General features: G+C 37.0%; 3 protein-coding genes across 7 annotated transcripts; 2 read left to right on the forward strand and 1 right to left on the reverse strand.

Annotated features, from left to right (window-relative positions):
* The first annotated feature begins 49,494 nt into the window (after positions 1-49,494).
* Positions 49,495-702,642, forward strand: LOC150110251 (uncharacterized). The gene is made up of 23 exons (XM_090398596.1): positions 49,495-49,733; positions 133,276-133,361; positions 151,288-151,598; positions 181,106-181,247; positions 208,650-208,771; positions 227,512-227,690; positions 256,894-257,225; positions 296,900-297,202; positions 334,368-334,666; positions 403,823-404,488; positions 429,148-429,273; positions 441,217-441,480; positions 474,319-490,065; positions 511,305-511,502; positions 523,979-524,149; positions 541,346-541,444; positions 560,883-560,972; positions 583,526-583,640; positions 613,731-613,849; positions 638,165-638,278; positions 653,961-654,109; positions 678,372-678,540; positions 702,384-702,642. The coding sequence occupies exons 2-23, from the start codon at positions 133,340-133,342 to the stop codon at positions 702,426-702,428; spliced, it is 19,782 nt and encodes a 6,593-aa protein (XP_090254722.1). The 5' UTR covers positions 49,495-49,733; positions 133,276-133,339; the 3' UTR covers positions 702,429-702,642.
* Positions 702,643-749,001: 46,359 nt separating this feature from the next.
* LOC150110252 (uncharacterized) lies at positions 749,002-1,011,474 on the reverse strand. 5 transcript variants are annotated; one of them, XM_090398607.1, is made up of 7 exons: positions 1,011,086-1,011,474; positions 956,635-956,806; positions 899,827-899,938; positions 850,768-850,882; positions 809,790-811,393; positions 779,086-779,282; positions 749,002-755,994 (listed from the first exon to the last, which is right to left on the reverse strand). In XM_090398607.1, the coding sequence occupies exons 5-7, from the start codon at positions 811,364-811,366 to the stop codon at positions 755,009-755,011; spliced, it is 2,760 nt and encodes a 919-aa protein (XP_090254733.1). In that variant the 5' UTR covers positions 811,367-811,393; positions 850,768-850,882; positions 899,827-899,938; positions 956,635-956,806; positions 1,011,086-1,011,474; the 3' UTR covers positions 749,002-755,008. The 5 variants fall into 5 exon arrangements, with proteins under 5 accessions (XP_090254733.1, XP_090254735.1, XP_090254736.1 ...); XM_090398609.1 differs by lacking the exon at positions 956,635-956,806; XM_090398610.1 differs by lacking the exons at positions 956,635-956,806; positions 1,011,086-1,011,474 and adding an exon at positions 940,339-940,525 and having other exon boundaries at positions 850,768-850,877.
* Positions 1,011,475-1,069,333: 57,859 nt separating this feature from the next.
* LOC150110253 (carboxypeptidase B-like) lies at positions 1,069,334-1,145,721 on the forward strand. The gene is made up of 9 exons (XM_090394543.1): positions 1,069,334-1,069,390; positions 1,071,989-1,072,125; positions 1,091,129-1,091,225; positions 1,100,705-1,100,806; positions 1,104,038-1,104,250; positions 1,122,493-1,122,595; positions 1,131,828-1,132,030; positions 1,137,045-1,137,129; positions 1,142,579-1,145,721. Exons 1-9 carry the CDS (start codon positions 1,069,334-1,069,336, stop codon positions 1,142,764-1,142,766), a joined length of 1,185 nt encoding a protein of 394 aa, XP_090250669.1. The 3' UTR covers positions 1,142,767-1,145,721.
* The last annotated feature ends 358 nt before the right edge of the window (positions 1,145,722-1,146,079 follow it).

Here is a 1,146,079-nt window from a genome sequence, read left to right on the forward strand (position 1 = left end):
CATGGATTACAAGATCCATGTCCATGTTCAGAACGACAGACTGAAGGTGGGGATGAGATACACCATCAACCGCAAACAAGTGTATGGTGTTCCCGGCCGATTGATAGAGTTTAATTTCATCCTAGTAAAAGAACTGTTATGTCTGGTCAATATCAAGAAGTATTAAATGGCATTGCTATCCATCGATTTGAACCGAGCGTTCGATAGCGTCCGTCATTTCTTTCTGTTCAACATCCTGCAGAAAGTCGGGGTCAGCAGTGGAATCCTCTCCATTATTAGAGGAGGCCACAACAACAGTTTCACCTGCCTCGTTATCAACGGACATTAACGGACCCTATTAACATCCAGAAAGGGATCGAACAAGGTTGTACCGTCAGCTGCTTTTCGTAATATCTCTTGAGCCATTCGTACAGGCAATCAACAACTGACATGCTCTTAGAGGAATTCCGTTACCTCTCACCACGGATGACTCCAAAGTAATAGCTTTCGCGGATGACATGGTGTGCACCATCTGACACAACGACTCCATTCGGAACTTCTTCAACACCCTAGAGGAGTTCAAAGTGTAGGGCTCATATCTAACCCCAACAAAACGAAGATCAAAACGTATGGAGTTTGGGACCCAAAGAACATGTCTGTGGGTCTCGTCCTTACAGAAGGCTAGCCTCATCATCTCGAGGGTTCCATTTGTAGCAGAGTCTCTACTCGACATTCAAGATCTCATAATCAAAACAGTCGAGAGTCTCAAGGATTGATCAAACGGAGAGCTGTCACTCACCTTTAAAGCCATTCATCAAGATCATTTTGTGCCCAGCCTACCAGCATGTCCTTCGGGTATTAACACCGCCGAAATCCGGAACAGCAATTCCTAGTAAACCACTTCTTCAACATCATTCGAACCGAATTTCCGGATTTAATGACCAACAACCCTATTCTCTTCAGTCAGCTCTCTAAACATCGAGGCCATCCGTTGAAAAAGGATTTGGCATGGAGGATGGCCTACAGCCACCTTCCAGTTAACACCAACATCTGGAGGTTCCACACCACCAGGAACACCATCTGTGACTTCTGCCAGAGAGTGTGGACACCACAGAGCATGCCTTCTACGAGTGTCATCCATCCAAGATCATATGGAGGAGGTTAAGCAATGTGCTCTTCATCCCTCTCCTACTGCAGGACCAAGCCATCTATTGTGTTCCAGGTGGTGTGTAACCTCCAGATGTTGATGATAGCTGGAAGGTGGCTGTAGGTCATCCTCCATGCCATATCCTTTCTCAACGGGTGGCCTGAATGTTTAGAGGGCTGACTGAAGAGGATAGCGTTGTTGGTCCCTAAATCCGGAAATTCGGTACGAAGGATGTTGAAGAAGTGGTTTACTAGGTATTGTTGTTCCGGGGGGAGGAGCAGCAATACCTAGTAAATCCCTTCACCAACAGGCAGAAGTTACTGGTATTTAACATCAACGAAAATGAATACCACATGTGGAAGGTAAGAAAATTTTTTCTAACTATGCTAATCCTCCCAGTCTGTCGGAACTGTCTCGAGTAGTCCTCTACAAGTATTACGGCTCTAGGGATTTTTTTGCATCCACAGGGAGGGAGAGAGAGAGAGAGAGAGAGAGAGAGAGAGAGAGAGAGAGAGAGAGAGAGAGAGAAAGAGGCTTTGGGTGAAACCAGATTTTATATCCAGTGGTGTATACCTCCCATACTAACAGATATAACACCATCAATTTCTGTTTGCTACTACTCTAATATCTCCATCAGCGGTAGCTTTTCCACTCCTAGCCTGATTACCGGTCTTTGCATCTTACTTGAGTGTACATCGTCAATTTCGTTCCATAGTCTCTCACGGAAGTTACTCGGAGGAAAAGCGCAGGCCAACTCGAGGCGGTTCACCCTGAAGAGTCGGATCACCTGGGCACCGGCTCCATGGTCCTTTCCATCTGAGACAGACATTTGCTGGCAGTGAACAGTTATCATCTGATAGCATTGAGCTAATAAAATGAGTATTATGAGCTGAGGCCTATTTTTCTCCTTCTTCCCTTATCATCCCATTCCTCTACTCTTCCCCCATCCCACCTCAACCTCAATTACATTACTGCGCCTATTTTTTTCTCTCTTCTAGGGACACACTGACCCCTTTTTCATTTTCAATTGGCCGATGTTCTTTACACTTTCACGAGCCGCGCGTAGCAGGGATTATTTTAATTTTCTGCCCGTGATTACTTTTGTGAATTTTTGCCATTTATAACCGCTAACATTGTTAATTTTTGTTGTTGTTGTTGTTGTTATACTAACCTGCTGGTAGCACGTCCCGCGCTACGGCATTATTAGAGTAGCACGACTCTTAAATTTCTTTCTTTCTTTACTTTTCGGACGCAGAGATACAGAAAAATGAGCAAAATGATTCACGTTCCACCGAGGACAGACTGGAGAAATCCAGATGCCTAACTAAGATACTTAAGGAGCTGACAATATCTACTGCTTCATCCCCTATGGTGGAGGAAGGTTCTTGGTTGTTGTCAAAAACATCTTTTCGAGAGACAAACTTCTTGAGGGTATCTCTGTCCAATGGAGGCAGATAACACTGACGATGGTAGGTTCTCAAATAGGACAACTAGAAACTGACCGCTTCCTCATGGAATATCTTGAGGCTGTAGATGACGTGCTCATACAAACATTTAGCAAATGGGAAAAAATGAGCAATATTAAAAAAGAGCGCATCGAAGGAAGACCCCGCGTGTTACTCCGGTGAAATCACCTTCACCATGGACATGCGTTTACCAGTACCCAACCACGTCAACAATGGAATATCAAGGTTAATGTTAAACTATCCCGGAGGGCACAGACAGTGCTTGCGATGTGTGGCTCAATGGAATATCTGGGGAGTGACTGTCCACGAGCCAAGTGTTTCAATTACTTCGGCGTCGGGCACATTTCCAGCCAGTACCCGCACCCATCTCGAGCACAAAATTACATCATGTCCTCTGCGCATATGTGCAGGGGACATGATGTAATTATATAAAACCACTCAACCCGCAACCTGTCCGGGAGGCCAGTGAATTTCTGGTACTTCCTAAGATCAACAGAGAGGGAACATTTTCTCAGGTAGTCTTGGACAAAATGAAGAAGCCCCCCCCCAATCCTTCAGCAACATCTGTTGCTCTGAAGCAACTGCTCCCCCCAACAACAACATCTGTTGAAGCAACTGTTACCTCCCACCTCAGCCACGTCCACTTCCACTACCTTCGCCTACGGAAGAACAGCCAACGGCTGAGGTCAAAGGTGAAGAAAAGATCAATATTTCAGAGCGACCAACCCCTCTACAACACCAGAGACTTCATCTGTTGCTAACGATCCCAAGACCTCCTCCGTAGTAGCTAATGTCTCCCCTGCATACGGAATGCAAGCTGAGAAGGGGAAAACAACTGCCATCCCTCTAAGGAACCACCAAAGAAAAGAAAAGAGGAAGCTTCTCCTAAAAAGGGGGAAAAAAGTACAGAAACCACTCGCGTAACACAACATCGGAGTCTGTAATTGAGGTGGAAACCTTTCCTCAACGACACGAAAGCATCAACTCAAAAATGAAGAAATATATTGCCAGTTTAATTGTTATGACTACATAACACTGAATAGCAAAATCAGAAGCGTTAAAATAAAAAAGAATAGTCTTCACGAGTTCGTGATCCTCTCGAGCTCATGTTCAAAGCTGGAAACCCAGTCTGCAGAGTGATGGATATTCCGCCTTCCCCCCACTACGCATAGACCGTAATTAATTACGTCAAGCAGAATTAAAGACATAGGTCTTTAATTCTGCTTGACAAAATAACTGATCCGTTATATCGTATTGGTGTTTCGGCACAAGAAACAGAAGGGAGAATTCTCGCCATCTCCTGGTAATACCAGGCTGCACCACCACCAGGTTCATCAACCATACGCAAGGATCTAGAAACCCGGCTATATAGGAAACTCTTGATATTTTTCTGTGCAATCTATACAAGGTGGTTGATATTAAGATTCTTGAATTTCCAGATAAGCTTGGGGTCCTTCGGCTTCCCTGTTTTGAAGATCACATACCCGAGGAATACCGTATTCCATCCTAACATGTTACTGCAAATTCAACCATCTCTGCAGTTATCCTGTTCGGTATTACTTGGGATCAAGCTTCCCCTTTTTAGAATCACAAGCCACCATGTCCCAAGGCGGAAATTGTCCTGGAATATTACAATAGGCTTTGCCAACTAATAGAACAATTCCACTCCTCGGGTATCAAAATCGCAGACATACGGGACAGGGTATGCAAGGTATGCATACCCTGTTAATTTTTTACATTCTAGCTTATTTTCTTTCTTGTATAATGTCAGTAATATTGATTTCATCCACTCCTCTGGCATTTTTCCTTCTTTCCCTGCCATATTACATAGTTGATGCATTTCTGTAACCATACTTTCATCACCATATTTAATCATTTCTCCAGTGATGTCATCGTTACCAGGACTCTTGTTGTGTTTTAGCCATCCTATTGCTTTTTTTACCTCTCCTATTAAAATGTCCATATCATACTCATTCCATGGTGGTGGTATATGCTCCAATTCTTCAGTCAGTTTCCCAATGCTATCCAAATCTAGTTTTTCTTCATATAACTCACTACAGTATCTAGCCCACCTCTGCACAATTTTATCTTTACTCATCAATACTTTGCCTTTTTCATCTTTAATTGTGGTCTGTTTTGGTTTCTACCTTCTATTAATGGTTCTAATCATTTTGTATACCTCTCTAGGCTTATGCTCTCCATAGTGCTGTTCTATATTATTGCATTGGGCTTCTAACCATTTCATCTTTCTTATCCATTCTGACTGCTTTTTTCACCTCATTACACTTTTTTCTATATTGCTCTTCTATTTGTTCTGATGTATCCCTTCTTATCTTCAACATTCTTTTATCCTGAACTAACTTCAGTGTTTCTTGTGTAATCCATTTCTTCTTGATCTTCTCTTCTTCTGGTACTGTTTCTTCAACTGCATATTCTAATGCTTTCATTACTCCTTTCACTTTTTGATTCGAATTTTTTTTCTTTGTCCACACTTTTAAGTTTCTCTTCTAACACTGTTCTGTACCTTCTTCCAATTTCTGCTTCACTTATTCTTGCTGCATCTCTTCGTTTCTGATGATGGGATTTATATTTTCTTTGGAATTTCAACTTTATGTTTGCAATCACTAAACTATGATCCAATTTTATATCTGCTCCTTGAAAAGTTCGACACTGCTGTACTGATGTTATCCATATTCTTTTAATCGTAATCATATCGATCATGTTCTTAGTTTTCCAATCATTTGATCGCCATGTCCATTTGCTACAGTCGTTTTGTTGGAATCTTGTGTTACAGATCATCATCTCATGGTCCACAGCAAATTCTAACATTTTTTCGCCTCGTTCATTTCTTTCTCTGAAACCATATTTTCCCATGACGCTTTCCCAACCATCATTATCTATTCCGACTTCTGCATTCCACTCTCCTTCAATAATTGGTACATCTTGCTTTGGTATTGTTTCTATTGTCTCTGTCAGATCTTTGTAAAATAAGTCAATATCCTCGTATGAGCTGTCAGATGCGGGTCATATATCTGGACTATTGATATATTAAGTGGTTTTGATTGCAATCTTGCTACTATGATTCCTTCATTGACTGGTTTTTATCCTAAAAGTGCCTCTCCAGCTCTTTTGTTAAGAAAGAAGCTAACTCCTGCTTCGTGCTTGGTATCATGCCCTGACCACATAACTTCGCATCCATTTATTTCTCCTGATGATGTCCATCGCATCTCCGCCAGTCCTAATATATCACACCTATGTCTCGTATATAAGTAGCTTGCCATTATTTTTATCATATGAGAATTTTGATTGATTATAATTTTTTTGGTTGGTTTGCGTTTATTATTGGATGGACGTGTTTATTTTCTGCTGCTAGTCACTGCGCTTTTTTAGGCTGTACTTCACCACTTACAGAGGCATTCCGTGAATATTTCATTGCTCTATCCCTGCCCGAATTCCTCCTGTCTCTCCCTCTGCACGAAACGTGCATGAGGTCAATGGCCGCGTAGGGCCCACCCTATATGAGGACCAGTGGTGGATGTATGGTTCTTAGGGAGGTAGCTGATTCGAACTAAGCCAAGCAACTTCACGGCATCTTCCCACAACACTACAGCATCCAATAACTTTTTCTCATAAATTTTGCTAGTAGACTCTCTGCTAGCAGGTCTCTAGGCTTGCAGGATTTAGTTGTGTTTATACGCAAATCAATCAAGATGAACGTGTCGGATATTAAAGCCATCATAGACTCGCTCGATGAAGAGCTGGCACTTATCTTCATAAGCTTCAAAAAAATTCCAAGCCTAAATGTCATGCAAGTATGATCGATCCTGACATCTTCATTGACTCGTTCGATAAAGGGTTAGCATTCAGCTTCATAAAAAAAAAATTAAAAATTCGAGCTTAAATGGCCCGGCTTCCTAAATTTCTATTCCTTACCCGGACGGACGATGATGAAAATGAAGACACTCCTCAAATGGAGGAAAAACTTAATCTAGTGGTCTCTGCCTCAACTCCCTCTGATCAAGGAGAGACACACGTACGCAAGAAGCGCAAAACTCTCACCTCGGAGCGAACATATGATATTGGCGTGGATGAAGATGCTCGCAATTTAGACTCCTCTGCCACCCCTCAATTAAAAAGTGCCCCCAATCATCCTAAGGGAAAAGCAAAGATGGACAGCCTTAAGAACCATCATGGCTAAACTGCAGATAAACTATTCCACTGCCAAAAACATAGACGAGGTCATCAAAATTCAGCGCGCGACGGTGACAGACTACAGAAACTTAATAAAGGAAATGGAAGTCAGAGGTATTCAGTATCATACCTTCTTACTTACCCTGGAGAAAAATTTCACTTGAAATTTTTCTCCAGGGTAAGTGAAAATGGTACTCCTTGAAAGTGGTTCTCCGAGGAGTATCCGAAGACATTGACCTAAATAAAATAGTTGCTGACCTCAACTTGCAGGATCTGGCTCCTATAAAGGTCAGCAAAATGCATAGATCAAATAAGACCACTATGCCTCTAGTTCTTCTGGAGATCCATAATATTTATAAAAACATATACAACTTGAAGTCAATCTGTGGGCTAAAAATCTCGCCAAAACCAGTGAGGGAAAGAGCTTCTTCTGGGCAGTGCCACAGGTGCCAAAAATTTGGCCATGCCTGAAGTTGTGCAAAGCTCAGTACAGATGTTTAAAATGTGGTGAGACCCACCCCAAAAATACCTGCACCAAGCCAATAACCACCCCGTCTAAGTGCGCTAACTGCGGCGGCCCTCACCCTGCTAACTATAGAATGAGTTTACCATCCCGAAAACAGGCAGACTGAGCCAAACAGTCAATCTACCTCAGCATCTAAAATGAGAGCTTCAGAAACAAGCTCATCAGTCTCCCACTAGTTCGAACAGGGCGACACGTGCTCACCCACAATTAACTGAGTCCCCTAAGCATCTTCTTGGGGGGAAGTTCTTGTTTGTTCTTAGGGGGGGGGCTCTGTCCTTGTTTGAGGTTGAAGGTTCAACATCAAATAAGGACATATGCCGACGTGGCCTGCTACAAAAAGACAGTCCATGAGCAGAATCTGCCTAATTCAAATATAACAGCTGTCATCACCTCCTCTCTGGAAAATATGCCACAAGATTTCAGTAACTCCAATCCATCACTAAGCACTACAAAAATTATTTAAAGCAAACCCAGTGCATCTTATCAGCACTCGATGATGTATGAGAAAAAAACTCACCCTAGATTCTCTAAAGATTATTACTTGAAACGCAAACGGTCTCAAAAACAAAATACTGGAAATACAAGAATTCAATCTTCTTTCACTACGCGTTATTCCCGCTTTCTAGGCAGGGTCCGCATGTTACTTAGATGCGACTTCTTGTTAGTACCACTCCCAACCGACCTGTTGCCTAGTCTGCGCTAGGGAGGGGGGGTTATATTTTTGACTGTAGCAGCGTTAGTTCACGTGGCCGGTTTGCCTGCTTTCGGGATGAAAAATGCCAGATAAACTGGCGGAAAAACCCTACTGCCCGCGCCCAAGACCGGCTAACTTGGCTATGCCTGATGAAGATCCTCAAGTTCCTCACGTCTTCGATGGGAATAGAACCTGGGACACTCCTTTTCCAGGCACATGGTTGCGAAGTGCAAAGTCACTAAGCTAACTGTGCGGACCAAATACAAGAATTCAATGATAGATATAATCGACATATTATTAATTAATGAAACTCACCTGACACCTGCTGACAACCCCAATATCAGAGGACGCCAGCTTTATAGGAATGAAAGACTCGAATATAGTGGTGGTGGTACAGCCATCCTCATCAAAAATTACATCAACCCTCATTCTGTAGCCGACCCTTCTTCTTCTTCTTCTGCAGCTTTTCCCACTTAAGTTGGGTCGCCGTTTGTAGTGAGTCTCCTCCACAACCGCCTGTTTTGGGCTGTAGCCACATCGAAGTTCTTCATCCTCAAGTCCTCCTCCATCATCTCCCTCCATGTCTTCTTGTGCCGCCCACGCTCCTCCTCCGCTGCATATCCATCTGCATTAGCTTTCTTCCCACATACTCTTCCTCATCACATGACCTAATCAACTCAAAGTTGCTTCCTGTATCTTTGCTCCTAAGTTCGTAACTTTCACCATTCCACTTACATAGTCATTTCTCAGATGATCCTTTCTGGTCACACCTCACATCCACCTAAGCATTCACATCTCCACTACCTCCATCCTGCTGATGTTATTATCCCTCAAGGCCACAGTTTCCATAGCATACGTCATAGCTGGTCTCACTACTGTCCTGTAGATTTTGCCTTTTAAATTAATCGGCATCCACTTATCGCATAGCACTCCAGTCATCTCTCTCCAGTTCCTCCATCCTGCATCCCACTTTCTTCTCAGCCTCACCATCCTCTTTCATTTTTGAACCGAAGTCACTGACCTTCCTGATGACATTTCCATCCAGCTGCAGATCTGTCTCCTGGCTGCCATCCATTTTGCATCACATATACTCTGTCTTACTTCTGCTCAGTCTCATACCTCTCTCTTCCAGTACTTTCCTCCAACTTTCCAGTTTAGCTGCCACTTCTCTTGATTCTGCACACAGCACGATGTCATCTGCATACAACATAGTCCAAGGCGCATCTTCTCGTCCCCACCTCCGTCACAATATTAAACAGGAACGGACTTAATGCTGATCCTTGATGCAAGTCAATTGTCACTGGAAAACTTTTTGTCTCTCGCAGGCAGGTCCAAACACTTGTCCTCACATTTCTCTACATCTCCTGCACCAACCTGACATATTACTCTGGTACCTTCTTCTCCCTCAGACACCTACAGACTTCTTGCCTTGGCATTCTATCATACGCTTTCCTCCAGATCAATAAATTCCAGATGTAGCTCCCGTTGCTACTCTCGAAACTTTTCCATCATCTGTAGTAACCCAAAGATAGCATCTGTCGTCAATCGACCAGGCATGAAGCCAAATTGCTCCTTTGCAATCTCCACCTCCTTCCTCAGTCTTCCATCAAGAATTTTCATTGTGTGGGACATCAACTTTATTCCTCTGTAATTCTTGCAGATTTGGGCATCCCCCTTTACAAATACTTTCTCTCCATTCCTCAGGTATATTTTCCTGCGGACAAACTTTTAATAACAGGTCCTACAACATGTTAATTCCATCTTCCCCAAGTGCCTTCCATTCCTCCACTGGGATCCAGTCAGGGCCAACCGATTTTGCATTCTTTATCCTCTTTATGGCCTCCTTCACTTCCACTCTACTAATGTTCTGAACCATCCCCTCATAAGGCTCCCCATCTTCTCTGTGAGTCCTTGCTTCTTCATTCAAAAGCCTTTCACGGTATATTCTCCATCTCTTTCTTATATCAACATCCTTCCTCCAGAGTCTTTGATCTGCCTCACATGTACGTGTCCTTGGATGCCTTATTTCAGCATTTCGCCAATCGATAAATCTTTCTTTGTCCTTCCTTTGTTTCTAATGGATCATAAAGGTCTTGATATGCCATAGCCTTCGCCTGTGCAACTTAGTTTCTCGCTTTTTCTCTCTGTACTCCTCTATGTCCACTTCCACTCTTGACGCATCCCACTTCTGCTTTGCCTTCCTGTTAGCCATCACTGCTTCTTGTACATTATTATTCCACCACCAACTCTCCATTTGCTCTCTAATCATTCCAGATGTTTCATCTAGCACCTCAAGTGCACAGATTAGAATTGCTTTTGAATTATGTCTCCACCAATCTTGTATACTTTCTGTCCATCCGACATCCTCTCTAACACCTTCTCCCTAAAACGGTTCCTCACACTCTCTTCTTTTAAGCGAAACCACTTAATTGTCTTCCAAAGGTTCTTATCTTGGACTTTATTTTAAAGTCTGCGCACAGCAGCCAGTGTTGCTGTGCCACTTGATATGTTGGTATTACCTTACAATTTGTTCCTGCCTTAAGATGTTTACTTCTAGTCAAAATGCAGTCAATCTGTGAACAGTTGTTGCCACTCCTAAATGTAAAATGCTGTTCCCTCTTTCAGAAAAAGGAGTTCACATTTGATCTGGCGGTTTTGCGCTACTGCAAAGTGCAAAATTTTCTCTCCTTCCTGGTTCATCATTCCTACTCCATGGCCACCATGTACCCTTTCACAGTCCCTATTCTGTCTCCCTATGTCCGTTCAAGTCTCCTCTGACAATCACCATCTTGTATTCTTTCAGATCCCTCATTTCTTCATCAAGCACGTTCCAGAATTCATCTTTCTCTTCTGCTATACAGCCAACTTGTGGTGTGTATACACATAAGACGAACAGTTGCTCTTCCCCAAGATTCAGTTTCATTCGCATGATCTTGTCGTTCCTGCTACCCACTTCCAGTACTTCGCCCTTCATTCTGCCACACACAGACACCACAATTCCGACACCATTTCTTCCCTCTTTATACCCGTCTTCTAGATCCTTCACCTTTCACCCCTCCCCTTCCGCCTTGTCTCTTGCATGCATAAAATGTCCAACTTCCTCTTCCTCATCATATCTGCCACGTCTCTTCCCCTTCCAGTCATGCTTCAACATTCAACGTTCCCACTCGCAACGTTCTCTCCACTTGCTGGGCTCGCTTCTTTAACCGCACCCGCCCTTGATGAGGTAGCCCTCGTCCACTTCTCACAGCTGTAGGGCGATGTGGCTGCATGTCGCTTAAGGGAGTACGCTCTAGCCCTTGTATACTTTCTTTTTGACTCGTTTGATCATAGCTAGAGATGGCAGTGAAGTTTTACGACCGGATGCCCTTCCTGATGTCAACCCTCGCCATTTATTGGGACTATCTTTCCCACTTCGGTGGCTACAATAGGAGAAATGACATAGCAAGATAGGACACATTCACCCCTACCCTAACCTAACCTAACCCTGTTCTGCTGCAACTGGGTAACCAGAAAGGACTGCCCCTTTCGCCTCACACCTTCATACCTTGGGAAAAATTATTCAAAATGCTCCCAAACTGCATTGGCCCTGTTCCTCATATTAATTCCAAGGAAGAAGTCGAATCTACAGCCATTAAACTTACTCACCAAATCAACGCAGCCTTATCATCTATCACCTCAAATTCAACTGTTTCTAAGCCTAAACGACTACCAGAAGATATCATTAACTTTATCAGGGAATAAAATAAGACAAGGAAAAGATGCCATAACACCAGGGCACCCCAAGACAAAACGTTTCTCAATAAATTGACTACTGCAGTGAGAGATGCACTTAAAGCCCATAAACAATTTCTGGGAAGACAAATTAGCCTCCATATCACCCGGCGATCAAACCATCTGGAAGCTACTGAGAAATATCAAAAACAAAAATAAATCTCTTCCCCCTCTCAAATCTGATCTAGACATTGTTTACACAGATACAGAAAAAGACGAAACTATAGTTAAAAATTTAGAAAAACAGTGCAGCACTTCATACGATATCCTAAACTTTAATCATATTTATAAAATTCACTGCCACATCAGATACGTGCTAAAACGGTCTGATACCTGTACCAGCCAACTCACACCTATATCTCCAAATGAAATTTATGACATTATACAGAATTTAAAGAATAAAAAAGCTCCTGGGCCTGACGGCATATCCAATAAAGTTATTAAACTGCTACCCCGAAAGGCCATTGTACATCTTACAACAATAATAAATGCCATGTTCAGATTTAAGTACTTTCCCTCTGCATGGAAGTTGGCAGACGTTGTCCCTATTTATAAGCCTGGCAAGGATCCAAAGTAGTCTCAAAGTTATCGTCCCATAAGTCTGATTTCTAATTTGAGCAAAATTTCAGAAAAAGATATCCTTTCCAGAATTCAAGTCCCTGTAAAAAAGTTAAATATCCTTCCTACAGAACAGTTTTGCTTTCGCCAGTTTCACAGCACTACTAAACAAATCCATAGACTAATTAAGTAAATTACCACAAGCTACAATTAGCACCAATACACTGGAGCAGTTTTTCTTGACTTAGAAAAGGCTTTTGACAAGCTATGACACTTTGGACTACTCTACAAGCTGATTTTAGCCAGCATTCCATTGGATCTAGTCCACCTTATAAAGTTATTTCTTGGTGGCAGACTAATGCAAGTCAAACTAAAAAAAAAAAAAAAAATCAGCTAACGCCTTTTTATTCCCGTATACGGAAGTAGGCGAGGCCATTTAGCCCTATCTAACTTTTGGAGACTGAGTGGGCAGTTCAATCTCCACTGGAACCCAATCAGAGATAGCTGGCCCAAGACTATCACTAATTAAGCGGCACGCAGTGAAGAGAGACGGCTGAAATGTGCCGCCATCTCGTGGTCCCTAACCCTAACACAATATATTTAATGTCTGAAAATAATGTGTGTTCTACGGTCGATTTTCTTGAGTTTACAGGACGAAAAACCCGAGTTTCCGGGAGGAAAAACCCGCTTGTTCGTGTCGGAGATCGACTAATTCGGGAACCGGTAGAAAAAAGGCCTAGAAAAATTTCCTCTACTCGCCGACTAGACTCGAAACTTGAAACCAAGTCTTCCTTCGTGCGGCCAAGCGCCGTGGTATGCAAACGCAAGTCAAACTAAATGACGTATTATCTACCCAGCAACGAATTTTTGCAGGAGTGCCTCAAGGGTCCCTCCTGTCATCGATAATTTTCCCGATTTACATGGAGGACGTACCGCATATCAAATGTCGTCTATTATATCCCTCTATGCAGACGACACAATCATACTAGTCAGATCTCTTAAACCGCATTTTGTCACCAAGAAACTGCAAGAAAACCTGTTGAAACTAGAGCACTCGTTCTCCAATTGGATATTGCAAGTAAACCCTCAAAATAGCACCACCATGCTTTTCACTAAAAATTCAATATCTCCTAAAGAAGACATCTTCCTATTTTAATATCAAAATTCTCTGGAAAGCAGAAGACAAATATCTCGGTGTACTTCTGGACAGAAAACTAACCGTCAGTCTACATACAAAAGCCTCAACTAAAAGTTGTGCTATACAATAGCACAACTTTACCCTCTTATCAATAGGAATAGTAAACTAGATACCAAAATCAAATTTCTCCTCTATCAGTTGATGATTTGTCACATTATTACTTATGCGTCCCCAGCCTGGAGCCACACTTCAAGCACAAATACCCTCAAACTACAGAGAGTGCAAAACAAATGCCTACACATGATTTTAAATGTGCCATGGTACATCAAAGATGTTCAACTTCATCGGGACATAAATATTCCTTATATCTACTCTTTCCTGCAATTATTAGCAGTAAAGTTTTTCTCAAGGTCGTCTTCACATCCAAATGAACTTGTACAACAAGCAGCAAACTAAGATGAATCAGATTTCTCCAAATATAGGAGACCTAAGGCCATCCTAATTCCGAACGAGGATTTATAACTCGCACACACTCAGGCAGAGCACTTAGCTCATAAACAACTTTCTCCTACACAGTAACCTTATCAGATAGCAGGGATTATAAAAGCATTTTGCTTCACCCTTATAGACAGTAACGTTTTGCGTTTATATGATTATATCGTTCTTCACGAGAGACTGATAATCAGTAACATGTGTTTTTTTGCACTCAGCACAAAATGCTGAGTCCACATTAACACATTTTTCACTGCTATATTGTACTTCTTTTTTTCTTTTTGTTCTGTGCGCGCCTTTCTCTGTGTGTGCGTGCGCGTGATGCAACCGATTTACTCGGCTATACGACACTAGAAGTAACTAAGATTTAGAGGAAGTCATCGAGCTAAATAACATTCCTGTTTCATATGTTTCATAAAATTGTAATTATTTAAAATTTATATATTTGAATTTATTATGGGAGCCTATGTGACTCATTGGAAGTGGTGTTTGCATTAAACTGCTGGTAGATAGACTTCAGTCCAAGTCTAATCGCCGACTAGAGGAACTTTTTCTAAGCTGTTTTTCGACCAATTAGTCGATCTCTGTCATAGGCAATCGGTTCTTTTCTCCCGGAAACTCGGCTTTTATTGTTCCGTAAACTCAAGAAAATCGACGGTAGAACCTACACTGCTGAGATGTCTCTTCACTGTGGGCTGCATAAATGAGTAATCGCTTTGGGCCAGCGATATCTGATTGACTACCAGTGGAGATTGAACTGCCCACTCACTCTCCAAAAGTTAGATAAGGCTAAAACAATCTATCCTACTCCATATACGGGAAGTATATTGCTCTTAAATATCTAATTTTTGCATGTACACCCTGTCCAAAAAGAAACCAAACTTTTTGAAAAATTAGTTTAGTGTCAACTGTTCATATCATTTGTTTCATTTCAGTGTGTTTTGACGAACGTCGGTAAATGAGTTTCAAAAAGTGTTACGAATGACTTTTGTGTTACTCGGCGAACGTTTTACCGAAACGCATCAAATGCTTCAAAAAGCATATGGTGATGAATGATTTTCCCATACTCAAGTTTACGGGTGTTTCAAGCGATTTCAAAGTGGTTGTGAGACGCTTGAGGACGACGAAAAGCCGGGCCGTCCAAAAACTGGACTGAGCGAAGTAACATCGAAAAAATTGCGTGATTTTATCAAAGAAAATTCGAAATCGTCCCTGAGATTGATTGAAAATGAATTGGGGATTCCAAAATCAACTGTGCACAACATTTTGACCGAGAGTTTGGGCCGTGGTAAATTGAATTCGCGATTTCTTCCTGACAAGTTGACCAATGACCAAAAAATGTATCGAATTGAACATTGCAAGATCTCATTAAGACCGTAAGGACTCAAATTTCCTTAAAACGATCGTTACTGGTGATGAAACGTGGTGTTTTGAGTATGAGCCCTAAACAAAGCGCCAGTGTTGAGTGGAAACCACCAAAAGAGGGGCATCCGAAAAAACGTCGCTTGGAGAAGTCAAAAGTAAAGACAATACTGATTTGGTTCTACGGTTCCAAGGGCATTATCCACAAAGAATTCGTTCCGCCTGGCCAAACTGTGAGTTTTATCTTGAAGCGATTGATAGAGTGAATTCGTCGCGTACGGCATGAATATCGTCACGACCGACCGATCGTTAAAACACTGTCATTCTTGGCACTATAACTCGGCTTCTAATGAAACAAATGTCATAAACAGTTGACACAACACTGAAGGTTGCTGCGTTTGACAACAAAAAAGATACAAGTCGCACCACTAGTTTCTTCTATTTTCGAAAATTTCGGTTTCGTTTTGGACAGGGTGGTCTGAAATGTTCAAGGCATAACAATGAAAAAACGAATTTATAATTCAAAATTATTGTTATTTTTCAACATAATCTCCTTTATGACTAATACATTTATTCCAGCAGTGCTCCAGCGCCATTATCCCGTCCCTGTAGTGGTACTCAGTAAGATCTGCAAAATACCCCTCTACAGCTGCAATCACCTCTTGATTCGAAGGAAAACGCTGACCAGCGAGAAAATTTTAGTTTTGGAAAGAGATAGAAGTCAGAGGGAACCAAATCTGGGGAATAGGTGATTATTCCAACAATTCATATTGCAGATCCCTTAATTTTCCCATTGCCAAAACACCTTTGTGGGCAGGTGCATTGTCCTGATGAAAGATGATTTTTTGCTTCTGCAAACAGGGTCTTTTCGCACAAAATGTTTCGTCTAGTCTGGTTAAAAGAACGGAATAATATTTCCGCGTTATAGTTTTACCCTTTTCAAGATAATTAATAAACAAAATGCCTGATGTCATGACCTTTCCTGCTAATGGAACCGACTTTGTCTTCTTTGGCAGTGAACAACCGGCTTCTGTCAACTGTTTTGATTTGAATTCTGGTGTGTAATGGTGAATCCAAGTCTCATCCCTAGTAAATATATCGACATACAAAATCTGTTTTATTCTTGTTAAAACGTTCCAAGCACTGTTCGGAGATTTTCCTGCGAGTGCGTTTTTGATCAACGCGCTACCCAACTTGCGTAAAGCTTTTTCATTTGCAATTCTTCATGCAAAATATAACGTACACGTTTTTTTGAAATGCCTATAGTCTCAGCAATTTCATGCACTTCGACTCACTGGTCATCCCATACCATATCGTGCACTTGATCAATGATTTCTGGTGTTGTTACACTTTTTGGATGTCCTTCACGTTGATGATCTTCAACGCTGGTACGGCCACGTTTAAACTCAGCAGACCATTTCTTAATTGTTGAAAACGAAGGAGAAGACTGCCCATAAACTTTTATGAACTTCGAATGAATTTCTTTTACCGTTAAACCTTCTTTTACAAGTATTTTATAACCGCACGATACTCAATTTTATCCATTTGAAGGGATACAGACAGCAGTTTGGCTTCCGACAGCTGTATAAAAAAACTACTTGATGAAATGATTTGATTTCACATCGATGCTTATGACAGATGTACCAACTTGGAAAAAAATCTTTCAATAGTACTGCCATCTACTTTGCGAGGCTGAGAACTTTTTACATCACCCTCGAATTTAACTGTTTCACAGATTTTCTGAAATTTCTTTATTTTTTCATTTAATCTTTATCTTTTAGATATAGTATTATGCACCCTATATAATTAAACTGTGTCACCTGTTTTATTTTCTATGACTATTTTTGATCTATCATGACCTTTATTTTGTGAAAATTTTAAATTGTATTTTTTTACTTATGTTGTTTAATTTATAAAATGATTTTTGAAGGTCATCATCATTTTCTTGTAATGTTATCTCATCACCTGCATACAGCATTGTGTAGACAACCAGAGCCGGCACCTCGTCATTTTCTTGTGTGTGCGATTAATGTTCGGCACCTTTCCAAAAAAATTTTTTTTGAATAGTGTGAATAAAACGAACAAGTTCGTTTTATTCACACTTTATTCAAATCTGTTCCAATGACATTACTCTCACTGCTGAACTTTCTCACCTACGTCAAACCTTCTTAATCAATAGTTATAATCCCCATAAAATAGATAACATACTAAATGCTACCCATAAATCCCCTCCATCTACCACAGAAGAATACATCAAAACCATTACCATCCCATACATTAAAGGCACATCTGAAAAGATATCTAGGTGCTTAACAAACACCAACTACGCATAGTATTTAAACCTTGTATAAAATTAGCAACTCTCATCCGTTCATCTAAGGACAAATGCACTCCTTTATCACATCCAGGTGTCTATGAAGTGCCCTGTTCTTGCCATCAAGCCTACTACGGACAGACAGGAAGAAATGTGGACATCCGCCTCAGTGAACACAAAAAATATATCCAGCACTTTCGCTATGGTAAGTCGTAAGTCTGGCAGACCATGCTTTGGATACCCCTGCACACAGGATCAATTGGAAAGAAACAAAAGTAATGCACAGGGGCTTCTACAAGTCAGAGAGGTTATTCCTGGAATCAACAGCCTTAAAACATACTCCAAACCTTAACAAGTATGGCTGTATAAATCTACCAAAGATTTGGGAGACAGTCATCCTAAGACCAAATTAATATTTATTACTTTTATTTTTTAATTTCTACTTTTCAAACTTTTTAAGACTATCATTTGGACTACTATTTCAAAACTTTGAATTTTTAAAAATTTTTTTTAAATTAAAAAAAAAATTTTTTAACCTAGATGGCGCCATATTAGGACTTTAGTCTTGTGTTGCACGCTGCAATCACTTTTACTAGCCCCACTGTTACACCGGATTGTGGTTGTCTTGCCTTTGTAACAAACTTTGTGTTGTGTGCTCTGAATCTGAAGATGCTGGATATACCAGCGAAATATTAGCTTTTAAGTTAATAAATAGTTTTCTTAACTTAATAATTTTCATAACCATCTGTGTTCTTATTATACCGTGAAACCTATTACAACATGTCTGACGAACACATAAGCCTATCCACGCAGAACATTTATAAACTTAGCCACTTCTCAAGTGAGTACCACATGATCACTGTCACCAACTGGAGAAAGAATAGTTACATTTTAACTGAAACACTAATACTATTATCAAATTTAACACTCTTTGACTTCAACTTCCTTCTGTCATATGCTGCTTGAGAAAGTTGTCTTGCAACAGCTCAATATGGTCAGTTTCACTCTTCTTGTTAGATTTTACTGCCTACTTAATCAATGTTTCGATAATTAGGGTTCCCCATTGTGATTACGTCATTTCGCTCCCATCGTCTTTATTTTTCAATGAATTTCTTCATCACTAGCGTCCGATCCACTAGATTTGTAATACCTCACTATGTATTTGATTCTATTAGATTCCGCCTCACACCAGATGGCAACTCAATGCCACATGAAAAACTGTTACTTGCATTACAATCATAGGTCTTAACACTAACTAGATTCAAATTATCCAATATCATTAGCAGCAATGTTTGATTCTGATACCCAGGTCTCACTAATGCCTACAATGTGAGGTCCCAACATATTGACCAAGGCAAAAAAACTCTACCCCTTTGTTCTGTTTCTCCTAGTATATGAATTATGACATCCTTATTTGTACACATCAGTAGTCTCAGCATCATTGACAATATGCTGTGCTGTCACTCAAAATTTTACCATATTATTTCCGAAATGTTTAGTCTTTATCCACCATCATCTTCAGATCCCTTATCTCCTACACCTCTTCTATGATATCCTCACCATTCATGTACTCTTCATCCCCTTTTTGCTTCTTAAATTTTAAACTTTACACATTGCTACCTTGAATTAGATGCCAATTATTTGCCCATTCAACCAATCTATCCAAGTTCTGTTGCATAGCTACATCTGTTCTACTCCTCATACTCTTTCCAACTTTGAATTATCTTCAAATAGCTGTATATCACTATTCAAGCCCTTGCCAATGTCATTTATACAAATTAAACAACAGCAGAACCCCAAAAAGACTCCTGGGGTACACCACTAGTGACTTTCCTCTTCAGAGATATTGCTCTTCCATACACAAGTTGCTTTATAATCAAACAATCTCCAATGCAGTGCACTAATCGATTATCTAATTCCATCTGGTTAGAGCCGGTGTAACGTTTGACCGCACGAAGGAATACTTAGTTTCGAGTCTAGTCAGCGATTAGAGGAACTTTTTCTAAGCTTTTTACGACCAGTTCCCGAGTTAGTCGATCTCTGGCACAGGGAAGCAAGTTTTTTCTCCCGGAAACTTGGATCCAAAACCCAAAATCATCGCCGACCGTTGATTTTGGATGCTCCAGTTGAGCAGTAATGGCACGTATGGACATACTACCAAAGTGATAGCCTATGATGACACCTTCTCCCCCTCTATTTATATGTCTTCCACAATCTCTTTTCTTCTGCAAGTCCCCTTTTATTTCTCTTCTTATCCATTTGACTCCAAATTGCTTTATCTTCTTCTTCACTTGGGTTATCCAATCTGCCATTGCTGTCAACAACTTTTTCTTAAGTATCTCCCATGCACTAATGACCACTCATCCTTCAAATTCATTCATCCACTGCATTGCTGCAAGCTAGTTTCTAAGTCTGTGATGGTTGCTTGCCTTATAATTCCACATAAATTCTTTGTTTTGATATCTCCACATGCCTATTCATCCTCCATGCCAGAACTACATGTTCACTCTCAAGAATGGGAGGCAAGTATGACATCTTGATCAAAATCAGATCCTTTGATGCTATGGCCAAATCCAACACTCTTTGATCCTTGTGTTCTCTCCACTACATGTTGCCTAAGATAGTTGTGCCTCTTAAAACCAAAAATTTAGTTCCCTTGTTGTTGTTACATGCTGTTTCCTATCCCCAGTTTATATATATTGCTGTAGTTGAAGTCCTCAATAATGATCACTTGCTTTTCCCATAACAAACTAATTTGTCTAAACATTTCCTGCTCATCACCAGTTATATTCCCTGGTCAGTAGCAACACCCCACTAAATATCTTGTCATATACGCATCCATCTCACACCATATACTCTCAAAGCCATTAGTGTATCTCCGCTGTGATTTTACACCCTGAGAGGGCACAATTAATCTCTTATCATGAGCAATACTCCACCACCACGTCTATCCTCCATATCCTGCAGAAATATGCTATACCTTTGATTTCTATCCCTGTTAGAACATCCCCTCAGTTAACCAGTTTCAATGATACCAACAACCTTTGGAGAAGCTGAGTCAATGAATGCCACAAACTGATTCCCTATATTTCAAATGCTCCTAGCATTTGTATACACTGTATATATAAACAGTGCATTGGCAGTATTCTTATAGCTACACAATCATGGTGATCAGACAAACCATCTCCATCTGCTACACTGTCCCAAGGTTCTAAAACACAATCTTCCTTTCCAGTGGTGGCCGACGAAAATTTTAAAGTGGGGGTGCTGCATATATATAAAAAAAAAAAAAAAAAATTTTTTTTCCCTAATCAGTAACGAATTTATTAATAAATAAATTTACATATTAAAAATTGCTTTAAAAAAAATATTTCATCCTCACCACGAACAAACACCAATAATAAAAGTTTCATATCAATAGCAATGACAAGTGCAAATGAATATCGCAATGCATTTGTTTCGTGTAACGATAATTGAAAAAATATAATTCTTTTCATATTTTCAACAGTGACACTCGTCATGATTCAGCCTTGTATCTATAATAAATAAATAATAATAATAAAAAAAATCAGCTAATGCCTATTTGTTCTCATATAGGGAGTAGGCGGGGCCGTTTACCCTATCTAACTTTTGGAGACTGAGTGGGCAGTTCAATTTCCACTGGTAGCCAATCAGAGAGATAACTAACCCCTATCACTGATTCATCGGTATGCAGTGAAGAAGGTGACAAGCAAGTGCTGCCATCTCGTGGTCCCTAACACAATATTTTTAATGTCTGAAAACAGTGCGAGTTTGACGGTCGATTTTCTTGAGTTTATGCGACGAAAAACCCGAGTTTCCAGGAGGAAAAAACCCGCTAGCCCGTGCCAGAGATCAACTAACTCGGGAACTGGTCGAAAAAAGGCTTAGAAAAATTTCCTCTAGTCGGCGACTAGATTTGAACCACCAAATCCTTTCTCTGTGCGGCCAAGCACCGTAGAGTGCAAACGCCATTTCTACTGAGTTTATTTGTATCAACAACAGCAGCTGTGTGCATGTAAAAATAAATATATATACAGCTATTTACAATTTGTACATAGGCTGCTAATTCTATTAGGCATTTTCATTTACTCTTTACAATATACTTATGACACTTGTTTTACAATCACTGTTTAAATAAGATACAACATGTCACATGTTCAATTTCTATTTTCCTTATTGTCCTATTGAATTGTTTGAGCTGTTATATTTGTTGGTATATGTTACATAGTGATTTCAGTCTATTTATAAGTTCCATTATCAGATCAGTCTATTCACGTTTATATATATATACACACACATATACATCCACATATTAGCATTGACATTTGCCATATGTACAATTCGTTATACATATATCTTCATTCTATATCATTGTTTACATATTTTGGATGATTATTTTATTAACTTAATTTAAATGCACATCTTATTCTTAAAATACATACATTGCTTATGCTTTTATTTACATTTATGTATGCATATATTTTGGTAGTATCTCTATATCTCATGTAGATATTTTTTGTAGGCACTCTTATTTTTACAAAAATGAATTCCACATTGCTTTAACATTATATTGTTTGCTTAGCTTAAGAGGTGAATCTGTAATTTCTTATATACAAAGGTTTTCTGAATTGCAGAATTAGTTACAGGTCTATAAATGGATAACATATTCTATTAACATTTTGGGTTATTATCATGTCATGAACTTATGTTATCTGCATTTCTTACAATTGACATTTCTACTGTCCTTGTGTCTGTATATACAAGAACATATACATATTTCTGGTAATATATCTTAATCTACATATTTATTACTAGAATAGTATTGACTTATCTTAAGGAGTAATTTGCTATTTACATTTACATTTTTTTTTTCTTACACAATTAGATATACATATATATAACATTCTTATCCCTTATATATAGGCATACCTATATATTATTATTAATATTTTTATTATTTTTTTTTTAACTTTTATTTATTTATTTATTTTTATTTTTTTTATTTATTAGATTTGATATCTTGTTGTCATTATTCCTCTCATTATGGCGAATGGGCCTATGTTAACAGCACCTTTGTCTGGGATTATGCTTTTTGTTCAGATAGTGGGTTATCATTATTGTTTACCACTAACTAAGGGGGTTCCATTATCGGTATGAGTTTTATTTTTCCTTCTTCTTCAATTAGGCCGAGTTTCCTCCATTGCTGTGTTGTTATGCTTTTGGTTTGTGTAGTGTTTATGATAATTTCCTTTAAATAATTGTTAATTTTTGCTAGTATGTCTGGTCTGGTGTCTCTTCCGTGTATTTTGTCGCATCTGTGGGACTATATTGCATGCATTGCTATTATTATGATTATTAGTTCTGTTTTTTCATTTTTTGGTGTTCCAGCCAAAATAATGTGTTTTCAGAGAATGGTTGTGTCTTATGTAGGAGTTTCTGTATGGTGTTCCATACTGTGGACGTTTTGCTACAGAACATCATAATATGATATATTGTTTCTGGGTTGGGACAGAAATGACACTTCGCTGGGCCTTGTAATGGGATTTTTTTTGCTACACACCACATTTTTCTGGGGAGACATGCATGATATACTTTATGGAAGAACATTTTGTATTTTGGTGATATTGGAAGTCGGAAAACTTTGCTAAGCACCGGACTTAGCCTAATTTCTCCTTTTCTTATTTCCCTGTGTTGGGGAGGCGGGAATGTCACTTGACTTAATGTTTTATATAGTTTTCTATATAAAAATTCTCACCTAAAAAACTACATAGTTATATAGTTTTTTAGGTGAGATAAGTTTATGGAGGTGCTTTTGTATTCTGTTTGTAAGTATTTTAGATATTATTTTGTAATCAGTATTCAGTAGGGTTATGCCTCTCCAGTTTTTTATGTCTTGTAACTTCTGTTGATCCCCAACCTTTGGTAGTAGTACAATGTGTTCTGTGTTGAATTTTGTTGGTGTTGTCTGTGTTGTAATCATCATGTTGATCATTTTGATAGAGATATGTTCAAATTTTGGGAAGTATTCTTTATAGAATTCGCCTGTTAGTCCGTCTTCACCTGGAGATTTGTTATCCGGGAGCTGTTTCACTATAAGACAGCATTCTGCTAAGGTGATTGGTGCATCGATCTCCTCAGCCTCCTCCTGGGTGATTTTAGGGAGGAGTGAAAGGAATCTTTCTCTTTCTTCCTGACTGCTGGGTTTTTCTTGAAATAGTGAAGAAAAGTATTTTTGAACACCACAAATTATTTCGGAGTCTTTGTTTAGAGTTTGGCCTTCGTATGTTATGGTTTTTATTCTCTGTTTTGTGTTCCGTTGTTTCTCAAACAGCCAAGCTGTCGAGGTCTTCCCTTCATCATTTTCAATTATTTTGAGACCAGCACGTAGCCACGCTCCTTCTATTTCCTGAAACTGTTTTGCTGTGATGCGGTTTTTAATTTCTTCTATTTCTGTTCTGATGTTTTCATTATTTCTGTCATGGTGGTGATACAATTTTGATAATTTCTTCGTGTCTGCGTTCTGTTTGTTCCTTTGTTGCTGCTTTTTTATTCTACTAATTTTGATTGTTGTTTGTTTTGTCATGTGTTTAAATTTCTCCCAGGCTGTTACAGCATTTTCTATGGATTCTATTTCCTCGATTATTTTCTCTATGTTATTGTTGAATTCATCGTCATCTTTAAGGTGTTTATTAAATTTCCTTAGGGGAAATTTCTATTTGTAAACTTATCAGCTGTTTCTGTTTGTTGGTATTGTAGTTCAGCCATCACTATATGGTGATCGCTGAACATGACAGGTGTGTGTTGTACAGTTTTGACCTTTATATTTCTGATTGTTTGGATGTATATGTGGTCTATTCTAGAGGCATTTCCAGGTGCAAAATATGCGAATTCCTTCTTTTGAGGATGCAAGATTCTGAAGGCATCTGATAGGCCACAGTGGGTGAAAACTCTTGTGAAATTTTTCTGTAGAAGTAAGTTTGGGTGTTCTTGGTGGTTGTTCTGTAAAGTTCATATCACCTGCTATTATTGGGTTATTTTTTTGTTGAATATAGTGTTGCACTTCCTCCCAGAAGGTGGTCTTATGATTATGTGTGGCTGGTCCATATATGTTAATTATGTTGTGTATTTTTTTCTGCCAAAGGAGCTCGACCTCCAGAACTCTATGCCTGATTACGACATTATGGGATAATATTTGGAGGTTACCCGATTTTTTTATTAGTGTAGTAACTCCACCTATTCCATTTGTCTGAGCTTCTTTGGCAACGATATGGTACATTGTTTGTAACTTGTATTTGAAGCTGTTTGATGGGTCAGTATTGTTGTGTAGTCTAGTGTCTTGTATCATAAGTATATCGGGTCTGTGTTGAAAGATTAAATTAACTGTTAGTTGAATCGATGTTTTATTATTTAGCCCGTTTACGTTTAATGTAATGATTTTTATATTGTGAGTCATAGAAATTGAAAGTTTGCTAGAGCCTTTTCTTTCCGGACTCTTAGTTAATTTTTTTCCTTTGGGTTTTAATTTCCAGCTTTTGGTGATGTTAGGCGTAAACTTCATTTCTGCTCTCTTTACTGGGGTATGTTTAGTATTCCATTCTGATTTCTCTACTTCGTTTTCTAAATCCGTTTTACTTTTTTCTGTAATTTGTGTTACCGAGATGGTTTGAATTATTTCAGTGTTTGGAGATTCTTCATCTTCAACGGGGCAATTATTATTCAATTCTTCATTTGTGTTATTCGGAGTGATTTTTTTTTTCTCTGAAGTTTCAGGTTTTGTTACTTTTTTTGAATCTGACCTTCGGCTGTTAGGCTCCTCGCCCGCCTGGATAATCCCTTCCTTTGCCTTTAGCGGAGAGTTATTTTCATTACATTCCTCGTGCCCGTAGGTGTTAAGCCCAGGGGTGCTGCTCTCATTGACCCGATTCTCTGCCTCATATTCAATGGTTGAAGATATTTCCTGGAAGTCTTCTGCTTTTTCAAGCTCATCGCATGTGTTCGGTTGACTACCCGAAGGGTGCGCGGCCAACATGGAGACATATGTCTGCCCTGGACATTGTTTATTATCATGTCTGATTCCCTTGCATCACTCACATTTCGATGCTGTGCATTCTCTTCTTAGATGACCTACCTGCCTGCATCTGAAGCACACAGGAAGTCTTCCTGGAATGATCACTAAGCCTGGCATTTTAGAAGCTTTAATAATGTACGGGATATTTTCTAGTCTGGCATCGTCATTCAATGTAATAGTCAATCTTTTTTTTTTTTTGTTAGATAATACATGCGCCCATTCTTTATCTTTTATATTGGATACATTTTCAATACATTCTATTTTACGAAATGATTCAAAGTGTATGCCAACTAATCTATTAGATATTTGGGGGGGGGGGCAACCAATGAATTAAAATGTCTAATTTTCTAGATCTCACAATGGGGATAATTTCACATGTATGGTTATTAACATTAAGTGATTTTAATTTAGCAAAATTTTCTTTCAAGGAAACATGTTTAAATGAAATTACGAAAATATAACTGAACTTTAAGGAGCCAAGGTGCCATACATCGGAACCTCTTACCATTCAAACTTTCGATGATATCCAGTTCTGTATATGTGTGTGGCGCCAAAAGGATCACACTTTAGGATGCAGGCCTTGCTCCAATCTAGTTCATCTGGGAGATTCAACGATGAGAGAACATCTGAATTGAAATCCTTCATTGTACTGGCAGCAGGTGACTGAGAGATGGTCGCTGATGCCTGTTCCATTGTGTTTAAGTAGACTTGTTACTGTAGAGACTGGGAATGTATCCTTCAGAGATCCAGTAGCCTCACCACTTCTACTGAGCTACACAGGCTGTGTAATAAATAAATAATTATATGTTATTTTAACAAAATAAAATAAGATTTACAAAAAAATAGTTCACCATGAAAACGCGCCAATAATAAACGTTTCATATCTCACAGAAATAACGAGCGCAGGCATTTGAAGGGGATAAATTAATTTATCCCCTTCAAATTCTGGGGACAGTTAACTGTGGAAAGGGTACAAAGACAAATGACAAAGATGGTTTCAGGACTGTACAATTTTGGTTATGAGGATTGGCTGAGGGAATGTGGACTGCAGAGTTTGGTGGATAGAAGAAGGAGACGTGATATGATTGAGACTTTTAAACTGTTGAGAGGTGGTTACAGGGTTGACACTGGGGAGTTCTTTCGCTTGGTTGAACAGCGGGAAGGAGTGATGACAAGAGGCCATCCCTGGAAGTTACGAAAGAAAACTGTGAGCAAGAGGGTGAGGAGTGGTTTCTTTGCATGGAGGGTGGTTGAACCGTAGAATGCATTGCCTGATGGAGTGGTGAGAGTGAGAACGGTCAATGAGGTTAAGGAGTGGTATGACAGACTTTGTGTTTCTTAGGGATGGACCTCCCCTCGATGAGTCTTTTGACCCCATGGAGGCCTGAATAATAATAATAAAAACCTTTTAAGCAACTTAAATGTATCTATCACATCCTTCTTTTTCCCATATCAACCAACTTTTGCAATCCACACACCATCAATGTATCCTCACAGGGAATATTCCACAGGCCACTCACCTCTGAATCCTCTCCACTGCTTCCTAATCTCCCAAGAAACCCAGGAGACTAGACTTCAGCACAGTAATCTTTCTTCTTGTTCATTGGCACAACAGTCCTGTGTGGACCCCTGGCTTTCTCAAGGAGCTTTTTCCATTCTGTCCTTCTTTCTGACAATCGTCCTCCAATTTTTGGTTTTCAAAAGTATGAAGTCTCTATCAATATTGTCAATCTATCGTTGTTTGGGCCTTCCTCGAGGTTGAATTCCTGTTGGTTTATGAGAAAATATTTTTTTGCAATTTCTTTCATCACACATTCTCACTATGTGGCCCACTCATTTCATTTGTTGAATTTTGATGAACTTCGCAATGTCTTTCTTTATAGGCATGAATAGTTCAAGGGTTGACTTTCTTTGCCATATTCCATCAATTTCAATACCACCAAAAATACTCTGTAGGATTTTTCTTTCGAAAATTCTGAGGGCCTCTTCTTTCCTTATAGACATTGTCCATGTTTCGGATGCATATGTAAGTATAGGCCTTAACAGAGTCTCATAAAGTAGTAAATTTAGTATTTATTCTAATCAAACTTGATTTTAGGTATTTTTTTAGCCCATGACTAGCAGCATGAAGCTAATACCAAGAATGAGTAAGTAATAAGTAAGTATCTGAAGCCTTTTAATAAAGTGGCTCCGTAGTGCAATTGGAAGAATGATGGTAAGTTGCACCCTTCAATTGGAAAAGGCCTAAGTTCAATCTCATCACGACGGGAGGAATCTTTATATGGACTTTTTCAATCAAATGTGGTGGGCAGTAGATGATTGGTAGTAGAGGGTTGGTGTAGTGGTGGAGACGGAGAATTGTACAATAGGTGTCCTCCCGTGATGAGTCTTCGGACTCCTTGGAGGTGTCAGAAATAATAATAATAAGTATAGACATTGTCCATGTTTCGGATGCAAATGTAAGTGTAGGCCTTATCAGAGTCTCATAAAGTAGAAATTTAGTACTTATTCTAATCAAACTTGATTTTAGGTATTTTTAAGCCATGGAAGCTATGACTATCAGCATTGGTTCTTTTTTTAAATTCTACACCTATATCATTCTTGGTATTAACTTCCAATCCTAAGTAGGTAAAGCTACTTACTTTTTCAAATTGGTAAGGTCCAATTTCTAAAGAATTAGTGTTTTTTTTTTTTGTTTTTTTTTTTGCTGCATTCCATATATTTGGTTTTACTTTGATTGATCATGAGGTGCATTTTCTTTGCTTCACTTTCTAAAGCCAAAAAAGCTTGTTTTAGGGCTATGGCTGCTCTTGCTATGATCAATGTCATCAGCAAAGGCAAGGATTTGTAGATTAGTTAAAAATGGTTCCTCTAGTATTAATGTTTGAATCTCTGATTATTTTCTCCAAAGCGATATTAAAGAGAAGAAAAGCTAGGGCATCTCCCCGTCTTACTCCATTTTTAAATCCCATACGTTCTGAGACACTTCCTTAGATTTGAATTTTTTGAATGTTGTTTCTTTGAGAGTAAGTGCAATAAGCCTTGCTAATTTGTCTGGGAATTAAAATCTCTCATGGCTCCTATAAGTAACATTCTGTTTATGCTAACATACAGGGTGTTCGGGATAAATTTGACAGTTTCGTAAGGAAAAAGAAAATCTTCTTTGTATCTATTAAATTTAATGAATTGACAAAAAAACATTACAGGCAGAGTTAATTACAATACTATCAACAAGATTTACTCAAAATAACCACCATTAGCATCGATCACAGCTTCAATTCTGCTTCGGAACCTCGAACAAGCTGATGCTACAGTCTCCCTGGGAAGGGCCGCAAAAACTGTTTTAATTTTATCCATTAACTGGGCTTTTGTATTACTGGAAGTGCGATTGGTGTCTTTTTCAACTGCGCCCCATACAAAATAATCCATGGGGTTAAGGTCTGGGGAGTTTGGAGGCCAAACATTTGGACTGGTGAAGTCGTAGAAATTTTCAGACAACCATTTTTGACTTTTCCCAGAGGTGTGGCAAGGGGCCGAATCCTGCTGCCATACATACGGCCTACCATTGCCTACCCTTGTTATCCAGGGCTTGACTACAGTTAGCAACTCCACGAACAAAGCCCGAATTCCAATGCCAGGGTTCTTCAACACCTGTTCCTGCAGATTTGCGAGGAATTCTGCTGTACGAACGCAATCAGATCGTCTGCTAGGGATCTTTCTTCTTGCTACATCCTCGTAGTCACCATTGCAAGTCTCTAGTTCATGCCTGATTGTTTTTACTGTATTCAGGGAGCATTGGGCAGCAGTCGTAATATCCTTATTTTGATGGCGGGCACGAATCATCATGATACAAGTTATTCTCTTCCATGATTCAGGTGGGTTCCAGCTATCCATCCTTTCTGACATCTTGTATATGAATGAAGAAGGGTCCAAACTTTTAAATGAAGAGAAGTGTGTGTTAATACATGTAACTTACGGAAAAATATAATTAATTATAAATATGTCAAATTTATCCCGAACACCCTGTAAGTAGTTCTAAAGGCTATAAAAAAGTGATGTGTATCAATGCCATATTCGTTACTTTTCTCAAGAATCTGACGAAGATTAAATATTTGTTCTAAAGTGGACCTTTCCTTTTTGAATCCACATTGATAGTCCCTGATAATTCTTTCAACAAAAAGAGATAGCCTGTTAAATAGATATTCAAAAATATTTTGTAGGCATAACAGAATAGACTTAGCCCTCTATAATTGGAGCATTCAACAATGTCTCCTTTTTTATGTATAAGACATATTATGATTTGTTTCCATTCTGAGGGAAGCATTTCATTAATCCATCCAGTACGGAATCTGATCCAACCACTTTATTATTTTTCAGGTTCTTAAGTCCCTCCTCAATTTCAATTAATGATGGCGGTTCAATCACTTTTTAGTTACTACTCAAAGTGACATCAAGTTCTTCACTGCTATATTTTCATGATTCAAACAATTCATCAAAATGTTCATTCCATCTTCGCAATATATCAGTTTTGTTACTTAGCAGGGTTCCATTTTTACCTTTACATGGAGTGGTTCTAGGTTTAAAGTCTTTATGACCTATATTTATTTTTCTAAAGAAAGCTCTGCTTTCATTGGATCCACTAAGATGTTCAACATCTCTAAATTGATCCTCCAAGCACCTCCTCTTTTTATGTATCTTTTTCTCTTTCTCTTGTTATTTTATATTCTTCGACAGCATTTATTGTGTGCCTTTTTTTATAGCATTTCTTTATAAGCTTCATTATGTTTTAATGTGGCTGCTATACACTCAGCATCAAATCAATTGTTATGTTATTTTCTAGGCTTTACCCAGAATGACATTGTCTGAATTGAGAAGGATTTTTTTTTTTTTAAATGTTGCATTTTTTATTAATATCTTCAATAGTTTCGATATTCTTTTGCTTTAGTTGGTTTTCACATTTCATTTAGAAACTTTTGTTTAATTTAAGATCTTTAACTTTATCACAATTAAATGCCTGTAGACATTCTCCACGAGTCTTACGTGCATTTGAGATTCTTGCTCTAAATTTACTTATCACTAAATAGTGGTCTGAATCAAAGTTTGCACCACAATAGGATCTAACATCTAATACATCCGACAGATATCTTGCATCAATAATAACATGATCGATTTGATTGAAAGTATTTCCATCAAACGATTTCCATGTTATTTTATGCATGTTCTTATGGTGGAATAATGTACTTGCAATAACCATGTTGTGCTCAGCTGCAAAACAGATGAGTTTTTGTCCATTATCAATAGATTATCATCATGTAGTCCTTGTTTTCCAATTATTGATCTATACCTGTTTTCTCTACCAATCTTGGCATTCATATCTCCCAATATTATTTTGATTTCATTCACTGGACAAGAGTTATATAAATCATCAAGTTCTTCATAAAAGGTCGCTTTCTCATTCTTTTCCTCAGTTGGTGCATCAGCACTAATTACACAGTAGTTAAAAAAGGCTCCTCTTAATCTAAAACTGCAAAATTGATTTTGCTTTAAAACTGATAACTAATCGTTTTATCCGATTATTCAGTATAACGCCTGTTCCAAACAATGTGCTTTGATTTGTGACAACTCTAAAAGACTGTAATTCTTTTTCTCAATAATTCCCTCTCCAAGCCATCTTATCTCCTGAATGGCTAACAGGTCAACTTTATAGTTATTCATCTGTTCTATTAGCAAATTTAGTCCTTTACTCCAATATAGTGAACAAATATTCCATGATCCAAGTTTCAAGTGCTTTAATCCTTTGTCAGTCCATTTCCTAAAAGGCAGTCCAGAATTATTTCCTTGAGATTTTGTAACAAAAGACTTTTTATGAAGTGGGGGGTTGTTAGCCCCACGCCCAACCCCTAGACTCGGTGGCCTGGCTATACCCCAAGAGACTGGGTGCCATTTTAGTTGCCTTCTAAGACATGCATGAGCTACAGTGGAGCAATTCTTTAACCCCCCAACTGGCCACGACGTCTATAGAAGTTCAGCTAAATCTGGATACGAAGCTCTAACACCCACTGAATAACATGGATAAGAAGTGCAATTTGGTGTCACTGTTTCATCCACATCGGCCAGTAGGGAGGTTAATCCTAGTCACAAGGCTTTATAAAGAGGAATAACAATATCATTCTTTACTTGTTAATGTGTTCTTCAATAGCCAAGTAATCTTAGGGTCAACTTTAGCAATATCTCCACTAAACTTTAACTCTCTGTCTACCACCACCACCACCACTAAATCTCTAACTTCATCACTTCCTGGAGTACAGTGCCATCAATGTGATACACGCTTATAACTTATTTATCCCAAAATGCATAACTTTAGATTTCTCCACATTAAACTGATACCCATTATCTTTTGCCCACACTAACAGTCTATTTAAATCTTTCTGCAAACTATTACTCTACCTAATTTCTCACAGCAAACAACTGAATATTTTCCTTCGGGTTATTTCCTGTCTCATTTATGTATAAATTAAACAGCAATGATCCCATCACTGAACCTTGTGTCACCTGTTTTCACCTCGATTCTACCCCGTCATATACCACTTTTTGATATCTGTCCAGCATCACTCTCTTATCTACATAACCAGTATCAAAATTCCATGTGGTATTCTGTCAAATGTCTTTGCAAAATCCAGCAGAGTCATTGTGTAGCCATTTCCTTTATGCAGCTCGGCTATCACTCTATTATCAAAAGTTAGTAAATTACTAAGGTATGACTGATCCTTCACAAAGTCATGTTGACCTATATACAGTATCATATTTTTATCCATCCATTCTTGAATTCTCTTTTTTATCAATTTTTCTACTGCAGTCTTAGAACTCTCCCCCCCACCCTTATCTAAGGGAATTATTCTGCTCTCTTTTCACTCCCTTGGAACTCTACCAGAGCTGAGACTTAAATTAAAGAGCCTAGTCAAAGGCATTGCCAGTTCCCTTGCACATTCTTACAAAACCCTGGCTGATATCCCATCTAATCCCAGAGCTGTATTTACAATGAGATTCTGCAATATCCCAAGAATATCTCAAATTCATCCACCCCTGTTCCCACATTAGTGTCTGTCACATATGTTAAAGAGGTAACCTCACTAGGATGATATACCCTTGCAAAATGGTCACTCAGTAACTCAACTTTTTTATCTGCTTCTGTCTCATCACGACTATCATCACTCATTAAAGTTAATTTTCCATAGTCATTCTTTCTCTTGCTTGCCACATAATGAAAGAACTCTTTGGAATTTCCTTTGGCCTGCTTGGCTAGACTCTTTTGATAATCTGATTTTGCTTTCCTTGCCATGCTAGTTACCTTTGTCTTTATATACCTCCTCAGCATTTTCTTCTTCTGCAGCTTGTGCTTGATGATATTACTCATCCATCTAACTCCTACCTGATTAACCCTCCTTACTCTAGGTACAATTTAATACTGCTTCCTCTAGATGACCTTTAACTATATCCCATGCACTACTTACATCCTTACCCTGTAGTGTTTTATGCCATGGCACAGATTTAAGCTTCCTCCTAAGCTTGTCATAATTACCTGCCTTGTAGAGTTCCACATATATACTCCTTCTTTACAGAATATTCCTCATGTTGTACAACTCCCAGTTCAAGACTGCATGGTCACTTTCACTAATTTGAGGCAATGTGGTCACTTTGGTTATGGATAGCTCTTTTGATCCTATGACCAGGTCCAATACCCTCCCATCCCTAGTCCTTTCCATCGCATGCTGCCTTAAGTAATTATCTCTTAATAGGTGTATATTCTATTTCCTTCATGCCACGTGACTTTCTTCCTTCCAGTCTATATCTCCATACTTGAAGTCCCCATAATAATCACTCAACCTGTACTCATTGTGCTAGCTAATTTGGTGATGCATGTTTTCCAGATCATCTGCAGAACTCCCTGGCCTTAATCTCGCACCAGATTGTTTTAAATGAATCCTCCTGATTGTCTCCTATTCGTTTTGGCTGCAATTCATCTGCTATCATCAACAGTACTCACTCAACCCCCCCCATCCTATCTTCTCTGAAAATACTAAATCCTTCACATTCATTCTATGTAACTACATCATCTGCTGTTAACCAAGTCTCACTAATGCCTATAACTTCTGGCAAGGTTGCACTAACCAATGCTAAAAACTCCCTTTTGTTCCTGATACTTCTGGCATTAGTATATAGAAACTGCAGCATTCCTTTAGTCCCCCACTTAGTATATAGAAACTGCAGAATTACTTTAGTCTCCCACCCACCTTTACATCCTGAATTGACTACCTTTTCAATATTTTTGTTTCAGAGACTAGATTCCACACTTGGTTATTCTCACACTCAATCACCTCATGGGTGCCTTCACACAAACTCACTTGCTTCCACCCTATTTGCTTAAGTTTTCCTGAATTTGGTCTTGGGCATGCTTGGTGAACAAAGTTTTCCCTCCAGACACCTACCACCAAACCATTCAGATGCAGTCTATCAGCATTGTACAAATCCTTCTTTCTGTCAAACACAGACCACAGATTGACAAATGCTACATCATTCCCTCTGAACAATCTACATATAGACTCATTATGACAAGCTGTTTTTAGTTCCTTCATGTGAGGAACATGGGAGAAGGATTAATGGTGTTTAGGAGTTAACTGAAGTTCAATTAACAATGACAGTGTCAGATTACATTCCTAGATTTAGGAAGATAAAGGAGTCAATGTGAATCAAGTGAAAGTATGCTGTGAATAGTGCTTAAACAATGGAACCAATAAATTTTTGAAAGAATTCTTTTGACATGTGAATAGATGAAAGAATGATTTTGAAATGATATTTGAGTATTGAGGATGGTAATGGTAATTGAAATGTTAGAAAAGTAATCACCGATGAGGAGATAGCTAGTGTATGAAAATTAGAAATTCATTACAATAATTCATGATGATGATGATGAATTTTTACCAAGCTTGAGTGAAGATGGAAAAGTGGAAGGAACTAGAAGAAAGTGAGCAGGTAAGATTGTTGGAAGTTTTTTCCCTTGGTTATACTATAAATTAAAGATACCAAGAAATTATATACTTGGTTTAATCCTTTATCCAAGTGTAAGCAAACAAAGTTTGCACCTGAAGTATTTTCAGGACTGGGGCAACTCGTGGTAAAGGTGGTATAACTTCACATCACTTGCCTTAGTATCCCATAATGCAAAGCACATCTCCTTCTGGATATGTGTAATGCTATGCGTTATGGGAAGGGTCTCTTCAGTGGGAGCCAGATCCAGAGGTGATACTAAGAGTCCTTATAAGGACTGGCTTAAAGGGGCAAAGCAAGAATGCTTTTCATCTTCCCCGTTATCTGTAGAGGACAGTGTAGGGATAAGGTGTTATTGAGCTATTAAAGCTCTGATCATGGCAAGAGGGTAACAGCAATAGCTGAGCATCAGTTAGAACTTCATTGGCTACAGCATTGCCATCCATTACCCTCCAAGGGTATTAATCACCGCATCTTACAGTTGATCTTAAGGTTCAGAGGTGATAGCTGAGCATCAGTTAGAACTTCATTGGCTACAGTATTGCCATCCATTACCCTCCAAGGGTATTAATCACCGCATCTCACAGTCGATCTTAAGGTTCAGAGGTGATACTAAGGTTGAAGTAATGCAGAAGTCATATTTTCATATACGAGTTGCCAAAAGGTGTCACACCTTATTATTAAAGTACTCTGGATTAGATAAAGGTTGTTGGAAGTTTTTTCACTTGGTTATACTATAAATAAATTAAAGATACCTAAAAATTATATACTTGGTTTAATCTTTATTTATGAGCAGGTAAGAGTAACTAAGTAAATTGTAATAAGGCAATATGACTTGATGATATATCACTGTGTTTTAAGGGAATGATCCAGGGAGGTACTAGCTCCTTGATATGCTTGATAACCAAAACTTACAACAGAAAAGTTACCAAAGTGTGTAAAGAGATATAAATTGTTTAACAAAGAGGATACAACTCATGCTTAAGCACTGCTCAGTACACATGTAATGGACAATGCATATACAGTAATACATTTGTATATGGCAATCATCTTTGACCACCACTTGACAAGATAATATTTACGAGGGTGGTCTGAAAAGTTCTCAGCCTAACAATGAAAAAACGAATTTATAATTTCAAAATTATTTTTATTTTTCAACATAATATCCCTTAAGACTAATACATTTATTCCAGTGATGCTCCAGCACCATTATCCCATTACTGCAGTGGTTCTCAGTAACACCTTTGTGGGCAGGTATTTTAGCAAAAGGTGCATTGTCCTGATGAAAGATGATTTTTTTCTTCTGCAAACCAGGTCTTTTCTCATGAATTTTTTCGTCTAGTCTGGTTAAAAGATCATGAAATAATCGGGGAATAATATTCGCCGATTATTGTTTTACCCTTTTCAAGATAATTAATAAACAAAATGCTAGCATCCCAAAACACCGATGCTGTGACTTTTCCTGCTGATGGAAACATTCTTTTGGAATGCCTATAGTCTCAGCAATTTCATGCACTTTGACTTGCCAGTCATCCAATACCATATTGTGCACTCGATCAATGATTTCTGGTGTTGTTATTTTTTGGTCGTCTTTCACGTGGATCATCTTCAAGGCTAGTACGGCCATGTTTAAACTTGGCAGCCCATTTCTTAATTGTCGAAAACGAAGGAGAGGAGTGCCCATAAACTTTTATGAACTTTAAATGAATTTCTTTTGCCATTAAACCTTCTTTTATAAAGAATTTTATAACCTCACGATACTCAATTTTATCCATTTCAAGGGATACAGACAAGACTTTTGCTTCAGACAATTGTATAAAAGAAAACTACCTGATAGAATGACTTGCAATTTCACATGCATGCTTATGACAGATGTACCAACTTGGAAAAAAAATCTTGCCGATAGTGTTGCCATCTATGGTCAAGGTCAAGAACTTTTCAGACTACACTCATATGTCATCTTATTGCAGTCTATCAAAAGGCCTTTTTCATTGTTCAAGGTGCCTTGATCAAGCATGCATTTCAACTACTGTATGCTGTTTGAATATGTAGGTTTTGCAAAAGGGTTCAGAGGCAAATTATTATTATTATTACATGCATCTACAAAGGATTAATTTCAGATGGACAACTCCTCTCAACAGAAGCCACCATCCCACTGCCAACTAAGACAACATGACAATGTTTTGGATCTCTGAAATATTGAGTATAAGGACAGATTGAGGATGTCATCTACAGAGCCTAGTGGATAAGAAGAGGGATAACATAACTGAGAAATTATTTGGCACAGGTTCTAGACTAGAGTTAAGCAGAACAGATTTTTCAGAGTGGAAGAAAACCAGAAAGAATAATAGGCCATTCCTAGAAGTTGTATAGGGAAAGTATGAGAAGGGCAGAAAGGATCAGGATTTTTTGCATGGAGACTGGTGGATGGATTGCTGTCTTCCTTCTTTTGACTTTTGTATAGATTTGATGATGATGATGATTATAATAATAAAAGAGGATTTCAGAATTAGTATAATTATGCCAGATGATACTCATTAGCTGCCTGAGAAGGATAGTAATCTTTCATTTATCTGATTGTGCTGGAAAACCAATTTCTGGTTAGTTAACCAAGGGCATTGTTAAGAGAAAGCATGGATACATAGTGCTGTTCCAGGAGTCAAGTGACTTGTTAACCTATTCAAGGATTGATTAGCTGAGGGTACACAGAACAGCACAAAGAATCATATTAATGTTCAACATCACACAGACAAATATGATCAAGAATTATGCTCAAGTCAAAAGACTGATTGTGGGAGGCTCTTCCTAGAAAACACAAAGTCTATCATACCACTCCTTGAACTCATTGATTGTGCTCTCATCACTCTATCATTCCACGGTCCATGCAAAGAAACTACTCCTCACCCTCTTGCGCACAGCTTCTTTTCATAGCTTCCAGGATTGGCCTTGTCCTTGATCCTCCACCCCCATTCCATCAAATGAAAGAACTCTCCAGTGTCAACCCTGTAACTACCTCTCAACAGTTTGTCTTAATCATATCACCCATCCTTCTTCTATCTGCCATACGCTGCAGTCACATTCCCTCAGCATGTCCTCATAACATTGTAGTTTCTGAAACCATCTTTGTTATCCACCTCTGTACCCTTTCCACAGTTAATTTATCCCCCTTCAAATCCTTGGGATCAAATCTGAGAACAATAGTCCAAGTGTGGTCTGATCAGGGATTCATACAATGGAATGACAACTCTTTTATCTCTGCAGGTCGGAGTCCTTCTCAGTATTGCAGCAATACCCTGGGCTTTCACCACCTTTGCAATATGTCCCCTGAATTTCAGCTTTCTATCAATCATCATGTTTTGCAAAAGGATGTCACTGTGGAGGTAGGGTAGGTACAAGACCAGATAAATGTAATATGGTGTCTATGAAATTCTAGTGTAATGAAATCCAGCGTTTTTTTTTTTTTTTTTGTAATAGTGGTTCAGCAACTATCTCTGTTTTAATAATGACATCTCTTTTATTTTTATTTGCAGTCATGAACACTTGCAAAGTGACATAACATTTGCCTAGGCCATGCAAAAGAGAATGGCAATCAAGAATAAAAGGTATTAACATTAACATATACTAACATATATTAACATTAACATATACTAACATATATTAACATATCCAGGCCTCCGGAGTTACAAAACTCATTGTTGGAGACTGAACTCCTGACATACCACAAAACACACATCTCTCTCCTTGAATACATTCAGTAGTGGAATGTTCATCAGCCACTCAGACAAATATTCCATCCATTCAACACACCCATGCAAAAAAATGTTTTGCCACTTATGAATTTGTAAGGAAGTGAAAAGATGTAATGATCAAATTGCACAGGATACAACAATAGTATTAGATGAAAAGTTTACACTATTACTAACTTCCTATCAACAATTTGTCTCCTGATTAGTCTGTTATTTGTCAGGACTCCAATAGTCAGATCTTATATTTTGATCTAAGTGCCAGAGTTTTTTCCATGTCCTGACCATTCCTCTCCCATTCTTTATGTGACACATATTCCTGAGTGATAACAATGTCAAGTTTTTCCCTAATATCTTCAATTTTAATATGATTCTGCCACTGATGCCATCTGTTCATTTCCCCATTCTTTCTCAAAACTCTCAGATCCATAAGTTAAAGCTGGCTTGAAACACTATCTTGTATATACAGTGTTTTGACTGATTTCTCTTATTTCATATAAATTTATTTAATGACTCCCTAGCATACCAGCTTTGCTTATTCCTTTGTCTTCACTTCACTAAAATAGCACCTAAATAGCTGAAATGTTTTACTTAGTGTATAGGCTCTCAATTCAAGATTATTATTATTATTATCACAAGACCTCCATGGAGTCAAAAGACTCACTGTAAAGGCAAACACCATTACACACAAAGCCAATCAAACAATGCTTTAAACTCATTCAATGTACCTGCATTCCTAACTCACCATGCAAAAAACCTGCTCATACCTTCCTTATATAACTTCCAGGTATGTTACCTTGTTCTACTCTGCCCCCTCCTTCTCACATTCTATGAAAATCTTTTTCCACATTAACAACCGTTTACCAACTTAAATGTCTCAATCATATTCCTCTCTCTTCCTTCTATTCACAAGGTTCTGCAAACTGCATTCCATCATATCATACATCCCAAACAGGAGTTATGACCATAGTCAGTCTTTATTGGACCCTCTCCAATATATCCTCATCACCATGAAAACCAGAACACCAAATCTGTGCACAATAATCCATATAAGACATTATACAATAGAACCAGAACTGCTTAATAAAGAAGTTAATGTCCTCTGCATCACTGTCATAATCTGATGTGATGTCTTAACAACTTGTGTAATGTAACATTTGAACTTCAGATCCTTGTCCACAACGACTCCAAGCTCTCTTATCTCCTCAAGAGTCTAAGGTCTCTTATTTTATCTTCTCCAAAATTTCCCTACAAAGTGTTTTTGCATCAGATTGTTGCCTACCCAATTTCAGAGCTTGACACTTTGCAACATCGAATCAACAGTTCCATCCCATTCATACAATAACTGGTAATTAATTTACGGAATTAACAACACATATAAAGTATATTAAGTAAAGATAACTTTAATGAATCACTTCTATATTTCGGCAATGTCACATTGCCATCTTCAGGAACATAAAGATATGGTATGTGCACTAAGGAACTAACAAAGCAAATGAGGAAGAAAGTAAGAAACTAATTTTGTTCCTAAAGTCCTAATGGTGCCCTCTTGCGAGCTAATTTGGTAGTCTTGGCAGTTGGGCTGAAGTTCTCATAATGAAAGTCTCCCAAATTTGGGGCAGTTTCATGCACCCAAATTTGTTGAGGTTAGGAACGTTTTTTAGAGCTGCTGAAGATTCTTTGAATAATCTTTTGTATTTAAACTTGCTGCGATGGATTATTTTTGTTTTCTTCCAACGAATTTTATGGTGGGTATCTAAGGCATGGTCAGCCAGCCCAGAGCGGCTGTACTGCCGAAATATAGAAGTGATTCATTAAAGTTATCTTTAATTAATATACTTTATATGCGTTGTTAATTCCGTAAATTAATTACCAGTTATGTCTAACCAACGTATAAGTCTTACTACTAGAACCATTCATACAATGTATTCAAGTCCTCCCATAAGGCCACAACATCTGCTTGATTCCTCATCATACTCCATTTTGATATTATCAGCAAACAGTTGAATATCACCAGTTAAAACTCATCCCAATATCATTAATATAGAAATTAAATAATGATCGCAAAACAGAACATTGTGGCACACCACTAGTGACTTTCCTCTTTTGAGATAGTGCCTCCAAATACACAAAACTTGCGATACCTGTCTGATAGCAGTCACCTATCCAACTCACTAGTCTATCATCCAATACCGTCTATTGCAGTTTAGTGACCAACTTGTGGTGTTGCAATTTATCAAAAGCCTTTACAAAATCTAAGTGTACTACCACTGTATATGAATCTCCCTTGTCCAATACTTCATCCCCTCGTTATAGTACATAAGCAGCTTGGTAAAACATGACCTACCTTTAAAAAAACCAGTGCTGATAAGAACAAAGAATACCACTGTTATCAACCCACTTTTGTATCCTCTCTCTCTCATCAACCTCTCCCATACCCTTACTGCAACTCCAGACATACAGATTGTCCTATAAATTGTAAAATTAGCCTTATCACCACTTTTGTGAAGTGGAACAATTTTGTCTTCCTTCCAGACCTTTGAGACTTGTGCTGTTGCAGGACTCTTGTTAAACACACATAGGCCAGAGCTTATGCTAATTCCTTGGAACATTCCCTTAATATGTGGTGATATGTCATGTCCTATTCCTTTACTGACATCTAGCTTACTTAACTTCTTATATACCTCTTGCTTGCTAAACCATTAAACCTCCTTGCACTTGAGCTTCTAATTACACACTGAGGATGAAACACCATGATGCATTGCTGATTGAAAACTTCAAGTATGCCCTCTGCAGATGTCATCAATCTCCCACTTTCATCCATTAAAATCATATTTCATGCTAATTCCCCTTAATCATCCAATTTACACCTAATCAGCCTTTTGACCTTCACACACCGATGCTATTATGTATTTCTTTGTCAATTCCCAAGCAGCGTTTATTTCCTTATTGCTCAACTCCTCATTTGCTGATATAGCTCCAAGCTATCTCCTAAACTTGTCATAATCACCAGCCTTATACTCTCACATATATCCTTTCCTCACAGAAGTCTTCATATGGTAAGCCACAACCCAGGTGATCACTTCATGATCATCACCAACTAGAGGGAAGTGTGAAATCCCACTCACAATTACATCCTCTGATGAAATGATCAGATCTAAAACTCTCGATCCTCACATGCCCTCCTTTACATACTGGCTGAGATAGTTGTCTTTTAGGAGCTCAAGAAATTCATTTTTATTTCCCAATGCTATCTCTTCATTCCAGTCTATACTACCATAATTAAAATTACCTATAACAATCACCCTTATCTTCTTCACTAATTCAAGTTGCTTATACATTTCTTCATTGCCACCCTCCACATTCCTTAACCTATAGCAACATCCAACTAAATGTCTCTTCCTATCAATCTCCACCTCACACCACAACACCTCAAAACCAGTGCTACTATTTTTCTCTTTCATGTCTACTTTATGTGGGCATAATTTCTGTGGTATCCTCAGCAGCACTCCCCCCCCCACTTCTTATCCTTTCTATCCTCATGAACATTGTATTCTTCCATTTCTATTCTATTAGGATATCATCTTCATTCAACAGTGTTTCACTTATTCCAATGATTTTGGTGCAAATAAACTAAATCTGTGAAACCATTTCATCTCCATTATTTCTGATACTCCTGGCATTTGTAATTAAACACAGCAGTTCACTTTTACGTCTATAACTAGTCTTACCCAAGCCACTTGTTGGTTGTGATTTCACCACCACACCTGCACTTGCCAAATCACCTTTATCACCGCTTACCACATAAATCCGTTCAGTCTCAAGTAGGATGTAGCTAATATTTTCAATGTTCCTGCCTATTTTCATAGGCTGTCTTTTTATTGCTGATTTTCATGACAATTGTTATTCAATTTACAGACCCATACTAGATTCATTTAACAGTATAACATTTATGTGCATCAAGTAAAGAGCTAAAATTAACATCTCCAATTTTGATATGAGGTTTAATGCCTCTTTTTTCTTTAATGAGATCCACATAGATGATGAATAACAGTGGAGATAGTGTGCTCCCTTGTCTTACCTTATTTGACTTCAAACCATCATCTTATATCTTCTTCAATTCTAACTGATGACTAACAGCTTAGATATAGATTATGTACTGCTCTATATAATGTCCACACCATATAACTGTAACATTTTGGACAGCTTTCTCTTGGTACTTTGTCATATGCCTTTTTCTGGATTGACAAAACTTATAAAGAATAGTGAAAATGTGATCCCGGTATCATCTATTTGGCTTGAACTGAGCTTGTCCCCCCCCCCCCCAAGTTTCTCTTCACAATTTTTCTTACTCACTTCTCAAGTATGGTGCATAAATCTTAACTGGAACATTCCTGTAGAGAATTCCATCTATAATTCTTACATTCAACTTTATTTCTTTTTTTTTTTTTTTGTAGATAGATACTTTCAGGCAACCTGCTATTCTATGTGATATTTCTCTGTATCTATCTGAAAGGCACCCTTCCACAAACTCATATAATCTCCTCTATTCCTGCCTATCATAGTCTCTCAATTTGTCCTTGTACTCAACATCTCAAAGTCCTGGACAGTGTTTATCAATCACTGCTGTATTCTCTTTGTCTCTCATCATCATCATCAATTTCTGATATTATGATTGTACAACATGAAAAGTTTGATCATTACTAACTTTTTATTGGCAATTTTTCTTCCGATTAATCTGTCAGGACTCCAGTATTGTCAGTTCTTATATTTCAGTCTTCTAAGGTAGTACTTCTTACTGTATCAATCTACCTAGATCTCAGTCTTCTTCTGGGTCTTTTTCCTGCCAACCTGGCAAAAAACACTTGTTTTGCTAATCTTATCTCTCCCATTCTATTCAAGTGACTGCTTGAGATTAGTTCTGCTCATTCAGAATGCTAACAATGTCAGATTCCTTCCTAATATCTTGTATTTAATATGATTCTGCCATTGATGCTATCTGTATATTTCCTTAATCTTTCTCAGAACTCTCATATCTGTATTCTCTGGTCTCTTCCTCTCTATTACTCAAATGTCCAGATGACCATATCTGTGCACAGTAATCTCAGATGAAGACTAACCAGAGTCTGGTACATGGTGCTATCATCTCCTTTTCCCTGCTTGTTCTCAGATCTGTCTCCTGGAGTGAAGTTCAACCATAGTTAATGTAATGTGCCTATTCCATCTGTTCTGGCTAAAGAGCATGTTCTCACACTTCATGATACCGAAATGGCATTTCATTTACATTCAACTACCCAAAGCATCAACCTATTCAAATCCTAGTTTAGCATCACATCAGAACTCTGACATTATTCTCCCCAGTTTAGCATTATCAGCAAACAAATAGATATTTCCTCTCAACTATATTACTGATATATGAATTAAATAAGACTCCTAAACCCCAGAAGAGAACTGTGTAGCACCCCCCCCCCTTATCTTTCAAATCATCATGCCCTTGAATGCAGCTTGCTGGCTTCTATTGCTCAACACAAGACTACCAATTAAAAATCTGTTCAAAGAGTTCTCTCTGTTAACAGCACTTGTGCATGCCACCTATGCATTATCTTTTCAAAATCTAGAAACTTCTCTTTATAAGCTTTCAATACAACAATACATCCATATTTATAAAAATTAGCAATTTATTACTGAAACAAAACCTTAAATCAATGCTGTCCACAAAAATGATTGCTATTCTCATCAATCCAATTATGCAGCCTCTCTAACATATTCAGCACTACACATGAAACACAAACTGTCCTACTTTTCCCCATCATTGACTCAGAAGCTTCCTCATGAAGTACACACTATTTTTCCTTCCTTCCACTCTTCAGGTAATAGCAGCTATCAGACTCTTGCTGAATAGCAAATCAAGGGCACTGTTAACTCCTTCGCACGATTTTAATATCAGTGATGATATAAGTGATGAAATTTTAAGCACATGAAGTGTACTGATTAAAATGTCAAACACCTTACGTTTTTGAACTGCCAGTCTCTCCTCTTTCTTCTTAAATGTATTTACCACTATATCCTAAAAAAATGAAATACAGTGCCAAAATACTCATTGAACCTTTCTGATAAATCTTCACAGTGACCCTTGTGACATTTTTATTATGGGCAGCTCCAAGGAGTCCTTAGACTCATCGAGGGAGAGCCAACATCATGTCAAGAACAACTATTCAACATTCACACAGTATCTATCATACTTCACCTTGAACTCATTTACAGTCATGGCACCCACAACAGACTCTGGCAGCTTATTCCACTCATTTACCACTCTCCAAGTAAAAACCTTGGCTCTAACACCCTTGTTAACCACACTCTTACAAAGCTTCCGTGGATAGCCCCTAGTCCTCCCACTACCAGACATATTCTCAAAAATATCTTCTGAATTAATCTTTTAGAAGCACTTCAGTAATTTAAATGTCTCAATCATAGCACACCTTTTCTGCATATCAACCGATATCTGCAGCTCACAATCTTCAACCTGTTCTCATTCCATAGTCCTGCTATTATCTTGGTCACTCGTCTCTGGATCCTCTCCACCTCCTCCCCATCGAGAAGAAACCCTGGCGCCCATATCTGGGCACAGTAGTCTAGATGGGGTGTTATCAAGGCTCGATACAGAGGAACAATAACATGTTTGTCTCTGCTTGTTAAAGTGTTTTTCAGCAACCAAGTGATTTGATGAGCTGATTTTACCACTTTTGGAATGTGTCCCCTAAACTTCAACTCCCTATCCACCAACACTCCCAAATCCCTGGCCTCGTCAATCTCCTGGAGTACAGTTCCACCAATGTGATATACAGTGCTAAACGTTTCACCCCAAAATGCAAAACCTTACATTTTTCGACATTAAATTGGCATCCATTCTCCTTAACCCAGTCCTCCAAACTATCCAAATCATCCTGCAAAATTTTGACATCCTGAGCATTCACTATTGCTCTACCTAACTTTGCATCATCTGCAAACAGATGCACAGTTCCTCTCAGATCCTTTGCTATATCGTTAATGAACAAATTAAACAGTGGTGGTCCAAGAACAGAACCCTGCAGCACACCGCTAGTCACAGGCCGTCTTTTGGACTCTACTCCTGAATAAACCACTCTCTAATATCTCTCCATCAACCACCCTCCTATCCATCTCACCAACCCTATATCCATTCTCATATGCTGCAGTTTACTGATTAGAATTCCATGTGGTATCCTATCAAAGGCTTTAGCAAGGTCCAGTAGAATCACTGTAAACCTGTTACCCTTATCCAGTTCAGCCGTCACTGTGTTATAGAACGTGAACAAGTTACTGAGGCATGATCTACCTTTCACAAAACCATGCTGTTCCCCATACAGTATCCCATTTTCATCTATCCAACTTGTATTTTCCTCTTGACTATTTTCTCCAAGACCTTGACAACAATTCCTGATATGCTGATCGGGAAGTAATTTTCAACAGCAGTCTTGGAACCTCCTTTATGCAGTGGAACTATTTTCCACTCTTTCCACCCCCTTGGGACTAACCCAGACCCGAGACTCAAATTAAACAAAATAGTCAAAGGCACTGACAATTCTTTAGCCGCTTCTCATATGACACAAGCAGGTATACCATCGAATCCCGCAGATGAATTGACAATGAAGTTTTGTAATAGACTATTCACCTCCACTTCATTCACCACAATTCCCGTATAAGCTGTTGGTTCTTCCATTTCTGCAATGTCACCACCTGGATGATATACTCTTACAAAGTGCTCACTCAGTAATTCTACTATATCAACTGATTCGGTTACTTCCCTACCATCAGCATTCTTTAAAATCAACCTGCCATATACATTTTTTCTTTTACTTGCAACATATCGAAAAAACTGTTTGGGATTCTCTTTAGCCTGCATGGCTAATGTTCTTTCATAATCCGCTTTTGCTTTTCTTACCACCCTTGTTACCTGAGCTTTATACCGTTCATGTGCCTGCAGGTCACCTTTCTCCTTAAATTCTCTCCACAGTTGTTTCTTTTTTTTTTTTCCCAGCTCAAGCTTAATGGTGTTATTCATCCATTTAATCCCTACTTGATTTATTATTCGGACTCTAGGTATACAGTCAGCCATTGCCTCCTGCAAACACTTTTTAACCACCTCCCATGCACTATCAACATCCAGCCCTTGCAGTTTTACATGCCATGGCACTGAACCAATCAAACTCCTAAGCTTGTCATACTTACCTGCCTGATAATTCCACATGTACCCTCTCTTAATTGTAAATTCCACACCTTTAGCCACCTCCCAAGTAAAGAGCCTATGATCACGCTCACCAATTGGTGGCAATGTGGTCATATTCGTTACAGCCAAATCCTCAGATGCAATTACTAGGTCATGCACTCTCTGACCCCTAGTATTTTCCATTACATGCTGTCACAGATAGTTATCCCTTAATAGCTGCATAAAATCCAATTCCTTCCTCCCATGTGTCCTCTCCTCCCTCCAATCAATGATACCATAGTTGAAATCTCCCATAATAATTACCCTCCTTCCACTTATTTCTTCTATTTGCTTATGCATACTATCTCCACCATCTTTTCCATCACCTCGTCTATAGCAGCATACAATTGTATATTTTGTTCTGCTAGCCTCAATCTCACACCAAATGGCCTCAAATGTGCTCTTTTGTCTATCCTGCAATTCAACTTCTATTCTCCTCTGATGAGCTGATGACAGCTCATCAGCTATCATCAATAATACTCCTCCCCCAATTTATTCTCTCTGTCATTCCTGAACACACTATACCCCTCACATTCAATCCCACTAGCTATAGCATCTTCAGTCTCACTAATGCCTATAATCCGTGGTCTGGAAGTGCCAACCAAGGCCAAAAATTCTTCCTTCTTGTTCCTAATACTCCTAGCATTAGTATACATGAATTGCAGACCCCCATCCCTACCTTGATGCCTTATATTAACTATCCCATTCTGATTTGTTGTCCTTCTTATTCGTTCGGGCATATTAAGCTCATTCCAGCAACTAACCTCAGTAACAGCCACATCACTGTAGGAGCCGCCAAATTTTTGCTTTGTGTCTTAGCCAATTTCCCTCTGAATGAATTTTTACTAAAATTAGGGATGATAATGAGTTCACAGATTAGAATGATTTAGATTCTGATTATAATGAAATTTTCTGATGCTGAAAAGGAGCAAGCGAAGAAGAGGAAAAAAAAAATTATAATTTCTTATAAATTCCAGGACTAACAGAATAATTGTTTAAAACAGGAATAGTTTTTGCAAATGTAAGTTTCTGTAGGAAGTTTGCAGTACTGAGATCACATTATGATATAAATAAAGAGTTTAATAAAAATAAGCAATTAAAATGCAACAAGTTTTGTAAGTCATTAGACTTACCTCATCAGAGGTCCAGTACAAAAATGTTTTACACAACAAAAGCATATTAACAATTAATTACACATAATAGATGTTATGATAAGTTCACAACTGTTACATATAATTGATAAACAGAATGCAAATGGTAAATTCCTTGTATTTGTAATATGTATAATTAATTGTTAATAGGCTTTGTGTAAAACGTTTTTTGTACCAGTACCCCTGATGATGTAAGTCTTACAACTTATGACACTTTGTTGGGTTTTAATTGCTTATTTTTTATTCAACTCTTTATATACATCATAATTTGGTCTCAATACTGAAAACTTGTCAACATTTGTTGCTACAGAAGTCCTCTAATAACAAGAATAAAATATTGCATAAATATTTTCAGGTATGTTCTCATGATTATGCTTTATCTTTTAAATATGAATTCATGCCATGAATGACTGTAATTTTCCTTTCAAAAATTTGATTTAAAAAACCTTACTGTGCTTCACAATGAGAATTATTCCAATGCTATTTTGATTTTTTCTTCTTAAACATTTTTTTAATGCACAAATGTCAGACATTTAATAATATCAACTAAAAGATTTGAAATGAAAAATAATTAAATAGTAATAGTACATTCAAAAAATTTAATCTGGGGTTTCTCACCCTATATAGTTATGCCAATTAATAGAGGAAATCTGTTGCATTCCAGCATTAATATAATACATACTGAGGTACCATTGGCTCAAATTCATTCAATAAAATTTATTGATTTACTATGCTTTCCTGAAGGGTAAGAGGAATACAAGGACCTTGACAAAGTATTCTCATTATATAAATCCATTATATTTTAACATCATCTCCTTCTATTATTCTGTCTGTGATTCCACATTTAAGGCTAAGTTTTTGTAGTAAATGAAAATTTACTGTCTTACTAAAACCAATTTTCAATAAGAGAAGCAGCTATTCCAACTAAATCATTCATACAGGTGTATTATGAACACTCTAAGACCAAAAGCAATTTATTATTATTGTTTTGCACAATTTTATAGAATTTTATGAAAAAAAAATCAAAATGTATATTGCATTTTTATTGTTATTTTCAGTACTGAGCTATCATTAATTATTTAATGGTTATATTTTTATACTTTTATACCTTGTACTACATTTATTCTACAACTTAACATGTCCCATGAAAAAGAATGTTTTATTATACATTTTGTTTAGTTCAAAAGTAGAACCATCAAATAATTAAAAATGCTAAGTGTTTATGTTTTTTTTTGTTTGTTTTCATGTGTGTGCGTGTATTTTTAAAGCAAATGTTTTTGCTACCCTTCTGCAAAATGGCACTTTTTTTAAAGCTTGTAGAATTCAAATTTTCCCCTTCCCTTCCAGTAAGTTCTGTAAAAAAGAAAACTACATCCAAGACACTATTAGCAAACTATAAATAGGGTGTAGTATAGGAAAATGTGGTGTAGTGGTGTTTGTGAGAAGCTGGATGCAGACTATATTTAACCTGGCTTGTTTCCAAAATCAAGGAAGCTGCATTAAAGTATCTCAGCTCTCTAGATGCAGTGATGTGAATAATTTCATTTAGACTGCATCCTTTGTACCCTACTCGACTTCAAGGTTTGAGCTTAAGAGTTTAGTCATGTGTGCCACTGCTTATGTCAAAGCATTTACATAGTGAAATTAAGTAAAGAAAATGGAGATGTAATCACAATTTTTTATGGTTCTTTTATCAGTTTATAAGTAGAAAATGTTTCACAGGTTTGGTTTTACTTATCACTAAATTTGCTTTCTGACTCTTCAGGCTTCCAATTCATAGGTATGAATTTATTTCCTGATTTTGCTAATTTTTATAATTGCATTTCTTATTAATTCATTAAACTTTGAAACATATTTCATTCAAAGAAAATTAATAGTTTATTTTCTTTAACTGATTGCTCATAAAAGTATCTTATAATTTATTTTTGAATTTCTATACATTTACTGATATTCTTGGTAATGTTCTTGGGCTTGTCATGTGTCAGTCTATCATTTGATAGGCTGACACAAGATAGGTTAGTGTATGAGCTAGGAAAGATGAAGATGGATGACATATTGGTCAGATGGGTAGTAGATTGGCTCTCTGAACAATGTGTTGCAAATTGTATGTTAGGGTAGCATACTAGAAAAGAATGGTGGCTGGTGGTGTGCTGAAGGGCTTTGTTCTTGGGGTCTCTATTGTTTTTTATTTGCTAACAATATCGCTTGTAGCTGACAGGGATATTCAGTTGTTTGCTGATGATGCAAAGTTGGGGGGAGTTATAAGGAGTGATACTGATGTTATCTTCCTTCAGGGAGACCTAAATCAAATTTTTAGCATTGACAGTGGGAGGGATTATAGTGTTATAATATGTGCACTTTGCAGTAAAAAGGTATAAAGCTGCATACTGTATTGATGAAACTGTGTTTCAGAAGAATGATATTCAGGATTTTGGGGGGGAAGATTATAGTTGAGGTCCAGATGGCATGATTGGAACTTCAACTTTATTGATCTTCTGTAATCAGTTTACAGGCCAAATCTATGAAACATTTTCTAAATGTTTCATATGTTTGGCTTTATTCATCATTATGTAAAGGAAAATCCCAGCTTAGTGGTACTGTACATCATCAGATTGTGTCTAGTTGAGAGTGCTGGATTTGGTACCAGCGTTAGAAAGGGTATCCATAAACATGGCTGCTTTTCCTCAGATTGAGGAAAAGGTGACCACATGGTCTTGCCCTTAGAGGTTGCTAAACATATGGAATTCTCATTCAGAAAAGGGTTAATGTGGAATTACAAAGTCAGTGATTATAATAAACTTAGAAGAAACATTGTCACAGCAAAGAAAATAATGTTAATAGTGCATGGGAAGTGGTCAGGGATTGTCTGATGAAATGTGATGAGCAGTATCACATCACATACTCAGGATCAGATGGCTAAACCAAGTGAAAATTAAATGAGTAGCAATATATATCTGTGCGGTTAGCCTAGCGGCTTTGTGTTTTGCAACCATATGCCTTGGGAAGGAGTGTCCTAGGTTCGATTCCCGTCAGTGACGAGAGGAGCTTAAGGATCTTCCTCAGCCATAGCCAAGTTAGCCGGTATTGGATGTGGACAGCAGAGTTTTTCTCCCCAGTTTAGCTACGGGTTTTTCATCCTGCAAACAGGCAAACTGGCCCCGTGAACACACATGGATACAGTCAGGAATACTTAAGACGATCCCTCCAGCCACAGGTCTGAATTGTCAGCTATGCCGGTCCCGAGCCAAGATTAAAATAGGGGGTATTGAGGTGATGTCGAACCACCCCGTAAAAGGGGCTCAAGGCTATTGAATTACCATACGAAATAAATAAAAGCAGCAATATATAGCAGGAGCTGAAAAAAAATTGTGGAGGAAATATAAAAAAAGATTATCAACATGCTCATTAGCAATACAAAGTGCAAGAAAGAAGGGTGATAGTATGGTGAAAGGAAGAATAGTAAGATGAAGAATAATTAGGAAAGGATAACTGTAATCAAGAGTGCTTAAGGGTCAAGGCTGGATAGAGACCTCCACAGGGCCTTTTTTTTGGGGAGGATGCAGAGAACTGACCAGGGCTTCTGACCTAATGCCCAATCCTCACCTTTTCATGGTGCACCCTGTTGGGTACCTACTGGATACTGAATGAACGAGGATGGGCTGGCAATTTGGGAATTAGCCGACCAAACTGTATTCTTATTGGCTTAAACCATAACTCAAAATGATAGTATAACATGATGGAATTTCATACCAGCTGGGGGATTGCCTGGTTAAACATGACCCATGCTGTTTTCATCAGGAAACCATGGTGAACAGCAAAAATTCAGCTACTGGAACAAACTCCAACTCAACATGAACAGAAATCAAGATTGGCACTATCAACATAAGAAGCATCAATGGAAAAGAAATGGAACTAGCAGAAGAAATGAATAAGTACCAGATCAACATAATAGGTGTTATCAAAACAAACAGGTGAGATCTTTCTAACAACAAATACAAGATGTTATATTCAGGAAATAACAATCAGGTTAAAGAAGGAATAGCTATAATATTAAACACTAAATATGAGGATAATCTTCTTGAATGGCAGGCAATATCAAATAGAGTGATGTGGGCTAGTATCAGAATGGGAAATTTGACGATAAAACTTATTTGTGCCAGAAGGTTCTAATAAGGAAGAAGTGGGGAGATTTTTTTGAGGCATTTAGAGAAGGCAGCTGACACAACAAAAAAGGAAAAGTTGGTTGTTGTTGGAGATCTCAACAGCAGAGTGGGAAATGATTACCAGACATATGAGAATGTTTTGGGAAAATTTGGAGAAAAGGGCAAAGCTAATAATAATAGTAAGTGCCTGCTAGATTTCTGTTCAGGACATCGACTAGAGTTATTAATTACTAACACCATGTTCCAATATAAAAATGTGCACAAATTCACATGGAGAGAAGACACAAGGAATAAGAAAAGTGTCATTGACTATGTTATTGTCAACAGTGATGTTTTCCCCACTGATTCATTTAAAATAGGAATTAATCACCATGTAGTGTTGAGCAAGTTAAGCATAATGTGTAAGAAAGTTTTGAAAGAAATCAAAGTTCAATAGCTATCAGATGTGAACAGTAGACTCAAATAAACAACCGTTATTCAAGAAAAACTCAAACAGTTTGAAAGCAAGAATCAAACCTTGGAAATTCAGTGGCAAACCCTAAAGAAAACTTTGAGTGATTTAGCCAGAGAAGCACGTGGTCAGTAATCTGCAAGGATAGAAAAATCAGAACTCCATGGTGGACTCAGAAAGTTAAAGGGGAAGTCAAGGAAAAGAAGAAAGCATATCAAAAGTTCCTGACAAGTAAGCCACCTTGTGCTCTTAGGAAATACAGAGAAAAAGTAAGAAAGCAAAGCACTGTCTAAAATTAGCTACACAAAAGTCATGGATAGACTTTGGTAAGAACATTGAAAAATATAAGGAAGGTGGTTAAATATTCTGCAGGTTATTGAAGAAGTCAATAAGGAACAAACGGAAGAAAGGGTACCGTAAAAGGAATTAGAGATGATAAAGGGGACATGAAAACTAAGAATAAAGATATTCTTGATGTACGGATTAATTACTTTGATTCATTTCACTAAATGAAACAAGCAGTGACAGCATGGTGGTAGAAAACACTCAACAGGAATGCAATTATTATTATTACCCCAAGACCTCATGGAATCAAACACTCATCTGGGAGGTCCTTTTATCACACACACACACACAGCTCATCATACCGTGCCTTGCCTGAGAGTATTGTGTCTGCAAGGAGTTTGAATGTGCAACTCCTTGCAGACACAATACTCTCAGGCAAGGCATTCCAATCATTCACAATTCTGCACAAAAAAACCTGTCCCTCACTCCCCTACTCACATCCTCTTTATACAGTTTCCAGGGATGACCTCTGGTCACCCCCCCCGATCTCCCACTATTTTATGTAGAACTTCTCCAGCAGTGATCCTATAACAATCCCTTACCAACTTCTATGTCTCTATCATATCTCCCCTCTTCCTCCTGTACACCAGACCCTGCCAATTACATCTTCTCAATCTTTCCTCATATTCGACATTCCAGGTCAGAAACTACTTTAGTCAATCGCCTTTGGGCCCCTTCCAACATCTCTTCATCCTACTGAAAACCAGGTGACCAAATCTGGGCACAATAGTCCATGTGTGGCCTAATCAAAGCCTTATACAACGGAACAAGAATCTCCCTACTTCTAGACATCAGTGTCCTCCGCATCATTCCTAGAAGCCTTTTTGTCTTCACAATTTTGGCTATGTTTCACCTAAATTTCAGATCCTTATCCACTATCACCCCCAGATCTCTTATTTCTTCTACCTCCAACAATATATCCTCACCAAGCATAAATTCTGAATCCCAATTTTGTTTTCCAAATTTTAAAACCTTACATTTTGCAACATTGAACTCGCATCTCCATTTCCGTGCCCAATCACTCAATATATTCAAGGCTTCTTGTAAGGCCACAACATCTACTCTTCATGATTCATTCCAACTTTGCATCATCTGCAAACAACTGAATATCTCCATCCAAACCTTCACCTATATCGTTAATATACAAGTTAAACAGTAATGTCCCCAAAAGAGACCCCTGAAGCACACCACTAGTGACTTTCTTTTTCCTGGATATCGCTCTCCCATACACAACTTGTTGATACCTATCAGATAGCCAGTCTCCAATCCAATGCACTAATCTAATATCCAACCCAATCTGCTCTAGTTTGACTATCAATTTATCATGAGGTACTCTATCAAAAGCCTTTGCAAAATCTAAGTATATTATTGTGTATCCTAACTTGGTAGATAGGTTATATCCTTCTCCTCTGTCCAAGGAAGCAGTCACTTTATTGTAATAAGTAAGGAGATTACTAAAACATGACCACCCATTAGCAAATCCATGCTGTTCATCAAAGATAATACCATTGTTGTCAACCCAACTCTGGATTCTAGTTCTCACAAGCTTCTCCAACAACTTAACCACAACACCTGACACACAGATAGGCGTACAGTTTGATGCTTGAGTGCGATCACCTCCTTTATGAAGTGGCACAATCTTGCCCTCCTTCAACTCCTTAGGGACTTGACCGAGTGCAAGACTCTTATTAAAAAATATGTCAAGGCAGGTGTCAACTCTCTGGCACATTCCTTCGGAATAGGTGGTGATATATTATCAAGTCTCACAGCCTTATTAACATCTAGTTTACTCAACTCCCCATACACCTCTTGCTTATTTACAGTCAGTCTCTCCTCCACATCATCAACTGCTCTCAATCTCTCCATGAAGTCACAAGATTGAAAGATCTTTATGAACTGCTCATTAAGTACCACCACCATACATTCTACAACAGCTGTCTTTATACCATTTTCTCCAATCATTGTCATCCTTCCATAATCATTCTTTCTTTTGCTGGCTACATATCGAAAGAACTCCATAGATTTCTTACAGGCTTCATTAGCTAACTGCTGTTCATACTTCTCTTTAGCTACCCTCACCAACCAAGTCAACTTTCTTGCCTGGTCTTTGTAGACCTTGTGGAATTGGTTATTTCCACTTCTCTTATGCTGCCTCCACAATGCCCTCTTGCTCTGTATCGCATGCTTTATCTCTTTATTCATCTATCTCACACCTACCTTATTTAACCTTCTCACCCTTGGAATACACTTAGACATTGCATCTACTAGATATTTTTTGAAAATCCCCCAAGCTGCACTGATCTCTTTTCCAGCTAACTCCTCATTCCATGCTATACCTGCAAACTGTCTCCTGAGCTCTTCATAATCACTCCCCTTGTAGTTCCACATATACCCTTTTCTCACAGAGCTCCTCACACTGCTGGCAACCACTCAGGTAATCATCTCATGGTCACTCTCACCAATTGGTGGATGATTTGCCACCTCATTTATAATTACATCCTTTGATGAGATGCTCAAATCCAAGACCCTCTATCCTGCATCCCTCTGTTACATGTTGTCTGAGGTAGTTATCCCTCAAAAAACTCATTTTCTTTACCTCCAGTTGCTATCTCATCATTCCAGTCTATATTGCCATAATTAAAATCACCCATAATGATTACTCTTTTCTTATTTGCTTGACTAATTTGATTATATATTTAATTATCACCACCATCCACATTATCTAGTCTATAACAACATCCAACCAAGTAATTGATTCCATTCACCTCTATCTCACACCATAGTGCCTCAAAACCATGACACTATTTCCCTCTTGCATCTCTACTTTGTATGAACATAACTCTTTCTCTATCATCAATAGCACTCCCCCCCCTCCCTTTTTGCCCCTTCTATCCTCACGAAACACACCATACTCTTCCATCTCTATTCCTGTCAGGATGTCATCCTCTTCCAACCATGTCTCACTTATTCCGACAATCTTTGGGTGAACAGATGCAATTAATGCAACCATTTCATCTGCCTTGTTTCTTATACTTCTAGCATTTGTATATAAGCACAACAGCTCATTTCTGGATCTACGGCTAGTTCCACTGATACACTCACTCGATGTGATCTCTCCATGCTCGACTGGGGCCATTTCCCTTTCTGCTTATTCATTTTAAAACCCCTTTCAATTCCAACTCTTTCCTCTTGCAATCTAGAATATATATCTGTACTTGAAGTAGAAAGTTTTCACAAACCTGAAATGTGGGAAGGCAGCTGGAGTAGATGATATTTGACCAGAAATGCTAAAATAGGGAGGTATAATAGTTTTACAGTACCTACACTACATAATTCAGAATCCCTGGTCATATGGTAAAATTCCAGATGGAGTAGAGCACTCATAGTACCCATCTATAAAAAGAGAATAAAGCTGAATGTAAGAATTACATAGAAATTTCTCTACTGAGTGTTGTTCCTGGTAAGATATATGCAAGTATTCTTGAGACATGGCTAGGAAACATTGGGGAGGTGAAACTTGGAGAAGAGCAAGCTAGGTTCAGGCGAAATAGACGTTGTCAGAATCAGATTTTCACTTTAAGACAAATAATTAAGAAATCATGGGAATATAACAAGGATCTGTATTTAGGTTTTGTAGATCTGGAAAAGGTATATGACAAGGTGGCAAGAGGAAAGTTGTTCAAAAAACACCAGTTACATGGTATAAATGGGACATTATATCAAACAATATATAGTCTTTATTTAAGTTATAAATCAGCAGTTAGAATTGAAGGAGGTACAGGAAGATAGTTTGATGTTAAGTCAGGTGTGCAACAAGAGTGTACATTATCTCAACTGTTATTCATCATCTACATGGATCGCATTATGCAGGAAAGTGATATTAAACCAGATATCAAAATTTGAGATGTTAATCTCAGCTCTTTACTTTATGCAGATGATGTTATACTCCTAAATAAATCCAGGACAAGTCTAGGATTCCCTGACCAGCTGCAAAGGATATAAAGGAATCGAACAAGCACTTTATCAGCATATATATCATATTGGTGTAAATGATGCGGTGGTATATATAGAAGAAAGGCAAGTATTATGAGAATTGGAAGTGAAAGAAACAGAGGTGTATCAGATGCGGGTTGGGTTAGATGTGAATAAGGCTGTGAGAATGGTGCACAACATTCCTTATGAATGCTTAACAAACTAAGTTGGGTATGCCCCCAACGTTGTTATTTAATGAAAGTCTTGCAGTGGGTAGGATTCCTAAGGAAGGGAGAGAAGGCAAAATAGTACCACTTCACAAGCATGGTTCTAAGGACCTTGAAAGGATAGTCTTCTTCAGACATCAATTCATCCAAAAGTTTTTGCAATCTTTGCTGCTATCTCTCGTAGTCACTCATATTACTAAAATAATAACATTCTCATTTCAAAACGCTAAATATTTTACATCTGACTTACCTAATGAAAAGAAATACCTGTTTTTGTTTCACTGTATCACTTAGCTAGCAATAAAACAAACAAAACAAAGTCACAACAACTCGGTAAACAAATACACTAAGAAATCCAAACTTGGCAGATAGGTTATATGTGAAACCCGCATGCATCACATGCGTGTCACATTGAATAAAAGTCTAAACAAAAACAAAAACTTGTTTTCACAGCATGGTTAAGTGAACTAATCGCTAGAATAACATAATATGACGAATAAGAAACTCAAAGAGTTTCATGCCGAATATAGTAAATATATAAAGTTCAGCGAGTCCAAGCGTAAGCAAATACCTGGATAGTGTTACAACTGACCCTTTAGGGAGTGCAACACTGAGGCAACTCATGGTAAGGGTGGAGCAAGCTCCGATCACTCTTCTTGATATTTCCCCATAATGTGAAACCCAGCTCCTAGGATATGATGCCTAGGAGCTGGGTTTCACATTATGGGGAAATATCAAGAATAGTGATCGGAGCTTGCTCCACCCTTACCATGAGTTGCCTCAGTGTTGCACTCCCTAAAGGGTCAGTTGTAACACTATCCAGGTATTTGCTTACGCTTGGACTCTCCGAACTTTATATATTTACTATATTCGGCATGAAACTCTTTGAGCTTCTTATTCGGCTATGAAACAATATGGGATGTAATATCCCTTAACCTAAATAAGTTTATATGTCGCCGAATTGAAGCCTTTGGCTCTTCATATAATTAATAATATGATGATTCAGCACAGTGGCCTGTGAAGATGGAAAAAAAATTAGTATCGCAGCAGTTAACGTGTTAACTGCTGCAATAACCTAAACATCTCCTGCTCTTCACCTTGTGTGTTCCCTGGACTACAGCAATGTCCCACTAAATATCCTATCCTGCCCACATCTGCTTCATACCATATATTCTCTCAAAACAATTAGTGCCATTTCTCTCCAAATGCCTTTCTCTGAGAGGTATTTCTCTCATCACTTATCATAAGTAATACTTCACTACTGCATTTAACTTTTCTATCCTGCCAAAACATGATATCCCCTTACATTTCTCTTCCTGTAAGGATATTATCTTCTATCAACAATGTCTCACTGATCCAAATAATCTATGAACAGGCTGGGGCTATCAATTTCCCCAATTCATATCCTTTTTTTCCTGATATTCTTGGCATTTGTATAAAGAAACATTAACGCACTGTTAGTTTATTGATGAGATAAAGATTTCCTTTTAATCAAAATATGCTGAACTACTTCCTAATTTTATAAACTCACCTTCGACAATGTTACTCACATCTCTTTGCTGGTACTACCACTACTGAAACCCATCAATATATTATATCAATATCATCCAGCTCTTCCCACTGTCTACACACTATGCGGATGTCTGCTGCCCAGTTTGCTAACGCACCACATTTTCAGTTGCCAGGATACAAACATGCTGCAAACACCACATGCTACAAAATCTTGTAGACTCCATGAAAAATGAAATCCCAGCTAACTGATGTACAACAGCTGCCATTATTAAAACTGTTGGAATAAGTGAGACATGGTTGGATGAGGATGACATCCTAACAGGAATAGAGATGGAAGGGGATCATGTATTTCATGAAGATAGAGAGGAGTGCTATTGATAATAGAAAAATAGTTATGTCCATAAAGGCAGAGAAGCAAGAGAGAAATAGTGGTAGTGGTTTTGAGGCAGAATGGTGCGAGATACAGGTGAACAGAATGAAATACTTTGTTGGATGTTGCTATAGATCTGATAATGTGGAGGGTATAAGCAAATTAGTCAAACAAAAGGGTGATCATTATGAGTGATTTTAATTACAACAATATAGATTGGGATGACGAGATAGCAACTAATAGTAAAGAAAATTAGTTTGAATTTTTCAGGGTCCACTACCTTAGGCAGTATATAACACAGGGCACACAAGGATTGAAGGCATTGGATTTGATCATCTCATTAAAGAATGTTATTATAAATGAGGTGTCAAATCTCCCTCCAATTAGTGAGAATGACCATGAAGTGATTACCTGGGTAGTTGTCAACCATGTGCAAACTTCTGTGAGGAGAGGGTATATGTGGAACTACAAGGCTGGTGATTATGAGAATCTAAAAAGACAGTTTGCAGCTCTGGCATGGAATGAGGAGTTGGGTGGAAAGGATATCAGTGCTGCTTGGGTGGTATTCAAGAACCATCCAATAGAAGCATTGTCTAAATGTATTCCAAAGGTCAGAAGGTAAAATAAGGTAGGTGTGAAATGGATGAATAAAGAGATTAAGCATGCAATACAGAGAAAAAAGGCATTATGGAGGCAACATAAAAGTGATAAAATCAATTCCATGAGAAATACAAACAACAGTCAAGGAGGGTGAAAATTTGGTTGGTAAGGGTAGAAAAAGTTCAGTATTAGCAGCAGTTAGCTAATGAAGCAAAAAAAAAAAAAAAAAAAAAAAAAAAAAAAAAAAAAAAAAAAAACCAGGAAGTCCTTTCGATATTTAGCTAGCAAAAATAAGACTGATTATGGTAGGATGGCAATGATTGGAGAAAATGGTATAAGAACAATTGCTGCAGAGGATATAATTGATATATTTAATGAATAATTCATAAAAGTCTTTCATCCTTGTGAATGTAACATCATGGAGAGTTTGAGAGCAGTGGATGAGGAAGAGATATATGGAGAATCAAACAAATTTCATATTAATAAGGCTGTGAAATTTGATAATATATCACTGCATATTTTGAAGGAATGTGTCAGGGAGTTGACATCTGTATTGACATATTTGTTTAATGTGTCTTACAAAAGGTCAAGTTCCAAAGGAGTGGAAGGAAGGCAAGATTATACAGCTTCATAAAGGAGGTGATAGAATTCGGGCATCAAATTATAGGCCAATGTCAGGTGTTGTTAAAGTGTTGGAAAGACTAGTGAGAATCAGGATCTAGAATTGGATTGAAAAGAATAGCATTATCTTTGATGGACAGCATGGGTTTGGTAGTGGTGGATCTGGGGGAGGTCATGTTTTAGTAATCTACTTATTTTAATAAGGTAACAGCAGCATTGTATGTGGGAGATGGATACACAGTAGTATACTAAGACTTTACAAAGTCTAAGCATATTATACATCAATACATTGAGTTTGTTTAGAGATTAGTCTCTATAAAGATTGTTTTTATATTCCGAGTGCTTATTATTTACACAAGGGTTCAATTCCGATTGGTGCAATGACTTTTAACTGTTTCTTTTAGAATCCGGAAAATCACTGACTCAAGACCAAATGTAAAAAATGTACACATTTAATAAAACGAAAACAATATATGCATTAAAATAAAATTACATAAATAACTACAAAAAAGGCTTTCTAAAATAAATCTACACTTTAGAGATTTCTTATCCAAAAATATTACATTCACATAACTCTATTACTGGATTGTTTAAGATATACTTAATCGCGTCTATCAGATTAAACACCTTGTTTTCACAATAACAAAAATGTTCATAGTCAATTTCTTTCTTAGGGCCTTTCCGAAAATATGAAAATTTTCTTCTTTTCTATGGGAATCCTTTTTTTAAAGCTCTCTTATCCAGCATACAATATTATTCCTCCTGTCTCTTAAGTATAAAAACGCTTACCTCTTGCAGTTCAATTTGACGCACAATTTACTAATTTTTTTTCCCTCCGGAAAAAAAAAATTCTTTTACTACTTTATAAATAACATATCTAAGTTGCGCTAATCCCGTCCCCTTTTCCAGCAAAAATAACAAATAGATCCGGCGTCCTTATGACAGATGAAACTTACCAATTAGTAGTGTTTCCTCGAACATTCCTTTAAAAGAACGTCAATTGCGATATCATCTTTTATATATTTATGATATTTGCTGTAAATGTGTCCTGAACACCACGCCATTATATATCAGTGCTCCTACCCCAAAAATTCTGAGTCCTGCATTAGTGCCAGTAAGGCTTCAACTGCACGGTAAGCATTTTTTTTTTTTTCAACTTTAGATACTTCACATTGATAGTCATGGAAAAACAGCTAAATGAGACAATATTCGATGAGGTATATAGAGAATTTATAAGACTAGGCGAACTACTTAACATCAATTGGCCGGGAAAAGAGAACCTTTACGACACGTTTCCCCCGGAAAGTGTCACAGAAGATCAGTTAGAATCGGTACCTTCTACTCCTTCAGACTTTGTAGAAGTGCGCGCACGCAAAAATCGAAGAACAGAAGAACCGCACAAAGACAACGAAATGAAACAGGATGCTCAGGGTTCGGACGCCGCTATTTCTCCCAAAGAAAAGGTGCCTCCGATCATCCTTAGAGAAAAGCAGAAATGGGCAGCTTTAAGATCCACAATGTCCAATCTACAGATTGGCTTCATTAAGGCCAAAAACATGGATGAAGGCATAAAGATAAAGCCAACAACAGTGACTGACTATAGAAGGTTGACCAAAGAACTGGACGATAGAGGCATCCAGTATCATATCTTTGTGCTCAGCTCGAAAAAAAAAACAACTTAAAAATGGTCCTTCGTGGTGTCTGTGAAGACATTGACACTGCAGAAATAGCTACTGACCTTAATTCTCAGGATCTGCCCCCAGTCAAAGTCAGCAGAATGTACAAAGCAGACAAGACTCCCATGCCATTAGTTAGTAGAGATTCATAAAATTTACAAAAATATCTACAACTTAAAAACAGTCTGTGGTCTCATCGTCACACCAGAACCACTCCGGAAAAGATCATCTGGGCAGTGCTACAGGTGCCAGAAGTTTGCCATGCCCAGAATCTATGTAGAGCGGAATATAGATGTTTGAAATGTGGGGACAGCCACCCAACCAATACCTGCAGAAAGCCGAGGACCACCTCGGCCAAATGTGTCAACTGCGGTGGCCCTCGGCTTTCTTTGGTTGGGTGGCTGTCCCCACATTTCAAACATCTATATTCCGCTCTACATAGATTCTGGGCATGGCTAATCTCCCCTAAGTAATTAGAAAGGATGCAACCATTCTTGTTGGTGGTTGTGCAATTCCACGCAGGATGCTTGGAGTTCAGATCCCCGGCTATAATGGTGGGCTCTCTGATCGCTTAAGATGGCATTTAGGTCAGAGTGTAGTAGAGATTTTTGGGGAGGGTTGTAAGTTGAGTAGATTTTCAATCTGCCAGCAGAACTGGTGACTACTTCCATGCCTGTGATCTCAAGGTTAGTGGTTGAAGGGTTGCTCACAGAGTAGTGCTTAATGTAATTTTTAATGATGGCAGTGCTGCCTCCGTAGAATAATCTATCATTTCTGTATAGGCAATAGCCCCTTATTTAGGATTGTCTGAGGGTCTTAAATGAGTTTCACTGATTAACATAACATCTGGTTGATACCTATATGTGAAATCTCGGAGTTCCAGAATTTTTTTTTTTGAGGCCATTTGCATTCCTAGCAACAATCTGAAGAGATGCTGGAATGAGTTTGTTACTATTCATTTATGAGAGCTGTGAGGATGACCTGCGTTTCATGAAGAAATCTTTTAGTGGAGTAGGGTTTGATGGGCTGAATTCTTGTAGCATGTTTGCTAGTGAGGCCATAATAACAGCTGTTAGATTTTTAGGTGCTATTGGTTGATTTTGTTCTGGTATTGGTCTATTTGTATGGGTCACATCGGCATAATTTCTTGTTTGCTTTTGGGTGTCTCTATTATTGGAGGTCTCTGACTGTGGCCACTGAGTCTCCAGTTTTGATGCCTGGGCCTCTGGTGTTCTTATACTGCAGGAGGAGGGCTGATTGACTGCCTCCATCCATCTGTTCTTTGGGTGCTGAGTACATCCTTTGTAGTTCGCAGGATGTCAGCAGTATGTTTGGCACTGCTGACATCCTGGATATAGCTATCCTGCAGGATATCAAACTTCAATACAGCATTATATTTATGGATGAACTATCATCCGATCACAATCCAATTCTACTACAGCTGGGAAAACAAGAATACCTGTCTCCTCCTTCTCACTCCTACATAGCATGGGAAAGACTGCCAACAGCACTCAAGGATTATATTGGACCTGTTCCTCACATATGCACAAAAGAAGTAGAAACTGCAGTTACAAATCTCACACAACAAATTAATTCTGCTATAATGGTAGCTACCTCCTACAAATCTGCCCACAAGCCAGATCGTTTGCCTGAAAACATCATGAACTCGATCAGAGACAAAAACAGAGCTAGGAAAAGATTCCGTAATGTGTGCACTACAAGATAAAACAGCTGTAAACAGATTAATTGGGGCAGTAAGAGATGCACTCAAAGCTCATAGAGACCAAGTATGGGAAGAAAAGTTAGCCTCCATTTCACCTACTGATCACTCCATCTGGGGACTACTGAAAAATATCAGAAAGAAAGACAGATCCCTTTGCCCAATATCTGACCAGGGCCTTGCTCACACAGATGTAGACAAAGCAGAAATTATAGTGAACAATTTGGAGGAGCAATGCAGGCCTTTGTATGAAAACCTTGACTTTGACCACATATATAAGATTCACAGCAAGGTAAACTTCCTGACACCAGCACTGACCATATTGCACCAACATCACCTGATGAGATATATGACATTATTAAAAAATTAAAGAACAAAAAAGCTCCTGGGCCAGACGGCATTACTAATCGGGTGATCAAACTTCTGCCCCAAAAAGCAGTGGTGCACCTGACCATAATTATAAATGCAATCCTAAGTCTTCACTGTTTTCCTTCCACCTGGAAACTGGCCGATGTAATTCCTATACATAAGCCAGGCAAGAATCCTCACCTGCCTCAAAATTATCATCCAATCAGTCTCATCTCCAACCTAGGCAAGATTGCAGAGGTCATCCTCGCATGTCTTCAAGCCTCAATAAATGAACTAGACATCCTTCCTAAAGAGCAGTTCAGCTTTTGGCAATACCACAGTACTACTCACCAAATCCACAGAATTGTGGAATACATTACTGCCAGCTACAACTGGCGTCAATACACGGGAGCTGTTTTCCTTGACCTATCCAAAGCATTTGACAAAATATGGCACTTTGGATTGCTACATAACTTTACCTCAGCTGGTATCTCAATGAAATTGACACATTTAGTTAGTTCATATCTGCAAAACAGGACCATGCAAGTCAAGATTAACGGCACCACCTCATCTCAGCGACCCATCTTGGCCAGAGTGCCACAGGGATCACTACTGGCTCCATTGCTGTTCTCTGTATACATGTCTGATATCCCGCACACCCCAATGACATCCATCATGGCCCTGTATGCAGATGACACAGCATTATTAGTCGGATCTCTCCGACCACATTTCGTTACTAGAAAACTTCAAGAAAATCTTCTAAAATTAGATGGAGACTGCAAGTAAATCTCCTAAAAAGTTCAGCCATTCTCTTCACAAAAGGTCGATATCTCCTGTAGGAGACATCTTATTATTCAACACCAAAATTCCTTGACAGACGGAAACAAATTACATAGGTGTTGTCCTCGACAAAAAATTAACTTTTAACCAACACATCAAGGCTACATGTACAAAGGCATCTAAAGCCATCGCTCAGATCTACCCCCTAATAAACAGAAGCAGCAAGCTAAACATCAGAATCAAACTGCTTTTATACCAGCCTGACGATTCGTCCTATAGTTACTTATGCTTCTCCAGCCTGGAGTCACACCTCCACTACAAATATTATCAAATTGCAACGGGTTCAGAACAAATGCTTGAGAATGATCCTAAACGCCCCATGGTTCGTCAGAAATCATCAACGCCGAGAAACAAATATTCCTTATATCTTCTCCTTCCTACAAACTTTAGCTGCAAAGTTCTTCCTAAATACGTCCACTCATCCCAATGATCTAGCTCAGCAAGCTGTAGCCTATGAGCCTACGGATACATTCAAACACAAAAGACATTTTAACTTCCTTCTGTGATGTATACTCTCCATGCCCATTCTGGGCGAGCAAACTGCTCATAATATTTTCCCTCACTGTGACCGTAACAGGCAACGGGGAATACGAAAAGCTTTTCGCTTCACCCCTAAGTCATAAATGTCAATCTTCTTTTATTTACTATATTTATAGTCTCAACTCTTCCAATTTAAAGACTCACAGTTCTACGATTCCTTTTCGGAATCTTCAATTAATATTCTTCAGACTGTCATGTAAAACTTAAGTTTCCTAAGAACAAAATTTCTCCGGTTTGCGTTCTTAAACTTTCATTAGCTCTCTCTCTCTCTTGCTTTTCTGGTTAGATACCAAACGCTCACTCTGTCAGCTGTCAATCACCCATCAAAATCCTCGGCGAGCATGCGCACTCCATGCAAAATGGCAAGCAAAAGACGTTAGGTATAATGGCTGACTAGTCTCCGTTAGCATAACGAGAATGTCTTTATAAAACACAACAATTAATCATTTTAAACTACAATAAAAGATTGAAAGTAACATAACTATCAAAATCTAGTAAGTACATCAATTTCTCAAATGCTTTACATTTCCTTTTGACAATAATAGTATCAATAACGGGCACATCGCAAGTGCCCATGTACGCGTTATGAAACCAAAACTAATAAAATATTCATAATTTTAAACTATGATTATTTTTACATAATAATGTTATACATCAGTACATTGAGTTGATGAATTGTGCACATTTAATTCTTACATAATCCAATAGAAAGTATTCTAAGACTAAAAAAAAAAAGTGCTTGATTTCACTGTTTATCCATCTCACTCTTACTCTATTTATTTGCTTAACTTAACTCTTGATATGCCTTGCTTGCGATAGATACTGCCTTATCATTTCCTATGCATTGTCAACATTATTTTCCACGCAATTCATCAATTCTATGTATTTGTGCTAGTTGACTACAGAACTCATAATCACCCACCTTAGTTCCACATACAGACCCTCTTTATAACTTTTTCCAGTTTGACAGCCTTCCAAACCACTCTTCTTTATAATTAACTTTTGCCTAAGATCTTCCACGTCACTACTATTATTACCGTCGCAAGCAGTTCGATTCTTTTTCTGATTATTCCTAGTTCACCGTTCTAATTCTCAGAATGTCCTTACTTCTCACATACTACAACACGTTTCTTTTTAGCATTTGATCTGACACCCCCATAAATCCGTAATGTTTTTTGGACACCTATGTAAAACAATTGTTGCATCTTATCTATTGTGAAAAGTTTAGACCTTCCGCGCAGCTAACGTCGTTTCTTTGCTGCCACTGTCGCCATTTTTGCAACAATAATTAGCACTACATTAATCTAAATAACAACTGAAGCGAATACTTTTAGAACCAAAATACAACAGTACAATGATTACCTCCAGTCTGACTATCATATAGAAGCATTATTATGTAAATATACACGATTATAATTAAGGGGGAGGGACACTTTTCAAACACCATTTAAACACGCAGCCACTTCTCGTCGCGACACGAAACACCGCATACAACCATTTCAACCCGAAGTACATAACCTTACATTTTGCAACATTTAATTGATTATTATCATTTGTCCACAATGCCAATTTATTCAAATCATCGTGTATATTTATTCAAAACGACAGTGTATATTTATTCAAATATACACTGTCGGTGCCAGGTTATTTTGCGCCCTAGGCAAAGTTTACAAGTTCGCCCCTTATTTCATAAACTAAAATGTTTCTAATTGACATTAAACAAAATAAAATTGTCTTTCAGGTTAAATTAATAGGGCTTTTTTATTTTCTTTTTTAATTAATTTGAAAATTTTCTGTTATAATTCATTTACAAAAAAAAGTTATAAAATACCGAAATTTAATATTTTAAAATGTTAACGTTTTAAAATTCTTAACTGAATTTTAAATAGCAGTAAGTTCAAATCATTTAGGTAAGGAACAAAAAAGAACCAAGGGTTAAATAGTAAAATAGTGTGATGTGTAAGGGATAAGGAAAAAGAATCGATACCTAAATCATATATCACTATTTAATTTTGATATTTTAGTAAAGTATGAATAAAGCATAGCTTGAAGTTTTGCACCCCCTTCATGGCTTGCACCCTAGGCAGTTGCCTAGTTTGCCTAAACAGTAATGCCGGCCCTGAAGATATATACATCACGCTCTCCCCAGTTTTACATCATCAGCAAACAAGTGAATATCCCCCCCCCCCATAGATCTTTCTCAATATCATTAATATCCTCATTTTCCTAGATTCCACTCCAGCATATACTACACTCTGATGTCTGTCTATCAGCCACCTCTCCCCCCCTGCACCCATGCCACCAACCTCACATCCATTAGCATTTGTAGTTTTCCATGTGGTATTCTGTCAAATGCCTTTTTAAATTCCAATAGTATCACAGTGAAGCCATTACCTTTATCCAATCTTCTGTCAGTTTATTATAAATTATAAAATGTGAATAAATTACTAAGTCAGGACCTGCCCACTATCCAGTCCCACTGCTGTATTCACGTTGGTATTTTTCAATATGCTGTACACCACATGTTCATCTACCTCAATTTTGATATGTGTCTTTGCCACATCAGCAACTGCAAAATATCCACCTGGATGAAACCTTTTAATAATGATCACTCAGAAATTCAACTATTTTTTTTGCCTCTGTTATCTTCTACCATGAGCATTGTTTAAAGTCATTCTTCCATAGTCGTTTCCCCCTCTTACTTGCTACGTAAAGAAAAAAAAACTTTTAGATTAATTAGTTAATTTTCTCTCATAATCTGATTTGGCCTGTCTTACCAAACTAGTCACACTTCTTGCTTGCACTTTGTTTTGCTCAGTATGCTGATCACTTTTCTTTATATTTTCTTTATAGTTTTCTTTTTCTGCAGCTCTTCATTATATCTCTACTCATTCATTTAATTCCTACTTGGTTTATCCTACTGATCTTAGGTATAAAGTCTGATACTTCTTCTCTCAAACATTCTCTGACCCCCTTCCCATGCACTATTGACATTCTTTCCTTGTAACTTCTCAAGTCATGGCACTGCTCTAAGATGCCTTGGAAGTCTGTCATAATTACCAACTTTATAATTCAACATAAACCCTTTCTTGACAGAGGGTTCCACATTTGGCAACTTTCCAGAAGATGACGCTACTTCCCTCTCTCTAGTTGGAGGTAAAGTCTACCTTAGTTATGGGTATATCTTCTGATGCTATTACCAGTTCCAATACACTCAAACTCGTGGTCTGCTCTATACATGTTGTTTCAGGTAATTATCCCTTAGCAACTATAAATTATACTTCCATCTTACTGTGCCACCTTTCCTCTCTCCAATCTATGTCCCCATAGTTAATGTAATCCATAATAATTGCTCAGTTTGCACTCATTGTTCTAATCAGCTGATGCATGGCATCTACATGTTACTGTTGACCCACTGGTCTATAGCAGCAATTAACAATATATTTTGTCCTATTGGCCTCTATCTCACACCAGCCAGGCAGCTTCAAATAAACCACCTAATCACCCCCCACCCCAAGACGGAAAATCATCTTTAAATTTTTTGGTCGTAGTTTTTCAGCTATCATCCTGTCCTATTCCCTATATCCTCCCAGAAAATAAAATGCCCTTTACATTCTCTCCCTGTAATTATATCATTTTGCCAGCCTGGTTGGCCGAGTGGTTAGTGTATTTGCTCTCCAGCCAAAAGGCTACGGGTTCGAATCCTGCTGTGGGCATGGATGTTTGTGAGTCTGTGGAAATGCTAGTGGTGGGCAGTAGATGGCGTTGGTGTAGTTGGTGAAGGCAGAGAGTTGTAGAGTAGGTCCCCCCCCCCCTTCAATGAGTCTAGACTCCTTGGAAGTGTCATGTAATAATAATAATAATAATTTTCTGCCAACCAGGTCTCACTAATACCTATCATTTTTGGCCAAGTTGAGCTGACAAATGCCAAAATTCTTCTCCCGATGGATATACACGAATACTTCTGGCATTCATATTCATGCATCTCAACATCCCCTTGTACCCCCCCCCCCCCCCAGTTACCCTTGTGTCATGTTATTACCAACATATTCAAATTGAAAACCTGTGAAATTGCATTCAATATTGCATAATCATTTCTGTACACACCTCATTCCCCATTTCAACATCTCTAGTTTCCCTAGTTTTTTTGCACTTTCAAACTCTCACTGAACAACACTTTCTCCAAACATCTAACTCCCAAACCATTTAAATGTACCCCATCAGGCATATATAAGTCCTTTTGTCCATCAAATTCACTCCATACATCAATAAACTACATGCCATTCTTCCTACATAATCTTCTCATTACTAATCATGGCCCTTCTTTTCAACTCCATCCAATCATATCAATGCAGCAGACTCACATTCTTTTCTTCCTTACTCTTCATTTTCACTTCTTTCAACAACTCTTTCATATATTTTCTCATTGCATATTTCTTTCCTTTGAAATCATTTGTTTCTGTTATAACAGTCATCTCTTTCACTTCTCCCTCCTGCAAAAAGTCAGCATCACTAACATCCTTGATCTTGACATCTGGAAACATGCTTTCATCACTTTTTCATAAAGTATACCTCTTAGCATCGAATCTCCATACAATACCTTATTCTGATTTCCAGTTTCTCACAATTTCATACTTTCCCCATTCACTTTTTCTTTCATTCTCTTGCCTGCTGTACTACAAGACAATCATATCTCCAGTTGCTCTAACTCTCATTTTCTCCTGTGAAGGACACCACTTAAGCGTGTTGTTTCATTCCTTACTGTCACTTCATCACCCACATTATTTTCAGCCACTTCTTTTCATGCTCTTGTTCTGCACATTTTCACTACTTCCGCATTTGCCAGAACACTTTCGCTATCTTTTCTTACATCGTTAATATTCATCACTTCATTTACTCAATTTCTGCATGACTCACATTTCTTGTGCTCGCACACAAAACATTTATGACAAACTTTTTTTTTCTCTCTCTCTCTCTTTCCATTCTCACTTTCATACCATAACCTGTTCACTCTTGGCAATGAATACATAGAACATACACTATATCGTACAAAAATCCCTCATGCTAGACTTGCTGATCAAGGAGAGGTAGGCAAAAAATTAGGGAGAGGAATAACCTTCATGTCATGGTCCAACAGAAACAGGCAGAACGCAGCAGTGTTATGCCATGAGGGAAATGCTTTCCTGGAATTTCTTGGAGCCTTGATATCCATAGACTACACTATGAATGCTACAAGGTACATATTTATTGTGGCTGATCTGTTATATCCCTTCATGGTGACATCTTCCCAAATAGCACAGGTGTTTTCCAACAGATAATATGCCATAGATATCTGGCAGTGGTTTGCTGAACACAAAAGTGACTTCCAGCTGTTTTCATGACTGCCAGATTCAGTGGATTTGAAACCCATAGAACATCTCTGGGATTATGTGGATCAAAAGATATGGCAATTGAATCATTGAATCCCCCACCTTGAACACTAACAGATTTATGGCAAACAATCTTAATATGGTACCTACTAAAATGTTAAAAAAAAAAGTCTTATGGAGTCCATGGCATATAGTGGCAGCTATGGAGCAAGAACTATTAGGACAGTGGTCATAGTATTTTGATTAGACAGTGTATTTTGAAACCACTCAATAGTCATTTTGCAAAAAAAAAAAAAAAAGTAAGCTCATCTTCTACTCACCATTATGACATACAAATCTTTTGCCTAGATTTATTTCTTAAGATGAATTCAACGTCCAATTTTTGTTGTTACATACACTATCATCCCCCCCCAACCACCACACATACTCAGCATGTATTATTATTATTATTACACCCTCCATGGAGTCAGCAGACTCGTCATGGCAGGTTCATTCAACTGACAATAAATACGATAAATACATATAGAATCTTAAAATCCTTAACACTCCATTAACAACACATTCTGGTAATGCATTCCATTCACTGACAATTCTCTATGTAAAAAATCTACTCCTCACGTCCTTCACCACACTTTTACATAACCTCCAGGAATGACCTCTGGTTCTTCGCTCTCACCTTCTACTCTTTTTTATAATCCCCTCTGGATTAATCTGATAAAATCCCACATGGTACTTGCTGCAGCTGTGTGAAAATAGAAGTGAGAAGAACATAAAAGAATACTGTAAAGTTTGGAAGCAAACAGAGACAGCTAAGTTAAAAAGGATTTTGGTATGCATGTAAAGAGAATGTGCAGGCAAACAAGTAATGCTTTGAAGTTGGATGTTCAGTTAGTATCTATCTACTCAAGATAGTTTCTGTATAAGTGGAAAGAGTTTAAAATAATCAGCATTTCACAGCATTAGTTAAAGTCTTGAAAGCTGCCTAGAGTCTAAGTTTAGAAATGGGAGTACCTCCCACAATGAGTCTCTGACTCCATGGAGGTCAAATATTGATAATAATAATAATAATATGTAAGCATATATTGTAGAAATGAAACCCTCTTCTAACAAATGCTGAAACTACGAGGTTAGATATCTTATAACTAAAGTTTCCTATTTATGAATGTCAAAAGTCACATTAGCAAAAATTGAAAATACAACTCAGAGGATAATTGTAATGCTGAAACGAACACTGGTGTGTAAGAATAGGGGGATTATTTTGTCTCTTTACAAGGCCTCAATCCTGGAGGTCTGTGTGCAGATATGGTGTCCTGTGTTCTGAGGGGATGAAGAAGCTTTGGAGAGGATGCAAAGAGGAATTAGAAATGTGAGAGTATGTGGACCACAGACACTGGTAAATAGGAAAAAGAGGGCTGATATGATCAGTAATCCGCTTCTCATCCATCCAAGATGGGTTGGATCCCCTAATTAAGGGTCTTTGTCAATTAATGCAGCTGGTTTACTGCTCCTCTGCGAATATTTTATGTCTGTCAATACCTGTGTTCCCATACTAATTTGCCTATTTTGAAAGATGAAAAACCTGAGTTTCTGGATAAAAAAAAAAGCCATTGACCTGCACATGAGACCAGCTAACTCACCTTTAACTGAAAATCCTCTCCGATAAAGGTTCTTCATAGATAGATTCTTCAAGCTCAGGACTTTTCAACCAAAGGGTTCCATGGAACAGGTGTTCCAGAATACCAGTTGATGGAGTTTTCATTATATATTGGAAGAGGAGAAGGGGGGGGGCATCTGTATAGGTTGAGTTTGTGTACTGTTAAGAAAAGGGAGAAAAAGAGTTTTCACTCATAGAGCAGTGAGTCAGTGCAACAGTTTGCTTGTTGAAGTGGTGAGTGGATCTAACGTGAATGAGTTTAAGAGAAGATATGACAGCCAGTGTGTGTAATGCATGGCCTACCTTCATGAGTCTTCAACCCTCTGGAATTTTGTATAATATAATAATTTTGTATGTCAGAGTTACTAACTAAGAATGTCCTCTTTTTGCTCTTCTTTGAAAAAAAAAAAAAATCTCTTTGCCTCTTTCTGTTAGAATTATTTATTGCCACTAGCCACTCTGAACTTTTGATTTCCTTTCTTTAAAGGTAGATTTCTCCAGCGTAATCATCTTAATAGCAACTAATTACAGTGGGTTTCTGCAAAATAACATTTTTTAATCTACACTAATCCAGATGATATAAATGCTAGGGCATTTGCTATGAGAAAACAATTTCACACACAAAGCAAGTCCATTGCCTATCAGAATATAAAACCATCCTAATCACTTTCCAAATACTCTTGATCTTTCCTTCGCTAGTGAGCCTTCTAAGTATACTTTGGGTGTTGTCTCAATGCAATTCAATTTTCAACTTAATGCAATTTTCTTTTACCAAGAAGCCACGTTAACATGAACATGCTCATCCATGTGTTGTCAGACATTATAAGAGTGCCAATTGTGTTGATTATTATTTATTAGTTGGATTATAGTCTCCATTCTTCTGATCTAAACATTTACACAATTGACATCCTGAAATGCATTGTAGGGATGGAAACATTCAATCCTCAATCTACTTTCACTTACATGTGCCAATTTTAAAACACCATGCATGACAGATAGTTCCATCTATGGGGAGGTTAGTGTACCAGTTTCAACTCTCTATTTGCGTCATTCAGTTGTAGGCGCTCGTTTGAATAACACATGGCACACTAAGTGGCTGTAATGTTAAAAATTGAGTACTATGCTGTGATAAAGTTTTCGACTAAAGAATCAACTATCCCAAGAAGGGCTTTCTCCGAGTACTATCAAACGACAATTTGATGGTGTTTATTGGTTGGGAAGCTTCTTCTTCATATTCTACCATGAAGGAATGGACTAAACCATTTCACCTAGGAAGAGAGAGAGCATCAAATATGATCCTTGTTATGATTGACCTGTGGAAGTGATGACGGAGGAAAATGTCTCTCTTGTTGAGGAGGAACTGCTCAATGACAGACAGTTGAAGATGGAAGAAATCTCAGCAAGGTTTTGAACTGGGGCATTCTATAACAACTGTCTTTGGGATTTCTAAGTGAGAAGAACCTACTTCTCACTCCCATGAGCACGCTCTCCTTATACAGCTTCCAGGGGTGGCCTCTTATTCCCTCTACTCTATGAAAAAAATCCCCTCCACATTAATCTGATATCAACCCTCCACCAAGTTCTATGTCTCAATCATATCCGCCCCTCTCCTTCTATTCATAAAGTTCTGAAACTTACATACCTTCAATCTCTCCTCATATCTGACATTCTATAGACCTGACACTGACTTTGTAAGCCTTCTCTGGACCCAATGAACCAAAATACATCATCATCATTCCCATGAAAACCAGGTGACCAAATCTGCACACAGTAGTCCATATGTGGCCTGATCAAAGACATATACAAGAGAATTCAAGATGGCCCATAATTAATTACAAATATCTGTAATTAATTATTTTTATTCTTTTTTGTTATATTGAAATACAGAACCTGGAGATTTTTTTTTTTTTATTAGTTATGAAAACCACATCACGTAAATACCTTCCATTTTCTGCTTCAGAAATCCCGGCATTTTCCACAGCATGCTTCATGACAGCTATTAATGTTTCTGGGGCTGCAGTGCCCTATTTTCTGCACAAATATTCTCCTTGATCTATTGGATTGTCTGGGGCTTGCTCACATACATGGTTTTCTTCAAGTAATCCAACATAGGATCAATGGTGGAGACGTTCTACAGAGAATAGTGGGAGATCAGGGAAGAACCAGAGGTCATCCCTGGAAACTGTATAAAGACGGTGTGAGTAGGGGAGTGAGAGGCAGGTTTTTTTCGTGCAGAGTTGTGAATGATTGGAATGCCTTGCCTGAGAGTGTGGTGTCTGCAAGGAGTTTGAATGTGTTTAAGACCCGGTATGATGAAATGTGTGTGAGATAAAAGGACCTCCTAGATGAGTCTTTGACTCCATGAGGTCTTGTTTAATCATAATAATAATAATAATAATAAATAGGAAGAGGTTGGGAGCCATCAAATCTAAAGAATGTGATGGCCAATTAATTACAGATATTTGCAAAATTATTTGCTCAACAAAATCGAATAATCATATGCTGATTTTCAAAATAAAATTGCATGATTTTGGTTGATTGGTTGTGCACTTTTCCATGATTAATTTCCCAAATGATCCTTAGAATACTAAGATTAATACTGAAATTAATTTCCCAAATAGCCTAAGGAACATTTGGGAAATTAATCATGGAAAAGTTAACAACCAAGCAATGAACCAAAATCATGCAATTTTATTTTGAAAATCAGCATTTGATTATTCAATTTTGGGGAGCAAATAATTTTGCAAATATCTGTACTTAATTGGCCATCACGTTCTCCAGATCAGATGGCTCCCGACTTCTTCCTATATTGGATTATTATTATTATTATTTTCATCACCCAATTGGATTATTATTATCATCACCCTATATTGGATTATTATTATTATTATTATTATCATCATCATCACCCAAGACCCCATGGAGTCACACACTCATCATACCGAGCTTTAAATACGCTCAAATTCCCTGCAGACACCACACTCTCAGGCAAGACATTCCAATCATTCACAACTCTGCATGCAAAAAACCTGCATCACACTCCCCTGCTCACACCCTCTTTATACAGTTTCCAGGGATGACCTCTGGTTCTCCCCCCGATCTCCCACTATTTTATGTAGAACTTCTCCAACATTGATCCTATAACAACCCTTACTAAATTGTAGGTATCTATCATATCTCCCCCTCTTCCTTTTATCCACCAGACTGTAAATTGTATCTTCTCAATCTTTCCTCATATTCGATATTCCAGAAATCAGAAACTACCTCAGTCATTCGTCTCTGGACCCCTTTCCAACATCTCTTCATCCTTCTGAAAACCAGGTGACTAAATCTGGGCACAGTAGTCCATCTGTGGCCTAATCAAAGCCTTAAACAATGGAACAAGAATCTCCCTACTTCTGCAAGGCAGTGTCCTCTGCATCATTCCCAGAAGTCTTTGTGCTGTCTTCACAATTTGGCAATGTGTGCCCTAAATTTCAGATTCTTATTCACTATCACCCTCAATATCTCTTATTGCCTCCACCTCTGACAGTATATTCTCACCATTCATAAATTCAGCATCACGTCTTTGTTTCCCAAATTTTAAAACCTTACATTTTGAAACATTGAACTCACATTCCCATTTCTTTTCCCAATTATTCAATTTATTCAAGTCATCTTGTAAGGTCACAACATCTGCTCTACTCTTCATTGTTCGTTCCAACTTTGCATCATCTACAAACATCTGAATATCACATCCAAATCTTGGCCAATATCATTAATATACAAGTTAAACAGTAATGGCCCTAAAACTACTCACAAGTCACTAGCGGTGTGCCTCAGGGCACACCGCTAGTGACTTTCCTTTTCCTGGATATTGCTCCCACATGCACAACTTGCTGATACCTATCAGATAGACAGTCTCCAATCCAATGCACTAATCTAATATCCAACCACATCTGCTCTAGTTTGACTATCAACTTATCATGAGGTAATCTATTGAAAGCCTTTACAAAATCTAGTATCTTACTGTGTATCCATCTCCTCTGTCCAAGGAAGCGGTCACCTTATTGTAATAAGTAAGTAGATTACTAAAACATGATCTCCATTTAGCAAATCCATGCTGTCCATCAAAGATAATACCATTGTTATCAACCCAATTCTGACTCCTAGTTCTCAAAAGCTCTTCCAACAATTTAACCACAACACCTGACACACACAGATAGGCCTATAATTCGATGATTGAGTTCTATCACCTCCCTTATGAAGTGGCACAATCTTGCCCTCCTTCCACTCCTTAGGAACTTGACCCAATGTAAGAATCATATTAAAAAAATATGTCAAGGCAGGTAACACCTCCCTGGCACATTCATTCAGAATATGTGGTGACATATTATCAAGTCCCACAGCCATATTAACATCTAGTTTACTCGACTCACCATACATCTCCTGCTCACCTACAGTCACTCTCTCCTCCCCATTATCAACTGCTCTCAATCTCTCCATGAAGTCACATTCACCAGATTGAAAGACCTTTATGAGCTGCTCATTAAGTATCTCCACTACATCTTCCACAACAGCTGTCTTTATACCATTTTCTCCAATCAATGTCATCTTTCCATAATCATTTTTTTTTTGCTGGCTACATATTGAAAGAATTCCTCCTTGGGATTCTTTTTGGCTTTATTAGCTAACTGCTTTTCATACCTCACTTTTGCTACCCTTACCAACCAAATCACCTGCCTTGCCTGATCTTTTTAATCCTCATGGATTTGCTTATCACCACTTCTCTTATGCTGCCTCCATAATGCCCTTTTTCTCTGTATTGCATGTTTAATCTCTCTCTATTCATCCATTTCACTTCTACCTTATTTAACCTTCTGATCCTTGGAATACATGTACATATTCTTTCTACTAGATATTTCTTGAATATCCCCCAAGCTACATTAATCTTTTTTCCGGATAACTCCTCATTCCTTGCTACACCTGCAAACTGTCTCCTGAGCTTTTCATAATCACCACCCTTGTAGTTCCAGATATATTATTTTCTCACAGAGGTCCTCACACTGCTGGAAACCACCCAGGTAATCACTTCATGGTCATTCTCCCCAATTGGAGGGTGCTTGGACACCTCCTTTATAATTACATCCTCTGATGAGATGATCAAATATGAGACCCTCAATTTTCGTGTGACCTCTGTTGCATACCGTCTGAGGTAGTTATCCCTCAAAAACTCAAGAAACTCATTTTCTTTACTTCCAGTTTCTATCTCATCATCCCAGTCTATATTGCCATAATTAAAATCGCCAATAATGATCACCCTTTTCTTATTTGCTTGGCTAATTTGATTATATATTTCATAGTCACTACCATTCACATTACCAGGTCTATAACAACATCCAACCAAGTATTTCATTCTATTCACCTCTATCTCACACCATACTGCCTCATAACCACTGGCACCATTTCCCTATTGTATCTCTACTTTGTATGGACATAACTGTTTCTCTATCATAAACAGCATTCCCCCTCCCTTTTTACTCTTTTATCCTCATGAAACACATCATACCCTTCCATCTCTATTCCTGTCAAGATGTCATCCTCATCTAACCATGTCTCACTTATTACAACAATTTTTGGGTGAACAGACAGACTCAATTAATGCAACCATTTCATCTGCTTTGTTTCTTACTCTTCTAGCATTTGTATACAAACGCAACAGCTCATTCCTGGGTCTACAGCTAGTTCCACTAATAATACTCATTCGATGCGACTACTCCATGCTCAGCTGGATCCATTTCCCTTTCTGCTTATTCATTTTAGAACCTTTTTCTAGTCCAACTGTTTCCTCTTGATCCCAGGTCATCTCATTCCTTTCCTGTCTACACATGCATTCACATCCTCTTAGAGTATCCATCTTTCTCACACTGTGTACCCCTGTCCACCCTGAGCCTCCCCACTCACATTTTAAACCCCTTCATGACTTATGGGCCACTGTGTATAACCTCATTACTTCTTCATATCAATGTCCTTCATATTATAATTTCTCTAAGCATTTAACATATAGTTACAGTAGTTCCTAGTACTCAGCACTATTTTTCATGATGGCAGCAGCTGCAGCTCAAATTACAAATGGCGTGTCACCAAGTCCCCCCCCCCCCCCCATTTAAGAACACATTTTGCATAGCATACTACAGAATTTGTGGTATGAGGTGTTTGTGGTATGTACGCATCCCGGCAGTTGGGTATGTGGCAGGGGAGAGATGGGGGGAGTACATATATGCCAAAAATGTAGGAAAGGGAAAGAACTTTGTGAGTTAGATATTATCATAACCAACCTTGGTAGCGCTGCATCAGAGGTGGGAGAATATCGACCTAGAGAGATTATTAGTGTGATAGAGGGAGAAAATAACGAGCAAAATATAAATGAAAAAGTAAGTGCGGAGAGTGTGAAAAGTTTGATTAATTGTGAAGTTTTTTGGAGATGTTCTTGATTGGGAGGATGAATGGCAAGCAAAAGTGGGTAGCTTGCAGAAAGAGAAATAGATGAAAACTGAAAAAGGAGGTGGAATGTCTAAGGAATGAGTTGAAGATTGTGAAAGATGACATTAAGCAAATGGAAAAGATGAATGCAAGGAGAACCAGAGTAGGAGTGAGACAGAGAGAGAGAGAGAGTTATGGGAAAGAGAGAAGAGGAGAGAATACAAACATCAGTAGAAGAGAGGGAATGAGAGAGGGTTATGGGAATGATATAAGAGAGAATAGAAACAGTAGGAGAGAGGATATGAGAAGATTGCAAAGGAGTGCTGGAACCAGGTATGGAGTAATGGTAAGATGGCAGATAAGTATAGGAACAAGGAGAAAAAGTGTTAGAGAGAATGAAGGATACAGATGAGCAATCAAGGAACAGAGTGGTAAGAGGTGTGATGTATGGAGACTCGATGATCTGTGGTGTGTGCAAGATAGGATGCCAGAGGAGTGTTTGCCTGGGGGAATGATAGAAAATGTGGCTATGGCAATTAAGCGAGGTGAAAGGGTGGATGAAATGATTGTGATGATGGGCATGAATGATTTGAGAGGTAGTGTAAATCAGGTGGCGAGAGATCTGAGTTTCATGCTTGAGGTTGTACAGAAACAAATTCAGAAAGGGAAGATAATGTGTGTTGCCCAAATTTGATAATAACGAACTGAGTAGAAGAGCATTAATAATGAATAGTATGATAGCCAGAATGTGTCAGAAGAGAGGCTTGAAATACATGGATGCTTGGAGTGCATTTGAGGACAGAAAGGAACTATATGCAAGAGACCATTTGCATTTTAACGAGGAAGGATGTAGGCATCTGGAGAGATTGCTGTTCTCTGAACGAGTCGGTGTGTCAATGCAGGGAAACTAGAAGTACCAGAGTAGATGTTAGCATGGGAGGCCTCTTGTAGGAATAGGTGCTTGGGAGAAGGGGGAATACATCAGGTAATGCTGAGTCCACTGAGGTCAGGAAGGGATAAGGATAGGTATAAAAACAGTGACATTTTTATGCCAGGAGTATCTGGAATAAAGGAGATGAATTGGTGGCGCTGATAACATCAGCCTGTCCAAAGATTATTGGGATCTCTGAGACGTGGTTGAAGGAAAATTATATAATATTAGGAATAGAAGTAGCAGGGTATAGCGTTTTTCAAAAGGATAGGAAGGGAAAACGAGGTGGTGGAGTACTGCTTATGATAAGTGATAACTTATCTCCTCTCAGAGTGGAGGCTTTGGAAGGTAGTGATACTAATGGTTTTGAAAACATATGGTGTGAGGTAGAGGTGGGCAAGACAATATTTGGTGGGATGTTGCTACTAGCCAAGGAGCACAGAGGGTGAGGACTTTGAGATGTTTAGGCACAGAACCGGCGTTAGGGTCTTTGGTGCTCGCATGCAATTTCTATCTAAGTGCCCCTGTAACGATCCGGGCGTGTGTAGTTCTTTTACGATAATAAAAATTTAAATTATTTGAAATTTCTTAAATAAATTTTGACAGAACAGCCACACGTTGGCTCGCTAAATGTAATGAACCGGAGGTGTTGACTAGGCAGGATAATCGTTAAAAACCCGAATATTCAAAAAATTCTTAAAAGTTAAAGCAAATTTGGACAAAGCCACTTCACTTTAGTCTTAGCATATAATGATCCAGGGATTCATTATATGCCTTCTCACCGAGCCGAATCGCTAACAAAATTAAAATGAATTTTAATTAAAGTTAAAATTTATATGAACTAAAGTTTAAAAAAATTCTTTCATTTTACAAGTTACTAAATTCTTAGTAACTTGTAAAAATTTTTTAATAATTTTTATAAGTGGAACTATCTTTTAGGAAAATAAAAGAAACTTGAGATAGATGAGAAAATACGAAAAGAATTCAGAAATAATTAGAACATTTAATATAAGTATTCAAAAAATAACATCTTTACAGAATAATAGAAAATAAATTAAATTACATAAATATACTTGAAATTTTTTTAAATTAAAATTTTAGGGTGTTTGGTTTCATATTCACAAAATTAGAAATAATGGTCTTAATGTCTAATTCCGCACATATATCATTTTCAATAGCTATTAACGCCAAACTAACTTTTTTGTGACATACTTGTTCTTAAGTAGGTTTTAATCAATTTCAACATGGAAAAGGAATGTTCACCGCTCGCTACACTAACAGGTAAGGTTAATAGTATTCTTAAAGCAATTGAAAAGTTAGGGAAAGATAAATTATTGGACACAATAAAATTAAGACTATCGAAAGGGTTTTGAATATTTAAATTATCCTTCCGAAAAATATCCCGGAAAGCATTTAACTTGTTAGTTCTATTGCATTTACGTCTTTAATATTGCCGTCCTTCAGGAGAATCTCTAAATCGTCACAATTTTTTCTTAAATCTTCGTTATTAATTTGTAGTAATCTATACAAGAAATTGAATTTATCATAATATGTTTTTAGTTGTTCAAAATGTTCTATTAACGAACACATTGCAACGTCTAGACGTGTATAAAACACATTCACTCTAAATTTATCTTTTGCCGATTATGGCGTTTCGTCATGATGCTCTTAGTCAAATTGTCGTGTCTTCTTTCATCGTCGAACTTCAGCACCAGTTTTAAATTCTTGTTCTCCATCCACCTCTTCACTCAGTTCTTTTGCCATTTTTAGAACTTCTTTAAAATTTGTATCTGATCGATACTCTTGTAAGAATATTTTTAAGTTTTCAATACATTGTAAAGCAAGTTTAATATTCATATTTTTGTCTTGAAGCATTTTACTCACAGGGTTTATTCTGTTAAGTAAATCATGCCAAGTTATAAGAGAGCAAATAAATTTGTTGCCCTTTATTTTAGCATATAATGTTTGTGCTTCATGCTGAGTTTCTTTATTAAAATTTTCATAATTTAAAATTTCAAAAAATGCATCGTAAAGTCTATGATATCAGTTTCTCCTAACTGATATCATAGAGGGCGGATTGCATTAATTTTACTTTTCCATCGCGTTTCTGATGGCTGTTTCAATGTTAAATTTTTTATGAACTTTAAAAGGATTGCCCAACATTTGTACGAGAATGAAAAGAAATTATATATTTCTTGAATAATTGCAAAGAAATTAATTGTATCTGCATTCACTTTGGCTGGTTCGTTAATGATTAAATTTAGAGTATGAGCAGCACATGGCACGTAAAAAGCTCGAGGATTTTTGTTCAAAGGAAATTTTGGAGCCCATATTTTTTTTCCCCTTTCATATTTGCCGCATTGTCAAATGTGAAAGGGAAATGGGGATGTTCCATTTTTCCAGTTGTTCAATTATTGTTGCACATAAACCACGTCCTGTGGAATCTGATATATCTACAAAATCTAAAACGTTTTTCCTGATCTTGACAATTCCATTGTCACAGGAAACAAAGCGAATAATAATGGTCATTTGTTCTGTTTTACTTGAATCAGGTGTACAGTCTAAAATTATGGAATATTATTTAGATTTTCAAATAGATCATAAAATTGTATCCCTGATTGCATTACTTAAAGTTTCCCATATTTCATTTTGTCTCTCTTTACTCAAATAGTGTACTCTATTGTTTCGATGTAGGGCCCTTTCAACATGATTTTTGATCCATAACAGGATCAAACTTCGCAAACAGTTCGGTTAATTGTAAAAAATTGCCATTATTCCTTTCATATAATTTATCAGATGATCTGCGAAAAGCTAAATTTTGGCTACCAAGGAATTTTATTATTTCAATCAATCATTCTAAAACACTCGTCCAATGTTTCTTTTCCATTTCATACATGCTTTGAGTCTGGCAATTAATAGTAGTTTGATTATTAAATTTTTATCAAGTTCTTTCCATTTTAAGAAATTTTTCATGTGAGTTAAACTAGTCTCATGTCTTTGCAAAGTTATATTTACATTTCTCCAATCGTTATAACCTTCTACAAGACTACTTGATTCATTAGGTGCAGAAAGTTTGCAACAAAAGCAAAAAACAATTTAAAGTTTCGGAATAAATGAGCCATGTTCTTGGCACGAGCTTCCCGTTTTCCATTTTTCTGTTATAATACATGTTGCCAAATTTACGACCACATGTATCTCTGGGATATATTATATTTTTCTTTTGAACAGGCCCCATTTCAATTAAAACAACTCGTAATTTTTCATCAATATTTCTTCATTCACCTGGATCTTCTAAATTTACAGAGACTAACAATATGTTAGTTTCGTGGTCAACTACAACTAAAGCTTCTCCTAACTGTTTTTCACTTAAATCCTGCGTACGATTTTATGCACTGGATAACTTTTTTTTAATTTTTGATTCCATTTCTATTTTATACCCACAAGAAATTATTACGCAACACGACACAGAGACGAAATAATAGTCTGCAATGCACTACTGTCAGTAGCCTACTGAGATGCTTACCATATGACTGGTTAACTAGCAACAAATGTTTTGTACGAAAAGCATGAAAACCGTTCACCGTTTCACTTTAGATAGACTGCAGTAGACACAACATTCTGCAGGCAAGTTTAGCCTGCTCTCGCTGCAAAATTGTAAACAGCCAGCTGATCAAAGAGGCGGCAATATACAATTTTTTTAAATTTTTTAATCGGTGTATCCTGCCTTATTTATTTTAATATTGATCATTCTAAGAATTTTTTGTTTTTATGATAAAAATTTTGTTTCTTAAAAATGAACCTGCGTACGATTTTATGCACTGGATAACTTTTTTTTAATTTTTGATTCCATTTCTATTTTATACCCACAAGAAATTATTACACAACACGACACTGAGACGAAATAATAGTCTGCACTGCACTACTGTCAGTAGCCTACTGAGATGCTTACCATATGACTGGTTAACTAGCAACAAATGTTTTGTACGAAAAGCATGAAAACCGTTCACCGTTTCACTTTAGATAGACTGCAGTAGACACAACATTCTGCAGGCAAGTTTAGCCTGCTCTCGCTGCAAAATTGTAAACAGCCAGCTGATCAAAGAGGCGGCAATATACAATTTATTTTAATTTTTTAATCGGTGTATCCTGCCTTATTTATTTTAATATTGATCATTCTAAGAATTTTTTGTTTTTATGATAAAAATTTTGTTTCTTAAAAATGAACTCATGAACTGTGCCAGGCGGCGGCACCCCCTTCGTAGCGGCACCCGCGTGCACCGCATGCCCTGTATACCTGCTTCCGCATGCCCTGTTTAGGCAGTTGAACTTGGGAACTGTAAGAAGAAGAAGAATGATTGTTATGGGAGTATTAATTGGGAAGAGGAAAATGCATGTAGTAATAAGGGAATGAAATTTTTAGAATTCATGAGGGATATATGTCTTAATTAACATATTATAACTGAGATAGCATCTCTTCATCCAATTGAAGAGAGTGACCATGTGGTTTTGATTTGGAAGATGAATAGACATGCAGGAATATCAGAGAGAAGGGAATATATGTGGAATTATAAGGTGGGTGATTATAATAGTCTTAGATGTCAACTGGGGCAATTACATGGAGGGAGTAATTGGAAAGGTGAGATATCATTAGTGCTTGGGAAATTTGAAGGAATATTTATTAGCAGCAATAGTAAGCTGTATTCCATGAGTGAAGAAGAGGACACAGTTTGGTGTAAAGTGGATGACTAACAATATCAAACAGAATCTGATATGAAAAAGAGGTTATGGAAGAGATATAAGGAGAGGGGGTGGAGAGCAGATGCATGAAGAATATAAGACTCAGGTCAGGAGAGTGACTAGTATGGTAAGGAAGGCAAAACTGGAATATGAGAAGAGATTGGCCCAAGATCCAAAGAAAATCCTAGAGAAATTTTTAGCAATGTGGCCTAAATTAAGGAAAATGATTATGGAAGAATGACGTTGTTGGATAAAAATGGGAATAGAGTGAATGATGCGAAGGACATAATAGAGTTGTTCAATGAACACTTTATTGGAGTATTTCATCCTGGAAAAGTCGATTTTAATACTAGAGGAATAGGGCTGTTTGGAGGTTTAGAGGTGCTAGAGGAGAGTATGTTTCAAATACTGAGTACGCTGGATGTCAATAAAGCTGCAGAACTGGATAAATTTCGCTATGGTTTTGAGAGAATGTGCTAAAGAACTGACAGCTCCATTGACCTGGCTTTTCAACGAAAGCCTTGCTAAGGGAAAGGTATCCAAGGAATGGAAAGAAGGTAAGATAGTGGCATTGCATAAGGACAGTAGCAGATTGGAAGTGTCAAATTATAGACCAGTTTGTATTTCATCAGTAGTTGTTAAGATCTTAGAGAAATTAGTGAGAGACAATATACATCGCTGGGCAGATGAGGGGTAATGCTATCTGTTAGAGTCAACATGGATTTGTTAAGGGGGTGTTCTTGCTTCTGTAATATGATTGCCTTTTATAATAATGTGACAAGAGCGGTCGATGAGGAAAAGGCATATTCTGCCATTTTTTTGGATTTTGCAAAGGCATTTGACAGGGTGCCTTTACAGTAAGCTGATATTTAAGTTGTAGCACGAGGGTTTAGTTGTCAGATTAGTCAACTGGATTCAGAATTGGCTATCTGATAGGTATCAGAGAATGGTGTATGGTGGAGCAATATCAAGGAGACAAAAGGTTACAAGTAGAGTCCAACAGGGCTCAGTACTGGGACCTGTATTGTTTAACCTTTATGTCAATGACATTGTCAGTGGATTTCAGGGGCATATTCAGTTGTTTGAAGATAATCTGAAGCTAGGAAGGGTTATTAGTAATAGTGCAGATGTGGCAGCCCTGCAAAGAGATTTCAATAAATTGAACAGCTGGGTAAATAAATGGGGATTTCAATTTAATGCAGCTAAATGTAAAGTCTTGAAGTTTGGGATATGTTGATGGGCGGCAGTATACTCTGTTGGAGGAGCTGTACTGGAGGAAGTAGGGGAGACAAGAGATCTGGGATTGATGATTGATAGAAACCTGAAATTTAGGGGACATATTGCAAAGGTGGTGAAGGTAACACAGAGGATTGCTGCAATAATGAGAAGGACACTGACCTGTAGAGATAAAAGAGTTGTCATTCCATTGTATAAAGTCCTGATCAGATCACACTTGAACTATCATCATCATCAAATTCTGCCATGTACCCTCAAGGGGTGTACAGGATATGACAGTACTACATGAAAAAATTATATCATTACTAACTTCCTATCTACAATTTTCCTCCAAATCAGTCTGTTACTTGTCAAGACTCCAACATTATCAGATCTTATATTTCTATCATCTAAGGCACTTTGTACCGTATCAATCCACCTATATCTTGGTCTTTCTCTGGGTCGTTTTCCTGCCAACCTGGCAGAGAACACTTGTTTTGCTAATCTTTCTTCACCCATTCTGTTTAAGTGACCATACCACCTGAGATTAGCTCTGCTAACACATTCCTGGATGCTGACAATGTCAAGTTCTTTCCTAATATCCTCATTTTTAATGTGATATTGCCATTGATGCCATCTGTTCACGCCTCTAATCTTTCTCAGGACTCTCATATCTGCGGTCTCTAGTCTTTGGTCAAGTGTTTTACTTCTGACCCAGCTCTCAGATCCATAAGTAAAGTCTTGAAGTTTGGGATATGTTGATGGGCGGCAGTATACTCTGTTGGAGGAGCTGTACTGGAGGAAGTATGGGAGACAAGAGATCTGGGATTGATGATTGATAGAAACCTGAAATTTAGGGGACATATTGCAAAGGTGGTGAAGGTAACACAGAGGATTGCTGCAATAATGAGAAGGACACTGACCTGTAGAGATAAAAGAGTTGTCATTCCATTGTATAAAGTCCTGATCAGATCACACTTGAACTAGTGTTCTCAAATTTGGTACCCAGGATTTAAAGGGAATAAATTAACTGTGGAAAGGGTGCAGAGGCAGATGATAAAGATGGTATGAGGACTGCACAGTGTTAGTTATGAAGTCAGGCTGAGGGAATGTTGACTGCTGAGTTTGATAGATAGAAGGAGAGGTGATTGAGACTTTTAAACTGTTGAGAGGTAGTTGTATGGTTGACACTGAGGAGTTCTTTCACTTGGTAGAACAAGTGGAAGGAGTGAGGAAAAGGGTTCATCCTAGGAAGTTACGAAAGGAAGCTGTGAGCAAGAGGGTGAGGAATGGTTTGTTTGCATGGACAGTGGTTGAATCTTGGAACGCATTGCCTGATAGAGTGGTGAGAGCATGAACAGTCAAGGAGTGATATTATAGACTGTGTTTTCTAGGAAGGATCTCACACAATGAGTCTTTTGACTCCTAAATCATCATCATCATAATCCATTGTGATGCTCTTACAACTTTTGCAATGTGACCCCCCCCCTAAACTTCAAGTTTCAGTCTGCCATCACTCCCAGATCTCTCATCTCTTCCACCTCCTTCAAAATTTCTCCATTAATTGGATACTCTGCATCCCAACTTTGCCTACCAAATTTCAGAACCTTGCACTTTGCAAAATTAAACTGATAACTTTCCCACTCACATAGTCTAATTACATCCTCTTGCAAGGCCACACTGTCTGCTCTACTTCTCATAGTTCTTCCCAAGTTTATATCATTGGCAAACAGTTGCACATCTCCAGATATGCCAGTCCCAATGTCATTAATTTACAAAGTACACAATAATGGTCCCAAAACAGATCCCTGTGGCACTCCACCAGTGACCTTCCCCTTTTGGGATACCAATCTATACAAACTTGCCAATACTTATCTGAGAACCAATCAACTATCCAACTTACTAGTCTGTTATCTTATCCCGTCTCTTTCAATTTAGCTAATTGAAACAGATGGGATAGCTTCTTATGTGACAAGCTATCAATGGTCTTTGATAAATCCAAGTATACCAATATATATATATGCATTTCCTTTATCCAGTGAATTTGTCAATTTGTCTAATATGTAAGAAGATCGCTAAAGAATGACCTCCCTATAACAAATTCATACTGGATTTGTTATAGGGAGGTCACATTCACCATTGCTCCCCCCCCATTTTAATCGAGTTTGGGACCGGCATATGGCTGGGACGTATTCATGACTGTAATCCATGTGTTCAGGGGGATGGTTTGCATGTTCTGGGTGAAAAAAAAAACCTACTTCTGTATGAGACTGGCTAACTCACCTTTAGTCGAAAGAGACCAGATAAAGGTTCCTCACTTCACTGACTGACGGGAATCGAACCCATTTCTTTCCAACCTGAGGGCTTCGTCTATACTGACTGAGCTATGGAGGCTCCTTATTAAGAAAAAAATAATTATTTTAAACGTATATATTTCTCAATAAATTATATATTACTGAGGGGGCTCTTCCCTCCCCCCTGGCATCTATGCCAAGGGGGAGGGAAGAGTCTTTCATAACAACGTTTCATAAAAAGGCTTATCATGTTATATCTATAGAATATATGTATGAATTCTCCTACTCAAATTGTAACTGCTTCATTTGAATAGTTTGCAAATTCGTTGGGCAATATCACTCATGAATCTTCATTCAGCTTCATATATGAACGTACATTGCGAGTGTGAACAATGCGAAGAGCGTGCGATAGCGACTGATAAAAAAAGTAATATGACTCATTAGTAGATGTAATTAAGACAGTTAATCAGATATTAATCAATGTGCTCCATTATTTGATCACATTACAAATTTGTTGTTAGTTAAAATAATGATTAATAGGTTTGTACCACTTATATGATGTAATTATATCATATGAGTGGTGTATTGTTAAAGTGGTGCATTATTAAAGCAATTATATGATATAATTGCTTTAATAATGTACCGAAGTTATAATACCTATAATAAATATAATTTTTTTAGTTTTCAAATTCTTAAGTATGGATGATTGGTTAAAGACTGGATTTATAAAACGCACAAAAGAGAGAAATATAGCCGATACAAGCAGCTGTATACAAACAAGAAAATGTTTTTATTGTATTTGGATCAAATGAAATTGATAAGGGTGTGTCGTCTGACATCTCTAAAGAACCAACTAGGAAGAAGATGAAAAATCTTCGATATGAATTACTTGAAATGTAGATTTTCATGGATGGGAAATGAAGAGGAACCTATTCCATTATGTCATTTGTGGTGAAACTTTAAAAAATGAAAGTATGAAACCATCTAATTTAAATCACCATTTTGAATCAAAACATAATGAATACAAAGACAAACCTGAAGAATTTTTTTCAAAATAAACTTAAATATTTAAAAGAATCTCAAAAAATGATGTCGAACATGTCAGGAGGTGAAAATTAAGAAGACTTTAGAAGCTTTATATCGTGTGTCACTATTAATAGCAAAAAGTGGTGCAGTGGAAACAATTGGTGAAACTTTGGTCAAGCCTGCAGCAGAAATTATGAACGGAGATAATGCAAAAAGATCTTTTGATCGGATTTGCCTTTCAAATAGTATCGTTCATGGAAGAATCACTGAAATAGCTGAAAATATAAAACAAACATTGCTATCCGATATACTTAAGAGTCGTTACTATGCATTGCAGATCAATGAATCCACTGACATTACAAATTTTGCAAATCTTCTAGTATTCGTTAGGCACAAAAAAATCAAAAACTTCACGACAACCTTTTATTTTGCTAACCCTTGACAGAACAGGAGAAGAACTGTTCAACAATATAAATACATTTATGCATCAAAACAAGCTTGATTGGAAAAGCTGTGTTGGAATAAGCAGATTGAGTGAAATCCATGGTCGGATCTAATAAAAAAGAGCTTGTTTCAAGAATTCAAGCTGTTGCACCAGATGCAAAGTTGACACACACTGCTGGATTCACAGGGAGGCTTTGGCTACACATATGACGTCTACAGACTAAAGAAAAGTTCTGGATGAAGCTGTAAAAATCATAAATTTTATTAAAGGCCGTCCTCTAAATGCCAGGCTTTTCTGTCAACTTTGCAAAGAAATGGAAAGCAATCATGCACAACTTCTTTTCCATATTTCTATTTCGGTCTGCCGATGTTCGTTGGCTTTCTCATGGAAAAGTCCTTACTCGGTTATTTGAACTTCGGAATGAACTACGAGTTTTTCTTGATGAAAATTTTGAATTGAAAAAAACATTTACATAATTGGAAATGGCTCAGTCAATTAGCATACCTGGCAGATATATTTACTGTATTAAATAATCTTAATTTGTCTTTACAAGGCAAGGAAATTTCTATATTTCATATCCAAAATAAAGTGAATGTCACCTTGGCAAAGATGATGTTATGGCAAAAGCAGGTTGGTAATGGAGAATTTGATGCATTTCCATCTCTTCATGAATTGCTCACAAGTTCAAATGAACAAATTGATGATGATGGATGTGAAAATTACTATCATGCAGCATTTAAAAAGCTTACAAATGAATCTACAAAAGTATTTCCCTGAATTGGACATTAATATTGAGTGGACAAGATACCCTTTCAATGTATGCCGAAGGTTCTGTCGCCAATAGAAGAACAACTACTTTTAGAACTGCTTCTGATGGTTTCCTAAAAAATAAATACAATGAGAATACCTTATCATCATTTTGGCTACAACTACAGAATGAATTTCTTGAATTAACAGATAAAGCTCTAAGGTTCATTTTTCCAAGTTCATATATGTGCGAAGTTGGATTTTCAGTCTTTGTAGATATTAAGATGAAGAAGAGGAACTGCATTATAGATGTCAAACCACATTTGAGATTGAAGTTAACAACTATAGATCCAGATTTTGCTGAACTTTTATCCTACCATAAGCAATTTCACTCCTCTCATTGATGATAAATTATTTAAATTAAGTAAAAATTTATAGTATCTTTATAAATTGTGTTCTATTAAAAATAAATCATATTTTTTGTTTACATGTACATTTAAATTCAAATAAAATAAACATTTACAATGAAATATAATTTTTTCTTTTATTTATTTATTTATTTAATATTATTATTTTGTTAAGTGGATACTTGGTAATAATGAAAATTTAGGAAGGGGTACACAAATATCTGAAGTTTGAAAAATATTACCCTAGAGCATTCCTTCAAGATTCAGAGCAATATATTGCTAATTCTTACTTCCTTATTAATGTGAGGTTTACTTTATTCCTAATACATCTACTAATTTACCATCATCGCTCCTCCATACCCAATACATTTCAGCTTCTCACTGTGTTGCCTTCCTGAGGATGAAATACACTGATAAACTGCTCATTGAATAATTCAACTATATTCTCTGTATCATAAATTAAAGATAACAAGAAATTATATACTTTGTTTAATCCTTTACCCAAGTGTAAGCAAACAAAGTTTGTGTCTAAAGTGTTTTCAGGACTGGGGCAACTCGTCGTAAAGGTGGTATGATTCACATCACTTGCCTTAGTATTCCATAATGCAAAGCACATCTCCTAGTGAACATGTATAATGCTATGCATTATGGGAAGGATCACTACCCAGACCAGTTTCGACCTTTATTGAGGTCTCATCAGTGGAACCAGACCCAGAGGTGTTACCAAGGTTGAAGTAATGCAGAAGTCATATTTTCATACTAAGGTAAGTGATGCAAAGTCATACCATCTTTACCCAGTCGTGTTTACCCAGAGTTGCCCTAGTCGTGAAAATACTTCAGGTGCAAACTTTGTTTGCACCTGAAGTATTTTGAAATATCTGAAGTATTTTGAAATATTTGAAGTATTTTTACCCAGAGTTGCCCTAGTCGTGAAAATACTTCAGGTGCAAACTTTGTTTGCTTACACTTGGATAAAGGATTAAACCAAGTATATCATTTCTTGGTATCTTTATAATAATAATAATATAATAAATTTAGTTTAATCCTTTATCCAAGTGTAGGCAAACAAAGTTTGCGCCTGAAAATATCTTCAGGACTGAGGTAAGGTGGTGCAACTCCGATCAAAGATGGACCAAGCTCTCATCACTCCTTGTCTCAGCATCTCCCATAATGCAAAGCACATCTCCTTGCGGACATGTATACTGCTATACATTAAGGGAAGGGCCACTACCCAGACCGGTTTCGACCTTTATTGAAGTCTCGTCAGTGGGAAGCAGATCCACACGTGGAGATACTAAGGCAGAAGCAATAGGATAGGTCATTATCTTTAATTTATAGTATAACCGAGAGGAAAAACTTTCAACAGTTCTCTGCATCAGTTGCAATCTGCTAATGTCAGAATTTTCTACCATCATTCTTTCATAGTAATTTTTTGTTCCACATATCGAAAGAAGTCACTAAATTTTTTTCTTAAAATGATTGGCACTTCTCATACTGCACTTTTGCTGTCTTTACTAACCAGGTCATCTTACTGCTTGCCCTTTGTACTCTTTATCATACTACTGATTATTACTACCAGGTATCTTCTGTTGCCTCCAGAGTGTCTTCTAGATTTTATGTTAATCTCTTCATTCATCCATTTTACTCTCACGTTATTTAGCCTTTTCACCTTTTGAATACACATTTATTATTATTATTATTATTACTACCCCAAGACCTCATGGAGTCAAAGACTCATCTGGGAGGTCCTTTTATCACACACACACAGCTCATCATACTGTGTCTTAAACACACTCAAACTCCTTGCAGACACCGCACTCTCAGGCAAGGCATTCCAATCATTCACAACTCTGCACGAAAAAAATATGCCTCTCACTCCCCTACTCACACTCTCTTTATACAGTTTCCAGGGATGACCTCTGGTTCTTCCCCGATCTCCCACTATTTTATGTAGAACCTCTCCAGCAACCCCTTAATAACAACTAATATAACAACTGCTTACCAACTTGTAGGTCTCTATCATATCTCCCCTCTTCCTCCTGTCCACCAGACTCTGCAAAATACATCTACTCAATCTTTCCTCATACTCTGATTCCAGAGGTCAGAAACTATCTCAGTCAGTCTCCTTTGGACCATTTCCAACATCTCTTCATCCTTCTGAAAACCAGGTCACCAAATCTGGGCACAATAGTCCATGTGTGGCCTAATCAAAGCCGTATACAATTGAACAAGAATCTCCCTACTTCTACACATCAGTGTCCTCCGCATCATTCCCAGAAGTGTTGTTTTCACAGTTTTGACTATCTGTCACCTAAATTTCAGATCCTTATCCACTATCACCCCCAGATCTCTTATTTCCTCTACTTTCAACAATATATTCTCACCAAGCATAAATTCTGCATCTCATCTTTGTTTTCCAAATTTTAAAACCTTACATTTTGCAACATTGAACTCACATCAGCATTTCCGTGGCCAATCACTCAATTTATTCAACTCTTCTTCACTACTCTTCATGGTTCATCCCAACTTTGCATCATCTGCAAACAACTGAATATATCCATCCAAATCTTCAACGATATCATTAATATACAAGTTAAACAGTAATGGCATTAAAACAGATCCCTGAGGCACTCCAGTAGTGACTTTCCTGGCTAACATGCTCTCCACCATACACAACTATTGGTACCTATAAGATAGCCAGTCTCACTCCAATGCACTAATTTAATATCCAACCCCATCTGCTCTCGTTTGACTGTCAACTTATCATGAGGTACTCTATCAAAAGCCTTTGCGAAATTCAAGTATATTACTGTGTATCCTTCTCCTCTGTCCAAGGAAGCAGTTACTTTATTGTGATAAGTAAGTAGATTAATAAAACATCACCTCCATTTAGCAAATCCATGCTGTCCATCAAAGATAATGCCATTGTTTTCAACCCAGCTCTGAATCATAGTTCTCATAAGCTTTTCCAACAACTTAGCCACAACAACTGACACACAGATAGGCCGATAGTTTGATGCTTGAGTTCGATCACCTTCTTTATGAAGTGGCACAAATTTGCCCTCCTTCCACTCCTTACTGACTTGACTAAGTGCAAGACTCATATTAAAAAAATATGTTAAGGTAGGTGTCAACTCCTTGGCACATTCCTTCAGAATACGAGGTGATATATTATCTAGTCCCACAGCCTTATTAACATCTAGTTTACTCAACTCCCCATACACCTCTTGCTTATTTACAGTCAGTCTCTCCTCCCCATCATCAATTGCTCTCAATCTCTCCGTGAAGTCACATTCACAAGATTGAAAGACCGTTATGAACTGCTCATTAAGTATCTCCAACATTCATTATGCTGTCTTTATACCATTTTCTCCAATCATTGTCATCCTTCCATAATCATTCTTCCTTTTGCTGGCTACATATTGAAGAACTCCATAGGATTCTTTCTGGCTTCATTAGCTAACTGATGTTTATACCTCTCTTTAGCTACCCTCACCAACCAAGTCAACTTTCTTGCCTGGTCTTTGTAGACCTCATGGAATTGGTTATTTCCACTTCTCTTATGCTGCCTCCACAATGCCCTCTTTCTCTGTATCGCATGCTTAATCTCTTTATTCATCCATCTCACACCTACCTTATTTAACCTTCTCACCCTTGGAATACATTTAGATATTTCATCTACCAGACAGTTTTAGAAAATCCATCCAGTTGCATTGATCTCTTTTCCAGCTAAGTCCTCATTCCATACTATACCCGTAAGCTGTCTCCTGAGCTCTTCATAAATACCCCCCCCCCCCCCCGTAGTTCCACATATACCCTTTTCTCACGGAGGTCCTCACACCGCTGGCAACCACCCAGGTAATCACCTCATGGTCACTCTCATCAATTGGTGGATGATTTGACACCTCATTTATTAATTACATCCTCTGATGAGATGACTAAATCCAAGAACCTCAATCCTCGTGTGACCTCTGTTGCATAATGTCTGAGGTAGTTATCCCTCAAAAAACTCATTTTCTTTACTTCCAGTTGCTATCTCATCATTCCAGGCTATATTGCCATAATGAAAATCGCCCATAATGATCACGTTTTCTTATTTGCTTGGCCAATTTGATTATACATTTCATTATCACCACCATCCACATTACCTGGTCTATAACAACATCCCACCAAGTATTTGATTCCATTCACCTCTATCTCACACCATACTGCCTCAAAACCACTGGCACTGTTTCCCTCCTGCATCTCTACCCTGTATGGACATAACGTTTTCTCTATCATCAATAGCACTACACCTCCCTTTTTACCCCTTCTATCCTCATGAAACACATCATACCCTTCCAACTCTATTCCTGTCAGGATGTCGTCCTCTTCCAACCATTTCTCACTTATTCTGACAATCTTTGGGTGAACAGATGCAATTAGAGCAACCATTTCATCTGCCTTGTTTCTTATACTTCTAGCATTTGTATACAAACACAACAACTCATTTCTGGATCTACAGCTAGTTCCACCGATACCACTCACTTGATGTGATCTCTCCATGCTCAGCTGGAGCCATTTCCCTTTCTGCTTCTTCATTTTAGAACCCCATTCAATTCCAACCATTTCCCTTGATCCCAGTCATCCCATTTCTTTCCTGTCTACACATTCTCTCACCTCCTCTTTGAGCATCCCCCTTTCTCAAGCTGTGTACCCCTGTCCACCTTGAGCCTCCCTGTTTCCTTGCTCCTCCTGCACATCCCCATTTATAACCACCTCCTCAGTCTCTCCTGTCTTACTCTCCTGCTCTTCCACATCACTTCCCACTTGATCTGATTCATTCTCTCTCTCTCTCTCTCTCTCTACTCACTTCTCTACCTTCCAGCAGCAGTCTCTTCAAGCGACTCACACCATAACCACTCAGATGCAGTCCATCACTTCCATACAGCTCACTTCGTCCCTCAAACTCATTACATACATTAACAAACTGTACTCCTCTCCTCACACATTTCAGCCAGTATATCATTCTTAATCCTTGCTCTCCGCTTCATTTCACCACAGTCATACCCAGGCAACAAGCTGACTATCCTTCCTGTCACACTATTCTCTTTTATCCTTCTACGCAGACTACTGATATACATTCTGACATGCTCTTTGTCCTCTGTCAAATCATTCGTACCTATTAAAACTATTAACTCTTTTTCTCGCTTCCCACCTTGTGTCCAATGCCTCAATCACTCTACTCATTTCACTGCCTGGAAAACATACCTTATGCATCCTATCATCCAGCACCCCTTTATTAATGGAGTGATCATACAATGTCACTCGCTCATCTTTCGTTAATTCTTTCGTGCCATCATGATTAGTTTTAATAGTTTTTACCTGAATTTTCTTAATTTCATTCTGCATCCATTTCATCTCTTGTCTCATCCAATCCAATTCAACTTCTGACTCTCTCACACATTCTCTCTATCATTCAATCTTTCTAATTTTCAACCCCCTCTTCTCACTTTCACTCTCATTCATCCTTCTTTTTTTTCGTACTTTCGGTCCAACATGAGTCCAACTTTCGCTATCATTCATTCTTTCAATTTTTTCCACTTTCGATTCCTGCATCACTCCATTTCTATTTTCATTCGTTCTCAATTTCATTTCCTTCCACCACTTTCACCTCACTTTCGTCCTTTTTAACATCCGTTATGGTTTTCAAATCACTCTTGTTCTTTTTTACTAATTTTTTAACATTTTTTCACCTCTCTTCTCACCATCCTTCTCTTTCGAACATGCACTCATTTCCTCCGCGACATTCTCGCTACTAACACTTTTTGTCATCAATTTCATATTTACATTCATCAATTCCTCGTTCAGGTCACACTTTGCCCACATCCTCCTTCCATCCGCTCTAAACGTCCATGAATCATTTATGTAATCGAAAGAATACATATGACACACCTCACACTTAACGAAACAACTGAAATCTAAATTAAAGTCATGGAATGACAAAGCCGTTGCCATGTTTCCTTTGCAATACGTGCAATAAAATCTGTATATAGTACTTCAGTGGCACAATTATGACTTTATCAATTTGAACAACTCATTCTTCTCTCTCTCTCTCTCTGTCTCTTTCCATACTTGTAAATGTCCTTACCATTGCAGCAATTCTATGGGTTATCATTATCATCTTTACAATGTGATCCCTGAACTCTTCAGTCTTCTGCCAACTGACATCCCCAGATGCTTGGCATCCTTCACTGCTTCAACAGAATACACAACCTTACATCTGTCACCACCAAACTTTAGAAGCTTACATTTGGCTACTGTTATCTGAATTCATTCATTTCTTCATGTTTCTCAAGTCATGCTGAAGAGTCATAACCTCAGCACCATTCCTAATAACCCTCCCAAGATTCGTTTTATCCAAAAACAACTGAATTCACCTATGCAAAATCAAGAAAATGTATGCAGGTATATATTTCCCTCATTAATACTTATTACTTTATTATAAATGGTGAGACTAAAAACAAAACTGTCCTTTAACAAACTGACAAAGATCAATGAACACTGCTCTATTCTGATATCTGTCAGTCAGTTGGTGACCAGCGGACAATCTAAACCCATTTGTTGCAACTTAAACTGATGTCTAGCAATGATAATAATAATATCAATTTTTCATATCAAATACTTTTGAAAAAATTCATAAAAATGATAGTATAGTATATGTATTCCTCTCATTGACAACCCTTATTATTTTATTATACACATTATATCAATTCTGTATACAGTTTTCTCTCTCACTAATTTCTCCCCAGTCTTAACAACTAGAGAAGAAATACTAATGTATATAGTTTCATGCCTTCGTTCTACAACTCTCATGCAATTGTGTTATTTAACTCTCCTTCCATTCCTTGACTCTTTCCCAGTAGCTTGGGTGACTTATTGATTTTCAGAGTCCTTGTTATTCAAAATAAATCCTTGTCATGTCATGCCGAAATGAAGCTTATTAGCTCTTTATACTTAAGTAAAATCCTTGTCATGTACTTCTAAATCCCCCCCCCCCCATCATTCCAGGAATAAAACCTGGTTTTCCAGGATGAAATACCCCAATAAAGTAATCATTAAACAGCTGCACTATCGTCTACATTGGTCACTCTAATCCCCATTTCCAATCAAACAGGACAATTCATTCATAATCATGTCTCTTTCTACTGGTCATGTAATGAAAGAATTTCTTAGGAAATTTTCCTTGGATTGCAGATTAATCTCTTCTCGTATTGCATTTTTATCTTCCTTATTGTACTACATTACTTTCCTGGGTCTTATAATCTTCATGCAACTGTTCTTCTGCAGTTCCTGTCTGATTTCGCTAGTCATCTCTTCTTTACACGAAATAATGTTAGCATTTTTACACTTGAGGAATGCAATTTGCCATTCCCTGATAAATATTCTTAACTAGTTCCTATGCACTGCCTGATCTCTCTCTCTCTCTCTCTCTCTCTCTCTCTTAATTCTTCCACTACTGGAATGCCCTGAGCTGATTTTTAAGATTATTAGTCATCTGCCTTATAATTCAAGATGAATTATAAGGCAGATATGGTCTTCATCTTTCAAATAAAGACTACACAGTCACTCTCACCAGCTGAGGATAGGAGTGACATCTCAGTTACAATCATATCCTCTGATGTGAGGACAAATCCAACACTCTTAATTCTTGTGTTTCCTCTACTGCATGTTGCTGAAGACATTTGTTCTTCAAGAATTCCAGAAATTCTGTTCCCTTATTACTGCATGCTGTTTCCTCTTTCCAGTTTGTAACGATATAGTTGAAATCTCTCATAATGATCACTTGCATTGCACTTGCCAAACTTATTACACAGAAAATCCATTCACATAGGCAGATTCATTCACAAACTTTCCCACCACCACCACAATCCCTCTCAACAATATGGCATTATTAAAACTAACTAATAGGGCTTACAATCTTTGTTCCAGTGGAACCTCTCTTTCAACAGAAGTCAGCCACGTACACCACACTACCTTCCTATCCAATGACTACAGTTCACACAGAATTAAAAAAAATAATCAATCCTCCTTCCATACTGCCTAAACATTCCTGCTCATCACCCTCTGTGCTTCCTAACCTATAGCAACCACCTATTAAATATCCTGTTCTGCCCACCTTCACCTTACTCCATACATTTTCAAAATAATTAGTGCCATTTACTTCCAAATTCTCTACTCTGAGCAATGCTTCACATATCATAAGTAACACTACCAGCCTATTTACCCTTCATGCCCTTCTATAATATGTTATATCTTTCCATGGCTGTCAGTTTGTTGACATCATCTTCTGTCAACAAATTTTTACTGATTCCAGTAATCTTTAGACAAGCTGAGACTATATTTTTCTTCTTTAACAACACCTGTTCCAACAGAAACTGTCAGGAACTGAGACTATCAATGCCACCAATTCATTCCATTTATTCCTGATACTTTCTGACATTTGTATCAAGAAGCATCAGTGGAGTTATCAGTATTTCTATACCTATTATTACTCCTTCCACACACTGTATGACTGCAATATACTATACATTCTCTCATCTTCCATGCATCTGCTTAGCGTATTTGCTCTCCAGCCAAAAGGCTGCAGGTTCAAATCCCACTGTGGGCATGGATGTTTGTAATTGTCTATGGAAAAAACTAGTGTTGGTGGTCAGCGGTAGATGGCATTGGTATGGTTGCAGTCAGTTGGTGGACTGGGTGGTGGAGACGGAGAGTTGTAGAGTAGGTGCCCTCCCTCGATGAGTCATTGCACTCCCTGGAGGTGTCAAATAATAATAATAATAATAATAATAATAATAATAATAATCTCCCAAGCAAACTATTTCAATAAGATGTTATCCCTGCTACCATCCATCAAGACAACTATTGTTTCTGTACACTAACACCCTTACTGCACCAGAGAGCGATTTCTCCAGATTTGAGGTAAACTGTTTATCCTGTGGGGGAGATGATGAGACCCAAAGGGTTTAAGTTGTTTTATGATGTATGTGGGTCAAGAAGGTACTTTTTAAAGTAGGCTGTTTAGTTATTTAGCCTACATTTTACTAGAGTTTTGGTTGACCTAAAATCCACAAATCCAGTGAATGTATCTGGGCCAAGAAGGTACTTTTTAAAGTAGGCTTTTTAGTTTTTTAGCCTGCATTTTAGTAGAGTTTTGGTTGACCTAAAATCCACAAATCCAATATCTCCCCCCCCCCCCAACTCCAATACCTAGAGTAGATGCCACTGATGCTCCATACTACAAATTGTCAAAATTTGGGAGGGGGAGGTAAGAGAGATTGCTAGCAAACTCTCTTACCCCCCCCCATCACTAGTCATACCACATTCTTTATAAAAAACTCTACCCATTTTAAAACTGCAATTAGATTTTCAATTGCAGTTTTAAAATGGGTAGAGTCAAGCTTGGTAAGCTTGACATTACCTCTTTTCAAGTGGGGTCTCTTTTTCAAGTGAGAGATCGAACCCCACTCGCCAATTTTTATATGAAACATTTTGAAAAACATGACATAGACTCAGCCCCTCCACCCACTTGCTATCTGGCTAAGATATGCAGATTATGTGTTCTCTGTTTGGCCTCATGACCCAGACACATTAGACTTCATCCTCTGTCACCTCAATAATATACATCCAGGAATCCAGTTTACAATGGAAAAGGAAAATAACAATAGTTTACCCTTCCTAGGCACCTTAGTGACATACCTTCCAAATGACAACCTCCCCTTCATAGAAAACCCACTCACACAGCCAGATAAATTTGCAAACTTTCCCACCACCACCATCCCTCTCAACAATATAGCATTATTAAAATTAACTAATAGAGCCTACAATCTTTATTCCAATGGAATCTCTCTTTCAACAGAAGTCAGCCACATACACCAAACTACCTTCCTATCCAATAACTACAGTTCACACAGAATTAAAAAAAATAATCAATCCTCCTCCCATTCTGCACCCATCCCTTCAGAAGGATTTCAGAAATGCCATCACCATCCCCTACATGTGGGGTATTATTAAAACACTTAAGGAATAGAACAACGTAGTTAGGAATATAAATTAAATTAAACTTTAATAAATATTTTCCGATATTTCGGCAATGTCACATTGCCATTTTCTAAAGGAACTTACAAAAAAGTTACGTGCAACGTAGGCACTACAACACAGAAACTGGGAATGAAAAGATTGAGCTATTGTTCTCCTAACAGTCCTGATGGTGCCCTCTAGCAGGCTAAGTAGGTGTTCTTGGCCGTTGGGCTGAAGGTCTGCAGATGTAGGTCTCCCAAATTTGGGGCAGTCGCATACACCCAAATTTGTTGAGGTTTGGAGAATTTCTCAGGGCTGAGGCTGATTCCATAAAGAGTCTTTCAAATTTGTATTTGCTACGGTGTATCACTGTAACTTTCTTCCACCGTATTCTGTGGTGTGTATCCATAGCATGGTCCGCAAGCCCAGAATGACTGTATTTGTGAAGACGGATGTAGTCCTTGTGTTCCGAAATTCTGATATTCGCTGTCCTGCCTGTTTGGCCAAAGTAAGACAGTTTACAACTGCAAGGGACCTGGTAAACTCCAGGTAGGTCTAGGGGAAGTGGTTGGTCTTTAGTGAAAAATTAGCATCCCTTATCCGCTCCACTAAAGACCAACCACTTCCCCTAGACCTACCTGGAGTTTACCAGGTCCCTTGCAGTTGTAAACTGTCTTACTTTGGCCAAACAGGCAGGACAGCGAATATCAGAATTTCGGAACACAAGGACTACATCCGTCTTCACAAATACAGTCATTCTGGGCTTGCGGACCATGCTCTGGATACACGCCACAGAATACGGTGGAAGAAAGCTACAGTGATACACCATAGCAAATACAAATTTGAAAGACTCTCTATGGAATCAGCCTCAGCCCTGAGAAATTCTCCAAACCTGAACAAATTTGGGTGTATGCGACTGCCCCAAATTTGGGAGACCTACATCTGCAGACCTTCAGCCCAACAGCCAAGAACACCTACTTAGCCCTCTAGAGGGCACCATCAGGACTGTTAGGAGAACAATAGCTCCATCTTTTCATTCCCAGTTTCTGTGTTGTAGTGCCTACGTTGCACGTAACGTTTTTGTAAGTTCCTTTAGAAAATGGCAATGTGACATTGCCGAAATATCGGAAAATATTTAATAAAGTTTAATTTAATTTATATTCCTAACTATGTTGTTCTATTCCTTAAGTGTTTTAATAATGCATAACCAACGTATAAGCCTGTCTACGAGAATCTACATGTGGGGTACATCAGAAAAAATAGCCAGGTCATTAAAAAAAATACAACCTCTTCACAGTTTTAAATCTCCACCAGAAACTTGATGCCCTTGTCTGTTCTACCAAAGATCAGTGTCTGTAGTATATAAAGTACCCTGTTCCTGCAAGTGGACATGCTATGGACAGAAAGGAAAAATAGATAGATCTTATTATGACTATGGTCAATCTGGTCCTGTGGACCATGTATTGGATACCACTCACAGGATCCCCTGGAAGAAAACCACCATGCTACATCACAGTAAATTTAAAAAAAGAAAGAGTGTTTTTGGAATCACCACTCAGAAATCAGCTAAATTTAAACAAATATGGTTGCAAGAAACTTCCCAAACTTTAGGAAACATTAATCCACAGAAATCCCAATTTACAAACTAAGCCTCCTACAAATGCCCATATAGGGCATACCACCTAGATAGCACTCTATAGTTATAGCCACACATTCCATTTAGTTTTGTGTTTATTTGTTGTGTTGTAATTCGTGAAGACGTCTCAGTGACTGACAAAATATGAAAACATTAAAAATAGTTTTTAATCTTTCCTAGTGCTGTGAATGCTCCATTAAACCTCCAACATGATGCCCTCCCAGTACATTAGCCTTAAGACATGGAGAGTAATGAACCTATTTCCAGTGGAGTTCTTCAGGGAGAATCTTTAGCATCATATCTTATTATTACCCTTGATTATGTATTCAAACTTGCAGGAAATGGGTATGGAATAACTCTTGAAGATATGACATGGACAAACCCACATAGGCAGTCTCTACTTTGCAGATTAGTTTATGTGCTGATTGACTAGCATTCGACTGCCCAAAACCACTTAGATAATTTATGTAAAAATGCAGCACTAATTGGGTTTGCAATCAACAGCAGCAAAACTAAAGTCCTAAAGACCAGAATGGAAAGAAATATTAGGTTAAATGACTACACTCTTGAAGAAGTAAAAGATTTTCATCAATTGGTTCCTAATATCAATATTTTACCTGACTTTCACTTGCCTCTAGACCTCTCATGTTTCCACATCACATTGAAAACCAGGTGACCAGATCTGAGCACAATAGTCCAAGTGTGTCCTGACCAGTGCCTTATACAGTGGCACAACCACTTATTTATCCCTGCATGTTACATACTTCTTATCACAGCAGCACTATAATATGCAGCCTTTGCAACAATAGCGATATCCCTTATAAACTTCTGTCTACTGTCACCATCACTCTCAAATTTCTAATGTCATCTACTTCCTGCAGTACAGCACCATCGATATAGTACACAGCCTTATATTTCTGCACTCCAATATGCAACACCTTGCACTTATTGATATTAAAACTACAAACCCACTCTTTTGTTCAAGTAAAAAGTCGATTCAAATCTTCTGGAAGGAAATTGACATCTGCAGTGCACTATCAGCAAACAACTGATATATTGCTTACACACAAGTTAAACAGCAGGGGCCCAAGAACAGAACCATGGGATACACTACTGGTTACCCCTCCTTTTTTTTTGAGACACTGCTCCATCATACACAAACTGCAGGTACCATCTAACCAATATACTATCTACTCCCATACTCTGCAGCTTGTACAACAACTTATCATGTGGTAATCTAGCAAACGCTTTTGCAAAGTCTAAGAATAATACTCTATATGATTCTCCCTTATTTAACACACTTGTCACCTTATCATAAAATGCAAGTAAATTACTAAAACAGGACCTATCCTTTACAAATCCATGCTGATCATCATAAAGAAGGTGATGTTCATCAATCCTATATTCTATTCCTTACCAATCTCTCCAACACCTTGACCACAACCACAGTTATACAGACTGGCCTATAGTTGGAGACTTCTGTTTTAGAACCATGCTTGTAGTGGTACTGTTTTGCCTACTTTCCGCTCCTTAGGAATCCTGCACACTGCAAGACTTTATTAAATAACCAGGTCAATGGTATAGCCAACTATGGTGCACATTCCCTAAAAATACATTTTGATATGTCATCCGTTCTCAGAGCCTAATTCACATCTAACCCAACCAGCATCTGATACACCTCTGTTTCTTTCACTTCCAATTCTCCTAATACTTGATCTCTTTTATATATTGCAGCATCATTTACACCACTCAGTGATGATATTAACTTTTCACTACTCAGTGAGTAGTTAATATCATCACTAGATCTGGGACAACATGCCTTTAATCAATAGTAGAATACACATGACAAGATGACACTCCTAACACTGTCATTCTTGAAAAAAGTCAGCAAAAACCCCTAATAGAGACAATTCAGAAAAGTCAGCTGAGGTGGTTGGAACACCAACTTAGACGTTCTTCTTCACCCTATATTCAGTGCTCTTGCTCCCTACAGACCAATAATGGACACAAAAAGAGGAAGAGACCAAGAAAACAATTCAGGCAATATATAAGCAAACTTCTTTTTGAAGATGAGACTCATGAATCAGCTGACATTTACTATTTGGCACACAACAGATCAACTTGGCTCACCTTCAAGACACTATTTCCATGATTTGCTGTCATGTGCATATTTCTGTAAAGCGAGCATAAAGCTGGAAAAAAGTATGTATGTATATATATATATATATATATATATATATATATAGAGAGAGAGAGAGAGAGAGAGAGAGAGAGAGAGAGTATAGTGATCTGTGGAGACATAATAAAGAATGTTCATACAGAGCCGGCATTAGAAGTATGTATGAGAATTAGTTTTTCATATATTTTCAATAGATGAAAATAGATGAGATCTGTTTTCATATATTATCAATTGATAATGATACAAAAATTGACTGAAGCTGTGGAGAAGAGAAAAAATGCAGAACTTTTTGGCAGTGAATAATTTACTAGGCAGGGTGAGAGAGGTGATATTATATCAAAAAGTGCTATTAGAACAGTAAAGTGGAAGAGTATGAGGGAAGGAATTGTATGCAGCTTGCTGAAGTATAAGGGCAGAGACTTGCAGAGGAGAAGGACAATTATTATAAATAGCATAATGGATTGGATGTGTAGGAAGAAATGCCTTAAGTATGTGGATGCCACGATCACTACTCAACGCCACTCTAACTACTGCTTCCTTGAACCAGTAGTTACAGTGGATTTGATAGTAGTGGATGTGAGTGACAGTGATAGTGGATTTGAGGCCATTTGGCATGAGGTTGAGATGAGCAAGAATTTTAGATATTTAGTAAGGTATCACAATAGCTAGGAAATGTGGAGGGTGATAATAAGGAGTGATTTTAACTATGTCCATACTAATAAACCAATTGACTAATAAACAACATGGGTAAAGAAAATGAATTCCTGGAGTCACTTAGTAATAATTACCTTACACACTAAAACATGTGATTGAAAGCAATGCTCAGGACATGAATGTTGGATGTAAAAATGCCTCAGACAGTTATAGCAGAATAAGTCACTATTATGCCATTAGCTGGTAAAAATTATGATGGCACTTTGACTATGAAGGTTGGTGCCACTCTTACTGAACAAAATGATGTGCTAAAGCACAGCATACACATCCATGACAAACTAACAAAACATAATGAACTCACTATGGTACAAGAGATTAAAGGAGAGAAAAAATCAGTAATGCCTTTATCTTTTACATGGTCTACAAACCCCACTCTAGAGACCAAACGTGAACTTTTACAAGACACTTCAGGCCTCGAATAAGTGGGACCATAGTTTAACGCTGCACCCTGAGGTTTATCTCCAACTTGAGGAATACCAACATTCATGCCCATGATGGGATTTGAACCCACCACCTGTTGTTAGAGAGTGGGCATGTTAGCTACTAACCAATGAAGCCAGCAGTTAAAAAGATAAAGAGTGAAAGTGAAATGGATGAATTGTGAAATTATATAGTAGCTGCAGAAGAAGAAGAAGAGCATGTTATGGAGGAGGTATTAAAAAAGGCACTTCTCAGTTACACGAAGAGTATAAGGTGCAGGCTAGAAGAGCAACAAGTGTAATGAGAAAGGATATGGCATATGAAAAGAAATCACTTACGGCACAAGGTTGAAATCCTAGAGATTTCTAGAGGTATGTGGTATCAGAAGAAAGGATTAATATGAAAGACTGACTTTAATTGTTGATGACATGTGGATTACATCTGTTGAAGTAGTAGAAAAGTTTAATGAGTATTTTGACTTGAGGGATTAAGTGTAGAATAAAAAATATGATTAGAAAAACAGAATATCAGACTAGCAGTTCATCAAGGTGAAGCACTTTAAATTTTGAGTGAGCTTGATGTTAACTGTAGGAAAGGATATCAGCACATATATCCAGAAATGTGCTACATTGCTAACAATGTCCCTGGCCTGATTGTTCAACATGAGTCTAGCAACATAAACAGTTCCAGAAGAGTAGACGTAAGTAAAAATAGTGTTTTGTATAAAGGAGAATCCAAGTCAGCAGCAATAAACTGTAGACCACTTTGTATATCAGGAGTGAAAGTGAGAGAGAGAGAGAGAGAGAGAGAGAGAGAGAGCTGCTTATTGATTTAAAAAACACTTCAATTTTATATTCTAAGGTGAATACCCACAAAAGGTTGCAAACATATCATACATTATTTGTAAAAGAGAATAGGAACCTTTTCAGAGAGCAGCATGAATTTGTTAAGGGAGGTCTTGCCTCAATAACCTAGTTACACTTTATAAAAGGATGACAGCAGTTTTAATGGAAAGTTGAAATATTATGCAGTGGTTTTTCTACATTTTGCAAAGATATTTGATAAAATACTGCATGACAAACTAACAGAGGATTAGTCAATTGCAGCCTAATTATTATTATTATTATTATTATTATTACCCCAAGACCTCATGGAGTGAAAGACTCATCTGGGAAGTCCTTTTATCACACACACATCTCATCATACCGAGTCTTAAACACACTCAAACTCCTTGCAGACACCACACTCTCAGGCAAGACATTCCAATCATTCACAACTCTGTACGAAAAAAAACCTACCTCTCACTCCCCTACTCACAGCCTCTTTATAGTTTCCAGGGATGACCTCTGTTTCTCCCCTATCTCCCACTATTCTCTGTAGAACTTCTCCACCATTGATCCTGTAACTACCCCTTACCACTTTATAGGTCTCTATCATATCTCCCCCTCTTCCTCCTGTATACCAGACTCTGCAAATTACATCTTCTCAATCTTTCCTCATACTCGATATTCCAGAGGTCAGAAACTACCTTAGTCAGTCGCCTTTGGACCCTTTCCAACATCTCTTCATCCTTCTGAAAACCCGGTGACCAAATCTGGGCACGATAGTCCATGTGTGGCCTAATCAAAGCCTTATACAACAGAACAAGAATCTCCCTACTTCTATACGTCAGTGTCCTCTGCATCATTCCCAGAAGTCTTTGTGTTGTCTTCACAGTTTTCGCGATCTGTCCCCTAAATTTTAGATGCTTATCCACTATCACCCCCAGATCTCTTATTTCCTCTACCTCCAACAATATATTCTCACCAAGCATAAATTATACATCCCATCTTTGTTTTTCCAAATTTTAAAACCTTACATTATGCAACATTGAACTCACATCCCCATTTCCATGCCCAATCACTCAATTTATTCAAGTCTTCTTGCAAAGCAACAACATCTTCACTACTCTTTATGGTTCATCCCAACTTTGCATCATCTGCAAACAACTGAATATCTCCATCCAAATCTTTGCCAATATCATCAATAAACAAGTTAAACAGTAATGGCCCTAAAACAGACCCCTGAGGCACTCCACTAGTGACTTTCCTTTTCCTGGATATTGCACCCCCATACACAACTTGTTGATACCTATCAGACAGCCAGTCTCCAATCCAATGCACTAATCTAATACCAACCCCATCTGCTCTAGTTTGACTGTCAACTTATCATGAGGTACTCTATCAAAAGCCTTTGCGAAATCCAAGTATATTACTGTGTATCCTTCTCCTCTGTCCAAGGAAGCAGTCACTTTATTGTAATACGTAAGTAGATTACTAAAACATGACCTCCCTTTAGCAAATCCATGTTGTCCATCAAAGATAATACCATTGTTGTCAACCAGTGGCGCACCCAGGGGGGGGGGGGGTCAAGGGGCTCTGGCACCTCTAAAAATCTTTTCCTAATTAAAATGATTTTTTTTAAAAATTTATATTGTGTCGTGTCTTGTATTTCTATACTAGTTATGAATTAGCCGTCACATAAGGTGGGAATACCCTATAGCTCTTGGCAATCACGGCCACTGCTGAACGCGAGGCGAACAAAGTATTGTCAGTCGGAATGAGCGCTACTTCGTTTGCCCGAACCGGGCCAAAGGAGATCATGGGTATCATGTTTTGGCGATCACTGCAGATGCTCAGTCATAGCTTATATGCAATGCATAGTGTCTATTCTCAAATCGTATACTTAACTCGCCCCCCCCCAAGATTAAATCTTGAGTGCTCGGCCCCCTCCAAGATTAAATCCTGAGTGCGCCACTGTTGTCAATCCAACTCTGGATTCTATTTCTCACAAGCTTCTCCAACAACTTAACCACAACACCTGACACACAGATAGGCCTATAGTTTGATGCTTGAGTGCGATCACTTCCTTTATGAAGTGGCACAATCTAGCCCTCCTTCCTTAGGAACTTGACGAAGTGCAAGACTCTTATTAAAAAAATATGTCAAGGCAGGTGTCAACTCCTTGGCACATTCCTTCAGAATATGCAGTGATATATTATCAAGTCCCACAGCCTTATTTACATCTAGTTTACTGAACTCCCCAAACACTTCTTGCTCACTTACAGTCAGTCTCTCCTCCCCATCATCAACTGCTCTCAATCTCTCCATGAAGTCACATTCACAAGATTGAAAGATTTTTATGAACTGTTCATTAAGTATCTCCACCATACATTCTGCAACAGCTGTCTTTATACCATTTTCTCCAATCAATGTCATCCTTCCATAATCATTCTTTTTTGCTGGCTACATATCGAAAGAACTTCCTAGGATTCTTTTTGGCTTCATTAGCTAACTGCTGTTCATACTTCTCTTCAGCTACTCTCACCAACCAAGTCACCCTCCTTGCCTGGTCTTTGTAGACCTCATGAAATTGGTTATTTCCACTTCTCTTATGCTGCCTCCACAATGCCCTTTTTCTCTGTATCGCATGCTTAATATTTTTATTCATCCATCTCACACTTACCTTCTCACTCTTGGAATACATTTAGACATTGCATCTACTAGCTAGTTTTCAAAAATCCCCCAAGCTGCATTGATCTCTTTTCCAGCTAACTCCTCATTTCATGCTACACCTGCAAGCTGTCTCCTGAGCTCTTCATAATCACCTCACTTGTAGATCCACATATACCCTTTTCTCACAGGGGTTCTTGCACTGCTGGCAACCACCCAGGTAATCACCTCATGGTCACTCTCACTAATTAGTGGATGAATTGACACTTCATTTATAATTACATCTCCTGATGAGTTGACGAAATCCAAGACCCTTAATTCTCATGTGCCCTCTGTTACATACTGTCTGAGGTAGTCTGAAGTAGTTATCCCTCACAAACTCAAGAAACTCATTTTCTTTACTTCCAGTTGCTATCTCAACATTCCAGTCTATATTGCCATAATTAAAATCTTCCATAATGATCACCCTTTTCTTATTTGTTTGGCTAATTTGACTATACATCTCACTATTACCACCATCCACATTACCTGGTCTATAATAACATCCCACCAAGTATTTGATTCCATTCACCTCTATCTCACACCATACTGCCTCAAAACTACTGGCACTATTTCTGTCTTGCATCTCTACTTTGTATGGACATAACCCTTTCTCTATCATTAATTGCACTCCCCCCCTCTCTTTTTTCCTCTTCTATCCTCACGAAACACATCATACCCTTCCATCTCTATTCCTGTCAGGATGTCTTCCTCTTCCAACCATGTCTCTTTTATCACGACAATCTTAGGGTGAACAGATACAATTAGTGCAACTATTTCATCTGCCTTGTTTCTTATACTTCTAGCATTTGTATACAAACACAACAACTCATTTCTGGATCTACAGCTAGTTCCACTGATACCACTCACTTGATGTGATCTCTCTCCTTGCTCGACTGGGGCCATTTCCCTTTCTGCTTCTTCATTTTAGAACCCTTTTCAATTCCAACAGTTTCCTCTTCATCCCTGGTCATCCTATTCCTTTCCTGTTTACACATGCTCTCACCTCTTCTTGGAGTATCCACCTTTCTCACGCTGTGTACCCCTGTCCACCCTGAGCCTCCCCATTTCCCTGCTCCTCTTGCAAACCCATTCTCTCATTTTCTATACTCATACCACTCACTTCCCTATTTATATATACACTTCTTCAATCTCTCATGTCTTATTCTCCTGCTCTTCCACATCACTACCCTCTGATTCATTCTCTCTACCTTCCAGCAACAGTCACTCCAAGCGACTCACACCATAACCACTCAAATGCAGTCCATTTCCCCCATATAGCTCACTTCGTCCCTCAAACATTAATTCCACACATTAATAAACTGTACTCCCATCTCATCACACATTTCAGCCAGCATATCATTCATAATCCTTGCTCTCCGCCTCATTTCGCAACAGTCATACCTATTCAACACACTGACTACCCTTCCTGTCACACTATTCTCTTTTATCCTTCCAAGTAGCCTCCTGATATCCATTCTGACATGCCCTTTGTCTTCTCTCAAATCATTTGTACCAAGTAATACTATTATCTCTTTTGCTCGCTCCTGCCTCATATCCAATGCCTCAATCACTCTACTCATTTTACCGCCTGGAAAACATACCTTGTGCATTCTATCCTCTAGCACACCTTTAATAATGGAGTCGCCATACAACGCCACTTGCTCATCTTTCATTAACTCTTTCATGCCATCATGATTTATTTATTATTATTATTATTATTATTATTAAACAAGACCTCATGGAGTCAAAGACTCATCTAGGAGGTCCTTTTATCTCACACACATCTCATCATACCGGGTCTTAAACACATTCAAACTCCTTGCAGACACCACACTCTCAGGCAAGGCATTCCAATCATTCACAACTCTGCACGAAAAAAACCTGCCTCTCACTCCCCTACTCACACCCTCTTTATACAGTTTCCAGGGATGACCTCTGGTTCTCCCCTGATCTCCCACTATTCGCTGTAGAACTTCTCCACCATTGATCCTATAGCAACCCCTTACCAACTTGTAGGTCTCTATCATATCTCCCCTCTTCCTTCTCTCCACTAGTCTCTGCAAATTACATCTTTTCAATCTTTCCTCATACTCGACATTCCAGAGGTCAGAAACTACCTTAGTCAGTCGCCTTTGGACCCTTTCCAACATCTCCTCATCCTTCTGAAAACCAGGTGACCAAATCTGCGCACAATAGTCCATGTGTGGCCTAATCAAAGCCTTATACAATGGAACAAGAATCTCCCTACTTCTACACGTCAGTGTCCTCCTCATCATTCCCAGAAGTCTTTGTGTTGTCTTCACAATTTTGGCGATGTGACCCCTAAATTTTAGATCCTTATCCACTATCACTCCCAGATCTCTTATTTCCTCTACTTCCAACAATATATTCTTACCAAGCATAAATTCTGCATCCCATCTTTGTTTTCCAAATTTTAAAACCTTACATTTTGCCACATTGAACTCACATCCCCATTTGCTTGCCCAATCACTCAATTTATTCAAGTCTTCTTGCAAGGCCACAACATCTTCACTACTCTTTATGGTTCTTCCCAACTTTGCATCATCTGCAAACAACTGAATATCTCCATCCAAATCTTCGCCAATATCATTAATATACAAGTTAAATAGTAATGGCCCTAAAACAGATCCCTGAGGCACTCCACTAGTGACTTTCCTTTTCCTGGATATTGCACCCCCATACACAACTTGTTGATACCTATCAGATAGCCAGTCTCCAATCCAATGCACTAATCTAATATCCAACCCCATCTGCTCTAGTTTGACTGTCAACTTATCATGAGGCACTCTATCAAAAGCTTTTGCGAAATCCAAGTATATTACTGTGTATCCTTCTCCTCTGTCCAAGGAAGCAGTCACTTTATTGTAATATGTAAGTAGATTACTAAAACACGACCTCCCTTTAGCAAATCCATGCTGTCCATCAAAGATTATACCATTGTTGTCAACCCAACTCTGGATTCTAGCTCTCACAAGCTTCTCCAACAACTTAACCACAACACCCGACACACAGATAGGCCTATAGTTTGATGCTTGAGTTCGATCACCTCCTTTATGAAGTGGCACAATCTTGCCCTCCTTCCACTCTTTAGGGACTTGACCAAGTGCAAGACTCGTATTAAAAAAATATGTCAAGGCAGGTGTCAACTCTCTGGCACATTCCTTCAGAATACGCGGTGATATATTATCAAGTCCCACAGCCTTATTTACATCTAGTTTACTCAACTCCCCAAACACCTCTTGCTCACTTACAGTCAGTCTCTCCTCCCCATCATCAACTGCTCTTAATCTCTCCATGAAGTCACATTCACAAGATTGAAAGATCTTTATGAACTGCTCATTAAGTATCTCCACCACACATTCTGCAACAGCTGTCTTTATACCATTTCCTCCAATCAATGTCATCCTTCCATAATCATTCTTTCTTTTGCTGGCTATATATCGAAAGAACTCCCTAGGATTCTTTTTAGCTTCATTAGCTAACTGCTGTTCATACCTCTCTTTAGCTACTCTCACCAACCAAGTCACTCTCCTTGCCTGGTCTTTGTAGAACTCATGAAATTGGTTACTTCCACTTCTCTTATGCTGCCTCCACAATGCCCTTTTTCTCTGTATTGCATGCTTAATCTCTTTATTCATCCATCTCACACCTAACTTATTTAACATTCTCACCCGTGGTATACATTTAGACATTGCATCCACTAAATATTTTTTGAAAATCCCCCAAGCTGCATTGATCTCTTTTCCAGCTAACTCCTCATTCCATGCTACACCTGCAAGCTGTCTCCTGAGCTCTTCATAATCACCCCCCTTGTAGTTCCACATATACCCTTTTTTCACAGGGGTCCTTGCACTGCTGGCAACCACCCAAGTAATCACCTCATGGTCACTTTCACCAATTGGTGGATGATTTGATACCTCATTGATAATTACATCCTCCGATGAGATGACCAAATCCAAGACCCTTAATCCTCTTGTGCCCTCTGTTACATACTGTCTGAGGTAGTTATCCCTCAAAAACTTAAGAAACTCATTTTCTTTACTTCCAGTTGCTATCTCTTCATTCCAGTCTATATTGCCATAATTAAAATCACCCATAATGATCACCCTTTTCTTATTTGCTTGGCTTATTTGACTATACATTTCACTATCACCACCATCCACATTACCAGGTCTATAACAACATCCCACCAAGTATTTGATTCTATTCACCTCTATCTCACACCATACTGCCTCAAAACCACTGGCCCCATTTCCCCCTTGCATCTCTACCTTGTATGGACATAACTCTTTCTCTATCATCAATAGCACTCCCCCTCCCTTTTTACCCCTTCTATCCTCACGAAACACATCATACCTTTCCATCTCTATTCCTGTCAGGATGTCATCCTCATCTAACCATGTCTCACTTATTCCGACAATCTCTGGGTGCACAGACGCAATTAGTGCAACCATTTCATCCGCCTTGTTTCTTATACTTCTAGCATTTGTATACAAACACAACAACTCATTTCTGGATCTACAGCTAGTTCCACTGATACCACTCACTCGATGTGATCTCTCCATGCTGGACTGGGGCCATTTCCCTTTCTGCTTCTTCATTTTAGAACCCTTTGCAATTCCATCTGTTTCCTTTTAGGTTTGACTTGAATTCTCTTAATTTCATTCTGCATCCATTTAATTTCTTGCCTCATCCAATCCAATTCAACTTCCAAATCTCACGACACATTTTCTCTATCATTCAATCTTTCTAACTTTCTAACTCTCGACCCCCTCTTCTCACTTTCATTCTCATTCAACCTTCTTTGTTTCCGTACGTTCGGTCCAACATACGTCCAACTTTCGCTGTCATTTTTCTCACTCTCACTCTCATTCATCTTTCTTTATTTCCGTACTTTCAGTCTAACATGCGTCCAACTTTCGCTATCATTCTTCTCACTTTCTTGCTGATAAAAGTCAGAGAACTATTTGGGGAAGGGAGAGAGGGTATTTGCAGTGTCTCAAAACAGAGGTGACAAGCAGCATGCCATAAAGCATAACAAATTCATGCATAAGGACTGCTATTGATTAATTTGTATATCAATGTATAGTTTAGGGTTTGAGAGGAGATATGCTGTTGTTTACTGATAATGCTAAACTGGGAAGAATAATGGCACAAACTCTGATATGTTGTTATTACAAGAGGATTTGAATAGGTTTGTGCTTTTGGATGCATGAATAATGATGAAATATCAATTTAATGTTGTTGTAAAGTGTAAGGTTGCACTTTGCAGAGGGGGGAGAGAGAGAGAGAGAGAGAGAGAGATACCAGATGTACTATTTTTGTGGAACTTTACTCCAGTAGGTGGATAAGATCGTAAGATTGTAAAAACTGTGATTTTTACTGTGCCATCAAAATAAAAAAGAATGACAAATCACTGATGAAGTGATAAAGTCACTGATCAGGTCACATTTGGATCTCTATGCAACGATCTCGTCAGGTAAATATCTGGGTGATAAGGAAACATTAAAGAAGAGAGAGAGAGTACAGATCCAAATGACTGTCTCAGGACTTTGCAATGTTCAGTGAGGTCAGATTGAGAGAATTTCCTCTGCAGAGCTTGGCAATAGGAACAGAAGAAGTGATACTGTTGAGAAATGAGTTAGTAAGAGAGGAAATAACAGATGGTTATAGGAGAAATATGGCATAAGGTGGTGCAAGAACAAGAGGTCGTCCAAGAGGCCTTGGATGGCCTCTTGTTCTTGCACCACCTTATGGGTCAGGTTAGCAAGGTGAAATGTAGATTTTTGTATGGTGGGTGATAAATGTGTGGAATGCATTAATCATCTGGTTAATGCATATCCCAATGCTGGACATGTGTCAGGCAAAATATGATATGTATTGTATGTAGTCTGTAAAAAATATGGCTTGCTGTGATGAGCCTTGTGATTCCATGAAGGGCTGGAAATAATATTAATAATCCTGTGTATTATCTTATTATTATTAACATATGACCTGCATGGAATCGGAGACTCATCATTGTGTGCACTATTGCACACAATGCTCATCCAACTGTGCTTTAAACTGATTCAGTGTGTCTACACCCACAACACACTCAAGCAATGCATTCCACTCACTAACCACTCTCCATGCAAAGAACCTACTCCTCACTCCTCACAGAGGAGTGAGGAGTAGGTTCTTTGCATGTTCTAGTAGGTTCTAGGAAACTGTATAAGGAGGGTTCCTTATACAGTTTCCAGCATTGGTCTCTTGTTCTACCCCCCCCCCCCCATTCTATGAAAAATCTCTTCCATGTTGACCCGATAACAATCCCTTCCATTAAATCAACATACTGTTAAATATTTCTTGAACAGTACACAAAATTTTGAAATATTGATTTTTTTTTTACCTTTTAATATAATACAGTCGGATCTCTTTTTATGTGGTAGATAAGTTCCACAGAAAAACCGCATATAAAAAATCGCAAAATCAGGGATGTGTTCCATAATTTTCTAAAACCGCATAAAGCCGGAGCAATGAATTAAAATAAACCTAAAATCGCATAAAAAAGTTTATAAAAATTCAGGAAAATAAGAATGCCTAAGTTTGTTTTAAAGCTTTATTCATTTAATTTTATTGAAAAGTAACATTTTTTTTTAACATTTTGTCATCGGAATTATCATCGCTATTAGACAATATTTGCGAACTGGTGCAAAATCACTTTCATCACCAGAAGAGATAGTCAGCACATCATATTTGTATGGTAAAGGCAATGGTTCTTCACAAACAGAATTAGCTTCACCCTTGTTCTGTGCTGATTTTTTTTTTCTGACAATGTAATCAGTGATTAAACTTTGCGATGATGATTTCACTAATTTTTTATACAGCTCGTGATATCCAGACATACAGTTCTTCAGCTCAGGTTGAATTTAATGGCTCTTTCAGAATTTGTGTCATTAACAAGAAAATGATTTTTCAATTTATTGCACAGTTCAAGACCTTCTCAAATTATGTTTACAGTGACGGGGACAGGTTTTTCTTCTACTTCACTATCGTTTTCTGGATCTTCGACAATATCTAAAGTTAATCGATATCCAATAATATCACTAATTTTTTATACAGCTCGTGATATCCAGACATACAGTTCTTCAGCTCAGGTTGAATTTAATGGCTCTTTCAGAATTTGTGTCATTAACAAGAAAATGATTTTTCAATTTATTGCACAGTTCAAGACCTTCTCAAATTATGTTTACAGTGACGGGGACAGGGTTTTTCTTCTACTTCACTATCGTTTTCTGGATCTTCGACAATATCTAAAGTTAATCGATATCCAATAATATCATCGTCACTTAAGGCATTATTTACAAGCAATTCGTCTACATCGTTCTGGCTAAATGTATCAAAACCTTCTCTCCACCAATTTCATCTGCCAATGTAATGATTTCATCTGATAATGTAGATGTTTGCATGGTTGCACTATTTGCAATACATCCAGGCCAAACTGCTTTCCAGCAAACATTTAAAATTTGTGGTCTTATTTCAGCGATAGCAGATGCAACATGATTTAAGCAGTTTAGAAAATTATTTATTTTCTAAACTGCTTAGATGCAACATGATTTAACCAAAATAGAAAATTTTTTCCAAACGTCAGTTACTGTTAATGATTCATTTTCTAGTTTATCCAATATAAATTTAAAAGTGCGCTTAACATAATATTTTTTAAAAGTAGCAATTATGCCTTGATCTAATGGCTGAATAATGCTTGTTGTATTGGGTGGAAAAAACACTACCTGCACATTTGGATGTTCTAAATGCAGATGACTTGGTGCATTGTCAACAATTAATAAAAAACTTTAAAATCGAGAGCTTTTTGCTTCATATATGTTTCCACTTCTGGTACAAAGCAATTATTGAACCATTTAGTAAATATAGCAGTTGTTACCCAGGCTTTTGTATTAGCCATCCAATGTACAGGCAGCTGTTTTAGATCTTTGCCTTTTAGAGCATGTGAGCTTAGAAATCGATTTACTAGGAGGGGTTTCAACATTCGATCTCCTGATGCATTGCTACAGAGTAACAATGTTACTCGATCTTTGCTTGCTTTAAACCCACTTGCTTTTTCCTCAGACTTTGCGATGTAAGTTCAACTAGGCATTTTCTTCCAAAACAATCCTGTTTTGTCAGCGTTAAACACTTGATCTGGACAATATCCACCATCTTCAATAATTTTGGCTAACTTCTCTTGAAAATTTTAGACTGTTTCGTCATCTGCTGCTTCAACCTCGCCTGTAATCTTCATGTTATGAAGTGCATTCCTTTTTAAAAACACGGTTTACCATCCCTTGCTAGCCCAAAATTCTTTATCAGCCTGGGAAGCGGAAGTAGATGGCTCCAATTGCTTCATCTGTTCATAAAAACCGAAGAGCTTTTTGTTTAATTAAATAACCACTTATAGGAATTCTTCTTTGAGTTAATTCTTCAATCCAAATTGCGAGCGCTCGTTCTGTGTTTTCTAATAAAGCATCTCTTGAGTATGATAATAATTTGGCGCTTAGTTTTGTGCCAGAAATGATGATTTTCTTATTGCGACTTCATTCTTTTTAATTGCTCTTATAGATTCACCTAAATTAAAATGTTTACCAATCACCGTAGATCCCTCTCCTTTTGCTAAGCGATCTAAAATTGCAATTTTCATTTCCAAAGAAATTTCTTTTCTTTGGTGCTTTTTTTTCTCCACTGGGCGAAATTTAATTAATTATTAATTAATAATTAATGATCAATTATTAATTAATAATAAAAAATCAGCTAAATTAACAATTAATTATTAATGAATATATTACAAAATAACTAAGGTGTTCCATGAAAATTTCAGGATTTGTGAAGTGTTTCCATTGTAGGAAAAGTTTGGGAAACGCTGGATTATCCTATTATTGGAATGGATTCTCCTTCTGTTGACGTGCACAGAAGTGTCAAAAGGTCTCGTATCTGTGGGCATGCATGCATGCATAACTTCAAATCCGCATAAAAAGAGACCCGAGTGTATAATACTTCTGAAATTTGTTCATGAAGTACCTCTGTTTACTAGTGAATGTAACATAATAGCAAGCTTATTCAGGAGCTTTCCTAGGGGAGCACCTATACACAATAAGCTTTATTATATTTATTTACCTTCTTCCTCCAATTATTCATTCCATGCTATTGCTTCAAACTGCCTCCTACATTTCACCATTTCACATCTACCTGCTCTTTAGTTTTACATTGACACTTTCCTCTGCAGCTCTCATATGGCTGGTCACCCATCATATCATTATTTTGTGATTCACTTTCACCAATCAGAAAAGTTAACATCTCTTTCATAGGAATATACCTTAATGCTGCATGAATTCCAAACTCTTGCTTTTCATGTCATCCACATATTTTTATTGCTAAATGCTTTTGTCATACAAGATTAATACTGTTAGTACTAATCTTATAGTGTGGTGAAATACTCAGTACAGTTACTCTGTAATGTATCTCTCCATCAGAAACTCAAGAAATTCATATACTAGTTCCCAAATGTTATCTACTCTTTGTAGTTTAAATTTTCATTTTTGAATTATTAAAAAAATTTAATTTTTTAATAATTCAAATCACCCATTAGATCGAATAGTTTTGTAACAACATTCTAGTTGTTACAAAGGAGAAAGACAGAACGGCATTCTCCACCTTGCTGTACAGCCTAGAAACTGCTTCTATTATTTTCCCCTTGCCTATCCACTATGAGCAGGACTAACTCCTTGGCTACTACCATAGATAGTATTCTCTTCTCATTTGTTCTAACTATCTTCATGGAAAATATCATTCCATTCTATCTCTACATCTCTCAGTATGTATTATGTCCTCAGTATCACCATTGCCATGAACTTTTAAACATACCAACTTAATCAAGGCAATAAATTCTTTCCCCTTATTCCTGACAGAAAAGGCACTTGAAAATAAAGATAATTTATTTTCATATGTCTAACCAGTCAACTCAGTGAGAATTTTTTGCCATAATTCTTTTTGTGAGCTATTCTTTATATGAATATTCAAATTTTTAAAATAAATTTTATAATTAGCTAATTAATTATACATTGTCAGCACAACAAACATTATTTTTATGAGAAGGAACAGAGCACAACATGTCATCCCTGGAAGCTGTATAAGCATAGGAGTTGTGCATTTAGAAAAAAAAAGAAAGTGACTATTTTTTTTGGGGGGGGGGGGAATGGTTATGCCATTATGTGATTGTATATATGTGTGAAGTTTGCCATTTAATTAAAAAAAAAAAAGACTTTAAACATTCAAGTAGTCAGGCAGAGCTGGAATGTTTTTTTGGCTAAGTAAACAGCTCACAGAAAGAAATGCTTAGTTTCTAATTTGGGTACTGTTGTGAAGCAATAACACAAGGAATAACAGCTTTGTTTTATAATTAAAGTAGCTTTTGCTTTGTGATGCAAAGCAAGACAATTACTGAAAAAAAGATGATAATTTATTAGCTGTGTGATTTTTTTTTTAATCTGTCCATCAATTTGCAGAAACTCTGAATTTCTTTTTATTTTGCTACTTTCTGCTTCTTAACAAGACTGAAAAGAATTTGAAAGTATTTATAAATTTGCCACTAGTTTAATGGTACTTTGTCAATGATAAGATCTTATGCATGATCAAATACTATTATGATTCATAAATTCCCATATAATAAATGTTATTTTTAGTTTTCAAAGAAATACATGAAATAAATTAACCTTATTGCAATATTATTATGGTAGTCAGCCTACAAGAGAAAGACCATAATCAATTGCTTATATATATGTATATATTATATATATATATATATATATATATATATATTTTTTTTTTTTTTTTTGTAGTTTATATATCTTTCAGATAACTAAAATTAGTTCTTCATTCTTTTTCCTTTTTTATACTCCACTGATGTTCAAACTGCATGCAGTGCACCAAGAATTTTTTTTTTTTAGATAAAAGGTTGAATTTTGATTTTTTTTAACTGTCCATTTTCATGGTACTTCCTGTTCATCTGCCTACAAGAGAATATATAAAAGTCGCAAACATTTCAGAATAGCAAAAGAAACAGTTCCTTTAACTATAATATAATAGATTTAGTTTAATCCTTTATCCCAGTGAAAGCAAACAAAGTTTGCGCCTGAAAATATCTTCAGGACTAAATATAGTGTTGTACTATCTTATCCAGTAAGTAGTGCAACACCAAGGCAACTCGTGGCAAAGGTGGAGCAAGCTACCAGGCACTTCTAACCCAGTATCTCCCATAATGCAAAACACATTTCCTATGTGGATATGTATACTGTTATGCATTAAAGGGATTGGCCATCTACCCAGACTAGTTTCGACCTTTATTGAGGTCTCTTCAGTGGGAGCCAGGCCCAGAGCTGGAGATACCAGGCAGAAGCAGTAGCAAGTCATCTGTGCCTATGGGAGTTGCCAAAAGGTTTATCACCTTTTTTAAAAATTATTACTCTGGATTTAGAGAAAGATGTTGAAAATTTATTTATCACTAGGTTAGACTATAATAGATTTAGTTTAATCCTTTATCCCAGTGAAAGCAAACAAAGTTTGAGCCTGAAAATATCTTCAGGACTAAATATAGTGTTGTACTATCTTATCCAGTAAGTAGTGCAACACCAAGGCAACTCGTGGCAAAGGTGGGAGCAAGCTACCAGGCACTTCTAACCCAGTATCTCCCATAATGCAAAACACATTTCCTATGTGGATATGTATACTGTTATGCATTAAAGGGATTGGCCATCTACCCAGACTAGTTTCGACCTTTATTGAGGTCTCTTCAGTGGGAGCCAGGCCCAGAGCTGGAGATACCAGGCAGAAGCAGTAGCAAGTCATCTCTGTGCCTATGGGAGTTGCCAAAAGGTTTATCACCTTTTTTAAAAATTACTCTGGATTTAGAGAAAGATGTTGAAAATTTATTTATCACTAGGTTAGACTATAATAGATTTAGTTTAATCCTTTATCCCAGTGAAAGCAAACAAAGTTTGCGCCTGAAAATATCTTCAGGACTAAATATAGTGTTGTACTATCTTATCCAGTAAGTAGTGCAACACCAAGGCAACTCGTGGCAAAGGTGGAGCAAGCTACCAGGCACTTCTAACCCAGTTCCTTTCAGTTCCTTTAACTAACTAACACTTTTCCATAAATTTATTGTTACAAGTTATTATTATTATTATTATTATTGTGATGCCTCCATGAAGTTCAAGGACTAAACATAAGAGGACATTGCACTCGACATAACCACTGTCTCCACTACTCAGTCCTCTATCAACCAGCTATACAAAATGGCATATACTGCCACCTGCCATTAATTTTTTTGTTTGTAAATTACGTGTTCTTATGGTCAATTTACTTATATGGGGGGAATGAAAAACCTGAATTTTTGGTAGATAAAACCCTGCCTAACCCTGGCTGACATGCATTCAATTGAAAAAAACCTACACAAAGCTTTCTCTTGTCATGACGAGAATCAAACTTGCATCTTTTCCAATCAAAAGGCAATATTATTATGGTAATACTGTATCCATTAAAAGATAAAAGATAAAAAAAAACGTACATGGCAAAATGATTTTAAGGAATGCCAATGGCAGGGAGGTAACTGAATCAGCTGAAATAGTAGAATTACTAAGCGAATACTTTACAAGAGTATATCATCCAGGCTGTGATATTGCAGGAATGAGAGAATGATTGGCTGACACAGGAATTGAAGTGAATGGAATGGAGGTGAATGGTATATTACAGAACCTTAATGTAATTACATCTGTGGGATTAGATGGTATACCAGCTCAAGTCTTACGTGAAGCGGCAAAAGAATTGTCAGTTCCCTTGACCATATTGTTTAATTTAAGTCTCAGCTCTGGGTTAGTCCCGAGGGAGTGGAAAGAGGGGAAAATTCCATTGCATGAAGGAGGTTCCAAGACTACTGTTGCAAATTACTGACCAATCAGTATATCAGGAATCATTGTCAAGGTTTTGGAGATATTAGTCAAGAGCAAAATACAGGAATGGATAGATGAAAATGGGATGTTGTATGGAGGACAGCATGGTTTTGTGAAGGGTAGATCATGCCTCAGTAACTTGCTCACCTTTTATAATACAGTGATGGCTGAACTGGATAAGGGTAATGGATTTACAGTGATACTGCTGGACTTTGCTAAGGCCTTTGACAGGATACCACATGGAATTCTAATCAGTAAACTGATTAGACATGGGGATGGATATAGGGTTATGGATATAGTGAATGCACATGATGGATATTGGGTCAGCACATGGGGATCGATATAGAGTTAGTGAGATGGATAGGAGGGTGGTTGATGGAGAGATATCAGAGAGTAGTTTATTCAGGAGTGGAGTCCAAAAGAAAGCCTGTTACTAGTGGTGTACTGCAGGGTTCTGTTCTTGAACCACTGCTATTTAATTTGTTCATTAACGATATAGGAAATGATCTGAGAGGCACTGTTCATTTGCTGATGATGCAAAGTTGGGTAGAGCAATTGTCAATGCACATGATGTTCAAAATTTTGCAGGATGATTTGGATAAATTGGCTGTCTGGGCTAATGAGAATGGATGTCAGTTTAATGTAGCAAAGTGTAAGATCATACATTTTGGCATGAAAAAATTAGCAGCAGTATATCACATTTGTGGAACTGTACTCCAGGAGGTTGACGAAGCCAGAGATTTGGGTGTGTTGGTGGATAGGGAGTTGAAGTTTAGGGGTACATAGCAAAAGTGGCTAAATCAGCTCATCAGATCACTTGGTTACTGAAGAATACTTTGACGAGTAGAGATAGGCAAGTTATTGTTCCTCTTTATCGAGCCTTGATAAGACACCCATCTTGACTACTGTGCCCAGATCTGGGCCCCTGGGTTTCTTCTTGATGGGGAGGAGGTAGAGAGGATCCAGAGGCAAGTGACCAAGATGATAGCTGGTTCTATGGAATGAACCTGACGAGAACAGATTGAAGATCTGTGGGTTACAGAAATTGGTTGATAGGTGGAAAAGGGGTGATATGAATGAGACATTCAAATTATTGAAGGGTTTTTACAATATTAATTCAGAGGAAATTTTTTAGAACAGGTCTGGTGATGGGAGAACTAAGGGCCATTCATGGAAACTGAGCAAGAGTGTTAGAACTAGGTTTTTTACTTGGAGAGTGGTGAATGAGTGGAATAAGCTGCCACAGTTTGTTGTGGGTGCCATGACTGTAAATGAGTTCAAAGCAAAGTATGATAGTACTGTGTGAATGCTGGATAGTTGTTCTTGATAGGATGTTTAGGGCCTCCCTCGATGAGTTTAAGGACTCCTTGGAGTTGCCCGTAATAATAATAATAATAATAATAAGTAGTAGTAGTAGTAGTAGTCCAAAGACACAGTGATGCAGCTCTCATGACTATCTTTGATTGCATCCTAGTTATTTAACACTCTCTAAGCAAAAAATCTAGCTCTCATGCTCTTCCCTACCACACACTTACAAAACATAACTTCATAAGTGACCCCCCCACACACACACATTCTTCTGTTATGCATTAGAAAATTTCTTCAGCATTTACTCTAAGAACCCTCCTTTAATATGTTTCTATCATATTCCCTTTTTTCTGCCTATCAACTATTCTATCATCTATCAGTAATCATTCTGGTCACTCATCTCTGGATCCTCTCCAACACTTCTATCCCAAGAAATAAGGACAATCAAATCTGTGCACAGTATACTTATATGCAGCCATACCAAAGCCAGAACCATTTTCCTTTTGGTATATGCAAACATTATTTTCATTGATTTAGCTCTTAGTATCTCCACAAGTTTAGCTCCAAGAAATGAGACCACAATGAAGGTCACAACTGGTCTGAGTAGTGAACTCTTTCATAATGCATGGCACCAAGGTTACCACAATCTTTATTGCCACAAAGATTGTGGCAACAAGTCTATAGCATATATCCCTCGATGAGTCTTTGGGCTCCCTGGAGGTGTCACATAATAATAATAATAATAATAATATCCTATGAGAATAGACTGAAGGTCTGCAGCCTTCAAAACTAGCTGATCGGTGAAAAAGAAGATATGTGATAGAATCCTATAAGATACAGGGTGTTCGGGATAAATTTGACATATTTATAATTAATTATATTTTTCCGTAAGTTACATGTATTAACACACACTTCTCTTCATTTAAAAGTTTGGACCCTTCTTCATTCATATACAAGATGTCAGAAAGGATGGATAGCTGGAACCCACCTGAATCATGGAAGAGAATAACTTGTATCATGATGATTCGTGCCCGCCATCAAAATAAGGATATTACTACTGCTGCCCAATGCTCCCTGAATACAGTAAAAACAATCAGGCATGAACTAGAGACTTGCAATGGTGACTACGAGGATGTAGCAAGAAGAAAGATCCCTAGCAGACAATCTGATTGCGTTCGTACAGCAGAATTCCTCGCAAATCTGCAGGAACAGGTGTTGAAGAACCCTGGCATTGGAATTCGGGCTTTGTTCGTGGAGTTGCTAACTGTAGTCAAGCCCTGGATAACAAGGGTAGCCAATGGTAGGCCGTATGTATGGCAGCAGGATTCGGCCCCTTGCCACACCTCTGGGAAAAGTCAAAAATGGTTGTCTGAAAATTTCTACGACTTCACCAGTCCAAATGTTTGGCCTCCAAACTCCCCAGACCTTAACCCCATGGATTATTTTGTATGGGGCGCAGTTGAAAAAGACACCAATCGCACTTCCAGTAATACAAAAGCCCAGTTAATGGATAAAATTAAAACAGTTTTTGCGGCCCTTCCCAGGGAGACTGTAGCATCAGCTTGTTCGAGGTTCCGAAGCAGAATTGAAGCTGTGATAGTATTGTAATTAACTCTGCCTGTAATGTTTTTTTGTCAATTCATTAAATTTAATAGATACAAAGAAGATTTTCTTTTTCCTTACGAAACTGTCAAATTTATCCCGAACACCCTGTATATGCTTCTTCTTTCCTAAGGCACACTGAGATAGTAAGGCACAGATCCTTTTGGATCTGTATAATAATATACATTTGGGAAGAGCCACTATTCAGACCAGTTTCAAACTTTATTGAGGACTCATTGGTGGGAGCCAGACCCAGAAGAGATACTAAGGTTGAAGTAATGCCAAAGTCATATATTTCCCATATACAAGAAGTGAAAAAGTGCAACACATTATTAAAATGGTTTGATGATTGATAGAAACCTGAAATTTAGGGGACATATTGCAAAGGTAGTGAAGGTAACACAGAGGATTGCTGCAATAATGAGAAGGACACTGACCTGCAGAGATAAAATGGTTTTCATTCCGTTGTATAAGACTCTGATCAGACCACACTTAGACTATTGTTCTCAGATCTGGTCCCGAGGATTTGAAGGGGATAAATTAACTGTGGAAAGGGTACAAAGGCGGATAACAAAGATGGTGTCAGGGGCTGTACAATGTTAGTTATGAGGATCAGCTGAGGGAGTGTGGATGCAGAGTTTGGTGAATAGAAGAAGGAGGAGTGATATGATTGAGACTTTTAAAACTGTTAAGAGGTGGTTACAGGGTTGACACTGGGGAGTTCTTTCGCTTGGTTGAACAGCGGGAAGGAGTCATGACAAGGGGCCATCCCTGGAAGTTACGAAAGGAAACTGTGAGAAAGAGGGTGAGGAGTTGTCTCTTTGCAGGGAGGGTGGTTGAACCATGGAATGCATTGCCTGATGGAGTGGTGAGAGTGAGAACAGTCAATGCATTTAAGGAGTGGTATGATAGACTTTGTGTTTCCAAGGAGGGACCTCCCTCGATGAGTCTTGATAAACTTGTGTTTCTTAGAAAGGACCTCCCACGATGAGTCTTTTGACTCCATGGAGGCCTGAATAATAATAATAATAATAATAATAATAATAATAATAAATGCTCTGGATTAGACCCAGTTGTATCAAGACAATCAATATTAAGTCATTAGCTTCTCTATACAATCTTTGATCTTAAATATTACCTGTGGCATAACTATAAACAACGAATTACACAATATGAATCAGAACAATTGTCTCTCTCTCTTCCAAAAGTTTGAGAGATTCTAATTTTATGTAAACATCAAAATAATCAACTAATGAAGAGGCTAAAAAAAACAAGTGCTTCCATCTCTTGGTAACTAAACCTAACATGATATGTTCTTGTCTGAGTGTGTGGTCAAGGTATTGGAGAGATTGATTAGGAATAGAATACAGGATTGGATTGATGGACATAACATTCTTTATGATGGTGAGTATGGATTTATAAAGGGTAAGTCCTGTTTTAGCAATTTATTTGCATTTTATTGTAGGGTAATGGGTGTAACAGATAAGAATAATAAAAAAAAAAGTCCAAGAATATCATATAGAGTGATATTCTTGGACTTTGTAAAAACATTTGATAGATTACCACATGATAAGTTGGTGTATAAGCGGCAGAGGATGGGAATAGATAGTATATTGGTCAGATGGATCAGAGATTGGCTCTCTCTCTCTCTCTCTCTCTCTCTCTCTCTCTCTGAACGATACCTGCAGTTTGTGTATGATGGAGCAGTGTTTCAAAAAGGCAAATAACCAGTGGCATGTCCCACGTTTCTGTTCTTGGGCCCGCTGCTGTTTAAATTGTTTGCAAACGATTATATCATGTAGACTGACTGGGGATCTTCAGTTGTTTGCTGCTGCTGCTGCTGATGATGATGATGATGCAAAGTTGAGAAGAATTATAAGTAGTACTGCTGATGTTAATTCCCTTCACAAAGTTTTGAATAGACCTCAAAACTGCAGTCCAATGTCAAGAAGTGCTAGATGTTGCATTTTGGAGTGCAGAAATATAAGGCTGCGTACTATATCGACAATGCCATACTGCAAGAAGTAGATGAGATTAGAGATTTGGGAGTGATGGTTGACAGTGGACTGCAGTTTTGAGGGCATATTGCTAGTGTTGCAAAGGCTGCACATCGTCATATTGTTATGATAAGAAGTACCCTAACACGTAGAGATAAGGAAGTGGTTGTGCCACTGTATAAAGCACTGGTCAGACTACACTAGGACTATTGTGCTCAGATCAGGTCACCTGGTTTTCAATGTGATGTGGAGACATTGGAGAGGGTCCAGAGGCGAGTGTCTAAGACAATATCAGGAATTTGGACTGCTGGCTATGTAGAAAGTTTGAAAAAATGTGGATTGCAGATTTTAATGTATAGGAGGAAAAGAGGTGATATGATAGAGACATTTTAGCTAGTGAGATGATTTTATTGGATTAATCCTGATGAGATAATAAAAAGAGTAGAAGGCAAGAGGGGAAAAATAAGAGGTCATCCCTGAAAGTTATGTAAGAGTGCGATGAAGAGGGATTTGAGGAGTAGATTTTTTTTTACACTGGGAACTGTGAGTGACTGGAATGCATTACCAGAATGTGTTGTTAATGCAAGGAGTGTTAAGCCTTTTAAGATTCGGTATGATAAATATGTTGTCAGTTGAATGAACCTGCCACGATGAGATGAGTCTGCTGACTCCATGGAGGGTGCACTAATAATAATATTATAATAGAATAATAATAATAATATTATTATTATTTATTAATATATTAATTTCTAGCACATGGCAACCATTTTTAATTGATAAACCATTGTTGTATGTACCTTGTATTCTTTGATTTGCTTGTTTCTGATACTGATGATGTATTGTTATTTTCAGTATGAAATATCTGTACTTTCATTTCATTAAAGTTAATTACTGTGGTTATCATGTAATTTGTTGTTTATAGCTTTGCAGTTATACCTTTAAAGATTAGAATTGTTATTCTTCACATAAGAATTCACTAAACTAACAGCCAAATTACAGAAATTATCAGTTTTACAAAGTAAGCTTCATGATCAGATTGCCTTTCTCAAAAAATGTCGTCATAACGAAAGTTATTTCTACATTTGCTAGATTTAGAGAACCAACTTCGAGCAATTAAAAAAAAAAAGATTTAGCATCTAATATTCAGTCTATTTTAGATCTTGAAAGAAGATTTCAGCTACTCTGGATGATGAGTTACTGGAAATCGTTCTAGATGTTTCTCAATAATGGAAGACATTCCTACAGGTTGATGCAAAAATATGAATCATTACACTGTAAGCAAAAAATTACTTCTGACAATACTCTTACCCTAATAAATGGGTTGTGAATATTCCTGAAGGCCCATTTTCTGATGCTGAGAGTAGTATTGGCTAAATGCCATGATTTTGCTTTGATATCTAAATCCATTCTGTACCTTGATTTTTTCATAACATCAAACACCATCTGTCGGGACTTTCAAGCGAAGATGCTAATAAACTACATTTTGAAGTTGCTATTTTACTCTTTAAAGGCAGATTACCTCCAAGTAATTTTTTAGTGCTGAAATCAGTGTGCTGTTTTCATTAATACAAAAGAACCATATATCTATTTCGAAAGCAGATAAAGGAAAATCTGTAGCGCTAATGGATAAGGCTGACTATGAGAGGAAGACAGACTGCTTTTTACAGGATACCTCTACCTATCAAGAAACCTAGAAAACTACAAATTAAACAATTGAATAAGCTGCTTGATGAAGTTGTTAGTTGGGATCAAAATATTTTGGATAAGTTAAGCATCCATTTTTGCAGAGCTCCTCATTTATATGGTCTCCCAAATATTCATATAAAAGATTGTCCAGTAAGACCCATCGGGAATTGTATCATCTCTCCTGCCTACAGAATTGCAAAATTTCTTTCATGTTTACTAACTGCCCATATCAGACAATCTAGATCAGCAGTCGTCAACCTTTTCAGACTCATGGGCCACATTCAACTTTTATTTTTAATAATCAGGCTGCAAGTGTTTAATTAAGTGAAAATAATGAGTGAAAAAAAAAAACATTTAAGTTATCAATTTTTATTATATCAATCTTAAAAAACACAGAAATATTTAAAGTACGAGATATGAAACAAGAATGAAAATGAAACTCAATGAAAAATTATTATCACGTAAAAAGAACGTAATATAGTTTATGCATTACAATAAGTGAGTCTCCCTTCTTTTTTTTGGTAAGAATCGATAAAATTTTTGGATATTTTCTAAATTTTATAAAGAACAAAAATCATCATTATCATCATCAAATTCCTGCCATGTACCCTCAAGGGGTGTACAGGATATGACAGTACTACATGAAAAAATTACATCATTACTAACTTCCTATCTACAATTTTCCTCCAAATCAGTCTGTTACTTGTCAAGACTCCAACATTATCAGATCTTATATTTCTATCGTCTAAGGCACTTTGTACCGTATCAATCCACCTATATCTTGGTCTTCCTCTGGGTCGTTTTGCTGCCAACCTGGCAGAGAACACTTGTTTTACTAATCTTTCCTCTCCCATATCTAAAGAACAAAAATGCATTCTTTAATTTGTGCCAAAATATTTGTTGTCGTTGAGTCAAGTCGCCTTTGTTATTCCCACTCGTGATGACTCATAAGGTTGACTCTTGTCAAGTTGCATGGCGATATCAAGAAATATAGGGTGAATAATAATTTTAAATTATTTTTCATTTATTATTCATATTATAAAATGTATTATTTAAATAATTCAACATACCGGCTCCATGCCATGTAAGTATGGGTAACCTTTTATGGGCTGCCAAAAATGGACGTTTGGGCCGCCGGTTGCCGACCCCTGATCTAGATCAGCTTTGACATTGTTTCCCTTTTTACCTTCTGTTATCTGACACTGTTAGTCTACTATATGATTACCCTCCAGATGTTGTGAAGATTTTTGAATTTGTTATAGAATCAAGATATTTCAGCTAGAAAAACATCTATAGACAGGTTCGAGGCACTGCCATGGATAACCCTCTGTCTCTACCTTTGGCAAAGTATTTTTTTAACTACCTGAAAGGTACCTTGTTCTCACCATTCATCCCCAATCCTCCATTTGATTTCGTTACGTTGATGTTTTTGCAGTAGTCTCATTCTGAAAATGAATTTACTACTTTCCTACAACAGATCAATAGCCTTCACCTATGCATTCAATTCACCATAGAAAAATTTTAAAAAATACTGGTAGTTTTCCATTCTTGGGCAACCTTCGTACTCTCAAAGCCTCCAGTATTTCATCAACCAGTGTTTATCAAAAACCTATCTTTACTAGCAGATACATTTATCAAAAGTCTGCTCATCACACCTCTAAAAAAAGTTGGTGTTATCAAGTCTTTAATTATTATTATTTATTATTATTATCATTATTATTACCCTAAGACCCCCCCCCCATGGAGTCAGAAACTTATCTAGGAGGTCCTTTTGTCATACACACAGTTCATTACACTACATCTTAAATACGCTTAAATTCTGTGTGGAAAACACATTCTTAGGCACATGGCATTGCAATCATTCACAACTCTGCATGCAAAAAACCTGCTTCTCACTCCTTTGTTAGCACTCTCCCACTGACAAGACCTCAATAAAGGTCGAAACCGGTCTGGGGTAGTGGCCCTTCCTTCAATGCATAGCATTATACATGTCCGCAGGAGATATGCTTTGCATGGTGGTAGATACTGAAACAAGGAGTGATAAGAGCTTGGTCCACCTTTGCTATGAGTTGCCAACAATTGCACCACGTTGCTTCGGTCCTGAAGATATTTTCAGGCGCAAACTTTGTTTGCTTGCACTTGGATAAAGGATTAAATTGAATTTATTTTAGCATCTTCTTTAATCTTTCCTCATATTCAACATTCCAGAGATCAGAAACTACCTTAGTCAGTCACCTCTGGACCCTTTCCAACATCTCTTCATCCTTTTGAAAACCAGTTGACCAAACCTGTATATACACACACACACACACATATGCGGCCTAATCTTGTCGATCATTCAGAGTTTTTGGAGAGGTCCCTCAACTTGAACAGTACTTTAATAGTAATTGATAATGGTCAAAACCAGTCTGGGTAGTGGTCCTTCCCTTAATGCACAGCATTATACACTCATCTGAAGGGATGTGTGTGTGTGTGTGTGTGTGTGTGTGTGTGTGTGTGTGTGTGTGTGTGTGTGTGTGTGTGTGTGTGTGTGTGTGTGTGTGCTTTGCATTATGGGATACTAATGCGATTAATACTAATCAATACTAATTGCATTAGTATGGAATACTACAAAAAATATATATATAAAATTGATTTAAAAAAAAAACAGAAGAAAATCCTTAACTCATCCATGGTACACAATGCACTACAAGTAAGCAAATAACCGTTCATGGAATGGAGCAACAATAATAAAACAAAAAAACTGAATTAAGTGGACTATACCCAATATTTATACCTTCACTACAATACACTTAATTTCAGTTTTGCATGTGATAACAAAAATTACTTCCTCAAAATATTAATATTAAGACATGCTCATTGTATTCTGTCAATACATTCTACTTTATAACCAAATGTGAAGTTAAAAAAGCTTGACTCCTTCCTCACCGATTCCCTGCATTATCCTTGAGTGCCCTATTATCTCACAGAAAACATAATCCTTGTGGTAAACATTTCCTCCTCCATCTTTTTATATATTACTTTTTTTCTTTTCTTTCCATAGCTTTGAATCAAACTGTTATATGTGTTTACAGACATGCTCGTATATTTTCATTATCATTTTAATAATGGAAACAGTATTTAAAAAAGAGTAAACTGCCAAGCTGAGTTCTGGATTCTGAATATATCACAAAAACTAAAATACGTTTTTAGAAGGAATATTTTATGAATATTCTTTCTAAATAAGAAACATTTTTTCCAAGGTAGTGTAAATTTATTTTTCCTTAATTAGTTACAGTCACATCCCTGACTTGCTGTGTTTCAAAATGAAGCTGGTAAAAACTGGTACAATTGAAAATGGATTTGCTCATTCATTTATTGAAAAAAAAAAAAAAATCAGCTAACGCCTTTTTTTTTTTTTTTTTTTTTTTTTTTTTTTTCCCATATACGGGGAGTAGGCGAGGCCATTTAGCCCTATCTAACTTTTGGAGACTGAGTGGGCAGTTCAATCTCCACTGGGACCAATCAGAGATAGATGGCCCAAGGCTATCACTAATTAAGCTGTACTCAGTGAAGAGAGACTGCTCAAATGTGCCGCCATCTCGTGGTGCCTAACCCTAACACAATATATTTAATGTCTGAAATAATGTGGGTTCTACGGTCGATTTTCTTGAGTTTACAGGACGAAAAACCCGAGTTTCCGGGAGGAAAAACCTGCTTGCCCGTGCCAGAGATCGACTAACTCGGGAACCGGTCGAAAAAAGGCTTAGAAAAATTTCCTCTAGTCGCCGACTAGACTCGAAACCAAGTCTTCCTTCGTGCGGCCGAGCGCTGTGGTTGGCAAACGCCACATCCACTGAGCTACACAGGCTCCACACATTTATTGTAATATTATATTCAAAATATTAATATTAAGTATAAAATTTTAATATTAAGTATTAATATTAAGTATTACATTTGGCTAAATATAAAATATTAAGCCAAATGTTTTTACATGATATTGAAATAAATATAGCTAATTCAAATAACTAAAAATTAATATTTTAAACTTGTAAAGAAATTATTGTTGTGTAAATCTGATTCTTGTGCAATCCTTTATCCAAGTATAAGCAAACAAAAACTATAAGTACCTTGGTATGATACTTCACGTGTAGACTTTGTTTTCTTTTACCTGGAAATCTTATATTTGTGCAATTATATTCACAAGAATATACTTTCTTGGCAAATTTAATTTGATTTGTAACCATGTGAAGAAAAAAAAATTCTAAAAATTCTTATTTCCCATGCTTCTCAAATAAGGGAACTCTAGATGATAATTTTGTATCAATGTAATTATCAACATCAGGTTGATGTTGATAATTACATTGATAACGACATTCTGGGATTATCAACCTGATGTTGATAATCCCTGGATGTTCCTAATCAAATGGTCACAAAATTAAATAATATGTGATAAATAACACACTAGTTTAAAATATTTTCAAAAAACACATTGACTGTATTTATGCATCTTTTCTTTTTTTTTAATTTAATCAGCTGCAGTGGCCTCAAAGACTTCACTCTTGGCTCAAAATAATTCATGTAAATTCCTGCAACGACTATGACTGAAGAAGGAGAAGAAGGTAAAAAAATGTTTTATTATTACTGTATTATAATGTCTACATCAATTGATTAATTGCTGGTGAATAACCCCACACACCAACTCTGAGTGTACTTATCAAGCTTTAAAACTGATTTCTTTAACTCCAGCCTGTCAATACATTTAATCCCATTCTGTCAATACATTCTACTTTATAACCAACTGTGAAGTTAAAAAAGCTTGACTCCTTCCTCACCGATTCTCTGCATTATCCTTGAGTGTCCTATTATTTCACGGAAAACATAATCCTTGTGGTAAACATTTCCTCCTCCATCTTTTTATATATTACTTTTTTTCTTTTCTTTCCATAGCTTTGAATCAAACTGTTATATGTGTTTACAGACATGCTCATTGTATATTTTCATTATCATTTTAATAATGGAAACAGTATTTAAAAAAGAGTAAACTGCCAAGCTGAGTCCCGGATTCTGAATATATCACAAAAACTAAAATACGTTTTTAGAAGGAATATTTGATGAATATTCTTTCTAAATAAGAAACATTTTTTCCAAGGTGGTGTAAATTTATTTTTCATTAATTAGTTACAGTTTTTTATTATCAAGACTTCAATCTCAGCTCAAAATTGATAATTATATTGTTTTTGATAAATGTTGATCAACAATTTCCAGGTTTCTTCCAATTTGGTCATATCTTAAAATCTGCTACTTTATTTTGAAAAGAACTTACCTCTGATAAAATGAAGGAAATGCATGAATTTACATACATCTGCCAATATTTATAGAAGAGTTTGAAGAACTAGCTTTAAACTTTATGCCTTGAAAACTGGAACTTTGTACAGGTACAAAGTAGGGTGCTTCTTAAAAATAGCAACTTTTAAATGTTTGAATTTCAAATGAGGCACCTGCTCATTGTTTTCTCAATAATAAGAAAGAAAAAAACTATGTGAAAATTTGAAATGATTTAAAATATATTTAGGAGTTACAACGGTCAGTTTTCAATATTGCTCCCAATAAAATTACCTTCTCAGTGAAGGCAATCATCTTACCAGCAATATTAGTAAGAGCAACTGTGGTTTTATATCTGGCACACCACTTTGGAAGCTGAAATGGTCCAAAGGTTTTTTGTATGATTTTTGAAACCTCTTGAACAGAAAAGGATATGTAGCAGGGTATGAAGATTATTAAAGGATTGATTAATGAGAGAGTCCATAAGGTCTGCTATCCAGGACGGAGAATAAGCAAGTTAATTCATGCTTTGGACATGTGGAGGAAATAAGCAAGGGAAATGGTGGTGGTGGTAGTGGAAACAAATTATTTAAGTAGACGTAAGGGCAAATATCAGGAGGTTATTGAGGAGAGTCAAAGACGACAGTATAATGGGAAAAGTTGCCAAGGTATGACAATGATGAACTGAGACAGAGAGCCAAAATCATGAATGGTATGACAGCAGAGCTGGATGAGGAGAAGGATGTGCAGTTTTTGGAAGTATGGCTTATATTTGAAGGAAAAATGGAATTATATAGACATGATGGATTGCATTTGAATGACTTTGGAGTGAGTGAACTGGAGAAACTGTTGCTAGATGAACCTGCAATGTGTGATGCAAGGAAGAGATGAGAAGTAAGAGATGAAGTGAAAGATCAAGAGAGTAGTAGTGAAGAGACAGAAGTGCTTGACAATGGAAACAGTACTTGTGTGAGAGATTAAGAGAGAATGACAATGCAAGAGGAATGAGCCCGGGTGAACAGGGAGACATGGCATAGGGAGAATAGATGTTGAAAGAAGTAGTAGTGAATGTATGTACAGAGATGATTAGCATAGAAATGGAATAGATTGGAATATAAGTGGGATTGTCAAGACTGAGCAGACATATATGGTAGTGATAAATGTGAATAGGCAAGGGCAATATTGTGGGGAAATCACAACCAACAAGTGGTTTGGGTAAGGCTGGTCATAGACCTAAAAGTGAACTGCTGTGTTTATTTACAAATACCAAGAAACATGGCTGAATGAAGATGATATCCTAATGGGAATAGAAAAGGAAGGGTGCAATGTTTTTTGTGAGGATAGAAAGGACAAGAAAGGAGGACTGCTACAGGGGAATTATGTCCACATAAGGTAGACATGAAAGAGGGAAATACGAGAATGGTTTTGAGGTGGTGTAGTGTGAGATGGAGGTTGATAGGAAGAGATATTAGTTGCTATAGGCCAGGGAATGTGGTGATGAAGAAATGTATAAACAACTTGGGTTAATGAACAAAGTAAGAATGATTATTATGGATGATTTTAATTATGACAATATAGATTGGAATGAAGAAATAGCATTTAGAAATAAGGAAAATGAATTTCTTGAGTTCCTGAGAGAACGTCTATCAGGCAGCATGTAAAAAGAGCACACAAGGAACAAGAGTTTTGTATCTGATCATTTCATCAGAGGATGTAATTGTGAATGGGGTTTCGTATCTTCCTCCAGTTGGTGAAAGTGATCATGAAGTAATCACCTGGCTTATGGCTAGCCATATGCAGACTTCTGTGAGGAAAGGATATATGTGGAAGTAGAAGGTTGGCGATTATTACAAGCTTAGGAGACAGCTTGGAGCTATAACATGGAATGAGGACTTGAGTGACAAGGAAATAAATGTTGCTTGGGAATTGACCAAGAAATACATAATAGCATCAATGTGTAAATATATTCTTAAGGTCAAAAGGCTGAATAAGGTTGGTGTAAAATGGATAAATAAGGGGATTAAGCATGAAATCTGGAGAAGAACGCACTTTAGAGGCAGTATGAGATGAATAATGGTAATAATCAATTACACGAAGAGTATGAAGAACCAGCCAGGAGAGTGACTCAGTTAGTACGAGCAACAAAAGTGTGAGCAGAAATTTGCAAATCAGGCAATGAAAAATTCTAGAGAATAGTTTTAGATATGTTGCAAGTAGAAGGAAATGATTAATAAGATTAATAAAAGTCTTATAATGGGATGGGTTCCAAGAGAGTGGAAAGAAGGTAAGGTTGTTCCAATGCTTACTGGTGGTGATAAGGCTTTGGCTTCAAATTAATGGCCAATCTATATATAATTGGAATTGTGGTGATGGTACTAGAAAGAGAGAGACTGGTATCCTAGAAATGGAATGATAACAGCAGCATTCTCTGTTGTTGATAGCATGGTTTGTTAAAGGAAGATTATGTTTTACTAAGTTACTTATATACTATAACAAGGTGACAAATGACTTGGACAAGGGAGATGCATATACAGTGGTATATTTAGATTTTGCAAAAGCTTTTGATAGACCGCCATACGACAAGCTGTTATATAAATTATATTATATAAGCTATTATATAAAAGTGACTGGCCTTCAGATAGGCATCAGAAAGTTGTATATGGGGGTTCAGTGTCCTGAAAGAGGAAGGTCACTAGGGTGTACCGAAGGGATCAGTTTTGGGACCATTGTTGTTCGATTTTATTGAGATGGGTTTAATTAGTGATATGCAGCTGTTTGCAGATGCAAAACTGTGGAGAGCAATGCAGAGTCAAGTGGATGTTATGGCCTTACAAGAGGACTTGAATAGATTGCATGAATTGGCAGGTAAGTGGAAAATCAGTTCCATGTTGCAAATTGTAAGGTTTTGAAATTTGGTAAGCAATGATGGGATACAAAGTATACACTTGCATCCCATCATTTCAGGTCCAGATAAGGACTCGAAATTCAGGGGCCACATTGCACAAACTGTGAAGACTTGACATCTGACAATGGCAATGATGTGGAGGACCATGATGTGCAGAAATAAAGTGGTTATGATACTATTGTATAAGGCTTTGATCAGGCCTTATATGTCATGCACAGATTTGGTCACTAGGTTTTCATGGTGATGAGGAAATGTTAGAAAGGGTCCAGAGAAATTTCACGAAGGTGGTCACTGGTCTCCGGAATATGAAGCATGAGGACAGATTGAGAGAATGAAAATTGCAAAGCCTTGTGAATAGAAGGAGGTGGAGGAGATATGATTGAGACATAAGTTAATCAGAGATTATCAGGTAGACATGGAGTAGACTTTTCATAGAATGGGAGTGTGTGTGTGTGTGTGTGTGTGTGTGTGTGTGTGTGTGTGGTAGAACAAAAGTCCATGACTGGAAACTGTATTGGAATGCATTGCCTAAATGTTCTGAATGTAGACACATTGTATCAGTTTAAGGCCCAGTTGGATGAGCATTGTGTGTATGTGATAGTGTGTACCTACCATGATAAGTCTCTCACTCCATGTAGATCAGATGTTTATAATAATAATGATAATAATAATAATAACTGCTACATCAAAAACTTCTTGTACTATATGTTTGCCTGTTCCGGTCAGGAGTTCCAGAACACCAAGCAGTTGATCAGTTCCTTCACCTAAAATGAGAATCATTTCTGAAATATTCTCCAGAATTTTACCACTGCAGTAAATAGTTAAAAAGGACATCTGCAATAAATTCTGTTTTGGGCCTTTGGCAATTTTCTTTCTACTTTTTATACACTGTTGGTGAATAGAAGAGGGATTAATGTATTCTGCAGGAACATGGCCTAGGTTGAGGATTGACCAGATTAGCACCATTGCTGCTTTTTAATCACTAAGTTTGGCAATGTCAGTGTCAGCTGCCAAACTATCATCAACAATAATGTGTCTACCACATTTGGCCACAATCGCAAAGTTGAAAACTTGGTTTGTTCATTACAAGAATTCTTATTATTATTATTATTGTTACCATCTGACTTCCATGGAGTCAATAGACTCGTCGTGGGAGCTCTATACTCTCTCTCATGCCAAAAGAATAAGCCCTGCATTGAACCAATTCACAGTATCTGAACTCACCACATTTTCAGGCAATGCATTCTGCTCACCATTCATTCTCCATGCAAAGAACCTGGTTCTCACTCTCCTGCTCACATCCTTTTTATACAGCTTCCATGGATCGCCTCTAGTTCTACCCTTGCCTCCCTCTACTTGAAATATCTTCTCTACATTAATCTGGTAACAATTCCTCACCAATTTATATGTCTCAATCATATCCCTCATCTTCTCTTCACAAGGCGCTGTAAATTGCATTCCCTCAATCTCTCTTCGTATCTGAGATTCCGTTGACCAAACACTAACTTGGCAAACCTTCTCTGGACTTCTCCAATTCATCCTCATTTCTGTAAAAAAACAGGCAACCAAATCTGTGCATAGTAGTCCATATATGGCCTGATCAAAGAAGCTTTATACAGGGGAACCATAACCTCTTTGCCTCTCCATTTCAATGTTCTCCTCATTATTGCCATAATCCATTAAAATGTTCTTACAATTTTAGCAATGTGGCCCCCTAAACTTCAAGTCTCTGTCTGCCATCACTCAAATATCTCTCATTTCCTCCACCTCCTTCAAAATTTTCCCGTTAATTGTATACTCTGCATCCCAACCTTGCTTGCCAAATATCAAGAACTTGCACTTTGTAACATTAAAACTGATATCACCAATCATTTGACCACTCACATAGTCTAATCAGATCCTTTTACAAGGCCACAACATCTGCTCTACTTCTCATAGTCGTCCCAACTTTGCATCACTGGCAAACACCTGCACATCTCCAGTTACACTAGTCCCAATATTGTTAACATACAAGTTAAACAACAGTGGTTCCAAAACAGTAATCTTCCTCTTTTGGGAATATCACTCTTCCATATACAAATTTTGATATCTGTCTGACAGCCAATTATCTATCCAACTTACTAGTCTGTTATCTAATCCCATCTGTTTCATTTTATTTACTTGCTTGTCATGTGACAGTCTATCAAAGGTCTTTAAACAATCCAAGTACACCACCATATATGCATCTCCTTTATCGAGTGAGTTTGTCACCTTGCTGTAATATGTAAGCAAATTGCTGAAACATGACCTCTCCCTCACAAACCCATTCTAACCATTATAAAGAATACTGTTATTATGAACCCACTTCTGAATTTGTGGGGAAATCTGAGGAGAGGAAACTGTCCACCATGACATGTAGTGAGCAACCAGTGAGAAAATTGGCAGTCCAGTTGCAGTGTGGAAGGCAGGCCATAGGATAGCAGTTTGCTTAGTAGCCTCCCCCCCCCTGTGAAATGCTTTTGAAAGTTTCCTTGTCTTCTGAAATTTTTATCCTGTCCAAGTCACTTCACGACTGGCTACTTGAGTATAGAGGCTAATGACTTCACATCAGTTGCTTTAATATCCCATAATGCAATGCACATATCCTTATGGACATGCATAGTGCTATGCATTTTGGGAAGGGGCATTACCCAGACTGGTTTTGGCCTTATTGAGGTCTCATCAGTGGGAGCCAGATCCAGAGGTGATACCAAGATTGAAGTAAAGCAGAAGTCATATTTTCATATACAAGTGGTCAAAAGGTGTCACACCGTTTGCTGGCTACATATTAATAGAACTCTCTAGGATATTTTTTGACTTTATTAGCTAACTGCTGCTCATATTCTACATTTGCTACCCTTATCAACCAAGTCACCCACCTTGCCTGTTCTTTGTATTCCTCATGTAATTGATTATTATCACTTCTCTTATATTACCTCCATAATGCCTTTTCTCTGTATTGCATGCTTGCTTTCTTCATTCATCCATTTAACACCTATCTGATTTAACCTTCTGACCTTTGAAATATGTTTATACATAGCTTCTGCTAGAGAGTTCTTGAATATCACCCAAGCATCTTTCATCTCCTTTCCATCCAACTCCTCATTCCATGCTACAGCTCTAAGCTGTCTCTTGAGCTTCTCATAATCATCATCCTTGTGCCTTTCCTCATGGAAGTCATCATATGGTTGGCAACCACCCAGGTAATTACTTTATGGTTATTCTCACGAGCTGGAGGGAAAGTTGCCACCTCATTTATAATAGCATCCTCTGATGAGATGATCATATCCAAGACCCTCAATCCTCATGTTCCCTCTGTTAAATACTGCCTCAGGTAGTTGTCCCTCAAAAACTCAAGAAACTCATTTTCTTTACTTCCAGTTACTATCTTCCCATCTACTGCTAAGCAGAACCACTCTACTTACAAGGAAGGAAGCAAGCTAGCCCATAGACAAATATTTTTAATATGTAAGATGTGTGGGAAGCAGACCCCAGAAGGGGTCTGCTTCCCACACAAATCAAAGTTGAATGAATGCAGAAATCATATGTTTTCCATATAGAAGAAGCAAAAAAAAAGGTGTATTATGAGGATACTTCACACACAACTTTGTTTATTTACACTTGGATGAAGAATAAAAAACAGAATATACCCAGTTTAATAATTATAATTTATTTTATAACCAAGTGAAAAATCTTCCTACAACTATCTATAACCCAGAGTATTTTAATAATAAGGTGATAACTTTTTTGCTACTTGTATGAGAAATATATGTTGTCTGCATTAATTCAACCTTGGTATCTTCCTTGGTGCAGTGCTCACTGATGATCAGACATAAAGCTCTCTTAAGCTATCTGCCTGTTTTCTGAAAAGATTGGTAGGCCCATGTACTCTGGCAGTTTGTCAGCTGCCTTGCCAAGTGAAGACTTGGCACTGTGGCAGACTTGCCTCTGGTTGTGCTGAGCTGAGATTTAGCTTGGTTGTCAGGTGAAGTTAAATAGATTTCAGATGGTGACCCCCTTTTGGGCAGTGATTTGTTGTCAGTTACTTGGGACAGTGACCACTTTCAGGACACCCATTTCAAGTTTTCAAACTTGGTGGTTTAAACATGCTGTTTTGTCTGTGAACTGACCTGAAGGGTCTCTCCAATTCTCTTTACAGAGCAGTAAGCCTTTGTGTGCTTTGGACCTTTTCCTATCATGCTGAGCTGATGTTTGGCACTTAGTAAGTGCCAAACATCAGCTGCATTTCTGCCTGCTACTGCTGCTGCTGCTGTGTAGAGCTGATGCTTGGCATGGCAGTGGTCTTTGGCTATGGCTGTATGTCCGGCTGCAGTTTGGCACAGTATTTTGGGTGGATTTATAAAATACAATAAAGAGTCTTAAGAGTGTTTTTGTTTGAGCTGTGTGAGAGAGTGACTTTTTTCGGTCACTTGCAAGTTTTTGGAATCCTGAGGACATTGAATCAATGAAATCCTCAATAAAAATTAAGTGGTCTGAGTAGTGACTATTCCCTTCATGTTTAGCACATACATCCAAAAGAGAAGTGGGAGATTGACTAAGGCAATTGATGGGAAGTCAACAGCTTCTATATACAATTAGCCTACACCTGAATAAAGAATTGAACAAGAATATACTTTTTGTCAATTATAATTTACTTTGTAACCAACTGAAAAATCTTTCTACACTTACCATGCTATATTATTATTATTATTAACACAAGACCTCCATGGAGTCAAAAGAATCACTGTGGAGGCAAACACCATTATACAGAAAGGCCATCAAACCATGCTTTCAACTCATTTAATGTACCTGCATTTCTAACAATGTCAAGCAGTGCATTCCACTCACACCACTCTCCATGCAAAAAACCATCTCGCACTTTCCTTATACAGGCTCCAGGCATGTCACCTTGTTCTACCCCCTTTTCCCATTCTATGAAAAATTTCTTCCTCATTAAGTGCATCTGTAGCACAACTGCACCCTTCAATTGGAAAAGGACTGGCAAGGGGATGCTAATTTTATGGTTAGCATCCATCTAATTAATGGATGCTAACCATAAAATTAGCATCCATTAATTTTATGGTTGAATAAATAGGTGATTACTGCTTTAGATTTTGTATGTTATTACATTTTAGATATTATCCTCATACAGTATGACATTTGATATAAATTAAAAATGCCAAGAAATTATATTCATGGTTTAATCTTTTATCCAAGTGTAAGCAAATGTTTGCACATGAAGTATCTTCACACCTGGACTATTTGTATGTTGAGGCTAAAGACTTTTCACCTTTCAGATGTGTATAATGTCATGCATTATGCAATGGACCACCACACAGACCTGTTCTGACATTTATTGAGATATGTCAAAATGCAGGCATACCTTCAAAAAAACTGTGTAATCTAGAAGATCCCCCCCCCCCTAAATCTCACTAAGTGACCCTAAAGGATCATTATGAAACTCATCACTTCTGACCTGAATGACAGGAAGCTCAGTGGTGGCACTCAATGACAGGCAGAAAACCACCATCAAGCAGAGTCTCTCTACTCCCCAGGAAGCAAGCAAACTCAAAGACAAATATCATCAGTGGGAGCCACATCCAGAAGAGATACCAAGGTTGAAGTAATGCAGAAATCATATATTTCCCAATACACAAGTAGTCTAAAATATTCTGGATTAGAGAAAGATTTGAAAGTTTTTCAATTGGTTATACTATAAATTAAAGATATCAAGATATTATATTCTTTGTTTAATCCTTTATCCAAGTGTAAGCAAACAATGTTTGTGTGTAATGTATCTTCATGACTGGGCTACTTGTATATACAAGCTACCGACTCACATCAATTGCCTTAGTATCCCATTATGTAAAACACACACACACACACACACACACACACACACACACACACACACACACACACACACACACACACACACACACCCTTTCGGATGACTATTAGGAACAAATGATTTGAGTGCTAATGTAAGTCGGGCAGCGAGAAATATGAGATTTTTGCTTGAGGTTGTACGGAAGAAGAAAGAGAGAGGAAAAATAGTGTGTGTGTGTGTGTGTGTTGCCTAGGTATGATAATGATGAACTGAGCAGAAGAGCGGTGATATTGAATGGCATAATAGCGAGAATGTGTGACAAGAGAGGACTGGTATATGTGGATGCTTGGAGTGCATTTGAGGAAAGAGAGGAATTGTATGCAAGAGACCGCTTACATTTGAATGAGGAAGGACATAGGCATCTGGAGAGATTGCTGTTCTGAATGAGTCAGTGTGTCCCAGGGAGGATGATAGCAGGGGTGGCCTCTTGTGGGAATGGATACTTGGGAGAAGGGAGGCAATGTCAGGTAAGACTGAGCCCAGTGGAGTCTAGAAGGGATAATGCTGGGTATAGAAACAATGGCATTTATATGCTGTATACTAATGCCAGGAGTATCCGGAATAAGGGAGAGGAATTGGTGGCGCAGATAGCATCAGCCTGGCCAAAAATTATTGCGATCACTGAGACGTGGTTGACAGAAGGGGATATAAAAACAGAAATAGAAGTCGCTGGGTATAGCATTTTTCGTCAGGATAGGAGGGGAAAGCGTGGTGGTGATGGGGTACTGCTTATGATAAGATGACCTATTCCAAAGTCTCCACTCCTCTAAGAGTGGAGACTTTGGAAGGAAGTGAGACAAATGATTTTGAGAGCATATGGTGTGAGGTAGAGGTAGGCAAGACAGGATATTTAGTGGGGTGTTGCTACAGAGCCAGGAGCACAGAGGATGGGGACCAGGAGATGTTTAGACAGCTAAGTTTGGCAAGTGCAAGAAGAATGATTGTTATGGGGGATTTTAACCACAGTAGTATAAATTGGAGAGAGGAAGATGCATGTAGCAATAGGAGAATGGACTTTCTAGAATTCTTGAGGGACAAATGTCTTAGGCAACATGTAACAGAGAGAACAAGAGGTTCAAGAGTTTTGGATTTGGTTATAGCATCAGAAGAGTTGATAATAGCTGAGATTACATCTCTCCAGGAGTATCCGGAATAAGGGAGAGGAATTGGTGGCGCAGATAGCATCAGCCTGGCCAAAAATTATTGCGATCACTGAGACGTGGTTGACAGAAGGGGATATAAAAACAGAAATAGAAGTCGCTGGGTATAGCATTTTTCGTCAGGATAGGAGGGGAAAGCGTGGTGGTGATGGGGTACTGCTTATGATAAGATGACCTATTCCAAAGTCTCCACTCCTCTAAGAGTGGAGACTTTGGAAGGAAGTGAGACAAATGATTTTGAGAGCATATGGTGTGAGGTAGAGGTAGGCAAGACAGGATATTTAGTGGGGTGTTGCTACAGAGCCAGGAGCACAGAGGATGGGGACCAGGAGATGTTTAGACAGCTAAGTTTGGCAAGTGCAAGAAGAATGATTGTTATGGGGGATTTTAACCACAGTAGTATAAATTGGAGAGAGGAAGATGCATGTAGCAATAGGAGAATGGACTTTCTAGAATTCTTGAGGGACAAATGTCTTAGGCAACATGTAACAGAGAGAACAAGAGGTTCAAGAGTTTTGGATTTGGTTATAGCATCAGAAGAGTTGATAATAGCTGAGATTACATCTCTCCCACCAGTTGGAGAGAGTGACCATATGGTTTTGACTTGGGAAATGAATAGACATGCAGGAGTATCAAAGAGACGGGAACTTATGTGGAATTATAAAGCAGGTGATTATAATAGTCTTAGATGTCAACTTCGGGAAGTTTCATGTAAGGCCGGGATATCATTAGTGCGTGGGAAATTGGGAAAGAATATTTGTTAGCAGCAATGTTAAGTTGCATACCACGAGTGAAGAAGAGGACACAATTTGGAGTAAAGTGGATGACAAACAATATTAAACAGGAATTGCATGCGAAAAAGAGGCTATAGAAGAGATATAAATAGACAGGTGAAGAGAGGATGCATGAAGAATATAAGACACAGGCCAGAAGAGTGACTAGTGTGGTACAGAAAGCGAAACTGGAATATGAGAGGAGGTTGGCCCTAAGATCCAAAGAAAATCCTAGGGAATGTTTTAGCTATGTGGCCAGTAGGAGGAGAAATGACTGTGGAAGAATGATATTGTGGGATAAAAATGGGAATAGAGTGACTGATGCAGAGGACATAGTGGAATTGTTCAATGAACACTTTATTGGAGTATTTCATCCTAGAGGAGTCAGTTTTAATGCTAGAGGGATAGGGCTGGTTTGAAATTTAGAGGTACAGGAGGAGTGTGTTTCAGATACTGAGTACTCTGGATGTCAGTAAAGCTTTGGGACTGGATGGTATTTCACCATGAGTTTTGAGAGAATGTGCCAGGGAACTGACAGTGCCTTTAACCTGGCTTTTCAATGAAAGTCTGGCTTTGGCAAAGGTGCCCAGGGAATGGAAGGAAGGTAAGATAGTGCCATTGCATAAGGGTGGTAACAGACTGGAAGTGTCTAATTATAGGCCAGTCTGTGTGTCATCAGTAGTTGTTAAGATCTTGGAGAAAGTAGTGAGGGACCGTATGCAACATTGGGCAGATGAGGGTAATGTTATCTGTGAGAGACAACATGGATTTGTGAAAGGGCGCTCTTGTTTTAGCCATATGCTAGCCTTTTATAATAAAGTTACAAGAACATTAGATGAGGGAAAGGCATATACTGCAATTTTCTTAGACTTAGCAAAGGCATTTGACAGGGTGCCACATGATAAGCTGATATTTAAGTTGCAGCACAGGTCTGGATGTCAGATTGGTCAACTGGATTCAGGATTGGCTGTCTGATAGGTATCAGAGAGTTGTGTATGGTGGAGCAGTTTCAAGGAGGCAGAGGGTTACAAGTGGGGTCCCACATGGCTCAGTACTAGGACCTATATTGTTTAACCCTTATATCAATGACATTGCCAGTGGATTGCAAGGGGTTATTCAGTTGTTTGCGGATGATTCGAAGCTAGGAAGGATTATTAGTAATAGTGCAGATGTTGTAGCCCTGCAAGAGGATTTGAATAAGCTAGATAGATGGGCAAATGAGTGGGGGTTTCAGTTTAATGCAGCAAAATGTAAGGTCTTGAGGTTTGGGAATCATCGATGGGATGCAGCATACTCTATGGGAGGAGTTATGCTGGAGGAAGTGGAGGAGACAAGAGATCTGGGGTTGATGGTTGATAGAAACCTGAAGTTTAGGGGACATATTGCAAAGGTAGTGAAGGTAACACAGAGGATTGCTGCAATTATGAGAAGGACACTTACCTGCAGAGATAAGAGGGTTATCATTCCGTTGTATAAGTCTCTGATCAGACCACACTTGGATTATTGTTCTCAGATTTGGTCTCCAGGATTTGAATGGGATAAATTAACTGTGGAAAGGATACAAAGACGGATGACAAAGATGGTTTCAGGACTGTACAAGGATAGTTATGAGGATTGGCTGAGGGAATGTGGACTGCAGAGTTTGGTGGATAGAAGAAGGAGAGGTGATATCATTGAGAATTTTAAACTGTTGAGAGGTGGTTACAGGGTTGACACTGGGGAGTTCTTTTGCTTGGTTGAACAGCAGGAAGGAGTGATGACAAGAGGCCATCCCTGGAAGTTATTACGAAAGGAAACTGTGAGCAAGAGGGTGAGGAGTGGTTTCTTTGCATGGAGGGCGGTTGGAATGCATTGCCTGATGGAGTGGTGAGAGAGAGAATGATCAATGAGTTTAAGGAGTGGTATGATAGACTTTGTGTTTCTTAGGGGGATCTCCCCCTCGATGAGTCTTGACAGACTTTATGTTCTTAGGAAGGACCTCCCACGATGAGTCTTTCGACTCCATGGAGGCCTGAATAATAATAATAAAAATAATAATAATAATAATATTGCTATGCATTATTGGAAGGCCCACTGCCTAGACTGGCTCCTACTGATGAGACTTCAATAAATGTCAAAACTGGTCTGGGTAGTATGGCAAGAAATTATATTCTTGGTTTAATCCTTTATCCACGTGTAAGCAAACAATGTTTGTCATAATGAAGCTACTTGTTATATAGAAGCTAATGACTTTCATCAATTGCTTTAGTATCCCATAGTGCAAAGGACACACTCTTTTGAATATGTATAATGCTATGCATTATGGGAAGGGTTACTACCCAGACCAGGGTCTGGCTCCCACTGATAAGAGACCTCAATAAAAGTTAAAACCAGTCTGGATAGTGGCCTTCCCATAATGCATAGCATTATACAGATCTGAAGGGTCTGTGCTTTGCATTGTAGGATACTGAGGCAATTGATGTGAAGTCATTAGCCTCTGTATACAAGTAGCCCAGTTATAAAGCTAAGTCACTCACAAACATTATTTGCTTACACTTGGATAAAGGATGAAACTAAGAATATAATTTATTGGCATCTTTAATTTATAGTATAACCAAGTGAAATAGATATTTGTAATCCAGAGTATTTTAATAATAGGGTGTGACACCATTTGATTTCTTGTATATGGGAAATATATGACTTCTTCATTACTCCATTACTTCTCTTCTATATATATGAGTCCTCCTGGAGACGGCCTGGAGAAATTCCTTTTTAAGACTTCCAGGGTAACAAATGGCAATGCTGTAGCCAATGAAGTTTTAACTGAGGCTTGGCTATTGCCATTACCCAGCCATGACTAGAGCTTTTTAGCTCAATAACACTCCATCCACACAGATTTACTTCATTCAGATGACGGGATAAAGAGTCAAGGACTCAGTCCATCGCCCAGTTCTTATAAGAACTATAAGAATTACTTCTCTTCTGATAAGTGAGGAATTGAAGATGATGATAAGATAAGGTAAGGTAAAGTAAAGTAAGGTAAAAACACTCACGTCATCTTCACAATGATAAGCAATGAGTAATATGCCTGGTTCGAGCAACTTCATACAGATCGCATTTTGGAATGCCAACGGCCTAAACAACAGACTCCTGGAACTACAAAAATTTACAGCAAGACATAGAATAGACATCCTCTTAATCAATGAGACGCACCTTTGGCCCTGCGACAACCCCAAACTAAGGAACCACGCACTACTTAGGAATGACAGACTCAATGCCAGAGGAGGTGGAATGGCTATCTTTGTCAAAAAAGACATAAGATAGCCAATGAGATCAAGAAGACAATGACTACAAACCTGGAAGAAACTGGAATTGAGATATACACCAACAATGCAGGTAACCTAAAGCTATATTCAGTCTACAACCCCTCCAGGCAAACCACTACTAGCCTTGGATCTCTCCCAGCTCCTTGACACAAACGAAGTAACAATTGTGGCAGGAGAACTAAATGCAAAACATCCCGCATGGAACAGTAGGAACTCCAACAACAATGGGAAGAGCCTACACAAGTTCGCTATGACAAGAAACATCATCATAGCAGGTCCCGCTGAACTAACACACTACGGACCTCTGGGAAGACCTGATGTGCTGGATATAGCCATTTTTAGGAACACCTTGCACCAGTTCCAGTTACAGGCAGTCAATGATCTTATCTCCGACCACAATCCGGTACTACTAAGCCTAGGTGGGGAAACAGAAATCATCCCCAGGCAGTCCTCCACAAATTTCAAAAAGCTAACGCTACTCTCTGCAACCTCACAGGACCCGTTCCAACCATCTCCTCACCTAAAGAAATAGATACAGTGATCAGAAAACTGGAAAGCACAATCCAAGCTGGCCTAGCAGCAGCTTCCACCATTACTGCTCCAGCTCAAGCCAACCTGCTCCCAGAAGAGATTCTAAAGCTCATCCGCAGCAAAAACAGGATCAGATGCCATTACCATACGACACTATCCCCCTCAGGATAGACAAGTGCTAAACAGGGCAACAAACCTAGTCCGATATGCGATCAAAGATCACAAGAAGCAGCTGTGGAAGAAGAAGCTAAGCTCCTTAAACACCGAAGACAACTCATTGTGGAAAATGACTAAAGCCCTTCACAGCAACTGCCCCAACATTCAGCCAATCCACGGAGAAAGGCAGCATAGCCTACCAAGATGACGAGAAAGCAAAAGCCTTTGCGGACACCCTGGAACTGCAATTCAGCCCAAACTATGCACATGCGGATGCACTTCATTGAAAAAATACACAGGCATGTTCGCTGTGCACTCCATCAAACCAGCAGCCAAGAAAACACAAGCTATGCTACACCAATGGAAGTACACCAAATCATCAAGAGCCTCAACAACAGAAAGGCCCCAGGTCCTGATGAGATTTCAAACCAGATCATAAAAGCACTCCCCCATAAAACAGTTATGCATCTAGTGGCTATCATTAATGCGATGCTAAGACTCAACTACTTCCCCACTCGCTGGAAGCAGGCAGATGTAATCCTCATCTACAAACCAGGAAAAGCACCTCAATTCCTTCAGAATTACAGACCTATTAGCCTCCTATGACATCTGGGAAAAATCACGGAAAAGATAATTCTGAACCACCTACAAAACGAAACAGACAAGATTGACCTAATCCCAAAAGAACAATTCAGATTTTGCAAAGGCCATTGCACAACCCAACAGGTCCACAGACTTATAGAATTCATAACTACTGGATACAACTGGAAACAACACACAGGTGCAATCTTCCTGGATGTGGCAAAAGCCTTTGACAAAGTATGGCATAAAGGCCTAATCCACAAACTAATAGCTGCAAAATACCCACGAAACCTCACCAAAATCATAGAATCCTATCTGAAAGAACGAAAATTTCAAGTTAAGCTACGTGGCCTCAGATCCTCCATGAGAAGCATCACAGCAGGTGTCCCGCAAGGCTCACTCCTATCGCACACCTTGATTTTACTCTTCAACATTTTCATCTCAGATGTACCAAGCACAGCATCAACCACCATGGCTTTCTATGCAGACGACATGGCAATACTGACCAGGTCACTTAGGCTACACTTAGCCACACAACAACTACAAGACGCAGCAACAAATCTTGAAGAATGGTTTCAGAAATGGAGGATAGATGTCAACACCGACAAGAGCACTGCCATACTCTTTACAAGAAGGAAAGCAACCCACCACGGAGCAGTCGCGATGTTCAACACTGATATCCCATGGCAAAAAGAAGTAAAATACCTGGGAATCAAACTGGATTACCGACTCAGCTTCAACCCCCACATCTCACATGCCTACAACAAAGTGAACTCAGCAATAGCTCAACTCTACCCGCTACTCAACCGAAGAAGCAAAGTCAGTACAGAAAACAAACTAACAATATACAAAACAATCATCAGACCCATACTAACGTACGGATCACCGGCATGGAGCCACACCTCCCCCCAGCAACATCAAAAGACTACAGGTACTACAAAATAAATGCCTCCGAATGATCTTCGACGCCCCGTGGTTTGTTAGGAATGCTCTCCTCAACCAAGACGGAAATATGCCAGACATACCTTCATATCTCAACCAGACTGCTGCCAAGTACTTCGCCCAGGCATCACTCCATCCCAACCAACTCATTCGTGATGCATCAAATTATGATGAAAACAACAGATGGAGACGCAAACGCCCGAAGGCAGCTCTGATCATCGGTTCAAACGATTCTACACAGCCCTAATTCGGGCAAGCCAGGCGCTCAAAAAGTTCTCATTATTAATAAGCACAATCTAGTGATGAAGGGATAAAAATCCAAGGGATTGACGTCCATCTCGCCATTAAAGTTAACAGTTAACAGTTACTTCTCTTCTGTGTCTGGCTCCCACTGATGCCATTTGATAATGTTCAAAGTTCTTTAGTTTTGCTTGTTTCCTGTGGTGTAGAGAGGCTCTACTTGCTTTCAGGTTTTTGTCTGTCATGGAGTGGAGCCACCACTGAGTTTTCTATCCTGGAGTCATTGAGGTTAGGAATGATGAGTTTAGTAGTGATTTTTTTGTGTCACTCAGTGATATTCAGCATGATCTTCTAGATTACTCAGAGTTTTTGGAGCGGTATCCTTGCACTTTAGCATACCTCAATAAAGGTCAAAACAGGTCTGGGCAGTGGTCATTCTCATAATGTATAGCGTTATACACATCTAAAAGGATGTGTGTTTTGCATTATGGGATACTAAGTCAGTTAATGTGAAGTCCTTAGTCTCTATGTACATGTAGCCCAGACATGAAGATACTTTATGCGCAAACATTGTTTGCTTACACTTGGATAAAGGATTCAACAAAGAATATAATTTCTTGGCATTTTAATTTATAGTATTATCAAGTAAAAAAAAAACATTCAACATTTGATTTGATAGGTTTCTTATTTTTGGTTTTGAGTTTTTTTTCTTTTTTTTCAGAAGTCCCCACAGATGGCTCCAGTGCTGGACTGCACTGTGATCTCTGTGGCTGCTCTTTTCCTGCTGTGCGATGTGATAAATGTCACAGTCAGATATTTTGTTTATCTTGTGATGACATGTACCACAGGCATCCTAAACGACGCTTTCATTTGCGTAAAGCTGTAGATAGTATTGCTGGTACAGTACGTTCTACTCATTTAAGGAAAACTGATCTTCCTGGTGATCCTTCCAAAATTCCAATCCCACCTCCAAGAAGGAAAAAGAAAAGTCGCTTTCTTACTAATTTAGGATGGGGGAGATCACTATCTGAGGTATGACTTGCATGAATAATTCATTTTGTTTTTATTTTTAACAAGAAAATATGAAGTAATTTTTTTTGTCACATTTTTGATTATATATAAACTAAACAAATACTTGAAAGAAAACAGCAGATGAGATTTAAAAGAAAATTGGCATTCCTAACTATCCTCTCTTCTTCCTAGGTAAGCTGCTAGCTTGTCATTTATTCATTTGTTCTCCATTAATGAGAAAAATCCTGAGTTATAGAAAGAAAAAATTCTTCTACTTCCACCTGAAACCAGCTAACTCACCTTCAGTTGAAAAGCCATTATAAAGGTTCTTCACATCATTATGGAATTCAAACTTGTGGTCTTCCAACCAAAGGACAAACATCTCATCATCCTTATGACTATGTTACAAAGGTACTCTCAAGATCTGGACTCCATACTGTACATATTATAGAGTCCAGATCTGGAGAGTGCCTCTTTAACATAGTCATAAGGATGATGAGATGTTATTTTGTCCTTTGTGCAAAAAGTGTTCCCAAAATGACTTATTAACTTTTAACATGTGCTTCACTATCCCACTGAATTTTTGATGCAATAGGGAACACACATAACTTGTGATTATGAACAGACTGTTATGTATTTGTACTATCAAGTCATGTTCGGAAAATAATATTCTAGTGAAAACTGAAAAAAAGAGAGCCAAAAGACTTCACTTCGGCGATGTGAAGTTCTAGTATTATTCTGTAATATTCTAGAATTCTCTACACATATACCCATTATGTGTAGAGAATATGATAGAATGATGAATGACTGCCACATGCTACTGCTGTGGTGGCCATTTATCCTTCCCTGTAAGTCTCATGCCCCAACTACCTATAAGTCTAATTTCTTGATTTTACTATTTTCTCCTCACTGTTTATCTTTTTGTTCACCTTGCCTGTAGAAATATTTCCTTCTGAATATGCTAATATTCACTAAAAATGCTCTTATTCTTTGTGTGTTGTGTGAATTGTTGTTTCTCTGCATGGTGTACTCTGCAATACATGGATTAACCTGTACATTTGTTCTCCAGGTAAATATAATTGTATACTACAGCTACTTCTGCAACTGTTAATCATTACCTGTGAGTGGCGTTGTGTGGTGATTCAATTATTAAAGGTGTACTGGATGAGAAGATGCACAAGGTATGTTTTACTGGAGATAGAATGAGTAGAGGGATTGAGGCATTGGATATGAGAAGTAAGCAAGCAAAAGACCTGGTAGTTATGTTAAAGATACCAAGCAATTTTAAACCTGGTTTTTACTCCATTTGGTTTTTGCTCCACTTCTACCACGAGTTGCCTTGGTCTTGCACTACCTGTAGGATCAGCTAGTCTTGCATAAATTGCAGGCACAAACTTGACATTTTGTCTGTTTGCTTACTTGGAAAAAATGGAGTAAAACCAGGTTTAAAATTGCTTGGTATCTTTAACATAACTATACCCAAGTTAAAAATACTTTCTACATCTATATCTCCTCCTGAGATTTTTATTTAATAAGGTTATAACACCTTATGGTAACTCGTTTTGGTAAAATACTTACAAGCTCTGCATTACTAAATCTTGGTATTTCTAGCCTGGCTCCCCACTGATGAGACCTCAATAAAGGTCGAAACCGGTCTGGGTAGTGGCCCCTTGCCTTTAATACAAAACATCATACATCCCCTTCTTGGAGATGTGTTTTGGCATTAAGGGTAGATATTAAGATTAGTGATCAGAGCTTGCTCCACTTCTACCACGAGTTGCCTTGGTCTTGCACTACCTGTGGGATCAGCTAGTCTTGCATAAATTGCAGGTGCAAACTTGACATTTTGTCTGTTTGCTTACTTGGAAAAAATGGAGTAAAACCAGGTTTAAAATTGCTTGGTATCTTTAACATAACTATACCCAAGTTAAAAATACTTTCTAGAGCTGGTAGTTGTAATAGGTACAAATGACTTGACTGCAAACAAAGGCACATCAGATTGGATATCAGGAGGTTGCTTAGATGGATAAAAGAGAATAGTGTGGATAGGAGAGGTAGTAATTGTGTTTCCTAGGTATGACAGTGGTGAGATGAGGTGGAGAGCAAGGATTATGAATGATATGCTAGCAGAAATGTACAAAGAGAAAGGAGTGGAGTTTGTTAATATGTGGAATGAGTTCAAAGGATGAAGTGAACTGTATAAGAGTGATGGAATGAATTTCAGTGGTTTTGGTGTGAGTTGCTTGGAGAGACTGCTGATGCTGGAAGGTAGAGAAGTGAGTGCAGAGAATGAATCTGATCAAGTGGGAAGTGATGTGGAAGACTGGGAGAGTAAGACAGAAGGGATTGAAGAGGTGGATATGAATGAAGAAGTGAGTGGCATGAGTATAGAAAATGAGAGAATGGGTGTGCAAGATGGACACGGAAACGGGAGGCTCATGGTGAACTGGAGAATACAGCATGAGAAAGGTGGATGTTCCAAGAGGATATGAAGGCACGTGTAGAGGAAGGGAATGACTTGGGATCAAGAGAAAATAGTTGGATTTGAAGAGGGTTCTAAGATGAATAAGGAGAATGGGAAATGGCTTGAGTTGAGCATGGAGAAATCACATCGAATGAGTGGTATCAGTGGAATAGCTTTAGATCCAGGAATAAGTTACTGTGTTTGTATACAAATGCTAGAAGTGTTAGAAACCAGGTAAATGAAATGGTTGTATTATTTGAGTCTGTTCACCCCAAAATTGTTGGAATAAGTGAGACATGGTTGGATGAGGATGACATACTGACAGGAATAGATATGGAAGGGTATCATGTGTTTCGTGAGGATAGAATGGGTAAAAAAGAGAGGTGAGGAGTGCTATTGATGATAGAGAAATAGTTATGTCCATACAAAGTAGAGATGCAAGAGGGAAATAGTGCCCGTTGTTTTGAGGAAGTATGGTGGGAGATAGAGGTGAATGGAATGAAATACTTGGTTGGATGTTGTTATAGACCTGGTAATGTGAATGGCAGTGACTATGAAATGTATAATCAAATTAGCCAAGCAAATAAGAAAAGGGTGATCATTGTGGGTGATTTTAATTATGGCAATATAGACTGGGATGATGAGATAGAAACTGGAAGTAAAGAAAATGAGTTTCTTGAGTTTTTGAGGGATAACTACCTCAGACAGTATGCAACAGAGGTCACACGAGAATTGAGGGTCTCATATTTGATCATCTCATCAGAGGATGTAATTATAAATGAGGTGTCCAAGCACCCTCCAATTGGGGAGAATGACCATGAAGTGATTACCTGGGTGGTTTCCAGCAGTGTGAGGACCTCTGTGAGAAAATAATATATCTGGAACTACAAGGGTGGTGATTATGAAAAGCTCAGGAGACAGTTTGCAGGTGTAGCATGGAATGAGGAGTTATATGGAAAAAAGATCAATGTAGCTTGGGGGATATTCAAGAACTATCTAGTAGAAGGAATATCTAAATATATTCCAAGGATCAGAAGGTTAAATAAGGTAGAAGTGAAATGGATGAATGAAGAGATTAAGCATGCAGTACAGAGAAAAAGGGCATTATGGAGGCAGCATAAGAGAAGTGGTAATAGCTAATTCCATGAGGATTACAGAGACCAGGCTAGGTGGGTGACTTGGTTGGTAAGGGTAGCAAAAGTGAGGCATGAGCAGTAGTTAGCTAATGAAGCCAAAAAAGAATCCTGTGGAGTTCTTTCGATATGCAGCCAGCAAAAAAACAGTGATTATGGAAGGATGACACTGATTGGAGAAAATGGTATAAAGATAACTACTGTGGAAGATATAGTGCAGATGTTTAATGAGCAGTTCATAAAGGTCTTTCATTCTTGTGAATGTGACATCATGGAGAGACCGAGAGCTCAATTCACAATCAGTTTCTCCCCCCCCTCCATGATAGGAGGGAAGAAACTGACTGTGTATGGGGAATTGAGCAAACCTGATGTTAATAAGGCTGTGGGACTTGATAATATTATATCACCATGTATTCTGAAGGAATGTGCCAGGGAGTTGACATCTTCTTGACATATATTTTTAATATAAGTCTTTGACTGGGTCAAGTTCCAAAGGAGTGGAAGGATTCCAAGATTGTGCACCATCATAAAGGAGGGGATAGAACTCAAGCATCAAATTATATGCCTATCTCTGTGTGTGTGTCAGGTATTGTGGTCAAATTGTTGGAGAAGCTGGTAAGAACTAGGATCCAGAATTGGGTTGACAACAATGGTATTATATTTGATGGACAGCATGGATTTTACTAAAGAGAAGCCATGTTTTAATAATCTACTTATTATAATAAGGTGATGGCTTTGTTAGACAGAGGAGAGGGATACACAATAACATAGATTTTGCAAAGGCTTTTGATAGATTACTGCATGATAAGTTGATAGTCAAACTAGAGGGGTTGGATATAAGATTAGTGCATTGAATTGGAGACCAACTATCTGATAAGTATCAGAAAGTTTTGTATTATAGAGCAATATCCCGGAAGAGAGAAGTCACTAGTGGTGTACCTCAGGGGTCTGTTTTAGGGCCATTCTGTTTAACTTAAATCATTTTCAGATCTCTGGAATGGGATATAATGACAGTTTGAGGTAATGCAAACTGCAGAGTTTTGTGAATAGAAAAAGGATAGGAGATATAATTGAAAAATATGATTCGATGGGGGGGGGGTTGTTACCAGATTAATATAATATGGAAGAGATTTTTAATAGAGTAGAGGGGAGACGGGGAGACAAGGGTAGAACAAGAGACTACCCCCCTGAAAATATAAGAAGGATGTAAGCAATAGAGTGAAGAACAGATTCAATTTGCTTTTCTTCAAAATGTAAGTTAATTTAACATATTCATACCAGTTGTATGCGCTGTTAAAGGTTGGCAAAACAGCATATTTTCCTTCACTTTACTTTCATTAATGTTATGTGCAAATTCAGTTAAAACAGCTAGATTAGGAAATCGATGGTCTCATATGTCCAAATCCATGGTCTCAGATAAGAGTACTTTTCAACATCATTGGGCATATCACATATTTGGTTATTGGGAAAAGATATGTCCAATTTCTTCACTAAACTGTTACTAAACATGCACCAGAAAATTTGATTTTCCATGTGCATAATCTATTGTCAGGTGCATGTTTAGCAACAGTATGGTCTTCTCCATCTTTTGCTGTTTCATAAATGCCTCAAGTGATTTTTCATTGTCTTGATTTCTCAGTGATATCTACGAATCAATATTGGACGTTTTGAGTTCTTGCCATTTTTTGCTTAAAAATCAACTGGCTTTTCTGGATAATTTTAATGTTTTTTTTTTTTTTCTAAGCGATGAGACAAGAGGGAGGGTTTTAAACTACTACCAGTGAGCACCTCTCCACAAATGATACATTTTGAGTGTAGATTGTCCTTATCTCCAAGAAATTCTTCTTAGTTGGAGGAAATGCCAACTAGACTCACTAGGTTGTAGATCACCATTGCTGCTTGGTAGAAAATGGTAAGTTATTATTGGTCTCCATGGCAAGGATTCTGGTTTCTGTCCCCCCCCCCTCCATGTGGTGTGAGTGATATCCTTCAAAGGCATGCCAAATATACTTAAATACTCAAAATTGCAAAAGTTAAAACAGCTAGATAATGACTGTCATTTTAAGGTGGCAAAGTGTAAAGTTAATATGTTTGAATTCTGATCGTGTTGCTCCTATCTTTTGAAATTATACAGAGAAAACAAAGCTATTTTTTGTAATTCACCCTTTTTGATAAGGATGACACAACACTTTCAACCAGGATTTGATTATACTGAGTTGGTATGTGATTATGTGTTTAAGTTGATGAACTGATAATCTGAGTATAGATATACTTATCAGATAGCCAAAACATGAATAATAAAGAGTAGAAAATAAAGAATAAAAAGAAACATAAAATCAATAAGACAAGTGCTGGCCATTTTGTTTTAAAACGTCATGACATATGGAACAGAGATAAGTGACAGTGAGTTTGCTGCATAGTTTAATAAAATGATGCATTTAGAGGAGTTAAGTTTGGGCCAAGAGTATTGTGGAGTTTAACTAATTTGAGAGTGTTCGAGCATTTGGTTGGTTTGAAAGTCATGGGAAGTACTCTATTATTATTATTATTATCATTCAGGCCTCCATGGATTCAAGAGACTCATCATGGGAGGACCTTCCTAGGCAACACAAAGCTATCATACCACTCCTTGAACTCATTGACCGTTCTTGCTCTCACCACTCTATCAAGCAATGCATTCCACGGTTCACCCACCCTCCACATAAAGAAACCACTCCTCACCCTCTTGCTCACAGCTTCCTTTCATAACTTCCAGGATGCCCCCTTGTCATCACTCTTTCCCGTTGTTCCACCAGGTGCAAGAACTCCCCAGTGTCAACCCTGTAACTGCCACTCAACAGTTTAAAAGCCTCGATCATATCACCTCTGCTTCTTCTATCTACCAAACTCTGCATTCCACATTCTCTCAGCCAATCCTCATAACTAACATTTTATAGTCCTGAAATTATCTTTGCTATCCACCTCTGTACCCTTTCCACAGTTATTATTTCGTGACACCTCCAAGGAGTTCAAAGACTCATCGAGGGAGGACACCCACTCTACTATAGTTCGCCCACCGATTTGAGATCCTTCGACACTTCTGCGCATCTCAGAAAAAGGAGAATCCATTCTGATAATAGGGTAATCAGTCCGTATTGTGGGATGAGTTGTTTATTATTAACAGACGGAAAATTAACTTCTTTTTTATGATTATTGTAGTTAACTATGTTGCTTGTATAACAGTTGGAAAATTTTACCTATAAAGCACGTGATTTCGCGTGTTGGCGACCAATTCAGACGTCCTTCATTTCTTTCTCCCCTTCAGCACGAATCGACTATTCTTGGAAAGACGCGAAGCAGGGACCTACAAACTGTGGGCGAACTATACTCTCCATGTTCACCACGTAATTCGCCAACTACACTGAACTGCCACTACCATCATCATCTACGCTGAACCGCCACTAACATCATCATCTACACCAACACTATCTACTGCCTATCATTACCACCGTCACTAGTAATTTCGTCTGTAAATTGCATGTGTTATTAAGACTGATTTGTCTGTATGCGGGATGAAAAATATCGTGTTTCCAGGGGAAAAAATCCTCTTACCACCATACGAGATTGGCTAACTCATCTTCAATTGAAAAAAACCCATATTAATATTCCTCCCTTCATGACGAGAATCGAACTTAGGCCTTTTCCAAACAAAGGTGCAATGTGCCATCATTCTTCTAATTGCACTACGGAGGCACTCAAAAAAAAAAAAATTCTCCTTAGTTCTCAGCTTGAACCTCAAATCAATTTTAGAAGTAATTTCAACTGAAATTTTTGTTTTTCCTTTATTTTATTTAATTGCTACAAGAGGGAGAGCATATAGGGTATTTTTGTGTTTATGGCATATTGAGTGGTTTTTATCATTAGTGATTCAAAGCAATATAATTTTGTTTCATTTTTAGAAATTGATAATAGTGACCTTTTAAAGTTTAAGTGATTAAAGTTAAGCAGTTTAGGATGATCACCTAAGTGTTAAAGAGATGGGAAGATAGTTGAAAACATCCAGTGGTGAGCAATCAAACAATAACTGGCCTTTGGAATTGTACATATGAGGACATAGTCATCAAAATTTAAAGGCTAGATGAAGAAGAAGAGATAAGATAGAAACATGCAGTTTAGTAACAGGAGATCTTACAGTATTGACATAAGTGAGATTTTGCATTTATGGTTAGTGGAGGCAAAACTTTGGTGTCCAGGAAACTGAGTAGGTGTGAAGTTAGGAAGTATAAGACTACGATCTTCTCATGGCTTGTGATAAGTGTGCGAAATGGGCTCCTATTTAACATGCAATGAACATGACAAATGTATTCAATTAAAAATGTTATTGTTATTATCACCCAACCAGCTATAGGTTACTCAAACTACTCTCATGTATGGGATTATCACAAAAAAAAACAAAAAAACTTCTGTTTTTCTGCCTATCCACTGAACTCTGCAAGTTACATTCCTTTAGGCTGTCTCCATAACCAACATTCCAGAATCATATTATCATAAAATGCAATAAAATAAGAGCTACCCTATACTTGCCTTCATCACTTATCTTTGGACCATCTTCATTGTTTCTACATTACAATAAAAACTACTTACTACCATTAAGGTATCTGAAAAGTAGTCCATGTATGGTCTGAATAATTCTTTATACAGTAGCACAACCACTTCCTTATCCCTATATGTTAGTGCACTCCTTATCATAGCAGTAAAAATGTAATGTACAGTTTTTGTAACACTTGCAGTGTGTCCTCTAAACTTTAGTCTGCTGTAAACCATCAACCCAGATCTTGAATCTCATCCACTTCCTGAAGCACAGTTCAGTACTCAGCATTATATCTCTGCACCACAAAATGCAATACTTTCCACTTATTAACACTACAAAACCTCACTCATTTGTCTATTCAAATCTTCCTGAAGGAAATTAACATCAGCGGTGCTCCTTATAATTCTCACCAGATTTGTCAGCAAACAACTGAGGATCTCTAGTCAATCCACATGAAATATCATTAACAGATAAGTTAAACAGTAGGAGCTCAAGAACAGAATCCCAGGACATAACCATTGGCCTTTTTTGAGACATCACTCCATCATAAACAACATGCTGGTATCATTCAGAGAGCCACTCTCTCCAATCTTCATCTAACCAATCTGTTATCCATTCTAATCCTCTGCAGCTTGCACCAACCTGTCATGAGACAATTTTTTATTTGAATCTCCCTTATCCAACAGATTCATCACTTTATCATAAAATGCAATAAACTAAGCTCTACCCTTTACAAATACATACTAACCATAATCAAGAATCCTATATCCATTAACCCAATTATGTATTCTCTTTCTAACCAACTTTTCCAATACCTTTACTTGATCTATAACTTTACTGATCTTAGAACCATGCTTGTTGAGTAGTACTGCTTTGTCTTCTTTCCATTCCTCAGAAATCCCCTTCCCCCTGCAAGACTTTCATTAAACAGGTAGGTCAAGGGCACAGCTGACTGTTTTTCACATTCCTTGAAAATATGTGGTGATATGTAATCTATTTCTGCAGCATTATTAACATCTTACCCAATCATCACCTGATATAACTCTGATTCTTTCACCTCCAGTTCTTCTGATACTTGCTTCTCTTCTACATGTTGCACAACATCATTTACAGTAGTAATGCACTGATAAAAGTGCTCCTTAAAGAACTCTACTTCATCTCTTGCAATGGTAACTCTGTTACCATAACTATTCACTAGTGTCACACTGCCATAATTATTCTTCCTTTTTCTTGCCATATAGCAGAATAATTCCTTCGAGTTATTTTTGGCTTTTTCTTAAGTGGCCAATCTCCTCTCATACTGCACTGTTTTCTATCTTAACCATGCTTATCACCTTCCTAGCCTGCACTTTATATTCTTCATACACCTTTTTACTTCTGACTGTCTTGTACCTATTCCATAATTTTACTTTCCAACACATCATCTTTCATAATTTCACTGTTCATTCCGTTTAACTTCTACTCTATTTATTCGCTTAACTCTTGGTATGTGATAGGCCTTTATATGATGGGTATTTAAGTATGAACGTCTAAAAGGATTCCTTCTGTGAGTTCTCGATTTCCCTGGAGGATCATTCATAGCAGTAGGAGTACTAATAAAAATGGGGAAAAAATAAATAATATTACCAGGTCTATTTAAATAGATGGAAGTGAACTACAAGAAATTTATGCACTAGAGATTTGGAAGTGATGATGAAAAGGGAAGTGAAGTTCAGAAGACATACTGCAGAAATGGGAAAAATAGCTCAAAAGGTTATATAATTTTGAAGAACCCAGTTACAAGTAGAGATAAGGAAGTTATTATTACTCACTCTATAAATCTTTTGATACAGCTGCATGTGGACTACTGTTCACAGATTCAGTTTCTTGGGTTTCTTGGAGATATGTAAGTATTACAGAAGATTTCAATACAGTGATCCAAGTGCTTCCCATGAGGATAGGCCAAAGGGAGATCACAACGTTTAGTTAATAGGGAGAACTGAAGGTATATGACAAAAAAATAAAAAAAACGTAAATTACTAAAGAGGGTTTAAAAATTAGATGCTGAAGAAATTTTAAGACACAAGGACAAGAGAGAACATAGGGGTTGACCCTAGAAGTTGTGAGTGTGAGTGTTGTTAACAAGATGCGAGACTAGATTTTTTGCTTGGAGAGTGGTAAATTAGTAGAATGGAGTTAAAGAGACAATTATGAATACTCAGTCTATGTATGTTTATGTTTAAGGAGATAGGAGAGGACATAGGAGAGGATGGTTAAATTGTGAGTGAGAAGGAGATATTTGAGGAAATAAATAACCTTGATGTCAATAAGGTGATAGGATTTGATGACATATCACTATGCATCTTAAGGGAATGTTCTAGGAAGTTGGCAGTAGCATTAGCATGCCTGTTTAATAAGAGTCTTGAAACAGCACAAGTCCCAAGGGAGTGGAAAGAAGGTAAAATTGTTCCACTGTATAAAGGTAGTGATAAGGTTGTGGCTGCAAATTATATGCCAATCTGTATATCTGGAGTTGTGGCGATGGCACTAGAGAAATTGATGAGAAGTATGATACAGAAATGGGTTGATAACAGCAGTATTCTCTGTGATTATAATCCATACACAGTAATCCATATAATGCTTTGATCAGGCCTCATATGGATTATTGTTCACAGATTTGGTCACCAGGTTTTCATGGTAATGAGGATATGTGACCACCTTTGTGAATCTTCTCTAGAAGATTCACAAAGGTAAAGGTGGTCTCTGAAATGTGGAGTACAAGGACAGATCGTCTTTTCTGTGTGACTCCAAGGGACACAGAAGAGATATTCATTAAGTATTTGCAAATGTTGCTACCATATGAAAATCAGAGAAAGCATTGCCATGCGATAATTAAAGTAGTAGTAGGTTAGCAGATTTTTTGCACATAGAGTATGCTAGAATATATTCAACTGCATTTTGTTTTATATAATTTTATAAAAATATAAATAACAAGGCAGTTAATAGGAAGAAGCAAGTCAAGTATCAAAAGATGACAGAGTTGTTTATATGGTGATTCAATCATTAAAAGGGTGGTAAAAAATAAGATGCATAAGACATGTTTTCCAGGTGATACAATAAAATGAATATCAGATTTTGCATAAAAGGAAGGAACAGGTGTCAAAATTTTATTATTATTATTATTATTATTCAGCGCTCCATGGAGTCAAAAGACTCATTGCGGGAGGTCCTTCCTAAGAAAAACAAAGCCTATCAAGACTTATCGTAGGAGGTCCCTCCTAACAAACACAAAGTCTATCGTACCACTCCTTAAACTCATTGACCATTCTCGCTCTCACCCCTCTATCAGGCAATGCATTCCATGGTTCAACCACCCTCCATGCAAAGAAACCACTCCTCATCCCTCTTTCTCACAGTTTCCTTCCGTAACTTTCAGGGATGGCCCTTGTCATCACTCCTTCCTGCTGGTCAACCAAGCGAAAGAACTCCCCAGTGTCAACAATGTAACCACCTCTCAACAGTTGAAAAGTCTCAATCATATCACCTCTCCTTTTTCTATTCACCAAACTCTGCAGTCCACATTCCCTCAGCCGATCCTCATAACTAACATTGTACAGAACTGAAACCATCTTTGTTATCTGCCTTTGTACCCTTTCCACAGTTAATTTATCCCCTTCAAATCCTGGGGACTAAATCTGAGAACAATAGTCTAAGTGTGGTTTGATCAGGATCTTATACAACAGAATAATAACTCTTTTATCTTTGCAGGTCAGTGTCCTTCTCATTACTGCAGCAATCCTCTGTGTTATCTTCACCACCTTTGCAATATGTCCTCTAAATTTCAGGTTTCTATCAATCATTAACCCCACCCCCCCAGATCTCTTGTCTCCCCTACTTCCTCCAGTATATCGATGTGTCCCAAACCTCAAGACCATACATTTTGCTCCATTAAACCGATAAACCCCCATTCATTTGCCCATCTATCTAGCTTATTCAAATCCTCTTGCAGGACTACCACATCTGCACTATTATTAATAACCCTTCCCAGCTTCACTTCATCCCCAAACAACAGAATATCCCCCTGCAATCCACAGACAATGTCATTGATATAAAGTTTAAACAATATAGGTCCAAGTACTGAGCACTGTGCGACCCTACTTGTAACCCTCTGCCTCTTTGAAACAGCCACTCCTGAATCCAGCTGACCAACCTGACATCCGGACCCATGTGCTGCAACTTAAACATCAGCTTATCGTGTAGCACCCTGTCAAAGCCTTCGCTAAGTCCAAGAATTAGTGGTAGTAGAAGGCACAAGCGATTTGTACAATGAGATAAAGAATGTGGAAAGGGATTTGAAGAAGTTGTTACAGGAGTTGTAAGAACGGTCAATGAGTTCAAGAAGTGGTGATAAACTTTGTTTCCTAAAAACGACCTCCCACGATGAGTCTTTGAGTCCATGGAGGCCTGGATAATAATAATAATAATAATAATAGTGTCATTTGGAAAGTGGTTAGTTTGTTGTCCAGATATGACAGTAGTGAAATGAGAAGGAGAGAAATGATACTGAATGACAAGATGATTGAATTCTGTCAGGTAGAGAGTTTTCAACTTGTGAATGTATGGAATGAATGTGAAGGGAACTTAGAATGGCTCAAATTTGATGTAATGCATTTGAATGAGTTTGGTGTTGGTCATGTGGAGCGAATGTTGTTCACTAAGAGTACACAGGATGCTATAAGCATATAAAATTAGTACTGCTGAGACTCAGAGAGTAGGTGAGAAGCAAGTTGTGAAAAGACAGAAAGAGGATGGATACAAAGGTTAGGAAATTATTATTATTATTATTATTATTGTTAAACAAGACCTCATGGAGTCAAAGACTCATCTAGGAGGTCCTTTTATCTCACATACATCTCATCATACCGTGTCTTAAACACATTCAAACTCCTTGCAGACACCACACTCTCAGGCAAGGCATTCCAATCACTCACAACTCTGCACGAAAAAAAACTGCCTCTCACTCCCCTACTCACACCCTCTTTATGCAGTTTCCAGGGATGACCTCTGGTTCTCCCCTGATCTCCAACTATTCTCTGTAGAACTTCTCCACCATTGATCCTATAACAACCCCTTACCAACTTGTAGGTCTCTATCATATCTCCCCTCTTCCTTCTCTCCACTAGACTCTGCAAATTATATCTTTTCAATCTTTCCTCATACTCGACATTCCAGAGGTCAGAAACTACCTTAGTCAGTCGCCTTTGGACCCTTTCCAACATCTCTTCATCCTTCTGAAAACCAGGTGACCAAATCTGGGCACAATAGTCCATGTGTGGCCTAATCAAAGCTTTATACAATGGAACAAGAATCTCCCTACTTCTACACGTCAATATCCTCAGCATCATTCCCAGAAGTCTTTGTGTTGTCTTCACAATTTTGGCGATGCGTCCCATAAATTTTAGATCCTTATCCACTATCACCCCCAGATCTCTTATTTCCTCTCCTTCCAACAATATATTCTCACCAAGCATAAATTCTGCATCCCATCTTTGTTTTCCAAATTTTAAAACCTTACATTTTGCAACATTGAACTCACATCCCCATTTGCTTGCCCAATTACTCAATTTATTCAAGTCTTCTTGCAAGGCCACAACATCTTCACTACTCTTTATGGTTCGTCCCAACTTTGCATCATCTGCAAACAACTGAATATCTCCATCCAAATCTTCGTCAATATCATCAATATACAAGTTAAACAGTAATGGCCCTAAAACAGACCCCTGAGGCACTCCACTAGTGACTTTCCTTTTCCTGGATATTGCACCCCCATACACAACTTGTTGATACCTATCAGATAGCCAGTCTCCAATCCAATGCACTAATCTAATATCCAACCCCATCTACTCTAGTCTGACTGTCAACTTATCATGAGGTACTCTATCAAAAGCTTTTGCGAAATCCAAGTATATTACTGTGTATCCTTCTCCTCTGTCCAAGGAAGTAGTCACTTTATTGTAATAAGTAAGTAGATTACTAAAACATGACATCCCTTTAGCAAATCCATGCTGTCCATCAAAGATAATGCCATTGTTGTCAACCCAACTCTGTATCCTAGTTCTCACAAGCTTCTCCAACAACTTAACCACAACATCTGACACACAGATAGGCCTATAGTTTGATGCTTGAGTTCTATCACCTCCTTTATGAAGTGGCACAATCTTGCCCTCCTTCCACTCTTTAGGAACTTGACCAAGTGCAAGACTCATATTAAAAAAATATGTCAAGGCAGGTGTCAACTCTCTGGCACATTCCTTCAGAATATGCAGTGATATATTATCAAGTCCCACAGCCTTATTTAGATCTAGTTTATTTAACTCCCCAAACACCTGTTGCTCACTTAGTCAGTCTCTCCTCCCCATCATCAACTGCGCTTAATCTCTCCATGAAGTCACATTCACAAGATTGAAAGATCTTTATGAACTGCTCATTAAGTATCTCCACCACACATTCTGCAATAGCTGTCTTTATACCATTTCCTCCAATCAATGTCATCCTTCCATAATCATTCTTTCTTTTTCTGGCTACATATTGAAAGAACTCCCTAGGATTCTTTTTGGCTTCATTAGCTAACTGCTGTTCATACCTCTCTTTAGCTACTCTCACCAACCAAGTCACCCTCCTTGCCTGGTCTTTGTAGACCTCATGAAATTGGTTACTTCCACTTCTCTTATGCTGCTTCCACAATGCCCTTTTTCTCTGTATTGCATGCTTAATCTCTTTATTTATCCATCTTACACCTATCTTATTTCACCTTCTCATCCATGGTATACATTTAGACATTGCATCTACTAAATAGTTTTTGAAAATCCCCCAAGCTGCATTGATCTCTTTTCCAGCTAACTCCTCATTCCATGCTACACCTGCAAGCTGTCTCCTGAGCTCTTCATAATCCCCCCCCCCCTTGTAGTTCCACATATACCCTTTTTTCACAGGGGTCCTTGCACTGCTGGCAACCATGCAGGTAATCACCTCATGGTCACTTTCACCAATTGGTGGATGATTTGACACCTCATTGATAATTACATCCTCCGATGAGATGACCAAATCCAAGACCCTTAATCCTCGTGTGCCCTCTGTTACATACTGTCTGAGGTAGTTATCCCTCAAAAACTCAAGAAACTCATTTTCTTTACTACCAGTTGCTATCTCTTCTTTCCAGTCTGTATTGCCATAATTAAAATCACCCATAATGATCACCCTTTTCTTATTTGCTTGGCTTATTTGACTACATTACACTATCACCACCATCCATATTATCTGGTCAATAACAACATCCCACCAATTATTTTATTCTATTCACCTCTATCTCACACTATACCTCAAATCACTGGCCCTATTTCTCTCTTGCACTTTGCACTGCATCACTCTGCCCTTATGACAGGGCAGAGTGATGCAGTGCAAAATGGTGTGGGATAATAAGAAAATGAATGAAAATCAGAGTCAGGATCAGGGAAACAAGGATATCAGAAAGTAGAGAGAATACTATAGCAGAGAGAGTACAGAGTAATTTTGTTGATGGGATTATTATTATTATTACAGGTATCTCCATGGAGTCAGTAGACTCATCGTGGGAGACCCAAACTATCAAAACAATATCTATCATACCTCTTCTTGAATTCATTTACAGACAAAGAACTCACAACTGAATTAGGCAATGCATTTCACTCATTCACCACCCTCCAAGAAAAAAATCTAGTTCTCACACCCTTGTTAATCACAGTTTTCCTTAATTTCCAGGGATGACCTCTTGTTCTTCTATCACTATCACACAGCTGAAATATTTCCCCTGCATCAATCTTATAAAAACCTTTTAGTAATTTAAATGTTTCTATCATATCCCCTCTTCTCTGCCTATCAACCAAACTCTGCAATCCACAAACTCTCAATCTATCAATGTAGATAGCATTTTTTACATCACTCGCCAACTTAGTCACTATCCTCTGAACCCTCTCCACAACTTCCTCATCTCCAAGGAATCCAGGTGACCAGACTTGAGCACAGTAATCCAAATGTGGAAGTATCAATGCCTTATAAAGGGTAATAATAACCTCTTTATCTCTGGATGTTAGTGTGTTTTCAATAACCAAGTAATCCTGTGTGAAATCTTGGACACCTTAGCAATGTGCCCTCTGAACTTCATCTCCCTGTCTTCCAACACCCCCAATTCTCTAGCCTCATCAATCTCTAGGAGTACTGTTCCATCAATGTGGTACACAGCTGGTAATCTTTTAATCCCGAAATGCATAACTTTACACTTTTTCACATTGAACTGACTTCCATTACTTTTTGCCTATTTTGCCAGCTTATTTAAGTCATCCTGCAAACTCTCAAATTCAGCTTGATTTTTTATTGCGCTACCCAACTTTGCATCATCAGCAAACAATTGAATATCTCCCTTCAAGCCATTTCCTATATCATTTATGTACAAATTAAACAATAACAGGCCAAGCACAGAGCCCTGAGGCACACCACTGATCAAATGCCTCATCCTGGACCTCTGCTCCTCTGTATACTACCTTCTGGTATCTCTCCATGAGCCATTCTCTTATCTATATCACCAGTTTGGTATCCATCCCCATCTGCTCTGATTTGTTCAACAGTATTCTATGGGGTATCCTGTCAAAAGCCTTAGCAAAATCCAGAAGTATCACTGTGTAGCCATTTCCCTTGTCCAATTCAGATGCCATGCTATTATAAAAAGTTACTAAATTGCTAAGGCAGGATCGACCTTTAACAAAACCATGTTGGCCCCTATAGAGTATCATATTCTGATCCACCCATTCTTGAATTCTGTCTTTAACCAACTCTCCAATACTTTTACCACCACTCCTGAGACGATGATTGGTCAGTAATTAACTACTACAGTCTTAGAGCCACATTTATGCAAAGGAACCACTTTGTCTAGCTTCCACTCCCTAGGGACCATACCAGAGTTCAAAATTAAGTTAAATAACCAAGTAAGAGGCGTTGACAATTCCTTTGCACATTCACACACCACCCGAGCTGATATTCCATCTAAATCTACAGCAGTGTTTGCATTTAAATTCTGCAATATACTAAGTACCTCTGATTTATTAACTTCAATTCTCACATTAGTTATTGCTACAGGTACAGAGATATCCTCATTGGGTGATAGACTTTTGAAAAGTGATCACGCGGTAACTCTACTATTACATCTGAATTGGTCACCTGAATACCATCAGCATCCACTAAGGTTATCCTTACAAAGTCATTCTTCCTTTTACTTGCCACATAGCGAAAGAACTTTTTTGGGATTACCCTTGATCTCCTTGGCTAGTCTTCTCATAATCTGATTTAGCTTGTCTTACTATGCTGGTAACCTTCCTTGCTTGATGCTTGTACTGCTCATGGGTGTACTGATTGCCTTTCTCCTTGTAAATTCTCCATAACATTTTCTTTTTTTTTGCAAATCAAGCCTGATACTACTACTACTACTACTCATCCATCTAATGCCTACCTTGTTTGTCTTACTTACCATGGGAATATGTTCTGATATTGCCTTCCTCAGATACCCACTGATTATATTCCATGCACTGCTAACATCTTTCCCCTGTTCTGTATATTCTCCTTCTTAAGAGAGAAATCCACGAATTTTGCAACCTCCCGAGTCAATACACATGATCGCTCTCACCAATTGGAGGTAATGAGGACACCTTACTTATGCATATGTCCTCTGAATCTATGACCAGACCCAATACTCTCACACCACGAGTCCCTTCAGTTATGTGCTGTTTCAAGTAATTATCTCTTAGAAGGTGTACGAATTCCGTGATATTTCCTCCTTCCAATTGATATCACTATAATTAAAATCCCCCATAATATTCACCAAGCCTGCGTTCATTGCACTAATTTGCTGATGCATGAATTCAATATCATCTCCTGGCCTATAGCAGCAACCAACTGTATATTTGGTTGCGTTGGTCACTATTTCACACCAGACTGCTTCAAACGAACTATCATTCACATGTCTATCCTCTTGATATACTACTTTCTTTGGCTGCAACTCATCAGCTATCATCAACAGTACTTCTCTCCCCATTCTATCTTCTCTATCCTCTCTGAAAATACTGTACCCATCACATTCAATTCCAGTAACCACATCTTCTGCTGACAGCCAAGTTTCACTAATGCCTACAACTTTTGGTGAGATTGCATTGACTAATGCCAAAAATTCTTCCCTCTTATTTCAAATGCTTCTTGTATTAGTATACAAAAATTGCAGATTCCCTAGTTCTTGTACCAGCTTTTTAACTGATATACATTCTACTAATTTCAGTGGTCCCATGCCAATTTTTATCCACTCTATTCTTCAAATTATTCTGCAAAAAAGGGATCAACAAATATACATTTACTGCAAACGTTTCTCCCTCTTACACTCAACCTTTTCAATTTTAGTTTCACTGCCCAATTACTTCAATTTGTTCAGAAAACAGTAACTTCTTCAAATGCTTATGACCTTCCATGTTCAGATGCTACCCATTTCTTGCATACAGCTGTCTTTTGCCTTCAAACACACTCCAGACATCAACAAATTCCAGACCCCTTTTTTTTGCACATTCTTGCAATCATATCATTCATTATCATCACTCATCTACTTAACTCATAATTTTCAAAATGAGTCAGCACACACACTATTCTCCCTTTGACACTTTTCTTCTTCATGATATCTAACAATGTTCTTAAATCTTTTGCTACCCGATTAATACTAACCACCATAACTATCATCTTTTCTGCATTGTGCCCTCTCTTTATTGCTAAAGTCACTCTCTATTTTTTCACCAGCCAAGCACTCCTCAGGCATACCACTCTCCATACCCTTAATGATAGAATCACCATATATTATACTACTCATAACTTCATTGATACCCAAACAAGCTTCACTCATGGCCTCATTTTCTACACTATTCAGCATGACTCTCCCAGTTTCATTACTTTCCATCAACACTCTTTTACTTATTCCCTCACTTTCACACCATTGCATTTCTTCTAGACCTCTTGTGTTTTCATGCTGTTGACTCCCAATCACTTCCATACTATTCATTACTTCAACATTCACCAAAGACTCTCTCTTACTTAAACCTGTTCTTGTTTACTTCAGCTTCAGTAATCTCCAGAGGCCTAATTTCTCTATTCAACACATTTAACTCAGTCTTAATATCCTGAACCTCCTTACTGAGCACTTCCAATTCCTCTTGCAGGAGATGAAGGTTGCTTTTCATTTTCACGAATTCCTGCCGAAGCTCTCCTGCTACGGTCCCGAAGTTTGCTTCCATTCCTAATCACTCTAGTCTATCTAGACACTTTTCACATACATTAACGTTTTCATTCTTCTCGTTTAACCAAATAGTCCATAGATCTTTCACATTTTTCAGTGCATACATATAGCAGTTTCCGCAACACATCCACTACAAAAAATCCAAGGCAGAGCTAGACTTTCGTACAGAAGTCCTCCATGCCGCTGACGTACGTTTCTTTATGGACGCCATCTTTAGACACTGAAGTAGTGCAACAAACAAGTAGCAAAAACACAACATAAACAACAAAGTTTCAACAATAATACCACTGAAGGACACTTATATCCAACTGAAGCACCAAAGTATTGCACTTTGGCTCGTCCAGGATCTTTGGACATGCTGATTTGATCAATGCTACAAACTCAGACCTTGGATGGCCTCCAAGAGTGGAGAATTGTTATGCTTGTATACTAATGTACGGCGTATCTGAGAAATAAAGGGCTGATTTTGTAGCATTGATCAAATCAGCATTCCCAAAGATAATTGACATACGTGAATTTTAGTTGACAGAGAATAATATACTGTCAGGACTAGAAATGGCAGGTTACAGAATTTTCCAAAAGGATAGGAAAGTGAAGAGAGGAAGAAAGTAATGTTAATGATAGTAAAGGAGTTGTGTCCTTCAAGAGTAAAAGTGGAAAATAGTAGTAGTAATAGTAGCACATGTGAAGATTTTGAAGCTGTTTGGTATGAAATTGAGATCAGTAGAATAGTATATCTAAAGGATGCTGTTATAGACAAGGGAATGTAGACAGTATTGATCGAGAAATGTTTAGACAAATTAATTGGGCAAGTAAAAAGAAAATGATCCTAATGGGAGATTTTAATTATATGAATGTGGACTGGAAAGAAGAGATAGTGTATGGTAACATGGAGAGTTAATTTGTTGAGTTTCTGCAAGATAACTATCTGCCACTTGTTGGTGAAAGTAATTATTTGGAAAGCAGTCAAACAGGAAAAGTTATCAATTTTTTTTTCTATGAATAGAGAAAAAGTTACTTTATTTATTGCTTAACTTTAACTCTTTGGTATGCAGTTATGCAATAAATAGAGTAGGGGCGAGATGGATGAATTGCGAAATCAAGCAAGCAGTGTTACAAAAGAAGTTGTTATGGAGGAAGTACAAGACATTTTGCAATGAACAGATGCATGAAGAATATAAACTTTAGGCCAGAAAAGTGACAAGCATGGTAAAAAAATAAAAAGTAGAAGATTGGCTAGTCAGGTCAAAGCTTGTCTAAGGGAATTTTTCTATTATGTAGCAAGCAAGGGGGAAAATAATTATGGCAGGTTGAACAGATGGATAGTTATGGTAGCAGAGTAACCATGGCAAATGATATTATTATTATTATCAACCCCCCCCCCCCCCAACCTCCATGGGAGGTACTCACTATTGCATACAATGCCCATCCAACTGCATCTTAAACTGATTCAATGTATTCACATCCACAACACACTCAGGCAATGCATTCCACTCACCAACCACCCTCTGCAAAGAACCTGCTTCTTACTCCTTTGCTCACACCCTCCTTATACAGTTTCCAGCAATGGCCTCTTGTTCTACTCCCATCTCCAATTCTATGCAAAATCTCTTCCATGTCTACCTGATAACAACCCCTGACCAGTTTATATGTCTCAATCATATTCCCCCCCCCCTCCTCTTCCTCCTATTCACGAGGCTCTGCAACTTACATTCTCTCAATCTGTCCTCATACTCCACATTCCAAAGACTACTGACTACCTTTGTGAATCTTCTGTGTACCCTTTCCAACATATCCTCGTCACCATGAAAACCCGACGAACAAATCTGTGCACAATAATCCATATAAGGCCTGATCAAGGAATCATATGGATTATTTCAGGAATCATATGATTCCTGAACAATGGAATCAAAATCTCTCTATTTCTGCATGTCAGGATTCTCTGCATCATTGCCACTATTCGATGTGATGTCTTCACAACTTTTGCAATGTGGCCCCTGAATTTCAGGTCCTTCTCCACCATCACTCCTAGATCTCTCATTTCCTCTACTTCTGTTGAAGTTTGCCTACTGAGTGTATACTTTGCATCCCATCATTGCTTACCAAATCTCAAAAACCTTACACTTGGCAACATTGAACTGATAGTTCCACTTACCTGCCCATCATGCAATCTATTCAAGTCCTCTTGTAAGGCATTAACATCAGCCTGACTGTGCATTGCTCTCCCCAGTTTTGCGACATCTGCAAACAGCTGGATATCACTAGTTAAACCCAACCCAATATCATTAGCATACAAATTGAACAACTTTCTGATACCTATCTCACAGCCAGTCACTGATTCAACACAGAAGTCTGTTATCCAATCCCATCTGTTTCAATTTATTTAAGAGCTTGTCATGTGGCAGTCTATCAAAAGCCTTTACAAAATCCAAGTACACCACTGTATATGCATCTCCTCTGTCCAAGGTATTTGTCACCTTGTTATAGTACATAAGTAAGTTATGATGTTAAGATATAGTGGAATTATTTAATGAAGACTTCATTAGCATATATCATATTTAATGAACTTCATTAGCATATAGAATGATGTTGTGCAACATATAGAGGGGAAGAAAGGATTAAGAGAATTAAAGGTGAAAGAATCAGAAGTATATCAAGTGTTGCTTGGGTTAGATGTTAATTAGGTTTTGGGAATGGATGACATATCACCATGTGTTTTGAAAGGATGTGGAAAAGAGTTAGCGTTGCCCTTGACCTGGTTATTTAATAAAATTCTTGCAGTGGAGAAGGTTCCTAAGAAGTGGAAAGAAGTCAAAATAATACCTCTCCACAAACATGGTTCTAGAGTTTCCAATTATAAACAATAAACAAGTTTCCAATTATAGACCTGGTTTTTATATCTACAGTTGTGATTAAAGTTTGAAAAAATTGGTTAGAAAAAAAATATATGCTTGAGTTGATGGACATGGGATTCTCTATCATGGTATGCATGGAGTTGTGAAGGACAGGTCTTGTATAGCAATCTGCTTACATTTTATGATAAGGTGACAAATGCATTGAATAAGAGAGATTCGGTATCCAGAAAACTCACCGAAAACAATTCATCGAATGACAATTTATTGAACAATAATTTAGTGAAAGACAATTGTCTTTCAGTAAATTGAATAAACAAATTGAATTAATCTAAAAAGCTATTAATCGAAAGGCATTTCCTCAAAAAAAGCAATTAATTGAACAGCAAATAATTGAAAACAGAATTTATCAAAAGGCAATTCATCAAAAACCAACAGTTCATTGAAACTACAAATCATCAAATGAACGGTTCATCGAAGAATGAATTATAAGACATGTGAAGTGAAGTGTATTTATCAAAAAGAATTGCAGTCTTTATTGGATTAAACTTGTGATGCAGTTGAAACTTAGCATGATATCCCCTTTATACATATTAGATGTGTGTGGTAATTTTTCTTTCTTTCTTACTTTTTTTTTGAGAGATATTCCTTTCAGTCAGTATATGTTTCATGTATTTTATGCACGTTTTACAGAATCTGAAAAAAATTATGTAAAAAATCTTTATATCAACATGGATACTGCTTTAAAGTATTTTCAACCTTTTTCATAATATGGCATACCTAGATTATTATTATTATTATTATTACGGGCAACTCCAGGGAGTCATTAGACTCATCGAGGGAGGCCCCAAATCATTTTCATCACAACTATTCGACATTCATACAGTATCTATCATACCTCGCCTTAAACTCATTCACTGTCACAGCATCCACCACAGACTCAGGGAGCGCATTCCACTCATTCACTACTCTAAAAGTAAAGAACCCAGCTCTAACACCTTTACTAACCACACTTTTGCCCAGTTTCCATGGATGTCCCCTAGTCCTCCCACAACCAGCCCTGTTCTCAAAAATATCTTCTGAATTAATTTTATAGAAACCCTTCAGTAATTTGAATGTCTCAATCATATCTCCCCTCCTCCGCCTATCAACCAATTTTTGCAACCCACAAATCCTCAACCTGTTCTCATACGGTTCATTCCACAGACCTGCTATCATCTTGGTCACTCGCCTCTGGATCCTCTCCACCTCCTCCCCATCAAGAAGAAACCTAGGTGACCAAATCTGAGCACAGTAGTCGAGATGAGGTCTAATTATTAATTATTAAAATTCTGCAGCACACTAAAAATATATTCTTTTAATTTTTTTTGACTATCTGGCAAAAAATAGGCATAATTTTGATTGATTTACATACATAGATATTAATAATAGTAATTACTTATCCTTTTTGCTCCAAAAATAAATAAATAAATAAATGCGCAATTTACGACATTATTTCTTTAAATTAATTTGTTTTCACAAATCTCGCGGCACACCAATGTGCTGCAGCACACCAGTTGAAAATTGCTGCTTTAAGGCATTGAATCCTTACATTCCTAATTAAAGGCACCTATTACTACCATTAATACTACTAATTATTATTATTAATAGTAGGTGTATAATTATTATTGCTAGTAGTAGCAATAATAATAGTTATTATTATCCCCTCATCATCCTCCCTCATTAACCTAATGGTTGGTGGGATAGCAATGCTACATTAGTAGGGAATAATTATAGAATAACATGATTATTGATTTTCTTTCTTTTCCGATAAGTGTTTCCTGTCTGTAAATATGCATTCACAGTTTACCTGTTTCTGCAGGAAAAACCTTGCCATCTCCGTATGAGGCCTGCTAACTCGCCTTCAATTGAAGAGGACTGATGATAATTATTCATGTCCTAGACAGGATTCGAAACCAAGTCTTTAAACTAAAGGGCTTTGCTTATACTGAGTGAACTAAGGAGGCTACTATTATTTTTATTAGTATTAGTATATGACTTCCACACACAGACACACACCACTTATATAGAATGCATTTTACTCAAATTTTCTATTTGAAATTTTTACAAAAATTTTTCAAAATGTTCCATTTTTTAGCTCAATAATATTAGGGGCTACAATGGGACAATGTGTCAAAATTATATATTACAATAACTCTCTGACTTAGTGGAATTCGAGGAAGTTGTCTGTACAAGTTGTTTGTGCAGTTCAGTTTTAGTTCCAACCGGATCACTTTTATTGTAACATTTTCGTAAAGAAGTTTCGAAATGATATTAGCAATTCCACTCTGGTTGGATGAAATTTAATGAAATTTTTTATTTAAGATCTATATTCAAATTTGTCAGTTTTGATTTCAATATGACCATTGTTGATATAAAAAACTTAGGTAGAATGAAATTTGTTGTTTAGAGATAAATCACTATAAACACAATGAAGCATTATTTATACTTACAGAAAATTTGTTATAAAATACAACAAAATAATTATTACGTCTCAATGACTACTTGCATATGTTGTCTGTATGTTGAGTAACATTAGGTATTGTTACCGAAACACTTTTAAACAATAGTTTGTAAGAAAATTACTTTTTTGATGAATTATGAAAGAATTCATTGAAAGCTCATCTCTGGAAGTTGTACCAAAGATGCAGTGAAGAAGTGTGTGAGGAGTAGATTTTTTATATGGAGGTTGTTGGTGAGTGGTATGCATTGCCAGAGTGTTTTGTGAATGCAGGAAGTGTAAATAATTTCAAATTTCATTATGATAGACTATTAACTGTTTTCTCCTGGTGATTTTTTTGAATATATAACTGCATAAGAGCCTGCATACCTCAGTCAGTATAGACGAAGCATTTTGGTCAGAAAGACCTGGGTTTGATTCCCATCCATTATGTGAGGAACCTTTATTTGGTCTCTTTCGACTAAAGGTGAGTTAGCCAGTCTCATATGGAGATAGAGGGTTTTTCACCTGGAAACTCGAGTTTTTTTCCTCAGGATAGGCAAACTGGGCCATGAAAACACACACACACACACACACACACTGATTAACAGTCATAAAATACATACTTAATTCCTCACCAGGAGGGCTCAACTGGTCCTAAGGGATGGTGGAGGAATGGGGAGAACCCCATACAAATAAATTAAACTGCATAGATCCAATTATCAGTTTATGATTTAAGCCAATATCGGCACCTCTTTTATTTTGGACATCTAATAACATTTTGCTGCACTTCTGGCTGATGACAATATGATGTATTTGATTCTGTGTTTTATTATCTGGTGACACCCAGGTTACTTTATGTATACTCTTATGCTGGAGGATTGTACCACCTATTACTAAATTATATTTGCCACACAATTCCACCAGTAATTTACCATTTAGATTTCTCTCTCCCAAAATATGAGAGAGAGACAAATGTAAATTTCTCTCTTCCATGAAATGGAAGAATGTAATGTTACTCATTACATTCTCCAGCTGTACATTATTTGTATTAACTTTAGCATTGAAACCACCCATGAGAAGTATGCTCTCTTTGCCATGCTTTATATTATCAAGGTATTATCAAGTAGACTAAAACTTTTATTTTTCTGCAAAGGATGCTTTCTTGTTTGTGGCATAGCACCAAACAACTCTCAGCATTCCGAATTTAGTTTTAAGGTTTACTGTTATATTTGACCTGAAATTGGTTCCCACACAATCATTGCTTGACTAAATCTTTTGCTCATGAGGATTCCACCTCCATATGTATAAGTTATATTAGGCATCCCTGAATAAAGAAATACATTCCCAATGGAACAGTTTATTTTACTAGTATACCATTCCATATTGCTTCACTAAGTGCCAATAATGCAGTCTTATATTTTGCTATCTCCTTTCTTCATTGTGCTAGTTTTCCTGTTGATTGAGTGTTTTGACATTTCATTGGTCAATTCATGTCCTAATTTTCAAAGCTTTAGTCATTATCATGGAGTTCATTCAATCATTCATCTAACTTGAAAATGATATTAAATTTTTGAAGTGTTAGCCCACAGAGTTCCTATTCTGGTGATAGGAACTCTATGGGTTGTTCTGTTCCTTAGCATCCAGGCATGCATTTTACACATAAGCATTTCCTCTCATGCAGATGGTTTTCTTATACCACCAATGTCTGATAACCAGAGCCTCTTTTTGTAATAACAGGTTCATTCTACCATGAGAAGACAAGGTTAGTATTTGAGTGGGCAAGGCTATTTGTTATATACCTTGAAGTCAAACACTTCATAATATTATGCAATCACTAGCCAGTAGAACCCATTCTGTTTAAGTAACCATACCATTTTAGATTAGCTTTACTCACACATTCCTGAATGCTAACATGTCAAGTTCCTTCCTAATATTTTTTTTTAATATGGTTCTACTATTGATGTCATCTGTTCACTCCCCTAATCTTTCTCAGAACTTTTGTATCTGTGTCCCCAGCCTTTGATCAAGTGCTTTATTTTTAACCCAGTCCTCAAATCCATAAGCTAAAGGTTTTAACATTGTCTTTTATACTGCTAGTTTAGTGTTTTGACTCACTTCTCTCTTATTCCATATAAACTGAATAAAAATTTATTCAGTTGGCTTCCTACCATACCATTTTTGCTAATTCTGTTGTCTATTTCCATATTTAATTTTCCATCTCAACTACAAATTGTGCCTAAATAGCTGAATTGCTTGTTCTATAGGTTTTTCATCGAGAATGCAGGATTCTCATGATTCTGCCAATTTCATGGTCTTTGTCTTTTTATTGCTAAATTTTATACAACATTTATTACAGATTTTATTCAAGTAAGTTAGGGAATCCTGCAAACGTCGACAGAATTTGTTTTGGATTATAACATCTTTATAAAATTCTGGTCAATTCATGTCCTAATTTTTCAAGCTTTAGTCATCATGAAGTACATTCAATTTCTGCATTTATCTGACTTCAAAATGATATTAAATTTTTGAAGTGTTAGCCTACAGAGTTCCTATTCTGGTGATAAGTTTGTTCCTGGCATGCATTTTTACACATAAGTATTTCCTCTCATGCATTTTACACATAAGCATTTCCTCTCATGCAGATGGTTTTCTTATACCATCTATCATCCATCTTCGTTATCAACCACCTTCATACCATTTTTCTCATCTTCAAAAACTTCTACAAAACTTTGTAGATGTAAGGAGATTCTTGTTCCATTGTATAAGGCTTTGATTAGATCACACATAGACTTCTGTGCACAGATTTGGTTACCTGGTTTCAAAAGGTTGAAGTGTTACAAAGGGTCCAGAGATGACTTTCTAAGGTAGTTGCTGATCTCCAGCATATCGAGTATGAGGAAAGGTTGAGAAGGATACAATTTACAGAATCTAGTGGATAGGAGAAAGAGGGGTGATATGATAGACCTACAAGTTAGTAAAGGGTTGTTATAGGATCAATGTTGGAGAAGTTTTACAGCAAACAGTGGGAGATCAGGGGAGAACCACAGGACATCCCTGGAAGTTGTATAAGGAGGGTGTGAGCAGGGAAGTGAGAAGCAGGTTTTTTTCATTCAGAGTTGTGAATTATTGGAATGTCTTGCCTGAGGGTGTGGTGTCTACAAAGAATTTGAGTGTGTTTAAGGTGTTAGTAAGGAAAACAAAAGTGCAGTATGAGCAGAAATTGGCAAATCAAGTAAAGAAAAACTCCTAGAGAGTCACTGCTGGTGTACCATAGGATTTAGTTTTGGGACCATTGTTGTTCAATTTGTATGTTAATGATATTGGGATATGTGATAGTGATAGTGATATACAGCTGTTTGCACATGATGCAAAGTTGGGTAGAGAGCAATGCAGAGTCAGGCAGATGCTATGGCCTTGCAGGAGGACTTGAATAGATTGCATGAATGGGCAGGTAAGTGGAATTATCAGTTCAATGTTGCAAGGTGTAAGGTTTTGAAATTTGGTAATCAATGATGGGATGTATACACTTTGTGGGGAAGCTTTAAAGTAGGTAGAGTAAGTGAGAGGGGGGTAGACAATTACCTGAAGTTCTGGGGCCACAATGTACAAGTTGTGAAGACATCAAATAAGATAATGGTAATGATGCAGAGGACTGACATTCAGGGAAAAAAAAAAGGTTATCATGCCATTGTATAAGGCCTTGATGAGGTCTCACACGGATCATTGTGCACAGATTTGGTCACCAGGTTTTCATGGTGATGAAGATATGTTGGAATGGGTCCAGAGAAGATTCATAAAGGTTGTCAGTGGTCTTTGGAATGTGAAGTATGAGGGCACATTGAGAAAATGTAAGTCGTAGATTCTCACGAATAGGAGGAGGGAGGGGGGAGATATGATTGAGACATATAAGCTAGTCAGGAGTTGTTGTTATCAGGTTGACATGGATGAGATTCTTCATAGAATGAGAGGGGGGGAGGTGTAGGACAAGAGGCCATCACTGGAAACTGTATAAAGAGGAGTGAGGAGTAGGTCTTTGCATTGAGAGTGTTTGGTGAGTGGGATGCATTGCCTGAGTGTGTCGTGAATGTAGACACACTGAATCATTTTAAGGCACAGTTGGATGAGCATTGTGTGCAATGGTGTGTTCATCCCACACTGAGTCTCTGACTCCATGGAGGTCAGATGTTAATAATAATAATCTTATTTCTTAAGGTCTTATATTAATTTCCCACTCTCCTGTTAAGATTTCTAATTTTTAACTTTCTTCATGTCAACTGCCTTCTCTAATGATTTAAAAAATTCCTCCACTTCTTCCTTAATAGAACCTTCTATGAGACCATAGGCACCAATAAGTTTCATTGTTTTCAATTCCCCATCTTGATGTTTGCTACATCACTCTGCGAGATACTTCTTACCTTTCAAGAAGATTATTCTTGCATGTAGTGTGGAGTATTATAGTTACTCCTTCCCTTACCCTGATCATTACTGCTTGAATATAACATCTTGTAATGGTTATTAGAAGAATTTTACCAATTTTTGTCTTGTTATTTCAGTAGCAGGAATTATGTTGATTTCATACATATAATCATTCTGAAATATTACACTGTAATATTTCAGAATGAATTATTATATTTCAAAGTACATTAAAAATATCTATTATAGAAACTTAGTGATTGAAATGTTTCATGGCAGGTTCCACCATTTACCAAAAAAGAATTCTGGCCTGATAATTTAGGAAATCTGAAGAACTTTATGGGTGGAAGACCATTGCCACCTTCACCTTCAGATCCATCAGTTCACATAATTAAAAAACAGCTGCCACAAGCAAATTATGGTGAGTTTTATTTTAAATGAAAAGGTATGTGAACAATTTCAAATGCTACCAGATTATTGTAATTACGAATCTTTTTTTTTTTTTTTTGCAAAATATTTTAAGGAATAAATAATTTCTCAACCTTGTAAATCATAGACATACACTTCTTGGAAAGAAGTCAAAGGACACCATAGTCTGAGGAACAAAGAGCCATGGTGTCCACCTTAATAAGATGTAGGACCTCCTTTCACTTAGATGACTGCAGTAATCCTATGGGGAATAATTTCCATGAGTGTACAATAATGAGCAATGGGAAATTTTACCATTCTTCCTGTAGACATGTAATGAAGTCCTGAACTTTTGTGGGATGTGAGTCCCTTGACCTCACTGGATTCTCCAGTTCATCCTACAGATGTTCAATAGGGTTGAGATCAGGATTCTGTGGAGGCCAGTCAAGTGTGGTGACATTCATATCCACAAACCACAAGCAGGCCTTGTAACATGGTGCATTTTTTTGTTGAAAGAGAAATGATCAGTTCTGTAGAAATGCCACAAAGTATGAAGCATTGCATTGTCCAGAATGTTCAGATACCTTTTGGAGTTCAGTGCTCATGCCACCACAAACAGAGGTCTGAGGTTAAACAAGAAAAAACAGGAACACACCATTATACTACCACTTCCAACTTTCATAGCTGAGGTTAAACACTCAGATATGAGACATTAACTGGGCATCTTCCACACCTACGCTGTCCATCTGCTCGGGAGAGGGTATAGTGTAATTTGTTACTTCATAACACAGCTTTCCAAGCTTTCAAATCCCACTGTACCATCTCGTTGCACCACTGAAGATAATGCTGCATGGTGGTTCGGGTAATGTGGGTCTTGCATATTGCTGTCCTACCATGAAAAACCCATGCTGTGAGCCTTGGATCTGGATGTTTTTGAATAGATTTTGAACAGATCTGGGCATTACAGTTGATGCCCAGAACTCCATTCAATATGTCTGCCAATGAGTAATGGTTTCTATATATTATCCTTTGGTCACGTTCAGTGAGTAATCCACTGCAGGCAGCATTTGCAGTTGACTACCTTTGTTTCCATCTCAGTATGGTATCACTGATTGTTGACCTGGGATAGCCCAATTTGTCAACAATTTGCCAAATTGATAGGCCTACAGCATGGCATTCTGTCACAATGCCTCTTTCAAACTCTGCCAGTTCCCTTCTTGCGGCCATTTCACCTGGACACAGTTCAACTGACTTGTGAGCATAATATTTCTCCAATTTATACTGGCTACAAACACGTGACTTGTTACATGGCACAATGCACCTTTCATGGGGATGTCTTTTGACTTCTTTCCAAATAGTGTGTCTGGATTATACATAATTAATGTTTTTTTGTTTTTTTTTCTGAAAACTTTCTGAAAAATCATGATACTCCTAAAATTGTTTAATGTTGTGAAAAAAAAGCTTAGCTGTTTTGGTAATGCAGCAGTCCCTTTTTTAACAACTAGGCAAAAGATGATAAAATTAAAAAGTTTTAATTAAAAGATATTAATTTGATTTTTTAACAATACTTGTGACATAATGATTAGAAATATATACACATTTGCACAAGAATAATATTTAATTTGCCAAATATTTCGGTCTAAATATTACAGACCATCTTCATTGGCTACATAGGAATAGTTTTAAAAAACAAAGTGGAATACGAACAATTGATCATTCATGCATAGAATGAGTCTCGTGATGTAATATCGCTAAGTATTAGAAGAGTAAACATTTTTAAAGTCATAATTAAAGATATTAATTCAGAAATTCATATAATAATCTTAAATAACATTAGACTAATATAGGAAATTTACAAAAAAAAAAAATGGTTTGTTTCTAATCCATACTGAGCTAATCCAGATTTCTCAGGTTTGTTGTGTTGCTCTTGAATTCTTTTTTCTATAGAATGTCCAGTTTGTCCAAAGTAGGAAAGATTACAATTACAAGGAACTTGATACACACCAGGTAGAGACAACATTGAGCATTTATCTTTAGATGAAGGAAAATGGGTGGATAATTCGTTAATAGGTGTATAAGTGGCTGTTAAATCATATTTCTTCAGAATTCTTGAAATTGGTTCTGAAATCCCGGAAATGTAAGGAATCGGAACTCGACATATTGAATCTTTGCTGTTCTGTGTTGGATTGTAAGAACCGAAAAGATGTTGTGTACTCTTTTCGGAGAAGCTATTTAGTTTCATGTGATGTTTGATAGTCGAAAGTTTTTTCTGTAATAAATGAGAAGTTGAACAGTTAGTTTTGGCTCATCGGATTAAACATTTTATGATTCCTTTTTTTTGACAAGGATGATGAGCAGATTCTTTGAGAATATAACAACCTGTGAAAGTTGGTTTTCTGTAAACTGTTGTTGTAAGAATACCAGAAGAACGGATGAGAAGGACGTCTAAAAAAGATAACTTGTTGTCTTTTTCAATCTCCATGGTAAACTTTATATGAGGATGAAAGGAATTGATACTGCTTAAAAAGGAAGGTAAGGAGTCTGTTGTGAGGCCATACAGCAAAGATGTTGTCTATATATCTAACCCAAAAGGATGGGTGAGGGAATATAGATGAGAACAGGACTTCTTCTAGATGTTCTAAATAAAAGTTGGCAAGAGCAGGAGAGAGAGTGGACTTCCCGTGGCTGTTCCCTCCACTTGATTGTAAAATTTGTTTTGACCGAAGAAATATCCAGAGTGCATTATGAAATCAAATAACTTTATAATGTCTTGTGGGAAGATGTCAGTAAGTAATTCTAAAGTCTCTTTGAGAGGTACATTCGTACCTCTCAAAGTGGATTGTATTGATTCTCCTACTTATCGCATAGCCAAATATCTATTTAAATTATTGAAATCACACATTGGCAACTCACGCTCTTTTTTTTGAAAACTCTTCTGATTTCTTAAATAAATTGAAAAACATCACTTTACAACCTACAGATCTTATTGTTATCTTTGATATAGAATCTTTATATACGAATGTACCTCTCAAAGAGACTTTAGAATTACTTGCTGACATCTTCCCACAAGATATTATAAAGTTATTTGATTTCATAATGCACTCTGGATATTTATTATGTCAAAACAAATTTTACAACCAAGTGGAGGGAACAGCCATGGGAAGTCCACTCTCTCCTGCTCTTGCCAACTTTTATTTAGAACATCTAGAAGAAGTCCTGTTCTCATCTATATTCCGTCACCCATCCTTTTGGGTTAGATATATAGACAGCATCTTTGCTGTATGGCCTCACAACAGACTCCTTACCTTCCTTTTTAAGCAGTATCAATTCCTTTCATCCTCATATAAAGTTTACCATAGAGATTGAAAAAGACAACAAGTTATCTTTTTTAGACATCCTTCTCATCCGTTCTTCTGGTATTCTTACAACAACAGTTTAGAAAACCAACTTTCACAGGTCGTTATATTCTCGAAGAATCTGCTCATCATCCTTGTCAAAAAAAAGGAATCATAAAATGTTTAATCCGACGAGCCAAAACTAACTGTTCAACTTCTCATTTATTACAGAAAGAACTTTCGACTATCAAACATCACATGAAACTAAATGGCTTCTCTGAAAAGAGTACACAACATCTTTTCGATTCTTACAATCCAACACAGAACAGCAAAGATTCAAAACGTCGAGTTCTAATTCCTTACATTTCCAGGATTTCAGAACCAATTTCAAAAATTCTGAAGAAATATGATTTAACAGCCACTTATACACCTATTAACAAATTATCCACCCGTTTTCCTTCATCTAAAGATAAACGCTCAACCTTGTCTCTACCTGGTGTGTATCAAGTTCCTTGTAATCGTAATCTTTCCTACTTTGGACAAACTGAACATTCTATAGAAAAAAGAATTCAAGAGCATCAGTCATCAATTCAACACAACAAACCTGAGAAATCTGGATTAGCTCAGCATGGATTAGAAACAAGCCACAACATCCTTTGGTCCAAGACTCTCCTCCTACACAGATGTCACTACAAATTTGGACATTTATTTAAAGAAAGTGTGGAGGCCTTACTTCAACATTTTAACTTGAATTGTAATGACTGTATATCTACATCAAGAATTTGGAAAAGTTTAATCAGAATAACACATTAATTTTTTTTTTTTTGTAAATTTCCTATATTAGTCTAATGTTATTTAAGATTATTATATGAATTTCTGAATTAATATCTTTAATTATGACTTTAAAAATGTTTACTCTTCTAATACTTAGCGATATTACATCATGCAGCTCGTTCTATGTGTGAATGATCAACTGTTCGTATTCCACTTTGTTTTTTAAAACTATTCCCATGTAGCCACTGAAATGGTCTGTAATATTCAGACCGAAATATTTGGCAAATTAAACATTATTCTTGTGCAAATGTGTATATATATTTCTAAGATATTAATTTGGCTTACTGGTGTGAAAAGTTTTTGAAGGTAAAGATGGTAAATAACTTGGTTCAAGACTTGATCAGAGTTGCCGGCTTGGTTGGCTGAGTGTATGTGCTCTCCAGCCAAAAGGCTGTGGGTTTGAATCCCTCCATGGGCATGGATGTTTGTGAATGTCTGTGAAAATACTAGTTGTGGTGGTCAGTGGTAGATCGCATTGGTGTAGATGATGAAGGTAGTTGCAGTTGGTGAAGATGGAGAGTTGTAGAGTAGGTGTCCTCCCTCAATGAGCCTTTGGACTCCCTGGAGGTCTTATGTAATAATAATAATAATAACTAAAAGTGGTGAGTATAACATACCAATAACGGAGTGTAAAAATGCATTCAGATAGTTGAAAAATGTAAATAAAAAAGCCAATAATGAAAAAATCAAGGCTGAAAAGATGAATATGCAAACAATAAATTGAAAAGAACTGAAAATAAATTAAAAAGGGATAAAAAAAATGTTATTAGTAAGCCAGCAACATACATTATGGGTGCTGGCTGTTTCATCTAAAATGTCATCAGATGTAGGTAGTAAGAAGTAACTGTGAGCTAGCTGTGTTTATGAAATATATATTAGGAAGAGCTTGGTTAGTTTGAGAGTATTCAGGTGTTGCACTGGTTTGAGAGTAGAGATAAGTAATTTCTTTTGTTTAACTGCCATAAGGGGGACAGTAAATAGATTGTGTTTATGGCATGCAATTAATTATTATTATTATCCTGATAAATCAGGACCACATCTGGTTCCACCACTACAGCCACTCGGGACTTGCTGACTGTGCTTTTTTGAACACCCACAATTTGTGAATGTTTAAGTGCAAAGGCAGGAAAACTAAAGAAATTAGGATGAATGCAGATGAGCTTATGCAAAAGCACCCATGAAGCAAATGAGTGTGTGAATGAACAAAAAGATGCAGAATCTAGTCTCTCAGCCAACAATATCAAATGAGGTAATCAAATCAGATGTAAAGGGGATTAGGGGTGGACTAAGGTGATGCTACAGTTTCTACATACTAATGCTAGAAGCACCAGGAATAAGTATGAGGAGTTTTTGGCATTGGTTAGTGCAACTTCACCAAAAGTTATAAATGGGTGAAATTTGGCTAATGCAGATGATGTAGTTACAGGGTTAGAATGTTAGAGATTTAGTATTTTCAAGGAGAAAAGAAAGCTTGGTGAAGAACAAGCTGGATTCAGGCCAAATAGAGGCTGTCAGGATCAGATCTTCACTTTACAACAAATTGTCGAGAAAGCATGGGAATATAACAAAGATCTGTATTTAAGTTTTGTCGATTTGGAAAAGGCATATGACAAGATGCCAAGAGAGAAGCCATTCAATATGCTTCAGTTATATGGTGTCAATGGGGCATTATATCAAGCAATACTTAGTCTTTATTTGAGTTGTAAGTCAGCAGTTAGAATTGAAGGAAGTACAGGAAGATGGTTTAATGTTAAATCTGGTGTGAGCCAAGGATGTACATTATCCCCTCTGTTATTCATTATCTATATGGATCACATTATGAAGGAAAGTGGTATTAAACATGATATCAAAATTGGAGATGTTAATGTCAGCTCTTTGCTTTATGTGGATGATGTTATACTTCTAAATAAATCTGCTACAAGTCTGCAAGATTCTCTGACTAAATTGAATAACTGCTGTAACAGATATGGTATGAAGGTCAGCAATAAAAAGACAAAGACAATGAAAATAGGCAGAATCATTGAAAATGTCAACTGTGTTTTGTGAATGGAGAACCTGTGGAACAAGTGAAACATTTCAGCTACTTAGTCATGATCTTTACTGAAGATGGTAAATTAAATATAGAAATAGAAAACAGAATCAGCAAAGCTGGTATGGTAGGAAGTCAATTGAATAAATTCATATGGAATAAGAGTGAAATTAGTCGGAACACTAAATTAGCTGTATACAAGACGGTGTTCAAACCAGTTTTAACTTATGGATCTGAGAGCTGGGTCAGAAGTAAAACACTTGACCAAAGACTAGAGACTGCAGATATGAGAGTCCTGAGAAAGATTATAGGCATGAACAGATGGCATCAATAGCAATATCATATTAAAAATGAGGATATTAGGAAAGAACTTGACATTGTCAGCATTCAGGAATGCATTAGCAGAGCTAATCTCAGGTGCTATGGCCACTTAAACAGAATGGGTGAAGAAAGATTAGCAAAACAAGTGTTCTCTGCCAGGTTGGCAGCAAAACGACCCAGAGGAAAACCAAAACATAGGTGGATTGATACGGTACAAAGTGCCTTAGACAATAGAAATATAAGATCTGATAATGTTGGAGTCTTGACAAGTAACAGACTGATTTGGAGGAAAATTGTAGATAGGAAGTTAGTAATGATGTAATTTTTTTCATGTAGTACTATCATATCCTGTACATCCCTTGAGAGTACATGGCAGGAATTTGATGATGATGAAGGAGGATAGCGCAAACAGGACAGGGAGTGGGGTACTGCCGATAATAGCAGAATTGTGGACAAGAAGAATAGGAGTCAGTCGGCAGATGACTTCTTTTAAGTCAGTCTGATGTGAGATCAAGCCATTTAGTACAAAATATAAAATTGGTTGCTGCAATAAGCCAGGGATGATGTGGAAGACATGCATCAACAGATTAGTACAATTAATGCAAGCAGTGGCGGCTTGTCCATAGTGCTGCAGGGCTGCATTGAAAGCAGTCCCAGCATTGCGTATGCTAGCCAATACTACTCGCTAGTATACTCAACCCTGGAGCTGCATTCATTGCAGCCCTGCAGCCTTTATGGATGAGCTGCTACTGTGTGCAAGTCAAGTAATTATTATGGGAGAGCTTCAACTTCAGAGACATAAATTGCAAGGAGGTAAGATAACATGACATGAAGGAAATGGAATAAATACACTTACTTACTATACACTTACTGAGAGATAATTACTTGAAGCAGAATGTGATGGAAGGGACTCGGGATAAGACAGTGTTGGATCTGGTTATAGGAACAGAAAGCTTGCCTATGACTGAGGTGGCTACATTGCCTCCATTTGAGGAAAGTGATATATGGTCTTGACTTGGGAGGTAGCAAAATTCCAGTTAAGAAGGGGGTGTATGTGGAATTTCAAGTACTTAGGAGGCAGCTTGAAGCATACCATCTCATAAAGATCCTCAAGGGAAGGATGTTCACAGTGCATGGTGGATAGTCAAGAGGTATCTTGAGGAAGCAATATCACACTGTATACCCAAGGTCAGGAGAATAAATTGGGTAAGAGTTAGATGGATGATTAGCATTATTAAGATTGAGTTGCAAATTAAGAAAATGCTGTGGAGGAAAGTGATCATGTGGTGATAGGTATATAAGGAGAAAGGTTACCAGTTAACTCCTGAACAGGTCAGGCAAGAAAGTTGACCTACATAGTAAGGAAGGCAAAATCAGATTATGAGAAGAGATCGGCCGAACAGGCTAAAGGAAATCCCAAAGAGTTTTTTTTGTTATGTAGCAAGTAGGAGGAAGAATAACTTTTATGAGTGCAGATGGTAGAGAGGTAATGGAGGTAGAATGAAATTGTTGAGCCAATGAGTGATCATTTTGCAAGGATATATCAAAGTGAAGATATTGTTACAACAGAGGTGACAGGGACTGATGTGTGAAGAGAGGTTGATGAATTGGATGTAATTAGTATACTATATTCAGGGCCGGCTCTACCGACCGTGCAAGACATACATTTGCAAGGGGTAGCCAAATTGGCATAAACTATATGAAAAATAAGGAGGAAGGGGCGACAAAATATGCTACTGCACAGGGTGGCAAAATTCCTAGGTGTGGCCCTGCTCGTATTACAGAATCTGAATGCAAAAACAGCTGTGGGATTGGATGGGATATTGACTCACATTTTAAGAGAATGTGCAGGGGAACTAGTGGTGCCTTTGACTAGTTGTTTAAATTTTAGCTCTGGCAAAGTCCCAAGAGAGAAGGATGGCAAAACAAATCATTTGAACAACTGAGAATCTAAGTTGGTGGCAAATTATTAGACCAGTCAGTATCTCAGCAGTGGTGGTAAAAGTACTGGAAAAGTTGGGGAAAATGAGAATTCAGCAATGGATGGATAAGATTATTATTATTATTATTATTATTCCAGGACCTCATGGAGTCAAAGACTCATCTACACTGTCATATACACACAGCTTATCATACATTAAACACATTCAAATTCTCTGCAGACACCACACTCTCAGGCAAGGCATTTCAGTCATTCACAACTCTGCATGAAAAAAACCTGCTTCTCGCTCCCCTACTCACACACCCTCCTTATACAGCTTCCAGGGATGACCTCTGGTTCTCTGCTGATCTCCCACTATTTTCTGTAGAACCTCTCCAGCATTGATCCTATAACAACACCTTAATAACTTGTACGTCTATATCATATCACCTCTCTTCCTCTTTTCTACTAGACTGTAAATTGCATCTTCTCAACCTTTCCTCATATTCGACATTCCAGAGATCAGAAACTACCTTAGTAGGTTGACCCTTTCCAGCATGTCTTCATCCTTTTGTAAACCAGGTGACCAAATCTGTGCCCAAAGTCCATGTGTTGTCTAATCAAAGCCTTATTTACAATGGAACAAGCATCTGCTTACTTATACAAGTCAGTATCCTCCGCATCATTCCCAGAATTCTTTGTATTGTCCTCACAATTTTGGCAATGTGTCCCCTAAATTTCAGATTCTTATCCACTATCACCCCAAGATCTCCTATTTCCTCCACCTGCAACAATACATCCCATCTTTATTTCTCAAAACTTAAAACCTTGCATTTTGCAACATTGAACTCACATCCCCATTTCCATGCCAATTCACTCAATTTATTCAATCTAATCTTTAAAGGTATCTGTGGTATGACTATAAACAATAAATTAAATGATAACCACAGTAATTAACTTTAATGAAATGAAAGTACAGATATTTCATACTGAAAATAACAGTACATCATCAGTGTGTAGAAACAATTTTAAAACCTTACATTTTGTAACATTGAACTTGCATCCCCATTTCCGTGCCAATTCACTCAATTTATTCAATCCAATCTTTAAAGGTACCTGTGGCATGACTATAAGCAATAAATTAAATGATAATCACAGTAATTAACTTTAATGAAATGAAAGTAAGATATTTCATACTGAAAATTTGCTTGTATAGAAACAAGCAAATCAAAGGAACGGGAGTACAAGACACATACAGCAGTTGGTGGTCTGCCAATTAAAAACTGCAATTAAAAAGCAATTAAAATAATTTTAATAATATTATTTATTAATATTAATTTCTAGCATGCGGCAACAGTTTTTAATTGATAAACCACCGACTGCTGTATGTACCTTGTATTCCCTTTCATTTGATTTGCTTGTTTCTACACACACACACACACACACACACACTGATGCTTGGGGCATGGGTCCCATGCTACCAAGCGCTTCCCCAGGTTGCAGATAGGGGAATGGCCTCTGGATACAGAGGTTAGCTGTGAATAAGCAGTCGTGGACAATGGGACGGTATCTACCAACAGGAAGTGGTGAGATAGACAGTGGCATGGTTATCTCTATAAAAAGCCACACATTTCCACTGATGGGGATGTGATGTGGCGAGATGTAACCACCATTCAATAAGTTACAGCCTGCTGGAAGTTGGGGGCAGCAGCAACTTTCATCCTGATCAGTGGAAGATCACCATAAGTGACATGAGAAACGGCACATGAGCCTCTCTAGAAGGCTATTGCTGGACAAGGAAAGCAAGGGAATACCACCTTGTTCTATTTTTCCCTAGTAAGATAGCAGTATGGATGGACATTCTAAAAGATAGTAAAGTGCACAATGGCTCAATACTTGTGTTTGGCAGGGGAAGAGGCAATGGGACTTCTCAGGTCATAAACCAGTGAAATCCTTGTACATTCATTGGGACGTGGAATGTGAGATCCCTCCTACAAATTGGAAAATTTGAAGAGAGAAATCGAAAGATTAAAAATTACCATATTGGGAATTAGTGAAATGAGATGGAATGGAATTGGAGACTTTTGGAGTGGTGATTACAGAATCATTTATTCAGGTGATGAGACAGCAAAAGATGGAGTCACAGTGGTTCTCAATAAGGAATGGGGGAGAAGAGTAATCAACTCAGTAAAATGTAGTAGCAGATTCTTCTTCTTCTTCTTCTTCTGCAGCTTCTCCCACTTAAGTGGGGTCACTGTTTATTATGAGTCTCCTCCACACCTTCCTGTCTTGGGCTGTCACCACATCCAAGTTCTTCATCTTCAAGTCCTCTTCTACCAGCTCCCTCCATCTCTTCTTTGGCCGCCCACGCTTCCGCCTTCCTTGCACATCCATCTGCATGACCCTTCTTCCCACATATTCGTCCTCCCTCCTCATCACATGACCAAACCATCTCAACCTTGCCTCCTGTATTTTCGCTCCTAAGTTCGTAACTTTCACTGTTCCCCTGACATAGTCATTTCTCAGATGATCCTTTCTGGTCACACCGCACATCCACCTAAGCATTCTCATCTCTGCTACTTCCATCCTGCTAATGTTATTTTTCCTCAGGGCCACAGTTTCTATAGCATATGTCATAGCTGGCCTCACTACTGTCCTATAAATTTTGCCTTTCAGATTGATTGGCACCCTCTTATCACATAACACTCCAGCCATCTCCCTCCAGTTCCTCCAACCTGCTTGTATCCTGCATCCCACTTCCTTCTCACCTCCTCCATCTTCTTCCACTGTCGAACCTAAGTATCTAAAGTCTCTCACCTTCCTGATGACATTTCCTTCCAGCTCCAGGTCTGTCTCCTGGCCACCGCCCACTGCGCAACACATATACTCTGTCTTACTTCTGCTCAGTCTCATACCTCTCTCTTCCGTACTTTTCTCCATCTTTCCAGTTTAGTTTCCGCTTCTTCTCTTGAATCTACACACAGCAAGATGTCATCTGCATACAAGATTGTCCAAGGTGCATCTTCTCTCACCTCCTCTGTTACCACCTCCATCACAATATTAAACAGAAACGGACTTAATGCTGACCCTTGATGCAAGCCAACTGTTACTTGAAAACTTTCTGTCTGTCCCAAACAGGTCCAAACACTCGTCTTCACATTTCTGTACATTTCCTGCACCAACCTGACATATTTCTCCGGCACCTTCTTCTCCCTCAGACACCTCCAGACTTCTTGCCTTGGCACTCTATCGTATGCTTTCTCCAGATCAATAAATACCAGATGTAGCTCCCTTTGTTTCTCTCGATATTTTTCCATCATCTGTCGTAACCCAAAGATAGCATCTGTTGTTGATCTGCCAGGCATGAAGCCAAATTGTTCCTTTGCAATCTCCACCTCCTCCCTCAATCTACCACCAAGAACCCTTTCTAGGATCTTCATTGTGTGGGACATCAACTTTATTCCTCTGTAATTTTTACAGTCTTGTGCATCCCCTTTACCCTTGTAGATGGGAACAAGAGTACTCTCCCTCCATTCCTCGGGTATATTTTCCTGTTGGCAAACTTTCATGAACAGGTCCCACAGCAGGTCAATTCCCTCTTCCCCCAGTGCCTTCCATGCCTCCACTGGAATTCTGTCAGGGCCCACCGCTTTTCCATTCCTCATCCTCTTCATGGCCTCCGTCACTTCAATTCTACTGATGTTCTGCACCATCCCCTCAGAAGGCTGCCCATCTCCTCTGTGAGTCCTTGCATTTTCCTCATTCAGAAGTCCCTCAAAGTATATTTTCCATCTGTTTCTTATGTCCACATCCCTCCATAATACTCTTCCTTCAGCATCTTTGATCTGCCTCACATGTAAGATGTCCTTAGCTGCTTTATTTCTACATTTCGCTAGTTGGTAAATTTTTCTCTGTCCTTCCTTTGTTTCTAATTGATCATACAGATCTTGATATGCCATGGCCTTCGCCTGTGCCACAACTCTCTTGGCTTCTTGCTTTCTCTCTTTGTACACCTCTCTGTCCTCTTCCACTCTTGACTCATCCCACTTCTGCTTTGCCTTCCTCTTAGCTGTCACTGCCACTTGTACATCATTATTCCACCACCAACCCGCCTTCTGCTCTCTAATCTTTCCAGATGTCTCACCAAGCACCTCGATTGCACAGCTCAGGATTACTTTTGAATTATGTTTCCACCAATCTTGTACACTTTCCAGTCCATCCGAAATCCTCTCTAACACTCTCTCCCTAAAATGATTCCTCATACTCTCTTCTTTTAAGCGAAACCACTTAATTGTCTTCATCCCATGGCAACCAGAAGTTCTTATCTTCGATCTTAATTTAAAGTCTGCGCACAGCAGTCGGTGTTGTTGTGCTACTTGATCTGTTGGAATTACCTTACAATTTGTCACAACCTTAAGATGTTTTCTTCTAGTCAAAATGTAGTCAATTTGTGAGCTGTTGTTACCACTTCTAAATGTTATCAAATGTTCTTCCCTCTTGAAGAAAAACGAGTTCACAATTGCCAGATCAAACGCTACTGCAAAGTCCACAACCCTCTCTCCTTCCTGGTTCATCATTCCCACTCCGTGGCCACCATTCACCCTTTCACATTCTCTATTCTGTCTTCCTATGTGCCCGTTCAAGTCTCCTCCGACAATCACTAGAGGCAATGGGACTTCTCAGGTCATAAACCAGCGAAATCCTTGTACATTCATTGGGACGTAGAATGTGAGATCCCTCCTACAAATTGGAAAATTTGAAGAGAGAAATGGAAAGATTAAAAATTACCATATTGGGAAGTGAAATGAGATGGAATGGAATTGGAGACTTTTGGAGTGGTGATTACAGAATCATTTATTCAGGTGATGAGACAGCAAAAGATGGAGTCACAGTGGTTCTCAATAAGGAATGGGGGAGAAGAGTAATCAACTCAGTAAAATGTAGTAGCAGATTGATAATGGTAAAACTAAAAGCAATAACCAACAAATATTATAATAATACAGGGTGTTCCAAAATTCGCGTAAGATTTAAATTTAGCGCCATTTGTGTGGTAAAGTGTTGCCAATGAGGAAAAAAAAAGACAGCATGACAGCTGACAGTTCAGGGTTATTAAAAATGGAGTGCTACACGAAAGAACAACGCATTTTCATTGTTGAGCAATATTTTAAAAATAATGAAGGTTTGGCAGCTATAGTTCGCAATTTTCGTACAAAGTATGGTCGGAATAGTGATTTAACTTCATCAACTGTGAAAAGATTAATTAAAAAATTCAAGGAAACTGGATCAATTAGTGATCTTATACACTCTGGCCATCCTTCAACAAGTCGTTCAACAGAAAACATCGAAGCAGTTCATGAGAGTGTTGCTGAGAGTCCAGGAACATCAGTTCGGCACTGTGGTCTTGAATTGGGCATTTCGAGAAGCTCTCTACAGTGTATTCTCATGAAAGATTTGCATCTTTATGCTTACAAAGTTCAATTGACTCAAGAACTGAAGCCTACTGACCACACACAGCGAAGAGAGTTCGTTGAATGGATTATGGAACAACAACAAGTGGATGCTTATTTTTCGAACAAAATCATCTTCTGCGATGAGGCTCATTTTCATTTTGATGTCTTCGTTAATCGACAAAATTGTCGCATTTGGGGTTCAGAAAATCCACGAGTGATTGTTGAGAAACAAATGCATCCACAACGTGTCACTGTTTGGTGCGGATTTTGGGCTGGAGGCATCATCGGTCCATTCTTCTTCGAAAATGCGGCTGGTAAGGCAATAACGGTTAATGGTGCTTGCTATCCCGACATGATAATCCAGTTTTTTGTGCCTAAATTGCAAGATATGGATGTGGACGACATGTGATTTCAACAAGATGGTGCCACATGCCATACAGAAACAATTCAATTATTGCATGAGTCATTTCCTGGTCATGTAATTTCCCGTTTTGGTGATCAGAATTGGCCGCCCAGATCATGTGACTTAACACCGTTGGACTTTTTTCTTTGGGGTTTTTTGAAGTCTAAGGTTTATGCCAACAAGCCCACGACCACCCATGCCTTGAAGGAGGAAATTGAGTGCTGTATCAAAAAAATTCAACCACATTTATGCAAAACAGTCATGGAAAATTTCGACAAAAGAGTGCATATGTGCCAGCAAAGCTGTGGAGGCCATTTATCCGATATAAAGTATACAGTATAAGGTTATGCTATTTCATGCATAACCCTATACTGTATACTTTATGAATCAATAAGAAATTACAATTTTTAATTAAAAACCTGTGTTTGCTATCAAAATTACTTCTTGCATGAATTTTGGGACACCCTGTACAAGCTTATATGCCTACTAGTGACCACAGTGATGATGAAGTTGAGAGAGTATATGTAGATATTGAGAATCTAATCAAAAACTCACCAAAAGGGAAGATAATCTTATTGTCATGGATGATTGGAATGCAGTCATTGGTGAAGGCAAAGATGGTAAGAGAGGTGGGAAAGTACGGACTTGGATGCTGAAATGAAAGAGGAGATAGATTTTTGGAGTTCTGCCACCAATTCAATCTGATCATTACTAATACCTGGTATGAGGTACCAAAAAGAAGAAGGTATATTTAGAAAATGCCAGGGGAAATAGGAAGGTACCAAACAGATTATATTATGACAAGAAATAGATTTAAAAATCAATTAAAATCATGCAAAGGTTACCCGGGAGCTGATGTTGACAGTGACCACAATTTAGTTTTATTGAAATGTAATCTGAAATTTAAAGAGTTATCACAACCAAGGCAAAGGCCCAAATGGAACATAAATAACCTGAAAACAGAGGAAAACCATAGAAACTATAAACAGCAAACTGATGAAAGCATTAAAACTGGAGAGAGAAGGAAAAGAAAAATATAGAGGAAAAATGGACTCATTTGAAGGTTGCAATCATCAAGGTGGCCAATGACTGCATAGAATTAAGGAACAAACAAATAAAAAAGCCATGGATCACCAAGGATATTCTAGATCTAATAGATGAAAGAAGGAAATACAAAACTTCCCTAAAGGAAGAAAGCAAAGACAAATATAAACATATAAAAATATGATAAATAGAAAATGTAAAGAAGCAAAAGAACAATACTATACAGAGAAATGTAAAGAAATAGATCTAACAAAGACTGGGAGAATCGATAAATCTTATAACATTACAAAAGAAATAAGCTAACAAAACAAGACAAGAAGTACAATTATCAAAAATAAGCAGGGGAACATACTTATAGATAAGGAAGAAATTTTGGAAAGATGGAAGGAGTACTTAGAAGATCTATATAGTAGAAAAGATCTAGACACCAAGGCTATAGAAGTGAAACAAGACTTGATATGAAAGAAATTGGTCCAACTATATTAAAAGATGAATTTGAATTGGCACTCAATAAATTATCAACCAACAAAGCCACCAGCCATTGATAAATCCCTTCAGAATTAATAAAGTACTCAGGAAACATAACTAAATCATACCTTTTCAAGATCATAAAGGATGTTTATGAAACGGTGATCATCCCTAAAGATTTTACACAATGCTCTATAAACCATTCCTAAAGTAAATAATGCAAACAAGTGTGAAAATCATCAAACAATGAGCTTAATATCACATGCTTTGAAAATACTACTCAAAATTATACAAAAAAGACTAACAAAGAAGGTTGAAGAATATGTTGGCAATGACCAGTTTGGATTCAGGAAATAGCAAGGGACAAGAGAAGCAATCCTAGCTCTAAGAACAGTTATCGAAAGAAGATTTAAGAAGAATCAAAATACTCTGATAGTCTTTCTTGACTTGGAGAAAGCCTTCAATAGTATTGACTGAACCAAATGTTTCACCTCCTAAAACAATAAAGGTAGATTGGAGAGATAGAAGACTCATATTTAATCTTTACAAGCACCAAGAAGCCCTAATAGAAACAGCCAGCAATAAAACAAAAATCGCAATAGTAAAAATACATAGAGGTGTAAGACAGGGGTGCTCTATAATAAATTTAGTTTAATCCTTTATCCCAGTGAGAGCAAACAAAGTTTGCGCCTGAAAATATCTTCAGGACTGAATATAGTGTTGTACTATCTTACCTGGGTAAGTAGTACAACACCAGGCAACTCATAGCAAAGGTGGAGCAAGCTACCAACACTCCTATCCCAGTATCTCCCATAATGCAAAACACATCTCCTTGTGGATATGTATACTGTTATGCATTAAGGGATTGGCCACTATCCAGACTAGTTTCAACCTTTATTGAGGTCTCTTCAGTGGGAGCCAGGCCCAGAGTTGGAGATACCAGGCAGAAGCAGTAGCAAGGTCATCTTTACCTATAGGAGTTGCCAAAAGGTTTGCCACCTTTTTTTTTTTTTTTATTAAATTACTCTGGATTTAGTAGAAAGATGTTGAAAGTTTATTTTTCAGTAGGTTAGACTATAATAAATTTAGTTTAATCCTTTATCCCAGTGAGAGCAAACAAAGTTTGCTATTGAAAATATCTTCAGGACTGAATATAGTGTTGTACTATCTTTCCTGGGTAAGTAGTACAACACCAGGCAACTCGTTGCAAAGGTGGAGCAAGATACCAACACTCCCATATTGTTTAATCTATACATTGAAGATGCAATAAATAAATTGAAAGAACTAATAGAAACAGGAATTAAGATAAATGGAATACATATTAACTGGCTATGGTTCGCTGATGATATAGCAGTTATAGCTGATAACAAAAACAAACTGAAAGCCACCCTGACAAAGATGAAATTTTCACACAGTACAGCCTAAAAATTAATTATAAGAAAACAAAACTATCAGTTATAAGCAAAACAAATCCAATGAAAATAAACCTGGAAATAAATAATAATCTAATACAACAGGTATCCTCTTTTAAATATCTTGGAAGTCTTATCACAGAAGATGGAAGAAACCAATCAGATATTAAAGAATGAATAATCTTAGCCAAAAAAACATTCTACAACAGAAGAAACATTTTTACCAGTAAAGTACTTGGCATCCAGCTCAAAAAAAAAAAAAAAAAGGCTTGTGAAAACATACATATGGAGCATTGCATTATATGGTTGTGAGGCCTGGACCCTAACAAAACAAGACATCAAAATGTTGGAGGCATTTGAACTTTGGTGCTGAAGAAAGATAATGAAAATTAGTTGGACAGAAAGGAAAAGTAATGAAGAAGTTCTAAATATAGTTATTATTATTATTATTATTCAGGCCTCCATGGAGTCAAAAGACTCATCATGGGAGGTCCTTCCTAAGAAACACAAAGTCCATCAAGACTCATCGAGGGGAGGCCCCCTTAAGAAACATAAAGTCTATCATACCACTCCTTAAACTCATTGACCGTTCTCGCTCTCACCACTTCATCACGCAACGCATTCCATGATTCAACTACCCTCCATGCAAAGAAACCACTCCTCACCCTCTTGCTCACAGTTTCTCTTTCGTAACTTCCAGGGATGGCCTCTTGTCATCACTCCTTCCCGTTCATGAAGTTCATGAATAGCGGTAATGAATGAAACACATCAATAAGATAAGAAAAAGCCTAATTGGACACCATTTGAGGCATGGGGGACTGATTACAGAAATAATGGAGTGGACTGTAGAAGGAAAGAGGCCACTAGGCAGACCAAGAATTTCATATATAAATAACATAACGATGCTAACTGGTGCTAAGAGTTATGAAGAGATAAAAAGGAGGTCACAAGACAGGATGTTCTGATGTGCTGCTATAATTACCAATCTTCGAATTGATGCACCAAAGAAGAAGAAGACACACTGATGATGCTGTTATTTTCAATACAAAATATCTGTACTTTCATTTCATTAAATTAATTATTGTGGTTGTTGTGTTAATTTATTGTTAAATTTATTCAAGTCCTTGTAAGGCCACAACATCTTTTCTACTCTTCATAGTTACCTTATCTTACCTATCCTCTTTGCTCCCATAGGGCCTCAACTATTCATAGTTCATTCCAACTTTGCATCATCTGCAAACAACTGAATATCCCCATTCAAATCTTTGTCAATATCATTAACATACAGGTTAAACAGCAATGACCCTAAAACAGACCCTGAGGCACACCACTCATCAACTACTTTCCTCTTCCTGGATATTGCTCCCCTATACAGAACTTGCTGATACCTATCAGATAGCCAGTCTCCAATCCAATGCACTAATCTGATATCCAACCCCATCCGCTCTAGTTTGACTATCAACTTATCATGTGGTAATCTATAACCTTTGCAAAATCTAAGTATTCTACTGTGTATCCCTCTCCTCTGTCCAAGGAAGCCATCACCTTATTGTAATAAGTAAGTGAGTAGATTACTAAAACATGTCCCCCCCCCCTAGCAAATTCATGCTGTCCATTGTTGTCAACCCACTTCTGGATCCTAGTTCTCACCAACTTCTCCAACAACTAAACCACAACACCTGACACACAGATAGGCCTATACTCATGGAAAGGCTTAGATGTTGGTTATACATTCTTACTAAATAGCTTAAGGAAATCACAACGTACAATAGAATATACATTAAAATAAATTTTACTACACTTCCATATTTTAGCAACGTCACATATCCATTATCACAGGAGCTTAAATACAAGACTTGTGCATGCAAGCACAACACACACACACACACACACAGCAAATGTGGAACAAAGCAGGAAGCTATTCTTTCTCCTAATAGTCCTGATAGTGCCCCCAAGTGGGCAATGTTGGTATTCTTGGCTGATTGGGCTGAAGGTCTTCTGATGTAGGTTTCCCAAATTTGGGGCAGTCTCATAAGGAACGAAGCAGGAAGCTATTCTTTCTCCTAAAAGTCCTGATGGTGCCCCCTAGTGGGCAATGTTAGTATTGACATAATGAGACTGCCCCAAATTTGGGAAACCTACATCAGAAGACTTTCAGCCCAATCGACCAAGAATACCAACATTGCCCGCTAGGGGGACACCATCTTTTAGGAGAAAGAATAGTTTCCTGCTTCGTTCCTCATTTACTGTGTGTTGTGCTTGCGTGTGCGTGTCTTGTATTTCAGTTCCTGTGATAATGGCAATGTGACATTGCCAAAATATTGGAAGTGCATTAAAATTTATTTTAATGTATATTTTATTATACATTGTAATTTCCTTAAGCTATTTAGTAAGAAAGATAGGCCTATAATTTGATGCCTGAATTCTGTCACCTCCCTTATGAATCAGAAAATCTTGCCTCCTTCCACTCCTTTGGAACTTGACTCAGCCCAGTGCAAGACTCATATTAAAAATATATGTCAAGGCAGATGTCAACTCCTTGGCACATTCCTTCAGAATGCATGGTGGTATATATTATCAAGTCCCACAGCCTTATTAACATCAGGTTTGCTCAATTCCTCATACACAGTCAATTTCTTCTCCCCATCATCAACTGCTCTCAGTCTCTCCATGGTGTCACATTCACAAGAATGAAAGACCTTTATGAAGGTAAGATGGGGGTCTTATCAAGGCTTAATAAAGAGGAATAATAACCTGCTTGTCTCTGTTTATCAAAGTATTCTTCAGTAACCAAGTAATCTGATGAGCTGCTTTAGCCATTTTTGCTACGTACCCTCTAAACTTTAACTCCCTATCCATTAACACCTTCAAGTGTCTGTCATCATCAATTTCCTGGGGTACAGTCCCATGAATGTGGTATACAGCCTGTAATATTTTCATCCCAAAATGCATAACTTTACACTTTGCCACACTAAACTGACATTCATTCTCCTTTGCCCAGACAACGTCTATCCAAATCATCCTACAAAATTTTAACATCATTTGTATTAAATATTGCTCTACTCAACTTTGCATCATCGGCAAACATCTGAACAGTTTATCTCAGATCCTTTCCTATATCATTAGTATATAAATTAAACAGTAGCAGCCCAAGAACCAATCCCTGTGGCAAGCCACTAGTCACATGCTTTCTTCTGGACTCTACTCCTGAATAAACTACTCTCTGATATCTCTCCATCAACCACACTCTTATCCATCTCACCAATCCTATATCCATCCTCATGTGTTGCAGTTTACTGATTAGAATTTTATGTGGTATCCTGTCAAAGGCTTTTATGAATGCCATCAGTATCACTGTAAACCCATTACCTTTATCTAACTCAGCTGTCACTGTATTATAAAAAAAAAAAAAGATACTGAGGCATGCTCTACATTTCACGAAACGATGTTGTACAGTATCCGATTTCCATCTATCCATTCCTGTATTTTGCTCTTGACCAACTTCTCCAGTACCTTAACAACAACTCCTGATATGCTGATTAGTTGGTAATTTGCTACATCAGTCTTGAAGCCTCCTTTATGCAATGGAATTATTTTCTCTGGAATTAAATGGAATTAAACCCTTCTCATGCTCTGTCAATATCCTCATCCAACAACTGATACAGTGGTGCAGAATCCAGCATACTCCTTAGGTGGTCATAATTTCCTGCTTTGTAGTTCAGCATATAATCTTTTCTGAATGGAACATTCATAAAGTTAGCCACTTCCCAAGTGGGTACCACATGATCACTGTCACCAACCAGAAGCAGAATAATTATCTTTAACTGAAACCTAATCTGACACTATGATAAATTTAGTTTAATCCTTTATCCAAGTGAGAGCAAACAAAGTTTGCGCCTGAAAATATCTTCAGGACTGAATATGGTGTTGTACTATCTTACCCGGGTAAGTAGTACAACACCAGGCAACTCGTAGCAAAGGTGGAGCAAGGTACCAACACTCCTATCCCAGTATCTCCCATAATGCAAAACACATCTCCTTGCAGATATGTATAATGTTATGCATTAAGGAATTGGCCACTACCCAGACTAGTTTCGACCTTTATTGAGGTCTCTTCAGTGGGAGCCAGGCCCAGAGTTGGAGATACCAGGCAGAAGCAATATCAAGGTCATCTTTACCTATAGGAGTTGCCAAAAGGTTTGCCACCTTTTTTTTTTTTTTTTATTAAATTACTCTGGATTTAGAGAAAGATGTTGAAAGTTTATTTTTCACTTGGTTAGACTATGATAAATTTAGTTTAATCCTTTATTCAAGTGAAAGCAAACAAAGTTTGTGCCTGAAAATATCTTCAGGACTGAATATGGTGTTGTACTATCTTACCTGGGTAAGTAGTACAACACCAGGCAACTCTAGTCTAACCAAGTGAAAAATAAACTTTCAACTCCTCTGACACTATAGAATCAGATAGCTAACACTCTTTGACCACAAGTTCCTTCTGTCTCATGCTGCTTGAGGAAGTTGTCTCGTAACAGCTCAATAAATTCATTTTCATTCTTTTCATTTGATTTCACATCTACCCAATCAATGTTTGGATAATTAAAGTCCCCCATTACGATTACTCTTTTTGCACCCATCATGCATTTCTTTTTCTCTAGGAACCAATCCACCACGTCTGTAACAACACCCCCCCACTGTCTATTTGATCTTGTTAGACTCTATCTCACTCCAGATGGCTTCAAACTTACTACCACATGAAAACTGTTAAAATGGCATTCAGCACACCTTTTTCCTCTTTTCTTTCAACTCTGATTTGGTGTATTTGTTAACCTGACTTGGTGAACCCAATATATTTTACAGGAGTGAAACATATTGGATTTATTTACATACTCTATGCAAACTTTCAATATATATATATACTAGGGAGCTCTGCTCCCCCCCCCCCCCCCCCGGCGCCTACAGTGTCTCCCCACCGAGTTCTGGGCTGGTAGTTTGAATAATTAAAGTCTCACTTTAATTATTCAAAATCGCGAAATGAAAATAAAACATTTACTATATAATCAGTCATGCCATGCGCGTTATGCTAATTTCAGTAATGAATACTAACACGTACTGTTCTAATGGTCGACAATGAGTTTGATTGTTGTAATCCTGAAATGATAAAATTATTGTCTCATGAAGGCAAACGCATTGTTGGACGTTTTCAAAACAATGAAGACGTGACATAAAAACATGACAAATTTCCTTTCAAATTTTGGCTTATTGGCTTTTGTCACGTGACAAAAAACATGACATAAAAACGGTTTCCAATTTCGACTTATCTTTTTATATATATAGAATGGATATGTATATACATATATACAAGGCGTCCCAAAATTCACGCAAGAAGTAATTTTGATAGAAAACACAGGTTTTTAATTAAAAATTGTAATTTCTTATCGATTCATAAAGTATACAGTATAGGGTTATGCATGGAATAGCATATCGGGTAAATGGCCTCCATGGCTTTGCTGGCACATGCGCACTCTTTTGTCGAAATTTTCCATGACCGTTTTGCATAAATGTGGCTGAATTTTGTTGATACAGCGCTCAATTTCCTCCTTCAAGGCATGGGTGGTCGTGGGCTTGTTGGCATAAACCTTAGACTTCAACAAACCCCAAAGAAAAAAGTCCAATGGTGTTAAGTCACATGATCTGGGAGGTCAATTCTGATCACCAAAATGGGAAATTACAAGACCAGGAAATGACTCATGCAGCAATTGAATTGTTTTCTCGGGTCGTCCATATGTCGTCCATATCCATATCTTGCAATTTAGGCACAAAAAAATGGATTATCATAACTGGTAATTAGTTTACGGAATTAACAACGCATATAAAGTATATTAATTAAAGTAACTTTAATGAATAACTTCTATATTTCGGCAACGTCACTTTGCCATCTTCAGGAACATAAAGATATGGTATGTGCACGCAGGCACTAACAAAAGCAAATGAGGAAGAAAGCAAGAAACTAATATTGTTCCTAAAGTCCTAATGGTGCCCTCTGGTGGGCTAATTTGGTTGTCTTGGCAGTTGGGCAGAAGTTCTCATAATGTAAGTCTCCCGAATATTTGTTGTTCTGCCAGTTTGGCCAAAGTAGGACAATTTGTCCTACTTTGGCCAAACAGGCAGAAAAACAAATATCAGGATTTCAGAACACAAAGACTACATCCGGTTTCACCAGTACAGCTGCTCTGGGCTGGCAGACCATGCCTTAGATACCCACCATAGAATTCGTTGGAAGAAAACAAAAATAATAAACCGCAGCAAGTTTAAATACGAAAGATTATTCAAGGAATCATCAGCTCTAAAAAACGTTCCTAATGTCAACAAATTTGGGTGCATGAAACTATCCCAAATTTGGGAGACTTACATCATGAGAATTCAGCCCAACTGCTAAGACAACCAAATTAGCCTGCCAGAGGGCACCATTAGGACTTTAGGAACAATATTAGTTTCTTGCTTTCTTCCTCATTTGCTTTTGTTAGTGCCTGCATGCACATACCATATCTTTATGTTCCTGAAGATGGCAACGTGACGTTGCCGAAATATAGAAGTTATTCATTAAAGTTACCTTTAATTAATATACTTTATATGTGTTGTTAATTCCGTAAACTAATTACCAGTTATGTATGACCAACGTATAAGCCTTGCTACTGGATTATCATGTCACGATAGCGAGCACCATTAACTGTTATTGCCTTACCAGCTGCATTTTCGAAGAAGAATGGACCGATGATGCCTCCAGCCCAAAATCCGCACCAAACAGTGACACGTTGTGGATGCATTTGTTTCTCAACAATCACTCGTGGATTTTCTGAACCCCAAATGCGACAATTTTGTCAATTAACGAAGACATCAAAATGAAAATGAGCCTCATCGCAGAAGATGATTTTGTTCGAAAAATAAGCATCCACTTGTTGTTGTTCCATAATCCATTCAACGAACTCTCTTCGCTGTGTGTGGTCAGTAGGCTTCAGTTCTTGAGTCAATTGAACTTTGTAAGCATAAAGATGCAAATCTTTCATGAGAATACACTGCAGAGAGCTTCTCGAAATGCCCAATTCAAGACCACGGTGCCGAATTGATGTTCCTTGGCTCTCAGCAACACTCTCACGAACTGCTTTGATGTTTTTCTGTTGAACGACACTTGTTGAAGGATGGCCAGAGTGTATAAGATCACTAATTGATCCAGTTTCCTTGAATTTTTTAAATAATCTTTTCACAGTTGATGAAATTAAATCACTATTCCCACCATATTTTGTACGAAAATTGCGAACTGTAGCTGCCAAACCTTCATTATTTTTAAAATATTGCTCAACAATGAAAATACGTTGTTCTTTCATGTAGCGCTCCATTTTTAATAACCCTGAAATGTCAGCTGTCACGCTGTCTTTTTTTTCTCGTTGGCAACACTTTACCGCACAAGTGGTGCTAAATTTAAATCTTGCATGAATTTTGGGACACCCTGTATATATATATATATATATTAGGGTTACCAAGTAATTTTATAAACTTGGTTATTTTTCTCCTAATCTGAAGTAAGCAAACAGTTAAGTTTGCACCTGAATGTAGTTCAAGTCTAAAGGTGGTGCAACATCATGCAACTCATTGTAAAGGTGGGTAAAGCTCTGATCACTATTCTTAGTATTTTCCATAATGTAAAGCACATCTCACTAAGAGATGTATATACTGCAATACATTATGGGTGTGGTCACTACCCAGACCGGTTTCAACCTTTTTTTGAGGTCTCCTCAGTGGTATTTAGGGTAGCTAGACACTAAATACCAAGATTTTAGTAATATAGAGCCTTATTAACTTTACCTATACAAGGTGTTTTTATTTTGAATAAGAATCTCTGGAGGAGATATAGATGTAAATAATTTTTTTTTACCTTGAGTAATGTATATTATGGTTACCAAGTAATTTTATAAACTTGGTTATTTTACTCCTAATCCTATGTAAGCAAACAGTTAAGTTTGCACCTGAACGTAGTTCAAGTCTAAAGGTGGTGCAACACCAGGGCAACTCATTGTAAAGGTGTTAAAGCTCTGATCACTATTCGCAAACTTTAACTGTTTGCTTACTTGGGATTAGGAGTAAAATAACCAACTTTATAAAATTACTTGGTAACCCTAATATATTACCCAAGGTAAAAAAAAAGTATTTATATAGGATGACTTTAACTTTGAAAGAAACCAAAGATTTCTCATAGTAGTATATATACAAAATCTTTTGTGGCCAGTTTGTGTGTCATCAGTAGTTGTTAAGATCTTAGAGAAAGTAGTGAGGGACCGTATACAGCATTGGGCAGATGAGGGTAATGTTATCTGTGAGAGTCAACATGGATTTGTGAATGGGCACTCTTGTTTTAGCAATATGCTAACCTTTTATAATAAAGTTACAAGAACATTAGATGAGGGAAAGGCATATACTGCAATTTTCTTAGACTTAGTGAAGGCATTTGACAGGGTACCACATGATAAGCTGATATTTAAGTTGCAGCACATGGGTTTGGATGTCAGATTGGTCAACTGGATTCAGGATTGGCTGTCTGATAGGCATTAGAGAGTTGTGTATGGTGGAGCAGTTTCAAGGAGGCAGAGGGTTACAAGTGAGATCCCACAGGGCCCAGTACTAGGACCTATATTGTTTAACCTTTATATCAATGACATTACCAGTGAATTGCAAAGGGATATTCAGTTGTTTGCAGATGATGGGAAGCTGGGAAGGATTATTAGTAATAGTGCAGATGTGGTAGCCCTGCAAGAGGATTTGAATAAGCTAGATAGATGAGCAAATGAATGGGGTCTCAGTTTAATGCAACAAAATGTAAGGTCTTGAGGTTTGGGAAACATCGATGGGATGCTGCATACTCTATGGGAGGAGTTATACTTGAGGAAGTAGGGGAGACAAGAGATCTGGGGGTTGATGATTGATAGAAACCTGAAATTTAGGGGACATATTGCAAAGGTGGTGAAAGTAACACAGAGGATTGCTGCAATTATGAGAAGGACACTGACCTGCAGAGATAAAAGGGTTATCATTCCATTGTGTAAGTCTCTGATCAGGCCACACAGACTATTGTTCTCAGATTTGGTCCCCAGGATTTGAAGGGGATAAATTAACTGTGGAAAGGGTACAGAGACGGATGACAAAGATGGTTTCAGGACTGTACAATTTTGGTTATGAGGATCAGCTGCGAGAATGTAGACTGCAGAGTTTGGTGGATAGGAGAAGTGATATGATTGAGACTATTAAACTGTTGAGAGGTGGTTACAGGGTTGACACTGGGGAGTTCTTTCACTTGGTTGAACAACGGGAGGGAGTGATGACAAGAGGCCATCCCTGGAAGTTACGAAAGGAAACTGTGAGCAAGAGGGTGAGGAGTGGTTTCTTTGCATGGAGGGTGGTTGAACCGTGGAATGCATTGCCTGATGGAGTGGTGAGAGCGAGAACAGTCCATGAGTTTAACGAGTGGTATGATAGACTTTGTGTTTCTTAGGTGGGGGCCCCCCCTCGATGAGTCTTAACAGACTTTATGTTCTTAGGAAGGACCTCCCACGGTGAGTCTTTTGACTCCATGCAGGCCTGAATAATAATAATAATAATAATAATAATAATAATATACATACTCAGTCAGTCTCATTATAACACATTTACTTCACTGCTGTTTTTAGATTACTTCCACAAAAAACATAGTGCATTGATGATATATGCAGCATTCCTCCAGCAGTTCCTAGCAACCTTGAGTAACCTAAAATAGATCACTTTTCTTAATAAAACATTCATGGCAACTATTCACCATCCATTTTTGACTTAACTTCAAATTCACCTAACTAATTTTTATCCTTTTCATTCAGAGTGTGCATGTCTGTCTTGTTTAAAATATATTTTCTCCTTCAGTATCAAAAGTTATGACCTCTTTTTAAATCTAATGTAAGTTGTTGATTTTTGTTTCTTTTTTCCTATCCTTTACCTCACCTGCAGTACTAATGGACTGCAGGTTCTATTATTTGATATATAGAACTTCTCTAGATGCTGAAAAAATGCAGAAAGGAGAAACCTTCCTTATGAAATTGGTCCACTTTATGTTTTACAATAATTTATCTCTAGCAAATTTAATTTTGATAATATTTTTTTGCTTTTTTTTTCTTTTCAGAAAATGTTCATGTGCCTACAACAGCATCTTCATATCCTCAGCTTAATCGTCTTAATGACCAAGACCTTCAGGCTACACACAGTCCTTTAGAAGTACAGTATGGTCAAGTACGAAATCATCAGGTATAGTTGAACAGAGATGTTATAAATATAGTATATTTTACAGTCACCTAAGTTTACAAAGTTATTTTAAGAAATATTTTATACTTTTGTTGCCTCCATAGTATAGTGGGAAGAATAACTGGATATTATACCAATTTCATAAAGGATTAAACTAAATCTATTATGGATATTATACCTTTCAATTGGAAAAGACCCAGTTTGATTATTTTTATGATGACATGTGGAATCTTTATATGGGTTTTACAATTGAAGGTGAATTAGCTGATCTTGTACAGGACTGTTGGTTTTTAGAGGTAGAGTTTTTTTTTTTTTTTTTCCCAGAAACTGTGGTTTTTCATTTTGCATACAGGCAAATTAGCCAAAAAACACATGTGAATAAGGCAAAAATACTTATTAGCAGGCAGTGGTGTAGTATACATATAGTGAACAGTGGTATAGTATGTAGATGGAGAATCAAGAGAACAGATGAAAAGTTTGTGTGGTCTGTGTGGAATGCCTTAATATTAATTAATTAATGATAATAATAATATCAATGCTTATTATTATTGTTATTATTATTATTATTGTGATTCTCATTATTAATACTACGAATAAGCATTTATCCTCCATGTAATCATGACTCATCTTGAAGGCTCATAACACACAAAAAAGTATTGGGATCTAAAGCATAGAGACAGTGGTCTGATCATGAAAGAGAGGAGTAAATGTCTCGAAGATTTTACCACTTAGTATTGTTGTAGTGCCATAGTACATGGGGTTGTGATTGGATGAGGAGAAGGGCATTTCACTAGAGATGAAACTTGGATGAGATTGTAGTCTGAATTACCAAGTAGAGCAGTCACCTCAATAGTGTACCTGGAAACAGAATTAGAGTGGAAAAAATTGTGGAATTCTGTTTAAATTCAATTCTGTAGAATTGAAACCTATTTTAATTCAATATAGCATTAAAAAAAACTTGCAACTTTCCTGTTTATTTCATTAAGATTATTATATTGTAAGTTACCATTGTGATTATCACTATATGTTGTAGTCACTACATTATGAAAATTTGATTTCATTTAACATCTAAGATTGTTATCAAATTTCCGATGTGCAATTGTTCTGCACATCGGGATTGTATATCATACTTCTATTTTTGCTAGGCCACTGCTTTGCATATGCATTCTCTTTCTCATTCTCTGATTAGATTCGAAATACTTGAACTGTTTTGTTTTGGCAACAGAACTGAGAACCTTTTGAAAAGAACTCTCCCATCACATTTAATCGAAAGAATTACAAGTGGCAATATTATCATCAGTTCTGTGTTTTGAAAATATATCTAAGGAAGAATAAGCCAGCCATCTCTTTAAATATTTTTATTGTCATTAATATGCTAAGTTATATTTTTAAGTTGTTTAATTTTTGATAAATATCTCTGTGTGCTTTTTTACTTTTACTTTGGAATGAAGTATACGTGTAGACTATCAATAAAGTGTAAGAACACCTTAGTTTTGTTAGAATAAAATATATGCTATAAGTCAATATCATTTTATGCAAAGTAAAAGAGAGCAAGATTTTCTTTTTTTGTACAAAAAAGGGGAGCATCAGTTTTAAAAAGCATGAAAACCAGGTTTATACAACAAATACCTCTGCTTATCTTCCAGCATGGTCAGTGGGATTATAAAAAAGGAGCCAGAGTAATGGACATTACATTTACCAAGGAAGATGACTTCACTGTTAGGATAACTGAAAGTTAACCTGTCAACTTTGTCTTGTAAACTCCTTTCACTAACGTATATTTCTCATTTATATTACTTCTTTTTTTTCCTGCTGTTGCTTTCCATAATATATTTTATAGTTAAATATTCTGTAGTCTTGAAATTATTTTGACTGCTGCATCTTTGCTTGTGTTATTTAAACCCTAAATCTTCGCAACTAAATCTGTACATGTGGATGAACTACTCTGATCAAAGCTTTATACAGTAACTACTCAGGCCAAAGAAGCAGTTTGTTATTGCAAGTTTAATGAATTATAGTGAATTTAGCAGAAAAGAAAAGCATTCCTCCATCTCTGACTGATTCTTGTGAAGAATTATCAAAGAGTAAGACTACCTACTATGAAGATCCCTATTATTATTATTTATTATTATTATTATTATTATTATTACTACCCAAGACCTCATGAAGTCAAAGACTCATCTAGGAGGTCCTTTTAGCAAATACATAGCTCATCATACCATGCTTTAAACACATTCAAATTCTCTGCAGACACCACACTCTCAAGCAAGTTATTCCAATCATTCACAACTCTGCATGAAAAAAAAAAACTGCTTCTCACTACCCTACTCACACCCTCCTTATACAGCTTCCAGGGATGACCTCTGGTTCTCCCCTGATCTCCCACTATTCTCTGTAAAACTTCTCCAGCATTGATCCTATAACAATCCCTTACCAACTTGCAGGTCTCTATCATATCACCCCTCTTCCTCCTGTCCACCAGACTCTGCAAGTTGCATCTTCTCAATCTTTCATCATACTCGGCATTCCAGAGGTCAGAAACTATCTTAGTCAGTTGCCTCTGGACCCTCTCCAACATCTCTTCATTCTTCTGAAAACCAGGTGACCAAATCTGGGAACAATAGTACATATGTGGCCTAATCAAAGCCTAATCTCCCTACTTCTACAAGTCAGTGTCCTATGCATCATTCTCAGTAGCCTTTGTGTTGTCTTCACAATTTTGGCTATGTGTCCCCCTATATTTCAGTTCCTTATCCACTATCACCCCCACATCTATTATTTCCTCCACCTCTGACAATATATCCTCACCAAGCATAAATTCTGCATCCCATTTTTGTTTTCCAAATTTTAAAACCTTACATTTTGCAACATTGAACTCACATCCCCTTCCAATGCCCAATAACTCAATTTATTCAAGTCTTCTTGTAAGGCCACAACATCTTCTCTACTCTTCATGGTTCATCCCAACTTTGCATCATCTCCAAACAACTGAATATCTCCATCCAAATCTTCACCAATGTCATTAATATACAAGTTAAACAGCAATGGCCCTAAAATAGACTCCTTAGGCACACTGATAGTAAATTTCCTTTACCTGGATATTGCTCCCCCATACACAGCTTGTTGATACCTATCAGATAGCCAGTCTCCAATCACCTGTAATAACTAAGTAGATTACTAAAATATGACCTCCCTTCAGCAAATCCATGCTATCCATCAAAGATAATACCATTGTTGTCAACCCATTTCTGGATCCTAGTTCTCACAAACTTCTCCAACAACCTAACTACGACACCTGACACACACAGATAGGCCTATAGTTTGATGCTTGAGTTCTATCATCTCCTTTATGAAGTGGCACAATCTTGCCCTCCTTCCACTCCTTAGGAACTTGACCCAGTGCAGGACTCATATTAAAAAAACATGTCAAGGCTGGAGTCAACTCCCTGGCACATTCCTTCACAATAAGTGGTGATTATCAAGTCCCACAGCCTTTACATCTAGTTTGCTCAACTACCTATACACTTCTTGTTCACTTACAGGCAGTCTCTCTTCCCCATCATCAAATTCTGTCCTCCATCTCTCCATGAAGTCACATTCACAAGATTGAAAGACCTTTATGAACTACTCATTAAGTATCTCCACCACACATTCTGCAACAGCTGTCTTTATAACATTTTCTCCAATCAATGTCATTCTTCCATAATCATTCTTTCTTTTTCTGGCTACATATCAAAAGAGCTCCTTAGGATTCTTTTTGGCTTCATTAGCTAACTGCTGTTTCTACCTCTCTTTAGCTACCCTCACCAACCATCACTTGCCTTGCCTGGTCTTTGTAGCTCTCATGGAATTGGTTATTTCCACTTCTCTTATGCTTCCTCCATAATGCCCTTTTTCTCTGTATTGCATTCTTAATCTCTTTATGCATCCATTTCACACCTACCTTATTTAACCTTCTCACCGTTGGAATACATTTAGACATTGCATCTACTAGATAGTTTTTGAAAATCCCCCAAGCTGCATCGATCTCTTTTTCCAGCTAACTCCTCATTCCATGCTACACCTGCAAGCTGTCTCCTGAGTTCTTCATAATCCCCCCCCCCCTTGTAGTTCCACATACAGAGGTCCTCATACTGCTTGCAACCACCCAGGTAGCCACACCTTGTGGTCACTCTCACCAATTGGTGGGCGATTTGACACTTCATTTATAATTACATCCTCTGATGAGATGAGATGACCAAATCGAAGACCCTCAATCCTTGGATGCCCTCTGTTACATACTGTCTCAGGTAGTTATCCCTCAAAAACTCAAGAAACTCATTTTCTTTACTTCCAGCTGCTATCTCATCATTCCAGTCCACTGTATATTACACACAGAGAAAATTCCTCTCATTAACCAAACATGCTGCAAAAAGTTTCAAATCTAGTGGATTTGGATCCTCTAGAGCAGGTGTGGCCAACTTCATTCTATACGAGGGCCAATATATGATGAGTGGTAGCATCACGGGCCACACACTTTTAGACAGAACTTAAATAAAAATAAACCCTGCTTTTTTTTCAAGGCAATAATTATATGTATTGAATAACTATATTTGTTAAATCATTTTACTACTGGGAGAACAATATAAAATACTTGATTGATTTAAATATAAGTTGTTAAATTAAATTTAATTACATATTTCTGTTTTTTTTTACATGTAACACAACTTAATGAGAACACTGTGGGCATTCATGTACGGCAACAAGTTCATCAGAGTCGATTTTCAATGATGGTGACGATATTTGTAACAAATCCTGAAGGTGGTCATTCTGTGTTGAGAATATAAATTGTTTCCGTCATCAGAAATAATGAATATAACTAGTATATCAATCAGAAAATCTGCAGTTGAAACTAATAGCTAAATTGATACGTATAATTTAATATAGTTTTTATCCTGCTATGAGCCGCACAAAATCACGTTACGGGCTGTATGCGGCCTATGGGCCTGCTGTTAGCCACCTATGCTCTAGAGAATAAGGTCCTCTAGCTTTCTAGAAGAGGACCTAATAAGGTCCTCTTCTGGAAAACCAACTGTGTTGTTTAATTAGAGAACATGATAAAACTGGAGAAAAGAAGGCAAGATAAGAAGACAGGATAAGAAGAAGAACTGAAGTGCAGGAGGTTAGGGAAAACTTCAGTCAGTTCACATCATTTACTTGGAATGATGATTTGTAAAATAGACAGAGAGAGAGAAGGGAGTTGCTCGTATAATAATAATAATAATAATAATTATTATTATTATTATTATTATTATTATTATTATTATCATCAACCAACTTCTGAATGCTATTCCTCAACATCAAACTCCATACCCACATATTTGCCTATAATTTGTAACTTCAGTCTTATCTCTCTCCTTTCCATTGCAAAATGGAAGAATTCTCTTCCACTCCTTTGGGACTTGGCCTTTGCAAGAGTGAAGAGTGACATACTTTCAAGACCTATTGTCTTATTAACACCAAATTTACTCATGATGTTGCATTCATATGGATGAAATACTCTGATCAACTGCTGATTGAATACTTCAACTATATCCTGTACATCAGTTACCAATCGACTATTCTCATTCACTACATCATCCTTCCCTAGTCATTTTTTCTTCTAGTCTCACACTAAAAGAACTCTTTAGGACTATTCTTGGCTTTATTGGCTAATTTCTTCTCATACTGTACTTTAGCGCCTCCGTAACTCTGTCAGTATAGACAAAGCCCTTTGGTTGAAAAGACCTGGGTTTGATTCCCATCAGTGATGTGAGGAACCTTTTTCTGGTCACTTTCAATGAAAGGTGAGTTAGCCAGTCTCATACAGAGGTAAGGGGTTCTTTCACCCCAGAAACTCGAGTTTTTCATTCCCTACAACAGGCAAATCGGCCCTATGAACACAAATGGATTAGTCATGAATACGACCCAGCCATATGCCAGTCCCAAGCCCAGATAAAATGGGGGGTAAGGGAGTAATGGTGAACTACCCTGTAAAAATCTCACCGGGAACACTTTGTGGGCAATGCCTGCAAAGTCACCTAGGGTGGGGAACAATTGAAGGGAACCCCCCACTGCACTTTGTGGGGGGGGGTTCAGTACACCTGTTGAAAGAACATGGATAAGAAGTGCAATTTGGCTGTTCTATCCTTTAGAAGGTACGATAATCCTTCATGCTTTAGAGAACACTTAACCAAATTATCCTGCGAAGCTGAGTCTCAGTTAACAAGGATGCAGTTCCTTGTTTTATGCTGGGCAACTGAACTCTTAGTTATATCAGAGAGACTAAAAATATAGAAATTATTTTTATTTTCTCGTTTTATTGTACAGTTTTAAATTCCAGGACAAAATATAAATCCTTACATACTTTCTTCACTTATATTGCATTACCTTGGAGAATCAATCTTTAATGTTTTTGTGCTAATTTTGTCTAATTGCTTACTCAACAGAACATTTTCTTTGTTTTCGAGGAAATTAATTCAAAATAATTATTTGAAATATTATTTTAAAAAAAAACCGGCTGTCAACATTCTAGATTATGTTATCTTTGTTCAAAATCATATTTCGAAGAATAATTCACGCAATCTGTGAATTATTCTTCAACGACTTTGCTTTATAGGGAATAATATGCAATTCTTTAATCATATCACTTTTTTTTTCAAAATATTGTAATCTATGTTTTTTGCACTTTTACCTTGTTGGTTTCCCTGTATAATCGGTCTTTACAAAATGAAATAAATGGTTATTATTTAAATTGATATTTATATATTTTCTGCTAGTTTATATATTTTGCTCCAGTTTTAAAGTAAGCGATACTTTTGCGTATATTCTCTCATACAGAATATATATGTGCATGCATCAAATGTGAAATTTTATATTTTCACAATAGAATTGAACTTTATTTCGACTTTGATAGTTTTACAACCCCTTCCCTTCTGCTGCAACACTGCCACACACCTGAAAACTGTTATGAAACATAGGTACAGTTTTTATTTAAGTCATTATTTTTCCATAGTAATTGTTCCACATAATGTTTAATTTTTCGACACAGAAACTGGGTTTTGATTATTATAAATTAGCAAATTATAAATCAGAAAATATACATATTATTTCCTGATTATTATAAATCAGGAAGTTATGTGATATTGGGTAATAGGGGAAATTAATATTTAAAAACACTTTCATCCAAAAATGCAATATCAGAATAATATGTTTCAAATGTCTGCTAATCAATCAGAAAGATAGAAAAACAAAACAAGGAATTTCTGCCTGTAAAATATTTAGTTATTGCATGAATCACTTTATTGTGCTGCCTGCTGGGCATGTTCTTTTGATCTGTTTCCCAGTGGGGGATGGGGGTCAGTAATCTCTGTTAGCTTACAGCCTTCATAGTGGAACAGACTAACTTTTATGCTTGCCAACAACATCAGCAAGTTGAATACAGTCCACATTCTCACAGTAAACTTTCGAGCCCAACAGATATCAATATGCTCCTTACATTTATAGCACTCTTGAATGTGCAGGGCATCATGAAAAAGCCCACTCTCGAAATGTATTGGTCTACAGACTGGATTCTGAACATGCCAATGTTTCATGATGTTATGACTGAAAAACAATTCAGTCTCATCATGAAGTATTTGCATTTTCAGAATAATGAGGAATATGATCAGGCCACATATCCTTGCCCAGTCCTCAACAAAATTTATGTTTTCTGATGAAAATCTGTCAGAAATGTGGATCACTATACATTCCTGTGAGAGAGAGAGAGAGAGAGACTTGAGTATCAATGAAAGTCTTATGCCATTCAAAGGTATACTGAAATGTAAGCAGTATGTTCCCCAAAAGAAAGCAAAGTATGTGTGGTAAAATTTTATATGCTTATAAAATATTTTATGCTTTGTGAATCTGAAAGTGGATATCTTTGGAATTTCAAACCTTATACGGGAAAGCAGACTGTAATTGAGCATGATAAATATTCGGATCTCCCCTTGTCGATGCATGCAGTAATTCAGTTACTACAGTCTTTACTGGGTAAAGGTTATTGCATTACAATGGATAATTACACGTGTCCTGAATTTGCTGATTTGCTTTTACAGCATCGTACAGATAGTTATGGTACTGTAAATGCAAAAAAGGCGAGATATACCTCCAGATCTGGCAACAGGAAAATTATTGAAGGGGAAAATCTGAGCTTATCAGCGAGGAAAAGTCTTTGTGCTATGTTGGAAAGACAAAAAAGATGTTTTCCTGCTGTCTTCCCTGCACAATCCATCAGTGGAATCCGTGGAGAAGCATGGTTTCACGAAAGAAAAACCCATTGCTCTCTCTCTCTCTCTGTGTGCGTGCATGTGTGTGTGTGTGTGTGTGTGTGTGTGTGTGTGTGTGTGTGTGTGTGTGTGTGTGTGTGTGTGTGTGTGTGTGTGTGTACAACAACACTATGGGTGGAGTTGACAGGTGCAATCAGAAGCTATCATTCCACTCTGTAATGAGGAAACAGCATAAAAAATATTACAAAAAAAGTGTTTGGACATATATTGGATTTTGTTATTTGGAACAGTTTCCTCCTGCACAAAAAAGAAATGTTTGGCTACCATAACATATCTAGATTACAGAATAGAAGTCGCAAAAGCATTGCTACATGCACATGCTCCTTCTTCAGCAAGCAGGAAAGCAAAATAATCCTTCGAGACTTCTGAGATTGAATGCTGCTAACTCCTACTATTATCACGAGAATCTACCAGCCACGGCTAATAAAAAAAAACCTGAACGCAAATGCTATGTATGCAAAAAAAAACAATATCAGAAGGGAGAGAAGAATCTGGTGCCCTGAATGTAAAACTGCTTTGTGTTTGCCTTGCTTTAGGGTATTCCATACTGTTCAAGATTTTTAAATTATGAATAGTATGAAAACAAAAATGTTTCTTTTCAGGGCCATCAAAACAGTCCTCTTAAGGACTACAAATATTGATAGAGAGATGCCTAACTGTACTGTTTCCATTTCATCTTTCAAGTAAATTATTTCATAAAAAAAAATGAAATATATAAATAATAAAATAAAATAAATAATTAAAATCTATAAATAATAACATGAACATTTTCCCCTTGCCAACACACTACTACACACAACATTGATGTGATATAGCAGAAATGTCTTGTGTATATATATATATATGTGTATATATATATATATATATATATATATATGTATATATATATATATGTATATATATATATATATATATATATATATATATATATATATATATATATATGTATATATATATATATATATATATATATATATATATATATATATATATATAATACCTTAATTATAAGCAATATACCAGAATTATAAACAATTCTGATTAGTAGGGTAAATCATTCTCTGAGATGTTATATTTCTTAATTTTTGAAACATTCTGTGTACCACAATCTCGCCTAATACAGCTGTTCTTCAAATATGCCTATTATAAGATTGTATTTTGTAAATATGAATATGGTTTACCAAAACGTTGTCTATTAAATTTTCATAGCAGTGTGTGCCACAGATTAGAAATTTTCAAAGTAGCATGAACAATATATTTTTTTTATTACAAAACAGCAAAGTTTGATAATAAAAATTTCTGCTACAATAAAATTCGACAGATTGAACAATATTATTGAGTTATTTCTAAAATGGTGAAATGTCATTTGTATAATTATAGCAGATTTTCTATTGGCAAAAATAGTTAGAAAATAATCATTTGCACTTTCATTTCAAAACACAAAGAAAGAACATTGTAAATTCACCCAATGAAAAAGAAAATACTACATATTTTTCTTCTGTTATTATCTGGTTTTTTCTTGTAGTAGAAAGAAGAAATTACTGCACATATTTCTTTTGTCAATACAAGAGTGCAAAAATCTGAAATTGATTACATTATAGCTGATAGAGAATTCATGACAGAAAAAATGTTTATGTAAGAGTTCTAAGAGTTATGTAAGAGTTCAGCAGATATTATTAACGACATGTTCTTCTAGTTTAGATATTATTGAAGTAGTTAAACTTTTGCTACTATTTTACGCTAAACTGCATGAGCATGTTCCCAAAGTGATTTACGTTTGGAACAATTGTCTGCAGATTGAATAGGTCTATAACCCTACCCCCCCAACCCCAAAAAATAAACGATTATGTAACACATATGCACTTTTCTCTTAAAAAATTCAAACCCTCTTTTCAACATAATTGTATCAAATAATTTAGAATTTTTCGATAATAAAAGTGAAACTGATCACTAAAAATAAAGAAGTCATTTTTGCTATAAATACTGCATCAGCCTGTAGCATGGACGGAAAATACGGAAACTGAATAGGATGAATGAGAGTGAAAGTGTGAAGCAGGTGTTGGAGATTTCGAAAATTAGAAAGCTTGAAGGATAGAGAGAATGTGACGCAACATTCCAAAGTTGAATTGGGTTGGATGAGGCAAGAGATGAAACGGATGCAGGGTGAAATTAAGAAAATTCGGGTGAAAACTATTAAAACAAATCAAGTAGGTACAAAAGAGTTAACGAAAGGCGAGTGAGCGAGTAGCATTAAATGGCGACTCCATTCAACGCCATTAAAAGTTATTAAAGGTGTGCTGGATGAGAGAATGCACAAGGTATGTTTTCCAGGTAGAGTGATTGATTAGAGTAGAGTAAAATGAGTTAGAGTGATTGAGGCATTGGATATGAGGAGGGAGAAAGCAAAGGAGTTGATGGTTTTAATAGGTACGAATGACTTGACAGAAGACAAAGAGCACATCAGAATAGATATCAGGAGGTTGCTTAGACAGATAAAAGAGAATAGTGTGACAGGAAGGGAAGTAAGCATGTTACCTAGGTATAATTGTGGAGAGATGGGGCAGAGAGCAAGGATTATGAATGATATGTTGGCTGAAATGCATGAGAAGAGGGGAGTACAATTTGTTAATGTGTGGAATGAGTTTGAAGGACAAAGTGAAATGTATGGGAGCAATGGACTGCATTTGAGTAGTTATGGTGTGAGTCACTTCGAGAGACTGTTGCTGGAAGGTAGAGAAGTGAGTACAGAGATTAAATCAGATCAAGTGGGAAGTGATGTGGAAGGGCAGGAGAGCATGACAGGAGAGATCGAAGAGGTGGTTATGAATGAGGAAGTAAGTGGCATGAGTATGGAAAATGAGAGAATGGGTTTGCAAGATGAACAGGGAAACAGGAAGGCTCAGGGTGGACAGGGGGTACACAGCGTGAGAAAGGTGGATGCTCCAAGAGGATGTGAGAGCATGTGTAGACAGGAAAGGAATGGGATGACCTGGGATCAAGAGGAAACAGTGAAGAGATCACATCGAATGAGTGGTATCAGTGGAACTAGCTGTTGTGTTTATATAAAATGCTAGAAGTGTAAGAAACAAGGTAGATGAAATGGTTACACTAATTGAGTCTGTTCACCTAAAAATTGTTGGAATAAGTGAGACTTGGTTAGATGAGAGCGACATCCTGACAGGAATAGAGATGGAAGGGTATGATGTGTTTCATTTCATGAGGAGAGAAGGGGTAAAAAGGGAAGGGGGGGAATGCTATTGATGATAGAGAAAGAGTTATGTCTATACAAAGTAGAGATGCAAGAGGGAAATAGTGCCAGTGGTTTTGAGGCAGTATGGTGTGAGATAGAAGTGAATGGAATGAAATACTTAGTTGGATGTTGTTATAGACCAGGAAATGTGGATGGTAGTGACTATGAAATGTACAATCAAATTAACCAAGCAAATAAGAAAAGGGTGATCATAATGGACAATTTTAATTATGGCAATATAGACTGGAATGATGAGATAGCAACTGGAAGTAAAGAAAATGAGTTTCTTGAGTTTTTGAGGGATAAATACCTCAGACAGTATGTAACTGAGGACACATGAGGATTATTGAGGGTCTTGGATGATTTGGTCATCTCATCAGAGGTTGTAACTATAAATGAAGTGTGAAATCAGTGGTTGCCAGCAGTGCGAGGACTTCTGTAAGAAAAGGGTATATGTGGAACTATGGGGGGGGGGGGATGATTATGAAGAGCTCAGGAGACAGCTTGCAGGTGTAGTATGGAATGAGGAGTTAGCTGGAAAAGAGATCAATGGAGCTTTGGGGATTTTCAAAAACTATCTAGTAGATACAATGTCTAAATGTATTCCAAGGATGAGAAGATTAAATAAGGTAGGTGTGAAATGGATGCATAAAGAGATTGAGAATGCGATACAGAGAAAAAGGGCATTATGGAGGCAGCATAAGAGAAGTGGAAATAACCAATTCCATGAGGACTACAAAGACCATGCAAGGCGGGTGACTTGGTTGGTTAGGGTAGCTAAAGAGAGGTATGAACAGCATTTAGCTAATGAAGCCAAAAAGAATCCTATGGAGCTCTTTCGATATGTAGACAGCAAAAGAAAGAATGATTATGGAAGGATGACATTGATTGGAGAAAATGGTATAAAGACAGCTGTTGCAGAATGTGTGATGGAGATACTTAATGAGTGGTTCATAAAGGTCTTTCAATCTTGTGAATGTGATTTCATAGAGATATTGAGAGAGCAGTTGATGATGGAGAAGAGAGACTGACTCTAAGTGAGCAAGAGGTGTATGGGGTGTTGAGCAAACTATATGTAAATAACGCTGTGGGACTTGATAATATATCACCATGTATTCAGAAGGAATGTGCCAGGGCATTGATGCCTGCCTTGACATATTTTTTTTAATACGAGTCTTGCACTGGGTCAAGTTCCTAAGGAGTGGAAGGAGGGCAAGATTGTGCCACTTCATAAAGGAGGCGATAGAACTCAAGCTTCAAACTATAGGCCTATCTGTGTGTGTGTGTGTGTCAGGTGTTGTAGTTAATTTGTTGGAGAAGCTTGTGAGAACTAGAATTCAGAATCGGATTGGCAACAATGGTATTATATTTGATGGACATCATGGATTTGCTTAAGAAGGTCATGTTTTAGTAATCTACTTGCTTATTAGAATAAGGAATGTTTCAATGGACAGAGAAGATGGACACACACAGTAATATAGAAAGTATTGTTAAAGGTTGCAAAAGCAAAGAGTGACAGAGTTAGAATGGTGAGTCTGTTACTGCGGTATGACAGAGAGGAGTTTAGAAGGAGGGCCATAATCGCAAATGACATTATGCGCAGGTTATGCAGACGGTGTGGTGTGGAATTCGTGGCCGTGTGGAATGAGTTTGATGGGCGAAAGGACATATACAAGATGGATGGCCTGCATTTGAATGGACTTGGTGTGCGGAGACTGGAAAAAGTGTTGCTGAATGAAGTGAAAATGGATGTGCAGAACCAGGGAAACACTAGAACTACCAAGGAGAGGTGGAAGTGGATATCCAGACATCAGTGAGACAGTTGAGTGTAAAAATGTATATAATGTACCTGAGCCAGCACTAAGGACAAAAAATGGGAATGGGACATTTAGAATAACGCATCAAGATAGGGGTGGGACAAAGGATCACTGCAATTCATGTATACTAATGCCAGGAGTATTAGGAACAAGAAGGAAGAATTTTTGGCCTTGATTGGCTCTTCCTGGCCACAGGTTATTGGCATTAGTGAAACATGACTGATGGAAGATGATATAGTTAGTGGGATAGAATGTGTAGGTTATAGTATGTTTAGGAGGGACAGAGAGAATAAAATTGTGGGAGGGGTGTTATTGATGATAGCAGATGAACTGCAGCCAAGGAGAATTGAAGTATTGCAGGATAGTGAAAGGAGCTCATTTGAGGCTATTTGGTGTGAGATTGACACTGGCAGAATAAAATACACAGTTGGGTGCTGCTATAGACCAGGTGATGGAATAGATGGTGGAGATGGTATGCATAAACAAATTGATGAAATGAGTGGAAGGAGGGTAATTATTATGGGGGATTTCAACTATGGTAACATTGATTGGAAGGAGGAGAGGACACATGTGAGGAAGGAAATGGATTTTATTCAATTATTAAGGGATAACTATCTGAAACAGCATGCAAATGAAAATACTAGGGGTGTGAGAGTGCTTGACCTGGTAATTGCATCTCAAAATTTTACTGTAATGAATATGACCATGTTGCCACCTATTGGTGAGAGTGATCATAAGGTCTTGACCTGGGAGGTGGCTAAAGGTGTGCAATTTGTGATTAAGACAGGGTATATGTGGAATTACCGTGCTGGCAAGTATGACAAGCTTAGGAGATTGCTTGGATCAGTTCCATGGCATGTACAACTGCAAGGGCTGAACGTCGATAGAGCATGGGAAGTGGTCAAAGAGCATTTATAGGAGGTTATGGCTGATTGTATACCTAAGGTCCGAATAGTGAAACAAGTAGGGGTTAAATGGATGAATAACACCATTAAGCTTGAGCTTCAAAAAAAGAAACAACTATGGAGGGAATTTAAAGAAAGGGGTGACCTGCAGCCACACGAACGGTAAAAAGTGCAGGCCAAAAGGGTAACGAGTGTGGTAAAAACAGCAAAAGCAGATTATGAAAGGAAACTAGCTATGCAAGCAAAAGAGAATTCCAAACAGTTCTTTCAATATGCTGCAAGCAAGAAAAAAACTGTACATGGCAAAATAATTTTAAGGAATGACGATGGTAAAGAGTTCACTGAACCAGTCGATATAGTGGAGTTAATGAGCGCGCACTTTGCAAAAGTATATCATCCAAGTGGTGACGTTGAAAAAATGAAGGAACCATTAGTTTATACGGGAATTTGACATCAGCATTACTCTTTACAACTCTCCCCAACTTTGTATTATCAGCAAACAACTGAATATTCCCTGCTAATCGATATGAAATAACTTTAATTAATAGGATGAATAATAGTGGTTCAAGACTAGAATCCTGCAATCAACCAATGGTTATTTTCTTCCTTTTTTAGAATACTGAACCCCAATACATTACTTGTTGGTATTTACAGACAAACAGTCTCCTACTTGACTAATATATTGCCCATTCCCACCTCCCTTAACTATACATCAATTTAATTTGCAGTCTGTCAAATCAAATTCCTTCCTGAAGTTGAAAAATATTACCATACACGAGTTCCTTTTATCTGCAAAATTGATTATTTTATCATAAAATATAAACTGATTAACAAAAAGTAAGACTTCTTTACAAACCTTACTGACTTTTATAGAGAATCCTACTGTATATCAATGAAATTTTGTATCTTAATAAATGCAGATGTACACAATAAGCAATAAATTTACGCCTCCGTAGCGCAATTGGAAGAACGACGGTACATTGCGCCCTTCGATTGGAATAGGCCTAAGTTCGATTCTCGTCGCGACGGGAGGAATCTTTATCTGGTCGATTTCAATCGAAGGTGAGTTAGCCGATCTCATACGGAGGTAGCAGGGTTTTTTCTTCCGGAAACTCGGGTTTTTCATCCCGCATACATACAAATCGGCCCTTCAGAACACACGCAATTTACAGACAAAAATTACTAGTTGTGGTGGTGTTGGAGGTGGGCGGTAGATGGCGTTGATGGAGATGATTCGTAGTAGAGGTTAGGTGTAGAGACAGTTGTTGGTGTCCTCCCGCGATGAGTCTTCGGACTCCTTGGAGGTATCAGGAATAATAATAATAATAATAATAAATGGAAACCTCTACCTTGTCACGACTCTTGTGCAATGACACTAATATTTACATTTCTTATTGCAAGATTCTCGTTAAACATAGAAGAAAATATTCCTTTGCATTCAACAATATATCTTCTAATCCCATAACCTTGCATACATGAAACCCATTCAGCACTTCATACATCTGGTTCATTCAGTACTAGCTGCCCTAGCATTTGCTCTTGAATGAACTTTGGAATTTCACCATCATCATTATGGAGTACCCTGAAAAGTGCTTATTAAATTGTTTAGTACAGTCAATGTCATGGACATTTTCCTTCATCACCATCTACCAGAATCCTGTTTTCAAATTCATTCTTCCACTTTCTTGGCAGTTGAGTCTGGGGAGATATATGGAACAATGAGGGGAAAGGTGAGCAGACAGAGTAGCTGTGGAGAAGTCACAGATGAGGGATGGCATGGATAGGAATATGCTTGGTTATAGACCAAGAAATGAATTCTTATGCTTATTTACAAATGCCAGGATTATCAGAAATAAAGGAGATAAAATTGTTGCGTTCATGAAGTTTATTTGTCGAAAACATTTGGAATAAGTGAAATGTGGTTGGATAAGAATAATATCCTCATGGGAATAGAAATGAAAGATACAATGTTTTTCATCACAACAGGAAGAGCAAGAAGGGAGGGGTGGTACTGCTTATAACAATGAAGGAATTATGTCTGCACATGGTTGAGATAGAAGAGAAAAAGTGACAGTGGTTTTGAAACAGTGGTAGAGGTTGATAGGATGAGATATTTAGTTGAGCATTCCTGTACAAGGAATGTGGAGGATGGAGACAAACAAATGTATAGGTAACTTGGCTTAGTGAGCAAGAGAAGGGTGATTATTATGAGTAACTTATGACAATAATGATTGCAATAAAGAGATAGCATCAGGGCATATGCAGAATGAGTTTCTTGAGTCTGGTTTCTTGAGTAAGTCTTATATGTTGGCCATTCATAGCTGTATTTTTTAATGAAATTACAACCTACACTACTATATTCATTTCTTGAGTTTTTAAGAATGACAACTATCTTAACCTTCCTATCGGCCAAGGTGGATGAAATAGCCAGACCACCCTAAGTTTTCATGGATCAAAACTTCATTGGCATTCTACTATTATCAAATATTTACCCTCCTATGCTGTTAATCCCTTAACGGTGATTTTAGAGCCATTAGCAGATTAACTGTGGTGGAGCGACTTTTGTGTCACTTGTCTCTACATGTACTCTAACATGTATTGTGTTACTTGGAAGATTTACATAGACTTTTATCTTGAACATACAAAATTAGAATGCTTATTTAATGATCTCATGTGCAAGATTTTGTACTTGTGTCTGCAGAGTTGCAAAGCTGTGTATGGTGGAACTGGCTCCAGGAGATTTATGAGCTTTGAGCTGGGGATAATGGTTGATTAAGATATGAAGCTCAGGGAAACATTGCAAGAGTTGGGAAATCTGCTGCTACTACTGCTGCTACAATAATGAGACCACTGTATAAGGCCTTAATCAGATCATGGTTTGACTTAGGACTTCCAGCCTGATGAATATTTAGATATAGCGTACATTATGTTTACTAGTCATAGTGCATAGAATCGTGACTTCTAGACCAACACATCATACATTGTGATATTAATGATCTAAAGTTTTTTCACTTGGTTATACTATAAATTAAAGATGCCAAGAAATTATATTCTTAGTTTCATCCTTTATCCATGTGTAAGCAAACAAAGTTTGTGCATGAAGTTACTTCACGACTGGGCTACTTGTATGTAGAGGCTGATGACTTCACATCAATTGCCTTAGTATCCCAAAATGCAACACACACATATCCTTATGGACATGTATAATGATATGCATTATGGAAAGAGCCACTACCCAGACTGGTTGAATGTTTATTGAGGTCTCATCGGTAGGAGTACTTTAACCTTGGTATCACTTCTGGGTCTGGTTCCCACTGATGAGACTTTAATAATGGTCAAAACCGGTCTGAGTAGTGGCCCTTCCCACAATGCATAGCATTATAAAAATAAAGATGCAAGTATATGTGCATTGCATTATGGAATCTGATCTGATCCTGTGGCTTCCTCTCCTTGAGAGGGTTGCAGCTAATTACTAGGGAGATAGTGACACAAGGTGGTTTCCCCGTTGCCTTCCTTGCCGTATTTTTTATGACTGTAGCCTGTGTGTTCACGGGTCTGGTTTGCCTGCTTGCGGGATGAAAAACCCCAGATAAACTGGCAGAAAAAACCCTGCTGTCCATGCCCAAGACCGGCTAACTTGGCTATGGCTGAGGAAGATCCTTAAGCTCCTCACGTCGTCGACAGAAATCGAACCTAGGACACTCCTTCCCCAGGCATATGGTTGCAAAGCGCAAAGCCACTCGGCTAACTGTGTGCGGATGCATCATGGTATACTAAGGCAATTGTTGTGAAGTCATCAGCTTCTATATACAAGTAGCCCAGTTGTGAAGTGACTTCACATGCAAACTTTATTTGCTTACACTTGGATAAAGAATGAAACTAAGAATATAATTTCTTACTACATTGTAGTAGTTTTATGGTACTGGTACTTACGCTTTCCAGTATGATTTTGATACAAAGCAAATTTGTAAACACACATAGTTTGAAGAGAATAATGGCAGAACATTGTAATGGCCACCACAGAATGTTGATCTGAATCAATTATTTGTGGAATGACTGCAATGCAGAATTAAAACACCAACACAGCCCTCTTCATTAAAAGAACTTATGCTTTAAAGAAGAAATGGAGCACAACACCATCACCACCAGTTTTCTACCAGAAAGTAACAGAAGGTGATTCATTGCACATCGAAGTAATTATTGCAGTCAAAGGTTGGTCAGTACAATATTTATTTCTATGAGCAAGCTTGTTTTGTTTATATTTGCCCATCTCATGACTTTTTGATAAGACAGTACATATACACATTATTTCATGCTTATTATTTATCATTGTTAGAAATAAAATTAATGTTTTTACCAATCAAAAATAACTGTTGTGCATAAATTTATTTATTTAAATTCTTTTATGTAATGCCATCATTTCTAGATCCGAACATCACCTGACCATCCTCCATGGGAAAGAAATGGCCAAGATATAACAGTTAAACAAGTTATGGTAGATTCCACAGTATACCCTGAAACTACCGATAAAATAAAAGACAACATTCTTGCATCAACAGAACATGATATACATTCTAGCACTTCTGCAAAAGATCATTCTCTGAGGTGAGATTCATACTGTACTTTTTTTTTTAAATTTAATAAGAATCTTTCATCTAGTAATAAATTGGCTTTGTTTAATGCAGCTAATTTTAATTCAGTTTAATTTAGCTTTTGTTATTTGCAAGGGCTGCTCATGCATAGGCACTGCAGAACTTCGGGAACACCCCAATTTTTCTCAATATATAAATATATTTATTAATTTATTTATATTTGCTTGTAATATTTAATTTTATCATCAACAATACTATACAATTCTCTTATCTTGTATAAAAAATAATAAAAATCCATCTTGTAGCACTTAGGAGGACGAAGGATACTAAAAGCACTTTGTTTACACAGTGTCATATTGCTAGTATTTGCTACATGTGCAAGCATATGCACGTCATAGTGAGATGCAAGTTGTTAGCGTAATGCAGCACTGTCCGTTGTGCAGTTCCACTGTTGTTTATATGCAATTTGCACCAGTAGTAGAGTGTTTGTAGTGCTTATCGTGTGTTTACTCCATCTCTTTAAATATTTGAACATTACAATTAAAGACATAATATTTGTTATAGTTTTCATTTTAGAACATTATTGGGGTTATGATAATGGATTTTATTTTTAAGTAATTTTGAATTATATTAAACTATAATTTTATCGATAATAAACAATATTTTTTCATGAAACAAAACAAGAAGAATTTTTTATTTTTAATTTAGTATATTTAATTTAATTTTATATTTTTAATATAAAATTATACCAAACTGTATAATTTTATAAATAATAAACAATATTTTTTCATGCTTAATTTTTTTAAAAATTTTTTACCATAATTTTGATATTTTATCCAAACACGTATACACTGTACTTATAGTGTGTATGTATATTTTAAAAGTTGCAGTACCCTCCCCCCATGATTTCAAGCCACAAGCTGCCACTGGTTATTTGATTCCATAATAAAAATATAGTTTAAAACTGCTTAAAGGTTAAAATTGGATTGGTGACAACAAGGAGAAAAAAACAAAAAAAAATTGTTGATATCTGGGGTTCTACATTTAATCATGATAGAATAAGTATAGGCATACAGAGAATTAATTAGAGTTAATTAAAGCCACAAGGTGGAGGGATAAGTGTTTCATATTGAATATAAGGATATGGAAGACTGGATCATGGCCTAGAGAATGGAATAAGTCAGTCTTCATAACATAATACTGCACAAGGAAAGGAAATATAGAGGGTTGCAAGAACTATAGAACTATTAGTTTAATGTCTCATGCAAGCAAGATTTTATTAAAGATCATCCTAAATAGGATTAAGTCCAAAGTTTAGGCAGAGATACCTGAGAAACAAGCAGGTTTTAGTTAAGGAAAGGATATCAAAGATCAGATCCTTTCCTTAGATAGATCATTGAAAAGCATAAAAATTTAGACTCCCTATTAATTGTGTTTCACAGACCACTCCAAAGCTTTTGACTGCATTTAGCATATGAATTTGTGGGAAGTAATGAAATTAATGGTTTTCCCCAACACATTATCAGGTTGATAGCTAATTTGTACAGTGAGCAGGAAACCCCTGTAAGAACAGGTGTTGGATTAAAGGATTGGCTTCTGGTTGGTAAGGGAGTTAGGCATTTTTCTCCTTACTTGTTTAGCATCTATGCTGAGGACATCATGTGTGAAGTATTGGATGAGTTTAACACAGGAATAAGGATAGGTGATAAATTGATCAGTAATATGATGTACGCTGATGATACAGTACTCCTTTGTAATGACAAGGAAGAACTAGGACGAATCCTTAACAAAGTTAATAAGATCAGGACTTCAAGTCAATCCTAGCAAGACAAAGATTATGGTTCTCAAAGGAAATATAGACAGGGAAGCTCCTGAGAAACAAGTGTACCTTAATGGAGAAAAAATTGAGGAAGTCAGCAAGTTAGAATACCTGGAATCCATTATTAATATGAAGAATTGCTGTTCAGAAGACATTAGAAGAGGACTAGGAACGGTTAAAGCAACAGTCACAGACGTCTAAAATCTGGAAGGATAGATCTAACAAAGGAACAAAGGTGAGGATTCTGGTTGCAGCTGTTTTTCCAACAATGACTTATGAATGTGAAACCTGGAACCTAAAGAAGGATAGAAAAGGGAAAGGATAGTTGCGTTTGAGGTGTGGTGTTACTGCTGCTGAGAATATATAATTAAAGGCAGTTCAATGGGTGGATGCTAGAAAAGATTGACAAAACTTTAAGGCTCCTTAAAAATATTGACAAAAGAAAGCTGAAATACTTTGAACACATTGAAAGCGTTTACATCCTTTCTCAAAAAGGCCTCTCAAAACAGTAATAGAAGGTAAAGTTCCTGGAAAAAGAGGAAGAGGTAGACCTTCAGTGGGATGGTTGGATGGTGTGTCTGGAGTGACTGATCTTTAGAGAGTTGAGATTTCAAGAGAGGCATACAACAGAACCACCTGGCAAGGACTAGTGTAGAAATTACCAAGGAAAGGAGTGACTATATGGCATCTGATGATATCCAATGAGCTGATTGATGAAAATATAGAGAATAGAAGCAGGATGGACAGGTGAGAAATTTGGAATATAAAGATGACAATTTTGAATGTGGAAGTAATAAGTTAGGATAATAATGGTATATAAAGTGGAGTAGCAGAAAAAATTTTTGTGGTGATATGATTGATTTGAGATATCAAGATAGGAATGTGTACAAGGAGTGGTTGCCTGGAGGGTACTCTGATTTTGAAATAGGATGCATATGTGGATGATCCAGAAGGTAGCTTAAATTGTGCATCAAGATATGTGAGAATATGTTCAGAGAAATGGGTTGGGCCTGAAAGAGGCTGAAGACTTTCTTCTCAAGATATCCCACATACATTTCATGATTGCAGTGTCTGGGATTAAACCTCAGACATCTAACATGCTGAAGGAATTGATGTTCTGACTACCACAATGTGGACTATGTTGTACTTTGGTGAAGTCCATCAGTTTGCAGCAACCAGAGTGAAGGTGTACAAAATACTTATACTTTCACTTTGGTTGGTTGTTAGTAGTCCTGAATATAACTACCAATCATCAGACATTAAACCATCATCCTGGAATATATTAAAGTAGGATCAAGGTTATGGTGTCCACATCCCTCAGAGGAAAGGACAAATCTGTATAGTACTAGGTATCTCCACTTTACTTCTTTGGAAGCTTGAAGTGACCAACAACAATGTTTGGATTCCAGTTTACTTTTATTCCTATTTCTTCCAGCATGGAATATGAATGTTATTTTCAGAATCAAGTCAGATGTCATGGTGAGATCCAACATTCAATCTTTTCAAGGGAACAACTTTAAAACAGTTATTCCACAGACTGGCTACTAGATGGCATAATGGACCCAACCTAATGGTAATGCTTGAGGAAGTTTCCAGGTCAGCTAAAAAAAATAATCTTGCTGCCACTGTTCTGTCAGTGGGCCTGAATGGAGGATCTGCAACAGTATGCAGGAGGGAGACACTGTCGAGGTGATGATTTGCAGAGGAGTTTGGTGAAATTCCCCATATGTATGGCTTACTGTATTGCACTGTCACTATTTTCCACCATCACTGTTAATACTCCTCCCAGTTTTGATTCAAACAACAACCATTCAAACAATAACTTTAAAACAGTTATTCCACAGACTGGCTACTAGATGGCATAATGGACCCAACCTAATGGTAATGCTTGAGGAAGTTTCCAGGTCAGCTAAAAAAAATAATGTTGCTGCCATTGTTCTGTCAGTGGGCCTGAATGGTGGATCTGCAACAGTATGCAGGAGGGAGACACTGTCGAGGTGATGATTTGCAGAGGAGTTTGGTGAAATTCCCCATATGTATGGCTTACTGTATTGCACTGTCACTATTTTCCACCATCACTGTTAATACTCCTCCCAGTTTTGATTCAAACAACAACCATGAAAAGTCAAGAGTACATACAGATAAAGAAAAACCTCCCAAACTCTTTCAGATTTATCTTCACAAATACATCTGGTCTTAGGTCAAACTGCCATTGTTAAAGCCACACCTGTTTCCTAACAGAATTCAGATCTCAGCTTCTTGAAGCATTACACACTCTTTGTTTTAATATCAATTTCTTTGTATGTTTGCTGAACATATGAAGAAATGCTACAGAAATAACATGTTTACATAGTAATTCTAAATTGATATACTATATCAATTTAGAATCTCCATTTTCTTTGATCTTCTGCTAAAAATTCCTTTGCCATATCCCATCAAATTTGCTGTCTCTATTGCTCTTCTAATGCCATCAGCCTTGTGAACTTGTTTTCTTTTTTTAAATGTTGATTTGCTTGAGCCTTCCTTCTATATATCAATGACTTTCTCCAGTTCACTACAATCCAATACAATCCATAGTATTTTTGTGATGACAGTACACTGTACTCCTCTCTCTCATTTGACAAATCTTGCACTCCCCAAATGAACAAAAATTTCAGAATATAACTGTTACAGCTCTGAATTCTGATCTCTAAACCATTTTTCAGTGAAGTCTGACAATCTTGTTAATTTAATTTCTAGTATAATTCTATGAAAAATCTCTTAAACGTCAACCTAATAACAACCCCCTGGGTGGCTTATATGTCTCAATCATATCCTTTCCCCTCTTCCTCCTATTTATGAGGCTTTGGAATTTACATTGTCTCAATCTTTCTTCATACTCCACATTCCAAAGACCACTAACAACCGTTATGAATCTTCTCTGAACCATTTCCAACATAGCTTCATCACCATGAAAACCTGGCAACCAGATCTGTGCACAATAGTCCATATGAAGACTGATCAAGGCCTTTTACAGTGGTATCACAACCTCTTTATTTCTGCATGTCAGGATCCTCTGCATCATTGGCATTATTCGATGTGATGTCTTCACAACTTGTGCAATGTGGCCCCTGAATTTCAGGTCCTTGTCCACCACCACTCTGGTATCTTTCATTTCCTCTACCTCCTCTAATGTTTCCCCACTGAGTGTACACTTTGCATCCCATTGTTGCTTGCCAAATCTCAAAACTTTCATTTTGCAACACTGAACTGATAGTTGCACTTACCTGGTTATTCATGCAATCTATTCAAGTCCTCCTGCAAGGCCATAACATCTGCTTAACTCTGCATTGCTCTCCCCAATTTTGCATCATCTGAAAACAGCTGCATATCACTAGTTAAACTCAACCCAATATCATTAATATGCAAATTGAACAATAATGATCCCAAAACCCCTGGTACACCACGAGTGACCTTCCTCTTACAGGATACCGCAACCCCATATACGACTTTCTGATACCTATCTGACAGCCAGTCACTGATCCAAATCAGAAGTCTGTTATCCAGTCCCTTCTGTTTCAATTTATTTAATAGTTTGTCATGTGGGAACCTATAAAAAAGCCTTTTGCAGAATCCAAGTACACCACTGTATATGCATCTCCCCTGTCCAAGGTATTTGTCACATTGTTATAGTACATAAGTAAGTTAGTAAAACATTATTTCTCCTTAAAAAACCCATGCTTATAACCATAAAGAATACTACTGCTGTGCTGTTTTAAACCCAGTTCTGTATCCTACTTCTCATAAATCTCTCTGGTACCCTCACCACAACTCTAGATATACAGATTGGCCTGTAATTTGAAGGCACAGCCTTTATGCAGTGGAAACCAAGGTCTGAAAACCAAGAATCTTCTCTTAAGGCTTGCAACTTAGAATGTAAGGACCTTATATGAAGCTGGGAAGTTAGATAACCTTATACAAGAACTTTAAGCAATGAAAATTAACATTACTGGTATCAGTGAAGTCAAAGACTAATAGTGGAAAAATAAACAGAAAGAGCCATTCAATTATATACTCATGTGGAGACAGTCATAGGAATGGAGTAGCATTTGTACTAAAAAATAAGATTGTGCAATCCTTACTTGGATTTTGGCCCATAAGTGACAGGATAATTGCATTAAAAATTGCAGCTCAACCTTTTAATATATTTATTGTCCAAATATATGCACCTACTTCTGATTACCAGATGAAGATGTAGAATATTTCTATGAAGCATTCAAAATGCACTTAACAACGCTAAATGAGATGACATAACTATCGTTATGGGAGATCTAAATGCTAAAGTAGGCTCAGAAAAGATCTATTCCTGCATGGGAAACCAGGGCCTGGGACATAGAAATTCAAGAGGAGAAAGATTAATACAGTTCTGTGAAGAAAACAATCTGGTAATAGCAAATACTTAATTTTGCCACCCTCCTAGAAGACTTTACACATGAAAAAGTCCCAGAGACAGCTGTAGGAACTGGATTGACTATATAATGATTAAAAAAAGATTCCGGAATAACATCTTATAAGCCAAAACATACCCAGGGGCTGATATTGGATCAGACCACAACCCTGTGGTCATTAAAGTAGCAATAAAATTAAATAAAACAATGAAACATCTAAACATAGAAAAATATGATCTTGGCTCCCTTAAAAATGAAGATATACAAGATAAATTTTTAAAAGAACTGGCACGATCCACTGCTGTTAATGTTCATGATTCTGCCAAGTATCCTTACCCAAAAGATGAGATTGAGGATAGATGGCAGAGAGAAATATTAAGGACTGGACCTTTTTGTCCCATGAAGAATGCAAAAGAGAAGCACAAAACGTACATGGTGGAAGCTCATGGTAGTCAACCTCCTGGAAGGAGATGACATCTGATGAGACGCAGTGGAACAGTTTTTACTTCTTTTCACTCCCATAGAACCTGTGTTGTTGTAAGATTCTTATTAAATAGGCCAATTACTGCCAATTCCCTGGAACATTCCCTTAAGAGGTGTGGTGATATGTCATCAAATCCTATTGCCTTATTGACATCAAGTTTATTTATTTCTTCAAATACCTCTTGCTCACTCACAATTAAGCCATTCTCTCCTATGTTCTCTACACTTAAGTTCCTCATGATTTCACCCCGATCAGGATGAATCACCATTATAAATTGATCACTGAATACCTCAACAATGTCTTCTGCAGCTGTTACCATTCTACCATTTTCATCCATTAACATCATCTTACCATTATCATTCTTCCTTCTTCTTGCCACATATCTAAAAAATTCTCTAACGTTTTTCTTTGCCTGATTTGTCAATTTCTGTAATTCTGCTCTTTTGTTTTCCTTACTAACTGAGTCACTCTTCTGGCTTGGAAGATTTGGCTCGTTCATGAAACTGATTATTATGATTATACTTCTTGTACTGCCTCCAAAGTACCTTTTTTCAGATTTCATGCTTAAGCCACTCATTCATCCAATTTAACCCTTTAACTAATACAGTCGAGTTAACTCAAGAGCGGAAAAAAATGGCGACCTTGCTACGATCGAGTTAACTCAATTTGAACTTTCAATGTGTAATACTCATTTAATTTAGTTTGCAAAAGCATTCGAATTGAGCAGGCTTATATGCCATCTCTTAGGATTAGAAGGAACTAATTTTCAAGCTAACCCTTTAACTGCTGAGAACTTATTATTACGGGCTCAGAAATACACGCCTACTTTGCTGAGCCCATAATAGAACATACTATTATAGGCTCAGTATTACATAGTATACTGATATACTATGTAATACCATAATACTATGTAATACTATACATAGTATTACATAGTATTACGGTATTACATAGTATATCAGTATTACATAGTATTACGGGCTCAGTATTATATATATTACATAGTAATTCCATTGCTGAGCCCGTAAGGAACATACCAGCAAAGTTTTTCAAACTTCGCCAGTATGTTCCTCCATCTATTTCCAACCAATTTGAAAAAACCCTGCTACTTCTCACACGGAGGTAGCAGGATTTTTTCCTGCTGGAAACTTGGGTTTTTCAGCCCACATACAGACAAATTGGCCCTTCAGAGCACAAGACAAATACTAGTTGTGGTGGAGGGTGGTAGATGGCGTTAATGTGGATGATTGGTAGTAGAGGTTTGGGTGGAGACTGAGAGATACAGTAGGTTTCCCCCCACGATGAGTGTTGTGAGTGTAAAAATTCTGAATGAGTTTCAAGTGTGGTCAGTGATCTTTTTTTGTGTGATGAGTCTTTTGATTCTACAGAGTTCTAATATTAATAACACTAATAATTATAATAATACTACTAATAATAATTGTAGAAGGAATGGGTGCGAATTTTTGGCTGTATGGAGTGAGTTTGAGGGAAGATTGAATTTGTATAAGAGGGATGGCACTTACCTGAATGCGTTTGTTATCAGGAGTCTTGAAAAACTAATAACTGGTATGAGACCTAACACAGAGAGTCAGGGAAACTAAATTAAAAGGGAAGAATGCTGAGACTGTGAGTATAAGAGCGACAATGTTATATAACTGTGTTAATGATGGGAATGGGCTTTATCAAGGAAATGTTGATGAGGAGAGAATGATTTCGACTATGTGTTTGTCCAGTTCAGATCCATCAAACAAGCATGTGCAAAGATGTCTATATGTATAAGGCACTAGAGAAGAACAGAGATCTGCAAGTTGTCCAACTGTGTCATGCAGACTGCAGACAAGAGTATATAAAAGAACATGCAGGTAGATTATTATGTCTGTACACGAATGCTAGGATTATCAAAAAAAAAAAGAGTACAGTTTAAGTTAAGGGGATAATAAATCCCTCATTATTTTAAAGCCGGATACGAAACGCAGAGATCGAAATCTAAGAGTTTCATGCCGAAGAACTATCGGCGAGTCCAAGCGTAAGTCATCACTTGGGTAGTACAACACTATCGCAACTCGTGTCAAAGGTGGAGCAAGCTCCGTCACCATCCTTAATATTTTCTCATAATGTAAAATGCAGCTCCTAGGAGATGTATTACTGTTTTTCATTATGAGGAGAGGTCACTACCCAGACCGGTTTCGACCTTTATTGAGGTCTCATCAGTGAGTAGGTAGACCTAGAATACCAAGGTTTAAGTGAACTGAACTTACATATACCCCTATTAACGAATTGCCAGACCTGGTAGTGACCTCTCCTCATAATGTAAAACAGTAATACATCTCCTAGGAGCTGCGTTTTACATTATGAGAAAATATTAAGGATAGTGATGGAGCTTGCTCCACCTTTGACACGAGTTGCGATAGTGTTGTACTACCCAAGTGATGACTTACGCTTGGACTCGCCAATAGTTCTTTGGCATGAAACTCTTAGATTTCGATCCATGAGTTTCATATCTGGCTTTAAAATAATGAGGGATTTATTATCCCCTTAACTTAATTTATGCCGGCAGAAAAATAGCTCTTTAAGGAGTAGAGTTTGTTGCCATGGTCAATATGTTGAGACCTCAGATTGTAGGCATTAGACCTGGCTATCAGAATCAGACATACTAACTAGTATTGAGTGTAAAGGGTACAATATTTTTAGGAAGGATAGAGAAGATAGGAGAAGAGGGAGTGTGCTGCTAATGATATTGGATGACTTGAATCCAGTTAGAGTTGAGACCTATGATTGTAGTACTACTACTAACAGTATTTCATGTTGCAGTGAGTTTGAAGCCATCTGGTGTGAAGTGGAATCTAACAAGATCAATTATATAGTGGGGTGTTTTACAGACCTGGTGGATCAGTTGCTAGTGATGAAGAAATGCATTGCCAAATAGAAAAGATGAGCATGAAAAACTTAATCATAATGGGAGACTTTAATTATTCAAATATTCACCAGGTAGCAGTAGAATCTCATGAAAAGAATGAAAATGTTATTGAGCTGTTGTAGGACAACTTCCTCGAGCAGCATGTGACAGAAGGAACTCAAGGTCAAAGAGTGTTAGATTTGATTATAGTGTCAGAGGACACTTCAGTTAAAGATGTAACTATTCTATCTCTGGTTGATGACAGTGATCATTAGATACTCACTTGGGAAGTGACTAAGTTTTATGAATGTTCCATTCAGAAAAGGTTATATGCTGAACTACAAAGCAGGAAATTATGGCCAACTGAGGAGTATACTGAGTTCAGTGGAATGGGATCAGTTGCTGGATGAGAAAAATATCAACAGTACATGGGAAACATGTATTATTATTATTATTACAGGCAACCCCAAGGAGTCCTTAAACTCATCGAGGGGAGGCCCTAAACTTCATTTCAAAACTATTCAGCATTTTCACAGTATCTATCATACTTTGCTTTGAACTCATTCACAGTCATGGCACCCACAACTCACCTAGGCAGATTCTTCCATTCATTCACCACTCTCCAAGTAAAAAACCTAGTTCTAACACCTTTGCTAACTACACTCTTTCTCAGTTTCCAGCCCACTACACATCTGTTCTGAAAAATTTCCTTGAATTAATGTTGTAAAAACCCTCTAATTTATGTCTCAATCATATCAACCCTTTTCCGCCTCAATCAGCTTCTGCAACCCATAAATCTTCAATCTGTTCTCATAAGGTTCATTCGGTAGACCTGCTACCATCACTTGCTTCTGAATCCTTTCCACCTTTTCCCCATTGCCAAAAAACCCTGGTGACCAAATATTAGTGGTGGTGATAGGCAGTAGATGGCGTTGGTGTAGTTGCAGTTCGTTGTAGTTGGTAGAGACAGAGAGCTGTAGTTTAGGTGCCCTCCAAAAACAATTTATTTTAAGCAAAAAATAAAGAACCAATACAGTTTAATGATCTAAAGAAAATATTGGAAAAACTAAAATATATAGAAAATCCACAGGAGAAGATGGAATAAATTCAGAACTATACAAATATAACTCTAAACCATTTCGATTACGATTAATTAAATTGCTAAACAGAATATGAGAAGGAAACATCCCACAAGAATGGAAGACAGCAATAGTCATAAATATATTCAAAAAAGGAAACAGAAAGGAGTGCAGAAGCTATAGAGGAATATCCCTATTAATAAGAAGCAGAAACCAAGAAAATTAGAAGACATCGCTGGAGAACATGGTGGGGAATTTGAGCTGTCCTAAAAAAAGTGCTCTTTTAATCAGTGAACAGTCTGTTTTTCTAAATACAAGTGTCCGTCAGTGGTTGTTTTAGAAGTTAGTTGTCAGTGTGATATTGTGTATTTTGGTTACCCAGAAGACGAGGTCGGAATCAGAAGCGTAACAGTGGAAGACAAGATGAAGAAACATAAGTTTTCATTATTAGTTTTATTTCATTATTTAGTTTTATTTTATTTATACTTAGTACACTTAAATGTTTTGTTTGTAATCGTTTATACTTTTACTTATATAGTTATACTCCCTTATACATATTTAGTTGTGACACTATTTTGAATAATGGCGGCAGTGGCAGTTACAATAACAAATGACATATCACCAAGTCCTCCCCCATTTAAGGACTCCATTTTGCGTGTATTCATACGGGATTTTGTAGCATGTGGGACTTGTGAAATGTATGTGTCCCGGCGGTTGTATATGTGGCAGGTGAGAGAAGGGGGAATACATATTTGCACAAAATGCAGGCAATGGAAGAAACTTGGTGAATTAGAGAATATTATAACTGACCTAGTTGAGACTATAACTGACCTTGTTGAGTCAGAGATGGGAGATTCTCCATGTAGAGAGAGATGAGTGGTATGATAAGAGGGTGAGAGAAATATGAATAAAATAATGAGAGTGGGGAGTAAAGAAAGGTTGAGTGATAGTGAAAAATATTAGGAGATGGTCTGAATTGGGAGGATGAATGGCAAATGAAAGTGGCTGACTTGCAGAGAGAGAGAGAGAGAGAGAGAGAGAGAGAGAGAGAGAGATGAGCTGAAAGAGCAGGTGGAATGTTTAGGGAATGAGATGAGAAGGGAGAAAAGAAGAAATTAGGCAAATGGAAGAGATGAATGCAAGGTAAATCAGAGTAGAAGTGAGAGAGAGTTATGGGAATGATAGAAGAGGAAAGAATAGGAACAGTAGAAGAGAGGGAATGAGAGAGAGAGTTATGGGAATGTTAGAAGAGGAGAGAATGGAAACAGTAGAAGAGAGGGAATGAGAGAGAGTTATGTGAATGATAGAAGAGGAGATAGAATAGGAACAGTGGAAGAGAAGGAATGAGAGAAGAGGAGAGAATGGAAACAGTAGGAGACTGTTTCCATTCTCTCTGTGTTCCCCTACTCAGAGAATAGGAGAACACAGAGAGAAAGTATTCGAGGAGAGAGAGAGAGTGAGGGATGCATGTGAGCAATCAAGGAACAGAGTGGTGAGCGGTGTAATGTATGGGGACTCAATGATCTGTGGTGTTCAAAATAGGATGCATGAGGAGTGTTGGCCTGGAGGAATGATAGAAAGTGTGGCTATGGCAATTAAGAGGGGTGAAAAGGTGGATGAGATGATTGTGATGGCAGGAACAAATGACTTGACAAGTAATGTAAATTGGGCAAAGAGATATGAGATTCTTGCTTGAGGAGAAGACACAGAGAGGAAAGATACTGTGTGTGTATGTTGCCTAGGTATGATAGTGAAGAGCTGAGCAGAAGAGCAGTAATATTGAATAACATAATAGCTAGAATGTGTCAGAAGAGAGGATTGGAATATGTGGATGCTTGGAGGATGTTTGTAGCAGGGGTGGCCTCTTGTGGGAATGGGTACTTGGGAGAAGGGGGGATGATATCAGGTAACACTGAGCCCAGTAGAATCTAGAGGGGGAAAATGCTGGGTTTAGAAACAATATCATTTTTATGCTTTACACCAATGGCAGGAGTATCCGGAATAATCGATAGGAATTGATGGCGCTGATAGCATCAGCCTAGCCAAAAATTATTGGGATCACTGAGATGTGGTTGACAGAAGACGATATAATAACAGGAATAGAAGTAGCAGGGTACAGCATCTTTTGGTAGGATAGGAAGGGAAAGCATGGTGGTGGAGTACTGCTTATGATATATGACGACTTATGTCCTCTAAGAGTGGAGGTTTGGAAGGCAGTGACACTAATAATTTTGAAAGCATATGGCGTGAGGTAAAAGTGGGTAGAACAGGATATTTAGTGGAATGTTGCTACAGACAAAGGAGCACAGAGGGTGGGGACCACCAGTAGATGTTTAAACAGTTGAGCTTGGCAAGTGCAAGAAGAATGATTGTTATAGGAGATTTTAACTACAGCAGTATAAATTGGGGAGAGGAAGATGCATGTAGCAGTAAGGGAATGGAATTTCTAGTATTCTTGAAGGACAAATGTCTTAGGCAACATGTAATAGAAGGAACAAGAGGTTCAAGAGTTTTGGATTTGGTCATAGCATCAGAAGAGTTGATAATAACTGAGATGACATCTCTCCCACCAGTTGGAGAGAGTGACCATGTGGTTTTGACTTGGAAGATGAATAGACATGCAGGAGTATCAAAGAGATGGGAACGTATATGGAATTATAAGGCAGGTGATTATAATAGTCTTAGACGTCAACTTGGGGAAGTTTCATGGAGTGAGGCATTTGAAGGATGGGATATCACTAGTGCTTGAGAAATTGTGAAGGAATATTTGTTATCAGCAATAGTAAGCTGTATTCCATGAGTGAAGAAAAGGGCACAATTTGAGAAAATTGGATGGCAAACAATATTAAACAGGAACTGCATGTGAAAAAGAGGTTATGGAAGAGATATATGGAGACAGGTGAAGAGCAGATGCATGAAGAATATAAGACACATGCCAGGAGAGTGACTAGTATGGTAAGGAAGGTGAAACTGGAATATGAGGGGAGATTGGCCCCTAAGATACAAAGAAAATCCTAGGGAAGGGAATTTTTTAGCTATGTGGCCAGTAGGAGGAGAAATGACTGTGGAAGATTGACATTGTGGGATAAAAACGGGAATAGAGTGACTGATGCAGAGGACATAGTGGAATTGTTCAGTGAACACTTTATTGGAGTATTTCATCCTGGATGAGTCAATTTGAATACTAGAGGCATAGAGCAGGTTTGAGGTTTAGAGGTACAGGAGGAGTGTGTGTGTTCCACATACTGAGTACTCTGAATGTTAGTAAAGCTGTGGGACTCAATGGTATTTCACCACGAGTTTTGAGAGAATGTGCTAAAGAACTGACAGCTCCTTTGACCTGGTTTTTCAATGAAAGTCTGGCTACATTAAAGGTACCTGGGAAATGGAAGGAAGGCAAGATAGTGCCATTGCATAAGTGTGGTAGCAGACTGGAAGTGTCTAATTATAGGCTAGTTTGTTTGTCATCAGTAGTTGTTAAGATTCTGGAGAAATTAGTGAGGGACCGTATACAGCATTGGGCGGTTGAGGGTAATGTTATCTGTGAGAGTCAACATGGATTTGTGAAGGGGCTCTCTTGTTTTAGTAATATGCTAGCCTTTTATAATAAAGTTACAAGAGCAGTAGATGAGGGAAAGGCATATACTGCTATGTTCTTAGATTTAGCAAAGGCATTTGACAGAGTGTCATATGATAAGCTGATATTTAAGTTGCAGCACATGGGTCTTGATGTCAGTAATAAGCCTGTAGTAACGATGTAGTGTTGGGTGGTAAAATACGACCTTTACATTAGGATGAAGGTCATCTAAAGATATTGGATGTCTAGGAGCATTGTCCAGCACAAGCAGCATTTAAAGGTAATTTTCTTTTTCAAGCAGTAACGTTCTACAGCATACTAGTTCTTGAATATAACAGTTCTTGAATTGTCATATTCCAAAAGCAGGAATATAACAATTCAAGAACTAATCTTCAAACATGGCTAGTGTGATACAGTGTAAAGGATCACACACCTGCTTACGCTATGCAGGGTTTTTTATATGCACAGAAGAAACTAGTTCCTGAATTATTAATTTAATTATTAATTATCCTTATGGGGAGCCCGTTTGTAAGTACAGAACACTGTAAGTCAGGTTATCTGTGACCCGGCGACATCCTGTGTATATATATATATATATATATATATATATATATATATATAAATATGGAAAAAATTTCAAGAGAGTAGAGGTAAAACAAAATCATAGGAATAAAAATAGGAAATAAAGAATTAATTAACCAGCCTTTTGTATGCTGCTAATCAAGTTATTTTTGCAGAAAAAAAAATCTACATGTATTGAACAAATAGAATAGTATGACATGAAAATCTCAATAAATAAAACGAGATCAATAGCATTTCAAGGTAAAGAAATTAAAAGATGCAAACTAGTTATCAACAACAAGGTAATAGAACAAGTGAATAATTCTAAACATCTAGGAAATTACATTAGCCCTAATGGAAAAATTGACATTGCATATAAAAAGCAAGACTTCCTAGCAGTTATTGGAACTTTGAACAGACACTTCATTAAGATGTCAGAAGTACCCAAATAAAACTATATAAAATAATAGCCAAAACTAATTCTGAAATATGGCAGTGAAACATGGACTTGGGAGAACGAGATAAAAGACAAGTGGAAGCAGCAGAAATGAAGTTCTTAAAGCTGCTATAAAAGAATATAGCTTATAAAGGGCTAATTATACACAAGACTAATACAAATTATAAAAAAATTATAAAATTAAAAAAAAATGGGCTAATTATCCCACAGGCTATAAAAGAATAGACAAGATAAGAAATGAAGAAATAAGAAAACAATTATCCATAATTAACATAACAGAAGACATTACAAGCTATAGAAAGAACTAGAAAAACCATGTAGAAAGAATGAACAAGGACAGATGGCCAAATATTGCCTGGAAATATAAACCAAAGGGACACTGATCAAGAGAAAGACCCAGGAGGATAAGGGCAGAAGACTTTTTAAAACCCTTGAAAATATTACAGGCAAACAATTGGCTAATATGGGAAACCAAGAAGAAGAAGAAGAATACTTTTTGATGTTAAGCATTAAAAACATCCTTGTTATTTATTTTATTAGGTCTTTTCCATATGACATTTACGTGATACTGTACATAATATAAATAAAAATATTAATACATATTATAAATATGTACACTTAATTTATTTAAAAACTTTTTGATGGTACTTGATTAATCATATCATCGTGATTTATTTGATTAATGTATTTTTGGATAACATTAACATTAATGATTCAATTTATGTATGCATACATTCAAAGAATGTATCCTGCGAGAGGTTTTTTCAAAACCACTCCAGGATACTTGGCTTAAAGGTAAGGTTAATACATATTTATAGGCTAAAAAATGTACTTCTTGCCAGTGTATGCAATGTAAATTTAGATAAAATATTATAACAGCATGACATTCAGTTTTTTTTCCATGATTTACAATTTTCAACAGCAGTAACAGTTTCATCACAGTCATTATCATTGTAAGTCTCAATATTCCCATACAGTATATCTTCAGTAAGAGTTATACACTGAATTTGATCCATTTAATTCTAAAATCCATCAGCTTTGCTTTTAAAGTATATTTCTTTTTGTGATATTGTTGCTAGGTTTTTTTTAATAACTCCCTTAGTTTTAGAAGGGAATTTTCTAGGAGAGGATTTTGAATATTTTCAAAATTCTTGGGATTCGAATTTGAAAATTCTTTGTTAAGATTATGGTCCTTTAAATACCATTCCTTAAAAGCTAGCCTGGTTGGCTGAGCAGTTAGTGTATCCCCTCTCCAGCCAACAGGCTGTGGGTTCAAATCTAACCATGAGCATGGATGTTTGTCACCCTGCTCTTTGGAAGCCTGAAGTGGATTGAAAAAATTCCACGTTTTGTCTCTAAAGCAGGTTTTCCAGACTATGTAAAAAAATAAATAAAATTGATAAAAATAGAAAAAAAACCCTTACCCCACCCACAGTTCAAAATGTACTTTAGGTTTGCATATAATCTTTTGTGGGTAAGAACCACATAAATTTTAAAAAAAAAATTGAAAGGTATTTAAATTTTGAATTTTTGTATGTTATTTGTCTGTAGTTCTTTTTTATTTTTTATTCTAGTTCTTTTATCTTTAAAATCAATTTCAACAAAGATATCAACGTTTCTAATTTATAAAACTTCATTTAACATTATTACAAATTTTGAAGCTGCAAGAAAGACTTCTTCAAATTTCTTGAAATTTTGAATAATCCCTCAGATGTATTTTAAATCATGTAGCATACTTTTATTATCTGGATTGAATTTTACTGTAAATATTACATAATGGAGATGTGTATTGCAAAGAAGTATCTACAAAAATAGTTGAGGTAATGATTGTTTTAAAAGTGGTAAGAGAATTCAAAGTACAATAGTTTTGGCTTTGTGAAGCGAATCTTTATTAAATTTATCAATTCTGAAATGTCATAAAATATTTGTAGCAATATCACAATAAAACTCTTCAATTAAAACCCTTGCGCCTTTGATCGGAAAAAGGCCTAAGTTCAATTCTCATCATCATGGGAGAATCTTTGTATGGGTTTTTTTCCAATTGAATATGAGTTAGCTGATTCATTATGGGGATAGCATGGCTTTTCTCCCAGAAACACAAGTTTTCCATCCTGTATACAGATAAATCGGCTTTTAGGACACATGCAATTTACAGACAAAAAATACTAGTGGTGGTGTGGTGGGTAGTAGCTGGCATTGGTGTAGATGATGGAGATGGATGGAAATAGTGGAGATAGAGAGTTGTAGAGGAGGTGCCCTTGCTTGATGAGTCTTTGGACTCCTCAGAGCTGTCATGAAATAATAATAATTAATTTCCTGCATTCCAGTACTATCAATGTGATACAGAGTATGTAACTTTTTCAACTGAAGTGCATAACCTTACATTTTGAAACATTAAATTGTTTGCCACTATCCTTTGCCCACAATGCTAATTTATGTAAATCATCCTGCAGGATACCTACATAACCTTATCAACTATACCCTCCAGTTTTAGATCTTCAGCAAACAACTGAGGCACTCCACTAGTCATCCTAATTCTCTTAGATTCCACTCCAAGGTAAACCTGACAATAAACAGATAGGTTGTCAACATATCCAGACACTCCCTCACTCCTGCAGAAGCTTCAATTCTCATGTAAGCACATGATTTTGCAATAGTGCCTAAAAGAATTCCATATCTGGATTCCTACATAACATTCAGAGAAACCTAATCACCCTCTCAAGTGATATAATAAACTCCAACTTGAAGTCTCCTCAGTACTGGTCAGAATTACACTTCCTCTCCCAAATTTATCTCAAGCTTTAATCAAAGCCCTAAAATTATTGAAATATAATAAACTATCCCTCCATAACAAAAGCAGACAAAGATAAAACTGTAGTTATCATGGATACCACTGAGTGCAACAAAAAATTTCTTTTCTCTTACAAGATTAGTCCACTTATCAGGGGATTCTTTAGATTAACAAATTTAATTCCTTACTCAACAAAGTGATTAGTTGGGATGAAGACACTATCAAAAAATTGAAGACCCATTTTAGAAGGAGTCCACTTTTTTATGGCCTTACAAAAATACATAAGGAAGGAGTTCCCCTCAGACCCATAGTGGATTGCATAGACTCCTCCGCCTATCACTTAGCCAAATTCTGAGCTTGTTTTTTAAGATCTAGCACTGGTCACACACAAACCTCCATGAAGAATTCATCAGATTTTTTGACTAAAATCAAAAACTTTACCTTTGACCCACAGATCTCATAATTAGATTTGATATCCAGTCTTTATTTACCAGTGTACCTCTGACTGACACTCTCCAACTATTATCAGATAAGTTTCCTCCAGACATAGATGAACTGTTCGACTTTGTCATGCACTCAAGCTATTTCATCTGCAGAAACTACTAAAAACAGATTGAAGAAACTGCCATGGGAATCCCCCTGCCACGCACTTGTTAATTTCTACTTAGAGCATCTTGAAGAATCCCTATCCTCTTCAATACAATTCCCCTTCCTCCCTTTTGCCATCTGGCTGGACTCAGAAGAATCTCTACTTATCTTTTTAATCAAAATCAACAGCCAACTCACACATCAACTTTACTATGACAAAGAAAAGGATGAACAATTAGCCTTCCTGGATGTCCTCCTTTCCTCTACCACTTCTGGAATACTTGCTACTTCTGTTCACCATAAACCTACCTTCACAGGCTGCTACATACAGCAAGATTCAGCACATCATCCATCTCAAGAAATAGGCATCTTCAAAAGTTTTGCTCAACAGAGCACATGTTATCTGCTCCAATTCCCAAGCTTTCCAACAAGAACTGAACACCATCCAATGCACCTTACTATAGAATGGTTTCACCTCAAGGAAGTTTAAATGCATCTTGGACTCTTACAAGCCTATTGCCAAAAACCCTAAGCCTGTACAGCGAGTTCCTATCCCATATACATGTATCCCTTGCTTAATGCGGCAAAATTAATTGCAGCAATCCCTTGATATATGCGGTAAGAGTTTTGATTAATGTGCCTTTAACTCTGCAGAGCTTGCAGCTGATCTGACAGATACATACAAAATGTTTAATATAAATATTCTTACACAATTCAGTGTATAGCTTGGAGATCATGAGTAGCTGATATGTTACGAGTGATATTGCTGTTTTTTGCTGTCAGTTTGGTTTAACACATGTTATGTAATGGTTGTAATATTTGACAATAAATTGTATCTGAGAGATACTGCGACCTCTGATGTCAGTATAGTATGGTTTAGTTTTTTTTTTTTTTTATTCTTTGTTCAATAATTTCTAGATTGTAACTGAAAATAAGTAAACCATCATGTATTACTGAAATAGAGAGCCAAAGGCTTATTTATCATACATGTCCACTAAGAGATGTGCTTACATTATGGAAAATACTAAGGAAAGTGATCTGGAGCTTACTCCACCTTTACTATGAGTTGCCCATAAGGTTGATTATGCTTGCATACGCCGAAACGTTTAGTTTCTATATATTTGGCACGAAACTCTTGTAGTATCTCTCAGATATATTATTATTATTATTATTATTATTATTATTAATATATCTGAGATTATTCCTTGGAGGTGTCAGGAATAATAATATATTATTCCTGACACCTCCAAGGAGTCCGAAGACTCATTGTGGGAGGACACCTACAACTGTCTCAACCACTATGCCGAACCTCTACTATGAATCATCTCCATCAACGCCATCTACCGCCCACTTCCACCACCAGCACAACTAGTATGCTTTGTCTGTATATTGCATGTGTTCTGAAGGGCCGATTTCTCTGTATGCCGGATGAAAAACCTGAGTTTCCGAGAGAAAAACCCTGCTACCTCCATATGAGATCAGCTTACAATCTTCGATTGAAATCGTCCAGATAAAGATTCCCGTCTTGACGAGAATCGATATTAGGGCTATGTACCATGACCTACTCTGCAATTTTTACCGCCACGACTCTGCAGGGTTACATTTACCACGCAAACACATGCAAGCCTCGTAGCGTGAGCATGATGATGTCATTCCTCCTATGCAGCCTCCTACGAATTATTAATACAGTAATCGATCATGAACGAATTGTAATTTTTACCATTGATTATTAGATTTGATTAATGCGATTTTGATATACGTGGTAACATCGAGAGATTAATTAACCGTGTTAATCGAGGGATACCTGTATTGCAAGGAGATCTTAGACAGTTGCCACGATCCTGAAAAGATGTAATTTAGTTCCTCTTTTTTTCCTATCAACTAGACACTTTCATTAGCCACCTAAACAAACAACACAACGCATACAATTCACAATTGAGATTGAAAAACAGAACACACTTCCATTTCAAGATACACTTGTCACACATCTTCCTTCTGGCAGTCTTTCCTTCACTGCTTACTGGAAACTGACACATACTGGCCAATATATACACATAAACTCCTACCACCACCCAACAAAAACTAGGTGTCATTAATACTCTAAAAATCAGGGCTTTGAAGATTTGCTCCAATGAAAGACAAATTTAAAGTTATCAACAATACTTTCCTAAAAATGGTTACAGCCAAAACACCATTAACAAAATTCTCTACAAGACCTCAATAAAAAACAAAGATAAACCAGACTACAATAAAACTATAACCATTCCTTACATTAAAGGGACATCAGATAAAATAAACAGAATACTACAGAAATGCAACCTCAATGCCACCTTTAAACCTCCTGCAAAATTAAAGAGCTTACTCAACTCATCCAAAAACCCACTCCCTCTGCTGGCCCACCCTGGAGCATACCGTATTTATCGCACCTGTAATCTACCATATATAGGTGAAACAGGATGCACAATTCCTATCAGACAAAAGGAACATAAACGACACATTAAATATAATAACTATGATGAAGCCAGCCTTTCTGATCATGCACACTTTACATAGAATTGACTGGAAAACCACCAGTTGTTTACATCACATGAAAATATGGTATGAACGTAAATTTAAGGAAGCCTGTGAGATTCTTATCAACCACCCTATTTGAACAATAATGATGGTCTAAAAATCCCAAGCATATGGAAGGCACATATTCTACCCACGGAACCTTTCTGCCTAAGAGTTAACTATAAACAGGACTGTAGATAATCCAGAATCTTAAATCTAATATAACAATTGTCATGTTAAATTAGGGCATCATTGTTACTGTGAGAAAACTATCTATATGAAAGAATGTTTCTCTTATGTTATCTTAAATAGAATTTGATGTAGTTTCTAAATAATTAATTAATTTTTTAATTTTAGCTTTATATATATATATATTATATTATATTTTCACTGGAGGTCATGCCAGTAGGATAACTGTTGATCAAATCATTTTTCTTTAGCATACTGTGTGAAATGTAACTCAGCTTGTCCTTGTATATTTGTATATACTCCAGATGATGACCTTAATATGAAGGTCAAAACTTCGGGAAATTAAAATTTTATAAAAGGTTGTAAAGTCCATAATTTCTAAAATGAATTTAAATTTGGGCCTTAATTGTAATCTTATTTTATTGTAATCACCCACTAGGTGGCAACATAATATGCAGCTGGATGAACTGGAGGAAGATGAATGGGGTCCTGTGCGACAAGAGAGTGAGTTGTAAGATGAAAGGAAAGCTGTATAAGATGGTGGTGAGGCCTGCAATGCTTCATGGTGCAGAGACGTGGTCTATAACAAAGGCACGGGAGAGGAAGACGGAGGTGGCGGAGATGCGGATGTTGAGATGGATGGGTGGTGTGACAAAGAAGGACAGGATAAGGAATGACTACATCAGAAGGATGGTCAAGGTGGTGGGGATAAGGTGGCAGAGGATCTTAGAGAGAAAGGATGGAGTCGGGAAGAGGACCTGGACCAGAGAACATGGTAAATTAAAGTAAAGATGGGAAAGCCGACCCCGTTTAACACGGGATAAAGGCATAGCAAAAGAAGAAGACCCACTAGGTGGCATGTGGCCCCAGCTCTGTAAATGGGATTAACATTTTTTGTTGTAGCTTCACTTCGTGATTACAATGATGACCAGTTAGTTTATGGTTGAAATATTTGCAGTAATAAATTCTTGAATAGTATATAATAAATGTTATAATGGCATAAGGTCCGTTAAAAGTTTGTAGATTCCACTCCACTATATATTACTCTCTTGGATCTGTCTGTCAGTCATCACTATCCATGCAATGAGCTTCATATTCATTTCCATTTGCTCCATCTTTTGTAATAATTTTCCATGCAGTATTCTGTCAAATGCCTTTCCAAAGTTCAGCAGTATCATGACTATAGCATGATACTGCTGTCACCCTGTTTTAAAATATGATAAATTACTAAGGCAGGACTTACCTTTTACAAAGCCATGCTTCCCACCATAGAGTATTGTATTGCAATCTATCCACTCTGGATTTTACCTTTAACCAACTTTTCCAGTACTTTAACCATCACTACTGAGGGTCTGTAGTTTTGCTACTTCTGTCTTGTAGCTACTTTTATATAATAAAACTATCTTACCCTATTTCCACTCCCTTGAAACCCTGCCAGAACTGAGACTTAGATTGAACAACTTCATCAGAGGCAATGTCATTTCTCTTGCACATTCACTTAGTACACAGGCTGACATGCCACCTATCACACTACTATATTCACATTCATATTTTTAAAAATGCTAAGCACCTACTGTTCATCTAGCTCAGTTTTGACATGAGTCTCTGTCACATCAGCAACTGCAAAATCTCCACCTAGATGATACACCTTTGCAAAATGATCACTCAGCAATTCAACTGTTTCTTTGCCTCCATTACCTTCCTACCATTGATTAAAGTAATACTTTCATAGTCATTTTATCTCTTACTTGCAATATAATGAAAAAAAAAAACTCTTTTTGATTTACTTTGCCCTGTTTAGCTAATTTTCTCTCATAATCTGATTTGGCCTTACATACTAGTCACCCTTCTTGCTTGCATTTTGTATTCCTCATGAATATGTTGATCACATTTCTCTTTATAATCCCTCCACAATGTTTTCTTTTTTTTTCTTGTTTTATATCTCTACTCATCCACTTAATCCTTGCTTGGTTTCTCCTCTGACCATGGACATAAAGTCTGATACTGCTTCTCTCAAACAATCCCTGACCACTTCCAATTCACTGCTGGTATTCTTACCTTGCAGCTTCTCAAGCCATGGCACTGCTCCAAGATGCCACCTAAGTCTGTCATAATTACTAACTTCATAATTTCATCATAAACCCTTTCTTGACAGAGAAGTTCACATATTCAGCAATCCTCCCAGAACAAGAATGCATGGTCACTCTCCCGAATTGGAGGCAGAGTGTCTACCTTGGTTGTGGATACATCTTCTGATGCTATTACCAGATCCAGCACTCTCAAAATCCTTATCCACTCCATGACATGCTGTTTCAGGTAATTATCCCTTACCAACTGTATAAATTCCACTTCCATCTTACCATGTCCCCTTTTCTTCCTCCAATGTACACTCAATTAACAAAACATTAGAGATACCTACCTAATAGCATGTCAGTCCTCTTCTTGCATGAATAATAGCCTGTACTCTCTGAGGTGTTGACTCCGCCAATTGCCGGAGGGTTTCCGGAAGTAATTCTATCCATCCTTTTTACAGCATTGTCCACAACTGCACCTTAGACATTGGTCCCGGATTCATGGATCTGATGTCTTACTCTACAGCATCCCAGAGAGAGATTTGATTGGATTTAAATCTAGGGACCTTGGGGGTCACTGAATAGTCCCACAGATGAGTGTTCCTTGAGCGATGCTTGGTTTGTGGAATGGCACATTGTCCTGCTAAAACAGATCATCGGTTGCAGGATGCACGAAAGCCATGAAAGTGTGTAGGTGATCAGCTAGCACATTCTGGCAGCTTGCAGCATTTAAGGACTTCTCCAGACACACTAGCGGACCTAATATGTCACACGAGAAGGCTCCCCAACCCATCACAGAGCCACCACCTCCTTGAACAGAGCTGACAGGATCACGATCTCATGCTGTCAATGCCACACCTGCACCCACCTGTCAGCTCAGTACAACTAATAACATGATTCATCAGACCAGACAACTCTGGTCTACTCTGCAGAGGTCCAGTTTTGATGGTCCCAACACCAGGTGAGGTGCAATAACCAATGATGAGTTGTCAATAGTGGTACACAATTAAGACTTCTGCTCCCATAACCCATGTTTTGCAGGGTATGTCATACCATTCGCTCACTGACACGACTTGGACTTCCAACATTGAAACTGGTGATTAGTTCTGCTGTTGCCTTATGGTTGGTCTATACGAGCCTGGACAGTTTACATCAACCCCCGATCATCAATGGCGTGTGGTCGGCTACCACTTACTTACTGCATGCTGGTACGTCCATTGATGGTATACTTACAGTAGACAGTGTTGAGAAGCTCCAGTGTCTGCCTATTTACCATCTGTGTTTCTTTGGAGTACATTTCACTCTGTGCAGGGGATGCCAGTGTCAAGTTCCCATTACCCCTATCGTTAATGTTATATCTATTGAATGTATGTCCCATAGTTTAAGTCTCCCATAATAATTGCCATGCCTGCACTCATGTGCTTATCTGCTGATGCCTGGCATTCACATCTTATCTGATACCTGGCATCCACATATCCATAAGGATATGTGCATGGCATTATGCAATACTAAGGTAATTGATGTGGTCTCTATATACAAGTAACTCAGTCCTGAATATATTTCACACACAAAACATTGTTTTGCTTTCTTGGGTGAAGGACTAAAACAAAGTATATAATTTCGTGGTATCTTTAATGGGGACAAGTAAGTGGTGTTATTACCAAGTCAATGTTGAAAAGTTTAAGGTTTTAAAACTCAGGAATTGATTAGAGCAGTTGATGAGGATATCTTGGAGTAGGTGAGGAGATGAGGTATGTGGAGGTGATGGTGGTGGACAAGGCACTAAAATTTCAGGATACATTGCAAAAATTGTGAGGACAGCACAGAGGATTATGGCAATTAAGATTAAGATTAAGATAAATGATTAAGAACATGCAGAGAATACTGGCACATAGAAGTGAAGATGTTATGGTTCCGTTGTAGAATGCTTTGATCACATTAATTATTGAGCATGGATTTATTTACCTGTTTTTAGATGGATGAGGAAATATCAGATAGGATCCACAGACAACTAAGGCAGTTTCTGATCTATGCAATGTTGAGCATGAAGAAAGATTGTGGAAATGCTTGCAGAGTGTAATGGATAGGAGGAAGAAGGAGGGGGGATTTGATTGTGACATATAAGTTGCTAAGGGGATCACTACCTGGTTAATGTGGATGAAGCAGGGGAGGATGAATGGCATCCCTGGATGTTGTGTGGAGGATGTGAGCAAGGTAGTTGAGGAACAGGTTTTTTGCAAGGAGAATGATGGGTGATTTGAGCTTTACCTGAAGCACGGTGAGTATTGAGACTATGAACTGTGAATGCATTTATTAGGCATGGTACAATGAGCAGTTTGTGTGACAATAGAAATTTTCAGAGCATGTGTCTTGTTGAGTGAGTACTCAGATAAAAGTTAGGCAGAAGGGTGTAAGAATATCCATAAAATACCTAAGTTAGTACCAGTGGTAACAAACTAGAATGGGATAATTAGTATAAGGACAGCAGTGGGCCTAAGGGGTTATTGCACTTTATTTACACTAATATTAGGAGCATTCATAACAAGGGATAGAAGTTTTTGGCATTGGTTAATTCCTCCTGGCCAAAAAATTACTGGCATTAGTGAGACATGACTGACAAAAATGATATAGTTAGTGGAATAGTATGTAAAGGGTATAGTGTGTTCAGGGAGGATAGAGAGAGAAAAGAATGGGGAGGGAGTATTATTGATGATAGCCAATGAACTGCAGCGAGAGTAGGAGTCCAACTGCAGGTCAGTGAAAATAGCACATTTGAGGCCCTCTAGCTAAAAGATAGTGGCCAGCAGAACAAAATATACAGTTGGTTGCTTCTATAGACCACAGGATGCAAAAGATGATGGGGGGGGATAGTATGCATTGACAAATAAGCTCAATGAGTGGAGGGCAGGTAATTATTTATGGGAGACTTTAACTATGGAAACATTGCTGGATTGAGGAAAGAACATGTGAGAAGAAGGAAGTGAACTTTATGTGATTAATAAGGAATAATTACTTGCAGCATGTGATGGAATGTACTAGGGATTTGAGAGTGCTCGATCTAGTAACTGCATCAGAGAGTTTATCCATAACTCTGATGTAGTCAGCATGTTGCCTAGGTATGACTCTGGTGAGATGAGATGGAGAGCGAGGATTATGAATGATATGATGGCTGAAATGTGTGAGGAGAGGGGAGTACAGTTTGTTAATGTGTGGAATGAGTTTGAAGGATGAAGTGAACTGTATGGGAGAGCGATGGACTGCATTTGAATGGTAATGGTGTGAGTCACTTGGAGAGACTGCTGCTGGAAGATAGAGAAGTGAGTAGAGAGAGAGAGAGAGAAAGAAGAGAGAGAGAGAGAGAGAGAGAGAGAGAGAGAGAGAGAGAGAGAATGAATCAGATCAAGTGGGAAGTGATGTGGAAGAGCAGGAGGGTAAGACAGGAGAGATTGAAGAGGTGGTTATGAATGGGGGAAGTGAGTGGTATGAGTATATAGAAAATGAGAGAATGGGTGTGCAAGAGGAGCAGGGATACGGGGAGGCTCAGAGTGGACAGGGGTACATAGCGTGAGAAGGTGGATGCTCCAAGAGGAGGTGAGATCATGTATAGACAAGAAAGGAATGGGATAACCTGGGATCAAGAGGAAACAGTTGGAATTGAAAAGGTTCTAAAAAGAATAAGCAGAAAGGGAAATGGCCCCAGTCGAGAATAGAGAGATCACATCGAGTGAGTGGTATCAGTGGAACTAGCTGTAGATCCAGAAATGAGTTGTTGTGTTTGTATACAAATGCTAGAAGTATAAGAAACAAGGCAGATGAAATGGTTGCACTAATTGCGTCTGTTCACTAAAGATTGTTGGATTAAGTGAGACATGGTTGGAAGAGGACGACATCCTGACATGAATAGAGATAGAAGGGTATGATGTGTTTTGTGAGTATAGAAGGAGTAAAAAGGGAGGGGGAGTGCTATTGATGATAGAAAGAGTTATGTCCATACAAAGTAGAGATGCAAGAGGGAAATGGTGCCAGTGGTTTTAAGGCAGTATGGTGTGAGATAGAGGTGAATGGAATCAAATACTTCGTTGGATGTTGTTATAGACCAGGTAATGTGGATAGTGGTGATAATGAAATGTAGTGATAATGAAATAAGAAAAGGGTGATCATTCTGGTTGATTTTAATTATGGCAATATAGACAGGAATGATGAGATAGCAACTGGAAGTCAAGAGTTTCTTGAGTTTTTGAGGGATAACTACCTCAGACAGAGGGCATGAGAAGATTGATTGTTTTAGATTTGGTCATCTCATCAGAGGATGTAATTATAAATGAGGTGTCAAATCATCCACCAGTTGGTGAGAGTGACTATGAGATGATTACCTGGGTGGTTGCCAGCACTGTGAGGACCTCTGTGAGAAAAGGGTATATGTGGAACTACGGGGGGGGGGGGTGATTATGAAGAGCTCAGGAGACAGCTTACGGGTATAGTATGAAATGAGGACTTAGCTGGAAAAGAGATCAGTGCAGCTGGATGGATTTTCTAAAACTGTCTGGTAGATGAAATGTCTAAATGTATTCCAAGGGTGAGAAGGTTAAATAAGGTAGGTGTGAGATGGATGAATAAAGAAGAAGCATAAGAGAAGTGGAAATAACCAATTCCATGAGAGCTACAAAGACCAGGCAAGGCAAGTGATGGTTGGTGAGGGTAGCTAAAGAGAGGTAGAAACAGCAGTTAGCTAATGAAGCCAAAAAGAATCCTAAGGAGCTCTTTTGATATGTAGCCAGCAAAAGAAAGAATGATTATGGAAGAATGACATTGATTGGAGAAAATGTTATAAAGACAGCAGTTGCAGAATATGTGGTGGAGATACTTACTGAGCAGTTTAAAGGTCTTTCAATCTTGTGAATGTGACTTCATGGAGAGATTGAGAGCAGTGGATGATGGGGAGGAGAGACTGGTGCTCCACTGGTGGGGGGGGGGGGGTTAGGACTAGAACTTTTTGCTTGGAGAGTGGCAAATAACTGGAATAATTTGCCAGAGTCTGTTGTGGATGAAATGACTGTTTTTGAGTTCAAAGCAAAGTATAATAGATACTGCACAAATCTTGGATAGTGCTTAGTATGATGTTTAGGGCCTCCCTTGATAAGTCTAAAGTCTCTATGGAGTAGCTCATAATAAAAAGAATAATAATTAACAAATTAATAAATATAATTATTATTCTTATTCAGTAATGGTGATATTTCATTTGGAAGGTGCTACTTTATTTCTGTGTTAAAGAATATTTCAGTTTTCTCCCTCTCCCAAATATAGTTCCATGCATTTATAATAAAATAAAATAAATGAAATTTATAATAAAATAGTGTGGTCAATACTGCTTACTAGTTTTAATTTGCAAATAAAATAATGCCGTTATAAAGTTTTCATCATAGTTACTCCTTATATATTGACTGATGTCAGTTTTTTCAATTAATTAATTAAATTAACTTTTATCCTGAGTATCTTAAAGAAACTTAATTTCCATGTTTTATTAGACATAGATGTGAAGTTCTTTGTTTAATAAGACATGGATGTAAAGATGTGAAGTTCTTTGTTATTACAAATTTCATGATATAATGTTTCATTCTGATTAGTTGGTTGAAAATTATAATAATTGCTGTTGTTTATTAAAATCTGTATTTATTTGATACTCTTGATGCATTCTAAGTCATTTTTGTTATGTCAATTTTTAGATTAAACTCACCATATCCATTGCACTCGCCCACAGTGCATCACAGTAGAAGTTATACAGATATACCTTCACTGTCTGCTTCTCCTCAGCTTGAAAGAATGCATTATCGCTATCCTCATCCACACACATATCTTCCTTCTCCTCCACAGCATTTTTCCCACTCAATGGTTCATCTTAATTGTCCACAGTGCCTCTCAGGTTCATGGAGTAATCTTGCTGCACCCACACCTCCATATGGACACTGGAACACTATACGACATCCACATCCTCATCTCAATATAGACCATGCAAAACATGGTCAAAGGCATGTGTCAAATCAAGTTGCACATCCAGGTAATTAAAGCTGTTCATATATCTATTGTGCAAATTATAAGATGATTGTTTTGCTTCATATTTCATGACTAGCATTAGTATAATCAATCTTTCTCTTGCTGTTATGTATGAAGAAAAGGATAACAGCAAGAGAAGGAACAGAAAATAATAAAAAATAATCTGATTGGATTGTTTATGATATAGGTTTTTTTTTTTCACTTTAAAAATTAGAGATCACAAAACTTATAACAGAACAGTGCTATGTGCAGGCAAGTGGTTAAGGAACAGAAGGAATCTATTAACAGTCCTCTTGAAAAGCTAGAGGTTGTATTCGTTTGGATAAACAGTATGGGGAAAGGTTGTTCAAAAGAACAGAGGTAGATAGAATAAAGGTAGGTGGTGAGAAGTTTATTTGATACTTTTGGAGTTGAACTGTATATGTTGATCAGTGACTTTACATGATCAGAGAAAAGTGCATGAATTCTAGTTGCCAGTTTGGTGGAGCAACCCATGAAAAGCATAAAAAAAAATATAATGCAGAAACAGAACATTTGCGAAAAACTTATGTGAGGGAGTCTGTAAGAGAGGGGTCATCTATTAGTCATTAGGCAGACTGTTCTCTTTTACATAGAATCAAGAATTCTTAAGGAGATTTTGGATGCACCTTCCCTGAATTTGAGAACTTCTAAGGTCAGTGGTATTTGGAATTTATAATGTGTTTATAATGTAAAGAGTTGAGCAGGAGAAACATAGTATTTTGAATGAAAAAGAATACCATTTTTTTTTGGAGACTGTGGGGGCTATGGATGTTATGATTATTATTATTATTTTGGTAACTTCGATGGACTCAACAGACTTGTCGTGGATGGCTTACTCAACCAGCAACATGTCTATCATAATGAGCTTTGTAGTTATATAATACACTACCTACATTCACAATGCACTCCGGCAATGCATTCCACTCACTAACAACTCTTCACATAAAAAATCTACTCCTCTTACCTTCTTCATCACATCTTTATACAACTTCCAGGGATAGCCCCTCATTGTTTCTATCATAACATTCACTCTTTTTATAATTCCTTCTGTATTAATCTGATAGAATTGCTTTACTAATTTGAAGGTCTCTCTCATATCTCCTCTTATCCACCAAGTTCTGTAATCCACATGCCCTCAAATGCTCTTCATAACCAACACTCCAGAGTCCAGATCATTTTAGTCATTCATCTTTGTACCTGCTCTAGTATTTCTAGATCACAATGAAAACTAGGTGATCAAATTTGAGCACAACAGTCCATATGTGGTCTGACCAAAACCTTATATAAAGGCACCACCACCACCACCTCCTTATCCTTACGTATCAATGTACTTTTTATCATAGCCACAATACGATGTACAGTCTTTGCAACACTTACGATGTGCCCTTGGAACTTCAGCACTCTGTGTACCACCACTCCAAGATCTCGAATCTCATCTACTTTCTGAAGTACAGCTTCACTAATACAGTACATAGTCTTTTATTTCTGTATACCAAAGTAACACCTTGCATTTATTAATATTAAAACTTTAACCTCACTCATTTATCCAAGCTAAAAGTCTGTTCAAATCTTCCTGTAGAGAATTAACATCAACACTACTCCTGATAATTCTACCGAACTTTGCATCATCAGCAAACGTTTGAAGATCCGCAGTCAATCCACATGAAATATCATTAACAAATAAGTTAAACAGTACAGGCCCAAGAACAGAACCCTGAGGAATGCCACTGGTCACCTTCTATTTCTGAAACTCTGCTCCATCACACAAAACTTGATGGATTGAAGATTGGCCGAAAGCCAATCTTCAATCCATCTAACCATCTGCAGTCTATTATCTAATCCCATCTTCTGTAACTTATGCACATCTGTCATGTGGTAATCTATCAAATGTTTCTGCAAAGTCCAAAAAAATCACTATATATGAATCTCACTTATCCAACATGTTCGTCACCTTATCATAAAACATAAGCAGACTGCTAAAACAAGACTCCTGTTCTTCACAAACCCATGCTGAGCATCATAGAGAATGTTATGTCTATCAACCCTGTCCTGTATCTATTCCTAACCAATTTTTTCAACATTTGGATTAGAATTGCAGATTTACAGACCTGTCTATAATTGGAAACTTCTGTTCTCAAACTATGCTTTTGGAGAGGTATTATTTTGCCACCTTTCCATTCCTTAGGCACCTTTCCCACTGCAAGACTTTCATTAAATAAACTGGTAAAGGGCATGTCTAACTCTTTTATGGGATATATTTATGCCAAGATAAGCTAGATGTCAAAGTCAGCTTAAGCAGGGAAAACTGATCTTGACTGGAAATTGCCTTATCAAATTAAGAGTTTCCTCTTATTTTGATAGATCCTCCATAGCTCAGTTAGTATAGATGAAGCCCTTTAGTCCGAAAGACCTGGGTTCAATTCCCTCCCAAGACAAGAGGAACCTTTATCTGGTCTCTTTCAACTAAAGGTGAATTAGCTGGTCTCATGCGGAGGTAGAGTTTTTCTTTCACCCGGAAACTTGGATTTTTTCGTCCCCTAGAACAGGCGAACAGGCAAATCGGCCCATGAATGCATCCCAGCCATATGCCAGTTCTGAGGCTGGATAATTGGGGGGGGGGGGGGGGAACAATGGTGAACTACCCTGTAAAACTCTCACCAGGAATACCTTGTGGGCAATGCCTATAAAGTCACCTATGGTAGGAAATGACTGAAAAGAGAAAACCAAACAACCAGGCTTATTTTGATAATGTTCCAGCTTCCAGATGGATCAAGTAGAATTATCCATCCTGGATAATTCTACTTGATCTATCAAAACCTAGTCCTATTAAAACCTATCAAAACCTAGTCAAAACTTAGTCAAAACTACTATCAAAACCTAGTCCTATTAAAACAGGACTAGGTTTTGATAGCACTGAAATTGACCAGATTATCTTCACCACACTTGAGAATGGTGAGGAGATTAGTGTTTAAGACATTGGTTATGTGAAATCTTGATGTCTGAGTCATTTGAGTATTACAGGGTTTCTTGAATGAAGAAGAGAAATTGAGTGTATTATCATCACCAAAACTATGAATGATATTTGAAGTTAGAGAGAGAGAGAGAGATCATTGATAGAAGAGGAGAAAGAGCATTTCTATGGGTGACCACTTTTTCTCTCCATTCCTGCCATGTATAAAGCTCTTCTGCATCATTATGAAACCTTTTATAAAAGTTCTTTGGATCCTCTTCACTTTTCCTTCATTCCAATAGAATCCTGACAACTAGATCTGTATATACAATAAGGAAGAATGATAGGTATTAAGTCAAACGAAGTCTTGCTATAGCAGTTGACTTGCATTTTGTGATAAAGTGACAAACATGCTGGATAAGAGAGACCATATATGGTGCATAAGCACAATCATAGGAAACAGAGGAATAGTTTATTATAATGTACAGTTAAGTGTACCAAATCTTTATTGAGATTTTTCAGTACTTTCTTATAATGAGTAAGGTTGTTGTAATGGTGAGATTCTTGATATAGTGAGATTCGACTGTAGAGTGATATACTGGGACCACATGGCCAGTTTGAAAAGATGTGATGGATAATAGATGAATCAGATGAATAGATTTTTTTTTATATTAATCTCATATACAATAGTACAGAAAGTTAAGGAGAAAGAAAGAACTAATTGACATTGAATTTGAATACCTGTAGATTGTATTCTGTAGGAATTAAGTAAGAGAATAGACTATTTCTAATCACAACAGTTGAAGGAATGAATGAATGAAGAAGAAAATTGTTCTGTAAGCATATTGAATAGGTGCTGCACATGTTTTACAAGATATAGAAGAGAGTTGGGGAATTATTTATGTGAATTCATATTAATAGTGACCAAGGAAATATGTGCAGAAAATGCAAGCAGCGGAAATTTAACTTCTGTGTGAAAGTGAATTGGTAAGAGATGGTTCATTAACCTAATTGTTCTCTTTACTGAGACAAGCATTTTTAGGGTGCTCTTAGAACTCCTCCCCAAATTCAAGAAGTGCTCAAAGGTAGGATTTAGTTGTCGTTTGTATTGAATTCATATTATTATTATTATTACTATCATCAACAGATCTTCATGGAATCAAGAGACTCATCGTGGGAGATCCCACTCTCACATGTACTGCTCATCATACATTGACTCAACTATTCACTGTCTCTGCACTCCCCACACTTTCAGGCAATGCATTCCAATCACCCACCACACTCCATTCAAAAAAATCTACTCCTACCCACTTACACACACACCCTCCTTATACAGCTTCCAAGGATGGCCTCTTGTTCTCCTCCGGTCTCCAAACATTCTATGTAAAATCTCATCCATATTAATCTGGTAATTATCCCTTATCAACTATATGCCTCAATCATGTCATCCCTCTTCTTTCTATCCACAAGGCTCTGCAGTTTGCATTCTCTCAATCTGCCCTCATACTTCACATTCCAGAGACCAGAAACTAACTTAGTCAGTTGTCTCTGAACCCTTTTGAAAACCAGGTGACCAAACCTGTGCACAGTAATCCATATGCGACCTGATCAAAGCCTTGTACAATGGAATCATAACATCCTTATTTATAAATGTCAATGTTCTCTGCATCATTCTCATAATCCAATGTATTGTTCTCACAATTTTAAGAAAATGTCCATGAAATTTTAAGTCCCTATTCACCATCACCCCAGATCTTTCATCTTCTTCACTTCCTCTATGATATCCCCACCAATCCTATCCATCTTTGTTTCCTAAATTTTAAAATATTACACTTTGCTACATTAAAACTGACATCCCCATTACACTTCATCATTCAGACAGTCTATTCAGGTCCTCTTACAAAACTACAACAATGCACTACTTTTCGTAACTCTCCCCCGAACTTTGCAAACAATATCACCATTTAAGCCCCTTCCAATGTCATTTGCATATAAATGACATTGGTGGTACAAACACTGGATCTTTCTCAAAGCTCCACAAGAAAAAATATAATGGTGTAAGGTCACAGGAATGCAGTGGGTCATGATATAGGCACACCTCTACCAATCCATCTGTCTGGAAAAATGGGTATCAAGGTACAACCTTATGTCTGTCACATAATGAGCAGGTGCTCTAGCTTGCTGGAAATATAAACGTCTGTCATGGTCATTGTTGTCTAATTGTGGTATTAGGTACCCTTGTAGCATGTCAAAAGTGTGATAAGAAAAATAAGAGTATGATCGTGAGTGTAAACAAAATGAAAGAGCGAATGTTGTACGGAGATTCTTTAGTAAGAAGTGTGATAAATGAGGGTTTAACTAAACCGTACCAACCTGGTGCAAACATTAAGGATGTAAATGAGTCTATTAGGGTGCAAAAGCAGAGGGTGAAAGAACTGATAGTAGTAGCAGGAACGAATGATTTGAAAGGAGACAAAAATGGCTATGAGAGAGAATTTTAAGGAATTACTTGAGGTAGCAAAAGAGAAGAGTGAGAGAGTTAGGATGGTGAATCTGTTGCCATGGTATCACAGTGAAGAATATAGAAAGAGGGCCATAATTGCTAATGACTTTATGCACAGATTATGCAGGAGGAGTGGTGTGGAATTTGTGGATGTGTGGAGTGAGTTTGGGTGAAAGGATTTATATAAGATGGATGGTTTGCATTTGAATGGATTTGGTGTACAGAGACTTGAAAAGGTGTTGTTGAATGAATGAAGTGGATGTGCAGAATCAGGGAAACTAGAGTTATTAAGGGGTGGGGGGGTAGATATGCAGACTTTAGGGAGACAGTTGAGTGTATGAATGTGTAATATGCGTGAGCGAGTAGGAAGGACAACAATCAGAATGGGACAGTTAGTATAAGGCATCAAAATAGGGATGGGACAAATGGGCTTCTGCAATTCATGTATACTAATGCCAGAAGTATTAGGAACAAGAAGGAAGAATTTTTGGCCTTGGTTTGGCACTTCCAGGCCACAGGTTATTGGCATTAGTGAACCATGGCTGACAGAAGATGATATAGCTAGTGGGATTGAATGTGAGGGGTATAATGTGTTCAGGAGTGACAGGGAGAATAAAATGGGGGGAGGAGTGTTATCGATGATAGCTGATGAGCTGCAGCCAAGGAGAATAGAAGTTAAACTGCAGGATAGAGAAAAGAGCACATTTGAGGCTATTTGGTGTGAGATTGAGGCTAACAGAACAAAATATACAATTGGGTGCTGCTATAGACCAGGTGATGGAATAGATGGTGGAGATAGTATGCATAAGCAAATAGAAGAAATAAGTGGAAAGAGGATACTTATTATGGGAGATTTCAACTATGGTAACATTGATTGGAAGGAGGAGAGGACACATGTGAGGAAAGAATTGGATTTTATGCAGAAAATGTAATGTAATGGAAAATACTAGGGTTCAGAGAGTGCTTGACATAGTAATTGCATCTGAGAATTTGGCTGTAACGAATATGACCACGTTGCCACTAACTGGTGAGAGTGATCATAGGATCTTGACTTGAGAGGTGGCTAAAGGTGAGATTTTACAATTAAGACAGGGTACATGTGGAATTATCAGGCTGGTAAGTATGACCAGCTTAGGAGTTTGATTGGTTCAGTGCTATGGCATGTAAAACTGCAAGAGCTGGATGTTGATAGTGCATGGGAGGCGGTTAAGAATTGTTTGCAAGAGGCAATGGCTAACTGTATACCTAGAGTCCGAATAATAAATCAAGTAAGGGTTAAATGGATGAATAACACCATTAAGCTTGAGCTGAAAAAAAAAAAAAAGAAACAACTGTGGAAGGAATTTAAGGAGAACGGTGACCCACAGGCACATGAACAGTATAAAGCTCAGGCCAGAAGGGCAACGAGTGTGGTAAGAAAAGCAAAAGCGGATTATGAAAAAACATTAGCCATGCAAGCTAAAGAGAATCCCAAACAGTTTTTTCGATATGTTGCAAGTAAAAGAAAAATGTATGTGGCAGAATGATTTTAAAGAATGCCGATGGTAGGGAGGTAACCGAATCAGCTGATATAGTGGAATTACTGAGCGAGCACTTTGCAAGAGTATATCATCCAGGTGGTGACATTGCAGGAATGAAGGAACCAACAGCTTATATGGGAATTGTGGTGAATGAAGTGGAGGTGAGTAGTCTATTGCAAAACCTCAATGTCAATACATCTGTGGGATTGGATGGTATACCAGCTCGTGTCATACATGAAGTGGCTAAAGAATTGTCAGTGCCCTTGACCATTTTGTTTAATTTGAGTCTCGGGTCTGGGTTAGTTCCAAAGGGGTGGAAAGAGGGGAAAATAGTTCCACTGCATAATGGAAGTTCCAGGACTGCTGTTGTAAATTACCGACCTATCAGCATACCCGGTGAACCGCCTCGGCTGGCGGACTAAACTAAGTGAGGGTATCATCAACAAAAAATGCTGTAAATAGGGAATTCACCCTTTATGTGCATGAAGTCCGGAATGGTCAAGATGGCAGAAGAATAAACACTGACTGATCAAGGGCATGACAGCAAGATGTGCAGCACATCAAGGGCACACTCCTGACATCTAAGGGACTTGTGGCCAGCTGTCATGGAAGTGATCAGAGCCTCACCACGTATTTATCCATTGACAACCATGAAACACACCATGTCACAATATGAAGTTAGAGATGTGGTTGAGACCCCTGCAACTCAGCTCTTATAGCTAAAGTGAAGAAGAGCTTGAAACCGGGAATTGTAAGACAAGAACTACTAAGATAGTGTATGAAGATAATATCCCAAACCATCCAGGGAGGATATTCTCAGATGTCCCTTGTCTGAAAACCAGGAGCAATCTCTTGAAAATAATAATATGGAACGTTAGAACACTCTACGAGGCAGGCAAATTAGATAACCTACTCCAGGAATTAGAAGTGATGAAGGCCAATATTGCAGGTATCAGTGAAGTGAGGTGGACAGATACAGGCATAATAAGAAGAAAAAATCACACTATAATCTACTCTGACAGTGACTTACACCTTAATGGAATAGCACTTGTCCTAAGTAATAGAATTGCAAAATCTCTACAGGGATATTGGCCCATAAATGACAGAATCATAACAGTCAAAATAACTGCACAACCATTCAACCTGTATATTATCCAAGCATATGCGCCAACTCAAGATCACCCAGATTAAGAGTCAGAACAATTTTATGAAGACATCCAAACTGCAATCTCAGTGCTAAGTCAGATGATGTTATTATAATGATGGGCAACCTAAATGCAAAAGTAGAATCAGAAAAAATCTCATTTTTCATGGGAAACCAAGGGCTTGGAATCAGAAATGAAAGAGGTGAAAGATTAATTCAATTCTGTGAAACCAATGACCTAATAATTGCCAACACACTGTTTAAACATCAGCCCAGAAGACTATATACCTGGAAAAGCCCTGGGACATTTTTAGAAACCAAATTGACTATATAATAATAAGCAAACGATTCCGAAATGCAATAACACAAACAAAAACATATCCTGGAGCAGACATAGGATCGGACCACAACCCAGTGATTGCAAAAATCAAAATAAAACTTAAGATACCAAGCCAACCATTCATAAGAGAAACTTATAATTCAGACTCACTTAACAATCAAGAAATTAAAGACTGCTTTATAAAAGAATTCACAAAATCCCTTAACAAGTCTGACACCACAACTCACACAGAAAATAGAACACCAATTGATGAAATTAACATGAACTGGCAAACATTCAAGAATAACATCAATGAAGCAGCCAAAAATACACTCCCACAATTAAAAAGGAAAAGGAATAAACTTTGGATGAATGAAAAAATACTGACGTTGATGGAACAAAGAAAAAAGTTAAAGAACAAACCTGAATATAAAAGCAGAATAAAGAAATAAACAAAAGAATGCAGGAAAGCCAAAGAGGAATGGATTAAATATAAATGTATAGATATAGAAAACCTTGATAGAAAACACAGAAGCAGAGAAATGCATGAAAAGATCAGAGAAATGACAAGCAGAACAAATACAGCAAACCATGCAAGTGTCATTAGAGACTCAAGAGACCATATTCTAATGGATAAAAAAAGATATCATGGAAAGATGGATTGAATGCACAAGGAAATTATATGAACAACAAAGAAATGATATTCCTGAACAGACTGATTTAGAAGGACCATCCATTTTACTCTATGAAGTTGAAAATGCCATCAGAAAACTAAAACCACAAAAAACTGCAGGAATAGATAACATCTTGGCAGAATGCTTGAGGGCTGTCGATGAAGGAGGACTGAAATTTCTAACAAAATTATGCAATAAAATATATGAGACTGGATTTCTACCCAAAGATATTAATCACTCAATTTTCGTTCCAATTCCCAAAAAAACAAAAGCTACAAGATGTGAAGAATTCAGGACAATCACCCTCATCAGTCAAGTATCAAAAGTCCTCCTATACGTTATTCTTGAAAGAAATAAAAGAAAAATAAACATAGAAATAAATGATACACAAAGTGGCTTCAAGGAAAATGTAGGTACAAGAGAAGGTATTTTCAACGTCAGAACTATCATAGAAAGATATTTAGAAAAACAAAAAGATGTGTACCTCTGCTTTATAGATTACAAAAAGGCATTCGACAATGTCCAACATGAACAATTAATTGAAATCCTTTCAAAAATAGGCATGGATGGAAAAGACATTAGGCTATTAACTAATCTTTACTGGGAACAGACTGCATCTTTGATAATAAATAGAGACCTCTGAAGAATTCCCAGTTCAGAAAGGTGTGAGACAAGGCTGTGTCTTTTCTCCGATTCTCTTTAACCTGTACACAGAAGAAATATTTAATAAAATTAGTAACCTCAAAGTAGAATCACTGTAGAGGGGGCAGAAACATTAATAACCTAAGAGATGCAGATGACACGGCTCTTCTAGCTGAAAACAAATATGACCTCAAAACTCTTATAGATGAAACCCTCAAGTATAGCAAACAGTATGGCCTCAGTTTCAACTTTAAAGACAAAAATCATGATAATTTCAAGAGAAAAGAAAATTCCAAAAATATGCATTAATATAAAAGGAAATAAATTAGAACAGGTGCAAAAATACATATACATCAGACACTTGATCACAGAAAAAGGATTGAAATTGCAAGGTCAACTTTCAACAGGATGAAATATTATGAGAATATCATGGAAAGACAAAATGACAAATGAAGAGGTACTAGATGTCAGGCATAAACAGGAGCCTGATGAAAGAAATTAAAAAGAGAAAAGTCAGATATTTTGGACATATTAAATACTGCCTACAAAGGACACTTCTCGAAGGAACTGTTGAGGGAAACAGGAAGGCAAAGACTGAAGTGGATGAAAAATACAGAAGACTGGACCTATCTCTCATATGAGGAATGCAGCAGAGAGGCACAGAATATGACGTGGTGGAGACACATGGTAGTCAATCTTCTGGAGGGAGAAGACACATGAGAGGACAAGATCAACATATCAGGAATCGTTGTCAAGGTCTTAGAGAAAATAGTAAAGAGAAAAATGCAGGATTGGATAGATGAAAATGGGATACTGTATGGGGGGACAGCATGGTTTTGTGAAGGGTAGATCATGCCTCAGTAACTTGCTCACTTTTATAACACATTGACGGCTGAACTGGACAAGGGTAATGGGTTTACAGTGATTCTACTGAACCTTGCTAAGGCCTTTGACAGGATACTACATGGAATTCTAATCAGTAAACTGCAGCATATGGGGATGGATATAGGGTTGGTGAGATGGATAGGAGGGTGGTTGATGGAGAGATATCAGAGAGTAGTTTATTCAGGAGTAGAGTCCAAAAGACGGCCTGTGACTAGTGGTGTGCTGCAGGATTCTGTTCTTGGACCACTTCTGTTCAATTTGTTCATTAACGATATAGGAAAGGATCTGAAAGGAACTGTTCATTTGTTTGCTGATGATGCAATGCTGGGTAGAGCAATAGTCAATGCACATGATGTCAATTTGCAGGATGATTTGGATAGTTTGAAGGATTGGGCTAAAGAGAATAAGCTGCCAATTTAATGTGGCAAAATGTAAGGTTATGCATTTTGGGGTGAAAAGATTAGCAGCAGTATATCACATTAGTGGAACTGTACTCCAGGAGATTGACGAGGCCAGGGATTTGGGAGTGTTGGTGGATAGGGAGTTGAAGTTTATGGGGCACATTGCAAAAGTGGCTAAATCAGCTCAGCAAATCACTTGGTTGCTGAAAAATACTTTAACAAACAGAGACAAACAGGTTAATGGTCCTTTGTATCAAGCCTCGATAAGGCTCCATATCTGGACTACTTGGTGCCCATATCTGGACTACTGTGCCCAGATATGGGCACCAAGGTTTCTTATGGATGGGGAGGAGGTGGAGAGGATCCAGAGATGAGTGACCAAGATGATAGCAGGTCTCTGGAATGAACCTTATGAGAACAGGTTGAAGATTTGTAGGTTGCAAAAATTGGTTGATAGGCAGAAAAGGGGTGATATGATTGAGACATTCAAATTACTGAAGGATTTCTATAAGATTAATTCAAAAGATATTTTTGAGAATAGGATTGGTGGTAGGAGGACTAGGGGCCATAAATGGAAGCTGGGCAAGAGTGTGGTTAGAAGGGGTGTTAGAGCTCGGTTTTTTACTTGGAGAGTGGTGAATGAGTGGAATAACCTGCCAGAGTCTGTTGTGGGTGCCATGACTTTAAACGAGTTCAAGGCGAGGTATGATAGATACTGTGTGAATGTCGAATAGTCTTTCTTGACATGATGTTAGGTGCTCCCTCGATGAGTCTATGGACTCCTTGGAGTTGCCCATAATAATAATAATAATAATGTCCAGACAATACATCACCAATAATGGTAGACTCCGAAAAAAAGAATGGTCCATATACTTTCTTCTGCCAGCCTGGTTTGCCGAGTGGTTAGCATATCCGCTCTCCAGCTAAAAGGCTGCAGGTTTGAATCCTGGCCATGGGCATAGATGTTCGTGATTGTCTGTGGAAATACTAGTGGAAATGCTGAGCAGTCGATGCTGTTGATGTAGTTGCGGTTAGTTGATTGCGGTGGAAACAGAAAGTTGTAGAGTAGGTTCCCTCCCTCGATGAGTCTTTCAACTCCCTAGAGGTGTCATACAATAATAATAATAATAATAATAATAATAATAATAATAATAATAATAAATGAAATAACAATGGCCACAAAACAGATCCCTGAGGCACACCGCTAGTGACTTTCCTCTTCTGGGATATAACTAATCTACTATCCAACCTCATCTGTTCCAGTTTAAATACTAGATTGTCATGTGGCAATCTATCGAAAGCCTCTGCAAAATCTAAATGTACTACTGTATATGCATCTCCCTTGTCCAATATATTCATCACCGTGTTACAACAAGTAAGCAAATTACTAAAACACAATCTTCCTTTAGCAAACTCATGCTGTCCATTGTTGCTGCTATCAACACGGTTCTGAATCTTTGTCCTCACTAGCTTCTCCAACATCTTAACCACAAATTCAGACAAGCAGGTTGGCCTATAATTTAAAGCCTTGTTCTTATCATCTCCTTAATAAAGCTGAACAATTTTTCCCTCTCCACTCCTTTGGAACTTGGACCAGTCTAAGACTCATGTTTAAAAGGTAAGCCAAAGCTGCTGTTAACTCCCTGGAGCATAACCCTCAAGACATGCATTGATATATAGTGATATGTCATTCATGAACTTTAACGAACTGCTCATTTGACACCTCTACTCTATCCTCCTCGGTGTTTATAATTCTCCCATTATCACTGACCAACGTCATCTTCCCATAGTCATTCTTCCTTCTACTGAGCACATTGACAGCCTAGTTGACTAAGTGGCTAGCATATCTGCTCTCCAACTAACAGGTCAATGGTTTGAATCCCACCATAGTCATGGATGTTTGGGATTGTCTTTAGGTGGGAGATGAATTTCATTGTCTGGTGTGAGACCATCTCCCCACTTATTGGAGGCCTAATGTAGCTTGAAGAATTCTATGTTTGGTGTCTAGAGTAGGGTTTCTAGATTATGTAAAAATAAATTTTAAAAAAAATTACAAAAAAAAAAATCCTTAGCCCACCCATGGTACAAAAGTAGTATAGGTTTATTAATAACCTTTGGGTGGGAATAACATTAAAAAAAACATATAGAAAAACTCCCTAGGATTTCTCTTAGCATTATTTGCTACAACAAGTGAGTCACTTTCCTTGCTTGCTCTTAGTACTCCTCATGTAACTGATTATCTCCAACTCATCCCTCATTGTGGAGGTGATAATCATAATTTTACATCTATCTTATTCAATCTCCTGACCTATGGAATACAATCAGTCATTGCCCCCACAGATAATCCCAAGAAGAGTCCAAACAACATTGATTTCCTTCCTATTCAATTCCTTATTCCATGATATCATTGCAAGCTATCTACTGAGGTTGTCATAATCAGCCACTATAAAGTTCCATATATAACCCTTTCTCTTAAAAAAGTCCTGATATGGCTGGCCACCACTGAAGGGGTCATGGTCACTTCATGGTTACTTTCACCAACTGTAGGAAGATGTAACACTTCATTTACAACAATATCTTCTGATGAGATAATCAAATCCATGAGCCTTGATCAACATGTAGCCTCTGTTGTATACTGCTTAAGGTAGCTGTCCCTCAAAAATTCAAGAAATTTATTCTCTGTGGCTTTAGACATTCCAGTTTATATTACTGTAACTGAAATCGCCATAATGCCTTTCTTATTAGCCAGACCAATTTGTCTAAACATTTCCTTCTCACTGCCTTCCACATTACCAGGTCTATTGCAACACTCTACTAAACATTTCTTCCTGTCCACCTCCACTTCACACCATGCTGCTTCAAAACCATTATCACATTCTCCTTGTATCTCTGCCCTAGATGGGCATAACTCCTCTGCCATCATCAATAGCACTCCTCTTCTGTTTTTTCCTTATCTGTCTTCATAAAAGACAACATTTTCCTCCATCCCTACTCCTATCAGAATGTCATCCTCATTTTGCCATGCCTTGCTTATTTCAACAATTTTGGGGCAAATGAATTCTATCAATGCTACAATTTAATTCCCTTGTTTCAAATACTTCCAGCATTTGTAAACATACATGCTAGCTCATTTCTGTTTCTATAACAAGTCCCACTGATCCCACTTATTGAATATGATTCCTCTGAACTCTTCCCCACCTCTCCATTCTTCTCTATCATCACTGATATTACATCCCCTCCCCAGACCAAAATATCATCCCACACATCCTTGACCATCTTAATCCTTTCTTGTGTACTCACACAGCTTTTCCAGAAACCATCATCTACACTTCTCATGCATTGCCTTCCTGTCCACCATGACTATCCCCCCCTCCCATTTCTATTTTGTGTTCCTTTCTTATTTTCTTCACTCATGTCACTCACCTCTCTGTTCACAGAGAGGTGAGTGACATGAGCCTTATTCTATTGCTATTGGGTAAAGTAATCACCTTGAGTGAAAGAGAAAACCTAATATTTTGGATTCTGAAGAGAAGAAAGAAAAAAAAAGAAATTTCATTTTGTTTACAGATTTTGGTTTTGTCAAATATAAGACTGAAAGAAAAGGGCTCCCTTTTGCAAGAATAAAGATAGGATTGAGTTTCTAGCACTGAAATTAACAAGGTTATCAGCACCCAATTGAAGAATAGTTTGGAGAAATTTGGATTGTGGTACAGGTAAACCTAGTTTAATGTGCACTAAGTGAAATCGCATTAAGCAAATACAATAAACAATAGGAATAATTATAATTCATCCATCAGTTAGTGTACATTTGGAAAAAAAAAATACACATTTGATCTATATTAGAGGATAAAATCATCTATGTTAATAAAAATTTATTGCTTAAATTTTTCTTTAATGTCTAAACATTTGAATGAGCTACTTTTTTATAAAAAAAATAAGTAAGGATGTTTGAATCATGCTTGACTTTTTCATCTTGTGATACAATTTGCGATAGCTGGCGATCACTTTATCAAAATTTCGGCGGACTTCGAAACGTCATTCCATATCTGGATTAGCATCATCAAACAAAATTTCCCTTAGCATACTCAATGTGATTGAAAACTAGCTCAAGTTCTTTTTCAGTCCGCTTCTTAGTAGTAACATTCTCTTCTTATTCGCACTCCTTATCTTCTTCTTCATATTCACGCTGTTCTTCTAATTGAAGGAATTCATTCTCGCTTAACTGTTCTGAATGGGAATTGAGCACGTTTCTCACATCATTATCCAGTTCATTAAATCCAAGTTCTTTTCCAATTGTGCTGATTTCTTCCCTAATGTTAGATCTTGGATTTTGCACATGATAAAGTAACATAGGTTTGAGTTTAAAGTCGCCTTCTGCATTGCCTCCTAATAAAAGCGTAAGACGATCTTTAGATACTTTGTAACCTGGTTGAGATACTTCTGTTTTAGCTGGGAAAGTTTTTATTGGCATACACTTCTACTTTTCACGCCTAGATACTTTCCTCCTATCTGATGGTTTAATGCTGCTTCACTGGTAGATGTATGCATGGCTACTAAGGGACCTTTCTTACAACCATGCAGGTGTAAGCTGAGGATTTGATTGCTACAGACCAAATGGACTCACCAGAATTCTATATACTTTCATACTCCACATTATGATGAAGTATGCATTCTAAGCAATGATGGAACTGATGTTTCATACAACTTTTGAAGTTTAGCACAAATTCTTCAGTTAATGTGGATAATCAACATTGAAATGGAATAGATTGGGATGTGCATGGGGAAGTTGGGACTAAGTGGATATATGTGGAAAGCAGTGATAAAGGTAATTAGACGATGGCAGGCGTGGTAGGGAATCACAACCAACACATAACTTGGGTAGGATTGGTTATAGTCCTAAAAGTGAACTGTTATGTTTATCCACAAATGCCAGAAGTATCAGAAATAAGAGGATGAAATAGTTTCCCATACTGAAATTATTTGCCCCAAAATCCTTGGAATAAGTAAAACATGGTTGAATGATGATGATGATGATGATCTAACAGGAAAAGAAATGGAAGGATACAGTGTTTTTCATGAGGATAGGAAGGACAAGAAGGAAGTGTGTGTGTGTGGGTGGGGGGGGGCTGATAATAGCTGGGGAATTATGTAAGGGAGAATCACATAATGAATGTAGACATGAAAGAGGGATATAGTGGCAATGGTTATGAGGCAGTGTGGTGTAACGTGGAGGTTGACAGGAAGATATATTCAGTTGGATGTTGTTGTAGGCCGGGAAATGTTGAGCATGGTGATGAAGAAATGTATAAATAACTTCGGTCAGTGAACAAAGGAAGAGTAATTGTTATGGGTGATTTTAATTATGGCAGTGTAGATTGGAATAAAGAGATAGCATTTGGGAATAAGGAAAATGAATTTCTTGAGTTCTTTAGCGATAAATATCTCAGGTAGCATGTAAAGGAGGGCATGTGAGGATCGAGAGTTCTAGATCTGATCATTTCATCAGAGGATGTAATTGTGAGAGGGATTTCACACTTTAATGAAGTTGGTGAAAGTGATCATGAAGTGATCACTTGGGTTGTGCTAGCAATATCCAGAATTTTGTGAGGAAAGGATATATGGAATTATAAGGCTGATTATAACAAGCTAAGGAGACAGCTTGGAGCTATAACACGGAACAAGAAGTTAAGTGGTAAGGAAATATATGTTGCATAGGAACTAGCAAAGAAATATAACAGCATCAATGTGTGAATGTATTCTGAAGGTCAAAAGGCTGAATAAGGTAGGTGTAAAATGGATAAATGTGGAGCTTAAGCATGAAATCTGGAAAAAGAAGGTACTTTGGAGGAAGTACAAAATGAATAATGGCAATAATCAGTTACATGAAGAGTATAAAGAACAAGAAGATTCCTAGCTTAGTAAAGAAAACAAAAGTGTAGTATGAGCAGAAATTGACAAATCAGTTGAAGAAACACCCTAGAGAGTTTTTTAAGATTAAACAAAAACTCTCTTTTTTTATCAAGTAGCAAGCAGAAGGAAGAATGATCATGGTAAGATGATGTTCAGACAATAGATGAAAGTGGTAAATGATAACTGCTGCAGAAGACATTGTTGAGGTATTCAGTAATCAGTTTATAAGGGTGTTTCTACCTGATCAGGGTGAAATCATGAGAAACTTAAGTGTAGAGGACATAGGAGAGGATGGCTTAATTGTGAGTGAGCAGGAGGTATTTGAGGAAATAAATAAACTTGATGTCAATAAAGCAATAGGATTTGATGACATATGACCATGGCTCTTGAGGGAATACTCCAGAGAATTAGCAGTAACATTTCATGCCTGTTTATTAAGAGTCTTAGAACAACACAGACTCCAAGGGATTGGAAAGGGGATAAAATTGTTTAACTGCATAAAGGTGGAGATAAGGTGGTAGCTTTAAATTATAGGCCCATCTGTATATATGGAGTTGTGATGAAGGTACTGGAGAGACTTGTGAGAAGTAGCATACAGAGATGAGTTGATAAGCAGTATTTGTTGTGATTATCAGCATGGGTCTCTTCAGAGGAGATCATGTTTTACTAACTTACTTATGTACTATATATCCCCTGTCCAATGTATTTGTCACAAGGTGACAAATACATTGGACAGGGGATATGCATTCACAGTGGTGTACTTTGATTTTGCAAAAGCTTTTGATAGACTGCCACACAACAAGCTGGGAAATAAATTGAAACAGATTGGATTGGATAACAGACCTCTAAGGTGGATCAGTGACTGGCTATCAGATAGGTATCAGAATATTGTCCCAAAACCAACCCCTGCAGTGGTGTACTGCAGGGGTCGGTTTTGGGACCATTGTTTTTCAATTTGTATGTTAATGATAATGTTTCACTAGTGATATGCAGTTGTTTGCACACGATGCAAAGTTGGGGAGAGAGCAATGTAGAGGCTAGCAGATGTTATGACCTTGCTAGGAGAGTGAGAGTGACTCAGTTAGTAAGGAAAACAAAAGTGCTATACGAGCAGAAATAGACTGCATGAATGGGCAGGTAAGTGGAACTATCAGTTCAATGTTGCAGAGTGTAAGGTTTGAAGATTTGGTAAGCAATGATGAGATATGAATTTTCCACACTTGTTTTCTATGCCATTTAAAGTTTCTCCACTTGGTGGGGAAACTTTGACTGACATAGAAGAGATGAGAGATCTAGGAGTTATGGTGAACAAGGACCTGAAATTCAGGAGCCACATTGCACAAGTTGTGAGGATGTCACATTCGATAATGGCAATGATGTGGAGGACCTTGACATGCAGAAATAAAGAGGTTATGATGTCATTGTATAAGACCTTCATCCTCATATGGGTTATTGTGTACAGATTTGGTCACCGAGTTTTTCATGAGATGAGGATATGTTGGGAAGGATCCAGAGAAGATTCACAAAGGTGGTCAGTGGTCTTTGGAATGCGGAGTATGAGGCCAGATTGAGAGAATTCAATTGCAAAGCCTCTTGAATAGGAGGAAAAAGGGGGGGATATGATTGAGGTCTATAAGCTAGTCGGGGATTGCTATCAGGTTGACATGGAAGAGATTTTTCATAGAATGAGAGAGTTGGAGGGGGGGGTAGAACAAGAGGCCATCTCTGGAGACCATATAATGGACAGTGGTTGGATAGTGAAATGCATTGCCTGAGTGTGTTGTGAATGTAGACACATTGAATCAGTTTAAATCACATTTGGATGAGCATTGGGTGCAATAGTGTGTACCTCCCACAATGAGTCTGATTCCATGGAGGTCAGATGTTACTACTACTACTAATAATAATTATCTTAAGCAAATTTTCCAGGGAATTGACAATAGCATTTCATGCCTGTTTAATAAGAGTCGTACAACAGCACAGACTCCACAGGATTCGAAAGAAGGTAAAATTGTTCCACTGCATAAAGGTGGTGATAAGGCTGTGGTTACAAATTATTGGACAATCTGTATATTTGTAGTTGTGGTGAAAGTACTACAGAGATTGGCAAGAAGTAGGACATAGAAATGGGATGATAAGAGTAATATTTTCTGTGGTTATCAGCATGGATTTGTTAAAGGGAAATCATATTTTACTTATTTATTTATGCACTATAACAAGGTGACCAATGTCTTGGAAAAGGGAGATGCATATACAGTTGTATACTTAGTTTTGCAAAAGCTTGTGATAGGCTGCCACTCGACGAGCAGTTAAATAAATTGAAATGGATGGGATTGGATAACAGATTTCTGTTGGGTCAGTGACTGGCTGTAAGATAGTATTAGAAAGTTGTATATGGGGTGCAGCATCCCAAAAGACAAAGGTCACTAATGATGTGCAGCATGACCTATCCCAATATCATTAATATACATTTGTATATTAATGATATTGGGATAGGTTTAACTTGTGATATACAGCTCTTTTGCAAATGATGCAAAATTGGGGAGAGCAGTGCAGAGTCATGGAGTAGTAAGAGAAAGTAAAGGAAAAGGAGCCTAGAGATTTTTCATAGTGTGGGTGAGGAAGAGGGTAGAACAAGAGGCCATTGCCAGAAACTGTATTGGGGGGGGAGCAGAGGAATGAGGAAAAGTTTCTTTCTTTCCATGGAGAATAGTTGTTGAGTGTAATGCATTGCCTGAGTGTGTTGTGAATGTCGACACATTGAATCGGTTTAAGGCATGGTTGAATGAGCTTCGTGTGCAATGGTGTGCACCTCTTATGGAATTAGAGACTCGTCAAAATACTGAGTGTCTAACTCCGTGGTGGTTAGATGTTAATAATAATAATCATAATAATCCCATACATTGGACAGGGGATATGCATACACAATGGTGTACTTGGATTTTGCAAAAGCTTTTGATAGACTGTCACACTACAAGCTGGGAAATAAATTGAAACAGATCAGATTACATAACAGACTTCTGAGTTGGATCAGTGACTGACTGAGAGATAGGTATCAGAAAGTTATATATGGGGTTATGGTATCTTGTAAGAGGAAGGTCACTAGTGGTGTACCGCAGGGGTCAGTTTTGATACCATTGTTATAATAGCAGCATTATTGTTACAGGAATCACTTCTTGCCCCCCCCCCCCTTGTTAAACTTTTTTTATTATTATTATTACGGGTATCTCCATGGAGTCAGTAGACTCATCGCGGGAGACCCAAACTAGCAAAACAATATCTGTCATATCTCTTCTTGAACTCATCCACAGATGAAGAGCTCACAACTAAGTCAGGCAATGAATTCCACTCATTCACCACCCTCCAGGCAAAAAACCCTGTTCTGACACCTTTGTTAACCACACTCTTCTCTAATTTCCAGAGATGACCTCTTGTTCTTCCATCACTATCACACAGCTGAAACATTTCCCCTGCATCAATCCTATAAAAACCTTTTAGTAATTTGAATGTTTCTATCATATCCCCTCTTCTTCGCCTATCAACCAATCTCTGCAATCCACAAGCTCTCAATCTATCAATGTAGGGAGCATTTTTTATATCACTCACCAACTTGGTCACTCTTCTCTGAACCCTCTCCACAGCCTCCTCATCTCCAAGGAATCCAGGTGACCAGACCTGAGCACAGTAATCCAAATGTGGAAGTATCAATGCTTTATAAAGGGGAATAATAACCTCTTTATCTCTGGATGTCAGTGTGTTCCTCAACAACCAAGTAATCCTATGTGCAATCTTGGACACCTTAGCAATGTGTCCTCTGAACTTCATCTCCCTATCTACCAATACCCCTAAGTCCCTAGCCTCATCAATCTCTTGGAGTACCTTTCCATCGATGTAGTACACAGCTGGTAATCTTTTAATCCCAAAATGCATGACTTTACACTTTTCCACATTGAACTGACATCCATTTTCTTTTGCCCATTTTACCAGCTTATTTAAATCCTCCTGCAAACTTTCAACATCAGCTTGATTTTTTATTGCACTACACAACTTTGCATCATCAGCAAACAACTGAATATCTCCCTTTAAGCCGTTTCCTATATCATTTATATACAAATTAAACAACATTGGCCCAAGCACAGAGCCCTGAGGTACACCACTGGTCACCTGCCTCATTCTGGACTCGGCTCCTCCATACACCACCTTATGGTATCTCTCCCTGAGCCATTCTCCTATCCATATCACCAATTTAATATCCATTCCCATCTGCTCCAATTTGCGTAACAGTGTTCTATGGGGTATCCTGTCAAAAGCCTTAGCAAAATCCAGAAGTACCACTGTGTAGCCAGTTCCTTTGTCCAACTCGGATGTTATTCTATTATGAATAGTTAATAGATTGCTAAGGCAGGATCTACCTTTAACAAAACCATGTTGGCCTCTATAGAGTATCATATCCTGATCCACCCATTCTTGAATTTTGTCTTTAACCAACTTTTCCAATACTTTTACCACTACTCCTGAGATGGTGATTGGTCTGTAATTAACTATCGCAGTTTTAGAGCCACCCTTATGCAAAGGAACCACTTTGCCTAACTTCCACTCCCTAGGGACCATACCAGAGTTCAAACTTAAATTAAATATCCAGGTAAGAGGGGTTGACAATTCATTTGCACATTCACGCAACTGATATTCCATCTAAGCCTACCGCAGTGTTTGCATTTAAGTTTTGCAATATATTTAATACCTCTGATTCTTTAGCTTCAATTCTCACATTAGGTATTGCTATAGGTATAGAGATATCCTCACTTGGGTGATAGACTTTTGAGAAGTGATCACTCAGTAACTCGACTATTACATCTGATTTTGTCACCTCAATACCATCAGCACCCACTAAGGTTATCCTTCCGAAGTCATTCTTCCTCTTACTTGCCACATAGCGGAAGAACTCTTTGGGATTACCCTTGATCTCTTTGGCTAAGGTCTTCTCATAATCTGATTTAGCTTTTCTTACTATGCTGGTAACCTTCCTAGCTTGAGCCTTGTACTGCTCATGGGTGTCCTGATCACCCTTCTCCTTGTAAATTCTCCATAACATTTTCTTTTTTTGCAGATCAAGCTTGATACTACTGCTCATCCATCTAATGCCTGCCTTGTTTGACCTCCTGACCATAGCGACACAATCTGATATTGCTTTCCTCAGATACCCGCTGATTTTATCCCAAGCACTGCTAACATCTTTCCCTTGCAATATGTTTTGCCATGGGATGGCTGCAAGCTCACTCCGAAGCTTGTTATAATTGCCTAACCTGTAGTTCCGTACATACCCCTTCTTAATAGAAATATCCACAGATTTTGCAACCTCCCAAGTCAATACCACATGATCGCTTTCACCAACTGGAGGTAACGAGGACACCTTACTTATGCATATAACCTCTGAACCAATAACCAGGTCCAACACTCTCACACCACGTGTCCCTTCAGTTACGTGCTGTTTCAAGTAATTATCTCGTAGAAGATGTATGAACTCCATTTCCTTTTTGCTACGTGATATTTCCTCCTTCCAATTGATATCACCATAATTAAAATCCCCCATAATAATCACTAAGCCTTCACTCATTGCACTAAGTTGCTGATGCATGAATTCAATATCTTCCCCTGTACTCCCTGGCCTATAGCAGCATCCAACTGTATATTTGGTTGCGTTGGTCACTATTTCGCACCAGACTGCCTCAAATGAACTCTCATTCACATGTCTATCATCATGATATACTACTTTCTTTGGCTGCAACACATCAGCTATCATCAACAGTACTCCTCCTCCTGTTCTATCTTCTCTATCCTCCCTGAAAATACTGTACCTATCACATTCAATTCCAGTGACCACATCTTCTGCTGACAGCCAAGTTTCACTAATGCCTACAACTTTTGGTGAGATTTCACTGACTAATGCCAAAAATTCTTCTCTCTTATTTCGAATGCTTCTAGCATTGGTATACAAAAATTGCAGATTCCCTCTAGATCTTGTACCGGCTTTGGAACTGATATATAAGTCACTAACTACCGTAGTCCTATGCTGATTTTTATCCCCTCTCTTCTGCAATTTATTCTGCCTATAAGGATCAATAAATACACAATCAGTGCTAAAGTTTCTCTCTCTTACACTCAACCTTTTCAATATTAGTTTCCCTGCCCAATAACTTCAACCTGTTCAGAAAACAATAACTCCTTCAATCGCTTATGTCCTTCCATGTTAAGATGCAGTCCATCTCTAGCATACAACTGCCTTTTTCCTTCAAACACACTCCAAACATCAACAAACTATTGTTAAATGTTGTTGTCTGTTAAATGTTATTTCATTTGATTTGTCGGGGGGGGGGGTATTAAGCTATTTGCTTATCATGCAAAAGTTTGAGAGGTATGATACATAGTGCTAGTGTTGCATACCTTTGTGCAGATTTAAATAGACTTTTAGCTTGGCTGAACGAGTGGTATTGCTATTTTAATAAGTGCATTTTGTTACTCTGATGTGCAGTATTGAGGGACTGAATACTGTAGTGGTGAATCTCCTCTGCTTCAGGAGGTGGATGAGATTCAGGATCTGGTGGTGATGGGTAATATTATTATTATTATTATTCGTGACACCTCCAAGGAGTCCGAAGACTCATCGCAGTAGGACACCCACTGTACAACACTCCGTCTCCACCACTACACCGATCCTCTACTACCAATCATTTACAGCACCATCCAGTGCCCACCACCACCACAGCTAGTATTTTTTGTCTGTAAATTGCGTGTGTTCTGAAGGGCCGATTTGTCTGTATGCGAGATGAAAATCCTGAGTTTCTGGGAGAAAAAACCCTGCTACCTCCATATGAGATCGGCTAACTCACCTTCGATTGAAACAGTCCATATAAAGATTCCTCCTGTCATGATGAGAATCGAATTTAGGCCTTTTCCAATCGAATGGCGCAACGCACTATCGTTCTTCCAATTGCCCTACGGAGGTGCTTATGAGCTATGAGTACACCACAGTAGTACATAGTTGCAATGATAAGTGGAACATCCATGCCCATGGGATTCAAACCCACAGCCTTTGGTTGCAGAGCAGATATGTTAACCATGTAGCCAGCGTTATCTGAAAAGTCAAAATAAGGGATTTACTGTTGCACCATTAAGCAGATGACAAAGAGGCTTTTATGTACAAATTTAATTAGCCGATTTCCACTGCAATGAGACATCTCTGGAGGTTGTCTAGAGATGAGTGATTAAGTAAATTAATCACTCATCTCTTGATAGATAATCTTACAAAAAAAGATCCACTAAAAGATTTTACAGGATTAATACATAAGTCATTAACTTCGAGTTGCTGACTTGGTTGGCCACATGGTTCACATATTTGCTCTGCAAGCAAAGGCTGTGGGTTTGAATCCCATGTAAAGATGTTTGTAATTGTCTTTAGATGGCAGATGAATTTCTTCAACCAGCATAAGACCACTGCCCCAATTATTGGAAGCTTGAAATCGCTTGAGAAAGTTCCATGTTTGGTCTCTAGAGCAGGGTTTTCAGATTATGTAAAAAAAAAAAAAAATATATATATATATATATATAATAATAATATAAAAATTGATAAAAAATGGACAAAAATCACTCAGTCAACTCATCCATGGTACAAATGTACTATAGATTTGTGTTTTATAGGCAAAACCATATAAAAAGAAAGCCATTGGTATTAATATTTACTCAGAAGTAAACACTAATACTAATATTTTCCTTTATAAATCTATCATAAAAAATAATGAAGATAAAAATCGTCAGTCTTTCATTTTTCATCGATGCAAGTGTTTTTATTCCTGTTAACATTATTGTTATTATTACACATGCATCTCATTAAGTTGGAAGGTTAATTGCAAGAAGTCCACATTAACCATTATTCACACAATACCCATCATACCTCTCCTTAAATACATTCATTGTTAGAACACTCGCAACTATGTCTTGCAATTCACTCCAATCATTCACCACTCTAAGAAAAAAAATTCATTCTAGCATCTTCCAGAGGTGACCCCTAGTTTTCTTTCTACATTGTCATGCATTGAAAATTTTCTTTTGTGTCAATCTTATAGGGATCCTTTTGTAAATTATAAGTTTCTCATGTCCCCTCTTTTCTGCCTATTAGCCAAACTTTGCAGCCCAACACCTTCAATTCTTCAATCTATCCTACAGAGAGCATTCAATAGACCTGTTGCTAGAGATAATTCTGAAAATACAATTACCTTTCATTCTGTCCCTATCATTATATCATCTTCTATCAAATTATTCTCACTTATGCTGATAATTTTTGGCCACGTCTAGCTGACAATTCAAAAATTCCTCCCTTTTATTTCTGATGCTTTTGACATCAATGTATAGACATTTAAACACAAGAGTGTATTATTTAAATTAAGGGGATATTAAATCCCACATTGTTTTAAAACCGAATAAGAAACTCAAAGATTGGAATCAGAGAGTTTCATGCCAAATATAATAAACTATAAAAGTATCGAAATGAAGCCTATTGGCTCTTTATATTTAAGTAACTTAATGGTTGCACCTTTTTGACAACTCGTATAGCAGAGTATATAAGTTCTTTTCGCTATACCCTTTGGTATCTATTTGGTCTAGCTACTCACTGATGAAGCCTCAAAAAAGGCTGAAACTGGTCTGGGTAGTGACCTCCCACCATAATGTAATAACAGCATACATTTCCTAGGAAATGTGTTTTTACATTATGGAAAATACCAAGAATAGTGATCAGAACTTTACCACCTTTGCTTCGAGTTGCCCGAGATTGTACTACGTACTAGGACTACTTGCATTAGCTCATGCTAGTAATCACTGATACTTTTATAGTTTAACATATTCGGCATGAAACTCTCTCTGATTCCAATCTTTGAGTTTCTTATTCAGTTTTAAAGCAATGTGGGATTTAATATCCCCTTAATTTAAATAATGTTTATATCGCCGAAATGAAGCCTTGGCTTTTTATATTTAAGTAACAAGAGTGTATATTCTTGTTACTTAAATATAAAGAATAAAGAAATAAAGAAAATAAAGAAATGAAATAAAGAAATTTCATTAAGAAACTATTTTTGAGCAGTTATTTATTTGAAATAATTTTTTTTATTCGTATTAGTTATTCATTTGAAGTAAATAGTCATGAACTATTACAAATATCAAGACATTCACAGTGTGACAGTAAATAAGATAAGGTGAGCATTGCCATTGAAGCACACCATGACTAGTCATATTTTAAAAAATCTCAAGAGCTTTAAGCACTTGAACCTCCTAGAATGTGCTTAAAGTGTAAATTTAGTTTATTCAGCACTTCTAATGAAATTTTAAGGAGCATATTTCAGCAGAATAGGAAAGGTAAACATTGAAATAGAGTGTTACTCATGATACGATATGAATTGAAAGTTTATTTTTCACTTGGTTAGACTATAATAAATTTAGTTTAATCCTTTATCCAAGTGTGAGCAAAAAAAGTTTGCACCTGAAAATATCTTCAGGACTGAATATGGTGTTATACTACCTTACAACATATATCTTCAGTCCTGAAGATATTTTCAGGCGCAAACTTTTTTTGCTCACACTTGGATAAAGGATTAAACTAAATTTATTATAGTCTAACCAAGTGAAAAATAAACTTTCAACATCTTTCTCTAAATCCAGAGTAATTTAATAAAAAGGGTGGCACACCTTTTGGTAACTCCTATAGGTAAAGATGACCTTGCTAGTGCTTCTGTCTGGTATCTCCACCACTGGGCCTGGCTCCCACTGAAGAGACCTCAATAAAGGTCGAAACTAGTCTGGGTAGTGGCCAATCCCTTAATGCATAACATTATACATATCCGCAAGGAGATGTGTTTTGCATTATGGGAGATACTGGGATAGGAGTGATGTTAGCTTGGCCCACCTTTGCTACAAGTTGCCTGGTGTTGTACTACCTTACTGGGGTAAGGTAGTACAACACCATATTCAATCCTGAAGATATTTATCCAGTGTGAGCAAACAAAGTTTGCTCACACTTGGATAAAGGATTAAACTAAATTTATTATAAGATATGAATTGTGTGCTCTCAGGATGAAGAATCTTAGTGGAAATGACACTAATGGTTTTGAGAGTATATGGTGTGAGATGGATATTTATATGACAAGATATTGAATGGGATGTTGATACAGACCAGGGAATATAGATAGTGATGAGCAGGAAATGTTTAGGCAAATTTGTTTGGCAAGCGCAAAGCGGGTGATCATTATAAGGAACATCGAATAGAGCGATATAAACTGGGCAGAGGAGACAGCATGCAGTAATAAGGGAACTGGATTTTTGGATTTCTTGAGGGACAACTGTCTTAGGCAGTATGTAGTGGAGTTAACAAGAGAATTGAGAGTTCTGGATTTGGTCATTGCATCAGAGGATCTGATTGTAACCGAGATAGCTTAATTACCAAGTGCTGGTGAGAGTAGCCATGTAGTCCTGACATAGAGGATGAGTAGGCATGGGAAGGTATCAAAACAGAAGGAAATTATGTGGAATTATAAGGTAGGTGGCTATCATAGACTTAGAAACCAGCTTGCAGCAGTGCAATGGATGAAAGAATTTAAAAGAAGAGAGGTTGTTGGTGCATGGAAGATACTCAAGAAAAAATTGTTGACAGCAGTGACAGATTGTATACCTCGAGTGAAGAAGATAAAGCAATTTGGAGTCAGATAACAAAAGGAATAAAAGGAGAGTTGCAGAAGAAAAAGAAATTGTTGAAGTCATATAAAGAGAAAGGCAGAGAACAGTTCATAAACAAGTACCAAACCAAGGTTTGGTTTTCTTGATTTTTATTTGTTTCATTTTTTTATTCAATAATGTTTGTATAGTGGAGCCTACAATTTACTTGTAAAAGCTGCTCAACTTTAATTCTTTTAAAAACTTTCTTACATACTATTCTTTTCAATGTAATATCTATTTTTAACCTGCTTAGTACTAAGTAATGGTCACTTCCAATTTCAAATTCTTCTGTACACCCTTGTATCCTGAACAAGCATGATGACGTCACTATAAACAATGATGTAGGCAACGAGGCATTTCTTATTTCTGGTGTCTTCTCTCCAGGTGAACTTGTGCACATCTTTATGTTGAAACATGGTGTTAGTAATTGTCCTGAGCAAAGTCCAGTAAATACTTACTGTTATTATTAGCTTTGCTCTTTTTTCCAAATTTTCTCAAAATGTTCCTGTATGTCTGGCGGTTTCATTTCCTGCTCTGCTGTTCAGATCTCCAACAATTACCAATTTTTCCATTTTCTTTGTCAGCTGCCTGTTCTAATGACTCAAAAAAATTCCTCCACTTATTCCTTAGAAGAACCTTCTGTAGGACCATAGACACAAATATTATTCATTGTCCATGTCCCCGTTTTCTTACATGAAGTTTACCTGCATAACTCTCCTAGAAACTGTTCCAATCAAGAAGTTTATTGTCATGTTTGGTGTTGAATGCTATCTCTACTCCTTGATCATTGTTGCCTGAAAATAACATTCTATTATTTAGTAAGATCTCACCTGTTTTGTCTTTTTTGTCTCAGTAATGCCAATTATGTCCACATTTTACTTTTCCAATTGTTCTGCAAGTTCGATTTCCTTTCCATTAATACTCCTTATATTGATGGTCCCTATCTTCACGTCTTCTGATCTTGGATTTATTCTTCTTATTCTTCTAGATGTTGAGGTGGAGCTTGTTCCAGTAGCTGACTTTTCACTGTTCACCCTAGACAAAAACACTGGGGGCTTTGTTTAACAAGACAATATACCCCAGCCAGCATGAAATCTCATCATATGCATTTGTGGTTTAAGCCAGTAGAGAGCATAATTTGGTTGACTAAGTTCCAAAATGCCATCCCATCCTTGTTCATTCAGTACCTACTAATGGGGCACACTGCTTGAAGGTGAGGATTAGACATTAGGTCAGAAGCCCCAGTGGGTTTTCTGCATTCCTGAAAGGTGATGTGGAGATCTCCTCCCAGTTATTTGGCTTTGACCCTTAAGCCACCAGCTACATAACTGTATAATTCTGTTGGATTTCCTTTTACTGCTTCAGCTAGTCTACTTTCATATGCCAATTTCCCCTTTCTCAACACACTAGTCACCTTATACCATCTTCTTTATATCTCCTCCACAACATCTTTCTCTTCAGTTCTTGCATAATTCCATGATTCATCCATTTCATCCCCACTCTATTTATCCTCCTAACCCAAGGCATACAATTTAATATTGTCATCAGTAACTAATCTCAAACAAGTCCCATTCGTTAGTGATATCCCTCCCCTTCAATTGATCATGCCATGGCATATCATCACAGCTTATTTCCATAGGATATCACAGTTTGTCACTCTGTAATTCGATGCATCTCTTTTTCAATGAAGCTTATGCCTGTCTAGCTACTTTTCATGTCAAAACCACTTGATTACTATTACCAACTAGTGACATTGTGGTCACTTTCTATTATCACTGTTATATTATTATTAAATCCAACACTCATGCTGCACATGTTGCTTCTGCCACATGCTTTCTAAGGCAGATAACCATAAGCTTCTTAAAAAATCCATTCTTTTAATTCACATAAGTTCTTTCCTGCTTCCCATCAATGTTTCTATAGTTAAAGTCACCCATTATTATTACTTGTTGCTAGTCTTCCTAAATATCTCATAGTCATCTGTCTCCACATTCCCTGGCCTATAACAACACTACTGAATATGGACCTCCTAGATGAGTCTTTGACTCCATGGGGTCTTGGGATAATAATAATAATAATAATATCTAAAGTTCCTGCTCATCTCACCCTTATTATTATTATCATACCCTCAATAGAGTCAGCAGACTCATTGTGGGAGTTTCGCTCAACTGACAACATATTTATCATACTGAATCTTAAAATTCTTAACACTCCTTGCATTAACAACATATTCCTGTAATGCATTCCATTCATCCACAATTCTTCATGTAAAAAAATGCCTCACACCTCTCATGTAAAAAAAATCTACGCCTCACACACCTCTCTTCACCACACTCTTATACAACTTCCAGTTACATTTAATGAACTCACTGCCTATCATTTCTTCCTTGAAGCTCCATATGGAGAGGATAAAAAACACTGTATCCATGGCACTATGCACTATATTCCATTAGTAATCCTCTGTCAGCCACAACACCAGTGATTTGTGGATCAACTAATTTTATCTATGCAATGAACTCTGTCTGTTTATTCCTAACACTCCTTGCATTAATGTATAAGCATAATAGCTTGCCCCTGGTCTGCCTTTCCTTTCCACTATTCTTCAACAGTCGAACTGTGAGTGTAAGCTACCTATTCTGGTAGTTTATTTACACTCATTGTGCAACCATCTGACTGATGTGTCTAGGCTACAAACCAACACTATTGCTGAAATGCAGACTATATCAAGTAAACAGCTCTCTTGCCTCGAGATTTATCCCATGCATTCACATATTCGGTGTCTCTCTTTCAGCACATTATAACTGTCATGATTCCTTTGACATCTGCTATAATAGTATGGCAACACATTCACAACTCTTCATCTCACACATTTTCACTTCACCATTTCTAATAGCACTGTCAAATCACAGGCTACTTCATTCCTGCTTCCCCACAAATCATTTGTTCCAACTAATACAATCATTTCTTCTGCACATTCTTTCCTTTTCATAGCCTCAGTTACTCATCTTATTGTTTCTCCTCTCAAACACCTTCAACATCTGTTCTTGAACATCCTTCACCACTGAATTCAAATCCTCTTTTACTGGAAACTTATGCATTCAACAGTCTCTTCTCTAGATTCTTTATCCTACTCTGCCCCAATTCCATTATCCACCTCACAATTCATTTGTAATATCCTCACATGTATTAACATTCTTTCTTTTAGGGTTACACGGTGATCAGCACTCATATTTGTAGATTTAGGGACTCAAAAACACACGTGTTGAACAGATTATTTTATTAATTACAAATAAAATAAAACTTGACGTCGAGATCTTCATCGGAAGAATACAACTGTATACAGAACCAAGCTACATGCTCATGCTTTCTATACCAGTAAACTAAATCTACGTGGTTAATAAATCTTTTTTCTAGCCTGACCTCTAATGATAGAAAAGAAAAACAAAAATAAATAAATGAAGAAATAAAATTATATAAAAAAAAAAAAAAAATATATATATATATATATATATATATATATATATATATATATTGTTATATGAAAAAAATTGAATGACTAGAACCGAGATTTGATTAAAAAGGTTTTAATATAAACACACTACTAGTTTCGGCCTGTAACAGCCTTCTTCAGGTGACATTATAAAAGAAAAAACACTAAACATTGAGGGTTAAAAGACTATGAACATCATAGACAGTCTTTATACATAATTAGCATTAAAACGTTGTAGTTGTATTTGAAGCTGTTCTTTCATTTGTTGCATTGTTGGGAGAGTGCGTGCTTGCTGCATCACGTGAACGCCAGTACATGATTACAGCTGAATGACTATCAGGGAGGTTGTAGCTCAAGTTGTTATTTAGATGAACAGGATTGAAGATGATTTCTCTCGATTCCACAATTTTTCTCTCTATTTCGTCACTGCAACGGAAGATGTTTGTAGATTTTTCCCAGCAGACTTTGTGACTTTGGTTATCATCATTAGGACCAGCCGAGAAGAGGATATGACTTGATAATGCACTTGCTCGCTGTCTCTTGTAAGTAATGTCTCTCATGTGTTCTTCCATACGCATTTCGACAGATTGCGAGAGACATGAGAGACATTACTTACAAGAGACAGCGAGCAAGTGCATTATCAAGTCATATCCTCTTCTCGGCTGGTCCTAATGATGATAACCAAAGTCACAAAGTCTGCTGGGAAAAATCTACAAACATCTTCCGTTGCAGTGACGAAATAGAGAGAAAAATTGTGGAATCGAGAGAAATCATCTTCAATCCTGTTCATCTAAATAACAACTTGAGCTACAACCTCCCTGATAGTCATTCAGCTGTAATCATGTACTGGCGTTCACGTGATGCAGCAAGCACGCACTCTCCCAACAATGCAACAAATGAAAGAACAGCTTCAAATACAACTACAACGTTTTAATGCTAATTATGTATAAAGACTGTCTATTATGTTCATAGTCTTTTAACCCTCAATGTTTAGTGTTTTTTCTTTTATAATGTCACCTGAAGAAGGCTGTTACAGGCCGAAACTAGTAGTGTGTTTATATTAAAACCTTTTTAATCAAATCTCGGTTCTAGTCATTCAATTTTTTTCATATAACTATGTATGTTAACCGAGTCAATGATCATTCTGTCATCATATATATATATATATATATATATATATATATATATCTATTATAAATAGATAAATGCAACTACAATAAACTGTTAGAGTCCTCATGTATTAATATTCTGGATAGTTACAAAATGATTTCTTTCAGTTGCTATTGAATGTTCTAAACACTTCACCAAGTCACCAGATTGTCTTCTTGTAGTGGGAATTTTTCTAATGCTAGTTTAGGATGTTATACAGGTTGTAGATGGGTCCTCCACATTCTTGAGATGGTGAGGCCATCATTTTTGTTGAGATTAGGGTTGTGTTTGAGCATTTCACAAGACTCTTTAAATTTTCTCTCAAACCAGGTTTTGGTGCAGTGTAGGGACTTGGTATTTTTCCAGTCAATTCTATGGTATGTTTGGAGTGCATGGTCAGAAAGGCCTGTTTTACATTTAATGTGTTGTTTGTGTTCGTCTTGTCTGGTTGGGATAGTTCGCCCTGTTTCCCCTATGTATGTTACATGTGCAGTGTATTTTGTATACTCCTGGGTGTGCTAGGTGTGGAAGAGGATCTTTAGAGGAACTGAGTAGGTGTCTTAGCTTATTTGGGGGTTTAAAGGTGGTTTTAATGTTGTATTTGCGAAGTGTTCTGTCTATTTTTTCAGAAATGCCTCTAACATAAGGAATGGCAATAGCATTCTTGAAATCTTTTTTGTTCTTACTGGTATCTTTATGGAGGATCTTGTGAATAGTTTTTTTATTGTATCCATTTTTGATAAATGTTTGGTTGATGATTTTGTATTCTTGGTTTAGAGCCTGTTCATTCGAACAAATAGTTAGGGCTCTGTGTTTAAGGGTGCTTATGACACCTAATTTTTGTGTTGGGTGGTGGTAAGAATTTTTGTGTATGTATTGGCCTGTGTGTGTAGGTTTGCGGTAAACTGAGAAGGAGAGACAGCCAGAGGGAAGACGTGTGACAAGTGTGTCTAGGAAAGGAAGAGAGTCGTTTTTCCATTTCAATGGTGAATTGGATACGTACGTTTGTGTTGTTTGTTTAGGTGGCTAAGGAATGTATTTAGAGCTTCGCGGCCGTGGGGCCAAATGGCGAAAATATCGTCGACGTATCTGAGCCAAATTTTGGGCTTTAGACATGCTGTCTCTAGAGCACGTTGCTCAAAGTCTTCCATATAAAAGTTAGCTATTGGTAGGTCAATCCCCTTCCTACATAAAAAAATACACAACATTTCATCAGTAAAATCAAAAACATTACACTCACCGACCAAGATTTATTAGTCAGCTTTGACATAACTTCCCTTTTCACAAATGTCCTAATCAATGACACGATCTTGCTCCTACAGAACATATTTCCACATGATATCACGGCCCTTTTTGCCCACGTACTCCGCTCCGGATATTTCGTATGGCAAAACAATTTTTACCTTCAAAAAGAAGGTACAGCCATGGGCTCACCACTTTCTTCCCCAATAGCTAACTTTTATATGGAAGACTTTGAGCAACGTGCTCTAGAGACAGCATGTCTAAAGCCCAAAATTTGGCTCAGATATGTCGACGATATTTTTGCCATTTGGCCCCACGGCCGCGAAGCTCTAAATACATTCCTTAGCCACCAAACAAACAACACAAATGTATCCAATTCACCATTGAAATGGAAAAAAATGACTCTCTTCCTTTCCTGGACACACTTGTCACACGTCTTCCCTCTGGCTGTCTCTCCTTCTCAGTTTACCGCAAACCTACACACACAGGCCAATACATACACAAAAATTCTTACCACCACCCAACACAAAAATTAGGTGTCATAAGCACCCTTAAACACAGAGCCCTAACTATTTGTTCGAATGAACAGGCTCTAAACCAAGAATACAAAATCATCAACCAAACATTTATCAAAAATGGATACAATAAAAAAACTATTCACAAGATCCTCCATAGAGATACCAGTAAGAACAAAAAAGATTTCAAGAATGCTATTGCCATTCCTTATGTTAGAGGCATTTCTGAAAAAATAGACAGAACACTTCTCAAATACAACATTAAAACCACCTTTAAACCCCCAAATAAGCTAAGACACCTACTCAGTTCCTCTAAAGATCCTCTTCCACACCTAGCACACCCAGGGGCATACAAAATACACTGCACATGTAACATACCATACATAGGGGAAACAGGGCGAACTATCCCAATCAGACAAGATGAACACAAACGACACATTAAATACCTCCACTTCGGTAAAACAGGCCTTTCTGACCATGCACTCCAAACATACCATAGAATTGACTGGAAAAATACCAAGTCCCTACACCGCACCAAAACCTGGTTTGAGAGAAAATTTAAAGTCTTGTGAAATGCTCAAACACAACCCAAATCTCAACAAAAATGATGACCTCACCATCTCAAGAATGTGGAGGACCCATCTACAACCTGTATAACATCCTAAACTAGCATTAGAAAAATTCCCACTACAAGAAGACAATCTGGTGACTTGGTGAAGTGTTTAGAACATTCAATAGCAACTGAAAGAAATCATTTTGTAACTATCCAGAATATTAATACATGAGGACTCTAACAGTTTATTGTAGTTGCATTTATCTATTTATAATATATATATATATATATATATATATATATATATATATATATATATATATATATTTTTTTTTTTTTTTATATATAATTTTATTTCTTCATTTATTTATTTTTGTTTTTCTTTTCTATTACTAGAGGTCAAGCTAGAAAAAAGATTTATTAACTACGTAGATTTAGTTTACTGGTATAGAAAGCATGAGCATGTAGGTTGTATTCTTCCGATGATGACCTCGATATAAAGGTCGAAACGTCAAGTTTTATTTTATTTGTAATTAATAAAATAATCTGTTCAACACGTGTGTTTTTGAGTCCCTAAATCTACAAATATGAGACATGTATTAACATCTTTTGCATCAACTTCATCACCATCTCTTTTAATCTCTCTAGCATTTCACTTTCTTTCACTTCCTCGGCTTTCTTACCAATATCCATTTCTAGTGATTCACTGTTATCATTTCACATTCAGTCTCTCTCTCTCTCTCTCTCTCTCTCTCTCTCTCTCTCTCTTTCACTCTGTCCTGTTGCTTATTATGTAATTCATGCTACTTTCAATTATCTCTTGGACAAGTTAGTTCATTTGAAAACTTATTTTTGCAATTTAGCACTTAAATGCTGCTCCTTCACATTAGTTAGTTATTTACATATGCATCATTTTGATGCCATATGGTCATTCCTCTATGTCATTGGATTCTGAGAGTGAAGAAGCCTTCTGCTAGAAGAAGTGGTAAGGTTGCAGATGCCCTTTCCACAAAGAGTTAATAGGAGAATCACAAACAGCCATCCCCCCCCCCCGGCAGGATTTGAACCTGCAGCCTCTTGGCTGGAGAGCAAATATGCTAACCACTCGGCCAACCAGTACAGCACTCCTTCACATTAACACTCTTAAAAAAGAAAAACACTAGTTTTATCTATTGATATACAAATGCAGTAAGGAAATATGACATGAGCAGAATCACTAGACTCTGCTCATGTCATTCTTACTTATTGCATTTGCACTCTAACTACTTTAATCCACAATCATTTATACATAATTCATATTCCTCATTCATATGCATTTTATTATTATTATTATTATTATTATTATTATTATTATTATTATTCAGGCCTCCATGGAGTCAAAAGACTCATCATGGGTGGTCCTTCCTGGGGAAACACAAAATCTATCATATCACTCTTTAAACTCATTGACCGTTCTTGCTCTCACCACTCCATCAGGCAATGCATTCCACAGTTCAACCACCTTCCATGCAAAGAAAACACTCCTCACCCTATTGCTCACAGCTTCCTTTCATAACTTCCAGGGATGGTCCTTTGTCATCGTTCCTTCCCGCTGTTCCACCAAGCGAAAGAACTCCCCAGTGTCAACCCTATAACTACCTCTCAACAGGTTAAAAGTCTCAATTATATCACCTCTCCTCCTTCTTCTAACCACCACCAACCTCTGCAATCCACATTCCTTTAGCTGATCTCAAATTTGATCCCTAGGATTTCAAGGGGATAAATTAAGTGTGGAAAGGGTAAAGAGGCAGATAATTTATCCCCTTGAAATCCTGGGGACCAAATTTGAGAACAATAGTTCAAGTGTGGTCTGATCAGGACTTTATAGAATGGAATGACAACTCTTTTATCTCTGCAGGCCAGCATCCTTCTCAGCATTGCAGCAATCCTCTGGGTTACATTCACCACCTTTGCAATATGTTCCCTGAATTTCAGGTTTCTATCAAACATTATACCCAGATCTCTTGTCACCCCCCTACTTCCTCCAGTACAGCTTCTCCAATTGAGTATGCAACCTTCCATCGATGTATCTCCAACCTCAAGACTTTACATTTTGCTGCATTAAATTGATTGACAGCCCCATTCATTTGCCTATCTGTCTACTTTATTCAAATCCTCTTGCAATGCTGCCACATCTGCACTATTATTAATAACCCTTCCCATCTTCACATCATCTGCAAACAACTGAATATCCCCCTGCAATCCAATAACAATGTCAATGATATAAAGGTTAAACAATATAGGTTCCAGCACTGAGCCCTGTGGGACCCTACTTGTAACTTTCCGCCTCCTTGATATTGTCCGACCATATACAACTCTCTGATATCTATCAGCCAACCAATCCTGAATCCAGTTGACTAACCCGACTAAACCCATGTTCTGCAACTTAAATATTAGCTTATCATGTGGCACCCTGTCAAATGCCTTTGCAAAATCCAAAAAAATGGCACTATATGCCTTTCCCCTCATCAACCACTCTTGTCACTTTATTATAAAAGGCAATCATTCCTAAAGCAAGCACGTCCCTTAACAAATCCATGTTGACTCTCACAAATAACATTAAGCTAATTTCTCTAAGATCTTAACAATTACTGATGAAACACAAACTGGCCTATAATTAGATGCTTCCAGTCTGCTGCTACCGTCATTTATGCAATGCCACTATCTTATCTTCTTTCCATTCCTTGGGTACCTTTTCTATAGCCTGACTTTCATTGAAAAGCCAGGTCAATAGAGCTGTTAGTTATTTAGCACATTCTCTCAAAATCCATGGTGAAATACCATCCAGCCCCATAGCTTTACTGACATCCAGAGTACTCAGTATTTGGAACACACTCTTCTCTTGCACCTCTAAACTTCGAACCTGCCCTATCCCTCTAGTATTAAAACATATTTCTCCAGGATAAAATACTCCAATAAAGTGTTCATTGAATAACTCCATTATGTCCTCTGCATCGATCACTCTATTCCCATTTTTATCCCACACTATCATTCTTCAACAGCCATTTCTCCTCCTTCTGGCCAAATCGCTAAAAAATTACTTAGGATTTTCTTTGGATCTTAATGCCAATCGCTTCTCATATTCCAGTTTTGCCTTCCTTACCATATTAGTCACTCTCCTGGCCTGAGTCATATATTCTTCATGCATCTGCTCTCCACCCCTCTCCTTATATCTCTTCTATAACCTCTTTTTCACCTGTAGTTCCTGTTTGATATTGTTTGTTATCCACTTTACACCAAATTCTCTTCTTGTTCACTCATGGAATGCAGCTTACTATTGCTGCTAACAAATATTCCTTCACAATTTCTCAAGCACTAATGATATCTCGGCCTTCCAATTCCGCCCTCCATGGAACTGCCCCAAGTAGATATCTAAGAGTATTATATCACCCTACTTATAATTCCACATATGTTCCCTTCCCTTCGATACTCCTGTATATCTGTTCATCTTGCAAGTAAAAACCACATGGTCACTCTCTCCAACTGGGGGAAAGAGATGTCATCTCAGTTATAATCAGTCTTCTGATGTTATGACTAAATCCAAAAACTTTTGAACTTCTTGTTCCATCTATTACATGTTACCTAAGATATCTATCCCTCAAGAATTCTAGAAATTCCATTCCCTTACTGCTACATGCATCTTCCTCTCCCCAATTTATACTGCTGTAGTTAAAATCTCCCGTAACAATCATTCTTCTTGCACTTGCCAAGCTGAACTGTCTAAACATCTCCTGCTTCTCATCCTCTGTGGTACTTGGCTTGTAGCAACACTCGACTAAATATCATGTCTTGCCCACCTCTACCTCACATAATATGCTTTCAAAACCATTAGTGTCACTACCTTCCAAAGCCTCCACTCTTAGACGACATAAGCAGTACTCCACCACCACCACATTTTCCTTTCCTTTCCTGCCGAAAAATGCTGTACCCTTCTACTTCTATTCCTTTTATTATATTAACTTCCATCAACCACAGCTCAGAGATCCCAATAATCTTCAGACAGTCTGATGCTATATCTATCATTATACCCTCCAGATTCCACTGGACTCAGTGTTGTCTGATATCTTTCCCCATGCACCATTCCCATAAAATGCCACCCCTGCTACTATCCACCCTGATAATTGCAGTTTCTCTGCAATGACACACCAACTCGTTCAGAAAACAGCAATCTCTCTCTCTCTTCAGATGCCTACGTTCTTCCTCATTGAATTGCAAGCAGTCTCTCGCATACAGTTCCTTTCTGTCCTCAAATGCCCTCCAAGCATCCACATATTCCAATCCTCTCTTCTGGCACATTCTGGCTATCATGCTTTTCATTATTACTGCTCTTCTACTCAGCTCGTCATTATCATACCTGAGCAACACACACACACACACACACACACATTATCTTTCCTCTCTGTGCTTTGTTTTGTACACCTTCAAACATGAATATCAGCTCTCTCGCCACCCAATTTACAATGCATCTCAAGTCATTTGTGCCCACCATCACAATCATCTCATCTCAATCACCCTGCTTAATTGCCATAGCCACACTTTCTATTGTTCCTCGAGGCACATACTTTCACAGATCCATAACACATCCACATAATCCATCAGAAAAGTATGTTAGGTGCTTTAATATGATATGATAAGTATGTTGAGTGTTTTGATATGATATGACGTGATTATAATGATGTGATGTGATGGTGATTGTGATGATGATTGTGATTGTGATGTGATGTGATGTGATGTGATGTGATGTGATGTGATGATGCGATGTGACGTGAAGTGACGCAATGTGAATTTTTTGAGTTAGAGAACCTAGAACTACCTCTAGGAGGTGTCTGAATAATAATAATAACATATACTAATTAAATTCAGTCTGCATGTAGATGAATTTTGTTAGCACTGCAATTCACATATTCTTTCATTTGCATTTAACATTACTATATGCTTTATTTTTTTTAAAACATAATTATAGGAGCATACTATACTTCTCCAGGAACTTACCTTTATAGTGGAGGTCATCCATTTTACTTGCATGGACACCATGTTCCTACATCTCCACCATTTGGTGGTTCTTTCCATTCACTTCAGCAACCTGAGAATGTGACAAGTAAAAAAGAAAGGCATTCAGTTTCTAGTTCTCCTCTTAATAGAAATGAAGAAATCTCTCCAATTACCAAAAACGGGGATGGTTCATTAGAGTGTTCATCACTGCATGTAGCAAGTAGTGATGAAGAGGCAGCATCATCAGAACAGGAAAGTGAAGAACAGGAAGAAGGTATTTATGAACAACTGCATTGCTTTTTTAATTAAGTAAATATACTATAACTAAATGTATTTACTAGTAGTGTGCATGCAGGTTTTGAATTAAAAAAAATATTTTTGGTTTTCTTTAAATTACAAAACAAATAAACCAAAACTATAATAATTGAGGAAAGAGTCCACAGACTATCATTTTGCTTCATAAAATTATAGAAATATAGGATATTATAAATCTGTCATTATTTCATACCCAAATAAATGAATTTAAAACTTAAAAATTTTCAAAATGACCAGAATGCTTATAAGAATACAACCTATACAACCTTAGGCATCAGAATTAACTTGGTACTACTTAAAAGATGTGAACCCTCTAGTACTGAAAAGGAGATTTTGTCCTGTTAAGATTTCTGCCTGATCTCTGATGAACCAGTGGTTCAAAACTGCTGTCAACCTATGAGGATAAGCTGAGGGCATGTAATCTGCAGAGTCTGGTGGACATAAGATGAATGGATAATATGACTGAGATATTTCAGTTATTGAGTAGTATTTACCAGATTGCCAATGGAAAGGTTTTTCATATAGGAGAATGAGGAGAAGGAACAAGAACAAGAGGCTATGCATTAAAATTAATAAAGGAGGTAGGGTTTTTTTTCTGTATGGAGAATGGTTGGAAAGTGGAATATACTGATATGAGAGAGTTGTGAGATTGTAGTCAGTGAATGAGTTTATGAAGTGGACCTTCCATGATGAGTCTTATGACTCTAAGGAGCTCATAAATAATAATAATAATAAAAATGAAAATATTAAGCAATTTATTATTGTTATTATTATTATTATAAAAAACCTCCATGGAGTCAAAGAATCACCACGGGAGGTTTATGTTTAATTTTTTTTTAATTTAAATTAAATTTAAACCATGCCTCTTAGACATCATCCCCCAAAGATAACTGACATTATGACCAGTTCTGATAAGTCTTGCTATTCACTAATATTCTCCCATAAATGAAGTGGAACAAAACACTGTATTCACTCGTTGCAAGTTTTTCCACTTGGTTATACTATAAATTAAAGATGCCAAGTAATTATATTCTTAGTTTAATCCTTTATTCAAGTGTAAGCAAACAAAGTTTGCACCTGAAGTAATTTCAGAACAGGACAACTCGTATATAGAGGCAACTGACTTTACATCACTTGCCTTAGTATATTGTATTATAATTTATTTAATTTGTCTGCATGGTTAGCTGAGTGGTTATGCACTCTGTAACCATATGCCTGGGAAAGGAGTGTCCTGTGTTTGATCTCGTCACTGACATGAGGACCTAAGGATCTTTCTCAGACATAGCCAGGTTAGTCATTCTTGGGCGTGGACTGCAGGTTTTTCTCCCCAGTTTATCTGGGGGGTTTTTCCTCCTTCAAAGTGGGCAAGCCAGTCTTAAGAACACAACGTTTCACAGACAGTTACACATGGTTGAGTGTGAGGGGATAACGACCCCATCTTGTAGTGAGTTATGAAACCCAAAAATGGGAGGCCAAGGCCCTATATGGGTTGTAGTGCCAAAGAAGTGTTTGATCTCGTCACTGACATGAGGACCTAAGGATCTTTCTCAGACATAGCCAGGTTAGTCATTCTTGGGTGTGGACTGCAGGTTTTTCTCCCCAGTTTATCTGGGGGGTTTTTCCTCCTTCAAAGTGGGCAAGCCAGTCTTAAGAACACAACGTTTCACAGACAGTTACACATGGTTGAGTGTGAGGGGATAACGACCCCATCTTGTAGTGAGTTATGAAACCCAAAAATGGGAGGCCAAGGCCCTATATGGGTTGTAGTGCCAAAGAAGAAGAGGAGAAGAAGAATTTATTTAATTTATAGTATAATTTATGGTATAGTATATTTATATTAATTTATAGTTTATTTATAATAGTATTTAATATATATAATAAATAAATATAAAATAATAAATAATAAAAGTATTTAATAAATAATATATTACAGTATAACCTTAATTTATAGTATAACCAAGTGGAAAAACTTCCAACATCTATCTGTAATCTAGAGTATTTTAATAATAAGGTGTGACACCTTTTGGCTACTTATATGCGGAAATATGACTTCTGCATTACTTCAACCTTGCTATCACCTCTGGGTCTGGCTCCCACTGATGCGCTTTAGTGTCGATGTGGTCGCTGCCCTGAGATATGAGAGGCTTTGCTCAGGGATGGGTTTTTGCCTGTCTCTGAGTGGGGGTCACCGCTGAGTTTATAGCTCTGCTTGGTGGTGGGGCTGAGAAAATGCTGAGGGTTCCTCTCCATGGCAGGGTGTGCCTGTCACCATCACTGAGTAAAATGATCCTTCGGATTGCTTGCCCTTGCTGAGTTTAGAGTGATCTTGGGGGGGGGGGGATAGCCTGAGTTTTTGGAGACCTCCCTTCACTTATATAGTGTGACCAGTCTGCATAGTTACCCTTCCCATAATGCATAGTATTACATATGCATGTAATGATTTGCATTGTGGGATACTAAGGCAAGTGATGTGAATCATTGGCCTCTATATATGAGTTGCTCTGTCCTGAAATTACTTCAGGTGCAAACTTTGTTTACTTACACTTGGATAAAGGATTAAACCAAGAATATAATTTCTTGGCATTTTTAATATTTGATTGTCAGCCTGGTTGGCCAAGTGGTTAGCGTATCTGCTCTCCAACTAAAAGGCTGTGGGTTCAAATCCCGCTGTGGGCATGGATGTTTGTGATTGTCTGTGAAAAATACTGGTGGTAGAGGAGTAGATGATGCAGTTAGTGGATGAGGTTGAATGGTGGAGATGGAGAGTTGTAGAATAGGTGCCCTCCCTAGAAGTGTCAAATAATAATAATAATATATTTGCATTCACTCAAAGTTATTGTCTGTGCAGTTTACACCTTCTTTTATCATTGAGCCATTCTTTGTTAAGGACATTTGCTGGTCGGGTACTGTGACCTGCTCAGTTACTGTGAGAGGTATCACGATATGATAAACAATTTATTTTTCCACAGCTATAGCAGTGCTTGTGCATGGATTTAGTCATTTTCATACAGGATGGGACCCTTCCCTACTTCGGTCAATCTGTACAGGAGGTTCTTTGTGAACATTTCACAGAAGTAATCAGCCATGCGTTTTCCACTGCATGGCCACCTTGTTTACTTGATCTGACCCCCTGTGACTTCTGACTATGGGGATTTATCAATGACAGAGTCTATCAGGATCATCCTGATAACTTGCCAATGCTGAAAGACCGATGTTGCGTAACATCAGTCCTGACATGCTGTGTTCTGCCATTGAACACGCTGTGCATAGGATGCAGTTTATGGCATATGGGTGGGTAAGGGCAGCACATTGAACAGTACAGCTCGCGAGCACATAACGGAACTAAATAAAAATGTTAATTATACTTGTGTTGCTTTTCTCCTTACACATACACACACACACAGAAAACTTACATTTGGTACATCATACATCACCCATACGGTGAATTTTGGAGCTACTTTTTTTTCTCAGATGTTGCTTCCTCATGATTCATAATATGTTCCTGCAAAGTTTCACAGCATTTGAATCACTGGGTGGTGCTCACAAGGCCTTAAACAGGGATACTTTAATTTGATCACCCTGTATACTCTTCACTCTGCCTTCCCCCTTCCCCTTCTTCACCATAACTTCCAGGGATACACTCTTATTCCCTCCTCCCTTTATCTTCTGCTGTATATATAATCTCTTCCATATTAATCCAGTAACCTTCACTCACTAACTTAACAAAAGGTGATATGCTGGAGACTAACATTTCTATTAGACTTCTTTTCTGCTTATCCACTAAGCTCACTTTTACATTTCCTCTTGCCATAACCAAAACTTTTAAACTCCTAATATTGCTTAGTTACTTATTTCTAGACCTCTAGTATTTCCACATCAAAGTGAGCAAATACGATCTAACCAATGCTCTGTACAATGATATTATTATTATTATTATTTTGAAACCTCCAAGGAGTCAAGGACTCATCAAGAGAAGTTATAAATCACCCAAGCCATCCATCACACCTTCTCTTAAATTCATTCACACTGGATGCACTCACTCACTGCTCTATGGGAGAATAACCTAGCTCTTATCTCTTTCTTGACTGTGAACAAACTTAACTTCTATGGATGCCTTCATTTTCTCCCCACCTTCGATATGACAAAAAATTTCATAAGACAAAATGCTATAACACCCATTCAAAAGTTTATAGACCCCTATCATATCACCTCTCTTTCTCCTGTTGATCAGAGTCTGTAATCCACATACTTGAAATCTACCCTCATAATCCTGATATAATCTTTGTAACATTTTTTTGCACCTTTCACAGTTTCTTTATCCCTTTGGAAACAGGAGACCAAATCTATACACAGTAATCCAGGCATGGTCTTATCAAGGCCTTATAAAGAGGCAAAATGACTTTCTTATCCTTACATGTCAATATTTGCTTCAACATTGCAATTATCCTTTGAGTTGTATTTGAAACTTTTGCTATGTGACCTTTGAACTTCAAATTCCTATCCACCAATATGCCAAGATCCCTTGTCTCCTCAGTTTCTTGTAGCATAACCATGCTAATAAAATATGCCACTGGAACTCTAACCATGCCAAAGTGCACAGCCTTATACTTACTTACTTACACAGCCTTATACTTACTTACCTTATACTTTAAAAATGTAGCATCCCTGATTGCCCTGCCTATCTTCATATCATCAGCAAATAATTGCACAACTGCTGTTAGATCCTTTCTAATTCAGTACTGTATTAGACTGAAATAACTCAAGGACTGAAACCTGAGGTACACCACTCATCACCTTAAATCTGGCAGATTCATACCCACTGTGTACCAATTTTTGATATCTGTCTGTCAACTATCCAGCAATCCAAGTCAAGAGTTTATATTCCAATCCCATATTCTCCAGATTATGGCAGCCTTTCATGTGGTATCCTATCAAATGCTTTAACAAAATCCAACATTATCATAGTGTATCCATTGCCTTTATCAAATCAGGCCATAACATTGTTATAAAATATGAGCAAATTGCTAAAACATGACCATCCTTTAGTAAATCCATGCTGCTCCTTGCAGAGTTTAGCTTGTTTGTCTATCCATTTCTATATGTGAGTTCTTACAGACTTCTCTAAAATCTTCACTTGCACACCAGAGATACTGATAGGTAAGATTTAGACATATCAGTTTTCCCTTGTTCAGTGGAATTATCATACATTTCTTCCATTCCTGTGGTATCATTCCTGTGCTGAGACTCAAGTTATACAAACATGGGAAAGGCCCAACCAATTAAGCTGAATATTCCTGTAGCAAATGTGCTGATATTCCATCTGTTCCCATTGACAAACTCTTATCCAGGTTATGCAACAGCTCTTCAACCTCATTTTCATGTACCTCTAACTCTTCCTCCAATGTAGCAGTAGCACTGTGCACCATGTTACATACACCTGGTTGATATATCTTAGCAAAGTGAGCACTCATTAACTGAGCAATCTCATTAGCTTCTGACACTAGAGTACTATCTGCATTCAATAAAGTTATTCTTCCACATTCATTCTTTCTTTTGCTTGTGGCATAATGATAAAAATCCTTTTGGATTGCCTTTAGCTTGCATAGCCAATTTCTTTTCATACTCCGATTTAGCTTTTCATACAACACTCAATACACCTGATTGATATTTCCTAGGGAGTTGATGCTGGCCTTGACATATTTTTTTAATGCTAGTCTTGCACTTGGTCAAGTTCCTAAAGAGTGGAAGAGGGCAAGATTGTGCCACTTCATAAAGGAGGTCATCGAACTCAAGCATCAAACTATAGGCCTATCTGTATGTCAGGTGTTGTAGTTAGTTGTTGGAGAAGCTTGTGAAAACTAGGATCCAGAATTGGGTTGACAACAATGGTATTATCTTTGATGGACAGCATGGATTTGCTAAAGGGAGGTCATGTTTTAGTAATCTACTTACTTATTACAATAAAGTGACTACTTCCTTGGACAGAGGAGAAGGATACACAGTAATATACTTAGATTATGCAAAGACTTTTGATATAGATTACCGCATGATAAGTTGATAGTCAAACCGGAGTGGATGGGGTTGGATATTAGATTGGTGCATTGGATTGGAGACTGCTATCTGATAGGTATCAACAAGTTGTGTATGGGGGAGCGATATCCAGGAAAAGGAAAGTTACTAGTAGTATGCCTCAGGGGTCTGTTTTAGGGCCATTGCTGTTTAACTTGTATATTAATGATATTGGTGAAGATTTGGCTGGAGATATTCAGTTGTTTGCAGATGATGCAAAGTTGGGATGAACCATGAAGAGTAGAGAAGATGTTGTGGCCTTACAAGAAGACTTGAATAAATTGAATTATTGGGCATTGGAAGGAGATGCGAGTTCAATGTTGCAAAATGTAAGGTTTTAAAATTTGGAAAAAAAAAATGGGATGCAGAATTTATGCTTGGTGAGAATATATTGTCGGAGGTGAAGGAAATAAGAGATCTTGGGATGATAGTGGATAAGGATCTGAAATTTAGGGAAGACATAGGCAAAATTGTGAAGACAACACAAAAGCTTCTGGGGATGAAGTGGAGGACACTGACATGTAGAAGTAGGGAGATTCTTGTTCCATTGTATAAGGCTTTGATTAGGCCATGGACTGTGACTATTTGAGCATAGTCCATGTTGTGCCCAAATCTGGGCACAATAAAGTATTCAATAAAGTTATTCTTCCACATTCACACAATACTTCAAGTTCCTTCTTTCACATGCTGCTTGAGAAAGTTGTCTCGACAATTCAATAAATTCCTCTTCATTCTTATCACTTTTCTGGCCTGTGCCTTATATATTTCATAACTCCTCTCACTGTTAAGTTTAAGGGAGATGGTAAATCCCATATTATTCTACAGCCGGGTACGAAACTCGGATCGAAATCCATCGAAATCCTAGAGTTTCATGCCGAAAAAACTATCCGCGAGTCCAAGTGTAAGTAATCACTTGGGTAGTACAACAGCAGGGCAACTCGGAGCAAAGGTGGAGCAAGATCGTTCACTATCCTTAATATTCTCTCATAATGTAAAATGCAGCTCCTAGGAAATGTATTACTGTTTTACATTATGAGAAGAGGTAACTACCCAGATTGGTTTCAGCCCTTTTTGAGGTCTCATCAGTGAGTAGGTAGACCTGGAATATCAAGGTTTTAAGTGAACTGAACTTACATATACCTCTACTAATGAATTGCTAAACTGGTGCACTTATATATATTGTTATTACTATGATAACAAGCCAAAAGGCTATTTTACCAGCGACATAAGTTAAGTTTAAGGGAGATGGTAAATCCCGTATTATTCTACAGCCGGGTATGAAACTCGGATCGAAATCCATTGAAATCCTAGATTTTCATGCTGAAAAACTATCGGCGAATCCAAGTGTAAGTAATCACTTGGGTAGTACAACACCAGGGTAACTCGGAGCAAAGGTAGTGACGGATCTTACTCCACCTTTGCTCCCAGTTGCCCTGATATTGTACTACCCAAGTGATTACTTACACTTGAGCTCGCCGAAACTATCGGCGAGCCCAAGTTTTTTCTGTGATAGTTTTTTCGGCATGAAACTCTAGGATTTCGATGGATTTTCATCCGAGTTTCGTACCCGGCTGTAGAATAATATGGGATTTACCATCTCCCTTAAACTTAACATATGTCGCCGGTAAAATAGTCTTTTGGCTTGTTATTGTCCTCTCACTGTTATTCTCACGATATTCTATTCTTTCCACATCATCTTTTTCTAGTGGATCTCTTGCTTAATAAGGTTGCACACCCATTTCACTCCCAACTTATGTATTTTTTGAACACTCGGGATACATTCAGATACCAACTCATTTAAGCACTTTTTTCAAAGATTCCCATGCATTGCTGACATTTTCATCATTCAGTAACTGATGTCATGGTGACCAAAGATGGTATTCTGCTAAGTTAATCATAATTTTCAGCTTTGTAGTTCAGCATGTAACTTGTTCTAATGGGAACATCAATATAGTTAGATGCTTCCCAAGAAAGCACAGCATGATCATTGTCACCAATTGGTGGTAAAATAGTCATATTCTTAGAAGACCACTTCTGACACTATGAATAAATCCAACACTCTTTGACCTCAACTTCCTTCTTTCACATGCTGCTGCTGCTTGAGAAAGTTGTCTCACAACAATTCAACTAAATTCCTTTTCATTTTTATCACGAGATTTCTCTTCTACCCCCAATGAATGTTTGGATAATTAAAGTCACCCATAATGATCACTCATTTAGTACCCATAAGGCTAAATTGGCAATGCATTTATTCATCTCCTGCAACTGAGCTGCTAGGTGTGTGGCACACCCTACCATATATTTCATTCTGTTAGCCTCCACTTTCACACTAGATAGCCTCAAACTCACTACTACATGGGATATTGTTACCATCATTGTTTTCTTCCGATATCATTAGTAGTACTCTCCCTCCTCTCCTATCTCTTCTGTCATTATGTTGGAGGCTTAATGGATTTTTTTACAACACTCAAAAAGAATTAAAATAGAATTTAATTCTTCCTATATTTCGTCCTAGTCACTAGGACATCTACGGGGATTACAAAAACAATTAATGTAACATGCACACACAAATCTTACAATACTAAGCCCAACCACGTGGGTGACACTAAAGTCCTATCTAGGTGGAGCGCCCTCTAAGGGTGGTAGTAGGTGGCCTGGAATGTAAGGTGGGACCTCTGGTGATGATTGTTTCCCAAATCTTCCATATAGAAATTGGCAAGAAGGGGTGAGAGGGGGGAACCCATGGTGGTTCTCTCTATCTGCTTGTAGGTTTTGTTCTTCCAAGAGAAATGCCCAGAGTAATTGGCAAAGGAAAAGAGATCTAAGATATCAGAGGGAAAAACGTTTTCTAAGAGAGATAAGGTGTCAGTTAAGGGAATATTGGTAAACAAAGAGGAGATATCAAAGCTTACCAATATGTCTGTATTATTCAAGGTTAAATTTTCTGTGAGGGCTTTAAAGTGGGTCGAGTGTTTTATATAGGAAGTGGACCTTCCGGTTGGGGGGGGGGGGTCAGAGAGTTGGCCATCTGTTTAGACAGTCTATAGTAGATGTCACCAATGCACCTTGCTACAGATTGTCTAAACAGCTGGCCAACTCTCTGATCCCCCTAACTGGAAGGTCCACTTCCTATATAAAAAACTCGACCCACTTTAAAGCCCTCACAGAAAATTTAACCTTGAATAATACAGACATATTGGTAAGCTTTGATATCTCCTCTTTGTTTACCAATATTCCCTTAACTGACACCTTATCTCTCTTAGAAAACATTTTTCCCTCTGACATCTTAGATCTCTTTTCCTTTGCCATTAACTCTGGGTATTTCTCTTGGAAGAACAAAATCTACAAGCAGATAGAGGGAACTGCCATGGGTTCCCCCCCTCTCACCCCCTCTTGCCAATTTCTATATGGAAGATTTCGAAAAACGAGCCATAGACTAAGCCCCACTTAAACTTTCTATCTGGCTAAGATATGTAGATGATGTGTTCTCTATTTGGCTTCATGGCCCAGACATGTTAGACCCCTTCCTCAGTCATCTTAATAGCCTACATCCAAGAATCCAGTTTACTATGGAAAAGGAAAAGAACAACTGTTTACCCTTCCTAGACACCTTAGTCACACGCCTGCCTAATGATACACTTGCCTTCACTGTATACAGAAAACCCACACACACACACAGGCAGATGCATTCACAAACTCTCCCACCACCACCCCTCACAACAATATGGCATCATCAAAACTCTTACTAAGAGAGCCCACAGTCTTTGTTCCAGTGGAACCGCCCTTACTACTGAGCTTAACCACATACACAACACTTTCCTCTCCAATGGCTACAGCGAACACAATATCAAAAAAATAATCAGTTCCTCCCCCATTCCCCGTCCTTCTCGTCAACAAGATTTTAAAAATGCCATCAACATACCCTACATCCGTGGCACATCTGAAAATATAGCCAAGATACTAAAAAAGTACAACTTACACACAGCATATAAGCCCTACCGCAAACTTGCTACCCTTATCCGTTCTACGAAAGATCAACTCCCTCCTCTCTCACTGCCTGGAGTTTACAAAGTACCATGTTCCTGTAAGCTGGCGTACTTTGGACAGACAGGCAGATCAGCATCCATCTGCCTGGAGAAACACAAGTCTTACATATGTAAACATAACTATGGCCATTCAGGCTTGGATGACCATGTTTTGGACACCACCCACAGAGTATCATGGAAGAAAACCACCATGCTCCACCACAGCAAATTCAAGAAAGAGAGACTTTTCTTAGAAGCAGCAGCAGCTCTCAGAAACCAACCAAACCTTAATAAATATGGTTGTATTAAGCTTCCGAAGATTTGGGAAACACTCATCACCAGAGGTCCCACCTTACATTCCAGGCCACCTCCTACTGCCTTGGAGGGCGCTCCACCTAGATAGGACTTTAGTGTCACCCATGTGGTTGGGCTTAGTATTGTAAGATTTGTGTGTGCATGTTACATTAATTGTTTTTGTAATCCCCGTAGATGTCCTAGTGACTAGGAAGAAATATAGGAAGTATTAAATTCTATTTTAATTCATTTTGAGTGTTAAAAAAAAAAAAAAAAAAAAATCCATTAAGCCTCCAACATGATGTCTTCACAGCACTTAAGCCTCTACACACGGCTTCTGTCATTCTTAAAAAGAATATACTCATTACACTTAAGTGCAGTTACCATATCTGATTCTGATAGCCAGGTTTCACTAATGCCAACAATCATAGGCTACATCATATTCAATAAAGCAATGAACTCAATCCCTGATGCTCCTGGCATTTGTGTATTAGCATAACAAATTAGCACTTAGCCTATTCTTATAATTAGACATGCAATCTATTTGGCCTTGTTGTAGAACTCTCTTTTTTCCCTCCCCAGACATATTCAAAAGGTCCTAACCTAAAGCATATTTTCCACCTCTTCACCAGATACATAACCATGTTTGAAGCCATTCATATCTTTATTATGTTTGCATACCATAGCTGAACTTTCACACACATTTCTCCATTCCTCCTTGACGATCTTGTTTCCCCTGACTCTTTGCATTAGATTTCACACCAATAAGTAATTTTTCCAGGCTCCTAATGCCAAATGAATTCAAGTGCAGGCCATCCCTTATACAAGTCTTTTCTGCTATCAAACACATCTGAAAACTTACTTCCACTTCTTCTACATAGCTTAAAAATGTGTTCCTTATCAGATACACCAAAAGTGCACTAATTACAACTTCAGATATACAAACGGGTCTATAATTTGCAGTTTCTGTCATGGACCCATGCTTTGCAGGGTCACAATATATCATCAATTTCCACAGCCTTATTAACATCTAGCCCATTTAACACTTGATGACCTCTGATTCTTTCTTCTTTAAATCCTGTGTCATCTGTATGCCTTATACGTGCTTACACATGATTTTTTACAACAGTATATGATATAATGAACAAAATGCTTGTTAATTACCATATTTGCTGGCGTATAAGACGCACTTTATTTCTTTGAAAATAGGTCTGAAAAACAGGGTGCATCTTATACACCAATACTCAGTTTTTTATCACTTTCATTTCTGGAAATTTTCTCTGTTCTGAGTTACGCTATTTCTTTCTTGCTTCCTTGCGGTGTGTGAGAGCATTCAGTTACGTTAGTTATGTATTCCAGTTACTGAAATACATTCTAGTATTACAGTTATGGATAGATAACATTTGGTCTAGGTGCTTTGGCAGACTGTTGAAGAAGCCTGCCCTGCTAGTATGGATTCAATTTTGTTCTCACAGAACAAAAGATGTTAAAAATAAACTCAAGAAATTGAAAACTCATTTAGCTGTAATTCCAGGAGGTCTAACTAGTCAGCTTCAACCTTTAGATGTCTGTATTAATAAACCATTTAAGGGATTTATGAAGGAGAAGTGGAACACTGCATCCAGAAGACTGCTGGACGCAGTCTTCAGATTTTGAGGTTACGCCATCAGGAAGAAGGAAGAGGCCTAGCATTTTGCAAGTTTGTGAGTGGGTCAAACCTTCATGGGATGCTGTGAAAACTGAGATAGTGGTAAAATCATTTAAGAAGGGTGGCATTAGTAATGCAGTGGATGGTATAGAGGACAATTTGTTGTATGAGGACTCAGATTCTGATTTAGAAGAGGTTTCAAGTGTCTCTTATTTAGCTCTGGAGATGAATTTCTGGGTTTTTATGAAGAAGATTAAAAGGTGCATACTCTTTCCTAGTTAGATTAGGGTATTTGTTGAAAGTGGACCTACTTATTACTTTATATTTGAAATACTGTAAATTCATTATAATATTCAGTGATAAAGTATTTTTTCCTAAAAAATGTGTACAAAAAAGGGGATGCATCTTATAGGCCGGCAAATACGATAATTAAACTATATCCTTTGCCAAATGGTCACCTTACTACCCATCACTATCCATCATAAGTACAACCCTATTTATCACTTGCTGTCTTAAATGCATATATTCCCTGGTTGAGAGGAAATGCCAACTAGACCTCTAGGTGGTAGATTTTATATATATATATATATATAAAATAACTAAAATAGAATAAAATAAAAAATATATATATAGAAGATAACTCCAATCCTATTACTCACATCCAATTTCCGTTCATAAGCTCTCTCCATCTCCAAAACTGGCAAAAATTACGAAGAAATTCAACATTAAAACCTACTATACCACCCTACTAAAGCTTCGTTCTTTTCTGAGTCGCCCCAAACCAAAACACAACCAGCTTCAGTTTCCAGGAGTTTATAAAGTCATCTGCAACTGCGGTAAACCTTATTATGGACAGACTGATAAATCTATTACACTACGTCTTGAGGAACACCAACGTGACATCTCTTACAAAAGAACCCATGCAAGCGCACTCTCTAGTCATGTTCTTTTCTCCGCTAACTCTAATCTAGAAGAGCTTCAACACCAGATAGACTGGAATCTTATAACCAATATCCATAAATGCGGTGATGAACTTGAGAGACGTATCGTAGAACCAAAAGAAATAGTTCTGGACCCATTACACATAAACAACAATTTAAGCTATAGTTTGCCTGATGCCCACAGCACAGTGATTGAGTTCTGGTATTCTCGAATCAGTTGCCAATCACTTACAACTCACGCTAGTCCTGCCACATGGACACCAGTTCAAATATGACTGTTGCTATTCCTATTTTGTTAATTTGAGAAGTCCATGTTTTTTACCTTGTTATTATTTACACACCTGAAGAAGTCGGTGTTCCGACGAAACTAGTCGTGTTTTATTAAAGTTTTCTTACCTTTCTCTGTGTTCTTAGTCAGTATAATTATTAATTTTTAAAAGTCTACAACCCAAGTCAATACTAGTCACAATATATATAAATATATATATATATATATTTAAACCACACACAAAAGGTGTGGATCAGATATAAAAACTTCACAGATTAAACTGGTGGAGAAGCTGAATCATTTACCATCAATCATGACCTAACACAAATTGTCAATCTACCAACCAGAATATCAGACACTCCTCATCATTCTATCAACGTTCTTTTGACCTTTTCTTAACCAATTCTTCCTCCAAATATACTGTGTTTGTCCTCCCCCCGGTAACTCTGACCGCAATCTTATTCAAGTCTCCTTCTCTACAGTTCATCCTACACCCAGCCAATCTCAGTCTTGTACCCTATGGCACTATAATTGTGGTAAATGGTACGATCTCTGGAATTTAATGGTGGTTTTTCACCATTAAATTTGGATCATGAGAGCGAAAGCAGATTACTGCTTTCGCTCTCATGATCCAAACACCACTAAACTAGTAACCAAAATAATCCTCATTGGAATGAGAACCCTCATTCCCCACTCCACTGCAAACCCTTGACCTGTATTCAAGCAGTGGAAGCAGTGGTCTGCAAAAATGTGCCTCTATCATCCATGATAAAAATGCAGCTTATGTTCAGTGGCTTAAATTAAAAACTTCAGTTTCTCATTCAGCTTACACAACATCTAGAAACATGTATAAAAACAGTTATCAACAATTCCAAAGCAGACTTTGTAAGAAAGAAATGCAATAAACTTGCCTCCTGCTCTACTGGCAGTCAAAGCCTTCTGGTCCCTTACTAAGACTGTTGGACTTACCTTCTGCCCTTCCATCCTGATGGCAACCATGGTAACCTCACCCAAGGAAAAGGCAGACCTCTTAGCATCAGTTGTTTCCTCCAACTCCTGCCTGAATAACCAAGGCAAATTACCCCCTGTACTTCCACAAACTGCCCATTACATGCCTGCTCTGAATTTTTGGCAAAAGGACATCAGAGAAAAAGCCTTATTAATATCAAGATTAATGAGAGTTTTTAACTATTGTCCCATTGCTTTCACCTTAGTACTTTCAAAAGTGATGGAGAAGGTTATCAACCTAGCTTCATCATTACCTGGAGACTCATCAGTTAGTAAGCGATAACTGATATGGATTCTGTCATTCTCGTTCTACAGCTGACCTCCTTACTAATCTCACATACCTTTGGACTAAGGCCATGGAAAGATTTGAAGAACATGTTATCACTCTTGATACTTCTAAGGCATTTGATTGTGTCTGGCACCAAGGCCTCCTGAACTAACTGCTATCTTATGGCCTCCCTTCTACACGCTGTGATTGGATTGGATTGCCAGCTTCCTCACTGGTCATTCATCGTGCGTCATGGTGGATGACTTCCTCTCATTAGATTTCCCCGTCAACTCTGGACTACCTTAGGATTCTGTGCTCTCACCCACGCTCTTCCTCCTTTACATGAATGACTATTTTCTCTGACTTGAAATCCTATTCAGAGCTTTGCTGATGACAGTAGTCTTCATCATTTGATAAACCCTGTGCCCTAACATTAGATGCCTCATGATCTTCCATAACCAGTGACTTGAACACTGATCTCCTCAACATCCTGAAATGGGGTTAAGATTAAGACAGTAAATTTCAATGCCAAAAAAAGTCGAGCCTGCCTTATTACCCACAAGAAAAATCCTTCCTCATCCCCTCTCATTTTTGATGATGTTCCAGTTTCCTTTCAAGATCAACTTTATCTTCTTGGGTGAACTATCATATCCGGTTTATCCTGGCACTAGCATATTACTCACATAACCTCCTTAACCTCTAAAAAGTTTAGTGTTCTCTTCCTCTCAACACTGTATAAGTCTCAGATCCATCCAACTTTGGAGTATTGTTCTGACATTTGGGTTGGAGCACCCAAGACTTATCTAAGAATTCTCAATGATATTCAGAAGAGGGAAATCCACTTAACAGATGACCCTTCCCTCACAGACTCTCTTTGGTCACTTTATCATAGGCACTCTGTTTCAGCACTGTGCCTTTTCTATAGGTACTTTCATGGGCATTGCTCCTCTGAATTGGCTGCTACCATTCCTCCACTTTCTTCTAACCATAGAAGAACTAGCGCAACTACTGGCCCACACCCACATACTGTCGAACTTCGAACACACCAAACTAACTTCCCATCAGCTTCCTGCAATCCATCCACCTCTGTTATTTGGAACAGTCTCCCTCATACTGTTTCCCCCCCCCCTCCCCCACTGAGTACAACTTCATGCTTTAAGAAACACATATCAACAGGCTATGTTTTCTACTTAATCACTTGGCCACAATGGCACTGTTGTGTTATTAAGTCTTGTGAACGTTCGTGTGTGTGGTCAACATAAAAAACAACATAAAACAGCATTATCCTTTTTGTAATTATTGTTTCTGTTGTCTTCCACAGAAGAAATCCTATAAATTTTCATTGGCCTGACTAGCCATCTCTTCTTTCATACTGCATTTTCTCTTTCTTTATCATGCTTGTCATTTTCGAGCCTGCATTTTATGCTCTTCATGCATCTGTTCTCTGTGAGTTGTCTTGTACATCCTTCTTAACATCTTTTCCCACATTCCTATCCTGTCCTATCCTATTCCCTCAGACATACGGCTAGTGTGGGTAACCATACTAGGGAGATGATTATGAGCAAGGGAGTTTCCTGTTGCCTTCCTTGCCGTAGTATATATTATGACTGTAGCTTTATTATTATATTATATTATGACTGTGTACAGGGACCAGTTTGCCTGTTTTGAGGGATGAAAAACCTGAGTTACTTGGGGGGGGGGGCTCCATCTCCATATGAGACTGGTTAACTCACCTTTAGTCGAAAGAGACCAGATAAAGGTTCCTCGCATCACTGATGGGAATTGAACTCAGGTCCTTTTACAACCAAATGGCTTCGTCTATACTGACTGAGCTACACAGCCTTCTTTTCCCACATTGTTTGCCTGATATTAATCATTTCACTCCTCTCTTAACTTTTAGTATACAGTTGTGTATTACTTGTTATATGTAACTTAATCATTCCGATGCTCTGTCAAACTCTTTTCCCCCACTGCTTTTCAACTCAAGATGTTGATGATTGACTACAGTTACCACCTCATGATCACTCACCAGCTGGGAGAAGTGTTGACCTCAGTCACAACTACATCCTGTGAGGATATCAGAAATATAAGAGTCTAAAACCTTGTAATGCTTTCATCACATATTGGTTAAGTAAGTTATCTTCAGAAACTCAACAAATTAACTTCTATACACCAGTATGTGATGTATGGATTAGATGGTAAAAATGTATAGATTAGATGGTGAAAAAAGGAAATTTTGTAGGAGTAAATGATACTTTTCTTAACATTAGTGTTGTTAAGAAAATAGTTAGACTTGTTGTAGAAATAAGGGAGCTGAGTTTTGGCATTGACTGAATTGGTACATCTAAAGATAATTGACATTAAGTGAAAATCATCTGTCTGAGGATGATATACTGTACTGTTGGGAATAGAAATGGAAAGCTGTACAATTTTCTAAAAGAATCAGAAGGTGAAAAGAGGAGGGACAAGGGGGGGGGGAGTACTGTTAATGATAGCAGTGGAATTGTGTCCACAAAGAGTAGAAGTTGAAAATGATGGTACATGTAAAGATTTTGAATCTGTTTGGGGTAAAATTGAAATTAACAGAATAATATATCTAATAGAATGTAGCTGTAAGCTAGGGAATGTATGGAGTATTGATTGTGAAATGTTTAGGCAGATTGATTGGGTATGTAAAAAGGTGATTCTAATAGGAGATTTTAATTACAGCAATGCAGATTGGAAGGAGGAGGTAATGTATGGGAATAAGAAGAGTGAATTTGATGATTCTCTGAGGTATAACTATCTTAAGCAGCATGTGCTAGAAGCAACTCAAGATTTTAGCGTGTTGGATGTGGTTGTTAATGAGGTATGAACGCTGCCACCAGTTGATGAGGATGATCATAAACTCTTCCTTTGGAAAGTGATGAAACTGGAAAAGATTACTATCAAAAAGGGATATATACATGGAATTATAAGGACTGTGATTATGAGAAGCTCTGTGCAGAAAAGATGTTGACATGGAATGGAATTCCATGTCAACATCTTTTCAACAGTATCTGACAAGCAATGTATAACTGCATACCAAGAATTAAGTGAATTAATAAAGTACCAGCAAAATAAAGCAAGCATTGTGGACCAGTGTTGCAAAGAATGTAGTGAAGTTATTTAATGAGAACTTTATCAGCATATATCATACTGTTATAAATGATGCTGTACATTATGTACAAGAGAGGCACATATTACAAGAATTCGAGATAAAAGAATCAGAGGTATATCAGGTGTTGAATGAGTTAGATTTTTTGGGAATGGAAGATATATCACCATGTATTATTAAAGAATGTGCAAAAGAGTTTGTTATGCCCTTGAACTGGTTATTTAATGAAAGTTTTGCAGTAGGAAAGTTCCTAAAGACTTGAAAGAAAGCAAAATAATAACACTCCACAAGCATGGCTCTAGGACAGAAATTTGCAATTATAGACCAGTCTGTATAACTTATAGTTGTAGTCAAGGTATTGGAAAGGTTAGTTAGGAGAAGAATACACGATTCTTTAAGATGGTCAGCATGGGTTTGAAAGAGTAGGTCTTATTTTAGCAATTTTCTTGCATTTTTTTTGCATCGCCTCTAGTTCTCCCATCACCAGACCTGTTCTGAAAATTTTTCGCTGAATTAATCTTGTAAAAACACTTCAGTAATTTGTATCACCCCTTTTCTGCCTATCAATCAGTTTCTGTGACCCACAAATCTTTAACCTGTTCTCATAAGGTTCATTCCATAGATCTGCTACCATCTTGGTCACTCACCTTTGGACCCTTTCCACCTTCTCCTCATCACCAAGAAACTCTGTTTTCCAGATCTGTACGCAGTAGTCAAGATGGGGGTCTTATCAAGGTTTGATAAAAAGGAACAATAAACTGCTTGTCTCTGCTCATCAAAGTATTCTTCAGTAACCAAGTGATCTGATGAGCTGCTTTAGTCACTTTTGCTCTGTGCCCCCTAAATTTTAACTCCTTATCCACTAACACTCCCAGTCTCTGGCTTCATCAGTCTCTTGGAGTACAGTTTCACCAGTGTGGTATACAGCTGGTTATCTTTTTACTCCAAAATGCATAACCTTACACTTTGTCACATTAAACTGACATCCATTATCCTTTGCCCTGTCTGCCAATCTATCCAAATCATCCTGCAAAATTTTGATATAATCTGTATTAGCTATTTTTCTATCCAACTTTGCATCATCAGCAAACAACTGCACAGTTTCTCTCATATCCTTTCCTATAAGGTTAATGAACAAATTAAACGGTAGCAGTCCAAGAACAGTAGCAGCACTCCACTAGTCACAAGCTTTCTTTTGGACTCTACTCCTGAATAAACTACTCTCTGATATTTCTCCATCAACCACCCTCCTATCCATCTCACCAACCCTATATCCATCCCCATGTGCTGCAGTTTACTGATTAGAATTCCATGTGGTATCCTGTCAAAGGCCTTTGAAAAATCCACCATATCAGCAGTGGCCCTTCTCATAATACTATGCATTATGAGAAGGGCACTACTCAGACTAGTTTTGAAACTTTATTTAAAAAAAAAAAAAAAAAAAAAAAAAACTCGTATACAACATTTAATCTAGCTTATTCAAATCCTCTTGCAGGGCTGCCGCATCATTGTTGTTTAATTTGTACATAAATGATATAGGAAATGGCTTAAAGGGAGATATTCAGTTGTTTGCTGATGATGCAAAGTTGGATAGTGCAATAAAAAACCAAGCTGATGTTGAGAGTTTTGCAGGATGATTTAAATAAGCTGGTAAAATGGATAAAAGGAAATGGATGTCAGTTCAATGTGGAAAAGTGTAAAGTTATGCATTTTGGGATTAAAAGATTACCAGCTGTGTACTACATTGATGGAATGGTACTCCAAGAGATTGATGAGGCTAGGGACTTAGGGGTGTTAGTAGATAGGGAGATGAAGTTCAGGGGACACATTGCTAAGGTGTCCAAGATTGCACATAGGATCACTTGGTTATTAAGGAACACACTAACATCCAGAGATAAAGAGATTATTATTCTCTTTTATAAAGTGTTGATACTTCCACATTTGGATTACTGTGCTCAGGTCTAGTCACCTGGATTCCTTGGAGATGAGGAAGCTGTGGAGAGGATTCAGAGGAGAGTGACTAAGTTGGTGAGTGATGTAAAAAATGCTCCCTACATTGATAGATTGAGAGCTTGTGGATTGTAGAGGTTGGTTGATAGGCAAAGAAGGGATATGATAGAAACATTTAAATTACTAAAAGGTTTTTATAAGATTGATGCAGGGATAATGTTTCAGCTGTGTGATAGTGATGGAAGAACAAGAGGTCATCCCTGGAAATTAAGGAAGAGTGTGGTTAACAAGGGCGTGAGAACGAGGTTTTTCACCTGGAGGGTGGTGAAGGAGTGGAATGCATTTCCTGACTCAGTTATGAGTGCTTCGTCTGTAAATGAATTCAAGAACAGATACGATAGATATTGTTTTGATAGTTTGGGTCTCCTGCGATGAGACTACTGACTCCATGGAGACACCCGTAATAATAATAATAATAATAAATGTCCATAAGGAAGGTGGGGGGACTAGAAGAAATTTCACCACGTGTTTTAAGAGAATGTGCTATAGAACTGACCTTGCAGTTAACTTGACTGTTTAACGAAAGTCTTGCAATGGGGTTTCTAGAGAATGGAAGGAGGGTAAGATAGTACCATTGCATAAGGATGGTGGTAGAATTGAGATATCAAACAATAGGCCTGTTTGTATTTCTTTTGTAGTTGTTAAGATTTTGGACAAACTGGTAAGAATTCATATACAGAATTGGCCAGATGAGAGTAATATTATTTTTTAATGTTTAAACCTTTAATCAGTCCTCAAAAGGAGCATTCTATAGACACATCACTACCTCTGGAATCCTTCCCACTGTCAATTTCATCATTTCCTAGAAACCCATAATTTCTGGCACACTAGCCCAGATGTGTGCCAGAAATTATAACCTTTGTATCTCTGCTTATGTCCTCGATAAGGTAATTTTGACCACTTTTGCAATATGGCCTCTAAACTTCAAAACCTTGTCCTCAGTCATTCCCAAATCTCCTCCTCTCATTCCTCCCTTTTCTTCCTATGTGCAATGTGGATGAAGGCTTCCCTGTTTATGCACTTCACATTCAAATTTTTTAACTAGGGAGAACAGTACCTCCTCTATTCATGGTACAGCTGGTAAGCATTTTCTACAGGCTGGCCACAATAGTACACAAGAATAAACATGATGGTAACTCTTCAAGAGACTTCCCAATCAATCCCAAATAATTCTGCTATTTCCTTTACCAGATTGTGTCTGGAGTAAGTCTGAGCATCTTTCAGGTGGGAACTACAAGGCTACACTTGGATTGAAATCTGGGTACTCCCTATGAAGAAGTGATGATCCTTGAATCCTACACCCATGATGCATGCCCCTACTCTTTAAATATCTCATATTTTACTCACAACCATGATAAGCAATACAAAAAATTCCAGTCACTGCAGTTAAAAAAAATTCACCCAAAAATCTCTAAAAACATCAAAAATGCTACAAAAATTTCAAAAAAAAGCCAAAAATACACCAAAAAAAATCAACAAACTATCAAATTCCAACCAAAGGACAGTTGGCATCCTTTAGTTGGGAAGACCTGAGTTTGAATCCCATCAATGACCCATGAAAAGAGGATTTAACCAGTCTCATAAGGAGGTAAAGAGTTTTTTTCTCCCAAAAACTCAGGTTAGAAAACTCAATTTCTTGTAGTGATTTGTATCAGTATTAAATCATATTAATATTTAAGGTTTCTCAATATTATCATTATTATTATTATTAATGCTAGACCTCCATGGAGTTAAAAGACTTGTCATGGGAGGTATGTGCACACACACACACACACACACACACACAAAGTAAATCAAACCTTGCTTTAAACTCATTCAGTGTGTTTGCATTCACCACACTCTCAGGCAATGTATTACACTCAACAACTTCTCCATGCATAGAACCTGCTCCTTGCTCACACCCTCCTTATACAGTTTCAAGAGATGGCTTCTTGCCTCATCCCATCTCCTATTCATTGAAAATTTCTTTCACATTAACTAGTAACAATCTCTTACCAACTTATATGTCTCAATCATATGGTGTAGCACGGAATGAGGAGTTAGCTGGAAAAGAGATCAATGCAGCTTGGGAGATTTTCAAAAACTAACTAGTAGGTGTAATGTCTAAATGCATTCCAAGGATGAGAAGGTTAAATAAGGTAGGTGTGAGACAGGTTGAATAAAGAGATTAAGCATGCAATACAGAGAAAAAAGGGCATTGTGGAGGCAGCATAAGAGAAGTGGAAATAACCAATTTCATGAGGTCTACAAAGACCAGGCAAGGAGGGTGACTTGGTTGGTGAGAGTAGCTAAAGAGAGGTATGAACAGCAGTTAGCTAATGAAGCCAAAAAGAATTCTAGGGAGTTCTTTCGATATGTAGCCAGCAAAAGAAAGAATGATTATGGAAGGATGACATTGATTGGAAGAAATGGTATAAAGACAGCTGTTGCAGAATGTGTGGTGGAGACACTTAATGAGCAATTCATAAAGATCTTTCAATCTTGTGAATGTGACTTCATGGAGAGATTGAGAGCAGTTGATGATGGGGAGAAGAGAATGACTGTAAGTGAGCAAGAAGTGTTTGGGGAGTTAAGTAAACTAGATGTAAATAAGGTTGTGGGACTATAATATATCACCGCATATTCTGAAGGAATGTGCCAGGGAATTGACACCTGCCCTGACATATTTTTTTATTTGAGTCTTGCACTTAGTCAAGTTCCTAAGGAGTGGAAGGAGGGCAAGATTGTGCCACTTCATAAAGCAGGTGATCGAACTCAAGCATCAAACTATAGGCCTATCTGTGTATCAGGTGTTGTGGTTGAGTTGTTGGAGAAGCTTGTGAGAACTAGGATCCAGAGTTGGGTTGATAACAATGGTATTATCTTTGATGGACATCATGGATTTGCTTAAGGGAGGTCATGTTTTAGTAATCTACTTACTTATTACAATAAAGTGACTGCTTCCTTGGACAGAGGAGAAGGATACACAGTAATATACTTGGATTTCGCAAAAGGCTTTTGATAGAGTTCCTCATGATAAGTTGACAGTCAAACTAGAGCAGATGGGATTAAATATTAGATTAGTGCATTGGATTGGAGACTGCCTATCTGATAGGTATCAACAAGTTGTGTATGGGAGTGTGATATTCAGGAAAAGGAAAGTCACTAGTAGAGTGCCTCAGGGGTCTGTTTTAGGGCCATTACTGTTTAACTTGTATATTAATGATATTAACAAAGATTTGGATGGAGATATTCAGTTGTTTGCAAATGATGCAAAGTTGGGACAAACCATAAAGAGTAGTGAAGATGTTGTGGCCTTACGAGAAGACTTGAATAAATTGAGTGATTGGGCACGGAAATTGGGATATGAGTTCAATGTTGCAAAATGTAAGGTTTTAAAATTTGGAAAACAAAGATGGGATGCAGAATTTATGCTTGGTGAGAATATATTGTTGGAAGTAGAGGAAATAAGAGATCTAGGAGTGATAGTGGATAAGGATCTAAAATTTAATGGACACATCTCCAAAATTGTGAAGACAACACAAAGGCTTCTGGGAATGATGCAGAGGATAGTGATGTGTAGAAGTAAGGAGATTCTTGTTCCGTTGTATAAGGCTTTGATCAGGCGACACATGGACTATTGTGCCCAGATTTGGTCACCGGGGGATTTTCGGAAGGATGAAGAGATGTTGGAAAGGGTCCAAAGGCAACTGACTAAGGTAGTTTCTGACTTCTGGAATGTCGAGTATGAGGAAAGATTGGGAAGATGTAATTTGCAGAGTCTGGTGGACAGGAGGAAGAGAAGGAGATATGATAGGGACCTACAAGTTGGTAAGGGGTTGTTATAGGATCAATGGTGGGGAAGTTCTACAGAGAATAGTGGGAGATCAGAGGAGAACCAGAGGTCATCCCTGGAAACTGTATAAAGAGGGTGTGAGTAGGGGAGTGAGAGGCAGGTTTTTTTCGTGCAGAGTTGTGAATGATTGGAATGCCTTGTCTGAGAGTGTGGCGTCTGCAAGGAGTTTGAGTGTGTTTAAGACATGGTATGATGAAGTGTGTGTGTGTGTGTGTGTGTGATGAGGGGACCCCCCAGATTTGTCTTTGACTCCATGAGGTCTTGTGGTAATAATAATAATAATAATAATAATAATAATAATAATTTCTCATCTCGTCGTCCTCCTATTCACAAGATTGCAAATTACATGCCCTCAATCTGTCTTTTTACTCCACACATCCCAAAGACCAGGTACCCCCCCCCCCCTTATTCAATCTTCCCTGGACTATTTTTAATATATCCTCATCTGCATGAAAACTGGGTGGTCAAATCTATTCATAGTAATCCATATGATGCCTGATGAATGCATTATACAATGGAATGTAATTTTTTATTTTTGTTTGTCAAAGTCTTCAACATCAGAGAGGTATGAATGACTGGAATAGATTTTCAGAGGTAGATGAGTGCATTGACAGTGAATAATGAGCTTAAGGATAGGTAGAACATGTATTGTGTGGATAATCATTAGTGTGTTCCCCAATAATGATATTTTTGACTTCATGGAGATTCCCTTATAATAATAATAATCATCGCCATAATATCCATTGCGATGACTTCACAAGTGGTGAGTCTGACTCAAAACTTTCAGTCTCTGTCTGCCATCGCTCCCACATCTCTCATTTCCTCTATCTCCTTCAAATATCCTAAGCACTGCCAATTCATCTATGTTTACTCTCACATCAGGCCTCACATCTGATATTGCTTCACCTGAACAGTACATCACTTGCTGAGTGATCACTCAGTAACTTAACTATTTTAAAAACTATAATTGTGGAATTTACTCATAGATATATAGTAAAAATATTGCAAACTAAACTTCTACATGTTTTGATGTCTGCTTAATAATAGCTTTATCAAGAAGATGGACATACCAGAGAATATGCAAAAAAAATCTGAAAATTTCTAAGGAGTTATTTTTGAAATGTATACCCATTCGTCCATTCATGATAATGTAGGTTAGTCACATGCCATTATTTGACATATCAAGTATATGTCATTGTTTTGAAAAGCCTTTAGATGATTATTGTTGTAATGGAGATCTAATAAGTTATTTATATAAATAAGAGACCTGCAGATGTCATGAAGTATTAGGCCTTGGTTCCTGTTTAAGGTGCATGTGATCATATCACTTCAGAAGATTCTTTAAATATCATAAAAAAAAGGTTTATCTTTTAAAAAGGTAAGGCATCAAGGCAGATGATCAGATTAATTCATGATTTTCTGGGGAAAACCAGTGCATTAGAATGTACTTGTATTTCCCTTTATATTGATGTCACCCCAAGTGGTTTTTTTTTATGGATTTCAGAGTCTTGAAATGTAGGTTAATAATTGCATTAATCCAACAATCATATATTTTATTTGTTATTCTTCTCATAGTTTGATTTCAGTATGTTCAACTCAGATATTTTGGTCTGCTTTTTTTTTTTTTTTTTGTACTATCTTACTTCTGTCCTCTTGAGGATATGTTTGCAAATAACTTTGTATACTATCACTGTGTACTTTTAGGGAATATGCAAGAATGGTATGTATATCTGCAACTGTGGTTAACATATTGGAGGTATTGGTTAAGAATATAATATAGGAATTGGTTCAATAGACATAACAGTCTCTGTGATGGTTAAAAAAAGACAAATCTTGCTTTAACATAGATGTTGCAAAAGAGTAATAAATGGACTGGATAAGGAACATTCCAATGTCATGATATTGTTGTACTCTGCAAACATATTTGATAAATTGCTACATAAAAAGTTGGTGTACTGCTGAAATTGGTGGACATAGAAAGATCAAATGGACAGAAGATTGGTTGTCTGAAAAATATAGCTAATTGTTTATGGGGACAGGGGTTGTCCCAGAAAAGGAAGGTCATGTATACAGTCCAGTCTGATTCTGTACTTGTACAAGCAATACTGTTCATCTCAGTTATTATTGATGTTTCGTGCAGATCGACATGAGACATTCAGCTATGTGCTTATGATGCAAAGTTGGAGATGTATGAAGAATGATACTCATGAATTGTAAACTCTCTTTGGGATTATTTGAATAGATTTTTACCTCGGATGTGCGAGTGAAGTACAAGGTGTTTTACTTGGAAGTGTACTGGACCATATACTGAATTGGCAGAACTGTGCTATGGGAAAAAAATAAGTTTCAGAGTCTTAAGGTGATGATTGACAGAGAACACAACACTTCATTGTTACTATGATACTGTGATTGACAACTAGAAATAAGGAAGTGATTGTCCTGATGTAGACGTAGGTTTCTGGGGTTAAGTAGTTCTGTAGGTAGTTTTCGGTATTGAGACCACATGATGGACTGCATTTGAGTGGTTTTGGTGTGAGTCACTTGGAGAGACCTCTGCTGGAAGGTAAAGAAGTGAGTGCAGAGAATGAATCTGATCAAGTGGGAAGCAATGTGAAAGAGCAGGAGAGTAAGACAGGAGAGAGAGATTGAAGAGGTGGTTATGAAGTGAGCTGCATGAGTATAAAGAATGAAAGAGCAGGTGTGCAAGATAGACAGGGAAACAGGGAGGCTCAGGGTGGACAGAGGAACACAGCATGAGAAACAGAGAACAAAGCAGGATGCTCCTAGAGGATGTGAATGCATGTGTAGACAGGAAAGGAAGAGGATTACCTGGGAGCAGGAGGAAACAGTTGGATTTGAAGAGGGGATTCTAAGATGAATAAGGAGAAAGGGAAATGGCTTGAGTTGAATATGGAGAAATCACATCAAATGAATATGCCAGAGAGTTGACATCTCCCTTGATTTATCTTTTTAGTATGAGTCCTGCACTGGGTCAAGTTCCAAAGGAGTGGAAGGAGGGCAAGATTGCATTGCTTCATAAGGGAGGTGATAGAACTCAAGCATCCAATAATAGGCCTATCTGTGTGTCATGTGTTGTGGTTAAGTTGTCGGTGAAGCTTGCAAGAACTAGGATCCAAAATTGATTTGACAACAATGGTATATCTTTGATGAACAGCATGGATTTGCTAAAGGGTGGTCATATTTTAATCTACTTAATTATTACAATAAGGTGTCAGCTTCCTTGGACAGAGGAGAGGGATACACAGAAGACAGATTTCGTAAAAGCTTTTGATAGATTACCACATGATAAATTGATATTCAAACTAGTGTGGATGATGTTGGATATTAGATTAGTGCATTGGATCGGAGACTGGCTATCTTATAGGTATCAGCAAGTTGTGTATGGGGGAGCAATATCCCAGAGGAGGAAAGTCACTAGTGGTGTACATCAGGGGTCTGTTTTAGGGCCATTACTGTTTAACTTGTATGTTAATTCAGTTCATATAATTCATGTATGAATTGAATATCTCCATCCAAATGAAGATTTGCATGGAGATGTTCAGTTGTTTGGATATGATGCAAAGTTAGGATGAACTATGAAGAGTATAGAAGATGTTGTGGCCTTACCAGAAGACTTGAATAAATTGAGTGAATGGGCAGCACGGGAATGGGGATGCGAGTTCAATGTTGCAAAATGTAAGATTTTAAAAATTGGGAAACAAAAATGGGATGTAGAATTTATGCTTGCTGGGAACATATTGTCAGAGCCTGAGGAAATAAGAGATCTTGAGGTGATAGTGCATAAGGATCTGAAATTTAGAGGACACATTGCCAAAATTGTGAGGACAACACATAGACTTCTGGAAATGATGCGGAGGACACTGACTTGTAGAAGTAGGGTGATTCTTGTTCCATTGTGTAAGGCTTTGCTTAGGCCACACACAGACTATTGTGTACAGATTTGGTCACCTGGTTTTCAAAAGGACAAAGAGATATTGGAAAGGGTCCAGAGGAGACTGACTAAGGTAGTTTCTGATCTTGGAATGTCAAATTTGAGGAAAGGTTGAGAAGATGCAATTTACAGAGTCTAGTGGATAGGAGGAAGAGGGGAGATATGATATACACATAATAAAACCAATGAGTTGATCAAAAATTTACCTAATTGGCCAGAAGAATTAAAAAGATCTTTATCATCAAAACATCCATTGGTCCCTAGAATTTATAGAGCATCAAAAATTCATAAAAAAGATATTCAGTTACAGCCAATTGTTTGCTATAAATTGTAGATGGGAGAGATTCTCTGACCTCAAACTTAGCGAAATATTTGACAAACGCTGTAACACCACACACACACACACACACACATAGGAAAAACAGAATCATTTGTAATAGTATGCATTTCATTGAAAAGGTAAAGGATATAATTATAGAACTTCACAATCTTAGCAGGTTTCGATATAGTCTCTCTTCACCAATGTACCCAGAAATGACACAGTGGATCTACTTGGAAACCTTTTCCCACTATATAGGTCAATAGAAATCAAGGCTTGATTTTACATCAAGTGTGGTGTGCCTTCATCAAAAATTTAACTGCCACAGACTTAGGATATATTATAAGCACGCGTGAACCACAGAATGTGACCACAGCTAGCAATGTTCCAACACGCATACAGTAATGAATATATCATTTCTATTTTGGTTTCTCAATTATTTAACAGTTGTTAAGTTATAAAACACAGCTATTATGTGTAATTAATTCTCAGTAAGCTTTTGTTGTGTAAAATGTTTATGTACTCTATTACCCCTCATGATGTAAGTCTTGCGATGCACAAAACTTGTTGGGTTTTTTAATTGTTTATTTTTTAATAAACCCTTTATATTACTATGTGGTCTAAATACCAAAAACTACCTACAAGTGATTGTTTTGCTGTATACAAATCCTTGTTTGTCTGGTTTTGATTGCAATGCAAATCACAAAGGAAACCAGAAATGAGTAGTTAAGGCAAGATAACAGCACTTAGGCTGGTTTCAGGGAAGGATTGCCAAAATATAAATTGTAGAGTTTAGTGGACGGGAGAGAAGCAGTGATATGGCAAATATTATTATTATTATTATTATTATTATTCGTGACACCTCCAGGGAGTCGGAAGACTCATCGCGAGACGGAGAGTTGTACCTACTGTACAACTCTCCGTCTCCACGACTACAAACTTTTACTACCAATCAAATACACAGCACCATCCACTGCCCACCACCATCACCACAACTAGTGTTTTTTCTTTGTAAATTGTGTGTTCTGAAGGCTGATTTGTCTGTATGCAGGAGATAAAACCCTACTACCAACATATGAGATCGGCTAACTCACCTTCGATTGAAAAAGTCCATATAAAGATTCCTCCGTCATGCCAGGAATTGAACTTAGGCCTTTTCTAATTAAAGGGCGCACCATACCGTCATTCTTCCAATTGCGCTACGGAGGTGCAAAATATATTTAATTTAGCAAGGAAATTTATAAGATTAATTAAGAAGGGATTATAGAGGTGAAGATGAGAAGAGATAAATGAATGTGTGTGTGTGTGTGTGTGTGTGTGTGTGTGTGTGTGTGTGTGTGTGTGTGTGTGTGTGTGTGTGTGTGTGTGTGTGTGTGTGTGTGTGTGTGTGTGTGTGTGTGTGTGTGTGTGAAGGTGTCGTGAGGAGTTGATTTTTTTAGATGGAGGGTTTGGAATGCATTGCCAAAGTGTGTTGTGAGTGATTTTTAATATTTGATATGGTAGATTTTTTGCAGGTTGAGTGATACCTTTTATAGTGAGCACAGAAAGTCTATTGACTCTATGGATGTTTTTTTATAATATGCATACCTCTTTATGATGGTCATATTTTCTATTACAGTAATAGAAAATATTACATGTCATAGATATTATGTTTTCTGAAGGTTGGCAAACTGCTATGCCACTGTTATTATGTCATATTTTAAGATATTCCAGTTGGTTAGATATGCTATGAGTTCAATGTATGGATTGCTATAAAATTAGTAGTTTATTACTGATGCTAAACAGGATTTCAGATAAATAACTCATTCCATCTGAACTACTCATGTATTTTTTGTATATTGAGAATGTAATGTGTTCATTTTGAAATATTTAATGTTTTAAGATGTGCCACTCCCTTACAACTGAATATTAAAACTTCAGTTTTGACAAAATAAAGCAATATTTTATTTGTTTATGGTAATCATAGATGAAGCCCTTTGGTCGCTAAGACCTGGGTTCGATTCCCGTCAGTCAGCAACATGAGGAACCTTTATTTGGTCTCTTTCAACTAAAGGTGAGTTAGCCAGTCTCATATGGAGATAGGGGTTTTTTTTCACCTGGAAACTCTAGTTTTTCATCTCCCAGAACAGACAAACTGGCCCCACGAATACATGCATCTACAGATAGGATACCTCCAGGAATAAGGAGTAACCAACCTATTCTGTAGGATTTCAGTTCCAAATACTTACACAGTTCGATGTGTAGGTCTACGTATGAGCGTAAATTAGGATAGGATCATGGTAATAAATACGCACCGTACATTTAATTTCTTATAAAAGTAAAAAAACATTTTTTTCCTCTTTTCCCTCACATTCTTCTTCTTATTATTATTATTAACACCAGACCTCCAGGGAGTCAAAAGACTCATAATGGGAGGTACATACTGTTACACACAAAGCCCATCAAACCATGTTTTAATTCATTGAATGCGTCAGTATTCACCAAACCATCACACAGTGCAATTCACTCACCAACCACTCTCCATGCAAAGAAACTGCTCCTTATGCTCTTGCTCACACCTTCCTTATACAATATCAAGGGATGGCCCCTTGTTCCACCCATCCCTCCTATTTTATGATATGAAAAATTCCTTCTGCATTTACATGGTAACAATCCCTTACCAGCACAAATGTCTTAATCATATCCTCTCTCCTCCTATTCATGAGATTCTTTAAGTTGCATTCTCTTAATCAGTTTTCTCTGTACCCTTTCTAATATTTCCTCATTGCCACGAAAACTAGGAGGCCAAATCTATACTAATCACCATTCTCTTAGTTTTGCATCATATGCAAATAGTTGACCACATCCAGTTAAACCCATCCAAGTATCATTAGTAACTCCCTTGAACATTCCCTTAATTCGCTATAACTCCAGATATACAGATCATCCTGTAACCTTAACCTTAAACAACAACAGTGTTCCAAAACTGACTCTTAGTGACTTTGCTCTTCTGGGATACCATATCATCATACTCAATTTGCTGATAACAAGACAGCCAGTCACCTATCCAACTCACTAGTCCATTTAGTTACCAACTTGTTTTGGGCACTATCAAAGCCTTTGCAAAATCTAAGTATACCATTGTATATGCAGCTCTCTCTTGTCCAATACATTCATCACCTTGTTACAGTATAAGTAACTTGGTAAAACATGACCTCCCTTTAACAAACTCATGTTGAACAATCACAGAGAATACTGCAATTATCAACCGACTTCTGTATCCTAGCTTTCACCAGCCTCTCCAACTACAACTCCAGATATGCAGATTATCCTATAACTTGTAGCCTTAGCTTTATCACCACTTTTGTGAAGTGGAACAATTTTATCTTCCTTCCACTTCTTTGGGACTTATGCTGTTGCAAGACTTCTGTTTAACAAGAGTCTTGCAACAGCAAGACTCTTGTTAAACAGGTAAGTCAAAACTAATGCTAACTCACTGGAACATTCTCTTAATATTGCTTTATCGACATCAAGTTTACCTAACTCCCTGTATATGATTATATGACAGGGGAGATATGACTGAGACATTCAAATTGCTAAATGGTTTTTGTAAGATTAATTCAGAGGATATTTTTGAAAATAGGACTGGTGTGGGAGGACTAGGGGATATGCATGGAAGCTGGGCAAGAGTGTGATTAGTAAGGGTGTTAGAGCTAGGTTTTTTACTTTTATAGTGGTGAATGAGTGGAGTAAGCTACCAGAGTCTGTTGTGGGTGCTATGACAGTGAATGAGTTCAAGGCAAAGTATGATAGATACTGTGTGAATGTCGAATAGTTGTGATGGACATGATGTTTAGGGCCTCCCTTGATGAGTCTAAGGACTCCTTGGAGTCGCCCATAATAATAATAATAATAATAATAATAATAATAATATATCTCTAACTTGCTCATCAGTATGTCATCTCCCATTTCTCATGATGTCATGCTCTATTTCTTACTTTATGAATTCATGGTGTATTTTTCTTCTCAGTAATTCTTCATAAGCTTTTCTTATCATTCAAGAATACTTGCAAGTTCAAATTGACTTTTACTTCTTCAAGAAAACTATTTTTGACATCTTCAGTCTTTTTTTCTAGTTGCTAAGCTCTCATTAGACAAGCACTTTCATTTTTGTTGTAATGTGATGATACTTTATCATATTGTTTTATCTTGTTATAAAGATGACAAATATATATAATCAATTTCTACTTTATTCATTGTTATGCATTCTTTTCACTACAATGATTAATTTAGCAACCGCACTGATTTAAAAGGCTTTCAACAAATATTTTGATCTGCTGCATACTAAATGGCCTTCATTTATTATTCACTATGGAATATTTTCATCTAAAAAACAAAGGACTCTTTTTCACCCTAAAATGCATACATAACCTTACACTTTGCCACATTAAACTGACATCCATTCTTCTTTATGTCATTTTATAGGATGTTAAAATTATGATTATGTTAAAATTTTGCTCTACCCAACTATTGCTCTACCTAGCTTTGAATCATCTGAAAACAACTGAACAGTTCCTCTCAGATCCTTTCCTATATCATTAATGTACAAAATAAACAGTAGTGCCCAAGAACAGATTCCTGTGGCACACCACTAGTCACAGACCTCCTTCTGGACTCTACTCCTGAATAAACTACTCTCTGATATCTCTCCATCAACCACCCTCTTATCCACCTCACAAATCCTATATCCATTCCCATGTGCTGCAGTTTATTGATTAGAATTCCATGTGCTACACTGTCAAAGACCAGCGGTATCACTGTAAACCCATTACCTTTATCCAACTCAGCTGTCACTGTATTATAAAATGTGAGCAAGTTGCTAAGGCATGACCTACCTTTCACAAAACTATGTGGCCCTTCATACAGTATCCCATTTCTTTCTATCCACTACTGTATTTTGTTTTTGATCAACTTTTCCAGTACCTTGACAACAACTCCTGATATGCTGATGGTCAGTAATTTGCTACATCAGTCTCGAAGCCTCCTTTATGCAATGGAACTATTTTTCCTTCTTTCCACCCTCTTGGGGCTAACCCAGAGCTGAGACTTAGGTTAAACAATATGGTCAAGGGCACTGACAATTCCCTAGCACTTTCATGTAAAACCTCGAGATAGAATACCATCTAATCCAATATCTTTATTCACATTAAGGTTCTGTAGTATGCTATGCACCTCCTTTTCATTTACCTCAGCTCCTATATAAGCCTTTGCCTCACTTGTTATTGCAATATTTCCACCTGGATGATATACTCTTGCAAAGTGTTAACTTAGTGATCCTACTATTTTGACTGATTTAGTCATCTCTCTTCTATCGGCATTTATTAAAATAATTTTGCCATAAACATTCTTCCTTTTACTTGCAGAATATTGAAAGAACTATTTGGGATTATTATTATTATTATTATTATTATTATTCAGGCCTCCAAGGAGTCAAAAGACTCATCGAGGGAGGTCCTTTCTAAGACATAAAGTCTGTCAAGACTCATCGAGGGGAGGTCCTCCCCTGAGAAACACAAAGTTTATTATACCACTCTTTAAACTCACTGACCGTTCTCGCTCCCACCACTCCATCAGGCAATGCATTCCACGGCTCAACCACCCTCCACACAAAGAAACCACTCCTTACCCTCTTGCTCACAGTTTCCTTTCGTAAGTTCCAGGGATAGCCTCTTGTCATCACTCCTTCCCGCTGATCAACCACGCGAAAGAACTCCCCAGTGTCAACCCTGTAACCACCTCTCAACAGTTTAAAAGTCTCAATCATATCACCTCTCCTTCTTCTATCCACCAAACTCTGCAGTCCACATTCTCTCAGCCGATCCTCATAACTATCCTTGTACAGTCCTGAAACCATCTTTGTCATCCGTCTTTGTATCCTTTCCACAGTTAATTTATCCCCTTCAAATCCTGGGGACCAAATCTGAGAACAATAGTCCAAGTGTGGTATAATCAGAGACTTATACAACGGAATGATAACCCTCTTATCTCTGCAGGTCAGTGTCCTTCTCATAATAGCAGCAATCCTCTGTGTTACCTTCACCACCTTTGCAATATGTCCCCTAAACTTCAGGTTTCTATCAATCATCAACCCCAGATCTCTTGTCTCCCCTACTTCCTCCAGTATAACTCCTCCCATAGAGTATGCAGCATCCCATCGATGTTTCCCAAACCTCAAGACCTTACATTTTGCTGCATTAAACTGACACCCCCATTCATTTGCCCATCTATCTAGCTTATTTAAATCCTCTTGCAGGGCTACCACATCTGCACTATTACTAATAATCCTTCCCAGCTTCGCATCATCCGCAAACAACTGAATATCCCCCTGCAATCCACTGGCTATGTCATTGATATAAAGGTTAAACAATATAGGTCCTAGTACTGAGCCCTGTGGGACCCCACTTGTAACCCTCTGCCTCCTGGAAACTGCTCCACCATACACAACTCTCTGATACCTATCAGACAGCCAATCCTGAATCCAGTTGACCAATCTGACATCCAGACCCATGTGCTGCAACTTAAATATCAGCTTATCATGTGGCACCCTGTCAAATGCCTTCGCCAAGTCTAAGAAAATTGCAGTATATGCCTTTCCCTCATCTAATGCTCTTGTAACTTTATTATAAAAGGCTAGCATATTGCTAAAACAAGAGCGTCCTTTCACAAATCCATGTTGATTCTCACAGATAACATTACCCTCATCTGCCCAATGCTGTACACGGTCCCTCACTACTTTCTCCAAGATCTTAACAACTACTGATGACACACAGACTGGCCTATAATTAGACACTTCCAGTCTGTTACCACCCTTATGCAATGGCACTATCTTACCTTCCTTCCATTCCCTGGGCACCTTTGCCAAAGCCAGACTTTCATTGAAAAGCCACGTTAAAGGTATTATCAATTCCCTAGCACATTCTCTCAAAACTCGTGGCGAAATACCATCCAGTCCCACAGCTTTACTGACATCCAGAGTACTCAGTATCTGAAACACACTCTCCTCCTGTACCTCCAGACCTCGTACCAGTCCTATCCCTCTAGCATTAAAACTGACTCCTCTAGGATGAAATACTCCAATAAAGTGTTCATTGAACAATTCCACTATGTCCTCTGGAGCAGTCACTCTATTCCCATTTTTATCCCACAATATCATTCTTCCACAGTCATTTCTCCTCCTACTGGCCACATAGCTAAAAAATTCCCTAGGATTTTCTTTGGATCTTAGGGCCAATCTCCTCTCATATTCCAGTTTCGCTTTCCTTACCACACAAGTCACTCTTCTGGCCTGTGTCTTATATTCCTCATGCATCTCTTCACCTGTCTCCTTATATCTCTTCCATAGCCTCTTTTTCGCATGCAATTCCTGTTTAATATTGTTTGTCATCCACTTTACTCTAAATTGCGCCCTCTTCTTCACTCGTGGTATACAACTTACCATTGCTGATAACAAATATTCTTTCACAATTTCCCACGCACTGGTGATATCCCGGCCTTCCAATTCCTCCCTCCATGAAACTTCCCGAAGTTGACGTCTAAGACTATTATAATCACCTGCCTTATAATTCCACATAAGTTCCCGTCTCTTTGATACTCCTGCATGTCTATTCATTTTCCAAGTCAACACCATATGGTCACTCTCTCCAACTGGTGGGAGAGACGTCAACTCAGTTATTATCAACTCTTCTGATACTATAACCAAATCCAAAATTTTTGAACCTCTTGTTCCCTCTGTTACATGTTGCCTAAGACATTTGTCCCTCAAGAATTCTAGAAATTCCATTCCCCTATTGTTACATGCATCTTCCTCTCTCCAATTTATACTACTGAAGTTAAAATCTCCCATAACAATCATTCTTCTTGCACTTGCCAAACTTAGCTGTCTAAACATCTCCTGGTCCCCATCCTCTGTGCTCCTGGGTCTGTAGCAACACCCCACTAAATATCCTGTCTTGCCTACCTCTACCTCACACCATACGCTCTCAAAATCATTTGTCTCACTTCCTTCCAAATTCTCCACTCTTAGAGGATATAGGTCATCACTTATCATAAGCAGCACCCCACCACCACGCTTTCCCCTCCTATCCTGGCGAAAAATGCTATACCCAGCGACTTCTATTTCTGTTTTTATATCCCCTTCTGTCAACCACGTCTCAGTGATCGCAATAATTTTTGGCCAGGCTGATGCTATCTGCGCCACCAATTCCTCTCCCTTATTCCGGATACTCCTGGCATTAGTATACAGCATATAAATGCCATTGTTTCTATACCCAGCATTATCCCTTCTAGACTCCACTGGGCTCAGTCTTACCTGACATTGCCTCCCTTCTCCCAAGTATCCATTCCCACAAGAGGCCACCCCTGCTATCATCCTCCCTAGGACACACTGACTCGTTCAGAACAGCAATCTCTCCAGATGCCTACGTCCTTCCTCATTCAAATGTAAACGGTCTCTCACATACAACTCCTCTCTTTCCTCAAACGCACTCCAAGCATCCACATATACCAGTCCTCTCTTGTCACACATTCTCGCTATTATGCCATTCAATATCACCGCTCTTCTGCTCAGCTCATCATTATCATACCTAGGCAGCAAGCACACTATTTTTCCTCTCTCTGTCTTCTTCCGTACAGTCTCGAGCAAAATTCTCATATCTCTCGCTGCCCGATTATCTTTGGCCTGCACTGCCAATATCCTTTCATAATCTGGTTTTGCCTTTCTTACCACACTGATTACCCTTTTGGCCTTTGTGCATTGTACTGTTCATGTACCTGTTGATCACCTTTCTCCTTGAATTCCCTCCATAATTTTTTCTTTTTTTTCGCAGCTCCAGCTTAATGATAATATTCATACATTTAACTTCCACTTGATTTACTCTCCTGACTCTGCTCATTACATGACATTACTTCCCTCAAACACTCCATTACTACTTCCCCATGCACCATCAACATCCACCCCTTGAAGTTTCACATGCCATGGCATTGATCCAAGCAATCTTCTATAAGCTAGTCATACTCATCAGCCCTGTAATTTCACATATACCCCACTTAATTGAAAATTCCACGTATTCAGGACTTGATTCACAGAACAAATATTGTAAACTAAAATCAGTTCTTAGTTTTGCCATCCTCAGCTGCTAAAAAGATAAAAAAAGATTTAAAAATTAACAAAACAAACTTTATTTTGAAAAGCTGTTATACTATTATTATAATAAACCACTTAATTCAATCTTTCTTTTAAGGTTAGGTGATCAGCATTCATATATGAACACTTAATTCAATATTTAGAAAGTATTTTACATATTTTTTCTCTAGATTTAACAGAAGATGAACTTGATAAGACTCCAGAAAAACCAACAAAACCATGGACATGTAAACACTGCACCTTCATTAATCCTCCTGGTAGCTATATATGTGAAATATGTTGTAAGACCAGTTATATTACAGAAAAAAAGATTTTAAAGAAGAAGAAAAAGAAAGTCAAACAAATCACAACTGATGTTACATCAAAATCACCTTCTGTACCTCATGATAATGAAAGATTTGATAGAAGAGAGGAAGAAGCATCTGAGATTTCCCTTGATGGTAGGAAAGGAAAGGATGGCACTGAAAAGGTGAAATAACTGTATAATAATGGTTGAACAATTATGAATTATGAATATTGTTGTTACAGTTATTCAGTAGATTTCTGTAGATTCAGCACAGCTCTCCATAATTATAGGGATGTTTTAGAATATAACTGAAGTTATAATTTATACAGGAATTCAGTTTATTTATTTTTAATATTCAGATTTCATTTATTTCTGTTTTTCAGAATGAAATTCAATGTGTGTGTGTGTGTGTGAGACAATGCTTTGAAATATTTTTATTTATTTATTTTATTTTATTTTATTTTTTATTTAATTTTTTTTTGCATTGTACATTTATAGAATTTTTTAGGAAAATAAAGTTGTTGAAATCAATGTTTCCTGTATATTTTGCTTAAAATGTAAATCAAAGTTTAGAATATTAGATTAAACGGCTTAATGATTAATTATATTTCTTATTTCATTTCACTTTTGCTTTATGTCTATTCATTACATTTTTTTTTAATATTTATGAAAAAAAATTTATTAATTTAGTATGTTTTACCCAAAAGAAAAAAGAAAAAGAAAAGAAAAGCAGTTATTCATTTTCAGTAGTTTAATATTACCCCCCCCCCCAAAAAAATTTAAATATTGAATGTAAAATGGCTTCAACTTGGCTTTAAAAATTATTTTTGAAAAGAAAGGATAATAAGCAGCTACTAAGAAGGCAAAGTTGTAAAACTGATTAAAAATTTATGAAATTACCAAAACTTAATGATTTGGATTAAGAGGAAGCAGTGTGTGTGTCTACAGTGCTAGGCCTTTCAGACTCAGAGGTTACGCTGCACAAGTTAAATTGTGACATTGGATAATGGCAATGATGCAGAGATTTTCATGGTGATGAGGGGTATATTGGAAAGGGTCCAGAGAAGGCCAATTAAGTTGATAACTGGTCTTAGGGATGTGGGATATGAAGAAAGACTGAGAGAATGCAGTTTGCAAATCCTTGTGAATAGGAGGAAGAGAGGAGATATAATTAAGACATTTGAGTTGGTAAAGAATTGTTACCAGGTTAATATCATTATTATTATTATTATTAACATTTGACACACACACACACACACACACACACACACACACACACACACACACACACACACACACACACACACACACACACACACACACACACACACACACACACACACACACACACACGTGCATTATTGCACACAGTGCTCATCCAACCATGCCTTAAACTCATTCAATGTGTCTACACCTACAACACAATCAGGCAATGCATTCTAATCACCAACCACACTCTATGCAAAGAACCTACTACTCACTCCTCTGTTCCCACTCTCCTTATACAGTTTCCAGTGATGGCCACTTGTTCTACTTCCTTCCTCCATTCTATGAAAAATTTTTTCCATGTTGACCTGATAACAACCCCTGACTAGCTTGTATGTCTCAATCATATCCCCCCCCCCCTCTTCCTCCTATTCACGAGGCTCTGCAACTTACATTCTCTCAATCTGTCCTCATACTCCATATTCCAAAGGCCACTGACTACCTTTGTGAATCTTCTCTGGACCCTTTCCATCATATCCTCATCACCACCATGAAAACCTAGCAACAAAATCTGAGCACAATAATCCATATGAGGCTCCTGATCAAGGCCTTATACAATGGAATCATAACCTCTCTATTTCTGCATGACAGGGTCCTCTGCATTATTGCCATTATCCGATGTGATGTCTTCACAACTTGTGCAAAATGTGGCCCCTGCATTTCAGGTCTTTGTCCATCATCACTCATAGATCTCTCATCTCCTCAATTTCTGTTAAAGTTTCCCCAGAAAGTGTATACTTTGCATCCCATCGTTCCTTAGAAATCTCAAAATCTTACACTTTACAACATTGAACTGATAGTTACACTTACCTGCCCAATCGTGCAATCTATTCAAGTCCTCTTCTAAGGCAATAACATCCACTTGACTCTGCATAGTTTTGTATCATCTGCAAACAGCTGGATATCATTAGTTAAACCCAAACTAATATCATTAACATACAAATTGAGAAACAATGGCCCCAAAACTGACGCCCTGCAGCAAACTGCTAGTTAATTTTTTTTTTTTTTTGGGATACTGCACCCCCATATACAACTTTCTGATACATATCTGACAGCCAGTCACTGATCCAACTCAGAAGTCTGTTATCCAGTCTCATTTGTGTCAGTTTATTTAAGAGCTTATCATGTGGCAGTCTATCAAAAGCCTTTGCAAATTCTAAGTACACCACTGTATATGCATCTCCCCTGTCCAAGGCATTTGTGACCCTGTTATAGTACATAAGTAAGTTAGTGAAACATGATCTTCCCTTAACAAACCCATGATGATAACCACAGAGAATACTGCTGTTATCAACCCATTTCTGTATCCTACTTCTCACCAATCTCTCTCGCTCTCTTTCTAGGACCTTCACCACAACTCCAGATATATACAGACCAGCCTATAATTTGAAGCTACAGCCTTATCACCACCTTTATGCAGTGGAACAATTTTACCCTCCTTCCACTCTCTTGGAACTTGTGCTATTGTAAGACTCTTATTAAGCAGGCATGCCAGTGCTACTGCCAATTACCTGGAACATTCCCTTAAGAGGCATGGTGATATGTCATCAAATCCTGTTGTTGCCTTATTGACATTAAGTTTATTGATTTCCTCAAATACTTCTTGCTCACTCACAATTAAGCCATCCTCTCTTATGCCCTCTACACTTAAGTTCCTCATGATTCTACCCTGATCAGGATGAAATACCATTATAAATTTATCACTGAATACCTTAACAATATCTTCTGCAGCAGTTACCATTCTACCACTTTCCTCCTTTAACTTCATCTTACCATGATCATTCTTCCTTCTACTTGCCACATAATCTAAAAAACTCTCTACGGTTTTTTTCTTAGCCTGTTTGCTAATTTCTGTTCATACTCTACTTTTGTTTTCCTTACTAACTGAGTCACTCTCCTGGCTTGTTCTTTATACTCTTTATGTGACTGATTATCACCATTATTCATCTTGTACTTCCTCCAAAGTACCTTCTTTTTTCAGATTTCATGTTTAAGTTCCACATTCATCCATTTTACACCTACCTTATTCAACCTTTTGGCCTTCAGAATACAGTCATACATTAATGCTGTTATGTATTTCTTTGTCAGTTCCCATGCAGCATTTATTTCCTTACCACTCCACTCCTCATTCCACGTTATAGCTCAAAGCTGTCTCCTAAGCTTGTCATAATCACCAGCCTTATAATTCCATATATATCCTTTCCTCACAAAAGTCTGCATATGACTAGCCACAACACAGGTGATTACATGGGGAGGAAATTTTTCATACAATAGGATAAGGGGTAGAACAATGGGACATTCCTGGAAGCTATAAAAAGGAGGATATGGAAAAGAGTAGTTGGTGAGAGCATGTTTCCTGGATTTGTGGTGAATGCAGATACATTGAATGAGTTTAAAGCATGGTTTGATAGGCTTTGTGTGTAACAGCATGTGCCTACCACAATGAGTCTTTTGACTCCATGGAGGTCAGATGTTAGTAATAATAATAATTTTTAATGGCTTAACAAGAATGAGAGCTATGTAAAATAGTTGCTTCTCATTAGAGGTTAAGAAGATTTCCATGCCGGTAATACTTATTTTTTTATGTTTTGTGTAGCACCTGTGTAACTCAGAGGAGATGGCATGTGCCTTCCATAGCATTAAATTGCCTGAAGAGAGCATTGTAAGTTTGATTCTAGTTGCCAACTAGAGGAATTTTTACTAAGCATTTTTTCGACCAGTTCCTGAGTTAGTCGATCTCTGGCATGGGCAAGTGGTTTTTTTCCTCCCAAAAACTCTGGTTTTTCATCTCTTAAACTCAAGAAAATCAACTGCAGAACCCACACTATTTTCAAACAATAAACATAGTGTTAGGATTAAGGACCATGAGATGGCAGCACTTGTCAGTCGCCTCTCTTCACCTACGGCATGTATAATTAGTGATAGTCTTGTGCCAGCGATCTCTGATTGGCTGCCAGTGGAGATTGAAACCCCACCCCCACCCTTCAGTCTCCAAAAGTTATATAGGTCTTAAATGGTCTTGCCTACTCTCTATATGGGAATAGAAGACAGCTGATTTTTTTTTAGGGAAAAATTAAAAATGGTAATAAAATACTACTAGATGAATAATGACCTAAAACACACAAATTCTTAATTGAGTTTTCCATTTTTTTAAGTAGCATTATAAGTGCTTCCATAGAACAATTGGAAGAACAAAGGTATATGTTGCAGGGGCGAATGCTGGCTTGAAATTCACGCTTGCTCTTGTTATCATTCAGGGAGTGAGAGGTGTGATTGAAGTCTGATTAGTGGAATAATGAATTACTGACCATTTAAAATTATATATATTTTCTATTATAATATTAATTATAATAGAAAATATTATAATTAATATTATATTTTTATTATAATTAATAATAATTATAATAAAAAAAAATATAGAGTATAATATATATTATACTCTATATATTTAGAAATTTATGTACATTTAATCATACAAATACAACATTTATTTTACAAATGATATTCTATCTTTTTTAATTTAGCTACTTGAATACAAATTCTGCCCTACGGTTCTTCTTTATGAACTGGTCGATAACATCGTCATAAAAAGTTAGTTGTAACTTAATTTTCCCAAGCAACATGCACACTTGTAAAGGCTAGCTGAAGCTCACTGGCTAGCGCTACTTTGACTGCATATGGCCTGTGTTTAAGACGACATGAAGGGAGCAGAAATGGCTATGCGTGCACTATGAAATCACAGTGCTGCAGTGAGGATCTGGAAACTCCGTCAACTGAGCAAGCCAAGGTAGCTTTGACTAGATGAACAAGCATTGGCCTTCGATACACAACGCAAAGCTTAATTATTGCCACACAAGCTTAAGATGTCTTCTGTCTACAAAAATAAAAGTCTAAATGGAATGCTTAATAAATACATGCATTTATTAACAAATAAATATTACTTCTTTCTCAAGTAATGAGCTTGTGCAGCAAGCATGGAGAATTTGCCCCCTGGTATGTTGTGCTCTTCAGTTGGGAAAGGCCTAAGTTTGATTCTCATCATCACAAGAGGAATATTTATATTTCTCTTGTTTTTTTCTCCTGCACACTCGGGTTTTTAATCTTGCATACAAGCAAATTGGCCTTGAGAACACACACAATTTATAGATAAAAAAATACTAGTTGTAGATGGCATTGTGTGTAGATGATGATAGTAGTGGTTCTGTGTAGTTGGTGGATTCAGTAGTGGAGACAGAGAATTTTAGAGTAGCGTTTTCTCCCACTATGAGTCCTTGGTTTTGTCACATTGTAATAATAATACTGAAAGAAGTTCATGCCAAAGGCTTATGTTGTAAGCACTTGATCCTTTTCAAAACTTTGCTTATTACATCGATGGAATTGAGTTACAAAAAGCTGATGAGTCTAGAGATTGGGGGGGGGGGATGTCTGTGGACAGGGAGTACAAGTTTAGACAGCATATTGCATAGGTGGCCAAAAGCTCATCAGATTACTTGGAAAGTTATTTTATGCTATGGTTATGATGTAGAACACACTGACAAGCAAGGATAGGGAGGTTATTATTCCTCTTTATAAGGCGTAAATGAGGTCACATCTAGATTACTGTGCACAGATCTGGTTGCCTGGATTTCTTGGGGATGAGGAGCTGGTGGGGAGGATCAGAGATGAATGACTAAGATTGTGACAGGACTGTGCAATACTCTTTATGAGGACAGATTCAAGGTCTGTGAGTTACAAAGATTATGATGTGAAAGAGGGGAGATGATAAAAACATATAAGTTATTAAAGGAGTTTTATAGGATTGACACAGAAGACTTTTTCCCAACTACATGGCAGGAAGTGAGAGAACAAGGGATCACCTTTGGAAATTATGTACAAATGTAGGTAGTAAGGGTGTAAGTACTAGATTTTTCTGGGAGGGTGGTTATTGTGTGGTACAGGTTGCCAGAGGTGGTTGAAGTGCTTTGTCAGAGTGAGTGCAAGGAGGGGTATGATGGGTATTGTGTGAATAATGATTAGTACAGGCCTACCACACTGAGTCTTTGACTTCATGGGGATACATACATGAGGAATCAACAACAACAACAATAATAATAATAATAATAATACTGATTTTTAGTGGAACCTGTGGCATAGTAATTAAATAATAAAGTAACACATAAAAACCACAGTGAAATCTTTGTCTTTTTACTAATTAAAGATTTCACTGTGATTTTTACGTGTTACTTTATTATTTAATAATAATAATAACTTTGAAAGTTTCAAAAAAGCTTGCTGTTTTGTAAGCACTTAATTTTTTTTTTCAAAACTTTGAATGTTTTAAATGACAAACATTGTTTACTACTCTTTTTTTGAAACAATGATATGTATCTATTATCCTTTCATTCAATGATAAAAAAAATATTAAGGTTGATTGTTATGTATTAAATATAATGGGAAATTAAAGAAAGGTTAAGTCAAATGGTTTATATATGAAATATTATCAGTTACAGTTGTCATTGTCATTTTCTGTGATAGTCCTTTGTTAGTGCATGTCATCCCTGCATTTGTTCTTCTGCTTTTAACATACATGAAGATTCCCTGAGCAAAAGGAGTATTACAAGTTGAGGCTGAAAGGAACAGGTGGGTGAGAATTTATTCACAGTTCTGGCATTTATGTGCCAAATATATTTTTAAAAATGCATGAGCGCATCATTTTAGACTAGACTTTTGTCCATATCTTGTAAAAACATTCATATTGCATATTGAAAAAATTCAGTTTCTTAAAGTACTTACAAAAGTGTCTGTAAATTACATTTATCTCTATAATTACTGATATTATTATACAAAAAGGAACAAATAGTTGCTCATTTTAGACTTTTAATATTAAAAAAGAAACACATGAAAATACTGAATATGCATTAACTTACAGTTTTCAGAAAAATGCTCTTTTGAATAAAATATCCAAATAATTGCTTTTTATCTTTTATATTTTGTGGTAACTTATTTTTAATATCTGATTTTTTTTTCATTTGTTCAGTAATATAATATTTTGCTATTTATCATTGATTAATTTTGCCATTATTTTTTCAGTCATTAAGGCATTCATAAAAATGTTATTTGAAAGTTGTTTTCACTGAACAAAGGGATAAATAATTTTAACTTTTTTTTTTTAGAATACTCTTATTAGTTTTCATATATACAATTACTGCATAACTTAAACATGAAAAGAGTAATTAGATGTCATAAGTTATAACCAGAGTTTGCTAACTTCAGTTTTACAATAGAATCTGTTGAATGAATCACAGAAACACATTTTATTTTTTTCTTTAAATAACTTGATCCAAATCATTTGAAAAGAAAGTTTTCAAGTATCAAGATTCTGTTGTAAATAGCAAATGCCAGAATTGTGAATATAAAGTGCAGAATTAACTAACAGCTAGTTTATACATTTTTTTGCATGAAATTATCACCCAACTCTCACTATAACAAACACATATAGTGAACTAACTATAATAAACTACCAGAAAAGTCTTAGCCTAAGTCCCATTGCATCAGTGCAGTTATTATAAAAGTCAACATGCAAGCCTTTCCTACAACAAATTATTTCATTAAGCCCTAGGTGGTTAGCTATATATAGTGAGAGTTGACCGTAATTAAACTGTATAATAGTGCTTGAAATTTTTTTCAAAGCCAAATATGGATGATTTAATGATAAATGATAATTCATATTTAACTTTTTCTCCTATAAGGAAGTTGATCTTTTTACATTGAAAAGCATTATAAATATGATTTTCAAATATGAAATGTTTTGTTTACCTATTTCTGTCTTTTTTTTTAATGTTAATTGTGTTATAAAGATGAATTATTTAACACAGATACTGATTGCATTTAAAAAAATAATTCAATTAGAGCATTATAAAGATGAATGAAATTTAATGGTAGAATTTTACAATTATGTATTGCAAGTCTTTTTTTTTTGTTGTTGTTGTTGTTGTTAAAAAATGGACATTTAATTTAGTGATATTTTCCATTAGACTGAAAAAAAAACATGAAATTTGAACTGAAAAGGGAAAATTTTTTGTTGTTTGTTTCTTTGTTTCCTTTTAAATCACTTATAAAAATTTTTAAGTGTGTAGAAAGAAAATTATTCTAATTTATAGATATTTTATATAGATATACAATATGACTCCTTTTTATTCAATGGCTTTTATTAAAAGAGATTCTTCTGAGGTGCACCTACCTTAGGTAGTATGTAAACAGTGTATGCAAGACCAAGAGTTCTAGATTTGATCATTACATTAGAGGATGTTATTGTAAATATCGTATTATCAAATCTATCTCCAGTTAGTGAAAATTATTACATGGTAATCATCTAGGTGGTAGCCATTAATAGGAAGACTTCTGTGAAGAAAAGATATCTTATTATAATTTATAGCACAGGCACCTCCATATAGTCCAAAGACTGATTATAGGAGACTCAGACTATCTACACAATATCATACCTTTTTGTGAGCTCATTCACAGAAAAAGCATACAACTGACTTGGGCAACCCATTCATTCACCACTCTCCAAGCGAAAAATCTAGTCCTTACCCTTACTAATTACATTCTCACTCAATTTCCAGGAATGATCAATTGTTCTTCCCCCCCCCCCCATCTCATTAACTTGTTTGAAGGGTTTTTATGTTAATTTCATTCACAGAATTCACATGCAAATTTTATTCAATATCTAATTATTAAAGCATAGTAATATGATGATGATCAGCCTGTTTTTCTACCCACTACAGGATGACGGCCTCTCCCATTGCAGGAGGGTTGGGTCTACTTCTTCCATGGTGACCCAGCATAGTAATATAACAAAGTATAAATTGTATGAGAAAATGGAAAAATGTTTTTAAAAAAAAATGTTTAATAATGGCCTTTTGACCTTTCTTTTGGAAGTATCATGAAAATTATTATTATTATTATTATTTGGGCACCTCCATAGAGTCAAAAGACTCATCACAGGAGATCCAATCTATCCACACAGTCTATCATACTCTGCTTGAACCCATTAACAGACAGAGCACTTACAACTGACTCTGGCAATCCATTCCATTTATTCACGACACTGTAAGCAAAAAATCTAGTCCTCACACCCCTACTAACCACACCTTTATTCAACTTCCAGTGATGACCCATTGTTCTAGTCCCTCTAGCCAAGTTTCCCCCTGCATCAATCCTATAAAACCCTTTAAGCAACTTAATGTTTCTATCATATCCCCTCTTTTTCCCTTATCAGCAAACTTCTGCAATCCACACATCCCTCAATCCATCCTCATAGGGAACATTCCACAGGCCACTCACCAACTTGGTCACTCACCTCTGAATCCTTTCCACCACTTCCTCATCTCCAAGAAACCTAGGGGACCAGATTTGAGCACAGTAATGTAGATGTGACCATAGCAAGGCCATATATAGAGGAATAACAACTTCCTTATTTCAACATGTTATTATGTTCTTCAAAAGCCAAATAATTTTATGGGCTGCCTTAGCAACCTTAGCAATATGTCCTCTAAACTTTAGCTCTCTGTCTATCACCACTCCTAAATCTCAAACTTTTTCCTGCAGTACAGTAACTCTATTTCCTGCAGTACAGTGCCTTCAATATGATACATGGCTTGTAATCGTTTTTTCTCAAAATGCATAACTTTACATTTCTTGATTAAACTGATACCCATTATCTTTTACCCATACTGACAACCTATTTAAATCATCCTGCAAGCTCTCCACATCATCTTGATTAACTATTACTCTACCTAAGTTCGCATCATCAGCAAAGAACTAAATATTTCCTTTCAGGTTATTTCCCTATATCATTTATGCACAAATTAAACAGCAATGGTCTCAGCACTGAACCTTGTGGCACACCACTAATCACATGTTTTTGGCTTGATTTCTGCCTCTCCATATACCACTTTTTGATATCTGTAGCGCAGCCACCCTCTCATCCACTTAACCAGTGTCACATTTGCAAAATCATCGTGTAACCATTTCCTTTATCCAATTCAGCTGTTACTCTATTATAAAAAGTTAGTAAATTACTAAAGCATGACTGATTCCCTACAAAGCTGTGTTGACCCTTATACAGTATCATATTTTTATCTACCCATTCCTGAATTCTCTTTTTGACCAGTTTTTCCAGTACTTTTACCACACACACACACACACACACACACACACACACACACACACACACACACACACACACACACACACACACACACACACACACACAATAGATGTACTGATTGGTCTATAATTTGCTACAGCAGCTTAGAACTTCACTTATGCAAGGGAATTATTTTGCCCTCTTTCTACTCCCATGGAAGTCTACCAGAGCTTAGACTTAAATTAAAGAGCCTAGTCAGAGGCATTGCCAGTTCCCTTGCAGATTCTGCAATATCCTAAGAACCTCTAATTCATCTGTCTCTGTTCCCACATCAGTATCTGTCACATATGGTAAAGCAGTAACTTCATTAGGATGATATACCCTTGCAAAGTGGTCACTCAGTAACTCAACTATTTTATCTGCTTCTTTCACCTCTTGCATAGTCTTTCTTTCTCTTATCTCTTGCCACATAAAGAAAAAAACTGTTTGGGATTTTCTTTGGCTTGCTTGGCTAGATTCTTTTTATAATCTGATTTTGCCTTCCTTGCCATGCTGGTTACCTGTCTTTTCCTGAAAAAGAAAGGTAACCAGCACTGTTCATGAGTTTTCTGGTTGCCTTTCTCTTTATATACCCTCCACAGCATTCTATTCTTCTGCAGCTTGTGCTGAATGATATTACTCATCCATCTAACTCCTATCTGATTAACCCTCCTTACTTTAGGTATACAATTTAATATTGTTTCTTTTAGATGACCCTTAATTATATCCCATGCACTCTGCTAACATCGTTATCCTGCAGTGTTTTATGCTATGTCACAGATTTAAGGTTCTTCCTAAGTATACCACATATAACCCTTCTTGACAGATTATTTCTCATGTTTTACAAGTGAAGACTGTATGGTCACTTTCACCAATTGGAGGCAATGTGGTCACCTTGGTTATGGATAGCTCTTCTGATCCTATGAGCAGGTCCAATACTCTCCTGCCTCTAGTCCCCTCCATAACATGCTGCCTTAAGTGATTATCTCTTAGTAAGTGTATAAATTCTATTTCCTTCCTGCCATGTGATATCTCTTCCTTCCAGTCTATATCTCCATAGTTGAGATCCCCCATAATAATCACTTGACCTGTATTCATTGTACTAATTTGCCTGTCTTCCAGATCATCTGTGGAACCCCCTGGCAACAACTAACTTTATATTTTGTCTTACTGACCTTACTCTCTCACACCAGACTGCTTCAAATGAATAGTCATCCTATTTCCTATTCTTTTTGGCTGCAATTCATCCACAGTACTCCCTCCATCCTATCTTCTCTGAAAATACTAAACCCTTCACATTCTATCCCTGTAACTACATCATCTGCTGTTAGCCAAGTCTCACTAATGCCTATAACTTTTGGCAAGTTGCACTAACTAATGCCAAAAACTCCTCCCTCTTGTTCCTGATACTTCTGGAATCAGTATATAGAAACTGCAGCATCCCTTTACTCACCTTTACTTCCTGAATTAACTATCCTGTTCAATATTTTTGCTTGAGAGACTAGATTCCTCACTTCATCATTCTCACACTCACTTGTTTCATGGGTGCCTTCACACAAACTCACCTGCTTCCACCCTAATTACTTAATTTTCCCTGAATTTGCACTTCAGCATGCTCGGTGAACAAAGCTCTCTCTAGATACCTAACACCAAAAAAACCACTTAGTCCATTAACATTGCACAGATCCTTCTTTCCATCAAACACAGACCACAGATCTACAAATCCTACATCATGCTTTCTGTACAATCCAGGTAGGAATGTTTGAGATTCCTAATCTTTTACCTTTATCCTTTCTTGGTGTATAATCCATTAAATGAATTTTCCATTTGAAACTTTTGAATATAGAGATTTTTATTTAGTAGTAATTGTACCAGCCTCACCCAAAACCTTTAAACAGGAGGACCAGGAATTGCATATTTACAACCTACAATACTTTTATTATTATGGTTATTATTATTATAGGTGCAGTCTCATCCACAAATAATTTAAAAGCTCAACAAGAGTGTGGACTTCACATATTAGAAGACAGAAGGAAACTTTCCACAGTTAAATTCACTAATAGAATTAGGAGCCAACAACAGGATCACATCTCGCTTAGGGCTTTCGATGCCTAGACAAGAAAATCTAGACTAAAGAGATCATCCACTTTACAATCCAATCATGAAATTAAAAAACAGATCGACTTAGAACACCTGTCCATTGAAATAAGCAAAGAGCCATTCCTTTCCACTATTTTACCAAAAAAGCACAATGATAAACTTAAATCTCCAGAACCTTGTTCAAAAAGGATTCACAGGAAGAAAATAAAACAAAATGACTTGACAGTATACATCACTTAAATAATCTAAACCATGTCATTACCTACACTGATGGATCATCTGATGAAGCACTCAACCAAGGAGGTTCAAGGGTTTTTCTAACTCTATCTGGAGGTGAGGAAATGCAAATCAAAATCACAGTTGGCAAAATAGCTTCAAACTTCACTTGTGATCTAACAGCCACACAAACAGCTCTCAAGTTCTAGCTCTCTAATCCAGTATTAAACATTACAGAAGGAATAACCATCTACAGCAACTCTAAATCTGCACTTGAAGCATTAAAAAATGGAAAAACAAAACTCACACAGGAAATTCATGAACAACTAACAATGTTAAATTTGAAAAATAACAACTGTATACTGCAATGGATACCAGCCCATGTAAATATTGAAGGCAATGAAAGAGCAGACAGTCTAACCAAAGAAGCAATACATTTACCTCAAAAATTACACCCACTATCACTAACTGATGCTAACTCTGGTGCCAAAATAAGATTGGTAAAACAAACATTCAAGAAGAAGAATGAAATCAGTGAAATGAATGAAAATAGAGAAACAACCACAATCATCACCAGACTAAGGACAGAACATCTTAAAGGCATGAAAATTCAGCCAGACTGTAGTTGGAGCTATGAAGCATGCAAGAACTATCCAGGAGTTGAACTGACACCTGCCCATATCTATTCTTGTCCAGCTATTGCTGCTGTTCTGCAGAAAATTGACAATAACCATAGAGGAAAGCTTTACTCCATCAAAGTTCAACAGATTGCTAAAGCAGTTCTACCATTCCATAGTCATATCTAAAAGCTCTTCAATGGACTCGACAACAACAACAACAATAACATTATTATGTGACATCTCCAAGGAGCCCAAGGACTCTTTGCAGGAGGGCACTCTCATCTACCCTACTACAAACATCTCACTGTCCCCCCCCCACTTAATTTTCCAAATACACACAATGACACTACCATCAATGCCATCTACTACCCATTATTATCAAAAATATTGTAATGCGTGTGTGTGTGTGTGTGTGTGTGTGTGTGTGTGTGTGTGTTCTAATGGCCTATTTGCCTGTATGTGCTATGAAAAACCTGAGTTTCTGAGGAAAAAAAAAAAAAAAACCCTGCAACCTCCATATATGATCAGCTAACTCATCTTCAATTGTAAAAGCCCATATGAAGATTCCTCTCATCACAACAAGAAATGAATGCAGGTCTTTGCCAACCAAAGGGTGTAATATGCTGTTGTTCTTCCAGTTGCACTACAGAGCCTCCATGGAGTCAATTGATCCATCGTGGGAGGCTAACTCAACCAGCAACATGTCTGTCATAATGAACTTTGAAGTTATTTACACTTCCTGCATTCACAATGCACTCCAGAAATACATTCCACTCACCAACAACACTCCACATAAAAAAATCTACTTTTTTTATGTGGAGTGTTTATACTAGATCATCTTTATACAACTTCAATGGATAGCTTCTTGTTTTTCTCAACTTAACATCCACTCTTTTTTTAATAATTCCCTCTGAATTAATCTGGTAGAATTCCTTAACTAACTTGAAGGTCTCTATCATATCTCCTGTTTTCTTCCTGTCCATCAAACTCTGTAATCCACATTCCCTCAAATTCTCTTCATAACCAACACTCCAGAGTCCTGATATCTCTTTGGTCATTCATCAGTGGACCCTCTCTAGTGTTTCCACAATGAAAACCAGTGATCAAATCTCAATAGTCCATCTATGGTCAGATCATAGCAGCAATTTAATGTGCAGTCTTTGCAACACTTGCAATGTACCCTTGGAACTTTAGTCTACTGTGTATAGTCATTACAAGAAACCAAATCTCATTCATTTCCTGAAATACAGCTCCCCAATACGGTGTGTAGTCTTATATCTCTGTACCACAAAGTGAAGCACCTTGCATTTCTTAATATTAAAACTGTAATCTCACTCACTTATCCAAGCTAAAAGTCTATTCAAATCTTCCTGTAGAGCAGGCGTAGCCAACTTCATTCTATACGAGGACCAATATATGATGAGTGGTAGCGTCACGAGCCGCACACTTTTAGGCAGAACTTAAATAAAAATAAACTGCATTTTTTCAAGGCAATAGTTATATGTATTGAATTACTATATTTGTTAAATCATTGTACTACTGGGAGAACAATATAAAATACTTGATTGATTTAAATATAAGTTGTTAAATTTAATTAAATTGCATATATCTGGTTTTTTTACATGTAACACAACTTAATGAGAACACTGTGGGCGTTCATGTGCATTCATAAAATATAAGCAGATTGCTGTAGCAAGATCTGCCCTTCACAAACTCATGCTGACAATCATAGAGAATCTTATGTCTATCAACCCAAACCTCTGTCCTAGAACCATGCTTTCTTTTCACTCCTTAGAAAGGCCTTACCCATGAAAGATTTTCATTAAATAATCAGGTTGAGGGTAGGGCTAACTCTTTTGCAATTTCTTTAAAAATATGTGGTGATATGTCATCCATTCCCACAGCCTTATTAACATCTAACCCAAGTAACACTTGTTACACCTTTGATTCTTTCACCTTTAATTCTCCTAATCTTTGTCTTCCTTTTACATGTTTCACAATTCACATTACTATTTTTATTTATTTCGTATGATGATACAACAGCCATGAGCTCCTTTCACAGGGAGATATGCTGCCATCTCAATCCCCCCCTAATTTTTTCTGGGCTTGGGACCGGCATAGCTGACCAATTAGTCCAATGGCTGGGTCTTAAGTATTCCTGACTGTAATCCGTGTGTGTTCATGGGGGCCAGTTTGCTGTGAGCAAGATGGTGAGGAATTGTTTCTTTGCATGGAGGGTGGTTTAACCATGGAATGCATTGCCTGATAGAGTGGTGAGAGCAAGAACGGTCAATGAGTTCAAGGGGTGGTATGATGGACTTTGTGTTTCCTAAGAAGGACCTCCCACGATGAGTCTCTTGACTCCATAGAGGCCTGAATAATAACAATAATAATAATAATAATAATAATAATACTGATTCAATCAAAGTACAAACTCCCCCTTTATTTCTGATACTCTATACATTAGTATACAAACACCACTACTTCCCAATCTTTGAGGCCATCTTACCAACACCATCACTCTATATGCTCTCTCTCTGCTAAAGACACCTCTCTCTCTCTCTTCATCTAGCCATCCTCATTTCCCTGATTCTGACTCTGATTTTTATATTTTCATCCATATCTCTATCATCTTACTCTTTTGCACCACATCACTCTGCCCTGGCATAATCACTTCTTCATCCTTTAATCCATCTTTTTCTTGTCCTTTCATAATGTGCTTCTCACTCTCTCTCCCTCTCTCTCTCTCTCTCTCTCTCTCTCTCTCACTCTTTCTCTCTCTCTCTCTCTCTCTCTCTCTGACCTTTAGTAATACTAATTTCATATCGACTCTGTGTACTCTTGTAAACAAGAATTGTTCCAAATGACCAACACCAAACATGTTCGAATGTATTCTATCAGCTTGGAACCATTCTAACTTCCCTTCAAATTCATTCCATACATTCACTGTTATTGTTCACCTCCTGCAACAACTTCAAATCCTTTGCACATTCTTTGTATCACTATCCAAATTGTTTGTGCCCACCACTAATCTGATGCCTGTCGTTCCTTCCTTCTATGGAAATCACCTGATATTTGTTCTATTGTACCACCTGGAAATATCTTGCTTTGAACATTCAACATCAGTGCACTTGCCATCTATTCTGGCAATGTATCCCACTCACTTACCACTTTATCTGTAAAAAAATCTTCTCCTGAAAACTGCCTTAATCACAGAACTCTTCAGTTCCTGTCGATTTTTCAGAAATGAGTTTTTATTTTCCTATGATCTGCTACTCTAGTTTTTAATCTCACTTGTCCTTGTATTACAAAGAATTTAATGAATAAAGCACATTGAGAAAAAATAAATAAAGTTTATTGAAAACTTTTCAGTTTATATTTCTCTATTGTAACACTAACATTGTAAGAGCAAAACAGCGACTAAAAAGTAAACAATAAGCATAACACTTGAAATTGGTTAAAAATCACATTTTAAGAGATACTGACATGTCCGTTAAATAGCTTTATCTATCTGATAAGTTCCTCTATGCTAGATACATCTCTGTGATATTCCCATCTTTCTCATATCTTCCAAGCACTGTAAATTATAATCTCTCTCTCTCTGTTAGTCTATATTGCATGGTCCCAAGGTTTTAGTCACTTGTATTTTCATATCTGTTAGATATCAGATATTTTATATATTAGATATCAGATCTTTGTACAGATATTAAGTTGTTGTGTCTGATCAGTGCCTTATATAGTGACATTATCACTTCCCTACTTGCACACAATGTATTGTGGCAGCGGTCCTCTGAGTAAGGCATGTTATACTTGACAAGAAATTATATTTTTGTTTTACTCCTTACAACTTCCTCTGACTATACAAGTTTACTGTAAAGGTACTTTTCAGTGTGTTCTTCAAACTTCAACTCTCTATCTGTGATCTCCCAGATCCTTCACCTGGAACAAAAGTTTAACTAATACAATACACTTTATTCTAACGTGCACGACTTAACCCTTTATAATACTAAACTGCTATGCCCATTCACTTTCTTAAAACACCATCTTATTCAAATCTTATAGCAATGTCATGTGGAGCTCATGGGCAATGGAAGCTGAGGAACAGAGCCCTGCAGCATAGAACTTAAATATCCTTCTCCTGTGAAACATTGTTCCTGCACCACTTCTGAAATCCAAGCAACTAATCAAATTTCTCCATCCTGATCCTTCTTCCCTCTATCCTCAATTTCAGAAGTAAGTTAAAATCATGCATTTACACTCGAATGCTGTTTGAAACTGAATTTTTGGTTTAAGAAAGCATTAGGAATGAATTAAATAAATATTTAATAACCCAGGCTCAACATAGCTAACATCCTTATGCAAGCTTGGCCTCCTAAAAGAAATCTCTCTCTCTGATAATTCATTCTCTGCTCTTTATTCTGTACATTCTCTTTATATTGTACTAAAAATTTAAAAACAAAATAGCCATTATAAGAGTGGATAAGGTAAATGCAAGTGTAGTCCTTCATACTTTGCTGATCATAGTATTATTATCCAAATATTGTACAATAATGAGTACTACATTGTACAACTCATTATTAGTGAATGCAACCATGAAATGAATGTCTTGCTAATAATTTTGCATTATTTACAAACTTTTAGAATATGAACTACCAGAAAAACATACATACATACATACATCTTCAAGGCCCACTCTTCCTAATTGGGTTGTGGGGGCAAAAGCTGCAAGAGGAACTTCCAATGGTCACGATCCTCTGCCACCAAGTTCAGGTGTTCTGGTGGGATTCCCAAACGTGTCCACCCAAGGTTTTGGATGTAATCTATCCAGCGAGTCCTTGGCCTTCCACGTGGCTTCCCACCCTCTGGCTTGGCAAAGAGGGCCTGCTGAGGGAGCCTCTCTTGTGACATTCTGACTAGGTGCCCATACCAGTGTAACTGTGATCTCTCAACACGGAAAAGCAGCGGTTGAGTATTGAGGGTTTCCCGAATTGCAGAGCTTCTGACTCTGTCGAGTCTTGTCAGCCCCGCAACCCCTCAAAGGAACCGCATTTCAGCTGCTTGGATTCATGTCCACATTCTTTCAGTCATTACCCAACTCTCATGACCATAGGTGAGGATGGGGACATAGACTGTATTGAAGACAGCCAGCTTTGCCTTCTGGCTTAACTCCTGCTTCAATACTACTGAACGGCCAAGCTCCTGCAATATTGAGCTTGCTAAGTCAATTCGAGTATCTAGCTCTACGTCCCATTTTCCATCATTCGTGAATATGGACCCAAGGTATTTAAACTTCTCCACCTGTCTCATTGGGACTCCACTTACATTTAGAGTGCACTGGGATGGTTGTCTTGAGACCACAAATGTTTCAGTTTTGGCCACACTGATCTTCATTCTGGCGTCTGCACAAACAGCTACAAACCTATCCAGGGTCCACTGGAGGTCATCTGTGGAAGAGCTAAGCAGAACTAGGTCATCTGCAAAAAGCAGACGTCCAATGCTACATTTTCCAATTCTGACACACTCACTGCCTCGGCTGTGCCTATCAATCCAGTCCATAAATATTATGAAAAGGAGGGATGACAGAACACACCCTTGGCAGAGGCCAACGGAGACTGTGAAAGGTTCAGACTTTGTGCTGTTTACCCTGACACAAAACTCTGGGCATTCATACAGGGACTTGATGGCAGCTAATAGTTGACCATCCATTCCATACTCCTGTACTACTTGCCAAAGCTTATCCCGAGGAACCCGGTCATATGCCTTCTCCAAGTCCACAAAACATGTGTAGACATTTTTGGCATATTCCCAAGATTTCTCAAAGACTTGCCTTAAAGTGAAGATTTGGTCAGTTGTGTTTCTACCAGGACGAAAGCCACATTGTTCTTCCTGGAACTTTGACTCAACTATACTCCTGCACCGTCTTTCCAAGCACTTAGCATACACTTTCCCAGGCAAGCTGAGCAGAGAGATGCCACAATAGTTACTGCAATCCTTCTGGTCTCCCTTCTTAAAGACTGGTATTATTATGCCTGTCTGCCATTGCTTTGGTGCTCGCCCAGATATCCAAGCAGCCTGACACACTCGAGTCAGCCAGAGAATACCGTCTCGATTTAAGGCTTTTAGCATTTCGGGCCGAATTTCATCATCGCCAGTAGCCTTGCCCGATTTTAGCGATTTTATTGCTAAATGGACCTCTTCTGCTGTGAGACTAGTCATTGCCCCGATCTGCACCTCTTGGATATCCACAGCTGCTGGGCCACCTGGGTTAAGAAGGCTCTCAAAGTATTCCCTCCATCTGTGGAGGATATCCTTCTCGGTTGTTAAAAGTGCACCATCAGGGGCCTTAATTACCCTTGCTGTGCACGATTTCCTCCCTCAAAGTGGCGGATGGTCTGCCAGAATACTTTGTTTGCATTTGCATAGGATGAATCTAATCTTTCTCCAAAGGATTCCCAAGCCTTCTGCTTTGCTGTCTTTACTGCCTTAGCAGCAGCTTTTCGTGCCTCAGCATACTGCAAATGCATCTCAGGTGACCTGACTCTAAGCCATGTTAGGTAGGACTCCTTTTTTGCCCGGACAGTTTTTTGGACTTCTTGGTTCCACCAAGGTGTCCTTTTCTCACTTCCCGTTGCCACGTCGAGCCGCTTTCTGCCACACCATGAGAGTGCAGAGGCAGTGACAGCTGTTCTGAACAGCTTCCATTCCTCCTCAACATCTGCAGTATGCTTGGGAATCTCTTTGAACCTGGAGGAAATGTCATCTGCAAAATTCTTCATCACAGCCTCATTTTCCAATGTCTCCCATTTCACGCGGTATAGCTGCTTAGGCCTACCAGCGTTGATGGTAGCATCTGGTTTCTGAAGCCGTAGAGTGCACACAACAAGGTGGTGGTCAGTTGACAATTCTTCCCCTCTTCTCACACGAATGTCCAACACTGAGGAAAATAGGTCAGCTGAGACTATAAAGAAGTCAATCAGAGACCTTTGTTCTAATGTATCCCTGTACCAGGTATACTTATGGACTTCTCGGTGCTGGAAGAAGGTATTCATTATGGACAAGCTATTAGTACAGCAGAAGTCCAATAATTTCAACCCATTCGCGTTAAGGTCAGGGGCACCATTCCTCCCAACCACACCCCTCCATGTCTGGTCATCTGTTCCAACATGTGCATTGAAGTCACCCATTAGCAGGACTGATTCCATGTCTGCCACCCTGTCAAAAGCAGCATCCACTTCCTCTACCAGAAAAACATTAAAAAAAAAAAAATACTGAAAAGTAATCTAATGGGTTCCCAAAAAAAAAAAAAAAAACTTTTAGTTTCTAGTCCTTTCTCATCCCAGATACATGAATTAATGAAATCCATGAACCTAATAATGCTCTCCAATACAGAGTAGATGCTACCGACTCCCTTTCCCCATTCAGATTAACCAAAAAATTAGCAAAATGTTTATCTATCTTCTTATGCAAAAAATTCTACTCATTTCAAATCTTTTATTCAAAATTTAAGCAGTATGGATATCATGATCTGTTTTGACATCACATTTATATTCACCATATCCTCCCCATATGACTCCTTATCATTAATTAAAAATTCATTCCTACCGCCCCCACGCCACGCCACGCCACATCACTAGATTTCTTCAATTTTGACATCCCTGCTAATTACTTCACAAGAAATGACAAAAATTTACAGAAGATAGTATAGCTCTTGATTTTCTCTTCTCATATCTCCTGGCAAATTTTTACATGGAACATTTTGAAAAAGCATGCCCATGAAGCTGCCATTCTTGAACCTTCTGTTTGGCATTAATCGTGTGTTCTCCATTTGGCAACATGGCAACTCCTCTCATTCATCCTCTGTCTCAACAGCTAGCATGTTAGAATCCAGCTCATTATAACGATTTATATATTTAGTTTAATCCTTTATCCAAGTGTAAGCAAACAAAGTTTGCGCCTGAAGTATTTTCAGGACTGTGGCAAAGGTGGTATAACTTCTCATTACTTGCCTTAGTATCCCATAATGCAAAGCATATCTCCTTGCAGACATATAATGCTATGCATTAAAGGAAGGGTTACTACCCAGACCAGTTCCCTGTATTAAGTGTGGGGTTACCTCTCCAAAAACTCGTGAGACCCCGCCCCCCCAGATCGCCCAACAATGAGTGACCCAAATGATCAAAAGCTCAGCTTTGTTCCCCCTTCAGTAACAGGATTACCCTGTCACTGAGAAGAACTCTCAGCATTTGGCTCTACCCAGTGGCAGGCTCACCCCACCACCAAGCAGAACCACTCATATTTCATCTGAGGGTAACAGCAACAGCCATGCCTCAGTTAACTTCATGGGCTACAGCATTGCCATCCATTATCCCTCTACCTGGGTAACAGCCAAGCCTCAGTTAGAACTTCATTGGCTACAGCATTGCTATCCATCACCCAAGATTCCAACTGGTTTCGACCCTTAGGAGGGGGGGTCTCGTCAGTGGGAGCCAGATCTAGAGGTGGTGATACTAAAATGGAAGTAATCGAGAAGTTGTCATATTTCCATATACGAGTTGCCAAAAGGTGTCACACCTTATTATTAAAATTCTCTGGATTAGAGCTAAGTTGATGGAAGTTTTTTCACTTGGCTATGCTACCAGTTATATATTTGGTTTAATCCTTTATCCAAGTGTAAGCAAACAAAATTTGTGCCTGAAGTATTTTCAAGACTAGAGCAACTCGTGGCTCTCATCCATAGAATTTTAATAATAAGGTGTGACACCTTTTGGCAACTCATATATGGAAATATGACTTCTCCATTACTTCTACCTTAGCATCACCACCTCTGGGTCTGGCTTCCACTGATGAGAGAGCTCAATATAGGTCGAAACCAGTCTTTTGGGTAGTGACCCTTCCCTTAACGTACAGCATTATACATGGTCTACAAGAGATGTGCTTTGCATTATGGGATACTAAGGCAAGTGATGAGAAGTTATACTACCTGTGCGATGAGTTTCCCCTGTCCTTAAAATACTTCAGGCACAAACTTTGTTTGCTTACACTTGGATATAATTGGCAGCATAGCCAAGTGAAAAAAAACTTCCAAAAAGCTAACAATTTTTCATTAGTTTTTAATAGACTTATGATTTATTCAAAAGAATAAACAATAATAATTTTATTATTACAAATTTCAGCCTGAAACTAACAGGCCACAGGCCATCATTAGTGCACAAAGTACAATGACAAGGCGAAGCTCAAATAAAGAAATGTTATTATTTTTTACAGATTTGAGATATCTGTTTGAGTGCCACCATATGGGTGGTTACGAACTAAACAAAATACAATAAATACAATAAAATAATTTTTTTTTTATATTTTAATTTTAAGTAAAATAAAGTAATTTAAATAACATAAAATAAAATTGTAAATAAATAAAATAAAATTGTAAATAAATAAAATAAAATAAGATAAAAAAGAAGGTTATTGATTGCCATTAATGAGGATGAGATTCTCGCAAATCTTGGCAAGTGATAGACAGTCATTCTAATTTATCTCTCTTACTTGCCATATATCTTCTTATGCAAAAAATTCTACTCATTTCACATTTTTTATTCTAAATTAATAAATTAATGAGCATGAAAGGGTGGATGAGATGTTATGGTGGAGGGCATAAATGACATGAGAGGCAGTGTGGATCAGGTGGCAAGAGATCTGAGGTTCATGCTTGAGGTTGTACAGAAGAAGAGATAGAAGATAGTGAGTGTATTGCCTAGGTATGATAATGCAGAGCTGCAGAGAAGAGCATCAGTAAGGAAGAGCATGATAGCCAGAATGTGTCAAAAGAGAGGCTTGAATTATTATTATTATTATTAAACAAGACCTCATGGAGTCAAAGACTCATCTGGGAGGTCCTTTTATCACACACACATCTCATCATACCGTGTTTTAAACACACTCAAACTCCTTGCAGACACCACAATCTCAGGCAAGGCATTCCAGTCATTCACAACTCTGCACAAAAAAAAACCTGCCTCTCACTCCCCTACTCACACCCTCTTTATACAGTCTACAGGGATGACCTCTGGTTCTCCCCTGATCTCCCACTATTCTCTGTAGAACTTCTCCACCATTGATCCTATAACAACCACCTTACCAATTTGTAGGTCTCTATCATATCTCCCCTTTTCCTTCTCTCTGCTAGACTCTGCAAATTAAATCTTTTCAATCTTTCCTAATACTCAACATTCCAGAGGTCAGAAACTACCTTAGTCAGTCGCCTTTGGACCCTTTCCAACATCTCTTCATCCTTCTGAAAACCCGGTGACCAAATCTGAGCACAATAGACCATGTGTGGCCTAATCAAAGCCTTATACAATGGAACAAGAATCTCCCTACTTCTACACGTCAGTGTCCTCCGCATCATTCCCAGAAGTCTTTGTGTTGTCTTCACAATTTTGGCAATGTGTCCCCTAAATTTTAGATCCTTATCCACTATCACCCCCAGATCTCTTATTCCCTCTACTTCCAACAATATATTCTCAACAAGTATAAATTCTGCATCCCATCTTTGTTTTCCAAATTTTAAAACCTTATATTTTGCAACATTGAACTCACATCCCCATTTCCATTCCCAATCACTCAATTAATTCAAGTCTTCTTGCAAGGCCACAACATCTTCACTACTCTTTATGGTTTGTCCCAACTTTGCATCATCTACAAACAACTGAATATCTCCATCCAAATCTTCGCCAATATCATTAATATACAAGTTAAATAGTAATGGCCCTAAAACAGACCCCTGAGGCACTCCACTAGTGACTTTCCTTTTCCTGGATATCGCACCCCCCCGTACACAACTTGTTGATACCTATCAGATAGGCAGTCTCCAATCCAATGCACTTATCTAATATCCAACCCCATCTGCTCTAGTTTCACTATCAATTTATCATGAGATACTCTATGAATAGCCTTTGTGAAATCTAAGCATATTACTGTGTATCCTTCTCCTCTGTCCAAGGAAGCAGTCACTTTATTGTAATAAGTAAGTAGATTACTAAAACATGACCTCCCTTTAGCAAATCCATGCTATCCGTCAAAGATTATACCATTGTTGTCAACCCAACTCTGGATCCTAGTTCTCACAAGCTTCTCCAACAACTTAACCACAACACCTGACACAGAGATAGGCCTATAGTTTGATGCTTGAGTTCGATCACCTCCTTTATGAAGTGGCACAATCTTGCCCTCCTTCCACTCTTTAGGAACTTGACCAAGTGCAAGACTCGTATTAAAAAAATATGTCAAGGCAGGCGTCAACTCTCTGGCACATTCCTTCAGAATACGCGATGATATATTATCAAGTCCCACAGCCTTATTTATATCTAGTTTACTCGACTCCCCAATCACCCCTTGCTCACTTATAGTCAGTGAGCAAGGGGTGATTGGGGAGTCGAGTAAACTCTCCTCCCCATCATCAACTGCTCTCAATCTCTCCATGAAGTCACATTCACAAGATTGAAAGATCTTTATGAATTGCTCATTAAGTGTCTCCACCACACATTCTGCAACAGCTGTCTTTATACCATTTCCTCCAATCAATGTCATCCTTCCATAATCATTCTTTCTTTTGCTGGCTACATATCGAAAGAACTCCCTAGAATTCTTTTTGGCTTCATTAGCTAACTGCTGTTCATACCTCTCTTTAGCTACTCTCATCAACCAAGTCACCCTCCTTGCCTGGTCTTTGTAGACCTCATGAAATTGGTTACTTCCACTTCTCTTATGCTGCCTTTACAATGCCCTTTTTCTCTGTATCGCATGCTTAATCTCTTTATTCATCCATCTCACACCTACCTTATTTAACCTTCTCACCCATGGTATACATTTAGACATTGCATCTACTAAATAGTTTTTGAAAATCTCCCAAGCTGCATTGATCTCTTTTCCAGCTAACACCTGCAAGCTGTCTCCTGAGCTCTTCATAATCACCCCCCCCCTTGTAGTTCCACATATATCCTTTTTTCACAGGGGTCCTTGCACTGCTGACAACCACACAGGTAATCACCTCATGGTCACTTTCACCAATTGGTGGATGATTTGACACCTCATTTATAATTACATCCTCCGATGAGATGACCAAATCCAAGACCCTCAATCCTCGCTTGCCCTCTGTTACATACTGTCTGAGGTAGTTATCCCTCAAAAACAAAATTTCTTTACTTCCAGTTGCTATCTCATCATTCCAGTCTATATTGCCATAATTAAAATCACCCATAAAGATCACCCTTTTCTTATTTGCTTGGCTTATTTTACTATACATTTCACTATCACCACCATCTACATTACCAGGTGTATAACAATATCCCACCAAGTATTTGATTCTATTCACCTCTATCTCACACCATATTGCCTCAAAATCACTGGCGCTATTTCCCTCTTGCATCTCTACCTTGTATGGACATAACTCTTTCTCTATCATCAATAGCCCTCTCCCTCCCTTTTTACCCCTTCTATTCTCACGAAACACATCATACCTTTCCATCTCTATTCCTGTCAGGATGTCGTCCTCATCTAACCATGTCTCACTTATTCCGACAATCTTTGGGTGCACAGATGCAATTAGTACAACCATTTCATCCGCCTTGTTTCTTATACTTCTAGCATTGGTATACAAAACACAACAGCTCATTTCTGGATCTACAGCTAGTTCCACTGATACCACTCACTCGATGTTATCTCTCCATGCTGGACTAGGGCCATTTCCCTTTCTGCTTCTTCATTGTAGAAACCTTTGCAATTCCATCTGTTTCCTCTTGATCCCTGGTCATTTCATTTCTTTACTGCCTACACATGCTCTCACCTCCTCTTGGAGCATCCACCTTTCTCACGCTGTGTACCCCTGTCCACCCTGAGCCTCCTCATTTCCCTGCTCTTCTTGCACACCCATTCTCTCATTTTCTATACTCATACCACTCACTTCCCCATTCATTTTCACTTCTTCAATCTCTCCTGTCTTACTCTCCTGCTCTTCCACATCACTCCCCTCTCGATCTGATTCATTCTCTCTATTGATTTCTCTACCTTCAAGCAGCAGTCTCTCCAAGCGACTCACACCATAACCACTCAAATGCAGTCCATTGCTCCCACACAGCTCACTTCATCCCTCAAACTCATTCCACACATTAACAAACTGTACTCCCATCTCCTCACACATTTCAGCCAGAATATCATTCATAATCCTTGCTCTCCGCCTCATTTCACCACAATCATACCTAGGCAACACACTGACTACCCTTCCTGTCACACTATGCTCTTTTATCTTTCCGAGCAGTCTCCTGACATTCATTTTGACATGCTCTTTGTTCTCTCTCAAATCATTTGCACCAATTAATACAGTTAACTCTTTTGCTTGCTCCCGCCTCATATCCAATGCCTCAATCACTCTACTCATTTTACCGCCTGGAAAACATACCTTGTGCATTTTGCCCTCTAGCAGACCTTTAATAATGGAGTCATCATACAATGCCACTCGCTCATCTTTCGTTAACTCTTTCATGCCATCATGATTTATTTTAATAGTTTTGACCTGAATTCTCTTAATTTCATTCCGTATCCATTTCATTTCTTGCCTCATCCTCACGACACATTCTCTCTAACATTAAATCTTTCTAACTTTCTAACTCTCGACCCCCTCTTCTCACTTTCCCTCTCATTCATGCTTCTTTGTTTCCGTACTTTCGGTCCAACACGTCCAACTTTCACTATCATTCTTCTCACTTTCACTCTCATTTATCTTTCTTTGTTTCCGTACTTTCAGACTAACATGCATCCAACTTTCGCTATCATTCTTCTCCCTTTTACTGTCATTCATCTTTCTTTGTTTCAGTACTTTCAGTCCAACATGCGTCCAACTTTCGCCATCATTCATTTTTTTTTCGCTATCATTTATTCTTTCGATTTTTTTCACTTGCGATTTCTGTATCACACCATTTTTACTTTCATTTGTTCTCTCAATTTCGTTTCTTTCCACCTCACTTTCTTCCCTTTTAACATCCATTACAGTTTTCAAATCGCTCTTTTTCTTTTTTCCTGATTTTTTAAAATTTTTTCGCCTCTCTTTGTTCACCATCCTCCTCTTTCAAACATGCACTCGCGACACAATTGGTACTAACACTTTCTGTCATCAACATTCATTATTCATTATTTCATATTTGCATTCATTATTTCCTCGTTCAGGTCACACTTCGCATCCACAAATCATTTATGTAATCGAAGGAATACATATAACAGACCTCACACCTAACGAAACGACTGAAATCTAAATTAAAATCATGGAATGACAATGCCGCCGCCATTTTTTTTCTCTCTGCAGGTTACTAGGTCTAATAATAACGATTTCGTAATTTAGTTTAGGCAAGAAAAATCTCCCACTCTAATAACACCGGTAGTGTGCAACGTTTACAGCCGCTCTTACTCAAACAATTATACATATATACTTAATTATTCCTAGTAAAACTTATCTGAATCAGGAGCTCTTCAAATCGCGTCTGCAGCGCTTGGCTCACTAGCGCCCAATTATGCAGATGCTTGGAGGGTATCTGAGAAGAGAAAGGAACTATATGTGCGAAATGGCTTGCATTTCAATGAGGAATGACATAGGCATCTGGAGATAATGTTGTTCTCTGAAAAAGTCAGTGTATGATACAGAGAAATTGGCATTATCAGAGTGAATGGTAGCAGGGGTGGTCTCTTGTGGGAATAGTCACTTGGGAGAAGGGGGAGCACATTGTGTAATGCTGAATCCAGTGGAATCTGGAAAGGATAATGAGAGGTATAGAAACAGGATCAATGCATTGATTATTTATACTAATGCCAAGAGTATCTGGAATAAAGGTGATGAATTGGTGGTACTGATAACATCAGCCTGTCCAAAGATTATTTGGGATCTCTGAGACATGGTTGACGGAAGTTGATATACTGACAGTAATAGAAGTAGCAGGGTATAGCTGTCATTTACTGGCAGAACAGGAAGGACAAATGCAGTGATGGAATGCTGTTTATGATAACTAATAAGTTATGTCCTCTCAGAGTGGAGGATTTGAAGGGCAGTGGCACTAATGGTTTTAAAAGCATATGGTGTGAGATAGAGGTAGGCAGGACAGGATAGCCAGGGAGCATAGATGGCAAAGAGCAAGAGATGTTTAGGCAGTTGAGCTTGGCAGTGCAAAATGAATGATTGTTATGGGAGATTTTAACTACTGCAGTATAAACTGAAAAGAGGAAACTGCATTTAGTAATAATGGAATGGAATTTCTAGAATTCTTGAGGGATAAATGTCTTAGGCAACATGTAGAAGAAGTAACACAAGGTTTAGGAGTTTTGGATTTGGTCATAGCATCAGAAGAGCTGATTATAACTGAGATGACACCTCTGCCCCCAGTTGGAGAGAGTGGCCATGTGGCTTTGGCTTGGAAGATAAATAGCATGCAGGAGTATCAAAGAGAAGGGAATGAATGTGGAATTATAAGACAGGTGATTATAATAGTCTTAGAAATCAGCTTTGGGTGGTTCCATGGATAAAGGAATTGTAAGGGCAAGATATCATCAATGCTTGGGAACTTGTGAAGGAATATTTATTAGCAGCAATAGCAAGTTGTATATCACGAGTGAAGAGAAAAAAAAAAGATTTGCAAACAGAAATTGTAGGTAAAAAAGAGGTTATGGAAGAGATATAAGAAGAGTGGTGTAGAGCAGATTCATGAAGAATATAAGACTCAGGCAATGAGAGTGACTAGTATGGTAAGGAAGGCAACATTGGAATATGAGAAGAGATTGACCCAGAGATCCAAAAAAATCATAAGGAATTCTTTCATCATGCGACCAGTAGGAAGAGAAACAATTGTGAAAGAATTCTTTCTTTTAAGGTTACACGGTGATCAGCACTCATATTTGTAAATTTAGGGACACAAAAACACACGTGTCGAACAGATTATTTTATTAATTACTAAAAAAATAAAACTTGACATTTCGATCCCTGTATCGAGGTCATCATCGCAAGAATACAATTGTATACAGAACCAAGCTACATGCTCATGCCCTGTATACCGGTAAACTAAATCTACGTAGTTAGTTAATCCTTTTCCCTAGCCTGACCTCTAGTGATAATATATATATATATATATACAGGGTGTTCGGGATAAATTTGACATATTTATAATTAATTATATTTTTCCGTAAGTTACATGTATTAACACACACTTCTCTTCATTTAAAAGTTTGTACCCTTCTTCATTCATATACAAGATGTCAGAAAGGATGGATAGCTGGAACCCACCTGAATCATGGAAGAGAATAACTTGTATCATGATGATTCGTGCCCGCCATCAAAATAAGGATATTACGACTGCTGCCCAATGCTCCCTGAATACAGTAAAAACAATCAGGCATAAACTAGAGACTTGCAATGGTGACTACGAGGATGTAGCAAGAAGAAAGATCCCTAGCAGACGATCTGATTGCGTTCGTACAGCAGAATTCCTCGCAAATCTGCAGGAACAGGTGTTGAAGAACCCTGGCATTGGAATTCGGGCTTTGTTCGTGGAGTTGCTAACTGTAGTCAAGCCCTGGATAACAAGGGTAGCCAATGGTAGGCCGTATGTATGGCAGCAGGATTCGGCCCCTTGCCACACCTCTGGGAAAAGTCAAAAATGGTTGTCTGAAAATTTCTACGACTTCACCAGTCCAAATGTTTGGCCTCCAAACTCCCCAGACCTTAACCCCATGGATTATTTTGTATGGGGCACAGTTGAAAAAGACACCAATCGCACTTCCAATAATACAAAAGCCCAGTTAATGGATAAAATTAAAACAGTTTTTGCGGCCCTTCCCAGGGAGACTGTAGCATCAGCTTGTTCGAGGTTCCGAAGCAGAATTGAAGCTGTGATCGATGCTAATGGTGGTTATTTTGAGTAAATCTTGTTGATAGTATTGTAATTAACTCTGCCTGTAATGTTTTTTTGTCAATTCATTAAATTTAATAGATACAAAGAAGAGTTTCTTTTTCCTTACGAAACTGTCAAATTTATCCCGAACACCCTGTATATATATATAAATAAAAAATAAATAAAATAAATAAATACAATTACAATAAACAATACATGAGAACTTTAGCAGTTTATTGTAGTTGTATTTATTTATTTTATTTTATTTATTTATTTTCATTTTTTTACATATATATATATATATATATATATATATATTTTTTTTTTTTTTTTTTTTTAATCACTAGAGGTCAGGCTAATGAAAAGGATTAACTAACTATGTAGATTCGGTTTACTGGTATACAGGGCATGAGCATGTAGCTTGGTTCTGTATACACTTCTGTACATACTGTATATTCTTCCGATGATGACCTCGATACAGGAGTCGAAACGTCAAGTTTTATTTTATTAGTAATTAATAAAATAATCTGTTCAACATGTGTGTTTTTGTGTCCCTAAAATTACAAATATGAATTGTGAAAGAATGACATTGTTGGATAAAAATGCGAATGCAGTACCTGATGCAAGGGTCATAGTGGAGTTGTTTAATGAATACTTTATTAGGATATTTCATCTTGAGGAAATAGGTTTTAATACTAGAGGGATAGGACAGATTTGAAGTATAGAAGTGCAAGCAGAGAGTGTGTTTCAAATACTGAGTACTCTGGATTTCAATAAAGCAATGGGACTGGAAGGGATTATTCACAAGCTTTGAGAGAATGTGCTAAAGAAGTGATAGCTCTGTTCACCTGACTTTCTGATGAAAGTCTGGCCACAGGAAAGATGTCCAAGGAGTGGAAGGAAATCAAGATAGTGCCATTGCATAAATGTTGTAGCAGTCTGGAAGTGTCAAACTATAGACCAGTTTGTATTTCATCAGTAGTTGTTAAGATTTGGACAAATTAGTGAGGAATCACATACAGCATTGGGCAGATGAGGGTAATGTGAGAGTCAGCATGGACTTGTTAAGGGGCACTCTTGTTTTAGTAATCTGACTGCCTTTTATAATAAAGTGACAAGAGCAGCTGGTGATGAAAGGCATATTCTGCCATTTTTTTAAAATTTTATTTTACAAAGACATTTAGCAGGATACCACATGATAAGCTGATATTTAAGTTGCATGGCATGGGTTTAATGTCATGTTAGTCAACTAGATTTCGGATTGGCTGTGTAATAGGTATCAGAGATTTGTATCCAAGGATATAGAATCAAGAAAGCAGAAGAATACAAATGAGAGGACCTGTATTGTTTAATCTTTATATCAATGACATTTGACATTGATGTATAACATTGAGAAGTGGGGTTCTGGTCCAGGTGTTTTATAGATTGGTAAGGAATTATTATTATTATTATTATTATTATTATTATTATTATTATTATTATTATTATTATTATTATTATTATTATTACCCCAAGACCTCTTGGAGTCAAAGATTCATTTACAAGGTCCTTTTATCACACACATACACAGCTCATCATAATGTGTATTAAACCGATTCAAACTTCTTGCTGACATCACACTCTCAGGCAACGCATTCCAATCATTTACTTCTCAGCGTGAAAAAAAACCTGCTTCTCACTCCCCTACTCACACCCTCTTTATACAATTTCCAGGGATGACCTCTGGTTCTTCCCTGATCTCCCACTATTTTCTGTAGAACTTCTCCAGCATTGATCCTATAACCCCTTACTAACTTGTAGGTCTTTATCATATCTCCCCTCTTTCTCCTGTCCACCAGACTCTGCAATTTACATCTTCCCAATCTTTCCTCATACTCAAGATTCCAGAGGTTAGAAACTACCTTAGTCAATCACCTTTGGACCCTTTCCAACATTTCTTCATCCTTCTAAAAACCAGGTGACCAAATCTGGGCACAATAGTCCTGGCCTAATCAAAGCCTTATTCAATGGAACAAGAATTTCCCTACTTCTACAAGTCAGTGTCCTCCATCATTAACAGAAGCCTTTGTGTTGTCTTCACAATTTTGGCTATATATCCCCTAAATTTCAGATCCTTATCCACTATCACCCCCAGATCTCTTATTTCCTCCACCTCCAACAATATATCCTCACCAAGCATAAATTCTGCATCCCATCTTTGGTTTCCAAATTTTAAAACCTTGCATTTTGCAACATTGAAATCACATCCCCATTTCCATGCCCAATCACGCAATTTATTCAAGTCTTCTTGTAAGGCCACAGCATCTTCTCTACTCTTCATGGTTCATCCCAACTTTGAATCATCCATAAATAACTGAATATCTCCATTCAAATCTTCCAATATCATTTATATACAATTTAAACAGACCCCCTGAGGCACTCCACTAGTAACTTTCCTTTAACTGGATATCGCTCCCCAATACACAACTTGTTGATACCTATCAGATAGCCAGTCTCCAATCACCTGTAATAACTAAGTAGATTACTAAAATATGACCTCCCTTTAGCAAATCCATGCTATCCATCAAAGATAATACCATTGTTGTCAACCCATTTCTGGATCCTAGTTCTCACAAGCTTCTCCAACAACTTAACTATGACACCTGACACACACAGATAGGCCTATAGTTTGATGCTTGAGTTCTATCACCTCCTTTATGAAGTGGCACAATCTTGCCCTCCTTCCACTCCTTAGGAACTTGACCCAGTGCAGGACTCATATTAAAAAAATATGTCAAGGCCGGAGTCAACTCCTTGGCACATTCCTTCACAATAAGTGGTGATTATCAAGTCCTACAGCCTTTACTTCTAGTTTGCTCAACTACCTATACACTTCTTGTTCACTTACAGGCACTCTCTCTTCCCCATCATCAAATTCTGTCCTCCATCTCTCCATGAAGTCACATTCACAAGATTGAAAGACCTTTATGAACTACTCATTAAGTATCTCCACCACACATTCTGCAACTGCTGTCTTTATAACATTTTCTCCAATCAATGTCATTCTTCCATAATCATTCTTTCTTTGGGGGAAGTGGTGTGATTTTATTTCTGCTAAATGTAAAGTCTTAGTTTGGGATACATTGATGGGAATCTGCATACATTCTTGGAGGAACTGTACTGGAAGAAGAGGGGGAAGCAAGGGATCTGAACTTCATCAGGTGATGACTGATAGAAACCTGACATTCAGGGAACATATTGCAAAGGTGGTGAAGTTAACCTAGAGGATTGCTGCAATAATACTGAGAAGAACACTGACCAGCAGAGATAAGAGTTATCATTCGATTGCATAAAGCCCTGATCAGACCACACCTGGAATATTGTGCTCAAATTTGGTCCTCAGGATTTGGTCCTCAGGATAAATTAACTGTGGGAAAGTGCAGAGGCAGATAACAAAGATGATATCAGGATTGTACGATGTTAGTTATGAGGATAGGCTGAGAGAATGTGGACTGCAAAGTTTGGTGAATAGAAAGAAGGAAAAGTGATATAATTGAGACTTTTAAACTGTTGAGAGGTAGTTACAGGGCTGATACGGGGGAGTTCTCTTGTTTGATGAAACAGGGAGGAGTGAGGACAAGGCACAAGAGTGAGGGCATATTGCTAGTGTTGCAAAGGCTGCACATCATAATACCGCTATGATAAGAAGTACTCTAACATGTAACTCTAAGATAATAATAAAAAAAATGTAAGGATAAGGAAGTGGTTGTGCCACTGTATAAGGCACTGGTCAGATGACACTTGGGCTATTGTGCTCATTACTTTCTTTACTTTCTTCATGAGAAGAGAGTAAGAAATGGTTTCTTTGTATGAAAGGCGGTTGATCCGTGGAATGCATCACCTGATAGAGTGGTGAGAGCAAAACCAGTCAGTGGGTTCAAGGAGTGCTAGGATAGACTTTGTTTTCTAGGGTGGCCTTCTGACGATGAGTCGTTTGACTTTGTGGAGATTCTGAATCATCATAATAATAATACTTTAAGTTTGGACAGTGTAGAATTACTTCAGCACTCTCTTAAATGGCCACTCAAACTTAAAGTGACACTAATATAATAGGTGTATATTTGACCAGAAGTTATTATAGTAAGTGTCCACTCCATCCCATGTTATGCCAAAGTTTTCAGGATTCTTGTGGTTGATATAAGACTGGTGTTACTGCAGTAGTTTTAACAGAATATTCTGTTTATCCAAAGTATGAGTGTAATTCCTTCTGCAGCATGATGCATTAGACGATGTTCAGATCTTGTTGGAGATCCTCAGGATTGGAGCAGATAACATTGAATAAGGATTTAACGATGTCTGTTTTTTTGAAATGGATGATAGGGCTCAATCTTGTTGCATGTCATTGCCTGTGTGGCTGGGTTTATGGTGAATACATGTTGTAATTATGAAGGCCAAAGGTAATTATAGCCCCATCAGTCAGAGCTGATTCGGCCATAATTAGCTTTGGCCTTCCTGCCATATAGGGTCACATTTCTTTCTTGTGCCTTGTACTATTCATGGGCTTGCTGATCATCTTTTTCTTTATATTCCTTCCCTCCCACAAATTTTTCCTTTTCTGCAATTCTAGCTTAATGATGCTATTCATCTATCTAACTCCTACCTGATATCTGCTCCTGACACTCAGTATGCAATCCGATGTTGTTTTCTTCAAATACCCATTGATCATCTTCCATGCACTGCTGACATCTTCCCCTTCCAATTTCTTATGCAATGGCACTGCTTTAAGCTCACTCCCAAGTTTGTCATAATCATTTGCTTTGTAATTCCACATATACTCTTTCTTAACAGAAAATTCTTCATGTTTGGCAATCTCCCAGTTAAAACCACATGATCACTTTCTCCAAGTGAAGGCACTGCAACCATGTTAGTTACTGCTAAGTTCTCTAATGCTATGACTAAATCCAGCACCCTCAAACCTGTCTCCTCCATTTCATGTTATATCAGATAGTTCTCTCTTAGCAGCTGTATAAATTCTATTTCCTCCTCCTCTCTCTCTCTCTCTCTCTGTGACTATCTCTCATTCCAGGCTATGTCCCCATAATAGAAGTCTCCCGTAATAATTACTTGCACTACATTCATTGTGCTAGTATCAGCCAGCTATACACTATGTTCATGAAAGTATTTGGACATCTTATTATTATTATTATTATTATTATCCAGGCCACCATGGAGTCAAAAGACTCATTGTTGGAGGTCGTTTTTAGGAAATACAAAGTCTATCATACCACTCCTTGAACCCATTAACTGTCCCCACTCCAACCACTCTCTCAGGCAATGCATTCCAAGGTTCAACCGCTCTCCATGCAACAAAACCACTTTCATCCTCTTGCGCACAGCCTCCTTTCGTAACTTCCTTCGATGACAGGGATGGCCCCCTTGTCATCGCTCCTTCCCGCCATTTCACCAAGTCAAAGAACTCTCTAATGTCTACTCTGTAACTGCCACTCAACAGTTTAAAAGTCTTGATCATATCACCTCCCCTCCTTCTATCCACCAATCTCTGCAGTCCACATTCTCTCAGTTGATCCTCATAACTCATATTGTACAGTCCTGAAACCATCTTTGTTATCCACCTCTTTCCACAGTCAGTTTATCCCCTTCAAATCCAGGGTACCAAATCTGAGAACAGTAGTCTAAGTGTGGTCTGAACAGGGCCTTATACAATGGAATGATAACTCTTTTAGCTCTGCAGGCCAGCGTCCTTCTCAGTATTGCAGCAATCCTCTGAGTCACCCTCATCACCATTGCAGTATGCTCCCTGAATTTCGGTTTTCTATCAATCATCACCCCCAGATCTCTTGTCTCCCCTATCTCTTCCATTACAGCTCCTCAAATCGAGTATGCATCCTCCCATCGATGTATCCCAAACCTCAAGACTTTGCATTTTGCTGCAATGAACTGATAACCCCATTTATTTTCCCATCTGTCTAGTTTATTCATCTGTCCCCTTGCAATCCATTGATAACATCATTGATATAAAGATTGAACAATACAGGTCCCAGTACTGAGCAGTGTGGAACCCCACCTGTAACCTTCTGCTTCCTTGATATTGCCCCATTATACACAACTCTCTGATACCTATCAGTCAGCCAATTCTGAATCCATTTGACTAACCCGACATTTAAGCCCATGTGCTGCAACTTAAATATCAACTTATCATGTGGCACCCTGTCAAACGGCGTTGCAAAATCCAAAAAAACAGCAGTATATGCCTTTCCCTCATCAACTGCTCTTGTCACTTTATTATAAAAGACAATCATATTACTAAAGCAAGAGCTCCCGTTAACAAATCCATGTTGATTCTCACAGATAACATTACCCTCATCTACCCAATGCTGTATATAGTCCCTCACTAATTTCTCCAAGACCTTAACAACTACTGATGACACACAAACTAGCTTATAATTAGACATTTACAGTCTGCTACTGCCCTTATGCAGTGGCACTATCTTACCTTCCTTCCATTCCCTGGGTACCTTTCTTTCAGCCACACTTTTATTGAAAAGCCAGGTCAATGGAGCTGTCATATCTTTTGCACATTCTATCAAAACCCGTGGTAAAATACCATCCAGTCCAACAGCTTTATTGGTATCCAGAGTACTCAGTATTTGGAACACACTCTCCTCTTGCACCTCTAAACCCTGATCCTGCACTATCCCTCTAGTATTAAAACCTCCTCCAGGATGAAATACTCCAATAAAGTGCTCATTAAACAACTCCACTAAGTCCACTGCATCAGTCACTCTATTCCCATTTTTATCCCACAATATCATTCTCCCACATCATTTCTCCTCATACTGGCCACATATCTAAAAAATTCCCTTGGATTTTCTTTGGATCTTAGCGCCAATCTCCTCTCATATTCCAGTTTCGTCTTCCTCACCATTCTGGTCACTCTCCTGGCCTGCATCTTATATCCTTCATGTATCTGTCCTCCACCCCTCTTCTTGTATATCTTCCATAATCTCTTTTTCAACTGCAGTTCCTGTTTGATATTGTTTTTCATCCACTTTACACCACATTGTGTCCGCTTCTTCACTCGTGGAATACAGCTTACTATTACTGCTAACAAATATTCCTTCACAATTTCCCATGCACTCATGATATCCTGGCCTTCCAATTCTGTCCTCCATGGAACGCCCCGTAGTAGATACCTAAGACTATTATAATCACCCGCCTTATAATTCCACATACGTGGCCTTTTCTTTGATACACCTGCATGTCTGTTCATCTTCCAATGAAAACCACATGGTCACTCTCTCTCCAACTGATGGGAGAGAGAGATGTCATCACACTTATTATCAGCTCTTCTGATGCTATGACCAAATCCAAAACTCTTGAATCTCTTGTTCTCTCTATTAAATATACAAATGTCTAAGACATTTATCCCCTCAAGAATTCTAGAAATTCCATCCCCTTATTACTACATGCATTTTCCTTTTCCCTGCTTATACTGCTGTAGTTAAAATCTCCCATAACAATCATTCTTTTTGCATTTGGCAAGCTCAATTGCTTAAATATCTCCTACTCCCCACACTCTGTGCTCCCCTGGTTTGTAGCAACACTCCGCTAAATATCCTATCTTGGCCACTTCTACCTCACACCATATGCTTTCAAAATCACTTGTGTCACTGCCTTCTAAAGCCTCCATTCTTAGAGGATATAAGTCATCACTTATCATAAGCAGTACTCCACCACCATATTTTCCTTTCTTATCCTGCCAAAAATTGCTGTATCCTGCTCCTTCAATTCCTGTTATTATATCATCCTCCATCAACAATGTCTCAGAGATCCCAATAATCTTTGGCCAGCCTGATGTTTTCAGCCCCACCAGATCATCTCCTTTATTTCAGATATTCCTGGCATTAGTATAAAGCATAAAAATGTCACTGCTTCTATACCTATCATTGTCCCCCTCTCGACTCCCCTGAGCTCAATGTTTTCTGACATTGTCACCCCTTCCCCCAAGCACCCATTCCCACAAGAGGCCATCCCTGCTACCATCCACCCTGGGAATTCTAGTTTCCCTGCATTGACACACTGACTCGTTCAGAAAACAACAATCTTTCCAGATGCCTTTGTCCTTCCTCATTCAAATGTAAGTAGTCTCTAGCATACAGTTCCCTTCTGTCTTCAAACGCCCTCCAAGCATCCATGTATTCCAACCCTCTCTTCTCACACATTCTGGCTATTATGTGATTCAATATTGCTGCTCTTCTGCTCAGCTCGTCACTATCATACCTGGGCAACACACACACAATCTTGCCCCTCTGCGGTTTCTTTTACAACTTTGAGCAAGAATGTCAGATCTCTCACCACCCGATTTACACTGCCTCTCAAGTCATTCGTGCCCACCATCACAATCATCTCATCCATCCTTTCACCTCTCTTAATTGCCATGCAAATTTTGGATCCTACCACATGTAAATTTTCAGGGAGTGTCTGTGTAAGTCTGGTAATAAAAGGTGGGTTGTGTTGCACATTTTACACTGTACTTGATGTCAAGATGCCACGTTCAGCTGAACTGATAGACTTCTAATGTAGGATGGTAGTTGGATGTTACATAAATGTTCTTTCTGTCCATGACATTGCTGTCCATCTCAGTATACCAAAATCTGCAATTGATTATGTCACTTGTAGATGGAAATTTGATGGTATTAACACTGGAGAAATTGCCCAGGGAGTCCACTGACACTTACTAATCGATATCAGTGAGCTCTGTCTTGTAACGTTCAAGCATCCTATACATCATCACTAGCAGATTTTGCAGCCAACCTGGAACATCTGTCAGCACTAGAACTGTCTGCAGAGCATTGCATGCCTTACATTACCATGGAAGAGCTACTGTAAATAAGCCACACATCACCCCTCTCAATGCCAAATGATGTGTAGAAAGATGTCTTTCACACCATTCCCCTGACCATAGAGATGATTGGAAAAGGATACTGTGGAGTGATGAATCGTGCTTCCAAATGTTTCCCTCTGATGGTTATGTTTAGATCTGGAGATTACCTGGGAAACAGTTCTGGCAAGACTGCATCATTTCAATTATTAAGTCTGGTGGAGGGTCAGTAATTGTATGTGGATGTTTTAGTTGGATGAGGCTTGGTCCATTGCTGGATGTGCCCAAAACCATGATGTCTGATGGCTGCCTGGACATCCTGGAAAACTTCATGCTTCCAATGCTATGGAAGTATTTCGGCAGTGGCCATTGTATGTTTCAACATGACAGTGCTCCATGCCATACTGTACTGTGTATTCATGGCTGGCTTCCACAAAACAATATTGAAGTGTTGGACTAGCTGGTTCAAAGTACAGCCTTCAATCCCATTGAACATCTTTGGGATGAATTAGATCACCAAATTCACTCTAGATCACAGCAGGTGGCATCAGCAATAGGGGTAGTTTTGTGTGAAGAATGGAAGAATATTCCTGTTGCGACATATCACAAATTTTCTGAAAGCATGCACCACAAGGGTAGGTGTTGTCATTCAGGCCAAAAGTAGTCCCACTTGGTACTAGAAATGTAACTAAAATGCATTTTTTTCAACAACTAGGTGTCCAAATACGTTTGTTAACATAGCATATATTTTAGCCTGTTGGACTCTAGCTCACACTAGATAGTCTCTCAAATGAACTGCCCTCTACATTCTTTTTTTGCCTGATGTACTTCTACTCATTTTGGCTTCAATTCTTCTAAGATATCAAGAGCAAAAGTCCTCCCATTATGGCCTCTCCGAAAATATTATATTCCTTGCATTCTATCCCAATAACTAAATCATCCTCTGTTGCCCACATCTCATTTATGATTATAACTTTTGGCCAAGTTGAACTTACCAATGCCAAAAACTGCTTTTCTGCATTTATATACGGGAGTCCAGAACTTAAGGATGAATACTATTTCTGAAGATTACAACCTCAAATTCAGATGGCTCAGCTTGTGGCAATTTGTGTAACCGCCGATTTTGAGTAGAAAGTGGGTAGACATTCAAATTTTTGAATCTTGCGCAAAGGGGATACTTCTGTGGTAGCACTCAACAGGATAAATGGCAAAAGGCTACACTAAACAAATTATGTTTGAAAGAAGCTCTTTTCGTGAAGGAATAAAGTTGCAAACTTCCTTATCTTGTTATGCTTCAAAGACATTGTCAAGATGATTTTCACGCAGGGAAGAATTATTGGAAAGTTTTAAGAAGGCTGCAGAATTACTGATATTGTCAGAGAATGTGGAATCTCACGTAGTGTTGTATCCAGTCTCTGGGCAGCATTTCAAACCAATGGAATATGTTCTAGACATTTGCTAAGAGATCACCATCACTCTACCATGCTGCATGACATAATCGATGTACCACAACAGGTCAGTTTGCAAGTTGGCTCCATTCAACCATAAACTGTGGACATACATGAACTGTGGCAAGAAATCTGCAATAGTAGGCCTATATGCCAAAAGGCTTGTAGTCTGCATACCTTTATACACAGTTCATTGTACAGCACATTTTCAATGGTGTTGTATCCATAAAAATTGGACAAGACACCAATGGACTAATGTACTCTTTACAGATGAGAGTCATTTTAGTCTTTTCTCTGATTCTATATGACACAGTACCACTTTCATGATCTGGCATGAAAAAGTGGTACTGCTTACCATCGCGAGAATGTTCTTGAAATGAAGAGATATGGCGGTGCTGGGGATCATGGTGTGAAGAGGCATTATGCATAATGGACACACCAAGCTACAAGTGCTGGAAAAAGGGACTATGACTGGTGAACAATATTGCAACGAAGTTCTCTAATGTCATGTTCGATTGTTCCGTGGTACTGTAGGCAAAGAAATCATTTTTATGGATGACTGTGTTGTGCCACTGTCTGAAGTATCCTTGCCCTTCAGAAGTATCTCCACTGAGCAGTGGAGATACTTATGGAGGCCAAGGATATTAATTAAATCAAAATTTGAACAGGGAGAAGCATTGCTACTTGAAATTCCCCTCCAGAAAACATACAAGGCCTTATCCTTGTTCTGAAGGAGAATGTGCCAGTTTGTCTCAAGAATTTCTGAATCACATGGTGCTAAGCATAGTACGACATTGTGAGAGCTGCATTGCAGTTCGTGATGGTCATATTCCATACTGAAATGTATCTCTGCATAGTTTCCTGTAAGCACTATACATTAATTCCTTAACTATGTCTTTGGGAAATTTGTAACTTTTACCAAAAAGGTATTGCAATTTGATTTGTATGAAATTTATAAACCATTTTTTGTGTAATATAATTTATTAGTATGTCCATATTTGGCTGTAGTCATGGAATTTTTTTGCATATAGGTAAAAATGTAGTTTGTCCTTAGCTTTTTGGACACAAGTATACTTCTAGCATTAGTATACATAAACTGCAAACCCCCTCCATCCCACAACCTCCCTTCTCTCTTGTGTTGGCTATCCCACCAATTTTACGAACCCAAGGAACTACATTCAGCAACTTCTACTACCTTCCCACTTACTTGGATCTAGGATGCCTAAATCCACACTTTTATCCCCCATTAAATATTCAAATTTACCTGACTCTGCACTTCTGAACATTTACAGAACCTGGAACAATACTAGAAACAATATTTTGCTTTCTTCCTATATAACAATTGTAGTTATCATTGTCATAAAGTCATCTAACTGTGAATCCATTCAAATGCTAACCATCTGCCTTTCCATCCATCAAACTCACTCCATACATATCTACAAACTCCACACTATTTTCCCTGTATATCCAGAGCACTGACCCTTTCACAATCATAGCTCTATCTCATCTTACTTCTGTTATACCGTGGAATCATTAACACAACTGTCCCTAGAAGAGAATCTTATCGTACACACATATCACAGTCCTTGTAGACAAAACAGTTCCGTGCATAACTTTCTGATGTTGTCAGTCTGCCAGTCTCCTATCCATATATATTTCTTAGAATTTGCAAAATAACCTGACATGTGGAATCCTGTCAAATGCCTTAGCAAAATCCATAAATACTAGTGTATATTATCCTTATTCAACCCTGCTGTCACTCTGACATAGAGCCTTAATAGATTGCTAAAGTACTCTGTTGTAATCTAGATTCTTCTTATTATCATCAGACCTCCATGGAGTCTCAAATGACTCATCATGATGAGTCATTTGACTATTGTCTCACACTCATAACACACACATTGCTCATCATTTATACTTTAAATGTAATTATCATTTTCACACTCTCATGCAATGCATTTTAATCGCTTTCTATGCAAAAGAACTATTCTCATGTCTTCTCCCCTCTCTGGTCACACCATTCATATACTGATTCCAATGATGGCCTCTTAGTCTCTCCATTTCTCCTCTATGAAAAAAAAAAAAAAAAAACTCTTCCACATTAACTAGTAATAACCCCATACTAACTTCTATGTCTTAATCATATCCTCTTCCCTTCCTCTTCTTATCCATTGCACTCTGTAAATTGCATTTCCTCATCTTTCTTCATGCTGAATGTTCCAGAGATACCTGACTGATAAGTATCAGCAAGATACTTGGCTGATACCTATTTGTCATCTCCAGATCCCTTTCTGATATCTCTTCATCCTTTTGAAAATGAGGTCACAAAATCTCTGCACAAGAATCTGTATGTGCTCTGCATCACTGCCATAATCTGTTGTTCTATTTTTATAAATTTAGGAACATTCTCCTATATTTTAGGTCCTTGTCTACTCTCACTACTAGTTCCCTTATCTCCACCATCTTGCTTCTAAGATATCTCCACTAATTATATATTCTGCATCCCATCTTTTCTTCCCAGATTTTGAAACCTTACACTTTGCACTACTGACCTGGTAATCCCATTCACTTTCTCATTCACCAAGTTCTTTTAAGGTGTTCTTGTAAAGCCATAACATCTATTATATTCTACTTCTCATACACAGTTGTGTAGTTCTTTCCTGTTTTGCATTATCTGAATACAACTGCATGTCACCATTCAAATCTTTCCCAGTATTATTAATATACAAGTTAAACAGCTATGTCCCCAAAACAGATTCTTGGGTGCATACCACATGACTTTCTCTTCTGGGATATTGCTCCCCTACACAACCTACTGATACCTATTACAGCCAATCTTCAATCCAGCTCACCAATCTACTATCCAATCCCATCTGTTTCAATTTAATTACTAGCTTATCATGTGGCAATCTATCAAAGGCCTTTGCAGAATCTAAATATACCACTGTGTGTGCATATCCCTTGTGCAGTGCATTTGTAAACCAGTTATGAATCTTGCTCCATACTTATCTCCAACACTTTAACCACAATTCCAGACACACACACATTGGCCTATAATTCGATGCCTTACTCTTATCACCTCCTTTATGAAGTGGAATATTTTGCTCTCTTTCCACTCCTTTGGAACTTTGGCTAATGTAAGACTCATGTTAAACACGAGTGCTATGGACCTGCCAAGTGGTTAGCATATCTGCTATCCAACCAACAGTCTACAAGTTCAAATTCTGCTGTGGGCATAGATATTTGTGATTGTCTTTAGGTGGCAGATGAATTTCATTGCATAGTGTGAAACTGCTCTACTTATTGGAGGCCTGATGTGGTTTGAAAAATTCCATGTTTGATCTCTACAGCAGGGTTTTCAGATTTTATAAATATAAATAAACAGTACAAAAAATGTAAAAAAAAATAATATAAATTTAAAACACTCTAGTTCACAAACAATATTAATGTACTATAAGTTTACAACCTTTTATGGTGTTGAATCATGTGAAAAAAAAGTATAATGACAGCTGTTGTTAATCTCGAAAAAACTTTCTCTCAAATCTGTGATATACCATCAAGCCCTACAGCCTTAATAACATACATTTTACTCAATTATCTGAATACCTCCTGCTCACTCACCATCAGTCCCTCCTCCTCTCTTTCCCACTACAGTGAGAAAAGAAGCAGAGGAAGAATTAGAGGATGCATTCACAACTATAAAATACTTTTATAAAAATTGTTTATTAATATCTCAATTATGTACTCTGCAGTGGTTATCATTTTACCTTTTTCACCAGGCAGTATAATCTGTTCATAATCATTCTCTCTTCTACTGACCACATATTGAAAGGACCCCCTGTGATTTTTTCCCCTCATTAGTTAACTACTGCTCATATTCATTTTTTACTACTCTTACCAAGTTACTTGCCTTCCATACCTGCTATTTTTATTATTTTTGTAAATGATTACCATTCATTATTATTATTATTATTATTAACATCTGACCTTCATGGAGTCAGAGACTCATCAGGATACACACTATTGCACATAATGCTCATCCGACCATACTTTAAACTGATTCAACGTGTCTACATTCACAACACACTCAGGCAATTGTTGGAAGCTTTTTCACTTCGTTATACTATAAATTAAAGATACCAAGAAATTATATACTTGGTTTAATCCTTTATCCAAGCATAAGCAAATGAAGTTTGCACCTGAAGTATTTTCAGGACTGGGGCAACTCTTATAAGGAAGCTAAGACTTCACATTGCTTGCCTTAGTATCCCATAATGCAAAGCACATCTCCTTGCAGACATGTATAATGCTATGCATTATGGAAGGTTCACTACCCACACTGGTTCCGACCTTTATTGAGGTCTCTTCTTTAGGAGCAAGACCCAGAGGTGATACTAAGGTTGAAGTACTAAGGGTAATACTAATCCATAATGCATAGCATTATACATGTCTGCAAGGAGATGTGCTTTGCATTATGAGATAACTAAGGCAAGTGATGTGAAGTCTTAGCTTCCTTATACAAGTTGCCTCAGTCCTGAAAATACTTCAGATGCAATTTAATGGATTAAACTAATTATGCAATTAGTTTAATCCATTATTACACTTGAATAACGGATTAAACTAAGTATATAATTTCTTGGTATCTTTAATTTATAGTATTACCAAGTGAAAAAACTTCCAATAACCTTTCTCTAATCCAGAGTAATTTAATAATAAGGTGTAACACCTTTTGGCAACTCGTAAATAAAAATATGACTTCTGCATTATTTCCACCTTAGTATCACCTCTGGGTCTGGCTCCCACTGAAGAGACCTCAAAAAAGGTCGAAACCAGTTGGTGGTTTGATTCCTTACGGTTTTTGCCTTAGAGAGTTTTGAGCATCCAGGGATTTGGATCCGTTGAGGTGGCCTGTATTAGGGCTTCCTTGGCTGATGCTTTTCTTGGAATATGAGCGGTTCTGCTTGGTGGTAGAAAAGCCTGTTGCTGAGCAAAACCACCGCTAAGTTATAAATGATCACTCAGGTCACTTTGTTGGGTGATCTGAGTGATCGCACGAGTTTTTGAAGAGGTACCCCCACCCCACTTCCTCCTGTTCATGAGGCTTTGCAATTTACAATCTCTCAATCTGTCCTCGTATTCCACATTCCAAAGACCACTAACATCTTTGTGCATCTTCTCTGGACCCTTTCCAACATATCTTTGTCACCATGAAAACCCGACAACCAAATTTGTGCACAATAATCCATATGAGGCCTCATAACCTCTTTTTTTTTTCTGCATTCTTCACAACTTGTGCAATGTGGCCCCTGAATTTTAAGTCCTTCTCTGCCACCACTCCCAGATCTCTCATCTCCCCTTATCTCCTTTAAAGTTTCTCCACCAAGTGTATACTTTGCATCCCATTGTTGCTTATCAGATTTCAAACTTTACACTTTGCAACATTGAATTGACAGTTCTACTTACCTGGCATCATTATTCTTATTATGAATCTATTCAACTACTTTTGTAAGGCCATAACATCTGCTTGAATCTGAATTGCTTTTTCCAGTTTTGCACCATCTGCAAACAGCTGCATATTACTAGTTGAACCAATCCCAACATCATTAACATACAAATTGAACAACAGTTGTCCCAAAACTGATCCCTGCAGTACACACCACTAGTGACCTTCCTCTTTTGGGATACTACTCCTCCACCCCCCACCCCCCTCCCCCATATACAAATTTCTGATACCTATCTGACAGCTAGTCACTGATCCAACTCAGAAATCTGTTATCCAGTCCCATCTGTTTCTTATCTTGCCTTCCTCTTCCAGACTGCATGCTTAATCCCTTCATTCATTTATTTCACACCTAACTTACTTAACCTTTTGACACTTGAAATACATTCAGAATTCAGATTTTGCTAACTAGTTCTTGAGTATTGACCAAAGCAATAGTAATTTCTTTCCATCCGATTATTCATTTCATAATAAAGCTGCAGACTATCATCTAAGTTCTTCGTATGGCTGATCACCACCCAGGAGTTCACTTCATGGTTACTCTCAACAACTTCCGGGAAATATGATATCCTGTTTATAATAACATCCTTTTATAAGATTATCAAACCCAATATTACCCTTGATCCTTGCATGCCTTCTGTTATTACGTACTGCATAAAATAGATGTCTCTCAGAGAAATTCATTCTTTTTGCCCCCAGATGCTATCTCTTTATTCCAATCTTTATTTCAATCAGTTGTTATCACAATGAAAATCCTCATAATGATTACATTTTTCTGATCTGCTAGACTAATTTCCTTCCCACCGCCTTCCAGATTACCAGATCTGTCATAACATACAGCTAAAATTTCATCATCATGTCCACTTCTCTATTTCACACTATACTGGCTCAAAACCACTCCACCTTGAATGGGCCTCCTCCGTTATCATCAACACACTCCCCCTCTTCCTTTCTCCTGTCTGTCTTTACAAAAATCATCCGCTGCCTTCCATCTCTATTCCTGTCAGATGTCAGACGGTGTCCTTATCGAACCACATTTCACTTATTCCAACAAATTTTGGGCAAGTAACTTGATCAAAGCAACAATTTCATTTCCCTTATTTTGGATACTTTTGTCATTTATAAGCAAATAATAGCTCATTTCTTGGTCTATGAAACAATGCTGGGTAATAAGGAATAGTCAGGTAACAAGGAATACTGTGGTATGTATATACACACATACTGAAATGTTCTCAGCCTAACAATGAAAAAACGAATTTATAATTTCAAAATTATTTTTATTTTTCAACATAATCTTCCTTAAGAGTAATACATTTATTCCAGTGATGCTCCAGCATCATTATCCCATCCTTGTAGCGGTTCTCAGTAAGATATGCAAAATACCCCTCTACAGTTGCAATCATCTCTTAATTCGAAGAATAACGCTGACCAGTGAGGAAGAGTTTTAGTTTTGGGAAGAGACAGAAGTTAGAAGGAGCCAAATCTGGGGAATAGGGTGGATATTCCAACAATTCATAGTGCAGATCCCTTAATTTTCCCTTTGCCAAAACACCTCTGTGGGCAGGTGCATTGTTCTGGTGAAAGATGATTTTTTTTCTTCTGCAAACTCTTTTCAAGATAATTAATAAACAAAATGTCTTTAGCATACCAAAACACCAATGCCATGACCTTTCCTGCTGATGGAACCAACTTTGTCTTCTTTGGCACTGAACAACCAGCTTCTGTCCACTGTTTTGACTGTTGTTTGAATTCTTATCTGTAAAGGTGACTCCAAGTCTCATCCATAGTAATAAATCGACACACAAATCAGTTTTATTCTTGTTAAAACGCTACAAGCTCTGTTCAGAGATTTTCATGCCAGTGCCGTGAGCAAGCACATCACCCATCTTGCAAAGATTTTTCATTTGCAATCCTTCCTGCAAATATATCCTACACGTTCTTTTGAAATGCCTATAGTCTCAGCAATTTCACGCACTTTGACTCGCCAGTCATCCAATTCCATATCGAGCACTTGATGAACGATTTATGGTGTTGATACACTTTTTGGACATCCTTCATGTGGGTCATCAGATGTGGCTCTTCCATACTTCCTGTTGGTCATTCCTCTCTATCACCAGCTATCCCAGAACCAAACAATTTCCCCCACTCCTGCAACACATATCCCAGGCTATCTTGCTCACACCGTTCACTTCTGTGTGTTAAGGCTTAAGTGCTGGAAGAAATTCACTCCATTAAGCCTCTAACATGAATCCACTTCTGAATTCAGCATCCACACTTCTCATGCAGTGTCTTTCTGTTTACCCTCCCTTCTCCCACCATTACCCTATCTTGGGTTTCTGTTCTTTTCTTTTCCTTATTCACAGTATTCACTTCTTCATTCACAAGCATAACTTCAATCACTTCAACCCTACTTTCTTGCTCTTTCATATCACCTCTTACTTCCTCACATCTTCTTCTCAGTGCAATCATCACTCTCCCTTCCAGCAACAGCCTGTCTAGTCGATTCCCCCAACCATTAAAATGTGGTTCATTTCTATTATACAGTTGAATGTGTTCCTTAAAATCACCAACACATTCACAAACTGCACTTCTTTCTCCTCCCAGCTCTTCTAGCATAGTACTCATGATCTTTGCTTGCCATCTCAACTCTTCATTCTCATACCTATGCAATATTCTTGACTCCTTTGCTTGCTTACTTCCAATATCCAATGCCTGAATCACTCTATTCATTCTACCAGGAAAATAAACCTTTATGTCTTCTCATTCACTCACCCTTTAAATCTCTATAAAATGCTTCTTTCAAATCTTTCATTCCATTGTCCTTCACTTTTCCATTCATAACCGCAGTTCTCCTCATTTCACTCCATGCACTTGATCTCTTGCGTCATCTTCTCTTTCATGTCCTGAATCACTTTCTCACTGCCATTCATACTTACTATTTTGCTGTGATTTGCACTCTTTTTCTATAGAGGAACTTAGTGCTTTGTTCTCCTTTTAGGAGTTATTCCTACCCACTCTCTCCTGTACCTTCATCACCATATCAGAGTCAGAGATTGGTCTCTAATTTACTGCTTTAATCCTAGCTCTACCTTGTATAATGGAATATCCTTTAGGAATTATTCGTGACAAGAATCAAAATGAACAACCAGGTCAAGGATATTACTAACTCTTGCAATAGTTTTTAATATATCTCTAACTGTTATTTTTTATCCAGGTTCTCCCTCAGCATTCAGCTAATAGATATGTCCAAAATCTCTACTTTACTAAAATAAACATTTAACAACTTAGTTATTTCTAGTTGAGCCTCCATAGCTCAGTTGGTATAGATGAGCCCTTTGGTTGGAAAAACCTGGTTTGAATCTCATCTATGACATGAGGAACACTTGATCACTTGTTTTCAATCAAAGGGTGAGTTAGCCAGCCGCATACGGAGGTGAAGGGTTTTTTTCTCCTGGAAAGTCAGATTTTTCATCTCTCAAAACAGGCAAACTGGCCCTGTAAGCACATAAAATCTTCAGGCATAAACGTTTTTCCCTTAGGGAATGCAGAAGAGAACTGGATAACCAGCTGCATTAATTTGTCAAGTGAAGTTTTTTTTTTTTTTTTTAAATATCTGATTTATACATGAAAGGTGTTACAAGACCACACACACACGCACACACATACATGTCAAAACTCCAATATTATCAGGTGTTATATTTCTGTCTTCTAAGGCACTTTTTACTATCAATCCACCTAATATCTTTTTCTTCCTCTGGGTCTTTTTCTTGCCAACCTGGTAGAGAACACTTGTTTTGCTAATTTTGTTTTTAATATGATATTGCCATTGATGCCATCTGTTTTCATGCCCCTAATCTTTCTCAGGACTCTCATATCTATTCATATCTATGGTCTGTAGTATTTGGTCAAGTGTTTTACTTCTAACTCAGCTCTCAGATCCATAAGTTAATATGGATCCATAATGTGTGTATGTGGGCAAGAGAAACAGAACAAAAAAGGGTCTGTTAATATTTTGCTTGAACAGCTGAGGTTGTAATCTTTGGGGGAAGGCAGAGTGGAGGGGGACTATTCCAAAGGACAGAGGTAGATGGTATGAAGGAGGAGGCAGTGAAGCTGGTTCGGTGAGTTTCAAGATGGGCTGTAAAAGGAAGTAGAGGAGAGCAGTGGCCTGTGCTCTCCTCTACTTCCTTTTAAAGTTTCCCAACCAAGTGTATACTTCGCATCTCATCGTTGCTTACCAAATTTCAAAACCTTACACTTTGCAACATTGAACTGATAGTTCCACTTACCTACCCATTCATGCAATCTATTCAAGTCCTCCTGCAAGGCCATATGGGAATGGATATAGGGTTGGTGAGATGGATAGGTGGGTGGTTGATGGAGAGATATCAGAGAGTAGTTTATTCAGGAGTAGAGCCCAAAAAACGGCCTGTTCATTAACGATATAGGGAAGGGTCTAAGAGAAACAGTTCATTCATTCGCTGATGATGGAAAGTTGGGTAGGGCAATAGTGAATGCAGAAGATGTCAAAATCTTGCAGGATGACTTGGATAGATTGGAGTTCTGGGCTAAGGAGAATGGATGTCAATTTAACGTGACAAAATGTAAGGTTATGTATTTTGGAGTGAAAAGATTAGCAGCAGTATATCACATTGGTGGAACTGTACTCCAGGAGATTGATGAGGCCAGGGACTTGGGAGTGTCGGTGGATAGGGAGATGAAGTTTAGGGGGCACATTGCAAAAGTAGCTAAATCAGCTCATCAACTCACTTGGTTGTTGAATAATACTTTGACGATCAGAGACAAGCAAATTATTGTACCTCTGAACTGAGCCTTAATAAGACCTCATCTCGACTACTGTGCCCAGATTTCTTCTTGGTTTCTTCACCTAGGTTTCTTCTTGATGGGGGAGGGGGGGGGAGGTGGAGAGAATCCAGAGGCGAGTTACCAATATGATAGCAGGTCTGTGGAATGAACTTTATGAGAGCAGGTTGAAGATTTGTGGGTTGCAAAAATTAGTTGATAGGCGGAAAAGGGGAGATATGATTGAGACATTCAAATTGCTAAAGGGTTTCTAAAGGATTAATTCAGAGGATATTTTTGATATCCTCTGAATTAAGGATATCAAAAATATAATAATATCAGGACTATTGGTGGGAGAACTAGGGGACACCTATGGAAGCTGGGCAAGAGTGTGGTTAGCAAGGGTGTTAAAGCTGAATTCTTTGCTTTTAGAGTGGTAAATGAGTGGAATAAGCTGCCATAGTCTGTTGTGGGTGCTGTGACGGTGAGTGAGTTCAAGGCAAAGTATGATAGATTACTGTGAAATGTCATATAGTTCTGTGGACATGATGTTTAGGGTCTCTCTCAGTGAGTCTAAGGACTCCCTGGAGTCGCCTAATTATTAATAATGATAATAATAATAATTATTATTATTATTATCCAGGCCTCCATGGAATCAAAAGACTCATCGTGGGAGGTCGTTCTTAGGAAACACAAAGTTTATCATACCATACCTTGAACTCATTGACTGTTCTTGCTCTAACCACCCTCTCACGCAATGCATTCCACAATTCAACCGCCCTCCATGCAAAGAAACCACTCTTCACCCTCTCGCTCACAGCTTCCTTTCGTAACTTCCAGGGATGGCCTCTTGCCATTGATCCTTCCCGCCGTTCCACCAAGTGAAAGAACAACCCAATGTCTACCCTGTAACTGCCCTCTCAACAGTCTTGAAGTCTCGATCATATCACCTCTCCCTCTTCTATCCACCAAACTCTGCAGTCCACATTCCCTCAGTCGATCCTCATAATGAAACCATCTTTGTTATCCGCTACTGAAATTTTTTCCACAGTTAATTTATCTCCTTCAAATCCTGGGGACCAAATTTGAGAACAGTAGTCCAAGTATGATCTGATCAGAGTCTTATACAATAGAATGATAACTCTTTTATCTCTGCAGGTCAGTGTCCTCATTACTCCAGCAATCCTCTGTGTTACCTTCACCACTTTTCCAATATGTCCCCTGAATTTCAGTTTTCTATTAATCATCACCCCCCCAAATCTCTTGTCTCTCCTACTTCCTCCACTATAACTCCTCCGTAGAGTATGCATTCTCTCTTTGATGGGACCCACACTTCAAGACTTTACATTTTGCTGCATTCAACCAAAAACCCAATTCATGTGCCCATCTGTCTGACTTATTCAAATCCTCTTGCAGGACTACACATCTGAACTATTACTAATAACCTTTCCAGCTTCACATCATCTGCAAACAACTGAATATACCCCTACAATCCACTGACAATGTAATTAATATAAAGGTTAAACAATATAGGTCCTAGTACTGAGCCCTGTGGGATCCCACTTGTAACCCTCTGCCTCCTTGATATTGCCCACCATACATAACTCTCTGATACCTATCAGAGAGCAAATCCTGAATTCATTTGACTAACTCAACATTTAGAACCCCTGTGCTGCAATTTAAATACCAGCTTATCATGTGGCACCCTGTCAAATGCCTTTGCAAAATCCAAAAAAATGGCAGTATATGGCTTAACTCATCAACTGTTCTTGTCACTTTATAATAAATGGCAATCATATTACTAAAGCAAGAGTGCCCCTTAACAAATCCCTGTTGATTCTCACCCTTGTGCAGCGGCACTATCTTACCTTACTTCCATTCCTTGGTTACCTTTCGTGCAGCCAGACTTTTATTGAAGATCCTGGTCAATCCGGTTGTCAGTTCTTTAGCATATTCTCTCAAAACCCGTGGTAAAATACCATCCAGTCCCACAGCTTTACTGGTATCCAGAGTACTCAGTATTTGGAACGCACTCTCCTCTTGCATCTCTAAACCCTGAACCTGCCCTATCCCTTTAGTATTAAAACCATCTGAACGATGAAATACTCCAATAAAGTGCTCATTGAACAACTCCACTAAGTCCTCTGCATCAGTCACTCTATTCCCATTTTTATCCCGCAATTTCATTCTTCCATAATCATTTCTCCTCTTACTGGTGCCACATAGCTAAACAATTCCCGTGGATTTTCTTTGGATCTTAGTGGCAATCTCTTCTCATATTCCAGTTTTGCCTTCCTCACCATACTGGTCAAGCTCCTGGCTTGTGTCTTATATTCTTTGTGTATCTGCCCTCCATCCCCTCTCTTTATATCTCTTCCATAATCTCTTTTTCAACTGCAGTTCCTGTTTGATATTGTTTTTCATCCACTTTACACCACATTGTGTCCGCTTCTTCACTCGTGGAATACAGCTTACTATTACTGCTAACAAATATTCCTTCACAATTTCCCATGCACTCATGATATCCTGGCCTTCCAATTCTGCCCTCCATGGAACGCCCCGTAGTAGATACCTAAGACTATTATAATCACCCGCCTTATAATTCCACATACGTGGCCTTTTCTTTGATACACCTGCATGTCGTTCATCTTCCAATGAAAACCACATGGTCAGTCTCTCTCTCTCCAACTGATGGGAGAGATGTCATCACACTTATTATCAGCTCTTCTGATGCTATGACCAAATCCAAAACTCTTGAATCTCTTGTTCTCTCTATTAAATATACAAATGTCTAAGATATTTATCCCCTCAAGAATTCTAGAAATTCCATCCCCTTATTACTACATGCATTTTCCTTTTCCCTGCTTATACTGCTGTAGTTAAAATCTCCCATAACAATCATTCTTTTTGCATTTGGCAAGCTCAATTGCTTAAATATCTCCTACTCCCCACACTCTGTGCTCCCCTGGTTTGTAGCAACACTCCGCTAAATATCCTATCTTGGCCACTTCTACCTCACACCATATGCTTTCAAAATCACTTGTGTCACTGCCTTCTAAAGCCTCCATTCTTAGAGGATATAAGTCATCACTTATCATAAGCAGTACTCCACCACCATATTTTCCTTTCTTATTCTGCCAAAAATTGCTGTATCCTGCTCCTTCAATTCCTGTTATTATATCATCCTCCATCAACAATGTTTCAGAGATCCCAATAATCTTTGGCCAGCCTGATGTTTTCAGCCCCACCAGATCATCTCCTTTATTTCAGATATTCCTGGCATTAGTATAAAGCATAAAAATGTCACTGCTTCTATACCTATCATTGTCCCCCTCTCGACTCCCCTGAGCTCAATGTTTTCTGACATTGTCACCCCTTCCCCCAAGCACCCATTCCCACAAGAGGCCATCCCTGCTACCATCCACCCTGGGAATTCTAGTTTCCCTGCATTGACACACTGACTCGTTCAGAAAACAACAATCTTTCCAGATGCCTTTGTCCTTCCTCATTCAAATGCAAGCTGTCTCTCATATACAGTTCCCTTCTGTCCTCAAACACCCTCCAAGCATCCACATATTCCAATCCTCTCTTCTGAGACATTCTGGCTATTATGCTATTCAGTATTACTGCTCTTCTGCTCAGCTCATCACTATCATACCTGGGCAACACACACACACACACACAACCTTTCCTCTCGTTATAATGTTTTTATAAGATTACATCTAAACTATTGTGCACTAGTCTGGTTACATTGGATTCCTTTGGATGAAAAAGTGGTAGATAATATCCAAAGCTAACTGACCCAGATTAATCAGGTCTATGAAATGTTCTTTATGAGGAGAGATTGAATGTGTGAGGTGCAAAGATGACATGATAGGCAGAAAAGAGCCAACATGATAGAAACATATAAGTTATTAAAGAGGTTTTATATGAGGGACTGACACCAAAGATATTTTCCATCCGTGGCAGGAAAGGAGAGAAAACAGGAGTCAGTCACCTCTGTTCTCTTCTAATGATAAAGGCAGCAGTATTTCACTGGTTGATGAAAATATCCACCACCTAGATGTCTAGTTAGCATTTCCTCCAATTAGAGAAAATATGTATATTATTATTATCATTATTATTATTCTAATATTAATAATAAGTCTCTGACTCCCTGGAGTCAGAGACTTATTGTGGAGAATACACACTATCGCAGACAATGCTCATCCAACCGTGACTCAAATTTTTTCAGTGTGTCTACATTCACAACAAATGCAAGTAATGCATTCCACTCACTGACCATTCTCCATGCAGTGAACCCACGCCTTACTCTTCTGCTCACACATTCCTTTATACAATTTCCAGCAATGGCCTCTTGTTCTACTCCTTCTCCTATTCTATGAAAAATCTCTACCATGTCAACCTGATGACAACTCCTGACAAGCTTATATATCTCAATCATTTCCCACCTTCCTCCTCCTCCTATTCACATGGCTTTGCAATTTACATTCTCTTAATCTGTCTTTGTACTACACATTCTAAAGACTACTGACCACCTTTGTGAATCTTCTCTTGACCGTTTCTAACATACTCTCATCACAATGAAAACCTAGCAACCAAATCTGTGCACAATAAGCCATATCAGGCAACCAAATCTAGGCCTCATACAAGGCATCATAACCTCTTTTTTTCTACATATCAGGGTACTATGCATCATTGTCATTATCTGATGTGACATCTTCACCACTTGTGCAATGCAGACCTAAATTTCAAGTCCTTGTCCACCACCACCACTCCCGGATCTTTCATCTCCCTATATCCTTTAAAGTTTCTCCACCAAGTGTATACTTTGCATCCCATTGTTTCTTACCAGATTTCAAAACTTTACACTTTGCAACACTGAATTGACAGGTCCACTTACCTGCTCATTCATGAAATCCATTTAAGTCCTCGTGTATAGCCATAATGTAGCCTCAATAGCTCAATCATTATAGATGAAGCCCTTTGGTCAGAAAGACCTGGATTCATTTCCAGTCAGTGATGTGAGGAACCTTTATCTTGTCTTTTTCGACTAAGGTGAGTTAACCAGTCTTGTACAGAGGTAAAGGTTTTTTCTCCCTGTAACTCAGGTAACTCAGGCAGATTTCATCCCTCAAGACTGGCAAACCAGTCCCATGAACAGACACTGCTACAGTCATAAAATATACTACGGCAAGAAAGGTAACAGGAAACCACCTTGCTCATAATCATCTCGCTAATATGGTAGCATATAGCTCTCCCCACCAGCCATATGGCTGAGGAGAATAGGATAGGTATAGCCATAACATCTGCTTGACTCTGCGTTGCTGTCCCCAATTTTGCATCATCTACAAACAGCTACACATCGCTAGTTAAATCCATACCAGTGTCATTAATATACAAATTGAACAACAACAGTCCCAAATCTGACCCCTGCAGCACACTACTAGTGACCTTCCTCTTTTGTAATGCTGCAATACCATATGCAACTTTCTGATATCTATCTGACAGCCAGTCACTGATCCAACTCACAGTTTGTTATCAATCCCTTATGTTTCAATTTATTTAACAGCTTGTTGTTTGGCAGTCTATCAATTGCAAAATTTAAGTATACAACTGTATATACATCTCACCTGTTCAATGATACTTGTCACCTTGTTATAGTACATAAGTAAGTTAGTAAAACATGATCTCCCTTTAACAAACCCATGTTAATAACTGCAGAGAATACTGCTGTTATCAACACACCTCTGTATCCTACTTCTCACAAATCTCTCTAGTACCTTAATCACAACTCCAGATATACACATTGGCATATACTTTGTAGTCACAGCCTTATCACCACCTTTATGGAACAATTTCACCTTCTTTCCACTCCCTTGGAACCTGTGCTGTTGTAAGATTCTTATTAAACAGGTATGTGAATGCTACTGCCAATTCCCTGGAGCATTCCCTTAAGATGCATGGTGATATGTCATTACCTGTCATAAATCCTATTGCCTTACTGAAAGCCTCTCGTTCAAGTTTATTTATTTCCTTAAATACCTCCTTAAATACCTCCAGATATACACATTGGCATATACTTTGTAGTCACAGCCTTATCACCACCTTTATGGAACAATTTCACCTTCTTTCCACTCCCTTGGAACCTGTGCTGTTGTAAGATTCTTATTAAACAGGTATGTGAATGCTACTGCCAATTCCCTGGAGCATTCCCTTAAGATGCATGGTGATATGTCATTACCTGTCATAAATCCTATTGCCTTACTGAAAGCCTCTCGTTCAAGTTTATTTATTTCCTTAAATACCTCCTGTTCACTCACAATTAAGCCACCCTCTCCTATGTCTTCTACACATAAGTTCCTCACGATTTCACTCTGATCAGGTAGAAACACCCTTGTAAATTAATCACTGAATACCTCAACAATGTCTTCTGCAGCAGTTACCATTCTTCCATTTTCATCCATTAATATTTTCATCCATTACCATAATCATTCTTATTCTATTTGCCACAAACTCTCTAAGGTTTTTCTTGGCCTAATTTGCCAATTTGTCAAATAACTCTCCTGGCTTGTTCTTTATACTCTTCATGTAACTGATTATTACCATTATTCATCTTGTGTGGTGGTGGTTTTTCCCTTCAGTTGTTTCTGACCTTAGGTGACTTTGTAGGCCTTGCCCACAAACTGTTCCTGCTGAGATTTTTACAGAGTAGTCACCATTGCTTTCCCCAACCTCCCTAATTTTATCTGGGCTCAGGATCAGCATATCTCTGGGATGTATTCATGATTGTGATCCATGCGGGCCAGTTTACCTGTTCTGGAAGACAAAAAAACTGAGTTTCCAGGTGAAAAAAACCCTTACCTCCGTATGAGACCAGCTGACTCACCTTTCATCAAAAGAGACTAGATAAAGGTTCCTCACATCACTGATGGGAATCGAACCAAGGTCTTTCCAACCAAAAGGCTTTATCTATAGTGACTGAGTTATGGAGGCTCCTATTCATCTTGTATTGCCTCAAAATTGCCTTCTTCTTCTTCTACATATGCTTAAGCCTCTCATTCATCCATTTTACACCAACCTTATTCAGCCTTTTGTTCTTTGGAATACATTCACACATTGATGCTGTTATGTATTTCTTTGTCAGCTCAAAGAATTTATTTCAAGCAGCATTTATTCCAAGCAGCATTTATTTCCTTACCATTCAATTCCTCATTCCATGCTATAGCTCCTAGCTGTCTCCTAAGTATAGAAAGATTTTATTATTGTTATTAATATTACATTAATATTATCATTATTACATGACACCTCTATGGGTTCCCAGGACTCATCACAGGAGGCCACTCTGCAGTACACAGCACTGTATATCATCCATCTACACTGCTAAATCAGTCACATACTATATAGCATTTGTCTGCTAACTGCATGTGTTCTCTGGATGGTTTGCCTGTTTTTCAGGTGGAAATATCCGAATTTCCAGAAGGAAAGAACCCTCCCCTCTCCTTCTGTATGAGAACAACTAACCCACTTTAAGTTGAAAAGGCCCACATAAAGATATAAAGATTCCTCTCATCATGACGAGAACTGAATGCAGGTCTTTTCCATTTACACTACTCAGGCACCTGAGAACGAGAAAAATATCTGTCAGGCCAGATTTGAACCATCAACCTATGGATATCTGCATCTTCTGCCACTTGAGCTACCACTGGTTTTGAAAAATATTTTTGGCAAGTTGACTAATTTAGAATGAAAATTGCTTCCCTACAGTATACTTGGAATGCCAGGTGCAATATTTTATTATTATCATTAGCCTCCATAAAGTTAAAAACCCACTATGGAAAGTCTCCATAATGAACTTATCAGCTTTGTATTTAATGATGTGCACGCCCAGCCCTAGGAATTTTGTACCCCATGCAATAGCTTATTTTGCTACACCTTCCCCCTAATAAAACTCTTTTAATGACGTCTCAAAAGCTGTGATGTTAAACTTGGTTTCAACATGTCTGATCATAAATTCTAAATAGTAGCATTAGCTAATGAAAATTCATAAGTTAATTAAAAATGATCATAAACTATATGTTTTAGAGAAAGAGAGAGACAATTAACCATTTAACGGCGAAATTTTATTCTGAAAACATGCATCTGCATGGGTAATTAAAATCAAGCGAGATGAGTATACTCATCAAATGCAGAGTAAATGCACCTGCTGTAAATTCTAATTAAATTATAACAAAGTGGCAATTATTAAACGTTAGTTTATTTGAAAAATCGATCATTTTATTGCTCCAGAATTCATTAATATCGCAAATACTATCAACACAACCTAAAAATGTTTTTTTTAAAAACCATTTAAAATCCATGAACATCGGAAAAAGTATAACATTTTATAGCAAAGTATATTGTATAGCAAAGTATCTCGTCCTCTTGACAGAGGACAAAGAGCATATCAGAATGGATATCAGGAGGCTGCTTAGACAGATAAAAGAGAATAGTGTGACAGGAAGGGTAGTAAGCATGTTGCCCAGGTATGACTGTGGTGAGATGAGGGAGAGAGCAAGGATTATGATTGGTATGTTGGCTGAAATGTGTGAGAAGAGGGGGAGTAAAATTTGTTAATGTGTGAAATGAGTTTGAAGGACGAAGTAAACTGAGTGGGAGCGAGGGACTGCATTTGAGTGGTTATGGTGTGAGTCATTGGAGAGACTGTTGCTGGAAGGTAGAGAAGTGAGTATAGAGAATGAATCAGATCAAGTGGGGAGTGAGGTAGAAGAGCAGGAGAGTACGACAAGAGAGATTAAAGAAGTGGTTATAAATGAGGAAGCAAGTGGCACGAGTATGGAAAATGAGAGAATGGGTGTGCAAGATGAATAGGGGTACACAGCATGAGAAAGGTGGATGCTTCAAGAGGATGTGAGAGCATGTGTAGACAGGAAAGGGATGGGATGACCTGGGATCAAGAGGAAACATTTGGAATCGAAGAGGATTCTAAAATGAATAAGCAGAAAGGGAAATGGCCCAGTCGGGCATGGAGCGATCACATCGAATGAGTGGTATCAGTGGAACTAGCTGTAGATCCAAGAAGGAGCTGTTGTGTTTATATACAAATGCTAGAAGTGTAAGAAACAAGGAACAAGAAACAATTGCACTAATTGAGTCTGTTTACCCAAAAATTGTTGGAATAAGTGAGACATGGTTAGTTGGAGACGACATCCTGACAGGAATAGATATGGAAGGGTATGATGTGTTTCGTGAGGATAGAAGGGGTAAAAAGGGAGGGGGGGGAGTACTATTGATGATTGAGAAAGAGTTATGTACATACAAGTAGTGATGCAAGAGGAAATGGTGTCAGTGGCTTTGAGGTAGTATAGTGTGAGATAGAGGTGAATGGAATGAAATATTTGGTTGGATGTTGTTATAGACCAGGAAATGTGGATGGTAGTGACTATGAAATATATAATCAAATTAGCCAAGCAAATAAGAAAAGAGTGATTATAATTATGGCAATATAGACTGGAATGGTGAGATGGCAACTGGAAGTAAAGAAAATGAGTTTCTTGAGTTTTTAAGGGATAACTACCTAAGACAGTATGTAACAGAGGTCACACCAGGATTGAGGGTCTTGGATTTAGTCATCTCATTAGAGGATGTAATTATAAATGAAGTGTCAAATCACCCACCAATTGGGGATTTTTTTTTCAATTTTTACTAAATTTTAATTTTTGTTGCAAAGGGTAATTTATTTTTTTACATGATGAGTATACTCTCATTACCCAAAACGTGGTCATTTCCTAGAAATGATAAGTATACTCATATTTGATGAGAGTATACTCATCGAACACCTTTAAAGGGTTAAAAGAAAGAAAGAAAATAATGTGTTACTATTAACTTACACGTAAGTAATGCTCATCACATCATGTAGAATGAAGAACTGCTAAATCACAAACACGTTAACTGTGGTAAATATAATTTTTTAAAATTTTAGAACATGTGTTATGTCTTAACATAAGTTAATTTACATTTTCACTGTTAAAATTCTGTTCTGCTATTGTCATGTCGTCTAATATTAACATTGCAATATTAAAAGCACCATAATACTACATTATTTTGATTTTTAAAGCAAGTTTGACCGCAGTTAGTAGTTAGAAGGGGAACAATTGTTTGATGCTGTTGGCACACCTTGATGAGTCTTTGGACTCCGTGGAGGTGTCACATAATAATAAAATAAAAAAGTACAGTACAATGAAGTTTTATTATGTAAAAATTTAACTAATGACATCCTGTAGTCTGGTTTCAACAGAGAAGGAATAAATGACTTTTTTATGATTTATTTTTTGTATAGTTTAGGCCAATTTTGCTGCCCCAAAAACATGTCACCCCGTGCAAATGCACGTGGTGCACCATCGGTAGAGCCGGCCCTGATGGTGTGGACCATTAAACACAATGTTTATCAAACTGTGTCTTAACTCATTCACTGTTTTAGCACATGCTTTATGTAAAAGATATACTCTTCACTCCCTGCTTGCACCCTCTTTATACTGTTTCAGGATTGGTCTCTTATTCTACTTGTATCTATCTCCACTCTATGAAAAATTTCTTCCACATTAATAACCACTCACTGACTTATGTGTCTCAATCATATCAACCCTCCTACATTAGGCTCTGCATGCAGATGGGAGTCCCTCAATCTGTCTCCTCATACCTAACATCAGGAAATTCTGACACCACCTTAGTCACTCCTATTTGGAACATTTCCGGTATCTTTATCTTCTTGAAAACCAGGTGAACATGCCTGTGCACACTAATCCATATGTGTCTGATCAAGGCCTTACACAATGAAAGCATAACCGCTTTACTTCTCTATGTTAGTGTCCTCTTCATCATTGCTATACTCTACTTATCACGTTTTTTGCAATTGTAGCAGTGCTATCCCTAAATTTCAGGTCCTTGTTGACCATTTTCTCAGATCCCATATTTTTTTTCACCTCCTTGAAAATATTCCCAACTGTATGCTCTGCATTCCATCCTTGCTTTCAATAACCTTACACTTTGCAACAATGAACCAGTGGCTGTGCTCACTTGCCCACTTCAGATTCTCCTGTAAGGTCACAAGCATTTGCTCTACTCTTTATGCTTCTTTCCAGTTGTATCATATGAAATGAACTGCATGTCACCATTTAAACCTCGTAGAGTATCATTAGAGTTTCCATAGTTCATTTGGTTTAGATGAGCTCTTTGGTGAGAAAGACCCTGGTTTGAGTCCCATCTGTGACATTAGAAACTTTTATCAGGTGTTTTCAACCCAATGATGAGGAGGATTTTTTCTACTGGAAACTTGGATTTTTCATCTCTCAAAACAAGCAAACTGGCCAGAAGAATGCACCCATGCACGCGCAAACACACACAAAATACACAGATATAGGACACTTCGGGGATAAGGACTAACCAACCTATTCCAGATATGGTTTTGAATGCCTGCACAGTGAAGTGTGGGTCTATGTATAAGAGCAAATCAGTAAGGAAGGAAGTGTATTATTAAGTCATAAAGGATATATTATGAACATATGCTTCATTATTTCTTTAAACTGCTTTGGCACACTTCTTGGAGCCAACCCTTAATAGATAGCAATAATATGGAATGGGGAATGAATATTTCTATATACCTATGAAAATTGTTTCAGTAGTATACTCATGCAAACGTTTGTATCAGAAAACTTGAAACAATAATCCAACCAAGGAAATGAAATATAAAAATCATTTATATTTCATTTGTCCTTCTTATAATGCCAAGCAATGCATGGATGGTCTCTGTGAGTGTAGTTCTAGCAGAAGAAATCAACTCTTGTTGTGAACAGAATTTGCCTAGAGGACAAAAAGTATACATAGAAGGATCATTGGTTGGTGAGGATGTCAAGTGTTTGAAGGATGAGATTATTGGTATTCTTGTATGCATGTGAGCAATTTGTGTGAGATTGTTAGTGACAGCAAATTTCTAATCATCACTACCTGCCATATCATGCAGTTGAAAAATAAAACCAGTTGGAGTTGTGAATATTAAAATGTCTGAATAAGATGGCTTTGCTATTAGAAACATTGGGCTGGAGAATAGCAACATTTAAAGAAAGAAAACCAAAAAGTTCAGAATGATTGTGAATTAAGAGAAACAAAAATTCATAGAAGGAGACCAAGATTTTTATCCACAGATGATCAAAAAGAGGATTCTTGATTAAATATTCTCTTATATTTAAATATAAAGAGCTAATAAGCTTCATTTCGGCAATGAAAACATTACTTAAATTAAGGGGATATTAAATCCCACAAAATCGAATAAGAAACTCAAAGATTGGAATCAGAGAGTTTCTTGCCGAATATAGTAAACTATAAAGTATCAGCGACACTAGCATTAGCAAATGCAAGTAATCCCAGTACGTAGTACAATACCGGAGGACTCGTTGCAAAGGTGGGGGAAGTTCAGATCGCTATTCTTAGGTATTTTCCATAATGTAAAAACACATTTCCTAGGAAATGTATGCTGTTATTACATTATGGAGGGAGGTCACTACCCAGACCGGTTTCAGCCTTTTTTGAGGCTTCATCAGTGAGTAGCTAGACCTAATACCAAAGTGTATAGCGAAAAGAACTTATATACTCTGCGAACGATTATCCAAACAGGTGCAACCATTAAGTTACTTAAATATAAAGAGCTAATAAGCTTCATTTCGGCAATGAAAACATTACTTAAATTAAGGGGATATTAAATCCCACATAGTTTTAAAACCGAATAAGAAACTCAAAGATTGGAATCAGAGAGTTTCTTGCCGAATATAGTAAACTATAAAGTATCGGCGACACTAGCGTTAGCAAATGCAAGTGATCCTAGTAAGTAGTACAATAGCGATTCTTAGGTTCCTAAGAATAGCGATCTGAACATCCCCCACCTTTGCAACGAGTCGTCCGGTATTGTACTACGTACTAGGATCACTTGCATTTGCTAACGCTAGTGTCGCCGATACTTTATAGTTTACTATATTCGGCAAGAAACTCTCTGATTCCAATCTTTGAGTTTCTTATTCGGTTTTAAAACTATGTGGGATTTAATATCCCCTTAATTTAAGTAATATTCTCTTATATAGAATAACAGAGTAAACATATGCACAACAGTGTCACATTTTAGATGAAAAAATTGATAGAGTGAATTGTTGAGAAATGTAAGATGTGCAGTGATTAAACAAGCCAAAAGTTGAGTTTCTGGCAGGAAAAGATAAATAGGTTTTACAGAGTGGATATGAAAAATGAACATCATTAAGGTTGGACTATGTATATTTGTAAAGTGGATTGAAAGTTTTATGAAAGTTATTTTTTGCATGCAATCTGTTTCTCTTTGTTTGAATTGCATAAATTAATTTTTAGCTAAGTCATACAAATGGAGAATTTCACTCAGCTCCCTGCAGATTGGAAACATTAGTAGGGGTCCACCTCTACATATTATTTGGATTCCCTCTCAGCACAGCTGCTAGTAGTAACTAAGAATTATTTGCTATTCTGCCAACTGCATGGAAGGAATCCAAAAATAGTATTTTGGGAGGGCACTGCTTAGTCCACAGAGATGCCTCCTCACTGCTATTAGTTCAGTCCCATATACTATTTAGCAGCCATCTGCAGAATAACTGTTTTAAAGCTGTATCCTAAAAAAAAAAAAGTTAGTGACACCTATACAACTCCCTATATAATTTCTTTAAGGATGATGGATGACTTGACTAAGAGATATATCCAGAACTATTAACAGGCCCATGAAAGTGAAGGGATGGAGATTCGATTTGGTTGCTACAGACCAACTGGACTTCACTGGATATCATTACGCTGTGTGGCCCAAAATCAGATTGATCGTGTTGTTTTGATCTTCCATGGTTTAGCTATAGTTTAGCACTGCAAAGCCTATACAGCAGTTGACCCTAGTCATGTGGTGTCTATCTTCTTCTTCTTCTTCTTCTTATTATTATTATTATATGGGTGTATCCATGGAGTCAGAGGACTCATCACACTCATCACACAGTAACCTTTATACACACAATACCTATCATTCCACTCTTTAATTCATTTAACTGCTATTGCATTCACAACTAATTCTGGCAATTTAATCCACTCACTCTCCAAGCAAAAAATCTATCCCAGACATCCTTCCACACTCTTACACAACTTCCAAGGATGACCCCTAGCTCTCTCTTTCTGTTCATCATGTATTGAAAAAATTATTTTCTGTCAATCTTATGGAATTCCAGTATTAATTCATAAGTTTCTATTGTGTTCCAAACTTGCTCTTGAGAATAGTTTGCATTTTGAAAGTATCCCTATAATTAAGTTGCTCACATCTTAAGATAAAAAGATAAAAATCATTTTATAAAAGGTGTTAAATGCCTAAATGATACAAAATACACAGAATTTTTCCAACATAACAGTGGCCATTTTAAATTTATAAATTAGGTCCTGTAAGATGGAGTGGGATGAAAAGGCTTGTTTTGTTAAGAACATAACAGTTTCTTTTTATTATTATTATTATTGTTGTTGTTGATATTTTAACAATGTTAATACATAATCTAATACATAATAAAAGTCCATGACTTTTCTTTGTTCTTTGTTTCTTGTTCCATAATTGCATTGTGTATAAATAATCCTTACTTTTACAATGATCTTTTATTATTATTATTATTATTATTATTATTATTATTATTTCGGGCGACTCCGGGAGTCCTTAGACTCATCGAGGGAGGCCCTAAACATCATGTCCACACAACTAGGCAATTACATTCTCACAGTATCTATCATACCTTGCCTTGAACTCGTTCACCGTCATAGCACCCACAACAGACTCTGGCAGCTTATTCCACTCATTTACCACTCTAAAAGTAAAGAACCCAGCTCTAACACCCCTGCAAACAACACTCTTGCCCAGCTTCCATAGGTGTCCCCTAGTTCTCCCACCACCAGTCCTAATCTCAAAAATATCCTCTGAATTAATCCTATAGAATCCCTTTAGCAATTTGAATGTCTCAATCATATATCCCCTTTTCTGCCTATCAACTAGTTTCTGCAACCCACAAATCTTCAACCTGTTCTCATATGGTTCATTCCATAGACCTGTTATCATCTTAATCACTCACCTTTGGATCCTCTCCACCTCCTCCCCATCAAGAAGGAACCGAGGTGACCAAATCTGGGCGCAGTAGTCGAGATGAGGTCTTATCAAGGCTCGATACAGAGGTACAATAATTTGCTTGTCTCTGCTCGTCAAGGTATTTTTCAACAACCAAGTGAGTTCATGAGCTGATTTAGCTACTTTTGCAATGTGCCCCCTAAACTTCATCTCCCTATCCACCAACACTCCCAAGTCCCTGGCCTCATCAATCTCTTGGAGTACAGTGCCACCAATGTGGTATACTGCTGTTAATCTTTTCACCCCAAAATGCATAACCTTACATTTTGTCACATTAAATTGACATCCATTCTCCTTAGCCCAGAACTCCAATCTATCTAAGTCATCCTGCAAGACTTTGACATCTTCCGCATTCACTATTGCCCTACCCGACTTTGCATCATCAGCGAACAAATAAATTGTTCCACTTAGATCCTTCCCTATATTGTTAATGAACAGATTAAACAGCAGTGGTCCAAGAACAGATCCCTGCGGCACCCCACTAGTCACAGGCCATCTTTTGGACTCTACTCCTGAATAAACTACTCTTTGATATCTCTCCATCAACTAACCACCTATCCATCTCACCAACCCTATATCCATTCCCATATGTTGTAGTTTACGGATTAGTATTCCATGTGGTATCCTGTCAAACGCCTTTGCCAGGTCTAGCAGTATTACTGTAAACCCATTTCCCTTATCCAGTTCAGTCGTCACCTTGTTATAAAACTTGAGCAAGTTACTGAAGCATGATCTACCCTTCACAAAGCCATGCTTTCCCCTGTACAGTATCTCATTTCATCAATCCATTCCTGTATTTTTCCTTGACTACTTTCTCCAAGACCTTGACAACGACTCCTGATATGCTGATCGGTCGGTAATTTGCAACCGTAGTCTTGGATCCTCCTTTATGCAGTGAAACTATTTTCCCCTCTTTCCACACCTTCGGGACTAAACCAGACCTGAGACTCAGATTAAACAACGCGGTTAAGGGCACTGATAATTCCTTAGCCGCTTCACGCAAGACCCGTGCTGGTATACCATCCAATCCCACAGATGTGTTCACATTAAGGTTCTGTAATAGACTAGTCACCTCCACTTCATTCATCACTATCCCCGTATAAACTAACGGTTTCTTCATTTTTTCAATGTCACCACCTGGATGATATGCTTTTGCAAAGTGTGCGCTCAGTAACTCCACTATATCGACTGATTCACTGACCTCTTTACCATCATCATTCCTTAAAATCATTTTGCCGTGTACAGTTTTTTTTCTTACTTGCAGCATATTGAAAGAACTGTTTGGGATTCTCTTTTGCTTGCATAGCTAGTTTCCTTTCATAATCTGCTTTTGCTTTTTTTACCACACTCGTTACTTTCTGGCCTGCACTTTATACCGTTCGTGTGCCTGCAGGTCACCCCTTTCTTTAAATTCCCTCCACAGTTGTTTCTTTTTTTGCAGCTCAAGCTTAATGGTGTTATTCATCCATTTAACCCCTACTTGTTTTACTATTCGGACCCTAGGTATACAATCAGCCATAACCTCCTATAAATGCTCCTTGACCACTTCCCATGCTCTATTGACGTCCAGCCCTTGCAGTTGTACATGCCATGGCACTGATCCAAGCAATCTCCTAAGCTTGTCATACTTGCCAGCACAGTAATTCCACATATACCCTGTCTTAGTCGAAAATTCCACACCTTTAGCCACCTCCCAGGTCAAGACCTTATGATCACTTTCACCAATAGGTGGCAACATGGTCATATTCATTACAGTCAAATTCTCAGATGCTATTACCAGGTCAAGCACTCTCACACCCCTAGTATATTCAATTACATGCTGTCTCAGATAGTTATCCCTTAATAATTGAATAAAATCCTTTTCCTTCCTCACATGTGTCCTCTCCTCCTTCCAATCAATGTTACCATAGTTGAAATCCCCCATAATAATTACCCTCCTTCCACTCATTTCATCAATTTCCCTATGCATACTATCTCCATCATCTATTCCATCACCTGGTCTATAGCAGCACCTAACTGTATATTTTATTCTGCCAGTCTCAATCTCACACCAAATAGCCTCAAATGAGCTCCTTTCACTATCCTGCGATACAACTTCAATTCTCCTTGGCTGCAGTTCATCAGCTATCATCAGTAATACCCCTCCCCCCATTTTATTCTCTCTGTCCCTCCTAAACACACTATGACCTACACATTCTATCCCACTAACTATATCATCTTCTGTCAGCCATGTTTCACTAATGCCAATAACCTGTGGCCAGGAAGAGCCAATCAAGGCCAAAAATTCTTCTTCTTGTTCCTAATACTCCTGGCATTAGTATACATGAAATGCAGTTATCCCTTAGTCCCACCCCTATATTGATGCGTTATTCTAAATGACCCATTCCCATTTTTTGTCCTTAGTGCTGGCTCGGGTACATTATATACATTCTTACACTCATCTGTCTCACTGATGTCTGCATATCCATTCCCCCCCCCTCCCTCCTTGGTAGTTCTAGTTTCCCTGGTTTTGCACATCCATTTTCACTTCATTCAGCAACACTCTTTCCAGTCTCCGCACACCAAGTCCATTCAAATGCAGGCCATCCATCTTGTATAAGTCCTTTCGCCCTTCAAACTCATTCCACAAGTCAACGAATTCCAGACGTCCACGAATTCCACACCACACCGTCTGCATAACCTACGCATTATATCATTTGCGATTATGGCCCTCCTTCTAAACTCCTCTCTGTCATACCGCAACAACAGACTAACCATTCTAACTCTGTCACTCTTTTCTTTCGCTACCTTTAACAATACTTTCAAGTCCTCTCTCATAAAAAATTTATCACCTTTCAATTCATTCGTACCTGCCACAATTATTAATTCTTTCACCCTCTGTTTTTGCACTCTAATACTCTCACTTACATCCTTAAATTTCGCACCCAGTAAGTACGATTTAGTTACACTGCCATCTATCACCCCCTCTTAATAACGAGTCACCATACATTATTATTATTATTATCTCATCACCAGACCTCGTGACATCAAAAGATTCATTCTGGACACCTCAAAAACAGCAAACAAAAACCAAACTTTCAAATATATTTATAACAGTGTGAATTAATACAAGATTCATGAATATTTTTCTTCTAATGCTTAGCATTTCTGTTTGTTTAATCATGTGAAAATGAATTTGAATTACACTGTAAGTTTATTTATCATTGCAGGATGAAAAGGAATATTTGGGCAGTGAAAGACAAGAAACATTAGAAATAGATAATGTCAAAGATGTCTTGATCCAGAACAAAGATGTTATAACAATTAGTGAGAATGCTGATGATTATAAAATGCTAAAGTTGAGTACGACAGAAACTCAAACATCTGGCACATTTTCAGATATTTATCAGAAGGCAAAATCTGTATCTGTTGGTTCCCTAACAGAGTTTCCTCCTCTTCCGAAGAGTGTAGTGAAAGAGACGTCTGTTCAGACAGATCAAAAATCATCTATTGATGTCAAGTCTATTGCTACAGATCCCATGATTAGTACTCAGTCATTAGATTCTCTGCTTTCAGTAGCATACACTTCCCCTTACTTTTATCCTGGGCATAGCTATAGTACTCAGTCAATATTTGATAAACATCGAGTTATACGTCATTCAATGCCACGGGCATTTTCACTTCATGGAGAAGGTCTTACCTCAGGCAGAGGATTTTACTCTTTAAGAGACCAAAGTTTGCACAATTGGAGTCATTCACACTTGAGTCCCGAACCAACTTACTACAAGCCTCATGTTTCTGGACGGTTTGGCAATCTATCAGCAACTGATTATTCCGATGTTACTTGGGGATCAGCAGAAAGATTAAATAGAGGACATGCAAAGAAAAAAAGGGAGGTAAGCAGTAAATATGTATTCTCACTATTCAAATTAATAAAGTAAGTCTCATTATAAATGCATCATAAAATCACTTAGTTATAAATATTTCAATAAATTACATATATTAAGAATGTGATATCTAATGCATTCTCATGTATATTTCTCCTATATATATTTTTAAAAGGAAACATCGACTATGAATATGCCAGGGAGTTGATGCCAGGCTTCACATATTTTTTTAATACGAGTCTTGCACTGGGTCAAGTTCCTAAGGAGTGGAAGGAGGGCAACATTGTGCCACTTCATAAAGGAGGAGATAAAACTCAAGCATTAAACTATAGGCCTATCTGTGGTGTCAGTGGTTGTAGTTAAATTGTTGGAGAAGCTTGTGAGAACTAGGATCCAGAATTAGGTTGACAACAATGGTATTATCTTTCATGGACAGCATGGATTTACTAAAGGGATCTCATGTGTTAGTAATCCACTTACTTATTACAATAAGGTGACACCTTCCATGGACAGAGGAGAAGAATACACAGTAGTTTGCTTAGATTTCACAAAGGCTTTTGATAGATTACCGCATGATAAGTTGATAGTCAAACTAGAGTGGATGGGGTTGGATATTAGATTGGAGACTGGCTATCTGATAGTTATCAACAAGTTGTGTATGGGGGAGCGATATCCAGGAAAGGGAAAGTTACTAGTGGTGTTCCTCAGGGGTCTGTTTTAGGACCATTGCTGTTTAACCTGTATATTAATGATATTGGTGAAGATTTGAATGGATATTCAGTTGTTTGCAGATGATGCAAAGTTGGGATGAACCATGAAGAGTAGAGAAGATGTGGCCTTACAAGAGAACTTGAATAAATTGAGTGATTGGGCATGGAATTGGGCATGGATGCGAGTTCAATATTGCAAAATGTAAGGTTTTAAAATTTAGAAAACAAAAATGGGATGCAGAATTTATGCTTGGTGAATATATATTGTAGGAGTTGTAAGAAATAAGAGATCTGGGGATGATAGTGGATAAGGATCTGAAATTTAGGGGGGGGGACACATAGCCAAAATTGTGAAGACAACACAAAGGCTTCTTAGAATGATACGGAGGACACTGACCTTTAGAAGTAAAGAGATTCTTGTTCCATTGTATAAGGCTTTGATTAGGCCACACATGGAATGGTGTCCAGGATTACTCCAACCCGAGAGTGCAAAGGGTGCACCGCACCTGGGCGGCAACATTGATAGGGCAGCAAGAAACAAATATCAAATATTTATTTTTTGTAGCTAACATCTAATTTGGATTATACAATGCAGTATAATCATTAATAATAATAATATTCATTTCTTGGTATATCCTACATCGTAAAATTTAAGTAATATAATATTAATAATCCTTACTTTTAGATGTCAGATGGAAGAAAAAGATTTTCTGGAGCAGAATATAGAAAACAAAGAGAACAGAAAGAAGAAAATGTAAAAAAAATTATGACTCCTATTTCCAATTGTTTTGCATCTACATCTTCATGTACAGACAAATCTTCAGTTGCTCAAGATAATTTTGAAGTTTCTTATTCTTCTGCCATACATTTAACTGAAGATTCTATAACTGCTAAAAAATGATGCTTAGAAAATTCATCTTTCACTTCTGAAACTCTCAACAGCTCACTCGGTTCACTAGAAGAAACAGGTGACAACAAAAGTGTGTGCAATACAAGTATAACAGCCCAAAACTCTCTTATTAATTCTATCTTGAGCATGATTTTGATAATCCAGGAAAGTGATCTTTAAAAATAACAGATAATCTCAAAATGATTCTAATAGATGTTGGACCAAAACAAATATACGATATTGATTTTCTAAAAAATGAAAAAAAAAAACAGATCATTTTCAGCAGATTATTATTATAAATGATTAAGTTATAACAAAAAATACACAGCAATCAGAGCGTTTTACGTACCATGTGTCGCTCATACGCTTAATCTAGATGTAAATGATGCTAAAAGTTTGTGATACGAGATGGTCAAGCCACAAAGACACTGTAAAAGCTTTAAGGTATAATTTAGAAAAAATATACAATGCTTTATACATTTTATATCAAGATAAATCAAGAGATAGTGACACAAGGAACGAAGTTGAATCATTATTATTAAGAATTAAATCTTTCAAATTCATATGTTCTCTTGTTATATGGCACCAAATCTTATCAAAAATTAATGTCATAAGTAATTTGATGCAAAAACTGGACGTAATTATTTTTACAATAATGAAAATGTTGATAGACCTAAAAAATTATTTAAAGGATTGTAGAACAGATGAGGCATTCAAAAATATGTTAGGGGAAGCAACCGAAATTGCAAATACTGTGATCCAATTTTTCCTTGTATGCCAATAGTCAGACCTCGGACAACAAAAAGATTATTCTCGTATGAAAGTGAACATGAAGTTATTGAATCTCAAGAACAAAATTTCAAAGTCGATTTTTATTTAGTTATAATTGATAAAGCTATTTCAAAACTTGATGAAAGATTTACATTATTGAAAGAACATAATGAAGTTTTTGAATTTTTAAAATGACATTTATTTATTAAAACCAATGGAGAAAAAAGGAAAATTAAAATATTGTAAAGATTTGGAGATAAAATTGACAGATGGTAAAGGTTCTGATATAAACTCCTTGGAATTATGCGAGGAAATAGAAACTATTTTAATCTATCTTAATCCGAATATGAACGCATTTTCAGTACGTGAGTATATATTTTCGAATGATCTTCTTAGTGTTTTCCCCAATTTGTCAATAGCACTAAGAATTTATTTAACAATACCTGTGACTGTTGCAACTGGCAAAAGATCCTTTTCAAAGCTGAAAATTATAAAAAATCATCTCCTCAGTACAATGACACAGGATAGACTCAACAATTTAAGTCTTATTAGCATAGAACATCAAATTGCTACTAATTTAGATATGGAGGATATAATAAATGATTTTGCTACACAAAAATCACTTCAAGTAAATTTTACATAAAGGCATGAGCAATTAATCTTTGTTTATATTAAGAAATAATTGTTGTTCTTTTTTGTTCGTTTTTGAAAAAATGTTAAAAATAACTATACAAAACTATGTATTCTGTGTTTTTAATAAATAAGACATGTAACGTTTGGTTTGCATAAATTGTTATTTTATTTGTTGTAATAAATGCTACATGCAGTTTCTTTTAGTTATTTTTTTAAGGGGTGACCGATAAAAGTTTGCACCCGGGTGGCAAATACCCTTGGTGCACCCCTGATTGTGCCCATATTTGGTCACCTCGTTTTCAGAAGGATGAAGAAATGTTGGCGAGAGTCCAGAGGTGACTGACTAAGGTAGTTTCTGACCTCTGCAATGTCGAGTATGAGGAAAGATTGAGAAAATGCAACTTGAAGACTCTGTGGACAGGAGGAAGAGGGGAGATATGATAGAGATCTACAAGTCATTAAGGGGTTGTTATAGGATCAATGCTGAAGAGGTTCTACAGAAAATAGCGGGAAATCAGAGGAGAACCAGAGGTCATCCCTGGAAGCTGTATAAGGAGAGTGTATGAGGCAGGTTTTTTTCATGCAGAGTTGTGAATGATTGGAATGCCTTGCCTGAGAGTGTGGTGTCTGCAGAGAATTTGTGTTTAAAGCATGGTATGATGAGCTGCGTGTATGACAAAAGGACCTCCCAGATGAGTCTGACTTCATGGGGTCTTGTGTAATAATAATAATAATAATAATAATAATGTTCCTGTGTTTTGCTCTTGACCATCTTCTCCGACATTTTGACAACAACTGCTTATATGCTGATATGCTGATTGGTCAATAATTTGCTACGTCAGTCTTGGAGCCTCCTTGATGCAATGGAACTATTTTCCTCTCTTCCCACCCTTGAGACTAACCCAGAGCTGAAACTTAGAGTAAACAATATGGTGAAGGGCACTGACAGTTCCCTCACTGCTTCACATAAAACTTGATCTGGTATACCAGCATTTCCCAGATTTTTCCTACGACGTAACACTTCACAAATCCTGAAATTTTCATGGAACAACTTGATGTAATGTGTTAATAATTAATTAATAATTAATTATTAATTAAGATTTATTATTATTAATTAAGATTGATTGTTATTATTTAATTAATAATTAATTGTTGATATATTACAATATTAATAATTAATTATGGCATAATCATAAAGAGTATTAGTACACTTATGTATACGATATAATAAATTTAGTTTAATCCTTTAAATGGCTCCCACTGAAGAGACCTCAATAAAGGTCGAAACTAGTCTGGGTAGTGGCCCTTCCCTTAATGCATAACATTAGACATATCCGCAAGGAGATGTGTTTTGCATTATGGGAGATACTGAGACAGGAGTGTTGGAAGCTTGCTCCACCTTTGCAACGAGTTGCCCTGGTGCTGTATCACCTTACCCCAGTCCTGAAGATACTTCAGGCGCAAACTTTGTTTGCTCACACTTGGATAAAGGATTAAACTAAATTTATTATACTCTAACCAAGTGAAAAATAAACTTTCAACTTATGTATACGGTGTGACATGTTGACAAATAGAAAATTACATTTAAATCAGTTATCAATCACTGGACTAATGAAATCTTATAGCATATTGTAGTTTCCTCAGCCAACATCATTAAATTAATTTGTGCTGATCTTGATTGACATATCCCATTCTGATCACCAAAAATTTATAACATTATTATAAGTACTTAAGAGTGAATGCAGACTTTTCTCCTGTGTGCTGGTAGTTTTCCCCTCCTTTTGTACAGCCTGGAGATCGCTTTGTAGGCTGGAGGTGGATGAATCACTATCTGTTGTGTCAAAAACACCTTCAATAAGAGATTTCTTAACACCAAAATTATATAAAGTCCCTTGTCTCTTATTCATATTAAAATTTAAATCTGTAGGCCTATTACTTTTTAAAAATCACGGCATTGTGGTTTTGAAACAAGCACTTTCACCCTACAATACGAACTTGCGAAAATAGTATTCTGTATTACTAGATTTGAGACCTGGATACAGACTATCTTGATCTTCAATTTCAGTGAAAAAATTTTCTTTATACTACCTTGCTGATTAGTCATTAACATTTGCAACGCAGATGTTATTTCTTTCAGTTTTGAGAACAGAGGATACATTAAATATGTATCCTCTGTTCTCAAAACATAAGGTCTAGAGGTTTGGGAGACATCAATGGGGTGCTGCATACTCAATTAAAGGAGCTCTACTGGAGGAAGTAGGGGAGACAAGAGATCTGGGGGTGAGGATTGATAGAAAACTGAAATTCAGTAGAGCTGAATGAATGTGAAGGTAACACAGAAGATTGCTGCAGTAATGAGAAGGATGCTGACTGCAGAGATAAAACAGTTATCATTCCGTTGTATAAGACCCTGATCAGACCACACTTAAACTATTGTTCTCAGATTTAGTTCCCAGGATTTGAAGGGGATAAATTAACTGGGGAAAGGGTACAAAGGCAGATAACAAAGAAGGTTTCAGGACTGTAGAATGTTATAAGGATCGGCTGAGGGAATGTGGACGACTGCAGAATTTGGTGAATAGAAGGAGAGGTGATATGATTGTGACTTTTAAACTGTTGTTTAAAGGTGGGGACAGATGTGATTACAGGGTTTACTCTGGGGAGTTCTTTCGCTTGGTTTGAACAGCAGGAGGGAGTGATGACAAGGGGCCATCCCTGGAAGTTTTCTAAGGAAACGGTGAGGAAGAGGGTGAGGAGTAGTTTTTTTGCATAGTGTGTGGTTGAATCATGGAATGCATTGCCTGATAGAGTAGTGAGTGCAAGAACGGTCAATGAGTTTAAGGAGTTGTATGATGGACTTTGTGTTTCCTAGAAAGGACCTCCCACGAAGTCTTTTGACTCCATGGTGGCCTGAATAATAATAATAGTACTCTTGCAAAGTGTTCACTTAGTAATTCTACTATTTCAACTGATTCAGTTACCTCTCTGCCATCAGCATTCCTTAAAATCATTCTGCTATATACATTCTTTCTTTTACTTGCAGCATATCGAAAGCACTGTTTGGGATTCTCTTTAGCTTTCCTTTGCTAACTTCCTTTCATAATCTGCATTTTTGCCTTTCTTACCACACTAGGTACCTTTCTGGCCTGTGCCTTATCCTTTTCATGTGCCTGCAGGTCACTTTTCTCCTTAAATTGTCTTCACAATTTTCTTATTTTGCAGCTCCAGCTTGATGATGATGATATTCATCCATTTAACTCCCATTTTGATTTATTCTTCTGACTCTCAGTATACAGTCTGGCATTATCTCCCTCAAACACTCCTTAACCCCCATGCACAATCAACATCGAGCCCTAGCAGTGTTACATGCTACGGCATGTAAACCTGCAATGATCCAAGCAATCTCCTAAGCTTGTCATACTTACCAGTCCTGCAATTGCACATATACCATTTCTTAACTGAAAATTCCACACATTTGCTCACCTCCCAGGTCAAGACTATACGATCACTCTCACCAACTGGTGGCAACGTGGCCATATTCGTTATAGACAAATTCTGAGATGCAATTACTAGATCGAGCACTCTCAAACTCTTAGTGTATTCCATTACATGCTGTTTCAGGTAATTATTTCTTAGTAACTGAATAAAATCCATTTCTTTTTTCCCATGTGTCCTCTCCTATTTCTTCCAATCTATGTTCCCATAGTTGAAATCCCCCATAATAATTACCTGTCCTCCTGTCCTCTACTCATTGAGTCTACTTGCCGATGCCTACTATCTCCATCATTTCTTCCATTTTCTGGTCTATATTTTGTTATATTTTGTTCTGCTGGCCTCGATCTCACACCAGATAGCCCCAAACGTACTATTTTCACTATCCTGCAGTTGAACTTCTATAGTTCAACAGCTATCATTAATAACACTCCCCCTCCCAATTCTTTTTTCTCTATCCTCCCTGAACACACTATACCCTTCACATTCCATCCCAGTAACTGTATCATCTTCTGTTAGCCATGTCTCACTAATGGCAATAAGTTTTAGCCAGGATGAGCCAACCAATGTCAAAAATTCCTATGCTTGTTCCAAATGCTCCTGGCATTAGTTTACATAAAATTCAAAAGCCCCTTAGGCCCACCACTATCCTGTCCTTTATATTAACTACTCTACTCTGGTTTGTTTACTAACTTAGAAATATTATACACATTCTGTACACTCAACTGCATATCCACTTAACAGCTTATCCCCCCCCCCAAAGCTCTAGTTTCCCTGATTCTGTACATCTACTTTCACTTCATTCAACAACACTTTTTCCAGTCTCTGAACACCAAATCCATTCAGATACAAAAAATTTGGCAAAAGGACTTGTATAAGTCCTTTTGCCAATCAAATGGACTCCACAAACTCCACACCATGCATCTAGTCAATCGCTATTTAAGCCCTCCTTCCTGTCATACTGCAGCAATCGACTCACTATCTTAATTCTCTCACTCTTTCCTTTTGCTATTTCCAGTAATTCTTTCATGTGCTCTCTCAATATATTTGTCTAGATTATGGTTAAAGTATTAAAAGAAGTTAATAGGACGAGATCCAGAATTAAGTTGACAACAGCAACATCCTCTTTGTTGGACAGCATCAGTTTACCAAAGGAGGACTGAATTTTAGAAGTCTACTTACTGCAACAAGATAACAATTGCATTAGACAAGGGAGATACATACACAGTGATATATTTATATTTTACAAATGCCTTTGATAGAGTGTCACATAACAAATTAGAACAGATGGGGGTTGTATAATAGATTAGCGAGATGGCTTGGAGATTGCATGTCTGATGGGTATCAGCAAGTTGTGTATGGGTTGGGAAGCAAAGATGAGATACAGTTTATACAGCTAATGGGAATATATCTTAGATGAGCCAGAGGTGAGGGATCTACAGATGATAGTGGATAAGGATCTAAAATTTTATACACATTCTTAGGGGACATCTTGCTAAAGTAGTGAGGATAGCATAGCAGTGATTTGGAGGACACTAATAAGAAGGAGTAAGAAAATTATGGTTCCATTCTATAGTTCTTTATTAGCCACAGTATTACTGTGCACAGATTTAGTCACTTCATTTTCAAAAGGACGAGGAGTTGGAAATGGTCCAGAAATAATTGACTAACATAGTTTTTGGTATATGGAATTTGGCTATGAAGAAAGGTTGACAAAATTACAGAGTCCAGTGAATAAGAGGTGGGACGGGATATTATCGAGTCATACACATTGCTAAAGGGTTATTAACATTTTAAGGTGGAAGAAGTTTTTCATAGAATTGGGAGAGAGAGAGATAGGGAGAGAATAATAGGCAATCCCTATAAAAGTGTATAAGGAGGTGTGAGCAGGGGACAAGGGAATTAAATGCAGGTTTTTTGAAGGAGATACATATATTATTTGAGAGTGTGGTGAATACATTTAAGGCATGGTTTGATGAATTAAGTGTGTGTGTGTGTGTGTGTGTGTGTGTGTGTGTGTGTGTGTGTGTGTGTGTGTGTGTGTGTGTGAGTGAGTGAGTGAGTGAGTGACCGACCGATCCTAGGATGAGTCTTTTGATTCCACGAAGGTCTGATTATGATAACATAATGATGATAATATTTATTTCTATTATATCATTTTTTTTTTGCCTATCTTCCAAATTTTCTATCTCACCTCATAGAATGCATTCTAAAAACATTTCGCTGTGGTGATCACAGCTCCTAGATCCTCTTCACCCCTAAGTTCCCAAGTCTTATGCAAAGGAATAGTAACTTCTTGATCCTTCCTTGTAAAGTGTATTCTTGACATCAAAGACATCTTTCAGTTTGAAACAGTGGTATTTTATCCACTTTTGCAATAAGGCAGGGAGGGAGAGAACAAGGGGTCATCCCTGGAAATTGTATGAGTGTATCAGCAAGGGTGTTAGAACTAGATATGTTTGCTTGGAGGGTAATGAATATCATACTTCTCCTTGAATGAATTCAAGGAGAAGTATGATAGGTATAGGTACTGTGTGAAGAATGATTAGAATGGTTCTTCCATAATGATTCTTTGACTACATGCAGATGCCTTAGAAATAATGATAATAACATTAATAATAATGACATATTATGTCCTCTGAATTTCAACTCCTTGCTCACTGTCACATCAACATCACTGTCCTCATCACCTTTTTCACATTCCAGTTACCTTTACATTTTGCAACATTAAAATGCAATGATTATATTTTTCCCATACTATCAGACTATTTTAATCATCATGTAGGATCACAACATCCACCATTATTAACTACTGCCCTTTACAATTTTACACCATCAACAACCAACTGGATATTTTCCCTCAAATAATTTTTATATCATTAATTGTTGTACAAATTAAATGGCAACATTCCTAGTCAGGGCCGCAGCCAGATTAGATCGCGCCCTGAGGCAAATAATTAAATATCACCCTTGATGGATTATAAGACAAAAAAATAAGAAAATTTTCAATCGCTATTTTATTTTGATTACAAGAACATTAATGCAAAACAATTACACAATAGTATTAATTAAATGTTTGCTCTATGGGGATATCACACAAAAAAACTGTTTATAAGCTCTTCTAAATTTAAATTATAAGCTATGTCTGCCTCTATCGATATAGTTGCTAGACCAACCAATCTTTCTTGGGTCATTGCTGTTCGCAAATAATTTTTAATCAGTTTAAGCTTGGAAAAACCTCTTTCTGCACTTTCTATGCTAACAGGAATTGTTAACAATATCCTTGGGGCAGTGGTTACATTTGGATAAATTTCTGCGAGATTTTGGTTATGGTGAGGAGCACCTGTCTCTTGTATTATTTTTGAGAGGATTTTTAATTCTTCAAATAAATCTAATGCATCTACATCAGATGTTGTAAAATATCTTGTTGCCCTAACACGGCACCTACTGCAATATGGCTGAAGGAGCACCCTTAATTAAGCATCGCCGTGAGGCAGGCTGTCTTTATGCTACACTCTGTCGATGGTACAGTTCCTAGTACAGAGGCCTAGGAACTCTGCAATACCTCTGTAATACTCTGTAAACAGGCACCATATACTACTTTTTGACATCTGTCTTTTAACCACCCATTTATCTATATCCCCAACTTCATATTTCCATTTACTCCATTTATTTAATAGAGTCCACGTTATACAGGTATCTTCACGGAGTTAGAAGACTCATCATGGGATATCCGTTATTCACACAATACTTATCATACTTCTTAAACTTATTCACTGATGAAGCACCCAACCACCTCTGGAAACTGATTCCACCCATTCACCTTCCTCCAAGCAACAAATCTAGTCCTAACACCATTGCTAACCACACTCTTACACAACTTCCACTGGTGAACCCTTGTTCTCTCCCTTCTTGCCATGAATTGAAAAAATATATCTTCAGTGTAACAATTTAAATGCTTCTATCATGCCTCCTCTTTACTGCCTATCAGCTAATTTTTGATGCCTACATCAAAATCTCTTCTCATAGAGAGTATTCCATAGACTCGCCAGTAGATCCTCTCCACAACTATTTCATCCCCATGAAATTCAGGAGTCCAGATCTGTGCCCAATAGTCCAGATGTGGGGATAGAGAGATTATTGTTCCCCTATATAAGGCTTCAGTAAGGGGAACAATAATCTCTCTATCCCTGCTTGTTAGTGTAGTGTGGTGTTCAACAATTACATAATCTAATGTGCTTTTTGGTTACCTTCGTAATATGCCCTCTGAACTTCAACTCCATCTGCAATCACACTCAAGTCCTGGCCTTATCAGTTTCCTGCAGTTCAGTTCCATCAATATAGCACACACAGCTTCTGATCTCTTCCCAAAGTGCATCACCTCACACTTAGCCACATTCAACTGGCAGCAATTTAACTCTTCCCATACTGCTAGTCTGTTTAAGTCTTCTTGCAGGATCTCTGCATCACCTTCATTTACCATTGCTCTTCCCAGTTTAGCATCATCAGCAAACAACTGAATATTTCCTGTTGTTATATGAATGATATACAAATTAACAACAGAGGACCAAGTACTGAACCATGTGGTATACCACTGCTTACTTGTATTCTCCTGGCTTCAACTCCTTCATAAACCACTCTTTGATATCTGTTTATCAGCTACTCTCTAATCCAAATCACCAGATTCATATCCATCCCGCAGTTGCTCCAATTTATGCAACAAAGTTCTATATGGAATCCTATCAAATGCTTTTGCAACATCTAGCAATATCACTGAGTATCCATTTCTCTTATCCAACTACATTGTCACTAAAGCAAGCCCTACCCCTTCACAAAATCATATTGTCCCTTATAGAGTATCATATTCCTAGCCACTCAGTCCTGAATTCTGTCTTTCACCAATTTCTCTAATACCTTAACAACCAGTCCTGAGATGCTGATTGGCCTATGATTTGTTACTTCTGTCTTGGATCTTCCTTTATACAATGGAACTATTTTACCCTCTTTCCACTCCATAGATACCTTTCCAGTACTGAGGCGTAAATTAAACAGCTTGATCGCAGGAGCCCTTGCACCTGCTTGTAATACACAGGTTGATATCCCATCCAATCACATGCCTGTGTTCATTTTGAGGTTCTGCAATATTTATGCACCTTACATTTCTTCAATCTCTGTTTTCATATGTCATTATCACATCTAGCATTGCAATGTCATCACATAGATCAGGTCTGTCCAACCTTAGGTAATCCGAGACCACATTAAAAAAAAAAAAATTTAGCCGAGGGCCACATCCAATGTGTATCTAGTAATTTAGTGAGCAGTAGCGACACAACCTCAATAACTGAACAAATGAACAACACTAATTGCGCACTAATCATGTGCTCACATTCCCTGTGTGCACCCAGAGAATGTGCGTTAGAACAAAACAGTGTAAGAACGCTTCTTTGATACATCTAATATTTGAAAAACACATGGGTATATAATGATGTAAAAACACCAAATAAAATAACCAACATCGAGATTATCGATTAGTGATAGAAGTAAAATATATAATATGCATTCAGTTCAAATTGTTATTTTATTTTTTCACTCGTGAAACTCAAAACTCACAGGCAGACCTCACAAAATCGCACCATGAGCTGCAGGCCATGTTTTGGACAGCCTTGACATAGATTATACACTTCTGCAGAATGCTCACTTAGTAATCCAACTATTTAGTTTGTTTCTGTTATCCCTCCACCATCAGCACTGTTTAAAGTCATCCTTTCAGAGTCATTCCATCTTTTACTTGTCATATAACAAAATAATTGTTTTGGATTTCTTTTGGCCTCATCAGCTAACATTCTCTCATAATTAGCTACTATACTTGTCACCCTTCTTGTCTGAACCTTATACTGCTCATGGGCATGCCGATCACCTGTTTCTTTATAATCCTCAATAACCTTTTCTTTGCATGCAACTCCTGCTTAATGAAGCTATTCATCCATCTAATTCCTAAATGATTTATCCTTTTGACTCTAGGTATGCTGGCCTGGTTAGCCAAGTGGTTAGTGTATCTGCTCTCCAGCCAAAAGGCTGTGGCTTCGAATCTCGCTGTGGGCATGGATGTTTGTAATTGTCTGTGAAAATACTATTGGTGGTGGTGGTGGTGGGCAGTAGATGGAATTGATGTAGATGATGCAGTTCGCTGTAGTTGGTTGGTTGAATGGGAGACAGAGAGTTGTAGAGAAGGTGCCCTCCCTCGATGAGTCTTTGGACTCCTTGGAGGTGTCACTTCATAAATTTTTTTTAACATTTTATTATTTCTTAGATAAATTACATATATTATATGAACACAATTATGCATAATGAATACTTTCTCGTACATAAAGTTTTTTTAAATAATAATAATAATAATAATAACAATAACTGTTTACAATGTATATTATTATAATATTCATAATGATGATTATTACAGATGTTTCTTTGCAATTTTACACTCTATATATACAATATCGATGGATATAATCACGCTATATTGCATACTTTTGTTACAGTTATTACATACATTTGATTGCATATTACATTACATACATTTGATTGTGTATGATACGTTACTTACATTTGTTTACATATGATACATACATTACATACATTGGTTTACATGTGATATGTGGATTACATCCATTTGGTTACATATGATACATCTTGGATGAGAACTAATTTCTCTGCTTTCATCCTCGAAGCTTATATATAAGCTTATCTGAGGATGACACCAGTTGGTTATTATTTATTGTTTTTTTTTGCTGTGTTGGGAAGCTACGAAATCTATGATTGAGAAATTCACACGCATGCACGCACGCGCGCACACACACACACACACACACACACACACACACACACACACACACACACACACACACACACACACACACACACACACACACACACACACAATAACTTGGAATGTATTGATGCGTCGCTGAACTGGAAGCCTGAACGAATATATTATGTTTCATTAAGTTTGTGTATGGTATTTTGGGTGCATGTTTCTTGTTCATAGTATGTCCTTAGAGCTCTTTTCAGGCTATTGCAGTTTTTAAGGTTTCTGTATTCAAAATGTAATTTATTTATCATATCTGGGATGTAGAAGTTTCGCGTGGCCTTTCCGCAGTGATTATTGTATTTATATGTGATATAATTAATTGTCTGAGGTCTTGTTATACGGTTTGTATTTCTCACTGTCCTGTAGTTGGCATCGAAATAATGTTTTAGCAAAGCTGCATAGTGAGATAAATGTTTTGCTGTCAGTATTTTGTGTTTTGACATTGCAATGTATATAAGGTTGTTATTTTCTCTTTGTTCCCAAAAGATCAGTTTTATCATTTTGTACTGTAGAGACATTAATCTATTTAATTTGTAGGGTGCACAGAAAGCATATGTTGTTATAGCATACCTTAGTATATTTTGGCATAGTGCTTTGTATATTAGTGTTTTTAGGCATATGGGAACTATGTCTTTTAACCTATAGAGTTTGCCACTTATTGTTCGGAGTTTGTTGTGTAGATGGTTTATGTGGCTATTCCAGTTCATATCTGCATCGAAGTAAATTCCAAGCTATCGTATTGTTTCAACCTGCGTGATTGTAGTGGTTTTGCTGTTCTGTGTGTTTTTTATGTTGGAAAGTGGATGCTGGATCGTTATATATTTGTTATCAACTGGTCAAGTCAGTGGATTTCTGATCATTAATTTTGTCTTTTCTGAGTTTAGGTGTATGGAGTTTTTCATCAGCCAGTCTATGATCAGATTTATGTCATGTTGCATATTTGTTTGGGCTATACTTGCATTATTATGGATGGATATTATTGCTGTATCGTCTGCGTATTGGAATATCTTACCTTTGAGTGGTAGCTGATTAATATCGTGTGTGTAAATGTTGAATAGAGTTGGGAAGAGTACAGCTCCCTGTGGTACTCCACAGGTTACTGGTAGCTCTCTGCTTCGGTTTGACCCGATACGTGTGATATGCTTTCTATTTTGAAGGTAGTTTGTAAACCACCTGTGAAGAGGCCCATCTATTCCACCATGCCTCAGCTTTTCTAACAAGGTTTGATGTGTGAGTGTATCGAATGGTTAAGTTAGATCAATAAAGACTACCATGGCAATTTTTTTTTGTCTAAGCCGGTATTAATTACGTCTGTAAAATCTTCCAAGAGAGATGTTGTTCCCTTATTTTTCTGAAAACCATATTGTGGTTTGGGATAATATGAAAAGTCTCTGTGTATGCTGTGAGTTTCTTCAGTATGATCCGCTCCATAATTTGATTAATAATTGATAATGTTGCTATGGGTTTATAATTGCTGATTAAATTTCTTTTTCCGTGTTTGTATATGGGTGTGATTATGGCGGTCTTTAGCATACTTGGTATTTGTCCTGTTTTAAATATTTTATTTATTAATTTTAGTAGGATAGGACTTAAACTAGTTGAATGTTGCTTTATATCTTTAGGTCTTATACCATCAATTCCTGGGCCTTTGTTTGGTTTGATTTGATGTATTGCAGAGAGAAGTTCTGCTTCTTTTATGGTTGGGAACCATAATGTCTGTTTTGATTGTGGTCCAAGTGGAGGGTCACGTTTTGTGATTGGGGTAACATTTCTGTGCAGTTCTTGGATGGAGTCTGCAAAGTATTGGTTAAAGTCATTTGCTAGTTGTTAGATAGGTTTTGCATCTTTCATGAAGCTGTGTTTTATGGTTTCGGAGGTGGTGGTGTTGGGAACACAATCTAGCATCTCATTGATCAGATGCCAGGTTTGTTTCATGTTGTTTTGTGCAGAGGTTAGGTTGTCTCTGTAGTAGCTTCTTTTTGCATTTCTGATTTGTGTTGTAAGGCCATTCCTTGTTATCTTATATTCAGTTTTTAAAGCTCTGTTATTTGGATATCGCTTTAATTCTTTCCATAAAGCATCCTTTCTGTGTATTTCTAGGATTAAGTTTTGTGTTATCCGAGGATTTTGTGTTGTTTTTGAACGAATTCTGACTTTCTTTGTAGCTTTCTTATATATTTCCTCCAGCGTGAGTTTAATGTTATTGAATAAGATATCTGCTGAATCTGATGCCAGGTGTTCCAAGTCTGATTTTCTTATTTTGTGGTTGACTATTTCTTCGTCTATTATTGTTTTCTGTCACTTTTCTTCTGTGGGACATTGCATGGATATTGTCTTGGTGTGCAGGTTTAGAGCGGTGAAGTAATGGTCTGCTACTTTGCACTTTATGACTGATGCAGTGTAACTGTTTGGTGGTGCTCGGACGTTTATATGATCTAGACAGAAGGCAGTGATAGTATTTCCGAATATTTTTTCTCGAGTACATGATGTTATTGTTATTAGATTGTACATGGACACCATGCCTAGGTATTGTTCAGTGTTGTTCTAGTTTTTGTTTGCAATATTTATGTTTATGTCGCCAATTATCATTAGGTATTCGGTTGAGCATATTTCTTGGCATCAAAGCCAGCAATTGAGTTTATGCAATAATTTTATCATGTTTAGGTTTGGTGGCCTGTAAATAGCATTTAGTATTATGGGATGCTGTCTATTGGTGGCATTAGTGATTTCAAGGCAAGGGGTTTCAGCATGCTCAGACTGATAGGCTGTTTCTTTTGCTATTAGTTTTTGTTTGATAAATATTAATATTCCATCCCCTCTTTTTGTTTGGCGGCATGATCTATGTTGTTGGAGGCCTGGAATTTGGAAAGCAGTCGCTTCGTCGTTAGTTATAGATACTTCTGTCAGAATCAATATATCAATAATATCAGTGAAATTCCTCAGATAAGCCTGTAACAATAACCAATGTTTTCGGATGCTTCTGATGTTAATATGCAAGATTGAGAGACCTCTTGCTTGTACTGTGTTGTTTCCACGCATCAAGCGAATACATTACACCATGTATTCTGGTGTAATTACATCTATCTGATGGTTCACATTCATTTTGGTTATGTTGAGATCTTCTTATTGAACTAAGTTGCAGTCTTTTGTTTCACTCTGGCAACCTATCTATAATCTTCCAAGCTTTTTATTTGTATAGACTTTGAAGTCTGTGACTTTCTCAAGAATATTTTGCCGTCTTTGATCCATAAAAATTGATACTTTTTTTTTCTGTTTTTTTCTTTTCTTGCTTGGTTCAAAAGATTCCGATTGAAAGGTGTTAAATACTCAGATTGAAAGATTGGCATATTGTCTTGTGATGCATTTAAATCCTTGACAACTGGTTTTTTTCAGTCTGCTGGCTTTTATGAGATTGTCTCTTGTAGCCTTGCTTGTCAGACGAACTATGATTGGCGCGGGTCGTGGCAAGCCTTGTTTTTTGTTCTTCCTGGGAATCCAATTTATGGTCTGAATATCATTATGCTGTGGGGGAGGGGATGTCAATTGCTTTAAAACTTTAACTTTAAAGTTTTAAAAAACCTAACTTTAAAACTACGTCTCTGATATTTTCTGTGCATTCAGTTTCTGGAAGACCGTTTATGACAAGGTCTTCTTTATGTTGTTGTTGGTTTAAAACTTCGTATTGTAGTTATTATTATTATTATTATTAAACAAGACCTCATGGAGTCAAAGACTCATCTAGGAGGTCTTTTTATCTCACACACATCTCATCATACCGGGTCTTAAACACATTCAAACTCCTTGCAGACACCACACTCTCAGGCAAGGCATTCCAATCATTCACAACTCTGCACGAAAAAAACCTGCCTCTCACTCCCCTACTCACACCCTCTTTATACAGTTTCCAGGGATGACCTCTGGTTCTCCCCTGATCTCCCACTATTCTCTGTAGAACTTCTCCACCATTGATCCTATAACAACTCCTTACCAACTTGTAGGTTTCTATCATATCTCCCCTCTTCCTTCTCTCCACTAGACTCTGCAAATTACATCTTTTCAATCTTTCCTCATACTCGACATTCCAGAGGTCAGAAACTACCCTAGTCAGTCGCCTTTGGACCCTTTCCAACATCTCTTCATCCTTCTGAAAACCAGGTGACCAAATCTGGGCACAATAGTCCATGTGTGGCCTAATCGAAGCCTTATACAATGGAACAAGAATCTCCCTACTTCTACACGTCAGTGTCCTCCTCATCATTCCCAGAAGTCTTTGTGTTGTCTTCACAATTTTGGCGATGTGTCCCCTAAATTTTAGATCCTTATCCACTATCACTCCCAGATCTCTTATTTCCTCTACTTCCAACAATATATTCTCACCAAGCATAAATTCTGCATCCCATCTTTGTTTTCCAAATTTTAAAACCTTACATTTTGCATCATTCAACTCACATCCCCATTTGCTTGCCCAATCACTCAATTTATTCAAGTCTTCTTGCAAGGCCACAACATCTTCACTACTCTTTATGGTTCGTCCCATCTTTGCATCATCTGCAAACAACTATATATCCTCATCCAAATCTTCGCCAATATCATTAATATACAAGTTAAATAGTAATGGTCCTAAAACAGATCCCTGAAGCACTCCACTAGTGACTTTCCTTTTCCTGGATATTGCACCCCCATACCCAACTTGTTGATACCTATCAGATAGCCAGTCTCCAATCCAAAGCACTAATCTAATATCCAACCCCATCTGCTCTAGTTTGACTGTCAACTTATCATGAGGTACTCTATCAAAAGCTTTTGCGAAATCCAAGTATATTACTGTATCCTTCTCCTCTATCCAAGGAAGCAGTCACTTTATTGTAATAAGTAAGTAGATTACTAAAACACGACCTCCCTTTAGCAAATCCATGCTGTCCATCAAAGATTATACCATTGTTGTCAACCCAACTCTGGATCCTAGCTCTCACAAGCTTCTCCAACAACTTAACCACAACACCTGACACACAGATAGGCCTATAGTTTCAGGTAATTAAATTCTTGATGGAGTTCCGATGTGTCTTTTATTAATTTGTGCTGCCTGTCAGTTAGTGCGTTGATGCTAGTTTTAATGTCTTTTACCATTTGTTAGACTTCTTCAACTTTTGAATTATTAAATTTAACAAACTCTTCATATTCGCTAATTTTTTTTGTTATTTGTTTATTCTGTTTATCAAATAGTTCTTGGACAAGATCTACCAAGCTGGCTTTTATATTTTCTAAACCTTTTTCTACTAATAAATTTACGAACTCAAATTATAAGACTCACCGGTAATTTTTTGTCTGTTCAGTTCATCATCCGATTCTGCCTCTGGTGTAATCAGTTGCATCGTGGTAGTGGCATTTCTTTGTTCTCTCTGCAGTATAGGCAATTCCATTCCTCTCACTTGGCATTGGATTTGCATTGCCATTATGTTTCTGAGATTCTGGAACATGTAAAGTGAAGATTCCTAAGGCATTTCCTGCAGGTCATATGACTTCCATCGGATGATAATTCCTTCAGGCACTTGTTGCACTTCATGGCTCACCTTTCTTCCCATGGACAACCGTAAAGATAGTGACGTCCTTTGTTCTATGCTCGTTAGTGACCACGGTGAACTCTGCTCAATTTTCAGCACACTCAAAATTTGGGTTTCACTTGGCCGATTTTGATGATTTATATATCGCTGCCTTGAGCATGACAAGAAGAGTTACTTTGTGACACTTTTAAATTAACAACAGGAGTTTGAACCACATTAAAGTATAAAAACTGGACCAGTGATACAACCTCATGCCACCTCATGTGGACCACCACCATCACATCCCCTTACAAATTCTTATGCCATGGCTTTGCTAAAAGCTAATCGTTAGCATTTAGCAAATCACCTTCTTTGTAATTCCACATATACCCATTCTTAATCAATTCTGCATGTCTTGTAATCTCCCAGGTCAAGACTACATAAGCACCTTCTATAAGTGCTTATAGAAGTGTTACTTAAGTGTTAAGTTCTCTGATGCAATGATCAGATCTTGAATGTCATGTGCCTTATATTAGAAATTGCCTCAGATAATTATCTCTCAGCAGCTGTAATAAATTCCATTTCCTTCCCTGTCTGTGAACAACCTTCTCCCAGTTGATGTGTCCATAGTTGAAATCCCCCATAATAATTACTTGACCTATACTCATCATGCTAATTTCCAAGTGCATGTCATCTACAGTCTCCCTTATACTCCTGGATTATAGCAGCAACCAAATACAAATTTGGTGTAAAGTGGATGACAAACAATGTCAACCGCAGGAAAAAGAGGGTTATGAAGAGATATAAGGAGAGGGGTGGAGAGCAGATGCATGAAGAATATAAGACTCTGGCCAGTAGAGTGACTAATATGGTAAGCAAGGCAAAACTGGAATATGAGAAAAGATTGGACTAAGATCCAAAGAAAATCCCAGGGAATTTTTTAGCTATGTGGCCACTAGGAGGAGGAGGCCACTGGACATAGTGGAATTGTTCAATGAACACTTTATTGGAATATTTCATCCTGGAGAAGTAGATTTTAATTCTAGAGGGATAAGGCGAGTTCAAGGTTTAGAGGTGCAAGAGGAGAGTGTGTTCCAAATAATAAGTATCCTGGATGTCAGTAAAGCTGTGGGACTGGATGGTATTTCACCACAGGTTTTGAGAGAATGCGCTAAAGAACTGACAGTTCCATTGACCTAGCTAATAGGTCAATGGAACTGTCCTTCCATTCCTTGGGAAAGGTACCCAAGGAATGGAAGGAAGGTAAGACAGTGCCATTGCATAAGGGCAGTAGCAGACTAGAAGTGTCTAACTATAAGCCAGTTTGTGTTTTATCAGTAGTTGTTAAGATCTTGGAGAAATTAGTGCAGGACCACATACAGCATGGGAAGATGAGGGTAATGTTATCTGAGAATCAACAAGGATTTGTTAAGGGCGCTCTTGCTTTAGTAATATGTTTGCCGTTTATAATAAAGTGACAAGAGTAGTTGATGAGGGAAAGGAATATACTGCCATTTTTTTGGATTTTGCAAAGCATTTGACAGGGTGCCGCATGATAAGCTGATACTTAAGTTGCAGCACGTGGGTTTAGATGTTGGGTTATTCAACTGGATTAAGAATTGGCTGTCTGATAGGTATCAGAGAGTTGTGTATAGTGGGGCAATATCAAGGAGTCAGAAGGTTAAAAGTGGGGTCCCACAGGGCTCAGTACTGGGACCTGTATTGTTTAACCTTTATATCAATGACATTGTCAATGGATTGCAGGGGGATATTCAGTTGTTTGCAGATGATGTGAAGGTAGGAAAGGTTATTAGTAATAGTACAGATGTGGCAGCCCTGCAAAAGGATTTGAATAAACTGGACAGATCAGGCAAATGAATGGGGGTTTATCGATTTAATGCAGCAAAATGTAAAATCTTGAAGTTTGGGATACATCAATGGGAGGCTGCATACTCGATTGGAGGAGCTGTACTGGAGGAAGTAGGAGGGGGAAGACAAGAGATATAGGGGTGATGATTGATAGAAAACTGAAATTCGGGGAACATATTGCAAAGATAGTGAAGGTAGCCCAGAGGATTGCGCAATACCGAGAAGGATGCTGAACTGCAGAATAAAAGTGTTATTGTTCTTGTATAAGATTCTGATCAGACTACACATAGACTATTGTTTTCAAATTTGGTCCCCAGGATTTGAAGGGGAGATAAATTAACTGTGGAAAGGATACAGAAGTGGAAGATGGTTTCAGGACTGTACAATGTTAGTTATGGGGATCAGCAGAGGGAATGTGGACTGCAGAGTTTGGTAGATAGAAGAAGGAGAGGTGATATGATTGAGACTTTTAAATTTTTGAGAGGCAGTTATAGGGTGGACACTGGAGAGTTCTCTCATTTGGTGGAGCAGCTGGAAGGAGCGATGACACGGGGCCATCTCTGGAAAGTATGAAAGGAAGCTGTGAAGATTGGCCTCTGTCTCACCAGATGGCTTCAAATGAACTGTCCTTAAAATCCCCGTCCCTGTGACTGTAATTCCTATGCTATCATTAGTAAAACTCCTCCATCCATCCTGTTCCTTCTCTGAAAACACTATATCTATTGCATTCTATTCCTGTGACTGTAAGATCTTCAGTCACCCACATCTCACTAATGCTTATAACCTTTAGCCAAGTTGTGCTAACCAACAATACCAAAAACTGCTCATCCTAATTTTGAATACTTCTAGCATTAGTAGGCATAAACTTCAATACCTTCCTCATCCCACAACCTCCTTTGCATTTTGTGTTAGTTAGCCCACTGAAGTTAACCTTGGGTGCTACATTTTGCATCATGTATGATCACTCTCCCACTTACTAACATGAGTGTTGACTGTACCCATGCTCACCTACATTCCCCCTAAACATTCAAGTTTCCCTGACTTTGTATTTCTGAAATTTCACTGAGCAACACTTTCTCCTGACACTAATTCCATTTAAATACAAGCCATCCACCTCACATAAATCCTTTCTTCCACCAAACTCACTCCACAAGTCCACAAACATCACACCGTTTCCTCTGCTGAACCTGTGCACTGACTCATTTGCATTGACAGCTCCCCATCTCGGTTCATTTCTATCATACTGTGGCAAGAGATTCACAACTTTTACTTTCTCACTCTTCTTTTTTACATGTACTAGCAACCCTTTCATGTCTTTTCACATACTACACTTATCACCTGTTAAATCATTTGTACTAGCCAAAATAAACACCTATTTCACCTTAATCTCTGCATCCTTACAGCAATGTGGCCACCTTGTTTATGGATAGCTCTTCTGATCCTATGATCAGTTTGAGTACTCTTGCACTCCAAGTCCCATCTCTTACGTGCTACCTCAAGTAATTATCGCTCAGTAGGTGTATAAATTCAATTTCCTTTCTACCCATGTGATCTTTCTTTCTTTCAGTCTATATCTTCATAGCTGAAGTCCCCATAATGAGTACTCAACCTGTACCCATTACAGTTTTCCTGTTTTTGCAATTCAGCACTCTTGGCAAACAAAGCTCCCTCTAGACACCTAACACCAAAACCATTTTAGTGTATTCCATCAGCATTATATACCTTCTTTCCATCAAATGCAGGTCATACTGTGAGAATGTCATATAGTTGTGTGGACATGATGTTTAGGGCCTCCCTCGATGAGTCTAAGGACTCCTTAGAGTCACCTGTAATAATAATAATAATGATAATAGTTACACAAACCCTTCATTGTTCTTTCTACATGAACTGTGTATTGATTCATTTGCTATAAAAGCCTCATGACTTTGCCTCTATCATAGCACAGTAGAAGACTTACAATCTTCACTTTAATGCTCTTCTGTTCCTGTTTGTGAAACAATCCCTTCAGATTCTCCCTCATAGAATATTTCTCAACTTGCAGATCAATAGTACCAACTGAGACAAATTAGTTCTTTCATCTTACCTTTTTTTGCATATGAAGAAATATATTATTATATATCACTAATATCTTATATCACTAATAATATTAGTGATATAAAAAATATATCACTAATATTATTCATTTTTGTACTGGGAAAATAATAATTTGTTACACTTTCAGTATGTATCCCTCTAATCACAGAATCTCAGTATAAGACGCTGTTATTATACTGTTATTATACGCTGTTATTATACCATATAACGTACAATATATATATAGGTTATCTACTCTATACTATAAAATGATAAGCTGAAATTGGAAACAGATGTGACATCGGCTTGAAACGGATGTAGGCTGTAACGTTTTTGTGTAACGTTTTTATGTAACGTTTTTTGTAATGTTTTTTTGTAATACGTTTTTATGTAACATTTTTGTGCGTTTTTGTCTAGTTATTTGAAACGTTTTGAAACTCAGGGGCTACCCCGGGTGTCGAGTTATTGGAATTCAAGGAGAACCGACCTACCAATCTGGAACGGGGAGGGGGTGCCAGGGGGGGGGCTTTTGAAAATTCAAAATCCAAGTCATCAGAATTCAAGGAGAACTGGCCTACCAGTCTGGAAGGTTGGGCGCTGTAGGCATCAGGGGGCGGAGTCCCCTAGTTCCTGCAAGTGTGCTATTTTCTTATTGAGGCCCATTTCATCCTCTTGAACTTCTACTGATACACACATTCAATATTAATTCCAACATTAGCATTTTACATTCACATGTACTGAAGATGCCTTTGATATGTAGGCGAAAATTATACTAATGAAAGAATATTTTATGTGAGTTTCTTCCAGTATTATAATTTATTTAAATATGCCTACTCATGGTATTTCCTTATTGAAACAAATTAACATTTTCCAATCTGCTGTTGATACTATCTACTCTACTAACTTGCTTTGTTCTCACACTCACTCTAAAAACACTGTTATATGCCATATAACATACAACATATATAGATTATGTTATATTTTTATAGCTCCTGCTTTTTGATCTTACTCATTCACCATCTCATTTATCCTACTGATCCTGGATATGCAATCTAAATAACCCTTTTTTTTCCATTTTTCAAGTATTGCTAAATCCTTCGTTTGGAGCTTCTTATATTGTGGCATTCTTCCATACTGCTTTCTAAGTTTGTCATAATGATTGGCTCTGTAGTTTCACATATATCCTGTTTTAACTAGAAATTTCACACACACACACTTAGCCACATCCCAAATCAAGAGACTGTATGATATTCATTCTCCCACATTCAAGAGATGATTGCTTGAAACAAAATGTAATAGAAGATCCCAGATTTGAAAGTTCTCTATCTAGTGATAATATCAGATGAAATGTCCATAAACAAGGCAAAGTATCTACCTTGTTTATGGACATTTTATCTGATATTATCACTAGATAGAGAACTTTCAAATCTGGGATCTTCTATTACATTTTGTTTCAAGCAATCATCTCTCTCTCTCTCTCTCTCTCTCTAAGTAGCTATATAAATAAATTTCTTCTCCATCCATTCCACTTTCAATTTGTATCGCTAAAGTGAAAATATCCCACGATAATCACTCATTCTGTGCTCAACAAGCTATTGATTATATCAGCAATATTTTATGTATTTATCTTGTCAGCTTCTATCTGAGATAACCTCAAATATGTTGTGTCATCTGAATGGATACTTCAATTGGTTAATGACATTTTATAAATAAATATTATATGTAATAATTATAATTGATTGAGATATGACCATAACTTTGGTTTCTTAATATGATTTCATCAATTAGTGTTATAATTTCAAAGCGGTGTTATCTACTCTCTCCAGGAAAAGACAAGAGGTGATGGTTCTCACAAATCAAGAAGGCTACATCGAAGTTTAGAAGAACTCAAGCATGAAAGAACAGCAGATAGTCCAAGATACAGGGAACTGGAATTTCTGCAAATGGTTAAAGTGAGTCTCATTTTTTTTCAATTCAAGGTCCATAAAGTATCAAATATAGTAATGAGATATGGTATACATCTAAAATCTATATTTTAAAACAAGCATGTAAGCCATGTATGCTTAATCTGTCTATCTATATGTATATTATTATATGTTATATATCATATAATAATCATTGTTTCCAGGCTTATATGGAATGAAAAGAGCACTGTGCAGATCACAATACTTATCATACCTCACCTTGAAAACATTCTGCCTTTGGGTATTCAACATCCACTCAGGCAAAGTATTTCATTCATTCATTCATCACTTACTATGCAAAACTCTTTTCACTTCTTACTCATATGATGCTTATATGCTTTTCAGGGTTGACCACTTATTCATTCCCACCTATTGCTAATACAATATTACTCCTATATCTATCTAGTAGACTCCTCTCACCAATGTCATTTCATCAATACTCAACATTCCAGGCTCCTGAAACAATTTTACTTACTCAACACTACACCATCTATTCAGATGACCTGAATATCTCTGCATGGAAATTCAGATATGGCTTGATCATTAATTCATATTTCATTTACTGTTACTTTGTTATCTGTGCCTGTCTGTGTTTTCACATTATAAGTCAGCGTTTCTTGACTTGCCTTCAGAACTTAGCAATGTGTCTTCTGAACTTCAGCTCCTTATTCACCAATACTTCCAGATTCCTTGCCTCCTTCGCCTCCTGGAATCAGTACTATGTTGTATCTTTTCTGGCCCAAGTACATGTACACTTGACAATAACTGAAACCCCATTTATCTACCCAAATGACCAATAAAATACTGAAGAGAACCCTGTGGTACCCAGCTTGTCACCTTCATCTTTTGAGACATTCTTCCTCTTCACATACCCAAGTACACATACACAGCCCAAGTTTTTATTAGTCAACAATCCAAGTAACCATTCTATCAACTGACTATCCATCAGAATCATCGTGAATTTCAATGGCAATTTATCATATTGTTTTCTATCAAGTGTTTTTGCAGAAATCACTGTTTAGAGCAAGACTTCCCCTTACTAAATCCATTGTATTCTCTGGAAAGATAGTTTCTCAACAATCCAAGTTTTTATTCTATTCTAACCAACTTCTCTACCACTACTCCTGATATAAAAATGGGCATATAATTTGTAACTACTGACTTTGATTCTTCTGCATGCAGAAGAATTCAAGTCAGTGGTGTCAGTATTTCAGTCATTCTGTTCCTGTGACTGTATCCATCCTCTTTCATCATCCAAATTTCATTAATACTTTTAATATTTGGTCATGCCAAAGTGACCAATATCAAAATCTTCCCCTGATATTTTTGATACTACTGGCATAGCCACTGCATTTGAAGATAGTTCCATGTAGATAGTCTTATCTACAAGACTGTTCACTTTGCATCAGAGGCCTGAAAATCTACATTCAGCAATCTCTGTCCATTCCCATTGTCACACTTGCTTTTCTCAAAGGTCCCCATCACCACACACCATCACCACTATACAGTTACCTGATGCTGTCCTAAATAGGCTTAGATTCCTTCATTCTGCACATAAATTCTTTCTCTGATCAATATCTTCTCCACTCACCTTATTCCAAATCAGCCAAATGTAGACCCTCATATATTGTTTTATCCATCAGGTTCACTGAAAACATCTAGCTGCACATCATTCATTATGCACAATATGTGCATTGATTCATTTCTTATTGCAGTTCCTTCTCATTTCACTGTAATTATATTGTAGCAACAAACTTAGTCTTCTCTCTCTCTCTCTCTCTCTCTCTCTCTCTCTTTCTTATTTTTCACTTCATCCTAAAACCATTTCATATCCTGCTTCTTGTCATCTTTTAAATTATTCTTTCTTATCATGCATGCTTTTACCCCTTTTTGCATTCTAACATCATTCACATGTTTAATTTGGACTCTAGAAAATATTTTCATTCTGAAATTCTCCACCGATTATGGAATCCCATAAAAAAAAAAAGAAGCAAACTCTCTTTTTCTCCTATCTCAAATTCATACCAACTGGCCTCATGGCCAGTTGTACTGTCATCTTTCATATCTCCATCCTTAGTAGGAATAATAATCTACAAGACTGTTCACTTTGCATCAGAGGCCTGAAAATCTACATTCAGCAATCTCTGTCCATTCCCATTGTCACACTTGCTTTTCTCAAAGGTCCCCATCACCACACACCATCACCACTATACAGTTACCTGATGCTGTCCTAAATAGGCTTAGATTCCTTCATTCTGCACATAAATTCTTTCTCTGATCAATATCTTCTCCACTCACCTTATTCCAAATCAGCCAAATGTAGACCCTCATATGTTGTTTTATCCATCAGGTTCACTGAAAACATCTAGCTGCACATCATTCATTATGCACAATATGTGCATTGATTCATTTCTTATTGCAGTTCCTTCTCATTTCACTGTAATTATATTGTAGCAACAAACTTAGTCTTCTCTCTCTCTCTCTCTCTCTCTCTCTTTCTTATTTTTCACTTCATCCTAAAACCATTTCATATCCTGCTTCTTGTCATCTTTTAAATTATTCTTTCTTATCATGCATGCTTTTACCCCTTTTTGCATTCTAACATCATTCACATGTTTAATTTGGACTCTAGAAAATATTTTCATTCTGAAATTCTCCACCGATTATGGAATCCCATAAAAAAAAAAAGAAGCAAACTCTCTTTTTCTCCTATCTCAAATTCATACCAACTGGCCTCATGGCCAGTTGTACTGTCATCTTTCATATCTCCATCCTTAGTAGGAATAATAATAATTATTATTATTAATCTTACTTTTCAACAATCCATGTTTCTGAACCATAAAACAGAGTGGGAGTGGCTATTACTTTATAAAAATTTAGTTGAGTTTCTCATCTTATTTTCTCATTCAGTGTCCTTTTAATTATTCCACAGATTTTCTGAAATTTCTTTATTTTTTTCATCTATATCTTTTAGATGTGTTATTATGTAGCCTAAATAACTGAGCTGTGTCATCTGTTATTTTCTATAATTATTTTTGAGCTTTTTCACCATGACTTTTTCAAAAGCTTTTTCACCATGACTTTTGTTTTCTTTTGTGAAATTTTTAAACTGTATTGTTGGCTATAATAAAATTATTGTTGTTGGCTTATCTTGTTTAATTCCTAAACTAATTTTTGAAGGCTATCTTCATTGTCTTGTAATCAGATCATCTGCATACAGCATTGTGTTGATAACAGTTTTTCTGGTTAACTGGATACCTTGTTTTATTGTTGTTTTCCATATTTTAATAATTTGATCAATATATATATTGAATAGAGTCGGAGATAAGTTATACATCCCTGTTTGACACCCTGGTTTATTTCAATCTCTTCTGTTAATTTATTACCTAACTGTAACTGCATTTTTGTATCTTTATATAAACTTTGTATAGCTTGTACCAAATGTAATGGATATATAATTTTTTCATTATATTCCATAGTTTTTCTCTGTGTATTTTATCAAAAGCTTTTTCATAATTTATAAAGGCCATATGAGTCTCTAAATGAAATTCTTGTCTTTTTTCAATAATTTGTTTTAACACATAAATATTGTCTATACATGATCTTCCATGTCTGAAATCATTTTGTTCTTCTGAGAGTAGATTGTTTGCAATACTTCTAAGTCTTTTATTCAGGATTTTACTGTAAATTTTGTAACCTGTATTTGATAAACTTATTCCTCTGTAATTTCCACAATCATCTCTGTCTCCTTTCTTAAATATAGATGTAACCTAGCTTTTAACCAATCTGATGGAATCTCACATTTCCTCCAACAGTTATTATTAATTTTAAGAATCTGTGTTGTAAATATTCTCCACCATATTTCCTAAGCTCTGTATTTATGCCATCTAATCCAGTTGATTTTCTATTTTTCGATACCTTTATTGCTTCTTTTAATTCTTCCAATTTTATTGGTTCTATATCATAAAATTCTTATAATGTTCTATCCATTGTTTCTCTTGTATCATGTTGATTTGTGCTACATCTCTTTCTTTCATGCGTAATTTCCTTAATATTATGTAGAATATGTCTTGTCTTCCATGCATGTCATATATTTTATTAATAAATCTATCCCAAGAATTTTGGTGAGCTTTCTGTACTATGGTTTAGCTATATTTCTTTTGTTTTTGTATATTATTACCACATGATAAGTTGGTGTGCAAGCTGCAGAGGATGGGAATAGATAGCACATTGGTTAGATGGATTGGAGATTGGCTCTCTGAATGATACCAGCAAGTTGTGTATGATGGAGCAGTTTTTCCAAAAAGGAGGGTAATCAGTGACATGCTCCGGGCCACTGCTGTTTAACTTGTTTGCAAACCAAACAATGTATCATGTGGACTGATCTTCAGTTGTTTGCTGATGATGCAAAGTTGAGAAGTAGCACAGCTGATATTAATATTAGCCACAGTTGTTGCTGATATTATAAGTAGCACTCCGATATTAATTTGCTTCAGGAAGATTTGAATAGAATTTTGACATGGACAAAGGAGCGGGGTTCTAGTTTTAATATCAATAAGTACAAGGTGTTGCATTTTGGAGTGCAGAAATATAAGGCTTTGTACTATATCGACAGAGTCCCATACTGAAGGAAGGGGACGAGATTAGAGATTTGGTAATAATGGTTGACAGTTGACTGAAGTTTAGATGGCATATTGCTAGTGTTGCAAAAGGCGGCTGCACATCATAGTGTGTCGCTAGTGTTGTGAGTGAACTTAGCAGTAAATTTGAGCTATGCTAAAAAAAAGTGTTTTTAATTAGTGTATAGTGTGGCTTTTTACTGCAAATTGTGCTGCATTTTTTAAGTTTGGATAAAAGTGTCCTTCACTGGTGTTGTTTTTTAACATTTTTTGTTGTTTATATTGTGATTTGCTACTTGTTTGTACTGCTTCAGCTTCTGAAGATGGCATCCATAAAGAAACGTACATCCGGTGCATACATATAGGAGGTTCCAAGACTCCTATTGTAAATTACAGACTGATCAGCATATCAGGAATCGTTGTCAAGGTTTTGGAGATATTAGTCAAGAGAAAAATATAGGAATGGATAGATGAAAATGGGATACTGTATGGAGGACAGCATGGTTTTGTGAAGGGTAGATCATGCCTCAGTAACTTGCTCACGTTTTATAATACAACGACGGCTGAACTGGATAAGGGTAATGGATATACAGTGATACTGCTGGACTTTGCTAAGGCCTTTGACAGGATACCACATGGAATTCTAATCAGTAAACTGCAGCACATGGGGATGGATATAGGGTTGGTGACATAGATAGGAGGGTGGTTGATAGAGAGATATCAGAGAGTAGTTTATTCAGGAGTGTAGTCCAAAAGAAGGTCTGTTACTAGTAGTGGTGTGCCACAGGGGTTCTGTTCTTGGACCACTGCTATTTTATTTGTTCATTAATGATATAGGAAAGGATCTGAGAGGAACTGTTCATTTATTTGTTGATGATGATTCAAAGTTGGGTAGAGCAATAGTCAATGCACATGATGTCAAAATTTTGCAGGATGATTTGGATAGATTGACAGTCTGGGCTAATGAGAATGGATGTCAGTTTAATGTAGCAAAGTGTAAGGTTATTCATTTTAGGGTGAAAAAATTAGCAGTAGTATATCACATTGGTGGAACTGTACTCCAGGAGGTTGACAAAGCAAGAGATTTGGGTTGTTGGTGGATAGGCAGTTGAAGTTTGGGGGGGGGGGGCACATAGCAAAAGTGGTAAATCAGCTCATCAGATCACTTGGTTACTGAAGAATATTTTGACCAGCAGAGATAAGCAAGTTATTGTTCCTCTTTATCGAGCCTTGATAAGACCCCATCTCGACTACTGTGCCCAGATCTGGGCCCCTGCGTTTCTTCTTGATGGGGAGGAGGTAGAGAGGATCCAGAGGCAAGTGACCAAGATGATAGCTGGTCTATGGAATGAACCTTATGAGAACAGGTTGAAGATATGTGGGTTACAGAAATTGGTTGATAGGCAGAAAAGGAATGAAATGATTGAGGTATTCAAATTACTGAAGGTTTTTACAAGATTAATTCAGAGGAAATTTTTCAGAACAGGTCTGGTAATGGGAGAACTAGGGAAACTGAGAAAGAGTGTAGTTAGCAAGAGTGTTAGAACTAGGTTTTTTACTTGGAGAATGGTGAATGAGTGGAATAAGCTGCCAGAGTTTGTTGTGGGTGCCGTGACTGTAAATGAATTCAAAGCAAAGTATGATAGATACTGTGCGAATGCCGAATAGTTGTTCTTGATATGATGCTTAAAGCCTCCCTCGATGAGTCTAAGGACTCCTTGGAGTTGCCCGTAATAATAATAATAATAATAATAATAATAATAATATATCAGTTAAAACTCTATATGTATGCACCAGAAAATTTGAAAGATTTGTGGACTATTTGGGTAAACGAGAAGAAGGAAAGCATTAATGTATCCTGATGTTTGCTCCCATTTAGAAATGGGAGCAAACATCAGGACCATAGTAGAAGAGTTTAGGCAGGAGTTAGTGAGAATGAAAAGCGAAATGAAACATCTGGAAGAGCATATTAAACATGTAAAGGAGAGATTGGCTGATGATAATGAGAAGGAGAAAGTTAATATTATGAAGAAAGAATCAAAGGATAGTCATATATCAGTGTATGGGGACTCGATCATTAGAGGTATGATTACTAATATAGTGCGCAAAACATGCTTTCCTGGTGGAACAATGAAGCAAAATAACTGATGTGTTGCAGAAAAGGAAATACTGGGTTGTCAAATTTAGTTGTAGTCATGAGCACAGATGACTTGGAGAGAAAAAGAAGGTTGATAGAGACTTGAGAAGTTGTTGCAGCAGGCAAAGAAGAAGGATAGTGATGTTGGGAAAGTCAAAAGCATGTTGTCCGATTTGAAGGCAGATGGTCCAAGATTTTTTGTCCTTTTATAAGTTTGTCCAACAGAACACTTGTCCAGTCTGACATTTCGTCCAATCTCAACTTGCCCGGTTTGACATTTCGTCCAATTTCAATTTGTCCCATCAATGCCAACTGACTATTATTGTCACCTGTGTCAACTGACACCTACTACTATGCCAACTGACTAACCTGACTAGCTCTTGCATCAACTGACTAACCTAACCTAACCTAACATTAGGTTAGGTGTGACGGTGGACCATGCATATTGTCTTGCGCCCTTCTCTTTTGTGTCAACTGACTATTATTGCCAGCTGTGCCAACTGACTAACCTGACTAATGAATGTGTCAACTAACTAACCTAACCTAACATGTGAGGGTGGACCATGCATATTGTCTTGTGCCTTTCTCTTTTGTGTCAACTGACTATTATTAATGATCACAAGTTTCTTATAACTCCTTGGACTAATATGAAGAATTGGACAAAGAGGATTGGACAAAATGTCCTACTGGACAAGAAAAGTAATAGACAAAATGTATGGATTGGACAAGATTTGCATTGAATGAAAATAATTGGACGAAATGCCCTGAAACCTGTTGTCCAGATATGACAACGGTGAATTGAGAACGAGAGAGAGAGATAATGAATAGTAGCCAGACAAGGTTGGTTGATTGGTACAGCCTCTGCTACTACTGACTCATGCAAAAAGTTAAGCAAGTTTGAGCGCAGTTAGTAATTGGAAGGAGTTCAATCGTTCGATGCTGTTGGCACACTCTCCCTCGATGAGTCTTTGGACTCCCTAAAGGTGTCAGATAATAATATTAATAATAATAATAGTAAGATGGCTGACTTGTGTGAGGAAAAGGGAGGGGTTCAATTTGCTGTGGAGTGAATTTGAAGGGAAGTTGAAATGGTTTAAATCTGATGGATTACATTTGAATGGGTTTGATGTTGGGCATTTAAAAAGTCTATTGTTTTCTGAGAAGGTACAGACTCAAGAAGTTAATGTAGTAAATGATCAGATTCCACTTGGGAAGCAGGATAGCACAAATCAACAGATTGTACAGCAGGAGGAAGATGGATATGAGGTTGAAGATGTGTTTCAGCAGCAGAAGATGATGGAATGCATAAAGGCGAGGATGAGGAAGTTAGGAATGGAAATCGGAGTCAGGATCAGGGAAACGGGAATGGTCAGACTGAAGAGAGAGAGAGAGGTGTAGTATAGCAGCTAGAATTGAGAATGTTGGTGCTAGTAGAATGTCCTCAAACACATAGGGATTGTTATGTTTATACATAAATGTAAGGAGCATTTGAACCAAGAGAGCTGAGTTTGTTGCATTGGTTGAGTCAGTATCATCATCATCATGAACCATGGGCTCACTGCCCATTGGTGTCCGATGCCTCCTTCACTATCTTCTTCCACCTTTCTTTGTCCAGTGCACATTGTCACAGTTTCTGTACACCCATTCCACACCAGTCCTTTATATCATCTACCCATTCTCTGTATGGTCTACCTCCTCTGTTTAAACCATCCAAAATACCAAACATAAATGTCTTTATCTTCCGATCCTCACTCATTCTACAGATGTGTCCAAATAATTGCAGCTTCTGTTTTATAATCTTCTGCATTAGATTCTCTTTTGGTTGTATCTTCTAGAGCTCTTCATTTGTGATTTTCTGTACCCATCCTATTCATAGAATCTTCCTATAACAAGTTCTTTTTAATGCCAAAATTCTTTTTCTTGATTCCTTATTTATTATCCACATTTCAGATCCATACAGTACATCACTAAAGATGCATGTTTCCAGCATTTTTAGTTTTGTTTGCAGGCTGATCACTTTACTTTTCCAGATGTTATCTATGGCCTTCAGATTTGTTCTTCCCTTTGCAATCCTGATCTTTATTTCTTTTTTACAGTCCAAGTCATATGTCAGTTTACTTCCCAAATATGTGAATTGTTCTACATTTTCTATATCAATTCCATCCACTTGTATCTTTTGTTTCATGTTCTTCTCACCAAATACCATTGTCTATGTTTTTTCCAAGTTCATAACAAGTCCAAATCTATTCCCTTCCTCATTTAACAGTTTCAGTGTTTTTTGTAGTTCTCTTTCGTCTTCTTCAATATTAACAATGTCATCTGCAAATCTCAGATTGTTAATTCTCATTCCGTTGCACTTTCTAAATGTGCGATGAAAATGCTTGGTGATATTGGGTCCCCCCCATCTAGTACCCCTGCTTGTTCTAAACCACTTCCCCAAATCATCAGCTATTCTAACTGCTGCAACTGCATTCTGATAAACATCTTTTAATATAGCTATTAGTTTTTTTATCAATTCCATAGGATTCCAGAACTACTAATGTCACTTTCTGGTCAATACTGTCAAATGCTTTCTGAAAATAAACAAAGCAAGTATATATGTTTTTGTTTTTTCTCCTAACTTTCTCTGCTATTAACCTCATTGTCAAAATCTGTTGAATTGTAGTTCTGTTCTTCCTAAATATCCTGCTTGCTCTTCTGCAAGATATGCTTCCAATTGTGTTCTGAATCTTTCTGTCAGCATCATCATCATCACTTTACCAAGATGACTTGTCAAGGCAATGAGTCAGCATGCCCAAAGATAATTGGAATAAGTGAAACTTAGTTGTCTGAGGAGGATGTGATGTCAGGAATAGAATTAGAAGGATATATAATTTTCCAGAAGGATAGAAATGTGAAAAGAGGAAAGGGAGTTCTGTTAATGATAGCAGAGGAATTATTATTATTGTTATTGACATGACATGTTAATGATATTTGACCTCCATGGAGTCAGAGACTCATCGTGGGATCTGCTCACTATTGCATACAATGCTCATCCAATCACGTCTTAAACTGATTCAGTGTGTCCACATCCACAACACACTCAGGCAATGCATTCCACTCACCAACCTCATGCAAAGAACCTGCTTTTCACTGCTTTGCTCACACCCTCCTTATACAGTTTCCAGCAAGGGCCTCTTGTTCTACTCCTCCTCCTCTCCCATTCTATGAAAAATCTCTTCCATGTCTACCTGATAACAACCCCTGACCAGCTTATATGTCTCGATCATATTCCTCCTCCTCTTCCTCCTATTCACGAGGCTCTGCAACTTACATTCTCTCAATCTGTCCTTGTTATAGTACATAAGTAAGTTAGTGAATTGTGTCTGCAAAGTGTGGAAGTTGATAGCGCATGCACAGATTCTGAATCTGTGTGGTGTTAAGTTGAAATAAACAGGTTAGTATTTCTGATAGGATGCTGTTATAGGTCAGGAAATGCAGAGAATACCGATTGTGAGATGTTTAGGCAAATTAGTTGGGCACATAAAAAGAAGGTGATCCTGGTGGAAGACTTTAATTACAAGAATATAGAATGGAAGGAGATATTGTATGGGAACAAGGAGAGCAAGTTTGTGGAATTTCTGAGAGATAAGTATCATAAGCAGTATGTGATTGAAGCAATTAGAGGCTTTAATGTTTTGAATTTGGTAATAGCATCACAAGATGTAGTTGTTAATGAAGTGTTGATACTGCTGCCAGTTGAGAGTGATCATGAGGTACTTGTTTGGGAAGTGATGAAACAAGAAAACATCACTGCAAAAAAAATGGATACATATGGAAGTATAAAGCAGGTGATTATAGGAAGCTCTGTAGTCAGTTAGCATCAGTACGTTGGGTGGATGAGCTAAGCGGAAAAGATGTTGACAATGCATGGGAACTCACAAGGTGGTATCTGACAAAAGCAATGTGTGACTGCATACCAAGGGTTAAGCGAGTAAACTGAGTAGGAGTGAAATGGATGAACAGTGAAATTAAGCAAGCTGTGCTAAAAAAGAAAATGTTATGGATGAGGAACAAGACAGTTGGTGGTGATCAGATCCATGAAGAGTATAAATTGTAGGCTAGAAAGGTGATGAGCATGGTAAAGAAAGAAAAGGGTGTAGCATGAGAGGAGATTGGCTGGTCAGGCCAAGGTTAATTCAAGGGAATTTTTCCTCAACATGGCAAGCAAGAGTAAGAGTAATTATGGTGCTGCAAAGAATATAGGGGAATTATTGAATGAGCACTATATCTGCTTATATCACACTGGTGTAAATGCAGCCTTGCAATATATAGATGAGAGGCAAGCATTAGAAGAATTGGAAGTGAAAGAAACACAGGTGTATCAGATGTTAATAAATCTGCTGGAACGATGATCATGGAGTGGTACTATATTTTGCCTTCTTTCCACCCCTTAGCAACTTACCCACTGCAAGGCTTTCATTAAATAACCAGGTGAAGAGTGTTGTGCACATTCCTTAAGAATGTATGATACGAAGGGCAAAATAGTACCACTGCTCAAGCGTAGTTCTAAAACAGAAGTCTCCAACTATAAGCCAATCTGTATAACTGTAGTTGTGGTCAAGGTGTTGGAGAAATTAGAATGAGAATACAATGAGCCAACTTGATACTAGTTCATCATCTAGTTTAAGTTCATTCTATGTATGACAGTTGTTACTTTAGAAATCTCTCTGTTAATACACACTTTTTTTTTTCAGATTTATAATTTTCTCCTGAAAATGTATGCAATAAGTTAGGAAACTGGAGTAAACAGTTTTTTTTCTTAATTTTTTCCTGTGATATTTATTATTCATAGTTCATAGTGGATAAGCCATATTTTCTTACTTAAAGTTAAAGTATTAAACTAAAAACTACTAAGATGAAAACAGAGATATTTTAAGGCATTATATACATTTTTAATATAGTCATTTCATTCAATAGCAAAAATCTTATAGTGAACTCAGCTGTAATAAATTAACAAAACAAGATCAGTCATGGCATAGCTTCAGTGCTATACCAAAGAAAATTCACTATCCCACAAGTTTACTGTAGTAAGAGTTAACTGTACATTATACCTAAAATTTCAAATGTCTTTGCATTCCTCTGAAATTTAATCCATTAGCAGTCAGCTATGAGAATGTGTTTATTATATTTCAGGAAGCAGAAGATTTTGGTTTTACTCTAGAAGAACTTCGCATTGCTTTTTCTCATTGTGGTAAAGAGGATCCACTTGTTTGGCTAGAAGATAACTGGAAAAACATGATTGATAGTGTTATAACACTTGCATCAAAGTATGGAGAAGAAAGTGATGAAACTGATATAGGGATTATTTCTGAATTGGAGGCTAGAAATTCACTTAAACTTCATAAAGGTGGCATATGGGATGCAGTTATTGAATGTGTCGAAGACAGGCAAAGAAAGGTGAATATGATTTTTTTAATCTATAAATGTAAATTATACAGAATACTTAAGTGACTTAAGTAATTCTCTTGTTTTTGTGGATTACTGTTATTTAGCTAATAAATGCATCCTTCTTCATTAAAAATACTCTGACAGAGTAGTAGAATTGTCTTCAGCTTGGGTATCCAGACTGCAGATAATGGATGATTTGAAGTTCATTCTTTCTCAATGTCATCATTACTGTAGCCTATCTTCAATTAACTAATCTTTATTCTTCATGGAACATGTTAACATTAGGTTTGAAAACCTGCAGTTTGTACAAGTTCGAAAATAAATAGGAAGATTGTTTCAGTGAATGGTATTAAAGAAAATTAGTGAAGAGGAAGAAAAATTTATTTCGAGAGTCTGGGGTGGAATTGTAAATGAGTGGTGGCTACCCATATGTGATACAAGATTATAAGACAGACAGACAGATGGGTGTGTGTGGGGGGGGGAATCAGCAACTAATGTTTGGATGTTTTATGATGATAAAAATCTGTCATCACTTATAATATTATGACCCAGTTGCAAACACAGAAGAGAGAGAGAGACTATTGAATGGCAGCTAACTAAAGAGAGTTTTATATCAACCTGATCAAATGCCTTGAAGATATCTATAATGGCCATCCTCAGACTTCCAATATCTAGGGAATCCTCATCTCTAAATATTATTTCTATGGAACCCTATTAAGTACAGCCTACTGCAGTGCATATTTTTAGGTAAAATGGAATGAAAATGTTTAGAATTGTAATACTTTATTTAAAATATAATAATAATAATATGATTATCATTTATTATAATAAACTAAATTCAGAGGCAGTTAAAACTGCATCTTAATAAAGCAATACTGTTTACAGCCAATTCTGCTCAGCACTTGGAAGTGCACTGCTTGAAAAGAAGTCAATGGACACCATATTGTGAGGAACAAATAGTCATGTCCACATTAATAAGATGTAGAACTTCCTTTTGCTGCAATGACTGTAGCAATCGTACATGCCATACTTTCCACACGTGTATGATAACAATCAATGGGAATTTTGGACCATTCTTCCTGTAGGCATGTAATGAGGTCCTGGTTTGTAGTGGGTAGGACATCTCTTAACCTCACCCAATGTCCCAGTTCATCCCAAACATGTGGTACATTCATGTCCACAAACCATGGTTAAAGCAGCAGCCTTATGATATGGTATCTTGGTTTGTCAGCATTGTCTTGCTCAAAGAGAAAATGGTCATTTCCAAAGAAATGCCACAAACTAGAAAGCATTGTATTATCAAGAATGTTCAGATACTTCTCAGAGTTCAATGTTTTTGTGGCACCACAAACAGAGGTCTGAGGCCACACCAAGAAAAACAGGACCATTCCATCACACTATTACCTCCAAATTTCATAGTTGGGGTTATGCCCTCTGGTAAGAGACACTCACTAGGCATCTGCCATCCACACACGTCCATCTGCTCAGCAGAGGATGTAGCATGATTCATTACTCTATAACACAGTTTTCCAATCTTACATGTCCCACTGTACATGCTCTTTGTACTAGTGAAGATGATGTTGCATGTTGGTTTGGGTAATGTGGGACTATTGTGAAACTTGGTTCTGAATGTTTTTTTTTGGCAGATTGGTATTCCAGTCAATGCCTGGAACTCTGCATTCAAAGTCTTGGCCAACGAACAGTGGTTTTACATATTATCCTTCATAGCACCCTATGGTCATGTTTGGTGAGTGTGGTAGGTTGTCCACTGCGAGTAGCACTAACAGCTAGCTCCCTGTGCTTCCATCTCCATATGATGTCACTGGTTGTTAACCTGGGATAGCCTAATTTGTTAACAATTTGCTGAACAGATATGCCCCCAACATGGCATTCTATCACAATGCCACTTTCAAACTCTATTAGTTCCCTTCTCATAGCCATTTCATCCAAACACAGTTGGACTGACTTAGGAGCATCATATTCCTTCAATTTTAACTGGCTACAAACATGTGACTTGTTTGTATGGCATGATGCACTTTGCCTGTGGTTGTGTCTGTTGACTTCTTTCTAAGCAGTGTATATATTCTAGGAAGAGTATAGTTTGTGTTTGTACAGATATCTAAAAATCTCATTGTAATACTTTTTATTAAAGTTTTTTTAATGTTTTCAATAACTGCAATTAACTGCAAATGAATTGATGAAAATGTTTTGAAAAAGTATAATTAAAAAAGGACAAAAATCAGAATTTTATTTAAAATATTTTTTGCAGAACTCCCAAAAGTGTTATGTCTGAACTCATAGGGTTCCATAGAATATAGCTTGAATATCACTGGTCCAGAGCAGTGTTTCCCAGATTTTCCTTAGTAATTGCCACTAAAGGACTTTTTAGTCAATTTTTTTCTGATGAATTCTACCTTTTTCTTAATAAAATTTTTGACTATCTCATTTGGTGTATCATGTCTGATACCTAATTTCTTTTACCAATATATAATTTTCATAAAGGTTTACTGTGATGCATTTTTCACCCTTATAATTATGAAATTAAAGATGCATGAAGAATATAATACATAGGCCAGAAGAGTGACTAGTATGATAAGGAAGGTGAAACTGGAATATGAGAGAACATTGGCCCTAAGATCCAAAGAAAATCCTAGGGAATTTTTAGGCTAGTAGGAGGAGAAATGATTGTGTAAGAATGACATTGTGGGATAAAAATGGGAATTGACTGATGCAGAGGATATAGTGGAATTGCTCAATGAACACTTTACTGGTGTATTTATTTGATCCTGGAGAAGTAAATTTTAATACTAGAGGAATAAGGCGAGTTCGAAGTTTAGAGGTGCAGGAGGAGAATGTGTTCCAAATACTGAGTATATTCTGGATGTCAGTAAAGCTGTGGGATTGGATGGTATTTCACCATGAGTTTTGAGAGAATACACTAAAGAACTGACAGCTCCTTTGACCTAGCTTTTCAATTAAAGTCTGGCTACAGGAGAGGTGCCCAGAGAATGGAAGGAAGGTAAGATAGTGCCATTGCATAAGGGTTGTAGCAGACTGGAAGTGTCTAATTATTGGCCAGTTTGTGTGTCATCAGTAGTTGTTAAGATCTTAGAGAATTAGTTAGGGACTGTATACAGCATTGGGTAGATTAGGGTAATGTTATCTGTTGAGATTCAACATGATTTGTGAAGGGGTGCTCTTGTTTTAGTAATATGCTAAACTTTTATAATAAGGTTACAAGAGCAGTAGATGAGGGAAAGGCATATACTGCCATTTTCTTGGATTTAGCAAAGGCATTTGACAGGATGCTACATGATAAGCTGATATTTAAGTTCTAGCACATGGGTTTAGATGTCAGGTTAGTCATCTGGATTCAGGATTGGCTGTCCGATAGGAATCAGAGAGTTGTGTACGGTGGGGCAGTTTCAAGGAGGCAGAGGGTTACAAGTGGGTCCCACAGGGCTCAGTACTAGGACCTATATTGTTTAACCTTTATATCAATGACATTGTCAGTGGATTGCAGGGGAATATTCAGTTGTTTGCAGATGATGTGAAGCTGGGAAGGGTTATTAGTAATAGTGCAGATGTGGTAGCCCTGCAAGAGGATTTGAATAAGCTAGACAGATGGGCAAATAAATGGGGGTTATTGGTTTAATGCAGCACAACATAAAGTCTAGAGGTTTGGGAGACATCGATGGGATGCTGCATACTCAATTAGAGGAGCTCTACAGGAGGAAGTAGAGGAGACGAGAGATCTGGGGGTAATGATTGATAGAAAACTGAAATTCAGGGAACATATTGCAAAGTTGGTGAAGGTAACACAGAGGATTGCTGCAGTAATGAGAAGGACGCTGCCTGCAGAGATAAAACAGTTATCATTCCGTTGTATAAGATCAGACCACACTTAAACTGTTGTTCTCAGATTTAGTTCCCAGGATTTGAAGGGGATAAATTAACTGAGGAAAGGGTACAAAGGCAGATAATAAAAAAGGTTTCAGGACTGTAGAATGTTAGTTATGATGATCGGCTGAGGGAATGTGGAGTGCAGAATTTGGTGGATAGGAGAGGTGATATGATTGAGACTTTTAAAATGTTGAGAGGTGGTTACAGGGTTGACAACACTGGGGAGTTCTTTTGCTTGGTTGGGAAACAGTGGAAAAAGAGTGATGACAAGGGGGGGGGGGGGCATCCCTGGAAATTACAAAAGGAAACTGTGAGCAAGAGGATGAGGAGTGGTTTCTTTGCATGGAAGGTGGTTGAAACGTGGAATGCATGTTTAAGGAGTGGTATGATAGACTTTGTGTTTCCTATTGGGGGGGGGGGACGTCTCACGATGAGTCTTGATAGACTTTGTGTTTCCTAGGAAGGACCTCCCACGATGAGTCTTTGGACTCCCTGGAGGCCTGAATAATAATAATAATAATAAATCACACAGGAATGAGGAAATCCCTATAAAACTGTGCAGGCCAGTGATATGAAACTGGGTTGACATACATGAAATATGATGATAAAAAAGCAGATATTTTTATTCAGTGAGAATATTACATATGATTCATATCCTATGTAGCATGCCTCAAAGGGGTATTCATTTATTCATTCATCATTGTTCCATTATATTTTATTTGGCAGAGTTACATTGCTTGCTTGTGTGATTCCTAACATTTTTTACACCAAAAACTAATCCTTCCCCCCCCCTCCCAGGGGAGAGTATTGTCCCCATTGAGAAACACTGGTCTAGAGAAATCATTTAAGGTTTTTAAACTTTTCCATGGTATTTCCTCAAACGAGTAAATAAACAAGACCATAATATGAGAATCCATACTGGCCATCATTTATTAGTTGAGTGGGTTTCAAAGCATTTATTGGGTAGAATTATGGATGAAGTGCCTAAGTCAATAAGACCAGAATATTACAGAATATTATGTATGTATGTTATTTGGATATTCTCCAGATGTGTTTTATTGAATTAAAGGAATTAATGGATTCTGGAAGGATTTTTTATAGCCTTAAATAATAAGATGATAAATAAAAGATAATACATTGCCGCTGCTCCAATTACAAATGCCATGTCACCAAGTCCTCCCCTCATTCAAGGACTCTATTACACATAACATAATAAAGGATTTTGTGGCATGCGGGACTTGTGGCATGTATGTGTCCCAGCAGATGGATATGTGGTGGATGAGAGAAGGGACAGTGCATATATGCATAAAATATAGGCAATGGTAGGAATTCAGTGAGTTAGATGTTACGATATCTGACCTCATTGCATCAGAAGCAGGAGATTTTTGAGAGACGAGTAATGTGATAGGCGAGAATAATGAATGAAATATGAATGAAAAAATGAGAATGGGGTGGGAAGGGTTGAACGATTGTGAGGTTTTCGGAGATGGTCATGATTGGGAGGATGAATAGCGAGTAAGAGTGGCTAACTTGCAGAGAAAGACTGATGAGCTGAATGAGATGAGAAGTATGAAAGATGAGATTAGGTGAATGGAAGAGATGAATGCAAGGTGAATCAGAGTAGGAGTGAGAGATAGAGTTATGGGAATGATAGAAGATTAAAGAATAGAAACAGTAGAAGAGAGGGAATGAAAGAGAGATATGGGAATGATATGAGAGAGATATGGGAATGATAGAAGGAGAGAGAATAGGAGCAATAGAAGATAGGAAATGAGAGCGCTATGGGAATGATAGAAGAGGAGAGAATGTAAACAGTCAGAGAGAGAGAATGAGAAGAATGCAAGGGAGTGCTGGAACCAGGAATAGAGTGATGCCAGGACAGCCGGTAAGTAGGGGAACACAGAGTAAGAGAGGTAAAGGAGAGAGAGAGATGCAGGTGAGCAGTCAAAGAACAGAGTGGTAAGAGTTGTGATATATGGAGACTCGATGATCCGTGGTGCGCAAGATAGGATGCCAGAGGGGTGTTTGATTGGAGGAATGATACAGAGTGTGGCTATGGCAATTAAGTGGGGTGAAAGGGTTGATAAGATGATTGTGATGATGGGCACGAATGACTTGAGAAGCAAAGTAAATCGGGTGGCAAGAGATCTGAGATTCATGCTCGAGGCTGTACAAAAGAAAACACAGAGAGGAAAGATTGTGTGTGTGTGTGTGTGTTGCCCAGGTATGATAGTGATGAGCTGAGCAGAAGAGCAGTAATGATGAATACCATATTAGCCAGAATGTGTCAGAAGGGAGGATTGGAATATGTGGATGCTTGGAGGACATTTCAGGACAGAAAGGAACTGTATGCGAGAGACCACTTGCATTTGAATGAGAAAGGATGTAGGCATATGGAGAGATTGCTGTTTTCTGAATGAGTCGGTGTGTCAATGCAGGGAAATTAGAATTCCCAAGATGGAAGGTAGCAGAGGTGGTCCTTGTGGGAATGGGTGCTTGGGGAAAGGGGGGGGGGACATCAGGTAACACTGTCCAGTCTGGAGGAGATAACGATAGGTATAGAAGCAGTAACATTTTTATGCTTTATACTAATGCCAGGAGTATCCGGAATAAACGAGATGAATTGGTGATGCTGATAGCATCAGCATGTCTAAGAGATCCCAAAGATTATTGGGATCTCTTAGACATGGTTGATGGAAGATGATATAATAACAGGAATAGAAGTAGCAGGGTACAGCATTTTTCGGCAGGATAGGAAGGGAAAACGAGGTGGTGGAGTATTGCTTATTATAAGTGATGACTTATGTCCTCGAAGAGTAGAGGCTTTGGAAGGCAGTGACACTAATGGTTTTGAAATTATATGATGTGAGGTAGAAGTGGCCAAGACAGGATATTTAATACGGTGTTGCTGCAAACCAAGGAGCACAGAGAGTGGGGAGTAGGAGATGTTTAGCCAGTTGAGCTTGGCAAGTGCAAGAAGAATGACTGTTATGGGAGATTTTAACACGTTTGCTGCCAACTACAAGTATACTTGTAGTTGGTAAACCAGCGAGGCAAGCCAGCTACGAGTATACTCGTATGATGTTTACCGCCGGCAACAAGGTTACCGTACTGACCTTGAAGAAATGAAAATGCTTGGCTTGTGGAGCTAGCATCAAAATTTGTATTCTCATACTCGTATGATGCTGACCGCTGGCAACAAGAGTACCGTACTGACCTTGAAGAAGTGAAATTGCTCGGCGTATGGGAACAGACTATGCCGAAGTAGCGTGGCAGTGAACGTGTTAACTACAGCACTATAAGCTGAGAAGAGGAAAATGCATACAGTAATAAGGGAATGGAATTTCTGGAATTCTTGAGGGACAGATACCTTAGGCAAAATGTAATAGAGACAACAAGAGGTTCAAGAGTTTTGGATTTGGTCATAACATCAGAAGAGCTGATAGTAACTGAGATAACATCTCTCCCTGCTGTTGGAGAGAGTGACCATGTCGTTTTGAATTGGAAGACGAATAGACATGCAGAAGTATCAAAGAAAAGGGAACGTATGTGGAATTATAAGGTGGGTGATTATATTAGTCTTAGATATCAACTTGGGTCAGTTCAATGGAGGGAGGAATTGGAAGGCCAGGATATTGTTAGTGCTTGGGAAATTGTGAAGGAATATTTGTTAGCAGCAATAGTAAGCTGTATTCCACGAGTGAAGAGGAGAACACAATTTGATGTAAAGTGGTTGACAGACAATATCAAACAGGTGAACTGCAGGTGAAAAAGAGGTTATAGAAGAGATATAAGGAGAAGAGTGGAGAGCAGATGCATGAAGAATATAAGACTCAGGCCAGTAGAGTGGCTAGTATGGTGAGGAATGCAAAACTAGAATATGAGAAGAGATTGGCATTACGATCCAAAGAAAATCCTAGGGAATTTTTAGCTGTGTGGCCAGTAGGAGGAGAAGTGATTGTGGAAGAATGACTTGTGGGATAAAAATGGGAATAGAATGACTGATGCAGAGAACATAGTGGAATTGTTCAGTGAACAATTTATTGGAGTATTTCATCCTGGAGAAATAGGTTTTAATCCTAGAGGAATAGGGCAGGTTCGAGGTTAGGAGGTGCAAGAGGCGAGTGTGTTCCAAATACTGAGTACTCTGAATGTCAGTAAAGCTGTGGGACTGGATGGTATTTCACCACAGGTTTTGAGAGAAAGATCTTTTGTGCTAAAGATCTGAATAATGGCTAGTATGGGTCTCTCACAATGTGTCTTTTGAGACCAATGGGCTGTGCTGTAATGAGGGTGTGGCAAAAGAGGTGTCTGCCACAGGCGCAAAATGTAAAAAAATTTTTAAAATAAAAATAAATAAATAGATATAAAAGTCCACTATTTTATATTATATTTTTAAATTTCGGCAATACAGCACTTTAGACACAAATTCCTCAACACACTGCAACTCATTTTTATGGAGTTAATAGTAAGTATTTAACATATTGCATGTAGTAAAATTTAACTTGTTACATTTAAATTTTTCAAACTTTTTGTCATTTTTGGGTTGAGGGGGGCAAAAGTTAGAAACTTTCCACAGCAACGAAGCAGTACAGTAACGAGGCGCTTCATACCCTCGTTACTGTACTGCCAATGGGATATTAGTATAAAAATAATAAAAATAATTTGCAATTTCTATTTGATATAAGAGGTAACTGGGAGTAGACCTTCACATCATCTTTAAAGAATGCATAGATTATTTGACTGGGGGTTCTGTCCTAATGTTGTATCCTCACCTTCACATGTTGCATCCCATTAGTAAATATCCACTGATAACTGAATACATGAATGAGGATAGTGAAGCAGTTTGTGACTTAGCTCACCAAACCCTTACAAAATAATAAAGAGTGGACAAAAAGAGTATGTAAGGATGAATATCAGCAGGTTATTGAGAAGATTGAAAGATAACAATGTAGTGGGAAAGGTTGTGAGTGTATTGCCAAGGTATTACAATGATCAGTTGCGATTGAGGCAGAGAGAGCCAGAATCATGACTGGTATGCTAGCAGAGGTGTGTGAGGAGAAGCGATTACAGTTTGTAGATGTGTGACATGTGTTTGAGGTAAGAATGGATTTATCAAACTTACTCAAATATAACTCACCTTCACATATAACTCGCACCCCTGATTTTACTTTACGAAAAAAAGAAATTAAAAAGTTTTGCATATACCTCGCACATGAAAAAAAGTTTAAACATGTTCACGTCAGGGCAATAGTAACTTGATCCCTGCAGTAAACAACACATCCTCTCCAACACAAGAAAAACAATAGTTTTATTGTATCACTAAATAAGGTACAGAGGCATTTGCAGTCTGTGTAATATATTTCTCAACAAATAGTGCAATCAGAGACAACTGAGATAAAAACGGCACTGACTAATGAATCACATGTCCCTCCCACAGAAACTATGCTGTAAAGACTCAAGCAAAACCATATGTTTGCACTGGCAAACACAGTATCTAACTAAAAACTATTGTTTTTAATTAGATGTGTGTGAGTCCACCAGCCAGATCAAACACAAAGTAGCAATAAAATAGAACCAAATGTGTTAAAATTTGTAAACGTATTAAAACTAAGAAATATATAGTGAATGTTGTTATGGCAGTTTCAGATATTATGGAATTCGGTTGAAGAGAATTAGCATTTCAACTCAAAAATTGTTAGCTTGCTTTTATCTTTTTTTTGTCGCATGAACTTTTGTTAATACTGCACCAATCATATGCACATATTTATAGCTGCTCAATCTCCAGTGGCCTGCCATTGCTGTCTGTCTTGCACTCTGCTTTCACTTCCATTAGTCATTCATGAACGATTGTTCAATGCATATCTCAAGTCTTGTAAATTACTGGTAATAATTTTTTACTTGAAATAATAGGAAAGAAGATGACACTATTTGGGTAGAATGCACACAAGGAAACCACTCTCTAGGTCGGAAATAATTATAGCAAATAGGACATTCTTGGTAAGTCATACCCATTTTCAGTTTTTTCCTGAAAACTTTAGTTTCCGAAAATCCCTGTATATATCTCACACCATGATTTTTTAGCTTTAATTTTGGGAAAAAAAGTGCGAGTTATATTCAAGTAAATGTGGTATACATGTGTGACTGATTGCATTTGAATGGCTTTGGAATGAGTGCACTGAAGAAAGAGTTGCTAGATGGAAATACAGTTTGTGATGCAAGCAAGAGATCAGAAGTAAGAGATGAATTGAAAAATCAGGAGAACAGTATGGAAGAGACAGAAATGCTTGGTAGTGGAAATTATGGTATTGTGAGAAATGAAGAAGGAATGGGAATGCAAGAGGAACAGAGAAACAGGGTGAGCCTGGGTGGACAATGAGACATGCCATAGGAAGACATGGATGTTAGAAGTAGCAGTGAATGTATGTATGGTAATGATCAGCATAGAAATGGAATAGATTGCAATGCAGGTGCAATCAATCAGTCAATCAAACAACTGAGTTAATTCATCCCAGAATTGTGGAATAAGTGTAACATTGTTGAATAAAGATAATATCCTAATGGAAATATATATATATATATATATATTTAGTATTCTCGGTGTTTGTCATTCAAACATTTTAATTTTCATATATATATATATATATATATATATATATATATATATGTCCGTGCAGTTAGCCTAGTGGCTTTGCGCTTCGCAACCATATGCCTGGGGAAGGAGTGTCCTAGGTTCGATTCCCGTTGGAGACGTGAGGAACTGAAGGATCTTCCTCAGCCATAGCCAAGTTAGCCGGTCTTCGGCGCAGGCAGTAGGGTTTTTTTCTGCCAGTTTATCTGGTGTTTTTCATCCCGCAAGCAGGCAAACCGGCCCCGTGAACACACAGGGATACAGCCAAGAATACCTTGAGGCATAGGAGTGACCATTCTATCCTCGTATTTCGGTTACGAAATCCAAGCAAGCATGCTTGGAAGGTTGTGGGCCTTAAAGGCCTGTTAAAGCCATTGGGATAGGGATATATATATATATATATATGGTAAGTGGTGATAAAGGTGATTGGACAGAAGCAGGTGTGGTGGTAAAATCACAACCAGCAAGGCATGGAGAGGACTGGTTATAGACTGAAAAATGAACTGCTGTGTTTTTTTACAAATGCCAGAAGTATCATAATTAAGAAGGTGAAATGGTTTCACTGACTCAGTATATTCGCCTCAGAATCATACAATGAAGATGATATCTTAATGAGAATAGAAATGGAAGGATACAGTATTTTTCATGATGATAGAAATGACAAGAAGGGAGGCAGGGTGCTGCTGATTATAGCAGGGGAATTATGTCCACATAAGGTAGACATGAAAGAGGGAAATAGTGGCAATGTTTATGAGGCAGTGTGGTGTAAAATGGAGGTTTACAGGAAAACATATTTAGTTGGATGTTCATAAAGGCCAGGGAATATGGAGGTGGTGATGAAAAACAGGACAAACGACTTGGATTAGTGAACAAAGGAAGGGTGATTATTATTATTATTATGATTATTATTTCAATTATGGTGGTATAGATAGGAATGAAGAGATAGCATTTAGGAAAAAAATGCCATGTAAAGGATGGCATGCCAGGATCGAGACTTTTAGATCTGATCATTTCATCAGAAGATGTAATTGTAAGTGGGGGAACTTTCCACCAGTTGATAAGAGTGATCATGAAGTGATCACCTGGATTGTGGCTAGCCATATGCAGATTTCTGTGAGGAAAGCATATATGTGGAAGTACAAGGCTGGTGATTATGACAACTTAGGAGACAGTTTGGAGCTATAGCATGGAATGAGGATTTGAGTAGTAAGAAAATAAATGGCGCTTGGGAACTGACAATGAATTACATAACAGCATCAATGTGGGAATGTATTCTGAAGACCAATAGGTTGAATAAGGTAGGTATAAAATGGATGAATGAGGGGTCGAAGAATGAAATTTGGAAGAAGAAGAAGATACTTTGGAAGCATTACAAGATGAGTAATGGTAAAAATCTGTTACAAAAAGAGTATTTATTATTATTATTATTATTATTATTGCACCCTCCATGAAGTCGCAGACTCATTGTGGAAGGTTCATTCAACTGACAACATATTTATTATACCAAATCTTGAAATCCTTAACACTCCTTGCATTAACAACATATTCTCGTAATGTGTTTCATTGACTGACAATTCTCCATGTGAGAAGTAGATAAAAAATCTACTTCTCACCCATCTTTACCACACTCTTACATAACTTTCATGGATGATCTCTGATTTCTCCCCTCTTGCCTTCTACTCTTTTTATAATCTCATTTTGATTAATCCAATAAAATCCTGTCACTAACTTAAATGTCTCTAACATGTCACCTCTTTTCCTCCTATCCACCAAACTCTGCAATTTACATTTTTTCAACCTCTCTCTATAGTCCAAAGTCCTGATAGTGTCTAAGTCACTTGCCTCTGGACCCTCTCCAATGTCTCCACATCACACTGAAAACCAGGTGATCAGATCTGAACACAATAGCCCAAGTGTGGCCTGACCAGTGCCTTATATAGTGGAAGAACCACTTCCTTATCCCTACATGTTAGAATACTTCTTATCGTAGCAGCACTGTGATGTGCAACCTTTGCGCATCATAGTGCACCTTCAGTCTACTGTCAACCATCACTCCCAAATCTCTAATCTCATCCACGTTTTGCAGTACAGCACCATCGATATTGTACGCAGCCTTATATTTCTGTGATCCAAAATGCAACACCTTGCACTTATTGATATTAAAATTACAACCCTACTCCTTTGTACAAGTAAAAGGTTTATTCAAATCTTCCTGAAGGGAATTAACATCAGCAATGCCACTCATAAATCTTCCCAAATTTGCATCATCTGCAAACAACTGAAGATCCCCAGTTAAACAGCAGAGGCCCAAGGTCAGAACCCTGGGGAAATCCACTGGTTACCATCCTTTTTTTTGAGACAGTGCCATCATACACAACCTGCTGGTGTCATTCAGAGAGCCAATCTGTGATCCAACCAATATATTGGTTGGATCCATCCTCTGCAGCTTGTATATCAACTTATCATGTGGTAATATCAAATGCTTACATCTAAAACACCTGTTACCCTATCATAAAATACAAGTAAATTGCTAAAACAGGAACTACCGTCATAAAGAATGCTATGTTCATCAACCCAATCCTGTATTCTATTCCTAACCAATCTCTCCAACACCTTAACCACAACTACAGCTATGCAGGTCTATAATTGGAAACTTTTGTCCTAGAACCATGCTTGGAAAGTGATCCAATTTTATCTTCTTTCCACTCCTTAGGAACCCTGCCCACTGCAAGACTTCCATTAAATAATCAGGTCAAGGGTAGAGCCAACTGTGGTGCACATTCCTTAAGAATACATGGTGATATGCCACAGCCTTATTAACATCTAACCCAACCAACACCTGATAGACCTCTGATTCTTTCACTTCTAATTCTTCTAATACTCGCCTCTCTGCTATATATTATTATTATTAATACGTGATGCCTCCTGGGAGCCCAAAGACTCATCGAGGGAGGGCACCTACTCTAGAACTGTCCATCTCCACCATTCAATCCACCAACTACAGCGAACTGCATCAATTACACCAATGCTATCAACTGCCAACCCCACCACCACCACCAGTATATTCACAGACAATCATCACAAACATCCATGCCCATGGCTGGATTCAAACCCACAGCCTTTTGGCTGGAAAGAGGATATACTAAACACTCGGCCAACCAGGTTGGCACCATACCATAACATTTACACCATATTGCACTGCATCATTTACACCATGATATACACTGATAAATCGCCCATTCAATAATTCCACTATATCCTTTGCAACTATTATTTTGCTGCCATGACTACCCCAGTGTCAAACTGCCATAATTATTCTTTCTCATGCTTGCCATATAGCAGAAAAATTCCCTTGAGTGAACTTTGACCTCACCAGGCTATCTCCTCTCATACCACATAAAGAACAAGCTATGGTAGTAAGGAAAACAAAAGTGCAGTATGAGCAGAAATTGGCAAATCAGGTGAAGGGAAAACCTTAGAGTTTTTTAGATATGTCACAGGTAGAATGAAGAATGATCATGGTAAGATGATGTTAATGGATAAAAATGTTAGAATAGTAACAATCTATCAACAATGTCTTCTGCTGCAGAAAACATTGTTGAGGTATGCAGTGATTAATTTATAAAGATGTTTCATGCTCAGTAGGGTGGATGAGAAACTCAAGTGTAGAGGACATAAGAGAGGATTACTTAATTTTGAGTGAGCAGGAGGTATTTCAGGAAATATATAACCTTCATATCAATAAAGAGATAGGATTTAATGACATATCACTATGTCTTTAAATCCTATGAGAAGTAGGGTACAGAAATAGGTTGTTAACAGCAGCATTCTCTGTGGTTATCAGCTTGGGTTTGTTAAAGGGCGATTAGGTTTTACTGACTTACTAACATGGTGATAAATGCCTTGTACAAGGGAAATGCAATACAGTGTTATTGGCATGCCTGTTAATAAGAGTCTTACAACAGCTCAGGTTTCAAGGGAGTGAAAGAAGGTAAAATTGTTCCACTGGTGAAAAGCAGTGATAAGGCTGTGGCTACAAATTATAGGTCAATATGTATATCTGCAGTTGTGGTGAAGGTATTAGAGAGAGAGAGAGAGAGAGAGAGAGATTGGTGAGAAGTGGGGTACAGAAATAGGTTGATAACAGCAGTATTCTCTGTGGTTATCAGCTTGGGTTTGTTAAAGGGCGATTAGGTTTTACTGACTTACTAACATAGTGACAAATGCCTTGTACAAGTGAAATGCAATACAGTGTTATTGGCACCTGTTAATAAGAGTCTTACAACAGCTCAGGTTTCAAGGGAGTGAAAGAAGGTAAAATTGTTCCACTGGTGAAAAGCGGTGATAAGGCTGTGGCTACAAATTATAGGTCAATATGTATATCTGCAGTTGTGGTGAAGGTATTAGAGAGAGAGAGAGAGAGAGATTGGTGAGAAATAGGGTACAGAAATAGGTTGATAACAGCAGTATTCTCTGTGGTTATCAGCTTAGGTTTGTTAAAGGGCGATTAGGTTTTACTGACTTACTAACATGGTGACAAATGCCTTGTACAAGGGAAATGCAATACAGTGTTATACTTATATTTCACAAAAAGCTTTTAATAGACTGCTGCATTCATCATCATCATCATCATGAACCATGGGCTCTCTGCCCGTTGATGTCTAATGCCTGTTTCACTATCTTCTTCCACCTTTCTTTGTCCAGTGCACAGTGTCGCAGTTTTTGTACACCCATTCCACACCAGTCTTTTATATCATCTATCCATTCTCTGTATGGTCTACCTTTTCTGTTTAAACCATCCAAAATGCCAAACATAAATGTCTTTAACTTCTGGTCCTCACTCATTCTACAGATGTGTCCAAATAACTGCAGCTTCTGTTTTATAATCTTCTGCATTAGATTCTGTTTTGGTTGTATCTTCTGCATTAGATTCTGTTTTGGTTGTATCATCTGCATTAGATTCTGTTTTGGTTGTATCTTCTGCATTAGATTCTGTTTTGGTTGTATCTTCTGCATTAGATTCTGTTTTGGTTGTATCTTCTGACAGAGCTTCATTGGTGATTTTCTGTACCCATCCTATTCTTAGAATCTTCCTGTAACAAGTTCTTTCAAATGCCAAAATTCTTTTTCTTGATTCCTTATTTATTATCCACGTTTCAGATCCATACAGTACATCACTAAAGATGCATGTTTCCAGCATTTTTAGTTTTGTTTGCAGGCTGATCACTTTACTTTTCCAGATGTTATCCATGGCCTTCAGATTTGTTCTTCCCTTTGCAATCCTGATCTTTATTTTTTTTTATAGTCCAAGTCATATGTCAGTTTACTTCCCAAATATGTGAATTGTTCTACATCTTCTATATCAATTCCATCCACTTGTATCTTTTATTTCATGTTCTTCTCACCAAATACCATTGTTTTTGTTTTTTACAAGTTCATAACAAGTCCAAATCTCTTCCCTTCCTCATTTAACAGTTTCAGTGTTTTTTGTAGTTCTCTTTCGTCTTCTTCAATAATAACAATGTCATCTGCAAATCTCAGATTGTTAATTCTAATTCCGTGTACAGATATTCCTTTTGCGTATTCCTTCAATTTGTCCATTGCTCTTTCTAACTGTGCGATGAAAATGCTTGGTGATATTGGGTCTCCCTGTCTAGTACCTCTGCTTGTTTTAAACTGTTTCCCCAAATCATCACCTATTCTAACTGCTGCAACTGCATTCTGATAAACATCTTTTAATATAGCTATTAGTTTTTTATCAATTTCATAGGATTCCAGAACTACTAATGTCACTTTCTGGTTCAATACTGTCAAATGCTTTCTGAAAATAAACAAAGCAAGTATATATGTTTTTGTTTTTTCTCCTAGCTTTCTCTGCTATTAACCTCATTGTCAAAATCTGTTGAATTGTAGTTATATCCTTCCTAAATCTTGCTTGCTCATCTGCAAGGTATGCTTCCAATTGTTGGATCGTACATCCTGGCTTTAAATCTGCCATCTTGTTGGAATGTTATTCTTATTTAAATTGTCCGTTTTTATTTGTTAGATGCTGAATGATACTGATCTGAATATAGAGAAATTTATATTATCCTGCGCCTCCCTATATTCAGACTAGTCTATATAATATAGAGGAATCAATCATCAACTAACTCTTGCAATCTCACTTTATACAGCCCGAGGATAATATAATCAATTAAGACTTCCGTGAGGTCCGATATTTTTTTATGAGCGGTGCAATGAAGAGAATCAGCTAAACACCAAATTGAAATCAATAAAACAAAACATTTAATCCAGGGTTATATAACATGTACATTAAGTATAACTTTGAAAACAAGATAATGCAAATCAACTTAGTTCAAATATTCATAACAAACATAAAACATTAGGCATCAGACATCTAGCTGTCAATTCTACATTCTTCTGAATAATTAAAATGGTTCACACAGTTCAATGTTGAAAGTTTATTTTTCACTAGGTTAGTCTATAATAAATTTAGTTTAATCCTTTATCCCAGTGAGAGCAAACAAAGTTTGCGCCTGAAAATATCTTCAGGACATTTTCAGGAGCAAACTTTGTTTGCTCTCACTGGGATAAAGGATTAAACTAAATTTATTATGGTTCAATGTTAGCTGAACTTATAGCTGAACTCTCTAATTCTCTCTTAGTCAGCAAACACTTAATTCAATTATGAGGCAGTTATCACTTCAAGGGAGAAACACTTTTAAGCTCCAGACTTCGGCTAATTTTAGTAGAACACTACAGTTAATGTTAAGATATATCAGGCGGAGCTAACTCTTATTTCTTCATGCTGAAATATAAAAAAAATGGACTGCTCTTACCGGGTTACAGCCTTTGCACATCGGATTCACTATAGGCACACTTAAAACTGAAGTTAACTATCACTTTGAAGTAACACTATCCAAAAGGAATCTTCACTATATAACTGAAATATTAACATGGAGCTTCACAAGTCTTGATGCACTCGTTTCAGGTAATCTACTTATTCCTTGTTTTCTTCTATGCATTAATTTCAGCTTTGAACTGTTCTTCCTCAAAACAATTGGAATTTGTCGTAATTTTAGAATTCCGTATAAATATTCCTAATTACCTATTAATTTCCCGGTTCCTTCCTAATCTATTTACAGCATATCCAAATCCCTTTGCTGCCACCCGTTACTTTACTCCTTGCTGTCCTATTTCTTCTCTCCTGTTTACTTTCGTTTTCCAATAAAATACTTTCATTCTTCCCGCCAAAATCCGGTTCTAGCCAGTTCAGCTCATATCAACTCCTTCTCCCTTCGAATACCATAGCTCACGCTCCACGCACGCGTTATCTAAAATTAACTCCGTTTCCTTGACAACAGCCAATCAAATTCAATCAGAAGAATTACATAAAATTACTTTCTCTTTCAGTAATGTTAAAAAAAATATCATAGTTCACATAGGGTACATTAATCTTACATATATACAATTTCTTACAACATTATTACAGGAATAAATTAAATAAAATGAATGACATTTTTATACAGAGTCTTTTCTATAACTAATACATTACCTAAGATTACACTATTAAATAATAATAAACAAAATTCAAGGCAATTATATGAATAACATACTATAAGCAAGAGACAAACAATAAATAATATACACAAGTCTTGTTTATGATGTGGTGGATTATGTTGGATTCTGAAAGAAGCATTAACAATTTTCATTTCTCTTCATTCAGAATCCAACACAATTGTGTTCTCAATCTTCCTGTCAATATGATCATCATCACTTTACCAAGGTGATTTATCAAGGCAATTGTTCTATAATTTTTACATTCTAGCTTATTTCCTTTCTTGTATAATGTTACTAATATTGATTTCACCCACTCCTCTGGCATTTTCCCTTCTTTCCATACCATATTACATAGTTGATGCATTTCTGTAACCATACTTTCACCACCATATTTAATCATTTCTCCAGTAATGATTTTGTTACCAGGACTCTCGTTGTGTTTTAGCCATCCTATTGCTTTTTCTACCTCTCCTCTTAAAATGTCCATATCATGCTCATTACCTTGTGGTGATATCTGCTTCAATTCTTCAGTCAGTTTCCCAATGCTATCTGAATCTAGTTTTTCTTCATATAACTCACTACAGTATCTTGTCCACCGCTGTACAATTTTTTCCTTTATTCATCAATACTTTGCCTTTTTCATCTTTAATTGTGGTCTGTTTTGGTTGCCACTTTCTATTAATGGTTCTGATCATTTTTGTATACCTCCCTTGTTTTATGCTCTCCATAGTACTATTCTATATTGTTGCATTGGGCTTCTAACTATTTCATCTTTCTTATCCATTCTGACTGCTTTTTTCACCTCATTACACTTTTTTCTATATTGCTCTTCTATTTGTTCTAATGTATCCCTTCTTATCTTCAACATTCTTTTCTCCTGTACTAACTTCAGTGTTTCTTGTGTAATCCATTTCTTCTTGATCTTCTCTTCTTCTGGTACTGTTTCTTCAACTGCATCTTCTATCACCTTCATTACTCCTTTCACTCTTAAATTAGAGTTTTTTCTTTCTCCACACTTTTAAGTTTCTAACACTGTTCTGTACCTTCTTCCTATTTCTGCTTCACTTATTCATGCTGTATCTCTTCTATTCTGATATTGGGGTTTATATTTCTTTTTTAATTTCAACTTGATGTTTCCAATCACTAAACTATGGTCCGAGTCTATATCTGCTCCTTGAAAAGTTCGACATTGCTGTACTGATGTTATTCATCTTCTTTTAATCATAATCATATCAATCATGTTTTTGGTTTTCCCATCATTTGATCGCCACGTCCATTTTCTACACTCCTTTTGTTGGAATCTTGTGTTACAGATCATCATCCCGTGGTCCACAGCAAATTCTAACAATTTTTCACCTCATTTATTTCTTTCTCCGAAACCATTTTTTCCCATGACTCTTTCCCAACAATCATTATCTATTCCAACTTTGGCATTCCAATCTCCTTCAATAATTAGCACATCTTGCTTTGGTATTGTTTCTATTGTCTCTGTCAGATCTTTGTAGAATAAGTCAATATCCTCATCTGTGCTGTCAGATGTGGGTGCATATATCTGGACTATTGATATGTTGAATGGCTTTGCCTGAAATCTTGCTACTATGATTCATTCATTAACTGGTTTGTAGCCTAACAGTGCCTCTTAAGTTCTTTTGCTAAAAAGGAAGCCAACTCCTGCTTCGTGCATGGTATGTCCTGACCATATTACTTCGCATCCATTGATCTCTCCAGATGATGTCCATCTCATCTCTGCCAATCGTAGTATATCCCACCGATATCTCTTCATTTCCTCACACTACATTACAACTATGTAGCGTGAGGAATCACACTACATAGTTGTGTGGTTATATACTACTATTATCACTGCTACATTACAAGCTGTTAAATAAATTGAAATTGAAATGGATGCAATTGTATAACAGACTTCTAAGTTGGATCAGTGATATGCTTATACAACTGTAAGATAGGTATCAGAAAGTTGTATAAGTGGGTGCAATATCCCAAAAGAGGAAGGTCACTAGTGGTGTTCCGCAGAGTAAGTTTCGGGACCATTGTTCTTCAGTTTGTATATTAAACATATTGGAATAGGTTTAACTGGTGATGTTCAGCTGTTTGAAGATGATGCAAAATTGGAAAGAACAATGCAGAGTCAAGTAGATGTTATAGCGTTACAGATGGACTTGAATAGATTGCATGAATGAGCAAGTATGAGAACTGTCAGTTCAATGTTGCAAAGTGTAAGATTTTCAAATTTGGTAAACAACGATGGGATGCAAAGTATACACTTGGTGGGGAACTTTGAAGGAGGGAGAGGAGATGAGAGATCTGGGGGTGATGGTGAATAAGGACCTGAAATTCAGGAACCATTTTGCACAAATTGTGAAGATGTCACATTGGATAATAACAATGATGCAGAGGACCCTTACATGTAGAAATAAAGAAGTTATGATTCCATTTTTTTTTTAGCCTTGTTCAGGCCTCATATGGGCTATTGTGCACATATCTGAGGCCTGAACAAGGAGGTATGTTAGAACATAATGAGGAGATGTTACAAAGGATCAGAGAAGATTCACAAAGGTGGTCAGTGGTCTTTGGGGGTATGGAGTACAATGATAGATTGAGAGAATGTAAATTGAAAAGCCTCCTGAATGGTAGGAGGAGGAGGAGGAGGAGGATATGATTGAGATATGTATATATATATATATATATATATATATATATATATATATATATATATATATATATATATATATATATATGTGTAAGCTATTTCCAGGATATTTACCAGGTTGACATGGAAGAGATTTTTCGTATAATGGGAGAGGGAGGTAGAACAAGAGGCCAGCTAAAAACTGTATAAGGACAGTGTGAGAGGAGTATGGAGAAGATTATTAACATGGAGAGTGGTTGATGAGTGGAATGCATTGCTTGAGAGAGTGTTGTGAATGTAGACACATTGAATCAGTTTAAGGCACAGTTGTGTGAGCTTTGTGTGTGATAGTGTGTACTGCCCACAATAAATCTCTGACTCTTGGAGGTCTGTCACGACGATAATGATATTTTCATGCTTGTTCAGGATACAAGAGTGTACAGAGGATTTCAAATTAGAATTGACCATTCACTTAGTTTTAAGTAGGATAAAGTGAATATCACAATGAAAATAAGAATATTTAAGAAAGGTTTAAATAGAATTAAAATTGTTGAATCTACAGTAAACTATAGACTCAATAATACAAACACTATTGAAACAAAACATGAAACAGTTCAAAAACAAAAACCAAACTTTGGAATATCATTGGACAAACTCTGAAGAAATCACTGATTGATTCAGTTATGGAGGCATGTGATGAAATTGTTTGCAATGATAGAAAAATAAGAACATCATGTTTGATACAAGAAGTTAAAGAGGCAGTCCTCGAAAAGAAGAAACATACTGAAAGTTTCTAGCAAATAAATCGGTTGATGCCCTAAAAGAATACAGAAAAAAATGTAAGAGAGCTAATTGGGGTGTAAAAAGTAGTTTAATAAAAGCCATGAGAAGACTTGGGCAGGATACAGAAGACAAATATCAAGTAGGTGGCAAAATTCTATGCTAGCAGAAAAGCTCAGAAATGGAGAAAAGAATACTGTAAAAGGAATCAAAGATGATTAGGGTGGCATGAAAACTAAAGATAAGTATATCCTAGATGTCTAGTGCTGTAATTACTTTGAAATATTGTTAAACAAAACAAGCAGTGACAGAGCTGTACTAAAAAAAAATTACAAGAGGAATGCAAACAGCAATACATATCAATACTTGAGGTAGAAAAAAACCATCAGAAACTTGTGAAAAGGCAGCTGGAGTGGATGACATTATTAAGTAAATATTAAATATTAAATAGCAAATATTAAGTAAATAACAGCCTGCATATCCAGGGTCAGGAGAATAAACCACATGGGGATTAAGTAGATGAGTAGCCATATCTTTCAGGAGCTGCAAAAAAGAAAACATTGCAGAAGAAATATAAACAAAAAAGTGATCAGCATACTCATGAGCAATATAAAGAACAAGCAAGATGGGTAACTAGTATGGTAAAGAAGGCTAAATCATCTTTTGAGAGAAAATTAACTAAGCAGGCCAAAGTAAATCCAAAAGAGTTTTTTAGCTACATAGCAAGTAAAAGAAAGGATGATTATGGAGAGATAATTTTACTTAATGCTGATGGTAAGGGTGTGACAGAAGCAGAAAATATAATTCAGTTACTAAGTGATCACTTCACAAGGGTATATCATCCAGGTAGTGAATTTGTAGTTACTGACGTGACAGAGACTGATGTGAGAATTGATGTAGATAAACTGAGGTATTCAAATTAATTATTATTATTATTATTCGGGCCTTCAAGGAATCAAAAGACTCATCGTGGGAGGTCCTTCCTAGGAAACACAAGTCTATCAAAACTCATTGTGGGAGGTCCCTCCTGGAAAACACAAAGTCTGTCATACTACTTCTTAAACTCATTGATCGTTCTCGCTCTCACCACTCTATCAGGCAATGCATTCCACGGTTCAACCACCCTCCATGCAAAGAAACTACTCCTCACCCTCTTGCTCACAGTTTCCTTTCGTAACTTCCAGGGATGGCCCTTGGTCATCACTCCTTCCCACTGTTCAACCAAAAGAAAGAACTCTCCAGTGTCCACCCCTGTAACCACCTCTCAACAGTTTAAAAGTCTCAATCATATCACCCCTCCTTCTTCTATCCTCCAAACTCTGGAGTCCACATTCCCTCAGCCGATCCTCATAACTAATATTGTACAGTCCTGAAACTGTCTTGGTTATCTGCCTCTGTACCCTTTCCACAGTTAATTTATCCCTTTCAAATCCTGGGGATCAAATCTGAGAACAATAGTCTAAGTGTGGTCTGATCAGGGTCTTATACAAATGATAATTCTTTTATCTCTGCAGGTCAGCGTCCTTCTCATTATTGCAGCAATCTTCTGTGTTACCTTCGCCACCTTTGCAATATGTCCCTTGAATTTCAGGTTACTATCAATAATCAACCCCAGATCTCTTGTCTCCCCTACTTCCTCCAGTATATTTCTTCCAATAGAGTATGCAGCATCCCATTGATGTATCTCAAATCTCAAGACCTTACATTTTGCTGCATTAAACCGATAAACCCCATTCATTTGCCCATCTGTCTAGCTTATTCAAATCCTCTTGCATGACTACCACATCTGCCCTATTACTAATAACCTTTCCCAGCTTAACTTCATCTGCAAACAACTGAATATCCCCCTGCAATCCACTGACAATGTCATTGATATAAAGGTTAAACAATATAGGTCCCAGTACTGAGCCCTGTAGGATCTCTCTGTCTCCTTGAAACTTCCTCACCATACACAACTCTCTGATACCTATCAGACAGCCAATCCTGAATCCAGTTGACCAACCTGACATCCAAACCCTTGTGCTGTAACTTAAATATCAGCTTATCATGTGGCACCCTGTCAAATGCCTACGCTAAGTCTAAGAAAATGCCTTTCCCTCATCTACTGCTCTTTTAACTTTATTATAAAAGGCTAACATATTACTAAAACAAGAGTGCCCCCTCACAAATCCATGTTGACGCTCACAGATAACATTACCCTCATCTGCCCAATGTTGTATACAGTCCCTAACTAATTTCTCCAAGATCTTAACACACCAATAAAGTGTTCATTGAACAATTCTACTATATCCTCACTGTGAACACCACAGTGTGCCTGAATGGTATGTCAGTTCATGTGCTATAAGAAAGTAAACTAGCAGTACCTGTGACGAAGTTGTTTAATCTAAGTCTCAGCTGTGACAAGGTTCTGAGGGAGTGGAAACAGGGTAAAATAGTTTCATTACATAAAGGTGGTTCCAAGACAGATGTAGCAAATTACAGCCCAATTAGTATCTCTAGAGTGGTGGTTAAAGTATTAGAAAAGTTGGTAAAAGGTAAATTCAGGAATAGGTAGATAGGGGTATGATACTCTATAAGGGGACAGAATAGCTTTGTAAAAGGAATGTCCTGCCTCCGGAATTTATTCACATTTTATAATAAGGTGATAGCAGAATTGGATAAAGGAAATGGTAAAACTACGATAATGTGGGACTTTGCTTTGCTAAGGCATTTGACAGAATACCATGTGGAAAATTATTACATAAGTTAGTGCAAATAGGAATATGAGGTTGATGGAATGGATAGGGTTGGCTGATAGATAGACATTAGAGGGAAGTGTATGGTGTAGTGGAATAAAGCAAATGAAGGTAACTGTTGAGTGCTCAAGGATTCTGTAGTAGGACCACTGCTCTTTAATTCGTATATTAATGACATTGCAGAAGATTTCAAGGGTGTTGAATAATTAGTTGTTTGTCGATGATGCAAAACTGGGGAGGGCAATAGTTGATGAAGGTGATATAGATATTTTGCAGGATGACTTAAATAAATTGGCAGTGTGACAAAGGACAATGGTTATCAATTCAATGTTATAAAATGTAAGATAATGCACTTTGGGATGAAAGGGTTACATACTTTATATCATGCTGATGGTACTAGATTACAGTAGATTGATGAGGTTTGGGATCTGGGGTGATGCTGTATAGATATTTGAAATTCAGTGGACATATTGCAAGAGTTGGCAAATAAGCTCAGAAGATTACTTGAATGTTGAAGAACACATTGAAAAGTAAAGATGGAGGAGATTGTTATCCCTCTTTATATGACTATGATTTAGCCGCATGTTGATTGCTGTACACAGATTGGGTCATCTGCATTTCTAGGGGACTGAGCTTATGGCAAGCCTGTGGAATATTCCCTATGAGGACAGATTGAGGGTGTGTGTTTAGGTCTGCAGAGTTGCAGAGGAGAGGGGATATGATAGAAAAGTTACTAAAGGAATTATATAAGATTGACACAAAATAAATTTTTCAAAAAATGGGGAGTAGGGGAAAAATGGAGGTCACACTTGTAAGTTGTCTGAGAGTGTGGTTAGTAAGGGTCTCCCTCGATGAATCTTTTGACTCCATGGAGTACCAGTATAAATAATAATAATAATATTTGACCAGAACTGTTCAAATATGAAGGTATAAAAGTTTTGATCCAGAACTGTTCAACCTTTTGACCTGGCCTAATTCATAATGCAGAGGACTGGGTCAGAAGGTTGAATTCCATATGATTGGAGTAGAACTCCCATAGTTCCTATTTATAAAACAAAGGAAATAAAGCTGAATGTAAGAATTTCAGAGAAATTTCTCTACTAAGTATTCCAGGTATGATTTATGCAAGTGTATTTGAAAAGAGACTGAGAAAAATCGTGAAAGAGAAACTTGGAGAAGAACAAGCTGGATTCAGGCCAAATAGAAGTTGGCAAGATCAGATTTTCACTTTACGACAAATCATGGGAATGTGGAAGGATCTGTACTGAAATTTTTAGATCCATAAAAGACATATGACAAGGTGTCCAGGGAAAACACAACAATTGTATGTTGTAAATGGAACGTTATAAACAGCAATACATAACCTATATTTAAGTTGCATGTCAGCAGTTAGAATTGTAGGAAATACAGGAAGATGTATTGATGTAAAATCAGGGATAATACAATAATGCACATTATCTCCACTCTTATTCATCATCTCTACGGATCGCATATGAACAAAAATGACATTAAACCTGATATTAGAATTGGAGATAATATGACACAGTGACATATCAGTGCAAGTTTCTGAATTCTCTAACTGAACTGAAGCTGTAACATATTTGGCATGAAAATCAACAATTAAAAAAAAGACACCAAAACTGTAAAAATAATCAGGAACATGGAAAACTTGGGCTGCATTCTCAATGGAGAATCTATATTAATATAGACAACAGGATTAAATAAGAAGAAATTAGCTAAAACACTAAACTAGCGGCGTACACAACTGTTCACACCATGTTTGAACAGTGGATCTGAGTGGATCTAAATTATGAATGTAAGAATTTGGTTTAGATATAAAGCACTTGACCAAAGATTAGAGTATACAGATATGAGAGTTCTGAAAAAAATTAAGGACCTTTATAGATGGCATCAATGGCAGAATGATATTAAAAATGAAGACCCTTGGAAGGAACTTGACATTGTTGGCATTAAAGAAAATTTGTGAGCAGGGCCAGTTTAAGGTGTTATGATCACTTAAATTGATTGGGAGAAAAAAGGCCAGCAAAACAGGGGGTTTGATACCAAGATGGCAGGAAAAAGAGCCAAAATTTTCCACTTTGGCGACCACTGATTTAAAATTCAACATACAGGCCACATGCCATGCAAGTATGGTCAACCTTTTATGGGCTGCCAAAAATGCATGTTTGGGCCGCATGCGGCCCACAGGCCACTGGTTGCCGACACCTGGAATAGACTACAAGCAATTATCATAACATCTGCTAAAACCCCCCATCAACAAACAAGAAGAAAGAAAGAAAAAAACCATGGATAATACAAGAAGTAATCAACATTATTGATGAAAGAAGAACATGGAAAGAAATGAAGAAATAGAAAGATTAAGATATAAAACATTGGATAAAAGAATCAAACAGTTATGCAGAAGACTGAAAGAAAACTGGATAAATAGGCAGTACACCAAGATAGAAGAATTACAAAATAGGAACAAAACCAGAGAAGTATTCCTGAAAGTAAAAGAACTTCATGGAAAAGCAAAACATACACAGTCTAATAACATCAAGGACAAAAATGGAAACATAATCATTGATAAGGAAAAGATAACTGGAAGATGGGTGGAGTACTTATCAGATCTCTATGGTGATGATAATGGTTACATTATTATTATTATTATTATTGTTATTATTATTATTATTATTATTATTCAGCCCTCCATGGAGTCAAAAGGCTCTTCGTGGGAGGTCCTTCCCAAGACCATAAAGTCTGTGAAGACTCATTGAGGGGGGAAGTCCCACCCCAAGAAACACAATGTCTATCATACAACTCCTTAAACTCATTGACCGTTGTCGCTCTCACCACGCCATCAGGCAATGCATTCCACGGTTCAACCACCCTCCATGCAAAGAAACCACTCCTCACCCTCTTGGTCACAGTTTCCTTTCGTAACTTCCAGGGATAGCCTCTTGTCATCACTCCTTCCTGCTGTTCAACCAAGCAAAAGAACTCCCCAGTGTCAACCGTGTAACCACCTCTCAACAGTTTAAAAATTTCAATCATATCACTTCTCCTTCTTCTATCCACAAAACTCTGCAGTCCATATTCCCTCAGCCGATCCTCATAACCAAAATTGTACAGTCCCAAAACCATCTTTATCATCTGTCTTTGTACCCTTTCCGCAGTTAATTTATCCCCTTCAAATCCTGGGGACCAAATCTGAGAACAATAGTCTAAGTGTGGTCTGATCAGAGACTTATACAATGGAATGATAACCCTTTTATCTCTGCAGGTCAGTGTCCTTCTCTTAATTGCAACAATCCTCTGTGTTACCTTCACCACCCTTGCAATATGTCCCCTATATTTCAGGTTTCTATCAATCATCAACCCCAGATCTCTTGTCACATCTACTTCCTCCAGTTTTCCTCCTCCCATAGAGTATGCAGCATCCCATCGATGTTTCCCAAACCTCAAGACCTTACATTTTGCTGCATTAAACTGATAAACCCCCATTCATTTGCCCATCTATCTAGCTTATTCAAATCCTCTTGCAGGGCTACCACATCTGCACTATTACTAATAATTCTTCCCAGCTTCACATCATCTGCAAACAACTGAATATCCCCTTGCAATCCATTGGCAATGTCATTGATATAAAGGTTAAACAATATAGATCCTAGTACTGAGCCCTGTGGGACCCCAATTGAAAACCCTCTGCCTCCTTAAAACTGCTCCACCATACACAACTCTCTGATACCTATCAGACAGCCAATCCTGAATCCAGTTGACCAATCTGACATCCAGACCCATTTGCTGCAATTTAAATATCAGCTTATCATGTGGCACCCTGTCAAATGCCTTTGCTAAGTCTAAGAAAACTGCAGTATATGTCTTTCCCTCATCTAATGTTCTTGTAACTTTATTATAAAAGGCTAGCATATTGATAAAACAGGAGCACCCGTTCACAAATCCATGTTGACTCTCACAGATAACATTACCCTCATCTGCCCAATGCTGTATATGGTCCCTCACTACTTTCTCCAAGATCTTACCAACTACTGATGACACACAAACTGGCCTATAATTAGACACTTCCAGTCTGTTACCACCCTTATGCAATGGCACTATCTTACCTTCCTTCCATTCCCTGGGCACCTTTCCCGCAGCCAGACTTTCATTGAACAGCCAGGTTAAAGGCACTGTCAGTTCCCTAGCACATTCTCTCAAAACCCGTGGTGAAATTTGCTAAAACAGGAGCGTTTTAGCAAATACTGACGTACAGAGTACTCAGTATCTGAAACAAACTCTCCTCCTGTACCTCTAAACCTCGAATCTACCCTATCCCTCTAGCATTAAAACTGACTCCACTAGGATGAAATACTCCAATAAAGTGTTCATTGAACAATTCCTGCATGTCTATTCATTTTCCAAGTCAAAATCATATGGTCACTCTCTTCAACTGGTGGGAGAGATGTCATCTCAGTTATTATCAACTCTTCTGATGCTATAACCAAATCCAAAACTCTTCAACCTCTTGTTCCCTCTGTTACATGTTGCCTAAGACATTTGTCCCTCAAGAATTCTAGAAATTCCATTCCCTTATTGCTACATGCATCTTCCTCTCCCCAGTTTATACTACTGTAGTTAAAATCTCTCATAACAATCATTCTTCTTGCACTTGCCAAACTTAACTATCTAAACATCTCGTGGTCCCCATCCTCTGTGCTCCTGGGTCTGTAGCAACACCCCACTAAATATCATGTCTTGCCCATCTCTACCTTACACCATATGCTCTCAAAACAATTTGTTTCACTGCCTTCCAAAGCCTCCACTCTTAGAGGACATAGGTCGTCACTTATCATAAGCAGTACCTCACCACCACACTTTCCCCTCCTATCCTGCTGAAAAACGTGGTACCCAGCGACTTCTATTCCTGTTATTATATCCTCTTCTGTCAACCACGTCTCAGTGATCCCAATAATTTTTGGCCAGGCTGATGCTATCTGCGCCACCAGTTCCTCTCCCTTATTCCGGATACTCCTGGCATTAGTATAAAGCATATAAATGCCATTGTTTTTATACCCAGCATTATCTCCTCTAGATTCCACTGGGCTCAGTGTTACCTGATGTCATCGCCTTTGTTACCATTACCTTCTCCCAAGTATCCATTCCCACAAGAGGCCACCCCTGCTATCATCCTCCCTGGGACACACTGACTTGTTCAAAACAGCAATCTTTCTAGATGCCTACGTCCTTCCTCATTCAAATGTTAGCTGTCTCTCGCATACAATTCCTCTCTTTCCTTATACCTTATACTATCATACCTAGGCAACACGCACACTATTTTTCCTCTCTCTGTCTTCTTCCGTACAGTCTCGAGCAAAGATCTAATATCTCTCACTGCCCGACTTACATTACCGCTCAAGTCATTTGTTCCTACCATCACAATCATCTCATTCACCCTTTCACCTCTCTTAATTGCCATAGCCACCCTTTCTATTGTTCCTCCTGGCAAACACTCCTCACGCATCCTATCTTGAATACCACGGATCATTGAGTTGCCATACATTATACCTCTTACCATTCCCTCTCTCCTATTGTTTCCATTCTCTCCTCTTCTTTCATTCCCATAGGTCTCTCTCATTCCCTCTCATCTACTGCTATTCTCTCTTCTAGCATTCCCATACAGCTCTCTCCTACTATTGTTTCCATTCTCTCCTCTTCTAACACTCCCATACATCTCTCTCATTCCCTCTCTCCTACTGTTTCCATTTTCTCCACTTCTAGCACTTCCATATCCCTCTCTCATTCCATTTCTCCTACTGTTTCCATCCTCTCATCTTCTAGCATTCCCATACCCCTCTCTCATTCCATCTTTCCTACCGTTTCCATTCTCTCCTCTTCTAGCACTTCCATATCCCTCTCTCATTCCGTCTCTCCTACTGTTTCCATCCTCTCGTCTGCTAGCATGATAGATGATTCACAACACCTTAAGTTAAACATAACAACAGATACCACTCTACCGACAAGAAAGGAGATAGAACACATAATTAAGAATCTTTTTAATAATAAATCCCCTGGGCGCAATAATATCCTGGCTGAGCTGCTGAAGGCTTTTGACTGACAATAATAACAATTATTTAATGGAATCCATTCAAGATATCTATAAAACAATAGAATTACCTGAAGTTTTTACAACATCTATCTGCATACCAATTCCAAATAAAAATGATGCACAAAACTGTGAGGATTACAGAACTGTTAGCCTAATATCCCATGCATCCAGAATTATTTTAACTATTGTTAACAAACAAATTGAAAGAGCCTTAATTTGAGTGAGTGAACAAGAGAAAGGCTTCAGAAAAGGAATGGGAACCATTAATGCTATCCTGGAACTAAAAATACTAATAGAAAAATCACTTGAAAGAAATAGGAACATATACATATGCTTCAAAATACTTTCAGAAGGCCTTTGATCAGGTAAAACATAATAAAATGTTCAATATATTAGATAAGTTAGACATAGAAGATCATGTACTTAAGATTATAAAAATGATTTACATCAAACAGAAAATGCAGCTGTTTAACTCTGAGACTTGTGAAGTGAAAATAAAAAGAGGAATTAGACAAGGTCCTTTCACCAAATTTATTTCATATCTATAGTGAGAGTGATGAAAAAGATTGAAAAACAAAAAATATGAATTAGTATCAATGGTATAAAATACAACAATCATAGATATGCTGATAATACCATTTAATAGCAGAAACTATTAATTATTGAAAGAAACTATATATTATTGCCTGAAATAGTGTGAATTCTACAGTTGATTTTCTTGAGTTACAGGATTAAAAACCAGAGTTTCTTAATTAAGAAAAAAAACCTGCTTGCCTGTGCAGCATATTGACTAACTAACTCAGGAACTGGTTGAAGAACGGCTTAGAAAAAGTACCTCTAATCAGTGACTAGAATCAGACTTATAAAATGGGTCTTTCCTCAGGCAACCTATTGCTATGGATGCAAACATCATACCAACAGCACTATATAAACCTAAAATCATAAAAAAATAAAGTTATTCATGTTTGCAGTTAAATAACAAAATAACAGCAAAACATCTATTTTGCCATTAAAGGAATTAAAAATTTTAAATACACGTTATCACTTCAATTAAAACATCAATTAATAATATTAATAATATAGAAACTGTATAATAAAACAAGAATTATTTTAAAAAAATCTAGAGAGTATTTCTTAAATTGCCATTTCCTTTCCTCCAAACAGTTCAGTTACTAATTAGTTTGTATATGCTAGATTTAGGTAGAGAAATTAATTGTTTTTTATTAAAATAATTTTCTATTTCATTTCTGTTAGAAAAGCTATTATTATTATTATTATTATTATTATTATTATTATTATTATGTGATCCCTCCAAGGAGTCCAGAGACTCACCAAGGGAGGGCACTCACCCTACAACTCTCTGTCTCCACCAACCACAACTACCTTCATCATCTACACCAATGCCATCTACTGCTAACCACCATCACTAGTATTTTCACAGACAATCACAAACATCCATGCCCATGGGACAAAGGCATAGCTAGGGAGGGGACAGTCTGCCCCGGGCAGCACTTTGAACTTTTTTGAACTTTTGCAATTAATTCTAAAATACAGTCTTGAGAACTCATTTCCATTGTAATACTACTGTGCATTTTCCTCACAATTGCTGTAAGTATTGCTAGTTGTGAGAGGAGTTTTACTAAATAAAATTGATTAAGAATTACCTACATTACTATGAAATAAACTTTGCCAATGTCATTGATGATTTTGCTAACAGAAAAGCAAGAAAAATAACATTTTAGAATGTTGGAATTAAAGTTTTACTTCGAAAATAAACATAGTGTTTTAATTTATTTCCCTATACGTTGTTTTGACTTTTTGTAGTATTTTTGGTGGGTATTGAGAGGGACAGCAAACTCAGGGACTGCCTGGGTGCAAAAGCTCTAGCTACACCACTGCCATGGCAGGATTCGAACCTGCAGCCTTTTGGCTGGAGAGCGAATATGCTAACCACTCGGCCAACCAGGCTGGCAATTTTTCTAATTTTCTATTTCATTTCTATTAGAAAAGTTATTATTATTACATAACACCTCCAAGAAGTCCAAAGACTTATTGAGGATAGGCAATCTACTCTACAACTCTATTTCCACCATATAATCTGCCAACTACACAGCCTATGCCTCTACTGCCCACTACCACCACCACTAGTATTTTTTGGTCTATAAATTTCGTGTGTACTCATGGCCAATCTGTCTGTATGAGGAATGAAAAACTTGAGTTTCTGGGAGAAAAAACCCTGCTACCTCCATATCAGATAAGCTAACTTACCTTCAATTGAAAAAATCCATGTAAAGATTCCTCTTGTCACAACAAGTATCGAGCTTAAGCCTCTCCCTCCCAGTTGAAGGATACAAAGTGCCATCGTTCTTCCAATTGCGTTACAGAGGTGCTTACATTGCAATACATTTAAGATATTAATTTTACATTAAGATTTAAGTGGAAACTGTGGAATTTATTATTTATTTTTGTATTATTAATTTTACAGATTTTAGAACTGAGTGCAAGGGGAAATTTTGATCAAAAAGACATAGTAGAAGCACTTACAATTAACGAAGGTGATGTTGAATTAGCATATGCAGACCTTTTGTCATTTGATTCTTTGCCTTATTCATTTACAAAATATGAGGATAAAATAGAATATAAAGTATTAGGGAGTAAAAAGGAAAGCAAAAAGCCCTTATTTGAACGTGATCACTCATTAGAAACAGAAGCAACATCAGATATAAGCTTTTCTGAAGAGGAAGTGAAGCAAGAAAAAAAGAAAACATCTGAATTTCTTAATAGACTTTCTGTCCTTCGCAAAGCAAGAAATGAGAGGAGATTAGCCAGAAGTAAAGCAGGAAAAATTTCTGATAATAGTGAAAAAAAGTACAAAAGATTTTATGATAATGCATCCATTTGTACAGATTTGTCTACTTCTGTAAATGTTGAGAAAGATATTCATATAGAATATTCTCCAGATTCAGCAAAACATAAAGAATCCAGGACTTATCTGTCAAAATCACAGGAGGATTTCGAGCTACCAATAAAATCTGATCAAGGCAGTTTTGTTGTGATAGGAAGTGCACCAGCTGTCCTGAAAGAAGATATTTCTTCAAAAGAGTTAGAGCCTTTGAATGAGCAGCTGCATAGACGAGAAAATCAATATGAAATATCTTCATCAGAAATGTCTACTATAAGTGAACCCAAAGAAAATACCAAAACTGATACTCAAACTCAGGTCAGCTCAAAATCTAAATTGCTAGAGTTTTCAACCCAACATTTGGTTGAAGATGATGATGAACTTCCAGAGGATTTAGATGGACATTGGGTTGATTCACAAGGACAGTGGATAGAAGAATATACTGGACACTGGGAGGAAGAGGAAGAAGAGGAAGAAGACACTCATGATCAGTGGATGAGAGTAGAGTATTCTGGCCAGAGAATTACTGAATATGATAACAGGCTTCTAACAAAAAACGAAAATCAGCAGTTGGTGGATGAAAGAATACGAATGGTTGAAGCAAATTTACAAGAAAAATTGGAAGAACCATCATATGTATATCATAAAACAATAAATGCCTTTGAAGAAGTAGCCGATCAGTTTGCTGATGTACAAGTAGAAGAAGAAGAAGAAAAGAATGCAAAATCAAAAGATTCTGAACCAGTTATTCCTGAATTATATAACTATCCAAAACAAAAATCCAACAAAATAGAAATTCTGGAAAATGACTTGCCCCAAAATATAAGCAATGTGCATGATTTATCTTCTAGTTTAGTGAAAGATGAACATGGTTTGTTATTAAAGAATTCATATGAAGTATCAGAGAAAGATACATATGAAGTTAAACAAACTCTAATCAATAATAATACAACAGAAGACAATTTGAATATAGTAGATGATGTGAAAGAACAGTGGACAAAAATTGATTACCATGATTTATGTCCTGAATCACAAGAAATGGAAACAGCATCAGATGCATTTCTTCAAGATGTGACAGAAGCTCAACTAGAAACTGTAAAGATTTCTGAAGAGGAGGCTTTACCATATGTAGTGCCAATCAAAGAAAAACTGACAGCAGAGATTATTCTTGAATCCCAAGTTGATGAAAAAGAATGGATTAAACTGGAATCACATAATGAATGGATTCAAGTAGACAAGGAAGGAAACATTATTGAAGAACCCTTTGTTGAAAAATATTTAACTGATACACTTGATATGTCAAAGGAAAACCTTCCAGCTGCACAGTTTAATAATGAAAGTGGCAATGTTATTGAAGAAACCATTAGTAAAGGAAAATTAAATTCTGATAATCTTGAGAAGAATAAAGATATCACAGCAGAGCAAATGGATAGTATAGGTAGCATAACTGAAACATGTCTTGTAGATAATTCTATTATATTTAAAGAACATATAAAGAAAAATGAAAATATTGAAATAATGGAACAAGCTAAATGTCAGCCATTGGTGTCATCACAAGAATTAAGTATATCAGAAATTGCTCATCAGAAAATTCCAGAACTGAATCAACAAGATGGAGTGTCATTTCTTGATAACATGTGTGATGCACAGGAATATTCCTTGACACTTGAAGTTAATAATGAAAGTAACATGATTAGGGAATTTAATATGAAAAAATCAGTCACAGTTGAAAATCTTGAAAAGAAGCATGAAGATGGTGAATTAGCAGATCCATCCAAATCCCAGCTGTCAGTTTCAGCACTTATTCAACAGGAACTTTTAGAACAGAATCAAGTTGTCGTGTTTGATGATAATTTTAATAAGTTGTACAAGAAAGAGGATGATTTTACAGCACTACAGGTTGGTGATGAAGGCAGCATGATTGTTGACTCTTCACTAAACAAATCAACCACAAATGAAGATCTTGAAAAGAAAGATGAAAGTATTAAATCACTAGAAACAGCTAAAATTCAACCATCAATTTCAACACATATTCAAGAGCATGTTCTAGAACAGAATCAACAAATTTTAACAGATGATGTGACTTCTCATGACCTTTACAAAAAAAGGGAAAATATTACACCACCACCACAGGCTGTTACTGAGGATAGTATGACTGGAGAATCTCATGAAGACATTAAGATATCAGATACAAATGAACCCCTGGCTTCATCAGCATTGATTCACGAGGACATTCAAGAGTCCAATCAACAAGTTACAATGCCAACACCACCACCACGAAATAAAGCAAAAGTTCCACCAATTTTTCCCCCACCAAGAACCAGAAGATCATTTGATCGTGGACATATGCAAATAAGTGAGTTAGATGTACATTTGCAGAATTTGAAAGCAGAGGAAGAATTGCCAAATCAGGAACTTGCGTTTTCAGTGGAAGAAATAAAATCTTCAGAAGTTCAGCTTTCCTCAGTTCAAGAATTAGACATGGCAAATATTTCAAATTCTGAAACAAATTCAGAAAGCCAACTACTATCTGAACAGAAATCCATTCAAGTTGCTCCAACTGAAGCTCTGAAGAATTCTGATGCAGTAGAAAATATCACATTGTATTCAGATAGCAAGTCATTTTTACTAACGGAACAATCTGGGACAACATCTGTGCTATCATTAGAAGAAAAAGTTGAAACAAAGAATGAAACTGCGTTATCAGTGGAAAAGAATTCTAAAATGGAGACTATGAAGCAGACAGAACTTTCCTTGTCATCTTTTGGAATTACTCCTGACATAACTGATGAAGATTCATCTAATCTCCCAGTTGAAATGTCAAAGCAAGAATGTGAATATGTTGATAAACCAGAAATTATAGACAAAATAATAACTCAAACAGCATCAGAATATAATGCAGCGATTCCAACTAAATGTCAGACAGTAGCAGTAGTCACTAAAGGAGATGATAATTTTATATTGCAAACATTGTCCTCATATCCAGTTGTTGGCATAACAACTGATGAAGAATTAAATGTCTCTGAAGCTTTGACTTTAACAGAGCAAGAGAAACTATTACCAGATTCAACATGTGTGACTAACACATATGATAGCAAATATGATATTTTACAATCAACTCTTATTCCTGAAGAATCACAAGCAGATAAAGTACAAATCCTTACATTACCCTCAGAATCTTTAGAAAAACTTCCAAATGAAGAATTAGATGTAGTTTCTGAAAGTGTGTCCATAACAACAGTTGGCATAACAACTGATGAAGAATTAAATGTCTCTGAAGCTTTGACTTTAACAGAGCAAGAGAAACTATTACCAGATTCAACATGTGTGACTAACACATATGATAGCAAATATGATATTTTACAATCAACTCTTATTCCTGAAGAATCACAAGCAGATAAAGTACAAATCCTTACATTACCCTCAGAATCTTTAGAAAAACTTCCAAATGAAGAATTAGATGTAGTTTCTGAAAGTGTGTCCATAAACAAAATCAATTTAACTGAAGAAACAACTGACAATGTTATACATGCAGAACCATCATTCAAAGATACTTCGATACTAGATAAAGAAAGAGAAAAAGTAGTAAATGCAATATCAGAATTAGCAGATAAAAAGGATAGTGAATTAGATATTTCAGCACTTCTGCATAAAGAAAATGAAACTGAATCTTTTAATCAGACAGTTCAACAGGAACAAGAAAGTGAATTAATGCTGACTGAAGATACGTTGTCATCAGCTGCAGAATACTTCTTTGGACGTTATAAAGAGGTAACATATCCTAGAAGAGGCAAGAAAAGTTTTCCAAGAAGTCAAAGAACACAACCAAAGCCTGTTCCCACACCATCTCCTGTGAAGTCTGAGGAGAGACAGAAAACAGCTGAACAAATTAAAAGTGAACTGGTTACAGAAGTTGCAGAATCTTCTCCCATAAAAGAAGAGCACACTGTAAAAGAAGAAACATCAGCTATTGCTCTACCAGAACCTTTACAAGAAGACACTGAGGAGCAGTTATCATCTATAGCTGACTACTTTTTTGGACCTTATAAAGAAGTATCAATGATGTTAAAAGCCCAAAAAAAAAGTAAGCAGAAGAAAATCATTACCAAGCAAAAATCTCAACAGCAGGTGTCAACAAAACCTTTAAAGCCTGTTATTAATAAAGATCAAGAAAACAGTTATCCAGATAAAACTGAGGTATTAGAATCAAAGCTAGATGAGGTGACTGCTCTGAAAATGGAAGAAAAGGTCATAAAAGTGACCTCATTATCTGAAGGATGTTCACTAACGGAAGGAACAGTATTTCAGGAGCCAGGGAGTCTAGTTGAAGAAACCATTAAAAGTGGTAAGGACACCGTAATCACAGAGCAAGACACAGTGCATTTGGATTTAGTATTAAATACTAAAATCTCTGAAGAATGTTCACCAACAGAAGGAGCAGTATGTCAGGACATGGAGAGTCTAACTGAAGAAACCATTAAAAGTAGCAAGGATATAGAACAAGACTTAATGCATTTGGATTTAGCATTAAATACCAAAAACTTTGATACCGATGAAAAGAGAATGGAGGGGCAGTTAGAGGTGCCGCATTCCAAATCACCTGACATAGACCAAGCATTCGATGTTAAATCAGAATTAGATTATAGGCAGTCAGCTGTGCAAAGTTTCACAGAAATGAGCATGACAAACAAGATTGGAGAACAGCAAACATTGCATTCTGCATCACCTGAAGCATCTGAAACAGTTGATATAATTCCACAAATGCAAATCTCTCATCAGACTGAATCATCCTCATTTGATTTATCAGAAAAAGAGTGTATTAGCTCAGCAGCTGAATATTTTTATGGTCAGTATGATGTTACTTATCCAAAACGGGCTAAAAAAAAAAACATTCTCCCAACTGTAGCTTCCAAAAGAATAAGTAAGTCTTCACAGGTTGAAGCTGCACTTGAACCAGAATATGTGCTTAAGAATGAAAAAAAAACATCTGAACAGAAGGAATATTCATCACCACAACCCTCCTTAGAAGATTCGTTTAAAAAGTCATCAGATTTAATGATAGTAAATGAAGAAACTGTTAAAAAAATTCCCCTATACCCAGAACAGCAACAAATATTATCAGCAAAAGTTAATGAAACTAATTCTCAAGATCTAAAAAAAATGGAACCAGAAGATATGAAAGAATATGAGAAAATACACAGTATACCTGAAAATTATTCCAATGATATACAGATTTCAAAGGCACAAAAAGAAACAAGCCAAGATGAAATACCTATCCCAGATGCATCAGCAGCAGAATTTTTTTTTAGTCAGTATGGTGAATATACACCATCTCTTTCTTTAGATTATTTAGATTTCCCTGATCAAGATTCCAAAATGTCAGAAAATACTTCAGATAGTTATGGAGTGTGTAGAATGCATGAAGTTACTTTGGACAGTTGTCAGGATCTAAAATCATCAGAAGCTTCTTCAGACTGTTGTCAAGATCTCACAGTGTCAGAAGTTACTTTGGACATTTGTCAGGATTTCAAAATGTCAGAGATTACTTTAGACAATTGTGTAGAGGCCAAAATGTCTGAAGTTATTTCTGACATTTATCAAGATTATAAAATATCAGAAGTTATTTCAAACATTGAGCAAGATCTCAAAATGTTAGAGGTTACTCCAGGGAGTTCTCAGGAACACAAAATGTCTGAAATAACTTCATGCCTTTGTCAGGATGTTAAGCTTGAAATGTTTCAAGAAGAACTAATGAAGGACAACATTTCAGTGTCCAGGAATACAGCAGAAAAAAAAGTAAAGGATCAAAGTAATCATGAAGTTTCTTTTCCTCATTTATCTGAAAGTAATCTATATGAAAAATATTCTGATATCCCTTATACTGAAGAAGTAAACTATGATTTAAAAATATCTGAAGCCATTAGTACTCCTTTAGAAATTTTATGTAAAGAAGAAGAAAGTGAATTATCTTCAGAATCCATTACTCCCAAGCATAATTTTCCAAAAGAATCTTTTCTGAATACTGTTCAACCTGATGCATCTCCTTCTCTTCCTTCTCATACACCAGATACTGAAATCGCAAATGTAGAAGAATATATTCCATCTATAATAGGTCACTTTTATGAAGAGTTTATTGAAAGAGTTTACCCCAAGCAATATGTGTCTAATAATCTTAAAATAGTTACTAATGAGAAATCTTTTAATGTTCTGACAGAAAATCATTTACCAGAAGATTCTACAAGAGAACATGGTGTAAATATAAATTGTTATAAAACAGAACAAGAAGAAACACTAGAAATGTTTTATGAAACTTGTGAAAATAATGTTGAGAAACCTTGTACCGACAAAACAGGAACTAGAGAAGACATTCAAATGGCACATTTGATTGAAGAAAAGGAGGAGACAGTAGATTTTTTAGATGCAACTGAATCGATTTTAGAACAGTATATTAAACCTGTAGAAGAACAAATGCAGCCAACACTAGCAATGAAAAATGCATTCACATTTTCTCAAGAAGATATGAAAACCACAGAAGCCAGAGGTACTGAAGAAGCAGCTTTAACTGCAGTAACATTATCTGCACCTTATATAAATGAGGATAATATACAGCCATTGCCTAACCAACTAGAATTAGATGACCTGAAATATGTTAATTATTCTGATCATCAAAAGGAAGTGGAACTGCAAGACACAAAATCATGTGATGCACCAAGCAACAAAAAACCACTTCAAAATGAATTAGTAAGTAAGCAAGGAGAAGTATTTCCAACTGAAAATCATGAAAACCATGTTTTGCAGAAATCATCCACTGACAAAACAGATCCAGATTCTTTTATTCAGAATACAGATTTAGAAAACCACTCAATCACCTCAAGATTTCATGATTCTTTTATGCATTTAGGTGAAACCTCTGAAAGAGCACATGCTCAGTATTTGAATCAAAACAAAGAGAGAGATTCATTTGATGATGATCCAGAAATATGGAGTGATGCATATTCCCATAACAATCAGTCAGAACAAACCACAAAACTGGATCTATCAGAATTAAAATCACATGAAAATGAGAGAATTTCTTCTTCATCCTTGAATTCAAAAGAGCACAACAGTGATGACACAGTTCTTTATATAAATAAAGATGATATAAATAAACAAGTCACTGACAGCTTAATACATCATTCAGCTAAAGGAGATGATGATCAGTGGTATGAAACAGATTCTACAGCAACCAAAATGTCAATGCAAGTGCCAAAGTCTGATTTAAGTACAAACAAATATGCTCCATTTTTGGTTGAAGAAAGTGAAATAAATGAACAGATTGCACTGTATACTGAAGAAGATTATGATATTCAATTGGAAAGTTTGGAGTACCTTGAAGAAGAAAAAACTGACTTATCTCTTCAGCCTACTGATTTCTCTGAATGCCAACTATCTTTTCTTACTCAAAGATGGAAAGATGGCACTATTAGTGATTATGATGAACATGAACAGATAAAAATTTCTGCCTCATCATGTGGGGATCAAATTGCAGGTACCAAGGAATCAAACACTGTGGCAACCCTAATTATGCAAGAGAAATTAACACAGCCAAAAACAGTAGAGGGAACAAAAGCAAGTGAACCAATATTGAGAAAAATAGAAGTGTTTCAGCAATCTGTGCAATTAAGTTGCATTGAGCCAGAAGAATCAATAAAGCATTCTGTGCAAATGAATGATAATGAACCTAAAATGACAGATTTGCTTGAAACTATACAGGAATGTGAATACGTGCCATCTCTGAGTTTATCACTACAGGAACTTGTTGAACAGGAGAGAGAAACCGATAATAGTGTTCAGAATACAGTTACAGAATTTGGTTTGGCTTTGTCATTTTCCTCTACTGAAGACTACAAAATGCAGAATGAATTACTAACAAGTAGTGAGAAACAACTTGCTTCTGTGGCTAATTCAGAATCTGAAGAATATAGTACAATGACTATGCAAGAAGTAGAAGAGACTAAAACAGAGTTTTTGGATGTAGATAAAGATTCAAAACCTTCAGAATATGAGAATAAACCAACAACCTTATCTTCAAAAGAAACCAACAAGAATAATATAAACAACATAGTTGATGATTCAGAATCTAGACAAGTATCATCAATTTCTTATGGAGATGAAGAGAAAGTATCATTGAAGAAAAGTAAAATTAAAGAATTCTGTTCATTAGAAACATCCCAGAACTATGAGGAATGTGAGATTCTCATAGCTTCAGCAGCATCAGAAGACATAACACACACCAAGACTATTTTGACTAAAGATAAAGAATCAAAAACTCCCCAAGAATATGAATTTGCTACTTCAGTATCAGAACAATCAGACAAAGAAATTTTATTGTCCACTAAAACTATTTTGAATAAGGAAACAAAATATAAATTAGAAACTTCATCTGAAGCCTCTCTGACAGGTGAAGAATGCAACATAGAAACAACTACAATACAACTACAAGCATTGCTGGAAGAGAAAACAAATACTCTGAATGAAGACAGCAAACTAAAATTAAAACCTTTATCATTATCTCCAACATCAATTCCTGCTCACACTTTAACAGATTATGAAAAATCTTGTACTAATCAGGAATATGAACTCACTTCTGAATATGGGAGCAGAACTGTGGAGGTTTGTGCTGTTAATGAATCTGCCAGTTTTGAGATGAAAGAAATGTCACATTCTGTAATAACTGAGGGAAAACAAAACGAAAACGATATTTCTAATTATTTGGAATTAAGAAGACCAATTCCAGAAGGGCAGGTACTATTCTTTCAAAAAAGACGCAGTGTAGATTCACAGAGTGTCTCTTCATCAGAAACAGATGAAGAAGAAGAAAATCAGCCAACAATAGAATTCTTTTATCCATATTCAGGAACAGCAATGGAAGGTGATATTTTTTACCAGAGTTCTGATCAAAGCTCCGGATTAGGTTCTCTTTCACTAAATGTCAGTGAAGAGAAGTCACAAATTGTAAATTTTATGCAGAATATAAAGGATAATTTATCTGAATTAACTGTACCTTCAGATGACAGTGGAGATATTACACCAGTTGCTGAACCTCGGCTGGCTTCTCCTGAATATATGTATGATAAATGGATGGAAGCTTTTTACCACAGAAGACTTACAGATTCTTCCTTGAGTGAATGCAGTTTTCATTCTGCAGAAGAAAACAATGAAGATCATTGGAAAGATGCAACTTCTCATTTGCATTCAGAAACTGAATCTGATGATCATTGGACTGATGTAAAATCTCATACTTGTTTGTCTGAAAATGAATCAGAAGAATATTGGACAGATGTGCCATCACACATCAGTTCTTCAGAAAGTGAATCTGAAGAAAACTGGGTTGATATAGATTCTCATGTAAAATCATCTAAATCTAGCTCAGCTATCAATTCTGTTGAATGTATAGACAATTTAGATAATAAAATTAAATATGAAAAACAATTAGAGAATAGTTCATCAAAAGCTGATGTAACAATTTCTGTGTCACGAGATATACAGTCAGCAAAGATATCTGCATCAGAATCAGTGTTATCCTCATCAGAAAAAATACAAGATTCAATTCTTTCTTTTTCTGCTGCTTCTTCATCCCAGATAGTACCAGAACCTGACTCTGTAATAGTGACAGTAGTGAATGAAGAAGAATTTAATGAAGTCCTTTTAAGTAAAACATCGCAAACTGAAAGTGAACTTTCAGTGAAGACTTTATCCTCAGTGGTCACTCCAGATATTCAAGGACCAGATCAAAAATTCCTTTTGCAGCAAAAAGAGCAAAGTGAACCTGAAAGTGTATCTATAGAATGTAAGAAAAAAAGGGAGACTCTACAAGAGCATGACATCTTTACAGCTGCTGAAATATCATCATCTCTGTGGGATGAAAAAGATACATTACCTTTAAATGAATTACAGAAGCTTCAGACAACTCCTACAATTCTAACAAAAGTTCAAGATCAGAAAGAACTAGTTGAATCTGTTACTAAGCAGGTAACATGCACATTTACTTTGCATCCTACTAATGATCCAGAGACAGTTAAAATTCCTGTTGCCTTATTACATGAAGACCAAGATGAAATGAAGGTTTCATTCACAACAAAATTGTCAAAATCTTCAATTACTCCATCTACTGAGGAGGCATTGACAGAGAAGGAACAGGAAGTAACTACTAGTACTATACCATTTAGACAAGAAGAGAACTTGTTATGCACACAAAAGCAGGAAGATGAAAGTGAACCTTCTGCAATCATTTTAACAAAAGAAAAACAAGTTCAAGAAGCTCCAGGAATTCCATTTGAGCATGAAATAAAGAAAAGCCCATCCATAATGTTTTCTGAATCTGAAGCAGGAACATTGTCTCTCATGTCTTTATCTATCATGCAGCAGGGGAAAGAAAGTATTCAAGAAGAAGAAGAATCTAAGTTATCTTTTATTAGTTCAGCTACTCTTGAAGGGCATGAAGCCATTCCACTTACTGAGAGTGCATCTGTGGGTGAAGAGAAGGAGATAATGTCTTTTGTAAATGAATTCTCAGTGCAGAAATCCAAAGTGCCATGTACTCAAGACCAGAAATCAGGTCTTACCACTGTGCTACCTCTTCAAAAGCAATTAACAAATTCAGAACAAAAATCAGTAAAAGTTACCCATGTTTCCTCTACACATGAACCAGGAACATCTTCTAATATAATATCATCAATAAATGAGCCAAACATCTTTGTGGAAACTACACATAACAAAGAGGAACCAAATTTTCCTGATATAATATCATCTGCACAGACAGATGAATTAGTTGCATTTGATGAAACCATCCCATCCAGTCAAGAATCACAGTTAATAATACCAGACATTTCATTAAAAAAACAACAAATAGCTATAAAAAGTGAAGAGATACCATATAATCAAGAGTTAAAGATTTCTGATGTAATATCTTCCACACTAAATCAAGAATCAATGGCATTTGATGCCATATCTTCTATACAAGACCCACAGTTAACAAATCTTAATATCTCATTAAAACTGAATCAAAATAAAAAACAAGTAACAGATGACCAACAGGCAGTATCTGGTTACCAAGAGCAAGATATTGCTGAAACAGTATCTTCAATACTGAATCAGGAATTGGTGTCATTTGATACAACTATTCTACCGATGCATTCATCACAATCAATGATCTCTGCCATTTCTTTAGAACAGAAACAGGCAGTGATGATGGAGCAAGAGGAAGAACTGTATTCACTTCCTGAAGAGAAGAAAATAGAACAAGAGAAACAAGAAGCAATAAACAATTCTAATACTATATCCCATTTAAGTGAACAGGAAGAAATAAGTATTTTTCCACTGAAAATGCAAGATTATCCAAATAGTACATCTACTCAAGTACCGATAGAAGAGGTTAAGAAAGATGGTCTTGCGCCTTCACCAGTTCAAGAGCAACTGGAATTAGGAATATCCTCTGTTAGTGAATCTAATCAGAAATTCAATGTTCCTGGCTGCATACAAGAACAGCAACTAATGCCAATACCAGCAGTGCCTGAACAAGAGTTGAAGTCTATTATAACAGCTACACCGTCTCATGATATGATAGTACTTTCAGAAAAGCAAGACACAGTTGCTTCAAATTCATCATCTTTGGCAGATATCTATCCAAAGATAAATTGTACTGCCATCAGAGAGAAGGAGTTATCCAAATCTTTTAATCAGAAACATAGTAATGGAGTAATGTCTGAATCTTTAAAATATATGGAATCAACTGAGGATATAGTAACTGCAATATCTCTAGAGGAACAAGAATCCACAAAATTTTTAATTAATAGAATAGGACCAGCAGTGCCAAAAGAGAGTTTGCATTTGCTAGAATCCAAATCAACTACAACAGAACAAGAAGAATTAATCCCAGCTTCTGTTGATATTATGCCAAGTAATTCGTTTGAATTTATGGATGCCTTAAAGGATAGAAAAGAAATAATAGACATTGAAGAACTTACTGAACATGCAGCACCAATGAATGATAAAACAAAATCTGCTTCCAATGTGGAAAAAAAAGAAGAAAATAATATAACTTCATCAACAGAAATCACAAATGACCAAACAGTAAGCACACTTGCAGATGCAGTGGTCCTGCAGAAAGGACAACTAAACATCAATTTAGCAGTGCCCTCACAATTAGAGCAGTCAGACAAGACAGATACTTCTCCAGGACAGCATCAATTTGAACTGAAATATATGTCATCCTTACAGAAATTGTCTATGACAGATAACCAAACTTTGATTACAGTAAATCTCACTGAAGAGGAAGGTGTAAATACTTCCTGTTCACAAACTGTGAATTCAGGATCTGATCGACTTGATTCGGTTATGACATCTGATCAAAAATATGTAACAGCTGATATAAAATCAGAATCTGATGGATCTGATTCAGTTATGGCATCTGATCAAAAATATGTAACAGCTGATATGAAATCAGGATCTGATTCGGTTGTGGCATCTGATCAAAAATATGTAATAGCTGATGTAGCAGTTATAAACAAAACAAAAAGTACACAGTTTATAGATGTTTCGAAGCCAGATTCTGAGTCTGGCTTTGGAACATCACATTCAAGCAGTGTGCAAGAAGAAAAGCTAAAAACTGAATCCTGTAAAGATGCTGAAGAAACCAAATTTACAAAGCAGGAAGAGTTATCAGTGACAGAAGCAGTTCCCAGTGTGACTGTGGAAATTATAAGTCAGACAGTAAAAGTAGATGCAAATACTGCAGCCATAGATAGTAAACAGAAAATGCCTGTTAAAATTAAATTAACTTCAGAAGAAATAGAATTAAAAGCATCAGGAAAGAGTCCACTTGTTGTGCAAAATCTAGAAATGGTATCAGGTGACTTAACTCAGAAGGCATCTACGGAAGTTGTTCCTTCTGCATTAATAACAGAAGCACAGGAAATGCCGAATATTGGGTCATCGTGGGAACAACAGCAAGTATATACCAAAATGCGAGATAATTCCTTACAGGAGAATAAATTGTTGCCATCAGTAAAGCATGATAATAAAGAAGTAATTCTTCCACAAGAGAGGGTTCAGAAAAATATGTCATTGAGATTAGATCAACAAGTTGAAGAAGAATACCTGGATATATCTATAAAACAAAAAAAACATTCCAATTTAGACGTTATTATATCAAAACAAGAAAAAAAGGATAAATCACTTCCTGAATGCATTTCTGATAACATTCCAACATCAGTTAAAGGCTTTTCTTTAAACAATTTAGAAAACCAAGATCCATCTCTAACTGATGTCAAAGGTAATCTGATAACGGACAATCATTACTGCAAAACTGATTATACAAAGTCTCTGATAGCTGGAAAAGAAAGTAAAGAACAGTATGTACATGACATATCATCTGTAGGTCCTCATTCAAATAATGATAATTGGAGAGACAATGAATTGCATGCTCAATCACCCGAACATGAATCTGAAGACCATTGGACTGATGTTGTGTCTTATTCCTCTCACAGTGAATCTGAATCCGATGATCGCTGGGCTGATGTAGATTCCTATATACACTCTGAAAGAGAATCTAGTGATCACTTTATTGATACACATGGAGAGTTATACTCAAGAAGTGAAATAGAACATCACTGGTCTGAGGTAGATTCCTTAATATACACAAGAAGGGATTCAGATCATTGGGATGATGCTGAATCTGAATTATATACAACTGATTTAGAATATGAAGAATTACATGACTTGGATGCCAATATATATTTAACTGAGACTGATCCTGGATATTGGAGAAATATGTATCCAGCTAATGAAATACAAGACGAATTGTTAACAAATGAATATTCAAATCAATATGCTGTTGATACAGATGGTAATATATATTTGATAGATGAAGAACATGGCTCTCATACAGACTCATTAGAAGAAGAAGAAGAAGAAGAAGATAAAGAATATGAAGATGGAGAATGTGAAATAGAAGAAGAGGGAGATGGAAAAGATTATGAAAGTGGAGAATGTGAAATGGAAGAAGAAGAAGAAGGGGAAGAAGACGGAGAATATTATGAGGAGGGAGCAGAAGATGAAGAAGATTATGAAGATGGGGAATATGATATGGAAGAGGAGGAGGATGAGGAAGAAGATCAACTAGAAGGGATAGATCAGAATGAGCAGGATTTGGAAGAAATTATTGAAAATGTAAGTACTAAAATAAATGAAGAACAATACGAAGATCAGTGTGTCAAGGAGATACAAGATATGACTACTGGACAACATAGTCTTGAAAAGCATCAGAATTCTGCAGCTAATTCAAAAATTGTCAGTAGTGATACATTATTATCAGAAACTGAGAATACTGATCACAAGAGAAAAAGTTCAAAAATCATTAGTGACTGCAAAACAGTTTTAGTTTCTTCGGAAGAAAATTATCATGAGGTAAGTACCAAAGCAATTGATATGTATAAGAAAAAGTTAGCTAAAGGAAATTCTCAAATAGAAACCAGTGAAATTGTAGAGATAAATGACTATCAAAAGCAAATAAAACAGGATAGCCAGGAATTGAAGTATAGTGAGAATTACTTATCATCTAAATCTCATGAAAAGGAAACAGAAGTAGTTGAAACTACCACGTTTCAGCCATCAGAATCAGGTTCTTTTTGCCATTCAAAGGAAGAAAATCTACAATTTCCACATATTAATCAGGATCCCCCTGTCTTGCCTCCAAAGAAATTGCTAAAACATAGTGAAAATGTCACACACGATATTCGAAATAACAGTGAAGTACAGTTAACAGAAAAGACCCCTTTAACATTCAGCCAAGAAGCCTATGAGGTTTCCCCACCTTTACTGCCTCCAAAAAAACCATCAGTACCAATCAAATATGTTAGAGGAGATCCTAAAGTTAATGAAGCCTCATCAGTTGCAGATATTCATTTACAGTCATCATTATCCACAGACAACAAACAAACTAAGAATCTTAGTTCTGATTTTCATAAAAATTCTTCCCATTTATCGCCTTCAAAGAGGCAGCTAGAGGTAACAACAGATTACAATAAGCATGTTGAAGAGCATAGTGAAGAATCTTCTGATGTTTCTTCATCTATACCTCTGCTACCTGTTAAAAGAAAATATTCATCATTTTCAACTGAACACAGCAAAGAACATCACACAGAATTTTTTGATGTGGAAAATAAAGATGTCAAGGAATTCCAGAAAACAGAAAATATTGGTATAGAAGGTCATCATACCATAAAAAATTCTCAAGAAACAGTGCATATGATCGCTTCTGTAAGATCTGACAGAAAGCGCACTTCTTTAGAGGTTTGTATTAATTTTTTGAAATTAGTTATAAGTTCTTTCTTTTGAATGTAGCAGAGTATTTTATTATAAATTTTAGTAGAAGTAGCATACATACATATTCCATACGAGGCGAGGGGGTGGTCTGAAAAGTTCTCAGCCTCGACCATAGATGCCAACACTATCAGGAAGATTGTTTTTTCTAAGTTAGTACATCTGTCATAAGCATCCATGTGATACTGCAAGTCATTCTATCAAGTAGTTTGTTTTATATAGCTGCCTGGAGCAAAAGTGTTGTCTGTATCCCTTGAAATGTATAAAATTGAGTGTCGTGTGGTTATAAAATTCTTTGTAAAAGAAGGTTTGACAGAAAAAGAAATTCATTTGAAGTTCATAAAAATTTATGGGCACTTTTTCCTTCATTTTCAACAATTAAGAAATGGGCTGCTGAGTTTAAATGTTGCCGTATCAGCCTTGAAGATGATCCACGTGAAGGATGTCCAAAAAGTGTAACAACACTAGAAATCATTGATCGAGCACATGATATGATATTGGATGACCGGCGAGTCAAAGTGTGTGAAATTGATAAGACTATAGGCATTTCAAAAGAATGTGTAGGATATATTTTGCATAAAGAGTGGCAAATAAAAAAGCTTTGCACAGGATGGGTGACCTGCTTGCTCACAGCAGATCAAAAATGCACTCACATAAAAATCTCTGAACAGTGCTTGGAGCCTTTTAACAAGAATAAGACTGAATTTGTGCATCGATTTATTACTATGGATGAGACTTGGATTCACCATTACACACCAGAATCCAAACAGCAGTCAAAATAGTCGACAGAAGCTGGTTGTTCAGTGCCAAAGAAGACAAAGTCAGTTCCATCAGCAGGAAAGATCATGGCATCGGTGTTTAGGGATGCTAAAGGCATTTTAAAGGCATTCTTGAAAAGAGTAAAACAGTAACTGGGGAATATTATTCCGATCTTTTAACCAGGCTAGATGAAAGATTTCATGAGAAAAGACCCGGTTTGCAGAAGAAAAAAATAATCTTTCATCAGAACAATGCACCTGCCCACAAAGGTGTTTTGGCAATGGGAAAATTAAGGGATCTGCCCTATGAATTGTTGGAACATCTACCCTATTCCCCCAGATTTGGCTCCCTCTGACTTCTATCTCTTCCCAAAATTAAAACTCTTCCTCGCTGGTCAGCATTTTTCTTCGAATCAAGAGGTGATTGCAGCTGTAGAGAGGTATTTTGCAGATCTTACTGAGAATCACTACAGGGATGGGATAACGGCACTGGAGCATCGCTGGAATAAATGTATTAGTCGTAAGGGAGATTACGTTGAAAAAAAAATTTATTATTATTATTATTATTATTATTATTATTATTATTGCGTAACACCTCCAGGGAGTTCAAAGACTCATCGAGGGACTCTGCCTACTCTACAACTACCTGTTTCTACCATTGAATCCACCAACTACAACAAACCGCAACTACCATCATCATCGTCTCCACAAATGCCATCTACTGCCTATCATCACCACCACCACCACCAGCATGTTCACAGATAAATCACAAACATCCATGCCCACGGCAGGATTTGAACCCGCAACCTTTTGGCTGGAGAGCGAATACGCTGACCACTCTGCCAACCAACCAGGTGGAAATTTGTTTTTTCATTGTTAGGCTGAAAATTCTTCAGACCACCCTTGTATACAGACATACATGTACATATATATATATATATATTTATGAAAATAAATTTAACTGACTAGAACCCGAGAAAGTATAACAAAAACCTTTAATACATCACAACTAGTTTCATCGGTGCTCCGACTTCTTCAGGTGAGAAATAAAAACATAAGATATACAATAACACGGTAAAAAATGAACTTTACAGCTTAATAAAAAGCAGAATGGTAACAGTCATATTTGAATAGGTGACCGCGTGCTACCGTTGGCATGAGTAGAATGTGTGCGACAGCTAATTTTTGAGCGCCAGTACTGGATTACTGCGCTATGGGAATCAGGCAAATTGTAGCTAAGATTATTGTTTAAATGTGAAGGGTCCAGAACTATTCCTTTTGATTCGATAATTCTTCTTTCTAATTCATCCTTGCAAATATATAAATTAGTAGTGCGTTCCCAATCAACTTGATGTGGCTGTTCTTCAAGGTTAGAGTTTGCCGAGAAAAGGATATGACTGGAAAGGGCGCTCGCTCGTGCTCTACTGTAGGAGATGTCACGTCTATGTTCCTCAAGACGAAGTGAAACAGATTTGTCTGTCTGGCCAAAATAAGGTCGACCACAATTGCACAAAACTTTATAAACACCAGGAAAATGCAGATGGTTGTGTTTTGGTTTTGGTTGACTCAGAAAAGAACGAAGTTTTGGCAGCGTAGTATAGTCGGTCTTTATGTTGAATTTTTTCAGAATCTTAGCTAGTTTTGGGGTAAGAGTGCTGATAAAAGGTAACTGTATATGAGTGATAGGGTTGGAGTCATCTTCTTGTCGAGGATGTTGGCGTGGTCTCAAACGTTTAGTGATGTTACGAGACGAATATCCATTATTTAAGAAGGTGTTTTTCAGGAAGTTAAGCTCTGTTTGAAGGTCTTCTTCTGTGGAAATGAGACATCTTGCTTGATGGGCGAGGGTGGAGATGATGCCCAGTTTCTGAGGTGGGAAGTGATGAGAAGAACCATGTAAATATCTATCAGTGTGGGTGGTTTTTCGAAAAATTGAAAATTTAAGACAGTCAGGAAATCTACTGATCTTTAGATCCAAGAAGGGGAGAACGCCGTTAACCAACATCAAAACATTAAATTCACATCTGAACTAGAGATTAACGGCATTCTCCCCTTCTTGGATATATATATATATATATATATACAGGGTGTTCGGGATAAATTTGACAGTTTCGTAAGGAAAAAGAAAATCTTCTTTGTATCTATTAAATTTAATGAATTGACAAAAAAACATTACAGGCAGAGTTAATTACAATACTATCAACAAGATTTACTCAAAATAACCACCATTAGCATCGATCACAGCTTCAATTCTGCTTCGGAACCTCGAACAAGCTGATGCTACAGTCTCCCTGGGAAGGGCCGCAAAAACTGTTTTAATTTTATCCATTAACTGGGCTTTTGTATTACTGGAAGTGCGATTGGTGTCTTTTTCAACTGCGCCCCATACAAAATAATCCATGGGGTTAAGGTCTGGGGAGTTTGGAGGCCAAACATTTGGACTGGTGAAGTCGTAGAAATTTTCAGACAACCATTTTTGACTTTTCCCAGAGGTGTGGCAAGGGGCCGAATCCTGCTGCCATACATACGGCCTACCATTGGCTACCCTTGTTATCCAGGGCTTGACTACAGTTAGCAACTCCACGAACAAAGCCCGAATTCTTCAACACCTGTTCCTGCAGATTTGCGAGGAATTCTGCTGTACGAACGCAATCAGATTGTCTGCTAGGGATCTTTCTTCTTGCTACATCCTCGTAGTCACCATTGCAAGTCTCTAGTTCATGCCTGATTGTTTTTACTGTATTCAGGGAGCATTGGGCAGCAGTCATAATATCCTTATTTTGATGGCGGGCACGAATCATCATGATACAAGTTATTCTCTTCCATGATTCAGGTGGGTTCCAGCTATCCATCCTTTCTGACATCTTGTATATGAATGAAGAAGGGTCCAAACTTTTAAATGAAGAGAAGTGTGTGTTAATACATGTAACTTACGGAAAAATATAATTAATTATAAATATGTCAAATTTATCCCGAACACCCTGTATATATATATATATATATATATATATATATATATATATATATATATATATATATATATATATATATATATATATATATATATATATGTTAAAAATACCAAGCAATTTTAAACCTGGTTTTACTCCATTTCCCAAGTAAGCAAACAGACAAATAAGTCAAGTTTGCGCCTGCAAGTGATGCAAGTCTAGCTGATCCTACAGGTAGTGCAAGACCAAGGCAACTCGTGGTAAAGGTGGCATGAGCTCTGATCACTAATCTTTATATTTACCCTTAATGCCAAAACACATCTCCAAGAAGGAGATGCATGATGTTTTGTATTAAAGGCAAGAGGCCACTACCCAGACCGGTTTCGACCTTTATTGAGGTCTCATCAGTGGGAGCTAGGCTAGAAATACCAAGATTTAGTAATACAGAGCTCATAAGTATTTTACCAGAACAAGTTGACATAAGGTGTTTTAACCATATTAAATAAAAATCTCTGGAGGAGATATACCACGAGTTGCCTTGGTCTTGCACTACCTGTAGGATCAGCTAGACTTGCATCACTTGCAGGCGCAAACTTGACTTATTTGTCTGTTTGCTTACTTGGGAAATGGAGTAAAACCAGGTTTAAAATTGCTTGGTATTTTTAACATTTATTATACCCAAGGTAAAATATCTTCTACATCTATATCTCCTCCAGAGATTTTTATTTAATATGGTTAAAACACCTTATGTCAACTTGTTCTGGTAAAATACTTATGAGCTCTGTATTACTAAATCTTGGTATTTCTAGCCTAGCTCCCACTGATGAGACCTCAATAAAGGTCGAAACCGGTCTGGGTAGTGGCCTCTTGCCTTTAATACAAAACATCATGCATCTCCTTCTTGGAGATGTGTTTTGGCATTAAGTGTAAATATAAAGATTAGTGATCAGAGCTCATGCCACCTTTACCACGAGTTGCCTTGGTCTTGCACTACCTGTAGGATCAGCTAGACTTGCATCACTTGCAGGCGCAAACTTGACTTATTTGTCTGTTTGCTTACTTGGGAAATGGAGTAAAACCAGGTTTAAAATTGCTTGGTATTTTTAACATTTATTATACCCAAGGCAAAATATCTTCTACATATATATATATATTATGTATATGTGTGTATATATATATATATATATATACATGTGTGTGTGTGTGTGTGTGTGTGTGTGTGTGTGTGTGTGTGTGTGTGTGTGTGTGTGTGTGTGTGTGTGTGTGTGTGTGTGTGTGTGTGTATACACACCATCTACCAATAATTCTCCAGACACATTATCAATTTATAATTGATACCAGCAGGTGAACTCTAATATCGGGTATGTCCACCTTTGGCTTTGATCACCTCCTGCATCCTCTGAGGGAGGCTTTCCACCAATGTGCAGTAGACATCCGGTGGAATTTGTTGCCATTCTTCTATCAAAGCAGCACTGAGTTCAGTGACAGATTGAGGACGTGCTGCTCTGGACCTCAATTGGTGCTCCAATTCATTCCACATGTGTTCGATGCAGTTGAGGTCAGGACTCTGCACAGCCAGAGCAGTCATTTAATTCCAATCTCTTCATACCATTCCATAACAACTGCAGCTTTGTGGCATGGGACATTGTTGTCTTAATAGTAACATTGGGTTCGTTCCATAAAAACTCCACAGTATAAGTAGCACCTGATTATCCAGAATATCAAGGTACTGAGCTGCCATCATGAAACATGGACAACGACCAGTGGTCCCACTTCAAACCAGCTGAATGTACTCCTATACCATTAATCCGCCACCTAACTTTACCATGGGTACAGCACACTGTGTAATAAGTGTTCACCCTAACCCTGCCATCAAACTGAAACAGGTGAACCTTGATTCATCGCTCCAGAGTACCGTTTCCCACTGATCAATTGTCCCGTTCACATGCTCTTTACACCTGGCCAGACAAGCTACCTTGTTCATTGTGATGTTCAGCTTGTATGCCGCTGCTGTTTCATGGAAACCCAGTAAACAGAGTTCTTTTCGTACAGTATTAGCGCTCACTATGATGTTATTGGCTCTCTGGAACTCTTCAAGGATGATCCGTGCTGATTGTAGCCAGTTTTTGGATGCCACAAGTTTTAACACCCCTGCTATCCCTGCCAGTCATTTTCAGCATCTGCCCTGGGTGTTTTCCTACACTAGTGATGCCAGAACATCTCCATTTGTTGATCATATTGCTAACCTTTGATTTTGAATGCTCCAGTTGAGCATTTCCAGTTGAGCAGCAATGTCACGTATGGGCATGCCACCAATGTGACAGCCCATGATAACACCTCTCTCTCTCTCTCTCTTTCTCGAAGTCACTGAGTTCACATCGTGTTGCCATACCACCTGTATTCAACTACTAGGATGAAATACTTTTTCCTGCTATCTGTATACACCCATTTTTATGTTATTAACAAACCTGGAATGTTCCATGACTTCAAATAACAAGGGTGTCCAGACAATTATTGGTAGAAGATAGTGTGTGTCTGTGTATATATATATATATATATATATATATATATATATATTCTGTGTATGTGTTGTCTTTTTACCATACATTTCCAGACATGCCCTTATTATTTTGAGAGGTTACACATAGAATGTATAATATGATAGTAGAACATTTTTGCACTTGGTTACAAAATAAATTATGTTCACTAAGAAATTATATTTTGTTTAATCGTTTATCTTCCATATCTACTTGTATATGGAAGCTGTTGACTTCACATCAATTGCCTCAGCATCCCATAATGCAAAACACACTTCTTTTTTGGAGGTATATATTGCTATGCATTATAGAAAGGGTCACTACCTGGACTAGTTTTTCACATTTAATGAGATCTCATCACTGGGAGCCAGACCTAGAAAGATAATGCTGACAGTTAAGTTATAGCATAATGGACTGATTGGACCTGTGGTCTCTTGTTCTTTTCTTGGATATATTATTATTATTATTACCCCATGGAGTCAAAGACTCATCTAGGAGGTTCTTTTATCATACACACAACTCATCATACCACACTTTAAATACACTGACATTCTCTGCAGACACCGCACTCTCAGGCAAGGCATTCCAATCATTCACAATTCTGCATGAAAAAAAACCTGCTGCTCACTCCCCTACTCACACCCTCTTTATACAGCTCCGGGGATGACCTCTGGTTCTCCCGTGATCTCACACTATTTTCTGTGGAACCTCTCCAGCATTGATCCTATAACAATCCGTTAATAACTTGTAGGTCTCTATCATATCTCTGCTCTTCCTCCTGTCCACCAGACTCTGCAAGTTGCATCTTCTCAATCTTTCCTCATACTCAACATTCCAGAGGTTAGAAACTACCTTAATCAGTCACCTCTGGACATTTTCCAACATCTCTTCGTCCTTTTGCAAACCAGGTGACCAATTCTGGGCACAATAGTCCATGTATGGCCTAATCAAAGACTTATACAATGGAACAAGAATCTCCCCACTTCTACAAGTCAGTGTCCTCTGCATCATTCCCAGAAGCCTTTGTATTGTCTTCACAATTTTTGGATATATGTCCCCTAAATTTCAGATCCTTATCCACTATCACCCCCAGATCATTTATTTCCTCTACCTCCGACAATATATCCTCACCTAGCATAAATTCTGCATCCCGTTTTTGTTTTCCAAATTTTAAAACCTTACATTTTGGAACATTGCACTCACATTCCCATTCCCATGCCTTACAAGTCTTCTTGTAAGGCCACAACATCTCTATGTCATGGTTCGTTTGGAATACATTTGGAATACATATCTACTCCCAACTTTGCATCATCTGCAAACAACTGAATGTCTCCATCCAAATCTTCTCCAATATCATCAATATACAAGTTAAACAGCAATGGCCCTAAAACAGACCCCCCTGAGGCACACCACTAGTAACTTTACTTTTCCAGGATATCGCTCCCCCATACACAACTTGTTGATATCTATCAGATAGCTATCTCCAATGCACCAATCTAATATCCATCCTCATCCACTCTACTTTGATTATCAACTTATCATGCAGTAATCTATCAAAAGCTTTTGTGAAATCTAAGTATATTACTGTGTATCCTTCTCCTCTGTCCATGGAAGCAGTCACCTTATTGTAAGAAGTAAGTAGATTACTAAAGCATGACCTCCCTTTAGTAAATCCATGCTGTCCATGAAAGATAATACCATTGTTGTCAATCCAATTCTGAATCCTAGTTGTCACAAGCTTCTCCAACAACTTAACTACAACACCTGACACACAGATAGGCCTATAGTTTGATGCTTGAGTTCTACCACCTAATTTGTTAAGTGGCACAATCTTGCCCTCCTTCCACACCTTAGGAACTTGACCCAATGCAAGAGTTGTATTAAAAAAATATGTCAAGGCCAGCGTCAACTCCCTGGCACATTTCTTCAGAATACATGGCGATATATTTTCAAGTTCCACAGTCTTATTTACATCTAGTTTGCTCAACTCCCCATACACCTCTTGCTCACTTACAGTCAGTCTCTCTTCCCCATCATCAACTGCTCTCAATCTATCCATGGTCACATTCACAAGATTGAAAGATCTTTATGAACTGCTCATTAAGTATCTCTACCACACCTTCTGCAACAGCTGTCTTTATACCATTTTCTCCATCAGTGTCATCTTTCCATAATAATTCTTTCTTTCTTTTGCTGACTACATATCGAAAGAACTACTTAGGATTATTTTTGGCTTCATTAGCTAACTGCTGTTCATACTCTCTCTTTAGCTACCTTCACCAACAAAATCATCCGCCTTGCCTGTTCTTTGTAGTCCTCATGGAATTGGTTATTTCCACTTCTCTTATGCTGCCTTAATAATGTCCTTTTTCTCTGTATTGCATTTAATCTCTTTATTCATCGATTTCGCACCTACCTTATTTAACTATCTCACTCTTGAAATAGATTTTGACATTGTATCTACTAGATAGTTTTTAAAAATCCCCCAAGCTGCATTGATCTCTTTTCCAGCTAACTCCTCATTCCATACTACACCTGCAAGCTGTCTCCTGAGCGCTTCGTGATCGCCCCCCCCCCCCCATGTAGTTCCACATATACCCTTTTCTTAAACAAATCCTCATGCTGCTGGCAGCCACCCAGGTAATCACCTCATGGTCACTCTCACCAGTTGGTCGGCGATTTGACACTTCATTTATAATTACATCCTCTGTTGAGATGACCAAATCCAAGACCCTTAATCTTGGTGTTCTCTCTGTTACATACTGTCTGAGGTAGTTATCACTCAAAAACTCAAGAAACTCATTTTCTTTACTTCCAGTTGCTATCTCATCATTCCAGTCTATATTGCCATAATTAAAATCGACCATAATGATCACTCGTTTCTTATTTGCTTGGCTAATTTGATTATACATTTCACAGTCACTACCATCCACATTTCCTGGTCTATAACAACATTCAACCAAGTATTTCATTCCATTCACCTCTATCTCACACCATACTCCCTCAAAACCACTGGCACTATTTCCTCTTGCATTACTACTTTATATGGACATAACTCTTTCTCTATCATGAATAGCACTCCTCCTCCCTTTTTACCCCTTCTATCCTCATGAAACACATCTTTACTTCCATCTCTATTCCTGTCAGGATGTCATCCTCATCTAACCATGTCTCACTTATTCAAATAATATTTGGGTAAACAGACTCAATTTGTGCAACCATTTCATCTGCCTTGTTTCTTACACTTCTAGCATTTGTATATAAACACAGCAGCTCCTTCTTGGATCTACAGCTAGTTCCACTGATAACAGTCATTCGATGTGATCGCTCCATGCTTGACTGAGGCCATTTCCCTTTCTGCTTATTCATTTTAGAATCCTCTTCAATTCCAACTGTTTCCTCTTGATCCCAGGTTATCCCATTCCCTTACTGTCTATGCATGCTCTCACATCCTTTTGGAGCATCCACCTTTCTCATTCTGTGTACCCTATCCACCCTGAGCCTCCCAGTTTCCCTGTTCATTGTGCACACCCATTCTCTCATTTTCCATATTGATGCCATTTACTTCCTCATTCATAACCACCTCTTCAATCTCTCTCCTGTCGTACTCTCCTGCTCTTCCACATCACTTCCCACTTGATCTGATTCATTCTCTGTATTCACTTCTTACCTTCCAGCAACAGTCTCTCCAAGCGACTCACACCATAACCACTCAAATGTACTACACAGTTTGTAATCTCTTCTTCTCAGATTGCATTGCCTTACTTTTCATGTTTAAATTTCCTCAGGCAGTCAATTTATTCTCAAAGGAGTATTCCATAGACCTGCTATAATTATGGTATCCAGATCTGCATGCAGTAATCTAGATGTGCTCTTGTCAAACTTCTTGGTGCAGGATCTCTATTTACCATTTACCATTGCTCTTTCGGGTTTAGCATCATCATCATCATCAAGCAACTGATTATTTCCCATCATCTGTTGCTATTATTCACATTGAAGTTTCTGGAAGATAAAACTACATAGACACGGAATGATAATAAATAATTTATTAGCTCAAGCCAGTGGCTCGCTAATCATGAGGAATGCCACTCTCACCCTCCATGCATTTGACTGTCCTTTTTTTTCCAGGTCATTTTGGTTTGTTGTCTTCAATGAGTGTGCAGTGGTAAATTGCTTTTCATAATGCTAGCTTAAGCAAGTGAAATGTTGGCTTGTAAATAATTCATTTGACGTGGTAATTGTTTTATTTTCATTCCATGTCTACATAGTTTTATCATGTGGAAACTTCATCATTAATAATTCATTACCTTATACTTGACCACATTAGACTGGCTGCCATTTACCTTTAACCATACTGCTAGTCTATTTAATTCTTGGTGGAGAATCTCTATTTACCATTTACCATTGCTCTTCCCAGTTTGACATCATCATCAAACAACTGAATATTTCTCATCAAATTGTTTCCTGTATTAATGAAGTACAAATTAAATTTGGCTACTGTGTTTCTGATGATGTTCAATATACAGGCAAGTCAACCTTGCCTTCTCATGGTGTGGCTTCTTTTTACTAAAGGGGCTCTGGCAACAGTGAGTATTCCTGCTGCAAAAGGATACCTCCGTAGTTGGAATAAATGTCAACTATTTCTAGGTGATAGATGACTTTCATCACCCAGTGAAATACCACCGTCTTGCTTATTGGGGATCTGAAGTGGTTACCACCATGTTTGGTTCCTAGAACAGGGATTCCATTTTTTTCTCGCTAATCTTCAACTTGTAGCATGAGATACAAGTTGAAGTTTAGGGGCAACAGGGCAGGCACAGGGATCCGGTGCCTGCCCCGTTTTCAAAGGTACAGTAATAAAGACTGCAGACTGGCTGCCAGTTAGTACAGGACTGTCTCTTTGGAGGCTTCCTGATTACTGCCACTAATTAGTGGCATAATCTTGCTGCTAATTATACTACTAGATTGTGCCTGGAAGGAGGCTGTGTAACAGTATGCAAGGCACTGTAGAGGCCATATTGTGGTTCGGAGAATGGATGCTCTGGATAGGTAATACATGTTAAAGAGTCTATTTTCTCTTGCATGTTCCCTTTTCTTTTTCTCTTCAACTTCTATAACATTATAAATGAAAGTAAGCCTAAATAAATATAATGTCTTTATGGTTAAATTAAAAATAAACTGCCCTTTAAATTTCAAAAAAAAAAAAACTTTTAACTCAAAAATCACACACACAAAAAAAAATCTTTCTAATTCACTTTATACCAACATCTGTGACATCACCAATAACTTAAATGACGTATATCATCATCTTCAGTCATCAAAACCTGATGTTCTGTTTCTGACTGAACCTCAGATTTCTACTAAATCAACCACAGCTCATCTTACACCCTGTATGATTCCTTCCACCATAAGGGAGATGTTTATGCTTTTGTGTATTCATGCCAAAGGATGCTTAACCGAGAATATCACCTTTCTGATCTCCTTGGCTTAAAATTTCTTTGCCACCTTTTGTTTCATTCAGTCTAGTCAATGGAGGTGATAATTCCCTTGCACATTCTTGTAATACACAAACTGATATGCCATCTAATCACATGACTGTGTTTGTATTAAGATTCTGCAATATTTTAAGCACTTCCATTTCTTGAATCTCTATTTTCCTATCAGTTAATGTCACATCTGGGATTAAATAATAAATAAAGATTAGGCATCTGTCATTGCAACATAACCTCTCAGATGGTATACTCCTGCAAAATGCTCACTCTGTAATTCAACTATTTAGTTTTCTTCTGTTTTCTCCCCACCATCAGCAGTTTTTAAAGTCATCCTCCTATAGTCATTCCATCTTTTACTTGCCATACAGCAAAAGAATTCTTTAGGATTTCTTTTGGCCTCATCAGCTAGCTCCCTCTCACAATTAGCTTAGGCCCTCCTTACCATACAGGGCTTCCTTCTTGCCTGTACTTTTTTACCTGTACTGCTCATGATCAGGCTGATCACCTTTTTTTTTTTTTTTTAATAGGCCCTCCACAACTTTTAAATTTTCTACAACCCCCTTTAATGATGCTGTTCATCCAGATAACTCTTAACTGATTTATCCTCCTGATGCTGGGTATATATTCTGAAACTTCATTCTTCAAACACTCCTTGACTACCTCCTATGCACCACCATCATCTCTCCCCCTCTAAATTCTTATAACATAGCACTGTTCAAAGCAGACTATTCAGCTTCTCATAATCATCTGGTTTATAATTTCACATATATCTCTTCTTAACAGAAATTCTACATGTCTAGCCATTTCCCAGGTCAAGATTATATAATCACTTCCCCAAGCGAAGCAGCATATTACCATTAAGTTTTCTGATGCCATGACCAGATCCAACACTCTGGAACTTTGTGTTCCCTACATTACATCTACTCTCTCTCTCAGCAGCTGAATAAATTCCATTTCTTTCCCTCCCTGAGACCATTCCTCCTCTCAGTCTATTTCCCCACAGTTTAAATACCCCATAATAATTACTCAACTTGCACTCCTAATGTTAATTTGTCAATGCATGTTATCTACATTCTCCATTATACTTCCTGGATTACAGCAGCAACCAATTACATATTTCGTTCTGTTGTCCTTTACCTTACACTAGATTGCCTCAGATGAACTGTGTTTTGCATCCCTGTCCTCCTAATGTACTTCTACTCTTTTTGGCATAATTCCCTCCATTAGCATTCATTAGCAAAAATCCCTCCATCATCCTGTTCATTCTGTCCTCTCTGAAGATACTATGTCTATTCCTTTCTATACCTATGTCAATATCATCCATGGTCAACCAAGTCACACTAATGCATATAATGTTTGGCTAACTTGAGCCAAACAGTGCTAAAAACTTCTCAACTTCATTTCGAATATTTCTGGCATTAGTATACATAAACTGCAATGTCCTCTTCATCCCACAATATCCATTACACTTTGTGTTGCTTAGTCCACTAAAGTTACTGAGGTGCTACATTCAGCATTATGTGATCACTGTCCCACTTACTAACCTGTAGGTTGACCGGACGCATGCTCACCTGCACCCCTAAACATTTAGTTTCTCTCACTCTGCACTTCTGCATGCTCACTGAACACCTCAAGACTCCTGACCCCAAATCCATTCAAATGCAACAATCTACCTTATATAAATCCTTCCTTTCATCAAACTCACTCCACACATCCACTGTATCTACAACACTCCTCCTCCTCCTCCTCCACAATATGCATACTGACTCATTTACAATTGTATCTCTCCATCTCAGCTTGCCTTATTATACCATGGTAAAAGACTTACAACTTTTACTTTCACACTCTTCTTTTTTGCATGTAGTAGCAACTCTTTCATATCTTCTTGTATGCCATACTTGTCACCTACTGAATCATTTATATCAGTCAAAATAAATATATCTTTCACCTTCACTCTCTGTATCCTTACAGCAACACTAACATCCATAATCTTGGTACCATGAAAATAATATTTCATTGCATTGTCCTTAAGCACTCCTCTTATCAATGAATCACCATACAAAATTCTATCCTTATTCTCAGGATTTCTCTCTTTCATACTCTGCTTTTTTCTCCACTTGCATCTCCTCTTTCTTTAGCTTCTGTGTCATACCATCCACCAGTTGTTTCTCCAACCATTAATCTCACATTCTGTTATGTGGAGACCCCCACATATGTGAGCTATCTTTTCCATTACCACCTGTTTCATTCTTAAAGTTATCCATTTGTAACTCACTTGTAACTCAGCTTCACCAATTGCAATTTAACCCATCTCACCTGTGTCCCTTATATCTGGGACACTGCTATGTCCTAGATATAAGGAATTACAGAGGATTTTATTTTGTCTGCAAAGTTTAGGGAATTAGTATAAAGTTTTGTTGACTGATTTGTGTTGTTGTAGGACTGTGGTTGGTTTTTCTTCAGAGAGAGAGAGAGAGAGATTGAAGAGAGTACATGAAGAACAAGGAAATTAAGAACTTAGAAGCATTTTTTTTTTCACATAGCCAATTTTTTTAGATCATTTATAAGCACTTTTTTTACATAGCGTACTTTTAAAGCCACTTCAAGTTTCCTATAATTCATCTCTTGCTTAAAGATAATTACATTTTATGTTTATATCAGGATTAGAAGCTGCAGTCTGTTATTTATTTAATTAGAGAGTGAGTGGTTAACCATCCTAACCAGTCCAGCAATTTTATTTTATTCAATGCATTATAGCAAATGAGATATATGTAGAAGTCATGTAAACTTCTATGTAGTAATGTAATGTAAACTATAAAGAAGTCTTGATGTTGATTACTATGTCATTACTGTTTTCAAGGAAATGAAAATATACTGGAAGACAAGTAGTGTGATAGGAGAGAATGAAGAAAAAAAATATCAATGAGAAAATAATAGTTGATAGTATAGAAGGTGTGAGTGACTGTGAAAGTTTAGGAGATGGTTTTATTTGTGAGAGTGAATTTCGATTAAGAGTGACTGACCTGCAGAGGGAGATAGAGGAGCTGAAAGAGGAGGTGGAATGTCTTCGGAGAAGTATGAAAGATGAGATTAGGAGAATGGAAGAGATAAATGCAAGGCAAATCGGAGTAGGGGAGAGAGAGAGAGAGTTTTGGGAATGATAGGAGAGGAGAGAATGGAATTGGATGTGAAAATGTAAATGGAGAGAATGGAAACAGTAGGAGAGAGGTAATGAGAGAGAGGTATGGGAGTACTAGAAGAGGAGAGAATGAAAACAGTAGGAGAGAGAGGTATGGGAATGCTAGAAGAGGAGAGAATGAAAACAGTAGGAGAGACGGAAGGAGAGAGAGAGAGAGAGGGGTATGGGAGTTATAGAAGAGGAGAGAATGGAAACAGTAGGAGAGATGGAAGGAGAGAGAGAGAGAGGTATGGGAGTGCTAGAAGAGGAGAGAATGGAAACAGTAGGAGAGATGGAATGAGAGAGAGAGAGGCATGGGAGTGCTAGAAGAGGAGAGAATGGAAACAGTAGGAGAGATGGAATGAGAGAGAGGTATGGGAGTGCTAGAAGAGGAGAGAATGGAAACAGTAGGAGAGATGGAATGAGAGAGAGAGGCATGGGAGTGCTAGAAGAGGAGAGAATGGAAACAGTAGGAGAGATGGAATGAGAGAGAGAGAGAGAGAGGTATGGGAGTTCTAGAAGAGGAGAGAGAATGGAAACAGTAGGAGAGATGGAAGGAGAGAGAGAGAGAGAGATAGGCATGGGAGTGCTAGAAGAGGAGAGAATGGAAACAGTAGGAGAGATGGAATGAGAGAGAGGTATGGGAGTGCTAGAAGAGAAGAGAAGGGAAACAGTAGGAGAGACGGAATGAAAGAGAGGTCTGGGTATGAAATAAGAGGAGAAAATGGAAACAATAGGAGAGAGAGGGAATGGTAAGAGGTATAATATATGGTAACTCAATGATCCGTGGTGTTCAAGATAGGATGCATGAGGAGTATTTGCCAGGAGGAACAATAGAAAGGGTGGCTATGGCAATTAAGAGAGGTGAAAGGGTGGATGAGATGACTGTGATGGTAGGAACAATGACTTGAGTGGTAATGTAAGTCGGGGCAGCAAGAGATATCAGATTTTTGCTCGAGGCTGTATGGAAGAAGACAGAGAGAGGAAAAATAGTGTGCATGTTGGCTAGGTATGATAATGATGAGCTGAGCAGAAGAGCAGTAATATTGAATGATATAATAGCTAGAATATGTGACAAGAGAGGACTGGAATATGTGGTTGCTTGGAGTGCACTTGAGGACGGAGAGGAATTGTATGCAAGAGATCACTTACATTTGAATGAGGAAAGACGTAGGCATCTGGAGATATTGCTGTTCTGAATGATTCAGTGTGTCCCAGGGAGGATGATAGCAGGGGTGGCCTGTGGGAATGGATACTTGGGAGAAGGGAGACGATATCAGGTAACACTGAGCCCAGTGGAGTCCAGAGGGGATAATGCTGGGTATAGAAACAACTGCATTTACAGGGTGTTCGGGATAAATTTGACATATTTATAATTAATTATATTTTTCCGTAAGTTACATGTATTAACACACACTTCTCTTTCATTTAAAAGTTTGGACCCTTCTTCATTCACATACAAGATGTCAGAAAGGATGGATAGCTGGAACCCACCTGAATCATGGAAGAGAATAACTTGTATCATGATGATTCGTGCCCGCCATCAAAATAAGGATATTACGACTGCTGCCCAATGCTCCCTGAATACAGTAAAAACAATCAGGCATGAACTAGAGACTTGCAATGGTGACTACGAGGATGTAGCAAGAAGAAAGATCCCTAGCAGACGATCTGATTGCGTTCGTACAGCAGAATTCCTCGCAAATCTGCAGGAACAGGTGTTGAAGAACCCTGGCATTGGAATTCGGGCTTTGTTCGTGGAGTTGCTAACTGTAGTCAAGCCCTGGATAACAAGGGTAGCCAATGGTAGGCCGTATGTATGGCAGCAGGATTCGGCCCCTTGCCACACCTCTGGGAAAAGTCAAAAATGGTTGTCTGAAAATTTCTACGACTTCACCAGTCCAAATGTTTGGCCTCCAAACTCCCCAGACCTTAACCCCATGGATTATTTTGTATGGGGCGCAGTTGAAAAAGACACCAATCGCACTTCCAGTAATACAAAAGCCCAGTTAATGGATAAAATTAAAACAGTTTTTGCGGCCCTTCCCAGGGAGACTGTAGCATCAGCTTGTTCGAGGTTCCGAAGCAGAATTGAAGCTGTGATCGATGCTAACGGTGGTTATTTTGAGTAAATCTTGTTTACTCAAAATAACCTGTGGGAATGGATACTTGGGAGAAGGGAGACGATATCAGGTAACACTGAGCCCAGTGGAGTCCAGAGGGGATAATGCTGGGTATAGAAACAACTGCATTTACAGGGTGTTCGGGATAAATTTGACATATTTATAATTAATTATATTTTTTCCGTAAGTTACATGTATTAACACACACTTCTCTTCATTTAAAAGTTTGGACCCTTCTTCATTCACATACAAGATGTCAGAAAGGATGGATAGCTGGAACCCACCTGAATCATGGAAGAGAATAACTTGTATCATGATGATTCGTGCCCGCCATCAAAATAAGGATATTACGACTGCTGCCCAATGCTCCCTGAATACAGTAAAAACAATCAGGCATGAACTAGAGACTTGCAATGGTGACTACGAGGATGTAGCAAGAAGAAAGATCCCTAGCAGACGATCTGATTGCGTTCGTACAGCAGAATTCCTCGCAAATCTGCAGGAACAGGTGTTGAAGAACCCTGGCATTGGAATTCGGGCTTTGTTCGTGGAGTTGCTAACTGTAGTCAAGCCCTGGATAACAAGGGTAGGCAATGGTAGGCCGTATGTATGGCAGCAGGATTCGGCCCCTTGCCACACCTCTGGGAAAAGTCAAAAATGGTTGTCTGAAAATTTCTACGACTTCACCAGTCCAAATGTTTGGCCTCCAAACTCCCCAGACCTTAACCCCATGGATTATTTTGTATGGGGCGCAGTTGAAAAAGACACCAATCGCACTTCCAGTAATACAAAAGCCCAGTTAATGGATAAAATTAAAAGTTTTTGCGGCCCTTCCCAGGGAGACTGTAGCATCAGCTTGTTCGAGGTTCCGAAGCAGAATTGAAGCTGTGATCGATGCTAATGGTGGTTATTTTGAGTAAATCTTGTTGATAGTATTGTAATTAACTCTGCCTGTAATGTTTTTTTGTCAATTCATTAAATTTAATAGATACAAAGAAGATTTTCTTTTTCCTTACGAAACTGTCAAATTTATCCCGAACACCCTGTATATGCTTAATACTAATGCCAGGAGTATCCAGAATAAGGGAGAGGAATTGATGGCGCAGATAGCATCAGCCCTGGCCAAAAATTATTGTGATCACTGAGACGTGGTTGACAGAAGAGAATATAATAACAGGAATAGAAGATGCTGGGTACAGCATTTTTTGGAAAGATGGGAAGGGAAAGCATGGTGGTGGAGTACTGCTTATGATAAGTGAAGAACTATGTCCTCTAAGAGTGGAGAATTTGGAAAGCAGTGGCACTAATGATTTTGAAAGCATATGGTGTGAGGTAGAGGTGGGGAAGACAGGATATTTAGTGGGGTGTTGCTTCAGACCCAGGAGCACAGAGGGTGGGGGAGCAGGAAATGTTTGGACATTTGAGTTTGGCAAGTGCAAGAAGAATGATTGTTATGGGAGAGTTTTGCTACCTCTCCCATTTATACTAATGTAGTTAAAATAGAGGAAATAAAATTTCTAGATTTCTTGAGAGACAAATGTCTTAGGCAACATGTAATAGAGGGAAGAAGTTCAAGAGTTTTGGATTTGGTTATAGCATCAGAAGAGTTGATAATAACTGAGATGACATCTCTCCCACCAGTTGGAGAGAGTGACCATATGGTTTTGACTTGGAAAATGAATAGACATGCAGGAGTATCAAAGAGACGGGAACGTATGTGGAATTATAAGGCAGATGATTATAATAGTCTAAGACGTCTACTTGGGGAGGTTTCATGGAGAGAGGAATTGGAAGGCCAGGATATCATTAGTGCGTGGGAAATTATGAAAGAATATTTGTTAGCAGCAATGGTAAGTTGTATACCACGAAGTGAACAAGAGGACACAATTTGGAGTAAAGCGGATGACAAACAATATTAAAGAGGAATTGCATGCGAAAAAGAGGCTATGGAAGAGATATAAGGAAACAGGTGAAGAGAAGATGCATGAAGAGTATAAGACAAAGGCCAGAAGAGTGACTAGTATGGTAAGGAAGACGAAACTGGAATATGAGGAGATTGGCCCTAAGATCCAAAGAAAATCCTAGGGAATTTTTTAGCTATGTGGCCAATAGGAGGAGAAACTGTGGAAGAATGATATTGTGGGATAAAAATGGGAATAGAGTGACTGATGTAAAGGACATAGTGGAATTGTTCAATGAACACTTTATTGGAGTATTTCATCCTTGAGGAGTCAGTTTTAATGTTAGAGGGATTGGGCAGGTTCGAGGTTTTAGAGGTATAAGCGGAAAGTGTGTTTGAAATACCGAGTACTCTGGGTGTCAGTAAAGCTGTGGGACTGGATGGTATTTCACCATGAGTTTTGAGAGAATGTATACTAGGGAATTGACAGTGCCTTTGAACTGGCTTTTCAATGAAAGTCTGGCTGCAGGAAAGGTGCTTATGGAATGGAAGGAAGGTAAGACAGTGCAATTGCATAAGGGCGGTAACTGGCTGGAAGTGTCTAATTATAGGCCAGTTTGTGTGTCATCAGTAGTTATTAAGATCTTGAAAAAAGTAGTGAAAGACTGTATACAGCATTGGGCAGATGAGGGTAATGTTATCTGTGAGAGTCAACATGGATTTATGAAGGGGTGCTCTTGTTTTAGTAATATGCTAGCCTTTTATAATAAAGTTACAAGAGCATTAGATGAGGGAAAGGCATATACTGCCATTTTTTTTAGACTTAGTGAAGGCATTTGACAGGTTGCCACATGATAAGCTGATATTTAAGTTGCAGCAAATGGGTCTGGATGTCAGATTGGTCAACTGGATTCAGGATTGGCTGTCTGATAGGTATCAGAGAATTGTGTATGGTGGGGAAGTTTCAAGACAGCAGAGGGTTACAAGTGGGGTCCCACAGGGCTCAGTACTGGGACCTATATTCTTTAACCTTTATATCAATAACATTGACAGTGGATTGCAAGGGGATATTCAGTTGTTTGCGGATGATGCGAAGCTGGGAAGAATTATTAGTAATAGTGCAGATGTGGCAACCCTGCAAGAGGATTTGAATAAGCTAGATAGATAGGCAAATGAATGGGGAATTATTGGTTTAATGTAGCAAAATGTAAGGTCTTGAGGTTTGGGAAACATCGAAGGGACAGTGCATACTCTATGGGAAGAGTTATACTGGACGAAGTAGGGGAGACAAGAGATCTGGGGTTGATGATTGATAGAAATCTGAAATTTAGCAGACATATTGCAAAGGTGGTGAAGTTAACACAAAGGATTGCTGCAATAATGAGAAGGACGCTGACCTACAGAGATAAAACAGTTATCATTCCTTTGTATAAGACCCTGGTCAGACCACACTTGGACTATTGTTATCAGATTTGGTCCCCATGATTTGAAAGGGATAAATTAACTGTGGAAAGGGTACAAAGGCAGATAACAAAGTGGTTTCAGGACTGTACAGTGATTGTTATGAGGGAATGTGGACTGCAGAGTTTGGTGGATAGAAGAAGGAGAGGTGATATGATTTAGACTTTTAAACTGTTGATAGGTGGTTACAGGGTTGACACTGGGGAGTTCTTTCGCTTGGTTGAACAGCAGGAAGGAGTGATGACAAGAGGCCATCCCTGGAAGTTGCAAAATGAAACTGTGAGAAAGATGGTGAGGAGTGGTTTCTTTACATGGAGGGTGGTTGAACCATGGAATGCTTTGCCTGATGGAGTGGTGAGAGCAAGAATGGTCAATGAATTTAAGGAGTGATATGATATACTTTGGGTTTCTTAGGGTGTAATTTTTTCTTAGGAAGGACCTCTCATGATGAGTCTTTTGACCCCACTGAGGCCTGAATAATAATAATTATAATAATAACTAGAAAAATTCTGAGGTCACATACCACCCTAAATTCTTGGAATTCAATATGGAAGATTTCATGGAATGAAGGAAGCAAGGATAGAACAAGAGGCAATTCTTGGAAACTCTGTAATGAGAGTGTTTATTTCTTACTTGTAAATATAGCATAATATGCAAGTACTTGAAGATAATATTTTTTCCAGTTGACAATTGGAAAAATATTGTATTTTTTATTATTTTTTTTATCATTAAACAATTCTTAGCCAAGCTAAGGTTATGACAAATTCATGACAGAAAACACTAACATTTGTTTTGTTTTTTTTAAATAGGATCACATGTACAAATTGAAGACAGAAGGAAAGTGTACCACTGATGATGAGGCTAAGATAGCAGCAAAACTTATTGAGATGCAATTTGATGAAGAAGAAGCTTTAGATGCGTCTAAGCAATGCAGTACAATATATAATGCTGTAAAATTCCTTCAGCAACTTTGTGATCTTTGCCACTGTAGATTTCCTATTCATCAAGTAAGAATAACAAAATATCTTCATACATTTCTCTCCTCTTAAATAAGATTATTTATCAAATATTTATTAGCCCTATCAGTTCAGTTAGTATGACTATAGTGTGACTACTTATGTATTAAAATGTTTAAAATTATCCTAAATATGAAAAGTCAGTGAATTATGTGGACACTTAAGTTCCCTAAATGAACTTATTTTTGATAAATATGATTATTCAGACATCTGACATCGTTGAATTCAATTATATGGATAAAATGAAATATAATAAAATAATTATTATTGTTATCACCAGATCTCCATTGAGTCAAAACATATCTTGACAAGTTCCATATCACTCACTCACTCACTCACTCACACACACACACACACACACACACACACACACACACACACACACACACACACACACACACACACACACACACACACACTATTATTATTATTATTATTCATGATAATAATAATAAGGAGTCCGAAGACTCATCGCAGGAGGATATCTACTATATATAACTGTCTCCACCACTACATCGAACTACCGATCATCTCCATCAATGCCATCTACCGCTCACCACTACAACTAGTATTTTTTATCTGTAAATTGTGTGTGTTCTGAAGGACCGATTTGTCTGTATGCAGAATGAAAAACCTGAGTTTCTGGGAGAAAAAACCCTGCTACCTCCGTATGAGATCGGCTAACTCACCTTCAATTTGAAAAAGTCCACATAAAGATTTCTCTCATCATGACGAGAATCGAACTTAGGCCTATTCCAATCAAAGGGTGCAATGTAACGTCGTTCTTCCAATTGCGTTAAAATGAACATAGGTCATTAAACAGCGCTTTAAACTCTTAAAATAGGTTAAAAACTTTTTAAACAGGTTTGTGTGTTAAACACCTCTTCATACACACACTCATCTCAGGCAATGGATCTCACATCCAACAACCACTCTTCTTGCAAAAAACCACTTCTCATGCCTCTGCTTACATCCCTCATAAACTTTTCAGGATTTACATCTTGTTGGATCCCAACTTTTCCCATTCTATAAAAAATCTTCTGCATTAGTCTGGTAACTGTAATTATCCCTTATCATTTGATTTAGGTCACATTCCCCTTTTTCCTCCTCCTTCTCTTCTCCACATAGATCTGCAAACCACCCCCCCCCCTCAATCTGTCTTCGTATGCAACATTCCAAAGAGTGCGCATTACCTTAGTCAATTGTCTCTGGACTCTTTGTGGTATATCCTCATTCTCCTTCAAAACCAGATGACCAAATCTACACACATTAATTGACTTGCAGCATAATCAAGGCCTTGTATAAAGAAACAATAACCTACTTACTTCTACTGATTTGGTACAGCTCATTCAATAGATAAAAACTTCTGGTCTGGTTGGCTGAGTGGTTAACACACCCACTCTTTAACCACTTACCGGCCATTATGGATCAAATACGTATCCTCATATGCTTTGTATCCATCATATATTTCAATGTAATATCAACAGTAATACAATTTTAATATGCATTCGCATCCGTGATAACCTTGATGTCTATAGACGTCTTGGCCGGTAGCGTGGTTAACCAACAAGCTGCGAGTTCAGATCCTACCAAACACATTGATGTTTGTGATTGTCATTAGGTGAAAGCTGAATTTCATTACTTGGTGTGAGGCCAACCTGAATGGAGACCTGATGTGATTTAAAAAAGTTGTTTGGTCTCTAGATCAAGGTTTCTGAAACTATGTAAAAAATAAATATAAATAAAAATAATGAATTAATAAAAATTAATTTCTCTTCTTTCCTTCTTTTTTTGTATACAACTTTTTGTGGGTGGGAGTCACATAAAAACATATGATAGTATCCTATGCTTCATCTCTCATGATGTTCTGACAATTTTAGCAATGTTACCCTAAATCTTAGTTCATTGTCATCATCACCAGATCCCTTATCTTCTCCACCTCCTGCAAGATATCCCGACCAGTTATCTGCTTAGCATCCTATTCTTGCTTTCCCAATTTCAAAACCTTATGCTTTGCAATACAGAAGTGGTAATTCTACTCACCAACTTTGCATCATCTGTAACCAACTGTATATCGTCATTTAAACCTCTCCCAATATTATTAACATAACAAGTTAACAGCAATTGGTGCAGTTGCGGTCAATTGGGGGGGAAATGAGTGGTGGAGACACAGCTGTAGAGCAGCTGCCCTCCCTCAACGAGTCTTTGTACTCCCTGGAGGTGTCAAATAATAATAATAATAATAGTGTATGTATCTTCCTTGTCCAATGCAATTGTCCTTTAACCATTCTTTAACAGATTGTTGTTGACCATCACAGAGAAACTTGGCAATGGTCAGCATTATTTTCCAGTCCAGTGAACATCAATCTCTCTCTCTCTCTCTCTAATACCGTAACCACAATTCAGGTACACCGAATGGCCTATAATCCAAAGTTATAAGCCATTCGGTGTTCTTAACTTTAGTGAGATAATTGGCACAAGGTGTGAGGAATTAAGGACTAAGGATCTATTCAGAATAAGGGAGAGGAGTTTTTGACATTAGGTTGTTGTTCAACTTAGTAAGACTTAAAAAAGCATTAGTAAGACTTCAATTGACTGAGGATGATACAGGGATAAAATGCAAGGATATATTATTTTGCATATGTAGTGGTGTGGGGGGGGGGAGTCACTAATAACAGAAGTATTGAAGCCAGAAACTGAAGTACATCAGGAAGATATGAATGCAGACGGTAATTTATTTGAGGCTATCTAGTGTAAGATAGAGACCAAAAGGATGAAAAAATATATAGCTTGTTGCTGATATAGGCCAGAGAATTCAAGGAAGAATTACCGTATTTGCCAGCATATAAGACGCACCCCCTTTTTTGTACACATTTTTAGGAAAAAAACTTTAATTATAATGAATTTACAGTATTTTCAAATATAAAGTAATAAGTAGGTCTACTTTCAAAAAATACCTTATCTAACTAGGAAAGAGTTAATCCCACCTTTTAATCTTCTTCATCAAAACCCAGAAATTCATCTCCAGAGCTAAATGAAGAGACACTTGAAACCTCTTCTAAATCAGAATCTGAGTCCTCATACAACAAATTGTCCTCTGTGCCATCCAGTGCATTATTAATGCCAGACTTCTTAAATGATTTAACCACTGTCTCAGTTTTCACAGCATCCCATAAAGCTTTGACCCACTCACAAATTTGTGAAATGCTAGGCCTCTTCCTTCTTCCTGGTGACATAACATCAAAATCTGAAGACTGCATCCAGCTGTTTCACTTGTCGTTCATTAATCCCTTAAATTTATTAATACACACAGCTAAAAGTTGAAGCTGACTAGTTAGACCTCCTGGAATTACAGCTAACTGAGTTTTCAATTCCTTGAGTTGATTTTTAATATCTTCTATTTTGTGAGTATCGGTGTATAAGACACACCCTGTTTTTCAGACTTATTTCCAAAGGAAAAAAGTGCGTATTATACGCCGGTAAATATGGTAGATGGAATGCATTAGCAAATTAGCACAACGAGTGCAGGCTGAATAATTATTAGGGGGAGAGACAACTACAGAAATATAGAAATAGACTAGGAGGAAGAATAATCAAAGAGAGCAAAGGAAATGGAATTTATAAAGCTGCTAACAGCATCAGAGAACTTACTATAATCAAGCTGATTATTTTAAGACACATTTCTAAAAAGGTGCCCAGATAGTTGAAAGAAGACAAAACAATTATTATTATTATTATTATTAAACAAGACCTCATGGAGTCAAACACTCATCTGGGAGGTCCTTTTATCACACACACACATCTCATCATACTGTGTCTTAAACACACTCAAACTCCTTGCAGACACCACACTCTCAGGCAAGGCATTCCAATCATTCACAACTCTGCACAAAAAAAACCTGCCTCTCACTTGCCTACTCACACCCTCTTTATACAGTTTTGAGGGATGATCTCTGGTACTCTCCCTGATTTCCCACTATTCTCTGTAGAACTTCTCCACCATTGATCTTATGACAACCCCTTACCAACTTGTGGGTCTCTATCATATTTCCCCCCCTCTTCCTTCTCTCCACCAGACTCTGCAAATTACATCTTCTCAATCTTTCCTCATACTCAACATTCCAAAGGTCAGAAACTACCTTAGTCACTCGCCTTTGGACCCTTTCCAACATCTCTTCATCCTTCTAAAACCTGGTGAGCAAATCTGGGCACAATAGTCCATGTGTGGTCTAATCAAAGCCTTATACAATGGAACAAGAATCTCCCTACTTCTACACGTCAGTGTCCTCCACATCATTCCCAGAAGTCTTTGTGTTGTCTTCACAATTTTGGCGATGTGTCCCCTAAATTTTAGATCCTTATCCACTATCACCCCCATATCTCTTATTTCCTCTACTTCCAACAATATATTCTCGCCAAGCATAAATTCTGCATCCCATCTTTGTTTTCCAAATTTTAAAACCTTACATTTTGCAACATTGAACTCATATCCCCATTTCCATGCCCAATCACTCAATTTATTCAAGCCTTCCTTGCAACGTCACAACATCTTTACTACTCTTTATTGTTCGTCCCAACTTTGCATCATCTGCAAACAACTGAATATCTCCATCCAAATCTTCGCCAATATCATTAATATACGTTCAAGTTAAATAGTAACGGCCCTAAAACAGACCCCTGAGGCACTCCACTAGTGACTTTCCTTTTCCTGGATATCGCACCCCCATACACAACTTGTTGATACCTATCAGATAGCCAGTCTCCAATCCAATGCACTAATCTAATATCCAACCTCATCTGCTCTAGTTTGACTGTCACCTTATCATGAGGTACTCTATCAAAAGCTTTTGCGAAATCCAAGTATATTACTGTGTATCCTTCTCCTCTATCCAAGGAAGCAGTCACTTTATTGTAATAAGTAAGTAGATTACTAAAACATGACCTCCCTTTAGCAAATCCATGCTGTCCATCAAAGATTATACCATTGTTGTCAACCCAACTCTGGATCCTATTTCTCACAAGCTTCTCCAACAACTTAACCACAACACCTGACACAGAGATAGGCCTATAGTTTGATGCTTGAGTTCGATCACCTCCTTTATGAAGTGGCACAATCTTGCCCTCCTTCCACTATTTAGGAACTTGACCAAGTGCAAGACTTGTATTAAAAAAATATGTAATGGCAAGTCAAATCTCTGGCACATTCCTTCAGAATATGTGGTGATATATTATCAAGTCCCACAGCCTTATTTACATCTAGTTTACTCAACTCCCAAAACACCTCTTGCTCACTTACAGTCAGTCTCTCCTCCCCATCATCAACTGCCCTCAATCTCTCCATGAAGTCACATTCACAAGATTAAAAGATCTTTATGAATTGCTCATTAAGTATCTCCACTATATCTTCCACAGTAGTTGTCTTTATACCATTTTCTCCAATCAGTGTCATCCTTCCATAATCATTGTTTTTTTGCTGGCTGCATATCGAAAGCACTCCACAGGATTCTTTTTTGGCTTCATTAGTTAACTGCTGTTCATACCTCTCTTTAGCTACTCTCACCAACCAAGTCACCCTCCTTGCCTGGTCTTTGTAGACCTCATGAAATTGGTTACTTCCACTTCTCTTATGCTGCCTCCACAATGCCATTTTTCTCTGTATCGCATGCTTAATCTCTTTATTCATCCATCTCACACCTACCTTATTTTACCTTCTCACCCGTGGAATACATTTAGACATTCCATCTACTAAATAGTTTTTGAAAATCCCCCAAGGAAGGATGACATTGAAAATCAATGTCATCCTTCCATAATCATTCTTTCTTTTGCTGGCTACATATCGAAAGAACTCTGTAGGATTCTTTTTGGCTTCATTAGCTAACTGCTGTTCATACCTCTCTTTAGCTACTCTCAGCAACCAAGTCACCATCCTTGCCTGGTCTTTGTTGACCTCATGAAATTGGTTACTTCCATTTCTCTTATGCTGCCTCCACAATGCCATTTTTCTCTGTATCGTATGCTTAAGCTCTTTATTCATCCATCTCACACCTACCTTATTTTACCTTCTCACCCGTGGAATACGTTTAGACATTTCATCTACTAAATAGTTTTTGAAAATCCCCCAAACTGCATTGATCTCTTTTCCAGCTAACTCTCCATTCCATGCTACACCTGCAATCTGTCTCCTCAGCTCTTCATAATCACCCTGTATAATGAAGATTCCTTGACAGAAGTAGCAAATTCTAGGCCAATCAGTATCTCAGGAGTGGTGGTTAATGCATTGGAGAAGTTCATGAAAAACAGAATTCAGGATTGGGATCACAGAAATATCAAACATTATAATTGCTGACTTTTTATAATAAGGTGAGAATTGAGATGGATAAAGGAAATGGCTATTCATTGATATTGTTGGACTTTGCAATGGCATGTGAAAGGATACCATATGAAGCTATGTTGCATTAATTGAAACAAATGGGAGATGGATATGAAACTGGTGATTTTGATAAGATATCAAAGAGTGATATGTAGGGGGAGTTGAGTCTGGGAGAAAGCGAGTGATTAGTGATGTTCTGCAGGGCTCAGTAATTGTTCTCCTTCTGTTTAATTTGTACATCAGTGATATAGGAACTGATTTAAGGGGAAATATTCAGTTTTTTGGCAATGGTACATGGCTTGATAGCCAATGAAAATGATATAAAGATCGTAAAGATCACTTAAATAGACAAAGAATGGGTAAAGGATATGGCTACCAGTATAATATATCCAAGTATAAGGTCATGGATTACAGCTGTATTCTACATTTATTATTATTATTATTATTATTCAAGCCTCCATGGAGTCAAAAGCCTCATCGTGGGAGGTCCTTCCTAAGAACATAAAGTCTGTCAAGACTCATCGAGGGGGGGACGTCCTCCCTAAGAAACACAAAGTCTATCATACCACTCCTTAAACTCATTGACCATTCTCGCTCTCACCACTGCATCAGGCAATGCATTCCACGGTTCAACCACCCTCCATGCAAAGAAACCACTCTTCACCCTCTTGCTCACAGTTTCCTTTCGTAACTTCCAGGGATGGCCTCTTGTCCTCACTCCTTCCTGCTGTTCAACCAAGCAAAAGAACTCTCCAGTGTCAAACCTGTAACCACCTCTCAACAGTTTAAAAGTCTCAATCATATCACCTCTCCTTCTTCTATCCACCAAACTCTGCAGTCCACATTCCCTCGGCTGATCCTCATAACCAAAATTGTACAGTCCTTAAACCATCTTTATCATCCGTCTTTGTACCCTTTCCACAGTTAATTTATCCCCTTCAAATGCTGGGGACCAAATCTGAGAACAATAGTCTAAGTGTGGTCTGATCATAATTGCAGCAATCATCTGTGTTACCTTCACCACCTTTGCAATATGTCCCCTACATTTCAGGTTTCTTTCAATGATCAACCCCAGATCTCTTGTCTCATCTACTTCCTCCAGTATAACTCCTCCCATAGAGTATGCAGCATCCCATCGATGTTTCCCAAACCTCAAGACTTTACATTTTGCTGCATTAAACCGATAAACCCCCATTCATTGGCCCATCTATCTAGCTTATTCAAATCCTCTTGTAGGGCTACCACATCTGCACTATTATTAATAATCCTTCCCAGCTTCACATCATCCACAAACAACTTGCAATCCACTGGCAATGTCATTGATATAAAGGTTAAACAATATAGGTCCTAGTACTGAGCCCTATGGGACCCACTTGTAACCCTCTGCCTCCTCGAAACTGCCCCACCATACACAACTCTCTGATACCTATCAGACAGCTAATCTTGAATCCAGTTGACCAATTGACATACAAACCCATGTGCTGCAACTTAAATATCAGCTTATCATGTGGAACCCTGTCAAATGCCTTTGCTAAATCATTTTGTCTATCTATTCTGTGCACTGTAAGGAATGGAGCCATTAAGTTTTACCTTTTACTACTGTAACATCTGCTAATTAATATTTTGGCTTTTTGACTAACTAATACCATTTCAGTTCCCCTTCATGATTCTTCACAAGACATTTTTTTGTCTTTAGTTTTCCACAGGGATGGTCTGGAAGTGAACTCAGGCCCAACTTGAGGAGGTGGGGTCAGAAAGGTCTGATTTATCTGGGAACCAGTCATCTCTGTGGTCCAAGCTGTTCACACTGAAGGTTAAACTGAGGAGGGTAAGAAAAGTAAGAAACAGAAAGCACAAATTAAAAAGCTAACATAAACTGTGGCCTTTCTCTCCCTCACTATTTTCTCTCTTTCTCTCTCTCCTCCTAATGCTGCTGAATTCTCTTACCTTCTTTCATTTTATATTACTATAAAGTCAATGATGTGATTCCCTTTACTTTCTATATCTCAGTGAAGGTCAAAACTGGTCATGGGTAATGATTTTTCCTATAATGCACAGCAACATACACATCTGAAAGGAAATGTGTATTGCATCATGTGATACTGCAGCAAGATGTAAAGTCAACAGCCTCCATATACAAGTAGCCAAGTCATGAAGATTCTTGAAGCACAAATTTTGTATACTTGTGCTTCGGTAAAGGATTAACAAGAATATTATTTCTTGTCAAGTATAATTCACATCTGCAAATATCTCCACATTCATACTTAGGATATTGAATGATCCTCAAAAATATGTAACTTAATGTGTTCAACTTAGAGTTTCTCTCCATAACAATCATGTTCTTACCCATATCTTGTATGTGTGTTCTCATATCATCAAAAATATGGAAAGTGTTTTAGCACCTTAAAATATTTCCTAGCTTTAAAAGGAGGCCCTGATCCAGACTGTGTCATAGGCTGATATTAGGTCAATGAAAGTGGCTCCAGATTTAAGTTTCTTCTGGAAGCCTGCTTCAATCTGTGTTGTCAGGGCCAGGACCTGGTCACAGCAACTTCTTCCCAGCCTGATAAGAACCTTGCTAATCTAATAAGAATCTCTTACCAACTTGTCTCTGTCATATCCTACCCACTAAACTCTAAATTCATACTGATCATTCCAGAGACTACAAACAACTTTAGTGAATTGCCTATGGACACCATTTCCAATATCTCTTCATCCTTAAGAAATTCAGGTCACCAAATCTGTACACAGTAGTCTATATGTGACCTAATCAAGTCCTTATGTGATAGAATCATAATCTTCTGACTTCTGCAAGTCAGTGTCTTCTGCATCATTGCTAGAATTCATTGTGATATTCTCACAATTTTAGCAATGTGTCCTCTAAATTTTAAATCTTTATCCACCATCATTCCCATATCCCTTATTTCTTCCACCTCCTCCAAGTGGTGTGTCTCAAGGGTCTCAAACAGACCCTTGAGACACACCACTAGTGACTTTCCTCTTTTAGGATATCGCTCTCCATACACAACTTGCTGATACATATCAGATAGCCAATCTCCAATCAAATGCACGATGTAATATCCAACACCATCCAACACCATTTTTTTAACAAATTCATACTGTCCATCAAAGAGAATGCCACTGTTGTCAACCCAATTTTATATCTTGGTTCTCACTAACCTCCCAACACTTTAACCATATCTGACGCAGATTGGCCTACACTTTGAAGATTGAGTTCTTTCACTTCCCTTATGAAGAAGTACAATCTTGACTCCCTTTTACTCCCTTGGACTTTTGGCTAATGTAAGACTCATATTAAACAAATATTTCAACAGATATCAACTCTGTGGCACATTCACGTGAAACATGTGGTGATATATCAGGTCCCACAGCCTTATTAACATCAGCCAAAAGTCCAAGGGAGTCGATTCCCGATATGTCTTCTGTTCACTCATAGTCAGTCTTTCCTCCCTCAATCACAACATACAAACCATGCCAGAATCTCATCCACTTAACTAACATCTGTGGCATTAACACCAACATAAATGACATTCAGCATTATTTATAGTCTTCCAAACCAGACTTCCTGTTCTTGACAGAAACCCAAATTGCATCTATGTTCACTACTGTCCACCTCCAATGTCCAAATTACACACCTCACAATTCCTTTCATCACCATAAAGTGTGGTGAAAGGAATTGTGAGATCAGATGTGGCATGAAAGAGAGTGGCTAATTTAGAATCCTCTGCTTTCAACCTTCTCTAGCTCAAGGTTTCCTTGCCTTATTTAGTGTTATTCATCTGCTGCATTTACCATTTTCCAAACTTTGATCACTACTGAGACCTCTTCACATTCCTCTCGATGAAACTTGACCATCTCTAATCCAGTCATCCAAATAATGAGGTTTTCTTCCTAGGTGACCTCAATGTCTCCAATTTCAACTGGCATCCTTTTTCCAACACCACTGATCAAGCTGAATGAGAGGCAGAAATCTTTGCCATAAACAATGACCTAATGCAAATCTTACATCTATCTACACAAATTTCTGATAATCTTCTTCACTCTTCAAATTTTTAGGATCTCTTTTTAACTAGTTCTCCTTCAATATAGACTGTAGAGGTCACCTCCCCTCTTGCAGAAGGTTCTTCCTCAAACCACTCTGAACTTTGCATCCTCTGGCACTACAAAGGTACTAAATGGGATGTTCTCCAGAACTTTTACTCCTTTCCATGGTCTGAATATTGCTTCAGCTCAAATGACACTAACACCTGCTCTGAATGAGTCACAGAAATTATCCTCATTGGCATGAAGGCCTTCATCCCCTATTCTACCCCAAATCCTTATCCACTTTCTAAGTCCTGGTCAACAGAAAATGTATCAAAGCAGTCAAAAAATAATAATAATAATTCAGCTGCATACTCTGCCTGTACAAAAGCATGCAACAAATGCAAAACAATCATCACCAGATCTAACTCTGAATTCATAAAGGCCAACAGCAGAAACTTACCTCCTGTCCAAATGGAAACCGTGCTATCTGATCCATTGAATGCAATTTCTTCTCACCTGTACTTCCACCCTTCTCATCTGATGGCACCACTGTTACTTTACCAAAAGATTAAGCCAACCTCCTAGCATTACTCTTTTCCTCAAACTTCTTCATAGATGACCTGGGGAAATTGTCTCTTACTACCAGAATGTGAGCACCACATGTTGCCTATAGTGTTTTTAACAAGAAGACATCAGAAAATTACTTGGTATCTTGGACACTAAAAAGTCTCCTGGTCCTGATTGCACCTCTTCAATTTTCAAACATTGTACTCCAGAGCTAACAGCTGTCCTGTATTGTCACTACAACCTATTATGCATAGCTGGTACTTATTCCAATATGTAGAAGCAATTGCATACCCAGCCTATTACAAAAAAAAAAAGGGAGATAGAAATCTGCAGTGAACTACCGACTAATCACCATCACCTCAGTCCTCTCCAAAATAATGGAGAAAGTCATCAATAGTCATCTTCTCCACTATCTAGAGGCCCACTAATTAATCAGTGGCCACCAGTATGGATTCTGACATTCAAGATTCAGAGTTGACCTCTTAGCTTACATCACCCACCACTGGACATGTGCTCTGGAAAGGTTCAGAGAAACTTGTGCTGCTACTCATGACATTTCCAGAGCTTTTAATTGTGTCTGTCATCAACAAGCTTCCTCTCTGGTTCTTTACTGCATGTCATGGTTGATAGCTCTCTCTCTTCAAGCTTTGTGACAATGCATGAGTACTTCATAGCTCTTTCTTATCACCTATTCTCTCCTGTACATAAATGACTTGCTCTCAATCACCACTAATCCTATCCACAGCTTTGCAGACAATAGTACTCTCCATGCATCCTACACATTTGACAAACCATGCAGTGCCTACACATCATGCTCATCTACAACTAGAATCTTAAACATTAACCTATGTACTATCATTCAATGGGGGAGATGACATTCTGGTCATATTCAATAACAGAAAGACACAGTATTGCCTCTTCTCTAACAAAAGAAACCTCAGCTCACATTCCCTTGCCCTCAGTAATACACAAATCACCAGACTAGTACAGTTGTCCTAGCACAAACATGTCACATCACTAACTTTCTCAACATCCAAAAATACTAATCTTAGCTATTACTAATTGAAATTCAATTAAAAATTATTAGTATTGCCAAATGTTTTGGCACAAATCAAATTAAATATGAAAATTTAATTTTCATCCATTGTAATTTCAGTTCCTGTTAGAGTCATCATTAGGAGAAGCAAAACAAAAATATTTTGAGTTAAATACTAACCCACCAACCTTTTCATGGAATTGTAAGCATTGTATGTCATGTAATTAGTGTAGTACAAATTTACTTTCAATGAAATCTTATCAAAAGCCTATAAATCCAAAATGTTTCTTATTTTTAACCTTCACTGGGTTTCCTTTTCTATCTGTTTTGAGTAATCAAATAAATTGTGGTAATATAATCTTTTTTTAAAAAAATTAATTTAAACTGCTGTTATTTTAATCTGTACTAATTAAGACATTTAACTGAATGAACTTTTTTTGTTTTTAGATGGGCTCTATGGAATACTGTGCACACAAAGCTTGTAATGAATGCTTAAAACATCATTTTACAACTCTTATTCAGGACAGAAATGTCATGGCACTTGTTTGTCCATTTTGTGAAAAACCAAAACTGACTGATGGAAATATGCAAAATTATTTTAATCACTTGGATATAATGGTAAATATTTTTTTTAAAAAAATTTTCATACTTTCAATTGTATCTTAATATATTTTAAAGTCTCTATAGATATCTAATATCATCATCATCATCATCTTGGAAGGCATTTGCATGAGATGTATGTACTGTTTACACTTCTATTGTACATATTTGTTCATTAAATAACTGGCTGATGTCTCTATGATTTAGAGAGAAGGTTAATTTTGTTAGGCAGAGAAACACATAAAAATGGAATAGCTGTGTCAGAAAGATTAGAATTTTTGCAGAGAATATGAAGTAGACTAAGCCAAAGTCAGATTATTCTGTATGTGTTGTTTGTTTTTGTGTGCATATGTGTGTAACACTATGTTCTGTGGTAACCCTTATTAACTGTTATTTCTAATTACCCATAATTTTTTTTTTCGAAAATATTCCGATCAATCTTAGTGTTCATCACTGACTAGTATAAGTTATTGCAGTGTTTTTCGGTTATTAGAAGTACTGAATGAATTATGGAATTGGTAATATGAGAACACACATACAAGATGTGGGTAAGAACATGATTGTTATGGAGAGAAACTCTAAGTTGAACATATTAAGTTACATATTTTTGAGGATCATTCAATATCCTAAGTATGAATGTGGAGATATTTGCAGATGTGAATTATACTTGACAAGAAATAATATTTTTGTTAATCCTTTACCGAAGCGCATTTATTCTGTATGTATTGTTTGTTTTTGTGTGCATATGTGTGTAACACTATGTTCTGTGGTAACCCTTATTAACTGTTATTTCTAATTACCCATAATTTTTTTTTTTCGAAAATATTCCGATCAATCTTAGTGTTCATCACTGACTAGTATAAGTTATTGCAGTGTTTTCGGTTATTAGAAGTACTGAATGAATTATGGAATTGGTAATATGAGAACACACATACAAGATATGGGTAAGAACATGATTGTTATGGAGAGAAACTCTAAGTTGAACATATTAAGTTACATATTTTTGAGGATCATTCAATATCCTAAGTATGAATGTGGAGATATTTACAGATGTGAATTATACTTGACAAGAAATAATATTCTTGTTAATCCTTTACCGAAGCGCATTTATTCTGTATGTATTGTTTGTTTTTGTGTGCATATGTGTGTAACACTATGTTCTGTGGTAACCCTTATTAACTGTTATTTCTAATTATCCATAATTTTTTTTTTTCGAAAATATTCCGATCAATCTTAGTGTTCATCACTGACTAGTATAAGTTATTGCAGTGTTTTCGGTTATTAGAAGTACTGAATGAATTATGGAATTGGTAATATGAGAACACACATACAAGATATGGGTAAGAACATGATTGTTATGGAGAGAAACTCTAAGTTGAACATATTAAGTTACATATTTTTGAGGATCATTCAATATCCTAAGTATGAATGTGGAGATATTTACAGATGTGAATTATACTTGACAAGAAATAATATTCTTGTTAATCCTTTACCGAAGCACAAGTATACAAAATTTGTGGTTCAAGAATCTTCATGACTTGGCTACTTGTATATGGAGGCTGTTGACTTTACATCTTGCTGCAGTATCACATGATGCAATACACATTTCCTTTCAGATGTATGTTGCTGTGCATTATAGGAAACATCATTATTCATGACCAGTTTTGACCTTCACTGAGATATGGAAAAGTAAAGGGAATCACATCATTGACTTTATAGTAATATAAAATGAAAGAAGGTAAGAGAATTCAGCAGTATTAGGAGGAGAGAGAGAAAGAGAGAAAATAGTGAGGGAGAGAAAGGCCACAGTTTATGTTAGCTTTTTAATTTGTGCTTTCTGTTTCTTACTTTTCTTACCCTCCTCAGTTTAACCTTCAGTGTGAACAGCTTGGACCACAGAGATGACTGGTTCCCAGATAAATCAGACCTTTCTGACCCCACCTCCTCAAGTTGGGCCTGAGTTCACTTCCAAATCATCCCTGTGGAAAACTAAAGACAAAAAAATGTCTTGTGAAGAATCATGAAGGGGAACTGAAATGGTATTAGTTAGTCAAAAAGCCAAAATATTAATTAGCAGATGTTACAGTAGTAAAAGGCAAAACTTAATGGCTCCATTCCTTACAGTGCACAGAATAGATAGACAAAATGATTTAGCAAAGGCATTTGATAGGGTTCCACATGATAAGCTGATATTTAAGTTGCAGCACATGGGTTTGTATGTCAGGTTGGTCAACTGGATTCAGGATTGACGTATGGTGGGGCAGTTTCAAGGAGACAGAGGGTTACAAGTGGGGTCCAATAGGGCTCAGTACTGGGACCTATATTGTTTAACCTTTATATCAATGACATTGCCAGTGGATTGCAAGGGGATATTCAGTTGTTTGCAGATGATGCAAAGCTGGGAAGGATTATTAGTAATAGTGCAGATGTGGTAGCCCTGCAAAAGGATTTGAATAAGCTAGATAGATGGGCAAATGAATGGGGGTCTCAGTTTAATGCAGCAAAATGTAAGGTCTTGAGTTTTGGGAAACATCGATGGGATGCTGCATACTCTATGGGAGGAGTTATACAGGAGGAAGTAGGGGAGACAAGAGATATGGGAGTTGATGATTGATAGAAACCTGAAATTCAGGGGACAAAGGTGGTGAAGGTAATACAGAGGGTTGCTGCAATAATGAGAAGGATGCTGACCTGCAGAGATAAAAGAGTTATCATTCCATTGTATAAGACCCTGATCAGACCACACTTAGACTATTGTTCTCAGATTTGGTCCCCAGGATTTGAAGGGGATAAATTAACTGTGGAAAGGGTACAAAGGCAGATAACAAAGACAGTTTCAGGACTGTACAATGTTATGAGGATCGGCTGAGGGAATGTGGACTGCAGAGTTTGGTGAATAGAAGGAGAGGTGATATGATTAAGACTTTTAAACTGTTGAGAGGTGGTTACAGGATTGACACTGGAAAGTTCTTTCACTTGGTTGAACAGCAGGAAGGAGTGATGACAAGGGGGCCCATCCCTGGAAGTTACGAAAGGAAACTGTGAGCAAGATGGCGAGGAGTGGTTTCTTTGCATGGAGGATGGTTGAACCATGGAATGCATTGCCTGATAGAGTGGTGAGAGCAAGAATGGTCAATGAGTTTAAGAAGTGGTATGATAGACTTTGTGTTTCCTAGGAAGGACCTCCCATGATGAGTCTTTTTGACATCTTGGAGGTGTAAATAATAATAATAATAATAATAATAATAATAATAATAATAATAATAATAAATCTGAATTGCCCAAATTCTTTTTTTTTTCAAGCTGTAAGAAGTGCATAACTAGGCCAGAGAAACTAAGTAGGACTATTCAGTACAAATCCAGCATACACGGAGAATTGATTTTATTTGCTTGCTTTTTCCTGACCTTTCTAGATGTGGAGTTTCAGATTCATTCATTCATTACAAAGATCATGATTCTCTGTCTGTTGCTTAGAGATAGTGGGAACTGCAAGAAGAGGATCTGCTCTTGTGTACAGAGAGAAATGAGTAGTGGACTACTTTGCATAACATTCTTCATACACTTTAGAGAGAATGGACATTCAGAAAACAGACATGGCTAACTGTATCAATGTTGTTGTAGCAGAAGTTACCATTATTATCATTATTACTTTCTTGGACATCTCCAGAGAGTCAATGATTTATTGTGGGAGGCCATACTCACCTTTATTCACATAACAATACCTAACATACTTCTTGAATTTATTCACTGATGAAACTGTCTCTGGTAACCCATTCTGCCCATTCACTATCCACTTAGCAAAAGATCTAGTCCTCATGTCCTGGCTAAACAAACTAGCATAATTTCCAGGGTTGACCATAAGTTCTCTCACTTCCTGCCATATATTGAAAAAATTTATCAGTCCTATAAAATTGTTAGTTCTATAAAACGCTTTTAATAACTTATATATTTGTATCATATCCCTTCTTTCCACCTATCAGCTGATATGTAACTCGCAGAAATCATTTCATAGACAATGTTAATATCTTAGTCTGGATCCTACTACTATCTCTACATTCATAATGAAATCAGGAAACTAGATCTCTTTGCCCAGTAATCCAAATGTAGCCTTATTAAGGCCTTGTGTTGTCAACATTAAAGTAATCTGAATCAGCTGTTTTAGTCATCTTTGCAGTATGTTCTCTAAACTTCAACTCTCTCTCCACAATCACACTAGGTTCCTGGCTCAATTCCACAATCAATGTAGTATGTAGCTTTTCATCACTTCTTCCAAAAGTACATTACCTTACACTTTGCAATATTAAACTGGCAGCCATTATCCTGTGCCCATATATCCAGCCTATTTAAGTCATCCTGCTGATATCTCTTTGTCTGCATTAACTATCATCTTTCCCAGTTCTGTGCCATAAGCAAACAAAAACTGAATATTTGTCCTTAAACTGTTTCCTATATCACTGATGTACAAATTAAATGATGGCCCAAGTACAGACTGCAGTACAGCACTTTTCATCTGTCTTCTCCTGGATTCAATTCCCTCATATACTACTATATACCTCATATACTACTCTTAGATATCTGCTCTTCAGAGACTCTCTTATCCACATCACTACTTTCATATCCATTTGCTCCAATTTATGTAACAGAGTTTCATGTGGTCCATATTCCTGACCACTTATTTCTGAATTCTGTCTTTTATCAACTTTTGCAATATCTTAACCACCACTTGCAAGATACTGATTTGCTTCCTCTATCTTGGAGCCTCCTTTATGCAACAGAATTATTTTGGCTCATGTCACCTCCTTAGCCCCTTCCAAATGCGGACTTAAACAACTGGGTCAGAGGAGTTGTCAATTCTCTTGCACATTCTCATAATACATGAACTCTAATCCCATAGCTGTGTTTCTGCATCCCAAGTACCACTAATTTATCAACTTCCATTTTCACATCGGTCACTGTCAGATCTGGAACTGCAATATTTCCACCTATATGGTAAACATACATATTAGCAAAATGATCACTCAGTAACTCAGCTATCTTATTTACTTCTGTTAGCACCCTACCATTGGCACTATTTAAATTAATCTTTCAATGTTGTTCTTCCACTTACTCACCACATAGCAAAAGAACTCTTTTGGAGCTCTTTTGCCATGCTAAATTTCCTTTAGCATATTCTGCTAGCACCCTCTCACAATCGGTTTTTCTTTCCTTACTATACTGGTCATTCTTCTGGTTTGTGCCTTGTATCTGCCCTCCACAATTTTTATTGTATTAAAACTCCTACATTATTTATCCTCCCAATCTGGGTGTGTAGTACAATACTGCTTCCTTCAGTCCCCCCCCCCCCGACTATCTCACATGCACTGCTATCTTTATCCTTCAGATTCTTATACCATGGAACTGCTCCAAGCTAGCTCATCACTTTTTCATAATTGCCTGTGTTTTAATTCCACATATATCCCTTATTAGCTGAAAATTCCAAATGACTTGCAATCTTCCTGGTCAAGACCACATGATTGCTCTGCCTAATTTAGGCAATGTTGCTATCTTGATTACAGCCAAATCATCTGATGCTGTCACCAATTCCAGCATACTTACATCCTCGTCTTCTCTATTATAATTTAGTAGGTATATAAATTCCATTTCCTTCCATCCCTGATAATTTCCTTCTTCAAATCTATTCATTTGACATTATTCGATGCCATATCATTACTAACAGTCCTCGCCAAATGATCCTGTTATATTATTTTCAGGAGGCATCAACTCTTTGAAGATCAGTCACTTTGGACACACCATCCATCCATCTCAATGACGGTCTGCCCATTCCCTTCTATTGCTGTTTTGAGAAGTGCTCTTTCCATCTTTCCATATAGTTGAAGTCACCCATAATAACTACTTGCCTTATGCTCATTATACTAATCAGCTGATGTATGCTATATGCATTCTCATTGGCCTCCCTTGGCCTATAGCAGTAACCAACTATATTTCACCCTGTTGGCCTCTATCTCACACCAGATAGGCTTAATTGCACTGTCCCCAGCACTGCCATCTTCCTGCTGAACTCCTACTCCTACCCTTCTTGGTTTCATTTCTTCAACTATCATTAACAAAATCCATACTCAATCCTGTTTTTTCTGTCCTCTCTGAAAAGACTATATCTATTGCATTCTACCCTTATGACTATATCATTTTCTATTAATCAAGTCTCAGTAATGCCTATAACTTTTGCCAAGCTGAACTTACACCAAAAACTGTTCCTCATTATCTGTGATGCTTCTAGCATTAGTATACATAAACTGAAGTATCTCCTTTGGCCCACAACCTCCCTCACACCTTGTGTTTTCTATCTCACTCAGAACCTGGGGAGTTACATTCAGGAATATCTGATCATTAATTTCCTTCACGGATTCTGCACACACACACACACACACACTTACTCACCTGAACTCTTCTGAACAATCTCGCTGAACAACATTTTCACAAGACACAAAATGCCAAATCCAATCAAACCACCAACTTCCACACCATTTCTTCTGTACAAACTATGCAATGAGTTATTTGCAGTCATGGCTCTGCCCAATGGCAGGCTAATCCCCCCCCCACACACACACACCAAGTACAGCCATAATCTTAGTAGTGACCCACTCCGAGACAGGCAAAAACCCACCTCCGAGCAGAGCCACTCATATCTCAACGCAGTGACCACTTCAACACTAAAGCATATCAGTGGAGTCAGACCCAGAAGTGGATTAGAGATAGATGTTGAAAATTTTTCCACTTGGTTATATTATAAATAAAAAATGCCAAGAAATTATATTCATCCGTGCAGTTAGCCAAGTGGCTATGCACTTCGCAACCATATACCTGAGAAAGGAGTGACCTGGGTTTGATTCCCGTCACTGGCGTGAGGAGCTTTAGATCTTTCTCAGACATAGCTAAGTTAGCCAGTCTTGGGCATGGATGCAGGGTTTTTCTCTCCAGTTTATATGGGGTTTTTCATCCTGCAAGCAGGCAAACTGGCCTTGAGAACTCAATGCTTCTACTTACATAGGATACACTGGGAGGCATAGGGCTAATTATCTTATCCTTGTGTACAGTTGCGGTTAAATGTATAGAAAACCCTCGACACCACAAGGTAAAAGAGGGAAAAAGAGGAAGAAGAAATTATATCCTTGGTTTCATCCTTTATTCAAGTGATTCAACCAAGAGTGACCTCTTATTATTATTAAGCTTCTTAATAATAATAAACAGTGTGAAGAGGAATTATTCTTTGTACTTTAAATGGAAAGCAGAAGATACCATCAATTGGAGTGATGATTTTCCTGTGATATCTACTCTCTCACATCAACAATGTATTCCACCAGCAAAACATAACAATACATTATGAAAATTATGGATACAACTACTGTGTTAGAGTAAAACTTTAGTTTAATATAAATCAAAATATACACCCGACGTTTTGACCTTCACATTAAGGTCATCTTCTGGAGTATACATATATGTACAAAGAAACAAGCTGCTACAATCTACATGGCATGCTAAAGTTACTGATCAACCATTAAAACTATTTGCCTGACCTCTGGTGTTAAAAAAAAAAACCTCACTACATCAAGGCTAGAGTCCTGTTATTATTATTATCTATTAGGTTACAAAGTTAAATTAAGCTGGAGAGTAACATGTTTATACAAGGTGTCCATACAGGGTAGAGATGCAAGAGGGAAAATAGGGCCAGTGGTTTTCAGGCAGTATGGTGTTTGATAGAGGTGAATAGAATCAAATACGTGGTCGGATGTTGTTATAGACGTGGTAATGTGGATGGTGGTGATAGTGAAATGTATAGTCAAATAAGCCAAGCAAATAAGAAAAGGGTGATCGTTATGGGTGATTTTAATTATGGCAATATAGACTGGAATGAAGAGATAGCAACGGGAAGTAAAGAAAATGAGTTTCTTCAGTTTTTGAGGGATAACTACCTCAGACAGTATGTAACGGAGGGCACACGAGGATTAAGGATCTTGGATTTGGTCATCTCATCAGAGGATGTAATTATAAATGAGGTGTCAAATCATCCACCAATTGGTGAAAGTGACCTGAGGTGATTACCTGGGTGGTTGCCAGCAGTGCAAGGACCGCTGAGAAAAAAGGGTATATGTGGAACTACAAGGGGGGGGGGTGATTATGAAGAGCTCAGGAGACAGCTTGCAGGTGTAGCATGGAATGAGGAGTTAGCTGGAAAAGAGATCAATGCAGCTTGGGGGATTTTCAAAAACTATTTAGTAGATGCAATGTCTAAATGTATTCCAAGGGTGAGAAGATTAAATAAGGTAGGTGTGAGATGGATGAATAAAGAGATTAAGCATGGGATACAGAGAAAAAGGGTATTGTGGAGGCAGCATAAGAGAAGTGCAAAGACCAGGCAAGGAGGGTGACTTGATTGGTGAGAGTAGCTAAAGAGAGGTATGAACAGCAGTTACCTAATGAAGCTAAAAAGAATCCTAGGGAGTTCTTTCGATATGTAGACAGCAAAAGAAAGAATGATTATGGAAGGATGACATTGATTGGAGGAAATGGTACAAAGACAGCTGTTGCAAAATGTGTGGTGGAGATACTTAATGAGCAGTTCATAAAGATCTTTCAATCTTGTGAATGTGACTTCATGGAGAGATTGAGAGCAGTTGATGATGGGGAGGAGAGACTGACTGTAAGTGAGCAAGAGGTGTTTGGGGAGTTGAGTAAACAAGATGAAATAAGGCTGTGGGACTTGATAATATATCACCACATATCTGAAGGAATGTGCAGGAAGTTGATGCCTGCCTTGACATATTTTTTTAATACGAGTCTTGCAGTGGGTCAATTTCGTAAGGAGTGGAAGGATGGCAAGATTGTGCCACTTCATAAAGGAGGTGATCGAACTCAAGCATCAAACTATAGGCCTATCTCTGTGTCAGGTGTTGTGGTTAAGTTGTTGGAGAAGCTTGTGAGAAATAGGATCCAGAGTTGGGTTGACAACAATGGTATAATCTTTGATGGACAGCATGGATTTGCTAAAGGGAGGTCATGTTTTAGTAATCTACTTACTTATTACAATAAAGTGACTGCTTCCTTGGATAGAGGAGAAGGATACACAGTAATATACTTGTTTTTCGCAAAAGCTTTTGATAGAGTACCTCATGATAAGGTGACAGTCAAACTAGAGCAGATGAGGTTGGATATTAGATTAGTGCATTGGATTGGAGACTGGCTATCTGATAGGCATCAACAAGTTGTGTATGGGGATGCGATATCCAGGAAAAGGAAAGTCACTAGTGGAGTGCCTCAGGGGTCTGTTTTAGGGCCGTTACTATTTAACTTGAACGTATATTAATGATATTGGCGAAGATTTGGATGGAGATATTCAGTTGTTTGCAGATGATGCAAAGTTGGGACGAACCATAAAGAGTAGTAAAGATGTTGTGGCCTTGCAAGAAGACGTGAATAAATTGAGTGATTGGGAAGCAAATGGGGATGTGAGTTCAATGTTGCAAAATGTAAGGTTTTAAAATTTGGAAAACAAAGATGGGATGCAGAATTTATGCTTGGGCGAGAATATATTGTTGGAAGTAGAGGAAATAAGAGATATGGGGGCGATAGTGGATAAGGATCTAAAATTTAGGGGACACATCGCCAAAATTGTGAAGACAACACAAATATTTCTGGGAATGATGCGGAGGACACTGATGTGTAGAAGTAGGGAGATTCTTGTTCCATTGTATAAGGCTTTGATTAGACCACACATGGACTATTGTGCCCAGATTTGGTCACCAGGTATTCAGAAGGATGAAGAGATGTTGGAAAGGGCCCAAAGGCAACTGACTAAGGTAGTTTCTGACCTTTGGAATGTTGAGTATGAGGAAAGATTGAGAAGATGTAATTTGCAGAGTCTGGTGGAGAGAAGGAAGAGGGGAGATATGATAGAGACCTACAAGTTGGTAAGGGGTTGTTATAAGATCAATGGTGGAGAAGTTCTACAGAGAATAGTGGGAGATCAGGGGAGAACCAGAGAGTAAGAGACCAAGAGAGAATAAGAGATTAGGAAGAGAATCAGAGGTCATCCCTGGAAACTGCATAAAGAGGGTGTGAGTAGGGTACTGAGAGGCAGGTTTTTTCCATGCAGAGTTGTGAATGATTGTGTGGTGACTGCAAGGAGTTTGAGTGTGTTTAAGACATGGTATAATGAGATGTGTGTGTCATAAAAGGACCTCCCAGATGAGTCTTTGACTCCATGAGGTCTTGGGAAATAATAATAATAATAATAATAATAATATACAGAAAATAATAGATAAATAAATATACAGAAAATAAAATTACATATATAAGTATACATATAAATTGCAACTGGTATGGATAGTGGCCACTATCCATACCATTTGCATAGTTACATAGTATGAATCCATACCAGTTACATAGTATGGAAAAATTGGCCACTATCTATATTTTATTAGCCACTATCCATACCAGTTGCAATTTATATGTATAATTATATAAGTAATTTTATTTTCTGTTTATTTATTTCTCTGTTATTTTCTGTATGAACATGTTACTCTTTATCCAGCTTAATTTAACTTTGTAACCTAATAGATAATAATAATAATAACAGGACTCTACCTTTGATGTAGTGACTGTCATGATGTATATGATCAGTCAATCTCGAGACATGTCATGCTAATTTCTTGTAAGAGTTCAATGAAACTGAATTCTTTCAAGAATCTGCCTTTTGTAGTGAGTTTTTTTTTAACACCAGAGGTCAGGCAAATAGTTTTAACAGTTGTTCAGTAACATGAGCACCGTATGTAGATCAGGGTGACCAGATTTTCAAAACAAAAAAAAAGACATTTTGAATTTTTCAGCAATTAAAAAAAGAACAAAAATGGGACAAGGACAAAATACTGTAATTATAATTATATGTTATTCCATTTTTACATAAAAATGGAATAACATAATTATAATTACTGTAATTATAATTATAATAACATAATTATAATTACAGTACACAGGACTGAAGTATGCATTATAATTATGGAGTATCAGCATTATCATTATTATTATATTTATATAAAGACGTTATTTCTTCCAAAAGGGTTGGTTGATTCACTAAAATTGATTGGCACTTTGTTCGCCCACAGGTAAATTTCTCACTATTGCAGAAGTGCAGTCCTTTGACCTCAAAGAAATGTTATGTTTCACTGCATGAAACACAAACAAACCCCCCCTTGAGCTGCAAGACATTTACTTTTGTCAGTTAATTTCCCTTTTGAATTTTTTGTGAAAAATGATGTAACATATTGACTTGAACTGCGAGTAGCGGCTGCCAATTTATGTTTTTGCTTCTTCAAATGCTGTTTTATATCAGAATGGCCTCCACGTTCAGTTGAAAAAACCCAAACAACACACAGTACATTGCAACATGTCTGTTGTTTCTGTGATTTGTCTTTCAAGCAGGGATATTCTTCTTTTAAATCCCGAGTGAAACTACACTTTGTTTTCGGCATGATAAAATCTGGATGAAATATCACCACTAGAAAGGATTATCCTATAGCCTTCTGAACCAAGATTGATGACATATTTTTAGTGAGTGTGTTGTTGACTAGTTCAGATCAAAAAATTGCTCTCTGCTCTAACATCATTGGAGATTTTAATATCTTCTAGGTTTCTGCTTTTGATTTGCTGTGCCTTCATTATTTGTTATTTCTAACTATAAATGCTTGACTATGATTTTACAACTTTTTCTCTTCCTTTCTTTACTCCACTTTTATTTATTTATTTTTAACAGAGAGGAGGTGTTATCTTCTTCTTACCATAACAAAGACAACATAGCTTCTTTATAGCCAATGACAAGAAGGTCAGGTGTAGGAAAGCTTCTAGCCTTCTCACTACAAATTATTCTCCCTCTTTTTTTTTTTTTCATTCCCTCTTATACTGATATGTCTTACTCTATACAAATACATATTATGTGACACTTTTCTGTGTATAGCCATTATTCTTCTTTTATGAGCGGTGCTGTAATTGACTGTCATGATGTATATGATCAGTCAATCTCGAGACATGTCATGCTAATTTCTTGTAAGAGTTCAATGAAACTGAATTCTTTCAAGAATCTGCCTTTTGTAGTGAGTTTAGTCTTTTACCACAGATGACCATCTGTGTGCAATTTTTCTGCAAATCTGATGTTCGTCCTGACCAAAAGCTATGACTAGGCATAATGATAATACCTATCTATGGCAGAGACAAAGTTCTTGGGATTTGTATTTTACAAAAAACTAAAATTCCTACCCCACATCAGTTGTGAAGTAAGTGCCAGAAAGCAATAAACATTCTTCACACCCTGTCTTCCACCTCTTGGGGTATACAGGCTGATGTTCTTTGCTCTGTCTCTACTGATCACTTATCCAATCATGATTCACCCATGCTTCCCAAATCTGTGATTCTACCTGAGATGTACACTTTAGTAGTTCGATCCTCTTTAGCATCAGGCAATTAGAATTTGGAGCATTCAGAACATCACCTGCCTAGTCTTTATTTTAATAACAACAACTATCCTTAGTATGCAAGAAAAATAAAATCCCTACCAGATCATCTGATGTGGAAAAGCATTTTTCCTCCATGTTGGGAAAACATATAATTCATAACAGACTGCCATATGCCCTTTTGGACTGCATATAAAAAAATTTATACAAATCTGGAACTTATTGAAGACACCATGCATAAATGCCTCTGAACAAACCACCAAGCATGATAAAATCTGGATGAAATATCACCACTAGAAAGGATTATCCTTTAGCCTTCTGAACCAAGATTGACGACATATTTTTAGTGAGTGTGTTGTTGACTAGTTCAGATCAAACAAGTGCATCTCCATTCCAGTATGCAGCTTCTCTGTGTTCAATTTATGGAAACATTCCACTCCTCTTTCTCTCTCTCTCTCTCTCTCTGTCTACCAGCAGTTCTTTCAAACCCATAAGACAAAATACTCTGATTTTTTATCCATCTACACAATTCACAATCAGAGTTTAGGGAGATTTGCTGCTGTCTTCCCAGACAGCATAATATCTAATCAGACACCAGGAATGTAGCAATTATACTGCTGTGCTGCATGAAATAGAGCTTGCATTACATTATAATAAAGATGAAATGCTACCAAAAGCACATTAGTTACACTAATCCAATGCTTTGAAAAGCATTTCATATGTAGTGCTCTCTCAGAATTAACATCTCTTTCTTTGCCTCTGTTGGGTCTCAAGCTCAATGGGAAAAAAGGAAATAAGGCTGCAGGCACAGTAACAAGTCAGCTTATCTCTCTACCTTCATCTTGCTGTCCTTTGCACTGATTATAGGTAGAATATAAGACAAAAATTAATATCCTCGTGGACTGCATGGAATAGAGAGATTAACAATAACCTTTACCAGATTAAGCTTAAAATTATACTATTACAGTCCATTTTGCAGGATGTTTAGCATTCTTGCATTACTCCAAATGCATATAGTCATCTTACTATTGAGGGGGGGGTGATGACATGCCTACTTGTGAGTTCTGCATCACTGCTTTAATCATCATACATATATTTAACTGCCTGTCTTCATTTCTTAACTGAGTCCATTTTAGTGTTCTTAATAGTCTCTCTAAGTTTTATAGATTCAGGCATGATGATTTGAAGACCAGCAGTAACCCAGTTGGTAGAGCAGTGGACTGTAGATGTTGAAGAAGCAGTTATCCATAGGTTGGTGGTTCAAATCTGCCTTGAAGGATTTTTTTGCCAGCCTGGCTGGCCGAGTGGTTAGCGTATCCACTCTCCAGCCAAAAGGCTGCGGGTACGAATCCCACCGTTGCAGTCAGTTGGTGGATTGAGTGGTGAAGTCAGGTGCCCTTCCCTCGATGAGCCTTTGGACTCCCTGGAGGTGTCAAATAATAATTTTATCTGATTCCTCTGATCCAACATCTATTTCTTTGTCTCTGCAATGACTCTCAAGCAATGGGAAAAAAGGAAATAAGACTGAAGACACAGCAACAAGTCAGCTTATCTCTCTACCTTCATCTTGCTGTCCTTTGCACTGATTATAGGCAGAATATAAGACAAAAAGGGCACCTACTCTACAGCTCTCCATCTCCACCACAATCATTCTTTTATGTTGCTGGCTACGTACTGAAAAAACATTCTAGGATTTTTTTTTTTTTTTTGATTTATTATCTAACTACTGCTCATACTGAACTTTTACTACCCTTACCAACTGAGTCATCCTCCTTTCCAGCTGTTTGTATTCCTCATGGAACTGATTATTACTACTCTTATGTTGCCTCCATAATGCCTTCTTTTTTTTTTCTCTCTCTAAATTGCATATTTAATCTCTATATTCACCCATTTTCTGCCTACCTTACTTAACACGTTCACTGCCAACTACGAGTATACTCGTAGTGGCTAATCCTGCTTCACAAGCCAGCTACGAGTATACTCGTAGGATGCTTACCGCTGGGAACGAGATTATTGTAGTGGCCTTGAAGAAGTGAAAATGCTTGGCTTGTGGGGCTAGCTTCATAACTGTGTATTCTCATAGACCGTATATGCTCTGTACAAGCCAACTACGAGTATACTCGTAGGTCGTTTACCTCCGGTAACGAGATTATCGTACTGACCTTGAAGAAGTAAAACAGCTCGGCGTAGGGGAACAGACCATGCCAAAGTAGCGTGGCAGCGAACGTGTTAATATTCTGACTTTGGAATACATTATATTGCTTCTACTAGGCAGTTCTTGAATATCACCCAACCAGCATTGATCTCCTTTCCCTCCAATTCCTCATTCCATGCTTCAGCTACAAGCTGTCTTCTGTGCTTCTCATAATCACCAGCCTTGTAGTTTCACATATACCCTTTTCTCACAGAAATCCTCACATGGTTGGCAACCACCCAGTAATTACTTCATGGTCACTCTCACATACTGGAGGGGGATTTGACAACTCATTTATAATAACATCCTCTGATGAGACCCTCAATCCTTATGTGCCCTCTGTTACATACTGCCTGTGGTAGGTTTCCCTCAAAAACTCAAAACTCTTCTTTTTTTTTTTTTTACTTCCAGTTGCTATCTCATCATCCCAATCTATATTGCTGTTATTAAAATCACCCTTTTCCCGTTTACTTGGCTAATTTGCTTATATTTCCTGGTCACTATCCTCTAGATTGCCAGGTTTATAGCAACATCCAATGAATTATTTCATTTTCTTCACCTCTATCTTACTTCATATTGCCTCAAAAGCCACTACCACTCTTCCCCCCCTTGCTTCTATAATCAATAGCACTCCACCTTCCTTTTTACCCTTTCTATCTTCACAAAAAATATCATACACTTCCATTTCTGTTCCTGTCAGGATCTCATCGTCATTCAACCATGTATCACTTATTCCAACAACTTTTGGATGGATAAACTCATAAAATGCAACCATTTCATTTCCCTTGTTTCTAATACTTCTAGCATTTGTATACAAATATAACAGCTTATTCCTGGATCTATGACAAGTTTCACTGATACCACTTATTATATGTGACTTCTCCATACTTTCCTCGAGCCATTTCTTTTTCTCCTTACTCATCCTAGGACCTTCTTCAAATTCAGCTGTTTTTCCCTACATCCCAATTTATCCCCTTCTGTTTTTGTCTACACATGCATTCACATCCTCTTGCAGCATCAACCTTTTTCATGCTGTGTCCGCCCTGAGTCTCCCCGCTTCCCTGTTTCTCTTGCACACTTGTTCTCTCATTCTCTATACTCATTCTGTATACTCATTAATCTCCCTTTCAGCTGCAGTCTCTCCAAATAACTCACACCAAAACCATTCAGATGTAGGCCATCATATACAGTTCAATTCTTCCTTCAGACTTATTCCAGACATTATCAAACTGCACACCTTTCTCATCACATATTTCTGCTAATATATCATTCATAATTGTTGGTCTCTGCCTCATCTCATCTCATCACTCTCATACCTGGGCAACACACTGGCTACCTTTCATATCACACTATTATCTTTTATCCTTCTCAACAACCTCCTGATATCCAATCTTACATTTTCCTTGTTCCCAAGCGAGTCCTTTATTCCTACTACCTCATTAACTCTATTCATTTTGCCTGTCATAAAACAAACATTGTGCATCTTCTCATTTACCACACACCTCTGATAATTGAATCACCATACAGCAGTACTCACGGTTCTTTCATTTTATTCATACCAACATCATTTGTTTTTGTTTTCTTCACTCTTCCATATACATATCTACAATTCTCTTCATTTCACTCTGCCGCCTCATCTTCACCAACTCACTTTCAAATCTCATGTCCTTTTTTAACTAACCACTCTTGCAATTTTATTGTTAGTCTCACAGACTTGTTTGCTATGAGCCATAATTTCCACCTTCCCATTAATTATGCTCTGTTTTTTAATATCATTATTGCCCACTTTATCATCAGTTGAACTTTTTTTTTTAATTAAATGCATTTTTGCCTTAAACTACATAAAATTGAACATTTCAAAAAATGCATCATTAAACTAATGGAGACATTATGGTGTATCACCATTTTGTATACCACCAACATATGATAACATGATAATATTGCTGCTCTGTGGAGGTTTTTATTATAATGATGATAACAATAATAGTGACATGAAAATGAGTAGAATGAACACACAAAACAATGACATTTTTCTCTAGGAAATTCTTAGCGTGCACACACACACACACACACACACACACACACACACACACACACACACACACACACACACACACACACACACACACACACACACACACACAAATTGATGTGTGTGTGTGTGTGTGTGTGCGAGTGCATGCGTGCGTGCAAGAATTTCCTAGAGAAAAACAACACATAATTGATGTGTTGGTTCATTCTGTTATAGATTGGAAGTGTGTGTTTGGCTTTGAAGAATATCTAGCAAACATGCAACATACAGTGACTACATCATTTAATGACTATTACTTAAATAGTCTGACTCTGTCTTGGTATATTCTTGGTATTTATCAGTTTTATATCAGAAGTGCATACTCAATTTAGCACATATATGGATAAAAAATCTTTACTCTAAATGCTTTTGAATATATTTTTAGAATACATTAAAAACATTAAATCTTAAAATCTCATATATAACATCATTTTTTTTTACTTTTCTAGCTAAAAAACTTAGTTGACCCTGAAATTCATGAACTTTTTCAACAAAAACTAAGAGACAGAGTGTTAATGAAGGATGAAAATTTTCATTGGTGTTCAAATGTGAGTTTACATTTTTGTTAACTTTTGATATATTTTGAAAAATGGATTTTATTAGTATTTTATTTATATTTTATTACTATTATTACGGGCAACTCCAGGGAGTCATTAGACTCATCGAGGGAGGCCCCAAATCATATTCATCACAACTATTTGACATTCATACAGTATCTATCATACCTCGCCTTAAACTCATTCACTGTCACAGCATCCACCACAGACTCAGGGAGCACATTCCACTCATTCACTACTCTAAAAGTAAAGAACCCAGCTCTAACACCTTTACTAACCACACTTTTGCCCAGTTTCCATGGATGTCCCCTAGTCCTCCCACAACCAGCCCTGTTCTCAAAAATATCTTCTGAATTAATTTTATAGAAACCCTTCAGTAATTTGAATGTCTCAATCATATCTCCCCTCTTCCGCCTATCAACCAATTTTTGCAACCCACAAATCCTCAACCTGTTCTCATACGGTTCATTCCACAGACCTGCTATCATCTTGGTCACTCGCCTCTGGATCCTCTCCACCTCCTCCCCATCAAGAAGAAACCTAGGTGACCAAATCTGAGCACAGTAGTCTAGATGGGGTCTTATCAAGGCTCGATACAGAGGAACAATAACCTGCTTGTCTCTGCTTGTCAACGTATTCTTCAGCAACCAAGTGATTTGATGAGCTGTTTTGGTCACTTTTGCAATGTGTCCCCTAAATTTCAATTCCTTATCTACCAACACTCCTAAATCTCGTGCCTCATCAATTTCCTGGAGCACGGTTCCACCAATGCAGTAAACTGCTGCCAATCTTTTCACCCCAAAATGCATAACCTTACATTTTGCCACATTAAACTGACATCCATTCTCCTTAGCCCAGACCTCCAATCTATCCAAATCATCCTGCAAAATTTTGACGTCATCTGCATTCACTATTGCCCTACCCAACTTCGCATCATCTGCAAACAAATGAACTGTTCCTCTCAGATCATTTCTATATCATTTATGAACAAATTAAACAGCAGTGGTCCAAGACCAGATCCTTGTGGCACACCACTAGTCACAGGCCGTCTTGTGGACTCTACTCCCGAGTAAACCACTCTCTGATATCTCTCCGTCAACCACCCTCCTATCCATCTCACCAACCCTATGTCCATTCCCATATGCTGCAATTTACTGATTAAAATTATATATTTTATAAATATATATATTATAAATAAATAAACCTTTATTTTTCTTAGCAAACTAAACAGATTATTTAGAGTAGCCTTGAGTTTGTGATGATGCAGAACCTTCCAGTGTTTCATCTTCATGTTTATTCTTCTCTCTGTTCCAACTTTACCTTTCTGTTCCTGCCTATCATCACTGGAATCCAACTCCTTGCACCTGTGTTTGGCATGCTGTGTAATATAGGAACATTTAGAGAAGATGATCCTAGTAATATTATTATTATGTGAGACCTCCAGGAAGTCTAAGGCTCATCGAGGGAGGCTATAAATCACTCAAACCAGCTATCATACCTTCCCTTAAATTCATTCACACTAGATTCACTCACTACCCCCTAAGGGCAAATTATTCCATTCATTCACTCAGGGGCAAATGCTGGTCTTGAAATTCAGGCTTGCTCTTGTTATCATTCAGGAAGTGAGAGGTGCGATTGAAGTCTGATTAGCAGAATATTGAATTACTGACCATTTAAAACTATATATTTAGAAATTTATGTACATTTTTTATTATTATTATTATTATTCAGGCCTCCAAGGAGTCAAAAGACTCATCGAGGGAGGTCCTTTCTAAGACATAAAGTCTGTCAAGACTCATCGAGGGGAAGTCCCCCCCTGAGAAACACAAAGTTTATCATACCACTCCTTAAACCCACTGACCGTTCTCGCTCCCACCACTCCATCAGGCAATGCATTCCACGGCTCAACCACCCTCCACACAAAGAAACCACTCCTTACCCTCTTGCTCACAGTTTCCTTTCGTAACTTCCAGGGATGGCCTCTTGTCATCACTCCTTCCCGCTGATCAACCAAGCGAAAGAACTCCCCAGTGTCAACCCTGTAACCACCTCTCAACAGTTTAAAAGTCTCAATCATATCACCTCTCCTTCTTCTATCCACCAAACTCTGCAGTCCACATTCTCTAAGCCGATCCTCATAACTATCCTTGTACAGCCCTGAAACCATCTTTGTCATCCGTCTTTGTATCCTTTCCACGGTTAATTTATCCCCTTCAAATCCTGGGGACCAAATCTGAGAACAATAGTCCAAGTGTGGTCTGATCAGAGACTTATACAATGGAATGATAACCCTCTTATCTCTGCAGGTCAGTGTCCTTCTCATAATAGCAGCAATCCTCTGTGTTACCTTCACCACCTTTGCAATATGTCCCCTAAACTTCAGGTTTCTATCAATCATCAACCCCAGATCTCTTGTCTCCCCTACTTCCTCCAGTATAACTCCTCCCATAGAGTATGCAGCATCCCATCGATGTTTCCCAAACCTCAAGACCTTACATTTTGCTGCATTAAACTGACACCCCCATTCATTTGCCCATCTATCTAGCTTATTTAAATCCTCTTGCAGGGCTACCACATCTGCACTATTACTAATAATCCTTCCAAGCTTCGCATCATCCGCAAACAACTGAATATCCCCCTGCAATCCACTGGCTATGTCATTGATATAAAGGTTAAACAATATAGGTCCTAGTACTGAGCCCTGTGGGACCCCACTTGTAACCCTCTGCCTCCTGGAAACTGCTCCACCATACACAACTCTCTGATACCTATCAGACAGCCAATCCTGAATCCAGTTGACCAATCTGACATCCAGACCCATGTGCTGCAACTTAAATATCAGCTTATCATGTGGCACCCTGTCAAATGCCTTCGCCAAGTCTAAGAAAATTGCAGTATATGCCTTTCCCTCATCTAATGCTCTTGTAACTTTATTATAAAAGGCTAGCATATTGCTAAAACAAGAGCGTCCTTTCACAAATCCATGTTGATTCTCACAGATAACATTACCCTCATCTGCCCAATGCTGTACACGGTCCCTCACTACCTTCTCCAAGATCTTAACAACTACTGATGACACACAGACTGGCCTATAATTAGACACTTCCAGTCTGTTACCACCCTTATGCAATGGCACTATCTTACCTTCCTTCCATTCCCTGGGCACCTTTGCCAAAGCCAGACTTTCATTGAAAAGCCACGTTAAAGGTATTGTCAATTCCCTAGCACATTCTCTCAAAACTCGTGGCGAAATACCATCCAGTCCCACAGCTTTACTGACATCCAGAGTACTCAGTATCTGAAACACACTCTCCTCCTGTACCTCCAGACCTCGTACCAGTCCTATCCCTCTAGCATTAAAACTGACTCCTCTAGGATGAAATACTCCAATAAAGTGTTCATTGAACAATTCCACTATGTCCTCTGCATCAGTCACTCTATTCCCATTTTTATCCCACAATATCATTCTTCCACAGTCATTTCTCCTCCTACTGGCCACATAGCTAAAAAATTCCCTAGGATTTTCTTTGGATCTTAGGGCCAATCTCCTCTCATATTCCAGTTTCGCTTTCCTTACCACACGAGTCACTCTTCTGGCCTGTGTCTTATATTCCTCATGCATCTCTTCACCTGTCTCCTTATATCTCTTCCATAGCCTCTTTTTCGCATGCAATTCCTGTTTAATATTGTTTGTCATCCACTTTACTCCAAATTGCGCCCTCTTCTTCACTCGTGGTATACAACTTACCATTGCTGATAACAAATATTCTTTCACAATTTCCCACGCACTGGTGATATCCCGGCCTTCCAATTCCTCCCTCCATGAAACTTCCCGAAGTTGACGTCTAAGACTATTATAATCACCTGCCTTATAATTCCACATAAGTTCCCGTCTCTTTGATACTCCTGCATGTCTATTCATTTTCCAAGTCAAAACCATATGGTCACTCTCTCCAACTGGTGGGAGAGACGTCAACTCAGTTATTATCAACTCTTCTGATGCTATAACCAAATCCAAAATTTTTGAACCTCTTGTTCCCTCTGTTACATGTTGCCTAAGACATTTGTCCCTCAAGAATTCTAGAAATTCCATTCCCCTATTGTTACATGCATCTTCCTCTCTCCAATTTATACTACTGAAGTTAAAATCTCCCATAACAATCATTCTTCTTGCACTTGCCAAACTTAGCTGTCTAAACATCTCCTGGTCCCCATCCTCTGTGCTCCTGGGTCTGTAGCAACACCCCACTAAATATCCTGTCTTGCCTACCTCTACCTCACACCATACGCTCTCAAAATCATTTGTCTCACTACCTTCCAAATTTTCCACTCTTAGAGGACATAGGTCATCACTTATCATAAGCAGCACCCCACCACCACGCTTTCCCCTCCTATCCTGGCGAAAAATGCTATACCCAGTGACTTCTATTCCTGTTTTTATATCCAATTCTGTCAACCACGTCTCAGTGATCGCAATAATTTTTGGCCAGGCTGATGCTATCTGCGCCACCAATTCCTCTCCCTTATTCCGGATACTCCTGGCATTAGTATACAGCATATAAATGCCATTGTTTCTATACCCAGCATTATCCCTTCTAGACTCCACTGGGCTCAGTCTTACCTGACATTGTCTCCCTTCTCCCAAGTATCCATTCCCACAAGAGGCCACCCCTGCTATCATCCTCCCTGGGACACACTGACTCGTTCAGAACAGCAATCTCTCCAGATGCCTACGTCCTTCCTCATTCAAATGCAAACGGTCTCTCGCAAACAACTCCTCTCTTTCCTCAAACGCACTCCAAGCATCCACATATACCAGTCCTCTCTTGTCACACATTCTCGCTATTATGCCATTCAATATCACCGCTCTTCTGCTCAGCTCATCATTATCATACCTAGGCAACACGCACACTATTTTTCCTCTCTCTGTCTTCTTCCGTACAGTCTCAAGCAAAAATCTCATATCTCTCGCTGCCCGACTTACATTACCACTCAAGTCATTCGTTCCTACCATCACAATCATCTCATCCACCCTTTCACTTCTCTTAATTGCCATAGCCACCCTTTCTATTGTTCCTCCTGGCAAACACTCCTCACGCATCCTATCCTGAACACCACGGATCATTGAGTCACCATACATTATACCTCTTACCATTCCATCGCTCCTATTGTTTCCATTCTCTCCTCTTCTTTCATTCCCATACCTCTCTCTTCTACTGTTTCCATTCTCTCCTCTTCTAGCACTCCCATACATCTCTCTCATTCCCTCTCTCCTACTGTTTCCATTTTCTCCACTTCTAGCACTTCCATATCCCTCTCTCATTCTGTCTCTCCTACTAGTGTTTCCATCCGCTCGTCTTCTAGCATTCCCATACCTCTCTCTCATTCCATCTCTCCTACCGTTTCCATTCTCTCCTCTTCTAGCACTTCCATATCTCTCTCTCATTCCGTCTCTCCTACTGTTTTCATCCTCTCGTCTGCTAGCATTCCCATACCTCTCTCTCATTCCTTCTCTTCTACTGTTTCCAATCTCTCCTCTTCTAGCACCCCCATACCTCTCACTCATACTCCTTAAATTCTCTCTCTCTCCTACTCTGATTCGCCTTGCATTCATCTCTTCCATTCTCCTAATCTTATCTTTCATACTTCTGCTCTCATTCACTAGACATTCCACCTCCTCTTTCAACTCATCTATCTCCCGCTGCAGGTCAGTCACTCTTAATCTAAATTCACTCTCCCAAACAAAACCATCTCCTAAACTTCCACAGTCACTCACACCTTCCACACTATCAACCATTATTTTCTCATTCTCTCCTATCATACTGCATGCCACAAAGTCTCTTATGATATTGCTAATAATCGAGTTCTTAAATGGCGGAGGACTTGGCGTTACGTCACTTGCGACTGCTGCTGAATCCACCATCATTCCTTACTGCCGAGTAGCGTAATCCTTAATAATTATTCAATTAATAAATAAGAGGGGAAAAAAATACAAACATCAGAACATTTAAGTACTAATATAATTAAATAAAATGAATATAACTAAATACAAAGTAACTTAGCTTCGTTTTGTCTTCCACCGTTACGCGTTCGATTCTGACGGTACCAACATATATTATATCGCGACAGCAACTCAATTTAATCATATAAATACAACATTTATTTTACAAATGATATTCTATCTTTTTCAATTCAGCTACTTGAATACAAATTCTACTCTACGGTTCTTCTTTATGAACTGGTCAATAACATCATCATAAAACGTTGGTTGTAATTTAATTTTCCCAAGCAACATGCACACTTGTAAAGGCTGGTTGAAGCTCACTGACTTGAGCTACGTTGACTGCATATGGCCTGTGTTTAAGCAACAGAGTGAGACAACGTGAAATGGCTATGCATGCTCATGAAATCACAATGCTGCTGCAAAGACCTGGAAGCTCTTACAACTGAGCAAGCCAAGGTAGCTTTGACTAGACGAGCAAGCATCGGCCTTCAATATACACAATGCAAAGCTCAATTATTGCTGTGCAAGTTTAAGACGTCTTCTGTCTACAAAAATAAAAGCCTAAATGAAATGCTTATAAATGCATGCATTTATTAACAAATAAATATTACTTCTTTCTCAATCAATGAGCTTGCGCAGCAAACATAGCAACCATGGAGAATTCGCCCCTGCATTCACTGCTCTCTGGGAGAGAAAAACCTAGCTCTTACCCCTTTCTTGACTCTGAACAAACTTAACTTCCATGGATGTCTCCATGTTCTCTCTCTACCTTCCATATAACAAAAAAATTTCATCAGTATATATCCTATAACATCCATTCAAAAGTTTATAGACCTCTATCATATTACCTCTCTTTCTCCTGTTAACTAGTCTGCAATCCACATACTCACAATGTATCTTCATAATCCAAATCCCATAATCCAGATATAATCTTTGTAACTCTTCTTTGCACCCTTTCCACAGCTTCTTTATCCCCTTGGAACCCAGGTGACTGAATATGTGCACAATAAATAATCCAGGTGTGGTCTTATCAAAGCCTTATAAAGAGGCAAAATGACTTCCTTATCCTTACATGTCAAGGTTTGCTTCAACATCGTGATTATCATCCGAGTTGTATTTGCAACTTTTGCTATGTGACATTTGAACTTCAAATTCCTATCCACCAATACGCCAAGATTCCTTACCTCCTCAGTTTCTTGTAGCATAACCCCAATAATATAATATGCTGTTAGAACTCTAATCATGCCAAAGTGCATAACTTTGCACTTACTAACATTAAACGGATAGCCATTTTCATTTGCCCAAATTTCTAGCCTGTTCAAATCATTTTGTAATTGCTGAATATCAGTAGAATCCCTGATTGCCCTGCCTATCTTTGCATCATTGGCAAACAATTGCACATCTGATATTAGATCCTGCCTGATGTCATTAATGTATAGACTGAACAATAATGGCCCAAGGACTGAACCCTGAGGTATAACAATGGTCACCTTAAATCTGGCAGATTCACACCCACTGTGTACCATTTTTTGATATCAGTCTGTCAAGAGTTTATATTCCAATTCCATATTCTCCAGTTTATGCAACAGCCTTTCATGTGCTATCCTATCAAATGCTTTAGAAAAATCCAACATTATCACATTGTATCCATTCCCTTTATCCAACTTGGCCATAACATTGTTATAAAATACAAGCAAATTGCTAAAACATTACCTTCATTTAGTAAACCCATACTGTTCCTTGCAGAGTATAGCATGTTTTTCTACCCATTTCTATATGCAAGTTCTTACCAACTTCTCAAAAATCTTCACTACCACACCAGAGATACTGAGAGGTTGGTTGTTAGACCATCAATTTTTGCACCACCCTTGTACAATGGAATTATCATACATTCCTTCCATTCCTGTGGTATCATTCCTGAGCTGGGACTCAAGTTATACAAACATGTGAAAGGCCTAGCCAATTCGGCTGAACATTCCTTTCGCAAACGGGCTGTTTGCGAAAGGAATGTCTGTCTTTACCATCTGTCCTTATTGACAAATTCTTATCCAGGTTATGCAACAGCTCTTCCATCTCATTTTCATGAACCTCTAACTCTTCATCAAATGTAGCAGTAGCACTGTGCACCATGTTACATACATCTGGTTGATATATCTTAGCAAAGTGAGCACTCATTAACTGAACAATCTCATTAGCTTTTGACACTCAAGTGCCATCTACATTAAATAAAGTTATTCTTCCACATTTATTCTTTCTTTTGCTTGTGGCATAACAATAAAATTCTTATGGATTGCCTTTAGCTTGCATGGTCAATTTCTTTTTACTCCGATTTAGCTTTCCTCATAACACTTGTTACTTTTCTGTCCTGAACTTTATATATTTCATAACTCCTCTCACTCTTATTTTCATGATATTCTTTCCACATAATTTTCTTCTTCTTTATCCTTTGCTTAATAATGTTGCACATCCATTTCACTCCCAACTTATTTAGTCTTCAAATACGAGGGATACATTCAGATATCGTGTCATTTAAGCACTTTTTCAAAGATTCCCATGCATTGCTGACATCTTTCCCATTCAGTAATTGATACCATGGGAATAAAGATAGTATTCTCCTAATTTGTCAGAATTTCCAGCTTTGTAATTCAGCATGTAAACTGTTTTAATCAGAATATCAATACAGTTAGATACTTCTCAAGAAAGCACAGCATGATCACTGTCACCAATTGGTGGTAAAATAGCCATATTCTTCACAGAGATCCCTTCTGATGCTATGAGCAAATCCAACACTCTTTGACCTCATATGCTACTTAAGAAGTCTCACAACAAGTCAATAAATTCTCTTTCTTTCTTATCATGAGATTTCTCTTCTACCCAGTCAATGTTTGGAAAATTAAAGTCACCTATAATGATCAATCATTTGGTACCCATAAGGCTAAATTGGCGTTGCATGTCTTCATCCCATGCAACTGAGCTGCAAGGTCTGCAGCAACAGCCCACCATATTCTGTTAACCTCCACTTCACACCAGATAGACTCCAACTCACTGCTATGTGGGATGTTGTTGCCATCATTCATTTCTTGTGTTTCTACCCTAACCAGACTTAAGTCATCTGATATCATTAGCAACACTGCTCTTCCTTTCCCATCTCTTCTGTCATTCCTAAAAGTAGTATACCCATTATACTTGATCCCACTTACCATATCTTATTCTGATAGCCAGGTTTCACTAGCATCAACAAACTTAGGCCAATATGATATGGCCTAAGTTTGTTGATATCATATTCAATAAAGCAACAAACTGAATCCTTTGTTTCTAATGCTCCTGGCATTTGAGTATAGACATAATAAATTACCACCTAGCCTATTCTTATAATTAGATATGCAATCTATTTGGTCTTGTTCTAGAATTTTGTCTTTTCCTTCCCCAGACATACTTAAAAGGTCCGAATCCAAAGCATATTTTTCCACCCCTTCACCACATACGTAACCATGTTCAGAGACATTCATATCTTTATCACGCTTGCATACCATAGCTTAACTTTCACACACATTTTTCCCATTCCTCCCTTGATCATCTAATTTCCCTGACTCTGCAATAGGTCTCATACCAAGAAGTAATTTCTCCAGGCTTCTGATGCCAACTGAATTCAAGTGTAGACCATTCTTCTTATACAAGTCTTTTCAGCCATCAAACACACTCCACACATCTAAAAACTCACATCCATTTCTTCTACACAGCCTGCATGTGAAATCATTTACTATCATTGTTCTCCTTCTTAACTCAGTACTGTCATATCTGGGTAATAATCTTGCAATTTTTACCCTCTCACATTTCTTTCTTCCTTCTTTCAACAGCCCTTTCATATCTTCTCTCATACTATATTTGTGACTACTTAAATTATTAGTACCTACCAGAACTACCATCTCTTTTACTTTTCTTTTTAGGTTTTCAATTACATTTGTCATATTTTTAATTTTCGCTCCCAGGAAACTATTATTATTATTACCTGCAACTCCAGGGAGTCCTTAAACTCATCGAGGGAGGCCCTAAACATCATATCCACACAACTATTTGACATTCTCACAGTATCTATCATACCTTGCCTTGAACTCATTCACTGTCATAGCACCCACAACAGGCTCTGGCAGCTTATTCCACTCATTTACCACTCTAAAAGTAAAGAACCCAGCACTAACACTCTTGTTAACCACACTCTTGCCCAGCTTCCATAGATGTCCCCTAGTTCTCCCACCACCGGTCCTGATCTCAAAAATATCCTCTGAAATCCTATAGAAACCCTTCAGCAATTTGAATGTCTCAATCATATCTTCCCTTTGCTGCCTATCAACCAATTTCTGCAACCCACAAATCTTCAACCTGTTCTCATAAGGTTCATTCTATAGACCTGCTATCATCTTGGTCACTCGCCTCTGGATCTTCTCCACCTCCTCCCCATCAAGAAGAAACCTAGGTGACCAAATCTGGGCACAGTAGTCAAGATGAGGTCTTATCAAAGCTCGGTACAGAGGAACAATAACTTACTTGCCTCTGCTCGTCAAAGTATCTTTCAGCAACCAAGTGGTTTGATGAGCTGATTTAGCCACTTTTGCAATGTGTCCACTAAACTTCATCTCCCTATCCACCAACACTCCCAAGTCCCTGGCCTCATCAATCTCATGGAGTATAGTTCCACCAATGTGGTATACTGCTGCTAATCTTTTCATCCCAAAATGCATAACCTTACATTTTGTCACGTTAAATTGACATCCATTCTCCTTAGCCCAGAACTCCAATCTATCCAAATCATCCTGCAAGATTTTGACATTTCTGCATTCACTATTGCCCTACCCAACTTTGCATCATCAGCGAGCAAATGAACTGTTTCTCTTAGATCCTTCCCTATATCGCTAATGAACAAATTAAAAAGCAGTGGTCCAAGAACAGAACCCTGCGGCACACCACTAGTCACAGGCCATCTTTTGGATTCCACTCCTGAATAAACTACTCTCTGATATCTCTCCATCAACCACCCACCTATCCATCTCACCAACCCTATATCCATTCCCATATGTGGCAGTTTACGGATTAGAATTCCATATGGTATCCTGTCAAAGGCTTTAGCCAGGTCCAGCAGTATCACTGTAAACCCATTACCCTTATCAAGTTCAGCCGTCACTGTGTTATAAAACTTGAGCAAGTTACTGAGGCATGATCTAGCCTTCACAAAGCCATGTTTGTGAAGTATCTCATTTTCATCAATCCATTCCTGTATTTTTTCCTTGACTACTTTCTTCAAGACCTTGACAACTTGATATGCTGATCGGTTGGTAATTTGCAAAATTATGAGTGGTGACTCTCTCGACAAGCACAAATTTTAAAATTGAGTCACCATACCATATTACCTCTTGTTTCTTAGATTTTAACTGACTTACCTTGTTGTTATTAATATTATAATGACCAAGTTCAGTGCTTTCCTGCCTGTTCTTGTTCTGATCCTATCCTTTTTTTATTGTGTTTAAGTTTAGTCAAATGTTTTTCCACCTTTTCCAGTTCTCTGGTAGATGTTGTAATAACTTTTCTTTTAATCAAGATATTTCTAATGTCAACTTATCCTCAGATAAATTATCATCATCACTGCAGCAGTACTTCTGTTCATCAAGACAAATGCTCTCCTCTGTAGTAACGACTTGAGCTTCAGAAACTACCCTGTTATGATGAGTTTCGGTGCCATTCTTAAGAATATAAGATGAATAATGGTAATAATCACTTTCATGAAGAGTATAAAGAACAAGCCAGGAGAGTGACTCAGTTAGTAAGGAAAACAAAAGTGTAGTATGAGTAGAAATTGACAAATCGGCAAAGAAAAAGTGTAGAGAGTTTTTAGATATGAGGCAAGTAGAAGGAAGAATGATCATAGTAAAATTACGTGAATGGATGAAAATGGTGAAATCATAACTGTACAAAAGACATTGTTGAAATATTTAGTGATCAATTTATAAGGGTGTTTCATCCTCATCTGGATGGAATAATGAGGAACTTAAGTGTAGAGGACATAGGAGAGGATGGCTTAATTGTGAGTTAACAAGGGGTATTTGAGGAAATAAATAACTTTGATGTCAATAAGGCAATAGGATTTAAAGACATATCCCTATCCATTTTAAGGGAATGGTCCAGGGAATTGGCAGTAGCATTGGCATGCTTGTTTAATAAGAGTCTTACAACAGCACAGGTTCTAAGGGAGTGAAAAGAAGGTAAAATTGTTCCGCTGCATAAAGGTGGTAATAAGATTGTGACTTCAAATTATCCACCAGTCTGTATATCTGGAGTTGTGGTGAAGGAACTAGAGAGACTGGTGAGAAATAGGATACAGAATTTGGTTCAGAACAGCAGCATTCTCTGTGGTTATTAGCATGGGTGTGTTAAGGGGGGAGATCATGTTTTACTAACTTACTTATGAGGTGGTATCAAAAGGTTTTGAGACTAGGTTTGTAACACGCCGACAGATGGCAGCACAAGGCTGCATGCACAGTCACAGGGAGCACCTATCTTCATAAGTCAGTATGCCAAAAAACACCGTCCTGTGTACATTGGAAGCTGTGCAACTGATGCTATTCTGACCACCTGCATTACCACATCTGCGATTTCATAATGGACATCACGTTAGAACAAAGAGCAAACGTGAAATTCTGCATGAAACTGGACAAATCTGCCACATAGATGTTTGACATAATTCGGCAAGTTTTCGGCATGCTGCAATGAGTCATTCAAGGTGTTTTGAGTGGCATGCATGCTTCAAGAGTGGAAGAACATCACTCAAAGATAATGAGAGATCAGGAAGACCTTCAACAATCTCAACCCCCCAAAATTCCGAAACCATTCGGCAACTTGTGCATGAGGATCATTGGAGAACACTCCACAACATTGTCAGTGTGTCATATGGGACAGTCCAGGCAATCCTCACTTGTGATTTGAATATGTGCCGTGTTGCTGCCAAGTTCGTTCCCAGGCTGCTGACCCAAGAGCAGAAGGAACACTGCATCAAAGTCTGCCAAGAACTCCGTCAGCGTGCCTTGGATGACCCATCCTTCATGTTGAAGATGATTACTGGTGACGAAACTTGGGTGTTCGGGTACGACCCTGAGACGAAGCAACAGTCTTCACAGTGGAAGAGCCCATCATCTCCATGTCCGAAAAAGGCGAGGCAGGTCCGCAGCTCGACCAAGTGCATGCTCATCGTCGTTTTTGACATTCGTGGCATTGTGCATTGAGAATTCGTCCTCAGGGGCCAGACCGTCAATAACGAGTTCTACTGCCAGGTTTTAAGGTGTCTGAGGGAGGACATTCGGCAAAACCAACCAGATCTGTGGCGTGTGAAAAACTGGATGCTCCACGATGACAATGCACCCTGTCACTGAGCTCTCCTCACATGTGAGTTTCTCGCCAGAAACATGATCTCACTTCCACACCTACCCTACTCACCAGATTTGGTGGTTCCTGCAGACTTCGTCCTCTTCCCAAAGATGAAGATCCAGCTCAAAGGTCACCGTTTTGACACCATTGCGGAGATCCAGCGCGAATCGCAGAAGGTGCTTGACATGCTTCGAAAAGAAGACTTCCAGGACACATTCCACAGAAGTGGTAAGAACGCTGGGAGCACTGTATTGATATGCAAGGGGACTATTTTGAAAGTGATAGTGTGTAAACATAGATAAATAAAGTAATTTCTCGTAAACTGAGCTAGTCTCGAAACTTTTTGATACCACCTCATATATACCATAATAAGGTGACAAATACCTTGACAGGGAAGATGCATGTACAGTGGTGTACTTGGATTTTGCAAAAGCATTTGATAGGCTCCCACATGACAAACTATTAAATAAATTGAAACAGATGGGATTGGATAAGAGACTTCTGAGTTGGATCAGTGACTGGCTATCAGATAAGTATCAGAATGTTCTATGTGGGGGTGCAGTATCCCCTAAGAGGAAGGTCACTAGTGGCATACTGCAGGGTTCACTTTTGGGACTATTGTTGTTCAATTTGTATATTAATGATATTGGGATGGGTTTAACTAGTGATTGCAGTTGTTTGCAGATGATGCAAAATTGGGAAGAGCAATGAAGCGTCAAACAGACATTATGGCCTTGCAGAAAGACTTGAATAGATTGCATGATTGGGCAGGTAAGTGGAACTATCAGTTCAATGTTGCAAAAGTGCAAGGTTTTGAGATTTGGTAAGCAATGATGGAATGCAAAATATACAAAGGTGAGAAAATTTTAAAGAAGGTAAAGGAAATGAGAGATCTGGGAGTAGTGGTGGACAAAGACCTGAAATTCAGGGGCCACATTGCACAAGTTGTGAAGACATCACATCAGATAATGGCAATAATGACATGCAGAAATAAAGAGGGTATGATGCCATGGTATAAGCCCTTGATTAGGCTCATATAGATTATTGTGCAGAGATCTGGTCGCCAGGTTTTCATGATGATGAGGATATGTTGGAAAGAGTCCAAAGAAGATTCACAAAGGTTGTCAGTGGTCTTTATAATGTGGAGTATGAGGACAGATTGAGAGAATATAAACTGCAAAAGCTTGTGAATGGGAGGAAGAGAGGTGATATGATTAAGCTAGTCAGGGATCATTATGAGGTTGACATGGAAGAGATTTTTCATAATATGGGAGAGGGGTAGAATAGGAGGCTATCGTTGGAAACCATTAAAGAAGGTGTGAGCAGAGGAGTGAGCAGAAGGTTCTTTGCATGGAGAGTGGTTGGTGAGTGGACTGTATTGCCTGAGTGTGTTGTAAATGTAGACACATTGACTCATTTTAATGCACAGTTGGATGAGCATTGTGTGCAATAGTGCTTACCCCCCCCCCCATGTTGAGTCTCTGAGTCCATGGAGGTCAGATGTTAATAATAATAATAAATAACAGACAATTAAGAAATATATATTTGGATGGTATATTTATGTTTTTTTAACCTACATTAATGAGACATGAGCCATTTAAACACTGTATTAACACAAATTAAAGATACCAAGAAATTATTACTTGGTTTAATCCTTTATCCAAGGGTAAGCAAACAAAGTTTACACCTGAAATATCATCAGGACAGGGGTATGCAGAATTCTGTGCATTATGGGAAGGGTCACTACCCATAATGCATAGCATTATACATACCCATTAGGATATGTGCTTTGCATTATGGGATACTAAGGCAAGTGATGTGAAGTCATTAGCTTCTATATACGAGTTGCCCTGTCCTGATGTTATTTCAGGAGCAAACTTTGTTTGCTTTTGTTTTTGTTTGTTTTTGAAGAAAATCCACAATGTCATCCCTAGGAAGATTGGTGAACAGACTGACAACATCTAAACTGGTTAATATGTCTGATAGTTCTATATTTAAATCCTTTACCCTTTCAGTAATATGTACCATATTCTTCACATATGATTTTGTCTTTCCTACCACACTTAACAGACATTTTGCTAGGTTTCAGGCTGGAAAATCTCTCTTATATACAGTAGGACATAATTGATCATCTTATTTGTGGATTTTTGGTGCTCTATAAATTGTTGGAACCAAAGGATGTTTTGTGCTAGACATTTTTTTAAATTCTCCTGGCCAATTGAGTAACTTCTTAATTAAGGAATTTGTTTTATTTTGTGTGTGCCACATGAGATCCTGATCTAAGACTGCATAGGTATCAGAATCTCCTAGTAGGACATTCATTTTTCTTATGTATTCATCTGTGTTCATCACAGATGAATACATAAAATTTGGATTTCCTTTATCTGCTTTGACTATCACAATGTTTTCATTGGGTTATGATTCTTTGCCATTAATTCTGATTTGGGAATATCTCTAGGTGGTAATTTCGTTCTTAATAATATAGCCAAAGTCTGAATGTGGATAAGGCCTTCAGAATATCTTGGAAGATGGTGTAATCCCTTCTCCGTGTGTGCTATTATAATAATAATTATTATTATCATTATTATTCAGGCCTCCATGAAGTCAAAAGACTCATTGCAGGAGGTCCTTGAAACACGAAGTCTATCAAGACTAATCGTGGGAGGTCCCTCCTAGGAAACACAAAGTCTATCATATCACTCCTTAAACTCATTGACCGTTCTCGCTCTCACCACTCCATCAGGCAATGCATTCCATGGTTCAACCACCCTCCATGCAAAGAAACCACTCCTCACCCTCTTTCTCACAGTTTCCTTTCGTAACTTCCCCTTGTCGTGTTCCTTCCTGCTGTTCAACCAAGCAAAAGAACTCCCCAGTGTCAACCCTGTAACCATCTCTCAACAGTTTAAAAGTCTCAATCATATCACCCCTCCTCCTTCTATCCACCAAACTTTGCAGTCCACACTCCCTCAGCCGATCTTCATTACTAACGTTGTACAGTCCTGAAACCATCTTTGTTATCCGCCTTTGTACCCTTTCCACAGTTAATTTATCCCCTTCAAATCCTGGGGACCAGATCTGAGAACAATAGTCTAAGTGTGGTCTGATCAGAGTCTTATACAACGGAATGATAACCATTTTATCTCTGCTGGACAGTGTCCTTCTCACTATTGCAGCAATCCTCTGTGTTACCTTCACTACCTTTGCAATATGTCTCCTAAATTTCAGGCCTCAGTGGGGTCAAAAGACTCATCATGAGAGGTCCTTCCTAAGAAACAATTACACCCTAAGAAACCCAAAGTATATCATATCACTCCTTAAATTCATTGACCATTCTTGCTCTCACCACTCTATCAGGCAATGCATTCCATGGTTCAACAATCCTCCATGCACAGAAACCACTCCTCACCCTCTTGCTCACAGTTTCCTTTTTGTAACTTCCAGGGATGGCCCCTTGTCATAACTCCTTCCTGCTGTTCAACCAAGAGAAAGAACTCCCCAGTGTCAACCCTGTAACCATCTCTCAACAGTTTAAAAGTCTCAGTCATATTACCTCTCCTTCTTCTATCCACCAAACTCTGCAGTCCACTTTCCCTCAGCCGATTCTCATAACTAACATTGTACAGTCCTGAAACCACCTTTGTACCCTTTTCACAGTTAATTTATCCACTTCAAATCCTGGGGACCAAATCTCAGAACAATAGTCAAGTGTGGTCTGATCAGCGTCTTATACAATGGAATGATAACTCTTTTATCTCTGCAGGTCAGTCCATCTCATTATTACAGCAGTCATCTGTGTTATTTTCACCACCTTTGCAATATGTCCCCTAAATTTCAAGTTTCTATCAATCATCAATCCCAGATCTCTTGTCTCCCCCTACTTCCTCCAGTCTAGCTCCTCCAATAGAGTATGCAGAGTCAAAATATTCTCAAAATATCAAAATAGTCAAAATAGTCAAAATATCAGATACCCAGCTATTTAAAGCTAGATACCCTCATATCCATCTTCACAACCTGCTTCTCATGTCTCTCTCTCTCTCATCAAACAAGACTCAATCCAAATATCTCCGACATTAAATCGATGAAATGCAGCCAATATTTATCCTGAAATGTAAAGAAAGTGTTTTATATGCAATGGTTGAGTAGCCTAATTGTGTCTGGCAGAAAATCTGTTTGTTGAATTGTCACATGTCTTCCCTCAGGCTGTCTCTCCTTCTCAGTTTACTGCAAACCTACACACAGTCCAGTATATAGACAAAAATTCTTACGACCACCCAACACAAAAACTAGGTGTCATAAGAATCCTTAAACACAGAGCTCAAAATATTTGTTCAAATGAGCAAGCTTTAAACCAGGACTATGAGATCATCAACAATACATTTATAAAAAAATGGATACAGTAAAAAAACTATTCACAAGATCCTCCAAAGAGACCACTAAAAACAAAAAAAGATTTCAAGAATGCCATTGCCATACCTTATGTTAGTGGCATTTTGGGAAAAAACAGACAGAACACTACACAAATACAACATCAAAACCACCTTCAAACCCCCAACAAAATTAAGGCATCTACTCAGTTCTTCCAAAGATCTTCTTCCACACCTAGCTCACTCAGAGGTTTACAAAATACAATACACATATGACCTACCATACATAGGGGAAACAAGACGAACCATCCCAATTAGGATGGACGAACAGAAACGACACATTAAATTCCTTCAATTTTGGAAAAACCAGCCTTTCAGACCATGCACTCCAGACATACCACAGAATTGATTGGAAAGGTACCAAGTCCCTACATCACACCAAAACTTGGTTCGAGAGGAAATTTAAAGTAGCATATGAAATGCTCAAACACAATCCCAACCTGAACAAAAATGATGGTCTAACCATTCCAAGAATGTGGAGGACCCATTTGCAACCATTATAGCAACCAGAACAAGCCAAAGAAAAATCTCAATACAAGAAGACTTGGTGAAGTTTTTTTTTTTTTTTTTAACATTCAATAGCAACCTGAACTGTACAAGTCCAGAAGAAAATCTTAGTACAGGAGGACTTTAGCAGGTTTATTGTAGTTATTTTTTTAACCACTAGAGGTCAGGCTAAGTAAAAGATCAATTAACAGCATAGATTAAATTTACCTTTTAGAGTGCAAGAGCATGTAGCTCGTTTTCATATACACATGAATTTTTCTGATGATGACCTCAATACAGGGGCTGAAATGTCACTTGTTATTTTATTCAGAATAAGTAAAATAATCATTTCAACAGATGTGCTTTGTGTCCCTAAATTCGTAAATATGAATTAATTTGATTCTTTTTTTTTCAGTTTAATTCTACTTAATTATAGTTTTAATATATTCTCTCTTCATTTACATCCCTGAAGCCTCTTCTCACAAAGTTAATTAGGTGGAATTTAATCCATTGTTAATAATATTCATAATATGTTACAATTAGGGACCTTGTTAGCATTATAATGTCCTATATATATTAGTGTATTTACGAAGTTGCAACTTGTTTTATCTTCTGTCTTTTATTCTCCAAAGAGAGTAGATGGAGTTCTCTTTGGCCCCAGCTTTGGAAATTGGTAGGCAACTGGTCTTCAGCATCAGTAATCAATGATAGCTAAGTTCACTACCACCATATTAAAATGTCCCAGTTACCACAATCTTGTAATCCTAAACCCTAATTTGTATTGTTGACCAAAATAGTGAAAGTTCTCTGTTCAGTTTTTTAAGTTTTGCAGTTAAAAACAAAGTGTCCTGGTGAAATAAAAAAAAAAAAAAGTGACTCACTCATGCCTGGACAATATATTTTCACAGTATATAAAAATAAAACTAAATTCCTTGTTTATAAATTACTGATCTTGCTTGATGTGCTGCTGGTTAATTTTACACCAATTTCATGAGCTTGTATTTAAGCAAAATTTATTCTGCTTTAGTATCATATTATTTTAGATAGCTTTGTTAGATTCATTTTGATAACTTTTTTGTTGTTGTTTGTTTATTTATAGTGCTCATCAGGATATATTGCAAGTCCACGCTTTTTAAAACTATGGTGTCCTGACTGTGAAGTACCTACTTGTGCTTTGTGTAACCAAAGGGTAAAATTATGGTATTTTTATTACTATATTATAGCTTCCATAGAATCCACTGATTTAATCCTCACCTTAGAGGAAGTCATCTTTTATCTCCACACACTGACAAAGTTTAAGGTATGCATTCTTACCTCTATGAAACAAAAAAAGACCTCTTAATCCACCCTGTGTGATTCTCTCAAGAACTTTAATGGCTCTTATTTTGTAACCTTTTCATCAATGTAAAACCTGGATCTCAGATCTCAGCCTAAATTTGAGATTTCATTAGTCATCCACTTTACCCTAAAATATATTATCTTTTCACTTGAGGTATACAATTTGACATTGCTAATAATAAATATTTCTTCACTAATTCCCATGCACTATTTATATCTCTTCCTTCCATCAATGAAAAGAAGGGATAATTTTCCATCAATGGAACTTCCTCAGTTTTGCCTACCATAGAATTCCAAATCAATGTCCTTCTCCTTGATAGTCCAGCATGTTTATTCATCCTCCAAGTCAAGATTACATGTTTACTTTCTCCAGCCAGTGGCAAGGATGACATCAGAGTTCCAATCAGACTCTCTGATGCTAGGAACAAATCCAAACCTCCTGAACCTAGTGTTCTTTCTGCTGCATGCTGTCTAAGACATTTGTCCCTGAAGAATTTCTGAAATTCCATTTCCTCTTCCCAGTTTATACTGCTACAGTTAAAATCTTCCACAGTGATCACTTGTTTTACACTTGGCAAATTTAACTACATAAACATCTTCTATTCCTCTTACTCTGTGTTCCCTAGCCTTAAATATTCTGTCCTGCCTACTTCCAACTCAAGCCATGTGCTGTCAAAACCATTAGTACTGTTTCTCTCCAAATTCTCTACTCTATAGAGGACACAAAACTCATCACTTACCATAAGTAATACTCCACCAATTCATTTACCCTTCTTACCCTGCTGAAATATGCTATATCCCTTCACTTCTGTTTCCTGTCAGGACATCCTCTTCTGTAAGCTATAATTCAATCATTCCGACAATGTTTGGACACGTCGAGGCTATTAATTCCACTAATTCATTCTTTTATCTCTGATTATCATGATATTTGTATAGAAAAGAATTAGTGCTATTCCTATTCTTACTGTTATCCTCTCCCCAGAGTCCATTTGACTCTGCAGTATACCATACATTTTCCCATTTCTCAAGTAGCTATTCTTACAAGAGGCAATCCCGCTGCCATTTTCCCTGGCAGCACTGGTTTCCTTGCCCTATGTTCCCATGTTCAAGTTCAGCCCTCTCATACAGTTCTCTTCTATCATCAAATGCACTCCAGATATCCTCATAATCCAAGCCTCTCCTTCAAGACATCTTGCTATCATGTCATCCATTACTGCTGCTGCTGTTCTTCTCAGTTATGAATTATCATATCTGAGTAATATGCTCACTATCTTCTCTCTCTCTCTCTCTCTCATTCTTCTGCTCCATAACCTCTAACATTAATCTTAGATCTCTCACCACTCAATTTACATTAATTTCAGACAAATTATGGAGACTACAACCATGTTAGAAATAATTATTTTAATTTCCCGACGTTTCAACCTTCATATCAAGGTCATCATCTGGAGTATACACACACACACACACACACACACACACACATATATATATATATATATATACAGAGACTAGCTACATTACATTTCACATAGTATGCTAAAACAACAATGATTTGATCAATGATTATTCTACTGGCCTGACCTCTAGTGAAAAAAAAAATAAATAAAGGAAATAAAATAAAATAACTACATCAAAGCTATATTCTGTTTATGACAACATCAGAGAAATATTTTTCATATAGATAGTTTTATTACAGCAGAAATAAGTCTAATTAAGTCTTAAATCTAATATAACAATTCTCATGTTAAATTAGGACATCACTTTTGCTGTAATAAAACTATCTATATAAAAAATTTTCTCTGATATTGTTGTCATAAACAGAATATAGCTTTGATGTAGTTATTTTATTTTATTTTAATTTTTTTTTCACTAAAGATCAGGCCAGTAGAATAACACTTGATCAAATCATTGTCTCTTTAGCATGCTATGTGAAATGTAATATAGCTTGTCTCTGTATATATATATATATATATATATATATATATATATATATATATATATATATATATATATATATACTCCAGATGATGACCTTAATATGAAGGTCAAAACATTGAGAAATTAAAATAATTATTTCCAACACGGTTTTAGTCTCCATATTTTTGCCTGAAATGAATGCTGATCACCATGTAACACTAAAGGAAAGGATACCCAATTTACATATCTCTCAGATCCTGCAATCACTATAATCTCATCCACATTTTCACCTCACTTAATAGCCACACTCTCTGTTGTTCCTCTAGGTGAGCACTCCTCTAGCATTCTATTTTGCAAACCCTGAATCATTGAATCCCCATATATTTCCAGTAATTTTAACTTTGCATTTGCTTCTAAACATATATCCAATGACTTTTGAGATATGAAAAAGCATATGCAACCAGTTTGTAACAGTTATTAGGGAACAGAAACATGTGAAAACTTAGAAGAAAATCTCATGTAGAAACTAAAAAACTAATCAAAGATCTTCTCACCTGGCAAAACTTCATTTCACTTCATATCAATTGCCTTAGTATCCCATAATGAATGCACAAATCCTTACAGACATATACTGCTATTTTTTATTTCATATGATGATTCAATGGCCATGAGCACCTTTTACAGGGAGGTATGGCACCATCTCAATCCCCCTCCCTCTATTTTTATCCAGGCTCAGGACCGACATAGCTGATGAATCAGACCTATGGCTAGAGGGATCATCATAAATATTCCTGACTGTAATCCATGTGTGTGTGTGTGTGTGTGTGTTCACAGAGCTGGTTTGCCTGTTTTGGGGGATGAAAAACCTGGGTTTCTGGGTGAAAAAAATTCCCTGCCTCCAGCTGAAGTAAGTGATTTTCTCATACCTCTAGCTGAGTTATGAGACCGGCTAACTCACCTTTCATCGAAAGAGACCAAATAAAATTTTCTCACATCATGGACAGGATTTGAACCTAGGTCTTTCTGACCAAAGGGCTTCGTCTATACTGACTGAGCTAAGGAGGCACAATATTGCCATGCATTATGGGAAGGGCCACTACACAGACTAGTTTTGATTTTTATTCAGGTTACATCAGTGGAAGCCAGACCCAGAAGTGATATCAAGGTTGAAGTAATGCAGAAGTCATATTTTCATATACAAGTAGTTGTACAAGTAGCCTTTTGGCTATTGTACTACTTTTACTAATAATAAGGTGTGACACCTTTTGGCTACTTGTATATGAAAATATGACTTCTGCATTACTTCAACCTTGGTATCACTTCTGTGTCTAGCTGCCACTGATGAAACCCCAATAAAGGTTTAAACCCGTCTGGGTAGTGTCCCATCCCACAATGCATGGCACTGTAAAAACTTGATGTACCTTAAAATTACCAAAGCGCTTTACATCGATTTTTACATAGGTCAAGTTCCATGAGAATATTGTAAAATTAACCTTGTTTGTCTCTGTATATTTTATGCTAGATATTATTGTAAATAATCCTATGGAAATTAACTGTATACACTCCTTTAACAAGAATATTTTAGAGTGTTAAAAACAAAGGCAATGTTCTGCTGCCGGAACGTTGTGTAATAGCTCTCTATGAGGGCATAAGAAAGGTTGTTTACGACTTTTGTGTATGAGAAAGTGCTTATAAGCTCTGCACATAAACACCTCCAAAGTCAGTCTAAAAGGTTCAAACAACTTTCCTCTGGCAGAGAAGGTATAATAAAAAGGGACAGAGCCGAGCAGAGAGCTTCCAGTCATCAGCAGAGAGTCATCAGAAGTTGGAACCTTCTGATGAAGAAAAGGTTGTTTACGACTTTTGTGTATGAGAAAGTGCTTATAAGCTCTGCACATAAACACCTCCAAAGTCAGTCTAAAAGGTTCAAACAACTTTCCTCTGGCAGAGAAGGCATAATAAAAAGGGACAGAGCCGAGCAGAGAGCTTCCAGTCGTCAGCAGAGAGTCATCAGAAGTGGGAACCAGAGGCAGTCAGAACCAGAGCAGAGGCGAGCTGCAGACCATAAGCGGAGTCCGAACCAGAGCAGTGGCAGCAGAGAACGAGGAGAGGCAAGACCCCAGTTACTAAAAAGGAGAGCCGAGAACCAGGTGCTGAGAGAGCAAAAGGCGAAGCACTGTTACCAAAGAGAGCCAGATCAGTCATCGGCTGTCGGCAGTTACAGTCATCGGCGATTAGTAGCAGAAGTCACGGCAATTAGAAGAAGTTCCCGAAGTAAGGATCCAGAGGAAAATTTGTCCGTATGCTGAAACCTCTTGCATATGTGCTATTCAAGTATCACAGATTGCAGTCGAAAAGCCCGCTAATATCCCGAAGTAATACTGCTGTAGCACGATACTCCTGAAGGAAGCCTAAAACTCGAGATGAAAGAAAAGTCAAAGACTTTAGTAAAATACTCTTGACTGAATGTGTGATACAGAGCCTCTGTAAGTTACTTCCCTTTGTATATTTTCTCTTATAATTTGGAGATATCTTGTATATGGATTGTTAAGAATTAGTTTAATAGTAATAAGTAGTGTCCATAAGAGAGTCAATTGCCATGTTAGAAGTTGATATCTAATTTGTAAAAATAAACTCTTTGCGAGTAAACTAGAAGTTTAATAAATTGAATTTGTAAGCAGAGAGTAAATTAGTTTTAGAGTTAAAGAGATTATTTAGTGTTGAAGTGAAAGGGTTCTAATTTTATGCTAAAGATTTTATAGATGGGTAGAGAAAGCAATCTCCCTGTCGTCTGATTCATGTATATTTCATATTAATGTAAATAAATGTGTTTTAATTATTTGTTAAAAGAGTGCTGCCTGATCCTTTATTTTACAACTGCACTGTTCTTAAATAAATTCGGACTTGTGAGCGGGAAACAACTAAGGCATTAAAAGCGCAGTTTTATTACTTAAGAACTATGACTGTTTATGTAAACTTTGTTGAAAGAAGTTACGCTAGTAAAAGATAGATCTACAGGAAGTTTTATTTAGTCTTATGCCGAATATTTGACATACTGATGGCGCAGTCTGAAAATAAATTTTTCAGTGTTCATAGGCATACGACTAATAAATACGGAAGGTGGATAAACATAATATGCAGTAGAGTATTTGAGAAAGGTTACGAGAGAGAAAGTGTGCACAGCTAATTAGTAATAAAGAATAAAGATAATAAATCATGCATTTAATGACATATTATTACAGCACTATACAGGGTGATTCAGGACTCTTGGGCCAAACTTTAAGAGTGATAGAACACACCTAAACAAGCACTTTTCCTCATACAATGCATGGTCCAAACTCAAGCAGTGAAACGCTATGGGGTTAGCAACTACTGTTTCAGGAAATTAAGAGACACAAGAATGACAGAGGAGATTTGAAACAATTGCAGAAATTACAGAACATAAATTAAAGAATTTTATTGAACAAATCAGAGAAACTGCTCAAAAGAGTGACTGCCAACATTAATGCAGGCTTCGCACCTTTGACGTAGTGATTGGCGTACAGTGGCGAAAACACCAGGCATTTCTCATACAATGGCAGCAGCATTAGAAATCCTGACAATAAGGTTCTCATTGGAATCGATGGCTATCATAGATCAGGCTTTTCATATGGCCTCATAGGAAAAACCAGACATGACAGATTGGGTGATCGTGGTGGCCAAGCGATGGGACCACCCTGACCAATCCATCATCCTGGAAATGTTGCATCCAAAGTGTTCTGCGCATCCACGCTGAAATGAGGTGGCACTCAGTCAGTGAAACATTGGCGAAAACACCAGACATTTCTCATACAATGGCAGCAGCATTAGAAATCCTGACAATAAGGTTCTCATTGGAATCGATGGGGACTAACATCCCCATCGATTCCAATGAGATAGAGTACCACCCCATTACATCCACGCTGTAATGGGGTGGTACTCCGTCGTGTTGAAACCACACGTGTTTGAATGTTTGCTGGAACAGAGTTCAGTAATTCTGGCAAGACCTCTTGTAAAAATACGAGGTACATTCTCCCATTCAGTCATGCTGGCAGAAGGTATGGGCCAATCAAATGGTCATGTAGGATTCCAGCCCAAACATTTATGGAGAAACACCATTGGTACAAATGTGGACTTGTAGCGTGCGGATTTCTGCTTGCCCACACATGATAATTGTGGGTACTAAAAATGCCCTCACATGTAAAAGTGCATTCATCAGTGAATAAGATATGTGCATCAAAGTCTGGCTGCACTGCAGTCTGCTGCAAGAAACCTCTGTGCAAAATTTACATGAGGCCAGTAATCTGCAGGTGGCAAGGCCTCTGTGCCTGGCAGGGATGTAATCGTTCGTCTCATAGAACTCAGCACACCATCGATTGGGGCACACGTACAGCATGGGAAATTGCTCGCGTGCTACATTCGGGATGATCTGCAACCCTATGTAGAATTTCTTCTGTAACACGTGCCGTCCTCACACTCCTTGCACACCCTGTATCCTGCATGCTGCTGACAAAGGAGCCCATTTCGCATGTGGTGCAATCGCACCACATGCGAAAGGTTTTATGATCAGGCATGCATCTGGTCGAAAAGAGCTCTTGGTACAGTCTTTTGGCTTCCCTCGCATTCCGGTCCATAGCTCCATAAATGAAATACATGTCAGCCTTCTCCTGATTTGTGAAAGAATCCATCCTTTTTGCACTCCACGGTAGAAATAACAATGACTGCAAAAACCAGCGCTTATAAGTGTTCACTGGAAAGCGTTCTCTAGTGCTTCACTGCTTGAGTTTGGACCACGCATTGTATGACTTGTTTAGGTGTGTTCTATCATCCCTTAAAGTTTGGCCCAAAAGTTTTGAATCACCTGTTATAAAGTTATAAACAAGTTGCCCTGTCATAAAGTTCCTTCATGAGCAAACATAGTTTGCTTACACTTGGATGAAGGATGAAACCAAGAATATAATTTCTTTGGCATCTTTAATTTACAACATGGGTTTGTTGGGATGGAGGTTATGCTACAGTAACTTGGTTACATTTTAAAATAGGGTGACTACCTTTTGGATGCAAGATGCATCTACAGTGATATATTTAGATTTTGCTAAAGCATTTGATCGAGTACCATATAATAAACTACTGTTGAAATTGAGCAGGATGGGAGTGGATAGTCATTTGGTAGCTTGGCTGTAAGGCTTATTGACTGATAGGAGCCAGAGAGTTGTGTATGGAGGCTCAGTGTCCCCCGAAAAAAGGAAGATGATGAATGTGAAAACACAGAGTTCTGTTCTGGGACCGCTGCTGTTTAACTTATATGTCAATAATATAGTTCATGATGAAAAAAAATATTCAGTTGTTTGCTGATGATACTAAGTTAGGAAGAGTAATGTTAGGAAATTCTGATGTGTTATTGTTACAAGAGGATTTGTAGAGGTTGGTGCTTTGGGCTGAAGAATGAGGATATCATTTCAGTGTTGCTAAGTGTAAAGTTTTACACTTTGGCCAGAGAAGATGGAATAAAGTTTACCACATTATTATTATTATTATTATTATTATTACCCCAAGACCTCATGGAGTCAAAGACTCATCTGGGAGATCCTTTTATCACACACACACACACATCTCATCATACCGTGTCTTAAACACACTCAAACTCCTTGCAGACACCACACTCTCGGGCAAGGATTCCAATCATTCACAACTCTGCACGAAAAAAACCTGCCTCTCACTCCCCTACTCACACCCTCTTTATACAGTTTCCAGAGATGACCTCTGGTTCTCCTCTGATCTCCCACTATTCTCTGTAGAACTTCTCCACCATTGATCCTATAACATCCCCTTACCAAATTGTAGGTTTCTATCATATCTCCCCTCTTCCTCCTGTCCACCAGACTCTACAAATTATATTTTCTAAATCTTTCCTCATACTCGACATTCCAGAGGTCAGAAACTACCTTAGTCAGTCACCTTTTGATCCTTTCCAACATCTCTTCATCCTTCTGAAAACCCGGTGACCAAATCTGGGCACAATAGTCCATGTGTGGCCTAATCAAAGCTTTATACAATGGAACAAGAATCTCCCTACTTCTACACGTCAGTGTCCTCTGCATCATTCTCAGAAGCCTTTGTGTTGTGTTCACAATTATGGCAATGTGTCCCCTAAATTTCAGTCCTTATCCATTATCACCTCCCAGATCTCTTATTTCCTCTACCTCCAACAATATATTCTCACCAAGCAAAAATTCTGCATCCCATCTTTGTTTTCCAAATTTTAAAACCTTACATTTTGCAACATTGAACTCATATCCCCATTTCCATGCCCAATCACTCAATTTATTCAAGCCTTCTTTTAAGACCACAACATCTTCACTATTCTTTATGGTTCATCCCAAATTTGCATCATCTGCAAACAACTGAATATCTCCATCCAAATCTTCACCAATATCATTAATATACAAGTTAAATAGTAATGGCCCTAAAACAGACCCCTGAGGCACTCCACTAGTGACTTTCCTTTTCCTGCTTATCGCACCCCCCCCCCATACATAACTTGTTGATACCTGTCAGATAGCCAGTCTCCAATCCAATGCACTAATCTAATATCCAACCCCATCTGCTCTAGTTTGACTGTCACCTTATCATGAGGTACTCTATCAAAAGCCTTTGAAAAATCCAAGTATATTACTGTGTATCCTTCTCCTCTGTCCAAGGAAGCAATCACTTTATTGTAATAAGTAAGTAGATTACTAAAACATGACCTCCCTTTATCAAATCCATGCTGTCCATCAAAGATAATACCATTCTTGTCAACCCAACTCTGGATCCTAGTTCTCATAAGCTTCTCCAACAACTCAACTACAACGCCTGATACACAGATAGGCCTACAGTTTGATGCATGAGTTTGATCACCTGCTTTATGAAGTGGCACAATCTTACCATCCTTCCACTCCTTAGGAACTTCACCAAGTGCAAGACTCATATTAAAAAATATGTCAAGGCAGGTGTCAGCTCTCTGGCACTTTCCTTCAGAATATGCAGTGATATATTATCAAGTCCCACAGCCTTATTTAGATCTAGTTTACTTAACTCCCCAAACACCTGTTGCTCACTTAGTCAGTCTCTCCTCCCCATCATCAACTGCTCTGAATCTCTCCATTAAGTCACATTCACAAGATTCAAAGATCTTTATGAACTGCTCATTAAGTATCTCCACCACACATTCTGCAACAGCTGTCTTCATACCATTTTCTCCAGTCAATGTCATCCTTCCATAATCATTCTTTCTTTTGTTGGCTACATATCGAAAGAACTCCCTAGGATTATTTTGGTTTCATTAGCTAACTGCTGTTCATACCTCTCTTTAGCTACTCTCACCAACCAAGTCACCCTCCTTGCCTGGTCTTTATAGACCTCATGCAATTAGTTATTTCCACTTCTCTTATGTTGCTTCCACAATGCCCTTTTTCTCTGTGTCATATGCTTAATCTCTTTATTCATCCATCTCACACCTACCTTATTTAACCTTCTCACCCTTGGAATACATTTAGACATTGCATCTACTAGATAGTTTATGAAAATCCCCCAAGCTGCATTGATCTCTTTTTCAGCTAACTACCTCATTCCACGCCACACCCACAAACTGTCTCTTGATCTCTTCATAATCACCCCACCCCCCTTGTAGTTCCACATACACCCTTTTCTAACAGGGGCCCTCACACTGCTGCAACCACCCAGGTAATCACCTCATGGTCACTCTCACCAATTGGTGGATGATTTGGCACCTCATTTATAATTACATCCTGTGATGAGATGACCAAATCCAAGACCTTTAATCCTCGTGTGCCCTCTGTTACATACTATCTGAGGTAGTTATCCCTCAAAAACTCAAGAAACTCATTTTCTTTACTTTCAGTTGCTATCTCATCATTCCAATCTATATTGCCATAATTAAAATCACCCATAATGATTACTGTTTTCTTATTTGCTTGGCTAATTTGACTATACATTTCACTATCACCACCATCCACATTACCTGGTCTATAACAACATCCCACCAAGTATTTGATTCTATTCACCTCTATCTCACACCATACTGCCTCAAAACCACTGGCACTATTTCCGTCTTGCATCTCTACTTTGTATTGACATAACTCTTTCTCTATCATAAATAGCACTCCCCCCCTCCATTTTTACTCCTTCTATACTCACGAAACACATCATACCCTTCCATCTCTATTCCTGTCAGGATGTCATCCTCTTCCAACCATGTCTCGCTTATTTCAACAATCTTTGGGTGAACAGACGCAATTAGTGCAACAATTTCAACTCCCTTGTTTCGTATACTTCTAACTTTGTATTTAAACACAACAGCTCATTTCTGGATCTACAGCTAGGTCCACTTGTACAACTCACTCGATGTGATCTCTCCATGCTTGACTGGAGCCATTTCCCTTTCTGCTTCTTCATTTTAGAACCCTTTTCAATTCCAACTGTTTCCACTTAATCCCTGGTCATCCCATTCCTTTCCTGCCTACACATTCTCTCACCTTCTCTTGGAGCATCCACCTTTCTCACACTGTATACCCCCCCCCCCCTGTCCACCCTGAGCCTCTCCATTGTTCGAACTTTGCTTCATTAGGTGGAGGAAACAAGGGATCTGGGTTTCTTGATAGATAAGAAACTGAAGTTCAGGAGACACATTGCGAATGTTGTAAGAGCTACCCAAAATATCATTGCTATAATGTGAAGAATGCTGAGATGTAAGAATAAGATGATTTCCACTCTATAAGGTGTAATTAGGCCTCATTTTGATTTATGTGAACAGATCTGGTCACCTGGCTATATCAGTGATAGGGAAACATTGGAGAGAGAGAGAGAGAGAGAGAGAGAGAGAGAGAGTACAGAAGCAAATAACTAAGACTGTCTCAGGACTATGGAATATTTGAGTATGAGGGCAGATTAAGTGAATGCATTGAATGTTATGTTATCAAATCCTATTGCCTTTATTGCCAACAGGTTTATTCCATTTTTCATATACCTCTTGATCAATTACCATCAGTCCATGCTCTATAGATGAGCTTCTCATTGTGTCACACTGATGAGGATGAAATATCCTTATGAATTGCATGCTGAAGACTTCAGCTATATAAATATTATTATTATTATTTTATTATTATTATTCAGGCCTCCATGGAGCCAAAAGACTCATCGTGGAAGGTCCTTCCTAAGAACATAAAGTCTGTCAAAACTCATCGAGGGGGAGATCTCCTCTAAGAAACACAAAGTCTATCATACCACTCCTTAAACTCATTGACCATTCTCGCTCTCACCACTCCATCAGGCAATGCATTCCACGGTTCAAGCACCCTCCATGCAAAGAAACACTCCTCACCCTCTTGCTCACAGTTTCCTTTCGTAACCTCTAGGGATGGCCCCTTGTCAAGACTCCTTCCTGCTGTTCAACCAAGCGAAATAACTCCACAGTGTCAACCCTGTAGCCACCTCTCAACAGTTTAAAAGTCTCGATCATATCACCTCTCCTTCTATCTACCAAACTCTGCAGTCCACATTCCCTCAGCCGATCCTCATAACCAAAATTGTACAGTCCTGAAACCATCTTTCTCATCCGTCTTTGTACCCTTTCCACAGTTAATTTATCCCCTTCAAATCCTAGGGAACAAATCTGAGAACAATAGTCCAAGTGTGGTCTGATCAGGGTCTTATACAATGAAATGATAACTGTTTTATCTCTGCAGGTCAGTGTCCTTCTCATAATTGCAGCAATCCTCTGTGTTACCTTCACCACCTTTGCAATATGTCCCCTAAATTTCAGGTTTCTATCAGTCATCAACCCCAGATCTCTTGTCTCCCTTACTTCCTCCAGTATAACTCCTCCCATGGAGTATGCAGTTTCCCAAACCTCAAGACCTTACATTTTGCTGTATTAAACTGATAAACCCCCATTCATTTGCCCATCTATCTAGCTTATTCAAATCCTCTTGCAGGGCTACCACATCTGTACTATTACTAATAATCCTTCCCAGCTTTGCATCATCTGCAAACAACTAAATATCCCCTTTCAATCCACTGGCAATGTCATTGATATAAAGGTTAAACAATATAGGTCCTAGTACTGAGTCCTGTGGGACCCTACTTGTAACCTTCTGCCTCCTTGAAACTGCTCCACCATAGACAACTCTCTGATACTTATCAGACAGCCAATCCTGAATCCAGTTGACCAATCTGACATCTAGACCGATGTGCTGCAACTTAAATATCAGCTTATCATGTAGCACCCTGTCAAATGCCTTCGCTAAGTCTAAGAAAATTGCAGTATATGCCTTTCCCTCATCTAATGTTCTTGTAACTTTATTATAAAAGGCTAGCATATTGCTAAAACAAGAGCGCCTGTTCACAAATCCATGTTGACTCTCACAGATAACATTACCCTCATCTGCCCAATGCTGTATACGGTCCCTCACTACTTTCTCCAAGATCTTAACAACTACTGATGACACACAAACTGGCCTATAATTAGACACTTCCAGTCTGTTGCCACCCTTATGCAATGGCACTATCTTACCTTCCTTCCATTCCCTGGGCACCTTTCCTGCAGCCAGACTTTCATTGAAAAGCCAGTTCAAAGGCACTGTCAATTCCCTAGTATACATTCTCTCAAAACTCGTGGTGAAATATCATCCGGTCCCACAGCTTTACTGACATCCAGAGTACTTGGTATCTGAAACACACTCTCCTCCTGTACCTCTAAACCTCGAACCTGCCCTATCCCTCTAGCATTAAAACTAACTCCTCAAGGATGAAATACTCCAATAAAGTGTTCATTGAACAATTCCACTATGTCCTCTGGAGCAGTCACTCTATTCCCATTTTTATCCCACAATATCATTCTTCCACAGTCATTTTTCCTCTTACTGGACACATAACTAAAAAATTCAATAGGATATTCTTTGTATTTTAGGGCCAATCTCCTCTCATATTCCAATTTCGCTTTCCTTACCACACTAGTCACTCTTCTGGCCTGTGTCTTATACTCTTCATGCATCTTCTCTTCACCTGTCTCCTTATATCTCTTCCATAGCCTCTTTTTTGCATGCAATTCCTGTTTAATATTGCTTGTCATCCACTTTACTCCAAATTGTGTCCTCTTCTTCACTCGTGGTATACAACTTACCATCACTGCTAACAAATATTCTTTCACAATTTCCCACACACTAATGATATCCCGGCCTTCCAATTCCTCCCTCCATGAAACTTCCCGAAGTTAACGTCTAAGAGTATTATAATCACCTGCTTTATAATTCCACATAAGTTCCTGTCTCTTTGATACTCCTGCATGTCTATTCATTTTCCAAGTCAAAACCATATGGTCACTCTCTCCAACTGGTGAGAGAGATGTCATCTCATTTATTATCAACTCTTCTGATGCTATAACCAAATCCAAAACTCTTGAACCTCTTGTTCCCTCTGTTACATGTTCCCTAAGACATTTGTCCCTCAAGAATTCTAGAAATTCCATTCCCCTATTGCTACTTGCATCTTCCTCTCTCCAATTTATAATACTCTAGTTAAAATCTCCCATAATAATCATTCTTCTTGCACTTGCCAAACTTAACTGTCTAAACATCTCCTGGTCCCCATCCTCTGTGCTCCTGGGTCTGAAGCAACACCCCACTAAATATCCTGTCTTGCCCACCTCTACCTCACACCATATGCTCTCAAAATCATTTGTCTCACTACCTTCCAAAGCCTCCACTCTTAGAGGAAATAGGTTGTCACTTATCATAAGCAGTACCCAACCACCACACTTTCCCCTCCTATCCTGCCAAAAAATGCTGTACCCAGCGATTTCTGTTCCTGTTATTATATCCTCTTCTGTCAACCACGTCTCAGTGATCCCAATAATTTTTGGCCAGGCTGATGCTATCTGCGTCACCAATTCCTCTCCCTTATTCCGGATACTCCTGGCATTAGTATAAAGCATATAAATGCCATTGTATCTATACCCTGCATTATCCCCTCTAGATTCCACTGGACTCAGTGTTACCTGATGTCGTCTCCCTTCTCCCAAGTATCCATTCCCACAAGATGCCACCCCTGCTATCATCCTCCCTGGGACACACTGACTCGTTCAGAACAGCAATATCTCCAGATGCCTACATCCTTCCTCATTCAAATGTAAGCGGTCTCTCGCATACAATTCCTCTCTTTCCTCAAACGCACTCCAAGCATCCAGATATACCAGTCCTCTCTTGTCACACATTCTAGCTATTATGTCATTCAATATTACCTCTCTTCTGCTCAGCTCGTCATTATCATACCTAGGCAACATGCACACTATTTTTCCTCTCTCTGTCTTCTTCCATACAGCCCCAAGCAAAAATCTCATGTCTCTCGCTGTCCGACTTACATTACCACTCACGTCATTTGTTCCTACCATCATAATCATCGCATCCACCCTTTCACTTCTCTTAATTGCCATAGCCACCCTTTCTATTGTTCCACCTGGCAAACACTTCTCACGCATCCTATCTTGAACACCACAGATCATTGAGTCACCATACATTATACCTCTTACCATTCCCTCTCTCCTATTGTTTCCATTCTCTCCTCTTCTTTCATTCCCATAAGTCTCTCTCATTCCCTCTCATCTACTGCTATTCTCTCTTCTAGCATTCCCATTCCCCTCTCTCTCCTACTACTGTTTCCATTCTCTCCTCTTCTAGCACTCCCATACATCTCTCTCTCTCTCATTCCCTCTCTCCTACTGTTTCCATTTTCTCCACTTCTAGCACTTCCATATCCCTCTCTCATGTCATCTCTCCTACTATTTCCATCCTCTCGTCTTCTAGCATTCCCATACCTCTCTCTCCTACTGTTTCCATCCTCTCATCTGCTAGCGTTCCCATACTTTTCTCTCATTCCCTCTCTTCTACTGTTTCCTTTCTCTCCTCTTCTAGCACCCCCCATACCTCTCACTCATTACCTCTCTTCTACTGTTTCCTTTCTTTCCTCTTCTAACACTCCCAAAATTCTCTCTCTCCCCTACTTTGATTTGCCTTGCATTTATATCTTCCATTCTCCTAATCTTATCTTTCATACGTCTGCTCTCATTCACAAGACATTCCACCTCCTCTTTCAGCTCATCTATCTCCCTCTGCTGGTCAGTCACTCTTAATCTAAATTCAATAAATAACTATATTTGACAAGAAATTATATTCTTTAATCCTTTATCCAAGTGTAAGCAAAAAAGAAGTTTACATGTGAAATATTGGTTGGTAGCGATAGCAGGAACAAATGACTTCATTGAAAACAAGTATAATCTAAGAATAAGATATGAGGAGATTGTTGAGAAGAATATAAGGTAATAGTGTGGTAGAAAAGGTAGTCACTGTGTTGCCCAGGTATAAACGTGATGAGTTGAGACATAGAGCAAGAATGATGTTAGCAGAAATGTGTGAAGGGGAAGGAGTGTGGTTTGTCAATGAGGAAGGACATTGAGACAAATGGATTTGCATAAGAGTGTAAGTCACCTGGAGAGGTAGTTGGTTGGAAGGGAGAGTAATGAGTGCAGAGAATGGATCTGAACAAGTAAGAAGCAATGTGGAGGAGCAGAAGCATAAGGGAGGAGAGATTGAAGTGGTGCTTATGAATGGAGAATTGAATAGCATGAGTGTGAGGATTGAGAGAACAAGTGAGCAAGGCAGACAGGGAAATGGGGAGGGAGGGCAGGGTGAGCCAGGGGTAGACAGGAGGAGCACAGCTTGAGAAAGGTTGATGCCTTTTAATTGTTGAATTTCTATAGTTGTATACAGATGATAGAAGTATCAGAAACAAAGAGAAAATGTCATATTGACTGAGTTCATTTACCAAAAAATTGTTGGAATAAGTGAGACATGGTTGAATGAGAATGATATCCTGAGAGAAATAGAGATGGAGGAATATGGTGTTTTTCGTGAAGAGAAAAAAGGCAAACATAGAGGTGAAGTGTTGATGGTGATAGAAAACCAAGTTGTGCCTATGCAAGGCAGAGTGCAAGGGAGAAATAGTGATAGTGGTTTTGAGGCAGTATGGTAATTCATTGGAAAGACTTATACACTGGTCATCCATGGTGATATTATTTAAGGAAATTAACAATATATATTACTAATATATTAATATATTAATTAGAAAACACCTTTAATTAATATTTATGATATTTTGGCAATGTCAAATTGCCATCTTCAGGGAACAAACAACAAATTGATATGTTCATGTAGGCACTACATAGGATAAGTTGGTTGGTTTATAGTTGATTAGCACAAGGACAGCAATGGTCATACTGCACTATAGCAAAGGTTATAACAATACACAAGGTATTAATAAATAGTCAAATATAAATTAGTAAATAATATGTATGTATAAAAGCAATGCAGTGTCTGCATATAAAGAAAATTTATAATCAAGTGTGTTTGTATAAATTAATTCTTTGCAAAAAGTTAAAAACATCATACAATTTGTCCATATCTGATAACATCTGCCTGAGTGTACGTGGCTCAGCTAAATAGGTAAAAATTTCATTCCTCTCTTGTGTGAAGTGCTAGTGCACCACCAGAATATGACAAATGGTGAGATGCGTGTTGCATTGTTCACACATAGGTGAGTCATCAGTCCTCGGTAAATAAGAATAAGTGACTGTGACTTACGCAGTGTCTAGCAAGAACAACTTCATGATGGAGGTTTAATGGAGTATCGACAGCACTAGGAAAGGATTAAAAACTAATTTTAATGCTTCTAATACTTTGTCTCAGTCACTGAGACATCTTCAGGGAGTACAATTAACACATTTAACACAAACACACACACACAAAGCCAACATAATACCTAACGAAATATGCGGGTGACTGTGAACAAAATTAGAATGATATACAATTTTCTGGAAGGATAGAAATGTGAAAAGAAAAGGGTCAGTGCTTAACTCAGATTGCAGAGGATTAAAGAGGAATTGTGTCTGCAAAGTGTGGAAGTTGATAGTGCATACACAGATTTTGAATCTGTGTGATGTGAAGTTGAAATAAACTGGTTAGTATATCTGATAGGATGCTATTAAGCTAGGGAATGCAGAGAATGCCGATTGTGAAATGTTTAGGCAAATTAGTTGGCATATAAAAAGAAGATGATCCTGAGGGAAGACTTTAATTACAGGAATATAAACTGGAAGGAAGAGATAGTGTATGGGAACAAGGAGAGTAAGTTTGTGAAATTTCTGAGAAATAAGTATCTTAAGCAGTACGTGAGTGAAGCAACTAGAGGCTTTAATGTTTTGGATTTGGTAATAACTTCACAGGATGTAGTTGTTAATGAAGTGTTGACACTGCTGCCAGTTGGTGAGAGTGATCATGAGCTACTTGTTTGGGAAGTGATGAAACAAGAAAAGGTGCCAAAAATGGATACATGTGGAAGTATAAAGCTGGTGATTATAGGAAGTTCTGTAGTCAGTTATCATCAGTACATTGGGTAGATCAGTTGAGTAGATAAGATGTTGACAATGCATAGAAGCTCACAAGGCAGTATCTGACAAAAGCAATGTGTGACTGCATACTAAGGGTTAAGCGAGTAAATAGAGTAGGAGTGAAATGGATGAACAGTGAAATTTAGCAAGCTGTGCTGGATAAGAAAATGTTATGGAGGAGGTAGAAGGCTGTTGGTGGTGATTAGACCCATGAAGAGTATAAAGTTCAGGCTAGAAATGTGACAAGCATGGTAAAGAAAGAAAAGGTGAAGTATGAGAGGAGATGGCTGGTCAGGCCAAGGTTAACTCAGGGAATTTTTCCACTACATGGCAAGCAAGAGGAAGAATATTCATAGCAGATTAACATTGGTGGATAGTCATGGCAGCAGACTAACAGCTGCAAAGGAATATAGTGGAATTATTGAACAAGCAATTATCAGCATTTATCATACTGGTGTAAATGGTGCAGTGGAATATATAGAAGAGAGGCAGCTATTGGGAGAACTGGAAGTGAAAGGAACAGAGGTGTATCAGATGTTGGTTGGGTTATATGTGAATTAAGGAATGTGCACCACGGTTGGCTATGCCCCTGACCTGGTTATTTAATGAAAGTCTTGCAGTGGGTAGGGTCCCTAAGGAGTGGAGAGAAGGCAAAATAAATAGTACCACTCCACAACTATATAACTCCAACTATATAAAGGCCAATCTGTATAACTGCAGCTGTGGTCAAGGTGTTGGAGAGATTGGTAAGGAATAGAATACAGAATTAGGTTGATGGACATAGCATTCTTTATGATGGTCAACATGGATTTGTAAAGGGTAGGTCCTGTTTTAGTAATTTACTTGCATTTTATGATAAGGTAACAAGCATGTTAGGTAAGAGAGAATTATATACAGTGATATTCTTAGCCTTTGCAAAAGCGTTTGATAGTTTACCACATGATAAGTTGATGTACAAGCTGCAGAGGATGGGAATAGACATTAGTTGGATGGATCAGAGATTGGCTCTCTGAATGATACCAGCAGGTTGTGTATGATGGAGCATACACAACCTGCTGTGTATGCAAGGGGCCCCAAGAACAGAACTCTAGCATTCCCCAGAGTTCTGTTCTCGGGCCCCCTGCTGTTTAACTTGTTTGTATTCGACATATCATGTGGACTGACTGGAGATCTTCAGTTATTTGCTGATGATGCAATGGTAGGAAGAATTATAAGTATCACTGCTGATATTAATTCCCTTCAGGAAGATTTGAATAGACTTTTTACTTGAACAAAAGAGTAGTGTTATAGTTTTAATATCAATAAGTGCAAGGTGTTGCATTACATATAATGCAAAAACGAACTGTTTGTGTGAAAGTGGGTAGAGTGAGTTGGTAAGAAATGGGTTATTAATGAATCTAGTTGTCCTCTTCTGTATTGAGTCAAGTATTTTTATGGAGTTCTTAGTTCCTCACTCCAAATGTGAGAGCAGTATTCAATAGCTGGTCAGATTTGTGATTTGTATAAAGTTAACAGCTGTTCAGAGGTGAAATAATGTCTTGAGCAAAAGTGGGATCCTAGTTTTTTTTTTGAGGCTGAGGAGGCAAAGGTTAATAAATGATGTGTTTATGCTAGGAGAGATTCCAAGAAAAGAAATCTCATTTTGTCTAGGGATTTTAGTGTTGTCGTGATAATACTGGAAAAAAACGATTCTTTTTTGTGGGGAAATAATGCAGAACTGAGTTTTGCTAGCATTGTAATTGGCAAGGTTATCTGAATCCCCATTAAGGATGGCATGGAGATCAGAACTAATCTCCATGTTAGTTCTGACATGGAGATCATACACCTAATGGATGTCAAGTGAAGTAGGTCTTTGATATACAAAAGGAAGGAGGGTTGATGAGAGAACAAAACCTTCTGTAACCCCAGTGTTTGTTGAATAGTGAGAGGATAAGGAACAGTCCAACATCACACATAGCAGTAAGCTGAGAATCCAATTGCAGAAATCATGTGACAGACCACATGATGAGAGTTTGCTTAGTAGGCCTTTGTGCCAGGCCCAGTTAAAAGCTTTGGAGATATTAAGTGCAACCGCTTGATATCTCCAAACTTTTTCGTCAAACTTCTCCATGGTTTGTCAGAGCTAGGTGACACGTGTGAGTAGATCTCCTGTTGATCAGCAGCAACAGAATCCATATGGTGGTCATTTATTAGCTGGGTGCCTTCAAGAGTTGTAGTGTAGGAGTTGGGAATTGATGGTTTTTCTGTTATTTTAAAAGGATTGAGGTGAATGAGATAGGGCAGTAGTTTGTTGATTGATTTTGTCACTGTTCTTGGGAATGAGTTGAACATAAGCCAAGTTCCAGGCTGAGGGGTAGATACCAGTGGAGATGAGAGGACAGGACAGGATAGGAGTCATTTCTGATGCACAAACCTTCAGGACAATTGGAGGAATGCCATCAGGACCAGAAGACTTTCTTGTGTCTAATTTGGACAATATTCTTCTGATCTCTTTCTGGCAAAAGGACAGAGGAGGCATTGAGTATGGGCATCTGGAATGGTTGTGGGGGGGGGGGGATTACCATGGTGAGTTATGTATTCATTGGAGATAAGGCTACAGTGGAGTAAGAGAGCATTGATATACTCGTATGAGCAGTCAGTTCTGGTACACAAACATTTTGAGGAATGCCATCAAAGCCAGGAGACTTTCCTATGTTTAATTTGGAAAATATTTTTGTGATCTCTTTCTGGTGCAAGAACAAAGGGGGCATTGACTATGGGCATCTAGAATGGTTGGGGACATTTACCATGCTCAGTTATGCATGCAATATCCTGACTTCACCAAAGTGTAAAGTCAGGCTTTTGGATTTTTCTGTGATGCAATAGAGCTATCTGGGTATGATGAGAGCAGGAGTAGTGTTGGACAAAAGTTACGACAATTACTTTGGAGAGAAAGAGATCAAAAGGCTTGGCTGTCCTTTGGACAAACTTCAAGTTCTTCTTTTCTTCTTTCAAACTCCCTTTTGGAAACACTGATAGTTTTCTTGCAACTATTTCAGGCTTCAGTATAAGTGCTAAAGGAGGGTGGAGTTCCTGATGTAAGCCTTGTATGCTGGTAGTATGCTTGATTTTTTGTTTATACAGCCTTGGCACATATATTGGAGACCCAAGGCCCAGTTAGAGAATGGCAGTTCAGAGTAGTGTGGGGGAATGCAGGTTTCCATACCAGTAAGGATTACTTTGGTGATACATTCAGCGTATATGTTTGGGTTTGAGGGCCATGGGAACGAGGCATAGAGACCATGGAAACTATTCCACTTTGTCACTATTATAATGCCAAATTACTTTTGTATGGAAATGGCTGTGTGAGAGTTGTTCAATGGAGAGAGGGGAGACAAGCACTAGATTGTGGTCTGAATTACGTAGGAGGGGGGGGGGGGGCTCACTACATTCACTGTATACTTGGAAGGGTCACTGGTGAGGAAGAAAATGACATTCCCACAATCATTCTTAATACCCAACATTCCAGAAATCTGATAATCAGTAACTCTTCTCTAGACTATTTCAGAATGTCTTCATCTCCTTAAAAACTAATTAACCAAGTCTACAAAGATTACTTGAGGCACTGTATAGTGGAACAATACCCTCCTTACATCTACCCTTGTAATATCCTCTTCCTCATTGTCACAATCATTGTGGTGTCCTTATGATCTTTGAAATATAATCCCTAAATTTTAGGTTCTTGTCCACTATTAACATCAGATGACTTAATTCCTCTATCTTCTTGAAAACATTTTCCATCAACTGAATATGCTGTATCCAATCCTTGTCTTCCAAATTTTAAACGTTACAGGTCATAGCACTGAACTGGTACCTGTACTCATGTGTCCATACAATTTGAATCCTTGTGAAGAAGTACAGTAGCTATTTCACTCTTCATAATTCTCCTTAACTTTACATCATATGCAAACAACTGCATATCTCCATTTAAACTTTTCCCAGTATCATTAACATATAAGTTAAACAATAATTTCTCTAAAACGGACACTCTGTAACCCACCACTTTTGACTTTCCTCTTTCAGGACTCTCATCCACAGTACCGTTGACAGGGTGTGGCATAGAGGTACCCTGCCTCACAGTGCCTCTTAATTAAGGGCGCTTGTTCAGCCATATTACGGTAGGCGCCGTATTAGGGCAACAAGATGTTTTACAACATCTGATGTAGATGCAATAGATTTATTTGAAGAATTAAAAATTATCTCAAAAATAATACAAGAGAAAAGTGGTCCTCACCAAATTTTATCATATATATATATATATATATATATATGATAAAACCAAAATCTTGTAGAAATTTATCCCAACGTAACCACGGTCCTAAGGATACTATTAACAATTTCTGTTAGCGTAGCAAGCGCGTAAATAAGTTTTTCCAAGCTTAAACTGATTAAAAATTATTTGCGAACAGCAATGACCCAAGAAAGATTGGTTGGTCTAGCAACTATATCAATAGAGGCAGACATAGCTTATAATTTAAATTTAGAAGAGCTTATAAACACTTTTTTTTGTGTGATATCCCCATAGAGCAAACATTTAATTAATATTATTATGCAATTGTTTTGCATTAATGTTTCTGTTGTAATAAAGACAAAATAGCAATTGGAGATTTTCTTATATTTTTGTCTTATAATCTATCAAGGGCGATATTTGATTGTTTGCTTCAGGGCGTGATCTAATCTGGTGACAGCCCTGCTCATCCGGATGATCATATATCTCCTGCTATTACTAACAGTTACTATTTTGCACTAAAATACCATACTAATTTTCTTACACACACACACACACATTTATATATATATATATATATATAAAAGATACAGTATATATAATATTGTATTTATAACTTTTATCTAGTCATGTGAAATTATCTTCTGAAATTTGAAGGTTGACAGGTATATTTCATATTTATGATATGTTGTTTTTGTTACAGTGGGAACCAGAGCATGAAGGAGTCAGTTGCGAAAACTTTCAACGATGGAAAGACACACACACACCAGAACCTCCCCCTAGTGGGCTTGTCAAGAAATTAATAGAAAGTGGCATAAGTAAGGAGACTGAATTTTTTATGCAATTACAATTACAAAGCATTATCTATGTACAATTAGATAACACTGTTACTTTTAACAATATTCTTTCATTGTATTATACTTCACAAGAAATACTGTATATTCTTTTTATCTATATTTTATTCTAATTTAAGCAAACAAAGGTTTCTACTCTTTGTATGTTCAAAACAAACTATTTATATGTAGGAAGAAGCAGCTAACTTCCCATTGCATTGTTCTTTTATTTCTTCCTTAATGTGTAGCATAATTTTCTGGTGCATGTATCATTTCATATACAGTAGACCTCCCACTTTTATGACCCAACTGGTTCCTGGAAACCATTGTTAAGGGATTATTATTATTATTATTACAAGACACCTCCAGGGAGTCCTAAGACTCATCGAGGGAGGGCACCTACTCTGCATCTCTCCACCTCTGTCTTCATCTACACCAGCACCATTTACTGCCTAGACAATTACAAACATCCAGTGCATGGTGGGATTTGAACCCACAGCCTTTTGGCTGGAGAGTGGATATGCTAACCACTCAGCCAACCAGGCTGGCATATATATATATGTGTGTGTGTGTGTGTGTGTGTGTGTGTGTGTGTGTGTGTGTGTGTGTGTGTGATATTTTCTTCTTGTGTTGGTGCCACTTGCTGTTTCTATGATTCCTGAAGATGTTCTAAAGTTAGATAGCAGAATGGATCCATGTGAGGGCCTTGGTGAATTTGATAATGAGGGATTCAGGATATTGTTTCAACACTGGAGCTCAACACACATCACAAATCAAACTCTAATTTCCAATAGGTTCCAAGTTATACATTAGAGTTATATTCTTGGAAATACAGTTTGAATTATAATAGCATAATATAACATAATGTAAACTTTTTTAAAAAAATTTTTAAGATGGTGCTTATCATGGAATGAGACAACTGAAATTTGGAGGCAAGTTCCATCACTTCCTTTTTGAATTCATGAAGGTTTAGAATTTCATTTTTCTCTTTTAATGTTATTGCTTTTCGCTTCTGTAAGGATTCTGTATTCTCAAATTCACTTCTTCTTTTCTAGATATTTTTGAGGGTTAATATGTACTGTAAGTAAATGATTTTAAATTAAATTGACAATAAATAAAGAGTGAGGCAAACTACAACGGTTCACTCTAACTGCAGGCCGTAGACTAATAAATTCCTGGGATAGCCTTGGAATTACTGTAGGCACATTTATTGCTTTTTTGGATGTGGAAGTTTCTGTGCATGTGTGTGTGTGTGTGTGTTGATCTCGACTGTTGAAACAATATCCTGAATCCCTCATTATCAAATTCACCAGGGTCCATATATGGATCCATTCTGCTATCTAACTCAAGAACATCTTCAGGAAAAATAGAAACAGCAAGCGGCACCAACACAAGAAGAAAATATCATATATATATGTGCCAGCCTGGTTGGCCGAGTGGTTAGCATATCCACTCGGCCAACCAAAAAGGCTGTGGGTTCAAATCCCACCATGGACATGGATATTTGTGATTGTCTGTGAAGTAGGCAGTAGATGGCACTGTTGTAGATGATGATGGAGACAGAGAAATGTAGAGTAGGTGCCCTCCCTTGATGAGTCTTAGGACTCCCTGAGGTGTTGTATAATAATAATAATAATAATCTATATATATTGATATGTCATCTTTAATCATTCATTCACCAACTGAACATCCAATTGGGAGAATATTACCATTTGTTATCCAGATGGGTTTAAAAGGGTTGCAGTATCCCCCAAAATCTGTAAAAAAAACATTCTGAGCAACTCCTTCATACAACATCATCAACGTGGGGAATACAAATTAGCAGTATTCCCATCTCCCTCAAGTTTATCAAGTGGAATCTTAATATAATGGCACTTTCCTTGGTGTTCCAGGCTAACTGATTCATTCCAAATTGAAGGAACAAAGAACGAGCTATAAAACAAATCTTGATGCATATGAATGGCAACCTTGTACAAACTAAGAACATTTTCATTATATTTGAAACTTCCAGCCCTCTAACCTTCATAAAAGTAGGACATTTTTAAAGGAATAGAGGTGGAAGGGTATGATGTGTTTCGTGAGGATAGAAGGGGTAAAAAAGTAAGGGAAGTGTTATTGATGATAGAGAAAGAGTTATGTCCGTACAAAGTAGAGATGCAAGACGGAAATAGTGCCAGTGGTTTTGAGGCAGTATGGTGTAAGATAGAGGTGAATGGAATCAAATACTTGTTGGGATGTTGTTATAGACCAGGTAATGTGGATGGTGGTGATAGTGAAATGTGTAGTCAAATTAGCCACGCAAATAAGAAAACAGTGATCATTATGGGTGATTTTAATTATGGCAGTATAGACTGGAATGATGAGATAGCAACTGGAAGTAAAGAAAATGAGTTTCTTGAGTTTTTGAGGGATAACTACTTCAGATAGTATGTAACAGAGGGCACACGAGGATTAAGGGTCTTGGATTTGGTCATCTCATCAGAGGACGTAATTATAAATGAGGTGTCAAATCATTCACCAATTGGTGAGAGTGACCATGAGGTGATTACCTAGGTGGTTGCCAGCAGTGCGAGGACCCCTGTGAGGAAAAAGGTATATGTAGAACTACAAGGGGGGGAGAGATTATGAAGAGCTCAAGAGACAGCTGGCGGGTGTAGCGTGAAATGAGGAGTTAGCTGGAAAAGAGATCAATGCAGCTTTGGGGATTTTCAAAAACTATGTATTCCAAGGGTGAGAAGGTTAAATAAAGTAGGTGTGAGATGGATGAATAAAGAGATTAAGCATGCGATACAGAGAAAAAGGTCATATTGTGGAGGCAGCATTAGAGAAGTGGAAATAACTACTTTCATGAGGTCTACAAAGACCAGGCAAGGAGGGTGACTTGGTTGGTGAGAGTAGCTAAAGAGAGGTATGAACAGCAGTTAACGAATGAAGACAAAAAGAATCCTAGGGAGTTCTTTCAATATGTAGCCAGCAAAAGAAAGAATGATCATGACATTGATTGGAGAAAATGGTATAAAGACGGCTGTTGCAGAATGTGTGGTGGAGATACTTAATGAGCAGTTCATAAAGATCTTTGAATCTTGTGAATGTGACTTCATGGAGAGATTGAGAGCAGTTGATGATGGGGAGGAGAGACTGACTGTAAGTGAGCAAGAGGTGTTGGTGTTTGGGGAGTTGAGTAAACCAGATGTAAATAAGGCTGTGGGACTTGATAATATATCATCGCATATTCTGAAGGAATGTGCCAGGGAGTTCTCACCTGTCTTGACATATTTTTTAATACGAGTCTTGCACTTGGTCAAGTTCCTAAGGAGTGGAAGAAAGGCAAGATTGTGCCACTTCATAAAGGAGGTGATCGAACTCAAGCATCAAACTATAGATGTATCTGTGTGTCAGGTGTTGTTGGAGAAGCTTATGAGAACTAGGATCCAGAGTTGGGCTGACAACAATCATATTATCTTTGATGGACAGAATGGATTTGCTAAAGGGAGGTCATGTTTTAGTAATCTCCTTACTTATTACAATAAAGTGACTGCTTCCTTGGACAGAGGAGAAGGATACACAATAATATACTTGGATTTTTCAAAGGCTTTTGATAGAGTACCTCATGATAAGTTGACAGTCAAACTAGAGCAGATGGGGTTGGATATTAGATTAGTCCATTGGATTGGAGACTGGCTATCTGATAGATATCAACAAGTTATGTATGGGGGTGCGATATCTAGGAAAAGGAAAGTCACTAGTGGAGTGCCTCAGGGGTCTGTTTTAGGGCCACTGTTTAACTTGTATATTAATGATACTGGCGAAGATTTGGATGGAGATATTCAGTTGTTTGCAGATGATGCAAAGTTGGGATGAACCATAAAGAGTAGTGAAGATGTTGTGGCCTACAAGAAGACTTGAATAAATTGAGTGATTTGGCACGGAAATGGGGATGTGAGTTCAATGTTGCAAAATGTAAGGTTTTAAAATTTGGAAAACAAAGATGGGATGCAGAATTTATGCTTGGTGAGAATATATTGTTGGAGGAAGAGGAAATAAGAGATCTGGGGAGTGATAGTGGATAATGATCTAAAATCTAGGGGACACATTGCCAAAATTGTGAAGACAACACAAAGGCTTCTGAGAATGATGCGGAGGACAGTGACATGTAGAAATAGGGAGATTCTTGTTCCGTTGTATAAGGCTTTGATTAGACTACACATGGACTATTGTGCCCAGGTTTGGTCACCAGGTTTTCAGAAGGATGAAGAGATGTTGAAAGGGTCCAAAGGCAACTGACTAAGGTAGTTTCTGACCTCTGGAATGTCGAGTATGAGGAAAGATTGAGAAGATGTAATTTGCAGAGTCTGGTGGACAGGAAGAAGAGGGGAGATATGATAGAGACCTACAAGTTGGTAAGGGGTTGTTATAGGATCAATGGTGGAGAAGTTCTACAGAGAATAGTGGGAGATCAGGTGAGAACCAGAGTTCATCCCTGGAAACTGTATAAATAGGGTGTGAGTATGGGAGTGAATAGCAGGTTTTTTTCGTGCAGAGTTGTGAATGATTGGAATGCCTTGCCTGAGAGTGTGGCGTCTGCAAGGAGTTTCAGGTGTTTAAGACACGGTATGATGAGATGTGTGTGTGTGTGTGTGTGTGTGTGTGTGTGTGTGTGTGTGTGTGTGTGTGTGTGTGTGTGAGATAAAAGCCCCTCCCAGATGAGTCTTTGAACCCATGAGGTCTTGGGGTAGTAATAATAATAATAGTACTAATAATTTAAAATACACTGAAAGGGGGGGGGGTCTATATTCCACATTGTTTGATATGTTTTAAATACCAGAAATTCGTTGATGTTCAAACAGCTAATCAAACTATTGCCAGATGGCACAAGTGGTTGCCATCTGCATATGATTTGGATAACATATAGCATGAATTGAAAGATGTGATATCAGCCAACTGTTTTGGTTGACCAAGTGGATTGGTATACATACTTGGGACATGCGAGTACCATCCTTTTTGATGGAAGCCTTAAGTGGCTTTAAAAGTGCTAATATAGCACTTTTAAAGTGCTATATTAGCACTTTAAGGCTATAAACCACTTAAGGCTATATTAGTCTATAGAGCATAGTTTTTGGATTATCCTAGTTCTGCTCTTAGACCACCCATGGTACTCTTCTTTTCAGTAAAGGGACAAGGTCCATGGCTTGCTGTGATGTAGGTATATCATCTGGAATAGCCCTGGCATTCAAGGTCTACTTCCAGGAATTTATTATTATTATTATTATGTGACTGAGCCTGTGTAGCTCAGTGGATGTGGCGTTTGCACACCACCGCGCTAGGCCGCACGAAGGAAGTCTTGGTTTCGAGTCTAGTCGGCGACTAGAGGAAATTTTTCTAAGCCTTTTTTCGACCGGTTCCCGAGTTAGTCGATCTCTGGCACGGGCAAGCAGGTTTTTCCTCCCGGAAACTCGGGTTTTTCGTCCTGTAAACTCAAGAAAATCGACCGTAGAACCCACATTATTTCAGACATTAAATATATTGTGTTAGGGTTAGAGACCACGAGATGGCGGCACATTTGAGCCGTCTCTCTTCACTGCGTACCGCTTAATTAGTGATAGCCTTGGGCCATCTGTCTCTGATTGGGTACCAGTGGAGATTGAACTGCCCACTCAGTCTCCAAAAGTTAGATAGGGCTAAATGGCCTCGCCTACTCCCGTATATACGGGAATAAAAAGGCGTCAGCTGATTTTTTTTTTTTTTTTTATTATGTGACACCTCCAGGGAGTCCAGAGGGAGAATGTGCCAACAGCATTCAATGATTTAACCCTTTCAACTACTAACTGTGCTCAAACTTGCTTAACTTTTTGCGTGCACCATTAGTAGCAGTCTCTACCAATCGACCAATCTTTGCTGGCTTATGTGCAATAAATTCCTGAGATAGCCTTGGAATTTATTGCAGGCACATTTATTGCTTGGAATAAATGTGCCTGCAATAAATCTGGCAAAATAATTGTGGAAGATGCTGAATCCTTTATTGTCAAATTCACCAGGGCCTTCACATGGACCTAATTCTGCTATCTAACTTTAGAACATGCATCAGCTGTGAGGGAGAATATCAAGCTAGTAAGCTGGATGTTCTCTCTTAGTTAACCTCATTGATCATATCAAATGAAGTAGGGTGAGAAAGAGATTGAAAAGCTCCAGAATGGACCATTCCATACCAGGAGGTACAGAAGAGGTTTACCACAACATCTAGTGGAAAAGAAATATCTAAATGGGTTAGGCAGCATTTGTGTCTTTTAAGTAGTGCAAGCTAAGATGACTCAGGGATGCTGAGGGTTGTATTTCCATAAGCTCTCGGGTCAACTTATGAAACTTTCATAGTTTCCGCAGACATTCAGCTTAGAAATAATGATAGATCTAGTATCCAATTTGCCTATATAATTTTACATAGCCAACTGAAGCCTTTTGGCTCTTTCTTTAGTAATTATCTAAAGGGGTATTAACTCACATGATTGTCCCGCCTCCTCACAATTATATCAGCCCTGAATACCCTGTCTTCTAATGAAAGGCTCTGTTAAACTGTGAATGAAATTATTTTGTATGTTTTTATTCTTCATTCACATTTAACATAATCTACCATATCCTAAGCAAGACTTGTTATATATTATTTGTTAGTCTTTTACTTAAGATTTATTATTCATGTATTTTCCTTGAATTTTATTAGTTATTATTTAATTATATAATTTTAAGATATGTCATGATAATGGAAGGATTCTGTAGTGAATGATATTTATTTTATTACTTTGTCCTTCAATAAGGACCCCTGTGAAAAAAGGGTATATGTGGAACTACAAGGGAGGTGATTATGAAGAGCTCAGGAGACAGTTTGCAGGTGTAGCATGGAATGAGGAGTTAGCTGGAAAAGAGATCAATGCAGCTTGGGGGATTTTCAAAAAATATTTAGTGGATGCGATGTCTAAATGTATACCACGGGTGAGAAGGTTAAATAAGTTAGGTGTGAGATGGATGAATAAAGAGATTAAGCATGCAATACAGAGAAAAAAGGCATTGTGGAGGCATCTTAAGAGAAGTGGAAGTAACCAATTTCATGAGTTTTACAAAGACCAGGCAAGGAGAGTGACTTGGTTGGTGAGAGTAGCTAAAGAGAGGTATGAACAGCAGTTAGCTAATGAAGCTAAAAAGAATCCTAGGGAGTTCTTTCGATATGTAGCCAGCAAAAGAAAGAATGATTATGGAAGGATGACAGTGATTGGAGGAAATGGTATAAAGACAGCTGTTGCAGAATGTGTGGTGGAGATACTTAATGAGCAGTTCATAAAGATCTTTCAATCTTGTGAATGTGACTTCATGGAGAGATTGAGGGCAGTTGATGATGGGGAGGAGAGACTGACTGTAAGTGAGCAAGAGGTGTTTGGGGAGTTGAGTAAACTAGATGTAAATAAGGCTGTGGGACTTGATAATATATCACCGCGTATTCTGAAGGAATGTGCCAGAGAGTTGACACCTGCCTTGACATATTTTTTTAATATGAGTCTTCCACTTGGTCAAGTCCCTAAGGAGTGGAAGGAGGGCAAGATTGTGCCACTTCATAAAGGAGGTGATCGAACTCAAGCATCAAACTATAGGCCTATCTGTGTGTCAGGTGTTGTGGTTAAGTTGCTGGAGAAGCTTGTGAGAACTAGGATCCAGAGTTGGGTTGACAACAATGGTATAATCTTTGATGGACAGCATGGATTTGCTAAAGGGAGGTCATGTTTTAGTATTCTACTTACTTATTATAATAAAGTGACTGCTTCCTTGGACAGAGGAGAAGGATACACAGTAATATACTTGGATTTTGCAAAAGCTTTTGATAGAGTACCTCATGATAAGTTGACAGTCAAACTAGAGCAGATGGGGTTGGATAATAGATTAGTGCATTGGATTGGAGACTGGCTATCTGATAGGTATCAACAAGTTGTGTATGGGGGTGCAATATCCAGGAAAAGGAAAGTCACTAGTGGAGTGCCTCAGGGATCTGTTTTAGGGCCATTACTATTTAACTTGTATATTAATGATATTGGCGAAGATTTGGATGGAGATATTCAGTTGTTTGCAGATGATGCAAAGTTGGGACGTACCATAAAGAGTAGTGAAGATGTTGTGGCCTTGCAAGAAGACTTGAATAAATTGAGTGATTGGGCAAGCAAATGGGGATGTGAGTTCAATGTGGCAAAATGTAAGGTTTTAAAATTTGGAAAACAAAGATGGGATGCAGAATTTATGTTTGGTGAGAATATATTGTTGGAAGTAGAGGAAATAAGAGATCTGGGAGTGATAGTGGATAAGGATCTAAAATTTAGGGGACAACACATCGCCAAAATTGTGAAGACAACACAAAGACTTCTGGGAATGATGAGGAGGACACTGACGTGTAGAAGTAGGGAGATTCTTGTTCCATTGTATAAGGCTTTGATTAGGCCACACATGGACTATTGTGCCCAGATTTGGTCACCTGGTTTTCAGAAGGATGAAGAGATGTTGGAAAGGGTCCAAAGGCGACTGACTTAGGTGGTTTCTGACCTCTGGAATGTCGAGTATGAGGAAAGACTGAGAAGATGTAATTTGCAGAGTCTGGTGGAGAGAAGGAAGAGGGGAGATATGATAGAGACCTACAAGTTGGTAAGGGGTTGTTATAGGATCAATGGTGGAGAAGTTCTACAGAGAATAGTTGGCGATCAGGGGAGAACCAGAGGTCATACCTGGAAACTGTATAAAGAGGGTGTGAGTAGGGTAGTGAGAGGCAGGTTTTTTTCGTGCAGAGTTGTGAATGATTGGAATGCCTTGCCTGAGAGTGTGGTGTCTGCAAGGAGTTTGAATGTGTTTAAGACCCGGTATGATGAGATGTGTGTGAGATAAAAGGACCTCCTAGATGAGTCTTTGACTCCATGAGGTCTTGTTTAATAATAATAATAATAATAATAATAATAATAATAATAATAATAATATTATAAGATATTCTATGTATGTAACTTTTATGTGCCTTATGTGAACTGTAACATATGTTTTATTTATTGTAAAGTGAAGGAAAAATTAAGTAATTGTAATATTTTTTATTATTATATTTCATTACTGCGTGTAAAGGTATAATCTTATGTAATGCTTATGTTTACGTTTTGTTTTGATTGTTGCCATGGAGATAGAAATAAAATAGAACACGCGAGCTTAGAGCATGAGCTGCTATAATTGGAAGTAAGGAATTAATATGAGTTGGACGAGTGAACAAGTTTAGGCGGGAAGAAGGAATGTATATAAATGGAAAGTGAAAGTAAAGAAGGACCCTCAAGGGCAGGAGCATTCAGAACACTATGGAGACGTGGAGAAAACTTATAGGCGGCTGAGAGTAAAGTCAGCGGTAGCAGTAATAGGTATTTTAGTGCCTTAATAGGATTAACAAAAGACCAGAAGGTTAATAGGCAATCCAGAATAATTCCTCTAAGTTCTAGAATTTCTACTTATTCCTTTGTCGCTTTGAAGAAGGATTATGCAAATCTCAGTTTGTTATGCAGTAGTAAACATGGAATAATTATTCTGCCTTATAGCAAGTCCGTTAAGATTTGAGCAGTGCGATAAATAATAATTCAGTTATCTCCGTGAAGAATTCTTTTGAATAATGTTGCTTCGGAGTAATAAGTGAATATAGTTTTGAAATGTGCTCACATTGAATCTGAAGTGCTAAGGATTAATCCCGGTAAGAACAGTCGTACTTTATTTTATTTCAGTGCGAAGATTTAAGTTGCTCCATCTCGAATATCCTAACATTTACTGTGGCGTTTTGCTGAGTTTAGCCAAGTCAGAAGCTTAAAAGTAATTCCCCCTTGAAGTAATAACTGCTGCCATTAATAATTCAATAAGTGCTTGCTGACTAAGTGTTAAATTATAGAATGCAACTGAATGATACTAGTAAATTTATTTACTAAGAAATTCTGAAGTTTTGAACTGTACAAACAATTTTTATTATTAGGAGAACTATGAATTTAGTATCTGAAGATATGATGTTTGATTCTATGTGAATGTTTTGACCTGAAGATAAGTTAATTGTATTATCTTATTTTCGGAATTATAATTTTATGTACTTGTCATATAACCTTGTATTAAATGTTTTGTTTTATTAACTTCAATATTGTGTGCCTGATTCTTTTTCATTGCACCGTTCATAAAAAGTTTGGATCTTGTGGGAGCCTTAAGTGTAGAATATTAAATTCGTCCTATATGACTAATGAGACTGCTAAATTAATTGAAGATTGATTCTACTATTTTACATAGGCTAATCTGAATATAGGGTGGCGCAGTATAAATATAAATTTTCCTATATTTTGAATAGTAATCAACCAGCAATTAATTGATTTTATTAAGAACAACTTTACAACAAGACGGCGGATTCAAAACTAGGAAATACGTTCCAACAGCTCACTTTATAAGATGCACCATACTCATCCTGTTATATGAAACTCAACTTGTCAAAAATAATAGTGCAAGCACAACATAAGAAAATCATCCAGAGACACTAGTAGAAAAAAAAAAAAAAATTGGATGTCTCTGTGTACATAGAGGAATCCAAAATAATAAAAACTCCCATCATCCTGGATAGAGTCGAGAGTTAATTTCAACATCTTGGATATTTTTCCTGAGGAGTAAAATATAAGCACTAGTCATCCATACTTCCAAACTGAAAAGCAAATCTTACAAAATCAGAAGCCAGATGCATTCACTAAACACAAATGCATTTCTATAATGGAATTGTTATGAATTTTGCTAAAATTCATAAGATTCATAAGATGGCAATATAACATTGGAGAAATATAAATAGTTATTAAAGCTTTTTTTTTATAATTAATAATTTGCATTGTCATTTCCTAAAAAAATTGAAGTATGTCTAACCAACATATAAACTTATCTACAAGAGGAGATATCATGAGATTATTGAGGGGAGTGAAAGACAGCAGTGTGGTAGAAAAGGTAGTTAGTATATTGCCAAGATATGAAATGAAAAGAAATGAAATGATGATTTGAGATAGGAAAGAAAAATCATGAAGCATATGTTGGCAGAGCAGTGTGAGAAAAGAGGAGTGCAGTTTGTTAATATGTGGAATGAATATGAGTGATGGATGGAATTATATGAAAGTGATGGATTATGTTTCAGTGGATTTTGTATGAGTCAGCTTGAGAGCATTGCTGTAAGAGAAAGTAATGTGACATGAGCAAATAATCAGGGAAGTAAGATGTGATATGAAAATGGAGTAGGTGAAAATGAAGTGCTTCTGAATGAAGAGGAGCATACTGTGAGAAAGAGAGAACAGGCATGCAAAAATGGAGAGACAAAGAAGAAGAGACACATCATAAAAAGAGTGAATAAAGAAACAGTGAATGTGTGTGTATGTGTATGGGGGATGATCAGCGGAATGAAATAGCCTAGGATGCATGGAGGTGGGGAAAGATAGCTGACTATGGGAAAAATATAGAATTGATGGTAATAAATTAGCACTCAGGGGCTATGGAGAAGCCACAGTTTAGAACTGGCATGGATAGAACTGGTTACACACACACACACAAAATGCTAAAAAAATTGTTAGTAATTACAAGAGCATCAGAAATAAGTGAGATGAAATTGATTTAGTTCATTATATAGAAATATAGGAGACATTGGATTATAGGATATCGTCTGTGAAATTTTTCATTATATGGAATGTGGAGAGAGAACACGAGGGCATCCATGGAGGTTAAGTTTGTTTACAGTTAACAAAGGAGTAAGAGCTAGATTTTTTTCTCACAGAGCAGTGAATGAGTGAGTGGAATGGTTTGCCTTTAGAGGTAGTGAGTGCATCTAGTGTGAAGGAATTTAAGTTCTTGGTGATTTATAGCTTCCCTTGATGAGTTCTTGACTCCCTGAAGGTCTCAGATAATAATAATAATAATAATAATAATTATTATTATTATTATTATTATTAAAGATCCAATGTTATTTCAAAGCTGAATTGAAATTTTGATCAGAGAGCTTGTGAGAAAACAATTCTTTACATCAGAGTTTCCTTAGCTTGCACCACTTGAACCACGTACTTTGTTACATTTGTTGTCTCAGGTTGCCCAGTTTTTTAAACTTGTCCACCCATCTGGTGACTGTTGGATATGCTGAGGCAATGTGTCTTTGAATTTATTCAAAGCTTCTGATGTGTCTTCTTATATACCCTAAAAGAAAAAGAACAAATTATTACAATTTGATGAAATGTGGAGTTAAAGAGTTCTCAAGATAAGTTCTTTTCTTATAGTTATATTAGTTGCTTTAATATCATTTTTGTTCTAAGTATTTATCAGAATATTTCAGTCTCTTCCATGTTCTCTGCACTTGAGTTTCTGTTGATTTCACCCTAATGAGATTGAAAACACCCTTATAAATTGATCATTGAATACCTCAACAATGTCTTCTGCAGCAGTTACCATTCTACCATTTTCATTTATTAACATCATCTAACCATAATCATCTTCCATCTACTAATCATTCTTCCATCTACTTGCCATATATCTAAAAAACTCTCTAGGGTTTTTCTTCACCTGATTTGCTGATTTCTGCTGATACTGCACTTTTGTTGTCCTTACTAACTGAGTTATCCTCCTGGCAATCTTTCCTCTTCTTCTTATTATTATTACCCTAAGACTCCCATTGAGTCACTCATCTAGGAGGTCCTTTTGTGTATGACAAAAGGACCTCCTAAATGAGTGACTCCATGGAGGTCTTAAACACACTCAAAATCTCTACAGACACCACACTCTCAGGCAAGGCATTCCAATCATTCACAACTCCTGCATGCAAAAATCCTGCTTCTCACTCCCTTGTTCATACCCTCCTCATACACCTTCCAGGGATGATGACTTCTTATTCTCCCCTGATCTCCCACAGTTTTCTGTAAATGTTTCTGAATGCAGAGAAGAAAAGTGAAAGAGTATTAACAGTACAAATGATCTGGCAAGCAACATATGCAAAAAGATATGAAAGAATGGCTAGTACAAGCAAATGAGAAGAGAGAGAGAATATTGTGAGTCTGCTCCCATGCATGATAGGTGAGCTAAGTTGAAGAGCTATGATTGCAAATGAGGGAATGAGTAGGTTCTGCAGGAGGACATTTTGTGGAGTTGTGGATGTGTGGAATGAATTTGATGGAGGAAAGGACTTATATAAGGCTGATAGTTTGCATTTGAATGGATTGGAATTTGGCAGCTTGAAAAGGTGTTGTTCAGTGAAAGCTTGAAAGTACAGTGTCAGTATTTGCAATTTGGGGAGGTTGTACCCAGGAAATAATGTGTGGGTGCAACCTTCAGGCAAGTGAGTGTAATAATGATCAATTGATGCTGAATGTAGCTACCCAAATTCAAATTGAGCCAGATAGACAAGAGGGTGCTCGTGAGACAATAGTAGCAGCCGTGTGTAAGAAAAGCTCCGGATTCAGATAAGTTATGCTTGAAATAATAAATTGTATATGAGCGATTGTTTGAGTAGGAGCTGCTGTAAAAGTTGTGCGCTACTAGTATTATTAGTGTGTGGGATATTTTGCTTAAACTTAATTATAAATTCATTGTTTTTAGCCATTAGAGTAGTAACCGGCAGAGGAATGATGGCGGCAGCTTTGTCAGTGCATAACTTTAACTTAGACTTCAGTCGTTTCATGAAGTGCGAGGTGTGCTTATATGTATTCTTTCGATTACATAGATGATTTTTAAGACTGATGGAAGGAGGGTATATGCAAAGAGTGAGCTAAATGATTTGATGAGTGCTAATATGAATTTGATGACAGAAAGTGTTAGTAGCGAGACTGTCGCGGAAAGAATGAGTGCTCGTTTGAAAGAGAAGCATGGTGTGAAAGAAAGGCGAAAAATTGTTAAGAAATCATTATTATTATTATTACCCCAAGACCTCATGGAGTCAAAGTCATCTGGGAGGTCCTTTTATCATGCACACACACACACACAGCTCATCATACCATGCCTTGAACACATTCAAACTCCTTGCAGACACCACACTCTCAGGCGAGGCATTCTAATCATTCACAACTCTGCACGAAAAAACCTGCCATTCCTCAATGTCCTCCGCATCATTCCCAGAAGCCTTTGTGTTGTCCTCACAATTTTGGCTACGTGCCCCATAAATTTCAGATCCTTATCCACTATCACCCCAGATCTCTTATTTCTTCCACCTCCAACAATATATCATAGAAAATGAAAATGAGCGATTTGAAAACTGAAATGGATGGTAAAAAGAATGAAAGCAAGGCAAATGTGGTGGAAGGAAATGAAATTGAGAGAATGGAAGAAACCAGAAATAGCATGACGAAAGGATCGAAAGTTGGAAAAATTGAAAGAATGAATGAATCCGGAAATAGTGTAATGCAAGGTTCAAAAGTGGGAAATTGAAAGAATGAATGAATCTGGAAATAGTGTAATGCAAGGTTCAAAAGTGGGAAAAATGGAAAGAATGAATGAAAGCGAAAGTTGGATGCATAGACTGAAAGTAGAGAAACTCAAAAGGATGAATGAGAGTGAAAGTGTGAAGCGGGAGTTGAGAATTCGAAAATTAGAAAGATCAAATGATATAGAGAATGTGACGCAAGATTCGAAAGTTGAATTGGGTTGGATGAGGCAAGAGATGAAATGGATGTGGAGTGAAATTAAGAAAATTTGGGTGAAAATTATTAAAACAAATCAAGTAGGTACGAAAGAGTTATCCATTTTGACGTGCTCAAGTTGTCAAGTCATTCGTACCTATTAAAAGTGTGCTGAATGAGAGGATGCACAATCAATCACTCTACTCATTTTTCCTGGCGGTAAAATGAGTAGAGTGATTGAGGCATTGGATATGAGGAGGGAGTGAGCAAAGGAGTTGATGGTTTTAATAGGTACGAATGACTTGACAACTTGACAACTTGAGCACGTCAAAATGGATATCAGGAGGCTGGTTAGATGGATAAAAGAGAATAGTGTGACAGGAAGGGTAGTAAATGTGTTGCCTAGGTATGACTGTGTTGAGATGAGGCAGAGAGCAAGGATTATGAATGATATGTTGGCTGAAATGTGTGAGGAGAGGGAGTACAATTTGTTAATGTGTCTGAAGGAATGAGTTTGAAGGACGACGTGAACTGTATGGGAGCGATGGACTGCATTTGAGTTGTTATAATGTGAGTCGCTTGGAGAGACTGTTGCTGGAAGGTAGATAAGTGAGTACAGAGAATGAATCAGATCAGGTGGGAAGTGATGTGGAAGAGCAGGAGAGTATGACAGGAGAGATTGAAGAGGTGATTATGAATGTGGAAGTAAGTGTCAAGAGTATTTAAAATGAGAGAATGGCTGTGCATGATGAACAGGGAAATGGGGAGGCTCAGGGTTGACAGGGGTACACAGTGTGAGAAAGGTGGATGCTCCAAGAGGATGTGAGAGCATGTGGACAGCAAAGGAATGGGGTGAAGTGGGATCAAGAGGAAACAATTGGAATTGATGAGGGTTCTAAAATGAATAAGCAGAAAGGGAAATGTCTCCAGTTGAGCACGGAGAGATCACATCGAATGAGTGGTATCAGTGGAATTAGCTGTTGATCCAGGAATGAGCTGTTGTGTTTGTATACAAATGCCACAAGTGTAAGAAACAAGGCAGATGAAATGGTTGCACTAATTTAGTCTGATCACCCAAAAATTGTTGGAATAAGTGAGACATGGTCAGATGAGGACGACGTCCTGACAGGAATAGAGATAAGGTTTGATGTGTTCGTAAGGATAGAAAGAGCAGAAAGGAACGGAGAGTGCTATTGATGATACGGAAAGAGTCATGTCCATACAAAGTAGCGATGCAAGAGGGAAATAGTGCCAGTGGTTTTGAGGCAGTATGGTGTGAGATACAGGTGAATAGAATGAAATACTTGGTTGGATGTTGTTATAGACCTGGTGCGGATGATAGTGACCATGAAATGTATAATCAAATTAGCCAAGCAAATAAGAAAAGAGTGATCATTATGGGTGATTTTAATTATGGAAATATAGATTGGAATGATGAGATAGCAACTGGAAGTAAAGAAAATAAGTTTCTTGAGTTTTTGAGGGATAACTACCTCAGACAGTATGTAACAAAGGGAACACGATGATTGCGGATCTTGGATTTGGTCATCTCATCACAGGATGTAATTATAAATGAAATGTCAAATCACCAACCAATTGGTGAGAGTGACCATGAGGTGATTACCTGGGTGGTTGCCAGCAGTGTGAGGACATCTGTAAGAAAAGGGTATATGTGTAACTACAAGGGGGTGTATGATTATGAAGAGCTCAGGAGACAGCTTGCCAGTGTAGAATGGAATGAGGAGTTAGCTTGTAAAGAGATCAATGCAGCTTGGGGGATTTTCAAAAACTATCTAGTAGATGCAATGTCAAAATGTATTCCAAGGGTGAGCTGGTTAAATAAGGTAAGTGTGAAATGGATGAATAAAAACATTAAGCATGAGATACAGAGAAGCATGAAAAACAGAGAAAAAGGGCATTATGGAGGTAGCATAAGAGAAGTGGAAATAAAGAATTCCATGAGGACTACAAAGACCAGGCAAGGTGAATGACTTAGTGAGGGTAGCTAAAGAGAGGTATGAACAGCAGTTAGCTAATGAATCCAAAAAGAATCCTAAGGAGTTCTTTCAATATGTACACAGCAAAAGAAAGAATGATTATGGAAGGATGACATTGATTGGAGTAAATCAATGTTAAAGACAGCTGTTGCAGAAGGTGTTGTGGAGATTCTTAATGAGCAGTTCATAAAGGTCTTTCAATCTTGTGAATGTAACTTCATGGAGAGATTGAGAGCAGTTGATGATGGGGAAGAGAGACTGACTGTAAGTGAGCAAGAGGTATATGGGGAGTTGAGCAAATTAGATGTAAATAAGTCGATGGGACTTGATAATATATCACCACATATTCTGAAGGAATGTGCAGGGAGGTGATGCCGGCCTTGACATATTTTTTTAATACGAGTCTTGCACTGGGTCAATTTCCTAAGTAGTGGAAGGATGGCAAGATTGTGCCACTTCATAAAGGAGGTGGTTGAACTCAAGCATCAAACTATAGGCCTATCTGTGTGTCAGGTGTTGTAGTTAAGTTGTTGGAGAAGCTTGTGACAACTAGGATTCAGAATTGGATTGACAACAATGGTATTATCTTTCATGGACAGCATGGATTTACTAAAGGGAGGTCATATTTTAGTAATCTACTTACTTCTTACAATAAGGTGACTGCTTCTATGGACAGAGGAGAAAGATACACAGTAATATACTTAGATTTCACAAAGACTTTTGATAGATTACTGGATGATAAGCTGATAGCCAAACTAGAGTGGATGGGGTTGGTTATTAGATTGGTGCATTGGATTGGAGACTGGCTATCTCATAGGAATCAACAAGTTGTGTATGGGGGAGTGATATCCAGGAAAAGGAAAGTTACTAGTGGTGTGCCTCAGGGATCTGTTTTAGGGCAGTTGTTGCTTATCATGTATATTAATGATATTTGTGAAGATTTGGATGGAGATATTCAGTTGTTTGCAGATGATGCAAAGTTGGGACAAACCATGAAGAGTAGAAGATGTTGTGGCCTTACAAGAAGACTTGAATAAATTGAGTGATTGAGCATGGAAATGGGGACGTGAGTTCAATGTTGCAAAATGTAAGGTTTTAAAATTTGGAAAACAAAAATTGGCTGCAGAATTTATGCTTGGTGTGGATATATTGTCGCGAGGTGGAGGAAATAAGAGATCTGGGGGGTTGATAGTGGATAAGGATCTGAAATTTAGATGACACATAGCCAAAATTGTGAAGACAAAACAAAGGCTTCTGGGAATGATGCGGAGGACACTGACTTGTAGAAGTAGAGAGATTCTTGTTTCATTGTATAGGGCATTGATTAGGCCACACATGGACTATTGTGCCCAGATTTGGTCACCTGGTTTTCAGAAGGATGAAGAGATGTTGCAATGAGATAGTAGTTTCAGAGAGTACAGAGAGAACAGAATGGTGCGGGAGGAGAAGGGTTTTGATAATCATAGCAAAAGATATGAAGCCAGAAAGAATAGCTTATCAGGAAGATGGGATGTAAGGGCTGCTCATTAGAGGCACTCTGGTGTGATAGATGCCTACAGGATGAAATATATAGTTGATTGCTGCCATAAGCCAAGGAGGTAGGAGGGGGATAAGAGGAAGAGAGAGAATGAGGACAGTATGTATCAGCAAATTAACACAGTGAGTGTAGGACAAGTAATTATTATGGGAGAATTCAACTATGGAGATAGAGAATCAAAGGAGGAATGGTCACAGGTAGAAAAGAAATGTAATTTATATAATAGCTATGAGATGGGGAACAAAATGGCCATTCTGCCTTGATTAGAATCGAGAAAATCAGGACTATATTACATTTTAGGAAATCAACAGGTCTGGCCTTGCTTCTCATGTTGTTGACTCTAGGCACAGAGTTCTTTGGAACTGGATAAAATTTCTTCATTCCAGCAAGTTTAAATTTGATCATCTTGTCCTTGAGACATGTGAAACGCCATGAAATCATCCAAACCTCAACGATCAGACTGCATGCCAATCTCCAAGTTTTGGAAAGTGATCACTATTAATTGTTCATAATTTTTTAAAGCATAACTATGTTGAATTTTTTTTTATCTTCCCAACTTTTTACCATTGTTCCTTTGAACTCTAACAGTGTAATTATGTACTTCAGCTGTAACCTATTATACACATGATTTATGACTCATTATTGTGATTCATGTTTTGAATGTATTCAACAGTCTTCTCCCTAATGATGTCCACATAATGTCAGATGAAATATACTGGAGTTTTTGAATAAAATTCTACTTAGTTTAGTAAGGCATACCTTACTAAACTGATTTTCTGGATGTTGAGGAAACCAGATAAAAGAAAAGAGGTAGATGAGTCAGAATTATTAAAGCTATTGCTAGAGCTGGATTTGAACACTGTAGTGGGATGGGATGGGAAATTGGCATGTTTTTCTCTCAGCATTGGAGTGCTGAGAGAAGGTGCAAGAAAGTTTAGCATTGCTTCTGATCTAGTTATTCGACATAAGTCTTAGCAAATGCATGATCCTAATCAGTGAAAAGAGAGCAGAATAATTCCATTATACAGGGATGCAGCTAGGACTGATGCAACAAATTGTATACTAATCAGTATTTCTGAAAAGGCTGGTACTGACTTACATCCAAAGATAGGTAGATACCGTTGTCTTTCACAGAGGACAGCATGTTTTAATAAAGGTAGAATTTGATACAGGAAATAGATATACCATGACACTTCTGAATGTTAGAATTACAGCCAAAGCAATTAAGGCTGTGAGACCATTGTATGGTAATCGGAGGTATTCTTCTGGGATGGAAAACCAAAGTTTACAAGAGGAAAAAATCCTTCAATCTCCATATAACACTGGCTAACCTACCTTCAGATTTAAAAAAAAAAAAAAAAAATACACCCTCTCATGAAGGTTCTTTGCCTCATAGATCGAAGCTAAAACCAAGAATCTTTTGAACCAAAAAGACATCAATAATGGTGGGGATTTTGATAAGGTGATGATAGAATTCTGGATTAGAGATAGTTATACAAACTCATAAGAATAAGTATGTAGAAAAGATTTCTGGCATGGAAGTAAAATGACTGACTGACAGCCATTCTGTATCAGAAAGTGATGTATAGAGGTTCTGTGTCTAAGAGAAAGAAGGTGACCAGTGGCATACAGAGAATTCTGTACTTGGAATTGCCTTGATGAAAGAAAGAAAGAATGAAAACAAGCTATTTGAACAGATTAATTTTATGGATAGATGCTACTTAGAATCAGTTTATTGTATCTAAGTGTAAGGTTGACTCTGTGGCATTGATTGCATATTAATTAATTAATTTATTATTAATTGCTTGTTAATGAGCTATTCCAGATATTCAATGAAGCCAGAGAATGGGGATTTATAATGGATAAAGAATTAAAGTTTAGGCACACACACTGCCAAAATGATAATGGCATTGCATTGGATAAATGCAGTGTTTTTAAGAAAATATTAACTTATAAAAATTAGAAAGTTATTCTCCTACTTTACAATAAGACCACGTTTAGACTATATGCAGATGTGGTCGAAGAGATTAGGAGACTCAAAAGAACCAGGTAGGTAACTAAGATGATAACTGGTATATAGAATTTTGCACATGAGGATGGGTTGAGGAAATGTGGTGTCTTCAGAGTTTGAGGAATAGAGAGGAGGAGAAAAGATATGATAAAAAAAATGTATATCTTAATAAGGGGAACACCAGGAATTGAAAAATGTGCTCATCGGCTTGTCCATGATGAGCGAGAATTTTTAGTTGATAAGTAAAAAAAAACATCAGAAGAGGATAATACCTATTCTGTTTCATGTTTTATATTGTAAATAGTTTTTGTATGCTTAACAATAGATGTGATAAGTTAAGTACTCTTAACTTATCACATCTATTGGAATATGACCAGAGGATACAACCACATTTTATCTGTAAAAGCTGTGCTCTTAAATTGTAGTCTCGGGAACAGTAGGATTCCAGAGCAGCATACAAGTTTATAACTTGTATTAGATGTAGCTTCAGAATAATAATAATAATAATAAACAAAACTTCAATGAATGGAGAAAATAATAATATTTATTAAATTTACTTATTTCTAGAAGAGGTGTGTTACTTTATTATTTGTATTATGTATCATATGTTTACTTGATTAAAATATTTTACAGGTAACAGATCATTTTCATAATTCCTTTCTGATAATTTTCATGAAAAATTTTAGGGGTTCTGTGAAAAGAAATATTTTTACATGCAGTTCTGTCTCAAAACGTTTATTATTATTATTATTATCCCAAGACCCCATGGAGTCACACATTCATCAAGGAAAATGACGCATACTGGCCAATATATACACATAAACTCCTATCACCACCACCCAACACAAAAACTAGGTGTCATTAATACTCTAAAAAACAAGGTTCTGAAGATCTCCAGTAAACAGGCACTGAAAGACAAATTTAAAGTTATCAGCAATACTTTTCAAAAAAAATGGGTACAACCAAAACACCATTAACAAAATTCTCTACAAGACCTCAATAATAAACAAAGACAAACAAGACTACAATAAAACTATAACCATTCCTTACATTAAAGGGACATCAGATAAAATAAACAGAATACTACAAAAATACAACCTCAAAGCCACCTTTAAACCTCCTGCAAAATTAAAAAGCTTATTCAACTCATCCAAAGACCCACTCCCTCTGCAGGCCCATCCTGGAGTATACCGTATCTATTGCACCTGTAATATACTATATATAGGAGAAACAGGACGCACAATTCCTATCAGACAAAAAGAACATAAACAACACATTAAATATAATAATTATGGTGAAGCTGGCCGTTCTGATCGTGTCCTGGACACCTTACATAGAATTGACTGTAAAAGCACTAGTTATCTACATCACACCAAAACATGGTATGAACGCAAATTTAAGGAAGCCTGTGAGATTATTACCAACCATTCCAATCTGAACAATAATGATGGTCTAAAAATTCCCAAACATATGGAAGGCATATATTCGACCCACGAAACCTTCCTCTCTAAGAGCAACTATATGGCTTGGCTGGCTGAGTGGTTAGTGTATCCGCTCGTCAACTAAAAGGCTGCGGGTTCAAATCCCAGTTGTCTGTGAAAATACTAATAGTAGTGGTCGGTGGTAGATGGCGTTAGTGTAGATGATGAAGGTAGATGTGGCTGATGGAGTGGTAGAGACGAAGAATTATAGAGCAGGTGCCCTCCCTCAATGAGTCTAGACTCCCTGGAGGTGTCATGTAATAATAATAAACAGGACTGTAGAAAATCCAGGATCCTAAATCAAAAATAACGATTGTAATGCTAAAAATACGACATCATTGTTACTGAAAGAAAACTATCTGTAAGAGAGAATGTTTATTCATGTTATCATAAATAGAATTTAGCTTGATGTAGTTTATAAATAATTAATTTTTTTTTTCACTAGAGGTCATGCCAGTAGAATAACTTGTGATCAATGCATTGTTTCTTTAGCTCATTGTATGTAATGTAACTTAGCTTGTCCTGTATATTTGTATATGCTCCAGATGATGATCTTAATATGACGATCAGAACATTGGGATATTAAAAGAGTTATTTATAACACGGTTGTAAAGTCCAAATTTCTAAAATGAATGCCGTGTAACACTAAAAGAAAGGATCAAAGAAATCCCTTTTGTCACACACACACACACACAGCTCATTGTACTGCACCTTAAACACATTCAAATTCTCTGCAGACATCATGCTCTCAGGCAATGCATTCCAATCATTCACATCTCTCTGTGCATAAAACCTGATTCTCACTTCTCACTCTCTTGCTCACATCCTCTTTGTGAGTAGTGGCTCATCCATTAGGGCTGCAGGGCTGCATTGAATGCAGCTCCAGCATTGAGTATACTAACCACTTGACAGTATACTCAAAGTTGGAGCTGCATTCAATGTAGCCCTTATGGACAAGCTACCACTGCTCTTTATACAGCTTCCAGTGATAGCCTCATCTTCCTCCCCAATCTCCTTTAACAAGAGTTGTGCAACAGCACAGGTTCCAAGAGAGTGAAAGGAGGGTAAAATTGTTCCACTGCATAAAGGCAGTGATAAGGCTGTAGCTTCAAAGTATAGGCCGATCTATATATCTGGAGTTGTGGTGAAAGTCTTGGAGAGATTGGCGAGAAGTAGGATACAGAAATGGGTTGATAACAGCAGTATTTTCTGTGGTTATCAGCACAGGTTTGTTAAGGTGAAATCATTTTTCACTAACTTATTTGTGTACTATACCAAGGTGACAAATACTTTGGCCAGAGGAGATGCATATACAGTGGTGTGCTTGGATTTTGCAAAGGCTTTTGATAGACTGCCACATGACAAGCTGTTAATTAAATTGAAGGAGATGGGATTGGATAACAGACTTCTGTGTTGGATCAGTGACTGGCTGTCAGATAGGTATCAGAAAGTTATATATGGGGGTGCAGTATCTCGAAAGAGAAAAATCACCAGTGGTGTGTCACAGGGGTCAGTTTTGGGGCCATTGTTGTTCAATTTGTATGTTAATGATATTGGGTTGTTTAACTAGCAATATCCAGCTGTTTGCAGATGATGCAAAACTGGGGAGAGCAATGTACAGTCAGGCTGATGTTAATGCCTTACAAGAGGATTTGAATAGATTGCATGAATGGGCAGGTAAGTGGAACTATCAGTTTAATGTTGCCAAGTGTAAGGTTTTGAGATTTGGTAAGCAACTATGGGATGCCAAGTATGCACTTGGTGAGGAAACTTTAACAGAAGTAGAGGAGATGAGAGATTTAGGAGTGATGGTGGACAAGGACCTGAAATTCAGGGATCACATTGCACAAGTGGTGAAGACATCACATCGAATAATGGCAATGATGCAGAGAACCCTGACATGCAGAAATAGAGAGGTTATGATTCCATTGTATAATAGGAGGAAGAGGGGGGGGGATATGATCGAGACATATAAACTGGTCAGGGGTTGTTATCAGGTAGACATGGAAGAGATTTTTCATAGAAGTGGAGAAGGAAGTAGAACAAGAGGCCATTGCTGGAGGCTGTGTAAGGAGGGTGTGAGCAAAGGAGTGAGAAGCAGGTTCTTTGCATGGAGTGTGGTTGGTGAGTGGAGTGCCTGAGTGTGTTGTGGATGTGGACACATTGAATCAGTTTAAGACGCAGTTGGATGAGCATTGTATGCAATAGTGAGTACCTCCCATGATGGGTCTCTTACTCCATGGAGGTCAGGTGTTGATAATAATAATAATAATAATAATAATAATAAATATTCTTCCTCTTGCTTGCCATGCAGTGGAAAAATTCCCTGAGTTAACCTTGGTCTGACCAGCCATCTAATCTCATACTTCACCTTTTCTTTCTTTACCATGCTTGTCACCTTTCTAGCCTGAACTTTATACTCTTTGTGGGTCCAATCACCACCAACTGTCTTCTACCTCCTCCATAACATTTTCTTATCCAACACAGCTTGCTAAATTTCACTGTTCATCCATTTCACTCCTACTCTATTTACTTGCTTAATGCTTGGTATGCAGTCACACATTGCTTTTGTGAGATACTGCCTTGTGAGTTTCCATATATTGTCAACATCTTATCTATATTGCACGGCATCATTTACACCAGTATGAGTAAGCGCCTCCATAGCACAATTGGAAAACCAACCGTATATTGCACCCTTCAATTGGAAAAGGCCTAAGTTCGATTCTCGTCATGAAGGAGGAATCTTTTTATGGAATATTTCAATTGAAGGTGAGTTGGCTGATCTCATATGGAGGTAGTAGCAGGGTTTTTCTCCCAGAAACCCGGGTTTTTCATACCGCATACAGACAAATAAATCGGCCCTTAGGACACGCAATTTACAGACAAAAAAATATTGGTGATAGTGAGCAGTGGATGGTGTTGGTATAGTTGCTGGAGACGTGGAGTGTAGTTGTAGACATGGAGTGCCCTCCCGAGATGAGTATAAGGACTCATCTCAGGAGGTGTCACGAAATAATAAAAATAATAATGATGATGATGATGATGATATATGCAGATAAAAAGCTTGTTCAATAATTCTGCTATATCCTTTGCAGCTGTTATTCTGCTGCCACAACTACCCACCAATGTTAATCTGCTATAGGAATTTTTTCACTACATAGCAAGCAAGAAGTGGAAAAATTCCCTTGAATTAACCTTGGCCTGACCAGCCAATCTTCTCTCATACTGCACCTTATTTTTCATTACCGTGCTTGTCACCTTTCTAGCCTGTACTTTATACTCTTCATGGATCTGATCACCACCAATTTTCTTGTACCTGCACCATAACATTTTCTTTTTCAGCACAGCTTGCTTTTAATTCAGTGTCATTTCACTCCTACTTTTTTTACTCACTTAGCCTTCGGTACACAGTCAATACATTGCTTTTGTCGGATACTGCCTTGTGAGTTTCCATGCATTGTCAGCATCTTTTCTGCTCAGTTCATCTACCCAATGTACTGATGCTAACTGTCTACAGAACTTCCTAATCACCAGCTTTATACTTCCACATGTATCCATTTTTGGCAGTGACCTTTTCTTGTTTCATCACTTCCCAAACAAGTAGCTCATGATCACTCTCACCAACTGGCAGCAGTGTCAACACTTCATTAACAACTACATCATGTGAAGTTATCACCAAATCCAAAACATTAAAGCCTCTAGTTGCTTCAATCACATACCGCTTATGATACTTATCTCTCAGAAATTCAACGAACTTGCTCTCCTTGTTCCCATACACAATCTCCTCCTTCCAGGCTATATATATAAGCATCAGTATTATGTAAAAGAGGAATAGAGGAATAGATTTTTCTAAGTGAGCATGCTGCAGAAATTGTAATATGCATGATTCAAATATTTGAAAGGTTTTTCAACTATTTGGATGAATGAAAAGAAGGAAAGTTTTAGAGTGTATGATGGCCTCAAAGAGAGTGAGAATTTTATGTTTGTATACTAATGTAAGGAGTATCAGAAATAATGAAGCGCAGTTTGTTGCAATGATTGAGTAGATGTCCAAAGATAATTCTGATCTGATAAACCAACAAATCTACAGACAAGAATAAAATAACACCTATATTACAACTATTAAAAAATAAATAAAGAAATAAAGAAAACAGATGGCTCTTACATAGAAACGTAGTATAAACAGCAGCTATTATAATGAACAAGCTGATTTCTGATGATAACGTTAACATCATCAGAGATCGTTAACAGATGAAGAAATCCATAAAAAATATAGAGAAAGAATGGCTTCAGGCATAGATACTCCTAACAATGATGAATTTAGGTCTAATGAATCAATATTAAGATCAATGGATCCAAGAAAAAAAAAACTGGAAAGGAGAGAATAATTGAGAGAAGAACTTGAATTCCTCAAGAAAGGGCAATTTCCTTTTTTTATGGAAGTGATCTAAAATTATACCCATAATCAAACCAGGAAAAAGGTAGCGCCGCCGTAGTGCAATTGGAAGAACGACGGTACATTGCGCCCTTCGATTGGAATAGGCCTAAGTTCGATTCTCGTCGCTACGGGAGGAATCTTTATCTGGTCGATTTCAATCGATGGTGAGTTAGCCGATCTCATACGGAGGTAGCAGGGTTTTTTCTTCCGGAAACTCGGGTTTTTCATCCCGCATACATACAAATCGGCCCTTCAGAACACACGCAATTTACAGACAAAAATTACTAGTTGTGGTGGTGTTGGAGGTGGGCGGTAGATGGCGTTGATTCGTAGTAGAGGTAAGGTGTAGAGACAGTTGAAGATGTCCTCCCGCGATGAGTCTTCGGACTCCTTGGAGGTATCAGGAATAATAATAAAAGAAACATCAATGAAATTAGCAAATACAGGCTAATTACTCTAATAAATGCTGCTGGTAAGATACTAGAAAAACTTCTGATAAACCAAAATAATGTACTTTGTCTGTTCAAGAGACCTATTACTATTAAGTCATAATCAATACTCATTTAGATCTCAATCAAGCACTGTAGACACAGTGATAGAGGTTAAATGTTCACAAAGACTGCTACAGCAAAACAAAACTTCTACTGCTCGTATTCGATGTATAAGGAGCCTTCGATGTGGCATGGTGGCCAGCCATAATTACTCAATTAAGAGATTACAACTGTTCAAAAAAACATATTCTGCCTTACAAAAAATTATTTTACAGATAGAAGAGCAACTGTGAAATTGAAAATCATAACTGTACCATAGTCAAACAAGGCCCGCAATGTTCCTTCTCTGGACCAGGTTTCTGGAAAATTCAGTATGACTCGTTATTAGGACTTCCTTTCACTACTGAAACAAAAGTAATCGCTTTCACCAATAATGTAATGATAATGATTTGGTGACACAATGCCTTACAGTTAGAGGTAACGGCCAATGAAAAACTCTTAAAAATTTTAGTGGGTGCATGAGAAGAAATTACCTTCAATAGCCCCAAGTCTAAAGTGCTCCACATCTTACGTAAAAAATCAAAATAACCTATAATGGAAAGTTCTAAAGGTAGCCAGTGAGCTAAAATACCTAGATGTAATAATAGACGACAAATTTAACTTCAACAAACACATCTCATATATTGCCAAAAAAAAACCCTTCTAAGTCAGCAAGAATGCACTGGGGATTAGGCCAGTGAGCACTGAAAACAAAACAACAATAGACAGTATGCGGCACCCAGTTTGAAAAATGCACTAAATCTGAGATAAACCAAGGAAAATTAAACAAAGTTCAATACCTTATAGCCATACAAATAATTAAAGGATAAAGGACAACATCTTTCTGGGCAGCTTGCATTAATACTGGTCTAGCACTGATTTGCATTAAAATGCAAGAATTGTCTTGCATATGAAGTCATTTCCAGAAGATATAACAGAAATGCCAACAGAAATTTATATAACAGAATATAAATTAAATTAAACTTTAATATATATTTCCAATATTTCGGCAACATCATATTGCCATCTTTACAGGAACTTACGATAAAGACGTGCACACAGGCACTACACACAGTAAAGTGTATTAGGACAAAGTGAGTAAGCTATTGTTTCTCCTTAAAATCCTGATGGTGTCCCCCTAGTGGGCTATGTAGGTATTCTTGGCCATCAGCCCAATATAGAATATTGGGCTGAAGGTCTCCCAAATTTGGGGCAGTCTCATGCATAGTTTAGTCCTGTTGTATAGTGTCTTAATAACTCCATATTGTTGTGACGAGGTGGTGGGATTGTTGGTGGATGTATCTGCCTGTATGGGTGGGTTTCTATAAACTGAGAAAACCAAGGTTCCATCAGGTTGGTGGGTGACTAGTGTGTCTAGGAAAGGGATGCTGTTGTTTTCCTCTTTTTCCAGGGTGAACTTGATTCTGGGGTGTTGGTTGTTTAAGTGTGTTAAGAAAGAGATGAGTGTATAAGAGCTATATGGCCAAATAGCAAACACATCATCAATGTAGTGAAGCCATATTGTTGGTTTTTGTGTGGCAGAGTTTAAAGCTTTCTCTTCAAAAGTCTTCATAAAGAAGTTGGCCAAGGGAGGGGAGAGTGGTGAACCCATGGCTGTCCCCTCTATTTGTTTGTAGACTTTTCTTTGCTCTGATATCATCATACTTACATCAGAAGATCTTCAGCCCAACGGCTACATAGCCTGCTAGGGGACACCATCAGGACTTTTAGGAGAAACAATAGCTTCCTCGCTTTGTCCTCATTTACTGTGTGTAGTGTCTTTACACACAGTAAATACTGCGTGCACGTGTCTTTATCGTAAGTTCCTGTGAAGATAGAAATGTGACATTGCTGAAATATTGGAAATATATATTAAAGTTTAATTTAATTTATATTCTAGTGTACGTTGTTAATTCCTTAAGTTAATGAATAATAACATATATATTAAGAGAAGGAAAGTTCTGAAAGTGACGAATACCACATATACACTTATGGGAGCAAAACAAAATGAAACATCAATTGTTCTTTAATAGTGACATGTGACATACTGACCACTGAATTACAAACTTTGCAGAAATTAGTAGTTTCCATATAGGCATGTGACTGCCAGTACAGATCCTCTTTAATTCCCTGTGCGCATAGTTCGATGAGATATGGGTCAGGAATAGCCTTTATTAAATGCTTCTGTCAATTGCTGCATACAGGAAGTTCTGTTTGAACAAGCTTTCTCAGGCAATGGCGATCTTGTTCCTGAAAGGCTGTCATAGGACCACAGTTACACCTCTTAGAGAAGCAATGCAGGTTATTTTTCCACTGATTACACATGCAGGATATCTCACCTTTTGAGAAGCCAGTCTGTTCTACTGTTTTCAAAATCATGGCTCCATCCAGATAGGAACTCACAATAAGCCCTTTATCAAACTCTGAAATATCCTTTCTTTATCCCATTGTGATCAATACTATTAATGATTACTGACCAGAAGCATTCTTCAATAGTTGCCTAGAACATGTGGTGACATACATGACTGAGTATTTTGCACATACACTGCAAAGCGACATTTACGTGCATCTGCATAAAGGTTTCTAATTCAGTGGCCAGTATGTGTAGATAATCTCTCCACTCAATATTGAGTTTATATACTTCTTCAACATTACTGAATGTAATATACATTCACTAAAATATTTCACATTCATTCTTTCTTTTACTTGTTATGTAGTGATATAGCTTAATGGAATTTCTTTTAGCTTTGTGATTCAATTAATTCTCATCTGAGGTTTGTTATACTAACCATTTAGATCTGTTCCCATTCCTACAAAAGTCATTCCACATCCTTTTCTGTTTGACTTATTCATCTATTTAACTCCAACTTGATTTATTCTCCTAATTCCCGAAGTTCAGTCAGACAGTGTTTCCTCCAAACACTTTTTTGACCATTCCAGGCATTGCTCATTTCTTTCCCCTGCTTTTTTTTTTTTTTCAAAATTTCTTTCCTCATAGTTCCCTTCCCTGCCATGCAGTTGAACATATCCTTTGTAACTAAAACCAGTTTGCCTTGGCATTTTCCTGCTTTTGTCATGCAATAACAAGGTTACTAAACTGTCAGTACCAAAAAAATTACATCTCTAATCATGGCACCTGAACTTTCAATTCACATTCCAGTGATTAATTGTACCCCAATGATTTTTATTTTCTTAATTCATCTGTTAATTTGATCTATACTTTGGCATAAATCCTCCCTTTTGAATAAAATCTTGTTGTACATTAAGACAAATTTTCTTTTTTTAACAAGATAAAAAAAAAAGAAAACAGTTTTTTCTACACAGATATAACAGTATGCTTTATAAGTGGATTGTAGTTTATTTTTTAATATATATTAATGAAATTATTTAAAAGTTTGTTTCATACCTTTTGACATATAGAATATTGTTTAAATTTTAGAATGCCCATCCTGCAACATTCACTATTCTCTGGCCAAAGGAAGTAGCCTTTTTTTCCACTGCATTAGCTGCAATGAAGATTTTTGCAGTTTTTGTAGTAAACTTTACAGAAGGGGTCCTGTAAGTAATTTCTAGTATATCACAATTTTCTTTTAAAAATGAAGTTATTTAATCTGTATAGTTATGATTATTATTGTTATTACCATCCATCTTTGGAATTCTAAGACAGTATAATCTTTAGTCATCAATTAAGTGTTTTCTTTATATTTCTTCTCCTGAGAACCTTTCAACTGAAGGTGTTAAATGGTTTCATACAGTGGTGACCAATCTTCTCTTTCTTAAACACAGGATTTTATTCCTGCAAAATAGAAAAACCAAACAATATATGTAACTAAAATAGATCCAACATTCATTATAGGCATCCAAAATGACTTCTAACCTTAAATGATTTTGGATGTATGAACATACAAACAATCTGAAATATTTTTCCTACTCTCTCTCTCTCTCTCTGCATTTTACACCCCCCCACATACACACACTTATACATTTTTGCTTTCATTTTCCAAGCTCTTTTCCAAGAGTCCTTTTTATAAATGACCCAAGACAGAGAGCTGTGGTTGCTAACAATTCATTGCACAGACCTTGTAGAAGAAATGGTTGTGCCATACATTGATGTATGAGTGTTTTTGATGGTAGAAAGAATTTGTACTTGCAGAATTGATTAGACTTAAATAGAAACATTGTTAAGTGTTTTCCATCCTTTCTAAACTTCAAGCCTGAAAGAAGAAGTATGTTCAAATCCACTTGAAGGGGCAAAACATCAGCACTATTACTAATAACTCTCCCAAGCTACACATCACCTGCAAACAACTGAACATCTCCCTGTAGTCCTGTGACAATATCATTGACAAAGACTGAACAGCAATGATCCTAGTACCAAACCCTGTGGAACTCCACTTATAACCTTTCTACTCCCTGATACTGTTCTCCAATATAAAACTCTCTGATATCTGCCAGAGAGCCAATTAGCAATCCAATCTAATAACCTTCCAGACCCATATGTTGCAACTTAAACATCAACTTGTTATGTGGCACCCCCTCCCAAATGCCTTTGAAAAATCCAAAAAAAAAGGCAGTGTATCCATTATTCTAATCCATTGCTCTTGTTACTCTATTGCAAAAGAGTACCAGATTATTAAAACAAGAGCACCCTTTAACAAATCCAGCTGGCCTGCATAAATAATATTACCCTCATCTGCTCAATTCTGTATATGAGTTTCTTACCCATTTCTCTAAAATCTTAACACTACAGAAGAAATACAAACAGGACTATAGTTTGATATTTTTGTTCTACCATCATCCTTATTATTATTATTATTATTATTATTATTATTACCACAAGACCTCATGGAGTCAAAGACTCATCTGGGAGGTCCTTTTATCACACACACACAGCTCATCATACTGTGCCTTGAACACATTCAAACTCCTTGCAGACACCACACTCTCAGGCAAGGCATTCCAATCATTTACAACTCTGCATGAAAAACCTGCCTCTCACTCCCCTACTCACACCCTCTTAATACAGTTTCCAGGGATGACCTCTGGTTCTTCCCTGATCTCCCACTATTTTCTGTAGAACTTCTCCAGCATTGATCCTATAACACCCCTTACCAACTTGTAGCTCTCTACAAGTCTCTGTCCACCAGACTCTGCAAATTACATCTTCTCAGTCTTTCCTCATACTCGACATTCCAGAGGTCAGAAACCACCTAAGTCAGTCGCCTTTGGACCCTTTCCAACATCTCTTCATCCTTCTGAAAAACCAGGTGACCAAATCTGGGCACAATAGTCCATGTGTGGCGTAATCAAAGCAAGAATCGCTGTACTTCTACACATCAGTGTCCTCCGCATCATTCCCAGAAGCCTTTGTGTTGTCTTCACAATTTTGGCTATGTGTCCCCTAAATTTCAGATATTTATCCATTATCATCCCCAGATCTCTTATTTCTTCTGTCTCCAACAATATATATCCTCACCAAGCATAAATTCTGCATCCCATCTTTGTTTTCCAAATTTTAAAACCTTACATTTTGCAACATTAAACTCACATCCCCATTTCCGTGCCCAATCACTCAATTTATTCAAGTCTTCTTGTAAGGGCACAACATCTTCACTATTCTTTATGGTTCATCCCAAATTTGCATCATCTGCAAACAACTGAATATCTCCATCCAAATCTTCACTTATATTGTTAATATAAAAGGTAAACAGTAATGGCTCCAAAACAGACCCCTGAGGCACACCACTAGTGACTCTCCTTTTCCTGGATATCACTCCCTCCCATACACAACTTGTTGATACCTATCAGATAGCCAGTCTCCAATCCAATGCACTAATCTAATATCCAACCCCATCTGCTCTAGTTTGACTATCAATTTATCATGAGGTACTCTATCAAAAGCCTTTGCAAAATCCAAAATATTACTGTGTATCCTTCTCCTCTGTCCAAGGAAGCAGTCACTTTATTGTAATAAGTAAGTAGATTACTAAAACATGACCTCCCTTTAGCAAATCCATGCTGTCCATCAAAGATAATATCATTATTTTCAACCCAATTCTGGATCCTAGTTCTCACAAGCTTCTCCAACAACTTAACCACAACACCTGACACACAGATAGGCCTATAACTTGATGCTTGAGTTCGCTCTCTTTCTTTATGAAGCGGTACAATCTTGCCCTCCTTTCACTCCTTAGGGACTTGACCAAATGCAAGACTTGTATTAAAAAAATATGTCAAGACATGTGTCAACTCCCTGGCACATTCCTTCAGAATACGTGGTGATATATTATCAAGTCCCACAGCGTTATTAACATCTAGTTTACTCAACTCTCCATACACCTCTTGCTCACTTACAGTCAGTCTCTCCTACCCATCATCTACTGCTCTCAATCTCTCCATGAAGTCACATTCACAAGTTACATGAAGTCATATTCATATACACAGATTGAAAGACCTTTATGAATTGCTCATTAAGTATCTCCACCACACACATTCTGCAACAGCTGTCTTTATACCATTTTCTCCTATCAATGTCATCCTTCCATAATCATTCTTTCTTTTGCTGGCTACATATTACTAATTATGCAATGGTACTGTCTTACCATCCTTACACTCTCCAGGAACCTGTACCATTGCAAGACTTTTATTAAACAGACAATTTAATTGCACAGTCAGTTCTATAGCACATTCCCTTAAAACATGTGATGAAATTCCATCTAGTCCCCCTGCCTTATTGACGTTTAGCATACTCACTATGCAGAATACATCCTTCTTCATTCACTTCTAACACTTTACCAGTCATTATCCTTCTAGTAACAAAGCCTGTAGTGTCAGGATGGAATCTAATATCAAATAAAGTGATCATTAAATAGTTCAACTATATCGTCTGCTTTGATCACTCTATTCCCATCTCCATCCAGTGATGTAATCTGTCCACTGTCATTTGTCCTCCTACTCAAAACATTGTGAAAAAATTACTTGGGATTCTCCTTGGATTGCAATACCAGTCTCTCATATAGTCTACTTTTCTCTCTCCTTACAATACTAGTCCTTTTCCTAGTCTGAGCCCTATATTCCTCATGCAACTAAAAATTAAAGATGCCAAAAAATTATATTTTTGGTATCCTTCTTTATCCAAGTAAGCAATCAAAGTTTGTGCATGAAGTAACTTCATGACTGGGCTACTTGTATATAGAAGCTGACGACTTCACATGAATTGCCTTAGTATCTCATAATTGCAAGGCAGATATCCTTATGGTTATGTGACTTAATGTATCATTATCATTATTATTATTATTATTATTATTACGTGACACCTCCAAGGAGCCCAAGTACTCATCATGGGAGGGTACTGTACTCTATTCACTAAATACATCTCACCTCTCCACTACTACTTAATTCTCCTACTACGATGGTAGTAGTGTCATCAATGCCACCTACTGCCCCTCACCAACAACAGAAGTTTTTGTCTGTAAATTGCATGTGTTCTGAAGGATGATTTGTCTGAAAGCAAGATGAAAAAACCTGAGTTTCTGAGAGAAAAAATTCTGCTACCTCTGTATGAGATTGGCTAACTCACCTTCAACTGAGAAAGCCCATATAAGGATTCCCGTCATCACAATGAGAATCGAACCCAGGTCTTTTCCAGTCAAAGGGCACAATCTTCCACTGTTCTTCCAATTGCGCTATGGAGGAGGTGTGTATAATGCTATGCGTCATGGTAAGGGCCACTACCCAGACCTGTTTTGACCTTTACTGAAGTCTCATCAGTGGGAGTCAGATCCAGAAGAGATACCAAAGTTGAAATAAGCACTTCCATAGCGCAATTGGAAGAACGACGGTACATTGCGCCCTTTGATTGGAATAGGCCTAAGTTCGATTCTCGTCGCGCCGGGAGGAATCTTTATCTGGTCGATTTCAATCGATGGTGAGTTAGCCGATCTCATACGGAGGTAGCAGGATTTTTTCTCCTGGAAACTCGGGTTTTTCATCCCGCATACATACAAATCGGCCCTTCAGAACACACGAAATTTACAGACAAAAATTACTAGTTGTGGTGGTGTTGGAGGTGGGCGGTAGATGGCGTTGATTGGTAGTAGAGGTAAGGTGTAGAGACAGTTGAAGATGTCCTCCCGCGATGAGTCTTCGGACTCCTTGGAGGTATCAGGAATAATAATAATAATAATAATAATGCAGAAGTCATATATTCCCCATATGCAAGTAATCAAAAGGTATGGCATCTTATTACTAAAATACTCTGGATTAGAGATTAGATAAAGAATGAAACCAAGAATAGAATTTCTTGGCATCTTTAATTTATAATATAACCAAGTGAAAAATCTTTCAACATTTATATCCAGTTTAGAGTATTTTAGTAATAACATGTGACACCTTTTGACTACTTATATATATGGAAAATATATGAATTCTACATTATTTCAACTTTGTATCCACTCGAGGACTACCATCACAGCCCTATACACAGATGACACAGCCATAATGACAAGATCTCTCTGCCCACACCTGGCGATCAGTCGTCTCCAGGACACCATCACAAAGCTAGAGAAATGGTTCTCGGACTGGAGGATACAATAAACCCCCACAAAAGCTCAGCTATGCTATTCACCAGACGCAAAGCCTTTATCCAAGATGACATTCAACTCCTCGGAAAAAAGATACCTTGGAGTACAGCTAGACAAAAAACTAAATTTCAACAGCCACATCAAGCTCATAGGCGCAAAGACATCCAAAGCCATAGCCCAACTGCACCCCCTGATCAACAGCAAATTAGATACACGCAACAAGCTGCTACTATATCAGATGGTAATACAACCAGTAATCACATATGCATCCCCATCATGGAGTCACACATCCAACATCCTGAAACTACAGAGGATACAAAACAAGTGCCTGCGGGATGATCCTGGACATCCCATGGTTTGTCAGAAACACGCGGATTCACAGAAACCGGAACTCCAAACATCCATTCCCTCCTTCACAACCATGCGGAAAAGTTGTTCAGCAAGGCACACTCTTATCCCAACCCACTAATCAGACAAGCTTCCAGTTATAGTGAACTGGAAGCTTGTCTGATAGTGAACACGACTATCACAAACATAAAAGACCCAAGGCAATCCTGCTCTCAGCAGAACAGAGCTAATCCCATAGTTCACAATGTGCGAGCATAAGGCTCACAACCCCCCCCCCCAATCAAGCTTCTTGACACAGACAAAGGGGAAAACAAAAGCATTTATGCTTCACCCAGCAAGCCAGTAACGTTGTTGTTGTCATCATACCTAATACAACTGCCCCCAGACGGCAAGCTTAATTGCTCACAAAACTCCCTTTCTCAAATAACTCTCATTACAGACAAAGGGGAATATGAGAAGCACTTGTGCTTCACCCATCCTGACAGTAGCGTTAATGGTTAATGGTAACCTTGTATCCATTCTGGGTCTGGCTTCTGTGAAGGACATTTATTAATGCTGGATTAAATATGTGTTCAGAGGTTGCTAGCTGTATGTCTTGTCTTCCAGAGGTAAAAATGTGTCTTGGTGAGGTAAGGTCGTATCTAGTTTCTCTTGTATGCTGATTCTTTTGCTAGTAAGCGTTTGTGTTTACAGGATTATTTTTGCTAGTAGACTTTTGAGTGAACAGGATTTTTTGCTGGAGTCTTCTGACCTACAGTATTTTGCTGGTAGACTTTTGGGTCTACAAGATTATTTGCTGGTAGGACTTGTTCCTACAGGATACACTGTAATGGATTTAACTACTACACTTGCTTTCTTCCTCTTTTTTTACTCTCTTATAACAGTTTTAAATTAGTTATGGCTTTGCTCTTGCCTAGGGTAAGAATGTTTAGGCTTTGAAATAGACCTGAAAATAAAAAAAAGAGTAATATGCCTAGATTTGTGCAAGGCAGCGGGTTCTAGGAATGGCTTGAGAGACAAATTGCTGCAATGTTTTAATTTTGCTGGGGCCAAAGTAACTCCAGTCATGATTGGAAGCCTGCTTAGAACAATCAAAGTAGACAGATTCCTTTAGAGCAACGCTTCCCAAACTGTGACCTGCGGTCCCCTTGGGGGCCGTAGGTTTTGTTGAGGGGCCATGAAATAATGAAAATAAATTGAAAATGTTTTAAGACTAAGTAGATTTTTTTAATCTTAAAAGAAACGTATTTAATTTTTATTATTTCTTTTTTGTTATTTTTTATATTTTAATGGAAAAAAATCACACATTGGTGTGGGTTCACAGATTTTGCTTCCTGTGTATTTCGGCGCTTAATGAATATTAGTAAATATATGCTTATTCATATAAGTTTCATTTCAAAGCAGAAATCTAAGAATTGCAGTTTCAAATATTTCACCTGATATTGATGTAGCAGTATTGAAACACATCCAGCACATTAAATTGTTATTAAACTTCTTTTATGTTTTTAATTCTTTCTTTATTACTAATTGTTTTACGTTACATTCCATATATCTGTCTATATAAAAATATGAGATAACGTGCCATGTCAAATGTGTAATGTAAGATGCAAAAAATGTAATATTTGCATTTGATTTTTGCAATATTTGCTGTGATGTTTTGTATTGAATATAAATACAATAAATATTATAATAATATATGTCTATATTAGGGGGTTTTTTTCGAGGGGAGCCGTGAAATATTTAACTTTTTCCAAAGGGGGGCCTTGACATCCAGAAGTTTGGGAAGCACTGCTTTAGAGTACATTGAGAATAGTGACTACATCATTCATAATATCTTCTCAAAGTCATCAAGAAAGTTACTGACAATGATAAACCAGAGTGGAAACCTGGAAACCTAGTTACCCAGGTGTTGGGAGGCAGTGCTTTAGGTGTGGCTCCCATGACCATCTGGGAGTGGAATGCATATGAGCCAAATGTCGTAATTGCAACAAATTCGGACACATGCACTAGACCACTGCAATAGCTCTTGCAGAAAATGCCAGCAATAAGACCACAAGATCAACATGTGTTCATATTGAACAGCGGCAGAATGACTGGGGGGGGGGGGTTGCTGTTGAAGTACTCTCAATTCCCCCATCAGTTAATTCAGATAGCAGGGACATGTCAGAATGCAAAAATGGATCGCCTGAATTTCTATCGTTACCAACAACAGCTGATTCTGAGGAGGTGAAACAGGCAGAATTTATAAAGTTGTAATTTGTTAAAACCATGAATTAAAAGCAAAACTGTAAAATAAAATCTGAGACTTCCTCCAGAAAAACTGACACAGTAGTTGAAGAACCAACAACACCATCAGCATCATCTGCCTAATAGGGGGGAAGGGGGGAGACAGTAGAGGAAATGAAAGTAACAATGGTAACAGCTAAATGGCAAAGAAATCAAGGAGAAACAGAAAATATAAAATCAAAACAACAACCAGCCAAGACAGAATCTACCTGCAAGGAAGAGCTGTCTCTCCCCCATGACAGTTACATAGTCTGCCAAAGTGTGATAATTTACAAAACCCGTCAACCTCTAATACAGCAAAAGAAAGAAACACCACTTCAGTTCTGAGTACAATTGGGGGGGGGGGGGGGAAGCAATTATAATCTGCTCCTTCCAGGGAATATCTGGTGCAAAGGAAAGGCTCCTCACCACAATCTACAGGTTCAGCAAACAAGTATTTTAAATATTCAACAAGGAAGGTTCGATCGACTACTGTGTCAACATGGAATGGTCCACTCTCTTTGTAACTGATATTCTAACTGTTTCATCAGTCTCATTTAAGAACTCTATCTCAACTTCAAACATGGGTCTTCATGAAGAGGACATAACCCACCCACTTACATGAGACATTAATTGAAATAGTAAAAGGGGGATGGGGAGGGGTTACTATACTAAAAAATTTTAACATGACTAACAGTTCTCCTTTTCATGTTGCCACTCTGAATATCAACAATTTGTGATCTATCTCTGCACAACACACTGTTTGGAAACTATTTTTACTTCATCAGGTTCATGTACTACTTCTGCAGCAGATGCATTTTTATCAGTTCTGGGACACTGAAAACTTTACCAGAAGTTAAAGCTTCTGGTGTTTCAGAGAGAGTACTGCACAAGGAGAGGCGTGTGTGTGTGGGGGATCCTTGTTTGCCCGCCTATTCTAGGCAGATTTTTCAATGTGGGCGGTAACAACAATTCTGGTACCGGTAGCTCTAGGGAACTGTAACTCTGCTGTGATCTCACTGACATCTGGAGGGAGCATAGTCCAGGCAGAGTCAGTACCCCATGGTCATGAGGAGGTCTCAACGAGACTTGACCATGTTTACATTTCCAGCAACTTAGAGCTACAAGTTGTTACAGTAAGGCCTACTGCTGTATGCCTTACTATTAGACCATAAAATGGTTCTGTTAACTATTGAACTGCCCAAGATTATTGACACATCCAAAGAACCTTGGAAACTTCCTCCAAATTTCCAAGAAATGTATAACGAGGATTTACAACTGCTATGCGACAAATGAAAGAGCACTCACTGGGACTGGGATGCAGTGGCGCACCCAGAAGGGGGGGGGGGGCCTTCCCCCCAAAGAAAAAGGAAAAAACACTAGAAAATTTTCCAAAAATCTTTTCCTAATTAAAATTAATTTTTTTATTTATGTTGTGTCTTGTCTTCTATTTCTATACTACTTATGAATAAGCGATCATTGCAGATGCTCAATCATAGGTCATGTACCATGCATAGTGTGTATTCTCAAATCGTCTACTCAACTCGGCCGCCCCCCCCCCCAAGATTAAATCCTGAATGCACTACTGCTGGTATGCATGGGCCACCTTTGAAAATTAGGTAAAACAGCTCTTTCAGAATTGCTCAAGAGAAAGGGCTTATCTATAAAGGCTGAGACATCTGTATTGAGAATTAGGGTTAGTGATACCATGTGAACCAGAGAAATGGTATTCCCAGTGATTCCCTAATTAAAGATGTGGAAATTGAGCTAGAGTTATATCAATGAAAAAAGTTGACAAGCTTGATTTCAGCGTTATATTGTTCCTCCATTATGAGCAAGCACTCTCGGCCATGTTTTACAATCAGCAGCACATAGCAGCATATGACGAGCAAACAATTCAGCAAATTCCGGCCTGGTTAGCCAAGTGGTTATCGTATCCGCTCTCCAGTCAAAAAGCTGCAGGTTAAAATCTCGCCATAGGCATGGATGTTTGTGTAAATGCCTGTGAAAATACTAGTGATGGTGTACAGTAGATGCCGTTGGGGTAGATGATGCATTTGGTGGATGAGGTTGAGTGATGGAATTCTTGTGTAGAGGCTTAAGTGCTGTGAGGACATTATGTTGGAGGTTTAATGGACTTTTTACAGCACTCACAAAGAATTAAAATAGAATTTAATACTTCCTATATTTCGTCCTAGTCACTAGGACATCTACGGGGATTACAAAGACAATTAATGTAACATGCACACAAAAACTTACAATACTAAGCCCAACCACGTGGGTGACAATAAAGTCCTATCTAGGTGGAGCGCCCTCTAAGGGCAGTTGTAGGTGGCCTGGAATGTAAGGTGGGACCTCTGGCGATGACTGTTTCCCAAATCTTCGGAAGCTTAATGCAACCGTATTTGTTAAGATTTGGTTGGTTTTTGAGAGCTGCTGCTGCTTCTAAGAAAAGTCTCTCTTTCTTGAATTTGCTGTGGTGGAGCATGGTGGTTTTTTTCCATGATACTCTGTGGGTGGTGTCCAAAACATGGTCAGCCAAGCCTGAATGGCCATAGTTGTGTTTAACGATGTACGACTTGTGTTCCTCTAGGCGGATGGATGCTGATCTGCCTGTCTGTCCAAAGTACGCAAGCTTACAGGAACAGGGTACTTTGTAAACTCCAGGCAGAGAGAGAGGAGGGAGCTGATCTTTCGTAGAACGGATAAGGGTAGCCAGTTTGCGGTAGGGCTTATATGCTGTGTGTAGGTTATACTTTTTTAGTATCTTAGCTATTTTTTCCGAAGTGCCACGGATGTAGGGTATGGTGATGGCATTTTTAAATTCTTGTTGATGAGAGGGACGGGGAATGGGGAGGAATTGATTATTTTTTTGATACTGTGTTCGCTGTAGCCATTGGAGAGGAAAGTTCTGTGTATGTGGTTAAGCTCAGTTGTGAGGGCGGTTCCACTGGAACAAAGATTGTGGGCTCTCTTGGTAAGGGTTTTAATGATGCCATATTGTTGTGAGGGGTGGTGGTGGGAGAGTTTGTGAATGTATCTGCCTGTGTGTGTGGGTTTTCTGTATACAGTGAAGGCAAGTGTATCATTAGGCAGGCGCGTGACTAAGGTGTCTAGGAAGGGTAAACAATTGTTCTTTTCCTTTTCCATAGTAAACTGGATTCTTGGATGTAGGCTATTGAGATGACCAAGGAAGGAATCTAACGTGTCTGGGCCTCATGGCCCAGACACGTTAGATTCCTTCCTTGGTCATCTCAATAGCCTACATCCAAGAATGATTCATGTAGATGATCCTACATCCTATGTAGGATGAGCCTACATCCAAGAATGATTCAGTTAGATTCATGTAGATGATGTGTTCTCTATTTGGCCTCATGGCCCAGACACGTTAGATTCCTTCCTTGGTCATCTCAATAGCCTACATCCAAGAATCCAGTTTACTATGGAAAAGGAAAAGAACAATTGTTTACCCTTCCTAGACACCTTAGTCACGCGCCTGCCTAATGATACACTTGCCTTCACTGTATACAGAAAACCCACACACACAGGCAGATACATTCACAAACTCTCCCACCACCACCCCTCACAACAATATGGCATCATTAAAACCCTTACCAAGAGAGCCCACAATCTTTGTTCCAGTGGAACCGCCCTCACAACTGAGCTTAACCACATACACAGAACTTTCCTCTCCAATGGCTACAGCGAACACAGTATCAAAAAAATAATCAATTCCTCCCCCATTCCCCGTCCCTCTCATCAACAAGAATTTAAAAATGCCATCACCATACCCTACATCCGTGGCACTTCGGAAAAAATAGCTAAGATACTAAAAAAGTATAACCTACACACAGCATATAAGCCCTACCGCAAACTGGCTACCCTTATCCGTTCTACGAAAGATCAGCTCCCTCCTCTCTCTCTGCCTGGAGTTTACAAAGTACCCTGTTCCTGTAAGCTTGCGTACTTTGGACAGACAGGCAGATCAGCATCCATCCGCCTAGAGGAACACAAGTCGTACATCGTTAAACACAACTATGGCCATTCAGGCTTGGCTGACCATGTTTTGGACACCACCCACAGAGTATCATGGAAAAAAACCACCATGCTCCACCACAGCAAATTCAAGAAAGAGAGACTTTTCTTAGAAGCAGCAGCAGCTCTCAAAAACCAACCAAATCTTAACAAATACGGTTGCATTAAGCTTCCGAAGATTTGGGAAACAGTCATCGCCAGAGGTCCCACCTTACATTCCAGGCCACCTACAACTGCCCTTAGAGGGCGCTCCACCTAGATAGGACTTTATTGTCACCCACGTGGTTGGGCTTAGTATTGTAAGTTTTTGTGTGCATGTTACATTAATTGTCTTTGTAATCCCCGTAGATGTCCTAGTGACTAGGACGAAATATAGGAAGTATTAAATTCTATTTTAATTCTTTGTGAGTGCTGTAAAAAGTCCATTAAACCTCCAACATAAAGTTGAGTGATGGAGATGGAGAGTTGTAGAGTTGGTGTCCTCCCTCGATGAGTCTTGGACTCCATGGAGGTGTCAAATAATAATAATAATAAATTGAAGTTAATGGGACCACAGGAGATATCCTGCAGCAATTTATCCATCATCATTCGAGAACCCTTCTGATGATATCAGGGTGACATGACATTACATTTTGATGCATGGAACATAACATGCCTAAACACCTATGTGCACTTCAAGGTAGACCAATAACATTAGAAGAGGTTACTTTGGCTTGCTAAAGCTCAAACCCCGGACTAGGTGTTGAGTTTTATCACTATCTGGAATTTCATCCTGCCTAATCTGGTCTTTATTTTTAATAGGTTTTACCGGATACATACCTGCTGACTTTGTTAGTAGGTACATGATTTTTATCCCCTAAAAGGGGGAGAAACTTGAATAGTGTGGTAGCTGGAGGCCTATTTTCTTGACCTATTCACAAAAGTGGTGTGTAATCATCTGAAATTGGACATAGGAAATGCTTACCAGCACTCAAGTGTACAGAGTGTCAGTGGATTTGGAAAAAGCATTTGATAGTGCAAAGCACAACTTCTTGCACTATTTTGTAGAAAAAGTGGGTGTAGCTTCTTGAGCAAGGAAAATAATCAAAAGCATCTACAATAGAACTACCTCTATAGCCATTAATGGATTTCTCTCTGAACCCATTCCTGTATGCAGAGGGAGTTTCAGCAAGGTTTCCCCTGAGCCCCTTCTTTTCTCTCTAGTACTAGAACCTTTTTTAAATAAAATTGACAACTCTCATGCAGAGAGAAATACCACTGCCCATAGGCTCCAAACAGAGCAAGACTGTCGTGTATACTGATGATATTGTTGGAACATATTGTTTGGGATTCCATTTAGATTTACATTTTCTTTGGCATACTGCAACAGTTTAGTGTGTGCAAACTCAGACAAAACAAAAATCAAAATTTTTGGAAAATTTGGCACTGCCAATCTTCTGTATGGTTTGGCATCATTAACTGGACCACTAAATATATTAGGAATTCTCTTCCTTGCGAGCCCTGTGTTACCAACACAAAAACTGCTTGATTCCTGTTGTGATAAACTCACCCCTTTTAAATGAGATCCTCTGATGCCATGACCAATCCAAAACTCTTGATCCTCGTGTTCATTCCACCACATGCTGCCTAAGACAGTTGTCCCTCAAGAAATAAAAAAATTCAGTTTCCTTATTGCTGCATGCTGTCTCCTTTGCCCAGTTTATATCACTATAGTTGAAGTTCCCTATAATGATCACTCACTTTGCACTTGTCAAATTAATTTTCATAAACATTTCCTGATCATCACCAGTTATATTCTCTAGTCTGTAGCAACATCTGCTAAATACCTTGTCTTATAAACATCTGTCTCACACCATATACTCTCAAAGCCATTAGTGTTCTCTCCACAGTGATTCTCAACCAAGAGGGCAATATTCATATCTTATCGTGAGCAACAGTCTGCCACCATATTTAACCTCTCTCCTGTCAAAATACTACTCTTCAATTTCTATCCCTGTTTGAGCATCCTCCTTAGTTAACTAAGTTTCTCTAATACCGATAACTTTTGGAGGGCTAAGTCAATCGGTGCTACAAACTCATTCCTTTTATTTCTAATGCTCCTAACATTTGTATACAGAAAAACCAGTACCTTGCCAGTATTCTTCTAGCCATTATTACTCCCATCATACTTCATCTGGCTGTGTAATATAGTGTACTCTCCCCTCTTGTTTCTCAAGTCAAGTCACTATTCTCACATGAGGCCATCCCTGCTGCATTCTGCCTGTGCAATTCCAGTGTCCCTGCCCAATATATTCACTTGTCCAAAAAGCAACAGTCTTTCCATATGCATGTGCCCTCTCTGCATTCAAATGTAATCCATCTCTTGCATATAACTCTTTTCTATCCTTAAACATACTCCATATATCAACATATTCCAGACAGACCTCTTTTCCTTCACATTCCTGCTATCATACATTCTGCATTATCATACTGTGGCAACATGCTCACTGTCTTGCTTACAATGAAATGTTACCTCTCAGATCATTCATCCCAGCCATTCCTATCGCTTCCTCCACATTGTCAACCCTCTTCACTGCCAGTGCCACGCACTCTATCGTCCAGGCAAGCACTCCTCTGGCACTCTACTCTTCATCCCTCAAATTATCAAATCTCCATACATGATGCTCCAAACAGATTCATTCATTCTTCTCTCACTGACATCCACAACCCTTACATCTTCCAATCTCTCTCTCTTATTTCTCTCCCTCTTCCCTGTCACCTCTTTATCCTTTCTGCCACACCCTCTCGACTTTCTAGAATTTCCTCTCTTCCACTGTCTCTTTCTCATTCTCTTGCCTTCCTCTCTGCTTTGCTTCTACACCCTCAAAACTTCCTGCAATTTCCACTCTTCCCATCTTTCCTATTTCTCTCTCTCTCTCTCTCTCTCTCTCCCTTGTTCTTTGATGCCATTCTCTCACACCTACTATCATTCTTCTTGCATTAGCCAACCTCTCCCTCATCTTAATATCTTCATTCACCCTCCTCAACTCAGTCTTCATTCCTTCAATCTCTGTTATCAGCAATTCTATTTCTCTCTTCACACATCCTGCTTTCAACTGATATTCACACACACCCACACAAAATCATAGCCATCAGACAAACCATCTCAGTCTGCTCCACTGCTCAAGGTTAAATCCATTATCTGTGCAAGTCACTCGATCACGTTTTCCACCTTTTCCTTTTCAGAGTCATTCTTCCATAATCATTCTTCCTGTTACTGTCCACATAATGAAAGTGCTCTCTTTCCTTGGATTTCTCTGCTAGATTCCTCTCATATTCTAATTTCCCCTTCCTTACTATTCTTGTCACATACGTTTCTTGAATCTTATATTCTTCAAATAATTGTTGTCTGCCTCCCTGATTATAAATCTGGCATGATGTATCCTTATTTGCAGTTCATGTTTGATTCTCCCTTCATCACCCATATAACCCTAAACCTATTTATCTTCCTCATCGTAGAAATACATCTGTCACTGTTGTGATCAAATATGTCTCAACTTACTCCCAAGCACTGCCACTTTCTTTTCATTCAAGATCTTCCATACATGTAGTATCTAACTTGTTTCATTATTCTATCCTATTAATCATCTGCCTTATAATGTGACATTAATTCCTATCATCTTGAAACTCTCACATACCTGCTCATACCACACCCAGATTAACACTACATGATCAATTTCCGACCAAGAGTTGAGATGACATCTCATTCGCAATAATTTCCTATGATAATATAACTAAATCCAAAACTCTTCCTCGTGTTCTCCTGTCACATGCTGCCCAGGATAATTGTCATCCTTATGAGATGACAATTCCTTTTTCCAATCTACACTGACATAATTGAAATTTCTCATAATTAATTACTACTTTGCATTAGCTAACCTAATTTGTCTAAGCATCTAATGCTCATTCATTCCCACCTGAAATAAAGAAACTATCCTCATATTAAAACCAAGACACTAGATACATACTTTGTCAAAAAGGACACTGAAAATATAGCCAAGATAGTTATGTAGTTGCAGTATTAAGTACTGAACCTCAGAAGTCCAACTTGAGTGCAGTTGGTATACAGAAACAAGATCTTCTGCCTTCATCCTCACTTTATTGAGTTCATTAGTAGCCTTGCATATATTCCCTAGCCAACAGGCACTAAAACATCAGGATAGAGAAAACTACCTAGAAATGAAATATAGGTAGGTATCAAGGTGTGTGACAACCTGACATCTACACCTATCAGTGAAAAGACCAAGTCTTTATGGTACAGGACACCACTAAGTAATAGATGAGTTTCATCACTGGATGATGCATTCTCAGCTGATGAAAGAAGTAGACAAACGAATGATGAACACCACCCACTGTTTGGCCAGACCACAGTGCTCCAAAGACTAAGATCTCAACATAGCTTCCTGACAACTGTTGAACTACCTAAAAACCTATCAGAGACAAGACTTCAACAATGGCTTGCACTATATACTGAAAATAATACTGGTATTCCAACAGCTGAACATCTTCCGAACATCTATCAGTGAAAAGACCAAGTCTTTATGGTACAGGACACCACTAAGTAATAGATGAGTTTCATCACTGGATGATGCATTCTCAGCTGATGAAAGAAGTAGACAAACGAATGATGAACGCCACCCACTGTTTGGCCAGACCGCAGTGCTCCAAAGACTAAGATCCCAACATAGCTTCCTGACAACTGTTGAACTACCTAAAAACCTCCCAGAGACAAGACTTCAACAATGGCTTGCACTATATACTGAAAATAATACTGGTATTCCAACAGCCGAATATCTTCCACGTGGTGCCCACTTGGACTGCAATACTTGGAAAAGCCTAAACAGACTCCGGATGACAGGACGCTGCAAACAAAACCTCATCAAATGGGGCTACCTCACTGGCCCAGACAATTGTGAGTGTGGGACAACCCAGTCCATGGAACACCTTCTTTCTTGTCCCTTTCTTCCATCGCCTTGTGCAAAAGAAGACCTTATATCTTGCACAGAAAGAGAGAGCAGTTGATTGTGCAAGATACTGGAGGAACATCTGACCATATTTATTGTATATAAGTTATGTAAGTTATGTATAGTTCCTTTTTTTTCATATTTAGTTATTATTCCCTGTATAATTCACCTACCAAATCTAAGCTAATCTCGTTGTAATGTATCCTAATTTGTTGTAAATCATATTGTACCACTTACATACTACTGTACTACTTGTGTTTGGATACGAAATAAATAAATCACTGGATGAAATACTGCCACTCTGCTTACTGTATGCTTGAAGGGACTCAGAGCAAAGATCCAGTTTTTGGCTGTATGCAATATGAATCGTGTTTTCAGTTTTATATCAAACATAGTGCAACCCAACATTCCATCATTTGTGGTCCACTTTAAAATAATTATTTTACAGACTATTCACCAGATAATATAATGGGCTAAACCTAATTATTATTATTATTATTATTAACATCTAACCTCCATGAAGTCAGAGACTCATCGTGGATGGTACACTGTATCACACACAGAACTCATCCAACCATGCCTTAAATTGACTCAATCTGACTACATGCACAACACACTCAGGTAAATATTTCACTCACGAACCACTCTCCATGCAAAAAAAAAAACCTTCTCTTCACTCCTCTGCTCACACCCTTATACAGATTCCAGGAATGGCCTCTTGCATTTTATGAAAAAATCTCTTCCATGTCAACCTGATAACAACCTCCTGACTAGCTTATATGTCTCAATCGTGTCCCCCCCCCTCTTCCTATTCATGAGGCTTTGCAATTGACATTCTCAAAATCTGTCCTCGTATTCCACATCCCAAAGACAATTGACACCTTTGTGAATCTTCTCTGGACCTTTTCTAACATATCCATCACCATGAAAACCAGGTGACCAAATCTGTGCACAATAATCCATATGAGGCATTATACAATGACATCATTTTAATGTCTTTATTTCTGCATGCCAAGGTCCTCCACATCATTGCCATTATGCAATGGCAATTGCTGATTTCTTCCTCTTGTCCAGAGCATGAGTTATTTTGCTCATTCTCTCTCTCCTGGATAGCAGACATGGACTCTCTCATCAACTATGCACTATGTCAGAAAGTTTCCTCTAACTTAGAAGCTCCTTCTTTTGAATTCTTTTACCTGATAATTTTCCTTTCCTATTCTGTCAGGTTCATTTGCTGTCTGTCATCACAGCTATTCTGAACTTTTTAATTTCCTTTCTTGAAAAGTTGATTTTCTTCAATCTAATAGTGAAGAAAGCTTGGTGATTTAATGGCAACAGCTCCAATTAGTTTTCATTTTCCAACAGGATTCTTCCAGTAGATAGAGAGAGAGAGAGAGAGACAAAGATAGCAGATTAGAGTCAATAAAAATTTTGAAGTTTAGGGGCATATTTCAAAGACAGTGAAGGTAACTTAGAGGACTGCTGCAATACTAAAGACTTTGACCAATAGAGATAAAAACAGTGATTCCATTGTATAAAGCTGATCAGCACAATAATCAACATCTGGATTATTGTGCTCAGATGTGGTCACCAAGATTTGAAGGGAGTAAATTAACTTTGGAGTGGGTACAGAGGCAGAAAACTAAAATGATATCAGGGCTTTACTATGTTAGTTATAAGGATAAACTGAGTGTATGAACTACAAAGTTTGGTGGATATGAATGACACATTTAAACTACTGAGAGGTATTTACAGAACTGATATCAGGATTTCATATAGTAGAACTAGGGGAAGGAACAAGAAAAAGAGGCTTCCTGGAAGTTGCAAAAGGAAATGAGTGGCTTTTTTGAATAGGTTTAAGGTGTAGTATGATGTACTTAGGCCTCCTATGATAAACATGTGACTCTGTGGAAGTCCATAATAAAAATAATAATAATAATAATTTCTCAGCCTGCACTTATTGTGCTAATCTAGTATGTGTATAAATTTGTGCTAAAATATGTGTTGATCATAGTATCCACATTTTTCTGTGCACTATCTAGTCTATAGCATAAACCAGCAATTTTGTTCTGTTAGCCTCCACTTCACTCAGATAGCCTCAAATGAATTATCTTTCTCAGCTCTGTTATTCCTCCTTAACTTCTACTTCTGTTGGTCGCAATACTTCATCTTGATCATCAGTGCATTCCTGCTACTCCTCCTACCATTCCATTCCTCTATGATCCCAAGTGAGGTTACTGCTATGACATACATAACAGAGACTAATGTAGAAACAGAGGTGGATGAATTGGAGTTTCTTAAGATATTGCAGAATCTCAATGTAAATATAGCTGTGGTATTAAGATGAGATATCAGCTCAGGTTTTGCAAGAATGTGCAAGGGAACTGGCAATAACTCTGACTAGGCTCTTTAATTTAAGCCGCAACTATGGCGCAAGGTAGTGGAGAGAGAGACAGAGAGGGAGGGGGGGGACAAAATAATTCCCTTGCATGTGGGAGGTTCTAAGACTGCAGTGGCAAATTATAGACCAACCAGTATTTCAGGAGCAGTGGTAAAAGTACTGGAAAAAATTGGTCTTAAAAGAGAATTCAAGAATGGGTGGATAAGACTATGATTTCTATGAGGGGCAACATGGCTTTGTTAAGGGGTCAGTCATGCCTTAGTAATTTACTAATTTTTTATAGCTCATTGGATAAAGGAAATGGGTATATGATGATTCTGGTGGATTTTGCAGCAGCATTTGACAGAATACCACATGGAACTCTATTATGCAAATTAAACAAATGTGGATGGATACGACACTTGTTATGTGGATAAGAGGGTGGCTACTGGACACATATAAAAAAAGTGCTATATGGAGGAGCAGAATCCAGGTGAAAGCAGGTGACCAGAGGTGTACCACAAGGTTTGGTGCCAGGATCACTGGTGTTTAATTTGTACATAAAATATATAGGTAATAACCTGAAAGGAAATATTCAGTTGTTTGCTGATGATGCAAAATTTGGTAGATTAATAGTTAATCAAGGTGAGTGATGTGGAGAGCTTGCAGGACAATTTAAATAGGCTGTCAGTATGGGCAAAAGATAATTGGAATCAGTTTAATGTGGAGAAATTTAAAGTTATGCATTTTGGGATAAACAGATTACAAGCTGTGTATCACATTGATGGCACTGTACTCTACGAAATAGATGAAGCTAGAGATTTTAGAGGACACATGCTAAGGTAGCTCATAAGATTACTTGGCTATTGAAGAACACACTAACAAGTAGAGATAAGGAAGTTTTTATTATTCTTTATAAGGCCTTGATATGCCCACATCTGGATTACTGTGCTCAGGTCTGGTTTCCTTGGTTTCTTGGGAATGAGGAAGCGGTGGAGAAGATTCAGAGCCTTGCGACCAAGATGGTAATGTGGAATGTGGAACGTTCCTTATGAGGATAGAAAGGGTGTCAATTGCAGACGTTGGTTGATAGGAGAAAAAGAGGTGATATGATATAAACATTTAAGTTGCTTAAAGGCAACTTAAATGTTTATAGTCACCGATTATAGGATTGATGCAGGGGGAAATGTTTCAGCACTTGGCTGGAGGGACCAGAACAAGGGATCATCCCTGGAAGTTGAATAAAGGTGTGGTTGGTAGGGGTGTCAGGACGAGATTTTTTGCTTGGAGAGTTATGAATGAGTGGAATGGGTTGCCAGAGTCAATTGTGAGTGTTTTGCCTGTTAATGTTATGCATGATACTTTGTATGGATAGTTTGGGATTTCTGCGATGAGTCTTTGGACTCTATGGACGTTCCCATACAATAATAATAATATCTTTGACAACCAAGTCCCACTGACACTGATAATTTTTGGCCAAGTCAAATAAACTCTTGTATCCAACTCACATGCAATGCTCTCTCAGTTGCAAGCAAAGTAAAGAGCTCCAGCCAAACATTCATCTCTGTTGCATATACTGATAACATGCTGGTTACAAGACTAAAACTAATATTTTAGTGGTGAATATCATGGAATAGAGTGATTAACAACAATCTCGGTAATTAAACTGTGGCAGGCTTGTCTGTGCTCGGTTATTCATATGTCATGGTTATCATTTCATACACACCAGCATGTTATAGGATATGCATATGAAAAATATCGTGAACAATCTGAAAGGTGAATGACATATTATTATTATTATTATTATTATTACTACCCCAAGACCTCTTGGAGTCAAAGACTCATCTGGGAGGTCCTTTTATCACACACACACACACACACACACACACACACACACACACACACACACACACACACACACACACACACACACACACACACACACACACACACACACACACACACAGCTCATCATACTGTGCCTTGAACACATTCAAACTCCTTGCAGACACCACACTCTCAGGCAAGGCATTCCAATCATTTACAACTCTGCATGAAAAAAACCTGCCTCTCCCTCCCCTACTCACACTCTCTTTATACAGTTTCCAGGGATGACCTCTGGTTCCCCCCCCGATCTCCCACTATTTTCTGTAGAACTTCTCTAGCATTGATCCTATAACAACATGTTATAGGATCCCTTACCAACTTGTAGGTCTCTATCATATCTCCGCTCTTCCTCCTGTCCACCAGACTCTGCAAATTACATCTTCTCAATCTTTCCTCATACTCAACATTCCAGAGGTGAGAAACTACCTTAGTCAGTCGCCTTTGGACCCTTTCCAACATCTCTTCATCCTTCTGAAAAAAAAAAAGTTAACAAATCTGGGCACAATAGTCCATGTGTAGCCTAAACAAAGCCTTATACAAGGGAACAAGAATTTCCCTACTTCTACACATCAGTGTCCTCCGCATCATTCACAGAAGCCTTTGTGTTGTCTTCACAATTTTGGCTATGTGTCCCCTAAATTTCAGATCCTTATCCACTATCACCCCAGATCTCTTATTTCTTTCACCTCCAACAATATATCTTCACCAAGCATAAATTCTGCATCCCATCTTTGTTTTCCAAATTTTAAAACCTTACATTTTGCAACATTGAACTAACATCCCCCATTTCTATGCCCAATCACTCAATTTATTCAAGTCTTCTTGTAAGGCCACAACATCTTCACTACTCTTCATGGTTCGTCCCAACTTTGCATCATCTGCAAACAACTGTATATCCTCATCCAAATCTTCACCAATATCATTAACATACAAGTTAAACAGTAATGGCCATAAAACAGACCCCTGAGGCACTCCACTAGTGACTCTTTCCTTTTCCTAGATATCGCTCACCCATACACAATTTGTTGATACCTATTAGATAGCCAGTCTCCAATCCAATGCACTAATCTAATATCCAACCCCATCTGCTCTAGTTTGACTATCAATTTATCATGAAGTACTCTATGAAAAGCCTTTGCGAAATCCAAGTATATTACTGTGTATTCTTCCCCTCTAATGGAAGCAGTCACTTTATTATAATAAGTAAGTAGAATACTAAAACATGACCTCCCTTTAGCAAATCCATGCTGTCCATCAAAGATAATACCATTGTTGTCAACAACTCTGGATCCTAGTTCTCTCAACAACTTCTCCAAGCTTCTCCAACAACTTAACCACAACACCTGACACACAGATAGGCCTATAGTTTGATGCTTGAGTTCGATGACCTCCTTTATGAAGTGGCACAATCTTGCCCTCCTTCCACTCCTTAGGAACTTGACCAAATGCAAGACTCATATTAAAAAAATATGTCAAGGCAGGTGTCAACTCCCTGGCACATTCCTTCAGAATATGTGGTGATATATTATCAAGTCCCACAGCCTTATTAACATGTACTTTGCTCAACTCCCCATACACCTCTTTCTCACTTTCAGTCAGTCTCTCCTCCCCATCATCAACTGCTCTCAATCTCTTCATGAAGTCACATTCACAAGATTGAAAGACCTTTATGAACTGCTCATTAAGTATCTCCACCACACATTCTGCAACAACTGTCTTTATACCATTTTCTCCACTCAATGTCATCCTTCAATAGTCATTATTTCTTTTGCTGGCTACATATCGAAAGAACTCCTTAGGATTCTTTTTGGCTTCATTAGCTAACTGCTGTTCATACCTCTCTTCAGCTACCCTCACCAACCAAGTCACCCTTCATTTGCTTTTCTTGTTTGTTTGCTTTTCTTGACATATGTCAAGAAAAGCAAACAAGTATGTGATTCTTTTTTCTACTATGAAAAGAATTTTGGAATGTTGGCTGTTAAGGGATTCTTTGCAAACTAGAAGGGATTTAAACTCGAGTCTTTCCATTTGACAGACAAATGTCATACATGTCATACCATCATTATCACTATGCTACTGAAAGATGTCTGGCTGTGGAAAGAGATAAAGCATTTGGTGTGGGTTGGCAAAAAAAGAACTACACTTTAGAAGACATACTGTATGAATTATGGGGGGGGGGGGGGTATGACATTCAAGTCATCCTGCATAAACTCCTCACCGATTTACACATTTCTCTCATATCAGTCGGTGAGCAGCTTATTATTATTATTATTATTATTAATTGACACCTCCAGGGATTCCAAGGACTCATCATTTATGCAGAATGACTACAGAAAAGATTATAGTGGAAAATGGTGGGGTGAAGGCTATTCCTAGAAATTTTATAAAGAGGATATGAATAGTAAAGTGGTATAAAGTTGCAGCAGTTGTATAAAGAGGCAAGATGAATACAAGTTAATAAGACCACATTTGGACTACTATCCACATATTGGTCATCTGGTTTTTGGAGAGACAAGGAAATTTCAGTTCAGAGAAAAGTGATCACTTTAAATATAAGTTCTTTTGACTATGAGAACAGATTGCAGATGCCATATGTAGAATCTAATGGATAAGAGAAAAAAATTTATATGATAGAAACGTGTAAATCAGTAATGAGTTTATGCAGGATGACTACAAAAAAGATTATAGTGGAGATGGGGAGAAAGACAGAGAGAGGCTATTCCCAGAAGTTTTTTTAAAGAGGATAAGATTAGTAAGGTGGTATAAAGTTGCAGCAGTTGTATAAAGAGGCAAGATGAATAAGTTGAAAAGATTTTTTGTTGTTGTTATTGCTTGAAGAGTGGCAGACAAATGGATTGTTTTAATTGAGAGCATTATGAATTCAAAAATAGTCAATGAGTTTGGCTGAGACATGGTATCTGCATTGTCAGAGAAAGTGAGAACACACTGCAGAATCACATATAAATCTGTGTATAAGTAATAAATTCTGAAATATTAGAAAAAATTCAAGTCCTACTTAGGAAATGATATTCTTTTCATTTTTTAGTCTGAAAACCAAGGAATGGTAGAAACAGATGGAAAGATAACATTTTCGAAATCATTTCTAAGCAAATGAATTTGATTAACAGAGACATTGCTACTCTATACTGAATACTTGAGAAAAGAATGCAAGTTCCACATGAAAAACACTAGCAAGTTTTAAGCAAGTGGTTTTGGATTCTTTATTTTTGGATTTTTTGCTAAGTAAAAATCCAAAGAGATTAATTACTAAATAAAAATCCAAATCCAATGATTTAGATTTTTATTTAGCAATTGATCTCTTATAAATAAAAATTCTATTAAATTTCTTAGAATATTTATGCACTATTTACAGATGTGTGATATATCTGGTGGTTGTGAAGTATCAAGACTGCATGCACATCATCCTAGAAGTTGTATGTTCTATTTAAGGGATAAAAGTATTTCTGCTTTGCAAGCTCTTCTAAATGTAAGCTGTTTATTTTTTTACTATCATTTTGCTATTTAAATTCATCACCACTAAGAATTATGTAAATATTGTTCTTAACAAACCATTTAAAAAAAAACAACAGAATATTAATGGTGTCATATATTTTATTTGCTGAAAACTGTGCAGTATGAACTACATTTCTTAATGACAAAATTATTATCATCATCATCATCACTCCTCCAGAGAGTCCGAGGACTCATCAAGGGAAAGCCCTTTTTTTAGTCACTCATAGATATCATATCTTCCTTTTGAATATAAGTCAAAAAGGCATTCACAGCATCTAAATGGTAACCTATTCCAGACACTTACCATATGCCATAAAAAAGCCTGAACTATGCATATGCTTCCTAACTACACCCTCAGCATCCATGGATGACACCATGTTATACCCTACATGAGCTGCAAAATCACTTGTCTATATATATGGTGTGATCCTCTTATTAATGGTATTTTCTATTATAGATCCTCTTTTCCATCTATTCTCAAACCCTAAAGGCTATATTCCCTCAATCTATTCTCATAAGTGCAATTCCATAATCTAGCTGTCATCTTGGTTACTTGGAACTATTGCACAGTCATCCGGATGTTGTCTTATCAAAGATTTGTAAATTTAATAGAAAAATAACATCCTTATTCTTATAAGTTAGTATACCCTTCCATATTTTGGTTATCCAATGTGATACCTTTAGCATCTTGGCAATGTGGCCCTAAACTTTAATTCTGTGTCCACTATAATATCCAAGTTTCTAGCTTCATTTAAACTTGTAGGAATATCCCATTAATATAATATTAATGGGGATTTATACTATTTTGCTTTCAATATCCTCAATCTTCAATTACATAACCTTGTGCTTACAGACATTAAACTGACACTCATTAATATTTGCTCACAGAATTAGTCTATTCAAGTCAGTCTGTAGAGATTCTGTATCAGTTATGTCCCTTATCCCCTATTTAGCATCATCATGATGCTAAATAAGCAGCAAGAGCCTCCGTAGCTCAGTCGGTATAGACTAAGCCCTTTGGTCAGAAAGTCCTGCATTCATTTCCCATCCGTGACATGAGGAACCTTTATCTAGTCTGTCTCTTTCAATGAAAGCTGAGTTAGCCTGTCTCATATGAAGTTTATTTCACCCAGAAACTTGGGTTTTTCATCTCCCAGAACAGGCAAACAGGCCCTATGCACACGCACAGATTACAGTCGGGAATACTTAAGGATAAAATTGGGGGGGGGGGGATGAGATGGTGCCATACCTTCCCATAAAAGGAGCTCACAGCAGTTGTATCATCATACAAAATAAATAAATCATTAGCAAATACTTCGATATCATTTTTTAGATCATCCCCAGTATCATTAATATACAAGTTAAACAATAATGGTCCAAGTAGGGATATAATATTGGTCACCTTATTTCTCTTAGAATCAGCATCTTCATACATCATATGCACATATACATGTCAGTCAGCCACTCTCCCCTATCCATATCATGTCTATTTTGCATGTTGTTGTTGTTGAGGTTATAGCCTTTTGGCTGTTTAGGAGCAGCTATATATGCACACCATCTAGGGAAATGACTATGAGCAAGGTGATTTCCCTTTGCCTTCCTTGTGGTGCTATATCCTATGACTGTAGCCTGTGTGTTCATGGGGCCAATTTGCCTACTTGCAGGATGAAAAACCCCAGATAAACTAAGGGGGAAAACCCTGCTGTCCACTCCCAGGACTGGCTAACTTTTCTATGACTGAGGAAGATCCTTTTGCTCCACATGTCGTCGATGGGAATCAAACCTAGGACACTTCTTCCCCAGGCATATGGTGGAGAAGCGCATAGCCGCTAGGCTAACCATGCAGACCCTATTTTGCATAAATATCCCTATTTAGTTTGTATAACAATCTCATTTTTCTTAAGAAACCCTACTATCCTACTATCACTATATTCCAGAAAGTGAATGGATTAATAAAGTAAATCTACCCTTAACAAAATCATGCTGGCCTCTATGAGGATGCATTTCCCAACTGACATCTTAATGAACACACCAGAGATGCTGACATGTCTATAATTTGTAATAGTATCAGCTGCATCATCATACGTGATGATGCAAAGTATACACTTGGTGGGGAAAATTTAAAGGAAGTAAGGAGATGAGAGATCTAAGAATGATGGTGGACAAGGACCTGAAATACATCTTCACAACTTGTGCCACATTGCACAAGTTGTGAAGATGTCACATCGGATAATGGCAATGATGTGAAGGACCCTGACATGCAGAAATAGAGAGGTTATAATGCCATCATATAAGACCTTGATTAGGCCTCATATGTATTATTGTGCACAGATTTGGTCACCAGATTTTCATGGTGATGAGGATATGTTGGAAAGAGTCCATAGAAGATTCACAAAGGTGGGTAGTGGTCTTTAGAATGTGGAGTAGAGGACAGATTGAGAGAATGTAAGTTGCAGAGTCTCGGGAATGGGAGGAAGGGGGGTATGATTGAGACATATAAGCTGGTCAGGAATTGTTATCAGGTTGACATGGAAGAGATTTTTCATAGAATAAGGGGGGGGGTAGAACAAGAGGTCATTGCTGGAAACTGCATAAGGAGGGTGTGAGCAGAGGAGTGAGGAGTAGGTTCTTTGCATGGAGAGTGGTTGGTAAGTGGAATGCATTACCTGAGTGTGTTATGAATGTAGACACATTGAATCAGTTAAAGCACGGTTGGATGAGCATTGTATGCAATAGTGAGTACCTCCCACGATGGGTCTCTGACTCCAAGAGGTCAGATGTTAATAATAATAATAATTAGTATGATGGAATTATCTTCCTCTCTTCCCACCTTTTAGGAATCAAGCATGTGGTGGGACTCAAGAGTTGAACAATCATGTAAGGGGCACTGCAAACTCTCTTGCACATTCCTTCAGCACACCTAAGATCCCATCCAGTTCCATGTGAATGTTGGAATCAACTTTAATTCCTCTTCTAAGTCATCTGCCTGTGTTCTTTCAAGCAATTCCCTCTCAACAACTTCCAAAGAGCTAGGTCTGCCTTTAAATTATATCTTATTAAACTGAACACTTAACAACTCAGCTATTTTGAGAGCATCTCAAAACTTTCCTACCATCTGAATTCACTGAAGTTATTTTTTTATTGTCATCCTTGCCAAATTTTTCTAAAATTACAAAAATTTTCTTGGATTTCCCTTGGCTTGTTCAACTAACTAGTTTTCAAAATCCAATCTTGTATATAGCTCTCTCTAGAAATTTCTTTTCATAATAGAGCTACATAGTATAAACAACACCAAAAGACAAAAAAAAAAAAAAAATACATTTATAACACTTAATAATATTTGCTATAATTGTGTTATAAATGTTTTTTTTTTTTGTCTTTTGGTGTTGTTTATACTATGAAGCTCAATTATGAAAAGAAGTTTCCGAAGAAAGCTATATACAAAATTGGATTTTGAAAACTACTTAGCTGAACAAGCCAAGGGGGGGGGGGGGGTTAGCCTAGTGGCTGTGCACTTCACAACCATATGCCTGGGGAAGGAGTGTCCTAGGTTCAATTCCCGATGATGACGTGAGGAGCTGAAGAATCTTCCTCAACCATAGCCAAGTTAACTGGTCTTGGGCATGTTTGCCCAAGACCGGTTGTTTGGGTGTTTGGCTTGGTTGTTTACCTGCTTTGTGGGATTTTTCATCCCACAAAGCAGGTAAACCGGCCTTGAGAACTCAACACTACGGACGTAGGATACACCGGGGCGTAGGGCTGACCACCTTATCTTGTGAACAGTTTGAGGTCCGTTGATTGATAAACCCACGACACTGCAACATAAAAGAGAGAAAAGGAAGATGAGATGATGAGAATAATATTTGCTGTTTTCCTACCCAGTATCTTCAGAGCACAATTATAACTGCGACAAGCAAACAGCACTGACTAAATAAATATGGAAAACAATTCAAGTGATAACTATGGCTAACACTATCATTGTATTCTCTATATATACTGCTCTGAACTTCATCAGTACTCATTTTATGATATCAGACCTACAGTAAATTAAAGATGCCAAGAAATTATATTCTTGGTTTCATCCTTTATTCAAATGAAAGCAAGTTTGTACATAAAGTAACTTCAGGACTGGGTTACTTGTATATAGAGGCTAATGACTTCACATCAATTGCCTTAGTATCCCATAATGCAAGGCATATATCCTAGCATGTATAATGCTATGCATTATGGGAAGGGCCACGTATATATAATGCATAACATTATACTGTGCCTTGCATTATGGTATATTAAGACAATTGATGTGAAGTCATTAGCCTCTATATAAAAAATACCCGTGAAGTTATTTCATGTGAAACTTTTTTGCCTACACTTGGATAAAGGATGAAACCAAGAATATAATTTCTTAGCATCTTTAACTTAGTGAGTTGAACAGTACTGTGGGTCTGTTGAAAAAACTTCCAACTGACCCACAGTATTCTCTTTTTTAAGCAGCTTCTGCTCTAAGGTGTTATTTATCCATCTAACTACTACATGATTTATTCTCTTAACACCAAAGGCAAAGTAAATCAGATATAGATTTCTTCAGAAACTTCTTTTCATAATAGCGCTTCATAGTATAAACAACACCAAAAGACAAAAAAAAAAAAAAAACGTTTATAATACTTAATAATATTTGCTGTTTTCCTTCCATATCTTCAGAGCACAATTATAACTGTCAAAACACTGACTAAATAAATATGGAAAAACAATTCAAGTGATAACCAAAATTGAACTATTGAAAACTGAACTAATAGGCTAAATATTAAGATAAAGTGAGGATGCTAGAAATAGAAGTTACTAAGAGGATCTTATGGGATAAATGACAGGAGGAGAGAAAAGAAGAAGAAGGAAGGAATCATATTTGGAAAGTGAGTAAGAGTGTGGTTAGCAATGAGTAAGGATTAGATTTTCTGCTTGAAAAAATTGATTAATGAGTTAAATAAATTGCTGGAGGAAGTGAGGGAGGAATTGGAAGGCCGGAATATCATTAGTGCATGGGAAATTATGATAGAATATTTGTTAGCAGCAATGGTAAGTTGTATATCACGAGCGAACAAGAGGACACAATTTGGAGTAAAGTGGATGACAAACAATATTAAACAGGAATTGCGTGTGAAAAAAAGGAAGATGCATGAAGAGTATAAGAGACAGGCCAGAAGAGTGACTAGTATGGTAAGGAAGACGAAACTGGAATATGAGAGGAGATTGGCCCTAAGATCAAAAGAAAATCCTAGGGAATTTTTTAGCTACGTGGCCAATAGAAGGAGAAATGACTGTGGAAGAATGATATTGTGGGATAAAAATGGGAATAGAGTGACTGATGTAAAGGACATAGTGGAATTGTTCAATCAACACTTTATTGGAGTATTTCATCCTCAAGGAGTCAGTTTTAATGTTAGAGGGATTGGGCAGGTTCGAGGTTTTAGAGGTATAAGTGGAAAGTGTGTTTGAAATACCAAGTACTCTGGATGTCAGTAAAGCTGTGGGACTGGATGGTATTTCACCACGAGTTTTGAGAGAATGTATACTAGGGAACTGACAGTGCCTTTGACCTGGCTTTTCAATGAAAGTCTGGGCTGCTGGAAAGGTGCCCATGGAATGGAAGGAAGGTAATATAGTGCAATTGCATAAGGGTGGTAGCAGACAGGAAGTGTCTAATTAGAGACCAGTTTGTGTGTCATCAGTTAGTAAGATCTTGGAGAAAGTGATGAAGGACTGTATACAGCATTGGGCAGATGAGGGTAATGTTATCTGTGAGAGTCAACATGGATTTGTGAAGGGGTGCTCTTGTTTTTGCAATATGCTAACCTTTTATGATAAAGTTACAAGAGCATTAGATGAGGGAAAAGCATATACTGCCTTTTCTTAGACTTAGCGAAGGCATTTGACAGGGTGCTACATGATACGCTGATATTTAAGTTGCAGCACATGGGTCTGGATGTCAGATTGGTCAACTGGATTCAGGATTGGCTGTCTGATAGGTATCAGAGAGTTGTGTATGGTGGGGCAGTTTCAAGGAAGCAGAGGGTTAAAAGTGGGGTCCGACAGGGCTCATTACTAGGACCTATATTGTTTAACCTTTATATCAATGACATTGTCAGTGGATTGCAAGGGATATTCAGTTGTTTGCAGATGATGCAAAGCTAGGAAGAATTATTAGTAATAGTGCAGATGCAGCAGCACTGCAAGGGGATTTAAATAAGCTAGATAGATGGGCAAATGAATGGGGTATCAGTTTAATGCAGCAAAATGTAAGGTCTTGAGGTTTGGAAAACATCGATGGGATGCTGCATACTCTATGGGCGGAGTTATACTGGAGGAAGTAGGGGAGACAAGAGATCTGGGGTTGATGATTGATAGAAACCTGAAGTTTAGGGGACATATTGCAAAGGTGGTGAAGGTAACACAGAGGATTGCTGCTGTTATGAGAAGGACACTGACCTGCAGAGATAAGAGGGTTATCATTCCGTTGTATAAGTCTCTGATCAGACCACACTTGGACTATTGTTCTCAGATTTGGTCCCCGGGATAAATTAACTGTGGAAAGGGTACAAAGGCAGATAACAAAGATGTTTTCACAACTGTACAATGATAGTTATGAGGATTGGCTGACGGAATGTGGACTGCAGAGTTTGGTGGATAGAAGAAGTAGAAGTGATATGATTGAGACTTTTAAACTGTTGAGAGGTGGTTACAGAGTTGACATATTGGGGAGTTTTTTCGCTTGGTTGAACAGCAGAAAGGAGTGATGACAAGAGGCCAACCCTGGAAGTTACGAAAGGAAACTGTGAGCAAGAGGGTGAGGAGTGGTTTCTTTGCATGGAGGGTGGTTGAACCATGGAATGCATTGCCTGATGGAGTGGTGAGAGCGAGAAAGGTCAGTGAGTTCAAGGAGTGGTATGATAGACTTTGTGTTTCTTGGGGGGGGGGGGACCTCCCCTCGATGAGTCTTGATAGACTTTGTGTTTCTTAGGAATGACCTCCCACGATGAGTCTTTTGACTCCATGGAGGCCTGAATAATAATAATAATAATAATAATAACTAATATCCTTACACGGTATCTTCTATAGGCTGGATAACCATAAGTTAATTATAAGTAAGGCTATAAGGTTTCAAAATAATGGTTTTCTAGATCTTTGGCATTTTGGCATATTAATGTAACTATACTTATTAAGGTTGGGACAGTGCTTCATAGCTGATGCTGATTCAAAATATAGTCTCTCAGACCTATAATGGCTATTTTTATGTAATATCAATGTTTTGCTCTATCCAATCTCATGTGGTATCAGAACAAGGGCTGCCAATTGCAACTTACCATACAAATGATTATGAATGTAATTTTGTATTCTTCAAGGTCGATGTTAACTGATCCACCTAGGCTAAACTACATGTATAAGAAACTTGTATACTCTAGGATGTGTAAGAGGAATGCAAATGTGATAGGATAGGTAGTCGGTGTGTTGGGAAAGGTAGTCAGTGTGTTGCCCAAGTATGGCAGTTGTGAAATGAGCCGAAAAGGGAAGATTGTGAATGATATATAAGCTGAAATGTGTGATGAGAAAGGAGTGCAGTTTGTTAATGTCTGGAATGAGTTTGAAGGATGAATTGAACTGTATAAATATGATGGACTGCATTTGAATGGTATTGGTGTAAGTCATTTGGAGAGACTGCTGCTGAAAGGTAGAAAAATGACTGCAGAGAATGAATTTGATCCATTAAGAAGCAATGTGAAAGAGTGGGAGGGTAAGAAAGGAGAGATTGAAGTGGTGGTTATGAATGAAGAAGTGGGTAACATGAGTATAGAGAATGAGAGAACAAGTATGCAAGAAATATATGGAAATTGGGAGGCTTAGGGTGGACAGAAGAACACCTCGGATTAAGAGAAAACAGTTGCATTTGAAGAGGTTCTAAGATGAATAAGGAGAAAAAGAAATGGCTCAATTAAGTATGGAGGAGAAGTCATATCTAATAAGTGGTATCAGTGAAACTTGTTATAGATCCAGGAATGAGCTATTATGCTTGTATACAAAGGCTATATGATTAAGAGAAAACAGTTGCATTTGAAGAGGTTCTAAGATGAATAAGGAGAAAAAGAAATGGCTCAATTAAGTATGGAGGAGAAGTCATATCTAATAAGTGGTATCAGTGAAACTTGTTATAGATCCAGGAATGAGCTATTATGCTTGTATACAAAGGCTATATGTGTAAGAAACAAGGCAATTAAATGATTGCATTAAATGAGTCTGTTCACCCAAAAATTGTTGGAATAAGTGAGACATGGTTGGATGAGGGTGACATCCTGACAGGAATAGAGATGGAAGAGTATGATGTGTTTTGGGAAGATAGAAAGAGTAAAAAGGGAGGGGGGGGGGAATGCTATTGATGATAGACAAAGAGTTATGTCTATACAAGGTGGAGATGCAAGAGATTAAACATGCCTGTGGTTCTGAGGCAAGTGTGAGATAGAGGGGAATAGAATGAAATACTTGGTTGGATGTTGTTATAGACCTGGTAATGTGGATGGTAGTGACTATGAAATGTATAATCAAATTAGTCCAGCAAATAAGAAAAGGGTGATTGTTATGGATGATTTTAATTATGGCAATATAGACTGGGATGATAAGATAGCAACTGGAAGTAAAGAAAATTAGTTTCTCGAGTTTTTGAAGGACAGTTATCTCAGGAAATATGTAAAAAAGGCATATCAGGATTTAGGATCTGGGATTTGGTCATCTCATCACAGTATGTTATTATAAATGAGGTGTTAAATCACCATCTAGTTGGTGAGATTGACCATGAAGTGATTGCCAGCAATGTGAGAACCTCTATGGAGAAAGGGTATATGTGGAACTACAAGGCTAGTGATTATGAGAAGCACAGGAGACAGCTTGTAGATGTAGCATGGAATGAGGAGTTAGCTAGAAAGGAGATCAGTGCAGCCTGGGGGATATTCAAGAACTGTCTAGTAGAAGCAATGTCTAAATGTATTCTGAGAGGTCAGATGAGGTAGGTGTGAAATGGATGAATGAAGAGATTAAGCATGCGATAGACAGGAAAAAGGCATTATGGAAGTAACATAAGAGGACTAGTAATAATCAATTCCATGAGGATTACGAAGAACAGGCAAGGAGGGTGATTTGGGTGGTAATGATAGCAAAAGTGAAGTATGAGCAGCAGTTAGCTAATGGAGTCAAAAAGAATCATAGAGAGTTCTTTCAATATGTAGCCCACAAAAAAAAAAAGAATGATTATGGAAAGATTATATTGATTGAAGAAAATGGTATAAAAACAGCTGCTGCAGAGGATATAGTTTAGATATTTAATGAGCAATCCATAAAGGTCTTACATCTTTGTGAATATGACATCATGAAGAGTTTAAGAGCAGTGGATGATGAAGAGGAGAGACTGAGTGTGAGTGAGGAAGAGGTATATGGGGAATTAAGCAGACTTGTTATTAATAAGGCTGTGGGTCTTTATAATATGTCACCATGTATTTTGAAGGAATGTGCCAGGGAGTTGGCATCTGCCTTGACATATATGTTTAATATGAGTCTTGCAGTGGGTCGAGTTCCAAAGGAGTGGAAAGAGGGGGGGGGGGATTCTACTGCTTCATAAAGGAGGTGATAGAACTTAAGCATCAAACTATAGGCCTATCTGTGTGTCAGGTGTTGTGGTTAAGTTGTTGGAGAAGCTTGTGAGAACTAGGATCCAGAATTGGGTTGAAAATAATGGTATTATCTTTGATGGACAGCATGGATTTGCTAAAGGGAGGTCATGTTTTAGTAATCTACTTACTTATTACAATATGGTTACAGCTTCCTTGGACATAGGAGATAGATACACAGTCATACACTTAAATTTTGCAAAGGCTTTTGATAGATTACCACATGATAAGTTGATAGTCAAACTAGAGTGGATTGCATTAGATATTCGATTAGTGCATTGGATTGGAGATTGGCTATCTGATAGGTATCAGCAAGTTGTGTATGAGGGAGCAATGTCCCAAAAGAGGAAAGTCACTAGTGGTGTGCTTCAGGGATCTGTTTTAGGACCATTGCTGTTTAACCTGTATGATAATAATATTTGAGATTTGGATGGGAATATTCAGTTGTTTGCAAATGATACAAAGTTGGGATGAAATGTGAGGAGAGCAGATGTTGTGGCTTTATAAGAAGACTTGAATAGATTGATTGGGCACAGGAGTGTGGATACCAGTTCAATGTTGCAAAATGTAAGGTTTTAAAAATTGGAAAACAAAGATGGAATGTAGAATTTACTCTTACTCTTAGAGATGTTGAAAAGGGTAGAGAGGCAAGTAACTAAGATAGTTTCTGATCTCTGGAATGTCGAATATGAGGAAAGGCTGAGAAGGCTGAGAGTCAATCTACAGAGTCTAGTAGATAGAAGGAAGAGAGGGGGGGCATGATATGATAGAGAGCTACAAGTTAGTAAGGGGTTCTTATAGGATCAGTGTTGAAGAGGTTTTACAGAAAACAGTGGGAGAACAGGGGAGAACAAGAGTTCATCCCTGGAAGCTGTATAAGGAGGGTGTGAACAAGGGAGTGAGAAACAGGTTTTTTGCATGAATAGTTGTCAATGATTGGAATGCCTTGCCTGAGAGAGAGAGAGAGAGTGTGTGTGGTGTCTGCAGAGATTTGAATGTGTTTAAGGAAAGGTATGATCAGCTGTGTGTATGACAAAGGGACTGCCTAGATGTGTCATTGAATCCATGGGGTCTTAAAATAATAATAATAATAATAATCATGTCCACATAGGCACATTAGTAGAAAGACATACACAAACTGAGTGCGAGAACCATGATCCTTCAGTCATCAATACACAATTCAGTCTGTTTTCCTTCCTGCTATTTTGTCTGCATGCTGTGCTTTATATTTCTTTGTGCTCGTGAAGATGCCTTAATGACAAAGGTGAAATATTGGCTTAATAATCAATTAGCTAAATGACAGTGATATATAAGTTGGTAAGAAATTTTTATCAATTAACGTGGAAGTGGTTTTTCATAAAATGGTGAGCGATGGGAGTACAGCAAGAAGTCATCACTGGAAGCTGTATAAGGAAGGTTTAAGCAATTGAGTGAGGGCAGTGAGAGCAGGTCATTTGAATGAAGAGTGATGAATGATTGGAATGTATTGCCTGTGAGTGTGGTGGCTGCAGAGAATGTCAGTGCAGGTGTGACAAATGGACCTTTTACATTGAGTCTTTGACTCCATTGGAGTCTGATGATACTACTATTACTACTGCTAATAATTATAACTATTATTATTTAGTAGTAGTAGTAGTAGTAATAATAATAATTATTATTATTATTTTCATAATTATGAAATTATAATTCATGAATGATAAATCAATGTCTAAGTATCCTTATCAGTCGAGTGTAAGAATGTGCATAATATGCCTAAGTTAGTACCACTGTTAACAAATCAGAATGGAATAGTTAGTATAAAGTATCAGGATAGTGGTGAGCTAAGGGGATTTTGAACTTTATATACACTAATTCCAGGAGTATTCGGAACAAGCAGGAGGAATTTTTGGCATTGGTTGGCTCATTTTTCATTTACTGAGATAAATGAAATGGAGGTGCATAGCATATTACAGAACCTTAATGTGAATACAGCAGTGGAACTGGATGGGATACCAGTTCGAGTTTTACATGAAGCGGTGAGGGAATAGTCAGTGCCCTTGGCCATATTGTTTAATCTAAGTCTCAGTTCTAGGTTAGTCCTAAGGGGGTGGAAAGAGGGGAAAATAGTTCCATTGCATAATGGAAGCTCCAAGATTGATGTAGCAAATTATCACCCAATCAGAATATCAGGAGTTGTTGTCAAAGTAATGGAGAAGTTGATCAAGAGCAAAATACAAGAATCAATAATGGAAATGGGATACTATATGGGGTGCAGCATGTTTTATGAAGGGTAGGTTATGCCTCAGTAACTTGCTCACATTTTATAATACAGTAATGGCTAAGTTGGATAAAGGTAATGGGTTTACAGTGATACTGCTGGAGTTTGCAAAGGCCTTTGACAGGATACCACATGGAATTCTAATCAGTAAACTGCAGCACATGGGAATGGATATTGGGTTGGTGAGATGGATAAGAGGGTGGTTGATGGAGAGATATTAGAGAGTAGTTTATTCATGAGTAGAGTCTAAAAGAAAGCCCATGACTTGTGACGTGCCGCAGACCCACAGCATTCTGTTCTTGGACCACTACTGTTTAATTTGTTCATTAATGATATAGGAACGTATGTGAGAGGAAATGTTCAGTTATTTGCCAATGGTGCAAAGTTGGGTAGAGTAACAGTTAATACAGATGATGTCAAAATTTTGCAGGATAATTTGGATAGATTGGTAGACTGGGCAAAGGAGAATAGATATCAGTTTAATGTGGAAAAGTGTAATGTTATGCATTTTGAGGTGAAAAGATTACTAGCTGTATACTACACTGGTGGAACTGTACTCCAGGAAATTGACGAAGCCAGAGACTTGGGGATGTTAGTGGATAGGGGACACGTAGCAAAAGTGACTAAATCACCTCATCAGATCACTCAATTGTTGAAGAATACTTTGACAAGCAGAGACAAGAAGGTTATTGTCCCCCTTTATTGAGCTTTGATGGGACCCTATCTTGATTACTGCATGCAGATCTGGGTGCCAGAGTTTCTTGTTGTTGTTGTTGTTGATGATGATGATGAAGAGGAGGAGGAGGAGGTGGAGAGGATCCATAGGTGAGTGCCCAAAATGGTAGCTGATCTATGGAATGAACCTTATGAGAACAGGGCAAAAATTTGTGGTTACAGAAAATGATTGATAAGCAGAAAAGGAGTGATATGATTGAGACATACAAATTGTGTCAATCATATCACTCCTTTTCTGTTTATCAATCATTTTCTGTAACCACAAATCTTTGCCCTGTTCTCATAAGGTTCATTCCATAGACCAGCTACCATTTTGGGCTACTATATGGTGTGCAGTTACTGAGGGTGTTTTTACAAGATTAATTCAGAGGAAATTTTTCAGAACAGGTGTGGTAGTGGGAGAACTAGGGGCCATCCATGAAAACTGAGGAACAGTGTAGTTAGCAAGGGTGTTAGAACTAGGATTTTTGCTTGGAGAATGGTGAAGAAGTGGAATAGGTTGCCATGACTGTGAATGAGTTCAAAGAAAAGTATGGTAGATTATTATTATTATTATTATTATTCAGGCCTCCATGGAGTCAAAAGACTCATCGTGAGAGGTCCTTCCTAAGAACATAAAGTCTGTCAAGACTCATCGTTAGTGATGAGTCTTGACAGACTCATCTTGAGTCCCTCCCCTAAGAAACACAAAGTATCATACCACTCTTTAAACTCATTGACCGTTCTCGCCCCCACCACACACTTCAACTGTGGAATGCATCAGGCAATGCATTCCACGGTTCAACCACCCTCTACGCAAAATCACTCCTTACCCTCTTGCTCACAGTTTCCTTTCGTAACTTCCAGGGATGGCCTCTTGTCATCACTCCTTCCCGCTGTTCAACCAAGCGAAAGAACTCCCCAGTGTCAACCCTGTAACCACCTCTCTATAGTTCTTGACATGATGTTTAGGGCCTCCCTCAATGAGTGTAAGGACTCCTTGGAGTTGCCTGTAATAATAATAATAATAATAATAATAATAAGGTATGCGAGCAGTATGTGCAAGATCATTGGTAATTGCAAATGCCTTAACATCTGTACATGCCAGATTGCTGCACTAAGAAAAGGAAAGCCAGTTGGAGTTATGAACATTAAAATCTCCAAGGATTTGACTATTAGAAAATTAGAACTGGAGAAAATCAACATTTAAAGAAAGGAAATCAAACAAAAGTTTAGCATAGTTGGTGATATTAGAAGAGTAGTAGAGACAGCAAATGACTTTAAAAAAATGAGACAGAGAGATTTTTATTCAAAAATTATCAAAAAAGGAGATTGTAAATTTGAAACTCTTTGACATGGTAATATTGTATCATTCAGAGTGAATATATGCACAGATGTTATCTTAAGACAAATATAATCAAAGAGTGTGTAATTAGGAAAAATGAAATGAGTTGTGCTTGAAGATGTTAAAACATGAGTTTCTGTTAGTAAACATAAATGTAGTTTTTGTAGAGTGGAGATGCAAATGAATGTTGATGAGGTTGGAACTAAGACCATGTATGTTTGTGACACTAATCTGGAATACTTTGGGAGGCTTTGACTTTTCACTATTCTAATCTATTTCTCTTTGCATGACTTTTCATGGTTGTTGTTGTTATTGTTTGAGTTGAAAGTGGAAGTGACATGGTATATACAGTAATAGGTTCCTTACCAAAATCATATACTGTATATGAAATTTCACAAGACTTCTCCCAATTCCTCCAAATCATGGCCTGAATGGTTCTGCCCTACATACTACATACCTTCCAGACAGACCTGGAATAGGACAGAAGTATTATTCACTTGTTGACATAAAAGCCTTCTAAAGCATTACTATTACACTTAGTCCAGCATACTGTCTAGTGGCCCTTCTGCAAGTACCTCAAAAAGAAAAAATGTTGAGTTTCTCCATGTTGCCTAGAAAAAAACTCTGAAAATATAATTTCATGCTAGAAGAATGTGGGAAAATCGGATCATTAATCTGCAGTCATATGGTTTTTAGCCACTTCAAGCTTCCAATAAGCAAAGGGTGGTACAGTAATCCTTATCCCACAGTGAGTAAGCAATTTGGTGGTCAAATAATTGATGGGTTAGATAACTGATGGTGTGGTACAATTACATGGTGCTATACTAGCAGAAATCAATTGACACTAATTCGAGGATTGAAGGCTCATTTGTTTGAAGGTTGGATAATTTAGAGATAACTGCATTACAGTGGGTGATGAACATCACCTGTCTGGTGCTTAGCACAACAGAGGCGTGTTCTTTTCTCTGGGGGCAGAGGATGCTACACATCGATCCCTGCCAATTAGTTCACTCATGGGTAGTTTTCTCCAGTCTGCTGGTTTTATGCCTGTTAGCTTGACCATATATCCAGGGCTACTAAACAAGCATGCCCATGTGAAGGTGTAGACAGAGGATTTGGTTTTAGCAGACCAACTGGATTTAAGTGATGTATTTTAGACTTCTGAGGTTTAGTTCTAAATACTAATCTACCTTACTCTTTTAGTGACAAAAACACTGTATATATTTTCAAGCCTTCAGTTTTCGAATAGAGGGATTGGTGGTCTCAGACTGGATAATGAAAATTATTTGCAGTCATTTTCATCCAGAACTGCGATCATTGGACCATATGTAAAACACCATTACTATTTCATTCTTTGCCGTCTTTTAAGATGTTATCACTAAATTCAACACCCTTGCTTTACCTCCTCATCTTTTCATTTTACTGCATGTTGCTAGTTCTGGCAATTCAGTGAATTCCATATATCTCCTTCCATCTCTTTCCTGTTTCTGTAGTAAAAATTTCCTAAATGGATAAATACGATTTTAAAGTTATAAGATAGATAAATATAAAATACTGATAAAAACACAATTATTTTGATTATATTAAATAAATAATCATATACTTCTAATAGATACTTTCATTTGAAAAATTTCAGGATAATAAGATCGCTTATCTAACTAAACCTCCAGAAGGATTTTTTTTTAAGAGTAGATGTCAGGTAAAAGAACAGAAGGATACTCCTAAAGGACTGACAGAAGAAAAATGTGCTAGACAAGTAGTTAGAGGTTTTGCTGGCCTTTGTAGGTAAGAACTTGTATTTTACTAAAAAAAAAGAATGCATTTTAACTTGTATAGACTATTGATTTTCCAAAATGTGTTTAGTTTGTAAGTTTGGTTATGATCCATGAGAAAAGTCATGGTGGATGGCTTCCTCTCATTAAATTTCTTTGTCAATGCTGGGGTACTCAGAGTTCTATACTCTCACCCATACTCTTCCTCCTTCACATAAAGTTAAACAGTTAAGGACATGATCACAGATAATCAGCTCATCCTGGTAAAGTGACATCATTCATTATCACATCAAAGTGAGTAAATTAATTCTATTAATTTACTCACTTTCTGTAATAAAGTGACATTTGATCCAGATAAAGGAAATGGATATACCATGTTACTGTATTTGTCAAAAGGCATTTGATAAATCTTTCCATTGCCCATGTCCCACTATGCTATGGGACACAAGCCATAAAAATTTGAAGAAATCTATGTTGCCATTCTTGATATTTGAAAGGTATTTGATTGTGTGGCATTGAGGCCTTTCAACCATCAAGCTACCATCTTATAGTCTCCTTTTTCTGCTCTTTGTGATTGGACTGCCAGTTTCCTCTCTGGTCATTCTTTACATGTCATGGTGGATGGCTTCCTCTCGTCAGATTTCTTTGTCAATGCTGGGGTACTCAGAGCTCTAATATACTCTTACCCACACTCTTCCTCCTTCGCATCAATGACCTTCTTTCTCTGATTTCAAATCCTATTCATATAGTTTTGCTAATGACAGTACTCTCCATTCCTTTTCTTCATGTGAGAGATCCTGTAGTACTCAGATGATTGAAGCTTTAAGATAAGATCTGCTATTGCCAATGTTTTTAAAACTGATCGCCTAATAATTTTAAAGTGGGGAGAAGACAGCTTAATGAGTTTCAATGCTATTAAAACACATTCCTGTCTTATTACCTACAAGAAAGATCCTACTCCTCCCCCCCCCCTCTTACTTTTGATAATGTTCCGGTATCCTTTCAAGATCAATTTCCCTTTCTTGGGCTATTTTTCACATCCAGCTTATCCTGGTATAAACATATCACATCAGTAGCCTCCTCAGCCTCTAAAAACTTGTTATTCTTTCTGGCTGAAAACACTACTTCTCTCTGGCTCAACTCCTAAAATTTTCTTCTTCTTCTTTCTCATCCATCAGATAATGGAGTGATTTCCCCATGTGCAAATCCTAGCCATCTGGTTCTATCTCTGACCATTTCTGTCATCCCTCTGAAGCTCAATAATTGTGACCTTTCCTTCAGAGACTGTAGCCAAGTTCTTTTTGGTCTCTCGATCATCTTCCTCCAATGATTCCATTCAAGACTATATTTGATAATATTTGAAAGGACATTCTCTGAAGGTGTCCAAACAATCTTGATTGCTGTTTAAGAATTATAGCTATAATATCTTCTACAATTTTATTCATGCTTGACTTGCTCATTTGTTTTATGTTCTGACCAGTGTGTCTTATTTATTTTTCTTAAGCATTTCATTTGAAGATTTTCATTTCTTCCATTTTTATGGAAAAGTGAGAATGATGAAAACAAATAATGTTGATATAAAAGAGGCAACGAAAGACCTGCAAGTGGCATTGTATATGGTTATTCAATTATTAAAGGTGTGCTGGACAAGAGAATGCACAAAGTATGTTTTACTGGAGGTAGAATGAGTAGAGTGATTGAGGCATTAGATATGAGAAGTAAGAAAGCAAAAGAGTTGTTAGTTGTTGGAAGTTTATTTTGCACTTGGTTAGACTATAATAAATTTAGTTCAATCCTTTATCCAAGTGTAAGCAAACAAAGTTTACACTTGAAAAATATCTTCAGGACTGAGGTAAGGTGGTACATCCCTTGGCAACTCCTAGCAAAGGTGGACCAAGCTCTCATCACTCCTTGTCTCAGTATCTCCCATAATGCAAAGCACATCTCCTTGCAGACATGTATACTGCTATGCATTAAGGGAAGGGCCACTACCCAGACCGGTTTCGACCTTTATTGAGGTCTTGTCAGTGGGAGGCAGACCCAGAGTGGTGATACTAAGGTAGAAGCAAACTTGTATAGGTAAATATGATCTCTCCATTGCTTCTGCCTTAGTATATCATCACTCTGGGTCTGCCTCCCACTGACAAGACCTCAATAAAGGTCGAAACCGGTCTGGGTAGTGGCCCTTCCCTTAATGCATAGCAGTATACATGTCCACAAGGAGATGTGCTTTGCATTATGGGAGATACTGAGACAAGGAGTGATAAGAGCTTGGTCCACCTTTGCTACGAGTTGCCAAGGGATGTACCACCTTACCTCAGTCCTGAAGATATTTTCAAGTGCAAACTTTGTTTGCTTACACTTGGATAAAGGATTAAACTAAATTTATTATAGTTGTTAGTTGTAATAGGTAGTACAAATGACTTGACTGTGAACAAAGAACACATCAGATTGGATATCAGAAGGTTGTTGAGATGGATAAAATAAAATAGTGTGATGAGAAATGTAATAAGCATGTTGCCCAGGTATGATAGTGGTGAGAGGAGATGGAGATCAAGGATTATGAATGATATGTTCGTGGAAATGTGTGAGGAGAAAGGAGTACAGTTTGTTAATGTGTGGAATAAATTTGAAGGATGAAGTGAACTGTATAGGAGTGAACTCCTATACAGTTCACTTCATTCATGGACTTCATGGACTGTATTTGAGTGGTTTTGGTGTGAGTCACTTGGAGAGACTGCTGCTGCTGCTGGAAGGTAGAGAAGTGAGTGCGGAGAATGAATCTGATCAAGTGGGATCCAATGTGGAAGAATGGAAGAATAAGACAGGAGAGATTGAAGAGGTAGTTATGAATGAAGAAGTGAGTGACATGAGAATAGAGAATGAGAGAACAGGTGTGCAAGACAGACATGGAAACGGGGAGGCTCAGGTGGACAGAGGAACACAGCTTGAGAAAGGTAGATGATCCAATAAGATAAGAATGCATGTTTAGACAAAAAGGGAAGGGGATGACCTGAGGTAAAGGGAAAACAATTGGATTTGAAGAAGGTTCTAAGATGAATAAGGAGAAAAAGAAATGGCTTGAGTTAAGCATGGAGAAGCCATGTCAAATAAGTGGTATCGGTGGAACTAGCTATAGATCTAGAAATAAGCTCCTATGTTTGTATACAAATACAGTAAACTTTCACTTTAACAAACTATTAAGGGCTAAGGGTTGTCTGTAAAATTAAAAGTCCATTAAATGATGAATCTTAGGAATAGTATTGAAACTAAAACACTTTCAGTGGTACAGTATTAATATATTTTAATGAGAACATTTTTATGTAAATACCATTTTACTGAGGATTGGGCTTGAAAAAAGCATCAAGTTTCAGTTGCTTTCCACTTTTATACTGTTTCTTAATAATTAACAATCGAAACTGCCAAAAATGTTCATAATAAGCAATCACCTCTGGATCTGAAGATGCACCTATGAATGAGATGATGTCATCCATGTGTTCTCTAACCACTGATAGTTTTGGGCCAGCTGGAACCACTTCTTCTTCTTCTTCCTCATTGTCAACCTCCTGATCGCCCTGTAGAACATCTTCAGCAATCTCTTCCTGGCTGAGAATTTGGTAGCCTGAGTCACCCTCGTCAATGTCTAGCCATTGTTCAATGTCATTCTCACTGACATTATCATCAGCTCACATCAAAGTTTCACAGAAATCAGAGGTTTCAAAACCTCTGAAATCGTATTCTGGTTCACTTATATTCAGAAACTTGGTCCAGCCATTAGCCAATGGCGTAGTCTTTATCTCCTACCAAGCAGTAGCAAAATTAAAGATGGTAGACTTAATGTTGTATGCATGCAAATTTTGAAGTGTCCTGGCTCCTCTTGTATCTTCTTTGGGGTTGTTTTCATTCTCCAAGAATGAAAATGATCCCAGTGAAAAGGTTTCTTCGAAATATCACGAATATACGCGAATTTATCAGAAGACACAATTTATAAACACTGCCGATCGCTTCCGATTAACCATCATATTATTTATTAATTATTTTATTATTTGTATTTATTTATCAAATTATATCCGTTAAATCTGAAATCCATTGAATCAGGGTTTGTTAAATTGAGAGTTTACTGTACTAGAAGTGTAAGAAACAATACAAATGAATTTTTGCATTAATTGAGTTTGTTCACCCAAAAATTGTTGGAATAAGTGAGACATGGTTGGATGAGGACAACATTCTGATGGGAATAGAGATGGAAGGGTATGATATGTTTTGTGAGGATAGAAAGGGTAAAAAGGGAGGGGGAGTGCTATTTATTATTATTATTATTATTATTATTATTATTATTCAGGGTTCCATGGAGTCAAAAGACTCATCGCGGGTCGCGTTATGGAGAAAGAGTTATGTCCATACAAAGTAGAGATGCAAGAGGGAAATAGTGCCAGTGGTTTTGAGGCAGAGAGATAAATAGAATGAAATAATTAGTTGGATGTTGTTATAGATCTGGTAATGTGGATGATAGTGACTATGAAATGTAATCAAATTAGCCAAGCAAATAAGAAAAGGTGATAATAATGGCAATATATAGACTGGGATGATGAGATAGCAACTGGAAGTAAGAAAATGAGTTTCTTGAGTTTTTGAAGGACAACTACTTCAGACAGTATGTAATAGAGGGCACATGAGTATTGAGTGTCTTGGAGTTGGTCATCTCATCAGAGGATGTAATTCTAAATGAGGTGTCAAATCACCCTCCAGTTGGTGAGAGTGAAAATGAAGTGATTACCTGGGTGGTTGCCAGCAGTATGAGGACCTCTGTGAGAAAAAGGGTATATGTGGAAACTACAGTGCTCTTGATTATGAGATGCTCAGTAAACAGCTGCAGGGGTAGCATAGAATGTGGAGTTAATTGGAAAAGAGATCAGGACAGAGGGATGAATTCCAGATGATTGGAGTAGAGCTCTCATAGTACTCACATATAAAAAGGGAAATAAAACTGAATGTGAGAATTACAGAGATATTTCCCTACTGAGTGTTAATGGTAAAAATTATGCAAGTATACTTGAGAAATGATTGAGAAGGTTTGTGGAAGGGAAGCTTGGTGAAGAAAGAATAAGCTGGATTCAGACCAGATAGACGTTGTCAGGATCAGATTTTCTCTGTATGACAAATAGTTGAGAAATCATAGGAATACAACAAAGATATGTATTTAAGTTTTGTAGATATGGAAAAGGCATAACAGGGTGCCAAGAGAAGCTACTCAAAATGCCAGAGTTGTATGGTGTCAATGTAGCATTATATCAGGAAATACTTAGTCTTTATTTGAGTGTAAGTCAGCAGTTAGAATTGAGGGAAGTACAGGAAGATGGTTTTATGTTAAATCTGGTGTCAGACAAGGATGTACATTATCCCATCTGTTATTTATTATCTATATGAGTCACATTATGAAGGAAAGTGGTATTAAACCTGATATCAAAATTGGAAATGTTAATCTCAGCTCTTTACTTTATGCAGATGATAATAAATCCAGTACAAGTCTGCAAGATTCCCTACTAAATTGAATAACTCTTGTAATAGATTTGATATGAAGGTCAGCAATAACATGGCAAACACAATGAAAATAGGCAGAAGCATTGAAAATATCAACTGCATTGTGAATGGAGAACCTATAGAACAAGTAAAACATTTCAGCTACTTGGACATGATTTTTAGTGAAGATGATAAATTAAATATGGTAATAGACAACAGAATCAACAAAGCTGGTATGGTAGGAAGTCAATTGAATAAATTCATATGGAATAAGAGAGAAATTAGTCAAAACACTAAATGAGCTGTATACAAGACAGTGTTGAAACCAATTTTAGCTTATGGATCTGAGAGCTGGGTTAGAAATAAAACACTTAATCAAAGACTAGAGACCACAGATATGAAAGTCCTGAGAAAGATTAGACGCATGAACAGATGGCGATGGCATCAGTAGCAATATCATATTAAAAACAAGGATATTAAGAAATAACTTAACATTGTTAGCATCCAGGAATATGTTAGTAGATCTAATCTCAGGTGGCATAGTCACTTAAACAGAATGGGAGAGGAAAGATTAGCAAAACAAGTGTTCTCTATCAGGTTGGCAGGAAAAAGACCCAGAGGAAGACCAAGATATAGGTGGATTAATACAATAAAAAGTGCCTTGGAAGATGAAATATAAGATTTAATATTGGAATTTTGACAGGTAACAGATTGATTTGGAAGAAAATTGTAGATAGGAAGTTAGTAATAATGCAAGTTTTTCATGTAGTACTTTCATATCCTGTACACCCCTTGAGGGCACATTATCATCATCATCAGGAATTTAATGATGATGATGATGATGGTCTGCAAAAAAAGAGATAAGTTTAGGTATTAATTATTAGTGATTATATTATAACTTTAGCATGACTTTAGTCTGGTTTGGTTGTAATTTTACCAAAATAGTTCATTGTTTGAAGTGTAATATATATGTATGGGCAAATGTGGCAGATGGGTTTGTTGAGAGATAAAACAAGAGAAGTGAGAGAGTGAGGGAGTCTGTAGAAAGTGTGATATGTTAATAGACTGTAGACTTTCACTCAAATGGACTGATTTGAATGGAAGTTGAGAAGTGGAAGCAAAGAATACCAGACAAAAGGCAAAAGGTAGTGATTAATATAACTACAAAGCCAGAAGAGTGAGCATGAGAATATCAGTGTGGAGAATGTGATTGTGAATATGGAAATGATTAAAAGAGGAAAACTGGGCATAATTATGGAAGCTGAAGTGTTCCTGACCGATGAAGCAAGAATTGGTGTGACTGTGGGAATGGAAGAAAGTTTGATTGATGAAGCAATAGTGGGAATGATTGCTGAAATGCAAGAATTGAAGAATGAAATGATACAGATCAGGAATGAAATAAGATGAGGTGTATACAGAATGGATGTTATATTCTGTATATGAATGAAAGAGTGTGAAAGAATAAAATGAAAGAGAGTGGAGAGAAAGAAGTAGTAAATGACTTGTGAATAGCAATATATACCAAGATTCTATCATAAAAGGTGTGTTGGATGAGAGAGTGCACAAAGTACATTTTCCAAGAAGGAGAATGAACAGGGTGATTGAGGTACAGGATATGGGAAGTAAGCATGTGAGGGAGTTAGTGGTTCTGGTTGGAATAAATTATTTGGTTGGCTATAGGAAGAATGTGAGATTGGATTTCAGGAGATTATTGAGGAGAGTGAAAGACAACAGTATGGTGGGAAGGGTAGTTTGTGTGTTACCCAGGTATGGTGATGATGAGTTGGAGCAAAGAGCAAAGTTCTTGAATGGAATGTCAGTGAAAATGTGTGAAAAGTAAAGAGTGCAATTTGTGAATGAGTGGGATGAGTTTGAGGGACAAATGGAACTATAATTGAATGGGTTGGGATTGAGTCATTTGGAAAGGTTGCTGCTGGAAGTACATGTAATGACTAATGCAAATGAGTAATGGAAATCAAAGATGATGTGAACAAGCAGGAGAGTGGATTAGGTGAGACTGATGGGGTTGTGAATGAAGAGGAGAATGTGAGCACAGAAATGCAAATTGGACAGGGAAATGGGGCGGTCCAGCATGGTCAGGTCAGGGAGTCATAGTGAAAGGAGAGTAAATTCTGAAAGTAATAATGAATGTATGTACAGGATGATCAAAATTAAAGTATTCCTGTTTAAGGCCTTGTTGTGCTACCCAGGGATCCGAATGCTGCAAAACTTTGCAGGAATACATTGTGCATCATGTGGAAGGGATATCTGAGGAAAAAAAAACTAGTTCCAAAGTTCGCCACCAGGGGCACTATATGATATATAGTGCCCCTGGTGGTGAATTAACATAGATGTAGTAGTTTTTCTGTGTGTGTAAGAAGAAGAAAAGCAATGCAAACATAAATAACGCATTTTTATTCACTTCCATTATACATTCATGGGCTGTACTGTTCAATGTGATGCCCTTCCTGGAATGCCACAAACTGCATCCTTTGCAGTGTGTTCAATGGCAGAATGCAGCTGGTCAGGATGCACACATGCTGCACTGCACTGTCTTTATTATTATTTTTTATTATTATTATTCAGGCCTCCATGGAGTCAAAAGACTCATCGTGGGAGGTCCTTCCTAAGAAACGCAAAGTCTATCATACCACTCCTTGAACTCATTGACCGTTCTCGCTCTCACCACTCCATCAGGCAATGCATTCCACCACCTTCCATGCAACAGCAGTTATCAGGATGATTCCCCCATAAACCCTGTCTTTGAGAAATTTCCAGAGCCAGAAGTCATAGGGGTCAGATCAGATGAACAAGGTGGCCATGCAGTGGGAAACGCATAGTTGATCACTTTGGTTTCCATGAAATGTTCTCATGGAACAACCTGTATGATTCAACCAATGTGTAGAGGAGCCCCATCATGCATGAAAATGACTGAATCCATGCACAGGTGCTGCTGTAGCTGTGCCACAACAAAAATTTTTATCATATTGCAATACCTCTCCAGAGTAACTGAGCAGATCACAGAACGATCTGACTGGTGAATGTCCTCATAAAAAGAATGATTCAATGATAAACAAAGTTGTAAACCTGCAGCTTTGCAAGTTTCCAGCTTTGGGTGAATGCAGAGGAGTTTGTTGAATTTGCATGTATGTTTTGTGTAGTCCATACCTGACAACTTTGGGTATTCACAGCTCCATTCAGGTGAAAGTGAGCTTCATCTCCCCACAAAATAATCTACAGTCATGCATACCCACTCAAACAAAAAATGTTAAAGTGAATGTCACTTGACTTTCAAAGTCCTGTGGGCATACCTCTTGTGCTAGGGTTATGTTGAGTGCGTAAAATTACAGAATTTTCAATAGAATTTTTCCAGACCGTCATGTAAGGCACAACCATGCAGCTTGATACAGAACGTGCATTGCAGGAATCAATGCTGTTATTCATGGACTATTTCTAACAGCAGTAGCAACTTTGTTCACTTGTTGTGAAATGATTGGTTTGGGACCTCTGCCAGGCCTAACTTCCAACAATTGTATTTCTTCAAAATGACTAATCATTCATTGCAGAACACATGGAAATTGTGGAACTTGGCAACATTTGTTCAGGTGATGAAATTTGTGTAGTGCAACAACAGCATTGCAGCAGCTTCATGAGCAAAGCATGTTGGGGCAAAGTTAGTGCAATCACTGTGGACAGTATTAACAACCAGAATGAAGGGGAAAAAATCCCGTGTCCATCTTCTTAAATCGTCATGGCACCTGCTGAGTTGTGCAATATGCAAATTCCATGGATTTTGGAATTTTGGAACTACATTTTTTTCCATTCAGATATTGCTTCTACATGACACACTATGTATTCCTAGAAAGTTTTAAAGCATTTGGATCAGTGGATGACACTCCACAACACCTTAAACAGGGATACTTTAATTTTGATCACCCTGTATGTGGATGGCCAGCATTTCAGGAATTTCAGCCTGGAATACATGAGGGTAGAGTCAGGGGGGGGGGGGGGAATTATATGCAGCAGAAGGTGAGCACAAGAGGAGAACTCACAGAGGAGGGATTAGCAGCATGAGTAGAATTGGTTACAGACCATGAAAATAATTGTTGCATTAATTGAGTTTATGTGGCTGAAAGTTGTTGGAATATTGAAACAATGTTGGATGAGAATAACATCTTAACAGAAATAGAAATGCAGGGATATGATGATTTTTTGTGAAGATAAGAAAGGCAAGAAGGGAAGGGATTGTTGTTGATGATAGCAGCATAATTATGTACATGCAAGGTTGAGATTATTGTTATTATTATTGCACAGGCATCTCCATGGAGTCCAAAAACTCATTGCAGGAGTTCCAAACTATCCACACAATCTATGTACCTCTTGTACCCATCAACACACAAAGCACCCACAACTATCTATGGCAAACCATTCCACTCATTCACAACTCTCCAAACAAAAAATCTGGTCCTCATACGCCCCTATTAACCACACCTTTATTCAATTTTTCAATTTCTAGGGATGCCCCCTTATTCTGGCCCCTCCAGCCAAGTGCTGAAACATTTTCCATGCATCAATCCTATAAAACTCTTTAAGCAATTTAAATGTTTCTATCATATCCCCTCTTTTTCTCCTATCAACCAATTTCTGCAAATCCACACACCCTCAATTCATCTTCATATAAAACATTCCACAGACCACTCACCATCTTGGTCACATGCCTCTGAATTTCCTCCATTGCTTCTACATACCCAAGAAAACCAGATTTAAACACAGATCAAGATGTGGACATATCAAGGCCTTATAAAGAGGAATAACAATTTCCTTATAAAAAAGATTCCGGTAATTGGACCACATATTTATTAAGATAAATGACAATAAAAAAACAAACCCGTAAACACAAGAAATGAGAAATTACTCAAAATAGTTCATTCTATGCAGTTGTAGCCATCTAACTGTTCATTAAATTGATCTGAATGTAGATTCAGTGCAATGCTAAGTTTGAACAATGCGGGATGCAGTCACGTTCTGTTGTTCACGTTCACATTGTCTGAGGTCTGACTTGGGAATATTTTTTATCAATGCTGACCAAACTTGGTGTAGTATTAGACCCTGGTTTTTGTTACATTGCATTGGAATTCTAAGCATGTTTGCAGCTTCTTTAAATTTCCTTATGTAACAATTTTTTTCAATGTAAGACATGTTTGTTTTTTGCCAGAGTACATTATGGCTGGTGGAAGTTGTATGGTATGCTAGGCCTGATTTGTGTTCTCTTCTTTTTTTTACACGTCTTTTTGGTGTTTGTTCATGCGAATTTCCCCCTGATCTTCCCATCTGGCCTACATAGCAGATGCCACAAGAACAATGAATTTTAGTTAGACGGCCACAACTGCATAGAATGAACTATTTTGAGTAATTTCTCATTTCTTGTGTTTAAACTTTTAGTTACCTTTGACCACTGAAGATGTAGGTCAAACGACTTACGAAACTTGTTGGGTTTATTTTTTATTGTCATTTATCTTAATAACCTGTGGTCCAATTACTGGAATCTTTCTTATGAACTGCTAAACCACAGAAACCTTCGCAAACAATTTCCTTATCTCTACTTGTTAGTCTGTTCTTCAATAACCAAGTAATCTTATGTATTACCTTATCAGCCTTAGCAATATGTCCTCTAAACTTTAATTCTGTCTACCACTACCCCTTAAATCTCTAGCTTCATCTATTTTGTAGCGTACAGTGCCATCAATGTGATACATAGCTTGTGATCTGTTTATTCATACTACATAACTTTAAATTTCTCCAGATTGAATTGACACCCATTATCTTTTGCCCATACTGATAGCCTATTTAAATCGTCCTGCAAGCTCATCACATTGCCTTGATTAACTATTACTCCCTAATTTTGCATCATCATCAGCAAACAACTGAATATTTCCTTTCAAATTATTTCATTCATGTACAAATTAAACAGCAATGGTCCCAACACTTAACCTTGTGGTACACTACTAGTCACCTGTTTTTTGTCTCGATTCTGCCCTTCCATATACCACTTTTTGATATCTCTCCAGCAGTCACCCTCTTATCCACTTAACGATGTCATATCCATCCCTATTTGTTCTAATTTGCATAACAGAGATACAAGGAGAAAAAAGGTGGTATTGGTTTTTAAGTAGTGCAGTGTGAAGAGGTTGATAGAAGGAGATATTTGGTGGGGTGTTGCCACAGGCCAGGGAATGCGGAAAGAGAAAGGTGATCATTATGGCAGATTTTAATTAATGGTGAATATAGATTGGAACAATCAGATAGCATCTATGAAGAAGGAAAATAAATTTCTTATGTTTCTATTAAAAAAACATGAGGATTGAGAGTCATGGATTCTGTCATTTTATCAGAAGATGTCATTGCAAATGATGTATTAAATCTGCCTCCATCCGGTGAGAATAACTGAAGTGATCAATTGTGATGGCCAGCCATACGACTTTTGTGAGGAAAGAACATATGTGGAAATACAAAAGGCAGTGATTATAGAAAGCTCAGGAAAGCTATAGACTGAGGAATTAAGGAAAGGAGGTCGATGCTTTTAACAGTAGCAGAGTCTGAATGTTTTCTAAAGGTCAGGCACTTTAATATGATGAGTATAAAATGAATGAATAGTGAGATTATGTATACAGTATAGAATAAGGCATTATGTTTAAGTGAAAGATAACAATCAGTTACATGTGGATTATAAAGAGCAGACTAGAAAGATGATACATTTGGTAAGAAAAGCTAAAATGCAACAAATGCTGGTCTGGTCAGATTATTAGACAGCTGCTCTCCATCTAATAAGCTGTGGGTTCAAATTCCACGATGCTGTGTATTCACTAAACTCCTCCTGCATATATCCTACTGTTGTGTCGGAAAAAGTGATGAGTCATCCTTTTTCCCACCCAACGTTACGTTACCTCAGAAGGAAGGGATAAGGACATACTTATGCCTCCGAATGGGAAATGTACCAAATAATGTCCCAAGAAAATGTAAATATCAAGGTGTGTAAATTCCAAACATTGTTAAGATAGCCCATAAGTTTATTAAGATAGTAATTGTGAATGAATTAAAGTAGAAAGTCATGTAGTATTACCAAATAAATATGTATAAGCTAAGTACAAGTTTTAAGACATGTGAAGACAGTTCGTAGCCACGGCATCCAATCGGCAGCCGCCGGATGCGTGACGACACCGCCAAGTGAGGGAGCTGTTTCGGAGTATAAAAGTTTCGGTGGGAGTTCGAATCGCTCTCTTATCTCTTGTCTCTTATCTCTCATCGCTTGTGTCTCGTCTCCGAGGTTCGTCGGCACCAAGTTTCCCTTAGGAGAGCTATGTAGAGCTTGCCACCACGTGTAGCAAGAATCTCCCCTTGCTATGCATGTTACATCGGTCAAAGCTGCAACTACAATGTGTTCAAACACATTAGGAGAAAGAACCACTGATGAAATCCACGTCAGCGTACAAATCTTTGTATGAGTGCTTTCGGTTCGTGTAGAACAAAGGAACAGCGAAGCCCACCATCAGAGGAGGTACAATGAACAGATCAGAATACCTAGTCAAAGCAAGAACGGTAAGCAAAGATTTTCTTATATTAATGTAGGATTAAAGTATCCGTGGAGTAAAGAAACAGGAGTTAAGAATACACGCTATTTACGTGTTGTGCCACAAGAACAGTCTGCAATTTCGACACTTGTGTCTACTGTTAAGAAGAAAACATATTAGGCTCCAGCCAAACAGGAGGCCGAGCTCCGAACTGTTTAAGTGATTTAAGAAAAGTAATGTCATATGATCAGAAAGTAGTTAAGTGTCAACAGATATTTTGGGGGAGAGAATTAAGTAGAAATAAGTACTATTGTCCTAGAGAATTACATGTCAGATTTATTGTGTTGTCTAGTGTTTATATGTAATGTTTCATGTATGATATTATCAAGTAACTTAATTGTGAGAGTCTGAGGATAGATATATGTACTGAAGTGAGGAATTTATGCCCAGTGAGAGATCATAGTGCAGAAGTTTAAGTGTGCTTAATTAAGTAAAGGGGACCCAGACTCTCTTAAGATTCAGAATTTAAATAACATGTATACTTGTCTTTGTGTAATAATAAATGTGTTTCTTTTAACATAATCAATTGAGTTTGTCATATCTTCTGCAGATTTGAATTACTGTTTGGAAAATTTCGTACCATGCATTTAAAGGGGAAACCAATAGTGATATGAGAATAGGGACCACGACTGCATATATCTTGATCCCTACAAATTTCTTTAGGTATTTTAGATAGTGCATCAGAATTTAGTTGCTGGCTGGCGCAGTCTTTAATCTATACAAATTTGTCGGCAACCAAAATCTGATAGCAAGAGATACAAAGTTTAATGTTAAAAGTTAAGGTAAAGTAAAAGACAATTAAAGATATACAGAATAGTCAGCCACCCCCACATAATAGGGATACAACACTACCATAAAACCCATGTATCTCCTATTTTTTTTCTATCAACCAAATTTTGTAACCCACAAACCAATTAGTCCTCATAGCAAGCATTCCAGTCCTTCACAAGCTTAGTCACCTGTTTTCTTAATGATATTTCATATGAATTGACAAGGAATACTTAGTTGTTTGTTAATGATGCAATGTTATTTAGAATTATAAGAAATGGTACTGCTGTCAAGTAGAAAGTTTTTTTCATTTGGTTATCAAGTAAATTATAATAGACAAGAAATTATATTCTTGTTTTAAAACTATACCCAACTGTAAGTAAATAAAGTTTGTGCATGAGGTATCTTCATCAGCTACTCATATATAGAGCCTGTTGATTTAACATCAGTTGCCTTAGTATTGTATTCTATAATGTAAAACACACTTCCTTTCAGTGGTGTATTGCTATGCATTAGAGGAAAGTTACTACCCAGGTTAGTTTTTACTTCTATTGAGGTAATGTTAAAATGTGGGAGTGTCCCTCCAAAAACTCTGTGATCTAGAAGAACACTCTAAAACTCACTGAGTGATCTTAAAAGATCACTATTAAACTAATCACTCCTGACCTGAATCACTCTAGGACAGGAAACTCAGCAGTGGCTCCACAAAGTGACACGCAATAGCCTGTCACAAAGCAGACTCTACTCCCCAGCAAGCAAACTGCCATCAGTGGGAGCTTATGTAGGTACTGAGGTTAAATCAATGCAAAAGTCATATTTTCCATATACAAGTAGAAAAATGATGTATCACCATATTTTTAAAATATTCTAGATCAGAGACAGTTGCAAAAGGTTTTCTCACTTGGTTATAAATAAATTATAACAGACAAGAAATTATATTATTGTTTAATCCTATACCCAAGTTTAAGCAAGCAAAGTATGCACACAAATTCTTGTGTAGAGGCTTAAGTGCTGTGAGGACATTATGTTGGAGGTTTAATGGACTTTTTACAGAACTCACAAAGAATTAAAATAGAATTTAATACTTCCTATATTTCGTCCTAGTCACTAGGACATCTACGGGGATTACAAAGACAATTAATGTAACATGCACACAAAAACTTACAATACTAAGCCCAACCACGTGGGTGACAATAAAGTCCTATCTAGGTGGAGCGCCCTCTAAGGGCAGTTGTAGGTGGCCTGGAATGTAAGGTGGGACCTCTGGCGATGACTGTTTCCCAAATCTTCGGAAGCTTAATGCAACCGTATTTGTTAAGATTTGGTTGGTTTTTGAGAGCTGCTGCTGCTTCTAAGAAAAGTCTCTCTTTCTTGAATTTGCTGTGGTGGAGCATGGTGGTTTTTTTCCATGATACTCTGTGGGTGGTGTCCAAAACATGGTCAGCCAAGCCTGAATGGCCATAGTTGTGTTTAACGATGTACGACTTGTGTTCCTCTAGGCGGATGGATGCTGATCTGCCTGTCTGTCCAAAGTACGCAAGCTTACAGGAACAGGGTACTTTGTAAACTCCAGGCAGAGAGAGAGGAAGGAGCTGATCTTTCGTAGAACGGATAAGGGTAGCCAGTTTGCGGTAGGGCTTATATGCTGTGTGTAGGTTATACTTTTTTAGTATCTTAGCTATTTTTTCCGAAGTGCCACGGATGTAGGGTATGGTGATGGCATTTTTAAATTCTTGTTGATGAGAGGGACGGGGAATGGGGGAGGAATTGATTATTTTTTTGATACTGTGTTCGCTGTAGCCATTGGAGAGGAAAGTTCTGTGTATGTGGTTAAGCTCAGTAGTGAGGGCAGTTCCACTGGAACAAAGATTGTGGGCTCTCTTGGTAAGGGTTTTAATGATGCCATATTGTTGTGAGGGGTGGTGGTGGGAGAGTTTGTGAATGTATCTGCCTGTGTGTGTGGGTTTTCTGTATACAGTGATACACTGTATACAGATACACTTGCCTTCACTGTATACAGAAAACCCACACACACAGGCAGATACATTCACAAACTCTCCCACCACCACCCCTCACAACAATATGGCATCATTAAAACCCTTACCAAGAGAGCCCACAATCTTTGTTCCAGTGGAACTGCCCTCACTACTGAGCTTAACCACATACACAGAACTTTCCTCTCCAATGGCTACAGCGAACACAGTATCAAAAAAATAATCAATTCCTCCCCCATTCCCCGTCCCTCTCATCAACAAGAATTTAAAAATGCCATCACCATACCCTACATCCGTGGCACTTCGGAAAAAATAGCTAAGATACTAAAAAAGTATAACCTACACACAGCATATAAGCCCTACCGCAAACTGGCTACCCTTATCCGTTCTACGAAAGATCAGCTCCCTCCTCTCTCTCTGCCTGGAGTTTACAAAGTACCCTGTTCCTGTAAGCTTGCGTACTTTGGACAGACAGGCAGATCAGCATCCATCCGCCTAGAGGAACACAAGTCGTACATCGTTAAACACAACTATGGCCATTCAGGCTTGGCTGACCATGTTTTGGACACCACCCACAGAGTATCATGGAAAAAAACCACCATGCTCCACCACAGCAAATTCAAGAAAGAGAGACTTTTCTTAGAAGCAGCAGCAGCTCTCAAAAACCAACCAAATCTTAACAAATACGGTTGCATTAAGCTTCCGAAGATTTGGGAAACAGTCATCGCCAGAGGTCCCACCTTACATTCCAGGCCACCTACAACTGCCCTTAGAGGGCGCTCCACCTAGATAGGACTTTATTGTCACCCACGTGGTTGGGCTTAGTATTGTAAGTTTTTGTGTGCATGTTACATTAATTGTCTTTGTAATCCCCGTAGATGTCCTAGTGACTAGGACGAAATATAGGAAGTATTAAATTCTATTTTAATTCTTTGTGAGTGCTGTAAAAAGTCCATTAAACCTCCAACATAATGCACACAAATTATCCTCACAACTAGCATATTAATTTAATCTCAATATCTATGTGAGTCTAGCTCCTGCTGAGGAAGTCTCTTTATAAAATAGCCTAATGTAGAAATCATTCTACATCTCACTGAGTGATCCTAAACAATCACTACTAAATCATCACTCCTGACCTGAATCACTCCAGTACAGGAAACTCAGCAGTCTAGCTATCACTGAGGAAGTCTCTATGTACAAATAGCCTAGTCAAGAAGATACTTCAGGTACAAAGTTTGTTTGTTTATAGGATTATTATTATTAATATCTGACCTTCACAGAATCAGAGACCCATTGTGGAGGGGGGGGTACACACTATCACACACAATGCTTATCCAATGGTACTTTAAAATTATTCAATGTGTCCATGTTCATAACACACTCAGGCAGTGCATTCCACTCACTAACCACATCCCATGTAAAGAACCTGCTCCTTGCCCCTCTGCTCACACCATCCTTATTATTATTATCATATTGCATTCTATGAAAAATCTCTTCCATGGCAACCTGACAACAATCCCTGACTAGCTTATATGTCTCAATGATATCACTCTTCCTCCTCCTAATCACAAAGCTTTGCAATTTATATTCTCTCAATCTGTCCTCATACTCCACATTCCAAAGACCACTGACCACCTTTGTGAATCTTCTCTGGGCTCTATCACAATAATCCATATGAGACCTTATGATGGTACATAACCTCTTTATTTCTGCATGTCAGGGTCCTCCATGCCATTGCCATTATCCGATGTGACATCTTCACAACTTCTGCAGTGTGGCTGCTGAATTTTCAGATCCTTGTCCACCACCACTCCCAGATCTCTCATTTCCTCTGATTCCTTTAAAGTTTTCCCCACCAAGTGTAACATTGCTCTCCCCAATTTTGCATCATCTGCAAACAGCTGCATAAACCCATCACCAGTTAAACCCATCCTAATATTATTAATATACAAATTAAACAATGATGGTTCCAAAACTGACCCCTGCAGGACACCACTACTGACTTTACTCTTTTGGGATACTGCACCTCAATATACAACTTTCCGATACCTATCTGGCAGCCAGTCACTGATATAACTCAGAAGTCTGTTATCCACTCCCATCTGTTTCAATTTCAATTTATTCAACAGCTTGTCATGTGGCAGTCTATCAAAAGCTTATGCAAAATCTAAATATATTACTATATATGCATATCCCTTATCCAAGACATTTATCACCTTGTTATAGTACATAAGTAATTTAGTAAAACATAATATTCCTTTAACATATCCATGCTGATAACTGCAGAGAATAATGCTGTTAACCCATTTCTGTATCCTACTTCTCACCAATCTCTCTAGTACCTTTACAACAAATCCAGATATAAAGATTGGGCTATAATTTGTAGCCACAGCATTATCACCACCTTTATGCAGTGGAACAATTTTACCTTCTTTCCACTCCCTTGGAACCTGTTCTGTTGTAAGACTCTTATTAAACAGGCATGCCAGTGCTACTGCCAGTTCCCTGAAACATTCCCTTAAGATGCATGGTGATATGTCATCAAATCCTCTTGCCTTATTGACATCAAGGTTATTTATTTCCTCAAATACCACCTGCTCACAATTAAGCCATCCTCTCCTATGTCCTGTACACTTGAGTTTTTGTTGATTTCACCCTGATGAAGATGAAACACTCTTATAAATTGATCATTGAATACCTCAGTGATACAACAGTTACAATTCTACCATTTTCATCCATTAGCATCATATTACCATAATCACTCTTCCTTCTATGCCACATATCTAAAAAAACTCTCTAGGGTTTTTTTTCATCTGATTTGCTAATTTCTGCTCATGGTGCATGTTTGTTATCCTTACTAACTGAGTCACTCTCCTGACTTGTTCTGTTACTTTTCATGTAACTGATTATTACCATTATTCATCTTGTACTGCCTCCAAAGTTTCTTCTTCTTCCAGATTTCATGCTTAAACCCCCTCATTCATCCATTTTATATCTACCTTATTCAGCCTTTTGACCATCAGAATACATTCATGCATTGATGTTGTTATATATTTCTTTGTCAGTTCCTGTGCAACATTTATTTCCTTACTGCTCAACTCCTTGTTCCATGTCATAGCTCCAAGTTGTCTCCTAAGCTTGTCATAATCATCACCTTTATAATTTCACATGTATATCCTCTCCTCATAAAGGTCTGCATATGGCTAGCCACAACCCAAGTGATCACTTCATGATCACTTTTGCTAACTGGAAGAAAGTGTGAAACCCCCTCTCCAATTACATCCTCCGATGAAATGATCAGATCTAAAAAAACTTTCGATCCTTGTGTGCTCCTTTACATCCTGCCTGAGAGATTTGTTTCTCAAGAACTGAGGAAATTCATTTCCTGAGTTCATTTCCTCCATAGCACAATTGGAAGAGTGACATTATGTTGCACTATTTGATTTGAAAAGGCCTAAGGTTGATTCTTGTTGTGATGAGAGGAATCTTTATATGGACTTTTTCAATTGAAGGTGAGTTAGCTGATCTCATATAGAAGTAACAGGGTTTTTCTCCCAGAAACTTGGGTTTTTCATCTGGCATACAGACAAATCGGCCTTCAGAACACATGCAATTTACCAACAAAAACTACTAGTGGTTGCAGTGGTGGTGAACGGTAGTTGGCATTGGTATAGATTATGATGGTAATGGCAGTTTTGCTATAGTTCGTGGATTAAATGGTGGAGAGCTGTAGAGTAGGTGCCCTACCTCAATGAGTCTTTAAGACTCCTTGTAAGTGTCATGAAATAATACTACTACTAATAATAATTTCTTTGTTGACTCACCCAAGTTGTTTATACATTTCTTTATCACCATCTTTCATATTCTCTGGCCTATAGCAACATCCAACTAAATATGTCTTCCTGTCAACCTCCATCTCACAACACACTGCCTCATAACCATTGCCACTATTTTCCTTTTTCATGTCTACCTTATGTGATTCTGCCTTACATAATTCCTGCTATCATCATCAGCAGCACTCGCCCCATCCCTTCTTGTCCTTTCTATCCTTGCCAAAAATACTGTACTTTTCCATTCTATTCCCATCAGGATATCATCTTCATTCAACCATGTTTCACTTATTCCAACAATTTTGGGGCAAATAAATCCAATCAGTGAAACCCTTTCATTTTCCTTATTTCTGATGTGTCTAGCACTAGACATAACAGTTCACTTTTAGGCCTATGAGTCCTTTCCAAGTCACTTGTTGGTTGTGATTTCCCAACAACACCTGACTTTGTCCAATCACCTTTATCACTGCTTGCCACATATATCTGCTCAGTCTCAATTTCTCCACCCACATCCCGATCTATTCCATTTCTATGCTGATCATTCCCATACATACATTCACTACTACTTCCATCATCCACTCTCCCTATGTCATGTTTCCCTGTCTGCTCATATTCCCAAAAGTTTCTCTGCTCCTCTTGCATTCCCATTCTCTCTTCATCTCTCACACTATTGCTGTTTCCATTACCGAGCACTTCTGTCTCTTCAATACCCCCTCTCTTGATCTTTCACTTCATCTTTTACTTCTGATCTCTTGCTTGGATCACACACTGGACTTCTATCTAGAACAGTTTCTCCAATGCACTCACTCCAAAGCCATTCAAATGCATTCCATCATGTTTGTATAATTACATTCTTCCCTCAAATACATGCCACACATCCACAAACTGTACTCCCTTCTCCTCACACCGCTTCACTAGCACTATTCATGATTTTGGCTCTCTGTCTCAACTTATCATTGTCATACCTCGCAACACACCGACAACCTTTCCCACTATGCTGTTATCTTTCATACTTCAAGAATTAAAACAATACATAATATCTTATCTATTATAATTTATGATTTCAGGAAAATTTAAATAGGCTTTTAGCTTGGACAGATGAGTAGTATTTCAACTTTAATGTTTATAAATGCAACATACTGCACTTTGGAGTGCAAAAGTGTAGGGCTGTATACTGTACTGGCAGATATGTTTTTGATGAATTGAGATTTTAGATTTGGTAGTGATGGTCGACAGAGACCTGGAGTTCAAAAAACACATTGCAAGTACAGCATCACTACACATCAGGATGCTACTTACGATAAGACAGAAACTGTTAAGTAAAGATAGGGAAGACAGATAGTTGAACCAATACAAGGCACTGTTCAGACCATATGTTAATAGCATGTGTAGTTTTGGTTTCTTGTGTGATGAAAGACCATGGGTTCCAGGACTCTGGAATGTTGATTATAATGAAAGGCTGAGGAAAAATAAATTGCAAAGGTTAAGGGATAGACAGAAAAGAGATGATCATTTAATTGTTAAGCCAATTTTATAGGATTAATATGGAAAAAGAATGCTTGCAAGCCTTGTGCAACATTTATACCATAATACTAGACTGTCAGAAGAAAAACCATTATATATTTGATTTTAGTTGCCAACTAATAGAAATTTTCTGGCCTTTTTTTAGTTAGCTCACAAATTAGTTTCATTTTAGTACAGGCAAATGTATTATTTCCCTCCAAAAACTTTGGATATTTCACCAGTTGTTGGGCATACTCTCTCACCCCAATTCATCTAAAATCACTGATCACCATGCACTCAACTTTCAGTGATGACTAAGGGTGTAGACCAGCCATTCCCTCCCAATTTCAAAAAGTTATTTACGATTGAAAGAGTCCTGCCTACTCTTTTTTCCAAAATAAAGACATTAACAGATTTATTTATTTATTTAATATGTAAGGGAATGAACATAGCTTGGAGGAATAGAATAAGATGCCATCTCTGTAAGTTGTATGAAGATGTGGTGAATAAAGGAATAAGGACTTGATTTTTTACACGGAGAGCAGCGAGTTATTGGAATGAATTGCCAGAATGCCTTGTGAATGCTAGCAGTGTAAATGAGTTTAAAATTTAATATTACTATTATTATTATTATTACCCCAAGACATCATGGAGTCAAAGACTCATCTGGGAGGTCCTTTTATCACATGCACACACACACACACACACACAGCTCATCATACCATGCCTTGAACACATTCAAACTCCTTGCAGACACCACACTCTCACACAAGGCATTCCAATCATTTACAACTCAGCATGAAAAAAAAATCTGCCTCTCACTCCCCTACTCACACCCTCTTTATACAGTTTCTAAGGATGACCTCTGGTTCTCCACCGATCTCCCACTATTTTCTGTAGAACTTCTCCAGTATTGATCCTATAACAACCCCTTACCAACTTGTAGGTCTCTATCATATTTCCCCTCTTCCTCCTGTCCACCAGACTCTGCAAATTACATCTTCTCAATCTTTCCTCATACACGACATTCTAGAGGTCAGAAACTACCTTAGTCAGTCACCTTTGGACCCTTTCCAACATCTCTTCATCCTTCTGAAAACCAGGTGACCAAATCTGGGCACAATAGTCCATGTGTGTGGCCTAATCAAAGCCTTATACAATGGAACAATCACCCTACTTCTACACGTCAGTGTCCTCCGCATCATTCCCAGAAGCCTTTGTGTTGTCTTCACAATTTTGGCTATATGTCCCCTAAATTTCAGATCCTTATCCACTATCACCCCCATATCTCTTATTTCTTCCTCTTTCTATCTCTTACAGGGTGTTCGGGATAAATTTGACATATTTATAATTAATTATATTTTTCCGTAAGTTACATGTATTAACACACACTTCTCTTCATTTAAAAGTTTGGACCCTTCTTCATTCATATACAAGATGTCAGAAAGGATGGATAGCTGGAACCCACCTGAATCATGGAAGAGAATAACTTGTATCATGATGATTCGTGCCCGCCATCAAAATAAGGATATTACGACTGCTGCCCAATGCTCCCTGAATACAGTAAAAACAATCAGGCATGAACTAGAGACTTGCAATGGTGACTACGAGGATGTAGCAAGAAGAAAGATCCCTAGCAGACGATCTGATTGCGTTTGTACAGCAGAATTCCTCGCAAATCTGCAGGAACAGGTGTTGAAGAACCCTGGCATTGGAATTCGGGCTTTGTTCGTGGAGTTGCTAACTGTAGTCAAGCCCTGGATAACAAGGGTAGCCAATGGTAGGCCGTATGTATGGCAGCAGGATTCGGCCTCTTGCCACACCTCTGGGAAAAGTCAAAAATTGTTGTCTGAAAATTTCTACGACTTCACCAGTCCAAATGTTTGGCCTCCAAACTCCCCAGACCTTAACCCCATGGATTATTTTGTATGGGGCGCAGTTGAAAAAGACACCAATCGCACTTCCAGTAATACAAAAGCCCAGTTAATGGATAAAATTAAAACAGTTTTTGCGGCCCTTCCCAGGGAGACTGTAGCATCAGCTTGTTCGAGGTTCCGAAGCAGAATTGAAGCTGTGATCGATGCTAATGGTGGTTATTTTGAGTAAATCTTGTTGATAGTATTGTAATTAACTCTGCCTGTAATGTTTTTTTGTCAATTCATTAAATTTAATAGATACAAAGAAGATTTTCTTTTTCCTTACGAAACTGTCAAATTTATCCCGAACACCCTGTATATGTTGCTTTCATCATTTGATGAAACCAAGTGTGATATGTGTGTGTTGACTCCATGGAAATGTGTCATTAATAATAATAATAATAACTAATCTTTCAATGATTTTTAACACAAATAGAATTGAAATGAATATAGAAAGTGCTCCACATATGTAAAAATGTGATAACTAAATAAAAATACAAAAATATATATAAACAGAAACAGAAAAATTCCTTAGCCTAACAATGGTACAAATATGCTATAGTATTACAAAAACCTTTCATGTGTGGGAGATAAAAAAAATCTATTCTACAGATTCTTCTCTAGCTATTATTCACCTATGAAAAGACTGTAAACCTATAGTACATCAGTACTATGGACAAACTAAAGTTTTTTATCATTTATGTTTTTTATTTATTTTTTGGCTTCTTATAAACCTAATTTGATCATAATACAATGTTTACCTAGCTTCATGGTATGATATTTTACTTGTGTGTGTGTGTGTGTGTGTGTGTGTGTGTGTGTGTGTGTGTGTGTGTGTGTGTGTGTGTGTGTGTGTGTGTGTGTGTGTGTGTGTGTGTGTGTGTGTGTGTGTGTGTGTTTTCAGACTGATCTGATCAAAATATTTTTAAGTGATTTAGCAGGCTGAGTAAATCCACAACTACTGGATCTTTCATGTCGACAGTAGCAATGTAAATAAAATAAAAAAGTAGAATTACTAAAGAAAATAATTGTGATCGTTGTGTGCATGAATTTCAGCTATTAATGAGCAGTAGCTCTTTATTTCTTCATTCTAAAGATTAAAATCCTCATTTTCAGAGTCCATTATAAAGAGTATCTAATAAGGCTAATTAATGATCATGGCATTGACCCAATAACAAGTATGGAAATTTCTGATCTGCAACTTATGCTACGAAAGTCTTGTAAATATGTTCCAGAAAGGCTCAAGGATGAAATGCATGCTCAGTATCAATTAAGGTTGCTCCAAGTAAGTAGATCATATATTAATGCTGATCCTTCTGTTAATTATAAAATAGTAAACTATAATATTTCAACATAACTAGTCCCCAGTAGAAAACATTTAATCCACCAGTTTACATTGTATAGTTTCATAATGGGATTTTAAAATATTAACATTAAGAATCTTATATCGTATCTTTTTTTTACATAGGTTTCAATTTTTAATAGTGATTTTCTAAGTTTTTTTTTTCCTCACTGCTTCTGCAGCCACTGACTGATATTTAATTTACAGTTTCTGATTAAAACGTTATACATAAGAAGTTGAGATAATTTAAATTGTGATGTTTAGGGATTTGTGAAAACTGATGTGAAGATGGGAATATTTAAGCTTTTGGGAAGATTTTATAGGATTAACATGGAAATGATTATGTATATAGCGGAGGGCAATGGTGATCCATGAAAGTTGTGTAAAGGTGTAGTGAAGAGGAAAACAAGAAGTAATTTCTTTACATGAAGAGTCATGAGTAAATGGAATGCCTCACCAGACCATGTTGTGACTGCTATAAGTGTGAAAAAAGTTTATTATTAACATCAGACCTCTATTGAGTCAGATGCCAATTGCAGGATGTACACACACACACACACACACACACACACACACACACATACAGTTTATCTAACTGTGCCTGAAACTTATTCAATGTGTCTGCATTCACAACTCTCTCAGACAATACATTCCACTACAAAGAATCCATCCTTACTCCTTTGCTCACCCCCCCTCCTTATACAGTTTCCAGGCATGGCCTCTTGTTCTACCCCTCTCCGATTCTATGAAAAGTTTCTTCTATGTTAACCTCGTAAAAAAAACCCTGACCAACTTATACGCCTCAGTCTTTTCTCCCCCTTTTCCTCCTCCTCCCATTCACAAGGCTTTGCAAATTACATTCTTTCAATCTCTCTTTGTACTCCACCTTCCACCTTCCAAAAGGCCAGTTACCACCTTTGTGAATCTTCTCTGAACTCTTTCTAACACATCGTCATCACCATGAACACCAGTTGACCAAATCTGTGCCCAATAATCCATTGGAGGCCTGATCAAGGCCTTATAAAATTGAATCATAACTCTTTTTCTGCATGCCAGGGTCCTCCACATCATTGCTGTTCACCTGGTGTGCTTGGTGATGCTACTTGTACACTGCACAAGTAGTGAAATGTAATCATTGAATATCATATCCTTATCTGTCACCACTACTATTTAAGTTTCAATATATGATAGAAGTGTTGCAGGCTAAGTGAAGCCTCTGATAATGAGTCTGTTGACAAAGTGAAGGTTTCCTCATATTAATAATAAGAATAATAATGCAGACTTCTAAGGAACTTTACAGCATACATATTTTAAATATGCTAACCTATTTAAATTAAGGGGATATTAAATCCCATTATTTCAAGGCCGAATAAGAAACTCAAAGATCGGAATCAAAGAGTTTTCGATTTCAAAGTATATACGAGGTGGTATTAAAACGTTTCGAGACTAGGTTTGTAATAAGCCAACAGATGGCAGTACAAAGCTGCACACAGTCACAGGGAGAACCTACCTTCATAAAACAGTATGCCAAAAGATATCATCCTGTACATCGGAAGCTTGCAACTGATGCTATTCTGACCACCTACATTACCACATCTGCGATTTCATTATGGACAGCAAGTTAGAACAAAGAACAAATGTGAAATTCACCTTTGAAAACACCTTGAATTCGAGGATCATTACTGGTGATGAAACTTGGATGTATGGGTACAACCCTGAGACGAAGCAACAGTCTTCACAGTGGAAGAGCCCATCATCTCCATGACCAAAAAAGGTAAGGCAGGTCCATAGCTCAACCAAGTGCATGCTCATCGTCTTTGTCGACATTCGTGGCATTGCGCATCGAGAATTCATCCTCAGGGGCCAGACCATCAATAGTGAGTTCTACTGCCAGGTTTTGAGGTGTCTGAGGGAGGACATTCGGCAAAACCGACCAGATCTGTGCCGTGCGAAAAACTGGATGCTCCACGATGACAATGCACCCTGTCACTGAGCTCTCCTCACATGTGAGTTTCTCGCCAGAAACAACATGATCTCACTTCCGCACCTACCCTGCTCACCAGATTTGGTGGTTCCTGCAGACTTCATCCTCTTCCCAAAGATGAAGATCCAGCTCAAAGGTTTGAGCTGGATCAGAGTCTTATACAATGGAATGATAACCATTTTATCTCTGCAGGACAGTGTCCTTCTCATTATTGCAGCAATCCTCTGTGTTACCTTCACTACCTTTGCAATATGTCCCCTAAATTTCAGGTTTCTATCAATCATCAAACCCAGATCTCCTGTCTCTCCTACTTCCTCCAGTTTAATTCCTCCCATAGAGTATGGGAGGAATTGTTTTGAAACAGCTAAGCATTCTGCACAAACATCCAGAGAAGTGGAAGAACAATGACTGGGTTCTTCCAAAATACTTATTTTTCACAGTTACTGGTCTCAAAAAACACAACAGTCATTCCTCTTCGATTCACCTGTTCTTACTCCCCTGCAACTTTTTCCTATTCTTCAAGATGTAATTCTGGTTGAAAGAGCATTGTTTTGACATACTCGAGGAGATTTAGGCAGAATTTCTTTAGTCAATGTCATCCAATGTTATTCTGCTAGAGAGGATACACCTGCAACATTAAATGAGCTGTTCATAAAGGTATTTCATCCTTGTGAATGTGACATCATGCAGAGTTTGAGAGGAATGAAAGGGAAGAGGAGAGACTAAGTGTTTGTGAAGGAGAAGTACATTGGAAATTGAGAAAAACTTGATGTTAATAAGGCTGAGGGACTTGATGAAATATCAACATGTATTTTGAGGGAATTATTATTATTATTATTATTCAGGCCTCCATGGAGTCAAAAGACTCCATCTAAGAAACACCAGTCTATCAAGACTCATCGAGGGAGGTCCCTCCTAGGAAACACAAAGTCTGTCATACCACTCCTTAAATGCATTGACCATTCTCGCTCTCACCACTCCATCAGGCAATGTATTGCATGGTTCAACCACCCTCCATGCAAAGAAACCACTCCTCACCCTCTTTCTCACAGTTTCCTTTCGTAACTTCCAGGGATGGCCCCTTGTCATGACTCCTTTCTGCTGTTCAACCAAGCAAAAGAACTCCCCAGTGTCAACCCTGTAACCATCTCTCAACAGTTTAAAAGTCTCAATCATATCACCCCTCCTCCTTCTATCCACCAAACTTTGCAGTCCACACTCCCTCAGCCAATCTTCATTACTAACGTTGTACAGTCCTGAAACCATCTTTGTTATCCGCCTTTGTACCCTTTCCACAGTTAATTTATCCCCTTCAAATCCTGGGGACCAGATCTGAGAACAATAGTCTAAGTGTGGTCTGATCAGAGTCTTATACAACGGAATGATAACCATTTTATCTCTGCAGGACAGTGTCCTTCTCACTATTGCAGCAATCCTCTGTGTTACCTTCACTACCTTTGCAATATGTCCCCTAAATTTCAGGTTTCTATCAATCATCAAAACCAGATCTCCTGTCTCTCCTACTTCCTCCAGTTTAATTCCTCCCATAGAGTATGCAGCATCACATCGATGTGTCCCAAACCTCAAGACCTTACATTTTGCTGCATTAAACTGATACCCCATTCATTTGCCCATCTATCTAGCTTATTCAAATCCTCTTGCAGAGCTACCACATCTGCACTATTACTAATAACCCTTCCCAGCTTTGCATCATCCACAAACAACCAAATATCCCCTTGCAATCCACAGACAATGTCATTGATATAAAGGTTAAACAATATAGGTCCCAATATTGAGCCCTGTGGAACCCCACTTGTAACCTTCTGCCTCTTTGATATTGCTCCACCATACACAACTCTCTGATACCTATCAGACAGCCAATCCTGAATCCAGTTGACCAATCTGACATCCAGACCCATGTGCTGCAATTTGAATATCAGCTTATCATGTGGCACCCTGTCAAATGCCTTTGCTAAGTCTAGGAAAATGGCAGTATATGCCTTTCCCTCATCTAATGCTCTTGTAACTTTATCATAAAAGGCTTGCATATTGCTAAAACAAGAGCGCCCCTTCACAAATCCATGTTGATTCTCACTGATAACATTACTCTCATCTGCCCAATGCTGTATATGGTCCCTCACTACTTTCTCCAAGCTCTTACTAACTACTGATGACACACAAACTGGCCTATAATTAGACACTTCCAGTCTGCTACCACCCTTATGCAATGGCACTATCTTACCTTCCCTCCATTCCATGGGCACCTTTCCTGCAGCCAGACTTTCATTGAAAAGCCAGGTCAAAGGCATTGTCAGTTCCCTAGTATACATTCTCTCAAAACTCGTGGTGAAATACCATCCAGTCCCACAGCTTTACTAACATTCAGAGTACTCAGTATGTGGAACACATACTCCTCCTGCACCTCTAAACCTCGAACCTGCTCTATGCCTCTAGTATTCAAATTGACTCATCCAGGATGAAATACTCCAATAAAGTGTTCATTGAACAATTCCACTATGTCCTCTGCATCTGTCACTCTGTTCCCATTTTTATCCCACAATGTCATTCTTCCACAGTCATTTCTCCTCCTTTTGGCCACATAGCTAAAAAATTCCCTAGGATTTTCCTTGGATCTAAGGGCCAATCTTTTGTCATATTCCAGTTTCACCTTCCTTACCATACTAGTCACTCTTCTGGCCTGTGTCTTATATTCTTCATGCATTTTCTTTTCACCTGTCTCCTTGTATCTCTTCCATAGCCTCTTTTTCGCATGTAGCTCCTGTTTAATATTGTTTGTCATCCACTTTATTCCAAATTGTGTCCTCTTCTTCACTCATGGAATACAGTTAGCATTTCTGCTAACAAATATTCCTTCACCATTTCCCAAGCACTAATGATATCCCGGCCTTCCAATTCCTCCCTCCACGAAACTTCCCCAAGTTGACGTCTAAGACTATTATAATCACCTGCTTTATAATTCCACATACGTTCCTGTCTCTTTGATACTCCAGCATGTCTATTCATTTTCCAAGTCAAAACCATATGGTTACTCTCTCCAACTGGTGGGAGAGATGTGATCTCAGTTATTATCAGCTCTTCTGATGCTATAACCAAATCCAAAACTCTTGATCCTCTTGTTCCCTCTGTTACGTGTTGCCTAAGACATTTGTCTCTCAAGAATTCTAGAAATTCCATTCCCTTATTGCTACATGCATCTTCCTTTCCCCAATCTATACTGCTGTAGTTAAAATTTCCCATAACAATCATTCTTCTTGCACTTGCCACGCTCAACTGTCTCAACATCTCCTGGTCCCCACCCTCTGTGCTCCTTATGCCAGGAGAATATGCCAGGTAATTGATATCTGCCTTGAAATACATGTTTAATATGAGTCTTACATTAGCCAAAAGTCCAAGGGAGTAGAAGGAAGTCAAGATTGTACTTCTTCATAAGGGAGGTGACAGAACTCAATCTTCCGAATGCTCTCCTGTAGGCCAATCTGTGTGTCAGGTGTTATGATAAAGTGCTGGGCTGTTAGTGAAAACTAAGATCGAGAATTGGGTCGACAATAGTGGAATTCTCTTTGATGGACAGTATGGATTTGCTAAAGGAAGGTCATGTTTTAGTAATCTGCTTACTTATTACAGTAAAATGATAGGGGCATTAGACAAGGGGTACATAGTGGTATACTGAGATTTTACAGAGGCTTTTTATAGATTGTCATATGATAAGTTGATAGTTAAAGTAGAAAGGATGGGATTGGATATTAGATTAGTACTTTGGATTGGAGAGTGGCTGTCTGATAGGTATCAGTAGGTTGTGTATGTGAGAGGAAAGTCACTACTGGTGTGCCTCAAGGGTCAATTTTAGGACCATTGCCTTTTAATCTGTATGTTAATGATATTGGGGAAGGGCTTGAATAGGCTGAGTGAATGGATATATGGAGTTAACAGTTCAATGTTGCAAAGTGTAAGGTTTGAAATTTGTAAAACAAAGATGGGGATGTAGAGTATGCAGTTGATGGGGATATATTGGATGAGGAAACAGAAATAAGAGATCTGGGTGTGATGTGATGTTGGATAGGGATCTAACATTTAGAGGACACATTTCTAAAATTATAAGGACAACACAACAAATTCTGGCACTGATGCAGAGGACACTAATTGTAGAAGTAAGGTGATTTGGGTTCCATTGTATAAGGCCTTGATTAGGCCTCATATGGATTATGTGTACACATTTGCTCACCTGATTTTTTAAAAGGATAAAGAAGTATTGAAAAAGGTCCCAAGGCAATTAACTAAGGTGGTTTCTAGTCTCTGGAATGTCGAGTATGAAGAATTGTTGAGAAGATATAATTTACAGTCTACTGGATATGAGTAGGAGGAGGAGGAGCAGTGATATGATAGAGATGTATAAGTTATTATAGGGTTCTTATCAAATTAATGTTGACCAATTTTTTTATAGAATGTTGGAAGAAGGTGGAGAACAGGAGGTCATCCCTGGAAGCTGTATGAGGAGGGTGTGAGCAAAGGAGTGATAAGCTGGTTTTTTATGCTTGGAGAGTGGTGAATGACTGGAATGCATTGCATGAGAGTGTGGTGTCTGCAGAGAATGTGTGTATAACAGGGAAACCTGCCATGATGAATCTTTGACTCCATGAAGTATAGAAGTCTGGTGATAATCATAATTTTAATTATTTGACTTGAGCAATGCAGGTTGGTTATTTACATGTAGCTCCATTTCCAGTAAGCTTTGATGTGATATATTAGTATCAAGCAATAGGAATTTGATAAAACATGGTTTCTGAAATTTCAGTTAATGGAAAACTATATTTCATAGGTGTTTTGGGAATAGAATTAACTTTGAAGTAAATGAGATAATCATTTATTCAAAGTCAAATTAAACTAGGTTAACATACTTAAATAAAAGAGCCAATAGGCTTCACTTCGGTGATGTAACATTATTTGAATTAAAGGGATATTAAATCCCACATTATTTAAAGCCGAATAAGAAACCAAAAATCGGAATCAAAGAGTTTCATGCCGCATATAATAAACTATAAAAATTCCGGTGGATTGTAGCATAATCGAGTTGCCCTAGTGTTGAAAACACTAGGGCAACTCATTGCAAAGGTGGGTAAAGTTCTGATCACTAGTCTTAGTATTACCCATAATGTAAAACACATCTCCTAGGGGATGTATGAGGTTGTACATTATGGTGGAAGGTCACTACCCAGACCAGTTTCGACCTTTATTGAGGTCTCATCAGTGAGTAGGTAGACAGGTAATACTGAGGTTATAACGAAAAGAACTTATATACGAGGTGGTATCAAAAAGTTTCGAGACTAGCTCTGTTTATGAGAAATTACTTTATTTATCTACATTTACACACTATCACCTTCAAAATAGTTCCCTTGCATATCGATACAGCGCTCCCAGCATTCTTGCCACTTCTGGAATGTGTCCTGGAAGTCTTCTTTTCGAAGCATGTCAAGCACCTTCTGCGATCTGCACTGGATCTCCGCAACGGTGTCAAAACTGGAGGAAGTAGGAGAGACAGGAGATCTGGTTTTGATGATTGATAGAAACCTGAAATTTAGGGGACATATTGCAAAGGTAGTGAAGGTAACACAGAGGATTGCTGCAATAGTGAGAAGGACACTGTCCTGCAGAGATAAAATGGTTATCATTCCGTTGTATAAGACTCTGATCAGACCACACTTAGACTATTGTTCTCAGATCTGGTCCCCAGGATTTGAAGGGGATAAATTAACTGTGGAAAGGGTACAAAGGCGGATAACAAAGATGGTTTCAGGACTGTACAACGTTAGTAATGAAGATTGGCTGAGGGAGTGTGGACTGCAAAGTTTGGTGGATAGAAGGAGGAGGGGTGATATGATTGAGACTTTTAAACTGTTGAGAGATGGTTACAGGGTTGACACTGGGGAGTTCTTTTGCTTGGTTGAACAGCAGAAAGGAGTCATGACAAGGGGCCATCCCTGGAAGTTACGAAAGGAAACTGTGAGAAAGAGGGTGAGGAGTGGTTTCTTTGCATGGAGGGTGGTTGAACCATGGAATACATTGCCTGATGGAGTGGTGAGAGCGAGAATGGTCAATGCATTTAAGGAGTGGTATGACAGACTTTGTGTTTCCTAGGAGGGACCTCCCTCGATGAGTCTTGATAGACTGGTGTTTCTTAGATGGAGTCTTTTGACTCCCATGATGAGTCTTTTGACTCCATGGAGGCCTGAATAATAATAATAATAATAATAATTCCCTCAAAATACATGTTGATATTTCATCAAGTCCCTCAGCCTTATTAACATCAAGTTTTTCTCAATTTCCAATGTACTTCTCCTTCACAAACACTTAGTCTCTCCTCTTCCCTTTCATTCCTCTCAAACTCTGCATGATGTCACATTCACAAGGATGAAATACCTTTATGAACAGCTCATTTAATGTTGCAGGTGTATCCTCTCTAGCAGAATAACATTGGATGACATTGACTAAAGAAATTCTGCCTAAATCTCCTCGAGTATGTCAAAACAATGCTCTTTCAACCAGAATTACATCTTGAAGAATAGGAAAAAGTTGCAGGGGAGTAAGAACAGGTGAATCGAAGAGGAATGACTGTTGTGTTTTTTGAGGCCAGTAACTGTGAAAAATAAGTATTTTGGAAGAACCCAGTCATTGTTCTTCCACTTCTCTGGATGTTTGTGCAGAATGCTTAGCTGTTTCAAAACATCTCACACTAAAACTTGCTGTTGACAGTTTGACTAGGGGGAGGAATTCTTTGTGGACAATGCCTTCGATGTCAAAAATAAATAAATAAATAAATAAATTACAACAACATTGATTTGATATTTCTGCGATATTGATGCACTTTTTTTGATGCAGATTCTTTGCTTCTTAAAATCTGCCATTTCAGTTCGGAAAGAAAATCACCAAACCACTAAAACACAATGTCACAAAAATGCACATAACCTAAGGATGCTGCCTATCAACTTACCAGATGTTTGCATACTGATTCACAAAGGGCACTTCTTGTCCCTTATAGCAGCAGATGCCATATTGCAACCAGTTGAAGGGCACTATTCAAATTCTCCAAACTTTTGGATAGCACCTTGTATATGGTCCCATAGTTATGTTAGCAATGTGTTGTAAAAGGTAAGTCCTGCCTCAGAAATTTATTCACATTTTATAATAAGGTGACAGAAAACTTAATAAAGAAAATGGCTACACTGCAATACTATTGGATTTTGCAAAGGCATTTAATGAATACTGCATGGAAAACTATTATACAGTTTGGAGCAAATGGGAATGGAGACTGGTGGCATGGATGAGGGTGGTTGATAGACAGACATCAGAGGGTAGTATATGGTGGAGTGGAATCAAGGCAAATGAGGGTGCCTAGTGGAGTGCCCCAGGGCTCTGTACTAGAACCACTACCTATTCTTTAATTTGTATATTAATGATATAGCAGAAGATTTGAAGGGGACCATTCATTTGTTTGCTGATGATACAAAACTAGGGAGGGCAATAGTTGATAAAGGTGATGTAGATATCTTAGAAGATGATTTAAATAAATTGGCAGTGTGGGCAAAGGACAGTGGTTATTAATTCAATGTCGTAAAATGTAAGGTAATGACCACTTTGAGATGAAAAGATTATACACTTCACATGATATTGATGGTACTAGTTTACAGGAAATTGATGAGGTTAGGGATCTAGGGGAGTTTGATGGCAGATAGAGTTTTGAAATTCAGAGGACATATTTCAAGAGTTGCCAAAATAGCTCAGAGGATTACTTTGATGCTGAAGAGTACAGATAGGGATGTATTATCTCTCTTCACATGTTGACTACTGCACAGATTTGGTAACCTGCATTTTTTGGGAGGTGGTGAAGACGATTCAGAGATGAGTGACCAAGCTGGTGATAAGTCTGGAATGTTTCCTATGAGGATAGACTGAGGGTGTGTAGATTGCAGAGTTTAGCAGAGACTGTAGATTACAGAGACTAACATAGTAAATAAATCAAAACTGGAATATGAGAAAGATTAGCACTGCAAACCAAGGACAATCTTTAAAAAAATCTTTCATTATGTGAGCAGTATGAGGTGAAATGATTGCAGAAGAATGGTATTGTTAGATGAAAAAGGAGGTTGAGTGACCAATGGAGATAACATAGCAGAGATGTTTAATAATCACTTTACTGGGCTAAGTAGGTTTTACCCTGAAAAAGTAGGTTTTATTATTAACAGGATAGGGAGGGTTGAAGGCTTAGAAGTGCATGAGGAGAATATGCTCCAAATACTAACTACTCTGGATGTCAATAAGGAAGAGGGACTGGATGAGATATCACCGTATGTTTTAAGAGAAAGTGCTAAGAACTGACAGCTCCATCGACTTGCTTTCAGTAAGAGTCTGGCTGTAGGAAATGCCCAAGAAGTGGAAGGAGGGGGAAAGTAATGTTATTGCACAAGGATGGTAGCAGAATGGAAATTTCAACTATAAATCAGTTTATATTTCTTTGGTAGTCGTTAAGATTTTGCAGAAATTAGCAAGAGACTATATACAGCACCAGACAGATGAGAGCAATGTTATCTATAATGGTCAGCATGGATTTGTTAAGGGGGGACACTCTTGTTTTAGTAATCTAATTGTCTTTTATAATAAAGTAACAAGAGCATTTGATGAGGGAAAAGCATATGCTGCCATTTTTTGGATTTTACAAAGGCTTCTGATATGGTGTCACATGATAGCTGATATTTAAGTTACAACTTATTGATTTAGATATTAAGTTAGTGAACTGGATTAGAGACTGGCTGTCTAATAGATTATTATTATTATAAGAGAGTCAGGGACTCATTGAAAGAGGCCACATACTACACACACCAGCTGTCATACCTGTTCTTGAATTCATTCACGTTACTTACACGCACAATCAATGGTAATCCATTCCAATCACTCACCATTCTATGAGAGAAAAATCTAGTCCTCACCTCCCTTCTTGATAGAATTCATTCTATCAACTTCCTTTCCTCACCCACCATAAAATGAAAAATTCCATTTACTAAAATTTTGTATAACCCTTTCAGAAGTTTGCAAATCTCAATCATATCACTCTTCTTTCTCCTGTTTGCTAGTGTCAGCAGCCAAATTCTCAGTCTGTCTTCATAATCAGTATTCCACAATCCTGATATTATTTTTGACACACCCTACTTTGGACTCTCTCTCTCCACTGTATCTTTCCGCAGAAACCAGGAGACCATCCCTGCACTCAATAGCCCAAGTGAGGTCTTATCAAGGCCTTGTAAAGAGGCAAAATGATATCCTTATCTCTGCATGTCAAAGTTCATTCAGCATTGCAATTATTCTCTGAATTGTATTTGCAATCTCAGCCAAATGATCCTTGAACTTCAACTATCTACTAATACTCCAAGATTCCTAGCTTGATTAGTTTTTTTCTAGCATAATCCCACCAATATAATACAACACTGGATATCTAATCATGCCAAAGTGCATGACTTCACATTTACTGATAATGCACTGAAATTCATTTTCCTGTGCTCACACTTCCAGCTTATTCAAATCATTCTACAAGTACTGTATATTAGCAGCATTCCTTATTACCCTACTTATCTTTACATCATCAACCAATAGCTGTATGTTGCCTCCCAATTCATTAATGTGCAGATTGAATAACAGTGGACCAAGAACTGGTCCTTGAGGCACACCACTGGTTACTTTAAACTTTGCAGATTCACATCCACTTTTTGATGACTGTCAATCAGCCATCCTCTTATCCACATTAATATTTTATAATCCAAACCAATATTCTCCAACTTATGCAATAGTCTTCCATGCTGTATTCTGTGAAAAGCCTTAGCAAAATCCAAAAGTATCATGGTGTATCCATTCCCTGTCTAGTTCAATGGTAACATTATTATAAAATGTGAACAAGTTGCTAAATCATGACCTTCCCTTAGTACTGTTCATTGCAAAATAGAGATTCTCTTTCAACCCATTCCCGAATGTGAGCCCTAACCAACTTTTGCAGAATCTTCACTACCACTCCTGAGATACTGATTGGTCACTAGTTGGATACATTGGCCTTTGCCCCACTTTCATGCAGTGGAATTATCATACATTCTTTCCACTCCTGTACAATCTTCTGTGGTCTGAGACTCAAATTATACAGCCTTAGTTAAAGGAATAGTTCAACTGAACACTCTTTTAGCATCCGTGCTGATATCCTGTCGGTCCCTATTGCTGAATTTTTATTCAGTTTGTACAACAGCTCTAGTACCTCCTCCTCCTGAAGAGGTAGCAGTGAACTCAATGTTGCATACCTGATAGCTTGATAGCAAAATGAGCACTCATTAGTTGAACAACCTCTTCTGCATGTGCCACCCTCACACCATCTGCATTTAGTAGAGTTATTCTTTCATATTCATTCTTCCTTTTACTTGCAGCATATCAATAGAATTCCTTCAGGTTATCTTTAGCTTCCGGAGCCAGTTTCTTTTCATGCTCAGGCTTTCCGTGTTGCAATGCTTCTGGCTTACTGCTATTTTAATTTTCTTATAATTTTCATAACTTACATTATTCTTATGCATGCAGTATTCTTTCCACATCATCCTTTTCTTATGAATCTCTTGTTTGATAAGATAACACACCCATTTCACTCCTACTCTATTTATTCTTAAAACTCTCAGGACACATTCTGACATTGCATCATTTAAGTATTTTTTAAATGCTTCCCATACACTCTCAACAATCTGATATGATTGAGACATTTAAACTTTTGAAAGTAGTGATAGGATTGACACTACTTTTTATATTGTAGAACAAGGAGAAAGAGGACAAGGTGCTAGGCAGGCAGGATTGTTGAATCACGGAATGCATTGCCCAATAAAGTGGTGAGAGCATAAATGATGAAATGAATGTAAGAAATGGTATTATACTTTGTGTTGTCTGTCATGGGCCTCTCGCAATGAGGCTTGTGATCGCATGGAGGTCCTTAGCAATAATAATAATATCCATATACTATAATAAATAGATGGTGAGTTGTTGTGTAGTGGAGTAATGCACCCTCCCATGCTGAGTTCAAGGACTCCTTGGAGGTGTCACATAATAATGATAACAATAATAATTATTTCTCACTTCACAAAATGACTGGAAGCAAAGTGCTGATTAAATAGGAAAAAAAGCAATCATTTTGACCCACATGCCAATCAGTGTACATCTAATTTTGACAATATACAAATTGGTATACAAATAATTTACAACTGAAATTTTTTTTAAAAATTCTACTTGCACACAACCTTTATAAAAAGCTTTCTCTCACGTTCATAAAGATACTCGAAATCCTACAAGTAATTAACTAAAAAATTTATATGCTGTAAGCTGAACCTTCACACATGCTGTCTGTTACATCTTTTTAGTTCTTTTATCTATCACATCAACATCAACATCATAATAATTCAGGTAAACTTTTCCTCACATGAGAAAAATTTCATATATGTTCAAGGACTGAACAGATATGAAAATGCACAGATATGAAAATCAATTAAGTTAATATACCTTTCAATTACAAGTTATTTATTACCTCTCTGCCTCTGCTTTTGAGAGTTTAAGCGTGTCTTTATGTTAAGATACTATTTTCTCATGTTGTGTCTGAAACAAATGGCCGACTTATAGTGGCCCAGTTATTTCCAACACAACAACCCCCCCCCCCTTAGTTAAAAATTATTCTTTAATGGAGTTACAGAAAATTTTTGATTCACACTTTACCCCCCCTTTTTCTAATACGATTGTTGTTAACAACATCCTCTTCTTTCTCTGGGGAAGGGCTGTCCTCCTTGCCTACTGGTTATCACTTGCTGCTCCTTCACAGGCACTGCCCAGTTCTTCTCCTGTGATAAGCTTGTCATGTGTCTCCCTGACCCTAGGAATGTCTCTTGTATTCGGTATTCCATCCTTGTGCGATGAGACGTCTTTCCTTTTTCTTGTTAGTTCACCATTCTCTTCACATTGAGGATTGTTGTACAAAGGATTGTTGTCGTCTCTCCCTTCTCGACCTTCAGTGTTCTGATTAACATTGTTAGAATCCTTTCTTTGAAGGAACTTGATCTCTCTTTTGGGATAGTCGCACGAGAATCCATTCTTCCTCGGAAAATTCTCCCCCAAGATTAGCCCTATGTGGGAGAGCAAGTTCTTGGGTAGAACCAAGAAATTGTGCTATGCATACACTCCAAACTCAGGCAGTCCCACCTTCAGTCTCACCACTTTAGTGGCATGTGTTGGGAAGGGGAATATCCCTAAGATCCCAATTGATCTCTTCAAATGTTTGATTCTATTCTTCACACAAAACTCAAGTTCCTTGATATGTCTCTCAGATATAATAGAGGCTTGGGTATTGGTGTCAATAAGTGCTTCAATATTTCTTCTGGAGATTTTTCCTCTCACCACCATTCCGGGGAAACTTACATTGCCCTGTCCCCCCTTTTTACTGAGTAATCTGGCACAAGTGAGCGATGTTGTCTCTGGTCTATATCTTGTTCTAGTGTTTCTCTGTGCTACAAAACAGTCACGAGCAATATGTAACTTGCTACACTTAAAGCACCTGGGAATTTCTCTGCGGTGACTTTTCCCCACCCTCACCGTCTGAGGACAAAGGGGTTTCCATTTTATAGCCTGCAGACATTTCTTGCAGCTTCCTCATCATGTGATCCATCCTCTCTAGCATATGTTGCTGTAGTCTTTCAACTTCGTTGTTGACAATATTCTTTATTCTATCTTCTTTCAAAGAGGGGAGCATTTCATTCTTAGATGGATCAATCATTAGCTGGTTGATCACGCCATCAAGACGTTCTATGAGTGGTTTTTGTAGTTTCTCCACCTCTTGCCTGACTATGGATCGAACTTCATTGAAGTCACAAGCAGCTATTGCAACACTATAAACTGACTCAGACTTCTTTTCTTCAGAACTTCTCAGCACCTTCTGCTGTGTCTCCTTGTTTTCTCTTCCTTCACAGGGTTTAAATTGCTGTCAGTGTCCTTGTTTTCTTTGATAATATTGATGGGACTGGCAGTGATTCCAGGATAAATGTCTCCCAACATCTGTTCTCTCTCAAGCACAGCATCATAGCATTCCTTCAAATTTGATATTCCCTTCCCAAATGCAGTCTCCCTTAGCTCCTGCCTCAGACCAACTCTAAAATGCTGGAATATAGCCCATTCCAGATGTCATTTTTCCTCGTCAGGCACACATAATGTGTTAGCAAAAGTGAGCAGCCTATTGTGAAAGTCAGAGACACTTTCTTTTTCCTTCTGGGTTATTCTCTGGAGCTTCCATAGGTTAGGCCCAACGTTTTTTGTCTTAGAAAACTGGGAGGTTAGGATTTGTCTAAACCTCTGGTAGGCCAAGTTTTCTTCAATAGGGGTGAGGAGTAGAGAAAGCTCTTTGCTCTTCCAACCAGTTTACTGCATAGCAGTATGAGTAACTGGAAGTCACTCCATCACCCTACCTTTCTAAGTTCCTCTATATAATTGAAGAAAGCTCTCACGTCTTCGATATCTTCACCTGAGAATTGAGGGAAAATTTGATATGGATTTATACTTTTAAGAAACTCAGGATCATTTAATTCAGGGGATGTTGGTAAAGACATACTTACTCTTTCAAGTTACACTTTGTTACAGGATGAGTTATGAACCCTTTTTCTCTCTATGATTTTTCAATATCTTAATTAAGTTCTGTGTGTGAGACTGAAACCAACTTATTGTGCTTGTATTGCTTGCTTTATATTTTTCTTTTTCAAGCATATCCTGTCGACTGCGCCATTGTTATGTCTTCACCTTCTCTAGTTTTCCTTTCTTTTCTTTCCTTCTATCTTTAGTTTTATATCTTAAGGTTACTTGTACCAGAAGTTAGCTTCCGACAAATTTATTTATTTTAGATCGACTGCGCCAGCCGGTAACTAGTTTCTGATACTTATGCTTACTCTACTATCTCGACAATATTATTTAACATTGGGAACACGTGGTGTGCAGTCACGGCTCCCCTTTTTATCTTACATCAAATGTCCCCCCCCCCCCCCACTTACACAGGTTCGAACTTTTATAAGTGGTAAGTCAAACAACAGAACGTACAAACTTTGATTTAAAATAATGCATTTTAATACAACTAAAAATCATATACACGAAATCATTTAATAATAATTTAAAAGGAATAAGTTCATGCACAAATGCTTACGCAACTGCAATAAGCTCACTCAGTCCCTCTCACATACTTCTTAATATGCAGGCCAATACAATTATATTCCATTAGCATCAGTTAATCAACCTTATTTCCGTGGTTGGGGTTAAGATTAAATGATACTCCAGTTGTTATGCAAGCTTTGGCAATACAAAGTTAATTAAATTACACATGATATGTTCACTAAATTTTATCAATTACTATTTTTGTTAAAAACAACTCCTTGCTATAAATCTTATAGCAAGGAGTTGTTTATTACAAATTACAACAGGAAGGTCCTGTTGTAATTTGTAATTTGTAATGATAGGACATTCAGTCCAAAAATGGATCTTCTAGTTGGGTCGAGGAGGGCTATGCTTAAAGTTCTCCTCCTTTTTGCTCTCTCTGGTTTTACAGCACTTGATATATATATATATATATATATAGGGTAAAAGATATGTACCTTACTGGCTATTTTCCTCAGCGAAATGGTTCCTTTGTTTTAGATCTGGTCCTTCCTCAGTCATGGCAAGATTTCCTTGTTGCTCCGCTGGCTATCTCCATTCATTTTTTTTTGAAGTGTGGCTCCTTTGCTATTGTCACATTGGCGGCAAACTCACCAATGGCCCTGTTGTTCAGTTGGACGTCCTGTACACATTGGGTCCCACAGCAACGTGGAAAGTTGCTGGACACAAGTGACAAGCTTCCTCAGCCCTCATGGCCTTCGAACTGGAACACAGAAAAATGCAGAACCAAGAGAGGGTTTGATGTGCATGTCGCTCCTTATATCTTAACGGCGAGTGCCCTCACTCTCTGTCTACGTCACTCACTCAGCCATCTTTGATTCGTCAGATAACGATGAGGTCATATCCTTTTCTCAGCGGTTTTCTCGATGGAACTGTTACTGCAGGGTTTACTGGATTACTTTTCGGGTTTTCTGCTGTGTCATGGACTATTGCGTAATGATCAGACCTTCTGCTGATTGGTTAACATAATTTTCCCCTTATTGGGTATGATTCTAAAACAGTATTTGGATTACACTACAAGAATATTATCAATTAAGTTAATATACCTTTCAATTACAAGTTATTTCTTACCTCTCTACCTCTGCTCTTGAGATTTAAGCATGTCTTTATGTTAAGATACTATTTTCTCATGTTGTGTCTGAAACAAATGGCTGACTTATAGTGGATCAGTTATTTCCGTCACAACACTAGTTTGGGTCTCCCGCGATGAGTCTACTGACTCCATGGAGATACCCGTAATAATAATAATAATAACAATAATAATAATAATAACTTCCAAGGATGCCCTTTCGTTTTTTCCCCACCTTCCATAAATTGAAAAATTTCATGAATTTAAATCCTGTATAACTCTTAGAATTTTGTAGGTCTCAATCATATTATTATTATTATTATTATTATTATTATTATTATTATTCAGGCCTCCGTGGAGTCAAAATACTCATCGTGGGAGGTCCTTCCTAAGAACATAAAGTCTGTCAAGACTCATCAAGGGGAGGTTCCCCCCCCCCCTAAGAAACACAAAAGTCTATCATACCACTCCTCAAACTCACTGACCGTTCTCGCCCTCACCACTCTATCAGGTAATGCATTCCATGGCTCAATCACCCTCCATGCAAAGAAACCACTCCTCACCCTCTTGCTCACAGTTTCCTTTCGTAACTTCCAGGGATGGCCTCTTGTCTTCCCCTCTTTCTCCTGTTTGCTGGTGTCTGCAGTCTACAAATGCTCAGTCTGTCTTCATAATCAGTATTCCACAATCCTGATATCATTTTTAACAGTCTCCTTTGTACTCTCTCCAATATATCAGAATCACAATGGAAACCAGGAGACCAGACCTCTACACAATAAGGATGATATTTTGCCTCTTTACAAGGTCTTGATAAGACCTGACTTGGACTATCACTTGAACGTTAACTTGAACTGTGAATGTTCATTTCAGCATTGCAATTATCTTTTGAGTTGTATTTGCAATCTTTGTCACATGACCCATGAACTTCAACTTCCTATCTATTAACACTCCAAGATACCTAGCTCATCAGTTTCTTCTAGCCTAATCCCACCAATATAATACAAAATTAGATATTTAATCACACTGAAGTGAATGCCTTTAGATTTACTCACATTGAAATGACACCCATTTTCCCATACCCACAATTCCAGCCTATTCAATTCATTCTGCAAGTACTGCATATCAGCAGCATTCCTGATTACCATACCAATTTTTGCATCATCAGCCAATAGCTGTATGTCACTTGTCAAATCATTCCGAATACCATTAATGTACAGATTGAATAACAGTGGACCAAGCACTGATCTTTGTGGTACATCACTAGTTACCTTAAATCTTGCAGACTCATATCCCCTGTATATCATTTTTGATGTCTGTCAGTCAGCATCCTTTCATCCATTCTGTACACAGCATGAGAAAGGTGGATGCTCCAAGAGGAGGTGAGAGCATGTGTAGGCAGGAAAGGAATGGGATGACCAGGGATCAAGAGGAAACAGTTGCAGTTGAAAAGGGTTCTAAAATGAAGAAGCATAAAGGGAAATGGCCCCAGTCTAGCATGGAGAGATCACATCAAGTGAGTGGTATCAGTGGAACTAGCTGTAGATCCAGAAATGAGCTGTTCTGTTTGTATACCAATGCTAGAAGTATAAGAAACAAGACAGATGAAATGGTTGCACTAATTGCGTCTGTTCACCCAAAGATTGTCGGAATAAGTGAGACATGGTTGGAAGAGGATGACATCCTGACAGGAATAGAGTTGGAAAGGTATGATGTGTTTCATGAGGATAGAAGGGGTAAAAAGGAGGGGGGGGGGGTACTATTCATGATAGAGAAAGAGTTATGTCCATACAAAGTAGAGATGCAAGACTGAAATAGTGCCAGTGGTTTTGAGGCAGTGTGGTGTGAGATAGAGGTGAATGGAATCAAATACTTCGTGGGATGTTGGTATCGACCAGGTAATATGGATGGTAGTATAGTGAAATGTATAATCAAATTAGCCAAGCAAGTAAGAAAAGAGTGATCATTATGAGTGATTTTAATTATGGCAATATAGACTGGAATGATGAGATAGCAACTGGAAGTAAAGAAAATGAGTTTCTTGAGTTTTTGAGGGATAACTACCTCAGACAGTATGTAACAGAGGGCACACAAGGATTAAGGGTCTTGGATGTGGTCATCTCATCAGAGGATGTAATTATAAATGAGGTGTCAACTCATCCACCAATTGGTGAGAGTGACCATGAGATGATTACCTGGATGGTTGCCAGCAGTGCGAGGACCCCCCTGTGAGAAAAGGGTATATGTGGAACTACAAGGGGGGTGATTATGAAGAGCTCAAGAGACAGCTTGCGGGTGTAGCATGGAATGAGGAGTTAGCTGGAAAAGAGATCAATGCAGCTTGGGGGATTTTCAAAAACTATCTAGTAGATGCAATGTCTAAATGTATTCCAAGGGTGAGAAGGTTAAATAATGTAGGTGTGAGATGGATGAATAAAGAGATTAAGCATGCGATACAGAGAAAAAGGGCATTGTGGAGGCAGCATAAGAGAAGTGGAAATAACCAATTTCATGAGGTCTACAAAGACCTGGCAAAGAGGGTGACTTGGTTCGTGAGAGTAGCTAAAGAGAGGTATGAACTGCAATTACCTAATGAATCCAAAAAGAATCCTAGGGAGTTCTTTCGATATATAGCCAGCAAAAGAAAGAATGATTATGGAAGAATGACATTGATTGGAGAAAATGCTACAAAGACAGCTGTACCAGAATGTGTGGTGGAGATACTTAATGAGCAGTTCATAAAGATCTCTCAATCTTGTGAATGTGACTTCATGGAGAGATTGAGAGCAGTTGTTGATGGGGAGGAGAGACTGACTGTAAGTGAGCAAGAGGTGTTTGGAGAGTTGAGTAAACTAGATGTAAATAAGGCTGTGGGACTTGATAATATATCACCGTGTATTCTAAAGGAAAGTGCCAGAGAGTTGACACCTGCCTTGACATATTTTTTAATACGAGTCTTGCACTTGGTCAAGTTCCTAAGGAGTGGAAGGAGGGAAAGATCGTGCCACTTCATAAAGGAGGTGATCGAACTCAAGCATCAAACTATTTCATCAAGCTGTCCATCAAAGATTATACAGTGGTATAATCTTTGATGGACAGCATGGATTTGCTAAAGGGAGGTCATGTTTTAGTAATCTACTTACTTATTACAATAAAGTGACTGCTTCCTTGGACAGAGGAGAAGGATATACACAGTAATATACTTGGATTTCGCAAAAGCTTTTGACAGAGTACCTCATGATAAGTTGACAGTCAAACTAGAGCAGATGGGGTTGGATATTAGATTAGTGCATTGGATTGGAGACTGGCTATCTGATAGGTATCAACAAGTTGTGTACGGGGGTACGATATCCAGGAAAAGGAAAGTCACTAGTGGAGTGCCTCGGTGGTCTGTTTTAGGGCCATTACTATTTAACATGTATATTAATGATATTGGCAAAGATTTGGATGGAGATATTCAGTTGTTTGCAGATGATGCAAAGTTGGGATGGACCATAAAGAGTAGTGAAGATGTTGTGGCCTTGCAAGAAGACTTGAATAAATTGAGTGGTTGGGCACGGAAATGGGGATATGAGTTCAATGTTGTAAAATGTAGTGTTTTACAATTTGGAAAAACAAAGATGGGATGCAGAATTTATGCTTGGTGAAGATATATTGTTAGAGGTGAAAGAAATAAGAGATCTGGGGTTGATAGTGGAGAAGCATCTGAAATTTAGGGGACACGTAGCCAAAATTGTGAAGACAACACAAAGGCTTCTGGGAATGATGCGGAGAACATTGAGGAATGGCAGGTTTTTTTCGTGCGGAGTTGTGAATGATTGGAATGCCTTGCCTGAGAGTGTGGTGTCTGCAAGGAGTTTGAGTGTGTTTAAGGCTCGGTATGATGATGTGTGTGTGTGTGTGTGATAAAAGGACCTCCCAGATGAGTCTTTGACTCCATGAGGTCTTGGGGTAATAATAATAATTATAACCCAAACCTATCCATTTTCTCCAATTTATACAGCAGTCTGCCATGCTCTATTCTGTCAAAAGCCTTAGCAAAATCCAAAAGTATCATGATGTATCCATTCTCCTTGTCTATTTAAATGGTAACATTGTTATAGAATGTGAGCAAGTTGCTAAAACATGATCTTCCCTTAGTAAATCCATGTTGTTCATTGCAAAGTAGAGTTTCACTGTCAACCCATTTCTGAATGTGAGCCCTAAACAATTTTTCCAAAATCTTTGCCCCACTCCTGAGATACTAATTGGTCGATGGTTGGATACATTGGTCTTCGCACCACCCTTGTGCAAAGGAATTACCATACATTCCATCCATTCCTGCAGAATCTTCCCTGTTCTGAAACTCATATTAAACAGCCTGGTCAAAGGAATGACTAGTTCAGCTGAACACTCTTTTAGCACATGTGCTGATATCCCATCAGTACCTATTGCTGAATTCTTATTCAATTTGTGCAGCAGCTCTAATATCTCTTCCTCATACACCTGCATTTCTTCATCTAGTGAATAGGTAACAGTGAGCTCAATGTTGCGTACCAGGTTGAGAGCTTTTAACAAAATGGGCACTTATTAACTGAACAACCTCTTCTGCATCTGTAACCCTCATACCATATGGATTTAGAAGAGTTATTCTTTCATATTCATCCTTTCTTTTACTTGCAGCATATCGATAGAATTCTTGTGAGTTGTCTTTAGCACCAGTGCCAGTTTCTTTTCATACTCAGACTTTGCTTTCCATACAACAGTTGTGATTCTAGCCTGCTGCCTATAACGTTCATAGTGAATGTCATTCTTATGCACACAGTATTTCTTCCACATCACCCTGTTCTTATGAATCTCGGGACACATTCTAATATTGCATCGTTCAAGTGTCGTGTTTAAATGCTTCCCATGCACTGTTGATATTCTTTCCATCCAGTCACTGAACTCAGTATACTTCTCAGTTGGTCATAATTTCCTGCTTTGTAGTTCAGCATATAACCTTTTCTGAATGGAACATTCATAAACTTAGTCACTTCCCAAGTGAGTACCACATGATCACTGTCACCAACCAGAGGCAGAATAGTTTTGTCTTTAACTGAAATGCCCTCCGACATTATAAATCAAATCTAATATCTTTGCCTTTGAGTTCCTTCTGTCACATGCTGCTTGAGTATGTTGCCTCGCATCAACTCAACAAATACATTTTCATTCTTCTCATGAGATTCTACTGCTACCCAATCAATATTTGGATAATTAAAGTCTCCCATTATTATTATTCAGACCTCCATGGAGTCAAAAGACTCATCGTGGGAGGTCCTTCCTAAGAAACACAAAGTCTCTCAAGACTGATGAAGGGGAGGTTTCCCCCCCCTGAGAAACACAAAGTCTATCATACCACTCCTTAAACTCATTGACCGTTCTCGCTCTTACCACTCTATCAGGTAATGCATTCCATGGTTCAACCATCCTCCATGCAAAGAAAACTCCTCACCCTCTTGCTCACAGTTTCCTTTCGTAACTTCCAGGGATGGCCTCTTGTCATCACTCCTTCCCACTATTCAATCAAGTGAAAGAACTCCCCAGTGACAATCCTGTAACTACCTCTCAACAGTTTAAAAGTCTCAATCATATCACCTCTCCTTCTTCTATGATAACTCTTTTTGCACTCATCTTTTCTATTTGATGATGCATTCTTCATCACTAGCAACCAATCGACCAGGTCTGTAACAACACCCCACTATATAATTAGTCTTGTTAGATTCCACCTCACACCAGATGGCTTCAAACTCACTGTCACATGAAATATTGTTAGTAGTAGTAGTACTATAAGCATAGGTCTCAACTCTAACTGGATTCAAGTCATCTGATATCATTAGCAGCATGCCCCTCCTTTTCCTATCCTCTCTACCCTTCCTAAAAATAATTTACCCTCGACACTCGATACCAGTTAGTAGGTCTGATTCTGATAGCCAGGTCTCACTAATACCTACAATCTGAGGTCAGAACTTATTGACTAAGGCAACAAACTCTATCCCTTTGTTTCTGATACTCCTAGCATTTGTGTACAGACATAATAATCTACCTTTTTGTTCTTTTGTATTGTCTTGTCTGCAGTGTGCCTGACACAGTTGGTCATAAGTCACAGTTGGTCAGATCTCTATTATCCTCTAATGCCTTACACATGTAGAAATCTTTGCACACATATTCTTGTTTATTTTATTTATTTTTTCCCTTTCCTTATCCTGCTCATATCCATTAACTGTCTGAGTTGTTTTCCAGAGTGAGGTTTTCAGGAGGAAAAAACCCAGCTTGCTCATGCCAGAGATGACTAACTCATGTACTGGTCAAAGAATGGTTTAGAAAAAACTGTAGTCGGTAGAATACTCTTTCTTCAGGCAGCCTAGCACTGAGGAGAGCAGACACCACTTCTACTGAGCTACACAGGCTCTATTAATAACAATAATAATAATAATGATATTTTTTCTGTTGTAGGTAATCTCAGAAGAGATACCGTTGGAAAAACTAGATGGCAGCTGAGAGAAGCATTCAACTGATACCTGGAATCTATACAGAGTTTAACCAAGAAAGCACTTTCTCTTTGAACTCAATCCGGTTGAGTTACCAAAAAAAAAAAAAAAGAGAGAGGGAGAGAGAAAGAAATGCATAGATATTACAGAAAGCTGTTAATGAAATACTGAAATATTTCGTAAGCTTAATGATAATAAAGTCAAGCCTGCAGCTGTGACTTTCACATTTTATAGTCATTTTGTGTATTCATTACAAAGAACAAGTTAGTTCAGAGTATGAAAATATAGGATTTGGCAAGAACTTTCAGTGAAAAAAACCTAAAGCCCATAATTTTTTATATTATGTTAATAATCAACAGATAATTATGCTGCTTTTGTTATGATAACTTAAATTATTTTCTCCAAATGTTGGTATGTTTCAAAAGTGTTTTTTACCTAAAGATTCTCCATGAAAGAAAAATATTTTCAATCACATTAAGCTTTGAAAAAACAACTTATTCCTACTTTTGCTCTTCAAAATATATATAAAATTATCTTTTAATTGCATATAAAAATTACCAAGTTTAAAATTGAAAAATAAACTACAATGTACATTTTATTTATTTATTTTGTTTTATTTTATTTTATTTTTATTTTTTTGAAAGGAATAAATATTATTACTTAGTTATTCTGTTGTGCAGTTCCTTGAAATTTAGACTGTACATTAGTTTTCCTTATACTAATATGAAAACCACTGTTTGAGATAAAAGACAAATACAGTATTAAAGTAAAATTCACTTGTAATGAAATATTCTTCTTAATAATAGACTGTAGCAGCTCTTAAGATAAGTGTTGGTGGGCTATTACAACTGTCACTGGGACTAAAATTCATCAACTAAACTCCAGCTCCAAGATGAATATTATTGATGTGCCTCTCTTTTATTCCTGTCAAATTTAAAGCATTGACTTCAATTATTGAAAGACCTAGAGGAAGCAGCACCTCTGGAGTGTCGAGTATGAGGAAAGATTGAGAAGATGTAATTTGCAGAGTCTGGTGGACAGGAGGAAGAGGGGAGGTATGATAGAGACCTACAAGTTGGTAAGGGGTTGTTATTCTACAGAAAATAGTGGAAGATAGGAAGAGAACCAGATGTCATCCCTGGAAACTGTATAAAGAGGGTGTGAGTAGGGGAGTGAGAGGCAGGTTTTTTCGTGCAGAGTTGTAAATGATTGGAATACCTTGCCTGAGAGTGTGGTGTCTGCAAGGAGTTTGAATGTGTTCAAGGCATGGTATGATGAGCTGTGTGTGTGATAAAAGGACATCCCAGATGAGTCTTTGACTCCATGAGGTCTTGGGGTAATAATAATAATAATAAAACTTGCAACACATCCCAAAAGTTCCTCCCAGACACTTCTGCAGGTTACATTAATCAATCTAATTAAACTAAACTTAAGTTTTTGTGTGTGGAGGCTGGGGGGGCAGGGGATCTTTGCACCCACTACTACTAGTCTTGTTCTTCAACCAATTTCAAACAAATCAGGATAGTTACTGTTGATGTATCCTAAAGTTCTCTAAAAAATTCCCTATAGTCAGACTAAAATGTAGAAAAAGGGATTTTAGGAAGGGGCGGTCCTTCACAGACAAGTTTCATCAGTCAGAATTACTGCTGGGATATAGGTAAGCACTATTTTGCTGCTGCTAAATTCAAGAAAACATGTAAAATAAAAAAATTATAAAAATGGTGATTTTATGGTTGAGATACAATTTTGTGCAATTTGACAGCAGCAGTTTTTGCTGCTGTCAAATTTGCCACTCCTAAGCATTTCCTTAGTTGTTAGTTAGTTACGATAGCCCTAGCATCAGTGACCCATTTTTTACAAAGTTTGGAATACAATTATTTCTTATGTAGCTTGAAGTGCTCTAACACTTTCAATCCAAAAGGACTGAATGAAAGGTAGGATTTTGGGTAAGAACTTCCTCTGCAGGAAGTTCTTACCCTTCTATAGGTTGCATCATTCAATCATTTCCATCTATATTTAAAATGTCGTTGCTTCTTATGTTCTAAGGGCTCCTGAAAATTTCAGCACAATCAAATTAAAATGGAAGGCAGGGTTGTAAATGAATGAGGAGAAAATAAAATGCCATAAACACTGACAAACAACTCATTTTAAAAAAAAAAAAAGTGATCCAGTGATTTTGGTTCCAAAGTATTTTAATAATGTGATACACTTTTTTTGTCACTTATATATGGAAAATATATGACTTCTACTATAATTCAACCTTAGTATCTTCCTGAGTTTGGCTCCCACTGGAAGCTTTTCCACATTGAGTATTTTTCTGTTTGGTGATTTTCTCATGACTACAACAGCCTTAATCTCTCAGTGTTCCCTCCTTGCTTTCTCTTGGAACATCTGCCTCAGGCATGGTTAGTGTTTACTTTTTTCTTTTGTGATGGCTGTGAGGTCACAGACTAAGTACCTCTCAAGTGTTTTCAGTCTACTGGCTCCAGCCATGACACATCTTGCCATGGTTGGAGGTTACTTTTCATTGCACACTGACCAAGCAACCTGTCCAAGTCACTCTGCTTGCTTGTTTTCTATCCTGATGGGATGGGAAGGGGCTTCTTTATTTTAGTGATATCTCTTCTACTTTGCAGGCACTTTTAAGTGCAAGATTTTCTTTCCTTGTTTTTGCTGGCACTACTCTCTAGGTGGGATTCCTTCTCTTTGCCTTACTGGTTAGTCTATCAGTGTGGGATCCTTCTTTACTGGCAATGATATCTATTCAGTGTGGAATTTTCTTGCTGCAAACACTATGAGCACAGGATTTGGAGGTTTTTCATAACTTTTGCTGGTGGTGGATCATAAGATATTACCACAGGATCTCTATCACACTGAAGGCCTATTCCTCCTCTTTTTCTTATTAATGCAGAGATCAATTAAAAATGAATGCTCTACCTCCAAGGATTAAAACCTCAGGTTTGAAATTACTAGACATCATAAAGTAAGAGAAGTCTTCATAGACAGATCAAATAATATATACGTATTTACATCTTTTTCTGGTGGTCATTATTAGGTTGTCTCACTACTAGGGGACAAACTTTAAAATGAAAGATCAGTTAATTACACCCATTAAGATAAGGAGCCAAGTCTGCACAGTAAAGACAGACATTCCCAACTGAACATATCAAAACCAGACTAGATTATATATTAAATTTTTTATAAATAGGGAACAGTAAAGGATATGCATAAAGAGCAATGTCCAGAAGGAAGGAAATCAGGCAATATCCTTTTCATTGTGGAAATGAAACAGCAAGTTCCAGATGTAGCTGGCCTGGTTGGCTGAGTGGTTAGCATATCCGCTCTCCAGCCAAAGGGCTACGGGTTCAAATCCCATCATGGGCATGGATGTTTGTAATTGTCTGTGAAATTACTAGTGGTTGTGGTGATGGGCAGTAGATGTTGGTGTAAATGATGGTAGTTACGGTTCACGGTTGGTGGATTGAGAGGTGGAAAGTTGTAGAGTAGGTACCCTCCCTCAGTGAATCTTTGAACTCCTTGGAGGTGTCACATAATAATAATAATAATAGTTTTTATAGGATCAGTAAGAGTTGTAGTTAACTACCCAGGAGTCTGAAGACAATGTCTACGCCCATGATCATATGGGTGCAGATTGTCCTAAAATTAAGTGCTTCAACTGTGTAGGGATAGAGCACGCATCAGGACAGTGCCCTGCGCCCTACAAGAAATGCAGATCAAACATGCATAAAATAACACCTCTCTGCATAGGACATATGCTGAAAAGGTTGGAGACGTTATTGAACCAATTTCTAAACCTGACAAAAAACACAACCCTCACCAATAATGAATTTCAGAAATTGGGAAAACAGTCAGAAAAAAGAGGTTGAATTTAATTTCAGATGACTTCCTTGGGTAGTATTAAGAAAAAATAAAATTTCTGCATATGAAATCCCCAAACAGTTAGTTCTAAACACGGAAGAGCTATCTCTCCTAGAAAACAACGAAAAGCAGACACCTGCAGTCTGAGCGAGCAAACCAAAATTAAGCCAAAGGAAGGATAAAACAAAAAAAAAAAAAATCCACTAATGGCTTTATTTCCCTTATAGGGAGTAGGTGAGGCCATTTAGCCCTATCTAACATTTGGAAAGGAAATAATATATATAGAAAATGCAGAAGTTATGGACTTAGTCAGTGGCTAAAACTTTAGAGTTTGCTGGCCTTAAATTCAACAGCCCTGGCTCTGTTAAATGTTAAGCCAATAAAGGGGGGTTAGGGAGATAAAAAAGAAAACGAGCCATAATGATGTTCAGCCTGTTTTCTACCCACTACAGAGTGAAGGCCTTCCCCATTGCAGAAGGGTTATGTTTACTTCTCCCATGGTGTCCCAGTCCGTCTTGAGAGAGTGTTTATTCACTTGTATGAATGAATGTATTGAAGATGAAAGACAATCACAAACATCCATGTCTAGGCAGGATTCAAACCTGCAGCCTCTTGGCTGGAGAGCAGATACACTAACCACTCGGCTGACCAGGCTGGCAAAACAATCCATCTGGCAGTAAAAATATCAGAAATGCAACAGCCGCCAAGGAGGATGTCATAAAAATCTCGAAAACTACATATGCCCTATTAAGAAAGTAAAAGGTTTAGAATTTATATTTAAGGAGCTGGAAAGTGGAATCTATTTACCAAAAAATAACCACTTAGAAAGATCAAATAGGAGATCCGCAATTCTGCTTAACAGAAGGTAAAGACACAAAAGATCAACCTGGGAGGGGAGGGGAGGAGATTCACAGACCTCCTCAATACTACTCTGCTGGATTTCCAGATTGCCTTTAAAATCATTAATAAAAAAAACTGAACAATGAAGAGATGAGTGTCCCACACAAAACTATAGGAAATTGCCAGTAAAAGCATAAACTTATAATGGTTAATATTGCCACTCTTGACATCAGAAGATTTAAAGTAGTACTATGTCTGGAAGTTGATGCTACTTTATATAATTATCTTCCTCTTTATTCAAGAAATGTGCTTTTCTTTATACTTTGGCCCCCAATTTTGGACACTTTTTACAAATATAAAAGACGAGATGTAGAAGGACGCATCATCCCATCAGTTGGAGATGGAAGGGGGAAACTTTTTGGCTTGTAAGACTCTATCCATCTAACAATCCAAGAGAGTAAATAACCTTCCTCTCAGCTTTAGAGCTTTACCTGCATGGTGCATCTAATATTATCATGATAGGAGATAGAAACTGTATAGTTTCTATAGTTTGTATAGTTTCCGATCTTATCCCAAAATGATAAGATCGGAAAAAGTTCTGGCATAAGGAACATCGGAATAAGAGAACTGAAAATATGTTGCTGCAACATGAACTTAATGGATATATATGGAGGAAGGAAAATCCTAGTGAGCGGAGCTGCCTGGTTAGGACTGACAGCCCAAACTTGCCTTGACAGAAATCTGAAAACCTACAGAATAAGCATCAAATATATATATATGACATATCAATTTAGAACAAGGGATTAATAGCACTGACCATAAACGTATCCTAATCCTCCAGGTTGACAGTTGCTGCCTCATTTTTAATATGAGGTGGCAAATGGCTAATTCCACTAAGTGGAATTCCACTACCTGGAATTAGTACAAGTGGCTCTCTTACAAACCATCAAGGAAGGGCCTACAGACAAAGGCAACATCTATGCACAATGAACAAACATATGGAAGCAACTGCTGAGGTACCATAAGAGAGAGAGAGAGAGAGATTACCACATAAATTGAACTAGAAAGAAAAAGGAAAGTAGAACAAAAACAGTTTCAAAATTAGACTACATCAAAGAGCTTCAGACATGTCCCTCTGTGGCTTTCTACAACAGACAGATGACAAATCTCAGGAAGAGAAGGTAATTATGAAAATAATCCTTCATTATTAAGGATTATTTTCATAATTACCTTCATAATTACAAACACCAAAGACTTCCTAAAGGCCTTCTACATTCATTATAAACAGCTCTTCTCAAGTCCTCTATAAAACGATAGTCTCCTTAACTGGTTCATTAAAGCAATCACAGAACATCATTCTGTTCTGATGTCCTATAACACCAGAAGAAATGACAGATGCCTTCAAAAGTTTTAAAAAAGGTATGGCTCCAGGACTTGACAGACTGGAAATGGAAGTATTATTATACACATATCTCCATGGAGTCAGAAGACTCATTGTGGGAGATTCATTATTCACATAATACCCATCATACCTCTCCTTAAACTCATTCACTGATGAAACACCCTCAACCACCTCTGGCAACCCATTCACCATGCTCCATGCAAAAAATCTAGCCCTGACACCCTAGTCAACCACTCTTTTACACAACTTCCAGTAGTGAACCCTTGTTCTCCCCTTCTTGCCATGCACTGAAAAAAACGTTCAGTGTCAATCCTATAAAACCCCTTTAATAACTTAAATGCTTCTATCATTATTATTAACAGGCTTCCATGGAGTGAAGAGACTCTGTAGGAGGCCCACTCTCTCATGCACAGCTCATCTTACCTCGACTTAAATGCATTCACTGTCCCTGCACTCACTATACTCACAGGCAAAGTATTTCAATCACCCACCACTTTTCAGCAAAAAATCTACTCCTCACTGCCTAGCTCATGCCCACCTTATGCAGCTTCCAGGGATGGCCTCTCGTTCTCCTCCATCTCCAGATATTCTATGAAAAATCTCATCCATGTTAATCTGGTAATTACTTATTACCAACTTATATGTCTTGATCATGACTCACCCCTCTTCCTTCTATCCACTAAGCTCTCTAATTTGTATTCTCTCAATCTGCTCTCATATTCCACATTCCAGAGACCACTAACGAACTTAGTCAACCATCTCTGAACCCTCTCCAACATCTCATCATCCTTTTGAATACCTGGTGACCAAACCTGTGCAGAGCTGCACATATGCGTACAGCTGTGTACATATGCGGCCTGATTGAAGTCTTGTACAATGGAATCAAAACATCCTTACTTCTACATGTTAGTGTTCTCTGCATCATAATCTGCTGTGTTATCCTCACAATTTTAGCAAAATGTCCACAAAATTTCAAGTTTCTATCCACCACAATCCCAAAATCCTTCATCTCCTCCACCTCCTCTAAAATAGCCCCACAAATTCTATACTCTGCATCCCATCTTTGTTTCCCAAATTAAACCTTCACTTTGTAACATTAAACTGACATCCCCCACATACACTCGCCCATTCAGACAGTCTATTTAGGTCCTCTTTCAAAGCTACAACATCTGCTCTACTTCTCATAACTCTCCCCAACTTTGCATCATCTGCAAACCACTGTATATTACCATTTAAGTCCTTTCCAGTATCAGTTACATACAAATTAAACAATGGCCCAAACAGACCCCCCCCCCAAACACCACTAGTGACATTCTTCTTCTCGGATAACCAAGCCTGAAAGGCGTGGTCTTAGATTAGATTAATAACAATAGTTTTTATTGTTGCCGAGCAAACTCACACAATCCAACTAAAAACTATTGTTATTAATTAGATTGTGTGAGTTTGCTTGCACAATCTAATTAATAACAACTGTGTTTGCCGGTACAACATATGGTTTTGCTTGAGTCTATATATAAAGCATAGTTTCTGTATGAGAGGACATGTGATTTATTAATTAGTGTCGTTTTTATCCCAGTTGTCTCTAATTGCACTATTTGTTGAGAAAACTATTACACAGACTGCTTATACCTTATTCACTAACATAATAAAAGTACTTGTTTTCTTTCCTCTGCAATATAGTGGCTATTGGGGGAGGGCGTGTTGTTTACCGCGGGAGCAAGTTACTATCGACCTGCTCTGAACGTGTTTCAATTTTTTTTTTTCATTTGTGAGGTATATGCGAAACTTTTTAATTTCTTTTTTCAAAAAGTAAAATCAGGAGTGAGAGTTATATGCGAGTAAGTACAGTATTTCAATTATGGATAAGTACATTGGTACCTTCTTTAAACGGAAAAATATCTCGGATGACAGTGATAAAGCGCCTCCGTAGCGCAATTGGAAGAACGACGGTACATTGCGCCCTTCGATTGGAATAGGCCTAAGTTCGATTCTCGTCGCGACGGGAGGAATCTTTATCTGGTCTATTTCAATTCGAAGGTGAGTTAGCCGATCTCATACGGAGGTAGCAGGGTTTTTTCTCCCGGAAACTCGGGTTTTTCATCCCGCATACATACAAATCGGCCCTTCAGAACACACGCAATTTACAGACAAAAATTACTAGATGTGGTGGTGTTGGAGGTGGGCGGTAGATGGCGTTGATGGAGATGATTCGTAGTAGCGGTTGGGTGTAGAGACAGTTGTAGATGTCCTCCCGCGATGAGTCTTCGGACTCCTTGGAGGTTTCAGGAATAATAATAATAATAATAATAATAATACAAAACGAGTTTGTAATGACAGTTTTTGTATAGTTTCTGAAGAGAAAGAGGTCTGTAACGAATCCACAAAAACACAGTTCCCATCAGTTTCAATGCGATAATATTAATACGCTTACCGAAAGGAAAGATTTGCTGACTTGCTGGACACTCGACCAGTGGATCACATTCAAAGGTAAATACAATTGGTTAGTTTGTAGGAATATTTTTCTGTTTTGCGACTTTTCTCCCTTTACGGTAATTATTCCTACATTATATTCGGCATGAAACTCTTTAAGTTTCTTATTCGGCTAAGAAACAATATGGGATGTAATATTCTTTAACTTAAATAAGTTATGTTGCCGAATTGAAGCCTTTGGCTCTTCATATAATTAGTAATTTATTAAGACACCTCTTGGCATTCTCATAGAGGGGATATAAGTTCTGTTCGCTACAAATTTGGTATTATTAGAGGTCGCTAGTGAGTTTTCACTGATACGGTTGTGAACTTTCTTCTCTGTAGAACGTGGTAATTAAATATGATGGTTTTGAAGTGTAGCTGCTAGATTAACTAGCAGAGACGCGTTTATTTAAAGTCATTAAATTGCTGACTATACTGAATCTAAGAACATCAGCAAAGGTAAGTGGACGGTAATTGCAGCGAGGGCGATTCGTTAGGCCTAACAGCCGATAGAATCGCCATTGTTAGCATATCTATTCCAGATACATTTACTTGCGTTTATACGCAAACTGTCAATAATGAATGTGTCAGATTTGGACGCCCTCACAGATTCGCTGGACGAAGAGCCAGCGCTCATACTTGTAAATAAACTTCAAAGGAAATTTAAGCTCAAATGGCCATCAAACTTGATAGATCCTGATACAATTATAGACGCTCTAGATAAAGGATTGGCTTTCAGCTTCATAAAGAAACTCCTTAAGAAGTTCGAGCGTGAATGGCCCGGCTACTTAAATTTGTATTCCTCACCTGAAGTCGATGCTGAGGAAAATGAAGACTCCCCTCAAATGGAGGAAAAACTCAATCTAGTTGTCTCTACCTCTAACCCTTCTGGTCAAGAAGAAACCCACGCACGTAAGAAGAGAAAAATTCTTGCTGCTGAGTCAACAAATGTTGTTGGTATGGACGAGGATGTTCCCATTTCAGATCCCTCTGTTTCCCCCAATGAAAAGGTGCCACCGATTATCCTAAGGGAAAAGCAGAGATGGACATCACTCAGAACCATCATGGCTAATTCACAGATTCGTTACACGTCTGCTAAAAATTCAGACGAGGGAATACGTATCCAGCCCACCACGGTGGCTGACTATAGAAATCTTACAAAGGAACTGGACACTAGAGGAACCCAATATCACACATTTTCACTTGCCTCCGAAAAAAATCTGAAAGTAGTCTTACGTGGAGTCTCCGAGGATATTGACACTGATGAAATAGTTGCTGACCTTAACCTACAGGAACTACCCCCCATAAAGGTTACTAGAATGTTTAGATCAAATAAGACACCTATGCCTTTAGTTTTAGTAGAAATTCATAACATTTACAAAGACATTTATAATTTAAAATCAATCTGTGGACTCAAAATCACCCCAGAACCATTGAGAAAGAAATCATCTTCTGGGCAGTGCCACCGATGCCAAAAATTTGGCCATGCCCAGAAGCTATGCAAAGCTCAGTTCAAATGCCTAAAATGTGGCGAGAATCACCCCACAAACACCTGCGCCAAGCCAAAATCCACCCCGGCTAAGTGCGCTAATTGTGGGGGTCCTCACCCTGCTAATTATAGAGGGTATATACATCACCCCAAAAACAGATGGAATGATACAAGTCATCAATCTACCTCGTCATCTAGTGCGAGAGTTCCTGAAGCTCAGGCTACTCAGTTCTCCAAGAGTGAATACATGACAACAGGTGCTCGCCCATCATTAACTGAGCCCCTTAAGAAAACGAATCTTCAACATCAAATAAGAACATATGCTGATGTGGCCCGCTCCAATCAGATAGTACAAACCCAGAACCGGAATAATCCACACTCAAATCTATCAGCTGTTATCACCTCTTCTCTTGCAAACATGCTGCAGGATTTCAGCAACTCAAATCCATCCTTAAGTGTCACAAAAAGATTCCTACAGCAAACCCAATCCATATTATCTGCACTCTCTGATGCATAGGAAAAAAATCGTCCCAAATTCTCTTAGGATTATCGGTTGGAATGCCAACGGTATAAAAAACAAACTGTTAGAAATCCAGGAATTTAATAATAGATACAACCCAGATATACTGCTAATTAATGAAACTCACCTGAGGCCTGCTGACACCCTGAAAATCAGAGGGTATCAGATTTACAGAAACGACAGGCTTGGGTATAGAGGTGGAGGTACAGCCATCCTTATCAAAAACTATATCAATCATCACTCAATAACCAACCTCGAAATCACAGGAATCAATGTTCTCACAAACTCAATTGGAAACCTCAAAATTTTTTCTGCATACAACCCTCCATTAAATACATTATTGACCTCAGATCTGGATGCCATCCTTGGAGTAAAAGGACCGGTCATCATTGCTGGAGACCTCAATGCAAAGCATCCTGCTTGGAACAGTAAATCTACCAAACAAAAATGGTCGCATCCTCTCTAGCTACACAGGATTAAACCATGCTGTTGTGGCTGGACCTACCGAACCAACTCATCTCAGTACATCTGGCACTGCTGATATCCTGGATATAGCCATCCTGCAAGACATTAAACTACAGTACAGCCTTACATCACTAAACGAGCTGTCGTCGGATCACAACCCAATTATACTGCAATTGGGTGAGCAAGAATGCCTGCCTCCTCCTTCTCATTCAGGCATATCGTGGGAGAGATTGTCTAAAGCACTTCGGGATCAAATAGGACCCGTCCCTCCCATATGCACACCAGAAGATGTGGAATCTGCAGTGACTAGCTTCACCCAACAGATTAAGTCCGCTATAATGGTTGCATCCTACCAGAAACCTGTTCCCAAGCCTGATCGTTTGCCTGAGGACATTATGGACCTGATCAGAGAGAAGAGCAGAGCTAGGAAGAGATTTCATAACACTCGCGCACCTCAGGATAAGACAGTGCTTAACAGATTGAATGGAGCAGTAAGAGATGCACTTAAAACACATAGAAACGAAGTCTGGGATAAAAAGTTAGCCTCTATCTCACCTATTGATCACTCTATCTGGGGCCTACTGAGAAATATCAAAAATAAAACCATATCCCAAACCCCTATAATCTCAAACCAGGGCCTAGTCCACACAGATGCAGATAAGGCAGAAGCCATACTTAAAATTCTTGAGGATCAGTGCAAACCTTCTTATAACAACATTGATTTTAATCATCTGTACAAAATCCACAGACAGGTTAGGCATGCACTAAACCTCCCGGACACCAGTGCCGATCATATTGCACCCGCATCACCTGTTGAATTATATGATATTATTAAAAAACTTAAGAACAATAAAGCTCCTGGACCAGACAGCATCTCAAACAGGGTGATCAAGCTGCTGCCTCGAAAAGCTATAGTGCATCTGACCAATATAATAAATGCAATCTTAAGACTTCACTATTTTCCTTCCACCTGGAAAATGGCTGATGTGATTCCTATACATAAGCCAGGTAAAGACCCACACTTACCGCAGAATTATCGTCCAATCAGTCTCATCTCCAATCTGGGTAAGGTCGCAGAGAAGGTCATCCTCTCACGACTCCAAACCTCAGTAAATGACCTAGACATCCTCCCTAAAGAACAGTTTGGATTTCGACAACACCATAGTACTACCCAGCAAATCCACAGAATTGTGGAATATGTCACCACCAGCTACAACTGGCGCCAGTGCACAGGTGCGGTATTCCTAGACCTATCTAAAGCATTTGACAAAATCTGGCACTTTGGACTCCTGCACAAACTTATCTCAGCCGGTATCTCACTAAAAATGGTTCATCTAATCCGTTCATATCTTCAGCATAGATCAATGCAAGTTAAAATTAACGGTTCTACATCGTCCCAGCGCCATATCTTTGCTGGAGTGCCGCAGGGATCTCTACTGGCTCCATTGCTGTTTTCTGTATACATGTCAGACATCCCACACAATCCGATGACTTCCATTTTAGCACTGTATGCGGACGATACGGCAATACTAACCAGATCTCTCAGACCCCACTTCGTTACTAGAAAGCTTCAAGAAAATCTTCTAAAGCTGGAGGGTTGGTTCTCCAAGTGGAGATTGGAAGTCAATCCCCTGAAAAGCTCAGCGGTTCTCTTCTCAAAAAGGCCAATGTCTCCTGCTGGGGATGTGTTACTATTCAATACTAAAATTCCCTGGCAGAAAGAAACAAATTACCTGGGTGTGATTCTCGACAAAAAGCTATCTTTCAACCAACATATCAAGTCTGCATGTGCAAAAGCATCTAAAGCCATAGCTCAGATCTACCCGCTAATTAATAGAAATAGCAAACTCAGCAACAGAATCAAATTGCAGCTATACCAGATGTCGATTCGTCCTATAATCACCTATGCCTCTCCAGCCTGGAGCCACACCTCTAATACTAACATTATTAAGATACAGCGAGTGCAGAACAAGTGCTTGAGAATGATTTTGAACGCCCCGTGGTATGTTAGAAACAGCCAACTCCACAGAGACACAAATATTCCCTATATTCTCTTATCTATCTTATCTACAATCTTTAGCTTCCAAATTTTTTCTAAAGACGTCCACACATCCCAACGATTTGGTTCAACAAGCTGCAGCATACGAGCCAACGGACATATTTAAATATAGAAGACCAAAAACTATATTAGCCTCCTATAGCGATACATAATCTCCATGCCCATTCAGGGCGAGCAAACTGCTCGTAAATTTTACCCTCACTGTAACCACGACAGATAGCGGGGAATATGAAAAGCATCTTGCTTCACCCCTAAAGACATAATTGTCAATTCTCAATTGGTATTATTATGTCGGCTGTGCCAGTTGGGCTGTGGTGGGTTGGTTCAGTGGGTCCTGTTACGACAGCGTTGTTAATCCTGTGTAGCTGAAGAGGATACGGCCATTTAATACCAGCACAGCATTCAAGCACTGAACGAATTATCATCAGACCACAACCCAATCCTACTTCACTTAGGGTACAAAGACCAGTCACCTCCCCCCAAAACCTCCATTGTCTCGGAGAAACTTAGGAAAGTGCTACCAGAACACATTGGTCCAGTTCCCCATTTAAAAGCCAAGGAAGAAATAGACACGGCAATAAAGAACCTCACCAATCAAATCAATAAAGCCATAACAGCAGCCACAATATCCATGATTACCCACAAACAAAATCGTCTCCCGGAAGAAATCATAGATTTAATAAGGGAAAAAAACAAACAAAGAAAAAAGATATCACAACACACGTGCTCCCCAGGACAAAACAGCCCTCAACAGATTAAAGAAATCTGTCCGAGAAGCTCTCCAGAACCACAGGAACCAACAATGGGACAATAAGCTCACCTCCATCTCCACAGCAGATCATTCTATGTGGAAATTCCTAAACAACCTCAGAATCAAGTGCAAATCCCTCCCCCCTCTGCAAGCAGAACAACACCTTGCATACACAGATGCTGACAAAGCCGAAGCCATAGCAAGAAACCTAGAGAAACAATGCAGTCCTGCATGTGATAACCTAAACATCAGTCACGTATTCAAGATCCATCGTAGAGTCAGGCTCACAGTAAATCGTCCCGATGTCAATCCGAGTCCTATAATGCCTACCGTAATAATCGGCATCATCAACCATCTCAAGATCAAAAAAGCCCCAGGTCCTGACGGCATCACTAACCAAGTCATCAAGGCACTACCATGCAAAGCTATAGCACATCTGGCAAACATCATAAACTCCATCCTCAAATGGCAGCACTTCCCCCAGTCATGGAAAATAGCTGACATCATCCCAATTCATAAACCACGCAAAGTCCCACACCTACCTGAAAATTACCGTCCCATCAGCCTGCTATCCAATTTAGGGAAAATCGCTGAGAAAATCCTCCTCATCAGACTCCAAGATCATGTCAACCAATTAAATATCATTCCAGAAGAACAATTCGGCTTCTGTCAAAATCACAGCACCACCCATCAAATGCATAGACTGGTAGAATACATCACCACAGGATTCAATTGGAATCAACACACTGGAGCTGTCTTCCTAGACATCTCAAAGGCCTTTGATAAGATCTGGCACCAAGGCTTCCTCTACAAACTTATCATCGCTGACCTTCCACTAAACATGATACACCTGATCAAACCATACCTCTCCAACAGGTGGATGCAAGTCAAAATCAATGAAACAGTCTCAACCCAACGGAAAATCCTCGCTGGAGTTCCTCAAGAATCATTGCTAGCCCCGATCCTGTTCAACATCTATATGGCAGACATCCCTCAAAATCCTCTCACATCCACCATCGCCCTTTATGCTGATGACACGGCTATTCTAGCCAGATCTCTTCAACCACTTCTCGTCACCAAAAAACTACAAGACACCATCCTGAATCTAGAAAAATGGTTTAAAGACTGGTGACTACAATTAAACCCCCAGAAAAGTACAATGAGACTCTTCACAAGAAGACCAGCATCCCCCAAAGGAGATATCACCCTGTTCAACTCTAAAATTCCCTGGAAAACTGAAGCAAAATACCTAGGAATACTTCACGATAAGCGATTATGCTCCAACAGCAACATCAAGAGCATATGCACCAAAGCTTCAAAAGTTATCGCCTAGCTATACCTCTTGATCAACAGACACAGCAAACTAAGCTCAACAAATAAAATACTACTGTACAAGACAGTGATCCGTCCCACAGTCATATACGCCTCCCCAGCCTGGAGCCATACCTCCAAGACAAACATCCTCAAGCTACAAAGACTACAGAACAAATGCCTGCGCATGATTCTGGACGCCCCGTGGTTCATCAGGAACACCCAGATCCACCGGGACATAAATATCCCCTACATCTCTCCACTACTATGCTTCCTAGCAGAAAAATTCTTTATGAAGATATCTACGCATCCAAACCAACTGATACAACAAGCCGGAAACTATGACGGTAATGACTACTGGAAACATAAAAGACCAAAAGCCATCCTAACACCCAATGACGAATAACCACTTCTGCCCACTCAGGGCGAGCTAAAATAGCTCACAAATCTCTCCCATCACTGCTCCCGAAACAGACAACAGGGAATATGAAAAGCGTCAAGCTTCACCCTCTGCGCCATATATGTTCTGCATCCTGCGTTGGTATTATTATGCTAAAAATTTAGAAAAACAGTGTGGCCCTTCATACAATAATCTAAATTTCAATCATATTTACAAAGTCCACCGCCACATCAGACACGTGTTAAAACGGCCTGATACCTGTACCAGCCAACTCACACTTACTTCCCCAGCTGAAATTTATGCCATTATAAAGAATTTAAAGAATAAAAAAGCTCCAGGGCCTGACTGCATATCCAACAACGTTATTAAACTGCTACCCCGAAAGGCTATCGTATATCTTACAACAATAATAAATGCTATGTTCAGGTTTAAGTACTTCCCTTCTGCATGGAAGTTGGCCGACGTAGTTATATACAAGCCTGGAAAGGATCCTCAGCAGCCTCAAAGTTATCGTCCCTAAGTCTGATTTCTAATTTGGGCAAAATAGCAGAAAAAGCTATCCTTTCCAGAATTCAACTTTCAGTTAAAAAATTAAACATCCTTCCTTCAGAACAGTTTGGTTTTCGCCAATTTCACAGTACCACCCAACAAATTCATAGACTAATCGAATTCATTATTACAAGTTACAATTGGCACCAATATTCTGGAACAGTTTTACTTGACTTAGAAAAGGCGTTTGACAAATTATGGCACTTTGGACTACTATTATACAAGTTGATTTTAGCTGACATTCCATTAGGTCTAGTCCAAATTATAAAGTCATTTCTTATTAACAGACGAATGCAAGTCAAACTAAATGATATATTATCTACCCAGCGACGCATCTCGGCAGGAGTTCCTCAAGGGTCCCTACTGGCACCGATACTTTTCACAATTTACATGGCAGACATTCCGCACAATCCAATGTCATCTATCATTGCCCTATACGCAGACGACACAGCTATACTAGCCAGATCTACTAAACCGCACCTTGTCACCAAGAAACTGCAAGAAAACCTGCAGAGATTAGAGCACTGGTTCTTCTCGGAATGGAGATTGCAAGTAAACCCTCAGAAGAGTATCGCCATGCTGTTCACTGAAAACTCAATATCTCCCAAAGATGACATCTTCCTATTTAATACCCAAGATTCACTGGAAAGCAGAAGCCAAATATCTGGGTGTACTGCTGGACAAAAAACTAACATTCAGTCCACATATAAAAGCCTCATGTACAAAAGCATCAAGAGTCATTGCACAGCTTTACCCTCTTACCAATAGGAATAGCAAGCTGGATACCAAAATAAAACTGCTCCTTTATCAGTTGATGATTCGACCCATTATTACTTATGCATCCCCAGCCTGGAGCCACACCTCGAGTACAAATATCCTCAAGCTGCAGAGAGTGCAAAACAAATGTCTCGCATGATCTTAAACGCACTGTGGTATGTCAGAAATGTCCAACTCCACCGGGATACAAATATCCCCTACATCTACTCTTTCCTGCAGTCTTCAGCAGTAAAGTTCTTCTCAGCATCCTCTTCACATCCAAATGAATTAGTGCAACAAGCAGCAAATTATGATGAAACAGAATTCTCAAAATACAGGAGACCCAAGGCCATCCTACTTCCAAATGAAGATCTTTAAATCGCACCCACTCAGGCAGAGCACTTAGCTCAAACTTTTCCTCGCACAGCAATCCTTATCAGATAGCAGGGATTATAAAAGCATTTTGCTTCACCCTTATAGTCAGCAACGTCTTGCGTTGGTATTATTACAACCCAATTCTACTGCAATTGGGAGAACAAGAATGCCTGTCTCCTCCCTCTCATTCAGGCATATCGTGGGACAGATTGTCTAAAGCACCTAGGGATCAAATTAGACCCGTCCCTCACATATGCACACCAGAAGATGTGGAATCTGCAGTGACTAGCCTCACTCAACGGATTAAGTCCGCTATAATGGTTGCAACCTTTCAGAAACCTGTTCCCAAGCCTGATTGTTTGCCTGAGGACATTATGGACCTGATCAGAGAGAGGAGCAGAGCTAGGAAGATATTTCATAACACTCGCACGCCTCAGGACAAGACAGTGCTTAACAGATTGAATGGAGCAGTAAGAGATGCACTTAAAACACATAGAAACCAAATTTGGGATAAAACGTTAGCTTCTATCTCACCTATTGATCATTCTATCTGGGGACTATTGAGAAACATCAAAAATAAAAACAGATCCTCCCCCCTATAATCTCAAACCAGGGCCTAGTCCACACAGATGCAGATAAGGTAGAAGCCATACTAAAAAATCAAACCTCCTTATAACAACTTAGATTTCAATCATCTGTACAAAATCCACAGACAGGTCAGGCATGCACTAAACCTCCCAGATACCAGTGCTGACCATATGGCACCCGCATCACCTATTGAATTATATGATATTATTAAAAAAACTTAAGAACAATAAAGCTCCTGGACCAGACAGCGTCTCAAACAGGGTGATCAAGCTGCTGCCTCGAAAAGCTATAGCGCACCTGACCATTATAATAAATGCAATCTTAAGACTTCACTATTTTCCTTCCACCTGGAAACTGGCTGATGTCATTCTATACATAAGCCAGGCAAAGACCCACACTTACCGCAGAATTATCGTCCAATCAGTCTCATCTCCAATCTGGGTAAGGTTGCAGAGAAGGTCATCCTCTCACGACTCCAAACCTCAGTAAATGACCTAAACATCCTCCCTAAAGAACAGTTTGGTTTTCGACAACACCATAGTACTACCCAGCAAATCCAGAGAATTGTCGAATACATCACCACCAGCTACAACTGGCGCCAATGCACAGGAGCTGTTTTCCTACACCTATCCAAAGCATTTGACAAAATCTGGCATTTTGGACTCCTGCACAAACTTATCTCAGCCGGTACCTCACTAAAAATGGTTCATCTAATCCATTCATATCTTCAGAATAGATCAATGCAAGTTAAAATCAACGGTTCTACATCGTCCCAGCGCCATATCTTTGCCGGAGTGCTGCAGGGATCTCTACTGGCTCCATTGCCGTTTTCTGTATACATGTTAGACATCCCACACAATCCGATGACTTCCATTTTGGCCCTGTATGCGGACGATACGGCAATACTAACCAGATCTCTCAGACCCCACTTCGTCACCAGAAAGCTTCAAGAAAACCTTCTAAAGCTGGAGGGTTGGTTCTCCAAATGGAGATTGGAAGTCATCCCCCTGAAACGCTCAGCCATTCTTTTCTCAAAAAGGCCAATGTCTCCTGCAGGAGATGTGTTACTATTCAATACTAAAATTCCCTGGCAGACAGAAACAAATTACCTGGGTGTGATTCTCGACAAAAAGCTATCTTTCAACCAACACATCAAGTCTGCATGCGCAAAAGCATCTAAAGCCATAGCTCAGATCCATCCGCTAATTAATAGAAATAGCAAGCCAAGCAACAGAATCAAATTGCAACTATACCAGATGACGATTCGTCCTATAATCACCTATGCCTGGAGCCACATCTCTAATACTAACATTATCAAAATACAGCGAGTGCAGAACAAGTGCTTGAGAATGATTATGAACGCCCAGTGGTATGTTAGAAACAACCAACTCCACAGAGACACAAATATTTCCTATATTCTCTCTTTTCTACAATCCTTAGCATCCAAGTTTTTCCTAAAGACGTCCACACATCCCAACGATTTGGTTCAACAAGCTGCAGCATACGAGCCAACGGACATATTCAAATATAGAGGACCAAAAGCTATGTTAGCCTCCTATAACGATGCATAATCTCGATGCCCATTCAGGGCGAGCAAACTGCTCGTAAATTTTACCCTCACTGTAACGACAAGAGATAGCGGGGGAATATGAAAAGCATTTTGCTTCACCCTTAAAGACATAAATGTCAATTGGTATTATTGGCGGTTTCTTGATAAAATGGCGGCTCGCGTGTTAGTGTTAAAAAATCTGTAGTTTAGAACTCGCGATTTTAAGGTGAAATATTTGCTACCGATGCTGGTAGATCGGTAGCAAATATATAGAACGCTTACTTCTATATATAAATATGAGATATTTATATATAGAAGTAAGCGTTCTTCATTTTGTGAAATATTTGCTACCTATGCTAGTAGATCGATTTAATCTACGGGATATTTACATTGGGCTCTAGGACCCATTTCTCAAACTTTATTCTAATAAAGTTGTTGCCTTCTATCAGACATGACAAAACCTCTCAATGAAAGCATATTCAAAGAAGTTTACAGAGAATTCCTAAGATTAGGAAAACCATTGAGCGACAACTGGCCAGGGAAAGTAAAACTGTTAGATACATTCCCCCTACTCACAGAAGATAGGATGGATGATTTTAATGATGGAAGTATGTTGACTGAACCAGAATTAAGTCACTCCACGAATATAGAGGATGCTGCATCTCTGGATAATACTCCGCAGTTTTTGGAAACATAGAATTCCAAACGGTCAAAAAGAAAAGGAAAATCTCCTCTACTGCAGATACACCCAAAACAGCGGAGATAGAATCAGATAATGTAATTAAAGGAAGGGTACCCCCAGTTGTCCTAAGGGCCAAGGAGCACTGGACGTCCGTTGCATCCACATTGAAATCTTCAGATATCACCTTCATTAAAGCCACAAACACAGAAGAAGGGATTCACATACAATCTAAAACATCATCAGACTACAGAAAAATAACCAAACTTCTAGACAACAACAATTTGCCATACCACACCTTTGCACTCAACAGTGAGAAAAATTTAAAAGTAATATTAAGGGGAGTAACTGAAACATTACAAATAGAAGATCTCACTGCAGACCTCCAACTTAAGGGATTTAGCCCAATTAAAGTCAGCCGAATGCGGAGAGCTGATAAAACACCCTATCCCATAATTCTGGTGGAAATAAGTAAAGACCAAAAACATATATACAATCTCCAAACCATCTGTGATCTAGTCATAAAAGTTGAGGCATTGAAACATAAATCAGCTACAACCCAATGCCATAGATGCCAGAATATTGGGCATGCACAACAATGCTGCAAGGCTGAATTTCGTTGCGTGAAATGTGGTGGCAAACATGCATCAAATGAATGCCATAAACCTCGTACACTTCCAGCAAAGTGTGCAAACTGCGGAGGACCACACCCTGCAAACTATAGAGGCTGTATAGCATTTCCCCAAAACCAAAAGATACAACTCAAAACCAGTAAACCTATTCAAGAACAAGCGTCCTCCCATCAAACCATAGTCTCCACAACGGATGGAAGATCGTATGCTGAAGTTACAAGATCAACCTTCCAAAAAGACCCAAAACCAAAGCAGTCACAGCAAACCAACAAACTTATTTTACTGAACATAACAAGCCACTTAGGTGAAAGGCTTGCTGAACTCCAACAAACCAACCCAACACAAGAAGCCAAGGATATCATCTTAAGGCATACACAATCACTCTTTATGGAAATTCTTAATGGATAAGTCTAAAAGAAAACCCAAATCGTTACAAATTGTTTCATGGAACGCAAATGGTTTATCTATCAAATTACAGGAGCTGCAGGAGTTTGCAGCAGAAACCCAAGCCGACATCATCCTCATATATGAAACACATCTTCGTCCAAGTGACAAAATCAGAATCAATGGTTATAGCACTTACCTTACAGACAGATGCTTTTCTAGAGGTGGAGGCACTGCTATCTTTGTGAAAAGAAACATAAAACATAATTCAATAGCAGAACCCCAAACAGAACACATGGAAACTACAGGAATAGAAATACATATGGAAAACACAAACTGCATTACGATATATGCAGCCTACAATCCCCAAATAAAAAACTCCTTGAATCTGACTTAGATGTGATACTAAATACAGGCAGAGCAGTGATTATAGCCGGAGATTTTAATGCCAAACATTTAGTCTGGAACAGCAGAAACTCAAATATTAACAAAAGAATACTCAACTCTTACACCAGTTCACGAAATATAACAGTAATGGGATCCACTGAACCCTCACATTACGGAACTACCGGACGTCCTGATGTACTAGATATAGCTATATTAAAAAAACATAGCGCACAGCTATCAGATACATGCAGTCAACGACTTAAGTTCTGATCATAACCCCATCATATTACAACTAGGCACCATACAAGATTTAACAGAAAACACCACCACATTTATAAATTGGAAACAACTTCCCTCAGCCTTCCAGGAAAATCTTGGTCTAAGGTCCAATACCGCATATAACATCTGCCGAAGATGTAGAAAAAGCAGTGAAGACTTGAAAAACAACTGCCGACAGCTATAACACAGGTAACAAATATAACCAAATGTACACCATCAAATAAACTAGAGGATATAAAACGTCTTATCCAAGAGAAAAACAGATTAAGAAGACAATATCAGAGAACAATGGACCCAGCGGATAAACAAGCAGTGAATAGAGCAACAAACCGGATTCGATATGCCCTAAAGGACCACCGTAACCAACTCTGGAATAATAAAATTCACCAATTAAACACAGAGGATCGGAAAATTATGAAATCACTCCTTTCAAAGCGTTTTACATTCCCTCCAATCCAAGGTGAATCTAATGTTGTCTGCAACGACGAGGAAAAAGCTGAAGCATTGGCTGACAGTTTAGAAAAACAATGCAGCCCCAATTATATCAATACAGATATAAATTTCATAAGTAAAATTCACACCCAAGTGCGTAAAATAACTCAAAATGCCTCAATCCAATCCAATAACAAATCTGTGTCACCAACAGAAGTATATGAGATTTTAAGAAAACTAAATAACAAAAAGGCTCCGGGTCCAGATGGAATAACAAACAAGGTACTAAAGTTACTTCCCCGCAAAGGGGTTATGCATCTAGTAGCCATCATTAATGCCATCCTCCAGCTAAATTATTCCCCAGAGCGATGGAAAATTGCCAACGTTTTCCTAATTCCCAAACCTGGAAAAAATACACAGTTTCCTGAAGATTACAGACCAATCAGCCTTTTTTCATGCATAGGTAAGATAGCCGTACGTGCTGTTCTCACATGGGTTCAAGAGGCAGCAGATATCAACCATATAATTCAAGATGAACAATTCAGCTTTAGGAAATATCCCTCCACAACGCTACAAATGTACAGAGTTATCGAACATATAACCCAACGGTATGAATGGCACCAACACTGGCGCAGTTTTCCTGGACATCACTCAGGCATTTGATAGAGTGTGGCATCATGGACTAATTTTTAAACTACACGAAGTTGGTATTCCATTCCCACTAGTTCTACTTATCAAATCATATCTAAATAACAGAAAATTTAAATTAAAACTCAACGGTATCAGATCCACAGAGAGGAGAATCACGGCCGGAGTCCCTCAAGGCTCTCTGCTATCTCCCCTACTCTTCTCCATATACACGGCAGATCTCCCCAAACTGTCTACAGCTATCACCGCTCTGTATGCCAACGACACAATCATAATAGCCAGCTCCCTCCATCCACACCTGGCGACAATCAAGCTGCAGAGAGCAGTCAATGAATTGGAGGATTGGTACACTAAATGGTGTATCGCAATTAATCCAAACAAAAGCTCTGCAGTACTTTTCATCAGACGTAAAGCAGAACCGAATACAAGCATACAAATGTTTGGTAAAATAATTCCTTAGCGCAATTCAACCAAATATCTGGGAGTTCATCTTGATAGACGACTAAACTTCAAGTCACATATGGATAGTGTTGCCACTAAGGCAAGTCAGAATATAGCACAGCTATATCCACTTTTGAATAGGAACAGCTTCCTAAGCATAAGCAACAAAATCCTCCTTTTCAAATCGGTAATCAGACTGCAACTAACTTAGGCCTCTCCAACCTGGGGTCACACGACTAAAAACAACATCAACAGACTTCAGATAATACAGAATAAATGCCTAAGAATGGCATTTAATGCCCCATGGTTCATCAGAAACTTCCAGTTACATCAAGAAGCCAATCTTGCAGATATTAAGACCTACATGACAAGCATTGCGGACAAATTCTTCACAATCACGGATAATCACCCAAATCAGCTAGTTCAACAGATAGCGGACTACAAGCCCTCAGATCGTTTCAAACATAAAAAACCGAAATCCTCCATCTCAACAGAAAGCTGATACAGCCTCAATGCTCAAAATGAGCGGATAAATCACCCACAATAATCTCATCACCCACAATCTAATATCCAGATGAAGGGATAAAGAGTCAAGGACTCGGTCCATCAACCAATTAAGTTCAAAGTTCAAAGTTGGTATTATTATTAACTAGGTCTACCTACTCACTGATGAAACCTCAATAAAGGTTGAAACCGGTCTGGGTAGTGACCTCTCATAATGTAGAACAGTATAATACAGCTCCTAGGAGATAAGTTCACATTATAGGTAAATATCAAGAATACGGGTTCGGAGCTTGCTCCTCCTTTGACATGAGTTGCCTCAGCTTGCACTGTCGAAAGGGTCAGTTGCTGCGGTATCCAGGTATTTGCTTACGCTTGGAATCGCCGACCTTTATATAGTTTCTTATTCGGCTAAGAAACAATATGTGATGTAATATCCCTTAACTGAAATAAGTTATGTCGCCTAATTGAAGCCTTTGGCTCTTCATATAATTAGTAAATACATTATTGTGTTATTATTCACCAATTGTTTATAGTTTTGAATGTGTACATAAAGTCAATATCAACAGTAGCCTGATTACGAAAGTATGATGAAAGGGACGGGAAGGTTTGGAGCTTCCCCAGATAGTATTCAAAAGGTAAATAAAATTGGTAATTTTGTATAGGGCCCGAAACTTATTAGTTTAGAATTTAACCACTGGGAAAGGGTTTGTGTCCACCTCAAAACTCTGAAACAGAATTTGGAAACATTTTTCGAATAACTTTTTATAATAAATTTCTCTGATTTCACGATCCATTTCAGGCTTGCAGTCACGAGAACGATCTTTCGTTATCGAAAAAAGAGCAGCTAATTGAGCTTTCAAGTGACAGTGGGCTTAAAATGCAATTCCGTGATCGTGGTTTGGCTCGATTCTGGATCTCGCCTTCAGTGAGAAGTGAATTTCCCGAATTATTTGAAGAAGTCGAAAATAATAATGCAATTTTCTACACCCTGTCTTTGCGAGAAACGATTTTCATCGCTCCTTCAAATAAAAACAAAATACGGAATTCGTCTTAGTGTGTGTGTGCTGATCTTCGACTAAAGTTGACCAATATTGAGCCAGATATCCAGCAACTCTGCAGAGGCCGAGAAGCTGAACCATCACATTAAAAGTAAATAGTGACATAATCATATCATATTATTTATTCGTTTATTAAAAATTAAAACTTTGTTTTAATTTTTCTCCACAAAATTTAATTTTTATGTATATATCCGGCCTGGTTGGCCGACTCTCCAGCCAAAAGGCTGCGAGTTCGAATCCCGCAGTGGGCATGGATGTTTGTGATTGTCTGTGAAAATACTAGTGGTAGTGGTCGGAGGTAGACAGCGTTGGTGATGATGATTGTAGTTGTGGTTGGCGAAGAAGGAGAGTTGTAGATTACGCGCCCTTCCTCGGTATGTCTTTGGACTACCTGGAGGTGTTATGTAATAATGATATCGACAAGATTTATATGTTCATTGTGCATCACATAGTTTGAATTTGGCACTTGGAAATGCTATATCTGTGACAAATAAGAAATTGCATTGGCATAATTGAAAAGGTACACAATTTCTTCAATATGCCTAATAGACAGGACGTTCTTGTTGTTTATAATATTATAATATTAATATCGTTTAAGTTTTATGATATCTTTATTTAGCTTACAAAAAATATTTGCATGCACCTTGCGTTTTTCTAAAATAATGCAAAAATCTGACAGTGACCTCTTAATTGCCCTAAATTTTGTTGATGATGTTGTGGCTCAATTAAATATCATTCGTGAAACACCAGAGTCTTCATTTAAAGATATTTACGATGAAGCATGTATAAAAGCCAATAATTTTAATATTGACATTAAAAAGCCAAGGACTTTATCAAAACAAAGATTAAGGTCCAATGTTCCAGCCGATTCTGTAGAAGAGTATTTCAGGAGAACTATTTAATTCCATTTATTGACCAAATATTGACTCAACTTCATAAACGTTTCACTCGGCACCGCGACATTTTGAAATATATTTTTTCCTCTTCTACCAAATGGAAAAGATTCTCTAACAGCAAGTGCAATGGATGATTTTCGTCAATTGTGTGAATTTTATGCTGATGATTTGCCGTATACAAATCCAGCAATTTTGAACACGGAATTCAAGTTGTGGTATAAGAAATTTGAAAAACCGTTTGCAATAGCTCCATGCAAAATTGCCGTTGATGCAGTTTCAAAGTGTGACAAAATGATATATCCTAACATATATAACTTATTAAAAATATTTGCAATGCTTCCAGTAACAACATGCGTCAGTGAAAGGTCATTTTCTAACTTACGCCTTTTAAAAATCTATTTAAGATCTATTACTATTACTATTATTACGGGCAACTCCAGGGAGTCATTAGACTCATCGAGGGAGGCCCCAAATCATATTCATCACAACTATTTGACATTCATACAATATCTATCATACCTTGCCTTAAACTCATTCACTGTCACAGCATCCACCACAGACTCAGGGAGCGCATTCCACTCATTCACTACTCTAAAAGTAAAGAACCCAGCTCTAACACCTTTACTAACCACACTTTTGCCCAGTTTCCATGGATGTCCCCTAGTCCTCCCACAACCAGCCCTGTTCTCAAAAATATCTTCTGAATTAATTTTATAGAAACCCTTCAGTAATTTGAATGTCTCAATCATATCTCCCCTCCTCCGCCTATCAACCAATTTTTGCAACCCACAAATCCTCAACCTGTTCTCATACGGTTCATTCCACAGACCTGCTATCATCTTGGTCACTCGCCTCTGGATCCTCTCCACCTCCTCCCCATCAAGAAGAAACCTAGGTGACCAAATCTGAGCACAGTAGTCTAGATGGGGTCTTATCAAGGCTCGATACAGAGGAACAATAACCTGCTTGTCTCTGCTTGTCAACGTATTCTTCAGCAACCAAGTGATTTGATGAGCTGTTTTGGTCACTTTTGCAATGTGTCCCCTAAATTTCAATTCCTTATCTACCAACACTCCTAAATCTCGTGCCTCATCAATTTCCTGGAGCACGGTTCCACCAATGCAGTAAACTGCCGCCAAACTTTTCACCCCAAAATGCATAACCTTACATTTTGCCACATTAAACTGACATCCATTCTCCTTAGCCCAGACCTCCAATCTATCCAAATCATCCTGCAAAATTTTGACGTCATCTGCATTCACTATTGCCCTACCCAACTTCGCATCATCCGCAAACAAATGAACTGTTCCTCTCAGATCATTTCTTATATCATTTATGAACAAATTAAACAGCAGTAGTCCAAGAACAGATCCTTGTGGCACACCACTAGTCACAGGCCGTCTTGTGGACTCTACTCCCGAGTAAACCACTCTCTGATATCTCTCCGTCAACCACCCTCCTATCCATCTCACCAACCCTATGTCCATTCCCATATGCTGCAATTTACTGATTAGAATTCCATGTGGAATCCTGTCAAACACCTTTGCAGGTCTAGCAGTATTACTGTAAACCCATTTCCCTTATCCAGTTCAGTCGTCACCTTGTTATAAAACTTGAGCAAGTTACTGAGGCATGACCTACCCTTCACAAAACCATGCTGTCCCCGATACAGTATCCCATTTTCTTCTATCCAATCTTGTATTTTCCTCTTGACTATTTTCTCTAAGACCTTGACAATGATTCCTGATATGCTAATCGGTCGGTAATTTACAACAGCAGTCCTGGAACCACCTTTATGCAGTGGAACTATTTTCCCCTCTTTCCACCCGCTAGGGACTAACCCAGACCCGAGACTCAAATTAAACAAAATGGTCAAGGGTACTGACAATTCTTTAGCTGCTTCTCGTACAACACGAGCTGGTATACCATCCAATCCCACAGATGTATTGACATTGAGGTTATGCAATAGATTACTCACCTCCACTTCATTAACCACAATTCCTGTATATTCTACTGGTTTATTCGTTTCTGCAATGTCACCAGGATGATATACATTTGCAAAGTGCTCACTCAGTAACTCAACTATCTCAACTGATTCAGTTACCTCCCTACCATCGGCATTCTTTAAAATCATGCTGCCATGCACATTTTTCTTTTTACTTGCTACATATCTAAAAAACTGTTTAGGATTCTCTTTAGCTTGCATGGCCAATGTTCTTTCGTAATCCTTTTTTTGCTTTTCTTACCACACTCGTCACCCTTCTGGCCTGCGCTTTATACCGTTCATGTGCCTGCCGGTCACCCTTCTCCTTAAATTCCCTCCATAGTTGTTTCTTTTTTTGCAACTCAAGCTTAATGGTGTTATTCATCCATTTAACCCCTACTTGATTTATTATTCGGACTCTAGGTATACAGTCAGCCATTGCTTCATACAAGCACTTCTTAACTACCTCCCATGCACTATCAACTTCTAGTCCTTGCAGTTGTACATGCCATGGCACTGAACCAATCAAACTCCTAAGCCTGTCATACTTTCCAGCCCGATAATTCCACATGTACCCTGTCTTAATTGAAAATTCTACACATTTAGCCACCTCCCAAGTTAAGACCCTATGATCACTCTCACCGATTGGTGGCAATGTGGTCATATTTGTTACAGCCAAATCCTCAGATGTAATTACTAGGTCAAGCACTCTCTGACCCCTAGTATTTTCCATTACATGCTGTCGCAGATAGTTATCCCTTAATAACCGCATAAAATCCAGTTCCTTCCTCCCGTGTGTCCTCTCCTCACTCCAATCAATGCGACCATAGTTGAAATCTCCCATAATAATCACCCTCCTTCCACCCATTTCTTCTATTTGCTTGTGCATACTGTCACCACCATCTTTTCCATCACCTGGTCTATAGCAGCACCCAATTGTATATTTAGTTCTGCTAGCCACAATCTCACACCAAATGGCCTCAAATGTGCTCTTTTCTCTATCCTGCATTTCAACTTCTATTCTCCTTGGCTGGAGTTCATCAGCTATCATCAACAATACTCCTCCCCCCGTTTTATTCTCTCTATCATTCCTGAACACACTATACCCATCACATTCAATCCCACTAGTTATATCATCTACAGTCAGCCATGTTTCACTAATACCTATAACCTGTGGTCTGGAAGTGCCAACCATGGCCAAAAACTCTTCCTTCTTGTTCCTAATACTCCTAGTATTAGTGTACATGAATTTAAGACCCCCATTAGTCCCACCCTACCTTGATGCCTTATATTAACTATCCCACTCAGATTTGTTGTCCTTATTTGCTCTGGCATATTATATTCATTCTTACATTCAACTGCCTCCATAAGGACTGTATCTCTACTCCCCACCCCCTAACAAATCTAGTTTCCCTGAATTTGCACATCCACTACATTCAACAACACTTTCTCAAGTCTTCTTACACCGTAACCATTCAAATGCAAGCCATCCATCTTATATAGATCCTTTCGCCCATCAAACTCACTCCACAAATTCCACACCACTCGTCATACATAACCCACGCATAAAGTCATTTGCAATTATAGCCCTCCTTTTAAACATTTCACTGTCATACCGTGGCAAAAGACTAATCATTCTAACTCTCTCACTCTTTTCTTTTGCTACCTCAAACAATTCATTCAGGTCTTCTATCATTTCCATTTTATCTCCTTTCAAATCATTCGTACCTGCCACAACAATCATTTCTTTCACCCTTTCCTTTTGCTCTCTAATAGACACAATTACGTCCTTTATGGTCGCACCAGGTTGGTACGATTTTGTCAAATCCTCTACTAACACACCTCGTACTAACGAGTCACCATACAGCACTCTATCCTTCATTTTGTTCATGTTCACATTCATACGTCTATTTTTCCTGTCATACCTTTTATTATTGGTTGGTTCATTCAGTCTACTTTTGTTCATGCACTCTAGCTGCTGTTTTGCTCTTTCTATCGCACTATTCAACAACGCGATCTCACTCAATGCATCTATCTCATCTTTTTTGTTCTCTGAGAAACCATTTATACTATCATTCACACTTTCTACATTCACACTCTCACAATTTTCATGTACAACCTTGCCATTTCTTGTCATATCCCTATATCCTTCATTCTGAAGGTTGACAAAAATATCACACTCACGATCCGAAATACACTTCAATACCGCATTCTCCCTACATTTTCTACACACATTCAATCCTTTATTATCATCTAACCACACTCCGCAAAGCGTACATTTCACAGCTAGTACACTGACTCATTTCTTTTATGCTACCGTTCTTTGATAACGATGGCGAACCTTCATTACTGGCCGCCATTTTCCTTCGCACAGATGCCATACTTATCTGTAACGTGTTTTGTCAAATTATACGTTATAACACACCAAAAATAGACGCACTAAAATACGCAAGGCAAACAAAACAAAACTACACAATATTAAGTGATTTGTATCGATAACTGAAAATGATACTTATCTTATCTGGAGCTTGCACGAACACTACACATTACGAATTCATCTAGCGGCGACTTCCCGACATAGATTATGTTATAAAACACTTTAGTACCCTAACCACGCTAATAAAGCTCCAATAATATACCAAAATTAAACACTTAAGTCCATTAAATTGAATCCAAAACACCAATAAATCAACAAAAAACACAAATCTCTCAGGAGCTCTCCGATAGCACGTCCGTTCACCAGCTAGCCTCGATCTACCATGACACAATCACGATTGAATGGACTGGCTTTGCTATATATAAAGTGCAGAAATCAGTTATTCTGAGATTATCTAGGTATTGTGCAGATTAACTAGGATGATCCGTTAACGTGCGGAAAATTGTTTCTTTTCTCAAATTACCTAGGCAATCTGCAAATTACCTAGATAATCTGCACATTACCTACTAGGCACACGTTAAAGTGAAAATAAGATCTTTGCTGGAACAACAGCAACGTTTCTGTACGCTTAAATTAACATAATGTTATTTATTTATTTTTCGATATCTAAAGAATCAAGTTAATACAATCAAACAATCAACAAATTAGTTGATAGAATCAATCATCAATCAATTAAAAAAAAACAACTATAATACAAAGAATCAAACGGTTTAAAATATTATTACAATTAAGGAAATGAATTTTCAAAACATATGACACTGGCGCAACCAAACTAAAAGTGGAGGGAGAGAGGGGAAGGAATAGGGAAAGGAAATGAGAGAAACAAACTTTTGAACTTTAACGATACGGAATCGATTAATGTGCACATTACCTAGGTAAAATGCGGAAAACCCTTGATTCCGCACGTTAACGGAACAAATCAATTAATCTGCAGATTAGCTAGGTAATGTGCACATTAACGGCTTTCGAGCTTTAGCGGTAACATATACACATAGAGAGAGAGAGAGAGAGAGAGAGAGAGGGAGGGGGAGAGAGAGAGAGAGAGATTAATGTAAACGCGACTGAAATAGTTCAAGAGCTTTGTAAAAATAAAAGAGAACTGGATTTTATTCTTTAAATAAATTTTTATAATCACCTAATTAATTTTATTTAATTTAATAAATTTCATTGAATGAATGAAATTTAACGAATTTTAGTTGAACGGATAGGTGTGCCACTGATCTAAACAAACATCTAGATTTGAACATTTATACAAATCTGCATTTACTAAGCCTTTTTTCGACTGGTTCCCGAGTTAGTCGATCTCTGACATGGGCCAGCTGGTTTTTTCTCCCGGAAGCTCGTTGACATGATGACGTAACTGATTATCTCCATTCATCTTCATAGTCTAATCTCATGATTAGCCTATCAGATAATTTTTGAATCCAGTGGGATGAAGTTCGTCTTTTCCTTAGAAGCAGGTTTAAATTTGAACGATTTTTCGTCCCGTAAACTCAAGAAAATCGGCCGTCGAACCCACAAATACATTTTCAGACATTAAAAATATTGTGTTAGGGTTAGGGACCATGAGATGGCGGCACTTACTAGCCGCCACCTTCACTGCTTACATATTAATTAGTGATAGCCTTGGGCCTGCTATCTCTGATTGACTACAAGTGGAGATTGAACATCCCTCAGTCTCCAAAAGTTAAATAGGGCTAAAACGCCTCGTCTACTTCCTATACGGGATAAAAAGGCGTTATCTGATTTAGATGATATTATATCGAATACATGAAACCTCGAAAGTCTGGTCTGGCAGAACACAGTATTGACACTAAACAGTATCCAGTGGGATGAAGTTCGTCTTCTCCATAGAAGCAGGTTTAAATATTAATGCGTTTTCAAAGAAAGTTGCGAAGCCCTTTTACATCAGCCAAATCCAGGGCCACATTTACCATTAGGCGAATGAGGCGCAAGATGGGGCCTCATTATAAAACCTTACTCCTCACAAATAAAAAAAACAGCGTAGTTAAAAAACAAAATCAGCTAACACCTTTTTATTCCCGTATACGGGGAGTAGGCGAGGCCATTTAGCCCTATCTAACTTTTTGGAGACTGAGTGGGCAGTTCAATCTCCACTGGTACCAATCAGAGATAGATGGCCCAAAGCTATCACTAATTAAGCGGTACTCAGTGAAGAGAGACGGCTCAAATGTGCCGCCATCTCGTGGTCCCTAACCCTAACACAATATATTTAATGTCTGAAATAATGTGGGTTCTACGGTCGATTTTCTTGAGTTTACAGGACGAAAAACCCGAGTTTCCGGGAGGAAAAACCTGCTTGCCCGTGCCAGAGATCGACTAACTCGGGAACCGGTCAAAAAAAGGCTTAGAAAAATTTCCTCTAGTCGCCGACTAGACTCGAAACCAAGTCTTCCTTCGTGCAGCCAAGCGCCGTGGTTGGCAAACGCCACATCCACTGAGCTACACAGGCTCAACAGCGTAGTTATAGTTACAAAATAAAATACTTATTTTTAAATATTAAATTCGTAATATAAAAACTAGAGGCCGCTAAGAAATTTGTGAGGCTTCCCGCTGCCATTTAAAATACATTGTTCTTTCCTTAGAATATAAAACTAACAGGAACTCTGTATTCCATAAAATTCGTGTGTGTAAGCGTACCATTTCTTTGCTGGATGTATATACACGTCCAGCAAACCTGGATAATATTCTCTCCACCTGCTGAAAGAACATGGATAAGAAGTAGTTTGACCATCATGTCCATTAGGTGCGACAATCCATCACCCTGAAAAGAGCACTTAACTACATTACGTGGCATACATAGTAGCTACATTCTGTGGCGTACAGCAAGAAATGCAGTTGCTTGCCTTTTGCTCAGTAACCGGAATCTAAGTTATATCAGACTAAATATCAATAAGTTATATCAATAAGTAATTTAGTTACAATGTCTCCACTTGGGGAAAGCGATCATGTGGTCTTGACCTGGGAGATTGAAAGACGTACTGAATATTCTATTAACAATGGGTATATGTGGAATTACAAGGCTGGTGATTATGGCAAGCTGAGAAGTCAGCTTTCAGCTGTATTATGGGATGAGAAATTCAAGGGGAGAGATGTTGATGGTGCGTGGGAGATTCTCAAGGAGTATTTGAAGAAAGCTGTATCAGACTGTATTCCCAGAGTCAGAAGGAGAAATCAAGTAGGAATAAAATGGATGACTAATACTATTAAACAAGAGTTGCAGATAAAGAAAAGGTTGTGGAAGACATATAAAGAAAAAGGTGATGAGCGTTCCAATGAGCAATATAAGGTACAGGCAAAGAGAGTAAACTGTATGGTAAGGAAAGCCAAAGCTAATTATGAGAGGAAGCTAGCTGATGAATCCAAAAGAAACCCTATAGAGTTCTTTCGCTATGTGGCTAGTAAAAGGAAGAATATCCATGGAAAGATTACTTTAAAAAGTGTTGATGGTAAGGAAATTACTGAAGCTAATCAAATAGTTGAGTTGCTTAGTGATCATTTCGCAAAAGTGTACCATCTTCGTAGTGATAGTGCAGTGTCAGATGTGCCATTGACTGATGAGAGTATAGAGATAGATGAAATTGAGGTGCTTAATATATTAAAGAACCTTAATGCTAACACTGCCATTGGGTTAGATGGCATATCGGCCCATGTGTTACGAGAATGTGCAAGAGAATTAGCAACTCCTCTAACCAGGATGTTTAATTTAAGCCTCAGTTCTGGTAAAGTGCCAATAGAGTGGAAAGAGGGGAAAATAGTTCCATTGCACAAGGGAGGCTCTAAGACTGATGTTGCAAATTATAGACCAATCAATATATCTGGAGTGGTGGTTAAGATTTTGGAGAAATTAGTTAAAATTAGAATTCAGGACTGGGTGGACAGCAATATGATACTTTATAAGGGGCAACATGGTTTTGTGAAAGGTAGGTCTTGCCTAAGTAATTTACTTACGTTCTATAATAAAGTAACAGTGGAGTTGGATAAAGGAAATCCTTACTCAGTGATACTGCTTGACTTTGCAAAGGCTTTTGACAGGATTCCACATGGAACTCTGTTACATAAATTAGAGCAAATGGGTTTGGATCCGAAGATGGTGATTTGGATTAAAGGATGGCTGGCGGACAGATATCAAAGAGTGGTTTACGGAGGAGCTGAGTCCAGGAAAAGGCAAGTGACTAGTGGTGTACCTCAGGGCTCAGTTCTTGGTCCTCTCTTGTTTAATTTGTACATCAATGATATTGGAAATACCTTGAATGGAAATATCCACTTGTTTGCTGATGATGCAAAATTGGGAAGAGCGATAATCAATTCAAATGATGTGGATATTTTACAGGATGGCTTAAATAGGCTGACGCTATGGACTGAGGTAAATGGCTGTCAGTTCAACGTGGCTAAGTGTAAGGTGATGCACTTCGGGAGGATGACATCGCATGCTGTTTACTATATTAACGGAACTGAACTGCAGGAAGTTGATGAGACAAGAGACTTGGGAGTTATTGTGGACAGAGAACTTAAGTTTAAAGGGCATATTGCTAAGATTGCCAAAACATCACATCAAATTACATGGTTGTTGAGGAACACACTAACAAGCAGGGATAGGGAAGTTATTATTCCACTCTGTAAGGCATTAATAAGGCCGCATTTGGACTATTGTGCACAGATCTGGTCGCCAGGATTTCTTGGTGAGACGGAAGTGGTAGAGAGGATTCAGAGGCGGGTTACAAAGATTGTTGCAGGTCTGTGGGATGTTCCCTATGAGGATAGATTGATGATCTGTGGGCTCCAAAAACTAGCTGATAGACGTAGGAGAGGAGATATGATAGAGGTATTTAAATTGTTAAAGGGATTTTACAGGATTGATACTGATGATATTCTTAAGACCAATGCAGGATGTGAGAGAACGAGGGGCCATCCTTGGAGATTGTGTAAGAGTGTGGTTAACAAGGGTGTTAGGACTAGATTTTTTACTTGGAGGGTTGTGAATGGGTGGAATGCTTTGCCAGAACTGGTTGTGAATGCTTTAACTGTGAATGAATTTAAGGAGAGGTATGACAGGTATTGTGTAAATAATGGTTAGTGTGTCAATGTCGGGTCTCCCGCGATGAGTCTTTTGACTCCATGGAGACACCGTTAAAATAATAATAATAATAATAATAATAATAATAATATGGAAATAAGCCACTAGAGGGCTATATGGTATGTCGTGTTTGTGGATAGCTCCTGAACAGATAAGTGATATTTTGAGTAAAAATTGTTGAATTTGCATAGCATATACATATAATATTGTTCACTTTTAATATTTAACGAGTCTGGGTGATTTTTGTATGTTTTTTGAGTATTTTAATAGTAAATTGATAGATACGGTTATCTGTGCACATGGCTCCCATAAAGAGGAATACAAAGATGGCGTCCAGGTCGCCATATTTGTCTAAAATCTTAACTTAAAGGATTTGATTCAGTGTACCGTTTGCGAAGTGTATGCATTAAGGAGAGCGGTTGGAATCTGGTTAAACAACGATAGTGGAGTGAATGTGTGCAAAAAGTGTAAAGAGTGTGAGGATTAAAATATGCTTCAGGTCGTGTGAGTGATATCGTTGATGAAAGTGAGAATCTAGATAACAGTGATATTCGAGGTATGAATGGTGATATTTGCGAAGTAGTACCTGATAGCTGTGAGAGTGGCGTTGAAAGTGAGAATGAAGGTAAACATACAGAACGAATGAATGAATCATCGGAGAATAAAAATGATGACACTGACGCAATGAGTGATATCGCTTTATTACGCAGAGCGATACATAGATCAAATTGGCAGCTGGAGCGTTGGCAAAAATGTTTACCAAGCGTACCGCCTAATAATCGGCAAAAGTATGATAGAAAAAATAAGGGTATGATAGTGAGTGTAAACAAAATGAAAGAATGTGTGTTGTATGGAGATTCCTTATTAAGAGGTGTGTTAGTTGAGAGTTTAACAAAATTGTACCAACCCGGTGCGAACGTTAAGAATGTAAGCGAGTCAATTAGAATGCAAAAGCAGCGGGTGAAGGAATTGATAGTGGTTGCGTGTACAAATGATTTGAAAGGAAACAAAAAGGCTATGAGTGAGGATGTGAAGGAATTGCTTGAGGTAGCAAAAGAGAAGAGTGAGAGAGAGTTAGGTTGGTTAGTCCGTTGCCACGGTATGACAGTGAAGAGTATAGAAGGAGGGCCATAATTGCTAATGACTTTATGCGTGAATTGTGTTTGATGAGTGGTGTGGAATTTGTTGATGTGTAGAAAGAGTTCGATGAGTGAAAGGATTTATATAAAATGGATGATTTACATTTGAATGGATTTGGTGTACGGAGACTTGAAAAGGTGTTATCGAATGTAGTGGAAGTGAATGTGCAGAATCAGTGAAACTAGAGTTATTAAGGGGGGGAAGTAGATATGCATATTTTAGGGAGACAGTTGAGTATGTGAATGTGTGTAATATGCCCAAGCGAGTAGGAAAGACCACGAACCAGAATGCGATAGTTAGTATAAGGCATCAAAATAGGGATGGGACAAATCGGCTTCTGCAATTCATGTATACAAATGCCAGAAGTATTAGGTACAAGAAGGAAGAATTTTTGGCCTTGGTTGGCACTTCCAGACCACAGGTTATTGGCATTAGTGAAACATGGCTGACAGAAGATGACACAGCTAGTGGGATTGAATGTGAGGGGTATGGTGTGTACAGGAGTGACAGGGAGAATAAAATGGGGGGGGGGTATTATTGATGATAGCTGATGAGCTCCAGCTAAGAAGAATAGAAGTGGAACTGCAAGATAGAGAAAAGAGCACATTTGAGGCTATTTGCTGTGAGATTGAAACTAGCAGAACTAAATATACAGTTGGGTGCTGCTATAGACCAGGTGATGGAATAGATGGTGGAGATAGTATGCATAAGCAAATAGAAGAAATGAGTGGAAGGAGGGTAATTATTATGGGAGGTTTCAACTATGGTAACATTGATTGGAAAGAGGAGAGGACTCATGGTAGGAAGGAATTGGATTTTATGCGATTATTAAGGGATAACTATCTGCGACAGCATGTAATGGAAAATACTAGGGGTTAGAGAGTGCTTGACCTGGTAATTGCATCTGAGAATTTGGCTGTAACGAACATGATCACGTCGCCACCAATTGGTGAGAGAGTAATCCTAAGGTCTTGACTTGGGAGGTGGCTAAAAGTGTGGAATTTACAATTAAGACAGGGTACATGTGGAATTATCGGGCTGGTAAGTATGACAAGCTTGGGAGATTGATTGGTTCAGTCCCATGGCAAGTACAACTGCAAGGGCTAGAAGTTGATAGTGCATGGGAGGCGGTTAAGAAGTGTTTGCATGAAGCAATGGCTGACTGTATACCTAGAGTCCGAATAATAAATCAAGTAGGGGTTAAATGGATGAATAACACCATTAAGCTTGAGCTGCAAAAAAAGAAACAACTATGGAGGGAATTTGAGGAGAAAGGTGACCGACACGCACATGAACGGTATACGCGATAAGGGTAACGAGTGTGGTAAGAAAAGCAAAAAAGGATTACGAAAGAACATTGCACATGCAGGCTAAAGAGAATCCAAACAGTTTTTTCGATATGTTGCAAGTAAAGAAAAAATGTATATGGCAGAATGATTTTAAAGAATGCCGATGGTAGGAAGGTAACCGAATCAGTTGATATATTTGAATTACTGAGCGAGTATTTTGTAAGAATATATCTTGCCGGTAGTGACATTGCAGAAATGAATGAACCAATACATCACCACCACCACTAGTATTTCCACAGACAATCACAAGCATCCGTGCCCATGGCGGGATTCTAACTCGCAGTCTGGGTAGTGCCCCCTTGCCTTTAATACAAAGCATCATACATCTCCTCCAAGAGATGTGCTTTGCATTAAGGGTAAATATTAAGATTAGTGATCAGAGCTTATTCTACTTTTACCATGAGTTTCCTTGGTCTTGCACCACGTGCACGGTCAGCTAGACTTGCAACACTTGCAGGCGCAAACTTGACTTATTTGTCTGTTTGCTTACTTGGGAAATGGAGTAAAACCAGGTTTAAAATAGCTTGGTATCTTTAACATTTATTATATACCCAAGGTAAAATACTTCCTACATTATATATATATATATATAAATATATATATATATATAATAAATATATATATATATATATATATATATATATATATATATATATATATATATATATATATATATATATATATATATATATATAGACTGAGAGCCTGTATATCTCAGTAAAAGTGGCATTTGTACTCTACAGCGCTTGACCGAACTACGAAAGGCGTTCGAATCTGACTAGAGGAACTTCTTTTAAGCCTTTTCTCGACAGGTTCCAGAGTTAGTCGATCTCTGGCACTGGCTAGCGGGTTTTTCGTCCTGCACACTCATGAAAATCGGCCGTCGAACCCATATTATTTTCAGACATTAAATATATTGTGTTAGGGACCACCAGATGGCGGCACTTACTAGCTTACATGGCGGCACTTACATGCGTACCGATTAATTAGTTGACTTGGGCCAGCTATCTCTGATTGGTTACCAGTGGAGATTGAACTGCCCACTCAGTCTCCAAAAGTTAGATAGGGCTGATAAACAGCCTTGCCTACTCCCTATACGTGAACAAAAAAGCCATTAGCTGATTTTTTTTTTTGATATATAGACTTGAAGTTAAAAAAAAAAGAGCACATGGCAGGAATGAAATTGAATAATACACCTACTGAGAGATAATTACTTGAGGCAACATGTAATGGATGGTACTGGGGGTGTTAGAATATTGCACCTGGTCATAGAATTAGAAGAGCTATCAACAACCAAGATGACCATATTTCCTTTGATCAGTAAGTAACTATGAGGTTTTGAATTGGGAAATTGTACTTGAGTAACATTCTGTCAAGGTGTATATATATGTGGAACTACAAGGCAGGTGATTATGACAAGCTTGGGAAGAAACTTAAATGTGCCATGGTATAAAAGAGTGCAGGTTAAGGATATTAGTAGTGGTTGAAAGTTTTTCCACTTGGTTTAATCCTTTAAGTGTAGGACTGGCGCAACACGTGGTAAAGGTGGTATGACTTCACATCACTTGACTTAGTATCCCATAATGCAAACACATCTCCTGATGGACATGTATAATGCTATGCATTATGGGAAGGGTCACTACCCAGACCGGTTTCGACCTTTATTGAGGTCTCATCAGTGGGAGCCAGAGGTGATACCAAGGTAGAAGTAATGCAGAAGTCATATTTTTATATACGAGTTGCCAAAAGGTTTTCACCTTATTATAATATAATAAGGCATTATGGAATACTAAGGCAAGTAATGTGAAGTCATACTGTATGCCTACTAGGGTGGCCATACGTATCCCATTTACTGAATTAAATTTATAAAATACTTTTGTAATATCTTAAATGGGGTACGAAAAATATCCCTTTTTCGGACATAATATCCATTTTTCAATTTTCTGTACTAAATAAATAAATATTGACTATTGCCGTTACTGTGAATGCCACCAAGTAAGCAAAATGTAAACGCTACAAATTATATAATACCAAGTTGAGATGATTATATAAGTAAGAAGAAAATTAGCCGCAGGTAAATATTTTGTTGAAATGCATTCTCAAAGACTCGAAAAATACTTATATGGATCGTTATTATGCTTAATTTGTAATGCTCGGCATCTCTCACAGGCCCGACACGAGGGGGAAGTACGGGCTCCCGGGGTCACTACTTCAGATCTTTTTTTATTTCATTGTATTAACGTAGGGAAATAAATTCTTCGTCCTCAAATACGGGAGAAGAAAAAATTCAGAGGTTAAATCAAGAGAAAAAAAGAAGATAAAACATCAGAATTATTTCAACGAGGAATAGCAGAAAACTTACGCCTGAGTGATTAAAAAAAGAACTGTTGGTAAAGTGAAATGTTTATGGTGCAATTGTTAATTTTCCATACATGGAGGTGTTTATGACCTTAAATAGCATATGGTAAGTAATAAGCATAAAAAAGGGAAAGTATTAGCTAGTAATCCAACTTTAAATTCATTTTTTTATTTCCTCGACGTCATTAGTTTCGACTGAAAAACAAAAGACTGTTGCCGCCGAAGCTACGTTTGCCTATCACACAGTGAAACATGCGCATAGCTATCGATCATCGGATTGCTTCTTCTACTTCTGCAGTTTCTCCCACTTAAGTGGGGTCACTGTTGATGATGAGTCTCCTCCACATCCTCCTGTCTTGGGCTGTCACCACATCCAAGTTCTTCATCCTCAAGTCCTCTTCTACCAGCTCCCTCTATCTCTTCTTTGGCCACCCATACTTCCTCCTTCCTTGCACATCCATCTGCATGACCCTTTTCCCACATATTCGTCCTCCCTCCTCATCACATGACCAAACCATCTCAACCTTGCCTCCTGTATCTTCGCTCCTAATTTCGTAACTTTCACTGTTCCCTTCACATAATCATTTCTCAAACGATCCTTTCTGGTCACACTGCATATCCACCTAAGCATTCTCATCTCTGCTACTTCCATCATGCTGATGTTATTTTTCCTGAGGGCCACAGTTTCTATAGCATACGTCATAGCTGGCCTCACTACTGTCCTATAGATTTTGCCTTTCAGATTGATCGGCACCCTCTTATCGCATAACACTCCAGCTATCTCCCTCCGGTTCCTCCAACCCACTTGTATCCTGCATCCCACTTCCTTCTCAGCTCCTCCATCTTTTTCCACTGTTGAACCTAATTATCTAAAGTCCCTCACCTTCCTGATGACATTATTTAAAGTCCCTCACCTTCCTTCCAGCTCCAGATCTGTCTCCTGGCCGCCGCCCACTGTGCAACACATATACTCTGTCTTAGTTCTGCTCAGTCTCATACCTCTCTTCCTGTACTTTTCTCCATCTTTCCAGTTTAGTTCCCGCTTTTTCTCTTGAATCTGCACACAGCAAAATGTCATCTGCATACAACATTGTCCAAGGCTCATCTTCTCTCACCTCCTCCGTCACAATGTTCAACAGAAACGGACTTAATGCTGACCCTTGATGCAAGCCAACTGTTACTGTCTGTTCCAGACAGGTCCGAACACTTGTCTTCACATTTCTGTACATCTCCCGCACCAACCTGACATATTTCTCCGGAACCTTCTTCTCCCTCAGATACCTCCTGACTTCTTGCCTTGGCACTCTATCGTATGCTTTCTCCAGATCAATAAATGCCAGATGTAGCTCCCGTTGTTTCTCTCGAAACTTTTCCATCATCTGCCGTAACCCAAAGATAGCATCTGTTGTTGATCTACCAGGCATGAAGCCAAATTGTTCCTTTGCAATCTCCACCTCCTTCCTCAATCTTCCATCAAGAACCCTTTCTAAGATTTTCATTGTGTGGGACATCGACTTTATTCCTCTGTAATTTTTAGTCTTGTGCATCCCCTTTACCCTTGTAGATGGGGACAAGAGTACTCTCCCTCCATTTCTCGGGTATGTTTTCCTGTTGGCAAACGTTCACGAACAGGTCCCACAGCAGGGTCAATTCCCTCTTCCCCCAGTGCCTTCCATGCCTCTACTGGAATCCTGTCGGGACCCACCGATTTTCCATTCCTCATCCTCTTCATGGCCTCTGTCACTTTCACTCGACTGATGTTCTGCACCATTCCCTTAGAAGGCTGTCCATCTTCTCTGTGAGTCCTTGCATTTTCCTCATTCAAAAGTCCCTCAAAATATATTCTCCATCTGTTTCTTATGTCCACATCTCTCCATAATACTCTTCCTTCAGCATCATTGCATGAGTTCATTATTCAAAACATTTACTGATTCAAAAATCGCTTCTAAATTGACATGCGCGCGAACAAAAATATCTAAAATAAATGTTTTAGCAAAAGACTATCAACAGTTATCGAGAATTTAGGAGAAAATCAGCCATTTTCAATTGCAACAAATAAAGGAAACATTAAAATGTTTCCTTTAATGTGTAGATATTTTCCCAAATCTAGTGGAGGAGTTCAAACAAAATGTTTGAGTTTCTTTAACAGCGAGTCAGAAACTTCAAAGGATATTTCACTTTGCTTACTTCAAAAGTTGAAAGAGCTGAATTTAAATCCCGAGAACATTGTTAGTTTTTGAGGTGATAATGCTAATATAAATTTTAGTATCAATCAATGTATTTACAGAATTAAAGAAATTTAATAGATATGGGGTGTCTTTGCCATGCAACAAGAAAAGCTACAAGCTGTTTAGAATTTGATATAGAATGTGTAATTTGAAAAACTATTTTCTATCTTTGGAAAAATGTCCACCTATTTTACAAGATTTTTTTTCCCGAACGAATTAGCTGAAGCCTACCTTTCTCTTTTCAAATGCAGCAACCTGTGTCCAAAACGTAATTTGTAATCTAGAGCGGGATGGTCCAATTATAATAGATCTATTTAACCTAATGGCTAATCTAAGAAACTCCTTACTCTCTAAAATAAATGATCATTTTTATGGATTCATTGCTATACAAAAATTGAAATCTTGTCGCAAACCAGCAGAGATAAATTTGTTTAAGAAAATAGTAGACGATTTTATTAAAACTTGAATTCAGTATATTGAAAAAATATTTAGTTTTGAAAATAAGTATGACCATCTTAATATATTCAAATTACATGAAGTGGCACATTTTGATCTTTTCTTAAAAGTTATAGATTTATTTAAAATTTCCAATATTAATATTGATTTGCTATATGAAGAGTATATATATCCTGTTAAAATCGTTCCATAAAAATATTGACACAAAAGAACCCAAAAATATCAGATATTTGGATAAAATTTTAAATGCATACGATGTGCCTAATATCGAAAAAATTATTGTTTTTGCCTCACTCAAATGCAATGAGTGAGCGAGTATTTAGCTTAATGTTCAACTCTTGGAAAAAGGATAGGAACAGATTAGACCTAAAAACTGTTGAGGGAGAATTACTGGTGAAAACCAATCACAATATGTCATGCAAAGAATTTTATGCAGTTGTATTAAAAAATGAAAAATTGCTAAAAGAAATATTATTAGGTAAATACTTCTCTTTTGATAAAATAAATCAGGTTTACTGAATTTATATTGTAAATGATAATGCAAAGCGTATCATGAGAATATTTCTAAAAGTTTACATTAGTGTTCATAGCTGCCAAAATAAAATATTTAAATTTTGTTTAGACTTGCTATGAACTTGACCAACTCTTGTGTTTCATGCATTTGTATAGTGAAAATCTACAAATATAGAAATAAAATAATGTTATTATAATTGTTCGTTCTTTATGTTTGATAGTGCGATTGTCCCCAAGGCCAATAATGAATACCCCAAAACCAAATTTTTAATCTGGTCACTCTCGCATCTGTAGGCGTTAGGGTGTCACTTCTGCGCATGTCAAAAAATGAATCTATTCCGATAATAGGGGTGATCAATCCGTATTGGGGGATGAGTTGTTTATTATTACACGTCGGAAAATTAACTTCTTTTAGGATCATTGTAATTTTTTAAAGTGGTAACTATTTTACTTGTATAACATAAAAGCTGGAAATTTTTACGTATAAAGAACGTGACTTCGCGTGTTGGTGACAAATTCGTACAACGCATTTTTTCTCCCCTCTAACATGAATCGCCTCTTCTTGGCAGTCTGCCAACGACGGCTCTCGCTTCTGTAGTCGGACAGAACTACCTTTACCATGAGTTTTCCCATTTTCTTCAAGTGCAAACTTTGTTTGCTTACACTTGAATAAAGGATTAAACCAAATTTATAATTTCTTCGTATCTTTAATTTATTTTGATGTTAGTAGTGCATAGGAGATAAGGGTCATTTAGAAGCAGTATCTAAATTGCATACCCAAGTTAAGGAGTGGAAAGAAGCAGGAGTTAGATGGATGAGTAATATCATTACGCATGAGCTGAAGATGAAGAAAATGTGGATACATAAAGAGAAAGGTGACTAGCAAACTCATGAACAGTACAAGGCTCAAGCAAGAATGGTAAACAGCACGGCAAGAAAGGCAACATCAGATTATTAGAATAATCAGCCAGGTACACCAAAGGAAATCCCAGAGTTCTTTCGTTTTGTGGCAAGTAAGAGGAAGAATGACTATGAAAGATTAACCTTATTAACGAGTGATGATGGTAATGGAATTAATGTTGAGCAGATAAAACAGACTACTTTGCAAGAGTATACATCCTAGTAAGGTTACTGCTTTAACTTATGTAATAACTCATTTTGCAAAGGCATTTGACAGCATACCACATGCAACCCTATTATGCAATTAGAGCAAACGGGGATGGATATGACAATGGCTAATAGGGTGGCTCTTGGACAGATATCAAAAATGATATGTAGAGGTATCCAGAAAACAGGTGAGTTGTGGTGTGCCACAAGGTTTGGTGCTGGGATCATTGCTGTTTGTTATAGGAAATAACCCAGAAATAAAATATTCAGTTGTTTGCTGATGCGAAATTAAGTAGAGTAAGAGTTAATTGAGACGACGTGGTGAGCTTACTGGACGATTTAAATAAACTGTCAGTATGGGCAAAACATAATGGGTGTCAGTTTAATGTGGAGAAATTTAAAGTTGTGCAATTTGGGATAAACAAATTACAAGCTGTGTATAACAATGGCACCATGCTCTACGAAATAGATGAAATTAGAGATTTAGGGGTGGTTGTAGACAGAGAATTTATTATTTTACGTCACACCTCTAAGGAAGGCACCCACTCCACAACTCTGTCTCCACCACTGAATATACAACTACAGCAAATGGTAAGTACTGTCATCTACACCAACACCATCTGTTGCCCGCCACTAGTATTTTCAATCACAAAGACTCATGTCTCAGGTGGGATTTGAAACTGCAGCCTTTTGGCTGGAGAGTGGATATGCTAGCTACTCAGTCGACTTAAAAATCTATCAGATCCTAGAGACCAAAGAATTAACGTTTAGAGGACATATTGCTAAGGTTGTCCATATGATTACTTGGCTATTGAAGAACACACTAACAAGTAGAGATAAGGAAGTTGTTGTTCCTCTTTATAAGTCTTTGATACATTTACATCTGGATTACTGTGCTTAAGTCCGGTCTCCTGGGTTTCTAGGGAATGAGGACGTGGCAGAAAAGATTTGAAGGCGAGTGATCAAAACGGCGAGTGGTTTGTTTAATATTTCCTATGATGATAGATTGAGGGTGTCGATTGCAGATGATTGACAGGAGGAAAAAAAGGGGATATAATAGAAACATCTCAGTTGCTTAGTTTTATAGGACTGATGCAGGGGAAATGTATCAGGTTAGAGGGGCCTTGTTCTGGCCCCTCAAACCACAAAAGTATGTGGTTAGAGGGGCCAGAACAAGGGGTCATCCCTGGAAGTTGAATAAAGGTGTGAGGACTAGATTTCTTGTTTGGAGAGTTGTAAATGAGTGGACTGGATTGCCAGATGTGTACTGAGATAATTTAATGTGAAGTAAACAGGCTCTATATATGTATATGCAAATGGCTGTCATGAAAATATTTCACAACAAAAGTTTTGTTTATTCATGCTTGGTTAAAGCATGAATAAACATTCATAAATCTTATTCATAAATCAAGAATATAATTTCTTGTTAAGTATAAATTATGTAATGCTTTTGGCACCCAATTTTAACTTGGAAATACTTTAATTTTGATCAATAGCCATTTCATACATTTTCCCATTCCAAATATCACCCCACCACAAACCTTGAAATGCTGTCCTTATATACTCATCAAAAGGCAGAAAAGAATATTATATATACTCATCAATAGGCAGAAAAGAATATTATATTCATAAAACATATCCTTGCAATAGCTTTGAAGTATTTTCTACTAAAATGGCACTTCCTCATACCTTAAGCAACTATCTCAACGTCTTTACCAAAAATTTTATCCCATCTTATATCGTCGATGTGTAAAACCTATGGCTTACAATAAATATCAAGACAGTGCCACAATGGTGGGTATATTTTATTATGTCTGCAAATTCATTGTTCATCAGATGTCCTTCTTTTAGAGGAAATCCTGCCACTTTCGTTTCAGAATGAGTAACTCAGTGTTTGATGAAAAGATCCTGAAAACTTAATTACTGTTTACAGTGAATAGATGCTCATATTTCAAATAGCATCCAATCATAAAATTACATCTGAATTGCAAATACATATCAATAACTTGATATATGAAATTACAGGTTATTGGTATGATATTAGGGAATAAAATAAATTTTGATTCTGTGATTTGTAATTACTTCAAAATACAGCTAACAAAAAAGGGCACTTGAAAAATATTTAGTATGAAAAAAAGTGTATGTAAAAGGGAGCAAAATGACAGAACTCATTATATTATATATTTTATTTCATGTTAGTGTTTTTTCCCCTTCCCCCCTTTACAGAATGTGCTTGGTCAGTGAAATAAGCAACTTCCAAATCTGACTTAATAAATACAAGTTCATACAGCATCAACTGGCTATAACTTGTACATATTTCATCTTTACAACTTAACAGGAATAACTATACAATAATCGAAACTGAAAGCATATAAACTGGTATTTTAAATATAATATACTTCAACAGTTTGTTAAAAAGAAAACAGTGGGAATGACTCCTCATCTCAGGTGTTGATCTGATCATGCTACAGTATATTACCCAATATACACCACCAATTTGAAATGTCAAAACGTGAGAGAGAATGGGGGGGGGGGGACTGCACAAGGAGTAGGAATGTAATGAAACTTCAAATTCTCTATAACAAAATAAAGTGGAATAAATTTATTAAATAAAACTTTTACACTGCTAATTATTAACACTAAATTATCTAGCAACATTTTATGCTCATTTAAAACTTAATCACATATTTTCAATGCACTGTTTCAATATTCACATCTTGCTTGAAATAAAACTCCAGTATTGTTTGATTTTCTAGTTATTTATTACTATATTCCACACTCAAAAGTCCCTGGTTTACAAGATTTAGAACTTTAACAATTTGAATATAAATAAATTGCATATTTATTTTTACAAAATGATACCTTCACTACAATAATACTCATGAAAGATATGGTACAGTTTTTGTACTTTTGGTTGTATAATCTGAAGTGCAGTTGCAAGCAATATCAACTTCACAATACATCTGGTTAAGCTTCATAATTTTTTGTCAAGCTTCAAAGAGGTAGGTATTACCTTTTTATACTAACAAATTTTTAGAGATTTAATAAGATAGCCAGTGTGGCATTAATAGTGTTACAAGTACTATTAATACTCAGTAGTAATTTGTGAAAACTAAGAGCATGAATTAGTGACAATGTCCAACAAGTTCAACAAATAACTAGCAGTATATTACAATAATTGGTAATAAAAATCCAGTACACAAATAACTAACATTAACCACGTTTCTCTGCTTGATAAGCTAACAACTGACTAATTATCCACTCATGAAAAATATATTTTTATAAAGAAAACAACTAGTGATTAAGAGTTACCAGAGATTTATTTCTACTTCTTTTATGTTCAGAGAATGCTATTTACAGATTAACTGTCTGTATATTAAAAAAGTCGCAGAAACATTTTAATGCTTTTATACTAATAAGATAGTTTTTTTTTTTTTTTTTTACATAAGCCAATAAATAAATATCATTTATTTCTTTAACATCAAGCACTCATACAATTTTTTTTTCAAATTGTTAATTTTATTACGGTGGAGTGTCAAACACTACTTTCATTAAACACTGGTTATTAATGACTTATGTTAACAAGAAGGAGGAAGTGAAAAACTTCAAACTGTGCAAGTCTTTCAGTCTGATATACACCACTTAGAACTTCTTTTTTTTTTAATTATTTTAAAAAAATTTTTTTTTTTTTTACAAATGAATATATGTATGTAAGTGCTAGGAAGATAATAGTAATTTGTGCAGAATCATAGTGTTTGATGAACTTTATGAAACATAATCTACAACAGTTCAAAATTCTGAGACAAGATTCTTCCTGCAGCTAAAATGCTTTTATCTTCTAGGGAGAATGAATGAAAAACACTATTTCATTACTACAGCCATATGTTTTCATTATTATACATCATATAAGACATTTAAAAGCAGAATTCATTCATTAATAATGAATAGTTTAAATTCTCATATAATATTCCCAAATAAGCATGCATCTAATTTAGTATTTATTTCCCTTGGGATATCCTATAAAATCCAAATTCAGATTGAAGTATTTCACTGCTTCAAATGAAAGTTTACATAGCTGGTTCTAAAATAAGCTATATTCTAAGATGCTAACTATATAAATTTAAATGGTGCAAAGCAAAGGATCTCCAAATGTATATGATGCCAAGCAGGTTAGACAAGCAATGGCTGGATATGTAATGATTACATTACAGAAACTACACAAACTGGATAGGACTGCACAAGCTTTATTCTCTTTGATTTACAGTGCACATGCAGGCAAATATGTATACAACAAATACATTTGTACATGATTGTAATTTGGAGATCCCTGGCATAAGTGTTATTATGAAGTCAACGAAATTATGTTGGAGACAAAAAACTCCAAAATGATATATCCTGAGGAGAATATGAATTCTGATTCAGTACCACAGTGAATACCAATGTACATACATACACACAAACACATGCACGCAGAGATTATTAACTAACTTATAAATAATAATTACATCTATGTTAGCTCTGTAAATCAGACTTGCACTTTGAAAATTAAGTTTACTATGTTCAAAATGTATAAACAGAAATGCATAACAAGTATCATCAGTTATTCAAAGACCATTTAATAATGTATAACTTGATAAAAATATTTATAACTATCACTGAAAACCTGAGAAAACAAGAGTCGCATATACAAAGAAACATATCAGCACTTAATTAGCTTACTTCAAAAATTTTAAGGATTATGTAAAATGCAATTTCACAACACAGCGTAATATACAATATATATATATATATGACCTTTGCTAAAATGTTTGAAAAGTATAAACCTATTCCTGAAGAAAAATATTTCATATAATTAAAAATTCCCAAGTGATATAACAGCACCACAACTTCTGATTACTGGGTAAAAGTAATTGCATCAATGATTTAAAGTATTATGTATCTGAAAACTAGCCTGAAGTGCATTTGAATGAAATACACACGCATACTGATCACTCAATTATCAACTATTAATTGACCTACACAGATTTTTTCCAGGAGTTAGCTAACATGAACTCGTTCAAGGATTGTTAATCTGAAAGTTGGATAATAATTAAGAGATTATTGTGCATATAAGCACCAGTTAATGTTAATATATTTGTGAATTGCTTTCTTGTACCAGAACTGCATAAGCAGAATTTAAAAAAAAAACTGACCAGTTTATCAATTCTTTGGTGAATATTGGGCAAAAAATGTGTGTAATATATATAAGGGGAAATATATATAAATGAAAAGGGACAAATACATTATTGCTAATGTTTAAGAAAAGATACGATAAATTATCATATCCTTCTCACATTAAGTGTCTAATGTGACCAATTCAAGCAGTATTTATCTTAAACAATATTTTTATCTTTATTTCTATTAGCAAGAAACTAAATTAAATACTCGCAATGTTCTTTAAAAATCCAAAAGAGATTTGCCATAAGTTCAGAATACTAAGTCATTTCCATTAAGCATAAAACAAACTGCAATTCTATATTTGATAGCGTTTTTATAAAATGACTTCAAAATAAAAGAATCACAAAATGCCTACTGGTATTTCAGGAATGAAACCTAATAATATTCTACAAGTCTCCAAGGCAATTTCTTGCCTTGAAATTAGATATTAAAATTAAATCCCAGAAGTGATTCTAGAAGCAATTTATGGCACACCATTTCCACTTTTTTTGTGCTGCTGTCACTGTTCTTCTAATCAGTAACAGCAGTATATTGTTCAGCAACTATTGATATTACAATCAGATTATCAGTTTCAAAACACTTCAGGGTAATCATAAGAACAGTGAAGTTGCAAAAAATTTAGGTATAAATTGTTGGTGATATGGGAAAAAAAAACATTTAGGTATGATGATTTTTTTTAAAGAAGAGGAATGATGTAATGGTTCAAAATTATGTTAAATTAACAGGAAAAAGAAAGCTATTTATGAACTAACACCAATCAACATTACTTATTTGTTGTTTCTCATTTGATCCTCACAATAATATACAGCAAGTATGATATATTGAAGGAACTAAATACAACAGATTTATATACAAAAGCCCATATTTGTAATGTTCAGAAAATTCAACATTATATTGCAAATTAGAATTCGTTTTACTTTTTCCTGTGACTTTTTTTTAAAATTACCAACAGATTAACCATAAAACATAACCAGTATGCAAATATAAATTACCATTAACTTCTAATAATGTTTAATTATCATCAACAAATTTTTAGAGTTGACATCTGTGATATCTGGAGAGGCGTAATTAATATTTATATAGAGTAAATATGTCATGTTATCCATAGATGTCTTAAATAAAAAAAATAACTTGCTATGGTATTTTTATTTTATTTTTATGTTGCTAAATTAAACATCTTTCTCTCTGTAATTCATGTATACCAAATTAAATGTTCAAGGCAAAATTATGACAGTCCCATTCCCTTCCATCAGAAGAGAATTTAAGTCCTTTAAAACCAATACAAACAGTAATGTTTGTATATAATGAATTTTTTTTCAAGAAGTGGAGTTTTAATTTAAAATATACAATGCAACTATTGAAAGTAACCAATAGTTACTTTCATCACTGGGAAACATAATATATATATATATATTTCTAACATATATAAATAGCTATCTACATAAAGCAAATAAAATAAATAAAACTACTGTACATGCTTGATCATGAATTCCCATATTCTTTAAATATATAATGTTTCTTTCAATAAGTTTTTCCATCTATAACCTAAATCTGTAAGATGGTTTTTAAACCTTCGTAAATCCAAAGTCATATAAAAGAAAATATAATTCCATGACCCAGAAAACAATACTTGCTACTATAATGACAATCTATCATGCCAGTTTACTTGGGTTATAGAAAACAGCCATACTTAAAGTGGCTTTATTACTTCCCTTGTAATAACTGATGACTCAATTCCCTAGCAGTGGATATTAACTTACAACTCTATAATGAGCTGAAAAAGACTAGATTTTTGTGAATGTATGATGACATGCAGCAGCATTAAACATTACAAACATATCAAGAACATCAATCAGTCTTTTAAAATCTAGTGAGATGAGAAGTCATTCTGTATTGTTTTAGATGTACATACTTTGTAATTAATGCTAATGGTACATAATTAAAATATTACTATACTGTTACTCGGAAGAAAAAAAAAAAACTTGGCCCCCAAATAATCACAGAAGAAATTTAACATTAGTACCAGGGGAAAAAGGCAGGTGATAAAAACAGGCTTGTTATAAAATACCATTTTAAAAGCTGTTTTTATCTGTTTATTTATTTTTGCAAATAGCATTATAAAATTTTCTAATAAATCTGAAAATTCAACAGAGTTTTTAATATTTCCACATATTTGCAAATACAGCACTTTCAAAGAGAAAGAAAAAAAAATTGAATTTGAAAGTGCAATAAATTGTTTTAAACCTGAATCCAGAAAATGGAAAGAAACATCATAGGTATTCAAATATTTCCATGCTCAGGGGATAGGGACTTTAAAAAAAGCACATAGTATACTATAGTATAGTACTATGGAGGAAAAAAATTCTAACAAATGTAATGAATGGTTTTAAGATATGGAAAAATAACTTCATGCACAACTATTTGACATACAAACTAGTCACAATCACCGGGTAGGCAATACCGAACAATAAATAAAAAAATTATTCTGAAAGCTAATAATCTACTTCAGCAAAGTTTAAATCACAGTGAAATATGTTCACTTATGTGTGGCAGTGATTCTTTTCAAATGTGTAATAGTTAACAATTACCAGGGTGAGTAACATAACTTGTGACAGCATTCCATATCTGGGAAGGGAAGTTATCACAATCACAAGGCAAAGCCTTGGTACAAGTATATCACAAACCATACAGTACCATCAATATGGCCAACATTTTACCTTAAAAATTCCTCACATGTAACAAACCTTTAAAACAAAAAACCTAACAACCTGCTCTTGCACAAAAATTATGAAACAATTTAAATTCTGTACAAAATCTAAATACAAACTTTTCTGTCTTAGAACAATTACCATTCTGGATTAACTTCAAAATAATAATAATAATAATAATAATAATAAAACAAAATTGATTAATTGTATTAAACATGAAATATTCTATAATTTTGGCTATGTCCCTCAGCTAGGAACACTGCAGTTGCCTGTGTTCTCTTTTCTGGTGTAAGAATATCTGATATTGATGGTGAAAACATTTATTGCACTTGTCACAGAAGTAAAGTTTTGCTGAATGTCGCCACTGTACATGCATTAATAAGTTTATCTTATGTCTAAAACAAGATGGTCTCTTATAACAATACCTACACCTAAGTAGATGTATCCTAGATAGCTTCATTTTTTCTATGTACTTAGAAAAAAAATCATTTACCCTGTGATTACTTTCTGAATGCAATGTACAGGTAGAATCTAAACCATCATTGCCTTTTGCAGCTTGGTCCTGACTAACTGGTGATGGCTGTATAATTCTTCGAGGTTGTAATTGCTTTCGTGATCTTCTCAACACTGGTATATCATTTGTACTAGAATTAAAAATAGGCATTTCAGAAGTATGGATATCATTACCTGCTACATTTTTTTTAGTAGCAGGCATGGTTAATGATTGCAAGTTACTCACCGGGTTAAAATATGACATTAAAGGTAAACTCTGAAAACCGCTTACGTTCACAAAATGTTTATATTCCACTTCTCGGCACACATAACAAGCAAAAGAATGATGAAATTCTTGATAATGGCACACAAAAAGATACTGTGAATTACATGGTAAACCACAGTGGAGGCAGCGAACTACTCCATCATCTTCATTATGTGCTTGAAGGACATGCTCTTTTAGTGCCGATTCAAAAGGTGTATGATAATAGCATTCCCCTGCACGGCAGTAAAGCATTTGTCCACTGTGGATACACATATGTTCCATCATCAGCTGCTGGGTAGGAGAGGTCCATCCACACAGAGTACAGCAATAAGGATCCTGATGTCTTGAAGATGCCATCTGTAATGGATTCTCATGAAACATTTCTAAATGAGCATGAAGAGACGGGATGTCTGCAAAGTCACAACCACAATAACGACACTGTGTATCTCCTGGACCAAATAAAGTTTCATCAATTAAACCTGAAAAAAATAAATGAGATAACAGCACTCATAAAGGATCCTTTGAATAAACTAGAAAATTGAGAATGCACACAGATAATTCTTATTTTTATTTTCCCTAACTATTTTTCTGATAAGAAAAAAATATCCTATCCATCATTTTATCCTGTAAACCACTAAACCTATAAGAAAACATATTACTCTCAGAAATATAAAAAAAAAGAGATATGCTTTTTCTGTTAAATGTAAAAACAGTCGAAAGCAATAATTTTAATTTTTAAAATTCTGAAATTTTAACCAGTCATCTAAGAGTAATATTAGATGAATATCTGATATCTAAAGAAACATAACTTACACCTTTAAGAAATATGCAATTAAAAAATAAAATAAAAACAAAAAAAAAGGAAGCAAGCATCTAAGTCTGTTCACAGGTGCAAAAGTGAATGGATGTTCCCTGGGAAAAAAAAAAAAAAAAAAAAAAAAAAAAAAAAACACCTTTAAATGGGCAAATTTGTGAAAGAGGAAAAAAAAATCCTTTATTAGAAACAATTACATATTTAGATAGATGAAATTTGAGTATAAAAATAAAAATATAAGATATTTTTATTTCAAATATGTCACAGCAATTACTTAATACAGGGACAGGGACGCAAAGAACTATCACAGATTTATAACATAGTGTAATTATTCTATGCAGATGAGGCTAGCTAATTTAAAGCCTCTTTTGTTGACAATGAATTTAATGTCACTTTTCTTTATGCTTCCTACAAATTATAAACAGCGATGGAAATACATTATACTGAACAAGAAACTACACTCTTGTTTAAATTCTTTATCCACATAAGCAAACAAAGTCTGCATGCAAAATAATTTCACAACCACGCGACTAGTATATATATAGCCTCATAATCATATAACACACTTCCTTTTGGAAATGTATACTCTTATGCATTATGTGAAGTCAAAAGCCTTTATTATTATTATTACATAACACCTCCAGGGAGTCCATGGACTCATTGAGGGAGGGCACCTACTCTACAACTCTCCATCTCCACCACCCTACTAACCACAACTAACCTCCATCATCTACTGCCAACCACCACTAGTATTTTCAGACAATCACAAACATCCATGCAAATAGAGGTATGCAAACCCACAGCCTCTTGGCTGGAGAGCAGATATGCTAACCACTCAGCCAACCAATCGAGTCAAGTCCGCCAGGCAGCGTCGGTGAATTTGTGCTCTCTGATTTACGGTTATGGCGAGTGTTTTCTCACTGAAATTAACCATCAAACAGAAACCCAACAGCGGTTACTGAACAGCAGAATACTTCAGTACAAACTGTAAGTACCTATAGTGTATTAATCCAACTATTCTTTCAATTCTTAATCAGCCACGTGTAAGCGCACAGGATGCCTACCGTACGCAGCAAAGATGGCAGCATCAAAAGCCAATGGCGAACGAGCACCATGTGTCTCGCCAGCTCAGTGCCTTCGACAGCCACCGACATACCTACTATGTGCCGCAGCTGCAAAACTAGTGTCACAGACAAAAAGGGCATATTCTGAGAGTTCTGTTGCCACTGGTTGCATGCTTCCTGCGCAAAAGCTACTTATCGAACTTAACCAACTGTTCTTCTGTTTGCTGTGCCTCCCTTCGGTAAAACAACAACTGAGCATAGGTAAACGTGTCAAAAACCTCGAACAGCATATCAATGCTTTAAATGAAACTTTTACCTCCAAAATACAGGCAGTCGAAACTAAGCTAGAACAAATTGAAAACTAGTGCAACGCAAGCTCCACTCTGCCAGCGAAAGAACTTTGCGATCTAATCGCAGCAACAGTAACCGACTTGATGGAGGCTAAACAAAAAAAAAACTCAACACCATCATTTTGAATTTCCCGACGGAAAACCATTACAAGAGGACATCAACAAACTCGCTGAAGAATGCGACATCGATCCTAAGAATATCGTCAGGTGCTACCGTTTTGGGCCTATAAATAAAAGGAAGGGCAGTACGAACTTCCCGTGCCTAGTAATCTAGTAAAAGTGACTTGCGACATGCTGACAACCTCATCAAAAATAATAACAGCGATGAACAACAAGTTCAAAGACACCTGCCCCCTCCCCCCCTAATCGCGCATAAGTGCACAACCAGACCTATCATTTGCACAAAGGGAACAAAGACACCAACTTCGAAGACAACTCAAAGAAAAACGTCAAAACAGTAACAACAACTGGACCATCGACTACAGACAAGATAAACTGGTGAAAAAACCAAGTGATGCCACTAACAGCCACCACACAGGAAATGTGCAAGACCCATGCGGTTGTTAAACTGTGAATGAAACTATGTTGTGTATTTTGTCTTTTTCATTCACATTTAACATTGTTTATTATATATTAATCATGACTTGTATAAAAGTTATTTATTAATCCTTAATTAAGAATTATTATTTAAGTGTTTATTCTGAATTTTATCAGCTATTAATTAATTAAACAATAATATATGTATAAATTATTGTAACTTATATAAATATTGTAACGCGAATATTATTATAGTTATCTGTATACAAAATGAAAGAGTTGATTAAGTAGCTCTAATGTTCTATTCATTGTATTTTTATTAACTCAATGTGGTGGTATAGCTTTATGTAACATTAACGAAAATGTTTACGTTTATTTGTTGTCATGGAAACGCATGAAGTAAACGAGTGCGAGTGGAACAGAGCATGAGCTGGGAGAAGGATAATAAAAAAAAAAAAAATAAATAAAAAGGTAACGAGGGGGGAGTTAGAACGGAAATTTTGAAGCGAAAGGAAGCAAGGGTATAAACTAGAGGTGGAAGTAAATGAAAGGTTCTCAAGGGCAGAAGTTAAAAGGGATAATATTTATTAGCGAGCAAAGAAGAAGTGAATCTTATAGTTAGCTGAAGGCGAAGTCAGCAGTAATAATAAAAGGAAATTAATGCCGTAATCGGATAATATAAAAAACTGGACTTTCAGTGAAGAATTATGAATAAATCCAGTTAGTCTAGAATTGCGACTTATTTCTAATTTGCCCTAAGGAGAACTGCACGGTGTTTAATTGGTTATTGAGTGGTAACAAGGATAATTAAAGTACCCTAAAATTGATGTCTAGAGTTGTGAAGCGTGATTGATAGTGTTTTAGTTATAACTGTGGAGAAGTCTTAAAGATGTGTTCTTAAGTGTAATAAATATATTTTAGAAGTATACCCACAACGTAATTGATGTACTAGGAACTATTTCCGGTAAGGACTGTCATATTGACTTATTTCAATGCATGAAGAATTGAGTGTTAATTATGCTACGTTTAACCTAACTTTAACTGTGGAAATTCTTCGAGATTGAGAATTGAAAAATAAAAATTTGCTTGAGAGATATTTACAGCTATTAGAGCCTGCGGTGTTTTTTTAAGCGTATAGCATGGTTTAAAAAATGTGTGGAAACTGATTAGAAAGGAAGTTTTATTATATTTGATTAAGTGTAGGAACCTTGTGAATCAGAAACTGAGAAAGTGTATGTGAAGGTTTGGAAGATTGAACTTATGTAATTGATTTGATCTAATGTTCAACTTGATTCTGTTGTTTAAAATTAGAAGTAGAATTTATGTATGTGTCATATAGCTTATATTAAATGATTTATTTCGTTAATCTAATTATTGTGTTTGCCTGAATTCCTTTTTATTGCACCATTCATAAAAATTCGAATCTTGCGGGAATCCCAAGTGGAAAATAAATACTTCGGCCAGTATGAATGAAGGGACTGCTAACTAACTATGAATTGATCCTGCTATTTTATATAGACTAATCTAAGGATAGAGTGGCGCAGTATAATAGAAATTTCTCTACCCTTGGATTGGTGATCAATTTACAATTAGTTGTTTTTTTTTATGAAAGTGACTTATAACAAGATGGCGGATTCGAACATGAAGAAGAGAACGTCACGACACGGTCCAACATACGACACACAAAACCCTACACATCCACTTCACCAACATCCGTGGCCTAAACTCCAACCTGAATAGTGTCCACTACCACCTACAGTCTACCAAACCCCACCTACTCTTCCTGGAAGAAACACAAATCTCACCTCCCCGCAACACCACTTATCTCAACTTCCAAACTACTCACTCTTCAACAACTTTTGTCCAAAGGGTGGTGTCTGCGCATACATCTGCTCTGACATACCTTGCCAGAGAGCACCCAACTTTGACCTCCTTTGGTTGAAAATATCCCTACCCCACTCAGTACAATTCATCTGCTGTCCCTATCGCTCCCCCAACACAACCAACCACCCTGAGCTCTTTAATTTCCTCTCCCTAAAAATCGACTTTCTCCAATCCCACTTTCCCAACAGCGAAATCATCCTCCTAGATTTTGCCATCACTAATGACCTTACACAACTTATCCAGATGCCAACCAGAATACCAGATAACCCAAACCACTCCCCAAACACCCTAGATCTCTTCCTCATCAATGACCCCCTCCAAATACACAGTGAAAGTAGTTAGCTCCCCTGGGCAATTCTGACCACAACCCAGTGCTCATTTCTTCCCCTATGCAACAACGTTTACACAGACACTCCCACACAATAGTAGTTTGGCACTATAACAGTGCCAAGTGGGACAGCCTCCACAACTTTTATGCAGCATTCCCATGGTCGGACTATTGCTTCTGGCCTTCCAACCCAAACATGTGCACCAAGCTTATTACCAAATTAATCCTCACCGGTATGAATACATACATTCTGCACAGCACCCTGAACTGCCATTTCCTAACGAAACCCTGGTTCTCCAAAAGATGTGCCAAGGCTGTAGAGATGAAACACCAGACATACCACAACTGGCTGAAATAAAGACCCCCATCCTCCTTCAAAGCTTACACCGAAGCCCATAATAAATGCAAAAAAACAATCAACACTTCCAAAACAGAGTTCCAAACTTCGAAAGAGCAAAAAGCAGGAAACTAGCAGCCTGTCCAAACAGCATCCGAGCTTTTGGTCTCTCACCAAAGCAATTGGCCGTAATTTCTGCCCAACACTATTCCCACCCCGATGGCTCTACTGCATCATCACCCACAGAAAAAGCCAATCTTCTGGCCTCATACTTTGCTTCAAATGCATGCATAGATGACAATGGTAAATGTCCCCCAACCATTCCAGACACCCAACATACAATGCCAAGATGAGATCAGAAAAATACTGTCCAAATTAGGCACAAAAAAGTCTCATGGCCCCAATTGTTCTGAAAGTTTGCGCTCCAGAACTGACCTATGTCACCTATATATACTCTCCTACTCCACTGGAATCTATCCCACAAATTGGAAATTGGCCTATATTCAGCCCATCCCCAACAAGTCACTGCCATCCAATTACCGTTCTATCTCGCTTACCTCAGTCCTGTCGAAGGTAATGGAAAAAATCATCAATTCCCAACTCCTACACTATCTTGAAGACACTCACGAAATAAATGACCGCCAGTATGGATTCCACCACTGCTGATCAACAGATCTACCCATATACGTCACCCATCTCTGGACGAAGGCTATGGAGAGCTTTGGCGAATCTCAAGTGGTTGCACTAGATATCTCCAAAGCCTTTGACTGGGGTCTTGCACAAAGGCTTACTAGGCAAACTACCATCATTCGGTCTGACCCAGGGCGTCTGTAGGTGGATCACCAGTTTTCTGTCTGGACGCACACTCTGTGTGATGGTGGACGGCTCCCTATCCTCTCACCAACCCTCTTCCTGCTATATATCAATGACCTACTACAATTGACCTCCAACCCAATACACAGTTTTGCAGACGACAGCACACTACACTCTTTGCTTGCATTTGATAAGCCTTACCCTACACAACTCACCTCAACCTACAGAACATCAACCACTGCGACCCTCAACTCCGATCTCCAAGCCATCCTCTGAACCCCATTGGAGGTTCAGAGGATGGCTTGATAAATTTCATAACCTCATAAATTTCAATGCCAATAAAACCCAGTTCTGTACTATTTCCCATAAAAAAGACCCATTTTTTCCCAATATCCTTTTAATGATACCCAAATCTCCAGACAGTTTAAGATCTCACTACTTGGAATCCTCACATCAAACCTCTCCTGGCAAAAACATATCTCAAACATTGCATCCTCAGCCTCAAAAAAACTAGGATTTCTCTTTCGTTCAAGATGTTACTTCACCCCCAAACAGTTATTAACGTTATACAAGTCACGAATCCGCCCAACTATTGAATACTGCTCTCAAATATAGGGTGGGGCCCCAAAAAGCTCTCTTAAAATGCTCGACTCAATACAGAGGAGAGCAATTAGACTTATCAATTATCCATCCCTTACCAACTCCCCCCCCCCCTTTTCACGCAGATATGGTCTCTCCAGTATGTATATTCTACAAATATTTCCATGGGAAATATCATCAATAATTCCTCCATTCAATACTAAACTCATTGGAACACGTACAGCTGCTGCACAACATCCCTTCACAGTTCACCTAGAAACAAATTCCTGCCATGTACCCAGAAGGGGCATACAGGATATGATAGTACTACATGAAAAATTCACATAATTACTAACTTCATATCTACAATTTTCCTCCAAATCAGCCTGTTACTTGTCAAGACTCCAAAATTATCAGATCTTATATTTCTATTGTCTAAGTCACTTTGTATCGTATCAATGTACCTATATCTTGGTCTTCCTCTGGGTCGTTTTCCTGCCAAACTAGCAGAGAACACTTGTTTTGCTAATCTTTCCTCGCCCATTATGTTTAAGTGACTATACCACCTGAGATTAGCTCTGCTAATGCATTCCTTGATGCTGACAATGAAGTTCTTTCCTAATATCCTCGTTTTTAATATGTTGTTGCCATTGATGCCAGCTGTTCACACCTCTAATCTTTCTCAGGACTCTCATATCTGCGGTCTCTAGTCTTTGATTAAGTGTTTTATTTCTAACCCAGCTCTCAGATCCATAAGTTAAAACTGGCTTGAACACTGTCTTGTATACAGCTAATTTAGTGTTCTGACTAATTTCTCTCTTTATTTATTCCATATGAATTTATTCAACTGACTTCCTATCATACCAGCTTTGTTGATTCCGTTGTCTATTTCCATTTTAATTTACCATCTTCACTAAAAACCATGCCTAAGTAGCTGAAATGTTTTACTTCTTCCACAGGTTCTCCATTCACAACGCAGTTGACATTTTCAACGATTCTGCCTATTTTCTTTGTTTTTGTCTTTTTATTGCTGACCTTCATACCATATCTATTACAACCGTTTTCAATTTAGTCAGGGAATCTTGCAGACTTGTAGTGGATTTATTTAGAAGTATAACATCATCCGCATGAAGCAAAGAGCTGACATTAACATCTCCAATTTTGATATCAGGTTTAATACCACATTCCTTCATAATGTGATCCATATAGATAATGAATAACAGAAGGGATAATGTACATCCTTGTCTCACACCAGATTTAACATTAAACCATCTTCCTGTACTTCCTTCAATTCTAACTGCTGACTCACAACTCAAATAAAGACTAAGTATTGCTTGATATAATGCCCCACTGACACCATATAACTGCAGTGTATTGAATAGCTTCTCTCTTGGCACCTTGTCATATGCCTTTTCCAAATCGACAAAACTTAAATACAGATTTTTGTTATATTCCCATGATTCTTCAACTATCTGTCATAAAGTGAAGATATGATCCTGATAGCCTCTATTTGGCCTGAATCCAGCTTGTTCTTCACCAAGCTTTTCTTCCACAATTCTACTCAACCATTTCTCAAGTATACTTGCATAAATCTTACCAGGCACACTCAGTAGGGAAATACCTCTCTAAAACTAATTCTTATATAAAGACTTATATAAAGTCTTTTATATATATTTATATATTGAGACTTATATAAAGTCTTACAGTGGTATAAAAGCCACCGTAAGACTTCTTTTATACCACCATACTTCAGCATTTCTGGTCGAATATCATTTACCCCTGCTGCCTTTCCACAGTTCAAGCCTTTGATAGCTTTTTCTACTTCAAGTATGGATATGTATTCCTGAATGTATGCCTGTTGAGAGTTTTTTACCACTATGCTTTCACTGCTTGTTTCATTTAGCAATTTTTCGAAGTAATTACTCCATACTTCAAGGATATCTTTTTCTCCCGTGTTCATGTAACCTTTATCATCTCTAAGTCCTTTTACAGCACTCTTTCCTCCATTTCTAAGCTTCTTCCACAACCTCCAGAATATTTTGCCATCTTCTTGATATCCATTTTCTATGTTCTTGCCAAAGTCCTACCATGACTTTTGTTTAGCCAGTTTTACAGAGTGTTTAGCTTTCTTACATTTGTCTCTGTATTCTCTAAGAGCATAAACGGAATTATTTGCCAGGAACTTTTGACCATGGTTCTGATTTTTCTATCCTTGCAGACAACCTCACCACATGCCTCTCTGGCTGAATCAATCAGGGTTTTCTTCAAGGCTTGCCACTGAATTTCAAAGGTTTGGTTCCTGTTCTCAAACTTTTTCATTTTTTCTTCAATAATCTTTGTGTATTTTAGTCTACAGTTCACATCTGAGAGCTGCTCAACTTTTATTCGCTTTAAAACTTTCTTACACGTTCTTCTTTTCAATATGAAATTCAATTTTATCCTGCTCAAGACAATATGGTGATCACTTCCAATTTCTGTACACTCTGGTGTCCTGCACCAGGGAGAATACATCACAATCAATAATAACATAGTCAATGAGACTTTTCTTATTCCTTGCGTCTTCTCTACATGTGAATTTGTGCACATTTTTATGTTGGAACATGGTGTTAGTAATAACCAGTCCATGTCCTGAGCAGAAATCTAACAAGTATTTGCCATTATTATTGGCTTTGCTCTTTTCTCCAAATTTTCCCAAAATATTTTATTTTTGTATGTCTGACAATCATTTCCGACTCTGCTATTTAGATCCCCAACAAGGACCAACTTTTCATTTTTTATTGTGTCAGTTGCTTTCTCTAATGCCTCAAAAAATTCCTCCACTTCTACCTTAGTAGACCCTTCTGTGGGACCATAGGCACAAATAAGTCTCATTGTCCAGTTCCCCATTCTGATATTTGCCCACATAACTCTACTTGAGACTGCCTGCCATTCAAGAAGATTAGCCTCGTATTTTGTGTTGAATACTATGACTACTTTTTTTTTTTTCCTTGATTGTCATTGCCTGAATATAACATTTTGTATTTATTGCTCAGAAAGACCTCACCAGTTTTTGTCTTTTCTGTTTCATTCACCCCTATTATGTCGATCTGGTACTTATCTAATTACTCAGCTATCTCCATTTCTTTGCCATCCCGGCTTCTTATGTTGATAGTACCAATCTTTAACTCTGGTGATGTTAAGTTGGGGTGCGTTTTCAGAATTGTTCCATAGCTGACTTTTCGCTGTTTGCCCTGGTTTCCTGGCAAAAACGGGGGCCTTGTTTAACTGGGCGACGCCCCAGCCGGCATGAAATTTTGTTGTACTATCATTTTGTATTTTGGTTTAAGCCAATAAGAATACAATTTGGTCGGCAAAATCCCAAATTGCCAGCCCATCCTCATCCGTTCAGTATCCAGGTAGATACCCAACAGGGTGCACACCACAAGAAGGTGAGGATTGGACATTAGGTCAGAAGCCCTGGTCGATTCTCTGCATTCCTTTAAAGGCTATGTGGAGGTCTCCTCTCATTTATACAGCTTTGACCTTTAAGCACCCCTCACAGGTAGTTATATAAGTACTTAATGTGTTTTTTTTTAAACTTCTTTGCATTCTTAATTTTTGATATTTTTAAACTGTCTTTCTGCTCCAAAATTATTCAAACAAGCATTTGTAACAGATTATCTACTAGTAATCTCATTTGAGATCGCAAGACTGTTGGCAGTACAGTTTATAATATGTACTACAAGATTTCTTTTAGCCACATCAGTGCTAATCATGTAATACAAAACTGTTTCTACATTATGGAATTATTATTATTTTAAATAATGATACATACATCCAAGTGTAGCTTCTATAACTGAGAGAAGACAGAGCAGACACAAGAGTCTTGGATGCTTCTGCAGCTCTAGACATTTCATCTTGTAGTTTGTAGAGATCTTCCTGAATCTGTATATATCAGGACTCGATAAAGCTACATGCCCATGGCAAGTAGCCACAGAATGAACAAAATGTCTTTTTTATTAAATAAAAATAACTCATTAAACAAAATCTTTTAAACTTTAAAGTACACAGTTGCAGCACCACTGATCATTTTGACTTATCGAGACAAAAAAAAAAAAAAAGGGAGAGAAGGGGGGGGGGGGAACTAAATTTTTTTGCTTGACAAGTAGGATTTTGCATCATTTTTCAAGCCCTGGTATATGTAATGTGCCTTCGGTGGCATTGCAGACAAATTGTAGAATATGAGATACAGATCATTTGGGATGATCTCTATCTCATACAGCTCAGTAGACATTACATTTCAGTGGGATCTTGAGCAGATAATATGCTGTCTGAGAAGACAGAAAATCCTGCTAAATCCTCTGAATTTGAACCATATATAAGTATAAAATCAGAGTATCCCATTCTATGTGCGTGACAGAGCTGCTCGTAGATAAAGGAGGGGGGGGGGGTTAGGTAGCTTGGAGAAAGAAAAGGTGTATAGTGGTATGCATGCCAGAGTGTTAATGTATTTAATGGCATCTGTGTTATATTGTCATCCCATCCAGATCTTGTAAGGGCTTTTATTTGTAAACCAAAGGGTTATATGCAGTCTGATAGGTGTTGCACAGATTTTCCCACCATGGGCAAAAAAAACCAAAAAAACAGTTGGCCTTCTGAGATAATCTTTCAGGGATTCTATTTTTGTAGCATGTAATAGAGACAGCTGTCAGTTTCAAAGCAACAAAGGTAATTCAAAATTTTTCGTCAAGTATAAGTTTAAGCTTCTGGTGCAACTGGGATTAAAGTTTGTCCTAGTCTGGATCCTATGATTGGATGAAGACCACATCTGCAGCAAAATGTAAACAAATTGTCTTCTGCTGTAAAATCTAAAAAACCTATTTGCAAATTCTCATTTTGAAAGATGGTCAATGGCTTGCTGCAACTATCTTTCTATGACCCTCACATTACAAGAATGACAGAAGATCCACAGGAGGACATTACTTATAGCTGGAGGAAGTTATTTGGTTATCAAGTTAACCTTGATTACAAGCCCACTCAGAAGATTTGGTTGGATAAAAAGATCTTGATGAAGAGAGGGAGATTCCCCCTGAGACTAAATTTGTGTAGGTAATTCAATACCCCAAGTCTACAAGCAGTGCTGTATGCTTTTTCCATGTTAAAGTAAACCAATACCAAGTGATTGTGTTATTGGAGGGCATTCCTAATGGAGGCTCACAGCCTGACTAGGTGATCAGTCATTGAATGATGCCCACTAGCCAACAGTGATGTCATGATGAGTATAGGAAGAGGGATAAACTAAAACTCATATTTCTTCCCTATTATGAGTCACATCAAGTTCCTTTTTCTTATATCAAAACTTCGAGAAGTCTGATCTATGCAGGAAAGGCTACAGAAACATGGAATTATGTAAATCTCAGGATGCAGAAGGAGTTATTGTGTTTGGGCAAGCAAAGAAGGCAACACATGTTGAGAATATGTATAGTTTGAATGCTACTCGAATGTTATGCGATTTGAGAAGACTGATGTAACGGATTACAACCAAGTATATAAAATGTCTTGGTATCTATCTTAAATGTATAGTACATCCAAGGTAAAAAAATTATATATACAGTAAAACCCCTTTTTTACACTTTTCAGGGGACTGATGGAAAAAAGTGCAAATAGCAGGAAATGTAAAAAAACATTGAAAAAAGGCTAAAAGATGACTTACTGCTAATATGTGAGTCTACATACTAGATTACAAAATTTAATAACTGAAAATAAATGAATTTACAATGTACTTACATCTATCTATTTAAAAAAATCTTTTAATTGTTGATTGCTTTACTTTTTTTTTTTTTTTTTGACTTAGCACCAGATTGCTTTGCACTGAGTTCAATGCTTGACCTGTTTTTTTACTATTGTGTTCAAAGTGGACACGGAGAGACCAAGATCTTATGCTAATTGCACACGTGTTCCGGCATGTCAATTTACATGTCGCAGAATTGCCATCTTTTCTTCTACCAAAATACATTTTCTGTCTTTTTTTCTCCACGTTACTAACATGGATAATCCACCACCGCAACTTGAAAGCAACTTTCACACGCTAAATTACGTCGCAGAAATTCTGCAATATCGATTTGTACTGTGATTGAAAAATCACGGTATCGCTGATCACTACAGTACTGCTGCATGCGTGCAAGTCACCGTGATGGCAGAAACGACACTACAGCCGAAAGCAATGCCACCTGGGAACAGAAATGCGCAGATTTCCGCTGAAATCGATTCGAAAATCGGTATTGCCACTGAGGAAAAAAACGCAAATCATAGGAAATAACGTCCACGTCAAGTTGTTAATGGTGGGAAAACTACAGCCAAAAGCAACGCCACCTGAGAACAAATGCACAGATTTCCGCTGCAATCGATTCAAAAATCGGTATTGCCACCGAGAAAAAAAAAATGCAAATCACGGGAAATAACGTCCACATCAAGTTGTTAATGGCGGGAAAACAATACATCATGAGAATAGGGCCTTAAGATGGGACCAACAGAAAATGACATAAATGGCAGGAAAACGTAAAAACGGGGTTTTACTGTATATATAAATTGTTATATTATACAGGGTATTCGGGATAAATTTGACAGTTTCGTAAGGAAAAAGAAAATCTTCTTTGTATCTATTAAATTTAATGAATTGACAAAAAAACATTACAGGCAGAATTAATTACAATACTATCAACAAGATTTACTCAAAATAACCACCATTAGCATCGATCACAGCTTCAATTCTGCTTCGGAACCTCGAACAAGCTGATGCTACAGTCTCCCTGGGAAGGGCCGCAAAAACTGTTTTAATTTTATCCATTAACTGGGCTTTTGTATTACTGGAAGTGCGATTGGTGTCTTTTTCAACTGCGCCCCATACAAAATAATCCATGGGGTTAAGGTCTGGGGAGTTTGGAGGCCAAACATTTGGACTGGTGAAGTCGTAGAAATTTTCAGACAACCATTTTTGACTTTTCCCAGAGGTGTGGCAAGGGGCCGAATCCTGCTGCCATACATACGGCCTACCATTGGCTACCCTTGTTATCCAGGGCTTGACTACAGTTAGCAACTCCACGAACAAAGCCCGAATTCCAATGCCAGGGTTCTTCAACACCTGTTCCTGCAGATTTGCGAGGAATTCTGCTGTACGAACGCAATCAGATCGTCTGCTAGGGATCTTTCTTCTTGCTACATCCTTGTAGTCACCATTGCAAGTCTCTAGTTCATGCCTGATTGTTTTTACTGTATTCAGGGAGCATTGGGCAGCAGTCGTAATATCCTTATTTTGATGGCAGGCACGAATCATCATGATACAAGTTATTCTCTTCCATGATTCAGGTGGGTTCCAGCTATCCATCCTTTCTGACATCTTGTATATGAATGAAGAAGGGTCCAAACTTTTAAATGAAGAGAAGTGTGTGTTAATACATGTAACTTACGGAAAAATATAATTAATTATAAATATGTCAAATTTATCCCGAACACCCTGTATATATAACAATTTTACTGACCTGCCTTTGTAGATTTATGCCAGTAATGCAACAATAATTACATCGGTACAGCAGGCTTAGTAGCTATAGCTATTCCAACTTCAACAGTTTAACTTAGTTTTTAATATTTTTTATAATGGATTTTACAAAATATATGTTGTAATAGAATTTGAATATAGTCAATGTGGTGTAAATTGTAAAATACTATAAATTTACTGTTAATTACATGAGACTTCAGCAATAAGAATGCAGGTGTGCTGTGACAGAAATTTGCAATTGCCAAGTATGCCACTGTACATGTGGAAGAGTTAATACAGTTCACAATTCTCACAGGGCAGCGTTCTTCATGTATTCTTGAAGGACCATATAAATAAATGAAGAGTCCATCCAAAGTGAATGCATAGTGTCTTCACTATATTATCATCTCAGCTTATGATGTCATCAAGGAGCTTATTCAACTGACTAGTCTATGTTTTGGTATAGTTATAATGTATTTCTTGATATGTAGACCTATCCTGTAAAAGGGGCTCCAGTCCCCTTTCTTCACAATTGAATTTATTTTCTTTGAAATAAATGTGTCGTTTTGTTTCAGTGAAAGGAGAGCACAACATTCAGCTTTAGATAAATTAGACAGAGGATAATTTGGCTTTAACATGCTCACAAAGGACTATGTTTTGCACATGTCTCTTCCACTTTAAGTGGGTGGGAACATTTTTACACATACTACAATATATGATACTATATATGATAATGTCAAGTTTTTTCAGTGAAATTTTCATATAAAACCAATATTGTGAACTGTCCTTATAGTATACCTATGTCTAATGAAATTTAAAAATACAAAACAATTATAGATTTCTCTTAATTAACAGTGAATTATATAATTGAAAGCAAAAATCTATCCTTCTAACGTAACTTTGGTATCTCTAGAAAGTCCATGTAATGATTTATCACATGGCTAACTTATGGGCGAGTACTAAATGATATAATTTCTGTCATGCCTGGCATGAGCATGTTAAGTAAAGCAGCAACTTCCAACTATAAAGTCTGTTAGCACCATCAAGATCAGAAAGGTTGTACTCAATATCATGCATCAAATCTAGATTCTAGTATCCAATTCTTGTAGCAATACTAAAATGATATGAGCCAAGAAATATCTATTAAGCTAATGAATTAAGTACCAATTCCAGTAATACTAAACTAAGTGAACATGTATGTGCAAATCCATTCTTGGTGCATGGAATACATTTAATTAGTCATAATTTTTTTGGAGAGGGAGAATTTTTAATCTATCCATAATGACATTGTGAGTTTCTTTATAAGGCTTCTAAGATATTTATTTAGCAATTTAAAATTCATATTCCCATTCAAGTGCCATCTCCTATCCAGGTCTTTCCGACTAAAGGGCTTCACCCATACCACTGAGCTATGGAGACTAAAAATTCACATATATAGTTTTTTTTTAGGCTCTTGAATTAATATATTCTACAGCAGTTTTTTTTTTTTAGCAAATCAGCAATGCACAATTTAAAATTATTTTATGATTTGTGTTAAAAGATATAAACAGTATTACAATTTTTTCTTTATTACTTCTAAAGCAATTTTTAATTGTAGAACATCAACAAAAGAAAATCTGCCAATTTTTTGATGTTTTGTTGGAATCCCTAACATCTTCGAATGACATCTAGTCAAAATGCTTTGACTGAACTATCAACCCTATTAATGTTTATTAGCCTTGCAAGTTAAATACATTATTATTCTAGCCAGATGGCTGAAAATAAAAATTTCAAACAATGGAAAGAAAATGGAACTAGCAGAATTGGATATACCAGATAGACATACTAGGTGTGATTGAAACAAAGAAGACAAAAACAGGTGATATCTTTCCAAGCAACAACTATAAAATGTTATATTCAGGCAATGACAATCAGGGGAAAAATGGGAGTAGTTATAGTATTCAACACTAAATATGTGGATAATCTTGAATGGCAGGCAATATCAAGTATAATGATGGAAGCAAATATCAGAATGGGGAAACAGGATAATGAGACTTATTTGTGCTTATGGTACCACAGAAGGTTCTACAAAGAAGAAATGCAAGAATTTTTTAAGGCATTAGAGACCCTCTCTAATGCCTTAAAAATTATATATAATAATATATATTATATATTATTAGCGCAAAGCTAATAATAGTGGTCAATGACTGCAGAATTTCTGCTCAGAACACAGATTAATTATTACCAACACAATATTCCAATATAAAAAAGTGTGCAAATTCACATGTAGAGAAGATGCAAGAAAAAAATAACAGTCTTGTTGATTATATTATAGTTGCTAGCAATGTTTTCCCACTGGTTCAGGACAAAGAGGATTTCAAATAGGAAGTGATCGTTATTTAGTTTTGAGCAGGATAAAATTGAATTTCATACTGAAAAGAAGAGTGTGTAAAACAAATCAAGGTCGAGCAACTTTCACAAGTGAACTGCAGACTCCAATACACAAACATCATTGAAGAAAAAAAACCAAAGAATTTGAAAACAAGAACCAAACCTTAGAGATTCATTGGCAAATCCAGAAGAAAACATTGATTGATTCTGCCAGAGAGGCATGTGGTGAGGTTGTCTGTAAGGATAGAAAAATTAGAACTCCATGGTGGAATTCTGATTTCAGGATGTTAAAGAGGCAGTCAAGGAAAAGAAGAAAGCATATAGAAAGTTTGTAGCAAGTGAATCAGCTTGTGCTCTTAGGGAATACAGAGAAAAATGTAAGAAAGCAAAGCACTGTGTGTAAAACTAGCTAAACAAAAGTCATGGAAAGACTTTGGTAAGAACAGAGAAAATAAATATCAGGAAGTTAGCAAAATATTCTGGAGGATATTGAAAAAAAAAAGCTTAGAAATGAGATGATAAATGTGACATGAAAAGTGAAGATAAAGACATTCTAGAGTAATTACTTTGAAAAACTGTTAAATGAAACAAGCAGGGAGGGGTATTCAGTACAATGGCAGAAAACTACCAGCAGTAATGCAGCCAGGAATATATATCCACAATTAAAGTAGAAAAAGTCACCAAAAACATAAAATGTGGAAAGTCAGCTAGTGTAGATGAAATTTAGAAGGCCTGGTCAGAGGGTCAAATTCCAGAAGATTGGAGCAAAGCTCTCATAGTGCCATCTATAAAAAGGGGAAATAAACCTGAATGTGAGAATTACAGAGATATTTACATAATGTATTCCTGGTAAGATTTATGCAAGTATATTTGAAAAATGGCCAAGAAAAATTGTGAAAGGGAAGCATGAGGAAAAACTGTATTTAAGTTTTGTAGATCTAGAAAAGGCATATGACATGGTGCCAAGAGGAAAGCTGTTCCAAACGCTACAATTATATGGTGTAAATGGGACATTAATATAGACATTATCAAGCCATATGGTCTTTATTTAAGCTGTAAGTTAGCAGTTAGAATTGAAGGAGGTTGAGGAGGAGATGGTTTGAGGTAAAATCTGAGGTAAAGGAGAGTGGTTTGAGAGTGGGATGCATTGCTTGTGTGTGTGTGTGTGTGTGTGTGTGTGTGTGTGTGTGTGTGTGTGTGTGTGTGTGTGCGTGCGTGCTATGAATGTAGATAACATTGAATCAGTTTAGGACAAATTCCAGAAGATTGGAATTTACAAATTTATAACAATATTATTTAACATTGGACCTATTAATAGGTCCAATGTTAAATAATAATAATAATTGTATAACTGCTGTATTAAATTTAGCATGAAAATCAGCAATAAAAAGACAATGAAAATATGCAGAAATATTGCAAACATCAATTGTATCCTGAATGGTGAACCTATAGAACAAATAAAACATTTCAGCATTTAGATGCAATACTTAGTGAAGATGGTAAATTAAACATGGAAATTGACCACAGAATTTAGTCAAGCTGATATGGGTTAGAAATACAACACTTGATTAAAGACTAGAGACTTCTGATATGAGAGTTCTGAAAAAGATTAGTGGAGTGAACAGATGGATCAATGGCAGTATCACATCAAAAATGAGGATATTAGAAAAGAACTCACCACTGTTAGCATTCAGGATGTGTTGGCAGAGCTAATCTCAGTGGTATGGTCACTTAAATAGAATGAGAGAGGAAAGATTAGCAAAACAAGTGTTCTCTGTTAGGTTGGCAGGAAAAAGACCCAGAGGAAGACCAAGTAAAAAGTGCAGTAAAAAGTGCCTTAGTAGATTGAAATATAAGATCTGATAATATCGTAGATAGGAAGTTAGTAATGGTGTAACTTTTTCATGTAGTACTATCATAATTATCCTGTATACCCCCTGAGGGTACATATCAACAATTTGATGAAAAAAAAAAAAAAAAGCAAACAAGATTACGAAACTTTTCAATAATAATTTCGATGACTGTTTACCATGCATATTCTCTGCATATACCAATTTACTTTTCCGAGGTTTAAGCTATACTTAAGAAATTTCAAAACAGTCTTAATCTTAAAAGGAAATTTATGCACCACCTGTCCTTCACAAAAAGAGTCTGATAGTTACTGCATTAAATAAAAGTATGCATGCCAAATATTTTGTGAAATATGTGGCATGTGAAAATGGGAATTGTTGTCAGTTTCCGTTTTTTTAAATACATGTAATAAAATGATGAGAAGGCATCCATGGAAGTTGAGAATAAATTCAATAAAGAAAGGGATGAGAGCCAGTTTTTCTCTCAGAGCAGTGTGTGATTAGTGGTGGGTTAGACAGTGTGAATGAGTCTCCAGGGAGCCAGGAGACTCGTATATTAATATGAATCTTCTGACTCATTAATATATATATAATATTTAATATATATATAAACTTTTAAACGAGAATTTTGATAAGTGCTTTTTAATCATGTTCAAGATATAAAGTTCTATGTTAACAATACAGTGATAAGTCCCTCTAGTCACCCTACATCTTCCTGGAAACTCAAATTTGTATCCCACAAAGCAGGCAAACTCTAAGAACATACAATTTGCAGACATAATACACTGGCCTCACACATAGCCTCACCACCTACCCCAAAAAAGTGTGACATAATAAAGATGACACAACAGAGAATATTTCAGGAAAATTCAGAGTGAAGTCATAAGTGTACTTTTGACTAGGTATAAATCCTTCAGAAAGGTTATTAATTTAAACTAAATGTAAACTATCCATTAAAAAGTTATTATTACATTTGCAATTAAAACTGCACAGACATTTTCCAAGTTTTGGGTAATATTTAATCTGTGTAAATTTAGAAACATCACTTGTGTGCATTATCAAATAAGAGATTACGGCAAATTTCTACTTCAATTCTTCACTTTCTTGCTCAAAGATACTTTTGGGTTGGTTATGTTCTGTTTTTAGAAAATGTTAAGTTCTAATATCTTGAACATCTTATTATGTAAAAAAAAGCCCAGCTGTAAACAAAAAAAACGCTGAATTGCAATTTAGACAATTGCTGCCACGACTGTTATAGTACTGTTCAAATTTCAGACTGGAGCAACTTCATTTCAGCCAATCTCCTGCTTCTTTAGTAGTACCTGACTCTCTCTCTCTCACACACACACACACACACACACATATATATATATATGAGATGAGATTTTTTTAAAAATGAGACATCAGTTATTTTTTTTTAGATGAAGTAGTAGGTAAAACAGTCAGGGAATAAATTGTAAAAACCAGATGAGTGATTTTACTAGAAGCATTTTAATTTCTCCTCCTTCCTACTTTTCAACACCTGACCTCCATTTTGGTCCAACTGTCAGAGAATGTTAAAGAATGTAAAAGTACAATCAAAATCAGTTTAGACAACGTGACCTGTAGAGTAGTCAGCAAGGAGAGTTTCTCATCTCCATTTTAGTGATTACGATGAATTTCTCAGGAGACTGTTAGCAATGCCAAAAACAAATATATTCAAAATTTGGATGAAATTAGCTGAACGATGCATGCAACTTATGTGCTAAAGCAATTGAATTTTTCAGAGGACCTTAAATGTTAGAAACTCCTCTTCTAAATATGCTCAGACGATGCAACTTGCAGACATGTACAGTAAAGTTTGTGACACTCCACTCTTTAGTTCTGGGCTGAATATTTCAAGATGTAAAAATAATCATAATTGTTGTGTTACTTACAAAAAATTTTATTATAGTTTAAAATATTAAGTGCTGTTTTATGAAGACATTCTCTTGTCACTAACGGAGACGTGTCAGCCATTATACTTAGCTTCTCGCTTGCCACTTTCATGGAGTGCGCATGCTCGCTGAGGAGTTTGATGGGTGATTGACAGGTGACAGAGAACGTTCAGTATCGAGGTAACGGAAAAGAAACAAGAGAGCGTTCGGGGAGAAAGGAAAACGCTGGCCGGCAGATATTTGGGTTAGAACTTAAGTTTTTATGTGACAGTCGGAGGAAAATTAATAGTAGATTCCGAAAAGGGAATTGTAGAGTTATGAGCTTTTAAAGATTTAAGACTGTCAATAAGTGTTGGTAAATAAAGGAAGATTTGCATTCGACGTTCTAAAGCAGGCGTTCTCAATCCTATCCACGCGGGCACCATGGCACCTGTCGACCAATTTGTGTGTGTGCCTGCCGCTGTACAACAGTGTGCCGTATAATTTGAAATAATCACGTGCACATCACAACAATTCATGGCATGCTATATGATGCATGATGAATATTAAACGCATACAATGTAAAGTAGACACGCATTCGAAGTTGTTCATTATCTGTTGCTAGTTATATGTGCATAATTTTAACAGTGTCTTGTACTTAAATTTTTGAAATATTTTGATTTTTAATCCTAAAATGAGTGAATCAAGAAATTCTGGAATCTAGTGGATAGAAAAAAGTTTCCATTCTTAAAAAGAGCAGCGTACAAGATAAAATCGTTTTTCGGTTCCACATACCTTTACAAATCATTGTTTTCAACCATGAATGTCATAAAATCAAAATATAGATCACGACTCACTGATGAGCATCTTGATGATTGTTTAAGAACTGGAATATCATCATATTCTCCTAATTATGAAGCACTGGCCAATGAAATGCAATGCCAAAGATCACACTAACTTACATATATATATTTAAATTTTTATATAATGTAAACTTTTAAGTAATAAAACATTTGATTATAATGTAAACTTTGTATGTATTCATTTAACAAAAGAATTCAAAAAATTTGATTGAAAAAATGGATGGTGCCTGTCACCCTACTGGTATTTTAGAATGTGCTCTAGGAAACAAAAAGGTTGGGAACCCCCTGTTCTAAAGGAATGTTCGAAGAAATGCTGATTGGAAGATTAATAGCAGATTCTGAAAAGGGAATTGTAGAACTGAGTTTTAAGGTGGAAGACTGTCAATAAGTATTCGTAAATAAAAGAAGATATTGTTAATGATGTTCTAAAAGAATGTTCGAAGAAACGCTGATTGGAAGGAAATTGCATGAAGTGTTTATACTTAGGTGAATTCAGAATATCTACACTTCAGTGTCAAGAAGAATTAATGTGTGCTACATGAGGTCTTAACAGAGAAACTGGCTATGTACATTTTGTTATTGTGTAAACAAAGTGTTTAGTTTAGTAAAATGAGATGAAGTATATGTTAAACAAATCAGTAATAGATTGAGTCAGAGAATGGATGATCTCTTAACTGTAAGTTTATTTAAAAGGCCTTTGAATCCAATTAATTTGTAGTTAATTATGTAACTTTATTTGAAGTGTATATATTGTTTGTGTTTTATTAAATGTGTTTATTTTGTATTTAGTCTTGAGTCAGTGATTTTTTTTGGATTCTGAAAGAAAGTTAAAGTCACCGCACCAATGGAGTGAACCCTTGTGCATATATAGGTACAATCGGAAATAAAAAAAAAATAATTGTTAGAAACAGATTAAATAATACAATTAATCACATAACAAATAACAAGGGGACATCAAGGCAATGTTAGAAACAGCTCTTTTAAATCATAATGGTAATAGGAATGAGATGATAAAAAATATAATCTATGTCGTCATCTCATTCCTAAAATCTAGAAATCATAACTAAAATAATTTAATTATTATTTTCTATATTTTGGGAAGAGATTCAAATTCATCATTAGGGAACAATACCCAAATAATGTGCAAACAGGCTGCAAGAGTAAAAGAAACTAATATAAAGAAACAAGGCAAGTGCTGAGTTTGACTGGACATTCATTTGGAAGTTAGGCTGATGGGCCAAACTTATTTACGTGTTTTTTAGGACAGAGGCAGATTCAAGAAACAGACTTTTATACTTGTATTTACTTCCATGAAGTAGAGTGGCATTCTTTCAATGAATTCTGTGGCAGGTAGCCAAGGCATGGTCTGCAAGTCCTGTCGGACATAGTGGTGGTGCTAGTGTAGTATTTTACAGATCATGCTTTTGATATCCACAACAGAAAATACAACTTATTCCCATTTTTTTATTTTTTTATATTAAACCTCCATAACACTAGACAGTTTCCTGTGCTTTGTCTTTAATTTAAAAAAAAAAAAAATTCATCTCATATATATAAAAAATGTGAGCAAAGTACTGTTGAAGAAGGCTCAGCATGACTGTGAAAGATGAATTTTTTTTTTTTTTTTAAATGAGATATTAGTCTAAATACTGTTGTATCAACTACAAATATGGTTTATCATCTGTTCCCTCCTGAAATTCCCCCACCCCGGAACCATCTATATTTGTTGTCGATTCTCAGATCTACATGTTAAAATTGACTAGAACATTGTTGAATACTGCTAGTTTGTGTTTTGCTGATTTCTATCTTGTTCCATAAATTTATTTATTCATATGACTTTCCACCTTACATATTTCACCTTTAACAGTCTTACTTATTCTATTATCTATTTCCATATTTAATCTGCCATTTTCACTAAAACTTGCCTAAATAGGTAAAATGTATAATAATCTATAAGTTCACAAATGAGAAGGAAGTTGATTTTTTCTGTTTTCCTGCCTATTTTTTTATAATAAATCTGTTACAGCAATTATTTAATTTGGCTAACAGAATTAATTTAAGCAGATTTAAGAGGATAACAATATCAGCATAAAGTTCTTCAATTCTAAGTATCAATTTGCAACTTAAAATCTTGTCTTGGTAACACCTATTTGGTCTAAACCAGCTTGTTCTTCAATTTTTCCCTTAATTTTATTAATATTATTTTTTTTACTACTTTTCTCAAATAGACTGAGAAAAACAGCTGAAGGTAAAACTGGAGACAAGCCAAGATTAGTCTAAAAGGCTACCAAGATCATATTTCATTTAATAAGACAACTAGTTGAAATAGGATGAAAGTGTAAAAGGTTTAATAACTAACTCTTCCAAACATACCTTCAAAAAATCCTGAATGTTTCTCCTTTTTATGTTTCTCTAAAAGAGCAGGATCTGTTGTATAGAAATTGCACTGTTCAAGTGAACAATGAATTAAAGCCTGATTATGAATATAATAATAATGATTCTCCAGGGTTATTCTTGAACTGAAACTATCTGGACATAAGATGCATTTCAAGACATCTGAAGTACTATTACTGAAAAAAAAAAAAGTAATTAAAAACTGACTTCAAATGAACCAGCTTAAATTAAAATTTTTTTTAAAACATTAGCAAAATGCTAAAGTGCAGGATATCAACAAATAATCATAAGAATTCAATTTGTAGGAAGAACTATATGATTGCATTCAATTACTAATACAGTGAATTCACTGGACTAAGTGGCTTATTTATAGAAGATTTGTTATGATGAATTTCTTCTGAAATAGAAAGTGGTGCTATGAATTTTAGTTAGGCTAAACTTTACTGTTAAAGTGAGCTGACCTACAGGTTACTGCTATTAGGAATAAACAGAGTTGAAAGAGTTGGCCATTCTCAGAAACTTACTACTAGAGAATAATACATAGAATGCTCGTGGAAAGGCTTAGACGTTGGTTATGCATTTTCACTATATTATTTCAGGAAATTACAACGTACTAGGATATACATTAAAATAAATTTAAATATATTTCTATATTTACCGGCAACGTCACGCTGCCATTTTCAAGAACTTAGGTACAAGATACGTGCATGCAGGCACAGCAAAACAATAAATGAGCAAGAAGTATGAAGCTATTATTACTCCTAAAGTCCTGATGGTGCCCTCTAGTGGGCAATGTTGGTATTCTTGGGCTGAAGGTCTTCTGATGTAGGTTTCCCAAATTTGTTGAGGTTTGGCTCGTTTCTTAAAGCTGAAGCTGATTCTATGAAAAGCCTTTCATATCTGTATTTGCTACGGTGTATTATCCTGGCTTTTTTCCACCGTATTCTATGGCAGGTATCCAGAGCATGGTCAGCAAGACCAGAGTGGCTGTATTGGTGAAACCGGATGTAGTCCTTGTGTTCTGAAATTCTGATATTTGCTGTCCTGCCTGTTTGGCCGAAGTAGGACAGCTTACAGCTGCAAGGGACCTGGTACACACCAGGTAGGTCTAGGGGGGTGAGGTTGGTCTTTTGTTGAGTGGATAAGGGATGCCAATTTTTTTATAAGGTTTGTAACAAGAAGTTAAGTTATGTTTTTTTTAAGATTTTTGTGATTTTTTCTGAGGTGCCTTGGATATAGGGTATGGTGATAGATTTAGAGTAATCCTTGTTGTGAGGGGGAGGGGGGGGTTGTGGTTTACTGGTTTTAATATTTTTTGGATATTTTTGGGGGGGCAGCCATTGGTTGAGAACGTGGTTTAGTTCTGTGGTTAGGGCATTGTCATTCGAGCAGATAAGTTTACCCCTGTTGTGTAGTGTCTTAATGACTCCATATTGTTGTGAGGGGGGGGGGGGGATTGTTGGTGAATATATCTGCCTGTATGGGTGGGTTTTCTATATACTGAGAAAACCAAGGTTCCATCAGGCTGGCGGGTGACTAGTGTGTCTAAGAACGGAATGCAGTTGTTTTTTTCTTCCTCCAGGGTGAATTTGATCCTGGGGTGTTGGTTGTTTAAGTGTGTTAAGGAGAGGAGTGCATCGGAGCCATGTGGCCAAATAGCGAATACATCATCTACATAGCGAAGCCAAATGGTTGGTTTTTGTGGGGCAGAGTTCAAGGCTTGCTCTTCAAAAGTCTCCATATAAAAGTTGGCCAAGGGTGGGGAGAGTGGAGAACCCATGGCTGTCCCCTCTATTTGTTTGTAGAATTTTCCTTGCCAAACAAAATAGCCTGAGTTTATTGTGAACTGAAATAGGGCTGTGATATCGGGAGGAAATTTAGCTTTGATTAGCTCTAAGGATTCTTTGAGTGGGACATTCGTAAATAAGAAGGAGACATCAAAACTGACCATTATGTCAGTGTGTTTGAGTGTAAGGTTTTCTATGCTGGTTTTGAAGTGGGCTGAGTTTTTTATGTATGAAGGTGTGCTGCCAGTATAGTGTGAGAGAGCTTTGGCCAAATGTTTTGCTAGTTTGTATGTGGGGGAATCAATGCCATCCACTATGGGATGTAATGGCACATTTTCCTTGTGAATTTTTGGGAGTCCAAAAATACGGGGGGGGGGGGGGGGTGTATCGAATTAAATGGTTTTAATTTGTTAGTGATTTCCACAGGCCAACAGGCCAAGATGTGACCTTCTTAAGGAGCCTGTGGAGTTTTCTAATTTGTGAGTTGGTGGGATTGTATTCGATAGGGAGGTAAGTGGCACGATCTAACAATAGAGATTTCAGCTTACCTGTGTAATCTTTTTGGTTCAGAAATACTGTGGCATTCCCTTTGTCAGGTTTGGTGATTATTATTTTCTTGTTTTTCTTTAATTCTAATAGAGATTTAATTTCTTTACTGGGCATGTTGGTTTTAGGTGGTTTGGCTTTGGTCAGAACACAAGCTACATCCAGTCTAATATCGTTGGCGACGTGGCTTGGGAGGTGTCGGATCCCGCGTTCAATCCGTATCATGATATCCTCAGCAGGTATTCTTTTGGGAGCAATGGTGAAGTTGTGGCCACGTGCGAGGGCGTCGAGTGCTTCAGGTTTCACACTTAGTGACGACAGATTCACTACCGTATTGGCAGGAAGTTGCGGTTTCGAGATCGCGACCTTTTTTAAATTTTCGAATTTTTTGATGTGTCGATCTCGGACTAATCTAAACTCTTTCTCCGCTGCAGTGCACGAGATGTCGCGTAAAATCGACCAAATTTCGTGGCTTAAGTGCTTGAAAGGTCATCTTCGAGTGCCTGTATAGCTGAGTTAGCTTCACTCAGGAAACGGCGAGTGGTGGCAATTTGTTCTCTGAGTAAGGCTTGGCTGGCACGGTTATAGATACGAAGTGCCTTTTGCGAAGAGAAACAGTGCTTGAATTTCACACAGTTAGGGATTATCTGGTTATCCTGGCAGCGCTTCAGGAAGGCGAGACGATTCAGTTGTCTTGCTAGCTTCAACTTCAATTTACTGTAATGGCGTGCTTTACGTGCGGTAACATCTCCGTGGGTTATCGTAATTCTAGTAGAAAGGCTTAGACATTGGTTATGCATTTTCACTATATTATTTCAGGAAATTACAACGTACTAGGATATACATTAAAATAAATTTTAATATATTTCTATATTTCGGCAACGTCACGCTGCCATTTTCAAGAACTTAGGTACAAGATACGTGCACGCAGGCACAGCAAAACAATAAACGAGCAAGAAGTATGAAGCTATTACTCCTCCTAAAGTCCTGATGGTGCCCTCTAGCGGGCAATGTTGGTATTCTTGGGCGATTGGGCTGAAGGTCTTCTGATGTAGGTTTCCCAAATTTGAGGAAGTCTCATGCAGCCAAATTTGTTGAGGTTTGGCTCATTTCTTAAGGCTGAAGCTGATTCTATGAAAAGCCTTTCATATCCTGGCTTTTTTTATAGTGAAAAAATACATAGAATGATCAAGAAAAAACCCAAAAATGACTGCTTCCGAAATATCAGGACGTGTCAATGATTACTACTCCTAGCAGGAAAATGACCCAAAATATAGCAGAGATTGTACATCTCTGGTTGCTTTATCACACGCCTCACACACTGAAAACTTCAGCTCAGTCTCCAGAATTAAATTCGATACAGCAGCTTTGGAGTTAACTGGAAACTAGAATAAGAAAACATGAAATAACTAGCAGAATACACTGAAAGAAGCAATTTTGCAAGATTGGGACAAAATTAAATCAGAAACAACCAAGTCTAATATTTCACTGGTATTATATCCAGCAACACATATTTGTGTTGCACGCTACAATTACTCATACTAGTCCCAATGTTACACCGAATTGCAGTTGTCTCGCTACTGTAACAAACTTTGTTTGTTATGCTCTGAAGATGCTGGATATAATACCAGCGAAATATTAGCATTAAAGTTAATAAATAGTTATTTTCTTATCAATCTGTGTTCGCATCTATACCGTTAAAATCCTACGGTAATCTATACCGTTAAACTCCTACTATAGCAAACAGTGTTTACTATAGTAGGAGTTGATTCTGAATAACATGAAAATGAAACTTATAATGTATTGTTAATTACACTATTTCCACTTTTTTTTTTTTTTTGGAGTAAATGAGGGACTGAGAAAAAAAAGGAATATAACCATAATGAATTACTCTAGTTCATCTAGAAAATAACTGAATTTACAGTAAGGGCAAATTAAAATCTCATATATATATATTTTTTTTTTCAAATATCTTGTTTGCAGCTTTACTAACTTTGACAAGTACTAAAATAAATAAAATAGCAAAGGGAGGTCAAAGTAACATTATTATATATAATATTTCTAATATATAAATAATATTACTATTATATATATCCACTGACTCTTGAACTATAGAATGCAAAGCCTATAGTTCAAGTGACATGTATGAGGGAAGAGACCTGTTGTATTTCTTGAAAAGCTGGAGTTTGTAGTCCTTGGGGAAAGCGATGAGAAAGGCTGAGAAGTTGGTTTATTAAGTTTGAAGTGGAACTGTGCATGAACACTTACTCATAAAAATATCTATAGAAAGGCATAAGGCAGAAACAAAATGTCTATAAGAAGAGGATGTCAGTGAGTCTATGCAATGTGAGAGAGTGAGTGAATCTGTAAGGATGTTTGGCTAACATCACCTGAAATGTGAGAACAGTTTGAGGTTGGGCAGGTTTGGGATTTATGCAGTGTGATACAATATTAGGGTTCAATGAATGAGGAGTGTGTGACTGAGCAAAAAAATTATATCAAGTTTTAAGAACACTACAGATACGGATGTGATGTTTTATTCCTACAAGGGAAGATTAGGGATGTATATTATCTCAAGAAGAGAAATCTGATCTTTTTACAAGAAAAAATTAAAATGTGTAAGGTATTTAGGTCAGATAAATCCACTGGCACAAACTTTTAGGTGGGAGATGAATTTCATCACTGGTGTGAGACCACTGACCTGCTTATTGGAGTTCTGAAGAGGCTTGAAAAAGTTCCATGTTTGGTCTCTACAGCAGGGTTTCTGGACTATGTAAAAAAGTAGATTAAAACTACAAAATACAGTAGAACTAGTTTATAACGAATTCCACGGGACAGCATATATTTGTTCGTAATAACTGTTATTCATTATATCCAAGAAGGTCATAATTTGAGCTAATTAAAAATGTTTTCAGATTTTTCTCAGCATAGGTATATTGGGTAACATAAATACATATGTGCATACATACATATAAAGAACAAAAATTTATTTTTAAAACTTCAGATTTTTACATAAAAAAATCATCAAGCGTGCTTTGCTTTGCACAAGACATATTTCGTACATTTGAAATTGTTCCTTATACCACTAAGATGCTTGAATGTGTCGTCTGAACTTACAGATCGCGATTCCATAAATCTTGTTAAAATATGTAAAGCACTTTCTGCTTCACACCAGGTAACAATTTTCTCATCATTGCTATATTCTTCCTCGGAGTCACTACTACTTTTATCTTCTGGTGTATGAGAGATTTGTTTTAAGATGTCAGCATCTGTCGGTATACCCAAAGTTGCGACGCCATTATCAATGTCTATAAAATTATCAATCTCTGTGCACGTTTCAAAATTGTTCAAGTTTCGCACTTTTAACCACGCTGATAACGGTAAGTTATCCTCATCTTCTTCAGATTCGCACTTGTATTCCGCAAGACCGGCTTTCTTAAAACAGTTTTGTATCGTAGACGATGACACCAAATTCCAAGCATCACTCATTAAACATATTGCGTGAAGTACACGGATCTTCGAGTCGTAAGCATAAGCATTTTCCGCAGATTTTTCTCTGCGTTCTATCAGTTCCAAGACTAATAGATGGCAAAAATGGGATTTAAAACATCTAATTATGCCTTGATCAAGTGGTTGCAAGACGGATGTCACATTCGGTGGCAAAAAAACAAGTTTTATGTTTGTTAAATTAGCCACTACAGGATGGGCAGGACAGTTGTCTATCAATAACAAAATTTTCCGGTTTTCACTGCGAAGATTTTTATCCTACTTGCAAATTTCATTTTCGAAAATTGAAGATGTCATCCAGGCCTTCTTATTCGCTGTATAATCAACGGGAAGTTTCTTTATGTTTTTAAAGCATCTCGGTTTTGCCGTTTTCCAATTACAAGAAACTTTCTTTTATCGCTACCGGTCATGTTCGCACAAGCTAAAACTGTGAGTCTATTTTTGATTAGTTTTCCGCCAATGCCCTTTTCGTTTTTAAATTATAAAAACGAAAAAAGTTTTATCGGGCGTTAAATTATAAAAAAACCGTTCTTCGCCTGCATTATAAATGTTGTTGTATCGATACCTTTGTTTGATGTCTGGCCATACATTCTTGATCCAGTCAGAAACAATGTTTTTGTCAATGGACAACGCCGCGACACTTACTTTTGCGTAGACAATATTGTTTCTGTTCTTAAAGCGATCAATATACCCATTGTTGCATTTAAAATCACCATAACCAAGTTAAACAGCAAATTTTTTCGGCTTGAACTTTCAAAATTGGTCCGCTAATAGGTAAGCCAGCAGTTCTTTGCACTTTAAACCACAAAAGAAGTGCCTCGTCAACGTCACTTTTATTACACTTTTTTAGTTTTTTACACTTCGATAAATTGTTTTCAAAAGTTTTCAGAGTCAACTCGCGATTCTTCCAAATTGTTGATATTGTAGATGGGGACAAACCATACTTCTTTGCTACTGTCAGATTTGATTGGCCACTTTCCACCTCCCGTATAATTTCTACTTTTTCGGAAACCGATAAAATTTTCCATTTGACTCCCGACATTTTTCCACAACCAGAAAATGCGTATACGAAATGTCAGTAAAGGAATGACTAACGTGTATTATTCGTTCGTTATTCCCGTGAAACGAATTCGTAATAAACGTGAAATACAATAAATCAAATGTAATTCAAATATACCTTCAAAATTATTCGTTATAAATGTGAATTCGCTGTAACCGACCATGATCATTATAACTGAGTTCTACTATATATATAAAATTGATAAAAAATAGAAAACAAATCCTTATCCTGCCCATGGTACCCAATGTACTATAAGTTTGCAAAATAACCTTTCATGGGTGAAAGCAACAAAAAAGAATTTTGTGACTGAAGTAAGGGTTAAAACCCAACTGGTCTCCCCAATTTTTTTTTTTTGCGACAGGTTATGATAAACATAGCATTAGCATAAATCCAGCATAAAAACTTTACTTATAGCACTGAATTTAATACCAACAGAAATAAGGAAAGAAAGTTACTGATGAATATCTTGCATACTACACAAAGCAGAACCTCAAGTGAAATGAGATGAATTTCAAGAGGAAAAACCTAATATCGAGACCTATAATTCTGCTTTAAGTTTCAAGCTTTCTCCTTTTATAATAATCATAACTTATTTTAACAGTATTACAAAATCCACTAGCCAACTAAATTATAAAACAGATTTTTATAAAAAGGCTCAATTTCAAACCAGCAGCTTCAGAGCACATTATGTGTTAACTGTAACAATTAATTCAGTTCTTAATTCATCTGTAATGCTAAATGCAGTTCAATGTTTTAACACACTGAACACTAGTTCCACAGATGTTTCCAAAAGTATATATTTTAAATAAAGTTCCAAAACTTTATGAATAAACCTTGTATGTACGTGCACATGTGAACAAGGAATAATACATAACACATACCAAATAACATTTATCATCTGATATTATATAATACAGTTTTTAATTCCTTTTCAACTTGTCTTGTCTAAAAGATTTTTAAAAAAAGTTATTCCAGGAAATGATCCTGTTATTATATATTAACAATTTATATGGAAATACCAGTCTTGTCACAGGACTCACTAACACTATGCATTCTTATATCTCTTTAAATTCATTCCCAATCCTTGCACCCACCGATCTCTCTCTCTCTCTCTCTCTCTCTGCCAGTTCCAATGCCCTACAACTTTTCAAGACAAAAATCTACTTCTACTGCTGTTTACTCTGCCTCTAAAAACTTTCAAAGTTTCTTTTTTTTTTCTTTTTTTCACTTGATTTCAAATTAAATTATTAACTTGCCAAGAAATTATATTCTTATTTAATCCTTTATCCAAGTGCAAGTAAACAAATTTGCATGTGCAGTATCTTCATGACAAGCCAAATTGTATGTAGAAGCCAAAAACTTCTTGGAAAGTATAATTTCTTTCTATACTTATCTTTGATCCAGAATATTTTAATAATAAAGTTATACACCTTTTTTTACTACTCGTGTGTGGGAAATATGACTTCCGCATTAATTCAACCTTGGTATCATCCTGGGGTCTGAGTAGTGACCCTCCCTTGATGAACAGCATTATGTATGTCCAAAAGGAAGTGTGCTTTGTATTAAGGGATACTAAGGCAACTGATTTGAAGTTATCAGTCTATGTATACAAGTAGCCCAGTCATGAAGATACTTCAAAGGCAAACTAACTTTGCTTACACTTGGATAAAGGATTAAACAAGAATATAATTTCTTGGCAAGTTTTAATAACAGTTCCAATGTAAGAATTTTCCTATTCTTTTGGCTTTGTTGACTTATGTAAAAAAAAGCCGAAGGCTCGTATTTGTCATTGATTTTGTGAAGTATGGATGGCATGTATTCACCTCTTCCTCTCGAAAAACTTTTAATATATCATCTGATGTGTCAGAATGAGTTGTATTTAGTTTGCATTCACTGGATACAGAAATATCCATTTTGTTGAGTAGGTTGTTTGGAGGTTTTTATTTTTGCCAATGCCCTTGCGATAATTCTTTTGAGATATGGATTCTCATTGGGTAGGGTCATTTCAGTTCTTTCAGGAGTGAGACCATAATAAGTCAAGCAACTAACATGTTAAAAAGAGAAGCATTCATGATCATAAAAGTTCAGGCATGCTGAAATTATCAGATGGTGGCATGGATGCATTTGTGTTCTTTTTTTGACAAGTTCTTAACTGCCATCTTCTCAACATAAGAGGAGTTATACTAGTACAGGCATTGTGGTAGCTAGCTTCTTTGCATCCTGATATGAGATATTTTGTTTGGTTTTTTCTTTCTTTTTTTTTTTTTTTAATTCTTCCACCTTTGGCATGCATAGGAGTAGGCTGGATGGTCTTCCTTACTGCAGACATGTTTTGGTTTCTTTGCACAGCAAGATTTATTATCATCATGCTGTTTACTATCAACATCAGGTACAGATGGTAGAACTACAACAGGCAGTTTGAGCATGTCCATGTTTCTGACATTGACATTTAAAGCAACTTAGTGGATTACAGTGTGACTCATGAGTCCTACTGCAAAGCAAACTGGATTGCAGTGATGGTAATTTGAATGACAGGATAGTAAAAAAGCTAAAGGCAAATAGGGCAAAGCATACAAGAGGAAGAAGGAAAGTATAGAAAAAGAGAAGAATGCAATCAGCCAATACCATCACTCAGTTGTATTATTTAGTTTGCATTCACTGGATACAGAAGTATCCATTTTGTTCAGTGGGTTGTGTGTGTGTGTGTGGGGGGGGGGGGGGGTTGAGATAAATATGAGTGTAAGGACCAAATCTTATCATCCTGCTGGTGATGTGTGTTAAAGAAGGTAAGGGCAGGTAAATTGAGATCCCTTCTGTACAAAAAAAGAAAGAAAGAGGAAAGAGAATTATGAAAGTAATCAGAGATGATAAAGGTGACTTGAAAACCGAAGATAAAAATATTCTAGATTGTTTGAAATAATTACTTTAAAAAAATTGCTAAATGAAACCAATAGTGACAGGCATGGTGAAAAAAATCTCAATAAGAATGCATATTAATAGTAGAAAGGCCATCAAAGACTTAAAACATGGAAAGAGCTAAGGTAGATGATATTTGACCAGAAATGCTCAAATATGGAGGTATAAAAGTTTTAAAGTGGCGACATAATTCAGGAGTCGTGGTCAGAGGGTAAAATTCCAGGTGACTGGAGTGCAGGTCTCATAGTACCCATCTATAAAAAACAGAAATAAAACTGAACATGAGGATTACCGAGGAATTTTCCCACTGAGTGTACCTGGTTAGATTTATGCAAGTATACTGGAGAAAAGGCTAAGAAAAATTGTGGAAGGGAAGAAGCTTGAACCTGGTTTGTTCTTCACTGATGAAAAACAAGCCAGGTTCAAGCTAGATAAAGGTTATAAGGATTAGATTATCACAAATACCTGTATTTGACTGGAAAAGGCACACAAGAAGGTACTATAAGAAAATCTGTTCAAAACACTGTGAATATCTTCATCATTATTCATCATCTATATAGATCACATCATGAAGGAAATGACCATGAGACTTGGTATCAAAATTAGTGATATTCAATTCTGTTCCTTAGTAGATACTGTTAAACTCTTAAATAAATTCAGTATAACTGCTGTTCTATTCTCAACTGGCTCAAGATCTTTCCATCTGATATCATTAAGCATGTATTCTGCTTCATTTATAAGTCTGTCAAGACTAGGGCCTGAAGTTCCTAACAGGCTTTCTGCCAATTTTTCAAGCTCTTTAACAAGATCCTGTGATTTTCTCACTGCTTCTGATATAAGTGTCTCTACATCAAGTGCATCATTTCTGGTCTCACCTGCATTAAAACTGATGTCTTTGGACTGATCAATTGTTCTGTAAACCAAATGATTCAGGCTAAAGCCTATGACTCAATAATACGCCCAAAAATATGGCAGGTGTTAGAAGAGCTGGGAATTCCTCGAAAAACGGTGCAGGTGTGCTTAGCTGGTTCGAGAGCAAGAGTGAAAACAGAAGGTGACCTGTTGGACCCGTTTCAAGTACAGACCGGTGTAAAGCAGGGTGATGGGCTTTCTCTGATTCTTTTCAATCTAGTGTTGGAAAAAGTAATTAGAAACATGCAGCAAGTGGAGTCGACATGGGGGTGCAAGTTAGGATTCTTGGCTACGCGAACGACCTGAACGTCATGCCGCATCAATGGGACAATGCAGTGGCATTGGTTACTGCTATTGAAGAAGTTGGCCTGAAGATAAGCGCCGAGAAGACAAAATACCTTTTTATGAGTCGCCATGCTGCTCAAGATCCAGAGGGAGCTGCACAGTTTGAGAGGGTGAAGATATTTAGGTACACTTGGGTTCTTTCATGACTGAAGACAACAAAGTTGAGGCTGATGTCCAGAGTCAGGTAAATGCTGCGAATGTGGCCTATTATCAGGTGCATCTCCTTTTTGCCTTGCGTTTGCGGTCTTGGACTACAAAAGGTGGGACTATACAAGACTTTGATCAGGCCTGTTCTCCTGTACGGTGCTGAAGCATGGACTCTCACGGCGAGACAAGCTGATCACCTGAAAGTATTCGAGAGCAATATGCTATGATGTATCTATGGAGGGGTCATGACAGACGGAGTCTGGAGGAGGCAGTTCAATGCTGCCATAAACGCTTTATACAACCCAGTAGATGTCTTGATGGAGCTGCGAGCCTGGCATCTTCAGTGGCACCTGTACTGTATGGGCCCCCGAAAGGACTGAGACAAGTGTGGGAGGCTGCCAGGGAGACCGAGAAGGAGATGGGCGGATCAGGAGAAGGAAGACCTGCAGGCTGAAGACCAGAACATGGCAGACAGTCGCAGAGGACCGTGCCCCAGTAGCAATTGAGGAAAGTCCCCCCCCCCCCCCCAGTCTGATAGCACCTGGCTAATGTAATGTAATAACTGCTGTAATTAGGATGATGTCAGTTATGATAAGTATAAAAAACTGGCTCTGCAAGCTAAAGACAACCTCAAAGAATTCTACTGTTATACTGCAAGTAAAAGAAAGAATGAATATAAAAAATAACTACTGAATGCAGATGGTGTGAGGGTGACAGAAGAAAAAGAGGTTGCTCAATTGAGTGCCTATTTTGCTAAACGCTATCAGCCTGGTCTATGCAACACTGGGTTCACTGCTACTTCTTCACTGAATGAAAAAAAACTGGGGCATACGAGAAGGAGATATTAGAGCTGTTGCACAAAATGAATAAAAATTCAGCAATAGGGACTGATGGAATATCAGCACAGTTGCTAATACTCAGCTGAACTGGCTATTCCTTTAACTAGGCTATATAATTTGAGTCTCAGAAAAGAGAAGATTCTGAAGGAGTGGAAAGAATGTATGGTAATGGCATAATCATACCATACATTCTTTGGTGGTGCAAAGATTGGTGCATCCAACTATTGACCAATCAGTATCTCAGGAGTGGTGGTGAAGATTTTTGGAAAAGTTGACAGAGAATCTCTACTTTACAATGAACAGCATGGGTTTACTAAGGAAAGGTCATGCTTTAGTAACTTGCTCACATTCTATAATGTTACCATTGCACTAGCCATGGGGAATGGATACAACATGATACTTTTGGATTTTGCTAAGTCTTTGCACAGAATACAGTATTGAAGACTGTTGCATAAATTGGAGAATCAGGGAGTGGATTATAAAATATTAATGGGATAAGAGAATGGTTGACTAACAGATATCAAAAAGTGACATATGGGAATGTGAATCTGCAAGATTAAGGTAACCAGTGGTGTATCACAAGGATCAGGCCTTGGTCAACCGTTATTCAATCTGTACATTAATGACATTGGAAAGGGTTTGCTGATAAGATCAGGGCATGCAGTGCATGCGGGCGCTGCTGCTGCCAGGGAGCTATTCATACGTTAATTTTTAAGAAACAAAATTTTTATCATAAAAACAAAAAATTCTTAGAATGATCAATATTAAAATAAATAAGGCCGCCTGTTTACAATTTGCAGCTAGATCAGGCCAAATACTTGCCTGCAGAATGTTGTGTCTACTGCAATCTATCTAAAGTGAAATGATGAACGGTTTTCATGCACAGAAACAAATTTTTGTACAAAACATTTGTTGCTAGTTAACCAGTCTTATGTTTCTTTTCTAAATCACTTAGGGAATTGAACAACGTAGATCCGAATATAAATTAAATTATACTTTAATAAATATTTCCGATATTTCGGCAATGTCACGTTGCCATTTTAAAAAGGAACTTACAAAAAGGCACGTGCATGCAGGCACTACAACACAGTAACTGAGAATGAAGATATGAAGCTATCGTTCTCCTATAAGTCCTGATGGTGCCCTCTAGCTGGCTAAGTAGGTGTTCTTGGCCATTGGGCTGATGGTCTGCTGATGTATGCCTCCCAAATTTGGGGCAGTCGCATACAACAAAATTTGATGAGGTTTGGAGAGTTTCTTAGGGCCGAGGCTGATTCCATAAATAGTCTTTCGAATTTGTATTTGCTACGATGTATTACTGTAGCTTTCTTCCACCGTATTCTGTGGCGTGTATCCAGAGCATGGTCTGCAAGACCAGAATGGCTGTACTTGTGAAACCAGATGTAGTCCTTGTGTTCAGAAATTCTGATATTCGTTGTCCTGCCTGTTTGGCCAAAGTACGACAACTGCAAGGGACCTGGTATACACCAGGTAGGTCTAGGGGAAGTGGTTGGTCTTTGGTCAAAGTACTGTCGTACTTTGGCAAAACAGGCAGGACAGCGAATATCAGAATTTCTGAACACAAGTACAGCCATTCTGGTCTTGGAGACCATGCTCTGGATACACGCCACAGAATACGGTGGAAGAAAGCTACAGTAATACACTGTAGCAAATACAAATTCGAAAGACTATTTATGGAATCAGCCCCGGCCCTAAGAAACTCTCCAAACTTCAACAACAAATTTGGTTGTATGCGACTGCCCCAAATTTGGCTAGAGGGCACCATCAGGACTTCTAGGAGAATGATAGTTTCATATCTTCATTCTCAGTTACTGTGTTGTAGTGCCTGCGTGCACATGCCTTTTGAAAATGACAACGTGACATTGCCGAAATATTTATTTAAGTATAATTTAATTAATATTCGGATCTACATTGTTCAATTCCCTAAGTGATTTAGAAATGCATAACCAACGTATAAGCTTGTCTACGAGAACCAGTCATATGGTACACATCTCAGTAGGCTACTGAGAGTAGCGCAGTGCCGACTATTATTTCGTCTCTGTGTTGTGTTGTGTAATAATTTCTTGTGGGTATAAAATAGAAATGGAATCAAAAATTTAAAAAAAGTTATTCGGTGCACAAAATCGTAAGCGTCATGCTGCAAAAGAAGCAACTATTAAGAAACAAACTGGGGCCCTTAATAAATTTGTTAAAATATTAAAATATTCTGATGCAGATTGTAACCAACTCGATACATCAGAAATCAGAGTTGAAGAACAGTGCATATCATCCAGTTTGCATGAAGGTACTATTGCAACTATTGAACAAGATAACTGAACATGATTTAAGTGAAAAATAGTTAGGATTTAGTCAACTACAACAAGATTTAGTTCTAGTTGACCATGAAACTAACACATCGTTAGTCTCTGTAAATTTAGAAGATCCAGGTGAATGGGGAAATATTGATGAAAAATTATTAGTTGTTTTAATTGAAATGGGGCCTGTTCAAAAGAAAAATGTAGCATATCCCAGAGATACATATGGTCGTAAAATTTGGCGACACGTATTATAATAGAAAAATGGAAAACGGGAGCTTGTGCCAAGAACATGGCTCATTTATTCTGAAACTTTAAATTCTGTTTTTTGCTTTTGTTGCACCTACTAAATTAACTGAATGACCTACTGAGTCTTGTAGAATGTTATAACGATTGGAGAAATGCAAGTACAACTTTACATAGACATGAGACTAGTTTAACTCACATGAAAAATTTCTTTAAATGGAAGGAACTTGATAAAAATTTAAAAAAACAATACTATTGATTTCCAGACTCAAAGCATATATGAAATGAAAAAGAAACATTGGACGAGTGTTTTAGAATGCTTGATTGAAATTATAAAATTCCTTGGTAGTCGAAATTTAGCTTTTCGTGGATCATCTGATAAATTATATGAAAGGAGAAACAATAATTTTTTAAAATTAGTCGAACTGTTTGCTATGTTTGATCCCGTTATGGAGAATCATGTTGAAAAGGCCCTATAATGAATATAATAGGGTACACTATTTGAGTAAAGACAATCAAAATGAAATATTGGAAACGCAATCAGGGATACAATTTTATTATAAATTCGAAAATCTAAATATTATTCCATAATTTTAGACTGTACACCTGATGCAAGTAAAACAGAACAAATGACCATTATTATTCGCTTTGTTTCCTGTGACAATGGAATTGTCAAGATCAGGGAAAACGTTTTAGGTTTTGCTGATATATCAGATTAGAATGGACATGGTTTATGTGCAACGATAATGGAACATTCCCATTGAAGACATGCGAGGTCAAGGGTATGAAAATGGGGCAAATATGAAAGGGAAAAAAATATGGGCTACAAAATTTGCTTTCGAACAAAAATCCTCGAGCGTTTTACATGGCACGTGCTGCTCAAACTCTAAATTTAATCATTAACGATGCAGCCAAAGTGAATGCAGATACAATTAGTTTATTTGCAATTATTCCAGAAATATAAAATTTCTTTTCATTCTCTTACAAACGTTGGGCAATCCTTTTAAAGTTCGTAAAAAAATTAACATTGAAACAGCCATCAGAAAAGTGATGGGAAAGTAAAATTAATGCAATCCACCCTCTACGATATCAGTTAGGAGAAATTTATGATGCACTTTTTGAAATTTTAAATAATGAAAATTTTAATAAAGAAACTCAACATGAAGCGCAAAAATTATGTGCTAAAATAAAGGACTACAAATTTATTTGCTCTCTTATAACTTGGTATGATTTACTTAACAGAATAAACCCTGTGAGCAAAATGCTTCAAGACAAAAATATGAACATTACGCTTGCTTTAGAATCTGTCGAAAACTTAAAAATATTCTTACAAGAGTATCGATCAGATACAAATTTTAAAGAAATTCTAAAAAAAGCAAAATAACTGAGTGAAGAAGTGGATGGAGAACAAGAATTTAAAATTGGTCCGGAAGTTCGACGACAAAAGAAGACATGACAATTTGACTACGAGCATCATGAAGAAACGCCACAATTGCCAGGAGATAAATTTAGAGTGAATGTGTTTTATACACTTCTATACGTTGCAATGTGTTCATTAATTGAACAACTAAAAACATGTTAATTTTAATTTCTTGTATAGATTACTACAAATTAATAATGAAGATTTACGAAAAAATTGTGACGATTTAGAGATTCTCTTGAAGGACTGCGATAATAAAGACGTAAATGCAATAGAACTATATGACGAGTTACGTGCTTTCCGGGATATTTTTCGGAAGGATAATTTAAATATTCAAAAGCTCTTTTGATATTCTTAATTTCATTGTGTCCAATAATTTATCTTTCCCTAATTTTTCAATTGCTTTAAGAATACTATTAACCTTGCCTGTTAGTGTAGCGAGCAGTGAACGTTCCTTTTCCAAGTAGTTGAAATTGATTAAAACCTACTTAAGAACATGTATGTCACAAAAAAGGCTTGTTAGTTTGGCATTAATAGCTATTGAAAATGACATATGTGTGGAATTAAATGTTAAGACCGTTATTTCTAATTTTGTGAATATGAAATCAAAAAACCTTGAAATTTTAATAAAAAAAATTTCAAGTATATTTATGTAATTTAATTTATTTTCTGTTATTCTGTAAAGATGTCATTTTTTGAATACTTATATTAAATGTTCTAATTATTTCTGAATTCTTTTCTTATTTTCTCATCTATCTTGAGTTTCTTTTATTTTTCTAAAAGATAGTTCCACTTATAAAAATTATTAAAAATTTTTTTTACAAGTTACTAAGAATTTAGTAACTTGTAAAATGCAAGAATTTTTTAAACTTTAGTTCAAATAAATTTCAACTTTAATTAAAATTCATTTTAATTTTGTTAGCAATTCAGGTCGGTGAGATGGCTATAATCCCTGTATCATTATATTCAACGATTAAAGTGTGAAGTGGCTTTATCAAAATTGGCTTTAACTTTTGAGAATTTTTTTAATATTCTGGTTTTTAACGATTATCCTGCCTAGCCAACACCCCCAGTTTGTTACATTTAGTGAACCAATGCGTGGCTGTTCTGTCAAAATTTATTTAAGAAATTTCAAATAATTAAAATTTTTATTATCATAAAAGAACCACACACTCCCAGATCGTTACAGGGGTGCTTAGATAGAAATTGCATGCGGGCACCAAAGACCCTAGCGCCGGCTCTGAGTAAGATAATCAAGAATGTGGCTGATATGCAGTACTTGTAGAATGATTTGAATAGGCTGGAATTGTGGGCATGGGAAAATGGATGTCAGTTCAATGCCAGTAAATTGAGTCATGCACTTGAGCATGATTAGATATCCAATGTCATATTATATTGGTGGGATTATGCTAGAAGAAACTGATCAGGATAGGGATCTCAGAGTGTAGTTGGTAGAAAGTTGAAGTTCAGGGAAGATTGCAAAATCAACTCAAAAGATAATTGTAACGATGAAACAAACTTCGACACATAAAGATAAAGGTGTCATTCTACCTCTTTACAAATCCTGTGCAGGTCTGGTCTCCTGGTTTCTGTTGTGATTCTGATATTGTGGAGAGAGTGCAAAGGATGTTAAAAATGATATCAGGATTGTGGAATACTGATTATGAAGACAGATTGAGAATTAGAGATACTAGCAAACAAGAGAAAGTGGGAGTGATATGATTGGGACTTAAAAACTTCTAAAAGGGTCATACAGGATTTCAGTTGATGGAATTTTTCATTTTATAAAGGGTAGGGAAAGAGCAAGGGGGAATCCTTAGAGGCAGAGAATGAATGCCTCCAAGACGGTGGGGGGGGGTCTAGATTTTTTGCTCTCATAGAGTGGTGTGTCATTGGAATGGATTGCCATTGGATGATGTGTATGCAAGCAGTGTGAATGAATTCAAGAACAAGTACGACAGCTGGTGCATGTAGTATGTGGCCTCACTTGATGAGTTCCTGGCTTCCTGGATATCTCTCTCTCTCTCTCTTAATAATAACAATAAATTTCATATGAAAATAAGCAATAAAAGGGAAAAGACAGAAAATAAGAATAAAGAAAATATGCAAACAGTGAAAAGATTAACTGCATCCTAATTGGGATGCAATGAAGAAGTAAACCATTCCAGCTATTTAAGTAGAAATTTCGGTGAAGATAGCAAATTAAATATGGAAAGAGAGAACAGAATTAGAAAAGCTGGAATGGTAAGGAGTCAACTGAATAAATTTATATGGAATAAGAGAGAATTTAGTCAAAACCCTGAACTAGCTATACAGATGATAGTGTTCTAATCAAGTTTAACTAATGGATCTGAGAGCTGAGTTAGAAATAAAACATTTGACCAAAGACTGGAGTTCATGGATATAAGAGCTGTGGATTGAACAGATGGCACTGCTGTCAGAATCATATTAAAATAGAAAAAATTAACATTAATGGAAGGGAATAGCTAATTTAAAGAGTTACTTAAACAAAATGAGAGAGAAAGAGAAGGGTAAAAAAAAAAAGTGTTTGTTGCCAGGATTTAAATGGATTGATATAAGAAGTGACCTAGAAAACTGAAATATAAGATCCAACAATACTGGAGTGAGTCCTACAGATAACAAATTAACTTTGAGGAAAGTTGTTGATAGGAAGTCAGCCATTGATCCAAAGGCTCTCATTTCATCATCTTACTGTAGAATAAAGAGCACTGATTAGTTAATAGGATTACAAGTATTGAAAAACGCATAAGCACTCTGTTGCTACATCTGCAGTTTCCTCATCTATTTACATAGTTATTATGATTCACATTGAAGTTTCTGGAATTAAAACTACATAGAGACAGGAATGAAATAGATAATATACTAGATAAACTAAATATCTACAACCTGACATTTCGATAGTACAAGCTAGCATTATGAAAGGCAGCTTTGAAGATCAAGTCCACTTTTTGGTTCTCCATACCAAATATGCTTTTTTTTTTTTTTATGTTAAGGGGATAATAAATCCCTCATTATTTTAAGGCCGTATATGAAACTCGGAGATCGAAATCTAAGAGTTTCATGCCAAAAGAACTATCGACGAGTCTCAAGCGTAAGTCAACACCTGGTAGTACAACACTAGGGCAACTCTGAGCAAAGGTGGAGCAAGCTCCGTCACTATCCTTAATATTTTCTCATAATGTAAAACGCAGCTCCTAGAAGATGTATTACTGTTTTACATTATGAGGGGAGGTCACTACCCAGACCGGTTTCGACCTTTATTGAGGTTTCATCAGTGAGTAGGTAGACCTGGATAATACCAAGGTTTAAGTGAACCGAACTTGCATATACCCTTACTATACGAATTGCCAGACCAATGTACCCATATATTATTATCACTACGATAAAGAGCTAAGAGGCTAATCCCTCATTATTTTAAAGCCGGATTATCCGGCTTTAAAATAATGAGGGATTCATTATCCCCTTAACTTAATTTACACCGCCAGAAAAAAACAGCCTCTTGGCTTTTTATGATTTTTTTATGTTCTGCTTTTCTAATGATAGTGGTCTGTCATGCTTGTCCAAAGCAGTGGATCCCATATTCCTACACTACATTACAAGCACAACAAATGAACTGGTCTCACACTTGAAACAATACAAAATCAAAATACTCTACTAATCTTTGGACAGTCTTCACTTTCCTCAGCCATATTAAGAACTGCTAGGATCAGATCTTCTCTTTCTTAGGTGTCTGCAGTATCCACTGTTGATGTGGGATCCATAAGAAGAAAATAACATAAAAAATATAAAAAGCAGACTTTCTCAAAATGCCTTGGATGAGGATCATTTCATCAGGTAGGAACAAAAAGCAAATCTGCTACACAGACCCCTGTTTAAATCACATACTGTTCCTGAGAGTAGGTCAAGTGCTACAGAAGCCAATGAACTGCAACAGAAATGATAACTTAATTCTACATAAATTTTGGTGCACTACTCTATTTACCTGCCAGCAATAATCACAGAGCATTACTGTTCCTCGTCCCCTCCTTATGTGCAAGTAGTTCTTGTTCTGGAGGTAATTTTAATTTTAGCCTTTGCCAAGTGTGTATCTTCAAAGTTGCCTTTGATAATGCTAGCATGATTTTGTGAAATGGCAGGTTGTTTCTACATGGGTTTATATGTACTTTTAATGCCGGAAACTCCAACATGAATTTTGTCACGTACATCACCCTTCTCTGAATATATGCCACAGAAATCCATGCAATAGCTTTTAACATTTCCATAGCTTTAGGTCTGGCACAGAGGTCAACTCTGCAAACTCTCATCTTACAGTTTTTTTTTTTTTTTTTTGTAATGAAGTGGCCAACTTCCTTTCCAGCTCCACATCACCTAATGTCTAGGTCATTAGAAAGAAGAGTCTAGGGTTCTGTTCATTCAATCATCTTCTTTCTCTATATCCAATGATCTTCTATCACTAACTTCAAATCCTATCCACAGTTTTGCTGATGATAGCATCATGCAATATTTCATTCCTTCTCATTTAACAAACCTTGCAATAGTCAAATAATGAAAACTTATTTTTTCAGTAATGAAATACCATAAGTAGGTATATTTAAATAATATCCAGTATTAATTATAATAACAGATAAAAACTTACATAATATATTTTATTAGCGTAGAATTTCTTCAATACAAGAACACATAAAGACAATTCTAATAAAGCGCCACCTAAGTAGCTAATGTAAGATAACTAAAAAGGTTAGTAAATTTCCTCACTTATTAAAAAAAAACAAAAAAACTACATATATTTAAACAAAATAAAATTAGGAAAGATTAGCTGATTTAAAAAGTACTATCTCCCACAAAAGGGGGGAGGGGATAGACATAGACCACTGAATCTGTTTAAGTTAGGAGAGTTTCACATGATTCTTTATAAAACCGCTCCATGAAGAATAGACTTTTATGAAGAACTCTTGTCTTGTTCCAGTGAACTCTAGTGTTGACAGCATGCTCTGGAAGTCCAGACTGTTCAGGCTCAAGGTACTGAATATAAGACTTGTGTCATTCTAGCCAAATAAAAGCAGATCTTTCTGTTTGTCCGAAATAAGATAACCCACAAGAGCAAGGAATCTGGTAGACGCCTGAATAATTGAAATGTGGAAGCTTGCCCTTAAAAGTGAGAAAGGTGGACATTTTTCTGATGGGGTGAAAGGCAACAAAAATATTCAGTGGTTTGAAAACTTTGACTATGCGTTCACTACAATGCCTTGCACATAAGGGATAGGAATAAGAGTTATTTCTTCTGTATTTGAAGAGATAAAGATACTATAACTGTTAAAACCTCTTTTGATGAAAGAATTCTTAAATCCATTAGATAAAAAGGTGGAATTAATATGTTGTAATTCTCTCTGTGACAGTTCTGAAGAACATAAGGAGTGGGTCTGATGAACCAATGTTTTAATAATTCTAGCCTTTTGACTGGGATGGTGATGAGATTCAGTATGGATATAATGGCCTGGATGAGTCCTCTTCTGAAAAACTGAGAAAACATAGGCTAGCATTGGTTTAATGAAGAATTAAAAGATCTAAAGAGGCTATTTACTTATTATTTACTTCTTCTAGGGTGATTTGGATCCTGGGATGAAGATTCCCAGAGTGAAAACTTCAAGGTCTTCTGAAAGCTTTCAGTGCTGATGCAAGTAAAATAGTCCTGTCTTATTTCTTTCACACACATCATTCATCACTTCCAATTACCTTTGACAATAGTCAGCTCTTCAGACAGATCAGTTCTCTTTTTGAACTAACTATGCTTAATTTTTTAAAGCATAAACACACAATGTCCTGAGGACATTATGTACTTATACTTTTTATTTATACTACAAAAACAGCACCATACTTTACTCCCAGGACTAACTTCTCTCCTGAAAAACTTTTCATATTGCAGAAATTCCAAATCTATCCAATATTAGAATACTCTTCTCACATTTGAAGTTGTTTTGATCAAAAATATCCTTTACAATTACTGTTCTCTGCAGAAAAGGCAGCTCTGCTGGTGATTCCCTTAGAAATGCACCTTACTCACAGTCACAGAAATTGTCTATTTCTTTTATAGTAACTTTTCAAATCCACAGAAGCACGAGTTGGGTCAACAGTTGTATTCTGAATTTGAATTCAGAATACTGAATCCAAATTTGGGCCGCCATCCTGCTCCACTTTTTAGGCTGCTGTAATAACTGTTCAAAAGAGTTCTGTTTCCACCCTTAACTATATATGGGGAATGGTGAACAACAGGTTCTACAACTTGTCATATGTAGAATAAATATTAAAAAGTATGGGATCCTTTCCAATGTTGACTGGTTGGTGAAGTACACCCACTTTATTCAACAGGTTGCAAGTTGAAATCCCACAAAGGACACAGATGTTTGTGAATGGCTTTCAGTTGTAGGCAAATTTCATTACGAAGTGTGAAACCACCATTCTGTTTACTGGAGAGCTGAAAAATATTTCTTGTTTTATCTGTAGAGCAGGGTTTCCAGATTATCTAACCCTTAGCCCAACCACAGTTCTCATACTAATGTAGTATAAGGTTTAAAACCTTTCATGGGTGGGATTAACATTAAAATAAACTGTTCTTTCTTGGTAATTTGAGAGTTTGAAGTCTTATTTTCACTTGAAATATCTTTGACATCCAGATACATGATACTCTAATTACTTGAGATACTTTAGAAATACTTGAAGCAGATGTCTACTTTTAAATGAAGGTGCCACTAAATTAGACAGCACTGTCTGAAACTCACTGGTTCTCCTTAGAGGCTAGGCAGAACTAAAAATAGTTGTAGTACCCATAGTAGAGAGTTTTAGTCTGTGAGTGAATGAAAAAAAAAAGTCAAAAGCACTATAAAAAGTGAATATACAAACTTTTATGAAATCATATCCTGATTACTGCACTATCAAGGCAATTAAAGTTCAGAGTTACAGTAAACTCTATAAACCACTATTCACTTTCGAAATTTCTATGGAAATTTCACTGCACAAACGGCTTGCCAACCTAGTTATAAAATATGAATATTTCATCCATTTTTATGAATAAAGACAAATTATTAGCAATGATGCAGTCATTTATAACAAATTTTTTTATCATATGCTTGTTTATTTATTTATTGTCAATGTTAAATTCTAAATTAAAAAATCCAAAATTAATTTAAATGTATTTTTAAGTGACTTTCTAAAAAAGGATCAGTAATTTAAAAACTTACAGGAACAATTACTTCAAATACTTCAAGAAATTTTAGACTTCAAGTAACTAATAGAAATGTGATTTAAAATTAAAATATTTTAAAGCAATATCACATACACTGTACTAGTATTTTCAATAACTCAAGCAATACTGATAAGGTTGCAATTTACTTCTTACATTTTAAAGCAATTCTTTTAAATAAATGGTCTAAGGATAGGATAATTTTGTTAAAATGTATAAAAAAATTTATTATTATTCTGCAAAACTGTTAAACAAGAAAACTGTATAAGCGATGATAGAAAACCTCCATCATGCAGCCCAGCAATCAATATCTTTGCCCAGATAAAGTGAAAGTAAGGATTATAGAATTTTGCTATTTAGTACTCAGTCTGTTTCCCTTGCTTCTGTATTGCTTGTGAATATTCTTATCTTTATTGAATGTGAAGATGACTTGGTTACCAAGGTGTAATCTGATTTAATAATTAAATAATTTGTTATAATATGCCATTTAGTCATCTCTGACTTTTGATGATCTTCCAAACACAGGCTCCATCTCACTCAGTCTATTGTCTCCTTTCAGCATCTCTTAATTCATGTCAGTAATTTTCAACTCTTTCACAATCTTCCTCTCTTTCTCATGCCCTCAATTCCCCACACAACTGCCCTTTCCAATGATTCCATCTGCTCACACAATATGTCCAAAGTACATTAGTTTCTTTAGTAATTATTGCCTCTAAGAAACATTGTTTTTATATTCTATAAAACCTTAAGATCTTCTCCAGATCCATAATTCAAATGAATCAATTAATTTTACATCTTCCTACCTCTTAATGATTTAGCTTTAACAATTCTAACTTTTGTGGCCTTACTAATATCTCCATCTTTCATAATTTTTGTCAAGCTTAATATCTCATAGCTTTCCCCCATGCCCATCCCCCTTTTAATTTCATTTTTTCATATTGACAATTATTTCTCATTCTGGGCCACAGTAAATCATAACTTTTAACGACCCCATTTTATCTCCGTTTTGTTTTACAGATATTTAAATTAAGCCCAGCTTTTTTTTCTTTTTTTGCATTCTCTTCTAATTCTGTTAACTAACAGAATCAGAAGCTCCAAATCTTCCTTTGTTTCTTCCATAAGGTTATGTTATCTGCATAATCTTGAATTATTCATTTTTTTCTGCCTCCAATCTTAATTCCTGCTGGGTCTTTCCAAGTCAGCCATTCTTGTAATATATTTGCTATAAATATTAAAAAGGGTTACAATATATAACCCTACCACACCCCCTATACAACTTGAATACCGTTCCTCCATACACTGTTTTGCTAAGTTTCTTGATTGTCATACAGCTTTCTGATTAGGAGAAGGAAATGATCATGTATTCCCGCTGCTCTTAACACATTCCACAGTCTTTTGATAAATATAGTCAAATGCTTTTTTATAATCCATAAAAAAGATTAATACTTTCTTTTGAAATTCTCTTGTTCTTTCCATAATCTATCTCATGTTTGCTATCTGGTCTCTAGTTACTCTACCTCTCCTAAAACCTGCCTATTCTGATAGCATTCTCTATTCACATATGGTTCTTAGCCTTTTTCAGATTACTTTCAACATAACTTTATTTGCATGTGAAATTAAATCAATGGTTCTGTAATTTTCACGATATGTTTTTTTTTTTTTTTTGAATTGGGATGAATATTGACATTTTCCAATGTTTTTCTTCAAAAACAAATGAACTAGTTTGTCTCCCTATATCACTTCACTTTTCATTATCATAGGAGGCTGTATAATAAATGCTCTCCTTCAATCTTAACATCTTTCTTGTACAAATTCCCAGTATATTCTTTCCATCAAATTTTTTCCCCAAATTACATGTTGCTACTCCCAAGGGCAAACTTGCTTGTAACTTCATTTATCTTTCTAAACAGATCTATTGGTCATAAGTAAGTGGATATTGAATATCACATTATTTCTTAGCCGAATAAGAAACTCAAAGATAGGAAATCTAATCTAAAAGTTTCATGCTGAATACAGAAAACTATATAAAGTTCGGCAAGTCCAAGCATAAGCCAACACCTGGTAGTGCAATGCTAGGGCAACTTGTAGTAAAGGCAGAGCAAGCTCTGATCACTGTTTAGTATTTTCCCATAATGTAAAACACAGCTCCTAGGAGATGTATTACTGTTCTACATTATGAGAGAAAGAAATAAGCTCTGACTATTGAAACCTTAGTATTACATCTAGGTCTACCTACTCACTGATGAGACCGGTTTCGACCTTTTTTGCGGTTTCATCAGTGAGTAGGTAGACCTAGATGTAATACTGAGGTTTCAATAGTCAGAGCTTATTTCTTTACTGTACGAGTTGCCAAAAGGTGCACAAATACAATTACTGAAAATAAGAGTCAACAGGCTTCACTTCGGCGAAGTAAAATTATTCAAAATTAAGTGGATATTGAATACTACATTATTTCTTATCCGAATAAGAAACTCAAAGATAGGAAATCTAATCTAAGAGTTTCATGCCGAATACAGAAAACTATATAAAGTTCGGCGAGTCCAAGCGTAAGCCAACACCTGGTAGTGCAATGCTAGGGCGACTTGTAGTAAAGGTGGAGCAAGCTCCAATCACTGTTCTTAGTATTTTCCCATAATGTAAAACACAGCTCCTATGAGATGTATTACTGTTCTACATTATGAGAGGTCACTACTCAGACCGGTTTCGACCTTTTTTGAGGTATCATCAGTGAGTAGGTAGACCCAGATGTAATACTAAGGTTTCACCTCCACTTTTTTTCAATATCTACTTAATTTTGAATAATTTTACTTTGCTGACGTGAAGTCTGTTGGCTCTTATTTTCAGTAAAATCTATTGGCCTTCCTGTAATGTTGCTTTCTTCAATTTCCCTGCACTTTTTGCTTAGATGTTTATTTTTATTTTTCACAGCCTATTTCTGAAAATCTGCATTCAACTGTTTAGTCCTCTGGTTTTCTTTGAATAGCTTCTTCTAACAGCCACTTCTTTCCACAGTCCTGTTTCTCTTCCCATCTTAACAACTTTTTAATTTCTTTCCAATTTCTACTTTAAATGCTTCATTCATATGATTTAAATCAAATATGATAGTTCCTTTGATCACTCAGAAAAAGGAAAAGATGGTTCTTGTTGGAGATCTAAACAGTAGAGCAGGAAATGAATACCAGACATATAGAAATGTTTAGGCAAATTTTGAATAAAAAAAAGCAAAGCTAGTAAGTATTCGCTGGAATTCTATTCAGGACATGGATAAATGACATGGCATGACCAATCATTAGTGATGTTCATTTATCCCTTTGTCAATACTGGTATGGTAAGGAACCAACTGGATAAATTATAGTGAATAATAGAGAAATTATACACACTATTAAACAGAAGTAAATAACACAGCAGTGTTTAAACTACTTTTTTTACCAGATTAACCTGGGACTGGGTTAGAAACAAAACCATTTATCAGGAACCAAACACAACAGATATGAGTTCTGAGAAACAACAAAGGTGTGAATGGATGGCATCAATGGCAGAATCATGGTGAGTGGTCAGTGTAATTTAGCACTCATGTAAAATTGGCGATTTTTATGTTTCATTGCTTTTTACTTAGAAAATTAAGTGTTTTATAGTATATTAGAGTAGATTTTCATGTCTTTATAACATTTTTATTCTGATAATGGCACAAAACGCAAAAGAAACAGAATGCTGACAAGAACAGTGCAAAGCAGTGAACAAGAAGGCAATTAAGGGCAATATTAAAAATAATTTAAACTCTAAAATTGCTAGGTTAAAGCAGATTATTAGATGATGAGGGAATTACAGAAATTTGAGCAGCATTTAGAGGAACATGGGGAGAATAAAAAAGTGCAGCAGATAAATGGAAAACAACAAAGCATGGAATCAGGAAGTTAGTGCATAATGAAAATCTATTAAGTAAAGTTGATCGTAAACAAAAGGTGGTATTTGGTATGGTGTGTCTATCATAAAACATGCCATCGATGAGTGGGTTATAATGTCAAGTTTTCCAGAGCAAATATTAAAAATATAATGCAAGCAATTGAAAAACAGAAAAGAAAACAAAAGATGTCATAATTCTGGTAGGTACCAATGACTTAACTGGCGATAAATTCAGTATGAGAGAGGATATGAAAAGGTTGTTGGAAGAAGTGAGAGTGACAAGTGAAAAAGAAAAAATTGTTAGTATATTACCTAGATATGATCGAAACGAATTACGAAGGACTATGATGGCAAATGATTTGATGCATAGGCTGTGTAGAAGGTATGGATGCAAGTTTTTGGATGTGTGTAGGGAGTTTGAGGGGCGATTGGATTTTGTATAAGAGGGAGAGCCTACACTTGAATGTATGTGGCATTAGGAGTCTTGAAAAATTATTAATTGATATCAGACCTAACACAGAGTCAGGAAAAGTGAATTCAGATGGGAGAAATCATGAGAATCTCTGTGCAAGAGCAACAATGTTAGGTAACTGTGTTAATGATGGGAATGGTTATTATTACAGAAATGATTATGAAGAGAAAACGATTCTGTGTTCATCCAGTTCAGACCTCTCGAGTATATGTAAAGATGTCTGCATAAGTAACGAACTAGATAAGAATAGAGATCTTCAAGTTGTTGAACTGTGTCATGCAGACCACAGACAAGAGTATACAAAAGAGTATGCAGGTAACTTAACCTGGCTATCAGAAGCAGACATTCTAACTGGTATCGGGTGCACAGGGTACTGTATTTTTAGGAAGGATAGACAGGACAGGAGAAGAGGGGGGCATGCTGCTAATGATATCAAATGACTTGGATCCTTGAAACTTAGAGTTGAGCCCAATGATTGCAATACTAGTGACAGCTTTTCATGTGGCAGTGAGTTTGAAGCCATATGGTGTGAGGTGGAGTCCAACAAGATTAAATACATAGCGAGGTGTTGTTACAGACCTGGTGGATCAGTTGCTAGTGATGAAGAAATGCATCACAAATGAATACAATGGGTGCGAAAAGAGTAATCATAATGGGTGGACTTTAATCAGTCGAACATTGATTAGGTAGCTGTGAAATCACATGAGAAAAATGAAACTGAATTTATTGAGCTGTTGTGAGACAACTTCCTAAAGAAGCATGTGACAGAAAGAACTCATGGTCAAAGAGTGTCAGATTTGATTATAGTGTCAGAGGTAGTTTTCAGTTAAATACTTAACTATTCTACCTATAGTTGATGACAGTGATGTTATTATGTGGAACTCACTTGAGAAGTGAGTTCCACATAATAACATCAAGTTTATGAATGTTCCATTCGGAAAAGGTTACACGCTGAACTACAAAGCATGAAATTATGACCACCTGAGGAGTGTGCTGGTTCTGTGCCATGGTAACAGCTGTTCGATGGGAAGGATATTGACGCTGAGTGGGAAGTGTTAAAAAAATACTTCAATGGTGCAATATCAGAATGTGTCTCTAGAGATCAAGGATTAAATAGAGTAGGAGTGAAAGAGATGTGTGATCTAATTAAGCAAGAGATTTGTAAGAAAAAGATGCTGTGGAAGGAATACCATGTGCATAAGGATATGTCAGTTATGATAATTATAAGCAGTAGGCCAGAGGAGTTACAAATGTTGGATGGAAAGCTAAGTGTGAGTATGAAAAAAAACTGGTTCTGCAAGATAAAGACAACCCAAAAGAATTCTACTGTTGATGGTATGTGGTGACTGATGCAGAAGTAATTATTCAACTAATGAGTAGCCATTTTGCTACAAGCTATCAACCTGGCATATGTAACATTGAACTCACTGCTATCCCTTTATTGTATGAGAAATCTCATGTATGAAGAGGAAGTACTAGAGCTGTTGTTGCACAAACAGAATAAGAATTCTGTAATAGGAACTGATGGGATATCAGCATGGATGCTAAAAGTGTTCAGTTGAGAATGTATTGTAATTCCATTGCACAATGGTGGTGCAAAGACCAATGTATCCAATTATCGACAATCAGTATCTCAGAAGTGGTGAAGAATTTGGAAAAATTGGTAAAGGGCTTGCATTCAGAAATGGGTTAACAAAGGATCTCTACTTTGCAATGAACAGCATGGCTTTACTAAAGGAATGTTATGTTTTTAGCAACTTGCACATATTCTATAATGTTACCATTGCACTTGACAAGGGGACATGATACTTTTGGATTTTGCTAAGACTTTTGATAGAATACAGCATGGAAGACTATTGCATAACTTGGAGAACATGGAACTGGATTAAAAACTATTGGCATAGATAAGAGGATGATTAAGGCAACCAGTGGTGTGCCTCAAGGATCAGTCCTTGGTACATTGTTATTCAATCTGGAAGGATTTGACATGCACCATAGGGCTATTTGCTGATGATATACAGTACTTGATTTGAAAAGGCTGGAATTGCAGGCATGTGAAAATGGAGATCAATTCAATGTAAATAAATGTAAGATCATGCACTTTAATGTGATTACATATCCAATGTCATATTATATTGGTGGGATTATGCTAGAAGAAACTGATCAGGCTAAAGATCTTGGAATTTTAGGAAACAGTAAGTTGAAGTTCAAGGGCAATAGCAAAAATTGTAAATACAACTCAATAATTGCAATGCTGAAATAAACCTTGACATGTACAGATAAAGAGGTCATTTTGCTTCTTTACAAGGACTTGAAGAAAGACCTCACTTGGACTATTGCGCACAATTCTAGTCTCCTGGTTTTCATGGTGAGTCTGATACAGCAGAGAGAGAGAGACCAAAGGAGAGTGTGTCAAAAATGATATTAGGATTGTGGAATACTAATTGTGAAAACAGATTGAGAATTTGTAAGCTGCAGACACTAGAAAACAGGAGAAAGATGGGTGCTATAGCTTTGAGACTTACAAACTTCTGAAAGGTTATACAGAATTTCAGTAGATGGCATTTTTCATTTTATGGAGGATGGGGAAAGGATGCAAGAGCATCCTTGGACATTGAGAATGAATTCTGTCAAGAAAGGAGGGGGGGTAGATTTTTCTCTCATAGAGTGGTGAGTGATTGGAATGGATTGCCATTGAATGTGTGTATGCAAGTAGCCTGAATGAATTGATACAGTGCTGAAGGTGAAAAATAGTGTTGATTCTCTCGATGAGTCCCTGAAGGTCTCTCTTAATAATAATATGAAGATATTATAGAAAGGGACTTGATATTGTTAGAATTTGATTATGATATCAATTACTCTAGATACCCTTCAGCACTGTATCAAATAAAACATTATTTTAACATTATAAAACATAACAATAGTATAGTGCACTTTGGATCACAAAATTTTATTTATAAACATTATCAAAAAAAAATGAACATTGCTTTCCTTAATAAATGCTACTTACTGTATTTCTTTTACATGAGCATTCAAAATGATTTCATTATCTGTCAAGAAATTGCACTTCGTGCATGCCCGTTTACCATGAATGCTAAGAACATGATTTGCCAATTGCTCCTCCTCTGAAGACTTGAAATCACATAAAACACAAAAAAATGACTTTACATGTGAGCTAAGGTGATGACGAAGATGCCAAGCATCAGCTCCCTTCCAAGAACAACATGGACACTTAAGGCTAACTTGCTGCTTTTGTTTCCATATCATTGAAGAATTTGGTGATCCCAATATACTTTTAATTAAAGGTGTTGATGTATTACTGGTTAAGTTTGTATTTGATTCCATGCATCCACCTGTCAAATGCGAAGCTGATGTTCCTACAATATTTGTTGTTTCTGACTGACAGTTGGAATTATAAAAAATTCCACCAGGATATCCCACTCCACTTGATCCAGACAAAATATTAAGAATATTTGAAAGAGTACTTTGGTTAGATGTACCAGGCTGATAAAAATCATTCTTGTAATTTAATCCATTAAACACAGATGGTGAAGGGGAAGATGAAGAAGATGCAACAGGGATGCGATTTCTTTTAGAAGGTAGCCTTCTAATGCGACTAATGTCATATTCATATTCTTTGTGAATTCGAAAAAAATGCTTTTTAACATGATCAGCTCGGTTGAATAACTTGTAACAAATGTAACACTGGAATGGCTTTTCTTCTCTGTGTATGTTTTCATGCCTATTATAGAGATCTCTCCTATCTGTAGCATATGGGCACTTCGGACAAATATATCGTTTATCTGCATTCTCTGCTACCTTTTCTACCCTATCTTGGCAATCAACACTGTATTTTAGATTTTGCAACAACTGCAATATTTCATCTAAAAGTGGCTGACTCTTCCACATCGATGCTGGTGCATTGTGCACACCATGATGTTTACTCATGTGATTACGAACACAGCGCCACCAAGCACTGCAATAAGTACACTGAGGACAGTGAAATACTTTTGCATTACAATGAGTGCCAAGGTAGTGTTCAGCAATGCGAGACATAAAACCAACAGCTTGGCACACTACACATCGGAACATTTTTGTTTTGGGATTGTAACTAGCAACATGAGAACTATCCCAACTTAGTTTTTGCTTTGGCAAAATCCAACATGCTTTTCGATGAATATTAGTGCTAACTGCACTGCTTGCACTTAAAGAAACCAACTGTAATTGTTGCTGCTGCTCTTGAGGATGTTCTTGTTGTTCTTGTTTCTGAAGGCATTCTTGTGGTTGTTTTGGATGTTGGTGTTGCCCTTGCTGATTTTGTTGTTCTTGTTGCTTTTCTTCTTCTTCTTCCTCTTCTTCTTGTTGCTGTTCATGCTTTTGTGAATCACACGTAGTTTCAGCTGATGATGGTTCAGAATTTTGGTGTTTTGTACCAAACAGCCCATTAAGTAAGGAATTTTTATTATAGGTACAAAAAGCAAAGTTTTTTTCTCCTTTGTAAAATGTGACCACTGGATGAGGAACACCACCAAAACGAGTGTTATATCTTCTTTTTGGAGTTGAACCTACTTTGTCCATGTTCTTCATTTCCTACTTGTTGTGAAAATCATAATGCTGCAAGATAAAACAGAAATGAAATGCTATTCTAATTTTTACTTTGAAACAAATATGCATTATTAACTTTGGACAATTCAAATTAAATCAATAGGTACTACTTATTTCTCAAGAAGACATGGATAGACCAGGACTTCTCAAATGTCAGGCAGCAAGGCCACTTCAGGCCTGCCAGGTTGTTTGAACTGGTCCACCAATTAATAGTGCAAAAGTATGGAAATTGCAGAAAAAAAAAATAGTACAAGTTTAATAATCCTTAGTATGTTTGATATGAATTTAGTTTGTTAATATGAAAACTGATCAATAACCATTTACTTAGTCTATTGATCTGTGTCTGTTTTATTTATTTATTTACCTGCACCCATTTAATATCCTTATATAGGTTATTAGGTTAAGTTTGTACCACAAATATTATTTAAGCATCTCTGGCTTCCCTCCAATATATTTATCTATCTTGAAAACAATACTAGCTTTCAAACTATTAAAACATATCACATTCACTTACCTTTATCTCTAAAATAAGATAAGAGAAATTCTAATACAAAAGTAACAATGCTTAAATTAAATAACTATACAAACAACTATTTACATAAAGAAAACTGTAAGAGATTACACATCCTCCCACACACTCATCCACTTTGAATTTATAATTCAGGAATATAAAAATTCCAATTACACATTTTAGCCTGAACCCAACTTGTTTCTCTCCAAGTTTCTGTTCTTCGATTTTTTCTCCAACTTTCTTTCAGGCATGCCTGCAAAATCTTTCCTGGAACACTTAGTAAAGAAATTCCTCTGTACACATTCATATTTATTCCCTTTTTTACAGATGTATTTGCATATCTGATATAAATAAGTGCTATATTCACATATTATTATTATTATTACCCTAAGACCCCCATGGAGTCAACACTCACCTAGGAGGTCCTTTTGTCATACACACGTCATCATACAGTATCTTAAAAACACTCAAATTCTCTGCAGAAAACATAATTTCAGGCAAGGCATTTCAATCATTCACAACTCTGCATGAAAAAAACTGCTTCTCAATCCCCTGCTCCCACCCTCCTTATACAGCTTCCAGAGATGACCTCTGGTTCTCCCCTGATCTCCCACTGTTTTCTGAAAAACATCTTCAACACTGATCTTATAACAACCCCTTACTAACTTGTATGTCTCTATCATATCACTCCCTTTTCCTCCTATCCACTAGACTCTGTAAATTGCATCTTCTCAACCTTTCCTCATATTCGACATTCCAGAGATCAGAAACCACCTTGTCACCTCTGGACCCTTTCCAACATCTCTTCATCCTTTTGAAAACCAGGCAACCAAATCTGTACACAGTAGTATATGTGTGGACTAATCCTTATAAAAATCAGAGCCTTATACAATGGAACAAGAATCTCCTTACTTCTACAAGTCAGTATCCTCTGCATTATTTCCAGAGTTCGTTGTGTTGTCCTCACAATTTTGGCAATGTGTCCTCTAAATTTTAGATACTTATCCACTATTACCCCAAGATCTCTCATATTGCTCTACCTCCAACAATATATCCCCACCAAGCATAAATTCTACGTCCGATCTTTGTTTCCCAAATTTTAAAACCTTATATGTTGCAACATTGAACTGGCATCCCATTCCTGTGCCCAATCACTCAATTTATTCAAGTCTTCTTGTAAGGCCACAACATACTCTCTACTCTTCATCGTTCATCCCAACTTTGCATCATCTGCAAACAACTGAATGTCTCCATCCAAATCTTTGCCAATATGATTAACATACAGGTTAAACAGCAATGACCCTAAAACAGACCCATGAGGCACTCCACTAGTGACTTTCCTCTTCCAGGATATTGCTTCCCCCATACACAATTTGCTGATACCTATCAGATAGCCAGTCTCCAATCCAATGCACTAATCTAATATCCAACCTCATCCGTTTTAGTTTGACTATCAACTTGTTATGTAGTAATCTATCAAAATCACTTGCAAAATCTAAGTATACTACTGTGTATCCCTCTCCTTTGTCCAAGGAAGCCATCACCTTATTGTAATAAGTAAGTAGATTATTAAAACATGACCTTCCTTTAGCCAATCCATGCTGTCCAAAGACAATGGCACTGTTGTCAATCCCAATCCAATTCTGGATCCTGGTTCTCACCAGCCTCTCCAACACCCTAACCACAACAGCTAACACATAGATAGGCCTATGATTTGATTCTATCACTTCCCTTATGAAGCAGTACAATCTTGCCCACCTTCCACTGCTTTGGAACTCAACCCAGCATAAGACTCATATGAAAAAAATGTCAAGGCAGATGCCAACAACTTGGCACATTCCTTCAAAATATGTGGTGATATATTATCAAGTCCCACAGCCATATTAACATCAAGCTTGCCCAATTCCCCACATATCTTTTGCACATTTACAGTCAGTCTCTCCTTCTCATCAACTGCTCTCAAATTCTCCATGATGTCACAGTCACAAGAATGAAAGACCTTTATGAATTACTCATTATCTCCACTATATATTCCACATGCTTAATCGTTTCATTCATCCATTATGCACATATGACTTTAAAAACTATTAATCCATAACATGCATCTATGGAGGAAGAGAGGGGGGAGAAGGAGAGAACAGTGATTTTCTATACAATGAAATTCACGATTGAATGGTAGTTTGGAACATGCACATCACATGAGCAGGGTATGCCTGTATATATTTACAGAAGAAATCACATAAAAAAAAAAAAAAAAGAGAGAGAGGCGAGATTCTACAGAGAAATAAAAGAGTTGGTTTTATGTGTGTGTAAGTAGTAGTGCACAAAATTTATGTTTGTATTGATGCCACAGATAACAGTGAAGAGGACAAGGAAGTTTATATATATATATATATATATATATTTTGCCTTTTCTACAGCATTATTGCATTTGTTTATGGTGTCATTCAAGGTTGGTCATCATCTTCCCTTCTCAATATTAGGCCTAGTGGTCTGTTCTGGTCTCACACTTTAGCTTTAATTGCTCTCTTTTTTGTTTGTAGGTCAGCTGTTTTTTTTAAGTCTATTTAAGTAACATTCTGTTCACATGAGAAATGTTTAACAAAATAATTTCTGGTTATGCTGCACATTCTGGAAAATGTTAAAAAATAACTTGTCAGAGATGTGGAGCATAACAGACATAAACCAGGATTGGCCTTTCACACCACACATAGAATTTAATATCTATGTCTATGTATGGGAATTTAAGGAGGCGAGTGAGAGGATATGTCTGATCCAGTGTAATAAACACCAAAGCCTGATATTAAGTGAACTCTGAGTGGGACACATTTTGAGGAATTTGGATATTGATGAATTAGACTATGAAACAAAGTACACACTATCCTGTAACAATAACCCATGCTCATGATATCTCATTCCTGCATTCCATGTTTGTCGAGTATTGAATGAATTATAAAATGACAGTTTGTAATTCAGAAATCTCCTTATTAAAACTTTTTTATATTTATATCAATCAGGAGAAACGAACAATAATGATGGACAAAACTAGTCATTAATTTATTTCAACAATGGAATACCATGAGTTGGCATAATCAAAATAAATACAAAAATGGAAGAAAACTCATCATCATCAAATTCCTGACATGTACCCTCAAGGGATGTACAGGATATGATAGTACTACATGAAAAACTTGCATCACCACTAACTTCGTATCTACAATTTCCCTCCAAATCAATCTGTTACCTGTAAAGATTCCAACATTATCAGATCTTATATTTCTGTCTTCTAAGGCACCTTTTACTGTATCAATCCACCTATATCTTGGTCTTCCTCTGGGTCTTTTTCCTGCCAAACTAACAGAGAACATTTGTTTTGCTAATCTTTTCTCTCCCATTCTGTTTAAATTACCATACCATGTAAGATTAGTTCTACTAACACAATTCTGAATGCCGACAATGGCAAGTTCTTTCCTAATATCCTCATTTTTAATGTGATACTGACATTGATATCTGTTCACTCCACTAATCTTTTTCAGAACTCTCATATCAGAGGTCCCCAGTCTTAGATTAAGTGTTTTATTTCTAACCCAGCTCTCAGATGCACAAATTAAAATTGGTTTGAACACTGTCTTGTATACAGCTAATTTAGTGTTTTGACTAATTTCTCTCTTATTTCATATAAATATATTCAAGTTGACTTCCTACCATACTGCCTTTGTTGATTCTGTTTCTATTTTATCTTATTCTATCTTAATTTGCCATCTTCATAAAACATGTGCCTAAACAGCTGAAATATTTTCAACTATTTAGGCACAATAAGTTCACAATTCAGGATACAGTTGATGTTTTCAACATTGAAAACTTATTACAGCAGTTATTCCATTTGTTCAGGGAATACTACAGACTTGTCCTGGATTTATTTAGGAGTATAATACTGCATAAAGCAAAGGGAAGAGATTAACAATCTCAATTTTGATACCATGTTTAATACCTCTTTCCTTCACAATGTGATCCATATAGATAATATGCATCTTCGTCTGACACCAGATTTAACATCAAACCATCTTCCTGTACTTCCTTCAATTCTAACTGCTGACTACTTCTTCAACCTTTTGGTTCTGTCCACTGCTGGACGAAGGTCTCCCTATGGTTTTCCAGACCACTCGGTTTTCTGCCTCTCCCATCCATCCCGCTCCTGCAATTTGTTCCAGTTCATCCCTCCACCTTCTTTTTCGGTCTTCCTCCATCCATTGGTCTCCACTCTGTTGTTTTTCTAGTCCATCTCCCATCACTGCATCTGGCAATATGACCAGCCCATCTCCACTTAGCCTATTTAATGTATTTTACAATATCCATGACATCTGTTTGAGATCTTATCCAGGTATGTGTCTTCCTATCTCGCTTAATGTTATTTTTAGCATACTTCTCTCGATGTGATGTTGTGTTGTTCTCAGCTTTTTTGTTTAGGGGCTTCTGTTAAAGTCCATGTTTCTCCTCTGTATGTTAGGACAGGAAGTATGCACTGGTCGAAAGCTTTCCTTTTTAGACTCATAGGGATGTCACTTCTGAATATGTCTTTCATTTTCCCATAAGCCATCCATCCAAGGTGAATTCTTCATTCAATCTCTTTTCTTTGGCAATCCTCAAAGGATAACAATTGGGCCCAAATATATATATATATATGAAGTAACTTGTTCTATTTCATAGTTTTCAACTTTGACAGTTCTATGATTTATGTAATTATTCATCGTTTTTATTTTTTTCTTTTTAATCCAATTACTCTGGAGGCTTCATTTAGCCTTTCTTCCAGATCTTCAAGATTATCTGCTATTAGGATAACGTCATCTGCAAATTTCAGATGATGCAGTCTTTCTCCATTTATGTATATTCCTTTTGTTTCCCAATAAAGGCTTCCACTAGTGCAGCTGTAAATAATTTGGGAGATATGATGTCGCCTTGCTGGATGCTTTTTTGTATCGGAAACATTTCACTGTTTTTATATAATTTAATTATAGAAGTTGCATTATTGTAAATATGTTTTAGTATTTCAATATATGGTTTCTCAGTTCCCTGGGTTTCAAAATGCTTTTAGTGTTGCAGATGTTTTAACTGAATTAAATGCTTTTTCTATAGGCCAGATAAAGGGTTTATTGCATCCAACTGATTTTTCAATGAGCTGAAAAATGTATGAATTATGAGTTAGAATGTCTTAATGTGTGAATATGGTCCAAAGCATTATAATTCTTCCTAAATTCAGCTTGTTCACAGGATTGCACCCCTCTAGTTTAGATTTCATTCTATTATTTATAATTTTTGTGAAGACTTTACATATTGTGGGGAGTAGGCTTATAGATCTGTAGTTTTTAATTTCTTCCTTATTGCCTTTTTTAAAAAATTAATATTAGAAATGAATTGTTCAATTTTTTTTTTTTTTTTTTTGGAATTTCTCTGTTTTAGGCATTTAGGAATTTCTCTGTTTTAAAGAATTTAGTCAGCTGTTTGATGACAGGGCTTCCTCCCAGTTTTAAGAAGTCTACCATAATTCCACCTTCTCCTGGGGCCTTACCATTCTTCATTTCCCGCAGTGCCATTTCCACTTCACATTGTAAGATCTCAGGGGCATCGTATTCTTCCTCATTTGAGTTATCCATAGATGATTCTTGGATGTCTCAGTCTTTGTCTTCATAGAGTATACAATTCAGTATACAATTCCTGAATTCTTTTATTGCATCTCTATTTTTTTTTTTTTATAAGTTCACCATTTTTTCCTCTTAGAGCAGCTATTTCCTTTGTTCTAACTGATGTTTGTCTTAGAATCTTCACATTACTATTGTTTCTTTAATTTCCTAGTATTATACGATCTAATTTCATGTTTCATCCTTTTATATATAGTTTTACAAATTTCTGCATATTCTATTTATTGGTGCCATTTCAAATCTCTTCTTTTCTTCATCAGCAGATCTAAGGTTTCCTGTCTTAGTTTTTCCTCTCTTTGGTGCCTTTTACACCTCCTATTTCTAGTGCACAATTCAAGATAGATTTTGTTAAGATTTCATTAGCATCATCGATGGTAGTAGCTGTGTTTAACTTTTATAGTTCATTTTTGAGTGATTTTCTATAACAGCTTTTATTGTGGTAGATGTTTTATAGATTCACTAAATTGAACTTTTTTCTTATGAGCTTATTCTGTTCCCATTTTTTGTTGATCCATACTTTTGCCCTTATTAGTCTGTGGTCACTTCCTTATTGAATCTATTAAGCACTTCCATATTATTTATTATATATCTTCTGTTGGAGAGGATGAGGTCTATTTCATTGTAAGTTTGTAAATTTGGGCTTCTCCAAGTCCATTTTTGGTTGATTTTCTTCTTGAAAAAGCCATTCATAATAAAGAGGTTATTTTATTCTGCAAATGCAATGTCTTTTTCCTCTTTCATTCCTCTGTCCAAATCCAAATTTACCGATGGAGTTCAGATGGTCATCTCTGCTTCCAATCTTGGCATTTAAAGTCACCCATTATAATTATGTAGAATTCTTTAGAATTATTTAATGCGGATTCTAATGTTTCATAGAAATCTTCTATCTCTTCATCTGGATGGTCTGTAGTTGGGGTGTATTTGTATAAATTTGTATAATTTTCAGTTGGTATCTTTTATTTATGAAGAGACTTAGTTCAGCTATTCTTGATGTTATTTTATTAACAAACAGGACATTGTCCTTGAGTGTTTTATTTATTAGGAATCCCCAACACCACCAGTTGGTCACATTCACAGTGGTAGAGTAGATGTCCAACTTTTAATCACACGAGAGTTTCTTCTTTCCTTCTTATCTCTGAAAGGCCCACAACGTCCCATTTTATATAGTCCAATTCCTTCATCAGTTCTTCCAATCTATCATCATCCTGTAGAGAATCTGCAGTTATATGTTCCTACTAATATCCTTCTATCAATGTGAACTGTAGGTGGTCTCATTGTAGCTAGTGAAGACTGTAGCATATTTTTCGACCTAGATCCTCTGCCTAAATCCGTCCAGGGCATGCCCTTTTTTTATGCTGGGCGACGGACGAGCCAGTATCTAATTTTCCAACTTGATTCATATTTGCATTGTCCTTATGGGGAAGTATTTGGACTTATAGCACCACGCTGGCCAGGTGGGCTAGTGCCTCACAATAAGATGAAATGACACAGCAAAATAGGAAAGATTAACCCCTAGCCCTTGAATACTCCAATAGCATTGGGGGGGGGGGGGTTAAAAAGCAAGAAGAGAAGAAAGAAGCAAGGAAGGAAGAGGAGGAGGGATCAGTCTACAGATAATATAACAGATGTATATTACATGAAGTAAGGCCTGGTACCTTCAGGTACCTCAAGTTTGCCTAGCCCGTACTCACTAAAGCGAGCCCTTAGGATTAGATTTTTTTTTTGACTGGACGATTAATTATCAATTAATCTTTGGTTGTTGTGTTAAGCTTTTATATACCATTACCTTGATGATGTAAGTCTTACGACAAACGAAACTTGTCGGGTTTTTTATTCTTTTATTTTTTATTGTTTAATAAACATGTGATCTCAATACCGAAAACTATCTCCAGAACTGCTTACCCACAGAACATACATACATAGTTTATTCACAATATGATACAATGTGAAAAGAGATTTATATTAAAAATTAAATATTGCAAATTATGGTCTTCCAAGTCTATCTTGAGCTAACTGGTAGATTTCAGATGGAGTTTTGCAGTTCAGCCTACTGATGGTTTTACATATATACATATATTGCCAAAATTGTTTGCACAGTCTTCCTCTACTGCGTTTATACAGGATAAGGGATTCCAAAAATGCGAGACTTCAGGATGTCTGAATTGATGCCCAAGTCATCTGAGTTGTAGTTTTTTTTGACTATACTGACAAGTGGTTCTTGCTTAGCCAGATTTAGCACAGCAGAGTTAGTGACACAGTCCATCGAGGTGTATCCAAGAATCAGTCTGAGACATGTAGTTCCAAAGGAGTTAATTAGATCTGTAGTTTTTTTGGTGCTTATTGTCCAGGTTTGAGAACCATACAAGAAGATGGATCTACTGGTTGCATGGTATAGTCTTAATTTTGTCTTTAATGATGATTTCCAGATGGGGTGGAGTTTGTTATAGAAGACTAGAGCCAGCTGTTTAGGTTTTCTGATATCATTTTCTGTATTGCTGATGTACGATCCAAGGTACTGAAAGTTCTTTACTCTTTCTAAGGGTTTATTGTTGATATGAAGTATAAAGTTTTCACAACCTATTGAGAATACTTTGGACTTTTGGATGTTGATCTGAAGACCAATAAGTTTAGCAAAGCTAAGATCAGTTAATTTGTATGGTGTGGGTGGATGTTTTAATGTTAAAACCAAGATCTTCTGTGTTGATGGTCCGGAAGACTCAGTCCAAGCATATTAAAAACAAATAAGGTGCTAGTACATCACCTTGCAAGACTCCTGTTGTCACTGGAAATGATTCAGATGTTTCTGTTTTAAAGATTACTATAGCACTGTAATCTTTATAAGGTGCTGAGATTGCTTGTATGAGTTTTGAGGGTAGACCATAGAAGCTGAGTATTTTAAACATTGCTTCTCTATTAATGGAGTCAAAGGCTTTTTTTAAGTCTATAAAAGTTAAAATGAGTGGTAAGTTTTTATCATGTGAACCTTCTATGATTTTTCTGATGCAATGTATCTGTTCTATTGTACATCGTTTTTTTTTTAGAAATCCAACTTGGATTTTTCTTAAAAGGTGTTAAGTAAGGTTCTATTGTATTGAGTATCATTCTATTGTAGATTTTTGACTGTGGCTGATAACAAAGTAATACCTCTGTAGTTATCCATTCTATTAAGACTGCCCTTTTTTGAGTATAGGGACAATAAGGCCTTGTTTCCATTGTTGAGGTATTATTCCAGTGTTTAAAGCTTAATTCATTATGGCAAGGATCTTGGTAGAGTGGTGGTTAGATGCAGGCCCGCTAGCTGACTTGAATGTTGGGGATTATCAGCATTCAGTAATCCTTGAAAGTAGTTTCTCCATTCTTTCATCAAGTTCAAATTTACTGATAGCTGTCTACCATTTTTGTCATGTGTGACAATATTTCCACTTCTTTTTGTTTTATGGTGACAGATATAATTTATCATTTGAAAAGTATTTCTAGTCCCCAGTTTTGTTATCATTTTCAAGTTCCTCGCAGTATTTATTTGATTTTCTTTCTCTGGTTATTAGTTCATTCACCTTGTTATTTAAAATGTCTAGTTTATCTTTATTTCTTTCATCTATATATTTTTCAGTTTCAGGGATAATCAATTTTTCCAAGTCATTTTTGTTGCTGTTTCCAAGAATTTTGTTGGATGTTATGTTTATGGCTTCAATTATACTTTTCATTAACTGGATCTTTAAGATTGTTTTCCATGTTGTCTTTTAATGTGCTGTGGAGAGAAACCTTCACTTAAATAAGATCTTTATTATATTCCCACGATTTCTCAACTATTTGTCCAAAGTGAAAATCTGATCCTGCCAACCTCTATTTGGCCTGAATCCAGCTTGTTCTTCACAAATCTTCCATTCCACAATTCTTCTCAACCATTTCTCAAGTATACTTGCATAAATCTTACCAGGAAAACTCAGCAGAGAAATACCTCTGTAATTCTCACATTATTTTATTTTGCTTTTTATATAATAAAATTAGTTTAATCCTTTATGGGTACTATGAGAGCTCTACACTAATCATCTAGAAGTCATCCCTCTGTCCAGGCTTTCTGAACTATGCCGCGTGCAGCCACTGCAAGATTTTTATATCTGCACACTTAAATGTTTCTGGTTGAATATAATCTACTCCTGCTACCTTTCCACATTTCAGGCTTTTGATGTTTTTTCCTACTTCCAAGTATGGATATGTATCCCTGATTGCATGCCTCTTGAGTAGTTTTTTAAAATTTTTTTTTTTTTTTTTTTTTTTTTTTACCACTGTGCTGTCACTGCTTCTTTTATTTAGCAATTTTTCAAAAGAATTACTCCATACATCAAGGATCTTTTTCTCCAGTTTTCATGTCACCTTTATACTTTCTAATTCCTTTTACGGCAGACTTTCCTACGTTTCTGAGCTTTTTCAACAGCCTCAAGAGTACAGGCATCCCTTGATTAACGTGATTAATTAATCCTTTGATGTTACCATGTATATCAAAATTGCATTAATCAAATATAGTAATCAACGGTAAAAATTACAATTCGTCCATGATCAATTACTGTATTAATAATTCGTTTTATATGGTATTCTTTTAGGAAAGATAAAAAATGAAAGCAGAATAAATCTGCAATAAATACTTGCACCTACATTAGTTACTGCATTTTTTTTTTTAATCAAAAACAGTTATCAAGAGTCGTTTGAATAGCTTTAGTTTTTTTCTTATCAGCATAAATTCTACCATAACAAGCAGAATGACTCTCTAGATCTCGGCAAACAAGCATTCTTCGATTAATAACTGGATCCATATCCATCACTTGCTGCTTAAACAAGTCTGAATTGCAAAATATTCCATCCATTTCTTCGATTGTTATCCCCTTTGGAACATCATCTTCACATTCTATTTGTTTGTTGTCTTCGTATACACGTTGTTGTTCAATTTCAAGAAGATCGTTGTCACTGAAATCTTTTGAATTTGAATCCAATAATTCTTTAACATCTTCGGCATCAACACCATCAGAACCAAGGTCTTCACCAATTGCAACGATTTCTTCAACTACGTTGTTCACAGGATTTTGAAAACCGCCTACGTCATTAGCGTATTCTGGCAAAAGGTTTTTTCAAACAGCTCTCATGCAACTAGAAGACATAAGCAATGAGACCCAATAATCCTTTCATTTTTTTTTTACTTGAACGGATGTTCATAAAACTGAAAACTTAATTATTTGGTTGTTTTAGATTTAGGGCTAAAGGAACTGAGGATATGAAGCCATGTTTTTCTGAGTGATTTGTTGGTTTTGCAAGATTTTTAATCCACGGATAATCGAGATGAAAAATCTTCCTTGATTTGCGAATACATTTCCATCTTCTTAGAAGATTTCCTGAATTAACAGATTAGGAAAGATTTTTTTTTTTTTTTTTTAAATAAAATTTATTTATTTTAACAAAAAGTTAAGATTAATTTTACAGATATAAAAAACCATGACTAATATCTCAAAAATTTTGAAATCCCATTTAAGTGGCTGGCATTACGATACATTAAATACATGCCAGATTATCTCTCTCTGGAAAAATCATCCTTCAACAATAGAGAAGCCTAGAAATAGAGTCCGGAGATTGGGCACAGAGATTATTGTTGTTCACAGATGGTTAAATCTTGTTAGTCACAGATTATTGTTATTTGCAAATCTGAAAAATTAGGATGAACCTCACCCTAATTTTTCAGATTAAGAATTAGGAATAACGTCATCATGCTCACGACTTTCTCTCAGCCAGGAAACACTCTGAGACTTGCATGTTTTTGTGTGGTCAATTTAAAGCTGCATATATAAAGGACTGTCGCCATTAATTTCGCTATGTTAATCAAATCTCTCATTAAGCAAGGAATACCTGTATTTTACTACCTTCCTGATATTTATTTTCTATACTCTTACTGAAGTCTTTTCATAACTTTTACACAGTGTTTAGCTTTCTTACATTTGTCTCTGTATTCTCTAAGAGCACAAGCTGACTTATTTCTCAGGAACTTCAATATGCTTTATTTTCTTTCACTGCCTCTTTAACTTCCTGTGTCTCCATGGTGGAGTTCTGATTTTTCTATCCTTGCAGACAACCTCACCAGATGCCTCTCTGGCTAAATCAATCAATGTTTTCTTCAGGGCTTGCCACCGAATCTCCAAGGTTTGGTTTCTGTTCTCAAACTCTTTCATTTTTTCTTGAATAACGTTTGTGTATTTTAGTCTACAGTTCACATCTGAGAGCTGCTCAACTTTTTTTTTTATTCGGTTTAAAACTTTCTTACATGTTTTTCTTTTCAAAATGAAATTCAATTTTTTCCTGCTCAAGACCAAATAGTGATCACTTCCAATTTCAAATCCTATGTACACTCTGGTGTCCTGCACCAGGGAGGAGAAAAACATCACCATCGACAAGAACATAGTCAATGAGACTTTTTCCTATTTCTTGCCTTTTCTCTCCATGTGAATTTGAACACATTTTTATGTTGGAACATGGTGTTAGTAATAACCAGTCCATGTCCTGAGCAGAAATCCAACAGATATTTGCCATTATTATTAGCTTTGCTCTTTTCTCCAAATTTTCCCAAAATATTTTTGCATGTCTCACAATCATTTCCTACTCTGCTATTTAGATCCCCAACAAGGACCAATTTTTTCTTTTTCATTGTGTCAGTTGCTTTCTCTAAAGCCTCAAAAAATTCCTCCACTTCAATTTTAGTAGAAAATTCTGTGGGATCATATGCACAAATAAGTTTCATTGTCCAGTCCCCATTCTGATATTTGCCCACATCATTCTACTTGATACTGTCTATCATTTAAGAAGATCAATGTTGAATACTATAGCTACTCCTTCTTTTCCCCGATTGTTATTGCCTGAATATAACATTTTGTATTTATTGTTCAGAAAGAGCTCACCAGTTTTGGTCTTTTTTTTTATTTCAGTCACCTCTATTATATCGATCTGGTACTTATCTAATTCCTCAGCTATCTCCATTTCTTTGCCATTCAGGCTTCTTATGTTGATAGTACCGATCTTCAATTCTGTTGATATTGAGTTGGGGTGTGTTTTAGGATTTGTTCCAGTAGCTGACTTTACTCTGTTTGACCTGGTTCCCTGTTTGACCCAGTTAAACAAAGTCCCCTTTGTTTAACTGGGTGTTGTCCCAGTCAGACGACATTTCATGAAATTCTGTCATGAAAACTTATTTCATGTAAAAATTAACCTAAATGTCATAGGTATCTTCATTACAGGATTATAGAATAGTCCTGTAATGAAGGTAACTTATAAAGAACTGAAAGTCCTTTATAAGTTATTTCCTCATGGAATGTCATTATTATAAAGAAATGTGTGAAATTGTACTTCATTTTCCTAACTTAAACAGATATGATGGTCTAAATCTGCTAATCTTTCCTAACTTAATCGCGCGTGTTTCTATGGATACATAAAAAAAAAGATACACACACATCCCCCCCCCCCTGTGACGCATTCAGGATTTAATCTCAGTGGAGGGAAGGGGGCAAGTTGAGTAGACGATTTGAGAATACACATTGCATACATACCTATGACTGAGCATCTGCAGTGATCACCAATACATGATACACATGATCTCCTCTGGCCCAGTTCAGGCAAACGAAGTAGTGCTCAGTCCACCCGAGCACTACTTCATTCACCTTGTGTTCACACTTTCCCGAGAGTGTATATTCCCACCTTATGTGACCATTAATTCATAAGTAGTATAGAAAAAGAAGACAAGACAACAAATTTTTTAAAAAAAAAAAAAAAAAAAGAATTTTAATTAGGAAAACATTTTTGGAAAATTTTCTAGTGTTTTTTCCTTTTTCTTTTCTTTTTTTTTTTTTTGGGGGGGGGGGGGGAGGGGGAGGAGGGAGGGCCCCTTGGCTACCCCTCCGTGGGTATGCCACTGCACACACCTTTTTAAGTTAGGAAATTATTGACCATTTTCAGTTGTCTTATGTTAGCTACTAAGGTGGTGCTTTTTAGAATTATCTGTTATTGTTTAGTTGCCATTCCATAATCCTATACTAAAGTATATTATATTATATTATACTAAAGTAAGCAGATGATGTTATACTTCTAAATAAATCTGCTACAAGTCTGCAAGATTCTCTGACTAAATTGAATAGCTGTTGTAATAGATATGGTATGAAGGTCAGCAATAAAAAGACAAAGACAATGAAAATAGGCAGAATCATTGAAAATGTCAACTGTGTTGTGAATGGAGAACCTGTGGAACAAGTAAAACATTTCAGCTATTTAGGCACGATTTTTACTGAAGATGGTAAATTAAATATAGAAATAGACAACAGAATCAGCAAAGCTGGTATGGTGGGAAGTCAATTGAACAAATTCATATGGAATAAGAGAGAAATTAGTCGGAACACTAAATTAGCTGTATACAAGACAGTGTTCAAACCAGTTTTAACTTATGGATCTGAGAGCTGGGTCAGAAGTAAAACACTTGACCAAAGACTAGAGACCACAGATATGAGAGTCCTGAGAAAGATTATAGGCGTGAACAGATGGCAACAATGGCAATATCATATTAAAAACGAGGATATTAGGAAAGAACTTGACATTGTCAGCATCCAGGAATGCGTTAGCAGAGCTAATCTCAGGTGGTATGGTCACTTAAATAGAATGGGCGAGGAAAGATTAGCAAAACAAGTGTTCTCTGCCAGGGTGGCAGCAAAACGACCCAGAGGAAGGCCAAGATATAGGTGGATTGATACGATACAAAGTGCTTTAGACGATAGAAATATAAGATCTGATAATGTTGGAGTCTTGACAAGTAACAGACTGATTTGGAGGAAAATTGTAGATAGGAAATTAATAATGATGTAATTTTTTTCATGTAGTACTATCATATCCTGTACACCCCTTGAGGGTACATGGCAGGAATTTGATGATGATGATGATGATGATGATGTAAAATAAAGTATTCCATAATCCTATACTATGACAATTAGGCAAATATTTTACATTAAATAAATTTTTATGCGAGTTTTCCTCCATTTATATATTTATTTTCATCAAATAAATAACCACTAACTACTCCCCAACCAAAAGGCTGCAGGTTCGAATCCCGTTGTGGGCATGGATGTTTGTGATTGTCTGCGGAAATACTAGTGGTGGTCGGCGATAGATGCCATTGGTGGAGACAGAGTTGTAGAGTAGATGCCTTCCCTCGATGAGTCTTTGGACTCCCTGGAAGTGACAAATAATAATAATAAATTATCAGCTAACCAGCTACTGCATTTAATTTGCCTAGAGTAGGCAGGTCATTTTAACCATATCTAACTCTGGGAGACTGAAAAAAATCCATGGTAGAGTAGATTTATCACTCCTGAAGAATAAGTAACTTTTTCAAGTTTAAGTTATAAATATTAAGTTAAATTATTGTAGTTTTTGCTTTAAATGAGTGTGTGATTGAATGAGCTATTTAGTTTGTAAGTAAACCTGGTATTTTCTTGTTTAAATATGATATTTGGTATGATGCCAATACATGGTAAAGCAATGGTGGCAAAGACCATGTCAGCAGAATTGAATTTGCTGGATTTTGTGCAGTGCAGTGCAGTATGTATGAAATATATTTGTCAAGAAAATTTCAAGCCATGTGGAAAGAAATTGAAACTGGAGAGAAAGTATGAATTAAATATTTCAAAAGTGAGTGCCTATTAGACAATGAGAACACAGGAAATTATAGCAGAATGGACAGTGCTGATGGTATGATACAAAATGATGTTATTAATGCTGAACATGCAGCCATGAAAATAGAGGAGAACGAAATCGACATTAATAAAGAAATAGCATACTGGAATGTTATTCTACAGAACAAAGCACGAAATCGAAAAATTGCAGAAGCAGTGAGGGATTAGCTGGACTGAAAAGAGAAGGAAGCAGGTTTTGCAAAGTAACAATAAAGACTGGGTGAGCAAACAAAGTAAGGAGAAAATTATATACAAAGACTCAATGATCAGGGGAATACTTAATGAAAGAAACTTGTGACATGAAATTAAGAATTATCAACACGTTAGCACAAGAATGTATATTTAATATATTGCCAGATATTTCAGTTTGGAAATAAACTATCATCAGTGGCTTGACAGAAAAGTTTTTTACAAGGTAGAATATAAGCAATTGATTATTCAAAATTAGAACAAGCCATGTGATGTTACATTGCTAATCATGATATCATTTCAATGAAGAAAAGTAAACATAAGGGTGCAGAAGTAAATTACATGTATAAATATACAATGTCATACAAAAAACTTAATTTATCAAATCCTATTAAAGATATCAGTAGACAGATCTAGGTCTTAATTAAAAAAAAAAAAATTAATGTGTTATTTGGATCACACTTTCCCATATTTTTGACAAGGATATGCAGTCATTCCTATGAAATAAGGCCTCGGCACTCTCTTTGAATAGCTGTTTGAATTTATACCAGCATCTGTGTAGAAGGCAAGTTTTGGACCAGAGAATGTTGTGGTTTGTCTCTATTCCATGTTGCGCCAATTCAGACTTATCGGATTTGTTATGAAGAATATAAGATTGATGTTCTTGTATTCTTTTTTCTACAGAACACCCAGTTTGTCCAAAATAAGAAAGATCACAGTCATGTGGAACTTGGTATACACCAGGAAGAGACATAGTTGAGTGTTTATCTTTAGACGATGCAGAAATAGGTGGATATTTTATTGATAGGAATATAAGTAGATGTTAGATAATATTTCTTCAGAATTCCTGAAATTGGTTCTGAAATTCCAAAGATATATGGGATTGGAACTCAACATATTGATTCTTTATTGTTTTCATTTATTTGGCTTATAGGATTCGAAGAGATGTTGTGTAGTCCTTTCGGAGAAGATTTTAATTTCATGTATTGTTTGATAGTAGAAAGTTCTTTTTGTAAATGATGGGGAGTTGAACAATTAGTTCTAGCTCATCTAATTAAACATTTTATGATTCCTGTCATTTAAATTACCGGAATTCCATCAGATAATTTAATATATCAAGATCTGTTTACAGAAAAACCAACTTTTACTGGACATTACATTCTCAAACAATCTGTTCACCATCCTTCTCAAAAGACAGGAATCATAAAAGAATAGGAGACAGACATGATGGTGGCTGTTCATTTGAAGCAGTATGGTGTGAGATTAAGGCCAGTAAGACAAAATGTACATGGATGGTCTGAAAAGTTCTCGGCCTCAACCATAAATGGCAACACTATCAGCAAGATTTTTTTCTAAGTTGGTACATTTGTCATAAGCATCGATTTGATATTGCAAGTCATTTTATCAAGTACTTTTTTTATATACATATACAGCTGACAGAAGCCAAAGTTGTCTGTATTCCTTGAAATGGATAAAACTGAGTATCATGCGGTTATAAAATTCTTTGTAAAAGAAGATTTAATGCCAAAAGAAATTCATTCGAATATCATAAAAGTTTTTGGGCATTCTTCTCCTTCACTTTCATCAATCAAGAAATGGGCTTCTGAGTTTAAACGCGGCCATACCAGCCTTGAAGATGATCCACGTAAAGGACGTCTAAAAAGTGTAACAACACCAGAAATCATTGATCAGCACACAATATGGTATCGGATGACCACCGAGTCAAAGTGCATGAAATTGCTGAGACTATAGGCATTTCAAAAGAATGTGTAGGATATTTTTTGCATGAAGAATTGCAAATGAGAAAGTTTTGTGCAAGATGGGTGCCGAGCTTGCTAACAGCAGATCAAAAACGCACTCGCATGAACAGTGCTTGGAGCATTTTAACAAGAATAAATCTGATTTTGTGTGTTGATTTATTACTATAGATGAGACTTGGATTCACTAGTGCACAACAGAATCCAAACAGAAGTCAAAACAGTGGACAGAAGCCGGTTGTTCAGAAGAGGTAATTGCAGCTGTAGAGGGGTATTTTACAGATCTTACTGAGAACAACTACAGGGATAGGATAATGGTGCTAGAGCATCGCTGGAATAAATGTATGAGTCTTAAAGGGAGATTATGTTGAAAAAAAAAATTTTTGAAATTATAAATTCATTATTTCATCGTTAGGCCGAGAACTTTTCAGACCACCCACATACAGTTGGTTCTTGCTATAGGGCAGGGAGTTCCATGGATGATCTGAAAGACATGCATCGCCAAATTAGTACAATGAGTACAGGTCAAGTGATTGTTATCAAGGACTTCAACTATGGAGACATAGACTAGAAGGAAGAAGGAACACATGGCAGGAAGGAAAAGGAATTTATACACCTAAGAAGAGATAATTACTTGAGGCAGCATGTGATGGAAGGGACTGGGGGGTAGGAGAATTGGACCTGATCACAGAAGCAGAAGAGCTATCCATAACCAAATTGACCATATTGCTCTGATTGGTTAAGGTGACCATGCAGTCTTGACTTGTTAGATTGTACAACATGAGGAATATTCTGTCAAGAAGGGGTATATGTGGAACTACAAGGCAGGTCATAATCATTAACCTTAATGATTATGACAAGCTTCAAAATAAGCTTAAATTTGTGCCATGGCATAAAAAACTGTAGGGTAAGGATGTCAATAGTGTATGGAATATAGTTAAGGGTTGTCTAGAGCAGCGCTTCTTAAAATTTTTCCACTCATGACACCTTTTCACACGAGAAATTTTTGACCACGGGTATATAGGTATATAAAATAGGTATACAAATCAAATATTTACTGATAATAAATCATAAAGAAATTTATCTTAAAAGAGTTCTTTGGTATACATATAATTTTACATTTACATAAAGAATTACAAATAATAGCTTCGAATCTGAATTAATATTTGGTCCTTACACGTTCAAAAACCTGTTGCCAAATTTTTTGCAACCCCATAGTTGGTTATGTGATCCCATTTGGGGTCGCAACCCACAGTTTAAGAAGCTCTGGTCTAAAGGAAGCAATATTAAATTGTATACATAAGGTGAGGAGGGTTAATCAAGTAGGAGTTAGAAGAATGAGTAATATCATTAAGCAGGTGCTTTAGAGGGTAGCAGATAAAATATTCGTGTTAATGAGTAATCACTTTGCAAGGGTATATCATCCTAGTGAGGTTACTGCTTTAACATATGTAAAGACACTAACGTGATTACAGAAGTGGATGAATTGAAGGTTCTTTGGATATCACAGAATCTCAATATAAATACAGCTGTAGGATTAGATGCGATATTATTATTATCATCAAGAGAGATCTTCAGGGAGTCAGGGACCCATTGAGGGAGACCACATACTACAAGCATCATCTATCATAGTTATTCTTGGATTCATTCAGACTGCTTGCACTCAACATTCAATGGCAATCCATTCCAATCATGCACCACCATATGAGAGAAAAATCTAGCCCTCACAACATTCTTAGCGGCATTCATTCTCAGCTTCCAAGGATGACTTCTTTTTCTTTCTTCATCTTCCAGAAATTAAAAAATTCCATCAATGGAAATCCTGTATGATCCTTTCAGAAGTTTGTAATTCTCAATCATATCACCCCCCCCACACACACTCTTTCTCCTGTATGCTAGTATCTGCAGTCTACAAATTCTCAATCTGTCTTCATAATCAGTATTCCAGAATCCTGATATCATTTTTAACACTTGCTTATATCAGAATCACAATCACAACGAAAACCAGGAGACCAGACCTGTGCACAATAGTCCAAGTGAGGTCTTATCAAAGCCTTGTAAAGAGGCAAAATGACATTCATATCTTTACATGTGAATGTTCATTTCAGCATTGCAATTATCTTTCGAGTATTATTTGCAATCTGTGCCACACTGCCCTGAACTTCAACTGCCTATTTACTATTACTCCAAGATCCCTAGCCTCATAGTTTCTTTTAGTATAATTCTACCAATATAATACGACATTGGATATTCGTATTATATTGGTAGGATTATGCTAAAAGAAACTATGAGGCTAGTGATCTTGGAGTAATAGTAAATAGGCAGTTGAAGTTCAGGGCCATGTGGCAAAGATTGCAAATAACACTCGAAAGATAATTGCAAATTATCTTTCGAGTATTATTTCGAGTTGTTTATTAAATCGAGTTATTTCAACTCACTTAACTTTTATACTTAACAGTCGTGACTCCATCGTTCTTAATCCATTGCTTGATTTAGTCTACTTACAGTTAATCCTTTCTTTCAATTAGACCCTCCCCTACTCTCAATGTTGTAACTATGCTTAATCACGTGCACAAAATTCTAAAACATAGGAATTGCTTCTGGCTGGAGTCAATCCCTTTGTCTAAACAGCAAGCGCTTTTCTATATTGATTTCTGAAAAATTTATTTATTTATTATGACTGCACCATCAGAAATCACAGATAAGACTTAAATATCCTTCCATAAAAAAAAAAAAAAAAACACTCAGCAAAGCACGGAAATATCTCTTACACTTATCACTATATCAAACAACGCAATACTCTGTTCTTCAGTTGTGGCTACTTATCTCCCTAGGTCACACAGGTATGGTCTTTTTATGAGAAGTGCATTCGTATATAGGAATCAGGCAAGTTATTTGACAAACAAAATAATTTATTCATGCTAATTAGAGTACAATAAAGTTAACACTAAGCACACAATCCTTTTCCCCGACTCTATACGTCTTAGCAATATTAACTTAGATCTTAAATTATCCAATCTAATTCAACAATTCTTCTTTAAGTAAACAGGCTAAGGTAATATTTGTGCTTATACTTAAGTCATACAACATAACAGATCTACACATACACATGCCACAAACAAGCTTAGACAATAACATTATGCTCATTAACTTTTACCTTGTAACAATACTATCTTATTTCACACAATTAAGCAAGTTATTTCTCAAAGGTTAGCTAATTGCCTTCAGTCCTAAAGTAATACTAACAAAAAATCAGCTAGAGCACTCTCTGCTAAATTTCTGTCTCTAGTTAAATCACATATATTAGACCTTACTTGGTATTTAGTCATCTAGTCCACATCAGTAGACTTTTGAGATCGTTATCATCTTCTTCCTTCTGATATTGCTTACACACATGGGCACCGTTTTCCGATATCGACTAGGGCACTTCCACAGGCAGAGATCATCAAGAACCTTAGTGGCTGGAAATCCGGAACTTACTTTCTACACTACATAAACAATCCATCTAGTATCTTTGGACGTCTGCTGGAACGGGGTCCCTTGACCTAGAATCGGCAGGACATACTTGAACTGGGAGCTGGAACAGAAACTGGGCGAAAACTAACTTATCCAGAGATGCCCATCGAAACGACCTCTCTCCTAAGCGGTCTTCTAGCTAACTCGACTCATCTTCTCCGAAATGAACTCTCTTCATGGCGACTGACCTTCCTTGAAAAAACTTCCCGTGTTCATCTCTCCCCCTTTTATGCTGCTCAATCGACCTTGGTTCCTGCTGCTTTTTTTATTCCCCTGGGTATTCACAGAGGTCTCCCTCCCCTTTTTAGGTCAATGCATTAAGGCATGAAACCCGGTACTTTCTTGACCTTCGTGTGTGCGATGGCTTTAGGTCTCATTCTTTATCCCATCTGGGATATTTTTTTGTCTTAACAATCTATTGTTACAATTCATTCAGACTTTTTTTTCTTTGTCCTTTGTTGTTGTACAGCAAGTCATCAGTTAAATATTAACCAAAATTACAAGTATGTTAAATTAATTTGAATTCCTAAGTAAAATCGGTATAGAAAGAATCTAATCTAAAAAAATTCCATCTATACAAGACTTTAGAATATCTAATCACGCCAAAGAATGACTTCACATTTACTGACATTGACTAATATCCATTTTCCCATGCCCGCAATTCCAGCCTATTCAAATCTTTCTGCAAGCACTGTATATCAGCAGCATTCCTGATTACCCAAAATAAGAGTAACATTTAAACCAATAAAATCTATTCGTAAGCTACTAAGATCTCCAAAAGAAAACCACCCTTTCTATAAATATGCTGGAGTTTATAATATTCCACGCTCGTGTGGCTCTAGTTACATCGGACAGACTTCGAGAAGCCTTGAAATCAGGCAAAAAGAGCACATTGGCTATGTCAAAAACAACAGACCGGACATTTCTCTACAACTAACCATGTCATCGAGTGGGACAAAAGTTGTTCCCCTCAGTTAGAGGAAGATTACCATTCAAGAATTTTTAAGAGAAGCAGCCACAGTCGCCCGTTCTGCTGTCAACCTTAACAGAAATCAAGGCCTAATACTACCAGAAATATAGAAAACCCTAATCAAATCTTTAAAAACAAAAGAAATGAACTTTAATACAAACTACAGAAAGTTCCTTAGCAACAGCTAGCTAATCTTGTACACACGATACGTGTTTCACGCACGTTCAATACTATTTTATTTGTAATTATTCTAGTCAGTTTTATAGTCACACATAATTGTGAGATTGTTTCAGCCTATATGTAAGTGCCCTGAAGACGCCAACAGTTAAAGTTAGGCAAAACTAGTTGGTTAAGTTAATAAAATTGATTAACACTTGATCTATAAACCAAAAATATTATTACTACCCTACCTATTTTTGCATCATCAGCAAATAGTTGTATGTTGCTTGTCAAATTCATCCCAATATCATTAAGGTACAGACTGAATAACAGTGGATCAAGCATTGATCCTTGTGGTATACCACTGGTTACCTTAAATCTTGCTGACTCACATCTCTGTATGCCACTTCTTGATATCTGTCAGTCTGCCATCCTATTATCAATGCTAATATTCTATAATTAAAACCCATATTTTCCAATTTATGCAACAGTCTATCATGCTGTATTCTGTCAAAGCCTTAGCAAAATCCAAAAGTATCATGGTGTATTTTCATTCCCCTTGTCTAGTTCAATGGTAACATTGTTATAGAATGTAAGCAAGTTGTCTAAACATGACCTTAACTTAGTAAACCCATGTTGCTGAAGGCAAAGCAGAGATTCACTGTCAATCCATTTCTGAACATTAGCACTAACCAATTTTCCCAAAATCTTCAATCGTTAACCAGCACTCCAGAGATACTAATTGGTCAATAGTTGGATACATCAGTCATTTCACCACCCCTGTGCAATGGAATTACCATACAGTCTTTCCATTCCTACAAAATCTTCCCTGTTCTGAGACTCATTAAACATGATGGTCAAAGGAATAGTCAGTTGAGCTGAACACTCTTTTAGCATACATGGCAATATCCCATCAGTCCCTATTGCTGAATTCTCATTCAGTTTCTGCAACAACTCTAATACCTCGTCTTATTACACCTGAGTTTCATCATCCAGTGAAGCGGTAGCAGTGAGCTCAATGTTGCATACATCAGGTGTTGATATCTTTTAAGAAAATGGACACTCAGTAGAACAACCTCTTCTGTATCTGTTACTCTCACACCATTTGCATTTAGAAGAGTTACTCTTTTATATTCATTCTTTCTTTTACTTGCAGCATATCGATAGAATTCTTATGGGTTGTCTTTAGCACACGGAGCCAGTTTCTTTTCATACTCAGACTTTGCTTTCCGTACAACATTTGTGACTATTTTAGCCTTCTGCTTATAATTTTCATAACGAACATCACCTTTCCTTTATGCACACGGTATTCTTTCCAACCAGCAACCAATCCCATTTCGCTGAACTCAATGTACTCTTCATTTGATCATAATTACCTGCTTTGTAGTTCAGTATGTAACCTTTTCTGCATGGAACATTCAGTCACTTCCCAAGTGAGTACCGCATGATCACTGTCACTAACCACGACAAGAATAGTTATGTCTTTAATTGAAATGCCCTGTAACACCATAATCAAATGTAACACTATAATCAAATCTAACACTCATTGACCTCGAGTTCCTCCTGTTACATGCTGCTTGAGGAAGTTGTCCCGCAACAGCTCAATAAATGAATTTTTATTTTTCTCGTGAGGTTCTACTGCTACCCAATCAATATTTCTATAATTAAAGTCTCCCATTATGATTACTCTTTTCGTGCTCATCTTTTCCATTTGGTGATGCATTTCATCATCACTAGCAACCAATCCACCATGTCTGTAACAACACCCCACTATGTAATTGACCTTGTTAGATTCCACCTCACACTAGATGGCTTCAAACTCACTGCCACATGAAATACTGTTCGTAGTAGTAGTAGTAGTACAATCATAGGTCTCAACTCTAACTGAATTCAAGTCATCCGATATCATTAGCAGCATGCCCCTTCCTCTCCTATCCTCTGTATCCTTCCTAAAAATACTGTACCTTTACACTCGATACCAGTTAGTATGTCTGATTCTGATAGCTAGGTCTCACTAATACCTATAATATGAGGTCCCAACCTCATTTTGACCATGGCAACAAACTCTACCCCTTTGTTTCTGATACTCCTAGCAATATTGTAGAGACATAATAATCTACCTTTTTGTTCTTTTGAAATGTCTTGTCTGCATGACATAGACAACTTGCAGATCTCTATGCATATACATGCAGATATTTTTGCATATATTTGATGGGTCTGAACCTGACAAACACAAAGTCGAAATCATTCTCTCCTTGCCAACATTTTCATGATAGAGACCATTCCCATCATTAACACGGTTAATGATGGGAATGGTCTCTATCATGAAAATGTGGTCCAGCAAAATCTAACACTCACATTCTCACCATTCCTCCCTTTATAATTTAGTTTCCCCGACTCTCTTGTTAGGTCTCATACCAATTATTAGTTTCTCAAGACTCATATGACTAGGCTTTTTAATTGAAATCTCAGCTCTGACAGAGTTCCAAGTTAGTGGAAAGAGGGCAAAATAATTCCATTGCGTAAGGGAGGTTATAGACCAATCAGTATCTCAGGTGTGGTGGTAAAAGTACTGAAAAAATTGGTTAAAAAGATAATTTAAGAATGGGTGGATAAAAATATGATACTGTACGAGGGGAAACATAACTTTGTGAAAGGTATGTCATGCCTTAGTAATTTATTATCTTTTTATAATAGAGTAACAACAGAGTTGGATAAAGGAAATGGCTACATGATGATTCTGCTGGATTTCAACAAAGGCATTTGACAGAATACCACATGGAACTCTGTTATGCAAATTAGAACAAATGGGGGACAATGGTTAAGTGAATAAGAGAGGATGCTGGACAGATATTAACAAGTGGTAGATGGAGGGACAGAATCAAGGCAAAAACAGGTGACTAGTGGTGTGCTGCAAGGTTCGGTGCCAGGACTATGGCTGTTTAATTTGTATACAAATGATATAGGAAATAACCTGAAAGGAAATATTCAGTTGTTTGCTGATGATGCGAAATTAGGTAAAGTAATAGTTAATCAAGGCAATGTGGAGATCTTGCAAGACAGTTTAAATAGGCTGTCAGTATGGGCAAAAGATAATGCGTATCAGTTTAATGTGAAGAAATGTAAAGTTATGCATTTGGGGATAAATAGATTACACCTGCAGATCATATTGATGGCACTGTACTCAAAGAAATAGATGAAGCTAGAGATTTAGGGATGTTATACAGAGAATTATGGTATAGAGAAAGTATTGCTAAGGCAGCCCATAAAATTGGTTGGCTATTGAAGAACATGTTAACAAGTACAGATAATTAAGCGATTATTCCTCTTTATAAGGCCTTGATACATCCACATTTGATTACTGTGCTCAAGTCTAGTCTCCTGTGTTTCTTCGAGATGAGGAAGTGGTGGAGAAGATTCGGAGGTGAGTGACCAAGATGGTGACTGGTCTGTGGAATATTTCCTATGAAGATATCAGGTAACCAAAAATGTTCATGCGGTTTTCAGTGGGGTTCACTGCAATGACTTGTTTTATTTTGTAGTGATTTGCAGAGTGCAATTTTTTATGTGCATCATATGGCACAGATACGCGTCAGTCAATCGATGCACTCTAACTTGGTGTGTATTCTTTTTCTCTGCTTTGAACCCTTTTAAAATGTCAGTTGAACCTAGAATTCGCACTTGTTTGCTTTATGAATTTAAACTTGGTTCGAAGTTTTCAGAAGTGTTCCCATAAGATATGTGTGGCATCTGGAAAAGATGCAGCAGCAGAACCAATTGTGCAGAAATGGTTTAAAAAATTTATTTTTTGATGATGAATGACTTGAAGATGCACTATGTTCAGGAAGACCCTCCATTATTGATAGTGAGGAATCACATGTTACTGTTGGAAATAATTCAAGATTAACATGTCAAGAACTTTCACAAATATTTAATGTGGGTGGTGAAACAATTCCTTTACACTTGCATCAGCTGGAAAAATTATGGAAACTAAGCAAATGGGGTCCCACATGGATTATCAGATGACAATAAACTTCAAAGGCTATCAATTTGTTCATCATAAAAATGAGCCGTTTTTGGATTACTTGCTCATTTGTGATGAAAAATGGATCTTGTACTCTAACAGGAAGCAAACTTATCATTGGTTTGGCTGTCACCAAACATTCCGGTACCACACATACACACACTTCACAAGCACTGCTTCATCCTCCAGAAAGCTATGCTTTATGTGTGGTGAACTGGAGGGGTATCGCCCGCTACCAGTTTCTCGCTGAACGCCAAACAATTATGGCCTAGATCTAATCAATGCAACTCGAGCATGTGCAGGATGCATTACTTCAGAAACAGCCATGATTAGTTGATCAGAAGAAAGTGCTATTCTTTCAGGACAATGCAAAACCTACCCATGAGGAGATTTTCTTTAAGATGGGAGATACTTCTTCATTCTCCATATTCTCCTGACATTTCTCACTAGACAATCGTACGTGAAACAGACAGTTCCACAATAAAACAGATATTGAAGTGGAGGTTGCTAGGTTTATTACTTCTAAAGACAAAAAGTTTTATAAAAGTAGAATTTACAAACTTGCATCTCATTGGGAAATAGTTGTAGATTGTGAAGGTGCTTATTTTAATTTTTATTATGAAAAACCACACAAACATTTTTGGTTACCTGATAGATTGAAATTGTGTGGATTGCAGCAATTTGTTGATAGGAGAAAAAGAGGGGATATGATAGAAACATTTAAGTTGTGGAAATGTTTCAACACTTGGCTAGAGGGGCTAGAACAAGGGGTCAATCCCTAGAAGTTAAATAATGGTGTGGTTAGTAGGAGCATGAGAACTAATTTTTAGCTTGGAGAGTTGTGAATGAGTGGAATGGGTTGCCAGAGTCAGTTGTGAGTGCTTTATCTGTTAATCATTTCAAAGAAAGGCATGATAGATTGTGTGGATAGTTTGGTCTCCTCTGATGAGTCTTCTGACTCCATAGAGGTGCCCGTACAAAAATAATAATCTCCACAGGTAGCCAATCAGAGATAGCTTGCCCAAGAATATCACTAATTATACACAGCATTCAGTGAAGAGAGGCAGCTGACAAGTGCTCCCATCTTGTTTTCCCTAATCCTAACTCTATATTTACTGTCTGAAATAGTGCGGATTATACGGTTGATTTTCTTGAGTTTAGGGATGAAAAACCTGCTTGATTGTGCCAGAGATCAACTAACTGAGGAATCTGGAAGTTAAATAATGGTGTGGGTAGTAGGGGTATGAGAACTATTTTTTTTGCTTGGAGAATTATGAATGAGTGGCATCGGTTGCCAGATTCAGTTGTGAATCTGGCAATCTTTGTCTATTAATGGGTTCAAGGAGAGGTATGGAAAAAAAGGCTTAGAAATGCTCTTCTACTTAGTGACTAAAATCAAACTTAGGATACTCTTTCTTTTGGTGTCTAGTGCTATGGACAACACTTCCACTGAGCTACACAGGCTCTTCATTAATTTATTAAATGACCATAGTCCTTGTAAAATTTGTGTTTCTTATATAGCTTACTGGAACTTGCTTTTTTTAAAAAAAAAATTTATGTCAGCTGATTTAGTCTGTTTATTTATTTATTTTTTGTCTATGTTTCACTCCTATATAACATGAAGAGATTTATATAAATATAACAAAGAAGAGTACACCTCAGTGTACTCTTCTTTGCTATATTTATATTTGGTTTAAAGCTATCATTAATAATTATGCCAATAATTTTGGTGAGTTTATTAATTTTATGCTTTGGATCTGTTTTTTCAAATGTTGCTTATATTATAATCAAGATATCAAAACTATTATCTTGTTGAATGAGATGCTTAAGGGTCAAAGCCGTATAGCCGGGAGATCTCCATGTAGCCTTTTAATGAATGCAGAGAACTCATTGGAGATTCTGACCTAATGCCCAATCCTCACCCTCTTGTGTTGAACCCTGTCAGGTATCTATCTGGATACCAAATGAACTAGAATGGGTTGGCCATTTGGGATTTAGCTGACCAAACTGTATTCTTATTGGCTAAAATCATGGAAGAATATGATTCACAGGATGCTGCCCAGTTAAAGGCCCCTGTAGTTTTCATCAGGGAACCAGTGCAAAGTCAGCTACTGAAACATATCCAAACTCAACATCAGCAGAGTTCAAGACTGGCATCAACATAAGAAGCATCAATAGAAAAGAAAGAACTAGTAGAAGAAATGAATAACTAAAAGATCAACATAATAGGAGTGGCAGAAACAAAGACAAAAACAGGTGAGATGTTTCTAAGCAACAAATACAAGATGTTATATTCGGGCAATAACAATCAGGGAAAAGGAGTAGCTATGGTATTCAACAGTAAATATGAGGATAATCTTCTTGAATGACAGGCAATATCAAGTAAAGTGAAGTGGGCAAATATCAGATTGGGAAACTGGACCAACTTATTTCTGCCTATAGTCCCACAGAAGATAATACTAAGGAAGAAATGGAGGAATTTTTCAAGACATTAGAAGACAGCTACCAAAATGAAAAAAGAAAATATGGTCCTTGGAGAGCTAAACAGCAGAGTAGGAAATGATTACCAGACATAAAAATGTTTTGAGAAAATTTGGAGAAAAGAGCAAAGCTAATAATAAGCAGTCAGTGCCTGCTGGATTTCTGTTCAGGATATTGCTGTTTCACATACTGTGAGAAACTGTTTTTGTGAAATATCAACAAATAAGTTAATAAATAATATTTTCTTATCATTTTGTGTTGTCATCAATAATAACAACAGTATATGGATTAGTTATTACTAACACTATGCTCCAATATATACATGTGCACAAACTCACAGGAAGAAAAGATGCAAGAAATAACAAAAAAACTCACTGATTATATCATTGTTGATAGTGATGTTTTCTCACTGGTTAGGGACACAAGATTATTCAGAGGATTTAAAATTCAAAGTGATCACCATTCAGCAGGATAGAATGAATTTCATATCGAAAACAAGAGCATGTAAGAAAGTTTTAAAACAAATCAAAGTTGAGAAGCTTTCAAAGGTGAACTGTAGATTTCAAAACTAATTTTTTCAAGAAAAAATTAGTTTTGAAAACATGAACCAAACCATGGAGATTAGTGGCAAACCCTGAAGAAAACATTGACTGATGCAGCCAGATAAGCATTTGGTGAGGTTATCTATAAGACAGGATTAAAGAGGCTATCAAGGAAAAGAAGAAAGTATATCAAAAATTTCTGACAAGTAAGCCAGCTTGTGCTCTTAGAGAATACACAGAAAAATGTAAGAAAGTGAAGCACTGTGTAAAACTAGTTAAACCAGTAATGGAAAGACTTTTGTAAGAACACAAAATAAATATCAGGAAGGTGGCAAAATAATCTGGGGACTATTAAAAAAGCTAAGAAATGGATTTGATTTTTTTTATAGTGCAAAGACATCACATGCCATACTATGCCAGGACACAGGTCACAGCAGTAAATATGGTACTGGTTATTGGACAATCACAAAAATTAATGCCCTTGGCAGGATTCGAATGTGCGACCTCTTGGCCGGAGAATAGATATGTTACCGCTAAAGCTCGAAAGCCGTTAATGTGCACATTACCTAGCTAATCTGCAGATTAATTGATTTGCTCCGTTAAAGTGTGGAATCAAGAGTTTTCCGCATTTTACCTAGGTAATGTATACATTAATGGATTCTGTATCGTTAAAGTTCAAAAGTTTGTTTCTTTCATTTCCTTTCCCTACTCCTTCCCCCCCCCCTCTCCCTCCACTTTTAGTTTGGTTTTTTAATAAGTAAACATAATTTTATCATATGTTTTGCAAATTCATTTCCTTAATTGTAATAATATTTTAAACCGTTTGTTTCTTTGTATTATAGCTTTTTAATTGATTGATTGATTCTATCAACTAATTTGTTGATTTTGTTGATTGTATTAACTTGATTCTTTAGATATCGAAAAATAAATAAATAACATTATGTTAAGCATACAGAAACATTGCTGTTGTTCCAGCAAAGATCTTATTTTGAGATCTTTGCTGGAACAATTTTCCGCACGTTAACGGATCGCCCCTAGTTAATCTGCACAATACCTAGGTAACCTGTAGAATAACTGATTTCTGCACTTTAGCAGTAACAGATACACTAATAAGAAATAAAGGAAGTGTACTGTAAAAGGAATCTGCTAAAAAGGTGACATGAAAATTGAGGATAAAGATATTCTAGATGTCTGGAGTAACTTCTTTATTTTATGCAAATATTATACTCCTAAAGTCTGCAATAAATTAGGTATGAAAATCAGCAATAAAAAGAAAAATGTAATGGAAATAAGTAGAAACACTGAAAGCATCAACCAAATTCCTGAATGGTAAACCTATGAAGAAAAGCATTTCAGCTATTTAGGCACAATTTTTAGTGAAGATGGCAAATGAAATAAGGAAATAGACAACAGAATTAGTAAAGATGGTATGGTAGGAAATCAGCTGAATAAATTTATATGGAATAAGAAAGAAATTAGTCAAAACTCTAAATTAGCTTAAGTATAAAGAGCTAATAAGCTTCATTTCGGCAATGAAAACATTACTTAAATTAAGGGGATATTAAATCCCACATAGTTTTAAAACCGAATAAGAAACTCAAAGATTGGAATCAGAGAGTTTCTTGCCGAATATAGTAAACTATAAGTTGCCCGGTATTGTACTACGTACTAGGATCACTTGCATTGGCTAACGCTAGTGTCGCCGATACTTTATAGTTTACTATATTCGGCAAGAACCTCTCTGATTCCAATTTTTGAGTTTCTTATTCGGTTTTAAAACTATGTGGGATTTAATATCCCCTTAATTTAAGTAATGTTTTCATTGCCGAAATGAAGCTTATTAGCTCTTTATACTTAAGTAACTTAATGGTTGCACCTGTTTGGAAAACTCGTTCGCAGAGTACATAAGTTCTTTTCGCTATACACTTTGGTATTAGGTCTAGTTACTCACTGATGAAGCCTCAAAAAAGGCTGAAACCGGTCTGGGTAGTGACCTCCCTCCATAATGTAATAACAGCATACATTTCCTAGGAAATGTGTTTTTACATTATGGAAAATACCTAAGAATAGCGATCTGAACTTCCCTCACCTTTGCAACGAGTTGCCCGGTATTGTACTATGTACTAGGATCACTTGCATTGGCTAACTGATTGGATAAATGATAGTATTAATGGTTTTACAGTGAATAAAAAAGATGGGATACATGCAATGAGTGAGATTGCATTGTTGAATGGTGCAATACAAAGGGCAAAACAGCAGCTAGAGCATATGAGCAAAAGTCGACTGAATGAACCAGCCAATAATAAAAAGTATGACAGGAAAAATAGGCGTATGAGTGTGAACATGAACAAAATGAAGGATAGAGTGCTGTGTGGAGACTCGTTAGTACAAGGTGTGTTAGTAGAGGATTTGACAAAATCGTACCAACCAGGTACGACCATAAAGGATGTAACTGAGTCTATTAGAGAGCAAAAGGAAAGGGCGAAACAAATGATTGTTGTCGCAGGTAAGAATGATTTGAAAGAAGATAAAATAGAAATGATAGATGACCTGAATGAATTGTTTGAGGTAGCAAAAGAAAAGCGTGAGAGAGTTAGAATGATTAGTCTTTTGCCATGGTATGACAGTGAAATGTTTAAAAGGAGGGCCATAATTGCGAATGACTTTATGCGTGGGTTATGTATGACGAGTGGTGTGGAATTTGTGGATGTATGGAGTGAGTTTGATGGGCGAAAGGATCTATATAAGATGGATGGCTTGCATTTGAATAGTTACGGTGTAAGGATACTTGAGAAAGTGTTGCTGAATGTAGTGGATGTGCAAATTCAGGGAAACTAGATTTATTAAGGGGGGGGGGGGTAGATATACAGTCCTTAGGGAGGCAGTTGAATGTATGAATGAATATAAATTGCCCGAGCGAATAAGGACAACAAATCAGGGTAGGATAGTTAATATAAGGCATCAAGGTAGGGTTGGGGTTAATTACACTAATGCTAGGAGTATTAGGAACAAGAAGGAAGAGTTTTTGGCCATGGTTGGCACTTCCAGACCACAGGTTATTGGTATTAGTGAATCATGGCTGACCGTAGATGATATAGCTAGTGGAATTGAATGTGATGGGTATAGTGTGTTCAGGAATGACAGGGAGAATAAAATGCGGAGAGGAGTATTGTTGATGATAGCTGATGAGCTACAGCCAAGGAGAATAGAAGGTGAATTGCAGGATAGCAAAAAGAGCACATTTGAGGCCATTTGGTGTGAGATTGTGGCTAGCAGAACTAAATATAAATTGGGTGCTGCTATAGACCAGGTGATGGAAAAGATGGTGGTGACAGTATGCACAAGCAAATAGAAGAAATGAGTGGAAGGAGGGTGATTATTATGGGAGATTTCAACTATGGTCACATTGATTGGAGTGAGGAGAGGACTCATGGTAGGAAGGAAATGAATTTTATGGGATAACTATCTGCGACAGCATGTAATGGAAAATACTAGGAGGTCAGAGAGTGCTTGACCTAGTAATTACATCTGAGAATTTGGCTGTAACAAATATGACCACATTGCCACCAATTGGTGAGAGTGATCATAGGGTCTTGACTTAGGAGGTGGCTAAAGGTAGAATTTTCAATTAAGACAGGGTACATGTGGAATTATCGGGCTGGAAAGTATGACAAGCTTAGGAGTTTGATTGGTTCAGTGCCATGGCATGTACAACTGCAAGGACTAGAAGTTGATAGTGCATGGAAGGCAGTTAAGAAGTGTTTGCATGAAGCAATGGCAGACTGTATATCTAGAGTCCGAATAATAAATCAAGTAGGGGGTTAAATGGATGAATAACACCATTAAGCTTGAGCTGCAAAAAAAGAAACAACTATGGAGGGAATTTAAGGAGAAAGGTGACAGGCAGGCACATGAATGGTATAAAGTGCAGGCCAGAAGGGTAACGAGTGTGGTAAGAAAAGCAAAAAAGGATTACGAAAGAACATTGGCCATGCAAGCTAAAGAGAATCCTAAACAGTTTTTTAGATATGTAGCAAGTAAAAGGAAAAATGTACATGGCAGAATGATTTTAAAGAATGCCGATGGTAGGGAGGTAACTGAATCAGTTGATATAGTCGAGTTACTGAGTGAGCACTTTGCAAGTATATATCATCCAGGTGGTGACATTGCAGAAACCAATAAACCAGTAGATTATACGGGAATTGTAGTGAATGAAGTGGAGGTGAGTAGTCTATTGCATAACCTCAATGTTAATACATCTGTGGGATTGGATGATATACCAGCTTGTGTCGTACGAGAAGCAGCTAAAGAATTGTCAGTACCCTTGACCATTTCGTTTAATTTGAGTCTCGGGTCTGGGTTAGTCCCGAGGGGGTGGAAAGAGGGGAAAATAGTTCCACTGCATAAAGGTGGTTCCAAGACTGCTGTTGTAAATTACCGACCGATTAGCATATCAGGAATCATTGTCAAGGTCTAGAGAAATTAGTCAAGAAAAGAATACAGGATTGGATAGATGAAAATGGGATATTGTATGGGGAGCAACATGGTTTTGTGAAGGCTAGATCATGCCTCAGTAACTTGCTCACGTTTTATAACACAGTGACGGCTGAACTGGATAGGGGTAATGGGTTTACAGTGATACTACTGGACCTTGCCAAGGCCTTTGGCAGGATACCGCATGGAACCCTAATCAGTAAACTGGAGCAGACGGGGGATAGATATAGGGTTGGTGAGATGGACAGGAGGTTGGTTGAAGGAGAGATACCAGAGAGTGGTTTATCCAGGAGTGGAGTCTAAAAGACGGCTTGTGACTAGTGGTGTGCCGCAGAGCTCTGTTCGTGGACCACTGCTTTTCAATTTGTTCATCAATGATATAGGAAAGGATTTGAGAGGAAGTGTTCACTTGTTTGCTGATGATGCAAAGTTGGGTAGAGCAATTGTGAGTGCACAGGATGTCAAAATTTTACAGGATGATTTGGTAAGTTTGGAGGACTGGGCTAGGAAAAATGGATGTCAATTTAATGTGGCAAAGTGTAAGGTTATGCACTTTGGGGTGAAAAGAATAGCAGCAGTATAACGCATTGGTGGAACCGTACGCCAAGAGATTGATGAGGCCAGGGATTTGGGAGTGTTGGTGGATAGGGAATTGAAGTTTAGGGGCACATTGCAAAAGTGACTAAATCAGTTCATCAAATCACTTGGCTCCTGAAAAATACTTTAACATGCAGACACAAACAAGTTGTTGTTCCTTTGTATTGAGCCTTGATAAGACCCCATCTGGACTACTGTGCCCAGTTATGGGCACCAGGGTTTCTTCGTGATGGGGAGGAAGTGGAGAGGATCCAGAGACGAGTGACCAAGATGATAGTAGGTCTGTGGAATGAACCTTATGAGAATAGGTTGAAGATTTGTGGGTTGCAGAGATTGGACGATAGGCGAAGGAGGAGTGATATGAGTGAGACATTCAAATTACTGAAGGGTTTCTATAAGATTGATCCAGAAGATATTTTTGAAAATATGACTGATGGTGGGAGGACTAAGGGCCATGCATGGAAGCTGGGCAAGAGCGTGGTTGACAAGGGTGTTACAGGTAGGTTTTTTACTTGGAGAGTGGTGAATGAGTGGAATAAGCTTCCAGTGTATGTTGTGGGTGCTACAACTGTGAATGAGTTCAAGACAAGGTATGATAGATACTGTGTCAATGTCGAATAGTTGTTCTTGACATGATGTTAGGGCCTCCCTCGATGAGTCTGTCGACTCCTTGGAGTTGCCCAGAACAACAATAATAATAATAATAAATATTTATAATATGTTAGCCGAAAGTGATATTGAAAGTGGAGAGGACAGTTTGGATAAAAACAGCGAGACAAATTTATATCATCGAAGTGTTGGCATTTTTGACTTGTCAAGTGACAATAGCGACAGTATCAGTGGAAGTTCAGTTCGAGACAATGTTCATAAACGTTTGAGACCGATATCGTCTAGTAGCAGATGTCAAGGCCCTGTAAAGAGGTAAAATGACATTCTTATCTTTACATGGGAATGTTTGTTTCAGTAAGCACTGCAATTAACTTTTTAGTTGTGTTTGCAATCTTTCCTACATGGCCCCTTCAACTTCCTATCTACTAATGCTCCAAGATCTCTAGCCGCATTAGTTTCTTCTAGCCTCATCCCAGCAATACAATACGACATTGGATATCCAATCATGCAAAGTAAATGACTTTACATTTACTGACATTGAACTTACATCCATTTTCCCATGCTCAAAATTCTAGCCCATTCAAATCATTCTGCTAGCGCTGCATATCAGAAACATTTTTGATCACCCTATCTATCTTTGCATCATCATCATCAGCAAATAGGTGTAAGTAGCCAGTCAAATCCTTCCCAATATCATTAATGTGCATATTGAATAACAGTGGACCAAGGACTGATCCTTGTGGTACACTATTAGTTACCTTAAATCTTGCAGACTCACATTCCCCTATATGCCACTTTTTGATATATGTCAGTTAGCCATCCTCTTATCCATGCTAATATTCTATAACACAAACCCATATTCTTCAATTTATGTGTCTACCATGCTGTATTCTGTCAAAATCTTTAGCAAAATCCAAAAGTATCATGGTGTATCCATTCCCCTTGTCTAGTTCAATGGTAATATTGTTACAGAATGACCTGCCCTTAGTAAATCCATGTTACTCATAGCAAAGTAGAGATTCACAGTCAACTCATTTTTTCCCCTCTTTTGTTTTCTAGGCTGCTTTCTTTATTATGTTGCATATATTCTCCCATTCTATTTACTTCTATTTTTGGTAAATTCTAAATTTCTTTGGTTCTGATATTTTCTTGTAGTAACAAGTTCTATTTTTATTTTCAGATATTTTGGAGATATTGACATCTTTCCAATAAATGCATAATCTCATGGATGGTTTGTTATTTTTTAAGCTTTTTTTTATTATTATTATTATGGTTTGATGATGATGTCAGAAGTTAATTACAGAGAAGGGAATGCAGTGTGGAGATGAAAGACCCATCAATATGTTTTCAACACATGAAGAATACTCAGTCTGTTGTTAATGCATGCAAAATGCAGCACACTGTCATTATAAGAACATTACAAATATGATTTATGGTCAGCAATATATCCTTTCCTATAAGGAATGATTATTTCCATGATCATTTATCAAATGATTGATGATGCAGTTTGATGTTTTTTTATGTAGTGACAGGATTCTTTTCAAATGTGGGAATATCAGTTAAATATGGAGATAACTCTAGTAATCACAAATTACAAAATGTTCTGGCCAGTTATAGCTAATATGATTCTAAAGGAAATTTACCCGCTATGGTCCTAAGAGTACCATATAATGAAAATCTCTATATAATATAAAAAGATAAGCCGAAATTTGTAACGTTTTTATGTAAAGTCTTCATTTTTTTGAAACGTCCAACAATGTGTTTGCCTTCATGAGACAACAATTTGTTATTTTGTTTAAAAATATATATGATATATCGTTTTTTCAGGATTACAACAATCAAACTCATTGTCAACCATTAGAACAGTACGTGTTAGTATTCATCACTGAAAATTAGTATAACGCACATGTGACTGATTATATAGGTAAATATTTTATTTTCATTTTGTGATTTTGAATAAATAAAGTGAAGCTCATAAAGAACTGGCCTACCAGCTGGAAACTGGCGGGGGGGGGATCCCCCTTGTATATATATTATTATTACTATTATTATTGAACAACTGCTGTTTATAGTCCTTGGTGGAAAACTGTTTCAGAGCACACAGATAGAAGGTATGAAAAAGGATGAAGAGAAGCTAGTTTCATGGGTCTGAAGCTGGACAGTGAATGGATGTTAAGTAGCAGTTGCTCATGTGTTTGAGACAAAGTGAAGGAATGTATTAGCCAGTCTGGTGAGTGGCATTTACAAAAAAACATCTGCAGAAGAGATACATAGCAGAAATATACACTGGTGTCCAAAAACTAAGGATAAACTACATTTTTATGAAAAAATTTTCACATACAGATAAAATTACTGCCACCATACTAATTATATTACACAAAAAAATGTGTTAAATTTTGTACAAATTAAATTGCTTTTTTTTTTTTTTTTTTTTTTTATACAAAAGTTACACATTTCCTAAGGACATAGTTAAGGAATTAACGTACAGTGTTTACAGAAAACAATGCTAAGAGGCATTCCAGTATGGAATATGTCCACCCTGAACTAAATGTAACTCTCATAATGTTATACCATGCTTAACACCAAGTGATTCATAAGTTCTTGAGGCAAACTGATCCATTCCTCCTTCAGAACAAGGATAAGGCTTTCTTTGTTTTCTGGAGGAGTATTTCAAGAAGCAATGTATCTCCCTATTGCATACCAAATGTATTCTGCGTGTGTGTGTGTGTGGGGGGGGGGGGGGGTTGAGATCTGGGTAGCAAACTGGCTACTCGATTTTATTAATATCTTCGGTCTCCAGAAGCATCTCCACTGCTTGTGTATAATGTGGTGTGGCACTGTTATCCATAAAAATTAATTCTTCACTTACTGCACCACTGAACAATCAAACATGACGAAGAACTTTGTTGCAATATCATTCACCAGTCATAGTCCCTTTTTTTCTAGTTTGAAGCTCAGTGCATTTGTTAAGCATAATGCCTCCCCACACCATGATCCCAGACTACCATATCTAACCCTTTCAAGAACATTCTCACGATGGGAGCAGTACCAATTTCACAACAGATCAAGTGTCATCTAAAATCAGAGGAAAGACTAAAACAACTCATCTGTAAAGAGTGCATTAGTCCACTGGTATCTTGTTCGATTTTTATGGATACAACACCACTGAAAACGTGCTCTACAACGAGCTGTAGATAAATGAATGCAGACTTCAGGCATAGAGGCCTACTTGTTGCAGGCATCTTATCACAGCTTGTCAAAAAATCCACATACCTGTGCTTAAATGGAGCCAACTTGCAGGCTGACCTGTCGTGATGTGTCAATTACATTTTGCTGTTATAACCAAAAATCTGTCTTCGTGCTCCATGGTAGAGCAAGGGTGACCTCTTAGCAAACGTTTGGAACACATTTCATTGGTTTTTAAATGCTGCCCAGAGCTTGGATACAACACTATGTGAGATTCCAAACTTTCTGGCAATATCAATAATTCTGCAGCCTTCAAGCTTTCCAGTAATTCTTTTACCCCTGTGAAATAATCTGGATGATGTCTTTGTGACACTACAAGCCACCCAAGTTTGCTACTTTATTCCTTCATGAAAAGAGCTTCCTTCAAGCACAATTCACTTCGTGCAGCCTTCTGCCTTTTATCCTGTGAAGTGCTACCACATGATTTGTGCACATTTTGAAAATTTGAATGTGTACCCACTTTCTACTCAAAATCATCAGTTATACAAATTGGCACCTTTTGGAAACCATGTAGTACATCTATGAGATAATGATTGGAGTATGTGAGAGAAGGGAGTTACTAATTAACTTAAGTGTCCTCTCAACAGCATCAAGATTTTTTTTTTTTTTTTGAGAGAGAGTATTGGAAAGTCACTGCATATTTAATTCTTTTAAAAAAGGAAAATTATGAACAAAGATTTATTAAGAAATGGTGTTGATTGTTCTGATATTTCGCAGCTAAAAATAAATAATGTCTAATTTAAATTATGAATAAGCTTAAGAACTGATCCATTTATAATAGTCACTATTTTCTGAAAGGAACCAAGAAATGCTAAAAATTTATATATCTTATAAAATACTTACCAGTTTTTGTCTAAAAGTTTCCTCCCCATTATTTAAAAGCTGATAGGAACCATATTTAGGGATAGTGACATCAGCAATAATAGTGGTATCAGCAACCTCCATCATTGGAACTACACTATGAAGAAAAATTATAATAATAAATAAACAAATAAACAAACTCTCAATGCAAATCATGAATTACTCAAAATACCCTAAGTTTTAAAAATATAAACTGAATAGTTCTGTTTCAAAATTCACACAATATTCTAAATATGCAATCATTAAAAAATATGCTACAGGAAAACATTCCTGGCAGAACAAGCTAATGATTTTTAATAATTACATTCTTGTTTTCTTGGTAATTAAAACAGTGCACATGAACACATTTTAAAATAATCTTAATGGAAATGCTACATAATATCAATGTTACCATAACTATGTATATATAAAAAAATTTTCACTATATAAAAAATATATATATATCAGTGTTGTTAAATCATAACACTAAAAGTTTTCTCTCAACCAAGGAGATTAAAATCTGTTTATTTAACAAATTATGATTCTATTAAGGTTTTATTTTCAGTGGCTAGATGGTCAAAGATGCTCGACACCAGTGGTCAAAGACTATCATGGGGCAGAGCATGAAAGTAACCTATCAAAAACATCCATCTTTCCAGCATAAAGAATGTCAGCAATAGTTATATTTCTAAAGTTATTTTTTACAGTATCATCAGGGCTACAATGAACAAATACTAAAAAAAAGACATACCAGACCTGAGGAAAAAACACTTGTTTTTATCTTCTTGGCAAAAATATTTCCCATACTAATGTATTATGCATTATTAGCATGAACAAAGCAGTTGGATTACTGGTAACTTCAGAGTATTTTATCAGGGATTTACAAATAGCATGATACCTGATCCTGATTTAAGATGTCATGTGAGATCATGTGCATAGACTGAACTCCTCATAGCACAAATCTCCATTTATGAAGGATGCAGATATCTTCTGCAACCCATTCTGTAAACCTAGGTATGGTTGATGACTTTAAAACACAAATTTCTGTGTTTTAAAATTCCCCACCCCCTCCTCAAAACTTTCAGTTTGCATACTCCCAAGGTATTTTTTTCAGTATCACATACATAACATTACATATGATGAGCATAATACATAATATCTGTAGCTTCTAGATCAGTGTTAAGGTACCCTTTCATTGTAGTTTTACAATTTGGTTTAACAAAGTACCACAGCTCCTTTGTACGAATGACGATGTGACCAAGGTAGGAGATTAAACAATTTTCTGAGGTAATTGTATTTTATTTTTATATAGCATAGCCATTTCATAGTAATTACTGACCAAGTTGACTTAGTTTTTACATGTTGTTTATCTTCATCGCACTTGCTTTTTAATGCGAAGTAGTGGTAGGAGATAGCATCTGAGTTGGTTTCTTGAAATGAGTTTTGTTTCTTGTAATATTTAAAAAAAATTTTTTTTTGACCAAGGCAATAGAGTGCTTTCTTTTTCAACCTGTGGAAAATTTTAGTTTCAGGTACTGGAATTCAAATGAGAAAGAAACTTTTCCATTAAAAAAAGTGCCATATTATATAATAATGTTATCAACATATTGCCAGCAGATGTTTAGCATTAAGAGGTGTTCTTTCAAACCTAATTTTTTGTTGCATATACTTTAACTTAAATAAAAATATAATGGAGGGAATCTGAAGAATGCTGGAACTATTGATTGCATGGGATAAGAGTGCTTAAGGGATAAAGCTATATAACTGGGAGGAGACCTCTATGTAGCCTTTTAAGGAATGCGGAGAACCGACTGGGACTTCTGACCTAATGTTCAATCCTCACCTTCTTGTGGTGCACTCTGTTAGGTACCCATCTGGATAATGAATGAATGGACATGGACTGGCAATTTGGAATTTAACTGATCAAATTGTATTCTTATTGGCTTAAACCATAATGTAAATTGATGGTACAACATGACAGAATTTCAAGCTAACTGGGGCATCACGTGGTTAAACAAATGCTGCATTTTTTCCCATCAGGGAACCATGGAGAACAGTGAAAAGTCAGCTACTGGAACAAATCCCAGAACATGTTCAAGACTGGGACTATCAACATAAGAACCATCAACAGTCCCAGTCGTGAACATATTTTGGAATGTAAAAGACTGGGACTATCAACATAAGAAGCATCAATAGAAAAGAAACGGAACTAGCAAAAGAATTAGATAAGTACCAGATTGACATAATAGGCATGACTGAAACAAAGAGGACAAAAAAACAGGTGAGAAATATCTTAGCAACAAATACAAAATGTTATATTCAGACAATAACAATCAGGGAAAAGATGGAATAAATACAGTCTTCACAACTAAATGAGGTGAATCCTATTGATGGTAGGCAATATCAAGTAGAGTGATGTGGTCAAATATCAGAATGGGAAACTGGAGAGTGAGACATTTGTGCTCATGGTTCCACAGAAGGTCCTACGAAAGAAGAAATGGAGGAATTTTTTGAGGCATTAGAAAAGGCAGCTGGCTCAATGCTGGCCCTATTTGAAGATCTAACAACAGAGTAAGAAATGATTACCAGACATATAGAAATGCTTTGGGAAAATTTGGAGGAAAGCGCAAAGTTAATAATAATGATAAATGCCAGCTGGATTTCTGTTCAGGACATGGGTTAGTTATTACTAATACCATTTCAACATAAAAATATGCACAAATTCACATGGAGAGAAGATGCAAGAAATAAGAAAAGTCTGAAATGCATGGAAAGGCTTATGTGTTTGCCATACGTGTTAATTTATTTTTAATGGCATGAGAACACACACTAATAAGAAAATAATTACTACTTATTAACTTATTTGGTGATATTTCACTAGTATTATATCAAACATCTTCAGAGCACAAAAACAGTATGCAAAAGGACAGGAACAGGAACTCAAGTCCTAATTAGGTGCCATCTATGTTAGAAAAAGAGAGAAAATTTTAATTAGATCTTAAAATGACTGTCTCCCAGATTTTTGGTAAATTTATACAGCAATACTTGTTGAGATTTGGAGTATGTTTCAAGGCTTCTGTTGATTCCAAAAACAATCTCTCTAACTTATAACAACTTCTATGTAACACTTTTGTTTTGTTCCAATTGATCCTGTGTGCAGGGGTATCTAAGGCATAGTCTGCTAGACCCAAATTGCCATAATGACAGTGCCAGATATATATATATATATTTTTTTATGTTCACTGAGGCAGATGTCTACAGTTCTTCCTATCTATCCATTGTAAGCTTGATCATATGAACAGGGCACTTCATAGACTCCTGGATGTGATAAAAGAAGAGATTCTGTCCTTGGGTGAACAGATGGGAGTTGCCAATGGTAGGAAGTCAACTGAATAAATTTATATGGAATAAGAGAGAAATTAGTCAAAACACTAAATTAGATGTATACAAGACAGTGTTCAAGCCAATTTTAACTTATGGATCTGAGAACTGGGTCAGAAGTAAAACACTTGACCAAAGACTAAAGACCGCAGATATGAGAGTCCTGAGAAAGATTAGGGACATGAACAGATGGCATCAATGGCAATATCATATTAAAAATGAGGATATTAGAAAAGAACTTGACATCATCAGCATCCAAGAATATGTTAGCAGAGCTAATCTCAGGTGATATGGTCACTTAAACAGAATGGGCGAGGAAAGATTAGCCAAATAGGTGTTCTCTGCCAGGTTGGCAGAAAAAAGACCCTGAGGAAGACCAAGATATAGGTAGATTAATACGGTAAAAAGTGCCTTAGAAGATAGATATATAAATATAAGATCTGACAATGTTGTAGCTTTGACAGGTAACAGATGGATTTGGCAGAAAATTGTAGGTAGGAAGTTAGTAATGATGTAATTTTTTCATGTAGTACTATCATATCCTGTATATACCCCTTGAAGGTAAATGTCAGGAATTTGATTATGATGATGATATGTCATCCATTCCCACAGTCTTATTAATATGTAACTTAGGCAACACTTGATTCTCCTAATTCTTGCCTCCTTTCCACATGTTGTACAGCATCATTCATGCCACTACGTATACACTGACGAAGTGTTCGTTAAAAATTCCACCGGCATCAACCTGAGATAATTATTTTTTTCTCTCTTGCCACATGTCAGAAAAAATCCCTTGGATTAGCTTTGACCTGACTGACCAGTCTCCTCTCATATTCTGCTTTTTCTTTTTTAACCATGCATGCCACTTTTCTGTCCTGCACTGTATATTTTTCATGCATCTGTTCACTGCAAACTGTCTTGTACTTCCTTCATAACAACTTCTTTTGTAACACTGCTTGCTTGATTTCAACGTTCATCCATCTCACTCCTAATCTATTTATTCACTTAACTCTTGGTATGCAGTTATGTATTGCTTTTGTTAGATACTGCCTTATCATTTCCCATGCACTGTCAACATCTTTTCTATGCAATTCATCAACCCAGCGTATTGATGCTAGTTGACTACAGAACTTCTGATAATCACCCACCTTACAGTTTCACATACAGACCTTCTCGATAACAACTTTTTCCTGGTTGACTACCTTCCAAACCAGTATCTCATGATCACTTTCACCAACAGGTGGCAGTGTTGATACCTCATTCACAACCACATCCTGTGAGGATATCACCAAATCTAACACTAGTAAACCTTTGTTGCTTCTATCAGATGCTGCTTTAGATAGTTATCCTGCAGAAACTCAGCAAATTCACTCTCCTTGTTACTATACACTATCTCTTCTTTCCAGTCCACATTCCTATAATTAAAATCTCCCATTAGGATCATCTTCCTTTAATTGCCCAACTAATTTGTCTAAACATATCACAATTAATACTGTCCACATTCCCTGGCCTATAACAGCATCCTATTAAATATACTGTTCTACTGATCTCAACTTGACACCAAACAGCTTCAAAATCTTCACATGAACTACTATTTTCCACTTAACTGTACCCCCCCCTCATCTTCCTATCCTTTCGTAAAATTCTATATCCTACTGTTTCAAGTCCTGATAGTATATCATCCCTAGTCAACCAAGTTTTACTATGCCAGTTATCTTTGAGCATACTGATTCAATCAGTGCTACAAACTCAGCCCCTTTATTTCTGATACTCCATACATTAGTATACAAGTATAACAATTCTCCACTCTTTGAGATCATCCCATCTACACAGTCACTTTTTTTTTACTCTCTGCAATAGTGCACGTCCAATCTCCATGGAGTCAACAGAAGTTGACTCCATGGAGATTACAAATAATAATAATAATAGTAATAAATATCAACAGATATGAGCTGGAGAAGGTTAGGTACTTCATGTATACCTAGGGTGCAACATGACACACACACACTTTATACTGTAAAACTGAGATAGGATTGCAGGTAACAAAAGCAAAAGTAGACCTACAGGTAATGGACAAATTACAGAAAAGTAAATCAGTGAGCCTTTGTACAAAACAAGCCTCATGGAAACAAGCATATTCACAAGCACTACTCTCACTTTCCCCTTTCTCTATGGATGTGAGACATGGGCTTTTGTCAAAGACTATGAGATGAATATTGGTTTTTGAAAGAACATATTACAGAAAGATACTGCAAATTGGATGTGTGCAAAAGGTAACAAATGAAGAACTGTATAGTAAAGTTAAACTGCAAATAGAATCTAATGCAGAAAATAATTTGAAAGGAAACTAAAGCTTTCTGGCATATCTGCAGAATGGATAACAGTAGAAATATCAAAACCTTGTTGTTAGGTATAATGGACAGTATAAACAGACAAGGACAGCCAAGGTGAAAGTGGGCAGATGATGTGAAGGAGTTGTGCAAAAAGAGTCGTAGCATTTGAGTAACCTGGGAATGGACAGAGAGAAATGGCAAAGAATGCTAAAACAAGGATCAGTCACTGACAGACTTTGGGCTACATGGACATTGATGGTAACGAGAAAAGGCATATGAGAGGTGCCATAAGAGAAAAGATGTTCAAAAAGCTATAAGCATATGGTGTAAATAGGGCATAAATATAAACAATGCATCTTGTTTCTTAAGTTTCGAGTTAGCACTTAGAATACAGCATCACGCCTTATTTTGTTCTGCAAGCATATAACTTATTAGAAAGAAAAAAATATTAATTATTAGTTTTGTACATCTTGTCATGTTATCTTTGGATTAAATACAAATACAGAAAAAGGGGTGGGGGAAGGTATTAGCAGAGATATTTCTAAAATAATAATGGTTACACATCGAATGAACATATATCAGATGTTTAACATATCATTGAGATGTCAGTCATTGTGGCTCATTGTTGCAATGTCCTGTTTAGTATTACAATTTAAACTCTCAAGTTTAAATCGTGATGCATCACTCCAGGCTACATGTCACCAATTTTCAATCATCCAGTTTCAATGTTCTTTAGCCCAAGCAAGGCGTTCAGCTTGGTGTCATGCTGTTAGAAGTGGGACACTCGTATGTCATCCCGAAGCTGAGACGGTGAAGCGAGCATTGCACAGTCCTTGCACTGACTTTCCAACTGGAACCCTCGTTCATATGGGAGGTGATTTCAAATAATGTCCAGCTTCTATCAGTCTATTTGATGTGAGTCAGTTGGCAAATCCCATGATCATTCAAGGCTGGTTGCCCTTTGCGGTTTGTCTGAGTGCTTGTTTTTTTTTTTTGCCGAAATTATATTCCTGGAAAACTCTTGAAACTGTCATACAAGAAAATTCAAGTTAATCAACTATTTCAGAGATTGAGTGACCCATCCAATGGGCACCTACGATCTGTCTTCTGTCAAATGTATCTAAATCCCGTGCCTTTCCCATTATTCTTCTTATGGCGAATACTTGGGGAAGCCAATGCTGATAAGCTAAGCATAACCACAGTTTCAGTCACACATGCACACAAATGCAGGAGTTGCAGTACAGAATTTGCATAGCATCTACTTCCTAATTGAAAGGCACTTCAGTGTGTGTGTTTGTGTGTGTGTTGTATGAGACACACACACTAGGGGTGTATATTCATGCTGTGCAATGTACACCCATGGAATAGCAATATCACCAATATTATATTTTTGCATTTATTCCTGTTAAAGACTCCCCTGTTTCCTGGCTTTGCATGATTCCTAAAATTAATCACAATATACTAATGTTTCATGAAGAGGCACTTTGAAAAGTAACATTGCATCACATTCATGTTAATAGGTCAGATGTGCAGTCACAAATATGGATACCTTTGAGCCCTTTGAACAGATGTACAGATGGTGCAGCAGGTTGGTGTTCCAGTGGTTTTAAACCATCCAGTAGGTAGGGTGTGTGCTGAGACAATAGCACCTAGAAAAAAGCTGTGATTGACTATTGTGTTAACCAATCCAATTGAACATTGTCATTTATCATGAGTTGATGTTTTTGTTTTCTGAGTTTCATCTGTTTTGTGTGGGTGAACTGACATGTTTAGGATACTAATATAGACAAGTAATTTTTTATAAATAATTTATAACTTTTTTGTCAATATTTACAATGGGTAACAGTGTTGATGATCTACTGCATGTCACATTTTCTGCTAGAGTATTTGCAGACTGTATGATTTCAGTTGAAAGAGGTTGGAACCTGTGTTTAAAGAAGTAAAATGAGTTATTTCAGCCTTTCTGGAAAAATAATAATTTCTCAAGTGATTACTTTTTCTGATTTCCGGTTGTATTTGAAAATCTTATCAAAATTCAATTGATAAATTAAAGTATTCGAAGTTATCCTACAATTAATTATATTGGAGCAATTAAGAGTGCCAATGCACTCTTAAAACTTTCACTAAATGGGCATGCGATGCCACTAATACCCCCTCCCCACACACTGGAATATGTAATGGTCTATTTAGGATGTATTGTTTTTGAAATTGTACCCATTCTGTAGTAATGTATTTCCCCCCAGATATTATGAAGGTCCTGTCTTTGAGGGTTTTGATGATGTTCTTGATGCTGAAAATCGTACCAAAACAGCACCTCAAAGAGAATATCAGATTTGGAGAAGAAAGGAGCACAAAGTCAGTACTGAGATTTCAAACTACTAAAGAAAAATATCAAGCACTTTGGCAACTTACAAAAATAACATACACAGAATTCTCACCCTTTCAAATTGTTCATGGATTTAAAGAGGCTGGTGAAATGACCAACCAGTAAAAACGAAGGTCTAAATCTTAAACCAGCTTCTTTTAGCATATATCAAAGACTTACTGTATGTAAATGTGCAAAATACTTGGTCATGTGTATCCATCACCATATGTTCTAGGCAACTAATAAGAATGCTACTGCAGTAATCACCAACAGTGTTGATGACAATACAAAAAAAATAAAAGATTTTTCAGAGTTCAATAAAGGACTTATTATGGGTGTCCATCTGGCTGGAGCCACAATTTTGAAAACAGCAGAGCTGACTGGTTTCTCAAAAGGTGAGAAATACTCTCAGGTATTTAATCAATAGAAAAATAACCCACATTGCTTGTCTAAGAGGTGTGTCTGTGGTCCTAAGACAGTCTATCAGGAACATGTGTGCAGCAAGTGACCAAAGCATTTAATGAAGGCTGTTCGCCATATCTCACTGAACTAATCAGTCAATCAGTATTGGCAATTGCATGCCTATACACTGATTCCAATTCTGTTACCAATATGGGTTCACACATATTGGTTATATGTGTTATACACATATAACACGTGTTATACACAATACGATGTACATCGTATTGTGTATATGTATATCTTCAGATTAAATACAAATAGAAAAATAGGGTATTAGTAAAGAGATTTCTAAGTTAATAACTGTTATATGTCGAATGAACACATCATATGTTGAATAAGTGTTCATTCGACATATAACAGTTATTAACTTAGAAATCTCTTTACTAATACCCTATTTTTCTATTTGTATTTAATCTGAAGATATATATATATATATATATATATATATACACAATACGATGTACAACACTACTAATTATATAATTTTCTTTCTGAGCTTGCTAGACAAAATAACTATGGATATTTCAAGTCATGGAAACCTGAAGTCAGCATTAGACCTTATTTACTTAAGCTCATCACTTTATGCAGTTAATGTTATCCTCTTACATAAATTCAGAACAAGTCTGAAGGATTCCGTAACTAACTTGAATAATTACTATAGTAAATTTGACATGAAAAAATTTGGCTGAATACTTAACATATACAAGTAAATTATTTCAGTTATTTAAGCAAGATTTTTCGGGAAGATGCAAATTAAATATGGAAATATATACCAGAATAAGCAAAGCCATATAGCAAGTGTGAAATGAACAAGTTGAAATGAATTAATAACTTAACACATATAAAAACAACAGTAATAACTTTAATGAAATAAAGGTACAAATATTTCGTACTGAAAGTAACAGTACATCCTCAGTGTAGAACAAACAGTTAAAGGAATGGAATACAAAGTACAGAACAGTCGGTGGATCACCGATTAAATTGTTGCTGCATGCCAGAAGATTAATTAATAAAATATTATTAAATAATTCTTTAAATATAATTATTTCATTGATGGTTGCATAAGATAAGAATCTACCAAACTTTTGGGAGAGAGAGAGAGACAGTCATTTCGATTCAAATTCGGCCGATGCAAAAGGGCTTTGCAACTTTCTTTAAAAAGGCGCTCATATTTAAATCTGCATCTGTGGAGCAGATAAGCTTTATCCCACTGAATATTATGATTAGTGTCAATGTTATGTTGTGCTAGACCAGACTTATGAGGTTTCATGTAGTCGATATAATACTGATGTTCCTTCATTCTTTTTTCCACAGAACGGCCTGTTTGTCCAAAGTATGATAAGTTACATTCATATGGTATCTGGTAAACACCAGCCAATGATAGAGATGCCAGTTTGTCTTTTGTAGATGACAAAAAGTGAGAAATTTTGTTGATAGGAAAATATGTGGGGATAAGATGATACTTCTTCAAAATTCTGCCAACAGGTTCTGAGATGCCTGAAATGTAAGGAATTGGAACTCTGCTGTCTGTTGAAGAATCCTGAGGTGTTGGGACAACACCATTATGCCACAGGTACCTCTAAATGAGCAGTATACAAGATAGTGATCAAACCAATTTTAACTTATGAATGAGAGATTGGGTAGAAATAAATCAGTTGATTAAACAGTTGATAGAGTTTACAGACATAAGAATTCTGAGAATAATCAGGAGTGTGAACAGATAGCATCTATGGAAGAATCACAAGAAAAAGGTTTAAACCAGTCTGGATAGTGGCTCTTCCTATAATGATGTGTGCTTTCGCATTTAAGGGATACAAGGGAAATCAATGTGAAGTTATTAGCTTCTATATACAAGTAGTCCAGTCATGAAGAAATGTCACACACTTTGTTTGTTAAAACTTAGATAAAGATTAAACAATATAATTTCTTGGCATTTTTGATTTTAATATGCGAGCAGAGATAATGCAAGATGGTATGGTTGCTTAAACAGAGCAGGGAAAGTAAGGTTAGCAAAACAGGCATTTGAAAAAGAGATAAATAATAGTGTGAACAAAATTGTGCAATGATTATCATACCTAGTCTAGCCATAAATACTATTACAACTTGAGCAGTGGATAAACCTTTAATCTATCACTACGTAATTTAGTTTTCAGCACATACAAACCATATGTATAATGTGCATATAGCATCACTCAATGTTTAAAATGTCCCTTTTTGTCTTCATGCATGCCCAAAGTGATGCTGAGGTGTTGTTTCTTGCAGGCTACTCTCTCCAGCTCTGATCACAATTTGAAGTCCAAAAGATTCAGATTGTGACTTCAAGATGGCCTATCAGATGGTGATATGTGGTTGGACACATTTTCCCCAATCACTGCTGTGTGGTCCTCACCTCTTGTGCAGGGGGCCGAGTCCTGTTGGAAAGTCCACTGACTACTGTGAAACAGGGTAATGTTGTTCAGGGGCCATACCACTGGTTCCAACACAGTGTCTTGATACACTTTGGCAGAGGTTTTGATCCCTTTCTCGCAGGAATGCAACTTGGACATCCCCCCCCCGATAAGTCACCTCCACCAAACCACTGATGCAGAGTGATAACTTCTCTGAATCCCAGGTACTACCATCTGGGGCACATACCTGATTGTTTTGGTGGTAATGGTGAAAATCTCATCTGTGAAAAGGATATCTTATATCTGTCACCAGAAAAGTGCCTTTGATTTTACCCCACCCCCTCTGTTGCATAAGTTGTGGTTTTAGGAAATATCCTGTAGAATGACAACAGGCCCTCACTCTCAGGTCATCAATTATTACATGTGACACAATTTCTGTGAAATGTTCATTCTCTTGTGACATAACTTTCTGTGTTCTCAGAAGGTTATAGCAGCGGCATGCTTTCACAGCCCTCACAAGCTATTGTGTCCTAATACAGCATGATCGACATGTTCTTTGGCACTCAGACATATCTTGTATATCGTTATAATCGGTTAATAGTCTGAGTGCCAAAGAACATGTCGACCATCCTACTGATCTCAAGTGTTTTCAGCATGTTGAAAATAACAGGTGGCTGCATTCCGACCTTGTGAGGTGCAATTAGAGCTACATGGTTCTCATAATCTTCCCACTGCATATTAATCTGTACATGCTAGACAAGTAGAGAAAACTGTTGATGGTTCCTATCTCCAATTCTTCTGATGTTGGGTTTGTTCTTCTAGATGTTGATTTGGAGTTTGTTCCAGTAGCTGACTTCTCACTGTTCACCCTTGTCGACTGACGAAAGCAACTGGGGAGAGGGAATAAGAGGATGACGTTCCTGAAATCTCACCACATTGCATGTAGTGTATTTTGGTTCCAAATTGCCAGTTCATCCTTGTTCATTCAGTACCTAGCAGATATCTACTAATGGGAGTGTGCCATGTGAAGTAAAGGAATGAACATTAGGTCAGAAGCTCCAGTTATCTATATTTCTCAAAGGCAATGTGGTGGTTTCCTCCTAGTTATTTGGCTTTGATCTTTAAGCAACCCAATTTATATATGATTATGCACTGGTTACATATTATGTTTATACATTACACTTATTCTTAATGAACAGCATTCACTTGAATTATGGTGTGACCAAAACAAGAATTATAATTGAGTGTTTAGATATATTCAAAATGCATAAGTTAGATTACTTATTTAACTCAGTGCACAATTTTACTGCTTTCATATAAAGTGCAATGAAGTTAACATGTAACAGCAGAAGCTTCCCTCACTTCATGACTGAAATTGAAACCAGAAGTATTATACATGCTGGAACATACATGAATGAAAAGAATATGGTAACTAGTAAACAGCTGGGAGATCTGTGACACACACACACACACACAGAGAGAGAGAGAGAGAGAGAGAGAGATGGAAGAATTTTTGGACCATTCCAAGTTCCATTAGTCTTTCATTAAAGAAAGAAAGACGTTTAATTGTTTTAGAAATTGTTATGAAGATAACGAGAATAACAAGTGGAAAGATATTAATGGAACTTGTAGATAAGCTTATACGGTGGTTGCAAATAGCTTTTAAAATTTTTCAGGAAATAACATAGACTAGGATATTAATTATAAAAAGCTTAACACGTTCGCTGCCAACTATGAGTATGCTCGTAGTTGGTATATGAGCCTAACAAGCCAACTACGAGATTACTCGTACTGACCTTGAAGAAGCGAAAGTGCTTGGCATGCGGAATGAGCAGCGAACGTGTGTATACTCGTAGTTAGGGTATGAGTCTCACAAGCCAACTATGTATATACTCATATGTCGATTACCACCGGCTACGAGATTACTTGTACTGACCTTGAAGAAGTGAAAGTGCTTGGCATGTGGTAACAAACTATGCACAAGGCGTGTGGCAGCGAATATGTTAAATTAATACCTTCCTATATTTCAGTCAAAATATAGGAAAGTATAGCACGCCCACAGATGTGAGACCCTTCGACACTTCTGCGCATGTCACAAAAAGGAGAATCCGTTCCAATAATAGGGTAATCAATCCGTCTTCTGGGATGAGTTTGTTTATTATTACAGCGTCGGAAAATTTAGCTTTTCTTTTATGAATGTTGTAGTTTTTAAAGTGGTATCCATTTTGCTTGTATAACAGTTGGAAAAAATGTATATAGAGTATTAACAAAATTAAAAAAGGTATAACATAAAATAAAAATAATTATACAGAAAAACAGAAATTTTTTCAAATGAACTTTTGATATTCTAAACTTACAGTTAAGAGAACTGAGACACTTTAATGTCTTAAACCAATTAATTATTTATGACTTGTTGCGACTCTTTAACAAAATCATGCAAAAAAAAAAGGTCGAAAAAAAAATACCATTATCAAATCCTTTTAATCTTCATAGTCATCTGAATCGGTGCCCAAATCACCATCACTTTCACTTAAATTGATTACCAAAGGTTCGCATAATTCTTCGATAATTCCATCTGTCCCAATACATATTTTTCAATGAGGTGACAATATTTTTCCCAGTTTTGAACTGTAATACTTTCAATCGCCTGTTCTGAAAGTTTAAAAAGTTTTGACATATCAATATCTCCAGTTACGTTGCGATGATGAATGAAATTTTTCACTTCTGCCCAAACATACTCAACAGTATTAATATCACAGTGATATGGTGGTAGCCTCAAAGTTAGGAATCCATGCTCTTTGAGCATCGTGTCGAATTTAAATAGCTTAGTTGTGGGAGAGTTTCTTTTGACCAAGTTAAACAATTCAATTTTTCGCATATCAGGGGAAATGTTATTTGCAGAAAGCCAATCCATAAGAACTTGTTTTTTATTAGACGAATTTGGAACTCTGTTTAATTGAATGGAGTGATATGAAGCATTATCAATTATAACAACAGCATTTTTAGGAAGGTTAGGTATCAGTTTTTCTTCTGCCCACTTTTCAAAGATCGCAGAATTCATTTGCCCATGTTAATCTCCAGCAGTTGAATTGGCTTTGTATAGCAAGTATGAATTCGGTAAAAAACCAATTTGTCCACCCACACACAAAATTATTATGCACTGCGAGGCATTTCCGGTTTGTAGCACTCCACATTCTTCTTTAGATTGCCAACATTGTCCATAAGTTAAATTATTGTCAATCCAAGTTTCATCTAGATACACAATCGGTCTTTTCTCCTCCCTGAAACGTCTTACTGCTCTCAAATACTGCATTCTAGATAAAGCAATGTCACTTCGCTCCATGATGTTTCCTTTTATTCTGGGACTTTTTGAAACAAAATCTGATTTCATGAAGTATTTTCCTTAAGTTTTTCTTTTCCAAGAAAAAATTCTTGGAAAAGAAAAACTTTATTCAGAAAAATAAAGTTTTTCTTTTCCAAGGAAAATGAATTTTTTCTTTCAGCACAGGAATCAATTTCGGAACAGTTCGCACTCTTTTCTCAACCATGTAAAATTCCTGAATAGTTCTTATGTCTACATCAAAATCTCTGACACTTTTAGGAGATTTAAATTTTGGCTTACCTTCATCTTTTAATTCCCTACGAATTCTTTTAACAGTCGACTCCAATATGCCCAAAATTGCACTTGCACATTTTATGACTTGAGAAAGGGAAACAAGGAGACTGTCTTCTAACGATTCTTTTTTGCAGAATGTCAGCACATTATTCAATATTTTTTGGCAAGAGCTACTGAGAGGTTTAACACCAGAACTTGTTGACTGTACTGGATCCATTGTACAAATTAATAATAAAAAAGCGACAACAAAAATCAAGCTACTACTAGTACAAAGACAGACAAGAAAGAATGTGATTTTGCGTGTTGGGGTCCAATTTGTACATAGCGAAGCTCTAGCAAGTGTGGGCGTACTGTTACACCCTGATAACTTAAGAATGTGAAAATTTCAGTTATCATGGTGTAACAAGAGAAGAAATAAAAACCCCGTATAGATAACTAAGTAAGCAAGCTTATTCCTAAGCAGATATCGTTAAGAGCTTTTGAAAGTAACGAATACAAAAATAAAAGGAAAGAAAAACATACTTACATCCAAGTGAAAAATATAGCTGAAATTGTTTGTTGAACTAAATAAAAAAAAAAAAAAAAAGGAATTTTATTACAGTTGTGATATGATAAGGTAAGGTTAAGTGAGGCAAAGAAGATCAGTCATAGGATTTTGTATGCGAGATGCTAGTTTTTACACTTGAAATAAAAGATTAAAGATTCGAGTTAATTCTTCTTAGAAAATTTTGGAAAGGGGATTAATTTAGTATAGATGACATGGAGGTTAGCTAAAATAAAAACCAAAGCTCAAGGTCATAATTCCCGAATTGAGACTTCGCCATGTGTCAGTCGCGTGCACACGGACCACATGATGTTTTGGCAGAAAAAACGCCACTCTAATTGGTCAGTGAAATCAACTCCAGTAAGGGGGAAGAAAAGAAATTGAAGAAGATGCCGGTAGGGGGACATCATATAAAAGGGTTAGGAAATCAGCCCCCCCCCCCCCACACACACACCCAGGAGGCTTTTTTCCCTCAGAGTTTTTCTTCACAAGTCTTCGGATAGGTCTCGCACGGTTTTCCTAAGTGACGGTTTAGGAGTTTTCTCCATCTGACACAATAAGGAAACAAAGTGTGCAGGATTTCGATTCAGTGTTCCTATTGTAAGAAAAAATGAGGGACGCCGTTTAGTTAAAAAGAGAGAAGATAATGTCAGTGTGTTTCATCGTCCAGTGATCGTAACGAGAGAAAGAAAATTCTATAAAGGAGTCGGTGCCCACATGGTGAATTTCATAGCCATAGAATAGATGATCCTGTGTATGTCCTTCATTGAAGAATGTAAGGTAAAGATTGTGAAAGCCCATCTTAGTGCCAAAAGAACTTAGGAGTGATAAGTTATAGAAGAGTTCGTCCTAGGAAGGTAAAATATCGGAAAGAGGTAGAGTAGAAGCCCCAAGTCAAAAGGTACTGTAAAATCTCGTGTCAATTCAAATCATATGTAACTGTAGTCATTGTTTAATTACTGAACAGTTGACAGGATTAATGAGAATTATACTAGGACTTTAGTACATGTCAAACTAGGAAAAAAAATGAGTTTGTTATTATTAATTAATTCATGTGCCTAGAGATTTATGCATGTACATTGTATTTTAATTAAGAGAGTTTTAAAGGTCAAAAGTGTGTATTAGCTCAGCAAAAGGATAATTTTAATCCATATTGTCTTAGTGAGAAAATTAGAGTAACTGATTATATATGTCCTAGAAAATACAGAATTATAGCGTGATCAAACCAGCAAGGGGGTTAGACAAAGGATCAACTAGTTCTAGGATTATACTTGTTTGTATGTATAGAATCTGTTATGGCGATATGATCACAATTCTCATGTAGGATCTTAACCTAATACTTGTGTTTAGCTAGTGAAAATTTGTAATATATATTGTTAGTATTGAATCGAGTTTTATTTGATAAAGAATGAATTGTACCATGTTTAAGAGTTCAATAAACTTTTGTTCATTGAAAATACATTGTCTGAGATTGACGCTCAATGCACCACTTGTAACAACGTACGAACCTAATTCCGCGTGGGGGGGGGGGGGATTTATTAAGTTACGAGATAAAGGTCACGACTGCATGTATTTCACACTCAGACATAGTTTGGCAATTGCTCCTTGTTTCTGAATTTTATATCTTAAGCTAAATGTCCTGAAAGGCGCAGTATAAAATAAATATTTAGGGACACTAAGGGGAGAAGAAGCTTGAGTATTTGTATTTGGGTGATATCTCATATATAAATAAGATTTGGACAAAGACAAGTAGAGTTTCACATGTAAGGATAGTTGAAAGCCTAATAATCGTAAATTGGGACACAACAGTACTTTATTAATGTATTAACGTTTTTTATAATTAACATCCTAGTATATGTTGTTATTTCCAGAAAAATTTAAAAGCTAATGGAACTTGACATATTGAATTAATACAGAAAGAGGAATGCTTAACAGATATTAAAAGTTCTATTAGAACAATGACTTGTGCTCTGTCCATTTTTCAGAAATTAAATATGAAAGTAGATTTTACATACAGGTAACCCTCGTATAACGCAGATGTTAGGTTCCACAGAAATTCAGCGTTATATAAATTGCGTTATGCAAGACTCAGATCACAGAAAAAGTAGGGTTAGGTTCTGAAATTGTTTTTTTTTAATTATATAAACAATAATAACATATCCAACAAAAAAATATTTTTATTTAATTCAAGTAATTCATGTAAATTAAGAAAACGTAAACTATGAAACAAATACATAATATAAGCTTATAAAAATAGAAATTGTACATCAACTTCATTGCACGTAACGCATAAATGTTTCAGGCAAAATAAAATAAGTGCATGTTTTAATCATCATCACTGTCTTCAAAAAATAATATTTCGTAGATGGTCTTTATTTACTTGTCACCAGACATCATCACTTGAATCTCTTATATATGACTTGTGTAATTCTCATTGCATACTTCGGCTGGTTTTATCAAGAAGTCAGTAACAAGACCTTGCTTACCACTATGCTGCAATTTTTTATTAAGTTCATAATATGGGGCTAAACAAATATTCAAATGTCTTGTGAATTTTCCGGAGCGTTCCATTGAGGGATTATTATCTGTAAAATAACTTCCTAACTTTCTTGCAAAGTCCAATCCTTCTTCTAATTCCTTTAAATTGAATTCTTTAACGGATTCATCACAATCAGAATATTCGGCAAAACTTTCCCCGCCATTTGGTTCTATTAATTGCACCAGTTTCTCCTCATTTAAATCTATTTCCCCGTCAATTAATTCACTAATTTTGTTTTCAACCATATCGCAAAAGCCCTCCTGCGATATGGGTTAAAGTGTATTTTTATGTAATAAATTTTTTACATAAAAAAAAGCATTACATATTGTATGTAGCTCGCCAGAAAATAAAGTGCTCAGCTTGAGATTAACACACCTATGATTTTTAATGCGCTTTCCTGGCAGAAAACGAAGACAATTTTCAACAATAAACACTTTATATGGTAAACAATTGATGTACATGCATGATCAAGGGTATTTCTCCTAATATATATAAGTTCGTTACTTATAACTACATGTGCGAGACGGGCAGGCGCAAATTTAATGAAGATAAAATTTGATTTTTTAAGTCGTGATGTGAAAATTATATGAAAACAAAGGGTAACTACAATTTGTAGTATTTGTTATAGCGAAACCACGTTGAACAAGGGTTACTACAATTTGTAGACCGCGTTATATCGAAACCGCGTTGTATAAGTACTACGTTATACAAGGGTTACATGTATTTTGTTTATTTTTCCTTGGAAATGACAAGGAACAGGGAGAAATTTGTGAATCTTGAAGAAGGAACGTTTTTTGCGAATAAATTTCATTAATGCTCACAATGTTGGAAATCGATGTAAGGTACTTTTGTACATTGCTGCTCATGTTTTAGCGGTCGCTTAGAAATTCTTTTTGCCTCTGAAAAATAAGTTACAAGACTTACACTTGGATACTGAATGTGAATCTGAGGGATAATTTTCATCAGGAGTTACCAGGTACTCAGAGCATTTCTCTGTAGAAATATTTTCCTGATTTTTCTCATACTCTCTGGAATTATTGATTTCAAATGCTATATCCAGTAATGTATTCCATGCTGTCTTAGGAGAAGAATTTTTATTTTTCCATAAGTATTCTTGTGATATTTCTTCTGGAACTTAGATGCATGGTATTGAATTTTGTAAGGAGTCCTTTAAGTGTTATTCTAAAATATTAGCCTACTGTCCTCCTAATAAAATGTGTCATCAGAGACTGTACAAAACAAGAGCCAGTAACTTTTGATTCCCTTCTTAACAGAACCCTCAATAGATTATTCATATGAAGATAAGAGAATATCCTCTAAAAGTTTAAGAGAGAAAAACTTCTGATGAGTTAAGATTGTTTTTGCACAAATGTTAATGCAGCACCTTTAAGTTCTTCAAAAGACTGAAGCCCATAGCTGAAATTTGAAATAATTCAATTAACACTGCTCAACAGGATGATCTATTTTGGGGAGCTATATGAGTATATGTAATCACCCAGGAAGGGGTGCTTCCTGATGGTTTTGTACATTTTGACCCAACCAGGTTATTTCTAAGTTTATAACGTGGTAACTCCTAAAATGATTCCATGGATAATGAATGAATGAGTTGATATAGTTTAGCAGGTCAAATAGGATTCAATAAAACCTTACAAATAGTCAGAGAATGTTATTTTTTGTTGGTTAATACTTCATGGTGATGTCAAACAGTTTGTTCAGCATTGCCATTCTTGTCTGCTAAGAAATCCCTTTCAAGGAAAGGCTCCATTGTAAACAACGCATATGCCTGTCAGACATTTTCAGCTGAAAAATTGACATTTACCTCAATCAGAAAGAATATATATATATATCATCAAATTCCTGCCATGTAGCCTCAATGGGTGTACAGGATATGATAGTACTACATGAAAAATTTACATCATTACTAACTTCCTATCTACAATTTTCCTCCAAATCAGTCTGTTACTTGTCAACACTCCAATATTATCATTATCAGATCTTATATTTCTATCATCTATGGCACTTTGTACCGTATCAATCCACCTATATCTTGGTCTTCCTTTGGGTCGTTTTCCTGCCAACCTGGCAGAGAATACTTGTTTTGCTAATCTTTCTTTGCCCATTCTGTTTAAGTGACCATACCATCTGAGATTAGCTCTGCTAATGCATTCCTGGATGCTGACATCGTTAATACGATATTGCCATTGATGCCATCTGTTCACGCCTCTAATATTCCTCAGGACTCGCATATCTGCGGTCTCTAGTCTTTGGTCAAGTGTTTTACTTCTGACCCAGCTCTCAGATCCATAAGTTAAAACTGGTTTAAACACAGTCTTGTATACAGCTAATTTAGTGTTCTGACTAATTTCTCTCTTATACCATATGAATTTATTCAATTGACTTCCCACCATACCAACTTTGTTAATTCTGTTGTCTATTTCCATTTTTAATTTACCATCTTCACTAAAAATCGTGCCTAAGTAGCTGAAATGTTTTACTTCTTCTTCCACAGGTTCTCCATTCACAACACAGTTGACATTTTCAACAATTCTACCTATTTTCATTGTCTTTGTCTTTTTAATGCGGACCTTCATACCATATCTATCACAACAGTTATTCAATTTAGTCAGGGAATCTTGCAGACTTGTAGCAGATTTATTTAGAAGCATAACATCATCTGCAAAAGCAAAGAGCTGACATTAACATCTCCAATTTTGATATCAGGTTTAATACCACTTTCCTTCATAATGTGATCCATATAGATAATGAATAACAGGGGATAATGGACATCCTTGTCTGACACCAGATTTTAAACGATCTTCCTGTACGTACTTCCTTCAACTCTAACTGCTGCCTTACAACTCAAATAAAGGCTAAGCATTGCTTGATATAATGTGCCATTGACACCATATAACTGTAGTGTATTGAATAGCTTCTCTCTTGGCACCTTGTCATATGCCTTTTCCAGATCGACAAAACTTAAATACAGATCTTTGTTATATTCCCATGCTTTCTCAACTATTTATCGTAAAGTGAAGATCTGATTCTGACAGCTCTATTTGGCCTGAATCCAGCTTGTTCTTCACCAGTCTTTTCTTCCACAATTCTTCTCAACCGTTTCTCCAGTATGCTTGCATAGATCTTGCCAGGAACACTAAGTAGGGAAATACTTCTGTAATTCTCACATTCAGTTTTATTTCCCTTTTTATATATGGATACTATTGGAGCTCTACTCCAATCATCGGGAATTCATCCCTCTGTCCAGGCTTTCTGAACTATGCAGTGCAGCCACTGTAAGACTTTTATACCACTATATTTCAGCATTTCTGGTCGCATATCATCTACTCCTGCTGCCTTTCCACATTTCAAGCCTTTGATGGCTTTTTCTACTTCAAGTATGGATATGTATTCCGGACTGCATGCCTGTTTTTTTTTTTTTTTTTTTTTTTTTTTTTTTTTTTTTTTTTATCACTGCTTGTTTCATTTAGCAATTTTTCGAAGTAATTACTCCATACTTCAAGGATATCTTTTTCTCCTGTTTTCATGTAACCTTTATCATCTCTAACTCCTTTTACAGCACTCTTTCCTCCATTTCTAAGCTTCTTCAACAACCTCCAGAATATCTTACCACTTCTTCATATTTATTTTCTATGTTCTTGCCAAAGTCCTCCTATGACTTTTGTTTAGCTAGTTTTACAGAGTGTTTAGATTTCTTACATTTATCTCTGTATTCTCTAAGAGTACAAGCTGACATATTTGCCAGGAACTTTTGATATGCTTTCTTCTTTTCCTTCACTGCCTCTTTAACTTCCTGTTTCCACCATGGAGTTCTGATTTTTTCTATCATTGCAGACAACCTCACCACATGCCTCTCTGGCTGAATCAATCAGGGTTTTCTTCAAGGCTTACCACTGAATCTCCACAGTTTGGTTCCTGTTCTCAAACTCTTTCATTTTTTCTTCAATAATCTCTGTATTTTAGTCTACAGTTCACATCTGAGAGCTGCTCAACTTTTTTTTTTATTCGCTTTTAAACTTTCTTACATGTTTTTCTTTTCAAAATGAAATTCAATTTTATCCTGCTGAAGACAAAATAGTGATCGCTTCCAATTTCAAATCCTCTGTACACTCTGGTGTCCTGCACTAGGGAGTAAACATCACTATCAAGAATAACATAGTCAATGAGACATTTCTTATTCCTTGCCTCTTCCCTCCATGTGAATTTGTGCACATTTTTATGTTGGAACATGGTGTTAGTAATAACCTGTCCATGTCCTGAGCAGAAATCCAATGGTATTTGCCATTATTATTGGCTTTGCTCTTTTCTCCAAATTTTCCCAAAATATTTTTGTATGTCTGACAATCATTTCCTACTCTGCTATTTAGATCCTTAACAAGGACCATCTTTTCCTTTTTCATTGTGTCAGTTGCTTTTTTCTAAAGCATCAAAAAATTCCCCCACTTCTACCTTAGTAGAACCTTCTGTGGGACCATAGGCACAAATATCGCATTGTCCAATTCCCCATTCTGATATTTGCCACATCACTCTACTTGAGACTGCCTGCCATTCAAGAAGATTAGTCTCGTATTTTGTGTTGAATACTATGACTACTCCTTCTTTTCCTTGATTGTCATTTCCTGAATATAACATTTTGTATTTATTGTTTAGCAAGATCTCACCAGTTTTTGTCTTTTTTGTTTCAGTCACCCTATTATATCGATCTGGTACTTATCTAATTCCTCAGCTAGCTTAATTTCTTTGCCTTTCAGGCTTATCATGTTGATAGTACCGATCTATAACTCTGGTGATGTTGAGTAGGGTGTGCTTTCAGATTTGTTCCAGTAGCTGACTTTTCGCTGTTTGCCCTGGTTCCCTGGCGAAAACAATGGGTGGTGGTGGTGGGAGGTGACTTTGTTTAACAGGGTGATGCCCCAGCCGGCCTGCAATTTTGTCATGTTGTACCATCATTTTCTATATTGGTTTAAGCCAATAAGAATACAATTTGTTCAGCTAAATCTCAAATTGCTAGCCCATCTTCGTTCGTTCAGTATCCAGGTAGATACCCAACAGGGTGCACCACAAGTATGATTGGACATTAGGTCAGAAGCCCTAGTCGGTTCTCCGTATTCTTTTAAAAGGCTATGTGGAGGTCTCCTCTCAGTTATACAGCTTTGACCCTTAAGCACCCCATATATATATTGGTGGTTGATATGTTAACTAGATACTCAAAAGCTATTTCCACTAAAGATCAAAAGAGAGAAACTTTAGAAAAAAATTTTATTGATAGAATTACATGCAGGTGCAGTAACATGTGACAGACCGAGGACCAAACTTTACTAACAAATTGTTATTACAAGTTTATAAGATAATGCATATAAAAAAATTGTTCACAACAACCTATGGACCCTGTGTAATGGTCTTTGCGAGCCAATGAATAAGCCACTAAAACAATACTGAAATGAACTGCAAAGTGTATGGCTTTATTTGCCATACATTCCACATTTCATTCCAGTATTAGAGAAAAGTCATTTTTTGCTCTCTTTTATGGTTTTGACCTGATTTTTCCAAGTGATCTACATTCTAGTTATGCTGATATACATGAGTATTTGTCTGGTATAGTGCAAAAATTTGACACCACATGGTCATTAGCAAAGTGTGCTAGTGAATCTTCTTCAGAAAATAATGAAATAAGAAATAGATTTACAAGAGGAAAAGAGTTAAAAGTTGGTGGCCTTGTTAACTTAAGGAAAAAGTTGGATGTGGGAACTTCTGCTCTATAAGATATTGAAAAAACTCCTCCCATGACATATAACATAGTAGATATTAAACACCCTGGCAGATATATTATAGTGCATAGCAATAGATTAAAAAATATTACTTTGATAAGAATACTACTATAGTGCCAGGAATTAGCTTGAGAAAACTGATATCTAATGAGAATTTAAATAAAGGACCTGCCCTTTCTAACAGGAAAGTGAACCTTTCTCATTCTCAACAAGTATGTACTGAAGATTTCTCAGAAGATTCTGAATTTGATACATCAGAGAAACAATAAAAATTATTTGATCACATGTCACAACAGCATACTGAAGGAACTAGAGCACACTATTATGGATATCCCTGTTCAAGATTCCAGAAATAATAAGATGCACATGTACTTACATCGTCTGATTCCTAGCATTTGTCCTGCTTTAAGGCAGGTCCGCTCATGTGCACTGCTTCCTCCATCTTGCATGGTGTTGGGCAATTCTACTGTTGACATTTGCTGTGCACATCTTTAGTTAGGCAATCAAGCCAACTAAAGATGTGCACAGCAAATGTCAAAAGACAGTGGACATGTCTTTAGTCGGCCTCTTGGTCGTCGGCCATCAACATTAAGCCTCATGGCCGATTGGAAGATGCCTTTTGCATCTCCTCTGTTATTGGTGCGATGCCAAGGATCTTACATATGTCGGTGTTTGGTTGAGCCTGGTGATGCCAAGTGTCCATTTCAGCATTCTCATTTTCATGGCATGGAGTTTTTGCTTGTGTTTCTTTGTTGTTGGCCAGAATTCTGCTCCATACATGGCTACTGGTCTAATGACTGTTTTATAGATTTTCGATTTTAGGTATAGTGAGATGTTGAAGCGGCAACAACTCCAGTAACTTGTCAGCATTTCATCCAGGCAGTGCTGGCTCAGGCTTCGGCATCTGTTGTTGTATTGCAACTGGAGCTAATGCCGGACCATAGGTATCTGAACTGGGTGCATTTGTTCAGCTCCACGCCATCTATTATAAGCATCATCGGTTTGGTCACCTCCTTGCATGTATTCTATCTTCTTGGTGTTAAGATTAATCTCATTCCAGACTCATATAAACAGGTTTCCCATTTCTTAACGAGATGTTGGAGTTCATTTTGCGATGTAGTGCTAGGTATTATGTCATCAGCATATAATAGCATCCAGGGATGTGGCTTCTGAATATCTTTGGTTACAGAGATATTCTGTGCTGGGGATGTTTTGATATAGCATGTTTATGCATTGCACATAGGCTTTGGGTATATAATGTGTTCTGAATGCCTTTTCTAGATATAAGAAAGTCACATGTATATTTTTCTTCTTTTCTAGATGTTTCTCTATTAAGAGCTGAATGGCATGAATTGCATCTGTTGTTCCACAATTTTTAATGAATCCACACTAATTTGGCGAAATTTTGATGATGGCTCTAAGGCAAAGTAGTCAAATTGGTCTGCAGTTTGAGCAGTTACCAATGTCCTGCCCTTGCCTTTCCAGATGGGAATTATTATACTGGTTAGCCAGATTGATGGTATTTCATTTTTATTTATGATCTTGTTAAACAGCATTGTCATCCATTGTGCTCCTTAGGGTGCGAGTAGCATCCAGATTTCAGCTGGTATATCACCTGGGCTGGTGAACTTGTTGTTTTTCATTTGTGCAGATGTAGACCAGTTTTTAAATAAAGAAGAATTTAATCTTAAAGATTAATGACTACGAGAATGCTAAACATCAGTGCAGATTCATCATGAGTAATTATTCTTATTATATTCTTAGGATCATTGTAGACCATCACTATACAATATGTATATAATGTTTTAGTGTTAATTAAATAAATGTAAACTTAAAAAAATACTTAGTTTAAATTACTAGTTTTTGTTAGTGCATTTATATTTGGAGAAAAGTACAATTATTTGTTTACACACACACACACACACACACGGCTAGTGATCCCAGACGTCCCGTAAAATACGGGATCGTCCCATTTTTGGCTAATGCACCCCGTTGTCCCGAGAAAACTCTTTGGGACAGCTTTTTGTCCTGTATTTTAGAATTCAAGACTGAATATCAAAATCGATGAGTTACAATTTCGATTCTGTTACAAACATCGCTCTTTGTCACATTACAGGGAACTGTAGACACGTTGTTACTTTCTCAAGGCGAGTGATGGCAACACTGCAACAATGATAAGTTCGTTAGAACTGCACATGTGCATTGACATTTTGGTGTGTGCCATGACTCAGCTTTAAATAGTACGGAACGGTCCGCTTGGTCCATGCCATTTTAGAAGCTTGCTCTGAGAGAAACAGGTTGAAGCAGAGTATTAATCACTGTATGGCTGCTGTTAAAATGTATGCTTTTTCAATTCTCCTGTGGCCCTGTTGAAAGTTGAAAATATCGAAAAGGAAGTGTGATTATACAGATGCTTTAAAAACTCAATTTCCTTTTTTAAAAAAATCTACTAAATTGCGTGAGACAGATAAAGTGGATTGTACGGTTTGTGGTGGCTTGTTTAGCACCGAGCATGGCGGAAAGTCCGACATTACCCAGTACATTGCTGTGAAAAGACATAAATCTGCATCTCGAGTTAGTACAAGTACAAAAGTCAGTGATTTCTTTACTAAGAAAGATATGGAGAAAGTGGAAAAAAATCTTGCTGCAGAAGAAGCAACTTTCGCATATCCAGAGTTTTTGATCAATGGATTGTATATCTAAAATAATACATAAGTTATATGATGTGTGGGCAAACAAAAACACAAGCATTAATTGTAAACGTTTTGGCTCCATTTGCAATCAAGCAATGCAAACTGGAAATGGAAAAAGTAAATTATATATCTATCCTGATTGACGATTTCAAACCATGGTGCTTCCAAATTAGTGCCATTGAGAGCTCGATATTTCGTTCCAGAAAAATGTGTTAAAACAATGATTCTAGAATTTACAGACCTTCCTAGTGAAAGTGCAGAACGACTTACGGATTATATATGGGACTTGTTAAAATCTTGGAAGATTAAAGATAAAGTCATAGCCTTGTCAGCGGGCAATATTAATACTAACTTTGGTGGATGTTAGAGAAATGGAAGAAACAACGTGTACCATAAATTGAGAACTAGGTTTGGCTGCGGATTGATTAGAGCCGGTTGCTCAGCTCATATTTTACACAATGCTGTACAAACTGCAGCTGATACATTGCCTGTAGACATTGAGGTTATTATAGCTAAAATATTTCAACACTTTTATATATACTCTGTAAGAGTCTAGTCGAATTTTGTGAATTTGTGGACAATGAGTATAAAGAAGTTCTAGGACACTCGAAGACGGGGTGACTGTCGTTGCATCTAGCTATCAAAAGGTTGAATGAAATGTTTGAAGGACTTAAAGCCTATTTTCTTTCAATAGATAAATTTCCGACAATGTTGAAAGACTTTTTCCAGAACTCAGTGTTGAAGCTGTTTTCTACTTTTCTGGAGTTGCAATGTGAAATGTTCCATACTACTATCAGGAGCATAGAAGGCGAAATGATATCTTTCGTTGAAGCACAGTCAATTATACTGCTTGGAAAAATTGAAATGAGAAGAGATGAAAATTTGACAACTACCACCAAAAAGAAGCTACTTCTTGAGTTGCAAGAGGAAGGATTGATTAGTGAAAAGGCATTTCAATCTCATAAAATTGATTTCTACAACACATGTGTGTCATATATAAAAGAATGGTCACAGTATATGCAGAAATTAGACAGTGTGTCTTAGGTGAAACTGAGAACAGCATTATGTTGGGAAAATGTTCTTCAAACAGTCCAAACTATTAATCAGACCGCTGCCATATCAAACATTGTTGAATCTGATTTGTTTGATGAAGTAATGATAGTGAAAACTGCTCTGAAGTCCAAAGAAGATAGTGAAGTGAAGGACATGTTGAAATTCAAACATTTAGATGAAGTCTGGGTGGATCTCTTAAAAAATGTTGAAGGAGAACTATCAAATTTAAAGAAAGTAGTGGAGTTCGTTATGTGTATCCCTGGAACAAATGCGTGTGAAAGATTATTTTCTCACATGAATGCACTGTGAACTGATGAGAAAAACAAATTGTCTGAAAAAACTGTAAAATCAATGCTTACCGTAAAATCATTCTTCAGTGAGGATTGTGTAGCTTTTTATGACATGATTCTTAAAAACAAAATTCATTCTTCAGAAAAGTATTGCAAGAGCGAGCAAGACTGATTGATTATTAAGAATATTGCCAGGTGAGAAGAGCATTACTGTATTAACAATCTATTTTGTATCTATAATAGTAAAAAATCATTTGAAGGCAACTTAAAGTGGCTTAATGAAAATATGCAGCCTAATAATTGGATTTACTATTTGTTTACTTATACTTAGTAAAGTGTGTGCATAGTAAACCTTACCACGCACACACTTGGAAAGTTAGAATCATTTTGTAAGACTGGCATATGTGATGGATGTGCATACTAAACTTTCACCCTCAGTCATAAGCGTCCCATATTTTTTTCCGCTGTATCTGAGATCCCTACACATGGCAGACATACTAACCGGTATCAAGGGTAAATGGTACGGTATTTTTAGGAAAAATAGACAGCACAGGAAAGGAGGTGTGCTGTTAATAATACTGGATAACTTGAATCCATTTAGAGTTGAGACCCATGCCTGCAATACTAGTAATAATTTTTAAGTGAGTTTGAAGCCATCAGTGTGAGGTGGAGTCTAACTAAAACCAAATACATAGGATGTTGTTAAAGATCTACTGGACTGGTTTCTAGTACTGAAGAAATGCATTACCAAATTAGAATGATGGTTGAGAAAAGGGTAATCTTATTTTAATCATCCTACCATTGACTGGGTAGCAGTGAAATCTTATGAGAGTAACTAAACTGAATTTATTGAGCTGTTACGAGACAATTTCTTCAAGCAGCATGTGACAGAAGGAACTCTAGGTCAAAAGAGCATTAGATCTAATTATAGTGATGAAGGAATATCAGTTAAAGATGGAACTATTCTGCCACCAGCTGGTTTCACTCATCACGTACTCACTTGGGAAGTGAGTAAGCTTATGAATGTTCCATTAAGAAAATGTTACATGCTGAACCACAAAACAGGAAATTATGACCAACTGAGGAGTATACAGGGATCAGTACAATGGCATCAGCTGCTGGATGGGAAGAATATCGGCAATGAATGGAAAGCATTTAAAAAATATATAAATGATGCGATATCAGAATGTGTCCCAAGAGTTCAAAGAATAAATAGGGTAGAAGTGAAATGGATGTGTAATCTTATCAAGCAAGAGATTCGTAAGAAAAGAACGATATGGAAGGAGTACCATGTGCACAAGGATGATGTCTCGTGAACATTATGGGCAGCAGGCAGAAAAGTCATAACTGTTGTATGGAAAGCAAAGCCTGAGTATGAAAAGAAACTGGCTCTGCATACTAAAGACAACCCAAAAGAATTTTATTTTTATGCTTCAAGTAAAAGAAGAATAACTACTGAATGCAGATGGTATGTGGGTGACAAATATAGAAGTGTTTGTTCAACTAATGAGTGTCCATTTTGCTAAAAGTTATCAACCTGTTGTATGCAACATTGCACTGACTCTTACCTCTTCAGTGGATGAAAAGGATGAAAAAAAAAATCAGGTGTATCAGGAGGTGCTAGCATGGATGCTAAATGAGTGTTCAGTTGAACTGGTTATTCCTTTTGACTATAATTTGAATCTCGGAACAAGGAAGATTCCACAGGAGTGGAAAGAATGCATAGTAATCCCATTGCACAAGGGAGGAACAAAGACCAAAGACTGATGTATGCAACTATCAATATCATCAGAGTCATGGTCAAGATTTTGGAAAAGTTGGTTAGAGTTTGCATACAGAAATGGGTTTACTAAAAGATAGTCATGTTTGAGCAACTTGCTCACATTCTATAATAATGTTACCAATAAGTTAGACAAGAGGAATGGATACACCATGATGCTTTTGGATTTTGCTAAAGCTTTTGACAGAATACAGCATGGAAGGCTGTTGCATAAATTGGAGAATATGGGATTGGATTATAAAATATTGGCATGGATAAGAGGATGGCTGACAGATCAAAAAATGGTACATGGGGGATGCAAGTCTGCACAACTTAAGATAATCAGCAGCATACCACAAGGATCAGTCCTTGGTCCATTCTTATTCATCCATACATGAATGACATTGTAAAGTCATGCCCTAAGGAGTGATGAGATATCCAGTCATATCATATTAGTGGGATTATGCTAGACGAAACTGATCAGGCTGAGGATCTTGGAGTTTTAGTAAACAGAAAGTTGAAGTTCAAGGGCCTCATAGCAAAGGTTGCAAATTCAACTCACAGGATAATTGCAATACTGAAATGAACATTGACATGTAAAGATAAGGAAATTATTTTGACTGTTTACAAAGCTTTGATAAGATGTCACTTGGACAATTGTGTGCAGGTCTGGTCTCCTGGTTTCTGTGGTGATTCTGATCCAGTGGGGGGGGGGGAGAGAGAGAGAGAGAGAGAGAGTGCAAAGGAGAGTGTTAAAAATGATTATGAGGATGGATTGAGAATTTGTAGACTGCAGACAGAAGAAAGGGGGGATGATATTATTGAGACATAAGGCTGATGGAATCATTTGTGCTGGTGTATAATGCATTGGTCAGACACCTAGGCTCAGATTTGGTTACCTAGACTTGGGTGTGATGTGGAAACATTAGAAAAGATAAGTGACTAAGGTAATATATCAGAACTATGGAATGATGGTTATTGAAAGAGAGGTTAAATGAATGTAAATTGCAGAGTTTAGCAGAAGCAGAAAAGGGGGTGACATGATAGAGACTTGAAGTTAGTGAGGGGATTGTATTGAATTAATACACAGGGAATTATAAAAAGAATAGAAAGGCAAGAGGGGGAAGAAGAAGAGACATTCCTGAAAGTTGTGTAAAAATGTGGTGAAGGAAAGGTATAAGGAGTAGATGTACATGGAGAATTCTGACTGAGTGTGACACATTAACAGAGTGCATTGCAAATGCTGCGAATATTAAGGATTATAAGGTTTAACATGATAAATATGTTGTAGGTTGAGAGACCCACCCACAATGAGCATGCTGCATATGTGGAGGACGATGCGATAATAATAAATAATTCAATTAACAAATTTGAATTATGTGCAGTTGAACTGTAAGTTCAATTATATAAAAATGGATTTACAAGATGATTAAACAATATAATATCAATGTAACTGAAGTATGAAAATCTTCTCGAAGTCATTAAAACTATATAACATATCTTTGAGCATTAACTTTTTTTTTATATATATACTAAAATACTTGAAAGTCTTGAATTAAAGGGATTCATTCAGTTGTTTGCTGAACATGCAAAGTTGGGAAGAATTATAAGGTGTACTGCTGATGTTAATCCTCTTCTGAAAAAGTTAAACTTGTAACTTTGAAAAACGAGTAGTGTTACAGTTTTTAATATTAACACATTATATTCTCTGAACCTCAAATCTGTCCATTACTCCCAAGTTCCTAGCCTCATCAATTTCCTAGAATCCAGAACCATCAATGTGATACACATTATGTAACCATTTCAACTCAAAGTGCATAACTTACGTTTTGAAACATTAAATTCACAATTGTTATCCTTTGTCCGCAATGTCAATTTATTTACATCACTCCGGAGGATATCTACATCACTTTTATCAATAGCTCCACTCCACCATCAGTAGTAGCTCACGCAGTACAAACCTAACTATCTGGCGAAGCAAGCAAAATTACTGGCAATTTCATTCCTGCATGTCACCAAACACTCCACTTTTTGTAACGGTTTCTTCGATTGTAACTAATCCCATATTGAGGAGATGGGGGGGGGGGGGATAGGTGAAAAGGAATGTTCTTTCCAGAATATATTAAAAAAACAATAATTAAAGAGAACGATATATTTGATTATTAGTTACTATACTTGATTTACTAAAAGATGTAAAGAATAGCAAATATAAGGAAGAGAATAAAAATACTTTCAGTACTGTAAAATGGATTATGAATAATTTATATCTGTGATATATGTGCACTTGTGTTATAAGTATCTGGGGGTGGAGTGAAGAATACGCAATCCTATAAACTCTAGAGTTTCATATTTGCATTTATGATAGGTATAATTAAAAAAAAAAAAAGTTATGAATAAATGGAAAGAGATTTGTTTGCAAAATATAAATTGTTAACAGTAACTACTACTTGTTTTTCTTGTAGACGCAAGATAAACAAGTAGCTTTATTGTATCACTGAATAAGATCCAGAGACATCTGCTGTCTGTGTAATATATTTGTGCAATTAGAGACAACTGGAATATAAAAAGCACTACCTAATGAAACACATCCCCTTGCTACAGAATCTATGCTGCATAGACTCAAGCAAAGTTTGTTGTACTACAAAATACAGTATCTAACTAAAAACAATTGTCCTAATATTTGTCCAAATTTTCAATTATGTGAAATAAGCGTTTGTTTGTTTGCATTTCAAATTTTCAATGTCATTAACGCAGATCACAAATACTAACTTTAAATAAAATTTACTAAAAGAGTTCCAACTAACATGACACAAAGTTTGTGTCAGTGAGGCCACCTGCCAACCCAACAGAAACAGCACACAAACAAGCAGCAATAAAATTCTACCGAAAAGGTTGCAACTAATATTCCGTATAAATTTTGCATCAGTTCAGGCCATCCACACAAATGATAATGAGAAGTCTCATCAGTAAGATAAACATGTGAAACACTTCCCCAACATTCCTGTATTAATACAGAAATCCATTACACTGTTTTGAATAATGCTATTTTCAAATTAACACAGTTAAGAAATTAAGTACCACAATTTATTTAATGCAGGTTAAAAATTCGATTAGCATGTTCTGTTCATGCTAGTCCAGAAGAAACTTCATAGGCTCTTCTTCACCTTGAGGCAAGATGTAGCTTTATTATATTATTAAATACAGTGTGACAATTGGTCTCCATATTTAAGAGCCCCTCCGTAGCTCAATCAATATAGATGAAGCCCTATGGTCAGAAAGACCTGGGTTCAATTCCCGTCAGTGACATGAGGAACCTTTAGACATCTGGTTTCTATAGACAAAAGGTAAGTTAGTTGGTCTCAGATGGAGGTAGGGTTTTTTCCATCCGGAATCTTGGGTTTTCCGTCTCCCCCATAGCAGGTAAACCGGCCCGGCGAACACACACTTCTACAGACATAGGACCTCCAGGAATAAGGAGCAACCAACCTAAGTAGGATTTCAGATCCGAATGCCTACACAGTAAAATGTGTAGGTCTACGTGTGAGTATAAATTAGGATAGTACTATATTTAGTGACAATTAGTAATTAGAGACAACTAGAATGAAAACTGTCAATTTCAAATTGTTATTGACAATTTTCAATCAATCATTCTATCGACAATTTTTCATTCTGCAACAATCACTGTTTTTCTCCGATTCTTGTTATTGTTGCAGAATGAAAAATTGTCAATAGAATGATTGAATGAAAATTGTAAGAATGTGTGTACAGATGGCTACTAACAGGTTTCTTCAAATTCTCCAAAATAGAAAAGCAGAAGGAAAGAAACTACCAGGAAGACTTAGAAGGAAACTGATAGAAAACTTCAAAAGTAAGTGGTCTGAAGTTCAAATAACCTGGCTGCCAATAGGCTGGAGTGGAAAGCTATTGTTAATGATAGCCTTGACCTGCCTTAAGTGGATAAGGAAGATGATGATGAGAATGAAAATGACACTACATCATGAAAAACACCTCCTCTCCCACAGAACCTATATTGGAAACACACATGCAAAACTATAGCAGCAAACAATGGTACTGTATATAACTAAATGTATTATCCTAACATAATAATAATCATCCTCATAGATATCTCCATGGAGTGCAGAGGCTTATCATGGGAAACCAACACAAATTTTTATACACACAAAAACTATCATTCCTCTCCTTAAACTCAATCACCATCAGGGTATTCACAACTAATACTGGAAATCCATTCCACTCATTCACTACTCTCCACACACCCTTACTAACCAAACTCTCATAAAACTCACAAGGGTGACCTTGAAGTCTTTCTCTATTTGTCATGTGTTGAAAAATTAACTTTGTTGTCAATCTTATAGAAATCCTTCATCAACATAATTTTCTATCATGTAACCTTTTTTCCTATCAATTAAACTTTGTGATGTACACTCCTACAATCTCTCCTCATAGGCCACATTCCAAAGACCTGTCACCAGCTTAGGCACTTGTGTCTGAATTCTTGATCAATACCACTTATTGATCCTCAAGAAACCCAAGGTGACCAAATCTCTGCACACTAGTCAAGAAACAGCTGAATCATATTCTGGTAAAGAGGGATAATAACCTCTCTATCCTTACTTGTTAGTGTGTTTTTCAATATCTACATAATCCTTTGAGCAACTTTTCCAATATGTTCTCTAATTAAAAGAACACACGTATTAACCACAGTGAAAATTATTTACTTGTAAATATTTCATCCTAAGTATCTTAGGACATCATCAGTACAGTAGTTTAAACAATAATAGGAATAACGTACAGTTAGGGTGCATGATTACAATAGAATCTCATTAAACATGCGTAATGCGTTACAGAAGTAAAAAAAAATAAATAAATAAATAATAATAATAATTATTATTTTACACAATTTTGTATGACAATTTCCCATACTTTAGGAATAGTAAGAACGTCATTGCGGCTTAAATTTGGTCTGTGTAGTAGAGCTTCAGAAGTTTATATAAACGTTCATGTTTATATAAAGATCGATGTAAAAGTTTAGACTTTTCCCAATGGATCCTATGACATGGATTTTCAATTCCGTGTTGAGAGGCCAGATTTCTGTGGTTTAAAAAGACGAATGTGGTCTTGATGTTCCGAGATGCGTTTCTGAACAGACCTACTTGTCTGTCCAAAGTAAGACAATTTGTATGAGCATGGAATCTCATAAACGCCAGGCAACATCAAAGGTGAGAGTTTGTCCTTAGGAGAAGGTAACAAGTTGCAAATTTGGTTGATAGGTTTGTAAGTAGTGGCAAAATTGTATTTCTTCATAATTTTAGAAAGACGTTCAGAGATACCTTTGACGTAAGGTATGGGAATCCTATGGATTTCTTCTTGTCTGGTTTGATGTGTGGGAAAGTAACTGATGACTTTTTGAGTTGTTTTAGGATTATATCCTTAGGATGGCTGTATTTTTGATTACTTCTAATTCTTGGTTTAGAGATTCTTCAGAGGAGCGGAATTTGTGTGCTCTGGAAACTAGTGATTTAATAATGCCAGATATCTGAGATGGATGATAAGCGGAAGAATTGTGAATGTAATGACCTGAGAATGTAGGCTTGCGAAAGACAGACGTAGCGATGGAACCGTCTTCTTTTCTTTGAATGTGTAAATCCAAAAAGGAGATACCCTGTGGAGATTCTTTTTCTAACATAAAGATGATGCGATGATGAAGAAGGTTAATTTTACTTAGAAACAGTTGTAATTCATGTTCGGGATGATCCCAGACTGCAAATACATCGTCGACATATCTTAACCAAATTTTTGGGTTTGAGTTCAAAAGTGAATATTTTTTCCTCGAGGTGTTCCGGAAACAAGTTTGTTAGGTTTGGTGATAAAGGAGATCCCATTGCTGTTCCTTCTTCTTGCTTGTAAATTTGACCTTTCCAGGTGAAGTAACCTGATGCAATAACAAACTTGAACAATTCAACTATATCAGAAGGAAATTTTTGAGTTAGTAATTCTATTGTTTCTTTATGGGGAATGTTCGTGAAGAGGGAGACAATGTAGAAGCTGATTAACAAGTCAGTTTTTGAAAGTTGAATGTCTTTCATTTTTGTGTGATACTCTGTAGAATTTTTGATATTGAAGAGACTGAGTGGCCTATGTGAGGACGGAGAAGGTTAGATAAGAATCCTGATAACTTGTAAGTTGGACTGCTGATACAGTCTACGACGGGTCTGAGTGGAACATGTGTAGCTTAGATAAGCCATAAATTCTAGGAGGTCTGGCATGGAATGTCTTAAGTTTTTTGATTGTTTCTTCATCTAAGGAGGAAGTTTCATTAAGTAGCTTATTTAATTTTCTGAGTTGACGTTTCGTAGGATCATAATCCAATTTGGTGTAAGTATTACGATCTCGAAGAAGTAAATTCATTTTTCGGTCATATGAATTGGTATCAAGAACCACAGTGGTATTTCCTTTATCAGCTCTAGTAATGATTATATTTTTGTTATGTTTTAAAGAAATAATAGCTTTCAATTCTGATGGTGGGATATTTAATTCCAAAGGTTTGGCATTGTAGATCACTTTAGTGACCTCAAAAAGAAGTCTGTTGGCTTCAATACTGGAGAGATGGTCGACATTTTTTTCTATATTATGTATGAAGTCTAAATATGGGAAACATTTTGGTGAAATCGCAAATTTATGGCCTCTTGCTAGGACATTTAATTCGTTTGTTGTTAGTGGACGGTTAGATAAATTGTGTAAAATAATTGTGTCACACAAAATTGTGTAAAATAATTATTATTAGTTTTTTTTTTTTTTTTTTTTTTTAACTTCTGTAACATATGTTATGCACATTTAATGAGATTCTATTGTAATCATGTGCCTTAACTGTATGTTATTCCTATTATTGTTTAAACTACTGTACTGATGATGTCCTAAGATACTTAGGATGAAATATTTACAAGTAAATAATTTTCACTGTGGTTAATACGCATGTTCTTTTAATTATGATCTCACCACAGGTTTCATTATTCTCTGAACCTCAACTCTGTCCACCACTACCCCCAAGTTCCTAGCCTCATCAATTTCCTAGAATCCAGAACCATCAAAGTGATACACGGTATGTAACCTTACGTTTTTGAAACATTAAACTCACAATCATTATCCTTTGTCCGCAATGCCAATTTATTTACATCACTCCAGAGGATATCTACATCACTTTTATCATTCTTGTTGAGAGGCTTATACGCTGGTTAGACATAATAACTAATATTTAAGGAAATTGACAGCGTATACTGGAAATATAGATTAAATAAATTTTAATATACACTTTCCGATATTTCGGCGAACGTTACGTTGCCATCTTCTTGGGAACTTACTAAAGGACACGTGCACACAAGTACTAATACCTCCTTACCTCCCCATTGATTACAATCCCACCAGCTCACAAATTAGAAAACTCCATAGGCTACTTAAGAAGGTCACTTCTTGGCCTGTGGAGATTACCAACAGACTAAAACCCTATAACTCTAGACGCCCCCGCATATATGGGCTCCCAAAAATACACAAAGAAAATGTGCCATTACGTCCCATAGTGGATGGCATTGATTCCCCCACTTACAAACTAGCCAAGCATTTAGCCAAAGCGCTCTCACTATACTGGCAATACACCATCACACATAAAAAACTCAGCCCACTTCAAAGCCAGTATAGAAAACCTTACACTCCAACACAATGACATAATGGTCAGTTTTGATGTCTCCTCCCTATTCACGAATGTCCCTCTCAAAGAAACCTTAGAGCTAATCCAAACTAAATTTCCTCCCGATATCTCAGCCCTATTTCAGTTTATAATGAACTCAGGCTATTTCGTTTGGCAGGAAAAATTCTACAAACAGATAGAGGGGACAGCCATGGGTTCACCACTTTCCCCACCCTTGGCAAACTTTTTCATGGAGATGTTTGAAGAGAAAGCCTTAAACTCAGCCCCACAAAAACCTACCATATGGCTTCGCTATGTTGATGATGTTTTCGCTATCTGGCCACATGGCCCGGATTCACTCCTCTCCTTCCTAACACACTTGAACAACCAACACCCTAGAATCAAATTCACCCTGGAAAAAGAGGAAAACAATAACCTCCCCTTCCTAGACACACTAGTCACCCGCCAACCTGATGGAACCTTGGTTTTCTCAGTTTATAGAAAACCCACCCATACAGGCAGATACATTCACCAACAATCTCCCCCCCCTCACAACAATATGGAGTTATTAAAACATTATTCAACAGGGCAAAAATAATTTGTTCTAATGATCAAGCCCTAACCACAGAACTAAATCACATCCGTGACACTTTCTCAGCCAACGGCTACCCCCTCCAAAAAATACTTAACCCAGTTGTCCACAACCCACCACCCCCCCCCTTCACAAAAAAGATTACTCTAAATCCATCACTATTCCCTACATCAGAGGCACCTCAGAAAAAATCAATAAAATCTTAAAAAAACATGACCTGACCACTTGTTACAGACCACATAGAAAACTGGCATCCCTTATCCGCTCCACCAAAGACCAACCACTTCCCCTAGACCTACCTGGTGTATACCAGGTCCCTTGCAGCTGTAAACTGTCCTACTTTGGCCAAACAGGCAGGACAGCAAATATCAGAATCTCAGAACACAAGGATTACATCCGATTTCACCAGTACAGCCACTCTGGGCTTGCAGACCACGCTCTGGACACTCGCCACAGAATAAGATGGAAGAAAGCCACAGTAATACACCGCAGCAAGTTCAAGTATGAAAGACTATTCATGGAATCAGCCTCGGCCCTTAGGAACATGCCAAACCTCAACAAATTTGGATGCATGAAACTGCCCCAAATTTGGGAAACTTTTATCAAAAGAACTTCAGCCCAAAGGCCAAAAACTACCAATATAGCCCGCCAGGGGGCACCATCAGGACTTTAGGAAAACGCTAGCGTCCTAGCCTCAGTCTCATTTGTTGTATTAGTACTTGTGTGCACGTGTCCTTTAGTAAGTTCCCAAGAAGATGGCAACGTAACGTTCGCCGAAATATCGGAAAGTGTATATTAAAGTTTATTTAATCTATATTTCCAGTATACGCTGTCAATTTCCTTAAATATTAGTTATTATCACTTTTATCAATAGCTCCACTCCACCATATAATATACTCTGGTGTCCTGTCTATTAGCCATTCTCTAATCTATGCTTCCAGCTTCATATCCATTCTCATTTTCTCCAACTTTTGTAATAGTTTTCCATGTGGTGATCTGTCAAATGCCTTTACAAAGTCCAACATGTATCAAGGTGTAGCCATTTCCCTTATCTAATTCTGCTGTCACTACTACAAAATGTAAGTATGTAAGTAAATTACTATGGCAGGACCTACTTTTTACAAATCTTTACTGCCTACTGCAGAGTACCATATTCCTATCCATCCACCAATTTTACCTTTAACCTTTTCCTCCGATATTTATTGGTATATAATTTGCTACTTGTGTCTTGCAGCAACTGTTCACAGAACTGTCTTATCCTCATTCCATTCCCTTGAAACTTGGATGTCAGAGGTGAAACTCGGATTGAACAACTTAATCAAAGCCACTGGTAATTCTCTTGCACATTCATATATCACACAGGCTGACATGCCATCCAGACCTATTGCTGTGTTCATATTGATATTTTTCAATATGCAGACCACCTCCTGTTTATCTACCTCATTGAGGCAAGTCACTATCTCATCAAGCAACTGAAAAATCTCCATCTGAATGATACACCTCTGCAAAATGATCACTTAGCAACTCAACCATTTCTTTTGCCTCTGTCAAAGTGATACATTAATTAATACCATCAATATTAATTAATGCCATCCTTCCATAGTCATTTTTCCTCTTAGCTGCTGTATAACTCTTTTGGATTTACTTTGGCCTGCTTAGCCAATTTTCTCTGATAATTCCCACTCCCCAATGTTTTATTTTTTCCAGCTCTTGTCTTATATTGCTACTCATCCACTTAACCTCCATTTCATTTATACTCCTGGGTGTGGGTATGCAGTCCGATACTCCGTCTCTTAAACAATTAAGAGAAGACCTCTCTTAATTGTTTAACCTCTGACCATTTCCCAAGCACTACTGACATTCTTTCCATGTAGCTTCTCAAGCTATGGTCTCCTAAGTCTATCATAATTACCAGCTTTTAAGTTCAACATAAATAAACCCTTTCTTGACAAATAATTTCACATGTTTAACACTTCCCAGAACAAGACTGCATAGTCACTCTACCCATTTGGAGGTAGAGTATCTACCTTGTTAATGGATACATCTGATGCTATTACCAGATCAGCACTCAAATCCCTGGTCCTCCTCAAGGACATGCTGTTTCAGATAATTATCCCTTAACTATATAAATTCCACTTACATTTTGTCATGCCCCCACATGTGAAGCCCCCATAATAATGCCCCTGCCATATCTAAAAATAATAAATAATAATGAAGTCCCCCTATAACATAGTGATAACATTATAATAATATTAATTCTGAGGTGAATAAAGGGATTGGCTAGATTTACTGGAATTTGCTAAGGCAGTTGATAAGATACCATATGAAAAGCTGCTGCATAAACTAGAGAATATGGGACCGGAATATAAACTACTGACTTGAGTAAGTAGATGCTGATAGACAGGTATGAAAAAAAAAGTGGAATATGGCAGATATGAACCTGGCAGATTTAAGGTGACCAGTGGTGTGTCCCAGGAATCAGTCCTTGAACCACTGCTATTTAAGCTATACATTAATCATACTGAACAGGGGCTGACAGGAGATCTTCAGTTGTTTGCTAATGATACAAAGATAAGCAGGGCAATCACAGATGTGCTACTGATATATATATATATATATATATATATATATATATAGCATTTACAAGGTGATTTGAACAGGCTGGAAGTGGGCAAATGATAATAGCTATCAATTCAGTATTCATCATCATCAAATTCCTACCATGTACCCTCAAGGGGTGTATAGGATATGATAGTACTACATGAAAAATTTACATCATTACTAATTTGCTATCAACAATTTTCCTCCAAATCAGTCTGTTACTTGTCAAGACTCCAACATTATTAGATCTTATATTTCTATTGTCTAAGGCACTTTGTACCATATCAATCCACCTATATCTTGGTCTTCCTCTGGGTCGTTTTCCTGCCAACCTGGCAGAGAACACCTGTTTTGCTAATCTTTCCTCGCCCATTCTGTTTAAATGACCATACCACCTGAGATTAGCTCTGCAAACGCATTCCTGGATGCTGACAATGTCAAGCTCTTTCCCAATATCCTCATTTATAATATGTTATTGCCACTGATGCCATCTGTTCATGCCCCTAATCTTTCTCAGGACTCTCATATCTGCGGTCTCTAGTCTTTGGTCAAGTGTTTAATTCTGACCCAGCTCTCAGATCCGTAAGTTAATATTGGTTTGAACACTGTCTTGTATACAGCTAATTTAGTGTTCTGATTAATTCTCTCTTATTCTATATGAATTTATTTAAATGATTTCCTACCATACCAACTTTGTTGATTCTGTTGTCTATTTCCATATTTAATTTACCATCTTCACTAAAAATCGTGCCTAAGTAGCTGTATAGGTTTATTTACAACAGGTGACATTTTCAATGATTCAGCCTATTTTCATTGTCTTTGTCCTCTTATTGCTGACCTTCATACCATATCTATTACAACAGTTATTCAATTTAGTCAGGGAATCTTGCAGACTTGTAGAGGATTTATGTAGAAGTATAACATCATCTGCATAAAGCAAAGAGCTGACATTAACATCTCCAATTTTGATATCAGGTTTAATACCACTTTCCTTCATAATGTGATCCATATAGATAATGAATAACAGGGGATAATGGACATCCTTGTCTGACACCAGATTTTAACATTAAACAATCTTCCTGTACATACTTCCTTCAACTCTAACTGCTGCCTTACAACTCCAATGAAGTTGCTTGATATAATGTCCCACTGACACCATCTAACTGTAGCGTATTGAATAGTTTCTCTCTTGGCACCTTATCATATGCCTTTTCCATATCGACAAAACTTAAATACAGATCTTTGTTATATTCTCATGATTTCTCAACTATTTGTCATAAAGTGAAGATCTGGTCCTGACAGCTATTCTATTCTATTTGGCCTGAATCCAGCTTGTTCTTCACCAAGCTTTTCTTCCACAATTCTTCTCAACCATTTCTCAAGTATACTTGCATAAATCTTACCAGGAACACACAGTAGGGATATACCTCTGTAGTTCTCACATTCATTTTTATTTCCCTTTTTATATATGGGTACTATGAGATCTCTACTCCAATCATCTGGAATTCGTCCCTCTGTCCAGGCCTTCTGAACTATGCAGTGCAGCCACTGTAGGACTTTTATACTCCATACTTCAGCATTTCTGGTCGAATAGCATCTGCCTTTCCACGGTTCAAGCCTTTGATAGCTTTTTCTACTTCATGTATGGATATGTATTCCTGAGAGTATGCCTGTTGAACAAAGTAGTAAACACTTTGCTATCACTGCTTTTGTCATTTAGCAACTTTTCGAAGTAATTACTCTTTACTTCAAGGATATCTTTTTCTCCAGTTTTCATGTCACCTTCATCATCTCTAATTCGTTTTGCAACACTCTTTCCTCCATTTCTGAGCTACTTTAACAACCTACAGAATATCTTGCCACCTTCTTGATATTTATTTTCTATGTTCTTACCAAGGTCTTCCCATCACTTTTGTTTAGCCAGTTTTATACAGTGTTTTAGCTTTCTTACATTTGTTTCTGTATTCTCTAAGAGCACAAGCTGACTTATTTGCCAGGAACTTTTGATATACTTTCTTCTTTTCCTTCACCGCCTCTAAATTCCTGTGTCCATCATAGAGTTCTGATTTTTTCTATCCTTGCAGATAACCTCACCACATGCCTCTCTGGCTGAATCAATCAGGGTTTTCTTCAAGGCTTGCCACTGAATCTCCATGGTTTGGTTCCTGTTCTCAAACTCTCTTTTTTTTTTTCAATAATCTTTGTGTATTTTAGTCTACAGTTCACATCTGAAAGCTGCTCAACTTTTATTCGCTTTAAAACTTTCTTACATGTTTTTCTTTTCAAAATGAAATTCAATTTTATCCTGCTCAAGACTAAACAGTGATCACTTCCAATTTCAAATCCTATGTACACTCTGGTGTCCTGCACCAGGGAGGAGAAAAACATCACTATCGACAATAACATAGTGAATAAGACTTTTTCCTATTTCTTGCCTTTTCTCTCCATGTGAATTTGTGCACATTTTTATGTTGGAACATGGTGTTAGTAATAACCAGTCCATGTCCTGAGCAGAAATCCAACAGGTATTTGCCATTATTATTAGCTTTGTTCTTTTCTCCAAATTTTCCCAAAATATTTTTATATGTCTGACAATCATTTCCTACTCTGCTATTTAGATCCCCAATAAGGACCAACTTTTCCTTTTTCATTGTGTCAGTTGCTTTCTCTAAAGCCTCAAAAAAATTCCTCCACTTCTATCTTAGTAGAATCTTCTGTGGGACCATAGGCACAAATAAGTTTCATTGTCCAGTTCCCCATTCTGATATTTGCCCACATCACTCTAATTGAGACTGCCTGCCATTCAAGAAGATTAGCCTTGTATTTTGTGTTGAATAGTATGGCTACTTTTTCTTTTCCTTGATTGTCATTACCTGAATATAATATTTTGTATTTATTGCTCAGAAAGATCTCACGAGTTTTTGCCTTTTTTTTGTTTCAGTGACCCCTATTATGTCGTTCTGGTACTTTTCTAATTCCTCAGCTAGCTCCATTTCTTTGCCTTTCAAGCTTCTTATGTTGATAGTAAAAATCTATAACTCTGGTGATGTTGAGTTGGGGGGGAGGGATTCAGATTGGTTCCAGTAGCTGACTTTTCACTGTTTCCCCTGGTTCCCTGGTGAAAACAATGGGGGGCCTTATTTAACCGGGGGGGGGAGACATCCCAACCGGCATGAAATTCTGTCATGTTGTACCATCATTTTGTAATTTGGTTTAAGCCAATAAGAATACAATTTGGTTGGCTAAATCCCAAATTGCCAGCCCATCCTCGTTTGTTCAGTATTCAGGTAGTAGATACCCAACAGGGTGCACCATGAGAAGGTGAGGATTGGACATTAGGTCAGAAACCCTGGTTGGTTCTCTACATTCCTTTAAAGGCTATGTGGAGGTCTCCTCTCAGTTATACAGCTTTGACTTTTAGGCACCCCCAATTCAGTGTTAGTAAGTGTAAAGTTATGCTCTTTGTCTTGATGCATTTTATTGTTATTATTATTAAGAGAGACCTCCAGGGAGTCAGAGACTCATTGAGGGAGGCCACATACCACACACACACCTATCATATTTTTTCTTGAATTCATTCATGCTGCTTGCACTCACAACGTCCAATGGCAATCCATTCCAATAACGTCCCACCCTCTGAGAGAAAAATCTAGTCCTCACCCCTTTCTTAGCGGCCTTCATTCTCAGCTTCCAAGGATGCCCTCTCGTCCTTTCCCCGCCCTCCATAAATTGAAAAATTTCATCAATTGAAATCCTGTATGATCCTTTCAGAAATTTGCAAGTCTCAATCATATCACCTCTCTTTCTCCTGTCTGCAGTCGTCTACAAATTCTCAATCTATCTTCATACGGATATGTAATCACGCTGAAGTGAATGACTTTACATTTACTGACACACCCATTTTCCCATGCCAACAATTCCAGCCTATTCAAATCATTCTGCAAGTACTGCATATCAGCAGCATTCCTGATTACCCTACCTATCATCAGCAAATAGCTGTATGTCGCTTGTCAAATCCTTCCCAATATCATTAATGTACAGCACATTATATTGGTGGAATTGTGCTTGGAGTAACTGACAAGGCTAGAGATCTTGGATTTACTCGCCAGCCTGGATGTTACATCTCTATTCACTAACATCCCTGTGGAGGAAGTTATCAACATTTTAGGAAGTTTGCTCCCACAAGACATTACTTCTCTGTTCCGTCTTTGTTTATCATCACTTTTTCTTATGGAATAAAACCATATATCAGCAATTGACTGGTCTTGCAATGGGTAGTCCCCCTCTCTCCATCTTATACTGATCTCTTTATGGAGGATTTTGAAAGTAAAATCTTAACTCAAACAGACCCTAAACCCAAAGTATGGTGGAGATACATGGACGATATCTTTATCGTTTGGAACCACACAAAAAAGGACCTGTTTGACTTTCTTAACAAAATCAACTCTCTACACCACACAATCAACACTCTAGAACTTGAAAAAGATAACCAATTATCATTTCTGAACACTTTAATTAAGAAGCTTCTGAATGGTGGTATCAACCTCTCAGTTTACTGCAAACCTACCAATACAGGACGTTATTTACATTTCACTTCCTGCCACCACATTTCTCAGAAACTTAGTATTGCACACATGTTGAAGAACCATGCTTCTCTCCTTACAACAGATCAACAAGACCTCCAGGAAGAACTATCCCTGATATCCACCAACCTTACCATGAATGGATTTTCTCGAAGATTCGTCCACAAGATACTTTTCTCTGAACCCCGACAAAGACAACAAGATGATATACGTTATATTTCTACCATCGTCATTCCATACTTAGGGATGGTTTCCAATAAGATTGCTAGACTCCTTAGACCACATAAAATAAGAGTGGTCTTTAAACCCACAGAAACGATTAGACAATTCTTAAGATCTCCAAAAGATAGCCATCCTTTCTCCAAATATACTGGAGTTTATAACATACCCTGCTCATATACATAATAAATAACGGAAAAACTCACGTAGAAATATTATTTAATGGTATAATTTTCGCCTGTGTGTCACAGGCATCTTCAGTACAATTAGGCACAAAAATTAAACATTAACTGACAATTCCAAAAAGCGCCACTTAAGTAGCTGGTGTAAGATAACTAAAAAGGTCAATAACTTTCCTTAAAAAAAAAAAAAAAAAAAAAAAAAAAAAAAAAAAAAAAAAAAATTTAATACAATAAAAAGTTAGGAAAGATTAGCTGATTTGTAAAGTACTATCTCCCATAAAGGGGATAGATGTAAGCCGTCGGATCTGTTTAAGTTAGGAGAATGAAGTAGAGTTTCACATGCTTCTTTATAAAGGCGTTCCATGAGAAACTGACTTTTGTGAAGAACTCTTGTCTTTCTCCAATGAACTCTGTGTCTAGTGAAGATGGCATGTTCTGCAAGTCCAGACTTTTCAGGTTTAAAGTATTCAATATAAGATTGGTGTTCTTCTAGCCGAATGAAGGCAGATCTTCCCGTTTGTCCGAAATAACATAATCCACAAGAGCACGGAATCTGGTAGACACCTGGATGATTAAGATGTGGAAGCTTGTCCTTTGGAGAAGCGAGAAAGGTGGAGATTTTTCTAAACGGTCGAAAGGCAACAAAAATATTCAGTGGTTTTAAAATTTTTGCTATACGTTCACTGATGCCTTGTATATAAGGGATGGTAATGCACGTTATTTCCTCTGTGTTTGAAGAGGGAGACATATTAAATCTACTCAAAGTTCTTTTAATGAAGCAATTCTTATAGCCATTAGATAGAAAGGAAGAAGTTATATATCATATTTCTTTCTGTAAAAGATCGTCTGTAGAACAAAAGAAAGAAATACGATATATAACTTCTTCCTTTCTATCTAATGGCTATAAGAATTGCTTCATTAAAAGAACTTTGAGTAGATTTAATATGTCTCCCTCTTCAAACACAGAGGAAATAACGCGCATTACCATCCCTTATATACAAGGCATCAGTGAACGTATAGCAAAAATTTTAAAACCACTGAATATTTTTGTTGCCTTTCGACCGTTTAGAAAAATCTCCACCTTTCTCGCTTCTCCAAAGGACAAGTTTCCACATCTTAATCATCCAGGTGTCTACCAGATTCCGTGCTCTTGTGGATTATGTTATTTCGGACAAACGGGAAGATCTGCCTTCATTCGGCTAGAAGAACACCAATCTTATATTGAATACTTTAAACCTGAAAAGTCTGGACTTGCAGAACATGCCATCTTCACTAGACACAGAGTTCATTGGAGAAAGACAAGAGTTCTTCACAAAAGTCAGTTTCTCATGGAACGCCTTTATAAAGAAGCATGTGAAACTCTACTTCATTCTCCTAACTTAAACAGATCCGACGGCTTACATCTATCCCCTTTATGGGAGATAGTACTTTACAAATCAGCTAATCTTTCCTAACTTTTTATTGTATTAAATTTTTTTTTTTTTTTTTTTTTTTTTTTTTTTTTAAGGAAAGTTGTGGCGCTTTTTGGAATTGTCAGTTAATGTTTAATTTTTGTGCCTAATTGTACTGAAGATGCCTGTGACACACAGGCGAAAATTATACCATTAAATAATATTTCTACGTGAGTTTTTCCGTTATTTATTATGTATAGTTATGTCTACTCACGGTTTACCTCTTTTAAAACTTATACCCTGCTCGTGCAGCTTGAATTACACCAGCCAAACTTCAAGGAGCCTTGAAATTAGGCAAAAAGAGCACATAGGTGACGTCAGTAATAATAGAGAAGAAAAATCGGGGTCAGCTTTTCATTTCTCAAGAACGAACCATACCATAGAGTGGGAAAGAAGCACAATTCCTTACATCGAGGACTTCCGCTCCCGAATTTTTAAGGAGGCCATAACAGTTGCCCGCTGTATACAAAACCTTAACAGGAACCAGGACTAATCTTACCTGTGATCTGGAAAACCCTTATTAGATCCCTCAACTCGCCAGAACTGAATTATAGTGCTAGCTATAGAACGTTCCTAAATAACAACAAGTGATATCATGCACGCTCTATGCATGTATTGTACGTGCTCTGTTCTTTGTTTAATATAATTGGAATTGGTTGATTATAGTTTGTAACAGTTTTTTTACTTTTTAGTGCCTTACATCAGTTATGGACCCTGAAGTTGCCAACAGCCTTATTGGTGAAACTAGTTGGTATAACATAGTTGTTTATTATATGCACTTGATCAATATAATCCCATTAAAAGTCATTCCATATTTATAACTTGTATGTCCATATTTACAATGGGAAACAGTATTGTAGTCAAAAGATTTAAGCCTCATCCTCCTCTTCCAAATTTTACACCTTTGGGTAATTCAAATATACCAGGGGTGATCAACCCGTCAATTGCGGAGCGATTTTTGGTCGATCTCTTGTGTATTCCTCCTTACTTACAAATTTAATTAAAACTGAAAACATAATATTTTATTTATCATTATTTTGTATTATTTTTAATTTGCTTTAAGTGTATTGCTATTGTTTACTTATTTTTCATTAAAATTTTTCGTCAAATCAGCAATTTTTCTTATAAGTCCGGGTAAATGAATTAATTTGGATCAGTGGAAGTCAAACAGCGAGTCGAGTGAATACGATTATAAGCAAAGTGTAAAAACTTGATTGTAGCTTAAATATTAAATATTCCAAAGCATATTACATAGATTTTTTACTTAGGTTAAGTCCCATGTGAATATTGTAAAAAAATAAACTTTGTTTGTCTCGGTATAGTTTGTATTAAATGTTTTTGTACATAACTCTTTTGAAGCTAACTGTATATACTGCTTTAATAAGAATATGTTAGAGTGTTAAAAACAAAGGCAATGTTTTTGTTGCCGAAGCTGTACATGCCAGCATTAGAAAGATTGTTATTGAAACTTGTATGTGTGAGAAAGGCTTGCAGGCTCTACATCTTTCGGATCGACATACTTGTCAGAATCTGCTTTTTCAAATATGACCGTCATAAAAAATCAATTAAGAAACCAAATTACAAATGATCATTTGGATGATTGTCTGCGATTGGCCACTTCTTCTTATCAACTTGACTATGAAAATATTGCGAAGTCCAAACAATGCCAAATTTCACATTAACTTTCTTTTTTTTTTTTTTTTTAATCAACCAGCATTTCCTGTAACTTGTGAGTTTGTAATCAATCTGTTGTTTTTTCTAACTTTGGTTTTCCAAAATAGAGAAATAAATATTTTATTCCAATATATATATATTTTTTTATATTAAAATATTTGTTGTATTAAAATAGTTAAAACTGATAAATAAAATTTTAAATACACAAATAAAGTTTTTAGTTGTGTATTGTTTTTAGTTGTTTATTTGTGCGTAATCAGATATCAGGTTGGGGGAACGTGATCTATATAAGAGAGTAGATAGCCGAATAACTTTTTATAGAAAAGTAGCTCGCGTAGTAAAAAAGGTTAAACATCACTGTAATATACCAACCAAATATAATATTCTCCTTCATTATTGTTTTCTAATATACAGTAACTTAAAACAACTCTGAGCAGATTTGGTTTCAATTAATTGATATAAAGTATTCAAAGTTATCCTACAATTAATCGCATTAGACCAATTAAGATGAGCACTGATGTGCTATACACTCTTAAAACTTTCATACATAGATAAAAATGCAGTCACGTTGGCATGAATTTTGTAGAGTGGGTTGTATAAGCCACGACATCACTGATACACACATACCTGTGTGTGTGTGCACATGCATTTTTTTTTTTTATCCCCACAAAGTCATATTTTGGAACAGCATTAAATAATACATTTACTTAAATGAATACAACATATATTTCTAAAATTTATCATCTGGCAGACTAAATTATTAGAAAAATTAATCAAAATTAGTCTTCCTTATTTTGTTTTGATATATGTACAATATTGCTATAAAAAAGGAATTAATTTATCCTTCCCTCACCTATCATGATCAAGAAATTTCAAGGCCTAATAAAGAAACATCAAACACTACTCCAGAGCAGATCTATAATACTAAGGCACAATATCAGGCACAATTCTGATAGGAACTGCATCTGAAAATAAACTTTTGTTATTTTATGATTATATTTTAGTTACTAATGAACTTGAATATCAATTTGGCATATAATTTAATTATATGAAAAAAAAATTCAGATATAAATTCCATTATTTCCAGAAATGATAATTTAATAGTGCAAATTATCTTACAGAACTTTCTTACATTAGACAGAGAATTTAAAAATAAAAAAATTTAAAAAAAGGGCTGTTTTATATGTGTATTTATATATGCTGAATCTAAAAAGGACCTTAAATATTTTGTGTTAAATAAAAAGCTTAAATTAGTGTGCATGAAAAAAAATAATAATAATTGCATCCTTGAAAGCTAAGTTTGAGATGTGGAAGAAGAAAGACCAGTAAACAAAATATTCCCATAAACAGTTCACTGCTGCCATCTTTTCAGGATTCCTCTTCTACCAGCTCCTGTCTTTCATAACATGTTAACCATTCAATGTAGTACAAATTCGGTATCGTTAGAGCTAACTGCAAATGAAAAAAGATGTTTACATACATAATAAATAACGGAAAAACTCACGTAGAAATATTATTTAATAGTATAATTTTCGCCTGTGTGTCACAGGCATCTTCAGTACAATTAGGCACAAAAATTAAACACCAACTGACAATTCCAAAAAGCGCCACCTAAGTAGCTGGTGTAAGATAACTAAAAAGGTCAATAACTTTCCTAAAAAAAAAAAAAATAAAAAAAAAAAAAAAAAAAAAAATTAATACAATAAAAAGTTAGGAAAGATTAGCTGATTTGTAAAGTACTATCTCCCATAAAGGGGATAGACGTAAGCCGTCGGATCTGTTTAAGTTAGGAGAATGAAGTAGAGTTTCACATGCTTCTTTATAAAGGCGTTCCATGAGAAACTGACTTTTGTGAAGAACTTTTGTCTTTCTCCAATGAACTCTGTGTCTAGTGAAGATGGCATGTTCTGCAAGTCCAGACTTTTCAGGACTTGCAGACTTTACAAATCAGCTAATCTTTCCTAACTTTTTATTGTATTAATTTTTTTTTTTTTTTTTTTTTTTTTTTTTTTTTTTTTTTTTTTTAAAGGAAAGTTATTGACCTTTTTAGTTATCTTACACCAGCTACTTAGGTGGCGCTTTTTGGAATTGTCAGTTGGTGTTTAATTTTTGTGCCTAATTGTACTGAAGATGCCTGTGACACACAGGCGAAAATTATACTATTAAATAATATTTCTACGTGAGTTTTTCCGTTATTTATTATGTATAGTTATGTCTACTCACGGTTTACCTCTTTTAAAACTTAAGATGTTTACATGCTCACTAACAAGTCCTCTTCTTAAAACTCAATTCAACATAAATTCACTTTGCCTATTCTGCTACAAATGTATGACTACAGAAATATATTTTTCATAGTAATGGCATAACTTATACAACCTAACCTAATTATTCTGTAGCAATATACACTTTTTCTTTCTATGTCAATCCCATCCACCAAAGACTGCAAAGCTTTACCATGTTTGGTACTACAGATGAGCTAAGGCCCAAGCACTGAAATATGTCTTCCATCTAAAGCTTTCACAAGCATCCATCCCACAATGAAATTTCAATCCACAGTCTGTTGGCAAGAAAGTAGAAAGGCTATCTGCATGTATAACCTGGATGACTAGTTGCAAATTGTTTAAGTTCAAGGTCAGTTGTTGTCATGCACGAACAACTGATCTGTTTACAAAATAAATGAATGAATGATACAATGACAAAAACATTCACCTTTAGCCTAATTAACAAAGTGGATAGCATATCTGTTCTTTAACCAACAGAATATCGGTATGAATTCCACTGTGGTATGGATTTCTGTAAAAGACTTTAGATGGTAGAACAAAATTACATGATAACCACAGTTTTTTTTTTTGTTTTTTTTTCCATTTTGTATGGGATCCCCCTCCCTTTCCTCCACCATCTCTTAGGATGGGTTGAGCCCTCCTAATGAGGAATTAACTATGTATTTTATGACTGTAGATCCATATGTGTTCAAAAGGGCCAGTTTGCCTGTTCTGAGGGACGAAAAACAGGTGAAAAAAAAAACCCTACCTCCATATTGAGACCGGCTAACTCACCTTTAGTCAAGAGACCAGATAAAGATTCCTCATGTCATGGACAGCCAGGGCTTTCCAACCAAAGGGCTTTGTCTATACTGACTAAGCTATGGAGGCTCTGATAACCACAGTAATAAATTTAATGAAAGTAGAGATATTTAGTAAATAACTATACATCATCAGTGTGTAGAAATGAGCAAATCAAAGAAAGGAATACAAGTTCCATACAATAATTGGTTTACTAATTAAAAACTGTTGCCACATGCTAGAAATTAATATTAATAAATAACATTAAAACTACTTTCGATGTTTACATAAAATGAGAATCTACCAAACTTTTGAGAGAGAGAGAGAAATTGTTCCGATTCAGGTTAGGCCAATGAAAACGGGCTTCACAACTTTCTTTGAAAAGGTGTTCATATTTAAAACTGCTTCTATGGAGGAGATGGGCGTCATCCCAGACTTATGAGGTTTAACATATTCAATGTAGTATTGGTGTTCATTAATTTTTTTTTTTTTTTCACAGAATAGCCTGTCTGCCCAAAATATGTTAAATTACATTCACAATGGATCTGGTAAACAAGATAAAGATAGAGGTTTCTGTTCAGTTTTTGTTGTTTGAAAAATTTGGTTGATAGGAAATTATGTAGGAATAAGATGATATCTTTTCAAATTCTACAAATAGGTTCAGAGATACCAAACATATAAAGGATTGGATCTCTGTGGTCTGCTGAAGAGTCCTTAGCTGTTAGAACATAGAAGTCAATTATCTGTTGGATATGATGAGGGTTGTAACCATTTAATTCCATTAAAGTTTTATTGTAAGTTTGAGGAGAGGGGCACACATTATGTGTGCTATTAATTAATAACACCAATTTTTTTGAGAGGAGTGATGAGACTTTTGATAAATGTATCTGAAGGTAGGTTTCCAATAAACACTGGTTGAAAAAAGTACTGGAGGCTGTGCATGTAAGAAGGATGTCCAAGAATGGTAAACTAAACATTTCTTTTTCCATGGTGAACTGAATGTGCAGATGAAAGCTATTAATTCAAGGTAGGAAAGTGGTGAGTTCATTTTCAGAATGAAGAGAAACAGCAAAAACATCAGTGTAATGAAACAAAAGAGATGGTGGGAATAAATGGATAAGAACAGGATATCATCTGGATGGTTCAAAAAATTGTTTGCTAAAGGTGGCAAACAGGTGGCTGTTTGTACATCTTATGTTTCCAATTTAAATATCCTGACTGTAAAACAAATTCGAACATCTTCACAACACCAGAAGGGAAATTATCATAATATTATTATACAAGTATCTCCATGAAGACAGAAGGCGCATCATGGGAGATCTATTATTCACACAATACCTATTACACTTCTCCTTAAAATCATTCAATGATGAAGCACCCACAACAACCTCTGGCAACCCATTCACCACTTCCAAGCAAAAAATCTAGTCCTAACATCCTTGTTAACCACACTCTTACACAACTCCCACTGACCCTTGTTCTCTCCCATCTTGTCGTGCACAGAAAAAAAGTCTTCAGTGTTAATCCTATAAAACCCCTTTAATAACTTAAATGCTTCTATCATGTCTCCTCTTTTTTGCCTATCAGTTAATTTTTGAAGCCATTATATCAATCTATTCTCATAAAGAGCATTCCACAGACCTACCTACACAATCTTTCTCATTTGCCTCTGAATCCTCTCCACAACTTTTTCATCCCTGCAGAATCTAGGAGTCCAGATCTGTGTGCAAAATCCAGATATAGCCTTATACAGAGGAACAGTAACCTCTTTATCCCTGCTTGTTAGTGTGTTGTTTAACAACCACATAATCTGATGTGCTGTTTTGGTTACCTTTGCAACATGTCCTCTAAACTTCAACTCCCTGTCTACAATCACACCAAAGTCATTGGTCTCATCAGTTTCTTGAAGTTCAGTTCCATCAATATACCACACAGCTTCTGATCTCTTCCCAAAGTGCATCACCTTACACTTGACCACATTAAACTGGCAGCCATTTATCTCTGTCCATATTGACAGTCTATTTAAATCTTCCTACAGGATCTCTGCATCACCTTCATTTACCATTACTCTTCCCAGTTTAGCATCATCAGCAAACAACTGAATATTTCCTGTCAAATCATTTCTTATATCATTAATATACAAATTAAACAACAAATGACCAAGTACTGAGCCTGTGGTACACCACTGGTCACTTGCCTTCTCCTGGAATCAACTCCTCCACAAAACACTCTTTGATATCTGTCCATCAGCCACACTCTAATCCAAATCACTATGTTCATATACATCCCCATTTGCTCCAATTTATGCGATAGAGTTCTATGTGGAATCTTGTCAAATGCTTATGCAGTCTAGCAATATCACTGGGTAGCCATTTCCCTTGTGCAACTCCACTGTCACTTGATTATAAAAAAGTAAACAAATTACTAAGGTGAGACCTACCCTTCACAAAAGCATATTGTACCTTATAGGATGTCATATTCCTATCTACCCAGTCCTGAATTCTTTCACCAATTTCTCTAATATCTTAACTACTCCTAAGATACTGATTGAACTATAATTTTCTACTTCTGTCTTGGAGTCTCCATTATGCAATCGGACTATTTTGTCTTCTTTCCACTCCATTGCCACCTTCTCACTACTGAAGCTTAAATTAAACAACTTGGTCAGAGAAGCTAATAATTCACTGGCACATTCTCATATGCTATCTAATCTTCTCATGGCTATGTTCATATTAAGGTTCTGCAATATTATAAGCACCTCCATTTCTATTCTCTTATCAGTCAATGTCATCACCCAGATGGTAATCCCTGCAAAATTCTTACTCAGTAACTCCATTATTTGGTTTGCTTCTGTTACCTCCCACCATGAGCACTTTTTAAAGTCATTCTTCCTTTTACTTGCCACATAGCAAAAAAAAACCTAAGTTTCTTTTGGTCTCATCAGCTAGTATTCTCTCATGGCATGTTGATCACTTTATTTTTTTTTATAATCCCTTCCCAACCTTTTCTTTGCATGCAACCCCTGCTTAATGGAGCTATTCATCCATTGAACTCCTATTGAATTATCCTTCTGACTCTAGATATAAATTCAGATAGTGCTTTCTTCAAACACCCCTTGACCACCTCTCATGCAACACCTCCATCTCTCCCCTCCAAATTTTTGTTATGGCCCCTGCTGAAAACTGACTTGTCAGCTTGTCATAATCACCTGCTTTTTAATTCCACATATATCCCTTCTTAATAGAAAATTCTGCATGCCTGGCAATCTCTCAGGTCCAGACTACATGATCACTTTCTCCTAGCAGAGAAAGTGTAGTTAGAATGGTTTAGTTAAGCTCCAGCACTCTTGAACCTCATGTCCCCCTCCGTTACATGTTGCATCAAAGTAATTACTGCTCAGCAGCTGAATAAATTCTATTTCCTTCCCTGCCTGTGACCATTTCTCTTCTCGATCTGTCCCATTACTGAAATCTCCCATAATTATTACTCAAACTGCATTCATCATTCTAATTTGTAAGTGCATTTCATCTACTGTTGAAATCCCCTATATTACTCAACCTGTACTCATCATGGTAATTTGTGAGTGCATATCATCTATATTCTTCCTTATACCCCTTGGATTATAGCAACAACCAATTACATAGTCCTGTTGGCCTCTATCTCAAACCAAACAGCTGCAAATAAACTGTCCTCTGAATCCCTGTGATGTACTTATACTTTTTTTTTTGGTTTTAATTTCTCTGCTATCATAGCAAAACCCCTCTCATCCTGTTCTTTCTGTCCTCTCTGAAGACACTATATCCCTTGCATTCTGTTCCTATGATTTTTGGCAAAGCCGTGATAACCAATGCCAAAAACTCCTCAACCTTATTTTGAATACTTCTGGCAGAAGTACACATATACATAAACTGCAGTATTCCTCCTCCATCTCACAACCTCTCTTACACCTTGTGTTACTTTGCCCACTAAAGTTAACCTGGGGTGCTACATTTTGCATTGATTACCCTCCTGCTTACTAACCTCTAGGTTGCCTGCATATCCTCAAAACATTCTAGTTTCCCTGACTTTGTACTTCTGAACTTTCACTGAAGAAAACTTTTTCAAGATTCTTGACACTAAATCCATTTAGATACAAGCCATCCACACTACATAAATCCTTTCTTAATTAGAACTAGCTTCACAAGTCCACAAACTCCACCATTCCTCCTGCACAATCTGTGCCCATTTCTGATCACAGCTCTTTGTTTCAGCTCGCCTCTATCATACTATGGCACCAGACTCCCAACTTTTACTTTCTTATTCTTCTTTCTCGCATGCACTAGCAACTCTTTCATGTCTTCTTGCATACCACATGTCACCTGTTAAATCATTTGTACCAGCCAAAATAAACATTTTCATCTTAAACTCTCTGCATCCTTACAGCATAACTGACATCCTTTATCTTAGCTCCATATAATAAACTAATAGTGTCAGATAATGGAATGTTCATAAATAGAGAAATATAAGTGCTGACTCATATCTGACTCTTGTATTTGAATTTTCTTGACTTTTTTCAAGAAAATGTGTGGAATTCTGATAAATGATCTGGATTGTCACAGGATAATTCCAACTATCAAGAAATTGGTAATAACCCTACAAAAACACAGATTAAACAATAAGTTTTCCTTGATGAAGTTGTTAGCTGGAATCAAAATACACACCAATTTTGGAAGGCCTCCTCATTTATATATGGTCTCCCAAAAATTCAAAAAAAAAAAAAACATTGTGAATTGTATCAACTCTCCCACCCATAGAATTGCTAATTTTCTTTCACATTTGTTAACTACCCACACTGGACAATTAAGATCATTTATCAAGAATTCCACACATTTTCCTGAAAAAAAAATCAAGGATAGACAATCCTTCCAACACCTAAGGATTCTTCAACAGACTGCAGGATTTGCAGGATTCCAATTCCATATATTTCTGGTATCTCTGAAACTATTAGTATTATTTTGAAAAGTATCACCTTATTCCTACATAGTTTCCTATCAAGAAAATTTCTCATTTCTTACCATCTAAAAAAGAAACTGTAGCCTCTATCTTTAGCTTGTTTACCAGATCCATTGTGAATGTAATTTAACATACATGTGAGCAGACAGGCCATTCTGCGAAAAAAAAAACAGTAATAATGAACATCAATACTACATTGAATATGTTTCTCATAAGTCTGGTCTGGCACAGCATAGTATTGACACTTGACACAGTATCCTATAGGATGAAGCTCATCTTCTCCATTTTATGTAAACATCAAAAACAGTTTTAATATTTATTACTATTAATTTCTAGCACATGGCAACTGTTTTTAATTGGTAAACCAATTGCTGTATGTACCTTGTATTCCTGTTCTTTGATTTGCTTGTTGTTTCTACACCCTGATGATGTACTGTTATTTTCAGTATGAAATATCGGAACTCTCATTAAATTATTACTGTGTTATTGTGCAATTTTATGTTTTATAGTTATCTTTAAAAGGTACCTGACAAACAGGAACCTTCAAAGATTAGACTTCAGATGGTAGATGAATTTCAATGCTTGGGGTGAGGCACTGCGTTGATAATTGTAGATCTGAAGTGGCTTGAAAATGTTCCCTGTTTGGTCTCTCATGCAAGGTTTCTAGATTATCTAATCATAAAACCATTTACATTAGTATTAGTAATGTGCTACATATAGGCTGACATCCTTTTGAGAGTAGTATTCACATTAGGGGAAAAAAAGTATGTATATATCTGTACTTTTAAATCATTTAAAGTGTAGGGTATTGTAATGGTGCACAGACGTAGTGTAAACATGAGTACTGTTGAAGGGACTTAATATGAAATCCTTCATGATATATTTGTTAGGGCAAAAGTTTGTGAGTGTGAAAAGCGTTGCAAAAGTTTCAAAATAGAATGCAAGAGGTGCGGTCATGTCAGAAGTGGCCAGGAAAAAAGTTTCATGTTTCGTCTTTCAACAAAATTTCAAGATCATCTAATCCTTAGGTGACATTAATATTAGTAGCCCACCCCTGCTACTAATTAGTATATTATATGCAGTATATTAATGTGCCTCAGCCTGACAGACTTTTGAGTGATATTAAAAAAACATATCAGTGTCTTTAATTCAAAGTGCAGGTCGATGTAATTGTGCACGATTGTAGTACTATGGTGGACAAACACTACTGTTCAAAGTGATTTAATATGAAACATTTTATAAGATGTAGATATTAGCAAGAGTGAAAGTTTTGTAGGTAGAGAGTGAAAATAGTGAGATAGTGTGACAAGTCTCAAAAGAGAATGCCAGAACAAAGTAAACACTGTTCAGAATGATAGTGACAGACATGAAAAAGTTTCATGTTTGGTTTCTTGAGCAAGGTTTCCAAGATTATCTATTCCTAAGCTCAACCAACCATGGTACTAATACATAACAAATTATAGATTTACAACTTTGCACAGATGTGATTCCATAAAAATAAAATTATATTCCATCCTTTGCATGCCATCACAATAGACATTGTTCATAAATAAAAAAGTTAATTAAAATACTGTTGCATTAATGAAGGAATGCAGCAGTATTTTAATGAAATGTAAAGAGAGGAAAGGAGGTAGAGAGGGAGAGAGAGAGAGAGGAGTAAACTGTGAACTATACATTTTAGCTGTGTAACTTTCCTTCCATCCTGCCAATTCTACCTTCCAAAAGTTGATAATCAACAGCACATTATACACAGAAAGCAAGAATCTGATAAGCCTGACATACTGCTATAGAAATTGAACATGTGGTATGCTGCTTCATACCTAAATAAGTAACAGGCAACTGCATTCAATGGCAATAAAATCTCAGTGTTGCAGCTTTCACAAACAGCTGGTGCACAGTGAGATTTTAAACCATCGCTGCTGGTAGCAAAGCGAAGACTTTGCTATCCAGTCAGCTACCAAAGATATTTCTAAGTATCCTAACATTTACAAATTTCACTTTTAAGTGATATGCAACAGATAATGAGATTAACCTTGTGATATCAGACAAAAGTCTTATCCAAATAATACATACACTTCAGAATTATGAATTGTCTTGTCCACTCTACCAACATCTTCAAACCTGATCATGTTCTAACAGTGATTCAAACTGCATCGCTAATACAGTAGAATCCACTTATTGTGATCACACAGATAATATTATCAATCAGCTATTGTTATCAAAATCAATCGGTCCCAAAACACCATTTAAGATGAATTAAAAATAATCCGTCTATTATAATCAAAGTTCCGATCATTGTTATCAAAATCCTCGAATGTTTAGCCTTTTGCGTCTCAGAATTCTAAGAAATAAGGGTTAATCAGGAGAAAATTTGACAAAGAACATTTGTCAAAACCTGACTTTTTTGTTAATCTTATTCCTCTTGTAAATCTTATATCTTCAAGGTAAGGTGTGTAATCTTAATCTTCCGTAAAACTTAAATCTTCCAGGCAAATGCAAAGTGGGGAGAGGGTATAAATAGTCTAATTGTGATTTTTTGAGTTTATTTTCGTGCTCTCTTTCAGTAAGTGAATTTGACTTTAAGTGCTTGTTAAAACAGCCCTTAGCATTATGCAGCAAGTAAAAAACTTAAATTTTGGAGCTATGATAAGTTGCCCAAAATGAGCCAGCGTAGTGAGGCTGTATATTTAAAAATTTCACGACCACTCTTGTGTAAGATCTTAAAAAACAGATCAAACATTGAAACTTCAGCTCTTACTAATGAGAACATGGGTTGGAAGAGAGCCCGATCTGGTAAGGATACTCAAGTTGAATCAGCATTAAAAATTAATTAATTAAAATTAAAAAACAGATCAAACATTGAAAATTCAGCTCTTACTAATGAGAACATGGATCGGAAGAGAGCCTAATCTGGTAATGATACTCAAGTTGAATCAGCATTAAAAATTTGGTTTAGTAATGTTCGTGAAAAGAATGCTGTGATTAATGGGCCTTTGATGCGCCAAAAAGAACTTGCAAAAACAATGGGCAAAGAAAATTTCACCGCAACTGATGGATGGTTTAACAGGTGGAAAAAGTGAGAGAATATTGCGTACAAGTGTATTCATGGAGAAGAAAAAAGTGCTGATTTTTTTTTTATCAGCTGATGTGAGGATTAAGACCGAATGGCCAAAAATTATTGCTGGGGATATTTACAATGCAGACGAAACAGGACTCTATTTTTGTGCAATGCCTGAGCATGCTTATTTGTTTAAAAATGAAAGTAGTAAAGGATTTAAATCTTCAAAAGAGCCAGTGACAGTTCTTTGTTGTGCTAATACGAAAGGTGAGAAACGAGAGCTTAATTGGAAAAAGTAAAAATCCTCGGTATTTTAAAGGTGTCAAAAGTTTACTGTTTACTGTTCTAGTGCAAGTGCTTGGGTGACTAATGACATTTTCAACAATTGGTTAGTTATGTGGGATCTTAAATCAAAACAAAAAATTGTCTTGTTAGTAGACAACTGCACTGCACACACACACACAATTTATCGTTAAAGAACACAAAGGTAACATTCTTGCCTTTGAACAATACATATGACCATGCTAATTCAACCATGTGATCAAGGCATCATATGAGCTTTTAAAACTTATTATCGCAGGGAAATTTGTGTGAGAATTATAGCTGAATTTGATTATATAAAAGATCAATCTGATGCAAGTGCAATTGCAAAAAAAAAGATTTCTCTTCTTGATGCATTGCATTTGGTAGCAATGTCATGGAAGCAAGTCTCAGAGAAGACTATTGAAAACTGCTTCCAAAAAAGGTGGATTTTTAAGACAACCTCTGAAACTTCTTCCGAAGAATTTGAATATCTTACAAATGAAATTTTTGATAAAATCTCAGATGGCGTGTCAAAAGAAGAATTTGAAAATTGGTTGGATATTGATAACAATGTTGTCGATATCCAACCAAAGTGGTGGCTACAATAACAGTATCGGAAATATGTCAAGCTGCTTCCAACGAGAACTTTAAACTAATAGAAGAAAGTGAACCTAATACCAGTACAGAAGAACGAATTTTAGAAGCTCCTCCAATCAATGCCCAGGTGCAAGAAGCTCTATGAATACTTCGTTGCAGTGTGCAACACAGAGCAACAAACTTCGAAAGCCATTATGAGTAGGAGCAATTTATTCATGAACTACTATATTCAAAGACACAACAGACAACACTAGGTGCATTGTCTGTTGTGACAACACTAGATACGTTTTTAAAACAAATTTTATGTTTTACTTAATTAAAAACTGAAAAATTTTTAATAAGCAAATTAAAAATTAAAAAATAACAATAAATTAAATTAAATAATGTTTATAACAATAAATTGAAATAAATGATGCAATTTTTTTTATATCCTTTATTAATGTTATCAGCCGGTTATTGTTATCGAAAAGCGACTGTCCAAAATGAGCGGCGTCTACTGTATTAGCAAATGTTATTGTTAACATCAGCTCTTCCATAGTTACCTACAGATTTCTTCCAACAAGAAACACACATCCTATAATAATTCTAAGTTTTTATTTTATAACATTTTATGTCAATTCCACTTATAAGGTTGGCAACCTATGCACAGCACATTCAGTACTTCGTGGGTAGGCTAAGGATTAAATAATCTGGGAATCGTAAACAAATATGAAACTTATCAAACCACTTCAGGTGACAAAAATTATTCATAACCTAAAGACATTCACACATTGATTCTACAGTGGGATTTGAACCCAGGTGATGGATGAACAGCAGAGATGATATCTACCTAGACAACAAGCCAACAACTAATATGCACTAGACTGAAATAAATTTAATAATCGATACATTTAAACTACTGAAATGGATTACCCTACAAAAAAGTGTCAAATGTAATGATCTCGACAATTTTTTTCTTCATTCTCTCAAATTAGGCTTATGCTTTCACAGTTTGGTGAAATGCATTAATGCAATTATTCTATTCTAATAAAACATAGGTATTTTCATCTGTCATTTGCAACTCAAGTTCTCAACCTTCATTTTGTATTAAATGTGATACAAAGTCCCTAGCTTTCCTCTATATACCAAAACATAATGCATCTGAAAAAATATTAATAACAAATCAAATCGGTCTTTGAAAAGGCAATAGCAGTTATGTTTTCTGGCTTCTTGCAAAGAGTAACTTCTGTTCTTCACCCACTCTCTCTCCTCTATGACCCGACAGTTTTTTTGTATCACCAAAAAAGTTCTTTGTTCTCTCTGACACTGCTACATTTATGGCCTGGGAAAATCTCATATATGTGCCACACTCCATACTCAATTCTCCTCAAGTTTTCCATCAGCAAGAAAGAAAATTCTTAAGCACCATGATTCACAATTTTTCCAAAGATTTACTTTTACCCTTTAGTCTTCTATTTTAATTGAAATGGAATCTATAACTTGGAAATTAACTCATATCTAGAATGTTCATCCAAACATGCTAGATATAAGTCAATGTGTTGTTCACGATTCTTCTTGCATATGTTACTCTGGAAATCTTCTAACACCAACTTTCCTGCCTAGTCAGCCATCACCTGTATTGGATTTTGTCACAAATGTTCAATAACATTTTTTTTCCTTAAGTATTTCATTATATGTTCTACGAAATGTTCAAAGAAACTCAGCTTGTTGCTCTTGACATTTATTATTATATGATGAGCAGTTTACAGAGTTTATAGATGTGTGGAGTGAATTTGATGGACAATAAGGACCTATATATGATTGATGGACTGAACTTAAATGGTTTCGGATGCTTTGAGAAAGTGTTGTTCAGTGAGAGTTTGGAAGCAAAACCAGGGAAACTAGAGATATTGGGGGTGGGGGGTCAAAAAGCAATCAAGATGTGTCTAGCCACCCCTGGGAGAGATGAGTGCAGTTTCCAGATTGACAGGTAATGATATTATGTAAGGTTAACCTTACATAACGTTATTATGTAAGGTTAACTGTGGGCCCAAGGGGATGTTGAAATGCATGTACACGAATGCATGAAGAAGCATTAGAAATAAAGAAGAGGAGCTTGTAGCATTGGACAGCTCAACTTGGCCAAAAATTACTGGCATTAGCGAGACCTGGTTACCAAAGAAAATGATGTAATTACAGGGATAGAATGTAATGGGTATTGTATTTTCAGAAGATAAAAGAAAATGGGCAGGAGGAAGGATATTATTAATGACAGCTGAAGAACTTTAACCAATAAAACAGAAGTTAAGGAAGATTGCAAATCTGACCGAAAAGGTTAATTTGAGTCTATTTGGTTATGAGATTAGTTGCTGCTATAGACCTAGCAGTCCAGAAGAAAATGTGGACAATACACAGGCTGAGCAATTAATATGGGATACTTTAGCTATGGTGATATAGACTGGAAGGAAGAAAAGGACACGTGGCAAAATGGAAATTATAGTTACTAGTGGAGTATAAATAGAGGTTTTCAATTATCTGAAACAGCATGTGATGGAAGGGGACCAGGAGTTTGAGTGTGTTGGATCTGGTAATAGCATTAGAAGATCCATAACTGCATTAACAACTCTACCTTCGATCAGGGAAAGTGACCATGCAGTCTTGTCCTGAGAGAGAGATTGCTCAGCATGTGGAAATTTCAGTCAAGAAAGAGTTTATGCAGAACTACAAAGCTAGTGATTATGACAAACTTGGGAGGCAACTTGGAGCAGGACTGTGGCATAAGAAACTACATGAAATGAATATCATTAGTGAATGAGAAGCGATCAAGGATTGTTTGAGTGAGGCAAGAGGATAAACTGAGAAGGGATCAAGTGGATGACTAATAATATAATACAGGAAATGCAAAATAAGAAATCATTATGGAAGGAATATAAACAACAAGGTGATCAGCATGCCCATGAGCAACAAAAAGCATATGCAAGAATGGTAAGGCTAAATCAGATTGAGAAGGTTTTTTTTTCTTACGTAGCAAGTAAGAGAAAGAATGATTATGGAAAGATAACTTTACTCGTTGCTGATGGTAGGAAAGTGATAGAAGCAGAAGAAATAGTTCATTTACTAAGCAATCACTTGGCAAGGGTTATATCATCCAGGTAGGGGCTTTGCAGTTACTGAGATGACAGACTGATGTGAGCACTGAAGTAGATGAACAGGAGGTACTCAGTATATTGAAAAATATCAACATGAATACAGCAATGGGCCTGGATGGTATGTCTGCTCATGTGCTACGAGAATGTGCAAGTGAAGTGGCAGTGAATATGACAAAGTTGTTTAATCTGTCTCTGCTCTGGCAAAGTTCCAAGGGAGTGGAAATATGGTAAGATAGCTCCTACATAAAGGTGACTCCAAGACAGAAGTAGCAAATTACAGACCAATTGGTATCCCTGGAGTGGTAGTAAAGTATTGGAAAAAGTTGGTTAAAAGCAAAATTCAGGAATGGGTGGATAGGAATATCATACTTTATAAAGGGGCAGTATGGGATCCCGCCTTAGTAATTTATGCATATTTCATAATAAGGTAGCAGCAGAATTGGATAAAAGAAATGCTACACTATGATACTACTGGACTCTGCAAAGGCATCTGAAAGAATACTGCATAGAAAACTATTACATAAGTTACAGCAAATGGGAATGGAAGAGGCTGGTGGCATGAAAAAGGGTGAATGATGGAGTGGAATCAAAGCGCATGAGGGTGACCAGTGGAGGGGCCCAAGGGCTCTGTATTAGGACCACTACTCTTTAATTTGCATACTGATATAGCAGAAGATTTGAAGGGGAACATTCAGTTGCTTGCTGATTATGCAAAACTATAGAGAGCAATAGTTGATAAAGGTAATGTAGATGAATCATCTTACAAGATCACTTAAATAAATTGGCAATATGAGCAAAGGATGGTAGTTGTCAATTCAATGTTGTAAAATGTAAGCTAATGCACTTCAGGATGAAAAAATTGCACACTTCGTATCATACTGATGATACTAGTTCACAAGAAATTGATGAGGCTAAGGATCTTGTAGTGATGGTGGATAGAGATCTGAAATTCAGAGGAAATATTGCAGAGTTGGGAAAATAGCTAAGAGGATTACTTAGATGATGAAAAGCACATTGACAAGTAATGACAGGAAGATTATTATCCCTCTTTATAAGGTTATCATTCAGCCACATGTTGACTACTATGCACAGATTTGATGACCCATGTTTCTTGGGGGATCAGGTAGAGAAGTGACCAAGCTGGTTACAGGTGTGTGGAATGTTCCCTATGAGAATAGACCAAGGATGTGTGTGTTACACAGTTTAGCTGATAGGCAAAAGAGAGGGGATATGATAGAAATAAATTAAGGATGCCATCATCAATTTCCTGATATGTATCCCAAAGAGGTGTTCAGGTTACTATGAGAGCACTAAATGATTAAGTTTACATTATTATTAATCTTCTGTCAACAATTTAAATCCAAATCAATCTATTACTTGTGAACATTCCAATATTGTCATATCTAACATTTTGTAAGGCAATCCTGATCAAATCAATCCACCGAGACACCTTGGTCTTCCCATGGGTCTCTTTCCTGCCATCTTGGCATCACATGCCTTTTGCTAACCTTTCTTCACCCATTCCATTTAAGTAGCAATAGCACCTTAGATTAGCTCTGCTGACACAATCCTGAATGCTAATAATGTCAAGTTCATTTCTAATGTCTTCACTTTTAATATGATTGTGCCATTGGTTCATTCCCCTAATTTTTTTCAGAACCCTCAATATCTGTGGTCTCTCGTCTTTGATCAATAGCTTTATTTCTAACCCAACTAAAACGTGTGGACAGACTTATGTGTTTATCGAACATGTTGTTTATTACCCCTGCACACAGGATCAACTGGAAAAACACAAAAGTACTACACAGAAGCTCTTACAAGTCAGAGAGATTGTTCTTAGAAGCGACAGAAGCCCTGAAACACACTCCAAATCTCAACAAATATCGCTGTATTAACTTGCCTAAGATCTGGGAGACAGTCATCTTAAGAAAAAAACTAGTTTTTTTTTTCCCCAGATAGAGGGCACCAAAAATCAGGACTCTAGTCTTTGTGTTGCAGCTACAATTTTGTTTAACTAGTCTGTTGATTACACCATGTTATAGTCTCGCATATTGTGACAAACTGTGTTTTTGTGCTCTGTAGATGCTGGTTATAACACCAGCGAAACATCAGCAATAAGTTAATAAAATAATTATTTACTTAGTTTCTGTGTTCTAATTTATACCGCTAAAAAATAATCTAACCCAACTGTCCGATCCATAACTTAAACTGGTTTCAACAGTGTCTTGTATACTGCTAGTTTGGTGTTTTGGCTAATTTCTCTCTTATTCCATATAAATTTATTCAGATGGCTATCCACCATACCAGCTTTGCTTATTCTGTTGTTTATTTTCAGATTTAACCTGCTGTTCATCGAACTCTCTATTTTCGTTTCCTTATTAGAGTATGTATTTAAATATGATCCAAATTGATCCAGTCTTCTCTATATCCTTCCACCTTAATTTTATCTCTCTCTCTCTCATTAATATATAACCTGATTTGGCTCCTAGGGATATTTCCTCTTCAGAAACTGGATTTATATTTATATTTTATATTTATATTTTAACTGCACCAGCAAGCTTCCTATAACAAGAATATAATTCAGGCTCAGGGAAATATTCCTAGGTTTTAAGCATATACATTAATCTAGAATTCACACGCGAGTATATAGATCTCAGTACCTTGCAGTGGTGTCCTAAGATCTAATCTCAATTATATAGTTATCTAAACTCCTTCCCGCTATTTGGTTCTATTTTCACAAGTGGTAATTTGACACCTCGAATTCAGGCAAGACTCAGGTTCAAGTAACAAAACATGTTTATTAATGCTAAAAGACAGGTACATTAAATCTTGTATTAAGTTATCAAAACTTCTGAATTGCTAGCTAAGTGAATGTCTTATGCTAAGCTATACAAACTGTTCAATACTAATCTAACCTTCTTACATAAACTGACATGCAAATTCATGTAATACAAATAGATAATTAAACAATGTCACACTCAAGTCGAGTTCCTTCATTCACATTTACTTTAAATAGATATTTCACAACTCATTTCTCTCTTAGTTAAATTTACTCAATTAACAAAGGGTTTTCGCTACTTCAATCATATACAAATTAGAGATTTATCCTATACAATTCTTTGTCTAATAGAATTGGCTGTATTAATTACACTATCCTGTCAAAGTTCTCTAAAATGTCCTCAGTCTTGCTTTATCAAGACACAAATTCTACCTTCAAACAATCTCAAGATATAAAACAAAAGGATCTTTACTTTACCAAGTCCCTCCAAAGGTCTATTAGCTGCCACATGTTGCTCGGATGATCCGAACAACACGTGGTCTTCTCCACTCGCTCAGGTGGGTCATTCAGCGTTTGGCACCATTCTGCATGAGCTGTTGATTCTCGTACGGGTTTCTGTGGAATACCTCTCAGCGCAAGTAATGAATACGGCCAGCTGTCCGTCGACATAGCACCCTCGGCTTGTCCTATCTCCAATCACTCGTCGAGAGTCTTCGATCTCCAAAATCCCGGAAGAAACAGAAAAAAGCCTAGAGCTTGGTGCGTATTGCCTTAAATATTCTTTCTCAGTGCCCTTTTTTTCTGTATTGTTTTTTCACACGATCCACAACTTACATCGCCCTTAGGTTGATCTCTTGCTTTCCCTCCTTGCTATTAGGCGTTGTTTTCGAGGAAAGGTGCTTACGTCAGCCTTCCCCGTAAGCTGCAGCCTTCGGCGTTACGACAGGCACTTGCAGCTTAGACGTGACCGTTGATCCTATTAGTCATTTCTTACCTGGCGACTTACGATTTTTTTGGTAGCTTAATAATACATAAATTAAGCCATTATTCCTTTACATGAAATGAAATCTGACATAATTCTTGATTTTAGCTTTCCGTTTGACAATAAATAATTCCAATACATTACATATACTGATATACACTTTCACATACAACAACTTGGTGTTTCTCACCTTCCGTGGGTAAGCAGGTATTATGCAAATATTTTTGTTATTTTGTAAAGCTTACATGTTAGATCCTGAATGAATACTTGTCAAGAAGTTCTCCATTCAATATCTAACACAGCCATCTTCATTGAAAACTGTGCCTAAATAGCTGAAATATTTTAGTTGTTCTATGGTATTCAGAATGCAGCTGAAGTTTTCTATGCTCCTGCCTGTTTTCATAATTTTGGTCTTTTTATTTATTGCTGATTTTCATATTTTAGTTGTTCTATGGTATTCAGAATGCAGCTGAAGTTTTCTATGCTACTGCCTGTTTTCATAATTTTGGTCTTTTTATTTATTGCTGATTTTCATGCCAAATTTGTTACAGCTGTTATTCAATTTAGTGAATCCTGGAGACCTGTACTACATGTGATTAGGAGTACAATATCATCTGCATAAAGCAAAATGCTAAGTTTAATATCTCCAATTCTAATATCAGGCTTGATGCCATAATGTGATCCATATAGATGATGAATAAGAGTTGAGAGAATGTGCAACCTTGTTTTATCCCTGATTTTACATCAAACCATCTTCCTGTATTTCTTTCAATTCTAACTGCTGATCGACAACTTAAATATAGACTATATATTGCTCTGTAAAATGTTTCATTTACCCTATGTAATTGTAGTGGCTTGAAAAGCTTTTCTCTGAGCACCTTAACATATGCCTTTTCCAGATCTACGAAACTTAAGTACAGATCCTTGTCATATTCCTCTATTTGGCTTAAACCCTGCTTGTTCTTCTCCAAGTTTCTTTTACATAATCTTTCTCAACCTCTTTTCAAGTATGCTTGTATAAATCTTACCTGGAACACCTAGTGGAGAAATTCCTCTGTAATTCTCACATTCAGCTTTAATCCCTTTTTTAAAAATGGGTACTATGAGAGCTGTACTTCAATCATCAGGAATTCGACCTTCTGACCAAGCCCTTGGCAAGATTAAAGATACCAATAAATTATATTCTTGGTTTCATCTTTTATCCAAGTGTGGGATACGAACTTGGCTACTTGTGCTAATGAATCGACTTAGCATCCCATAATGCAAATCACATATGGACAAGTATAATGCTGTGCATTATGGGAAGGGCCACTACCCAGACCAGTTTCAACCGTCATTGAAGTCTCATCAGTGGGAGTCAGACCCAGAAGTAATACTAAGTAGTTAAAAGGTCATCATCTTCACTTCATCAAATTCCTGACAAGTACACTCGGGGGGAGGGTACAGAATATGAGAGTACTACATGAAAAACTTGCATCACCACAAATTCCTATCAACAATGTTCCTTCAAATCAATCTATTACCTGTCAAGACTCCAACATTATCAGATCATATATTTCTGTCCCCTAAGGAACTTTTTACTGTATTATCAATCCAGAACCCTATATCTTGATCTTCCTCTGAATCTTTTTCTGCCAACCTGGCAGAGAACACTATCATCATCATCATCAAATTCCTGCCATGTACCCTCAAGGGGTGTACAGGATATGACAGTACTACATGAAAAAAATTACATCATTACTAACTTCCTATCTACAATTTTCCTCCAAATCAGTCTGTTACTTGTCAAGACTCCAACATTATCAGATCTTATATTTCTATCGTCTAAGGCACTTTGTACCGTATCAATCCACCTATATCTTGGTCTTCCTCTGGGTCGTTTTCCTGCCAACCTGGCAGAGAACACTTGTTTTGCTAATCTTTCCTCTCCCATTCTATTTAAGTGACCATACCATCTGAGATTAGCTCTGCTAACGCATTCCTGGATGCTGACAATGTCAAGTTCTTTCCTAATATCCTCATTTTTAATATGATATTGCCATTGATGCCATCTGTTCACGCCTCTAATCTTTCTCAGGACTCTCATATCTGCGGTCTCTAGTCTTTGGTCAAGTGTTTTACTTCTGACCCAGCTCTCAGATCCATAAGTTAAAATTGGTTTGAACACAGTCTTGTATACAGCTAATTTAGTGTTCCGACTAATTTCTTTCTTATTCCATATGAATTTATTCAATTGACTTCCCACGATACCAGCTCTGCTGATTCTGTTGTCTATTTCTATATTTAGTTTACCATCTTCAGTAAAAATTATGCCTAAGTAGCTGAAATGTTTTACTTGTTCCACAGGTTCTCCATTCACAACACAGTTGACATTTTCAATGATTCTGCCTATTTTCATTGTCTTTGTCTTTTTATTGCTGACCTTCATACCATATCTATTACAACAGCTATTCAATTTAGTCAGAGAATCTTGCAGACTTGTAGCGGATTTATTTAGAAGTATAACATCATCCGCATAAAGCAAAGAGCTGACATTAACATCTCCAATTTTGATATCAGGTTTAATACCACATTCCTTCATAATGTGATCCATATAGATAATGAATAACAAAAGGGATAATGTACATCCTTGTCTCAAACCAGATTTAACATTAAACCATCTTCCTGTACTTCCTTCAATTCTAACTGCTGACTCACAACTCAAATAAAGACTAAGTATTGCTTGATATAATGCCCCATTGACACCATATAACTGCAGTGTATTGAATAGCTTCTCTCTTGGCACCTTGTCATATGCCTTTTCCAAATCGACAAAACTTAAATACAGATCTTTGTTATATTCCCATGCTAATCGACTATTTGTCGTAAAGTGAAGATCTGATCCTGACAGCCTCTATTTAGCCTGAATCCAGCTTGTTCTTCACCAAGCTTTTCTTCCACAATTCCTCTCAACCGTTTCTCAAGTATACTTGCATAGATCTTGCCAGGAACACTCAGTAGGGAAATACCTCTGTAATTTTCACATTCAGTTTTATTTCCCTTTTTATATATGGGTACTATGAGAGCTCTACTCCAATCATCGGGAATTCGTCCCTCTGTCCAGGATTTCTGAACTATGCAGTGCAGCCACTGTAAGACTCTTATACCACCATACTTCAGCATTTCTGGTCGAATATCATCTACTCCTGCTGCCTTTCCACATTTCAAGCCTTTGATGGCTTTTTCTACTTCAAGTATGGATATGTATTCCTGACTGCATGCCTGGTCAGTGTTTTTTTATCACTGTGCTGTCATCACTGCTTGTTTCATTTAGCAGTTTTTCAAAGTAATTACTCCATACTTCAAGGATATCTTTTTCTCCTGTTTTCATTTCACCTTTATCATCTCTAATTCCTTTTACAGCACTCTTTCCTCCATTCCTAAGCTTCTTCAACAACCTCCAGAATATTTTGCCACCTTCTTGATATTTATTTTCTATATTCTTGCCAAAGTCCTCCCATTACTTTTGTTTAGCTAGTTTTACACGCTGTTTAGCTTTCTTACATTTGTCTCTGTATTCTGTAAGAGTAAAAGCTGACTTATTTGCCAGGAACTTTTGATATGCTTTCTTCTTTTCCTTCACTGCCTCTTTAACTTCGTGTGTCCACCAGGGAGTTCTGATTTTTTTTTATCCTTGCACACAACCTCACCACATACCTCTCTGGCAGAATCAATCAATGTTTCCTTCAGAGTTTGCCACTGAATCTCCAAGGTTTGATTCCTGTTCTCAAACTCTTTCATTTTCTTTTCAATAATATTTCTGTATTTTAGTCTACAGTTCACATCTGAGAGCTGCTCAACTTTTATTCGCTTTAAAACTTTCTTACATGTTATTCTTTTCAATATGAAATTCAATTTTATCCTGCTCAAGACTAAATAGTGATCACTTCCAATTTCAAATCCTCTGTACACTCTGGTGTCCTGCACCAGGGAGAAAACATCACTATCAACAATAACATAGTCAATGAGACTTTTCTTATTCCTAGCCTCTTCTCTCCATGTGAATTTGTGCACATTTTTATGTTGGAACATGGTGTTAGTAATAACCAGTCCATGTCCTGAGCAGAAATCCAACAGATATTTGCCATTATTATTAGCTTTGCTCTTTTCTCCAAATTTTCCCCAAATATTTTTGTATGTCTCACAATCATTTCCTACTCTACTATTTAGATCCCCAACAAGGACCAACTTTTCCTTTTTCATCGTGTCAGTTGCTTTTTCTAGAGCGTCAGAAAATTCCTCCACTTCTACCTTAGTAGAACCTTCTGTGGGACCATAGGCACAAATAAGTTTCATTGTCCAGTTCCCCATTCTCATATTTGCCCACATTACTCTACTTGAGACTGACTGCCATTCAAGAAGATTAGCCTCGTATTTTGTGTTGAATACTATGGCTACTCCTTCTTTTCCTTGATTGTCATTGCCTGAATATAACATTTTGTATTTATTGCTCAGAAAGATCTCGCCAGTTTTGGTCTTTTTTGTTTCAGTCACCCCTATTATGTCGATCTGGTACTTATCTAATTCCTCAGTTAGCTCCATTTCTTTGCCATTCAGGCTTCTTACGTTGATAGTACCGATCTTTAACTCTGGTGATGTTGAGTTGGGGTTTGTTTTCAGATTTGTTCCAGTAGCTGACTTTTCGCTGTTCACCCTGGTTCCCTGGCGAAAACAACGGGGGCCTTGTTTAACCGGGCGACGCCCCAGCCGGCATGAAATTTTGTCATGTTGTACCATCATTTTTTATTTTGGTTTAACCAATAAGAATACAATTTGGTCGGCTAAATCCCAAATTGCCAGCCCATCCTCGTTCGTTCAGTATCAAAGTAGATACCCAACAGGGTGCACCACGAGAAGGTGAGGATTGGACATTAGGTCAGAAGCCCTGGTCGGTTCTCCGCATTCCTTTAAAGGCTATGTGGAGGTCTCCTCTCAGTTATACAGCTTTGACCCTTAAGCACCCCTGGCAGAGAACACGTTTTGCTAATCTTTCCTCCCCCATTCTGTTTAAGTGACCATACCACCTGAGATTAGTTCTGCTAACCCATTCTTGGGTGCTAACATTGTCAAGTTCTTTCCTAATATCCTAATTTTTAATATGATATTGCTATTGATGCCATCTGTTCACACCACTAATCTTTCTCAGGACTCCCATATCTGCAGTCTCTAGTCTTTGGTCAAGTGTTTTTTTTTTCCTAACATAATTCTCAGTTCAATAAATTAAAATTGGCTTGAACACTGTCTTGTATACAGCTAATTTAGTGTTTTGACTAATTTCTCTCTTATTCCATATAAATTTATTCAGTTGGCTTCCAACCATACCAGCTTTGTTGATTCTGTAATCTATTTCCATATTTAATTTACTATCTTCACTAAAAATTGTGCTAAGTCCATTCACAATGCAGTTGATATCTTCAATGTTTCTACAGATTTTCATTGTCTGTCTTGTTATTGCTGATTTTCATAATAAATTTATTAAAACAGTTATTCAATTTAATCAGAGAATCTTACAGATTTGTACTGGATTTACTTAGAAGTATAACATCATCTGTGTAAAGTAAAGAGCTGAGATTAACATCTCCAAATTTTTTGACATCAGATTTAATACCACTTTCTTTCATAATGTGATCCATGTTAGTTATAAGGATTGGCTGAGGGAGTGTGGAATGCAGTTTGGTGGATAGGAGGAGGAGGGGTGATATGATTGAGACCTTTAAACTGTTGAGAGGGGGTTACAGGGTTGACAGTGGGGAGTTCTTTTGCTTGGTTGAACAGCAGGAAGGAGTCATGAACAAGGGGCCATCCCTAGAAGTTACGAAAGGAAACTGTGAGAAAGAGGGCGAGGAGTGGTTTCTTTGCATGGAGGGTGGTTGAACCATGGAATGCATTGCCTGATAGAGTGGTGAGAGCAAGAACGGTCAATGCGTTTAAGGAGTGGTATGACAGACTGTTTTTCCTAGGAGGGACCTACCTCGATGAGTCTTGATAGACTTGTTTCTTATAAAGGACCTCCCACGATGAATCTTTTTGACTCTATGGAGGCCTGAATGATAATAATAATATAGATAATGAATACCAGAGGAGATAATGTACATCCTTGTCTGACACCAGATTTAACATTAAACTATCTTCCTGTACTTACAAAGTGTGATACCTTATTTCTAAAATACTCTGGATTAGAGAAAGATGTTGAAAGTTTTTCATTTGGTTATACTATAAATTAAAGATGCCAAGAAATTATATTCTTGGTTTCATCTTTTATCAAGTGAAAGCAAATAAAGTCTGCATGTGAAGTAACTGCACGACTGGGCTTCGTGTGTGTGTGTGTGTGTGTGTGTGTGTGTGTGTGTACACACACACACACAGGCTGACTTCACATCAATTGCCTTAGTGTCTCATAAATCAATATACATATCCTTACTAGGTAGTCCTTTCCCATAATGCACTATTATACTTGTCCGTAAGGATACGCACCTTGCACTATTGGATACTAAGGCAATCGATGCGAAGTCATTAGCCTCTATAATCAGGTCTGAAGTTACTTCACACTAAATTTTGTTTGCTTACACTTGGATAAAGGATAAAACAAAGGAATAATTGCTTGGTATCTTTAATTTATAGTCTAACCATGTGAAAAAAAAAAAAATTTAACATTTCTCTAATCTAAATATTTTAGTAATAATATGTGACATCTTATTACTAAGATGCAGACGTCATATGTAAATATGACTTCTGCATTACTTCAACCTTGGTATCACTTCTGTGTCTGACTCCCACTGATGAGAAATCAGTAAAGGTCAAAACCAGTCTGTGTAGTTGCCCTTCCCATAATGCATAGCATTATACTTGTCTGTAAAGATATGTGCTTTTTATTATGGGATACTAAGGCAATCGATGTGAAGTCAATAGCCTCTATAGACAAGTATCCCAGTTGTGAAGTTATTTCACGTGCAAACTTTGTTTGCTTACACTTGGATATAGGATGAAGCCAAGAATATAATTTCTTAGCCTCTTTAAATTATAGCATAACCACATGAAAAACCTCCCAACATCGATATGATAACGCTAACCACTCCCCAGCCAAAAGGATGCGGGTTCGAATCCTGCCGTGGGCATGGATGTTTGCGATTGTCTGTGGAAATAGTGGTGGTGGTCAGCAATAGAATGGCATTGGTGTAGTTGCATGGTTGGTATAGTTGGTGGACTGCGAGTGGTGGAGACAGCTGTAGAGCAGATGCCCTCCCTTGATGAGTCGTTGGACTCCCTGGAGATCACTAATAATAATAAAAAAAAACATAAGCTACTAAAGGGACACTATAAGATTGATACAGTAGAAATTTTTCAGTACAAGGAATAGGGGAAAAAGAAGGAATAACACTTGGAAGCTGTCTAAGAGCATGGTTAGTAAGGGTGTGCAGACTATGTTCTTTTCTTTTCTTGGAGAGTGGTGAGCGAGTGGAATGGATTGCCAGAGGTGGATGCGAGCATTCCAACCATGAACAAGTTTAAGATGTATGATAGGTATTGTGTTAATGGATAAAATGGGTATCCCACATCGAGTCTTTTGACTCCATGGCATGCCCATATAAAAATAATAATAATGCTATTATTATTTTTATTATTCTAATAGGATAATAAAATATAAAATATTTTTATATTTTGCAGTCTTAACATAGCTGTTATGAAGTTTTGTCTTGAAACATTAAATCATAGTCATTTTGGCCATGAAAGCAATATTTGAAAGTTTTATGTGGCGAATCAAAAATATGCTAAATGTAAAATATGCAAAAAAAAAAATAAATATCTTGGTGATACATTAAAAAATGGAAGTAGTGCAAATCTATGATTAATCCTGTAAAAACCAAGCATAGCAATGAATTTGTAATATAATAAATGAAAATGAAATATCAAATCCAGAATGCAAGAACAAATAAGTCAGAATCTAAAGTAAATTCACCAAAACAACTATTATATAGGATGAATATGACAAACAGGCAAATTCTTTGAATAATACTATTGTTGAAATGGTTGCATTTCATAACAGGGAATATCCAATTGTTATATTTAAGGCTAATGAATAAACTTTTGCTACGGTACAATTTCTTCTACCACAAGCTAACAGTGTATTCATTGAAAGTTTTTTCAGAATGAGAAATACCTATGAAGAAACCAGATGTAGACTTCTCAAATATGCCAAAAAATTTCTTTTTCTACACCCATTTATCGCTACTTTGTTTCGTCTACAATTAATTTCTGTATTTCAAAATTTTAAATAAATATCATGTTAATGTTTTTGTGTTATTTAAGGAAATAAGTGCAATATTTATGATTTTTAGACTGTATTGGTTTTTATTTTAAACAAATAAATGCTTCCTATAAAAGTTAATGAGTTTTATTATATTGAATTGGAAAGTTATGGATCCAACCATATTTTATATCCACATGTAGACAGAACCTAAAATTTCAAAATTTTATCAGAGAAATTATGAGAACAATTGTTCCATGGTTTGCACTATTAAAAGCAGTCTTTTTTCCAAACTGCTGAAATCAGTTTAGCAGGTCACAACCAACAGTTTTTTTTTTTTTTTTTAATAAAACAATAGAAAATAGAATATCTCAATAGCTTTGACAAGTTGATGTTGGATAGTTTTTTTATATGGTTATTTATTTTTTATTTTTATTTTTATTTATTTTTTTTTGCATATGCACCAGAAGAGGGAAAAGAAGAAAACAGCAATATAAAGAATTACAGAATGCCATAGATAAAACAAACAAAACTGACTATTTACTGCTAGGGGTGGAAGGGGGGGGGTGAAGCACAATACATAGCCTCTCCCACTCAAATGTCAACCTGACCTTCCCGTGGTCCATCCTGTTCTAAAAGTACAAACAAGGCACTGGCAACGGAGTATGGGCAGTATAACCTTAACACCCTAACAGAGTAAATGCTGTTAGATCTGCCTGTCCAGAGGAGTTAGGTAGCAGCCATACTACTGGACTTACCCAGCGAAAGGTTAGTAACCTGCCCTGGGGAAATTCAAAATACTTTCAAGTTTCATGCAAAGAAAAGCCGGATGGACCATCAGGGAAAAGACCACAACCCAGGAAACGGTAAACGAAATTGGAAAAAGGAACACATAATAAAGATTGCAACATGGAATGTGAGAAGCATTGCACACAAAGAAGAAGAACTTGATAAACAACTAAACCAAGCTAACATAAAGATAAACAGAAACAAAGAAAAAACAAAAAGATACAAAAGAAACAAACAACTATATACAAATCTACAGTGGGGTAAAAAAAGAAGAAAGAGCAAAAGCAGGTATAATGATTATGGTACATAAATCCCTAAAGAACAATATTGTATATTACAACTATTTGAATGAAAGACTAATAGAAATTAGACTCAAGATATTAAGAGGCCACATAACACTAATTAAAAGAAGAGAGAAAAGAAAAACACAGTAATATATTTTATAAAGAATTACAGAATGCCATAGATAAAACAAACAAAACTGACTATTTACTGCTAGCAGGAGATTTAAATGCCAGAATAGGAAACAAAAAATACAAAACAAACATAGGTAAATTTGGCGAAGATACATGTAATCAAAATGGTCGCACATTGCGTGATTTTGTCATTTATAATAATATGAGAATAATGAATTCAATGTTTAAATACAAGGAAATACATAAATATACTTGGTCAGCCAGAGGATACAAATCAGTAATTGACTACGTTATCACAAATTTTAAATTAGCGGAGTTAATTTTAGACGTAAGAGCATATCGAGGCTTTGAATTAAACTGATCATTATATGGTATCAGCAAAAATTCGTTTTAAACCAAAGTGGCTAAAAACACATAGAATTGAAAATTCTTACTAGCCAAGCTACAAAATTTCTTCGTTACAGGATCCTCAAGTTAGACAACAATATCAAAAATGCATAAACTTAAAAACAGAAACCACACATGAATCAAGTGACATAGAAGATAAATGGGAAAATTTGAAACAAATTCTCACAAAAGCAGCAACAGAAACCTTAGGAATAAAGCACAAATGGATTAGAAAAAGAGGACTACGAGACTGGAACAAAGAAATAGAAAATATAATAAAAACCAAAAAAGGCAGTTACCAGAAATGGCTAAATTCCAAAACAATCAAAGCAGAAATAGAGTATAAAAGAAATAGTGCAATTGCAAAACGAGATGTAAGGAAAAAAACAGAGAAAGATGGAACAATTTCGTAACAGAACTAGAAAAGGATTTATTTAAGCCAAAACCCAAAACCTATAAAGTAATAAAATAGAATAAAGAAATAAAAGAAAAGATAAAAATACAAACAATAGATTTAGAAAAATGGGTGACCTATTTTCAAAATCTCTGGACAGATGAGAACAATGAAATAAAATTTTATAAGACAAAGAATGACCTAATAGGAAATATCGCAATGTTAGAACTGAAAAATATAATAAAGATGAAAAATAGGAAAACACCAGGAGAAGACAATATAAATATAGAACTATACAAAAATGCAGGTGAAAAATTTAATGAAAGACTTCTGAAAATTTTTAATATGGTGTGGATGTCCGGAAAAACCCCTAACTCTTGGAAAAAAGCACTGGTTATCCCAATCTATAAAAAAGAAAATAAAGACAATTGCAATAGTTATAGGGGAATTAGCCTGCTGAATACAGGATATAAAATATATGCAAGAATATTAAAAGAGAAACTAAGCAGCATTATAGAAGACAAATTACTAGAAGAACAAAATGGTTTCCGAAAAGGCCGATCCTGCATAGATCCAATTTTTACTTTAAAATTATTAATAGAAAAGAGAAGAAAATTTCAAAAAGAAACACACGTGGCCTTTATTTGATTATGAAAAAGCCTTTGAGAAAATTAGTACACAAAAACTGTTTAAACTATTAACCGATTTAAACATATCAAACCAACTTTTATAATCTATTCAAGAAATATATACAGGAAATAAAATAGCAGTTAAATTAGAACACATCTCAGAATGGAAAGATATAAAGAGGAGTACGACAAGGATGTACCCTCTCACCTCTGCTTTTCAATATATATATATATATATATATATATATATATATATAAATAAAATATTAACAATCCGGAAACAGCATAACCCATTTGGTATACAAATGACCCTGCAAATGAAGATAGATACACTACTATTTACAGATGATCAAATAGTATTAGCTACATCAGAAGATGACTTACAAAGATCATTAAAATCATTAAATGATATCTCAAAGCAATATAATATGACAATATCTAAAGAAAAAACAAAAATAATGGCATTCAAAAGAGAAAACCCAATAAGAAATAAAATAGTGATAGATAATAAAATACTAGAACAAGTAAACACTTTCAGATACTTGGGATGTGATCTATCGTACGAAGAAGAAAAAGACATAGACACTAAAATATCAAACTTTGTCAAAGTAAATGCCATCCCTAGTACAAAAACACACTAGAATCAGACTATATAATGTCTTGTCAAAACCAACTCTACTATATGGAAGTGAAACATGGACCATAAAAAGGAAAGATGAAAAACAAATTCAAACAGCAGAAATGAAGTTCCTCAGAAAAACAGCTGGATATACCAAGTGGGACCACAAAACAAATGAAGAAATCTTACAATCCCTGAAAATAAAACCAACTAATTACTATATAAGACAGTATAAACAAAAATGGCTAGAACATTTAACTAGAATGGACAACAGCAGACCACCAAAAATGTTATACAGATACAAAATAAGTGGAAAAAGAAGAATTGGAAGACCAAGAAAGAGATGGCATGAGACCGGAACAGGCCACTTGGCCTAAATTTCATGTTAGGAAGATGATGATGTTGGATGGTGTGTTATATTCATTCTCCATCGAGTGGATGCTTTTTTTTCTGAAAGGCCTTAAATATATACACCATGCTAGTTAGAATATTTTCGATTAAATTTTATTCATAAAATTAGTGTTGGTGAAACATCTTAATGATACAAAAAATCTCCAATATGATTCTGATTTCAAGTTATATTTTTCATAAATCAATTGTTCTCTGCACTCAATGACTGCATTACATTAAGATGTGATTATGTATTTTGTGTAACTGAAATTTTGAAATAAGTTGTCAGAACAATGTACTTAGATAGATACTGTGCTTGATGCTACAATAAAATTTAGTTATGCTTGCTTGTATGCAGTATAGTCTCTGTGTGTAGAGGGGGGGGAGTTATTTTTTATTATGCAGGGTAATTTTCATTCCAGTTGTCTCCAATTTACATTAATTACACAGTCCAACACAATTTTTGTTGACTTTTATATGAGACTTGTTTTTTTACTAATTTGGGTGCGCTGATTTCAAATATCAAACCCATTTTTCTCTATCACGTCAGGTTTTGTACAGGTATCACGTCAGGTATTATACTCTAACCAAGTTATACTTGGTTAGAGTATAAGAAATTTAGTTTAATCCTTTATTTAATCCTAAATTTATTATACTCTAACCAAGTGAAAAAAAACTTTCAACATCTTTCTCTAAATCCAGAATAATTTATTAAAAAAGGGTGGCACACCATTTGGCAACTCCTATAGGTAGAGATGACCTTGCTAATGCTTCTGCCTGGTATCTCCACTTGGGCCTGGCTCCCGCTGAAGAGACCTCAATAAAGGTCAAAACTAGTCTGGGTAGCGGCCCTTCCCTTAATGCATAACATTAGACATATCTGCAAGGAGATGTTCTGCATTATGGGAGATACTGAGATAGGAGTGTTGGTAGCTTGCTCCACCTTTGCAACGAGTTGCCCTGGTGTTGTACCACCTTAGCCCAGTCCTGAAGATACTTTCAGGTGCAAAGTTAGTTTGCTCACACTTGGATAAAGGATTAAACTAAATTTATTATACAATTAAAGGTTGATTTATAACATTCTGTTCTCCAACATTTAAGGATATTCTAAGAGGCCAATGTTTCACTCCAGTGTTGGTTTCTAGCTAGACTATCCCAGAAGCATAGAAAACACGGACACTTTGTATATCCTCTTTGAAAGCCAAGTAAAAAGTTCACCATTTTAAGATCCACACAGATGATCCAGTTATGGTCTGTATATTTTAATAACTTCAGAACCTTTTTAATGTCCTCATATGTTTCCTTTAAGTGGACTGAATAGCCAATAGGAATTGAGCCATATACATTCCCATTGTGTAGTAAGACACACTTGAGACTTCTGCATGAACTGTCGATAAATAAACGCTACTCATTTGGATGATATTGTACAACACTCATTTCAGTTAGTAAACCTGACACATTGTTACAGTAAACAAACCCACACTCGTGTTTAAAATATTGTACAAGATTACTTTCCTGCTACGATAAAAAGTTATCTTCGTATCTTGCTCCAGTAAGCTTTTTTCATTTAATCTTGAAGCTAACAATTCTGATGATTCCTCTGATAGACCCAAATCTCTTACTAAGTCATTCAATTCCACTTGAGTAAAATGTTGTGGTCCAGAACTAGAAATTAAATTTTCATTGTCTAAATCAACATCCGGGTCTTGCTCCTCAAGAACATCTGGCATATCCCGATCATGCTCGTTCTCAAGTAAAGGAAGTCCTTCATAAATTGGCACGGCTATTTCATTGGAATGAGCAACTGGCCGAATTGCTGAGTCGAGATTTGGATACACAATTTTTTCTTATTCTTCTTATTATAACCAGAAGTCTGAACTAAACAAAAATAGCATCATCTACGTGATTTTTCGGTTCACGTCAAATCATTGGAATGCCAAAAGCTAATTTTTCCCGTTTTCTCTTGCTCCACTGTCGTAAATTTTCTACATATGACTCGCACTTTATTTGGAGCCCATGACTTGTCCTGATCTGCAATTTTTACGTCAAAGTATGCAAAGTACACTTTCTTAACGAAATCAGTGATTTTTGTCTTTGACTGGGAACAGTAAAGCTGCCACAAATGTAGCAGAAGGAATCTACACTATTGACACAATTTCGAGTAGTAGACATGATGTATTTTCTTCACTGCCGACTAACATGCAATTAACAAGACAAAAAAAACCCAGAGACTTTATTGAAACGTTATAAGCGCTCATCATACTTTCACAATCGATTAACGATTGACTGATTTCGATCGTTCTTTGTTCGCTATGACACATATAGCATTCATTTGTTTTAGGCAGTTGTCATCGCCTACTTTTCATCACCTAAATGTATTAAGTCAGTTATCGGCCTCTCTCGCATTCAAAGCGGAAGTATGTGCCATTGCAGGTTCTTACGCATTTATTCGTTTACTAACAAGCGAGAGCGGTGAGCGCTCTGATTCTGATCTGCGCACCGCTTTGAATAATTGGCTATATCTTCGGGAATTTTTCAAATTTCTTGATAAAAAGTTAGGAACAGATTTTTAAAAGTACATACTTTCAGAAAATAATATTAAAAAATCGATTTTTTTGATCCTCTAAATAATACTGCCTCCTTAAAACTATCAAAAACTTACAAATTAGCAAAAAGAAAATGCCATAGAGGAAAAACCTGATGTGATAGAGAAAAATGGGTTTGATATTTGAAATCAGCACACCCAAATTAGTAAAAAAAACAAGTGTCAGATCATAATCAGCAGAAAAAAATTTTTTTGTTGGCCAGTGTTATCACTCCATTTAGTATACAGATCAATTGGCTCTGTACTGTATTTAATGATACAGTAAAAAAAAACATGCTTTTCTTGCATTTGCAGCTTGGTGTCTTTTGAGAAGGAGATGTTCATTACTATACAGGAACATTTTTATTCCAGTCTTCTGAAAGAATGGCTGTAGCAGGCAAAGATACGTTTATTCTTGTGAATAAAAATGAATCCTATGTTTTATGGCAAGCACACTCATTTTTATTTTTGCATTGTTTGAAAAGAAAGGATAGCACTCCCTAATTTGCTGCATTGAAGGATATTATCAATCCATTTATATTTTATAGCCAAATGTGGAAAAATTTAAGTTTCAAAACTTTAATATAGTCCATGATATTTATGTTTTCATATGATCTGGTAAATTTTTCTTTGACTATAAAATATGGATGGATCCATAACATCCTTCTTTTATGATCTTACTAATGTCAAATTGAAGCCTCTTGGATTTGCTTTTAATATTTGAAGGTGTTATATTTATGGAAATAAAAAAAAATAATTTTTGCTTATCAAAGAACTCCTAAAAGTTCATTTCGACAACGTAAAATAATCCTTAAAGAACAGAAATCGGGGATGTGAAAGATCAATACTTTTCATAACCAAATACATATACACATGAGAATATAATCCATAGCAGTCAGTGGAGTTGCCTTAGCTTGAACTACTTGAAAAGAAAAGAAAAAAAAAATCCATAAATGGATTATTGTTTATTTCATAATGCCAAAATGAATACTTTTAAGCTCATCTCTGATAATTACTCTCCTGTACTGACTCATTCACTTATGAAGCATAAACTCTCCGACACAGGATTGCTTTGGGTACTGAATGAGCTTTTGTTCTCTTCAGGTTTCTGTCTGATCTCTGATGAGAACTAACAATTTGAAATAACTGTCAGGCCAGCAAAAACTTTATTCAAAAAATGCATTAAAAAAGGCAAATATATGGGTATCTAGGCAGCACTCATGTCTTAAGTAGTGCAAGAGCAACTCCAATGCCATGGATTATTTACTCGTATGCTGTCTGGTCATTTTTCAAAACTTAACTGTTCTGCCAATATCTATGTTTCCACATATATATTTTTGAATTGTGAACCACATGCACTAGCAATCGTGTTTGTTTACCGGGCACCACGCTTATTTTGGGGCCCGTTTAGTCTGGCCCAATCACTGCGTTTGTATGTAAATAGCACGCAATTCTTTCATTGTCTTATTATTTATTCTCTTGTTGATCTGTTTTATTGTTTAATAAAAAAAATTACTGTATAATGCGACTTAGTACGGTCTCTGGTGCCAGCCACGGCTGGCCCTATTTTATACGTGTAGAACACAGGGTATGTATGAGGTACGTGCAGTAGCGATCATGTTTGTTTATCAGAAGCAACGCTTATCTTGGGGCCCGTTTAGTCTGGCCCAATCATTGCGTTTGTACATAAATAGCATGCGATTCTTTCATTGTCTTATTATTTATTCTCATTGTTGTTCTGTTGTATTGTTTTTAGTGTGTTTAATTATTGTTGTCGTTTTTTGTTGTAATTTATTTTAAAGTTTAAATTTTTATTACGTCCATAAACAATATATTTTAACTATGAACAAAATCGATAGTTTATTGCCAATTTTAAAAAAATTAATAGCTCAATGCATTAGTGGAGTCTGACTAAACATTATTGTAATAGCAATAATAACTATAAATCAATAATAGAACCACTATATAAATATAAAAAAAATTAAGTTGTTTTTGGCCCCTGGCCCCACCTGTTTCTATTGTCACCAGCCGCCACTAAAATAAGGATAATTATTATTATTTTTGCATTTTCATTTGGTTATTAAGTGAAATATTACAGATATTTTTCAAATCTTTCTTTATTCTGCAATTTGGCTGAAGCACTAAATATCTGAACCAAAGCATGCTGAAATAAATTTTATAAAGAAATGTTCTGAACAAAAAAATATACATGCATTAAGATTTTTTTTATCAGTTATTAATGATTGTATTAATTAAAAATTATAAATTATATTGATTATAAACATTAAAAATATTAATGATTTTTCCCCAAAAAACATTTGTTAAAAATATTTAATTTGGCACATCCCTAATTATTATCTTACCTTCCAAGGGGTCCGAGACGTTGTGCGTGGCTCATTCAACTAACAACATATTTATCATATTGAATCTAAAAATTCTTTAGCACGCCCCCACATTCAGAACATATTCTGGCAGTGTGTTCCATTCACCCACAATTCTCCATGCAAAAAATCTGTTCTTCACCATACACTCTAACACAACTTCAAATGGCCTCCGGTTTCTTCCCCTGCACCTTTTACTCTTTTCATAACCCCTTCTGTATCCCTTCAATAAACCGTCACTAACTTAAACATCTCAATCATATCACCTCTTTTCCTTCTATCCACTAAACTCTTTATACATTCCTTTAAACTTCTCTCCAAAGCCAACATTCCAAAATCCTGATATTGTCTCAGTTGCTCATCTGGAACTTTTCCAATGTTTCAACATTATGATGAAAACTAGGTGACCATATCCAAACACAGCAGTCTGTATGCTGTTCTGCCCAATGCTTTATATAATCACACAACCACCTACTTATTCCTACATGTCAGTACTTATCATAGCAGCAATACGATGAACAGTCTTTGCAACACTTGCAATATGCACCCTAAACTTCAGTCTACTATCAGATCTCAAATCTTGTCCACTTCCCGAAGTATATTTCTGTTAATATAGTACACAGCCTTATCTCCACACTCCAGAATGCGACACTTTGCACTTATTAATATTAAAACAACTCCACTCATTTAGCAAAGGTAAGTCTATTCAAATCATCTTGAAGGGAGTTAATAGCAGCAGTGCTACTTATGATTCTCCGAAACTTTAAATCATCAACTGAAGATTTATCCCCAGCCAAGTGAAATATCATTAACAAACAAGTTAAACAGTAGGGTTTAAGAATAGAACATTGGGGCAAACCACTGGTTACCCTCCTTTTTTTTGGGGGGGGGGACATCGTTCCATCATACACAACTTGCTGATATCATTCAGAGAGCCAATCTCCAATCCATCTAACCAATATACACACACACACACACACACACACACACACACACACACACACAGGGAAACCTCGCTTAATGCAAATTAATCCATCAATTAATGAGCGCTAAGCGAAATATTATTAAGCAAATACAATAAATAATAGGAGTCATTATAATTCATCCATCAGTTAGCGTAAATTTGGAAAAAAAAATTACAATATAAGCTGTATTAGAGGACAATATCATCAGTTAATAGACTAAAAATTGCTTACATTTTTATTTAGTCTAAACATTTGATTGAGCTACTTTTTTTACAAAAAAATTAAGTAAAGATGTTTGAATCATGCTTGAATTTTTCTTCTTGTCATGCAATTTGCGATAGCTTTATCAAGATTTTGGTGGACTTTGAAGCTTCGTTCCATATCAGGATCAGCATCAAACCAAATTTCCTTAGCATGCTCAAGTTCTTTTGCAGTTAGCTTCTTAGTCATAACAGTCTCCTTGTTCACCCTCTTATCTTCTTGTTCTTCATATGCACTCTGTTCTTCTAGTTGAAGGAGATCATTCTCGCTTAACTGTTCGGAATGGGAATTGAGCAAGTTTCTCACATCTTCATTAACCAGTTCATTAAATCCAAGTTTTTTTTTTCCAATTGTGCTGATTTCTTCAATAATGTTAGATCTTGGATTTTGCACACGATAAAATAACATAGGCTTGAATTTAAAGTCGCCTTATACACTGCTTCCTGATAAAAGCGTAAGACGATCTTTAGATTCTTTGTATCCTGGTTGACATGCTTCAGTTTTAGCTAGGAAAGTTTTTGTTGGTATACACTTCCAAAAGAGACAGTTTCGTTAGCGTTGAATATTTGCCAATTGTCATAATCACCTTTCTGAATTATCCTTTGCAATTCCACAGGAAACTTGGCCACAGAACCTTTATTAGCACTAGCAGATTCTCCAGTTATTCTTACGTTATGCAGTCCAGCTCGATTTTTAAAACAGTCAAACCATCCTAAACTTGCAATAAAGTTTTTACATTCCTCTTGAAATTTGGTTTCTTTCAATGAGGTAAAAATATTGAGAGCTTTTGCCTGAATATCCCTGTACTAAGAGGAATTCTTTTTTGGTTATAATCCTCAATTCAGAGTGATAGTAGACACTCCATATCATTAAATGACTTCTATTTTGGGTGATCTGCATGCTTAAAGAAGCAGTAGCAACTTTTCCTTGTTTTCTGTATTCTATTCTTTTCTCTTATTTAATATATTCCAAACTATAGACTTGCTGTATCCTAGGTCTCACACAATTATTGTATTACTAGCACCACTTTCATGTCTCTTAATGACTTCCAGCTTTTCCTTTCTTTTAAGGTTACATAGTAATCGAGAGGAAATTAAAAGAAGCATGTGAAATGTTCAAACATAACCCAAATCTGAACAAAAATGATGGCCTAACCATTCCAAGAATGTGGAGAACCCATCTGCAACCTTTATAGCAACCAGAACAAGCCAAAGAAAAATCCCAATACTGGTGACTTGGTGAAGTGTTTGTTTTTCCTTACCATTCCATAGCAACTTGAACTGTATACAAGTCCTGAAGAAAATCATGGTATAACAATCTGAACTGTGCAAATCCAGAAGGATCTTAGTACACGAGGACTTTAGCAGAGCTTATTGTAGTTTTTTATTTATTTTATTTATTAATTTTAATTTTTTTCAACTTATTTTATTTAATTATCACTAGAGGTCAGGCTAAGAAAAAGATTAATTAACAGCCTAGATTTAATTTGCCAGTATAGAGTGCAAGAGTTGGTTCCCTATACATATGTATCCTTCTGATGATGACCTCACTACAGGGATCGAAACATCAAATTGTTATTTTATTAATAATAAGTAAAATATTCATTTCAACATGTGTCCCTAAATTCAGAAATATGAATTCCAGCTTTTCACACAGATTCAAAACCTTCACATGTACTACTAAAATGGTAACATATGCAAATACAATTCCTCTGCAACCATTAACAGTACCCTCCCACTCTTTTCACCTTTCTATCCTTCATTTCTATTTCCAATAGCACATCTGCCTCAAACAACCAAGTTTCACCTACACCAATTATCTTATGAGGTAACTGGTGACTCAATCAATGCAATACATTCAGATTTCTTATTTCAAACACTCCTCAACTTTGTAGACAAATATGAGGATCTCCATGTCGTTTTGAGGTCATCTCACCAACACTCATATGCCTTGTAAGTAATATACAGCTTCATGACTAAATGCTTGCTGTATGAGTATTGGTCATTTAAAGTAAATCGGAGAGGGATAGTTAACAAGACAGGTATTACCAGCAAAAAAAGACCCACAGAAAGACTTGTTTGACTGATGCAGTTAAGATTACCTTAGAAGACTGAAATGCAAGATCTGATATTATTTGTTATCCAATACTATCAGATCTTGCATTTCATTTGTCTAAGGCAGTGCTTCCCAAACTTATAGATGCCAAGGCCCCCTTTGGAAAAATTAAAATATTTCATGGCCCCCACTGAAAAAAAAAATCGTAATATAGACACATATTATTATAATATTTATTGTATTTATATTCAATACAATTTACATTCAAGGTTTTGTGTTTCTTATCAATACCTTTGAAATGAAAACTTGTATGAATAAGCATATATTTATTAATATTCATTAATTGTTGAAATATGCAAGAAGCAAAATTTGTGAACCAACACCAATGTGCGATTTTTTCCATTAAAATATAAAAAAACCAAACAAAAAAGAAATAATAAAAATTAAATGTTTCTTTTAATATAAAAAAAAAATCTACTTAGTCTTAAAACATTTTAAATTTGTTTTCATTATTTCACGGCCCCCTCAACAAAACTTGCAGCCCCCAAGGAGGCTGCAGCCGACAGTTTGGGAAGCACTGGTCTAAGGTACTTTTAACTGCATTAGTCAAACAAGTCTTTCTGTGAGTCTTAAGAGATTAATCTGTAAGAAAAATTTTGCTAAATAGCTAATAATAATGCAATTATGTAGTACTATTGGAGTGTACTGTAAGGCCCTCAAGGGTACACATCAGGAAATGATGATTCTAGTGGGATCATTAGAATAATGCTGTTGCGGGCCTTTATGATAGAGATTATTATTATCTGACCTCCATAGAGTTATAGGATCCATCATGGGAGGTCTATATGATAGATCTCATAGAAGATCATAGAACAGTGCCTCAAACCCATTTACAGTTTCCACACACACCAATCACTCTCTATGGAAAAAACCTGCTTCTCACTCCCATAAATTTGCTTCACTTTTAATAATATTCAATTCACAAATGCATTACATTATATATAATGTAGTCAATACAAAAATTATAGTTTTGCTTCTGGTTATACAAGTAGCTAGCATGTGTTGTCTCCAGCTAAGAGGATGAGGGCTCAAATCCTGCCAATTGGCATGGGTGTTTGTGATTGTCCTACTAACTCTGTGTGGAAAGGTCATCTGCGACACTACAATTTCTTCTAACAGAGGGCTTCACTCCCAAAACTCTATGAGCTACACTAACCCTATGACATCCAGTGGCATCACATGTGACAAACTAACTTATTATAACATAAAATGTCAGCATAGCACAGATATCCCATTGTGCTTTCAAGATAATTTTTCATTGTCTTCCAAATTATGTTTTGAATTCTAAGTGGTAACCTATTCAGATAAATATGCAAACTTTCTGAAGAAAAATAAATGGCTTACAAAAAACATTATGCTTCATATTGTAATATAAAGTAATAATAATATTGTTTAATAAAGTTCAAGATTTTGAAAAGACATCCTTTTACTGATTCATTCAGCTTTATTTGATTTTCATCTGAATCAAAAGATGAGTTTTACATATGTGTTTGTTCAGATGCGTGGGAATTAATATGTTCTGCTGATGGAATAGAAGTAATGACAAAAAATAAAGTGGGGGGAGGAAGCGGAATTACAGGAAGGAGTCTTCAAGAAAATTTTTCTGAAGACATAGTGTACGGTCTTATTGATAAGAAGATACAACGAAGCATAAGTCATCTTTAGTATGACTTTATATTATATATATACACACACACCACTGTTTTTTGTCCCTTGAAAGCAAAATCAACTATGCTTTTTTCTACCAAATTCTTTTTTTCGAATTTCGCAAATGCCTTTCGGATAAATACCAAAAAAAAAAAAAAATTGATGATTACAAATGAAATTACACAATTCTTTTTTTCAATTCATCAAACTATACAATAATACACACTGTGTATATGCACTACGTTGGTGACTTTCCAGTAATAAGATTTTTTTCCCCGACACTAGACTACAAAAAAAAAAAAAAACTTTCGCCAGAATTAAATTAGTCCTTATGTTTTTATTAGACAATTTTAAAATCCTCTAAAATAATAAAACTGGCATGCTTTAGAAATATAAAGAAGCCACCATATAATTATGGTTAATCTACTGCCAATACAGCCCAGTTAAACTAATAATTTTGCCACCCAGCAGGTGAGCCTAACTTACACTGTGCTACTCCGCATCATGTTTGCTACACTAACCCTAGCCCTCCTCAAGCGCAGTGAGTTAAGCCTACAGTGCGAAACGATAGGTCGAAGAAACCTCTGAGGCATGTCTACTTACCCATACTTATCTTCCACGCCAGATAATTAAGGAATTCGTCTAAAATGCCTATACTTCCACATACTTCGTAGTCTAATCCGACAACGGTATATCATCAGAAGCAGTAATACTCCTTAACGAATCCAATAGGTAGCACCCAACACAACCACTCACTTACCCCCTGCGCTACTGAGGATCCCCGACCCGTTGCTATCTTCCCCTACCACTACACTGCAGAAATGGGGGCATCCCCTTCGTCTACACCGACGGCTACATGGCGCTCGCAACCTTTGCGCTGTGTGGGGATGGATTTCGAAAGTGGGAGGGGTTTCTATTCTGTGCTTTTCTTCAACATCGCCGCGCCGAATGCCTATAATATAAAATATATATAAGGGAAATATTGACTGTGAGGTTTGAATGACTAATTTTTATTATTTCAAAACTGCTGTGTTGGCCATAAAACACGCATTTACCATTTTCCAATGAATAGTATGTACAATACGATCTTACAGTGTGTATATGAGTGTGCTATAAAAATCAATGGTGAAATCTAAGCTTATAAGTAATGTTTATAAATATAGATGCATGTATTCTCTGACTACGCTGACAATGTGAAGGGTATGAAAATGTTCAAATCGTAATTAATATCAAGTACAAATTCCATCAATTTCTAGTTATATCGATTAATTGCTTCTGGAAATGTTTATTCATTTGGTTAACCAGGAAAGGGAAAGCTATACGTGTTTAAAAACTTTCAAATAAGTGCTTGCATTATTTAGTATCAGTGTATAACGCCATTGTGATCTGCGTTAACACAACGGAAGAAACAAGAATGACTGCTGCTACCATAAAATTTGAAATAACGCACGGAATCCCTAAATAATTTATTTCCTGCTGTCGACTCTCTAAGCTAGGTTCGCAATACATTCGATTAGATCTTTGTTTCCTCTCATAGTACTGCCAATCTCAAGCTCTTACGTTACAAAACGAAATCAAATCAACAATAAAAAAATGTATTTACTTTACGGAAATTTAGAATACTTGACCAACGAAATCACCATACTTTTCTACGCTACTTTTCCTCCACTTTTTTTTTTTTAATGTGAATGAATCCATATCATGATAAACGTTTAAAGAGATGTATTGCGTTATTAGAAACTATACATCTTTATGCCTTTATCAAAATCATATACATTGAATATTGTGATTAGCCATGTTAAGTGTTTAATAAATATAGTAACAGCTTGTCTTAATCCCCCCCCACCTCATGTTTATCAATAAACTACAACAGGATGCATAAATATAAACATCAAAATGGCCATGGGACAATGTATAACATAAAACCAAATGATGAAGGGCCGCTGATCCATCTACACGGGATTTAAGTCATTCAAATCCCTACGGCAGAAAACGCCGCCCTGCAAAATATCAATACTAGCACTTAAATTCATTGGGCTGTCGATTTCAAGACAGAACAACGTTAATTATAACAATGCTGTTATAATTAACGTTGCTGTTAATTATAACAGCAACGAAACATAAGTTGAACTTTTCGCACATTCTTCCCGATAAAGTAAGCCATTTTAAATTTGGGCTTGGCTGATTAATTTGTGGTGTTGCATCTATTATTAGGTTCTATTAATCAAGTTTCAGTAATCCAGTCCTTCTCAATTAGTTATATTGGTTATTCAGACTTAATTCGAAGAAGCAGAAAAGAATAAAAGCACTTAACTCTCATTTCAGTACACCAGCTGGGAATGGCTTACTGTTCCTTTTGGAATTTGAGCTATTTTGAAACTAGGAGAGACAATTTTGTAGGATACAAATTTGAGTTTCTGGCCCTTTTGAGAATAAAATCCTCTCTTCATCTAAATTTTTCTTGAAAAAACTTAAAAATATTCCTTGCACTATAGCCCAGATGCAAGGTAAAGGCTGTGGCCTTTCCTTGCCAAGGGAGTAAATGTGAAGTGGAGGATGCTATTTTATTGCATTTGTGCATGAATTCCTGACAATTTACACTAATTCCAAATAAGCCATTGTATGGTTTCAAAATTATGTAATAAAATATATAAATAACTTTTTTTATTCTATTTATAATCAATTTTTACCTAAATAATACATTTAGTTTTAAAAAAATAATAAAATTCATAAAATTTTATTAATATATAAAATTAATAAATTTAATTCATTAGCCCACCCACCATACTAATGTAATACAAATTTACAACCTTCTGTGTGTGGGAAGTCACATAAAAATATTCATCTGGAAAAAAAAAAACTGTTTTCTAAGTATTACTCCATACTCATATGTAATTATTAAATCAATATAGCCTAAGGAGTAGTATTTAAACTCAGAGCATCCATAGCTCCATCAGTAACAAGAATACCCTCTGAGGGAAAAAATCTTCTTTTACAAGCTTCTTTCACTTGTCAGTGGTTGCCTTTAATTGGTGCCAAGTCTTCTTTGTCCACCTACAGTTGTCATCCAACTTCCTTTCTTCATGGATTGTACTATTCCTCCTTTCCAAGTTACTTGAGGTTTCCCATGTTTCCTTCTACCTGAGAATAATCAAAACATGTTTTTTTTGGCGATGTCTCATATCTGGCATCCTAACATTACCATACCACTATACTTTCCTGCCCTTTTTTATTATTATTATTACCACAGATGATGCAGAATCTGTTCTCTGATGATTTTATTCCGAATTTGCTTGATCCTGCATATACGACAGCTCTTTAGACCATCCTTTCTACTGCACTTTGCCTTTGTTTTGACATTGCATTAATGACCATCTTTTGCCACCACATATTATTATTATTCAGGCCTCCATGGAGTCAAAAGACTCATCATGGAAGGTATTTTCTAAGAAACACAAGTCTATCAAGACTCATCGAGGGAGGTCCCTCCTAGGAAACACAAAGTCTATCATACCACCACTTAAATGCATTGACCGTTCTCGCTCTCACCACTCCATCAGGCAATGCATTCCATGGTTCAACCACCCTCCATGCAAAGAAACCACTCCTCACCTTCTTGCTCACAGTTTCCTTTCGTAACTTCCAGGGAAGGCCTCCTGTCATCACTCCTTCCCGCTGTTCAACCAAGCGAAAGAACTCCCCAGTGACCACCTGTAACCACCTCTAACAGTTTAAAAGTCTTAATCATATCACATCTATTTCTTCTATCCACCAAACTCTGCAGTCCACGCTCCCTCAGCCGATCCTCATAACTAACATTGTACAGTCTTGACACCATCTTTGTTATCCACATGTACCCTTTCCACAGTTTATTTATTCCCTTCAAATCCTAGGGACCAGATCTGAGAACAATAGTCTAAGTGTGGTCTGATCAGAATCTTATACAACGGAATGATAACCATTTTATCTCTGCAGGTCAGTGTCCTCATCATTATTGCAGCAATCCTCTGCATTACCTTCACTACCTTTGCAATATGTCCCCTAAATTTCAGGTTTCTATCAATCATCAAACCCAGATCTTTTTTTCTCTCCTACTTCCTCCAGTTTAACTCCTCCCATAGAGTATGCAGCGTCCCATTGATGTGTCCCAAACCTCAAGACCTTACATTTTGCTGCATTAAACCGACACTCCCATTCATTTGCCCATCTATCGAGCTTATTCAAATCCTCGTGCAGGGCTACCACATCTGCACTATTACTAATAACCCTTCCCAGTTTCGCATCATCCGCAAACAAAACGAATATCCCCTTGCAATCTATGGACAATGTCAAATGTTATTAATATAAAGGTTAAACAATATAGGTCCCAGTACTGAGCCCTGTGGAATCCCACTTGCAACCTTCTGCCTGTTTGATATTGCCCCACCATACACAACTCTCTGATACCTATCAGACAGCCAATCCTGAATCCAGTTGATCAAGCTGACATCCAGACCCATGTACTGCAACTTGAATATCAGCTTATCATGTGGCACCCTGTCAAATGCCTTTCCTACTAGGAAAATGGCAATATATGGATTTCCCTAATCTAATGCTCTTGTAACTATCAAAAGGCTAGCATATTGCTAAAACAAGAGTGCCCCTTCACAAATCCATGCTGACTCTCACTGATAACATTACCCTCATCTGCCCAATGCTGTATAGTCCCTCACTACTTTCTCCAAGATCATACTAACTACTGATGACACACAAACTGGCCTATAATTAGACACTTCCAGTCTGCTACTGCCCTTATTCAATGGCACTACTTACCTTCCTTCCATTCCATGGGTGCCTTTCCCACAGCCACTTTCATTGAAAAGCCAGGTCAAGGGCACTGTGAGTTCCTTAGCACATTCTCTCAAAACTCGTAGTGAAATACCATCCAGTCCCCCAGCTTTACTAACATCCAGAGTACTCAGTATGTGGAACACACACTCCTCCTTCTTCCTTGATACCACTCCCACTCATACACAACTCTCTGATACCTATCAGACAACCAATCCAATTCAATTCACTAATGTGACATTCAAGCCCATGTGCTGCTACTTGAATATCAGCTTATCATATGGCACCCAGCCTTTGTAAAATAAAAAAAAAAAAAGGCAGAAATATGCCTTTCCATCATCAACTGCTCTTGTCAGTTTATTATAAAAGGCAACTGGATTACAAGACTGACCCTTAAGAAATCCATGCTGCCTCTCACAGATAATATTACCCTTATCTGTCTAAAGTTGTAAATGATCCCTCACTAATTTCTCCAAAATCTTAGCCACTGATGAAATATAAACTGGCCTATAATTTGACACTTCCAGTCTGCTACCACTACAATGGCACTAAGGTAGTGATTGCACCTTATGCAATGGCACTACCTTATCCTCCTTCCACTCCTTGGATACATTTCCCATGGCCAGACTCTCATTGAAAAGCCAAGTCAACAAAAGTTGTCAATTCTTTAGCCATCTATTTGAAACACACTCTCTTCTTGCACTTCTAAAACTCAAACCTGACCCATCCCTCTAATCTTAAAACTTACTTCTCCAGGATGAAATATCCCAATAAAGTGTTCATTGAAAAACTCCACTAATATCCTTGGCATCAGTCACTCTACTCCTATTTTTATTCAACAATGTCATTCTTCCACAGTCATTCCTCCTCCTACTGGCCACATAATGAAAGAAATCCATGGGATTTTCTTTGGATCTCAGAGTCAATCTCTTCTCATATTTTAGTTTTGCCTTCCTTATAATACTAGTCATTCTCCTACAGTGTGTCTTATAGTCTTCACGTGTCTGCTGTCCACCCCTATCCTCATCTCTACCATAATCTCTCTCACCTGCAGTTCCTGTTTGATATTATTTTTGTTCCAACTCTTCCATTCACAGAACTGTCCCAAGTTGATTTCTAAGATTATTATAATCACCTGCCTTATAATTCCATATATGTTCCTTTCTCTTTGATACTCCTGACTCCTGCATGTCTATTCAGCTTCCAAGTAAAACCACATGGTCACTCTCTCCAACCAGGGGCTGGAGAGAGTTATAATCAGATCTTTATTAATATGACAAAATCCAAAACTCTTGAACCTCATGTTCCTTCTACTACATGTTGCTTATGAAATTTGTCCCTCAAGAATTCCAGAAATTTCATTCCCTTACTACTACATGCAGATTCCTCTTCCCAATTTATGCTGTTGTAGTTAAAATCTCATAACAAATCATTCTTTTTTCACTCACCCTGGCTTATAGCAACCCCCCACTAAATATTCTATCCTGCCGAACTCTACCTCACATAATATGCTCTTAAAACCATTAGTGCCAGTGTCCTCCAAATCCTTCACTCTGAAAGGACAACTCATTATTTATCATAAACTGTACTCCACCACTGCATTTTCCCTTCTTATCCTGCCAAAACATGCGATACCCCGCTATTCTTCTTGTTAGTATATCATCTTCCATCAACCATGTCTCAGTGATCCCAATAATCTTTGGACAACAATCTCTCCAAATGCCTGCATCCTTCCTCGTTCAAATGCAATCCATCTCGTCTTACATACAGTTCTTTTCTGTCCTAAAGTGCCCTCCAAGCATCCACATAATCCAAGCCTCCCTCCCTCCCTCTCTCTTTTTTTTTTTTTTTAAATACACATTCTGGCTATCATACTATTCATTACTGATGATGATCTCTGCAGCTCTGCATTATCATACCTGGACAACACAAACACTATCTTCCCCCTTTCTCTGTCTTCTGTACAACGTCAAGAATGAACAACAGATCTCTCACCACTCGATTCGCACTGCTTCAAGTCATTTGTGCCCACTACAACAATAATCTCTTAATCTCTTCCACCTTAATTAACTGTTCATAGTTACACTATATTTTTCCTCCAAGCAGACACTCCTCTGGCATTCTATCTTGCACACCATGGATCATTAAGTCTCCATACACCACACACACACCTCTTTTAGTATGCCCGCACTTTAGAGAGCTTTGCTTGGAGACTTGCCAAGAATAGTCGATTCATGCTGAAGGGGAGAAAGAAATGAAGGACGTACGAATTGGTCGCCAACATGTGAAATCACGTGTTTTATAGGTAAAATTCATCAACTGTTATACAAGCAACATAGTTAACGCTTTAAAAACTACAATGATCATAAAAGAGAAGTTAATTTTCCGACGTGTAATAATAAACAACTCATCCCACAATACGGATTGATTACCCTATTATCGGAATCGATTCTCCTTCTGTTGACATGCGCAGAAGTGTCGAAGGGTCTCGAATCTGTGGGCATACTATACCACTGTTACCAGCCCACCTACATCCCTCACCTTCTTTCCTCTGTTACTTTCTCCTCATTCTCCCACTTACCTGCCATCTCTCCATCTCTGGTTCCTGCACTTTCTTGCCTTTTTTTCTCATTCCCTCTTTTTTTCATTGGTTCTCCAATTCTCTCCCCTCCTACTCTGATTTGCTTTGCAATCGCTGTTTCCAGATGAGGTGAATAAGGCTATAAAACATCTCAAGAACAACAAGAGTCCTGGGAAATGACAACATAATAGACGAGATGCTAAAATATGGGGGAAAATCAGTTGTAAAAGAAATACACAAGCTATGTAATGAAATATGGAGATCAGGGTATTCCCCCCGAAGAGTGGAAAAAATCGGTCTTGGTTGTTCTTCATAAGAAAGGCAGTGCTTTAGAATGCACCAATTACAGAACTATTGCATTAATGAGTCATCTTGGCAAAGTGCTGATGAAAATACTAACAGAACGCCTGAAGGGTCATTTTGAGGCACATCTTACTGATGAGCAAGCCAGATTTCGACAAGATCGAAGTACAGTGCAACAAGTACTCGCACTAAGACTGATAGAAGAGAAAGCACGAAGAAAGAACAAAAAGATATACTGCTATTTCGTGGACTTCCAAAAAGCATTTGATAATATTGACCAAAATATAACATGGGCTATCTTGGAATCCTATGGTGCGGACAATAAATTGATCTGCCTGCTGAAAGATATAAACAACCAAGCACAAGCAAAATTCAGAATAGTAGATGAGACAGATGAGACCGGAGACTAGTTTGCCACTAGTCAAGGCACAAGAGAATGGGACCCAATATCACCAATCATCTTCATCACATATCTGGGAAGAACACTTGAAAAGATTAAAGAAGAAGATGGAGGCATTTCAATAAATGGCATGAGAATAAACTACCTCTGCTTTGCAGATGACATCGTCCTGATTGAAGAGGACACAGCAAGGGTGGAACAGACGTTGCAAACACTATATATAGAAGGAAAAAGGTATGGACTAAATGTCAACTTTGAAAAAACTAAAACAATGATATTTGACAACAGGAGTTACTGAACAGAGTTATTACGATAGACAGATTTCAACTGGAAAATGTGGAACATTTCACATATCTTGGATGCCACATGACGCATGACTCGGACCTCAAAAAAGATAAAAATTAGAATAGCCAGAGCAACAACTATTTTAAAAGACATGGACAAAATATGGAAGAGCCGAGCTATAAAGATGCAAACTAACCTGCACATTGTAGAAACCTGTATCTTCAGCAGCATGCTCTATGGATGCAAGGCCTGTGTACTCCTGAGAGAATCTGAAAGGAGGATATTGGCATTTGAGAGGAAGTGCTACAGAAAGATCTTGAGAATAAGCTGGATACAAAAAGTGAACAATGAGGAAATCTACAGATGAACACAACCAACCTTATCCAGAAAATTATCAAAAGGAAACTACGTCTATAACGGAAACTGGAAAGTCCTGCCTACTGCAACCTTTAGAACTTGGGTATGTTAGATATCATGGGTTCTTTATAAAACTGATATAATGCATGGTCATAACTGATCCTCCAGAGATCATCATCATTCACTTGGTCAAAATATTTTCTAAGGATTTTCCTTTCAAAAGCCAAAATCAAATTCTCTAATTTGATTTTGCTATACACTGAATTGTGTAAGAATATTTATATTAAACATTTTGCATGTATCTGTCAGATCAGCTGCGAGCTCCGCAGGGTTAAAGGTGCATTAATCAAAACTCTTGCTGCATATATCAAGGGATTGCTGCAATTAATTTCAGCGTGATAATCAAATCCCACGTTAAGCAAGGGATACCTGTAGTTATAAGTTTGACATTTTTGCAAGATATGTTCTTGCATTATGGGATACTACAGCAAGTGATGTGAAGTCATTAGCCTCTATATACGAGTTGCCAAGTCTTGAAGATAATTCAGGTGCAAACTTTGCTTACATTTCAATAAAGGATTAAACCAAGAATATAATTTCTTGGTATTGAGCTCCGTAGCTCAGTTGGTATAGACCAGGGGTGCTCAACCCGTCAATTTTTGGTTGATCTCTTGTGTATTCCTCCTTACTTACAAATTTAATTAAAACTGAAAACATATTTTATTTATCATAATTTTTAATTCGCTTTAAGTGTATTGCTATTGTTTATTTATTTTTCAAATTAAAATTGTCAAATCAGTAATTTTCTTATAAGTCCAGATAAATGAATTAATTTGGATCAGTGGAAGTCAAACAGTGAGCCGAGTGAATACGATTATAAGCAAAGTGTAAAAATAAAAACTCGATTGTAGCTTAAATATTAAATATTCCAAAGCACATTACATTGATTTTTTATATAGGTTAAGTCCCATGTGAATATTGTAAAAAAATAAGCTTTGTTTGTATCGGTATAGTTTGTATTAGATGTTTTTGTAAATAACTCTTTTGAAGCTAACTGTATATACTGCTTTAATAAGAATATGTTAGTGTGTTAAAAACAAAGGCAATGTTTTTGTCGTCGAAGCTATATATAGCAGCATTAGAAAGATTGTTATTGAAACTTGTATGTATGACAAAGGCTTGCGGGCCCTAAGTGTAAACATCTCCAAAGTCAGTCAGAAAGAGTTAAAACAACTTTCCAATGGCCGGCAACTTACAATCAAAAGAAATCGGAGGAGAACAAAAGGCATGCCGAACTTGAAACTTAAGATGAAAGACTTATACTGATTCTTTGGGGGTTGCCAAATTTCATGCGAGGTCTCAGAGAAAGCCTAATAAAAAGGGACTGAAACAAGCAGAAGGGGGTCCCGGTTCCAGAATTGCTGTCAGAGAGGAGGCCGCCCGCTCCAGAGTCGCCGTCAGAGAGACTGCCTGGATCCATGTTGCTTGAGAGAGGAGTTTCCCGCTTCCAGAAAGGAGCTTCTCAGTTCAAGACGTCACTAGAGCGAGACTACTTCTAGGCCACAGACAAGGTTTCAAATTGCCAAAAGGAAGAATTCCAATTGCCGGAGAAAAGTTTCCAGGCCAGGTTAATGTCAGACATTCACCACTGTGTTGCATTTTTATTACAATTTGATGAATCAAACGACTTCACTGATATTGCTCAGTTAATGGTATTTATTTGCATAGCATTTCAAGATTATTCAAGTAGAGAAGAACTTTCGAAAATTATACCATTGTTGGGAAGGACTACAAGAGAAGACATTTTTTCGGCATTTGATGAATTTGTGAAACAACACAAACTTCCGCTTTTTAAACTTGTGGCTATTACTACAAAGGGTGCTCCTTCAATGATAGCTAATAAATCAGGCTTCATTTCATCATGTAAAAACGATGACAAACATCCAGATTTTTTAACGTACCACTGTATTATCCACCAACAAGTACTGTGCAGTAAAAGATTAAACACAAAAGATGTTGCGGATATTACATTTAAAACTGTAAATTCTGTTCGAGGAAAAGCCCTGCAACGGCAGTTATTTAAATTACAGGCAGATGATGATAGGGAACTTCTGTTGTACAATAATGTTTGCTGGCTCAGCAGAAGTCAATTTTTAGAAAGATTTCTTGTATTAATTAACGATATAAAAATTTTTCTTGATGAAAAAGGAGATATTTATCCACAATTGAGTTTTAAAAGATGGTTGTTACACTTATCATTTTTAGTAGATTTCTGTACAAAATTAAGCAATTTAAATTTAGAGTTAAAAGGTAGAGGTAAAAATTTAATTGAAATGTTAAGTTCAATAAAAACTTTCCAATAATACTTACTTTTATTAAAGAAAAATATAAATGACCGCGAATGTAGACATCTCCCATATTTATTAAAATTTTTTGAACAAAATGAAGAAATGCTTCACTATGATTTAAAAGTATTTGTGAAATAGAATTAGTTGAGGAAGAAATAAATTCAAGATTTAAAGATTTTAATAAAACTGAAATGATTGTATCTTTTATCAATAATCCATTTCAAGAAAACTTGAACATCACAGAAATTTCAAATAAAATTAGTGGGCTGTTTGATATAAACCAAAGTGAAGTAAAACTTGAGATAATAAACATTCAGAATAGTTTACATTTAAAATCAATAAACAATGAAGTCATTTGGAAGTATGCACATGAAAATTTTCCAATATTAACTGATATTGCGCGAAAAATTCAGTCATTTTTTGGATCGACATACTTGTCAGAATCTGCTTTTTCAAATATGAACGTCATAAAAAATCAATTAATAAACCAAATTACAAATGATCATTTGGATGATTGTCTGCAATTGGCCACTTCTTCATATAAACTTATTATTCCAGGCAACTCCAAGCAGTCGACAGACTCATCGAGTCAGGCCCTAACATCATGTCAAGAACAACTATTTGACATTCACACAGTATCTATCATACCTCACCTTGAACTCATTCACAGTCAGAGCACCCACAACAGACTCTGGCAGCTTATTCCACTCGTTCACCACTCTCCAAGTAAAAAACCTAGCTCTAACACCCCTGATAACCACATTCTTGCCCAGCTTCCATGTATGGCCCCTAGTCCTCCCACCACCAGTCCTATTCTCAAAAATATCTTCTGGATTAATCTTATAGAAACCCCTTCAGTAATTTGAATGTCTCAATCATATGACCCCTTTTCTGCCTATCAACCAATTTTTGCAACCCACAAATCTTCAACCTGTTCTCATAAGGTTCATTTCCACAGACCTGCTATCATCTTGGTCACTCGTCTCTGGATCCTCTCCACCTCCTCCCCATCAAGAAGAAATCCTGGCGCCCATATCTGGGCACAGTAGTCTAGATGGGGTCTTATCAAGGCTCGATACAGAGGAACAATAACTTGTTTGTCTCTGCTTGTTAAAGTATTTTTCAGAAGCCAAGTGATTTGATGAGATGATTTAGCCACTTTTGCAATGTGCCCCCTAAACTTCAATTCCCTTTCTACCAACACTCCCAAATCCCTGGCCTCATCAATCTCCTGGAGTATGGTTCCACCATTGTGATATACTGCTGCTAATCTTTTCACCCCAAAATGCATAACCTTATATGTTGCCACATTAAATTGACATCCATTTCCCCTAGCCCAGTCCTCCAAACTATCCAAATCATCCTGCAAAATTTTGACATCCTGTGCACTCACAATTGCTCTACCCAACTTTGCATCAGCAAACAAGTGAACACTTCCTCTCAGATCCTTTCCTATATCATAGATGAACAAATTGAAAAGTAGTGGTCCAAGAACAGAACCCTGCGGCACACCACTAGTCACAAGCCATCTTTTGGACTCAAATCCTGAATATACCACTCTCTGGTATCTCTCCATCAACCACCCTCCTATCCATCTCACCAACCTTATACCCATCCCCATCTGCTCCAGTTTACTGATTAGAGTTCCATGTGGTATCCTGTCAAAAACCATGTTGTCCCCTATATATCCCATTTTCATCTATTCAATCCTGTATTCATTTCTTGACAAATTTCTCCAAGACCTTGACAACGATTCCTGATATGCTAATCAGTCGGTAATTTACAACAGCAGCAGTCTTGGAACCTCCTTTATGCAGTGGAACTATTTTCCACCTCTTTCCACCCCCTCAGGACTAACCCAGACCCGAGACTCAAATTAAACAAAATGGTCAAGGGTACTGACAACTGTTTAGCTGCTTCACGTACGACACAAGCTGGTATACCATCCAATCCCACAGATGTATTGACATTGAGATTTTGCAATAGACTACTCACCTCCACTTCATTCACCTCAATTCCCGTATAATCTATTGGTTCATTCATTTCTGTAATGTCACCACCTGGATGATATATTCTTGCAAAGTGCTTGCTCAGTAACTCAACTACATCAACTGATTCGGTTACCTCCCTACCATCGGCATTCTTTAAAATCATTCTGCCATGTACATTTTTTCTTTTACTTGCAACATATCGACAAAACTGTTTAGGATTCTCTTTAGCCTGCATGGCCAATGTTCTTTCATAATCCTTTTTTGCTTTTCTTACCACACTCGTTACCCTTCTGGCGTGCACTTTATACCATTCATGTGCCTGCCAGTCACCTTTCCTCCTTACATTCCCTCCATAGTTCCTTTTTTTGCAGCTCAAGCTTAAAGGTGTTATTCATCCATTTAACCCCTACTTGATTTATTATTCGGACTCTAGGTATACGGTCAGCCATTGCTTCATGCAAACACTTCTTAATCGCCTCCCATACACTATCAACTTCTAGCCCTTGCAGTTGTACATGCCATGGCACTGAACCAATCAAACTCCTAAACTCCTAAACCAGCCCAAAAATATTGCGAGGTCCAAACAATGTCAAATTTCACATTAAGTTTTTTTTTTTTTTTTTAAATCAGCCAGCATTTCCTGTAACTTGTGAGTTTGTAATCAATCTGTTGTTTTTTCTAACTTTGGTTTTCCAAAATAGAGAAATAAATATTTTATTCCAATATATATATATATATATATATATATGTGTGTGTGTGTGTGTGTTTTTGTTGTATTGAAATATTTGTTGTATTAAAATAATTAAAAGTGATAAATAAATTTTTAAATACACAAATAAAGTTTTTAGTTGTGTATTTTTTTTTTAGTTGTCTATTTGTGCGTAATCAGATATTAGGTTGGGGGAACGTCATCTATATAAGAGAGCAGAATACCGAATAACTTTTTATAGAAAAGTAGTTTGCATAGTAAAAATGTTTGAACACCACTGGTATAGACTAAGCCTTTTGGCCAGAAAGACCTGGGTTGGTTCGATTCCTGTACGTGACGTGAGGAACGCGAGACCTTATCTGGTCTCTTTCAACAAAAGGTTAGTTCGCCAGTCTATGAAGGGAAGGTAGGGTTTTTCCACTCGGAAACTCTGGTTTTTCTTCCCTCAGGCAAACCAGCCCCGTGAACACACGTATCTACAGACATAGGACACACCAGGAAACATAGGGCTAACCACCTTATCCTAGAGATGCAGTTGTGAAGTCCAAGAATAGTTGGAAGATCATGGGTGTTTAAAGTGCCTGTTAGGACCACTGATGATGATGATAATTTCTTGGCACCTTTAATTTAAACTGTGCCCCACTTTCTTTTTAAAAATGAAGCCCTTCATTAATTTGCATGTATACCTTGAGTTTACAGGACATGTAATTTGTTCTCTACCAGATTAATTTATTCAACCACCAATAATATCACAACTATCAATTATTGGATATTTATCTTTCTGATTCATATTTTATTCATACAAACTGAAATATAATTATCTACACCTTTAGAAAATCAAAACACAAATACTTCATATAAATTGTTCACATTATTGGTGAATCATACAAACTAAAGGAAAAAACTATTTTCCCTTTGAACATAACTTTAGTTTCTCTAGAAAGCAGACAAAACGATTAGTGCATGGCAAAACAGAAGTACTAGATGATTTGTAACTAAAAGATAAAATTTGTATAGTGCCCAGCATAAATATATTAAAAAAACAGGCAGATCTCTAACACATATTTTTAGTTTTCCTGGAGACTTATTGTCTAGAATAATTCTCTAGAGAGCAATTATATGGCATTACACTGCATTTGGCTATTCAAAATCCAATTAACTAAAATTGTTTGCCTATCAGATGTAATTTAACATAGGAAGAAAATACATCATATACAATGGTTACTACAAAAGATACAGTTAGTTGCTGCTATAGACCAGTGGGTTTCAGGGATGATCAGAAATACATGCATCAGCAAATTAGTACAATGAATGCAGGTGAAGTAATTATTTTGTGAGTCTTCAACTATGGAGATATACATCAGAAGGAAGGTAATGGAATTTATACATCTACTGACAGATAATTACTTGAGGCAGCAATTACTGGAAGGGTCTCAGGAGTGCAAGAGCAGTGGACTTGGTCACAGGTGGTACCGCATTGTTTCCAATGGGAAAGTCACCATGCAGTCTTGACTTGGAAGATTGTAAAACATGAGGAATATTCTGTCAAGAAAGGATATATGTATGGGACTACAGGAAAGGCGACTATGACAAGCTTATGAGGAAGCTTGAAACTGTGTCATGGCTTAAAAACCTGCAAGGAAAGGATGTTAGTAGTGCATGGAAGATAGTGAAGGGACATTTGTTGGATGCAATATCGAATTGTATATACCCAAGGTTGGGAGGATAAAGCAGGTAGGAGTTAGATGGATGAATAGTAGCACTAAGCATGAGCTGAAAAAAGAGAAAATGTTGTGGGGATATGTAAGGAGAAAGATTAACAGCAAGCTTATGAACAGTACAAGTTCAGGCAAGAAAGATTATTAACATGGAAAGGAAGACAAAATGACATTAAGGTAAAAAATTAGCCAAACAGGCCAAAGGAACTCCTAGAGTTTCTTCATTATATTGCAAGTAAGAGGAAGAAAAACTATGGAAGGATAACCTTAATGAGTGCTGATGGTGACAGGAGCAGATAAAACAGTTGAGTTATTGACTAACCACTTTGCAAAAGTATATCATCCAAGTGAAGTTAATGCTGTGACATATGTAAAAGAGACTGATGTGGAACAGAGGTTGATGAATTGGAGGTTCTTAAGATACAGAATCGTATGACTGTGAGATTAGATGGGATATCAGCAAGGGAAATGCCAATGCCTCTGATCAGGCTCTTTAATTTACATCTTAGCTCTGGCAGAGTTAAAAGGGTATGGAAAGAGGGGAAAATAATTCCTTTGCATAATAAGGGGAGTTCTAAGACTGCAGTAGCAAATTATAGACCAATCGGTATCTCAAGAGCGGTGGTAAAAATACTGAAAAAAATAAGTCAAAAAGAGAATTCAAGAGTAGGTGGATAAGAATATGATATTCTATGAGGGAAACATGGCTTTGTGAATGTCATGCTTTACTAATTTATTAACTTTTTATAATAGAGTGACAGCTGAGTTGAATAAAGAAAATAGCTACACAATAATTCTGCTGGATTTTGCAAAAGCATTTGACAAAATATCATGTAGAATTTTGTTAGGCAAATCAGACAAAAATTGGGATGGAAATGATACTGGTTATATGGATAAGGTGTTGGCTACTGGATAGATATCAAAAAGTGGTATATGAAGGAGCAGAATCCAATCAATGGTGGGTGATTAGTGGCATGGTGCAACAGACATGTTTTTCTGACATATGAGGATATTTCACAAAAACTGTTCTGGAGATCTGGTTAGCTAGCATCAGTAAAACATTAGGAGGTCCCTGGGACATCTTGAATAATCTCATTGCCACTTTAGTCTATTAGATGTGCCTGAAAGAAATCTTAGTGGTGGTATCTGGAGGGGAGGGGTTGTGCAGAACCCTTAATTCCTACTGCTTAGTAGAGAACATTCAAAGCATTCATTTCCCTACATTCTGTCCTTCAATTTTTTTTCCCCTCAAGAACATCCCAACAAAAACCTCACAAAAAATACATTTCATCAACATATTTGGACTAAATTAAAATTTCAATAAAGATCATACCTAATCTTTCTGACTAAAACCCAATAAGCTTCCTTATCAAAACTCACCTTAATTGTGTTTTCTAATTTGATGGCTGGATAGCATCCCTACTGTTCAACCTATAGTCAGTGGGTTTGAATCTCACTGTGGCATGGATGTTTGTGAATGTCTTTGATGAGTAGATGATTTCATTACCTGGTGTAAAGACCACTAGTCTGTTTATTGGAAGCCTCAACTGGCCTGAAAGCAAAAAATACCATATTTGGTCACTAGAGTAGAATTTCCTGGATTACCCACTCCTTATCCACAATGCTAATGTGCTATAAAGGTTTACAACCTTTTGTGTTGGTAGGAATGCCATAAAAAAATAACAAAAAACTCTGGTTGCCATAATTCATTTTACCAAAAAGAAAAATCTGTATTTATGCAAACTCTGATACTATAAGCCACAGTTAACTGACAGTCTACTCTTTTTAAACTTCTCTGGTTCAAGTTACCCTGACATGATTCTCTCTCTTTTTTTCTCTATATTCATTATTTAACTCCTCTGTCACTCCTTCAACTGAACATGCTGCTCTGAATTGTGATTTTCTTTCAAAGTAACTTCCTCAATAGTGAAGGAGTTTGCCTCATAGATTTAATGCACAATAATGTCAAATGATCAAATCTCTTCACTTTCACAAATCCAATTGAAAGAAATACCAAAGAGTTTGTTCTTAGTAATGACTTTACAGAAAACAGTTTGATGAATGCAAACCAGAATTCTCAATTATCACTCTTGAAATTTTCTTTCTTGCTAATTATATAACCAACTGTACTGTTAATTCCAAAAGAAATTCAATTTACAAATTGATACAGACCTCTTCATTTAAGCAGTGGCCAGGATTAGTTACCCTAAAGTCTGACAAGTTAGCTAAAAATTTACTAACTTGAGAGGTTTCAGGGAAAGCTTAAAACAAACTTATATTCCCCCCCCCCCTCCTGCCACACACACACACATTCTAATACTCTTAAATCTTAAGAAAAAGGATTTAAGAAAAGGAATCTTATGCAGATTAAAAAACAAAAAAACACCTAAGATTTTTAGAAAGAAAAACTTTTTTTAAAAAAAAATTTTCACCGAATCGATTCAATTATTATTATAATTAATAAAGGAATCATCTTTCCCTCCTTCTCCAGCTTTTTTCTTTGTTTATTCCCTAAGTCCCACTCATACTTCCTTTACTAATTTTACAGCCACTGATTCCCATGCATCAGTCAAGTGATTACACTGCAAAGAATTTATTCAATCTCTCTCTTTGTAGGTCTCTTCTCTTATGACATTGACACAAAACCAGCAAAAAAGATAATCATGCATTGTAATACCATGACAACATTTACTTTTTATTTCATGTTGGATTCTTGTATATTTCAGAGAAGCATGATTTCAGAGCACTAGAAATTATTATTATTATCCAGGCCTCCATAGTCAAAAGACTCATCGTGGGAGGTCGTTTTTGGGAAACACAAAGTTTATCATACCACTCCTTGAACCCACTGACCATTCCCACTCCAATCACTCTCTCTCAGGCAATGCATTCCATGGTTCAACCACCCTCCATGCAAAGAAACCACTCCTCACCCTCTTGCTCACAGTTTCCTTTCGTAACTTCCAGGGATGGCCTCTTGTCACCACTCCTTCCCGCTGTTCAACCAAGCGAAAGAACTCCCCCATGTGTCAACCCTCTAACTGCCTCTTAACAGTTTAAAAGCCTTGATCATATCACCTCCCCTTCTTCTATCCACCTAACTCTGCAGTCCACATTCCCTCAGTCAATCCTCATAACTCATATTGCACAGTCCTGAAACCATCTTTGTTATCCACCTCTGTACCCTTTGTACAGTCAATTTATCCCCTTCAAATCCTGGGGACAAATCTGAGAACAATAGTCTAAGTGTGGTCTGATCAGGGTCTTATACAATGGAATGAACTCATTTATCTCTGCAGGTCGGTGTCCTTCTCGGTATTGCAGCAATCCCCCGAGTTACCCTCACCACCTTTGCAATATGCTCCCTGAATTTCAGTTTTCTATCAATCATCACCCCCCAGATCTTGTCTCCCCAACCTCCTCCAATCGAGTATGCATCCTCCCATTGATGGATCCCAAAACTCAAGACTTTACATTTTGCTGCATTGAACTGACACTCCCATTCATTTTCCCATCTATCTAGTTTATTCAAATCCTCTTGCAGGGCTGCCCCTAGGAATTTTGCCGTCCCTTCTCCCTTATTTTTCGTATAGTTTATGCCAACTTTGCCGCCCCATGCAAATGCATGTCTTGCACCATCGGTAGAGTCGGCCCTGCACATCTGCACTATTACTGATAACCCTTCCCAGCTTCACATCATCTGCAAACAACTGAATGTCCCCCTTACAATCCATTGACAATATCACTGATATAAAGGTTGAACAATACAGGTCCCAGTACTGAGCCATGTGGAACTCCAATTGTAACCGTCTGCTTCCTTGATATTGCCCCACCATACACAACTCTCTGATACCTATTAGTCAGTCAATCCTGAATCCATTTGACTAACCCAACATTTAAACCCATGTGCTGCAACTTAAATATCAACTTATCATGTGGCACCCTGTCAAATGCCTTTGCAAAATCCAAAAAAATGGCAGTATATGGCTTAACTCATCAACTGCTCTTGTCACTTTATTATAAAAAGGCAATCATATTACTAAAGCAAGAGCACTCCCTTAACAAATCCATGTTGATTCTCACAGATAACATTACCCTCATCTGACCAATGCTTGATATAGTCCCTCACTAATTTCTCCAAGACCTTAACAACTACTGATGACACACAAACAGGCTTATAATTAGACACTTCCAATCGGCTACCGCCCTTATGCAGTGGCACTATCTTACCTTCCTTCCATTCCCTGGGTACATTTCCTGCAGCCAGACTTTTATAGAAAAGCCAGGTCAACGGAGCTGTCAGTTCTTTAGCACATTCTCTCAAAACCCGTGATGAAATACCATCCAGTCAAACAGCTTTACTGGTATCTAGAGTACTCAGTATTTGGAACACTCTCTCTCCTCCTGCACCTCTAAACTCTGAACCTGCCCTATTCCTCTAGTATTAAAACCTCCTCCAGGACGAAATACTCCAATAAAGTGCTCATTGAACAACTCCACTATGTCCTCTGCATCAGTCACTCTATTCCCATTTTTATCCCGCAATGTCATTCTTCCACAATCGTTTCTCCGCCTATTGGCCACATAGCTAAAAAATTCCCTAGGATTTTCTTTGGATCTTAGTGCCAATCACTTCTCATATTCCAGTTTTGCCTTCTTCACCATTCTGGTCACTCTCCTGGCCTTCATCTTATATTCTTCATGTATCTGTCCTCCCCTTGTATATCTTCCATAATCTCTTTTTCAACTGCAGTTCCTGTTTGATATCATTTGTCATCCACTTTACACCAAATTGTGTCCGCTTCACCCACGGAATCAGTGGTGCACTCAGGATTTAATCTTGAGGGGGGCCGAGTGCTCAGGATTTAACCTTTGAGGGAGGGGGGCGAGTTGAGTAGACATTTTGCGAATACACACTACACATCGCATACGACCTATAACTGAGCATCTGCAGTGATCGCTAATTCATAAGTAGCACACAACATAAATAAAAACAAATTAATTTTAATTAGGAAAAGATTTTTGGAAATTTTTCTAGTGTTTTTTCCTTTTCTTTGGGGGGTGCATGGGCCCCTTGCCCCCCCCCTGGGTGCGCCACTGCGTGGAATACAGCTTACTATTGCTGCTAACACATATTCTTTGACAATTTCCCAAGCACTAATGATATCCTGGCCTTCCAATTCTGCCCTCCATGGAACTGCCCCTAGTTAATATCTAAGACTATTATAATCACCCGCCTTATAATTCCACATACGTTCCCTTTTCTTTGATACACCTACATGTCTGTTCATCTTCCAAGTCAAAATCACATCCATAAATCTGAATTATCTTAAAATCAGACATTACATATAAGAGAGGGGAGAACTTCTTTCTTGAAAACTCCAGTGGTGTCCCAGATCTTGTCAGAGACCACTTCACTCAACATTTATTCTATCCTTAAAATGAGGCAATGCAAGTGCTTTCCAGCGAGTTCACCCATTTTGTAAACAGAAGAAATCCAAGCTTCTAAAAAATAAATAAATCTGCCATCTCTATATTATATAAAGATAGCAGAAGGTAAAATTATAACAAAATAATATTTTGAAAAATAAATTTCTAATAAGATCAATATTTTTCTTTTATAAAGATTTTATTTCAGAAGCAATACAAAATGTACGCAAACATTTATTAATTTACTATGATAAATTATGGAGACAACTACTCCTTTACTAGAGTAATTAATATAAATCAGGATAATAAAAGGTTACCCAACATTTCGACTATCATATTAATGTCATCATCTAGAGTACATACGCTATCTACTGATAATTGTCTGGACAATGTAGCAATTTACAGTTGATACCAGCAGGTAAACCCTAATATCAGGTATGTCCAACTTTGCCTTTGATCACCTCCTGCACCCTTTGAGGGAGGCTTTCCACTGTGGAAAGCCTCCCTGAGGAATGGAGACAAATTTCCGGTGGAATTTGTCTCCATTCCTAAATCAAAGCAGCACTGAGTTCAGCAACAGATTGAGTACATGCTGCTCTGGACCTCAATAACTGTTCCAATTCATCCCAAAGGTGTTCGATGAGGTTGAGGTCAGGACTCTTCGCAGGCCAAGGCAGTCATTTGACACCCATCTCTTCATACCATTTCATAACAGCTGCAGCTTTGTGGCATGGTGCATTGTTGTCTGGATAGCAACACTGGTTCATTCCATAAAAACTTCAGTTTAGGCAGAACCTGATTATCCAGAATATCAAGGTACTAAGCTGCCTTCATGGAACAATGGTCCCACTCCAAACCAGCTGAATGCACCCCACACACTTACTCCTTCACCACCAAACTTTACTGTGGGTACAACACACTGTGGTAATAAGCATTCACCAGGCTGCCTCCACACCCTGCCATTAGACTGGAAATAGGTGAACCTTGATTCATCGGCTTGTGTGCCACTGCTTTTCCGTGGAAATCTAACAAATGAAGTTCTTCTCGTATACTATTGGTGCTCACCATGGTATTACTGGTACTCTGAAACTCATTACTCAACACCCCCCCCCCAAATCCCTGTCAGTCATTTTCAGCAACCGCCCTGGGTGTTTTCCTGCACTAGTGATGCCAGAACATCTCCATTTGTTAATCACATCACTAACTATTGATTTTAGATGCTCCAGTTGAACAGAAATGGCATGTACAGACATGCCCCCCAATGTGACAGCCCACGATGACACCTCTCTGGAAGTCACCGAGTTCATGGTGTGTTGCCATACCACCTGCATTCAACTGCTACGATGAAATACTGCTTCCTACTATCTGTACACCAGTTTTTATGTTATTAACAAACCTGGAATGTAATATTCCATAACTTCAAATAACAGGGATGTCCGGACAATTATTGGTAGATATATATATATATATATATATATGTATGTTTAAAATATTAAAGTTTAAAATGTTTAAAATACCAAGCAATTTTAAACCTGGTTTTACTCCATTTCCCAAGTAAGCAAACAGACAAACAAGTCAAGTTTGCGCCTGCAAGTGATGCAAGTCTAGCTGATCCTACAGGTAGTGCAAGACCAAGGCAACTCGTGGTAGACTTGCATCACTTGCAGGGGCAAACTTGACTTATTTGTCGGTTTGCTTACTTGGGAAATGGAGTAAAACCAGGTTTAAAATTGCTTGGTATTTTTAACATTTATTATATCCAAGGTAAAATACCTTTTACATATATATATATATATATACAGGGTGGCCATAATTAAACTTCCCCTATTCAGTCAGAGCCTTGTGTAGACTAATTAAGACATGGGAAGAAGGATTTTGTGAAAAAAAATTTTAGTTTTCAAAGTTGCTAATAGGGAGAATATGACACTGTACAATGTAATAAAAGGGTTAAAATAGACAGTCAAATGAATAACAAAGACTAAACTGAAATAAAAGATTACCTTTATGTTGCACTTATGATAACATAGCAATAAAACATTTAATATCAATTAAATCTAGCATAGCAATTATGGTATTAAAGTTACTAGATTTTAACCTGTTGCACAACTCGAGTACATTGAATTCACCAATGTGAAAGAGGACCTGTTCAATGTGGCCACTGTTCTCATGGACTAGAAATTGTATCCTGTTGCAGCATTCTCAACAGCAGAACGTAATAGATCCGAAGGAATGTAGGAATGTTCATCACTGTCCATGATATGTTATCCTTTAAAGCTGCCAAGTTCGAGACACCGCTGCAATAGACGTTGGCCTATTACCTTCTATATCCAATAGAAGGTAACCACAAACAAAAATTACATGGAGTAATATCAGGGGAGCGAAGTAGCCATGCAACCAGAAAGAAGCAACTAATCACTTTTTTTTCTGTGAAGTGATGCCATAGAAGCTGCTATACGAGTCATGTAATATTAGAAAGGTGTTCCATCTTGAATAAAAATGGTCTCGTCCAAACATTGTCATTGCTGAAGTTGTAGAAAGATGAAATGGTTCAGCATATCATGATATTTCCATGCAGTAATAGAACAAGTTACTGTGCTTGTCAGAATGATGTCCTCAAAAAAGAATTGGCCTCTTATAAAATCTGCTGCGAAGCCAAACCAAACAGTAATTTTTGACGAATGTAATGGGAGTTCCTGGAGCACACTGGGTGATTCGGAAATCCCAAATTTGACAATTTTGGGTGTTTACAGTCCCATTCAGATAAAAATTTGTCTTATCTTCCCACAGAATTTTCCTAAGCCATGCATCATTGACTTCCAATCTGATAAGAAATGTCAGTCGCGTATCATAATCATCATGTAGCAGTTGTACGTGGCTGATCTTATATGGATAAAATGTAATAATTTTGTGCAAGACTTTCCATATTGTGGAATAAGGGATATCCAATTGTCACACCACTTCATGAGTGTGGCTACTACCAGTAATTTTGTTGACAATTGCAGTGGCAACTTCTTCAATCTGTGTTAGCTGACAGATGATCTTTACGCAAGTTCAAGCAAGGTTCTAAACTCATGAAGAACAGCACACATTGCACTTGTTAAGGTAATATAACTTTACAAGTAACACATGATTAGGTAAAATGAGGCACATGTTGAACATGACCATCAACAGGAATGTCTTGTGAAGTTTCCCCTTTACTTTATAGCTTTCATTTTAAAAATTTTTATGGAATTTACAACTGTGTTAAAAAAAACTTTTTTTATTACCCGACGTGTCGATCTTCACATCAAGATCATCATCTGGAGCGTACATAAATATACAGGACAAGCTGAGTTACATCATTAACCGTAAGCTAGAGAAACAATGATTTGATCACATGTTATTCTACTGCCATGACCTCTGGTGAAAAAAAAAAAATATATATATATATAAATAAAAAAATAAAAAATAAATTTTTACATCAAGCTAAATTCTATTTTTACAATGACAGGAATAAACATTCTTTTAGATAGTTTTCTTTCAGAAACAATTGCTGTCCTATTTTTAGTATTACAATTCTTATTTTTGATTTACAATACTGGATTTTCTACAATCCTGTTTATAGTTGTTCTTGGTGAGGAAGGTCGAATATATACCTTCCATATGTTTGGGATTTTTAAACCATCATTGTTGTTCAGATTGGGGTGGTTGCTGATTATCTCACAGGCTTCCTTGAATTTCCGTTCATACCATGTTCTAGTGTGATGTAGACAGCTGGTGGTTTTCCAGTCAATTCTGTGTAAGGTATTCAAGGGCATGATCAGAAAGGCCAGCTTCACCATAATTATTATATTTAATGTGTCGTTTATGTTCTTTTTGTCTAATAGGAATAGTGCGTTCTGTTTCTCCTATATATGGTATGTTGCAAGTACAATAAATCCGGTATACTCCAGGGTGAGCTAGTGGAGGGAGTGGGTCTTTGGATGAGTTGAGTAAGTTTTTTAAATTTTGCAGGAGGTTTAAAGGTGGCTTTGAGGTTGTACTTTTGTAGTACTCTGTTTATTTTGTCTGATATTCCTTTAATGTAGGGAATGGTTATAGTTTTACTGTAGTCTGGTTTGTCTTTGTTTTTTATTGTGGTTAGAGAATTTTGTTTATAGTGTTTTGGCTGTATCCGTTTTTTTGTAAGTTATTACTGATAATTTTAAATTCGTTTTTCAGTGCCTGTTCACTGGAACAAATCGTCTGAGCTCTGTTTTTTAGTGTGTTGATGACACCTAGTTTTGGTGTTGGGTGGTGGTAAGAGTTTATGTGTATATATTGTCCCGTATGTGTTGGTTTTCGGTAAACAGTGAAGGAAAGATTGCCCGAGGGAAGACGTGTGACAAGTGTATCTAGAAACGGAAGTGTGTTGTGTTTTTCAATTTCAATTGTGAACTGTATGCGTTTGTGTTGTTTGTTTAGGTGGCTAAGGAATGTGTCTAATGTCTGGCAGCCATGGGACCAGATTGCGAAAATATCGTCAACGTATCTAAGCCAGACTTTGGGTTTTAGAGGAGAGGAATCTAGAGCAAGTTGCTCAAAATGTTCCATGTAAAAGTTAGCAATGGGGGGGGGGGATAATGGTGAGCCCATGACTGTGCCTTCTTTTTGTAAGTAGAAGGCGTTTTGCCATACAAAATAATACATGCGCTAAAAGCGCCGTGATATCTGAAGGGAATTTGTTCTGTAGGAGAAGGATTGTGTCTTTGATTGGGACATTCGTAAAGAGGGCAGAGAAGTCAAAACTGACTAATAAATCATCGTTTTCTAATGTAATGTCTTTGATGATGTTTATGAAGTGTTGTGTGTTTCTGATATAGGAAGGGAAATGACCTACCAACTCCTTGAGTGTTGCCGCTAATTTTTTGGCTAAGTGATATGTCTCGCTATCAATTCCTTCAATGATAGGTCTTAGCGAGGTGTTTTCTTTGTGAATTTTTGGTAGCCCGTAAATTCTAGGGGAGCGCACGTAATGAGGGAACAGTTTTTTGACTGTATCTTTATCTTCGGGCCATGTAGTAATCAATTTAAGTAGTTTCTCTGTTTTGTTTTTTGTTCTGTTAGTTGGGTTGTAGTTAACAGGACTGTAGAAACGTATAAACGTAGAAACTGTATAAACAGGACTGTAGAAAATCCAGTATTGTAAATCAAAAATAAGAATTGTAATACTAAAAATAGGACAGCAATTGTTTCTGAAAAAAAAAAAAAACCATCTAAAAGAATGTTTATTCCTGTCATTGTAAAAGTAGAATTTAGCTTGATGTAAAAATTTATTTTTTATTTTATATATATATATTTTTTTTTCCACCAGAGGTCACACCAATAGAATAACATGTGATCAAATCATTGTTTCTCTAGCTTACAGTTAATGATGTAACTCAGCTTGTCCTGTATATTTATGTACGCTCCAGATGATGATCTTGATGTGAAGATCGAAACGTCGGGATAATAAAAAAAAAGTTTTTTTTTTTTTTTTTTTTTAAACACAGTTGTAAATTCCATAAAAATTTTTAAAATGAATCTGATCACCTATAAAGGATTACTTTATAGCTCTTATGATGCCAGCAAAAAAGGTGTTCAACTTCATTTTATTAAAATTTTCAGAGCTTTCTGGGCTACGACAATGTCATATTCCCCCTATTGTCAACTTTTTGGACCATCCCCCCCACACACAGAATCCTTCTTCCCTTGTCTTACTAACCTCCTCATGGGGTGGGTAGTAAGAGTTTACAACATATATATTTATATTTGTCAGTACTTTAGGTAATAGTAGACTACCCATCCACCCATCCTTGGATGGATGGATGAGTAAGATAGGATAGGATATGCAAAGTAATGGGAAATAGAAAAATAATGTAGCTTGTCTCTTTATATGTACAGTATATGCATTTATACTCCAGATGATCACCTTAATCTGGAGATTGAAATGTCAGGTAATTATCTTGGTTTATATTAAATTAAAGTTATTCATTTAATAGGAACATCTCCATAATTTGCCACAGTGAATGCTGAGCACAATGTAATTATGAAAGAAAGGAAACATTAAAGCACAAAATTTTAATGAAATGTAAAAAAAAAAAAAAAAAAAAAAGGGAGGGGGGGAAGAGTTTTATGAAACAACAGTAGAATGTTCAATGCTGTTCTTTGGTTTGAACAAACATCCTCATGCATGAACTGAAATAAAAGTAAAGCAATGACGGTGAAATTCAAATAGTTCTTATGTATGGTTTTTAAGAGTGCCATCTGAAATACTTATTTTATAATGTCATGAAGTTTAAGAATAAAAATGTTTTCGATATATGCATTTTTTTTTTTTTAATCTTTATCCAAATCTGAGTGGGATCTGTAGAAGTGAATATAGCATTTAATTGCAACTTAGAAGGCAGTTCTGTCAGCTATTTCAAAACAAAAGTAGTTGATAGAACTGTATTCCAGAGAAAGGCTTGAAAACTTATGCTCACACAAAAAAAAAAAAAAAAAAGGAAATGATGGCATACAATCATAAAATGACAAGTTTTAATGTCATTCTCGTACATCATTCATTAATTATGACAAAGGAACACCAAGAGCCATTTTTTCACATTATTCACAGACAATTTTATTTTACTAATTTTGGCATTTTATGTAACTTGATTGAAATGCTATAAACCTAGGGTACCTTAATACTGTGAATAGGCTCTGGAATTTTTTCAAGCCACTTGAGGCCTCCTATTAAACAGGATGGGTAGTCTCTCAATGTGGGCTGATGAAATTCATCTACTACTCAAAGTAACTTACAAATATCCATATCCACGGTGGTATCTGAACCTGCAACCTATTGGTCAGAGCAGATATGCTATCCATAAATTAAAGATAGCATACCTGCTTTGAGCAATAGGTATGCTAGCTATAAATTACAGATACCAAGAAATTATATACTTGGTTTAATCCTTTATCCAAGTGTAAGCAAACAAAGTTTGCATCTAAAGTATTTTCAGGACTGGGGCAACTCGTGGTAAGGTGGTATGACTTCACATCACTTGCCCTTAGTATCCCATAATGCAAAGCACATCTCCTTATGGAGATGTGCTTTGCATTATGGGATATTGAGGGTCTCATGGTTATACTATAAATTAAAGATACCAAGAAATTATATACTTGATTTAATCCTTTATCCAAGTGTAAGCAACCAAAGTTTGCACCTGAAATATAATCAGGACTGAGGCACCTCGTATATAGAAGCAGATGACTTCATCACTTGCCTTAGTATCCCATAATGCAAAGCACATATTTCAGGTGCAAACTTTGGTTTGCTTACACTTGGATAAAGGATTAAACCAAGTATATAATTTCTTGGTATTTTTAATTTATAGTATAAGCAAGTGGAAAACTTTCAAAAGCCTTCTCTAATCCAGAGTATTTTGATAATAAGGTGGGACACCTTTTGGCTACTTGTATATGAAAATATGACTTCAGCATTACTTAGCAGGTCTGGCTCTCACTGATGAGATCTCAATAAAGATTGAAACTGTTTGGTGGTTTGATTCTGGGAGAGCAAAGTTTTGGCTTAGGGAGCTTTTGAGCATCCAGGGATTTGGATCTGTTGGGGTGGCCTGTATTTTAGGACTTCTTTGGCTGATGCTTTTCTTGAAATATGAGCAGTTCTGCTTGGTGGTAGGGGAGCCTGTCACTGCTGAGTTAAATGATCACTCAGATTACTCATTGTTGGGCGATTTGGAGAGGTAACACCTCACTTAAAAAGAGAAACCGGTCTGAGTAGTGATCCTTCCCATAATGCATAACATTATACATACCCATACTAAGGCAAGTGATGCGAGGTCATCCGATTCTATATATGAGTTGCCTCAGTCCTGCAAATAGTTTAGGTGCAAACTTTGTTTGCTTACACTTAGATAAAGGATTAAACCAAGTATATAATTTCTTGGTATCTTTAATTTATAGTATAACCAAGTGGAAAAACTTTCAACAGGTATGCTATCTACTTGGCCAACTAAGGATGAAATTATAGCTAAAAAAAAAAAAAAAAAAAAGAAAGAAAAAATTGTCATTTTAAACCATTTAATCATGAAAATAGAATTATGAGAAAAAAAAAAAAAAGGAGAGGGAAAGACCTTTCTTTAGGATGTTTTGAACTAAGGGTTGGTTTAATAATGAGAACTATTGAGTACCAAATTTACTCCAACACAGTAGTGTCAAGATTGTCACCTCTTAACATCATTTATATACAATAGTTTGAAGGATGTCTGTGTCATTCCTGTGGCACAGACATCCCTCAAAAGCAGTGCTCAGAAGTAGAAGCACTAGACCTCCAAAAGAAAAACCATTACAGGTTTGATTCCAGTCATCAAGCAGAGGATTTTTTTTTTCTTCTGATTCCTGTGTTAGTCAATCTCTGGCACAGACCAGAAGTTTTTTCCCCTGTTAGAGTTTCTGAGAGTGGGGGGGGGGGGGGACTTTGCTTACTCCGTTTTAAAGGAAATAAAATTTCATCATCATCAATTTCCTGCCATGTACCCAAGGGGTGTACAGGATATGATAGTACTACATGAAAAAAATTACATCATTACTAACTTCCTATCTACAATTTTCCTCCAAATCAGTCTGTTACCTGTCAAGACTCCAACATTATCAGATCTTATATTTCTATTGTCTAAGGCACTTTGTACCGTATCAATCCACCTATATCTTGGTCTTCCTCTGGGTCGTTTTCCTGCCAACCTGGCAGAGAACACTTGTTTTGCTAATCTTTCTTTGCCCATTCTGTTTAAGTGACCATACCACCTGAGATTAGCTCTGCTAACGCATTCCTGGATGCTGACAATGTCAAGTTCTTTCCTAATATTCTCATTTTTAATATGATACTGCCATTGATGCCATCTGTTCACGCCTATAATCTTTCTCAGGACTCTCATATCTGCAGTCTCTAGTCGTCTTTGGTCAAGTGTTTTACTTCTGACCCAGCTCTCAGATCCATAAGTTAAAACTGGTTTGAACACAGTCTTGTATACAGCTAATTTAGTATTCCGACTAATTTCTCTCTTATTCCATATGAATTTATTCAATTGACTTCCCACCATACCAGCTTAGCTGATTCTGTTGTCTATTTCTATATTTAATTTACCATCTTCAGTAAAAATCATGCCTAAATAGCTGAAATGTTTTACTTGTTCCACAGGTTCTCCATTCACAACACAGTTGACATTTTCAATGATTCTGCCTATTTTCATTGTCTTTGTCTTTTTATTGCTGACCTTCATACCATATCTATTACAACAGCTATTCAATTTAGTCAGAGAATCTTGCAGACTTGTAGCGGATTTATTTAGAAGTATAACATCATCTGCATAAAGCAAAGAGGTGACATTAACATCTCCAATTTTGATATGTTTAAAACCACTTTCCTTCATAATGATCCATATAGATAATGAATAACAGAAGGGATAATGTACATCCTTGTCTCACACCAGATTTAACATTAAACCAAAATAAAAAATGGTGGTACAACATGAAATAAAATTTTAGAGGATTTGTTTATTTAATATATTCTCTGAAATAATTCAGTTTAATTGATATTCATATTTCAGTTTGTTTTTTTGAGCACTTTACACCTCTTTATACCTAGCAAAGAACTCTCAAAGAAAGTAGTGCTATTTTTATAAAAAAACCTGAATGTCAAAATTTATAGCATGTTATGATATACTGACTTTTTTTTTTTTTTTTTTTTTGCTTAATACACATGTGGACTGACTCAAGATCTTCAGTTATTTGCTGATGACGCAAAGTTAGGAATAATTATAAGTAACATTGCTGATGTTAAATACCTTCAGGAAGATTTGAATAGACTTTTTACTTGGACAAAAGAGTGGGGTTGTAGTTTAAATATCAATAAGTGCAAGGTGTTGCATTCTGGAGTGCAGAAATATAAGGCTATGTATTATATCGATGGTGCTGTACTGCAGGAAGTGGATGAGATTACAGATTTGGAAGTGATGGTTGACTGTAGACTGAAGTTTAGAGGACATATTGCTAGTGTTGCAAAGATTGCACATTGTAATGCTGCTTTGATAAGAAATACTCTAACATGCAAGGATAAGGAAGTGGTTGTGCCACTGTATAAGACACTAGTCAGACCACTTAGACTATTGTGCTTAGATCTGGTCAACTGGTTTACAATGTGATATGGAGACATTGGAGGGGGTCCAGAGATGAGTGACTAAGATAATATCAGGAGTTTGGAATGCTGGCTATAGAGAGAGGTTGAAGAGATGTGGATTGCATAGTTTGGTGAATAGGAGGAAGCGAGGTGATGATAGAGACGTTTAAGTTAGTGAGAGGATTTTATCAGATTAATCCAGAGGGGGATTATAAAAAGAGTAGAAGGTGAGAGGGGAAGAACCCGAGGTCATTCCTGGAAGTTATAAGTTATGTAAAAGTGTGGTGAAGAAAGGTGTGAGGAGTAGATTTTTTACATGGAGAATTGTCAGTGAATGGAATGCATTACCAGAATGTTAATGCATTCCATTAATTGTTAATGCAAGGAGTGTTAAGGACTTTAAGATTCTATATGATAAATATGTTGTCAGTTGAATGAACCTCCCACGATGAGTTTGTTGACTCCATGGAAGGTGTAATAATAATCTTTTGCCTAACTATGTCAGTACCAATAATTGAGTGAAACCAAAACTGAAACTTTTTTATAAATTTTAAAAGGGATATTAAATACAAGATTTCATTTAATTCTATATAGCCATCACAGAATTATTAAGATATCATAAATATCACTTCAAATTATTTTGACAACATCTATTAATAAAAAACGGGCCGAAAATAATATACGGATATAATAGATGTGGGCATTCTTAAGTCCCAAATTTTATTTAATTCCATCCAGACAAGAGTAATTATTGTAATATATAAATAAATTATAAATATGTAATTTGCAAATGATCTGACAATAGTGAATAGATGATAGATTTTATATGACAAGAGTGAATAGATGATACAGTCCCAAAACAACTTGCTGTGTGTACAGACAGAGACAAAAACAATAAGTGCTCTTGCATTTTGTGACATGAACATGCTAAAAACAATTATCATCCACATATTTTGCTTAAACAAGTCTTTAACAAGTAACTAAAGTACATTAGTAGAGTGGGTGGAATGTATGGTCATATTGCAAAGATTAAATCACAATCAATTTTCTTTTTCTTTAATTCAATTTATTTTCCCTAACAGGAGAAAGAGTGACGATATGATAGAGATCTATAAATTTCTGAAAGGGTTATCAAGTGAAGAAAATTTTCATTATATGGAAGATGAAGAGAAAACATGGGGACATCCATGGAAGTTAAGTTTGTGTGTGTGTGTGTGTGTGTGTGTGTGTAATGTTAAGAAAATGGACGAGTGCTGGATTTTTCTCTCAGAGAGCAGTTAGTGAGTGAATGAAGCAGTTTGCCTTAAATAGTGAGTGCATCCAGTTTAAGAGTTTAAATGAATAAGTTTAAGAGGTATGGAGGCCATAGATGTGTCCTTGACTCACTGGAGGTTTCACATAATAATAAAAAAGTAAATGCTCTCTCATCAAATTCCTGACATGTACTCTCAAGGAGAAGGATATTATGATAGTACTGCATGAAAAGATTACATCACTATCACCTTCTTATCAACAATTTTACTCCAAATTAATCTGTTATCTGTAAAAATTAAAGTACTGTCACATCTTATATTTCAGTCTTCTAAGTCAATCCACTTTACACCTTGGTCTTTCTCATGCCTCTGTTGAAATCATCTTGTTCCTGTCAGTCTGACAAAAAAACTTGTACAAACCTTTCCCATTCTGTTTAAGTGACCATACCACATCAAATCAGCTCTGCTTACACTTTTTTTTTTTTGCAGCTCTTGCTTAATGATGATATTCATCCATTTAACTCCCACTTGATTTATCTTCATGACTAGGTTTGTAGTCTACTATTGCTTCCCTCAAATAATCCTTACCAAGTCCCATGCACTAGCAACATCCAACATTTGAGTTTCTCATGCTGGTACTGCTCCAAGCAATCACCTGAATTTGTCATACTTATCAGCCCTGTAATTCTACCCTACCCCCCCCCCTTGGTGAAAATTTTGCCACCTCTCAGGTCAAGACCACATGGTCACTCTCACCAACTGTGTGATCATCTTGGTTACAGACAAATCCTCTGATGTAATAACTAGATCTATCACTCTCAAACAGGTGGTACATTTCATCACATACTGCCTCAGGTAATTATTCCTTTGCAACTACAAAAATTCCATATCCTTCCAATTTATATTCCCATAATTGAAATCCCCCATAATAATTACATGTCCTTGACTCATTGAGCTTATTTGCTGATGCATACTACTGCATCAGCCATCACATCCCCTGGCTTGTAGCAGCAGCAACTGCCTATGTGTGTTGTCCTGTTGGTCTCTATCTCACACGATGGCCTTGAATGCACTATTTTCACTGACACCTTCAATTGAACTTCTACTCTTTGGTTACAGCTCAGCTATTAAACAATATCCCTATGATATTCTTTTCTCTCTATCCTCCTTCGAAATACTATACCTTTCACATTCTATCCCACTAACTATATCATCTTCTGTCAGTCATATCTTACTAATGCTAATAACCTTTGGCCAAAATGAACTAACCAATACCCAAAACTCCTCTCGCTTGTTCCAAATACTAATACTCCTGGTAATTATTAGTGTATAATAAATTTAGTTTAATCCTTTATCCAAGTGTAAGCAAACAAAGTTTGCACCTGAAGTATCTTCAGGACAGAGGCAACTCGTGGTAAAGGTGGACCAAGCTCATCACTCCTTGTCTTTGTATCTCCCATAACGCAAAGCACATCTCCTTGCGGACATGTATAATGCTATGCATTAAGGGAAGGGCCACTACCCAGACCGGTTTCGACCTTTATTGAGGTCTCATCAGTGGGACCCAGACCAAGAAGTGGTGATACTAAGGCACAAGCAATGGAGAGGTCATATTGAGGTGATTCTTCAGTTCATTAGAGGTGATTAATAACTTCCAAAATTATTAGTATACATAAAGCACAACTCTCCCAGGCCCACTGCTATCCTTGCACTTTTTACTGACTATCCCATTCTGGTGTGTTACTAACTGTACTAACTTAAGCATTTTTTTGCACATTCCCACACTCAGTTGCCTTGCTGGCAGGGCCGGATTTAGACTTGCTGAGGCCCTAAGCCATACAAAACCCAGAGGCCCCCTACTGTTTTAAATTACATCAGCTGGTCTTTTTGTTTTTTTATTTGAGACCCCGGCAGATTGCGAGGCCCTAAGCTGTAGCTTTTTTTAGCTTATACGTAAATCCAGCACTGCCTGCTGGGTTCTTCATTCAACAGCTTCCCCTAGCTCTAATTTCTGTGATTTTGCTACTGCAATCTCACTTCATTCAACAACTTTTTTCAGACTCTGAACACTAAATTCATTCAAGTGCAAATCATCCACCTTGTATACAAGTCCTTTCACCTGTCAAACTCATTCCACGCATCCACAATCTGCACTTCATTCCTCCTGCATAACCTATAAATGGTCATGACCTTCCTCAACTCAACTGAAATTCTGATATTGGCAGTTCTACTTGTTTGGCTTTAGTTGGAGAGTTTGCAACTGCAAAGGACCTAACAGATACTTATTAGGTCTATGGAATGTGTTTGGTCTTTGGTCGAACAGATAAAGGATGCCAATTTATTTATTTATTTATTTATTTATTTTATGTGGTCTGTAAGTGGTTGTAAGGTTGTTTTTCCTTAGGATTTTTGTTAATTTTTTGGAGTATATCATCAACAACCATGGGTCCAATGCCCATAGGTGTCTGCTGCCATCTTCATATGATTCTTCCATTGCATTCTGTATTGTGCAAGATTACTCAATTTGTGTATAGAGTTTCCACACCATTTGACGATGTCATCGTCCCATTCTCTGTTTGGTCTTCCTCTTTTGTTCTTTCCTTCAATCATTCCAAACAGCAACGTTTTTAATTTTCTCTCATCATACATTCTACATATATGGCCAAATAGATGTAGTTTCCTTTTGGTTATTTTCTGGATAAGGTTTTCTTTTGGTTGTATTCGTCTGTAGATTTCCTCACTGTTCACTTTCTGTATCCAGCTTATTCTCAAGATCTTTCTATCGCACTTCCTCTCAAATGCCAATATCCTCCTTTCAGATTCTCTCAGGAGTACACAGGCCTAGCATCCATAGAGCATGCTGCTGAAGATACAGGTTTGTACAATGCGCAGTTTAGTTTGCATCTTTATAGTTCAGCTCTTCCATATTTTGTCCATGGCTTTTAAAATAGTTGTTGCTCTGGCTATTCTAATTTTATCTCTTTTTTGGGGTCCAAGTCATGTGGCATCCAAGATATGTGAAGAGTTCCACATTTTCCAGTTGAAATCTGTCTATCGTAACTCTGTTCAGTAACTCCTGTTGTTTGAATATCATTGTTTTAGTTTTTTCAAAGTTGACATTTAGTCCATATCTTTTTCCTTCGTGTATAGTGTTTGCAAGCCTTGCTACGTCTTCTTCAATCACAACGATGTCATCTGCAAAGCAGAGGTAGTTTATTCTTGTGCCATTTATTGAAATGCCTCCACCTTCTTCTCTCCCAGATGAGGTCTTGGGGTAGTAATAATAATAATAATCTTATCTAGTGTTCTTCCCAGATGTGTGATGAAGATGATTGGTGATATTGGGTCCCCTTGTCTTGTGCCTTGACTAGTGGCAAACCAATCTCCAGTCTCACCTGCTATTCTGAATTTTGCTTGTGCTTGGCCGTTTATTTTTGTTAATTTTTTGGAGTGTATGTATATATATATATATATATATTTTTTTTTTTTTTCCCTTCACGGTAGTGGAAAGAATGTATGACAGTCCCATTGAACATCAGTGGTTACAAAGATTGATGTGTCTAACTGCTGACCAGTCAGCATCTGTGGATAGCTGGTGAAGATTTTGGAAAACTAATTCCTTTACTCGTGATTAAAGGTTAGGAAATTAATTTAAAATAAAAAATTACAGAAAACAATTGTACGATATGATCAGCAAAATGCTATGTAAAGCAGATGACATAAATTTGGAACATAGTGTTCATGGAAATAGTGTAGTATGCCATTAAAAAATAACTTTGCAAAATGTTTCAAGTCGGTAACTAAATTATTTCATCCTGTAGAGTGATTTTTTAAAATAGTTAGCCATAAAAAATGTATAGATGGAAATTTTTTTAAATCTGTAATATTTATTTTTAAGATGTATATAGGCACACTAATTGAATTTGGGTATTGAAAAAAATCATGCACTAATCGGAGGTTTGCTGTAATCTATTTTTCTATAGATATCTATTAATCTGTCTATCTATTTAATGTCTTTATACATCTAACAATAGTGCTGGATGTATTTTTTTTATGTTCACTGAGGCAGTAAAAAATACATCTGGCACTGTTGTTATGGCAAGTTCAGTCTAGCAGACCATGCTTTAGATATCGCTACACACACAGGATCAACTGAAAAAAAAAAAAAAAAAAGTGCTACACAGAAGTCGTTATAAGTCAGAGAAATTGTTTTTGGAATCAACAGAAGCCTTGAAACATACTCCAAACCTCAACAAGTATGGCTGTATAAATTTGCCGAATATTTGGGAGACAGTTATCTTAAGACCTAATTAATACCCACTTTCTCTCCCTCTCCCCCCCCCCCAGTATAGAGAGCACCTAATTATGTGTTGTCCATTGCAATTGTTTAAACTAGTTCTACTGTTATATCAAATTGCTGTTGTTTTGCATACTGTGACAAACTGTTTTTGTGCTCTGAACATGCTAGACATAATACCAGCAAATAAGCTAATATATACCGTATATATTGGCATATAAGACGACTCTCAAATACTACAGAAAACCCATCGAAATCATGGGTAGTCTTATATGGTGAATATAAAAAGGGAAGCTTAATTTCTTGGATGAACATTAAGGTAGTTACAATACATCGTTATATAAGAAAATAGGCAGTGTTTATAAACAAATCAGGTTAATTTTTTGTTACATAAATTTATTCTCAGTTAAATGACTATGAAACATATCCCATACTAATAAACTGCATTTCTTCATTATACTACCTCGTCGCGTCTTCGACACATTATTTATCCATAATTTCACACCATTTTCGTCCATCTATCCTTTTTCGTGAAAATGCACAAAAACACCTGAAGGAAATTTTATCTTAGGCTTAGTTTTACGTTTGAAGATGATCATTGGTTTTAACTTGGTTCCATCAGCCAAACATGACAACACAACCATAAACCTTGTTTTTTCGTGACCTGTACTTCGAACTAGCATAATTTTCCAGCTGCGGCCATCAGGTGATCTCCATTCTCATCGCATTTTTTCTTTGGCAATTTTTTTAAAATACCTTCTTTCGTCCATTAAAATACCTTCTTCTCTTACCATCTTCTCGGTTATGTCAAACTTTCTTGCAGCAGCACAGTTATGCTTTGCCATTTCAATTACCCTTATTTTAAATCGAGCTTCATACTTTCTTCGTTTTGTTGCTGGTTCCATGATTTTAAATGCTAACAATTTTTAATAATCCTAAAATTAAAAAAAATGCAGAATTAATAATTAATTAAAATTGGGGCTAATCACTTTTAATTAGGGTAATTCGCATAAATATTAAATCTATGCTATGCAAAAAAATAACAGATATAACAACAATACCTAATGTTGCATTAATACAAGAAAGAAGAAATTGGGGGGGGGGTTGTCTTATACAACTGCCATAAGCTTAAAACCTAAAATTTAGGCCTTATATTATATGCCGGTCGTCCTATATGCCGACATATACGGTAGTAATTTTCTTATAAGTGTGTGTTCTCATCAATACCATTAAAAATAAATCAACATGTAGGGTGAACACATAAGTCTTTATATGCATTTCAAAGCTCAATCAGTGAAACCATTTCATCTCCCTTATTTCTAATGTGTCTAGCATTTGTAAATAAACATAGCAGCAGATCACTTTTAGGTCTATGACCAGTCCTACCTATGCCACTCGTTGGTTGTGATTTCTCTGATCTCTTGCCTGCATCACACTGTACTTCCTAGCAACACTTTCTCCAGTACATTCACTCCAAAGCCATTCAAATGACTTATCATGCATGTATAGTAGCATTCTTCCCGCATATGTCATACATCCACAAACTATAGTCCCTTCTCCTCACACAACTCTGCTGGCATACCAATAGAGCTGTGTGAGGAGAAGTTATATCGCACTTCCTGTGAGTTAACACAATTTCATAATTCTGGCTCTCCATCTCAACTCATCATTATCATAGCTCAGCAACATGCCGACAACCTTTCCCATTGTACTTTATCTTTCACTCTTCTCAATAACTTCCTGATATTCACCTTTACATGCTCCTTATATCCACTTAAATCATTTGTCCCCACAACCACTAGTTCTTTTGCTCATTTCTTCATGTCCAATACCTCTTATCTTTCTATTCTTGAGATACACTTGGGACATTAAATTAAGAATTATAAACATGTTAACACAAGAATATTTTAATGTTTGCCAAATGTTTCAGTCTGAAACTAACAGACTATTCTCAGTGGCTTGATAGGAACAGTTTTTACAAGATGGAATACAAACAATTGATCATTCAAAAGTAGAACAAACCGCATGATGTTACATTGCTAAGCATTAAAGAGAGGTAAATTTCATCAGAGTGATGAATAAATTATAGGTATTAATTCATAATTTCATATAACAATCTTAATTTATAAATTCAATTAAAGTTCAAACAAAAAAAATTTTTTTAGTGAGTTATCTGGATTAAACTTTCCGATATTTCTGACAAGGATATACAGTCATTTCGATTCAAGTTACCGATTTCTGTCGTTCTATTCTTTGGCACACTTCCCTTAGTTTCCATTAAACATCTAATATTACTCTGCATATTCCTCATTTCATTTTTAATAACTGTTTCATGAAATCTTGCATTCCAACAATTTCACTTTCTGTCATTCTGTAGTGTAGTCTCGCTATCTCTCGTTCTTCTGCACCCTACTTCTGTTTCCTCATTCATACTTCCTTTTGCTCCCTTATCACTAACTTTCACTTCTACATTCTTGCATTCCTTCACTACAGCAGTTTCATTTCCATTTCTTTCATTTAGGCCATCTTTTATCTTTTCGGTCTGTTTCGCATTCATTGACTCATGGTCGGTCTAATAACATATCGCACTTCCTACAAATCCATACTTTCTCTCATCTCCTGTTCATTCTCTCCACAAACATCTCCCACACTCCGCATTCATACATATTACACTCACAACATCAAACCATTTTTGAAAAGTGTCTGTTGTTAATGCTACTTGATTTTCGCAGCACACACCTAGTCGCACCAATTGATGCCCATGTGGTTGACCTTGTGAGTAGCTCCATTATGTTCTCATTTTAGAAATTATGGACTTTACAACGTGGTTTTTTAAATAACTATTTTAATACATTTCGACCCTCATATTAAGGTCATCATCTGGAGTATATACAAATATACTCGAGTATATACTCCAGATGATGACCTTAACATGAAGGTCTAAACATCGGGAAATTAAAAAAGTTATTTATAACACGGCTGTAAAATCCATAATTTCTAAAATGAATGCTGATCACTGTGCAACACTAAAAGAAAGGATTCCATTGTGTTCTGTTTAAAGAAGACAATTTCAATTAATAAATCATGCAGAAGTCACGCAGACACATTTTGTTATCAAAAATAAATAGTACAACATTAAAATTCAAGAAATATTGGCAATTACACAGACCTGCAAAATTCGAGTCATGAAAAGTTGTCTGGAACCTCAACTCTTTCTAATTTATTTTTGACCACTGATTTCAAATATCTCTTCCATTTTTCTCTATCACGTAAGGATTTTTCACGAAATGGATCTCGATATTACAGTAAAATAGCTTTAAAATGCATTATATTAAGTAAATAACAGTATTTAAAATTTTCCGTAAACATTTTTGGAATGAAAGTATTGGAAAAAAAAATTTAATTAAAGTAATTGAAGAGACAAACAAGATGAGCAAAATGATCCCTGTCCACCCCAGGATCAGGACATTAGGAGTGGAGAGTCCAGGGTTGGAGGACCTCAGAGTACTCACCAAGACCTTCAAGGGCTAATAGGTGTTCAAAACATCTACTCCTTCACCCCCTATGGTGGAGGACGATTTTTAATCGTTGTTAAAAATGTGGCATCAAGAGAAACTTTTAGAGGGGTTTCCCTGTCCAGGAGAAGCAAGTGACCCCCACCAAGGTAGGGTCTCAAGTGCATCAATTGAAGATCAAGCACTTCCCCCATAGAGTACATAGAAGCTGGAAATGAAATCAGTGGTCAAACTTTTAGCAAGTGGGGGGGGGGGGGGGAGTGAGCAACATAAAGAAGAGCAAGGAGGACCAAGGAGGACCACGCTTGGTACTCCAGCGAGGTAACATTAACCATGGACATGCGACAACCAGTGCCCAACCTCGTCCCCATTGGTACATCGTGTGTCATGGTTAATTATCACGGAATGCAGAGACAGTGTCTGCGATGTGGCTCCATCGAACATCTGGGAAGTGACTGCCCCCGAGCCAAGTGTTTCAACTGCATCGCCGTCGGCACATCTCCAGCCAGTGTCAACATCCCTGCCAAAAGTGCTCTAACATGGAGCACAAAATAACATCATGCTCTCTGCGCACATTCGCAAAGCTGGCAGGGGTGCCGATTGAACTGTTGAACCCGCAGCCTGCAAGAGACATCGGTGAATTTCTGGAACTATCCAACACCAGCGGGTAGAAGACTTTTTCCCAAGTAGTCTTGGGCAAAATTAAAAAATGGCCAACATCAGAAGAAACTGTTCCCCCCCCCCCAAGCAACAACATCTGCTGTGGAAGCCATTTCCCCCTCAGCCACTTCCAGTCTACCATCACAACCACCTATGGGAGAACAGCTTACAGTTGAGGCTACAGATGAAGATAAGGTCGCCATAACACCTGCAACCAATCCCTCTACAACATCAGAGGAAACTTCATCTGTAGATGCTCCCAAGACCTCCCCTGCAGTAGCCAGCATCCCCCACCCCAGCACAAGACATGCAAGTTGAGGAAGAGGAAAAACAACTGCCATCTCCTAAAGAAACACCAAAGAGAAGGAAGGAGGAGGCTTCACCAAAAAAAGAAAAAAACATCGAAGCCACTCCTGACGAACTGCAGATACAACATCAGAATCGGAAATGGAGGTGGAGACCCCTCCCCAAAGAAAGGAAAGTGTCAACTCCAAAATAAGTAAATACACTGGCTCCCAGTTAAACAATTATGAATACAAAATAACTGACAACAAGATCACCAGCTTCACAATAAAAAACAGCAGACACAAGTTCGAGGTCCTCTCAAGCTCATGTTCAAAACTGGAAGCCAGCTTGCAGGGGGAGCTGGATATTCTGCCTCCCCCCAACAGATCGAATCCTTAATAAAGTATGTGCAACAGCTGCAAATTAAGGACTTAGGCTGGATATAACATCCTGAAACATCATAATGCCGCAACCTTCCCTTCTGTGTTGCCTCACCTCAGCTTCACAATAAAAAACAGCAGAGACAAGTTTGAGGTTCTCTCGAACTCGTGTTCAAAACTGGAAGCCAGCTTGCAGGGGGGGGAGCTGTATATTCTGCCTCAGTTCCCTTCCCTTCTGTGTTGCCTCATTTAACATCAGAGGGCTCCGTTCACCATCAAAACAAGAGGGGGTGTGGAAGCTAATGCTAGCTTTCAACATTCAGCTCTTGTTCCTGCAAGAGACTCATTTCTTTCATTACAAGGAAATGCAGGAACTGAGCCACAAGTACCCCGTGACATCTTTCTGGAGCTTTGGCAACAGTAATAGCGTCGGGTTCAGTGTACTCACTAGCCCCCCCCCCCCACCCCCCCCCCCCCCGTCCTCAGTGTAAAAGTCGATGCAGTAGAAATTTTCCTTTTTTTAGCAGACTTTTACAGAGGTCACAACTCGTAAACATGCTGAACTAACTTTGTATTAACATTGTAAATAAGCCCATGTACTTAATCCCAAGGAATTAACATGCAAGATTGTACAAAACAGAATAGTCTTAGAAATCGGCATTGTATTGATGTAGGAATTGCATATAATGTAAGTGAATTTTAATGTGCTCAGTCAGCCTGATACCACCTTCAAGGCCAGTGGTAAAAGGGCAGTATACTTATGAAGTAGTTCTGCCTTTTTGAAAATAGGATTAAGTGTTATATTCAGTGAGAACTAAAAGTGAACTTTAACGTGAAGGTCAAGGCGGTTTGCGCAGGAATGTTTGGGAGCCTCGACCCTTCGTCCAGAGACCCAAGAAAATTGTATAAAGGTCATCTAGGAATGACAAAAAGAAAAAGGAAGGAAAAGAGAAGAGAGAATGAGTCGATTTGCCATGCTTGTCGGTCCGGTTGAAGTCGCGAGAGACAGCTAAGGGAGAAGAGAAGCAGGACCAGCATGCATTGCCAATAGGACAGTCTGCTACGTGCCTCGATCGTCAGATCCCTTGACCAATTCATAGACATCGGGAAAAAGGTGCTCCAAGCTCCGCGAGTCATTCACATAAGACGACGGTGCCGACTGAATCCTTGAGTGGAAGCCAAAACCTGAAACGGATGAGAAACCAAGGAACCTAAGAAGGAACTAGGAACAGGTGCACAGTAGCATTAAAGAAGATATGCGAGTTAATTTTGTTGTGTTTATGATATGTGAAACTGTCTGAAAAGGACTGATAAGTTTCTTTCTAAGAATAGTTTGTTTACAAATATAGTTGGATTTATTAGTTGTAAAGTAATAGAGGATGATATTCCTTGAATTGAAATGGGCTGATAGTTTTTTTGGAATGTTGATATAATATGTTGCATGAAGTTTTAAGCTTAGAGCAGATTTATGAGAGAACCCTTTCCTATTGTATGATTTTGTATAATTGCAGTTTAGTGTAAATAAATTATTATTATCAACACCTGACCTCCATGGGAGGTTCTCACTATTGCATACAATGCAATATTGCAATCATCCAACCTTGTCTTAAACTGATTCAATGTGTCCACATCCACAACACACTCAGGCAATGCATTCCACTCACCAACCACCCTCCATGCAAATAACCTGCTTCTCACTCCTTTGCTCACACCCTCTTTATAATACAGTTTCCAGCAATGGTCTCTTGTTCTACTTCCCTCCCCAATTCTATGAAAAATCTCTTCCATATCTACCTGATAACAACCCCTGACCAGTTTATATGTCTTGGTCATATCCCCACCCCCCTCTTCCTCCTATTCACGAGGCTCTGCAACTTGCATTCCTTCAATTTGTCCTTGTACTCCACATTCCAAAGACCACTGACTACCTTTGTGAATCTTCTCTGTACCCTTTCCAACATATCCTCGTCACCATGAAAACCCGGCGACCAAATCTGTGCACAATAATCCATATGAGGCCTGATCAAGGCAATCCAATTATACAATGGAAATAATAACCTCTCTATTTCTACATGTCAGCATTCTCCGCATCATTGCCATTTTTCGATGTGATTTGTGCAATGTGCCTGTGAATTTCAGGTCCTTGTCCACCATCACACCTAGATCTCTCATCTCCTCTACTTCTGTTAAAGTTTCCCCACCACGTGTATACTTGGCATCCCATTGTTGCTTACCAAATCTCAAACCTTACACTTGGCAACACTGAACTGATAGTTCCACTTACCTGCCCATTCATGCAATCTATTCAAGTCTTCTTGTAAGGCATTAACACCAGCCTGACTGTGTATTGCTCTGCCCAGTTTTGCATCATCTGCAAACAGCTGGATATCACTAGTTAAACCCAACCCAATATCATTAACATACAAATTGAACAACAATGGCCCCAAAACTGACCCCTGTGGCACACCACTGGTGACCTTTGTTTGTTTTGTTTACAAAGTGTGCTGCCTGATCTTTACGCAATGCACTGTTTCAAAATAAATACGAACCTGTGAGCGAAGGAATTTAATGTTAGCCAACGACTGTAAAAAAAGTCTTTAGAATAATTTCGGAGAGAACTCTACTGGAAGTATAACTAAATCTAATACCACAAGGAGAGCACAGTCGATAAATCTAAATAAATTTCCAGAATTCTTTCAGTTTAACAAAAATACTAAAAATAGAAGTTAATAAAGGATAGGAAGATAAAGTAGCAAAGGATAAAGAGTAAATAAAGCAGTACAGATAAACTAATAAAAGTAAGAATGGAGAGAAAGGTTTAATAATAATATAAAATAAAGAATATAGAGACATATTACAATGGCATAGCCAATTACAAAATAAGCGCATCATATATAGATAATTTTACATCGGAGCCTTCCACAACATCCAGAGGGACGCAGAAGGAAGAGTTCTTACCATCGACTGGAATAACCAGGGCTGTAACACTAGGTTCATCAACATCTATGCCCCATAGATCCACCATCAAGATCAAATTTCTTCCAGTCACTTTACACCTATTTGTATGGCATCCATCATGTCATCCTGATGGGGGACTTTAACTGCGTGGTGAACCCGGCCTATGATAAAATAGGGGAAAATCCCAACTTAGGCATTGCTGGCTACAAGCAACTGGAAATTCACCTCGGGAATCTCCAGCTCACAGACATCTGGAGGGCTCACAACCCCTACTGTCGGGATTATACATGGATAGGCCAAGGAATCGGCTCACAGCTCAACCGCTTCTACCTATCACCATCCCTTGTTTCCAGAGTTGAAACCATAAGGCACATTGATATCAGTAATACCATCTCAGACCACAAATTAGTTGTGCTCACATATCAATGTCTAGAAACAGTAGAAATTAGTCCATGCCCCTGGAAGTTACCAGCAGACCTCCCATCTCTGTTCTTGGCCAAGCTTCATCAACTGTGCTCCACCTGGAGCACTGCTGGCTGGGATTGGGACACGTGGCGACAACTCAAAATCCTCCATCAAAAAAATATGATCAAATGGGGCCAAGAATGTGTCTTTTATCAAAGATCTCGGCTCCGTGATCTCTACAAGGAGCGAAGCTGGTTTATGGCCAGTCAATGCCAAGGTTTTCCATGTCACAATGCCATCTGTGTCATTAATCTCAACATCGAAATGGAGAGACAAACAGGTGGAAGAAAAGAAGTTGAAGATCAGATTCCACCTGTGCTCGGAAGGCAGGCAATCAGCTGCATCCTACAACAGGCACTATGTCAATTTTCGACAGGAGCGAACCATCACTGAAGGCGGGTGTGCATACACCTCAACACCTGACATTTTGAAGACCTTCTGGGGGGGGGTACTACACAGAACTATATCAAGACAACAGTATACCCCCCCCCCAGGATTACTTCTGTTGGAATATTGATCCCTTCCCTGCACACATCCAGGCAGGGTTGGATTGACCGATAACAATGGCCGAAGTAACATCAGACTTCAAACAATGCCGAACAAAGAAAGTGCCTGGGCCAAATGGATTAGGCACAAAACTTTATCGCAAGGCCTGGGATTTCATCCTTGCCATTCTCGTGGCACTCTACAACAACTTCCTTGACACGGAAACGTGCCGTGGGAATTTTTGGAATGCCATACCTTCTTCATCCCTAAATCGAACAGAGACCCAGCTATCATCAAAAACTGGAGGCCCATCAGTCTGTCAAACAAGGACTACAAGATCCTCGCCCATATTCCAAAAGACAGACTGAAGGTAGGGATGAAGTGTGTCATCAAGAGCACATAAGTGTATGGTGTTCCTGACCAACCAATGGAGTTCAATCTCATCATCATCATGGAACAACTGCTACGTCTGGTTAACATCAAGAAATACTCCATGGCATTGTTGTCCATCGATCTGAACTGAGTGTTCAATAGCATCAGTCATTCCTTTCTGTTTGACATCCTGCAGAAAATCGGGGTCAGCAGTGGACTGCTTTCCATCATTAGAGGAGGCTACAACAACAGATCCACCTGCCTCCTTATCAACAGACACTTATCAGACCCCGTTAACATCCAGAAAGGGATGAGGGGACAAACAAGGTTGTCCCCTCAGTCCGCTGCTCTTCGCACTAGTTCTTGAGCCATTCCTACAGGCAGTTAACAGCTCATGTGCTATCAGAGGGATTCCACTACCGCTCGCCATGGATGACTCCAAAGTAATAGCCTACGCAGATGATGTGGTGGGCACCATCAGGGATCACAACTCCATATGGAACTTCTTTAACATCTTAGAGGAGTTTAAAGTGTCAGGGCTAACATCCAACCCCGACAAAACCAAAATCAAAACACATGGGGCCTGGGACCCAAATGACATTCCCATAGGTCTTGTCCCTACAGAAGACCATTTTGTGGGTCTTCTGTAGGGACGAGAAGTGTCGAGTACGGACTGCACATTTGCTGTGCAGTCCGTACTCGACATTCAACATCTAATAAACATAGACCAACAATGCTGCAAGTTTTCCCACCAGTCCAACTTAGATCCCACTTAGAAGACACTTTAATTTTAAAAAAGCTAACTGGGAACAGTTCTCAAGAGAATTAGAGATAAACCTGACCAACATTTCACCCAGACCAGAAAATTATGGAAAGTTTATCAAAGCTATTAGATGGTCTGCTACCAGGCACATCCCAAGAGGTTGTAGAACATGTTACATTCCAGGTTTTACAGAGCACAACGTGGAAATATATGAAAGATATTGTGAGCTATGTGATAAAGATCCATTTTCATCAGAAACATTGATGCAGGAGAGCAACTTATAGCAGCACTGTCTGAAAAAAGAAGTCAAAAATGGGCAGAGAAAATTAAAAGCTTAGATATGAAGCACAGTAGCAGGAAAGCCTGGCTCTTACTCGAAAAATTATCTGGTGACTCCACAACAGCAGCAACCGAAGTTAATATAAATGCAAACCAAATTGTAACTCAGCTATCTCTGAATGGTAAACCAAGTACCAAAGAAAAATACCTAAAGATTATATTAAAAAAGTTAGGAATTCAGCAAATCTTCAAACCACCATTTACTAAAGAGGAACTAGAAAATGCCCTAAAAGCCTTAAAACTAGGAAAAGCTTTCTGGTCTTTGCGTCCATTATGAGTTTATCCCGGTTTACTCTGTTCCCTAGTCTCCCATGGGGGTAACTCGGAGGAAGAACCCAGGCAGCGCAGGCCTACTCAAAGGAGTCTGCCCTGAAGGAGGGGGGGGGGGTCACCTGGGCACCGGTTACCTTCATGAGCATTATGAGCTGAGGCCTATTTTTCTTCTTCCCTACTCCCCACCCGCCCTTCCCATCCCATTCCTCTTCTTTCCCTGACCTTAACCTCTCTGTCACTTCCTTATCCTTCTTTTTCTTCTCTTCGGGGGTCACTCTGACCCCTTTTATTTTGTAATAGGCCAATGATGGTATCTTTACTTTCTCACCCGAAACCATTCTGAACAGTGACCCTTTCCCTTAATACATAGCACTATACATGTCTGTAAGGATGTGTGCTTTGTATTATGGGATACTTAGGCAAGTGATCAGAGCTTATGCCACCTTTACCACGAGTTGCTTCAGACTTGAAAATACTCCAGGTGCAAACTTGGCTTACTTACTTGTATGCTTACTTGGAAAAAAAAGGATTAAAACTGAATTTATAAAACTGCTTGGTATCTTTAACATATACAGTATGTGTGTGTGTGTGTGTGTATATATATATATATATATATTCTTGTACAATGCAAGATATATTCGTTTCAGAAGCCCTTTCTTTTAGTGTTACACGGTGATCAGCATTCATTTTAGAAATTATGGACTTTACAACTGGAGTATACGCAAATATACAAAGACGAGCTGAGTGCTAGAGACAATGATTTCATCAATGGCTATTCTACTGACATGACCTCTAGTGAAAATATAATATTTAAAAAAATTAATTAATTAGAAACTACATCAAAGCTATATTCTATTTAAGATAACATCAGAGAAACATTCTTTCATATAGATAGTTTTCTTATAGTAACAATGATGTCCTATTTATCATGACAATTGTTATATTAGATTTAAGGTTCTGGATTATCAACAGTCCAGTTTATAGTTAACTCTTAGGGAGAAAGGTTCCATGGGTAGAATGTGTCTTCCATATGCTTGGAATTTTTAGACCATCATTGTTGTTAAGATTAGGGTGGTTGATAAAAATCTGACAGGCTTCCTTAAATTTACGTTCATACCATGTTTTGGTGTAATGTAAACAGCTGGTTCTTTTCCAGTCAATTCTATGTAAAGCGTTCAGGGTATGATCAGAAAGGTCAGCTTCACCGCAGTTATTATATTTAATGTATCGTTTATGTTCCTTTTGTCTGATAGGAATTGTGAGTCCTGTTTCCCCTATATATGGTAGATTACAGGTGCACTTGTCACACGTCTTCCTTCTGGCAGTCTTTCCTTCACTGTTTACTGGAAACCAATACATAGTGGCCAATATATACACACCCTCTGTCCAAAAAGAAACGAACTTTTGATAGAAAATAAAACACAGGCCAATTATAATTATTCAAAGCATTTATTTCAATCAATATACTCTCCCTCAGATTCGGTACAGCATTTGGCAAGGTCAATTAATTCGTTAAATGAGTTTGTTATATCGGTTTTTGGGATACTGTTGAGGGTCGTGGTTACTGCCGCTTGAACGTTTTCAATGGTGTCATATCGCTTTCCTTTCATCGGCAAATGAAGTCATGGGAAGAGAAAGAAGTCACAGGGTGCTACATCAGGTGAATACGGCGAGTGATCCAACACACAAACTTGGTTTTTTTGCTCAAAAACTGTCTCACAATGTTCGCACGATGATATGGTGCATTATTGTGCAAAAGTGACCAGCTGCCTGCATCACGATATTCATGCTGTACGTGACAAATTCTGGCTATCAGTCGCTTCAAAACTTCGAGATAAAACTCGCCATTGACCATTTGGGCAGGCAGAACAAATTCTTTGTAGATAATGCCCTTGGAATCGTAGAAACAAATCAGCATTGTCTTTACTTTTGACTTCTCCAAGCGACTTTTTTTTCGGATGCCCCTCTTCTGGTGGTCTCCACTCAGCATTCTGGTAGGCTTTGTTTCAGGCTCTTTTCATCCCACGTTTCATCACCAGTAATGATCGTTTCAAGAAAGTTTGAGTCCTTACGAGCAGTTTTAATGTCCTTGCAGTGTTCAATTCGATACATTTTTTGGTTGTTGGTCAACTTGTGAGGAACAAATTACGAATTCAATTTGCGAAAACCCAACCTCTCAGTCAAAATGTTGTGCACAGTTAATTTTGGAATCCCCAATTCATCTTCAATCAATCTCACCGCCGATTTCGGGTTTTCTTTGATAAAATCATGCACTTTTTTGGATGTTAACTTAGCTCGATCCAGTTTTCGGACGGCCCAGATTTCTGTCGTCCTCAAGCGTCTCATGACCACTTTGAAATTGCTTAATTCACTCGTAAACTTGAGTACAGGATAAGCATTCAATACCGTATGCTTTTTGAAGCATTTGATGCGTTTCAGTAAAACTTTTACCAAATTTAACACAAAAGTCAATTGCAGCTCTCTGTTTGAAACTCATTTTCTGACCGTTTGTCAAAACACACTGTCACTCTTGGCACTATAACTCAGCTTCTAATGAAACAAATGTCATAAACAGTTAACATTAATGAAGGTTGCCGCTTTCGACAACAAAACGATACAACAGGTGGCACCACTAGTTTCTTCTGTTTTCAAAAAGTTCGGTTTCTTTTTGGACAGAGGATGTACAGGTGGTTTAAGCGATTTCAAAATGGTCGTGAAACGCTTGAGGATGACAAAAAGCCTGGCCATCTGAAAACTGCACTGAGCAAAGTTAACATCCAAAAAGTGCACGATTTCATCAAAGAAAACCCAAAATTGTCCGTGAGATTGATTGAAGATCCAAAGACCCACTCCCTCTGCTGGCCCACCCTGGAGTATACTGTATTTATTGCACCTGTAATCTACCATATATAGGGGAGACATGATGCACAATTCCTATCAGACAAAAGGAACATAAAAGACACATTAAATATAATAACTACGGTGAAGTTGACCTTTCTGATCATGCCCTGAATGCTTTACATAGAATTGGCTGGAAAAGAACCAGTTGTTTACATCACACCAAAACATGGTATGAACGTAAATTTAAGGAAGCCTGCGAAATTCTTATCAATCACCCCTTAACAACAATGATAGTCTAATAATCCCAAACATATGGAAGACACACACTCTACCCACGGAACCTTTCTCCCTAAGAGTTAAATATAAACAGGACTGTAGATAATCCAGAATCTTAAATCTAATATAACAATTTTCATGTTAAATTAGTACATCACTGTTACTATAAGAAAACTATATGAAGGAATGTTTCTCTGATGTTATCTTAAATAGAACATAGCTTTGATGTAGTTTCTAATTAATTAATTTTTTTTAATATTATATTTTCTGGAGGTCATGCCAGTAGAATAGCTGTTGATCACATCATTGTCTCTTTAGCATACTGTGTGAAAGGGGTGCATTCCAAGACTTACTGCAAACAGCGAAAATCTATGAATAATTGATTTCCCCTCCCTGGTTACTCCTCTCTCAGAAAAAACATTTTTTTTTAAATAAATATATACCTAACTGTCAGTGTTCGACAAAGTTTAGATTTTGGGAATGGTAAAGCATACTGGGTCACCCTAACTTTACTGCTTTAAATACTGGCATCCGTTTTTCCACTTGGATAACGTAGGACCTGTTAGGCACTCTTCCAGTAAAGCCTAGACTCACCTACATTAAGATTTGTTCTAGCACCGATCCCTTCTCAATTATTTTATGTGATTCTTCGGAGAGAACTGCTGCTACTAGTCAGCAGAATCTGCATCACCAATCATCTTTAAATTTCTTAAAGAAAATTTTAAATCCTTCAAACTAACCTTTACTGACATTGAAAGTTTTTGTAGAACTTTCAGAAAATAATCTTCCTCCACCTTTTTCCTCATGATAATGGTTATATGGATTTCATTATTTCTTAAAATTACTGAATCAATTGGCTACCCTTTTTATATATTGTTTTCCATCCACAAGCCCAGTGCTCTTTCCACTTTACTTACCGGTAATGCTTTTTCACATACATGAGAAACAATCTTCACACCCTTTGGCACACTAAGAGGAAACTGCAGATTCCAGATCTTTAATCTTATCTAAAAGTTCCACTTTCTCTGCTAGTGTGAAAACTTTTATCTTCTCTTGATTTCACAGAAACGGTCTTGTTTAGGTCCTACATTTACTAGATAAGGATAAAATGAAAGAGTGCTCGTAGAAGACAACACACAAACATCACAGTAATCTTGCAACCACTCACAACTGAAAAACTTCAACAAGACCAGTGTGTGAGACTTTTCTTATAAAGTTCTCTTTATAAATAAAGAGAACTTTCTAGCTCCTCCAAGAACAGTTTAGAAATGATTAGATAGACCGTAACTGAAAATTAATTAAACTAGAAGCAGTTATCTAGCTACAGGCATATGTTTTTAAGTGAACTCCACCTTACAAAATGCTAGTAAACCTATGATATATTATAGGTTGCTATAATATATCATATATTATATTTGATATATTATAATATATTTATATTTATATATATTTATAATATATTATAATATATTATAATATATTTATATTTATATTATAATATATTTATATAATTATATAATATAATTATTTGATATATTATAACTTTTAGCTTGCACAATGTGCAAGCTAAAAGTTATACTGTATAATCCAGAAACCTTGCTTTTGAATCCAAACATGGAACTTTTCAAGCCACTTCATGAGTACAATAAACAGGCTTTCCCCACGAGTTCCAAAGACAACGCACTGTCGAAACGGCTCGCACACCATTACTCCAACCCTGACCTTTTCCCATCAATCCCTCTTCTTCCCCAAAAAATAGTTTCTATTTTCAGATCCTTCTCTCACTTTCCCCCTCCCAAATGCTCTCTACCCACCCTTAATAATAATAATATTATTATACATATAAAAAACCTAGGTTTTTTTCAAATAATTCCCCCACATTACTTTACCCCGACTTTCCCAAACCCCCCCTCCTTTAACAGATGTATACATATCACCTAGATAAGGAGACAGCCAACAACATCCAAAAAAGGTATATCTGAATTTTCCTCCTATATTATTCTTCATATATCAGTTTTTAACGCATCAGTAATGCCTTAAGATCTGAGTAAAAAGCCAATGACATTTAAAAAAAGGGACACTCCTCAACAAAGGTAGGCTATATTAGCCATAAAAATAATAAACAGGGTTGTGTTTTTATAGCAGACAATGAAAATCTACAACTTAAGAACTTTCACAAACACTCATGCATGTTGGGATTCAGATGACAAGCCGATTGAAGAGAGAGAGAGCAGTAATGTATGCATTCAGCTAACTGGTTGGATGTTGAAGTGTATTTTTATCATTATCTCCTAATGTATACTGCCAAGCAATGTGCAAGCTCCTAGTCAGTGAAGCTTATGTTAATATTATTGTCTATATACAAATATAGCTTCAGTGATATCACTGAAGTAACAATGTGCACAAAACTTTAAGAAGAATCAAAGTAGAAAAATTTTTGAAAGTGAAATGTAAAACTCAAATATGCAAATATTTAAAAAAAAAAAATGAACATTTGAAAACAAGAACCAAACTTTGAAGACATTGGCAGATCTGTAAAAAACAGATTCAGCCAGGGAGGAAAGTGGTGAGGTTGTCTACAAGGACAGAAATGCCTCTCTGGCTGAATCAATGTTCATTATTATTATTATTGTACGGGCACCTCCATGGAGTCCGAAGACTCATAGTAGTAGATACAAACTATCCATGCAATCTATCATAACCTCCCCTTGAACCCATTAACAAGACTGACTCTGGGAACCCATTCCATTCATTCACAGTTCTCCAAGTGAAAAAATCTAGTTCTCATTCCCTTACTAACAACACTTATACTCAACTTCCAGCTATAACCTCTTATTCTTTTCCCTCTAGCAAAGTGCTGAAACATTTCTCCTACAATCCTATAAAACCCTCTAAGCAACTTAAGTGTTTATCATATCATCTCTTTTTTGCCTACCAACTAACTCATGCAATCCACACACCCTTAATCTATCTTCATAGGGAACATTCTACTGACCACTCAACACTTTAGTCATTTGTCTATGAATCCTCTCTACCGCTTCCTCACCCCCAAGAAACCCAGGAGAACAGATCTGAGACAGTAATCCAGATATGGACATATCCAAGCCTTATAAAAAGGAATAACAACTACCATATCTCTACTTCTTGGTATATTCTTAGCCATGTCCTCTAAACTCTGTCTACCACCACCTCTAAATCCCTAGCTTCATCTATTTCAAGGAGTAGAGTTCCATCAATGTGATACATAACTTGTAAATGATTTATCCCAAAATGCATAACTTTACATTTTTCCACATTAAACTGACACCCATTATGTTTTGCTCATACCAACAGCCTATTTAAATCATTTTGCAAGCTCTCCACATCACCTTATTCGTGATTATTCTATATGTTTTTGCATCATCAGTAAACAACTGAATATTTCCTTTCAGATTATTTCCCATATCATTTATGTACAAATTAAACAACAGTGGTCTGAGAACTGAGTCTTGCAACTATGCAACTGGTCACTGCTTTCACCTTCAGCTCCTCAGAAAACCATTTTTTGATATCCATCCAGCAACCATTCTCTTATCGACATAACGTCATATCCATCCCCATTTGTTCTTATTTACGTAACAAAGTTCCATGCGGTATATGTCAAATACTTTTGCAAAATCCAGCAGAATCATTGTGTAGCCATTTTGCTCTATCCAACTCAGCTATCGCACTATTCTAAAAAATTACTAAGGCATGACTGACTCTTCACAAATCCATATTGTCCCTCAGGGTATCATATTCTTATCCACCCATTCCTGAATTCTCTTTTTGACTAATTTTTCCAGTATTTTTACCACCACTCTTGAGATACTGATTGGTCTATAATTTGCTACCGCAATCTTAGAATCTCCTTTTTATGCAAAGAAATTATTCTGCCCTCTTTCCAATCCCTTTTAGAACCCTACCAGAACTGACTTAAAGAGCCTAGTCAAAGGCATTACCATCACAAAACATTAACTGGTATCCCATCTAATCCCATAGTTGTATTTACATTGAGATTCAGCAGTATCCTAAAAACCACCAATTCATCTACCTGTTCCAACATCAGTCTCTGTCACATGTCACAGCATTAATCTAACTTGAATAATATATCCTTGCAAAGTGGTCGCTCAGTAATTCAACTCTTATATCTACTTCTCTCACCTCATTACCATCAGCACTCAATGAGGTTATTCTTCCATAGTTATTCTTTTTACTCGCCATGAAACGAAAGAAGCCTCTTGGGCTTTTCCTTTGACCTACTCAGCTAGTTTCTTCTCATAATCTGATTTTGCCTTCTTTACCACACTAGTCACCTTCCTCTTTATATACCCTCCACAGAATTTACATTTTCTGCAGCTCATGCTTAATGATATTACTCATCCATCTAACTCCTACCTGATTAACCCTCTTGAAGTATACAATTTAATATTGCTTTCTCTAGATGCCCATTAACTATTGCCCCATGCATTGTTAACATCTTTTCCTTGCAGATCTTTATGCCATGGTACTGCTTCAAGCATATCATATGCAAACTGCCTCCTAAGTGTACCATAATCACTTGCGTTGTCAGGGCTGTACTTATGCACAGGCGCACGAGGTTCTAGTTGGAGGGCCCCAAAAATTAGGGTCAATTTAAGGGCCCAAATCAATGAGGGAAGGGCCTCAGAACACTCTACCACCTCGTGCCCTGTCTGCTTCAGGAAAAATGCAAGCACAGCTCTGCGTTCCACACATACCACTTCTTGAAATAATATTCTTCAGATTTTACAATCTGCTAAGTCAAACACGCATGGTCACTCACTTTCCCTAATTGAAGGTAGTGTGACCACCTGGGTTATGGTTAGCTCTTCTGATCTAGTGACCAAGGATCAGAAGAGCTATCCATTTTTCCATTGCCTTCCTGCCATGTGATCTTTCTTCCTTTCAAGCTATATCGCCATAGTTGAAGTAGTCCATATTAATCACCTAGCAAGACCTGCACTCGTACTAATTTGCTGATGGCCTATAGCAGCAGCCGACTATATATTTTGTCTTATTGGCGTTGATCTTATCCAAACTGCACCAGACAGGTGGGAAGGTGGCTGTTCAAATGAATAGTCATCCTTCTCTCTATCTCTTGGCAGCAATTCATCTGCTATCACCAGAAATATCCCTCTCCTCTGAAAATACTAAATCCTTCACATTCTATTCTTGTAACTACATCTGGTGTTAGCTAAGTCTCATTAATGCTTAACTTTTGGTGGGGTAACCAATGCCAAAACTCTGCCCTCTTGTTCTATTCCTGATACTTATGGCATTAGTATATAGAAATAGAAGCAATATTTTTGAGAGACTAGATTCTGCACTTAGGCATTCTCATGGGTACCTCCACACGTGTACACATTCACCTGCATCTGCCTAAGGTTTTCCTGAATTTGTGCTTTTTAATCGATTAATTAATGAAAAAAACATTAAAGTTTTGATGTTAATACGTGAAGTTTCTTGGTGTACTCAGAAAATTAAAAGTAGTCATGACAAGTAGGAAAGCATATCAAAAATCCTAATAAGTATGTTAGCATGTGCTCTAAGAGGATACAGAGAAAAAATGTAAAATACAGAAAGATTAACAAGTCATGAGAAGACTAGTAAGAGTACAGAAGATAATGTTATGAATGTGGCAAAATGTTCTAGAAGTTAAACAAAAAAAGTTTAGAAATGAAGGAAACAGCACTTCAAAAGAAACACTGTAATGAAATGTAAGAACACTGTAAAAGGCATCAGAGATAATACAGATGATGTGAAAACTCAAGATGAAAATATTCTAGATATCTGAAAAATTGCTAAATGAAATAAAGTGACAGAATTGTGGCAGAAAATATTCCAGAGGACCAGTCAGGAGTACATAACAGTACTCTTTAGGGTATGAGGGGAAAAAAAAAATAGAAATGCTGAAAACAGAAATGAAGGTACAGAAATTTTACAACAACAAATCTATAATTCAGAAGGTCCAGTCAGAATGTAGAATTCTAGATAATTGCATTAGAGCTCTTATAGTACTTATGTATAGAAAATAAAATAAAAATGAATTTGAGAATTATAGAAGAATTTTACACTGAGTGTTCCAGATAACATTTATACAAGTATACTTGAAAAAAAGGCTAAGAGAAATTGTAGATCAGATTTTCACTATAAGACAAATAGTCAAGTAAACATGAGAATATAACAAGGACTGTATTTAAGTTTCGTAGATATTAAAACAAAATTATATGATGTTAATAGAATATTACACTGAGCAATACTACACACTTTACATTTGAATTATAAGTCAGGAGTTAGAACTGAAGAAGGTACAGAAAGATGGTTTGGTGTAAAATCTAGCAAGAGATAATGGGTGCATGTTATTTTTGCTGTTATTTATCATCTATATAATTCACATCATAAATAAAGTGGAATTAGACCTTACAAAATTTGAAATATTCAACTTAGCACATTACTTGAAGATATTATACTCTCAAATAAACCCAGTACAAGTCATGCAGGATATGTTAACTACGTTGTGGAGGGCATAAGAAGAAAGGTGACAAGCAAGCTCATGAACAGTATACAAGAGACAGGCAAGAAAGATGACCAGCATTGGTAAAGTAGACAAAATCAGATTATGAGAAGAAACTAGCTGAGCAGGCCAAAGGAAAATCCCAAAGACTTCTTTTGTTACATGGCAAGTAAAAAGAGCAACTATGAAAGAATAACCTTAATGAGTGCTGGTGATAAGGTGAGGGAAGCAGATAAAATAGTTGAGTGACCATTTTGCAAGGGTATATCATTAGTCTATTACTGATTTTTTCATGAATTTTCTCAATGCATATTTTTATATTTGGAACATGGTATTAGTAATGATTAGTCTGCAAGTCTGTGTCCTGAAGATCCATCCATTTTTCCAGTAGTTTACTCTTTTTCCATATTTCCACAAAGCATTGGATTCATTGCCTACACTGCTGTGCAGATCTCCAACATGAAACAGATTTTCTTTAATGACTTAGAGAAAACAATTTTTTTTTTTTCTGAAGTCTTTTTATGGGACTATGGGTACAATTAAGTAGTCCTATCCAATTTCCAACTGAAGGTTGTCTACATCACTACACGAATCAAAGTCCTTGCAATTTTTAGGGCATAAGAGCAAACTACTTGAAACTGACCCATATGGAGAACTTTAGTGCTGAAAGTGCCTTAAAAAATAAAAATAAATAAATACCCACACACCCCTATGATTTAAAAAGATGTTATCTATTTTAGTGTCCTTATTCTCAGTAACAGTAATACCAATTATGTTGCCATGATATTTCTGTAATTCCTCTGCTAGCATTTTGCACCGATGATTATGTTGATGGTGCCCAGTATTCCCTCTAATTTTTGCCAGCCCATGTGCACATGAAAAAAAAAACATTTTCTGCACAAGTTTCCAGTCTTGGACTTAATGTTGCTCTTTTTTCATCTAGCCATAACTTGTAAAATTGCAAATACTAAATTAATTCACTTAAATCCATGTAACAAAATCCATCATTTGTATGAGTTCAAGTGACTACACTATCAAGACCAGCCTTTCTCACTCTTTTTTTATCTTAGAGGAACACTAAATAATTTTCAGGTCTTGGGGAACCCTACATCATGAAAATCATTTCACATGCTCTCTCTCTATATATATAGTTTATATGATTATTTATAGTATTGTTTATATGATTTTTTTTTAATATTTTTCTAATTACAATCTCTTGTGGAATCCCTAGCGACATCTTGCTAAACACTAGGGTTCCACAGAACTCCAGTTCAAAAACCATGGTCTAGACATTCAACACTAATCAAATATGCCTCTGCAACCTGCTCACATCAGTGTCAGTTTGCCCACATAGTGCAGGCTAAAAGTAACTAGCAAATTAAGTTGGAATGGGTTAGAGTAAATATTGGAGAGGAAACACTGGAGAAATTACTAAATAAAATAAGTGACAAATATGATTTTATCATATAATTCATTCTTCAAGTGTGTTCAAAAATTATTGGCAGTAAATTAAATTAAAAATTCCGAAAGCAAATTTTATACATGTAAATACTAGGTAGTTTTTTTTTTTTTTTTTTGACTGCCTAGTTATAATTATTACAGCAATCCTTGTGTTACCATCATAATTCATGTACAGATTCAGTTCATATAGTATGATTAGCTAAATGTTCCCAAATGGCCAAACTATTCCAGATGTCCAGTATCAAAGTGGAGTACCTAATAATGCAATGCACCATGGTCAAAATCCTGAGTTTCTTTGATGCATAAATAATGTGGAATCTACAGTTTCAACTTTTACATGGCAACTACAGAAGGTATAATAGAATTATTATTGAACACTTTGTTCATGCTGGTGAGAGCAATTTTGCTCAAAGCATAAACAAAGATAAGAGAGGATAAAAGGGATGAAAAGTAAATGTACTGAAGATATGAGATGGAAAAAAAAAAAGAATGCTATATTAGAACTAGATAATTTATTACCAAGCAGTTTACAAAAGTTAAGTGCTCTTGAGAATTCCCAAATAAAACTATAGGCCTGCAATTTGCAGGGGTGGGGGAACAAATCTTTTGTAGTGGTAGTTATACATTTTGCAACTCCCAAATATTGCAAACTTGCAAAATTTGGGAGTTGCAAAATGCCAAAGAATTTAGTGAGTGAACACAGTGAATACATGCAGTAGGTATGATGAAAATCAAAGGAAATCTATAATGAGTTTTGTGACTACATGGAGATTTGATTATGATAATAGACGATCTATGAATTCAAGTAAACAAGAAAACAGTACATGAATAACCAACTTCTTTTCTTCATAATAAACAATTTTTGTCATTTGATCTAATGTTCAGAAATTTTTAAAAGGGTTTTTAAGAAAAAAATTCAGTAAATGAAATATTTAAAATAATTGTTGTTGAATTATTTATTGTCGTGGAACTAATGTCACGATACATGCTACATTTTAGAAGAAAATTTAAAACTACAAGGGCTGTAAAACTCCACATTGATGGCTATTTTATATCTCTATCTCACTTATTCCTTTCATAAACTGAGTCTAGATCTAAATACATCAACATGTCTTTACTCCCTCTTCTAATTCTGCTAGTCCCACTACAAAACTCTCATCAATTCTCAAATCCATATTGCACTTATATTATCAGTAACTTTTTTTTTTTTTTGTTTACCTGACTCTCTATGCTAGCCTGGTTTATCAAGTGGCCAATGTTTCTGCTTTCCAACTAATAAGCTGTAAGGTTAAACTGTCACTGGCCATAGTTTGTTCATGCCTTTAGGTAGTAAAAGAATTTCATCACCTGAGTGAGATCACCCTGCTTATGAGAAGCCTGTAATGAAAAAGTACATTTGATCTTTAGAGGGTCCAAGATCTGCTCTAAGGTAACAACCATCTGCGGGGATTCACAAAAAACAGTTATCCTAATGGAATTGAATAGGAGACAACACTACTGTCCATCACTCTCCTCTCTTACTACATTCTTTACTAATGCAATAATCAATTTCATGTTCACCAGTTTAACACTCAAATTTAATTCTCTTCTTTTCTAAATCAACAGCTGCTTCTTAATTTAAAATTATTCCTCATAGGAACTACTGTCCATCTTGACCTAAACTGAATGGCTCCTCTAAGAGAGAATTACATGAAACATGTTATAGAGGGGGACAAGGGGTTTTAGAGTGTTGGATCTGATAACAGCATCAGAAGATATATCCATAGCCAAGGTAGAAAATCTGTCCCAACTGAGAAGCATGACCATGCAGTCTTATTCTGGAAAGTTGCCAAAAATGTGGAATTCTCTGTCAATAAAGGGTTTATGTTCAACTATAAAGCTATTGATTATGAGAGACTCAGGAATCATCTTGGAACAGTGCCATGGCTTGAAAAGCTACAAGGAATGAATGTCACAGTAGTGCATGGCAAGTGGTCAGAGACTGCATACCCAAGGTCAGGAGGATAAACCAAGTTGGAAATAAGTGGATGAGTAGGGATATAAAGCAAGAGCTGGGAGAAAAAAAAAATGCAGAGAAAATATAAAGGAAAAAAAATTATCAGCATACTGATAAGCAGTACAAAGTGCAAGCAAGAAGGGTAAGGGTAAGACTATAATGGTAAGAAAGACCAAATCAGACTGCGAAAGAGAATTAGCGAAACAGGCCAAAATAAACCCAAGTTTTTTTTTTTTTTTTTATGTAGCAAGTAAGAGGAAAAATTACTATGATAGGGTGAATTTAAACAATGCTCGTGGTAGAAAGGTAACTGAGCTAAAAGAAATAGTTGAGTTGCTGAGTGATCATTTTGAAAAGATATATCATCCAGGCAGAGATTTTACAGTTGATGTTATACAGACACATATCAAAATTGAGGCAGATGAACTGGAGGTGTACAGCATATTAAAAAATATGAATGTGAACACAGCAGTGGGACTGGATAATATTCCCTACGAGGATTGGTTGAACATGATGTTTAACATGATGGTATCCCAATCCCAATTTGAGGTTTCCTCTCAAACAAAGAGACCATCATACATAAAAGATAACTATTTGGTCCAAAAATGTCACTGATGTAAAGACAGGAAGAAAAAGAATTACTGCTGAATTAGGTACATGACAAGGAATTAAGTTCCAGGAGTAAAGATGACATGTTCGTGAATAAACACAGTCCAGTTAGAAAACTCACATCAGGTATAAAACACAGGCCAACATAAAGGTTTAACTGAAAGATCTTCATAACAAAATTGCAAGTTGTCTTTCTTTTACATCATATCTCATTTCCATGAGATATGATGTAAAAGATAATGAGGTAGGTAAAATCAATCATAAAAACGATATTATATGGTATGGACATTCAACCACAAAACATGCAATTGATGATGATGTGATTACTTTGAGTTTGCCTAATGCTAAAATAAAAAAAAAATTAATGAATGTAACTGAAAAGTAGAAAAGTAAAACTCATAATTTTGATAGGAACAAATGATTTATCTGATAATAAACACAGTATGAGAGAGGATATGAAAAGACTGTTGGAAGAATCATGAGTGAAGAGTAAGAAACTGAAAATAGTATATTACCTAGATCTGATAGCAATTAATTAAGAAAGCAATTAATTAAACTATGATGGCAAACAATTCAATGCATAGGCTGCGTAGAAAGAATAGTTGCTAGTATTTCGATGTGTGAAAGAAGTTTGAGGGAAGAATGGAACTGTATAAGAGAGAGAGCCTGCACTTGAATGTATTTGGTATCAGGAGTCTGGAAAAATTATTCTTTGGTTCATGATCTAGTTTTCCTGACTCTCTGTGTTAAGTCTTGTACCAAAGAATAATTTTTCCAGACTCCTGATACCAAATACAGTCAAGTGTAGGCCGTCTCTCTTATACAGTTCCATTCTTCCCTCAAACCATGTTATGTAATTGTGTTAATGAGAAGAATGTGCATTATCATGGAAATGATGGTGAGCAAAAAAATTGTGTGTTCGTCTGGTTTAGACTTATAAGTGAGAAGATGTTTGGCATAAGCAAGGCATTAAATAAGAACAGAAAACTGCAAGTTGTCCAACTGGGTCATGCAGACTATAGAAGTGAATATGCAAAAATGAATGCAGGTAAATCTGTACACAAATGCCAGAAGTATCAGAAACTAAGAGGTAGAATTTGTTGTCTTGTTGATTATATTTGGCCTCATATTGTAGGCATTAATGAGACCTATCAGAAGCAGATATACTAAATGGCATCAAGTGTAAAGGGTACAGTATTTTTAAGAGGGACTGACAGGATAGAAGTGGAGGGGGGGGGGGATGCTGCTAATGATACTAGGTGATTTGAGTCCAGTTAGGGTAGAAAGCTTCAACTGCAATACTAGTAACAATTTTCCATGCAGCAGTAACTTTGAAGCCATCTGATGTGATCAAATACACGGTAGGGTGTTGTTACAGATCTAGTGGATCAGTTGCAAGTGATGACAAAATGCATTACCACATAAATATGATTGGTGACGATGACTGAATAGTTGTGAAATCTATGAGAAGAATGAAACCGAATTTATTGAGCTGTTGTGAGACAACTTTCTCAAGCAACATATGACAGAAGTAACTTGGGGTCAAAGACCTGATTATAATGTCAGAGGATGATTTCAATAGAAGACTTGCCCTTTTCTGATGGTTTTCTGAATGATACACAGTGAGAGGTCTTATTTTGTAGTTCCTGGAAGCATGCTGAATGTTTTTTCACTTGGATATACTATAAATTAAAGATGCCAAAAATTTATAATCTTGGTTTCATCCATTATTCAAGTATAAGCAAACAAAGTCTGTGTGTGTGTGAAGTAACTTCATGACTGGGCTACACCTATATAGAGGCTGACTTCACATCAATTGCCTTAGTATCCCTTAATGCAAAAGCACATATCCTTAAATATTGTGCTTTTGCGTTAAAAAAAGCACTGATGTAAAATCAGTGCTTTTTTTCTGGCGGTACACAGTACCAGCAGCTTTATTCTTAAGTTTTTAAAAATTTGCGATTTATTGACAGCAAAATGTATTATAAATATTTCAGTAGATGATACTGCATTCACAAATTGAATTTTCAGTTTTGATTACGTTGGTACCCTGCTTTCCTGTTTCATAGGTTGGTACGCAACCGGAAACAGGAAGTTGTGTTCACTTCCGATTGCTTCTAATATCAGTTCTATATTCACTCTGCAACAGGCAGGCATTCACATGAGTTTTGAATTAATCTAAGTTAAATCAGTGCAATCATTGTTCAAAATGAGTAAAATAAGTAGTTATTATATGCCAATGAGTAAAAAGAGGAAGGCATAAGAAGCAGAAATTATTGAATCTGCTCGTAATCCTGTAAACCAGAAAACTAGCACCAAAAATACACTTGGTAAAGAGGATCACGACCTCTATACCAAGACCGAAGATCCACGTGATCAAAAGGAAGAAGATTCTGATAATGATTGGCCTGAATGTTGGACAGTTTTGCAGAAAAATGACTTCCATGAGAGAAACCAGTAGCTGTATGTCAAGAATAAATTATTGGGCTGTAAAGTGTGTCGTGATGTCAGAAGTCTTGCCGTCAATAAACACATGGGAACGAAAATTTCAGCAGAGTAGACAAATGGTAAACTCAGTCATTTTGGAGAATCTCGCAAACAACAGTTAATGTCATTAAGAAAAAAGATTTACGATCACAAGGAGAGTGCAGAGCACAAAGCGTGGCAAAAAATAAAATCTGAAGCAAAAAACGAAACAGAGAAAGTTTTCCTGAATACTTCATCTCATCTTTGGCTGCTCCGAGGTTGTCATTCTGCAATTGATACCAAAATGACGAGATGACGAGGGTATATCGGAGGATATATTAAAAGTGTGGAAGTTGCTGTAATAACATCTTCATGATGAGTACTGACACCTTTTTTTCCAGAAAAAAAGCACTGTGTATAATGCTATGCATTATGAGAAGGGCCATTACCCAGACAGGTTTCTACCTTTATTGAGATCTCATCAGTGGGAGCCAGACCCAGATGTGATACTAAGATTGAAGTGATGTAGAAGTCATATTTTCATATACAAGTAGCCAAAAGGTCACACCTTATTACTAAAATACTCTGGATTTGAAATAGTGTTGAATGTTTTTTCAAGCAGCCCAATTGTGAAGTGATTTGACATGCAAACTTTGTTTGCTAAACTGAGTTTATAATTTTTTGGTAATGTAGGGATATGTAAAAAGACAAGATTGCCTGTTTGTTTGGAGAGCAAACAAGAAGGGATGGATAACATCAGATTTTTGGTGAATATTTTTCAGGAGAGTTGCACGATGTGCTAATCTTGAAAATGAACTACTTCAAGAGATATTTGCTTTAGACATACTGAATATTTTATTTACTAATCTTATACCTTAATATGCATGAAAAATAAGTGCATTTTCGATTAAATTAATCTTGAAAGATCGAAATCTCACTTGTTTCGGAATGCAACCTCTATTATCCCACGTTATAAATCTCCCATTTTACGCATCTTTCATATATGCAATGATTCCGGAGAATCCAACCACTGCATACAACAAGAGTTACCTGTACTGAAAAATCTCTTCATCAATTTTATAAAAAGCCTTTACTAACATCCATCTATCTTTACAGTGAAACACAACACCAATAACTTTCTATTAATTTATAAGTACTTCCGTAGAGTAATTGGAAGAAAAACAGGACATTGCCCCCTTCGAATGGAAACAATGTATGTTTCTTATCATAGCAAGAGTAATCTTTATGTGGGATTTTTCAACAGAAGGCGAGTTAGCAGGGTTCCCCACCCAGAAACTTTTTTTTTTTTGTCCTGCACACAGACAAATCAGCCATGTGAATACATAATTCACAGACAAAAAGTACTATTGTTATTGGTGGTGGACAGTAAATGGTGTTGTGTACTAATGGCAGTAGCGTGTAGTTAAAGGTTTAAGTAGGGGAAATGATGAGATATACATAGTGGCTCCTTTCCTTCATGCTTACACGGTGATCAGAATACATCATGAAAATTATGGAAGCAACTACCACGTTAGAGTAAAACTTTGGTTTAATATAAACCAAAATAAACACTTGACGTTTCAACTTTCACATTAAGATCATCATATGGAGTATATACATAAAAACAAGCTGTCCTACAATCTATATGGTATGCTAAAGTTACTGATCAGCTGTTAAAACTATTGACTGACCTCAGGTGAAAAAAAAAAAAAAAAAAAAACTTACTACATCAAAGCTAGAGTTCTGTTATTATTATCTATTAGGTTACAAAATTGAATTAAGCTGGAGAGCAACATGTTCACAAAAAAATAAATAAATTACTTATATAAGTATACATATAAATTACAACAAACTGGTATGGATAGTAGTCAATAAAAGCTGAAAAGCTGCTTAGAGTCCTCAAGTCAGGGTTTGCTGGAAAACCCTGACTTGAGGAATAAGCAATTTTTCTGCCAATATCCATACCAATTTGTAGTAATTTATTTATTTATTTTATTTTTTTGTGAACATGTTGCTCTCCAGCTTAATTTAATTTTGCAACCTAATAGATAATAATAATAACAACAGGACTCTAGTTTTAATGTAGTAAGGTGTTTTTTTTTTTTTTTTCACCAGAGGTCAGGCCAATGGTTTTAACAGTTGATCAGTAACTTTAGCATACCATGTAGATTGCAGTGCAGCTTGTTTCTATGTGTATATGTATATACTCCAGATTATGACCTTATTGTGAAGGCCAAAACGTCAAGTGTTTTTTTTGGTTTATATTAAACTAAAGTTTTACTCTAACACGGTAGTTTTTTCCATAATTTTTATGATATATATATACATAGTGAAGTAGCATGTCCTTCCACGCACCTCCAGTGAGTCTTTGGCCTCCTTGAAGTCACATAATAAAATCTTCCATGAATTTGTAGTAGTTATTACAGCCTAAAAGGTGGGAAGAGCATGTATTTCTGTCAATAATACATAGCCTTAAAACACCCAAATGCTAACAGGCTAGAGATGGAGAAGAATAATTACATGTATATAACAAATTCATCATCATACGTATCAAGGATTTAGGCCTAGTATGGCCTGTTCCGGCCTTAGAAGTCATCGTTGAATCGTTTAAGAGGACGTCCTGGTTTTCTTTTTCCTAATGGCTTGTATTTTAAGGCTTGTTTTGGTAATCTTCCTGTTTTCATTCTTTGAACGTGTTCCATCTATCTATGTTTATATTTTTTATTTTCAATTACTGGTTCTTGGTTTAATTCTTTCATAATATCTTCATTTCTTTTGTGATCAAATAGGGTATACTTTGCAGTTTTTCTCATAAACTTCATTTCTGCTGTTGTTAATCTTTGCTTGTCTTTTTGTTTTATTGTCCAGATTTCGCTTCCATACATTAAGACCGGTAGGGCTAATGTATTGTATACTTTTAGCCTGGTTTGTTTTTGAACTAGGTTTGGTTTAAATATAGAGTTAATTACTCCTGTTATTTTTAAATATTTTGCAATTTTTATGTTTATATCTTTTTCATTTTCATGTATATAACAAATTATTTCTCCTAATCTTGTATGCATTAGAATAATGTCAAACTTTTCAGTATGTGATACTCTGTTACATTAAATAACATGACATAATGGATCAATTAATTAGGGTTCTATTCTGTAATAATGCACTACTGAAGGTAGCACTGTTCTCCAGAAATTTATCAAATCCAGATGATATGAGAGATTTTGAATGAATTTCATCTTTGAAATCAGATTCTAAAACTGAATTTCAAGCACTAATTACTGGAGAAGAAATTATAGTGGTAACTATTTGTCCAGTTAAACTTCAAGAGAGGATAATTGTTGGGAAGTTTCTAGGCAGCATAACTATCATATATTAGAATGATGTGCTAAAATTATATCAGGAAACTTACATAAGAATAATATGTAATAATTTGTAGTACCTATGTTTTAGATTTATATATAAATATATATGAAATCATGACCAGATCAGTTATAACTATGTGAGAAAGGCAACCAAACAGGGAGAGGAGACATGACTATAAGAGCACATACTCAATAGCATGTGTAGTGTGTGTATAACATCCCCTGAGGTAAAATTAAAAAAAAAAAAAAAATCTCATGGAGAATGGTATAAGAAATGAATGCATCTCGAAAGAGAGAATGGCTAGAACAGTGATGCTCAATGAATTTAGTGGTTGGATCATAGGATAGTTTCTGTGCTGGTCTGGAAATACCAATAATATGAAATGAGAAGTTTTGTTCAACATAGCAACCCTGTAGCATAATTAGAAAAACATGACACTGTTCTCTTCAATTGGAAAACTGAAGTTTGATCTTGTCATAATCAGAGAAATCTTTATGATCTTTTTTCACCTGAAGGGGAATTAGCCAATCTGAAACAGGAGGTAGCAAGTTTTCTCTTGGAAACTCAGGTTTTTCATACCACATACAGGCAAATCGACCAAGAGAACACATGCAATTTACAGGCAAAAACACTGCTGGTGGTGTGTTGATGGAAACAGTGTGTTATGTGTAGTTGGATGCGGAAGGGAGATGGCAAATTCTATTTAGGGGGTGACCTTCTGCAATGAGTTCTTGGAGGTGCCACATAGTAGTAACATCACAGCATAGCCCTTATATAAAGCACAACATATGTTGTTCTAAAAAATGATTTTTGATAATACAGTCGTTAACATTTCGAGCCCTAGACATACTGGAACTCATATTGTTATCAATGTATATTTACATCAACAGGACTCAAAAGTGTTAATATTATTTACTATTATAATAACGGAATTAACTCACATAAAATATTCTTTATTAGTAGAATTTTCACCTGAGTATCACAGGCATCATCAGTAAAAGTACAAAGGCTAATTAAACAACGGATATATTCACAAAGTGCCACCTAAGTAGCTAAGGTTAAATTTCTAAATTTATGTTAAAAAAAAAATTAAATACTTTAATAAATTTATATATATATATATATATATATACAGGGTGTTCGGGATAAATTTGACAGTTTCGTAAGGAAAAAGAAAATCTTCTTTGTATCTATTAAATTTAATGAATTGACAAAAAAACATTACAGGCAGAGTTAATTACAATACTATCAACAAGATTTACTCAAAATAACCACCATTAGCATCGATCACAGCTTCAATTCTGCTTCGGAACCTCGAACAAGCTGATGCTACAGTCTCCTTGGGAAGGGCCGCAAAAACTGTTTTAATTTTATCCATTAACTGGGCTTTTGTATTACTGGAAGTGCGATTGGTGTCTTTTTCAACTGCGCCCCATACAAAATAATCCATGGGGTTAAGGTCTGGGGAGTTTGGAGGCCAAACATTTGGACTGGTGAAGTCGTAGAAATTTTCAGACAACCATTTTTGACTTTTCCCAGAGGTGTGGCAAGGGGCCGAATCCTGCTGCCATACATACGGCCTACCATTGGCTACCCTTGTTATCCAGGGCTTGACTACAGTTAGCAACTCCACGAACAAAGCCCGAATTCCAATGCCAGGGTTCTTCAACACCTGTTCCTGCAGATTTGCGAGGAATTCTGCTGTACGAACGCAATCAGATCGTCTGCTAGGGATCTTTCTTCTTGCTACATCCTCGTAGTCACCATTGCAAGTCTCTAGTTCATGCCTGATTGTTTTTACTGTATTCAGGGAGCATTGGGCAGCAGTCGTAATATCCTTATTTTGATGGCGGGCACGAATCATCATGATACAAGTTATTCTCTTCCATGATTCAGGTGGGTTCCAGCTATCCATCCTTTCTGACATCTTGTATATGAATGAAGAAGGGTCCAAACTTTTAAATGAAGAGAAGTGTGTGTTAATACATGTAACTTACGGAAAAATATAATTAATTATAAATATGTCAAATTTATCCCGAACACCCTGTATATATATATATATATATATATGTGTGTGTGTGTGTGTGTATGTGTGTATACAATTACAAAGGTTAAGAAAGATTTGCTGATTTACAGAGTACTATCTCCCACAAGGGAGAAAGATGTAGACCATTGGATCTGTTTAGGTTAGAGGAGTGAAGTAACGTTTCACGTTTCTTTGTAAAGCCGTTCCATGAGGAACTGACTTTTGTGAATGACTTTTGTCTTGTTTCACTGAACTCTATGTCTAGTGTTGATGGCATGCTCTGCAAGTCCAGACTGTTCAGGTTCAAGGTACTGAATATACGACTTGTGTTCTTCTAACCAGATCTTCCTGTTTGTCCGAAATACGATAACCCATAAGAGCAGGGAATCTGCTAGACACCTGGATAGCTGAGATGTGGGAGCTTATCCTTTGGAGATGTGAGGAAGTAGAATTTTTCTGATGGGTTGAAAGGCAACACAAATATCTAGTGGTTTTAACACTTTAGCTATGCGTTCGCTAATGCCTTGCACATAGGGATAGGTATACGTGTTGTTTCTTCTGTATTTCAAGAGGATGCTGAAGCACGACTACTTAAAGCTCTTTTTATGAAGGAATTCTTATAACCATTGGATATGGAGGAGCAATTAATATATTATAATTCTTTTTGTAATAGTTCTTCTGAAGAACAAAAAGAGCAGGCTCTATGAACCAGTGTTTTTATAGTGCTTGCCTTTTGATTGGGATGGTGATGTGATTCAGCATGGATGTACTGGCCTGTATGAGTCACCTTCCTATAGACAGTGAATTGTAGGTTACCCATCTGGTTGGCGAAGAATTAAGAGGTCTAGAAAGGCTAACTGCTTATTTACTTCTAGGGTGAACTAGATCCTTGGATGAAGTTCATTTATTTTTGAGAGAAACTGTTGTAGTTATTCCGTAGTGCCATTCCACATATGGCAAAAATGTTGTCAAAGTGCTCCATGAAGTAGTTGTCAATAGCTGGAGATATTGGATTACCCATTGCTGTTCCTTCGATTTGTTGGTATAACTGAATTTTGAAAGAAAAATAACCAGACTCCAGACTTTATTACAAATTCAAATAATTTGACTATGCCTGGAGGAAATTCTTGGTGGTAATTCAATGCTGTCCGCTAACGGAACATTCGTAAATAGAGAAACAACATCTAGACTAATCGTAATCTCCAAATTGTCTAGCTGAAGATTGGAAATTTTATTTCTGAAATCCAAAAGAGTTTTTTTTATATACGTAGCAGTTCTTCTAGTTGAAGAAGTGAGTAAATTTTGTAAGTGGAACAACCTATACAGTCTACAACAGGTCTTAATGGAATTCCTGGCTTATGTACTTTTGGAAGACCATATAATCTAGGTGGGTGCCTGAAGGAGATTTTTAGTGTTTTCTTTTTTTCTTCATCCCATGTCGATATATTATCTATAAGAGCATTAAATCTTTTTATTTGACTACATGTAGGATCCAAAGTGAGGGGCCTATAAGTCGAATAGTCGTAGAGTAACAGTAACATTTTTCTCTTGTATTCTCTGTCTTGAATGACTACAGCTTTCCCTTTGTCAGCTTTTGTAATAATTAGGTTCTTGAACGATTTCAGTGCTTTTTGTTGAGCGCACGATAGATTCGGCCAAAGAGCCTTGACATTAAAAAGAATTTTTGCACATTAGTAGGAAAAAAGTCTACTAATAAAGAATATTTTATGTGAGTTAATTCTGTTATTATAATAGTAAATAATATGTCTGCTCACAGTATTTCCTTAGTGAAAGTGTTAATATAGAAATAACATTCATCTGTAACTCATTTTGTATATGGTAGTTAAATTATTTCATTGACAAGGGGGTGCTTTTTTCAAAAAATCTAAGTAAAATAAAATACTGGAAAACCAAAAGGAAGTGAGCTTAAAACCAGTTGATTTTAAGAGATTATATTTACACACACATCATACAGAAATCCTTTATCCATTTCAAATACAGCACACAGATCTGACTTAACTCAATAAAACTAACAGTTGCATAAGTTGTTTTCGGTATATATGAAGCTTGCTGGAGTTTCCTCTAGCCTTCCTAGACAAACTTGGCTCAAGCAACAGGAAACTCCCTCACCGTCAAAAATCCCACAAAAGTAATTAATTTTGTGTGTGCATACATATACACACGCCATATAGGCGATCACTTACATATAGTATCTCATCACCTCAATATAGCACGGGTCTACAATATAATTTCGAATGATACATATTAAAACATACAAAATGAGTTGCGCCGAATAGCAATAAAAAAGCCTTCGAAAGTAATAAAAAAAAATTAAACTGCAGTGAGTGTGTATTACAGGGATCTTATATAAATTCCAAATCGCTACTTGTATCTTCCAAACGCCCCTTAAGAAACATACGGACGTGGTTACCACATTACTCATCTCTGAGCAGTAGCGAATTACACAAACGGGACGAAATTTTGCGTGTATAGTATTCATAATGTTCGTTCCTTTTTTTATTTATCGTAACTTTCCCCCACAGTATTACGGGGGTAACAATAGTTTAACTTACTGAATTATAAAAGTTGTTACCTGATTTTGTTGTTGGCGTTAACCTGGTGCCAGCTCGTACAAGGGATTATGTAGTAGATGGGATGCACATCTACACCCCTCGGCCCACTGCAGCCCACAGAAAATAGGACACACACCCCGTAGTGTCATGAAGAACGCTTGACGTCAATGTGTGTCACGTGACTTCTAAAGGGGGGTGGAGCTGTTTCCCTGCAGCAGAAGGGGTTGGTTAGCAGAGAGAGGAAAGGGTATTTGCATCGTCAAACTAAACATTGTTGCTTTTAATCCTGCGGTCCTTTTGTGCGCTGTCAAAGTATGTTGATATCGATACTCCTGTTATATTAGAGTATAGTAAATATCCTCGATTTTTCGAGATTACTTAGAAAGTATAAATATATTCAAAGAAGACATTATCTGTTCACTGCACGTTAACCTTATCAATGTTAAGAATCAGTTCCCTGGTGATGTATTGCATTCATTCAAAAAATTATTATTAACACACATCTTAATGAAGTGAGTAGGCAGATTACGGGATGCACACCGAAAAAATTTAAGAGAACTTTTCGAGCAGAATTTTTATCTCAACGCTTGACGTTCTCACGACTGGTATATATCAAAAACCAGGACATAATTAAACTTGCAGGAGGGGGTTCAAAACTGAATGTTATTGTGGTTTGCATTTTAATAAGGAGACTGTATATTTAAAAACTTTTAGATATGTAGTTTATTCAAGAAAACCCTAACGTTACATTCTGATATATATTAAAATAAAACAACAAAAATATAAAAACATACAACCAATTGTAAAATTAACATAAGAATGTTGTCAACAACAGAAAGGTTAATTATGCACTCGTAAAAAAAAATATTATACTGGACATGAAAAGTCAGTCACGTAATGAGAACATGGAAAAATGGACGCAATTTAGAAACAGTTACTTCACTGGCATTATTTATATTAGCGGTTTTAGTTTTGGTGTTATTATGATAATATTCAAATTTCAGACGAAATTTGCATTCTCAATCATTAAAACAATATTGTTAGCCAATTCGAGAGTCTGTATAACTCAGTGGATGTGGCGTTTACACACCATGGCGCTTGACTGTACGAAGGAAGACTTTGTTTCGAGTCTAGTCGTCGACTTGAGGATATTTTTCTAAGCCTTTTTTTGACCGGTTCCCGAGTTAGTCGATCTCTGGCATGGGCAAGCGGGTTTTTTCTCCCGGAAACTCTGGTTTTTCGTCCCGTAACCTCAAGAAAATCGACCGAAGAACCCATATTATTTCAGACATTAAATATATTGCGTTAGGGTTAGGGACCACGAGATGGCAGCACTTGTTGAGCTGTCTCTCTTCACTGCGTGCCACTTAATTAGTGATAGCCTTGGGCTAGCTATCTCTGATTGGCTGCCAGTGGAGATTGAACTGCCCACTCAGTCTCCAAAAGTTAGATAGTGTTAAACGGCCTCGCCTACTTTTTTTTTTAAGTACAAAATTCAAAACTGCAGCACCTGACTGTTGAGTACTTGTCTTAAATTTTACATACAATTTTTTTTTAATCATAATATCACTGTCCAGAAGGGTGAAGCAAGATGCTTTTTTATTCCCCATTCTCTGATAGGGACGAATTGAAGAGGAAAAATTTATGAGCTGTAAGCTCGTCCTCGAGATTAATCTTCTTTGCTAGTATTTAGGATAGCTTTTGGACCCTTGTGTTTGAAGAGGTCGGTTTCGTCATTGCTTGCAGCATGTTTCACTAGCTTGTCGGGTGTGTGTAGAGATCTTTAAGAAGAATTTTGCCGCTGTAGTTTTTGGGAAAGAGTAGATGTAAGTATCTTTATGCAGTTGGATGGCTCTTACACACCATGGTGCTTCTAGGATCATGCACAAATATTTGTTTTGCACTCTCTATAGCTCGAGGGTGTTGGTGTTGGATGAATGTCTCCAGGCTGGAGATGCATATGTCACTGTGGGGCGGATTGTCAGCTGGTAAGATTTTTTTAAAAATTTTTTTATGAGATATCACTTATTTATATATAAAGTAAGCAAAACATTCGGCGAAATCAGCTGAACGATGCGACCTGTATCGATAGAGTACAATAGAACAGAATATACAGTCGATTGTGCTGCTGTAGGCGTGAAAGTACAAGGGAAAGTATAATATAACCAATCTGATGGAACCTCACATTTCCACCAACAGTTATTTATTACTTTTAAGAATCTCTGATGTAAACATTCTTCATCGTATTTCCAAATATGCCATCTATTCTGGTTTATTTTCTAATTTTTTTAATATCTTTATTGCTACCTTTTACTGATTTCTTCAGATTTGTTTGTATGCGTAAAGGGGATATAAATATACAAGTGATCAGCAAGGTCATTAGGTAAGACAAAACGCAAATAAAAAAGAGTGACTTACATATTAAAGTAAACAAAATAAGATTATTGCAAAGATCATTTTGTGAAAATAAGAATGATTATGGAAGGATAACTTTGATTAACGGAAATGTTCCGATATTCTTTCAGATTACCTTTGAAAATGACTGTCACTCCAGCTTTTCTGGGCATAAAGATATTACATGAATAGTTTCCTCAGTCCCTCTAAAAACTTAGTATTCCTTTTCATTCAAAACACCACTCCTCTTCTGTTCATCTCCAAATACTTTATACGTTTCAGATCTGACTAACATTGGAATACTGATATTACATTTGGAATGTGCAGCCCAAAACTCCTTTAGAATTCTTGATGATATACAGAAGTGATAAGTAGGTTACTCATCTTTCACAGACATCCTTCAGTCACTTTCTTATTGGTACTCTGTTTCCTCACTATGCTTTTCCATAGTTACTTTCATGGACACTGCTCTTCCGAACTGGCCGCTACCATGCCTCCACTTTCTTTTAATCATGTAAGAACTATAGCAGCCACTGGTCAACACCCATACACCGTATATCTCCAGACACACTGAACGAAATTCTCATCATCTTCCTTCATTCCATTCATCTCTGTTCTTTGAAATGATCTCCCTATAATGTTCTTCCCATTAAGTATCATCACAGTTGTTTAAATGCCCATCAATAGATTATTTCTTAATCACTTGCCCACATATCGCGCTGCTGCACTGTAGGTCTTGTAACCTTTCATCTGTGGGATCATTATATAAAAATGGTTAGGTAACAGAAGAAGTAGAAATAATGGAATTACTAAGAAGCAATTTTGCGAGAATATGCGTTATCCTGATACTGATTATATACGGAATGATATGAGAATAAAGGTAGATGAAATGGGCTATTTAGGATATTTCGAAATCTCAGTGTTAAAACAGCATTAGTTTCAATGGGATATTGGGCCATGTCAAAAAATGGAAGATCTGATGCGAATGCATAGAGGAGATATTTCTTTACATAAAGGAATCCCCAAGACAGAGATAGGAAATTTCTGAGAATTCAATATCTGAGAAGTGCTGGTGAAGTTGCTGAAACAAGATGGTTAAGACGAGAAATTCGGAAGGGGTAGACAGAGATATAACACTGTATGAGGGGAGGAATGCTGGCTTAGTAAAGTGGAAGTCTTTTCTTAATAATGTACTCACTTTCTATAAAAATATGACAGGTGAGTCAGATAATAAAAATGGAAATATCGTCATATTGCTGGATTTTTTCAGTCATTTCAGAGGAATCTATTAGATTAAATGCTGTAAATATGGTGGGGTGGATATTAATTGAAATCATTACAGTCGATGATTTTACTAAAATCATCGATTGTAATACTAAACACTGACAAATGCCTCCGTTTATAATTCTAATTTGCTAACAACTGCCTCCATATCTTTAGTGTGCTCTACCCTTGTGGTCTCAAAAAAGTTTAGAAAGCCATAGGCAAGAACACAACCAATAAATGGAGGCATTTATTACCTCAGTTTTGTGGTTCTAAACACTCGTAATATATTCTGATATAGTGTGATTTCTACACCTGATATATCTGAATTATATGATTAATGCTTGAGTTTCTGTCTTCTGAAGAAATCACATTTATAACTAGAAAACCGACTAAAAACGCATGTAAAAGAATCCCGCTCTTGTCATTTAAAAATAAAAATTCAAATTTATTTACATATAGTGATAATTAAAATTTCCCAAACTCTTGATAAGGAGAGATAATCATTCCAATTTTTATTGGGCGATGCAAGAAAGCCTTGCAGTTTCTTAACATAATGGTTCATATTAAAAACGGGTTTTATCGATTGAACATGGAGTGAAGTATTATGTATTCCGTGTCTACGTTAAACTGAGCAAAGCTGGATTATTAGATTTCCTGTGATGGATGACCTAATGGTGTTTTTGAAATATAAAGTCTCTTCTGTATTCGATACTACAACCTGATCCAGGTCTGGCCTTAAAAGAACCCTTAAGTGAAATGGGCAGAATTGAGTGCAATAAGAACCCAGTTATCTGATGAAGCAGGGAATTTAAAATTTTATAAAATTTTGGATGCTTTTTCCATCAAAAAGTAATATCAATTTCCTTTTAATTAGCCTCTTTTCTGTAAAAAGATTCAGCAAACGCCTTTTATTCCCTTATAAGGTATAGGCGAGGCCTCTTAACCTTATTTGGCTTTTTTGGAGACTGAGTGGGCAGTTCAATCTCCACCGATAAACCGATATGATGGGATTTTTTTTCTGAGAGGTATTAGATCTTGTGCTCAGATTTCTCAAACCTCATGTGTGTGTCTCTGTCGGCTCACTTAGGTGAAAGACTGTAGTTTAGATTTTAAAGCGGGAGGGGCACCACATTTTCATCCATTCTGCCATGTCTTTGGTTGTGGTCGCCCTTGAGATTTAAGACTAGGTATATATTGTCCATGTAAGAAGTTATTGAAGATCCAATAAGTGTTTTCCCTTGGATGGTGTGGAAGTTGCAATTGAATAATGGAACGATTTGAAATGAAGGACGGCATGGCGGATATGATCCCATCGTGGGGAACAGTATGTTAGGATATGTATTACTTGTACAGTAGAGCTTGATATTGTGGTTTGCTATGTATTGTATGAGCTGATACCCAGGTGTAAGACATTATCTGCATATTGATACTGACAGACATCAGGTAGTTCAGAATTGTTGACTAAGGCTGTGAGGCTGTTGATAAATAAGGCTGCGATGTTCAGTACACTGAAATCTATTTCGTGATGAAGAGTGAAGTTGAAGTTGCCACCTATGATTAACATGCATAAGTCTACTGCAGAAAGGTTCCTGTATAAATTCCAGAATTTCTTTTAACAAGATATCCTGCTGTGATATGTAGATATTAAATGTGGAAATGTTGTGATTTGAACAGATCAGAACACCATTTGCGTTCGGATCTGTTCAAGAATCACCTGATTTCGTAAAAAGAAAAACAATATCCTATTGCATTTAAAGACAGGATGCAGGATGTCATGATTCGTTTTATGAACAAGAAATGCACATGACTGGTTTTCTTTCATCGTGTTATTGTTTTTCCTAACCATAGACCAGAGCAGTGGCGCACCCAGAGGGGGGGGGGAGAAGGGGCCCGGGCACCCCCAAAGAAAAAGGAAAAACACTAGAAAATTTTCCAAAAATCTTTTCCTAATTAAAATTCATTTTTTTTATTTATGTTGTGTCGTGTCTTCTATTTCTATACTACTTATGAATTAGCGATCACTGCAGATGCTCAGTCATAGGTCGTATGCGATGCGTAGTGTGTATTCGCAAATCGTCCACTCAACTCCCCCCCCCAAGGTTAAATCCTGAGCTCCTGGCCAGCTCCAAGATTAAATCCTGAGTTCACACTGGACCAGAGGCCTGTGCAGCTCAGAGGAAATGAACCTTGCATGCTGTTGGCTAGGCAGCCCGAAAATAGATTTAAAGTTTAAGTCTAGTTGCCAACTGGGGGAAATTTTCTAATTCATTCTTCGACCAATTCCCGAGTTAGTCGATCTCTGGCATTGGCAAGCGGTTTTTTTTTTTTTCTCCTAGTAAATGGAGTTTTTCGTCTCGTAAACTCGTAAAACGTCTCGTAAAACAAGAACTTAATGTTGCAAGTTCTTGGAAATTCGCCGTAAAATAAGGCATTATTGTTTATTCAAATACCCAGTTCGGGAGTTTTGATAACGTGTTTGTGTTTTAATGAATACAGACATTGTTTAGTAAATAAAATCGTTTCCAAATTCTCTTTCGTAAATTGAGATTGTTTTTTGTGAATTCTCCTTTATGCATTTATTTTTGATAATAATAATATATGTAAGTGTTTATTATACAATTTCAAAATATTTACGAGAAAAAGTATATACTACCATTCATCATCTATCCTCTCATAAAGAATTTTAATAACCGACTCGCCCGACTTAAAAACATTAAGGATTGTAGTTGTTGGAACTGTGATATGAGTTCCGGGATGATCTTTTTCAACTTGAAAAATCTTGAACGCTACTGGATATTTGTGGTGGGTGTAGTAAGATGAGTGCAAGGATAGAGTTTTATCTCAATATCTTCAGTGTATACTGTATTTTTAAATTAAGAAAATTAAACTTTATGTAAGGCTTGCAGATTTTTAGTGAAATTGAAAATAAAGATACTTATTTCAGCAAGAACATTATATATATATATATATATATATATATATATATATATATATATATATATATATATATATATATATATATATATATATATATATATATATATATATATATATATATATATATATATATATATATATATATATATATATATAAAATAAATAAAAAAATAAATCACATAACTCCTTTTATTCCCTTATAAGTAGTAGGCGAGACCTTTATATCCTATCTAGCGTTTGGAGACTGAATGGGCAGTTCAATCTCCATCGGTAGCCTATCAGAGATAGCTTGCTCATGTCTATCATTAATTATAGCAGCCACCAATGATGAGGCTGGAAAACAAGTGCTGCCATCTCTTGATACCTAACCTAAACAAGATATGTTGCTGTCTAAAATAATGTGGGTACTACAGTCGATTTTCTTGAGTTTATGGGATGAAAAATCCGAGTTTCTGGGAGGAAAAACCAGCTATATATATATATATATATATATATATATATATATTCATTTTTTAAATTAACTGACTTAAACCCGAGAATTATAACACAATGACATTTATTTGAAAAAAAACGCAAAATGTTTCGTCAAAAATGACTTCTTCAGGCGATAAGAGCATAGAAAGACAATAAAAGACACTTAAATTAACATTGACACACTCTAAAGCTATACAACTATAAAGCCATAATATTCGACTGTAAATTACAGTTATGAGCTTGAACTACGGTCCGAGTTAAAGTTCTATTGTTGTACACCTGTGCGTGTGTGGAATCACGCGATCTCCAGTATCTAATAGTAGAGTTGAAAGAGTCTGCCAAATTATAGCTAAGATTATTATTCAAATGAAAAGGGTCTAAGGTGATTTCCCTTGATTCGACAATGCGGCGCTCTATTTCACCATGGCTGATGTGTAGGTTTGAAGTCAATGTCCAATCTATTTCATGTTGGTGGCCTTCGTTGTTCGTGTTTATTGAAAGCAGGACATGGCCCGACAGAGCAGTAGCTCTGGTTCTCTTATAAGCAATGTGTCTCTGATGCTCTTCGAGACGTAGTAAGATAGATTTTTCTGTCTGTCCATAGTAAGGCTTCCCGCATTCACAAGTGACCTTGTATACACCTGGGAATTGTAGAAGGTTGTGAGGTTGTTTATAGTTGTTGAAGCGTGATCTTATTTTTGGCAGAGTCGAGAAGCACGTTTTTATGTTAAACTTCTTTAGAATTCTGCTCAGCTTTTTGGATAGTGTGCTGATGACCTTTTGAGTCGTCCTGTGTCTCTACGTTGTTACGTTGGTGGCGGGATAATTGGTTGTTAATTAATATGTTCATTTAATATGTTTAATATGTTCATTTAAAAAATGAACATATCCCAACCCCGAGTTAATAGTACGTTTCATATATATATATATATATATATATATATATATATATATATATATTGTCTCTCGGCCTAGAAGTTAGCGAAATTTGTTAAAATAATACAACTTCCTTTTCAGCTGGAGTTTTGTTATTTTTAGGTTCTGCAGTTTGGTTAAGTATACCTAAATGGAATGTCGATTTGCGATACTTAATATTTTCATATATATAACTGGTGTATATGTTTCATGTTAAAGTGGGCACAAAATTTGAGTGAAGAGAATAAGTGAACTCATATCTAACTTTTTCACTGGGAGATACCTTTTCCCCATTCCCATTATGTGAATTTTTATATTAGCCTGATTGAAATTGTAGAATGACACTCAAAATAAAAGCGAACGTTCGCACTCTTTAGTGCTTCTTTCATTCTTTCTAAGGAACCTGTGTAGCTCAGTAGAAGTGGCGTTTGCACTCTACAGCGCTTGACCGACCGACGAAAGGCGTTCGAATCTAGTCTACGACTAGAGGAACTTTTTCTAAGCCTTTTTTCGACTGGTTCCAGAGTTAGTCGATCTCTGGCACTGGCTAGCTGGTTTTTCCTCCGGAAAATTGGGTTTTTCGTCCCATAAACTCTAGAAAATTGGCCGCCGAACCCCACACTATTTTTAGCTATTAAATTATTGTGTTAGAGTTAGGGACCACCAGATGGCCGCACTTATTAGCCGCCTTCTTCACTGAGCAACGATTAATTAGTGATAGCCTTGGGCCAGCTATCTCTGATTGGCTACCAGTGGAGATTGAACTGCCTACTCAGTCTCCAAAAGGTAGATAGGGCTAAAAATACGGCCTCGCCTACTCCCTATACGGGAATAAAAAAACGTCAGCTGATTTTTTTTCTTTTTTTTTTCTGGTCAGCAAATAAAATACTTCATAAATAGTACTTCAACGCTATTGATGAAGTATTATGATGTGATTCGTGTGAATTATGAAGCACATCACAAACTTCCTATAAGAACTCGCTCTATCAGAACTTTAATACATCTTCATTAAAATAAATCATTGAGACAGCAGCTGTGTAAGATCAATAACTTCAATTTAATATCAAACATAACGATCACCCTACAATTTGCTCTTCATATCGAGCTCATAATCTGAGGAATGCATATATATACAAGGAGACAAGTTATATTACAATGTACATAATATGCAAAAGTCACACTAATTAGGTCAACCGATAACACTACTGGCACGACCTGTCGTGAAATAAAAAGTCCTACTGCATCGCAACTAGCGTCCTGTTATGTGTTAGGCTAGAGATGAAAGATTTTGACACCGTTAGGAAATATATTATTCACTGATAAATTAGAACAAAAGCAGTTTGCCGCTAACCAGTATTTGAAATAAGAATTGAAATTATATCATACATTACTAAAGTGAGAGAACTGGAGAACTTGAAACAGAGATTACATGGGCTAAATGTGTGCCATTAATCATCATGGTATATTTGCGAGCATTATTATGATTAATAATGCTCGCAAATATACCATAAATTTCGATTAAGAATGTTGATTAGAATTTCACAGACTTGCTTAAATTGGCGTTCCTTCCACGTTTCTGCAGAATTCAACGAAGTTCATTTCCAATCAGTTTGGTGTAGAATGTTAAGTGTGTCATTAAAAAAAGCGAAATCAAATCAAACTGATCAAAGACCTGCGCGCTGCCAAGCTAGCTTGGTCAGTAGGGTTATCTTGAAGGAGCAGAATATACTCAAATATGTCATGCTTACCATACACAAAAGTATACAAAAGAACATGCAATATATTATTATGTCTCTGCACGAATACTAGGAGTATCACATGGGGGTCATCGTAATTGGGGAATTTATTTAACGAAACTGATTTTCTAGCAGTAAAATCTCATGAGAGGAATGAAACTGAATTTATTCAGTTTCATTTTTCATTGATTGTAATGTCACAGGGTGTTTCAGTTAAAGATGTAATTATTCTGCCTCTGGTTGGTGACAGTGACCATGCAGTACTCTCATGCAAGGTGGCTAAGTTCGGTTCCGAAAAGGTTCCATGCTGAACTAAAAAAAAGAAAATTATGACCAACTTAATTATGACGTACGAATGGGATCAGCCCAATGGTATCGGTTGTTGAAGGGGAGAATATCCACAGTGAATGGGAAATTTAAAAATACCTAAAAGAAGCAATATCGGAATGTGTCCGAGAGTTCGAAGAATAGGGTAGGAGTCAAATGAATCTGTAATCTTATCAAGCAATAGATTCGTAACAATTGTGGAAGACAAACCATGTGTAAAGGGTGATGTCCATTATGAATATTATAAGAACTCTGCCACAAGAGTATCTCTCTCTCTCTCTCTCTCTCTCTCTCTCTCTCTCACACACACACACACACACACACACACACACACTAAGGCGCGCGCCTTTCTATAACCATACAAACTTTGATAAGCTCGATAAATGAACTTTCGTATATAATCTCAATTTGGATTTCATATAAAATGCTCATATCTTGTGCTTGAATTAAATTTTGTATCTGTTTGCATAACTGTCCCATCATCATTCATGCTGCCATCTTATGTCAGCATGTAAATATTTCACTCTGAAAAATGTGTGCAGTGCTCAGATTTTTAGTTTAGAAATGTGAACATAAAAGGCACCGATTAGCGATCTAGTACCAGAGGCGGATCAAGCAGGTGTCGGACCAGGAGGCCGCCAAGGGCCAGAGCTATGCGGAAAAATTAAGAGATCATTAAGAACGATATAGATATTACGCATTTTGATGATGAATTGGAATAGTTTCTACTATTTTTAAAAGAAGATGAAGACAAATTCAATACTGCCACACAAGTATACCAGGCTGCAAAAAAAAGATATCGTCAACTATCGCCAGAGTTCCCCAGCGGGATTAATCTGCTCCTGTGGACTACTGCAGTTTCTTTTTCTTTTTTGATATTATTAAATCATTACTCGGAACTTTTTCAAAAAAGTAAAAAGTGCCGAGAAAAATAGAATGTATATTGGCCTGTTGTTGATACTTTTGATTATGGTTTCGCTGGCCTGACAGAATGATTTGAACCAGTGCCGCCCCGTGGGCGAGACTCGCCTTTGTTTAAAAGTTATATTTCAGCTTCCTCATTAAATAGAATTTGTAAGTTAAAATGAAATTTTAAATGAAATAGCGCCCCTCCTGATCAGGCGGCTTTGTGCGAGACAGAACCTGCACACCCGAACTGGGTAGTCCTGATTCGAATTGTTAATTCTCGTCAGAGACTGAGAAGAAAATCTTTGAGAACCAAATAACATATCCTCATTAAGAAGCTCAGCGGATGATGACGATGTAAGCAAAAATTTTATTCGCATAAAAAGTGCCGTATTCTCACATCGACTAATAAACTCTATAGCAACTTGAAAGAACAATGGGACATCCTCCTTTTGAATAAAAAAATAAAGTTCGATTCTCGTCATAGCGAGAAGAATCTATATATCAGTGGTGTCCATAACATCGATCGCCAAGAATGTATTCATATATTCCTCTTAAGAAAGCATTTATCAAGAATGCACTTTGTTTAAAATTTTTTTGTGGTAGATGTCACTCAAATTCTAATAACATTAACAAAAGCACATATATTCTTAGAAATAATTTTTCTTGAACGACTTCACTTGATGGACACACAACTCACGCACTCGTATAATACGATTGCGGACTTATTACAGTGTCGAAAAGCAATGAAAATTTCGAGACCCTAGACAGTTCAAAATAATAGATTTCGTGTTTCTTTTTATTATTCACAATATTGTCATAAAAGCATTGTTGTCTCTTAGATTATTAAAGAAGTCTTATCTACCCTAGACGTACGAATATTATGGCGAACAATTGTTTATTTAAAAGGATTATTAGACTTCTGCAACCCCTTCTTCCTCGACGTCTTGGCTCTCCTTCAGGATGATGAAAAGTTTAAGTAAAAATAAATAAACCAATAAACAATTAAGTACTTTTTAAGTAAACAAACTTGATCGCCAATGAATATTTATTGGAGAAGTAGATTTTGTATAAAAATTTAAAAAAATTATCTTATATAGGGGTTGGCGAGGCCATCTTAATCCTTTCTAACTTTTTTGGAGACCGAGTGGGACAGTTCAGTCTCCACTGGTAGCCAATCAGAGATAGCTGGCCCAAGGCTATCACTAATTAAGCGGCCCGCAGTGAAGACACAGCTAACAAGTACCGCCATTTCGTGGTTCCTGAACCATTTCGTGGTTCCTTATTTTCTTCTAACAAAAATCGGTTAGAGAATACACACACAACAGGCTTGTAAAAATACTATAAGTATATTTTATTGGCGCAGAGCAATCATAGGATGTGTTTGATTGATTAAAGAGCGTAGATAGTGAATTATGCAGTATCCACCGTCTACAGTGCATAATTCATCATTCACACTGTAGTGTGTATTGTGCTGACTAGTGAGCGGCTAACCCCTCAGGCTCTATGAAGTGTCATTAAATAATAAGCGTGTTTATTTTCGATTCTATTAACCAGTTACATACTGAGAGAGAGAGAGAGAGAGAGAGAGAGGAGGAGGAGGAGGAGGAGAGAGGGTTAATTTACAGACGTTTTTGCAAAACATTCAAGCCATGAGGAGGACATACACACAGAGTTTACAGGCATACTGACTTTAGTTACCTCGATTATCTTACATCATCACATTATATAACTATGTGATGATGTAAGATAATGTAAGATGCAGAAGAGAATGAAGCAATGATCTCATGTGCAATCTTTTACATACAAAAACACTATGCAGTATGATCAGAATTTTCGTTGAAAAAAAAAACCCTTCAAACAATCAGTTAGCGATTGAAGGAAATTTAGCCATATCATCATAGCAGCAATTCCATAGTCTTCTATAAAGATAGGGCCGGATTAACGTTTCTGATTCCAATAGGCATACAGTACACCTGTGTACACACACACACACAAATTTTGTATATATATAAAATCCATTCCATTCCCATCTCATCTCATCTTCCTTTTACCCTCTTTTACCTGCGGTGTCGAGGGTTTATTAATCATCATCGGACCTCAAACCGTTCACAGGATAAGGTGGCAGCCCTACGCCCCGGTGTATCCTATGTCCGTAGTGTTGATTTCTCTCTCTCTGTCTCACTCACACACACACACACACACACACACGTATATATATATATATATATATATATATATATATATATATATATATATATATATATATATATATATATATATATATACACACACACACACACACACACACACACACACACATATATATATATATACAGTACACTCCCCCCGCTTTAAGACTTTTTTGTCCATTATAAAGGTATCAAATACTGCTGGACTACTGAAGCCATGCAGTCATGCGTGTATCCTATCTGAGGTTACTGACTGAAGTCACAGAGCACGGTCGAGAATTAAACATTTTATGAATGATTTTTGAATTTTTTATGAATTGTTTCTACAAACTGATCAACAATGGCGTATATTTTTAATCCAATGATTGAATTTTAGTTTTACGTCACAAAATATTATTGCACATACATCTCTGCGTTTAAAACAATAACAACAACAAAAATGTTAGTGTGAGTTGCATGCTCACTTCATAGGTATAGGGGTGGGTGTAGAGAAGACTACAGTTTTAAAGAGTTCTTCATTATTGTCAATTTTGTTTAAAATTATTTACAGTGCAATAAAATATCCGAAAACAAAAGGGAATTAGAGATTACCACATCTTTAAAAAAGCGAAAAACATTAACATTAGAAGCATGAAATTTTAGCCTTCAGTAATCAGAAATGAAATTGATGGAAGGTTTTATTTGTCGCACTCTACAATCAGCATCATATTAAAGAATGCGCAAAAAGTTTGTTATAATATTATAGAGCTATGAGAAATTAGGATTCGGTTTTTTGGCGTCTCGCTTAACGACGTTTATCCAGGAATCAGTTAGGCCGTAAAAGCTGGTGTCTACTTTTTTATCATTTAAAATTTTACTTCTTCAACCAATCCGTGCCTTAGGACAGGTAGAGTATCTTCTGCATATGTCTGTTTTGAAGGACGAAAAAACCCGAGAGGAAACCCTCCACCATCATATGATATCGGTTAACTCATCATTTCATTGGAAAGACCTGATAAAGGTTCTTCACATCATAGATCGAATGCGAACCCGGGCCTTTCAAACTAAAGGACTCGTCTATACCAAATAAGCTACGGAGGATCTTTTTAAATTATTACATTGTATTTAAACATAGTAAAATGAACTGTAGAACAAACACGAATGCAATAAATAAACATTAGCTAAGAGTAGAAAACACCGCCTCTTTTCTGGCATTACATAAGATAGGAATGAATAGGGAGCCTTCTCCACCTCTGTCCTTCGGCGATGGGCAGAGCCGGAGACCGGTGCCTATGCATTTCTAAATAGTTGAGGCTACAAGGAATGTCACTTACCCCTTTCAGTGATGAAAAAGAGGTTGGACGATATTATTTTATGACGCTAGATCAGTAGAAGAAAAAATAAATTCAAGTCTAATTCCAAACAGAGTTTCTGTTTGGAATTAAATTCGAATTACTCTGTTAACATTCGGTTCCCTAATAGAAGTTCTAATATCAATCAGTGTTCGATACATTTCGATATATCGATGAAGGATATCTGCATTTTATCATCTCAGCAGTTGACTGCATGAGTTTTTCGCATTCTATGCGAAATGCAAAGTTAAAATGGCAAATAACTGCCTCCGTTACATGTAAGTATTAATTCTATTTGGTATTATATGTATATAATTGTGTGTTTCTTTTGTGATCGATTTTTCTGACTCGTGGTTAAAATCTCAAGGTTTTTATTTTATTCATGAAAAATCTTGAGTTTTTAATCACAAGTCAGAAAAATCGATCACAAAAGAAACACACAATAATATACATTTAATACCAAGTAGAATTAATACTTACATGTAACGGAGGCAGTTATTTGCCATTTTCCCTTTGCATTTCGCATAGAATGCGAAAAACTCATGCAGTCAACTGCGGAGATGGCAAAATACAGAGATCCTTCATCATTGCGGTATATTTTGTGAAGTTTTTGGAACTTGGGTTTCTGCTGCTTTACAAAAAAATGTTTGCGTGATGAAAATACCAAGTACCCGGGAGGGAAACCTTCCTACCTCCGTATGAGACAGGCTAACTTCATCTTCAAATAAAAAAGAAATAAACCAGCTAATGCCTTTTATTCTCTTATAGGGAGTAGTCGAGGTGTCTACAGTTTAACCTTTAAAAAAGTTCTTCGCTTCCCATGGGATTCTAACTCATGTCGCTCCAAATCAAAAGCATCATTGTTATCGAATAAATTACGGAAGCTCTAATTATTATTATTATTATTATTATTATTATTACTTGACATCCCCGAGGAGTCCAAGGACTCGTCGTGGAGGGCACTCTACTCCGCTACACACATCTAACCGTTTCCCCTACTACAAACACACAACTACCATCAACGCCATCGGCGAATCATCACCACCAACAACAGTATTTTTTCTCTGTAAATTGCGTGTGTTCTGAAGGCCGATTTTCCTGTATTATTATTATTATTATTACGCCACTTTCAAGGAGCCCAAAGACTCATCAAGGGAGGGCACCTACTCTACAACTCTCCATCTCCACCACTCAATTCCCCAACTACAGTGAACCTCATCATCTATACCAACACCATCTACTGCCCACCACCACTAGTATTTTCACAGACAATCACTAACATCCGTGCCCATGGCGGGATTATTTATTTTATATAAAACAAAATTTGAATAATGAAAAGAAAAAAGAAGGCTTTTATTGTATTGGAGCTATCCCTGTAAGCTAAAAATTGCTTTACTGATATAAATTCCAAATTTTACAATATTTTGGAGTAGTCATCAAGTTCTGTATTGAATACTACTTCATCCCTACCTTTAAAAAGTACATACCCAGGTAGTAAAATTAATATTCTTCCCAAATAATATATTTAGTAAAGTTTAATTTTTAGCCTATAGGTTGGAATCCAGTGATAGTTCCATTATCATAAAATGATAAATAAAAGCCCTGCTTTTTGTTTGTTTGTTTTGATTGTCATATTAGGAGTTACATAAAAATTTCAAAAATTACGAAATGCTAAATGTGAAAATTGGATATTCGGTGCCTATCAGAACTTCATGGAGAAAGCAGGCCCCCCCATAAGTAAATACGACACAATCCATATCCTTAGTTCGACAGGAATTCAGGATATTCCCAGCCCACCCTTGTTACTAAGAAGTTTTCCTATGCTTACACTAAAGCTGAAATATTCTTGCATAATGCTTTTGTACTTAATGTATTAAAGGAAGTCTCTGGTTGAAGGAAATGTTTCTCTTAGTGATACAATACTTCCTGTTAAAATCAGTAGTTCTATGCACACTGGCTTAAAATGTTGTAGCTTTCCACAACCAGGATATAGTAAGCGTTGATTATAAATATTACATTTAGATGTGAATAATCAATGTTTAGTCATAAAACTGAAGGCCAATGTGTTTACATTTACACTATTCTGGAATTTGTTTCTTCTTACATATGACCATCGAAGATAGTCATATGCAAGAAGAAGAACTCTGGTCATTTATGTAAGAAGAAGAACTCTAGTCATTTCGAAGAAGAACTGTATTTTCTTCTTCGAAAGGTGTGACAAACAGTCGCTTAAGAAAAGATTAAAATAGATAAATAAATAATAAAAGCAGGAAGTTTGACTCAGCCATTTTGGCTAGTAAGCAATATTTAAGGGCCTTGATAGGCTATCATTATTTTTTATTTATATTTGTCTAATCTTTGTAACGTATTTTGTAGTACTGAGGGTACCAAACCAAACAGAAGCATATTTTACTGCTACCTTTAATAATATTTTTTTTTATTTCTCAGATAAATTAAATACATTATAGGAACACAATTATGCATAACAAATACTTTCTCGTACATAAAGTTTTTTTAAATAATAATAATAATAACAATAACGTATATTATTATGATATTCATAATGATGATTATTACAGATATTTTTTGAAATTTTACACTCTATATATACAATATCAATGGATATAATCACTCTATATTGCATACTTTTGTTACAGTTATTACATACATTTGATTACATATGATACATTACTTACATTGGTTTACGTGTGATACGTACATTACATGCATTTGGTTACATATGATACATCTTGGATGAGAACTAATTTCTCTGCTTTCATCCTCCAAGCTTATATGAAAGCTTATCTGAGGATGACACCGGTTGTTAATATTTATTGTTTTTTTTTTTTTTTTTTTTTGCTGTGTTGGGAAGCTACGAAATCTATGATTGAGAAATTCGCGCGCGCACACCACACACACACACACACACACACACACACACACACACACACACACGCACACGCGCACACACACACACACACACACACAATAACTTGGAATGTATTGATGCGTCGCTGAACTGGAAGCCTGAACGAATATATTGTGTTTCATTAAGTTTGTATGGTATTTTGGGTGCATGTTTCTTGTTCATAATATGAATGTGGAGCTCTTTTCAGGCTATTGTAGTTTGTAAGGTTTCTGTATTCAAAAGGTAATTTGTTTATCATATCTGGGATGTAGAAGTTTTGCGTGGCCTTTCCGTAATGATTATTGTATTTATATGTGATATAATTAGTTGTCTGAGGTCTTGTTATACGGTATGTATTTCTTACTTCTTATTATGTCCTGTAGTTGGCATCGAAATAATGTTTTAGCAAAGCTGCATAGTGACATAAATGTTTTGCTGTCAGTATTTAATTGGTAGGGTGCACAGAAAGCATACGTTGTTATAGCGTATCTTAGTATATTTTGGCATAGTGCTTTATATATTAGTGTTTTTAGGCGTATGGGAACTATGTCTTTTAACCTGTAGAGTTTGAAATTATTGTTCTGAGTTTGTTGTGTAGATGGTTTATGTGGCTATTCCAGTTCATATCTGCATCGAAGTAAATTCCAAGGTATCGTATTGTTTCAACCTGAGTGATTGTAGTGGTTTTACTGTTCTGTGTGTTTTAGCGAACAACATAATAGTAAATCCAACGATAAATATTGAGCAACTGAAACTCAACTGAAATTCTAACAGTGGGTAGTGGTGTTCAATTTGTGATCCTTGTAAACTTCATAAGAGAATTTACTTGATCACAATTTAACAAATAGAAACCTTAATGAGAAAATAGTGCTTGCACCTTAGTATAAAATTAAATAAATATATTGAAAGAAATAATTGTTATCTCATATAAGAACATTGATTGTATAATATTAGAAAAAATAAGATAATTAATGTACAGTATTTAGTTATAAGAATTTTGTATGTGAGAGGCTAGTTTTTACACTTGAAATAAGAGATTAAAGATTCGAGTTAATTCTTAGAAAATTTTGGAAAGGAGATTAATTTAGTATAGATGGCATAGAGGTTAGCTTAAACAAAAACCAAAGCTGAAGGTCATAATTCCCGAATTGAGACTTCGTCACGTGTCAGTCGCGTGCACACGGACCGCATGATGTTTTGGCAGAAAAACGTCACTCTAATTGGTCAGTGAAATCGACTCCAGTAAGGAGGGGAAGAAAAGAAATTGAAGAAGGTGCCGGTAGGGATCATCGTATAAAAGGGTTAGAACCCCCCCCCCCCACACACACACACACGTTTTAGAAGATGGTGGAAGATAAATACCGGCATGATGGTTGTTGTTGCGAAGAATATTTTTGATTTCAGTGGTGATTAGTGAGTTTTAGATTTTGTGAATCTTCTTTGATAGCGGAATACAAGGTAAGACTTTGACTTTTGATGCAATTTTCCGGTCTTTGACCGTTCTCTTCGCCATTATAAATATTTTTCAGGTAAGCATATTTGAATACTTTTAAACATGAACAGTTTAAGTCCCGACGACTTTGTCCAATCTCTGGATAAGAAGCTGGCGTTCGACCTCCTCAAAAAACTGTTGAAGAAATTTGAGGTAGAGTGGCTAGGGTTTCTAAACCTATATTCAGTGACAAATGACTCCACAGAAGGGGACAAATCAGGGGAAGAAGGGAAGATGAACCTGATAATCTCTGCTCCCACACCAAATGACGATACTGAAACTCACGTTCGAAAAAAGCGAAAAACACGGGAGACTCAGATAAACGAGGGGATGGAAGAAGATGCCCCCAACACTGACCTCTCCACACCCAACAATGAAAAAGTTCCTCCAATTGTACTACGGGGAAAAGAACGATGGACGGCCCTCAGGCCTATTATGCAAAACCACCAAATTGCCTATTCATGGGCAAAAAACGTAGACGACGGAGTTAAAATCCAGCCTGCCACAGTAGGCGACAACAGACTCCTCACAAAAACCATGGATGAGTTAGATATTAAATATCATACTTCCTCACTGAAGTCGGAGAAAAACCTAAAAGTTGTACTCAGGGGAGTAATAGAAAACATCTGCACAGATGAAATAACTGAAGACCTCTGCCTCCACGATCTCCCACCTGTCAAAGTCAGCAGAATGTTACGGGCCGACAAGAGTCCAATGCCCCTAGTACTCGAAGAGATACCCATCACACACAAGAAAATATACAACATAACAACACCTGTAGTCTGAAAATCACAACTGAGCCACTAAGGAAAAGAGCCTCGTCGGGCCAGTGCCACAGATGTTAGAAGTACGGACACGCACAGAAACTCTGCAGAGCAGACTACAAATGCTTCAAATGTGGGCAAAACCACCCCACAGCAACCTGCTCAAAACCGAGACCTCACCAGCCAAATGCGCGAACTGCGGGGGTCCCCACCCGGCAAACTACAGAGACTACAGTCACTACCCTAAGAATAAAACAGACAACAAAAGGAAACAGATCTCTCAACTCTGCCCACAGGCACCAGAGTCGACGGCTCCCCAATTGCCTGATACCCTACAAAAGACAACAAAATACCAGCTCTTACAAATGGAAAATACTAATAGTTTGGAAAGCCACCGTCAAAGCAGGACATATGCTGAAGTAGCCTGCTCATCCAAATATATCCAGCAGGACCAAATTCTTCCAAACATGACAACAGTCATCACAGCCTCATTGCCAAACATGCTTCAAGACTTCAGTAAGTCAAACCCTTCACCAAACTCCACAAAAAGATTTCTAAAAGAAACTCAAACCATCTTATCAATGCTTGTTAATGAATAAAACTAGATTACTCCCAGACTCACTACAGTCGCCGCTTGGAAGGCCAATGGCCTAAAAAACAAGATACTGGAGCTTCAAGAATTCTCTCACAGATACAACGCTGACATCATCCTCATTAATGAAACTGATCTAAGACCTGCAGATAATCCAAAACTGAGAGGCTACACACTATATAGAAATGACCGACTGGACTACAGAGGCAGTGGTACAGCCATATTTATCAGGAACTGCATCAGTCATAATGGAATACTCACCCCCCCCAACCTCCAACCTAGAACTCACCGGTGTCGAAGTCCACATAAACTCAACTGGAAGACTTAACTACGCCGCCAATAACTCCCCGCTAAGATCCTGCTATTTTCTGACTTGGATGCTGTACTAGGCATAAATGAATCCATCATCGTCGTTGGGGATTTAAACTCCAAACATCCCTCCTGGAACAGCAGAACCACAAATAAAAATGGCCGTATCCTCTTCAGCTACACAGGATTAAACAACGCTGTCGTAACAGGACCCATGGAACCAACCCACCACAGCCCAACTGGCACAGCCGGCATCCTGGACATCACCATCCTACACAACATCAAATACCAGCACAGTATTCAAGCACTGAACGAATTATCATCAGACCACAACCCAATCCTACTTCACTTAGGGAACAAAGACCAGTCACCTCCCCCCAAAACCTCCATTGTCTCGGAGAAACTTAGGAAAGTGTTACCAGAATACATTGGTCCGGTTCCCCAATATAAAATCTAAGGAAGAAATAGACATGGCAATAAAGAACCTCACCAATCAAATCAATAAAGCCATAACAGCAGCCACAGTATCCACGATTACCCACAAACAAAACCGTATCCCGGAAGAAATCATGGACTTAATAAGGGAAAAAAACAGACAAAGAAAAAGATATCACAACACTCGTGCTCTCTAGGACAAAACGGCCCTCAACAGATTAAACAAATCTGTCCGAGAAGCTCTCCAGAACCACAGGAATCAACAATGGGACAACAAGCTCACCTCCATCTCCACAGCAGATCATTCCATATGGAAATTCCTAAACAACCTCAGGAACAAGTGCAAATCCCTGCCCCCCCCCTCTGCAAGCATAACAGCACCTTGTATACACAGATGCTGACAAAGCCAAAGCCATAGCAAGAAATCTAGAGAAACAATGCAGTCCAGCATATGAGAACCTAAACATCAGCCATGTATACAAGATCCATCGTAAAGTCAGGTTCACAGTAAATCGTCCCGATGTCAATCCAAGCCCTATAATGCCTACCTCACCTACTGAAATAATCGGAATCATCAACCATCTCAAGATCAAAAAAGCCCCCAAAAAGACGGCATCACTAACAAAGTCATCAAGGCACTACCATGCAAAGCCATAGCACATCTGGCAAACACCATAAACTCCATCCTCAAATGGCAGCACTTCCCTCAGTCATGGAAAATAGCTGACATCATTCCAATTCACAAACCAGGCAAAGACCCACAGCTACCTGAAAATTACCATCTCATTAGCCTGCTATCCAACTTAGGGAAAATAGCTGAGAAAATCATCCTCATCAGACTCCAAAATCATGTCAACCAACTAAATATCATTCCACAAGAACAATTTAGCTTGTGTCAAAATCACAGCACCACCCAACAGATCCATAGACTGGTAGAATACATCATCACAGGATTTAACTGGAATCAACACACTGGAGCCGTCCTCCTAGACATCTCAAAAGGCTTCAATAAGATCTGGCACCAAGGCCTCCTCTACAAACTTATCATTGCTAACCTTCCACTAAACATGATACACCTGATCAAATCATACCTCTCAAACAGGAGGATGCAAGTCAAAATCAATGAAACAGTCTCAACCCAGTGGAAAATCCTCGCTGCAGCTCCTCAAAGATCACTGCTAGCCCCGATCCTGTTCAACATCTATATGGCAGACATCCCTCAAAATCCTCTCACATCCACCATTGCCCTTTATGCAGATGACACATCTATACTAGCCAGATCCCGCCAACCACATCCCGTTACCAAAAAACTACAAGACACCATCCTGAATCTAGAAAAATGATTTAAAGACTGGCGACTACAATTAAACTACCAGAAAAGCAAAACGATACTCTTCACAAGAAGACGAGCATCCCCCAAAGGAGACATCTCCCTGTTCAATTCTAAAATTCCCTGGAAAACTGAAGCCAAATACTTCGGAATACTTCTTAGTAAGCGATTATGCTTCAACAGCCACATCAAGAGCGCACATACACCAAAGCTTCAAAAGTTATTGCCCAGCTATATCCCTTGATCAACAGACATAGCAGACTAAGCTCAAGAAACAAAATTCTACTGTACAAGACAGTGATCCATCCCACAGTTATATATGCTTCCCCAGCCTGGAGCCATACCTCCAAGACAAACATCCTCAAGCTACAAAGACTACAGAACAAGTGCCTGTGAATGATAGTGGATGCCCCGTGGTTCATCAGGAACACCCAGATCCACCGGGACATAAATATCCCCTACATCTCTGCACTACTATGCTCCTTAGCAGAAAAATTCTTTATGAAGATATCTATGCATCCAAACCAACTAATACAACAAGCCAGAAACTATGACGCTAATGACCACTGGAAATATAAAAGACCGAAAGCCATCCTAACATTCAACGACGAATAACCACTTCTGCCCACTCAGGTCGAGCTAAAATAGCTCACAAATCTCTCCCATCACTGCTCCCGAAACAGACAACAGGGAATATGAAAAGCGTCAAGCTTCACCCTCTGCGCCATATATGTCCTGCATCCCCCCCCCCACACACACACATGAGGCTTTTTTCTCAGAGTTTTCTTCATGGGTCTTCGTATAGGTCTCACGCAGTTTTCCTGAGTGATGGATTAGGAGTTTTCTCCGTCTGACACAATAAGGAAACAAAGTGTGCGGGATTTCGATTCCGTGTTCCTATTGTAACAAATGAGGGACGCCGTTTAGTTAAAAAGAGAGAAGATAATATCAGTGTATTTCATCGTCCAGTGATCGTAACGAGAGAAAGAAAATTCTATAAAGGAGTCAGTGCCCACATGGTGAATTTCACAGCCAAAGAATAGATTATCCTATGTATGTCCTTGATTGAAGAATGTAAGGTAAAGATTGTGATAGCCCATCTTAGTGCCAAGAGAACTTAGGAGTGATAAGTTATAGAGGAGTTCATCCTAGGAAGGTAAAATATCAGAAAAAGGTAGTTTAGAAGACCCAAGTCAAAAGGTACTGTAAAATCTCGTGTGAATTCAAATCATATGTAACTGTAGTCATTGTTCAATTATTACTGAACAGTTGAAAGGATTAATGAGAATTATACTAGGCCTTTAATACATGTCAAACTAGGAAAATAAAATGAGTTTGTTATTATTAATTAATTCATGTGCCTAGAGATTTATGCATGTACATTGTATTTTAAAAAAAATCAGCTAATGCCTTTTTTTTTTTTTATTCCCGTATACGGGAGTAGGTGAGGCCATTTAGCCCTATCTAACTTTTGGAGACTGAGTGGGCAGTTCAATCTCCACTGGTACCAATCAGAGATAGATGGCCCAAGGCTATCACTAATTAAGCGGTACACAGTGAAGAGAGACGGCTCAAATGTGCCGCCATCTCGTGGTCCCTAACCCTAGCACAATATATTTAATGTCTGAAAATAATGTGGATTCTACGGTCGATTTTCTTAAGTTTACGGGACGAAAAACCCGAGTTTCCGGGAGGAACAACCCGCTTGCCCGTGCCAGAGATCGACTAACTCGGGAACCGGTCGAAAAAGGCTTAGAAAAATTTCCTCTAGTCGCCGACTAGACTCGAAACCAAGTCTTCCTTCGTGCGCCCAAGCGCCGTGGTATGCAAACGCCACATCCACTGAGCTACACAGGCTTTGTATTTTAATTAAGAGAGTTTTAAAGGTGAAAAATGTGTGCAAACGCCACATCCACTGAGCTACACAGGCTTTGTATTTTAATTAAGAGAGTTTTAAAGGTCAAAAGTGTGTATTAGCTCAGCGAAAGGATAATTTTAATCCATATTGTCTTAATGAGAAAATTAGAGTAACTGATTATATATGTCCTAGAAAATACAGAATTATAGCGTGATCAAACCAGCAAGGGGTTAGACAAAGGATCAACTAGTTCTAGGATTATACTTGTTTGTAAGTATAGAATCTGTTATGGCGATATGATCACAATTCTCATGTAGGATCTTAACCTAATACTTGTGTTTAGCTAGTGAAAATTTGTAATATATATTATTAGTATTGAATCGAGTTTTATTTGATAAAAAATGAATTGTACCATGTTTAAGAGTTCAATAAACTTTTGTTCATTGAAAATACAGTTGTCTGAGATTGCCGCTCAATGCACCACTTGTAACAACGTACGAACCTAATGACGCGTGGGGGGGGATTTGTTAAGTTACGAGATAAAGGTCACGAATGCATATTAGTTTCACACTCAGACATATTTTGATAATTGCTCCTTGTTTTTGAATTTTATATCTTAAACTAAATGTCCTGAAAGGCACAGTATAAAATAAATATTTAGAGACACTAAGGGGAGAAGAAGCTTGAATATTTGTATTTGGGTGATATCTCGTATATAAATAAGATTTGGACAAAGACAAGTAGAGTAAGGATAGTCGAAAGCCTAAGCACATGTAAGGATAGTCGAAAGCCTAATAATCGTAAATTGGGACACAACAGTGGGAAGTGTGTGATGTACTTACGAGTAAACACGATTATAAACGAAACGCATACGATGTGCTTTGCTTATAATCGTATTCACTCGGCTCGCTGTTTGACTTCCACTGATCCAAATTAATTCATTTACCCGGACTTATAAGAAAATTACTGATTTGACAGTTTTAACGAAAAATAAATAAACAATAGCAATACACTTAAAGAGAATTAAAAAATAATACAAAATAATGATAAATAAAATATTATGTTTTCAGTTTTAATTAAATTTGTAAATAAGGAGGAATATGTCCTTGATTGAAGAATATAAGGTAAAGATTGTGATAGCCCATCTTAGTGCCAAAAGAACTTAGGAGTGATAAGTTATAGAAGAGTTCGTCCTAGGAAGGTAAAATATCGGAAAAATGTAGAGTAGAAGACCCAAGCCAAAAGGTACTGTAAAATCTCGTGTCCATTCAAATCATATGTAGTCATTGTTCAATTACTGAACAGTTGACAGGATTAATGAGAATTATACTAGGACTTTAGTACATGTCAAACTAGGGGAAAAAAATGAAAAATAAATAAACAATAGCAATACACTTAAAGAGAATTAAAAAAAATACAAAATAATGATAAATAAAATATTGTTTTCAGTTTTAATTAAATTTGTAAGTAAGGAGGAATAAACAAGAGATCGACCAAAAATCGCTTAGCGATCGACGAGTTGAACACCACTGCCATATGATTCACAAGAAAACAGCATTACTTGGAACAGTCCATATTTTACGACACTACTTGACAGACTATTCTTAGATTCTTGGGTAGAATCTGAATTGTGCTGTATCACGAGTCAAACTGTTGTTTAAATGATATCTTGTTTTGACTGTGTATCAATTATGTGAATAAAATAATAATAATAATAATAATATTCACATTAAAAGCGAAATAGGAATATATATACATAAATAAACGTATGCTATACATACATTTGAATACATAACTAAATATATACAAAAATATTACATATACATATCATACATTTGCATCATCTGCAAACTCGTCTGTATTATTGAAGAACATAAAAGCTGCCCTGCGTCCGTTAACGTTATCAATGCCAACAGATTGCAGCGCACAGAGTTATGATGTCTAGTACAGTGGTGCCGTTAACACCGCTTAAAGATGTTGCGTTTGCTCTTCGTAAGGAGGGGATTTACACCGTGATATTAGCAAACACTTGGATTCAGGGCGCACCCCGGCGGCAAGAAACAAATATCAAATATTTATTTTATGTAGCTACAATGCAGTATAATCATTAATAGTAATAATATTAATTTCTTGGTACATCGTAAAATTTAACTAATATAATAATAACTATATTAATAGAATTTATTTAACAATATCTGTGACTGTTGCAACTTGCGAAAGATCCTTTTCAAAGCTGAAAATTATAAAAAATCATCTCTGCAGTACAATGACACAGGATAGACTCAACAATTTAAGTCTTATTAGCATAGAACATCAAATTGCTACTAATTTAGATATGGAGGATATAATAAATGATTTTGCTACAAAAAAATCACGTCAGGTAAATTTTACATAAAGGCATGTGCAATTAATCTCTGTTGATATTAAGAAATAATTGTTCTTTTTTTGTTTGTTTTTGAAAAAATGTTAAAAATAACTATACGAAACTATGTATTCTATGTTTTTAATAAATAAGCCATGTAACTTTTGGTTTGCATAAATTGTTATTTTATTTATTGTAGTAAATGCTACATGCAATTTCTTTTAATTATTTTTTTAAGGGGCGACCGATAAAAATTTGCACTCGGGAGACAAATACCATTGGTGCGCCCCTGCTTGGATTGTTAGCATTACCTCATCTTATCAAAGAAAAAAAAATAGACAAAAATGAAATTGGAGGCAAATGTAAAAGCTGGGATAACGGATAATATAGTGGTCAAATGGATACAAGATTAATTGTTTGAATGATATCAGCAAGTTGTGTACGGGGAGGGGAGGTGTATAGAAAAGAAATTGACGAAGCGATTACACTACAGAATCGTAAGGACACATAAATAAATAAATAAATAAATGAAAAGCAAATAAAATAAAATAAATTAAATTAAAAACATTTTGTACAAAATACAATTTAATGTAATGTAAAATAATGTAAATATAATATAGACACACATACGAGCTGTGTGCATTAAAAATGAGCACATGCCAAGCAAGTGACTAATAGGACAATTAATTTCTTCGGATTAACTAAATTTATGACTCTTCAGCTCAGATTGGAATTCAGTACATAATACATGCTAATGCTTTTTACCAAAACTGTTTGAAGGGTACACTCAAATTTCTTGCTTCTTAGATGGTTTGGGATTCCATTTTCACTAATTGAACAAAAACGATGTAAAACAAACCTGACATCTGATTCGCGAGATGCTGGATTTTATTCTTAAAACCTCTGTCTCTGAAAACCATTAAAACACGCTTCATGAAGGAGGCCAAGTCATTGAATAGCTAGCAACTGACTTTAACCAGTACTATGTATATATGTTCTAGAACTACAGGAAAAATCCTTCCATTCACCAAGCGCAATCTCACTCGGACCACTAACTAAATAATGTGGTTCCCAACCATAAGAGAAACAGAACTGTTCTCTGCAATCCATCAAGCTAAGACTAAACAAATGTACAGAAATCGACGGCATCTGATTTAAAGATATTAAACAACATGCAGATAGACTAGGCCTGATCTTAAAATTAATAAATAAGTTCATTAAAACTGGACGGATATCTAGCATGTTAAATCTGTCGTAATCAGTCGGGTATACAAACATAGAAAAAGAAATTCGATCAGCAATTACAGGATATAACTACAATACCAATTATCAATCATATTCTGGAGCGCATCATTCTTATTAAAGTTACAACATATGCAAAAAATAAAAATAATAAAATTAAAAAAAAATTATTTGAAATAAATAATTTCAAAAGCACAGTGCGGTTTTCCGAAGAATGAGAGAACAGCATTTCTCTTAGAAGATGTTACCCACATAATTATCGGTTTCTTTTCAATCAATGCTGGTGTGCCTGATGGTTCTGTGCTTTTACCCTCACTCTTTCTCCCATACAACAATGATCTTTCTCTCACTCTCTGTCATGCATTCTTTTCCATAGCTTTGCTGATGACAGTACTCTCCACTTCTCGTTTTCATTTTAACTTATTGGTTATGAAAACTGCATAATATCGAAGGCCGACGAAAGATTGCTAGATCTATTTCAAAGAGGAGTTGTCAGATATATTTCGGGACATTACAAGAGAATGGTTTATGAATAAAGGGGAAAAATAAGGAATTGTACAGATGTTTAATGAGTCATACATTATTAAGTTCATTAACTTCAATAGATTAAGTTGGATGGGACATATCATACGCATGGATAATAACAGAGTAGTTAAAAAGATGTCCAATGCTTGGAAAAATCTTCCAATTTTCTTTTTAACTTTCTGGATAAAAAGATATAAAGTTTCTGAAGAAGACAGGACCTACATAGGACTGTTAAGCCGATAATGATAATGATGATCCTTACCTGCCAATGATTGTTTCAGCATTGCAATTATCTTCTGACTTTTATTCGCATTCTTTGTCATATGGTTTCTGATGTTAAACTACTACTTATGCATAATGGCCGGATTATGCTATATGCACAATCTTGCCAATATAATACATTCGATGTCTTACATCAGAGTGCACAATTTCACATTTACTTGGAATTGTGGCACCTGAAAATGGCTATCAGTTCGATAGCCATTTTCATGGGCCAAAATTCCAGCTTATTGAAATAATTCTGGAGGTACTGAATGCGGTCGTATGCCTATTTATGTTGCCTCTTGGCATCCTAGGCAAAACAGCTATATGACTCATATAAAATGTTTCCCAATGTCATTAATGTAGTGATTGATTAACAAGATCTAGGAGTGATCTCTGGATACACCCTATTCACAATAATCTTGCATACTCATATTCATCCTACACCACTTTTTGATATCTTCCAGTCAGTCATTCTCTTATAAAACTAATAGTTTCTAATCTAATCATATATATATATATATCTTCCTACTTGTACAATAGACATCCGTTGGGAATTCTTGTAGCTCAGTGGAAGCAACGATTGAATCTTCTTTGTTAAGCCATCCAAAGATAGACTTAAGTCTAGTCGCCAACTGGAAGAACTTTTTCTAAGCTTTTCTTCGACCGGTTTCCGAGTTAGTCGATCTCTGGCGGGAAAGCGGGGTTTTCGGCCTATAAATTCAAGAAGATTTACTGTAGAACCAATTTTCAGACAGTAACATATATTGTAGGGTTAGGTACCAAGAGATGGCAACACTTATTTACCCCTCTCTCTCTCTTTCTCTCTCTCTCTCTCTCTCTCTCTCTTTCCATCAGTTGTCGCTTATAATTAATGAGATAGTAATAGCCCAGCTATCTCTGATTGGTTACCAGTTAGACCAAAGAAATTTTTGATTGGGTTGAAATTGTGTGGAGGATAGTGAGAGAGAATTTAAGAGATTTCCAATGGATGATGAACTGTTAGTATTCTGGAACTATTTCCTGTATAGAACTATCAATCTGTTCAAAATATAGAAGAGAGCTTTTATAAAGTATACTTCTTACAGACAGCTGAAAGTTTATCTTTCAAATATATATGTATATATCTGTGAAATATGATATCCATACCCCATAATTATTTAAATAAGAAGCTCAGTGGAAGCATCGAGTGTAGCCCAGTGCTTCTTGTATTCCAGGGTAAGCAATTAAGGGGTTTCTGCAGGCCAGGTCTCCAGATATTACAAGGAACTGAACATACTGGTAACACTTCAGAAACTACCCAATCAGCGTGTGAATAATCCTTCTACTGCAGATTCTTATGACAAGTTCTGGCAGGAGGTAGCCCTGGTGCAGTACACCATCTCATAAAAATATCTGGACACCTGCTGATCCTAACACTCACTCTAACATTAAAGGCATTAATAGTGAATTTGTCCGTCGTTAGGCTACAATAACAGCCTTCAATCTTCTGGGAAGGTTTTTCCACTAGATTTTGATACATGCAGTAATTCCATTCGACTCTTCCAGAAGAGCGTAGTGAGATCAGTCCCTGATGTATGGTGATTCGGTCTGGCTAGTTATTGGCTTCAAATTCATCCCACATGTGTTCAATGAGATTCAGATCAGAACTTTGTGCAGTCCAGTCAAGTACACTCATATTTAATACCTATCTCATTAAACAATTCATACACTGACTTTATTTTGTGGATGGGGACATTGTAGTGTTGATACTGGGAAAAGGTCTTCACTGAACTACTGCTATACAGTAGGAAAAACAGAACTCTCTAGAATGTTATAGTTTGCAAGGATAATATTCTTCAACACTAGAACTAGGGTCCCAGCTTGAACCATAAGAAACAACCCCAGATTATCATGTCATGCACAAAACTTCACAGTTAGCAAAACACATTCGGTAAAGTAGTACTCTCCCGACATCCATCCACCAAAACCAGACATGTCCATCGTCCTGCCAGTTGGTGAAGCATGATTCTTCACTCCAATGAACGCGTTTCGACTGCTTCAGGAGCCAATTGCAGCCCAGCGAGCGTTACACCACTCCATCCGATATTTAGCATTGTCCTTGCTGTTGTCAGGTTTTTGTGTGTGGCTCCACACTCAACCCATCTTCTTTAGTTCCCCGTTGGGTTAGCGTTTCTGTTGCTTGCAAAGGCAGTTTGAAATTGAGCAGGGCTACAACCGAGGGTAGGTGAATTTTTCACTTCACTCGCTTCAACACTTGGAAGTCCAGCTCTGTGATTTTAATTGGCTTACAAGTTGCAATTGTGCTATTATTACATTCCTATCCATTTCCGCTTCACAATATCATAATTTACAGTTGATCAGTGCAGCTGTAGCAGGGCAGAAATTTCCTAAACTGAGTTGTTGCAAAGATGGAATCCTGTGATAGAGCCACATCGAAGGTCACTAAGCTCTTCAATATAGTCCATTTTACTGTTAATGTTTGTATGTGAAGATTGCTGATTTTCATATCTGTATGAGTCTGGTTGTGATGTGTATAACAATTTCCACTATGAATGTCCGGATATATTTGATCAGATAATGTAGCTTTGAGGGGAATTGATGACATCACGTTCAAATGGAAGTATAGGTACTCCATGTGTGGAAGTGATGCTCACAAGTCCACCCTACTGCAGTTTCCTACCTTATCATTTTTCCCAATAGTTTACTAACGTGAAAGACAACATAAAGTATATATTGTGACTACAGTTTAAAAAAAAAAATCAAAATCTTGCACAAAAACATTGTTTTAAATATGAAAAATACAACAACAAAAAATTCTATATATATAAAAAAAAAAAAAAACGTTTCCATATAGAATTTGCCGGGTTTAATAAAAAAGCAACATCTTCACCTTTACTTGGTCTCAAGAGCCAATCACCTCTGTAGCACAATTGGAAGAACGATGGTACATTGCGTCCTTCGATTAGAAAAAATCGAGTTCTATTCTCGATACCGCGAGATAGCAGGCACTCGTTTGCCATGTCTTCTCTGGATGACACTCAAAATTAGTGATAGTCTTGGGTCAGTTGTCTCTGACAGGATAACGGTGGAATTGAACTGCCTACTCAGTCTCCAAAAGTTAGAAAGGGCTACATCGGCCTCACTTACTCCCTATAAGGATATTAAAGGGGTTAGCAGATTTTCGTGAGTTGATATTTATCTTTTTTTTTCCTATCTATGACCTGTAAAATTAGGAACACTAAATTAATTCACAAAAATCCTCGTAACTACTAAAATCCATAATCGTTTCTACGAGTTCAACTGACTGTAGTGGCTCAAGACTAGACACTAAAGAAATATGCCTCTGCAACTTGCTGATATCAGCGTCAGTTCGTCCACTTGGCGCACGCTAAACGTGATGACCAATTTGAGTGTAGTAAGTTGGAATGTATTGGAGTAATATTAGAGTTGAGACATAGGTTCAAAAATTTTCGACTGTATTTTAGAAATTATGAAAAATTTTGTGCACGCAGTTACATGAGCATATGTGTTCCCTTTCTGACTGGCGTGCATATACACCCGCACAGTTTAGATACAATATTGCTCAAGAGGGATCCTTTATGATGACTACAGATCATGTAAACATTTCTTAGTTCATAATCCACAAATGTTTCTCCCTTCCGTAAGACCGGAGAAATATGACCTTTTGTCAGGATCGATATCATATATCAAAATTTATCACACCTGGAATGTGGTTCAATAATTTCTTGCTAATTCTTTTCTGCTGTCATTTGTTGACTTTCCTGTTCTTCTTTCTGATTATTTATCTCTCAATGTTAATCATGGGAGGCAACTTCAACTTCACTCTTCCTTACATTCTAATTACAAGTGATATAATCTTACCAGTGAAACCCAACTCACATCCAATACCAAGGATTGGACAAGGGTCCGGTTTATTACAGACAAAGCTGGAAGAGAAGCAGAATTGTTTGCTATTGATAAAGAACTAACACAAACAGTTCATTAACCTAACAGAATACCAGAATACCAGATAATCCAGTTCTTTTTCTCAACACTGTGAACAGTTTATTAATCAGAACCAGATCTCCTAAATACACCATTGACCTTAGCTCTCTTCATAGCAACTCTGTCCATAAACTTGTCCATGTTTATTTTTCTACAGATTGTCCTTCTCCGGAAGCCTAGGAAGGTATTTGGTGCCTTGGCAAATTTCTACCGACATGCCTTTTTCAATGATTGTTAAACAGACAGCACAAAAGTTATATCCCCACTTCAACAACATATAATCCATTATTTAAAAAACGTTAAAAAATTATCAGTATTTTGCAACACAAACATTCGAAAAAGCTTGCCTTTGAAACTATTCAAAGTTATTCAAGTGCTCGAATTTATAAGAAATAAGCTCCAACAGGTGTTGCCTTAACGCTGTTGTGTAAAACCTCATCTACGCAGAAACGGGAATATTCACTTGATAATTGACTGACAAGAATGTTAAGTTCTAATCCAATATCAAAGAAAAATTCAAAATAACAGTGTATCATGCTGAAATCTCAAGTTACCTTCGAATTTGAAGTGTCGATAAGTGCACAAATCATAATAGACAAAAGCAAGTAACACGCAGGCATATATGTCAGATACAGTGCATTCACCCTCTTGTGGCATTCTCGATTCGAATAATGTCACGATTGATAGAAACACACACTTAATTCTTTTGCACGGAGATAGCATCTCCTGAAACACTTCGCTTAAATTTCTAAAAATTTCCAGCAATAATTACATTATTATATCTAGTTATGGGCGGTCGTTTACTGCGAATGCTGCAAGAATCGTAATGATTATACACGAAAGCTCTGAGTATTTTAAGGGTTCTAATAAACACTAGAGCCTGCGTAATCAGTAGTTGTGTTTGGAGGTGAATTAACCAGGAAATAAGGGTTCCAATCAATACATATACCTCATCCTGGAAAACCAAATAACAACCTACCAAGAAATCTAAATCGCATAGACAATTGCAGAACATTAAAACACGATCACTGAAAGCTATGCCAACATAGTCAATGTAGTATTAACACCATATCCATTTTACAAATCAACAGCATCCAACGACTATATTCCATTCATAAACAGTACCAAACAACATAAATAGTGAGTACTAATCCTACTCTCTTCAGAGTAGTTGAAGCCTTCTAAGCACATACCAACAAACAGTAAAATCAACACCTGGCTTGCGACCAGTATAGAAACATAACCACGAAACCACCACCACCATCTATTATCTTCCCCAGATAAGCTCTGCAAAGCTTCGAGGAAGAAATCAGAAATGCCTCCCAAACTATTATTATTATAATATTAGTTATTCACTCAAAAAAATAAAAAATCTGTATAAGCATCAGTGTTAATGCACACACGTTGTACACGCGTTGTAAATGCACAATACAGAGGCAAAGAGTGTTATTAAAATTCTTAACTGAAATCTAATGTAGAAAAATTTTGTAAAATTGTACTCAAGATAACTATTGTATATGTATGTGTAAATATTTTAGCAATAAACAAAAATATTATTTATTAAAAAATATATATCTATTATTATTATTTAAAAATATTATTAACTCGCAAGTATCTGTTATTCACAATTGTAATGTATTATAAATATTATATATATATATTTTTTTTTTTTTAAAGAATTGAATGACTAGAACCAAGATTTAAGTAAAAATGTTTTAATATAAAAACACGACTAGTTTCATCAGGTGGCAGCCTACATCAGGTGACATTATAAAAGAAAAAACACTAAAACACTGAAGCTTAAATAAACTATGAACATCATAGAGAGTCTCTATACATAATTGACACTAAATCGTTGTGGTTGTATTTAAAGCTGTTCTTTCGTTAGTTGTATTGTTGGGAAAGTGCGTGTTAGTAGCATCTCGTGAACGCCAGTACATGATTATAGCTGAATGACAATCTGGGAGGTTGTAGCTCAAGTTATTATTTAGATGAAGAGGATTGATGTCTAGGAGGATTAAGAATCCTCCTAGACATCACTCAGAAGAAACAAATAGATTCAAAGGCAATATATCTATTCCTTACATAAGTACAGTTTCACATAAATTAGCAAAAGTTCTAAGAAAATACAATATCAGAACCTTGTTCACTCCGCTTCCAAAGATCCGTTTCTTAATTAGCCACCCAAAACCTTGTCATCATGAACTCAAATACCCTGGTGTATGTAAAATATTGTGTGATTGTGATATTCCTTATTTTGGGCAGACAGACAAATCGGTCGAATTGCGTATGGAAGAACACATGAGGGATATTACTTACAAGAGACAGCGAGCCAGTGCATTATCAAGTCATATCCTTTTCTCGGCTAATCCTAATGATGAAAACCAAAGTCACAAAGTCTGCTGGGAAAAATCTACTAACATCTTCCGTTGCAATGATGAACTAGAGAGAAAAATCGTGGAATCTAGAGAAATCATCTTCAATCCTGTTTATCTAAATAATAACTTGAGCTACAACCTCCCAGATTGTCATTCAGCTGTAATCATGTATGGCGTTCACGAAATGCTACTAGCACGCACTTTCCCAACAATACAACTAACGAAAGAACAGCTTTAAATACAACCACAGCGATTTAGTGTCATTTATGTATAGAGACTCTCTATGATGTTCATAGTTTATTTAAGCTTCAGTGTTTAGTGTTTTTTCTTTTATAATGTCACCTGATCAAGGCTGTTACAAGACGAAACTAGTCGTGTTTTTATATTAAAACCTTTTTACTTAAATCTCGGTTCTAGTCATTCAATTCGACAGCCACTTAATTGACACATAGGAAAATTGTGTCAATAGTGATTTGGACATCTTATACACAACAGCCAATATTCGACCAGCACATGGCGATACACAGAATCCTGAGCATTAAAAATCTGAAACGCTTCATAATATTACTAAGGAATTATATCAACATCATCTATCGAAACAACAGAGACACATATCGTATAACACGACCCACAACAACTGTCTACATCCCCATACCCTTCAACACCTCATAAGGTTCTTTTGTGAGATTACATCATAGACAACTACAGAACATTAAAACACGAACTCTGGAAAATATACCAACAAAGTTAATATACCATTAACACTAATATACACATCACAAATCATCAGCATCTAATGCCTACATCCCAATATATAATAATACAACCATAAACAGTAACAACAACATAAATAGTGAAGGCTAATCCCACTCTCTTCATAAAAGCTAACCCAAGCTTCGAAGTAGGTGGGATTAATCCGCGTCATTCATCTACACGTAATCCTCATAACCAAAGACTTCAAATTATGTAACAAAACAGTCAGTACGGTGTATAATAATAATGAAGATACTGATATAAAACAAATTGCGTATATGTAAATAGTCTGTATAATAATAAGCTGTGGTATTGATATGTGAATTGTATACCTTGGATCACAGATCTCAGATTCCTTAACAGACATTAAAACAAGAAAACAGAAAGCACTGCAGTTCCACAGAAGTCTTAATAAAGTATGGAAGTCGAGCCTCATCTCAAAGGAGACGAAGATTCTTCTTTACAAGTGCACAAGCCAGTCTGTCTTTCCGTACGGCTACCAGACCTGGAACATCTCAATCTCAACAAAAGCAGCAACCAACATTATAAATAGCTTTGGAACTACTTGTCTAAGAAATATCCTGGATTACTCCTGGGAAGACCACATTCCTAACTCTACTATATTTGCTGCAATCCAACAAGATCCTCTAGTCAGCACTGTTCAAAGAAATCAAATAAAATGGCTTGCCACCACCAACTCAGACATCCACCCTCTGTACCCTTTGATGCTCTGATCCTCTACGCCTCTACAGATGGAAAAACAAAAAGAGACAGACCCTGAACTCCAGATTGGAAATACATCAGCGATATTCTTCTCGTTTCCCCCAACTCTTTGCATCAGAGATCCATCAATTAGCATATGACAGAAAAGTCTGGTTTTCCTTCACATCATAACAACCTCCAAGTCCTATCTTAGTGTGCACAGACTACTGATTTGTTTTGATTGGTTTCCCTATTTATAATTGTAAAATTATAAATAAATGATGATGATAATAGTGATATTGAAAAAACAATTATGCACATTTATATTTAAAAAAGTCACTGTACTTTACATTTTGTACTGAACAGAAAATGTAATAATATGCTTTATTGTACTGTATATATGTAAATACTCTGTGTGATGATAAATAAAATGTTATTACAGTTCAAAAAAAAATTATCATTTATTCACTTAACATTATGTACTGAATATGTGTAGTGAACAAAAATGTAATAGTAATGCCTCATCTGTATATATGCAAATATTCTGTATATGTGAAGAGAATCATAAACTTTGTCAAAAAAAAAAAAAAAGAATTATTAACAGCTATCTCCAGAATGTCGGTATCTAATCGAAGGAGGCCACAATCTGAATGCACCAGCTGTCATACCTTTTCTTGAATTCCGTAACAGTGCTTGAACAGGCGTCCATTTGCAATTGATTTCAATCATGCCCCACTCCTGAGAGAAAAGTCTAGGGCTCATCTCCTTTGGTGGCTTTCATTCTCATTCTACAAGGATGTCCTTTTGTTCTTTCCCCATCCACAGTTGCCGCCTATTTAAATCATTCTGTAAGTAATAAATATCATCCGCAATTTTTTTAAAAAAGTGAAATAAATGAAAAGTAAGGCTTTATTGAAATAAAAACACAACTAGCCGAAACTAGTTGTGTTTTTATTTCAATAAAGCCTTACTATTATTCTCGGTTTTAGTCATTAAATCTTATTAAAATGTATCATAACAACCGAGTCAATGTTCCTGAAAGCATATATATATATATATATATATATATATATATATATATATATATATACTAGGAGGGGGGGGCTCCTCCCCGACGCCTACAGCTCACAACCTCCCCCTCCCACCACGAGTTCCGGACGGATAGGCCGGTTCTCCTTGAATTCTGATGACTCGAATTTTGAAGACTCCAAGGGAGGGTTCCCCCCTCCCCTTTTATATGTGGGATTACAGTTAACAAAATTAAAATGAAATAAAATATGTCATTGAAAATTCCAAATGAAAAGAAAGTCATTCAATTTAGGATGATCAATTTTTTCGGAATGGATAAAGTGAGATCGAGAGTATAACGTGTTACATAAAACACTAATGATTAAAAGACCTTTTAAGAGACCTATATAAAAATGCAACAGTTCAGAAAAAAAAAATTAATTATTTCCTCCCCTCCTCCCATGGAAAAGTTCCACAGTAGCAAGAACGGTACTAAACAGCTGAGGCCACTTCCGTGGTCACGGTCATTGTTACCAGGGCAGATCTGAAGCCTCCGGATATAAGGATGAGCTTGAATTACAGCTTGCATTCTGGTTATACGGAACAAACATCGCACACTTGTTTTGACAACCACTAGGGCTTTTTTTCCTTCTTTTTTTTCCTTTAAAGCTTTGGTATTTCAAAGGCGCAAAAAGTTCACGATAGCGCCCTCTAGAGTTCTGTTGAAATAAGCAACATTCATTTAATAGATCAAGGAATTTGGTTTTCATGCAGTGGCCAAGAGGTGTGAAGACTGGAAGCTTTCTCTGAAAACAACAAAAACAAGGTAAGCTATTGAAGCATTACAGAATAATGTTATTGGGGGAAAATACAGTGTTTCAAAATTGTTTCTTGTCTATTTTGAGGGGGGGGGGGTAATAGAATAAGTTATTTATATTTTTAATTGAAAAACAAATAAATAAATAAATAATGCTCAAAGTTATGGATAGTTTTATTTCTGGACGGTTGTGGAAAATTAAGGTAATAAAGCTTTCTGATTATGAAACAGAATACTGTATAACTATGGATGTTAATCGGATGTGGTATTGGTGAACATCGACTAATTATAAATCACGTTGCTCATATAGGATCACCCTTAAATGATGTCATGCCCTTAGTGAGTGGGTCTAGAAGACGTGACACTAGAATGGACTGGAAATATTTAGAATGACGTCATGTTATAAAGAACGCGAAGTGAATTTTACTTAGAAACACTGCACCTTTATATAATCTGTAAAATTCAAAAATTTCTACAAAAAATGCTCTTCGATTTCTTTACAACGTGACGCTATTCTAAATATACAAATTCTAAATATGCGATACTTTATAAATATTAAAATTATTTTAAAAAAATGGCTAAATATTAAAAGTAATAAGGTTATTGAAATTTACTATTTCAAAGCATGGCGTGCTTATTTAATGAATTTAATTTATTTTTTTAAATTAGCCATAAATTTAAAAGTATGCCTAATTTAAAAATAAAGTTTTGTGAAAAATTTTAAAGGAAAAACTACGTATTTGTGTAATTTTTTTTCTTTTCTTCTTCATCATCATACCTATCAAGGGCCTTTTAAGAAGACGTCCTGGTTTTCTTTTTTCCTAATGGCTTGTACTCTAAGGCTTGTTTTGGTAATCTTCTGTTTTCATTCTTTGAACGTGTTCCATCCATTTATGTTTATATTTTTTAATTTTTTCTATTACTACTTCCTGGTTTAATTCTTTCACAATTTCTTCGTTTCTTTTGTGATCCAATAGGGTATACTTTTGCAGTTTTTCTCATAAACTTCATTTCAGCTGTTATTAATCTTTGTTTGTCTTTTTGTTTTATCTTCCAGATTTCACTTTCATACAATAAGACTGGTAAAGCTAATGTATTATATACTTTTAGTCTGGTTTGTTTTTGAACTAGGTTTTTGGTTTAATTATACGGTTAATTACACCTGTTATTTTTAAATATTTTGTAATTTTTAAGTTTATATCTTTTTCATTTTCATATGTGATCATACATCCTAGGTAGTTAAATGAATTCACCTGTTCTAAAATCTTGTTATCTATTACTATTTTAGTTCTTACTGGATATTGTTCTTTAAAGGCCATAGTTTTTGATTTTTCTGTTGATATTATCATTCCATAATCTTTGGCTATCTCATTTAGATTTAAAATAGCTTTCTGTAGGTTATCTTCAGAATTTTTAATTTAAATTGTATATATTTGGTCGTTTTATAATAGAAATACAATTTTATTAATATAGACCAGTTTACAATAAAACTTATATTAAAACCTACCAGTTTCGCCAGCAGACTGGTAGGTTTTAATATAAGTTTTATTGTAAACTGGTCTATATTAATAAAATTGTATTTCTAGAATTTGTAATTATTATTTGGTCGTCGGAAAAAAGGAGCGTGTTTAAGTTCACAGTAGGAGAAAGTTTGATACCTTGATGGAAATTTTTATTCCATTTTATTATTATTTCATTGCTGAGAGGGGGACATCCCTGTCGGCCTACTTGGTTTATCTCTCTCGTATATGATAGCTCGTGATTTAATCTTATTTGTATTTGATTATTCTCATATATACTTATGGTAGCTTTTAGGATATTATCTGGCATTTGCCTTTCTTTTAATACGTTAAATAAAATGCTTCTTCTTCTTTCTTCTTCTTATATATATATATATTTAATGAAGTGAAAGAGAGAGTGATCTAAACTCTGATGCTTTGTGACAGAGGGGAAAGGAGGGTTCATATCCCATTACTATGAGCAGCGTACGTCATCTATACGAAACCATGTTATTAAAGCATGAATAGCGAATGACGCAAGATATTTTGTTTCTTTCGAGAAAAACTGAGTTATTATCTTCGTCATTTGGAAGTACTAACTACAATCAGAAGTGTTAGAAAGATGGTTGCCACTGCAATCTTCCACCACACAAACAAAATATGACACTGCGGTGAATAGAATATTTAAAAAACTGAAATTACTTATGGATTTGTATTCTGAAATGCAACAAAATGATTTTTCAACTTACTGAAAGAAGTTGAAATAATAAAAATGATAATAAATTCAAAAAATGTCAATTACTTATTTAGTTGTTTTTATTTGTCGTTTATCTTGGATATTTATTCGAGATAAACGATATATACATACTCGTACATTGAGAAAATTCGCTATTTACTTATTCTCATTTATTGTATAATGACCCCACACACGAGAAATCACAAGCCTTATTACAGAATTGTGCCATTTATTTATGAAGACTTTCTCTTCGAACAGGAACAGATCCAGAATGAATTGGGGGCGAGGGATTCAGAAATGTTAGTCTTTTTAAGATTTCATATTTTAATAAATAATGCAGTTTAACTACAATTTTCACAAATACTATTCATTTAATTTTTGCATTGCAATTGAAACAAACAAAAGAAAGAAATACTTAGTGTTTATTGTTTATTTTTATCTACATAATTTATAATTTTTTTCCACTCTGTTTTTTTTTTTTTTTTTTTTTGGAGAAGAGGGAGATGAATCCTTATGTCCTCTCTCTCTCTCTGGGATCCATCATTTTTTCAGAAACTTACGTTTGTTATTGTGGTTTATGGATTATGCGGCAAGTGTATCTGTCTGTTAATTGCCTGTATTTATGCTTAAGCTGATTTTATTCATTGTGTAGAATAGGTGGCCAAAATCGTCTATTTCGATAACTTTTACCTTTTACTCTAGATCTGGACATATCACAACCGAAGTAGTCAGAAGAAAGACCGGAAAGCTTGGGATAGCGCTGCAATTTGAATGTTTCAAAAAAAAAAAAAAAGAGTTCAGGATTCGACGACATTCCTCTCGAAGACTTTCCTCATTCCGAAAGAACATTTTCAACAGATCCCGAGGAAATGCTTCAGTTGAAACTGATATCTTGCAATGCTCACTCGCGTTAACTATCGATCAAACTTGGTACTGTCCAAGGAAAACAATCTTCACCAACTTGACAAAATCAAAAGAAGTAGTCGAAATGTTCCACATGAAATGACTTCAGAAGAAGCACAGTACTGCGCCGAAGGTTACATAGAAATTTTTAAACGCTGTTCCATTTATTAATGGTTATAAAAAAATCCTTTCATGGGCGAACTAAGGAATTTTTAAATTATTTTTTTATTTTTACATAATCCGGAAGCCCTAATCTGGATGCCAAACACGGAAATTTTTCACGCCACTTTAGGTCTCCAGTAAGTAGGAGGTCATGTCGGACGATGAAATTCATCTATCACCTAAAAAACATTCACAAACCTTCATGCCCACGGCGAGATTCAATACAGCAGCCTGTAGGTTGAAGAACGGGTACATCAACACTCGGCCATCCAGGCCAGCATTGCTTGCTGATTCTCAAATTTCATCTTACTGTGTCCTACAATGAGTCCTACTCATTGTAGGATACAGTGAATATAAAGTATATTCACTGTGTCCTACAAAGTGAATATACTTTAGCATTCTAAACATAAAAAATCAACTCGAGTGAAGCAAAACGTTCAGTCCCGATAACAGGATTCAAGTTGAGAAGATCATGAGCATTTGGGGAAATTTCGCAAGCTTAGTTCACTTCTAGCAAATTCCAGAAAAATTTTGATCGATACTAACCTCTAATGTTATACAAGCGTCACATGATACTTGTTAATCGAAAGGCTAACACGGCAATTCCAGACGACCTGACGCCGTAGTTTGCAGGCAAAAAAAAAAAAAAAAAAAAAATCAGAGCTAGTCATGGAGCTTCTTCCTCGCCAGCTGTACTCATCATCCTTCAGGCCATATGATTATCACTTGTTACATCACTTGTTACAATGGAAGACTAGCTTACCTTCGCTAATAACTTCCACTCCAAGAAACGGACTTTGTAAGAAACGTACAAAGATCGAACTGCTTTTGAGCAGAATGTAACCTTGTTAAAAGTTCCTTAGCTTGTCTGTCAAGTCTGTTTTTAACAGTAATATTAGTACAAAATTCCAAATTCTTCTGGGTCAACCCCCTTGCATTTAATTGTAAGTCACATATTGGCTTACAATTATAAAAGAAATACATTCATCTCAAAATTTAAAAAGGGCAATTATGTATTGCTGTTTATTTTTAATTTTTAATTTGTAGGGTGACATGAGATGACAAAGGTTCTTCTTTTCACGTAATAGTGAGGAAGAAGTGTACACTTTTTTCTTCCTCACAAGTGTAGTAATAGAGCAGATACAAAATGTCTATAAAAAAAAATGCGGTATCATTATCCCTGAAGATGAATTTCCTATGAGTACAGCTGGTGTCACAGGAATCCAAGTAATCCATGATTGTTTAAGTTATGGTTTTAAAACGAGCTGTTTACAAAATGAGATGGTCCTAGGTTTTATTATTTAAGTGAAACCTAAAAGCTTTAATTGAATCAGAGACTAAAACAGTCGTGGCTCACACCGTTTAGAAGGAAGAGTTCTCCATCAAACAGAGATTTTTTAGTTACATCTTCGAACAATAGTTATTCGATTACAATGTGAATTTAACATAATTTTGTGCTATATAAATTAGTGATGAAGCGATACATTTTAGGACTCTTACGCAGTGTGTGTGTGTGTGTGTGTGTGTGTGTGTGCACAACTATGTTCATCTCTGGTAGAACGTCCCTTGGCTATTATAGCTACTTCCCTGATTTTTATCCCACTTCTGTAGTTTATGGCGAACAAGAGGGAGGGAGAAGTTGCTAGCTAACTACAAATTAATTTTTTTTTTTTAAATTTGTGATTTTCATTTCTTAAAAAAAAACTAAATTCAAAGTTAGTTTACAGCAAAGCAATGTAGTAAAAAAAAACGATAAAATAAAAAAGCGTACGATAGTTGTTAGTGAATGCAGAAGAGGTAAATTAGAAATCAAATGAAAAATAATGGAATGAGTTAACATGATAAAGTATTGAGGGAGAGAAATTAATAGCTATGGCACTGCACTAAATGAAGTACAAGAACGAAGCTAGTAGAAAAGTGTGGATGTATTAACAATCATATCTACCCTTCACAATAAGAACATAAAGAAACAATTGTAAGATCTTATAAAGAAGATTCAATGCAATGCTATGTATGTAGTAGAAACATGCGCAGAAAATACCAAATACAAACAGAAATATAAATGAAATTGTAGAGATGAAAATTCTGTGATAAAACCAATGACGTAAAAATAATAAACAAACCAAGAGTATCTAAATTAGAGAAAACTGTAAAATCCAATAGGTGAACGGTTAGATCCGACAAAGAAAATAAGAATGGAAAAATTAGACAGAAAGAATCTATGACAGAAGATTGAAAAAAAGAAAAGAAAAGAAAAAGACTGTGGAAAGAGAGACCGAGAAAGAAGGGGAAAAAAAAAAGGAAGGGATGGTCAAGACCATCCCTTCCTTTTTTTTTTCCTTCCTTTTTTTTTTCCCTTCCTTTTTTTTTTGTGCCACACCACTAGTCACAGGTCCTCTACTCCTGAATAAACTACTCTCTGATATCTGTCCATCAATCACCCTCCTATCCATCTCACCAACACTATATCCATCCACATATGCTGCAGTTTACTGATTAGAATTTCATGTGGTATCCTGTCAAAGGCCTTAGTAAGGTCCAGCAGTATCACTGTATACCCATTACCCTTATCCAGTTCAGCCGCAACTGTGTTATAAAACGTGAACAAGTTAGTGAGGCATGATCTACCCTTCACAAAACCATGCTGTCCCCCATACAGTATCCCATTTTCGTCTATCCATTCCTGTATTTTTCTCTTGACTACTTTCTCCAAAACCTTGACAACGACTCCTGATATGCTGATCGGTCGGTAATTCGCAACAGCAGTCTTGGAACCTCCTTTATGCAATGGAACTATTTTCCTCTCTTCCACCCCCCTCCCCTCGGGACTAACTCAGACCCGAGATTCAAATTAAACAAAATTAAACAAAATGGTCAAGAGCACTGACAATTCTTTAGCCGCTTCACGTACGACCCGAGCTGGTATACCATCCAATCCCACAGATGTATTCACATTAAGGTTTTGTAACATAGTATTCACCTCTATTTCATTCACCTCAATTCCCGTATAAGCTATTGGTTCCTTCATTCCTGCAAATCACCACCTGGATGATATACTCTTGCAAAGTGCTTGCTCAGTAATTCCACTACATCAACTGATTCAGTTACCTCCCTACCATCGGCATTCCTTAAAATCATTCTTCTGTATACATTTTTTCTTTTACTTGCAGCATATCGAAAAAATTGTTTGGGATTCTCTTTAGCTTGCATTGCTAATTTCCTTTCATAATTTGCTTTTGCTTTTGTTATCACACTAGCTACCCTTCTGGCCTGTGCTTTGTGCTGTTCGTGTTCCTGCAGGTCACTTTTTTCCTTAAATTTCATCCACAGTTGTTTCTTTTTTTGCAGCTCAAGCTTAATGGAGTTATTCGTCCATTTAACTCTCACTTGATTTACTCTCCGGACTCTAGGTATGCAATCAGCCATTACCTTCCTCAAACGCTCCTTTACCACTTCCCATGCACTATTAACATCAGCCCTTGCAGTTTTACATGCCATGGCACTGAACCAAGCAATCTCCTAAGCTTGTCATATTTAACATCCCGGTAATTCCACATGTACCCTTTCTTAATCGAAAATTCCACATTTAGCCACCTCCCAGGTCAAGACCTTATTATCTCTCACCAATTGGTGGCAACGTGGTCATATTCATTACAGTCAAATTCTCAGATGCTATTACTAGGTCAAGCACTCCCGAATCCCTAGTATATTCCATTACATGCTGTCTCAGGTAGTTATCCCTTAATAACTGCATAAAATCCAATTCCTTCCTCCCATGTGTCCTCTCCTCCTTCCAATCAATGTTACCATAGTTGAAATCCCCCATAATAATTATCCTCCTTCCACTCATTGCATCTATTTGTCTATGCATACTATCTCCACCATCTATTCCATCACCTGGTCTATAGCAGCACCCAACTGTATATTTTGTTCCACTAGTCTCAATCTCACACCAAATAGCCTCAAATGTGATTACTGAGCGAGCTCTCTTCACTATCCTGAAGTTCAACTTCAATTTTCCTTGGCTGCACTTCATCAACTATCATCAATAATACTCCTCCCCTATTCTTTTCTCTCTGTCCTTCCTAAACATACTATACCCTTCACATTCTATCCCACTAGCTATATCCTCGTCTGTCAGCCATGTCTCACTAATGCCAATAACCTGTGACCAGGAAGAGCCAACAAAGGCCAAAAATCTTCTTCCTTGTTCCTAATACTCCTTGCATTAGTATACATGAAGTGCAGAAGCCTGTTAGTCCCACCCCTATCTTGATGCCTTATACTAACTATCCCATTCTGATTTGTTGTCCTTCGTACTAGCTCAGGCATATTATACACATTCTTACACTCAACTGCCTCACTGATGTCTGCATATCCACTTCCTCCTCTCCCCCTCCGCCATAATAGCTCTAATTTCCTGATTCCCCCCCCCCTTTCGCTTGAAAAAAAACTGGGTTCTGTGTTTTCGTAGTAGGACAGAACCTTCTGAAGTGGTTTTTTTTTCCTGGCTAACTCACCTTCAGTTAAAAAGAAGAGAGTGGAAGAGTGTTTTTTACTACCGTACCTCAGGTTTTTTAGCCTACAGAACGTGAAGAGAGCAAATGCAATTTCAGTTTACAGATATTATTATTATTATTATTATTATTATTATTATTATTATTACGTGACGCCTCCAACTATAAACTTACATGATGGAAAGTCACACTTCTGATTATTGATCTATAAATAAACGAAGAGGAAATATAAAAATTAACTCAAGTGCCAAATACGAGATTTGGCACTTGTTGTTTGACGATGTATTAAATGAACTACAGTACAAGCATAATGAATAAAACGAAGCCGATACCTGATGCTTGTAGTTCATTTAATTACTGAAGTAAGTTTTATACTAAAACAGTATGAAAGAACAAAACATTTTAAATCACTAAGAATCCCATGCATTGTTTAAATCCATTTAGTGGCTGATCAGGTACATTCATTCATTGTGACTGTCTTTCATTCATAGTGACTGCCAGCCTGGCTGGCCGAGTTGTTAGCGTATCCGCTCTCCAGCCAAAAGGCTGCGGGTTCGAATCCCGCCGTGGGCATGGATGTTTGTGATTGTCTTTGGAAATACTAGTGGTGGTCGGCGGTAGATGGCTTTGGTGTAGTTGTGGTCAGTTGGTGGATTGAGCTGTGGAGACAGTTGTAGAGCAGGTACCCTCCCTCGATGAGTCTTTAGACTCCATGGAGATGTCAAATAATAATAATAACAATAATATATATATATATATATATATATATATATATATATATATTTCCAGAAAGCCTATGTGATTTCTAGCAGAGTAATGCTCTGATGATGGAGCTACGAACCGTTAGGACAGTGATCATAATATTGTGACTGGACAGTGTATTTCAAAGACTGAAAACACAGCATTGTGATATTACTGCAATACAATGAAGCAACTATTTTGTAAATACAATGAAGCAACTATTTTGTAAATACAATGAAGCAACTATTTTGTATTTTCAACTATCTGATCACAGTAATGGAGTTTCGGATAATATGATTATCTACAGTTTTAGATAGCTTTGTATTGTGTTGTGATATTACATTTATATTAACGATCCCAAATGCCAAATTTTATCAAAATAAACAAATGCATGCAAGTAAGTACTCTGCTTCTTGCAAAAAGTGAAATCAATCCTTGTAAGAACAAGAAACGTTTTATGAATATTCCAAATTGAATCACGAATATTCCCAAAAAGAAAAAGAATATTTAGTTATATTCAGTCAAAATTTATAAATATGAATATAAGAAATAAATAGATAGAATTAAAAACAGGCTCAATTATTTTGTTCTTTTTTTATTTTTTCAAGATACTGTGATGAAAGCAGGACGCTTAATAACTCTGATGTTAATTGCCATGGAAAATTATATTTCTAGTCTAGCTAAGGTCAATTTCACAAGGTAAAGTTCACAATTAGAGATTATTTCTATTTTCGAGTATAAGCCTTCCTAGTTTCACTAACATTCAAAAAGATTAATTATGTAATATGGAAAACATATTCCAGTTATAACTGTATTTGTTTATTTTCTTATTTTTAAATGTTTTAAAAGTATTAAATTTCATTTCATATTCAGTTCAGTATTACATTTCATGTTTTCCCTCAGATTCTCAGACTGACTGGTCTACAGAGAGTCCCGAATTCAACCGAATAAAATTCGTTTAGGACAAAATGGAGTGTTGCGTGTTCATTATTCTAAATATTCTTTTTTTAATTATTGTTATTATTATATTTGAATCAGGTTGCTTATATCGGATCCAGTATAAGGCCAATGATCAGTCATCTCATGGACCTTTTCAATAATTGCAATGTTCTTATTCCATAAGAATATTATCTTGGAAATACTTTGAACACTATGTCGAATTATTAAGAAAAACCCTTTGTTTCTGATAAATCTAATTGATTGCCCCGCCATCAATAACGGGTAGGTAATTTTTATCCTTCCAGACATATCTCCCACCAGGAACTGACAATACGGGTCAGATATTTTGAACCATTCTTTCTTCAACAAGACCATCGGCTCATGTATGTGTTAGGCACATTAGTATGACCCCATCAAACTTTCATTTCTCTCTAAACATAGCTTTGCATAGTGGAGCATGACATGGTCCACTGAAATATTTAAGGTATATGGGCCAGTTTCGTGAAACATTCACCATATTAGGAAGAATTGCATTATCCAGAAATAGCGAATATCTGTCGGTGTTTATTATTCCAGACATTACAGCCAAAACTTCGAGTCTATACCTAGAGAAACAACTCAGATTATTACAACGCCATTAACAAGTTTTACAGTGAAGATGAAGCTCGACCAAAGATATGCTGCATGCATCTATACCAGTGGTGAATTCTCCATGCTTGCTGCGCAAGCTCATTAATTGAGAAAGAAGTATTATTTATTTGTTAATAAATGCATGCATTTATAAGCATTCCATTTAGGCTTTTATTTTTGTAGACAGAAGACGTCTTAAGCTTGCGCGGCAATAATTGAGCTTTGCGTTGTGTATCGAAGGCCGATGCTTGCTCGTCTAGTCAAAGCTACCTCGGCTTGCTCGGTTGTCGGAGCTTCCAGGTCCTCGCTGCAGCGCTGTGATTTCATGCGCGCGCATAGCCATTTCCGCTCCCTTCACGTCGTTCTGATGCTTAAACACAGGCAGTCACACAAGTAGCTCTAGCAGTGAGTTTCAGCCAGCCATTACAAGTGTGTGTGTGTGTGTGTGTTGCTTGGGAATATTAAGTCACAACCAACTTTTTATGACGATGTTATTGACCAGTTCATAAAGAAGAACCGTAAAGTAGAATTTGTATTCAACTAGCTAAATTGAAAAAAAGATAGCATATCATTTGTAAAATAAATGTTGCATTTGTATGATTAAATGTACATAAATTATTATTATTATTATTATATAAGGTGCCTCCATGGAGTCAAAAGACTCTTCTAAATATATAGTTTTAAATGGTCAGTAATTCATTATTCATTATTAGACTTCAATCACACCTCTCACTCCCTAAATGATAACAAGAGCAAGTGTGAATTTCAAGACCAGCATTCGCCCCTGATCTATACGCTCATACTCTCCATCAGATTGGTAACAGTGCAGAGTGATTCGTCGCTTCATGTCACGCTCAATGATCGACCACGATATTCTTTACGACAACATGATCTGCTCTTGTGCAATTATTAATATACACTGCTTGGAAAGAAGTCAATGGACACCATAGTTTCAGGAACAAACAGCCATGGCGCCCACCAAGATGTAGGACCTCCTTTCGCTGTGATGACTGTAGCAATCATATGTGGCATACTTTCCACAAACATTCGATAGCAATCAGTGGGATTGATTGCTATCGAATGAGATCTGGACTGTTGCGGGGCGGGCGTCCCTTGACCTCTCCTGACGCTCCGGTTCATCCCGGATGTTCAACAGGGTTGAGATCAGCGCTCTGTGAGGGCCAGTCACGTGTGGTGACATTCATCTTCATAAACCACGCAGTTACAGCTCAGCCTTATGACACAGTGCATTGTCTTGCCGAAAGAGACAATGGCCAGTTCTGTAGAAATGCCTGAAAGTAGGAAGGATTGCATTGTCAAGAATGTTCAGATATTTCTTGGAGTTCAATGTGCGTGGCACCACAAACAGAGGGATGAGGCCAAACCAAAAAAAATAAATAAATAAAAATAGGACCATACCATCACACTGCCACCTCCCAATTTCATATTTGTGTTACGCACGCTAGTAAGAGACGTTCACCGGGCATTTTCCACACCCTTCCATCTACTCGAGACGGAAAAGCTTATTTCATTATTTAAACTTTTTTAAAGGATAGAAAAAGTTTTTTTCATTTATCTTTGTATTCAGTGTAAGTTTTCGGAAGGCCACACTAACGCTTTTTATTATTGCATACACATATGGCGATGGTACTAATCTTTGCGCTATCTCCTTTTTTTTAAATTTATTATTATTATTATTATTATTTACTTTTCTGCATTCCAAATTCTATCTTAAGTTAAGATGTTAAATGATCTCAGTTATATTTCATAATAGTTAGTTCATGTCTATGATTAAATGGCGATTCTGTCGACAAGAATGTCAGGAACTCCTCTGATGCTCAAGATCTTTATCCCTTTTCCTCCATGATGATCAACAGCTATTTGAATAAATAAAAAAAAAATCAACTAACGCATTTTATTCCCTTATAGGGAGTAGGTTAGGACTTATAACCCTGTCTAGCTTTTGGAGACAGTAGATAGTTCAATCTCCATTATCCGGTAGTCCATCAAAGATAGCTTGTCCAAGTCTATTACTATTTATAAGTAGCAACCAATAAAGATACGGTAAAATAAGTGCTGCCATCTCTTGGTCCTAACTCGAACAGAATGTTTTTATCTGAAATAAAGTGGATTCTACGGTCGATTTTCTTGAGTTTACGGGAAGAAAAACCCGCTTGTCCCTGCCATAGATTGACTGACTCGGGAACCGGTCAAAGAAAGGCTTAGAATAAGTTCCTCCAGTCGACGACTAAGCTTGAACTCAAGTGTATCTACGGGCGGCCTGGCTACACTTCCATCGATCTACAGGCCTACAGTTATTTGAACACATAATTATTTGTTGTTAATTGTTATGTTTCAAACAGCGTGAATATGGATATCCCATTAGCTCATGTACAGAAATGAAATGAGTAGAAGTAAGAAATCATGATCACTAACTAAATTAGACGTGCTTTTAAATTGAGACAACTATCAAGGTACCGTGGGCCTAACGCCCTGTTTGGATCTCGTGACCATAAGAACGATTCTGTTAGCAGTCATTTCGTGCAGAAAGTAAAAATAATACTTTTCAAAATAAAATATTATTTCGAAAAATTATCTTTGGTATAATAAGGATTTATTTAACGAAATAAGACACGCGTGTGGTTCTATAGATGAACATATCTACATGAGAGATTATTAAAATGAGCAACGTTTAAGCATTATGTTAATATTCCATTAGGTATAGACTTTATATGATGACAAATGGAAAGTCTATAGTTCTACAGATGAATATATCTTTATGAAAGAACAGTTTAAACAACCAAACCAAAACATACAAAGAAGAAATTTGTTCATAATGACAACTTCCTACATCCAGATGCCTATCAAATCACATTTATTCAGGCTTAGTGTTGATGAATATCCTTCAGAATTCATAAAAGATATTCAAAAATCTGAAACAATTAAGAAGAATCGGTCAAGTGTTTCGACGATGTCATGTAATCCATAGTGATATGATTCGCAAGTCCCAGTGTTGATAAAATTGGATATATTCCGTATATTTTTCCATCTGATTTTTGCAGAATAGCCACTCTATTCAGTGCAGTATTAAACCCTGTGGAGGTCCTAGGCAGTCGAAACTCGCCCCCCCCCCCCTCGGAAATTATCTCCTAATACGTTTTTAATTTTACCAACAATTTTAATAAACCAATTTTATTAGGCAAAACAAACATTAATAATTATTAATGTTATTAAACAAATAAACATATTATGTTATTAAACAATAATTATTAAATATTAATAAACAATATTACACAATATTGTTAAACAAAAAGTAGGGAATTTTTACTTTTAATAAGCAAACAAAACTTTAAACATTCACTTTCTTCAATTTTTTTGTGGTGAAATCTTTCAAGACATCTTGGAAGGCTACTTTCTGCAAGACGTCGTATTCAGTGGCCATAATAGTAAGTGAGTTCAGTCATTCTTGTGTTATTGAAGATCGATGACAATTTTTCAGTGGTTTAAACCTCGAAGTCGCGGGGCCCTTAAACGGCGTAGGGCAAATAGGCCTACTCTGTCTATTTGGTAATCCGGCACTGACTCTATTCATGTGGACATCCTGATGATACATGAATGAATCGTGTCTTTTCCTTCGGAAATAAGAAGAGTATTGAAAATTGGACGATTGCAAAATAATTGACAACGATACGAAATTACACAGTGCCTACGTGACCTTGTGATAATGCTGGCTTGCCAGATGAGAGACCATATTATAGCTTTAATTCTAGTGGCCGACTAGAGGAACTTTTCCTATGTCATTTTTTTTTTAAACTGATTCCCAATTTGGACGAGTGACGCAGACAAAGAAGGTCTAAACTCCTTAAATAAGAAAAATCGACCGTAGAACTCACGTTGTTTTCAGACCAAGTATACAAGTTAGGGTTTAGGAATATGAGATAGCTGCAATTATCTGGTGCACACTCTCGCACCTGACGTGCTCAGTTCATTGTTGAATATGTGCGAGATGTCTTAACTGATGAGAGAGAGAGAGAGAGAGAGAGAGAGAGAGAGAGAGAGAGAGAGAGAGAGAGAGAGAGAGAGAGATCTTGAATAACTGTAGACAAATAAGATCTCTACAGTACATAAGATAGCAGAAAAATCATAAAAAAAAGTACATTTTAGCAATAACATACTTCTTCATTTATGGGAATCACTCATTCAATCATTCATTCATTATTACTGTTGAACCTAAAGCATTTTTCAGATGTTTTACAAAATGCACCGCAATTATTAGATTTGTTTTCTAAGTCTGTTCGCGGTTGTGCATGTCATTCCTTACCTCTGACTGGACATTTGAGATTCTTGTGAAAATTTCTTGAGCCATCTCAATTTTCGTTTACTGGGTCATTTACAGAGGCAAGGCCAAGCGTAGAATTTAATAATATTTGGGATCTAGTAAAATATGAAATATATTTCACGACAACCATGATTCATTCTGTGTTTGAATGGAATTTAATTGTGATATTTAGGATGCGTATTAAAATTTGTCAGGCTATTGGGATTTTGGTTTCAATCCAACCATTTGTTACTATCAAACTTAGGCAAACATACAGCAGTACATAAGCTAACAATTAAGAAAATAATTGTGCACAATCATAATAAAAAGGTGCGATTGTAACAACATTCTTTTATAGTGACAAATTGAGCCACATTTAGATTATGTACGGTAGACATATAATTCAAATGACAAAATGAAACCAAAATTCCCATTACTGAACAAGTTTTACTAGAGATTTCTAAATATTAAACTTCATTAAATTCTATCCCATCTAAAGCGAAATTATTAATATTATTTCGAACCAATTTTGCCAAAATGGCTGAGTTATGACCAGAACTAGTGAATGGCCATCTTTCATCGAATAAATCTTTTTTTTTTTTTTTTTGTTAAATTTCATCTAACCAAACAATTACTGCGGTGCATAATTTCGAACACTTTACCAATTTGCCCTTGCAAGAGGTCAAATAAATGAAAAGATTGAGAGCTCAACAAATTTTTTGTACCTGGTAATGAATTTCACTAAAATCGGTATGAGTCGAGGAATACATGCATGCTGACGGACGAACAAAAGTATCTGAATCCATGTCTTTTGCGAGAAGCGTCTAAATATGACTCAAGGTTCAGTCGCTGTGATAATGAATGATGTCACCATACAAGAATGCTATTGCGAAACTCACCTTTTTTTATGAGTTTTCGTTCCCCTATCACCTCAGTTCAAACTCCTAAAGAATTTTCTACCGTTAAGAAAGACTTGAAACATGGAATTAGCTTTCTCATTCCAGCCTGGTGTGCATTTTTGAAGATTATTATTTTAAACTTCTTTATATTTTAAATAATAATGATAATTAAAATTATTATTATTATGTCAATTTAAAGTATTATTGTGATTTAAAATTATTAACATTATTGTTATTTCGATTTATTTTATTATTATTAAATTATCATTATTTATTAATTTTCATTATAGTTAAGATAAAAAGCCAAATGGCTAGTTTTCTGGCACCTTAATATAGAAAATAAGGGGATAAACATCCTTTGTTGTTTTATAGCCAGTAAGCGAAACTAAAGATCGATAACTACGATCTATAAGTTTCATGGCGAAAAACTATCGGCGAAGGCAATTCGAAGTAAAGGTGGAGCAAGCTCCCTCACTATTCTTGATATTTTCTCATAATGTAAAACCATTTGGCTCTTCATCTTAACTAAAATATAATTACACCTTTATGGCATTCTTATAGTGAAGGTATGTAAATTCTTTTCACTAAGCTTTGATATCTTCCAGGTCTACCTACTCACTGATGAGACCTCAAAAAAGGTTGAAACCGGTCTGGGTAGTGACCTCTCCTCATAATGTAATGACAGTATTACATCTCCTAGGAGCTGTGTTTTACATTATGAGAAAATATCAAGAATAGTGAGGGAGCTTGCTCCACCTTTACTTCTAATTGCCTTCGCCGATAGTTTTTCGGCATGAAACTTAGAGATCGTAGTTATCGATCTTTAGTTTCGCTTACTGGCTATAAAACAACAAAGGATGTTTATCCCCTTATTTTCTAATTTTCATTAATTTAAATATTAACTTGGATAGTTGCTAGGGGAAACTTTTTGTTTTTTTGTTTATAACTGCATATAGGATGCCAACGGATTTTTCAAAGACTAAGTTATCTGAACCAAATTTAATAATTTGCACATGAAATAATTAATGTTTTATATTTTTCGCACGCAGTTGTATTGTGACGTGTGATATTAAAAAGTTGTTCGCAAGATTGCGTATTAAGATTGAAAAAGGCGGCAACAATAGACTCTAGATTAATTATAATTATATATATATAATTTTAATTAATTATACATAGGTGATTATAATTATATATAATCTGTAGTTGTAATTATAAATATCATTCAGCAATAATTCGAGGAAGTCAAAATGAGTTTTTGAAATGCATTTATTTCAATGTTTTCTTAATTTTCGACTTGTGAAGTTTCCGGACCACCATGGATTCCGTTTTGCTTAATACAGGCTGCGAAGAGTAAGATAATTAGTGACTTGGATAATGGGAAACTTTTTGAAATATGATTTCTCCGTTGTTCAGTTGGCATAGATGAGCCCTGAGTTGGAAAGACCCGAGTTCGAATCTTGTCTATGATGTGAGGAACATTAATCCGGTGTTTTCAATCAAATGGTTACTTTGCCGATCTCATACTGAGGATTTTTTTCCTTCCCGGAAACTCTGGTTTTCAATCCTCAAAATACTCGCCCTTAGGGGGATGTATCCCCCTAAGAGCAAGTATTCCCTGCCGATTCTGCTTTGAACCAAAAAATAAACGTCTACTAAAAATGTGGGAGGTAGATATTAAATAGTATAGGATAAATTTTAGAACAAATAATTCGCTAACAAAACAAAGCAAAACATAATAATATGAAAATTCAAACCAGCTTGCTTTATCTAATGAATAAAATAACAAAAAGTTTGAGCGCGGTTAGTAGTTGGAAGGGGGATCAATCGTTCGACGCTGTTGGCACACTCTCCCTCGATGAGTCTTTGGACTCCCTGGAGGTGTCACATAATAATAACAATAATAAAATCAACCAACCAAACAAAAAAACTGTATGTACTAACCGACTAGCTATTACGTTTTGTTGCATTACTGGTTTTCTAACTGTCTGAAATGGTACGTTTAGTAAGCTTCCGCATCATTCGGCATAACTACTTCGTTTTATTTAATTGAATTAAACAAACAAGGCTGTGTCCTTGGAAGAGCAGATGATGTAATGCCTTCTTATTATTTTTTTCATTTAAATTTTACAGAGAGAGAGAGAGAGAGAGAGAGAGAGAGCTTAGGAAATCAATGAAAGAACTAAGACACATTATAGAAACGTTAAAAGGAATTTATCTTTTTAAGTTTAGACGTTTGTTTTTTTTTAATTTTAATTATACGAAATGGTCGTGGAATATTATAGTGCTTTATAATAAAGTCAAATACGTATCAAATAAAAGGAAGGATGTTCACATCTACATGTATCTGTTTTGCTAGCACCAAAAAGGATGTATTCCGTTTTCAAACGTATTCAAATAATAACACTTCAGGAAATTATATCAGACAATCATGAAAAGCTGCATTTCATAATCTTCTATAGTAACACACTGCTTCATTATCACAGCAATAACTGAACCTGGAGCCATTTTAGCATTACACGCACTGTATACGTAATTTTGTTTACATGATTTTGCCATTAAACTGTCCAAATGCAACTTGGGTATGAAGGCAATGTATTTATGTTGTAAATTGTTTTTCCGGTAAGTTTGGCTCTTTTGATAAACGAAAACCAAGGTTTGGGGGAGGAGAAAAAAAAGTTTCACTTTCGTATGAGACCGGCTAATAAGGTCTTTCCAGCTTCAACCGGAAAGACCTTATAAAAGTCCTTAGTTCGAGTCCTAACGGGATTCGAACTCAAGTGTTTCCAGCTAAGAAAGTTCTGATATAGTATCGTTCTTTTTCGGAAATTCTCTGCCAAAAGAAATTTTAATGGTGAGGCGAAATTCAAAATGGAATTCTAGTCCAGCTAATGTAGAATTGTTGCTTTATAGCTCCGAAAATACTTCGCCTATTTTCTTTGTTTCCACAAATGCTCTAAATTAAACAAAATTGTAATAGTTCGACACATTTTTTTTTTCATCACTCACAAAATTTTATTAAATTCTTGCGACTTCAGCGTAGCTTGCGTACAGACGGATAGGACGTTATATAACAAAACAAAATAAAACGCTCAGAACATATTTGATTTATTTTCTCTTTTTTGTCTTAATCAAAAGTTGTTCGAAAGATACTTACAGCTAGATTTATTATTTAAATAAGAATACCAAAGGAGGGTAGTTCTTAAAGTGAGGACGCAATCTGTATAAGAGAGGGTTTTGGCTAGATAAAATATGCCTTTGAAAAGGTGTAATTGGTTTTATAGTATAGAATTAAAATAAAGGGAGAAAAAGCAGAATAATTTATAGTTCGCTAGGGAGAAATGTTTATAACTGCATAACCAGCAATATTTTTTGGCTATAGTCCTTCTCGAGAATACCGACTTCCACAGAAGACAAAGTATATAGCGTTTATCGATGTACGTAGGACGTGAAAAACCTTTATAAAGGCTTTTCAGTTCGGTTTTCCCCGTCTCATACAGTGATAACCGGTTATTCTTTCAGAAACTTGAATTTTTCAATCCACAGATAGACAACATTTCTGGAGCCGTTTTAGCATACAGTTATAGGTTCGATTCTAGTGGACGAATAAAAGAACTACTCGGCGATTAGAATTTATCTAGAACTTTTTTTTTTTTTTTTACCAACCATTTCCATAGTTGGTCGATCTTTCAAGCAGGAGAGCAGAGTTTTCTCACGGAAAATGAGGTTTTTAACTTAGGAAAAACTGACCGTAGAACTCACACTGTTTCAAACAGTAACAAAATTATTAGTCAGATGCCTGCTCTACTCTTTCCCCCAGATTCCTGTAAATCCTCCATAGCCATGAACTTAGTTAGCCCGCCGATTTCAAAAGTTAAAGCTGAAAGGGCTCTATCTACTCCCTGTGGGAAATAAAATGGCGTCAGAGAATATATTTTTACATTTATCGTAGATCGTAGTATTAATTAAAGTTCTATGAAGCCAAGTTACTTGGCTGTGACAACATATTCGAATATGTTGAGGAAAGACGAGATGAGTCTGATGCATTCTTTAATTTATTTTCCGAACTCAGAATATCAATAGTATGCTGCCGACCTCAAGGTGAATATGTAATAGCGATAATATACTCCAATTTCGACTTTCTGTTGACTACTTATATTTCTGAAATGAACCGGTAGGTAAAGACATGATAGAAAATGAATACCTCTATTAGCAAGGATTTAAAATAATTTCCAAAACTTCTTCGAATGAAGAAGATAATGAGAAAAGAAACTATTATAGAAGACAGTTACTTCATGGGAAATGATTCCTTAGACCTAGGGCTGTCAGCAAGACTTGCAACTTTTGTGGATTTAATGGTTCTTACTTCCCCTCCATCCAGATTTTTTCATTGTAGTATTCGCATTTATGAGACATTCATATTAAGCATAAACTGAAGTTTAAAAGGTAAATATACTGTACATAAATGGTAAGGCCTGGACACATAGGCAGAGACATTTTACTTCTTATGTAATATTAACTCCATTACAGAAAACAATATAGGCTATATTACATTTTCCTCTTTCTAATAAATAAATAAATATAACAATGAAATCCTAAAGTACTTAAAATGGTTTTAAATTTGTTTAATTAAGATTTTTGTCCCGTTTATTCAAAGTGAATATAACAAATCGATTATAATTCCAGGCACAAACTCATCGGAGTCATGCCAACTAAAATAGAAGATCTAATTGCACTATTTCAGCTAACTGAAAATCCTCAGGTAAGCCGATGACGGTTCCAAGTGATTTTTATAAATCTTTCTAGATTTTTCAATATGAAATATAATCTAAAAAATATTGTAAATCTATAATACTTTAGCACCATGAGTGGACTACGGATTAGATTATTGGGGCACCCTGCTCTACATAAAAAGGCGAGACCTTTTAGATGCACAGATTATTGGTTGGAAAACAATGATGCTATCCATTTAGCCAACCAAGATGCCAATACATTACTGATATTATTGTACAATATATAAAATCAGTAAACATAATATCATGGAGAGTTTCGTGGTAACCATTTCATTATATTCAAGAATATACACTGCTTGGAAAGAAGTCAATGGCCATCCCCCGGTGGGCAAGGTGCACCGTGCCATGTAACCAGTTGCCTGTTTGTAGCAGGTATCAATTGGAGGAATATGATATCCCAAGTCAGTGCAACTGTGTCCGGTTGAAAGGGCTACGTGAAGGGAATTGACTGAGTAAAGAGGTGTTGTGATAGGATGCCATGTTGCAGGACTATCTGATCGATAAATTGTTGACAAATTTGACCAAATCCAGGTCAACAATCGGTGATACCATACCATACTGAGATGGAAGCATAGGGATTCAACTATAAGTGGTACCCATGGACGAATCGCTACACTCATCGAACGTGACCGTAGGATGCTACGAAGCATAATATGTAAAACCGCCATTCGTCGACCGACACGTTGATTGCGGAGTTCCAGGCATCGACTGGAATCATCAGGCCAATCTGTATGGGACAGCTGTATTGAACTGCTTACCAAGGAGGGATGTGCTTTACATTTTAAGGAACCTTTAATGCAAAAGTTCAAAAGAGTATGAGAGTTAGTCCTGAGTGTGGTATGTTTGGTCTGGGAGAACGTAACATCCATAGTGAAAGATTGTTGGAATTTGCCCATACTAATAGATTAGTCATTGTCAATACCTGCTTTTAGAAACACCCACGACGGACCTATACCTAGACATTTAACTCTGATAGATTAATGCACCAGACTGATTATATCTTGGCTCTTCAACGATGGAAGACAAGCATCCTTGATAAGCATAATTGTCCTGGAGTAGATTGTGGTGCTAACAATCAGCTAGTAAGAGCTAAAGTAAGACTGAGACTCCGAAATCTTCCAAGTCAGAACCATCCCGCTAGAATGAATGCCAAACTAATCCCTAGTGTGTGTGTGTGTGTGTGTTCACAGAAGAAACATCAAAATGGTTGGATGATTTTCTGGAGACTGGTGAGAAGAATTCACCTGAAATGGTCTGGGAAAGAGTCAAAGTTATAATAGAGGATAGCCAATAACTATTTGCGCCCAATTAGAAGACCAAGTTGAAGCTGATATCCACAGGATATCAGATTCGACATGGAGATCTGATCGAAAGGAGGCGATTGGCGAAACAAAGAGATCCAGGAACTGAAAAATATAAAAATTACATAGAGAAGGCAGGAAAGTCATGACAGGACAAGAAAATTTTTATGCTAATAAATGTGAAGAGATAGAGTACCAGATGAAGAGAAATGATTAGGATTATAAAAGGATGTTTCGTTTAGTTCATGACCTAAAGTACAAGTTTAAGCCCAAATTGAACATCATCAAAAACAGGAATGGAGCAGTGCTAACAGAACAATAAGTACTTCACAGTACTCGTTCCACCGAGGATATGAGAATATGAGAGACAGAATCATGGACTAGAGACTGGAAGAAGTCTGTTTTTATACCACTGCACAAGAGTGGGGATATGAAAGATTCAAGAAGTATAGAACTATTAGTTTAATGTCTCACGCAAGCAAGATTTTATTAAAGATCATTCTAAATAGGATTAAGGCCTAAGTTGAGGCAGATATACCAGAAGAACTGTAGTAAGTGTTTCATAGACTATTCCAAACAACAGGTTATCCTGGCCAGTACCGGTATCTCACAAATCACTAAAGAACGGAGTGACCATTCTACATTTGATGATGTCCAATGAATATATGGAATGGAATCTTTCGTGAGTGAATTCATAATAAAAATACAATTAAAAACTTACAAGGTTCTGGTTTTGTCTTCAATTCTTGTAAGTGGAATCGTTTCGTTTACATAAAACCAATTAATCCCCCCCCCTCCTCCCCAAAGAATGCAATTTGGGACTAGGTGATGGCTAGGAGATCGGTCCTTTGCTATCAATCCACTCATTTGAAAAATAAGCACCCAAGGAAGTTGTGGGATATTTTGTAGCCTTAACTACCGCTTGATACATTTATCTAAATTCCTAATGCATGCAAATTACTGGCTCAAATTTTGACCACATAATCACCCACTGAACTTTGAACTTTCCATGGCATCTATTAGTTAGAATGGTATGAAAGAGCATGCACACAAGACTCAGGAGGCGAACGAAAATTTTAGATATTTTTTTGTTTATGGAGGCGGACTGCACATGTAATATAGAGCGGCTTCTCCACGATGAGTCCTAGGACTCCATGGAGATACTGTAATAATAATAATAATAATAATCATAATGAATACTTTGATTTATCCGTAGCTTTATGGTATGAAACAATGTTTTTGCCATATATGCTTCCTTTCTTGTAGATTGATTTCTGGAAAGAGCCTAGTCGAATATACGAAAATGTAACTATGCGCTTACCACCCGAAATTGCTGAAACAGTAGAACAGGAACTTCGGCATTCTGGAATGGAATATTTTGTTATAACATGTGATTTACAAAAGTAAGTTTTATTTTTCCCACTTTCATAAAAACGTTTGAATTTAAACTATTGAAATATGAACCTCTATTTACAAAAAAAAAAAAAAAACTGCTTTTCACAAAGGTAATCAGTCATCTTGCAAATATTGGGGAATTATTATAATTACATATTTCCGTGATGTATAGTGGAGTCATAATAAGATATTTATGTCGTGTGTAAAGTAATGGAAATCATGTAAGGGTTTATCCTTCTATGTCACAGGAAATAATATATCTAAGATATCAAATTGCAAGAATATAAGTGCAAATTTTCTGAAAATTTGCACTTATACATTTATGTATAAGTGCAAACACTTATACATAAATGTATATACAGTTCACAGCACTAACACTATAACAAAGCTTAAAATCATTTAAAAAAAAAAGTTATCATTGACAGAAATAGAGAGGTTCAAATTAACCCTTAAGAAATTCGAGAAACTCACTTTTCCTACTTCCACATATTTTCCCTTTTCAATCAATGCCACCTAGTTAAAATCTCTTGTGATTGTCATTATCTGATTGCTCACTAAATACTACATCCTGTTCAACCGCCCCGAAGACTGTTAGTGCTGTGTCCTTGACTCCCCACTCTGGTAGGACACCATTCACCTGCTATCACTTAGTGCATCCCTATCCTTTTTTTTTTCCCCTTCTGTCCTTCCTAAAAGGTTTCCCTGGGCACTTTTCTTTGTCAAAGTCTCATTTATGCTTAAAGTTTTGTTCCAAACAATTCGAATATTTGATGTTTGCTACAGTACATACTTATAAACAGTGGCAGCTCGTGGCTTGAAATCGTGGGGGTGCTGCAACTTTCAAAATATTCACACACACTGTAAGTACAGTGTATACGTGTTTGGATAAAATATCAAAATTATGGTAAAAATTAAAAAAAAATTAAACATAAAAAAATATTGTTTATTATCGATAAAATTGTACAGTTTGGTATAATTCAAAATTACTTAAAAATAAAATCCATTCTTCTTGTTTTGTTTCGAGCGAAAAGGTCAATAACTTTTTCCTTGATGTTTGTGTGACTGTTGAAGAATTTGTAGTTCGCTTACAGCCACTACTGTCGCAGAACTTATTTTTTGAGGTTGCATTTCTGAGGTCATAATTGTCAATAACCCCAATAATGTTCTAAAATAAAAACTATAACAAATGTTATGTCTTTAATTGTAATGTCCAAATATTTTAAGAGACGGAATAAACACGCTAAACACTACGAACTCTCTACTACTGGCGTAAACTGCATATAAACAACAGTGGAACTGCGCGACGGACAGTGAATATGGAGGGATCGAATGCGATTTTTGATGAGAACGGACGTGTTATTTTAGACTGAGCCTGATTACATTGCATACAAGGTTTCTCAGTAATCTCACATTGCACTGGTGCTAACACAGTATGATTCCTACTGTCTCCCCCTCTGCACGAAATGTGCAAGAGGTCAAATGGCTGGCAAGTCCCACCCACAATGAGGACCCGTGGCGGATTTAAGGTTTTATAGGGAGGTAGGTTTCTAAACTGTTGCCAAGTGAGATATTGATACTCCTTTTCCCCAATTAGTAGGTTGCAACAAGACTTTGCTAGTGGACCAACTCAGTCTACAGGACACTTGCTGACAGGCTTCAAGCCCTGCAGGATTATACACTGCTAGTAGTACATCTTGGTCTACAGGATACTTTTCTGGCAGGCCCCTAGCCCTGCGGGATTATTTAAACTGCTATTAACCAATTTCTGCTGGCAGGAAATCGCCAATTTGACATGGAAAACATCAAAGAACAGATCCAGATCCTTAATAAGGAGCAGTCCCTAGAGGTACTCAAACTAATAATAGGCAAGTTAGAATCTGACCGGCCAAGATTTATAAAACAATATATTCACTGTAATGATCAGGATGGAGAGGAGGAGGAGAATGAGATCTCACAAGATGAACTCATTGCTGCTCTATCACCAAAATCCCCCTGTCAAAACATCTCTCAAGGGGAGCACTCTAACAAAAGAAGAACTATAGAAGACCAGATGGATGAAGACATACCAACATCAGATGTCCCGAGGAACACCGAAAAGGTTCCACCAGTAATACTAAGGGACAAGGACAAATGGACCACTGCCACATCAGCCCTTAGGGAACATAAAATCTCATATTCCTGGGCTAAAAATCAAGATGAAAGAGTCAAAATCCAGCCAGCTTCAGTCACTGACTACAGACAGCTGACAAGATTAATGGATAACAAAAGTCTTCCATATCACACTTTTGCTTTACCCAGTGAAAAGAATCTCAAAGTAGTACTTCGCGGAGTAACCAAAGGTGTCACCTGTAAGAAAATAACTGCTGACCTTATGAGTCGGAGCCTAACACCAGTGCAAGTGAGCAGGATGCTCAGGGCAGATAAACGGCCAATGTCACTGGTACTCGTAGAAATTAATAAGACACAGAAAGAGATTTATGAACTGACAACAATCTGTGGTCTCAGAATTTCTACTGAACTACTAAGGAAAAAGTCGACAGCTGGGCAGTGCCATAGGTGCCAAAGGTTTGGCCATGCCCAAAAACTATGCAAGACAAATTACAGGTGTTTAAATTGCAGCGAGGGCCACCAGACCGTCATGTGTACAAAACCAAGATCCACTCCAACTAATTGCGCCAATTGTGGAGGACCTCACCCTGCTAACTACAAGGGATGCATTACATACCCAAATAACCGAGAGTCAGCAAAAACCACCCTTCCAACACAAATCAGCGATGCTCAAGACAGCCGTGCAAGTTACACCCCAGTCAGAATTATCTCCAGCTTGACAACTCAAGAAAGGAAACAAATGCCTAAAACTTATGCAGAGGCAGCACGAACAAAGGCTGCTCCATCTCATGATCATATAAGCTCATATCTAACATCAGTACTAACTGCTTCACTAGCTACCATATTACAAGAATTCAGTATGACAAATCCTTTGCCGTCCTCCAAGAAAAGATTCCTACAAGGTACCCACTCGATTCTGACAGCCCTCAATAATGAATAAAAGAAAATTTCATCCCCATCCCAACTCTCTCATGATCATTGCATGGAACGCCAACGGACATAATAACAAAATCCTAGAACTACAAGAGTTCTCTCACAGACACAATCCTGACATAATACTGGTAAATGAAACACATCTCAGGCCAGCTAATAACCCCAAATTACGGAACTATATTATGTACGAAACAGATAGACTCACCAGCAGCGGAGGAGGAACAGCTATATACATTACAAACTACCTAAGCCACAATGTTCTGACCAATCCACAAAGAACTTAGAGATAACAGGCATTGAAGTTCATACCAACAATGCTGGCAGTATCAAAATCTATGCTGTATATAATTCATCCAGCATTCCATTACTGGTATCTGACTTAGACACCATTCTCGGCTTCACAGACTCCATCATCATGGCCGGTGACTTTAACGCGAAACATACAGCCTGGCATAGCTCTATAATCAACGACAAAGGTCAAACTCTAAACTATTACTCAACGCAACATTCTATTGTTGTAACTGGACCCACGGAGCCCACCCATCACAGCTCAACTGGAAGTTCAGATGTACTTGACATAGTCGTCCTCAAAAACATCAGATACCAATATCAGCTGGAAACAATAAATGAACTTTCGTCCGATCACAACCTTATTCTGCTTCAACTCAGTACACAAGAACAATTCTCCCCTCCCCACTCTTTCATATCTTGGGACAAACTCTCCAGAATCCTACCTGATCATATTGGCCCAGTCCCTGCTATTCACACTAAAGAGGAGATAGAATTGGCTGCAAACAACCTTACCAGTCAAATCAAAAATGCAATAAAGTCAATTACCCAAACTACAGTCTTTTATTCAAGTGGTCGGATTCCCGAGGAAATCATGGATTTAATCAGACTGAAAAACAAAACCAGAAAGAGGTATCATAACACAAGAGCCCCTCAAGATAAAACAAATTTGAATAAATTAAACAGACAATTCCGAGAAGCCCTCCAAAAACATCGAAACTAAGAATGGGAATCTAAGCTACCGAAATTAAACCCAGAAGACAACTCCATTTGGAAGTTTCTGAGAACCATCCGCACTAAAAGACAACTTTTATCCCCCAATTCAGACCACGAAAGGAATAGTCCATACTGACAGGGAAAAGACAGAGGTTCTGGCTGACAGCTTGGAAACTCAATGCAACCCCTCTTATGAAAATCTGAACATCAATCTCATCTACAACATTCACTGCCGAGTCAGGCAGGCCATAACAGAACAAAAAGATGCTCTAGAACCTCTCACACCCACTTCTCCAACAGAAGTTATAAATATTATAACCCACTTGAACAACAATAAAGCTCCAGGTTCAGATGGAATTACAAAAAATAAGCAAACTACTCCACAGAAAAGCCATTGTACATCTAGTCAACATAATTAATGCCATTTTCAGGCTCAAATATTTCTCTTTAACATGGAAGATAGCAGATGTCACACCAATCAAAAAGATTGGAAAAAACACCCAACTCCCTGAAAACTTACAGACCTATCAGTCTTCTGTCTAACCTTGGAAAGATCGCAGAAAAAGTAATCCTTACTAGGCTTCAATCACAAACGGATAAACTAGGTATAATCCCAAATGTCCAATTTGGATTTAGAAAAAACTACTCCACCGTTCAGCAGATCCACAGGCTGATCGAATACATCTCCGAAGGCTTCATAACCTTCATACAGCTGCAGTCTTTTTAGATGCTGCAAAGGCTTTTGATAAGGTGTGGCATCAGGGTCTTCTCTACAAGCTCATCACATTCACTATGCCTACTAATCTAGTTAAAATAATTCACTCTTACCTCAGAGACAGATGCATGCAAGTCAAAATAAATGAAACTGTATCAACCAGACGCAAGGTTCTGGCAGGAGTGCCGCAGGGCTCACTCTTGCCCCCCCCCCCCTTTGCTGTTTTCTATCTATATAGCTGATATCCCTCAAACCCAAGCTCAATCACTGCATTATATGTTGATGATACTGCATATATTAGGAAGATCTCTCAGCACCAAACTAGCTATCAAAAGACTCCAAAACAGTATTCACACACTAGAGAAATGATTGATGGACTGGAGAATCCAAGCCAACCCACAGAAGAGTTCAGCCATACTATTCACTAGAAAAAAGCCTCAAATCAAGGAAGATGTACTTTTACTAGGTGTTAAAATCCCATGGCAGAATACAATCAAATATCTCGGCGTAATTCTCGATAAAAAAAACTACAATTGACCACTCATATAGAACACATAAGTTCAAAGACATCCAAAGTAATAGCGCAGCTCTACCCCATGATCAACAGAAAAAGTAAATTCGATACTCAGAACAAACTACTCATATACAAGATGGTAATACGCCCAGTCATCACTTACGCATCTCCTACATGGAGTCATACTTCGAACACAAATATTCAAAAGCTGCAGAGAATGCAGAACAAATGTCTGAGAATGAGTTTGGATGCCCGTGGTTTATCAGAAACTCCCAAATTCACAGAGAAGTCAACATTCCCTACATCACATCTCTTCTTCACGACCTAGCTGAAAAGTTCTTCATTAAGACAAAAAATCATCCGAACCCACTGATCAAGCAAGCTTCAGACTATAATGAACAAATTTCTGCAAATAAGAGACCCAAGTCAATTCTATGCTCAGCTGAACACAGTTAATCTCGCTGCCCTTTCAGGGCGAGCTTAAAGCTCAATAATTCTCCACCCAAAGAACTTTCCTTTTCAGATGGAGAGGAATATGAAAAGCATTTATGCCTTCACCCATCAAGTTAGTATCGTTCTGCGTTCTGAGACGGACAGTGCCGCCTTACGCTAATAGCTCGCATCTCACTATGACGTGAATATGCTTGCGCGCGTAGCAATATGACGCAGTGCTGCTAGCGTCCTTCGCCCTCCTAAGTGCTGCAAGATAGATTTTTATTATTTTTTATACAAAATAAGAGAATTGTATAGGATCGTTGATGATAAAATTAAACATTACAAGCAAATATAAATAAATTAATAAATATATTTATGTATCGAGAAAAATTGCGGGTGCTGCAGTTCCGTAGTACCTATGCCGAGCCGTCCCTGCTTATAAAGCATGTAGTAACAACAATGAAGCAACATTTAAGGTATATTATTCGTATCATAGTAATCTTATTGAATTTGGTAATTTGCTAAAATTACCAAATTTGGTAGAACAGAGAAAGCTATCAAGCAGGCGGCTATGTATCAATTGTCAACATAGCATAGGCTTTTGAACTGTAATAACTTGATTTTGCAAATCATTGACAGTTTTCTTTCTCGAGGTTTGCACCGTAATAAAATAATTTATGTATTAAATTTTTGAATTTCTTTTCAGAGGGAATCTACAGATCTCCATTCACAATACCTCCCCCCCCCCTTGAGTGTTGGAAGATTATGACCAGCCCAATAGTAGGTGAACCGATTCCCTACTTTTTGAGGGTTTATATAACAAACTCCAAGGGGAAAAGAGGGGAGAATTTTTTATAAAGGTAAACAGCTAATTTTTGAACAGTTTCATAAGCAATGACACTGCCTGCTATTATGGACATACTCATCTGTTTGTCAGTAAGCATCAGATATATTTTCCAACTTCATGATTTTAATGAAATTAGGTATATTGAGAGCATATTTACTAATGCATGGTGCGCAGTGTTGCCGAAATTAATCTGTCCATTAGTGTTGATTATATTTTGTTAATTATTTATTTTTCATTTCGATAACTGAAAGTAATGAATTATAAATTCATTTGCATGGCTTGTGTGCTAAACGAGCTCAGTTACAAATTTTGAGGTCTTTCTCGCACAAACAATAGTTCTTTTTTTTTCTTTTTCTTTTAACGTCTGCTAATAAACAATCCACTTGATGACTACAACTAATTATGATTGCTATTTATTTTGCATTTGGGAGAGCACAGCGAAGTCCAGAGGTAAAAGTAAAATGGCCCACATAAAGACAATAAAATAAACATAAACAAATAAAATAATAACAAATAAATGAATCAAATTATTTGAAGGAAATTATAAAAATGAAATAATGATAAAATAACATTGTCTTGCGTTCGTTCATGTTTTCGCAATATCTCAGCAATATCAGCTATTTCAAATAATACACAAATACCAACATATCCTGCTTAAACGTTTGTTATTCCCTGTTTTAAAATTTTAACCCTAAGCAGGATAACTACTTGAAGAACTGTAGGGAATTCAAACTGCAAATGTAAACCCAGGACTCAATAATTGATTTACAAATTTAAATAATTGTGTAGGAGGGGAAAACAGTCCTTCCCTGGTGGACTGTATACAAACATATCGGTTAGTAAAGAGAGACAAATATTAGGTAAGTGAAGATCGCTGCGTGTTGAGATAAATAATTAAAAAACGAATCAATATATAATTTTCAATATTATTATTATTATTATTCAGTGGTGGCCCGTACATAAGCACTGGGACACTGCAGCACCCCCAAGGAAAAAATGAAAAAAATAAATTTTATTCGTGTTTATAAATAATAACAATGCTTACAACATTATATCAATGCAATACAACATCTTAAAGGTTACAGCTTATGTTTCGACATTGATTGAATAGTTAATAATTGGAATTGTTCGATTAACGCTTTAGATTACGAAACAAATACACTGCGATCTAACGCAGTGTCAGAATTATCACGTTAAACCAATCGCAGCTAGACTCGCCGATATTCGTTTGCTCTTCGCATTGCACGTAACTAGTGAATCTGACACTGCTCTTTGGGCAGTGTATCGTATGCTTCCGCGCATTATTTCTGTGAGATACGAGAGGGTGAACTATTTTTTGCAATCTTATTTTATTTTGTTCAAATAACATATAATTATTTATTTATTATAGATACAAGGCTGAATTATGAAGAGTGTCACTGTTGAAAATATGAAAAGAATTATATTATTTTCAATTATGGTTACACCAAACAAATGCACTGTGATCTAACGCAGTGCGAGAATGATCGCGCCAATTGTAGGTAGACTCGCCGATATTCGTTTACGCTTGACACTGCTCTTTGGGCAGTGTATCGTATGCTTGCATTCCTTATTTCTATGAGATACGAAACTTTTATTATTGGTATTTGTTTTTTTTTTTTTTAATAAAGCAATTTTTAACATGTAAATTTATTTATTAATAATTTGGTTAGTGATTAGGAAAAAAATATTTTTTATTTTATTTTGTATATGCAGTACCCCCCACTTAAAATTTTCACCGGCCGCCACTGTTATTATTATTATTCGTGGCACCTCCAAGGAGTCCAAAGACTCATCGCGGGAGGACACCTATTGTGCAACTCTCCGTCTACCGTCCTCCACCACCACCACAAGTATTTTTTGTCTGTAAATTGCGTGTGTTCTGAAGGGCCGATTTATCTGTATGCGGGATGAAAAACCCTGTTACCTCCGTATAAGATCGGCTAACTCACCTTCGATTGAAAAACGTCCATATAAAGATTTCTCCCGTCACGACGAGAATCGAACTTAGGCGTTTTCCAATCGAAGGGCGCAACTTACCGTCATTCTTCCAATTGTGCTACGGAGGCGCTTATATGATTAATTTATAATCAGTTATTTTTACCTATACCGACTCTTGTATTTATTAGTTTGACCTTGGCATTAAAAATGCTAAGAAATTTTCAATAAACAGCCTAAGATCGAATATTAACGACGTTAAATAAAACGACTGTCAATGTGCAGGGAACAATGTGATTTTGTGGATTTCATTTATGACACACTTTATCCCATTTACAGGAAAGCCTTTGTCTATTAAGATAACTGGAAAAGCATAATCAGAAAATCCGAATCAGGGTAGTCGTAACTCACTAAGCAACCATGGAAATGGCTAGAGGAGGCAAGATTGTAACTCAACAATAAAAACACCGTTCATTATTTATTTATCTTATTTTAATTTTGCGTATTTTTTTGAATTTAGGGCGAAAAATAGTGCTTGTGTAGGGCTATAACAACGATTCTGGCAAGGATGGTGTTATAGCCCTACACACCTAAACAAAAAGAGCATTGACATGCAGGGGAAAAAAAGTTCCATTTTTAAATTTTGCTTCCTAAATTACTTAGAATCCGCCTGTTTGATCTTAATTACAAAATCCTTGTAAACCGTTGTCGTCATTAAATTTTACTACTTAAGGTGACAGGTTAACTTTAATAAATACGAATATAACGTTTCATATTTCAAATCTTCGGAGTAGATGTAGGACTAATCTAAAATGTTCTTAAGGATGGTTTCAAATCAGATTGAAAAAAAAAAAAAAACATTGTGTTAATATGAAAACAAGTAAAGAAAATGTAAACGTATACAGTGATAATCCGTAAGTGGAAAAAGCCTAAACATCGCAGAATTTTCTCCTTTGTAATTGCAAGTTTAATTTTCTGTGCTATAGTTCATTACAATATTAATTTAGGAGCGAAACATATTTAATAGGCATTTTATATAAGTGGAGAAAGGCCGCTTAACGATCGATGACAGGCTGAGAAAGTACAACAGAGTGGAGAAGACTTTGGAAGTGGTACAGAATTAGAAGACATACACACATACAGAGAACACATAATAAAGAGAGAGAGATGTACACACACTCGCCCTCCTTTTCATTATACTGCTTTTAAGAGAGGAGAAGAGAAAGACAGGAGCGTCCTTTAGTCTTCGACCATGCATACGGGGGGGGTGGCGCATGGAAGTGAATGTATAGGACAGAAGAGATGAAAAGGGAGAATGAGCAAATGCTATCTTTGGTAGGGAAGCTGTGTTTTAGAACAAAAAAAAATGCTAGTAGGAAGCACTGCATGGAATATTATGAACTGAGGGCGTGACGTCATCGGCGGTCACTGCGAAAATTGGCCTGCAGCTCGTATGTATGGGCTAACGTCCAAGCATGAAATGAGACAGAGAGAGAGAAGTTATTCCGCTAGGATATTTACATGACTCAGTGAGTACTGCGACTGTTTCTGAGTGCACATTATTTTGATTTGGGTGGATATTTATTTATTTATGATTTTCTATTTCAGATTTGCATTTAAGGACCATTATACTTCTGTAGCTGTAATACTCATATTTTGTTAGTTTGTTTTCGTTTATGGCGGGTATAGGTGGACTGGAGTAAGTCTCTAAAACACTCTTGAAGCCTAGCACATGTTAACCTAGAGCAAAACCCGAGGAACGAAGTACTGCAAGCAAATTATGTTCGTGAATGGTGAATATGACGTTCATAATAAGAATTTTTGGACAGATATAATAAGGCTTTGTGGAAGATGCGGATGGATGAGAATTTTAGTACTTTTTTTCTGGAGAAGATATTCGTGGTAATATTGAAAAGACTAAAGTTTTTCTGTTTTCGGCATATGCAGTATGTATGCTATGGAACTGTCTTAGAAGAAAACTGTAGGGAAGATTGATTTCTTACTTGTTGTATGTCGGAGGCAAGGGTGAGAATTTATAAACATTAAGGAATTGTGACAGATTTTTTGTATTACGTACGGGTGATACGGTTTGTAGTGCAAAGAGTTGCATACATGCATTGTTCATTCATGAACAATGTATGTATTGAATTTTTTTGAAATTAGTTCATATTTGTTTCTATGAAGAGGATATCATCCGCTCAATTATTATTATTATTATTAGTAGTAGTAGTTGTTGTTGTTGTTGTAGTATGGGCTATTCCGTGCAGTCTTTAAACATCATGCCAAGCACTATCCAACATTTGCACAGTATCTATGATGCTTTGCTTTGAACTCATTCACAGTCATGGCACCCAAAACAGACTCCGAAAACCTATTCCACTCATTTACCAATCTCCAAGCAAAAAATCTAGTCCTGACAACTACACTCTTGCTCAGTTTCCAAGGATAAGTTTCCCTACTTTTTCCCACCAGACCTGTTCTGAAAGATTAATCTGGGTTAATCTTGTAAAAAACTTTCAGTAATTTGTGTCTCAATCATATCACCCCTTTCCTGCCTGTCAACCAATTTCTGTGATCACAAATCTTCAACCAGTCTTCATAAGGTTCATTCCATAGCCTTGCTACCATCCTGATCACTCGTCTCTGGATCCTCTTCACCTCCTCCTCCTCAATATCAAAGTAACCAGATCTGTGCATAGTGATCAAGACGGGGGTCTTACAAACACATGCTAAACATTCTAAAGAATACTGCTATGATCAACCCACTTCTGAATCCTAGTCCTCACCAACTGATCTAACATTTAGCAATCCCAGTCACACAGATTAGCCTATAATATGTAGCCACAGTCTTATCTTCCCCCTTCGTAAAGTGGAACAATTTTTCTCACCTTCCATTCCTTTGGGACTGTTGCAAGACTCATATTAAACAGATATGCCAAAGATTCTATTCATTTTATAGAGCATTCCCTCAAGACACATGGTGATATTCTGTCAAATCCTACTGCGTATTAACATCAACTTTACTTAATCCTTCATATACTTTCTACTCATTCATCATTAGTCCCTCCATCATACCCCCCTTACTTTCCAGTTTCTGATGTTGCCTTCACAAGGATGAAACACTGAGAGACTAATCATTGAATACTTCAATTACTGTATTTTTCCATGTAAAAGACAATACTTTTTTTTCTAAAATTTTTAGACCAAAAATTGGGGGGTTGACTTATACACAAGGGGAGGGACCGGTTGAGAAACCCGCAATTGCCGTGGCGAAACTACCGGCACCTTGTCTCCGAGAGCAGGCTTCTGCCAATCACTGACCTTAGTTAACTCTGTAGATTGACGTCATTAACAGTTGATTCTGAATAAACCAATCAGAACTGAAAGCATCCATACGTCTGCAACTCGTTGGCGGGGGGGGGGTAAGTTAATATATTAACAATATTTGAGCATTAGCCCATAACAATGTTCTAAAATAAAAAAAATAAAAAAAATGATATGCCCGGAACTGAGAATGATGCATAATTTCTTAGTATGTATCTTAAAAATATTACCTAATTACTAAATATACTTTGAATATTTAAAAAAAAAAAATCAAATGTGTTCTGTTTTATGTTTAAAATATTGATTTCTTAATTTTGGTTTCGAAAAAGTAGGGTTCGTCTTATAAACTGAAAAATACGATATATCTTGAGAACGTTTTAGGAGACGTACGTGACTTTTAAGTGGTTCAGATGAAGGGAATTATATCTTACACATTTTCCAATGTTAATGAATTTGAAAAAAATCAGCTAACACTTTTCATTCCTTTATAGGGAGTAGGCGAGAACATTTTTAGCTTAGAAGAAGTTTCTTTTTCGTTGTGGTGCTTCAATGAATTTTAAGGATTGAGTAACGTGTCAATAAAATATGACAAACTCTGGTTTTGTAGTGTAGCTGCTAGATTAACTAGTAGAGACGCGATTGAAGTTATTAAACTGTGGATTATATAAGAACAGCAACACAGGTAAGTAGACTGTATTTATAACATGGGCGATTCGCTGGGCTTAACCGCCGCTATAGTCGCCATTGTTGATTTACTTATTAACACGTTCATTTTCAGTGTCAATCACGCGATATCGCGCGATGCGAGTTCTCACCAAACGGCCGATCACGCGTTATCGCGTTGCCGTCGCTAACTAAATAAAAAAATAAAAATAAAAAAAATTTGGCCACCACAGGAAATTCCAATTTTCAGCTTGGCAATGAAAGTGTTAAAAGCAACTGATTATTATCTACTATAGAAGCGCCTCCGTTGCGCAATTGGAAGAACGACGGTACATTGCGCCCTTCGATTGGAACAGGCCTAAGTTCGATTCTCTCGTCGTGACGGGAGGAATCTTTATCTGGACGATTTTAATCGCAGGTGAGTTAGCTGATCTCAATCAGAGGTATTAAATAGTTCGCCCACCGATTAGAGATCCTTCGACACTTCTTCTGCACATCTCAGAAAAAGGAGAATGCATTCCGATAATAGGGTAATCAGTCCGTATAGTGGGATGAGTTGTTTATTATTACCGGTCGGAAAATTAACTTCTCTTTTATGATTATTGTAGTTAACTATGTTGCTTGTATAACAGTTGGAAAATTTTACATACATATAAAGCACGTGATTTCGCGTGTTGGCGACCAATTCCGACAGCCTTCATTTCTTTCTCCCCTTCAGCATGAATCGACTATTCTTGGAAAGACGCGAAGCAGGGACCTACAAACGGTGGACGAGCTATAGCAGGGATTTTTCTCCCAGAAACTCGGGTTTTTCATCCCGCATACAGACTTGGCCCTTCAGAACAATTTACAGACAAAAAATACTAGTTGTGGTAATGGTGGAGGTGGGCGGTAGATGGCGTTGATTCGTAGTAGAGGTTCGGTGTAGTAGTTGAGACAATTGTAGGTGTCCTCCCGCGATGAGTCTTCGGACTCCTTGGAGGCGTCACGAATAATAATAATAATAATAATCTCCGGCTGCACCATGAGCGAAGACGAAGATGACGTTTACATTGAATCGCTCAACATCAAAGGACGGGCGATCAGCATTCTCAAAAAGATGCTGAAAAAAGTAGAAAATGAGTGGCCCGGCAGCCTAAATTTCTACTTCTTGCCAGGTGAAGTTGAGGAGTGTGAGAACACAGCCCAGACAGAGCAGAAGCTAGATTTGGTGATTTCTGCTCCCCCCAGACTTTGAGGAGTTCTGTGCGTGCAAGAAGCATAAAACCACCGACGCGGAACCTCCCATGGATTTTGGTATGGAACAAGATACACCCAGTTATGATCTCTCGGCCTCCACCAAAGAGAGAGGGTGCCACCGATTGTCCTCTGGGAAAAGAAAATATGGACACATTTAAGATCCACTATGACAAACCTACAAATACAGTACATCTTGGCCAAAAACATGAACGATGGCGTCAAAATCCAGCCTGCTACTGTAACAGAGTTCAGAAAACTGACTAAAGAGCTGGATTCAAGTAATACACAATACCACACCTCTCTTGGCTCGGGAAGAAATCTAAAGCTGGTCGTACGAGGTGTTACAGAAGATATAACTACACATGAAATAAAGGCTGACCTCCGTCACCAGGACCTGTCACCTATCAAGGTCAGTAGGATGACCAGAGCAGACAAAACTCCTATGCCTTTGGTTTTAGTGGAAATCCATAAAACTCATAAAAATATTTATGACCTTAGAGCAGTATGTGGACTCCAAATCACCCCAGAGCCTCTGAGAAAGAAGGCTTCCACTGGGAAATGCCATGGGTGTCAAAGATTTGGTAATGCTCAGAGACTGCAAGGCAGAGTACATATGTCTGAAATGTGCAAAGAGTCACTTCACTAACACCTGCACAAAGCTAAAAACTACACCGGCTAAATGTGCAAACTGCGGCGGCCCTCACACAGCCAACTATAGAGATTGTATTCAAAATCCAAAAAACAGACAATCAGAAACAACCAGACTCTCTTCCCCCCCCCCCCCCCCAGCAGGTCTATGCCAGAGGCCACAGCTCCAAAGATCAGCAAAAATGCTCAGAAACCCATCTCCAGAAATCAGAGGTCATTAAAAGACCAACTCAACAACAACAGACAATGACATATGCATGCAGATGTAGTTCATACTAAAAAGACAACCCAGGAACAACCAGCACCACATTCATTCATTTTATTTCAAATTAGGAAACGATACAGTTTCCTAATTTGACAGCTATTATCACCGCTCCTCTAGCAAATATGCTGCTGATCTTTAGCAGATCCAACCCCTCACCATCCTCCACTAAAAGATTCCCAAAGGATACTCAAACCATCATCACATCATCACAGCGCTCACTCATGAACAGCAATAAATTAAATCCAGACTCATTACAGATCATTGCGTGGAACGCCAACGGACTAAGAAATAAAACCTTGGAACTCCAGGACTTCACCAAAAGACAGCTGGATGTACTCTTGCTAAACGAAACCCAAATGAGACCATCTGACAACCCCAAAATTAGGGGATATCAGCTGTACAGAACAGACAGATTATCCCACAGATGCGGCGGCACTGCTATTTTCATTAAGAATTACATTAGTCATCACTCTATAAATATCCCACCTACCACTAATCTTGAGATTACTGGCATAGAGATTCTCACGAGCTCGGCTGGTAAGCTAAAAATCTTCGCAGCATATAATCGTCCTCAAAAAACATTAGTCCTCAGATCTGAACACCGTACTGGACAACAGGGAGCCTGTCATCGTAACCGGCGACTTCAACGCTAAGCATCCTGTCTGGAATAGCCGTTCTATCAATAAAAATGGACACATACTCGCAAACTATACAGGATCCAACAACGTGGTCTTGGCAGGTCCCTCTAAACCTACCCATCACAACACATATGGTCGGGCTGATATATTGGACATCGTCATGCTACAGAATCTAAGACTCCAGTACAGTATAGTAACACTTAATGACCTATCTTCCGATCACAATCCAATACTATTAAAGTTGGGAAACCAAGAGAAACTGCCATGGGATAAGTTGTCCAAGGTATTCCCGAAATATATTGGTCCAGTTCTGCTTATTAAATCCAAAGATAAAATTGAAATAGCTGTAGAAGATCTAACAAAACAAATAAACACAGCTATTGCAGCAGTTACTACTTTCACAATTACCCTCAGACTCAACCACTTGCCAGAAGACATCATGAACCTGATCAGGGAGAAAACAAAGCAAGAAAGAGATATCACAACTCGAACACCTCAAGACAAACGAATCTTAAACAGACTCAACTGCAGTAAGAGATGCCCCCCCCCCCCACACACACACGTCTTTGGGAAGAAAAATTTACTTCTATCTCTCCTGATAACCACTCCATATGGAACCTAATCAGAAAGATCAAGAACAAAAACAAACCTATTCCCCACCTCTCCAAACAGATCTTGGCCTCATCCATACTGATGCAGATAAAGCCGAAGCAATAGCAAAAAACTTAGAAAAGCAATGTAAACCCTCATATGACCACCTCGACTTCAATCACATATATAAGATCCATCGACATGTCAGATGTTCGCTCAAATCTTCTGTCACATGCTCCAGTCAAATTGCACCCACATCACCTGCAGAAATGTATGATATAATCAAGAAGTTAACGAACAAAAAAAAAAAAAAAAGGCTCCTGGACCTGACGGAATCACTAACAAGGTGATACAACTACTACCTCGTACAGCTATTGTACATCTGATTAATCTGATTAACATAATACACTCCATCCTCCACTACAAATATTTCCCTTCCCACTGGAAGCTGGCGGACATAATGCCAATCCATAAGTCTGGAAAAGATCTGCGATTACCTCAAAGTTACAGACCAATCAGCCTCGTCTCAAATCTGGACAAAATTGTCAAGAAAGTTATTCTTATCAGACTCCAAGAATCAGTACACAAGCTAAACATTCTTCCTGAGGAGCAGTTTGGATTCCGTCAATTTCGCACTACCACACAACAGATTAGTGGAATATGTCACCACGAGATTCAACTGGCATCAATGCACTGGGGCTGTTTTCCTTGACATAGCCAGTGCATTTGATAAGGTTTGGCATTATGGTTTGCTATACAAACTGATATCAACTGGAATACCAATGGGAATGATTCATCTAATCAAGTCATACCTCTACGATAGGCGTGTGCAAATTAAGGTAAACGGTACAATTTCAACATAAAAAAAAACGCATCTTAGCTGGAGTCCCACAAGGAGCCTTACTGGCACCAATTCTGTTTTCCATATACATGTGTGATATCCAGCACAGCCCATTGTGATCTATCAAAGCCCTGTACGTGGATGATACAGTGATATTAGCCAGATCTTTAAAGTGCATGTAGCGATCAAGAAACTACAGGAAACCTGTTAATCGAACAATATTTTGCCAAATGGCGACTCCAAGTGAATCCTCAGAAGAGCGTAGCCGTGCAATTCTCCAGAAGATAAATGCTTCCTAAAGGAGACATTCTCCAATTTAATACAAAAATCCCATGGCTGAGATCAAATATCTTGGCGTACTACTGGACAGAAAGCCGACTTTCAGCTCCCATGTCAAGACTCTCTCTGTCTAAAGACATCAAAAATCATAGCCCAGCTCTATCCTCTAATCAACAGGAACAGCAAACTGAACACCAGAATCAAACTACTTACAGTATATATAAATTAATGATTCGTTCTATACTCACCTACGCTTCTCCGGCTTGGGGCCATACTGCTAATACCAATATACTCAAGTTACGTGTGCAAAATAAATACCTAAGAATGATCCTCAGCGCACCATGATTCGTACGAAATGTGCAACTTCACTGGGACACAAATGTCTCCTATATTTACACCTTCATGCAGACTACAGCAACTAGTTTTTCTTAAAAGCATCTGTGCACCCTAACAAACCAATTCAACTAACTGCAAATTACAATGCAACAGATTACTTCAAGCATAAAACACCAAACGCTATTTTAAACTGCAACTCCAATGATTAATTCTCAAGCCCACTCGGGGCTTGAGAATAGATTAAGCTAAAAATACAACTTGTTGTATTTTTAGCTTAATCTATTTGTAGAGTGAATGGGCAATTCACTCTCCACCTCTAGCCAATCAGAGATAGCTAGTCAAAGACTATAACTAATTATACGCGCCGATTAAGATACATAAAGAAATGCTGCCATCTTGTGGTCCGCAACCAGTGGTGAGTATAAGGGGCTCGCGCGAGCCATTTGTTAATCTTTTTCTCAAATTTGCAACCCCCTTGTTCTTGTTTAATAATCTTGTAGAACTAGAAAATACTACCGTGGAACTTATACATGCTACTATAATTCATATGGATTTTCTGATAACTATATAAAAAATCATTTCATTGCATTTTGTTCTGATGGAGCTAGTGGTATGTTAGGAAACAAATCAGGTGTTGCAATCAAATTTCTACAAAGATTTCCCACGTTGTGATTTGGCATTGCGCTCATCGTTTACACTTAGCATTAGACGATTCGATAAAAAACATTAAAGTAATAAATTATTTTGAAATATTTATGGATAAATTATATGCTTTTTATCATCAATCACCAAAAAATCAACGAGAATTAAATACGATTGCAAAAGACCTTGGTATCGAAATTTTAAAGATCGGCCGTGTGTTTGGACCACGAAGGGCAGCTTGCAGTTTACGAATGGCTCTTGCTTTGTGGAGAAATTACCCAGCTTTATGCAAGCATTTTGCATCGAACGATAAATATAAGGGCTTCTTACTCTTCTTAATTTGGAATTTTTTAAAGATCTAGCATTGATGATTGATATCCTACAAGAATTATCATATCTGTCAGAAGCTCTACAAAGTCGCAATATAAGTACAGTATTATAAAGGCTAAGTTAGGCCTGGTTTTTGTTTGCTTGACGATGCGAGCCCTTTGTTAAAATTTCCATAGCTTACCACTGCCTACACGAATTATCATATCTGTTCTACTAAGTCGCAACATAAGTATTATAAGGGCTAAGTTAGGCCTGCTTTTTTCTTTTTGCTCGACGATGCGAGCCTTTTGTTAAAATTTCCATAGCTGACCACTGTCCGTATTTATTTCCTGGAGAAAAAACCCACTTTCCCGTGTCAGAGATGGACTTACTGGGGAACCGGTTGAAGAAAGGCCTAGAAAAAAAAGGTCCAGTAGTCGCTGACTAGACCAGCTGCTGATGTTAGAATCCTATGCACACCTTTTTTACACTTAAAGTTGCTAGTCATTTTATTTCACTTTCTGCTATATTGATAATTCGGATAAGGACTGGCTAATAACAGTATAATCATTCCTAACTTAACTGGTTAGGAAGGTTAAAAACTTACATATTAAATATATTTACGTTTTTAATCTTCCTAACTGCTTAAGTCTCTACGATAAAAATATTTTTATGTAATTAGAGACATGTCAAATGTATGCTTTGTTTACTTTATTTTAAAGGTGGATAGAAAGGGAACAACGGGAAAATGAGCCCGGAGAATATCTTGTTGGTCGTAATGAGAACTTCAGTTTTGATGTGTATCATCCCTTGGAAGAGGTATGTCAATGAATGTATAAATTCTCCTGCATTCATTATAAATCATTAGCACTTTTTAAATGAAATATTAAATATCACCAAAAATGTACTAAAAACACATAGGTATATTTTTGTCAAAATCAAGATATAATTCAATGCTTTTTAATAATCTCACCCATGAAAAGTAACCCATGACACATTAGCACTACATGCAGAAGAGGACACATGCAACTTTTTCAAGCCACTTCAAGTCTCCAAGTAAGAAAGTGGTGAAATCAGCTATTACCTAAAAATATTAATACCAAAGTGGAATTTGAATTTACAGCTTGTTGGTTGAAATGAAAATAACATCCACTCAAAGAACTTGCTCTATCATGGTGAATGCATATAGTATAGTATAGATATTCAAACCTTTTCATTGTCTGAATATCTTTCGTGGCAGGAAGCGCCACAAGAAAAAACTTACAGTATGAAGATTAATGCCTTTCAAACTAGGCTCCTCCATGTCGCACTTCAACAGCATTTCTTCCACAATGGAGACTTGATTTTTGGTATTACTGAAAGCTTCCCAATCACATTTTGTTTAATCATACTAACAGTATCAACTAGGGGCAGTTCCATGAAGGGCAGAATTGGAAGGCCAGGATATCATTAGTGCTTGGGAAATTGTGAAAGGATATTTGTTAGCAGCAATAGTAAGCTGTATTCCACGGGTGAAGAAGCGGGCACAATTTGGTGTAAAGTGGATGACAAACGATATCAAACAGGAACTGCAATTGAAAAAGAGATTATGGAAGAGATGTAAGGAGAGCGGTGGAGGAAAGATACACGAAGAATATAAGATACAGGCCAGGAGAGTGACCAGAATGGTGAGGAAGGCAAAATTGGAATATGAGAAGAGATTGGCACTAAGATCCAAAGAAAATCCTAGGGAATTTTTTAGCTATGTGGCCAGTAGGCGGAGAAACGATTGTGGAAGAATGACATTGCAGGATAAAAATGGGAATAGAGTGACTGATGCAGAGGACATAGTGGAATTGTTCAATGAGCACTTTATTGGAGTATTTCATCCTGGAGGAGGTTTTAATACTAGAGGGATAGGGCAGGTTCAGAGTTTAGAGGTGAAAGAGGAGATTATGTTCCAAATACGGAGCACTCTGGATACCAGTAAAGCTAATTAAAAGAAACACACGTATTAACCACAGTGAAAATTATTTACTTGTAAATATTTCATCCTAAGTATCTTAGGACATCATCAGTACAGTAGTTTAAACAATAATAGGAATAACATATAGTTAGGGTGCATGATTACAATAGAATCTCATTAAATGTGCGTAACGTGTTACAGAAGTAAAAAAAATAATAAAATAATTATTTTACACAATTTTGTATAAAATTTCCCATTCTTACTATCCCTAAAGTATGTGGTTTAAATTTGGTCCGTGTAGTAGGGCTTCAGAACTTTCTTTATATAAATGTTCATGTTTATATAAAGATCTATGTAAAAGTTTAGACTTTTCCCAATGATGCTATGGCTTGGATTTTCAATTCCGTGTTGAGAGAGGCCAGATTTCTGAGGTTTAAAAATACGAATGTGGTCTTGGTGTTCCGAGATGTGTTTCTGAACATACCTACCTGCCTGTCCAAAGTAAGACAATTTGAATGAGCATGGAATCTCATAAATGCCGGGCAACATCAAAGGTGAGAGTCTGTCCTTAGGAGAAGGTAACAAGTCAACCAAATTTACAACTTGTTACTTTCTCCTAAGGACAAACTGCATGTATTTCTTTTAATTATGATTTCACCACAGGTTTCGTTATTTAAAAGACCAGTAAAGCTGTTTGACTGGATGGTATTCCACCACGGGTTTTGAGAGAAGGTGCCAAAGAACTGACAGCTCCTTTGACCTGGCTTTTCTATAAAAGTCTGGCTGCGGGAAAGGTACCCAGGGAATGGAAGGAAGGTAAGATAGTGCCACTGCATAAGGGCGGTAGCAGATTGGAAGTGTCTAATTATAATCCTGCTTGTGTCATCAGTAGTTGTTAAGGTCTTGGAGAAATTAGTGAGGGACTATATCCAGCGTTGGGCAGATGAGGGTAATGCTATCTGTGAGAATCAACATGGATTTGTTAAGGGGTGCTCTTGCTTTAGTAATATGATTGCCTTTTATAATAAAGTGACAAGAGCAGTTGATGAGGGAAAGCCATATACTGCCATATTTTTGGATTTTGCAAAGCTGTTTGACAGGGTGCCACTTGATAAGTTGATATTTACGTTGCAGCACATGGGATTAAATGTCGGGTTAGTCAAATGGATTCAGGATTGGCTGACTGATAGGTATCAGAGAGTTGTGTATGGTGGGGCAATATCAAGGAAGCAGAAGGTTACAAGTGGAGGTTCCACAGGGCTCAGTACTGGGAACCTCTATTGCTCAACCTTTATATCAATGATATTGTCAATGGATTGCAAGTGGACATTCAGTTGTTTGCAGATGATGTGAAGCTGGGAAGGGTTATCAGTAATAGTGCAGATGTGGCAGCCCTGCAAGAGGATTTTAATAAATTAGACAGATGGGCAAATGAATGGGTGTATCGGTTCAATGCAGCAAAATGTAAAGTCTTGAGGTTTGGGAACCAATCGCTGGAGGATGCATACTCAATTGGAGGAGCTGTACTGGAGGAGGTAGGGGAGACAAGAGATCTGGGGGGGGGGTGATGATTGATAGAAAACTGAAATTCAGGGAGCATATTGCAAAGGTGGTGAGGGTAACTCAGAGGATTGCTGCAATACTGAGAAGGACGCTAACCTGCAGAGATAAAAGAGTTATCATTCCATTGTATAAGATCCTGATCAGACCACACTTAGACTATTGTTCTCAGATTTGGTCCCCAGGATTTGAAGGGGATAAATTGACTGTGGGAAGGGTACGGAGGCGGATAACAAAGATGGTTTCAGGACTGTACAATATGAGTTGAGGATCGACTGAGGGAATGTGGACTGCAGAGTTTGGTGGATAGAAGGAGGAGAGGTGATATGATCGAAACTTTAAAACTTTTGAGAGGCAGTTACAAGGTAGACATTGGAGAGTTCTTTCACTTGGTGGAACGGCAGGAAGGAGCGATCCCCTGGAAGTTATGAAAAGAGGCTGTGCGCAAGAGGGTGAGGAGGGGGTTTCTTTGCATGGAGGGTGGTTGAACCTTGGAATGCATTGCCTGAGAGAGAGTGGTTGGAGAGGGAATGGTCAATGGGTTCAAGGAGTGGTATGATAGACTTTGTTTCCTAAAAACGACCTCCCATGATGAGTCTTTTGACTCCATGAAGGCCTGGATAATAACAATAATAATTATTATTATTATTATATATTTTTCCTCCAAGAGGTTTCTTAAGTGGAGGAAAAAGCAATATGGAATCCAATAAACACTAAGGGTGTTATGCTAGTAGGATTGTATGGTTGTTCAAAGATGTAACAAGTTGGAGTGTATGGAGTGTGCATGTATTTGTGTCTAAAGTTTTGACACTAGGTATCTTCACATGTACTATAAAAATTAATAATGCTTCAAGATATTTTATAGATATCTTGAAGATATCTATAGCGATATCTATAGATATTTCAAGTCGCACTGTCACTGTTCATGAAATTATGATAGTTGAAGGATAGCAATTTATTTTCACCATAGAACCACTTGAAACCACTGAACAGTTAATCACATTACTTTTAAATGGTATCAATTTTGGCTGCTTTCTTCCTGATTTTTAAATAAAACTTACATGTTTGGCATAGTTGAAAAAAACAACCAAATCTTTCCAATCTTCCTTTGGAAAGATCTAGTTTTGAATCCATTTTAGGCTGAAGTTGGATGGTAAAGATTCTCAAAAGGAGAATTTCAAATGCTGTCACTGCCACAACTCTAAAAATTACTTACCTCCTACAATTATTCCTCTCTCTCCAATACAGAATGCACAGCCTTCCATTTCAGAATTACAAAGTGTATTTAGCAACCTAAGAGACTGCTCCAATTATCTGCCTTCATCTTCCTAAAGAGCTCCTATGTAAGTCATATATCTGCCTTTGCATCATCATCAGTTACTGAATGAATACGTGTATCTCACTCCAAACCTTATACAATATCATTTATATACATATACAAGTTGAATAACAGTGGATCAACCTCAGAGCTTTGTATATATAATTTATAATCTTTTTTCCTTCAGACACTCCTCCATATACATCTGTTTAATGACTTTCTTTCTCACCCATCTTCTGGTTCACTAATGTACTAAATCTCCCTTATTGCAATTTAGTGATTTGCCATGGGGGGTATTCTGTCTGCAAAATATCATAGTATATGCATCCCCCCCCTAGCTCTTATATTCTCTGTATTATAAAGTGCACTAAATCACTAAAATATGAATGTTCCTTAACAATCTAACGCTGGTTCTCAGAGAGAGAGAATCCCATTCATATCCACCAAATCTTGGAATCTGTTTGGAGCTGAATGTGTCAGCTTACCATTTTGTGCATTGGTACCATTTTACCTTCCTTCCATTCTAACAGAACTCCTCCAAGAGCAAGACTCTCACTGAACAACTAAGACTTATGAATACTATCAGTTTCATAGCACAATCTGCGTGAGACAGAGTTACTTCTAATCAAACAGTTCCAAATGGCATAGATTACTTGATGTGAGCATCTCAGGTTCACTCATAGCTCTTCCTCCCTTAAGAAATTGTTCGTTGAGTCTTGAACTAAGATTGAAAATTATTGCATTAGTCATGCACGCAATAAAATTCAGTAGTGGCAGTTTCATATGACATGAAGAACGAATTTTGAATCTATATAGTATCAAAAATGCTAATTATTATATTTGTAGTCTTACTTGCTAGACTTATAAAATGATTTTATCATATTTCTCTACATTACTGTTAGCTATCTAGTCTCTTTCAGCTGATTATGGAAGATCTATTTGGTTCTGAAAATCTATTTTCACGTCTAATTAATACATATTAATAAGCTTTACTACATATCAATCTTAACCTCAAATTTAGAAGATCATCCCAATCATTCATTTCAAGCATATTCACTTTTTTTTTTTTTTTTTACCACCCATGAAGTTAAGAAATCACTTAAATAAGTGACCCTCCCCCTCCACGAATGGTTTTAAACATACGGTAAAGTACATTAGTACAATGGGCAGGCTAATAACTTTTTTTTAAATCTAATCCAGAAATCCTGCTCTAGAGACCAAACATGGAACTTTTTCAAGCCACTTCAGGTATTTAATAAGTGAGGTGATAATTTTACACTGTGCGATGAAACTGATATCCTACCAAGTTATTTTGCTGTAGATGCAAAGTTAGGTAGAGTAATAGTTAATGAAGATGATGTAGAGAGAATAGGCTGACAGTATGGGTAAAACAACGGATGTCAATTTAATGTGGAAAAGTGTCGCGTTATGCACTTTGGGATACAAAGATTACAAACTGTGTACCACAATGAGGGAAATGTATTCTAAGAAATTGATGAAGCCAGGTATTTGGGGATAGTAGTATATAGAGTGTTGAAGTTTAGAGGGCATATCGCTAACGTAGCCAGAATAGCTCACAGGATTAGTTGGTTATTGAAGAACACACTAAACACGCAGAGATAAGGGAGTTATCATTCCTCTTACATCTCTTTCATTACATATTTCTGTATTCTCTCTCTCTCCAATATTTTCACATCACTGTGAAATTGGACAGTCATCCAAATGTGATTGATTAATGTTTTATACCTATCCTATCCCCCCTCTCATCTGTCCTAGGATGGGTTGAGTCCCCTCCTAATGAGGGGGTTACTGGCATATTAATGCAGCCAGTTTGCCACTCCTCTGCTGCATCTCCTAAGGGCAATATTCATGACTGTAATCCGTGTGTGTTCACAGGGCTGGTTTGTCTGCTTGCGGGATGAAAAATCCCAGATAAACTGGGGAGAAAAACCCTGCTGTCCACACCCAAGACCAGTTAACTTAGCTATGGCTGAGGAAGATCCTTGAGCTCCTCACGTCGTCGGCGGGAATCAAACCTAGGACACTCCTTCCCCACAGAAATAATGATTATTAGACATGTTTTTAATGGAATAGAACACTAAAGTATGTTTAAGCAAATCTAATATTTAGTTCAGGCTACAGAGCAACAATATTACCTTAAAAAAACCTCCATATTATATTTAATTATGGTTGTTTCAATTATTTAGACAGTACAGTGTTATATTTCTTGATCTTGGTTATAGTTTACTGAGCAGTAAAATTTACAAAATGTATGACAGCTTCTGGGAATCATATTTGTTCAGGATTGTTAGAAATATTCATCAATTCTGTAGCTGAACACTCTCTAGCTTTTGAATCTATTTTGGTGCTATATAGCAGCATTTCTTTCCATCATTTTACTTGATTAAGTTTTTTTTTTTTTTTTTTTTTTTTTTTGGAGGGGGGGATATGGCTCACTAAAGCTAATTATTAAAAATTTGTCTTTTTTGGATGGCAGCAAATGTCGAAATTTTTCATAGTAGGATAACTTGAACTGTGAAATTCAGTAGATGCCTGGGGAGGGAAAAGTATGTGGTCTTTGGAGAAGCAGATAAAGAATGCTAGTTTCCTAACAAGTATGAATTTTTACTTTTCCCCAGGAGTCCTCATGTATTGTATTGTGATCCTTTACACAATTTGGAGATCTTTAGGAATACATCTTAAAGATTTTGAAGGTCGTTGCAATTGTCCATCCAGAAGGACCTAGGCTTCTTTAGTTAACTTGTCTTGTTCCCAATTTATGTAGTATTTTGTGCATGTATATTGGAACAGGAACAGAAATTAAAGTATTTTTCAATATTCATAATCAAGGTAGTTGAAATTAATCAACCACCTGACCACTAAATGGTAGATTAACTATTTAGGTGTTAAATTAAGTTTGTTTCATGAGACTACTATCTTGTTTATTAGTGGTTTAAAGTGGGTCGAAAAGTTTGACATTTGGTCTCTAGAGTTTCTGATTATTATGTTGGAGGTTTAATGGACTTTTTACAACACTCAAAAAGAATTAAAATAGAATTTAATACTTCCTATATTTCGTCCTAGTCACTAGGACATCTACGGGGATTACAAAGACAATTAATGTAACATGCACACAAAAACTTACAATACTAAGCCCAACCACGTGGGTGACAATAAAGTCCTATCTAGGTGGAGCGCCCTCTAAGGGCAGTTGTAGGTGGCCTGGAATGTAAGGTGGGACCTCTGGCGATGACTGTTTCCCAAATCTTCGGAAGCTTAATGCAACCGTATTTGTTAAGATTTGGTTGGTTTTTGAGAGCTGCTGCTGCTTCTAAGAAAAGTCTCTCTTTCTTGAATTTGCTGTGGTGGAGCATGGTGGTTTTCTTCCATGATACTCTGTGGGTGGTGTCCAAAACATGGTCAGCCAAGCCTGAATGGCCATAGTTGTGTTTAAAGATGTACGACTTGTGTTCCTCTAGGCAGATGGATGCTGATCTGCCTGTCTGTCCAAAGTACGCAAGCTTACAGGAACAGGGTACTTTGTAAACTCCAGGCAGAGAGAGAGGAGGGAGCTGATCTTTTGTAGAACGGATAAGGGTAGCCAGTTTGCGGTAGAGCTTATATGCTGTGTGTAGGTTATACTTTTTTAGTATCTTAGCTATTTTTTCCGAAGTGCCACGGATGTAGGGTATGGTGATGGCATTTTTAAATTCTTGTTGACGAGAGGGACAGGGAATGGGGGAGGAATTGATTATTTTTTTGATGCTGTGTTCGCTGTAGCCATTGGAGAGGAAAGTTCTGTGTATGTGGTTAAGCTCAGTAGTGAGGGCCAGACACATTAGATTCCTTCCTTGGTCATCTCAATAGCCTACATCCAAGAATCCAGTTTACTATGGAAAAGGAAAAGAACAATTGTTTACCCTTCCTAGACACCTTAGTCACGCGCCTGCCTAATGATACACTTGCCTTCACTGTATACAGAAAACCCACACACACAGGCAGATACATTCACAAACTCTCCCATCACCACCCCTCACAACAATATGGCATCATTAAAACCCTTACCAAGAGAGCCCACAATCTTTGTTCCAGTGGAACCGCCCTCACTACTGAGCTTAACCACATACACAGAACTTTCCTCTCCAATGGCTACAGCGAACAACACAGCATCAAAAAAACAATCAATTCCTCCCCCATTCCCTGTCCCTCTCGTCAACAAGAATTTAAAAATGCCATCACCATACCCTACATCCGTGGCACTTCGGAAAAAATAGCTAAGATACTAAAAAAGTATAACCTACACACAGCATATAAGCCCTACCGCAAACTGGCTACCCTTATCCGTTCTACAAAAGATCAGCTCCCTCCTCTCTCTCTGCCTGGAGTTTACAAAGTACCCTGTTCCTGTAAGCTTGCGTACTTTGGACAGACAGGCAGATCAGCATCCATCCGCCTAGAGGAACACAAGTCGTACATCTTTAAACACAACTATGGCCATTCAGGCTTGGCTGACCATGTTTTGGACACCACCCACAGAGTATCATGGAAGAAAACCACCATGCTCCACCACAGCAAATTCAAGAAAGAGAGACTTTTCTTAGAAGCAGCAGCAGCTCTCAAAAACCAACCAAATCTTAACAAATATGGTTGCATTAAGCTTCCGAAGATTTGGGAAACAGTCATTGCCAGAGGTCCCACCTTACATTCCAGGCCACCTACAACTGCCCTTAGAGGGCGCTCCACCTAGATAGGACTTTATTGTCACCCACGTGGTTGGGCTTAGTATTGTAAGTTTTTGTGTGCATGTTACATTAATTGTCTTTGTAATCCCCGTAGATGTCCTAGTGACTAGGACGAAATATAGGAAGTATTAAATTCTATTTTAATTCTTTTTGAGTGTTGTAAAAAGTCCATTAAACCTCCAACATAATGTCCTCACAGCACTTAAGCCTCTACACAAGAACAAGAGTTTCTGATTATTTAAACCTTTAGTACACCCACAATTCCAATACTGATATCCAATAAATTTACAGCACATCATGGGTGAGATTCACATAAAAAAAATAATAATAAATAAAAACCCCTTAAATGAAGTTCAGTACAAATCAGTGGCGATCCTGTGAAGTTTTAAGTGGGAGTGCTGCCTATACAAAATAATTTTAAAAAAATTATTTTTTTCCTAATTAGTAACCAATTTCTTACTAAATAAATCTGTAGATTTATTTATTAATAAATTGGTTACTGATCAGGAAAAAAATAATTTTTTAAAAATTATTTTGTATAGGCAGCACTCCCACTTAAAACTTCACGGGCCACCACTGGTACAAATATTGAAATGTATTGATAAGGTATGCATAAAATAAAATTATTTTTTCTCTCTTTAAATACACTACTAACTGATGGAAGTTAGTAGTGTATTCTGTTTTTACTTTTGGAATTGCATTTTTAACTATTTTAAAATATTTTTGATTTCAGATTGTAGAATACTTAGATGAAATAGAAAGAAGGTATAAAAATTTTACATCACTTACTATTCTTGGAACAACATTTGAAGGCAACGTTATTCCAGTCCTCAGAGTAAGTGAAAACAGTAAATGAGAAGAGATAATTATAAGACGTCTGTAGAGGGAAATTTAATTAATATTCATATTTATAAAAAGTATAAGCTGTATTACATGCTCTGCAATGTATGGTAAAATACTGGAAAATGTTTTTCACTGTTATTATTATAAGAAATCTCTGTGTAGTCAAGGGTATTGTTTGGCAACTTATCAGGGCTGGTCCAAGAGTATCTGATGCCCCTAGGCAAAGAAAATTTAGGCACCCCTATACATTATCTCTCTCTATATATATTTACTAATTTTATATACTAATATATATATATGTGTGTGTGTGTGTGTGTGAAAAGTTTTTTACCTTGGGGATAATATATTATATTAAGGATACCAAGTAATTTTATAAACTTGGTTTTTTTACTCCTTCTCCCAAGAAGTAAGCAAAACAGTTAAGTTTGCACCTGAACGTAGTTAGTCCAAGTCTAAAGGTAGTGCAATACCAGGGCAACTTGTTGTAAAGGTAGTTAAGCTCTGATCACTATTCTTAGTATTTCCCATAATGTAAAACACATCTCACTAAGAGATGTATGCTGTCATACATTATGGGTAGTGACCCCCCACCCATAACGTATGACAGCATATATATATATATATATATATATATATATATATATATATATATATATATATATATATATACACTAATTTTTTTCGAAGGTTGTAATTTTTCCCTGAACTATGTTGCAAAATCTGGCGCCCCCAAAGTCTTAGTGCCCCTAGGCAATTGCCTAGGTTTGCCTAATGATAAAACTGGCCCTGCAGCTTATTCTAAATACCACTGTGATCACACTCACAGCACTCTTTAGCAAATGCAATCTAATCACAACTCTTTATACAAAAAACTTTCACACTACTTACCACACTTTAATGCAGTTTCTAGAGATAGCCTCTTGATCTTACTACTTCCATCTTTTGAAAAAATCCCTCCACTATCTGTCAAGTAGCTCCTCTCAGTCATTTATCTTTCAGTATCACCCTTTCTCCTATTTACAAGGCTCTGCAGTTTATACTTCTCAAGTATTCCATCTCCCATTACCTAATGAAATTATCACAGCTACTTATCTTTTAACAGCCTCTTTAGCTCAGTTGGTGTAGATGAACTCATCCACACCAACTCCTGTTTACGATGTGAGGAACCTTTATAAGGTCTTTTCAATCCAATGATGAGTAAATCAGTCTCCTATGGAGGCAGATTTTTTTTTTTTTTCCCATAAAGGAAGGTTTATCACCCCCTAAAACAGGCCAACTGGCCTCATAAACATGCATATCTACAGACATAAAATACTTGCCCTTCTTGGATGTAGCAGAGGAATGGCATACAGGCTGCATTAATTTCCCCTCATAACTCCTAATTAGGGGAATTCAACCTGTCTTGGACAGACAAGGATTGGTTGATGGACTTACCTTTATACCTTTCTTGAACTTATAAACCACACACAGTGCAACATATTCTGGTTTAATTAATGCATTATGCTAAGGAACTAACCTGCTTATTCCTGTCAGTATCCACTTCACCATAGGAGCAATTCTCTGGGTTGTTTTAATCACTATTTCATGGAACTTCTGAACACCAGTTGTCCTATGTGATATTACTCTAAGATTCCTTGATTCCTCTTCCTTCATTTTTTTTTTTTATATAACACAGGTCACCAATAGAGTATGCAATTTTCCATCTCAGAATTCCGATGTACAAATTGACATTTAGCTATACTGAACTGACATCTACACTCATCTCTCATCAGTCCATGTTATCAGTCAACTGAAATCCTTCTGAAGGACCACCATATCTTGAGCATTGCATCACGAACCAAACACTGAATATCTTTCCTAAATAAATCACATACAGGCTCAACGGCAGTAGACCAAGTACACAGTCTATAGTACTCACCCCACTTTCAACTGTTCTGTTCTCTTTTCAGATATTGTCTGCCAGAGCAGCATATAAAAAGAGATGATATTATTTTTACCTTGAAAGAGAGAGTTTATTTTCTATTCAGTCCATAAATCTACTATTCACACTAATTTTGTTTCATTATAAACACTAATGTGTCATGTATCAAAAAAAAAAAAAAAAAAAACACATAATACTTCCCCTAATCAACTTCTCTTTACTGAAACTTGATCTTTAAAAGTCATGCTATCCTCATAAAGAACCATGTTCTTCCACTGAATTTGTAAACTTATGTAACTTCTTCAAAATCCTTCATTACCACTCCAGAATTGCTGGTCTGTAATTCCGCGTGTTTGCTTTTATACCATCATTGGTAATTTTCCAAGAGTAAGACTCATTGTATCATCAAGTCATGAGAACTGTAATTTCTCTAGCAAAAATTCCCTTAAAATATGTGATAAAATGTTTTCCAATCCCAAAATCTTACTAATATCTAGATTGCTCGATATTTTGAACATCTCAAGTTCACTTCTTTCCAGTCACCCCATAGATATCGCCTCAAAGATATTATTTTTACCACTGTGAAACAACCTTGATAAAAAGATCACTAAGCAGTTTCCTTATATCTTACACTATTTACCAGCTCCATTAAGTAAAGAAATTCTTTATTCAATGGAGATGGTAAATGCTTGCATTGTTAAATTCCTTTGTATTCTATTTCTTACTAGATCTGTCACTCTAGCTTATATTTCACATTCTGTATCAAATTATGTGTAGCTATTCATCATCATCTTTTATATATTTTTGTGGCCCCCCCCCCCATCTGTATCCCTGCTTAATACCTTTATCAACTACTTTTATCTTTCTAATCTTAGGAGTATAATTCTTCACTGCTCACTCCAAATACCTCTTTAACTAGCACTATTATTTTTTGGAATCTCTAAGTACGCCAATTATATTTGTGTGTAATTTATGTTTGATATTATATCTAAGTATATTTATGTGTAGCTATTCACCACCACCTTTTATATATTTCTGTGGTCACTCGCCCCCCCCCCCCTTCTGTAATCCTGCTTAATACCTTTATCAACTACTTTTACCTTTCTGATCTTAGGAGTCATTCTTCACTGCTCACTCCAAATACTGCTTTAACTAGCACTATTATTTTTTGGATCCCAAGTACCCCCAACCCAATTATATTTCCATATGATATATTTTTATGTTTTTCAGTTTTATTGATATGAAAATTTAATGTGCTTTAAAATAGCATTTTAAATAAACATTTATGCTTTCATTTTATAGATCAGTTCTGGAGGTTCTTATAAGCCTGCTATATGGATTGATGCTGGCATTCACAGCAGAGAGTGGATTTCTCCTGCTACAGCTCTCTATATAATCAACCATCTTCTCACAAACTATGGAATTGATAAAAATATCACAAAACTGGTAGATACATTTGACTGGTACATTGCACCTATGGTTAACCCAGATGGATATGAATATACCTGGAATTGGGTAAGTTAATTTATAATTTTGTATCGTTTATGAGTTAGTTTAGCAGTTAATGAACGATTATGACTAAAAATAAAAGTGCTAAACAGCATAATGGATATTAAAGAACTTGAGGATAAAAGTTATATATTTTAAAATAAAAGCATCAAAATGCACAATACAGGTTCTAAAAGTTATTATGTATTACATAAAATATTTAAGCATAGCTAATACCAATAAATTTCGCTGGAAAGACCTGGGTTAAATCTATTTTGGATGCTATATGCCTTTATAAGTTTTCAACTGAAAGTGAGTTATCTCATATGGAGTTAGTCCCTCTTTCACCATACAAAGTATATATACTTACCAGCATGCACACACACATACACAGGATACATACTTTGGAATTGGGACAAACTTCCCAATCATTATCAAAATTATTTAAAGTTTATATGAAGCAAAGTTACCCAGGTGTCTGACAATTATAGGAAGGTGAAAATGGAATAAAGAGGGGGAGTAATATGTAAAATAGTAGCAGTTTGAGTGACGTTGCTTGGGTTCTTAATTAAATTAATCTTTTTAAGAAACAAAAAACTTAAGTTGAACTATTCTTCAAGAATTAATTTTATTTTTCTCTTTAATCTTTCAAATTCAATATAAGTTATAAAATCCAAAAACTTTCAATTAAAAATTACAGCACCTCATCACAACATGAATTTTCAAGTTACATGAAAAATTTGTATTTTTTTAAGAATTGGATTTTGAAAATAACAATACATACCTGCCATATAAATTAAAGATACCAAGAAATTATATTATATACTTGATTTAATCCTTTATCCAACTGTAAGCAAACAAAGTTTGCGCCTGAAATATAATCAGGACAGGGCAGCTCGTATATAGAAGCTAATGACTTCACTTGCCTTATTATCCCATAATGCAAAGCACATATCCTTATCAGCAAGATTTTTTTTTCTAAGTTTGTACATCTGGCATAAGCATCCACGTGAAATTGCAAGTCATTCCGTCAAGTAGTTTTTTTTTAATAGAGCTGTCTGAAGCAAAAATGTTGTCTATATCCCTTGAAATGGATAAAATTGAGTACTGTATGGTTATAAAATTTATTGTAAAAGAAGGTTTAATGGCAAAAGAAATTCATTCGAAATTCATAAAAGTTTTTGGGCACTCTTCTCCTTCATTTTCGACAATTAAGAAATGGACTGCTGAGTTTAAATGTGGCCGTACCAACCTTGAAGATGATTAACATGAAGGATGTACAAAAAGTGTAACAACACTAGAAATCATTGATCAAGTGCATGATATAGTATTGGATGACCAGCAAGTCAAAGTGCATGAAATTGCTGGGCCTATAGGCATTTCAAAAGAACATGCAGGATATATTTTGCATGAAGAACTGCAAATGAAAAAGCTTTGCACAAGATGGGTGCCGCGCTTGCTCACAGAAGATCAAAAATGCACTTGCATGAAAATCTCTGAACAGTGCTTGGAGCATTTTAACAAGAATAAAACTAATTTTGTGCATAGATTTTTTACTATGGATGACTTGGATTCACCATCACCCACCAGAATCCAAACAGCAGTCAAAACAGTGGACAGAAGCCAGTTGTTCAGCACCAAAGAAGACAAAGTCTGTTTCTGTTCCATCAGCAGGAAAGGTCATGGCATCAGTGTTTTTGGGATGCTAAAGGCATTCTGTTTATTAATTATCTTGAAAAGGGTAAAACAATAACTGGGGAATATTATTCCAATCTTTTAATCAGACTAGACAAAAAAATTCGTGAGAAAAGACCTGGTTTGCAGAAGAAAAAAATCATCTTTCATCAGGACAATGCACCTGCCCACAAAAGTGTTTTGGCAATGGGAAAATTAAGGGATCTGCACTATGAATTGTTGGAACATCCACCCTATTCCCCAGATTTGGCTCCTTCTGACTTCTATCTCTTCCTCCTCACTGGTCAGCATTTTTCTTCGAATCAAGAGGTGATTGCAGCTGTAGAGGGATATTTTGCAGATCTTACTGAGAACCACTACAGGGATGGGATAATGGCTCTGGAGCATCGCTGGAATAAATGTATTAGTCTTAAGAGAGATTATGGATCATGTTGAAAAATAAAAATAATTTTGAAATTATAAATTCATGTTTTCAGACCACCCTTGTATCTGTGTGTGAGTAGTATAGACAAGAATTCTCTATTACAGAACTCAGGCTTTAAAAGGTTATATTTTATTAACCAATAAAGATGTTAGAGGCTTAATGGAGTGGTCCCATGTTAGAGGCTTAATGGAGTGGTCATTCAAACATTATCAGGGAGTACAATATGAGACTTTTAACGCACACATAAGCAACACAAAACTAAGTGAAACGCACAGAAAAAAAGACTAGAGTCCTAACTAGGTGGGGGTTTCCTCTGTGAGCTGTTGACAGCCTAGGATGTAAACTGGGATCTTGTAGTATTAGTCTTTCCCATATTTTGGGAAATTTAATGCAACCATATTTATTCAAATTGGGCTGATTTCTGAGAGCAGCTGCCAATTCCAAAATCAGCCTTTCTCTTCTAAATTTACTATGCTAGAGAATGGTAGTCTTTTCCAATTGATTCTGTGAGCTGTATCCAAAGCAGATCTGTAATGACTTCTAAATAGCACATTCGTTTTCTTCCGTCTAACCTGTGCAAAGGGGTATCCAAAGCGTGGTCTGCCATCCTGACTTTTGCCATATTAATAGTAGGGAATGTATTTTTTATGTTCTTCCAGATGGATATTGACCGATCTTCCTATTTGCCCATCGTAGGCCAAGCCACAGTCACAGGGAACTTCAGACACTCCAGGGTGCGGTAGAGGGTAAAGTTTATCCTTAGGCGAGTGGATCAGAGTTGCTAGTTTAACATGAGGTTTGAATGTGGTGCAAAGGCCATGTTTCATCAGTGCTTTGGCTATCTTTTCTGATGTACCTCTGACATAGGGAATAGAAATGGTAATGTTGTGTACCTGTGTATTAGGGGTGGGAGAGAGGGGTTAATGGAGCTATGTAGTATTTATCTGTTTTTTAGGAATTGTAGCCGTTGGCCAAGAATGTATGGTACAGATATTTGAGTTCTGTGGGCAGAGCTGTATCGTTAGAACAAATGGCTCTGCATGTAAGTGTTTTTAAAATGCCATACTGTTGGACTGGATGATGATGTGATTGTTTATGTAGGTATCTTCCTGTGTGTGTGTGTGTTGTCTTTCTGTAAATGGAAAAAGATAGTAAGCCATTTGAAAGACAGGTAACTAACGTGTCAAGAAATGGTAAACAGTTATTAGATACTTTTTCTACTGTGAAGTGGATTTTGGCTGTTTAGGTAGGTGACAAATGCATCCAAAGTGTCTTGTCCAAGGGGCCAAATGGCAAACACATCATCAACAGTTACACCCCCCCAGCATAACCAGACTAGGGGGGGGGCTTGTATGTAGCTATGGTAAGTACTTTTTTTCGAAGTGTTCCATGTAAAAGTTTGCTAAAGGTGTGGAGAGGATGGAACCCATGGCAGGATCATTAATCTGTTTGTAGATTTTCCTCCCCATGTAGAGCAACGTTTGCCTGGAAGAACGTAAAAAATACATTCACTATCATTATAATGGCAACTCAGTTCTGTCAGATCATGCTTTTTACACCCTTCACACAGGATTAGATGGAAGAAAACGAATGTGCTATTTAGAAGTCATTACAGATCTGAAAGATTATTTTTTAAGTCAACCATGGCTTTGAAGAATTCTCCTAACTTGTGAACAAATATATTTGCATTAATTTGCCAAAAATTTAGAAGACTGTTATCTTAAGAGCAACTCCCACATAGCTGTATTTTTTTTTTTTTACAACATTAAAGGGTGCCAAAATAGGACTTTAGATCTTTTGTCCATTAAAATTGTACTGTTTCACTTACTCAATGTCATGTATACAAGCTGTGTTGTGCTCTGATGCTGCTGCTTTGAAATTGAGCAAAATATAAGCAGTTAATAAAACATCTTTTGATAAAATTGTTTGGTCCAGAAAAGCTGTATAATTTTGTGGGGGGGGGGGAGCAGGGCGGCAAGCAAAATGTGTTTCTCGGAGTGTGATAAAAGCAGAATCAGCAAATGAATTTTAGGTGTGCAAGACTTTTTTTTTTCTTCTAGTGACTTCAATCCACAAAAGTTGAAAGTCTAGAGCACACTAGTACCATGGGTGATTTAAGAATCAGATAAACCAACAACCCTGCTCCAAAGATCAAACAGAACTTTTTCAAGCACTTTAAAATTGAAATAAGCAGGATGACAGTTTAACACTAGGTAATAAAATTCTTCTACCCTTCCATCCATGAAGGATTTGAACTAACAGCCTGCTGGTTGAAGAGTCAAAATGCTACTCACTTTGCAAACCAGAATGGCACTAATTATCATGGAGGCCTTAAGGTGATGGCAATAAGAATAATATGTTAATGATCCTTCTAATATCTTTAGTCACTGGTTATATATATTCTGCTGTTGTGACAATCCTGATCCTCCTCTTTCAACTTCAGAATTAAAATAAAGGATGATAACATTTTGATGTCAAGGATGTGGAAAACCATACCATGCAGGCCATTTTAGCAAAAGGTGCAAGAACAGGAACCTCGAAACAGAAAAAGTGGAACAACTGCTAGCCAGCCAGGTGAGATGGTGGAAGTGTAGAATCTAATAAAGAGATGTAATCAGGCTTTTTACTCTCTCTTGTGTACTTAAGTTCAAAAGATATTCCTTGAATATAATAAATTTAGTTTAATCCTTTATCCAAGTGTAAAAAAAAAACAAAAAAAAAAAAAAAAAAAACAAAAAAAACCTCTTCCAACAATATTCATTGAATGACTAAAGTAAACATATATAAATCAATATTTTGTCTAGTTGTTACCTATGGATGTGAAACCTGGATATTTACAAGGGTGGAGAATTTGATTTCCGCTTTTGAAAGTAAAATTCTTAAAAAATATTTTGACCGTGAATGATAATGGTCTCTGGAGGATCACATATAACCATGAGTAATATCAAATTTATAAAGAACCCACAATGTCTAATATAATCAATTTCAAAAAGCTTGCAGTAGGCAGAATATGTTTTTTGTATATGGAAAGTGACACTATTCTTAAGAATATAATAAATTTAGTTTAATCCTTTATCCAAGTGTAAGCAAACAAAGTTTGCGCCTGAAGTATCTTCAGAACTGAGGCAACCTCGTGGCAAAGGTGGACCAAGCTCTCGTCACTACTTGTCTTAGTATCTCCCATAATGCAAAGCACATCTCCTTGCAGACATGTATAATACTATGCATTAAGGGAAGGGCCACTATCCAGACCGGTTTCGACCTTTATTGAGGTCTCATCGGTGGGAGCCAGACTTCTCCATTCTTCCACCTTAGTAATCACCACCTCCGGGTCTGGCTCCCACTGCCGAGAACTCAATAATGGTTGAAACTGGTCTGGGTAGTGGCCCTTCCCTTAATGCATAGCATTATACATGTCTGCAAGGAGATGTGCTTTGCATTATGGGAGATACTAAGACAAGTAGTGATGAGAGCTTGGTCCACCTTTACCATGAGTTGCCTCAGTCCTGAAGATACTTCAGGTGCAAACTTTGTTTGCTTACACTTGGATAAAGGATTAAACTAAATTTATTATAGTCTAACCAAATGAAAAAAATTTGCACCTATTCTTAAGAAGACAATAAAATAGTAAAGTACTTGGTAATAGACCAAAAGGAAAATCTTGAACAAGATGATAGACAGAATTTAAACAAGATTGCAAAATCATATTATGATGCCTAAACTGGAAAAGAGTCAACAAATTCAGTAGGCCTTTTTTCAATTTGGCTGTAGAGCTATAAGAAGAAGAAATAATAGTGTAATTAGTTTACACACACTTATGTTTTCATCTTAAAATTTAAGCTTTTGCACAATATCACCTTAGATCAGCCCTGCTCAAACATTCTTGAATGCTAACAATGTCAAGTTCCTTCCTAATCTTTCAGATCTATAGCTTAAAACTGGTTTGAACACTGTCTTGTATACTTCTATTTTTAGTGTTTTAGCTAATAGTGTTTTTGTGTTTTGGAAGAACAGTGTGTGTGTGTTTGATGCATGCAAGAGATCAGAAGAAAGAGATGAAGGGAAAAAATCAGGAGAGTGGTATTGAACAGACAGAAGTGCTTGGCAGTGGAAACAGTAGCAGTGTGAGAGATGAAGAGAGAACAGATATACAAGAGGAATAGGAAAATGGGGGGTGGGGCAGGGGAGAGAGAGCCCTGGTGGACAGGGCAAGTGGATGTTGAAAGTGGCAGTGAATGTGTGTATGAAGCTTGAGTATATTGCAATGTGGGTGAGGAAGTTGAGACTAAGGAGATATATGCGGTAAGTGGTGATAAAGGTGATTGGGCAGGTGTGGTGGGAAAATCAAAACCAACAGGTGGCTTGGACAGGACTGGTTACAGACCTAAAAATGAACTGCTGTGTTTGTTTACAAATGCAAGAAGTATCAGAAATAAGGGGGATGAAATGGCTTCAGTGATTGAGTTTATTCATCCCAAAATCATTAGAATAAGTGAAACATGGTTGAATGAAGATGATATCGTAACGGGAATAGAAATTAAAGGATACAAATAACAGGAGAATTAAGGTAGACATGAAAGAGAGAAATGGTGGCAATGATTATGAGGCAGTGTGAAGTAGGTGAGAAGCTTCAAATTATAGGCCAGTCTGTATATCTGGAGTTGTGAAGTACTGGAGAGATTGGTGAAAAGTAGGATACAGAAATGGGTTGCTAACAGCAGTTTTATTCTCTGTGGTTATCAGCATGGGTTTGTTAAGGGAAGATCATGTTTCACTAACTTATTTACATACTATAACAAGGCAACAAATACCTTAGACAGGGGAGATGCATATACAGTGATGTACTTGGATTTTGCAAAAGCTTTTGATAGACTACCACATGACAAGCTGGTAAATAAATTGAAACAGATGGGATTGGATTACAGACTTCTGAGTTGGATCAGTGACTGGCTGTCTGATAGGTATCAGAAAGTTGTATATGGGGATGTGGTATCCCGAAAGAGAAAAGTCACCAGTGGTGTACAGTAGGGGTCAGTTTTCAGACCATTGTTGTTCACTTTGTATGTTAATGATATTGGGATGGGTTTAACTAGTGATATGCAGCTGCTTGAAGATGATGCAAAACTGGGAAGAGAGCAATGCATAGTTAAGCAGAGGACATACTTACTTGAATAGATTGCCTGAATGGGCAGGTAAGTGGAACTATCAGTTTGTTGCAAAGTGTAAGGTTTTTGAGATTTGGTAGGCAATGATGGGATGCAAAGTATACACTTAATGGGGAAACTTTAAAGGAAGTAGAGGAAATGAGAGATCTAGAAGTGACAAGGACCTGAAATTCAGGATTCACATTGCATAAGTTGTGAACGTCACATCGGATAATAGCAATGATGCAGAGGGCCCTGACATGCAGAAATAGAGAGGTTATGATGCCATTGTATAAGGTCTTGATGAGGCCTCATATGGATTAATGTGCACAGATTTGGTTGCTGAGTTTTCATGGTGATGAGGATATGTTGGAAAGGATCCAGAGAAGATTCACAAAGATGGTCAGTGGTCTTTGGAATGTGGAGTATGAGGAACAGATTGAGAGAATGTAAGTTGCAGAGACTTGTGAAGAGGAGGAAGAGGGGCAGGGGAATATGATTGAGACATAAGCTAGTGAGGGGTTGTTATCAGGTTGACATGGAAGAGATTTTTCATAGAATGGGAAAGGGGTGTTAGAACAAGAGGCCATCACTGGAAACTGTATAAGGAGGATGTGAGCATCAGGTTCTTTGCATGGAGAATGGTTGGTCAGTTGCCTGAAGGTGTTGTGAATGTAGATGAATGAGTGTGTTGTGTGCAATAGTGTGTGTGTGTATCCCCCATGATGAGCCTGACTCTGTAGAGATCATATGTTAATAATAATAATGATAATTTCTCTCTTATTCCATATAAATTTATCCAACCAGTTCCTCATACTAGCTTTGCTTGATTTGCCATCTTCACTAAACACTGTGCCTAAATATATGAAATATTTTCTTCTATAGGTTCTTTATTGAGAATGCAGCTGATATCTACTATGTTTCTGCCTATTTTCATAGTATTGGTCTTTTTATTGTTGATTTTCATGACAAATTTGGTATAGCTGTTTAACAGATTTAAATTAGAGAGAGAGACTTGTACTAGATGTGTTTAGGGGTACATCATCTACATAAATCAGAGAGAGCCTTGGTTCAACAGAAAGTGAATCAAAGCAGATGAAGATTATTTGGTATTGGGGATGAAGGTCTTCCTTCATGCCAGTGAGGATAATTTCTGTTACTTGTTCAGAGCAGGGTTGGAGGAGATGAAGCAACAGTGAGACCAAGGAAAAAGGAGTTGCCATCTTTATCAGAGAATGCGAGGTCAATAGTGGTTTAAACAAGGGCATTCTGTGAGAATGGAGACTGATTTTTTGAAGAGAAAATTCAGCTAACTACAGGTGGCTCACATCAAGAACTCTAACTTCATACTCTGCCTATACTAAAGCATGAAACAAATGCAAAACAGTCATCAGCAGATCCAAATATTTCATAAAGGCTAAAAGTAGAAAACTTGCCTCCTGTCTAAATGGAAGCTGTTCCTTCTGGTTCCTTGCTAAGGCTGCTGGATGAAACTTCTGTTCACCTGCACTTCCATCTCTTTCTCATTTTCATGGCACCTAAAGATAAAGCTGATCACCTAGCATTACTCTTTTCCTCAAAACTCCTAAATAGATGAACAGGGGAAATTGTCTCCTACCATATTGGAATCTGATTATCATATGCTTCCTGTAGTATTTTGACAGAAAGATATCAGAAAATTACTAAAAATTATTCTAGTTCCAACAGCATCTCTCCAGTTGTTCTCAAATATTGTGCTCCAGAGCTGACACCTGTCCTGTGCATCTCTGCAATCTATTATGCATAGCTTATCTTATCCCAATGCATGGAAGCAGTCACATTAGCCTATTCCAAAAAAAAAGGGGGGAGAGAGAGAGAGAGAAGTCTACCATCAAATGACTGAATCGCCATCACCTCAAGTCCTCACCAGAATAATGGAGAAAGTTATCAATAGCCATCTTGTCCACTACCTAGAGACCCACCAATTAATCAAAGATCACCAGTATGGTTTCTGCCATCCAAGATCCACTACTGACTTCTTAGCTTACATCATTCACCACTGGACATGTGTTATGAAAATATTTGGAAAAACTTGTGTCATCTATCTCTCCATTTCCAGAGCTTTTAACCATGCTTTGCATCAAGGCCTACTAAACAAATTGCCATCCTTTGGTCTACCTACCATCCTCTGTAACTGGGTTTCCAGCTTCTCCTGGTTGTTCAGTATATGCCATGGTGGTGGTGGCTCCCTCTCTTTGAGCTTCACAATCAATGCAGGAGTACCTTAAGTTCCTGTCCTATCACCTACTCCTCCCATACATGAACAACCTCCTCTCAATCAGCACTAACCCTATCCACAGCTTTGCAGATAATCGTACCTTCCATTAATCCTACTCATTTAACAAACCATGCAGTGCATAGACATCCCAAGCATCAAGATCATCTACAACCAGTGTCTTAAACATTGATCTACATACTATCCTTCAATGGGGGGTGAGAACAATCTGGTCACCTTCAATGCAACCAAAACACAGCTTGCCTTTTCTCTCTCGCAAAAGAGATTTCAGTTCACCTATCTCTCAGTTATACACACACCAGAGAAGATCAGATCTCTCTCTCTCTTTCTGCTTGTACTTAAACTTAACTTCAGTCTCTCCTGGTATAAACACATCACATCAATAACTTCCTCAGAATCCAAAAACTTGGCCATTATCTTTCATTCAAGATGTTATTTTACACCCAACCAATTCTTAACATATACAAATCCCAAATCTACTTATCTTTAAAATACTGCTCACATGTTTGGGGTCATGCATCTTAAACCGCTCTAAAACTTGCTGTCAAGAGGAGATATATTCAACTTATAGATGATCCCTCTCTGTAAGAAATTCATTAAAACCTTTAGCGCACAGAGCCCCATGTTTTGGCTCTGTATCTATTCTACAGGTCCTTCAGTAGTCATTGCTCCAATGAACTGGCAACCATCATTCCTCCACTTTCTATTGCATCCATTAATACAGGAGCAGCAGCTGCCCAGCACCCCCCCCCCTTTACTGTGCAACAACTGTGTGTATGTACACACACACACACACACACACTGAACTTTCTTTTTTCACGGTATTAACAACACCACAAACACTTTTATCAACAAAGATGTTTTATTAACGCTAATATTTCGCTGATTTTCAACTCAGCATCATCAGAGCACAACACACATGTAAATGCGACAGTGAGTGAGTGAAACAATATAATTGCAAAAGACAAAAGATCTAAAGTCCTATTTTTGGCGCCCTCTAACGGGAAAAAAAAAAAAAAAAAACAGCAGTTATCCAGGAGTTTTTCTTAGGATAACCGTCTCCCAAATTTTTGGCAAATTAATGCAACCATATTTGTTAAGGTTGGGAGAATTCTCCAAAGCCATTGCTGACTCAAAAAATAATCTTTCAGATCTATAACGACTCCTAAATAGCAAATTCGTTTTCCTCCATCTAATCCTGTGTGAAGGAGTGTCCAAAGCGTGGTCTGCCAGTCCCGACTTGCCATAGTAATAGTAGCGAATGTATCTTTCATGTTCTTCCAGGCGGATGTTCACTGATCTTCCTGTTTGCCCATAATAGGCCAAGTCACAGTCATATGGAACTTCATACACTCCTGGGTGTGCTAAAGGGTGAAGTTTATCCTTTGGCGAGTGGATCAGAGTTGCCAGCTTGACATGAGGTTTGAAGGTGGTGCGAAGGCCATGTTTCAACAATACTTTGGCTATCTTTTCCGATGTACCTCTGATATAGGGAATAGAAATGGTCATGTTGTATTCTTGTGTATTAGGGGAGGGCAGAGTAATGGGCCTATGTAGTATTTTATCTATTTTGTAGGGATTGTAGCCGTTGGCTAAGAACGTATGGCGCAGGTACTGGAGTTCAGTGGTCAGAGCTGTATCGTTAGAACAAATGGCTCTGGCTCTATGTGTAAGTGTTTTTAAAATGCCGTACTGTTGGACTGGATGATGATGTGATTGTTTATGTAGGTATCTTCCTGTGTGTGTAGGCTTTCTGTAAATAGAAAAAGATAGTGATCCATCTGAAAGGCGGGTGACTAATGTGTCAAGAAATGGTAAACAGTTATTTGATTCTTTTTCTACTGTGCAGTGAATTTTAGAGTGTTGGCTGTTTAGGTAGGTGACAAAAGCATCCAAAGTGTCTTGTCCACACATTGGTGTTGGTTCACAAACTTTGCTTCCTGCATATTTCAGCACTTAATGAATATTAGTAAATATTGCTTATTCATATGTTTCATTTCAAAGCAGTGGTTAATTGTATTTACTTTGAATGCTCTCCAGGAAAGCTCCAAATCTTCCTGTCCCTTTCATCATGCATACGTAATCAGGGACTGTTGATATTGATTTTATATACATATCAAAACTCGTTTTATATTATCACTGTCATCCGAGCTAGTTTTCTGTTACCAATAAAAGTTTTGCATATACTTCACAAATGAAAAAAGGCTTAAACAAGTTCATGTGGGGAGATAGTAACTCGCTTGCAGTGGTAAACAACATGCCCTTCCTAACAGCCACTATACTGCAGAGGCAATAAAACAAGTACTTTTATTATGCCAGTGAATAAGGTATGAGGAGTCTGTGTAATATATTTCTCAACAGATAGTGCAATTAGAGACAAATGAGATAAAAACACACCAATTAATGAATCACATGTCCCCTCATACAGAAACTATGCTGTATAGACTGAAACAAAACCATATGTTGCATGGGCAAACACAGTATCTAACTAAAAACTATTGTTATTAATTAGATGTGTGTGAGTTCGATTTCCCAAGGCAGCAATAAAATTCAACCGAACGTGTTAAAATTTGTAAAAGTGTTAAAACTATGTAATATATATATATAATGAATGTTATGGCAGGTTCACATATGGAATTTGGTTGAAGAGAGTTAGCATTTCAACTCAATTGTCAGCTATGCTTTTATCTTTTGGTTGCGCGACCTTTTGTTAATACCACACCAATCATATGCACGTTTTAATAACCTGCCTTTGCTGTCTGTTTCGCGTTAAGCTTAATTACCTTAAAGGGAGAAAAGTCACAAAAGAGAAAAATGTTCCTGGTCCGGGGATTCCCTTATTCAGGTAATATTCACTAATTTCATGTTATCAGTCTGTGATGTGCCAGTATCGGTAAGTGGTGATATTATTTGATCTATTCTACATTAAAAAATTTAACCCTGAGATGGATAAGTGGCTGATAAAAAATAAAAAAAAATTCCTGCGAACAATAAGAAGAAGCAGAAACAGACTCAAAAAAAAGGAGAGTATTTCCTATTTTACCAGAACAGCCCGCATCGTCTTCAGAACAGTAAGAGGCAAAAAATGTAATATATGCATTTGATTTTTGCAATATTCGCTGTGTATGTTTTGTATTGAATATAAATACAATAAGTATTATAATAATATATCTCTCTATTATGATTTTTTTTCGAGGGGGGCCGTGAAATATTTTAATTTTTGCAAAGGGGACCTGACATCCAGAGTTTGGGAAGCACTGCTCTAGACAACACTAATGTGCTTATAGGTTCTTTGACCTCTCATAATTTATTTGATCTCATATTTGATTAATATATTAAAAAAATAAAATAAATACAAAACTGATTACTATATTACATCATTTTTCTCCAGTTCCTGTGTAGATGACTTCCTGCACAAACTGCATCAAATATACCAAACATTCCACTAAATACTTTATTTTCTTTTCCAGAAAGACAACAGAGGAATTTTGAATAGCTTACATACAAATCGTCTGGTAATGAGTGTATTTTCCTTTCACTCTGCTTAAAATTAGTACTCCAGGACTATATCATTCTATATCATCTCTTCATGTATCCAACTTATTCCAAAAAAAAAAGTCTGTCTGCCATAAAACTGTCACTCTCACCTCAGTTCTTTTTAAAATGTTAAAAAAAGACAAAACAAAGTCATCAATACTGAAGTTCTCATGTGGAAATCTACCAATTAATCAGCATATGCAAGTATGGAGAATGCCTGGGATGTGTTGATTTATAGTAAAGCTCTATCTATGCAACCCAACTCTAAACGCACATCATAGACAAGTTTGGAGAAACTGTTCAGTTGCTCTTGACATTTCTAAGGCATCATCGACTGTAGCATAAAAATCCACTCATCAGAACTATTATACCATGATCTGCCTTCTACCCTTTGTAGTTGGTATCCAGTTTTCTCTATAGCTGTTCAGTACATATCACAATGGACAACTTCCTCTCTTCAGATATTTTCCAAACCAATGCAAGAGTGCTTAGGACGTCATTCTTTCACCTATTTCTTCCTCTAAGCATAAATGATCATCTTCCACTGACCACAAATCTTACCTGTAATTCTATTTATAACAGTACATTCCATTAGTCATAATTATTTGACAATCCTTGCAGTGCTTTAAACATTTCAAGCTTCAATTTACCTAATTGATAATTCCTCTCGGGGGTGCTTAAGGGTCAAAGCTGTATAACTGAGAGGAGACCCTCCACATAGCCTTTAAAGGAATGTGGAGAACCGACCAGGGCTTCTGACCTAATGTCCAATCCTCTCCTTCTCGTGGTGCACCCTGTTGGATATCTACTTGGATACTGAACGAACAAGGATGGGCTGACAATTTGGGATTTAGCTGACCAAATTGTATTCTTATTGGTTAAACCAAAAAAAAAAAAAAAAAAGATGGTACAACATGACAAAATTTCATGCTGGCTGGGGCGTTGCCCGGATAAACAAGGCTCGCATTGTTTTCGCCAGGGAACCAGGGCGAATGGGGAAAAATCAGCTACTGGAACAAATCTGAAAGCACACCCCAACTCAACATCACCAGAGTTAAAGATCGGTACTATCAACATAAGAAGCCTGAATGGCAAAGAAATGGAGCTAGCTGAGGAATTAGATAAGTACCAGATCGATATAATAGGGGTGACTGAAACAAAAAAGACAAAAACTGGTGAGATCTTTCTGAGCAATAAATACAAAATGTTATATTCAGGCAATGACAATCAAGGAAAAGAAGGAGTAGCCATAGTATTCAACACAAAATACGAGGCTAATCTTCTTGAATGGCAGGCAGTCTCAAGTAGAGTAATGTGGGCAAATATGAGAATGGGGAGCTGGACAATGAGACTTATTTGTGCCTATGGTCCCACAGAAGGTAGAAGTGGAGGAATTTTTTGAGGCTTTAGAAAAAGCAACTGACACAATGAAGAAGGAAAAGTTGGTCCTTGTTGGGGATCTAAATGGCAGAGTAGGAAATGATTGTGAGACATACAAAAATATTTTGGGAAAATTTTGAGAAAAGAGCAAAGCTAATAATAATGGCAAATATCTGTTGGATTTCTGCTCAGAACATGGACTGGTTATTACTAACACCATGTTCCAACATAAAAATGTGCACAAATTCACATGGAGAGAAGAGGCAAGGAATAAGAAAAGTCTCATTGACTATGTTATTGTTGATAGCGATGTTTTCTCCCTGGTGCATGACACCAGAGTGTACAGAGGATTTGAAACTGGAAGTGATCACTATTTAGTCTTGAGCAGGATAAAATTGAATTTCATACTGAAAAGAATAACATGTAAGAAACTTTTAAAGCGAATAAAAGTTGAGCAGCTCTCAGATGTGAACTGTAGACTAAAATACACAAAGATTATTGAAGAAAAATTGAAAGAGTTTGAGAATAGGAATCAAACCTTGGAGATTCAGTGGCAAGCCTTGAAAAATGCCCTGATTGATTCAGCTATAGCGGTATGTGATGAAGTTGTCTGCAAGGATAGAAAAATTAGAACTCCATGGTGGACACAGGAAGTTAAAGAGGCAGTGAAGGAAAAGAAGAAAGCATATCAAAAGTTCCTGGCAAATAAGTCAGCTTGTGCTCTTAGAGAATATATAGACAAATGCAAGAATGCTAAACACTGTGTAAAACTAGCTAAACAAAAGTTATGGGAGGACTTCGGCAAGAATATAGAAAATAAATATCAAGGTGGCAAAATATTCTGGAGGCTGTTGAAGAAGCTTAGGAATGGAGGAAAGAATGCTGTAAAAGGAGTTAGAGATGATAAGGTGACATGAAAACGGGAGAAAAAGATATCCTTGAAGTATGGAGTAATTACTTTGAAAAACTGCTAAATGAAACAAGCAGTGATAACAGCACAGTGGTAAAAAACATTGACCAGGCATGCAATCAGGAATACATATCCATATTTGAAGTCGATAAAGCCATCAAAGGGTTGAAATGTGGAAAGGCAGCAGGAGTAGATGATATTCGACCAGAAATGCTGAAGTATGGTGGTATATGAGTCTTACAGTGTCTGCACTGCATAGTTCAGAAAGCCTGGACAGAGGGACGAATCTCCGATGATTGGAGTAGAGCTCTCATAGTACCCATATATAAAAAGGGAAATAAAACTGAATGTGAGAATTACAGAGGTATTTCCCTACTGAGTGTTCCTGGCAAGATCTATGCAAGTATACTTGAGAAACAGTTGAGAAGAATTGTGGAAGAAAAGCTTGGTGAAGAACAAGCTGGATTCAGGCCAAATAGAGGATGTCAGGATCAGATCTTCACTTTACAACAAATAGTCGAGTAAGCGTGGGAATATAACAAAGATCTGTATTTAAGTTTTGTCGATTTGGAAAAGGCAAAAGGCATATGACAAGGTGCCAAGAGAGAAGCTATTCAATACTCTACAGTTATATGGTGTCAATGGGGCATTATATCAAGCAATACTTGGTCTTTATTTGAGTTGTAAGTCAGCAGTTAGAATTGAAGGAAGTACAGGAGGATGGTTTAATGTTAAATCTGGTGTGAGACAAGGATGTACATTATCCCCTCTGTTATTCATTATCTAAATGGATCACATTATGAAGGAAAGTGGTATTAAAGCTGATATCAAAATTGGAGATGTTAATGTCAGCTCTTTGCTTTAGGCAGATGATGTTATACTTCTACATAAATCCTCTACAAGTCTGCAAGATTCTCTGACTAAATCTGACTAAATTGAATAACTGTTGTAATAGATATGGTATGAAGGTCAGCAATAAAAAGACAATGACAATGAAAATAGGCAGAATCATTGAAAATGTCAACTGTGCTATGAATGGAGAACCTGTGGAACATGTAAAACATTTCAGCTACTTAGGCACATATTTTTAGTGAAGATGGTAAATTAAATATAGAAATAGATAACAGAATCAGCAAAGCTGGTATGGTGGGAAGTCAATTGAATAAATTCATATGGAATAAGAGAGAAATTAGTCGGAACACTAAATTAGCTGTATACAAGTCTGTGTTCAAACCAGTTTTAACTTATGGATCTGAGAGCTGGGTCAGAAGTAAAACACTTGACCAAAGACTAGAGACCGCAGATATGAGAGTCCTGAGGAAGATTAGAGGCGTGAACAGATGGCATCAATGGCAATATCATATTAAAAACGAGGATATTAGGAAAGAACTTGACATTGTCAGCATCCAGGAATGCGTTAGCAGAGCTAATCTCAGGTGGTATGGTCACATAAACAGAATGGGCGAAGAAAGATTAGCAAAACAAGTGTTCTCTGCCAGGTTGGCAGGAAAACGATCCAAAGGAAGACCAAGATATAGGTGGATTGATACAGTACAAAGTGTCTTAGACGATAAAAATATAAGATCTGATAATGTTGGAGTCTTGACAAGTAACAGACTGATTTGGAGGAAAATTGTAGAAACGAAGTTAGTAACGATGTAAATTTTTTTTCATGTAGTACTGTCATATCCTGTACACCCCTTGAGGGTACATGGCAGGAATTTGATGATGATAATTCCTCTCTCAAAAATTCTGGTGTCTCCAGAAAATATCCATAGTTATTTTATGAGTGGTATCTTAACTGGCATCCATTGTTAATTTGCGTTTTTATAAACATTCAAAAAATATGAGCAGTAACTATTAACCTATATAAAGTTCAACAATAAACCATTGAAACAGTTTTTCTCCCCTTTTTTGTTTCATAAACTTTCATGAACAAACCCTGGACCTAATATTTTTTAAATGCTATAACCTCCGGCTTTGAAGAAGAAGAACAGAAATAGGTTTCCTTCTCTCTTCTCAACTTCTACTCCTCCACTCCCCCTCCATCGCATTCGGAGACCGTAATGGTCTGTAGATTCTGTAACTCTGGCATGTGGAGGGGTGATATTTTAATTTATTGTTTCTATTTATATTGCACAGAAACAACATACACATATGGTAGTAATGTGTATATTGTATATATTGTTTCTGTACAGAAACAATATACACATTACTACCATATGGAAGAATGTTTTGAGCAGCCCACAGAAACCAGAAATTAGAATATGACATGACACAAAACAAGATCTCACAAACACTGTTAAGAGAGTTATTCATTTAGACTTGCCAAATGAGGTGTACTATACACGGATGGAACAGAAACTGAGATACTGATACAACAGAATACAATGTGGACTATGTATACATTTTGCATAAAACAAAGCATTGATTCTAATGCGTTTATATTTTATTTTCAGAGGAGACAAATTTTAATGAATGATCAATTGAATAAATACAACTCAGTCCTTTTGAGTATACTGAAACAGCTTACACATCATGAAAGATATTTACTAATGATGAATATCTGGTTTGGTGCAGTGTTTCTGAATCTGCAATTGCCAACCCATCATACCTGAAAATGATGCAACAGATTCCTAGGAACATAATCCCCCTCCCCCTCCTTTTTTTTTTCTTGGAATTATCTGCATTCTGAGTTCAATGATGTGTGAAACTGATCACCTAACTTACTGCAATTCTAGTGATGTGACGAAAATTAAATCATAATGCCTGTCTGTATAAAGAATGGTAGATCAATTCAGCCTAAATGCTTTCTCCATCCCCAATAATAATAATACTTTCATTCATAAAAGTGTTAAACCATATATGACTAATAATTAAATATACAATTTTCCTATTTTTTAGAATCGCTTATGGAGAAAAAATAGAGCAATTTCCGATAGGTTTCCTGGACTTCTGTTGTGTAGGGGTACTGATCCCAACAGAAATTTTGATGTGCAATTTGGAGGTAAATTTAGATCATTATATTAACAATGCTTACAGTCATCACTAAATTATAAGATAAAAGTAATATACTGGTATGAAAAAGAAAAAAAAATACATATATATATACTATTTTTACAGAGTAAATATTTTAATTATCTATTTAAAGTATACATTTTTGGTCGTTTCATAATAGAAATACAATTTTATTAATACAGACCAGTATTTTACAATAAAAAACATATATTCAAACCTACCAGTTTCACCAGCAAACTGTCTGGCTTTTTCAAGGTATTACGGAGATATGAAAGTTAGTAAATGCAAATTAAAATGAACATAAAAAACGTTGTAAACCAAACTAGTATCTATGGTTACACGTTTCGCGTGACAGAGATGACTTATTGTTCTTATTCATTATCACGCATGCGTGTTTGTTGTAGACTTGTAATGTGATTACTGGCTAGCTGTAGTTCAGATTGATTGAGAGAGAGGATCAAGTTTTTCCACGAACTGTTTAGAATTACACCCTGATTTCTGTTGAGGTTTCCACCGGTTGTGGCTTCCTTAAATACACGATGCCTGTAGTCATCATCGAGATATGGCATGGAGCTGTTTTGTCAATCTATCGTGTGGTTAGACGTGCAGAAATGATGTGCTAAGCCGGAAGAGATGCTTCTGTTGTGGTTTACATCACCAACATGTTCTTTTTGTCTAATTTCTAAACTTCGTGAAGTTTGTCCGATGTAGGCAGACCACAGGAGCAGGGAATGTGATATACTCCTGGATATTTGTAGAACGGAACTTTATCTTTTGGAGATCCTAAAACTTGTCTGATGTTGGTGGTTGGTTTGAAGACCACTCTGATGTTGTGGGCTCTTAGTATTCTTGCTATTTGATAAGAAATTGACTTGATGAAAGGTATCACTACAGTAGAAACGTGCTGATGGTGGGATTCTTCTTGTCTGGGGTTGTTCCATTTACAGAAAGCCCACAGATACTGGAAGATATCTTCACTATACTTCAAACCATCACAAGTCACACAAACTGAGTATTATCCACATGTTGAAACATAGCGCCAAAAAGTTTATATCAGAAGAGGAGGATACACAGAATGAACTCTCACTAATAGCCAACACATTATCACAAAATGGATATCCTCAAAACATCATCAAAAAATATCTATACAATGACAACCCCAGACAAGAAGAATCCCACCATCAGCACGTTTCTACTGTAGTGATACCTTTCATCAAGTCAATTTCTTATTCATCAGAATTTCTATATGACAAATCAATTTCTATATGACATCAAAGTCAATTTTCTCCAAAAGATAAAGTTCCATTCTACAAATATCCAGGAGTATATTACATTCCCTGCTCCTGTGGTCTTGCCTACATCGGACAAACTTCACGAAGTTTAGAAATTAGACAAAAAGAACATGTTGGTGATGTAAACCACAACAGAAGCATCTCTTCCGGCTTAGCACATCATTTCTGCACGTCTAACCACACGATAGATTGGCAAAACAGCTCCATGCCATATCTCGATGACGACTACAGGCATCGTGTATTTAAGGAAGCCACAATAGTACTAATAACCGGCAGAAACCTCAACAGAAATCAGGGTGTAATTCTAAACAATTCGTGGAAAAACTTGATCCTCTCTCTCTCAATCAATCTGAACTACAGCTAGCCAGTAATCACATTACAAGTCTACAACAAATACGCATGCGTGATAATGAATAAGAACAATCAATCATCTCTGTCACGCGAAACATGTAACCATAGATACTAGTTTGGTTTACAACGTTTTTTATGTTCCTTTTAATTTGCATTTACTAACTTTCATATCTCCATAATACCTTGAAAAAGCCAGACAGTTTGCTGGTGAAACTGGTAGGTTTGAATATATGTTTTTTATTGTAAAATACTGGTCTGTATTAATAAAATTGTATTTCTATTTTAATTATCTATCCATCCAGTTCTTGTCCTATCTAAGATGGGTTGAGTCCCATGGTCAGAGGTTTTAGGCAGTTTAATGCAGCCAGTCTCCATTTCTCTGTTGCATCTCCCTCCAATGAGGTAAGTATTTTGTGTCTGTAGAAGTGTGTTCATGAGCTAGTTTGTCTGTGGGATGCCAGCTCCATGAGACCAGCTAACTCACCTTCAGTTAACACTCTCTGATAAAGTTTCTGTGCATTCCAGATGGGATTTGAACCTAGGTCTTTCCAACCAAAGCGCTTCATCTATACTGAATGAGCTATGGAGGCTCCCTTTAATTATCGTTAATAATAAAAAGGTCCAGATATATATACTACAAAATAAGAAATAAAATGAGATCAAGTACAATTCTTCTATATCATTGCTTAGGGAACTGCAGTTACTGGTTTTGCAAGTATATAACATAAATTGATATTTAATTCAATAATTAAGAATAATTTCCTTCGCTCAACCTTTAAGGTTCTTTGCTGGAAGTTCCTGCATGGGACTCAAACTATCTGCTTCCACTCTTTTCTGTGCTCTTCCAGTCGAGTTCAGGATTCCAATCTTAGCTAAGTCTTTTTGGATGTTATCCTCCAAATGTTTTCATGGTCTTCTTCTAAGTCACCTTCTATTGGAACTCATCTTAAATATTTGTTTTTACCATTCTCTCCTCACCAATTCTTTCCACACATTGAAGTCATCTCAATTTGCAAACTCTGATTTCACAAGAAACGAAGATCTATAGAGTTCATTCCTTCCTTTCTAATTTACGCTCATACATAGACCTACACTTTTTACCATGTAGGCATTCGGAACCGAAATCCTACAGAACAGGTTGGTTACTCCATATTCCTGGAGGTATCCTATGACTGTAGCCTGTGTGTTTACAGGACCGGTTTGCCTTCTTGCTGGATGAAAACCCCCAGATAAACTGGGGAGGGGGGAACCTGCTGCCCACACCCAAGACCAGCTAACTTGGCTATGGCTGAGGAAGATCCTTGAGCTCCTCACGTTGTTGACACGATTCGAACCTAGGACACTCCTTCCCCCAAGCATATGGTTGCGAAGCGCATAGCCACTAGGCTAACCGTGCGGACAGAGTTCATTACTGTTCTTCTTCTTCTTATTATTATTTGACACCTCCAGGGAGTCCAAAGACTCATCAAGGGAGGGCACCTGCTTTACAGTTGTCTCCAGCACTCAATCCACCAACTGACCACAAAACCATTACCACCCACCACTAGTTTTTCCACAGACAATCACAAACATCCATTCCCATGGTGTGATTCGAACCTGCAGTCTTTTGGCTGGAGAGCGGATATGCTAACCACTCGGCCAGCCAGGCCATCTTCTTCTCCATTCACTTATTTCTTACAGGTCCAGAGATCTACAAAGCCTTTGCATCTTGGTCTGTTATGCTTTAGGTTTCTGCTCCATATAAAATTAGTACAAAAATGAATTTTTGTACTAATTTTATTATCTCGAGCAATCAGTGTTCCAAGATATTTGAAGGAAGTGGCATTTGTAAATTGCTGGTTATCACTGATAACCTGTCATTTTAACTTGACTGTTTTCCACATACTTTCAAATATTCAGTTTTATCCTGGTTGATTTGTAATTCTAGATTTTCAGCAGAAGGTTTGAGTTTTATCTACTGCTATTTTTTCCAATTAGGCATATATCATCTATATATATCCCAATACTGCTTGTCTTTTCTTCTTTTTTACAGTTTCAAAAGTATTTTTCTGAAGTAAATAAGATGGGCATCTCTTTGCTTCAATCCTAATTGAAAAAGGTTTAGATCTAATACCATTAACCAATACCTGCTTTGGTTGTCAGCGGTGCAAATTTCAATTGAATTTATTATGTTATGAGGTATTCCCAGTTCATTTAATACTCCCTGTCTTTATGAATGCAATCATATGCTTTTCTAAAATCTATAAATAAAATATGGACCTGCTCATTATATTCCCGTTTTTTTTCTCTAGTTTCTAGCTTAGTGTAAAAGTCTGGTCAACTGTGGACCTATTTCTTCAGAATCCTCTTTGATATTTACCTATATTTTCTTCAGCATATGATAAGATTCTTTTAAATATACAGTAAATCCTCGATTTAACGGACAAAACTTCCGGTCCGTATGTCACGTGAAAATTAACACCCTGTTAATTTTAAAATGCTTTTAACAAGATTTGCTTATAATTAAATTAACAGGTTATTTTTTGTTATTAATTTCCTGTTTTTTTTTAACAAATTTTGGTGAATAGGCCATCATATGTTGGAAAAACACTGTAGTAATTTAGCCGACATAAATGAATCACGCTCATAAAACATGTTCGGCGAATGATTAAGACATGATCACACTAATTGCACTGTAATTGGTTCTTTTGGCATGACTTTCTGCGGCAGTTTTATTACATATTTTCATAATTTTAGGGAGTTAATTATAAAAAAAAAAAAAAAAAAAAAACAGAATTCAAAAGTTCAAAAAAAAAGATTGTTTTTTCAAAACAGGATTACCTAAACCAAGCACCTCAACATCGAACATTAACTTATCTAAAAGTGTGAAAATTGTGTTAAAAATTGTATGTAAAACAATTTTTTTGTTATTACAATGCTAATATTGATAAAACTGCAGTATAATGTTACAGATATATTTTAAAAAATTCGCAATTTAACGGACACTCCCCTTAGCCCCTATTAGTCTGTTCGAATGTTTACTATATTAGATAAAATTTGTATCCTGCAGGCCAGAACAATATCCCTCTATAATTTTCACATTCATTTCCTTTTTTATATATTGGTATGATTAATGATTCTTCCCATTCTGCAGATATCTCTTTACTTTCCTTAAATTTACCAGTTTATATATTTCTGCAGTTAATTCACTACAATCATATTTGATGAGTTTGACTACTGTTCTTTCTTTTTTACCTCAAGGATGGCACCTGTGCCACCCTTGTGGTAAAAAAAAAAATCATGAAGTGTGTAATTTAGATATTGAAGTTGAAGCAGCTGCAATTTGGGTTTCTGTCAAGAGGAGGAGGAGGAGGTCAGGTCATTGGTGTTTACACCATGGATGTTAGTAAAGTGGATGTAAAAATGAGTTTGAGATTCTGGAATGATTTGTATGTTGTGTGTGAATTGTTTTTTTTTTTTTTTTGTTGGGATTGCATTATAAGGGTGATTGTTTTAGTCACATGGTCATGGTTAATGTTTGTATGATATATTATTCATTAATTTATAGTTAGATGGAAAGGAAGAGTGAAGACATGCAGTGAGAAGAGATACTCTTGGACATGACATTCATACAGAGTGCAATCAGTTTCTATCTCATAATGTGGTCTTGAGAGCACTACATACTACTCAAAACCCTTCTCCAGGCATGACCTGGCTGAGTATGTGGCAGTGAGATTATGTACAATTTGACTGGGAAGACTTCTGCCTCATTACTGATCAATTTAGGCCAGTGTTTCATCTGGAGGCTAGCCTGTGACACCACTGTTTTTAACTGATATGTCCTTGAAATGAAAAAAGTTTTGGATTTCTAAGTATGTTTGGCATACTTATCATTCCTTGAAAGGTATCACTGACAATGCAAAAGAATCAGAATTCCTGCTCTGGAGACAAACATGGCACTTGCCATTTCAGATATTATTATTATTATTATTATTCAGGCCTCCATGGAGTCAAAAGACTCATTGTGGGAGGTCCTTTCTGAGAAACACAAGTTTATCAAGACTCATCGAGGGAGGTCCCTCCTAGGAAACACAAATCTATCATACCACTCCTTAAACGCATTGACTGTTCTTACTCTCACCACTCATCAGGCAATGCATTCCATGGCTCAACCACCCTCCATGCAAAGAAACCACTCCTCACCCTCTTTCTCACAGTTTCTTTTCATAACTTCCAGGGATGGCCCAACACATATACACACAATCTTTCCTCTCTGTATCTTCTTTTTCGTACAACCTCAAGCAAGAATCTCATATCTCTCGCTGCCCTATTTACACCACCACTCAAGTCATTTGTTCCCACCATCACAATCATCTCATCCACCCTTTCACCTCTCTTAACTGCCATAGCCACACTTTCTATCGTATACAATAAGTCAGGTGGTGATATTTCTGCTGACGATAAAGGTCATCTTTCACCTAGTGGATCATCTTGGCATTTCCTCAAAATAGCAAATCTCCTTTTGCATAATTCACTAAGTCTTTTGAAACAGGTTGCATCATGGGAAGGTATGGATGACTTAACAGGGAGGTCTGTGTATTAAGCATCACCTATCCATTAGTGGTCTAAAAGCTTAATCTGTTTCCACCCAAAATTAATAAACATATTAATGCTTATTACTAACTTGTTTTCAATGGGAAAAAAATCTCCAAAAGAAACCTCAACTGTTAGGTTTTGGATAATAAGTTTAAATTAACTTTAAATACTATTAATTATTTTATGGGAATCTCACCCATGAAAGGTTGTAAACCTCTGGTACATTTAGTATCATTAGTGAGTTAAGAATTAGATAATCTAGTTCCCCTGCTCTAGAGAACAAGCATGGTGCTTGTTTTTAAGCCATTAATTCATGCCACTTCTCACCTAAAGACATTCACCAACATCCATTTCAGTGAGATTCAATCCATAGCTTTGGCTGGTTAGCCGATATGCCATTCATATGACCAACTAGTTGCTGAGTTAACAGCTTCTGTATACGAGTGACCTAGCTGTGAAGATATTTCACGTTCAAACTACCTATTTGTATTTGGATAAAAGATGAAATGAAAATATAACAATCATTCCTATTCTGAACTAGACAAATGAGCTACTTATAAGTGGCTTTTTGGTCTATGGATAGTGATTTTTGCTTAGGGTGCAAGATATCCCTGGTTCAAATCCCAGATGAGCCTTGATATTTTTGTCCACACATGGCAGTTATGTGCTGCAGGTTTTGGCAACCATTCATATTACGTTTGATATTAAAACAACAAAACAACAAAAAAAAATGTTTTGATTTATAAAGGCTTTACTAGCTTCACTGAACCTTCAATCAAGCCAAAATTTTGTTCTCTGGATACATGAGTCTCAAACAGTACCTGAGGACTGTTGCTATTAGAGCTAGAACCATTCCATTAACTAGCAGTGCTGCTCTTGTAGGAACTTAAGGCCAACCTATGGTGTTAATTTAACACCATACGGTTGGTGTTAGTTTAACACCTTGATCAGAGCTATTTCAACACTGCTCTTCTTCATATTTTAATTTACTAGTACTGGAGTGGATTCCCCTTCTCCATTGTCAGTTTAGTGAACCCTGCAATATGAATTCTCCAATCATCAAAGAAAAGCTATTAGCTTAGAACAGTGTTTCCCAAAATGTGGTATGTATACATTAAGGAGTATGCAACAGGTATTTAGAGGGTACAGGACACATTTTTTTAAACTTTTATTATTTTCTTACTTTCATATTTCTGTCACCATATTGTTGCAGATCTATTCTATGATTAATTTTTTAATAATTAAAAATTCTAAAGGAAGTCTCTTGGGATGTATCGACATATCCATTAGGGCCATGTCAGCTTGATAGCATGGTGATGTGCCAGCCATGTGGTTTAAACTCTTGGAATTTAAATTTTAAATCCAAATACTTTGAACCACATGATTAGAACTCTCTGCAGAATTTTGGATCATTGATATTTTAAACTGTAATAATCCTCACCGACTGTTTCATCACCCATGCATGCAAATCTATGAATGTTTAATTGAGTTTGGGTCACAAGTTCTTTTCTTAATGCAGAGTCCAATTCTATTTGCTAAAAATAGCAAATAGAATCAGATTTCATCAAACTAACTTCTTCCCAACAGAAACAATTTCCTTCATGTTATTAAACTTTTTTTTTTATTATTGAAAATTTAAATTCAATAATTTTTGTTTCTACTGTACGTATATGATTCATGTAACAAACTATTTAATAATAATAAACTAAAAACATTGTTTCAAATGTTTGTAATTTATTATAATGCAAATGTTAAAAAATAAATACCTTTATAATTATTTGTGTTTGATTGAAATATTATAACATCTCCCAAATTGCCTTTGCCTGAGAGGGAAGTCTGCCAGTGTCACTAAAATATTAAAAACAGTGTGCAGTTTGGGAAATATTAAAAACAGTAAAGTTTGGGAAACACTACTTTAAAAGAAAATATTTGCTGTTGTCAGATGGGAACAAAGGAATAAGCAAAGCACATAAATATGAAAGCAGCTAGTTTGTTTTATTCGACAAGGAATTAAGGGAAAAATATGAAAAAACGCTTCATGGATTAAGTATCAAAATAAAGAAAGCATTCCCATTTGTTCTCAAGAAAAAGACCAAAACATTTCAGTCTTTAAAAAAGTGATGGTCCTCAAGCTAAAATATTTAATGCCAGTCAAAAATTCAAAGACCACCATGGCTTCCACAATGTAAAACTGAAAGAAATTACCGAAATTTCACAAGCACGTTAAAGGCTATAAATGATTACGAAAATTATGAATCCAGAAACATCTATTTTGGAAACCCATGCTGAACATTGTTTTTTGATTGAAGAAAGGCATATAAAAGTTTCAGGGTTGACAAAGAATGCAATGGCATGTTATGAAGAAATTCATGGAAGCAGTAAAAATGTAAGACAAGAAATGGATTTTGGACTTCACAGGTAGCAGACAGAATGAAATATACACTTCCAAAATTGGTTGTAGGAATTGATAAATTGGAGTCTTATAAGAGAAGTTGTTTGGACTTATTATTATACAGTATCCCCCCCCCCACCATGGAGTCCAGAGACTCATTGTGGGAGCCGCACACTATTATGCACACAAAACCTATCATGCTGTTATGGTATCAAAGCTATTGTGGCCAAAGCAACTAAGGCTATAAGGCAAACAAGCCTCATACTCCATAAGTATTATGTCTGTTAATAGTGCATGTTCTCCTATCCAGTTTGATTATTTTGTGGGAGATTAAAAAATATCATAGTTTTTGGAAGAAAAATCTTGCAATCAGAAAGGCAAGATTGTAATAGTGCTAGACCTGATCTTCTAAGATGAATCACTAATCTTCACAGAGATGATATTTAATACCAACAGTAATAATCTATGGCTTTTCTTGATTATGTAGCACTTAGTAATGCAGATGTTTCTTTATATTCATACATAATCTTCAATTTTATAACTATAAACGAAATAAATTTCAGAACTTATTTTAATTATCTGAATGCTGAAATTTTTTAATTTTAATCTAGGAGCAAGTACAAGTAATACTCCATGTTCAGCTATCTACAAAGGTGACTACCCATTTTCAGAGGCAGAAAGTATGGCAATCAGGGATGGATTAATGATTCTCAAAGACAGTTTAAAAGCATACTTCACACTGCATTCATTCTCTCAGTTATGGATGACACCTCATGGGTATACCTCACTCCCAGCTCCTGATTATAATGATCATGTTAGTTGGCATTTATTCTTGATTTACATATTTCATAATACAGTACCAAGACCTCAAGTTCAAGAACTTTATCTTTATTCTATTTCAAATTTAGGGTGTTGAATAATTTTTGTTACTATTATTTTCTAAACGGTGCCATTAATACTTTAAAATATGCATAGCACATCTGATGAAAATTGTATCCTGGTTACTGATTTAATCAAGATGTATAATTTAAAATATTAATACTGTTATAGTATTTCCATTTAGTCATAAGATTCATTGTAGGAGATTCACTTTAGACACTGTAATGTTTATCACACTGCTCCTTAAACCCACTCACTATCTGAACTGTCACCACCTTCAACGATAACAAATTCCATACATCTGATGTTCTTTATTAAAACTTCTCTCTCTCTCTCTTATTCTCTTGTACAACTTCCAGAAATAGTCCACTGTTCTACACACAAAAATCTCAGCACTATCTGCCTGGTAAATATCTCTCAATGGAAAATGTTTCAAACATATCACTCCTTTCATTTTCCATCTATCAAACACTGCAAATTACAGATCTTAAAGCTTTATAAATATCCACACAGCTTGCACAACTGCTTTACTGTTGTATCCTTAAATAGAAGAAGTATCAGCTATAAGAAGAGAGAACAGAAACTAGACCTTTTGCACTGGAGTGAGGCCCACACAAGTGCAAAACAACAACCATTTGCAATAAGCAAGGTGGTGACATTTCACCAGGATTTACTGGCATTTCCTGCACAGGAAAGGCATGCTTTTAAGGTAGAAAATCATGCCTGATGTACTCGAGCTCAGTTTGTAAGAAAGAATAAGCCGCTGACAGCAGGAAGGTGGAGAAGAGACTACCTTAGCCAGGATAGGCTATATGTTGTACATCACCAATCCATTAATGGTCTATATGATTTACAGGCCTACTCAGTAAACTGTCATTCTGTGGCATGTATAGCCATAAACCTTTAATCTATCAATAAATCATTTACAGCTCTTTCAAGCACATACAAATCACAAAACTGCACATATAGCACTCAACATTTGAAATGTCCCTCTTTTGCCTTCATGCATGTCTGAAGTCTGTGAGGCCACATATTGATGGTGGCATGCACAACATTGATTGGAAATGGTGCCACTACCTGCTCCAAATCCACCTTCAGGCTGGCAATGCTGGGGTGTCATTTTTTGCATACTCTCTCTCAAGCTCTGACCACAATTTGAAGTCCAATGGATTCAGATTAGAATTTCCAGATGGCAAATCATATGATAATATGTGGTCAGGCACATTCACCTCCAACCATTGTTGAGTCCTGTTGGAAGGTCCACTGCCTACCATGAAACAAGGTGTTGTTCAGGGGCAGTACTGCAGGTTCTAGCACGATGTCTTGATACACTTTGGCAGAGGTGTATCCCTTTTGATCCCTTTCTCGCAGAAATGTAACTTTGATATACTCCTTGATACGTCACTTGCCACCAAATCATCACTGACACAGAATGATGACTTCTTGGAATCATGGGTGCTATAGCACGTGCTGTGTGACCATCCAGGGCATATATCCAATCATTTTGGCAGTTAAATGACTCTTCAGTAGTGAAAATCTTCTCATTTGTAAAGAGAATATCTCTGTGCCTGTTGTTCTCATACTGGCAAAGTGCCTTTGATTTTATCACCCTCTGCCACATAAGCTGTGGTGTTAGGAAGTGTCCATTAGAACGATAGGCTTTCATCCCCAGGTCATCATTTATTACACAACATCATTCTCTGTGAAACATTCATCTCACACGACATCGCTTTCTGCGTTCTCACAGGATTATGGCAGAGCATGCCTTTACAGCTTTCACAAGTTGTTGCATCCTGATGCAGCAGGGTCAACCTGTTCTTTGGCAGTCAGACACATCTTCTGTATTATTACAATGGTTAATAGTAAATACACAAACATCCTACTGATACCAAGTGTTTTCAGCATGTTGAAAATAACAGGTGGCTGTATTCCAATCTTGTGAAGTGCTATTATAGCTACATGATTCTCATAATCTTCCCACTGCACATTAACCTGTACAACTAGACAACTCTCTCTCTCTCTCTCTCTCTCTCTACTGAAAAACATGCAAATGTTGGCTGCACAAAGCACCACTAATGGAGCCAGGCTCATGCAATTCTATGAGAAGCTCAGTGTGTGTGTGTGTGTGGAAGTTGTAACAGTATTTATGGTAAGATTGTGTATAAACTGTATATGGATAGCCAGTTCTCTCTCTCTCTCTCTCTGGCTGTTCACTGCATGTAATGGTAAATGACTTCTTTGCCATGACTTGCAGGAATGTCTCAGGGTTTTGTTTGAGTTCCTATACTGTTTCTACTACATATAAAATCTTTTCTCACTGATCTTAAACCCTATCTATAGTTCTGCTGGTAATAGCACATTTCATTCCTCTGCCTTATTTGGCACTCTTGCAGTGATCAAACATCAAACATTCAAAAATATATCTACAATCAGTGCCTTAAATGTTGATTTCCTTACCACTTTTCAATAGGATGAAGACCACTGATAGGATTATCTTATATCTTATAGACTTCAGGAACATAATACTATGTTCACCTTCAATATTACTAAACACAGTACTGTCTTTTTTTCTCTCATAAAAAGATCTCTATTCACCTTTCTTAACTTTTGATAATAATGAGTTCACCAAACAAGAGATCAACAGTCTCTTCTTGTACCATTTATCTCTATCCTTTTCTGGTAAAAAGAAAATCATATTAATCGGGTATCCCCAAGAATTACACAACCTACAGTTGCAGAGGGGAAAAAAATCCTTCTTACTTAACTCCTGCTCATGCAGTGCACTAGCATGATTTAGGATCTGCAATCTTTTGTGTATGACAGTGTTACATATCTTCACCTACATGATCAGTGGTCTGTCATGACCCAGTAGTTGGCTTTGCAGAAACCTGATTGATGTTATAATAATAGTTAATTCTTTCCACAATCTGTTGTCCATTGCACTCTTGCAATTGGATTAGATTAACCACTGATAGTATTATTTCACAAACTGTGGGGAAAAAAAAAAACCCTGCCACTTCTGTATGACACTATGGTCCACCTCTGGTTGAAAAACCCTCATAAAGGTTCTTTGTGTCTTAGTATTCAAACCAGGTCTTTCACAATTGGAGAGCATTAGCTTTACTGACAAAGCAATGTTGTAGGCAAGATTAGGTGCTGGATATCATTCATCTCTGCTTTTTTAATCGTAATACACCTAATCAAAGCAATATATAATAATAATAATAAAAAAAATATATTAATTTATTAACTGGCTTATATGTTTTACTGGATTTCAAATCAACATCTTCATGACAGAGAAGCTATATCTCTCCTGTAGTCCTTAATGGACTGTTGGGTCACTCATTATGTCTAATGGGTAGTGAATTAAGAAAGATGGTGCCCATCTCCTCTTCTGTCTTCGTCTATATATCCTATGGCTGTATCCTGTATGTTCATTGGTCCGGTTTGCCTGTTTGCAGGATGAAAAATCCCAGGATAAACTGGGAAAAAAAACCCTGCTGTCCACACCCAAGACTGGCTAACTTGGCTATGGCTGAGGGAGATCCTTCAGTCACGTCACCTCACGTCACTGACGGGAATTGAACCTAGGACACTCCTTCCCCAGGCATATGGTTGCGAAGTGCACAGCCACTAGGCTAACCTCGCAGACGACAGAGAAACTACCTGTTACATTATACCAGCAGCAATGAGTGTAAGAAACAGTTCCAATTATAGGAGACAACAGACCTAAAATTGTAATTTGGCACCCGCTCATGTTGTGTAAATAGATATTTTATTACAGTTATTGGGTTGGAGCAGATTTTAAGATGACTGCCTCCCAAATTTTTGGTAGTTAATGAAGCAAAAATTGTCATAGTCATATTATTATTATTACTTCACACCTCCAGGAAGTCCAAAGACTCATCGAGGGAGGACACCTACTCAATATCTCTGTCTCCGCCACTCAATCCACCAACCCACAACTACACACCAATGCCATCTACTGCAAGACACCATCACCACTAGTATTTCCACAGACAATCACAAACATCCATTCCACAGAGGGATTCGAACCTGCAGCCTTTTAGCTGGAGAGCGGATACGCTAACCGCTCAGCCAACCAGGCCGGCGTCATTGCCGACTCTAAAAATAATCTCTCCTACTTGTAATATATATTTCAAATATATTTCTTGTATTCTCCAAGGTAGAGGATGACAGACCCACCTTTTGATAGAAGGCCTAGGGCAAGTTACAGTCACAGGCCAATTCATGCTAGGATGTAATAGAGGATGGAATTTGTTTTTTAGTGAATGGATCAGAGTTGCTAGCTTTTGTATTTCTGAGAATGTGTAGAAGTGAAAAGAATGATAATGGATGTTACATGTATCAGTTATTAGTGATCAGAGAAAAGAGAGAGAGAGAGGGGGGGTTTGAAAATCTTTAAAAGTGAACTTAATTAAAAAAAAAGTGTCATAAAAACATGCACATTGGTGTGTGTGTGTTAAGAAAATATGCAAGGGCAGAACCTTGCATACTTACATTACCTAAAGATATTACCAGTTTTGGTAATATCTTTTCTCAACGATATTACCAAAACTGATAGTTTTGGTAATACCTGGTTGTTGGAGTCAATGTTTCTTATTTTTGACATTATTGTAAATTGGATTCTTCGAGGAAAAAAAATCAGTGGTGCAGCAACAGTTCATTTCACTCACACTTATGTTTAAATGTAGAATTACACATAAATTATGTTTAAAAAACAAGTAATAAATGGTAATCAGGCTGTCTGGTTTTATATGCCCTATTCCTTGCTATAACAGCAGCTGCACTCAATGTTCCCTAAGTCACAACTTAATTTATTTAAATGATGGTAACAATATGACTAGCTTAACTGATAAACCACTTTGAACTAAATAATGAATTAAGATGTGCTAAAAAATAACTGCAATAAGAAATTATATTTCTAGATGAGGATTTTAAAAGCAGCAGTATCTGCAGTAAAGGCAAAGCATGGACAAGAATATAAATATGGTCCATCTGCTCAAACTCTCTGTAAGTAAAACTTTTGGAAAGTTTTCTATATTTAAAAATTTGATATTCTGTAATAGTTAAGATTAAGTAACAGATTACCCTTGTGCTAGCCTGGTAACAGAAGATAGTACAACTGTGTGATCACTAGCCAACCAAATGAGAAGGTAGAAATGCAGAATTACAAAAGAAAAAAAAAAGGGTAAGCAGGCTACCATTTTCTCTCCCTCATGTGTACTCATTTCAAAAGATATTGATTGGAAGACTAAAATAAAAATATATAAATTAATAATTCTTCTTTTTTACCTAAGGATGTAAAACCTGGATATTTACAGCAAGAGTGGAAAATTTGATTTCGACTTTTGAAAGGAAAATTCTTAGAAAAATGTTTGCCCAGTGAATGATAATGGTCTCTAGAGCAGTGTTTCTCAAACTTCAGATATCCACGTACCTCTTCTTAAATTTTCATTATTATCAAGTACCTCCTTATCAAATAATAAATAAATAAAGTATGTTTCATTGTAAATGTCTATTTTATTTGAATTTATATGTTCATGTAAGCAAAAAATATGATTTATTTTTAATAGAACAAAATTTGGAATAGATTCCTCTTCATTTCCCATCCATGAAAATCCACATTTCAAGTAATTCATATCATATTTACGAAGATTTTCATCTTCTTCCTAGTTGGTTCTCTACAGATGTCAGACAACACATTTTCAATTTCATTTGATCCAGATGCAACACAACGTTTTCTTGTTGTTTCCACCTACTTGTATTTGCTATATTGCTCTCTTTTGTGGTTTATAAATCCAATCTTTAACCAGTGATCCATACGTAAGAATTTGAAAACTAAAAAAATTACCATAAATTTATATTCTCGAATATAACTCGCACTTTTTTCCCAAAATGAAAGCTAAAAAATCGTGGTGCGAGATATATGCAGGGATTTTCGGAAACTAAAGTTTTCAGAAAAAAACTGCAAATGGTGCGACTTACCAAGAAGCTCCTACTCGCTATTGCTACTTTAGGCATCGAGAACAGTTTCCTTGTGTGCATCGTCAAAGTCATCTACCCAAATAGCTTCATCTTCTTTCCCATTATTTCAAGCAAAAATTACCAGTAATTTACAAGACTTGAGATATAGAGCAGCTATGAAGAAGTGCATATGATTGGTGCGGTATTAACAAAAGATCATGCGAACCAAAAACAAATTAGCATTTCAATAGTTGAGTTGAAATGCTAATTCTCTTCAACTGAATTCCATAATATCTGAAACACATTCACTATATATTTCTTAGTTTTCACACGTTCACGACGGGGTGGTGTCAAGCAAAACCATATGTTGCCAGTGCAACATATGGTTTTGCTTGAGTCTATACAGCAGTTTCTGTTAGAGGGGAGATGTGATTTATTAGTTAGTGCTGTTTTTATCCCAGTTGTCTCTAATTGCACTATTTGTTGCAATTATTCCATGCTTTAATGATGCATAGCCGAAAACTGCCACGTACCCACCCTGAAGACCTTTCGAGTACCACAATTTGAGAAACACTGCTCTAGAGGAAGGATCAGATATGACCATAAGTTATATCAACTTTAAAAAGAACTCACAATATCTAGTATATTCAAGTTCAAAAAAAGCTGCAGTGGGCAGGATATGTTTTTCATATAGAAAGTGACACTATTCTTAAGACAATAAATAGTAAAATTCTTAGTAAAAGACCAAAAGGAAAATCTAGAACAAGATGGATAGACAGCATTAGTGAAGATTGCAACATCATATTATAATGCCCAAACTGGAGAAATAGTTTTTGACAGGCAGTGTTGGAGAAACAAATCCACAGCAAGGCTTGATTTGGGCTGCAGAGCTATAAGAAGACTGTGGGTTCAAATTCTGTGCAGGCACTAATGCTTGTAAATGTCCTTAGGATTATATAATCCTTAGCCATCCATAGTACTAATGTATATATTCAGTAGACATCATGAAATTGGCCAGGAGATCTTTTGGATGGACTGGCTGCCTATCGCTGTTGCTCATTTAGCACCACTCAGGGGACATGTATAACTTAAGGATCGCTATGGATCGAGCAACACTGTCTCTCTCCTCCCCATTGTGAATGTACTTTACGTGCTTACCAGAGTGACTTTTTACAAGCGGCTCCTGAAGCTGTGACCTGGATTACAAACTTAGATCTGAATTTATAATGATATATATATATATATATATATATATGTGTGTTTTTTTTATTATAACATATTAAGACTTTTATTTAATTACAGGAATAGAATGTAAAGGATATTGTACTTTCAGAGAGTATAGAGGGCATAGGACAGGAGGTGTGGTATTGCTGATGATAGCTGAAGGCCAACAAAAATAGAAGTTAAGGAGAAGTTTGAATCTGGGGGGGAGATGGTACATTCGAGGCCATCTGGTGTGAGCTAGAGACAAATAGAACAAAATATATTGTTAGTTGCTGCTATAGACCAGGGAGTCAACAGGAAGATATGGATGTTATGCATCGTCAGATTTGCACGAGTGCAGTCCAAGCAATTATTATGGGGGGGGGGGGGTCTTCAACTCTGAGGACAGACTGAGGAACATGACACGATGGAAGTGGAATTTATACAGTTGCTAAGAGATAATTACCTGAAAACAGCATGTCTTGGAGGAAACAGGGGTTTCAGCATTGGATCTGGTGATATCCATGAGTAAGTCTACCTTGGTTATGGTAGACTTAAGTAACCAAGGTAGACTTCCTCTGCCTCCAATTAAGGAGAGTGACCATTCAATCTTATTCTGGGAGACTGCTAAACAGGTGAAATTATCTGTCAAGAAAAAGTCCATGTTGAACTATAAAGCTAATAATTATGGCAGACTTAGGAGGCAACTTGGGAGACAGTTTCATGGCTTGAGAAACTGCAAGGAAAGAATGTTAGTACTGCATGGAAAGTATTCAGGGATTGTTTGAGAGAAGCAGTATCAGACACTGCACACCCACAGTCAGGAGGATAAACCAAGCAGGGATTAAGTGGATGAGTAGAGTTATAAAGCAAGAACTTAAAATACATTGTGGAGAGATTATAAAGAAAAAGACGATCACCACACTCATGAGCAGTACAAAGTGCAAGCTACCATACTAGTCACCCTTCAAGCAAGAAGGGCGACTAGTGTGGTAAGAAAGCCCTATCAAATTATGAGAGAAAATTAGTTAAGCTGATCAAAGTAAATCCAAGAGTATTTTTATTTTTTTGTCATATAGTACATATGAGAAAGAATGACATGGAAAGATAACGTTAATCAATGCTAATGGTTGGAAGATAAAAGCAACAAAACAAATAGTTCAGTTGCTAAGTGATCACTTTGCAAAAGTGTATCATCCAGGTGGAAATTTTGTAGTTGCTGATGTGCCTTGTGTGCTACAAGAATGTGCAAGAGAATTGGCAGATGGCTCTGACAAAGTTGTTTAATCTAAGTCTCAGTTCTGTTGAGGTTCCAAGGAAGTTGAAAGAGGGTAAAATACTTCCATTACATAAAGGTGGCTCCAAGAAAGAAGTAGCAAATTAGAGACCAATTAATATCTCAGGTGGTTCAAGTATTGGAAAAGTTGGTTAAAGATAAAGTCCAGTAATGGCTGAATAGGAATACAATACTATATGTTGATCACCATGGCTCTGTAAACTGCAGGTTCTGCCTTAGTAATTTATTCACAATTTATAAGAAAAGTGGCAGCATAATTAGATGAGAGAAATGTCTAAACCATGATACTGCTGGACTTTGCAAAAGGCATCTGACAGAACACTAAAAATTAAAGATGCCAAGAAATTATATTATATTCTTGGTTTAATCCTTTATCCAAGTATAAGCAAACAAAGTTTGCACATGAAGTAACTTCACTCCATGCCTTAGTATCCAATAACACAAATCACATATCTTTACAGACATGCATAATGCTGTGCATTATAGGAAGGGTCACTACCCAGTCTGGTTTTGAGGTCTCATCAGTGGGAGCCAGACCCAAAAGTGATGCCAAGGTTGAAGTAATGCAGAAGTCATATTTCCATATACAAGTAGCCAAAAGGTGTCACACCTTATTACTGAAATAGTCTGGATTAGAGATAGATGTTGAAAGTTTTTCCACTTAGTTATACTATAAATTAAAGGTGCCAAAAAATTATATTCTTGGTTTAATCCTTTATCCAAGTGTAAGCAAACAAAGTTTGTGTGGGGCAACTTGTATATAGAGGCTAATGACTTCACATCACTTGCATTACTATACAAAACATCTTTATTGTCTTTCAAAATATTTTAGCAGCGTAGACTGAACAGTTTTTTCTTTCTTAGAAATGTAAGTTCTGGAAGGCATCCTTTTCCAGAATAAACCAGCTTGATCAGTGTATCCACCATCTGTGATTATCCTGATGTTTTAAAAGATGTTTTTATTAAAAAAAACATCAGGATATTTAGGCATTCTGATGTCTCATCCTATTTTAGAGTTGCTATGACCACGTTCATGTTGTTCAATCACATAAAATTTTTGCTCTAATGTAATAACAAGCCTCTTCTTTTTTGTCTCACTACTTTTATCTGAAGGAATCTTCTTTTTGTCCATTTTGTTAAAGGTATGTCTTAAAACAATTCATGAAAATGAACATTATTATGGCCAGAAGTACATGCACACGCGAAGATAAACAAGTATAGATTCAAGTAGCAGAATCTAAAATCCTAATGGTAACCTCAACTGTACACATGCTAGCCTCTCATTAAACAATATTTGGTATTGTTGTGCAATTCACACTAAATCGAATATTGCATTATTTGAACTCTTATTAATCATGACTTATCTGTATATTAAATTTGGTGGTTCTAGCTCTTACTGCTTAAGAATTCTTGATCAAAGAATAATAAATGAAAACATATGAATTTTCCTTTTTAAACTGAACTACTACAAAACTCTCAGTTCCTGATCTAATTATTAGAAAATTGGTACTTCTCTCAGATGGTTAGGATAGGGTATGAGGAATTTGAATTTTGCTTCTTTGCAATCTGTGAAAGGCTCATCTCTTTGAGTTAACTCAAAGAGATGAGCAAAATTATAGCTAATATGAAGAATAAATACTATGAACAATGAATCAAAGTTGGTAAAGAAAAATGTAATAACACTTTATTCACAAAAAAAGTGAAACTTAAACACTGTTAATGTTTTTTTTTTTTCCACATGAATGGCCAAGCATTTAGATGAATAATGTATGGCAATTATTAAAAATATTTCATGTCTATTCATTCTTTTTTATACTGCTATGAATTAACATATGGATTTAGGACAAGTTTTATTTATGAAGCAAAAACATGAAAAGAATGCTAAGTCACTTTAGATCTTCTAATTTTTATCCTACTTATTTTTAACAAAATAAATTTATTATGAATTTATTTAAACTGTAAAGATGTTATCCAAGAATTTTTTTTATATTTCAGATCCAGTAAGTGGAAGTGCATCTGACTGGGCCTATGATGTCATTGGAGTTAAATACAGTTTCTCTATTGAGCTAAGAGATAAAGGAGTATTTGGATTTTTACTTCCAAGAACCGAAATTATTCCTACTTCAGAAGAAACCTGGGCAGGTATAGAGACTGCAGCTCATCTTATTGCCCAGGAACTTTGAATACAAAGAAAGGATACATTTTCAATATTTTAGTTATTTATTTATTTTTACTGATAGTAGAACCAACAGTCAAATGGCAAAGCTACTTGAAAACTCATGCTTAGTTCATTGTGTCATCACTAAATGCTGCCTGCATTAATTCATGACCTTCAGTTGCCAAATTACCAGTTTTTTCACACACAAAATAGGTACCAACTCATAGAAATTGCAAAACACACATGTAAGATATTTTTCAATACCGCAAAACAAATAAAGCAACATAATGAAATACAACCTTGTCTATGCAGCAGTCACTTATCAGTCTTGTCCCTGTATGGCATGTGTCAACCAGTTAGGTTTATGGGAGAAAGAAAGTCATTCCTGATACCACTTTTTTGATCAGGCCTCATATGTACATACAATACACACCCACTTTGGGTGTGTAGTGAATGAAATTTGACACAAGCAATAAGCTTAAAGGATAAGGAAAGGGATACAATATAAAGATATAACTAAGTTTATTTATTTATATCTGATCTTTTATTTTTTTATACCTTCTGCAGCAGGAACTAATAATAATAAAGCAAGTGCATGTCTTTTGTAGTTTTTCCACTTGGTTATAGTATAAATTAAAGATGTCAAGAAATTATGTTCTTGGTTTAATCCTTTATCCAAGTGTAAGCACCTGGACTATTTTCAGGACTGGGCAACTCATATAAAGAAGCTAATGACTTCACATCTTGCCTTAGCAATAATGCATATCATGTATAATGATATGCATTATGGGAAAGGTCACTTCCCAGACTGGTTTCAACTATAAGTAGAATTAAAGTCCTTTATTAAGATCTCATCGATGGGAGTCAGACTCAGAGGTGAAAGTAATGCAGAAGCCATATTTCCATATATGAGTAGCCAAAGGATGTCACACCTTATTATTAAAATACTCTGGATTAGAGATAGTTGTTGGTAGTTTTTCCACTTGGTTATACTATAAATTAAAGATGCCAAGAAATTATATTCTTGGTTTAATCCTTTATCCAAGTGTAAGCAAACAAAGTTTGCACTGAACTATTTTCAGAACTGGGCAACTCGTATAAAGAAGCTGGCATAACATTATACATGTCTGTAAGGAGATGTGCTTTGCATTATGGGATACCAAGGCAAGTGATGTGAAGTCATTAGCTTCTTTATACAAGTTGCCCAGTCCTGAAACCAAGAATATAATTTCTTGGTATCTTTAATTTATGGTATATGTTTGTCATGATATTGCCATGGATCTGAGACATACATGTTACTTATTTGCAGCTAATGAAATAATTTTCACAATGTTAAAGGTTTTCTACAGCAAGATACTTTATAGCTACTTATAGATAAAACCATTATCTAAGTTCAAATCCTGTACCAGGATGCTAAAAGGAAACATCAGAGAGCATTCTCTACAAAGTGCTGAAAAATGAATTTCATTAAAAGAGTAGATGGCTGGATTATTTTAAGCTATGTAATCATATTCTTGCATCAGACTAATTATGGTGATGGATAGCTTCACTTTCTAAAGAAGTTGCCTAATGGCATTTTAAAGCACTCTTTCCTGAGTAGAAACAATGTTCTAAAATTCAAAATTCTAAAATACAAACTATCAAAAAGTCAGCCAAAGAAAACTCTATAGTGTCAGCAGAATTCTAAAAGAAATTCAGCACAGCAAACCTGCTGTAACTGTGTAAAGAGAGATGATATGAAAATGAGTAAAAACATGCCAATTCTCTGTATAAACATATTGATTTCTTGTTACTGTATGTAAAATAAAGAATATTAAATATTTAATAATTTTTCAAATGGTAACAAGATGTTCTCTCCCTCTCTCTCCCTAATTTTATGAATAATGTTAACATATTTACATTATCATTCAAACAACAGGGGAAAGGAAAACATCTTTGGTTTGTTTGAAATATTTATAGTATAAAAATGTACATGGGCATAATCTTTAGATATTCTGGGAAAATAACCATGTTGGACAGGAATTAAAAATACTTTACTAACTAAATTATTTTAATAAATATTGAAAATTAGTTATTAATTATTAATAACTAATATACCATAACAGCATTTCATCAGCTCAAACTAGCATTATTAAGACATTTACACATACTTGATGCTGGAGGCAAGAGTTGTGTTCCTTGTGGCAATCTTCTGTAATTACTGCTGGTGGGAAGGTAATGTGGTGTGGAGTGCCAAAATTTGTTTAGAACATGAGCTGTTTCCAAGAATAATCTTTGCAACCTAGAAGTGATTTGTGTAATAACTTAGCTTTTTTACATCTGATAAAGTGCTCATCATCCAATTTGGTTTTAGATTGTTTGCTTTATTTATTTTTAACTAAGGTCTTGTCAATCCAAAATACTGGGTACCATATTGACAAACGATACTATAGAGACACCTCGCAAGGCAAGAGGATCTTGGTTCCTAGTAGTTTTTAATCTGCCTCAGAAGGGTAGAAACTTTGTTCAGTGATCTGTAGACTGTTCTAATCTTGTGCCATTTTGGAAAATAGTCAAATCTATTTAATGCGCTTCTGATCTAAGATAGTGATATGGTGTACATATAATCTAGTTCTAGGGATTGGGGACTTGTTCTTTTTAAAAATTCTGGCAATTTATATATATCTTCTGCTGTATAATTACATGCCATAGTTACTACATTTAAGTGATATCATGTGTCTCTTCTTTGTATATGATTTTCTACATCACCAAATTTTAGTAACTGATTTTATCAATTCATCATCATCAAATTCCTGCCATGTACCCTCAAGGGGTGTACAGGATATGACAGTACTACATGAAAAAATTACATCATTACTAACGTCCTATCTACAATTTTCCTCCAAATCAGTCTGTTACTTGTCAAGACTCCAACATTATCAGATCTTATATTTCTATCGTCTAAGGCACTTTGTACCGTATCAATCCACCTATATCTTGGTCTTCCTCTGGGTCGTTTTCCTGCCAACCTGGCAGAGAACACTTGTTTTGCTAATCTTTCCTCTCCCATTCTATTTAAGTGACCATACCATCTGAGATTAGCTCTGCTAACGCATTCCTGGATGCTGACAATGTCAAGTTCTTTCCTAATATCCTCATTTTTAATATGATATTGCCATTGATGCCATCTGTTCACGCCTCTAATCTTTCTCAGGACTCTCATATCTGCGGTCTCTAGTCTTTGGTCAAGTGTTTTACTTCTGACCCAGCTCTCAGATCCATAAGTTAAAATTGGTTTGAACACAGTCTTGTATACAGCTAATTTAGTGTTCCGACTAATTTCTTTCTTATTCCATATG

This window comes from Typopeltis vanoorti, chromosome 1, assembly GCF_054136105.1.
Source record: "Typopeltis vanoorti isolate ZY-2024b chromosome 1, IOZ_Tvanoo_1.0, whole genome shotgun sequence".
NCBI lineage: Eukaryota > Metazoa > Arthropoda > Arachnida > Uropygi > Thelyphonidae > Typopeltis > Typopeltis vanoorti.

Excerpts from the sequence above, each read along its gene's own strand:
- LOC150110251 (XM_090398596.1), top strand. The coding sequence starts at position 133,340 with ATGACTGAAGAAGGAGAAGAAG. Across the intron at positions 297,203-334,367 it reads AAGTGAAGAACAGGAAGAAG|ATTTAACAGAAGATGAACTT; the intron begins GTATTTATGAAC and ends TTTTTTCTCTAG. Across the intron at positions 441,481-474,318 it reads TCGAAGACAGGCAAAGAAAG|ATTTTAGAACTGAGTGCAAG; the intron begins GTGAATATGATT and ends TTAATTTTACAG.
- LOC150110252 (XM_090398609.1), bottom strand. The coding sequence starts at position 811,366 with ATGAAGAACATGGACAAAGTAGGTTCAACTCCAAAAAGAAGATATAAC. Across the intron at positions 779,283-809,789 it reads GCTCATGTAAAAGAAATACA|TAATAGTACTTCAGATGTCT; the intron begins GTAAGTAGCATT and ends TTTTTTTTTCAG. Across the intron at positions 755,995-779,085 it reads ACATTCAGGATTTTTTGAAG|GTTTAATTGATGAAACTTTA; the intron begins GTATGTTTGGAA and ends TATTTTTTTCAG.
- LOC150110253 (XM_090394543.1), top strand. The coding sequence starts at position 1,069,334 with ATGCCAACTAAAATAGAAGATCTAATTGCACTATTTCAGCTAACTGAA. Across the intron at positions 1,091,226-1,100,704 it reads TGTATCATCCCTTGGAAGAG|ATTGTAGAATACTTAGATGA; the intron begins GTATGTCAATGA and ends TTTTGATTTCAG. Across the intron at positions 1,137,130-1,142,578 it reads TCCATCTGCTCAAACTCTCT|ATCCAGTAAGTGGAAGTGCA; the intron begins GTAAGTAAAACT and ends TTTATATTTCAG.